Genomic DNA, 1,153,433 nt, shown 5'->3' on the forward strand with positions numbered 1-1,153,433 from the left:
ACAGTCCCGCACAACTGAAGTGACTTAGCCTGCACTCATGCATGTGAGTTTAAGAAAGTGCCTTAGGAAGTAAATCAGGAAATTATGCAGCATTGGGCTGAATAGATATTCTGAAGAAGGAGACTGAGATCACACATTTCTTCAAACTCCACAGCCTGGCCAGTGACTGAGGAAAGCATAATTTGGGATGAAGTTTTGTACTGATTTAGCAGGTATAAAGAAATCGAGGTGAAGCTTTGACCTTGCAGTGAAAGAAATATCCAAGTGTCACAGTGCATGTCAGGAGAAAAGATGTTGTCCAATGAAACCGCCTACAACCCAGGGAAGCATGAAGTTAAAGGAGATGCTTACAAAGATGAAATTTCACCACCCAGAAGGGATAGAAAACTACAATTTTGAAACATGAGTATTTATCTACTCTTTGTATTATATTTTGTACTGTCTTTTAATATAACAAAAGTACTATTGAAAATATCATATTGTCTTAACTTTTTTGAGGGAGATAGGTTGCTATTCAGGCTCAGGTCAAAATGTAAGTGAGAGTTAAGATGGCTATATGAGCAAACACTGTGTAATGAAACAGACTCTAGCTATATGTGAGAGCTGGGAGTGTGGGTGAAAGATTCAGCAGTGGGTGTTCAGAAATGTCCCCAAAACATCACTCTGACTTTGGTTCTTGAATTTGACAGTGTCTTTATAGTGGACTGATTAAACTTGGGTATCTTTGCTCTTCTGTGAGATTAGAAATATCAGGGGGGGTTGGAGAAGCAGCTGGTTCTAAGATATTAGGAGAGGCTGCTGTTTCATCAACTCCTACACAGATGGGCCCACAAGTAAATCACCAACTGGAGGATGCTGATTCCAGTACAAAGACATTTCCTCCTGACCCTGCTTAGTGAGACAAGCAAGGACTTCTATATTTATGCAATCATTTATTCCTTTATGCATTTCATAAATATTTATCAACTACCTGCTAAGCTCTGTGTTTTCTGCCAATGGCCAGAGAAAGGCAGTGCCCCTGTGATGGTGCTATAGGCCAAAGTCAAGTCCTGCAGAGAGTTCAGACTCCAAACAATTGCAGGAGGAGGAGCTGCTGCAGCTTTGGGCTACTTCAGCATGCAAACAAACAGAATGCCCTGCAAGGCCTGTTGCTGTATGCTTCTGCATCTGCTCAACTTCAGACAAGCCTGCAGATAGGAAATGGCTCCATCATTCAAGACGTCACCAAGAGATGTGGAAAAGATTTTGCCAGCCTCTGAAGTCTGAGCAGGGAAATTGAAAGAGAAAAAAAGACAGTAAAATAAAAAGGAAAAGAAAAAGAGTAATTTTGCAGAACAGAAAAGAGTGAACCAAAAGGGAGATAGCAGAGTGATATGACCTAAAAGAAAAAGCACTGAACTTAGTACAAAAATTTCTCATGTACTTACTATATTCGATGCATCAGATTAGGTTGCCGGGAGCCACCACGGGAGATCCCACCCATGACAAGGTCATGTGGAAGAGAACTGTTAAGCAAGGCTTCAGGACTCAACGGGCTCCCTAGGCTTTCTCGAGCATCTACCCCAAAACCAGAATCTGTCTGTTTTACTATTTCATGACTTTCACCAACTCCTCTGACATTAACAGGAGGCTCTTCCTGACCACCTTTCTCTGGAGAAAATCAACTTAGGGCTATAGCTAATAAGTCTCCTGGACATGAGAGGAATATTTCCAATCAAAACCCCTCTGTTAGCATTCTAGCTTGCTTGGCAGGTATACCCAGACTCTTGCAGCTACACATGTGATTATTTACAGCCTCCCAACTGTGAGAGGCACGAGAAGCCTAAAACATAGAGCCTTTTAAAGAGTTAAAAGTTATTAGAGTAGTGCTAATATAGGAGTTCATTATTTGGCCAATGCTTGTTGCTAAGTTCCCATATGTCTTATCCACTCTGCACCTGGGAGTGCATTAGTTAACATAGTTGGAAAGTAAGAATAACAAGTGTAGCCTTGAAATTAACCACATCAGACTTTTGAGCTAATTGGTTCTTTCTTGTAACTCACTGCCCCTTTGCTTCATGAGAATGTAACTCTGTTTAATACTTTTTGAGGCTGACATAGATTAGAAATATAAGAAAAAACATTTCAAGGGAAGATAAGTTTTCTGGTTGAGAAGCCTTTATCAAAAGAGGGTCATAAAATGTTCACAGGCCTCCAAGGCCAGAAGATAATGTACACAATATTGTTTATGGGAAAGGTTTTGATAAAGACAAAACAGATGTAATGTTTGGACCGACTCTGTATGACTTTGCATCTTTCATTTCCCTCTATGTATAAGATAAGGTATAAAAGTACCTTAAAAAAATAAAGCTATGGGCCTTGCTTACTGAAATAGCTTGGTCTCCTCGTGTCAATCATTTTCTCTCTCTCTCTCCCTCCCTCTTTTTTTCAGGCTGATCCCTTGGAGCATAGAGGTTCCCTGCGTTCACTTATCTGCCCAGGTTTCTAAGACCTGAACGGGAAGACATTCTGTGTCTTCACTCCCTCGGGAGACTGGGAAGGAACCTGTGGCCTCCATGAACAGGGCAAACTTCTTGTCTCGAAGTTTTATTGGCTTTCTATGTAAACCAAGGAATATTAGCCTCTTTCTCTCCTCTATTTTCTGATCTACAATGTTCTTTCCTTATCTGTCTCTCTAAATCATCCACCGACGCCATTTTTCCTTCAGGTTCCCCTGGATCCTGTGGGGGCTGGACCCTGGCATTAGGTCATTTGATATCCATTCACAATGTGATGCTTGATAGGAACTCTATTTATTCATGCCCTAATTAAAGATAAATAAGCCAAAGTTTATCTGGTTGGGTTAAGTAACACATCAAATCATATCAAAAGTGGAACTGATAACAGTAATCTCCTATCCTAGGATCTTTCCAAGATGGCCAGAAAACAGAAGACATGGTTATTGGTGCTGATTTTATTATTAAAATATCTTGATTTGGATAAGTAAATTTGACATTTTGAACTCGGTTTCCTTGTCCAGAAAATTATCTATACTACCTACTCCAGTATTCTTACCTGAAGAATCCCCATGGACAGAGGAGTCTTGCAGGCTAACAGTTCATGGGGTAGCAAAGAATCAGACATGACTCAGCGACTAAGCACACCGCAGCACAAGGGAACGCTAGCAACTCCTTTTGTGTGTAGCAAAGTTTGTTTACCCCCTGACAGAAACCAGGGTAACCTTCTGGCACTTCTACCTTGCATCTTGCACTTCTCTGGATTCAATAATTATCTGAAAGTCATAATGGTTTAAATGCTCAGACATCTGCATAGACTTTTTTCTTCTTTTCTTTAGTTTAACAAGATCTTAGATTTTAGCATGCATAAGAATTACTGGGTAAATTTGTACACACAAAACCTTTACCACACTTTGTGATTTGATATGAAGGATTTTTCAGAGGCCCTGGAGTAGGAAGTGGCAACTTGCTCCAGTATTCCTTCCAGGAAAATTCCATAGACAGAGGAGCCTGGCCAGCTAGAGTCGATGGGGTCACAAAGAATTAGACATGACTGAGCATACAAGTACAATTATTTTAATTACTCTGAATCTCAAGTCTTACTTCATTGGCTCCACGAATAAGACTTGTAGATGTGGTTACTGACATTATAAAGTTATATATGTTTGACCCACTTTATTGTGACCTATATATATGGAAAACTATCCAAAATAATAATAATTATCTTTGAATGACCATGTGGGACCTGCCATTTAATGCCACCACGAGGCATGAAGAGTCTGACAAGCTGCACTCCATGGGGCCACAGAGAGTCAGAGACTGAGCGACTGAACACATACACACACACAGCATTAATGTAATATTTGAACTAATCAGAAGTTTTAAAATGAGTCAATTTAAAGATATTGTTGGGAGGTCCAGGCTTTAAAAATTATGACATAAAATGCAAAGAAATGCAACCAGACAGGTTTCTACCTGGGAAAGTGTTCATTTTTTACTCTATAGTTCAAATCAGTGTCTACCTGACATTTATGTATCTTTAAGCTTTAAATCAGTGCTGCACAGTGGGGGCAAGGTGGGAGGCTATCAGAATCACCCAGGAAGCCTTTTCAAACTCCGCCAGCCCTCCTCCTCCTGCAGTCCTTCCTTCCCCTGAGATTCTGCCTAAGATGTGTCTCTGAACTTGAGAAAAACCATCCGTTCGTTTACAAATAGACATTTTTATCTCCAAAAGGGCAGATTTCTGCACATGAGCCTCTAACATGTATCGGGTGGAGGTGGGGGGGGGGGTGCTGAAACATACATCAATGACAACATCTTTCAGTTGAATGCTGACATGTTAAAAAATGGACACATCTATGTTTTCTGAGTGATATATTCAGTTGGTGTATAAGTTGGTGAGCCCTTTGTACTAATGAGATGAAAATTGCTACTTTAAATACTCATGTAGGTCAGTAAGCTTCATTCTGGGAGTGTTTCATGAATTCAGGTTTCATTCTGTGAGATTTTGTTTCATAAATGCAAGCATTTGTAGAATGAAGTAAAAGAGTGTGGCAGACTCAGCCCAAATTAACTACTACTATTAGAAAGGCATGATGAGTGAGAAACATCAGCTTTATATCATAAGCAGTGTTAAAAGCCATTTTTATTACACACACATTTCCCATAGCTTAAATTCCTTAAAATGTGACAACCGTGTCGCAGTCCCTGGAGTGCATTTTTTTTTTTTTCCCTTTAAAAAACATTGTGAGGCTTGGGTAGGTATTGTTCTATTCTCCACAGAACTGACCTCTGAGGCCTCCTTTGCTGCAAGCGTTATCTTGATTTTGTGAACATAAGGTACCGACATAAACACATACGCTGCTCACATTTTTATGTTGTAATCACATAATTGAATCATTTTATTCTAGCATGCTTTTGCCAAAATTTTGAAATATGAAATGTGTTGAGTTTTTTAAACTAAATATTCATAAATTATGATTATAATTTTCATATTTGGAAGTAAAATTATTCATATGAATGGAGATAACATTAAAGTACTTATGGAATCAAAACATTCAAAATATTATAATACATTTGATATAACATATTTTATATTGGTGAAATGACTAAAAGATTCTGAAACCTCTTCAACAAATTGATGTCTTTACTAAAATTTCAGTGATAATATTTTAAATATATGTGTGTGTGTGGTCAATTGTGTCCAACTCTTTGCAACCCTATGGACTATAGCCCACCAGGATTTTCTGTCCATGGGATTTTTCAAACAGGAATACTGGAGTGGGTTGCCATTTCCTCCTCCAGGGTATCTTCCCAACCCAGGGATTGAAATTGCAGCTCCTGTGTCTCCTGCATTACAGACAGATTCTTTACTGTTGAGCCATTTCGGAAGTCCATTTTAAATATAGCTAACACTTTATGTTTATTCAAATGTTTATTCAGTCCCATGTATGGTTATTAGTTTTTATGTGAATTAATGTATTCAACCCTTATAATAGTACTATAAAGTAGATACTTTTAGTATCCCAATTTACCAACAAGAATGCTGATGAAAACCAGGTATTTTTCTAATGTCACGAGGTTAGTGAGGGGCAGAACAGGGATTGGAACTCAGACACTTTCACTGCAGAGCCTATTCTCTGAAACAATTGATGACTATCAGGTCTACTGGTGCTCTGGGACTCATCCTTGGGTTGAGTCCTACTAGCTCTGCAAAATTAAATGATTTGCACCTATGCCCATGGCCTCTCACAGTGGTTATTGTAGAAGTTACCATGGCTTTCAAATCATTGTTACCCTATGTGTCTTTTTTCATTAAGGACATTCTAGATGCCTCTCTGACACAAAATTGTCTTTGAAATACTAAATATTAATAGTTTCTCCTTTTTCCCATTGAGGTACAACATGTTGATATAAGATGATTTTGCCGTCTCCTCTTCATAATCCATAGGGTTTCTATCTTCTTCTCCCTCATATGTAGACACCATGAAAAAAAAGACACAAGAAAAAAGACCTGACATCCTGGCTCTTCCTTACTCTTTTTGCCACACTATCTGAAAATAGACATGGTAAGATTTGAATTTCTAGTCTTTTTTCTTTTTTTTACTTCCCCATATTATATCCTCTAAATAAACCAGTGAATTTGATAGCCTCAATCTTACATAGTAGTAGCATCTTCTCTACACTACAGAAGCTGATTTAAAAATCAATTGTTTGCTTATAGACATAGAAATGTTTGTCTCAGTGTCCAGGTGTTCAGAAACTAAATATGAATTGTTTCCCATATGAATTTCTGCTCTATCCGAAGGTATGCCTATTTCCTGTATCTTCCTCCTCTTCCTCAGGTCAATGAGTGCCTTGAGATGACAGGGAGGACTATTCTGTTCATGAGAAGGCAAAACAGAAGAGTTCTTTAACATATAAATAAAACTATTATCTTTATTATACATAAACCAACAAGTTAGCTGCTGTTAAAGCGTCCAAAGGTGTTTGAGACCCAAACTTGAATCATACAGGCCATGTCAATTAGTGAAAGGAAACTATATGTTTGTTGGGATATCAATAGAAGGTGATACAAACACATGTGGATGTCAGAGAAGTGCTGGGCACTTCCAACTGTAGCACTTGGGGGGAAGCTTGATGCTTACATTAGCATCTGAGCTAGAATTTGAACCGTTGGTCTCTTTGTGAGGAAGGAAATTTCAGGTAGTGTAAGGTCATCAGAAAATGCAGACTTGAATTTGCCAGCTTATGGGCTGTGACCAGACAAAAGGCTCAATTCCTGGGGTAATGAAAGTTGGCCACAGCAAGGCTATGGAGGCAGAAGTACGGTTACCATACCAGGCTCCAGATGCTAACAATCCTCCTCAAATATTTTTCAATATTTTGAAATTTTTCTTCATTGAAATACTCTTCAAATTCAATTGAAATCTTCTAAATATTCCTGAGAAATTTTAGTGCTCTCAGATATTAAAATGGACTTTCTTCAAGTTGCTTGGCCTATCTTCTATAATCACAAATTTGCTCAATAGATTCCTCCTAATTTATAACTGGGGCTCCCCCAGTGACGCTAGTGGTAAAGAACCTGCCTGCCAGTGCAGGAGACTTAAGAGATGTGGGTTTGATCCCTGGGTCAGGAAGATCCCCTGGAGGAGGACATGGCAACCCATTCCAGTATTCTTGCCTGGAGAATCCCATGGACAGAGGAGCCTAGCAGGCTACAGTCCAGAGGATCACAAAGAGTCGGACACAACTGAAGTGACTTGGCATGCATGCAATCTATAACCAGCGCACTTTGTAGCCTTCAGTTGGAGTGGTCAATAAAATGAAAAGTAAGTCATTGCCTATGAAATGCCTCCTTTTATTTTGAAAAGACTTGTCCACAGACAAAAGAAAATCTATAAAGAATGAGGTCCCTTTTGATCTCACTAGTGTAAAAACTGTAAGGAGTAATTTACCTTCGGGAATAATAAGCATCAAAAGATCTTTCTTATCCAAACAAGAAATAAAATATCTAATACAAAAAAAAGCATGTATTAAATTAAAATGCACACAAATTATAATTATAATTTATACATTGTTAGATTTTTCTTTCATTATGTAATCACTCTTAGGGTCTTCTGATTGGCATTAGGTAGATGATGATGATTCAAATATTATTTATTACATTGGGAAAAATTCTTCTTGAGAAGTTCAGAATCTAGAGAAGTACTGCATGTAAATAAACAAGCAAATAATTGCAAGGCCTTTATGCTTAAGAGTGCTTCATTTATAATATTCTCATAAATCTTAATGCTAGTTTACACCACCAGGCTGTTCTTGGCCAGTGGGGCCATCTGGTGGCCCACGTGGGTAATCACATGGTCTGAATGGTCTGAATCTTGGTTGCTTCCTCACTATTCATCTCAATCTTTTAAACTTCTGTTTCACATAGTTCTTTTTAAAATGCTTCTGGAAAATTCTCACTTGAATTGTTTTACTACTTATTTCTTTCCCTGAATTTCTTTTTGTCCTCAATTTATCAGAAAAAAAGTATTCCTTCTTTACTCCTTGTAATGTAATCTGTTAACCAAAAAACAACGATGATCAGCATGAGGCTAGTTAGAACTAGTGCAACTACTTAAAGAGTATGAAATGCTCCTATTTCCAATTGAAACCAAACGTGAAGTTAAAAAAGTAGCTTCATTGTTGACTGTTGTTGGAAATGACATGAAAAGCACTTAGAAATTTCAATAATATTTACCTTCTTGTCCTCATTTTCTTTATTTATACCATAAAAACAAAGATCAAATGTTTTGCCTTTTGTCTGATTTCATCAGAAATGATTTAGAAGAATTTTTGGTAGTGGGATTTCCCTAGTGGCCCAGTGGTTAAGAATCCACCTACCAGTGCTAGGGACAGAGGTTTGATCCCTGGTCCAGGAACTAAGATCCCACATGCCATGGGGCAACTAAGCCTGCACCATGACTAACAAAGCCCACATGCTCTCGAGTCCATGCTCCACAACCAGAGAAGTGAGGGCAATGAGCAACTAGAGTAACCCCTGCTCACCACAACTAGAGAAAGCCTGTGTGCAGCAATGAAGAACTAGTGCAACAAAGACCCAGTGCAGCCAAAAATAAAGCAAAATCTTTTTAAAAGATTAAAAAAATTTTGGTAGAATTACATATGCTGTAATATCATTGTTTTCCATATATTAAGCATGATGAACATGATTTTGATTTTGTGGGCTGAATTCTAGACAGTTTCTACTATGTTTCCATAAAATAAAGCACAAGAAATTTATATCAATGAAACCATAAATAAATTCAGGAAAAAACTGACAGCAAAAATCTCTAGTATATAATAACTGATTTAGGTTATATATTTTTAAAGTTTTTTATAATTGTTATTCATTTATTCTTCAAATGTCTACTGATTACTTTTTCTATGCCAGGCTCAGTATTAGGGACTATGACTAAAATCTTGTTATATAATCAAAATGTTAGTGAATCACTACAATACTTCTTGAACAAACCACCTCAAGCCCCAATGAGCACAAGTAGTCTTAAGAAATTAATGTGTCCCTCTCACCCTTTAAATCTTATTTCTAATTCTTTAATGCCTTTAATTAAATTGAGGATAGTTTACTATTGCAAGTGGCTTTTGGGGATTACATAGTTTATTCTTAATTGTATCATGAATATTTAATGATACAAAGTTGTCATCCTGTGTTCTGGAATTAGTAACCCACCATCCCAACTGAACATCCCCTCTTCTCTCTATTACTTGTTATGTTCAGGCTTTCACTGCTTTCCATTTTAATGACTGGAAACTCCATGACTTTTCCCACTTAAATTCATTTTGCACATTAATGCAAGATGTGATCATGCTAGCATCTCATCATTGCCCAAAGCCCTTTAAAAGATCTTTTAAGATAAAAGTCAATTCTGATTGGTTTATAGAAAATTTAGGTGTTCACATAAAAATAATATTCCTAGAATTCCTACATATAAAGGAGCAGACTTCTAACACTTTAGTTGTGTGAACTACTAAGAAAAAAAGCCCACATGCCATCCTTCCATGGCAACTTTTTCTATTAAAAATGTTCATGTAATCAAGGTAATTTTTTTTGATAAATCAGAATGTTTTGGTAATTTTGGTTTTAAGAATGCTTCTATGAGTTCTCTATTTTATAAATGTGGAATATAATGCATAGATGTAATTTTAAAATAGGATTTAGATGTGCTTTCTCATGAAGAGAGCAGTAGATCTGAACTTCCTAAAGTTTTCACATCAGTTTACTGGTCAAATAAGGTAACATTATTTGCACAGTGTTCAAGATGATGGAAAATATAGAATTGTATTTAACTAATCCTGACTCTTTGTGACCCCATGGACTGTAGCTGCAGACTCCTTGGTCCATGGAATTTTTCCAGACAAGAATACTGGTGTGGGTTGTCATTTCCTACTCCAGGGGATCTTTACGACCCAGGGATCAAACTCATATCTCTTATGTCTCCTGCATTGGCAAGTGGGATCTTTATTACTAGCGCCACCTAGGAAGCCCTAAATAGCATAGGCATAATGTGGAATAGACCACCTAGCAAATCTACAAAAATCAGTCCTACCTTCCTGTTCAAATTTACCTTGCTGTTTGCCTGCCTCCAGACAAGAGGTTCAGCTGGTAAAGAATCCACCTGTGGTTGTGGGAGACCTGGGTTCAATCAATCCCCGGGTTGGAAAGATCCCCTGGAGAAGAGAAAGGCTACACACTCTAGTATCCTGGCCTCGAGAATTCCATGGACTACAGTTCACAGGGCTGCAAAGAGTCAGACACAACTGAATGACTTTCTCTTTCTCTTTCTTTCAGACAAACTATAGTTCAGATCCCAATGTAAGTACACCAGTTACTTGCCTCCTCTAATCCTTGACTTCTTTAACTATGCTTATAGTGAAGATATTAATAATACCTACTTCATATTGTAATTTGTAACAAAGGAATATATATAAGATGTCAGACTAACGTGTTCAAAAATGTTAACTGTAAGAAGTTTTAAAATTATAATTAGTAATTATATTAAGCACAATGCTTTCTGGACTCCAAACAAAGCTGGTTCATATTTGACATCCATGCTGTACTCTTCCTTCCTCTTCTTGCCCCAGCTGTTTCTTCTGCCTGAGAGGCTATCCTTTCCAACTTCACAAGCATAAATGCTATTTATCCTTCAAGGCCCAGGCCTAATGTGCTCTCATTTAATGCACTAGTCATTTCAATCTGAAGTCCTCTTTCCTCTCACCTATCATAGCTATGTTTCTGTACCTCTTCCACTGTACTTCTTAGAGTCACCCTATTTTGTTCTCTATTCTGTCTTATTTTCTACTAGTTTATTAGCACAACAGAGGGGATTACCATCTGATTTATCTTTAACTTAATGTGAGGATATGATTTATCCCACTATGTTTATCAGGCACCTCTTGCTGTGATAATGCTGCATAAAAAAATCACTTGAGAAGTTGGGGTAAAATCAACAAGCTTTGGTGTTTTGTTTTTTCTTTTTAAGTCTTCCTCATGGGTGATTGGGTCTGCCACATGTTAGGTACACTAGGTTGGATGCAGGTCCCGAGCTGCAGGTCCCGAGCTACAGGTCCCGAGCTGCAGGCTATAGCTCTCTTCATGGGTCTCTCATTCACTTTGAGCGGTGGCTACCTGGGGGATGTTCTTCCCATGACTTATGGCAGGAGCGCATCAAAATGAATAGAAGTATGCAATAGAAGGAACTGGCACTCTGTACCACCTGCCCACATTCATTGGGAAAAGCCAGTCCCGTGGCTAAGCTGCCACCAGTGAAGCAGAGAAGTCCATCCCACTGTGGTGGGTGGGACTGCCACCAGTGAAACAGAGAAGTCCATCCCACTGTGGTGGGTGGGACTTCAAAGGCAAAAGGCAAGCCTGTTAATAGACAAGGAGCAAAAATCTGGAACAATGCAATCTAGCATACTATGTTTACTCCAGAACTTCTTTTTAAAGAACAGGAGTTCCCTGTAATGGATTTTGGGAAAGGGGGCCTAAGATAATAAGGAATGAACAAGTTTTTAGGACAGTAAAATTATGAATTTGCATTTTACAAGGTCATTCTGGAGTGTCTGGAGAGCTGGGTTGGACTATGAGAACAGACTAGCTACTAAGGAAATAACTAGAAGAGACCACTGGGAACATGCCAATATACTGTATGCCTGTGGGACTGGAGATAATGAGCTGGGTTCAGGATGTATCAGCAGTAGATTTGGATGGATTTTAGTAATGGGATATGTGATGTGGCAAAAGTGAGGATGCTACTGAGAACAGCTCCAAGGTTTCACTGAGAAGGTACAGCTCATGTATGGAGGGCCACATCACTGATGCCATTCCTTAGATGATCATTCAAATTAAGTACTATGGACAATACAGAATATATCATAATAATGTCCTAAGTACAGACACATTGCAAAGCACTTTCATACATGTTTCATCTTCGGGGCACTTTATGTGTTCTATTGTTTCTTTTTTTTTTTTTAACAAAGAAATTCAAGTCCAAATAAATTGCAGGAATATCTGAACAAATAACTTAGATAAATGGAGACTTAAATCTATACTTCCTGGTTCAGAATCTTCCCACCACTCCATAAAGTATCTTATTTCTCACTTTCTTTTCTCTCGTCTCAATCTTTTGGGTTATGGTTCCCTTTTTTTTTTTTTTACTTTGTTTCTTCTTTTTTTTTTAATATTAGCTCTGTACCCCAACGATAAAGCCCTTGAGGAGAAGATGCTATCTCAGGACTACCTGCTTTCTATATTTTCAATAAATACTTTCTAGTGGAGACTGAAGAATGCAGTCTATCCCATTCTTTTATTTCCCAGTATGATAGAAAACACTTCCTCCTTTTTATTCAACTAAAGACAGAAGAATGTCTTTCCATCTGCTCACAGTTCTCTAGATACACTGTCATCTTCTGTCTGCACGTATTTCTCTGTGCCTTCTCTCATCCCTCCTCTTCAATAGAATTGTGACCAACATAGATGATCCAGCCAACATTCACAACACCCCTTTCTTTGTTCACTACATATGACTGCTTTAGGAGTGCCATTGAGAAAATGAAAACTTATTGGGCTGAGCACTTCCAGGAATGTGATGTACAAGGCAACTATGCTGGCTGCATCCACCAAGGCCTGTTGTTCCTTCTTCTTCCTGCCTGGAAAGTGCACCATGATGGCTGGAGGTGGACAACCCATCGAGAAACTGTGAGAATGCACATCACATATGATGAAACACGAAGCCAGGCCGTGAAAAGGACATAACTAAGCAGCTTTTAGTCCAAATGACCCTGAATGGCCCACTCCCAGATTTCTTATTGTTCAAGATAAATAACCCATTGGTGTTCAGGTTAGCAGTGCTGGTACACGAGTGCTTAAGTTGTCCCTCTGGTTAATTTTCTTCTCAGATTCCTTCAGTTAAGATTTTCTCATATCTTTATATTTCCACCACATTTAGGTATTTATTGTGAAGTCCTTTTGTTATTCATCTATATTACCTGTTAGACTGTAAACCCTTGGTGCACAAGGATTATTACTCATGAATATTTTTTATCAGAGATCCTGGAATCATGGTGCCTCAATATAGGAGGGGCAGAGTGAAAGTTTTCTGAATTAAATTGAGTTGAACTTTAATTGGATTGCATTGAGCTGAATGGAACTGAATTGAATAGTACTCAATTCTCCCAGTCAATTAATGCAAAAAGCACTCTACTAGGAGCTGTTCTTCAGCCCCCCTCCTTAATTAATGCTCTTCATTTGGTACAGTGATATGTCATGGCACAAAACTCAAGCCTGGAGAAGAACTCATTCTCCCCTTCCACACCACAGAATAGGCAGAGTAATTTTGTCTGTCCTACATCCATTCTCTTGGCACATTCTCTTTCATATTAATATTCCTTCTCAGTACATTGATCTTCCTCTTGAGGAACCCCTTCTCCTCACTATCATTCCAAGTTCCCAGGTCCCAGAAATTGGCACATGATCTAGATCTTGCCATTAAGTATGTTCTAATCACTTGGCCATAATGATTAGCTCAGGTTTGGCTGTATGTCCTCAAATAGGCCAGGGTCATGATTCTGGGAGTTTGTCAGCCAGATGGGAATGAGAGTGCTCTTTGTTTTGAGACTGATAATGTTAAAGACAATATAAACCTGGGACTGCCACCTCCCAGTATGGACACTGTGGGCTTTTGAGTGAAGCTAAAACAGAGGAGAGCAGAACCGAGAGATTGGGGGATGCTAGGGAAGGTCTAAGTCCTGTGAGTGGTGGTGTTTACATTATTTGATGCAGAACACGATCCCTGAAATCAGATTTGGAAAAATTAACTCCTCTGTTTCCTCCCGTATAAAATGGAGATAATAACAGTACTTTAACTGAACTCTTATTTTGAGGATTAAATGAGATAGATTAGGTAAAGAACTTAGAATAGTGACTGGCACACAGTGTGTGACAAATGTTAGCCATTGTTAATGTAGATATTTTCTTCTATGTCTTGTAAGTTATGTTCAGCAATAAATTATCTTTTTGCTTAAGGTGGTTTCAGCTGGGTTTCTATCACTTGCAACCTAAAAGGTCTTGTCTAATACAATTAGTATAAAGCATAAACCCCCAGAGTATATGGGCTTACATTAGGTCCAATTCCCTTCGATGGCTGAAGCAGAGAGGGGCATTGAACCAATTGAATCTGGACCACCTGTCTCACCTCAATGGATGTCTATTAGTGATGTTTCCTGAGGCCTACGTACTCCCAACTCACAGTGAGTTTCCTCCTCACTGTCCTATTGATGTTCACTAAAATCCTCCTTCTTCTGTGTTCACGTTAATATCTCTGATATGATTCATTTTTTAAAACATATTAAAATACAAAAAACAGAGACCCAAACATATAAGGTGAAGTGAAAGAATATTTTTTTAATTAAAATACACTTTCACTGTTTTTTATGTCATAAGCCTTAAGCTGGAAGCTTTCTCCATACTAGTTTACAGTAAATAATATTATAACTAAGCAGCCTACATGCTAAATAGCATACTTTTCTTGGTGTAGATTTCTGGAGGGATATGCGGGGGATTTGCATGCTTAATTCCCATTAGCACCTGTCACTGGGATTTATTATCCCAGAGTTAATTCTCCACTCACTGCAGCCAAGAAAAAGGAAGCCCTTGTACACGGATTTAAATGATGCTTTTTATTTTTTCAAAACGAGATGAATTTCATGTCTGTTCCTTAAACACCTGTGGTATTCCAATCCTGAAAAACTCATATTTAAATTCATTTTTGTGAGAATTTGCCCCAGTTTGATTTTATTCAACAGCTGGAAAACCCTATTCGTAATTTGAAAATTTGTCTTGGGGTAAAAAAAAAAGTTTTAATCGAGGACATAGTTTTAAGATCCATTAGCTCTCATTCATCCATTCAATATTCAAGAAATGTTTATTGACCACCTATTATGTACTAGGCAGTTTTCTAGGCATGGGGTATAGATCAGTGAGAGTGTTAAGAAAAAAATTCCTCCCCTTGAGGAGCATATACTCTATGGAGAGTATCCAACAGACACACATATGTAATACATATACATCTATGTATACTTAAACACAGGCATATATGTTTTATAAGTATTATATGGAAAATCAAAACAGGTAAATAAATCAAGGGTGATGTGGTAGGTGCTATTTTAGGTAAGTTGGTCAAAGAAGGAATCTCTAAGTGGTGTCATTTGAGCCCAGATCTAAGTAAATGAGTAGTTAGCAGTCTAGCCCAGATGCCTACATGCAACACTTGCATCATCTTTTCCATGAAGAAAAAACTAGGCAGGATGTTGATACACAAGACAAGTTCCTTTGGCAATTATAGATTATAGGAAAGTCACCTGCTTGGAAAAGCTGACAGATTTACTTTTCCTGTCCTTGTTCTTGTGCACCAACTCTTCCTTCTCTTTCTCACCTCAACTCTATGTACCATTTCTCAAACAATTCTCCTGCTCTCTGTAGATTTAATTTCAGTTTTGAACTACTTTTCCCCTTCTTACCTCTTACACTTTCTTTCAGAGAATTAATTTTATGCCGTGTCTGTCACTGGGCACTTCAGTGACCTGAATAGAATTATGTGACAATTTAATTCTATTTAACTAACTAGACTTGGGAATTCTCCCTTATTGAGCTTTTCTGGCAATCAATCAACCAAGACTGATTGAGCTTCAACTATATTTTGGGTTCTATATTAGGAGCAAGGGATAAAATGGTGAACAAGGCAAAGTATCCACCTTACAAAGAGTTAAATTATAGTTAGAAAAGATAGACAATAAAGCTGCAAATGAATAAATGTACTTTAGATGTTGTTAATATAATGAGTATATATGGGGGCTTCTTAGTATTTAAGCTGCTGTTCTCCTCTGAAGAAGTATAGACAAATATGAAATATAATCATAACCCTTTCTGTTGATGACATCCTCAAAATACAGATTGTGAGTGGCCTATTTGAACTTTCCAACATGGTAGCCCCTAGTTATGTGGCAATTAAAAAAACTCCCTGCAAATTACCCTGCAAGTTCTCAGTAGCCACATGTGTCTAATGACTACCATTTTGAAAAGCACAGACATAAACACATTTCTCATTGCAGAATGTTCTGTTGGTCTAGATAACAGACATAAACACATTTCTCATTGCAGAATGTTCTAGTATTGGTCTAGATAACATGCAGCTGATGAGAATCTTTCCTCAAAGATAAGAACAGCAGCTAACAATTTTATGTGTCAGGCACTTCACAGATGTTTTACTCATTTACCTCTCACAAAATCCTAGTAGATAGTTACTGCTAATAGACCCATTTTGCAGATTAAGAAATTGAGGCATTAGGCTTTATTTTTCAATATCTTCCAGCTAGTAAATAAGAAATGCTAAGAATTAAACTCAGGCAGTCTGACACAGGCACCTCTTATCTTCTTACGAAAATATCTTGGTAAGAGGAAGCTGAAGAGAGTAAAGAAGTGATTTTGGTATAGCAGTCTGTGCCTCCACAGAAATAAGAAATGACCAATTTCTCAATGTCTTTGCCAAGAATGACCTTTTCAGATCTACCAGACTCATCCAAAACAGGCCTTATGGGCTAGAGGTTTAGATGGGGGTTAACTCTGAAACCGTCTAATGAAATATTTCACAGATGAAGAAACTGAGACATGCAATTTACCTGACCTGTCCAGGATAACAGAGTGAGTTAGGACCACAACCAGATCAGACCACAAGTTTCCTGCTTGTGTGTGTGTGTTTTCACATTGCCCCCTTGGCAATAAGAGCTTAAAATTTGCCCGATGTATTATTTAGTATTAGTTTAGAAATGTAATAATCTTGGGAAGTGGTTTTCTTCTTCGTGGAAGGTCAGTTTGCCAATGTGTATTGAACTTTTAATCCATCCACTTTCCTTTTATCCAGACTTTCCTTATTTTATCCACCCCTTCTTATATTTCCCCTTTACCATTACAACAGGGATCCACGACCTAGCTACCCAGGCAGTTCTTTCCTGAGTAAAAACATAACAAAAATTCATTGCAGTTTGAGTCCTTACACACACCATTAGGAATATGGAAGACATGTCACAGGTTCCACCATCACTTTAAGTGAGTATTTACAAATTCTCTTGGGCACTGTTTCTGGGAGTTTTTCCGGTATCATCTCACCACTCTTTACATACTCTACCTTGCCAGCCCCCAAGACTCACGAAAATAAATCTCTGCTGAAGAAGGAGTTTTCCTTGAGCTTTTAGTTACTGTTCACTACAGAGAAGCCCAGAGCATAACGCAGTCTGAGTGGCGTTGGCGTTGACGACCCCAAGCGAACTGGGGCACTGCAAAAGCTTCCTGCCTTCTTCCCCGGCACGCAGGACTTCAGCTCTGGCTCGAACCCGGCTTACTCAGTTTCGAGACCTGAAGTGGTACGGCGAGTCCAGCCCGGGGAGTAGGGCTCCGGCGGCGGCCCCGCGGTGTAGCTGGCAGGCGGCAGGCTGGGCTCCGCGGGACGCGGCCAAGCGGCTGGTGCGCGCCCGCGGCGCTGTCGGAGTCCAGGCCTGGCGCACCGCGGGAAGCAGGCGCGCTCCCACTCTCCCCAGCCGCGGCTTTCCTCAGGTCCCTCTCTCCTCAGCTTCCGCAGATTAACCCACCGCCGCTCTCCACCTCCGGCTCTGGGCGCGCTGTTCCCTCACTCCCCGCTTACATAACGCGAGCGGGCGCGCTCCCGCCGCCTCTTACCCCTCAACCGACTTGGGTTGGGCCCTCCTCGCCTCCGCGGCCAGCGCCTCCGCGCGCCTGTGCGCCCCGCGCTAGGAGGTGACCCTCTCTGGCCACCCAGCAGCAGCGGCGGCGGCGGCAGCCGGGAAGTCTCTCCGCCCGCAGGAAAGCCTTGCGATTGGAGCCGCGAGCGCCTCACTGTGCGCAACTCCCTCCCTCCGCTGCCCCTCCTCTCGCTGTTTCTTCCTCTCCCTCCGCCCCCCCCGCCCCCCCCCCGCCCCCCCCCGCCCCCCCGCCCCCCGCCCCCCGCCCCCCGCGCGCCTGTGTGTGTTCGGCACAGGCGAGGGGACCCAGGGAGCAGTCCAGGCTCGGCGCGCGGCGGAGCTGCGGCTGCTCCTGCTGCCGAGGGGAGCGACGAGGTGGTTGCCTTGCGCCTCCGCGGACTTCCCAAGTGGGGGCAGAGCAGCCTCTCACGAAGCCGCTGGTTTGGAAGGCGCTGGGAAAGAGGGACCTGCAAACTCCTCCTCGGCGTCTTCTCCCCACCCTCTTTTGGCCCCTGCCCTAGGAGAAAGTGGAGTGTGGAGCTCGGTGAGCATTATTTCTTCAGACAGCTTCGCGGTGCACCGACTCGGCGGCCGCCCAGCGGGGCTCTCGGCTGTCGGCGCGCCTCTGCGTGTGTGGTTCCGCGCGGCACACCTCGGTCGACGATGAGGAAAGGTCTGCGGGCGACAGCGGCCCGCTGCGGACTGGGACTGGGATACGTGCTGCAGATGCTCGTGCTACCTGCCCTGGCGCTGCTCAGCGCCAGCGGCACCGGCTCGGCCGCCCAAGGTAAGGGGGTCCGCCGGCTCTGCGGCCGCCTCTCTTCGTTTCTCGGGCTTCCCTCCTTCTTTCTCTCCTCCCCAGTTCTCCTGACTTCCTTACTTCGCCTCGTTTCCCTCAACTGGAAATCACTTTAAATTCTACTTTTCCAACTAGTCAGGAAGCTTTGGCCATGATTATTTTTAATCTGTCATCCGAGATGGGCACAGCGGGGCCAGGGACGCACGGAGTGTGGACACGCGTCTATCCCTGGACATGTGGGAGCCTGAGGTGTCTTTTGCACTTTCTGTCCGACACTCACACGTCGTCGTACATTGCGCACCCGCGGTCTGGAGGGACTCTGGGTGCGGGCGGCGGCGTGGCCTGCCGCGGATGCTCTCTGATGCGCAGAGGCTCCCCGCGCTGTGCCACGTCTGGGTTTGCGGGTTCTTCAGTGAGTCTCTGAAGACACCAGACGCCCAAGGGCTCTCAGCTAAGATAACGTGTCCCTTGCGGCCGGGGACCCTCCGACGCCGGTGCCCTTCGGCGGCTGCCCTGGGCGCGGTGGAGATTCGCGGGGCAGCAGGACGGCGTCCCGAGCCCAGCAGGCCCGGGGTGTGCACGCCTCCCCGCTCTCGTACCCTCTCCGGGTCGCCCTACTCGCCGGCGACGGAGAAACTTAAAACCTCTCAGCTCTGAGGAAACGGACTGGTCGTTCAAACTAAATCCGAAACTCCCCGGGGTAACCCGGCCACTTTATAACTGACATTTTAATGCGTCTGAGCTTTAAAAAATAAGTGGCCGGGCCCCTGGGCACACCAGGATCTAGAGGAGCTCAGCCAGGAGTTAAGGGTGGGTAAGGGCGGAGGGGAGGCACAGAGGCTGACCGCCGTTTTCTTCTTGCGCTCCGAGTTTGAGGTGATGGAGGCAAATCCCTGCCTTCCGAGCCCTTCCAAGAGGAGTGGAAGACATTGAAAGAAGAAAGCCAAGACTCCCCTCTCCGGGGTCTCTCTCGGGTCATCTGACGCCCCTCCACCTCCGGGCCACCCCGAGCGCCCTCCTGGGTCTTGCCGCCCAGTTTTGTGGTGGTCGGTGGCTCCGCACTGGCAGCTCAGCTTTTCTCTGGGATGAGGGTGGGGGTGGAGGAAGCTTCCGCAGCGTTCGGAGGTAATCCAGGCATCCTATCATCTCGGTTACACTCTTTCCAAATTTGGAAAGCAGAGGAGGTGCGGCGAGAGCCTCAGCTCCCTGGGAGATGCTCAGACACTCCGGCGGTTAGCGGCAGCATTCCCGCAGATCTGCGGAGGAGCTGGGGGCGAGGGCGTGGGAGGTGGAGGCGGGCGCCGGGCGCGGGCTGGTGTGGTCCGGGTGGGGCGGTAAGTGATTAGTTAGGCTTTGTGAATTAGCCATAGCTACTTCGGAGAGTAAATTTTCCTGCTGCCTAGCTAAGTAGCCACGCTCATAAATCCTTCCCTTCTAGCCAGATGCCTCCCATCCCCGAGGTTTTGCCCTGGTTTTCTTATTCATATTTCTAAAGCTCATCTGTCTGTCTATTTTACAAAGGAGTCCCCATTAAGAATCATAAACTTATTGTAGGTTTCTTGAAATTGGAAGAAGTTCTCAGGACGGCAGCTGAGGGTACTTAGAGGGGGCGTTTGCAAGTTGAAGTGAGCAACCTGATGAATTGTTGTGGAATCAGCCGCGTGACTCCCTGTGGAATTCGCCTGCTGTTATTGGGCGCACAAAGGACTAAGCTATAGGGTGGGGGTGGAGGTGGGGACGGAAGGGGGACCAGGCAGTGAGAGAACTGTTTGGGAAAAGGACAAGTTAAAGTCCCCAAAGATGCCAAATGGGAGATATAGGATCCCTGCCGAGAGCTTACTACAGCCAAATTAAAAAGACTGGATAGGAAAAAAGATCAATAAAGATAATCAAACAGAAGATTGTAAGTGGATTAATATTGAAAGAAGAGGGGAGAAGCTATTAAAAGAAAAGATGCCCAGGATAGACTGAGCGTTTGCCTCTTACACTTTTTTTCATTTCATAGACCAGGCAAGCCAAAGATTGAGGATTTAACCAACTCTTCTGATCTTAAGTGGAACAATTAAATGTATTCTTTTGGGTTTGTGCATTTCACTCCTGTTTTTCTCCGTTTATTATTTTTCTTTCAATTCCTAGTGGACAGACTGAATCTTGTCTTTGAGAGACACACCATTCCACCCTTTTAATCTTTGGCTTCCTCTGTATTTCAGGATACCAGATATTCCTGTTAGGTGTCAAAAATGTAGAAAGCACCAAACTCTACTTTCTGTTACCATCACTATTACTGTAATCCATTCTTCCAGCCTGTTTTCTGTTGAACTACTATTAAATACACTTTCTTCTCAGAATCACACTCCTATAATGGTTTGATAAGGAAGTCAGACCTTTGTTTCCTTCTAATTTTTTTTCTATTTTTTCTCCTCTCTCTTTGGACTAGATCACTAGGGAAATAAAAGATGCTGTTGCTCCCTCAAGGTATGATTTCCTTATGCTGAGGGCTTAAAGATGGGGATAAATGATTTTTTATGAATGGAAGTATATATGCAATTAAGATGAGAAAGTTAATATAAGCCCTTTACAATGTGGACAAGATTTTTTATTCTGTTTTTAGAAAGATACTAGAAAATTGGAAGTTTTTGGAAATGCATGTCTTCAGAGAAAGCCAAGAAACTAACAGATGTTTAAGATAAAAAGGCAGAATGGATATTATTTGTGAGTGTACTCATTTTGTAACTGTGGTTTGAAAAAAGACAGCAGTCATTTTAAACAGGTCCTTGGGAGAGTCTTTAGGCTTTAAGCAACAACTTTCTCCTTTCTGGCTATGTTCTAATTGTTTCATTCAAGATTGCTGGGAACTCCTAGCTCCAGGGAATCTGTGGTGCTTCTGACTTTCAAGAATGAAAGATTTCACCAGGAAAAGGCTGTGTGTGTACGTGTGTCCAGTTTGCCTCAAAATTAGTGTCCTCTTGAAATGCATTTTATTCCTGGATTACACAACATTGATATTCTGCTTATCTAGCACCAACTAGTGTTATGAGTGTTAACACCACCAAAGTCAGAACAGAAAATTACTGAAGATTATATTGGGATAATTCTCCATTATTGTAAGATAATTTGTAATGCTTTTAAAACAATATACTTCTTCCAAGAAAAAGAGTAAAAATTACTGTCACACATTTATGCATATTGATGTGGTACAAATAGACAACTGGCATGGAAGACTGACTTCCATGACATGTATACTATATCGTTTTTCTGTTTCAGGAGCCGAGTAAATTCTTAAGTTTGCATTTGGAATTTGTAGTAAGGAAAAGTAAGCAAGTTTACCTTTGTTTAGAACAATAATTTCATGTCTTCTAGCTTAGGGGATTCTTAAAAGGCTTCAGAGAGCAAACTTTTCAAATACTTGCAAAGCCTGAGGAGCCATTAAATTGTTAACATTTACTGACTTCCTGGCCTTCTGTGTTCTGGATCCCGGGGATTCCATGTTCAACAAGACAGGACCCTAGAGCGTCTCCTGTTGTAGTCTGGTTGTCACGATCAGAATACATACTAGATCCTTGTTAAGCAGCCCTCCTAAGGACGTGGAAGAGGCATCCAGCTCTCCTAGGCAAACCCTTTTAGCATATTTAGAATTATTGTTGAGACTTAAAAATAACTGTTCTCTAATGTATGCTAGGTTATCCAATTAGTGCAAATAGCCGTAGTGCCCTAACTGCCTTCAGCACTTTTCTGATTTAGGTCATGGCTTTGCTGGAGCAGCAGAGGGAGTCACTCTCAGAAGAAACATTAAAACTACAGGAGGCTGCCACTTCAAGACGATAATGGGGAAGCATGTGGGGATGGGGCTTGAGCCAGCATTCTCACCTTGCTCTTTTAGCCCATGTCTTCTCTTTTAGTTTGACTTTTGCATTTGTGGCAATTAGGAACAAACCCATTCATGTCGCCTCAAATTAGAAATCCGTGAGCTGTTTGCATAGTGTATGGTATTAGAAGTAAAGTTCTGAACAATTATTATGTCACATACTGTGTGCTATTTTTTAGGGAGTTGAGAAGACAGTTTCACCCTTCGAGGAAGACAGACTTAGAACCACAGAATTATGATTTGCGTTCTGAAATAGAGCAGTGGCCGTAGGTATAGTACTTTCTGGACTCAAGCATCCTGTGTTAGTAGTAAATAGGACAAGCTAGGGTTGCGGTGGGAGTGGTAGTGGGGTTCTATAATCCCTGCACAGAGGAACGTAAGGGCAGGAGGTTGGTTGGAAGTGGTTTGGTCTTAAAGCTATTTGCATTGCAACTGTCTTATTAGATCTTGCTTAGGTTTAATATATCATTGGTCTGGCTTTGAGGAGACACAGGTTATATACAGGCTGTGAGGGGGTGTGGTGCCCATTCTGCCTGTTAGTTTAGTGGTGACAACTGCCTCATAATACTGCCGCCGCTGCCACCTAGCCGTGTGGCCACTGGTGAGTTATTTAGCTTCTCTGTGCCTCAGTTTCCTCAGATGTAAAATGGGGATAAGGTAAACTATAAGTCAGATGAGGGCTGCATGAATTAACACATCAAAAGTATGAGCAACAGTATTCTTTGGCTTCTAACTCTGTAAACCACAGATCAAGGAATCTAGACGTTAAAGAAATTAAAGGTCAATAATTTTGAACTGAAAGTAGGGTTTGCTGCAGACACTGCTTCTCCCAAAGTCACAAGTGGAGTTGCCTGAGGAAATGCTCCAAAATGTCCCACTGCAGACTCCTGGGCATGGCATGGTTCTTCCCAGAGCCTGTGGGAAGCTGTCTCTTTTCATAGCCACATTTCTTCCTTTCCACACAATCTGGGAAATTAACCTAATACCAGTTCTAAAAATGCCATGTTAAGTCACAGCCTGTTGAGCCCTGGCTTCACTCTTTGACTTTCTGTCTTTACAATGAATATTGAAAAATAACCTTGCCTAAATCTATAAACACTTTTATTTAATACATACTTTTATTTTTAAAAAGTACATGTAAGTTCCAGATTTTCAGATAACTGTTTTGAGAAAACCAGCCTGTTGAGCAAATGTGGATAGTTTTTCTTAAAAAAAAAAAAAAGAAAAAATGGACACAAGTGTATATCTAAAAATCATAATGGAATACATGATAAAACAACACAAAAATACAGAAAATCAAGGGAAAGCAAATCACCAAGACTTTCATACATTCAAGTTATATTTGCAGTAGAAGGCTTCAGCATCATAGTGTAGAACAACATGGGTAATCTAGATAATATGTATTTTGAAAGTGTCACACTTAATTAGTTCTATCTGTTTAATGGTTAATGCCATTTTTTTCATGTTTAGTGCTTTTTTTGTGTGTGGCCATGTCATGTGGATTGAGGGATTGAGGGATCAGTTCTCCAACCAGCAATCAAACCTAAGAGCCCAGCAGTGAGAGCCCCCACGTCCTAACCACTGGACAGCCAGGGAATTCCCTCATGCTTGTAGTAAATGTTGCTTTCTACCAAAAGTTTAAGATAAAACTAGACATTTGTGGGAGTTTTGTGTTATTTAGAGTTAAAATACGTCTTTCTCTTACAGTATTTTCATTCCACTTTTACTTTTGGAATGCCTGGTCTGCAGTTAGAGAGTCCTAAATTTCTCACTCTTTTTCTCTTTTAATCTAACTCCTTAAAGCTATGTATGGGCTGTTCTTTGACAGCAGATTGCTTATGGATTTGTAGAAGAGAGCTCCATGAATATGAGACCTTGGGTATTGTTCCAGTATCACTTAGTTCAAGGATATTTAAACTAAAATAGAAGCTATGAGAAACTCAACGCTATTCTTTCTGTGACGTTTTTTAAGTATAGTAAGTTTGCCTTGAGCAATATTTTAAAAACTGTTTATTTTTTTCTAGTTTTTAAAAAGAAATCCAATGATTGCATAATTTATAGTTTCTGTTATTTTAAATATTTATGACCTCCATATTTGTAGAGATTTTAATAACAAAAATTGTATAGTATTAATTTAATGAGCTAACAAGCTCAAAAATAGTAAACTTCTTACATTCTCTACCTGATTAGAACTCTTAGAAGAATTTCTGCCTTTTCATGAAAACCTAATACATATACTATGTTGTAAATATTTGGAGTCTTTATAAACAAAATGTTAAAAATATTATCATAATTTTACAATTGAAATGAGTTCAGGGTTAAAGTTGTAATGTGGTTTCTCATTTTGAGAGTTCCTGCCCCCCAAAAGTTGCTCCCTTAGCATTATATAATGAGGTTTTGAAAGCCACAGAAGAATGTCTCCAGATCTGATACTTAAAACATATCTAGTCACTCACACATAGTGTTAAAGTTACTGTGACATTAATTAAATTGAAGTTATAATTTGAAAAGTGAGCTGAAGCTTTCAAAGTGCTGGTGTTTGTCCTTATGTCAGTATACCTTTTTATTAGCAATGGGTAGTGATTCAAAAGTGCTTTAAGTAGTGAAAGTATAAGCTTAACATCTGAAAACTCCAGTGTTTGGGGAATACCCTCTTCTAATTAAATAAGCATGTCTCATCGCAGTGTGGTAGTGGAATGAGAGAGAGAGGAGACAGGTGAGACTTCATTTTATTGATGTGCTTCTTAGAGTTCTTACTTAAAATATGAGGCTCCAAATAATCATCTGTTAACAGATGATATTGATTAATCAAATTTCATTCCAGAGTTACCAGTCTTATTTATTTTAAAATGTTGTGAGGATAAGGGTTTTATCTTCATTAATCATTGTCATTTGGATCCTGTGGCTAGATTCATTTCTTGGCAATTATGAGAGCCATAAAAATGCTTCATGTAGATGAACGTGTATTATCTGTTCTTTTAACTAAGAATGTGAAACAACAGAAACTCCCTCAGCACATTAAACAAGTTTATTGATGAATGCTAACATTTTTCAATTTTAGTCAATGTCTTAATTGATTATTTAATCATGGACTGACTGAACTCAAATGTTATTGTCTTTTTTCCTCTGTTCAGAATAAAAAATCTTATATATGAACATTCATTTCCAGTAAAAACACATTAATGCTTTCCCACTAAAATACATCTGTAGCCCAGTTATAAGGCTAAACATGTCCTTAAGTGGAAATGCAGGTGTTTTCAAAACTCATGACAATTAGTGTGTGTAATAATATAAAATATGAAAGAGCAATGTAGAAGTAAAGTAGACCATTTGTACAGAAAAGTAACTATCTTAAGATAATGCATAATGTACATTCTCTTAGGCAATAGTTTAGTGCACTATGATGGGCATGTGGTATAATAATATCCACTTATAATTACAAGCATAGTGAAATACATCCAGGTATCAGGCAAAAGTGAAGGGGAGCAGAATGGGACTATTCTAGTCTCCATGAATTTGCAACTTTGTTTTTTGCACTCAAATAGAGTATTTTAGATGATTCCATTATCTTTTTGGAATTTCAAAACCCTTAAAAAAAATCTTTCAAAATCTGAGTTAGAGACTACCCTTAAACAAATGGTATTCTCTGACATTTTCTGGAACTAAAAGTGACAGTCAGTGAAGAAAGCATTGTTGTTGTTTTATTATATGTGATTATCACAAACCTGTGTTATCTCTAATCCAAACCAAATAGCCAGATTACTACCACAATAAAAACTTTGATTGGAAAGACAGAGTAAATGATGGCAATTTCACTTTGAGCATGATGTCTGTGTGAAATATGTTGACATTTGAATTCAGCTTTTACTAAGGGAAAATGATTCATTTTATCTTCCATTGAATAAAGAGTTTGATAAATATACACATTGTAGCCACCCAATGGAAGTAGGCAAGTTTGGTAAGCACAAATCTTGGAGTCATTCTGGAGAAAACAGTAATTACCTTACCTGTCATTTTCTTTAGCAACTTTCCTTCTTTCTTCTGTATCATGAGAGAGCATAAACTTTTAAATGTGTTAGGGATCAAATTCAAGGATTGAAAGAGCCTAAGACATTTTCCTCCCAGCCTGCTACAACCATCACCCACAGAGCATGCAGCTTAGTGGAAAACAGAAGCCTGTTTCAGAAACTGCTCTCAGAAGCTGAGGAAAAACAGGCATGCTCAAATGATTTATTGTTTGTGCTATCCGGAATAGAGACCTAAGATCAGTATTTCATTATAATATTATTCAATGGCACTCTGACTTGAAACCTTTATATAAATAGAGTCTTGATACACATCTATTTCAATGAACATAGCAAAAGAGTTTATAAAGTATTTAAAAGATATATTTTTTTATACATCACATTTCGATTTTACTTAGACTTGTTTGAGCAGGATGTACTTGTTTGAGAAATCTAGACTTAAATCAAAATGATATACTGATACATGGAATCCTTCAAAGTTCTCTGTAAAATGCATTTATATTTCCTCAGCTACTCTGTTAAATAGTGTCATTAATAATACCAACATTGTATGTTAAATCTCACCTGTACATCAGAAATTGAATATCATTCTTAGGATATATAGGAGTTATTAGGGACAATTGTCTCAGAAAAGAATTTGCTTAAATGAAGTTTTATCTTTAATATAAATAACAGTACATTTATAGAAAATGTTACCAATATCTGTCTCTTATATATTAATCAGTATATGTATTTATTTTTGCTTATGTTTACACATGAACAAAAATTAACTACATATATGTTTAACTATACATATGTGTATATATATATGAATTATATATATGCATATTTAAAAGGCATATTGGAGAAAGTTAGAGTTTACTTACTATAACCTGATGAAAAAATGTAGAAGAAGGATGACTAGAAAAAATTTTAACAGTAGATTTGTTTTCCAAGTAGGGATGGGGTTAATCAGTTTATTAACTTTATTAGAGACAATGATCATGTGAAAGATACACATGTCATTTTTTATAGAATGAAGTATCTGTGGAATTATTTCCCAGGAGGGCATTTCCTGGAAGACTCTTAGTGGAATGAAGAGTTATCTGTGAGTGCACACACACACACACACACACACACACTTATGTTTGCACAAATTGTGTGTGTAACTCTTTGTTTTAGAAAAATTCATTGTCAAACAGTCTTGGCAATATCCCCAAAAAGCAAACAAAACCTATCAAATAAATGAAAACAAACTTACTGAAAAGAAACGATAAGGTAGTCATTGAATAGGGAATCAGGTTTCATCCCTGGTTTCTAACGGGAAAATTACATTCTTTTCTGCAAAAAGTGTTGTCGACCAGTAGTTAAATTGTCTACAGCAGTGCACAGTAGAGCTGCCTCTGGTTCATTTGTGCAGTGGCTTATCTGATAGAAGCAGTTTTCTCCTGTCCTGCAAGTAACAGAAACTGGGGGATCTCCACGTGCACTGGCTTGTTTAAAACACGTGGAAAAAAAATACCATATTTTCCTACACATGCGTGTGTGCATGCTAAGTCACTTTAGTCATGTCCAGCTCTTTGCGATCCTATGGACTGTAGCCTGCAGGCTCCTCTGTCCATGGGATTCTCCAGGCAAGAATACTGGAGTGGGTTGCCATGCCCTCCTCCAGGGGATCTTCCCCACCCAGGAATCAAACTGTGTCCTTACATCTCCTGCATTGGCAGATAGGTCTTTGCCACTAGCGCCACCTGGTAAGCCCATTTTCCTACACTGCTACTGCTGAGTTGCTTCAGTCGTGTCCGACTCTGTGCCACCCCAAAGACGGCAGCCCACCAGGCTCCGCCGTCCCTGGGATTCTTCAGGCAAGAACACTGGAGTGGGTTGCCATTTCCAGTAGACTATAATTTTTTGACCAAAAGAGAAGGCCAACTCTCCTCTGTGCATGAGTAAAATGTTTCATTCACATGTGGGACCCCCTCTTCAACAGAGACAATGTTTGCCTGGTAAGCACCTTGCCTGAGTGACTTCTTATGATTGGGCAGATTGAAGGCAGTCAGTTGTGTTGTTTTTCAACTGGTGATATGTTTCAACTTCTTAATAAAATGGAATTATGTTTCCAGGCAGAATGTTTAATTTTCTTGGACTCTGTCAGATGCTATACAGGTGTTTTTATTTCTAGATTTCTCCATTATATCCATTGATACCTTTATTTAAATGAACAAAGATAAAATTATTTGAGGGGAAAGAGTTGTTACTACTGAAAGAATATAAAAAATTTAATTCTACATAGAGGGATGATATGATTTCCTGCTTGTTTTTAATATTATATTAAATGCAGGTTAATATATATTTACATGACACATCAATATGTAAATATATGTTAATTATTGCCATATGTTTCCACATCACTTGGCATTTCTGAACTAGGATTTTAAAAGATGCAAATAAATTCTAGCACACAGGAAATTGTTTCCTATGTTCTCTATCTTACATATCATATGTTCATGGATGACATAGTCTTTTCGTAAGAAAAATATGTAATATTCTGTTAAGAACAGCAAAGTAATAATAATAATGTCCCACAAAGTTTTGCGATAGCAAGTCTAAATGCTAATGAGAGGTTGCCTGTTTAATGCTGAATTGCAAGGTTAAAAAGAGGGTCTTAAAGATAACAGCAGATTCCACAGTCTTTGAGTTTGTTTTGCGTTCAATGACAGTCACTAAATTAGGGAAAGGAATGTTCAAACAACACACTTGAGGAAAAGTGATTTTTATAGAAAGGAGCCATTTCTGCTAATAGCCAGTAACTGCACGTAACCCTGCTGACATTAAAAGTCCATTAGCTAAGCTCAGTTTAAATAGCAGCTGATGCAGTGTCAGCTAAATGTACACTGGAATTTTTTCATATAATGCAGTAATAGCAGTTCTGTAATTTTTTTCTAAAACTACATACATTAAGTAAAACAAATGTCATCTGATAGTAGTGGCAGGGCTGCTAATAAGCAGGCAGAGATTTGTGATGAAACAAAAGTAACAGTCTATATAACAAGAAGATAATAAATGGTAGTGATAGTTTTAAAAGGAAGCCTTTGAGAAAAATCATATGGAGAAGCTTAAGCTGACATCCAGAAAGAGTTGTTTCCATAGAAGCACGTATTAATGTGCACTACTTTGAGATATTCATTTAAAGTGGAGTGATTTTTTTACCATTAGCCTCAGTGTTTAGTATTTCAGTGTATTTTGAAACATCTTAGACACTGTTATATGTATAAATAGCAAGGGAGTGGGGGCAAAAGGGGATTGAAAAAAGAATACAAGTGAAAAAAGAGATGTAACTTCATATGTGTTAATATCTTTCAGGAGATTACTATGGTAATATTTTTAAGCAATCTGATTTATTAATGCTGTCTACAATGAAAGCAAAGGTTGAAATATTTATATTATCCCCCCTCTCCTGTTTTTCCATTTTTTGAATATTTTCCAATCTCCATTTTAATCATCTGAAAGACAGGAAGTTTTACTGGAAATTTTTAATAGAATCCAAAGATTTTTAACAACTTATCTTAAAGAATTCTCTAGGACAGTGTTCTGTAACTGTGAGGCCATTGTGGAGACAGTGAGGGTCACTTTGTAATCTAATGGGTGAGCTGGGAACAGGGCAGTAATTAATCAGTGGCTGTCGTGCTCACACCACTATAAAGTATTACGAGAACCTTCACGCTGACCACCCCTCCCCATTATCAGACCATTAGTAAAACCCTGTAGAGGCAACAATGAGGAGGCCTGCCTAAGCTTATGACCCTAATCACTTGGGTATAAGCTTTGTGCATATTTTCAGAATGGTCACTAGAATTCTCATCACATTTTTGAGTACTCAGAATTATTTATCTTTGTAATCTAAGAATTTATTATGTCTAACCTGAGATATCTTACACACACACAACCTGAGATGTTACATCTTTTGTTTATTTTTGTTTTTAAAGTTAACTCAGTTTTCTTGATATGATTAAAAAATACCTCACATAACTCCGCGTGGCTTGAAAAGGGGGAAAAAGAAAGGAAAAGGGAGAAAAAGAAGAAAGGACTACTATTTAACCATAATGGGGTGACAGAGATCTCCCTTTTATGTTCACAGCTTTTCATACAAGCGTTTCATAATAAAATCAAGAAGTTCTCTTTGGTGCTGGTAACTGTTTTAATTCAGTTCAGGCCACTGTAAAGACTTATTTTGAATGAATTGGAAGCTTCCATGGATAGAGTTTATGCAATTAAATTCCTAACCAAAATCCCACTTACTAACATATTGCATGAGGGACTTGATGAATAATCTCATCTTTAGTATGTAACTCAAACATTAATAACAGATGGAAATATGCCTAAGTTCAACCAGTAGGCTTTGATTTTTAATTCTAAGCTGCCTTTAGTTTTTTCAGACTAAAACATCTGTTAAAAGTGACTATTTTCTGTATTTTTTTTCTTTTCTGTTGCATAAATCTATCGCAAGATGAAAAGAGAATGCCAGAGTATTTGGCCACATGAAAAATTTGTACACATCTATGAACTAGTATTATGAAATTGAATTATGTTGAAAATTATAAGATGATGCTCAACTGAATGAAATAGGACAGTTGTTACATTAGAGTTTGGAATAGTTTTTAGAAAAAAATTACCCTGCAATGTTAATATACTGTTGCTTTCTTGGAAGTTTTACAATGTGTGTGTGCTTTTTTTTTTTTATGAAGAATTACATTTTGAAAAATTTTGAGTGAACATGATGTATATTATGGCTTGGTGTTAAGTTGAATTTGTTCATTTATACTTGGAAAACTTTTCTTAAAATAATATTTAATAATGTCTATTTAGTGTGATTATCATGACTGTTTAAAATAGTGAATGGTTTGGATCATTGCTTTTTTGCTTTTTAATATTTCTTTCTTTTGACACTTAAAGAATTAAAACTTATTAGATATATGCATGTATGTGTGGGTCTGATGATTTCCTGGTATACGAAGTTAATCAAAATTCATTGAAAAAAAATAATGTTTACAATCAAGAGTGTTCTTGGCAACTATGCTAGAGCAATATTAAATACTTATGCAATCTTTATATAAATAAGTCTCTTGGTAAAAGTGAATAAACTGAGCTTAGCTCTAAGCCTGAATATTGCATACAAATCTAAAATACTTTAGCTTCAACCCACATTTGTAAGAAGAATGTCAGAGTCAGAATAGTATTTACATCACAGAATTACGAAGATTAACAGGGTTATAGAAAGGGAAGAATTGAGGAGGCAGTGCCTGGCATGTTACATGCTTAACGCACATTAGAGATTGTTGTTGCTGTTGTATCTTCATTACGTACGTCTTGGCACTAGTATGAAAATCATTGAATATATCACAGGAATGAAAAGATTGCACTCAATTGGGGGTACTACCAGGTGGAAAAATATCATTTAAACCAACAAAGGCATGTTGCCGAAGATGAAATTCTTAAAAAGAATTTGGTAGATTTAAAAATCACATTTTAAAATATCCTGTTAAGTTGTCAGATTTTAATTGTACATTAAAACTCTTTGGAAACTCAACACATGTGTGTTTGGGTTTTATGGACATGTTTCAGATGATTTTTTTTTTTCCTATGCTAGATTCTGAATGTAGAATATATTCCACTAAAACTAGTATCTATTAAATGTTAATGAAATAATCAGTTTATATTTTTCTCTACTATATATTAGCTATACTTATAAAGACAAGTATAACTAAAAAGACTGGAAAAAACAATTGGAAAATTCTTTAGTTTTTGCTAACATTTAAATTCTTTCTGGCTCAGTGGTAAAGAATCCACCTGCCATGCAGCAGACCTGGGTTTGATCCCTGGGTCGGGCAGATCCCTTGGAGAAGGAAATGGTAACCAGCTCCAGTATTCTTGCCTGGAAAATCCCATTGACAGAAGAGCCTGGCAGGTTACAGTCCATGGAATCACAAAGGAGTTGGACATGACTTAGCGACTAAACAACAAAATTCTTTCTAGAAGAATAGAAACAGCCTTCTTCACTTATATCAGAAATTTACTGATATAAAGCAAAGCATTTACTGATCCTAGGGTAGAAGCAAAATTTATTAAACTGAAGTTTCCAAGCAGAGCCAAAGTTCCTATATGTGTGAGGGGCATGTTATAATATAGGCAAAAAGGTAAATTAAGATACCCAAAGTGTTATGTATTTTATAATTGACACTTGCATTTAATAAAGTATTTTTTTCTAATGGATTGGTTCAGGAACAAACTATGGCTGAACTCGTACAGTTTCTCAGACATATTGTTAATTATGTATATGTAATGGGAAAGGGAAAAAAGTACAGATCATTATATTACTTGAAAAAAGTTTACTAGTGTACATTTATAAAATGGAAGTACTGTTGCTTAAGTTATAACTTTATTTTGAAAAAATGGACATAAAAATGTTTTTAACTATAAACATTCAGGACTATATTTTTTAGTTCACTGTAACATTAAATAATTTGTTCAGTCTTTAGTTTACTGTGACATTAAATAATCTTGTTTTTTCTTTTTCAAAATGTCCTTCAAAATGTGTTATTGTAAAATTAAAAGAAAGCATGAAAAGCTTTTTCCTCAAAATGTGTCAACTTGACAGGAAGACTGTAACCCAAAGCACTTATGACCAAAAATAATGCAATTATGGATAAAAACAATGTAATAGGTGCGTTGACTAAGTAAACAAGGAAAACACCACCACTAAAATGATACTCACACAGGAAACACTTTAAAGCCCACTGAACATTGATTGTGTTGCCATTTTCTTTGTCTAAAAAAGCAAAGTTTAACACACTTAGTTTTTACTCCAGCCCTCCACGACCACAGCCCCCTCACTTCCCAAGTCCAGCATTGTAGGAAACATCCCACTTTTAAAAGAGAAAATTAATAAGAAGCGTAGAATCAACAGTGTGGTTTAGTTCGTACATAACTATGAAAACTTATCTTTATAGCATCTTATTCCATTTAAAAAACCCAACAGAAGCAATCTAGAATGTTTTAATGATTGATTAAACTGCTCATTTGGGTTTTTCTGCTGTGTATAACATTTGGTTTGCAGTAGTTTTCTTTGAAGATTTCCTGGGGGAAGACCACAACCATTAAAAAGATGAGACTGTATTTATAACCCCTCCTTCTAGGGTATACCTGTATTTTTGTTTGTTTACTTTTTAAATAAAGAGAAGCTTCTCAGAACTTTAATTTTCTGAACATTAAATGGTCTTAGGCAGTTCTAGTGTTATTACTTCGGTCTTGTTTTTTTAAATTGATATGAAAAATATTTATTTTGTGCCAGAATGCATTTTTATTTATTATTTTTTCAGGAAGGGGGGCAATTTAGAAAGCCAAGTTGTTGAAGCAAACAAAAAATTACTTTATTTCAGAATCTCATATATGTTAGATGTTTATAAGCACTTATATTCAATTCAATCCTTTAATGATGTTAAATTATGAAAGATTACATATATTACTGAAACGTATTTTGAATATGTCTGTTTCTCCCAATTGGATCACTAGAGAAGTTTTTTCCTGCTTCCTGTCCTGCCTCACTCTCCTTTATTCTTCACACAGAAGCTAGGCAAATCCTACAAATATCATCAGTAAAGCTCTTTTTCCTAAAACCGTTTGATGGCTTTCCATTGCTTCTAGAATCAGACCTAAACTTAACATGGTTGGCATAGATATTTGTTCTTAAACCTCTAATTCCATTCCTGGTATTCCTCTGCGGTTATGGTTTCCTCTGAGCATGCACCTTTCCCAAGCCCGGCACTAGTGTTCCAGTGCAGCCCTAGAAGGGGACATCCTTCAGATCTGTTTAACAAGCTGGCAGTGAGTGTGTATGGCAGCTTATACTCTTCCCTTTGCTGTGAACCAGGGTTTGCTCCTCAGGTTTCATCCCTTTCTTCTAGCTGATTTCTGTTCCATTTTGATATCTTAGTTTAGATCTTCATTTCTCCATCAGTTCAGTTCAATTCAGTCGCTCAGTCGTGTCCGACTCTTTGCGACCCTGTGAATCGCAGCACACCAGGCCTCCCTGTCCATCACCAACTCCCAAGTTCACTCAAACTCACGTCCATCAAGTCGGTGATGCCATCCAGTCATCTCATTCTCTGTTGTCCCCTTCTCCTCCTGCCCCCAATCCCTCCCAGCATCAGAGTCTTTTCCAATGAGTCAACTCTTCGCATGAGGTGCCCAAAGTACTGGAGTTTCAGCTTTAGCATCATTCCTTCCAAAGAACACCCAGGACCGGTCTCCTTTAGAATGGACTGGTTGGATCTCCTTGCAGTCCAAGGGACTCTCAAGAGTCTTCTCCAACACCACAGTTCAAAAGCATCAATTCTTCAGCGCTTAGCTTTCTTCACAGTCCAACTCTCACATCCATACATGACCACTGGAAAAATCATAGCCTTGACTAGACAGACCTTTGTTGGCAAAGTAATGTCTCTGCTTTTCAATATGCTATCTAGGTTGGTCATAACTTTCCTTCTAAGGAGTAAGTGTCTTTTAATTTCATGGCTGCAATCACCATCTGCAGTGATTTTGGAGCCCCCCAAAATAAAGTCTGACACTGTTTCCACTGTTTCCCCATCTATTTGCCATGAAGTGATGGGACCAGATGCCATGATCTTCATTTTCTGAATGCTGAGCTTTAAGCCAACTTTTTTACTCTCCTCTTTCACTTTCATCAAGAGGCTTTTTAGTTCCTCTTCACTTTCTGCCACAGAGCTGCCTTTTACACCCGACTGTAACACTCTTTCCTTTTCCCTGTGTCCCCAGCTAGCATGTCAGCAGGAAGAGGGCAGGAAGCATGTTCACTGTGGTATCTCTAGCACATAAACAGGAGCTTCATATATGCAGTGGGCATACGATATATATCTTTTAAATGATGTTGGATAAATGCATAACACATCTTAGATGGGCTTTTGGTGAGTACACACTGTGGTGGAGTTAACAGGAACTTTCCTGATTCCCTTTGTCACCGACCTGGGGAGCTCCTGTACACAGTGAGATGAATATGAAGTTGAAGGTAGAAAGGACAGTCTCAGGAGTGAAGATTCACCATCTCTTAGATTCTGCCTAAAAGGCCAGTCTCCTTATCCTTACTTCAGAAATCCATTCCTGACTTCAGATAGTCCACCCTTTAATTTGGGGCTATTAAGTAATGAAGAATTTGGATTCTCATATAGTGAAAGGAAATAAACCTCAAACAACTGATGGGTAAGCAATGTGAGCACAACTAGACTCTTGGCCAGTTTGGTCAATTTGCCTAAACATAGCATGGGGAGTTAAAGAGACCTACAAGTTGAACCAGCAACCTATCAACACTCAGAGACCCTGATTATTCAGTTATAGAATTCTATCATATGGAATATTATTAAAATAGATTTTCTATTTTAATGGGTGATGAAATTGTTTTATATTAGGATTATTGTTGGGCCAAAAATTGCTCTATAGAGTATTTCTTCTTATTTCTCTCTGCTGCTGCTGCTGCTAAGTCACTTCAGTCGTGTCCAACTCTGTGCGACCCCATAGACAGTAGCCCACCAGACTCCCCCGTCCCTGGGATTCTCCAGGCAAGAACTCTGGAGTGGGTTACCATTTCCTTCTCCAATGCAGGAAAGTGAAAAGTGAAAGTGAAGTCGCTCAGTCGTGTCCGACCCTCAGCGACCCCATGGACTGCAGCCTTCCAGGCTCCTCCGTCCATGGGATTTTCCAGGCAAGAGTACTGGAGTGGGGTGCCATTGCCTTCTCTGTTATTTCTCTCTCCTACAAAGTAAATAAGGCTCTTGCAGGGTATGTGTCTTAGTCTGTTAGGGCTACTATAAAAAAATAACACAAACTGGATGACTTATGAACATCAGAAATTTGTCTCTCACAGTTCTGGAAGCTGGGAGTCCAAGAGCAAGACACCAGCATGGTCATGTATGTAAGGATCCACTTTCTGATCCCCAGACAGCAATCTTCTATCTGTGTCCTCACCTGGCAGTATGGCTAAGGATCTTTGCAGGTCTCCTTTATGAGAACACTAACCCCATTCATTAAGGCTCCACCCTCACAACCCAAGTATCACCCAAAGCCCTCACCTCCTAATACTATCATCTAAGTATGAATTTGTGTAAGAACAAACATTCAACTTGATGGTATGATCCTATGAGTATGAGGTGAGAGGGTGAGGAAAGGGGGCAGAGTAGTCCAGAGTCAAGAAAAATAAATCTGTTTGGGAGTGCATATTCAACCAGTTATCTTCCTGTAATTGACTACTGTTTGAAAGTTCTTTTGCTAGGACCACAGTCTATTTTCTTTGGGCAGGATATTTTGTTTTTTTTTTAGACTAGGAAATCATATAGTGAAATGTATCATTATAAAGCATTATTGAACCCGATTTTCTCGTAGGCACTTTTAAGGTGACCAAATATGTTGTGGATTATGCTACACTGCCGGCAAAGAGGAAATTATAACAAGTAACTACTACTTTTTTGTTAAGACTTCAGTAAACACAGACCCAACTTGCCCTGAGTAATTACCACAGAGAGCTATGCAATGGTCTTTAACTGGTAGTTGTTTGTAATCAAGCAGCCTGAATCTTGCCTTGACATAAAGCAGAGGAAGTGGTTAGGAGACAGACCTGTAATTAGCAGCAGCAGGTGCCCATAATGGAATGCCAGAGAGATGTTTAGAGAGGCAAATATTACTTTAGGAAAGCTTTCAGGACCATCCATTTAGACCAAAAGATGTCTAAATAAAAACTGGCTTGAGAGCAATATTAAAAGAATGTGTCTTTGGAAACAAAAGAAAAGTGTAATAAATTCCTTTTATGCAAATTAACCTCTTCTTCCATATGCCTAAGTATTATTAAGATGTGAAGTCTGAAAGATTGGACTCTGTGTTCAGAAAAGGAGTAATTTAACAACTTTAGACACTTTCGGTTATTAAAACGTTTATGGTTTAAGCAAAAGCTCTGCTCTTTATTTTAATAAGTATCACATGAATAAATCAAATGAAAAATTAGCTTGTCTAAAATGAATTTTCATGGCTTCAAATGACACTGGATCATAGATTCCATAATCATACATGACGAAAATTTTTATGTTAATTTTATGTTAATAATCTTCTCGATTTAAAGAATCTTCTCATTTGAAGAATAAAAACAAAAGAAACTCTGTAGTAAATGAGAACCAAACCTTTAATATAGGAGCTCCTGGTGGCTCAGATGGTAAAGAGTCTGCCTGCAGTGCAGGAGACTCAGGTTCGATCCCTGGGTCGGGAAGATCCCCTGGAGAAGGAAATGGCAACCCATTCCAGTGTTCTTGCCTGGAGAATCCCATGGATGGAGGAGCCTGGCAGGCTACAGTCCATGGGGTCACAAAGAGTCTGGTATGACTCAGTGACTTCACTAAACCTTTAATATACATTTTACTAGTTTCCTATATATTAATTTATTAGACATTTGTCAGTTGTACAGAATTTCACCCTTCAGTGATAACATGTTTCAATTTTTACCCTTTTCTAAAAGAAATAATATTTTACCATCCTTTCTGAGTGGTGCTTAGAAGGAATAATTATCCATATGATAAACTATGTATAATAAAAACTTGTAATCAAGTTATAAAAGAAATATGAAATGTAGATTTATAATGCCAGTTCCTCTTTAAGCAGTACACTTAGCTAAGTTGTTTTGATAGTGTCCTATTATTTCAATATTTTTCTTTCATCTTAAACTATAAAGACTGTGGTTTATATTAACTTACAGGAAATTCTATTAATACTGTATGAGGCATTGACAGACTAAAGAAAACCAACAAAACATAACTGCCTGGGTAGTTTTTTATGTTTTTAAATGGGGAATTTTCTTTTCCTTTTTTCTTTTTCAAGTAAACATTCACTTCAGTTGTCTTTATGTTGTGGGGAGTGAATAAACCATGTGGACTTGAACACCTCCTAAAGGACAGAGGAGTCGTGATATGTCTGTAAGACCTCATTCATTCTCAGATGTGCTTAGCTTGTATTTTGGGGAATATTTGTTTTCCTGCCTAATGCTAGCCATATATTTATCACTGTGAAAACAAGTGGAGAAATCAGTCATATATTTATCACTATGAAAATAAGTGGAGAAGTCAGTCATCCACTGCTCTTGCCAAAAATGCCTTTAGCTCCCAGAGTAGTTGTATGTCAAGATCTTGCCCTACTTAAAAGGAAGACATAAGATTTATTCTGGAAATTTACCAGGACAGACTAGCCCTCGAAACATGAAGGAAAAGATCTCTGTAGCTAAATTAAAATAAACTTAAGTCACACTTGATACATTATGCTTAAGATAGCTCCATCTAAAAATATATATGTAAGTTGGTAGAGGGCCTTAGTCTTTTGTTCAAAGTGGACCCAAATATGGGAGATTCAATAATTACCTAAAAACGGATAGATAAAATCAAGGAGAATAATAGTTTTATGATTTGAAATTTATCTGCATATTTTGACTTATTTGGAGTTCTTTTCCTTCAGATTGTGGAGTAAGTTAAACCAAGCTGGACACAGGGCTCATGTTTAGATAGAGATAATGAAGCATCCAAGTATTATACTTACCTGCATTCTCACTAATGAAATTTAGAATTGACATGGAGGAGAAAGATGTGGTTAGAGCTGGTGAAACATAGAATATATTTCTATTTTAACATGTAGTATATTCTCTTAAGTGATAGTCTCATTTAACCTTTTTTTAAACCTTTTTTCTAGTACAGCTGAGATCAATTTAATTTAGGAAGTATTAATTGCAGTACCCCTTAAAGATAAATGAGAGAGACTAGAATAAGATGTGGTACCCATCTTTCAGAACATTAAAAATCTTGTTTGGAAGATAAAATAATTGCAGGTAAACCATACAAAACTACAAGGTGGAAAATTGACAGAATAAATAAAACTATTTTGAAGGAGATAAAAGGAGAGATAAACATGATTTGGTGCCAGGACTTTCTGCTGGGATAAACTCTTAGCCAATTTTGAGAAGGGAACAAGGCAACAAATCTCATTCCCTTTTATAAGTACTGCTTCCACTTAACTTGGCAGCCACTGGAAATGTTCTGTTATAGTTGTGCAAGGTTGTGTTTTCTCTTCAGCTCTTCCCATTTTCTTCCTGTTTCAATTCTGAGAGCCATTCTTCCCTCAGGCTTTCTCCTATTAACAGCACTTGTCTCTGCCTGGAAGTGAGAAGTTACAAAGACGTGGTTTCTGATTTCTTGAGTCCTGAGTCGCTCTAGCCTTTGCTGTCGCAGGTTCATTTCTTCAGTGCAAATTGAGTCTCCAATCCAAATTTAGCTATTTTATTACATACTCTGTAGCTAAGGTACTTTAAGCCAGACATTACTGCATCTCCCAGCAACAGAGTTTGAGTTTGTCAAGTAGTGCAGGTTTGTTGTCTCTTTTTAAATAGAGTTTTACATGTTTTGAAACTTGTTTGGATATTAAGTAATGGTCTCCTTGGTGCTCCGATGTTTATAAAATGATGTAGAGGATTGCTATAGTAGATACTTGCCCTTCTCTATAAAGGATATACAAAAGGGAGGAAGACCATTTGCATGAATCTCAAGGGTGAGCCGGAGAAGGCTGTGGCACCCCACTCCAGTACTCTTGCCTGGAAAATCCCATGGACGGAGGAGCCTGGAAGGCTGCAGTCCATGGGGTCGCTGAGTCGGACACGACTGAGCAACTTCACTTTCACTGTTCGCTTTCATGCATTGGAGAAGGAAATGGCAACCCACTCCAGTGTTCTTGCCTGGAGAATCCCAGGGATGGGGGAGCCTGGTGGACTGCTGTCTATGGGGTCACACAGAGTCGGACACAACTGAAGTGACAGCAGCAGCAGCAGCAGCAAGGGTGAGCAAATGGATAATGTTAAGCATATGCAACCTGTAGAACTACTTCAAAGTCAATTGTAGCACTTTCTATACTTAACTAAAATTCTTCAGGTAAATTTAAATTGAAAGGGCCAGAGGGATCTATGTGAACAGTTATGAAATTAAGACTTAAAATTTTAAATGTAAGAATGGTTTGCCTAACATCTTCCACAAATGTTTGGAAATATAGGTTGATGGATGGTTAGATAGATAAATTGATAGATATTAATCTTAAATTAGGTAGTATAATAACTTTTAGAACTCTAGTAATGTTCTTACTCTTTAGATCTCCACTTTTACTTTTCTTATGCTTTTTGTGTGTGTGTGTCATTTGGAGAAACTAAGAATGTCGCTAGGGCAAACAGTATATGGGATGCCAATGAATATTTCTGAAGCTCTGGTATTTTCCAGTTTTAGAATTTTGAAAATGAAAATGTGGGAAGAATGTAGGAGAAGAGTGTAAAGTGATTTTTCAGTTTGGTGTTACAGTCATGCATGAGGTAGAGCTTTATTAAGTTTTTGAAATAACTGCATTAAAAATACATATAAAGAAATTTTGTTTTAGATTAATAAGAAAAGCACCTCCTATCCTTTCAAGTGAAGCCCTCATAATTCTTAATGAATGCTATTTTTCTCATCTGACCCACTAATTATAAGACTATGAAACAGGCAATTCATTTTTCCTAAAACATATGATAATAACAATCATAAAACCAATTACAAATGCTTTACTATGTTAAATGATGTATATATAAATATATACTGATAGCTCTATAGAATACCAACTTCAGGACTATAAAGAAAGATACAGAGGATAAGAGCTACTCCCATACTTCAAAAATCCTAGGGTTGCAGAGCTCACCAAACAAGAAGTTGGAGTTTTTCACTACTTTTACAATATTAACTCAATTTGGTAACACTGATCCGAAGCCCTAATTTGTAGTATATTTCTGTGATTGAAAGTGAATTAATCTATTATTTTTCAATAAACATAACTTATTAAGTAGTGAATATAAAACAATGTCAAAATCGGGAAAATATGAAGAGTCATAAGTAGTGTAAAATTTGAAAAATTTTGTGTTCAATGTGTGTGTTTATCCTTAGTTGTTAAAATACTTGGAATTGAAATTGACCCCATTGCTTGAGTTCAGTCAGTTTTGTCATAAAAATTTATTTGAACTTATTTGTAGAGTTTTTATACTGAATTTTAAATATTGTCATCGTCCATGGGGTCGCTAGGAGTCAGGCACGACTGAGCAACTCCACTTTCACTTTTCACTCTCATGCATTGGAGAAGGAAATGGCAACCCACTCCAGTATTCTTGCCTGGAGAATCCCAGGGGGGCAGAGGAGCCTAGTGGGCTGCTGTCTATGGGGTCGCACAGAGTCGGACACGGCTGAAGCGACTTAGCAGCAGCAGCAGCAGCAGCATCTGACTTGAAACTTTATCCTAAAAAGCTATGATACCAGGTGTGCATTAAAGACATGTTTTGATTCCTATTATTGTTTTCTTCAGTGCTACAATTTCTTTTAATAAAACTACAATTGAATTCTCGGCTACTTTAATTCACAAGGGAATTAATGCAAATACTTTTTTCTTCAGGATCTTTATTGTTAGTCTGTAATGTTGGTAGTATATAACTATATGTAGGATCATTTTCCAATCCAGATGATTAGTTTCAGAGACCCCAACACATGACAAAATTGACTTGTGAGAATATTTTTTTAAACTTTTGAAAATGAGAGGCCCATTTAGGGCCCATATTCAACTTTTTAAAAAACCTGACTTAATTATACAATTTTTGGAATATAGTTATTTTGTGGAGATCACTTAACTTGTTGGCTTTAATTTTGACTTTAAGATACAAATTTAAGAAACTTCATAGATATTGCAAGAAATGCATTTGTTCTTGTTTTACATGCTAGTTTAGTTTTTTTGAGCTATTTCTGACCATTCTTCATGAAAAACTTTTATTTTCATTATTGAACTAACCTAAATGTAAGTATATCTTAACTAAAATTTGTATAGAAGTATATTCACTTATATTTTATATTATAAACTCTTTTATTGAGCATTTTCTTAATCAGGTATAATTTTATCATTGAACCTACATGTCTGCTTATCTGCAGCATGTTGAATAGAAGACTAGATTCATTACAATGACGCAGAGGTAGGGAGACCACATAATTATTGACTAAATTAGGTCATTTCTGTGAATGACTGGGAAAGCTATTAAGTGTTATTTCTGGAAGCATAAACTGGAATTGTCCTGGTTAAACAGGATGAATAATCAACTTACCAGGACACTGCAAGATCCTGAAATACCTTCTAAATTGCTAGGTTAGAAAGTTAGTTTATATTCATAGTGGTTTTAGAATTACGTATACTTTGCTTCATATTTTTGAACTGATTTTCCCTTTTTGATGCTGAAGAGAATAATTGATTAATCAGAATAGCTACTTTCTTGTCTGTCTCAAATGATAGAGTGTGCTTTACCTGTGCACCTTCATTCTCTCAGGAAACCTATTTGAATGACTTACTAAATGTATTATCAGGGGTAAAACAACTTGTTTTCAGTAGCAGATTATATTTTAAAAAGTATGAAAATCAAAGATTTGTTTCAAAAGACCTAGAATATTCAGACTTAGAATATTCTTTGCCAGGGTTGGCCTTGCCCCTTTTTCTCTCATTCTTATTAGTTGTCATTCTACTGCTTAGAATTGTCATTAAATGGGCATGTGAGTTGAGAGGCTCTGTCAGCACATTAGGCTTCCCAGGTGGTGCAGTGGTAAAGAATCCACCTGCCAATGCAGGAAATGCAAGAGATCTGAGTTCCCCCTGGAGGAGGAAATAGCAACCCTCTCAGTAGTCTTGCATGGAAAATCCCAAGGATAGAGGAGCTTGACAAGCTACATTCCATGGAGTCCAAAGAGTCCTGAATGACTGAACATGCGTGCATAGCATGAGCGCTTTCAGTTTGGGCAGCTCCATAGACACCCAACAACAGGACATAAGGCAGAGAAAACTCTAGCAGTAACTCCTCTAAGTTGGTTTATTTGCCCTTGTCTACTTCAGAGTGTATTGAAATTCAAGTGAAAGAACCAAAATGGATTTTTGAGCTGAAAAGAAGAAATATTTCCACACAACTGTCTTGGACAGAAGCATGATATATTTGCCATATATTGTGCCTGTTTTAAAAAGAAATAGTCTTAGTTCATTAACATGAGAATTGTATAAGGTGGTTGTTGTTGTTTTTTAACAGTACTTATCTTGAGTGAAAATTTTGGTGAAACATATTTGAGCTACGTGGGGTTCACATCTTTTTATCTTGTGGAATTTACCAAAGTCATTTTATTAAAATTTTCTGGAATGAAAAACACATACAAATAATAATTAAATATTCAACCATCAAGTTTCAAAAGGTAGCTCTGCAAAGTTTTAAGAGGATAAAGTTGGAATTTCATCAAAGAAAAATTATGAAACTGATGTAATTAGCACTTGAGCATTCATTGGTATTTGAGGAAGAAGAATAAATGTGGGGAAACAATTAGTTATATTTACTCAGTTAGAACTAATGCATGAGGCCACCAACACAAGGGAGGGCATTCTCAAAATTGCTACTATTACATATATTATACTTCCTTTCGGCATTTGAGCTTCCACATGTATTCCATCAAGTCTGTGTGCAATGCGTCTTCTTTTGACAGGGGCATGTGGAGGGGGAGGGCTTTCCTCTAATTCAGCCAGGCTTCAGTGACCCACTAATTTGACATCATTTAAAAAAAAAAAAAAGAACACTTGAGAAGCTGAAATGCAGGTGGGGGACTGACTTGCCTTGTGTTCAGAAACTTGACCTACCCAGAATATGTATTTTACAGATGAGGAAACAGAGGCCCATAGAGCCCAGAGTTCACACAGGTGTTAATGCAGACAGAGGATACACCTGTCCACCAGTTCTTGGTTCCAGCTGCTTTCTACTGTGTAGCACTGCACCAGCAGCTGCCCCCACGCAGATTTATATTTCATGCCTCTGAGTCTTATTCTTCCTTGGCTAATCCAGTGGTCACGAGCTCCAGTGCCTACTGGGACCAGTGAGGTTCTGTGAGTAAGTGCATTGAGTGGAGGATGGCAGATACTGCTGGGGACCCTGGCAAATCAAGAGAGCACAGGTCCTGCCCGACATGGAAGGCTCCAGTCCTTACCGCAGGAGTGTGGGCCTGCTACGGCCTCCAGATTTTCAAGAAAAGCCATAAATCTCCATTTTTATTTGAAACTTCTCAGGCAGGACAGGTCAAAGAAAACTTGCAGTCCCTTGGACATCTGCCTGCTGCTTGAAGGTTGCAGCCTCCACTTTAGTGTATGCTTATCATCTCCCTGAAGCAGCAGCCATAATTGGTGCTGTTGTTTAAAATATCCAAGACACCATTTGTGCATTATGTCTTGGAATCCTCTCACCATCCCAGGAAAATATTGAAGATGAGGAAACTGAGGCTCCAGCTAAAGACAAGGCTAGCCTACCCTTGTCTGATTCACAGCTGTAATTTTACTCTTGCACTCTACAGCCAAACTTATAGTTCACCACCACTGGTTGAATTAAAGCTACTGGTGAATCTGTAGTGTTTTCCAAAGTCTATTTCAATTCAGCTTTTCAGACATGCTCTGAATTTTGTTCAGTTACTCAGTCATGTCCGACTGTTTGCCATCCAGTGGACTGCAGCATGCCGGGCTTCCCTGTCCTTCACTATCTCCCAGAGTGTGCTCAAACTATGTCCATTGAGTCGATGATGCCATCCAACCATCTCATCCTCTGTCGCTCCCTGCCCTTCTCTTTGTGCCCTCAGTATTACCCAGCATCAGGGTCTTTGTTTTGAATTATTCCTATCTAAAAAGCATTTTGTACCCTGAAGATGAAGAATAACATTGCATAAAACATGACATTTGGCCTGGTAAACAAGCTACATTTCTATACTAATAATTATTTTAAACATAGTGATAATTTCTAGAATTTAAATCACATCTCTGGTGTAATGTTTCTAGCTGGCTATTCTGTTGAGTCCTAGATGGGATGACATATATTTCATATTTTTCTTTTAAAAAAAATTATTTGTATGTAGAGATGAAATTCAGCCCTTAAAAAATCTTATTAGGCAATTGATACTTTTGACATTTATTCCTAAAGGTAACATTGTTTCAATTTGATTTACTATATATTTGGAATTGGAACTCTAATTGACTCAGTTCAATTTTATTTTTTTATTGACATTTTAAAAGCAATTACAAAAATTATTTTGATTTTAATTATTTTGATCTTTCAACTTTGAGTACAGTACTGTCACTGTCAATTTAGTGGAACTAGTAGAATCATTTAAAAATTAGTTTCTAATATTTTTATTATTATTTTCTTTCTCCCTCTCTGTTTCTTTCTCTCTCTCTGTCTCAGTATGGCCATGCATTCTTTCACAATGTATATCCCTAATTAATTGCACAGCCACATTTCATTTCAACTACAGTCAAAACTTTTTATCTGTCCTGACATCTGTTTCTGCTACATGCAGAGATAATCAGTTATATCAGAAGAGAGGTGACAGGAGGTCTCTAAGGAATGGGCACTGCAGTGGATGCTGTTGGTTCCTTGTCCTGATCTTCTTTACTGGCCCAGTGCACGCATCCCTCAGCTGCTGTGATGTTGGCGGCTAAAGGCTCACAGCTGTCCGTTTTCTCTGAAGAATTGCCATTGGCTGAACCGGGAGCTGCCTGGCCTTCTAGGTTTTTTCAAGGTGGGAAAAACACTGTGGGGCAGTTTATGCTCCCTGTCCACAAGGCTGAAGCCTGACTCTAGCTGAGAGCAGATTTTTTTGCTTCGTTCTTCCTCTACCCTATACTGCCCCCTCACTCCAAGACTCCTGCGAGTGTCCTTCAGTGAATCAAAGGCACAGGAAACTCTATCAGGCTCTTCTTTCAGGGAACTCAGGTAAAGAAGCCATGAGAGTACCCATTAAGTGTTGTTGAAATACACTGTCATTTACTAGAAAATGTGCCTACACGTGAGAGACCCTTTAATTTCTTGTGCTTTGTTCTTGTCCCTTGTGTTGCTCCAAATCAGAAAGTATACAAGACTTTGGGGTATTTGAATAGAACAACGATGAGAACACATGGTTTGAAACACAAGCTCTTCTGTCCTGCCCTGCAGTCTCTAATGTAGATACAGATCCACTATCAGGAGAAAAAGAAAGAAAAGGTCAACATGGAAATAGTGAAGTGATTTTAAGAATTCTGCCGGGGATTTCAAGAGCCCTTTGTTTTGAAGGTTAATGGTAATAACAGAATCCACAGTGATTTGGGAGGTTGACTCTCAACTCTGAACCTTAAGTGACTGGCTGAAAATGCAGTCTCCAAGAGCAAAAAAAAAAAAAAAAAAGATTTACAGTTGCTTTTTTTTGGTAGGTGGTCTTTCATTTTACAAGCTTGCTAGGAATGATGCAGTTGTAAAACTCTTAAAATCTTTCTCTCACTCCTCATTCTCATTTCCCCTCATTTCTACCCCATTCTACCACTCTCACCGCCCCCCCATCTCTTATTCACCTTTCTGTCTTTTGTGCCTTCTTTCAGAATGCCTTTCATCTAGCTTAGCTTTGCCTTCCTGTGTGTGTGCTCAGATGCTCAGGCATGTCTGATTCTTTTCAACCCCATGGACTGTAGCCCACCAGGCTCTTCTGTTCATGGGGTTTTCCAGCAAGAATGCTGGAGCGTGTTGCCATTTCCTATTCCAGGGGATCTTCCTGACCTAAGGATCAAACCTGCATCTCTTACGTCTCCTGCATCAGCAGGCGGATTCTTTACCACTAGCGTCACTTGGGAAGACCTAGATTTGCCTATTTGTACTTTAAAAAAAATGTTTCCATGGCACTTTTTAAATGATTATTTAAGTCTCTGGTCATTCGTAAGGTGCCAACATATGAATAACTGAGGGGTTTTAGTTTTTCTTTCTTTTATAAAAGGGGTATTTTCCAAACATCGTTTTACATGTAATTTAATATCTGAAAATCAAATATATAAATATACCTTAATAAAATGCTTAAATAATTTCTTTGTTCACATGCATTTGTTCAGCCAGAGACTATTTGTAGCTTATCTGGGAAAACTGAATATGATTTAGTATGTAATATTAAATTATTTCAGAAATAAATTACTGAGAGAAATTTGGTCATTTTTTCCCTAGGAAAAAATGCACATTTCTGACATTTATTTTCAGTTTGATATTCATTAAGTTGAATTACATAATTTGTAACTGCCAGTTTTCTCATTCACCATGCCAAGACCAAATTGAATGATAAAATTAAAAAGAAAATTATGTTTACTTCTACATAATTTTACTCATTTTGATTTCCCTTGCATTCTATGATATATAAAGATGGGTAGGAACTTAAAAATAAACAATTACTTCTCTCTAGAGTTCGCATTTTTAATCAAGTTTTCTGGGGAAATTTATGGAGATCTGTATACCTTTCTCACATTTTTCCCATGGATGTTTCTACTTAGGGTACCAAGACAGAAAGGGGAATCATTGCTCAAAAGTTACCCAAAAAGGTGATTTACTTTTTAAATTTTTTTCTGAAAATAGTTTTTTAAATGTAGCTCCCTCAGTGAGCCAAAAATTCTCAGCTTCATATTGTTCTATTTTTAGTCATTTATCCAGAAATATAGAATATCTCTTTAGATCAAGCTATTCCTATCAGAGTTCAGGTGTAAATTTCTATCATGTTTTCACTATTCTGGATTTTGGAGTTTCATATAGTAACTATTTGGTTGGTGCAAAAGTAATTACTGTTTCAGACTGAATTTTAAATCATCATAACTAGGCTCAAACACATCTTTATTCATCAAAATAGGAATCATTACAATCAACACATTTTTGCCAATGAAAAACAAATTTGTTTATTCCTGTAGCATAAACATCTGTGCTTTGGGAATTTGATGAACTCTGGGAAAGCATTTTCTGCCTCTTGCTGGTTGTGGCAGCATTGTCCTTGCAAAAATTTGTTGAGATACTTGCAGTGGTAGTCGGTTTGGCAAGAGGGCAGGTGAATATGGCAGATGAACAGCCCAGTCTGTTCACTTTCTGAAGCATTGGTTGTGCTACATGCAGTTGGGTGTGTCGCAGAGAAGAATTGGGCCCTCTTCTGTTGACCAGGGCTGGCTGTCGACGTTTCAGGTTTTATGTGCAGCTCATCGATTTGCTGAGCATATTTCTCAGATATAATGGTCTCGCTGGGATTCAGAAAGCTATAGTGGATCAGTCTGGCAGCAAACCACCAAACAGTGACCAAGACCCTTTTCCCGGTGCAAGTTTGTCTTTGGCAAGTGCTTTGGAGCTTCTTCTCAGTTGAACCACTGAGCTAGTCATCGCCGATTGTCCTATTCAATCCACTTTTATCTCACATCACAATCCAATTGAAAAATGGTTCATTGTTGCATAGAATAAGAGAAGATGACACTTCGGAATGACAACTTTTTTGATTTTTTGATTTGTAGTCAGCTCATGAGGCACCCACTTGTTGAGCTTATTCACCTTTCTAATTTGCTCTAAATACCAAAGGAGCATAGAATGGTTGCCACTGAGTTCTTTGGCAATTTCTTGTGTAGTTGTAAGAGGATCAGCTTCTATGATGGCTCTCAATTGGTTGTTGTCAACTTCCAACGACCAGCCTCCAAGCTGGTGAAGGCTCTGTCTCAAGAATCATCCTCAAGTCTCTGTCTCCTTTGCAAAAACTCTCAAACATAATTAACGACTGCACTGTACATTCATTAGCAGTTCCTTTGGCCAAATGTGTTGTTAATGTTGTGATTATCTCTGCTGTTTTACAACAAATTTTGAACTCGAAAAGAAAATCACTCAAATTTGCTTTTTGTCTAACATTATTTCTACAATCTAAAGTGCTATCTAAAAACCATAATCTAAAATAAATAGCAAGTAATAATTTATTAACAAAAAAACATAAAGCAAGAAATGTGCATTAAAATTATGTATGATACAACCACATTTATTTAAGAATATATTCCAGTATCAAGGCTCAATAATGCAAAACTGTAATAACTTTTGCACCAATCTAACAACACATCCAGAACAAATACAGTGAATCAATTAATTATAAAAATGAAAAAGATAAATGTTGAGTTAGGTTTAAATCTTACTCGAAATAACAACGATCTTTTTTTCTTGAGTTAATTGTAGTAGCTTAGAACAGTGACATAACAAAGTATCAATACACCTACGAATGTATTTCATATCCTATATGTAGAAATGGTGCCATCTATGAAGAGATCTAGATCTCTTTCTAGGTTCAGTATCTAGAGACCTGGGAAGCTCTGTGACTTTGGGCAAGTCATTTTACCTTTCTGGAGGCATCAGTTTCTTTATCCAGTGTTTGGGGGGATTGGTAGAGATCCCTATATACTTCAGCATGTCTGAAAGGCTAAGAATCCATCTTGGCATTGATAATAGAACAGTTTTTAATGATTCCTAGTGGTTCAGGCACTGGTGATGCCTAGGTTAATGACTGCTGGGAGTAGAGCTCCTTCATTATTAAGTCAGCATGTTCCAAAGCTCTTTATAAGTAAGTTATATTAAAGATGCAGATATTAGGAGTTATTCAAGGCAAAAATACCTTCAGTTATGTTTGCAGTTTAGGTTTGAAGGTAAAGTAGGGCAGACAGTGAAAGAAGTGGGAAATTCATAAAAGTCTCCTCTTTCTATTTCCTTATGCATTCTGAAAAATTAAGACATTTATTGAATGATCCTTCAATTAATTCCATCACTTGTATTGATATAGGAAAATGTTTGCTGTGAGACAATTAGGAAGGTAGGTTGATTGTGTCAATACTTTACTCCATGGAGAAGGAAATGGCAACCCACTCCAGTACTCTTGCCTGGAGAATCCCTTGGACTACAGTCCTGGCGGGCTACAGTCCATGGGGTTGCAGAGTCGGACATGACTGAGCAACTGACACACACACAAAATTGAAAAGATACTTGATGGTACACTTTATCCACTCTCCCAGCTCCTGCAGGAAGCAGGATGGGGCAGGCAGCCCCTGGGACGCAGGATGGCTCACCAACGCCCATCCCTTCTGGAAGTCTTGGGGTCTCAGTCACTGCAACAGCTGGCCTTGGGCAAATAAAAGACTAAGTTGTTTACTAAAAAAAAAAAACTTCAGTGAATTCCGGTCAAAATATTGCCTCAGTCAGCATTTGGTGAAGAAAAGGATTAAAAAAGAAACAAAATGTATGTGTGTGTGCATGGTGTATATGTTTAAGGGGGTTTGTATTTATGTTTGCTTTTCTTAAGTTTTCTGAACTAGTAAGTGAAGCAGTGCTTTGGGTCATTGTGTGTAAGTGATGGTGATGGTAGCGGTGATGAAATAATCTTAAGTCTATTCTATGGTCTATAAAAGAGAGAAATCATTTAATCATTCTAGAACGACAGGGTGGTATGATGGCCTGAAGGGAGATCTCTAGTTTCTCCCTCCAAATGGACTCTTACTTCTCTAGGGGATACAAACCATGCTCGCCTTGCTCTAAAGCCAAGCACCAGTCCCACGTCTCCATGGGTTCTGGTGTCAATTACTGCTCTCCTAGAATGCTTTTTTTTTTTTTTTTTTTTTGGTTAACTAGCTGCTTGCAGCTTAACAGTGTACCCAAGCATCATCATAAAATTCTCTTTAACTCCTACTTCTCTGCATCTTTGAAGCCACATTTCCCAAATGTTGATTTAACCTTGAAGCTACATTTCCCAAAGTATGTAACCCTTAGAAAACAGGAGTTGATTCTCTAGCCGATTTCTCTCTCTTTCTTTCTCTTTCACTCTTGTTCAGCTTCAAAATGAATTTCAAGTGATATACTTTTGGAAATAATACTCTAAACCAGTCTCTCTAATTCTCTATTACTAACACACCCAAGTCAATATATTTTGTTTCTTGCAAATATATATTTAATTATCACATTATACTTCTCACTAGAGCCTCATCTATGCCTCCTTTAAAAATTGCATACATTTGTTTATAAGGTCTTATACCTTAAGAAAACAGCTTCATAAAAAGGATAGTCATATTTTAATCCACTTAATTATTCTTTGAATTCAGTCACTAAGTAAACTGTACACAAAATAGATGTTATTTAATTGCTTTCTTATAAATGAAATGAAAATACTCTTATAGGTTAAGTGGCTGAAAAGCAGTTTTTAAAGTGAGATGGTTCTTCTGCTTACTGAAAATGACAAGAGTGTTTCCAAGGTGAGCTACTACAGCTCTAGTTATTTTCTAGGCCTTCTTCCATATTTATATACATGACATTGAAACTTCATATGGTTTTCCCTATAAATGTCCATATTTCAGGTCAATATTTTTAGATATTTTAACGATATTTTGTAGCATAATTACTAACTAGGTTTTTCTGTGTATGTTGTAGTTTAAAGAGCTACAATCTTATTGTATGCTGAGTCTACAGTGACTGCTTCTTTAGGTTCCTCAGTTAACAGATGAATGAAGTGTTGCTGGAAGAAAGAGAACAAAGTTCATCCTCTTGTTCAGTGTAAATATGGGATGCTGGGTAGTCGGTGATTTATTTGCAGTGAGAAAATGGGCCTTGCTTTTTCAGACACCATCACCAGTGACACGTAAGCCAAACATAAAGGAGCTTGTGTGACTGTGGTTCTAGAAATCTAGTGGGGCAAGGCCGTCTTCTAGTGCTTTTTATCAGTTCTTGGACAAGGACTTCAGGGTTATGTTGAGTAACACATTCACTATCTCAGTCTCTTCTCCTCATTAAGGAAAAAAAAAAGAAACAAAACTCTGCCATAATGTGATCCATGATTAGAGTTAATGCAGTCTCTAACATCTCCCAGATGTTTCAACGTCACTCACATCACTTGCAGAGTTTATAAATGTGATTTGTCTATGAGGTTTTTCTTTTTTGGACCAAACATTATCTTTCTGCTTGAGAGAGAAAAAGCTAAATTAGGGACTCAATGAGTTACTTAACATAATTTACAGTATGTTTAGAAACAGTGCTAAAATGCTGAGTATGTAATCAATGGCACATTCTCATAAAGAATGTATTTGCACTCCCTAACAGAAATGTGATCATGCCGAAATGACCAGATGTCTCTTCTTAATGGTATCCCTTTTTCTATACTGTGCCTCAATTCCAACTTTCTATGACTGTGAATGACCATAATATACTTTTCTAGTATAGGGATAGAAATAGCGGAATCCCAACCTGGGAGAATATATCTTTGTGGTATTGAGTTAGTAATTTTATTTTTAAAATTGTTGTCTTGGTCACGATATTTTTAGGAACACTTTATCACAGTTATCCTTTTTTCATTTTGTTTCAAGTTTCTGTGTTTTTCAGTTTCATTGTGTGTGTGTGTGTGGGGGGGCGCATGCCCACATGCGTGTTTATAATACAGATGGAACACCTTCATTTGCCTTTTTATTGTGTGAGCTACGCATCCTATACCAGGTAGTCATATATTTATATGTAGCGAGTGTGACTCAGACATAAGATCACTGGAGCTTAGAAACCCCCTAATTCATAGATTAAAACGTACATCAACAACAAATGAGGAAGATGCAGTTTTCAAAGAAGTAAGAATTATGTTTGGAGAAAGCAAAAATTTTCTGAGTTAGAATAAGATACTAGTCTTGATTTGAATAACACCTTAATATTTTTTTATCATTATTAGTTGTTTTATCTAATTTTTCAATTTATAAAACAATGTCTATATGTTATTACATTTAACTTTCATAATTAATCTTTGAGTCAGGAAAGAATAGGTATTACCCCCCAATTTACAGAAGAGGAAACTGATTAGTGAGTGGCTGAGCCATGTGCATATCCTTTCCCTTCTTAACCCTCTTCCATTACTTCGTGGGGCCTGTGAACCTCCATGCTGGGAACTTCAGTCCTCTTTTCATAGTGCTCTCCATGTGGGTGTGCCATAACTTGGCACTCACTCTAGGTCCTCTAGGGCATATAGCAAGTGTCATTTCAAGAAGAGATTTTAAAATGCGTGGTTGAAATGAAGCCTTCTGTTGCTTGGCTCTCCAAGAGATAAACACCAGATGCAGACACTGATGTAGCAATGATTATCCAGGCTGATGAGCATGTTACTTTGATTGCAGGGACAGTGGACTTAGAGGCAGTGCTTGGGAAGGCTTTGGGAGCAGTAGGAGATTTTGTAAATCTATCACTCCTTCCATTCCAAAGGGTCATGTGCCCACTTCTGACAAGGCAACTGACCACCACTGCGTGTTCACACGTACTTGTCCCTAAGTTTTCACTGTCCACCAGCTTGGCAAAGAAGGCACTTGATCTTCGTAGTCAGAAAATTTGGCCCAACTTACAGGAGTTTAGTTTATTGAAAGTATGAGCCATGTGTGTTTTTACTCTTCGTCACATATTCACTGTTGACTGTTTTGGTTGAAAGAATAAATGCTGTTCCAAACCATGGGATATTCTGTCCTTATCAGTACTATTTCCACTTGCTCAACAGTTAGAACCTCCATTCCAGAATTTACATTCAAGAATATTCCGTGAAGAGCTAGATTTTGGGGTCAATTTGAGATATCACACTTTATTCAAGTATCAAATATTTATTATTTGAATTACATTTTATTCTAATCCAAATAAAGTGATTGACTATAGCAATAATTTTTAAGGACTAGGATTGAATAGATAAACATTATTACTATAGTATTAAGAAAAAAAATAATGAAGATTTTTCTGCATAGGTGATCCAGACCAAAATCACAGTTAGAGTTACTTAATTTGTTATTTAAGTCATCCTATGTAGGCACAGTTTATAAGTTATAATAAACATTTAATTTGTGCACATAAGTATGCACTTCTAGAATTAATATATGTATACATGCATAGTGCCATATCATTTAAAAATTGTTTGTTTACATTATGCATCCATATACAGTCAAACTGCCCAGTTTTACTTGGCTGAAGCCACCATACAGCCCTAGAATAGGAAAACGTGACCTCCAAAAGTATAAAATTTGGTGAAATTTACTGTTTTTTGTTAAAAATTGCTGTTTTTAGAGGTGCGTTGTTTTTTGTAAAATCCTTTATAGACATGTAAGGTGTTTTTTCCCTTAGATCTATGTTGAACATCTGTTGACTATTGGTTATGCATAGTAGATGAGTAGAGTTATTTAACTGCATTATTCATGGTTAACATTTATTTCTTTCTCTATCATAAAGGAAAATTTTGATGTTTTTAATTATCCATTTTATTCAGCTAACTAAAACTTTGGCTCACGGAGGAAAACCTAGGAGGCTAAGCATAAATACCTTATTCTAAGGGCAAACTATGGAATCCTCTTCAAATTCTGTCATTGGGATTTCAATCAGAATATAGGCTGTGCAGTTTTATTGTGTCATTGTTACTTACCAGCTATTTAAATTTGGGCAGATCCTTAATATTCTGATACTGTTTGTCCATCTGTAAAATAGAAACTGTAATACGCTAAGACCTTTGTGATAACTTATTGAGAAGACATTTATGAAAGGAGCATGTTCCATGAATGTACTATAATCAGGAATTGGATTACAATAGTAAAGTAATTCCATGTATACCAGTAAATATATATTGCATAAGAGAGATATTCTTGATGCTTGAACTATTCGTAATTTCCCATATTACTTCTATAGAGTATAGAAATAGTCCTCTTAGTCTTTCCATACAAATTGAGAAATGCCTCAAGAAATTGTTTGAGCCATATGTTGATATCTAAGAATTATTTGCTTCAGAAACAAGACATTGGATACATTTAAAAGAGTATGTTATTAGAATTGGAGAAATATAAAAACTAATTGTGTGTTCGTATAGTTACTCATTTGGTAAGTATTTACTGAATCTGCTGTTTGGCACTTTTCTCTTATCTAAAGTTTCTGTGTAAATAATGCTGATCTGTGGTTCCTGCCTCATGGTAATATAAGGGATAAACAGTAAAGAATGATACAGAAAATTGTTTAATTGCAATTGTAATAAATGCCTTTGAAGGAAAATGTACAGTGAATTAATGAAACATGATAACTGTGGAGACTGCCTAGGAAGACCTTTGAGAAGAGGTCTTTTGACCCCTGGAAGAGTCCTAAGAATTAATCCAGCATGAAGGGAATTCCAGTCCACTGCAAGGACCAATAGAACTACTCTAAAGTTCTAGAAATTAGTCAAAACATACTAAGGTCACATTTTTTTTTAATTTTTTTTAGTTTTTTATTTTTTTAATTTTAAAATCTTTAATTCTTACATGCGTTCCCAAACATGAACCCCCCTCCCACCTCCCTCCCCATAACATCTCTGTGGGTCATCCCCATGCACCAGCCCCAAGCATGCTGTATCCTGCGTCAGACATAGACTGGCGATTCAATTCTTACATGATAGTATACATGTTAGAATGCCATTCTCCCAAATCACATATTTTTTAAAGTCTGAATTTATTTTATGTTTGTGCTTAATTCAGATAATATATTTTTTAGAAAATTTAGGTGCACAAACTGCATATAACTGTTTAAATATGAATGCACATTTTGTTAGTTGAGTTATTCCTTAACTAATCAGGCTAATCTAAAACAGATTTGATCTTGAGTTATTATATGCTATCCGTGATTTTTGAATGATTTTTCCTGTCAACATAACTTCTGGTGAAAGAGACTGTGGAAAAATGAGAAAAGTGGTACTGAGACTGGCAAAGCTGGTTAATCTCAAAAAGCTGCTTGGAGAAACAAGAGGTTTGTCATGATGATTGGCAGTACCTGAGCATCCAAGAAAAACATACTGAGGTTTGGATTTTCAAACTTCCAGAATATTCAAAGGGGATTTGCCAAGTTGTTCTAAAGTTATTGCCTTATTCAGCCTCCCACATTGCCTGTTACTCTTTTAAATTTGGTGTGATCTATTTAATATATTCAGCTGTAGAAAAAAGATAATTGAGACGAACATTTCAATACCATTTGGTTCATCTGTCTTGATAAACACGATTAACTTTGTGAAGAAATTAATATGAATTAATATTAAAATTTCAGTATGGTGAGTCTGCTTCGAAGGAGAAGGATAAGTAGTACTGAAAAATAGTAAGGCTGGCAGATCTTTATGTTTCTAAAAGATTTCAGTCTATATCCTGAGATGCTATTATAGAAAGGGAAGTTTGTGAGAGAAAATTGCTCCCTGATGCAGTTGGATCATAATGTATTTGTTTCTCCAACCATTACTTCTTATCACATTATGAATGGAGCCACCACTTAGCACACCAGGTCTGTGTGTGCCTGGCATTCTGAACCTTAATCTGACTAATGCCCCCATTGTAAGATGTAAATAGATTACAAAGAAAAATTCAATATTTTCGCCTTTCTCCCACCAGAGCAGCCCACATTAGTTGTTTCCTGCCACATAATTGCATTACATGCCGGGATGTGATCCATGGTTAATGGCAGTCACAGGCAACTGTCACTTTGCTTTTAGCCCTGGCCATTCAGTGTGATTTACTTATTTAGCACCATGACAAGAACTAGGTTTGTCAAACCAGTTGTGGTGGCATGACACCAACCTCTACCAAGAAAATAGATTTTTTATGTTTTCCAGAGGGATACCTTTGCCGGTAAAGGTAAAGCACATATACATATGGCCTCTATAAGGTAGATTAATTAATTTGTGAAGACTTTTTATGTCCTTGAAAATACTGACTAGTTTTCTTGGTCAACACTTCTGAGAAATGATTTTTATTACCTGAAAAGTTAATTTTTGTTTTAATCTAATTTATAAGAACAAAAACAAAATTGCTTTTAGGTAGTAGTGATAGATACCTGAGCAGTTTCCTATGCAGCTGGCATGAAAAAGTTAAAAATCTAGTTTATGTAGTCTTTTAGCAAGTATAATTTCAGGTAGAGAAACTTTAAACACTATTGAGATGTGAAAAATGGTTAATTTTAGGAGATTTTATTTTTATATATAAGCAAATGTCGATTTAAATGTACTTGAACATCTAGTTCAAGTTTATACTTCATATAAATAACATCTAGTTATTTATATGAAAATTTCCTCCCTGAGGTGACTTGAATATTGGAAGATTTTGAGGATGAAAAATGATGTCCTCTCATTGTTTTATTTTATGTCTGGACTGTTCATGCCCAGTTTCCCTCACCACGTTGTCTACGGGAAGAGGATTAGACAGTTGCTAGCTGTGAATGAGAAATTCTCCATGCTTGGTTGAAAATTGTCCATCCAATTTCTCTGTCAAAAGCTTAGGAAACCTTCCTGATTCCAATACGTTTTTCATACTTTCATCATGATATTTTTTTGTGCATGTGAAAAGCAAAAATAATGATTCTTCATACTTTAGTCTTATTTTCCACATTTTCCTTCATCAAGTTCAAGCTTGACTCTCTACTTTAAATCTTAAAATGGTCCTTTATCACCAATTAAATGAAGACAGAGTTCCTTGTAGTCATGGAACATGCTGCTGCTGCTGCTGCTAAGTCACTTCAGTCGTGTCCGACTCTGTGCGACCCCATAGACGGCAGCCTATCAGGCTCCCCCATCCCTGGGATTCTCCAGGCAAGAACACTGGAGTGGGTTGCCATTTCCTCCTCCAATGCATGAAAGTGAAAAGGGAAAGTGAAATTGCTCAGTTGTGTCCGACCCTCAGTGACCCCATGGACTGCAGCCTATCAGGCTCCTCTGACCATGGGATTTTTCAGGCAGGAGTACTGGAGTGGGGTGCCATGGAACATGCTAGGTCCTTCATATTCTGGTCCTGCCTCCTGCCCTCTTTTCCAGCCCCATTTGTATTTCAATATTCTATTGGATCGCTATACTCTTTAACCACTTGGTGCCAGTTCCTGGCATCTTGCTTCCTTCTTGTCTAACACATATTTGTCACTTATCTGTCAAGTTTCTTCCCAAACAGGATGAACTTGACAAAGCAATCTCATTCCCTCACATTTTCCAGACAATGCCCAGAATGTTACCTCCAGCCATCCCTGCCCAGCTACTTAGAAGAAAACTCCCATCATTTCCCTTCCACAGTCATGGTACCTATTGCTGTTTTTCTCGATTTTTCCATTGCATGGTTCTGAATCCCTGTCTTTCTCTCACACGTGACAAGCCCTTCAAAGGGAGGGACCAGGTACCATTTGATCAGTTTATATCTTGTGCTTCTAATGAAGATGATGCAGGTTCTCTCTCTAGAGTGGACATGAGAACAGATCTGCTGTGCATGGAGCTTATCTAGGAGTTCTTCACACATCTTCTGAAGGAAGGAGCCAGTGAAAATATTAAGAGAGGAAACCACTCGCTAAACAAATGTAAATTGTTGTCTACAGGGAAAGTGTTAGTTGCTCAGTTATGTCCCACTCTTTGCAACCCCATGGTCTGTAGCCAGCCAGGCTCCTCCGTCCATGGGATTCTCCAGATAAGAATACTGGAGTGGGTTTCCATTTCCTTCTCCAGGGGATCTTCCCAAACCAGGGACCGAACCCAGGTCCCCCGCATTACAGGCAGATTGTTGTCTAGTGGTTAAATATTTCTCAGTCAGCTTTTACATTTTGGGCTTTTTTCTCCCAGGATAACTCAATTAAGTTGAATGTCTAACACAGCACTAGCTCTGTGTGCAGTGTTTTTGTCATGTGGAGAGAGGCAGATTCCATTTTCCTTAGTTATTTGGCAGAGCTTGTCTGAAATTCTAGCATGCCATGAAAGTGCTGAGGTTTGAAAACAGTCTGAACCTGAGAAGAACAAGAATTAATAGCAATCTCTTGTTAGAGAAAACGCACATATGTGAACACAATCGGAAAAAAAAAATTGTGTTACTAACCTCTCCTTTGTGGTTCTTGGGTTTGGCTTCTTCCCTGGAACTCAGCTCCTGCTAATTTAACAAGGATATCAGTGACTATCTGCCTTCAATTATCAAGAGTTGTGAGGAGTTTCTCTTGAATGAACCACAAAATTATTAGCTTTTATATCATTCAAAGAGTTTCCAGATATTATTTCTGTCTTTCTGAACCAGTATCCCCAGGTATCAGTGTTCTTTTATAGTCAACAGAAATTATGAAATCATTCCTCCCATTTCTTGGGGCATTGGCCTTGAATTGTCTCTGACAACAGCTCAACCTCTTTTCTCTCTATATATCCATTTTTTTTCCTGACTACCTAATAAAATAAGGGACAAACTTAGGAAAATGCTGAGGCAGACTTTGTATAGGGTTGTAGAACATTCTGTGGGCTATAAGTAAGCTTGACACCAAAAGCTGCTGTCTTCAGTTTTGGCGATGTCCACGTTACTCTACTAGTAACATTCCTCTACTAATACTAATAATTCTACTAATAAGTTCTTCCCAGGTGGTGCTAGAGGTAAAGAACCTACTAGTCAATGCAGGAGAAGCAAGAGACCTGGGTTTGATACCTAAGTCCGGAAGATCCCCTGGAGGAAGGCATGGCAACCTGCTCCAGGCTTCTTGCCTGGAGAGTCCCATGGACAGAGGAGCCTGGTGGGCTGTGGTCCATAGGATTGCAAATAATTTGACGTGACCTAAGTGACTTGTGACATGACTTAGCGCACACGCATGCACACGTTACTGTACTACAACTTATCTGCTAAATCTGAATTTTCATTTTGCTATAAAACACTATATATATATATGATACAATATTGAAAGTAAGATATTGTGAAGTGATAAAAAACACTGAAGGAATGTATTAAAACTATTTTTCAAATATATGTGCATATGTATATATGAAGAGAGAGAGATGCAAAGATAGAGAGAGCCATACTTGATTGCTTTAATTCTGGATCCCCAGTGTCTGGCACACAGTAAGCACTGGAAAAATAGTTGTTGAATGAAAGAACAAAGAAAGAAGGAAAAAAAGAATGAGCATTAGTTATAACTAGTTATTTTAAAGAGCTGTTTCGATTTGCTTATTTATAACTGAGATCACAGTGTTGCTTGCCCTCTAGTGGTCTGTTTTAATGCATTAAAAAAATAAAACTAACTTGGCCTTTAAAGATAAACATTTACTTGATAATATAAAATATTTATAGATGGATAGTAAGATCATTTTAATTTTTAATAAGTATATGTCTAATAAATTGCCTTTTGATTTTTAAAATGTTTTTCAGTGAAACATGTCAGGGAGAATTTGGGAAACCCCAAAAAAAGACTTTCCCATTTAGAAAGTTGCAGATATTTTATGTGAGAGGTTGACGTCTTAAACCTGATACTATTATATTTTAGCTATTTCCCCAGAATTTGTTGTGCCTCAAAAAATAAAGATGGAATTCAAATTGTGTTTCTTGTCTTGCAAGAATCAAGTATTGCCCAGGTGGAAAACAAAATCTAGCAGAGTATTGTGATTATAGACATGAAATGCAAACACACTCTCCTTGTGGAATATTTTGATACAGACAGTTAGGAAACTACTGGCAATTTAGACACAAGTGTGGCTGATTAATATTTACTTAGTTTTTAAAATGTTATTTCCATTGTTCATGTTTAGTTACTGTTACACAAATAATTACTTGGATAAAAATGGCCTTCTATTCTAACATCAAGTATAATTAATGAGAATAAAATTAAATGAAAATTCATAAAAACTTATAAAGAATATTTTTCTCTTAACAGCTCTCTAATTGTCTAATAATTGTCTTTAGTCTACATGATTGCAGTTATTTTTAATTGAATTAATAACAAGGTATATACATTTTTAGTGAGTAGCAATGTTTGAATCAGTTGTTTAAAAGAGAATGTCAATCTGGATTTTCATTAAACCTCTTTCTTCTCTTTGCTTCAGTTTATAGCTTATATAATGGAAATAAAGATGGATTTTTTTCTAGCTACAAGGCAGGACCTGGAAATTAGGGTGAAGGCTAATGTCTCCAAAAAGCATAGAATTATCGACTAAGAGTCTGTATGAAATCAATCCATGAATAAGGAAGCTTAAAATAAAACTTTAATAAATATTGGATTATATTTTTTTGACTGCCATCAGATACAGCAAAATAATTACACTGAAAATTGTGGGCAGGTATTTTTATGGTTACTAAAAAAATGTTAAAAAAATTTATTCTGGACTTCGAAAATTTTTAACTGATATAGTAACACAAGTCAGAAGTATACTTCATTAAATGTTATTAAACATATTTTGGTGCACCGTATGCTATGTTGAAGCTTTTACTTGATTGAAAATTATGTTTTCACATTCTCAATTCTCTAGGGTTTACCTGAACTCACTTTTGAAGTTTAGAATTATAGTGAGAAATTATGAATTCAACACATTTCAAAAATTTAAAGATTTACAGTTCATTTCTTTACTCTGGAATGTTCATGTCCTGAGATCTTATTGTTTATAGAAGGAAAAACCATTTCATCTTTAAATAAATTTTTTGATACTGTATTTAATAAAAGCTGTTTACTGTAGGACTTCACAGATTATTATTAGCACAGTAATATTAAGTAATGTGCATTATTAAACTCCAAGATGGGTCATACAGCTCTGTTCAGGTATGAGGAACCCCCTTTTAAAGACATTTTGGGCCTCAAGAAATGCTTACCTGATGCACCCTCTTTGGAAACAAACAAAACTTAAGTAGGGCATTAAAGAAAGAGCAGTAAAGATGGACAGAAAAAGAAACATTAAGTGAAATGAGACACATCAGTGAGTGACAGCAAGAATGAAAACATAATTTGCAAATATATTTTATTAGTTCACTCTGACTGGACAAGAAGATTCTTATTAGCAAATACTGTTCATTGAATCTGGGCCACTAACAGGGCCTGGACTGCCCAGGTCTTGATGCTAGCTTAAGGGATTTGGGCTTTATCACATTGTGTACTGGAAGATGTTAAAAGTTTTAATGAGGAAATTGATAATAGTAACAGTGTGTGCATGTATGCTCAGCTGCTCAGCCCACTAGACTCCTCTGTCCATGGGATTCTCCAGGCAAGAATACTGGAGTTGGTGATGGACAGGGAAGCCTGGTGTGCTGCAGTCCATAGGGTTGCAAAGAGTCAGACACGACTGAGCAAATGAACTGAATTGAACTAACTCCAGGGAATCTTCCCAACCCAGGGATAGAACCCAAGTCTCCTGCATTGGCAGGCAGATTCTTTATTCCCGTGCCACCTGGGAAGCCCCGATAATAACAGTAGACATCATCTATTGAACAGTTGTCTTAGGAACTTTTCTAATTGCTTTTACGTGTATTAACGCATCTATTTCTCCCAACAGCCTTAAGTAGTAGGCAGGAAATAAGGCAACAAAGTATCAGGTAACTTTTACAAGATTAGTAAAAGTGTGAAAGCTGAAGCTGGCAGGCATGCATTCCCAAGCAGTGTGCTTTCAGAATCTTTGCCTTTAAACTCTTTTCCATGTGTAAATATGGACATTTACACTGTATAAGGAGATAAACAGAAATCATATGTAGGATAGATCCAAGTGGAAGTAGACTGACAGAAAAATTCTTTGGTCAGGAGGTTCTTGCCGTAAACCAAGTGAAAGATCCTAGTATTTTCCACTAATGGGATAAGGAATGCGCGCGTGTATGCTAAGTTGCTTCAGTCATGGTACTGGGAATGAAAAAGGAGTGAACTTTAGAGATTCTAAGAAGAAACCATTAATGCTGAACATTTTGACTTAATTGATGGCTTCACATTGATCCAGGGAAATAGAGGAGTTCCCTATATCAGTTATAGCTGACTGTGGCCTTTTGAGCAAAACTGAGGAATTCATGCAGCAGAAATCGTCATAGGGGAAAACGATGCATCTGAATTTTAAAGCTCTTTAGTTGGAGATGATGTCAGCGAACTGGAATCATGTGGCTGTATATCAGGAGGGAGAAATGGCTCTACACAGAGAACCGGAGTCATCAGCACCATTTTGAAGAGTGAGATCAGGAGGAGGTATGAGGATTTTTTTAAGGCCAAGTATGAGATAAGAGCTGAGTTTAGAAAGAGGGGTCTTGAGATCTCAGTGCGACAAGTCTGTGGAAGAAGAAAAATCAGAGACAGAAACTAAGAATGTGTAGTAAACAATGGTTAACATCACGAAAAAGATAAAGCGATGACTTCCACCGTTGTTAAGGAGGACAGAGAGAGAGAGAGAGAGAGAGAGAGAGCTGGAATGAGGGAGGAAGGATTATAGGGTTAAGCTGTTTCATTGATTGGTCTGTTGCGCTGTCATTAGAAAGAACTTAGTCACTCCAGAGTTGCCAGCTGTCAGTTACCTATCCTGATTATCCAATGGTGTATCATTAGCTCATTTGCCTCAGTCATTTTGAACAGATCATCCTTTCCTTCTATCGGTCAGTTAATTTACTGATATTATATTATATTAGAGAAGAAATGAAATGTGTTCTGTCTTTTTGGTATATTCGTTAGTCTCAAATTCATGAGAGGGAAAACGTTGAAAACTGAAAAATGCAGCGCATTTGTTGGATTCTTACATCTCCATTGAATTCCTAACCTGTACCTCAGAATAAAACTGGTTGGAATGCAATTTCTAGTCATTTGGTGTATATATATGTGTTGTGTGTTGTTTTTCAGTCACTAAGTTGTGTCCAACTCTTTTGCAACCACGTGAACTGTAGCCCTCAAGACTTCTCTGCCCGTGGGATTTCCCAGGCAGGCACACTGGAGTGGGTTGCCATTTCCTTCTCCAGGGGATCTGCCTGACTCAGGGATGAAACCTGCATCTCCTGCACTGCAGGCGGATTCTTCACCACTGAGCCACCGTGTGTTGTGTATACACCTGTGTAAATAGACCATTTATTGTTTATGCCTCTCATACCTTGCTTGGATTTTATTTAGTAAACACATTGAATACTTGTACTCAAGATCCAAGAATGAAGGCATTAGAGGTGGCTCAGCTGGTAAAGAATCCAGTTGCCGATGCAAGAAACGCAAGAGACTGCAGGTTTGATCTCTGGGTTGGAAAGATCCCCTGGAGAAGGAAATGGCAACCCACTTCAGTATTTTTGCTTGGAAAATTCCATGAACAGAGGAGCCTGGTGGGCTACAGTCCATGAGGTCCCAAATAGTGGGACATGACCGAGCACGCATGAACACATTGAATACTTGTACCCAGAATCCAAAAATGAAGATATTAGAATATAATAAGAGAAGAATTATTAGAATATAATAGGAGAAGTTGAGATGTATCCTGGATATTATCACTACTATATATGTAAGCAATAATTTTACTTTATTTCATTCTTATTATTGATACAGTGTGAACATTTAAAAAAACAAGTTGATAATGTGGTTTCTGATTAATTTTTCCTAGATTTACCATCTGGGTAAGTCAACTACATAGTCTTTTTGCTAGGTCTTCTTTCCAATTAGCCTTTAGTCAACATGCTGGATTTTTCTTTTTTAAAGGAAAATAACACGTAATATTTTATTACATCAAAGACCACTCAAAATAGCAACTTTAAAATGTGTGAATGACAGGTTAAATTACTACTGAGGATTATGGTTAACATCACTATCACCTAGAGGCAAAAAGCATCATGCACTGTTGGTGGTTTGGTGACATATTTTGAATGGAATGTGCTATACTATTGGGCATTAGAAAATGTAGTAATTTATGATAGTTACTGAATCTGAGGCAGATAAAAGCAACAACTAAGGACAAATACTTTCATGGCAATATTGCACTGAACTTACTGCTCCAGAGTTGAATATTCTGCAACTAGCTAATGATTTTGCTTCTAAATTATTTTTGATTATTTTTAGATAACAGAATGTTTTCTACTCTGTCTGCATTTCTTGGGACGACCATAAAACTAATTTAGCCAATTTTTAAGATTAAGGTGAATTTATAATGAAAATAAAAATTAGATGAGTGTAGTGAATAAATGAAGCACAATTTTCATCCTCTTCTTTTCACCAGATATTAAGAGAAGGGATCCAGGTCAGCACATATCCTAGTTTTCTGGTAGTACTCTGAAGAAAAAAGCACTTTAGAGTGACTTTTCAGCCTTGAAATGAGTTCAGTCTTGTGTTCTTTGAATCTGTTTTAAGCCTTCCTCAGAGAGAGAGATAAAATCAAAGTTGTGACCTTAACGCTTCCTCTTTTCAGAAGACTTCTTACACTTCTTACACTTTTCTCACTTCTTACAGAAACTATGGCATTGCTTTTTCAACATCCCCTATATTTCAAATAGAGGAGCAGCAGTTTTGCCATTAGATACAAGGTCATATAGACACATATCTTTTTCCTCAGGAGTATAGTAAGTAATAAATTCGTTTGGATATCATGAAAGTTTCTAGAACAGAAACACAATGTGTTCCCATAACATAAATTTGACATGTGTTGAGGAAGAACTTTTCATAATAATGATCAAACCAATTTGCTTTACTTGCTTAAAATATTATGTCACCCAGTGACAGAACAAAAAAAGTGTTTAGAGGACATACTGCATAATTAGGAAGTAAATTCCTAAGATATATGGCTAATACAGCAGGATTTGAATAGCACCAGTTCTAAAGCTGAATCATGGTCTTTGATGAGAGTAGGCTGAAACAATGCAGGCTTTGAGAGCCTTGCAAAATCTCAATTAAGTTGCTGAAATGTTTCCACAGTTTATTTTTCTAGGATCTTTTCCATGACTGCTTGCTCATAAAGACCTGGTTGTGGAAGGAAATTGGGCAGGAACTCTTGAATTGGCCTCTTGTTTGCCTAGTTCTATTGACCTGTACCAGGGTGGTAACACTTTGGGGGCCTTAAGTTGTTCATTTGCTACTGTTCTTAATCGATAAATTACAATAAGTTGTTCTTTGTTAATGAATAATTAAAATCAAGTTCTAATAATGGACCTACTGAAGCAGGGGAGCAAAATTCTGAAATCGAGAAGTGAATATTTGTTGATTTTTCTCTGTGAGTCCCTGCCCTATTTAGCATAGTTATTTTCATTTTTTTTTAAAGAGACTATCAGGAATATTTGAATAAATAAGCTAAGACTCTGAGCTCTATACTGTTGAGTTTGAATAATTCATAAATAATAAAACTTTTATTGAAAGTAATTGTGAAAAATTGAAAATTAAATAATATCATAAGAAAAGATCATAAAAATTATAAAATGGACCCCCAAACTTAAACTGAAATATATGACATCATGAAGCAAAGATATTAGTCAATGACTCACGTAAGTGAGAGTATTGCATGTATATATGCATATCTAATATCTTTGCAAAATACATTTTTTAAAGTTTTGGCACAAAAGTTAACTTTTCATTCACTGTTCTGTTATGTCAGCATCTCTTTTGAAACCACAGCTTGATTTTGTTACTGTGTGTGTAGACTTGAATTAATGTGTTTTTCTCCCATTAAAAACTTTTTTCTACTCATCTTCAAATAATAGATGAATCAGTAATGAAATACTCCTAAATTATTCAGTACTCTGGTCATGATTATGACTCATGTTAGTTGTTTTTTTTTCTTTTGAAGGTACTATTAAAGAAGTTAGGTCCACAAAGATGTGATTCATGTAGCATGTGTATACATCCTTTATATATATTTGCCACAGACATGGGGTCAGGAGGAAGTGAGAGGTGCCCAAAAGGAACAACTGGGGATTTACAGACAGAAGGTTAAAGAAATGCTTAAAGTTTTCAGTTTATTTTATGCTATATTTAGAACTGAATATTGGGGGGATTTGCTCAGAGAGGAATTGTGTTTGCAGTAAGAAAGGGGAAGAAGCCCTAGTGTAGAAAGGCACAATATAGACCCTAGTGTAGAAAAAAGAATGGTGAACCTTTTCCAGGATCTGAGAACTGGGGAGTGGCTTCTTATATTATCATACACTGAATGTTTATTATTTTATAGAAAATTTCAGTGGGATTTCAAGAAGTCTTGGCTTTACCGTTAATCTTGTGAATGGATGTAAGATAAAATTATATATTATAAAACCTGTAGGAAATAAAATTTCAGAATTCTTAGTGATATTAGATAGTGGTGATTGATTAATTACATTAATTTGAAATTCCTGTTAGGTTGCTATGAAGTAGGTTGATATGCAGTGATAATTAGGGGTTAAGGTGAAAGAGAAGACAATGCCATAGGTTTGAAATTAAAATTTCTTTGTTATGTTAAGGATACTAGTGAAAATTTTCTGCTGAATATAAGCAAAATGAAATTGGATAGGATGGAAGCAGTGTTCAGTGTCAAAGTATAATAAAGAATTTAGAGGAGTAGGGGCTGCTGCTGCTGCTTAGTCGCTTCAGTCATATCCGACTCTGTGACCCCATAGACGGCAGTCCACCAGGCTCCTCTGTCCCTGGGATTCTCCAGGCAAGAATACTGGAGTGGGTTGCCATTTCCTTCTCCAGGGGCAGGCATGCTATTTTATGCTTTTTAAAAGAGCCAGCTAGGTGGTTTTGCATATTCTTCAAGTAAAAAGAGCAGAAATAAAATAAAAACATGTAAATAATATGGTTTCTATTCTTTTAGTGCTTCTTAATACATTTTCTGAAGTTTTTATTTCATTTCACTTATGTTTTTCAGTCACTTTCAGAAGGTTTGTGTCCTGATGGCAGCCAACCAATATTAGAAAAATAAACTGAATTTATTGCATTGAGAGAAGAGTTATGTTAAGTGACTCTAACAGACAATACATTATAATGAAAATCTAAGTGAATGCCAACCTATTAATGTTCAGAAAGAGAAAAGTTAGATGTATTATCCAATAATTACAGATTTGAAGATAATGGAAGACATATGACTTAAACTTTTTTCCACAATAGGAAGTTAAGATGTGGAATACATTCGGGGAATATTAATAAAGGTCAAAAGAATTTTTTATGAAGAAAGAATGTAAAACCAGTTAGAATCCAGCAAAACATCACTTGAAAAACCAGGAATAGGAGATGTGTGGAGTCTTGGCAAGCTGGCAGTTTTAATGATTTGGTAATATTTTATAACTCTATAATATATAAAATAATCTGGGCTGAAATTTATGCTTTACCCTAAAAGAAAGTTACAGAGGGATGATTTTATTAAGCATTTAATATAATGAAATTATCTACTTTCATTGTTAATAATGGTAAAAATAGTGGTGCCTATATACCGAGGGTTATTCACAGGCAGTCAAGACTGTGGTGAACTTTAGGGGCTGTCATGTAATTATGTCACATAACTGTTTGCAATTATGTATAAGTCAAAAACATTTTTATGTGAAAATTATTTTTCTTGCATGTCTAACAAAGTTTCTGATCCCAAGTTTTTACTAGGTGATCAGGGTTGAATCACCTCCACTGTAATACAACAACAAACCAAACTAGGAAATATTACATCTGTCAGTAGATCAAGTGTAAATGCTCATTAACTTGTGCCAAAATTAGTGATAAAGTTTGAATACACCACCATGGTAAGAATTTGAAGATATGATTACACTTCAACCTAATGAACCACAGTTTTTGAATTACAAAAAAAAGACCAGTTCTTAGGAACCCTAATTTGTCAACAGAAGAGTAAGATTCATTTGTAGTTTTTTTTTTTTTCTTGACTTTTTTTTTTAACTGAAGGAAATAGATTTCCTATTTCCTCTCACTGTAAGATTTATCTATGGCTGAATCACCACAGGCTTCCAATCAAGAAATAAACATTTCAGCATTTCCAACATAAGAGGAAAGGAGCTTTGTTAAACATACATATATTTCAAAAACTGTTTTATGTGGAAGAGGTCATTCATCACTGTGAGAATATTTTCAGAGGTGGTATCAGATGTGAAATTCAAAACTGCCTCAAAGCTGAATCCTGAAAAGGGAATTGTAATAGACAAAAGAGTCCTTGGTTTTAATCATGTTCCTAGGATTCTGATTTTCCTTTTTAATATTTGTACAAGTTATAGGTTGGTGTTTTAGAAGCTATTGCTCCTCAAAATTATTTTATTTCAGATATATATGTATGTATTAACAAGAGTCAAAGAAGTTATTAATTTAACAACAGTGATTGAGATTTCTACAGTCTTTAGTATGTATTGATATTAATATTTGATTAGCTGGAAATAACCATTCAGCTATGAAAGAGTTCATTAAGATAACCAGTAATAGAAAGTATGTTGCAAGTGGAGATAGTTAGATTTCTTAGAAAGCAAACTCCTTTTGACTTGTCTAAAACAGTAAAATTATATGTAAATACTGTATTTATAGAATGGTTGCTGGCAATAAAAGCCCTATATAATGATCTGGTTCTAACTATCCTGAACCAATGAAATTTGCCTCAAGCTAGTTCTTTTAAAGGACACAGGCACATATAGAATAGAAGACTAGCTACATATATATCTTTAAGAAGTAAAATCTAATTGTACTGTCATCTATTTCAGTATTTCAAACACAAAGCACTTTCCAAGAACTAAACTAAGTAGGTTAATTTGTCCCTCTGTGTCAAGCAGAATTAAAATCACATCTCTTTTAATGTCTGTGAATAAGGTGTTTTATCTCTAACACAAATTACCCAAATTCTACAAGTATTTATTCACACATAGGAAATACCATTCTCCTGGGAATTTATTTGCTAGTAGTCATTCAGTTCTATTTGTAATAGCTATTAATATTAAAGGACTTCCCTGGTGGCTCAGAGGTTAAAGCATCTGCCTGGAATGCGGGAGAACCTGGTTCGATCCCTAGGTTGCGAAGATCCCCTGGAGAAAGAAATGGCACCCCACTCTTGCTTGGAGTACTCTTGCTTGGAGAATCCCATGGAGGGAGGAGCCTGGTAGGCTACAGTCCATGGGGTTGCAAAGAGTTGGACACGACTAAGCGACTTCACTTTCCCTTTCACTTTCATTAATATTAAAAAGCTGGAAATTTTATGTTTGCATGTTGTAGCACTTAGCTTACCCAAGGAAAAGAATATATCATACTTGTATGTAAACCCATTCAAGGTGGTATCAGTGGGACTGAATTTTCTGTCCTTAAATAACCAGTACGTGAAAATTACTCTCTAGTATTTCAAAGAAGAAAGTGCTAAATACTATTCTGCCTGACTGCATTAATTTCCTATTCATTTCATTAAAGGGAAAGTTTTGATAGGGCTTATAAATTACATGTTCCTAGCAGACTAATAGCTTGAGGAAAAACATGTAATGGCTCTCCTTAATCAAAGAGAACTTATTGTTTATCCAGCTGAGCAACCTAGGATCAAGGGTACTCATTTTATTATTTCTATGGCAAATCAAAAGTAATCCACAGAAACATGAACCAAGGAAACAAGTGTAGAAAATTAGGAAAAAACACTAATGTGGCTATGAAAGACATAGTTTCTTGGGAACTCAACTATTCATTAACCAACTTATTTATTTAGGACTTGCTGTGAGCTAGTTATTGGCCTATAAGTACTAAGGGCTATCATAGTGAGCAGAACATTTATAGTCCCTGTCTTTATGAAATGTATTGTCTGGGAGGACACTGAATGGATAGGAAGAGGATTGTAGAGGCTCTTGACTCCTTTGAAACTGAAGAGCCTCTCAATAATATTCCGTGTGGCATAATAAAGTGCTAAGAATGAAACCATAATGGAAATTAAATTTATTTTCTTTTAAAAAGAAAATATTACTGCACTTCTGTGAACTAGGAGTTAAGGGATTTGTTGCTCTGAAAGCAAACTAAACCTCCAAATTTTATATCATTTATATTGTCTCCAGGTCAACTGGCTTCACAGACTAAACTCTAAAGTGCTCCAGTTACTAATGAGTCAGACACTAAAGGTGTATTAAGTATTCGAAAGATGGAGGGATTCATCCTCATGTGCATTCTGTTTTCTGACATCCAGGGCTGCACTTAATGGCCTGGGAGGTAGCCAGTTAACCTTTCTGAAACACAGCCCTGTCTGGTCATGTTAATCACAGTGAACGACTGTCCTTTCAATCCTGGTTTTTCCTCCCCAGCGTCTTCAACTTCCATATGTGCACACAAATCCCAGCTTCTAACTGGACATCACTGTAAACTCACTCTAATGGCTTAGGCAAATTTGTCTAGGAGTGAGGACACGGAGCGTGTGGAATTTGTTTAGTCTCTTTACACTTAAAGGAGTTTAGGCTGCCTGTGATTGACTGCTGCGCCCCTCTCTCCGTCTCTCCACCTCTCCACTCCTCTGGCTCAGATCAATGTCAGCGGTTAAATGAATCCGTTGTATGAATACATCTGTTGACCTGGCCTTCCTCACTGATTGCATAAACTAGTGCACAGGAGTGAGGTTTCTAGGGAAGAGAACTGGCCTGCCACCTGCCCTTGCCACCACTCCCTGAGATCATGGGGGTTTCCCACAGAGGTTACTTGTGCAGAAGTAGGACCTGGGAACACTCAATTAACCACAAGGAAGCTGAAAGCCACATCCAGCCTTTATCCATAACCTGTGAGATTCATTTATTAACATAAAGGGAAGACAGCAGTCGAGGGGTTTTTTGGCCTTCAAAACGTTCCTGTAAGGGACACTGACCAGATCCTCAGTTGCCTAATGGTATCAAGCTGACTTTTTAATCTCCATGCATTATATCCAGAGAAGACAGTTGAATGGGATCGCTGATTCAATGGACATGACTTTGGGCAAACTTTGGGAGATGATGAGGGACAGGGAGACCTGGCATGCTACAGTCCATGGGATCGCAGAGTTGGACACGACTTGGTGACTGAACAACAGCAAATTATATCCAGAATATGCCTTCCACCTTGAACTCTGAGATTCACTGGAATTTGTGTTTTTTAAAAGTTGAGATATGCAGACGACACCACCCTTATGGCAGAAAATGAAGAACTAAAGAGCCTCTTGATGAAATTGAAAGCAGAGAGTGAAAAAGTTGGCTTAAAGCTCAACATTCAGAAAACTAAGATCATGACATCCAGTCCCATCACTTCACGGCACATAGATGGAGAAACTGAAAACAGTGGCTGACTTTATTTTTCTGGGCTCCAAAATCACTGCGGACGGTGATTGCAGCCATGAAATTAAAAGACACTTACTCCTTGGAAGGAAAGTTATGACCAACCTAGACAGCATATTAAAAAGCAGAGACATTACTTTGCCAACAAAGGTCCATCTAGTCAAGGCTATGGTTTTTCCAGTGGTCATGTATGGATGTGAGAGTTGGGCTGTGAAGAAAGCTGAGTGCCGAAGAGTTGATGGTTTTAAACTATGGTGCTAGAGAAGACTCTTGAGAGTCCCTTGGACTGCAAGGAGATCCAACCAGTCCATCCTAAAGGAGATCAGTCCTGGGTGTTCATTGGAAGAACTGATGTTGAAGCTGAAACTCCAATACTTTGGCTACCTGATGCGAAGAGCTGACTCATTGGAAAAGCCCCTGATGCTGGAAAAGATTGAGGGCAGGAGGAGAAGGGGATGACAGAGGATGAGGTGGTTGTATGGCATCACGGACTCAATGGACATGGGTTTGGGTGGACTCTGGGAGTTGGTGATGGACAGGAAGGCCTGGTGTGCTCTGGTTCATGGGGTCGCAAAGAGTCAGACATGACTGAGTTACTGAACTGAACTGAACTGAAAAGTTGAAAATAACATAATGAATGGGATTTCACCTAGAATAAGAAGTATGTTTTGAAACTGTATGTTTGAAAATATTTTCCTCACTTAAGCTGATTTCACCTCATCTTTGATAAATTTATTTCTTCCTCTGTTTCCATCAGGAGAAAGAGATTTTGTTAGCAAAGCACTCTACCAATAAAGAATGCTGTAAACTTGCATTTTTCCTTCTCTAAGCATAGAGAAGTGCTTAGTTTTATTTGGAAAAAAAAAAAAAACAGATTTATGTCAGTAAAAGAAAGGTGTCAGCAATTAAAGTAGCATTTTTCTGTGTCTTGCCTTACCTGAGTTTTCATGAAGTTTTACGTTTCACTTCATATAAATAAACTCCAAAGTAAAGTATTTAAATGTAAAATCTGAACTTAGTAATAATAATATGTGATCCCCCGAAAAGATATATTTCCCAATAAGAAAATATTGTGGAAGAAATAAAGCATTGTAACAGAGGGATTTTCCACAAATTTTTTTATATTGCAAATATGTAAAGACTGGCTCAAAGTTTGAGCTACAACCCACCTTTGGAGAAAAAGTATTCTACAATAAATGATAGTATTTGCTCACACCTGTATACACATTTAAATTTTTACAGCATTGTGACAAATAGCATCTCATTTGATAGCTTTAGAGAAGACAGAATGCTTTTCTTCTTATGTAATGCTTGTCAAGAGTCAGCAGAAACAGTGTTTTAAATGTAGCTACTCTTGTTCTGGTGGGCTATAGTCCATGGGATCACAAAGAGTTGGACACAACTGACTGGACATATGCACCCACTCTTGTCCCTATGACTCCCTGAATGATCTTTCTTTCTGCAAAAATAACTACTGTAATATATTTCTGATTTGAGGTTAGAAAATAAGAAATTCAGAGATTATAATAAATAGGAAAAAATGTACATAGTCTGCAGTAAAACAGTTGAAAGAAATAATTATTTAAAATATTCTGATCTAATTCTACAACATTCAGAGAATAATAATAAACAATAAATGCCATTTCTTTGTTCTTTACTGAGTTTCAGCATCCATGATAGGTGCTTCTTGAATCAACAGTCTGATGTTTGAAAAGCCTGAAAGGTATATATTATCATTCCCATTTTACAGAGAAGAAAATAGTCTAGCTAAAGAGTTTGCTGTTGTCCAGTTCCTAAGTCATGTCCAGCTCTTTGGGACCCCATGGACTGCAGCACACCAGGCTCCTCTGTCCTTCACTATCTCCTGGAGTTTGCTCAAACTCATGTCCATTGAGTCAGTGATGTTACCCAACCATCTCATCCTCTGTTGCCCCCTTCCCCTGCTCTCAGTCTTTCCCAGCATAAGGATCTTTTCCAATGAGTTGGCTCTTCACATCAGGTGGCCATAGTATTGGAGCTTCAGCTTCAGCATCAGTCCTTCCAATGAATATTCAGAGTTGATTTTCTTTAGGACTGACTAGTTTGATCTCCTTGCTATCCAAGGAATACCAATAGTCTTCTCCAGTACCACAGTTTGAAAGCATCTGTTCTTCTGTGCTTAGCTTTCTTTATGGTTAAATGGTAGTGGAAAAATTAAATCAAAACCCAGGTCTATGAAATTTGAAGGTTGTCAGTTTAGCATTATTCTATGATTATGATTTATCTAATCACTGAATAGAATATTATGTAGCTACTTAAAAGTGTATCATAAAATTACATGGGATTATCTGAAAATGCTTATGAGGGAGTATATAAAAGTGTAGGTCACAATTAAATACATATCTTTAGAAGGACTGGGGCAAAACATGTAAGATGAAAGTAGTTTCTGTATTATGATTTTTTTCCTTTGGTATACTTTCTAAAATTTCCTTAATATTGTTATAATTATATTGTTCATAGGTTTTAGTCTTTAAATAATAAGTGAATCAAATGGTTGAGGGATTAATTAGTGTGTGGAGAATATTAACTATTATTTGTGTCACCTGTGTGCCTTTTGTACCTTGAGTTTACATTTACTGCATTAAGCCTTACAATTTGTTTACACCTGTAGGAAACCATTAGTGATTTCCACGAGTGTAGCGTCCAGGATCCAGCATGGCCCAGAGTGTTCATTAAATACATCCCAGATGAATGACTGTTGAATAAACAAGGGTTTTTCTTAAAGCTCATTAATAATACAAAGTTAGTGGAATAAGCATAGAATTAATGAATATAATCTCTCATAAATGCCTTATATTACATATGTCAATATGGGTTTATATTTCAAAATAAGTATAAATATATATTTCTTGTTGTACTTGTTCTCAATACTGTTGTCATTTAGTGCCCAATATTTATATCATTTGCTCAAATTAAGGTTTTCCTATATATGAATAAAGTCTCTATTTTAAACCTGTGCTGTGTTGTGATTAGTCATTCAGTCGTGTCTGACTCTTCGTGACCCCATGGACTGTAGCCCACCAGGCTCCTCTGTCAATGGAGATTCTGCAGACAAGACTACTGGAGTGGGTTGCAATGCCCTCCTCCAGAAGATCTTCCCAACCCAAGGATCAAATCCACGTGTCCCACATGGCAGGTGGATTTTTTTTTAAATTTTAATTGGAAGCTAATTAATTGTAGTGGTTTTTGCCATACATTGACATGAATCAGCCATGGGTGTACATGTGTTCTCCATCCTGAACCCCCCTCCCACCACCCTCCCCATTCTGTCAATTAGGGTCATCCCAGTGCACCAGCCCTGAGCGCCCAGTCTCACCCATCAAACCTGGACTGGCGATCTATTTCACATATGGTAATATATATAACCAACCTAGATAGCATATTAAAAAGCAGAGACATTACAAAGGTCTGTCTAGTCAAGGCTACGGTTTTTCCAGTGTTCATGTATGGATGTGAGAGTTGGACTATAAAGAAAGCTGAGCGCTGAAGAATTGATGCTTTTGAACTGTGGTGTTGGAGAAGACTCTTGAGAGTCCCTTGGACTGCAAGGAGATCCAGCTAGTCCATCCTAAAGGAGATCAGTCCTGGGTTTTCATTGGAAGGACTGATGCTAAAGCTGAAACTCAAATATTTTGGCCACTTCATGCGAAGAGTTGACTCATTGGAAAAGACTCTGGTGCTGGGAGGGATTGGGGGCAGGAGGAGAAGGGGACGACAGAGAATGAGATGGCTGGATGGCATCACCAACTCGATGCACATGAGTTTGAGTAAACTCCAGGAATTAGTGATGGACAGAGAGGCCTGGTGTGCTGCAATTCATGGGGTCGCAAAGAGTCACACATGACTGAGTGACTGAACTGAACTGAACTGAACTGAATATATATGTTTCAATAGTATATGTTTCAAATCATATGTTTCATATTCATATATGTTTCAAATCATCCCGCTCTCACCTCCTCCCACAGAGTCCAAAAGTCTGTTCTTTACATCTGTGTCTCTTATGCTTTCTCCCATATAGGGTCATCATTACCATCTTTCTAAATTTCATATATATGCGTTAATACACTGTATGAGTGTTTTTCTTTCTGACTTACTTCACTCTGTGTAATAGGCTTCAATTTCATCCACCTCATTAGAACTGATTTAAATGCATTCTTTTTAATAAGCTGAGTAATATTCCATTGTGTATATGTACCACAGCTTTCTTATCCATTTGTCTGCTGATGGACATCTAGGTTGCTTCCATGTCCTAACTATTGTAAACAGTGCTGCGATGAAGATTGGGCTTCACATGTCTCTTTCAATTCTGGTTTCATCGGTGTGTATGGACAGCAATGGGATTGCTGGGTCATATGGGAATTCTATTTCTAGTTTTTTAAGGAACCTCCACACTGTTCTCCATAGTGGCTGTACTAGTTTGCATTCCCAACAGTGTAAGAGGGTTCCCTTTTCTCTGTACCCTCTCCAGCATTTATTGTTTGTAGATTTTTGATAGCAGCCATTCTGACCAGCATGAGATGGTACCTCACTGTGCTTTTAATTTGCATTTCTCTGATAATGAATGATACTGAGCATCTTTTCATGTGTTTGTTAGCCATCTGTATGTCTTCTTTGTAGAAATGTCTGTTTAGTTCTTTGGCCCATTCTTTTGATTGGGTCGTTTATTTTCTGGAATTGAGCTGCAAGAGCTGCTTGTATATTTTTGAGATTAATTCTTTGTCCATTGCTTTGTTCGCTATTATTTTCTCCCATTCAGAAGGCTGTCTTTTCACCTTGCTTATAGTTTCCTTTGTTGCGCAAAAGCTTTTAAGTTTATTTAGGTCCCATTTGTTTATTTTTGCTTTTATTTCCATTACTCTGGGAGGTGAGTCATAGAGGATCCTGCTGTGATTTATGTCAGAGTGTTCTTCTCTAGGAGTTCTATAGTTTCTGGTCTTACATTTAGATCTTTAATCCATTTTGAGTTTATTTTTGTGTATGGTATTAGAAAGTATTTGTTTCATTCTTTTACAAGTGGTTGACCAGTTTTCCCAGCACCACTTGTTAAAGAAGATTGTCTTATCTCCATTGTATGTTCTTGCCTTCTTTGTCAAAGATAAGGTGTCCATAGGTGCATGGGTTTATCTCTGGTCTTTCAATTTTGTTCCATGGATCTATATTTCTGTCTTTGTGCCAGTACCATACTGTCTTAATGACTGTAGCTTTGTGTTGTCTGAATTCAGGCAGGTTGATTCCTCCAGTTCCTTTCTTCTTTCTCAAGATTGCTTTGGCTATTTGAGGTTTTTATGTTTCCATACAAACTGTGAAATTATTTGTTCTAGTTCTCTGAAAAATACCATTGGTAGCTTGATAGGGATTGCATTGAATCTATAGATTGCTTTGGATAGTATACTCATTTTCACTATATTGATTCTTCTAATCCATGAACATGGTATATTTCTCCATCTATTAATGTCCTCTTTGATTTCTTTCATCAGTGTTGTATAGTTTTCTACATATAGATCTTTTGTTTCTTTAGGTAGATTTATTCCTAAGTATTTTATTCTTTTCATTGCAATGGTGAATGGAATTGTTTCCTTAATTTCTCTTTCTGTTTTCTCATTTTTAGTGTATAGGAATGCAAGGGATTACTGTGTGTTAATTTTATATTCTGCAACTTTACTATATTCATTGATTAGCTCTAGTAATTTTCTGGTGGTGTCTTTAGGGTTTTCTATGTAGAAGATCATGTCATCTGCAAACAGTGAGAGTTTTACTTCTTCTTTTCCAATCTGGATTCCTTGTATTTCTTTTTCTCCTCTGATTGCTGTGGCTAAAACTTCCAGAACTATGTTGAATAGTAGTGGTGAGAGTGGGTACCCTTGTCTTGTTCCCAACTTTAGGGAAAATGCTTTCAATTTTTTACCATTGAGGAGAATGTTTCCTGTGGTTTTATCACATATGGCTTTTATTGTGTTGAGGTATGTTCCATCTATGCCTGCTTTCTGGAGGGATTTTATCATAAATGGATGCTTTGTCAAAGACTTTATCTGCATCTATTGAGATAATCATATGGTTTTTATCTTCCAATTTGTTAATATGGTATACCACATTGATTGATATGCAAATATTGAAGAATCCTTGCATCCCTGGGATAAAGCCCACTTGGTCATGATGTATGATCTTTTTAATATGTTGTTGGCTTCCGTTTGCTAGAATTTTATTAAGGATTTTTGTATCTATGTTCATCAGTGATATTGGCCTGTAGTTTTCTTTTTTTGTGGCTTCTTTGTCAGGTTTTGGTATTAGGGTGACGGTGGCCTCATAGAATGAGTTTGGAAGTTTACCTTCCTCTGCAATTTTCTGGAAGAGTTTGATTAGGAAGGTGTTAGCTCTTCTCTAAATTTTTGGTAGAATTCAGCTGTGAAGCTATCTGGTCCTGAGCTTTTGTTTGTTGGAAGATTTTTGATTACAATTTCGATTTCCATGCTTGTGATGGGTCTGTTAAGATTTTCTTTTTTTTGTGGTCCAAGGTGTCCATTTTACAGGCATATGTTTGCTGATAGTAGTCTCTTATGATCCTTTGTATTTCTGTGTTTTCTGTTGTGATTTCTCCATTTTCATTTCTAATTTTGTTGATTTGATTCTTCTCCCTTTTTTTCTTGATGAGTCTTGCTAATGGCTTGTCTATTTTATTTACCTAGCCTTTAGTTTTGTTGATTTTTGCTATGGTCTGTTTTGTTTCTTTTTCATTTATTTCTGCCCTAATTTTTATGATTTCTTCCCTTCTACTAATCCTGGGGTTCTTCATTTCTTTTTCTAGTTGCTTTAGGTATAAAGTTAGGTTATTTATCTGATTTTTCTCTTGTTTTTTGAGGTAAGCTTGTATTGCTATGAATCTTCCCCGTAGCACTGCTTTTACTGGCTCCCATAGGTTTTGGGGTGTTGTGTTTTCATTTTCATTCATTTCTATGCATATTTTGGGTTATTTTTTTTTATTTCTTCTGTAATTTGTTGGTTATTCAGAAGCATGTGGTTTAGCTTCCATATGTTTGCACTTTTAGTAGTTTTATTCCTGTAGTTGACATCTAATCTTACTGCATTGTGATGAGAAAAGATGCTTGAAATGATTTCAATTTTTTTGAATTTACCAAGGCTAGATTTATGGCCCAGGATGTGATCTATCCTGGAAAATGTTCCATGTGCACTTGAAAAAAAGGTGAAATTCATTGTTTGGGGGTGAAATGTTGCAGGTGAGTTTTTTTACCAGCTTAGCTACCAGGGAAACCTAGGGTGGGCTAAAAGTGATTCTTTGTTAGTAGCACACTTGAAAATATTTTAGGTTAAAACTTACAAGTGGGCTGAAAATGTACAGTGTATTGTTTCCTGATTAAAGTAAAAAACAACCTATAATTATTTCTAGTTCTGTATTCTTCAATATTTAACATACTACAGTATCAGATGTGTATAGTTCAAAATGCAGTCAGCACTTTCAACTTCTTATCAGATAATATTATATCTTTTTCTGGGACTTCCCTGGTGGCTTAGACTGTAAAGTGTCCGTCTACAATGCGGGAGACCTGGGTTCAATCCCTGGATCGGGAAGATCCCCTGGAGAAGGAAATGGCAGTCCACTCCAATAATATTGCTTGGAAAATCCCATGGACAGAGGAGCCTGGTAGGCTACAGTCCATGGTGTCACAAAGAGTCGGACACGACTGAGCAACTTCACTTTCACTTTCACTTTCATACCTTTTCTTGGCCCATCTGGGTCATTCACTAGTATGAAAGAGAAAAGAGAAAAGCAAATAGACATATTTGGTTAAATCCTAATTTTTGAGGCTCACTAAATGTCTCCTTTGAAAACCAAGAAATGCTAATGCATGGAAGCAGTGTACAGGCAGAGTCAACAAAGGAAACCACTCTAAGTTGATAAATAAGGATTTATGCAAACTAATTTATATATAGAATGGCCAATGCTTTTTTTCTCCAGAATGGTATAATATCTGAGGACTTGGATTTTCAGTTTTCTTGTGGTCGTTTTCCATTAAAAAGTTTTATTCAAGTAACTTTTATTGAATTGGGATAGTGTATGTAAGATACCTTGCAAAGTACAAAGTCTATACAAATAAAAAGTGTTGCTGTTAATATTATGTCCCTGAGGAATTTCTAATTTCTCCATGTGAGAAGAGGGTTGCCTATAATCTTGATTCTTTGTCATGCATTTGAACGTCGATGATCCTTACATTTGGGCTTCCCTGATAGCTCATTTGGTAAAGAATCCACCTGCAATGCAGGAGACCTGGATTTGATTCCTCTGTCAGGAAGATTCCCTGGAAAAGGGATAGGCTAACCACTCCAGTGTTCTTGGGCTTCCCTTGTGGCTCAGTTAGTAAAGAATCTGCCTGCAATGCTGGAGACCTGGACTCAATCCCTGGGTTGGGAAGATCCCCTGGAGAAGGGAAAGGCTACGCATTCCAGTATTCTGGCCTGGAGAATTCCATGGACTGTATAGTGCAAGGGGTTGCGAAGAGTCAGACACGAGCAAAGAGTCGGACACGATTGAGCATCTTTCACTTTCAGTCCTTACTTTCAAGCTTCTTATTTTTGGCCTGTTATGTTGTTTCTACTGTAACCGACAGATTCCCACTAGACTCATAATTTAAAAATGAAGATGACTGATTCGGTCACAAAAGAATATGAGCTTTAAGTTCAGAACTCTAGATTTTAAGTCTTGGATGTGCAATTTAATAACCGTTCAGATGTGGGCATCCATTTTACTTGCTGGAGTCTTAGTTCCCTGTCCATAAAATATGGTTTATAACCTACATCTTAATTTGTGTGTGCTTGTGTGTTAAGTCACTTCAGTCATGTCTGACTCTTTGTGACCTTATGGACTGGAATGCACCAGGCTCCTCTGTCCATAGGATTCTCCTGGCAAGAATACTGGAGTGGATTGCCATGCCCTCCTCCAGGGGATATTCCAGATCCAGGGATTGAATACATATCTCTAACGTCCCTAATTTGCTTATTGATATTGTTGTGAAAGTATATATAGAGAGTACAATATCTTATGGAAAAACCCAAATGAACTCTCTGGCCAACCCAATATATATGAAGCTAATGTGATCTTGATGATAAGTACATTATCAATTATTATCTTTTTTATTATAAATATGTGGCTCTCAACTCCATATAATGTCCACCCTTTTCCTCAGAGGTTCTTTCAATGCAAAAAAAAAAAAAAAGTCAGTGCTTAATTTGATCTTGAAATGAGAAACTCTTTCCTTCTGGTGTTAGAGACAACAGTTTTTGTCAATTTCAGGGCAACCTCAATACATCAGCAGAACCTGACATCTCTACTGATAAAATTTGTCTCTCTTGAAACTGACCAAAGCTGCAGGCGATATCCAAAAGGACTATCCTATTGTTAAGAACATTTGCAATAGAGGGGATGGGAAATGTGTTAGAGTCTTCATTTCATTTGGGCTTGGAAAATACACATTATGTTGAAAAAGAAAACTAGAGAGCAATAATTTTTTCTTTTCAGTTTAATGACTAGTTGATTTCCATTAAAAATAATTAGAAATGCCCCTATAAATGATATGAATAAGTTTATGTAAGTGAGTCACTTTTGTTCCATGTGGAGAAATATCCTGTATAAAGATAAGTTCCAAATATCTCTGTACATGGTAACCATGTATGTTAATACAAAATATTCTAATTTATAATGAAATTAACTCTTCCTTTTTCAAATTTAAAGAAAGGTAATAGTTACTTCTGAGTACAAAGATTAATGAAGACACTTATAATAGGTACTGACTTAAAAATTGTGTCAGTTCTGCACTTTAAGAGCTTGTGAATACACTTTATGAACATCTTCACTTTAAACTTGGATTTCAAAATGTTTTAACTTTAGCTAAGATTTAGTTTAATGAGTTTTCATTTTAACTTTGTCTTTTTGAAACAGAAGATGCCACTCTTTCATTCATCAAAGTTGCTTTTTCTTATCTAAATTTTTACATTTACAACTTTGAGAATTTCACCTAATGTGGGAAAGCATTCTAAACAAGGAGTACATTCCATGCACTTTATTTGATAAAAGCATTGAATTCACTTAGCTACAAAGTTGGGGGTATGAGAAATAGCAACAAGATATGAAAAAGATCTCTAAGGCCCAAAGCAAAGTATGGGGCCCTTTTGGTCTAATTTTTAATGCTGATCAATAGTAACTTTTGTTTTTACAGTTTCCTGAATGAATTATGAATTGCTATTATTATTAAGCCAGTTGAATATCTGAACATGCAGACCCACCTTGACACTATTATTAAATTATAAATGATTTGCTCTTTTATGAATGTGAATGGATTTAAATAACGTTTGATTAGTGCTTTTACATTCTCCAAATGGCACCACTCTTTAAGCCTGAATGGTGATTTAAGCTCTATTCAGTCAGTCATCTTTTTTTTTACTTTTTACTCACTGATCATATGAGTGATTTTCATTTCTTGCCCTTTTCAATCTTGGGAACATTTTTTTAAGAACCTTAGAGTAAGTCAAGATAACTGACTCCTACAGTTTCAATATCTCCTTACTGAATTTTGATATCATAGTTTTGATTTAATCATAAAATACACCTTATATTTGGCATCTTTGGCAGATTCCATTCTTTAAAACTTAAAAAAATAGCATTGTCATTGAAATAAAATATTAACTGGGAATGGTAGTGGAGATATTTTCTCTGTCATTTGCTTTTAGATTGTTTATTAATAAGATTAGCCTTTAGGTTGGAATATTGTTGATCAGCCAGACATCTTTGAGTTAAAAAAATGAATGGTTTGCAAGATCTCTGAAACAAGCAGGAATATGCAGTGTTTTGTCAAAATTTTAAAAATTCCTAACCCAGCTACTAGATGCCTTAAAAATATGTACAACTTTTGCCCTATAGTACAAGGTTGGAAATGAGTATCTTAGCACAACTGAAAGAGTTCAAAGAAAGATTTATTGAAAGAAAATAGCGTGTTTATTATTTTAACCATTTGGTAAAAATGGTTTTTTTCACAGATTAAAAAAATTGTTCAAGTTTAATAAAGCTCACCATCTATTGTTTTCTTGCACTGACTAAAAAGTACATTGTTGGGTAAAGACATTTAAAAAACACTTTTTATGTTTTTTAAATTTTTATTGGAGAAGCTGATTTGCAATGTTGTATTAATTTCAGGCGCACAGCACAGTGAATCCCTCTTTTCAAAAAAAAGTGTACACACTAGAACCTTAACTTGAAATTTAGTATTTAAGTTTGTCTCTAACTTACATTTCCTGCTGTCTTTCCAATCATGAAATTCTGTATAGTTACTGGATTGTTGTACTCAGTTTTCCAAATTGGTTTGCAAATTCCATCTTCAAAGCTATATCCTAACTCTTGGTTTGGAATTATTTGCGCCTTCTTTTGCACTCCATTATGGTCTCAGATTCTAGCTCCGGGAACAACTCCTCACTGCAAATCTCAGCCCATGGTCACTTCACATTTATCTGAACCTATATTGCAGTTATTATGTTTGTTCTAGTTTGAGATTAAGATTATATTACCATACATTAAGGGCTTCCCAGGTGTCACTAATGGTAAAGGACCCGGCTGTCAGTGCAGGAGACATAACAGTCTCAAGTTTGATCTCTGGGTCGGGAAGATCCCCTGGAGGAGGACATGGCAACCCACTCCAGTATTCTTGCCTGGAGAATCCCTATTGACAGAGGAACCTGGAGGGCTCTTTGCAGCCCATAGGGTCGCAGAGAGTTGGACATGACTGAAGCGACTGAACACACATCATATATTACTGCAGGTTACCTCTAAAGCTGATCCCAAGTATATCATCATATGTACTTGTAAATCCTCTCCAACATATATCCCAACATATAAAAGCAGTTTAATATTTGTGAGCTATTTTCTAACTGAAAGGAGTACTATGAATCAATCAAAATCAGAATTATTTATCAATGTAAAAGAAATTAAGCTGTTTACTATTAAATATATGTCTAGCTATTAGAGTATTACCTATAGGAATCCTTGGACAGTTACTTTAATATGGAAATGAGAATGAGGTAAAATAAACCTAAAAATCTTATCCAAGTTAGTTGAAAAGTTTGTTCTAAGTTAAACATTGCATTTGTAGAAACTGACTCCACTAATTTCATTAGGTGATGAATTTTTCTTAGGACAATAGTAAACCTCACTGCAGGCCTTCCACTAGTAAACTCAACTCCATTAAAGATGAAGTTGAGTGTGTGTGTGTGTGCGTGCGTGTGTGTGTGTGTGAGATAACATGGATGAAAGATTAAATTTATTTTTCCTACCTTGAATAAAATATACTTTTGAATCTTAAACAGGGTTAAAAATGTTGAATGTGCAGGTTGTCTAAAGACAAAATCTTTAAGCTATCTGATATGCATTTTGAGAGTGAGTATCAAAAAGAAAAGAGCAAATAATTCAGGTTTCTAATGTTGGAATAGGAAGGCTCAGTAACTATGGACTGTTTCTACTAAATTGATTACCTATTATTTTTAACAAGAAGCAGAAACCACTTTTTAAATTTGACAACAGTTTCAGTCTTTAAAAAAAATTAACAATAAATTTGCATGATAGAAGCAAACATACATAAAGGTTTGTTCAGTGGTTTTTCTGTATCACAACTTGACAATAAACAGAATAAAAGGTCTCAGAAATAGAATTACTTTTTCCTGAGTTGCTCAGTTTTTCACATGTAAGTCTTCAAAAGGGCTACCTTGATAGCTCAGTTGGTAAAGAATCTGCCTGCAATGCAGGAGACCTGGGTAGATCCATGGGTTGGGAAGATTCCCTGGAGAAGGGAAAGGCTACCCACTCCATTATTCTGGCCTGGAGAATCCCATGCACTGTATATTCCATGGGGTCACAAAGAGTCAGACACAACTGAGTGACTTTCACTTTCAGGCCTTCAAAATGTTCATTAAATTCATTAAATCTTTGGCCTTTTTGCTGAAACTCTGAATAATTTTTCCTTACCTGTGTGGGACTATGACCACTTCTGTTAAACACTGACCTTTTCATATTTAAAATGGCAATGCAGTACTAAACTGCATCTGTGCCTGTGATGATTTTGTCAGTCTCCCGGTGGCTCAGTAGTAAAGAATCTGCCTACAGTGTGGGAGCTGCAGGAAACGTGGGTTCTATCCCTGGGTCGGGAAGATCCCCTGGAGGAGGGCACGGCAGCCCACTCCAGTATTCTTGCCTGGAGAATACCATGGACAAAGGACCCTGGCAGGGTATGGTCCATAGGGTCACAAAGAGACAGACACTACTGAAGCTACTTAGCATGGCACCAGTTAAATATTACTAAAGTCATGTTTTTCCTTGTTTCATGCAAACACACACACACACACACACACAGAGATCACTGTTTTCAGCAGTCACTGAAAATTTTATTTGCCAATATTATAACCTTCGAAAGGTAGCAGTGTGTGCACTCACTCTTATTTTATTGTTACTACCTGCCTATTTATTTGTTCATTTGGCAGCTATGTATTAAGTTCCTACACTATCCCATGAACTAGGCATTGGGGATTTAGATAAACCTAGTCACTGCCATAAGGATCCTTTTATTTAGTGGCAAAAACAGGAAATAAATAATAATTACAGAAATAAAGTATATTCTATAATTGATCTAGCATGTGAAATGAGACCTGTCTGGGTATGTAACAATTCAATAGTTGTACAATTTAAAGCATTTTATATTTATAGAATATTTTATCTTTTAAAGTGTTTTGTTATTTATCCTTTAGCACAAATTAAAAACATCTGAGACTATCTCTCAGATGTTCTTTTAATCAATATGACTAATGGATACATGTATTCAGAAACAAAATTTTCCCTTTAGCGAAGATTATTGAGAGATAACTACTGAATGGTAATTTTCTTTTCCATTTATATTTGTGGTTATGCTAACATTTCAGTAAGGTTTTATTGAAGCAATAAGATCACTCACTAAAATGCAGATGATAAATCTAATAATAGTGTTAATTATGCTTTATTTCATATATATAGACATGCAGAATCTGAGTCATAGCTAAGATGTTAATTACTTTATAAGGATTAGAATAAATTAAGGTAGGGGCTCCGTCTATGTATTAATTAAAAGTTCACAATGGGATCAGCAATTCAGATAAGCAACAAAATGTGGTTGAATGCTTATTTCACTATGAACTTTAGGATGTTTACTGGCAGAAATATCTTGAAAAGTTCAAAACATTAGCATTGCCCCATTTTAACAGCTTTTTCCCTCTGAGTTACTTCTGTAAAGACTTTTGGTAACTTGCTGTATTTAAATTTGACCTTTGCAAACCCCTTCCATCTTCTTGAAATACTACTTTTGACTACTGCTACTGCTAAGTTGCTTCAGTCGTGTCCGACTCTGCAACCCCATAGACGGTAGCCCACCAGGCTCCTCTGTCCCTGGGATTCTCCAGGCAAGAACACTGGAGTGGGTTGCCATTTCCTTCTCCAATGCATGAAAGTGAAAAGTGAAAGTGAAGTTGCTCAGTCGTGTCTGACCCTCAGCGACCCCATGGACTGCAGCCTTCCAGGCTCCTCCATCCATGGGATTTTCCAGGCAAGAGTACTGGAGTGGGGTGCCATTGCCTTCTCCGCTTTTGACTACTGTAAAATCATATTTTCCTTCCATGTTTGCCTCCACCTCCCAGATCTATCTTTCTCAGTCTCCTTTTCTGACTTACATCAATGTTGAAGTCTCAGAACTCCATCCTGAGTCCCTCTCAGGCCTCTATGTATTAGGGCTTCATCACGTATTATTTCAGTTGTGTGCCATGATTTCGATGACCTTTTTTAGGTAGTCTCATTTACTCCCATGGATCGAAATTTCAACTTCATCATGATGTCTCCTAAATTCAAAATTTCAGTCCTGACCTTCCTCCTGAAATCCAGAATCATATAGTCAATACCATATTTGACATCTCCACCTAGAATATCAATGGGCTTCCCTGGTGGCTCAGACAGTAAAGAATCTGTCTGCATTTTGGGAGACCTGGGTTCAATCCCTGGGTTGGGAAGATCCCCTGGAGAAGGGAACAGCTACCCACTCCAGTATTCTTGCCTGGAGAATTCCATCGACAGGAGCCTGGCAGGCTACAGTTCATGCAGTCTCAAAGAATTGGACATGACTGAGCGACTTTCACTTTCACCTAGAATACCCTGTCCATGACAGAATTCTTGCTTTCTTTCCCTTCATTCCTTACCCCAGAACTCATTTTCTGCATCCCATCTCCGCTCCTCATTTTCTCACCAAATACTTCACCATCTCTCACTGAGCTCCACTTGCCTTCATTCTGTTCCTATAAATGCCACTGTACTTCCCACATGGGGCCTTTGGTTCTTCTGCCTGCAATGGCCTGTCACCAGAAGTCGACCTCTGCCTTCGTAACGGGAATCACTATTGCATCACTCTACTGTAACTTCTTAGATCTTGAAAAGTGTATTTCTTATTTATTTCCTTTCTCCTTCCCTTCCTTCCTCCTTTTCTCCCTCACTGCATTACCTTATTCCTTTCTTGAATTCTCTTATTTTTATAACATTGTTCTACCCTCATCCCCTTTGTGCATAACACGGTTTAATGTAGCAAAGAATAGATAAATACCTGCCAAATGGCATGGTTTAGTCACATTCTCATTTTTCTAACTGATCTTTTCTGAGGTTACCTCAGAATGGTGGAAGGCATGCATGTCCATGTGAGAGTGAGCTGCTACTTCACCTAATGTTATCATTATCTAAAGTTATCTAAATATTTGAAATATTCTATGCTAACAACTCTTGCTTCCTCTTGAGACTGTGAATAGAATTATTTCCAGATGGTCCAGAAGTTTCAGCATATTGCTACAGTTAACAAAAAGCTTTTGTAAATGTTATATTAACCACTAAGGAGCATGTGCTACCATTAATTTGTGTTATGAGTTCCTGTTAATGGCAGAATTTGCCTGTACATGCATTTTTCTCCTAAGATCGTATATAATAATTAGAGTACTGGTTGCAGAAAATTATAGATAATGAAAGACTGACACCACAGTACTTAAAAACATGTTAGGTGTGCCTTTTAGTAAAGAACTAAATTTTCAGTTGTTATGGCAGTACAAAATTTCTTTTAAAAATCTGCTAAAATAGCTAAGGAGACTTTGATTATTGTTGTTAAGTGAAAAAAGAAAGAGTTGCTCAGTCATATCTGACTCTGTGACCCCATGGACTATAGTCTGCCAGGCTCCTCTGTCCATGGAATTCTCCAGACCAGAATGCTGAAGTGGGTAGCCATTCTCTTCTTCAGGGTATTTTCCTGACCCTGGGATTGAACCCAGGTCTCCTGCATTGCAGGTATTTTCGTTACCATTGGAGCCACATGCTAAGGTGAGACCTGGGTTATTGTTGTTAAGAAGTGTATAAAATGTATTCATTTATTTTTTTCTTTTCTTGTATTTATATCAAGTAAATCAATAGAAAATTGTCTTTGGAACATTATATTTCTCTTTGTTACTATGAATAAATTAGCAGTACATTGCATTCAATAGTACAGTATTTTTTTGAAGTTCCTTAATGTGAATATAAATAAAGAAATAAGCTTAACATCAATATCTCTGCCCTTTACTTAGTTATTCCCAGAACATTTCCAGGATAGAACATTTGAAAAGTCATTTGGGCTTACTGTAGTTTGACTGAAGTAAGCTAAAGATTGCTTTATTGACTGGACCAGTGTATTAATCGAAGAAGGAAGAAAGGTTATCACACAGTATCTGGAAAGTTTTAAAGAAAGTGGAGTGGGATTTCCTAAAATTTTCTTCTACCTACTTATAAATAGTTGATTTAAATGAAAAAGACAAATCTAAAATTATTAGGAGGAAAGAGAACCAATAATGAATTCAAGGTCATAAAGTATACTTCCTATTTCTTTACAAGAACCTAGGGCTATAGCTTCTTTCACTGCTTGCCAGCTTATATATGGTTACCAGGGAAACTTCCTGTTCTAAATTATGCTGTGTGAAACTTACATGTATTCTCTTAATTTAGATCCCATATTTAGATTCCATTTAAAATAACTAGGATGTGGTAGGAGGGAATTCTCTAATATATCATTTAACATTTGTAGTTTCTTTTTTAAAATGAAAAACTTTGATGGCACATAAGTATTTATAATAGTATAAATCAATACATAGCACTTTTGAACATCTCATAAATCAGGCCTGTCTGGTTTCTTTGTCTAAATAGAATAAATTAGGCAAAAAAGCAATGTTTTACTTAGAGTGATTTTATGTATGAATATTAAAAAGTATACCACAGAGTGTAGTATTCCTAAGGCATTTCTGTTTTGTATTTCTTGTGGCAAAATATGTGCTAGAGATTTGTGGGCATACTTTCAAATGGAAATAAATACTTGTAGAGTTTTAGAGAATCTAGTACTTCAGTCTTTCCTGAAAATGTTGTATTCGGGTATTAGATATCACTGTTCATTGACTTGTTCATTCAGCAAGCACATACCTGTTCACTATCAGGTACATTGCAATATGCTAAACACAAAGGATTCCAAATCAAATATTTTACCTACTCTCAACAAGACCAGAGAAAAAGATGGCAATAAGTCAGTCATCTTGGTATGCTGTGATAAATTCTGTAAAAGGGAAATGCACTGGGGGCCAGAGTCAGGGTGGAGGAACATTCAAATGAGATGGTAAGGCCCAGGATCATCTGGGTTCTTCTGGACCTGGAAGGAGACATAGATGAAAGACTTTTTAAGTCAAGGAGTGACTCAGATGATCTGATTTGCATTTGAGAATAACTCTGATGGCAATGTGAAGGCTGATGGGGATCCATCCAGATTAGAGATAAGAACGCAGAATGCTGGGAGACCACCGTGTTGTTCAAGTTTGGAAAGATAAGAACCTGAATGAAGGCGTTAGCAGTAGGAATATCAAGAAGGGATGCCAAAGAGTGTTGACGTGGCGATGATTTGGAGTCAAAGGATGTTAGAGAGAAAAAAAATACATTATTTTATATAGGTATTGTATAAGTTAGGAAAAGATGGCCTAGAAAATGATGCTTACATGTAGTCTAAAACTTAAATGAAACAGCTGTTGTCGCTGTTGAACATGCTCTATTTTCAGGAACATTTTTTACACTGGGTTAAAATAATAAAAACTTTATGTAATGGTTATAAATTGTGAAATTATATATTTAATTTTCCTTCATGTATATGTGACATTTTGAACTTGAACAAATAAAAAACTAAAAAGATAAAAACTGATTTTTAAAAAAAAAAATCAAAGCTGATTAAATCAGATAAAATATTTCAGCAAAAGGTTGCCCCTTAAGAAACCTGGTATTTTTCAGAGAAATATATTTTAGAGTTCATTTCTGACATAAATTTATAAAATCAGTTAATGTCATCTAACATTTCCTTAACTATAATGATATTGTTAATGGAAAAGATATTAGAAGGTTGTATAATTAAATGCATATTTGAACCTGTGGTTATTCTGTTCCTAGTATTACTCATAAAAGCATAAAAGTGACCATCTGGGTAAAGCAGGGATGTAGTTTTGGAACCCTACCTGATAGCTTTGACCCTTTAAACCCATAGCTGAGATTTAATGTCAAAATAAGTTATAGAAAAACATGACAACAAAACATCTCCTTTTGTATTCCCCTTTAAAAATGACTAAAACTCAAGATATATTGCATATCTAACTGCTATTAATTTAGGAACATTTCATAATCGTCAATATGATAACCAGTTTATATCAGTTCACAAGTACTTAAAAACTGAAGTCTTTTAGTACTTATGAAATACACAGAGAAAACATGAGTATTCCACTGACTTGTGGAGGAAGGAATCTATATTATATAGTGTTATGACTGTTAATTTGCTTTGGGACCACATGTGAAGTTCATTTTATGCTGGTTTCTTACTTACATACTGTGTTTTTCAAAATATTATAAAATGGATATTTAGGGCTATAGGCATTGATATTAGAAAGTTCCATAATTTATTTGATGATGACTTAAGTAACTAACATAGATTTTCACATATCATTTTTTTTTACATTTTTGCTAAATATTTTGTAAAATAGCTTGTGCTATTTTACCTTTAGGCATAATTTTGAACATAATGCACTTAGTATCACTATAATAAACATTGTCATATTCTGTCTCAGCATAAGATTTGTAGTGATTCCCAAGACAGTTTAGTGCAGTGAATTTTTTGAAATTATGTCTTTTTATTGATAATTGTTATCAGAACATGTAATTAATAACATATCATGTTCCATTAAATGGAAATTTATGTAATTTTTTCAAAATATATGCTCATATTAGAGAAAGGATGGTAGAATATAAATGTCAGCTATTCTTCACTGCATTTGTTTTTAGACCACTGCAAGGAGATCCACCCAGTCCATCCTAAAGGAAATCAGTCCTGAATATTCATTGGAAGGACTGATATTGAAGCTGAAACTCCAATACTTCAGCCACCTGACTCATTTGAAAAAACCCTGATGCTGGGAAAGATTGATGGCAGGAGAAGGGGACGATAGAGGATGAGATGGTTGGATGGCATCACTAACTCAATGTAGATAAGTTTGAGTAGACTCCAGGAGTTGGTGATGGACAGGGAGGCCTGGCGTGCTGCAGTCCATGGGGTCGCAGAGTCAGACACGACTGAGTGACTGAACTGAACTGAACTGAATAGGAATTATCTTCTATCAACTGAAAGAGATTATATATGCTTGGATGAATTATATTTGTCATTCATGAAGTAGTTTATAACTATAGACAAAAGTTTAGGAAGTGTTTTCAGGTTTAAAAATAATTTCTTATTAAGATAACAGGAATTTGTCAAATGGTTTGGGTTTACCTTCAACGTTTATCTAGAATCTCACCTCCAATCCTTTCACCTTGGTCTAAGCTATTATCATGAGATTGAGTCATTGTATTGGCCTCCTAACTAATTAGTTGATTGCAGCAGAACAGACTAGGCTTTTGCAGGCAATAATTCTTAACTCTCCAAACCTCAGTGGCTTAACACCAAAAGTAATTCATATATCTTACTGACAAAGGTCTGCTTTATTTTTATTTTGACAAGATGAAAATGCTAGAGGAGACTTCTCACAGTCACTCAAGGATCCAGGCTGAGGGAAGCTGTGCCATTCCATGTCACCAGTTGAAACAGTAGGGAAAAAGACTAGATAATTCTAGAGTCACAGCATAAAAGTGACACAGTCACTACTGCTCACATTTCATCATCTGGACATCAGCCCGGTTGCCCCACTAACTACAGAGAGGCTGAGAAACACACTTTTTATATGCCCAAGCAGTAAAAGGGGACCAGGAACTCTCAAGCACTCTTAATATCTTCCCCACTAGTTTAGATGATCAAACCCTCCTTGCTACAAGATAATTTCAATGGAATAGTAAAGTGATCATTTTAATGTATCAGACCATGTCACTCTTCTGTTTGAAATCATATTGAATGGCTCCCTATTTAACTCAGAAGGAAAACCAATGTCCTTACTATGAACCACAAAGTCTTAACGTAGACCTTCCTGAGAGTCTCACTCCCTTCCTTCTTTCAAATCTCCTTGTTGAGGGGACCTTCTTTATTACCCTGCTTTATTTTTCTCTTTGACATACTGTGGTTACTGGTTTTGCCTGTTTATTGTTTGTCTCTTCCTACTAGAATGCAAGCTACAGAAGGGCAAGGACTTTCTTTAATTCACCCTTTTAACACCAATGCCAAGAGTGGTGCCTGACATGTTAGAACATGAATGAAAGGCGGAATGAATGAATAGGATGCCCCTAAGAATGTGTTGAAAATCTCCTTGCCTCTGTATAGTTAACTTGTTTGTCATATATTATTCTTTAAGAAACATGTTTTATTTTTCCCTTACTTCCTTTTTCCCCCTTGTTTCTGAAGGTATCACTAAAATTTATCATACAAAGACACGTACCATGCTAAATGGGATCCAGGTTGAAAACAGTAAAAATGAGAGATCAAAGGCAAACCTGGGGTACCTGTATAGAAAGAGTGTATCAAGGGGAGAGAATCTGCAGGTCAAGGGAGGTCTGATGTGGCGTGATTTTTGTGAAGTAGCTTCTGAACCATGAAGGGCTTTCCTGGTGGCTCAGAGGTTAAAGCGTCTGCCTGGAACGCAGGAGACCCGGGTTCTATCCCTGGGTCGGGAAGATCCCCTGGAGAAGGAAATGGCAACCCACTCCAGTACTCTTGCCTGGAGAATCCCATGGAGGGAGGAGCCTGGTAGGCTACAGTCCATGGGGTCGCAAAGAGTTGGACATGACTGAGCGACTTCACTTTCACTTCACTTTCTGAACCATGAAAGATTAACAGAATATAGAACCATAAATGAATCTTTTTCTTAGTTTTATTTAATTTATATTAAAATGAGACTGTATCTGATTGTTGAAGTGAGAAGAGCTTATCACTCTGCCATCTTTATAGTAAAATCATAATCTACCAAATTAAATATTTGTTTAAGATTTCACATAAGCGGATGCTTACTAACGTAACGAGTAGAGAAAAATATACTTTCATATACACATACACATTTACATAGGTAGAACTAAGGAATGGGCATTTATAAGATAAAGAGAAAGAGTTTAGAGGTAATAGGAAAAGTGCTGATTTAACGTTGACAGTTACAAAATGAAAAATGTTAATATCCTTTTTAGTTCACTTGACAGGAGATGACCTGTCAAAGAAGGGAAGAAGAAGGGAGTTTGGGTGAATTATTTACTAGCGTGAGACTGATGATTTATTATGCCTGAATGGAATTTGAGTTCTTTGCCAGTGGACAGTCTAATATACCAGAACCAAACCCAGACGTTGACTATTAGCAGGAGGTCTTGAAAAAGGTAGTGATGGGCTGGTGCTTATAAAGGGCTGGCTTTGGGAACTGCTGGAACCCCCTGCTGCTAGTCCTGTGAATTCCATTGTGGTCATCTTAAAATGCTTTTATTTTATCCTCCATCTGCGGCATGACAAGCAGGCTGTGTGCAATGGCAGAAAAATGACAAAGGATGATCCTTGAGAAAATTCTCAGTCATATTCCATCATATATACATGTAAATGATAGCATTTATTGCCTATTTCTGAGGACATGGCAACTAGTAGTTGTTACTTTGTTTCCTAAAGTAACAAGTATCTCAGAAATAGTAAACCGGTATCCCATTGTGTGTCAGAGTTCTCCAGAGAAACAGAACCAATATTGTTTTTTTTAAAGATTTTTTAATAAGGAAATGGATCACATGATTGTTGGAGGCGGAGAAGTCCCCAGCCTGCAGCCAGCAAGACTCAGGGGAGCTGATAGTATGGTCCCAGTCTGAATGTGAAAGCTTAAGAAGCAGTAGAGTCATTGGTAAATGTTCCAATTCAAGTCTGAGTGTAAAGGCAGGAGAAGACTGATGTCCCCAGCTCCAAGGTAGGCAGAGAGAGCTAATTATTCCTTACTCAGCCTTTCTGTTCTCTTCAGCCTTCAAAGCACTGGCTAAGGCCCACTGGCACTGGGAAGGCAATCCGCTTTACTCAGTCTGTCTCTGCTATGCATGCTAAGTTGCTTCCGTCTTGTCTGACTACTTGTGAACCTATGGACTGCAGCCTGCCAGGCTTTTCTGTCCATGGGATTCTCCAGGCAGGAATACAGGAGTGGGTTGCCAATTCCTCCTCAAAGGGATCTTCCTGACCCAGGTATCAAACCCACGTCTCTTGTGTCTCCTGAATTGGCATGTGTGTTCTTTACTACCAGCACCACCTGGGAAGCTACCTCCACTGACTCACCTGTTAATTTCATCCAGAAACACTTTCACAGACACACGCAGAATAACATTTAGCCAAATATCTGGGCTTTCTTTCTCCCAGTCTGTTAGCACATAAAATTAACCATCACATCTATGAAAAGTAAATTACTTTTTGGCAGGAAAGGAAGATTTCTGGGTGGAAAATACATTCACATTCTTGGGTCTCTTATAAACTAAGCTATTCCTTAGAATAAGAGACCTCTTACCTCAGTTAAATACAGTTGATCAATAACCATTGGTTATTGTAGTTGTTACATTCTGAACCTCCATATTGTTTCAAATATACGTTTAGGTGACTAAGTGGGGAAATATTATCAACTCAAATGGTAACATAGGTTTTATCCTCTGCTGTGGTTTAACTACAAGATCTCAATCCTGGCTGCATATTAGTACTATCTAGAGGAGCTTTGCGATCCCACAGACTGTAGCCCACCAGGCTTTTCTGTCCATGGAATTCTCCAGGCAAGAATACTGGAGTGGACTGCCATTCCCTTCTCCAGAGGAACTTCCCAACCCAGGGACTGAACCCTGGTCTCCTGCCTCACAGGCAGATTCTTTACCATTTGAGCTACAGGAAGTCTTAACACAAAGGAGCTTTTAGGACTTCCCTGGTGGCTCAGAAGGTAAACAATCTGCCTGCAGTGCAGGAGACCAGGGTTCAGTTCCTGGGTCAGGAAGATCCCCTGGAGAAGGGAATGGCAACCCATTCCAGTATTCTTGCCTGGAGAATTTCATGGACAGAGGAGACTGGTGAGCTCCAGTCCACGGGATCACAAAGAGTTGGACACGACTGAGCGACTAACGCTTTCGCAGGAGAGCTTTAGGGCTTCCAGGTGACACTAGTGTTAAAGAACCTGCCTGCCTGCCAGTGCAAGAGATTCAAGAGATGTGAGTTCTGTCCCTGGGTTGGGAAGATCCTCTGGATGAGTTCATGGTGACCCACTCCAGTATTCTTGCCTGGAGAATTCCATGGACAGAGGAGCCTAGGGGGCTAGAGTCCATGGCATCACAAAAGGGTTGCATGTGGCTTAGCAACTAAAGAACAACATCCAGGGGAGCTTTTTGAAATACTCAGCCTTGGTCTGCCATCCTGTTTTGCTGAAAGTTTTCATTTTCATCTCAGGTTCAAAGGATTTGTTAACAAAATAAGCCACTTATTATATACAAACAAATAATATAGATATTTATTAGAGAATTAACTAGCTTACTTTCAACATACTAACATTAAAAGAAATGAGAAATAGAGCAGAGAGTACGTCACCAAATTGGGTTTTGACCAACACCCAGACTTAAACAACGCTGGGAAGTCCTGTGGCACAGCATATCTGGAGTTCCCATTGGGAAAAGGGTCCCAGGAAGTTAGTCTGCTCTGTGGGTGAGACTTCAAAGATTGCAGTTCCAGGTTCCTGTTTATAATCCCAGGATGGATGCAAACTGATAGCATCCTCAATCTGTGACCAAATTGCAGGCCTGGTTTCATGTTAATGCTGTTTGTTTTGTCTTGTAAAACTTGGAATGTTGCTGAGCCTGGGGCTTGGTTGGCCAGGCCCCCTTCAGGGGCTCAACAATCACAAGATTTCTCCCCCATCTTATCTGTAGTGCTGAAAGTCTTGCACTCACAGCGGGCAGTCACTCACAGTCAGGGCAGTGTCCAGGCAGGTTAGAAGCAATGTCAGAGGCCTGCCTGCTCTGTTCTTTTCATTTCCCTAACACATCCAGACATCCAGAACAACTGGATTCATTGGGGTAGGGCCTGGCATCCATGTTTTGTAACAGTCCCCCAGGTGATTCCAGTGGGCAGCTGGACCTGCAATCCTCCTTCCATAAACCAAAGGTGATGATGTAGCTCTTTCCCATGAGTCCCCTTCTGCTTGAAAAGTGTCCTGTGCTGTGTGCGTTGTCCGGTAGTCTAGAGTTCCTTCTTCACCTCCTTAGATTCTGTCTGCTCTTTGTCAAATAAATGCCAGTTCCTGGGCCCTCAGGTAGCTATGTTGGCAAATACTTCAAAGTTTCTCACCTCTATTTTTGTTTCACAAAGTCTGTCAGTGGCTGATTATTTTCTAAACACTCCCCAGGCCATGATGGTTAGACAATCCATGGAACCTCTAAATTTAGCACCTTCAAGTCCAAATTGGGCTTGTGTTTCGTCCCTGCTGAAAGAAGATTAAAATTCTAGTATTCCAATGTCAGGAAGCAGAGAACAGTTTCCTTCTGGAGTTTGCTCCAACCCCGTGGAACTGCATTTGAAAAACAAGCCTGAGGAGTACCTCTGTAAAAACCTGAATTTCTTTGTCCCATGCCTTTCCCATATTACAGAATGTAAAACATATCTCTTGCTTCTGGTACAATCTTTCATCATACACTCAGGAGTCTATCCTGTGGTCTAAAATTCCGTATCATATAAACTCACAGAGGAACAGTGATCATTTTTTTAACCAAAAAACAGAGACATATGACATAAAATAATATACTTATAAGGATAATGGCAGAGACTATTTGACATCAAGAATGACCTGGAAAACTGCATTCATGTAAGTAGGCATACGAATAGAGGTAAGAATAAAGCTGCTGTTTATTTGCATTGCTCTGATGAAATACCGCAGACTGGGTGGTGGGAAAACAACAGAAATTTATTTCTCATGGTTCTGGAGCCCAGAAGTGTCAAGGCGCCAGCACAGTCAGGTAAGTGTCATCTTCCCGGCTAGTAGCCAGCACCTCTCGCTGTGTCCTCTCATGGTAGAAGCAGCTTGAGGTCTCTCTGGATCCTCTTTTGTAAGGTATTAGTCTCATTCATGAGGGTTCCATTTCCATGACTTCAGCACCTTCCGAATGCTCCACCTACTAATACCGTCACCTGGGACATTAAGATTTCAAGAAAGAACACACAGTCAGAATGTAGGAAACTTCCTAAAAGTAGATGTTCAAATATAATCCCAGATTCAGGACTTAATAGACCATTGTGTCTGTTATTGATAGAACTAAATGATAAAACAAACAAACAAAAAAAACAGATGAATTAAAGAAAAGGCACTTGTGCCAGTTTAAATGAACTGAGCTGCTTGTGGGGAGCATATACATCAGTTTAATTTACAATACCGGTGTGGAATAGAAACAACCACCCAGACAGTGGAAGGATCATCAGTGTCAACAATATTGTCAATAAAGATGATGGGAGGGATAGATAGTGAAATGTGAAGCAGTCCTGAACCACTGAAATACACGGATGAGTATCATTCACTGATTGTGGAAAACAAATGTCAGGTTGTTGCTGTGTAGTCATGTCCAGCTCTTTCATGACCCCATGAATTGTAACCTGCTCAGTTCCTCTGTCCATGGAATTTCCCAGGCAAGAATACTGGAGGTAGTGATTGCCTTTCGCAGAGGCCTTCCCTACCCAGGAATTGAACCTATGTCTCCTGCCTTGGGAGATATTAAAAGAGGAGAGGTTGGTGAGTGATCCTGGGGAAAGTGATAAGGACAAACAAAAAGAATGACAATCTCTTACTCTTGTTCTGTGTGTCAGGAAGACTGGTGACAAAGGCACAGGGAAGGCCCAGCCTTGGGCAAGAGTTGGCAAAGGTTATTACAGAAAAGAAGAAATGTTTAACTGAGAAAAAATGCCTTGGTGGAAGGAGCTTTGGGAGCAAAAACCAAAAGGTAAAGGAGAGTGAAGTATGAAGAGGGAATGGTATGAGGACTGAAGAAAGGTTGGGAGTTGAGTACTGGGTGTGGAAATTGACAATAGTTACCGGTTTGGGAAATTCAGCAGTGGCCACAGGACTGGAAAAGGTCAGTTTCACTCCAATCCCAAAGAAAGGCAATGCCAAAGAATGCTCAAACTACCGCACAATTGCACTCATCATGGCAACCCACTGCAGTACTCTTGCCTGGAAAATCCCGTGGACGGAGGAGCCTGGTGAGCTGAAGTCCATGGGGTCGCTAAGAGTCGGACACGACTGAGCGACTTCCCTTTCACTTTTTCACTTTCATGCATTGGAGAAGGAAATGGCAACCCACTCCAGTGTTCTTGCCTGGAGAATCCCAGGGACAGCGGAGCCTGGTGGGCTGCCGTTTATGGGGTCGCACAGAGTCGGACATGACTGAAGCGACTTAGTAGTAGCAGCAGCAGCACATGCTAGTAAAGTAATGCTCAAAATTCTCCAAGTCAGTCTTCAGCAATACGTGAACTGAGAACTTCCAGATGTTCAGGCTGGTTTTAGAAAAGGCAGAGGAACCAGAGATCAAATTGCCAACATCTGCTGGATCATGGAAAAAGCAAGAGAGTTACAGAAAAAAATCTATTTCTGCTTTATTGACTATGCCAAATCCTTTGACTGTGTGGATCACAATAAACTGTGGAGAATTCTGAAAGAGGTGGGAATACCAGACCACCTGACCTGCCTCTTGAGAAACCTATATGCAGATGAGGAAGCCACAGTTAGTACTGGACATGGAACAACAGACTGGTTCCAAATAGGAAAAGGAGTACGTCAAGGCTGTATCTTGTCACCCTGCTTATTTAACTTATATGCAGAGTACATCATGAGAAACGCTGGGCTGGAAGAAGCACAGGCTGGAATCAAGGTTGCTGGGAGAAATATCAATAACCTCAGATATGCAGATGACACCACCCTTATAGCAGAAAGTGAAGAGGAACTGAAAAGCCTCTTGATGAAAGTGAAAGAGAAGAGTGAAAAAGTTGTCTTAAAGCTCAACATTCAGAAAATGAAGATCATGGCATCTGGTCCCATCACTTTATGGGAAATAGATGGGGAAAGAGTGGAAACAGTGTCAACAGTGTCAGACTTTATTTTGGGGAGCTCCAGAATCACTGCAGATGGTGATTGCAGCCATGAAATTAAAAGACACTTACTCCTTGGAAGGAAAATTATGACCAACCTAGATAGCATATTGAAAAGCAGAGATATTACTTTGCCAACAAATAAGGCTATGGTTTTTCCAGTGGTCATGTATGGATGTGAGAGTTGGACTGTGAAGAAAGCTGAGCACCAAAGAATTGATGCTTTAGAACTGTGGTGTTGGAAAAGACTTGAGAGTCCCTTGGACTGCAAGGAGATCCAACCAGTCCATTCTAAAGGAGATCAGTCCTGGGTGTTCTTTGGAAGGAATGATGCTGAAGCTGAAACTCCAATACTTTGGCCACCTCATGCGAAGAGTTGACCCATTGGAAAAGACCCTGATGCTGGGAGGGATTGGGGGCAGGAGAAGAAGGGAACGACAGAGGATGAGATGGCTGGATGGCATCACCAACTCAATAGACATGGGTTTGGGTGAACTCCGGGAGTTGATGATGGACAGGGAGGCCTGACGTGCTGCGATTCCTGGGGTCACAAAGAGTCGAACACGACTGAGCAACTGAACTGTACTGTGAACTGAACTGTGTTTGGACAGTGGTAGAATTGGCAAACCTAGTCTAGTAACAATAACATTAACAGCAACAATAATAACAATTAAAATGTATTGAGCACTATGTGCTGTGCACCATTCTAAGCATTTCACATATATTAACTTATTTAAATGGGGGCTTCCCTTGTAGCTCCTTCAGTAATCAGCCTACAATGCAGGAATCTGCCTGCAATGCAGGAGACCTGGGATGGATTCCTGGGTCGGGATTTTAAATAGCATATCAATATATAAACAAGATGCTGTTATTCATGCAGGCTGCATGATTTGTGCAAGGTCATGTGACTAGGGAACACGAGGGCTGCAATTCCAGCTCCAAAGCCTCTTCTCTGAAGCTTGAGAATGCGTGCTGAAATACAACAGCTGAAGGCAGTTGTGTCTGGATGGCAGTTTTTTCACAAAAATCATACTTCTTACAAAGACAGCATTATTCTAAATTTAGGAACGTTTTAATGTAACATATGCTTGATGAAAAAAAGGCTGGATTGTGGTCTGCCCTGTGAGGAGGTTGTCTGATGAACGTGGATGGACCAGGGCAGCAACAGCATCCAAAGGAGTTTTGGATAGAAGGTGGTGAGGCCTGCCAGTGGAGACTGTCTCTCCTGCGGACACACCTCAGACAATGCTCTTAGCTTGGCTCCACCAGCTTCACTTTCTCAGACATTTTTCCTTTCTTCATTCCACATTAATCCCCCCTTACACTGACATATTCTTTTCTGGGTTATGTTAATATCACCACTTAAGTCTGACCTGGGGATCAGGAGTCTCTTTAATTTTGCAATTTTCTTTCTTGTGATCTATTTTGTATTGATCATGATAGTTTTAACTCTCACAGTGCAATCTTATTTCCAAATTAGTAGTCTGCCTGTGTAGGTAACATAAAAAGGATAACAAACTCACTGTGCTAAAAAGGCTTCTCCAGAGGGTGCCTAATCTATGTCACAGCCAGTTGCAAAATTGTTCTCCAATGTCTTAGAAATATGGCTGTCTGCATCTTTATATATACATCTGTTCTTTCCCCAAATCTATGAGCAGTCTGATTTAATCATCCTAATGGTTAGCTTTAGACATTTTTATGCAAGTTAAAATTCATATTCCTTTTCACTTGCTTTCTCTCTTATACCTTATGTGTGCACAGGCACACTCACAACACAGAGTCACAAACTAGTAATCTCACAGACTGTTGTAATTCAGTCTTTGTTGTTGCTGTTCAGTAGCTGTGTCTGACTCTTTGCAACTCCATGGATTGCATCACACCAGACTTCTCTGTCCTTGACTATCTTCCAGAGTTTGCTCAAACTCATGTCCATTGAGTCAGTGATATCACCCAATCATCTCATCCTCTGTCGCCCCCTTCTCCTACCCGAGATCTTTCCCAGCATCAAGGTTTTTTCTAATGAACTGACTCTTTGCATCAGGTGGCCAGAGTTTTGGAGCTTCAGTTTCAGCATCAGTCCTTCCAATAAATATTCAGGGTTGATTTCCTTTAGGATTGACTGGTTTGATCTCCTTGCTGTCTAGATGAATCCAAATAAATGAATTTGATGTCAGATTGCTTTTCCTCATACAGGCTACAGAAAAGAGCACAGTCTCTGGAGGCAGGTAGACCAGGATAAAGAGACTCTGTGTGATTATAGAGTTACTTCATTGCTTCCAGACTTGATTTCTTTCCTATAAACTAAGGATAAGAGTAGTATACACATCAGAGGATTAAGATGATTTCTTTTAAAGTATGGGAAAATTCTTATGCTATAATATGCATTATTTAATATTAAATAATTTTTTTCACATATCATTTCCACCATTTAATATGTGATCTTAGACATATGACAATATTAAAGATCTTCAGTTCTACAACTTTTTTTCTTTGGAGTATAATTGATTAGTTGATTTACAGTGTTGTGTTAGTTTCAAATGTAGAGCAAAGTGATTCAGTTATACAAATACACATATTCATTCTTTTAAAAATTCTTTTCTCATGTGTGTGCTGTGCTGTGCTTAATTGCTCAGTTGTGTCCAAGTGTTTGTGACCCCATGAACCATAGCCTGCCAGACTCCTCTATCCATGGGAATTCTCTATCCATGGGAATTGTCCAGGCAAGAATACTGGAGTGGGTTGCCATGTCCTTCTCCAGGGTATCTTCCAAACCCAGGAATTGAACCTAGGTCTTCTGCATTACAGGTAAGATTCTTTACCATCTGTGCCATCAGAGAAGCTCCTTTTCTTATATAGGTTATCACAGGATATTGAGTAGAGTTCCCTGTGCTATACAGTAGGTCCTTTTTGGTTATCTGTCTTATACATAGTGTAATTTTTATTAGTAAAGTCATAGGTCTTTTCTTTTCTTGAAAACAATACTATTAAAAAGAAAAAAGTGGGCAGGGGGACTCTTCCCAAACAGTATTAACCATGTATGTGATCACATTGGTTTGATCTGATCTGAATAAAATACCACCCCAAACCAATATGTATTGGGATTTTTTTTTTTCACATACACACATATAAATGTTTTAAGCTCCCAAATTAGTAACAAATGATAGTTTGTTTTCACTGGACATTCAATCTTGTCATGAGACACAAGTTAATATAGGTAAAACAATGAATAAGTAAACCATTGATAAATCTTCATGACAAATTGCAATTCAAGTCTTTTATTTTATGAAGGGGGACAAGAAATACTTGCCCAAATTTCCACATCCAGGAAGGGCCATGAACTTGTCATTCGGTCCTGGTTCTGAATTCTGGGCTCTTCCCATTACATCAGCTGTTTTTCAGCTTGTACAATTTTTATGTCACGAAGGACTTTTTGGTGTATTTTTGTTTTGTTTTGTTTTGATTAATGTGAGATGTGTGGTCTTTTGTAGCATGAGTAAATTATGGGATTTTAGAAACTATATCAAAATGTGAATTTTTAAAATTTAGGAAAGGGGGTAGAGGTTAGGGCCATGTTCTCTGACAAAACTAATGGACACCCAAGCTCTAAGAAGTTATATCATTTTTCATTTGGTTATGTGAGATTTTATGTAATTTGTGCAATGTTTTATCTGTAAGCTACCATCATTTTCTGGGGCAAAGAAAATAACTCACTGTCTGTCATCTCCAAACCACCATTCCTTTTAAAACTGCAAAATACCCTGTGGAGATGGTATATGCCAGGCCTTTTTAAGACTTTACAAAGACTGGAGACCAACTGCTTTCAAACAGAAATATTTACTGAGAAGCTAATCCGTATATCAGAGATCTGAAGAAAGAGAGCATGACTAACAGCTGAAAATAGGGCTCATTACTGGAGCAACTGCAATGAGCCCAGGGGGATGTTCTCTAATTCTAGAAAGGATGTGTTTAAAAGGAAAGGCCAAGAAATGGAGTGAGATTGAATGATATATTTGAAGTAGGAAGTTGGACAAACTGACTTCGGTTAGTGAATATTAATAGAATTGAATAAAATAGCCCTGTTATGTTATTATAATGCATTGTTGCATCATAGAGTCTTTAATCAGAAGTATTTGTTTATCTGACTAGGAATCTTGGCTTATCCTCAATAGTGTGTAATAATGCAGGGAAACATAGTATGGGCTTGGCATAATTACATGAACTTAAAAAACTACTTTATTCCTCTGCAAAATGTAGTGGGGACTTTCTTGTTATCATTAGTGATCATGGTGTCTATTCAAGGGATGAATAAGCTGGTAATAGTTTTTATTCAGGGTCAAGCATGAGAAGAATTAAAACAATTAATGATAATTAATCATATGAAAAATTAATGCTGATCATAGAGTTTTCCTAGGAGCAAGTTGTGCTTGCTGCTTTTGTTTTTGAATATTCTGAATGTGATAGAAAGAAAGTGAAGAGAAAGGGCCCAGCATGTAAGCTTTCATAGAGCCATAGGATTTTTAATATATGCCATCGTTTTGTTCTCTCAGCAGCTCTTCAAATTAAGTGTCATTATTACTTCCTCTTTATAGACTGGGAGATGGAGCAAAGAAGAGGGAATGGCTAAAGCAAGACCCAGAATGGGTCTCTGATTCATATTCCATGTTCTCACATATTCTCTTCAATTATGGATTTTTCACGGGGTCCCTGGAGTTTCTTAAGTCAGTTTTCAGAGCACAGAGTATAAAGACACCTCCTAATTTAAAATTAGATTTTGCCTTTATCTTCAGGAAAGCAGAGACATTTGACCTCAGCTACGAGTGAACAGAGCAGGAGGTAGAACCCTAGGATGACTCCCAGATGGAGCTGCTTATTAGAGTACAGAGCAGGCTGTACCAGGAATGTGCTGCGTGATAGAGATAAACCAACATTTATTAAAGCAAGGCACTATAAAACAAACACAAAACATTCAAAAACAGGGAAAACTAATCTGTGGTATTAGTTTTTAGAACAGCGATTAGTTGGACACATAGAACTTGAAGACAGCAGGAGGGCAACTTCCGGGATTCTGGTAAAATCCTTTTTCTTGCTCTGGTGCTGGGTGGGCAAGTAGGTTCATCTTATAAAATCGAATGAGCTCTATATTATAATCCATGTACTTTCCTAAGTGTTTAAAATTATTCATTATTTTTATTTTATGCTTTTGTTTGTATGTAATTATGTATTGTCTGGGCTTGCCTTGTGGCTCAGATGGTAAAGAATCTGCCTGCAATGCGGGAGACCTGGGTTTGATCCCTAGGTTGGGAAGATCCCCTGGAGGAGGGCATGGCAACTCACTCCAGTATTTTTGCTTGGAGAATCCCCAGGGACAGAGGAGTGTGGCAGCCTAGCAGGCTACAGTCCATGCAATCACAAAGAGTTGGACAAGACGGAGCGAATAAGCACAGCACAGCATGTATTGTCTGGTTCTTAAGGTGTTGGTTTCTATCCAGTTGTTACATGTCTTTTTAAACTATATATGACCAAAAAAGAAGTGTGAGTATATATATATATGCATACATATGTGAAGCCCAGTTTAACTGCATCTCAACTGTGTGGCAGAGGGCCAGTCACAGAAGGCATATCAACTCTGAGAAATGGAAACAAATTTTTTGCACAATATAAACATAAGGGGAAAAAATAATTACACTAATGCTTTCTGAGTGAAAGGTAAACATTAATTATAGAACCATTGAAGGAAGAATTTATCACTGAAGGTTTAGGTGATATAAGTAAGCAATTTGATTATATGAAATATCAGTGTCTTCAATACAGAAAACATTGAAGGCTGAGGAAAAAAACATGTTCTGTGATTGCAGCCTATCAGGGTTGAAAACCCCTGTGATCTCTGTGAGGGAGTTAGACCTTGAAAAGAAACAGATTCTCAGCTGGGAGCTATTATTCTAACAAATGTTTCCCTTCCAGAATTCTGTCCTTCTGAAACACTGTATGGACCTCACTCTCTCACAATTAAATCATTAATGGCTACTGTTTCCCCCATGTAGACATCTACAATCCAACTGATACTAGATTTGGAATATGCCACAGAAGAGGAGGTCTTAATATTTCTGGAGTAACTTCAGCCCAGGTCACTGACTTTGGAAATCTGCCTGTATGTGACCATCTCTAAGACTTCATCTTTTGATAAATTTCTTCAAAATGAGTACTTGAGAACAGGTCACCTCAATTTAACATAAATTTGTGCCTGTATTAGAAGAAAATGAAAGAAAATTAAACCATTGTTAAAGACATGAATTCTAAATGAAATGTGCCCTTCTCATGAAATCTAAACATAAATGCAAGGACATTTCCCAGCGAAAAAAGGGAAAGACACAACACATTTAATAAAGCACAAAGCAGCAGCAAGCTCTCAAGAGAAAAAAGGGAATATTTTGCTCAGCTCCACAGTGAGAACTTGAATATTCACTGGTGAATTTCACTGGTGAAAAAGGGAAAATTTTGCTCAGCTCCACAGTGAGAGCTTGAAATTCACTGGTGAATTTCACTGGTGAAAATGAAACAGGACCCCGGCTACCAGGGATGAGGATAGGGCAGAAACCTTAGGCAAGCATGTCGTTCTTACAGTCATGTTTCAGATATAGGCAGTACTGTAGGTCCCTGATCACAAGTTTCAAGGAGAAATTTTAAGGCAGAAATTTTAAGGAGAAAGTCAAAACCAAAAAAAAAAGCTTCATCATTAATTACCGGATGAGTCTGTCATCCTCTGTATTTTGAGGAACATAATAGGAGTTAACTTCCAAATGCTCCATACCATTGGCAGCAAAATATAAGATATTTGAGTAACAGTCTGGTTATCAACCAATTTATGATCCTTTTATTTCAGTGAAGCATAAGGGACATGATAAGAACTTGCTATAAATAAACGATGGCTTTGTTGAACAGGAGCATTTTTTCTTTCTTTCTTTTTTTTTTTTTAGATTTTAAAACAATAGAATGGGCCAAATATCCTTATAAATTACATTAATGAGATAAATTGCTACTTTTAATAGAGGCTCTGTGCTCTATGCTGTGCCTTATGCAGATTTGCCAGTTAATAAGCCTGAACAGTGTTTCTGTTCGTGGAAAATGAATCTGTAACGATTGTCAGATTATCTGTTTGGCATGCCTGGCTGGTGTCTGGAATGGCACTTTGCTAATGTGCTATTACTCAGTGTCATTAACCCACACAAATGATTGAAAGGTGAATTTATATGTGTACCAGGGGGCTCTGCACAGGGAACATGCTGCAGTGAAATGATCCTACAAAGGATATAATGAACCATTCATTCTGGATTTCCGTTCTTTAGTCTTCATATCCTCCCTTCAGAAACATATGATATTGAAATACATGGAGAATAATGAGACCAAACTACTACTTAAAAGACACGACTTAACATTGCCTCAATGTCTGAAAAGTTACATAGTTGAAAAATGAGTAGTCATCTTTCTCTCATGATTTCCATTTAGAGGAATCTTGGCAAAAAAGTCAGATAAATACTTTGGAACTTCTGGAATTTATTTCATACAAAAATATTTTGGAAAAAAAAATATTTTTGAAATCTTAGAAAAGTAGAACGTGTGATGAAATTGTGAAACGAGCAACCCTTTACTCCTTTATCACTGGAGTTTAACTTACACTTCTGTGGATTAATTAAAATACTTTAGAATGGAAAATATTCTTCTTTAAATAACATCTGTGATAGACTATTACAGCAAAGCCATAAAGTGGAAGCTACCAAATATTTTCCATTTCCATCTTCTTAATGAGTTTTGTTTGATATTCCTTCAGCAGGTATTTTAATTTACACCAATGCTTTTAATTGCTGTAAATTTTGAATAGATTTGTAAATAGGTTGTGCCCTTCTTCTCAAGGAAATAAATAGGAACTGTAGAAAATATGCTCTGACTCTGATTCCCATTATCTGCTGGGTTAGATTTTGTTTAGATTTAATAGCGATGCTTGAGGCTTTTACTTATTTATGTTTATAACGTAATATATTTATATTATTTGTATCAATTCAAGTTCAAACCAAAATCAACACTCTCAAGGAAAATCCCCTTTTTCTGCTTTTAATTTCAACCTCTTCACCTCTGGCTTACTGTGTCCCTCTCTCATTCTTGGCCCTCAGAAATAGAGTTTTAAGTTTCAGCCATTTTTCCTGTATTTTAATTTGAGAAGTTGTATGAAAAATATATCTAAATTTCCCAAGTTGACTTCATTTTGCTTGAATAATTGTTTCCATCTTTATATCTTTCTTTGACAAGGATAAAAAAATTTAAGTGTTTACCTACATTCACCATACATAGCAAGAACTTTTTCAGCACCATTATTCTATCTTGTTGAGCGATGAAATATTTCATACTTTTTTTCTTTTTTAAAAAATCAAGGCAGCTTTTACAATTTAAAAAGAATAATTAGTAATTTCTGCTTAGCTAAGCAAGTAGGCCAGAAGGGTTATTTGGTCTTACTAGAAATGGGTTTTCTCTATCACCTCCTTAAAATATTTATCAAGCCAGAATGTTGCTTATTTTCCTGCTCTGGTTATAAATGTTTGTTACTATAAAATTTGATAAATATCTGACCCATTTCAAAACCTATTATGAAATAGCCTCACGTCATTTTGAGAACTCACTTTGTTCATGTTTATAATTTATTGCCATCACATAAGCTGCATTTTTTCCCTGGCCCTTCTCTCTGCCCTTTATTATCCACCATCTTTTCCTCACACTCACACTAGAGCTACTCAACGAGAGTTCCCCCTTCCAGGGCAGCATCTGACTCAGAGGTGCAGTCCTCATCGTTTGTGATGTTGGGATGTCCTAATGGTGTGTTCCGTCCTCTGCTGACCAGGTAGTCCAAGTTACACTTTAATGGATCCATGTTAAATTGCCCACTCCTCCCCGCCTTTAAAATACTGACGCTTCCTCGGTGGCCTTCTTAGGAAATACTTTATAAATAATACTTTATGGAGGGAATATTTGGACACAGGACTTCACTTAACTGTCACGTAATTTTGTGGTTTTTTCAAACTTAGCTTTAGGATCTATGCAGCATTTTTTGTCAACTATGGGATATGCTGTTACAGAATAATGAATGTAGTGAACATCAGGATACATGTGTCTTTTAGAATTGTGATTTTTCTTAAGACATGAAAGCAACCTAGATGTCCATCAACGGATGGATGGATAAAGTTGTTCATATATACAATGGAATATTACTCTGCCATAAAAAGGAATAAATTCAAGTCAGTTCTAGTGAAGTGGATGAACCTAGAGCCTGTTATATGGCCTGACAAGATCTCTCACAAGGCAGCAGTCAAGCTTGTCAGCAGGGGCCAGGGTCCTCTGAAAGCTTGACTAGGACTGGAGGGTCTTCCTCCAAGTTGGCTTACTTATGTGGCTGATGGCAGGAGGCTTCAGTTTCTCATCATGGTTTGAATGTCCTCGTGACATGCCAGCTGGCTTCCACTGAGCAAGTGATCTAACAGAGAGCAGGAGGACAAGCAGGAAGCATCATGCCTCCCATGACCCACTCTCTAGAATTGTTCTTGTTCACATCCACCTCATTCCCTCCATCACAAAGGAGTCCCTAGACCCAATTCCCACCCACCTGGAATGCAGGTAGGCTCTACCCCTTGAAGGGAGTAGCACCAAAGAAATTGTGGACATATCTTAAAATCATCGTGTTTATTAAGAAAGAAAATATCTCTAGTTGCTGAAATTATCACTATAATTAGATTTATGGATGGCTTTTAAAAATACAATAGTATGAATTTTCTTTGAGACTTGGGATTATTTTTACCTTATTCACCCATGTATCCATAGTTCAACTCAAGCATAGAAGCTGGTAGATAGTACTAGGTGCTGAATATATGTTTCCTAAACATCTCAATGTTTACTGTCTACATTGGGTTCTTCTTGCTCAGCTTTCAATAATGTTAAATAAGGGAAAATGGAATTAAATTCTGAAGATGAATTTAAAAGTTACAAATATCTAAATTTATCTCCTAATTACCATCTCACATATGTGAAGTTTATATGTTGAATGTCTGTTATTAGATATCTTGTTTATTGCCTGATACCTTTATGAAAGTTTAAGCTTTGTAAATACCAAGATGTTTGCTTCTTTTAAGGCAGTATTCCCAGCACCAAAACATTGTTCTGTATATTAGCATGTGTGCATTTTTGTGTGCTCAGTCGCTCAGCCGTGTCTGACTCTGCAACCCCATGGACTGTAGCCCACCAGGCTCCTCTGTCCATGGGAATTCTCCAGGCAAGAATACTGGAGTGGGTTGCCATTTCCTACAGGCGATCTTCCTGACCCAGGGATCAAAACTGAGTCTTTTGCATCTCCTGCATTAGCAGACAGATTCTTTACCTCTGCACCATCTAGGAATGTTTCTTAACTGATTTAATTAAAACATTAACTAAGTTAAGGATGTCAGAAAGTTAAATTTTCATTTTCGCGGATTCAGTTTAGATATAGTTATGCTTATTTGAAGATCTTCAAAATATCTCTTCTCTCTAGGCTTAAGTTTTCAGTGTTCAAGAGTAGTTCCTACCTAAAACTTTATGGTTGAAACACACTTATAGCTATTGTCCAGATACGAGCCTTTAGGGATGACTCAGTTTATTTGATTAAGTTGTTGGCAGTTTGGAAACTACAGGGTAAGATATGGGGAAGTCGAGCTTTAATGTCACAGTATGGTAAAGAGAGGGGTTTCCCAGGAGTGGTAAAGAACTCGCCTGCCAATATAGGAAGGAGATATAAGAGACAGGGGTTCGATCCCTGGGTTGGGAAGATCCCGTGTAGAAGGGAATGGCAACCCATTCTAATATTCTTTCCTGTAGAATTCCATGGACATGGGAGCCTGGTAGGCTACAGTCTATAGGCTTGCAGAGTCTGACATGACTGAAGTGACTTGGCATGTGGAGTAAAGAGAAACCCTGAAAACTGGTGAAGACTAAATACACCTTCAGGTCCTGAGCAAGGATGAAGAGAAGAGGAAGCTCATGGGGGAAACTTCATCTGTAGTTTTGGCCCTGAAATTAGAAAGAAAATAAAATGTACTGGGTGTTTTCTACTAATTTTCACCCATCCCACGTGTTACTGAAAATAATGGCTCAAATTTACTTCAAAGAACCACCAAGACTGTTCAGAAAGGATGAGAGTGAGAAAAAGACTATTTGGCTTCCTTTGACATGGATGAAAAGACAAATATCTAGAAAGGAGCTGGAACTGTTTTTGTGCACCTCACAGTATAGCATAGTGTTCCACAGAATTCCATACTTTCAGAGGGACTTTATTGACTGTGTATTCTTCTTCTTCTTCTTCTTCTTTTTTTTTTTTTGTCACATATTCTAATCTCATTTTATTATGTTAGAGAATTTGGATAATTATCTATTTTAAAGTGTACTAGTATGACAGTTTTCACAGTTAAACCTTTTCATTCCTTCATTTTCAGGGAGATGGAAGTTACAGGCTGCAATATGGCTTGAGAATCTATCCCCTGACAAGGATGGATAATATAGGGAGTCTATTTAACATAATTCAGCCTCTGCCCCTCATGGGTATTCCTAAGTCTTTGTGGCCATTTGTTTTAAATTTTTTATTCTTTACTTAACATGGCCTGCAACTGACCTGTACAGTTTCATTTGGGACTCTGGGCCCTGATAGTAGGATGTCAGGCAGTCAAGTGGTTCTCACCATCACTGGGGATGCATGTTCAGCCTGGATCATCTCTCTGTGAAAAGCTCCAAGAGGATTCCTTTTTCACTATTTAACACTTGATTATGCTATTTCACTTGTACATCAAAACTCTTCATTTATTTTGCCCAAAGTTATAACATAGTGCTTAACCCCATTCAGAACACTAGTAAATGTTCTAAGTTCTGAAAATTATTCTTTAATTTTTAAATTGTTATTATTATTATTTTTTTAGTTTCACAATTTATAAGAAGAATACGTGGGAAGGTACTCTTTAGTAGGTTTAGGTTGAAGCAAAAGTCTTATTTGGAATTTCCTTCATGATCATGATAAGAAAATAAAGACTGATTTGTAAGAGAAATTCAAACAAGTAATTCCCATGTCATTTCAATTACAAAATGATATGAATGTATTTACATTTAAGAAATGCATCTATGACATTTGCAAGTATTATTTATGAAATTATACCCCATATTAATTTATACTTTCTGTGGATTATGGGCTTCCCCAGTGGCTCAGCTGGTAAAGAACCCATCTGCTAATGCAGGAGACACAAAAGACACAGGTTTGATCCCTGGGTCGGGAAGATCCCCTGGAGGAGGAAATGGCCACCCACTCCAGTGTCTGTGCCAGGAAAACCCCATGGACAGAGGAGCCTGCGGGCTACAGTCCATGGAGTTGCAAAGAGTTGGACATGAAACACATATGATTATGGTCGTAAGTTTAAGAATTTAAAACAGCACTATTTTAGATCCTCTTACTTTTCTAGCTTGAAAAATGCCTTTCATATACCACACAGGGTACTGTCAAACAGCAATTCCTACAACCTGAAACTTTGCTAATCAGACTCTCCTTAATGATGCTGTGCTCAATACTTGTCTTTTAACTGTCTTTGACTAATTCTCATGTCTTAAAGAAAGATGGAATGGCTCTCAAATGCTAAGATTAAAATGCCAGATACAGTACATGAATCAATTGTAAATGACAAAAACGAACAGTAATAATTTCATTTCCGTAGGAACCAATTCATTACTATGCAGCCTGCCAATAATGTTCTAACTCCTCCCAGCAGGCCAACTTAGACTTCACCAAGTATTTTCCTTAAAAGTAAGCCAAAACAGAGCTTTTTAGATGAGCCTTATGCTACAATTCACTACCAATAGTTTCCACACCCAATAAAATGGGTCACTAAAATGAGATGTTTCTTTTTATCCACATGCTTTTCTGTGATGTGGTAAAAATGAGACTTGCAAATAATAAAGGATGTTGTTCTCTATGTAAGCTCATATTTTCAGCTTATATAAAAGTATTTACGTTGATAAATTTCATCTTGTACTTCCCAAGAGTGCTGGTTTATAGTAATCATCAGCAATCATTTTATTGAATGCTTCTTTATTTAACTGGATATAAATAATTTAATAATGTAGTTGTAGAATTTAAAAATACTTAGGAGAGAAACCTCCAATTTATTTACATATTTCTTTCCCTTCCTAGACTGTCCCAAGAAGGCAGGACCTGCTTCCTATTCATCTTTATACAAGAAGTACCCAACACTGTGGTTTGAAAATAAGGAGTCAGTGTAGGCCTGTTGATTAAATGATTGAATGGTTAAATGGATGTAAATGTTGTTATAATGCATATGCTGAAACTTATATTTGTAGTAATAAGTGAATAAAGTGAAGTCCCTCAGTCGTGTCCAACCCTTTGCGACCCCATGGACTGTAGCCTACCAGGCTCCTCCATCCATGGAATTTTCCAGGCAAGAGTACTGGAGTGGGTTGCCATTTGTAGTGATAGGGGAATTCTAAAATCTCTCATTTTCTTAAGCCCCATTACCCTTTTTCTCTGTCTCACAAGTCGTGTCAGTCACATGGAATATTCACAGTTTTGACTTGGAGGATTTTGCAGTACTAGGATCCCCTAGGCTTCCAGCCCTGTCCTCTGCTCTATTTTCCATTTTCTTGTTTTCCATTCGAATGGGTTTGGGCTTCGCAGGTGGGACTAATGGTAAAGAGCATGCCTGCCAAAGCAGGAGACTTAAGAGATGCAGGTTGAATCCCTTGGTCGGGAAGATCCCCTCGAGGAGGGCATGGCAACCCACTCCAGGATTCTTGCCTGGAGAATCCCACTGACAGAGGAGACTGGCGGGCTATAAAGAGTTGTAAAGAGTTGGGCTCGACTGAAGCCACTTAGCAGGCATGCCTGCTTGTGCAGCCTTCTGTTCATGATTAATTACCTGAATTTCAGCCTCCACTTGTGCCTCATCCTGTGTCCACCACTCGTTGCACAGTTGGAGTTCTTGCCCTTTGAATTAGGAGAGGCTTGTGTCTTCCTAAGCTGAGACCTCTCCTGCCTCTACTACTTCCTGAGAATCCTTTCTTTTAGCAGCAGAAGCTTCTTGTTCTCTCTAGTAACCAATGCTGTTATGCATTTAGCTGCTTCACCATCCCATTACCACTTGTCCTGGGACAGAGGTTGCAGTTGGATCCTGCAGCCTGGTTGCCACTCCAATCATTGACTATTCATCAGCCCTTTATTTAACCCTCTGTGTTACTGGAAGCCTGGTTTTTCACCAACATAAAAGCCTAGGGTTTAGCAGGTGGGGAGCGACAGCACGTTGGAGGGTGGCGGCTGGAGGGCTACCTGCCCAGACAGAAACAAATCAGATGATCATTGGAGATAGTCCCAGGCTTCCTTGTTTAAAAGGCAGACAGATCGAAGACACTGCCACCCTCTAAGATTTGAAGACTAGCAGAGCAGCCTCAAGGCCTTCACGCCTTTATGACTCCTAAATGTTCACTGACTGTGTGTTATTTCACGTTCAAGTACTTGAAGGCATGTGGTGACTTTCTAGTATGTGTTTGACTATCTACCTTAATCAAGTAATCTGGAGAATCAAAGAGCACATTTACATATACATTTAAACTTCTTGAATACATTTGTCAATAAGAGAAAGGTTATTCATTAACTATTTGAATACATTGGGAGAAAATCAGCTACATAGGTCGTTTTTTAATTTGTCACCTAAACCCAGGATATTTGCTAGTAATTTTTTTTTGAAAGATCTAAATCATTACAGACTTATTTACTTAACCTAGAAAGCTTTATTTGACTTTCCCTTAAGATAGGTATTTCCTGTGTGTTTCCATATTATGAGAACTTACCTTTGACTAGGAATTACTCCTGAGGATTTCATTTTAATGTTTAAAGCTAACTTGACTATATTCTCCACTAAAATGCTTTTAGGCTGATAAGGGCCATTATGGGGAAAGAGGGGGTCCTGTTTATGTTTTAATTCCTGATACCTAATCTAGTACCAAGAACATATTTATCACTCAAGTATTTCTTGAATTTATAAGTAAATCCATAGTGTACATTATGCCATTATCCTGTGACTGGTTTGAGTTTTAATTTTTTGGTATCTAAATTTATTTATAAGTATTTACTGTGCATCCATTTAGGTATAATCTGTTTACATATGCATATGTCAAACAGAATGTATTTATATATAGACAGGGAGAGAAATGAGCAAGTATTAAGGAAATATTTTGCTCATTCAATAACACTTAAAAAGCAGCATTAGCTCTTTTATAATGTGGTTGTATTTTATGATAATACGGCATATCATTTTCTTTCTACTTCCTCACCTAAAAACCTCCAAGGCTCTATCATGTTGATTGAGGAAAGGATTGTGGAATCAGTAAACAAGTAGAAAGTCAATAAGTAATTCCAAGTTTCAATCATACAACCACAGGATAAAAATGAGAAAATCAAAAGGGGCAAAGAAATGTTTCTTCTTGTTTAGTTAAATATCCACACATGGGAGAATATCTTGGGTGGGGTAGCAGCCTGACGTTGCTGGCAGTATTAGGAGCACCATCAGTAATACCACATGCATCAGCTCTGTTGGACTTCCTCCTGTGTGGTCAGTGTTGGGCCTGACAGAGGATTAGAGAAACACCTGGTTTGAGCTGTGCAACAGCATGCTCAAGGTGGACTTGCCAATGAAAGTCCCAAAGTTGTTGTTTTCTCTAGAAAAATCCTAAATGACTTGACTGACCAGGAAATAATGAGGATGTATCATTTTTTATACTACCATTAATCTCATTTTATCACCTTGAGGTATTTCTAAGGTAAAACTGAAATTTTATTTAGATTCATGTGAATACTTGATTCTCTCCCTTCTGGATATTATTTTGCATGAGCCAATAATAATTTATAATTTTACTTAGAATATTTTCATACTGACGTTTGATTATAATATGTCATAATACAGTATTTTAATCACCAAGACCACAACAGTTTATTTTCCTGATTTTCTCTTCTGACATCTATTCGACTCATGCCTGTCCTCTGCTCCATTTTGGAAAAGGACTATGTTACATCTTAGCTTCGCAGGAAAATCAGTCTAATAATATGTAAGTTATTATAAATTTCATGCCTTACATTGTCTTTGGAGGAAAAGGTATTTTGCTTTAAGAAGTCTTCTCTTCAAGTCTATGTGAAAAACTAAACAGAGGACCAGTTTACATCTTCAGAATACTTAGCAAAATAGAATAGTTGTCATTGTCAATGATTTAAAATTAATACTCAGGAATATTTTCTATAATAAGAAAATGTGATTTTTCAGAATGTAATATGCTGAAATATCAGAAAGTATCTGAAATATTTTAAACCATCTTGTGTGCCTATATAGAAATTATTACTCTTTATAATTTTTGTAAATAATAAGATTTTTGTATACATATAGTGGGAGAAGGCAATGGCACCCCATTCCAGTACTCTTGCCTGGAAAATCCCATGGACGGAGGAGCCTGGTGGGCTGCGGTCCATGGCGTTGCTAAGAGTCGGATACGACTGAGCAACTTCACTTTGAATTTTCACTTTCATGCATTGGAGAAGGAAATGGCAACCCACTCCAGTGTTCTTGCCTGGAGAATCCCAGGGATGGGGGAGCCTGGTGGGCTGCCATCTATGGGGTCGCCCAGAGTTGGACACGACTGAAGTGACTCAGTAGCAGCAGCAGCAGCAGCATACATATAGTGGATAGAATTCTAAGATGGCCTACAAGATTTGTTCCCTTTATTCCCTTGTAGAAACCTCTCTCACTGAGTGTGGACAGACCTATGAAAATGATGGGATGTCTCTTCCATTATTATGTCATATTGTTTGGCAAAAGGGATTTTGTAGCTGTAATTAAGATCCATAAGCCAGTTGGCACTGGCTTAGATAAAAGAGAAACAAGCAGATTACTAACTATCTAGGTTATTCCACAAAGAAAAGTTATTATTATATTTAAATTAATATATAAATTATATTTAGATATGTTTACAAATTATATTTATATACTATATATAAATGTATGATAGTATAATATATAGATAATTAAAATTATTTTAAATTTAATATATGCATGTATATAAATGAATAGAACTCTTCAAAGAGCAAGTTTATTACAAGGAAATATGAAAAACACACTTTATTCTTCATTTCCCCCCAGAAGAGTTATAGTTTTGATTCCATGCATCCAAAGAGTTTCAGAAGCAGGCTTATAAGATGGTAGTTTCCCACAAAGAGTCCTCATGGGGGCCTTTGTGGTTACTTGTTACTCTTAGCCCTTTTAAAAAATGCAGTTTTCTTATATTTGATCCAAAGAAAAATTCATTTTCACAAAGAAAAAGGAATCTTAATCTAGTACCTGTCAGTGTGTATTTTTACTCACTGGCTATTTTGAAAAATAATCCATTACTCTTTAAAATAATTGCCAAGTTGTTTAATGTTATTTGAATTATAGTTCATACAAATAACCTAATCCATGAGTAAGTAATTAGAATGTTACACATGTAGAAAATTATTGAAAAATACTTAGATATTTCTAAGATTGCTGCTGCTGCTGCTAAGTTGCTTCAGTCGTGTCTAACTCTGTGCGACCCCATAGACGGCAGCCCATCAGGCTCCCCTGTCCCTGGGATTCTCCAGGCAGGAGTACTGCAGTGGGTTGCCATTTCCTTCTCCAACGCATGAAAGTGAAAAGTGAAAGTGAAGTTGCTCAGTCGTGTCCGACTCTTCGGGACCCCATGGACTGCAGCCTACCAGGCTCCTCCATCCATGGGATTTTCCAGGCAAGAGTACTGGAGTGGGGTGCCATTGTTGCTCGCAAAGTTGCGAGCAATATTGTTACCAACTCACCACATTGTATTGCAATCAATGTGTGCTCAGTCATGTTCAGCTCTTTGTGTACCCCTGCCAGTCCCCTCTGCCCATGGAATTTTTCAGGCAAGAATATTGGAGTGGAGTGCCATTTCCTTCTCCAGGGATCTTCCCAACCCAGGTGTCTAAACTGCATATCTTACCTCTCCTGCATTATCAGCAGATTCTTTCCTGGTGCCACCTGGGTATCGCAGTAAATGATTGCTGTTCTACAGAAGCAGTTTGTTTAGGGGAGTTCTTTTAGACCGTCCTGGGATCACATGATCCACCATTGTTGCAATGTGATGTGAGTTAATGCCACATTAAAGTCCCTTCATTTATTTCTGAAGGAATTGGAGCCCACATTAACTGCTCTGCCTCCAATTCTGTTATCCTTGATGACTCTGTGGGCAGTCATTCACAAGGTTGTTAGAATATTTTCAACTTATAAAGAACTATATCAAATCCATTGTATTGAACTTAGTTGTAATTATAGTCTATTTGTATACATTTATTGTATTCTGTCCATTTACAATGTGACTTATGGGTTTGATATATTCTCAGTCAATAATATGTGCATAATCATTATTGAACCAGAGCAGACAGTGGCAGGTCTGGAGCCAGCATAATCTGATACCTTGATGGGCCTTTAGGGAGTTTTAATACACTGATTACTGGAATGATACAGCATCAGTCTACTGAACGACTTTGTACATTTTGATGTTTTTTTAATATTCAAGGTACACACCAAAGTCAGTTCTTAGAAGAAGGAACATAAAGTAACTATTACAATGCCATATGAAAGGATTAAATTGAATTCCAGGTGTATTTACTAAATATAGGAAGGAACTAGGGATTTGAGAGTTGGAAGGAAAAGGAAAAACACTGCACAATTGTAATATCTTTTTGTCTCTAGTAGAAGATACTTTTCAAATGGAAATGGGTTCCTTTTAACTGTATGTTTTTTCTTAAAGTAGAGGTAGTGAGTAATAAAATAACCTAGAAAATAACCTAGAAAAAATCCTAGGTGACTAGCCGAGCTTAAATGAAAAGGTACTAGGAATGTCCACATAACTTTTCTGGAATTATGAGATAAGAGAAGTAGGAAATCTTTTTAGAGCAAGCCAAAGGAAATTATAATTTTAGAGTTCATTCATTCATTTATTTATATATTAGTGAATAAAGACGTAGTAAAAGTCAAACTGATGGTAATAAATTCTTGCCATATCATTTAAATTTGGGGGCCACTGTGAACTTCAGTGTTCTATTAAATAATAGTAATAATAGTACTCATTGAGTCATTATGAGAATTAAAGGAGTTAACATGTATAAAGCTAGAGTGAAAGTGAAAGTGAAGTCACTCAGCCGTGTCCGACTCTTTGTGACCCCACGGACTGTAGCCTACCAGGCTCCTCTGTCCATGGGATTTTCTAGGCAATAGTACTGGAGTGGATTGCCATTTCCTTCTCCAGGGGATCTTCCCAACCCAGGGCTTGAACCCAGGTCTCCTGCATTGCAGCATTGCGGACAGACGCTTTACCGTCTGAGCCACCAGGGTAGTCCCCTCATGTCCAACTCTTTTCGACCCCATGGACTATAGCATACCAGGCTCCTCTGTCCGTAGGCTTTTCCAGGCAAAGGTACTAGAGTAGGTTGCCATTTCCTTCTCCAGAGGATCTTCCTGACCCAGGGATCAAACCCGGGTCTCCCACATTGCAGGCAGACGCTTTACCATCTGAGCCATTTGGTAGGAAGTTATAAAGCTAGAGTAGGTACTCAATAAAATTTAATCAGTATTATTTATTAAGACCAAATATTTTGTGAGTACTAATTACCTGTGTGACAGTGAAAGTGGAAGTGACATTGCTCAGTCGTGTCCAAATCTTTGCGACCCCATGGACTGTAGGCTACCAGGATCCTCCATCCATGGGATTTTCCAGGCAAGAGTACTGGAGTGGGTTGCCATTTCCCTCTCCAGGGGATCTTCCCAACCCAGGAATTGAACCTGGGTCTCCTGCATTGTAGGCAGACACTTTACTGTCTGAGCCACCAGGGAAGTCCAAGAAGATCTATTTTCATAATCAACCTACTCTGAAAAAATAAGGGTAATTTTGAAATGCTTTAGAAGAGATCTCATTGAAGTCTTTTCCTTCAGTTATCTCTGGAAGAGGGCTTGAGAGGGAAAAAAAGGAAAGAAAATTTTTATGATTTTAGTAAAAAAAGAAAAAGATGGAAAAAGCAAATTAAAATTATGTGCTAGCTTTTGTGAAAAACAAACAGCTGTGTAAGGAAAATGATAAAAATTCTATTCTTTGTTTTTCACCTGACTGAAAAAATATTCAGCAAAAAGCTGTTGGTAGAAAGATATGATACAGACATTTTTTAAACAATCTTTTTTAATCTCATTGATCCCTGTTTCATGGCTAACATAGAGGTAAAAATATAGTATTTAATGTAATAATTTCTATTTAAATATTATTGTAATGTTTAGTTTAACACTACAAAGAAAGCTGTTCATATTTCTGGGTTGAACAGGACAGACCTCTGGGAATGGGCTGGCAGCGTTCTTGGTACAGAGTCTCCTCAGGCAGAAATTAAGGTGTCAGCCTGGCCTGTGCTGCAGTCCCTTCTAGGGTGTAAATCCTTGACTAGGGTCTGTGGCTGCTGGCAGAATTCAGTTCTGTAAGACTGATGTCCCTGAATTCTTGCTGATGGTTAGTTCTTAAAAAATGAATCTCTCTTTCTTTTTCTCTCTCCCTTTCTCACTCACTGTCAGTCTCAATCCCTTTCTCTCCAAAGTCTGTGACTGAGGATTCAGAATTAAATAGATAAAAGTTTCAGTTTGACCCTAGTACTACAGCTGCTGAAATATTAACAGCATTAAATGTGCAAATAGAAAATGTGAATGCAGACAAGAGGAGTCTTTAGCTGGGTACTCTTGTCATGTTGGTTCCTTGGGGCTCCTTTCCCAGACAAATGAAAAGTGACAAAGATGGGAAGAGTATTTGATATGGTCACTACAATTCTTTGACAGCACAATTTGGCAAAGGGATAAAGAGGGCAAGGCAAGTCACTTTCTTTTCACGTTTGTTTATTTCAGGAAACAAATTTTTAAAAGAGTATGGCACAAAGCAGTGTTCTGTATGGAATATGACTCCCTTCTGTACTTTTTAAAACATATTTGTTTACAATCAGTGAAATGAATAGGTGTGAAAATAGGAAACAGCAAAAAGGAGTGCATTCCTAATGTTTCTGAATTCAAGTTTAATGAACTCTAAAAACAGTACTGAACACTGTGACATAGAGTATTTTTTAAATATGTGCATACACATATAGGTGAAGATGTTTACTTGAGCAGATTTTCTCTTCTTGATTTTGTGATTTTAACCTCTCTTTGATAGTTGGTGGTCTGTTCCATTTGTCAATATTATACTCTAAATTGATGTCTCATTGCCCTGTTATAATTGTGATCATCATATGTACAGCAATTAAAATTGAGAAAAAAGGACATCTCTATATAAGGGAGGCTGTGTGTTGTGAAGTGAAGTGAAAGTCGCTCAGTCGTGTCCCATTCTTTGTGACCCCATGGACTATACAGTCCATGGAATTCTCCAGGCCAGAATAATGGAGTGGGTAGCCTCTCCCTTCTCCAGGGGATCTTCTCAACCCAGGGATCGAATCCACGTTTCCCACAATGCAGGTGGATTCTTTACCAGCTGAGCCAAAAGGGAAGCCCAAGAATGCTGGAGTGGGTAGCCTATCCCTTCTCCAGCGGATCTTCCTGACCCAGGAATCAAACCAGAGTCTCCTGCATTGCAGGCGGATTCTTTACCAACTCAGCTATGAGGGAAGCCCCCGTGTATGTTGTTAACCTGGGACAAATCCTCCAACTGTCACCTAAAAGCCTCATGGGACAGTCATTATTTTAGCAAATAAATTAGCATCTAGGGCCTGGTTTTAACACTTATGGTTTCAGACACAAGTGGATTTAGCCCTCTCCCCTGGGTACACTGAGGTCGCAAACCAAAATTCCAATTTAAAATGGAAAACATAACCATTATATAGAATGGAATACTCCTGTGAACCATGGTGGTGCATTCTCTCCTTGTAGTCTAGACCCAAGGATATTCAAATGAATGTCCAGGTATTCCAGTCTAGTAAGAACTAATATCTCAAGGACAAGATTATCAACGTCTGTATGACAAAAGCATTTTCTCTCTGTAGGCAAAAGAACATGGAGAAATAAGTAATAAAGGTTGTTTGTAATCAGGTCAAGGAGAATTAGACGAATCATACAATTCTGGGCCATTGCAAATGGCTACCAAGTGCAGTAGAGAAGGTCCTGCTAGTGGGAAGGGAACAATACAAGCCCCTCGTCTATCTTCAGCTTAGACATGACTTTGCCAATGGGAAGAAATTCTTGAAGTTTATTGCCTAAAGGTCATACTCTCCTGAACAAAGTTTGAAAGATACTTTGAATACAAACCTTGGTGACTCCCCTTTTATTATGATCCCATGGATGATTAATGATCCTCTGCCTCCTCCAGGGATTAAAACACTATTTTTAATACATATGTACATTTTGCATAGCCCTTTCTTGTTCCGTTATGTTTCCACTTTATAGTTTAACTTTAAGGGCAATATAATTTCTTATTATTTTCAAGTTTGGGGAGATATCTCATTCTGATATGCAAACATTAACAAATATAATATTTCTTAATGTCCTTTCCATGGTCTTAATTGTGAAATTAGGAATGTTCAGCAGATATATGGATACTAATATATTCAAACCATTAGAAAAATGAGTTTTACAGATATGGAAAATACATGTGTATAGTATATGTGTGTGTGTATATATATATATATATATATATATATAAAAACCACAACTGCAATCAGAAAATGATTAATTTTAAGTCCCCTTCTATGTTCAGGAACACCTAGATAATATTCTACTAGGTTAGAAAGTGAATAAGCTATGTCTGCAGCTAATTATATATTACTTCTAATTCACCTCTTCCTCAGTACACCATTTTCCCTCCTCCACAAATCCCACTTGCTTGTTTTCTTGCAAAGCTGCCAAGAAACTGTGAACAAATTTAACGTCTGAATAACTGCTTGCTCTCTCAATGACCTTGAAAAATTACTTGCATCATTAAAAATTCATAGAAGAGAAAGTTTTTGAGAAGACTGACATATGTAATCATAGTACCTCCTGTTATGCTACTGTACTATTATAGTCTTATGAACTTTAAAATTATGTCAAAGAAATTAACTTTGCTCTAGTTATCCAATTATATCAAAGCTTTCTGATTTTTTTTTTTTTTCCAAAGAGCATAGCACTGTTTCCTGCTAGAGGGTAAGAAATGCAAAACAGAAGATTGATGGATCCTGTAAATTTTTGTGATATTTCACAATAACTGTTTCAAACAGTGCCACACAATTGCAAAGGAAGTATTTTGATTGTCTTTTTCATTGAGGTGAGACTCACATAGAAGATATTTAACCATTTTAAACTGTATAATTCAGTGGCGCTTAGTATATTCATAGTGTGTTTTCTTTAGTTTCAGAACTTTTTCATATCTCTAGAAGAAGCCCTTGTAACCACTCTCTAGGACTCTCACCTCCCTTCCCCTAGCGTGCTGTCTCTGTGGATTTGCCTATTCTGGATTTCAATGGTTCCAGTTGTAAATAAGTATAAATTTTAGATTCTGTTAATGCATTGATTTTATTCCCATTTTCCTTGAGGAAAGAGATATGGAGGGTAAGACAAAATCCTAAAATAAGTTATGAAAACTCTGACAGGATGGTAAAATGTCATCAGAAGCAGCTTTCTGATACTCCTCCCATAGCAAGTACCACACTGTATTGTAATAATCTCTTTACTTGTCTTTTTCTCTTCAAGACTAAAATCATTGGACTTTTTTCTCTTTAAGCCCTTGATACAGTGCTTTCACACATTTAAGTGCTTGCTGTTTACTGAAGGGAATGGGAGGCAAGAAGATGTGGAGCTATTGACAGTATTTTGGCCTAAATAAATATCCTGAATCGTTCTTTTTTCTTTTCTTTGCTCTTCTTCTCTTTCCTTCCTTTTTTTTTTTCTTTTCTTTATTCTCTTTCCTCTGTGTGTGTGTATTGTTTTGTTTTTGAGATCTGACTTTCCTAATGTTACTTTGAAGAATATTGACTTGGTCCCAAAATGTATTTATAGAATTAAAATTGGCCTTACCTTCGCTTATCCAACATTTAGCTTTATTAGCATGTTGGTCATAACTATGATCATGTGTATGATGTAAAAGAGCTACAGTTAATTATCTGAGCAACGCAATCTGATTTCGTTCTCTTTCCTTTCTCTTGGAGTTCTTTTCTTTTGGCACAACCTTTGTCTTCCAACTCCAGTCCCACGCCCTTGCCCAAGGCATCAGTACTCAGTCCAGTGGGATCGATCAACACTCAACTCAGTACTAGAGTGAGAGAGGTATAGTCAGGATAGTGCCTATGGAAAAGGGAGAAAAACTAGACCTAAATCACTTCCTCCTATATACTTTCCCTAACATATGGTTTTTATTTTGCATGGGACAATGGAAACATAATCATTTAAAAACCCAATGTCAATCCCATTGGTTTCCTTAGTCTTAAGTAGAGAAATTGCCACCACAGAGAGTGGTGGGTATCATTTCGACAGTGGCTAAGATAAACGTGTTCTTTTACCTTACCTTTTTTCTCACTTTGTGTTTGAGGATAATTCCACTAATGCTGGCAGATCTGTTCATTGTGTCTGAAAAAAGGCAGTAGGGAATAATAGCCTTTGCCATAATTCTTTCAACATCAGTGTCTATGAGCCCTTATTCTGTGTTGGTTTAGACAAACTGCTCCTTCACAGGCAGGGTATCAGGAATATATTTTAATCTTCTGCTTCCAAGGTTCTATGAAGACAGTGGTATACATCTGATTTATGAGCAAGCATAGGTTGTTGTTGATTTCACTGAATTCCTAAGGAAATTGTTTTCTGCTCATTTTGTCTTTCCTCTGGGTAACACATCACATTATCTTGTTTGGGGGTGTCTGCTTCTCACTGCTCAGCACCATTAGCATACATCTGGGCCACCTTTGTGTGGAACTGTCCCCTGGTGAAACCCTCAGTGTTCTGGGATGGAGAAAGACTGCAATTTACGGAGTCCATTATCACCTCTGGACGTGTAGAATGATAATGGAAGTGACAGAGGTGCAGCTGAAAATTGGCTCTTAATATTTTATGTGCTCAAGCAAAGGATTGGAAATCTCATGCTGCTCCTGAGGGAAAATGAAGTATGTGGGATTTTTTTTTTCTATTAGAAAGTTATATGTAAAGGGTTGACTACAGGGTTTCGAGAAAAGTATTACAACACATTTGTTTTGTGTTAACCAACACTTCTCACTGGAGGTTTAGAGAGAAAAAAATACTTCTGCATGAAAAATTAAAATATGGAAACAAAAGTATATGCAGCAAAGTTTTAGAACTGATAATTCTAAAATAATGCACCATATATAATATTACATGTTTTAACTGATGGGATATGTCTAAGAATTCACAAATGTTTGCCTAAAAAGATTATTTTTAAATTTTTGGATTCTTATTTCACATTTCTCCCTGAACATATTTTTCTTCTGACTTACAATTTAGAATAATGTTTCAAGTGCTATCTTTGGCACAATGAGTTTGAAAACAGATATTCTATCAGAATTTTTAAGTGTTTTAAGACAAATAAGATAGAAAATAAATACAGCTTTTGAAATAGTCATATTAATAATTTGACATTTATCTTAGTATATTACAGTGCTTATAATAACACCAAAGAGATGCTTGTTGAAATCATTTTTATTGAAAAATATAGTTTCTGGCTTGACTAAGATGAGATTCAATAGAGTGCCCTTTTCATAAGTATTTTATTACGTGTCATCCATCTTATTTCAGACAAAACAAAAGTAGTATGGTAATATATTTTCTTAATAGTAAAAGACTAAATGTTATTGAAATATAGCAGATGTTAAGTCCTGTCTGTATTTCCTGGATGTATATTTATGATATCAAGAATTTCTAATTTTTCTACTTTACCACCAGAGTATACATTAGTGGCATTACTATATTGCTGTTGCCTGATGATTACGATGTCCAGATTTTAGTTTTTAAGGCATTTGGAGATGATGGAATAAGCCTGGTGGAGTTTTTCTTCAGCTGCTTTTCAGAAACGACAATTTACTTTCTCCTTTATGTTTCTGTCATTGTTTCTTTTCTTGGTATGAATATCACTTTCCTTAACTGAGAGTAGGGGAAGTTTCAAGTTGCTGTGGTAGATTTCAAGCATCATTTAAATCAGCAGTGTCTGCCTTTTGAATAAGATCTCTTAGATCTAATTATTTAGATATGTCTTTTGATTTAGTGGCCACTGACAAGATCAAAGTAGCAAGACTCAAGATTGAGACTTGAGGAGAATTCTAAATACTGCAAACACCCTGTCAGTGATGCTCAACAAACTACTTGAATTATAAATTTCTCATATTTTTGACACAAAACCTTCATAATATTATAAAGTAATTATTCTTCAATTAAAATAATTTTTTAAAAGTCTTTGTATTTTATAGAATCATTGCTAGTTAATATCAATAAGTTTTATCACTGTAAATTTATTGAGTGTATGTGCCAAGCAAAATTTTAGGTACTTTTATATATATTCTGTATATGACATCTGTCTTTTGGGGCTTCCAAGTTTATGAGGGGAAAGATGATTGCCTTGTTCACTGTTAACCTTGGAGATAATTTAGTTCCTGGAAATTAATAGAAACTCAACAAATATTTGTTGAATGAGAAAAAGCATTACTTTTTAAAATTCTAGCCATGATGAAAAGATAGCTATGTAAATATTTTAAGGGGTGTGCTGTGCTATGCTGAGTTGCTCATTCATGCCTGACTCTTTGCGACCCCATGGACTGTAGTCAGACAGGTTCCTCTGTCCTTAGGGATTCTCCAGGCAAGAATACTGGAATGATTTCTATGTCTTCCTCCAGGGCATCTTCCCGACCCAGGGATATAACCCAGGTCTCCCACATTGCAGGCGGATTTTTTGCCATCTGAGTCACCAGGGAAGCCATTTTAAGGGATGGCTTCATTAAAGATCTGGAGTTCTGATATTGATGACTGAGCATTGGTCCTCTCTTTGCTTTTGGGCACCTAGAATGTAAACAAGTAGAATTCCAGAGATTAAAACTTCTTCATAGTATTGGGGCTCAGTTGGTTTGTTATTCAGCAATGAGCCAGATAGCTGAGAAAAGAAGAGAAGCAAAGGGCAAAGGAAATAAGGAAAGATATACCCATCTGAATGCAGAGTTCCAAAGAATAGCAAGGAAAGATAAGAAAACCTTTCTAAGTGATCAATGCAAAAAAACGAGGAAAACAATAGAATGGGAAAGATTAGAGTTCTTTTCAAGAAAATTAGAGATACCAAGGGTACGTTTCATGCAAAGATAGGCACAATAAAGGACAGAAACAGTATGGACCTAACAGAAGAAAAGATATTAAGAAGAGGTGGCAAGAATACACAGAAAGAAAGAAAGTGAAGTCGCTCAGTCGTGTCCGACTCTTTGCGACCCCGTGGGCTGTAGCCCACCAGGCTCCTCTGTCCATGGGATTCTCCAGGCAAGAATACTGGAGTGGGTTGCCATTTCCTTCTCCAGGGGATCTTCCTGACCCAGGGATCGAACCCAGGTCTCCTGCATTGCAGGCAGACGCTTTACCCTCTGAGCCACCAGGGAAGCCCAAGAATACACAGAAGAACTATACGAAGCAGATCTTAATGACCCAGAGAACCATGATGGTGTGATCACTCACCTAGAGCCAGACATCCTGGCCTGTGAAGTCAAGTGGGCCTTAAGAAGCATTGCTCCGAACAGAGCTAGTAGAGGTGATGGAATTACAGCTGAGCTATTTCAAATCCTAAAAGATGATGCTGTGAAAGTGCTGCACTCAATATGCCAGCAAATTTGGAAAATACAGCAGTGGCCACAGGACTGGAAAAGGTCAGTTTTCGTTCCAGTCCCAAAGAAAAGCAATGCCAAAGAATGCTCAAACTACTGCACAATTACACACATCTCACACGCTAGCAAAGTAAATCTCAAAATTCTCCAAGCCAGGCTTCAATAGTACATGAACCGTGAGCTTCCAGATGTTCAAGCTGGATTTAGAAAAGGAAGAAGAACCAGAGATCAAATTGCTAACATCCATTGGATCATTGAAAAAGCAAGAGAGTTCCAGAAGAACATATACTTCTGCTTTATTCACTACGCCAAAGTCTTTGACTGTGTGGATCACAACAAACTATGGAAACTTCTTAAAGAGATGGGAATACCAGATCACCTGACCTGCCTCTTGAGAAATCTGTATGTAGGTCAAGAAGTAACAGTTAGAACTGGACACGGAATAACAGACATGGAACAATTGGTAAAGGAGTATGTCACGGCTGTATATTGTTACCCTGCTTATTTAACTTATATGCAGAGTACCTTATGTGAAATACCAGGCTGGATGAAGCACAAGCTGGAATCAAGATTACCTGGAGAAATATCAATAACCTCAAACAGCAGATGACACCACACTTATGGCACAAAGCGAAGAGGAACTGAAGAGCCTCTTGATGAAAGTGCAAGAAGAGAGTGAAAAAGCAGTCTTAAAACTCGACATTCAGAAAAACTAAGATCATGGCATCCAGTCCCATCACTGCATGGCAGATAGATGGGTAAACAATGGAAACAGTGAGCGACTTCATTTTCTTGGGCTCCCAAATCACTGCAGATGGTGACTGCAGCCATGAAATTAAAAGACGCTTGCTCCCTGGGAAAAAAGCTATGACAAAACTAGACAGCATATTAAAGGCAGAGATGTTACTTTGCCAACAACGGTCCATCTAGTCAAAGCCACAGTTTTTCCAGTAGTCATGTATGGATGTGAGAGTTGGACTATAAAGAAAGCTGAGTGCTGAAGAATTGATGCTTTTGAACTGTGATGTTGGAGAAGACTCTTGAGAGTCCCTTGCACTGCAAGGAGATTAAACCAGTTAATCCTAAAGGAAGTCAGTCCTGAATATTCACTGGAAGGACTGATGTTGAAGCTGAAACTCCAATACTTTGGCCACCTGATGCGGAGAACTGACTCATTGGAAAAGACCCTGATGCTGGGAAAGATTGAAAGTGGGAGGAGAAGGGGATGACAGAGGATGAGATGGTTGGATGGTATCACTAACTTGCTGGACATGAGTTTGAGCAAGCTGCGGCAGTTGGTGATAGACAGGGTAGCCAAGTCCATGAGGTTGCAAAGAGTTGACCAGGACTGAGCAAGTGAACTGAACTGAATGAACCAGGTCGGGCTTCCTTGGTGGCTCAGTGGTAAAGAATCTGCCTGCCAATTCAGAAGATGCTAGTTCGATCCCTGGGTTGGGAAGATCTCCTGAGGGAGGAAAGGACAAACCACTCCAGTATTCTTGCCTGGGAAATCCCAAGGACAGAAAAGCCTGGCAGTTCATGGGGTTACAAAAGAATCGGACACAACTTAGTGACTAAACAAGAACAAATGTGCCAAGTAGCAGTGGTCTTTAAGAAAAAAAAAAAAGAAACAAAATCCAATTTACTTATGTATCTGTGACTATGCTGGGTTTTTGTTGTACGCATGGTTTCTCTAGTTGCATTGAGCGGGGCCTGCTCTCCAGCTGTGGTGCACAGGCTTCTCATTGCGGTGGCTTCTCTTATGGAGCACAGATTCCAGCCACATGAGCTTCAGTAGTTGTGGCTGGTGGGCTCTAGAGTGCAAGATCAATAGTTGTGGCACACGGGCTTAGTTGCCCCAAGGCATGTGAAATCTTCCTGAACCAGGGATCAAACCTTTGTCTCCTGCATTGGCAGGTGGATTCCTAACCACTGGACCACCAGGGAGGTCCACAGTAGTCTTTCCTAAACCAGATATAGTTGTTCCCTCTGGGTCTTGCAAGGTGTCAAACAAAATGTCAATATTTAAAGTGTCTTTTTTTAATTTTTAAATAATTGAATCATATGATGATAAAATATTCATCTCAAAGGAGTGTTATCTGTTGCTGACAGCTTTTCTATGTAAAAATGTATTCCCCAGGTGTTATTATATTACCATACCTCTGTGTTAAAAGTCTGCAGGCATTATTGTAGTAATTGTGATTTAATTTATCAAATGAATATATATATAAAATTCCATTACTTCACACTTTCTCACACTACTGAATATTATGAACAGTTGTAACAAGAACACAATCTTTGCCACAATTTTCTGTTAGCTTCACTCTGAGTCAGAGCTGCTTTGTGTACTGTACGTCTCATAAAACCCAGCCAGGAAAGCAGGAAAAGAAGACTTTTTTATATTTAAAAAATATCTATCTTTAAATTGATCCATTGTGTGCTGTCAGTAGCATTTATTTTACTTATATGTGTGTATAATATATATGTAAATTACATATGTATTCCACAGATGAGGAAAGTAAGGCCCAGCTAGACTGTATGGTTTTTGCCCCTCATGATGAGATTTTTCAAGGGTCTCATGTGGGGCTAAAACCCTCACTCAGAATTCTTTTGCAGAAGTTATAGTACAGTGTCTGGAAATCAGGCTTAGGTGTCCTTTTGTGTGTTAGAGAAGGTCCTGAAAATAGGAGAAATCACACTCTAAATGAGATATTAGCTAGAAATTTGAGAATGGAGGTGATTGTTTCTTCTACTGGCAACGTAACTCCTCATTTTCATTTTGATCAAAGTTATATCCATCCTATGGGCCAGCTCCCAAGCCCCCTCTTCCTGGAAGAAGACTCCCTTTCCACAAATTCCTTTTCCTCTATTATAATATTCTTCATAGGCTGCTGGGTGGTGACCTTTTGTTTTCTATCATTGTGTCTTAATGAATCTACAGTTAAGCAGGCCTGAATTTTAATCTCAGATCTGCCACTTTAAATAAATTGCATGTCACTAGGCAAGTTGCTGAATTTTCTACTGTAACTTTCCTGGTTTGTAAATTAGGTCACTTGCCTCATGGTCAAATTTTCAAGCTTAAAATATGTAAATAGCTTTGCAAAATGTGTGACATAAAATAAATGCTCAATAAATGGCAGCTATTATTTTTGGCCTTGGTGTCTCATTAGAGTTTAGTACAGATATTCTTCTGTCTATAAATCTAACACAGTAGTTGGGTATTGACTTTTTAAAGAATATGTAATCTCCAACTATTCAGCTATTACTGGACTATCTAGATTCAGGTCTAAGCAAGTGTTTCTAGATAAAATGTAACATTTTCACAATGCTATGTAGGAACTCTTTTATCTTGATCTCATGGTTCAACATACTACGAATAAATTTTAAAATAATTTTATATAGAGTTAATTCTTGATTGGGGTCAAAGAAAGATATGAACACAGATAATAGCAAGCCTCTCCCAATCTACTGAACTGTGCATAGGGAATGAGAGAGCAATGCAGTGAGGACCACCTGGTGACTGGATCGTCAAGTACAGCAGTGGTGCCTGACGTGCCTGCCTAAATATATCAATAGACATATTTAATGCTCCACTATTTACAAGCCACTAAATGAACTGATTTTTAAATCAAGGTTTCATTTACATAGACTGAAAGTCACATGTTTTAGTTTACAGGTCTATGAGGTTTGACAAACACATTCAGTTATGCAACCACCACAGTTGTGTGTGCTCAGTCGTATCTGGCTCCTAGAGACCTCGTGGACTATAGCCTGCCAAGCTCCTCTGCTGTCCATGATATTTTCCAGGCAAGAATACTGGAGTGGATTGCCATTTCCGACTCCACAGTTGTGTAGTCAACACAGTCAAGATATAGAACATTTATCACTGACAGTGAATTTGGAATTAGGCAGACTTAGTTTAATTCCTTGGAGAAGGCAATGGCACCCCACTCCGGTACTCTTGCCTGGAAAATCCCATGGATGGAGGAGCCTGGTAGGCTGCAGTCCGTGGGGTTGCTAAGAGTCGGATACGACTGAGCGACTTCCCTTTCACTTTTCACTTTCATGCATTGGAGAAGGAAATGGCAACCCACTCCAGTGTTCTTGCCTGGAGAATCCCAGGGACAGAGGAGCCTGGTGGGCTGCCGTCTATGGGGTCGCACAGAGTCAGACACGACTGAAGCGACTTAACAACAGCAGCAGCAGTTTAATTCCTGGATCTGCCACTTTCAGGCTGTTGGTCATTGAACATTTCTCTCACATCCAAAATATGACGTCCACTTCCTAGGACTTCCCAGGTGACACAGTGGTAAAGAATCCTCTTGCCAGTGCAGGAGAATCCAAGAGATGCATGTTCAGTCCCTGGATCAGGAAGATCCACTGAAGAAGGGAATGGCTACCCACTCCAGTATTCTTGCCTGGAGAATCCCATGGACAGACGAGCCTGGTGGGCTACAGTCCACGAGGTCGCACAGACTCAGATGTGACTGAGCACACACGTCCACTTTGCACCAGTTCCTTTCCTTACTCCCAGCTTTTGGAAACACTTAGCTGTTTCCTGTTCCTATAATTTTGCCTTTTATGCAATGTCATACAAATATAATCATGTAATAGCTTCTTCCTCTGATTCATTTCATTCAGCATCATTATTTGAGACTCACCCAAATTTTTGTATATGTCAATATTTAATTCCTTTGATTCCTAAGTAGTATTTTAATTGGACAGATGTACCATGGTTTATTTATTCACCAGTTGAAGGTTGCCTATAGTTTTTAGTATTTTACGTGAAAAAACTATAAGCATTTGTGGACAGGTTTTTGTATGAACCTAAGTTTTCATTTCTCTCAGGTAAATACCTAGAAGTGGATTTCTGGATCACATAGTACCTGTTTTGAACTACTATTTAGAGTGATTAAAAAATATATATATATAAAATGAAAGACATGACATTCTTATTTTTAATTGAACAATTATAGATTTATAATAATATTAAGCATCTTATGAGATTTTCTTAGTCATCTAGACCATCACTTACTGAGTACTGAGTGATTATTATATATAAGAATTTGAGTTATATGATCTTTCAGAGCATTACCAAATGGAGTGCTAATTTTTCCTAAATGGGTCCAGACCACTATGGATTCTCATCTTCTATTTTGTAGATTTTTTTCCCTTCTATCTTTACAAATTGCTTTCACTTTGCCCCCTGGCTACTTCTTCCTGCACTCTGCCCTTCGTATTTACTGTGTTTTCTCCACTGCTTAATAGTAAATTAGACTAAGTAACTTGTTAAATTGTTGGTTGCTTAAGAACAGATCAGAGGAGGCAATGGCACCCCACTCCAGCACTGTTGCCTGGAAAATCCCATGGACAGAGGAGCCTGATGGGCTGCAGTCAATGGGGTCGCAAAGAGTTGGACACGACTGAGCAACTTCACTTTCACTTTTCACTTTCATGCATTGGAGAAGGAAATGGCAACCCACTCCAGTGTTCTTGCCTGGAGAATCCCAGGGACGGGGGAGCCTGGTGGGCTGCCATCTGTGGGGTCGCACAGAGTCGGACACGACTGAAGCGACTTAGCAGCAGCAGCTAAGAACAGATAGACGGTTAATGAGGGCCTCTTTGAGTCACTCTTGAGAAGACGTGTCCTTTTTTTCATTTCAGATAGTTTTCATAAAATCTTATTTTGTAAAAACCAACCTCTTCTTTGCAAGTTGTCATTTTCCAGAAACTTTGTATTCTTGATAAGTAACTCTTGATGGTACCATCCTAGAGATAACATAAATTCACATTCCAATTGTGCCCTCTCTCCCACTCTAGTAGTGAATACCCATCCTGCTAAAGGTAACTTAAGACTTCCTTAGCATTATCAAAAGCATTATCTTACTGAATTTGCATACTTGATGTTCTAAGTCTATGATAGCATGATATCAAAAAACAAACAAACCCTTTCTGTTTGCAACATTTGGTGGAGTTGTATGTGTGCATACAATACACACATTGAGCCAAAACATTTTGGCTGTTGCTGTCGCAGGGTGATAGAAAAAAGCCCTATCTGATTCCAGACACCTAAATTACAATCAGCTACAGCCCCCTCCTTTTTCATAATTACTCACCTGAAAGAGAAAAAGAAGATTCATCTCTTTAATTAATGTATATAAGAAAAGAAAGAAGGGAGGACAGATGGAATTAAGGAGTAAAATGTAAGAATGAAAATGATATGGACTGCCCTGGTGGTCCAGTGATTAAGTGGTTACCTGCCAGTGTAGGGGACAGGGGTTCAATCCCTGGTCTGGGGAGATCTCACATGCCCACATGCTACAGTGCAACTAAGCCCATGCACAATTAGCTTACTGAGCCCACATCCCCTACAACCCGTGCTCGGCAACAGAGAGGCCGCCGTAATGACAAGCCTGCACAACACAACTAAGAGTAGCCCCTGCTGGTCCCAACTAGAGGGATTCTGGGTGCAGCAACAAAGACCCAGGGCAGCCAAAGATTTTAAAAATTTACAAAATGAATGAAAATAATATATACTTCTAAGTAAGGAAGGAACAAATAGACCTTGGTATGGTTTTTCCTGTGGTCATGTATGGATGTGAGAGTTGGACTGTGAAGAAGAAGGCTGAGCGCCAAAGAATTGATGCTTTTGAACTGTGGTGTTGGAGAAGACTCTTGAGAGTCCCTTGGACTGCAAGGAGATCCAACCAGTCCATTCTGAAGGAGATCAGCCCTGGGATTTCTTTGGAAGGAATGATGCTAAAGCTGAAACTCCAGTACTTTGGCCACCTCATGTGAAGGGTTGACTCATTGGAAAAGACTCTGATGCTGGGAGGGATCGGAGGCCAGAGGAGAAGGGGACAACAGAGGATGAGATGGGTGGATGGCATCACTGACTCGATGGACGTGAGTCTGAGTGAACTCTGGGAGTTGGTGATGGGCAGGGAGGCCTAGTGTGCTGCGATTCATGGGGTCACAAAGAGTCAGACACGACTGAGCGACTGAACTGAACTGAACTGAATTTAGTTTGCAGAGCATCCCCTACAATTTGATATGAATTGTCTCTAAACTCTCTCCTTTGCAAAAATAGAGAAGCAAAAGGCAACTAATAAGTAAAATAAGTTGAGTGAGGTGACAGCTTTGTCATTTTTAAAATTGGATTTGCTCTCTACTTCCCTTCCGGAATGACGCCCCCAAGGCTCTGCCTCCACCGCTGTCAGTTTAGTTCTCGCCAACATTATTAAACCCTGCCAATCCTGCCTTGAGAGTTCCATTAGAATAATTGCACCAAGACTGGCTATTTATATACTTCTTGGTACATTTCTAAATATAATGGAAGATGTTTGAATATAATATTTCAGTTAATTTTTTAATGGAAGCAAAATTTTAGATTTGCACAATGGTGATGATCCCTCTACGACACATAAATCTCAGAGCTAGACCAGAGGCACTGAGTACCAGTAGGCACTGGAGGAAAGAATTATTAATCCATTGCTCCACTCCTAGGACTCTTCTTAAACCTGCCTGCCTTCCTGCTCAGTCACTTCAGTTGTGTCTGACTCTACAACCCTATGGACTATAGCCACCAGCCTCCTCTGTCCAAGGGATTCTCTAGGCAAGAATGCTGGAGTGGGTTGCAATGTCCTCCTCCAGGGGAACTTCCTGACCCAGGGATTTAGCTCCCATATCCTGCATTGTAGGTTGATTTTTACCACTGAGCCACTGGGGAGGCCCTCTCCTTAAACCTATGATACTTTCAATGTCCCTTGGCTAGTCATACAAGTTCCTAAATGACTTCACAAGGCAATCCACTCCTGTACATATTTTCAGGCAAGCAGGTTCCCCCATTTCATAAATGGAATTGCTGAGGCCCAAAGTTAATTTCTCAAGATCTCATAGCGAATAAAGGAAGATGAAGATAATGAGAAGCAGGTCTCCATTTGACCAGTGCTGTTTTCACTGTAAAACTCCATATTAATAAGGGTAACCCCAGTTCTGTTTCTTGTCTGTCCATTTTTAATATAGTGTATAGAGATATTTTTGTGCTTTCAAACTTTCAGTAGACTATCAGTATATATAGATATGTACTATTTTAATAACCATCTCCATGACAATAAACTAAGGAATTTATTCTGCAATATTTTAAAAGGGTGATGGAGTATTAATAGATTAATATGAATGTGTATATATATATATATAATACATTCATGATTTAACTAAAAGTTTTTCTAAACTTGGTTTGAGTTTGTGTTTAATGAAAGGTAGAGTGTTTGTATCATAAATGAAGAAACAGTTCAAATCCTGTTTGATTTTAAACTAAATAATCCCCCAGAATCCCCAATGAAGAACAATATTTTAAAACAAGAGCAAATGTGTAGCCTAAATAAACTTTGCTATATTCCCTTAAAATTGGTAAAATTCTATTCAAAACATCAATTTTCACATTGTAGCTCTGAAAAGTATAAACTTAGAGTAAAATAGCAAAAGGGAATATTGATAAAAACCAAATTTTCAGTAAGTCCCCAAAGGAGGAATTACTTATTAAATTCCCAAAGCTTGTAGACTCCACCTATACTGGGTAGAGGAAAGATGACCAACCAATTGCTTTGACTGTTCATATAATGAAGTGAAGTGAAGTGAAATGAAGTGAAGTGAAAGTTGCTCAGTCGTGTCTGACTCTTTGCAACCCCATGGACTATACAGTCCATGGAATTCTCCAGGCCAGAATACTGGAGTGGGTAGCTGTTCCCTTCTCCAGGGGATCTTCCCAAGCCAGGGATCACATCCAGGTCTCCCACATTGCAGGCAAATTCTTTACCAGCTGAGCCACCAGAGAAGCCCCCAATATAATACGTAAGTAGGTGGCTCAGATGGTAAAGCGTCTGTCTATAATGTGGGAGACCTGGGTTCGAGCCCTGGCTTGGGAAGATCCCCTGGAGAAGGAAATGGCTGGACAGAGGAGCCTGGAAGGCTGCAGCCTATGGGGTCGCAAAGAGTCGGACACAACTGAGCGACTTCACTTTCACTTTCACTGTACTGAGCTATCAGGGAAGCCTTTCATATAATACCTAAGTATATTTAGGCTAGCAGACAACATTGGATCATTCAAAGGAATCTTGTGGCTCAGCTGGTAAAGAATCTGCCTGCAATGTGGGAGACCTGGGTTCAATCCCTGGGTTGGGAAGATCCCCTGGAAAAGGGAAAGGCTACCCACTCCAGTATTCTGGCCTAGAGAATTCCATGGACTGTATAGTCCATGGGGTTGCAAAGAGTCGGACATGACTGAGCAACTTTCACTCACTTTCACTCAAGGAAGGAGAAGGCAATGGCACCCCACTCCAGTACTCTTGCCTGGAGAATCCCATGGCCGGAGGAGCCTGGTAGGCTGCAATCCGTGGGGTCGCTAACAGTTGGACACGACTGAGCAACTTCCCTTTCACTTTTCACTTTCATGCATGGGAGAAGGAAATGGCAACCCACTCCAGTGTTCTTGCCTGAAGAATCCCGGGAATGGGGGAGCCTGATGGGCTGCCATCTATGGGGTCGCACAGAGTCGGACATGACTGAAGCGACTTAGCAGCAGCAGCAGCATCAACAAGCCTTAAGGAAAGAGTAATTCAAACACTAATTCATACTGTGAGTAGAAAAAGTAAGTAGCTTATTGCCCTAGTGCAACCTTTAATTACATATTGAAAAATAACAACAGAAATAAGCAAAGGCTCCTGAGGTCCTCTCTGATCTTTCAGTGGCTCCTGCCTGACTGTGTCCCATCTAATCTGGTGGGTACCATTCTCCTCTTGCTCCGTCACACTGGTGACCTGATGTCTCTTGGCCTATCCGAGCTGATTCTCAGTTCAAGCCTCTTGCATTAATTGTTCCCTATCCTGGGGATATTCTCAGAGCAAAATGCTTCCTTAACTCTTATCATCTGGTCCTTTCCTGACCAATCCTATTGAAATATCACCAGCCTCCCACTTGCTTTCTCTCCAGTTACCTTATTTCTTTAGATGTTTCCTCCAACTAGACTGTAAGCTCTTTGAGGGCAAGGGCTGCCTTGTTCATCGTTATGTCCCCTAAACCTATGAAACACCTGCCTGAGCTATTAGTATCATAAGTAGTACAAGGAAAAGCTATCTGTAGTATATATTTACATGAATTTGTGCTTAGGACTTCTAAAATAAAAGGACATATCCGCCTATATTACTAATTAGTTAGAATATATTTGCTAATTATTCTTTGTAGGAAAACTATTATTTTACCTCACCAGATTTTTCCGAGTACAAATGTTAGAGGCAGAAGAGAACATCCGTTGGTTAAAAAACAAAAACAAATAGTAGGGACCTTCAAGACTTTGTATTGTAATTTGGTCTCTCTCTCTCCACCTCCATTATATGGTCAAGGTAAATGGGATGCAAAAAGGTGACATAGTGCATTGGGTCACATGTTCGATAGACTATACAAGCCATTCTCCAAACTAGGCTTCTAAATGGAAGTCATTTAAACATCTTTTCTATTTATCTAAGCTGTCTTTCTTTCCTCCTGCTGGATTAGCCATTGATTTACCTGCCTGGCATCTCTTGGTCTTGGTAGTTTCCTATACTGTTTGGCTTCATGTAAGTGACTTATTCTGAACCAATGCTTAAGAGCCCAGCCTCCCAAAACAAACTGTCTGGTTTGAGTCCTGACTGTACCATTCACTAGATATAATATCCTAGTTAAGTAAGTTATACAACTGTTTCAGTTAATTCCCCCATAAGCACTTTTTTCCCCCTCTGAGAATGAAAGAGGACAATTTATGTACATAAAACAGAGTCATTGTATGTATTTTTTAGAAAGGCTCTAAAACATTTGTTTGTAGAATTATTTGGATAAATAAAAATTGAGTACTAACATGTTAAATAATATCTAGCTAAAGTGATTTAGAACTTTCTTTATTAGTTAAATATTGATTTAAGAAAAAAGCACCCTGGACAGACTTCTTACCACTAACCAAGGAGTTCTCTTTCACTGTTAATTAAATGTAAAACAATTTCAGTATTATCTTTTGAAACATTCAGTTTTAAATTTACTGCAAGGAGAGTAATAGATTAATTTGAAGTCCATTATGAATGATTTTTCATGTATATTTCCCATTAGCAGTGCCATTGCTTCCTTTCATTAAGCTAGGTAATGAGGAGATAGACATATTTTGACTTTAGGAAATGGATAGAAACAAGATGTAAAAATGAAAGTCTCCTGGCTTTAAACTGCAGTTAGCCCTTTGTATTCATTTTTGAACCAGTGTTTCCAACACCCTTGAATTTAAGCAGTCTCATAAAAGAATGGGACTTCCGTTGTGGCTCAGAGGGTAAAGCATCCACCTACAATGCGGGAGACCGGGGTTCAATCCCTGGGTCAGGAAGATCCCCTGGAGAAGGCAGTGACAACCCACTCCAGTACTCTTACCTGGAAAACCCCATGAATGGAGGAGCCTGGTAGGCTACAGTCCATGGGGTCACAAAGAGTCAGACACAACTGAGCCACTTTACTTCACTTCACACTAAATGAAGGAATACTTTTGTGTCAAAAACTAAATTTGGATATTAGGAATTCTAAACTAAAATGTTATACTAAGTCTATAATATGGCTGACTAAGTCTATAATATGGAGTATTTTTAATGTTTTTGTTCCCATCCTTTTTAAAATCAATTGAATGTGGCTTAAGTTTAATATTTGTGCAGTCCTTTTATATTCTTCAGTTGCGTGAGTCTATATAAAGGCAAAATATCATTGTTAATTCTCAGGAGTGTTATTAAAAATCACTTAATGTTTATAAAATATGTTGAATAAAAATTGTGATATAACTACTATATGTATGTTTTGTTAATTAAAGAAAACCATGTTAGAGCTGTTTGCTGATGACACTTTTTGAATTTCATTTCCCTAAATTCCTTTCAAAAGTTCAGTGAGGCATGCATGCCAGGCTATTCAAGCACTCCAGGAATCTTTCTCTCTCTCTCTCTCTCTCTCTCTCTTTTTTTTTTTTTCTTTTCTTTAGTGTCAGGTCTCAGGAGTTTTCATTTTCTCTTCTTAACCATTACCATTAAAAACATCTGGAAACTAATATGTAACATCTTAACATTGTATGCAAATGAGATTAGCTGTATATGCACTGTTGCCTTTTTACTATAAAGAAATACAAAGGGTTTTCTACTCAGACTTTATTTTTTGATTCAAATCATACCAATCTTTGAAATAATTATGAGAATAGTGAGACTCTAACATCCTCCCTTGATGGTGGATGATGTGAATGATTACTATAGCCTGCCAGGCTCCTCTGTCCATGGGATTCTCCAGGCAAGAATATTGGAATGGGTTTTCATTTCCTTCTGTGAATGATTATTATTGAAAGTTATGAAAAAGTGGTCTGTTTTGTTTGAATTTCTCACATGTAGAGAGAAACACTTTTTTTAGATGTGATTAAGTTCATTTGGGCTCTTTTTTTTTAAATTTCACTCCTTTCTCTAGTATTAGTGACTAGGAGAGGAAAAGCCAGCAAACACAGATAAGTGATCTCCCACTGAAAATAATGTTATCTGATTGTCTCCATTTATCCCATCACATATATTTCTGGCATCTTTATCCATGTCAAACAACAGTGAGCCTGTGATGTTTTAATGTCAAACAGACACACGGACAAAAGTAGCTGAAGGTAGCTGCCTTGCCAAACAAAGAATGGAAGTGGCAGAAATGCCAGTAAAAAGCAGAAGCAGCAACAGATGGCCAAATCTGTGGCCCCGAAGAGCTGGGAAGACAGGGAAAAAATGTGAATGAGAGAAAACAGACAATCAGTACTATGGTTGTGGACGTTTTTGGTTTATCCTTTCTTCCTGAACCCTTCTCTCTCCCTTTCTAATATTTCAGCCTCTGATAAGGAGTTGGTGAAGGAGCAGTGCTATGAGATTACAAGTGAAAGACTGACATTCCATTTCCTAGTGCTTGTGGGGTCACTACACACTCTGACATACGGGTTTATGTTTCCTACCCAATTAGCCAGTCAACATGGGAATGTTCATTGTTTTAAGAAAATCCAAGTTGACATCAACATCTCCTAAATTTATTTGACCTCAGAATACTTTTTTTTCCCCCCTGAAACACCATTAACATCCCACTTCTAGAGCTAGTGTTCCGTAGAATGCACTTGAGGGGGATAATGCTTTAAATACTCAGAAAAGGTTTAATTACATTTTCAGCATACCACACTAACAAGGAAGTATGTGATATGGTTTTGGAAAGTTTCCTTCAAAAAAATTCAGATAAAAATACTTTGTTTCTAAAAGCATTCTCTTGCATCTATCAGAAGCTTATCAATGACTCTAACCATATCAGATAACTAAGGGGATGCTTGTGTTAAATAAACTTTGTCTTAAAACATAAAAAGGAAAAGAGGAAAGAAAGAAAACAAAAACTCACATAACACTCTTCTTTTTGTAAATGATTCAGACTTTTCTTCTTGAGTTTATGGTTTGAATGGTCTATGAACATTTCCTCTGTCATCCATGCCAGCCGCACCTATAAATCTTTTACATTCTAGAAGCTTAAGATGTTTCATTATTTATCGGTATTTGTTGAGGTCAGCCTTGATGAAGAAGACTGTTTGTAATGAACTGCTTATTGCAAGGTCCTATAAAAGAAAAATAAGTTGAGCTTGGCCCGTAAACTTGGATATACACAAGAGGTGTAGTTTTTCTTACTACATGACAGGGCAGAAGGAGACTGAAATTACTGATGGGAGTTTTTGAGAATTTAGGAATTAAAAGCAAAGCTATCTTCTGTCATCTTCACTTGGGGAGGAAGAAAGAAATTTACCATATAGGGAAGAACTGGTACTACATAATGGCCCTCAGTTTATTACTGAGTTTCCTCACTATTATGGGTTATGTGAAAAGGAGATGATAACTGTAGGTCACTTCTGAAAAACAGTATTTTCAGAAGCTGGAACTACCATTTGCAAATTTTTGAAATAAATAAATCAATAAAAGCAGCTGTTTAGGAAGCTCTACATGTGACATTTTCCATTCCAGCTTATCCCAGATAATATGTGTCTAAATTCCTCAGTGCAAAATGCAGGTAATAAACACCTATCTCAAGGATGTTTTCATATAATTGTATTTTTGCTCTCATTAGTTATGAGAAAAGTTAAAAATATTTTTCACAAATTATCTTTTTGTTTTGAGGAATAAATTTTGCTTCATACTGTGCTTTCTAATATGTTTTGTGATCATTTCATTTACAGATCTTTTAAAAAACAGACTTACATTGTTGGATTATTAACTAAGAGGGTACTTTTCTCCAACAATCCTCTTGATTCCAAAGCCACCAGAATTCATTCGGCTAATCTGCACTGATATGTGGCTTGGAGGAGCTTTGTTTTAATCAAGGGAAGGAGAGGTATGGCTTTGATTTTTCACTTATATTAGTTTAAAGTAGTCATGGAATCTCCCAAGTTTAGGTCTAGGGCCATCTGTGTACAAAATGACTTGATAAAAATAAAGCAAACTTTGGCCCAACACTTTGTTTTTTTTCTTTTAGTTATGTTGGTAGACTTCAAACCTCTGATCAATTAAACAGTGCCAATGTCTGTAAATGCAGTTTGTGGCGATTTATTTTACCATGGGTTTTGTTGTAGTGATAAAAAAGTAAATCCAGACAATTATTAATGAATTTAGAAGCATAAATGTGCACAGCTTACCTATAGCTCTGCCTTATTTCCACATCTAAATAATTTCCAGCTAAATTGTTCAATTAATCATACTGAAGTCCAAGGCTCTGATAAGGATCCTGCCACTCAATTTTATTTCTTTTGATGCTTCAAACAATTTAGCAAACTTTTCTTTGTTGGGCTTTTGCTTTTTTGGCAGAATCAGATGACATTACATGAGACCTTATCTTGATGCAGTATCATTCCAGTGATTGGTTCCAGCTAATCCAACTTTTTTGCTAAACTGCATATTTCAGGAGAGCTAACTATATTTCTACATCAGACTGACCCTTATTATTTCTTCTGCTCACTACAAATATGGTGATTTCTGTGATAATCAGAAATGTTCAATATTTTATATTCTTGCTTTATCATCTCTATTTATGAGAGGACTACATTCTTTATTTTATTAAAGATTATTTGGCATGTTTTCAAACTTATAGAGCTTTTCCTTTATAGGTTCTCAATACACAAAGAGAAGCTTTTATTTCTCACTTATATAATATTTTTATGAATCTTCAATAAATAAAAACTTTGAACTTAATAATTAAAATATTTTTCATTTCTTGAATCCTTAAGAATTTTAGATTATATGAAAAGAACTATGGTCTTAAAATATCACCAGTTCAAGTATTCAGGGCCATCTAAATATGAATCTTTAATAATATTTTTAATAAAATATAATGACTGTATTAGAACTGACATGATATACTCATGTAAATTTCACAATTAGAGCTGCATAATTTATTCACATCAACATTAGACCTATATTTGATGTTCAGCCATGCTTTTATTCACTTTAAAATGGTTTCTGTTCTGCTTAATTGGTTTGGATTTGCTCTGTCAGGTTTTTTTTTCCCTTTATTTCCTTGGTGAGAAAGTTGCAGACCTGCTGTTTTATATTGTCTTTTTTTTTTTTTTTCAAAAGAGAAAGAGGCAAGCAAAAATTCAAGTCCTATTAAAAGAAGTTTATTCAAAGTTTATGAGCACTTCAAAAAATGCTTCTGTCTTCATTGAAGCGTTATGAAAATCCCATGATATATCCTTCTAGATAATAGACAACAGAAAATACATAAGCCTTGAAATTCTGTTAAAGATCATTATTTCTAAGACCATAATATTGACTATTTCTAGAAAAAGAGTATAGAGAACAAAGATACCTCCCCCCGTACTCATCATTATTGGTTTGCTACTTCTGTATTTCTGCTGGCTATAAACCAATTAGCATTTTCTAGTATGGTATATATTGGTAAAATATTCTGTTATCCTAGTAGCTTAAAAGTATTCATTTAATTCTGAGTTCATTAATTCTTAGAGTTAAATAGCATAAACAACCTAGAGCCTTTCACCATGAGTGACCAGTCTTCACAATTTTAGCAAGATGACTGCTTCAAAAAATGCCCAAACAAAACTATTTATCCATAGCTGTTTCTATTGTTACTTATTTTTGCAATATTCAGTGTAATATTTGCACATTAACTGCTGTTACAATTTTCCTTTAATTTCATATTTATGGATTTTTGTTTTTCCCACTTTCTTATACTAAGGAATATGTTGTAGCCTCAAAAGAGTTTTGGAGGTCACTTCCAAGAAAATAATTCCTGGACTTTTTGAAGATATTATTATGTAATAGAGGAGTATTTTCTCAATTTCAGAGAAATAGACTATGGGGTTATTATTTTTAATCCACTAGACAATGATTGCTACAATTAATTTTCTTCTTGGATTTTTTCCATTAAATAAATTATAATATCTTAAATCCCTAGTTATTACCAAACCTACAAGTGGATAATCATGGAAAATTATTAGAATAAAATTATTTTAAGTTAAATTTGTATTTAATATCTTAAGGTACTTTTAAACTATGGGGAGGGTCTTCATAAAAATCACACACAAGTAGCAATGAGAAAGTGTACAATTGGTTCTGACTAAAATGCAACATGTATGTTCCTAAAACTCACTCCTGTTTGTAAAATCATGAAATTAAAAATCACAAGCACTTAATAGGAAAAGCAGGGTTGGGTGTTAAAACTCAAAATCTGAATTAGACATACACACATACAAAGACAGAAACCTAATAAAAATGGTAGCCTAGTTTTACACATGTAAATGGTTTAAAAACACATAAATGCTACAAGAAATATGGACTTTATTTTGAGAGAGATCTGAAGTTTGCTTATAGAAGAGTAGGAGCTAGAGAGTTATTGTGAAGAGGCAAAAGGAAGGTTAGGTTTCCCAGGTGATGCTAGAGTTAAAGAATCTGCCTGCCAAAGCAGAATGCAGGAGTGCAAGAGACATGGGTCCACCCTCTGGGTCAGGAAGATCCCCTAGCACTCCAGTCCAATATTCTTGTCTGGAGAATCCCGTGGACAGAGGAGCCTGGTGGGGCCACAAAGAGCTGGACATGCCTGAGTGACTGAGCACACACACACAGAAGGAAAGTTTTCTGAAACCTGGTTGGAAGCTTTAACACCGGATGTGGTTGGGTGTGGGTCTTAACACTTATGGTGAACTGAAGTAGCTGGTACATGTTTGTGGGGGTGCTTTGTGTGTGGGCAGGGGGGCACAGGCCCCCATTTTGTGGATTCCTATGTAATCAGGTCAGTTGGCTGTAGTTTTTTTGTGACTCTCTGTTGTTCGTCACAAGCAAAATAATGTATAATAAAATGACATATTTGCATCATCCCCAAATTATTTCCTGTTGGGAGTTTACATTTTCAGAACAAGAGTTACAGAGGAACTGACTATACATTTGAAAGCTAGGCACACTAACTTTCTAATTGAAGATGATGAACTTTATGGTAAAAACAGGTGACTGTTCAATATTGTCAAAAATACAAGTACAATCAATATGCTGCACTTTGACTTTTTCCCTCCACTGTTATGCAAAAGTGAACTTCAACTTTTCTGTCCAGCTTGACTTAGTCATTCAAATTTGTTTTGCACTGAGAAATAACATCTTGCCTGGAAGAGATATCAGAATTGGGAAGACCTCTGAATATTCAAGTAATATTTAAAATATTTTTCTTTGTCCGCCCTCTTGTACTCTGTCTCTGGAATTTGTGCTACCACACCAGTCAGTACAAGTAAACATGGAATTCACTGTTCATTTCATGAATGAATTTAAAAGACTAAGTGAAAGTATGGGAAATGCAGATTTTATTCAGCCTATCTTATTTCTGCAAGAGCAAGAATGTCCTGTGTTGTGTTTCTGTAGTCTGAGAGAAATTAACAAATATTGGAAGGAACGGGCTTTGAAGACTTCAGTGCTTCTGTGGCCCTTGCAGTGTGCTTTCATATTGTGGAGCTAGACTCCAGTGCACAGAGTAGAAAAATAATAAGTTCTTTGAGCTGAAACTTCATAGTCACTGTGGGATATTCAAGAAGGAGACCAATGGAGAGAAAGATAATATAGTCATAGCTTTGAACTTGTCCTGGATTTTACTTGCCAGAAGTCAAGTGAAAGTCACACTGACACCTTATTATTACTAGCTCTTTCTCGTGTAGGGAAAAGTACTCCACAGTCCATGTTGATAAAAGTGAAAGGGAGTTTGTACTTAAGAGAGAAGGTGGTCTTAAATTTAGTGTGTAAAGAAGGGTAGTAAGTCTAAAATCTACTCCAAGCCTCAGCGTGGAGAATACTTTTAATGGCAAGTCTTTGCTCCACATCTGACCCAAGTTAGGTACCCCTTCATGCATGCCCACTTTTCAGGCTGTAGTGTACGTCTCTGTTTCCTGTGTCCTGTTGTGGAACCAGGATAGAAACTTTTCTGTCCATTCCCTATTAATTGTCCCTATTATTAATTGTTTAGTTAATTGCCTGGGGCAGAGTAGGTGTTTAGTAAACATATATGAATAAATGAAAGCATATTGGAACGTAGAACCTTAGTGCTTAGAGAAAGAAAAGATAAACATACAAATTGGCTGAGAAATAGTATGGCTCATTATTATAGAGTGAAAAAATAGTACCCAAGAAAGAAATGATCAAAGAGGCTATAATCCATTCAATTAATAGTTATCTGCTTTATGCCTATTATGTTTCACCTTGTTAGTTGACATAGTAATTAGAAATATCTAGTCCCTGCAGTCATGAAGCTTCTAGTCTAGTGAAGTGCAGATATATTAAATAAAGAAAACCTAAACAAATGTGCAATTCAAATTTTGATAAGAGCAAGTACAGAGCATAACTGGGAAGACATAATCTACATGAGCATGCAGGAAGGGCATTTTAAAGGAAATGACATTTAAGAGTGACAATTGAAGATGGAGGACAGGCAAAACAAAGACGGATTAACCTGTGTGTGGGCTGTGGAGATGATAGGAGCTCAGCGTGTGTGAGAAAAAGAAAGAAGGTTGATGCAAATGGAGATGAGTGAGCTAGAAATGATGGTCTAAGGATGTGGTTAAGAGAAACGGCCTGGAGCCAGATCATACTTGGTGTAGAAGGTTTGAATTTTAGTCAGGATGAGTTGCATGTGTTTGTCAAAATGTATTGGGTTTTAGTTTAAGATTAACAGATACATGTGACTATATATAAGATAAACAACAAGGACCTACTGTATGGCACAGGGAACTATATTCAATATCAATATTGGTAATATATTGCCAATATATTATTATAATATTTATTATAATAGGTAATATAATAATATTATATTATAGGTAATATAATAATATTACCTATTATACCTAATGGTAACCTGTAATTATTAGGAAGGACTATATTAGGAAAATATTAGGAAGGAATCTGAAAAAATATATATACATGCACATATTATATAACTATATACATATATAACTGAATCATTTTTCTGCACCCCTAAAACTAACACAACACTGTGAACCAACTATACTTCAATTAAAAAAAAGAACTTTCACTCAGAAAGGAAACAGTGAATTTTGTCTTAGTATTTATGTACATATTACACAAAAAGCTAAAGAAATGTTGAACTCTGGCTAATGATTCACATTCTAAAATATTTAGGGGAAAATATACTAGAGTCAGGGCTTCCCCTGTGGCTCAATAGTAAAGAATCCACCTGCAATGCAGGAGACAGAGGTTCAATCCCTGGGTGGGGAAGAGCCCCTGGAGGAGGGCATGGCAACCCATTCCAGTATTCTCGCCTGGAGAATCTCATGGACAGAGGAGCCTGGAGGGCTATGGGCCATTGGGTCACAAAGAGTCAGACATGACTATAGCAACTGAGCAGGCATGCATGCATGCATACTAGAATCTGAGCTTCCCAGGTGGTGCTAGTGGTAAAGAACCCACCTGCCATAAGAAGAGGTGTGGGTTCAGTCCTGGGTCAGGAAGATCTCCTGGAGGAAGGCATGGCAGCTCACTCCAGTGTTTTTGTATGGAGAATCCCATGGACAGAGGAGCCTGGTGGGCTATAGTCCATAGGGTTGCACAGAGTCAGACATGACTGAGGTGATTTAGCATGTATGCAGGTATACTAGAATCTGTAATTTACTTTGAAATGCATCCACAATATAAGATAGATTGATAGAGGAATGGATAGATGTATAGAAAGGTATAAAGTTATTAGTAAAATCTATGTGGTGGATACACAGATATTTACTATAAAATTTCTTCAACTTTGCTGAATGTTTGTGTCAATATTCACAGTAAAATGTTGGGAAAAGTAAGTGAATACTCAAATATGATAATAATAAAAGACATAAAAATCACAAAATCTCACAACCAAAAAGAAGGGATCATTTTAGCATATGACCACTTGATTCTTCTCCTATGAGTTTTTATGGAATTGGTACCTTTTTCAGAGTAATAAGCATATCCTAAACTGAACTGAAGGCTTTAAAAAACACTTCAAATTATCTGCATACTTTATGTCACTTAAACTATCAAATCTTTGATGTGAAATTTCTTTGAGTAAGAATTAATATAAAGATAAATGTGTTAGACTAAGAACTCGTGAATCCAAATCTGTCCACCAGCACCCATCAGTATAGTAGAAAGGAAATGAACACCCTTGAGTCTGTTAGTGTGACCAACTATTTGCAAAAGATTCCACTAGTTTTTTTTTGTTTGTTTGTTTCCAGTGTTGTGGTTGACTTAAATGATATAAAAGAAAGAATAATGTTTCTTTGAAAGTGTGCCCAGGTTTCTTGGTGTAATTAAGAGTTTGCTTCTAATCTTTCTGTAAGAATTTAAGTAGCGTAATTCCAAGCCTGTGGATCAGAGATCGCTCCTCTCCTTGATTCCTTTCTCATTGTGAGCATTTCACTGATGAATTAGTGCATCACAGAATCACATCAGGAACCTGGTGCTTCATCTCCCTGTGTTTTCAATAAAAATATTTCCCTTTTACTGGTGTTTCTCTTTATTGACCCTTTAAGGTCAGAAGACAGTGTTTCTTTATTAAATCGGTAAATCAGGGTATTTAATTGGCTCTAGAAACTTCAGAGTGATCTTGGCCTATTCCAGCCCCAAACAGGATTCTGACCAACCACTGTGAATTCTGCTTTTCCAAGAAGGTAGGGGGTAAGAGATTATAACAGGCTCTGTGTAAGTAGTCAGTTACTTATTGCCTTCAAAGTGCTGATTTTTTGGTGTAGGCAAAATGCCAAAATCAATGTTTTTGCCACATATAAAGAAATAGTTTAGCATATAGAAAACTATGTGGTTATTTCCCTTTTTCTTCCGAAAAACCATCAGACTTTTAAAAGTAAAATCTGTGGTAAGTTTTACAGAAGAACTTATTTTTATTCTCACGTCACAGAAAAATAATTAGATGATTGTTGGCATTAGCAACTGCACTAAGATCAATTATTCTGCAGGAATGATGAGAGCAGACCTTCATAATGAGAGCAAATGGCCTAGAGTCTACGAGAAATTGCTGAGAATCTTCTTAGGGTGGTAACATTGCTAATTAAAACCTGAGGAAAACACCAAAATTGTCCAGGAAACACAAATACTCATTGCAGCACCAACCTTGAGGGTTATTCCAATTTCTAAACGATCTTCATTGGAATTTGGGTTTTAAAAAATGTCTCCAGAGCTGCCTAATCTCATTTGTACTCATTTCCTTTTATATCTTTTTCATTTGACTCCCCTGGTTTTCTGTTCTTGTGCTTGACATCATTATTACTTGATATGGGGCACTGAGAAGTGAGAGAAGCAAGTTGTTCAGAAATCATGCCTGTGGCAAATATTTTAGACTGGAGATTATAGCCTCATTTATCATCATCATTATCACTAAAAAGCTATAGGTCAGAAGTGTCTTAAGTCCCCTGTGTTTCAGCATTGTCTGCTAAATTGGGGTTAATTAAAATGTCCCTTTTAAGTGTACCTCTCTTGAATACACACACACACACACACACACACACATTTTTGTTCCAATTTACTTTAAAGTCATTTTCTGTATATTGCTGGAAAGAATGAAATTGACATGTATAGGGTATTATTTCATTTTCCTCCACTGAAAAAGGAAGAAAATCATCTAGAGAATTGTTAGTTTCATAAGTGTAAATGGTTCTAACTGCCTGTAAAGGCTAGATTCCATTTTTAAAATAATACACTTTTGACCCATTACCCTTATTCTCTTCCATTTTAAAACAGCAGCAGTCTCTTCAATCTGTGCCTTTACTTCTCCAAAGCATGTAGCCACTGAAGTGAGGATGGATAAGTATTATCTGGGAAGTTTCTTAACAAAGTACAGCTTTCTTAGCTCCATCCCCAGAGGTTTTGATTCAATAGCACAATAGGGGAACCCAGAATGCTTTGTTTTAACAAGCCTCTGAGGAGATTCTGATGCACCTGATTTTTGGACACATTTTGAAAACCTCTGCTTCATACCATAACTCTAGAGTGTTATGGGGGTGAATGAGGGGTGCCATAAACTGCACAGGAGGGGAACATAAATTGACATGATAATAGCACTGGATTCAAGCTGAGTACTGAAGGCTGAGTGAGAGTTACCTGCAGATGGGATTCATGGGAGTGAGAAGGTGAGGACATTTTAGGGAGAAATAAATTCAAGTGCAAAGACATAGGGGCTAGAGAGAAATCAGTGTTTTCTGGAGTCCACAAATAGATCTGTCTGGATGAAGTGTATTGTGTGAGTGGTTGAGGAGGCATCATATAAAGATGAGGCTGAAGAAGTGAACTGAGATCAGACCATAAGATCAGAGTTCTTGTAGCCAGCCCCCAAAATTAGGGCAGCATCCTGCCAGCCATCACAACTCCCTGGAGGCTGGGTGTCCTTGCCACCATTCCTGTGCTTGGTCTTGTTCTGAGGCTCCGCATAATCTTGGGTCAGGGCTTCCCGGGTGGCTTAGTGGTAAAGAGTCCACCTGCAATGCAGGAGACACAGATTCAATCCCTGGATTGGAAAGATCCCCTGGAGAAGGAAATGGCAACCCACTCTGGTATTCTTGCCTTGAGAATTCCATGGACAGTGGAGCCTGGCAGGCTACGGTCCATGATGTCACAAAGAGTTGGACACAACTGAACAACCAATATACATACACACACAGTTTTGGGTCTATCACCATGTTAGGAAGACAGTCGTTTTTAATACAGTTATTGTACTGCAACTTCGGGTGGAAACCCTACAGAAATAAGTCATGATGTATGTAACATGCAAGAAGAATGGCTTTTTAAATATGTTTTACTTGGAGATAACTTATATCTAATAATTCAAAATCTCTCTTTATTAATTTAGTCTTGTAAATATTAAGAAATGAACAAAAGCACTGTGATGAAACAATTTCTTGTGACAGAAAGAAAAGGAAAAAATTGGTCTAAAATTCTTCCATTTAGGTCTGATGGCCTGATTTTTAAGCGCATTTCTTTCCTACTCAGTAATGGAAAGTAAATCAGATGTTTTAAAATATTTTATTTTGAATACATTTTATCATGAAATTTAAATAAGTGAATATCATCGTCCTGCTCAACAAGTTAAGATACAGGCTAACGTTCAGACTGCAGAAATTTCCTGTTTTGTTCAGTTCTTTTGGCCATTAGTTTTTCAATCAGTTACCTATACCTGTTTTCTCTTCCTGGTTATGGATATGTGTGTATTTAAATGTGTATTTATGTGTCGCTACTTGCCAGTCAAGAAATGGCAAGTAAATATGCACTAAATGTAAGAAATGTCAGACACCTACCTGAACTCACACTTGATGTGTTAACCCCACCGCTGTAATGTGACTTCTTGGTCCTGCTCTGATCATATCAGGGTACAAACACCTTTAAATGGAAAGCTAAGAGTCTGCCAAGAAGTCTCTTTGTCCCCCCTCTCCTATTTCTCCATTTAACTTTGAAATTAGGAGGATTTGATTTTCTTGATCTGCCAAGTAGCTGTCAACTCCAAACGACTAGATCTATTTCCTAGTGTTTGATTTCTTGATCTGGACTAAGACTTCAACAAGAAAATGTCTACCAATCTTACCAGGTATTAGGGGAAGAAAAACTACAGCTATGAGTTTTTGATAGAATGCGTATAGAACCTGTAGTCTGTATGATTAGACCTAAAAAATCCAGTTTGTTTTTTTTTTTTTCCCTGAGATCACTGTTATGTAAAGGAAGATGCAAAGTGTTTCTTCAAACAGAAATCAAGTTCTTAAGACAGTCTTTAAAGACAGTTTTCAGACCTGTCATTTAGATGCTACTTTTAAAGTGCCACCTAATGAACTGGAAAAGGCTTTTATTAGCAAATTTACTTACATTGGCCTACCATAGTGAAAGGCTTGTTTAGGGTGGATTCTGCTTTCTCAAATTGCCCTCTTTAAATAAACAGAGCAAGGGAAGAAAGCTTTTAGATGTATAACATGAAGCCATTACAAAAAGCCGAAAGTCAACCTATGAAAAGAAAGGAGCTGTTTAGTGCATTTCCAGTTAAGGATCTGGGTGGTGCTGGAGAGAGAATGAAGATAATAGACTCCTAGTGACGGGGCTGTCAAGAGACAGAAAACTGTAGCAGCTTTGTGGGAAAACAGAATTGCTGGCTTTGCCCACTTGACCTTTAGTCTGAATAGATGGGCTTAAGAAGATCACAAAGGGCTTTGCAAAAAAAGTGGTCTGCTCAGTTCTCCTGGTTTCTGAAACTCTTCTTTTATTCAGGGGAGCTCTAAGTTTGTTTCTTGGCATTCTTGAAAAGAGTCCCTTAAATCTCTATTATCATAGCATAGGTATGTGTTTTAAATGAAGGCATTGCTCAGCATATGGCCATCATGTTTCCTATGCATCAGTGAGATGGAGTGTGACTATGAGGAAGGGTTACTGAACAGGGCTCTGTACACTCCACATTATCACTCCTATCAAAGGCATTCATTGGTTCTCCTTCTGTTTCTGGGTAAATGCATTATCTTCTTTAAATCAGAAACACAAACACCATTTGAAGGCACAATGTATATCAAATATATATATACAGCCATAGAGATCAGCTTATAGATTATTAATAATTGCCAGTATTTTCGGAAAACGAGGCTTGACAGAAATGGTTCATGTGAAAAAAAATCTGGGAGATTTTAGTTAAGTACCAGTTGAATTTATGTAAAGGTTATGGTGTGATAGCCAGCAAATCTATTTAATCTTAGTTGCATTTATGGAATTATAATTTCCTGTCCTAGGAAACATGGACAGTGATAGTGCACTTAAAAGAATTGTGTCCAGAGTATTGAGTAGAGTTCCCTGTGCTATACAGTAGGTCCTTGTTAGTTATCTGTTTTATATATAGTAGTGAGTGTGTGCCAGTCCCAGACACCCTATTTATCCCTTCCCTCCCATACCCTCCCTGGTAATCATAAGTTTGTTTTCTACATCTATTAACTCTACTTGTGTTTTGTACATAAGTTCATTTGTACCCTATTTTTAGATTCCACATAAAAGAGATATCATATAATATTTGTCTTTCTCTGTCTGACTTACTTCACTCTGTATGACAATATCTGGGTCCATCCATGTTGCTTTTTTATGGCTGAGAAGTATTCCATTATATATATTTGTATTCAATTTTCAGTACACCTGAAACTAACAGAACATTGTTAATCAACTATGCTCCAATAAAAGTTTTTAAAAATTCTGTCCAGTTTTGAACTTTCAAATAAAAGTGGCAAATTTGTGAACATACAGAGGATATTACTTTCCAAACACCTTTGAAAAAGTAAGAAATTGACCATATTTAACAGAGATGATTTGTGATTTGGATAGAAGAGAAGTGATAGGCAAGATCGTAGATTTCAAATATCTGAAGGCTTACTATATAGAAAAATACCATTTGTATGGTTTCAGAAATTCATAGCTCCTCTAACAGTATAAATGTATGCCAGAATAAAAGACAGATGGGTTAAAGAGATAACATAGAAAATATTGAGAAACCATAAAAATTACACAAGAAAATAGAAGCAAATGTCTAACCTCTTTTGAAGTTGAGTTAGGTAAACTAAGGAAGAAACTATAAAGAAAGTACTGATAGTTATGAGTAGGAGTATCTGAATTATAAATTCTTAAAAGTTATAGGTAAAATGTTTTAAATATAAAGAAGTTGAAACAATTATAAAAATCATATTCACCAAGAATAGTTAATGGCATGGATAAATGTTCACATCATACTATTAAGTAAAAAGAAAGTTTAATTCTTAGAAAGCTGACACATGTATATTAAAATACCTGCTAAGATATTATCTTTAATGGATTTCTCTGAGTGATTAAATTGTAAGGTTTTAAAATATATTTTTAGTATTCCTGTATTTTCCAAAACTTTACATAGCAATCCTTTTTTCTTTATATTTCTAGAAAGATATCTACAAAGCAAAGATACAAAAAGAAAAGAAATAAATTAATAATTAAGCCTTATTAAGCCTTAGGGTATATAGGAATTAATAATTAAGAAATAAATTAATAATTAAGCCTTAGGGTATATATAGGAAAGTGAAGTCACTCAGTCGTGTCCGACTCTTTGTGACCCCATGGACTGTAGCCTACCAGGCTCCTCCATCCATGGGATTTTCCAGGCAATAGTCCTGGAGTGGCTTGCCGTTTCCTTCTCCAGGGGATCTTCCCAACCCAGGGATCGAACCCTGGTCTCCCGCATTGTAGACAGATGCTTTACCATCTGAGCCACCAGGGAAGTCCAAGGGTATATATAGTTAAGGTTAATAAAAAGATAGCAAATAAATATTTAACAGTGTCTCTTGTCCTATGGGCTATGCGCATCATTAGTTGAATCCATGTATAAACATCATTTTGTTTATTTTTAAACATTTTTTAATTGGTGGAAAATTGCTTTACAAGGTTGTATTGGTTTCTGCCATACAACAATGCAAATCAGCTGTAATAATATACATACCCCTTCCTCCTTGAGCCTCCCTCCCTGCTCCCATCCCAACCCTCCAGGTGATCACAGGACACTGGGTTGAGTTCTCTATGCTGTAAATCTGCTTCCCACTAGCTGGCTGTTTTACATATGAGAGTGTATACATGTCTATCCTACTTTCTCAGTTTGCCCTACCCTCTCCTTCCCTCTCTGTGTCCAGTGAGAAGGATGAACCTAGAGCTTGTTCAACATAGTGAACTAAGAAAGAAAAAAAGCAAATATCGTGTATTAATGCATATATATGGACTCTAGAAAAATAGTACTGATAAACCTATTTGCAGGGCAGGAAGGGAGATGTATACATGGAGAACTACAGACTTGTGGAGGCACTTCTAGTTTCTATACGTCTCTACCTCAGTTTCCTCATCTGTAAACTAAAAGTGTTATTACACTTGTAAGGTTGCTGAGAGGATTGAATAATATCTATAAAGCGCTCAGCAGAGTCCCTATTACATATGAGCAGTTATATTATCTATTCTTCTTACATTAAAGATATATATATCTCTATATGATAAGTTTTATATTATAATTAGGTGAAGGAATGTAAAGTTATTCCTATTTATTTATTTTAATGTCTTGGTACCTTAAGACTCTTACCAGGTTTTTCATCCATTAATAAGATTTACTAAGAATTTTATGAATCAGAGAGAGAAAAATTAGAGTTTAGTATATAGCCCTTATGCAATAGGGGCTTCCCAGGTGGCGCTAGAGGTAAAGAACATGCCTGCCTGCCAACACAGGATACATAAAATCCCTGGGTCGGGAAGATCCCTGGGAGGAGGGCACAGCAACCTACTGCAGTACTCTTGCCTGGAGAATGCCATGGACAGAGGAGCCCAACAGGCTACACAGTCCATGGGGTTGCAAAGAGTTGGACATGACTGAAGCAACTTTACACACTTGCTCTCACATATTGCCTGCATGGGGAAAAACAAAAGGTGGCAGCTTTTTAATGTGTGAATTAATACTGTCCTTTTTATTTCATGTTTAACGCTTATGGAGATTGACTAATTTTGTTGTATAATTATCCATGTTGAGAGCTTCTAGCTTAGAACAAGAGCATAGTTCTATTCATTCTAGAAACGATAATAACTCTATTGAAATGCTTGTTTCACTGCCGTTTGTGGCTTCCTTCAATTTTAGAAGACTATGGAGGTGTCAGGGAATGTTTACTTTAGAGTTAACTAGAGCCTGGAGAAGAAGGGGACGACCAAGGATGAGATGGCTGGATGGCATCACGGACTCGATGGTCATGAGTCTGAGTGAACTCCAGGAGATGGTGATGAACAGGGAGGCCTGGCGTGCTGCAATTCATGGGGTTGCAAAGAGTCGGACACGACTGAGTGACTGAACTGAACTGAACTGAGAGCCTGGGTCTTAATCACACCAATGCAGATGCTCACTTGCCCCAGAACTTCTCTCTCAGGCACAGAGGAATGGGCACAGGGTCTGTACATTTAAAAGAAAAGACTGTCTAGTCAAGGCTATGGTTTTTCCTGTGGTCATGTATGGCTGTGAGAGTTGGACTGTGAAGAAGGCTGAGCACCGAAGAATTGATGCTTTTGAACTGTGGTGTTGGAGAAGACTCTTGAGAGTCCCTTGGACTGCAAGGAGATCCAACCAGTCCATTCTGAAGGAGATCAGCCCTGGGATTTCTTTGGAAAGAATGATGCTAAAGCTGAAACTCCAGTACTTTGGCCACCTCATGCGAAGGATTGACTCATTGGAAAAGACTCTGATGCTGGGAAGGACTGGGGGCAGGAGGAGAAGGGGACGACAGAGGTTGAGATGGCTGGATGGCATCACGGACTCGATTGACGTGAGTCTAAGTGAACTCCGGGAGTTGGTGATGGACAGGGAGGCCTGGCGTGCTGCGATTCATGGGGTCACAAAGAGTCGGACACGACTGAGTGACTGAACTGAACTGAACTGAACTGAGATTACTTTTGGCTTTGGAAGTCTACTCTCTATTTTAAAGAACATTTCTCCCTAAGTGTTGTTTTAAATACCTTTTATGTGCGATTTATCGTCCACAAATTCCAAACATATTTTAGATATTGAAAGCTAAGACAGAAAATGTGTAGAAAATAACAATTTAAAAAGTGTTCTTTTCTGTCTTAAGAATGTATTTTCTTAGGAAAGCTTTTTCAGATCTTATAATGGCCCATGGATGCAATCCCTGACCTGCAATTTCATGACTTCTTAATTCCATGGTGTTACTTATAGCTGTTTAAAAACATTTTCTTTTTTTCCAAATTTGGCTCATCCAGTCTTAGTTGAGGATCTTCCATCTATGTTGTGGCATGCAGATCTTTAGTTATAGCGCATGTATGTGCTAAGTCACTTCAGTCGTGTCCAACTCTTTGCAACCCTATAGCCCACTAGGCTCCTCTGTCCATATCATTCTCCAGGCAAGAATACTGGAGTGTGTTGCCATGCCCTCCTCCAGGGGATCTCCCTGACCCAGAGATTGAACCCTTGTCTCAGAGATCTCCTACATTGGCAGGCAGATTCTTTACCACTAGCTCCACCTTTATACAAACTCTTTATTGCAGCATTTGGGGTCTAGTTCCCTGACCAGGGATTGAACCAGGGCCCCCTGCATTAAGAGTGAAGAATCTTAGCCACTGGACCACCAGGGAAGTCCCTGACGCATGACAGTCACTCAGTCGTGTCTGACTTTTTGCAACCCCATGGACTGGAGCTCTCCAAGTTCCTCTGTCCATGGATTTCTCCAGGCAAGAATCCTGGAGTGGGTAGCCATTGCCTTCTCTAGGGAATCTTCCCGACCCATGGATCAAACCCAGGTCTCCCGTACTGCAGGCAGTTTCTTTACCACCTGAACCACCAGGGAAGCACAGGGAAGTTCCTAGCTATTTTAAAATTTTAAGTACAGCTGCATTGGGAAAGATGATCAGAGAGCACCTTGCTTCCTCCTGCCGTATAAAAGCACCCACTGGGATAACGTGTCAGTGAATACAGGTGGAGGTGGTGCCATGTATTCGGGGTAGCATGGCCAAATCATGATTGTCTTTAGTGTCAGAAAGGTCCAAAATGCAGTTTTGTTTCCTCAAACTCCCAGAGCGCTACTCCTATTGGGATGCTCATGTGATATTCGGCTCAGGAAGTTCTCTTCCAGCAGAAGATGTAATCTTTTCATATAGAAGGTATCATCATTACAATAGGGTTTGTCGAAGGATTTCTTTGCATTAGTAAAGGTATTCCCTGGAGGCAGCAGAAGTCTCACTGTTGAACCCAGACCACCACTTTATGTATATCTAAATATGATGTTCCTGAGATTTAAAAATCAACATTTATAGTTCTGAAATAGTGGATTGATATTTTTATCTTACATGCATGATGCCTGTAGTCATCCTTGGGATTCCATTTTCAAGAATCCTATTCTCAGCAACTTCCCTCATAGTTATGTTGTTGTTTAGTTTTATATCTTGAAGAGGAAATACACCTAAGCATGCATGTGAGTACAAACACACATATAAGGATAGCAGAGTCATCCGCTGGCAGCCATTATCTGTAAAACTAATTAAAGAAAATAGCATATTAACATGCACATCATGAAGCAAACTCCATTCTCTCTAGAGTATTCTCTCATTGAGATACAAGGACTTTATCTTTCGCACAGTGGGTCTGAACTAATTGAGATGTCATTAAAAAGGAAATCAGTTAAAAAGGTTAGAGGAGAGCGATGTTGTTGCAAAATTGTCAATTTGCAAGAATACATTTTTTAGTAAAAATACAGCCCTCAGTTGCAGATCTAATCAGTGGCAGAAATAGGGGAGGGATGAGAGAGAGATAACAGAGAAAAATAATGTCTTAAAGAGAAAACAAAAAAAGAGTAAGACTCTAATTCAAATGGGAAGCACTCTCATTTTAGAAAATGTTTCCTTAACAGATTGTTCTAGCCCTCTGCCTGAAGGTTTTTGATTAAATTAATGATGGTACTGATAAGCTCCGTTAGCGTTGCTGTTTCCAGAAGGATATTTTCTATAGCCTTCTCTAGTTCCTATTCCAAATCTCAGGTATGACAATAGAATTGCTAATTGAAGCCAGAACAAGCCAAGAAGATGAACTTATTATTGCTATGCAAATACAGAGAATCTAGGAAATTAACATTTCATGTGAGCCTACCTAAACGAGTAATGTTTCCATGATGGGCTTCATGTCACTCAGCTGGGAAGCTGTTGCTGCAGCTTGTTGTCGTCAGTGAGGTCTTGAACTTCGCTTTTTTGCCGCATGTTGCCTGCTGTCTTGGGACCAGTCAGCACGTCTGACATGTTGTGTTCGGTTGGCCCTTGCTGTTACTGCAGATCTTCCACCAGTGCAAACAGATGAACTTGTTATGATCTGTAGGACACTATCAACTTGATTTACTGTCTTGGTAGTAAAGTATTAGAGGAAAAAGGCATGCAAGTTATAGATAATAAAGAAGGGGAAAAGTATTTCAGAAAAAATGAATCATAAAATTCATAACAGGAGATATGTTAGGGGCTCTTCTGTGTAGCATAATTATCTGACTGAGAACTTTGGAAAACACAATGAAAAGGGTGTTACTTTGGGGGCATGAAATAGTTACATTGAATTATTCATAACCATTCATTTTGCTAAACACCATTATATTACCTATTCTGACAAAAACTATTAGCAATTAACATTGTGTGTTGCATGAAAGAGTGTAGTAGAAATGAGTGAGAAGTAAGTTTGCTTTGAACTTTCTGATTCTTGTTTTAGATGAAATATCAAATAATAGATAGGCTTCTTAAGAGCAGAAATACAAAGAAAAATAGTTTTTGTCTACTAAGTGCCTAAAATAATATGAAATATTTAGATAGATGTCCAATACATATGTTGAATTTATTTTTATTTCCCGAATCTTGCTGAAAAATAAATTCCAGAAATGGAGGAAGGAGATGAATGACAGAGAAAAGTGGTCTTGCTGAGGTGTCCACTTTTCTGTCACTCTGTCTGCAAAGCTGTTGATTTAGATATTATCCTTCACAGTTGGTAGGTGTTTCTTTACCTTTATTGGGAATACACTTCAAATGGTATTTGACAGAAAAGAGACTTTTGGGGAAACTAGAGTTTGTTTTGAAAAGTCTGTTCCAAAAAGGTCACGTGGAAGTTTTGAGGATGTGGATTAATTGGTTTAGACAGAAATGAGTGGAAAGTCCATGTCTGATAACTGAGAAAGAGAAAAGCATTACTTATATTTGCCCAGATGGGGTAGAAAGGCTGAAATAGAACATAATAGAGATGGAAGATAATTAGATCTTTCAGAGAACTGACCCCAAATCTCAGCATCTAATACATGGTAGACCTGGAATTCTGGAATGGCCTTGGTTTGCTAATCTCAAGTATTAATCATATGATTTATAGAATTTGATCAAAGTAGCTCTTATTCTTTATTGGAGAATGAACTTTGTTTAGACTCTTTTGAAAATGTAATCCAGATTGTGTATGTTTCTCTGTTTTGGCCTTTCTCTGAGTCTCATATATCTTTTCCGTGTTATTCATGGAATCAGTGTATAGATGCTACCATGAAAGAGTATGTTTGCTACTATATTTGTAGAACCTCTGTGTTGAAACCAGTTTTTGTTGCATTTTTTATTATTGCAGCTTATTGTAATAAAAATCTGAAAAAAGATTCCCATTTTAAAGAAAGGAAAATACAATGAACAAATAAATGAACTTAAACCAATTCATAGATCTAAAAAATCAATTATAGTTTAATATATGCATCAATAAAAATATTTGCATTAAGTTTTACTGAGAAATAGCTATCAATCTCCTTTTGAAAAATGAGTGTGCAGGTGCTGGGTAGATAAAACAAATTAAATTTGTTGACTCTCTAGACTTATGAAAGTATTGATTTTTTTGTTTATGTGTCCTCTTTGACACAAATATATCTGACATTTTCAGTGAAATTGCTTACAAAATAGGCAAAATCTGCCTGAATTTTATGTCAGACATTCCCAATGAATGTAACAAAGAATAGCTGGAATTGAAACCTAAAGATACTGTTTTGGTGCATTTTCATCATATTTTAGAGTGTAGAGAGTAATAATACTTTTCAGATAAGACTAATTTAACCTGAACCATCTTTTTTCAGACACACAGTAAATGCAGAATGAATTAACAAATTGTGAATGCTTCCTGATGCATTGTTTTCATATTAGATTCTTTGTATTTATTCTCAGTCCCTCTCAAATAGAAATGTTGAAAATGCCATTTCTTCATAAAAAGACCATCAAAATTATGGAAATATTATGTTGCATATCAAGTTCTTTTTATTATTTATCTTGTAACCAAGGTCATGGTACCCATTTCGAAAAGAACTTATGGAACTATCCTGAACTTGTAATTTAGAAATTACATTCTAGAGGGCAAGAATCGTTTAGGTATTTTATATTATCTGATATATCCATAATAACATCATGAGTAATTAGTATTATATAAATTTTCAACATGTACCAGAAAACTAACACTTCAGGAATGAATTCCTTGGTGCCGAGCTCTGAAAGAAGAAACGCCGAGGGTCTTTATGGTGGTGAGGTGGTGACTACATTACCACATTACTGCAACATTCTGTCTACTGTACAGCTCAATAAATATCCGTTTACTTTAATTGAGTGGGCATAAATAGCATTTACCAGAAATCTTTTGCTGGCAGCCAGCTGCATTAGGCTGTGGAAAGCCATAGAATATTCTCCCTGGAGTTGAAGGGAACACAACCTCTTTTTAGTGTCCACCCCTGCTCACAGAGGAGACTCAAGTTGTAAGATCGATTATGATTTCATTCTGATCACTAGTAATTGGTTCAGTAGAAAACAGATTTTGTATTATCATAAAGAATCTATGAGCAAAAAGGTAAATAGAGTAAAATACTAGGTTTTCAGAAAATTGAGTTTTTAGTGGTTTTCACTGTCTTAACAATTACTTTCTCTAGATATGTTTACATAGTAGCAAGGTTACTTTGTCATCTGAATTTCCCTGATATAAAACTGGGTGGGCTAGAGGGAATATTTAGAAACCAACAACAAAAAAAAAGCATTCGTGTATGCCCAGTCACTCAGTTGTGTCTGACTCTCTGCGACCCCATGGACTGTAGCCTGCCAGGCTCCTCTTGTCCATGGGATTTTCCAGGCAAGAATACTGTAGTGGGTTGCCATTTCCTTCTCCATGGATGTAATTTACTATGTTGTCATCAATCATTTATCACAAACTTGATATCTTAATGTTTCAGGCGGTCAGAATATTGACTTTAATCTAAGGAAGTCTATGTTTTTGTTTATATTATCTCAATTCCAAGTATCTGTGAGAAAAAGATTAAGGGATGTCAAAAATATCAAAGATTATTATGGCTCATCTAATGAGATGGGTCCTCTTAAAATAAACTAAAATCAGTGATACAGAAAGTGAGCAGAGAAAAAGCATTCTGAAGTCCAGGAAAGTGGGCATGAGGGAAGGTGGCAGTTCATGGAGAAATAAGTCCAAGATAGTTGCCTGGTGTTGGCTTCTCTTTGTCATGAAAAAAGAGACTGTATTGCAATCATTTTTTCATCTTTCTGAAGGAAGTCATACTGGCTCTTGCTAGCACTGGAAGTTTTACTTTTTCTCCAAAGTTTTACCTTTTCTCTTTATAGATGCTCAGGAGTCAGAGCCATGGGCATCTGGTGCTTGTTCAATAAACAATATTCATGTTGTTATAGTGGAAGACAGGCCTCAGGTTACCACTCATTCCCATCCCCATCTGGTGTCTCTGTGCAGATGGACATTTTAGATTATAGCATGATTACTTGCAATACATTTTTCTTTCATTCATTCTTTCTTTATTTTGTCTTTCTTAAAATTCCTAAGTAAGTTTATTCTAAAAATTACTTTAAAATTACATAAATTTCCTCTCATTTCCAAAAACTATCAGTAAATCAAAACAAAAACTTCTTGTTGCGGCATTTCTTATCATATCATATAGTTTTAGAATTGCATCTGAAAGAGAACAATAACTCAGACCAATGTTTCAAAGGAGGACACAGTTTGCTATTGATACATGTAATCATTCACTCTGGCTAGACTAAGACACCGAAGCTATCAGAGTCCATGCTCATGGGTGAGTGGTTGGGGTCCTCACTGCTCCTTCACCTGAGTAGAGCAATTGTCTACCAGGTGAGTTTGGAGGATGCAGCCCATTGAGAAAATGGTTCCCCAGGGACTCTTTGCCCACTCCCAAGCTCCCACTTCTCCACATTAAAGAAGGGGTAAGAGTAATCTAATCACTTCACATGATCACTAAATATCTTAATTTATCAGTAAGTCATTTTCTTTGGGAGAAGCAGCAGTCAGAGGCCGCCTGGTGCTTTTGAGGGAGAGGTGGCCTGTAAGGAATATAACAGGAAAGGAAGCAGAGGAAGACAAACTGCAGTTGCTTTAACTCCATTGAAGAACTGGCAAGAAAGCAAGCAGGTAAGTCCATTTCATGAAATTCCATAATTTGAAAGCATTCTGAGAAGTTTGGAGGAGATGGATTTAAGTCAAATGAAGTGAAATACTAAAGAAGACTATATAAACAGGAGGTTACTTAACAGAAGACTGCAACTGTCTTGAGGAGTAAAGCTAAAAATATAAATATATCCATAAAGCATTTAGCTAAATTCATGGATAAACCCTACTTATTTATTCAGGGAGTGTTTAGGTGTGTGTCCCTAATCTCTTGCAAGTGACATTATGGGAACGAAAACAGGTATCACTTATCTCAAAATGCCATTATATCAGAGGTGTTTGCATAATATTGATAGAGCATTCTTGGATTTTAAAGAACTGTCTCTTGTGCTTTGCATTTCCTATATAGTTGTCTTAATTGTGCTTAATAACAGATTGAGGAAGAGGAAGTAACTGACAAAACAACAGATAACAGGTACATTTTAATTTGGATTTGGCATAATGCCAGAGACATACACCCCATGCCCTGTGTGCTCCTTCACCTACTCATTCCCTTTGTGCCTACCCCCATTGCCTTCCTGCTTTGGCATTACTTCATGAATAATCACCATTTGAATGATGAAATACAACTATGAAATGTTATGTCAATTACACAGACTTTGTATGATGCTAATTAGCTTAGGAACTGAAGATGCTTACCTCATTTTTCCTCTAAATTAGTTTTAATCAATCTGAACAACATCCCAAGGAAACATTTTCAAGGAGAATTACAAAATGGTTATCATGAGGATGATTTTTCCTGCTCACTAAATGTGAAAATCATGATGCAACAAGTGCATGATGTCAAACACTGGAGTTATTAATAATGAAAATATAGGTCAAAGAGCTCTGTAGTAGAGGGAGGCACATTTAAAACAAATGATTGAACTTAATGCACATTCAGTACTTACAGTGCTAACTTATGTAAAAAGATGTATTAGATCTCCACCAGGCAAAATCATTTTTCATATAAAGTTCATTTTTCTGTGTGCCATTAGAGCTGTAGTTTCTTAAACTATAAAGGTCCTAAGGGGGCCCATTCTGAAATATATAAAAATAAAATATTCTGGAGCAAGTGGAGCCTGGAGATTCCTCAGCCCAGACTTAAGAGTGGGTAAGCATGTGGTTGCGGTCATCAAACAAAGTTGAGTTCAATTCTTGTGTCTAGCACTTAACTTCGGAGAAGGCAATGGCACCCCACTCCAGTACTCTTGCCTGGAAAATCCCATGGACGGAGGAGCCTGGTGGGAAGCAGTCCATGGGGTCGCTAAGAGTCGGACATGACTGAGCGACTTCACTTTCACTTTTCACTTTCATGCATTGGAGAAGGAAATGGCAACCCACTCCAGTGTTCTTGCCTGGAGAATCCCAGGAATGGGGGAGCCTGGTGTATGCAGTCGCACAGAGTCGGACACGACTGAAGCGACTTAGCAGCAGCAGCAGCAGCAGAAGCACTTAACTTACCTTGGACAGTTCCTTGATCTGTTTCTCACCAGTGAGAAAATTTCATAGACTCTTCCTCATAGGGCTATTTAAAGAAATAAATGAGACAATAGTCTTAACACCTCTTGAATTCCTGGAACAAAAGTTTGAGCTATCACAACCACTCATCTAGTTCTAATCTATGCACAACTTTATGGCGTATTTACTTTGTGCAGGACAGGCATTCTGCTGGATCTTTTCAAACAGCTTTAAAAGCTGTTTATTAAACACGCTATAAATGCTTATTTTTCCAAGAAGCACAAGCCATTTAATTATGTCATATGTTTTGTCCTGCTGCCCTGAGACTTGGAGATGATGTGTAGACATTTTGATAATGATCTCATAGAAGTTTTAGAAATGAAAGCTTATTTCTGTAGTGCTGATAAAAATAGTTAAGTGAACTGGACCTAACTGTTCTAATTTCCAGATAAATCCAATTTTATCTTGAATCAAATTATATCTCTTCTTAATTTTCACACATTAATTTTCTTTTTATCCCCTAAAGCCAGGGAATCAAGGTAGCACTTACACATGACATCAGAGATTTTGTATTGTATCCACATCCTTATTGCCTCTTTTTGTTTAAATCACTGTCGCCAGGACAGGGTCTGGCTATGTTCTACTTGGTATTTCACTTAGTTCTTAAAGATAAATATAGTTCAAAGATGTACTGAAGAATGAACTTTACTTAAATTAAACTGATTCTCTAGGGAAGCTGCAGTGCATACCAGCATTTCAGGTGCTTCCTCACCTAAAAACTCATATTTAGCCAGTAATCTTTCAAAACCCTTAGTCCCAGTGCCCATAGAAACACTGACAGTTGGTTCCCTTGCCTCTGCTGATAAGGCTCACCCATGAAATAAGTGCTTAAAATTTCTTCCATACATTGGCTTAAATCTCTCTAACTTCCATTAACCATTCTTTTTCTAACTTTCATTCTATTTCTGACCTCTGGACATTCATAAATAAATTTATTACAAAGTCCCCTTTCTCTCACTTATTTGCTTCTATGTTCATCTTATGCCTTGGAGAAGGAAATGGCAACCCACTTGCCTGGAGAATCCCATGGACAGAGGAGCCTGGTGGGCTACAGTCCATGGGGTCGCAAAGAGTAGGACAGGACTGAGCGACTTCACTTTCACTTCACTTCATCTTATGCCCAGTTCCATCAATGTTTTTATATCCCCTGATGAAGTTTAAAGTTGGGGTTGGAAGACGTAGGAACATTATTATCTTTCAGTTATTGCCAGAGTAACAAGCAACAACTTTGAGTGATTTTCAAAGCACTTGAAAAGTGATCTCAAAGGAAGTGCCTTTTTTTCAGAATGATGAGTTCACACTTCAGTTGCCTTTTAGGATCTGCATGTCCTGAAGTCAGGGCTTCCCAGGTGGCCTTAGTGGTAAAGAACCCACCTGCCAGTGCAGGAGACTTAAGAGACACGGGTTCAATCTCTAGGTTGGGAAGATCCCCTGGCGGAAGTCATGGCAACCCATTCCAGTATTCTTGTCTGGAAAATCTTATTGACAGAGGAGCCTGGCAGGCTACAGTTCAGAGGGTCGCAAAGAGTCGGACACAACTGAAGTGATTTAGCACTCACACACACACCCTGAACTGAAACAGTAAGTTCTGTTTATCCCATACTTTCTAATGACTCATCATGCATACTTTTTAAGGCTTTTAATCATTAAGGTTGTTTAGGGAATGAATTCTGATACATGTAATAAGCCTTATTTTAAGAATCATCATTGCTTTCTTGAAGATGAGGCACTGAACTTATTAAAACCACACAATTAACCTAATGAATAATGTGTAAGTAGTGCCCAGGGACTAGAAAAGTGACTGACACATAAAAGAGCCTCAACAAACATCAACTCAATCAGTGAATAATCATTTTAGTATATTCATTCTATTTTTCATTGGCTTGCTTTTTTGTTTATTTTTCTTAGAAATCTGTGTTTTGGGGCAGACTCCAGGTGTTTGCTATGAAGCATATGTATTCCCAGCCCAATCTGAGATTTGGTTTTAGAAAGTCAGTCAGATTAGGGCTAGGAAGCTATAATTACCGAAACAATTCTGGTGATTTCTTTTGCCAAGTAATTCGAGGATCATTGTCATAATGTGTTTGGAAAATTGAACTAAAAATTTGTGAAAAGAAGCAAAAAATAAAGTGAAAGTGTTAGTCGCTCAGTCGTGTCCAACTCTTTCGCGACCCCATGGACTATAGCCGGCCAGACTCCTCTTGTCTGTGGAATTCTCCAGGTAAAAATACTGGTAGGTGGCCATTCTCTTCCCCAGGGGATTTTCCCAGCCCAAGGGTTGAATTTAGGTCTCCTTCATTGCAGGTGAATTATTTACCATCTGAGCCACCAGGGAAGCCCTCTAAGAAGTAGGGTATATGTAAAAATAGGCTAGATTGAGACAAATATTTGTGGCTAATGAACCTTTTGCATGCCTAGTATTTTAAAAAATTACTTACCTGGTACTTTCACATTTATGCTTCAGTGTCAGAGTTTAAAGGGTCTGTGACAGCTCAGGCTAAAGTATCAAAAAAAGAAGAAAAATCTTTAGTTGTGGTGGCCAGGGCTCCAACGGATTTATAATATAATCAAAGGAGAGGCTTAAGTTTATATGAATTTAATATGATGAGTAAATATTATTGTACTGAAGATTTAGACTTTTTTATTTTATTTTATTTCCCACTTGTAAAAGAAAGGTCACAGTGATCTCCAAAATTATTTTCTTTATATTTTCAGCATAATTATCCAGATCATTTTTTCTCCTTCACTGTACTATATAACCTTCTTGAAGGAGACATATTTAAGTTCAAAGGCATTGTTTACTGAGCCTAAAAATATTACTTAGAAATACTAGGTTATGTGTTCCTGCCTGCCTAATTACAAAAGGCAAAACAGGTCAAAGCACCTTAGTTGCTAAGTATTGTCTTTATACTCTGCTTTTTGCCATGATATGCCAGTAAGTTTGGGTAACACCACTCCTTGCCTGAAAGAATTCAAATCATTGCTGATGGTCTTCGTAGCAAGGCCAGCTGAGTTCCATACTTGGCTTGTGTCTTCAGAAACTCATAAGTGATCATGGAGGTGCTAGAGCACAGTGAGCTTTCCAGGAAGGGTAGAGTTGGTACAACCTTCAACCTTTTATTTCATTTTATAGTTTTATCTTTCATTTTATCTCTCCTTTTTTTTTTTTTTTTTTGTGGAAGCATGGGAAGTAACTTTCCCTTTCAAAAAAAAAAAAAAAAAGCCTATGTTCTGGAGGAAAAAAATAGAAACTGAAACATGGGAAATTTGAAGCATTATAAATGAATGAGAATGAATAAAAGAATCCCTCCTTAGTTTCATAATTTTTACCAACTATATGAGTGACTCAAATTGACTTCATGTGCTATTTAAAGTGATACATTGATCTGATCATAAAAAAAATCATATTTGTCTGTGTGTACTGAAGTGAAGTCACTCAGTCGTGTCCAACTGTTTGTGACCCCATGAACTGTAGCCTCCCAGGCTCCTCCATCCATGGGATTTCCAGGCAAGAGGACTGGAGTGGATTGCCATTTCCTTCTCCTGGGAATCTTCCCAACCCTGAGATCAAACCCAGGTCTCCCTCATCGCAGGCAGACTCTTTACCATCTAAATCATAAGGGAAGCTATTTTGTCTATGTGTCTCCACTATGTAATAAGGTCCAGAAAAGTTTGACAGGGTTTTTGGGTCTGAGTGCAAATTGAGAAAGAGCTTTACTCTGAAGGTGAGGACTCATCCTTCCCATTTACAGGCTGTGTCTTTTGTTTTAAAAAAACCAGGAAGCCGTTCTGCACCTCACTGAAGACATATCCATCTGCAGAGTTTGCTGTGAAGAGCTGTGTGGTCTGCTGACTCAGGAATGGGACATGTATGATCCTTGGCTTCCTTGCCTGTCACACAGTCTCACAAACAGACTTTGAGGGAAAGTTTTCAACACTTTGGAAGCAATATGTTTTAATGCAGAAATTATTATTGTGATAAGAACAAAAATGAAGTATATGACAGTGCTGCCAAATGCTTTTTCCAATCTGTGTAGCTCTAAAACCTTCATTTCCACTACTGGGAGAATGAATTCAGCTAATTATTCTGAATTGTATCATCTTCAATAAAGTACAAAGGTAATAAGGCTCTCCACACCAATGTGGAATAGTCAAAATCTTTCAATGTTAGATCCCATTTGAATGATGAGGCTGGTGAATGGTAATTCTGGAAAGGAGTGTAGTTCTCTATGGGAAAGTGTTGGAGACCAGGCTCTACCATTGGTGGCCTTGAGAAGACAGGGCAGAGGAGATAGGCAGAGAAATAGAGGTCATTGCTCTTTTCTAGTTGGCATCTCCAGAGAGTACATGAAAAGCCCACTTGGGTTGCAACAGTGATGTTATGGGAGACACTGGAAGCAGAGAGGCCATACCATATGAGCATTTCATATCTCAGGTACATTAAAGTAACAGCTCCAAAAAAATCAAGCAAGTGTAAGACCAGGAGGCTGGAGTATGGAAAGAGCATTGGATGTGTTTGGAGAACCAAGTTTCATGAAAAGGGAAGGTGGGTTTATTAAGTTCACCTAAGATTCTTCATTCTTTGTTTTCCAAGATTTGTTATACCTTCAGAAGAAAAAACAACAACAACAAAAAAGGAAAACAACATCCTCTTAACTTTTATTCAATTCCGTCAGTGAAAGAAGTGAGGGAGAAACCTGGCTTTGTAGATGGAAAGCAAAAGTTGATGCTGAGGAACATACTGAAGCTGATAAACTACTTTTCCTCTTCTCCTCTGCTCCCTGTGCGGTTTGGCCTTACCCTTTTGCTATTTGCCCTTTCTCTTACCACCTGTCTTACACTCTCAGTCCTCTCGGTGACAGTGGGAACCTAAAACCTTCTCAAGGTCAGGAGTTGGCGACTTTTCTGTGCTAATTCTCACAAGAGTATTTATACTGTAATTGTCTTCCAGGAATAAGACAATAAATCATTTATGGAGTAAATCATGAATGGTAGATTTTCAGGCATCAGTATAATTTGGGGGGAGATATTTGACTTTTTGCTGCTTCCTATTTTATACCAAATACAGTGACTTTCAACTCAATGTACTCTTTTAAAAAATATTGATTGATTGATTGATTTACTTGACTGTGCTAAGTTTTAGTAGTAGCATGTGAGCTCTTAGTTGTGGCATGTGGGATCTAGTTCCCTGACCAGGGATCAAATGTGGGGCGCATGGAATCCTAGCCACTGGACCCCCAGGGAAGTCCAATAATAATATATTGATTCATCTAATAAACATTACCAAATGTCTGCTAACATACAGCAGGCAAAACTCTTCATACTTGAAAAGCAACCAAAAGATAAACATTGGTTCTTTCAAGGAGCTTCTAGTCTAGAAAAGGAGGAAAGGGCTGCCATAAAACTACAATGAAGTGTGAAAAGAGAAAAGAAAAGCAGATCCAGCAGGAAGCCCTGATGGGACAATTACAGCCATAGAATGTGTTAAGAGAAGGCTTCATGGAGAAGAAAATATCAGAGTTGCATTTTGTGTAGTGAACCCAGTGACCAGAATTGAAGAAGGGAGTTTTGAGAATGGGGAGAAGTATGTATGAACTTAAAAAAGGCTTAGGGACTTCCCTAGCGGTCTAGTAGTTAAGACTCTGTGCTCTTAAAGCAGTAGGCATGGTTTTGATCCCTGGTCAGAGAACTAAGATCCTGCATGACAAAAAAAAAAAGAAAGGTTTTAATGAGCACACTGCTTTGCAGGTCATTAGGCCTGGGTCAAATGTAAGCTACTGGGGGAGATAAGGGTAACAACATAGGCAGGAGGGGACCTGTTGGGGGACAGTAATGACTAGTTTGGGATCCATGATTGTCCCTGCTGAAAGCCATCAGAAAAGTTCCACCTTAATCAACCAGCTCTATTCTCCTATACATCACTTAGCCAACTATGAGGATTTAAAACTTTTAAATACAGGGAAGAGATACAGATTCGATTTAATTGCAGCTTTTTCATTTACCTAATTTCCTTCAATGTAAAACAAGCTTATAATGTGTTTTGTGAATTATTTAAAATATATGTACTTTTCCTGTTGTGTGCAGATTTATGAGTGGATGTGAGGGAGCCTGATGTTAAACATATGTGTACATTCATTTTTGAAAATCAGGAAACTGGAGAGTTACTATTTCCTGTAGGAACTTCTAACAGAAACCCAAAAAAGTAATGCAATGTGCCAGAAAGCTCAAGGGAATATATAAAAGTAAATTGCAAGGCAGAGAACCCTGGCTACCCAAAGGAAGATAACTTTCTCTTTAAAATTCTATCCTCTGTGTCCCTAATCAGATAGGCTCAGTGACTGACTCAGGACCATTTATGGACACGCAAGTTTCTTTTGCCCCCTATACTAGAAACATAAATCTTGTTTCTCTAATAAAGACATGTAAGGCAGAAAGTTATGATAGCAACCTCAATATCTTAAAGTTAGATGTGTCAAGACATTGGAAGACATCCATCTTCCCTGTCCTGGCTACTCTCTGGTTTGTCCTGAGGGGCTGTGGCATGTGTTTTTTTATTGAAATTTTCAATAAAAAATCAGAAAATAATTTCTTTTGGATCATCAGCTTTCCCAGCTGAACTCCTTCGAGGTTGACGTGTAGAGACAATTAAACGGAGCATTTGCTCAGTTTACGTGGACATTGTTATTGCAGCATTTGTCCCTTTCCTGACAAATTGCATTATGCCTCTGCCCTCTAAACCATTAGAAGGTCCAGAGGGAATCAGGTGGTGATGAGGAGGGGCCACTCTCACACTTGTCAACCCCAAGGCAGAGCCAGCCTGAACCGCAAACTCCCTTTGATTCTTCACACTGGTGACTGGGGTGGGGGCAGTTTGTGTGGGACACTATTTGAATGCTGTCATTTGCCTCTGAGCAGAAGGCTATCATCTCTTTAGTGTTCAGAGTGAATGCAATACCCCCAGATTTGTTCAATAATTGCCCTGATTTCTGCCTGGGGCTTGACTTTCTTCTGTCTAAATGTTGCGTCCCCTAACACGCTCCCCCATTACTAACAAAGTGTCCCTTTCATTTGCTCTGGGCAGTAGATGCATCAGCTGCCTGGGCTTCAGTCCTGAGGCTGATTCAGCATCACAGACTTCCCTTTGTGAGCATCTTGCCTCTCTTCCCTCTTCTCTCCCCTCCTCTAGGAATTGAAAAAAATAATAGGGGATTTCAGTTAATGCTGAAACATCTGTTGAATTCTAAAGGAGTGGAGTTTGTAATGAATGCACAAAAGTAAGAGAGGACAGGTAGCCCCTTGAATGAAATCTGTTCCTCTTCTCTTTTTTATTTTAAGCTGTGACCTACTGTGGGAGGCCATGTATTTGGAGTGGTACCCAGGACAGTATAACCCAGTGGATTACGATGGTTTTTAGGAACTTGCAGATGTTGTTGAGAGGTGTGTTAGTACCTCTTCCAGTGTGGTCTAGGGTATGATGTCCCAACTTCTCTAGAATCAGTTTGTCATCTGCAAAGCAGAGGCAATAATACCCATCTTACAAACCAGGAACAAATACAACATGAATGTAACGTACTAATATGATGTCCTAAGCGCCCCAAAATTATCAACAGTCACCATTTCCATTGCCATGGTTGTTTTTCTCCTTATGCTATGACCATGCGCTCTCTATGAGGATAGAGTTAGGAGTCAGCTGGGAGTACTGGGGGCAGGGAGAAATTCTCTATGAAGTCCACAGAGCTTGGTGAAGCCCATCCTTTGCCCAGGTCAGTTCTAGTTGCACACAACATTGCCTCTGCCCTTGTGGGCCACACCGTCTGTGGCAGGTGAGGGATAGATCATAGTGGACTCCAGAACAAGTCAGTAGGTAAAGGGAATGCTTGTTAGTGTGGTGAGTGCTATGCAGAGTAAAGGGGGCTGAACTAGTGCATGGAGTGGGTGCTTAAGTTAGTTTGGCTGGTCAAGGAGAGCCTCTCTGAGAGCATGGTGTAAAGCTCCCCAACTTGATACATATAGAATCCCTTTCAACATCTAAGAACTTGAATTTGAGAGTACACAGAAATAAAAGGCTATTGGGAATTCAGTTAAAAAAAAAGAAAACCCTTATACACAAATGTGTATTTTATTTATCAGTGCAAGATCCATGTACATTTGAAAATTACATATGTGTATAGGAAATGTTATTGGTTCTTCTGAAGATAATTCCAGGTGTGCATTTGGACCTTAGGATTTGAATGCTAAAATTATTCTAAGTCACTTAGGTTAATTGAGGCCAGTATGTTGGAATCACTGACAGAGTGAAAAAAAGATTTGGGAGGAGAAGATAAGAGACTTGAGCCCTATTTTCTGCTTGTGTGATGCTATTTTCTGCTATGATGCATGTGTGCCAAGTCACTTCAGTTGTGTCTGACTCTTTGCAACCCTATGGACTGTAGCCCTCCAGGCTCCTTGTCCATGAGATTCTCCAGGCAAAAATACTGGTCTAGGCTGTCATGTTCTCTTCCAGGGGATCTTCACAACCCAGTAATTGAACCCATGTCTCATGTCTCCTGCATCGGCAGGCAGATTCTTACCACTAGCACCACCTTGGAAGCCCCTTTCAAAAACTAAACAAAGAGGGAAAAAGCCAGTTAACTTTTTTGAGTGTGTTTCCTCGTTATTGGAATGAGGATAGTAGCATTTGCCGTTTAACCTCCTAATGATTGTGTGAAGTTAAACTGATCTGACAGATAGGAAAGTTCTTGCAAAGCATTTGAAATTATGTGAAGATACAAGTATTAGCAAAGCTTCCAATAAGAAATTCTAATAATCTAGAATGCAGTTCAGTTGTTTAAAAGACTGATTTGTCAAACTACCTACTTCATCTGCCTTTGCGTGGATTAAGGTCCCAAGAAACTATACTGGCATCAGCTGCTTTAGCCTGTGTCCGTTTCTCTAAACAGTGTGGATGGATGTGGGTCAAGTCATGGGCTCCAAAGGGTGAATAGATTATTATCCTCAACCGTATAATCTTTGGGGAGGTTGTACTATGTAGGCTACTTAAATGCTGCAGGAGTGACATATTTGAAGTAGCTAGAAATGTCTCTTTCTTTTTCTCTCTCTATATGTGTGTGTGCTAAGTCACCTCAGTCATGTCCAACTCTTTGCAGCCCTATGGACTGTAGCCCATCAGGCTCCTCTGTCCATGGGATTCTCCAGGCAAGAATACTGGAGTGGATTGCCATGCCCTCCTCCAGGAGATTTTCCTGACCCTCAGATTGAAACTGCATCTCCTATAGCTGCTGCATTGCAGGCAGATTCTTTACTGCTGAGCCTCCAGGAAAGCAACTTTCTATGATAGATAGATATTTCTAGAAATTAAATATTTATTTAGCAATACATGTATTTAACAATAATTTAACAAGGTAGAAGTATTTATTTTAATTTACATATTAATAAATGTGTAATATATTTTTATTAATATTATGATTGTCAACATAACATTTTCAGACATCAAATAATTCCTTACCTATCCCTTTCAAAGAGTTTCCCTTGTGGCTCAGTGGTAAAGAATTCACCTGCCAAGCAGAAGACGCCAGTTTGATCTCTGGGTCAGAAAGATCCCCTGGAGAAAGAAATGGCAACCCACTCCAATATTCTTGCCTGGGAGATCCCAGGGACAGAGGAGCCTGGTGGGTTACAGTCTATGGGATCACTAAAAGTCAGGCACAACTAAAGCAACTAAACAATAACAACATCCTTTTCAAATTTCAGAGCCAACCACTTTTGTTTCTTCTGTTTTTTTGCATATCTGTTCCTACATAAACAGTTGATTCTATTGTTTCTTAACCTTTTTAGACATCCATGATTGACTTTCAACTATTGCGAACTGCAGTTTATCTCTATTATAACTCCCTTTTCCATGCTCCCCTCTCCTATCTCCCCCATCTGGTAGTATAATACATTTTTGCTGCATGACTGTATAGATTATCATATTCGTTTATTTTCTTTTACACTGTCTTGTTTTTATTGAAATAGTAATTGCTTTTTTTGCACCTCTCTGTGTTTTTTCTTTCTCTGTTTGTGTCCCTGTCTTTGTTCCCCCTGCACCTTAGATTTCAGAGTACTAATATTAATGTATTCCCAATGTTTCCACCAAATTCTAAAATTCCTCCCAGCAAGGCCACAGCATCATGAAATCTATGCACCATTCCTTGGAAACAACAGTTTAGGAACCCTCTTACCTCTGTCCCAGATGCATGGCTTTGGTGCCCCTTCAGGCTTGCTGCACAGCTGTCCACCTAAGATTCTCTTTCCTGTTGCCCCAGAAGTATCCTTTGCTTTTATTGGACATTCTGTCTCTTGAGATACCTCATTTCTGCTTGTCTCGTTTGCTCTTTAGTGTTGGTAAAACACATCTGTTGCTGCTGCTGCTGCTGCTGCTGCTAAGTCACTTTGGTCGTGTCCGACTCTGTGTGACCCCCATAGGTGGCAGCCCATTAGCCTTTTCTTAAGAGTAAACATGTGAAAGAGAAAAATTAAATTTTAGTGTCCTTTGTATGAAATGCTAGTCAATTGGCACAATGCTGTATATAGATTTCTAGATAAAAACTTTATTATCTAAAACCTTAGCTTTTAATGGGCTTCCCTGGTGGCTTAGCTGGTAAAGAATCTGCCTGCAGTGTGAGAGACCTGGGTTCGAACCCTCGGTTGGGAAAATCCCCTGGAGAAGGGAATGGCTGCTCACTCCAGTATTCTGGCCTGGAGAATTCCGTGGACTATACAGTCCATGGAGTCACCAAGAATTGGACACGACTGAGTGACTTTCACTTCACTTTAGCTTTTAATAGTTCATCATCTTATATCCTTTTTTGTTTTACAACCTCCATCTGCTATATGTCTACTTTTCCATTCTCTTTTTGTGTGTGTGTTTGTAGCTTTTATGTTTTATCTTTGGAAATAGGCATTTTAGGAGTGAGGTGCAACCATTCACTTATAACCAGTAAGTTGTATCTCTTTCATGAAACACCTAAAACATGCCTATTTAATGTCATATTTGTTGAATTTGCCATCAATAACCATTGAATCATTTTGATTTTAAAAACAAATATTTGCATTTTTAAATGTTTTTTAATTGCTGAAAATATAATTTGGAGTGGACTAGCTTTAAAAGATGTTTTAAGAATTACTTTTAGTTAACAATTTTAACCACTAAATTTAGATGTTACTTTCATTCTCCAGGAGCATATCACTTTATTCCTCTTTGCTTGAGTTGCTTTATAAATTATACTGAGAAATTTAAACATGAAAATAAGGAATGAATATACTTTGTTCATGAAGTAGGGGGGCTTAAAGGACTAAAAGAAGTCAAGCTTATGATCTATTTTTTGTTATATAACCTATTTTTTGGCCACATTCTGATAAATTTGGACTGTGAACCAAGTCTGCCCTAGTTGCATCACATATCAGCCATGCCTAAACCACAGTTGTCAGGTTTCATTTTAGAGAAATGAGATCACACCTGGCCCTAATGGAATCAAACAATAACTTTTCAGATGATTTCAAGGTCTTTGAAAAGCCTGCCACAGTACCTGCAGATCATGCCATTATCTCCAAGAACCTCATGCTATTTAATGCAGCCTATTAACTGGAAGACAGGCAACTTTTCACCCAACTTAACATTGATATAGATGATGTATTTCTGCAGATAGTTTGCAGCGCATTGGGAAGCAGTGAAATAGAACTAGTAAATTATTAATTTGGGAGTGGTGTTAGAGGTCAAGATACTGGGAAGTGAAGTAATCTTGGAATCATATCTTGATCTAGCATGTAAATAGAGTTGTTTCTGTTTTTCAGAACTCATTAAGACAAGAGTTTCTATTTTTTTTCTACTTGGCTGACATCTTACATTTGCTGATGTCTATTTGTTTTTTTTTTTTTTTTGGCTAAATTCTGTTTTGTAAAAAAGAGTCTGTCCTAAACCCCAGGCTTATGGCAAGCAAAGTATTTTACTAAATGATGAAGCATTGGTTTGTGTTCCTTTTACATATATGGTAGCCTTCTATTGATGGCAATTGATAGTTTCCATTTAATGTGATTATATATGACATTTTATAACATTATAATATGAAATTTTTACTTAATGAAGTGATTCTAACTTTAAAAATCACAAATAATGCTTCAAGGCAAGTGAATATATCAGAAATTGTGAACATTCAACTAATATTTAGTTCACAGGATGAGGGTAGGAGGCTTGGACTTTGGTTCTGTCTATAGCAAATGTATGACATGGGCTTCCCTGGTGGCTCAGACAGTAAAGAATCTGCCTGCAATGTGGGAGACCCAGGTTCAATCCCGAGGTTGGGAAGATCCCCTGGAAAAGGCAATGGCAACCCACTCTAGTGTTTTTGCCTGGAGAATTCCATGGACAGAGGAGCCTGGTCACATGAGTCAGATATGACTAAGTGACTGACACTTTCACTTTTATAGCAAATGTATGACATGAGTAGGTCATCTAACTTCTCTGTCTAAAATGAGGCATCAGACCAGATTTCTTATTTTTAAGCCCCTCATATTTCTTAAATTTTCTGAATTAAAAGATTTTCTTTTTTCTGACCCTTAATGTACTGATTGGTTGTTTTTAGTTTGATGCAACTGGGGAGGAGTGAAAAATTATGAAGAAGCTGATGATAACCATCAACAGCATTCCACTATGGAACAGAGAAATGATAAAAGAACAAACTAGCTTTATTTGTTCATAGAATTTTAGAGCTGGTAGCACCCTTAGCAAACATAAAGACTAACTTCCCCTGCCAACATTTGTTTAATAAATGAGAAAACTGAAGTATCTCAGAAAATTGATGAAACTCATTATCATACAGCTTAGTAGTTAGAGGCGAAAAACAACCTAGAACCTTGGACTTTGGCCTAGAACCCTGGGTTCATTTTCTACCTCTTCATATGACATCATTATGGTATTCTGATATGATTTTCTCAAACTTGTCAACCTTAAGAACTGTGGGTCATGCCAGGATGCTGAATTTTTTACATCCAGTACAATAAGAAATGAAGCAAAGCTCAGCCAAGTGGGCATTTAAAGAATCGTGTGCTCTGCTTCATCCATACCAGCACTTGATAAAAATACCTCAAGACTACTGCTTTTTTTCTAACATATTTTTGAGTGCATGTGTGTGTGCTAAGCTTCTTCAGTCGTGTCTGACTCTTTGCAACCCTATGGACAGTAGACCATTAGGCTTCTCTGTCCATGGGAATTCTCCAGGCAAGAATATTGGGGTGGGTTGCCATGCCCTGCTCCAGGTGTTCTTCCCAACCCAGGAATCAAACTCAAGTCTCTTATGTCTTCCACATTGTCAGGTGGGTTTTTTAACCACTAGTACCACCTGGGAAGCCCTATATTTGGGGGTAGTTTTGTTCAAAAATATTCTGTTTCCCTTCAGTGGTTAGATCTAAATGAAATATGAGGGGGTATAGTCAGACTCCCTTCCAGGAGAACATATGAAAATGAGCAGATGTTGTAAATTACTTCAAAATTGTAAACAGTTGCATTATTAATTTGTTTTCATAGTTGGTAAAATGAAATGTTATTCCCAAGGAAAAACAGAGGAGGAGAATGTGTATGCACTTTTTTATATTTTCCTCCCAGCCCGTTAGTATCTATTGACTCTTCATCAATTTAATTACTGTGTCATCTACGTCTAATGCACTTGCCACAGAGGAGGCTAAGTAGTTTCCTTCCCCAAGGTAGCTTTCTGTTGCTAGAAAGCTATGCCTTCTATGGCCACACTGGCTGCTTTAGAAATACACTCCTATTGATCACAAGAAAGAACTTTAAAAATTGACTTGAGAAACACTACTGAGGAAACATACCAGCATTCCCTTCTCTAGTCATGACCTAAAGCAAATCCATAGAACAGTGCAGTGACATAGAAACGGAGGGAAATGGAAAGAGATGGACTTGGGCTAGAGGAAAGAAACTTGTGAAATAGCAATTGATCAGCAGCTGACAATGAGCATGGAAAATATGTATTTGTTTTTATTTCTACAATAAAAGTGTTATATTTTAAATATTTAATTGACTCCCAAAAGGGAGCTCTACTACATTTGAAATGTAGTAGAAATAAAACAAAAATATCTATTAGGAAATATTTATTGAAGACTATTGACGTCCCTGTGTAGAAGCTTTCCACAGCTTCCCACTGTCTGTCAAATTAAAGGCCTTCTCTTCATGAGCTTCTTCCCAAGTGCAAACCCAGCCAAGCTGACATGTTTCAGAACATACTCCCAGTCGCTCTGCCAACACATTTGTGCTCAGGTCATTTCCTTAAATGTTCTCTTCCCTGCCGACTCCCTAACTCTTACTTTTGAAATGTCATTAATACTGACAGGCTTCTTTAAAGACCTTACTCTAGGAAGCCTTACCTGATTCTCCCAACTAGATGCAATCTTTTGCTCCTTTTTAAAATTTTAATGCATACTGCATTTATTCCTGCATTCCACTTATTAATTATTGGTACCCTTGTCTAATTCTTTCTCTCTGCCTCTAAGACTGTGAAGTTCTTAACCTCTGAGCATAGAAGTAATTTATACTCATAAGGTTGAAAAGTTATCTTAAATACCTTACACTGTATTTTTTTAAATTGCTATTTAATACATGAAAAGGTAAGTAACCCCAAATTTAGATCACTCAGGTTCACAGAAGAAATGTCTCAAGGACATTTAGCTTAGTTTATAACATGAGGGGAAGAAAAAAAGAAGCAATGTATTTAGACTAAAGGACTTTAGAGAAATTGCTGTCAAAAAAATCAGGGTTTCTAGAAGGATTTAGCTAAGTGTAGGTAATAATCTAGAGATGTAGCCTGAACTAAAGTGGAGAAGGGGAAAGTATAGGGTACAACCATGAAATAGATAGTAAATATGTGTTATAATATATTTATATACTAATAGAGGGTTTTATAGTTTATAGGTTATTTTTGTGTGTATATTATCTTTGTCCTCAATAACACCCTGTAACTCTTAAGTACTATAACCCTTAAAGGCCATCTGGAAGTATCTGTTTATTCCTCTGCCCTTTGGTCGTCAAAAACAGGGAGAGGCAATTGTGTGCATTTTTATTCCCCTCAAGGCTAAGCAGTTCTTCAAGAAATAAACAAATGGAGATTGATTATGCCTATTATACAAAATAAGTCTCTGAGAGAAGTGTGCTTGATCACAGAGCCCAGATTTAAACACAGGTCTTCTTTGTCCATGTCCAGAGCTCTTTCTTGCATGTCAAGGCCTCTGTATGCCAAGAAAGCAAGGCCAGGTTAGAAGAGAGAAATATGGAAATGCAGAGCTGATGAATGCTACACAGAGGGTAGGAGTCATTTGAAAATTATATCCAACAGAGTGACACATAAGTGATATCTTTAAGTTGAATAATAGCATTAAGCATTCTGAAAAAATGCTTGGAGGTAGAGGTGGAATTAAGTGAGCATGTTGCATTAGCAGTATTACATTTCACAAAATGAATAAAACTACAAATGATACATTTTTTAGAAACAGTTTTTAGGGAAAAACTAGATAATTAGTACCTGAAATTGCATAAAGATGGGAGAAAAACTATTTCTCAAATCTCTCTACTAATGACTGCTGTCCACATCTTCCAAAACCAACAAAAGACACCACTTTCAAGATGCTATCCTTGACATGCTTCATCATTCTCTGATATCCCTGACTTTCGGTTAAAAATCAGTATTTCTTGAATGTCAACTATGCATATAGAGAATATACAAGTGAAAGCAAAATTGTTCCTGGCCTCTTATGCGAAGTCCTCATATCAGAGGGTTTTGCATGCTCAGATCTAATTAGCCTCATCTCTTTTGGGCCCTTGGCCACTTGTTCTGCCCCAGATACCAGCAGGCGCTCCACCCCAGCCTGTCATGGATGAGAACTAGAATAAAAATATCTGAAGAGACACTGAATGTACATGCTGAGTTCTTTGTATTGCTATCCAGTCTGGTTTTTTTTTTTTTTCGATAGATTTTCTTTCTTTTTATTTTTTATTCTTGGTTGCACTGGGTCTTCATTGCTGCACAGGCTTTCTCTAGATGTGACGAGCAAGGCTTACTCTTCATTTTGGTGCTCAGGCTTCCTATTGCCATGGTTTCTCTTGTTGTGGATTATAGGCTGTAGGTGTGAGGGCTTCAGTAGTTGCAGCTTGCAGAGTCTAGAGCAGGTCTCAGTAAGTTATGGCAGACAGGTTTAGTTGCTCTGTAACATGTGGAATCTTCCCAGACCAGGAATTTAGCCCATGTCTCCTGCATTGGCAGGCGGATTCTTATCCACTGTGCCGCTAGGAAAGTCCTATCCAGTTTGTTCTATACTATTGAATAATGTGTTTTCTGCAACAGCTTTAAAACTCCTCCCAAAGAGTACACTCTAGCTTATGCACACTGTAGTACCCTCAATTTTTATCAAGTTAAAGCCTCCCAATCAGAATATATATTGAAAAGAAAAATACATCTAAGATCATATCTCAAAGGAAAAAATATTTCTTTTAATGAGAAATAGAAAAGGAAAACACTCTATCATCCAAAACTCAGTTGATAAAGTCAGAAAGAAAAAAGAAGAAAGAAGATATTTGATGTTAATTTGGATGTAATGCAGTTGTATTAGTTTCCTGCTACAGTAAAAAATACCACAAAGCTAGCAGTTTAAAATAACACACATCTACTGTCTCAGTTTCTGCAGGTAAGATGTCTAGGTATGCTCAGTGTCTGCCAGGCTACAGCACAGTTGTCAGCCAAGAGTGAGCTCTCATCGAGGCTCAGTGGGGTTGGGAGAAAGATCCACTTCGTGGTTCCCACAGGATGTTGGAATAAATCCTTTCCTTAGGGCTGTTGGACCAAGAGCCATATTTCCTTCCTGGCTGTTGGTGAGGTCTGCTCTCAGTTACCACCATCTGCCCACCACTCTTTGCCACATGCCCCTCTCAGACCGTGACAGCCTACTTCTTCAAAGCCAACACAGGGAGCCCCTATCTTTTCAGACAGAACCTTTCATAATGTAATCGAGTCATAAGAAAGGCATCTCATCAGCTTTGCTTATTCTGCTGGTCAGAAGCAAGTCACAGGTTTCTCCTGCACTCAAGGAAAGGGAATTATATAAGGATTTAAATCATTGGTATTAGTTTAGGATATGTCCACTGCAATAGTTTTATCCACTTCAATGTGCATGTGTCAAAGATTGGTACCTTTTTCTATAGAAATTTTAGGAACAAAATTGAATGATAGAGAAGTTACCCATTATTTTAAGAAATATATAAGTGAATATATGCAGGCATTGTGCTAGGTTAAGGATAAACAATGAAGACAGTCCGTTTGGTTGGGGAACATATACTGTAATGGGGATGACATTATTACAAGCAAATAAACAAAAGTCCTATTAATCTCTATAATTATTGTTTCTTGTAAGTGCTGAGAAGGAAAAGAACAGGGTTCTCAGAAAGAGATTAATGAAGGAAACCCACTTGGATGGGCTTCCCTGGTGGCTCAGACTGCAGAGAAACGGCTTGCAATACAGGAGACCTGGGTTTGATCCCTGGGTCGGGAAGATCCTCTGGAGAAAAAAATGGCAACCCCTTTCAGTATTGTTGCCTGGAAAATCCCACGGACAGAGGAGCCTGGCAGTCTACTGTCCACAGGGTCTCAAAGAGTCGGACACGACTGAGAGAGAGTATTATGGGAGAGAATAAAAAGCAATAAGCACCCTAGGTTTGGTGATGATGGCATACTTCCTTAAAGAAATGTCATCTGACCACCTAAACAATGCCTAGAGGTTATTCAAGAAGAAGGAAAGGGAACTTTAGGTAGGAAGAACCATCGTGCAGAAGCTTTGAGGAGGAAAGACAACGCCCATCTGAGAGACTGAAAAAGATCAGGGTAACTGGAGGAGATGCAGTGTGGATAGATGAAGGGCTGTAGCCCTTGATAAGGACTTTACATTTATCCTGAATACACTGGGAGTCTATTGAAGGGTTTTCAGCAGGGAAGTAACATGATCCAATTTGAAAACATTAATGGAGAACAAATATTTTTGCACTTTTTTTCATCCTTAATAACTAGCTATTCTTGCCTGTTGTATGCAATACAATGTCTTTTTGTAGTTGTTGACAAGGTTTCCTGGTAGTCTGTAGGGAAGGCCCTACTTTAAGTAATTTCTATTTAATCATGTCTGATTTAACATTTTTAGAATACTTTTTTTTGGCATGATCATTTCTGTGTCTGGGGATATTTTTTTCTAATTTTGTACTGATTGCATTTGTGTTTTAGGGGCATAATATTGCAGGTGACATACTTCTATTCATGTTTGTTATCCTGATTATGTTGAAGATGTTAGAAAGACATGTGATATAAACAGCATGTTTAAAGTAAATTGACCATATTTTGGAAGATTTCCATGGAGAAACATAGAAGCTAAGTTCTATATTTTTTCCAGTATTATTCAGGGAATTCATGGAGTAAAATAATGCTTTCCATTTCCTCTTACTTACTTACTTTGTTACTTGATAAACTGTATTTTTCCTGTGATTTTTATGTAATTAGTTCTAAAGCTGCATTTATATCTGAACGCCTTCTGTAGCAACCTCATTCCCACATAGAATTCACTGTTGGCAGAAAAAGGACATGCTGCTGAAGGGTTGTTTTTTTTTTTTTTTTTGCTACCAATTAAATAGTGAAAACCATCCCACTGAGAAAGCACAGACTAAACTTTATCTCATTAAGACAAAATCCAGATGCCTTGTTTACTTGTGGTTGAAAATCAATGCCCTATTGTCTTCTAGGCATACATAATTTGCAATAGAAACCAGAAATAGGAGGTATGCATTCATTGCTCTAAAATAGTAATTAAAATGCAAGTTTTTTATTTTCAGATGTATAGTTTTAGCAAATCAGCAATGGTTTAGAATGATATAAGCACTCAGTAGGGAGAATCCTTTACTATGATAGAACTGTACTGACTCTTGTACCTAGGCTGACACTCAAATAATTGTCGAATGAGTGATTGGATGAAGTTAGACTTCTGACTTGCAGCTGTTATTCTCAATAATTTGGTAGACGGTTTACAGAATCTGGCAGCCAGAGTTGGCCAGGATTGGTATCACAATCAAGGTAATCTTGGTTGCAACTCTGGTAAAATGCAGGACAGATTCAATTACTCAGCAGTACAGAATACCTTTCATTAAAATTCTAAAGAGATAATTTCTTCTGATTACCCAAGTCATCTTGATGACCTAAGTAAATAGTTTCGATTATAACCATGGAATCCTTCATTTCAATTTGCTTATTGTTAGAGATATAAATTTTCTTCCTCCCTTTTGGGAGCAAGAATGTATGTTATCTACCATAGCATTTTACATAGGAAGCAAAAAAAGCTACATTTGGCTAGTTCATTTTGGGAAATTGTGTCCCAAGGGTGCAATAAAGATGCCAATTTTATGAACAGATTGTAGAACTAGACACATTGAATTATGAAGATGGAGCAGAATGCAGACAATTAATAATACTACTACTCTAAAATATAGATGAGAGTTTCAAAGAAGTGTTTTTGATAGTTTTCTCAGTGTTGTGTGATGAGAAGAGCTCTGCGCTCTACCTTGCACAGCTAATTTAAATGTGCTTAATTCCCTGAAGTCCATGTCTAAAAATTTGAAGGGGAGTAGAGACTCATACGTTATTTCTTCAGTAGATGGACGTTTGTCCAAAGAACTGAATTTTATAGGTGTTAATATCATGTACACATCATGTACATTCATGTTCTAGGCATCCGATGACATAAATAGACTGTAGACTAACGCTATCAAAAGAACTTCTTAAGTTTCTACTTGTAGTATATGCTATTGTGAACTGTACATTTTTCTATTTTGGCAGAATATTCTTTGTGTTTATTTGAAAACTAATTGTTAGTGAAATGTCTAATGAAAACTCAGGAGGAATATAAAGAAAATAAGTTCTTTGCCTAGACCAGAATTAGCTACATCTTTTAGGTACCTGTTTCCTTACTACCTTTATCTAATATTATTATTTAAAAATCATTAATGGAATGAGATTAACAGAAAAACAAATGTAAATTCTCATGTCCATACTTATTTAGTGGAAAATAATACTGATTGGCAAAGATTTAACTACCGCAGTTTATTTTTTAAATTAATTTATTTATTTTAATTGGAAGCTAATCACTTTACAATATTGTGGTGGTTTTTGCTATACATGACATGAATCAGCCATGGGTGTACATGTGTCCCACCATCTTGAACCCCCCTCTCACCACCCTCCCCACCCCATCCCTCTGGACTGTCCCAGAGCACCAGCTTTGGGTGCCCTGCTTCATGCATTGAATTTGCACTGGTCATCTATTTTACATATGGTAATATACATATTTCAATTCTATTCTCTCATATCGTCCCATCCTCGCCTTCTCCCACATAGTCCATAAGTCTGTTCTTTACATCTGTGTCTCTTTTGCTGTCTTACATATAGGGTCATCATTGCCATCTTTTTAAATTCCATATATATGTGTTAATATACTGTGTTGGTGTTTGTCTTTCTGGCTTACTTCACTCTGTATAATAGGCTCCAGTTTCATCCACTTCATTAGAACTGACTCAAATGTGTTCTTTTTTGTAGCTGAGTAATATTCCATTGTGTATATGTACCACAACTTCCTTATCCATTCGTCTGCTGATAGACATCTGGGTTGCTTCTGTGTCCTAGCTATTGTAAACAGTTAAATGCAGCAGTTTATTAATCTTGAAATTTGGTGGACATTCTCACCTTGTGTAAAGCACTTGGCTTTCTCAGAATCATAAGTGAAAACTATTTTATATTCATTGGAAAAATTCTTGCTTCCCACTTATCAAACCCCTACTTTTCCCTTCTGTGCTCTGCTCCTTCCCAGGGCACCCAGATAGCACAGGTAGAATCCACACCTTTTCTCTTCCTCCCGCTGCTTCTCTGGCACCCAGCCTCCTGGCTTCCCTGTCTGAATGCACTGAACCCATGGACTCTGCCATAGATCCTAGTGCACAGTACACAGGAATTTGTTGAATGTCAGTTTCTTGAAGTTCTTTGCACCTCTGCTCCTGTATCTATGAAACAGGCATAATTACAATACTTACCTCACAAAGTATTCATGAAGATTAAATGAGCTAAATACAAACTAAATTAGTTCAATATTACATGTGAAACACTTAAGTTTGGGACACAGTATCATCGTTATTACCCTTCTACAAATTTAAATGCCCATTAAAAGTGGAGGGTAGAGGTGTTTTCATTCTTTGAGAAAAGAAAACACAGGTCATCACTCTTTCTCATCTCGTAAATTTAGAAAATATTCCAAGTACCCTTGGAATCATATATCCAACACTTTTGCTTTATAAGTGAGCAAATGGAGCTCCTGAGAGCTGGACTATCTTTACGAGATCACACAGCTAGTTAATGAGCACCAGATCCTGAATCCAAGTGCTCTGATACATGTAAGGTCAGCACTCGTTTTCTACTCGGCAGAATCTTCTCCTTTCTTTGTATTCCCGGGGTCCTAAAGGCACAAACCCTCAGAGTCATATCCTGTGGTTTATCTCAAGGTGAAATGCCTTGCCCTTGTTATCAGTTACCTGTTTATAATAGTCTGATTCAGAAACTCACAAAGTCTGATTCAGAAAAATAAAGAAACTGCTTTGGGATGAAGTCAGAGTAACTGTGCTGCTCTGAAAGCTGCCCTTATGCTCATTCCAGGTCAGTGAGATGTAGAGACAGGGCCAGTTTCACCAGTGTGCCAACAGAAGTGTTGTTGGTCCCTAGAAGGGCCCCAGGCTTAGTTTAATGTTCTGCAGTTGCTATCTTGAAATTCTTAGTAATTTTCAAATAAAGAATCCCACATTTTCATGATAACTTGGCCTTACAAATTACTTGCCCAGTCCTCTGACAAAGTGGTGGATCTTTGTGGTAAGTACCTTCGTACTCTGGAAACGTTAGATCTGCTTTGAATGGAAGGAACTAAGATGCAAAACTCAGGACTGTTAAATCCCTCAATTAGTGCTTTCATGGAAGTGGCATGCTGTACAGAAAAAGAGGGTTCTTTAGCTTTGATATGGCATTTAAGAAGAGAAAAACTGCTCTGTGACAGCTGTATCCTTTGACAGGTCAGGAAGGAAACTAAGACCTAGAACTCTACAGATTTAACCTGGACTAATTCCTCTTGATCTCTATTTAAAGGGGATTTGTTCTGATTTTTAAAAAATAAAGAACATAGTTTAACATATAAGAATAAAATGAATAGTGTTTTATTAGAAGCTGTACAGAAGAAAAATTTCTTTACTGTGGTGATAACCAGCATTTTAACCATTAACTGAATTAATGACTCTATTGGAAAAGTAAGACAATAACTTAAAAAAAATCACATAAGTATATTGCTAAAAGGCAAGTAACTTTGTATCTAATTAGCAGTTGGTTAGTTTTTCAATGTAGAGGACTCAGAGCTCAAACTACTAGTCTACAGTACAAGGGGCTACATTTATACTGATATGAAGAGAGGCTTGGCCAAATGACCTGCCCACCATGGAGGGCTCCTCCAAACCATTTAGCTTCTGGGCAGTGGAGGAGGGCTGAGGAAACAAACTGGTGGGAAATGGGGGGCTCACCGTGAATCTTTGCCCTTTGAATTAATTCTAGTTGACCTACTTGAGCAATGATTGAGGAATTTTTGATTCACTTTGCCCCCATCTATCCCCTGGTGAGCATGGGCTTTTTATTTTTTAATGAAACCATTTCACAGCCTGTTGTTTTAGGTGTCAGCAACAGCAGAGACTGAGGTAATTTTTGTTGTTGTTCTTTTTCCCTTTTTTTCTTTTTTAATCAGTTTTTCTAGTGCTATTTATGCTGCTGAATTTCTTTGAACCAGCATCTTTCTGCAGAACCTTTTTTCTGGCAAACAGCTGGATAACACTAATAAAGGATAAAAATAATCCCAGGTAATAACAGTTGAGAAAAAAATACATAGCAAATACCTTTTTAGAATTATAATGGTATATTTTTGTCATCCATTTGATTTATGTAGAGAATCTGTTGGCAAATACTTGTCCAAGTATTGAACTTTTCTAGTCCAACTCATAGCCTGTCTCTGGAGATCAATGGAAAAATATAACTTTATATTTTTTACTATTAAGGTGAACACAGTTTATTTACTCCAGTTTTCATCCTTTGGCAGTCAGAGTAAGTAAAGAGCAATCCTTGTTCTACCAAGAGGAGTTTTCCAATTAGAAGCATTTTATTCACAGTACTGTGAATAAGGACGGACTGGCTGTGCAGTTAGGTACTCCTAGGTTGTGGGATTTCATTACTGACTTTCAAAAGTTGCTTTAGTAGGATTGAAGGCACCTTCAAGAATTATTCATAATGCTTCCAGAGTGGACAGAATTCTCAGTTAGATGGTTAGAAAGCACCTGGGTACAAAAGTCAAGCTCAGCTAACTCTTAAAATAAAACAAATGTAGTAGCAATACTGCAGAGGATAGCAGATTTATTTCACTTTGTCAGTATGAGCTTCAGGCCATCAAAGCACCACTAAGGGCAATGCATTAACAATACTCAGTACAGGTTTGCAGAAAAGATGTCCTTAGCCACCCAGCCATACATATTCACTTATTTTTCTATTTCTTAATAAAGCTATGAGATAATAGGTTTTCAAAAGTGAGTACCATTATCATTACTGTAATTATATTTACATTCAAAACTGTCCTCCAGGGTTGATACTTACAGGAGAGACATTATAAAAAAAGATCATATAGAAATTGCTTTTGAATTCTGTTTTTTGAAGCATCTATAAGTTGTAGAATAGCTGGTTATAAAAAATTAGAAAATGACCATTTTAGGTTTTTAATTTCAAGTGAATAAATCATCATGGGAAGACAGTATCAGCATGCTAAATATTCTCTATATAAACTTAGCAAAATGACACTCATGTCCATATATCAGGTTGGGGCAGGCAGTTAGAAACAGCAATAATATTTCATTAGATCACAGAAATAACATTTAGAATCAACAAAAATTTTAAATATTTGAAAATGTTAATGGGGCCTAGTGGAACTTCCTAGTCAAGTCTAGACTGTCAATTGGAGTAACTGAAATTTAGAAAATACTCCCGAAGAACTTTAAGATATAAGATGTTTCCTGTGGAGTTATCACTTCAGCCCACATAGTTGCCATAAGCATTTTAAAAGAAGAGTTTTTTGCTTCCTGTCTTGACATCCCTCCTTGATCCCTCCAACAGTTCCACAGTCAGGAAGGATGTTCAGGTCACAAAAGTTCCATCTTGGAAAATTCAAATTACTTACATTCACTCAACATTTTGTTTTATCCTTTAGCCTTCTGAAAATAATAACTCCTAATATATTGGTGTGGGGAGGTAACAGGGCAGTCAGCAGGCATGACTGTCAGATTCCTTCTGATCCATCTAATTCCTCCATCTGTTCTCCTCCCACCTTGCATTTTATCACGAAGTGACACATAATAGAAGAGTAGTATAATAAATCTAAGCCTGTGACTTAACTGTGTTTCCCCAAGGGCAGAGATCCCTTCTGTTTCTTTTCTCTTTTGTTTCCAGGTTAAAGGGTGCATTTGTGGACATCTAATACCGTGCATGCTGATCTGAAGGAATTTCCCCAGGGGAGTGTGAGATGTATATATCTTATTTATAGTCTCCTGGGAGGTTTTTACTTTTAGATAGTCATAGTTAAATCAATATGGCCTTAGTCCTTCCTGCAATACAGGCAGATTCTTTACCGCTGAGCCACGGGGAAAGCCCAGCCTCAGTCCTTCCAAACCAGTAATATATGTTTAGCTAAACTGATTTATAAAAATCTGATGAACTGAAATTCTCTAATTTTCTCTCTTGTGACATTTTTAATCACTTTGCAACCGTAAGATTTTTATGGTAAAATAATGCATTAGAAAGTTGTTTAGATAGTTCAAATTCTTTTAAAAATAGCTCTGTCAATTGTTTAAATTTTGCCAAAATCTGTATCGTTTTTAAACTAATTAATGACTAATCATTTTATTGGAATGTTTTCTTCTCACATAAAAATTGTATCAATTATATACTTACTTTCTACTCACAGAAAATTTTAGAAATAACTGTCTGCATACATGAGTGGTCCACTGCTTCAGTCCTGTCCAACTCTTTGTGACCCTATGGCCTGTAGCCCGCCAGGCTCCTCTATCCAAGGGACTCCCCAGGCAAGAATACTGGAGTGTGTTGCCAAGAAATAACTGTGTAATTACTCAATAATGAACCAGGTTTCTGGCGGGGGTGAGGAGGTCCTTGGTTGAAAATTGAGTAAAATTTTAGGCAGTTTAGTTCTCCTTGCCTCAAAGATATAACTCTATTAAAAAATTCATTAATTTTTCAAACTACATTAAAAAATATTATGAGTACCTATTGAAAGTACTGTTTTTTTCTCATGGAAAGAACATAACTTACATTATAGTTTACAAAACATGGTAGGTGAAAAAGTTAAGAGGTTTCTCATCATTAGGACACTACCTACCAAATAGTTTTAAATCTGTATTTAATAGATATTCTTACTGAGTTCTAGAAATTTACATAGAAGATAAGTGGTGTTGACAGTGAAAGAAAAGGAAAGAGTGAGAGATATATTGGAGAGAAAGAAATGACAGTTCTCTGACTGTCTCACTCATCTCTTAGAAAAATGATTTAATATATGAAAATTGCTTAACATAATTTATGCAATTGTCAGAAAATGACAATCAGTATAATATACTGGAAAATGATTTAGACTAGTTGTAGTCCTGGCCTCCCCATTTTCTAAAATGTGTCAATTGGACAACATTTATCCATTTCGTGACTCAGATTTCTCCTCTGTCATTTCAGTCAGTTCGTGTCGCAACTTTTTGTGACCCCATGGACTGCAGCACGCCAGGCTTCCCTGTCCATCACCAACTCCCGGAGCTTGCTCAAACTAATGTTACTGATGCCATCCAACCATCAAATCCTCCATCATCCCCTTCTCCTCCTGCTTTCAACCTTTCCTAGCATCAGGGTCTTTTCCAAGGAGTCAGTTCTTTGCATCAGATGGCCAATGTATTGGAGTGTCAGCTTCAGCATCCATCCTTCCAATGAATATTCAGGACTGATTTCCTTTAGGATTGACTGGTTTGATCTCCTTGCAGTCCAAGGGACTCTCAAGAGTCTTCTCTAACACCGCAGTTCAAAAGCATCAATTCTTCAACGCTCAACTTTCTTTATGGTCCAACTCTCACATCCATACATGACTACTGGAAAAACCATTGCTTTGACTAGATGGATCTTTGTTGGCAAGATAATGTCTCTGCCTTTTAATATGCTGTCTAAGTTTGGTCTCCTCTGTGAAAGGGATTAAAAAGCCTGTCATAGGTTGTTGTGGATTAAATATGGAAGTTCAGTTCAGTTCAGTTGCTCAGTCATGTCCAGCTCTTTGTGACCCTATGAATCGCAGCACGCTAGGCCTCCCTGTCCATCGCCAACTCCCGGAGTTCACTCAGACTCACGTCCATCAAGTCAGTGATGCCATCCAGCCATCTCATCCTCTGTCGTCCCATTCTCCTCTTGCCCCTATCCCTCCCATCATCAAAGTCTTTTCCAGTGAGTCAGCTCTTCACATGAGGTGGCCAAAGTACTGGAGTTTCAGCTTTAGCATCATTCCTTCCAAAGAAATCCCAGGGTTGATCTCCTTCAGAATGGACTGGTTGGATCTCCTTGCAGTCCAAGGGACTCTCAAGAGTCTTCTCCAACACCACAGTTCAAAAGCATCAATTCTTCGGCACTCAGCCTTCTTCACAGTCCAACTCTCACATCCATACATGACCACAGGAAAAACCATAGCCTTGACTAGACGGATCTTAGTTGGCAAAGTAATGTCTCTGCTTTTGAATATACTGTCTAGGTTGGTCATAACTTTTCTTCCAAGGAGTAAGTGTCTTTTCATTTCATGGCTGCAATCACCATCTGCAGTGATTTTGAAGCCCCCCCACCCCCAAAAAAAAGATCTGACACTGTTTCCACTGTTTCCCCATCTATTTCCCATGAAGTGGTGGGACCGGATACCATCATCTTCGTTCTCTGAATGTTGAGCTTTAAGCCAACTTTTTCACTGTCCTCTTTCACTTTCATCAAGAGGCTTTTCAGTTCCTCTTCACTTTCTGCCATAACGGTGGTGTCATCTACATATCTGAGGTTATTGATATTTCTTCCGGCAATCTTGATTCCAGCTTGTGTTTCTTCCAGTCCAGCATTTCCATGAATAATGGAAAGCATTCTGTAAGAGTCAGCTTTTTAAAATCCATTTAGAATCACCTACTTTTAGAGCTAGAAAGTACCTTTGAGGATGATGAGACTCCTCATTCCCATTTGGGAAATGAGAGAAGCTGCCAGGGAAATAGTGATCTTTGCTCCACGTCACACAAAACTTGGACCTCAGTTCACACCTCTTGACTCCCTGTGTCATCTCATTTTTTTAATTGTATATCTGTTGTTTGTTTTGTTTTATTATATCTACTTTTAGAATGTGACTCAAAGGATATAATGCCATCAGGGTTATTAAGAAGTGTAGGGTTATATCTTATCTCTTTTGAAAATGTAGAAGCCAAGAGTGAGAATTTATAGATTTTTTACAGTGTCATGCTTCCTGGTTTAGAAGCTCTAGGGAGTGTGCCTGTTTTATATTATCTTGGAAATGTATCTTACCTGGCTAGTTTCCAGCTAAGATTTTTACCAAATCCTGGCTTTAACCCATCAGTAGTGTTGGAGCTTCCCAGGGAGCTCAAACAGTAAAGAATCTGCCTGCAATGCTGGAGACTGGGGTTCAATCCCTGGGTTGGGAAGATGCCCTGGAGAAGATCCCCTGGAGAAGAGCATGCAACCCACTCCAGTATTTTTGCCTGGAGAATCCCATGGATAGAGGAGCCTGGTGAGCTACAGTCCATGGAGTCACAAAGAGTCAGACACAACTGAGTGACTAACACACACAGTGTTGGAGCAGGGCTTCCTAGGTGGCAGTAGAGGAAAGAACCTGCCTGCAAATGCAGGAAACAGAAGAGACATGGGTTCGATCCCTGGGTTGGAAGATCCCCTGGAGAAGGGCATGGCAACCCACTCCTGTATTCTTGCCTGGAGATTCCCATGGACAGAGGAACCTGGTGAGCTACAGTCCACAGGATTGCAAAGAGTCAGACATGACTGAAGCTACTTAGCACAGAGCACAGCACAGTGTTGGAGCAATGGAATGAACCAGACACCTCCAAGTCTCCCAATTTCCCTTTTGTTTGGGGTGATTTATCTTCTGCTGAGTCTACTTAATAAAGAATGTGAGTGATGCCTCTTACTGTCCAATAACAAGAATAGAAAATATGATTGAGAAGAAAATGTTGCATTTTCATAACTGTTGGGGCACACTGTTAAGCTATTTTTGAGATAAGCAATGTACTTTCAACTTTACCTTCTAGAACATCTCTATCTATTAGAATGATAATGCACACTGAACATGTAATTTAACATTTTCTTGTTGTCATTGTAAAAAAGTAAATGGAAGTAGTGTTAAAATTAAGCTTAACATTATTTTAACTCTGTATATCTAAAATATCATCTCAACATATAATCATTATTTTAAAAATATTAATGAGATATTTTACATTCTCTTTTTAAACTACATTTTTGAAATCCACTGTTTATTTCATACTCACAACACATCTTAATTCAGATGCTAAATTTTCATAAGAAGTACCTGATTTGTATTGAATTTCATAAAATTTGCATTTGAAAAATAACTTTGCACACCCTAACTATTCCGAAGATACTCTAAAAAAATTCCTTTTACTGGATTAAATATCAATTTAGCTTGTTAGTTATATTAGCCAGATTTTTAATGCTCAATAGACACCATATAGGATAACACAGAAGCCTGTGCAATGCTCTTATTTTAGCTTATCCCTATTTTGGTGAGAGAAAAAGAGAGTCAAAAATCCACCTATCCATCTACTTTATTTTATTTCATTGACTAATGCTTTATTTTGTTACGGGCAAACACCTTCTCCATACTTTTTATAGTAAATACTTAGATTTTCCTTTTCATAGTGACTAGTAAAACATACATTATGAGAACTGATGGGAAGATAAATGTTGTGAAATTGCCTTAACTGTGATTATTAGTGCTTGAATTGACCAGATTTCCTCCCCAACAGCTTTGAATGCTTTGTGGGTTTATATAACTGTGTGCCCTGCTTCATAAGTACTTTCAAAGTAACCTGCTTTGTTTCACTTGATTGCTCTAGTATGGTTAAGGACAAATGTTCTGGAATAATAACAGGCCTAACCAAATTGCCAACTGGGAGATCCATGGAATATGCTTAGGGCAGCTTTTTGCAGCATTTCTTGTACCTGGCAAATCATTTTAGAAAAAATGTTTAGCTTCACAATAGACTCTTAACTAGCAGATTCTAGAAAATACTTTTTATATAGTATATAGGCTTATCAGTTACCATTACTTTCTGAAAAATGCAGGTTCTGAGGCCATGTAGAGAGATGGCATAACAAAGTAAACAAAAGCATGGCTCGTGGGTCAGGCTGGCTGTGTTTGTATCATGATTCTACTATGTATAAAATATATAAGTTTGTGCAAAGTTACTTCACCTTTCCAGGCCTTAGTTTTCTCATTCTAGAATGGAAATCAGAATTGGATTTACTTAATAGGGTTGTTAGAGAACCAAATGAGAATACATCCTCCACCCTGTGCTTGGCACAAAGTAAGTGCTAAAAATATGAATTTTTACTATACAAAACTGCTGCAACTATAGGTATTGCCAAACTTTAAACCCATTTCCAAAGATTAAAAAGAGGAACAGTATATGCTGTATGTGGCTATGGTGAAGAAAAGTCAAAGTGTATAAACCCTGAAGAGTGGAATATCAAAGTGAGGAGTTTCCAGTTTCTTTTGTTTTTCTTTTGAATTAGTGTGTAAGTTCTTTCTCCCAAGACATAAAAGGAACTGTTCATCCCTTTCATTGTGAAAATTTTGCTTTTCTTACCTGTTTCTAGATGACTAGTTTGCATATGTTTTGAAATAAGACTTTATAAACAAATTCTCAAAAATGATTCTATGAATAATAGATCAGGCTTTTAATCAAGGTAAGGTTTTATGTTCTGAAAATTATAGCAAAGATAAACATCATGAAATACATTTACTAGTTTTATGTATTGCCAGATTGGTAAATTACTGTACTTTTTTTGCTGTCTTATTATTGTTGTTGTTGGTTGTATTTTAATTTACATCATTCTTCATGTTCCTCAACTCCTATTTCTCATAACTCTTTTCTGTATTATTATTATTAATGTGACATTTGTTATGTTTATAGTGTTTGCATAAAAATAGATCATCTCTGTTAGGTAGTTTTCAATGTTAAAAGCAAATGTGCTTACTCATTGACTATGAAAAATATCCTTCTGGAACAAATATAGAACCATCCATCTCTTGAGTGGAATTCTTATGGGCTTTGCTTATCTACCTAACTACCTTGAAAACATAGCTTGGACATCATTCCCATACTTTTGGGGAGCAGTCAGTCATTTAAGTAGTTCTACTAAAAAGCCAAATCCTTGAGATAATCAGGTTGTTACAAGTAAAAATATTTTAGGAAGGGGGTCTTTGTTACCTTAAGTGAAAACTGACACTGAACCAATGTTTAAGATGCATTATCATGGGCAGAAAATATCTAACTTTGCTCTTTGACAGGGTTAGTTACAAAAGTTCATAGTCAGGTCAGCAAAAGAAGAAACAAGGTTTTAGAATATATTTGGCATTTAAAAAAAATATTGAGTTGTAAATTTTGTATGTGCGTGGAGTTTCAGGTCACTTTCTTTTTCTTTACATTTTAAAAGTGGAACTAAGTCAGAAAGTGACACAAAATTAGAAATGTCAGGATATTTAATTACATGAAGGTGAAAGAGAAGAGTAGAAAAAGCTGGCTTAAAGCTCAATATGGCAAATAGATGGGGGAAAAATGGAAACAGTGGCAAATTTTATTTTGCTGGGCTCAAAAATCACTGCGGACAGTGACTACCACCATGAAATTAAAAGACACTTGCTCCTTGGAAGCTCAATATGGCAAATAGATGGGGGGAAAATGGAAACAGTGGCAGATTTTATTTTGCTGGGCTCAAAAATCACTGTGGACAGTGACTACCACCATGAAATTAAAAGACACTTGCTCCTTGGGAGAAAAGGTATGATAAACCTAGACAGCATGTTCAAAACCGAAGACATCACTTTGCCAACAAAGGTCTGTATTGTCAAAGTTATGGTTTTTCCAGTAGTCATGTATGGATGTGAGAGGTGGACCATAAAGAAGGCTGAGCACCAAAGAATTGATGCTTTCAAACTATGGTGCTGGAGAAGACTCTTGAGAGTCCCTTGTACAGCAAGGTGATCAAACCAGTGAATCCTAAAGGAAATCAATCCTGGATACTTTTTGTAAGGACTGATGCTGAATCTGAAGCTCCAGTACTTTGGCCACCTGATGTAAGCAGCTGACTCATTGGAAAAGACCCTGCTTCTAGGAAAGACTGAAGACAAAAGGAGAAGGGGCAGAAGAGAATGAGATGGTTGGATGGCATCACCAACTCAATGGGCATGAGTTTGAGCAAACTCTGGGAGACAGTGAAGGACAGGGAGGCCTGGCATGCTGCCATTCATGAGGTCCCACAATGCTGGACATGTCTTAGCAACTGAACAACAACAACAAATGGCTATTTCTCTTTAAGATACTGAATTTGAACAAATAGAGCATGGTGTCACAGAAACCATGAATGCATTTTAAAAAAATATTATTTCTTTATGAGTTAGAATACATATGTTTTCTTCCATATATTGATTGATATCCTTTAGGTTTAACATTTTATTTATGTAAGGGAGGGATGAAAGAGAGGTAAGTGTATCTAGAAGACCAGAGTTTAGATCAAACATTATTGTAATTGTCCAAGCCTTAGTAATATAATTTGCATTTCATTGACATCTTGTGTAGGTTTTTAATCTTGGATTACAATCCTTATGAATGTCCGTTAGAATCTACAAGAAGATCTTCTTGGAGAGAAAACAAATACTTTACTACATTAAATTAAGTATAAGAGGAGCGCAAGTTAAGCAAATTTTTGGTGGGAAGTGAGAACATCTTTAGCATCTTCCCTTCCCAACCTGGTCCTGGTGTCTCCTGCTGTCAACATCCTTGTCCCCAAGAGAGACTAGCACATCACAGCTCTGCAGAGTTTGTCCATTTTTATTTGAGAGAACATCACCACCAGAGAGGCGGAGAGATTGTGTGCATCTCAAGGTATAAACAGGCATTAGAAAGAGAAGGACAGAGAGTTTCACATAGAAACAGTAGAATGATCAAAGGTATTCATGTCCAATTTATGCAACTGTGCTAAGTGTGCTCAGAAGAAATATTTGAGTGCATCAAATGATGAGTGCTTTAGTGAGGAAGGAGATAAGACTGAAAAACTATGAAGACATGAATGCTCTGCCAGCAGTACATGCAGAAACTGTATTTGGGCATAACAGTAGTGTCAAAGAGAACAGTTAGAAATTGGATTTAATAGTACAAGAATCAGCTAGGGGGAATGAAGAAACAGATGTTAGAAAAATTACAGGGACAGATACTGCAAGTTATGATGGATGGTTAGAAATAAGTCAAGATAAGTTTCACAATGGGTATCAGTAATAATAGTGGCACCATTAACAGACTCTTTACATAGACAGAATGTTAGATGTCTTTTGAAGAGGACTGAGACTTTTGATGTTTTAGCTTTGTGTAAACCTGATTCAGCCCTTGACCAGCTCTTTGGCTTGGTGTTTTGCAGCAATTGTCATCCTAATAGAGCCTGATTTTTCTCAGATCATTTCTAAAATATGGGCAAAGAAAAGAATTCTGACAGAGTTCAAGTGGATACTAAATTAAAAAAAAGAAGAAGAAGACTGTCATGATGTTTTTCTTAGATATGTTTAATTTGAGATTCCAGGAAGACCTCCAGGTAGCTGTCTACTGGAGTTGTTTGTTATCATAGGACCAGACCTTCAGCCCCTGACCAGCACTGGAGATAAAGTTAGGATAGCCGTTAGAAAAAATAATAATTTTTTTGTAAGAATATAAGAATTTACAAGTTTATAAACACTGTTTTGTCTCTTCCTTCTCATGTAAAAACATCTACTTGATAGCAATGGAAACTTCTGAAATTTTTAATTGCAGAACCCTGGAATAATACACTATGCTGTTAAAATTCTTCTATGTTTTATGAAGTATCACTGAAAATCATTTGGCTTTGGTTCCTACTTGTGTAATGATGATAAAAATGAATTTTAATGAGAATATAAATTTTTTACAAGAACAAAATGAAATTGAGCAGTACAATATTATATATTCTTCTAGCTTCCTGCAAATTGTAACCTACCACTTTTTATAGGTATGAGCAACTCAATATATCTACACAATACAGAAAAAACCATGAGCAGCACAGTTTGTTTTCATAGTATGCTTGACATAAAATGAACTCTTTGTGTGCATGAAAAATTTTTCTTTCTTTGAGAGTTTGCAAAGCCCTGAGTGAATGAAAAATGTAAACAGGGACCCATAATTGTTCTAGTGACTGAAAACATTTCATTTCACTCTGAGGGATCTCCCATTGCCACTTCCAATGGGCTCCAGACCTCCCTCTGGGCATAAATGCAATGTGACGGAACTCATTGCCCTTCTCCCCTCTTTAAACTCTGTTCTTTTCTTACATTCTTTGTCTAAATTACTGGTTACTCAACTGACATAAATACTACTTGGCTTAAAAAGTTCAATTCGATACACTTACCAAGAAATTATGTATAAAATATATGTGAAAATAAAAAATTGAGACAGGCATAGTCCATCCTATCAATAAACCTTAAAAATCTTTTATATTTTCTTCCTCATCTTCTCCAAGGCCACTGGTTTGGTATGAGCCTCTGTAATCTCTCACCAGATTTGCAATATCTTTCTGCCTACTCATCCCTTTTGCTGTCTTTTACCCGTTCCAGTCCTTCCTCCACACAACAACCAAAGTAACCTATTTTTAAACGGGAATCTGGACCCATCAGTATCCCTTGGAAAATTCTTTATTGGCCTGTTACCAGGATGCCATTCAAATTTCTTTTCCACTGCCAAGCCCTTATCTACTCTCCAGGCTTTATCCCTACTCCTGCACACAAGCCTGTGTTCCAACTCTGCCAGACTTTCTGTGCCACTTCACAGCAGATCTGTTTCCTTACTTCTGTAACATGGAGACTATGCAGAGTGCTCTCTACCCACTTGCTGATGTAACAAGATACTGCTAAAACATGATCTCCTCTGACCTCCTCCCTTGTAGACACAACTTGTTCCTTTTAGTTTATACTTCTATTATTCCTGTAATTCTAATTATTTTTCAATCTCTCCCTCCTTTTAACTGTGAATTCTTTAAAGACTTTCCATAAGCACATTGTATATATGAGCCCAAGCACAGGACTTGGCACATAATAATTAATAAATCTTTCCCTCATGAGTTGATTTAAGAAAATAGGCAGAAATGGGCTTAACCTTGGAAAAATATTCAGTTCTCTTATTAACCTTACCATTGACAAGCTTTCACATAAAACTTGTTGTAAAATATGTGTATATATCCACATAACATCTATGTTATTTAGTTGCCAAATTGTGTCCAACTCTTTTGCAATCCCCTGGACTGTAGCCTGCCAGACTCCTCTGTCCATGGGATTTCCCAGGCAGGAATACTGGAGTGGCTTGCCATTTCTTCTCCAGGGGATCTTCCCAACCCAGAGATTGAACCCATGTCTCCTACATTGGCAGGCAACTTCTTTACCACTGAGCCCCCAAAGATGCCCATATTGAATCTATAACTAATTATAGTTATATATAATAAAAGGGCTTCCCTGGTGGCTCAGTGGTAAAGAATCCATCTGCAATGCATGAGCCACAGGATAGGCTGGATCTACTCCTGGGTTGGGAAGATCCCCTGGAAGAGGGTATGGCAACCAACTTCAGTATTCTTGTCTGGAGAGTTCCATGGACAGAGAAGACGGACAGGGTACAGCCCATAAAGCTGCAAAAAGTCAGACACAAATGAACCAACTTAACATACACACACATATACAATAAAATATTTGAGTCTGAAATATACTGTTTTAGTTATTACTTTCTTTTAGAGTAAATCATTTTTTCAACACACTAGTGCTAATTTAATAAATGGCACTTTACAAAATAAATTAGTTAATGCTATTTATAAAAGTGTATAGTGTCCTATACTTGGATAAAATCTAGTGCTCTTTTTAAAATGAAAGATGAAAAAGACAAATTTGAGTATCCTGATGTGAAGAGGAAACCTGTGGTCTTATTGAAAATTAAGATGAAAAGGTTACATGTACAGTTATTTGCCAGTGTAATGAGAATGTCCATGTCTCAGCTTATTAATAATTGGGGAGTTTATATTGAAGTTAGTTGTCATGCTTCAATTAAGTTAGCAAATATGAATGTCAATATTGTCACAGATGCAATATTAGAACTGATGTTTAGTCCTAACTGGAATGCAGTGAATGATTAAATTAAGTCTAGTTCTCAACTCCCTCATATTGAATAAGAAGTAAATAGCTTGTTTTCCTTATCACAGAAATCTCTTTGGTGTGCTGTTGTTTAGTGTTTATATAAATAAGTAGTTTAAAAAAGGTAAACAGACTCAGCATTAAGTAGTGTTGAATCAGTAAAGTGATAATTGAGTCTTAATATCCAAAACAGAAATCTTGAGGGTGACTATTATGGGAATAGTTATTTTTTTTTATAATTGAAGAATAATTGCCTTACAATATTGCTTTAGCTTTTGCCGTATACCAACATGAATATTGGTGGGAATGTAAATTGATACAGCCACTATGGAAGACAGTATGTAGATTCATTAAAAAGCTAGGAATAAAACTACCATACAATCCAGCAATACCACTTCTATGTATATATCCCGAGGAAACCAAAATTGAAAAAAAAGAAAATGGGAATAATGTTTAAGAGGCGAAAACTTTAAATTACCCAAAGAGATTTTAACATCCCACTATTTTTAATCATTTAACAGCAACAGTAAAGAGAATCCATACATATAGTTTACAGTACTTATTGTAACTTTATCATTTTGAAAAAGATCTCTAACTAAAAGTAAATATGTATATATATATACAGCATGCATTTTGGGGGGAAAGAAGAGAAAATAAGAATGCGTTGAAAATATAGCTTCTTTTTCTTCATCTTCTTTTTATTTGTTATTTTCACACTTGCCTTCTGCTTTTATATTGTATTAAGCTTCACCAGCCTTGTTTACTGTTTATTCCAGGATGCTTCCTGTATAGAGCCTCTGTTATCATATCCTGCTAACAACACAGTAAATGGAAATTTGGGAAAAGCCACAGCAGGAACTGCTGAGTATCAGCAGTAAGTTAATCAGATTTAGATACCCCAAAACTAACACAGCCCACAAGACTGATAGCCAAATGCTACAGCAAATTGTTTCTTAGCAGGAAATCTACAGTACTAGTGTAATTTGAACAATGGAGCATTTGACAGCTAACCCATCAAAAGCAGTGCACCCTAAGGAAGTTGCTCACTTCCAGTTTTACATTTAGCCAACCATTGATAAAACAGTGGCTAATCGGACAATCAATTTAGAATCAAATGATGGCAAGGCTACTCATCCTATTGCCGAAAGGAGATACAAGCTGTAGTATATCATTCTGCCTAGGGACTCTATACTATGTACTCACCCAGATTGGAAGATGGGTCACCTATGCCTTATGAATTCCTTTTGAGTGCCAGTTTGATCATATATTAATGAGCATGATTAAAAGCTAGGCTATTATCTGTTCCCGAAAGGTTGACTTAGGCAAAACGACACAGGATAATTTCAAGTTGTCTTATGCAGTGTACTAGAAGTAATCAAGTAAGTCAGATGATGTTTGTGACTTCAGAAAAAAGAAATCTTTGAAGACTATGTCCATTATGTTTCTATATGGAAGTTTGTCTTATATAGTTGACCAGAAAGTGTTAAAATATTTAAAGTGAATAAAGACACTTATGATTCCCAAATGAGGGGGAGCACTTTTTTTGACTGTGAGCTTTCCATGTTTTATATTAAGCAAAATAAACAGAATTATTATACATGCCCCATAGTTATCACTGCAGACAGTGACTGCAGCCATGAAATTAAAAGACTTTCGCTCCTTGAAAGAAAAGCTATGATAAACCTAGACAGTATATTAAAAAGTGAAGACTTCACTTTGCCAGCAAAGGTCCTTATTATCAAAGCTGTGATTTTTCCAGTAGTCATGGACTGATGTGAGAGATGGACCATAAGGAAGGCTGAACACCAAAGAATTGATGCTTTTGAACTGTGGTGCTGGAGAAGACCTTGAGAGTCCCTTATACAGCAAGGAGATGGTGAATCATAAAGGAAACCAACCCTGAATAATCACTGGAAGGATGGATGCTGAAGCTGAAGCTCCAGTACTTTGGCCACCTGATGTGAAAAGCCAACTCATTGGAAAAGACCCTGATACTGGGACAGATTGAGGACAGGAGAAGGGGGAGACAGAGAATAAGATGGTTGGATGGCATCACTGACTCAATGGACATGAGTTTGAGCAAACTCTGGAAGATAATGAAGGACAGGGAAGTCTGGCGTGCTGCAGTTCATGGGGTCACCAAGACTCAGATACGGCTCTTGACAAAACAACAGCAGTTATCATCTATGCTCTTCTGCTTTAAAAAGAATTTCAGATTTAAGATCCCCACTCTATATTCCAACTTGCTATAAGGAAAATTCAGAGTAGAGTCAGGAGAGAGAGCAAAGCTGTGACAGGGAGAAAACCAGTGATGGCTGTGAAATCAAACTGACTGTCATATGTGCCAGGCAGTATAACTGAGAGGTGTACTACTCACTATAATAGGTGTACTAACCATGACAATGACCACCTGCCCTCAAAAGTAAAACAGCAACCAAAAGATGTTTGGAGAAATTAAAAAAAAAATCTTCTCTTATAACTGCAGCTCTTATGAAATACCTATACAGATCAAGAATAACCAATCAAATTTAGTTTTTGAATTGAGATGTTCTATAACTGTATTTCACAATAAACTGGAAAATTCTGAAAGAGATGGGAATACCAGACCACCTGACCTGCCTCTTGAGAAACCTATATGCAGGTGAGGAAGCAACAGTTAGAACTGGACATGGAACAGCAGACTGGTTCCAAATAGGAAAAGGAGTACGTCAAGGCTGTATCTTGTCACCCTGCTTATTTAACTTCTATGCAGAGTACATCATGAGAAACACTGGGCTGCATGAAACACAAGCTGGAATCAAGATTGCCGGGAGAAATATCAATCACCTCAGATATGCAGATGACACCACCCTTATGGCAGAAAGTGAAGAGGAACTAAAAGCCTCTTGATGAAAGTGAAAAAGGAGAGTGAAAAAGTTGGCTTAAAGCTCAACATTCAGAGAATGAAGATCATGGCATCTGGTCCCATCACTTCATGGGAAATAGATGGAGAAACAGTGGAAATATTGTCAGACTTTGTTTTTCTGGCTCCAAAATCAGTGCAGATGGTGATTGCAGCCATGAAATTAAAAGATGCTTACTCCTTGGAAGGAACGTTATGACCAACCTAGATAGCATATTCAAAAGCAGAGACATTACTTTGCCAACAAAGGTCCGTCTAGTCAAGGCTATTGTTTTTCCAGTAGTCATGTATGGATGTGAGAGCTGGACTGTGAAGAAAGCTGAGCGCCGAAGAATTGATGCTTTTGAACTGTGGTGTTGGCGAAGACTCTTGAGAGTCCCTTGGACTGCAAGGAGATCCAACCAGTCCGTTCTAAAGGAGACCAGTCCTGGGTGTTCATTGGAAGGACTGATGCTAAAGGTGAAACTCCAATACTGTGGCCACCTCATGCGAAGAGTTGACTCATTGGAAAAGGCTCTGATGCTGGAAGGGATTGGGGACAGGAGAAGAAGGGGATAACAGAGGATGAGATGGCTGGATGGCGTCACTGACTCGATGCACATGAGTTTGGGTGAACTCCGGGAATTTGTGATGGACAGGGAGGCCTGGCGTGTTGCAATTCATGGGGTCGCAAGGAGTCGGACATGACTGAGTGACTGAACTGAACTGAACTGATAACTGTATTTTAAAAGCCGGAAAGAAGAAAAAGATATAATGTATCTTGTTCCTCATTCTAATGTGTACTACATGTTGAATAATAATATTTAGATTTCTTTGGTTAAATTAAAATATTTTTTAAAAGATAGTAGAACCCAGCCCCTGTGTTTAAGGCTGCAATTTTGAATTGACTAGGAAACCTAGAGACCAGATCCTCACCCAGCTTTGCCTGGATCCCCTGAGCTTGTGGGTGGATCCTTTACCAACCCTGGTGTGTAGGCTTTGCTCTTTTCTTCTAGTAACGCCTTTACAGACCAGATGCCCCTACACACCCCACACATATACACTTATATTCCATGGTTATATCAACAGGCAAACACTATTAAACTGATAGCATACTAGCAAGACCCGATCATCTGAATATCTTAACAGTTTTGTAAATTTGTAGCTTTCATTTAATGCTTCAGCAGGATTTTGGGGGTTTATGCTTTGTTTGTTTGTTTTTAATATCTAGGCACATATGTTGCCATTCAGGCAGTTGGTTAAGTGTATATGTGGGTTTTCCTGGTGGCTCAGTTGTAAAGAACTGCCTGCCAATACAGGAGATGTAGGTTTGATCCCTGGGTCAGGAAGATCCCCTGGAGTAGGAAATGGCAACCCATTCCAGGATTCTTGCCTGGGAAATCTCATGGGCAGGGGAGCTTGGCGGAGCTACAGTCCATGAGGTCACAAGAGAGTTGGACATTACTTAGCAACTAAACAACTACAAATGTATATGTAGTATTTTTCACATTTTTTCCAAGTCTACATTATTGATAGTAGCATACTTAAACCTTAGAAGTAAAGTATCAAATAATTAAATTGTACAATCTAATTTGATATTTGAGCTTTAGATTCTTCAAAATGTAATTTTTTTTGCTAAAGTTAATGCTGTCCACATTTACTAATCTCACAGGCAGGGATATATGGTGGTGGTGATGGTGTGATTTTTTTTTTTTTCCCGGTCAGGAGGAGTGTTAAGAATGGCATGTTTATTTGAAATAAGATAAAATAAGAAGACATAAGAAGAGAAATAGTTGCTCCTTCCTTTTCTGTTTTCTTCTAGCAACATGGCACCCATGCAGGCATATTTTTCTTTTACAACAGATCTGCTATAAACTTCAAGCCACTCAGCACCTTCATGAATAATTTCACAGAAATATATAATCAACACATTCTGCTCCATGATGTAGCTCTTCAAAGTGGCTCTCTTAGCAGCACTATTTTGTTCAATAATGATGAGTATTCGTATTCAGAGCATATATCTCATTCTGTTCTTATAAGAAATTCAAGTTGTGCCTTGTTAGAGAATAGTGCAGAAAAAAATGTTGAAAACATATGATTCCGAAATTAAAAGCTCATTAAGAATCTATTTATAGGTAGTGATGATATTAGGTATTAGGATTTAAACATGCTGAAATCCTAATAGTCTTCTTTTTGTTTTTTTCTTGTGTACTGTGTTGAATCTTCTCTTGTATAAATTACATACACAACAAATATTCATTACAATGAAGACTTAAAATTGGCAGAGGAAAACTGCACAAAATATGAACTTTTACATTTCACTTGTCACATGGTCCTTGGGAGATAGATCTTTTCTTTAATGAGATTAAGTTAATTAAAGTGGGCTTAGTGCTATTAGTTATATGCAAACTCTGAAGCTAGATGCTTAATCATAGAAATCAGAAATGATCATTTAATGAATTCTGAAATAAGTAGTATGATTTTACTCTAGGATATACACAAAATGGAGTTGTTTGTCACATAGAAAGAAAGATGAGAAAAAACAGCATCACAAGTTTAGAGATTTAGTCTGCAGGTTTTTTATTAATGGCTACTTTTTAAAAGTTATCTCAAAGATAGTTACATAAGGAACATGAAGGTCTTAGATATCAAGAAAAACAGTAATTTGTAATTAAAATTATTTTCGTGGTTTTCAGTGTTCCTTATAATGTATTTTATATATATATATTCCACCAATTTAACCATGTTAATGAGTCATAAAATACAAATTGATAGCCTTGATTTTGTTTTAAATAAACATAAATATTTTCTATTATTTCATTTATTAAAATCAGATTAATTCTAAGAACACATTTAAAAGACTTGGAATAAAACTAGATAGGCAGCCATAGCTCAAGTGAACATTGGTCCATGAGAAAATGGGACAGAATATGCTTCCTTTTTATTGAAGAGAATTAAGCCAATATGGAGGGCATGAAAATCAGAAACTTTAAGGAGGATCTTTCAGGAAGCTTCCTAATGGAGGAGGAGCAGAGTGATAAATGCAACAAATGCTGTGATAATACATTTTTTTTGTCATCGAACCACAAGTCTTTCAGGGACTACTCATGGCTCCTTTACTGCCAGTGGTCCATCTAACGACCCTTCCCTAGGAGTCACTGACAGGACTAACGAAGACATGAGGCAGGCTGCCATCTTGACACCTCCTTGTCTTCCGACTGTGCTCTCTGAGATTTCTTATCATACCTCAGAAGTGCCAAGTCCTTGTCACTCTGTTGGCTGCTGAGCACTGATCTACCACCGTGTGACACTAAATCATCTGAAACTAAATCCAAAATTCCACAAGGAATGGGGTCAACCTATCAGTGAAAATAATAGCCCATTTGAGCGCTTCTTCTTTTCTCTGACTGGAAGGCAAGCTCTCCTGAGTCCACTGGGGATATTTCCTAAAAACACTTTGAAAGCTCACACATGTGTGCTATGATTTTTTTTTTTTTGAAAGCAGGATACTCTGCTTAGGGAATAGGAAAGCCTCTGCAACAGTGAAAACTGGTAGAAATAGGAGAGATCCATGAACATGTTCAGAGAGCTGTGTCCATAAATTTAATGTTGTTTATACTTAGATAATTGCTCATTAAAGACTTCATCAAGTATATAAAAATAGGGCTTGCTATGTGGTAGTCACTGTATGCCCTAAACCTATTTTAGCAGATTTTCTGATAGTGCCCAGCATGCATCTGTGACTGAGACAAAAATCAATGCTTATGGATTTAGCAGTGTAATCCTATCACTTGTTCTGTGAGATATGATTTGAAATGTAAAGTACGTTAAGTCTTAAGTGAACTTGGAGGCATGGAGTCTCTGGGGTGTTTCTTAGTATCCTATTTATTATTGATCAGGCTATTTCTTTATTGTCTCTCTTCTCCTGGCCCCAGTTATCCTTCTTCCCCTTTTCACCAGGAGCTTTTAAATTATGTGTACCAGAACCAATAAACTACCCTCAGTATGAGTATTTACTTCCTGCTTGCAAAACAAGTAATAATTTCTAAAGGTTTCAAAGCAAGAACATCATCATGTGACCAACTGGGTTAAGTCTTAAAACAAAAATAATAGTTAAAATGTTAGGTGAAGTTTCTAAGTTTTACCAAGAAATTTTAGTGCTTTCTCTAGAAGCATAACACAAAGTAAATCGACTACTTTTAAGTAACCTTGAATAATCCTAAATTACTGCTTTTTGTATTTGCAGGAAGTTCTTAACATAACATTTGAAAAATTGTTGGTTATAATCTAATTAAAACTTTAAAAATTAAATGCTTATGGTCAAATTTCCTATGAAAGAATAAATACAGTTTAAAAGAGTCATAGCTAGCTGGAGTCATTCATTCATTCAAGAAATACCTACAGGAGACCTATGGTATTCCAGCCACTGACGAGAAGTTTTTCAAAGTCTCCAGTTGTTGTAATGATATTCTAGTGATTCCTCATAAGCTGTATACTGGAAGCTATAAAAAACTGGAATTTATAAAAGTCATGTTTGTAACATGTAAAACGTTTGGCTTTCTTTTCACTTCCTGAAATGATCATCTGCAATAGCCTTCAGGTATCATAAAAATTGTTACAGTTACATAGGCTTTTATCACCCTGATTTGAGATAAAATTCTGCCCAGTTTAATAAAGTGTTCCTCCCATTAATAGATTGTATCTCTATCTGAGTATCTGATTTTTAGTCCCTGTTCTGAAAGTGAGTTATATTTTCTACTTACTGTATTCTTTTGATATGAATGATTCATTTGTAAACTAATCTTAGTTCTAAAGGCTATAATTTTTATTTTTGTTGGCATATTCTTAATTTGGGGAGCTGCATGAACTGCCAATGAAAATTAGACCACTGTCTACATAAACTACTAAATCTTGAGTTTACTAGGTGGCTTTTAGATGTAGACAAAAGAAAGGAAAGAATAAAAGTATATAGGTTTCCGTGTAAGGTAAGACATGAGTGAAAATCATTCAGAACACTTCTGTCCAGACTGTATGTGTGAAAATAAATATGGGGAAAACACCTGTCCCATAGGTGTGAGTTTTTCTTGCTTGGATGCATGTGTATATATTTAAAGCTTGACTCTTACTTAGAAGGAATCCTAAGTTCGATTGGACAGTATCTGCTTATACATGCAGTCTGAGTCTTTTAAAAGTTATTTTGTCTCTAAAAGAGCAAATCCACAGAATGACCTTCAGATACTATTAATCCATCTAAATGTAGGGCATGAATGCAGAACACATCTGCCATCTGTCAGCCGAGAATTCCCCTGCCACTACCCCACCCCTACTCCCCACAAAGTCCTCTTGGGGCTACGATAACTTAGGGAGAGGTCTTTCTTGGCTGGCAAGGAAAGAGTGCATTTAGACTAATCATTAAAACCCATTACCTAACAAAGTGCATGTTCTTAAGGAATATAGTGATACTTGCCAATGAATTAATCAGCAAAATAGACTATGAGAAGGTGAGATTAACAGTCTCAGAAAAGATCAGAATCCATGAGATGCCAAAGCAGTTTCTAGTGGCCATAAATCTTAGCCCAATTAGAGAGATTTTCTCTTAGCATTTAGAATTCTATCTGGATTTGGTCTCTTTGTTTCTCCACACTGTGTTTTATATCTGAGGCTGGAACAACGACCAGGAGCTTCCTGGTGCTTGATAGGGAGAATCATTTATTTGAATAATTGATCATTCAATTAGTAGAGCAAATGTTGAACAGTTGGACAGCTCTTTTTATCAGTGTTGATGGGCAGTAATTGGTGGTAGTTCGTTATAAAACAGAAAATTGAAGTGTGATTTTAAAATAAGAATATTAAGTACAACCACCCCTCACAACAAGGCCTTCTTATCTGCTCTTTTTGTCGCAGCTGTTTGATTTTTTCCCTCAGTGTTATTACATTCCAAAATATAATCAAACAAGTGATTGCATTCCCTGAATATTACTGAATAGTGATTTGCTTATGCAAAGTGGGTCTAATGTTAAATAATTCTGTAGAGTTGAGACCTATGAGTAGAGAATGATTTTAGCACTTCATTGGGTTTAAAATACCAGAGAAAAGGCAGACAACCAAAAATGTTGTCTAGGGGCCCTGGGGATACCCTTGGGCTGTGCTGACTCTCAGCTGAATTTGGAGGAAGAAACTGTATTTTCAAGAAAAATGCATATATCTTAAATGGTCATATTTGAATTTTTAACAGTAAAACAATAGGTGGATGTATAATGCGTTGTGAATAATAATGTTACTTTGTCTTGAAAGTAGTTTGAAAATACTTAATCAAGGAAAAGCCTGTATAATTTCATCCTACACTTTTTTGGTGTTAAGTTTAATCTAATGTCAAAGACTATAATTTGATTTAGGATGATAAGTCATAACTCAGTTATCATAATAAAAAAAGTTATTGTTAAAAAGAGGAAGCTTCTAAAAGTATAAATTAATGCTAATTCTTAAGCTAACCCTATTTTAAACCAACATAAATATTGATAGACCAGCATATCTACTTGTTCATACAGAACGTGTAATATTTAAAAGCAATCTATTTCCTTCTAGTTTCTAATATATAAACTGCTTCTTAGAGAAGAAACTGAATTGCCTTATAGTTCAACAATGCAAGATATAGAGTTAGGATCTTTCACTGAAAAAAGTATGTGCGTATATTTGTCTGTGTATATGTGTATATATATATATGTACACATATATATGAGATATATCTATGTCAAGGGCAAAATTTTTAGAAGGTATCTATGTATATTCATATATGTATATATTAATATGTATATATTCCCATTATTTTAAAAGCATTTTGTATAAGAAATATTAAGCAATATAATAATTATACATTATAGTATAAATTAATATAATATTAAATAATGTTCAATAGTGAGCACTCATTTTATTCCTGTACCTAAAGGGACTTCATTAAGAATTTTGCCGTTGAAAACATTGTTTTTCATTTAATTAATTTTTTTTCTTTTTGGGCCATGCCATGTGGAATGTGGAATCTTGGTTTCCCAACCAGGGATCAAACCTATTCCTCTTGCATTGGGAGTATAGTCTTAACCACTGGACTGCCAGGGAAGTTCCTGCTTCTAGTTTTTAAAAATAAGCACTTTGATATTAGAACATTGTCCTTCTAATATTATTTTCAATGGTTTTATTAAGGGTAAGTGTTGAAAGTTGTCAAACACTTCATCGGCTTTAATCATATATTTTCATTGCTGTTTGATTAGCGTGTTGCATTAACATATTTTCTTTATAATAATCACCTTTGCATTTCTACTGCTGTTTCTTCCTTACTGCAGAAAGAATATCTACACATTTCTTGATTTTTTTTAATAATCCCTTTTTTTCACCTTTTTGGGAATGTGGAAAACTTATTTTTCTATGAAGTTAAAGCATCTTAAGAGAAGGTATCTTGATAATGTTTTTTCTTGTTATTTTTAACTATTTTAAAAATGTTTTCTTCAATTATGTCCTTCATAACCAATTTTAATCATCTTTATATTTATTCTGAATCCTTTTTATTTGTTCTAACAGTCTTCTCTTGCCTTTTTCTTAGTTTAACTTTTTATTTATTCATCTACTTCTTATCCAAGTATTAACTGAGAGTCAGCTGTGACAAGCCACTATGCAAAGTGGATGAAGGAAAGACGAATAGGATAAAGTGTTCAATTCCCAGTTACTGTTAAGTATTTTTAGTGTATATTACTCTAATCTATGTTGTTCTCCATGTCAGTTCTACTACTTAATACCTGAGGTGCTTCGATTTAAGTGGGCTTCACTGTTGGCTCAGCTGGTAAAGAACCTGCCCGCAATGCGGGAGACCTGAGTTCAATCCCTGGGTTGGGAAGATCCCCTGGAGAAGGGAATGGCTACCCACTCCAGTATTCTGGCCTGGAGAATTGGGTTGCAGAGTCCAACCTATTATATCATTTTACTTTAGCTCCTATGACATTTTAAAATTCCTTATACCGTGTAATTAATCATGTGATTTCTTTCTAAACTCTGTATTCACCTTCTATGACCTATGCATTATGTTTGATTTCCATACTTTTCTGCTTCTTTCTTTTCCTATTGTACAAAAAGTTTCTGACTGGCACAGGACCATACATCTTCATACCTGGCTAAGAGACCCTGATGACCTGGAGCTCCGTTTTTAGAGTCTCCATTCTGGCCCTCCTCCAGCTATGCCTCTCCTTACCCACCTCCCCTTCTAGATTCAGTACCTTGGACTCCAGAATGCTCTGCTCAAATGGCTCTGGATTGATTTCAGGGATGGACATATAGGTGCCTGCAAAGCCACTCCTGGTAACAAGGGGATCTGTTGGTGGAAAGAGAATAATCCACTCTTCCCATGCCCCATGGAATTCACCATGGAACTCAGAGCACTTAGAGAATGACAATTTAAGGCTTAGCCCTATGATAAACCCCTGAAAGGGATATATTTGCCAGGATCAGAAACATCAAGTATTTCATTTATTAGTTTGTTAGCTTGATATATAACCTTTAACTATTTAGACATGTGATACTCAGGCTTCCATTTGTATACTTGCCCTGAGTCTTGCAAAGGTTGGGAGCACGTCTGTGTTGAAATATCACTTTCCTTTTTCTTCTTGGATTATTTTCCCAATTCATTGACATCTGTACTTGAGGGACACTGCTTTGACATCACTTTCCTCTTTTCTCAACATCAGCTTGCTTCTAAAACCAAGGTGAAACAATTTTGTTCCGTTCAGTTCAGTTCAGTCGCTCAGTTGTGTCTGACTCTGTGACCCCATGAATCGCAGCACGCCAGGCCTCCCTGTCCATCACCGACTCCCAGAGTTCACCCAGACTCATGTGCATTGAGTCAGTGATGCCATCTAACCATCTCATCCTCTGCCATCCCCTTTTCCTCCTGCCTTCAATCTTTCCCAACATCAGGGTCTTTTCAAATGAGTCAGCTCTTCGCATCAGGTGGCCAAGATATTTTATCTTGAAGCTTAACATATTTCAAGGAACAAAGAGGAGGCAGTAGAAGTGAGGATTCCCCTCTCTTCTCGTATTTGTAGGAAGAGACAGTGTCTTTCATTCTCTATCCCACAGTCCAACAGCTAAGCCATTTATTTCCTGTGAACTGGAGATTCATTCACTTACTCATAGTCTTCTGATGGTACAATAGTATGTCCCAGCCACTGTGCTGGTGCTGAGGATACAGCAGTGACTCAAACACTCTCAGGATATTTGAGAGGAGGAACTAGATGAAAACCATAATAACAGATCAATATGTGTCATGATGTTGAGTGAAGATAAAGGCCATGAAGAAGAATGAAGTAGTAAATAAGGACATACAAAAGAGTCAGGGAGTGGTTCTCTGGGTTAGTGATAGTGGGGACGAATCCTGAATGAGTTGAGAGAGCAGAGTGGAAGGAGAAATATCCCAACTGGCAGAACCAAAAGCATTCCTGAGTTAGGAGACTGGCAGGTGTCAGAGGGACACCAGAAAAGCCCAGGGGCTGGAACTGAGTTGAGGAAGGAGAGAGTGGTTGGAAGAATGAGAAGCTAGTGTCAAATTGTGTAGGTGAAGGGCACTCTAAGGCCTGGAGAAATAAAATCATCAGGAGTTTTTACTGGCATGTATTCCTTTATGTTTCAAAAACATCACTTTAATGTTGGGGGTTAGTGGTGTTTAAAAGTCTCAAGTTAAAGTAGAGCTGCAGGGAGGCTCCTGTAGTAGTTGCAAGACAAAGATCGTGGTGGCTTGTACTCTGCTGGTAGCGTAGGATGCTGCAAGAAATGAATTTCCGGATATCTGGTTTGCAGAAGTCAGCTCTTAATCCTAGCTGCAAGGAAAGTTGACAGAATCTTGATACCTATTTTTTTTCCCACTCTTCCCTCTCATGTGGTAATATATTAATAGCTTCCTGAAGGCCTCAAGTCTGGTACCATCTCTTACACTCAACTGTACAGAAGTCTAGACTGTACTCTTGTTATAGTTGCATTCTCTGAACATGATAGAAGGATTTGGGGATACTTAGAAGCAGAGCAAAAGTTTCCTTTGTGTTCACAAACCATCAACTAGTTGCACATTAGTTCTAGCTTTAAGTCCTTTGTTGTATATCTATTTTTAATTAATTTTTACTGTGTATAGCTATCTTTGAATGTGTAATGAATACTGACTTTTAATAAAAATGTAGTCTTACCCAAATGAAGTTGAAGATATTGAACATCAAGATGTTTAATCTTAAATATTTTGTCTATTTATTAATTTTTTAGACTAAGAAGGTAAGAGGAAAGATTAAGAAATCTCTTTGGAATCAGTGGTACCTGATAGAGCAAATATTTCCTATTTAAAAGTCAGTTTTGTGTATGTGGTTGGAGAGGAGGACTAGATAGAGTGTCTGAAATATCATAGAGACCATTATATCTGCACTTGTGTATGTGGGTTCACTACTTTGGGCCTCAGATAAAAATACATGGATATCAAACGTTTAGAAAGCAGCTGTTCTTCTAAATGTATTAAGCAATTTACCTTAGGTAATGTAGCCTATAAAATTTTAATTTCGGATTATGTAAACCATATCCTTCACCATGTCTTTTGCACCTTGATATCAAAAGATGAAATATGGGCATATTTAGTGGATTTCTTCTCAGAATGCTCCACTGGAGAAGGGTCAATCGTTTCCTAATGAACGTCATCAATAGCAGTTCCTCTTCAGAAGCTCAGGGAAATTAGCATTAAACAACAGGCATGGGTGTCTTGGGTGTTACACAATTATGTGATAGGAGTGTTACATATGGTTTCAGGAGGCATTGCATGGAAGAGATAATTGATAGGAAACTCATTTTCTGGGGAGCGGTGCTAGCTGCATTATAATTTAGAAATCAGAGAGATGGACACCTTGAAAACCTTTACTAAGAAATGCAGAACATGGCCTTTATAAATAAATTGCAAAGTTAAATAAGGTTTATTGCATTTTAATGTTTATTTGGACAGGACATATGTTATACTGGGTAAAATGTGAATTAAATACCCTTTTGACTTATTGCTTCTCAAGTGTCTGGATGCTCTATGCTCTAATGTTTTGAGCTTGCTTCCTTCTATAAACAGCTGTTTGCTTAACAAACACTGACGCAGCTGTTGTGTTCCCAGTGCTTATACATATTAACTTATTTAATCTACATAACAATGCTTTGAAGTTTGTAATAAAATTATCCTGATTACTCAAACGAAAAAATATGGAACAGAGAGGTTAATTTATTTGCCCAAATTCACACAGGTATTAACTGGTGAGCTCACGCACTGTAAATGCAGACATGACTCAGGGGACAGATTATGCTGCATCTTCCTTATTCGTTAATTGAAGGGTTGGCCCTTCTACAATTCTAATCTTGGGCTTCGCAGCGGGGTCAGTGGTAAAGAAATTGCCTGCCAATGCAGAAAACCTGGATTCGATCCCTGGGTCGGGAAGATCCCTGGAGAAGGAAATGGCAACCCACTCCAGTATTCTTGCCTGGGAAAATCCATGGACAGAGGAGCCTGGTGGGCTACAGCCCATGGGGTACAAAAGAGTCGGACACCACTTACCGACTAAACGATGACAAATTCTAATCTCAATTCCATCTGCTTTCACCAAAAATAACAACAAAACCCTAAAATGTTTTTATTTTCTTTCTTATAAGCTCTGCAAATATTGAAACACAATAGCAAGTCTGCTTTATGCAAAGTGTGCTTGCATCAGTTTAAAAAGCAGTCTGAATTTCTCATTTTTACATTTCTTACTTATTCTTTGACACTATTTCTGCAAGATAAAACCAATGGAAAAAAAAAAAGTCCACTAAGTGGCACTGTGGTGAGAAGCCTGTTGTAGCAGGAAAAACCTGCTTACCCAAAGTGTTCCTGAAAACAGACAGGCTTTCAATTCACTTATGAATCTGCTTGCTTTTCCCAGTTAAAAGAGGGAAATAGGTCATAAATATTGAGCCAAGAACGTTTATCTGTTTCCTCTAACATTTTAATAAAGAAAAAGTGAAAAGAAAATCAGTGCTTGACTATTTTCTAATGCCAACTCTGGTTTATTTCATTGTCTAATTAACATTTGACATACCATGTAGAGTCTTAGAGCACAAAGAACTCACAGTGGCTTGAAGCAAATTCCATTGTGGTGATTTTGTTAGATCACTTAAGCTAACCTGTGATGGACAAAGATGGTTGCAGAAACACTGGGGGATATTTTAATTTTCTAGGAATCTTGTTTTCATAGATGGCATTTGTCCTGTTAAGTATATCCAAAATTAATGTCATCTATTCTAAACGTATCAAATGATAATTAGCCTCCAAAGTTCCTGTTATTGGCTGAATTTACAGGTCATTCAATCTTTCCTAGTCATTTCTCCCTAAAGAGTGAATACAGGTTTAGGAAATTACAGCTTGTCTCACTTTGTCTTTGTGCTTTCTCAACTAAAATAGCCTTTAAAAAAATCATTTAAGAAGAGATTGTACTTTATTTCAATTTTTTGAGATTATATAATGCATACCAATACCATACAATACCATTGTATTGTTAGGAGACTTTTTTCTTATATTCATTAACAAAATATCCCAGAGAGGAAGCTACTATTCATGCACATGAAGGAAAAGATTAAACAAAACACCCAAAATACCCAAAAGGTAGACTCTCTAAAAATATATAAACTAGAATGTATTGAAGTTGGAAAACACAAATAGATTTTTTAATGTGTTTTAATCCAATTAAATATTGGTTCCATTTGATAAACCCATGTTTTATTTTCCTCAGTTTATGTCCCATCTACAGCTCTGTTTAAACAATCAATTTTCTAAACGTATACTAAACTTCCACTGTATGTAGGGCTGGACAGATGGGAAGATACATTGTTCAGTTTGATAATGGAGACAACAAAGCATGATCCAAGTTAGACTGGATTATGTGCTATGGAAGAAAAGGATGTGTTGATTAATTCACCTAAGAAATAAATAAAACCCTAAAAAAATAAGATAATATTAGATCTATGAATTTAAGGAGAAGCAAGATTTTGCCAGCTAATGGGTGGATAGCTAGAAAAGCGATAAGGGCATCTTGAAAACAGAAGATATAAGGAACAATGTCATTCAGGGAGTTTTTTCATTCAACAGGTAGGTATTGAATACTCACTATGTTTTTAAAGCTGTTCTAGTCATTTGCAATGATAAGTATATAGATGAACGAAAATCCCTGTTCTGTGGAACCTGAATTCTAGTGAGATAAAAATTAACAGTAAATAATAGAGAAATAAGTAAAATATTGATAGATTGGAAGGTGATATGCTGTACGAGGAAAAAAAGTGGAGCAGAGTAAGAAAAATTGAGAGTGCTAGATGAGGGACAAGGGTTGTAATTATAATAAATGAAGATTAAAGATAAGAATCAGGGGTCAGGAATTAAGGATTAAGGCCAAGAATAGAAGTCCTATAAGATCAGAGTAGGGTGGAGTGAAGTCAAATGAGGCTTGAAAAGTGGATGAGGGCCATTTTATAAAACACTTTGAATGTAAATACAAGATTGACTTGTATCAATTTGACTTGTATCAAATACAAGATTGACTTGATTGACTTTAATGCCAAAGATAAATGGGGAACAAGAAAAGATATTGGAGAAAGTTAGTAATATGATTGAAAGTAAAAGGCACTCAGTTGTGTCCAACTCTTTGTGACCCCATGGACTATGCAATCCGTAGAATTCTCCAGGCCAGAATACTGGAGTGGGTAGCCTTTCCCTTCTCCAGGGGATCTTACCAACCCAGGGATCAAACCCAGGTCTCCCACATTACAGGTGGATTCTTTACCAGATAAACCACAAGGGAAGCATTAAATTGCATTATTAAAGCAAACAAAAAACCACAGGCATTGTGGTATTTTGATTCCAGCCAGAAGAACAGATAGGCACTTCTGACAGTAATTCAGGAGAAGCTGGGGAGGATTCAGCTAAAAGCTGGTGGAAAAGGAAAACGGAGTGAAATGTGGAAACATGTCAGGGGTTGCTGTTGTTGTTGTTCAGCCGCTAAGTCCTGTGCAGCTCTTTGTGACGTCATGGACTACATCATACCAGACTTCCGTGTCCTTCACTGTCTCCTGGAGCCGGCTCATGTCAGGGGTACAATGGATAGAACTTGAAAATGGAATGATTGTGAGGAGTAAGGGAAAGGGAAGAATTAAACTTGATTCCTATGTTTCTAACTTCGTTGACTTAAAAGAAAGATATATTTAATTAATTATATTTGAGCTAAGGAACACAGGAAGAGGGTCAGACTCGTGGTCATTATATTAAACTTAAAGTGAAGTGAAGTCGCTCAGTCCGACTCTTTGCAACCCGTGGACTGTAGCCCACCAAGCTCCTCCATCCATGGGATTCTCCAGGCAAGAATACTAGAGTGGGTTGCCATTTCCTTCTCCTTAGGTAAATATAAATTACCTTGTTCATGGTGTTTTACATCCTCCTTCTCTCCACCTTGAACAGGTTGAATTTGGAGATGTGAGTTGCATATTTATGTGAAAGTGTCCAAAAAGAAGGCAACTTGTACTTGACACAGAGAAGTTTAGAAACCTAGATTGATGAGTTATGGACTAAAGTCAGGGAAGGGAATACGAGTATGCAGGGAAAGAAGTCAACTTTAAGGAAGAAAGCCATCTTTAGCCAATCACAAGAACTGAAATGTTAACTCAAATTTCAAGTCTTTGATTTGATTAAAAAAATTTTCCTAACAACTTTTTCAACAGTTTTCCTTGGTAACTCTATAATATACAGTCTGTACTATGCTACTGAGGGGAAGTCACTCAGTCATGTCCGACTCTTTGCGACCCCAGGGACTGTAGCCTACCAGGCTCTTCCATCCATGAGATTTTCCAGGCAAGAGTACTGGAGTGGGTTGCCATTTCCTTCTCCAGAGGATCTTCCTGACCCAGGAATCAAACCCAGGTCTCCCACATTGTAGGCAGACGCTTTACCATCTGAGCCACCAGGGAAGTCGTACTATGCTATTAAATATAATCATTAATTATCCACCAAATATCCCTTCCACAGGAGAAGGCAATGGCAACCCACTCCAGTACTCTTGCCTAGAAAATCCCATGGACAGAGGAGCCTGGTAGGCTGTAGTCCATGGGGTCGCTAAGAGTCAGACAGGACTGAGGGACTTCACCTTCACTTTTCACTTTCATGCATTGGAGAAGGAAATGGCAACCCACTCCAGTGTTCTTGCCTGGAGCACCCCAGGGACGGGGGAACTTGATGGGCTGCCGTTTAGGGGGTCACAGAGCAGACAAGACTAAAGCAACTTAGCAGCAGCAGCATCCCTTCCACAATTCAGAACATTTAACATTCTCCCATCATAAACCCTCTTGTTTTCCATATCATCCATGTTGGTTCAAATCAGAATTGAGGTAAAGAAAAAAAAAAGTTTACAGTTTGTCTTAATTTAATAATCTTAAACAAAGCTGGCTTATTTATTCTCCTTTAATGCCCTCTCCTTGCTGGGAGAAATATCAATAACCTCAGATATGCAGATGATACCACCCTTATGGCAGAAAGTGAAGAACTAAAAAGCCTCTTGATGAAAGTGAAAGAGGAGAGTGAAAAAGTTGTCTTAAAGCTTAACATTCAGAAAACTAAGATCATGGCATCTGGTCCTATCACTTCATGGGAAATAGATGGGGAAACAGTGGAAACAGTGTCAGACTTTCTTTTTTGGGGGCTCCCAAATCAGTGCAGATGGTGATTGCAGCCATGGAATTAAAAGATGCTTACTCCTTGGAAGGAAAGTTATGACCAACCTAGATAGCATATTGAAAAGCAGAGACATTACTTTGTCAACAAAGGTCCATCTAGTCAAGGCTATGGTTTTCCAGTGGTCATGTATGGATGTGAGAGTTGAACTGTGAAGAAAGCTGAGTGCCGAAGAATTGATGCTTTTAAACTGTGGTAATGGAGAAGACTCTTGAGAGTCCCTTGGAGTACAAGGGGATCCAACCAGTCCATTCTAAAGGAGATCAGTCCTGGGTGTTCTTTGGAAGGAATGATGCTAAAGCTGAAACTCCAGTACTTTGGTCACCTCATGCGAAGAGTTGACTCATTGGAAAAGACTCGGATGCTGGAAGGGATTGGGGGCAAGAGGAGAAGGGGACAACAGAGGATGAGATGGCTGGATGGTATCACCAACTCGATGGACACGAGTTTGAGTAAACGCTGGGAGTTGGTGATGGGCAGGGAGGCCTGGCGTGCTGCAGTTCATGGGGTCGCAAAGTGTCGGACATGACTGAAGGACTGAACTGAACTGAACTGAACTAATGCCCTCTCAGGCTACCTAAAAGGGTATAACATAAAAAGGTATATACACTTAGAGACATACATACAGAATTATGAACTACTAAGAGAGTTATACGGAGAAGGCAATGGCACCCCACTCCAGTACTCTTGCCTGGAAAATCCCATGGATGGAGGAGCCTGGTAGGCTGCAGTCCATGGGGTCGCTAAGAGTCGGACACGACTGAGCAACTTCACTTTGACTTTTCACTTTCATGCGCTGGAGAAGGAAATGGCAACCCACTCCAGTGTTCTTGCCTGGAGACTCCCAGGGACGGGGGAGCGTGGTAGGCTGCCGTCTATGGGGTCGCACAGAGTCAGACACGACTGAAGTGACTTAGCAAGAGAGTTATAACGTTTCCTTTAAAAGCCATAAACTTGAATAATTCAGCATTTAGACAGAAAGTTATTCACTGAACCGTCTTTCAACTGGTTATCAGCCAAAAGACTGAAGAGATCTCATGGTTAATGTCAGCCATGTGCTATCTCTTGCCTGACTGATTTAAAGATTGTTCTGTTGCATAATTAGAGCAACTGAAATGTGAATTGCTCGAAATTAGTGTTAAGGGTTGGAGAGTTATGAGCAAAAATTTTGTAGTTTTGTTAAGTGTCACTAAAATATAGACATATTATACTCTATAAAAAGCATGGGTAGTTTCATGATAGGTTCATTTCTTATTTATCTATACAGTATTTAGATCATTAGGTAACCAAAGGGTAATGCCAAGGACTTAGAGATCAGCGACTTCTGTTTATTGATAAACAGTTACTGTGAACATTATTCCATCCAAAAATTTTAGCTCACTTAAATCAACCCTAAGCTTAATCGACATGCTATTTCAAGCAATTAAAAAAAATCATATTATCACCAGGCTTGAAAAAGAAACCTCAGTACTCATTTTCTCATAATTACTGTAGTAATGCTAGTACATAATAGTCACCCAACTTTATCTCAGGTGCTTTTTTCAACATAAAGATTCAGTCTGTTAGCTTATTAGAAATGGGTGATAGAAATTATAACATTTAGTTATAGAAATAAGGATATTATAAGCCTCAGTCAGCCTTGGAATCATATTTTTGATTCTTCATCATACTGATTCTGGAAAGGAAGACTAAGAAACATACTTCTGTCTATCCTAAGAGAGGTTTGACATTATTTTCTATTACCAAGAAACAACTGCTTGAGGGCTTCTGCAACCTAGATTAATACTCTGTCCAGTGGTAACTACTAGTAACATATCTTTAAAATTTCATATGTATCATCTCATAACTCTTTTCATGGTAGCAGTGTAGCTTAATTGAAAACCCCAGGCTCTACAGTCAGGCAGACCAGCATCTAGTTTTCTGTACACACAAGTTACGTGACCTTAGGGAACTTGATCTCACTCGGTTTCCTCACTATTCATGAAGCTCATACTTGAGCTGATTGTTGTAAGGATTAAGAAGCCTGGGTACTTAAGTACCAAGTACTGTGTCTGCATATAGTAGGTTCTCAACAAATGTAATATTAATTCAAAATCTTAGAAATCCTTTCTGAGACAGTAGCATCAATTAAATGTGACCATAATGACAGAGGAAGAATATCAAACTGTTTAATGATATCAGCCATATATTATTCAAGCCATAAATTAATTGACAATGTTAGGCATAGTCCCCTGAGTATATTCCTTCTTTTCCTGTCCATCTCTACTAGCCTTTGTTAAATTTTTATTAGAAAAATAAATGTGGTAAAATCCATGCCTTTCACATTCTATTCCCAAGGATATGCCTCTTCTATTTATAAGTGAGATTTTGAGTAAATAATCCTGAGAGAAAAAGGCAGATATTATGCAATTAATATCCCAGCCTGCCTCTTCTAGAAATTCACTGGAATTAGTAATTAGAAAAATAATCATTTCTTAAAACTAGAGAGTGTGTTGTTATATGCATTTGAAATACACACAGGTACTCACCTGGGTTGCTAACGTCAGTGTTTACATAAACTGCCATTCAACTTCTTGTCTTCCAGCAAGATTAACCTTTAAAAAGGTGAATTCCATTAGCTATTTTCTGTTTCAGTCTTACAGGCAACCTTATCAGCCCTTTAAAAGGAAGTCCTGAAGTTGATGGCCCTCCAGCGGGCCTTCTGTGTAACTCTGGCCTTTTATGTTTCCTGCTGAAAGTCTGTGCTTGTAAATGGTGTTATTAAATGGTATATTTTTAATGAGGTTTGACTATTTCGTTTTCTAAGGGTTCCCTTCATGGGATTCTTGGAGGCAAATTACCAGTGTTACAAGGCAGGGTAGAAATCTGCTCCTCTTTATCTGGGCCATGCAAGAGTGTGTTGTGCTAAAGCCCCCGAGCTACAGTCAAATTCATGCCAAGGACTAAATGCTGAGAGTCTGTGGTGTGGAAGGAAACTTTCTATTTTCATGATAGGTTCCAGGAAACTTCACAAAAGGCAGTGAGCATCAGATGTGGTATTGGCAACTCGGCAAAATTAGCAAGCACCCTGGGTCGCTTTGCATTGAGGGCTTGGGACAGTGCTCTGTGCTCAGATGGCGTGCTCAGCCCACATGGGTGACTCGCTTATCAAAGAAGGCCCCTAAACCGGATGTGTATGATGAGACCACTTTCAGAGCTTTTCCAAGCTGAAGTTCCCAGATGCCAGTTCTTCAGTATGTGTATAAACAACCTAAGCAACACAAGACTGGGACAATTGCTAAACATCTTGGTTATTTGTGTTATGTTAGTCACTCAGTTCTGTCCAATTCTTTGTGACCTCATAGACTGTTGCCCTCCAGGCTCCTCTGTCCAGGGGATTCTCCAGGCAGGAATACTGGAGTGGGTTGCCATTCCCTTCTCCAGGGGATCTTCCCAACTCAGGGATTGAAACTGGGTCTCCTGCATTGCAGGCAGATTCTTTACTGAGCAGCTAGGGAACCCAAGCATCTTGGTACAACACCATTAAAGCTATTTCCCCCTCTTTCCCAACCAATGAGAGTGTAGTAGAGTGGGCAGCAGTCGTCCTTTCCTGACAACCTCAGGACCTTGCTACACAGATCTCCTGATAACCAGATAGGCAATGTAAAGACTGAGGCTTAAATAAAACTATAGCTTTCCTTCTAGACTGCCTGCCTGTTACGGAATGCATGACCACTTTGAACTGAATATTATTTTTAATTACATGGAGTTTTGAAAAACCCAGTAATTATTTCATTCACATAATCATTCGCAGAGTGATTTTCTCATGATGCCTTTGTCCTACTGTGATAAAAATGTAAAGCTGAGTGCGATAATTGCATGGAGTCATCCACAATGGGTGGTACAGCTTGCTACAGAACTCCTAAAGAATGAAAAGTACACATCAAACCACCAAACATAAGTGAGCAGAAAAAGGTTAACAGAACAAAAGAGCAATTAGCTGAAAATGAGTACAGATAAGCCTTCCTTTCATGTAGACCCTGGAGCCACCCTAACTTTGCTTGAGAAAGCCTGAAACAGGAAACCAGGTCATAAAGCCCCAGGTGGCCTAGAATATGCATCCTTTACTTGGCTTCATATTGGTGAAGAAGAGTTCTGGGAGTATCAGAAATAACATGCCCAGAATAAACCGAAAACCAAGCAGTGCAACCTCAGGAGTAACTCTGTGATGCAATCAAATGCAAGCTCTCTCTGTAGACAGTTCTGTCCAGTAAAAATATAATGCAACCATATGAGTGAGTAAAGTCTCTCAGTCGTGTCCAACTCTTTGTGATCCCATGGACTGTAGCCTATCAGGCTCCTCCGTCCATGAGATTTTCCAGGCAAGAGTGCTGGAGTGAATTGCCATTTCCTTCTCCAGGGGATCTTCCCGACCTAAGAATTGAACCCGTCTGGGCCACCAAGGAAGCCATGCAACCTAGGACATATTAAATTTCTAGTAGCTGTAGTAAAAAATAAACCAATAAAATTAACTTTCGTAATAGATCCAGTAGACTTACTGGATCAAAAATATTATTTTAACATGTATTCTTCTTAAAACATTATTAATGAGGCATTTTTTTAATCTTTTGTGTGTGTGTGTTTGTGTGTATATGTGTTTGTGCTGAATCTTTGAAATCCATTGCTTATTTTATGCTTTCACCACTTCTCAGTTTGGACTAGCCATATTTCAGTGCCCACCAGCCACAGTGACTAGTTTAACTCAAGACTAAATTTTTCTTCTTGATAAAACAGATTTGAAATGGATGCTCACTAGCTCTATTCTAACTTTAATACTGTGTTCTGTATTTTCTTGTAGATAGCAGATAGACCAATGGCAAAATTGTTCTGGAAACTACAAAATGATTAAATAATCTTGGAAACTTTTTTTTTTTTTTTTTTTTTTAATTTGGCATACAGCTGACATCTCAGTCATGTCCAACTCTTTGCGACCTCATGGACTGTAACCCGCCAGGCTCCTCTGTCTATGGAATTTTCCAGGCAAGAAATACTGAACTGGGTTGCCATTTCCTTCTCCAGGGTATCTTCCTGACCCAAGGATCAAACCTGTGTCTCTTGGTCTCTTGAGTCTCCTGCATTGGCAGGCAGACTCTTTACCACTTGTACCACCTGGGAAGCCTCGGCTTACAAAAGAGCTTTATTCACATTTACCATTTCTACTCATCTTCCTCTAAACTGCCATCCTTCTTGTTTTGTCCTACTTTGCCTATTGATCCTTTTGAAACTTGTTTAATTTGTTTTGTTGCTGCTCTCTAATACTTAACCCTAGCTACACTGAATGATTGAGGACTTAAAACATTGCTAGTAGGACAGCAACTGAATTCTGCACTTTATTTCATTTTCATTAATTTAAATTTAAAACTGGTACTGGGCTTCCCAGGTGGCACTAGTGCTAAAGAACTAACCTGCCAATCCAGGAGACATAAGAAATGAAGGTTTGATCCCTGGGTTGGGAAGATACACTGGTGAAGGAAACGGCAACCCACTCTAGTATTCCTGCCTGGAAAATCCCATGGACAGAGAAGTCTGGTGGGCCACAGTCCTTAGGGTCACAAAGAGTCAGACATGACTGAAGCGACTTGGCATGCAAACTGATATTGAAGTCAGTTATTAGAAAATATTTAAAGTATGTTTGGAATATTCTGGGGTGTGTGAATCTATTATAGTTATTGAACTATAAACTTTATGAAAACCAAATTTCTAGTGAAAATTTAGCTCTCAAATTGAGACCACTAGAATTATAAATGTAATACACACTAAATTGTATAGTCAAGGAAAATAATGTAAAATGTCAATAAATTTTTGAGTATATATTAACAGTTACAATATTTTTGATATATTGAGTTAAATAAAATATTAATAAAACTAAGTTCATTTGTTTTTCTTTTTTGTAATATGACTACTGGAAAATTTTAAATTGCCTACATGGTTTGCATTATGTTTGTATTTGTATAAATTCTGGCTTAGGTTCTTACTGAGTTTTAGGAAAGTCTCAACCACGTGGTTTGAAGAGTTAGGAGTGAGAGTAGAACACATTTCTAAAATCTATAAATCATAACTGCTTTACAGGTGGCCTCTTGAAAAAGTCAAAGGGCTTAATAAAGTGCATCATAAATAAACATTAGCAGTCATCAGAGCTGGCCTAGCTTTCAACATACTGCCCTGTGAGATGTTATTGCCTCTTTTGTTCCTGGGTCTTTATTTTTTTAATGTCATATTTTTAAGGTCGATTAATAATTTTTACCAATTCCATAAAGTGACCTGAAGCATAGTAGTAAGTCTGTATTTTATTAAAGTGTTTTGAAATTAACAGTCAGAAAAAAGATACTGTAATAACACAAGTTTTTACTCAGATTCTATGAGTAGAGGGAAAAATGTAGACATATTATGTTATTGAATTTGCTTTTCCAAATACCTCAGTGTTCAATTGAACTACTCAGTTATGATGTATTATAATTTCATACATCACAGATAACTAGATTTAATGTTATTTTAGACGTCAAAATGTTTTTAAATCATGAAAGAGGTATTCATACACAAGGCTGAATGGGCTGTCAGCACACCAGGGTCTAATTTAAACTGTGTCTGGGTTATTTTCTTGGGCTCTAATGCTTCTGTGAAAGCATCTATTCAATGCACCATATCTGTCTTTCATCAGAATGAATTTGTCAGCCATTTCTAGGGAAGATAATATAAAATAATTTTCTGAATGTACTATTTGTATTTCCATTGCTAACACAAGTCTACAAACATCTCCTTAGATAGAAGATGGTCAATTCAAAAAGAATTCTTAAACACCTACTGTGAGCTAAGTATGATAGGCCATGTAAATACCAAGTACGGTATTTCCTTGAAACAACTAAAAGCTACATGAATTATTCAAATCAATCTATGTGACAAGTTTAAACATCAGAACAAAGATAATATTAGTATAATACTTAAAATGTTTAAAAATTTGAATATAATCAGGAAAGCATAATTAATCTTACTATATTCCAATTTTCTTGGAGTAATCATAAGATTTATGAGGAGTGAAAATCCATATTTTAGAGGATAAGTATAAATATTTAATATGCAAAATGTTTAGACTATCTAAATTCAAGGAAAGTGGCTTAAATTGTTCTTCAGTTGCTAAGTCGTGTCCGACTCTTTGCTACCCTGTAGACTGCAGCACACCAGGATTCCCTGTCCTTGACCATCTTTCAGAATTTGCTCAAACTCATGTTCATAGAATAGGTGATGCTATCCAACCATCTCATTCCCTGTTGCCCCCTTCTCCTGCCCTCAATCTTTCCCAGCATCAGGATCTTTTCCAGTGAGTTGTCTCTCCGCATCAGATGGCATAAAGCATAGTGTTAAAAAGGACTGGAGAAGTCCAAACTTGAGGTCTGAGCTACCATTGATCAGAAGTATGACTTGGGGATCTGATAGTAAGAATATCATTACATTAAAATGGGGATTAATTAAAACCCCTCCCTGCCTGATCTCACAAGTCTCAATGAAGATACTCTTTTTGAACATTAAGAGACTAATCAAATGCACCCTAACTTCTTAAATTCCTTTGAAGGAATTTAATAAGCCTCTGCTTCCTTTAGCTGCTTGTAGACCTGATATCATTGCAAACTCTGTGTGTGTGTGTGTGTGTGTGCACGCGTGTACACGCATTCAGTGATGTCCAACTCTTTGCAAGTTATACGTGGGCACAAATAGAAATGTTTTGGAATAAACTGCCTCACAAAGTAAAGTTATTATCTTAAAATGACAAGCTGATTGTTCAGCTCTGCTGTTAAATGTGACTAAAATAAACTTAACAATTAAAAAATACAAAGTTAAGTTTGACTGGCATAATCCGAAGATCATGGAGGGGTTTTAATATGGAACTGTAGTTGACCCTTGAACAACATAGGAGTAACGAGCACAAGCCCTCCACGCAGTTGAAAAATCAGAGTAGAATTTATAGTTGGCCCTCTGCATCTGAGGTTTCTCTGATCCATGGATTCAAACAACGACAGGTCATGCAGTGCTGTAGTATTTGCCTTTGAAAATAGCCTACATATAAGCAGCTTGTGTGTCTTCACACTAAGTTGCTTCAGTTGTGTCTGACTCTTTGTGACCCTGTGGACTGTGGCACACCAGGCTCCTCTGTCCATGGAATTCTCCCGGCGAGAATCCTGGTGTGCGTTGCCGTGCCCTCCTCCAGGGGTTCTTCCGGATACAGGGATTGAACCCACATCTTATGTTTCCTGCATTGGCAGGCAGTTTCTTTGCCACTAGTGCCACCTGCCCATAAGTGGGCTAGTGCAGTCCAAGCCGTTGCTGTTCAGGGGTCAGTTACACTTTACAGATTATTTTCCAATTAGGTTTCCAGTTAGCATTTTAACAAATGTCCTACCAGTAATTGCTTCTTGTTATATTTTATAATGAACTGTATGTCTAACTTAAATTTTTATTTGGAGATTTTAGACTCTAAAGCAATTTCTCAAGATTTAGAAGAATCCAGGAAGATGACTAGAATTTTGACTTTGTTGTCTCTGTTATTGTTGAACACTCCAGGAAGTTTAGATTTCTTAAGAAGTTTAAGATAAAGGATATGGTGATTCATCCATCTCTTAATTTGGGTAGAATATAATTTGTAAGTTGATTAGTATTTTCAACATCACATGTATTTTATTAATATAAAATTAATGCTTACCTTGACTTCATTTGTTAGAAAACTCAAACTTGTACCTTTCTCTTTTGAAAAGTAGGTAATTTCATGACTTTTTATTGACAAGAACAGACAGTGAGTTTACATTATATTTGTCCCATGATATTCTAAAGAACAAAATTTAATTTTTCTTCAAATGAAAGTAAGACATAGATTATTGCTGATAATTTGGATATTAAATAACTACTTCTCAGGAAATTCCTTAGAGTGAGGAAATCCTGGGGGCTTGGTATGCAACAGTTAAATCCTGGATTAGAATGCAGATCAGTTCAGTTCAGTTCAGTTCAGTCACTCAGTCCTGTCCGACTCTTTGCGAACCCATGAATCGCAGCATGCCAGGCCTCCCTGTCCATCACCAACTCCTGGAGTTCACTCAGATTCATGTCCATCGAGTCAGTGATGCCATCCAGCCATCTCATCCTCTGTCATCCCCTTCTCCTCCTGCCCCCAATCCCTCCCAGCATCAGGGTCTTTTCCAATGAGTCAACTCTTTGCATGAGGTGGCCAAAGTACTGGAGTTTCAGCTTTAGCATCATTCCTCCCAAAGAAATCCCAGCACTGATCTCCTTCAGAATGGACTGGTTGGATCTCCTTGCAGTCCAAGGGACTCTCAAGAGTCTTCTCCAACACCACAGTTCAAAAGCATCAATTCTTCGGCGCTCAGCCTTCTTCACAGTCCAACTCTCACATCCATACATGACTACTGGAAAAACCATAGCCTTGACTAGATGGACCTTTGTTGGCAAAATGTCTCTGCTTTTGAATATGCTATCTAGGTTGGTCATAACTTTTCTTCCAAGGAGTAAGCATCTTTCAATTTCATGGCTGCAGTCACCATCTGCAGTGATTTTGGAGCCAAAAAAAAATAAAGTCTGACACTGTTTCCCCATCTATTTCCCATGAAGTGATGGGACCAGATGCCATGATCTTCGTTTTCTGAATGTTGAGCTTTAAGCAAACTTTTTCGCTCTTCTCTTTCACTTTCATCAAGAGGCTTTTTAGTTCCTCTTCACTTTCTGCCATAAGGGTGGTGTCATCTGCATATCTGAGGTTATTGATATTTCTCCTGGCAATCTTGATTCCAGCTTGTGTTTCTTCCAGTCCAGCGTTTCTCACGATGTACTCTGCATAGAAGTTAAATAAGCAGGGTGACAATATACAGCCTTGATGTACTCCTTTTCCTATTTGGAACCAGTCTGTTGTTCCATGTCCAGTTCCAACTGTTGCTTCCTCACCTGCATATAGGTTTCTCAAGAGGCCGGTCAGGTGGTCTGGTATTCCCATCTCTCTCAGAATTCTCCACAGTTTATTGTGATCCACACAGTCAAAGGCTTTGGCATAGTCAATAAAGCAGAAATAGATGTTTTTCTGGAACTCTCTTGCTTTTTCGATGATCCAGCAGATGTTGGCAATTTGATCTCTGGTTCCTGTGCCTTTTCTAAAATCAGCTTGACCATCAGGAAGTTCACAGATCATGTATTGCTGAAGCCTGGCTTGGAGAATTTTGAGCATTACTTTACTAGCATGTGAGATGAGTGCAATTGTGTAGTAGTTTGAGCATTCTTTGGCACTGTCCTACAAATGAGTGCCACTGCCAGAGTTCAGCTCTCTAGAGATCACTAGTATCCCAGAAAACTCAGGTCTTGTTATTTCACTTACATTTTATGTTGTTTATTCTCAATAATTTCTCATATGCATAAACATATGTGGTTTTAACTTGTTAAAAAGTGATCTGTGTTTGAAAAGACCACCTGACATTTCAGCACATATTTGGTGTTGATAAAACCAGTTTTAAAGATGGCATGAGCTATTAGAAGTAGCATTTTTGTAGCATATTCGGTTTGAAATAGAATCTTCAAACAGCATTATGAAATAAAATTTTCAATAAGGATGTGCTTGTAAAAGCAAAGTGGAGTACTATTTCTGTTAGAAAATTAAAAGAATAAATTATGATGTTTTATTTTGTTTATACTGAACTGTGCTCGATAAAGAATTTGGCACTGCTTAGAAAAATACATAAACTGCAATGAATGAGATAAATCATAGAGGAAGTTGCTAAGGCAGGAAAATCATCAAGGCTATGATGATAATGAATTTATGATGATGATGACATGTTTATTCAATGTGTACTCAAGGCCAGGCGCTTTCCATGTAGAAACTCATTTAATGCTCACAGTAACTTTAGCTAGTCAGAACTTCTTACAGATTAAAAAAAGACATCAAGATGCATGTTCTAAGTCACAGATTTAAAAAGGCAGAACCCATGTAGGAAACTTGCCACCTGGCCTTCAAGCCTGGACTCCAAGTCACTGAGTTCCACTGACTTCTCTATAAACCCAGTATATGGTTTGCCCACAGAGCTTCCCTGGTGTCTCAGCTGGTAAAGAATCCGCCTGCAATGCAGGGGACCTGGGTTCGATCCCTGGGTTGGGAAGATCCCTTGGAGAAGGGAAAGGCTAACAATTCCAGTATTCTGGCCTGGAGAATTACATGGACTGTATAGTCCATGGGGTCACAAAGAGTTGGACACGACTAAGCAACTTTCACTTCACCACAAATTTGGCTCTAGGACTTTTGGCAGCTATACCAAAGCTGCAAATATAATTAGTGTCAGTAGGAATGATATATCAATCATCCTGGGGAATTAAAAGTCAAAACACTTTATAGATGTATTTGAAACTACCTCACTGCACCATGTATGGAATCATACCAAGAGTCAAATTATGTACACCCCCATGTCAGTAATGGATTATAGCTCTTGAAAGCAACCACACCTCTAAGCAGCAGACTGTTAGTACAAGCCAAGTGTGCACAATTGTATTTTGCTACCTCAGCTGAGAGTCAGACCTTTCAACCTCCAAACCAATGGTATTGTGCAGCATGCAGACCAGAGGGCACTTTAGAAAAGTTCACATCCTGGGTAAGATGGCAGCAAGCTGGATTAAGAATGGATGATGGAAACAGGTAATTCCGAATATGCAGCCGAGCTAGTGGCCAATCTTGCCATGCTGATAAACACATATGTGAATGTATACAGATTTGTCATCTCGATATTTTATCCAAAGATAAATTTTGGCCAGCATGGTTTAAATGCTGGGTTGCAATTTCTTCCTCCAAAAGAGTAAGATGTCCCATCTAAGAAAAGCCGTCCACCCAAGCCCAGGGGCTGGAGCTGTTTTGCCCTGTAAACTAGAGGTGCTTTGGTCTCAGTTTGACTCCAGGAGTGAGGCATCAGGCAAGCTCACCTAGGGTTTCAAGGGGAACTGTGGCTGTTATTCCACCAGAAAAGAAAAGCAGCAGCATTGCCCTGAAGCTCTCAGTGGTTTTTTTTTTTTTTTTTGGTAACTAAACAATGAACTACCTTGGCATTGCTTCAGAAGAGGCATTATATCAAAGAACGTTTCTCTCTCTCTTTTGTGACTGAGAACAAGAGAGAAGCAAAGCCTCTTTTATACAGTGCATATTAATCACTATCAAAACACACAGCTGTTGGATTAATTTGGGTACTAATTTACTTATAGTTTGATTTTGCCACTTAAAATGAAGTATTATCGCTGAGGCAACAGTGTGAAAGTATGTTGTTGTAAATGACCTTTGAGTCATAAAAGCTCCACTTGCTTTGCCAAATAATTAATCTGATGTTCAATGAATCTCCCACTGCCCAAAGACCTCTGTACTCCTGAAATGCGACATTTAATGTTTGCAGATGCTTGATTTAGTGGTGCTTCTGCCAACTGATCACTAACAAATGATAGCACAGCCAAGGAAGACCAGTGAGATTTGTGTCTGGTTTGTGTAATGGTAAACCTGTGGTGCCAGCTGTCTGCCAGAAACTCTCCTTAAAAACTCTTAAAAACTCAAATATAGTGGGCAATAATCAGTTCATTTAAACAATGCAGCAACCAAGAACCATTATAGAGATTGAAAATACTTGATAGTGCAAGTGTTTAGCTGGCTCAGCTTACCAGCTGAGAGAGGTATAGTTGAGTTTGGTTTCCGTGTATGACTCCAGTAACACACAACAAAACACAAGCCACTGAGTCATGTACGACTCTTTGCAGCACCATGGACTTTAGCCTCCAGGCTCCTCTGTCCAGGGATTTCCCAGGCAAGAATACTGGAGTGGGTTGCCATTTCCTACTCCAGGGGATCTTCCCCACCCAGGGATCAAACCTGCTTCTCTTTCGTCTCCTGCATTGGTGGGCAAATTCTTTGCCACTAGCGCCACCTGGGAAGCCCATGACTCCAGGGGATGACACTTGCATAAGCTATGGTGTGAATGGCGTCCCCTAGAGTTGTATAATACAGTAGTTCTACATATTATATGGGCTTCCCTGGTGGCTCAGTGGGTAAAGCATCTGCCTCCAATGCGGGAGACTCGGGTTCGATCCCTGGGTTGGGAAGATCCCCTGGAGAAAGAAATGGCAACCCACTCCAGTACTCTTGCCTGGAAAATCCCATGGACTGAGAAGCCTGGTAGGCTACAGTCCATGGGGTCACAAAGAGTCGAACACGACTGAGCGACTTCACTTCACATATTATATCGTCTGCGGTTTTTACCGTTTTAACAGTATCCTGTAATTATTTAACACTTGTTTGTGTCCCTACTTGCCTATAAACCCCTATGTTAGTTTTATTTCTTATTCTTAATATTGTCAAGCCCTGGTAGAGTCCCATGGCATAAGAAACTTTTTAAAAAGTTTACAAAATGCAAATGTATTTTATAAAGCCAAGGATTTTAGCTTTTAAACAAATAAAAACCTTCCAAAAACATTATTTGTATCAGTATATCATTATATAGCTCAGCCTTCACACTGTAACATTGAGGAATTTTTAGGATGCAAGTGAAAGAAGATCAAATCAAACAAGTCTAAGTCAAAAGAAGAAAAATGAATTTAGTGGTTCACATTAAAAAATAATTCCAGAATAGACCCATCTAACTTCAGTGGCAATCAAGTCCACTGACCTGAGTGATAATCTCAACATATTCTCCCTACAGCTCTCTGCTCTGCCTTTCTCCATGTTGGCTCCATTCAAGCTGGCTCTTTCTGTCCCACATTAAGATGTTCACTAACACCCAGTCCTTTCAGGAACCATTTTGTTTCCAGGACAACAAAATCCCATATTTCATTCTGATGGCACTATCTTGGGTCACATGCTCACCTCACAGCAGTAATTGTGGTCATAGGACCAGAATGCTCTGATGGACTGGAGGAGTCCTGTATAGCCTGAGAGTGTAGGAGATATTTCTGTCACAAAACAAGAGGAAATGGATGATGAGCAAAGAAAAACTACATGTTTTCACTCTAATATCTTCCATTGACAGGTGATGAAACTAAGGTTCAGAAAGGATCAATGTCTTGGCAATGTAAGTCTTCTGACACTGAGTCCAATGTGTCTTCCACATTTTCTGTCATTCATTCAGACATTCCTGTGAAGATTCAGGTTTGTAGGTAATTAACAGTAAAGGTGTTTTTATTTTTTTTTAATTTTATTTTATTTTATTTTTTTAGTAAAGGTGTTTTTAGACCTGCAACATGGTATTCTGAAATACTGAAGAATCGCAAGTTTGTAAATGGGTAAATTGATAATGGGAATCATGAGAATATTTTCTGAGTCTTTGGTTTAGTAGGATTCAATCTGATTTCCCAAGGTATGAAAAAAGATAGCTTGATTTTTCTGACAGATCATACAAGTGCAAACAGTCCCTGTAGTATTTTCAGTGATTTCAACAGAAACAAGATCAGATAGGTTCCTTGTTTCCCTCCTCTCCTAACCATTGAAAGGACTTGATTTGCTTTGCTTTGGATGTGGTTCTGATTTTGGTGGAAGTGAAGTGGCACATTGGCCTGAGGGATCTGTTGTGTGTTTGAAAGAGGCACAGACATTCGAACCACCCACAGCTGCCCTGCATAGGAGACATCCTCATAAATACTGCATGATTCTGCCTCCACATTTGTACAGAGCGGCACAACCTTGATAACCACATTTTATTCTAGTTCAGCTTTTGTTGTCTTTCTGCTTCACTTTTTGCAGCAGTCAGTCTGGAAGGGATGAGAAGGATAATGATTTCATAAGAACTTGAGTTGAACCCATACAGAGGAAGAAGGAGTTAGGGGGAGGGTCTGCCCTGAAATCAACCGGCTTATTTAAGTAGATTTGAAGAAAAACAGAGCATGAAAACAACAAATCAGCCTGACTTATCTAGGAGGAGAGGATAAAATAGTCCCTGCTGGAGGAAACGTGTAACCCAATCCAGTAGTTTATCACATCTTCCTGAAACCTTGAAATAGGTCTATGAATTTATATTGTTTCCGAAAGCCCTGTGAGCCGTGCTATCTTACCCTGCCCCACTGTGAACCCTGAAATCAATCCATTGCTCTCTCAAACTTTGGGAAAATGATATGCCTCTAATGTCAATGAACTAGCTGCGTTCACAGAATGGCTTTTCACTCCCTGAGTTTACTGAAGTGGAAGACAGAAAGGGTATGCCTTTCTGAAAATAACTGCATGTGCTCCAAGACCTAGATTTTCTAGGCATGAGTGCATTTCTGATAAAAATGCCTCCTTAGTGTGAGGAAACCTGGCTGTTCCTCCTCTCCACAAATCGTTGGCATCCTTTATGTTTGTAAAGATTGTCAACTCCTATTTCTCTTTTGGAGATTTGATAAAACAGAGGCCTTGGTAAAAGGAAAATGGATACCATTAAAGGAAAGCTACCTCCTGTAATAAAATAAGTCAGAACTCTGTTTTCAATGCCTCTGCCTTTTTACAAACCTCCCTCTTCTGCCTCAGTTTACATTAGTTCATAGTCATTATTTATATTATATATATATTCTGGAGGGGCACTTCATGAATCAGGAGAATGCAAGTTAAGATTTCTGGCTCAAGAATAATAGTTAAAGGCTGTGGAATTTTGCATTTGAGTTGTACTACGTGTCTTAGAATATTTTCTTTATAATCTTTTTACAAATTGTCTTAGCTTACTATTATGTATTTCACAATCATTTTAACAGTGCTCATATCTTATTCTATAGGGTAAACAACTTTCAAATTTCTTACATATATTAGATACTGCCCTGTTTCTCTGTTCCTGTCAGTGTTGTGGATAATGATTTGCTATCTTTTTCCTTTATAGTTCATAACAGCTTTTACAGGTAATTTAAAGCAGTTAAATATAGATGTATAAAAAATAAGTAGATTTGAATAAGTTAGAAAGTAAACCAAATAATAGAACAATAAGAACATATCATTGTGATCTCTGAAGACTAGCAGATAAGTATTATGAAATTATGTATTGAAAAAATTAGCATCTGTATATCTCATTTTGACCTGTAACTAATAAATAGATGTTGGTATTTCCTGGAGAAACTCCATAGAGCTGATTATTCATCAGGTGATTCCCTAAGACTGTATACTGAGTGTCAGTTAAAGAAAATTTCTGCCGCTTATTAGTTGTGAGAATCTTGGGCGAGTTAATTAGCTTCCCTGTGCCTTTGTTTTTCCATCTTTACAGGAGAGATAACTACATTATGCATGGTGCTGTTGTGCGAATTAAGTGAGGCAATAAATCTAAAGTACTTAGGGGGTACCCAGAATTTGTAAGTTCTTTATAAGTGTTTATTATTTTTTATTGTATCTATATTGTTTCTAAGAGTAGTACTATAAGAGAATTATGGACATTGGTTTGCTAAGTTGTGAGTTTTCACACTGCGGGAGGCGTAACACCACTTACACAGCACTCAGACTTATTAAGCTGGAAATACCTGCATTCCTTTCCTAGCTCTTCCATTAAACGCTTGGATAGTCTTAGGAAACATGCTCAGACTTTCAAACCTAGGTTTTTATCTATGGAAAGTATAACAAATTCACTATAAAAAGTCACATGACACAGGGTAGCTAAAAATGGAGACAGCAATGAAATGTTATTAAATAATGTAGGAAATGGTTTCACGAAGAAAACTTTCTTCACCTCTTCTTGGAAAGTCTCTGGCGTTAAGCAAGTGATAGTAGAGCCCATCATTAAATTTCATTCAGTCTTTTGCCCTAGAACTGAGTACCCTGTATCAACAATGAATGGTACATGCTTGATCTCTATATTGTAAAGCAAAATTAAAGTAATATTTTCTGCTTATTTATAAAACATAGGAGTTGGTTGAAAGTGATTCACAACTTGGCAAGTTTTAATTTTATTTCAGCAGAGAAAATAATTGAGCAGTGCCATGTTCCCAGTCTTAATCTCTTTTTTTATTTGATCTTCACCTTTGTCTTCTAAATAGATAACAATTTAAAAATGCTGCTTAATTCTGCAGTCCAGTATGATTTTCAAAACAAACTTATTGGAAATTGAAAATAAGTTCAGCTATACCTGATAGTTAATTTTTTTTCTGTTTTTATTGATGAATTTAATTACTGACCCTCAGTAAACTAATTCTAAGTGTAATAATACAGTTTTTAAAGTTTAACTGTCTTAAAGTAAGAGTCTTTGGAACTTTTTGTTTACTTATAAACGTCTAGAAATGAGGCATTTGTCATATATCAAAATATAGTCTTTACCTGAAACGTCAAGGTATATTTAGGTTTTGAAGATTTCTTATCTTATAAAAATAGCTCACCTCTTTCAACTTTGTGTAAAGATATCAGGCTGGGCTAAAGTGACAAAGAATGCCTTAAGGGGAACTTTGAGTGAATAACTTTGAAGGAAAACTATTTTCACCAAAGACTTGTCCAGATATAATTAGTTACGGGAGTTAAAGGCAGGGAGAAAAGGCCAGGAGCCTAAAGGGATTTCAGGAGTAAAGTGTGAAGGAGAAGTGAGGTCTCACATGGAGAAGGAAGTGTTGCTCCTTTAAGGTTTAATAATTTTGTGACCTAGTGTCAAGTGTTGTGATTTCCAGTGGCAGGAGAGGTGAAATGTGAAAAATTAACCAACCCTTTATCTTGCTGGAGGTGATTCCTACCCTTATCATCTTCTTTGGTGTAATGGACATATTGTATCTTAAACAGTAAATTTTGAAAGAATGTCAGTTGCTCCATCAAAAAAGATAAAAAATGGATATATCAGTACATGATCAGTACCCTCAGTTAGTAAGCAGAATTTATGAAATATGACTTTGAATCACATGCCACATGTCAACTATGATTTTGAAAAAGACAGATACGGATCCAGAATTCAAATATCAAAGTTGAAGATAATAGAGACATTAACAAAGATTGTGATGCTTGTTTGTTTTTGTTGTAAAACATCTGCAGAAAGTTTAGTGTCATGCAAATACTACCAAAGCCTTAAATTGCATTTTTTTTCTTTTTGTTTTACGCTGGCTGTCAGCTTATACTAAACTTAGGAGGCATGTCATGGCACTCACCTGGCAAGTAGATCAAGTGGAACAGAGAATTTACTATAGAAAGCAGTAGTCAACACAGAGCAACATGTACTGCGTGATCCCACTTGTATTTTTAATGCCATATATGTATCCATATGAGTCTTCCCAGATGGCTCAGCGGGTAAAGAATCTGCCTGTAATACAGGAGTCACAGATTCAGTCCCTGAGTCAGGAAGATCCCCTGATGGAGGGCATGGCAACCTACTCCAGTATTCTTGTCCCATGGACAGAGGGGCCTGGCGGGCTACAGTCCATATGTTCACAAAGAGTTGGACGTGACAGAAGCAACTGAGCATGCAGGCATGTATCCACACACATTTACACACACACACACACACACACACACACACACACACCTGCCAAAGTGACTGCATAGAGAAATATTCTGAATAAAACACACTAGTGTCGATAGTAAGTAGGTCTAGGGAGTGGGATGGAGCTTAGGAATGACTTTCCCTTTTTGTTATTTGTTTATTATAGAATTTTGTCAACTAAAATCTGTAAGTATTGTAACTTTGTAATTAAGAAAAAATAAAATAACAGCATTAATAAGCAATAAGCATGAAGTAACTCAAAAATAAGAAGACAGCAAATAAACTTAATTAGAAGGGAGGATTGAAGCAGTGCCGTGGAGTTTACATAATCAAAAAATATGTATCAGAGCCATGAAATCTCAATATTAGCCTGAGAGGTCATTGCTTCCATTTAATAGCTGTACAATTCACTCAAAGTAGTTGGGCCTCCATTTCCTTTTCTGGAAAATAGGCCAGCTCTCAAGTTTTATGTGGATATTGAATTATGCAACAAATTACTTCTCTACAACCACAAGCATCACACACCATGTTTTCCCTACCTAAGCTGAAAGGTGGTAATATGAGGTAAATTCAGCTTATTTGGGGTTATGTTTTATTGAATAATGAAAGTTTCCAGCAAAATCTGTTATGATTTCATATTCTGTTTAGAGATGCTAATATAATGATGTGGTATAGAAGGTATTGAGAAAGAAAAGTTCATGAGCAAGCCAAATCAGTAACAAATAGTAATTTCAGTAATTTCAGGAAAATGGTAGGACCTCAACTTGAGTTCTGGTGATACAAAGGGGAATAAGGGTTGATGGTGAGTGAGAAAATTTAGAGCTGATTTTATGCACTATGCATGTAGATGGGGCTTCCCTGGTAAAGAATGGCAAAGAATGTCCGCAAAGCCGGAGACCCCAGTTCAATTCCTGAGTTGGGAAGATCTACTGGAGAAGGGATAGGCTACCCACTTCAATATTCTTGGGCTTCTCTTGTGGCTCAGTGGGTAAAGAATCTGCCTGCAATACAGGAGACCTGGGTTTAATCCCTGGTTTGGGAAGATCCCCTGGAGAAGGGAACAGCCACCCACTCCAGTATTCTGGCCTGGAAAATGCCATGGGCTATGTAGTCCATGAAGTCAGAAAGAGTTGAACATTGCTGAGTGACTTTCACTTATTTATCCATATAGATGAGTTCATCGCAATGGGGAGATGGGACTCCAGGCTCTTCGCTTGAGGCTATTACAGTCACAAATAAGGGGTTGAGTCAAAAGAAGACGTTAGTTTTAGAGGGAAGATAAGTTTAATGTTAATGCTGAGGTTAGAGAGTGAAACTTGTGATCTCATAAAGTTTGGAGTTCTGTGGGAAGGAAGGGCAAAGAAAATAAGCAACTAACTTGGTAAACAAATTTGAGATAGTGATAGGAGATAATGAATCAAGGAAAAATATTTGTATTATATTAAAAGTTCATCACTAAAGGGATGTTGCCTATAAGCATAATTATACATAATGGCCCATTTCCAGGAACCCTTCATCCTCCCAGGTAAGGAGCATTAAGCTAAAATACCTTTGTTTAGCTCACAGGAAACATCCTGACCAGGCCCAACTGCAGAATACTGCAGGAAGGAAGTAATTAATACTTACCTTCCAGAGGCTATATGTTAGCCTCCCATACCTGAATTCTAACTTGGGCAAGATGGTTGTTCGGAACACAAGTCCACCATCTTCTTGGTTGGCTTCTTTCCAAATAAAGTCACTATTTCTTGCACTAACAACTGATCTCTCAATTCGTTGGTCTGTTGTACGGCAAGCAGTTCAAGCTTGGACTTGAGTTCAGTTCAGTTCAGTCACTCAGTCATGTCCAACTCTTTGCGACCCCATGAATCGCAGCACGCCAGGCCTCCCTGTTCATCACCAACTCCCGGAGTTCACTCAGACTCACGTCCATCGAGTCCATGATGCCACCCAGCCATCTCATCCTCTGTCATCCCCTTCTCCTGCCCCCAATCCCTCCCAGCATCACAGTCTTTTCCAATGAGTCAACTCTTCGCATGAGGTGGCCAAAGTACTGGAGTTTCAGCTTTAGCATCATTCCTCCCAAAGAAATCCCAGGGTTGATCTCCTTCAGAATGGACTGTTTGGATCTCCTTGCAGTCCAAGGGACTCTCAAGAGTCTTCTCCAACACCACAGTTCAAAAGCATTAATTCTTCGGTGCTCAGCCTTCTTCACAGTCCAACTCTCACATCCATACATGACCACTGGAAAAACCATAGCCTTGACTAGATGGACCTTAGTTGGCAAAGTAATGTCTCTGCTTTTGAATATACTATCTAGATTGGTCATAACTTTTCTTCCAAGGAGGAAGTGTCTTTTAATTTCATGGCTGCAGTCACCATCTGCAGTGATTTTGGAGCCCCCAAAAATAAAGTCTGACACTGTTTCCACTGTTTCTCCATCTATTTCCCATGAAGTGATGGGACCGGATGCCATGATCTTCGTTTTCTGAATGTTGAGCTTTAAGCCAAATTTTTCGCTCTCCTCTTTCACTTTTGTCAAGAGGCTTTTTAGCTCCTCGTCACTTTCTGCCATAAGAGTGGTGTCATCTGCATATCTAAGGTTATTGATATTTCTCCCAGCAATCTTGATTCCAGCTTGTGCTTCTTCCAGTCCAGCGTTTCTCATGATGTACTCTGCATATAAGTTAAATAAGCAGGATGACAAAATACAGCCTTGATGTACTCCTTTTCTTATTTGGAACCAGTCTGTTGTTCCATGTCCAGTTCTAACTGTTGCTTCCTCACCTGCATACAGATTTCTTAAGAGGCAGGTTAGGTGGTCTGGTATTCCCATCTCTTTCAGAATTGTCCACAGTTTATTGTGATCCACACAGTCAAAGGCTTTGGCATAGTCAATAAAGCAGAAATAGATGTTTTTCTGGAACTGTCTTGCTTTTTCCATGGTCCAGCAGATGTTGGCAATTTGGTCTCTGGTTCCTGTGCTTTTTCTAAAACCAGCTTGAACATCAGGGAGTTCACGGTTCACGTATTGCTGAAGCCTGGCTTGGAGAATTTTGAGCATTACTTTACTAGCCTGTGAGATGAGTGCAATTGTGCGGTAGTTTGAGCATTCTCTTTGCATTGCCTTTCTTTGGGATTGGAATGAAAACTGACCTTTTCCAGTCCTGTGGCCACTGCTGAGTTTTCCAAATTTGCTGGCATATTGAGTGCAGCACTTTCACGGCATCATCTTTCAGGATTTGAAACAGCTCAACTGGAATTCCATCACCTCTACTGGCTTTGTTCGTAGTGATGCTTTCTAATACCCACTTGACTTCACTTTCCAAGATGTCTGGCTCTAGATTCGTGATCACATCATCATGATTATCTGGGTCGTGAAGATCTTTTTTGTACAGCTTGGACTTGGTAACAATAAAAAAAAAAAAAAATCAAATAGAGATTGGGTAGTCAAGAATCCGTCTTTGCCCAGAAGGCATTTTGAGCTAAATCCTAAGTGGCAAGAAGGAGGTGAAAGATCTTTCCTAGAGAAACGAAGAGCAAGTGCAAATGACCTCAAGTGGGACTGAGTTTGGTGTGTCCAGAGATATAAATACCAGTCTGCTTGTCTCAAGCATGACAAGGAAAGGACAGGAGGCTTGGAGAGGAGACATAGAGACTGGCAGCAGTCAGATCAGGCGGGTCCTTGTCAGCCTTGCTAAAGAATCTGATTTCATTCTCAGTCAATGCAAAGGCATTGAAGGGTTTTAAGAAGCAGAGCGGGTGGAGCAGAAGGTTGTATGTGTGACATGATCTGATAATTGTAGCCAGAGTTGAGGATGAGATGCCCAAGGGAGAGACTAAAGGAGGGAACCTTGGAAAGTATCTCTCTGTATTCAAGCAGGAAAGAATGAAGAGAAAGGTCACAGAGGTAGGATGGGAAGCAATCCAGTGCTAATGCACAGTCCCCCAGAGAGGACGGAGTTTCAGAGAGGAGGGAGCGGTGCAATGAAGTCCAGTGTCAAATGAGGCCAAGGAGTTGCAGAGAGTCTGTAATCAGATGTAGCATGTTATTTCCCACTCACAAAATGTTGTAAATTCAACTTTGACTAGTGAGGGGATGTATTTAATCCAAAGCTATGCACACCTCATGATATATGATATTTACAGTTGCTTAGAGGATAGATATCATTTTTTTATATAGGAACTGGATATGTACTTATAAACATTAAAGAACCACCTTTCAAATATGTATACTTCTGTTATATTTTGTGCAAGGATTTCTTCTCATGTCATTCCTATATATTTCTATCTTATATAACTTCTTTAGGAACAGTTCAAATGGGAAGGGAAAAAAAAGCTGAAGTTCTTGCCAGGCACTGGACTACATGTCAGTAATGCGGAAATGAGTAAGATAAAAACTCTTCCTAACCCTTGAACTTGCCTTCTAGTGAGGAAGAACTATACACAAGAAGAAGAGTAGAGAGCAATGGGTGGTGATAGGTGATACCAGGGGTTTATGTCCAATATTTGAAGCAGAGTGGCCTTCCAAAGAAGGGGTGTTTGATACCTGAAGAATGAGTAGGAGTTATGAAATGAGGTGCTGATAAAGTTGTGAGAAGTGTAATGGTCAGCTTTGTGTGTCAGCCTGGCGAGGCTACAGTCCCCTTATTCAATCAAGTAGTAACCTAGGTGTTGCTAGGAAAGTCTTAGGGCTGCTTATTAGGCTCTCAATGGATGGAATCAAGCACACACTTTTTATCTAGGATAATTTCTCTTACTCAAGGAAGCTAATTTTGGGCTTAATCACATCCAGAAAATATCTTCACAGCAACACCTAGATTAGCATTTGATTTAATGATTGGAGAGTGTATTCTTGGCATCTTGACTTGTAAAACTGACCGTCACAGAAGAGTTTAACAGGAATGAAATAAATATATGCTATATGAATATAATGTTAAATTTTCAAATCTTTATTGGATTCTTTTAAACTGTAAGTCATTCTTTTAGTTAAATTAAAATTTAAGGATTAACTTAAGATTTATGTTGTCTTATTTATCTATTGATAATTGTTTGGTTTCTATAATATTTTTCTGAGTGATCTTGCTTTATTCATTAGATTCCTGAAGTTCAAAATAATAGTATAGGATTTATAATTCTAACCATTAATGGAGAGTAAGAACGCAGTAGAACCTATCATGGGGGGGAGGGGTAGAACTTTTTCTTAATTCACTATATAAATCTCTATGTGTTGTTGTGTGTTAGTCGCACTGTCGTGTCCAGCTCTTTGTAACCCAGGGACTGTAGCCTGCCAGGCTTCTCTGCCCATGGAATTCTCCAGGCCAGAATACTGGAGTGGGTAGCCATTCCCCTCTCCAGGGGATCTTCCCAACCCAGGGATCAAACTTGGGCCTCCTGCATTGCAGGAGGATTCTTTGCCATCTGAACCACCAGGGAAGCCCATTAAGCTTCTAATTGTGTTAGCAAACCTTTCTGACATCCTAAAATTAATAAGCACATTAAAGTGAAAGTCAAGTATTAATCAATTATAAACATGTTATTTACATGACCAGATTAACTGGCCAATTTTTACTATAAATTCAGATTATCATAAACTTAGTATCTTTTATTTCACTATCTCATTTTATAAGAAAAAAGATTTCATTGAGAGATAAAGTGCAGCTTGGCTATAACAGCTAGGACAGCCCTAGCATATAGAAGATAATCCACAAATATTTTTTAAGCAAATTTTGAGAAATATAGTGTACTGTCGTAAAGTCAGAGGTCACACAGATGAAGAAATTAGGACAATGGACTATAAGAGAAAAATGGGATATAACTAGTCAGAATGAAATAAATGGTGTATAGCTACAAGTAATGTGATCTTTGAACACAGGTGTTAGTGGAGACATCACATAAGGCTTTATGGAGTCAGTAGCATTGATTTGGGAAGGTTTAATTTAGTGAAGAAACTGATACTGATTATTCTAGGCAGAAGCTGTAGGTTGCATGTGGAATTATCTAATTTCCCCTTTTCTTAATTTAAATACAAACTCAAAAACGCATTAAAAAATAGAAATCCTCCATAATCTAGGATGTGAAAAATCCACTCCAAATAGAGGGAAAAAATTCCCCCTAAAGCTCTCTGATTCTTCTCCCCAAGTATTTACTGTTAATATTTTTAGGCTTTGGCTTCTAGGCTTTGCCTTACACTTTTTCTCGTGATTTATTGATGCAGCCATCTACACACACACACACACACACACACACACACACACACACCCCGCTCTTTCTGCCCTCTCTCCTTTCATTCCTTCTTTTCTGTCTTTAACAAAATTTGCATCACTTTATACCGATTGGCTGAAACCTTGTTTTATTTGCCTAGTGAATAATGGATACTCTTCTAATTTAATACATACAAATTTGCCTCCTTAATTTTATTGATAAAATAGTGTTCTCCTGGATTGATATATCATTAATAATTATCTGATCATTCCTTAGTTTGTTGTTAAGTTGTTCTCAAACTCATTTAAATAGTTAATTTCAGCTGCATTTTGTTGCAGTGTATCATTTATTTGTTTAAATAGACAATGCTGCAGTGAACATCTTTGTATACATTTATATTTTGATGCCATTATGTCTGAAACAGGGATTCCAAGAAGTGGGATAACCTATTTGGGTATATACATAGATTTAATTTTTATTTGTATTTTCAAATACTTTCTACTGTGATACCAATTTACACTATAGCCAATATGTGCAAGTACACATTTCCTCAAAACCTCATCAATCATTCAGTATATTTTAGTTAATGTGATAAGCAAAAAGAAACTTACCATCATGCTTTACATTGCATTGATTAAATTATTTGAAGAAGGAAGCAAACTTTTCTAAGAGCATGATATATGGAACACATGGCAAAGTAGAGACTGTAGGCAGGAAAACACTTAGGATTTTATGTTGGCAAAAGTCAGAAATAATAAAGGCTTATACTGGAGCAGAAGGAGGTGCCTCTCTTTCACAGCTAAGTGCATGTCAAATAGCATGCTGACTTCATGTCACTATTAATAATGTATGGGGATTATTTGGAAATTATTTCCTTAAACGTAGAAAAAAAGTTTTTTTCTTTTAGAGTTAGAAATCATGCAGTACTTTCAAATTGTCCAAACATTTAAGGCATTATATATTCCACTACTTAAATTTAAATGATGAACCCATTAATATGTTACTTGTAATATAAGCCATAGTCTTTGTCTTTCAAAGGATATTTTAATCAAAGTACTAAAAATAAGCCAAAGTCTCATTCAAATAGTTAATTCCAGTTGCCTTTTGTTGTAATATATTATGAATTATTTCTCTGATGGATGGGCAGCCAAATGCAGATAAAATTAGCTTTGTAGTCATTCATTTTAAATTGCTCTTGAATCATTTGGAAGTAAATTCCATTTCAAAAGACTACGCTCCAGGTCTCAGACAAAGAGATAATAGTCCTATATTTTATGATATAAGCATAATAACTTAAGTCTTATGATTTAGAAATATAGAAGCTTATATACTAAGTTCATGAAAATTAAAGCTTGATATATATATCAATAAAACCAGAAACCTAAAGCTTCCTAGATTGATGTTCATAGCATAATATTTTTCTGTCAAAAATTAGGTGGAATGAAAGTCTATAAAAATAGTACATGGTGCAAAGCTTTCTCTTCTTGTATATAAATGAAAAAACAAAAGGCTATATGAGATGACAGAAAAGGAATACTGAGATTTACCTGATATTGAAATGAAAGTGTTAATATCATTGTTGAATAATGGTAGAAAGTGGAAAATTATGTCGTGTGTTAGGGAGGGTAAAATGAAAAATAATGTTAAATCTGAATCAAAAAGGCAGTATATCTTTAAGTTAATACTGAACTCAACAAACAGAATAAAACCAAATTTGGAAATTTCTCTTTGTTAATTTGAATGAACTACATGCAGGAAAACTGTTTAGCTATTTAATTAAGTCAATTTGACCAAATAGTGTAATGTGGACAGTTTCAGCATCTGGAATGTGCCTTTATATATAATGACTTAAGATAACTGTAGTGCGTTGTCAGAAATAGCTTCACAGTCTGAAGTTGCTATTCACAAATCGAGTTCCCATTATCTCCCTGAAGACTTCAGGAGGCTCTTTGGATATTTATATTAAGAAATAAAGCGGTAAGAGGATACACTCACTGCTCTAGCTGGCAGAAAAATCAAATTGTTCTTTTATAGCTTCAACTTTTGCAGCATGACCTTAATACTACTATCAAAAAGCTGGCTTATTTGTGCAGTAAAATGAATTGCATGCTAGGAAATGATCTCAGTAAACAGCCTACCAGTTCAAGGTAGAATCTCAAACCTTGTTTATTATTCTCACATACCTCTAGTGCCCTAAAAATGTTAACCTTGGTGTGGCAGGAACTTTATTTGTTTTGGATCAGGCCTTTGGATGGGCACTGGAGTACATCAAAGGGAAAGCCAGTAACAGATACAATCACACACTTTCCCTTGAACACCACTGCAGACACACTTGCTTAGAGAATTGATTGGCACCTGAGTTTCTCAGTCTGAAAAGCCATGTTTTCTTCTAGAAAAAAATCTGATCACTATAAGAAGCTGGGAAATACCAGATAAGTTCTAAAGTGGATATCCACTAAGTAGTATCTAATTTCAGTTCTCAGACTTCACATGATGTGAAACCCTCAACTAAACGATGTTTATAGACAGGGCCACCTTCACAGTATGTGACCTGTGCTGTCACACAGCACCTATGCTTTGTTTAATACCCTGCTCTAAGCGTCTCAGAATTCTTAATACATTTTTATACAAAGGATCCCCAAATTGTAATTTTGCACTGGGCCACACAAATTTGATAGCCAGTCCAGTCTGTAGATTTTACTATTTTTATGACACCTTATATTTGTAAATGAATTTGAGGCACTGTAAACTCTAAAATACTTTGTGGATCTGTTATGAATGCTCAAAGTCACATTAGTGTGAGCATTTTGTTGACCTTCTATAAGTGCCTGATGCTATACTAGACTTATGGAAAATACAAACAAAAACAACAGTAGACCCTGTTTTCAAAAAACTTTCATACTAGTGTTAAGAATTTGTTATATATTTCTGGCTTTGAAAACTGGGAATAGTTGGATAACTCTGGGTGCCAAAATTGGAAAGTAGATTTCTGCATATGTGAGAGGCAAATTTATAGTGTGAAGAGCTAAATGTTCATGAAGAGGTACTTGTAGGTGAACACTTGCAGATATTTTTTTCCTTATTGCACATGGTATTTGGAGATGATCACTTTTTCCTTGTTAAATACATATAGATGTAACCATACTGGATATTTAAATACTCAACCATTTTTGTTTATACATCTTGATTGAAGGGAATTGACTTGCTTGTTTGATTTTTTTAAATTACTCTAGCAAAAATAGAAGATAAAATTTCATTAAAAGGCAATTTATTTAATACCACTATATCTGGAAATCAATGCTGACACTTACCATTTTTTGTCTAGAGCAAAGACAGTTTTCTCTTAGCATGCTTAACCTAATGGTGGGAGAGCTGTTTTCTGGGCCATTTTCCACAGTTGGGCATGGTACCCAGGCCATCTGTTGTAAATGATCAAAGAAAGGGTTTCTCAATAGCAAGCCCACTGATAATCAGTGCCGTTGCACTTTGTATTATCTATTTCACTATGTATATCTTACTGACTCAAGGTCTTAAAAATTGCCTTTATAAATGTCATTCTTTTACACCCAAATTAAGTACTAGAAGTGATGTACATATTGCTTGATGTGAATTAATCTAGGGCATGGACTTAAATATACTGTATCTGTAGCACAAGAAATATTAATAAACTAATATGCTGTGATTGGTTAAGGCATCTCTCTAGATCAAATTTAAGAATGGGGTTCATACATAGACTAGAATGATGTATTAAAAAACACTGGCGTTATGATGAAAACATTTTAAATGATAGAAATAATTTCTTCATAAGTTAGATATTGCTATTTAACAGATACCTTGAAAAATTAATAATTTATGAAGCCTCAAACTCATAGAATTATTTCTCTTTCATTATGGTGATCATCTATGTTTTAAAATTAAAAATTAAGGAAATTCAAGATTAGTTTGTTCATACATTTTCTAAATGCATCAAATCATTACTGTTTTTTCCCCACACTTAACAGAGCCCTGTTTGCCTTGAGAGCATATGTGTGACTTTTTCTTGGACTAGTCCATTAAGGTTCCCAGTGGTTTTCAACATAATAATCAGATGAATTTTTTTTGAAATGACTAAAGCATCTCATATCATTTTATCCACATTAGAACTTGGCTGAAGTCAGAGATGAAGTGAAGAATGAAGAGGTATATGTATTGGCTAGGCAGGGTAATCAATTTTTAGTCCTTTTCTATCTTTCTGCAGGATGTAAACATGTAACTACTTTCGCTACATTACTGAATAAGGTAAGGTGGTATATAATCACCTGATATCTTACAGTCATCATTCCTTCTAAAGGAGCAAGTCTCATCTTCTAAAACAATGACTGAAAAGAAGGCTTTTTTACATTTTGCTTACTTGAATAAATATATTATTATGGAATACATACTCATATTATATGTATAAATATGCACAAATAGTTAAAAAATTGAGTTACCCTCTGCCTTTGTGAGTAATAATTGAAAACAACAGTAACATTTTACAGAATTTGAGTCTTATATTTTGTGGCACTTTATTGATTATCGGCACAGTCCGTCATTACATGTATCAGTAAGTGCTTCAGAAGAGAAAAACAACAAAAAATGGAATAAGGCCTTCAAGACATCAGCTTCACGCTGATGTATCTGTCAATACCTCAGTGCCCTGTTCCTTTGCGTTTCTGAACTGTTTATTTAGGTACTCTTGAGTGTTCTTGCACATTGACTACAGAAGCTGAAGTTGATGGAAATGAGGTTATTCTGTAGTAAGCTGACAGTTTGGGTCCTTGATGTCCAACAATTGAAAGTCCAGAAATGATGCCCTGTCAGAAGAAAGTATATTAAGGAAGTAAATAAGAAATCAAGTTAGAGACGGGAAACATCGTTTCCATTGCAGGGTCAGTCGTTTATAATTGTGGAGTGGTTTTGAAAGCTAGTTTTGTCTGTGATGCAGGTAGAGCCAGTTTGACTGCAGAACAAATTAGTAGAGACTAGATGTCATTACTAATTGACTGCGATCACATGACCTAGATGGAAAAGTCCCAGGCCAAGTTTCTTAGTGGACATATGTCCCCTTTCCCAATGGCTGTCTCCCCAAACAGGAAAACAACTGAATAAGCCATGAAATGACTTCCAAGATAATGTCTTAGTAATCAGTGTTTAACTACCAACACCATAATCAATATTTGCTGCTGAATATATGTGCTTTTTTTTTTTTTTTTTTTTTTTGAGCAAACCTAGGAAGACAGTGAAGGACAGGGAAGCCTGGCACACTGCAGTTCATGGGGTTGTAAAGAGTGGGACATGACCTAGCGACTGAACAACGGCAATACATGCTTTTAAAGAACTTGTAAAAACTTTTAATTTTGGCCTCAGAGTTTAAACTTACATATTAGCGCAGGGTGCTTAGTCAATGTAAGAAGTTAATAATAGTTTTGTTCTCCACTATCCTTCATAAGAAGACAATTATCAGGCCTAACTGAAATGGAGTGCATTAGATTCCTTTGTCTTTTGTGAAGTATAATAATAGGGTTTCTAAGGGCACTTTTATTAGTTTCTGTTTTTTTATTTGGAAATCAAGTTAAAGGAAAATATACCTCAAATTGTGTAAGTATTTGTAATGGTCTTGGGGTTTTGTTTATTCAGCGGTATTGGAGCAGCAAGGTAGGAGCAATATGTTTCACAAATTTCAGTGTATAAAAAAAATGAGGCTTTTGTTCTTCATGTTAATACTCTAATATTATTAATATTCTAATGAGAATTGGTGTTGGAGAAGACTCTTGAGAGTCCCTTGGACTGCAAGGAGATTCAACCAATCCATTCTGAAGGAGATCAGCCCTGGGATTTCTTTGGAAGGAATGATGCTGAAGCTGAAACTCCAGTACTTTGGCCTCCTCATGCGAAGAGTTGACTCATTGGAAAAGACTCTGATGCTGGGAGGGATTGGGGGCAGGAGGAGAAGGGGACGACAGAGAATGAGATGGTTGGATGGCATCACTGACTCGATGGACGCGAGTCTGAGTGAACTCCGGGAGTTGGTGATGGACAGGGAGGCCTGGCGTGCTGCGATTCATGGGGTCGCAAAGAGTCGGACACGACTGAGTGACTGAACTGAACTGAACTGAACTGAATGAGAATAAGCATGACTAATCATATAACTCTATGGTATTTGAGATGCAGTTTACAAATAAGACTAAACAGCATTTCTAAACTCTAGGTTTTACTGCAAAACTATTAATATTAATACTATTGGTTGACTTGATGTTATCATGTATATTTCCAGTATTGAGAATAATTCTGAGTCAATAATAATTAATAATTATAAATTAATAATTAATCCAATAAATATTTTTGGTTAAGTGAATGAATATATCATGAAGTGGCATCTTTTGAAAATAATGACAGACTTGAATCTGAACTTAAAGATCTTTAACTCATATTTCTAGTATTTCTTCTAAGCTCCTTGCATAGGATTCAAGGCTTACCTAATAGCCAGGTGGCTCAAGTGGAAAAGAATCTACCTGCCAACACAGGAGACATGGGTTTGATCCCTGGATCGGGAGGATCCCCTGAAGGAGGAAATGGCAATCCACTCCAGTATTCTTGCCTGGATAATCCCATGGACAGAGGAGCTTGGCAACAGTCTATGGGCTCATAAGGAGTGGTGTACAACTTAGCGACTGAATACACACACACACACACACACACACACACAAGAGCCTTATACTTTTCAAATAAGTTTTTCTTATGAAGTTGCTCTTGGTTTTGTCAGCTCTCAAGGGTAACACTCTGTAGTGGGAGGGATAGTGCTATGTTGGGAAGATCACAGATTGTGAGGGAAACAAAGCTGGGTTGATCCCAGTTCTGCAATTTATTACCTATGTTCTCAGGGAAAGATAATTATCACCCTAGATATTGTGTTTTGTCATGTGTAAAAATAAAAATAATCATCTAAATCCTTAGTTAAACAACTAGTCACTAGACCTAACATATTGCCTGTGTAATAGCAGGCACTCAAATTACTTAACTAGATGATTTATGAATCATTATTGTTATCAAGCCAGGTTTGTTTTGCCCAATATACAGCAAGCCAAAACTCAGAGCTGCCTAGGTTTTCAGGGAAAAGGACAGCTAAGTAAAGATATCAAGGAGCAAGTCTCAGAACCACCTCTCCAAAGGCAAGGGTTCAGAGTATTTATGTGTGCATGCTAAGTTGCTTCAGTTGTGTCCAACTCTTTGCGACCCTATGGACTGTAGCCCACCAGGCTCCTCTGTCCCTGGGATTTCCCAGGCAAGAATACTGGAGCGGGTTGTCATGCCCTTCTCCAGGGGATCTTTCTGACCCAAGGATCAAACCTTTGTCTCCAGCATCTGCATTGGCAGGCGGGGTCTTTACCACTAGCGCCATCTAGAGGTAGCTATGAAGTAAAGAATAAAGAAGCAGGATTGTCTAAGGCATGGGGAGCCTGGGGAGCTCGGGGAAAGGGGATTGGAAAAAGGTGCAGTTAATTGTTCTACACAGGTGACACTCGGCTCAGGCCTTTGTTTATTCAAAAATGAAGGCGCTTAGCAGGATCTGAGGGTGGAGTTTTCAGCCCTTAGATGTCAAAATGTCATCCAGTGGACATTCGCACATGCCCAGTTGAAGGGTTGATGTTCCTATACTGTTCAACTCAAGCTAGACACAGCTGATTGCAAGTTCCTAGAAAATGATTCCTAAACATCAGGTGTGATGCCTCTTGGAGTCCATGCAAGCCTTCTGTATACCTTGATTAAAGAAGGCAGGTGAAATGGATATGACTAATGATTGCCCACAGTTTTATTATTTTTGAACAAAGAGCAAGCGAAAGGCAAATGGCTTTCTAAACATTTTTCATTTTCTTGTTTTGCCAGATGAGGACTTTTTTCATGAACTCCCAGAAACCTTTCCATCTGACCCACCTGAACCTCTGCCACATTTCCTTATTGAGCCTGAAGAAGCTTATATTGTGAAGAATAAGCCTGTGAACCTGTACTGTAAAGCCAGCCCTGCCACCCAGATCTACTTCAAGTGCAATAGTGAATGGGTCCATCAGAAGGACCACATCGTAGATGAGAGAGTAGATGAAACTTCCGGTGAGTTTCCCATTGCATTTGCGCTGCTGTTTAGGATTCACTTACTACTTTGATGTGTTGTCATATCATTCCTTCAGTTACTGAAATTGAAAGTGCAATGATTATCCTTTGGTAAAAAATTTTAAGGCCATTTGGTTAAGATTTGGTAATTCCCTGTATTGCAAAGGAAAATGTGATGAATAAATCTTGGCTTGGTTCCTACTGAACCCCATAGAATTAAGGTATGGTTTATACTTAAGAGGGCTTCCTTGATGGTCCAGATGGTAAAGAATCTGCCTGCAATGTGGGAGCCCTGTGTTCGATCCTTGGTTTGGGAAGATATCCTGGAGATTGGAATGGCTACCCACTTCAGTATTCTGGCGTGGAGAATTCCTGGCCAGAATTCTGGCCTGGAGAAACCTGTGGCCTACAGTTCATGGGGTCACAAAGAGTCAGACACAACTGAGTGACTTTCGCTTTTACTTTATACTTAAGAAGATAAATAATGAGAGTGAATAGATTGAATTATGGTAAGTAAATACCTTTGTGAAAAATGCCTTTGAATTTCACTTGTGTTTTCAAGTCTGGTGTCAGGCCTAAATATCCTGGAATTGAGGAACGTTTTCAATTAAGGATAAATTGTACTTGTTTACCAACCCACTCCAGTATTCTTGCCTGGAGAATCCCGTGGACAGAGGAGCCTGGTGGGCTGCTGCCCATAGGGTCGCACAGAGTTGGACACAACTGGAGCGCCTTAGCAGCAGCAGCAGCAGCAGCACTTGTTTACATGATTGTCAAGTGTTAATTCCCATGCATAGTTTCCCTTATATATTTTTAAACAATTTGTAAACACTGTAGATTCAAAATATTTATATCTTTAACTTACATCTGAAGATGAATCCTAATTACCTGTCTTCACTGAAGTTAAATTCAGAGTGACTGAGAAAAGTGATACTGTGGGTTCCATAGAGAAAAGTGGTGAGTGTAGCCCCCATCTGGGTAGATCTTGATTAGAGTATATTTGCTTCTCACATTGTTAAAAATCCTGACTTTATTGCTTTGTAAATATCATTCTTAATAGCAAAACACTAAAAGCCAAAGAGAGGATGGAGTAGATCTTAATAAACTGTAGGATTTATATTGGCTATAAAGGTAACTTTCTTGATAGAAATTTCTTATTCCACAATAGGTAACTTAAGAGAGTTGTGGGAACCCCTAGAGTTATTTCAAACTAAGAAAATACATATATTTCTACAGTGGTTCAAGAGTTTTTGCTCTCCAGTAGGGAGAATAACAATCTGAATTTTCACATCCCTTCCAGATTTGTGATTTTTTAAATAATATTAAGACATGCATTTTAATAATTAAGACTTTGTTGATCAATATTTCCAAACTAAATTGTGACAAATATGACAAAAGTGGAAGTATTTAAATATCTTTATTTCCCTTCACAAATATCTCTATGTAACAAAATGAATACATGTTTTCAAAATTCAATTGTAATTAATTCGTGTTTGTATCCAAAGGTTGGTTAATGAGGGGCAAGCAGTGACCAGCATTTGAAGGAAATCTTCGTTCAGTGTTTCTAACAATTAAGAGATACTAGATGATTGAACATAGACCGTGAGAAGCCTGAGAAGAGGCATCTCTAAAAAAAAGAAAAAGCTTGTGAGACATATACTTATATAACACAAGTGGTCTTAGAAAATTAGGTGGCAGTTCCACATAATTGTCAGTTTGTGAGTCAGTATGCTCACTGCATGCAAGCTGATGACTGTAGAAATAACTGGGTATCTAGCTATCTAGTCTCTTCCTTCAGGGAATTGGTCTATTACACCTCTTGGTCTAATTACTCAGTAAATAGCTCCACCAGATGTCTTCAAAATCTCAAGTGAATTGAGTTTTATTTGTTTCAGCCCATTTATTTGTAAAGATTTCAAACACACACATTTTAATAGTAAAAGGAAAAAGAAATAAAATCACAAAACTAAAATGAGAGTCATAAACATACTTAGGCTTGTCTTTACTAGATTAATGAATATGCTTTTATAAGAAGATTATAAATAAAAACAAAATTGCTCTGATACTGAACACGTCTAGCAGCCTCAAGCTCTCTTGTTGTATATGTGTTTATGTGTATTTTTTTAAAAGACAGTTCCATTTCATAAAGCATTATATTTTTATCTCCACAGAAAATTAATTAATATTGCCTATACCAATGATTAAAAATACATCTTAAAGCAACTATAAATGAAAATATATGATATGTTTTCATTCAAATTCAGGATGGGATATATTAGAGCCGAGGAAAGATTTGGCAGCCTTAATACTTACATAGTATTCATATTTGGAATGGAATGCTTTTTTGTTGGTTTTCCTTTTCATCTGAAACTATACAGGATAGCTAGCATCCAGGAGACTGTGTCACCTTTAAATACAGGAAAAAGAGAGAGAGACCCACAGAGACTAGTATCTTCTGATGTTGTTCTTAACATAATTTATGTGTGCATGCTCGGTTGTGTCCTGCTCTCTGTGACCGTGTGGACTGTGACCGCGTGGACTGTAGCTCGCCAAGTTCATCTGTCCGTGGGATTTCCAAGGCAAGAATACTGGAGTGGGTTGCCATTTCCTCTTCCAGAGGATCTTCCCCATTCAAGGATCAAGGCCAAGTCTCTTGCTTCCCCTGCTTGGTAGTGAATTCTTTACCATTGAGCCCCCTGGGCGGTCATTTGGTGTTGTTCTTAACATACTAGCCAATGCAATTAGATAAGATAAATAACTAAATAGTTGAAAATGATCATTTGGACAAATATGATTTTGTAGATCTGGAAAACTTATGCAGTTTCAAAGGAAAAATTGAAAACTATTAAAAAAATATAGAAAAGTGGCTGATAAAAGATATACATAACCCATCAACTTTTCTAAGCACAGTCAGTTCAAATTATATTGAACTAAAATATATCATTTACAATAACAATGCAAAAATGTAGATACAAAACTATCAAAAATTTGGAGAATTTTAGAAAGAGTTTAAAATCCACTCAGAGACAAAAAAAAATAATAATAATACAATGCCTTGAATCAAGTGGAAAGACATGTCTTGTTCCTAGATAAAAAGACAATAGTTTTAAATGTTTGCTATTTATAAATGAATCCATAAAGTCATAGCATTGTGTGAAAAATAATTTGTAAAAATAGCTGGAAAAATTCTGAAATAGTAGCACAATAAAGAGATATCAGCTCTTTTTAACTGTGTCATAAGGCTAAAGAAGTTTGATCTTAGCAGAGAATAAGACACACAGATTAATGGACACAAAATAGAAATCAGGAAATAAACTTCTAAGGCATTTTATACTGTGATGGTGGTAATTTCTAAATGCACATGGTAGGAAGTTGGAAAAGTAAAATATAAATAAGTAAGTAAATAAAGCTTGAGTTCTAGCTCATTCTTTAGAATAAAATAAATTCTAGATATTAGGGTTAACATCATCATCATTGTTGTCATTGCAGTCATCACCATCATCACTAGGAGAAAATTCTAGCAATTTATTTATTGGTTGTTTGGTTTCAGTGGTGATCAAAGCTTTTCTAATGAAGACAGAATCCAGAAGCCTTATAAGAAACCATTATTTTAGAAAAAATAAAGCATTATTAAATTTACATAAAGCAAGAAAACCACAAAAACCAAGGAAGCGATATGTACTAATCAAAGGGTTAATTTAATTGATATACTACTAGCTCTTAAAATCAAAGAAGGCAATGGCACCCCACTCCAGTACTCTTGCCTGAAAAATCCCATGGACGGAGGACCCTGGTGGTCTGCAGTCCATGGGGTTGCTAAGAGTAGGACATGACTGAGCGACTTCACTTTCACTTTTCACTTTCATGCATTGGAGAAGGAAATGGCAACCCACTCCAGTGTTCTTGCCTGGAGAATCCCAGGGACAGGGGAGCCTGGTGGGCTGCCGTCTATGGGGTCGAACAGAGTTAGACACAACTGAAGCGACTTAGCAGCAGCAGCTCTTAAACTATTTTTAAGGGAATGATATGTATACCAATAAAATTGAGCTGAGTTTAAAGATGGAGATATAGGAAAAGAAATGTAAGTGGTAAAGGCACATCTAAAAAAATGTTGTCAAGATCAGAACAGTTATTAGAGTACAGTGTTGATAACGGAGTGGGATTGGGATATTTCATACTTTGTTGATGAGGTTGCAAATTGGCATAATCTTTTAGAAGACCAGGTTAAAAATATCTGTCAACATCTAAATGTATATACCCTTTTACTCAGTAACTACAAATTTAGAAACTATCTAAAAATAAAATTCCTGATGAGCACAAAGGCTTGTATGCAAAGTTGTCCTTTGTATCCTTGTTGAGGTTAGTATATCAAGGGCAGTTCATCTCTAGGATGGAATACTGCATTGCTTTGTAAAACAATAAGAACTGTACACATGTGAAGTGGTAGAAAATTCTATCAGATAAAATTTGAAGTGAAAATCAAAATATATAATATTGCATGCAATATATGTCTTTGTTATGTAAAAAGAGGATGCACATGTATTTGTCTATGAATTAGGATTTTCTGGAGAAACATACAAGTAGTTGACAGCTCAGAATTTGGGGCAGTAAGAGATTTTTTTATTGTTTGATTTTCATTCAATCCTCTGAATGTATTATCTTCATGATAGATAATGAAATCTGAATTTAAAAGGCCCAAACTGCTTTATTGCAGCTCTTTGCCTGTTATCATAAATCTGCAACCTATACACTGCTGGGAGTAGAGAGATTTGTAGTCCTCCTTATATTAGAGCTCTTTGTTTTTCATCTCTTTGCTCTTTCAGAACATTGTGAATGAAATTGAATTGCATGGTTCAAACTTGAGGGGTTTTCCTCTGAAGTTAGTTTCATCTGCAACTTTGGTGCCCAGCTTTTTATTTAATACAGTTTGAGTATTGTTTTGTTATGGGCCTTAGTGTTTATTAATATTAGAATACATTGAATTAATGAATATTAGAATACATAGAATTAATGTAAGAATACATTGTCTTGAAATATATTAGATATCAGAGAAATTTTCTAGGCGTTTTAAAAATCAAACTGATTCTCAGATGGCAGGACAGAGAGAAGTCATTGCAAACAAGTTTGTTTTTTGTAGGTATCTCCTCCTTAGAATGGCTTCCCTGGTAGCTCAGTGGTAAAGAACCTGCCTGCCAAGGAAGGAGACGTGGGTTTGGTCTCTGGGTCAGGAAGATACCCTGGAGAAGGAAATAGAAACCCACTCCACTATTCCTGCCTGGAGAATCCCGTGGACAGAGAAGCCTGATGGGCTATAGTCCACGGAGTTGCAAAAGAATTGGACACTACTTAGTGACTCCACAGCAGCAACAGCTATCTTAGAATAAATGATACCTGAAACCAGATACCTTGGAAATCAGATATATTGCCTTGTAACTAAGAAAAGCCAACTATATTCAGTAAGACTCTACCAGAGGTACATTTTAATTGAAAAACTACAAAAAAAAAGTTTCTCTCCAACTAAAATTCTTTCTTTTAAATTATGAAGATATTAAATATGCAGAATTGCTCTAAAATATTAAGTAAATGGTTATATATATTCACTGAGCAAAGCTATTCCATAGACAATAAAATGCACTGATTAAGATCATTCATTACTGTTACTGTTTGCTTTTCCATCATTTAAATCGCATTTAATTTCTTGCAAATACATAATATAAAAAACAGAAAAGTGGAAAGCAGCATGTATTAGGTGATTTAGAAATTCTGAGTGTTGAGAAGCTCTTGCTAATATAGTATAAGCATCCATGTTCCTTCAGAATTCCAAAGAAATCTTCATCTGCTCAGAATTTTATGGTTACATTTTTGTGAAAAGATCAGGCTTGTCTGCTTGGTTTTTATTTACTTGAAACCTTTTCAACCCTTGTTTCCATGGTACCTAAGATTCACCATTGGAAAGCAAACATTTCACCTCTATGAAGAAACAAGGGAGTTTAGAAAACCTCCATTAGTTTGAAATTTTAGTAAGCCCTAGGTTTTCCCACCTCATCTGTGATTATTCTCTCACTAGCAGAATATTATAAGTAGGACCAACATGACAGCATTGCAAAGAATTTCAGCCTTTATACTGAATCCCTTGAATTACATCTTTATTCAACAAAGTAATCTTATGATATAACTTTGTGATTCTCCTTTTCACATGAGAAAACTGAGGCTCAGCAGGATAAAGAAACCAATTTGCCCAGTTGCATAGCTAAGAGGTGACAATCAAGACATGAACTCAGTTCAGTTCAGTAGCTCAGTCGTGTCCAACTCTTTGCAACCCCATTATCGCAGCACGCCAGGCCTCCCAGTCCATCACCAACTCCCGGAGTTCACCCAAACTCATGTGCATCGAGTTGGTGATGCCATCCAGCCATCTCATCCTCTGTCGTCACCTTCTCCTCCTGCCCCCAATCCCTCCCAGCATCAGAGTCTTTTCCAATGAGTCAACTCTTTGCATCAGGTGGCCAAAGTATTGGAGTTTCAGCCTCAGCATCAGTCCTTCCAATGAACACCCAGGACTGGTCTCCTTTAGGATGGACTGGTTGGATCCCCTTGCAGTCCAAGGGACTCTCAAGAGTCTTCTCCAACACCACAGTTCAAAAGCATCAATTCTTTGGCGCGCAGCTTTCTTCACAGTCCAACTCTCACATCCATACATGACCACAGGAAAAACCATAGCCTTGACTAGACGGACCTTTGTTGGCAAAGTAATATCTCTGCTTTTTAATATGCTATCTAGGTTGGTCATAACTTTCCTTCCAAGGAGTAAGCATCTTTTAATTTCATGGCTGCAAATCACCATCTGCACTGATTTTGGAGCCCCAGAAAATAAATTCTGACACTGTTTCCACAGTTGCCCTATCTATTTCCCATGGGATGATGGGACCAGATGCCATGATCTTCATTTTCTGAATGTTGAGCTTTAAGCAAACTTTTTCACTCTCCTCTTTCACTTTCAAGAGGCTTTTCAGTTCCTCTTCACTTTCTGCCATAAGGGTGGTGTCATCTGCATATCTGAGATTATTGATATTTCCCCTGGCAGTCTTGATTCCAGCTTGTGCTTCTTCCAGCCCAGCGTTTCTCATGATGTACTCTGCATATAAGTTAAATAAGCAGGATGACAAGATACAGCCTTGACGTACTCCTTTTCCTATTTGGAACCAGTCTGTTGTTCCATGTCTAGTTCTAACTGTTGCTTCCTGACCTGCATACAGGTTTCTCAAGAGGCAGGTCAGGTGGTATGGTATTCCCATCACTTTCAGAATTGTCCGCAGTTTTTTGTGATCGACACAGTCAAAGGCTTTGGCATAGTCAATAAAGCAGAAATAGATGTTTTTCTGGAACTCTCCTGCTTTTTCAATGATCCAGCAGATGTTGGCAATTTGATCTCTGGTTCCTGTGCCTTTTCTAAAACCAGCTTGAACATCTGGAAGTTCATGGTTCACGTACTGCTGAAGCCTGGCTTGGAGAATTTTGAGCATTACTTTACTAGCGTGTGAGAGGAGTGCAATTGTGTGGTAGTTTGAGAGTTCTTTGCCATTACCTTTCTTTGGGATTGGAATGAAAACTGACCTTTTCCAGTCCTGTGGCCACTGCTGAGTTTTCCAAATTTGCTGGCATATGGAGTGCAGCACTTTCACAGTATCATCTTTCAGGATTTGAAATAGCTCAACTGGAATTCCATCACCTCCACTAACTTTGTTCATAGTGATGCTTCCTAACACCCGCTTGACTTCACATTCCAGGATATCTGGCTCTAGCTGAGTGATCACACCATCGTAATTATCTGGGTCGTGAAGATCTTTTTTGTACAGTTCTGTGTATTCTTGCCACCTCTTCTTAATATCTTCTGCTTCTGTTAGGTCCATACCATTTCTGTCCTTTATTGGGCCCATCTTTGCATGAAATGTTCCCTTGGTATCTCTAATTTTCTTGAAGAGATCTCTAGTCTTTCCGATTCTCTTGTTTTCCTCTATTTCTTTGCATTGATCACTGAGGAAGGCATTCTTATCTCTCCTTGCTATTCTTTGGAACTCTACATTCAAATGGGAATATCTTTCCTTTTCTCTTTTGCTTTTTGCTTCTCTTCTTTTCACAGCTATTTGTAAGGCCTCCTCAGACAGCCATTTTGCTTTTTGCATTTCTTTCCCATGGGGATGGTCTTGATTCCTGTCTCCTGTACGGTGTCACAAACCTTTGTCCATAGTTCATCAGGCACTCTATCAGATCTAGACCCTTAAATCTATTTCTCACTTCCACTGTATAATCATAAGGGATTTGATTTAGGTCATACCTGAATGATCTAATGGTTTTCCCTATTTTCTTCAATTTAAGTCTGAATTTGGCAATAAGGAGTTCATGATCTGAGCCACAGTCAGCTCCCAGTCTTCTTTTTGCTGACTATATAAAGCCTTTCCATCTTTGGCTGAAAGAATGTAATCAATCTGATTTCGGTGTTGACCATCTGGTGATGTCCATGTGTAGAGTCTTCTCTTATGTTGTTGGATGAGGGTGTTTGCTATGACTAGTGCATTCTCTTGGCAAAACTCTATTAATCTTTGCCCTGCTTCATTCCATACTCCAAGGCCAAATTTGCCTGTTACTCCAGGTGTTTCTTGACTTCCTACTTTTGCATTCTAGTCCCTTATAATGAAAAGGACATCTTTTTTGGGTGTTAGTTCTAAAAGGTCTTGTAGGTCTTCATAGAACCGTTCAACTTCAGCTTCTTCAGCATTACTGGTTGGGGCATAGGCTTGGATAACTGTGATACTGAATGGTTTGCCTTGGAAATGAACAGAGATCATTCTGTCATTTTTGAGATTGCATCCAAGTACTGCATTTCAGACTCTTGTTGACCATGATGGCTACTCCATTTCTTCTGAGTGATTCTTGCCCACAGTAGTAGATATAATGGTCATCTGAGTTAAATCCACCCCTTCCAGTCCATTTTAGTTCGCTGATTCCTAGAATGTTGATATTCACTCTTGCCACCTCCTGTTTGACCACCTCCAATTTGCCTTGATTCATGGACCTAACATTCCCGGCTCCTATGCAATATTACTCTTTACAGCATTGGACCTTGATTCTATCACCAGTCACGTCCACAACTGGTTATTGTTTTTGCTTGGCTCCATCCTTTCATTATTTATGGAGTTTTTTCTCTACTGATCTCCAGTAGCATATTGGGCACCTACTGACCTGGGGAGTTCCTCTGTCAGTATCCTATCATTTTGCTTTTTCATACTGTTCATGGGGTTCTCAAGGCAAGAATACTAAAGTGGCTTGCCATTCCCTTCTCCAGTGGACCACTTTCTGTCAGACCTCTCCACCATGACCCGTCCATCTTGGGTGGCCCCACACAGCGTGGCTTAGTTTCATTGAGTTGGACAAGGCTGTGGTCCATGTGATCAGATTGGCTAGTTTTCTGTGATTGTGGTTTCAGTGTGTCTGCCCTCTGATGCCCTCTCTCAACACCTACCGTCTTACTTGGGTTTCTCTTACCTTGGATGTGGGGTATCTCTTCACGGCTGCTCCAGCAGAGCACAGCTGCTGCTCCTTACCTTGGACGACGTTGCCCGTCCTGACCTTGTCATGGAGTAGCTCCTCTTGGCCCTCCTGCGCCTGGGCAGCCACCACTCCTTGGACATGGGGTTGCTCCTCTCGGCCTGATATGAACTCAGTTCAGTTCAGTTCAGTCACTCAGTCATGTCCAACTCTTTGCGACCCCATGAATTGCAGCACACCAGGCCTCCTTGTCCATCACCAACTCCCGGAGTTCACTCAAACTCACATCCATCAAGTCGGTGATGCCATCCAGCCATCTCATCCTCTGTTGTTCCCCTTCTCCTCCTGCCCCCAATCCCTCCCAGCATCAGAATCTTTTCCAATGAGTAAACATCAGGTCTCTCTGATTCCAAAGTTTTTGCTCTTGGCCCTGTACTCAGTGTTTCCCTGAATACTTCTGCAACTTTGTACACAGAACTAAGTTAAACAAAAAAAGATCTATGTAAAACAATTATCTATTTTCTCAGGAAAGAAAATCTGGTTCTCAGTGTCAGCTAAACATTTATCTTTCATGCTTTTCATCTCCCTTCTTGTTTGTGTCAAGTTTTTTATATGTGGCCCTTTGTGGTTCTTTAGTAATCAAGATGGTGCTTAGGATTTGATTATTTTTATTTGTGAAGGTATTCAACATTTGGCCAAATAGCAAAAAATAAAAAGAATTTCAGTTGGTGAGCAAAAGATGAGCCCCTTTTTTTAACAGGAAAAAAAAAGACGTTGATAAAGAGTAACTACACATGGACACAAATTTAAGTGAATTACCTTTACTCAAAATAGAGCTTTCAAAAAATATACTGTGCTCACTCAGATCCCGCAAGAGTGGCACAACTGCAGAATTCTTTCTCCTTTTTCATTCTTATTTTAGTTACCTCTTTTTTGCATTCCATCAGCAAAAACAGAAATCTCAACTTCACCCCTTACTCCAGCAGCCAGAGTGATCATTAAAAAACAGTTCAATCCTCCTCAGAATTCTCCCCAAAACATCCTTCTGGTTTTAATTCTTGCTGCTACTCCCCTAGTAGAGTCTTTAATTATATACATCTTAGATTATTTAAATAGCCTCCTGCCTTCTTAGTGTTAGCCTTTTTCCTCAGCAATCCATTCTCTAGCTAGTTATAGGCCCAAGTATTTATCTCATTTCATTTTTGTATATATATATATGTCTTTCCTTTGTCCATGGATAAAGCATTTCCTCCTTGCTCATGTATTCAAAAGCTTTAGTACAGTCTGTTCCTAATCAAACTTCATAGCCTTATTGTAATAGTTTCTCCCCCACCACATGCCGTGTATACTAGGTCAGTTTGGTTTTTCCTCTTAAACTGTGTTCAGTAAACCACTAGTGTCTTGTAAGTGCTATTTGAGAAAAAATTAAATAAACAAAAAGCTTTGTGGTGAAATAATTTAGGAAATGCTGCGATAATCATATTCCCCTTTTGGAGAAAATATAAAGAATTTTTGCAGGTAGAAGTCCCAGTAAAGCTCTGAAGTGGAAAAACATTTTTTAACCTCATATTATTTGGTAGCTTAACTCTTTTTCTCAGAATCTCTGTTAAAATATCATGAACAGGGACTTCCCTGGTGGTCCAGTGATTAAGAATCCACCATGCAATGCAGAGGATGTGGGTTCAGCCCTTGGTGGGAGAACTAAGATCCCACATGCCACAGAGCAACTAAGCCCACGCTCCAACTGAGCCCACGCCTCACAACTAGAGAGTCCGTGTGGCACAAGGAAAGCTCCTGCATGACGCAGCTAAGACCTGACACAGCAAACTAAAATAAGTATGTAAATATTTTTTAAAATATCAAAGAACTTAATGTCAGACTAGGACGTGACATTATGTTGAATTTGTTTATAATTTTGTTAAATCAGTCCAAACATTCTACATTTTTGTGCCTTAGGATCATAGAAGCTTTATTTCAGTGAGAGTAAATTCAATGAATTACTGGCATGCTTCACAATAAGTCATATTAAAATGAATGTAGTCAGATTTCTGTTATCATGACTTAATGGTCCTGCTTATATTATATGGAACTTTAGGAAATAAGTCTGGTCACGTCCTGGCCTGCTCCTAATTTTGGATATTTGAAATAGACAGTTACCACTTTTCCTTCCCCAAGTTCTGTGTCCTCTTCAGTCTAAACATTATGAGCTGAAGGGTAAGCTCCATGAATTCAGAGGTTATGTCTATCTTTTTTGCTATTCTAGTTCCATGCTTAACTTGTTGTTAGGTACTTAGTAGGTGCTCAATAAATATGTGTTGTGTGAAATCGTGTTTATACTGTACTTTGAGCTTCCCAGGTGGCGCTGCTGCTGCTGCTAAGTCACATCAGTTGTGTCTGACTCTGTGCGACCCCATAGACGGCAGCCCACCAGGCTCTTCCATCCCTGGGACTCTCCAGGCAAGAACACTGGAGTGGGTTCCAGGTGGCACTAGTGGTTAAGAACTCAGCTGCCAATGCTGGAGTCCTAAGGGATGTGGGTTTGGTTCCTAGGTCAGGAAGATACCCTGGACGAGAAATGGCAACCCACTCCAGTATTCTTGCCTGGAGAATCCCATGGACAGAGACCCTGGCGGGCTACAGCCCATGGGGTTGCAAAACGTCAGAAACAACTGAAGCGCCTTACGTATACGGTACTTTCCCCCATTCCACCTCTGTTAAAATCCTACTCATTCTTAAAAAAAAAAAAAATCCTACTCGTTCTTAAAGAAGTATCTAAAGTATATATATCTAAAGATATCATCTAAATATCATAGATGAGTATTTGTATAAAACCCCAAGCCATAGCATACACACGTCCACACTTCACTCATTTGTGCTTCCATTTTCATTATACTCATGAATGTAAATGTATACTACGGTAAACCATGTAAAGTCATCAATATTCATTTGGAGGTACAAAATAGCAGTTTCTTATAATTCAATATCATATATTTTTTATGATATATTTATTTACTCACATAAATATGAATATGTATATATATATATATATAAAATCTCTGTTTTTTTCAGCTGGATTAGAATGGTATGGTAGGGCTTATTTTGTAAAGCTTTGTCTTTTACAAAGTTTACAATATATGGCATTAACATAGAAGATGACAAATAAAAGCTTGTTCTGTGGGATTGTAGCCATTCGTCTTACTAAATTTGGGTAACTGAAATGTAGTGAGACATACTGATGATGTTTTTATTTGGAGTACTTCATGAATAGACAATCTGAGACATGCGTAACGCATAATCTTTGGTAAGGGTAGTGAGATTACTCTTATATATGTAATATGACTTTATATGTGTAGTGTGATTACTCATATATGTAGTGTGAATTCTCTTCTATGTGATGTGACTTTACACATTAAATACACACATCAAATCGATTGTTAGTCTCTGTATAAAATAATTATTCTAAACTTAGTTCTCATATGCTGGGAAAGATTGAAGGCAGGAGGAGAAGAGGATGATAGAGGATGAGATGGTTGGTATGATGGCATCACTGACTCAGTGGACATGAGTTTGAGCAAGTTTCAGGAGTTGGTGATGGACATGGAAGCCTCAGGTGCTACAGTCCATGGGGTCACAGAGTAAGACACAACTGAGTGATGGAACTGACTGAACTGAGTTCTCATTAACAGAGTGAATATTTTCTAAAGGAAGTTAGGTGACTTTGTTTAAATTTTGGTAAATGATGCATGAAATTTGGAAACCCTATTTGAATTTTATTCCATATTTTTAAATTTTATTCAGTGGAAATATTGCCTTTACAAGAATAGAGCTTTTAAATTTTTAATATGTTTGTCAGTGAAGATAAATGATTCTGAAATATGGATCAATTATTTTTTATTTGATTTCCTTCTCAGGGGTCCTTCTCTCAACACTGGAAACTAACACTCTTTCTTTTTGGTATGAGACTGGCCCCAAAATAAAAATAGAAAATTGGCAAGAATCCAGGTAGTACATTGAGGCTTTTCCACTGAGTCAATCTGATAACTTGGTGAGAAAGTAATTACGTTAGTGATAACAGAATAGAAACTATCCCTAAATATACACTTTCTCTTATTCTTCTTTTGTTAGTGCTTACAATTGATTTATCTTAATTTCACATTGACATTGTCTTTAAACACCTGGATTCATGTGGCCAATCCCAGCTGCATTTACAAAAGTTGGTTGATCAGAGTTCCAGAACTTCGATTTTGTTGCTTTCATTTTGTTCTAGCAGGAAAATAGTCTTGGCTGAGTGGATCATGGAAAAAGCAAGAGAGTTCTAGAAAAACATCTATCTCTGCTTTACTGACTATGCCAAAGCCTTTCATTGTGTGGATCACAAAAAACTGCAGACAATTCTGAAAGAGATGGGAATACAGACCACCTGACCTGCCTCTTGAGAAATCTGTACGCAGGTCAGGAAGCAACAGTTAGAACTGGACACGGAACAACAGACTGGTTCCAAATAGGACAAGGAGTACATCAAGGCTGTATCTTGTCACTCTGCTTATTTAACTTCTATGCAGAGTACATCATGAGAAACACTAGCGTAGAAGAAGCATAGGCTGGAATCAAGATTGTCGGGAGAAATATCAATAACCTCAGATATGCAGATGACACCACCCTCATGGCAGAAAGTGAAGAGGAACTGAAAAGCCTCTTGATGAAAGTGAAAGAGGAGAGTGAAAAAGTTGGCTTAAAGCTTAACATTCAGAAAACAAAGATCATGGCATCCGGTCCCATCACTTCATGGGAAATAGATGGGGAAACAGTGGAAACAGTGTCAGACTTTATTTTTGGGGGCTCCAAAATCAGTGCAGATGGTGATTGCAGCATGAAATTAAAAGACACTCCTTGGAAGGAAAGTTATGACCAACCTAAATAGCATATTGAAAAGCAGAGACATTACTTTGCCAACAAAGGTCCATCTAGTCAAGGCTATGGTTTTTCCAGTGGTCATGTATGGATGTGAGAGTTGGACTGTGCAGAAGGCTGAGTGCCAAAGAATTGATGTGTTTGAACTGTGGTGTTGGAGAAGACTCTTGGAGTCCCTTGGACTGCAAGGAGATCCAACCAATCCATCTTAAAGGAGATCAGTCCTGGGTGTACATTGGAAGGACTGATGCTGAAGCTGAAACTCCAATATTTTGACCACCTGATGCAAAGAGTTGACTCATTGGAAAAGACTCTGATGCTGGGGGGGATTGGGGGCAGGAGGAGAAGGGGACGACAGAGGATGAGCTGACTGGATGGCATCACAGACTCGATGGATGTGAGTTTGAGTGAACTCCAGGAGTTGGATGGACAGGGAGGCCTGGTGTGCTGTGATTCATGGGGTCGCAAAGAGTCGGACATGACTGAGCGACTGAACTGAACTGAACTGAACTGAGTGATTTGGGCTCTTGCTGTATATGAACCTGGCTTTTGTTTCCATTATCTTCCTAACTTACAAACAGAAGTGAGTACTTGAAAAATTTTGGGCTACATGTTTAGATTCCTTTGTTTCTAATGTCATTGTCATGAAGTTTTTATTGTTGTGTGTTTTATAATTCCGGTATTTGCAAATGTCAGTATTATAGATTCTGCACATACTGCAAAATGTCCTGACTACACCATATTTATAGAACTATATAATTTTAATTTAGCGTTATCCCATGGGGAAGATTTTTCACATTTGAGTTACATACTCTATAGAAAAAGTAACACCAGTATTTTTTTAAACCGATACAGCCCAGAACATGATTACAAAGGAAAAGCAAAAGCACATCACACCTTTCAATGCAGTTTTAGCTAGCTGTGTTTCACTAGAGGAAAACAGAAATTTTTTAAAATTATATGCTGCTGCTGCTAAGTCGCTTTAGTCGTGTCTGACTCTGTGTGACCCCATAGACGGCAGCCCACCAGGCTCCCCCATCCCTGGGATTCTCCAGGCAAGAACACTGGAGTGGGTTGCTATTTCCTTCTCCAGTGCATGAAAGTGAAAAGTGAAAGTGAAGTCACTCAGTCATGTCCAACTCAGTGCGACCCATAGACGGCAGCCCACCAGGCTCCTCCGTCCATGGGGTTTTCCAGGCAAGAACATTGGAGTGGGGTGCCATTACCTTCTCCGAAAATTATATGCAGTTAGAGTTTTAATCTAATGAATACAAAGGAATTCTCCCCTGCCAATTAATACTTAGGGCAGGTTACTTATAATGCATTACTCCTTTTTCTTGCTACAACTAAAATGAAAGCATTGATTAATATAGTGTAATCAAGAATATGCATATAAGTATATATGTAAGTACAGACATATGCATATGTGTCTGAGTGTGTTTGTGTATATGCCTTTGTAAATTTTGAGAAGATCAAACGCTACCCACCCCTAGGCTCACATAGAAACTGCAATAAGAAACAAGAGTCCAAGGACCATTCTTCACTAGATTACTTGCAACTCAAACAGGGCATTTCAGGAGCAAAACTAGTGATTGTGTTGCTATAGCAATTCTGCCATGTGCCCAGCAACCATGTGTATGCCATAGCTTAGAGTTTTAATATGCCCACTTCAAAGTCAGAATAGCACAAGTGTTAAAAGCCATAATGTATTTTTAATCTAACCTTTGGCTAATATATGTGAAGGTTTTAAAAAGTTTCTTGTTCCTTACTTTAATGGGAAGGAACATAATTAACAAGAATTCTGGGTTGTAATATGAAACGGATTTATCATCTTAAGAAAGTTTAAGAAACAATTTCACCTTAAAAAGAGGGTTAATTTCCTAAATAGCGTGGCTTCCTCTTAAAATTTAGCTGTCTATTTTTGGTGTCTGTACCTATTGTGCTAAATATAAATAAACCTGGTTCATAATTATGCAATAATGACCCAGCTTGTTGTCCTTATTCTGTGATGTCACAAATTGTCATGTTCTATTTGAGGCTCTGAATCTATCACTAAACCTTCCTATCTGATATTCTCCCAATAATTGGCTCAAAATTTTATTTCTCCTCACCCCAAATCTTTAGGGCATTTTAAAAAACAGAATAGAGATTTTTTTAGTTTAAAATGCTATAATAACAATGAATAGTGTGTGCATGCTCACTCACTCAGTTATATTCTATGGACTGTACCCCACCAGGCTCCTCTGTGCATGGGATTCTCCAAGCAAGAATACTAGAGTGGGTTGCCATTTCCTTCCCTGGGGATCTTCCAGACCCAGGGATAGAACCCAAGTGTTTTAGGACTTTTGCATTGCAAGCGGATTCTTTACCACTGAGCCACCAATTTCCTAATGCTAAAACTTGAGGAGAGACGCCTTTACTTGCTCTGGAGTCTTTATAGACTTCTCACTCAAATACCATCAATCCAGAGTCATCCCTTAGCTAGAGATTTTCAGAGTCCCCTTGGGGATACCTGTTGAAATAACTACTCTTGCCAATTCCTCTGAAAAGTACTATTTGGTTATACAAAACCGGCATGTATAACATGAGAACTACAATTAGCAAAATATTAGAATCTGGCAAAAAATGCAAGCATAGCACACAGAAGTATAATATTTAACAGTGAAAACCAGTTCAGATTAGAGAAGTCTTGGACTCATTCCGAATTTCATTGAGAGTTCAATCTGATTTTAAAAATCTGTTTTGAAAGAAATCTCCAAGAATGTGAAAGCAAGAGCAACAAGGACCTATTAGGGCATTTGGCTGTCAACTCGGGCTGCATTTGACAATCACCAGTGGGGAATTTTGGAAAATACCTATGTCCTGGCCTCACCCTCAGAGAGAATGGTTTAATTGGAAACAGGGCATAGCTTTTTCTTCATTTACTTGTTCTAAGCTCACTAGTAATGCTAATGTACAATCAGGCTTGAAAACTGAACATGATAAAAACTCTTGTGAAAATGCAGCATAGGGGAGGTACATAGACTTTCTAATTTGAAAACCATGACCCAGATACTTGGTGCTGTAACTAGACATAAAACTAAGACCTGATACACTGAAGGAATCACAGTCTAGAGAGGACAAAATAGAAGAGGGAAAAGAGAGAGTGAAAAAGATTACGCTTTACCATTTGCTTGGGTTCTCCTTTCATTATGAGAATAAATTCATGAAACCCCTTGATATTTCCCTGGTATAGAGTTACATGGTAGAGAGCCCCTGCTTTCTTCAATATCCTTTCGCCTGTCTCTGCCTATTAAACTTCTCAGGCTGAGAGATAGCAGCCTCCTGAGGGAAGAGGGGGAACTCTAGGGCTTGAGTGAATTAAAATTAGCTGGAAAAACCCAGGGGAATGGTCTGTACAAGGCAATTCCAGGAATGGCAGGGAATGAATGACATGCCTCTTTTTATAGCTACCGCCTTGATGATCCCAGACAATGATGCCCTCTGTATGAAATGATGTTAGTGACTAAAAGCCTACCTCCCCACCCTCATTCCATGGGGCATTTGTGAAACCAGAAAAACACCGCATGGCAGCTTTTCCTCACCTTTTTGCTCCATCAGATCCTTGAGTCTAGTCTTCAAATGTAGAGACAGAGAGTGAATGCCCTTAGTCATTGTATTAGTTTCCTAGGGCTGCCACAATAAATTATTATGAAATTCATAGCTTAAGACAATGTGAAAGTGTTAGTCTCTCAGACCCATCCTGTCCGACCCTTTTGACCCCATGGACTGTAACCCACCAGGCTCATCTGTCCATGGGATTCTGCAGGCAAGAATACTGGAATGGGTAGCCGTTCCCTTCTCCAGGGGATCTTCCAGACCCAAGGATTGAACCTGGGTCTCCTGCATTGCAGGCAGTTTCTTTACCATCTGAGCCACCAGGGAAGCTCAGAAATGTATTCTTTTACACTTTTGGAAACAAGGAGTCTGAAATCAAGCAAAGCCATACTCCCTTTGGGGACTCTAGAGGAAAGTCTGTTCCTTGTCTCTTCCGGCTCCTGCTGGGGGCCTTGGCAATCCTGGGGTTGTGGCCCCATCGTTTAATCTCTGCCTCTGTCTTCACATCACTTTCTCTTTGTCTTCTCTGTATGTCTCTTATAAAGGCATTTATCACTAGATTTAGGGCCCACCTGGATAATTTATGGTATCAAAATCCTTAATTTAGTTAGATCTGGAAAGACCCTCTTACCAAATAAAGTAACATTCACTTGTTCTGAGGATTCATATGTGGACATAACTTTGTTAGGGGCCACCATTTACTATAGTCACCAAACATCTGTCAAGAAAAAATCACTTTATGTGACAGTTCCAAAGAGCAGCAGACCTTAACAGACAGCACACCAAGGAAATATATAGATGGCAAGTAAGCATATGAAAAGATGCTCCATGTTGTATGTCATCAGCGAAATGCAAATTGAAACAATGAGATGCCACTGTGAATCTATTCAAATGGCCAAAATTCAGAACACTGCAACACCAATGAACATGCACTCTTATTTATTTATGGTTGGAAATAAAATGGTACAGCCACTTGGAAGACAGTTTAGCAGTTGTTTTACAAAACAAAACATACTCTTAGCATATGACATAGCCATCACACTCCTTAGTATTTACCTAAAGGAGTTGAAAATGTATGTCCACACAAAAATATGGATGTTCGTAGTAACTTTATTCATAATTGCTAAGACTTGGAAGCAACCCAGATGTCCTTCAGTAGGTGAATGGATAAATAAACTTTAGTCCATCCAGGCAATAGAATATTATTCAGTGTTAATAAAAAAAAAAAAGCTTTCATGTCATGAGAAGATATAGAGGAATTTTAAATGCATATTACTAGGTGAAAGAAATCCATCTGGGGACTTCTCTGGTGGTCCAATGGCTAAGACTAAATGCTCCCAGTGCAGGGGAAAGTGAAAGTGAAGTCTCTCAGTTGTGGCCAACTCTTTGCAACCCCATGGACTGTAGCCTGCCCTACTCCTCTGTCAATGGGATTTTCCAGGCAAGAATACAGTAGTGGGTTACCATTTCCTTCCCCAGGGGATCTTCCCAACCCAGGGATCGAACCCAGGTCTCCTGCATTGTAGGCAGACTCCTTGCCATCTGAGCCACCAGGGAAGGGGGCCCTGGCTAAATCCCTGGTCAGGGAGCTAGATCTCACATGCCACCACTAAGAGTTTGCATGCTGCAACTAAAGGTCTCTCATGCTGCGAAGATGGAAAATTCAAAGTGCCACAACTAAGACCTAGAGCAGACAAATAAGTACATTGTTTTTGTACTTTTGTATGTTATTAGAAAATACTATTTTCTAATAAAATTAGAAAAAAGTTAATCTGAAAATGCTTCATGTAAGATGTTAACTATTTAACACTGGGAAAAAGGAAAACGATGGAGACACTGGGGCTTCCTAGGTGGCGCCTAGTGTTAAAGAACCCACCTGCCAGTGCAGGTTAGATGTAAGAGATGGGGGTTCAATCCTTGGATCAGGAAGATTCCCTGGAGGAGGGCATGGCAACCCACTCCAGCATTCTTGTCTGGAGAATCCTATGGACTGAGAAGCCTGGCGGGCTGCAGTCCATAGCGTTGCACAGAGTTGGACACGACTGAAGCAACTTAGCACACACATGGAGACAGTAAAAGAAAAAAAATTAGTGGTTGTCAGGGGAGGGAAGGATGAGTAGGTGGAGTACAGGATTTTTAGGTCAGTGGAACTAGTCTGTATCACACTGTAACAATGGATACATATTAATACATTTGTCCAAATTCATGGAATATACAATACCAAGAGTCAACCTTGATATGAACTACGGACTTTGGGTGATGATATGTCAGTGTAGGCTCATCATTTGTAAAAAAAAAAAGAATGTACTACTCTGGTGAGGAGTGTCAATGATAGGGTAGGCTATGTACATATGGGAGCAGGATGTATATGAGAAATTTCTGTACCTTTCTTTCAATTTTGCAGGGGACCTAAAACTGCTCTATAAAATTGTATTAATCTATTAAATCCTGTGACCAAAAAAGGCCATGATAGTGGAGACATGAGTAGGGGTGGTGGGGGCTGAAAGAGAAGGCACTTACCCGGCTGTCTTCCCTCATTTAGTCAGTGTTTCTGAGTCAAGTGTACATGTAACTGGCAATGAAAGCATTTCCTCATGTTCTTTACCAGCTTTCTGAAGCTTCCCCCAATCTGCTCCGTTGTGTTGTGGGCCAGATGCGGGGAAAGAGATGCACAACCAAGCTCCTGCATCCTCACTTTCCTGTGCCTCAACATCCTTGCCAGCCTCTGTGCTCTAACAGTTGGCCTGTCTCACAGAGACCTAAAAATTCTCCCAGCCGTGTTTCTCATGAAAATTCTTTCCGCGTAGAGTTGCCAAAACTAAATCGAAATAGCCAACACAACCAAAAGAGCTGCACTTGATAATCTTCTACACACACACACACACACACACACACACACACACACACACACTATTGCTTGGCCCAGCAACACAATGGGAATGTAAACACGTTGTTAATGCAGTCGCTCTCAGTTGGCTTCCCAGATGGCTTAAGTTCAATAGATTTTTCCCCCTGATTTCCTCAGCTTCTCCTAGCAAGTGCTAAACAGCCATTATGCCTTTTCCTGCACATTGAGATTCATCTGCAGCTACTAAACTGCTTCCAAAGTGCTTCAATTTTGCATGAGTGCTTAGTTGGGGACTGGGAGACATTACCCAGTGCTGAAGGCCCAGATCATTAGAAAGAGCATGTAAATCCTCTGAACCAGAAATAAAAAGTGCAGAGATTTCTTTTGTGAAGTCCCAACTGCAGCTTTATGTAAAACATGAACCTTTGGCAAGATTTTTTGTGTTTCCTTTTACTTTCTCAATTTTAATCTTGCCCCCCACCTTTTTTTTTTTTACTTTGGCATATGTGTTCTCATTTTTTTAAACACAGATTTACTTCATAGTCAGGAATATGCGCTGTCATTATTTCTCTTCTTAGGATACCAGAGACCTCTTCACTTTTAATAATGATGGAACTTCAAAGTATTGCTAAGGGCTCACCCACATGATAGATTTTTAAAACAAACCTGAAACCAGCTTTGAGGGGATGAGTTGAGATTTATGAGATATGTGCTAGGGACATCAATCTATATTATTTAAGTATAGATGTAGGAAGTGTACAGGTACTGGGCTATGGAGATAGGTTGGGGTAAGACTCAAAAGGGAATTATGAAAAGATTAATGAGAAAGAGGTGATTGTGTTTCTCTCATTTTTCAATAGGTGCATCCCCTATATATTATTACCTAAAGATCCTATTTGTGTTTTTCAAAGTGAATATATTTTTATCTGTACTTGATCTATGTTTCCATCTCTGCTGTCCTCCCAGCCTGCTTGTCAGACCATCTCACCACAAATTAGAAGCGACCATGTGGTCAGCTGGAGCAGTGCCTATGAGAGGGCGGCAGAGTAGGATTGGGACGCTGAGAGTCCTGCAGTTCTGCCTGCTGGGGGGCTGGGCCCCTGACCTAAGCCTGTGGAGTTGTGACAGAAGCATTTATTATGGGAAGGTTCACTCCCCACCCTCATTCGGCATTTCTTTTGCAGTAGAATTTGGTGAACAGTTATAAGAACATTTTACTTTTTTGTCAATAGTATATCCATTCAAGAGTAATAAACCAGGCTCCTTTAACATGACTGCTCTGTAACTATTTCTCCTTTTCCATAATAGCTCAGTCTATCTTTCTTTTAAGATTCTGATGAGATACGTTTATGATGAGATACAGCAGTTCACTATTTATCTCTAAACATATTTCCAAGGACATTTATTAACCACTGATTTATTCAACGCTGCATTTGCCAGTGGAATCTGACAAAAAAACGTGACTAAATGGGCTTATAATAGTGTATGAAGTAAGTACCTTCCAAGTTGGAAGCAAAAAGAAAGTACTAGATGAATGATACGCGTGTAAATAAACATAGTGTTGTCAGGCGCTCGTGTATACTGTCTATGTGACATACACACTGTATGCTGAAGCCCAGTTTTGTTTGTCAGCGTGTTGTATGTATCCTTTAGGCTGAATGGTCCTGTTAATTTTTACTAAAAACATGGCTAATCATGAAAATGCTATCATCTTTATTAGTGCTATCATCACAGAATATTGTTTATTATGATTCCACACTTTATGTCACTGAGCTGCACGTGTTAAATAGCCAGCATTCCTGTTCTCCCACAGAGATTGTTTATCCACTAGCTTATGTAGCCTTTGAAGGGAATACATTTATAAGCGAAAGGAAAAAGAACAAAACTTTGCCTGGAGATATGAACAGACACATGATTGAAGCTGTTTGTTCAGTTGGCAGTATTATACAGTTACATAAATATCTCAGGGACTCGGAGCTTGCGGTGGGAAGCAGTCATGCTTCTTTCTTTCTTTCTCTTTGTGGTGCTAGTGCAGAATGGACATGAAGACGTTACAAATTATACACAGCATTCAGAATCAGGCGTTATTCTTACATTATTTCAAGTTTTAGTTTCCCTATCTCTTGTGAAAACATCAAAACAAGATGTTGGACTGTAAAAAAATTGTAACAGTCACTAAACATTATAACCTAGATTTTCACATCAATTTCAACAGTCTTTTAGAAATAGTACTTTGAAAAACTACAAGCATACCATTTGAAAACATTTTTGTTACATAATAAGCAAATTATACTCTTTTATAGCATTTGGGGCATAATATTTAAATCACATTCAGATATGTGAGAAAAAATTAATGGAAATTCTTCTCTATGTATATAACAAGATGTTACCAAATATTTTTTCATTATTTGGAGCTAAGCACTGAATCATGGTTTAAAAAAACAACAAAGTATTGTGAAATTTATCGGTATTTTCTTCACTCATTTATCCAATAATCATATATGAAAACCTACTGTGTGCCAGGCATATTATGATCTGTATCATTTAAGTCTGTATTATGCTAGGCTACAGAGGGCATGGCAACCCATTCCAGTATTCTTGCCTGGAGAGTCCCATGGACAGGAGCCTGGTGGGCTACAGTCCATAGGGTCAGAAAGAGTCAGACACAACTGAAACAACTTAGCATGCACACACAGTAACAATTATATCTTTCCAAGGATACAGACACTCAAACAGGATAGAACAGTCTGCATAACAGTTCCAGGAAAATGCCCTTGGTTGTAGGGCAGCACTGTACTCTCTGGTCAGGCCTGGACCCAAACTCCTTCCCTCTTGTGGCTCTGTTCTTCTCTGAGGCTTCATCTTCTGCATCCTCCCAGCAGAAAGGGAAAGACATCAAGGAGGACATTCGCCAGCTTCTTCAACATCTTGGCCAGGAAGATGTACACGTTGCTTCCACTCACATTATATTGACCATAATTTTTAAAAGGAAGCTAGAACATGTGGTCTCATTGTGTTCTTTGGGAGATATGAGGAGACATCAGTCTTTGCCAAAGTCTTCCTACGAAATACTTTGTTTTAAATTTTTCTTTTGATCTAGTAAGAGTCTGGTGAAATACACTGAGAAAGGATAATCTAAGAAAATGAGAAATTTAATGCCCTTTGCAAAGTTACTCATGATGATAGACAGTTCAGTTCAGTTCAGTTGCTCAGTCATGACTAACTCTTTAGATCTCATGGACTACAACACACCATGCCTCCCTGTCCATCACCAACCCTAAGTTTACTCAAACTCATGTCCATTGAGTCAGTGATACCATCCAACCATCTCATTCTCTGTTATTCCCTACTCCTTCCGCCTTCAATCTTTCCCAGAATCAGGGCCTTTTCCAGTGAGTCAGTTCTTCGCCTCAGGTGGCCAAAGTATTGGAGTTTCAGTTTCTGCATCAGTCCTTTCAATGAATATTCAGGACTTATTTCCTTTAGGACTGAGTGGTTAGATCTTCTTGCAGTAGAAGGGACTCTCAAGAGTCTTCTCCAACACCACAGTTCAAAAGCATCAATTCTTCGGTGCTCCGCTTTCTTTATATTCCAGCTCTCACATCCATACATGACTACTGGAAAAACCATAGCTTTGAATAGATGGACGTTTGTTGGCAAAGCAATGTCTCTGCTTTTGAATATGCTATCTAGGTTGGTCATAACTTTTCTTCCAAGGAGCAAGTGTATTTTAATTTCATGGCTACAGTCACCATTTGCAGTGATTTTGGAGCCCCCCAAAAATAAAGTCTCTCATTGTTTCCATTGTTTCCATCTATTTGCCATGAAGTGATGGGACCAGATGCCATGATCTTAGTTTTCTAAATGTTGAGCTTTAAGTCAATATTTTCACTCTCCTCTTTCACGTTCATCAAGAGGCTCTTTAGTTCTTCTTCACTTTCTGCCATAAGTGTGGTATCATCTGCATATCTGAGATTATTGATATATCTCCTGGCAATCTGATTCCAGCTTCTGCTTCTTCCAGCCCAGCATTTAGCATGATTTTTTCTGTATAGAAGTTAAATAAGCAGGGTGACAAGATACAGCCTTGATGTACTCCTTTTCCTATTTGGAACCAGTCTGTTGTTCCATGTCTAGTTCTAACTTTGCTTTCTGACCTGCATACAGATTTCTCATGTCAGATGGTCTGGTATTCCCATCTCTTTCAGAATTTTCCACAGTTTATTGTGATCCACACAGTCAAAGGCTTTGGCATAGTCAATAAAGCAGAAACAGATGTTTTTCTGGAACTCTCTTGCTTTTTCAGTGACCGAGCAGATGTTGGCAGTTTGATCTCTGGTTCCTCTACCTTTTCTAAAACCTTTTCTAAAATCTGGAAGTTCATGGTTCACGTACTGTTGAAGGCTGACTTGGAGAATTTTGAGCATTACTTTGCTAGCATATGAGATGAGTGCAATTGTGCAGTAGTTTGAGCATTCTTTGGCATTACCTTTCTTTGGGATTGGAATGAAAACTGACCTTTTCGGTCCTGTGGCCACTGCTGAGTTTTCCAAATTTGTTGGCATATTGAGTGCAGCACTTTCACAGCATCATCTTTCAGGATTTGAAATAGCTCAACTGGAATTCCATCACCTCCACTAACTTTGCTTGTAGTGATGCTTCCTAAGGTCCACTTGACTTCACATTCCAGGATGTCTGGCTCTAAGTGAGTGATCACACCATCATAATTATCTGGGTTATGAAGGTCTGTTTTGTACAGTGCTTCTGTGTATTCTTGCCATGTCTTCTTAATATCTTCTGCTTCTGTTAGGTCCATACCATTTTTGTCCTTTATTGAGCCCATCTTTGCATGAAATGTTCCCTTGGTATCTCTAACTTTTTTGAAGAAAATGGTTTCTAAGACAAGTCATTCAATATCACAGTAATCCAAGTCTATGCCCTGACCAGTAATGCTGAAGAAGCTGAAGTTGAACAGTTCTATGAAGACCTTCTAGAACTAACACCCCCAAAAGATATCCTTTTCATCATAGGGGACTGGAATGCAAACAGGATGTCAAGAAATACCTGGCAATTTGGCAATACAAGGCAAATCTGTCCTTGGAGTACAGAATGAAGCAGGGCAGAGGCTAACAGAGTTTTGCCAAGAGAACACACTGGTCATAGCAAACGGCCTCTTCCAACAGCGCAAGATACGGCTCTACACGTGGACATCACCAGATGGTCAATACTGAAATCAGATTGATTATATTCTTTGCAGCCAAAGAGGGAGAAACTCTATACATTCAGCAAAAACAAGACCAGGAGCTGACTGTGGCTCAGATCATGAACTCCTTATTGCCAAATTCAGACTTAAATTGAAGAAAGTAGGGAAAACCACTAGATCATTTAGGTATGACCTAAATCAAATCCCTTATGACTATACAGTGGAATTGAGAAATAGATTCAAGGGATTAGATCTGATAGACAGAGTGCCTGAAGAACTGTGGACAGATGCTCTTGACATTATACAGGAGGCAGGGATCAACACCATCCCCAAGAAAAAGAAATGCAACATGGTTATCTGAGGAGACCTTACAAATAGCTGTGAAAAGAAGAGAAGCCAAAGGCAGAGGAGAAAAGGAAAGATATACCCATTTGAATGCAGAGTTGCAAAGAATAGCAAGGAGAGATAAGAAACCCTTCCTTAGTGATTATAGCCAAGAAAAGTGAAAGTGAGGTCCCTCAGTCCTGTCTGACTCTTTGTGATCCCATAGACTGTCACTCTGCTTATTTAGCTTATAACAGAATACATCATGAGAAATGCTGGGCTAGATGAAGCACAACCTGGAATCAAGATTGCCAGGAGAAATATCAATAAACCTTAGATGTGCAGATGACATCACCATTACGGCAGAAAGTGAAGAAGAACTAAAGAGCCTCTTGATGAAAGTGGAAGAGGAGAGTAAAAAAATTGGCTTAAAGCTCAACATTCAGAAAACTAAGATCATGGCATCTGGTCCCGTCACCTCATTGCAAATAGACAGGGAAACAGTGGAAACAGTGAGAGACTTTATTTTGGGGGGCTTCAAAATCACTGCAGATGATGACTGCAGCCATGAAATTAAAAGACGCTTACTCATTCAAAGAAAAGTTATGACCAACCTAGATAGCATATTAAAAAGCAGAGACATTACTATGCTAACAAAGGTCCATCTAGTCAAGGCTATGGTGTTTCCAGTAGTCATGTATGGATGTGAGAGTTGGACTATAAAGAAAGCTGAGTGCCAAAGAATTGATGTTTTAGAACTGTGGTGTTGGAGAAGACTCTTGAGAGTCCCTTGGACTGCAAGGAGATCCAACCAGTCCATCCCAAAGGAGGTCAGTCCTGGGTGTTCATTGGAAGGACTGATGCAGAAGCTGAAACTCTAATATTCTGGCCACCTGATGCAAAGGGCTGACTCATTTGAAAAGACCCTAATGCTGGGAAAGATTGAAGTCAGGAGGAGAAGAGGTTGACAGAGGATGAGATGGCTGGATGGCATCGCCAACTCAATGCACATGAGTTTGAGTAAACTCCGAGAGTTGGTGATGGACAGGGAGGCCTAGCGTGTTGCAGTCCATGGGATCACAGAGTCAGACACGACTGAGTGACTGAACTGGACTGTAGCTTACCAGGCTCCTCCGCCCATGGGATTTTCTTTTCTTTTCTTTTTTCTTTTACTTTATTTTACTTTACATTACTGTATTGGTTTTGCCATACATCGACATGAATCCACCACGGGTGTACATGCGTTCCCAAAGGGATTTTCAAGGCAAGAGTGCTGGAGTGAGTTGTCATTTCCTTCTCCAGGGGATCTTCCCAACCCAGGGATCAAACGCAGGATGATAGCCAAGCAAGGACTAAAAATCAGGTCTTTTGCCTTTTGGTCTAGTATTCTATATTTTCTATACTTAGCCCTTTCTGTCAATAAAGACTTTCATACCATAGAAAACAACAATCCAAATTTCATTTGACTTGATAACTATTTCAATGTCACTGTGATTTCTTAAAACTTTCTTAAAAAGTTAAAGAAAAATTTCTTTTAAATTCAATTTCTTGTTTTCCTGTTGAAGGAGGTTTATCAGTTATATTGTAGGACATCTAATACTCATTTCCTGTTCTTTCCTTCCTGGGCACAGATGAGTACTACAGGTCCTGCATTCTTGCCATGCAACTTGGCCAAGTGAATCTTCTTTTCCATGGGCTATGAGTGAGTTATGTAAACTTCCAAGCCAAGCATTTTAAGAGCAGGTGTGAGCTCTCTGTGCTGTCTTCTGCTTGCTTGTGGACCCTGGTAGCCATGGCTGAAAAGATGTAGGTTGCAGATAGATGCAGCCTGGATTACTAAGAAAGCTGAGCTAAAATAGCTGCGCTGAAGACTTCTGTGATGGAAAATAATTTTAATTTTGTAAAACCTCTAAAATGAGAGGCATTGTTTAGTACCCAGCATGACATAAACTATTTAGCTTCTAAAATTACGTTAGGCTAGTCTTGTATTAAGGGCTTACTCTGCTAAGAGTTTTACATGTATCACCTTATATAATCATTACACTGAGTTAGGAATTTTAATTCACACTTTCTCATTGAGGTAAGTGTTATTTAGGGAGTTAGAGGAATTTTCTGAAAGTCATACATCTGGTCACTGGAGGAACTAGAATTTGAACCAAATACTTCACCAAAGATCATACCCTCAATTAAGTTAATTGCCAAGGATTAATTAAACTCTAGGTTTTACTGGCCTACCTGTAGTGGTATTGTCCTCTTGAATTCTAGGTTTTATAAACCTTTGGATTATAAAAGATTTGATAAACCTTTGGTTTATCAGAAACTAAGTCTATGCAACTTAGAATCGGCAGAAGATCAAAGAGACAGTCTCTATAGAAACAAAAAAGGAAAAATGTTAAAGTGCTTATTTTCATTATTGTGTTATATCATCTCTTCCTTTGGACTAGCAAAAGAAATATTTGAGACAAGAATCTCAGAATATATAGACATATTTTGGAAATAAAATAAATAGTTATTTCTCAGAATTAAAAAATTAAAATTGAAAGTTGGTGTTTCAGCCAAAGTTGAATACACACTACCAGCTTGGAAATATGAAATGCTAGTATTTTTCACCTCTACTTAGAATTTCACAAGTTAAATTTTTTCCTTCTTTTTGTAAATTGATTCCTTCTCACATACTTGATTTTTTTTTTAAGGATAAGAAAAAAGGATCTCATTGGTGCATGCACGTGTTCTCAGTCATTTCCGTCATGTTAGACTCTTGGTGACCTCATGGACTGTAACCCGCCAGGCTTCTCTGTTCATGGGATTCTCCAGGCAAGAATACTGGAGTGGATTGCCATGCCCTCCTCCAGGGGATCTCCCCCACCCAGGGATTGAACCCACATCTCCTGCAGTGGCAGGTGGATTCTTTACCCACTGAGCCACCTGAGAAACCCATCTCATTGATACTTGATCTGTGTTTACTCAGCTCTTACTGGAGGCTCAACAACTTTGGAGGCTCTACAAAGCATTACAGTAACTCCACTTTTGTTCCCCATTGTTAGTGCAATTACCAAAGGACATTCAAAATTTAAATCAAAGTTGTGTCTGAGTATGTCTTTCTGGCTAGGATAGGAGGTACAACTGCCACCATGACTGAAAGTTCCTTTCCTCTAAGATATAAGGGGACATAATCACATATCTTTTAAATAAGTATATCATAGTGTCCTGGGGGAAATATTCTTTCATTAATTCAACAAATAATTATTGCATACGTACAATGTGTGCCAAGGATTATTCTAGATCACAGCAACATCAGATGGCAAACAAAAATTTGTACCCTGATGGAACTCACATCCCAGTTGGAAAGTGAAGAAAGACTCTAGAAGATGTAATTAAGTTCATCAATTTTAAGTCTTCTCTAAACAGTGAATGTTTGCTTATTCTACCCCAAATTAGTCAGAACTAGCCTAGTTAGTTGCAGTCCATGGGGTCGCTAGGAGTCAGACATGACTGAGTGACTTCACTTTCACTTTTCACTTTCATGCATTGGAGAAGGAAATGGCAACCACTCCAGTGTTCTTGCCTGGAGAATCCCAGGGACAGGGGAGCCTGGTGGGCTGCCGTCTATGGGGACGCACAGAGTCGGACACGACTGAAGTGACTTAGCAGCAGCAGCAGCAGCAGCCTAGTTAGTTATTTCCATTTGGTTGCTTAGTGTCCTTGTTTTACCTGGTGGTTGGATAGGGACGTAAGTAATGCCTAACAGGTGAGCTATCCAAGTTCCTTGGTTATAGAAACCAGTAGACTCTTCACTTACTCATCAGGGTAGCTCCTCTCTATCTGTGCTCTGATATAATAGGGACCTTGGGGGTGAGTAAAGCCCTAGGTGACTGCACTGAAGGACAGGAAACTTAAAGGCCAATCACTAGAACTTGTTCCTGCTGTTCAGATTCCATTTCTAAATAATCATGGCCACAATTGTCCTGGACAGTTGACATCCCCACCCAGACTGAGCTCCCCCAGCTCTGTTGAAAATTTCCCAAAGCAGCCATGTCTTTCTCATCTGGGTTTGTAACTAACACAATTTCCAGTTAGGGTGGTGTTCTCCCCCTCTCTTAAGACTATGTTAGTACTTCCAATGATAATTTTGGTAATAAAACATAGTTTTATTCTCAGTTGTTATTCTTTTATACTTTAAAAGAATTTTATCGATTTCAAGAACTTTTGTAGCCGTTAGTCCATTTCTTTTCTCACAACCCAATAAAACAAATAAATTCTTGACTTCATTTTCCAATTTCAACCAAGGGTTGATGAAGTTAAGATTTTCCAAAAATCAAATAGTAAATACTGAGCAGGAATTTATTCTCTTAACTAAATAAATCACTAAGTGGCTCTGTATTAGACAAGTATTTTTTTTTTAATGTCTTAAAGGGCTTCTCAGATAGCACTAGTTGTAAAGAGTGAGTGAGTGAAGTCGCTCAGTCGTGTCCGACTCTTTGCGACCCCATGGACTGTGGGGTCACCTACCAGGCTCCTCTATCCATGGGATTCTCCAGGCAAGAATACTGGAGTGGGTTGCCATTCCCTTCTCCGGGGCATCTTCCTGACCGAGGGATTGAACCCAGGTCTCCCATCTTACAGGCAGACTCTTTAACCTCTGAGCCACCAGGAGCCTGCCTGCCAATTCAGGAGACTTGAGATACAAGTTCAGTCCCTGGGTTGGGAAGATCTCCTGGAAGAGGAAAATGGCAACACACTCCAGGATTCTTGCCTGGAAAATTGCATGGACAGGGGAGCTATAGTTCATGTAGTCACAAAGAGTTAAGACACAACTGAAGCGACTCAGCACAGACAAGTATTTGTCTGACCCTTCAGTTGTAATAATAATTGTCCTGTATGAGTTGAATTTTTCCCAAAAAGTGAGTGTTTTTAAAGTTTTTTTTAAATAAATGCACTGCTTTTAAAATAAATAGGTAGCTGTCCCCAGTAACCTACATGTGAACTATGTAAGTGGTGATCACACCAGAGGTGATAGCACTTAATGCTTCTTTCTAAATCATTTGGGATAAGAAAGCAAATAAAAGCCTGATGGTAGGACTGATTATTATTTTGAACATATGTACCTGATTTTTATTGTCAGGCTGTTTTCAGAGGGTCTCCAAGAATATTGCTTTTAATACATGATTAATGACTTCATGTAAGATCATAGTTCTGAAAACAAATTTTGTAATGATAATTAAAATTATGAAAATTCAATTTAAGTAAATCAGATTAGTTTTCTTTATTAGTAAAGCCATATTAATCGCTCTAAAGCTAAAGCAGATGTCATTTTTAAAATGTCATTCGCCACTGCACAATTTTCACAAGCTCATTCTCCATAAAACAGTCTTCTCTAGCTGCCATACATGGCTCTCCAGGATCTCTCTTCTGGTCTTATTTCTTACTTAATTCATGTAAACTATTCTGCACTGTGATTCCCATGTGTTTTATTCTCTGCCCCTTGGCTTCTTGCTGTTCTCTCCTCTTCAAGTATCTTTGATTCATCTCTAAATTTTTAAACCCAAACCATGCTTCAACATCAAATTCAAATATTCTAGTCCCCAGGTTTCCCCTGATCTCACCTTCTAAAACTATTTCACTGTAGCTTTCTTTATGGGTTTTTTTGGAATTTTCCAAACAGTGGATTAATTTTATTCTATATATCAACATCTGGAGAATGCTAAGCAAATTGAAAGCCGTGCTGAAATGGGTTCTTTGTTTACATTGACTATAGGGTTCTATGGTGTAATAAATTAGGGGGAATGTTAAGTAAGTAAGTGCTGGTTGCTCAGTTGTGTCCAACTCTTCGTGTTCCCATGGATTGTAGCCAGCCAGGCTCCTCTGTCCATGGAATTCTCCAGGCAAGAATACTGGATTGGGTTGCCATTCCCTTCTCCAGGGAATCTTCCTGACCCAGGGATCAAACCCGGGTCTCTTCTCTTCTTGCAGGCAGATTCTTTACCCTCTGAGCCACCATCTGAGCCACCTGAGGAGAATGTTGGCAGTCCAAATTAAACCCACTTCTTTATGGCAGAACTCCTGACCAACGCCTTTTGTATACTAATGGCATTCCAAGTTTCTAAGAGAATGTTGTAGTAAGCAGAAATTCCCAAACTTATTTGAGGAGAAACCACTTTTTCTAGGCATAGTTGGGGAATATTGTAGTGAAAGAAATTGGGACTTTGGATTCAGACAACTGTGGTTCTGAATCCTGATTTCAGTAGTTATTGGCTGTGTGAACAGTTGTTTAAATTCTCACCTCCATACCTTACCCATATTATAGGTTTAACAATATTAATCCCAAGAATTATTATGCAGATTAACTGAGACCCATGGTAGATGCTCATTAAATACTAGTTACCTTTACTGTTCTGAGTTACAATTAAATTTATTTATTCCTAGGATTTAACACTACTTGAATTATAGCTATAGCACACAAATCATTCATTCATTTAACATACATTAATTAGACAAATATTTGTGCCAATTACTATACTGATGGATATACAATGCATTTCGTATTAGACAGTAAGCTTCTGAAAGCAGAATCCATAAGCATTTCATCTCCATGCCCATCTTGGAAATACTGTGCATTAAACAGGTGCTCAAGAACAATCTCCACAGTAGAAAGTAACCCACAGGAGGACAGAGTCCTTCTTGATCTTCTTTACCACTGTGTCCTTAGCATATAATAGAGTCTCAACAAATACATATTGCATGAAGGATGGATGAAGTATAATAAGGTCTAGAATTAATAACTCTACAGTTAACTAATCTCCAATAACTCGTTATTATTCCCCACCATATTGACAGAAATCTTTTTCTTAAAAAATTGTTAAAATTACCTCTATTGAAATTACTAATGAACTGCCTGAAATTGGGACAGAAAGGAATTCATGTAGTTAGATTTAGATAATTATTAACAATTATGCTTTAAAGAGAAATGTTGAATATATATTCAAATACATATAAAGTTTGATGTTTTAGGGAAAATATTTAGATGAGTAATGTATTTGCTATCTCAGTGGAATGAGCATTGTGTCTTTCCAGGTTAAACAGACTGCCATATCGTGTTCGTATAGAATTGCTTCTCTATATCCTAAAGAACATTGACATACAAGAAGAGGTTAATTAGAGAAAACATTTTAGTTCCCATTTTGGCCTCAGAAAGGCTTATTGAAACAGAGTTTCAATAGGTCTTTCATCACCAAAGTTAGGAGTAAGAATTAAATGATGGGCCAAAACTGGTAGGATTAACTTCTGTCAACTCATTTATACAACTCAATAAGTAAGATAAAGTATTTGATATACCCACCACTCCAATTATCCTTCATACTTTCAGCCCTCAGTTTGATGGTGGTGAGAAAGTCAAACCAAATTAGGAGCACTGAACTTCCCTGGTGGTCCAGAGGTTAAGAATCTGTCTGCCAGTGTAGGGGACATGGGTTCAATCCGTGGTCCGGGAAGATTCCGGACATGTGGCAAGACAGCTAAGCCCGAGCACCACAGATATTGAGCCCTTGAACTCTATCCTCCATGCTCTGCAAAAAGAGAAGCCATCAAAGCCTGAGAAGCAACAAAGACTCAACACAACTAAAAATAAAATAAATTAATTAACTATATTGTTTTAAAAGGTAGGAACACTGGTTCTCCTTATGAGGATGTTATGACATCTAAACCTGACACTCCTGCAAACGAAAGGGAAAAATAGTGTTAGCATTGTTGGTGTAAGTCATTTGTCACTCTCTTTTAATAGCATCTTGTAATTAAAATTTGAAGTTTCAGAAAGGAAGATTGCATTTATCTGTGGTTGACATGTATTAGGTTGATGCAAATGTAATTATAGTTTTGGACCGTAATTTTAAATCATTACAACCTAGGCTTAAGCACATCTTTATTAATCAAAATAGGAACCATTAGAGTCAACACATTTTTGCCAATGAGAAATAAGTTTATTCCTGTCATGTAAAAATCCATGCCCCAGGTTTAGATGAACTTTTGGAAAGCATTTTCAGCCTCCTGCTGGTTATGGAAGCATTTTCCCTGTAAAAAGTTGTCGAGATGATTGAAAATATGGTAGTCAGTTTGGGAAAGGTCAGGTGAATATGACAGATAAGGCAAAACCTTGTAGCCCAGTTCATTCAACTTTTGAAGTGTTGGTTGTGCAACATGTGGGTGGGTGTTGTTGGAGAGAAGAATTGGCCCCTTTCTGTTGACCAGTGCCATCGGCAGGAATTGCAGTTTTCAGTGCATATCAATATGCTGAGTGTACTTCTCAAATACACTGGTTTCTCTGGGATTCAGAAAGCTATAATGGATCAGATGGATAGCAGACCACCAAAGAGTGACCATGCCCTTTTCTTGGTGCAAGTTTGGTTTGGGAAGTGCTTTGGAATTTCACCTTGCTCCAAGCACTGAGCTGATCATTGCCGGTGTCATATAAAATCTACCTTTTGTCACATGTCATAATCTGATGGAGAAATGGTTCGTTATTGTTACATAGAATAAGAGAAGACAACGATTCAAAATGAAAATGTTTTTGATTTGTGGTCAACTCATGAGGCACCCACTTATCAAGATTTTTCACTTTTCCAATTTGCTTCAAATGCTAAATGACCACAACATGGTCAACGTTGCGTTCTTTGGCAACTTCTTGTGTAGTTGTAAGGGGATCAGCTTTGATGATGCTCTTGGTTGGTCATTGTTAACTCCTAATGGCCAGTCGCTCCACTTCTCATCTTCAAGGCTCTCGTCTCCTTTGAGAAACTTCTGGAACCACCACTGCACTGTATGTTCGTTAGCAGTTCTAGACCAAATGCATCGTTGATTTTATGAGTTGTCTCTGCTGCTTCATGAACCATTTTGAACAGTAAGAAAATCACTTGAATTTGTTTTTTGTCTAACATCATTTCCATAGTTTAAAATAAATACAAAATACACAAGTTTAATGTCATTAGCAAAAAAGCATAAAGTGAGAAGTGCACATTAAAATGATGTATAACATAACCACTTTATTTAAGAATGTATTCCAATATCAAATGGGAAAGTTCAACAATGCAAAACCGCAATTACTTTTGCACCAACCTAATAGCTTTCTAGAACTACTAGACATCTCCCCACTTCCAGATGCATAATCCAATGCATATTTTTTTCTCAGCTCTAGATAAAACAAAAATATAATGAACTAAACACAGACCCTTATTGGACACAATGCCACACAGAACCAAATGACGAGAAATTATCACATACAAGGGAATCAAGTCAAACTATTACATAAAAGAACAAAATTCTTCCAAGAAAATCTCTTGAACCTCTCAGTCTCAGCCATGTTATTCCTTAACTTTCAGGAAAATTCATCCATATCACAAAGACAGTAAATGTAAGTTTAACAAAAACACTCATAATAAATCTAATACACTAGTAAGTTGCAATTCCCAATTACACAAAGTAATTTTAGTTACTTAGTTGGCCTGTTTATATATTATATATTAAAAATTCAAGGGAAACATTTCAGAGAGAAGTTGGTAAATTATGCATTTACAGTGTCTGCTTTTCCTGACGTACTTTAAAGACTGTCAAATGACTTCATGTAACAAAGAGCAATGTTGTAATTATAAAGTTCTGCCTTACAAGTTATCGTATTTGTTATTTTGTGAGAGTTATAAGTTACTAAAATAATTTTCAGTTTTTATGGTATGACATCTTTTAAATAAAAGGATCCTGTGTGATTAAATTTATATTAAGACATCTCAAACTGATACGTTTCATATTTTAGATATTGGTGAAAATTAATAGGATTGAGCTCTAGTAGAAAGCATGAAAAAGAGAAACATGCTAATTCAATAAAATGTAGTATATTCCAGAACATCCTTACCTGTAGCTTTGTACATTTACAAGTACTATGTGAATATATTCTGATGAGATTTGGTAGAGTGACCTCTGTAGCTCTTCTCCCCATAGGGAGAGTACTGGAAGAAATAGAATTGCCAGGTCTATACAACAAAGTGTCTCAAAACTTCCCTTTGCATATGAAAGATTAAGTAATTGGGAGGAATGAAAAATACAACTGGGGCACACAAAACACCTCAGACTAACATGAGGTGAAGATGATTTTTAGTGAAACATGCATGGGGTATTAAAAGATGCAGATTTGATGAACACATTTAAAAAAAATTTAAGATGATGTATAACTTGAGTATCACCTAATAAACATGATAAATGAATAGCACAAGCTTGGATGTGATACTTGATCCATCTTTACATTTCTGGAACTTAACAGTTAATTTTTGACATTAGTGAATTTTTACTATTTGTTGATAGCACTGCAGATTATGTTTCTGGGGAAATGTGGATATTGCTTTAAATAATTTTACAGGAGCATTAATCACAAATTTGGATCACTTTATAACAGTCTCTAGGAAAACACTGTTAGTGATGTCAACACTATTCAAAGTTAAAATTATCCTAAAGATAAGAAATAAATGTCAGGTACTAGATTTTATTGCTATATTCAGGTATAGCCTCATAAAGATCCAATCAGAGGGTTGCATTTATATCGGAATTTCTAAAGTCATTTGAAACTCCCTATTAACAAGTACATATTCATGCTCATTATAAGACTTCTTGGTATAATATGCTAATTACTTTTCTACACTCTGGCTCCCAAACCACAATGATTCCTGTTATAAAAGCAGATCACTGCAAACTTCAAACAGCATGCATCCTTGAGATGCCACTATTAAAGGATGAACAGTGATGGGAAATCTTTGATGTTATCAGACGGGATGGAAAATACACATTTGTATTTGAGTAAATCCTGTAGACCGAAGTATTTCTCCCCACCCTTAAATAACCTGAAACCAGCTTCAAGTTCCCAAATGCTCTTCAAAGCAACCTGCCTTGGAAGTAATGCTGATGGCATTTCAAATTTCAAGGCAGCTTGCTTTTTCCATCTCAAGACTTCAAGCAGATTTGAAATTTCACTTTCAAAGAGAAAGGACATTACCTACTTTTACCCAAACCACTAGTCTCTGGTTTGATGAACAAAATGTCATAGGTAATGAACTTACCTATGATAATAAAAAGATGATATGTAACCCAGTAACTCAGAGTCTGAATAATGCAGCTAATTCTAGACAGTTCTAAAATCTAAGTGTTTAGATACTTAATGCTTCAGTTTTTTTTTTCTTTTTCTGGTGGTGCTGACCAAAAGTTGGAATATAAGCTTTGGGCCTGTGGCAGGGCCAGTGTACCCAACTGTAATTAATCCATCTCCTGCTGAATGGAGCATCTGTGAAGCTGAAGACAAAAATCAGTGTGTGCTTGACTCCTGAGCCCATGGGGAGCCTGGGCCACACAATTCAGAACATTCACACTGTGAATAATCCCTGTAGTAGGAGGGTTAGGTCTGTGGCTTCATAAAAGGATTTAGATTTGTGGTTAATAGAAACATCCATGAGCCTCTTTGGGCAAAAGGATACAGTAGCCCTCATGAAGTTTCCCTAGCTTTTAATTAGGTTTCCTTTGATTGCTCTAAGTAAAAGGGAGGAGTGAAACCTGAAGTTATCATCTTGGGACACAAAATATTTGTATGCGGTTTTAATATCCTGAGCCTGTTTTGCTGCTGCTCTCTACATTTTGGAAAGAGCCATTATAGTCCTAAGGAACTACACACTGCAGGTTTATCAGCCCTTTGGTGACTGTAAATTTACTGCAGCAACCTTTAGAGGAAGTGTTTCTTTTCCAGTAACTGACTTTCTGCATGAACAGAAAAGGTACAAACAAATAAAACAGGCAAGAGTATTAAATACCAGAGTGGAGTTAAAAGGTGGCAGGAAAGGAGAGAAGACTGCTCCATCTTTGTACAGGTTTCTAGACATCAGAAAAATGAGAATAATTACAATGAGACAAGAAAATGAAAGGCATAAGCAAGGACCAGGAAAGAGGAAGGAAAGTAGTGCTATTTGTTAAAGTTGGTTTTTCATTGTGGAGGCTGGACATTGGCTAAAATAATATAGTAATCTTTTCAAGGATTGGGATATGCCAGTTACTTGAAAATTCGTTTTAAGCTGATCACTATTTAAACATAAAAGTGTTACTAATTTCCAAAATTTTAAGGTAACATTAAATATATTTAATAAATATTTTAAAATAGAGTCACCCCGTTTAGGACCTTGCCCTGCCTTGGGCTTATAAAACCCACTTTCCTGGGCTTCATTCCAGTTCAGGGATTCATGAGTTGGACTTAAAGACTTAGTTTTTTCTGTGACTCAACTCTCATCCGCTTGTGATGGGAAGAATTATCTATCCTCTAATGAGTCAGCTTCTGCTGCTGTTGGGGGATTGTTAATTTCCCTGAGTGTTTTTATCCATATGAGAATGTCCTAGATTTTAGGGCAAGTACTGAAACACTCTTTTTTAGAATCTCCAGATGACACCTCTTTCATGTTACTTATACCAAGAAGTCATGATCAAACATTTTAAGAAATCATGACTTTTATGAGCTACTTAAACTCTATATCCTATACCTGTCACTGTATCATGTGTCATTTCTTTTATACATTTATATATGCATGCATTTTTTATTCTCATCTGATTATGTCATCTTCTTAAAACCCTCGCCTCTCAGAAAGAAATTCCAAATCCTAAACATGGTGTTACAACAGTGGTGCTCAAACTATAGCATGCATCAGGATTCTTGGAGGACTTGTTAAAATATTGCTGGACTGGACTATCAATTTTTCTTTTTCACTGAGTCTGGAGTAGAGCCCAGGAATTTGCATTTTCAACAAGTTCCCAAGTGATGTTGATAAAGCTGTTCTGTGGGCCATACTTTGAGAACTGCAGGTTCACAAGAATGTATATAAATAGGCCACTTTCTTGTCTCTGGGTTCATTTCATGCTAGTATTCTCTGTGTCCTGTGCTCAGGTATCTTCTCCTGGGTTCCCAGTCTCCTCCTTCCCTTTCTTCTTACCATGTGTCCTGTCCCTCTCCCCATATGATTTAATCAGTCTAACTCATGCAGGATCCTTCATACTAAGTTGAGTCTCCTTGTTATTCACTCTCATTACTTCAATACTTCTTTGCAGCATTGAACACAATTGTAATTAAATAACAAATTTATACATTTATTATAACTCTAGTTAATACATGCCCTTCTCACAAAAATGAAGGTTCATTAAGGGCAATGACTATCTTACTCATCAGAATTTCATAAGTACCCAGTGCAATATTTTCTGCATAATTGATGCTTGATAGATATTTCATCCATGAATGAATGAATGAACAAACAATACAAACTAATGTAATTAATTTTTCTTACTGTGCTCATACATCATTTATGCTCCTACTTCCTAAAGGGTGTCCCTTCCAGTTCTCTCAAAGACATTCCATGCTAGCAGTGTGTGCAAGAGAAGTGGCAGTTGCCCACATACATTGCCCATATATATATAATTTAATTTTTCTTGCTTAATGCAAGAAGGCATATTTCAGGATGAATCTCTGAACTAGACTTTAGTATCACAAGATAAATACCCCTAAAATGATAATCCTGGACTCAAGTTCAAGTTTAATTATTTTAGGATTATATAATGCTGTGAAATAAATTCCAATTATTTGAGTATTTTAACTGGAATTCACTTTATTTTTAATAGGATTTTGGTTACATTGTTATTAAAGAGAAACATTTGGGCTTTCAAAAATTCATGAAAACTTTAAAGTCATTCATTTTCTGGCTAGAACAGAAGAGGTTTGTTAACTAAGGCTAATATTTCTTTCAATAAAAAACAATGTGCCTTAATAATAAACAAAACCATTTAAAATGACTTAGTTTTTTTTTAAATCACCATATATTTATAAAGTGCTAGATCATATAATAATAAAACCTAAATATATATACTTGTGTATATAAATATGCTAATGATTTATATACCTATGATTATTGTTTTATGTCATTCTGTCTCATTTTATGTAAAGAATTAGGTAAACCTATACTGTACGTACAGCACATGGGTATCTTACATACAACCTGTATAATTAAGATAGAATCCTTAGAAGATGTTAAATTCAAGTTCATGTTTAAATACACAGAGAAAGTTAACTTGGTGGTGGGTGAATATTAGGTAATAAAGGGAAAGGATTTTTGTGGATAGATCTAATTCATTTTCATCTTCTGATGAATCCGGAAGATTTCAAATAGCAAATAAGAGAATGAGACAGCTGTGAATCAAGTAACTGGAGCTAGAAGAAAGTCAGAGGAGATGAGAGGCAATATGTGATTTGTTGGTCCATGGCATTAAGAAGGATCACTAGGGGAAAAATTAGGTATGATGTTTTGTATTTTGTTAGTACAAGTCTTCTGACTTAAGTCTTCCTTTGCCTTGGCAGGTCTCATTGTCCGGGAAGTGAGTATTGAGATTTCACGCCAGCAAGTGGAAGAACTCTTTGGGCCTGAAGATTACTGGTGCCAGTGTGTAGCCTGGAGCTCGGCAGGCACCACCAAGAGCCGGAAAGCCTACGTGCGCATTGCATGTAAGTCTCTGTGCAGGGGCACTGTGGGTTCCAGAAGCTAATGGAATATGGGAAAATTTGACCACACCTGCTCTGGTGTCGAAGAACCCTGTTTGAAAACTGCTCCCAGACTTCGCATTTGAGCTACACTTTCCCCTTAAGTCATCAGAATATCATGTCATTTTTTGTTTCAAGGCATTGAGTAATTTTCCTTTAGGAATGTGAAAGAATTAGTGCTACTTTCAAAAGACCGAATGTTCTTTTTTAATCTAATAGTAATTAGGCTATAGGAAAACAACTATATTCCTTTAATGAGTTTATTCTGCCAATTTGTTAGGACAATGTTGACTAGTTTTCCTATTAGAAATAGAAATTACCTGGCAAAGCTTCTTTATTTGTTTTAGAACTGTTCTAATGCATCAAAACACATCACTATTTTCCAAACTGTATTAATTTCTAGAGTATTTCAGGGAGATATTTCTAATATATGTTCAGGGAGAGGTTAAAAGGGTTCCATAATCAGTAAATGTGGGAAATACTTTTTTGGACAAAGTTAAAGAAGTTCCTTCATTGCAAAGCTTTCCAGATTCCTTAATATGCTGATATACATATTCTCCCCAAGGAGGAGATGTTGCCTGCAGCGCTTTCTGCAGATCCTTTCCTCAGTGAGTACTATTCACACCTTGAGCAGCATGAATGCTGCTTTAATGTCTGAAGCTTCCATACTGAGAAATTTTCTCAAGTGTGAGACCACTGAAAACCATGTAAATTATACTATCTGAATTCCTTGGCATGTCTGTTCCAGCATGTATGTTAAGTTGCTTCAGTTGTGTCTGATTCTGTGAGACCCCATGGACTGTAGCCCACCAGAATCCTCATCCATGGGATTCTCCAGGCAAGAATACTGGAGTGAGTCACCATGCCCTCCTCCAGGGGATCTTCCCAACCTAGGGATCGAACTCTCGTCTCTTGCATCTCCTGTATTGGCATGCAGGTTCTTTACCACTAGAACCAACTGGGAAGCCCTTGCATGCCTGTAGTTTACTAAATTTCAATTTGCATTAATGTCAGTGTCACTTCCCTCTAATATGTCACTGTGTGCACGCCTGCTCAGTCATGGCATATGCTCAGTCAAGCATGCTCAGACTGTAGCCCACCAGGATCCTCTGTCCATGGGATCTCCCAGGCAAGACTATTGGATTGGGTTCCCATTTTCTACTCCAGGGGATCTTCCTGACCTAGGAATCAAACTCCCATCGCTTGCATCTGCTGCACTGGCAGGCAGATCCAGATTCTCGACCGCTGAGCCACCTGGGAAGTCACTGAGTTCAAACAGTTTTGGCTCTGATGCTTCCCACAGTTCCTGTTCTTGCCTGTTCTTTCCCTTCTGTTTGATCTAGATCCCAACCATTACAATCACTTACCAGTTAGTCTCCAGTTAGTCTTTTACCTTTTCCAGCCCTTTCCCCATATTACCACAAATGCAAGATTCTGGAAGATTCCTAAAATTCAGGTCTTACCTCAGCTCACCTCCATCCCTGCTTAAAATTTCATAGTGGCTTCTGAGATAGAGTCAAAATTTCCTACAATGGTATATATCACTGCATTTGCTTACTAGAGCTGCTGTAACAAAATTCTACCAACTGGTGGCTTAAACAAGAGAAACTTATTTTCTCACAATTCTGGAAGCTGGAGTCCAAGATCAAGGTGCTAGCAATATTGGTTTCTGCTGAAGCTCCTCTCCTTGGCTTATAGATGGTCATCTTCTCCATGTCTTCACGTGATCGTCCTTCTGTAACTGTCTGCATCCAAATTTCTCTTCTTATAAGGATGCAAGTCATATTAGGTTAAGGCTACCCAAATGACCTCATTTTAACTTAATCACCTCTTTAAAGGTCATATCTCCTAATACCTTCTGAGGTATACTGGGCGCTAGGATGTCAACTTGTGAATTTTGGAGGGGGGATACATTTCAGCCCATAAAAACCACATGTCATTGTTTCCATAATGTAACCTAAGTTTCTAGCTCTGACCACAAAGAATGTCTCCAATCTAGTCACACTAGATTAGAAATACTTCCATTTCTTTGTTTCCAGCTGTTATTCATCCTGAAGCACTGTACCTTTCGCTTACTTCCTTTCATTATTTGTAAAAATTCACTTATTCAACAAATATTTACTAAGCTTTTACTCTCTTATTGAGATAATTTTAGGTATTTGATATGGAGCCAGAATCAAAACACATAATGATCCCTGTCCTCAAGAGGCTTGTTTCTGCTAAACAAGTTGTTGTTTAGTCGGTAAGTTGTGTCTGACTCTTTGGAACCCCATGGACTGTAGCCCACCAGGCTCCTCTGTCCATGGGGTTCTCTAGGCAAAAATACTGGAATGGGTTAGCATTCCCTTCCCCAGGGATCTTCCTGACCCAGGGATCGAACCCTCATCTCCTGCATTGCAGGCATATACTTATTCTTTACCGCTGAACCACCAGGGAAGTTAGGGTGCACTTAATGAAGTAAATGATCAGTAACAGAGCAGATGGTAAGTGTTATGAAGAAAGACAGTGGGGGAAGGGAGTATGCTGTGCTGGGGACTGTGGGCAGAGAAGGCCTGCAGAAGTTGGCAGTTGAAGCAACCTGAAGAAGGGGGTGGGGGGCAGTCAGGCAGAGGGGACAGCGAGTGGCCTAAGTACAAATGCCCTGAAGCAGGAATGTTTGCTCGTGCTATGAAGACTGAATTGGCCACAGTGGCTGGAAGAGGGTGAGGGAGAGGAGTCTCCTGGATGAGTTGAGAAAGGTAAGGACAGGAAGGGCAGTGTGGAGATGGGCTAGGGCCTGTGGGTGTAGCATCTTTGGTTCTCAGTATGAAATGGGAACTTTGGAATGTTTTCTGCAAAGGAGTTCATGCCCTGACTTCCATTTTAGCAGAACACCTGACTGCTCTGTTGAGAAAGATCGTGAGAAGCAAAAGTAGATGCAAGGGAGACCAGTTATAAGGTGGCAGCTGTGAGAGATGTTAGGACAGCCTAGATTAGAAGGTGAGACCTAGATTCTAGATTTATTTAAAGGCAGAGGTAGTGGGTTTTTTTTTTTTTTTTTTTTGAGAGAGAGGTTGGATGTAGAATGTGAGAGAAAGAAAGAATGATTCAGAAGGCCTGAGCTTGTTGAAGGATTTTTCAGTTGTCTTTAGTGAAGTCCTTCTTGCCTCATCAGTCTCCAGAATGATAGGGGTTCCTTTCTCAAACCTTTCAGACCAGTGCATCCATCCTCTTAATGTAGAGCTTGTCTCCTTTGAATTATATTCACTCGTTGTAATGGCTGTGTTTCACGCCAATGAGTTCCTTGAGATCCATTTTGCTTAATTCATCTTTGCTTAACTGTATATCTTCAGTGTTCAGCACGATGCCTAGAACATCAAAGATGTTTAATAAATTTTGTTCAATTAAGACCATTATAACCATCACTGCTCTCTATTAATCATTCCTCCCTGAGCATGTCTAAAGGGGTTTTTCTCTTTGTCTTAGTGGGTTCTCTATGAAGTAGGCTCTGAGATGGAGACATGCATGCAGGTAATATATTAACGAGTATTCTCTGGAACAATATCTGTGGAGGAATAGACTTGGGCAGAGGGAGGAATTGAACTGCAATTCAGGTACAACAAAAGATGATGCCACAGGGGACACTGGAGTTAGGATGGCCCTCCAGAGTTGTCCCTCCGTGAGGCCCAGGAGTGAGCGGCCCTTTATCCCCAATATCGACTAGTCAGTGGATGTGGTCCCTTTCTTTTCTGTTCACCCTCACCAACTTGTATGACCTGGGTCAAGTCAGCTCATCTCAACTGAGAGCAATTTCTGGAGGGAGAGTCTGGGAGCCTTCACCATCAACACTCCCAGCAGAGGGGATCAGTCCTAAAAATGGATGTCATCCACTGCAATCATCTATCACAAATCTTTTAGATTTCATTTTATTAATTATGAAGTAAAAAGATACTTTCAAACATGTTAAAAAGAAACAAATGAATTGCTTTGGTCAAATAATTAAATGAATTCAAAGTTAGCTTCTAGTTATAATCAAAAGAGGCACAATGATATAAAACTATCTTTCACTGCTATATGTTCATTAATATCAAGTATAATAGATATTTAAAATTGCCAATTTACAATTTATAATAAACTGACTTGCTTAAAAGCTGAAGTTTAATTAGTTAATTTATTTATTAATTTATTTTTGGCTGTATTGGGTCTTTGTTGCTGTGCTGGCTTTTCTCTAGTTGCTGCAAGCAGGGGCTACTCTCTAGTTGCGAGGGCTGCTCTCTAGTTGTGAGGGCTACTCTCTAGTTGGGAGGGCTACTCTCTAGTTGCGAGGGCTACTCTCTAGTTGGGAGGGCTACTCTCTAGTTGCGAGGGCTACTCTCTAGTTGGGAGGGCTACTCTCTAGTTGTGAGGGCTACTCGCTAGTTGCTGAGCAGGGGCTGCTCTCTAGTTGCAAGGGCTACTCGCTAGTTGTGAGGGCTATTCTCTAGTTGCGAGGGCTATTCTCTAATTGCGAGGGCTACTCTCTAGTTGTGAGGGCTGCTCGCTAGTTGTGAGGGCTATTCGCTAGTTGCTGAGCAGGGGCTCCTCTCTAGTTGCAAGGGCTACTTGCTAGTTGCTAGGGCGACTCACTAGTTGCTGAGCAGGGGCTGCTCTCTAGTTGCTGCAAGCAGGGGCTTCTCTCTAGTTGCGAGGGCTACTTGCTAGTTGCTGAGCAGGGGCTACTCTCTAGTTGGGAGGGCTACTCGCTAGCTGCTGAGCAGGGGCTGCTGTCTAGTTGTGAGGTGCAGACTTCTCACAGCAGTTCTTCTCTTGCTCTGGAGCACAGGCTCTAGGGCTTCAGCAGTTGTGGCTTCCGGGCTTAGCTGCTCCATGGCATGTGTGATCTTCCTGGATCAGGAATCAGACCCCCGTCTCCTGCATTGGCAGGTGGATTCTTTACCACTGAGCCATCAGGGAAGCCCCAAAAGCTGAAGTTTAAAGGCTTCATTATTACAAATCATGACTCTCTTGTGGTGCTGACTTCATATATATGTATTTATAATTTATAATGTATCTAATATTATATAACCCTGTTTGCCACATTAAAGATTACAAATGTATAAGAACCTTATCTTTCTTTGCAGAATAAACTTTGCTATTTATTTCACAGCTTTTAAATGTAGTTTGACATTTTCAAATAATAGAACAAACCCTTCTTGTAGTAAGACATTAATTTGCCCATAGCACCTTTTCATCTTCATGTATTAAGACTGAAGAGCAGTTTGCTTGTACTTCCATAATTAACTGAACTCACATGTTAGTAGACGAGGAACAACATCCATTGTATAAAGATTTACTCATGGTGAAAAGAAAAGGTAAATTTCAAATTCTCCTTGTCAGAGCTGATCCCTACCAAGCATGCCCTCACTAATGTTACAGGAAGGCTGCAGATTCTCAGGTTTGCTCTGTTTCAAGTCAGCCGGGGTGCTTTGCCCAGTAACATGTGACAGATGGCTGTCACATCAACTGCAATTAAATTTTAAATTTTTTTCAGGTAAAGATGGCCATGATGCTAGAGATGATTAAGTTCACTTACCTCTCATCTAATTTGATCTATATTCACCATGTGTGAATAGTGTACACTCTGTGTACTATACTATAAATAGTGTTATATGGAGAAGGCAATGGCACCCCACTCCAGTACTCTTGCCTGGAAGATCCCATGGATGGAGGAGCCTGGTGGGCTACAGTCCATGGGGTCGCTAAGAATTGGACACGACTGAGCGACTTCACTTTCACTTTTCATTCTCATGCATTGGAGAAGGAAATGGCAACCCACTCCAGAGTTCTTGCCTGGAGAATCCCAGGGACGGGGGAGCCTGGTGGGCTGCCGTCTATGGGGTCGCACAGAGTCGGACACGACTGAAGTGACTTAGCAGCAGCAATGTGTGTATATACACATATATATGTGTGTACTAAAACGGGGGCCATAGTTCTTCCATGAAAAAGCTCTATTTTAAGAAGTTTATAAAGTAGAAATGAATATTAGCCATTCTTTTATTTATTTGTTTGCTTATGTATATTTTGTATATACAAACTATATAAAATACAAAAATAATTTTGTGATACAATCAGAGCAGAGGGAAAATAGGAAATAGGGAAAAGTTAGGATTTGGCCAGAAATGAGCTGAGGACACAAGGTGCCTGCTCTGGAATCATACATGTTTACCAGATGGCAGTGTCAGGTGGCCTTAGTGGGTGCCTCAGCTTCCCTTGGAGAGCGAGGGGTTTCTTCTGCGGGAACTCAAATGGGTGCTGTAATGACTGTCTAAGTAGAGCCCTATGGTGATGCAGCTGCCAGTTTCATTGGATTGTTTCTTCCAGTGTCCCTTGCTATAGTCAATGACAAAATTCTGAATGTTCAAGGGAGGAAAATGTAATTCAGGCAGAATGTCAGCAAACCCTGTGTCTCTTCAGGAAATGTCTTGGCTGCTATTGCTGATGTTTTGATCGTTGATGATGCCGTGGTTGCTGTTGTCAGGGGATTGTGGGCATTATGTGAAAAGAAGGGCAAAGTGGAGTGGCTGGAGCAAACATTTGGGGCCAGGTTGACCTATATATTCAAATCCTAGTTCCATCACTTACTAGTGTGACCTTAGTCAAACAAGCAATTTAACCCCTCTGAGACTTAGTTCCATCAGCCATGAAATGAAAATGATAGGGTTATTTTAAGATTAAACTAGGATAAAGTTGTAAAGCATATGGCATAGTGCCAGACACAAAGCAAATGCTCAGTGAATGATAATAGTGTTCATAAAAACAGATAGTGATTCAAACAACTTTATTTGTGCATTCTGAAATTTAGTAGTACCAAGTTAACTTTTAAAACTAAAGGTTTTTCCTTCTTTCACCACTTCCTGTACATCCTGAGCTGTCAGTCCTAGAAGTTGAAGTTGTCTGCCAATTCAAGTATTATTAGACTGTAATTTTGTCCCTATGCCTGAGGATGGAGGAGCCCTCTGCATGTCCACCCTTCTCCTCAATTCAGGAGTTCCAGTGGATCTATATGCATAGACAATCCATCTTCCTGGGGATATCATGATAGTTCCTAAGGAATTTCACTTTCTTCTGTGTACAAACCTATAAATCACAGCCACCATCACAAAGGCCACTGACTACAAATTGGAATAAGACAGTTCCTGGGAAGAATTAAAGAGGAACAGGGTAGACTTCTCTGCCCTACTCTCATAGTTCACTCCTCCTTTTCCCTGAGATCTGAGCCACCTTATGAGCCACCTGTGGGTGTCAAACAGGCTGCGTTTACATCTGTAAGTCTGTAGTGCCTAACACACTGTCCAGAACAACACAGTCTGAGGAAATATGATGCCAGCCACATATCATTTCAGTTTTTCTAGTAGCCATCCTTAAAAAAGTAAAAAGCAAACATAAAAGAGGCCAAATTAATTTTAATAATATGTTAGTTAGTCCACTCTATTTAAACTATCATTTCAATAAAATACCCAATACAAACAAGTATTCATGACAAGTATTGCATTCTTTTTTTATACTAATTTTTATAATACTTCTTAGTTAGGACTAGCCACAGGTCAACTGCTCCATAGCCACATGTGTCTCACACTGGATAGATGGGCTTTGGAATTCTAATAATAGAGGAACTGTTTCCATCACTTTTTCACCTCACGTAGTTACTCTGTGTGTGTGTGTGTGTGTGTGTGTGTTTGTGTGTGTGTGGTGAAACACTAGAATCTATTCTGTTAGCAAATTTTAATTATGCAATGTATTATTAACAATAGTAACCATGGTATACAAAAATATCCCCAGAACTTAATCATCTTGTAAATGAAAGCTTGTACCCTTTGACCAACTTTGGATGGTTCATTCAATTCTTGTACCAGTGCTGGTGTGACAGGTGTTATTATCTTCATTTTACAGATGAGGAAATGAAGGACAAAGAGAAATTTGAAAACCTGCCCAACAGATTTCCCTGGTGGTCAGTGCCTAATACTTAGCACTGATGATACAGGGGACCCAGGTTAGATCCGTGGTCAGGGAACTAGAGGACCCTACATGCTACAGCTAAACATTCCAAAAAAAAACCAAATTCCACATTCTGCAACTAAAAGATTATGCTACAGTGAAGATCTTTGCATGCTGCAAGTAAGACCTGGTGCAGTCAAATTAAATAAATATTAAAAAATAATAACAATAAAAGACCTGCCTGAGTTCAAAGCTCATATATGGAGAAGCAGGTCAGATTGGAAAAGAAGTCCATGCCTTGAATCAACACACTGGATACAAATAAGAGAGGAGGTGACAATTGATTTTTGTGTCAGTTGGCAATTTACAAAAATATCTTATTTTCCACATGGATAATGTTATAGGCTCATTATTATTTACAATGCAGAAATGTAAGAAGGCTTTGGGTTCCCACTTCTCTCCTGCTACTTGGTTTGTTCCAACCACACCAGTTTCTTTGCTTACAGAATGTAATACGTTGATGCCAATAGCTCTTCCTTCACACCTGGAACATTCTCCCCTACTCTACCTGGGGAAGAAAGGAAGAGTGGCTCACTTACTTCTTTCATTCAGATTTCTGACAAGACAGCAGCTCTTTAAAAACCAGGTGTTTTGAAAGATTTAAGTTATACCATGACAGAATCTGGCAGCCTAATGCCAAGTGTCTTGGTAGAGTTCAGCAAGCACAAGTTTGCCAGCACGCCAGAGTAAATGGCCTGATTACTAGCGTGCATTTCCGAGTGGTTCGTTTCCAAGGCAAACCATGCAATATCACAGTAATCCAAGTCTATGCCCCAACCAGTAATGCTGAAGAAGCTGAAATTGAATGGTTCTATGAAGACCTACAAGACCTTTTAGAACTAACACCCAAAAAAGATGTCCTTTTCATTATAGGGGACTGGAATGCAAAAGTAGGAAGTCAAGAAACACCTGGAGTAACAGGCAAATTTGGCTTTGGAATGTGGAATGAAGCAGGGCAAAGACTAATAGAGTTTGGCCAAGAAAATGCACTAGTCATAGCAAACACCCTCTTCCAACAACACAAGAAAAGACTCTACATATGGATATCACCAGATGGTCAACACCAAAATCAGATTGATTATATTCTCTGCAGCAAAAGATGGAGAAGCTCTATACAGTCAACAAAAAGAAGACCAGGAGCTGACTGTGGCTCAGATCATGAACTCCTTATTACCAAATTCAGACTGAAATTGAAGAAAGCAGGGAAAACCACTAGACCATTCAGGTATGACCTAAATTAAATCCCTTATGATTATACAGTGGAAGTGAGAAATAGATTTAAGGGCCTAGATCTGATAGAGTGCCTGATGAACTATGTGGAATGAGGTTTGTGACACTGTACAGGAGACAGGGATCAAGACCATCCCCATGGAAAAGAAATGAAAAAAAGCAAAATGGCTGTCTGGGGAGGCCTTACACATAGCTGTGAAAAGAAGAGAGGCAAAAAGCAAAGGAGAAAACGAAAGATATAAGCATCTGAATGCAGAGTTCCAAAGAAGAGCAAGAAGAGATAAGAAAGCCTTCTTCAGCGATCAAAGAAATAGAGGAAAAGAACAGAATGGGAAAGACTAGAGATCTCTTCAAGAAAGTTAGAGATACCAAGGGGACATTTCATGCAAAGATGGGCTCGATAAAGGACAGAAATGGTATGGACCTAACAGAAGCAGAAGATATTAAGAAGAGGTGGCAAGAATACACAGAAGAACTGTACAAAAAAGATCTTTATGACCTGGATAATCCCGATGGTGTGATCACTCATCTAGAGCCAGACATCCTGGAATGTGAAGTAAAGTGGGCCTTAGAAAGCATCACTACGAACAAAGCTAGTGGAGGTAATGGAATTCCAGTAGAGCTATTTCAAATCCTGAAAGATAATGCTGTGAAAGTGCTGCACACAATATGCCAACAAATTTGGAAAACTCAGCAGTGGCCACAGGACTGGAAAAGGTCAGTTTTCATTCCAATCCCAAAGAAAGGAAATGCCAAAGAAGGCTCAAACTACCGCACAATTGCACTCATTTCACACGCTAGTAAAGTAATGCTCAAAATTCTCCAAGCCAGGCTTCAGCAGTATGTGAACTGTGAACTTCCTGATATTCAAGCTGGTTTTAGAAAAGGCAGAGGAACCAGAGATCAAATTGCCAACATTTGCTGGATCATGGAAAAAGCAAGAGAGTTCCAGAAAAACATCTATTTCTGCTTTATTGACTATGCCAAAGCCTTTGACTGTGTGGAACACAACAAACTGTGGAAAATTCTGAAAGAGATGGGAATACCAGACCACCTGACCAGCCTCTAGAGAAATCAGTATGCAGGCCAGGAAGCAACAGTTAGAACTGGACATGGAACAACAGACTGGTTCCAAATAGGAAAAGGAGTACGTCAAGGCTGTATATTGTCACCCTGCTTATTTAACTTCTATGCAGAATACATCATGAGAAACGCTGGACTGGGAGAAACAAGCTGGAATCACGATTGCCAGGAGAAATATCAATAACCTCAGATATGCAGATGACACCACCCTTATGGCAGAAAGTGAAGAGGAACTAAAAAGCCTCTTGATGAAAGTGAGAGGAGAGTGAAAAAGTTGGCTTAAAGCTCAACATTCAGAAAACAAAGATCATGGCATCTGGTCCCATCACTTTATGGGAAATAGATGGGGAAATAGTATCAGACTTTATTTTTGGGGGCTCCAAAATCAGTGCAGGTGGTGATTGCAGCCATGAAATTAAAAGATGCTTACTCCTTCCTTGGAAGAAAAGTTATGACCAACCTAGATAGTATATTCAAAAGCAGAGACATCTAGATTGTTTCCATGTCCTGGCTATTATAAACAGTGCTGCGATGAACATTGGGGTACATGTGTCTCTTTCAATTCTAGTTTCCTCGGTGTATATGCCCAGCAGTGGGATTGCTGGGTCATAAGGCAGTTCTATTTGCAATTTTTAAGGAATCTCCACACTGTTTTCCATAGTGGTTGTACTAGTTTGCATTCCCACCAACAGTGTAGGAGGGTTCCCTTTTCTCCACACCCTCTCCAGCATTTATTGCTCGCAGATTTTTGGATCGCAGACATTCTGACTGGTGTGAAGTGGTACCTCATTGTGGTTTTGATTTGCATTTCTCTAGTAATGAGTGATGTTGAGCATCTTTTCATGTGTTTGTTAGCCATCCGTATGTCTTTGGAGAAATGTCTATTTAGTTCTTTGGCGCATTTTTTGATTGGGTCGTTTATTTTTCTGGAATTGAGCTGCAGAAGTTGCTTGTATATTTTTGAGATTAGTTGTTTGTCAGTTGCTTCATTTGCTATTGTTTTCTCCCATTCTGAAGGCTGTCTTTTCACCTTGCTTATATTTTCCTTTGTTGTGCAGAAGCTTTTAATTTTAATTAGATCCCATTTGTTTATTTTTGCTTTTATTTCCAGAATTCTGGGAGGTGGATCATAGAGGATCCTGCTGTGATTTATGTCTGAGAGTGTTTTGCCTATGTTCTCCTCTAGGAGTTTTATAGTTTCTGGTCTTACATTTAGATCTTTAATCCATTTTGAGTTTATTTTCGTGTGCGGTGTTAGAAAGTGATCTAGTTTCATTCTTTTACAAGTGGTTGACCAGTTTTCCCAGCACCACTTGTTAAAGAGATTGTCTTTGCTCCATTGTATATTCTTGCCTCCTTTGTCAAAAATAAGGTGTCCATATGTGTGTGGATTTATCTCTGGGCTTTCTATTTTGTTCCATTGATCTATATTTCTGTCTTTGTGCCAGTACCATACTGTCTTGATGACTGTGGCTTTGTAGTAGAGCCTGAAGTCAGGCAAGTTGATTCCTCCAGTTCCATTCTTCTTTCTCAAGATTGCTTTGGCTATTAGCCAGGACATGGAAACAACCTAGATGTCCATCAGCAGATGAATGGATAAGAAAGCTGTGGTACATATACAGAGTGGAGTATTACTCAGCCGTTAAAAAGAATACATTTGAATCAGTTCTGATGAGATGGATGAAACTGGAGCTGATTATACAGTGTGAAGTAAACCAGAAAGAAAAACACCAATACAGTATACTAACACATATATATGGAATTTAGAAAGATGGCAATGATGACCCTGTATGCAAGATAGCAAAAAAGACACAGATGTGTATAGCAGACTTTTGGACTCAGAGGGAGAGGGAGAGGGTGGGATGATTTGCGAGAATGGCATTGAAACACATATACTATCATGTAAGAAATGGATCGCCAGTCTATGTCCGATGCAGGATGCAGCATGCTTGGGGCTGGTGCACGGGGATGACCCAGAGGGATGTTGTGGGGAGGGAGGTGGGAGGGGGGTTCATGTTTGGGATCGCATGTACACCCGTGGTGGATTCATGTCAATGTATGGCAGAACCAATACAGTATTGTAAAGTAAAATAAAGTAAAAATAAACATTAAAAAAAAAAAAAAAGCAGAGACATTACGTTGCCGACTAAGGTCCATCTAGTCAAGGCTATGGTTTTTCCAGTAGTCATGTATGGATGTGAGAGTTGGGCTGTGAAGAAGGCTGAGCGCCGAAGAATTGATGCTTTTGAACTGTGGTGTTGGGGAAGACTCTTGAGAGTCCCTTGGACTGCAAGGAGATCCAACCAGTCCATTCTGAAGGAGATCAGCCCTGGGATTTCTTTGGAAGGAATGATGCTAAAGCCAAAACTCAGTACTTTGGCCACCTTATGCGAAGAGTTGACTCATTGGAAAAGCCTTTGATGCTGGGAGGGATTGGGGGCAGGAGAAGAAGGGGATGACAGAGGATGAGATGGCTGAATGGCATAACTGACTCGATGGACGTGAGTCTGAGTGAGCTCCGGAAGTTGGTGAGGGACAGGGAGGCCTGGCATGCTGCGATTCATGGGGTCGCAAAGAGTCGGACACGACTGAGCGACTGAACTGAACTGACTGATGGCTGTTTAAGTCCTGGTGGCTCAGTAGTAAAGAAGCTGCCTGCCAATGCAGGAAACATAGGTTTGATCTCTGGTTTGGGAAGATCTCCTGGAGAAGGAAATGGCCATACACGCCAGTGTTCTTGCCTGGGAAATCCCATGAACAGAGGGGCCTGGCAGGCTATAGCCCACGGGGTCACCAAAGAGTGAGACACAACTACGTAACTAAACAACAAGCCCATTTTAAGTTACAGAGGCCAGATTTTGAATTAGATGAGATTCTTTGGAAGGAATGATGCTAAAGCTGAAGCTCCAGTACTTTGGCCACCTCATGCGAAGAGTTGACTCATTGGAAAAGACTCTGATGCTGGGAGGGATTGGGGGCAGGAGGAGAAGGGGACGACAGAGAATGAGATGGCTGGATGGCATCACTGACTCGATGGACGTGAGTTTGAGTGAACTCCGGGAGTTGGTGATGGACAGGGAGGCCTGGCGTGCTGCGATTCATGGGGTTGCAAAGAGTTGGACATGACTGAGCGACTGAACTGAACTGTACTGAATTACACAATTTAGACATTTTTAGATCGGATAAATTTTTAACAATAAATATCTCATTTCATATAAATGTCAACTGTTGTATTAATTAGTTCATCATGTTGTTCCTGTTTCAAGATTAAAAACCACGACACATTCCTGATTGCATTAGTCTATTTTTTTCGAAACATATTTGCTTTTGTATGTAGACAGAATTTTTCAAGATCTGTGGAGGCCCCACAAATCCATATGCATTTATAGCTCCTATTTGTTCTGAGAAGTAGACATCTAATTGATAGAACACTGTCTCATAAGTTATATTTTGGGGGAAGTCATCCATCTATGGGCTATGTGCTAGAGGAAAGGCTGGTAACCCACTGGACCAAAATATGCCACTAAAGTGATGTTTTATGCTGTATGAAATGGGAAGTTTATGGCTAAACTGCTTATTTGCAAAAAAGCTTGTCTGTAATCATTGTGTTTTTTTTTGTGCTCTGCGAAAAGTGCCTTAACTTTTTGATATATTGGGTTCCTCATCCATAAAGTTGGCATGTTTCTGATTATTTATCCCTAAGACTTCCCTTAAAAAATATTGTGATGACATATAATCTTTTCTTCTTTTTGAAACTAAAGATGCAGTGTGAATAGAAGAGTGGCCTATATGGGATTTTTTTTTTCTTCCTCTTCTCTGTAATGGATGTCATTGGAGTTCCAGTTCTAAAATATTTATTTTTTAAAAAACCCTTTAGCAAAACTACCTGAATACAAATATGTTTGTTCTATAAATGCCCCCAAAGCCAAGAAATAAAGAAGAATGGCTGAAAGTGTACTTCCTTTTGCAGGGACTTTGTTCATTTAGGATTCTGTTTAAATGACCATGTGCGGTAAAGGATAGGCATGCCTTGGCAAAACTAAAACATTGCCAAGACAATACTTCTGCTGATTTGCTCAAAGATCATTCTAACCTCTGTCTCTGCCTATAATTATTATGTTCTGAAAGTGTTAGTGGTAAATTCATAAGACTCGTCAGAAACATTAGTTTTTTTTAAAGTAAAAGGAAATTGCAAAACAATAACAGGAACAAAGTCAAAATTTTGCATCTTTTGTCTCTTAAAATATCCTGTGACCTAGTAACCAACATTTAGGGCATGCTTACTGTATGCCCGATTCTGTTATAAGCCCCTTATGCATGTTAACTCTTGTGATGCTTCCAACAATCCTATGAGGTAGATTCTGTTATCCTTACTTTGCAAATAGTGAAAGAGAAGCATGGAAATGAAATATTAGATAACTTACCCAAGCCACTTGTTTAGGAAATGGTAAAGCTGAATTATAAACTTTTCTTTTTACAGTACAATTTACTGTACAGGTTTACAGAAATGTGATAATTCAGTTTGCAATCTAATAGAGGAAACCTCATGTTTTTGTTAGTTTGTGGTTTCTTGTTTTATATTTATAATATTTAAGAAGAAAAAGCAAGTAAAAAGAGAAAACTTACAACATTTTTATATACTGTGTCCCTTCCATTTAAAAACCACAAGAATTACTGAACATAACATTTTTTCATGATTTTTTAAAAAATTCCAGCAAAGATACTCTATTTCTGGAAAAGAAAACCATGGCAAACTTTTTAGGGTTCTATAGCATTGTCAGGAATTTTTACTTTTAAGAAATGCTCAATGCTCAAAAGACTAATCTAGTTTTCCCAAAATATGCTATACTGGTTGGTTCATGATAGTTGTTTTCTGTTAACACCAGATTTGGTGATTTAAGTATAAGTTATACTCTACTATGACAACATGAAAGTGAAAAGTGAAGTCGCTCAGTTGTGTCTGACTCTTTGCAACTCCATGGACTGTAGCCTTCCAGGCTCCTCTGTCCATGGGATTTTCCAGGCAAGAGTACTAGAGTGGGTTGCCATTCACTTCTCCAGGGGATCTTCCCAACCGAGGGATCAAACCCAGGTTGCCCACATTGCAGGCAGATGCTTTACCATCTGAGCCACCAGGGAATTATCCCCTTTTATATTATTGGAAGAAAGACACATTTTTCCCTCTAAGAACACAAGTATTATTAGCATATGTGACCATGGAATTATTTTGTTTGCTGGAGGAACAATTTGAAAGTACATTAAAATGAAATTTTTAAAACAAAATATAGGGTTTGTGTCCCACAGAACCTGCATTCCTATATGGCAGCATAGAGTTAAGTAGCAAACAAAAAGTGAATTGGTTTTGTACCTATGTCTCTATTACAGTTTGTTTGGGAAACCAAAGACAGCCCAGGTTGGTGATAATGTTTTAAGACAAAAATAATTCTTTTGCCTAACTTTTTAAAGTTACCTGTATGCCCCCTAGATGCATGTGAAATTTCAGTGTCTGCTAGACAGTGTCAGCCATCAGCCTGAACAAAAGTAAGTGCTGCTGACTCTGGGAGACATCAACAGGAACTCATTGTCTTAAGAGCCACAGTGTAGAAGCAGATGTGCTTGGTTCCCACGGGCCCCCAGGCTCTTCTCTCCCTCTGCCTGCAAGTTCTAGCACAGTGCTACGCACATCATGATCGTTCCACAGATGATCAATCAGTCGGTCAGTCTGTGGTTCTCAGATTTTAGTGCTGTGTGTCAGATATACCTGGGGGCCAGTGAAAACTGTGGATTCCTAGATCCCAACCTAGGAATGAAATCTGCATTTGTTTTTTCAAGCACAGCATGTAATCCCTGAGTTTCCCTTTGTGACACATAACTTTCAGTCATTAGTCTCCCACATTCATAATTATTTTGTCTCATTCGTTTACGTTTATTTTGACTAACAATGATAATGCCTAAAGTTGATACAGCATACTAAAATTCACTAATACTACAGGGAGTACCTTTTATATTCATGGCATGATTCTAGAGTTTTATATAGGCTTCTTCATATATCAACCTGTAAAAGAGTTACTATTATCATGCTCATTTTTTTAGCTGAAGAAATTAAAGTAAGAGAAGGTTAAGCAGTATACTCAAGGCTACACAGCTAGTCAGGTGGTAGAGTCAGGATCTGAAACCAAGTTTGTCCAAGCTGAAGATCTTGCTCTTGACAAGGCAGTGATATCTTGCTTTGCAGGATCTTTCAGATCTTTCTCACAGTGACCTACAATAAAAAATATATTTATATCATGATCTACTAAATAAAAATATACCCATCTCCTCACACATACACATACACAGAGGTGTGTGTGTATGTATATGTGTGTGTACATATGTGCATACTTAATAATACATCAAGGTTATTGTCTTTCCAGTAGTCATGTATGGATGTGAGAGTTGGACCATAAAGAAGGCAGAGTGATAAAGAATTATGTTTTCAAACTGTGGTGCTATAGAAGACTCTTGAGATTCCCTTGGATAGCAAGAACATCAAACCAGTCTATCTTAAAAGAAATCAATCCTGCATACTCTTTGGAAGGATTGATGCTGAAGCTGAAGCTCCAATACTTTGGCCACCTGATGCAAAAAGCTGACTCATTGGAAAAGACCCTGATTCTGGAAAAGATTGAGGGTAGGAGGAGAAGGGGGTGGGGGGGACAGAGGATGAGACAGTTGGATGGCATCACCTACTTAATGGATATGAACCTGAACAAACTCTGGGAGATAGTGTGGGACAGGGAGGCCTGGCCTGCGGCAGTCCATGGTGTCACAGAGTTGGATAGAACTTGGTGACTGAACGACAACAATACTATGTGTGATATACTTGACATTTTATGTTATTCAATTTCATATTTTAATACTGATATTCAATCCTCCAAGTTGAATTCATAGTACTCTAAAGGACAAATTCCATAAGAAAAATATGGAATGTTAGATACTATGGTTTCTAGACTAAATGAATCAATTGTGTAAGAGAATGACATGCTGAAATTTACTCAGATGAGAAATCATGTTTCATGCCAGACTCTCTAATAGTAATAAAAATAGTTGTGATAATTTAGTACATGTGCTGTATACTTCCTAAACCTTTTCAGATTCAGGATTTCTTTTAACATTCTCAAAACCCTATGAGATCTAATATTCGCAAACCCTATGAGATCTGAATTAAAAAACAACCAACATTAATAAGGTAATAATGTGTTGTTTCTGTCTTATTATTCAATGGAATTTAAAGATTTTAATTTCCATTAGAATAATGTGTTGTAGTATGCTCATCAGAGGATTCTTGACTTCACAATATCAATCTGTCACATTGTCAAGAAATTGTCTTTTTAAAAATATTTTATTCTAATAAATCTTTCTGCATAATGAAGTAGCATTGCTAAGAGAATAAACATTTCTAACAAATACAAATTATTTTTTTTAAGTTGTAGTGAGAACATGATTATTTTCATTTTCAAAGACAATAGTATTAGCCTACCAACTTAGACACCATAGGGAGATATTTTGCTGGTATTTTCTCCAGGTTTCCTTTCAGATCAGCAGGGCTCACAGGTAGTTGGATAGTAATATAACCTGTTACAGTAAGAGCTGCCGCCTGTCCAGCCTCGACTTTCCCATTTAGGCCATGCTCACCCTTTCCAGGAAAAGATGCTCAAGGGTTGTCATTGCAGAAGAGACCTGATTGGGGGCCCCTTTCATAAATATGTGCTTTGGCATGATAGACTTTATTGCATGCCATTTTGGGTAGGCATTTCCCTCCCACCTCTCCACACAGCAAGAAAATTAGTTTTATCAGTAATTCTCAATGCATTCATAATTTTCAATGTGTTTATAATTTCAGTACTTTTATAATTATCAAAGCTGCAATATTCATCTGCTCTTGTGATGTATATTATATTCCTTTCTTGTATTTGTACAAAGAATTTTCTGGTGTTTTTAATTTGGAATCTTCTGAAACCCATCCATTGCCCCATTTTCTCTTACACCTGTATATTGAAATGTACAGAAGTTCCAGGAAGATTGTCCTAAGAGGAAGATTTATAAACTGTTCTTTTCAAAGATACATCATCTTCTAGATTGCTGAAAGACAATTTCTTCTATTATTTCTCTTGGACACTGATAATTGATATAAATCCTTAAAGATCTTATCTTATTTGACAAAGGCCAGGCTGTTTCCCCTAAAATGCATATTTAAAATGTTAGTCTGGCTTAAAGCTCAACATTCAGAAAATGAAGATCATGGCATCCGGTCCCATCACTTCATGGGAAATAGATGGGGAAACAGTAGAAACAGTGTCAGACTTTATTTTGGGGTGGCTCCAAAATCACTGCAGATGGTGATTGCAGCCATGAAATTAAAAGACGCTTACTCCTTGGAAGAAAAGTTATGACCAACCTAGATAGTATATTCAAAAGCAGAGACATTACTTTGCCGACTAAGGTCCATCTAGTCAAGGCTATGGTTTTTCCTGTGGTCATATATGGATGTGAGTGTTGGACTGTGAAGAAGGCTGAGCGCCGAAGAATTGATGCTTTTGAACTGTGGTGTTGGAGAAGACTCTTGAGAGTCCCTTGGACTGCAAGGAGATCCAACCAGTCCATTCTGAAGGAGATCAGCCCTGGGATTTCTTTGGAAGGAGTGATGCTAAAGCTGAAACTCCAGTACTTTGGCCACCTCATGCGAAGAGTTGACTCATTGGAAAAGACTCTGATGCTGGGAGGGATTGGGGGCAGGAGGAGAAGGGGATGACAGAGGATGAGATGGCTGGATGGCATCACGGACTCGATGGACATGAATCTGAGTGAACTCCGGGAGATGGTGATGGACAGGGAGGCCTGGCGTGCTACGATTCATGGGGTCGCAGAGTCGGACACGACTGAGGGACTGAACTGAACTGAACTCAGTTATAGGCTCTCGAGACAAAAGAGACCTTCCAAAGCATCCAGTTATTTACTTCCATTTTGCAAATAAGGAAGTCTTCACACTCCCAGGTAGCCTTCTTTTCTACCTGGGTAGGTGCACATGTATTCAGTGACTTAGCCGTGTCTTACTCTTTGTGACCCTATAGACTGTAATCCACAAGGCTCTCCTGTCCATGAAATTTTCCAGGCAGAATTACCGGAGCAAGTTGCCATTTCCTACTCCAGGGGATCTTTCCGAGCCAGGGACTGAACCTATGTCTCCCTCATTGGCAGGCGGATTCTTGTCAAAAAGCAGAGTTCATGTTTATAGAATGCCTTGAAATTACTGGGCTTCACATCATAAATAATTTATAATCACTGTATTATATTGTAAAAAAAGCTCACTGACAACATCAGAATTCTGCCATAAAAAATGAGACGCTGTGTACAGCCACACATGTACTTTCTTTGATTACTGTGTAAATGGTAAATAGAAATCCATATAGTTTCAGGTCTGATTCTGCATCTGCTAATTGGATTTCACTGTATGGATTTAGTAAGCCAATATTCATGTTAAGTAAACATCTCTCTGAATGCATACTTATAACAAAGGTGATTTTTCTTTTAATTGATGGAATCAATGACTAAATCAGAGGTAAGCTGAGTTGACTTTGCAAAAGTAATCTAGGTTTTAATGAAAGGATTTTATACCTATTTCGGTAGTAGCCTTAGGACTAATGGAAAGAAAACAGAAGTGTGGAATCCTAAAGGTCTTCCAAGGGCATAAATTCATCTTTTTCCTGACAGAAATGCCCACATTATTCGAAAACATTCTGTTTTACATCTAATTCCTAGCTGACAAGTGTCCGTTTTTCCTGCTTCCTCATTCGTCACCCTCGTGTTCTCTCTGCCTGCAGGCATCCGGCCTGCCTTCTATCACATCTCTCCAGATGATGAAGGATATGTTTAAAATGTTACTCACACTGCTTGCAGAGTACTTTGGAGACATATGAAAGGAGCAGCTGCCATGCTGGACAGCACAATATATTCTATGTTCTTTATACAACCCGAAAGCTAGAAAAGAGATTTTGGGCCGGAATTAAAAGGATTTTTCAGGAAGAAGTATTACATTGCGAGGGGTTACCTATGAATCATTTTAGAAATTAGATAAAATTTACATACAGTTTAAAATCAAATAATATCAAAACAATATAATTATATGGTATTCAGTGATGGTTCAGTTAAACCTGTCTTTTGAAGTACAGGCCTCTGATGTGTGGTCACCATTCTCAATTAGGAAACAGCAATTTTCCTAAGATGTGCCTTCCATTGGCGGGAATTTGGAAACAGTTGCAAAAACTATATACCAAATCCTAAGAAGAATTAGAGCCTGCTACATTCGAACCCATCATCCCTTAACAGTGCTGCTGACTTTTGTCAAAATAAAATTTGTAAAAGAGCAGTAGTTATTATTATATTATTCTCCCAATTTCTGTGCACCCCCAACACAGCTGGGCTTCTACTCCCCCTTCACTCCTAAATTTCTCAGACTTCCCCTTTTACTGTCTTTGGGGCATTTGTCCTGTTGGCCTCCAAACTTCTTAAACTTGGCTCCTCTGACAGTTGTCTCTTGGTTTTTCTCCTATGTCTTTGTTCACACCATAACATTTTTGCAGACAGCTTTTCCTCTAAAATGTTGGTGTCCTCTTTTTTTTTTTTTTTTTCCCTGCTCTGGTAGTGTCCTCTGTTTCTAGTGCTTCAGCTATCTCCTAGACAGTGAAGCATGGATCTTCTACCTGGCCTTCTTTTTCCAAACTTCAGACCTGTGGTCCTTAACTCGAGGTGATTTTCCTGTCAGGGGACATTTGGCATTATCTGGAGGCATTTATGTTGTCCTGGCTTGGAGAGCTCTGCTGTTATTTGCTGGATGGAGTTCAGGGATGCTTCTAAGACACTATGCAGAATGCGGCCTCACAACAGGATTATCCAGTCCTGAATGTCAATCATGCTAAGATTAGAAATCATGATCTGGATCTACCAGATTTTTCCACTTCCAAATAGAGGGGGGAAATGTGGAAATGGTGACAGATTTTATTTTCTTAGGCTCCAAAATCACTGCAGATGGTGACTGCAACCAAAAAATTAAAAGGCATTTGCTCCTTGGAAGAAAAGCTGTGATAAATCTTGACAGCATATTAAAAAGCAGAGACATCACTTTACAGACAAAGGTCTACATAGTCAAAGCTATGGGTTTTCCAGTAATCATGTATGAATGTGAGAGCTGGACCATAAAGAAGGCTGAGCTCTGAAGAATTGATACTTTTGAACTGTGGTGTTGGATAAGACTTTGAGAGTCCCTTGGACAGCAAGGAGATCAAACCAGTCAATCCTGGTTTGGAAATCAACCCTGAAAATTCATTGGGAGGACTGATGTGAAGCTGAAGCTCCAATACTTAGGCCACCTGATGCAAAGAGCTGACTCACTGGAAAAGACTCTGAAATCTTTCCTGCTGGGAAAGATTGAGGGCAACAGGAGAAGCAGGAAACAAAGGATGAGATGGTTGGATGGCATCACTGACTCAATGGACATGAGTTTGAGCGAATTCTGAGAGACAGTGAAGGACTGGAACGCCTGGTGTGCTGAAGTTCCTGGGGTCACAAAGAGTCGGACACGACTTAGTGACTGAACAACAATAACAATAAGCTGAACATGTACCAAAATAAGCTTGCTGTCTTTCTCACCACTTTCCTGCCCATGGTGGTATGGTTTCATTTAATGATGGTATAAGCTTAATAATTGCAATAGCTGAGAATATAGTATTATCCTTTCCTCTTTGCACTCTCCAGATACTTAGGTATTCTGGAACAAATGATCTGTTCATTACCAGAATCTGCTTTCTCTTCTTCCTGTCCACTGTCAATAGCTGAGTTCAGTTCCCCATCATGCCTCCTGACCTATTCAAATGGGTCTCTAACTACCTCTGCTTCTTCAGCATCACACCTCAGTCACACTGAGAGGAATATGACATCTGATTTCCTTCCTCTGCTTAAAAGCCTTTGAGAGTTTGCGATTCCTTAGCATAGCAGGAGGAGAAGGCAATGGCACCCCACTTCAGTACTCTTGCCTGGGAAATCCCATGGACAGAGGAGCCTGGTAGGCTACAGTCCATGGGGTCGAGAAGAGTCGGACACGACTAAGCAACTTCACTTTCACTTTTCACTTTCATGCACTGGAGAAAGAAATGGCAACCCACTCCAGTATTCTTGCCTGGAGAATCCCAGGGAAGGGAGCCTGGTGGGCCACCATCTATGGGGTCGCACAGAGTCGCACACAACTGATGTGACTTAGCAGCAGCAGCAGCAGCAGCATAGCAGGAAGGCTTTTCATGAATAGATCTCGGCTTACCTTTCTAGTCTTGATTATGAATCTTACATATCTTCATCCTTAAGTACCTAATAAAATATCTATCATAAGGAGATAATTAATAAATATTAAAGGAATTTGTTTTGACTCTTTGGAGATATATGTGACTCACTCTTTCTAATTCTCCATCCTTATTTTGTGATATGCTATTTAATTTAACTGTGAGTGAGTCTATGTATTATTTGATTTGAGAATTAATTCTAGTCTTTACGTCTTTACCCTACCATGCATCAGATGGCAGGTGTTCAGAATCATTTTTCACAAACAGGATATACCTTGTAAGAATATTTTATCCTAGGACTTCCCTGGTGGCCCAGTGATTAAGAATCTGGCTGCCATTGCAGGGGACACGGGTTCAATCCCTGATCTGGGAGTATCACACATGCTGTGGGAAGCCCATATGGCTCAACTACTGACCCCATGCTCTAGAGCCTTCAAGCCACAACTGCTGAGCCAGCGCACCATAGAGCCTGTGTTCCACAAGAGAAACCACCTCGGGAGAAGTCCGCACAGCACCCCAACTCGAGGCAACTAGAGAAAGCCCCTGGGGCAGCAGTGAAGACCCAGCCCAGGCAAAAAAGGAAGAACATTTTTATCCCATGAAACTTACTCAGTGCTGCTTTTGCTTTTATTAATATTTTGACAAAATTTTGATGTTAATGCAGATTTAAAACAAAGAGAAGCGACCGTATGAGAAAAGAAAGTAGAAATTTTCTAATGTTGCTGTTGAAAGGATACAAATCAACCTTAAGAGATATGAAGGGATGTGTGGGATAAAAAAATATGTATCAGATCAACAGCTAGCAGGTTCTAATGCAGCATCAATTATTTTGCTGTGAGGCTTTGAGTAATTTGAGAAATGTGTTTCTATATGTAAAATAAGGACATGGCTTAGATAACTTTCATGTTCTAATAAATCTGGATTTTAAGTATTTGTTTCTACAGTCTACTCAATTTCTTGAAAATAAAATTAGAAATGCCTTTCTGACGGAAATTTTGCATGATTTATAGAGTCTCTTATCTTACCTCAGGCCCACATAGATCCAATAATCTTTTCAGAACCCCTAAATTCTTGAAGGTTTTCTTCTGCCAAGAAATTCACCCAAGTAGCAAATAATATGACATGAATTTTTTTCTCACTGCATTTTTCCAGATGGTGCTTTGTTATAGCTCTTTGAAAGGCTTAGAGATATACTTCTACAGTCTTTGGATTTCTACCTATTAGTTCAGTAGGCTGAAATGGTGCTTTTATATTTTTAAGTCATTCCTGGGGACGTGGGATGAAAAGACAGAGGCATTAGCTTTTTAATAAACTCTACTGGGTAAAACTTCAATAAATTTTTATTAAGTAGTACATGGATGAAATTTTTTTAACTTTGCCTTAAAAAATGCTGCTTTAAAGCTATATAACTGACTCATTTATTTTTTAGCTTTGGTGTTTAAAATGATAAAACCGATTTCTAACATTTTTGTGTCTATCAATAGCAGTTTTGAAGATTGTACTGCATATTACTATAGCAACTATAACTATATAAATAAGTAATTAGATTCTTGTTACATTTGAGCAGAAATAACTATTTAATCTTCTAATTGGAGAATGGTGACATAATTACATATTGAGATATTTCTGGACCCATCCCAATAGTTACTCTTTTCTCTCTCTTATGTTTGAGATACTTCAAGAAGCTATATTTATTTCTCCAGGTCTCCAGCATTCTGTTTTCATTCTGAAATAGAAACTTGCTTTTGAGTTATTTATCGAAAGATCTCAGAGTGGTTGCAACTTCAGTAGTATTTATTGAAAAGAAAGAAAAAATATTAATATATATAAGAATTAAAGATTTTAAAATTTAAAAAATAAAAAAAAAGGAAAATTGCAATGTTAACCAAAAAAATAAAAAAAAAATAATATATATAAGGGACTCTGTATGAATAAGAATCATAACAATGGGATTCCTTTGATTAAAAATGTGATTGTTATAGTTGATTATTAAGAAATACTAGCAAACTATAATGAATGAGTGTCATTAATCGTTAGAATGAGAATCTCCAAAGCATTCCAGTGAAGATTAAAGTAGGAACAGCTAGTAATCTCTAAATTTCATAATTTCCACTACATGGAATATAATCAATCACATTATGGCACAGTACTAACATGATTAAAAACTACAAAGAAACAGAAAATAATAAATGCAAATTTATTATTGTACTTTCTAGAAATGAATAGATGTTAATTAGTTTTGTCTTGTATTTTATTACTTGTGCTTTCCAGATCTACGAAAAACATTTGAGCAGGAACCTCTGGGAAAGGAAGTATCCTTGGAACAGGAAGTCTTGCTCCAGTGCCGACCACCTGAAGGGATCCCAGTGGCTGAGGTGAGAAGCAAAAATTCTTTGCATTTAGCAACTGGCACTTAGTTATTCTAACAGAGGCCTAATCCATGGCTAATGGTGCAGTGAATTAGGGTATGGCATGATGAATGGTTGGTAATGGAGTCCTAACTGCTTGCTACTGGCAAAACAGATTGATTGGGAACTGATTAATGACTTGGAGTCAATTAGAATGCCCCACTGGACAAAGCCACAGGCAGCTTGGTTTAATTTTGTTATTCTCTTTCAAGAAATCAGAAACACTGTTTTATTTTATCTGGCACTAATCATAAAGAAAGATGGCCTGACTTAATAATGTACCATCAATTTTATTATTGTTCTTGATACTATGCAAAAAATGTAAGATGTATGCATGTGTGTGTATGTGTGACAGCCTGTGTGCTCCACATATATGTTTCCTGCTCTGTAACCAAGGACGGACCTAAAAGCCGTAGCCACACACCATGAATAGAAACATGTTTGAGGAATGTCAAGTAGTTTCATCCTATAAGTTTTCCATTAGCTCTTAATTTTCATTTTCTGGTTTTAGGGAAACAAAGCCTATTGAAAGTTCATGAAATATTATAAATCAGATTTATACCATGATTTTTTATTAGCACCAGACAATACAATGCCCTTTGGAAATGCCTGTCCATGGGGGGATAAGCCTCCATGACCACAGGAGTGTTCTATGCTCTCTTTGAGATACCATTTAGAGCACACTGCTGAGGAAAATCATCTAATACCATGTCTTTTTATTTCATTTCAACCAATTCCAAACTCTGAAAAATGTTACCCTGTTAGGAGTATCAGAAGACATTCTAATTTACATCAAACACTATTGTCCTGGCAGATCCAGTATCCTACAAACACAAGAAAGCTTTAATTTGATAAGTAACATAAGTGCCAACTCGCTGGTGGTCCTTGTTAGCCTCTAAACTACACTGAGTTCTTTGGAATTTTTACTCTTTATTGCATATATGGAAAGAAGCATTTTTTAAATTGCTATAATTTGGGGCTGTATATGAGTCAGCTGATTTTTTGTAAAAATACAATCTTTCCTATCTATGAAACTGTAAAATAATATTACTAAGACTTACTACATTGTCCAAATTTTTTAAATAATCAATGCACTTATCAGATTTCCATAGTTTTTCTGTCCTTTGCAAATTCAGGCAAAAGTGAGAGTCATCACAGTTAGTGTGTCCCGTAACAACAAAATTAAACATCTGATTGCTCTTTTCAAAATAATAATAAATTAATTAGAGATTTAGCCAGGGCCTTTACAAATGACTCCATTTTCTGTCACTGCCAGTCACATCTCCAGTCTGTCAATGCAAGACTCTGAGTGCCACTTTTAATGAAATTTCCTTTTTTTTTACTTTGAAAGAAGAGAGTTGGTTTTTGTCTTGTACCTGACATCCCATGGCACTTTCTAGCACTGTATCAGAGACTATGCATGATTACTTCTGTTTTATCCAACCACACCAAAACCTTATCTTCCACCACTGACTCACAGGATGATTTATTTTGATTAGAAAGGAAACAGCTCTGCTCTATGCAACATTTTGTTTCACTTATGACAATAAGTACATCTTTCTCCTTAATCATATTTCTAAAATTTTAATGCAAACCTCCTCCATTAAATTGCCTTAAAGACCAAAACATATCCTGAGTAACATGAGTGTCTATAGACTTTTTGACTCAGTGTTTCTTAAAGTGAGCAGATCCCTGCAGAGATTTTCAGTTAGGAGATTCTAGTAACTTCTTAGGAGAAGGCAATGGCAACCCATTCCAGTACTCTTGCGTGGAAAATCCCATGGACGGAGGAATCTGGTAGGCTGCAGTTCATGGGGTCGCTAAGAGTCAGGCACGACTGAGTGACTGCACTTTCACTTTTCACTTTCATGCACTGGAGAAGGAAATGGCAACCCACTATTCTTGCCTGGAGAATCCCAGGGACAGAGGAGCCTAGTGGGCTGCCGTTTATGGGGTCGCACAGAGTCAGACATGACTGAAGCGACTTAGCAGCAGCAGCAGCAACTTCTTAATTTTTTTTAGTTTTCTCAGCAAAGTAGTTCACTTTGTCAAGAAGTAAAGATTCATGACTGCAAACTAATTGGCTGTGAATTTTATCTGTATCATCACTGGGGAAGAGACCAATTAACACTTGGCAAGCTCAAAAATCATATACCCATTTGACATTCAAAGAACTATATTTAATGTGATTTTTTTTCAAGTCAGGAGAGAGATCAAAAACACTTGCTTGAGAGCAGGCTAATAAACTCCTGTGTAGATTATTTCCAACACCCTTAGAATAACCAAGATCAGAAATCTAATGTATACCTTAACGTGACACATTGCAACTGTCATTTGCTCAAGAGGAGCAGAAAAAAGAGAAAGGGATGAACTATAATGTGATGAATTAAGGGATTAAAAATTATTTAATTTATTGATATACATATTCATTATCTAATACTTTATTTGTTTGAGGAATTTAAAAGCATAAAAATAGAATGAAATGAAATACTGATCTTAAAGGGAAACCAGAAGGTAAAACTCTCATGTGTTACCATAAACAAAATCAGTTTTTAAGGTATCAGGCCATACTGGCAAGGATTTTTGCTTCTTTTGTGTTCTAGGCAAATGGTTTTGAAAAACTCAGCTACTACATGCTCAACAAATAATGGTTGGTTGATTCAATTTATCTTTGTTTAGTAAGTATATGTCTAGCACCATTGAACAGGTAGTCAAGTTCATTATTTGTAAAATATCAAGAGGCAATAATTTCCTTCCCACATAAGTCAGTAGGTTTCCAAAGAGCTCTACTAATCTTAAGTTACAGCAGCATCACCTTTGGTGCAAATAATGGCACAGGGATTTCTGTGGTAATAAATAACATTTAATTTTCTCCTCTATTTTGGCTTTAATTTTTGCTACAGAGTGTTAAACTATTTTCCATTCGGAACTCTAGGCTTAACCCCATTTCACCATTTCTGACTGTTGGACTTCGAGCAAGGTATTTCAATTCCTATACCTGTTTCCTTAATTAAATTACAAACCAGAGATAATAATAGTGTCTCTCCAGAACGTAGTTGAAGATTAAGTGAGATGATATATGCAAATAAATCACTTAGAACATGTAGAAGAACTCAAGAAACATTACTATTGTTATTATTATTACTATATTATCACCTCTTGATTCAGAGAAGACTGAAATCAACCTCTGGAATTCACAGTAGTCACTGGCACATTGCACTTCTGATGGGCACTGTAGGGTATGCAGCGATGAAGCTTCTGTCCGATGGAGAATCACAGAGATTCCCTCCTGTGTCTTCTAACCAGTTATTTTGATTAAAATCCACAAATGCTACAAACGAAGATAAAGTCTGAGCTTTAAAATGAGGAAACTCCCTTATTTATGTAACATATTTACTCTAAAAATGACTTGTCACTGTGGAAATCTGCACCAGGTCCTGATGCGCTGCTGTGCTTACTCTGATTTTTAAAGTTACCTGTTTAGTCATCATGGGCCTAGAACACTGGACCAGACTTTGTGTTTCCTCCAAAAGAGGGAATCTGGAGTGGGATTACTGTTGGAAGTTCTCCTTTTCCCAGCAAAAGGAAAGAGAGTGACAAAGAAAGTCTCAGAGGAGGAAGAGAAGTGAAGTGAAGTTGCTCAGTCGTATCCGACTCTGCGATCCCATGGACTGCAGCCCACCAGGGTCCTCTGTCCATGCGATTTTCCAGGCAAGAGTACTGGAGTGGGGTGCCATTTTGAGGAGGAAGAGACCAACTCAGGATGCCCTGTACTCCAGCTCTCCAGGTGGTGACAGTTTTGACAAAGAACTCCTCTCAGTACTCACTGGTTAAGGAAAAAAAATATGTTGCAGGTACCTTAGGGATGAAGCACAAGAGTTTCAGAGCTCTAGTCTTGGCTGTTCCTTCCTCTGGCCTCCTTCTTGCCAGGCCTTTTCCTCATTTTCTTTATTTAAATATTTATGAGCCACACAGCTTCCTTAGCACAGGGCTACTAGCATCTGGCGGAGAAGGCAATGGCAACCCACTCCAGTACTCTTGCCTGGGAAATCCCATGGACGGAGGAGCCTGGTAGGCTGCAGTCCATGGGGTCGTGAAGAGTCGGGCACGACTGAGCGACTTCACTTTCACTTTTCACTTTCATGCACTGGAGAAGGAAATGGCAACCCACTCCAGCGTTCTTGCCTGGAAAATCCCAGGGACGGGAGCCTGGTGGGCCACCGTCTATGGGGTCTCACAGAGTCAGACACGACTGATGTGACTTAGCAGCAGCAACTAGCATCTGGGGGCCTTCTGTGGTATTAAAGGTGCAACCCTTTGGTTGCTGCATCATAGTATGGTTCAAGGATCCCCAGAAGCAAGCACCTTGGGGTGAGGGGTGCTTAGCTCTTAATCAGCAGGTACAGAACTCTATCAGTATTTCATACCTGGTATGAATGAAGCAGTAAAGCTGCCTGAATGTCAGCCCCTACGTTCTCTGACTTTTTATAGCTCCAACTATTTATTATCTCTGTCAAAATATGTCTGTTTACTCCTTTGCCTGCTTGACTAGATTGGATAAAATAAAAAGAAAAGGGGTTTTTGTTCATGTTTATCTCTAACACAAGCAGACTGTAGGTTACATAGTAGATTCTCTGAGTGCATTGAATTAAATGAAATAGAGTCCCTGTGGGATGTGACAGAGAAGCTGCACCTCAGGAAATGGAACTTTCCAGAAACAGGATGTTTGTCACCACGGAAGATGTATGCTGAGAGAACTCAGTGCAGATGGAGTAAGGGAGTCAGTCAGTCAGAAGGGTTCTAACCCACTGGACCATTTGATCACTCCAAAAGGCCACTGGGAGTTACTTTAGTTTGTGGACTACAGGACAGGTTACTAGTAATTATATTAAAATTAAAAGTAGACTCGGTGAAAGAAAATAAATCCCAGAAATAATCTGAAATGGTATTGCTCAGTATTTTTAATAACTCTTTTGCAAGGATCAAGCCAAAAATATAAAACGTTTCTTCCATTTCTGGGGAGGCATTTACCTTCCTTTAGCAGAAATCTCTCATCTCCCCAGAGAAACCAGAAAATTAATATGCCTGTGAACGGGTGCTGGGTTGCTCCAGTGGCATAATAGCAGAACTCTGTTAAATGAATCCCTCCTTGCTCATTTTGGTTTATGCCTGGAAAATGTTGCTGTCATATGGTGAGCCAGAAATATACTCAGAGATGCTTTATTTCATCAGATTATCTCTTTTGGAGAGTACTGGGATCAAAAACATCAATGGATATGACATTTGTTGGCATGACACAAGGAACAAAACTGAATTTTTCACTAAAATAAACCTGTGATTTGTTTCACCTTAAACAAGGAGATAATTGCTCCTCTAATTATAATTGAACTATTTCTCACAGGAGTCAAATTGGAGGAACAGGGCACCATGTTCAACTTATTGACCCAATTGTGCTTAAAAAGGTGTCATCTTTTTTATCAACATTTGCATCTCTAATTAGCAAGTGGGAAAATATGGGGTGAAGTGTATAAGAATAGATTATTTGGCAGTCTTGCTCAACAGGAAAAAAATTTAAACAGATAATGCTGGGGGGAAAGCGGCTGGCAGCCAGAGGCTTTGCCAAATGTATAGCATCAGGTGGCTCTCCATCTAACTGATTATTAATATCACCACTGAACACTTAGTTTCATGAAAGACCTGCATGTTTCGCTGCCATTCCCTCATAATCAGAACTTCGTGTTGATGCACTTCCATGCAGGAACATTGTCTTCCAAGCTATGCTTTATATTCTTTGTAGTCAAAAGAGGTTTAGAGAGGAGAGTTCAAATACTAACTTGGAGGGAGACATTGCTTTCAGTGCCCAGTGATATCTATTGGAATTTTCTCCTAGCATGTGTGTAACAAGAAGGGGTTTTGCTTATGAGACGATTATCAGCCCTACAAATAGGTTTGCCACAAGTATCAGGTTCCTTGACTGGTAGCCAGCTTGCAAGCTTTACACTGGTCCAGTCAACAGTTGCCGACATTGTCTGTTTATTTTGGTTACTTCATATGATTTTCTGTCAATATATGCATCTAATAGAGAGGCATAGAGATCACCATAAATAGATAACTGGTTTGCATTTAACTCTGTAAACCAATTTTAAAATATAATAAAGTGAACCAATATCAACATCAATTTTTAAAACACAGGAATAAATAATAAACTTTCTTTGATTTATAATAGATTTGTGGCATGACTTCTGCACATATACAGTGGTTCCTTTGAGCCTATAGTACAAAATCCAGTTTTTATTTTTACTCACTAAATCATTTATTCAAGAAACATTTATTGTCCTCTCACCATACACTAGACACTCTTCTATTTGAAGGCGATACATGGCAAAGTCCCTAAATGGTAATAAAACACTAAAAACAAGAAAAAAAATAGCACAAGATATAATCAGATAATTGTAAGTTAAAGGAAATATGACAAGGTCATATCTGAGAAGGCTGATGGTTGTTGGGGATCAGGAGTCACTTAGAGTTCAAGGAGAATCTAGCTGATGAAATAACATTTGAGCTGAGATCTGAATGACAAGAAAGAGCCAGACTTAAAAAGATCTGGGTCAGGAAGCTCCAGGCAGGGGAGCAGAATACCTCAGAATGTGGTTACAGATTAAAAAGGAGGCCAGTGTCTCTGAGACAGTGAGCCAGGAGGAGGGCAGGAAGCCCTTCAGTCAGAGAGTTAGGATGAGCTTGGGGACTGAAACACAGTAATGGGAAGGGATTTTGTTTCTGAATATATGCAGTCATTGGAGATGTTAAGTGAGGAATTGACACGACCTGATACATTTTATTTCTAAGCTCATTCTTGCTGCTGTAGGGAGTGTAGATTTTAGAAGTGTAAGAATGGAAGCAGAGACACCATTCAGGAGATCTTGCCGTACTTCACACAACAGAAGGTAGTTGTTGGTCTTAGGGCAGAAGAAACAAAGGATATATTTTAATTCCTTTGCGAATAGAAATTCTGAACATGGATTTTAAATTTTATTTTATTAAATGAATAAAATCTAGAAAGTATTTGGTTCTTCAGAAGAAAGTGAAATCTTCCGTGCTAAAAAGAGCAAACAGTAGAGCTTTTCTTAGATAACCTAAAATCAGTGGTCAGACTTCAGCTATTTTCAAATACAATCTGTCTCTCTCAGTGCTGCTTCAGCAATAGGCAGTAACCTACCTTGAGTCCATGATCCCAGGTCAGGAGGGTCTTTTATTTCTACAGTCCTTATTTCATGTAAAAAAAAAAAAGTTTTTCCTTAGATAAATTATTTGGCTTTGAAATTTCTTTCAGTGATTCTTCATATGCCTAGAGGCACTATTTATTGTAAACTCACTGTGAAAGAAAAGTGGTAGTCGCAGAGAGCGAAATAGCAGTGTTTTTTAGAAGTGATCAGTTTTAGCAAGAGGCCAAACACTTTTAGTTAGTAAATGCTGAGAGTTACTTAATCTGAAAGTTTATAGTAAAGACTGGTTAGAAGCTATCTCGCGACTAATCAATTATAGGTCTTTTGCCCTGAAAAAGTTAGCATTTCAAGAACATTTCAGTGTCATTTTGCTCCCTTGTAAGATATTATCAGAGTCATTCTACTTTGGGCTCTTTTGGTGATCGTCACTATTGATTCATCTATCAGCATGCTTTTTATCTCCTAATAGTAGGATTTAAAGTTTAGAAAAAATTTTCAGATTTCAAGACAAGTTCACATCTAAAATGTGGTTCACACACATTCAGCTCTCAAAAGCAATGAGTCAGGTGCTGCTGTGCCTGCGTGCTCAATTTCATCCCACTCTGTGCAACGCCATGGACTGTGACTTGCCAGACTCTGTTCATGGAATTTTGCAGGCAGAAATACTGGAGTGGATTGCCATTTCCTGCTCCAAGGGAGCTCCCCTACCCAGGGATTGAAACCACGTCTCCTGCATCAGTAGGCAGATACTTTACTATTGAGCCACCTGGGAAGCCAATGAGCTATACCTGTGTCCAATTAAAGGAGTGTTTCTGCAGCAGGAAAATAGGACCCCTTTCTTAGCAAATTCCTTCTGTTTGCAGAAGTTGCAAAACGTCAGTCGTTTCTGTTACTAAACAAGTCCCCATGCCAGACCTGCAGTGAACCAATCCCTGAGATACCGGGATTTGCAGCTAAGAGTTTACTCACACGGAGAAAAAACAGCCAAGTAAGAAGATAAACAACAAACTTTAGCTCCACCTCCTCGAGGTCAAGTGGGTGGGATACTTAAGGGATAAGCAAGGTGGGCTTAGGTTGGGGAAAGGTGATTGGTGGAAGCGGCCCAAGGGGCGGGAATGGGTATTCTGCGCAGGCTCATCTCTGTTAAATACTAATACATATTCAAAATGAAGATGCCCAGTCTTACCTGAGGATGCAGTGCCCAGTCTTCCCTAGTCAACAGGCCACTCACCGCCTAAAACTGGTCACAGGTTGTTTTAGTGTCAGGGGTCCCAACCAGCCTTAGCCGCTGGCGCTGGGCAGGAGCTGGCTTCAAGTTCCTTTGAAACAACTTGACTGCGTGGAAGCCAGGAAGGTATGTGATTAAAAGAGGTGGGTAGGGGAAAGATATACTAAAACACGCTTTATCAGTGAAGGCAGTTTGTAAGCAAAGAGGTTTTGACAAGTTGGTCCCCTTTCTGTTCTGTTAAGACAAGCTCAAGAATTTCTGTTAGTTATGAGCTTCTGTTAAATCTGTGGGACATGGTTTTATTTGTACTTGGTTTTTTAAAATCCTCTGGCCTTTTTTTCTTTGTACAGTTACCTAAAGACCATGCTTGAAGACCAATACTTTTACAGCATAAAAGTACAAATACTTTCACAAAGCTACTGAAAAGTACAAAGTATATTGGACAGTGGTTAACACAGAAGTGAATGAATGTTTTATTGCTATTGCCAATCTGAGAAGCAAATAACTGCATAAAAAAGTAGCCTTCCATTCTTGACCAGAGATAGTATCAGAACAATGTCTTCACAGTAGACTTGGGAGGCAAGGAGAGTTTCTGTGTATACTTTTTTTTTTTTTAATGGCCTTTTGCTTCTTGTCTTTTAAGATACTTTGTACCCATAACTTTAGTGGATAAATAAGGTACATTTGCAGTCTATAATGAAGACTTTCTTGATTGGACATATGAAACACCTGTTGTCAGGGTGAGACACCAGCAGATCATTCTGTGATTTCAAACTCTGGGGCAATGGAGCTAAATCCTACCTGATGAAAGGCTGCTGCTGCTGCTAAGTCGCTTTAGTTGTGTCCAACTCTGTGCGACCCCATAGCAGCAGCCCACCAGGCTCCACCATCCCTGGGATTCTCCAGGCAAGAACACTGGAGTGGGTTGCCATTTCCTTCTCCAATGCATGAAAGTGAAAAGTGAAAGTGAAGTCGCTCAGTCATGTCCGACTCTTAGCGATCCCATGGACTGCAGCCTACCAGGCTCCTCTGCCCGTGGGATTTTCCAGGCAAGAGTACTGGAGTGGGTTGTCATTGCCTTCTCCAGGTGAACATCTACAGAAGGCTTATTAACTCTAAGTATCTTTTTAGCATTGTCAAGACTTTACTACTCAAGGCTTGATGCATAGATTATCTGTACTGACTTGACCTGGGAGCTTAACAAGGCAGAATCTCAAGCCCCATACAGGGCACTTAATTAGAATCTGCATTTTAGCAAAATGATCAGAACCAGTCTTCAGTACTGGTTCTCAAAGACTAGGATGCACATTGGGATCATCTGGGAGTCATTAGAAAATATTGATATTTATAGCCCATGCTAAAGATACTCATTTAATAGGTGTTTTGTGCAGGCTGAGTATCACTATTTTTAATAAGTTTTTAATAGCTCCCCAGGTGATTCTAAAATGCAACAAAATTTGAGAACCCCTGGTCTAAAGGGGAAGATTAAAACAAACAAACAAGGAAAAGTTCAAACTTGTCAATTCTAAACCAGTCAGTAAAACTTGGCCAACTCCCAGCTTCTAGCTAATGCTTTTTCTAGAAGCGTGGTTTGGCTGAGTGTGCATTTGATAATTGCCCCATAATTGCTTTTCCCATTTGTATGATTAATATCCCTGTGTGCAACAATTCTAGGCTGAATCTTCATTCTCTCAGGTGTACACATGCTTCTCTATTCTGTTGAGTCATTTTCAACCTCAGTGCTCTAACTTGAGGGTCCCTTTAGCAGAGTAACCTTTTTGATTGATATGGATTTTTCTAGCTAATGCTTGCTGGACTCACTTTTCATATTGGGTGGCATGTGGCAGTTTCCCTTTGTTAATTAGAACAAACGTGCCAATTATGTTAATGTTTCTCCAGATACCAATCAAAGAATAATTAGACACAACACATCTGTCTTGCACAGGGGAATAGAATAGAAAAGAAAACTGCAAGATGCGTTGCTCTTTATTATTTACATATATGGATAAATGGTTCTTTAGCCAATCACATGGTTAGCAGTTCATATATCAGGAGGGCATAGGGTGCCAATAGCTATTTGGGAGTCTGAGCACCTCTCCCTGTTAGCAATTTCCTGACCAAAGTCTATTTCTAAAGGATCTCTGCAAAGAATTTAAGTGGTCTGTCTTTTCTTTCAAAATAAATAAATTTACATTTCTTTATCAGTAAAATGTAGGTATGTCATTTACCCTGAACTGTAGAAAGAAACAAATTCTTAAGTATTTACAACTCTCAAAAAGAATTCAATTTTATTGATATAAAAGAGCACACTGAAAGATATCACAAAATTCAGCCTATAGGATTATATTGAAGGTGTTGTAAATATATGTAAATCACTATTGGATTTATAATCTGTTACAGTTTCTGCTTATATGTTTCCATGTGTCTTAATTTTGGAGCTTTCTGATTAATGGAAAAATTGAATTTGCTTCTGTTGTTTTATTGGCATTTGCAGTCCATACTGCGCAGGGGTTTAGAGAGATGTGGTTGTAGCCTAATTATTTCATAATATGAGTAATGCCTCTGCCCTTGTGTTGTTTCTGGCAGAATGGAGACGAGACCTGTGAAACAGACACATTAGCCTTCTTGAAGGTAGTCAAAATGTATCCTAACCACTTCTCAGATAAAGCTTTTGTTTAGAATGTAAAGTACATGCACTCTAGCAAAGTATGGCTTACATTCCTAACATTTGATAATATTAAAGTATGTACTTTTGTCATCTAAGGTTAAAACATCATCCTTGTTTTTATAATGTCTATATTATTGTGGTTCCAAATATTATATTGTCACTATCATTCTTTTATAAACAGTTGGCCAGAAAAGAATGAATTTCAGATTATAGATTCTTCTTACTGTGATACTTAAAGGAACAACTGAGAGAAGACTTTTAATATATTTGGAAATAGTTGAGCTTGCTAATGCTGCTGCTGCTGCTAAGTCGCTTCAGTCATGTCCGACTCTGTGCGACCCCATAGACGGCAGCCCACCAGGCTCCCCCGTCCCTGGGATTCTCCAGGCAAGAACACTGGAGTGGGTTGCCATTTCCTTCTCCAGTGCATGAAAGTGAAAAGTGAAAGGGAAGTCGCTCAGTCGTGTCCGACTCTTCGAGACCCCGTGGACTGCAGCCTACCAGGCTCCTCCATCCATGGGATTTTCCAGGCAAGAGTACTGGAGTGGCATTCCATTGCCTTCTCCGTTGCTAATGCTAGTGCAAGGCATTTCTGTAAAGCCCCTAATACATGAATAATCTGGGATATGTTCCTTTTGCCCAGGGGGTTGGAAGGGATAAGGCAGTGAGGAAGTGGATATAGCTGTTGTTTTACTTTTTATTATATCATTCTGCCCCAAATGTTTATCTTTTATTTTTTAATAGTAAAACATGAACATAGTTAAGTTTTAAACAATTTTAGTAGTAAGCCATAAAAAAGTAACTTAAGTAATTTTTAGAAAATAATTGTTGTGTAAATGGGTCCCCCACTTTATATACTCTTAACATTGGGAGTTTTGAAGTCTCTTAGGTAACCTAGCTTTTGATATTTCACTAGAAAGAGAAATGAATAAAGGTGAGAAAATGAATGTAGGAAGCCAACATTAAACATGGGGATTATTTACCCCATCTGGAATGTTAATCCACTTTCCTGTCTTTGCTGGTGATGTAAATGAAAAATCAAAGTGAGAAAATAAAGTATTTAGGGAAAAGATAATAGAATTTTGAAAGATGAGCGTGCTTGAATGCTCCAGCAACTGCTCAGAAGAGGTTATGCAAGCCTGAGCCCTTGAAAAATGATCTCCATGTTTTTCTGCACAACTTCTCTTCCCCTGACAGCACTTACAGAGCCAATAGTTCTGAATTTTATAAAATATCAGTAACAATAAAACTATAAAACCATGCATGTAAGAGCTATAAAAAAAAAAAGTTGATCCTTAAATCATACCACACACAGGAAGGGATGGCAGTTTTACACACCTTTTCTGGGAAAACACAATATGGGTCAATATGCTCTAGTCCTAAAACTTATAATCAAATTGGGACTCACTCATCATTAATAAAATCATGTTACAGTTTTCAGAACTATGTGCCAGGCTGAAGGTATTAACAGGACTGAAAGACCTGTTGGAGGAATTTCTAAATGGTTTCTCATTTTACTATAACAGCTGGGAAGCAATCCTCTTACAGGATGGCTTGAAACATGACATACACTAGTGGGGACTGAGGTTTTAAATAAGGAGAAACTTCCTAATCAGGGGAGTTTTATGAATGAAGTCTCACAAACCAACATCCTTAGTCCGATGTAGTGGAAAACTGAAAGATTTCTGTTTGCTTTTTTTTTTCCATTTGGTATTATGAGTATAGACATATGTTGTTCAGTCACTCCGTCGTATGTACTTCTTAATAAAGACACCGAGGAACACAGAAACATCAGCATTTAAAATACATTAGTGCAGATGGATGTAGTTCTGTTTGGGGTAAAGTTAGAGAAGAGGCAATTAAATTTATTGACTCTCCTAATTCTAAGTGCTTTAGTGCTTTACCTTCCATAGTTCATTAAATCTTGCCACAAGTCTGGTAGAAATGGTCTTTCCCATTGTACAGATGACGATTGTGATTCTAGGAACTTACAACCTACCCATGATTGCTGACTCAGCAAGTGGGAGGCCCAAAATACAGAGCCAAATCTGGCCAGGTCCAAAGCCCATGTTGTTTTCTATAGCAAAATGCTTTATTGACTGCATGATTTTGAAATTTAGTTCATTAAAATGACACATCGTGTATAGCCTTATTTGACCAGTTTTCATGAGCTAATCATATAATATCCAGACAAAAATTATTTTATGGGAAAAGTTCTTTGTTTTAATATAATTATCTCCTTGAGGGCTTCCTGGGTGGCTCAGTGGCAAAGAATCTGCCTGCTAATGTAGGAGACATGGGTTTGATTCCTGGGTCAGGAAGATCCCTTAGAGAAGGAAATGGCAACTCATTCCAGTATTCTTGCCTGGGAATCCAAGAACAGAGGAACCTGACAGGCTTGTATAGTCCATGGGGTTGCAAATGAGTTGGGCATGATTTAGTGACTAAACAACAGTCATCTCACTGATTTTCCAAAAGTAGGATACTCATATTTACCTGAGTTATATGTTACTATTTATACACAATTCTTAAAATGGTTAGAATTTTAAAATGTAAAAAAGTTAAACTCCACTTGCTGCTGCTGCTGCTGCTGCTAAGTCTTAAGATCCATTAATATAACGGACTTTTGGACTCAGAGGGAGAGGGAGAGGGTGGGATGATTTGGGAGAATGGCATTCTAACATGTATACTATCATGTAAGAATTGAATCGCCAGTCTATGTCTGACGTAGGATGCAGCATGCTTGGGGCTGGTGCATGGGGATGACCCAGAGAGATGTTATGGGGAGGGAGGTGGGAGGGGGGTTCATGTTTGGGAACGCATGTAAGAATTAAAGATTTTAAAATTTAAAAAATAAAAAACTAAAAAAATTTAAAAAAAATCAAAAAAGAAAAGAGATCCATTAATAAAGAATATTTCAATGATTTTTAAATATGTAATGTTCAAGAACGTTTCCAAAATGTATTTCTAAAATTAATTGGTGTATACTATAGGTCATTTTTATCTATCATAGTACTGCTTTACTTTTGTGATAGTTTGTGATAAATAGAACTTGCTTCCCTGTTGGCTCAAACAGTTAAGAATCTGCCTGCAATGCAGGAAACCTGGATTCAATCCCTGGGTCAGGAAGATCTCCTGGAGAAGGGAATGGCTGCCCACTCTAGTACTCTTGCCTGGAGAATTCCATGGACAGAGGAGCCGGTGGGCTACAGTCCATGAGGTCACAAAGAGTCCGACCCAACAGAGCAACTAACACTTTCACACTTTCAGTACTTAGAAGTCATATGAATCTTTCAGCTTCTAGAGTCAAAAAATGTATGTATTACTAAGAATCAATGGAATCCAACATTGTAATTGTCTGAAACTTCAGGAGTCATAATTATTCAATATTTTGCCTTATTTCTAGCACCTTCAGTTCAGTTCAGTCGCTCAGTCATGTCCGACTCTTTGCAACCCCATGAATCACAGCACGCCAGGCCTCCCAGTCCGTCACCAACTCCCGGAGTTCACTCAGACTCACGTCTAAGAATCAATGGTATCCAACATTGTAATTGTCTGAAACTTCAGGAGTCATAATTATTCAATATTTTGCCTTATTTCTAGCACCTGCAGTAGTGCTTGGTGCATAAATATTCATAGAGTGAACTAGTTTTGGGTAGATGTTACTGACTTTTATTTTCCTGTGCAACCATGTCTGTTTCTTATCTTTAAATGTAGCAGCATATCTCAACTGAGGGAATGCTTATTTTCAAACCTTACTGCTTATGGTAATAGTTTTTTCATATGGATAAAGCTCTCATTCATGTCTCTGTTCATACATTCATCCGTGCTTTCTTTCACCACACTTCATCATGATGGTTTTACTTCCATGTTTCAAACAACAGCTTTTGCAAGTGCTCTTCTCTGTACCTGGAACAATCTGGCTCAGGGTTGGCTCTTTCTAGGTATTCATGTCCTAGTGTGTAGTCACCTCTTAAGAGAAGCCGTGTCTGTTATCTAAAGCAAGGGTCAGCAAACTATACTGTACAGGCCAAATATGACCCACCTCCTGCTTGTGTAAATGAAGTTTTATTGGAACACAACCCTACTCATTCATTTATGTATTGTCTGTGGCTTTTGTTGAGGGACCATATGGCCCCTAAAGCCTAAAATATTAAATATGTAGTCCTGTACAGAAAAAGCTTTCTGACTCCTGATCTAAAGCACTGTATAATGCTGATTTATTTTTTCGAGACTTTAGCACCACTGAAATTATCCAATATGTTTATATGTTATTTTCTTTTCTCTTGAAAAATCACTTTTAACAGACTTTATATGGTTTATTGATGAATCCCAGGTACGAGGAATAGTGAGGCCGCATAGTAGATGTTCAACAAATATTAACTGGATAAATGATCAATATATTTTTTAACATCTCTGCTAGGGCATTATGCTTGATAAGTGAAGTGAAAGTGTCTCAGTCGTGTCCGACTGTTTGTGGCCTCCATGGACTATACAGTCCATGGAATTCTCCAGGCCAGAATACTGGGGTGGGTAGCCTTTCCCTTCTCCAGGGTATCTTCCCAATGCAGGGATTGAACCCAGGTCTCTTGCATTGCAGACAGATTCTTTACCAGCTGTGCCATAAGGGAAGCCCATTATGCTTGATAGGGTGCATACGAAATGTATTCAAAATGAATCGTATTGTATGTATCATATATATTGATACATATACAAGGTATATATTATAAATATACATTTTTAAATATATATATGTAAAGTAAGACTCAAGAACTTTTGTGGTAGGTGTCCACAAACTCTACATACATTATTACAGTACAGTGATAAATGGTTTGAAGAGTGCCAGAGCTGCACATAAAAGGAAAATGCTGATTTTGCTTAGGAGAGACTAGGAAGGTTTTAAAAAAGAAGCATCTTCTGAGGTGAACATTCAGGAAGGAATGGAATTGTCTCAGCAGAAAAGGAGAAAGACATTCTGGGCAGAGTGCACAGACAGTACAGAGATATGAAGTGGCCGTGCTCTGATGATCACATCAGAGGAAAAAGCTGAGGAAATGTTAGGAAGTTCAGTGTGCCTAGAGAGTAGGAGTAAGTTTCCAAGGTAAAGCTATTACCATCCAGGGTCCTTGGACTCCTTAATCAATAGAAACTGTTGGAAGCAGATGAGGAATTCAGACAAGGCTTTATGGGGCTCAGGCTGTAGCGAGAGGAAGTGAAAACAAGAAATAGGTGGTCTGCTTCTCTCCGAGGAGGGTGGGCTGCTTCCTTAAATGGCATGAGGGTGAAGGCAGATCAGTAGGTCCTGCCAGAGGGGTGGCTTCGAGGGTCTGCCCACTCCGTTGGTGGTGCTGTGTGCAGAGATCATGAACAGTACCCTGCTTTTGCTCCTAGTACCTCAGAAATGGCCCTTGGTTATTAGCCTTTTTGTATCTTATTGTTCATAATTTGCTGCAACTCAGGCATGTATACAGTTATTTTTAGTCCCTGTTTCTTTGTATTTCTGTTGCTTAAAGAGACATTTGTTCAGGTGCAGGTACTCCAGTAAAGGATCCCAGGTCCCAGTGTATCTCAAACTCAGAGCAGGAATCGCGGGCAGCTTGCAAAAGCTTTCGTATGGCACACCATGTGGTTTGGATTCTTAAACTGGATACAGTGACACAGGAAGAACATTTTTGCTGATGTTTTTTTGAGATTTACTTTTTAGAGAGAATTCTGTTGAAATGAAAATGGTATCACAGTACTTAAGAGTGGGGCTGGGGAAGAGGGCCAGGTTTGAGAAATATTTGAATAGTGTTGCCAAACCTAGGTTTAGCTGCTCACTGATTGTAAGCCAGTAATTCAAGAGGCTAGTGTCCGTAGAAAGGAAAGATACTGAAATTAGAAAAGCTGGCATACTGGGAAGAAGAACCTGTGTCCAGAAACAAACTGAAGATTCTGCTCAGCCATGACAGTTTTTATATGGAAAAGAAGAATCTCAGTGAATCATTGAGGCGGAAGTTTGGTTTCGGCATCATTCTCCATTACATGCAAACTGGCTGGCTCTCTTCAGATGTTCTCTTGCCCCAAGGATCTGCCTGCAGGATTACTAAGGGAGCTGTTTGGGGTACAGAACTAGTCATTTCTTAACTGCTTAACCCCTCATTCTTCTTTTTGTCTAGGAGAAGAATCAAGGGGCTAGATAGAGCATGGTATGCATTCAGGAGAGCGTAAGTCAAGAGTTAGTTTCAATTTCTTAGTGAACTCATTCCTATAATTAAGTTCTTTTAAGGTTAGAAGGGAACAGAAATGGGCAAACAGGAAAGAGGCAAAGACCTGCTTTCAATTCCCCACTGTCGAACATCATCAAACATCATTTGAATTCTATGGAATTAGGGATGAAGATCCATCTCCTGTAACTTTCTCATGCTGACATAGGGAGCTGTATTCAACATGGGTCTGTAGCATCTCTTTGCTGACAATTTTAATTGTCCTCTTACATGTATGGGCAGAGTAGGCTACAGGTATTTTGATGCCCATTAAGATATAGATTATTGTGAGCAATAATGTTAATCCCTTCCCTTAAGGTCAGTTCTAGGGATTGTGCTAGCCACAGATTCAGTACTGCTCAAGATGGAGCAGCTTATGTCTACAGTCTGGTCATCGTGAAGTTGGCTTTCCCTCCCCTCTGGTGGCAGTTACAGTATCTGTAAAAATAACTCAGGAATGTGCATCAGACACTGAGTCTGTGACTCTCTTGTCCTAATCATAAACTGCTTGGCTTTGTACTGGGGAGGGGATTGTAGGGTTCTGCTTAGTTCTAGTAGAATCTGTAACTTAATGGAATGTTTTGAAGAGAGCTGTAAGAATTCTATAAGCTTTGAGTTTAGAAATGGGAGGATAATGGCTCAAGAAGACCAAGTTTAAAGAGAGAGAACCTTTGTTAGGTGATATTGAGGTCAATTCAGCACCTTACACTTTTCATATTTGTTGAGCATGTACACATAATCATCTGGAAAGTAACTGGAAATGTGAATTATCTAAAAAGTAATTGGAAATGTGATTGGAGCATAACAGAACTTAAGACTGAAATTAATGATTTTTGAGTTAGAAGCCATGAGAAGGAATCACTCAGTCAGTGCATTGAGGCTGGTTGTTTGAAAACCTGGCTTCATTTTAGCATCGCCTGAGGAGCTTTAAAAACTCTGATGCCTCGATCCTTTATCAGCCCAGTTAAATCAGACCTTCTGCAGGTAGGGCCCAGGCATGGAAAGTCTTCACAGCTCTGCCACGTGATTGTGGGGAGTCTCAACAAAGTTGAGAACCGCTGCTGTAAAATTAAAAGAGGAGAAAATGAAAGAGATCCCTGGGGAGGACTGTGAAAATGCTAGATGAAATGAAGGGACCAGTGAAAGAGGTTTGAGAAACAGCAGTCAAGTGGCAAAAATACATAAAAGAGTGAGGGAAAATGCCCTTGGACTGGGCACTTGAGGAGCTCTTTGGTCTCCTCTGAAAGTGAAGTGTGGGCTGTGAGTGTGAATGCAGACAGCAGTACATTGAAGACTGAATGGATGGGCAGGTGAGTAGCTGGGGACTGAAGATTCTGCTCTTTCAAGCAGTTTAGCCAAGAAGGGAAGGAGGATGCAGAAGCATAGATGAGAAGGGATGGGCTTGTCACCAGTAGTTTTGTTGGTGGCCTATTTTGGGTATGGAGGAGATGTTCGTGTTTGTGGGTGACTTGATGGAAGAAAGGAAGGGCTTTGAGAGGAGTTTTTGGCCTGTTTATTCTGTTAAACACATACTTCATCTGCTGAGGCCAAAGAAGATCACAAGAATATTGAGTAATTTGTTGATTACCTAGGGAGGTAAGCCTAAGAGGCGGAGGAAGTGGCCAATGAGTGCAAGTCTAGTGACAGATTCAGGAAGGTGAAACTGAGTCCTGTTTGCTAATAACACTTTTTGGCTAGCATAAGGTGATTTTGTTTTCATTTGTCTTTCCTTGATTGAATGTTGAACAATGTGAAGATCTCACATTGTGAAGCTTGCTCTTTACAGACCTATATCACTTTGCTCAGCATCTTTTCCATAGATCATGATGCCTAAGAAAATAGCAAAGCACAGTATTGTTAGATCTAATACAGCTGAACCTGGATATGTACAAATAGAAGGTGTCCTTAGGACAGAATTTGATGGAAAGTTGTTAGGTTAAAAAAAAAAGTGACCATTAAAAAATATTTAAAAATATTTTATATTAGGTGGTGTTCTTTCCTGTTTACTAAACTTAGATCTTAATTTATGAAAGTCATTTAAACTAGTAAAGACACTGAAAGTTGTTATATCAATTTTTAACTGGAGTAAAGTATTTACACTGTAGAAGAATAATATTAATACCAGCTTTAAGTCATATGAAAAAAAGTGAAAGTGAAGTTGCTCAGTCATGTCCAACTCTTTGCAACCCCATGGACTCTTTAGAGCCTACCAGGCTCCTCTGTCCATGGAATTTTCCAGGCAAGAGTACTGGAGTGGGTCACCATAGGAGTAATCAAAAGGGCTTTCATATAACATTTTTAATATCTCACGGGACCTTTATGAAGAAGGCAGGGCAGATATGAATATGTAGAGATTAAAATAAAAGGTTTAATGATATTAAATGACTTGCCTAAAGCCAGACAATTAGTGGATGGGACAGGTGGGTCTTAACTCCAGCCCTTAGAACTTGAAACTAAAGTGTCTTTTGGTAAGCTCTCATTGGCTTTATGTAAATGTGAAGCGATATGTGTAACTGTGGAAGCACCCAGGAGAAATATGCAGAGCTCTGTTCAGTAGTCCCCAACTCCCACTTCTATTATCCCGTGCCTTGGTCTTCCTGATTACCAGCCTCTCATTCTCCCCTGATAGAGTTCCTTTCTTGATGACGGAATCACCACCCTCCCATACTCTAGTATAGTGATCTTCACATTTTTCTTAGCATATTTCTAAAAGATTTAAATAAAGATAAATTGATAGTTTATATAAAGCTCACCAACAATTTTAAGTTAATATCTGAAATGTTCTTCATAAAATTAAATAGTAGGAAAAGATATTATGTCTGGGTATATTAGGAATATTTGACATCTTTAAATAAAGTGATTAGGTGTCTTAAGATGACCCAATGGAATGCAAACACCAAACACCATAATGATTTCTTAACCCAAATCATCCATTGACAAAATGAGAACAAGTTTTCTTTAACGGAAGGTAATATTTGGAGTGTTCTTTCTTCTATCTTATATTTCTATACCACTTCCTCCTTGGATTTTTTTTTTATCCTGAAATAATACACCTGATGCACAAAAGTTTTAGTTACCATTCCATAACACTCTCTAATAAAAAATATATGTGTAAGTTTTATATCTTTTTACAAAAGAAATATGTGTTAAATTTCTTTTGGGTTAAATTGTCAGTACATTCATCCTAATTAAATGATTTGTCTAAAGAATCCAAGTATACTGCAGTTGTTGGTAAATAATTATTTAATATAGAGACTGAGTTTTTATTAGAGTTACATCTTTAAACAGGAGAAATGATGTTGTCATCCTCCCCAGTTAGCTCATTTAGCGATGTTTGAATGTTACTTTCACTGAAATGAGACTGGATAACATCAAGTTTATTTCTGTCATCAATAATAGATTCCAATACTGAGCTGCTTCTCTTTTATTATTATTTACTTTACAATACTGTATTGGTTTTGCCATACATCAACATGAATCCGCCACAGGTGTACACGTGCTCCCAATCCTGAACCCCCTCCCACCTCCCTCCCCATACCATCTCTCTGAGTCATCCCAGTGCACCAGCCCCAAGCATCCTGTATCCTGCATCGAACCTAGACTGGTGATTCGTTTCTTATATTATACATGTTTCAATGCCATTCTCCCAAATCATCCCACCTTCTCCCTCTCCCACAGAGTCCAAAAGACTGTCCTTGCTGTCTCACATACAGGGTTATTGTTACCATCTTTCTAAATTCCATATATATGTGTTAGTATACTGTATTGGTGTTTTTCTTTCTGGCTTACTTCACTCTGTATAATAGGCTCCAGTTTCATCCACCTCATTAGAACTGATTCAAATGGATTCTTTTTAATGGCTGGGTAATACTCCATTGTGTATATGTACCACAGCTTTCTTATCCACTCATCTGCTGATGGACATCTAGATTGCTTCCATGTCCTGGCTATTATAGACAGTGCTGCAATGAACACTGGGGTATACGTGTCTCTTTCAATTCTGGTTTCCTCTGTGTGTATGCCCAGCAGTGGGATTGCTGGGTCATAAGGCAGTTCTATTTCCAGTTTTTTAAGGAATCTCCACACTGTTCTCCATAGTGGCTGTACTAGTTTGCATTCCCACCAACAGTGTAGGAGGGTTCCCTTTTCTCCACACCTCTCCAGCATTTATTGCTTGTAGTCTTTTGGATCGCAGCCATTCTGACTGGCATGAAATGGTACCTCATTGTGGTTTTGATTTGCATTTCTCTGATAGTGAGTGATGTTGAGCATCTTTTCATGTGTTTGTTAGCCATCTGTATATCTTCTTTGGAGAAATGTCTATTTAGTTCTTTGGCCCATTTTTTGATTGGGTCGTTTATTTTTCTGGAATTGAGCTGCAGGAGTTGCTTGTATATTTTTGAGATTAGTTGTTTGTCAGTTGCTTCATTTGCTGCTATTTTCTCCCATTCAGAAGGCTGTCTTTTCACCTTGCTTTTACTTCCTTTGTTGTGCAGATGCTTCTCATCCATAAATAAGTAAGTAGGAACACATGGAGTTATATTGAACAACATCCCCCAACTCTATACATTTTCTGAATTATACACCAAAAATCATAGTGTTCTATCATCAACTTGAAACTTGTGTCTTTTGGTAAGGTCTCCTTGGCTGGCATATTAGCTCGTCCATCAATTTTGATGAAAACAAATAATTGTAGACTGGCAATTTTCCAGTGGAAAATCATTATAGTATCTTACTCTGTCAACTTCCACACTTAGATTTCTAATAACTTACTTGTTTGGTACCCTTGGGTTTCTTACCCCCTCACAGTATACCATGATAAGATTGGGATACAAGAGAGGCCTTTATTTTGAAAAGTAGAGGACACGTTCTCAAGGCATGTTCTTTTTAGGATGCATATGGGTGTTCAAGATATAAATATTTAATTCTGTAAATACTTCTTGTTCATGTATGCACCCTTTAGAAAAGTTTGTTTGCTGCTGGGTACTTAATCACAGTTTGAAATCCTTACACCTTCATACTCTTTATCCAAATTGAAAGACTTTTCCCTTAAACATTTATATGCCTTGCTTTATAATACTTCGTATGATTTAGTTTAAGATGTTATTTCTTCAGGTCATTTGCACGTGAAGAGGACCTTCTAATGGTGGAATTAAAAACCATCCCCACTTAAATACATTTTAAGTCACTGCCAAAAATTTGGGGGACAGTTTTGGGGAGCAAGGAGGTTTTCCTGATGCCCCTGAAATCAAAGTACACCTAGTCCTAGTGTTAGCTCTGAAAGTAAATCCGAGTTGGTCCTTTCAGACAGGACAGAGGATGGGTGGTAACAGAGGGTGGGCCCTCTCTCTTTCTGACGGATCTCCCTGCCTTCTGGAGGACATCAGCCAGAGCTAGCCCAAGTCCATGTCCTGGAGTAGCCACGGTGGTCTTCAGTGTCTCAGCTTCTTCCAGGCTACCAACACATGATGTGGAGCTCACAAGTCTGTGGCACTATAGTTGCCTCCTCCCAGTTCTTTGCTTAGTAGATGAAAAAAGGCCCAGAACTCAAGGCAGTTGTTCAGATCTGTGCTTACTCCACAAGCTTTGTAAGCCTGTGGCAGTTCTTATGTATGAACATCAATTCTCTCATCTGAAAAATATGTGTGTGTGTGTGTGTGTGTGTATACACACCCCTCCCTCACAGTGCTTCTGTGAAGAATAGAGGTTATGTCCATAATATACCCAGCTAGGTGTCTGAAATGCCTCCAACAAGGCCACTTGTCATGACCTTTTCACTCATGGCCGACATGCTGCCTCCCGTTCACCCCCTTCTCTGTCCTCAAAATTTCAGCGGAGGGAAAACACTCTGCTTTTGAACTCTCCTTTTGAAACCAGGTCACTGTTAGTTTGCAACTTCCTGGGGAGCTTCCTGGATGAAATCAGAAACTGGCCCTCATAGAGGGAGGTCAGAGACCTGAGGAGGAGGCAGACCACTCCAGACTGGTAGGTGGCAAGTTTAATAAGCAGGGAAGCTTACATACATACAAAACTTGTCTTGGATGGCCACAGAAGGAGTACATCTCTGCATCTGCTTGCCAGCATCTTTAAGAATTAATTTAGAGGCCTAAAATTATGCTCATTTTTTATCTGCTTTTTGGTACTTCTTAGTATTCACAGTGATTGTCATTTATCTTTCCTCTGCAGTTTGTTGGATTAGAATTTATGTTCCCAATTTTATAAGAAAATGATGACGATTTCACATAACCCAATTAAATATTATGGTAGTCCTTTTCATCTTTAGTAAATATTTTAGAAAACAAAACAAATATGGAGGCCCAAATATGGGTTCTGTCATGTATAACATCAAGATGGTCTCAACATCACATTATCTCAAAACTGGATCCTTGGGCAGCTTCTAGTGCAAGAAAGGCAAGCAGAGTGTACATTCTAAGGTCAGGGGAGGCTGTGAAGGACTCTTAATTACCCAGGTCCCACTCACAGGTCAAGCTGCAGCCCTGTCCTCTTGATAACGTCCCCCAACAGTTATGATTTGCATTATAGTCTACAGGGTGCCCTCTCCGCCTCCAGGTTGAGCCTCTACTTGCCCCATTTGTTAATTTTTGGGTTTTTGGTGTTTTTTTGCCTTTGCCTTGGGAGACAGATCCAAAACAATAGTGCTGTGATTTATGTCACAGAGTGTTCTGGCTGTTTTCTTCTTGTGTTTTATGGTTTCCAGTCTTACATTTTGGTCTTTAATCCATTTAGAGTTTATTTTTCTGTATAGCTTAAGAAAATTTTCCAATTTCAGTGTTTTACATGTAGCTGTCCATTTTTCCTAGCTGCTGCTGCTAAGTCACTTCAGTCATGTCCAACTCTGTGTGACCCCGTAGACGGCAGCCCACCAGGCTGCCCTGTCCCTGGAATCCTCCAGGCAGGAATACAGGAGTGGGCTGCCATTACCTTCTCCAGTGCGTGCATGCATGCTAAGTCTCTCCAGTCATGTCTGACTCTGTGCAACCCGATGGACAGCAGCCCATCAGGCTCCTCTGTCCACGGGATTCTCCAGGCAAGAATACAGGAGTGGACTGCCATTACCTTCTCCCTTTTTCCGAGCAGCACTTATTGAAGATATTATCTTTACTCTATTGTATATTCTTGCCATAGATTATTTGACCATAGGTTTGTCAGTTTATTTTCTTTATTTTGTTCCATTTTATCCGTTTGTCTGTTTTTGTGCCATTCCCATACTGGGTTTTTTAATATTAACTTTTTTATATTGAAATATAGTTGATTAGGGTTTCCCAGGTGGCGCTAGTGGTGAAGAACCTGCCTGCCAATGCAGGAGATATAAGAGATGTGGGTTCTGGGTGGGGGACCCTTTGGAGAGGGCATGGCAACCCACTCCAGTATTCTTGCCTGGAGAATCCCATGGACGGAGGAGTCTGGTAGGCTATGGTCCAAAGGGTCGCAAAGAGTCGGACATGACTAAAGTGACTTAGCATGCAGGCATGCACAGTTGATTAACAATGTTGTGTTAGCTTCAGAAGTACAGCAGAGTGATTCAGTTATATATATATATTAAATGTACTTATTCTATTTCAAATTTATTTTCCCATTTAGGTTACTACAACATATTGAGCAGAGTTCCCTGGGCTATACAGTAGGTCCTTGTTGGTTATCTATTTTCAATATACCAGTGTGTACAAGTCAGTTCCAAACTCCCAATCTATCCCTCCCCCACCACCTCCCCTTCCCTCCGGTAACCATACGTTCATTCTCTAAGTCTGTGAGTCTTTTTCTGTTTTGTAAATAAGTTCATTTGTATAATTTTTCATATTCCACATATGAGCCATACCATGATATTTATCTTTCTCTGACTTTTCACTTACTCTGATAATCTCCAGGTTCATCCATGTGGCTTTAGATGGCATTTCATTCTTTTTAATCAATAAGAATGGAATTATTTCATTCTTAGATGGCATTTAATCAGTCGCTCAGTCATATCTGACTCTTTGCAACCCCAGGGACCATGCAGTCCATGAAATTCTTCAGGCCAGAATACTAGGGTGGGTAGCCTTTCCCTTCTCCAGGGAATCTTCCCAAGCCATGGATTGAACCCAGGTCTTCTGTACTGTGGGTGGAGTCTTTACCAGCTGAGCCATCAGGGAAACCCAGGAACACTGAACTGGGTAGCCTATCCCTTCTCCAGGGGACCTTCCTGACCCAGGAATCAAAGCAGGGTCTCCTGTATTGCAGGGGGATTCTTTACCAACTGAGCTACCAGTCTCTTGTAGTACCAGGGACTATTGTAGCACTGTAGCGCCAGGGTCTCTTGTAGATGGTATATATATTATGGATCTTGTTTTTTTATCCATTCAACTGGTTTGTATCTTTTGGCTGAAGCATTTAATCTATTTACATTTAAGGTAATTATCAATATGGATCTTCGGTGGTCATTGTCTTCATTGTTTAGGCTTGTTTAATGTAGTTCTTTTTCTTTTCTGTTTTCTGCCTGGAGAAGTTCCTTCAGCATTTGTTGTAAAGCTGGTTCAGTGGTGCTTAATTTTCTAAACTTGTGTTTGTCTGTAAAGCTTCCCCCACCCGCGCATCAAATATGAATGAGATCCTTGCTGGGTGGAGTAATCTTGGTTGTACGCATTTTCCTTTTATCACTTTAAATATGTCCTGCCACTCCATTCTCACCTGCTGAGTTTCTGCAGAAAAATCAGCTGCTAACCTTAAGGGGGTTCCTTGTAGGTTTGTGTGTGTGTGTGTGTGTGTGTGTGTGTGTGTGTGTGTGTGTGTGTGTGTGTGGATTTTCTCTTGCTCCTTTTTTGTTTCTTTAGTTTGATTAATATGTTTCTCCTTGGGTATATCCTGTATGGGACTCTCTGCACTTCCTGACCTTGTTTGTCTATTTCCTTTCCCATGTTAGTGAAGTTCTCGACTAGAATTGCTTCAGATATTTTCTCTGGCCCTTTCTCTTCCTCTTCTGGGACCCCTACAATTCAAATGTTGGTGCATTTAATGTCATCCCAGAGGTCTCTGAGACTGTCATTTAGTTTCATTTGTTCTCTTTATTCTGCTTTGCTTCGGTTATTTCCAGCATTCCGTCTTCCAGCTCACTATGTGTTCTTCTGCCTAGGTATTCTGCTATTGATTCTTTCTAGTGTATGCTTCATTTCCGTTATTGTTTTGTTCATCCCTGATTGCTTGTTCTTTAGTTTTTCTAGGTCTTTGTTAAACATTTCTTGTATCTTCCCAATCTGTGCCTCCACTTTTCTGAGACCTTGCCTCATCTTTCCTATCATTTCTGTGTATTCTTTTTCAGGTCGATTGCCACTTCACTTCATTGTTCTTCTGGAATTTCATCTTATTCCTCCATCTGGGACATATTCCTGTGCTGTCTCACTCTGTCTGACTTTCTGTGACTATAGTTTCTGTTCTGCAGGCTGCAGGTTGTCATTCTTGTCGCTTCTGCTCTCTGCCCCCTTGGTGTATGAAGCTAAGAGGCTTGCGCAGGCTTCCTGCTGGCTGTGAGTGGTTCCTCTCCACTTGTGGGTTATGATTAGGGTCTTATCCCTCTGGTGAGCTGGGCTGTGTCAAGGGATGTGTTTAGGGGACAAGCTGTGTGCTCAGAAAGACTCTGCAGCCTGTCTGCTAATGGGTGGGACTGTTCCCACCATGTCAGCAGTTTCCATTTGGCTGAGGTTCCCAGCACTGGAGCCTTCAAGCTGTTGGGTGGGGCAGGGTCCTGGTGAGAAAACGGTGACCTCCAGGAGAGCTCACAGCAGTGAGTACTTCCCATTAGTACCACTGCCTGTATCTTTGACCCTGCAGTGAGCCAGAGCTGACCCTGCTTCTTCAGGAGAGCCTCCAATAGTAGCAGCTAGGACTGGTCCAATCTCTTATAAAGACAGTTTTTTGTTTGTTTGTTTCTTTTCCTACGGGTCCAACTACACTTGAGACCTTGTGTGAGCCCTCCAATAGTGGAGTTTGTTTCCCCCAACTCTGTGAAATTCCTTTGATCAAACCCCACTGGCCTTCAAAGTCAGATTCTCTGGGATCTCCTCCTCGCATTGCCAGACCCCAGCCTGGGGAACTTGACATGGGTCTCAGAACTTTCAGCCACTGAAGGAGAACTTCTGTGATGTAATTGTTTTCCAGTTTGTCAGTCACCTACCCAGTGGGTATGATGTTTTTGATTTTTATCATGATTGCTCCCCTCCTAGTGGCTCATAGCGTCTTTGTCTTTGGATGTAGAGTATCTTTTTTGGTAGGTTTGAGGTTTGTTTATTTTCAGTGGTGGTTTAGCAATTGGTTGTGGTTTTGGTGGTTTTCTTAGAAGGGAGTGACTTCAAGTCTTTCTACCATGCTATTTGTCTCTGTTTCTCTTACTACTTTCCGATGGTTTTTGTAGTTCTCTGTTCTTATCTTTTCTCTCAGTTTCTTCTCTTTTGATTTGATGGGCTTCCCTGGTGGCTCAGATGGTAAAGAATCTGCCTGCAGTGCAGGAGACCTGGGGTTTTATCCCTGGGTTGGGAAGATCCCCTGGAGAAAGAAATGGCAACCCACTCCAGTATTCTTGCCTGGGAAATCCCATGGACAGAGGAGCCTGGTGGGCTACATACAATCCATGGGACTGCAGAGTCAGACATGACTGAGCAACTAACACGTTTGTAATTTGATGATTTTCTTTATTGGTATATTGGTGTTCCTTTCTCTCTAGGTTTTTTTAAATATAAATTTATTTATTTTAATTGGAGGTTAATTCCTTTACAATATTGTATTGGTTTTGCCATACATCAACATGAATCCACCACAGGTATACACGGTTTCCCATCCTGAACCCCCCTCTCTCTAGTTTTTGTGTATATTATAGGTTGGTTTGTGATAACCATGGGATCCATATATATTGACCTATAACTATATCTAACTTGTTTTAAACCAGTGATCATTTAAGTTCAAAACCATTGTAAAATACCTTTTTTTTTAAACTCTTCTTCGTGTGTTATGTATTTCATATCATATTATACATCTTTGTCTCTCTTCAGTGTTGTAGTTATATTTGATTTAAAATGTTTTTCTTTTAATCTTTGTACTAGCTTATTTAAGTGGTTGATCCACAACCATTTGCCTTTACTAGTTTGATTTTTCTTTTTCTTTAGATTCTTACTTCTTGTTGTAGTCTTTTCCACTGACCGTTTTACATTTCTTTTAGGTAAGGTTTAGTGCTGATGAACCCCTTGGTTCTTGCTTTCTGAGAAGCTTTTACCACTTCTTCAATTCTAAATTATAATCCTGTTTGATAGTGTATCCTCTGTTGGAAGTTTTCCCTTTCAGCACTTTAAATATATCACACCACACCCTTATGGCCTGCAAGTTTCTGCAGGAAAATAAACTGATAACCTTCTGTGGGTTCCTTTTTATATACAATTTTCTGTTTTTCCTCTTGCTTTAACTTTTGCCTTTTTAATTATGACATGTCTGGTGTGGGTCTGTTTGGGTTCATCTGTACTTAAATATCTGTTTCCTTCTTCAGGTTCAAGAAATGTTCAGCCATAGTTTCCTCAGCTGCATTTTTAATCCTTTTCTCTCACTCCTCTCCTTTTGGGCCTCCTAGAATGTGAGTGATGGTACACTTAATGTTGTCTCAAAGGTCTGTTAAACAGTCATTTTGGAAATTTGTTTTCTTTTTGCTGTTCTGAGTGGGTGACTTCCATTATATCATCTTCTAGATCACTAATGTGTTCTCCTGTAGCACTTGTGTGCATGCTAAGTCACTCCAGACGTGTCTGACTCTTTGCAACTCCGTGAACTGGAGCCTGCCAGGTTCCTCTGTCTATGAGATTCTCCAGGCAAGAATGCTGGAGTGGGTTGCCATTTTCTTCTCTTGAGTATCTTCCCAATCCAGAGATCGAACCCGGGTCTCTTACATCTCCTGTATTGGTGGTTGGGTTCTTTACCACTAGAGCCACCTGGGAAATCCAATCACTTAGTCTGCTGTTAATTCCCTGTAGTGTGTTTTTCATTTTAGGTATTGTATTCCTCAGTTCTGACTGGTTCTTTTTTAATAGTTTCCAGTTCCTTCTTAAAATTCTCACTGCATTCATCTGTTATGCTCTGTAATTCAGTTAGCATTCTTATTATTAATGCTTTGAACTCTTTATCTGGCAAATTATTTATTTGTCTCATTGTTTGCTTTTTCAGGGTTTTCCTCCTCATTTGAAACAAATTTTTCTGTCTTATTTTGCTTAACCTTCTTTGTTTCTATGATATTAGGTGAAGCAATTACCTGTTCTGGCCTTAAAGTGGTGTGTAGGAGCACCCCTATGCAACACGTTTGTGCCAGGTGGCTTTGGTCAAAGAGTTGGCTCTGACATGAGCGTGAGTCACATCTTCCCTCAGGGAGTGCTGGCAGCTTTCACTTTTGTGGGAAGTGGTGCTGAGATAGAGGTGCTAGAGCCAGCACCAAGTGTGAGCTGGGCTTTATCCTCTGTCCAGTGTGGCCAGCACCAACCTCTCAGGGACAGAAGCAGATCCCAAGTTGCTGGAACAGAAGCCCAGAGGGTCAGATCCAAGCTGGCTCCATCCCTTCTGTGTGTTTGCTATTTCCCCTCCCAGCATCTGCACCCCCACCTCAGCAGGGAGCAATGCTGGAGCAAGAGAAGTGGGTGCTTGGTGCGGGGTGGGAGCTATGGCTGTTCAGTTCAAGCAGAACCCTGGACCACTCCCGTGTGCTGCCTTTGCAAGTACCAGCAATGGCTGTCCTTGCCCCATTCAGATGCGTTCTCGCTCTGCGTCAGCTCTGTCCTGCACAGCTGTGCCCTCTCCTTGGCCACCGCAGCACTTCTCCTAGTGTGAAGCTGTGCTGTTGAGCAAGAGGGGCCAGAGCAGGCCCTGGGCTCAGACTGTGACTTTCGCTGGGACAGACTTGGGAATCTGGCCAAGGCCCACACGGTTTAAACCTGCTGCTTTTGCCTCGTTCCTAGGAGTAAGCAAGCATGTGCACACTCTTCACAAGGAGAGTTTAGGTAACTTATGGCCCTCCCATTAGTCACACTTGTTTCCCAACCTGGATCACAGGGCCAGGGCACCCAGTATGTGGCTTGAACCACCCGCTCCCTAGGTATTTGTCCTTGTAATCTCCCTTTTCCTCTGTGTCCCCTCCTGATCGCTTCTCTTCCCTCCCTACTTGATCCTGTGAGGATCTTTCTTACATCCTAGGCAGTACAAGAGTCTTTCTGCCAGTCTCCAGTTTGTTTTCAGTGGGAATTGTTCCACAGGTAGATATGTTTTTGATGTGTTCCTGGGGGGAGACGAGCTCCACACTCTTCCTGCGCCACCATTTTGATCTTTCCTCCTTTCCTTTTTGTTCTAAGATGAGCATCACTTCTGTGTTTTCTGTAGAGTTGTTTGGATTTTGTTCAATCTCCCTTAGAATATGCTTAACATTAATAATAATTTAAGCATATTGACTATATGCCAAGCGCTAAGTAATTTGTGTGTTAACACATTAGATCCTCAGAAACCTTATGGAATTAGTTCTAGAGTTATACTCATGTAGCAAATGAGAGCCAAAGGGCACGTAGAAGAGAAGAACCTCGCCAAAGAGAGGCACAGACATGTGTTTGGAACCCAGGCAGTCTGGCCTGAGAAGAACCCTCTTATCTGGAACTGTAGGAACTGCTTCTTACATAACAGTAAGATTTTTCAATCACACACAATGGGGTAATCAACACCAAACAGCAGAAACCTGAATATGCAAATAGGATATCCTAACATTTCCTCATAATTATTTTTATTACCTGTTAATAAAACCCCACATCTTTGTAAACACTTGAGTAAATTACTTCAAATATGCCCCCCAATTTTTGAAAAGACTGTAGTCACTGAGCCACAAGGACAGGAACAGTGCTTTGCTTCACTGCAACCCTGACAAGTTATGGTTTATGGGCAAAGCCTTTTATTGTTTTCTGAACTTCAACCTATTTTTCTCTCTTCTTGAATGTTTTATACATAGCTAAAAATAACTTCTAACTCGTAAAGACTTCTCCCTTATATAAATCAAATGATTTGCTATATGGAAGGGGTGGGAGGAAGCCAAGTCGCAGGGTGAAGTCAACAAGAAGCTTGAAATGAACAAAATATGAACAGAAGTCAGGTGAGACCCAAGTACTGACTCCTGATTAACCATAATTAATTTACAAATAAATTGCATTGCAAAATATAATTAAATACTACTCAGTGCAATTAATTTCTAGTACCTTTTCATTACAGAAGATACTGTAATTTTATATACAGTTCCTATAAGGGGACTCATGTGAAATTACTTCAAATGGAAGAGTGTCACTTTATTTGATGGTATTGAGCTCTGGAGATAGTGCATGAAAAGGATATATATTTAAATAAAAGGATATAATGTAAGGCTTTTATATTGATATATCTTACTGATTCAGACAACCCTTTACATGATAAACAGAATTATTCTCACACATTATTTTCCCTTCCATACATGCTCTCCTCGAGCTTTTAGTTAACCGAAATGGGAATAGGTGTTGTTTTATCCTTTTTATCAGTATCCATGTTCTATTGTTAGTACTGTGATCTAAAATAAATGAAATTAATGAGGGTTTTATTATTGTTACTTTGTATTTCAAAACTTTTCATAGAAATAATGGAGAACTTTGAGCATTTTAGTTGTTGTAGAGAATCATACAGTACTACCTGGATTCTTTGTGAGGTCAGGCAGATCAACTCATCATTATCCTTTCAGCCCTTTAATCTTGTCTGCCTCCTTTATCCCTGCTCCATACACAGGTCCCCAGGCCAGAGGCAAGATGGTTTTTGTCTTGCACCCTCCTTTCCAGGTACAGTCAACTCTTCTACCCTGTCCCTTGTCCCTTCAAATTACTTTCTGAATCCACTCTTTCCTCCCCAGTCCCCAGTCTTCCCTTTGCTCCTTCCTAATTCATTCTTTGTGTTCTTCCACCAGGACTCTGACAGTCTTTTTATTTATTCAGTTTGTTTTGTTTGTTTGAAGCTTTTTGCCAATTTAATTAATCCTCCATCAACCCCATGATGTGGGTCCTATTATTTGCCCATTTTACAGATAAGAAGGAAAGGCCCAGAAAGGGCAAGCAAGTTGCTGGAGGTTACCCCGCTAACAGTAGTGGAGTTTTGACTTTATTTAATTTTTATTGGTATATAGTTGGTTTACAATGTTGTGTGAATTTCAGGTGTACAGAAAAATGAATCGGTTATACATATAGCCACTGTTTTTTAGATTCTTCTCCCATATAGGCCATCACAGAGTACTGAGTATAGTTTCCAGTGCTACACAGTAATTCAAAATGGATTAGAGACCTGAATATAAGATTGGACACTATAAAACTCTTAGAGGAAAACATAGGCAGGTCATTCTTTGACATAAATTACAATAAAATTTCTTAGATCCACTTCCTAGAGTAATGAAAATAACAAAAATAAATAAATGGGATCTAATTAAATTAAAAGCTTTTGCACAGCAAAGGAAGCCATAAACAAAACAGAAAGACAGTCCTCAGAATGGGAGAAAATATACAACAGTTAGAAAATGGGTAGAAGACTAAATAGACATTCCTCCAAGAAGACATACAGATGGCTAAGAAGCACTTGAAATGATGCTTGACATCACTAATTGTTGAAATACAAGTCAAAACTACATTGAGGTATCACCTCACACCTGTCAGAATGACCATCATCAAGAAATCTACAAAAACTAAATGCTGGAGAGGTTGTGGAATAAATGGAACCTCCATACACTATTGGTGGAAATGCAAGTTGGTACAGCCACTATGCAGGTTCCTTACTGTTTCATAACAGGATGGAGGTTCCTTAAAAAGGCTAAAAATAGAAGTATCATATGACCCAGCAATCCCAATCCTAAACATATACGCAAAGAAAACCATAATTCCAAAAGACACACGCAACCAACGCTCACTGCAGCAGTATTTACAGTAGTCAGAACATGAAAGCAACCCAGATGTTCACCAGCAGAGGAATGGAGAAACAAGAGGTGGTGCATGCATAGCCATAAAAAAGAGCAAAGGAACGCCATTTGCAGCAACATGGATGGCCTAGAGACTCATACCGAGTGAAGTAAGTCAGACACAGACAGACGTGATATCACCTATATGTGGGATCTGAAAAAAGGGGGTGCAAATGTGCTTACATATAAAACAGACGTAGAGTAACAGATGTAGAAAACAAACTTATGGAGACCAGGGGATAAGGGGGGGAGGGATAAATAAGGGAGGTTGGCATTGACACGTGTACACTGCTATATATAAAAGAGACAATAGCCTTTTTAACTGGTTTCCATCTTCCATTGTGCCTCCCTAGTAATCCACATGCTCCCTAAAATAGCATTCTTAAAGTGTCATTATGTTTCTTCTCTTTATTTTTTAAATTTTTTAAATTTTATTTTTACTTTATTTTACTTACAATACTGTATTGGTTTTGCCATGCATTGGCATGAATCCTCCATGGGTGTATACAGGCTGCCAATCCTGAATCCCCCTCCCACCTCCCATCCCATATCATCTCTCTGGATCATCCCCTTGCACCAGCCCCAAGCATCCTGTATCTTGTATGGAACATAGACTGGCGCTTCGTTTCTTACATGATAGTATGCATGTTTCAATACCATTCTCCCAAATCATCCCACCCTTTCTCTCTCCCTCACAGTCCAAAAGTCCGTTCTATACATCTGTGTCTCTTTGCTGTCTCGCATACAGGGTCATCATTACCATCTTTCTAAATTCCATATACATGTGTCAGTATACTGTATTGGTGTTTTTCTTTCTGGCTTACTTCGCTCTGTATAATCGGCTCCAGTTTCATCCATCTCATTAGAGCGGGTTCAAATGTATTCTTTTTAATGGCTGAGTAATACTCCATTGTGTATATGTACCACAGCTTTCTTATCCATTCGTCTGCTGATGGACATCTAGGTTGCTTCCATGTCCTGGCTATTATAAACAGTGCTGCAATGAACACTGGGGTACATGTGTCTCTTTCAATTCTGGTTTCCTCAGTGTGTATGCCCAGCAGTGGGATAAACCCTTCAGTAGATCACAGCATTAGAGTCCCTCAGTGATTTCCTGAAAGCAGTTTCTCCATCCTTACTCCACTCCCCTTGACCGTGCAACTAAGCCCACTGTCCACTGCTCAGGCTCGCTGAGGCTTCAGGCTTGGGTGAAGCACCTGAAGCTTCCTCTTTCTGAAATGTTGTCTTCATTCTTCATCCCACACTTCCCTTCTTCCCAACAAGCTTAATTCCATCTTTGAGAAACTAGTTCAGATGTCTCCTCCTTAAATGTCCTCTTCTCACATAATTTGAACCTCAATTTACTCCCATCCTTGCACATGACTTGGTGCTGTCATATTGTAGTTATTTGTTTACAGGTTTGTACAGAGTGCCACTCTCGATTTTTCCCTTTATTGTCCAACACTTGACACGATGCCTAGCACATAGTAGGTGCTCAATGTTCATGGAATGGAATTGAAATAACAAGATGCCTAGCTCTTTGTTTACTGAAATAGAAAGTTCTTAAGAAGCTGTATCATAGGCTTAAGTATACTGGGATAATCTAGATTTTGTGACTAGTAGATGAAATTCTGTAGCACCTTAAAATTCACCAGCAGACATATAGGTATAATGTGGGCTACAGGGAGTTTGATTTTAAAATCTGACTTAGTCAAAATGTATTGGTCATTGGATACTCTAGACCCGTAAATGGCAGTGAAATATTTGCATGTCTCCTAGCATCATTTCAGAGGCCCTCTTCTATCTCATGGTTTCTCCAATGAGTCCACTTGGAGACCAGGTTAGCCCTGAGGATTTGACCTTATGCAGTGAAAATTTCTCCTTCATGGATCACAGCCTCATCGTGTCAAAGGGGCTTGCATAACTCAATGAAGCTATGAGCCATGCCATGCAGGGCCACCCCAGGCAGATGGGGACAGATGTGCCATAGTGAAGAGTTCTGACAAAACATGGTCCACTGGAGGAAGAACTTGCAACCCGCTCCAGTACTGGTGCCTGGAAACCCTCATGGACAGTAGGAAAGTGCAAAACGTCATGACACTGGAAGATCAGCCCCCCAGGTTGGAAGTTGTCCATTATGCTGCTGGGGAAGTGTGGAGGGCAATTACTAATAGCTCCAGAAAGAATGAAGTGGCTGGGCCAAAGTGGAAATAGCGCTCAGCTGTCGATGTGTCTGGTGGTGATAGTAAAGCCCAGTGCTGTGAAGGACAGTATTGCATAGTGGCCTGGAATGTTAGGTCCAGGAATCAAGGTTAAATTGGATGTGGTCAAGCAGAAGATGTCAAGAGTGAACATCAACATCTTAGGAATCAGTGAACTAAAATGGACAGGAATGGACGACTTTAATTCAGATGACTATTATATCTACTGCTGTGGACAAGAATCCCTTGGAAGAAATGGAGTAGCCCTCATAGTCAACAAAAGAGTCCAAAATGCAGTACTTGGGTGCAATCTCAAAAATAACAGAATGATCTCAGTTCATTTCCAAGGCAAACTATTCAATATCACAGTAATCCAAGTCTGTGCCCCAACCATTGGTGCTGAAGAAGCTGAAGTTGATCAGTTCTATGAAGACATGCAAGACCATCTAGAATTAACAACAAAAAATGATGTCATTTTCAGCACAAGGGATTGGAATGAAAAAGTACGAAGTCAAAAGATACCTGGAATAATAGAAAAGTTTGGCCTTAGAGTACAAAATTAAGCAGGGCAGAGGCTCACAGAATTATGTCAGGAGAATTCTCTAGTCTTAGCAAACACCCTTTTCCAAGAGCCACTCTGCACATGAACATCACCAGATGGTCAATACTGAAATCAGATTGATTATGTTCTTTGCAACTGAGAATGGAGAAGCTCTATACAGTCAGCAAAAATAAGACCTGGAGCCGACTGTGGCTTAGATGATGAGTTCCTTATTGCAAAATCAAGGCTTAAATTGAAGAAAGCAGGGAAAACCACTGCCTATTATTAACAAAAGTAGGCAATTCAGGTATGACCTAAATCAAATCCCTTATGATTATACAGTAGAGGTGATAGATAGATTCAAGGGATTAGAGCTGGAATACAGAGTGCCTGAAGAACTGTGGATGGATGTTCATAACATTGTGTCGTAGGCAGTGACCAAAACCATCCCAAGGAAGAAAAAATGCAAGAAGGCAAAGTGGTTGTCTGAAGAGGCTTTACAAATAGCTCAGGAAAGAAGTAAAAAGCAAGGGAGACAGGGAAAGATACACCTAACTGAAAGCAGAGTTCCAGAGACTAGCAAGGAGAAATAAGAAGGCCTTCTTAAGGGAACAATGCAAAGAAGTGGGGGAAAAGAATAGAATAGGCAAGACTAGAGATCTCTTCAAGAAAATCAGAGTTATCAAGGGAACATTGATATCCAAAATCACTGGATGGTGACTGCAGCCATGAAATTAAAAGATACTTGCTCCTTGGAAGGAAAGCTATGACAAACCTAGGAAGCATATTAAAAAGAGACATCATTTTGCCAACAAAGGTCCCTATAGTCTGTGTACTAATGTGAGAGTTGGTTCATTAAGAAGGCTGAGTACCGAAGAACTGATGCTTTTGACTTGTGCTGGAGAAGACTCTTGAGTCCCTTGGACAGCAAGAAGATCAAAGCAGCCAATCCTAAAGGAAATCAACCCTGAATATACCCTGGAAGGACCAATGCTGAAGCTCTGATACTATGGCTACTAGATGCGAAGAGCAGACTCACTGGAAAAGACCCTGGTGTTAGGAAATATTGAAGGCAAAAGGAGAAGGAGTGGCAAAGGAATAGATGGTTATATAACATCACCAACTCAATGGACATGGATTTGAGCAAACTCTGGGTGATAGCAGAGGACAGAGGAGCCGGATATGCTGTACATGGGGTCACAAAGAGTCAGACATGACTTAGCCGCTGAAGAAGTAAAACAACAACACTGGAGATTTGGTTTCTTAATCTCTAGCAGAACCTAGCTTGAAGGAACGTTTAAAATTACTCTCTGTATGTATATATACAATATGTAAATTCATTGGTAATTTTGACAGGTAAAGTACCAACCCTTATCAGTTCAGTTCAGTCGTTCAGTTGTGTCTGACTATGTGCGACCCCATGGACTGCAGCACGCCAGATCTCCCTATCAATCACCAACTCCCAGAGTTGACCCCAAATCGTGTCCATTGAGTTGGTGATGCTATCCAACCATCTCATCCTCTGTTGTCTCCTTTTACTCCCACCTTCAGTTTTTCCCAGCATCAGGGTCTTTTGCAATGAGTCATTCACATCAGGTGGCCAAAGTATTGGAGTTTCAGCTTCAACATCAGTCCCTCCAATGAGCACCCAGGACTGATCTCCTTTAGGATGGACTGGTTGGATCTCCTTGCAGTCCAAGGGACTCTCAAGAGTCTTCTCCAACACCACAGTTCAAAAGCATCAATTTTTTGTCACTTAGCTTTCTTTATAGTCCAACTCTCACATCCATACCTTACCACTAGAAAAACCATACCCTTGACTAGATGGACTTTGTTGCCAAAGTAATGTTTCTGGTTTTTAATATACTGTCTAGGTTGGTCATAACTTTCCCTCCAAGGAGTGAGCATCTTTTAATTTCATGGCTGCAGTCACTATCTGCAGTAGTCCTGGAGCCCAGAAAACTAAAGTCAGCAACTGTTTCCACTATTTCCCCATCTATTTGCCTTAAAGTGGTGGGACTGGATGCCATGATCTTAGTTTTCTGAAAGTTGAGCTTTAAGCCAACTTTTCCACTCTCTCTTTCACTTTCATCAAGAGGTTCTTTAGTTTTTCTTCACTTTCTGCCATAAGGGTGATATCATCTGCATATCTGAAGTTATTGATATTTCACCTGGCAGTCTTGATTCCAGCTTGTGCTTCATCCAGCCCAGTATTTCTCATGATGTACTCTGCATATAATTTAAATAAGCAGGGTGACAATATACAGCCTTGACATACTCCTTTTCCTATTTGGAACCAGTCTGTTGTTCCATGTCCAGTTCTAACTGTTGCTTCCTGATCTGCATACAGATTTCTCAAGAGGCAGGTCAGGTGGTCTGGTATTCCCATCTCTTTCAGAATTTTCCACAGTTTGTTGTGATCCACACAGTCAAAGGATTTGGCATAGTCAATAAAGCTGAAATAGATCTTTCTTCTGGAACTCTCTTGCTTTTTCCATGATCCAGCGGATGTTGCCAATTTGATCTCTGGTTCCTCTGCCTTTTCTAAAACCAGTTTGAACATCTGGAACTTCACAGTTCATGTACTGTTGAGATCTGGCTTGGAGAATTTTGAGCATTACTTTACTAGCATGTGAGAGGAGTGCAATTTTGCAATAGTTTGAACATTCTTTGGCATTGCCTTTCTTTGGGATTGGAATGAAAACTGACCTTTTCCAGTCCTGTGGCCACTGCTGACTTTTCCAAATTTGCTGGCATATTGAGTGCAGCACTTTCACAGCATCATCTTTCAGGATTTGAAATAGCTCAACTGGAATTCCATCACCTCCACTAGCTTTGTTCGTAGTGATGCTTCCTAAGGCCCACTTGACTTCACATTCCAGGATGTCTGGCTCCAGGTGAGTGATCACACCATCGTGATCATCTGGGTCATGAAAATTTTTCTTGTACAGTTCTTCTGTGTATTCTTGCCACCTCATCTTAATATCTTCTGCTTCTGTTAGGTCCATATCATTTCTGTCCTTTATTGAGCCCATCTTTGCATGAAATGTTCCCTTGGTATCTCTAATTTTCTAGAAGAGATCTCTAGTCTTTCCCACTCTATTGTTTTCCTCCATTTCTTTGCATTGATCACTGAGGAAGCCTTTCTTATCTCCCCTTGCTATTCTTTGGAACTCTGCATTCAAATGGGTATATCTCTCCTTTTCTCCTTTGTTTTTTGCTTCTCTTCTTTTCATAGCTATTTGTAAAGCCTCCTCAGAGAGCCATTTTCCTCTTTTGCATTTCTTTTTCTTGGGGATGGTCTTAATCTCTGCCTCCTGTACAATGTCACAAACCCCCGTCCATAGTTCATCAGGCACTGTGTCTATTAGATCTAATCCCTTAAATCTATTTCTCACTTGACTGTATAATCATAAGGGGTTTGATTTAGGTCATACCTGATTGGTCTAGTGATTTTCTCCAGTTTCTTCAATTTAAGTCTGAATTTGGCAATAAGGAGTTCATGATCTGAGCCACAGTCAACTCCTGGTCTTGATTTTGCTGACTGTATAGAGCTTCTCCATCTTTGGCTGTAAAGAATATAACCAATCTGATTTCGGTGTTGACCATCTGGTGATGTCCATGTATAGAGTCTTCTCTTTGTGTTGTTGGAAGAGAGTGTTTGCTATGACCAGTGTGTTCTTTTGGCAAAACTCTGTGAGCCTTTGCCCTGCTTCATTCCGTACTCCAAGGACAAATTTGCCTGTTACAGGTGTTTCTTGATTTCCTACTTTTGCATTCCAGTCCCCTATAATGAAGAGGATATCTTTTTTGGGTGTTAGTTCTAAAAGGTCTTTTAGTTTTCCTCAGATCGAACCATGCTTTTGGGTGTTAGTTCTAAAGATCTTGTAAGTCTTCGTGCATAGATGGTTTGTCTTGGAGACAAACAGAGATCATTCTGTCTTTTTGAGATTGCATCCAAGTACTGCATTTTGGACTCCTTTGTTGACTATGATGGCTACTCCATTTTTTCTAAGGGATTTTTACCCACAGTAGTAGGTATGATGGTCATCTGAGTTAAATTCACCCATTCCAGTCCATCTTAGTTTGCTGATTCCTAGAATGTCGATGTTCACTCTTGCCATCTCCTGTTTGACCACTTCCAGTTTGCCTTGATTCATGGACCTAACATTCCAGGTTCCTATGCAACATTGCTCTTTACAGCATCAGACCTTCCTTCCATCACCAGTCACATCCATAACTGGGAGTTGTTTTTGCTTTGGTCCATCTCTTCATTCTTTCTGGAGTTATTTCTCCACTGATCTCCAGTAGCATATTGGGCACCTACTGACCTGGGGAGTTCCTCTTTCAGTATCCTATCATTTTGCCTTTTCATACTGTTCATGGGGTTCTCAAGGCAAGAATACTAAAGTGGTTTGCCATTCCCTTCTCCAGTGGACCACGTTTTGTCAGACCTCTCCACTGTGACCCGCCCATCTTGGGTGGCCCTACAGGGCATGGCTCATAGTTTCACTGAGTTAAACAAGGCTGTGGTCCATGTGATAGAGACCTAAAAATGTGCATAACAGACTTGACACTACTACATGTCTCTTTGCTCATATATTTAAGAAATACTAATTAAGCACCTTCTGTATGCTAGTTCTGGGCTATGGGGATATAGCAGCGATGAGAAAACTAAACCCAAGTCTGTTAAGCTTACATTCTGGTAGAGGAGACAACTAATAAGTAAAATACAGATTTTATGAGATGAAGAAAATAAGTGAGTGTGAGATTGGGGGCATAGGCAGAGGGAGATGTTGCAATTTAAAGGTTGATTATGAAGTGGCTCATTGAGAAGGTGACCTCCGAGGAAAGCCTGGAAGGAGAAAAAAGAGCAAACTTACTGGGGAAATATTTTCCCGAGCAGGAATAATCACATTCAACATCCCCGAGACAGGAGCGCCTGATGTGCAGAAGAACCAGCACCTGAAGAGGTGACAGAATGGAGAGGAAACTTGGTGATCTCAGAGGTCCTAGTATTGCAGGAGATCCTGTGGGTTCTTATAAGGGCTTTGGCGTTGACATCGAGCAATATGGGGAGCCATTGGAAGGTTGGACATGAGGTATAGTATAATCTGACTTAGGGTTTAAGGACCTCTCTAACTGTGTTGAGGATGGATGTTAGGGCCAAGGGGAAAAGCAAAGATAAGACAGGAATTTGTTGCACTCAATCCAGGAGAGAAATGACGGTGACCTGCATGGAGAAGTGAGTGGTGCTGAAGGAACAAGACGTGGTCACATTCCAAATGCTTCTTTGATGCCACATAGGCAAAGGGAGAGAAAGAGAAGAGTCAAGTTCAAGTCCGAGATTTCTAAGTTGCTGGAAGGATGAGATTGGCCTTAACTGTGACAGATAAGGTGGTGGGAGGAACAGATCTGGAGGGCAGTTGCAGAGGTTATTATTAGACAACTGAGTGGGCTTGTAAGAAGACAGTTGGATGTATGAGTTTGGAGTTCAGGAACGAGGTCAAACTGGAGATAAATTTAGGAGTCATCTGCATGAGTATGGATGAGCTCACCGAGAAAGTGAATGTGGATGGAAAATAGAAAAAAGAAGAGGTCCATGGACAGAGCTACCCAGGGAGAACAGACCTAACCTCAGAGAAGCTGTGGAGGGTGGGAAAGTGAAAGAAAGTGAAGTTGCAAAGTCATGTCCGACTCTTTGCGACCCCATGGGCTGTAGCCTACCAGGCTCCTCTGTCCATGGGATTTTCCAGGCAATAGTACTGAAGTGGATTGCCATTTACAAAAAGTAAGAAAGTGCCCTGTCTGGAGAAAGCAAGCACGGAGGAGGGAGAAACCCATGGGGTCAAATGCTGCTGCTGAGTTGAGTTAGTCAAGTACTAAAACCTCAGCAGTCCATCTAACAAAGTGAAAGGAGTTGGTGCCTTTGAAAAGAGCAGTTCTAACAGTGGAGGTGAGTGTGAATTAGGGTAGATCCTGTTAGGGATGAGGAGGACACAGACTGGAGAAATGTGCAAACAGGGATTCCAAGGCATTTTTTAAGATGAGCAGAGAAATGTGGGGGTAACTGAAGGCAGAAATGAGTAGGGATGGATTTTCTTGTTCAGTTGTGAAAAATAATCACATGTCCGAATGCTGGTGGAAATGACTCTGTGTAGAGGGAAAATTAATGATGTAAGAGAAGAATTTCTGGGGCATCATCTTGAATAGGAGAATGGGAATAGGATGCAAAGTACAAGTGAGAGCTGAGGAGGAGTAACGAGGGAGGAAGGTGGCTGCAGAGCGGAGGTGATAGGTGGGTAATGGAGCTTTGGGAGATCTTGGTCATTCTTCAGCTGAAAATGAGGGTAGAAGGGGAGGGAGTGTCTAAGCAGAGAGGAGAAGGTGTGAAATAGGTGTCTAGGAGTGTGGGACAGTGAACAGAGGATGAAAATAGAGTACAATATTTGGGGCAGAATTTAGGGCCCACTTGAGCTCTGTCATCACGAACTTATGGTTAGGCCACTCAGCATGGCTTTGCACAGCCACACTCCGCGGTGAGGAGAAGGAGGTGGAGCAGACAGTGAGGATCCAGGAGGCTGCTCACTGGACCCCCCAGGCCTGGTGGTGCGTTGGGTTTGGCAAATCAAACATTCCCTATTTGAGAGGACTCTAGAAGAAACAGCAGCATCATAAGGAGCTAGGATTTAGAGAAGGTTTAAGAAAGCAATCTGAAAAGAGGTTGGAATTTTGGAGGACAGTGATGCTATGTTCCAAGGAAGTGTGGAAGGATTGGGAGAGTTGTGGAGGATGGGTGATGGGGACATGCTGAGCAAGACGGGGGTTCTGTTGCAGGAGGTGCGTGATGGCCTGCAGTCCAGACCCGAGCTTCTTGTGGAGATGAGGTCTCAGAACAAGGCGTTACGACAAGGCTGGGAGTCCTGGGGCATAGGGGACTGGGGGCGGGGGACATTCTATCAGAAGCCAGAGTCCTTGGCTCTCTTCATTCCTCTCACTGTTTTCTAGCTGTGGATCTCATTGTTTCTTCAGACATAGGCATCCAGACTGTCCCAGTGTGGAGAATAGATTGAGGCAGAGCTTCCCTGGTTAAAGCTGAGGGGAAGAAGGCAGTACCCCTCAGAGGGTCCAGGAGTGCTGCCACATTTTAGAGCTCCTCAGAGAACCTCATATCTCATGTAGTCATTGCTCCTATGTTGAAGAGAGACACTGAGGAAAATGCAAAGCCATGTATACGAGGGTAGAGATTACATACCCAATAATCACATAAGTCTTTTTAAATCCTTTGTCAACAGTGCTGATGGCTTTTTTTTATTCCATGTAATAAACTTTTCAAATAAACAAGTGGTTTGCAACATCCCTTGGGATCTCTTCATGTCATTTATGATCTGGGTAGCATTGCTGTCGTTATCTATTATGTACATAGAAAAAACCCATAGTTTTGCACAATCTTGACTTAATAGATTTGGGTTCTTCAGAAGCAGAGCATGAAGCAGAGGTCTGAATGGAAAGATTGGTTATGGGAGTGCTCCCAGGAGAGCCTAGACAAGAGAGAAAAGGAGAGACCCAGAAAATGTAAATTTAGGAGATGTGTTAAGGAGGTAGCTTCACCCTGCAACCCTGCAAGGGAGCTCTCGAGAGTGACAACTCAGATTCCAATCTGATTAGACAGAAGTCTTATTTCCATACCTGTGAGGCCATAGCAAAGAAGGAGGTTGCAGGGGAAGCTGTGAGCCCCTAGGTACTTCAAGGCAAAACATCCAGGAGCCTGAGGGCTATTCTTCAGAGAAAAGTAGCAGGCATGGTTCAAGAAAATTGGAGATACCAAGGGAACATTTCATGCAAAGATGGGCTCAATAAAGGACAGAAATGATATAGACCTAACAGAAGCAGACGATATTAAGAAGTGGTGGCAAGTATACAAAGAAGAACTATACAAAAAAGATCTTCATGACCCAGATGATCACGATGGTGTGATCACTCACCTAAGCCAGACATCCTGGAATGTGAAGTCAAGTGGGCCTTGGGAAGCATCACTACGAACAAAGCTAGTGAAGGTGATGGAATTCCAGGTGAGCTATTTCAAATCCTAAAAGATGATGCTGCGAAAGTGCTGAACTCAATATGCCAGCAAATTTGGAAAAGTCAGCAGTGGCCACAGGACTGGAAAAGGTCAGTTTTCATTCCCATCCCAAAGAAAGGCAGTGCCAAAGAATGTTCAAACTACTGCAAAATTGCACTCCTCTCACATGCTAGTAAAGTAATGCTCAAAATTCTCCAAGCCAGGCTTCAACAATATGTGGACTGTGAACTTCCAGATGTTCAAGCTGGTTTTAGAAAAGGCAGAGGAACCAGAGATCAAATTGCCAACATCCGCTGGATCATTGAAAAAGCAAGAGAGTTCCAGAAGAAACATCTATTTCTGCTTTATTGATTATGCCAAAGCCTTTGATTGTGTGGATCACAACAAACTGGAAAATTCTGAAAGAGATGGGAATACCAGACCATCTGACCTGCCTCGTGAGAAATCTGTATGCAGGTCAAGAAGCAACAGTTAGAACTGGACACAACAGACTGGACCCAAATAGGAAAAGGAGTATGTCAAGGCTGTATATTGTTCCCCTGCTTATTTAACTTACATGCAGAGTGCATCGTGAAAAACACTGGGCTGGATGAAGCACAAGCTGGAATCAAGATTACCGGGAGAAATATCAATAACCTCAGATATGCAGATGATATCACCCTTATGGCAGAAAGTGAAGAAGAATTAAATAGCCTCGTGATGAAAGTGAAAGAGGAGAATGAAAAAGTTTGCTTAAAGCTCAACATTCAGAAAACCAAGATCATGGCATCCGGTCCCATCACTTCATGGCAAATAGATGGAGAAACAGTGGAAACAGTGGCAGACTATTTTGGGGGGTTCCAGAGTCACTGCAGATTGTGACTGCAGCCATGAAATTAAAAGATGCTCACTCCTTGGAAGAAAAGTTATGACCAACCTAGATAGCATATTCAAAAGCAGAGACATTACTTTGCCAACAAAAGTCTGTCTAGTCGACGCTATGGTTTTTCCAGTGGTCATGTATGGATGTAAGAGTTGGACTGTAAAGAAAGCTGAGCACCAAAGAATTGATGCTTTTGAACTGTGGTGTTGGAGAAGACTTTTGTGAGTCCTTTGGACTGCAAAGAGATCCAACCAGTCCATCCTAAAGATCAGTCCTGGGTGTTCATTGGAGGGACTGATATTGAAGCTGAAACTCCAATATTTTGGCTACCTGATGTGAAGAGCTGACTCATTGGAAAAGACCCTGATACTGGGAAAGATTGAAGGCGGGAGGAGAAGGAGATGACAGAGGATGAGATGGTTGGATGGCATCACCAACTCAAGGGACATGAATTTGGGTGAACTCCGGGAGTTGATGGACAGAGAGGCCTGGTGTGCTGTGGTCCATGGGGTTGCAGAGCCGGACACGACTGAGAGACTGAACTGAAGTGAACTGATGTGTCTTTGAAAGACACACACACAGAGACACACACCCCCGCCCCCAAGAAGCCCAACAGTACCTTTCTAATTGGAAAACTTTCTTTTGAGTGGCAAAGATAATCTGCATAGAGATTCAGAAGATATTAATGTCAGCTTTCAATTATCAGTATGCAGGTTTCTTTTTTAATATTTTGCATCTTTCTATCTTTCCCTTGCACTTCCAGCAAGATTGTATTACCACACATGATTGTGTGTGTGCGGTAAGTCACTTCAGTCATGTCTGACTCTGCAATCCTTTGGACTCTAGCCCTCCAGGTTCCTCCATGGAATTCTCCAGGCAAGAATGCTGGAGTGGGTTGCCATTTCTTCCTCCAGGAGATCTTCCCAACCCAGGGATTGAACCTGCGTCTCTTAAGTCTCCTGCATTGGCATGCAATCTTTCTTTACCACTAGCATCACCTGAAAAGCCCATATTACAAAACATATGGGGCCATATTTTGAGAAAATCCAGATTAAGCCAGTGTGTCTCTTACCAGCTGTATCTAAGCACAGGATTGAATGTGCTGTCTTAAATAAGAACAAAATGCATGTTTTAAAACTCCGCTATTTTAGATGGACTTCAGTCTTCTTCACTTCCATTGATTTAAATATCCTTAAATGTAACTGTTGTTTCAAAACTTATTACAAATAGTCATTCTTATCTACATCCTCATATGTTTACTTCAAGGTGATTTCTGTTTTTCCCTTTAAATTGTGGCCTCTCTACTAAGGATTAGAGAAGCATTATTTTAGAGTCCCAGTGTTAGACATAATTTGTGTAACATCCAGCCCACTGACAGATTTAGAGATTAATTTCCAGACCTCTTGCGGTGCTAGGGGAAGCTCCTTAAGATTTTGAAAATGGCAACACTGTTGACTCCCTACAAGTAAAGGTTACTTGTATCTATATCCACACTAATGCACAAGGAAAGTTTAAGTGTGGTAAATATCAGTATGTTTTGCTTTATGGATAAACCTGTGAGGAAGAAAAGCAGTTTATGGGACAAAAACAGTTTATCCTTCATAAGGATATATTTTACAGAATGTGCTTCCCTCCTTTCATTCTGTAAGGGTAACATTGCTGTTGCTAAACTGAGATTTACATAGGAAAAATAGTTGAGTAGTTTTGAATAATCACGTTTTAGGTTCTCCAGAAGCAAACCATGAGAGCCAAAGATTTGATGCTAGTGAAAGACAAAAGAAGAAATTTGACTGACTTATATACTCTTTAGATCAAATTGAGAGTTGGTAGAAAACCTTTTTTTTTTTTTCCCCTCCTAAGTATTTTGGCTTAGATACATCTCTAAATATGTGTTTACTACATTTTAAAGTAAGTGCATTTTCAGGGAAATTTAATCCATATGTTTCAACAAGACCGCATAAATCATCCAAATGTTTTGTTTGAGCTGCATGATGTCTAGGATGTCTTTTGAGCTTTTTTGATAGTCCTTATATTCTTTTTTGAAAAGCAGCAGGTAAGTTGCCAAGAGTAAACAAATCAACTAGCAAAAGATCTGAGTTCAGTTTGAAATGCTTAGCCCATTATTTTTGATTGGGTTCTGAACTTGGCAGTGCACATCACCTATTCCTGCCTGCCGGGCAGAGTGAAAACAATGTGAACGCTGTATTTCCCAATTGGGTCATTGACATTTGAGGATAATGTAGTACAGACAGAATCGGCATGTTTGGCAGGTGAGTGATACTTAACATGACCTCAGAAAGTTACTGCCTCAAGTTTGCAGATTTCGTAGCATGGAACAGTGTTGTTCACATTGCAAAACAGAAGTCAGGACTGGCAGCCATCGAGGGATTCGTACCAGGGATTTATCTGTTTCTCTTGTGCATCTTTAGGTGGAATGGTTGAAAAATGAAGACATCATCGATCCTGTTGAAGATCGGAATTTTTATATTACTATTGATCACAACCTCATCATCAAGCAGGCCCGCCTCTCAGATACTGCCAACTATACTTGTGTTGCCAAAAACATCGTTGCCAAGAGGAAAAGCACAACGGCAACTGTCATAGTCTATGGTGAGTGAACTCTGTGTGCCTCAATCTGGTTCAGGTCAAACTGCAGTTTCTCATTTTAATGTTAGAATATCAAGTGAAGAGGGCCCTTCTCAGTCCCCATTGCAGCTCTCTTCCTGCTTCTCATGTGGGCGGTGAGGTTTCACTGCTTTCTGATACTCATAGAAACCTGGACTTGGAACTTCTAGCCCTTTGTCAGTGTATAGGACAGTAAAGGAAATCCACTGTGGGGTCTAACACTGTAAGAAGCATAAATGTCCTGCATTTCAAGCTGAATTCAAGAATCCAGGAGGGTTCCCTGCTTCCCAAAGCCCCGCTCTCCCTTCTCAGCCTGGACTACCGAGACCCAGAGGGAGTGCTGACATGAAGATACTTAGAGCAGTCTGCTGCTCTTTCTGTGGGCCTCAGGAGAGCGACTGCAAGACCTCAGGCAAACTGGAGCTGACACACTCTCCAAACACATCAGAGCAGTTTTAACTGCCTGGAACTTGCTTCACACTCCATCAAGGACATCCAGCGTGAAGACAAGGCCTGCCATTGTCATACAGCCCTAGTCCTAACGCTGTAGCAAACTGCAACATGATGACTCCTTCAGAGAGCTTCTCTTCCATTCTCTGGCCCTTTCTAATCCATCTCATCTCTAAGCCTGTCATTTCTCTAGGACTAAATAATTCTGCACCCACTTTTGCCACTGCATGTGATGTTTTTATCTCCCTGTTTTAGCACTCAGTAGGTTTCTCATTGCACGAGTAGCTCATCTGCCCAGTGAGGCTTTTAAGCTCCTTTGTAGACAAAGAGACAACTCTATACATTTATGTTTCTTACAGTGTTAGAAACACAGTAGATCTTTATATTCTTGGTGAGTTATTGTCTGAGAGGAACTGAACAACCCTGAGAAATGTTTTGAGGTTCTACCACACCAGAATGATAATGGTCACCATTTAGAAGGTAGGGGGCTGTTCATGGCTCCTTTGGTGTTAAATGACACTTCGGGAGATTTGCCACTGGCAAGTACGTGGCTCGTGGCACTCACTGCAGGTAGTACTGCTTGGCTGGATGCATCCTCAGGCTCTAGGATGTTACGAAAACAGACCACTGTGCCATTTGAAAGGCTGAATGTAGTGATGCTTTAATGCTATCATTTTCATTACAGGGCAGATGCATACTTCATTTAAAAAAAAATCCTCTGAATATTCTGAAGTTCCATTTCCTTAAGTCACAGTGAAATGTTTCCCACTTTTTGTCTTTTTCTAGACTTTCTGAATGACTTAATAAACAGCACTGGAAATGCAAAATAAAACAAAAAAATAGGGTACATCACAGTTTGCACCAATTAAGTGATTAATGAGGGCAGACTCTTAAATAGATGTATTACATAGATGTAACTCTTTTCCTATGTATAGCATGTTCTCAGTATCCATAAGCACAAGCCAAACATTGTCTTTAATAAGGATCAAACACAAGGAACTAAAGCATTTTGAGTTTAGCAAACAGTGTGGCACTAGGGCTCGGGAGTCTTCTGTTCTAGGCCTAGTTCTGGCTAACCTTCAGTAGGACACTTAAGCATTACAATACTCAGAGCACATACCTCCTTCCCCACGAAATAATGGAATAAGCCTAGAATCTTCAAGACTGGTCTTTTCTAAATGTTTATGATTATTAATTTCTCGCTAAAATCCTAGCAGAGCAGCACATGTATACTGTAACCCCAAATATCAGCTTGCCAGTATGTCGGTAAGAAATTTATATTGACAGTTCCACAGTATTTGGAGTTTCGTGAAGTTGTGTGGGTTAAATTACTTTCGGAACACAAAACTCAACTGTCAAACTTCTGCATGTTCTTTCATGGCCTCACAGAATAAGTTGTCCAAGGCTCATAGATTGGGCTCACTAGAAGACCACAGAAAAACATATACATTTAACCAATATTTCATTTTTGAGTCTGTTGTTAGTATCATTTTTAGATTGCAAGTATATATTCATTACAGAAAATCTGGGAAACAAAAACGTCAAAGAAAAAAGAAAACCTATAATTTTGTCATCCAGAGATAGCTTTTAAAAAGATGGATATGTATACTACCGATATTTTCTTAACATACATAAGATTTTTAAATAAGGGATATAATATTTTTTTTACTTAAAACATGATGTTGAAATATCCACGTATTACTAAACAGACTTCTACAGCATTATGTTTTAAAACGTGTTCTTTCGTTTAAGTATAGTGGCATTACCGTGCTTTCCCTTTGGCAACCAGCAGTGTGTTCGCTGTCCCTTATTCTGTTTCCGACTCATAGATAGGTTTGTTCGTGTCATATTTATTCTAGATTCAGCCTATAAGTGACTCCATATGGTGCTTGTCTTTCTCTTTCTGACTGGCTTCACTTAGTGTGACAATCTCTAGCTGCACCCATGTTGCTGCAGATGGCATGGGTTTGTCCTGTTTTACGACTCAGTCGTATTCTGCTGTGTATGTGTGCCTCGCCTTTTTCACCCGTTACCTATTGACAGACGTTTGGGTTGTTTCCATGTCTTGGCTATTGTGAATAGTGCTGCTATGAACACAGGGGTGCATGCAGGCAGCATCATTTTTAATAGCTGCCTGGCAGCCAATGTCTTGAACATAGTATATTTACCATTTTCCTATTGTTGAATGTCCAAATTGTTCTCATTTTATACAAAAAAATAAAGATAAATCTTCATACCAAAGTTCTTATCTTGATACAGGAAAAAATAATTCTCCACTGAAAAATAGCCTATGTCTCTATGTATAACACATTCATGATTATTGCCTATTGCATAGATCCTAGAGAAGGAGATGATGGGCATGTGATGTCCCTATATAGGTTTCTGTTATCTGAGTAACACACTTCTTTACCGTCAAGAAGTAGATGCATATACTGTTTGTAGCATGTTTTAACCGGCAGAAAATAATTTTTGTTAGGAATTGCTTAATTATAATAATTTCATGGACTCATATTGAGATATGCAAGTATATCAGTATTTTCTAGAGTGAAGTGTCTAGAGGTTAACAATAAACATAGTGCTAGGTGGTAGGTTTTATAATCGCACCTATACTGACAGCTCCATGGAACACTGTAAATAGTCTTTATACACAAAACATGTATCCATTGCAGTTACATCAGCTGATTGCTGATCCATTCAAATAGATAGATAGTTAAAAATCCAGCTATCGAGACTTTTTATAAAAAATAGATTCACTTATTAATGAAACTAAAAATTCTTGAGAGGTTATAAAGTTTATATATGCTAAAGATAAATAATCACGTATTATTAAGGAAAGGCTAAATGATTTGATCAGTTACCATGTTTCATAGCCACCTGCAGCCTTCATACAAGGATATAAGCATATTATTTGAGGTAAGTTGTCAAAAGTATCAATTTTTGGAGCTTTACTAGGTAAGGGGATTTTTTTTAAACAACAGTGGCTAAGGAGAGGAGAACACAGTTCTATTTTCTGAGTAGGTAAATAGATATTGATAAATTCATTTTATTTATCCCTGTGCTTAGATTTCAGTTTTGTAGTAATAAAATTTTAAATGAAATTATGTCCAAGGTCTCTTCCAGCTTTGAGGTTTTTGATTTTTTTATGGTCATTTGGGATACAACATTCTTGTTTATGTTTGATATGTGTTTTGTGCGTCTCTCTGTGTATGCATGTACACTTAATTCATGTTTTATCATTTACTTCCAGTAAATGGTGGCTGGTCCACTTGGACAGAATGGTCTGTGTGTAATAGCCGTTGTGGACGAGGGTATCAGAAGCGTACAAGGACCTGTACCAACCCAGCTCCGCTCAATGGTGGTGCCTTCTGTGAAGGGCAGAGTGTACAAAAAATAGCCTGTACCACGTTATGCCCAGGTAAATAAACCAGCGCCTTCATTCCAAATGCATCCTCTCATTCTTGAAATGTTTTAGGGTATATACACAAAGGCTTATTCTAGACCTGAATGTGTGATAGATAGTATGTAAATGCATCATACCATCCAATGCTCACATTACTGGGAAATCACATCTTTTTCCCCAAAAGAGTACTTAACTTTATTAATTACATTAACATGCAAAAGAGTGTGAAACACACGCAAGAACATAATCCCTCTTTATTACTCAACTGTTGGAGCCAAGTTGGCAGAATCTTATAATGCAAGGCATTTAAATAGCATTGAAAGCCATACATTTAGGATAACAACCATTGATAGTCAGAAAGTCAAGGAAATTAATTGGAACTGAAATTTATGCATGTAAGAATTAAAGATTGTAAAATTTAAAAAATAAAAAACTTAAAAAAAAAAAGAAAGTGTTTGAGGTAAAGTACTTGATATTTGGTGTCAGTTTATGGGTAAGGGCAAATAAAACATTTGGAATGAATTAAAAGGAAGTCTAAGCTTTTGACACACGAGCTAATGGATTTTGAAAATATGATGCAGTCAGCTATTATCTGTACATGTTCAGTTCAGTTGATCAGTCCTGTCCAACTCTTTGTGACCGCATGGACTGCAGCATGCCAGGCTTCCCCGCACATCACCCAATAGTCTATACATGAATACAGTAACATGTCTATATATGTCAGTCATGTCTTTTGTGAGTTATTTGCAATGGTACCTATAACAGGATTGCATCCCTTTGCCTCTGAGCATCTTTCTGTGCTCTCTTATGTTGTCCCAAGCTCTTATCCTTTGGTAAATAGAAGTTAATATCTGCTGAAACCAAAACCTACTAACATGTCTAATTATATAATAATTGAAAAATTAAGCTAAAATTATTAGTAGTGTAGTCCATTGGGGGTAGCTATTGTCACTTTCATTATTTAGATACAAAGACTCCTCACTTACCTTTATTTTACCTAACTTTTGTCGGGTTCATTCTTAAGTGGAACCTTTCTCAGAAACAGGTTAGAGAAATGAACTGGAGAGAAAACCATAATCTAAATTTTATCATTCCTATGTTAATTTTCCAAGTATCAAAACAGTATCCCACACTGAACCCTTTTAAGAGCTTTTATTTATGGAACAAATTTTGACACTTAACTAGGCTAAGAATTTCAGTATTTTTTATCTTGTACTCTGCTACATTCTAACTACATACTGACTCCCACATTTAGAAATACACTAAGCATTTAGTAGAGCTTCCATGGTGGCTCAGTAGTAAAGAGTCCACCTGTCAAGACAGGAGACAGCAGTTCAATCCCTGGGTCAGGAAGATCCCTGGGAGTAGGAAACCCACTCCAGTAGTCTTCCCTGGAAAACTGCACGGACAGAGGAGCTTTGCAGGCCACAGTCCATGGAGTCACAAAGAGTCTAATACGACTGAGCACGCGTGCATACATACAAGCATTTAGTTAAAATAGAAATGTGTGTTTGTGTGTGTACTTTGGGATGGTCTAGGAGAAGGCAGTGGCACCCCACTCCAGTACTCTTGCCTGGAAAATCCCATGGATGGAGGAGCCTGGAAGGCTGCAGTCCATGTGGTCGCGAAGAGTCAGACACGACTGAGCAACTTCACTTTCCCTTTTCACTTTCATGCACTGGAGAAGGAAATGGCAACCCACTCCAGTGTTCTTGCCTGGAGAATCCCAGGGACGGGTGAGCCTGGTGGGCTGCCGTCTACGGGGTTGCACAGAGTCGGACATAACTGAAGTGACTTAGCAGGTCAAAGCAAACATCTTTTCTCCAGATAGTTGGGCGTTATTTATGTAGCTAACTCTGTACAGTTGAAATATTAATACTTTCATCATTTTTTCATGTGGGCATATTTATATCTCTGTACATTGTGCATAATGCATATATTTACACAGTAATTTAAATGACATGACAGAGATTCTCCAAACTATGCAGACTATTAAAATTGGTCTAATTTCTAGCAAGATGTAGGTATAACATATAATGTACAGTGCATGTTCAATAAGTGATGTTTGCCATTGTCTTGCATTTATTCCTGGATAATTATTTATGGATTTCAGGGAAATTTTCTTAAAATATAACTCTTATTTTGGTATTTTCTTCTTATTTACGTAAGAACCTTTAAAGAATGCATTTTAAAGTATCACCTTAGTGAAATTTACTACCTATTTTCTCAGGTTAGGGTTTAAGTTGTGTGTGTGTGTGTGTGTGTGTGTGTGTGTGTGTGTGTGTGTTTTAATAGAGTTATCTTAGCCCATTATCATTGAAATTTACTAACAAGTCAAGCACCAAAATTAAGAAGAAAGTGAGTCTATTCCAAATGACTGAATCACAGGAAAAAATTAAGAATGTGCTTAAATATTATTTTTTAAAATAAAAATAGAAATGTGTACATCATTAAATAAAATAACAGAATGAAATCATCAAATAATAAATGAGAAACAGTATTTTCAAGATGGCATTGCAGAAAATCTTAGCAGAATTAAGCAGCATGGATGAAAACTTAAAAAAAGTATAAGATGTAGATGATAGAGCGGTAAAGAGAGAGAGAGAGAGATAAATGGGAATGTAGATGAATATATGGATAGGATTGAGGTGGGTGGGTGGATAGACGGATAGAAGGATTTTTTTCCTCACTCTCCTGAACTCTTCTCCTTAACCCCCCAGAGGTTTACTGGCACTATTCACATGCACAGGCACTATTCCTGGGAATATCGGCTCCATAGGAGGTCCCCTAATTTTCAATCCAAAACCTAAAAGAGAAAAAGGGACACTACTAGGATTTACCTTTATATAACTCCTGGTGACAACTTTGATTTCTGTGTGTCCCATTAAACTTCCCTTGCATGGTCAGTGAAGAAATCATCACACACCTCTTGTCAGGAAAGTTTGCAGAACCCACAGAATGTATGGAGAGCAAGCGCTACTTCCAGCAGTTAAGATGAATGCAGCCCTCCTTGGTGGGCCATTTTCTTCAGTGTTTGGTGTTTTGTTTCTACTTGAGCCCTGCCCTCTCTCTGCCTTCAAGAAGCTCCTTCTCTCTTTGACCTGTTGCTGGTTTTTGTTTTTTTTGTGGCAGTGGATGGCAGGTGGACCTCGTGGAGCAAGTGGTCTACCTGCGGGACCGAGTGCACTCACTGGCGCAGGAGGGAGTGCACGGCACCCGCCCCCAAGAATGGAGGCAAGGACTGCGATGGCCTTGTCTTGCAGTCCAAGAACTGCACGGATGGGCTGTGCATGCAGAGTAAGTCTGTCTGAGCAAACCGCAGACACGGGGGAGGTGTGTCTTAACCATTGGATTTATTTGAAGGAAAATTGCATGAATAACAACAAAAATGCACTACTAGAGCTCTCAAAATTGGAAGAAAGAAAAAAAATCTCCCAGAAACCAGAATGAATAATAACTGTGTCCAGTTAACAAATGACATACACACTATTGCTTTCCCATGAGCAAAAAGTGATTTAGTCGTTTCCCTAGAGGGCCTGTCATTGTTTTCAGGGCAGGGAACTGCTGCTCGGTTTTATTAGAGTGCACAAAAGGGCACCCTAAACTCCTCAGAGAGTCACGCAACTTCCGAAAAGTAAGCTATTTACTTCTAATTCATGGCTGTTACTGAACCAGTGTCCATGAAGTTTAGAATAAATGTATAAGGACAAGAAACATTTCTGCTGGTAGATTTACCAGTTTTCAAATGTTTAGTGGGAATACTTCACAAGCCCTTGAAATTTCTGGGTTTGTGTTAAAATTATTATGTTTATCTAAAGGGAATCATGTTTATAAAACATAAATTTTTAAATGGATGTAGAAGATTGGCTCAGGAATATAATAGATGCTATAAGCTAAGTATTCTACATTTTTTATGGCTTTGTTACTTAGATTTTCTTAATGAGATGGTGGTTTGATTTCCATACTTAAAATACTTTCCATACTTACTTACTAAGGAGCCCTTAAATATACAAAATTAACCATCTTTTTTATGGGCATGAATTAAGGTACTAAAAATTGTTCTGAAATCACACCTGTACAGCTGAATGAATGAAACAATGTGCTGTCTTTGGATCTTGGGTAACAGTGGCCAAATGTTGACATTTCTTATAACACAGTACAAATTGCTTGTGGAGTACAAGCGATCAAATGTATTTGTGTGGAAGTATTTGTATTTTTCATTTAAGAATAAGATATTTTCAGCACATTTATGAAATTCTATTTATCTCCCAGAGTCTATGCTTACAGGGACCTTTAAAAAGAAACTTTACTTAAAATACAGATAGATAGGTAATAGCATCGCTGACACAGAATATAAATCTAATGGGCCTCTTATTTTTCTGACCATGGTACATGGTATTCTTTGAGAATAGGCTGAAGCTGAGTGTGAAGCATATTTTCTGGTTGTGATTTGAGGATGTCTACTGCGCCTCTCATACCAGAAACACAGAATGAGAAGAATACAGCTATTTTACTGTTTATATAGAAATACAGAATTTGTTCCTCTAGGTGTTAGTTTGAGTTGAAGATTAAAATGAAAACATACCACACAAGTTGTTTTTAACATTTTTATAATTTAGTAGTAGTCTTTTAGTGTAGAATGAATTAATTCATGTGATTGAAAAGTAACAATATTTGAAGTTTCTCTCTTGCTCACTCCCTTTCTCCCTTTCTCAGTATTATCCTTCAGCTTTGGGTGATTTAATTTCTTCTGCTTCCATTGTGCATATTTTAAAATTCCCAAAGTGACTGATTTAACAAGGAGTACAATGCTACAAGATGGAACATTGGTCCTTTTATTAGTTACGCACAATGACGCATTCTAAATTATAACACGTATCAAAAACAAGCATGAAATACTCTTTTTGAAAAGATGTTCATTTATTTTTAGCTGTGCTGATGCTGGGTCTTGATCGCTGTGTGGGCTACTCTCTAGCTGTGGTGCACAAGCTTCTCCTGGTGGTGACTTCTGTTAGGGAGCACAGCCTATAGGGCTTCATGGTTGTGGCGCATGGGATCAGTAGTTGCGGCTCCCCGGCTCTGGAGCACAGGCTCAGTGGTCGTGGCGCACGGGCGTGGCTGCCCTGTGCGATCTTCCAGGATCAGGGATTGAACCCATGTCTCCTGCGTTGGCAGGCAGATTCTTTACCACTGAGCCACAGAGAAGCCACAGGTATGAAATGTTCAAGCTAAGAATTTCATGATGTAGCATCCCTGTGAAAGTGTTGCTCATTCTGTTGGGTTGTCTCTTTGCGACCCCATGGACTATCACCTGCCAGTTTCCTCTGTCCCTGGAATTCTCCAGGCAAGAATACTGGAGTGGTGAGCCATTCCCTTCTTCAGGGGATCTTCCTGACCCAGGCATCGAACCCAGGTCTCCTGCATTGCAGGCAGATTCTTTACCGTCTGAGCCATCAGGGAAGCCCAGCATCTAGCTTATTTCTTACAGGATTAATACAGTTTTTTTCTAATGATTGGGTATGATGGCATGAGGTGTGTGTATGTATAAATAAGGAAGGGGAATAAGGCTACAAAAGTGGTAATTTGTTGTTTATTTCTTTATCAAGTCTCCTATCAGACTGGAACATTTGGGTGTTTGAATTAAAATCAGATGGTTAAAAAGCTGTTTCCTTTTATAAATCTGATTTGCTGTAGTAACAGTCCCTACTAAGTCAACAAGCTCTTTCCTCCTCCCTCTTGTATCTACTATAGTGCAAAAGATAATTGTAGTTTGTGCTGTTATCAATTTCCTCAGGGATAAAAACCTCAGATACAGTTGTGCTGTATAATTATAGTATTTTACAGTGAAAGTTATAGTTTCTATTTACAGTAAGCTGGGTGTTTCTGGCATAGCAATGCTGACAAAGTCTTTAAAAAAAAAATAACATCCTCATTTTGGAAAACAAAAGGCTTCTAATAGTGAACATACCAAGCTTGTAAGAGGGACAAGTTCTGAATTAAGAAAAAGAATGAGGAAAAAAAAGATAGTTATAAAGCTGCAGTTAATAATTAGAAAATATCATTTAGTGTTTGTTTACATTGAGACTTAGTGTCTTCAATGCATTGATAAATAGCTCTTTATAAGTACTGCAATATTATCTCAAAGCTAGCCTGCTTACCATTGAATTAGGGAGGCAGTGCAACCTCTGAATGTACTAAAAATTGTCTACAGTGATTTGGATATAAATGTAGATACACCGCTAGAAAGGAAGAATTCAGAGTTCCCGATGGATGTCAGTAGAATTCAGAGTTATGTAGATAATGTAGTGTAGTGTATTTTAAAAGCCAGATTGGTACTTAAGAGCAATACAGTGTGAAATATATAGAAAATATTACTATCAATGTTTATTCATTAATTTGTTCAAAATAATCATATTTGAACACATTTCTTTCTTAGCCATTCCCCTCATTATAAGCACCTTTGACTGAAAATATCTAGAAATATTGGATAAAATGTTTAAATTTAAAAGACATATAAACACATTTGGAGTGTGTGAAAGAGAGAGAGGATATCAAGTTCAAAAGAAAGAGAAATCCTCAAGTAACAGAAATGAACTCAGATCTAAAGAGGTATCTATATAAGTGGACACCAGAATAACCAAGAAGAGCATTAGGCATGGATGTAGGTCCTAGGGATTGAGAGTTAGGTTTTTGATTCTGAGGCTGAGTGGAAAGCAAGAAACCTGGATAAAGCTGGGTCTCATAACTGGCTTCCCCTACCATGAAAAATAACTAAAAATTTTTACCCATCAGCCCAGGAAAGCTACAGGAAAACTGATGGTACAGAAAAGACGAAGTCTTCACTTAAATAAAACCGCAGTCCTTTACTTAGTTCTGGGTATGAAGTATAAGACACCATACAGGGAGGAAAATGCAAAGTATGTGTAATTTATATAAGTAGTAAAACTTCTGGAGTACCAGCAGAAGTGAACAGCAAGCCATTTTCAGGAGTTTTTTCCATAACCTAAGTGCATTGGTCTATGATAAAGATAACTCACTCCTGAAAATTAATTTGTGATGCAAGTTTTATATCACCCAAGGGAATAAATAGTTTGCTGCAAGGGAAAGTGGGCAACAATAAATAGGTGTGTCAGTACTTTAATAACACAGACCCCTAGAGCAATCTGAATGAGGCTGTAAAATAAATAACATTAAAAAGGTAAACTTTTAAAAAGGAATATAAGCACAAGTGAAAGAATAGAATATTGTAAAAACGACAGGGATTTAGAGGAAAATCAAATGGAATGTGATTCGTTGAGAGGTTAAAACTCAATGGAAGACTAAAAATCAGATCGGGTCAGAGACAGCTTTTGATAAAATTAAAGAGAAAATTAGTAAACTGGAATGTAGATCTCATGAAACTTTTCAGAAGACATGGAGAAAGGATAAAGTGAGTGATTATATAAAAGGTAGGTTAAAATACAGACTTCCCAGATGAAAAGAATTCAGCTGCCAATGCAGGAGACACAAGAGCCTTAGGTTCAGTCACTGGGTCAGGAAGATACCCTGGAGGAGGAAATGGCAACCCACACCGGTACTCTTGCCTGGAAAAATCCATGGACAGAGGAGCCTGCTCATAGGATTGCAGAGTCAGACACAACTAGGCACATATGTGTGCACACATTCACACACACACCTTAAAACACATGGAATATAGAATGAGAAAGTCCCACAGTTATTACTCAAAAGCCATCCAAACATAGTAGTTGATACTGAAGTATAACATATGAAAGAAAGTGAAAGTCTCTCAGTCGTGTCTGGCTCTTTGCGATCCCATGGACTTTACAGTGCATGGAATTCTCCAGGCGAGAATACTGGAGTGGGTAGCCTCTCCCTTCTCCAGGGGATCTTCCCAACTCAGGAATCAAACCCAGGACTCCCACATTGCAGGCAGATTCTTTACCAGCTGAGCCAAGTATGTATTATACATGAGGTATATCCTCATTAGGGCTTCCCAAGTGGCACTAACGATAAAGAACCTCCCACCAAAGAGACAAAGTTTCTGTCCCTGGGTCGGGGAGATCCCCTGGATGAGGGCATGGCAACCTGTTCCAGTTTTCTTGCCTGGAGAATCCCATGGACAGAGGAGCCTGGTGGGCTACAGTTCAATAGGGTTGCAAAGAGTTGGACATGTCTGATGCAACTTAGCGCACACACACATATTCTCATTGGTCTGAAAAAAGTAGTTCTTACACTGGAGACAATACTTGCAAATTAAGAGCTTATAGGAACTGGTGTTATTTTACTAGAACGTTATTATGTTGTAATTCAAAATCATCAGAGCACTTATCCCAGAAAGAAGCTAGGCATTATTGGTTTATAAGCACATTGTTAATTAGAAAACAAATATTGGAGTTCTTAGGTATGTTAAAAAGTATAGATTGCATTGAGTAAGAAAAGGTAGATGACTTGGAGAAATTTTACTATAGAAAATAACACATGCCTGAACTCTTTGATATAGAAACTTAACATTAACAACAGATTAGACCATTTTTGCTTCATAAAACGACAGAATGCTATATCTTATCCAGAAGGTAATCAAAGTTCTGTAGTGCTGTTTGTCTACGTGTGTTTGCTCAGTCGCTCAGTTGTGTCTGACTCTCTGTGATGCTTAGGACTGTGAAAAAGCCTGTCAGGCTCCATTGTCCATGGAATTTTTCAGGAAAGAATACTGAAGAGAGTTGCCATTTCCTCTTCCAGGAGGTCTTCCCAACCCAGTAGTTGAACTCACATCTCCTGCATTGCAGGTGGATTCTTTAAAAATTTGGCATTGGAGAACAGAATGAAGCAGGGCAAAAGCTAATAGAGTTCTGCCAAGAGAATGCACTGGTCGTGCATTCTCTTCCAACACAAGAGAAGACTCTACACATGGACATCACCAGATGGTCAGCACCAAAATCAGATTGATTATATTCTTTGCAGCCAAAGATGGAGAAGCTCTATACAGTCAGCAAAAACAAGACCGGGAGCTGACTGTGGTTCAGATCATGAACTCCTTATTGCCAAATTCAGACTTAAATTGAAGAAAGTGGAAAAAAACACTAGACCATTCAGGTATGACCTAAATCAAATCCCTTATGACTATACAGTGGAAGTGAGAAATAGATTTAAGGGCCTAGATCTGATAGACAGAGTGCCTGATGAACTATGGACGGAGGTTCATGACATTGTACAAGAGACAGGGATCAAGACCATCTCCAAGAAAAAGAAATGCAAGAAAGCAAAATGGCTGTCTGAGGAGGCCTTACAAATAGCTGTGAAAAACAGAGAAGCAAAAAGCAAAGGAGAAAGGAAAGATATACCCATTTGAATGCAGAGTTGCAAAGAATAGCAAGGAGAGATAAGAAAGGCTTCCTCAGTGATCAATGCAAAGAAATAGAGGAAAACAATAGAACGGGAAAGACTAGAGATCTCTTCAAGAAGATTAGAGATACCAAGGGAACATTTCATGCAAAGATGGGCTCAATAAAGGACAGAAATGGCATGGTACTAACAGAAGCAGAAGATATTAAGAATCAGTGGCAAGAATACACAGAAGAACTGTACAAAAAGATTTTCATGACCAAGTTAATCACGATGGTGTGATCACTAATCTCGAGCCAGACATCCTGGAATGTGAAATCAAGTGGGCCTTAGGAAGCATCACTATGAACAAAGCTAGTGGAGGTGATGGAATTCCAGGTGAGGTATTTCAAATCCTGAAAGATAATACTGTGAAAGTGCTGCACTCAATATGCCAGAAAATTTGGAAAACTCAGCAGTGGCCAGAGGACTGGAAAAGATCAGTTTTCATTCCAATCCCAAAGAAAGGCAATGCCAAACAATGCTCAAAGTACTGCACAATTGCACTCCTCTCACATGCTAGTAAAGTAATGCTCAAAATTCTCCAAGCCAGGCTTCAGCAGTATGTGAACTGCGAACTTCCAGATGTTCAAGCTGGTTTTAGAAAAGGCAGAGGAAGCAGAGATCAAATTGCCAACATTCGCTGGATCATGGAAAAAGCAAGAGAGTTCCATAAAAACATCTATTTCTGCTTTATTGACTATGCCAAAGCCTATGACTGTGTGGATCACAATAAATTGTGGAAAATTCTGAAAGAGATGGGAATACCAGACCACCTGACCTGCCTCTTGAGAAACCTGTATGCAGATCAGGAAGCAACAGTTAGAACTGGACATGGAACAACAGACTGGTTCCAAATAGGAAAAGGAGTACATCAAGGCTGTATATTGTCACTCTAGTTATTTAACTTATGTCAGGAAATTGCCAGGAGAAATATCAATAACTTCAGATATGCAGATGATACCATCCTTATGGCAGAAAGTGAAGAGGAACTAAAGAGCCTCTTGATGAAATTGAAAGAGGAGAGCGAAAAAGTTGGCTTAAAGCTCAACATTCAGAAAGCTGAGATCATGGCATCCGGTCCCATCACTTCATGGCAAATAGATGGGAAAACAGTGGGAACAGTGTCAGACTTTATTCTTATGGGTTCCAAAATCACTGCAGATGGTGACTGCAGCCATGAGATTAAAAGACACCTACTCCTTGGAAAGAAAGTTATGACCAACCTAGATAGCATATTAAAAAGCAGAGACATTATTTTGTCAGTAAAAGCCCATCTAGTCAAAGCTATGGTTTTTCCAGTAGTCGAGTATGGATGTGAGAGTTGGACTGTGAAGAAAGCTGAGCACCAAAGAAATGATGCTTTTGAACTGTGGTGTTGGAGAAGACTCTTGAGAGTCCCTTGGACTGCATGGAGATCCAACCAGTCCATCCTAAAGGAGATCAGTCCTGGATGTTCATTGGAAGGACTGATGTTGAAGCTGAAACTCCAATACTTTGGCCACCTGATGCGAAGAGCTGACTCATTTGAAAAGACCCTGATGCTGGGAAAGATTGAGGGCAGGAGGAGAAGGGGATGACAGAGGATGAGTCGGTTAGATGGCATCACCGACTCAGTGCACGTAGGTTTAGGTAGATTCTGGGAGTTGGTAATGGACAGGGAGGCCTGGAGTGCTGTAGTTCATGGGGTTGCATAAGAGTCGGACTCGACTGAGCAACTGAACTGAAGTTAACTCTTTATCTACTGAGCCATCAGGGAAGCCCTTAGTTGTCTTTCTGTTATCTCTAAGACTGTATGAAGGGCTTCCCTCGTAGCTCAGTTGGTAAAGGATCCACCTGCAATGCAGGAAACCCCAGTTTGATTCCTGGGTCGGGAAGATCTGCTGGAGAAGGGATAGGCTACCCACTCCATTATTCTTGGGCTTCCCTTTTGACTCAGCTGGTAAAGAGTCCACCTGCAATTAGAGAGACCTGGGTTCGATCCCTGCGTTGGGAAGATCCCCTGGAGGAGGGAACAGCTACCCTCTCCAGTGTTCTGGCCTGGAGAATGCCATGGACTCTATAGTCCATCGGGTCACAAAGAGTCAGACACGAATGAGCAACTTTCACTAAGACTATATGAAAGTAGCTTCTGGTTTTGCCACATAGTTTTGAGACAGGATTTATATAAACTGGTTCTGGAGAGAGAGAACACTATAGACCCAGAAGGAAAGAGGTACAAAAGGAAAAAGAAGGCACTTAAGACAGTCTCCAAAAATGTTGAGCCAATAAGCATATTTACCATTTATATTGAAATACACTTGTATCCTGGAGAAGGAAATGTCTACCCACTTCAATATTCTTGCCTAGAGAATTCCATGGACAGAGGCGCCTGGAAGACTACAGTCCATGGGGTCGCAAAGAGTCAGACACGATTGAGCAACTAACGCTATACACAGTTGTATAACCTAGACCTGATAACTTAACTTTTATAACCTTTATAATGATTTGTAGTAAGACCTACTTTGTCAACTTGGCATAAAATGGTTTAATCCATGCTTACCTTTTCCTTTTGAAAATAGCAGTCAAGGGAATATATATGTGACTTGATACAGAAATGGTGCTTTATATATATTTATGAATACACTCAATTAGATTATTACATTGCTGCACCTATTCCTATAGATGTTGGGTTTCAATCCTATTTGAAGATTGAGTCCCACAATGGGATGTGAGAGTTCACACCTGAATTTAGAATTACTCCTCCTTGCTGCAGAAGGTTTATGCCACAGCAGATAAATTAGAAATTGCAATTTACAAACAACTGCCTGGAATTGTGTCTGCATCAGCGGACTTCCTGACTTTGGAAAATTAAAATGTTATGCAGTCTGCAAATTTAGCACTTTCTACTCATTAAAAAATTTACATGTCACCCTGCTCTTCATTAATTCTCACATACAGAGGAAGTGGCAGAACTCTGTGTGTAAACTGTAGTGTGGACCCACTGCATACCAGGGCCCCCAGAATCCCAGGGGGATTTAATGTATTTAATGTGAGGAAATCATTTACTTTGCAAATAGTCTGTTCTTGACTTTAGCACGATATGTTTATAACCACTATGGTAGGCATTTGAGAAGGTGCCAGTCAGTATCCAGTGAAATTCTTGTCAGCACAGCAGTTTGATAGGGAAGTATAATTGTGTCAGACAGTGAGTCTTTATCTGTAGTTTGGAAGATGTTGATGTCATAGCTGTATTTGTATAGTCTTTGATATGCATAGTGTCCCAGCTGGCGAATAAATATTCTGTCCATGGACTGGCTGCCAAACACACTGCTCTGCTTTCGCTGGTATAATGAATGTGGTTTACTTTTGCTTTTTTCCTTTCTGGTAAAACATTTTCCTGCTTCTGAAAGTAGGGATGTGGTTAGGAACTTTAGCCCACAGAAACCTGATGGAAACCTATGGTGGCCTGAGCAGGTTGGTGTGAGAGGACAAGTGCAAGGTCTTCAGCTTCAAGGATGCAAGGGAAACTCCAAGGGGATGGAGAAAGTTACCACCTTTCACAACTGCAGCAAAGCACGGACTTCTTCAGGTCTACAGAGGGGCAGGGCCTATGCTTTTGAGTGTTTCTTTTTGCCTAAAAATCCAGCAGGTAGGGTGATGAACGCTAGAAATTGGCCTCTTTACTTCAGGACTTTTCATTACTTTTTCTATCAGCTGTCTTTAACTACTATGGATTGCATTATCACTGCATTTGGATTTAATAACATCCTTTTTCTGAGGGTGCGTATTGGATAGAAAATACCAATTGACAACTCGGGCAGCTGATTTAGGAGTCTGATTTTGCTCAACTGTTTAGTTGAATTTCGGATATTTATTCATCACCTTCTGTGGGTCATGAGATAAGGCTTCTATATCTGAGATTTTCATTCCCTGCTATTCATTTCAGAGGGGCGTGGTTGTCAGCTTTAGGAACAGGCTGTGGATCGGTTAGTGAAGCGTGGCAGACGGTCCTGGGAAGACTGGAGCACAAATTACCTCGGCAATTTAGATAACTGACATCAGCGATAAGCAAATGTTCTTTTCAATTTTTGTTGTCATGTCCTAGGATTTATATATTCATTTATTTGGAGTTCCTTAAGCTCCTGTCAATAAATAAACCCTCAGAAGAGTGGTAAATTATAATAAATGACCATGAGTGTCTTTGACAGACCTGACCTTTGACATCATTAGTGCAGTCTTGATGGGGTGGCTAGATAAGAGCCAACCTAAAAGGGAAAAAAAAAAAATCTGGACATGTTTATTTAGAATGGTCCTTGAGGTTTTTAATAAGAATATTTGCATCAGAAGAAATGAAATTGGAATGAGAGAAATCAGATATGTTGGCTTAGTGTAAGGTCACTGGCAGAAAGAAAGACCCAGGCAACCAGATTGAGAAGAGCATAAAATCCATGGAGAACAGAGATTCTTCTAACGCTTGGATCGTAAAAATGAGGACAAATCTTCTGAAGTGATCTGTTGTGCTTCAGATAGATAAATTTGCTAAAACTGATCAAAAGCTTAATGATTTAAAAAACTTGGACTTTTACACAACTCAATGCTTTTATAAACTAGAATTGCTATGTCATACTCATAACTTATATACTATTCCCCATGTGAGCTGTGAACTATATCTCAATAATTATTTAATCCTAACCATATCATAAAATCTGTTTATTAAGCTTGTAAGTGTAGGTCCATACTGAAATGAAATATTTATTAAGGTCCATACTGAAATATAATGAGTAACCTTGAAGGCAAGCAGGAACGCCTTTAAAGGTGTTCCTTTAAAACGCCACCTGTCTCCCTTTGGCAACAAACTTGATAACTAAAGAAACAGTTAATTCCAAGACATCTATTGATATATACTTTCCTTTTATGCCTTCCTTAAATCTGGCTCAATGGTTCACAAACTTTGGAGAATGTAAAAATTATTGTATCATATATGTGTATATTTCTATATGTTTAGTTTAAAGGAGTTACAGATATAATTTTATTCACTTTCTACCTAAGGCCCTGACATTAGTTGCTTCTAAATCCAATCTACTATGTTAGATGTGGTGAAACTGAAGCAAAATTGACCTGTGTTCAATTTAATAAAACTCAAAAAGTACAGAAAATAATCTTACAAACAGAAATTCTGATATTCCCCTGATAATAGCTCTAACTGGGAAAGGAAGAAACTGAGGCATAAAATTGAAACAGCTCACCCAGTGCCCACAGGTTAGTGTGAGAGACAGTATATAAACCCACATCTGTCTAATTTTGAAATAAACCTTTTTCCATATGGTCTCTTGGAGACAGAAAGCAAGAATTGTCAGCTTTTGTTGTTTTAAAATGTGATTTTCTTCTTATGTGAAGTATTCCTCAAGTTTTTTATGTTTATCCCTTTTTTTCTGTTATCAAAAATGTTGGCATCATTTTTTGAGAGAAACAATGTTCTCTTTTAAATATTTAAATTTATGGTAGGTTCTATGCCAAATACAATGTGATTATCAAACATTAACACCTGCATTATGCTAGCATAGCTCTCCAGTTACCTTAGAGTAAAGATGTCCAAATTTGGAGAATGTCTTTGCTTATCCTACACTTTAAACAAAAGACACTATTTGGATGTTGTTTTCTTTAAGGGTGAAAATCTCTGTTTTAACTTTCTCATGACTGTCAGTGATAACATTTCAAATGGAGAGGTATTTTCTAGTCTCAATAATTAGCATTACTTCATTGAATAACTGAACTGCAAATTAAGCCATGAACATATCAAGCCCTTTTCTATGATTTCCTTGTCTATCCTCATTTAAATCTAGTCATCAGACAGTACATATAAAAATGACAGGTATGTAGCCTAAGATTTGGAATCTGCCTCTGGCTTTAATGTTTCACCAATTTTGTGATGTTAGACAAGTCCCTTCATCAGTCTATGCTCTGACTCCTGGGTCTGTGAGTACAAAGGGGTTAGAAGAAGAAATTCAAATCAATGATCTATTTTCACTCTAACATCCTGGGGGTTTGCACGTTAGTAAGGGCATAGACTTGGTTCTCAGCAATATATACCTGGCTATTGATGCTCAGAACTTAAATTTCTCACAGCAGCTTATTTGCTTGATAACTTTTCTATTAGAATACTTTTTGCTTTAAAGTTTGTATTATCTTTTAAAAACTTAATCATAAAATCATGATCATTTTGACTGTTGTCTGTTATTCATATCTCTTAAAAATTTAAAAAGACTAGAAATATCAATGCAGTTGCTGTTGATTGGGGAAATGAAGATTTATGTATTATAGTTCCTGGTGGTGTTCCCAGAAGATTTCCTAACTATAAACGCACTAAATAGGCTATGTTCGGGCTTATTATTGCACAGTTACGAGCCATGCACTTAAGGATAACTTGATATTACTCACTGCTGTATAACACTGAGGAAAGTTCATTTGCCTTTTTAGGACATTTGTGCATGGGCTCTCATTATATAACAGTTGGACATCAGCTGAAAAATATGGGTAAATCCCATCTATAGTCTGAAGGATGACTTAGTGAAAATTAGAAAAAGTCGTTCCTTCCTCAAGTCATTTAGCCACCATCCACCAGAACATTGTTATATGAGCAGTCCAGATCCTCAGTCGACAGGACTGTGAATGGGGCCTCCCAAAACTGAACAGTGCAATACTTGCGCACTGTCAGCTTTTCTCACAGAAGGGCAGAAACCCAATTTGCCTGTCAGAAACTTTCCTTCACTTTGAAATACCATTTCCCATGTTGGGAACTGATTTTCCTCCTCTGAAAAAAAGTTGAGCTAGATATTCTCTTAGATGAATGTTTTGAGTAGTTATGACCTAGCTTCCTAGCGTAAGAAGCATTTCACTAACCTTTTAAGAGCAGCCCACTGCTGCTCTGTATTCCTTCTATCGGTCCATGGGAGGTGGTTTTGAAAGGCGTTGTCAGTGGAGGTTCATTTTGTTCCAGTTAGTTCTTCTATGACTTGACTGCTTCTCCCATTGCAGGACATTCAGTGCCCTTGGCCCTCACCCACTAAATGCCGACAAACAACTGCCTAATCATTAGGACAAGCGAAAAACACCTCCTCGACCCTGCTTCCAGTAGAAAATCATTTTAGCATCAAGTTGCTCTCTGGTCTTGGGAATTTGTTTCTGAAACTTGCTACTAAAGCCTGGCTTGGAAAGATCCCCTGGAGAAGGGCATGGCAACTCATTCCAGTATTCATGTCTGGAGACTCCCATGGATAGAGGAGCCTGGCAGGCTGCAGTCCATAGGGTCGCAAAGAGTCAGACATGACTGAAGCAACTTCATGCACTCGCGCAACGCATGAACACTTTATAAATCTCACTTATCCTTTCCACAACTACATGGAAGTGCATATTCATAGTCCCTTTCACAGATTAAGAAGCTGATGCTTAGAGGAATGAGGGAGTTTGACCAAGCTCTCATAGTTAAGAAATTGACAGGGCCAGGATTCCAACTGAAGAACATGAGACTGTAAAACTCAGTTTCACTGCTTTGGCCAACAGCCGAGGTGATTTTTCAACTGACTTGCCTTTCAAGTAGTAAGAAAGTGAACTGAAATCCCTACCTTATAAACCAGGCTGTTGATAGTGACACTGAAAACAATTATTCTGTACTGTTTCTGCCAGAGATGCGATTTTTCATTATTGCTAGGACTGCTCTCAGCAGGATCACCTCATTAGCTGAAGAAAATGTTCCCTGTTGTTCCATGAGAGACGGATCAGATGGAGAAGTATAAAAACAAACTCTAGAAAGTGACTCGGTGTTCCTTTCGTTTAGGGGATAAAACAGTAATCCCCTTCTTTTCTGATATCCAGCTTCCTAAGTGATGTTTTAGTTGTGTAGATGCTGAAGTGTTTTGAAAAGGATGGAAAAAGTTTTACAGAGTTGCCTTTCAAAGTTCGTTATCAGTGTTTCCCATAACAGTAAGTTAGGGTGTTGAACCATTAATGAGTACACTTACTACTTGGCTGTTTTAAAATTTCCCATGTAGGAAAATAGCAGTTTGGCTAGATTGGTCTCTATCGATTATGAGGAAGAGCTAATAGTGAGACTTTAATATTTTTTATCTTAGAACAACCTCAAGTGCAAGTACATCATTAAATGTATCAATATACCTATGGATAGACATCTTCCAGGCCATATTTTATAGCAACCATCCATAAAGTCCTGTCACTTCTCTTCCTTTGCTCTCCACAATCTATAGAGAAACAAAGTGATCTTTTCAGGATTAGGTTTAATGACAGGATTTGCATTTCATTTCGAATAAAATCAAAGCACCTCATCATGGACCATCAGGCCTATAAGATCTGGCTGCTGCTCTTCCCTCTGAGGCTCCCTCCTCCCTTTTTCCACTCACTGACGTCTAACCACTTCCTTTTTATGTCAGGATTTTTGCATGTGCTGTCCTCCTTCATGGACCATGTTCTCCACAGATCTTTACCTGGCCAATTCTTTCTCGTTGTTCAAGCCTCAGTGTAAATTTTATTACAGTAGAAAATTTTTTCCTGATTCCCTCAATTAGTCTTTCTTTTATCGCCAGTCACACTGCATTTTACTTTATTTTCCAAGAGGACTTTTCAGCATTTGAAATGATCTTGATTATTTTTGTTTACTTGTTTATTTTCTGTTAAACAAGAATGAAAGCAGTGACTTTTCTCATCTTGTCTGTCACTGTACCTCAATGCCTAGAATAGAACCCAGCATATACCGGGTCAAGAGTATTTGTTAGGTGACTGAATGAATTAATGGATTCCGATTCTGTGCCTGGAAATGTAAGTCTGAGGTAAATTGTCATAAGGCACAAAAGTATATATTGAGTGGCCCAGATCTAATTAAACATGGGAAAGTAGAAACTAAAATGAAATTATCAATTTTCTTTTTATTACTCCTTGATCTACCTGTCAGCAACAGGGATTCTGTTGGGAAATAGGTAAAAGCCGAGGAAAACCTAGGGCTGCTTCACAGGGTGAACTTTCAGACCACGTTATAGCTCACAAAGAGACAGGCTTTTTATAAGATGCAGCTCTTCTGCTTATTCCAGTAGGCTCACACTATTCTTATCAAGAATTTCAGGGTAAACATCAAACTGTCCGCAAATATCCTATTTTATACTTCTTTCCTGGCCCTCACATCTGCCAAAAAAAGAAAACTCTTTTGACATCACCCAGCTTAAAATCATCTCCTACAACAGTGACATCACTTATCTGGTCTCCTGTACTAGCTGTGAAATTATATTGTCTTAAATCTTTGGGTTTCAAAAATAACCTTTTTTCCTGTGCTCATATATGTCCCAGATGTCCTTTTATTGAGTTCATGGAATACAAATGGAAAAAGGTTATTACCAGACAGAGTGTTTAAAGATGAAAATCAAACCTAATACATGGACTCCAACAACTGGAATAAGGAATATAATATTTATAAAACTGAGTAGGAGGTTGCAATCATTGCTGTAAAATAAAGCATTAAAAATTAATTCAGAGCAAACCTGTCTGTGCTACAGCAAAGCTCTCTTTCATTAAGGTAGCACTGCATGTTTCTCCTGAATTACTTACCCAAATAAGTAAATAGGTTATAAGAACTGTGTGTTCTGCAAACTACAGAAGGTCTGCATGAGGCACAATTTAGAGTTACCTTCAGTGTTAAAGCATTACAGACAGACCTTTAATTTTGAACCAATTAATTGTGATTCTTGCAGTTTCTCTACATTTTTTTGCCCTTGAGTATTACTAGGAACATTTAATTCACATGGTTCTTATTCATCCTCATTTGATTAATTTAAATGATGCTGTATTATTTGATTAATTCATGTTGCAGAATATTAAATATTAGGAATCTGTGGGTGTTAGTTATGTGACACTTTAAACTTTTCCATAGATTTTCATTTCAAAAACTTTCATGTTCCCCATTTAAGAAATATTTTCCCGCAATCTTCTACTTCACATTATTGCTATTGTTTATCATCATCAATATTATCATTATCATCAGTTTCCTACCTTGGATTACACTAAAAAGAAAAAAAAAGGAAAACTGCTATTGTTTATCTCTGCATTCACTATTGGGATGAGGTTTTTATTTTGCCCAATTTATACTATTCCTCTGAAGCCCTAAAATAAACAACCATATAATCTCTAGGCTCTATTGATTTTTTAATGATTTCAAATAAAAAGCATCCAGTTTCCATTGCATTGACAAACTGCTCAGCCCCTGGGCAAAACCTACTGGATTCCTGTTAGATGGAGGCCCAACAACTGGAAGTCCAAAAAGTACACTTGAGATGGAAGGAAGAGAGTTGGTCTGCTCAGCTCAGTAAATGGGTATTTAACCTTTGACCAATGACGACAGGCCTTCTCTAGTTCTATTAGACTGAGAGCAAGCTGTTATGATTAAATAAAAGAGAAAAAAAAAAAAACTGTTTAGAGCCTTACTGAATATGTCCTGGGAATTAAGGCATATGGCAGGGATAAGGAAAAAAGATTTTCCTTATGCTAATGACCCTTGATGTCTGAAATAAATTAGATCCATTAGAGTTTATGCTCAATAAAAGAAAGACTTTAAGCACTCCAAAGTTAGTGACTCGAGACCAGTTTTTGCTCTGAAATTCAATCTGCCTCCTTATTAATTCTTAGTGAGGCTCCAGAGCAGACAGGAGATGCAAAATCATAGTTCTGTACTGAACCAGAATTTTAAAGGACCCAGATTTCTTCTCCTTTTATTTTAATTAAACCATTTTTCATGCTTCTCATTTTGTTTCCCTCATTAATTTGATTTTGTTCCCATTTTTGTTTCATTTTTTGTTTCTTTTTCAAGGTTTCATTTATCCTATTTCAACTGAGCAGAGAACCCAGAATGAATATGGATTTTCTTGTAAGTTTGATGTTTGGTTTTTATGTTGCTGAATAATCATTTAATGTTATTGCCCCCAGTTCAAGTTTACCTTTCCTTGGATCACAGATGTGCACACAGGAAATCGGCGCCTAATATATTCCAACATGAAAAACAAATTAGATTTTCACTGCTGAAAAGAAGAAAGGGTCATTTCAAGTCTCTGCCAGCTTTAAAATCTATCAGTCTAACATTCAAAGCTTAAGTCCCAGTAGCTGACAAAACATATCATGAAATATGTGGATCTAAATAAAGGGCAAGCAAGTTTCGAATGCTAAAAAGGAAAGAGTTGAGAAAATGCAGATCCATTGAGTTAGAGATCATGAATGTTGAATAAGTAATTACAGCCTGGTAAAGCAAAACGTTAAGGTTTTAGATACAGAATTCTGACCAGAATTCAGACCACTGCTATAGGGCCTCACATGGAACCCAACAGCAAAATGAAATCAGCACTCTGAAAGCACTGCTCACAGTGCCATGAGGGTTTGGTACATCACTCATGTCCTGAAAATATATCAGCCAGTATCAACTTGATTGATGCTTGAGCAGAGAGTCTAGAAACTTTGATAAAGACAATTATTTAAAAAGAATACAAATTCTTTCACATATAGTACATTTAAACAAAATCCTGAAAGAAATGGACCGATTTCCCATAGGGAATGCTATTTTACTATCAGTGTGTTACAGATACATGGCGTGAGACAAGTCGTTTCACCATATAATAAACCATGTGACTGTGAGTCTTAGGAAAGAGGAGTAGTTCCTTGACTTTAGGAGGCCAGGAGACCTGCAAACCTTAAAATTCTCTTCCTGCAAAATGAAAATGCCCTTGTATAAAGTTGAACATAAAAACATTTTTCTTGACCATCTGAAGCACCAGTTTAATCACCTTTCACAGTGAGCAGACAGTTTTGGTTAATCTTGCTGGTCATTTTTGTGAGTCACAGAAAACTAAAAATAATCGAGACTTAAAGATGTCTGAAGGATTCAGGAAAGCTTTACTTTTTGTTGGTTGAATTATCAACTTTTATCACCATTTGCCATTGGATCAGAGCATGTTCTATGCCACTAAGGCAACATACAACATTTATAGGAATTTTCTTCTTGCTCTACCCAGAGACAGACCTCCCAGCTGACCTCACACCATGTTAATCAAATGCCTAGTTGGCCTTTTGGGCGTAGTCTGACCTTTCTGATCACTGAACCAGGCCTTTATCTTACTCAGTACAGCATAGAGCTATATTTTATTCCAGTAATGAGTGGCTCACATGTAAATCTCTGAGAAGAACCCATGAGAAGCTCAGTGTGCTCAGAGGTAATACTGAATCTGTAGCAAAAGCCTGGAGTTATCAGTATTAACCTCTGCTCCCCAGACCTGGGTCTTCTGAAAGTATACCTTTCAAACCCAGCATGTTTGCTCCCAATGTTTGCCTTGCCTTGCCTTCCATCGTTCCCACCCACCCCTTCACTGATTTAGGGCAAAGTGAGAAGAGTGCTGTGGTAAGTAATTTTGTGACTGGGAATGATACTTAGAAAAATATTCTGGTGCAATAAATATACAGATTCAGTAAATGCCAAATGTTTCTAACAGTGTTTATGTTTGTTTTTAAAGAACTATCAGTGAATTTAAAGCTGCCTTCCAAACTTCTCCACCTGAAACTAGTAATAAAGTTTTGGGTTTTTTTCTTTTTCCTATGGGTTGGGATGGTTTTAGCTCCAGTTTCCTTTTATGCCTTATAGTAAATGGTCTGTTATGTTGCCCAATTTAAGATAGATTAGTGAGTGAATAGATGCAGAGTGAGAAAGGAAAAAAAATGCAAGATAATTTTCCATTGAAAGGCCACAGTTGTTTTAAATAGCTTTTGAAATAGATTTGAAATTAACCTATAAAAAAGGCAATAACTGTCTGAAAAAAAATTATAGCAATACGTATATGTACTGTGAGAATTTTCTCTAACCACCAAATTCCATGTTTCCTTTTTCCCCTTTAGCTGCTCCTGATTCAGATGATGTTGCTCTGTATGTCGGCATTGTGATAGCTGTGATAGTTTGCCTGGCCATTTCTGTAGTTGTGGCCCTCTTTGTGTATAGGAAGAATCATCGTGACTTTGAGTCTGATATTATTGACTCTTCTGCACTCAATGGAGGCTTTCAGCCTGTGAACATCAAGGCAGCAAGACAAGGTCAGTTGACATTGCATTTCATATGTGGATTTAAGCATGCCTGCAGCCTCCCTATATGTCTTCAAAATCAGTGAAACTACGTTAGCTGACATATAAGCTCCATGGAGACAAAGATTTTCATCTATTTTGTTGATTACTATGTTAATTTCCTTCATATAACTCATTAGAGTTGACAAGGTGCACAGATCTCTTTTTTCCCTTTTGTAACAGGTTTCTCTGTCATACTTTTAAAGTTTTATTTGAGAAGAGTACAAAGATTGGTTGATAGATTTCTAATGTTCCCTTTTTTCTCCTGTTAACAAGTTATCTTGTATTGCTCTGAATACAGTGGTCTACAGATGAACCCAAATCCCATATAGATGACTACTACCTAGTCACCTAGTGAGGATCACAAGTGTCTGCAGATTCAGTCTGTTGAGTTAGCTAGGTACCATAGAAACAATGAGTAATCTTCAAGGCAAAATATAGAATGAACTTGTCTATTTATTTGTAGCCAATAATTAAACAGATTCCAGCTATCTAATTGCCATTTTCAATAGAACCCTAGTGTCTGTCCATCTCTAATATTTGTTGAATTGCTTTGCTGTTGGCTCAGAAAGTGTCAGGGAGAGTCTGACTAATATAAGTTGTCTGAATGAAGAATGCAAATGGGCGTCCTTTCTCTTTCTGACTCAGATCTCCTGGCAGTACCCCCAGATCTCACATCAGCCGCGGCCATGTACAGGGGACCTGTTTATGCCTTGCATGATGTCTCAGACAAAATCCCAATGACCAACTCTCCAATTCTGGATCCACTGCCTAACCTGAAGATCAAAGTGTACAATACCTCAGGTGCTGTCACGCCCCAAGATGACCTCTCTGAGTTTGCATCAAAACTGTCCCCTCAGATGACCCAATCCTTGTTGGAGAATGAGGCCCTCAACCTGAAGAATCAGAGTCTAGCACGGCAGACGGACCCTTCCTGCACTGCGTTTGGCACCTTCAACTCCCTTGGGGGTCACCTTGTCATCCCCAACGCAGGTACTTCCTCAAGGCATTTATGTTGCAGAGGTGGATCTGGGAAACCTACTCTTGTCCCAAGATCTTTATTGTTTGTTTTCATTAGGCCTGAAAAGTTAAATGCATCCTATCTCATCCAAATCTATTGTTACTTTCAATGTAAAGCAAACATTACTTCAGTCAAGATCAGCGAAACTGTTTATCTTCCTCTAGCCAACTCTGAAAACACTTCCTTTAGAAATATTGCACTCACAACTTTCTGCCGAGGCATAACTTATGACTGCCATTGCCCTTCATTTTAATAGCCCTTCAGAGGCAGCATTAAGCCAAAAGCCTTCACTATTGTCATCACACTTTAAAAGGACAAATTAATTAGGAAACATATCAGTTGGTTCAGTTCCAATTTCCTACAGGAAGCAGTACTTCAGAATACAAAGTTAGATGATCAGAGGACACGATATTAGACATCAAACCTTCATCTTTTAATTCTTTTTTACACAGTCTTCAGGGTCAAGGTGTTTATAAGGTGTTCACTCCACATAGCTTCATCATGTGTCTTTTTAAGGTAGGATTAAAGTAGTGCCTTTTAGTAGTATTCAGTTTTTAGTTCATTTAGTTATCTGCTTGTAGAGAATAAGCTCCATAAAGCTCTTAAATAGGGAACTAAAGGTAGTGGCTCATAATGTTTGCTTAAAGTTTGGTATTTGTTAATCAATATGGAACCATCAGTTATGAGAGGGTTAATGGACTCCCCTGTGCATGTCCAGGCACTCTTTTGGACCAGATAGAGTAGTCTATAAATACAGAAAAAAAAACAGTTTGATTAAACTAAGATCTATACATACAGAAGAAGAGAATGTAATGTGTAAACAGCCATAGAGCCAAGTAATATAGAGAACTAGTTGAACTTGTCTTTGATTCTTCCTCTCATTCAGTCCCGCATTTCAACACCTTAGCAATTTTTCACCCCATGCCTTTTAAAAATGTATTTTAATAAATTGAAATATTTAATGGAATATCATTTTTACTTTTCTAAAATACATTTTACAGAGCTGAGATCACACATTACATAAAGTGCTTTGATTCCAGTCTTTCTCATTCTCATGCAATTGCATGCTTTTTAAAAAATCATGATTTTAAATATATTTTAATAGTCTATAAATGAATAGATCAGAATCTACTCTACTGTTCTTTCCTTGTTTAAACATTGTATTATTTCCAAGACAGTTTTTTTTTTTCATGACAGCCAGTGGATTATACCTCTCCTTTCCATTTCTACACTTGTCACTTTTTCCACATATGAATTATTTTAAAGGCTTCTTAAGTAGAAAGGAGAGAGCCAGCATGTTTAAATACGTACTGGGCAATGGTGATCTACATGCATTATTTTATTTAACAGTAATCTAATATATCTCAGGCCTTATTCTTGTTACACTGCATCCATAATTCTGTCTTATCCCCTTAACAAAATAAAGGTACATTTGATTGTTCCCATTGGAAAAAATAAAAATACCGAGGCTTGAGTGCCTCATGAGTGGTCTTCCTCCTTCCATTGTGTGGCTCACCAAACCATCCTCATACCTGACGTGAGCATGACATTCTACTTCTGCAGCACTACAAGGCGCACATTACTTCTCAAGAAGGTCATGCCTCAGCAGTTGCAACCAGCTATACAAAGGGCTTTGAATAACTATTCCTCTTTAACTCTGTCCTTTACTCTTGAGACTTGCCAATACGGCCAAGCAATTTCCTTATGGTCCTGTATTCATATGGCATATTCCATTTCCTTGCTAATTAAATAAGCTCCTCAAAGACAAGAACACTGTCTTTTACTTCTTGGCGTTCACAACCCATCAAGAACTCTACTCACAGTCAGGTTCCATAAAAATTTTTATAGAGTTGAAATTAATTGCATTTATTAGAATAGAACTGTGGAACCAAGTATCTTCAAGTTGCTGCCCACTTTGAACTACTGTCTGTGATAATGCTGCAGCGGTGCAAGCCCGTGGCTCCCACAGTGTGGTCCACTGACTACCAGCTTTGGCGTCACCTTGAGACTTGTTGGAACTACAGTTTCTGCAGACCTTCTGAATCAGAAACTCTGAGGGCAGGATCCCATAATGTGCTTTAGCAAAACCTCCAGGTAATTTTGCTGCAAACAAAAGTTACAAACCATTACTGTCAGCACAGTTGACTTAGAACAGAGCTCAACCCACCAGTCCTACAAAATGCACCAATTAACAACTAAGTAAAAACCTCCTTGACCTGCTGTGACTAAAGCTAGCAATTGTTCAGTTGCTGTTCACTTTCTAGAGTTACCTATGATGAAAGAAGTTCTTCACCAATTATTTGTTGCAGAAAAACAGTGATGCTAACCAGATACTTCAGAAATAAATGTTTTTTGATATTGTTGAGGTTAGCATTTCCCTGACTTTGAGTCTTGTGGGGACTTTTTTTTTTTTAATTAGAAACGATGCATCATTACAGCTGTTTGAAATTTTAAGAGCAGTTGTTGGTTTTCCCCTCATTTTACAAGGAAAACACCAGTGGAACCATCTGTCTATTCCTTAAATAAAGCAAGAGTTTTTTTTAAAAAATGACATCATTCCTGTAAGTGATTCCATAACAGTTCAGAGGGAACTGTGGTAACAAATAAGGCCAATAATGGAGGAAAGCCGGGTGGCTATGAATATTTACATGTCTGTAGAGAAAAAGCAGCACGCTTATGGCGATGTGGCCACAAAATCTCCTCATTCCTTTCCACTTCCTTCAAAGGAATTCTGTGACGTTTCCTTTTGATTCATAGGTCTTATGTGACTGCTTTTTCTTTTGCTATTCAGGAGTAAGTTTGCTGATTCCTGCTGGGGCTATTCCCCAAGGGAGAGTCTACGAAATGTATGTGACTGTACACAGGAAAGAAAATATGAGGTAAATATGCTTTTTCTGGTGCACTTGACTTTATCAATGTCTGACTTGGAGGAGAACTGTATATTAGACAGAGTAAACCCAACATACGTTTGTCTTGATGGCCCTGCTTCTGGCATTTCCTTTTCAACTAGACCCATAAAAGGTCAGTTTTTACTTCTCTTACTCTTTGGAGCTCCAGACACTTTTGCACATCTTGAATATGGGCAGAAGGCCATAGATCTTTCCCCCAAGTGGACAAGTGGCCATGTTAGCTGAAAAGATGGCTGAAAGTGTGATCTGTAAATTGTGCAAGAGATACAAAGAGAAATTAGCTTCATGTGGCCTGGCTCAGGAATATAGTCTGTAGCCATTTTAGGTTTAAAGGTCACTTAGAATTGGACAACCCCTTAATCCTTGACCTGCCATCCCAACTTCAGCCTAGCATTTTCTTCTTCTTTGGGGGACTTTTCTAGTGTTTAAGTGTTATTGACCTGCTTCTTATATTTAGCACCTATAAAATCTATGCTTGGGCTTTGCTAAATGGATCTAGGGTTGATTAAAACTAGGTTGAATCTAAGAGTGTTTTGAATATGTCATCATCATAAAGATGAAGTTATTTTGAGTAAAAATAAGGAGTTTCAAAGTCCTAAATTCAATTTTCAGTTTGGCCTCTAACAAATTGTATCTGGTCATTCTTGATTCGTTCTCACATAAAATGCATGTGTTAAATAGCACTCTAGAGGCCTGACTGATGAATGCTTCTGAAGTGCACCGAGATCTTAAAATAAGAGATGTTGTTGAAATGACAATCCTTACATGTAATTATCACTGTTTTTCCAAGGGGGAAAGGCATTGGCTCAACTGCCCTGAGCTCTAGATGCAAAGTGCGAATGCCAAATGTAGAGCTAGCTTATCATTCCTTGTTGTTCAGTTGCTAAGTCATGTCATCATAAGATATCTATCTTTTCTCTTCCTTTCTGTCATCCTCAGAAAAGCCTCTCTCTCTAGTCGTTGTCTTCAGTAGCCAAAAAGCTCTGTTATTATGCTCTTGGGTAAAGATTTGGTATTTATAACCTGTAGGGCCCAGAACAATGTTTTCCTCAGGTGATATACTTTCACCTACACAAACATGAGCCTGTCCAAGAAAATAATAAAAATCCATGGTCATTATTCATGTGCCTTCAATTTGAGCAACAGAAAATCACTAAAAGTCTTGTATTTGTGCACATCAAATATTCATTTTTCCATTCCCAATGTAAAGTAATATTCACAGTCCCTCAGAGTGCCCTGCTTTCGCAGCAGGAGAAATGAAGATTAGCAAACTGAGATCCCTTTATATTTTAGTTTTTTTCTTTCTTTTGTCCAGAATCAAGGTTAACACTAAGTATATCCATCCCTGAAGGCCTTTCACCAACATGGATGTTTGGTTTAAACAGAGATGAGTATTGGCTTGTGCTTTATTCTGAGAAAGTGTTTGTGGTCTGTTATTTTCCATGTGATCACCATAATCTATGGCTGAAGATCAAACCTTAAGAGGCTGCCGCAGGGTGTGCTGAAGCTGAAAGACATGGGCACTCAGGTGCCTTGTATGATTTTTCTTCCTGCAATTTAGTTAGCACCCTGACCAGGATAATTGTACACTCTGGATGAAGGAGGAAGAAAGCAGGAAATTGACAAAGCTAGACAATTCTGCTTTAGGTTCTTCTGCCTTTGACTTTAAAGAAAAGGAAACTGTAAATCACCTCTTACTATGCCTACCACTTGAAGTTGGGTGCAGCGGGAATTGCTCAATTAAATTTGGTGTGCCTCAATGAAGTTCTGTTTATAAAAGTGAAGCTAGAGGATCCTCAGGATCTCAAATGAAAATGTACACCAGAGACCATGCAGCAGGGAACAAACGCAAGAAGACAGCTCTCTCAAACAAAGGAGACAGTCTTCTCCACTCATTTTTGTTGTGAACTAGATGTGATTTTCTTGTGAAGTCACAATGACCAGAATGTTGTTTTAGTGTATAGTAATAATATAAAATATAGCTACCATAGAGTCAGCATACTTTTAATTTCATGTATTCCTCACTTCATTTATTTCTCACTATTCTTCTGTGAGTTATGATGAGCTCCATATTTAGAGATAAAACTAGGGTTCATAGCCAGGGTTTCACAGTTAACAACTGAGGGACAGCAGAATTCATACCCAGGTTATCTCCTCACGAAGCTGTTCTGCTGACATGCCATCCCCACTCCTTAGCATCCAGTGCACAAACAGAGCCTCTGCTCTCTTGCTACAGTGACTTTTGGGACACAGTGTCTGTTTATTGCTCACATGATCTTAGAACTTCTTTCAGAGGAAATGCTGTGAGACAAGAGAAGACATGAATGTGACTTAAAGGCATGTGTAGGAAATTTCTGATTACTTTGCTCCATCTTTCCTCTCTTTGATTGCCTTTATTGAATCCAACACTGGGTGTTTTTCCAGCTGGATACCTTCCAGTGGGTCATCTGGTGATGTGAACTGTGTACAGGGAGGTGTGAACTTAATTGCATGTGGCAAGTGAATGAGACAAGAGGGGTCTTATCATTACGGAATATGCACTAAGAAAAAGCAGGGGATGGCAGATGAGCAGGCTAAATGAGCTGCAGACACAGGACAGGCTCTCTGCAACCAAAAGGGATCTGAGCTGCAAGGCTGCGCTCATGATTTCTCTTCTCCTACGGGACACACCCCTGCAGAGATTGCAAAGCCTTTTCCTGCCCTGCCCCGTGGATACACTTCCCACAATTAACGGCATCAACATGGACCTTTTTACTTTGCTTCCAGTAGCAGTTTAAAAAATGAGTCTGACTCAGACTGAAATTTTGCCTTTTGTCATTTCTTATTGAAACACAATCTGAAGATATGAACATTAATTTTCGCTTTCTTCATATTGTGTACTTGCCTAGGAGTTTTCTCAAAAGGCCAAAAAAAATCAATTTTGACATTCCAAGAATAAAGGTAAATAGAAATTTTTTTTGGTAAATGGTGGGGAACCATGGAAGATCTTTAAGCACCAAGTGCTACATGAATATCAGTGTTTTAAAAGATTGACAGTAACCGTGTGCAGGATGAACTAGTAGGGGGAACAGAAAGACTACTCCAAAGGCTGGGGCCCTAGTTGACCCATGGCAGTGATCAAAGTATGTGGGAGAGGGGACTAGAGAAGCAGTCAGGCCTGAGTCTGGAAAATGGAAAGAAAAGTGTATTTCAGGACAAGTTTCACAGCTGGTTGAAAAGTGTGGCAAAAGTTGCAGAACACAAAGAATATATTTAGGGTTCAAGCCCTGGGCACTGAGAAAATTGTGAGAGCAACAAGAGGTGGTCGAAAGCAGCAACTGGTTCAAGGAGAGAAAAGACGAATTCAGATTTCTCTGCATGTGGTTTGTGTAAGAGGGGACTTGCAGCTCTTGCTGGAGATGCACGTGGGCAGTCGCCAGAATGGATTCTTCAGGGGAAAAGTGCAGAGGCAGAAAAAAGAGGACTGCGGAAAGAACTTTGGGAAGTATTCATTTTAATATTTATTTATTTGGCTATGTCAGGTCTTCGTTGGTGGCATGCAGGATCTTTCACTGTGGTCTACAGACAGACTCTTGGTTGTGGTGCAGGCTTCAGAGTGCTAGGGCTCAGTAGTTGTGGTTCCGAGGCATGTGGGATCTTAGTTCCCCAACCAGAGTCCCTTTCATTGCAATGTGCATTCTTAACCCTGGACTACCAGTGAAATCCTGGAAATATTCTTATTTAAGGTTTGGGTAGAAGGAGCAAAACTAAATGGATAAGGCAGGATAAGGATAAGGCACATAAGCAAGAGTTGGCATCTAGCAAGAAGCTTACTATATAGTTGTTCATCAATGAATATTTTTAATGAAAGAATGAATGACTGTAATTATAACAGGAAAAAATCAAAGGTAAAAAGAGTTTCAAAAGGACGTATTACTAAATTGTCAGTGGTATTACTGTCAATTTAGTAATTGTGATTGACAGAGGTATTACTAAAATGGAAGTGTAAAGAGAGAGAATGACAATTCAAGAAGGTATTGGATTTGTCAGATCTGTCCACTGTAGGACATTGTGGCGTTTAGGATTTTTTTTTTTTTTTTTGATTTTTTTTTTTTTTTAAGGATGAAATCCCAGTCAGAAGTTTAGCATGTTAGTGATGGGGCACTTAAAACTATCCTTATATTTACTGAATATAAATAATAAAGTAATACGTTAGGATAGTGGGCCAAAATGTATTATGTTTGTAATCCTATTGCAGACCGTTTTCATTTATTTTAATGTGGTGTTTGGAACTTTGTAAAATAGTACTTGACATTATTATTTCTCAGTGAAACTCAGTGATACTCTCTTTTAGGTAGTCCTAAATTTCTTGTTTGAAGGAACAGCTCTAAAGAGACTGAAGGTAGAGTGGGCAGGGGGTAGAATCCAGGTATATTTAAATCTTATTCACTGACTGTTCTTCACAGTGTTTATTTATTGAAGTCCTGCTTCTAAAGAAATGATTCAAGGTGATTTATGCAAACAATCTTTCAATGGAAGGAAAAATTTTTTTTAATAAGTGGATAAAAAAACAAAAAGGAAAAAATAAAAATAGAAAAGATTAAAGTCAGATGGGCAGTTAGAATATAAAATATTTGATGTAATTCCCAGCATATTTCTTGTAATAGGTCATGAACTTATTGTTTCAAAGCTTTCAAGAGGGAAACATGGTAAGTTATAAGATCCATGTGTCCAGGAGGAAAAAAGATGCCTGGAAGAAGCTCAGTTACTTCTCCTTTGGTTCCTCATAAAGAAAACATTTTTTTTTTCATACAGCAAGCAACATTTTTAAAATATAACAATAGCGATAAGCTTCACAGGGCTACTTCTGTTGGTATCCCTCAGTGCGAGTAGATAGTATAAAACCCAATTATAAATTCAATAAAATAATTCCTCAAGGATTCAACAGTTCAATCTAGGGCACAATACTTAGCTGTTCAGGCTTAATCCAGGGACAGATTTTGGCCTATCTAGGGAAATGAGGGCATGCCCTTCAGAGTGGCTTCCATAAATATTTTCTTTTGCTCAATTGATCTTTTGATAGCAAGTCAGTTAGATATTCCTTGTCAGATACCTAAAGTGCAAATATTTCAAGTTGTTAGCTATACATGAAACCGTGTGCTTTAAAAGGCAGCTGAGCCTAAGGTGGAACTGTCATCCAGAGGGACCTGACAAAAGATGTGTGTTCATAGAAGGCGTCTCGTCTCCACACAGAGGTAGGTGGGAGGAAGATTTTTTTTTTTTTTTTTAAGAAGCAATTTTCAGCTTGCTCTAGCAAACAGTTCATAGAAATTTCTCAAGGTCCTAAATCTGGATAAGCAACTCAGAACACACCACTGATGGGAAAGAAAACCAATGATTTGTGTTCAGATCCCAGTTTTGCCTATGACTAGCTTTGTGGCTTTAGGCAAATGTGTTAATTTCTTTAGATTTCAGTTTCCTCTTTGGGTGAAAGAAAAAGTACTATGAATACTTATCCTGCCTACCTTACAGCCTTACCTTGGGCAGCCAATGCAATAGCTTTTATAAGAGTTTTGTAAATTGTGCTCTTCTGTGTAGAAATAAGTTCTCCTCACTGATAATAGCAAGCAAAGGATAAGAAAACCTGACAGGAAACTAAAATTCCCATCTGAGGGCTTTGTCCTAGGGTGCTCAGAACCCATCCAACATTTATCATGATAAATGATCCTTGTTGGACTCTGAAAAGTTTTTAAAATTTAATCATTGTTAATAACTGGATTTCTACTTAATTGCTATTTCTGTAGCTAATTTTTGCTTTACGTTCATTTCCATATCATCTGGAATTAATATTTATAGAAAGTGTGCTTAAACATCGTAGATAACACATGAGACATAATAAAGCCCTTCTCTGCAAAAACATAAAACAGATTTTTAAAAATTTATTTTCTACCATTTTATGTATTTTAATATCCTCCCTTTATGTAAATAAAGGGAATGTGGATTTAAATGCTGTGACCTTTGGTTTCACACAGTTAAATCTTAACCTTTCCTAAGTGGCTTCCTCCATGTATGCTTGGAAGTGTTTCCAATTTCAGTGCTATTTCTTTCATCTTGAAAACCCCCAAAGATTCTTATCATTATTTCTTCTTTGTTTTTCATTCCCGGTTATGAATTCCACATCACCACTTCCCTATTCATTACATTCTTGCATCTCACTGGGTTAATAAATTCTTTTGACACCTACTGCCCCTTCCTTCCCTTGCTATCCCTCCTCCAAGAATGGTGCCCATCAATATTGCATGCCAGGGGACTGCAGGTCTGACAGCGCCCCAGCCCAGCAGGCAGTGGTCTCCCTTCTGTTCCAACTCAGCGATAAGAACCCCTCCTCCGCCTCCACCTCCTCCTCAAGCACCGGCTGCTAACAGCAGACTGAGAGACAGCTGTTTCCAATCCCCAACTCTACTGCAGGGACCACTTGAAATGGATTTCACTTTAGTCTCCTTCCTTAAAAGTTTAATGTGCATTCTCAAGGTATACTTGTAACTAAAGGTAAGCATAGTGCTCAGGAAAATGCAGCCATGACTCCCCCCCCCCCCAGTAAGAAAAGTAGAATTAAATAACAATGTGATTACTGCTTAGGGAAGATAAGTTTAATATCAACTATGGCACAGTGAAAGCAAGACGTCACTCACATCCTAAGAGAATGAATTTCAGACTGGAACAAAGGAGGACAGAGTGGGTTCAGAGGAAATGAAAACTAAAGGGGACAGTAATGAGTTCTCAAGCTGCCACCTATCTTGTAATTCCAAATATAAGTATATTTCCAGGTCCTCTGATAACTTTAGATTTAATCAAACTTTATTGTTATTCAGTGAGAGTGGAGATGATATTAAAAGGCTAAAAAGAGATAACTTTTAACTATTTTTTTTTTCTAAATAGGAGGAAAGGAAAGCCATAGGTTGAGAGATTTTAGTGAAATTTTAAAATCGGAAGCACAAATAGCCAAGTTTTGTTAAGGGGAAATATGTTAAGTTTTAACTGAGTTCTTAGACCTGATGATAATAATCACTAAGAACTTAGGAATGTCTAAAATTTGACCTTACTTGTGACCCATCAAGGTGGCTGCCACAGTTTTGTAGATGCTAATAAATGAGACAAGACTCCTGAGTCAGACAAAGTGCTCACAGCAATAGCACTATCCAGTGTTACCATTTTTGCGCCAGTTTCCTAAGCCTCAGTTCTGAAAGGGTGATGTAAAGACAGACGACATCTATACATTCAGTGGCTCCATTCCAGGAATAAACCATTGTGTTTAGGGAGCCTGAGTGTTTTATAATGGGAAGTGGACATGTCTACCGTTTGCTTCAAAGGTAAGCACTGTATCGTCAAAGGTGATTGCTACACAGTTGTCTTGAAAAGACAACTGGGACCATGCAGAAAATGAGAGACTCAGGGAGAGTAGTCTTCCAACAGCATTAAAAAGAAATAATAGTGGCTACTCTCATTCACTGAGTGTTAAGTGAGGGTAGGCCACAGATAAAAGCTAACTTCTAGGTTACATAGTATTGAATATATTAACCATAGATGAAGACTAGAGGAAATTCCAGTTCAAGTGGCTGATGCAATTTGTAAAGAAATTTGATATGACCCTTGTAATATCCATGTGAATGAAATAGATATGAACTGGACAGTGTACATTTTTAATGGGTTTATATTTGACTGAACTAAGTAACTCAAAGTATTGATGTCAGACTAGAGAGAGGTTTCAAGTAGTGTCCTTGAAAAGGTCTCTGTCTTTGCCCTGTTTTTATATTACAATGTTATCAATGACTGGAATGAGAACATAAATGGCAGTTATATCAAATTTATGGAAGATAAAAGACGAGAAGAGGTAGCCAATATATGGAGGAAAAACATAGCATTAAGAAATAGATGACCTGAAAAATTTCCTAAAACAATTAAAGTAAAATTAGATGGCTAAATATAAATTTCTCTGTATAGGTTCAGAAGCCATTGCTATAACCACAGACAGCCTAAGAGCCTTTCATGTTAAGAGTACACAGAGTGGTCAGCTTTAACAAATTACTTAACCTTCTTAGGGTGTCATTGCCTCCTTTTATAAAGGACATGCTTAACCATATTATCTCTCTCTTCCCATCTAACTCAAGTCTGCTAAATAATATTTATAAATAATTGATTGAGAATAATCTAAAGCAACAATTTTGTGAGGCATTAATATAGCTACATGGTGATGGTAGTTTGTCTCCAAGTCATGTCTGACTCTTGCGACCCCATAGACTATAGCCCAGCAGGCTCCACTGTCATTCCAAAACAAAGAAAGCAGTAGTCTGCTATACTGTACATTTAAGTACAGTCAGCCCTCTATCCATGAGTTCTGTATCTACAGATTCAGCCAACTTTGGATCAATAATATTTGGGGGGGAAAAAAAAAAAAAACATTTTTTCCAGGAAGTTCCAAAAAGCAAAACTTGAATTTTCAGTACACTGGTAACTATTGACATAATATTTACATTGTATTAGGTATGATAAACAATCTAGAGATGATTTAAAGTATGTGAGAGGGTGTGCATAGGTTATATATCATTTTATGTAATTGTTATATAATTTTGGTTATAAATGGTTAAAGAAATTTTGTAGTACTTATATAATTTCTATATAATGGTTATATGCCATTTAATATAATACTGTGCCCTTTTATGTAAGGAACTTGAACATCCAGGGATTTTGGTGTCTGCAGGGGAGTCCTTGGAACCACTCTTGTGTGGACACCAAGGAGAGACGGTCTTCCATTCAATTCACGATGCCTCGCTCTAGTGAAGACAATGAAGCTGAAAGACATCTCTCTGAAAAGAAAGATGGAATTATGGAGAGAGACATGGAGACCATGCTTTTCTAGCTGAAGTTGCAAAAATCGAGGAAGTTTGGTCTGGAAAAAGATTTTTAGAGACATAAAAATCTCTAAATGCTTGAGAGGCTCTTTAATGTCAAAGTGGAGAGAAAGCAGGTCAAGAATATGTGGAGAGATGTGTCAGGAAGGCACATTGTATTCACTCCAAGTAAGAATTTTTTGTAAATTTGAGTTGAGAATAGGTGAGGTGACCCCTCACTACCAACCAAATGTCACCATGCTGTTAGAGAAGCTCTGTGCTTGTTGACCCTGAGGGTCCTTACTCCTCTAAAATTCTATGAGCCCAGGATTTCTTAAGTCAAGCTATTCTGACAGCATAGTTTTGAGTGTAGTTTTAGCAAAGGCATTGGTTTTAGCACGAGCCCTTGTTAGTTGTGAGGCTTGGGCAGTCCACTCAACACCTTGGACCTCTGTCCTCACATACCAACTGACAGCTTGAGTTAATTTATTCACTACCTGTTAATTGCAGTCTTATTAGGGAAAGAATAAGGCAATTTAAAAAGAAAAAAAGAAACATAGAATTAAAATAAAGAATTTGGATCTTTGAAGTTCATTTCCACCCAAATTCTCAGAGTATGAATTATTGTTGTTGTTCAGTGGCTCAGTTGTGTCCTTCTCTTTGCAATCCCATGGACTATATATAGTCTGCCAGGCTTCTTTGTCTATGGGATTATCCAGGAAAGAATTCTGGAGTGGGTTGCCATTTCCTTCTCCAGGGGATCTTCCTGACCCAGGGATCGAACCCAGGTCTTCTGCATCACAGGCAGATTCTATACCACTGAGCCACCATGTATGAAGTATGCATGTAGAGAAAATCCATTTAAATTGCTATAGAAATACAGTTCTTTGTTATTGCTTGGTCATATTTTAAAAAATGAATCTGGTATACTAGCCTGAATTATTTCTGAAAGTCATTTGGGGGAAGTTTAGCTCTAGGGTATCCTTATTCTAAAGTGATTTTTTTGAAGTGTTTTTCAAGTTAGGTCATAAAAACACAAAAGTATCTAAAACTCTATGAAACCACTGGCAGGGATTATCAGAAAAAAAAATGCTTATGTAACTTCATAAGGACTCTGTTCCATCTCATTCCATCCTGAAAGTATCTGTACATGAATTTAGAGGAAATTACCAAAGGCAGACCTGTGTCTGAAGGAAAGGATCAAAGAGATGCAGGCAGAGTCACTATTATCAGAAAGACCTCAAGTCTTACAAGATCAAAGTCTTGGTATGAAATGCATGTCTTCCTACTTAATTCTGCCTCAACCCACCATCCACCCTCCAATACTAAAACCTCCAAGAGGAAACTATTTGTGCAACTGGAGATCTGAAATCTCAGTGAGTACATAGTACCTAAATACTAGAGAACTGTCACCATGCGATCTCTGCTCCCCTCCCAGGCCGCCCATGGAGGACTCTCAGACTCTCTTGACCCCTGTGGTGAGCTGTGGGCCTCCAGGAGCCCTGCTGACCCGCCCCGTCATCCTCACTATGCATCACTGTGCAGATCCCAGCACCGAGGACTGGAAGATACAGCTCAAGAACCAGGCAGCGCAGGGACAGTGGGAGGTGAGCCTCTGGGGGGGTAAAGGTGCAGTTCATGCGGATAAGCACAGGCGATCATGGGAAGGCTTTTATTTTTAAAGCAAAACATGGGTGGAATTTTAGCTTATACTCAAAATGAGAGAGAGAGGAAAGGAAAGAAAGAGGGAAGGGGAGATGGGGAGACAGACAGTCAGACACTGGCTCCTGAGTGCTTTATCTACTGACTGGTAAGCACAAAGAAAATGATGGCCAGTCATTAGCTAACTCATAGGGAAAGTGCACTTAGAGTCTTACATAAGTCCATTTTGAATATACATACTATCTTGGGAAGGGAAATATATATATATGTAGTGCATATATAGAGATATGAAAGTGAAAGTGTTAGTCACTCAGTTGTGTCTGACTGTTTGTGATCCCAGAGACTGTAGCTAACCAGACCCCTCTGTCCATGGAATTGTCCAGGCAAGTATACTGGAGTGGGTGGCCATTCACTTCTCCAGGAGATCTTCCCAGCTGGATTGAACCTGGGTCTGCCACCTTGCAGGCAGATTTGTTACCATCTGAGTCACCAGGGAAGAGTGTGTGTGTCAGTGTGAGTGTGTTTTAATTGTCAGGTAGAGAAACATTGCACCTAGGTCAGAAAATGTTAGGACTTACTTGCCAGCAAGTCCTGGAAATAGGTCTGAATTTAACCTGGGAAAGCAGGAAGTGTGTATCCTAAGCTCCCATACAATGAAGACTGTGTGTAGCACCATGGTTGTCTGTAGCTGCAGCCATTGGAACTTCTTAAGGGCAGCGCCTTAAACAAATCCTGCTCTTTCTTTCCATCAGAACCCTGCAGTTAAACCTGAAATTAAGTGCAAGAGGATTTGTTATATTTACCATGAAGATTTTATACCTAGTATCTTTAAAATAAGTGATTTGTGTAGTCTTTACAAGAGAATTATCCAATATGCATGTTGTTTGTGGGCTTCCCTGGTGGCTCAGATGGTAAAGAATCCACCTGCAATGCGGAGCATCTTGGCTCAACCCTTAGGTTGGGAAGATCCTCTGGAGGAGGCCATGGCAACCCACTCCAGTATTCTTGCCATGGGAGAATCCCCATGGATAGAGGAGCCTGGCGGGCTACAGTCCATAAGGTTGCAAAGAGCTGGACATGACTGAGCAGCTAAGCACAGTACACGACACATGTTGTATGTATTTGTGATTACTTACAGTATTTTTCTTTTGGGAAAGAAAGTTATAGGAAAAAAATAACATTAAGACTCAACTCCTACTATTTTAGGAAAAAATAATAGTAGAGATAGAAGCATAGCAGGGCGTCCCTGGGATTATCTGGAATGTCCTCTCTATGGACGTACTCTCACCTTGGTCACTTGAGCATCGCTCCTTGCAAGAGGACCTGGATTAAAGTCTGGGGCTATACTTAATGTTAAGACTGGACTTGACCAGGTCTAACTTCAGTTCCATTTAAGTTTAAAAGATTAATCTCAGAAACATAAAAGTCTTAATCTCAAGGGATCCTACTTTGTTGGCATGATTCTCCACCTATTACCATAATACCGTATTTCTGGATTTGAGTAATAATAGCAATAACAATAATAACAAGAGGAGAAAAGAAAGAGTTATGAAGAGTAGAAGAGGGAAATCCTTATGAAAACACTGTAATGATATTTGTGACGGGAACAGGGAGCGTCTTCATCCTCTGCCATTTCTTCTAGGAGGCTTTCTGTAACATGCCATCAGGAAATGACACTCAAGGCTTGTCCTTGCCCTGCTGGAGAAAGCAGCATCTTTCCAGGTGTCCTTTTGGAGCTGAAATAAGCCTAGAGGTGCTGAGTACCTCTCTCTCCTTTTTAGTTCAGTTAGAGCTTCATTTTAGGTATGGGTTCAGCTGAAGAAATGATTTCATGAATGTTATTAAAACACAGGCCATGGTGTAGCTCAGATGATGTTGCAAGGGCTAACTAATAAATAGCCATCTGAGGTGGCAACTTTCAAAGCTGTGACAAGCCCTGGAGACTCAATTTATGATGAAACGTTTGTTCGTGTTTTTGATAAATTACCATTTGCTCACCATGAGCCAGGCATTAGATACGGTAGGAAGCAAAGTAACCTGGTTGCTGCCTCTGCGGAGATTAAGTAGCCTAATGTAGAGCCTGAGTTGTGCCCTCACATGATTTCATTTCTCCCCCATGAAATTCTCTTTTAAATTTGAATGAATTAAAAGTTGGATGATTCCAAAAAAAAAAATCTGAACTTCCAACTTCTCTTGAAAAATTAAAGGCTGCGTCCTCCCTAACCCTGAACTCCTGCTGTACCTGGTACTTTTACTGTAAGCATCTTTGGCATTGACATCTTTATTTCCACAAGCATTTTTGCCACATAACTAGTTGGTCATAAGACAATTTTGGTGTAAAAGATAAAATAACTGGTGGACAGTTTGGTGTGACAGTTTGATCACCTCTTTGGTCAACCTCAAACCAAAGTTGACAGCCTGGTTTCATCTTTCCACTGACACGTACTCACATTTTTAATTTCCATAAATCTGAAAGAGGCCACAGGCTAAAAAGGCACAGAGTTGAGCCCACTTTTCTCATAGAATTTTGGAACATCTGTCATGGGACCTGGGAGAATGTAAACCAAGAACAAGCAACGGTGTAGAGACGTTTACAACATAAAGCTCAATTATAAGTATGCATCCTAGTATTTGGAAACATACTTCTCTTAATTAGGAAGAAATTTTTGCAAAAGAAAAGCGAGATGCCAAATAAGGAGATGCATGAACAAGCAAAAATGTGTATAATACTAGGAATGGATATTGAAGATAAGGGCATATATATAACCCTCAAAGTAAAAACAGGTTGTTTGTACAGTATTGTCATGAATCCCTACACATTTCAAATGTTTTAAAATATTTTTTATTTCAAAATAAAGTCTTTTTGTTATTCATGTTTTCATGTTTTATTATTTTTGTTAATGTCTCTTTTATTTTTTACTATTCCACCTTTTATGGCAAAATGGCTTTACCAGCCATTAATTATGAGGCAAAACTGCCTACAGCAAAAATGCTTACAGTCAAAGTACTGCAAGCCCATTCCTGCATGGCTGCGGTGGCTAAAGGCAAGTGGACACTGAGCTCTTTAGACTGGCTTGCACTCTGCTTCACCGCAGTCTCTGCTGTTCCCTATTGTCTTCTGCCCTGTCTGCTTCACACAGTCCTGTTACCTCTCTGCCATGGAATTGTGACCCTTGTTTTATGGATTCTGTGCTTGGTCTTTCAGATTTCTGTGGCCAGAGTCATTTGGTTAAATCAAAACCCGGTTAATATAGTTATCAGCTCCGCTTGTTTTTATTTCTTGCTAAATATTAAAAATCTAAAAGAGTAGACTGCTTAAAGGCTTACATGAAAAGTAACATGTGCCAAATGCATAGAGCTTGCATACTGTGCTTTTAGCAAAGTCCACAAGGCCAGATTATGAGGTAAAGCAGTGTATCACTTTGGAAAAGTAATTGATAGGTGAGTTTGGGAGAACTCAGTAGAATGGTATTGCATAATTCTTTAATTTTCCTAATTATTTTTTAAAAATTCTTTTCAAACTCCTAGATTTTTAGGGGAAAAACTACCATGCTGAAATCACATCAAACTAAAAGAGTACTTTTGGATAAATGAGCAATTTAGAGGTTAAAGCAAATGGTCAGAAACAGATAATCAACTCAAATATACTGAAGTTCAAAGGATAACATAAACTTCTTTTGGAATTTTAGGTAGACCCCAGAATGTAGATTCTTGAAAGATCAAAAAAGGCTAAATGAACGTCTTCTAAATAAAGCATGTTATCAGGCAAACTAAGTAAGGGAGAGAATGATGAAGAATGGAAATAAAAGTATAATAAGGTCAGGGAAAGGAAAAAGAGCAGGAAAAGGAATAATCAAAACTCAGGGGTAAAGGTCCTGCTCTTTGCACCTCCATTGGCTACCATCATGGCCATCAGAGGCTCAGCCACTGCCCCTTCCTTCTTGGCCCGCAGGACGTCGTGGTGGTTGGCGAGGAGAACTTCACCACCCCGTGCTACATTCAGCTGGACGCGGAGGCCTGCCACCTCCTCTCTGAGAACCTCGGCACCTATGCCCTGGTCGGGCAGTCCACCACCAAAGCAGCTGCAAAGCGCCTGAAGCTGGCCATCTTTGGGCCACTCTGCTGCTCCTCGCTGGAGTACAGCCTCCGAGTGTACTGCCTGGATGACACTCAGGATGCCCTGAAGGTAGGTGGCTCCAGCCTGGTCCGCGCACTTCACACCTAGAGGCAGGGTGTGTGTGTCCATGCACCAAGTGCCTGAACACAAGTGTTTGGCGCCCAGAGATGCAGTTACAAGAACAAATTAGACGTTTCATCTGAGGCCCTGCTGGTAAATACGCCGTTTCCATTCTGCTGACGCCTCCCAAGGGCTACTTTCGTTTACCTTCCTTGATTTCTTTTAATGAAAAATTTAGAAGTGGAAGAATTTGGCAATGAGACGCGTGGATGGTAAATAACCTGCTTCCACGTTTATCTCAGCTGTGTTCTTCCTACAAGAGGAGCTGGCGTAATTGCGCACACTCGATGTTCCTCTTGTGTGCTACTTCATTATACGCTTTCCCGTTCTTTCTATGAGGACTGTGTGGAAGAGGGTTAGCGTTTGACAACAGGCTTCTGCTTTATAGAATAAATGGGCTTAATTCCTGGTGCTATTACTGCCATTCATTTTCTCCCATTTGAAGCTTTAAAGCATATAGTGAGTGCCTCCGAAGACATTATCATCTAGAAGGAGACAGAAAAAAAGTATGCCAAGGCCTTGGAGGGAAGTCAGAGAGTGATACATGTCATAGGTGAATGCAAAGTTTTATGGGAATTCAGGAGAAGGAGGCATCATATTGTTTTGAGGAAAGCTCAAAAGGAGCTAACATTTGAGATTGGCCCTAAAGGAAGCTAGGATTTGACCATCAATAATGGGGAGGAAGCTTGAGATTCTGGGTGAAGGGAACAGCATGAAGAAACAGTTCAATACAATTGCTCAGTCGTGTCTGACTCTTTGCGACCCCATGAATCTCAGCACGCCAGGCCTCCCTGTCCATCACCAACTCCCGGAGTTTACCCAAACTCATATCCATCAAGTCGGTGATGCCATCCAGCCATCTGATCCTCTGTTGTCCGCTTCTCCTCCTGCCCCCAATCCCTCTCAGCATCAGAGTCTTTTACAGTGAGTCAAGTCTTCGCATGAGGTGGCCAAACTATTGGAGTTTCAGCTTTAGCATCAGTCCTTCCAATGAACTCCCAGGACTGATCTCCTTTAGAATGGACTGGTTGGATCCCCTTGCAGTCCAAGGGACTTGCAAAAATCTTCTCCAACACCAGAGTTCAAAAGCATCAATTCTTCGGTGCTCAGCTTTTTTCACTGTCCAACTCTCACATCCATACATGACCACTGGAAAAACCATAGCCTTGACTAGATGGACCTTTGTTGGCAAAGTAATGTCTCTGCTTTTTAATATGCTATCTAGGTTGGTCATAATGTTCCTTCCAAGGAGTAAGCGTGTTTTAATTTCATGGCTGCAGTCACCATCTGCAGTGATTTTGGGGCCCCCAAAAATAAAGTCAGCCACTGTTTCCACTGTTTCCCCATGTATTTCCCATGAAGTGATGGGACCAGATGCCATGATCTTCGTTTTCTGAATGTTGAGCTTTAAGCCAACTTTTTCACTCTCCTCTTTCACTTTCAGCAAGAGGCTTTTTAGTTCCTCTTCACTTTCTGCCATAAGGGTTGTGTCATCTGCATATCTGAGGTTATTGATATTTTCCCCGGCAATCTTGATTCCAGCATGTGCTTCTTCCAGCCCAGCGTTTCTCATGATGTACTCTGCATAGAAGTTAAATAAGCAGGGTGACAATATACAGCCTTGACATACTCCTTTTCCTATTTGGAACCAGTCTTTTGTTCCATGTCCAGTTCTAACTGTTGCTTCCTGAGCTGTATATAGGTTTCTCAAGAGGCAGGTTAGGTGGTCTGGTATTCCCATCTCTTTCAGGATTTTCCACAGTTGATTGTGATCCACACAGTCAAAGGCTTTGGCACAGTTAATAAAGCAGAATATTCTTATGAAGAAGCAGAGGGAACAGTAAATAAAGACTTTACACAGCATCTCATTTCCAGAAAGCCTAAACTGATAGTTAGGCGTCTTGTTCAGAGGGACCTTGAGGATCAGAGAGAGGCGTGGAGATTCCATTTCTTTAGTTAATGAAGAATCACTGGAGAGAAGTAAATAGAAGATAGACATGACAGTAAATATTTATTAGAAATACTAGTCTGACATCAGTGGAAAGACAGAGTCAAGTTAAGAAAAGTGTGATAGAGCTGGGGTGGAGACAGGAGTGAGAAGAAGGGAAACAGGTAGGAAAGGTCCTAATAAGTAACTCTTGCAGGCCATGGAGACTAGGAACCCTGAATGGGTGGAGCAGAAGGTCAGATCTGCCTCTAAGTAATAGCAGCAGAGTCAGGGGAGGGTAGCTCTGGAGTCATGATATGGTGACTTTGCCTTGGGTGTATTGAATTAGAGCATGGATTAGACACCAGGACCAAGCTGCCCAATGAACAGTTAGAAATATAGATGTGACTCTCCCAGCCAAGAGCAGATCCTGAGAAATTGAGGAACCAACCATACAGCACTGATATTTGTCATCCATAATGATTGGGAAGAATATCAAGGGAGAGTAGAGAGAGAAAATAAAGATACGAAACATTACTGAGAATTTCCAATGTGCTGCACAAGATTCTAGGTATCTTTTCTTATAGCTTTTTATTTATTTGGCTCTGCCAGATCCTAGTTGCAGCATGGAAGCCTTAGTTGTGGCATGTGGGATCTAGTTCCCTGACCGGGGATGGAACCAGGGCCCCTGCACTGGGAGCGCAGAGCCTTAGCAGTGGACCACCAGGGAAGTCCCTACATATTTTTTATTAACCCACTGAATCTTCACAACAACCTGTGGGACCCCAGTGTCCCTATTTTACAGCTATGCACTCCAAGGCATAGAAAGGTTCAGGAAGTTGCTCTAGGTCACACAGCTATAGCTGGAAATAGCAGGCTTCATGCCTGGGCAGCTGGTGGCCGTCTGGACTCTACTTCTCAAGTGGGCTGCTTGGAGAGCCACAGCCTAGAGCACAGGGGCTGGGGGAGCCCTGCCATTGCAAGGGAGACGTGGGGCAGCCAGCAGAGGAGCTACCTGAGGAGGAACACCCAGAGGAGGAAGTGGAGAAGTGGGACAAAGATGCACCTGGGAAGCCCAGAGAAGAGATGTTTTTTCTGAAATTCAGGGTATTTCCTTCTGGAATTTCCATCCAGAGAGTACTTCTGGGTTACGAAAACTGAGTGTTGCAGGTTATGTCCATGAGGAGACTGAACCACAGTTGGTCCCTGGATAAGTTTTTGATGGTTTAGCCTGTTGGAGTACCTGATGTTAAATGATATGAACACACAGCTCTTGTGTAAAAGCTTGAGGTTATTTCTTTTATATTCTTCGTAAATGTGATACTTCCAAGGCACAGTCAGGATAGAAATCATCCTAGATATAAATCCTTCTTAGGAAAAACTGTGTAGGCAATCCACGGGGTCTGATTAAGGCAACTTTTTTTAGTAATTTAAAGAAAAAGCATTGCACAAAGCATCCATAGAAGATCTACATCATATCTGAAATATCTGATACACACATTTTATATTCATACAAGTAATTTTCATACAGGGGCACTCTTGACCTTTTTTCTTGACAGACATACACAAATGCTTGCCAAAAAAATAGTTAGATCTCATAAAATAATTTCTATTATGATAATTAGTGAGAAGAGATGCAAATGGTCAACACCAACAGAGACCAGGTTTAAGATGTAAAAACAACCCAAGAGCAGTTTATATTATGGTCAGTGCTTTCCAAATAGATGTTTATAAATTCTCAGCATCAGGGGATCCAGCACTTAGCCTGAAAGAAACATAAATAATGAATAAGGCTTTCTTGTACCTCATGGACTTTAAACAATGCAGAAATACCAAAATCCTAGTTATAGGTAACCCAGCACACCAAAGAGAGTGTTAGCTCCGTCCTGCCAAAACTGCCTTATGCCCACCCTCGAAGTGGAACTTTGGGGCCCATTAACTTACACATGCCCTTCATTACCAAAATTCTGCCTTCTTGGCACGTTGCCTGCCCATGTTCCCCTCCAGCCTCCCTCCCGTCTCCCTGATCCTCTCATTGCTGTTATCTGCAAATACCGTCTTTTTTGTCACCCCTCCAAATACCTCCTCCTTGAGATCCACCCTACTCCTCACCCATGTTCATCCCAAATCCTAATAGTAGTTCTCTATCCAGAACACGTAGGAGTCAGTTGGGAGGCTTTTAAAAAAAGGACTTGTTTCAGGGTTCCAGCCCAAAGGTTCTGATCTGATCCGTGTAGATACTGGGTTTGGTTTTTGTTTGTTTGAGCACTGCCTGTGTTATTATACTGTGCAACTGAGGTTATAAACTACTGTTCTAAACAATTTCCGAGGTCTTTCAGGCACTTTAATTCTACTGAAGGCAGACTTTCCTATATCCTCAAATTAATTTCTCACCCATACCTTCACCTGCTCACATTACCTGGAACTGTATCTCCCAACTAATATGTGTCTCCCGCAGTCTCTGCAGTAAGGACCACACCCCTAGCTAACCAAGAGGAAAAGTTTCAGTACTTCTCATAGCACTGACTAATTCTGGGACACTGATCTACTCCTGGGCTGGCTTTTCTGTTTATTATTCTTTATTCTGTTACTCCGTGATTCATTACCCAAGTCAGTTCCTCAGTACAGATTTCCATCCTAGCAGTACCTGCCTCGTGCTCTTTCTTTCCACTCCTTTTATTCCTTCATCCTCTTAAATTCAAAGGCATCTCATATTCATAGTTCCTTTGCCCAACTGTACTCGACTAACATTCCCATCGTTCTGCACTGCCAACCCTCCAGTGTAGATGCTCTTCATCCACAGGAGGAACTGCAGTCTTCACCAGCCAAGATCGCCACCAGCGAAAGCATCCGACCTTGCATCTCTCTTCCACAAGGTGCATGTAAGCTGCTCTCTGTCTTGAAGAAAGACCTGCCTCAACCTTCCCTGGTCTCCTGCTCCGCAAACATTCATCTGCTCTTACCTATATCTCCAGGGAGCTCACTTCCACTCAGAAATTATTTACCATCTAAAGCTGCTGCAGGTTTTTCTAATTTCCATGGCTACAGATGACCTCCACGGAACAAGCCCTCCAGTTCTGCTTCCAGCCTATTGAGTTTCTCTGAAACAAATTATAAATTTCTGATTGAGTATATTATACCCTCAAGACATCTGCCCTAAGCTACAGCCCTCCTGCTTCTGTGCAGTCCTTTTCTGTATCTCTCCTTGACTCTTGAGATTCCACACATTTCTTCCAAGCCTCTACACTCTTCCCAAATTCCTGATAGAACCACAGCTCCTTCATGGTGGCTGTGACCTAACGCCTGTGGTATCAGCCAAGGGACACTCCCTCAGCTGCTGTTCTTAACTTTTCAGGCCTTTTCTTTCATCCTCTTCTCACCTAGTTTGAGCTCTGATGGAAAGGAACTCTACTTTCTTATTGAGACTTTAATCCAACTTCTCCATCACCTATGTCTCCAGCTTAGCAAGCAATGCCTGGAAGTGGGTCTCCCCAGACTTGATATTTTCTTCGAGTTACTGCTGTGGACTGGGAAGTCTTTCTGAGTTGCAGAAATCCCCACAGAGGGTTGGACAAGGAGCTGAGAGGGGAGCCCAACACAGCACTCATTCTTGGGGGTCGGAACTACACAGTTTGGAGAGCTGTTAGAGAAAGACCAGCCCAGTGTTTGGATCTGAACATGCTGGGAATATTAATTCTCACTTTTTGTCACATTGTTCATGTGGATAGGGAAGAAGTAAAAGGACATACCACATCAGTCTGTCTCCGTAGCCCTGATGCATTCTTTCATCTTCCCACCCACCTCTTTGAATTTGGCAGCTATGACAATTTCCCTGAGTTGTGTTAAAACCTGGAAGCAAAACCGGTCACCTCAAACTTAAAAGCTGTGCTTTGCAACATGGAAACATTAATATTGAATTAGAATGCTGGCAGTGACTGTTGGAGTAAGTCAAGGCTGCTGGGAGATAGTGGAATTCTTTTATGTACCCTTCAGATGGTGTTGGGTTGGTTTTTGTTTTTTTTTTTTTGCCCCATTCGTGTGCTGGAAGGACAAGTGGGAGCAGTGTGGGAGCTGAGTTCATGTAAAGATATGAAGGTGCTAAGAATTGTGAGAATAGTTTAGAACCAGTTCTGTTCTCAAATAGGTCACATCTATTGAAAGGATTGAGTTGGGTATGTCACAGCTTTTCTCTTTGACTTCTCTTCAGGTGATTAAAGCAACATTGGTATTTGCCTTTCATTTTTGCAAAGGCTTAAATCCTAATATAAATAGACCAGAAGTTAATAGAGAGCAAGGTTATATTGGGATAAGTTTAAAAACACTACAGGGAGAAACATACATCAGTGTCAATGTAAGTAATTTCTATCCCACAATCCTAGGAGTGCAGTTCTGACTGTCCTTTCCTAATAAAGAGGTTTATAAAAAACTCTGAACCTAAAAGGGGAGTTATTTGCATATAATATGGGCAGTCTCATGTATCATACATTCAATCGTGTAAATTGAATTTCTGACAATGTATATGCGATACGATCCAAATGATGCGTACCGTGCTTTACATAGTCATTTGTCATGGAGAGTTGTCTTTGTATTACTTTAGTAATCACATACCCTAATCCAGGCTGCAACACAGTAACTCTCTGAAAGATCACATTATGTGAAAAGATAAGGGAAAGATGAAAGAAGCACTGGAAATGAAAGCCGGAGATCTAGCTGATGATTGTGTGACCCTGAGTTTCTCAGATGCAGTCGTAAGATAGTCGGAGGTAGCCATTAAACGCTTTCATTTCATCCTGCCGCATGGTGCTTCCTCACTGACGCTCTGGTGTCCCCTCCATGGCCCGATGTGACCCTTCTGAACCCAGAACACCTCCCCCCTGCCTCTTCTGGGCCAACAAAGGCTGGCCCTCCACTGGGTTGGCCCCATCCGCCATATCTTTTCATTCACTTTCCTTAAACCAACTCAAAACTAGTGTGACCTACATTTCATGTTTTTAGGACCATGGTCTCTGAAATTAAATTAATATATTTGGACTTGTTGTTGTTCAGTTGCTAAAGTGTGTCTGACTCTTTCCAGCCCCAAGGACTGCCACCTGCCAGACTTCCCTGTCCTTCACTTTCTCCTGGAGTGTGCTCTAACTCATGTCCATTGAGTCAGTGGTACCATCCAACCATCTCTTCCTCTGTTTTCCTTCTCCTCTTGCCCTCAGTCGTTCCCACTGTCAGGATCTTTTCCAGTGAGTTAACTCTTCACATCAGGTGGCTAAAGTATTGAAGCTTCAGCATCAGTCCTTCCGGTGAATATGCAGGACTAATTTTCTTTAGAATTGACTGGTTTGATCTCCTTGCTGTCCAAGGGACTCTTAAGAGTCTTCTCCAGCACCACAACTCGAAAGCATCGGTTCTTCAATGCTCAGTCTTCATTATGGTCCAACTCTTAACATCCCTACATGATTACTGGAAAATCCATAGCTTTAACTATATGGACCTTAGTCGGCAAAGTGATGTCCCTTCCTTTTAATACACAGTCTAGGTTTGTCATGGCTATTCTTCCAAGGAGCAGTCATCTTTTAATTTCGTGGCTACAGTCACCATTCACATTGATTTTGGAGCCTAAGAAATTAAAATTTGCCACCGTATCCCCTTTCCCCCATCTATTTGCCATGAAGTGATGGGACTCGATGCCATGATCTTAGTTTTCTGAATGTTGAGTTTAAAGCCAGCTTTTTCACTCTTCTCTTTCACCCTCATCAAGAGGCTCTTTAGTTTCACTTTGCTTTCTGCCATTAGCGTGGTATCATCTGCATATCTGAGGTTGTTGATATTCTTCCTGGGAATCTTGATTTCAGCTGGTGATTAATCCAGCCCAGCATTTCTCATGATGTACTCTGCATATAAGTTAAATAAGCAGGGTGACAATATACAGCCTTGATGTACTCCTTTCCTGATTTTGAATCAGTCTGTTGTTCCATGTCCTTTTCTAACTGTTGCTTCATGGCCTGCATATAACTTTCTCAGGAGACAGGCAAGGTGGTCTGATATTCTTATCTCTTTAAGAATTTTCCACAGTTTATTGTAATCCACACAAAGGCTTTAACATAGTAAATGAAGCAGAAGTAGATGTTTTTCTGGAATTCTTTTGCTTTTCTATGATGCTACAGATGTTGGCAATTTGATCTCTGGTTCCTCTGCCTTTTCTAAATCCTGCTTACACATCTGGAAGTTCTTGGTTCACGTACCATTGAAGCCTAGATTAAGGGATATTGAGTATTTCCTTGCTAGTAAGAGAAATGAGTGCAAATGTATGGCAGTTTGAACATTCTTTGGCATTGCCTTTCTTTGGGATTGGAATGAAAACTGATCTTATCCAGCTCTGTGACCACTGCTGAGTTTCCCAAATTTGCTAGAATATTGAGTACAGCACTTTAACAGCATCATCTTTTAGAATTAGAAAAAGCTCAGCTGGAAATTCCATCACCTCCACTAGCTTTGTTCATAGTAATGCTTCCTAAGTTCCACTTGACTTCACACTTGAGCATGTCTGGCTCTAGGTGAATGACCACACCATTGTGGTTATCTGGGTCATTTTTATAGTTCTTCTGTGTATTCTTGTCACCTCTTCTAAATTTCTTTTGCTTCTGTTAGGTCCTTGCCATTTCTATCCTTTATTGTGCCCATCTTTGCATGAAATGGCTTCCCTGTGGCTCAGATGGTAAAGCGTCTGCCTGCAATGTGGGAGAGCCAGGTTTGATCCCTGGGTTGGAAAGATCCTCTGGAGAAGGAAATGGCAACCCACTCCAGTACTCTTGCCTGGAAAATTCCATTGACAGAGGAGCCTGGTAGGCTACAGTCCATGGGGTTGCAAAGAGTCGGACATGATTGAGTGGCTTCACTGTCTCTCTTTTGCATGAAATGTTTCCTTGGTATCTCCCATTCTCTTGAAGAAACCTCTAGTGTTGCCCATTTTGTTGTTTTCCTCTATTTCTTTGCACTGTTCCCTTAAGAAGGCTTTCTTATCTCTCCTTGGTATTCTCTTAGGTATATCATTCATTTAGTTAAGTATATCTTTCCCTTTTCCCTATGCCTTTTGCTTCTTTTCTTTTCTCAGCTATTAGTAAGGCCTCCTCATACAGCTACTTTGCCTTCTTGCATTTCTTTTTCTTGGAAATGGTTTTGGTCACCACCTCCTGTACAGTGTTACAAACCTCCATCCATAGTTCTTCAGGCATTCTATCCACCAGATCTCATCCCTTGAATCTATTAGTCACCTCCACTGTGTAATAAGGGAGTTGATTTTAGTCATACCTCAATGGTCTAGTGGTGTTCCCTACTTTCTTCAATATAAGCCTGTATTTTGCAACAAGACGTTGATAATTTGAACCACAGTCAGCTCCAGGTTTTATTCTTATTGACTGTATAAAATTTCTCCATCTTTGGCAGCAAAAACATAATCAGTCTGCTTTCAGTACTGACCATCTGGTGATGTCCACGTGTAGAGTCATCTCTTGTGTTGCTAGAAGAGGGTTTTGCTATGACCAGAACATTCTCTTGGCAAAACTCTGTGAGCCCTTTGCCCTGCCTCATTTTGTACTCCAAGGCCAAACTTGCCTGTTACTCCAGGTATCTCTTGACTGCCTACTTTTGCATTCTAATCCTCTATTATGAAAAGGTCATCTTTTTAGGGTGTTAATTCTAGAAGGTGATATATGTCTTCATAGAACCATTCAGCTTCAGCTTCTTTGGTATTAGTGGTTGGGGCACAGACTTGGATTACTATGATGTTGAATGGTTTGCTGGGAAATGAACCAAGATCCTTCTGTCATTTTTGAGATTGCACCAAAGGACTACATTTTGGACTCTTGTCTTGTTGATTATGAGGGCTACTCCATTTCTTCTAAGGGATTCTTGCCCACAGTAGTAGATATAATGGTCATCTGAATTAAATTTGCCCATTCTCGTCCATTTTAGTTCACTGATTCCTAACATGTTGATGTTCACTCTTGCCAACTCCTGCTTGACCATGTCCAATTGGCCTTGATTCAGGGCCCTAACATTCCAGGTTTCTATGTGATATTGTTTTTATATACATATATATAGCATTGGACTTTACTTTCACCACCAGGCACATCATTTTTTTTCTGGAGCTATTTCTCTGCTCTTCCCTAGTTGCGTATTGGACACCTATCAACCCGGGGGGCTTATCTTCCAATGTCATATCTTTCGCCTTTTCATACTGTTCATAGGCTTCTTGAGGCAAGAATACTGAAGTGGTTTGCCATTCCCTTCTCCAGTGGGCCACATTCTGTCAGAACTCTCTGCCATAACCCATCTGTCTTGGGTGGCCCTGCATGGCATGGCTTATAGCCTCATTGAATTACACAAGGCTGTGATCCATGTGATCCTTTTGGTTAGCTTTCTGTGATTGTGGTTTTCATTCTGGAGGCTGTGGGATTGTAATTCTTGCTGCTTTTGTCTGCTCTCTGATGCGTGAGGACAAGAGGCTTGTACAAGCTTCCTGATGGGAGGGACTGGTTGTGGGGAAAACTGGGTCTTGCTCTGATGGGTGGGGCCATGCTCGGTAAATCTCTAATTTTCCAATTCGTACATGTAATACATGCATTAGATAACGACAACAAATGTGTTTTCTCTGCTTGGTGTGTGGAAGGAAGTGTAGGGTCAAAGGAAAGCTTCAGTCAGGCTGACTGACTTGATTGGTCCCGTCCCGCATCACCTGGTCACTGAATTTGACCTCTTTGGTATGTCACAGTCTTGGTCTGTATCAGGGACCCTTAAGGGATTCAAGGAGACCAAAGTTATTAAATTTGCTGGCACAAAATAGTCACTCAATAATGTTAATTATCCCTAGGTGGGCGTTTAGATTATAATGGCATTTTGAAGATAGTGGCTCAGAGAAGATATTAACTGTAATTGTGATCTAATTGTGTGTGAGTGTCAGGTTTCATAGCAGGGCGGCTGGTCACCTACGTAAGGACCAGTTTCTTTTTGGTGTCTCCAAGTTACCCCATCTTTATTATCTTCTCATGACACTTGACCCTGGCCCTATGATATATTTCTGAAATGACCTGCAAAGTTGAATTTGTGGTTGAGAGAGGGGCAGGAAAGAGAGAAGAGGAAGTATAAGTTGTGGAAGATGGAATAATTTCTCCTCCGAGACATCAGCACACAAGGTTCAGAACCTGTGAAGATGTTACCTTACGTGGCAAAGGAGACTTTACAAGTATTGTTGTAAGTACAGACCTAGAGATGGAGAGCTTAGCCTAAATTATCAGGACAGGTCTGATCTAATTACTGAGTGGCTAAAAGTGAGGAGCCTTTCCCAGCTACGGTCAAAGGGAGAAGGACCGTGGAAGAAGGAGCAGAGATATGCCATTGCTGGCTTTGGAGGAGGAGGAAGGCGGCTCCAAAGGATGTGGGCAGCTCTAGAAGACGGAAAAGACAGAACAGCAAACTCTTCCATAGAGCTTCCAGAAATGCAAGCAGCCTCACCACCACACTGATTTTAATGCAGCGGGACCTGCCTCAGACTTCCAGCCTACAGAAATGTAAGGAAACAAATTTGTGTTATTTGAGTCACTAGTGAAAGTGTTAGTTGCTCAGTTATGTCCAGCTCTTTGTGACCCCCATGGACTATAGCCCACCAGGCTCCTCTGTCCGTGGAATTCTCCAGGCGAGAATACTGGAGTGGGGAGCCATGCCCTCCTCCAGGGGATCTTCCCAACCTCAGGGATCAGACCCAGGCCTCCTACATTGCAGGCGGACTCTTAACTGTCTGAGCCACCAGGGAAGCCCTTAAACACTAAGCTTATAGTAACTTCTTAATGAAGAAAACAGGAAACTATCTAGAAGTTAACAAATAAATGTTCAAGGGTGCAAAGAAATACGAGATGGCTCCAGAAGTTCTAGAACAACCTAAAAAGTCCCATCCCTAATACATAGATATGTGAGACCAACTTTTCCTTAGAAACAAGCCTAGAGGTAGATAAGCAACATGGCCACTTCCGAGTGCTGCCCTGCGGCATTTTCTTTAAGGGTGTCACAAACCAGCCTGACTGGGCAGCTGGAAGCGGCAGCTCAGACCAGGCATCCGTGGCAACAGCAGCTGCGGGAGCAGCAGGCAGAGCCCAGAAATGAGGTAACTTGACGGGAAGTGTGTGCATGTGGTCACCCGAGTCCAACCTTGTTATTATTAGAGACGAGGCATGGCAGACAGACTCGGGGGGAGCACAGAGCTCCCCAGCGTGCACACAGAGCAGCAGTGCCGCCGGGCTGGGCGCCCGTGACAGTGACCCGAGGCAGGCGGGGGAGGCCGGCTGACAGTCAGATGTTCCCTCCGCCGGCTCTGCAGCCAGAGGAGAAGGCAGCCCGCGGGGAGCTGAGCCTGGTGTCGCTAGAAAGCTGGCAGGGCACGGGGGAGGCGGACAGCCTTCTGCTTTGGAAGATCCCAGGCCCGAGGCTGGAAGGCAGAGGAGATAGCCTCAAGCAAGGAGAGAGAGTCGTCCTCCCTGGATGACAGGGGTCAGTTCCAGCACAGGATGAAAGTGAATAGGACCAAGGTGAGCTGCATAAAAGCTGGTGAGAGACGGGATTTTTTAAAGCGCCAGGCAGCACAGTCCTTGAGGGCTTGTCTTTCGGGCATCAGTGTATGTGGGGCTCTGAACACCTGCTGGTTTGTTCGTGGTGCCTGGGGAGCCCTGAGTCCATGTGGCTGAAGCCTGGGGAAGGTGGGGTGTGGGTCTCCAGCCGCACGGCTCAGTCTTCCGTGCTCAGTCCAGCACCCTCCCTGCGCAGAGTGTGGAGTGAGAGGCCCTCTCCACGGAGCCACAGAGCCAAACCAAACCAAGCTGAAGCCTCCTGGCATGCAAGGCTGGCTGCTGCTCCATTTGCCACCCTTTGTGATCTTGCCCTGCATGGAAATCTTAGTAGTGTCCCCACGAGAGCTATGTCCACCTGTCCAAGTGCCAGGCAATGTCCCCAGGCCCCTTGGCAGCAGTGCCTACAGCCAATTCAGGCCTCTGCACTTCCATCTAGAGGAAAGAATGTGTGGACCACTCACATCCAGATAGTACCAAGAAAGAAACAAGATAAAATGAAGCAGAGCCTTGATCTAATCTCCTCCTCCTCCTTTTCCAGAAGAGATTTTAATGTGTTATATGGGGTGTAGGTTGCATCTGTGTTTCCTCCTTCCTGTGCTGTGTGCTCAGTCACTCAGTCATGTCCGACTCTTTGCAACCCCATAGACTGTAGCCCACTAGGCTTCTCTGTCCATGGGACTTTTCAGGCAAGAATATTGGAGTGGGTTGCCATTTCCTCCTCCAGGGAATCTTCATGACCCAGGGATTGAACTTGCATCTCTTGCATCTCCTGCATTGGCGGGCGGATTCTTTACAACTGAGCCACTTGGGAAGCCCATAAAGATTTCTAAGAAAAGGAGAGGAGAGATCGGATCACTGGAGAGAAAACAGGGAAAGAGAGAGAAGCTAAAGACTGGATAACCTACAAATTGGATTGATTCCTGAGAAACTAGGAGGTTATAACAGGCGCCTTCAAGGAAGGAGACTCAGCTTGGAGCAGTGGTGTGAGAGAGGAGGCTACACCTTGAGCAGGACAGGGATCTGAGCACAGGTATCAAGAAGAAGAGAATGAGCGCTGGGTGTGGAGGGCAAAGCCAGGGTCCCAGCTCCTCACACAGTTCCTGGTCCAAAGTCACCACTTTGCCCTAAGATCGAGACTTACCACATTCCTGAGTGTGTACTTCCAGGTGAGGGTAGGCAGCTGTATCCCGGAGGCTCTCGTGTGCACTAGCTGTGAGGCTGATGCTTGCCCCACTGTGAAGGACCCAAAGAAGGAAGAGGAAGTGCAAAGCAGGGAGGCAGGCGTGGTCCAGCCCAGGAGTGATGCAGAGTGAAGAGCTCTGACCTTAGGGACATCGAGGTTAGGAGTTGTAGGGCTCCTCCCCCTTCATGGGGGATCTGCTTTCATGGGGATAGATCCTATCTGCAAAGAGCCAGGGAGAGCTGGTTACAGGCCAGAGGGGCTCCTTTCATATGCACAGACCTTTAAAACAGCTTGGATTTATTGTGGCTTTTAAGTGGCCAAGAATAATGGCTTAGCATGGATCATGTCTTGGTTTAATTGGTTATTGTGAAAGCCAATTGTTTCTACCATGGAATCCCTTGTCTCTGCCTTTCGAACAATCCCTCCTAGGCTCTGTGAATCAATACAGCCCTCACTTGGGACTGGCGAGGAGCCTGCTTTGGGATGGCCACCACACTGAGAAGCAGCTGTCCCACGGGACTGCCCAAATCCCTGGGGTTCCAGCTCCCTGCAGCACGGGGTTCATGTGATTTTCCTGTGGAAGGTCGGGCTAGAGACTTTCTGTTGCTAACTGACCCCTGCGAGAGTCTCTCCCGGTTAAGTTGGAGGGGTAGAGACGGAACTGACAAAGGTGAGCAGAAAGTGACCCCTTCTACAGAAGCAGAGCCCCAACAAGGCACTGAGGCGGGGGTGCTGCCAGAATGTAGGATGACCTTTGCAGAGGAAGGTGACATTTATATTTCTAAGAAAAACGAGCCTAGATGATCCTAATTCCCGTTACAGCATTTCTTTCCAAGGTCACGATATTTCTCTTAAGTCTTCCTAAATCTTTTGACCTTAAACATATTTTGTTCTTGTCCTCTTTTAAGGTGTGTGAAATATCCTAACCTTTGGGACCCCAAAGCACCCTGGGACCCGGAAGAAGCTGTCTTAGAATTTAGCACACTATGTTGGGGTTACATGTCTGTATGTCAGTCTTCCTCCAACCAAGGTTGGTGAGTGTGGTTTGAGGCCAGGACAGAGGCTCGCTTGTCTGTGTGTCCCAGAGCCTGAAGTGATTCCTGGCAGGCATACTGAATGAGTGCTCCCAGGAAGGATTGAATGCTCCTCATTCATAAGAGGAGGAAAGTATGCACCTCTAAAACTGTATCTTATTAATTCACATATCTTGTTACTTTTATGGTCTCTTACTTCTCTGTTATCATACATATAATAACCAAAATGATTTCATGCAGAAGGAATTCAGAGAATCAAGCTTTTTAAAATATAAGTTGTATTCATATTAAATGGGACCAGATAAAAAATATCTGAAACTCTCCCAACAGTTAAACCATAACAGTATGGAACAAAACCCTGATTAGCCTATCCACTGGACTTGCCTCTTCTGTTTTCTGACATAACATTTATATATGGGAATTGCTGTAGGTGGCAAATCATTTCTGTCTCATGTGTGGCTTTAGATGGTTTTCAAGGAGCTGTTTTATTGATTGATTGTAATATCTTTAATTCACAGTGTAATATTTTTCATTTGCACTTTTAGTTATTTTCTTCTCCTCTATTTTGTTGTGTTTTTTTGAAGTTGCACAACCTGGGTATGATGATACCAGTTGCTACTTTTCAGAAAGTGAAAGTGAAGGTCACTCAGTCGTGTCCAGCTCTTTGTGACCCCATGGACTAAATGGTCCATGGAATTCTCCAGGCCAGAATACTGGAGTGGGTAGCTGTTTCTTCTCCAGACAAAAAAAAAAAATGTTAAATTTAAGTTTGGTAAGGATTCATCTCACTGAATCGTTTACTCCTGGGCTGATTTCTCCCAGAGTACTGGTGGAGGGACAGCTGCCCCCACCAGCAGTCTCCAAAATGGGCTTCTCAGCCCCAGGCCAGTGAGACTCTGGGCACAAAAATAGACAAGATGGGGACTTCTGTGTCTATACATCTTAGCTCATCCTTTTAACTTTAGATATATAACATATTAACATACTGATGTATTAACGTAAGTATTATATATAATTTGTAAAGAAACATAAAATGCATGCTCAGTGTTTTGACTGATGGTGTATGTGGTCAAAGATGTTCAGAAACCTTGCTCCAAGCATGGATGTGTCCTGGTGGGCAGTTCATGTCTCACCAGGGTTCCTGTTCAACTGATCAGGACAGAATAGGCAGGCTCCTCTCAGCTCTGGGTAGCAGGTTTGTGTCACTCCTGGTTAGTGGAGAGGTGGGGAAATTAACAGGGTGGACAGAGAGTGTTCTCTGACACCGTATTCTTTAAAATGGCACTTTACCTAGTGCTTCCTCTCAAAAGAGGGCTGGAGCCAACCCAGGCTCTTTCCCTTGAGATTCAAGGTCACTGGGAGAGCTCTTTACCTTGAGATTCAAGGTCAATGCCGAACAAGCCAAAGACGGAGCTTTGTCCTCGCGCTGCCTCCTGTTCAGACCCTGTAGTCAAAATGTGATACTGTATTAGATTTTTTAACCTCAAGGTCATGACCAATAGGCAGTCTAGGTTTTTTACCAGTGGTCCTCCCTGCCAAGAAAGCTGGTCATGTTCTCCATCTCCTCTGACAATCCGTGTTGATTGTAGGAATGGGGTGTGGATTATACATTGTTGGGTACAGTTACCTCCTGGAATATAATGCATCTTCTTCTAGACATCCCAGGGAGATAATTTGGACATAATGAAGATCTATAGTAATCAGATAATTACTATCGATTGCTCTTTAGATGTCTTGATGAGGTAATTAGGGTGTACTGGAAAGAAGCTAAAACTGATTGATTGGCATGACCGTAATCTCAAAGATTTCTAATTATGTTGCTTTTCTTCTAATGGCTTATAAACAAACATCATTTTAGCTTTAGAATTTGTCAGGTGCCAGGTTCACTGGGAACGTCAACCTTCTCTATTATGCTAACTAGACACCGAACGTGATCGACATAAACTCATTATGCCTTCCTGCTGAAGCAGAAGGAACTGCAGTTAACTTGCACTTTTCTTATGCGTCTTCATTTCCACATGGCCAGATTCTTGTTGAGGAATGGCGTGTGAAGTGTGGTGGGAGGGTGTTCCGTGGGGAGAGTGTGTGACTCTGGACTGAGCCGATCTGGAGCCCTACAGAGGACCCTCCGAACCTGCCGCACAGCAGAGCCAGGACACAGTGACACAGGATGTGTGTCGGGGGCTGCCTGCTCAGGCTCCTGTCACAAGTAATAGCTGCTCGTCAGCCACCAAGGTTGAATATGTTCAACACTGATGCTCTCAAGCAGCTAGCCCCCGCCCGTCTGTGTCAACGTGCTATTACTTCATCTCTTCCATTACACACTAATTAGAGGAGTCCCTGCCTGAGACCACATTCCACATTACCCTAACATTCCCTGCTATAACATACCTCATAGCACCTTTCAGCAGCTTGCGTTGTGCAGAGTAGTGACCTGACTCAGAGATGATGGATGTTAAGGACCGCTACAGGAGCAGTTTCAGATGAGCTGTTTGCATCTAATCAATGATGTGGGTAGGCTCTGCACTCACTGGACTATAGTTTTCCACTGTGACCATCTCTCTGTGCAGGAATAGGTTCCCTATATGTGTGTGTGGCATCGGGCCTGCCTGATTACCTGAATCATCAAACTCCAGCTTTCAGATGAAAACTCACCAATGAAGAAAATCAGATTTTGTTTTTATATTGCTATAAAATTCATTATTACCTGAACCCAGAAAAAAGGCCATAAGTGCCTATGTATTTGCGCTACTAAAACAGTTAAAGCTTGAGGGGAACAAAATGCACAAGGATGGTTCTGACGCAGAAGAGACTCAGGATATTTTATTCATTGATAACTTATGGTTTGCTGATGTTTGGATAATTGCAGCTGTAGTTGGAAATGCTTCATTTACTCCCATTAATGAGCTTGAGGAGTGGAAGTAGACATAGAATTTATCTTGATGTTACATATTTATGGCATAAGAAAAGTTACATAGCAAATTTTTTAATCAGCCATGGGTCTTGAAAAATGAGGTGACTTTTTTAAAAAATTTAATCTGAGTGATTATTTAGATCAATATTTGGTGCTGGAAAATCCTCCTGATCTGTATACTTTTCTCTAATAGAATATTTAATGAGCCTGTTTTAATTTTTTGATACTTAGGAATTGTGTAATGGATAATTTTAAACAGAAATTGTCTTTCTGTAGGTAAGGAAAGTAAAAAAGATAGGAAAGTGTGCCCAAAACACATTCCAGATTTTTACTTGTTGGCTGGTGTTAACCAATCCAAGATGTGGTTTGTTTTCTGGTTATTTGCCCTTTTCCCTGAAAGTTCATTGAAAATCTACTTTCGTATCTGTTTATATTTCTGCCTGTTTTTTCTTTTTTGGGGAGTTCTCCCCGTTTGGGGTCCTGATTGTTATTTCCCTGTATTTGATGAAATACCCCATTTGCCTGTTGGGAAGCGCAGACTGTACTGAGTGTGCTGCACAAGTGTGCTGCACTAGTGTGCTGCGGCTTGCTGACAGTCCATAGGGACCAGTCACATGCAAACTGGCCAGAGCCTCTGTTGGAGGGCCTCCAGGCTGGAGGATGAGGTCCTGTGTTGCACAGTTAGGTGTTGGGGTGGGGGGCAGAATGAGGAAGATGCCACAGAGTGATGCCAGTCAGTCACTTGCTTTTGGTTTGGGGCATGTCGTTGCAGGAAGTTTTGCAGCTTGAGAGACAGATGGGAGGACAGCTCCTAGAAGAACCTAAGGCTCTTCACTTTAAAGGCAGCACCCACAACCTGCGCCTATCCATTCACGATATTGCCCATTCCCTCTGGAAGAGCAAGTTACTGGCCAAATATCAGGTAAGGTTCCCAAGATGAACTGAAGGCTTGGAGACATCTCCAAGAAAGAGAACTGCAATGATTTAGACAGAAGATATTCCATTCCTTGAAAGTAATCTTACTTCGGTACTCCTCCAAAATAGTTTGGGGTTATTTAGGATTTCTGAAAAATACTCTAGACGTACTAAAGGAAATGCTCTTTTATTAATTCTTCCAGGTAAGTGTACTATCATTGTTTTACTTTCAATAAATAAGACTTCAAGTCCATCATTTCTGTTCATTTTCAGAGTAATGTTAACACTGAGTTGATAAACTAGCCTCAAAAGCATTCATATGAGAAAGAGAATGTTGGTATCCCACATGACACAGATTAGGCTTCAGCCTGGCTAGGAGAGTGCCTTTGCATTGAAAACTTAAGAGGAAACATCATCTTGGAAACTTGGAATAGCAAGTAAAAATAAAACCTGGCCAGGATTTTATTAAATACAAGCATCAGAATACTGGTTCCTTCTGTATATAGCCGAATGGGGGAAAGTAAGACTCCAGAGGTTTCTCACCTCCGCCTCCATCAGCCAGCCCGGGCTCTCAGGAGACTGCAAAGGGATCCCTAGTCTCAGACCCAGTCCTGGGAGTCACAGGCCCAGTCCTGGGAGTCCCAGGCACACTTAGATAAGCAGCACACCCAGTCCCCCGTCCAGGGCTGCCTCTGCACTGGTTGTGATTTCCTGATGGAAGTCCGTGAACGCACTAGAAGGGATCAAGGGAAGATTTTCAGCTGCATCCTTACTCTCAGATGTCTGGTACTTACATATAAATTGTGGGGGGGAAACCCTACTAGTTCACTAACAGTCTTGAGCTTTGATGGGGGCACATGACAGACTCTTCTGTATAAGTCAGCACTTGATTGAGAGACTGGCTTTGACTTGCTCATTAAATCTCTTCCTTCCTTTTCCTCTCTTCTCTGATTTTGCAACTGCCATAAATCTTCCCCTTTTATGAACTTTTTTTTTTTTTGCAACTGTAATGGAAAATAACTGTTTTAATATAATGATAATATGATATTACTTCAAGCTAAGCCTGGCTGAGTTCTCACCATCTGCCAGACTCTCATGTACTTTGATGAATGTCATTTAACCCCCCTTCATTCAGGTTTTTCTTTTGCTTCTGCACAGGAAACAGAAAAGGTTAAGCAACTTGCCCCGAATCACCAAGTAAACAAGGGGAAGGCATCTCATTTGTACTTAATTTGGCTCCAAGCCTCTGCTCTTAACCAACATGGTCTCCCATTGTGTGTCAACCTTTTTTCCCTTTATTGAAAAAAAGAATCTAGGATGGGCTCTGTGAGGTGATCTAGATTCATAGAAAATTATGCCTGTTAGAGGCTTGGTGCTTTTTAGGCCAAGAGCTTTCATGTGGCAGCTGATCAAGCCTCCAGTTTCCAACTTGTAGTGGGTCCTGGCTTTCCTCATCCTGTGGAGGGCATGAAAGGGAACTGGGTCAGTGCATCACCTTTTAGACTTCTTTGCTTTCCTCCATGATACCCTGGCAGGGAGTTCTTTTCATGGGCAATGACTGGAGGGGAGTGGGTTTTATTTGGGGAATTTTCTAAACCTTAAAAAAAAAAAAAAACTTTTTTATAAATGACAGAAGTGGCAGGCTGGTTAGGTGTATGGGTTCTGGGGCCAAGTCCCTGGGTTTGGACCTCAACTCTAACACTTACTAGCTATGGGACTTTGGGTGAGTTATGTAAACATCTCTGGTCCTCAGTCTTTCCATCTGAAAAGGGGGTTGGGATATATTCGTGCACAGACCCACAGTGAGGAGTAAAGAAGGCACCGTAATTCACATGTGCAGGACTGAGACAAGTGCCTGGCAGCACCGTGTCCCTCATTTGTGGTTCCCCCTTTTCTATGCTTCAGGAAATTCCTTTCTACCATATCTGGAGTGGGTCTCAGAGAAACCTCCACTGCACGTTCACTCTGGAGAGATTCAGCCTGAACACAGTGGAGCTGGTCTGCAAACTGTGTGTGCGGCAAGTGGAGGGAGAAGGGCAGATCTTCCAGCTGAACTGCACCGTGTCAGAGGTAAGAGGCACCCGTGGCTCTCAGAAGCAAGACGGAGAAAGCATCTCAGTGTGCGCCTACGGGAAGTCCTAGAGGGCCGGCTTGTTCACTAATGAACACAGGGAGATACCAATACATAGAAGTGCAATAGAGGATCCTTTTCAAAAAACAAGACTTTTATAGTTTGTGACATGAATTTAAGGACTTCTTACACACCTCTGAACTTCAGCCGTAAGGATTAACTTGTGTGCACATACAATAACTTTCCCAAAGCGTCCCCACTGTCCCCTGGACCACCGATGCTCTTACTGTCGATTCTGCTGCTTTCCTCGGGATGCACCTGTCTTGGCCCAGCTGTGCACTGCCCAACGCCTCCTTTCCTTTCTTCTCCATGTTGAAAGGAGAAAGCTCTGGGTGTGCTTGCTGTCTTAAACCTCACCCTCCAAACAGAAGAGATGCCCCTCTCCTCAGTGTGACAGAGAGTCCAGAAATAGAAGGTAAACTTAGGCATAACCCCCAGCGGCCCTCTCACTATCTTTCCTCACTGTGATCCTCACGCGCTTCAGGTGGGACTTTTTAGAGTGTCTGTATCTCAGAAATAACAAGCATAGCTGCTATTTAAAACTTCCCTGGGTGGAAAGAAGGGGTGCTCATGACCTTACGGGTTACCTGGGACCTCAGGGTTTGGAGTTAAGACAGTGGAAACACTTCAGGCTGAAGGGACGAGAGAGGACCAGACAAAAGGAAGGGGCAGCACCTTCTGGGGCCTGCAGAACGGGGCTTGGTGCTGCTCCGTGAGCCACAGCTCGGAACTGTTATCTTTTAGAACTACAGTATCCGATTTAACAGACCCCTCTCCCTTGCTGGCTCATGTGCGGTGACGAATGACATGTCCCATGTTCAGTGTGTCTCTCTCTGCGTGTGGTATTTAAGGACGGTCTTCCTTAGCAAACCGAGGGGGGAAGCACATCGGCCCCGCCGCATCCTCCTTTCCCACAGCCCTCCGAGCTGCGGTCATCATTTCCTCCCGCAGTTTCATGAGACTTTTGACTCATAAACAACTTCAGTCACAGACCTCGGTGACATTCATAAAGCATGATCTCGGTGTCAGGGCGCCATGGCAACCGCCCAGCCTCCCGACAGGCCGGCCTATCGCCTGGGCCCAGAGCATCACCCCTGCTGGCTTGGGAGGGTGTTTTCACTTTCCAGGCCCAGCAGGTCTGCAAAGTTCAATAACCACCCAGCTCCAGGGACAACAAAGGCTGCGGAATTTTGGAGCGGGGCGAGGAGGTCTGCGCCTTTGATGCTTGCTTTCTGTTCAGCCTGAGCGTCGGCTGTGTGATGAAAAGGTGGATCAGCTGTGGCCGCAAATGAAAGGGCGCCGTGCAGGGCTCTCCCCCCACTGAGGAGACAGTGTCGCCTAGTGTGATCACAGTTTAAGGACTTTCTTTCTTGTGCCAACAGAGAGGAAAGATGGTTTCTTTTGCAACCTGGTGGCTGTCAGCTCTGAGAGGCCCACCCTTCAAGTCCCCTCAGAGGCCTGTGACAGACAAGCACAGTGAACAGGGTTGGGGGAATGTGTGTGCAGAAAGGCCCCAAGTCAGGTGACTTTGGGGATTAGGGGGCGCAAGGCTGCTTTTCCTTCTGGGTCACTGAGTCCCACCGCTGCTGTTAGCATCTGAATGCTGTGCACGCGGGCTGGTACTGACATTGGGAGCCAGGCTATACACTGGGAACAATTGGCTCTGGAGTGCCCTGAGCCCTGGATCCTCAGCAAAAGCTCGAGGTGGGGTCCCCTGTGACTGACAAGCCATAACCAACCAGAGAAAGGGCTCCATGGGTGGTGACTGTCTGCTGGATGGGGCTCCTCCCTAGGGTCACATGGCAAGTTGGCGGGTGGGCTGGGGTTGCAGTTCCAGTGCCCCATCTCCCCAGAAGGAGCTGACTTTCTAGCACTGTGCCGCTTCCCAAAGCCACTCAGCCCTCGGGCCTCTCCAGCCAGGTGGAGGACCTGCCGCCCCCCAGGAGACCCAGCTGTGCTGGACGGAGCTGGATGGTTGTTCCTCTCTGGGTGCCTCAGCCAGTGATTCCTTCCTTACCTAGAGATAAAGTTTAAGAATGAAAATGCCTGGCAGGGTATGGGGAAGAATGAGTGTCAAAATGTAAATGGTGGTAAGAGGGTTCTTCTTAGAGGAACCAGGGAAGTAATAAAGGGGAAGGTGCCCACCGAGAGAAAAAAAAAAAGTAAAAGAGGAATTTCAGTCTCTCCAGGACTTTTAACTGTAAAAACAAAGACATTATAACTAACTCTTAACTGTTGACTCACAGCACTTCTGTGCACACCAAGAACAGTGTTAGCGTCCAAAGCGTCACTGTGCTAAAGCCATCCTATTTACCTCGTCTGTTTTCTATAATCTGTTCAAAAGGACGCTTGGGGAAATTTAGTTTTTCTAAGTGCCTTTAGGAAGAGTCAGAATACAGGAGTGGAAAGTTACTTCTCCTGTGGAGTGTTGAAATGTAGGCAGCTGTTTGGTTTAATGGTTAAAAAATCGTATGTTTAAGAGAATCGTAACATCAAAGACAGATGGTACCAATATCAAACAATAGTATTGTAATAAGCATTATGTGAGAGTATACTTTTACCTGGAAGTAAAGGAAGAAATAACAGCAACAGAAATTAGTAGGTGGAATTTAAATGTAAATGTGTGTATGTATTTTTCTTTTACTTCCAAGGCTGTTGTCAGCCAGCTGATAAGAGACAAGATGATGCTCTTTGGGCGTCTTATTTCGTCCACACAGAAATGAACAGGCTGGAGATGCAGGGTTTGAAGGCCCACGTAAAGTGCTGATGGTTCCTTATTCACCAGGAAGAGGGGAATCGGGTGGCTGTGAGCACACAGTCTTCCTGAGAGCTATGCCTGCCTCTCCAAGGCCTTCACCTTTAGTACTGAACAGTGAGAAAGACCTTACCTGTAGCCACAGTTAGTTAGAAGCTCTATGGAGTGGGTTTCCTCCTCTCTCTGTATCAAGAAACATTTTCTCTCACTTCAACAAATCTGAATTGAAGAGCTTCCGTATGCAAGGCACTGTCCTGAGCATCATAGGAATTCTGGGGATGACAAAAATATTCTCATCTCCAGGCAGTTGGGGAAGTCAGAGAAGTCCTCTGTGAGTACAGCCAGGCTTCACAGGGCAGACTGGGTGGAGATCCCAAGCTGTGGGATGCGCCATGGGAGGGCTCCTGAGGGATAGCTAGGGGTGTTGCTCAGGAAACATGCTTTCTGGTCTAGGCTTTGAAGGGATTGGCCTGACAGAGGTTCAGGGAAAGAGCAGAAGAACTAGCAAAGTGAGGTGAAAGTGTTAGCTGGTGCCGTTGCATCCGACTCTCTGCAACCCCACGGACTGTAACCCGCCAGGCTCCTCTGTTCATGGAATTCTCCAGGCAAGAATACTGGGGTGAGGTACCCTGACCCTGGGAAAAATTGAAGGCAGGAGGAGAAGGGGAGGACAGAGATGTCTGGATAGCATCATGTCTCAATGGACATGAGTTTGAGCAAGCTCCGGGAGATAGTGAAGGACAGGGAAGCCTGGATTGCTGCAGTCCATGAGGTCGCAAAGGGTCAGACAAGACTGAGCAACTGAACAACAAGCAACCTTAAGAAAGGCACTTGGACGAGTGAATGGACCAGTCTGAGGAGAGAAAGTCATGAGAAAGACAGGGGCCAGGTTGCTGGGTGGAGGGAGCACCTGGGACCTCCAGACCAGCACACCCCCTCACTGCAGGGTTAGGACTTGGGGATGGGTGTGATAGGAAAGTGATTTGATACTTACCAAGAGAAGGCAGGAGAATGTCAGTGCTGGGCTTTAGGAAGATGAGTGTGGCAGAAGGGAGATCACAGGTGAGAAGCAGGGAGCCGGTGTGGCCACCAATGAGAACATCTGAGGCTGTGAGTCAGCGCTCCACGGGCAGCCAGGGACAGTTCAGCTGGGTTTCCACCTAGACCCCGTTGTCACGGTCCAGACAAGACACACGGAGGACCTCAAAGCGGGCCGTAGCCCTAAGGTGCGAGTTCTCTACACCTGTGCCCCCACCTCCATTTATACCTAATAGAAGTGTTGGCCACTTGTGTTCGAACATTCCTACCAGAAATCCACTGAAAAGCACCAACATGTGCCTCCACCCTGTCTTCTGGTCCCCTTGGTTTAAGTACTATGCCTTCAAGGTCCCCTGAAAAGAACTCCATGCCCAGTGCAGGGAATGATCTTCCGGATTCAGGGACTCCAGCTCCCATCTGTTGCTTCTGTTTCACACCAGTTCTCTGAGTCCTGGTATGTGTTGGAGGTTAGCATAAAGCAGCCAGTACAATCCTTGGAGACTGAGATTGCCAAGCTCTGGGTTTTGAGGCCAAAGACTATGATCACAGTCAACACTGCTGTGTGTTCTATGTTACAAAAAAAATTTTTTTTTTTTTTTTGCTCTAACATGCCCTCCAAAGGCCCTGACAGACCCCGTGTGGTGCGATTGCACAAGCCTCGCAGTGAGTCTTGGCTGCTGATCCAGGGTCACGGAACAGGCCACCCCAGGATGCACCCTGTGGCCCCACAGTGCAGGAGCAGCAGGGTTTGGGAGGTTCTGCATGGCAGGGGCACTGACCTCTGGGTGGAGGACCTCACCAGACCCCGAGACTTCCTGATGGCTGGAGCTGCATGTGGCTACTTTATCCTCCAGCAGCTAATTATCTTCACCTCAGTTACCTGCTTGGAAAAAAGAGAGAGATGACATTTAAAGTAGATTAAGTGGATTTTCTTTTATTACTTTAATAGTTCCCAGGCAACATTTGCTTTTGCTTTTCCAACCAGCAGAAGTGATCAGAAAATGATTAGAGTTTCTCCTGCAGATGAAATTCCGATTTTGCATTTATGCTGTTTTATGAGCTGAAACTATCTTAAAAGCCAATCTATGGTTTTCTCTACTAAAATTAGATTTTTTTTTTTAAGTTAAGGGTGTATAGCAATTGGAGGATTCTGTTAGCAGTTTGCCCTAAGGCAGTATACTGCATTCACCATTTTCTTTTAAAAAATTAGTCTTAGTTTTATATCGTTTAGAGGAGAGCTATGTTCCATTTCATTCAACAAAAGCAGAATCAAGCCATCTTCTACAGAGGTCAGAGGGAGAAGTTACTTGAGCATTTGCCCAGGGCATTCCCCTTAGGATCAGAGTCTCTAGAATCTCAGGTCGAGATCAGTTCATTCTCAAAGAACTGCCCTTTCAAACATTTCTCCCCCTCCCCAACCCCCCAAAATTTAAACCTTTAGGAGTACTGACATTCCCTGGCTCATCCTGGAGAATTCTAGTAGAAAAGCTGTTACTGAGTTACACACGAGGTCTCCAGCTAGCCCAGTCCTGGAGGAAGACCCATAAATCCCAGGCTGTGCAAAGTCAGCTCACAACATACTTCTCCCTCTCAGCCAGGTTATAGAGAATCACAACTTGCAGCCAGAAAGAAGACATTCTCAGTAAGGAGAATAATAGCACCCATTCTCCTCTTATCTTTTCAAACGAGGCATTATGTTGACTGGGTCAATGGGATTGCTTTTGTCTTTGGAAATAATGCTGTGTTGTTGCCCTGCCTGAACCACAGGAACCTACCGGCATGGATCTGCCTCTTCTGGACCCAGCGAGCACCATCACCACCATGACGGGCCCCAGTGCTTTCAGCATCCCGCCCCCGATCCGGCAGAAGCTCTGTAGCAGCCTGGATGCCCCGCAGACCAGGGGGCACGACTGGAGGATGCTGGCCCATAAGCTCAACCTGGACAGGTGGGTATGACCAGGCTTCAGGTCTGGTTCCTGTTAGACACAGGGCTTCAGGACTGATTACTGTTCTAGAGCAACATTCTTTTTTGTCTTTCCATCTGTACATTCACTTGCTTCCCATTCTGCCAACATGTATTAAGTGCCTGCCTTGTATCTTGCACCGTGGTGTTGCAGATACATAGTTGAGAGACATCCTGGGCTTCTCTGACTTTTCTAAGCATCAGGTTTTGTGATCTATTTCGCAAGGCCGATGGGCTAAATCCCCCTAAATGATATAGCCGTGCACTAATTATCGTCCCTCACCTCCTGTTGAAGCAGGACCTAATGCCGGATGGGTGATTAACATGCTAAACACAGCAGAGCTGTGAAGTTATGAAGAGACCTCAGGAGCCTCTTCTCTTTAGAACTTTGCCATCACTGCCAAGCAAAACACTAGGCATGACCTGTCAAAGATGATCAGAGGCTGGGCTGGAAAGAAAACATAAGCCTCCTGACTTCCTGTTCAGGATGTGACCCACAGACATCTTGTCTCTTAAATTATCTTACTCAGAGTTGAGGTTAACAAAGTTAAGCATCACGTCTCCTGTCTGGGGCTGACCTAATTAAACATGAGCTAGTTATTCAGGACAGCTCACTGCAAGCCCCAGTTTCTCAAGGGGGACCAGGATACTTATAGAAATGCAGAAACAAAAAGGTTTAGTCAAGACTGAAAAGAAAACAGACCCATAAATCACACCGTTCAGCCCTTTTTCCCATTACCAATTACAGGTACTTGAATTACTTTGCCACCAAATCAAGTCCAACTGGTGTCATCCTGGATCTCTGGGAAGCACAGAACTTCCCAGATGGAAACCTGAGCGTGCTGGCAGCTGTCTTAGAGGAAATGGGAAGACATGAAACAGTGGTGTCATTAGCAGAAGGGCAGTATTGACCCAGGCCGGGGCTGAAGTGGAGGAGGAGAGCCCGTCTGGACCAGTGAGCTCCACAAGCAAGACTGCAGCGGGAGAGAGAAGGCAGACAGACACAACTACCAATGTACGCGCCCACTCTACTCGGACACCGCCACAGGAGTCAAGAACAATTGTACAAATGTGTATCTTGAATTTAGAAATCAACCTAATTTTCCTCTTAGTTGGGCTGTATGCTGTGTGGTACAGGATCTTACAGTTTCCTAGGAAACGCTTTTTATTGCTATCCAGATATATGGATAAACTTTCTTAACAAACCCAATTTCTACAAACGTTGTTTACATCAAATTGGACAGGGATGCAGACACTGTCCATGGCTCGTTCTATTTTTGTTTAAATCATTTGAAGTTGAAGCTGTGGACGGTTTGCTGTGTCTCTTTCAGATTAGTAATTTACAGAGAAATCACAAGAGTTTTCCTACAAATTGTGTGCATCAAGTGTCTCAGATAATCCTCCCATCAGTGTTCTCTTTCTAGAACTTGTAGAACCAGTGTTACTGTTTGTATCAGGGAAGTGGAGAATCTAAGCCTAAAGGAGAAATAGAGAAGTCTTCTTATTCCTTGAGGGCACTGTCTCATGCCCTCAGGGAATAAAGCTGTATCATCACAGGAAGACCTTGATTCATGTTCAACAACACAAGAATTTCTTCACAACTTGTGTGTTGGTAATATGCAACTTGAAGTGTTTTGGTTTTGTTTTAAAGGTATCATCATCATCATCATTATTATTATCGATGAGTATTTACAAGTATTCTAGTAAAAGGATTTACTTTGTTTTTGTTAGCAGTACTGTTAGTATTTAGGTATCGACCTGACCTGGGCACCTTCTCATAACAAGGTGGATGTGGTCACCAGTTTAATTAAGCAGGCATCCCTTGCTTCCTTGACATTTTTATCTTTCTTCAGTCATTCTGCCTGAGAAGGTGGTAAATGCTTACCGACTTTGTCGGTCTATTCTTTGAGCTTGCTCAGGCAGGGGCTTTGTCCCCCGAGTATTGTCATGGGACATGCTCTCGATTCAAGCTCACGCAGTATTGTGGTCATGCAGCCCCACACACCTTCGGTGGGTCCTCTGTCTACCGTGGAGGCAGTGTGATTGAAGGAACAGCCTCTGAGCTGGAGATCAGGAAACCAGTTCTCATTCTGGGTTTGTCATTGTCACTCTGTGCTCCCTTGGGAGAGTCATTTACCCTCATTGGACCTCAAGTTTCCTCACCTGTAAAATGAAGGGGTGGATTAGATCAGCTCAAGGTTCTAAAACGTTTGACTTCCCACTGTGATGCCTCCAGTCTCCTTCATCAGTCTGAAGACCACAATGGACGCTGACCTGGATCATTTAACGATTCAACCTGTCTTTCGCCCAGGCTACATTATGCCTTCCAAATAGTTCTGACTTGGAAGATAATTATTCTGGCCTGTAACATATTTGTTATGCTTTCAAGTCTCGTCTTCGTGTCCCTGCATCACGCTGCTCACCCAGAGATGGCATCCCCTTCTCACTTTCTTTCCTCTCTTGGGACCAGTTGCCTTCCTGACTAGTTGCAAATTATGTTCTATTATTGTCTTGGTCAAAAATTTTTTAATTAAAAAAAATTTTTAACTGAAAAATAGCCAGTCAACAGACTACTTTTGTGTAAACGATGATATTTCTTTAGGACCATACAGGCTCTTTGCTTTAACACGGGGGCTCAATTCTTCCAGCAGGTGAGGGGGTAAAGAGTCAACAGTCCAGGAGCCAAACCGAGACTGAACAAGCACCCCTGCCTATGAATTGGCACTTTCAAAGCATGGCCGTGGCTTACCTTGAGGCTAGAGGTATCCAAGTTACGGAATGGATTTGAATTAGAAATAATCTTACCCTTTTCCCCTTCTTTCCACATGCATTTCCTCACCTGTTTTGGTAATTTGTTGATATTCCCAGGTTCTTCTATCCTCATCACTGAGAAACTGTTGATACCTTGGTAGGGAGCCTTTTCTTACCTTCTGTTTTAGATCCATGAAGATTATCCCATCATCTGTCTCTCTCAGCCCACACCCTGTACCATGACACGTGCTGTGAAAGGTAAGACTGCACTCATAAACAAGTTCAGTGCATCATGCTTATACCAGGATATCTTTGACCAAGAGATAGTAAAATTGTACTCTACAAAAAAAACTTAATTTTTAAAAGGGGGGGAAGCAGAAAAAGAGCTATGGTGCATTGCTGCATCTTAAAATGACTTTTCAAGATTACTCACCATTGCTGGTTTAGAGGGCTGTTATCTCTGGAAGTCAAGAATTAGAAATCTGATGCCTAATAAAAAATAGAAAGGAGCAAATATGTAGTATCCAGATAAATTAATTTCAAAACTGACTTTTAAAAAGTCATCAACCCAGAACTACAAAAGATAGCAGGAACTGTATTTTCAAAGCCACTGGTTCACTTGAAGTGCGTCCTGGTATTTGGTTCTACGTCTTAGCACCAGAAAGGGGAAAGGCGGTTAATTCCTTAAAAGTGAGGTACTTGCCTGTCATAGACCTCCATCATGGTCCCTGTCAGGGGAGCAAACTTCCATATGTATACAGCACGCCATTTATATCAAATAATTTACACAGCAAATTCTGATTTCCTTCTTTTGGGGAGTGAAGTAATAGCTGTTAGATTGCTCTCAAACTCAGGTCTAGGCTCAACAGTTCAGTATATAGGGAGCAACCTCATCAGCCATCCTGTAACATGCCCTCCCTTTCATTCCTAGGGCTTCGCTGCAGGTTGAGAGCAAAAACCAGCTTACTTCATCAGGAAGAAAAAAAAAAACAAAAATCTCTCACTTGTGCATGGTGCCATCTAGTGGTAGCTAACACTATCTGCCCCAAGTTTAATAGGAAATCTCAGGAAGAGGTTTTTGACAATGGGAATGGATACCTGTAGCGTGCATAGCATCTTTATGACAGACATGCGGAAGTTTTCACATCAGATAGACATTTCTTATTCTTATCTTTTTTTCCACTTAAATTACCCATATCAAAAATTACATGTCATTATGAGCCTAGTTGCTTCCCTGGTGGCTCAGATGGTAAAAAATTCTGCCTGCCATGCATGAGACCTGGGTTCAGTCCCTGGGTTGGGAAGATTCCCCTGGAGAGGGAAATGGCACCCCACTCCAGTACTCTTGCCTGGAAAATCCCATGGACAGAGGAGCCTCGTAGGCTACAGTCCATGGGGTCGCAAACAGTCGGACAGGACTGAACAACTTTACTTTTTATGAGCCTAGTACATTTGTTTCTAACTCCACACACACCTCAGACTGGGTTTTGACATCTCAAATTGGTGTTACAGAAATAATAGAAATACATAAAAATCTACAAAACAACTTTTGAAGATTTATTATTTATATTTTTCACTAGGCTTCATGTGTTTTAAAACTTACCTTTAGTTCTCTGATATTTATTTTTGAAGACATAAGCAGCATCCAGTAAGTTTTATATATGCAAATACTACATCTAATGAAGTGAAAACTGTTGTGGTTGTTAATCAAGGAGAAGAAACTAGCTTCCTTCTGAATTTAGGGATCTAAAAGCAGATGTTTCATCCTGTTTTGATTTTCCTCTCACTAAATAAAATTTCCTTAATGTGATCTGGAAGGAATAGAAGTTAGATTCAGAATATTGATAACTGGGCACAAGGTGTTAGCAAACTGTAACACCAAGGTGCTCATAGCCAAGAGCCTTTTCATAAACAGCAAGAACACCAACGTGGACACTCACCTCAGTTACCCAGAAGAATTCCCATCTTCATGGAAGCAATGTAAGCTCTTCCAAGGCAGGTCAGTATTCGGGGTGAGATGTCCTTTCGTATACTGAATAACCATTAGCCATCTTGGGCTTCCCAGGTGGCACAGTGGTAAAGAATCTACCTGCCAAGCAGGAGATGCAGGTTCGATCCCTGGGTTGGAAATATCCCCTGGAGAAGGAAATGGCAACCCACTGTAGGATTCTTGCTGGGAAATCCCATGGACAGAGGAGCCTGGTGGGCTGCAGTCCACGCTGTTACAAAGAGTCAGACACAACTTAGCAACTAAACTACAACAACGGGTATTAGCAATTTAATGCTATCACAGGCCCAATCAGAAAGAACTGAATGAAATGGCAAATAAAAGACACCTATGACAAAGGACAATAGTTGAACAAATGAATTACCCTGATAATATTTAGACAACATGCAGCTCCAACCCTTTATACTGATACATACTACTATTTTGTGGGGCTACCCTGGTGGCTAAGATGGTAAAGAATCTGCCTGCAATGTAGGAGACCTGGGTTCAATCCCTAGGTTGGGAAGCTCCCTTGGAGAAGGGAATGGCTACCCACTCCAGTATTCTTGCCTGGAGAATTCCATGGACAGAGGAGCCAGGCGGGCTACAGTCCATGGGGTCACAAAGAGTCGGACATGACGAAGCAACTAATACTTTCACTATTATTTTGTAGATTTTAATCTCCCAACTTTCAGATAGTAGAACCATTCGTTAGGAGTAAGTCATGGAGACTGAGTTCAGGACACTCTGGAAACTATATGGTCAGTAACACTTTTTAGGGGTGTAAGAAAGATATTTTGAACACTGCAATAGTAGAGGTGAGATTTTATTAACCTTCTTCTGGAGAGGAGCAGACAAGGCTGTGGTTTATGTATCTTGAAGGGTGTCTCTGCTGGGAACACAGCAGCTGCGCTCCTGGTGCACGTCTGCCTCTGTCTCTCTCATGGATGTTGGAGGAAGGAAGCAGTAGCTGATCACCATCTCCTCAGGGTTCACTGCCTTTGCCACTTCAAGGTCTGCCCACGTGAGGTCAAGCACATAAAAATACTGACCTTCCAGAGAGTATAAAGGAGGTAGAGAAAGTTTCCTTATCTAGTCTTCAGACTTCAGGTTGAATGGGAGCTATGGGTCTTGCTGAGCGAGGCTTCTGGACAAGTTATCAGTCTTGCACAGAGACCCCAGTCCAAGTCTGAGGCCAATGACAGGAAGGATGCCTGTGGACACAGCCAAGTGAAACTGGGTTTGATCCATCTGCTTTGAGAGCAGAGGCACTTTTGTGAGTTAGAATGCCATCATGCCATCCCTCAAAATCAATTATTTGTAAAGATGATAATGGTCAATGAGCATTAGATTTTATGGAACCAATAAGGAAAATATTTTTATGACATTATCTCAAGGTAATAAAATGTTTTACCTTTTGAGTGCCTCACAGGACCAACTATTACACTTTGCCTTTTTGGTTTTTTGTATTTTTTTAAACTTTACTGAGCTAATGTTGACTGAAATCCTTAGAACTTTGCCTCGGTGCAATCAAGTGCTATTTCTTTACTCTAAGAAATCTATTTGTATAATCTCTGGCTGTAATGCTTATTTTGAAAAAGTTTCTTTGCATCTCAAATGATTTTTTTATGGAATAGGGCATAAGGGGAATAAATACATTGTAAGCATTAATAATTTAAGCCTGTGTCTATACAGGTTAAGTAAGCCAATGGAGTCATAAGTATTTCCATAATTCATGCCTGAAACCAATTTGTGAAAATAGGGAGATGGCCTTATATGTCCCTGGGTGTGTTTGCTCTACATACTAACAACTAACTTCCTGATACGTTAGTCTTAGCCCTGTGATTGCCCCATTTTTGGAAATCCTGCTCTAAAAATCTGTCTTCAGAAGAGTTTATGGCTCTCAGCTTTTTTGGTGGCCCTGTCACCTGCCTGAATTGATCTACAGGTGGAATATGAATGGGCTCATGCACCCAGACATAACATACATGCCTGGCTGTATTTCAGCATAGTCAAGGAAAGTGCTGCCAGGACAGACAGACAGGAACTCCATAAATGCACTGGCAAACAAAACCAACCAATACAGAAGCTATTTCCCACCCAGCCGTATTCTTTAGACTTTTACCTGCTACAGAGAGCTGTCCGGAGACGATCTAGGATTCTGCAGAGTGTCAGGAGTCTTGACCCACCAGCTGTGGAGAAGGGAAAAAGGAAGGTGGCCTGAGGTAAGGTCAGCTGCCCACAAGACAAAGCATCTGCTATGGTATACACCAGCCTCCACACCTGCCATTCCAGACTGTGCCTCAGCAAAAGTCTAAGCTGCTGAAGCTGTAACACTTCAGGGTCTTTTAGCCAATATGCTTAAGTCCTGCGTGCCAATCTTAAATTTCACAGTCTGCTGGACTTGGCAGTATCAGAGCAGCTACTGAAGATGATGGCACCAGCCAGGGTGGAATAATCCTCGGTACTGAGTTCAGAAGGTGAATCATGGGCAATTATTGCTGATCAGCAGCCTAAGCATTGATAAACCCTGACCTCTGAAGGTCAGCACTATGGGAGGCAACATCCAAGAACTGTGACCTGAAACACGTCCCAGATGCCAAACCTGATCGAGCAAAAGAGTAAGAAATCCACAGCCAGCGCAAAATGCCTCACCCTTTTATATTGTTATGTGACACCTGTAAACGTGGGCAAATAAATTCTCACACACACTCCTCCAGGCAACAGCGGTCAGAACAAGCTGAGGGTGCGACCTGCCTCCTCCCCTTTGCTCTTCCCCAGGCCTCCTCTTTGGTAGTGAGATCCTCACCCTTCAAACAGGATGCATTCAGCCCAGTTTCAGGGAAGAGCATCCGTGTGTGTGTGTGTGTGTGTGTGTGTGTGTGGTGTGTCATGGTGTTGTACGTGTTCACTGAGTTTATGTTAACCTGTCACACACTGGCAACCTTCTCTTCATTCTTTCTAAAGAAGACAACCAATGTTTGTCAGAGAAAACTCCCCAGCAGTCTGTGCTATAGAGACATGTCACCCACCTGCTAGTCCTGGAGGACAGTTCAACCACAGAAACGGCACAGTAAGGTTTTGTGCTGTGTTGTCCTTCTTTTCTCAAATACAATGACACAACCTTAACTTTTCAGATATGGAACACTTCTTTTACTGTTTTGGAGTTCCCTCTTGCTGTATCTTCTATGCAATTCCTTTTCTAGAAACCCCCTGCAGAGGCGTGCTCTCTGGGGTCCCATCTGAGTCGCCGTGCACTGGAAGTGAGGGGTGCTAGCCCTGGCTGCCTCTCTCCATTTTCCTGCAGTTCTTTGGTTTGTAAATTTGCCTGTATCTATCCTGTCAGCCAACATGTACAAAATGTAAGAAAGAATTTTTAAACAGGTAATAAATTATATTTATAAGCAACAGAGTGTGCTGCCTCACTTATTCCGTCACAGAGCCCTCCTCTGTGTGAAGAGTCAGTCACCCAGTGTTTCTTCAATAGCATGGAAAAGCACTTGGACTCTGCACGGATGGTAACCGCAACCTCCCTCAGGCCAGGATGAGGCTCTAGGACAATGCTTCTCAAGCCTCTGTGCACAATGGTGTCAACTTGAGCAGCTTTACAAAATGACTGCCTGGATCTCACTCTCAGAGAACCTGAATTCATAGTTCTGGGGTGGCCGTGGGAGTATAAGTTCCCAAGTGATATTAGTGAGCAGTTACGGCAGGGACCGGGTCTGGGTACAGTGGGTCAGAGGCCCTGGAGAGTTGGGAAGAAAGTGATCGAAGGCCAGACCCTCATATAGTCCACTTTAGATGAATTCTGCACAGACTTGTGGTTGCCAAGGGGGAGCGGGGATGCGAGAGGGATGGATTGGAAGTTTGGGATTAGCAGACGCGAACTACTGTGTGTAGGATGGATAAACAGCAAGATCCTAGCATATACCACAGGGAACTACATTCAACATGAAACTACCAGCAGAAATTAACACAGCATTAAAAGTCAACTATACTTCAATAAAATTTTGAAAATAAGCAAAAGTCTGCAAAGAGCCACACGGTATATGTGTGCTAAATCACGCAGTTGTGGCCGACTCTTTGAGACCCCATGGACTGTAGCCCGCCAGGGTCCTCTGTGGAATTCTCCAGGCAAGAATACTGGAGTGGGTTGCCATTTCCTCCTCCAGGGGATCTTCTGACCCAGGGATCGAGCCCCAGTCTCCTGCGTCTCCTGCGTTGCAGGCAGATTCTTTACCACTGAGCCATCTGGGAAGCAACAGCTACATTAGTAGGTGCAAAATGAAAAGGGAGGATGCCCAGAGCTAGAGCAAACACCAGACCGACCCGCTCAACTTGTTGGAGGATGGCAGGCCACTCCCTCCAAGTGTGCAGGGGACTCTGAGGCAGTCTCTTCCGGGTGAGGGAGCTTCTCTGAGAGGGGAAGCTCCTGCCCATTCCTGCCCCTCAGCCTTGGCCGCCAGAACCTGTGAGTAACTGGACCTGTCCTGACAGTACTGTCTTGACTTAAGGCCATCCAAGACTGGAGTCACAAAACCAGCTGTGGCAGAGCTGAGAAAGTGGTGGCACTGGAGTCCGGGTAAACCAGAGTCCTGGTAAAACAGAAGGGAGAAGTGGGCACTGTGGCTGAGAAGTTAGCGCCATTTAAAGAATAGAAACTCCATAAAGAATGAAACGGCACTTCACAAAGACAGTACACGGTGGCACAGGCTCAGCCCACGACCATCCTTGAGCCCTGCTTTGGAGCTTTGGTGGCTGGGGCTGCTGTTGGGAAAACTGCACCCAACAAAACGCACATGTATTTTCCGAGCTGGGGAGGAGGGCTACCCCAGCCCCTCTCTGGGTTGGTGTCACTGGAAAGTTCTGGCATGTGGCCCAGGAAAAGAACCCTTATCAGCCCCAGAGTTCCCGACAGCCAGTTAATAGCACAACCTGGGAAGGCATTGCTTCACAGGAACAAAAGTCCTGAGAGCAGGAACACTTGTGCTCTGCTGCAGTGATGGGAAGGAACTACCAAGCATGCGACTTAAAAGTGGCCCAGGCAAGCAAAGATGCTGTTCACCTCAGCTGGGGTTTACCATCTCTGCCTTTGAGTCCAGGAAAGCCCACAGCATCCAGGAGTGGGGTGCAGACAGGGTGGGAGAGGGTGTCCCCACTACAGACTCTGGCTAGTTTCACATGTTGCCAGCTTTACATCCTGCCAAATTAACGTCCGTGAGGAAAAGCAGTATTTACGAGCACCTGCTCTGTGCCTGGAGTGGAGCCACACAGACTTCCCACATTCACCTCATCTGTTTCTTCTCAGAGCCCCATGAGGTGGGTTTTGGTCTCAATTTATAGGAAAGAGGTCTGGGGCTCAGACTATGTACTTCTACGAAACTGAGATGATGAAAACCATGCACGTGACTTAGATCCATCTGAATCCCCATGTTGGCGTGAACTCTCCTGGCATTACTGCAGCTGACTCAGCACAGCCAGTCACACACCCTGGAGCCCCTGGGAACTGAGGTGAAGCCTGCCTGTGCTCCCGGTGCCCCAACGACTCTGGGTCTCCTCTCTCTGGATCCAGTCTCCACTGTGAAAGTAGAAAGTGAAAGTTGCTCTTTGCAACGTTTGACTCTTTGCAACCCCATGGATTGTAGCCTATCAGGCTCCTCTGTCCATGCAATTCTCCAGGCAAGGATACTATGGAGTGAGTTGCCATTCCCTTCCCCAGGGGATGTTCCTAACCCAGGGATAGAACTGGGTCTCCCGCACTGCAGGCAGATTCATTACTTTATAAGCCACCCCCGGATGGCCTCGAAACCAACGTTCACTCTGGCCTCCAGGATTCCCAGGCCATGAACAGACAACTGAACGTGTTCCCTCTCCCTCTGCAGATGGCTGTCTCCTCTCTGGGGGACATTGATTCAGAAACAGCAGCAACAACCTGTTAGCTCCACACCCCACGGACTTCACAGTCGGGAAGAAGGATGGAGTCTCTCTCCTGCCATTGGGGCGCTGCTTCCAGGTCACTGCCCTTGCATGAATGCCCACTCTGTAGTACCTCAGGCCCCATCAGCCTCTGTCTCCACCCTCTGCCCGCATCCCACGATGGCTCTGGTGAATCCTGTCTCACAATCTTCATGTCATTAGACCACCACCATCCTGGGGGGCTTTGAAATCCACAAAGACGGATCCAACGACCTGGCTTTGGCACGCACGTGTCATCACCAATCATTCTGTCCATAAATAAATCCATCTGCCCCTGTGAGTACACTCTCAGCCGGTCCTTGGTCTTGTCACTCACTCTTTGAAATCTTGATTCTGAACACAGCCTCTTTCTCAGTAACTGCGAACGCACCACCTCGACCCCAGCCTAGTTACCTGCCCTCTGACCTAGTTTCCCTGGACCTGTCGCCTACCTCTTCTTTAGTCCCCTCCCTCCTCTGGACCACGTCAGCTGTCCCCTTGATGATAAATCTTATTTTCCAGGGCCCCTTGCTGCATATGCCTGGTAACTCCCACCTGAAATGAAACCAGCTGTCACAGTCTCCAGGCCTGCATCTGAGTTCCTGATAGAAAAAAATAAAACCATAAAACTATTAATACATAGAAGAGTAGCACAGGGAATTTGTAATAATAGCTAATATTCAGCAATAGTCGAGTGCTTCACCTAATGCTTAGGGGCATGGCATGGATTATTTAATCTTCAGAACGGCTCCGTGCGGTAGAGATTAATATTATTCTTCTCTTCAAGGGGAAGAAGCCAAGTCTTCAAGAGGTCAAAACAGGGCTACCCTGACAGAGCGGGGAGAACGAGGGGGCCCAGGTTCACACGCCGGTTGTCTGGTGGCCCAGCAGCCACGCCCCGGTCACCAGCCACAGTCAGCCTTCTCCATCTCAGTGGGGCCCTCGGCATTGCCTGTAAGCATCTGCCTGTGACCTTGTCACCAAGGTTCTCACCTTTCCTCTCACTCTCAGCAGATGACTGTTCCTCCTAATTACAGACAGAATCGGAGCCATCAGACCTCTCATCCCGCTCTCCTGCCGCCACGGCGCACACTTACCTGGGGCGCTGTCCACAGCTGCCTCTCCCGCCTGTTACAACGTGACATTTTTAGAGACAGAGAACAGGCACAGCTATAAGACAACAGACATGTTCTTTCCAAGGGGAGAATGAAACCATTTTATTAGGGGGAATGTTAAAACAAAGCCATATACAATTTGTAACAAATACAATTGTTTGTTCCCTAGTTCTGAATAATTACAGTATATACAAATTCAGTAAGGCACTGGTTCCCCAAAAGAACACAAATGAGTCTTCTTTTGAAACAGACAACAAAATCCCTTATATAGTCTAACTTTTCTCCAAAAAATATGGCATTGTTTTTTTCTGTTTTTTTTTGTTTTGTTTTACAAAAGGAATCATAAGTGCTAAATTAAGTCACTTCTGATGCCTTCTTTCCTTTCCACGGCTATGTGACTAAGCTTTCTAAGGAGCTATAACTATAGAATTATTCAAGTTTAAAAAACTGTACTTCTTTCAGTGCCTTTCCATCTACCAACAAAGAACAGACCAACAACACAAAACAGTCACTTCTAATGAATATGCGTGGCTCTGGAAACATGAAAGCCGATCATTATTCAGCACTCGCTCTACCTGACTACGCAGCAATTGAAACGTGTCGAAGAATTCCCTGTAAATAAAATCTTAGCATATTTTATAAGAAGTTTTGTTTTGAGAAGAAAAAGAATGGTCACTAGTGTCTTTCAAGCAGTGCATTTCAGGAGGTCAGAGACCTGTCTCCTCACACACAATGTTCATAGCACTGCTGCCTGTGATGTAACAATCTACACCCTTTTATAAATAAATATTATGTTTCACTTAGTACTTTATCATCCATAATATTTTACTCTCTAATCCACATAATGGAGTTGTGCCGGACTCCAAACTGAACATAATATTTATATATACATATATTTATATAATATACACACACATACATAAACTATAAACCCAAATATCTTAGCATACAAAACTTATATTAGCTAACAAGTAATATTTTAGGATTCCTTTGCAGGGAAAAGGTTAGAAGAAAATTTTAGTCTTTGAAATCGTCCTGAAAGTAAGCAATCATCTACATTATTTCCAGGTCTCCACTCTTCTATTGAGAGACAAAACAAAAATATAAAATTCACTTCTGAACTACCAGAAATTTAAAAATCAAAATTAATTATTTGGAAGTGAGTAGGTAGTCTATTTAAGAACAATTTAATATTTCCTAAGTGAGGTGGATTTTGGTAAGACAGGAAAAAAAATCTATTCATAAATAAATTCTTATATCATTAAAACCCAACAGTAACTAATGTGTCTTTTTAAGTATACCAGGAAAAATTTTTTAATGTCCATAGTGAGTATACCAGGTTGGGAATTAGAAAGTAAGCTATCCATTTTTCCAAAGCAACCAAACAAATTATATGAAAGAAATTTGGACACTATCTTAATTTCTTCCCAATTTTCATAGGAATCAACACCTCCCTGGAAATCTAGTTTACCCTTCAAATCATCACCTCTCCACAGTATATTCTGATTTGAAGTTATCCATGTATAAGAACTTATTAAAAACAAAACCACATTGTTACCTAAGTGCTAAGCCCAAATATCACCTAAATTTAGGGAAAATCAAGAAACACAAACATGGCCCCACTTAACTGACATAAATGTTTACTTATTTGTTTTGCAGATGATCTGATTAGAGGCACTGAAGTTTCTCTCCTAGGCTCAGATGATTATCCCACTTAGCTTTAGCCAGATACTCCTCCTAAGCAATCGCAAAGAATATTTGACCTAAGAAAAGGGAACATTTACACTATTATTCAGGTTATGTTAATATCAGTAAAAGCAGCATTCTAATTATATTTGGAACCAACTGTTTTTAATCTTTGAAAAAGCAGAAACTTTTTTTCATATTCAAGGATTAAGCAAATATTTTTACAAAGGAGCTGTGATTATGAAGCACTGGGGAGTGAATGCTGAATACAGAACACTGCTTCTCCCAGACGGTAAGCACAGCTCACAGTCGGTCTCTGCCTTCGGATGCTGTCTGGAGGAACCAGTCACCAGCTGCAAGCTCACTTCAGAAGTCAGGAAAATATTTTCTCATTTTTCGTGCAGCTGTCACATTTCCAAAAACTCTCCATCCTTCAGCCACAAGTAGGGAAATGAAAATGTGTTATAAAACACTGCCCCCTGGAGTATTCTGGAAAGAACAGAATTGCTGTTTGGGTTTTTTTTTTTTTTTTTAAGGGCAAAGAAGAGGGGCTTCCCAATTCTTTGCTACACACTAGAGAATTCTAAGCAGCATAAGAAAGCCACAGTCAGGAAGTAAATGAATAAGGTTGAGAGGGATGTGTACAATTGTACCCTTTATTATGCTCCTGTTGCTAAGGAATACTGGCCCTGTCAATGATTTGACTCCTGCTGCTCAGAAGTGTGTGTGCCTACATAACTGAACAGGTGGAGAGATGTTCTGCGCAAGCGCTGCAGAGAAGAAAACAATAATAAATTAAAAAGTGAGCTGAACGTCATGAAAATAAAAATAAACTGAGTCAGCACTCCTAAGACGTGACACTATCACCTAAGACTTACATCCTCCATCTGTACCTATTGTAGAATCAGTCCCGACAGCCATATCTTGTGGTCTCCACTAGCATTCCTCTGCTGTTCCATTTGGAGGTTACAGTCACCTAATTTAAAATTAAAATTAGTTCAATTAACCTGATACGTTTCCTCTCCTCTAAACTCAGACAGAGAAAAGGCAGATAATAACTAAAAGAAACCCTCTTTGTACACAGTAAGTTGTGCACACTTTTCCCCTCATGCGGCCGAGGAGGTCTCTTCCGCATACCTAAGACACAAGCCACGTGTACCTCCATCCTCACCGCCTACCTTTTTGACACCATCTTCTTACAGCTCAAGAGCAAATTATCTCTATTTTAAAGCACCTTGTCTTCGACCCAGCTGACAGCCACTTTACTTAATATTGATCCTTTCATTTGAGAGATCAAAAGCCTGCAGGGGTTCAACTTCCTACACACACAAAAGCTTTGTTTGTGTTTAATGAAAGAAAAAACCTAACAGAATCAGAAATACAAAGTGGTTCTGAAGAACAGTGTTAACATTTACTTCTAGTAGAGTCTCGTAAAACCTTCATTTGTCCCACATCCTCTGAAGCTGCAGAAGGTCATGGGTGGGAATCCCCAGAGGTGGTCCCACACAGGCGGTGCCGGTCCCCAGATGCGTTCACATTGCTGCGGCTGCCCCAGTGGAGGGCTGGCCAGAGTGGTCTGAGGAGGCAGGGACACGTCGGGGGCTTTTAAGATGGGTTCCATTCGGTTCTCCAGCTTCAACGATTGTCTTTTGGTTGGTAGAGTGCAACAACATTTTACCAATGGAAATACATATTTTAATTTACCTTCCAGCAGAGTTTCTGGGAAGAACTTTAGTTATCATTCTTTAAACTGAAATAGTATATACCTTGAAACATCTACATTTTTGTTTTATTTTGGCAAAATTATCTTTTGAGGAAAAAAAAGGCAATCCCAAAATACCGGGCTTTCTTAGAAAGCAACATGCATCATATCTTGAACAAATTACCCAGGCAGTTTCTCCCGCCTACAGACAGACATGAGGAATCCGTGCTTCTGGAAACTTCTGTTTGTCCAGGCTGCTCCCTGAGATGTAAGAATACACCCTCTGGGGAGCAGGAGGATGTTCGAGGCTGGGACGGTGGATGCTGCTGGAACATCTTTTGCTCTGCCCACAAACAGGAGGATATCTACTGGCTTTGTCCAGAGACACTTACTCTTGCCTCAGAGCTTAATGTCCTGGGACTCTGACATTTTGGCAAGGGTTTTCTTAACCCGTAGGGCTGTCAGTCTTGAGGCAGGATTGTGAGCCCAGCATTCCGTCATGAGTTTCCCCATCTGCCTGAGACACTGCAGGAAGGAAAAGGAGAACCGGACTTACACGAGAGGAACGTATGATCTGCAAGGCTGGCACTCGATACTGGCTTCTAGTTCTGGGTTTCTGAAATTTGAATGTACTTTTAAAAGATAGTCTTAAAAGCATGTAGGCATAAAATTCCATAAAAATTCCTTTCTCATGCAAATCTTAAAGGACTTAAACAAATTTTCATGTCTTCCTTGTGACAGGAGCAAGCAGGTGGCTTTGCTGATCGTAGAAGAGTGTTTTGAAGTCAGATTAAACAAATACAAAAATACCCAGGGAGCCTGTTTTCCGCTGCACACTCCCAGACTATCTCTAACACTCGATGAGCTTAAATCTTTTATCTAATTCCATACTAGTCAAACAAACATGGTTATTCCTCAATCATTGCTGTCTACTACAATAACAGCACCACACTATACCATTTAACAAGATTAATGACCTGTGCACAGCCTCACTACAAGTTTCTCCTGCATTCTCCTGTGGCACGTCAATTATTGGCCTTCCTGTTGAAAAGCACTATTTTGCTTCATTAGAAATCCTCAGTGAAGGGACTCTGAGCAATATCAATGCCCATAACCACCTTCAAAATAATATAGACTCCAGCATCTTATAAGGCTTTCTGCACAGCTCACTGGGAAACGTGTATTATTTAGCATTTCAGTAACTGGCCACAAAACCAAGAACCAAAAGTTATTTTTAAATGCAATTAACACTCAAGAATTAGTTTATAAACAGTGTTCTGTCCATTTGTCTGCACTGGCTTGGAATTTTTTTTTTTTTTTTTTGAGGGATGCTTCAAACTCCTCTCTGAATGTGGCACTCCGAGTGCCGCCAAACACTCCAGGTCCAAGGGGTCCAGAGTTTCACAGGGCGGATGGAAAAGGGGTGAGCAAGGTGCAGAGCGGGCAGGAGAGGCAAGGCTGGCCGGCTCACTTCCGGCTTCCGGTCAGCTCCTCTCAGACCTGTGGAGGTTTCACCAGGACGCACTCAGAGCCCGACTGAGTGTGGGTTTGTTCCCACAGCATCACGTCATGTATTAAGGAAGATCCACGCACAGTCAGGCATCTCACCTAGGTGACCTTGTACCACTTCTGTGTACAAAAAAGCCAATTCTTCAGATGCCTACCTCTTCTCTCATTAAATGAGAGAATGCTGTATTTGAGTCTGTCATGGAGAAAATTCATGATGTTTTACACACCCACATTCGGAGAAATAACAGCTTCTATGCAAGTGTCGGGAATCACCAATAAATGAAATAATGTTAGCAGTTATGTCGGCTAAACACTGACCCATTCAATGTATTTTGGAAGCGGCAAAATCAAATAGGAGAAAGGAACAGATAATGTAATATACTGCACTTATCTCCATATAGACTGCTGCCATGACATATCGTTACCGTCCCAACAGAGAAGACAAATTCCTGCAATAAATATTTGGAATTTCGGCAAAAGGAGAAAAGCCTGTTTCGACACTGGTCACGGCCACGCGGTGACCTCCAACCTCACCTCGTCACTGCTCCACCGGTTGGGGAAGGAGGGCCGCAGCTTCTTGATACACACGATCTCTCTCATGTCCTCGTAAGAGGGGTCACTGGGCACCAGGTCATGATAGGGGAGCTGATATTCTTCCACTATACCTGAAAATATATTAAGAAGATTATTTTCTGTGAAGAGGAAATAAAAGTCTAACAAACAAACTGTTCTCAGAGGAAACTTCTGTCGGCACCAAAGACAAGTTTAGGTTGAAAAACAGCAAAAAAAAAAAAAAGCCACAAACACAAAAACCCACCAACCTTGAAAAAAATGGGCCCAAATGACACAATTTTCAAAAAATGAATAAAAAGCACACGGAAACATTATTATACACTTTCAAGCCTTTTTTCCTAACTTCTAGAAGCTAAGTAAACAAACATCTCAAATTTACTTCTGATTTTGTAAAGGCTCTTGTACTCTGTGCCAAAATTTTAAAAATCTATATAAATCTTGTGCAAATTTGGCAGACACACCCCAAACTCATTCTGCACAATATGTAACTATTTCTATTACTGCAATATGGGGTTATGAATCTCATAATAAATTTGGCAGTGAATCCTACTTGAACAAAGTGTCAGATGTACATTTTTTTTCTGCTTAATCATCAGAATGTATTCTTGCACACTGAAAATTCAAAATACTATATTCCAGGTGGTGCTAGTGGTAAGAATCTGCCTGCCAATGCAGGAGACATAAGAGACGTGGGTTTGATCCCTGGGTTGGGAAGATCCCCTGGAGAAGGGCATGGCAACCCACTCCAGTATTCTGGCCTGGAAAATCCCATGAACAGAGGAGCCTGGTGGGCTACAGTCCATGGGGGTCATAGAGCCGGACACAGCTGAGTGACTAACACTTTATTATGTCCTTTCTTGTAAACTCAAACCGATTTATAATCATGAAGGACCAGAAGGTTCAAAAGCTTTCTCAGATCACTCCAACTCGCCATTCATTCTGTCCCCTGATGAGACTGCAGATCCAAAATATATGTCTTATCTACGTTACTAATTCCTTCTGCTGTGTGTGTCATCTCCACATAAGACAATGGAAGCAAAGGTCTCCTGTACAGGAGGCGCTCTTTTCATTCCCGTTCTTCCTCCCTTCCTAATTCTCAAGATGATGGTTCTGGAAATCTTAAGCAAGGATGCTGTTGATCTCATTCAGCTCAGATTTTCCTTGGTGCCCAATGCCAGCACCTTACCTGGCTGGACTGATGCATGGTGCTGGGGTGGGTATATAGGCCACCACAGACACAGAGCCAACCACGCAAAATTATCAATTCATAGGAGTCTGTCTTTGCACTCTAGGCCTTACTCCTCTCTCCTTATCATGCAATAACATTATCAAAATTTTCCACAACTGCTACCTTTGTGTCTGAAACTTCAAAACTTTCTCTTTTCTCCCAAAGCCTGAAAGGCCTATAACCGGATGTGTCTGCTTTACCCAAAAGAATCCGGACTAGAAAGATAAGCCCCCAGATTTCCAATATCCTCATAAAGGAGAGTGTTAGAGAATAGAATCTCTGTACTTGTCTCCTCTGGAAGAGCAAAGAAACTCATCTGCTGAGTCTATGATCTGCAAGGCATGAATAGTATATGTTATCATTTATCTTATTAGATTCTCAAAATTGTTTATAAGATAGCACTATGCAGATGAGTAAAGCTGATTTTGAAAGATTAAGTAACTTGCCCAATGCCATACAGTTGGTCTTAGGCAGAGCTGAGTCTTTCTGACAAATATACATCAATCTCATACGGAGATAAGGGAACATGTTAGTACCTCTCTAACCCCCACAGGCAAAGATAGCCCTAGAAAAGCAACTAACACTCTGCTGTCTACATAAGGTTGGCTTGTTTCCTAAGTAGAGAATCACGGCTCCTGTATTCCTGCCCACAAGCTTTCAAATAAAGGCTTCTTGTAGCCCTATTCACTTTGAGATGTTCAGGAAAACTTAATTATTGAGAGTTGGACTGTGAAGAAGGCTGAGCGCCGAAGAATTGAGGCTTTTGAACTGTGGTGTTGGAGAAGGAGACTGCAAGGAGACTGCAAGGAGATCCAACCAGTCCATTCTGAAGGAGATCAACCCTGGGATTTCTTTGGAAGGAATGATGCTAAAGCTGAAGCTCCAGTACTTTGGCCACCTCATGTGAAGAGTTGACTCATTGGAAAAGACTCTGATGCTGGGAGGGATTGGGGGCAGGAGGAGAAGGGGACGACCGAGGATGATATGGCTGGATGGCATCATGGACTCGATGGACATGAGTCTGAGTGAACTCCGGGAGATGGTGATAGACAGGGAGGCCTGGCGTGTTGCAATTCATGGGGTCGCAAAGAGTCGGACACGACTGAGCGACTGAACTGAACTGAACTGAACTGAACTGAACTGAACTGAACTACACTCTACTACTCCTTTAACTTCTGTAAACCTATCTTAATAAAAAAAAAAATAATAAGTGTCAGCATATTATTCAAGAATAGACTCGTTTACTCTTAATAAAGCATGAAATCATAATTCCAACAGGAGATTTATATGATATTTGTTTAGGAAACTTGCCCTACATTCACTTTTCTTTTGGCCTAAAGACTTCTCTTATTTCAGAGGGAAAGTTTTCTATTTTAAACTGCTTACAAGAGGCACAGAGTTCCCAGAGTGATTAGCAGGCATCGTTGAAGATGATCTTTCTATGAAAGCATGAATGCCTATTGATCTACTGTTTCTCCTTCATATTTAAACATGACTGTAAATGTAAGTTAAGTCTCTACCAACCAAAACGAAAATTAAAGATAATAGCTAACGTGTACTGAGTGTTCCTTACATGCCAGGCAGTTTTAATTCTTTTTTACAATCATTGAAATCTCACAACAACCATCTGAGGTAGATACAATCATTCACATCCTTCTGACAATAAGAAAACAGAAACAAAGAAAAATTTAGTAATGCATCAAAGGTTCACAAATAAATGGCAGGTCCAAGAAAAAATATCCCTGTACTAGTTAAGTGCCTGCTGCACTATCAGATCCCTGGATAAGCTCAAATTTTTGAGAAAGTGAGGAACCAGCCATCATGAGGAAAGGCAGCAATGCTACTTTCTGAACCGGCACAACCAAAAGTAGAGGCATAAACAGGGCACTTGATAGTGAAGAGCCTGCAACTCAGCTCGTCACCTAAAAGATGTTCAAATCTGCCTAAGAGCAAATTATGCAGCAGTGGACAAAACACTACAGAAATATTACCTCTGAATATTTAAAAAAATCTTTTCTTAGTTTTACTAAGGACTCCTTATGTTTATAGAAAAGTTATCATGAACAATAATGACATTCTTACGCTTTAATTTCCTTTTGATACAAATTTATGTTTTCAAGCTCGTTTGTGAGGACGTATCATAGAAATTCAAGAATTAGGGGCTTAAACAATGGGTGTCCCCCCACGTTGATGTGTCTCCCTTCATCTGTACAGAGGAAGCCACAGGCAACAAGGCACTGATGTTTGGGGTGAGGCCAGAAGCTGGAAGGGGTAGGAAAGGGGGTTTGACTTGATGGAGTAACTGCTGGAGGAAAAGCTCAAGAGAGAAAGGAGACAATATACATGGTAGAAGGGGGTGAGCTCTGAAAAGGCCAAAGGAAGTTGACAGTGTGCCTGAAAGAGACTCAGTAGTAGCAGGTGGAGGGAAGGTGGCAAAGACCGTTCTAAGATGTTAAATACCACGGTTTGGGAGGACTGTGATCGCAGCAACAGAAATAAAGGGGAAAAGCAAATCAAGTCTGATTTAGTAAACAACACAATAACTCTGATTTCTGACCAGAGAGAAAGGATTTGCAGCAGCTCCAGCAGCATCATTGTCACTTACCTCCTGACACACATCTCCTAGCGACCTCCCAAAGGATGAGTCCAAAACTGTACATGTCGGCCATGATGTAAGACTGAAAGTGATTTCTGTTCAAGCTCTCATCCAACACTTCTGGAGGCATGTAGCGCTTGGTGCCAACTCGAGTGTTGGGTGGTATGTCAACTTCATTCGTGTCACTAAGGAGAAAGTCAGGCAAAGCGCTATCAGCTCTGAAGAGGAGCAATGAATGACAGATCAGGGGATTCCTAATTCGGCGCTTTAGTGAAAGGTGAGAAAGGATATCCTTTCAAGGCGTAACATTTTCCTGAAAAATATATCTTGCCAAAAGTTCGATATTCACAGGTCAAAACCCAACAAAGATGACAATCAGAATGAAGCTACAACATAGAAGACAGCACTGCCACAAGATCAATGTAAACTACATTACTGCTATTCATAAATACCGATTCAATGTCACACTTACCGTCCTTCCCTTCATATATTAGTAGCTTTGCCCTTAAAACTGGCAGGTGCACATGTGAATCTGATTTGAGACAATATTTCTTAAGCCAAGTGTTGGGAGGCTTTTGCAGCTACAAACAAGTAAGAAGGGAAAGGAGGAGAGGATCAACGAAGATTTGCAAAGGTTTGTTTTTTTTTTTTTTTACTTTGATAAGCAGAGACCTATAAAAAGGATTTCTACTAGCACTATTATTTCATAAACCAAATAACATGTATTTTTTGATAAAAAGGAAAATAACTGAATATACTATCTTTAGCTTCCAGACAATTTCACAACATGATCTATTAATTATTATTCTGCAAAGACAGGGAGAAAATTCCTTATGGAAGGACAGTCATCTGCAGGCTGGCATGTGGGAACCATGGTCTCAGTGCAGTGAGCTGGAGCTGGAGCTGTGAACCCAGTTTGCAAAGTTGCCAAACTATGATTGCTTGAGAAGCTGACAGTTAACGAGAGGAGACATGTAACATCACTGCCAGCACAATGCTAAGCATGCATCACAAGTTCAACAAGCCCCACAGCTCAAAAGAAACTAGTGGAAATAAGGAGCAATGAGCCCCTATTTTGATGGGTGGATCAACTGCAAAACAGAAAAGATTAACAACAACAAAAAAACCCCTCATGATTAAACTGAAGTCTCTAATCTGTGATAAACCTTCCTTTCTCTTGATTCCCAAGAGTTTTTCTTTTTCGTTTCCTTTTCATCAGACTCCACTCACTCTCAAGCACTGATATGTTTGTTCTTTTTCTTCAATGCAGAAAACAGCTGCATATATCAAATACCACACTGCATCACAGACAACAGCAAATTTAGCAAAGCACAAGCTGGAATCAAGATTTCTGGGAGAAATATCAGCAACCTGAGATATGCAGATGATACCATTCTAATGGGAGAAAGTGGAAAGGAAATATAGAGCCTCTTGATGAGGGTAAGAGAGTGAAAAAGCTGGCTTGAAACTCAACATTCAAAAAACTGAGATCATAGCATCCAGTCCCATCATTTCATGCCAAATAGAAGAGGAACAATGGAAGCAGTGACAGATTTTATTTTCCTGGGCTCCAAAATCACTGCATAGGGTGACTGCAGCCATGAAATTAAAAGATGCTTGCTCCTTGGAAGAAAAGCTATGATAAACCTAGACAGCATATTAAAAAGCAGAGACTTCATTTTGCCAACAAACGTCTGTAAAGTCAAAGCTATGGTTTTCCCAGTAGTCATGGATAGATGTGAGAGGTGGGCCATAAAGAAGGCTAAGTGCCAAAAAACTGATGCTTTCAAATTGTGGCATGGAAGAAGACTCTTGAGAGTCCCCTGGACTGCAAGGAGATCAAACCAGTCAAGCCTAAAGGAAATCAACCCTGAATATTCATTGGAAGGACTGATGCTGAAGCTCCAATACTCTGGCCACCTGATGCAAAGGGCAGACTTAATGGAAAAGACCCTGAAGCTGGGAAAGATTGAAGGCAAAAGGAGAAGGTGGTAGCAGAGGATGAGATGGTTGGATGGCATCACCGACTCAATAGACATGAGTCTGAGCAAACTCTGGGAGAAGGTGGAGGGGATCCTCGTGTGCTTCAGTCCATGAGGCCACAAAGAGTTGGACAGGACTGAGCAATTGAACAACACCACAGTGGCTTTTGGGGAAGAAAAAAAAAAAAACAACTTGGCATCGGATCTTACTGCCTCAATCTCTGTCTTCAAAAACATAAAACATAGTGTCATTGGGAAAACCTAAAGGGTGGGAGTTCTCCCTCTGTAGATCGCAAAACTGTTAACATTTACTAAAACTTATAAATATAAAGCTTCATCCTTACTACTATTTAAAATTTGCTTCCATCTAAAATTCTTCAGCTAAAGCTATTTCACCAGACGTGTCACTAGGATACTCATTAGGCCTCTCGAGATCTTTTAACAGCACCAACTCTGAAGGAGCCCATTTTCCTAAAACAATAGTTAAAGGAAATTTTTTTAATGAAAAAAAAAAAAAAGAGTTCATACTCCTTTCCATCAGTAAATGTAGGTCTCAGTGCTCTAGGCTTTTTTCTAAGACTAGAAAGAGTATAAAATATGAATCATGGTATTTATCAGCAGGACGCAATAGACAAATGTCACCTGTGAACCTAAATAGTACATAGTAAGGGAGGAACACAAAAGGGAAGAGGCTGGATGATAACGTGGGAAAATAGCAGACGTAAAAGGTGCCACAGAGGCTCCCCCTTCAATTATACGTCAATTTCTCTCCTCTTCTGCCCACTGACACCTCTCATATGAACACACAGCGGGTTTTCCATTAATGTGTGTGTTACAGCTTTTAACTTTGAATCATTAGAGGAAAACAGTGCAGGGGTTGGACAGAGGATTCTGGGTTCTGTGTAGAGAAATGAGCATGGGAGTTTGCAGATGGAAAGAAGATGGTGAACGGCTTAAATCATCTTCCAGAACATGTTCTGGGAAAGAAAACCAAGAACATTCCCAAGAACATGGGCCCCACAGGAGTACATTTAGGCCAAAGGCATACTCTAACCTCAGTTGGTAACGATTTTAGACAATTCTTTTCCATTCTTACACTTAGTCCTTAATGTTTTAGTTGGATTTGGGAGATCAAGAAGCGCTAACAGAATGCGTGACATGGAGACATCTATGGGAAAACTAAAAGCTAATTGGTACTGGAGGATAACAGATTCAGGATTTGTGACGGCCAGACTATTTATAGTTCTCTAGACTCTCATTCCCTCAAACATGGAAAGAACACTCAATCGAGGACTTTGCTTGCCCATCAAATGCTCCAAAACCAGCTCCTTACTTACACAGTACCCCAGCCACTACTGGCCCTCCCCACCTTGCACTCTCCATCCCAAGTTGCTCCCCGACCAGTGCTGGAATAACTATCGCCCCTGGGGGAGCTGAATAAATACCTTCCCCTAGAAGAACCTGAATAAATATTCTCCTTTGTGGCATCTCAATGAATATTCATCTTCCAACCAAAGACAGTAAACTCCTTGAGCCTGAATGACATCATAATCATTGGATTTGTCCCTAAAGAGCAGGTCCCCACTCCATCTCCATTCACCATGTGTCTTGCACACGGCAGTAGGGAATACACTTTAAATGAAACAAGGAAAAGGTTTTTTATTTTTTTTTTATTATTTTTTTTTTTTAATTTTTAATTTTTATTTTTTTTAGTTTTTAGTTTTAGGAAAAGGTTTTTTAATAGTAAACTTTGCTACGTATGATTTAAAGAAAAACTTTAAAATCTCTGTTATACATAGGCCATAAAATCAAACATGGCAGCCATGTAGAAAGATAAATAGCATTTTGTTCAGCAAATTAGTTTTGTACAGGACTATCAACCCAATGGCAAAAGCCTTCAGTGCTATATGTTAAAGAACAAACATATTTATTATAAGTAATTTCCATCCAACATTATAAAGTATTAGTTTCTCCAAGACACCCAGTCCTGTCCCTTTTCCCTCAGGAGGGTTTTCCTACTTGAAAGTAATTAAACTGCATTTCTCTCCTAGGTATTCAGTCACATCATCTTAGCTGTTTCCAAATAAGGGGAGAGAAAAATGGAATTTGTTTTCATCTTCAAGGTCACAAAGAGAAATTAAAGCGATTTAGCACTGGGGCAGCAAGAGCAAAGACAGCAGAAGGGACAGGAAGTACAATCAGAGGGGCTCTTCCCCAGGCCCAGCGTTAGGACAAGATGCAGATCTTTAAGGACAGGTATGAGTACCTGAAGGAAAGGGCCCAGGAGAGAGAAGGAAGCAGACGAGGGCAGGTGGCCTCACCATCCCCTACTTTCCTTTTCCATGAAGGATGGGAGGGCCAAGAGATGAGGTTGGCAAGAAAAGATGAATGCTGCGGAGAAAGGAACTTCAAATCCACAAAATAATTCTGTGTGCTGAGATGGCCACAGATACACATGTGTGTGAAAATTATAAAATCACACACAGTAAATATAAATACCAACTCCGGGATACTGGCTACTTCTGGAAGGAAAAAGGGGGATAAAATAGGGAGGAAAATGCAACAGGACTCTCTTTAACAGTGCATTTATTTTATTAAAAAAAAAAAACTAAGGCAAATTGTTAATATTTGTTATTGATAATTAATTTTGTTAAATAATTACAAGTGCCTCATTATTTTTAACATTTCCTGTAGGCTTAAAATATTAATATAAGTAAGTACTCAGAAGAATCAGGAACAAGAAAAACATACACGACAAGGATTAAGGTTAGAGACATAAGGCTGTGAAGATCAAAAGTCCTCTAAATACACTGGTCAGGGACCTCCCCGGTGGTCCAGGGGCTAAGACTCCCCACTCCTAAGGCAGGGGGCCTGGGTTCAATCCCTAGTCAGGGAACTAGATGGCGCAACTAAAAGTTTGTATGCCACAACTAAAGGTCCTATGTGCCACAACTAAGACTCAGAGCAGCCTAAATAAAAACTGGACAAAATTACAGAAAAAACACATTTCTAGCAAGCACAACTAAAAATGCTCCATCAAACCGTGGTGCTGCACTCACTCCAGATGAACCGTGATCTCGTCTCCCTGCTCACAGAGAAGGGCTACAAAACTCGCACAAAGGGTCATGATTAAAGAACTGGGTTTAGAAAATTACAAGGACACTTTTACTTAATTATGTTTTCCCAACTAATACTTCTACTAGATCCAACAAGGCTTTTCTCCCTGTCAATGTTGAGTACCACTGAGATATAAGTAGAACTGGATGAAATTCAAAGTAAAACTTGAATAAAATAAGTTAAGGGAGGTCTAGTAAATTCCTCTCTAAGAAAAAACCTTGTGTCAGAATCATAACTTTAACCAGTAATTTTCTTTATGAACTTTAGAGACACTGGTGCTGACACAGAATAAAATAAAAAATACCTAAAAATTCCTGAGTAAGAAATGAACAGAAACTTGGGAGGCTGAGGGTAGGGGGCAAGCCAGCTGGGGAGAAGAGGGTTTCTCTCCCAGGCCCAGGGTTCGGGCAGGATGCTAAGGCCCTGTAGGAAAAAAAAATAAGGGCAAATGTTCTGGTAGTATGAATTTTATAACTAAATTTCATGAAATACCTACAACATAACCTAGTAAACACGTCTTCAGCCTTGAGCTGACAGTGTTTGGGGAAGAATGAGTAGGTAAGTCCTGAAAAAGAGGTGCGACATGTGTCAGCAGCATAAGCCTGATGCGGCAAAGAGGAATCAAGCTCCTTAGGATCCACACATGAGCTTGCGCAGGACACTGAGCCCCCTACTGCACTAGGGAGGGACAGAGACAGGGGTGATAGAGCCTAACTGTATCTGAATCTCAAATGCAGGGAGTCCTCAGATGGGGTTCCATAAAGAGGGATGAAAACCAAGTTCCTATTTCTGACCAGTGTCGCCTGGATGACGGTGCTATAGAGAAAATTCCAGCGTGGAGGTGGAGAAGGTTCACACTGATGACAAAGGTCCCCTGCATGGACACATGCTGAGTGGCTCCTCTTTTGGGGGGCCACAAAGCAGGTGAGAGATGTCAAGGAAACTACTCTAGGTAAGATGATTTAGGGGTGTGTGTGTGTGTGTGTCTGTCTGTCTGTCTGTCAGAGAGAGAGGGTCGGGGGGGACGGAAACAGACAGAGATAGAAGCAGAAAAAAATACAAGACCAAGACTTTTCTCTCTGAAGGTGCGGGAAGGCTATATGTACTAAGAAGAGGATAGTAGAAGTGATGCCCTCTCCTAGGAGGGCATCTTATCACTGACGCTGTTTAGAACTTCCGCACATGGAGATCATTTTAATGGGTTTTATTGTCTACAAACCAGGCAGCCTCTTACAGCCTGTACCCAGGCGGCTGCCTTCAGTGGCCCAATACTGGTGTCTACAGCAGCGTGTAGACTGCAGGTGTTGGTACAACTGAGGAAAAGAATCAAAGAGCCCCTGTGGTTGCATAAAGGCTGGAAGTGGGGCCTCCTTCCATCATCCTGAGAGGCCAGAGAATGAACCTGAGCACCCTTCCAACTCAGTGGAGCAGGGTGTGCCTTAACTCTTGGCTCTCATGCACTGGAAGAAGGGCAGGATGAAGAATTTCATTTTGATGGCAGAGAATAAAGCTGGTATTTAAAGGTATAATATCTATCTTAACCTTATATTAACTTTTTTCACATTAACTAAGCTTCTAATTATGAATCCATAGCAGGGATTCGTTCAAGGAATGTTGCCACACATTTCTTGCAAGAAATTAACCACACATGAACCACACCAGAGAATACTGAATCACTTGTTAGGAAGACAAAAATGACCTTTCAAAGCATGAACTATTCTCACAGAAGAAGGGACTACGCACATCCTTCCTCTCTCCTGTTGTATCTTGCAAACAGCTATGGAACTGACTTGCTGAACTGAGCTCTGCCCAGGCAAACATTAACCAGTGAGGAGGGGTTTCTGCAGCACCAACAGAATTCACTGCTCCTATGAGGAAACCCTGAGCCATCCCAGGGTTTCTTAGAAAGAGGAGCTTGACATGGAAACTCTTCAAGAAGGTGGATGAGGCTGCAGAAACCCTGATTGGGCATGCGTCCACACATGCTTGGTCTGTGACTCTGGCTGGTCATGTAACCATGTCCCTTTTTTTCAAAAACCACTAAGTATACACACCAGAAGCAGTGGTGTATATACGTCATTGAGAGACAGAGAACACTGAGAACCTTCTGGGCCAGACTCTCCATCTCCTCTGCACTTGGACAACTGGACAGGCATCCGTCTGGAGATGTGTGTTACAGCCCAGTCTCCACTAGGCTTTCTATATAAAATTTAATACCTGAAAGGCCATAAGCCAGGCAGGACTTACTCCCTCACTAAGAAAACATAGCGTTCTGTCCCTGAAGTACCAGAGGGGCTGAGTGATCCTCCAGAGGGCAGGGTGGAAAGCTCTGTAAGTTCCTGCATGAGACTCCACGTGTCATTGTTTTCTTATCCCGAGAGACTCAGGTTAATGGGAGTGTCTCTCGTGGCATCACGTGGATTCCATCTGCCTTCGGCTAATGAGATGCATCAGCACTTACATCATTTTCAAGAGTGTGCACGAAGAAAACAATACAGCATAGAGATGTTAAATGAGCAGGAACCTCTAACGCATTGTCCACCCTCTGTGAACGTCACTGGCTGCGGCTGCTGCTGCTGCTGCTGCTGCGGCTGCTGCTAAGCCGCGTCCAACTCTGTGCTACCCTGTAGACGGCAGCCCACCAGGCTCTCTGTCCCTGAGATCCTCCAGGCAAGAACACTGGAGTGGGTTGCCATTTCCTTCTCCAATGCATGCCTGCACGCTGAGTCGCTTCAGTCGTGCCCGACTCTGTGCAACCCCATGGACAGCAGCCCACCAGGTTCCCCTGTCCACGGGATTCTCCAGGCAAGAACACTGGAGTGGGTTGCCATTTCCATCTCCGAACGTCACTGGAAACCTCCCCCAAATAATTTAAAAGCCTGAGAGAACACTTAGCACACAGAGACGACAGTAAAGATTAAGTTCTCACAGGAAGCTCACATATGAAGTTTGAGAACTCAGCCCTGGGTTAGCTTTGACCCCACTTGCAGTACAATGCTAAGCATCTGTGCTTCACACTCCCCCGCGACATGAAAGTCAGGAAGAGTGAAAACAAAGAACTGTGTACAGCAAGGCGTAAAAGCGAGGCTCAAAAATTGAGCAGACCAAAGTTCCTCTGAAACATACGAAATGAAAACATGAAAAGGACTTCCAATGATCAAATTCAGCATCCATTTAATATAAAGGAAACAGAGGCACAGGATGGAAAATGATCCCACAGCTGCTAGTTAGCCATATGAGGTCTTTGCGATAGCTATGGAAGTTGTTCATCTGAGCCAGTATCCTCATATCCTTCCTCTCTCCATTAAACAGTCAATATATGCCAAATAAATCTCTGAATTATCCCTTAATGTATTTCCTTCCACTCCTTATATCTGGGTTTGTATGAAATTTGAGAGTTCATTTAGTTCATTCCCATTAAGCAGAACTAAGTTTCAGAAATATAATAGATACTCATTTTCCTGTTTTTTTTTTTTTAAGGTCTATTAAGACGATGAGTTCTTAATTACTTTGATACTGCCAACGTGTACTGATTCAAAATAGTATCTCTAATGGGTAACTCACTACGTCATGTCAAATGAGAAACACATCACATAACGACATGGACTCTCAAGATGCCCAGTGAAGAGGAGGGTAAGATGAGGCATGCACTAAAATAATTACAGGGTCAGGCAGACAAGGGTCAGAAAATTATCACAGGAGCAGAGCAGATGATGGCATCCTTCCCACCTGGGGGATGAGTAAAGTGGCTTAGAGGTAACTCTGAGACTGGATTAAGCAACATGGAGATGCAAGGGCATTCCAAGTTATATGCTGTCTGCTGCTGCTGCTGCTAAGTTGCTTCAGCCGTGTCCTGCTCTGTGCAACCCCATAGACAGCAGCCCACCAGGCTCCCCAGTCCCTGGGATTAAGCAAAGCAGTACCAAACATGGAGTATACATGGAAAAAACACAAATAAGTTCAGTCTTGCAAAATAAAGCATATAAATTGGAGAGTTTTATGTCCATACAAATTGGACATAAAAATAGAAAGTTAGGTTTAATTCAGCATGTGCAAAATCTCTGGAGATAAGAAAAAAAAATGCTTTTTCCCTTCATCCCATAGTCCATATGGAATCATTCATTTAAGCTTTATACAAAATTTTGAAGCAACCCCTATTTGATGAACACCAAAGAAAGATTAGAGGTGTAAATTTAAGAAAAACATGGTATCTACCTTCATGGAACTTTGTCTGCAGTGACAATGACAGAAAAGCAGTCATTGATGACCGTACAACAGAAACTCGCTGAAAGCCAGGCTTGTAAGGGAATGATAATAGGGGCTCTAAAGGATAAAATCGGAGAAGGCAATGGCACCCCACTCCAGCAGTCTTGCCTGGAAGATCCCATGGATGGAGGAGCCTGATTGACTGCAGTCCATGGGGTCGCTAAGAGTCAGAGACGACTGAGCAACTTCACTCTCACTTTTCACTTTCATGCATTGGAGAAGGAAATGGCAGCCCACTCCAATGTTCTTGTCTGGGGAATCCCAGCGATGGGAGAGCCTGTTGAGCTGCCGTCTATGGGGTCGCACAGAGTCGGATACAACTGACGCAACTTAGCAGTAGCAGCAAAGGATAAAATTATGAAGCAGTAGCTACTGAAATAAAGGAGAGGATATTAAGTATTCAGATAAAGATAAAAGCGTATTAAAAACACTCAGAGGTGTGAGAGAAATTACATTTTAACCCAAAGCCAGAGCAAATGATGAAATTACGACGATGCCCAAAATTATGCTTCAAGAAAGTATATCTGGCAGCAGTAAGTAAAAGACAAATTGGGAAGAGGAAATAACCACAAAATGCTTTACTCCAGCATCTAGAAAAATGGTAGGAGGCCCCCAACTGACCCAGTTCCACTGGGAATATCATGGAGACAGAATTCATTCACTGAGCAATCACAAACATAGGGAACAGAGGAAACACGCCTCACTCTTTGGAATGGATCCACCAAAACTGGGAACTGGGGAGAGAAAGCACGTGCAGCATGAAATTGAGAGGTGGAAAAACACTTAAGGAAAAGAGAGCAGACCCACAGAGAGAAAGGAGGAGAACCTGGAATAAACACAAGGAACACAGGAGGAAGAATGGTGTGGGCACAGGGGAGGTGGGCCCACAGGAAAACAGGCTTCTGGTGACAAAATCCATGTTGTCCTTCAGGAAAGGAGCTTCAGAAGAGATGGGGCACAAGCCAAATTGCAAAATATCATGAATTACTGGATTGCGAAAGCAAACTACTCTTTAGAACTCTTGAGAAATTTCACAGGGGAGGGAAGGAAAAATGCTGGTAATTTAAGAAGCATCACGGAAAGTTCCCTGTGGTAGATGAGACTTAGAAAAGGGTGTAGGTCAGAAAAAATAACTCAGAAGAGAAAGAAGATTCAAATCATCTTTATTAGCAGGCAGTTCATATTTCTAACTTGAAGCTACAGTCCAAAGCACTTCCTCCTGATTTGTTTTTCAAGACCAAGGACTTCAATTTGATACCCTCTACCTTCACCAGTTGGTGAAGACCTTTATATATTTAGGATTTATCATTTTATCACCTCTCCATCTTTATTTCTGGGTGAAAATACCAATCCCTTAGTCCTTTCTCGTCAGTTTTATTCTTTGCCTTGGCTTTTTCCTTTGTGACCTTCTCATCTTCTACAGAGTCTCTTTGGGGGCAAAAAAAAAATCCATAAAAGGGTCCAATAATTTAATAAAAGCTGAGCCTACACTGAATTTTTTAAAAGTAAGTATAAGATGATCCCTCTTTTCTTACAGTTTGCAAAGTCATTTCATTTTGTTTTCAAAGCAGAAGAATCATTTGTCTAATTAAATACTACAAGATAAAGGAGCTGCTATAAATACAACAAAGGTAAGCAAACCAGGACCCCAGCTATGGGTCATTCCTCTTGCCCATCCTGCACAAGCTACAGAGCTGAGTACTAGCACTGTGTTGCTTATTCACTATTGACATTTCTTATAGAATACCTCTGCAAGTTATCTTTCTTATAACACATAAAAAATGCCTTTATCACTACATAATTGTAGCTCTTTCCCGAAACCTCTTCCTACCTACAAATGTTAAGCAGAATTCTGAGCACACAATCCCAGACATTAGCAACTTCTTTTCCTAACAGCTTCATGACAGCTCAAACCCATGTGAACAGTGTCTTGAAGTCAGGTCACTGATAAGCTTAGAAACAATAGAACTGACCCAAACATTGTTTATTTGTTGCAAAGAAGATGTTTCTTCTTTTTTGCCCCCAGGAAAAGTCAAAGTTAGCAAAATTCCTCCTCCACTAAATATCCTAGAAGCCCTGAGCAACAAAATGCATCATCTATAAAAAGTGATAGAAAAGGACCATAAAAAGTATATTTGTTCACCTTGATACTAACCTAATAAACTTAACAGCCAAGCCCAGGTCAGCTATACAGCAAGTTCCATTTTTCTTCACCAGGATGTTCTTACTTTTCAGATCTCGATGGGCAATTGCTGGTTTGCCTTGAGTGCTAAAGATTTCAGTGTGTAAGTGACAGAGGCCACTGACTGCGGAATAGGCTAGCTTCAACATCGACTTAGTGTCTAGGGTGGTGGACTTCAGGTAATCGTAGAGGGAACCATTTTCATGATAATCTGTGATTAGGTACAGTTGTGTCCAGGACCCCGTCCCTTTGATATCTGCAGCAATGAAGCCTAAAACGAAAGAAGACAAAAAGGGTTGAAGCTACGTGTTTTCTAAATACTACCAGGATAATTCATTCTTTCAACTATCGTCCTTTGTCATAGGTGTCTTTTACTCAGCATTTCATTCAGTTTTCTGCTTGTGCTTATGAGAGCATTAAATGACTAATACCCATCCTCGTTGTAGTTTAGTTGCTAAGTTGTGTCTGACTCTTTGTGACCCCATGGACTGTAGCCCACCAGGCTCCTCTGTCCATGGGATTTCCAAGGCAAGAATACTGGAGTGGGTTACCATTTCCTTCTCCAGGGAATCTTCCCGACCCAGGGATCCAACCTGCATCTCCTGCTTGGCAGGTAGATTCTTTACCACTGAGCCACCTGGGAAGCCCATCATAGATAACCAAAACAGCAGAGGCAGAGAAACACTACGCATTTGTATCTGAAGACAGGATACCTTGCCAATCAGTAGCTGGTATTTAAATTATTTCCAAGTAAACAGTAAATAGTTCATGGTATTATAATTACACATAAGACACTGTTTACAAAACAGGCACACACTCCATGATTAGCTGACACTCTTTCTACTTAAATAATCCAGTTAGATCATTTCTAACTTAAAAAGGAAATCAATTCTCAATATAAACTGTATATAAATAAACCCTGCAGATAAAATTCCCATAACTTCACAGTACTTAGACAAAAACGTGCTCCTTCAAATCCCTAAGAAATCTGAGAAATTTTGGTATTGTATTTGCATTTCCTGTCCCTGAAGAAAAAAAAATTTATTTGAACATGTTTCATTTCAAGTCCACCATCCATTCATAGAAGTACCTTAGTCATTCTTCCTGTGAGGTCTCCCATTAGAAGCAAATAACATTCTTGGGCTCATGGCAAAAAAAAAAAAAAGGTCTATATATTTCATAGCGGATCTAGACAGATGAGTTAATATGCAGATGTTAACAAAAAAAGAGAGGAAAGCTAGGAAACCCTGAACATCGCTAATACAGACTTATACTCACCCAAGATGTTTTCATGCCTCATCAACACCGTCTGATATATTTCTGTCTCTCGGAACCAGCTGGCCTCCTCTGTAGTGAAGAACACTTTCACAGCTACCTTTTCGCCACGCCACTTTCCCATCCAAACTTCCCCATAGCGACCTTTTCCAATCTGTTTCACCATCTGAATTTGCTTTGCTATCGTCCTCTGGACCTGTTAAATCCCCCAACACACTGTTAGTGCGTTCACGGCACTACAGATTGTTTAATGTTTTCTTTTTTCCTTCAGAGAAGAAAACAACTGCATGTAAAATATATTTAGCCAGTAGTTTTTCTTTATATGGGTTTCCGAGGTGGTGCTAGTGGTAAAGAATGTGTGTGCCAATACAGCAGACACAAGAGACTCGGGTTCGATCCCTGGGTTGGGAAGATCCCCTGGAGGAGGAAATGGCAACCCACTCCAGTATTCTTGCCTGGAGAATCCCATGGGTAGAGGAGACTGGTGAGACAAGTTATTTTTATTTACTTATTAATTTATATTGTCCTCTTTTAAATATACATTTGAGTCTGTTGGTTTTGAGTGCTGAAGTATTGTTTCCAAATTATTATTTCATTTTGCCAATTATTATTTTCACAGAGAAAAACCCTTGAAGGGTTCACAGTAACTGGCAGAAAAGAATACTTTTCACTTCTACCACTAGTGTGGGACGCTAGATACTCTGAAGTGAATCATGCCACTATATTCTTCGATAACATACAACAAAACAAAAAGGTAATGCACTATTGGGCATGCACAGAAATACTTGCAGAGGAAATCTCTAAGCAGGGAGGTGTGGGCAGAGGAAGGGAAGAGTTAAGAACAGAGCAGGGCTAGATAAGCACCCAGCATAGACAAATGCCAGACTGCTATCTGGGCAAAGAATAACCCTAGCCTTGAGATCTAGATGATGAACTCTGACCCTTTTAAAATGAGAGATATTGAACCCTGGGCTTTAGCATTAAACCTGAACCACTGAATGGGACCAAATTTGCCAGCACACCATCACCATGGCTCCTGGCAAAAACAAACACAAATCCTCTCTTGGGGAAATTATTGCAGAATATGCTTTACTCCACTACTATGGAAGGATACTAGATCCTCTGAAGGAGCTCCTGCCACCCTACAACTTGGTCATGGATAAAATATAAGAAGCAAAAAACTGTAAGGCATTATTGGGCTCACAAGGGAATAAAGGAAATCCCCAAGGTGGGAAGGGGAGGGAGAGGAGGAAGAGAAGAAAGAAAACAGAGGGTGGGAAAAGAGAGAGAGAGGATCCCACAGGGTAAATGCCCTAAAACAAAAGGAAACACCCACTGCAAATGAGGCAAGAGAAAGAATCCCAATAGATTTAACACCTTCAGATTACAGATACTGGAATCTTCAGGTACAGAATGCCCCACTGCATGAGATGTGTGATGAATGTGAAGAATAGGAGACAGAATGAAACATAAGCAAGGAGTAAGAAATCACTGCAAACTATGCTTTGAGGTGGAAGGGCTGTCACAACCAAAAATGTAACATGGAAAGGGAGAACAGCCCATTAGAGCTGGGGAAAAACCAAAGCTATGAGAGCGCTCTACGAGTGCGGTAGAGACAGGCAGGAGGAAAACAAGAGGGTTCAAGTGGCATAGGGGCTAAATGTCTCTTTACACATGATCATCATTCACTCTGTGCTTAAATTTTTAAAAACGCCATGACTAAAGGGGCTAAGTGTTGGTGACTACTTACATAATTTGGGAGATATAAAGAATCAAACAGAATTCTCATAAGATCTGCTTAGAAAGTTGGGGTGTACTCTTCCCAGAGACAGGCTTTGCATCAAGTAAATTCAAATGTTTCTTTCTGTATTTATACTTTTAAGGGTCATGTAACTATACTGAGCTAACTATATATACGAGCTACTGTAATTAACCTGAGCAAACTCCAGGAGACAGGGGAGGACAGGGAAGCCTGGTGTGCTGTAGTCCATGGGGTTGCAAAGAGTTGGATGCAGCTTAGTGACTCAACAACAACAACTATCGTGAGCTCACCTAGATAACTAGAATAATCTCATCTCAAGGTCAGCTGATGAGCAACTTTAGCATCTGAGCCACCAGGGAAGCCCAGCTGATGAGCAACTTTAATTCCCCTTTGCCTTGTAAAATAACAGATTCTAGGGCAAAGGACATGGACATTGTGGGGGCTAGCATTCTGACTACCACGGATGTCTACCAACTGGGATGGGTTCTGTTTTTGTCTAATGAATGATTTCATCAATTCAAGACGTAATGCTATCCATTGCCAGAATCATTAACAGCATTAATATCAGACTGAAAGCTTTTGGGGACAAGATAAAGTCTTTTTCTTTTCCTCTAAAAGAAGAATTAAAGAATAAAAGCATTGCTGACATGATGTTAAGCCACTCAGCCTGAAGGAAATGAGGCATCAAGTGTACGTGTAGACCAGCCTCCCTCCCTTTAGGAGTCGAAAAGGCCCTGTAGGAGACAGTCAGTCCATTTCCCTTCCCAAACAAGCGAGCAGAAGCATCAAGAGCACTGAGCAGCTGAGGGCTGGACCTGTAAGTGGTTAAGCTACTGGCCTGAGAGGAGGCTTCCTACGTTGATTAAAGAAGTATTATTAATTTACAGTTGTTACAAAGCATCGCTTATGTAGATCCACAGAACATTTCCTAATATAAACAGTTTTAAGTCCACTTTTTTCCTAATGATGACATATATCATGAATTCGATATGAGTACAGACGAAATTGGCAACGTTCATAAGAACAGGAGCAACTTATCTCAAAATAACAAGTCTCGCTAAACTATAGTCAGAAATTTAAAATATACTTCTATTTTGAGATTTATTATAACATCTACGGACCTAAAAATAAATTTTGAAAAATGTTTTAACTCTGTCATTTATTTGCATTTTTATTTGATTTAGTTAATGTTTCAGGTCTTTCTGTACTCAAACTTTCCTTCTATATGACGTCTTTAGAAATCAATTTTGAAAGTTAGATTATACAAACTCAATACAATCATTATAATTGTGATTCAAAACAGAGAAGAATTATGTCATGTAAAGTGAGGACAACTCACTGTGTAAGGATTATAAGGGTTATCACTATTTTACAAATGTCTTTCTATTTAGTGATCAGTTATCTGATAGTGTCCAATGGTAAATTAAGTCCATGTGGACCCTAGAACCTCTGTGCTCTATGTCCCTGAATTAACAAAGTACATACCTCTACACACAAAAACACTGTTTAACATATCTGCTTAATAAGACCATGTTAATGTTGCATACTGGACAGATTTTTCACAACAGATTCCTCTACTGAGAGGTTTAGTGTTCAGTTAGACAATTTACTTCACCTTTTGTTCCTTTACACGGTCAGATAAATAGGGTATAAATAAATAATGTTACTAGTGATTAAATACATAGTACACAGGTATTCAAAATGCCAGGCATATTTATATGTATATGTCTGTATATGCATGTGTGTGTGTGTGTGTAAATATATATATACATATATATGGCAGGGGAAATCCTTACAACCACTCTATGATATTCCTCCCTTAGAGGATTTATATACAAAGTCACTTAGTAAATTTTAGTTCCAAGTATGTGTTTATACACAAGACATGAACTTTCCCTTTATGTTACTGAAATAAATGACAAAGTGGAATTAAGGTGAGATATTCATTCATATAATACGAAATGAGACTACTGAACATTTCTGTACTGTTTATCTTAAAAAACAAAGCAATACCGAGGCTTTCCCTTCGCTCAAGTGAGTGATGGGATCCTTCCTCCCATCCTGTTGTTATCGAATGCAGGTCTTAATTTTATTTAACATTTGGCTCACAAGCACTGGGAGCACAGATTCTCGAGGCAGATCACCCGGGTTTGACTCCTGGCTTCTCCATGGACCAGCTGGTTGACCCCAGTGGGCTTGGGCCCCTGATGTGTGACACAGGATACATTTCTACACCACCTCACAGTGGCTATGAGGGTTAAATGAGATCATCCTTTAAAGGCCAGAATCTGGCCAGGGCTGGACCTCTGGCAACCTGGCTGCTCTTAATCGTATATGGTTAATAGCCAAACACTGCTGTTTGGTACCCAGATTACACAGATTAATATTTTCACAAATACCAAAAGTTGGGAGTTGAACGTTTTCTTTTTTTTAACAAATTAATAATTGAGCAGCCTCTTTAATCACCCCAGGATGCCAAGTGACAAAATGTAGTTTCCACCTCAAAAGAGATGCAAGTCCACCTAAAGACACAGGTGCATTACTACCAATTTTGATGTTATTTTAAACAGCTATATTGATTGTTGCACTGGTTATGCAAACTTCTGTTATGACATAAGTTAAACAGACTAGCTCAGTCTAATCTGTCACAGAGATAAAACATGGGGCATAATCTGAGGAACTCTCCAGAAAGACATTATATTTGCAAAGACATGGATTTTTAAAACATGTTGTATTTTCAAAACAGTTATTCAAGGCTGATGCAAGAGCTCAAGAATCCAGTGCAGAAGAGGTGGGAGGAGAGGAATGCTATGCTTATCAAGCTAAGAAAGAAGACCCACAATCATGACTGGATATTTGAGTGTGTTATGCAGGAAAGTGAGAGAACAGCAAGGTCACAGATTTGAGAGAGAACTCCACAGGAATGAGAAAGATGGGCTAAAAGGAGGAAGACAGTAGTTTCCAATTCTAAGAGTGTATCTGATTGATTAACATCAAAGGGAATTTTAATATCTGTACTTGAAGTGTAACAAAACATTTTTAAATGTAAGAATGGTATTTGTTATATATCAGTTAAATTCTAAGAATGAAAAGTCAAGCAATTTGATAAGAACTTTACATTAAAAAAAGATTTATATCCTAAGTAGCATCAGTTTGGTCATAATAACAACTTCACAAGTGGTTTTCTGTCTGGTGTATTACCTCCAGGGGAGGTATTAGTGGAAGAGAACAGAGTTTGGCCACCTGACGCGAAGAACTGACTCATTTGAAAAGACCCTGATGCTGGGAAAGCTTGAGGGCGGGAGGAGAAGAGGACGACAGAGGATGAGATGGCTGGATGGCATCACTGACTCAGTGGACATGAGTTTGAGTAAGCTCTGGGAGTTGGCGATGGACAGGGAGGCCTGGTGTGCTGCAGTCCATGGGGTTGCAAAGAATCAGACACGACTGAGCGACTGAACTGAACAGAGTTTCAGTTATGCAAGATGAGTAAGTCCCAGAGATGTGCCACACAACACGGTACCTGTAGTTAATAATGGAATATTGCATTCTTTTTTCCCTAGTTTGAAGCAAAAAGTTGATACTCACTTTATTTTTACTTAGATATACTTAGCATATAACATTTTGTAAGTTTAAGGTATACAGCGTGTTGACTTGATATATTTAAATAATGAGATATTATTATCACAGTAGCATTAGCTAACCTCTATTTAACCTCTATTAACCTCTATTTAAAAAATTTGCAGAGGTTAGCTCTTGCACTGGGCTCTTACCATAAAATAATAATAATGAATGGGGCAGGAGGCAACTTTTGGAGGTGATGGATATGTTCATGGCCTAGACTGTGGTGATGGCTTCAGGGGTGTATGCTGGTTTAGTCACTAAGTGGTGTCCAGCTCTGTGTGACCCCATGAACTGTAGCCCGCCAGGCTCCTCTGTCCATGAGATTTCCCAGGCAAGAATACTCGAGTGAGTTGTCATTTTCTTCTCCAGGGCAGCTTCCCAACCCAGGGATCAAAACCAGGTCCCCTGAATTGCAGACAGATTCTTCACTGACTGAGCCACCTACTTATTTCCAAGCTCTTCAAGTTATATACGTTAAATGTATACAGCTTTTTGTATGCTAAGGAAAAGAGTTATAAAATAAATTCTTGGCTTGAGATTTTTAAGTTACTTTTAGTACTAAATAAAAGGTCACCAAAAGAATCAAGTAAACAAGACATCCAAAGTCAGAACCAGACAATAAAGATTAGGAAAATCAATCTCAGAATTTATAAAGTTTATAAAGGAAAATACTTCTCATTGTTATTTCCATTTCAAGTCCCAATAATCTTTTTGTGTAGTCCATAAAGTAACCAAATGCTTTTCTCATTAAAGCAAGTGCCTTGGATTCACTATATTTTCTTCCAAGTTGGCAGCGCTGACCATCAGAAAATTAAAACTCTCCTGAATGGAAAAGCCAGGGCTTCACCCTGAAACATAAACCCGCCAGCTGAGAGGCAGCCTTCTTCCCGTTTAGAAGTACTCAGATCCCAGTTGGTTGTAATACTTTTGCCTTCAAAAGCCAGGCCAAAGTGCTGTAATGTTATCCTTCCTGAAAACAGAGGGAAGATGGTCCCATGTCGAATGTTTTCTAATCTGCTCTTTATCAGAACGCAGAGGTCTGGATTGTAACCATACACTTACATTAAAGAACAATGACCTCACCCCCAATATGTCAAAATGTTATCAGGAAACCCTGCATCTGAGATCTGATGTCTGACTGCAGAGCGCTTTCCTTTGTCCACTGCCCTATCTGTTTCAGTAAAATGACACCCAGCAGTTACTGACATTTCCTTTACATTCAAGGTATGTTCCTCTCATACCAGCAGAGGGAGGCCTGATCCGCTCCCTGAGCTCTGCGACTGCTCAATTAAGTCTCTCAGGGATTCTCCAGGAGGAATGTAAGTTTCGTCCTGTTCTAACCCAATGCTGTACCGAGGTCTGGCTTCTTGTCTTTTATACCTGAAGATGCACAAAGGAAGAAGACGTTAGACACTGGATTGCAATGACAGGGACAGAACACGCAGAACCACGCACGGCAGGTTTCATCTTTGCACGCAAATACGAGATTAGATGCTCAATATATATTACCCTTAGTTACGGTTTCCAAAGCACAAAGTCATCATTAGTGTTCTAACCTATTTTTTAAACTAAACTTCAAATTTTCACACAGTCACAACCATCTCCAATTTTCTTCCTCTGTTTCTTTCGATTGCATATTATCCAAGCAGCCTACATTCCATTAACATTTTTATATAGCTCCAATAGTCGTAGTAGTAGTCGCTCAGTCGTGTCTGACTCTTTGCCACTCCATGGAGTATAGCTCACCAGGCTCTTCTGCTCAAGGGATTCCCCAGGCAAACATACTGGAGTGGGTTGCCATTTCCTTCTCCAGGATAGTTCCAATATCCTTTCCCTAAAATCTTTTCTTACAAGGTCCTTAATGAGCTAAAGATGCAGATTTTTGGTTTACAGAAGACAATGTATAAAGCAATAGTACAGATAAACTGAAAAGCTTTTGTCAATAATCATGTCTTCAGTTAGAACTGATGATATTTGAGTCAACTCTTATTTGTAGAATAGTAACCTAAATAAGTATTACAAAAGGGCAACGATAAGAACTTAAAGGTCCCTGATATTTCATAAACTAGAAAATGAGTTCTTAGGTGATTGAAAATAATTTGTAATGTTGTTGTTTCCTTGCTAAGTCATGTCCGACTCTTTGCAACTTCATGGACTGTAGCCTGCCTGTCTCCTCTGTCCATGGGATTCTCCGGGCAAGAATATTGATTATGGGTTGCCATTTCCTTCTCCAGGGGATCTTCCTGAGCCATGGATCAAATCTACATCTACTAACTGAACATAGTCTATCTTAATAATTAATATATGTTATCTTTTATAATCATTCAATACTAAGGGAATACTGTTTAGCTTACAAAATAAGGAATTACTAAAGTGATTCAAAGTCAACACAGTCATTTCTTGCTTTGAATCAAAGGTTAGTAGCAACTAGTTGCTGAATTTCCTAGCTACCATAACTTTCCTAGAGATGAAATTTTTCTGGGTAGTCTTGATATTTGAAGCAGAAACAAGATAGCTATCTATTAATAACTTCATTAGGACAAATGATTATCAATAACTGATATTGTCAGTGAAATCTAATATCTAATTAGGTCAAGGAAAGCTGTGATGAAAAACATCAGCTGGTAGAACAGTATGAGGATGATTTTATAAACTCAAAATTCTACATCCATGTGTTGGAAACTTACCTGAAGTAACAGAATAAAATGATGAGGACCAAGAGCAAACTACACACAGTCACAGATATAAGTAAAGCTTTGTGGTGTATAGGTCCGTCAACAAAATCTGAAATTAAATAGAAGTAAAGAGAGGCATAATATAAGATTATTTTTACTTAAAAATTAGGAAGCAAATCTTTCCTCAAAGTGCTTGCTAAACTCCATGTGTAAGATGTGAGGTTCTTTTAATCTGCTTATTGATAAGAAATAAACACATACTCTCAAAATTTGAGTAAATAAGCTTGAGTAACACGAAGCACTGTTCATCTAGGCACTCACTTCAAGAGTACGCATTTCTTTCTCTTTGGAAGGAACAGGTTTGACACAGGATAAAAGCACAGAATATAAATAAATGTGAATGGACCGATATCCTTAATTCCTCAAATATTGGCAAATAAATAGAATACATGGATGTGAAATAGTTTAAACAAAGATGCTCTTCAAAACTACATAACTAATTTTTTCATAAATGGCATCAGTTTTTAAAAGAATGGATGTGTCTACTCAAAGAATTATGGTGTGACCTTCTTAAAGAACAAATTATTAAATAGTATTCACACTGCTTTAACTCCAGTTCTTCACAGATAAGATTTACTTATAGTATGGTTTTTCAAAATTCCTACAAACAAGAATGACTAGGAGGGCTTTATACAAATGCTGATTTACTGACTTCAACACCAGAGATTTTTATTCAAAGTATTTTGTTTTTATTTTACAACCATCCCAGGTGATTTTATATGCAGTAGTCTCTGGAACATATGTTTTTTCTGAGAAAACTGACTGAAAGCCAGGTGCACTTACCCAGTAACAGAATTAGCACCATTCTGATTAAGGGCACCATACATCCTTGGGAGAATCATTGCTGCTTCTTAACTTTAAAAGGTATCAAAGGTATCATGTATTGTAATTTATTACTTTGGTTACCTACAAACAAGATGTTTTCTAATTGTGCTATGCACTTTTCATTGCACAGCTACCTGAACATTCTGGCTGGGGACCTCATCCCACTCAATGTCATGTTCTTTTTTCATTCAAAAGCATTATACATTCCCTGAAGAAAAACTGAATAGCACAAATTAACTGAAATAAATAAAGTTGCCATCACCTCACTACTTAGGAAACTTAGCACTAACATTTTACTATATGTCTTTCCAGTCTCATTTCAACAAACAAAAAAATTTCATGAGCAAAATAGTTCACAAAAACGCTTTATAAACCCACAGCTCTATTATTCTCAACAGCTAAAACATGGAAGTAAACCGTGTCCGCTGACGCACGAATGGATAAGCAAAATGTGGCATATTACATAAGATGTAGTTCAGCCTTAAAAAGGAAGGCGTTCCTGACAGATGCTGCAGCATGAATGAACCTCGAGGACATTAGGCTAAGTGAAATAAGCCAGTCATAAAAAGATGAACACTCCACTTATATGAGACACTTAGAGAAGTCAGAATCATAAAGGCAAAAAGAAGAATGGTGGCTGTCAAGGGTTAGGAGGGAAGCGAGTTGGGGAAAACTAAAGCTTAATGGGTAAGAGTTTTGGTTCTACAAGATAAACAGCTATAGAAATGGGTGGTGGTGATGGCTGCACAACATTCTAAACATATTTAATATCAATGAACTGTATACCTAAGTGATTAAGATGGAACACTTTCTGTTCTGTGTATCTCACCACATAAAAAACTGTGGGGAACTCATAATTACCTTGTAACTAGATTGTTTTCATTTATAATACTGTAGACATTTTCTAAAACAATAAAAATTTTTTCTGCAACATGAGTTTCAAAGACTACATGGTATACATACAGACACATCCTAATTAGAAAGTCAGTCTTCTGATGATGTATATTTAGGAGATTGGGAAGATTTTGTTATAATACGTCTTTGCTGTGATACATAAAATTCTGTGATGAACATTCTTACACACACATCATTGCACATGTCAATGATTATTTTCCTAATCTAGATTCTAAAAAGTACAAGTGTTAGGTTGAAGGATATATATTTTAAGTTTTGTCATACACATTGTCAAAATATCCTTTTAAAAAGATTATAACAGTTTCTTTTTTTTTTTTTAACCAATGTGAACATACATCTTAATTATTTTGAAATAATTTCAGTCTTATAGAAAACCTGTAAGGGTAAAGGATTCCAACACTCCCTTTAGAGAGTTCCCATTCCAGTGAGAGAGTAACTAACAATGCAGGTGTATGAACACCATGGAGCAAATAATGGCGCTGGAAACAACTTAAAATCTATTTCCAGTTTTAAGGACAAGAAAGCAAAAGGCCTGATTTTGCAGAAAATCATAGAGATCCCTGGATACTCTATCAGAACTAGAAAAACTAATTACATAAGCACAACATATTATCAGCATACAAATATAGAAAGCCTCAGCAACTTTCACTTTTCCACATAAATGCAGAATACTCTGCTCCATAAGAACAGTATATTTATTACTCTTCTTAACAGATTTCTGATGAGAGCCATGAGACCACAAAGAATCTAAGGGATTTTTCCTTATAATCACACGCTGTTTTAAAAAAGGCTAGCATTATCTTCCCACTCTCCTTTTCTTGGCCCCAATAACCCCAGCCCTTACAGCCTTAAGGACTGCCTCCTGGTCTTCTGTCATGAATTTATTGCCTTATCAATAAACCTTTTGTTTCTGTTGGTCACGCCAGTCGTGTTTTAATCTGCCATTACCTGTGCTCAGAGCATTAACAATGTAAACATTCAAGTCACTGGTGAGTCTCAGAAGGCGAACACGACCAGATACCTATCGGGAAAAGAACAGAGCCCCTGGTTCTCTCCAGGGCGCAGGCTTCTACTTGGCAGTCACTTCAACTGCTCAGGGAAGTAGATCGGAGAACTCTCCAGGGAAGTCGGGTTCACTCTGAGAGGCAAAGAAGAATCACCAGTGGTTTCCTAACAAAATAGTATTGTCGTTACTTGTCTCCTCTCTGATAATTAACTGGTTTGCAGCTACTTAAAATGCCGGGACTGTTTTCATAAGGCTAGAATATGGCTCATAACTGCAAGAAGAAATAAAAAACTAAATCGCTAGAAAGAATCTTGGCACCACGTGCTGGAAGACATCCTTATGTGTGTTCTCAGTGTTATAGTCACAGATAAATTGGAGACATCTTTCTATTACTAGAGCAAAAAGTGCCTGATCTTGTCAGAGGGGTTTAGTCAACAGATAATACTGTAATCTATTTTCCTCATATATTGGTATGCCATCTTATGGTAACATTTAGAAATGCATTCACTATAAGAACAAAGAAATAATATTCTAATTACTTCCCTGCAGAAAAAGTTTAGAATTTTATTTCCTGGTAACAAAGGAAGTTAAGACAGAATTTTTATATTCAGGTTAAAAAAGACTAATGATTTCTAAATTCCTTCCATATGCCTCCAATATAAAGTTAACCAGAATTTCCAGAAAAGTTAAAAGCTGCACATCTCAAGAAATGTTGAGGCTACTCCTTGTCAAGGAATTCAGCTCAGGCTCACATACTGGTTTATACTACCGCAAGTATAATACATGCGTCAGAAGGAGAATTCTGCAACTCAACTTTGCATTCTATCGTATATTCAACCTCTCTATGTTGTAGAGAATAAGGGAGTTGTTTCACTGGTTAAATACCGGTTACTCTATTGAGTTTAATTTATAATTGATAATACCAAAGCTAAGTAACAGCATTTTAAAACAAATCTATACAGTGCTCAAAATATTTTTTTAGTTGAATAAGAAATCAGAAGGTAAAGTTGAGCTTAGGAAATCCTGTATTATAATGTTACTTAACCTACATTGGAAGTTACCCTATTTCAAAACAAACAAAAAGGTGTTTCTGACACATTTTCTATGAAGTATATATGCAGTATACATAATTTCCATATTTAAACACAGAAAAACCCACACCTATTCCAAAAATTATATGAACTTTGGTTTTGTAAAACCTAAATTAGAGGATCCCATTTAATAAAGGAAAGCGTCTATTCACTTTAACACCAGTCTTCCACTCCTTTAAGTGCTCATTTGAAAAAATATTTAAACGAAAATAAGTAACTTGAGAGGAGAAAAGAAACCTCACCAAATTCTCCTGCCTATACATCATTTCAAGAGAACATTTTACTCACAATATCTTGGTCAGACCATGGAATGCTGAGACTGTAGGTATACATCATTCTTCCGGGGCCCCTTCATCACTAATTCTGCAGGCAGGAAGCCAGACACCAGGGCACTACGACTTCTCCCAACAAGCCTGTCCATCAAAACAGACATCTCTCCCTTCTCTTAGCACCAACTGCAGTGTTACTGGGCTTCCCAAATCAAACTTCATCATTTATGATGAAGGTGCTGCATTTGATCTAATTACTTGTTATAATTCTTCCTTCAGGAGAAAGAACATCATCCGAGGGTATTATGTGTTGCTGGTGCTGAAATAAAATCAGCAAAGGAAAAGGAAAACTAATAATATTCATAAAAGAATTTCTGCTGCTTTCTGGTCACCCTTCATCATCTTTTTTGTGAAATAGAAGATGACAAATAAAATCTCAAGGTTCTAAATATACATTGATAAATATTTATTGGACGCGATTTTGTATCTCTAATATCCTGCTAAGCAAACGCATCCAAGTTGGGGTCGGGTTGGGGGGGAAGGTGAAAAAACTGGATAGATAGAAAAGGTTTTCTTGCTTATTTTTTAATCAGCAAACTTACTCGTAGGTATGTATAATTAAAGAGACTTAAGTGAAGTTTTACTATAGATCTGAGAAGTACTAAGTGTAGGAGTGCGTGCATGCCTACATGCTAAGTTGCTTCAGTCATATCTGACTCTTTGTGACCCCATGGACTGTAGCCTGCCAGGCTCCTCTATTCATGGAATCTCCAGGCAAGAATACTAGAGTGGGTTGCCATTTCCCTCCCAGGGGATCTTCCCCACCCAGGGATCAAACCCACGTCTCCAGCATGCATCTTCTGCATTGCAAGCAGATTTTTTACTGCTGAGGCACTGGGAAAGCCCAGTACTTACATGGAATTCAATAAACGATAAATTATAGGGAAGAGGAGAAAGGAGGAAGGAAGAGAGAGTGGTGTGTTCAAGAGACAGAGGGAGCAACCCTCTAGCACTATATTCTAGAACAAGGAAGCGAGTGAAAGTCGGTCAGTCATGTCCAACTCTTTGAGCCCCCATAGACTTACAGTCCATGGCATTCTCCTTGCCAGAATACTGGAGTGGGTAGCCTTTCCCTTCTCTGGGGGATCTTCCCAACCCAAGGATGGAACCTGGTCTCCCACAGTGCAGGCAGATTATTTACCAGCTGAGCCACCAGGGAAGCCCATTCTAGAATAAGTTGCTAATTGTGCAAAGCAAACATAATAAACAGCAGGCATTGAAGTAATCATATTGTTTACTGATTATTTTGTGATATGGCTAACCAACCACTACTTACTTAGAGCTTTCCAAGTCTTAGATACATAAAAGCTTTTTTTCCGACAATGTCATTCAGGGTTTTGTTTTCCTTTTCTTTTTTATAGAAGATTCAGGGTGATGTGGTCCAAGGCCCACTTCCCATCTCCAGTACTCACTCAAGCTGTGTAACCTTCACATGGTACTTGACCTCACTGCTCCTCAGCTGCATGTCTGTGAAATGGGGACGATGATAACAGTGCCTTCCCCACTGAGCTGTTATGAGGATTAAATTAGTTAGTATATGTAAAGTAATTAGAAAAGTACTTGGACAGCAAGAAGATTAAACCAGTCAATCTTAAGGGAAATCAACCCTGAATGCTCTTTGGAAGGACTGATGCTGAAGCTGAAACTCCAGTGTTTTGGTCATCTGATGTGAATAGTCTAGTCATTGGAAAAGTCCCTGATGCTGGGAAAAATTGAGTGCAGAAGGGAAAGAGGGCATCAGAGGATAAGATGGCTAGATGGCATCACCGATGCAAGGGACATGAACTTGGGTGAACTTTAGAAGATGGTAAGGGACAGGGAGGCCTGGCTTGCCACAGTCTGTTGGACTGCAAAGAGTCAGACATGACTGGATGACTCAACAACAACTTAGAAAAGGGCCATGGTAAGTAAGCCCTCCATTCATCTTAGCAAATGTGATTATCATGGTTATGATGATAATTTCCACTGCCCTCACCTACAAAACTGGCCTGGGCCCTGAGCTCTGGCTCCCTTCAACTGTACCTCTTCCCAATGACCAGTGGGTTTGCAAAACTCCAGTGAAGTGTCCATCCAGAATTTGTCCTATCCCACTCTCCATTTAAAACACTGGCCATTGCCCCAAAGTCTGAAATTCTGCCTAAAGGGCCTATGTCTGGGGACTGTACAGCTCCCTGTCTCCTTGAAGGTGGACTGAAAAACTGGTGTACTTACCCTAACCTTTGACAAAGAGGTGGCAGAGGCTGGCTGGGACAAGACATGTGGGCAGAGCATAAACCAGAGGGCCAGGTGTTTGCCCAGCATTGAGCTGCTGATTGCTGAGGCATCCATTTCAAAGCACCTATCTCGAATAAACATATTACCAGCTGTATGATGCAACTACTACTAAAACAACCAGTGAGAAAGCAGGTGCCCCTGCCCACGGAGTTCCCTGGATAACTGACCACCTTAATAACTCCACTTTTCCTTCCCCATACCCGCATCCCCACTCTTATGTTTTAAATTTGCCAATATTTTTGTGGCCGTGTAGGGTGACAAACGTTAGCTAGACTTATTGTGGTAATGATTTTGCACTACATACAAGTATCGAGTCATTATGTTGTACACCTGAAACTAGTATAATGTTATGTGTCAAGTATAACTCGGTCATTTAAGCTAATTAATCAATTTGCCAATAAAGGGTGAACCTATGAAATCCTAGGCACCCTACTTTTGACCCCAATAAAAGTAGAAGCCCAGGTCCCCACCCCAAATGCCTGTGACCCTGCTGTGTGGCCCTCAGGTGTGCTGTGTAACCTCTAGTTTCTGCAAATAATACATCTTTTCTCCCAGATTTCTCTGACAGTGGTTGCTGAGGTGAATTTTATATAATAAGAACCACATGGGCCAGTCTAGCCACAACATTGGGTCCAGTTGAAGAAATGTCTATGGGGGCTGCCAGAGTGGTATGGACCCAGGTAAGTGCTTCAAGCATTCCGAACCAACAGTATCACTACCACAGACATAAACAGGTGTCCAGCTACATGTGTGAGAGGCTCCTCCCAGTGCAGGGATCCCCCTCACTCCCCCTCCCACACTGCAGTGAATAAATCAAGCATTCTAAATGCAAAGCTGGTGTTCTTCACCATTATAAAAATATACTTGTTAAGTTCAGTTAATAGAAAGTATTTTATTTACCAGTCTGCTGTACTGGATTATGAGTTTTAAATAATTAGGTAAATGGTGTGCGACCTTCCATTTATACTATTGTCCCAGCTCCACAAAAGTTAGGGTTGGTCCTAAGTATTACAACAGCAGCTAAAGTTAAAAATATCAAAATAAGATGGTCCCATGTCTCTTTAACACCCCTGTTCTTTATTTTAGGTTTTATACCAAAACATACATACACATGTCTCCAACACAACTATAGTGTAGACATATATACATGAGGCTGCAATGCAAATGTTTCTGACCAAGGCGTTACTGATATTCAGTAAACATATATAGCACACTTCCTGTAAAAATGCTGCCCGTGTATATATGGTAGAGGCAAAAACAAAAAACAGCAGTTCTATGGTATATTCATGTAGACATGACCAGTGCTCTCAGACCACAGTCTTCAGTGACTTTTACTGAACCCCAAAATGACTGCACCAAAAATGGTGAGGTGGAATCTACGCAGACCTCACCCAAGCACTACCTAGGATCTTCGGAGTTCAAAACAGTAACATTTAAAGTCACAAAACTCCGCACCTTCAAACCTATCACCTTGTATAATTCTCATAATTCTCCAGCCACATCAGCATCCACTTTCCTGAACAAAGGACTTGCCTTCCCAGCACTACTGCTCTTCTTTCCAAAAGCTTTTCACTCAGTTCTCTGGAACACTCAGCCTCCTCAGAGAATCCTCGTCTGCCAGGTCCTAACTGGAATCTGGTTCCACCTACAGGACAGTATGTGAACTGCAGCCCTTTCAGCATTTAAGTCAGTTTTCCTAATCCCTACTGTTGGGGTTTCCTCCTTCAGGGAAGTGATTCTAGAACATCTATCTTCATTTCTTGCACTCTTTACCCACCTCCCGGCCCTAAGCCAAACACATCAGCTCCTGTATCAGTGTGATTCAAACTGCTGTCTATAGATCGCCTACTTTTTGCAACTGATTCATAAGGGAATAACCACAAAACAAAATAAACATTTAGAATTTTATAGCAGTTTGAAATCAGTGGACTTCTCTTTGAACAAGGTGTTGTCAAAGACACACATTGAGACACAGTGGTGCCAGCCATATCCACACATAGGTCTTTTTCTACCAAACGTGTTGCCCAAACTTTAATGTGCACATAAATCACTTGGGAAATCTCATTAAAAATGCAGGTTTAGTAGTCTGGAGTGAGGCCTGAGCCTCTGCATTTCTAATGAGTTTCAAGTGATGCTGGTGCTGCTGATCCAAAGGCCCACTTTGAACAGCGAGGCACCAAACAACTGAATTAGACTTTTTGCAACCAGCTATGCTGTTTCACATAACTGCATTTTTCAAATCTTTCTCAAATATTACACACATTAGATTGCCTCTGTTTAGAGTCACTGCTATTCACAGGCTGTGGCAACCTTGGGAAAGTTAATTAACCTCTCAGTGCTGCCAAAGCCTTATATTTAAATGGGGGTTAACATCCTAAATACTCTATAGGATTGTTGTGAAGCTCAAATGGTTTAATTAATGTCACAGTTACTAGCATAATTCTTGGCTTATGTTAGCCATTTTCATTTTTAAATTGTTTATTTCTGCCTTACCCACGTAGCAAACTTCTGTTCATCCTTAAAATTTGCTCAAGTATCACATCTATGCAGCTATTTTGACATCCTCCTACTCCAAAATGAGCCACTCTTTCATGTCTACTGAGATTTTTCTGAGTATAATTATTTACATGTTTCTCTCTCACAATCTAGTGTGCTAGTCTTGAAAGCAAGAATTTTCTTCATCCATTTCTGAATCCCTAACACCTAGCATGCTGAATGGCAAAATTAAAAAAAACAACAACAACAACTGCCTGTGACTTTTTGGTGTGAATTATTATGAATCAATCTTACAGAGCTAGGCTATAGGAACAAATGTTATAAAATACCATCGGAACCCAATAAGGTCATTGAATTTTGTAGGGAAGATATTCTCTTAAGAAATAAAAATCAATGATGATAAATTATCTTAAGCTACTTTTTTAAGACTTAGGACTCTATGACAATTACAAATCACTTATTTTGTGGTGAGACCAAGAAAAAAAGGAAACATGGGAGCTGTTTTTAACCAAGAGTCATTGGGGATGCAGTGTGTGTCTTTTTTTAATGAGCAACACTAAATGTATAAGTCTTAGAACTAAACTTTTTAGGTATTTTCTCCATTTTATCAATATATATGAATTGACTAAAAGGTTACTCTAGCATAAATAAATGAGCAACACTAAATGTATAAGTCTTAGAACTAAACTTTCTAGGTATTTTCTCCATTTTATTAATATATATGAATTGACTAAAAGGTTACTCTAGTATAAATAAAAGGAAATACCATGAAGCAAATAATCTGAATTAACCCTTCATAAAAAGGTCTCCAGCCTCTGGGATCTAATGTCTGATGATCTAAGGTGGAGAGGATGTAATAATAACAGAAATAAAGTGCACAATAAATGCAATGCACTTGAATTATCCTGAAACCACCTCCCCCGCACAGTCTGCAAAAAAAAAAATTATCTTCCAAAAAACCAGTCCCTGGTATCAAAAAGGCTGGGGATGCAGCTTTATAAGGTCCTTATTTTTAAAACAAATGTAGACAAATAGCAGTCTTTGAATGAAGCACAACTTCTGAATAACATTTAGGGGTAAACAAAAAACACTTTCTCCCTCCTCTATCCTCTTGAAACCCACTTCAAGCTCTAGTACTAGTTTTCTGAGGGAAGTAAGAACAGGGTAAGGAAGTAAATCTTAAGAGTGAAGTCACATGTGACTATTTTCCCAGTAACTCCCTGTATTCATCTCTGAATGTCAGTTTCACTGTCATCTTGTCTCGGCCCTTTGGGCCAGGAGCGAGAAAACGGTACAGGCAGATACATTTGGAAAAGAGAATGATTCAAGTGTTTATCTTCTTTATGCCTAGAGCTCTTCCGCCTGTGAGCCTTCCTCTCCTTACCTCTGTTTTTCAGTGGAGGAAGTGTGGGGTGCAGATCTTTATTACATTCATTCCGTTCTGTGCAGCATTCAATGGATCTTCTCTGATGAGGAATGGGAGTGTCCTGAAATTGAAACCTGACAGCTATTAATAGGTTTACCCCAAATTTCAAAGCCATATCACCTAAAACTAGCAAATTAACACTCTTTACAGAACTGATTTAAAAGTCTAATAATTTTATTCAGACATGGTGAAATGCTATATTAGGTAATTTCTTTCAAATCATCATGTATATTCTTACTGCAGCTTTGCACTTCCACAAAATTACTATTTGCAATAACCAGTATGCAGAGTGTAAACTCAGGAAGAAGGCTTGGCTTAATGCAATTAACCAAATCGGAATTTGAGCAAGATGATCTAATGAGCCCCTAAGCCAAAAGTTAACAGCAAAAATAAAATGACTACTTGATTTCAAAATGAAAGGAGAACTGACTCAAAGCAAATTTTCTAATTAATGTCCAAAATACTGAAAACAAGCTAGTAAAAAAAAAATTCTGTTTTATCTTGCTTGAAACTTGGCTGTTTGCAATCTTGCCAATAAAAGGTTACAAAGTGGAACCAAGGTATCTTCCTTACCCGACACTGAAAATCTGAGCCTTCTAGTCCTAGACATCCAGAAGTGACCACAGGCATCCCAGAGTCATCTTCTTCTATCATCGTGAAACAATATCCATCTGTGCTAAAGATCAAACAGGCAAAGTAAGTGTGTGTGTGTGTGTGTGTGTGTGTGTGTGTGTGTGTGTGTGCACATGAGAGAGAGAGTGAGCATGTCCAGGGTAAAAGGGAATGAAGATGTTTATCACTTGTTTGGGGCTTCCCTGGTGGATCAGCGGTAAAGAATTCACCTGCCAATGTAGGAGACTCGGGTTCCAATCCTTGAGTCAGAAAGACCTGGAGAAGGAAATGGCAAGCCACTCCAGTATTCTTGCCTGGGAAATCCCAAGGACAGAGGAGCCTCGTGAGCTACAATCCACGGGGTCACAAAGAGTCAGACACAATTGAGCGACTGAATAACAATAATCATTTGTTTCATTACAAACAAGAAGAAAGTAAAAGATCATATAATAGGTTCTTATCTGATTAAAGAATCTCCAAACTGCCTTTAAGTTGATTTATCATTAACTATTTACTCATATATCCTCTGTCTAGAAACTCATGAGAAAGGATCCAACATTTCCATCAGTTCAGTTCAGTTCAGTCGCTCAGTCGTGTCCGACTCTTTGCGACCCCATGAATCGCAGCACGCCAGGCCTCCCTGTCCATCACCATCTCCCGGAGTTCACTCAGACTCACGTCCATTGAGTCCATGATGCCATCCAGCCATATCATCCTCGGTCGTCCCCTTCTCCTCCTGCCCCCAATCCCTCCCAGCATCAGAGTCTTTTCCAATGAGTCAACTCTTTGCATGAGGTGGCCAAAGTACTGGAGTTTCAGCTTTAGCATCATTCCTTCCAAAGAAATCCCAGGGTTGATCTCCTTCAGAATGGACTGGTTGGATCTCCTTGCAGTCCAAGGGACTCTCAAGAGTCTTCTCAACACCACAGTTCAAAAGCATCGATTCTTTCACGTTCAGCCTTCTTCACAGTCCAACTCTCACATCCATACATGACCACAGGAAAAACCATAGCCTTTAATAGCATGTATACTGCATACTAAACACTCATTCTGGTCCTTCACAGCTATCACCTTCAGAAATCCACTCCAAGAGGAAGGTAGTTATATGCTTACTTTCTATATGAAGAAACTGAGGTTCAAAGATCTTGAGTAATTTCTCAAAGGCCATACAGCTAGTGAGAGGTGCAACAGGGGTTTGAACCCATGCAGGTGAGTGTTTATTCTGGTTCTACTTGCTCTGAGCTAGTGAAGTGAATTTATCTCTTCCTAGATCAGTCCTGGGTGTTCTTTGAAAGGAATGATGCTAAAGCTGAAATTCCAGTACTTTGACCACCTCATGCGAAGAGCTGACTCATTGGAAAAGACTCTGATGCTGGGAGGGATTGGGAGCAGGAGGAGAAGGGGATGACAGAGGATGAGATGGCTGGATGGTATCACTGACTCGATGGATGTGAGTTTGAGTGAACTCTGGGAATTGGTGATGGACAGGGAGGCCTGGCATGCTGCAGTTCATGGGGTCACAAAGAGTCAGACACGACTGAACTAAACAGAACTGAACTTAACTGAAGGCATACAGGGGGCTTACAGACAAAGGAGAAGTAGGGATTGGGGTCAGCATAGCCTCAGTGAGGCGACTAAGACTGTGCCACGCAGTGCTAAGCTCTACTTTCAGGATGGCATATGAAAACATCGGGCTTTGTGGCAACAAGTCCGGTCTTAATTTGGGTGTGGGGTAAGGATGGACAACAGAAAGAAGGGCTTTTAATAGAGTATGAAAGCCAAAGAAACAATACTTTTAATTTCTCTCTGGTTTTCTACACTGAAAAGAACTTTCACTTAGAATCTCATTTAATCCTCTCATCAATAATGACAAGTAATATTCCTATTTCACAAATAGGTAAACTAAGGTTATGAGAGTCTAACAAACTTGTACAAGGTCACAAAACAAACAGATATAGAATCATGTGCAGCATCAAGGACTTCTTGCTTCATTTTCATAGCTTTTCCAACGTCCCTCCAGGGATTAAAAATGAAAAACAAGGACTATTATATATAGAACAATTTTTACACAGACATTAGTTCACAAGTTTGGGTGATGAATGCAAACAGACTCCCAATATAAGTCATAAACCACTACTGCATGTGCTAAGAAATAAGCTACTGAACTACATCTCCATCTTTCTCATGAGAGAAACATGTATATCCATGGTCAGCGTCCAACACAGATGTGACTACACGACCTAAAAGGTCAGAGGAAGAAAGCTCTGAGCATGATTTGTGTGTTAGTGGTGACAGCATTCTGCCATACACCGGCACTTCAGTTATCATCAAAACCCTTAGAATTGTTTACCTGGTTTATAAGCCTCAAGTGATCCAAAATGCCTGTTTACAAGAACAAGCAAGGCAAAATTCAGACATAATGAATGGCAAGGAATGGCCAATGATAAATCATTTTGTTAGACCAAGGTCAAATGCATGAATACTGCTGTAGAAGAAAGACTGCCTTTAAACAGCCCATGCTCTAAATTCTTTGGGGCTTTTTAACTAATGTACTGAAATTACTATGAAAATCCAAAGCATGTAAACACTGAAGGCAATAAATGAAAGAACTATCCCTTAGAAATTTACCTTAAACAATATAAGCAAACAATAACCATGTGATTTTCCTTTTATCCCTTTTCTATATACTTACACTCAGCGTGTAACTTGCATTTCTTATCAAAAGTAAAACTCAGGAATTAAGAATAAAGTTATTTTAAGCTTCTGACATTATCATAGCATGACTAAAAAGTTTGATACAATATGTTAAATCTAAAAAGACTAACTTCTGCTTATCCAGGAGGTCCCCTTAAGTCAAAATCTGAGTATACAGAAATGTAATTTGAGGCAACTTATAAGAATCAAAAAAGAAAAGGCTGGTAAAGCTGTTGGCATGTTACTTTTACAGTGTCCTGGTAAATGTAAAGAAACATCAGGAAGAGTAAATTCAAGCTTTAAAAATGCACTGGGGGAGCACTCCCTTATCTGTGAAGAGGAAGAAGCTAAAATAGAGGATGGAAACAAGATTTTTGATGGAGAGATGCTGTAGTGTATACAGAAGTAGAAATAAAAGGCACAATGAGACATGAAATGTTATAAACCAACATTATTTCAATAAAAAATAAATGTTACAAAGGGGATGGAAAGGGAGAGGCCCTCGAGAAAGAAGTTGGCATCCTATAAGTTATAAATTCAGATACAAACTGAAATACTTAGCTGGAGGACAAGCAAGGGGGTAAGAGAAACATCTCAAGTGCATACTACTGACAACAAGATAAAATTAATTTATAAACTTCTTACTGAAATTCCTAGCTAGGAAGGGCCATTGACTGGAAACCAGTAGTGCAATTACAGACACTTAAAAATTACTTGAGAACTTTCAACTCTCAAGCAAGCACAAATATAAACACAACTGCACTCTGGAATCAAAGCCGATCAACCACCCACCACTAAGAGACGGCTGCTGAATGTCACCAAAGGCATCTATCTGACTCTACTATGGGCTTATCTCAACATTCTGCTGCTTGCTTCCATATTTAAGTACAGGTTTCAAATGTTTTATATAGATTATTACCTGTCATCCCTAGAGTGTTGAAAGTGATAACAAGAGATGAAGAATCATGAGAAAAATAAAAGGTGAAATAATTTTATACAAAATTGAAAGCAGTGAGATGTATATATGAGTGCAGGATGAATCATTTGATTATAATAATGATAATGAATTTTAAAAGACAATTCAAAAGGAAGGAGAGGCAAAATAGAGGCAGGGGATTAAGGGGTACAAACTACCATGTATAAAATAAATAAGCTACAAGGATATATTTGTACAGCATGAGGAAATATGGGCATTATTTTATAATAATTTTAAATGCAGTACAATCTATAAAATACTGAATACTTATGCTGTATATATAAAACTAATGTAATACTGTAAATCAACCAAACATCAATAAAAAAGACAACTGATGTGACATTTCAAAAATTCTGCCACTGTGTTATAAGTCAGGAAAAGTAATTGACAAAATAGTTGCCTATAAACATTAGCAGTCATCAGTACTGAATGCCTCTCAACGTAAGTCTAATTCATGAAAAAGCGAAGCATTTGAAAAAGTAAACGTCATATGAAGTCAAAGTAGTGATAATAAAACCTCTGTTACCACCTTGGATAGTTCTACAGGTTCATGCCTCCTTGAATACGCCCAGTATTTCAAAAGCAAAGAAGTCTGGAAAATCTTGAGAGAACATCGAAGATAAATTGCCTTGGGAGATTTTCAGTGTGCCCGTGAACATTTACTAGTAAGTAAGAAAGGGATCAGAGAAGGCGATGGCACCCCATTCCAGTACTCTTGCCTGGAAAATCACATGGACGGAGGAGCCTGGTAGGCTGCAGTCCATGGGGTCGCAAAGAGTCGGACATGACTGAGCAACTTCACTTTCACTTCTGGACCCCAATTCATTCATTGCAGAGTGAGGGCAAGGTTTATAAGGTTTACCCAAGTCTTGGTCCCTTTAACTAACTCTATTCTTCCACTAAGATCTTATGCTCCTTCATTATAAACCCCAAGTTGTCCAGAAATATAACCACCTCAGTTGAGAAGGGACTATTGTAGAAATTTTTTTCTAACTGGTTTAGTTCCTTATAAAGATTAATTTAACTATAAAATACAATTTTTAAAGTAGTAGTTAAAAAGGAGTTTATCTGATCTGCTCAATCAGGGTGATAGGAAATTTTAAAAGCAGTAATAGAGTAATCTAAAAATCACCAAGTAACTCAAATATTACTTAATTATTAAATAGTTTAAAATTGTGCTCTTGACAAAATCTGATTAAATAAATGAAAACTTGCTCTAGTGCATCTGCTCACAAGGATTCAAGTTCTCTACACCAATCAATCTATTTATCCTGATCAAACTGAATCAAATTATTTATTTCATTTTTTCCAGGGTGTAAGAAATACTAGCATTCTTAAATTTCTTTCAAAATTCTTTTAAGTTTCGGTCAGATACTACTTGAAAGGCTGCTTGTTTTAGGTGAATTGTAAATTCTTGAGGATACTGCCTTCTAAAATATCTATTTCACAGTGAAGGGAATAAATAAAGTGTTCTGTTATAGGTAAATAAAGATACAGCTTTTCAAGTTGTGTTTAAGTCATGTAGATTTTAGTCAGTTAACTAAAACAGCTGAAAGTTGCTTAACCACAGTTACTTTTACAAACTGTTAAGCATACTGGCTTCCCTAGTGGCTCAGACAGTAAAGAATCTGTCTGCAGTTCAGGAGACCTGGGTTCAATCCCTGGAAAGGGAAGATCCCCTGGAGAAGGGGAATGGCCACTCGCTCCAGTATTCTTGCCAGGAGAATTTCACGGACATAGGAGCCTGGTGGGCTACAGTTCATGGGGTCGCAGAGTCGGGCACGACTGAGCGACTGACACTCACACATTAAGCATACTATGCCTCAGACAGATGCTGAGAATCGAGGGTGAGGAATATGCAGCCTTTGTTTTCAAGGAGTTCAACATCTATGCACCAATCCTAGGAAAGACAGTCATTCCACTTCAGGAGGGACAGAAATCACCAGCTAATTAAGTGCTTTCTACTGACTGGCAGGAAGGCAAAGAAGAACGCTGAGCAAAGGTCATCACCAGAGTCAAGGAGTCCTAAGATTCTTTTGTTTTCTGTTTTGTTTGTTTCCCTTTATCATCTTAGGTGGGTGTGTTCCCATGGTGGTGGAGGGAAAGACTGTCACTGCTCCCATTTTCTGGCTTTTCCTCTGAGATGTCGCAGTATTGGGAGAAGCTGAAGTTACTGAAATTACAACATTAGTGATGAAGTTCCAATGTGAGAGGGGCCTTTTTACTGTATCTTGAAGAGAGCGTAACTACCATACATCCTCCTCTGGCAGCCATGCCAAGTGATTTAACGTTTTGTTCATTTTCTTCCCAGGAGGTACAAGATTGTTTTGAACTTGTCTCAATTGTTATATTATATACGTATTTGCATGTTCTCACTCCTGTGTAGAGACCTCTGACATACTTTACTCTGAGAGCCTCCTACCTGGACACCCCCTCTTCTCTCTCTAGTCTCTAACCCATTCCACACAGTACTGCCTGAAAAATCTTACATCTTCCTTCCTGCTCAAGTATCTTCAATGATTCTCTATGTATAACTGTACCGAGCCCAACACTATTCACTTTCTTTTAAGTCCAACACTAAATGGATCCATTTAAGTATCATTCATGATTAACGAGAGACACAAAGGCAGAGTTATTCCTTATAAAAGATTTCACAAGTGAATTTGAAACCATATCCTCACTCAACTAAGTGATATGTTCCACAGAAGGAGCCATTTCTCATATGTGAAATGGTTTTAACTCAACATCTTCTAGTGGGAAAAAAAGATCATAAAGCTGAATGTTCAGGTGGTCTGGGCAACAGAGGAATAAACCGGATGAACAGAAGATGTACACACAAATGAGAACAGTGCTCACTTCAAACACTCTGAGACCTGGGTCAGGAGCATCTCTCTGAAAGTACACACCATCACACTTGGCAGAAGGTTTAGAAGCTCGAAGTTAACAGAAACTATACAAAAGGGCTCTGGACAGCATCGCCTGATCTTACATGTTCCTTCTTACTCAGAAATTTTCAATGGTTCTCAATGTATAGCTGTAAAAAGCCTTATGCTAAACCTCTAAGCTTTCCCTTCTGCCCTCTTTGACTTTTCAGGAAACAGCTAGAAACTCATGTAATTTGTCATTTAGGCACCTGGAATCATTTGTACATCTATGCAAATATACAATGTGATTTATAATACCTACAAACCCTGAAAACTGCCAAGGTAGGAGTATTTTGGGTCAAATAAATGAGTAAATATTTAAAATTACCTTGAAAAAGAGTTAAAAAAAAAAAAAGAAAGAACTGGATAGACTTGTGAAAGAGTAGAGTAACTTAAGAGAGGTGGTGAGAAAGGGACAAAAATGACCATCACAGATCATGTCAAGTAAAACAAGGAAGAATACATAAAGTGGGACCAGATTGTATGGAGAAAAAATAAATCAGACTGCGATTCTGCCTGCTAGGACAGGAAAACTAAGCAGAACATTGACATGGTGGAAGTCATACACAAAGAGTTAATTAAGTTGACTGTGCAGTTTTCAAAGCACACAGTGACAGTACGAGGTCCTAGGAACAGAACCTAGAAATGGAATAAGAAAGATAAGCAATGGGAAGGAGCAACTGAAAGGTATTTAGATGGCCAATATTTTATTGAGGGAGGTTAGACAATGCTTTCATCCTTTGAGTTATGGATATTAAAAAAGTATCCTGCCACTTTATTCAGCATGATATATATGCACTACATCATCTAACATACATGCCAATAGGCCATGTAAACGGAATGGATTTTGGAAGCAGACACAACTGCACCTGACAGGAATGAAGGCCAAAAAGAACTCACAAAGAGTTTAAAAAATAATAACAAAATAAAGGACAAAACCCTCTACACTTTGTGCATGCTCTCTGAATTATCCCATCAAGCGCTTCCCAGATGGCTCGGCAGTGAAGAATCCACCTACAACGCAGGATACGTGGGTTCGATCCCTGGGTCGGAAGATTCCCTGGATCTTCAGGGGATTTCAGAATCTCTGAAAAAGTGCAATGCACTTCTGATTTGGGCTACTTTCTGGGTTATTCTCTACAGGAATGTGGGAGTGGTAATGAGCATACACTCTACCCAGGCTATCCAGCTTGGCTACGATCTGTCTGGTACCAGCCTTCATCCAAGCCATAAACAAGGACTTACCTTTGAAACTGTTTTGCCTAGAAGGGCAAGATTTAGTGCAGTATTACTCAAAGTGTGCTCCCTCAAAACTTATTACTGGTCTGTGAGTACAAATTTCAATTTGTATCGCAGTAACTCCAGCTCTGTTGAATTTAATGCATGCATGCTCGGTTGTTCAATTGTGCCCAACTCTTTGCAGCCCTATAGACAGTAGCCCACGAGGCTCCTCTGTCCACGGGATTCTCCAAGTAAGAATACTGGAGTGGGTTGCCCTGACCTTCTCCAGGGGACCTTCCGACCCAGGGATCAAACCCACATGTCCTGCATTTCCTGCATTGTAGGTGGATTCTTTACTGCTTGAAGCCCTTGAATTTAATTAACAGACAATAGAAAAATGAAGAATGTAATCTGTCTTTTAAATTAATTTTTCTAGTAATTCATTTTTATTGAACTTTAGAAAGTATCAGTGCTCAACTTATTGGGGAAAATTTTTTGACCAGAGGTATAGCCTGAGAAGGGACTTCCCTGGTGGCTCAGATGGTAAAGAATCTGCCTGCAATGCAGGAGACCCAGGTTTGATCCCTGGGTCGGGAAGATCCCCTGGAGAAGGAAATGGCAACCACTCCAGTATTCTTGCCTGGGAAATCCCATGGACAGAGGAGCCTAAAAAGGGTTTCCCTGGTAGCTCAGCAGTAAAGAATTTGCCTGCAATGGAGGAGACGTGGGTTCAATCCCTGGGTTGAGAAGATCCCCTGGAGAAGGAAGTGGCAACCTACTCCAGTATTCTTGTCTGGGAAATTCCATGGACAGAGAAGCCTGGCAACTTACAGTCCATGGGGTTGCAAAGGAATTGTACATAGCGACTAAACCACCACCACCATAGCCTGAGAACTATCTGATTCAAAGGGCTTACAAGGATGGAGGCAGAAAGGCCTGGATCTTTTCCTAAGTCTTAGAGCACAGAACAGAAAAAGGCCTTGTGATTCAGATATGATTGACCTCAGCTCACAGGAGGCTCAATTGGAATCAATATCTTGTTAGCAAAATTGATGTACCTTTTACCCAAGAGTGAATATTTCTGCTCCTTTGAGTGTCAGAGGTCAGCTGTTAGTTAGAAATTTAGAATCTTGGTACCTTGGCCACAATTTTTTTTTCAATCATTTGGGTGTGCACAATGAATGACCTAATGAAGATTTTATAACCTCTCAGAGCCTCAGATTTCTGATCTGGAAAATGCTACATTCTTTACAGGAATGGTATGAAGATTAAAGACAGATAAAAGTAAACATTCTAGTAGTATAAAAGTTCAATAAACATTAGTTTTGTGTCTTTCCTGAATCCACTTTTCAATTTCTCTCAGCTGGCTGCTGTTGTTCTCAAACTCACTTTTGTCTCCCTCTAATACACTGAGTACTCTGCAGCAGAGATAATTTTTTAAAAAAGCAAATCACATCACATCAATCTCCATTGCTACTCCTGTTTAAACATCTCCTTCAGGCCACGGTCAAAGTTCTCCCATCTCCAGGCTCAAACCCACCACCTCTCCTCCTACATGCCGAGCTCCCCCTTCCAACCACAGAGAACTTGCATTGCAGGTAACAGTGCCTCAACACTTCCTCTCAAAGCAACTTAGGACACTTCAATGGTCTATGAGGAAAACAGGACAAAATATTTGAACTGGGATAATTTTGGATAATTCTGGAAAACCTGAACATATGATCCCCAGAACTATGGCTCAAAGGGCACATACAGACTCACTCGCAATTACTACAGACATAGACAAAATAGTCCAACACTTCATGGGAAATAGATGGGGAAACAGTGGAAACAGTGTCAGACTACTTTTCTGGGCTCCAAAATCACTGCAGGTGGTGATTGCAGCCATGAAATTAAAAGATATTTACTCCTTGGAAGGAAAGTTATGACCAACCTAGATAGCATATTCAAAAGCAGAGACATTACTTTGCCAACAAAGGTCCGTGTAGTCAAGGCTATGGTTTTTCCAGTGGTCAAGTATGGATGTGAGAGTTGGACTGTGAAGAAAGCTGAGCGCTGAAGAATTGATGCTTTTGAACTGTGGTGTTGGAGAAGACTCTTGCGAGTCCCTTGGACTGCAAGGAGATCCAACCAGACCATTCTAAAGATCAGTCCTGGGTGTTCTTTGAAAGGAATGATGCTAAAGCTGAAATTCCAATAGTTTGGCCACCTCATGCGAAGAGTTGACTCACTGGAAAAGACTCTGATGCTGGGAGGGATTGGAGGCAGGAGGAGAAGGGGATGACAGAGGATGAGATGGCTGGATGGCATCACCGACTTGATGGACATGAGTTTGGGTGAACTCCAGGAGCTGGTGATGGACAGGGAGGCCTGGCGTGCTGCGGTTCATGGGGTCGCAAAGAGTCGGACACGACTGAGCAACTGAACTGAACTGAGACAAAACAGTAGAATATCTCCCTAACATGCTAATTCCTGCTGCTCTTCTTCAGAAAACTCTGTGTGATTTTTCTGATACTTTTTTCTGCTTACTGCAAGCATTTCCTAGGAAATACCTTCTGAGCTTTGAAATCATTTTATCTTGGTTTAAGACTTAAAGTAAGTCTTGCAACCTGGTACTATCATACAAGGGCTAAGTTACTAGGCTTCTCTGGGCCCTGAACTCCTTAGGTCTAATGGTAAGAGATGAGCATTCTCTATCACACTGCATTGTTGTGCTGATTGAATGAGACACATATTTATTAACACACCCGAATCTCCTCATTGCGTCATTCTGTCAGTTCATATTACTTGAACTGTAAATTTTAGGATACACTGGTAAGCTTCTATTAGATAGTTCCCACTTCATAAGAAGCTTTTTTAAGACTCAGTATGAAAGAAAAAATACTCAGCTCAGCTTTATGCTCCTTCCTGGGGAACTAGAGGTCCTAAACAGCTGCCCAGATATTCTGTCCAGAGTTCCAGCCCAGCAGCAGCCTAGCTCCCTATCTGGGTCCATTACCCTCCTCGAGGGAGACTCTGCTTCTCTGACACTTCAGCTCCTGAGACCCACACTTGTCTTGTTATCTCACCTACTTCTCCCTGGGCGTACTCTAGCCTCTGTATCTACTGTCGACCTCACCAAGGGGAATAAATGCAGGGACAGTCACCAACGAGATGGGTGTAGCTGCATCATGATGTGTAAGGAAGAATGAAGCAAAAAGCCTAGTTTCAAATATTTGAAAGTATTTATACAAACTTGATTACCTACTAAGGAGCCCATTCTTGAGTACTTTGATAACGTCTTTCTAACTTCTGGTCGACTCACATAAGCTCTGTTACTATACTGCTTCCCAGAATGAGTTTATGAATATTCCTAACAGCTTGGCAGTGACAGTGTCAGTCACTCAGTCTAAGTCACTTCAGCCATGCCCAACTTTTTGTAACCCCATGGAATGCAGCCCAACAGGCTCCTCAGCCCGTGGGATTCTCCAGGCAAGAATACAGAAGTGGGTTGCCATTTCCTACTCCAGGGGATTGTCCCAACTCAGGGATCAAATCTGTCTTACATCTCCTGCATTGGCAGGAGGGTTCTTTATGACTAGCACTACCTGGGAAGTCAACAACTTAGGGTGTTCTTTCCAAAATACTAACACCATCAACATAAATGATTAAAACAAACAAAACCCCCCACACATTCGACAGCTGCTGCTGTTGCATTTATTTATTTGGGGGCTGAGGTCTTTGAAAGAAAATAATTAGTTTCTGCTCCTTGACAAGGATCCTGGGATCTGCACTCTCTGTTTATGTGCACAAGTGATGTTTGGTGGAAGAAAGATTTCAGAACAACATTTCAGGGCAAAATGGGATTCAATAGTTCAGACAGGCACAGCTCTGAGAGGTAATGGAGGTAGGCCCTACTCCCCAAAATGTGTTCTTGGGAGCACTAGCCTAAAATCCTGTAGTCAAAAAAGGATGCCTTTCTGTGAAAACTGGAGTTCAACAATTGATATGACCAACCTGCAAATATTGTTGACCGAGTCTTCTGGACAATGGTGGTGGCATTTACATCGCAAGATCTTTGGACGAGGGGTGGGGGCTGTACTCTCACCATCCTCTTTCTTGGTGCCCACACTTAATTTTCCTGAACTTCGCAAAAGCATGTTATCAAGGAAGTTTGCTGAAAAGAAGAAAGAGTAAGAATTTAACTTAAGCATCTTTGGGATAGCCCAGCCACAGTCTTCTGTCCAAAGAATTATGATGTTAAACAAAATAGTAAGGATTTGTGACACTTAAAGACATACAGAGAAAACACATTCTGATGTTGTGATATGGAAAACTATACTTTCTCTACAATATAGATAGGTCTCACTAGAAATTCTCATAAACTTTTCAGAGTAGTAGCTTCTACATTAAGCTATAATAGTTGTATTTGACTGAGTGCAAGCAGTTCAATGACACACTATTATACAGATTATCTCTGTATGTAATACTGTGAGTAAATATTATCATTCCCATTTTCAGATGAGAAAATTAAGATATGAAATTTAAGTGATCTGCACTCAGCTAATAAGTCATGAATACAGGATTTAAATCCAGATTGTTCGGGCCCTAAAACTTCTACTAGTCTTTCTACTTTAGGTATATTAGGTATTTTTTAAAGAAATCATAGGAAATATTTAATCTGTGAAATTCATAGGAAGATAGAAACTTAATTATCAAGATATATTTCAAAAAATATATCTCCCTCATCAGTATTTACAAGCAAAAGGGACTACTTATTAGCAGTGATTGTACATCTTCAGTTTAAGTGGAAGAAACAATGGTAGACATAATGTCTAGAGATGCATTTTTCTGGGTTCAAAAACACACTTTATTGTTTATCAGCTAGTTGACACTGAATAACTTTACAAATAATCTCATTGTGCTTTTTTCTTATCATTAAAATGAAGATAATTATAAACACCTACGTCATGTCAAGAATTTAGACGGTGTATGTTATGTACTATTCCTTGATAAATATTAGGTAATGTTACTGGAAAAATCTAATTGTTTACCTTTTAAGTAGCAAGACAATGTTTCACAACATAGGGTGACATATCACTGAGACTGTTTTCATATTTTCTTCTTTACCACCACCTTTGGAATATAATGATGCTCGAGGAAGCATGGATTGACACCTATTAAGTCTCAGGCATAGTGGTAAAAGTTCTCATACATGCTATGTCACTGTAGAAATCATCACCCTGAGCAATGTTTGATTTAAAATCTCACAACAGATCCAGTTTACCTATAGTTAAATAAAATTTCAACAAAAATATTATCTGAAAGGCACTGGGTTAAAAAATTGAAATTCTTGAAGTACAGTTTACACAACAGATACGTACAGTGTGCACCTGCAATTTTTAAAACTATAAATTAGTGCCTCCAACCATTATTATATCAGAGAATGAGGAGTTTAAAAACAGATCTGTGATGCTGTTTTCTGACTTTCTCTGGGCTATAACAATTAGTTGAATTCTTAGAGTAATAATTCAAAAGGAAAACAATAAAGTTGTTAGATCAATTTATCAGAATTTCCCCAATCATTAATTCTAATATTTCATTAGATTTTTGAAATTTATGTAAGATGTGCACCTAACTTTCTTGAACAGTTTCTTGAATTTTAGTCTGCAGAAGATATACAAACTGTAATATAGTTAGAGTGTGTTCTATTTAGAATCCTGGGCCATCATAGTGATTCTGATTCTACAGGTCTCAGGTAAGCCAAGAGAAGGCATACTCAACAAGACCCCATGTGATTTTGAGATAGATGACGGGAACTCCACTTTGAGAAAACTAGGACTAGATTAATAATATTTAATCCCGATAGGTGTTTATTATTTCTGTAAAATATGGTGCTCCATAAGTGAAAACTCCAAAAGAAAGTGAAGTAAAACACAGCTCACATTCACATGCTGTATTTAAAACCTGCCTAAACGCCCTGGCATTGCTTGATATCCAGGTGCAGTGGGTGCTGGTATGTCTGTATATCTCCCTACCACACTGACTTCCTTTTTATAATGTGGTTCTCAGTCTTACTAACTTTATGACCTGAGGAACCTCAAAGTAACTCACAGTGATGAAAGCAAGATATTTAAAACTTATTACATCCCGCTTCCCTCCATACCAGGCCCCTGCTCTTTGACGTTTTTAAAACAAAATAATAAAAATTCATTTATTAATATTACACGTATGTCTACTTCTTAAATATATACTGAGTGCCTACCTTGTTTCAGACATAGCCCAGGTATGTAGGATGAACTAAACATACAAAGAATTTACCGTCTGATGGGATAAGTTGTTAAATGGAATTTTCACATAGAATGGTCTATGGTAGAAAAGGAAACATCCTCAAACTACTGAAAATAAGGTGTCATTTTGTAAGAAGTGTTTTAAGAAAGGATTTATGATATTCTCTCACTTTAACTTAAATAATGATATAAAATTTAGCTAGAAAGAGTCTTTTCACAATATTGCTTATTAACAATCTGTAAAAAAAGTGAAAGTCACTCAGTTGTGTCCAACTCTTTGTGACCCTCATGGACTATACAGTCCATGGAATTCTTCAGGCCAGAATACTGGAGAGGATAGCTATTCCCTTCTCCAGAGGATCTTCCCAACCCAGAGATCAAACCCAGGTCTCCTGCATTGCAGGCAGATTCTTTACCAGCTGAGCCACCAGGGAAGCCCAAGAATATTGAAGTGGGTAGCCTATCCCTTCTCCAGGGAATCTCCCCAACCCAGGAATTGAACCGGCTTCTCCTGCATTGCAGGCAGATTCTTTACCAGCTGAGCTACCAGGGGTATAATCAGATTTTTTAAAAGAGATTTCTATGTAGTTATTGAAATGTTGATGTAGAAGTATATTTACTGACAAGAAAGACTGTTAACCCATAATTTTTGTTCAAAGGAATAGTTTACAGAGCATTTTAATTATAAAATTCCACTACAAGGACAAAAAGGGTTAAATAACTAGTAATATAAAAGGAATCTTGAGGAGACACTAGAAAGGAAAACATGCTAACTAGGTTTAAGAATCATCCTTTCTATACAGATTGCAGGGATAAAATATTGCTGCATAATCTTTCTAAAATGCTTAACACTTTAACATGTAGTCAAAATACATGCTATTTTAACAAAACCACATTCATAAGAACAAAAAGATAAGTACAGTTAGCTCATATTAAACATTTCATCTCTGCAGACTGAGTTAACAGACAACACTGAAAGAACATATAAAGGCTACCTTCATATAATGTGACCCAAAACCTAAAAGTAGTGAGATGATAAATGATTGCTTATAAGAAGCATTAAATAAATGGACAGTTAAATGCAAATCTGAGACAGGTAAAGAGTGCTTTATATTTGCTTTTGCTAAAATAATCAAAGGAGTAATCTATATAAATTGTACAATTACTACTTAGGAGTCAGTTACTCGTATAGATGTGTTAATTTCTTATGAAATGAGAATCGTTATCAAACAATTCACAATATTTGCAATCACAAGATAAAATTAAAGTCATTGAGTGATAATTTGGAGGCTAAATAGAGAATGGGGTAAGAGAAGCAGTAGCAGGAGAATAAATACATTTGATTAGACTCATATTAAAAGCTTAAGAATACAGTTTAAAAAGATTATAAAATCTAAAGTGTGGTATAACTGCCATACAATACTAATGTCAGGGGTACAACAATGTACCACACCTTCTTTATCCATCCCGTGCTGGGCACTTAGGTTGTTCTGTATCTTGGTCATTGTAAATAACGCTGCACAGAGGTGGATATTCTTTTTTTCAAGTTCGTTTCTGTTTCCTTGGATAAACACCCAGAAGCAGAATTGCTGGATCTTATGGTAGTTCTATTTTTCAGTTTTTTGAGGGATGTGCATACTGTTTTCCACAGTGGCTGCACCAATTTACAATGCACAGGGTTTTCTCTTCTCTACATCCTCACCAGGATTTGTTATCTTTTGTCTTTCTGAGAATACCCATTCTATCAGGTGTGAAGTGATATCTAATTGAGGTTTTGATACCTATTTCCCTATTGATTAATGGTGTTAAATGTTTTCTTCATGTACCTGTTGGTCATCTATATATCTTTCTTTGGAAAAAATGACTATTCAGATCATCTGCTTGTTTTTTAAAATAGGACTTTGGTTTTGTATTCATTTTTTGGCTAATGAGTTGTATGTTGTTGTTCAGTTGCTAAGTCGTGTCTGACTCTTTTGCGACCCTATTGACTGTAGCCCACCAGGCTCCTCCGTCTAGGGGATACTGGAATGGGTTGCCATTCTCTTCTCCAGTAGATCTTCCAGAGCTAGGGATCAAACTTACGTCTCCCATGTCTCCTGGATTGGCAGGAGGATTCTTTACCACTGAGCCACCAGGGAAGAACTGTATTAGCTCTTTATATATTTTGGATCATCAACTCCTTATACATCTTATAAATATTTTCTTTTATTCAGTAGGTTCCCTTCTCATTTGTTGATGGTTTCCCTTTGCTGTGCAGAAGCTTTTTTTTTTTTTTTTTTTTTGATGCAGTCCCTCTCATTTATTTTTCCGTGTCTTTTTTGGTGTCAAATCCAAAAAAATCATCAAGACCTAAGTTAAGGGGCTTATCATCTATGTCTTCTTTGAGGAGTTACATGGTTTCAGGTCTTACATTCATATCTTTAATACATTTTGAGTTAATCTTTTGTGTATAGTACACAAAAGATTATGTATCTATTAGAAAGATCTGGCAATGGCACCCCACTTCAGTACTCTTGCCTGGAAAATCCCATGGATGGAGGAGCCTGGTGGGCTACAGTCCAAGGGGTCACTAGAGTCAGATACGACTGAGCAACTTCACTTTCACTTTTCACTTTCATGCATTGGAGAAGGAAATGGCAACCCACTCCAGTGTTCTTGCCTGGAGAATCCCAGGGACGGGGGAGCCTGGTGGGCTGCCGTCTATGGGGTCACACAGAGTCGGACACAACTGAAGTGACTTAGCAGCAGCAGAAAGATCTGGAAACTGAATCAAGAATTTAAGCCTCCCAACAACCGGAAGTCTAGTTTCAGAGGGCTTCACTGGTCACTTCTATCAAAAATCCAAAGAATTAATATCAATCCTTCTCAAATTCTTCTAAAAACAGGAGAAGAGGAAACACTTCCAAAATCATGTTATGAAGCCAAAAAAGGACACCATAAGAAAAGAAAATTACAGATCAATATTCTTGATGAACATATCTAAAAATCCTCAACAAAATATTAGCAAGCCAAATCCAACAATATATTAAAAAGATCATACACCATGATCCAATGAGATTTACTCCAGGGATGGAAGGATGTTACAATATCCACAAGTCAACCAGTGCAACTCACCATATTAACAAAATGAAGGATGAAAATCATATCAATAAATGAAGAAAAAGCATTTGACAAAATTTAACATCTATTTATGTTTTTAAAAAACTCTCAACAAGGACAGAAAGAACATATTTCAACACATATTTTCATATGAGATAGATTCACAGATTTTTCAGGCAAATTGCTCAAACTTCATGAAATAAAAATTATCATCATGCAACAGTGTGACTTCCATTCAACTACAAAGGCTTAACAGGTCATATCCTACAGTGAAGCGAAGCGAAGTCGCTCAGTCATATCCGACTCCATGCGACCCCATGGACTGTAGCCCACCAGGCTCCTCGGTCCATGGGATTTTCCAGGCATGAATACTGGAGTGGCTTGCTATTTCCTTCTCCAGGGTATCTTCCCGACCCAGGGATCGAACCCGGGTCTCCTGCATTGTAGGCAGACACTCTACCGTCTGAACTACCAGGGAAGCCCTATCCTACAGTACATTTATTATATATTAAAGTACATTTTAGCTAAACTTAGTTTTGATTTTTTTTTCTTGGTAACATTCCTGTCAGTTCAAAAATGCAATAAATCATTTTAAGTTTGTGATATACATATTGTTTTATATGTCACAGTGAAGAGAATATTAGAATCCACTACCACATTAAAACACATAGAGAACAATCTTTATGAATAGGGATAATTCAAGAAAATTAAATCTCAAATATGCAATGGACTAAAAAAGAGCTGTGACTCTTCAAAATTCATTTAAAGATGACATATAATTACCTGGTGCCACAGAATCTACTAGTAATCTATTTTGCTCTCATTTTCTTTCTTTCTTTTTTTTTTTTTTTTACTCCAAATATCTCAAAAATAAACAAAATTTTGAGTGTCTTCTCTGTTCTACCTCATTTTCACCAGAGGGCAGGCCGGAGCAAGAAGAGGAACTGAAATTCACATCATACAAGTTTGTACTTCAAGTATCTTGGGTAAAAAGATTAGTGGAAGAAAATACGAAAGCACCGAACTGTCCAGTAGTGCTTTGAGAATGGTCCATTCTACCACTATCCACACTGCTATATTAATAAATAACATGAATCAATGCCCATTTCCTTTCTCAACCAAAACTGGTTTAAAGGGTATACTGGTTAAAAATAAAAACCTATAATACACAGCAATAAAACGTGAATCAGAGTTTGAAAATAATATTAATTTTCAAGCTTTAGTGATCCTGAATAGTAGGTTTAAATAGACAACTTATTTTTATCACCTAAACCTTGAATCATTTAACTCAATAATTTAATTTACTATCTTAGAAATATATTCAATTCAAAAGTCCTGACTTCAATTTTCATTGCCTAACCCTCTTTTATACTAAAACATTTTCAAACAAGCTTTCTATGCTGTTTGCAACAGAACTTAAAAATACATAAACAACATGAAACTCAATCATTAATAAAAAGTTGGAATATGTGCCTAAACTCTTGAAAACAAAATATAAATACAACTTAAAAACAAAAATATCAAAGCAAAATCTCATGCATTATAAAGAAAGAGTAGAATTTCAATTATTAATAGTGATGTTAACTGCTCAGGAGTGTCCTTCTCCTTCAAGAGTCTCAGAAGTCATAGGAGAGAGGGACAAGGGAGGCTTGTTGGTGGTGAGTCCAGGGGCTAGCATGCTATAGAAGGGCATGGAATGCCAAGTGAGAAACGTATCATGTGTAGTCACCAAGCAGTGGACTCAGACTTCACCAGGATATAGAGTAAAACAGTTCAAACCCGGCTTAGCTATTGCCTTGCTCTGTGGCCTTAGTAAGTCACTTAACAGAGGCTGTGGAGAGTGTCAGCACACACTGGCTTGCTATGAGAACTGGACGAGCTATTTCAAAGAAAGCACCTATCACAGCTCCCTGAACATACTGAGTGAATAACAGTAAATTGTCATTGTTATCTGTGCTGCTAAAGCTTCTGTTTTTTCGCCTTTTTTTTTTTTTTTTGCTTTTGTTCTTCATATTTTTTCTCTTTCCCTCACTGTTTTTGTTCCTTTTCTCTAAGGCTTCATCTCCTAAATGTTTCTACTTTCTTCCTTTTCTTCTTTCCCCATCCTTTTTCTCATCCTGATTTCTCTCTTTTTCTTCAATTCCCCTTTCTTTTATGTTATTTCCATTAACTGCCTTTTTAGGTTCGTCACTGCGCACAAAAAGTCTATAAAAATATTGAGCTTTTTGGTTTCAGAAACACGGATAGTTTGTTCGTGGCTAATACATTGTTACTCATTTTCTTTTTTCCCTGTGGTAAAAATGAATCATTAAATTCATTCCATCTACATAACACAGTGGCCAAGAGCACTGGAAGTCCCTTCAGCAACAGAGCAATCTTGCTGGTGAGACAAATCGACTGCATGTGGAACATAGTGAGACAAATCAACTACATATGGAAAACCAAAAACAGTGTATGCAAACAATAAAATGGATGTCATAATGCCACACAGAATTGTCAAATATAACTAAGTCTCAGGTAGGAGACACACGAGGGAAGATGACCAGGAGTGGCAGTAATCAACCAATAACCTTTATGGAAAACATAAGCACCAAAACCAGGGATTCTCACAGTTGTTTCATTTCAGCGGTTCATTGTTGACACTGCTGAATAGGGTAAGAAAAACACATTAGTTTTACCATGTTAGAGACATGCTGGACCACTATAGAAACCAGGGCCTTTATAATAAAATATTTTGTTATAAATGTTTCCATTTGCTGGCAATTGTTTCTCTCTTCACTATACTTAACACATCTATATCACTACATCACTCAGCTTCTGTAAGACAATCATGTTTTCAACATTTTATATCGAGCAAGCTCTGCCCAGAGACCCTACAACATCTGGGTAAAAAGTGAAAACTTCAATAATTCAAGTGTTTTATATTCTGAGATGCTATGAGTCGAGCAAATCATTTAAAAAATGAAATAATACATAAATGGGACCATACAACATGTACATTTGTTTTCCAGGTAACTAATACAGAGTTATGAGCCCAAGTAAGCATCATAATTGATTATAATAGCAGTTATAGTTATTTGGACATCACATTTTTATTCTTTAAGGGTAAAACAGTAGATAACCTTTCCCTCAGGTTTTAAAGCTTTTGAGTTTTGAGAAGCTCAAGCAAAATGTTCACAGATATTAAAAACCTTTGAAAACACTAAAACACAACATGGTTATAAGTATCTTAGTAAAAATGTCAATATAAGAAGAAATAAACTTTACAAGCAAGTAACCACCATGTTCAAAGATAGTTTAACATCAAACTGAATCTATATTCATAAAAAAGCATAATCACAGCTAAAAGGATCATTTTAAAGGTCAAAAATATCTCTGTATTTTAAAATACTTAGTATGTCTGTTTAAATCCACATTTTTGGAAAAGAAACTGAACCACAGCCTCTTTGACAATAATGTCCACCAGGACATGGCAGACTGCCAAGCCAGGAGCTTTGGTTTTATTCGGTGATGTTTCTATCAATGCTCTGTTTCACAGAGTTCTGAAGCTAATCAAAGTGGATGTTTTACTTGCCATCACACCAAAACTTACTCCACAGCTTTGCAAAGCACTCCCAAGACAGCTTGATATGTAAAACTACTTTGAACAGACATCTATGTAAAGAAGAGAAGTGACAATGAAGCCAGATAGATCAGAAACCAAATCACCAGGTTCATGCTATTCTTTTTCCCCAAAGAAAAAACCTGGAAAGCATTTAGGATCTCTCTCTGTTTCTAATCCTTTCTGTATCCTCTAATTGGATAATAGCTAAAGGATACTTTAGTGAGGAGTTTACCGACCTTAAAAATGCAAATATATTGCTATTTCAAATATTTAAATGTTTGAGGAATAAAATAGAATATGTATATTTTAAAACTTAACTTACAATACACCAATATTAACTACTATCATCACCAGTGAATTTAAAGGTCTATGGTGAAACAACATGGAATAATGATAACCTGCAGCAAAATCTGAATATTAGAAAGCTATTATACGGAGTTTAAACAGAAAAACTAAAGAAACAACCATACAAAACCTGCAGCGCTGTTTACATGGCTCTGTTTAGAATTACGTGTTATGATTCTTGGAAAAGTTTAAGACAGCAAAAATGACGTGAATTACTAAAATATACCTGCCTTAGTTTCTCTGACTGCATACTTTACCGTAAAACAAGTTATAACCTTCCTGATTAAAGTAAATGATTTAGAAACTAAATCTTCAAAACACTGATTCCTTCTAATATTTAAATCATAAATGTATACTTTAAAATATTTTTATATTGTAAATATCGTACTTGCAAGAAAGTAACTTAGACCTTGATAATCTATGAATTGAGACTTACATGTCACAGATAGCAAAAGAATTTACTACGTCAAAAACTACAAATTATACCACAAAGACTTCACACAGCCATAACACTTGATTTTAATCATGACCGTACTAGAAAATGTGTAAGGGCAAACACAGGCCCCCACTCCAACACACAGACAACACAGAAGTTCAAACAATGTATGCACGATATTTAGCAGTTTAAAAGTAACCTCAATCGTACACTGCAGGGACAGCCAAGCTAAACTATCTGCTTGTCATGTACAGTAATTTTCATGCATAAAATTTTTGAACCCCCTGAACTGTCCTGTTCTCCACCCTCTATGCCAGGAAGGACTAAGTTCCATCATCTCTTTTGTGTGTGCCAGAAGCATCTTAACTGGTCTGGCTTACATTTCCGGAGGGGGATAAACAGCCTCTGTAAGATAAAAAGCATCTCCCACTACTCACTCGCGATTTCTGTACGCTTGCTAAGATCGTTGCCAGGTTCCCTGGGATGAGACATGAGGAGGATGCACAGAACTGCCAGGGGTGTCCACTAAAGAGCCCAGCACCGTAGGCAGCTCTAATCCTGCACCTGTGATGTGTTATTCACCAGTTAAGAAATGCAGTCCAGACGGTGGTTGCCTAATACAGCTCAGCTGTTTTTCTCAGTACTCCCTTTGATTATGAGCTGGCAAAAGAGATTATTCTGGTCAGGCACTGAGCTATGTTCAAGATACATGGCATATGACAGTGGAAAGGTGAAAGAGAAAAGAAACCTTAGAATCAAAAAAATAAATAGAAAGAAAAGAAAAAAATCATTGACCACAGTGTATTATGTAACATTTCCAGATGGTTGAAAGCTGCCTCTGATTATACGCAAGGCAGAAAAACATACAACATTCAAGTATCTAGAAATCTATTTCTGACATTATCCTTTTGACATTTAGAATGGTACATCAACATGCAACTCTTGGGTTTATTTTAAAATAAGCATAACTTCACAAATCGATCAGCTACACAAACATTTAAAAATCTTTCTTTAAAGAGGTTTACCTACTCTAGACGTCTAACTCCTTTTGCTGGCAAAACTGAAACCAAATGATTACCATTAATTTTATCTTTTTGTTAAGTCCACCATATCACTGGACTTGACTCAGAATTTTTTATATAAAATTTATATTTGAAACACAACTATCTTATTCATCATGGGTGGCTTAAGACACCATAAAATATTTATTTTAGCCAGCATTAAATTGCTGGCAAGTCCAAATTGATTTGAGAAATATTTATCATACACTAAAGCTATCTACAAAGCATTCTGATTTCATAGAGGTGAAGAAGAAATGGCCACTAACTCATAAACCTTAAAATCTAATCCAGGAGAGTGATTAAAAGTTATTTTTTCTGTTATTGTTGTTCTTTTGTCATAAAAGGGCTGCTGACCATTCACTCATACCAAAATTTTCACTATTTTTCCATTTACACTCTGTTATATAAACACAAAACCATCTGTCCCCTAGGCCAGTGCCCATGCCATTTTAAATAATCTAAAAACTTACCCAAAAACCAGACACCCTTTCCTAGTAGCATATGGTTAAACATTCATTTATATATACAAAAAGAGTTGAAATGAAGAAAATATATCAATTTAAAATTTTACATATAAAGTGTATACTAAAATGTTTAACAATATTTTTTGTTTTCTTTAATTAGACATTAATTACCTACTAACAAAAGCAGTATATAAAAATACTCATTAGAATCTGACAAGTCTTAGAGCTTTCCTTTATATTTGGACAGCAGTGTTGAAGATAATACTGCATTTAAAGTTCCAGATAACACTGTGAGGCTAACTGGAGAAGGACCAAGGTTTGCGGTAGTATGCCACAAAACATTGTATTAATATTTTCCTAACTATTCCCATATTTTGGTCTGTGCATCTGAACTAAACAAGAAAACTGAATTGGGCTCTGGGTACTTATATGACTAGCAAAAAATAAATATAGACTACTGATGTTTAAGTACAAAAACATTTTTTTCTGAAAGTATACTTAATTGACCATTAAAATACTATTGAGATTCTGAACCACCATCAGCTTTGTTTGATTTTTTGGAATAAGGTTGTCAAAGGCAAAAGTCTTATTGATGTTTGAGCAGAAACACCAAGGAAAGATATGAACTGAGACTATGTTATTATAATGATTTTGTTATCTTAAATCTGGGTATGACATCCATTGGAACGTTCTGGCCTGATGTTTCTCAAGCTTTCCCTCTTTCAATAAACAAATGGCTTCAGCTTTCAAAACATTCTTCAAAAGCAATCTTACTTTTAAAATTTTGTAATTGTATGAAGCCTAGCAGACTAAGTGGCTCAGGTTTTGAAAAGTCTGATCTTACCTTCAAATGTTTCTTCTTTGTAGTTCTTCATCCAACCTGTCACTCCTCAATGATGCCAAAAATTACTTGCCCATACATCATATTCTAAAGTAAAAATGTTTTCTTTCTCCTTTTTAAAATAATTATCAATATGGTACTCAAGATAACCAAACCCTCCAAAAAACCCCTGAATCTAAGATGCTATAAGTAACTCTCACAAATACGGTTATTCTCAGCCACATCAACAAAAGGCAGACATATCTCTGTGTATGTTTTTCTTTTCACCCTGAAATATTTTGATAAATTGGTATATGATTTTAAATTTCAGTATCAGAGTAATAAAAAATATATACTTAATCATGTTCTATTTAAATTACCAAAGTACTCCCAACAATAAGTAATAACATTAATATAGGAGAAAAGGACAGTAGCTATTTTAAATGACCACTTCAGTTAGAAGGTTTCCCACTTTGACAAAGAATACTTAAGATCAAGCAAAATATTTTACCAAAATTAAAGAATTTTCTCTTCAGTTATTAAGAAGTCTTTTTCTAAGTTCACCTACAGAAGGTCCTGTTCTGTACCTAAAAACTCAGATATTCAGTATGGGAGGCAAGAACTCTCATTTTTTAATGAATCAGAGATTGGCAAAACTTTGTCAACTTTAACTGTAACAACCATCAAGCCTGCTGATTCTCAGTAGGAGTGAAGTCTCATTGACTTTTGTTTTTTCCTTAAAGAAAGAGCATGAGGTTCTTTCAGAATGAATAGACTTCACTGTGATAAATGATGGTTATTTTCAACAATGAAGGTTACTTATTTTCTTCTCATCTTTCTTTGCAGACCAAAAACTATTTGTTTTCATCACTGAAACCACAGTAACTATTTGGTGGTAACATAAAAATTTCCTCGTGGCTCTCCTTCTCTACCATCATATCAAACAGCCTGGCCAGGAAAGGATCAAAATTGTGCTAACTGTTAATTAGAGAGATAATCCGGAATAAAACAAATCCCTCTAGTAGTTACATCCCCCCAATTTTTCATCCCAGTCCTTAGAATACAGGACTTCGTGATTGCTTTTGTGCAGTTGAAATCATGGTAAAGGAAATATTTCTCTTCCCATTTCATACCAATAAGTGGCGGGGGAGGGGGTGGGGCGGGGGGGGGGGGGGGGGGAAGCTGTTGAATAGGCCCCATCCCAAATAAGTCCTCCACCCCCAAGTATTCAGGGCTTTCTCCTCTGTAGAGTTCAGTGTCTCCTCACCAGCAAGAAAGCATAAGCAGAGAGATCATTAGTTATGACATGTAGACGCTAGGAGATAATGTTGACTCACTTCAGGAACTACTAAACTATAAACAGTGTGCTGAAAGCCATTTATCTGTATTTTAGGATAAACAGCAGAAGCTATTCAATTAAACAGATTGCAAAGAATAAGCTGCTGATGCCAAACCAAGTGAAGCTTAATTGTGAAAGGAAAAATCTGCAGATTTAATAAAAATCAATCTAGGATACCAGAGCATTCAAAATCATTAAGCACTTTATTTTATAATATAATATATAAAACACAGACCATATATTTTAAAAGACCAACTGATTCAGTTACCAAAATTATTGCAGAGTAATTCGAGTTCAAAGAAAATTTATTGATACTTGATATTTTCTTTTAAGTGACAGCATTTATGATAATACTGAGGTTGAGCAAATATATGTTATCAAGGAAAGCTTTACCTGTCACTATGTAAAAGTTAAAGTTGAACTGGGTCAGTTTTCTTATCAGCACTATTCTTATTCACAAACAATTTGTTTTGATAGAAAATTCCTAAATGACTCCTTCCAAGAAAAAGAAATACAACTGAGTGCAACTGTTCATTCATCTACATTTATAATATTATATAAAGGTATATGTATATACATATTTCCATCTCTAGCATGTTAAAATGCTGCAAGAAAAATATTAATCCGTCATGTAACTCAGAGGTTTTATTTCATACTTGATTAGAAGTCTATGAGATAAACATGGCGCTTTCTGCAAGTACCATACACAAGTAAAACATACTACATTTAGAACTTATTCTTCCCACTTGTCAGAAAACAAATCAAAATCTGTTCTTTTTCACACTTCCAGATGTCAGAAGTTTTTCAAAACAATTTTGAGGTCAGAAAAGAGAACACACAGGTGTGTGTTATGTCAACTACTGAAAGCAACTGAAGGTTCGCCTGGAATCTGATCGCTCCACTGACACATTCTTGTGGGCATTACAAACACTCCCTGAAAGAACATTACACTAATGCTGACTAATTTTAAACAACATCCCAAATCTCATTAGACCTATTCCTTAGCAGTATTGTTCAAAAGCATCTCTGCTAGTAATACCACATTTATCGCCACCTCTTAGCAAACCTTTAATGTTTTCTTCAATATCACCTCTTTTGTTCTGCTTCACTGACAATTCAGCAGGCTGAACAACAATAAAATATTTGATATCAATAAACATTAAGTTTTTGTCACATCATGAAAACTACGACAACCCACAAAAAACCAAACGTTAGGATATCAGTAACAAATGCTTAAGAAAAACTGGTTCACATTAATAGCCACCTGGTCTTGAGGAGACCAAGCCTAAGACAGAAAGATGGAAACAGTATTTCAATTCTGAAACTAACAGTGTCTGTGTTAAAACAAACAAACAAACAAAAAAAAAACTGTAGTTAGCCGTTCAAAACCTATATTAAACTCAAACAGTAACTCAAACAGTAAATGTTCTTAATCTTTTTTAGTGACTAGAAGGAAATTCTTACCATTAAATAAATCAAGATCAGAAAAATTCTGCCTACCATTAAAGACTTAATAGTCATAGAGTTCTGAGTTTATTAATGATTGAGAGGTAAACATATCAATCTAGACTTTAAAAACATATCAATCATATAAATGTTCATTCCAAAGATTTACTATTTTATATAACCTTTCCTTTTCTCTCACACACATATACACTCAGTCCATCACCCAGGGTCTGAGTCAGACCAAGAGCTGATGCTCAGAGCAGATGCACGGGGCACTCTCCACTTCTGCAGTATAATCGGTAGTGGCTGGTCAATGTGCTTTTAAATTGCATATCTACACAAGCCAAGTTTCTCAGCTTTACTTTTCTGCTTGGTGGCAGCAAACCCTGAGGTCTTCACCACTAATATTCTACAATGCACGGGAAAACATAGGCAGGGGCCCTCCACTCGAGTGTATGAGCAGAATAGTCCTGTCTGAAAAAAATGTGAGACTCTTTCCTACCTTCCATCCTCATTTATCTCCCAACCCACAGTGGCTTCTCAAAAACTCCACTGTTCTTGAAGATCCAGATGTCTCCTTTCTTCCCTCCCATTCCCACTGAGGAGACAGGAAACACCAGGTGTGAAATGTCTCTGTTTGCCCGCTCCACTCAACACACACATCCTAACTGGGGGCTTTCATCCTTACTTGTCCTCTCAGGGGAGCCACCCTGCCATTTGTCTGCTGGGTCTCACACACCCAGATGCACAGCCGAGGCCAGTTTCTCACAGAGGATGGTTTGCCTTCATCTGTTCCTTCCTGGGTTATGAACAAAGAACAGTTTTCCCAGGCTAGATCAGCCCAGCTGGAAAAGGATTTTAGGACAAAGAGAAAATGAGTATATTGGGAAGAAAGTGCAAAGGAGCCCTGAAAGGAAAACCTGAGATGCTGATGCTTGTGCCATTATATCAAAATGTAGTAACTTATATACAAAACATGTAACCAAGCACCAACTAATCTTACAATAGGCCAAGTCACACGTATAACAGGATAACTAGATTCCAAACAGGTGAAGGAATTGTGGTTTCTAGCCTGAGGTTTGCTATCAACTTGGAAATCTCCAGAATGTCCAGAAAGTTTTGTTTGGAAAACCAGCACAGTGATGATTGACCAAATAAGGCATAGACAGTAAACACAGGTTCTCTGGATATGTTTGTGGAAGGAATACCAATGAATGAATTAGATCACAAGAAAAGACTCAGCCAAACATACCTGTCTAGATTAGAAACTCAGTGTGAAGGAAATGACCCTGAGTCAACAGCATAGCACAACAGTGCCACAGGGCGACTGCTTTTCCCATGACCGCATTCCCTGGGTGGGTAACAAAGAGAGTGACCGTGGGTGTTTCTAAAGAAAAGAATCTGCGCAGAAAGAAGCAGTTGCTCTGGTTGCTCTGGTGACCCAAATATTCCAAAATACTACATGTTCTATCACTAACTACTTCCAGCTCTCCCCTGACTCAATAAACACTTTGGAAAAAGGGCATCCCACCTCCCACTGCCTAACATCATAACTAGTCATGGACAGGAGGAATAAAAATCAACCCAAGCCCATCTGGCAACAAGTACAGAAAATCATTCATAACAAGTATGCGTACTTTATGTAATAAATATGGCGGTATATATGGATGCCCCTGACTTCACCTATCTACTTTCAGGCAGATTTTTAAAGGCTGACGTCTATCTTTACATATTTAGGGAATATTACATGCATACAAAATTCTGTATGCTTGTGGGCTTGCATTAATGAGTTTACTGAAAAAGGAGTTTGAATAAATGTGAAAGGAGATTGCGTTACATTAGAGAAAGGGGAAAGGTGATAGGACAAACAGCCCAAACTGAACGGCAGTAGGGAATTTCTAAAATTAAACTAACACATAGAATAACCTGGAAATAACTTTCACTTCCCTTGAGCTGATTATTTATACAAGCTATGTTTAAATAAAGGCTGGATTTTACTCTGATAGAGTATATTAAGTTCATGCTCTCAATTCTATGAAGTAATAGCAAAAAGGGAGCAAATTATGAAGAAACAAAGAAAGAATAACCCTAATCAAGTGGCAGCACCGAGCCTTAATGCCACCGTCCATAAGGTATCAATGGGTTGCGGGTAAGGAGGAGGAGAAGCATTAGCGTGTGTAGCAGAGAACTACGCCTTCCTCTCTAGAAATTACCAAACGAGTGTCAGCCAGGAGTCTTATCAGCCTGTTCTGCGGAGATGGGTTGTCTGGCACTGACTGGCATATACATTCTCCTGTTCCAAACACGGCCGGTTCCTTCTGTCCTTTTTACTAGTGTCAAGTCTCCCCAAACATCCCCTTCTTAAATTACTTCAGCTAAATTTCCAACAAATACTGAGTTCTCAAGGTTTAAAAAAATCAAAATAATGAACAAAATAAAAGCAGATCAGTCAGTAGACACAGAAGATTATGGTTATTTACCATATCCTTTCTGTCTTCTTTCTTCCTTTATGTGCTTTTGTTTTTATCGGCATCTGTGTGGGATGGTAAGAATAGCTGTTGCCAAAGATAATTGAGTTATTTTAGTCCAGCCAAGCAAAGAATGGGAGGTAAGAAAGGATGATAAAAATTATGTTAAAAATACTTTCAGGTTCAAAGCAATTCAGGGGTCACAATGATATATTTGTGTGCCCTGAATGTCCTTATCAGTAAAAGGAGATGGTAGGAAAGTGTGTTCTCTAACCTCCCTCCTACTTCAGACGTAGTATGGTTCCACATAACTTTCACATTGCTGATATACATTCTTTTTTACATCTATAGCCTAAAAAGAGGGTATTGAATACTATCTTAATAAAATATAAGAATCCCAGTACTGCCTTGTATTAGCTGTGTGACCTTAGGTCAGTTCTTAATTTTTTAAAAATCTCAAACACTTCATAAGTTACAGGACTTCCACTTCAAGGAGGCTCAAGGGGATTAAGTATTTAATTTAAAAAAGCCTTTATCTATCCCCAATTATGTGTTGATAAATCTCATATAATATAATCCTCAAAATGCTCATTTTATAAATGAAGGGACTAGGGCTTGGAGAGGTTATTTTTCTGAAAACAAACTAGTGAGCAACAGACAAAGGTGGGAGGTAAACTCTTGGCTCTGTGACTCTGAAAAGCAATGACTCCTCTAGACAGCGGTTCACAAATGTTTTGCTCTCAAGATTCTTTCCCCTAATTAAAAATTATTAAGAACGTTATATTTTTATTTATGGATAAATAAACTTTATCCATAACTTTATTATGGATAATAGCTACCATTTGCTAAATTAGGAATTAAAATGGAACAGTTTTTAAATATGTATGTGTGCATGCTAAGTCGCTCCAGTCATGTCCAACTCTGTGCAACCCTATGGACTGCAGCCTGCCAGGCTCCTCTGTCCATGGGATTCTCCAGGCAAGAATGCCAGAGTGGGTTGCCATCCCCTTCTCCAGGGAATCTTCCCAACCCAGGGATTGAACCTGTGTCTTTTATGTCTCCTGCATCACCAGGTGAGTTCTTTATCACTAGTGCCACCTGGGAACCCATTTATTTTAACATGCTTTCAGAAAAACGAAAAATGTAGTACTGTTTTACATTTTTGCAAGTCTCTTTAATGTCGAACTTAAGAAACTGGGTATCTGCTTCTGAATTATATCCTTTGCAATATATTGTGTCTGACATATACATAGAATGTATGGCCACAGATATGTAGTTGGAAAAAGACCTATATTTCAGTAGACTTTTTTCATGATAGTGGTTACTTTGGAGTACTACACAAACACTGGACTAACAGACATCTCTTCAAAGTTAGATTCAAGTCGAGTGTGAAATCCTATCAATGAAATTTTCATAATCTGATAAATTAAAATCTACTATCTGTCATACACTTTGAATAGATTTTTATACACGCATGAAGATGAAACAATGCGCACTAGTTGTCCAGAGGAAAAAAATCTTGGTTTGCTCAGTTATGCAGATCAGTCCTGCAAGCTTCCAGATCCTGAATTTTGTTTGAAAGCTTGAATTTGATCACTAGCAATAAATACTGTCAGTTGTTTTCCCTGAAGTGAGAGGCTCACTCTGTTCACTTTTGAGAATACCTGCAAATACCCATGCCTGAAGAACAACAGTTTGTCTGTGAGTCATTCTTTATAGTAAAAATTGCCTTTCATGAAAAAAGTCGTTGAGGAACCATCATCTTCAGTATGCTGAAGAATTTCTTTATGTATTCTCCACATTTTGTCACACAGAATATTAAAAAGAAATACACTCAGAGGCTGGAATTTAATAAACATTATAATTTTAACAGCTTCATTCAGGATATTATCTAATCAAGGTATTATTAAATAACAATAAAGCTTTTTGCCTGGTGTTGGGTGGTGGGTGTTTGGTTAGCTGGGTTGGTGTTTGGTCAGTTGGCGTGCCTGATGGTTTGATTTTACTCTGAATACATGGCAGTAAGGAACAGTTTCATGCCCTGTCTGCATTTGCACTAAGGCTCTATCAACAGTTCTAACCACTATTTCTCTTTTGTATCACCAGTGAAAATGTTAATAGTAAATCTTATTACTATCTTTATGAATCATTTTTTGAGAACTGCCATACTAGATGACAAACTACTGGTCACTAGATATATAAAATTTACGTATATATTAAGATAAGTCAAGAAATTTTAACAATAGTGGAAGAGAAGGGAATGAGCATAAGAGATAATTTTAAGAAAGAAAAATGAGTAAAAAAATGTGTATATATATATTATTGAACCCTTTTGAGATCTAAGGAGAGATATTCAGTTGGAAACACTAGATAGCTCACAAAAATATTATGTGGGCCAGATAGGAAAGCAATTATTAAAATAAATTTAGAGATCAATGAAAACATAAATGACACAGAGCACTGAAAATTAAGCTGTCACCACTTAGATGCTGCCAGTTATGAAATACTGATAAACACTAGAGAAAAGCAAAAGGTGATTCATTAATATGAAAGTAAAATAAACAGGTACACAAAGTTCACATTCTCAGAAAAGCAATTAAGAAGAGAAGAAGAATTTGTTAAAGGTGGCACTAATTAGTTCTGGTTGATATTTGCTTGCTTTGCTTTTTGGTTGTAAGCTATCATAGTCAGGATTTTCCGTTTCTTCTGCATGGTTCTGTTTTTTTTTTTTTTTTCATATTGAATACTCAGAGGTTGACCACGATGAGACAAGCTTTTCTCTAACTTTAATTATGTGCGTGTCTTGATCTGAATATAGTTTAAGTCTCTTGATCTCCAAAGAGCCATTTTTACTTCACGCTGCAGGAAACAGCCAATTCTGAATTAAGAAAAGTTAGATTTTTTTAATTCATTTTTTTTTTTATTGAAGGATGATTGCTTTACAGAATTTTGTTGTTTTCTGTCAAACCACAACATGAATCTGCCATAGGTATATGTATATCCCCTCCCTTTTGAACTTCCCTCCCATCTCCCTCCCCATCCCACCCCTCCAGGTTGATATAGAGCCCTGTTTTGAGTTTCCTGAGCCATACAGCAAATTCCCCTTAGCTATCTATTTTACATATGGTAATGTAAGTTTCCATATTACTCTTTGTATACATCTCACCCTCTCCTCCCCTGTCCCCATGTCCAAAAGTCTATTTCTCTATGTCTGTTTCTCCACTGCTGCCCTGCAAATAAATTCTTTAGTACCATTTTCTAGATTCCATACATAAGCATTAGAATACGATATTTATCTTTCTCTTTCTGACTCACTTCACTCTGTATAATAGGTTCTAGGTTCATCCATCTCATTAGAACTGACTCAAATGAGTTCCTTTTTGTGACTGAGTATATTCCATTGTATATATGTACCACAACTTCTTTATCCATTCATCTGTCGATGGAAATCTAGATTGTTTCCATGTTCTAGCTATTGTAAGAAAGAAAGAAAAGAAGTGAAGTCGCTCAGTCACGTCCGACTCTTTGTGACTCAGTGGACTATAGCCCACCAAGCTCCTCCATCTATGGAAATTTCTAGGCAAGACTATTGGAGTGGGTTGCCATTTCCTTCTCCAGGGGATCTTACTGACCCAGGGATCGAATCCAGGTCTCCCATATTGTGGGCACACGCTTTACCATCTGAGCCACCAAGGAATGACAAGCTATTGTCAATAGTGTTGCAATGAACAATGGTATACGTGTGTCTTTTTCAATTTTGGTTTCCTCAGGGTATATGCCTAGGAGTGGGATTGCTGGGTCATATGGTGGTTTTATTCCTAGTTTTTTTTTTTAAGGAAACTCCATACTGTTTTTCACAGTGGCTGTATCAATTTAAAGGACAGAAATGGTATGGACCTAACAGAAGCAGAAGATATTAAGAAGAGGTGGCAGAATACACGGAAGAACTGTACAAAACAGATCTTCACGACCCAGATAATCATGACGGTGTGATCACTCATCTAGAGCCAGACATCCTGGAATGTGAAGTCAAGTGGGACTTAGAAAGCATCACTACGAACAAAGCTAGTGGAGGTGACAGAATTCCAGTTGAGCTGTTTCAAATCCTGAAAGATGATGCTGTGAAAGTACTGCACTCAATATGCCAGCAAAATTGGAAAACTCAGCAGTGGCCACAGGACTGGAAAAAGTCAGTTCTCATTCCAATCCCAAAGAAAGGCAACGCCAAAGAATGCCCAAACTACCTCACGGTTGCACTCATCTCACATGCTAGTAAAGTAATGCTCAAAATTCTCCAAGCCAGACTTCAGCGATACGTGAACCGTGAACTCCCTGATGTTCAAGCTGGTTTTAGAAAAGGCAGAGGAACCAGAGATCAAATTGCCAACATCCGCTGGATCATGGAAAAAGCAAGAGAGTTCCAGAAAAACATCTACTTCTGCTTTATTGACTATGCCAAAGCCTTTGATTGTGTGGATCACAATAAACTGTGGAAAATTCTGAAAGAGATGGGAATACCAGACCACCTAACCTGCCTCTTGAGAAACCTGTATGCAGGTCAGGAAGCAACAGTTAGCACTGGACATGGAACAACAGACTGGTTCCAAATAGGAAAAGGTGTACGTCAAGGCTGTATATTGTCACCCTGCTTATTTAACTTTTATGCAGAGTACATCATGAGAAACGCTGGACTAGAAGAAACACAAGCTGGAATCACGACTGCCGGGAGAAATATCAATAACCTCAGATATGCAGATGACACCACCCTTATGGCAGAAAGTAAAGAGGAGCTAAAAGCCTCTTGATGAAAGTGAAAGAGGAGAGTGAAAAAGTTGGCTTAAAGCTCAACATTCAGAAAACGAAGATCATGGCATCCGGTCCCATCACTTCATGGGAAATAGATGCGGAAACAGTGGAAACAGTGTCAGACTTTATTATTTTGGGCTCCAAAATCAATGCAGATGGTGACTGCAGCCATGAAATTAAAAGACACTTACTCCTTGGAAGAAAAGTTATGACCAACCTAGACAGCATATTGAAAAGCAGAGACATTACTTTGCCGACTAAGGTCCATCTAGTCAAGGCTATGGTTTTTCCTGTGGTCATGTATGAACGTGAGAGTTGGACTGTGAAGAAGGCTGAGCACCGAAGAATTGATGCTTTTGAATTGTGGTGTTGGAGAAGACTCTTGAGAGTCCCTTGGACTGCAAGGAGATCCACCCAGTCCATCCTAAAGGAGATCAGTCCTGGGTGTTCATTGGAGGGAATGATGCTGAAGCTGAAACTCCAGTACTTTGGCCACCTCATGCGAAGAGTTGACTCATTGGAAAAGACTCTGATGCTGGGAAGGATTGGGGGCAGTAGGAGAAAGGGACGACCGAGGATGAGATGGCTGGACAGCATCACGGACTCGATGGACTTGCGTCTGAGTGAACTCCGGGAGATGGTGATGAACAGGGAGGCCTGGCGTGCTGTGATTCATGGGGTCGCAAAGAGTTGGACACGACTGAGCGACTGAACTGACTGACCAACAGTGCGAGAGTGTTCCCTTTTCTCCACACCCTCTCCAGCATTTATTGTTTGTAGGAAAAGTCAGATTTTATATCATTGAAGGGTCTTATACAAGGGATACACTTAGCAAATCTTTTCCACCTAAACATATTGTATGGAGAAATTCAGTATTTCTATTATGAGGTCTTAAATGTGCTATTACTAACACTCAAATGAAATATGTATTTTGTGTATAAACTTTAACAGAGAAAGAGTTATATCTCTTTGGCTTAACCACGACAACCTCACCATCTAGAATAGTGCCCGGCACTGGCAGGCAGGTATAACTTCTTCCTCTCTTGTGAAACAACTTCCCTATTATGAAGGTTTCAAGGATTATCTAATGTGAGGAAAGCTACAATGCTAACTCATCTTATACCCATGATTATGTTATTTTAGAGAGGGGAGTGTATGTATGTTCTATTGTGATTGCTGCTTGGTAAAATTTCCACTTTTAAAAATTGAAAACGTAAATAGCATATTTAAAAGCCAAGACATTACTTTGTCAACAAAGGTACATCTAGTCAAGGCTATGGTCTTTCCTGTGGTCATGTATGGATGTGAGAGTTGGACTGTGAAGAAGGCTCAGCGCCGAAGAATTGATGCTTCTGACCTGTGGTGTTGGAGAAGACTCTTGAGGGTTCCTTGGACTGCAAGGAGATCCAACCAATCCATTCTGAAGGAGATCAGCCCTGGGATTTCTTTGGAGGGACTGAAGAGCTGACTCATTGGAAAAGACTCTGATGCTGGGAGGGATTGGGGGCAGGAGGAAAGGGGACGACAGAGGATGAGATGGCTGGATGGCATCACTGACTCGATGGACGTGAGTCTGAGTGAACTCTGGGAGTTGGTGATGGACAGGGAGGCCTGGTGTGCTGCGATTCATGGGGTCGCAAAGAGTCAGACACGACTGAGCCACTGAACTGAATTGAACTGACGGATTAAAACTTGATGGTAATGACTGTGAAGTTTGTAACACAGAAAAGGATACATCTTTCGCCCCAGCTACTTAAGTTATAAAGTGACTACCAGAATCCAGAACCAATTTAAAGAATTGTGATTGCTGCTTGGTAAAATTTCCACTTTTAAAAATTGAAAACATAAATAGCATATTTAAAAGCCAAGACATTTCTTTGTCAACAAAGGTCCATCTAGTCAAGGCTATGGTCTTTCCTGCGGTCATGTACGGATGTGAGAGTTGGGCTGTGAAGAAAGCTGAGCGCACAATAGAACACACACAACAGAACAGAGCAATTAAATGGGTAAAAGATACAAATGTAAGATCATATAATATAAAACTCCTAGAGAAAAACTTAAGCAAAACACTTTTTGACATAAATCACAGCAATAACTTTTTGACCCTTTTCCTAAAGGAAAGTAAATAAAAAACATACAAATGGGACCTAATTAAATTTAAAAGCTTCTGCACAGCAAAGGAAACCACTGACAAAACAAAAAGGCAACTTACTAGATGGGAGAAGAAATGACATGACTGATGAAGGATTAATAGTCAACATATATAAACAACTCACAGAACTGAACATCAAAAAAACAAACCACCCAATTAAAAAATGGGCAGAAGAATTGAATAGGCATTTTTCCAAAGAGGAAATAAATGCAGATGGCCAGCAGGTACATGAAAAGATGCTCAGCAGAGAAATGCAAATCAAAACCACAGTGAGGAATCACCTCACACCTGTCAGAATGTCTAGCATCAAAAAACATAAATAACAAATGCTGGCTAAAATATGAAGAAAAGAAAACCCTTGTACACTGTGGTAGCGAATAAATTGATGCAGTCACCATGGAAAACAGTTTGGAGGTGTATCAAAAAACTAAAAATAGAATTACCACATGACCCAGCAATTCCACTCTTGGGTATATATCCAAGAAAACAAAAACACTAATTTGAAAAGATACACTCATTCCAATGTTCACAGTAGCATTATTTACAACAGCCAAGATATGGAAGCAAGCTAAGTGTCCATAAATACACAAATGGACAAAGAAGATGTGGTATATATACAATGAACACTACTCAGCCATAAAAAAAGACCAAATTTTAACATTTGGAACAACATGGATGGACTTGGATGCCATTATGCTAAATGAAATAAATCAGACAGAGAAAGACAAATACTATATGATATCACTTATATGTGGAATCTAAAAAATACAACAAACTAGTGAATATAAGAAAAAAGAAGCAGACACAGATTTAGAGAAAAACCTAATGGTTACTACTAGTGTGGAGGGGCAGGAGGGGCCATACAGATGTAGGGGAGCAGGAGGTACAAATTGCTGGGTGTAAGATAGGCTCAAGAATGTACAACACAATGAATATAGCCAATATTCTGTAATAACTGTAAGTTAAAAGAGCTTTTAAAAGGTGTATAAAAAAGAAAGTGACTGGAGGAATAAAATAGGTACACATAACTATTTCTAGAGTTTATCATTGGTACTATCTACAGGTACTAACTCATATTTCTAATTTTCAAACATGTTTAACCACTTTATAATTTGTTTTTAAAATTAGTTTCACTACTTGGAAGAAATCACATGGACGTTCCATTAGCATGGCTCCTGCCAGCAGCGATAAATAAATGTAGCACTGTTCAAAGAAAAAACTATAGAACATTACGCAACTCATGAAGTATACCAACACTACTCACTCATGTTAAGGTTTGTTTACTATGTCATATCAACTGTGCCTTCACAGCACTGTACGTGATAGTGCATTGGTAAAGAAACTGCCTGCCAGTGCAGAAGACACAGGTTAGATCCCTGGGTCAGGAAGACCCTCTGGAGAAGGATATGGGAACCTGCTCCAATATTCTTGCCTGGAAAATCCAACAGACAGAATAGCCTGGCAGGTTACATTCAATGGGGTCGCCAAGAGTCAGTCATGACTGAGCACACATCTTAAAAATAGCATACCTTGTATGTCATATTCAATTCAAGTTGCTATCAACTGCTAACATTAGCTACTACTTTTTAACAATATTCTGTATCTTCAGAACTTACACTTTGCAAGATACTTACATGAACAAACGTATGTGTGTTAAACTGATCCAGAAATTATACACATAGGCATTCTATAACATCCAGTGTTATGAAATTTTAAAATTGGCCTACATTTAATCATGTATCTCAGACCTTCTGTTAATATATAATCATATACAGCCAGTTATATTAACTTCACCAGACTCTAATGTCCTATGTTTTTAAAAGGAAGAAAATTAAAATAACATAGAGGTAATACGGTCACTCACTTTAAAATGTATGAGAAGACAATCTAAAAATTGCATGGAGAAAGTGGCTTGTCCATTATCCCTATACTGTATACAAAGGCTATCACAATGTGGTTTGTATGCTTCAGGGAAGTAAATAAAAATTGCTGAAATGAGCCACAAATGAAAGAAAACAAGCTATGGAGTACTAACCACAAGCAAAACACTCTTCTCAGAGTTTTCACACATTTTCGTATAATTCTCACCACAGTTACCAACGCGTGTACAATTATTTCCATTTTTATAAATGACCAAGGCTCAGATATAAAGCCTTAGGATTGAGCTGACAGTTTTGTTGTGCCATATAAACAATTAAATCTCTGATCTTTCTCCCACTTCTAGGGTCATTATTTTCACTGTAAACTAAAAATAGCAATACACATGCATAAACTTATGAAAATCAAAAAGCTGAAGCGAGATAAAAAGTTCTAATTCCAAAGTTCTTAAAAAGGCATCCAAGGTACTTTAATTGACTCAACCTGGGCTTCCCTGATGGTCCAGTGGTTAAGAATCCACCTGCCATGCATGGGACCCAGGTTTGATTTCTGGTCCAGGAAGATCCCACATGTCACAGGTCAACTAAGCCCACGGACCACACCTACTGAAGCCTGCATGCCCTAGAGCCCATGCTCCACAACAAGAGCGGCCACTGAAATGAGACGACTGCGTGGAACTGGAGACGAGCTCTCTCTGGCCACAACTAGAGAAAGCCTGCCCACAGCAACAAAGACCCAGCAACCTAAAAAAAAAAATTAATTGACTCAACCTATCTTTCCAGCTCTCTGTCCATATTTATCACACTCACGAGGTTTTTTCATATTCCTATGTCTTTGCTCATAATTTTCAGACTATAGCCACCTCTGTTTCCATCATCTATGTCACAGTTCACAATCAGAACTATATGCATCTTTTTTTTATTTCTCATGGAACTTTGCCATGTTACACATTTTACTCTACATCGAAGAACAGTTAGTTGCACACATATTCTGGCCTATCAACTATCACCCTCTTATGGCAAGTAGTACAATTTATTTACATGTGAGCCACCCAACTGATTACTAACTTGAATAATTAGCTGTGTGACCTCAAACAATTTACTTAACCTCCATGAACTTCAATTTCCTCATTTGTAAAATGAGGGCAATGGCATTTATTCATTTGTATGTATAAAATACTCAGAACAGTACCTTAAGGAGTTTGTTCGGTATAAGTGTAAACAATTCGCATACCATTAATCACTGAAATTTTTGATCAAAGAAATTCATTGTTTGGTGTTAACTAGCTCACATTCTCATTCAACTCTGAGTCTAGCATTTGAAAATTTTTGAAGGAAAGATATTTAAGTTTTTAAGTATAAAACATTTTAAAACATAAGACTTTATAAGTCTTCTAAGTAGTTTTATAAGGACAAATATATATACTACATGTATATAATATTTACATATATATATATATTACACATACACACACATTATCATAACAGATTCCTGCAGAGCACAAAATAAGCTCATTCCTGCAGCAAAGTACCAGTTCATCCTATAACTTGATGACACAGATGTGAAAGGAGGGTTATACATCAACATAGGACTCTTGGATAGAGATAAGATTATTCACTGGACTTTCTTACTTCTTGGTACAATTTGGGAACTTTCTGCATGCTTTCTGAATACTGTGCCAACCATACAGAAAAACTGAACCTGTTTTACATCAACAGGACATTCACAGTTCAACATCTGGGTCTCCTTCTCTCTCTTTGCACTAAACAACTTTACAACTTTGATCTTTTACCTCCCAGCATCCACCTCATGGCTGTTAACAGTGACTTTAGGGGAGAAGGAAGCTACAGACCTCACTGAACTGGGAGATGACAGCCTTTTTATAGCAAAGGCAGCCTGAGCAGTATTAATGTACAGAGCATCTATACAGAAAATAGAAATATTTAGTGTCTTCTTTAGAAAGTTTCCACTCCAAAATAAGGACTCAATGGCTAAAAACCACAAAGACAGATTTAACAACAATCAAATCAGGCAGTTTCACTTCTCAAAAATAGTAAATAGAGTCATCGCATTTTCAGTAGAAAATAATTATTAGAAGCGAAAGTTTACTCAGTTACCGTAAAACAGGTCCAACATCTTGCATGGATCTTCCCATGGACTGTAAAGAGCAGATGGTGAAAATTCCAGCAAAAATTCCAGTGGAAACTATGACTATTATTCAATTTATGAGGCTTGTCTTAAAGATATAGTTTGCATTAAATAACAGAAATTAGCACTTTACAAAGACAAATTTAAACTTATGACCTATAGTGTTTAAAGTAAGGTGGTAGATTACTTAAGAATAAGTGAGATGTTCTTGAGAGGAATACATTCATCAACAGCATACAAGCTTTTGATTTCCAAGTCAGTGCTTACTTCGGCAATGTTAAGCATCTTAGAAAGAGAAATAAGTGAATTGATTCCTTAGTACTCTTCTACTCATCCCAACACAAGCTTCCATTTCAAATTTAAAATGATGATGAGCTAGCATGTAATTTTCTCTGCCATTATCTGATTTCATGTCCAGGTATTCTTTACTTCCATTACCAAACAACAATGATATACATGGAATAATAGCAAAGATGTTACAAGTGCTCTCACTTCAAAATATCTTAACTCCAGCAATTTCTCATTCAAAAGAGATTGTGCTTTTGTAAATGACTGAATATATATTTATGCATCCTCATATTCTGTGTGACATATTTGAACTAACAGAAGACTACAGTCTAAGGTAGCTGTAAGTGGCAAGGCACAGAGGCTTGGGGTCCTGGGAAAAAAGAATGGAGAAAAACAGAGATGAAAAAGGAAGCTAAAATGCTACCCATAAGAAGTGAGGATTCACTGACTATTCTTTTCACAACCTTAGCCAGGAGAAACAAAGATCTTTTCAAATTGAAAGGAAAGATTTCTCAAAACAGAGAAAACTAATGTGCCAGGAACTATCCACAGTGTTTTTCTGCAATAACTCTTGTTGCTTCTTCCAACAAGCTTATGAGTCCTACAGTGTTATTTCCCCCATATTAAAATGCAGAAACTGAGGCCCTGAAAACTTGCACAAGGTCACAGAACAGGAGAGAGTTGAAACAGATTTTAAATAAGAAGTCTGACTCCATACAAAGACTGATCTCCTTCCCATTAACAGGTATGCCATATAAAAACAGGATCTCCTAGTATTCACAGAAAAAAGACTCACCATGGCGACAGTCAATACAAAATCACAGTCACCATGTGATAATCAAATACATCCACCATATTTAAACCTAAATCAGTTCTATTTTTTTTAATTTATTTATTTTAATTGGAGGCTAATTACTTTAAAATATCGTAGTGGTTTTTGCCATACATTGGCATGAATCAGCCATGGGTGTACATGCGTTCCCCATCCTGAACCCCCCTCCCACAGGCCTCCCCATCCCACCCCTCTGGGTCATCCCAGTGCACCGGCCCCGAGCACTCTGTCTCATGCATGGAACCTGGACTAAGACTGTCAGCTCATTTGCAGAGTGTTTCTGACTTAAAGGAGAGAGAGATGTGAGTTAGTATTTGCCACCACATTCTGCTCTGGTCTTAAAAGTGTTTTATCTCTTTTCTTTTGAAGTGAATTTTAATGAGCCCTTAATTGTCAAAGGACTTCATAAATATTCATTAAACAGTAAAAGAAGTGGTGTTTCCTTTCCCTAAAAGCTGAAAGAGAAAACAGTTAAGATTCCAAAGTAGAGTAGGCATGATAAAAGTCTTAAATGGAATTGTAAACATTCAGTGTTGTATTAGATGTTTACCCAAATGGTTCATATCATTTGAACACTTAAGAAAATTCTCAGTAGCGATAACTTCTATTTTTGCCTTTGTAAGAAGCCCACCACAGCACAATCTGTTGGAGATATTTTCATTTTTATCAGTCATCCAATTCCAAATGATCCAAAACATTTCACTATTGATGATGCCTTCTGCACCACTGAACAGTAAAATGGTTATGATGTTGGAGGAAGTGATTTTGATCTAAATCAACAGGGCAGGCCCAGCTATTATGAAAGTGCCACAAATCTTTTGCATTAAAAAATGTTTTCACACTGGATTTGAGTCTTCAAAGAAAGCATTCACCAAAGTGTTGCATTTTACATCAATCCTACACAGCTGTCAGGGAGTGTATTATCATAACGATTGACTTCTGATGAAGCCATAGCCTCAAATATTTCCTCCCATTGCCAAAAGGTGGGAGATCTCACAAGATATCATGGCCATGCCAGAGTTCCCAAGGTCAGCCAAATGCAAATGAGCTGGCAAGTCAAATATTAACTCCATGAGAACACGTCTCTCCAAAAACCACCCCATCTGATTCATTGTAAGAAAGGGGAAAACATGTTCGTTATTTTCAGACATATAGTAATAACTTTTCCCCCTTTTAAAACTGTTGTTTCCTCAATGAGAGATAAATATGTTTCTATAAAAAGACCTCCCCAAAGTCCCTGAATTGTGAAAATAACTACCTTGTCATTATCACAAAACCAGAAATAGAAGATACCTCAGTTAAATTTGGGGAAATTAAGACATAAGAAAGTAAATAAGTTTATTTAGTGAAGCCCCTCTATAATTTCCAAAAATGAGCCAAATTCAGAGACCTAATTCATTTAAATGTCTTTAAGAAATTTCATTAAACAATAATCAGATAATTTTTATTTTGTATTTGATTCTAAAATATTTAAGTCATTCAAATACAGCTGTTAAATTCTTACAATCATTTTCCCAGCTGCTTTGTATTTTTCACTTCCTAAAGTTTAGCTGGAACTGGGGACGGTGAGATGGGAAGAGGAAACACATCTGTAATGGCTATTTAATAAGCTATGCTCTGTGGCTAAATAATTATACATATGTTTATAAAGACTCTTATTCTTTTAAAATTAAACAATATCAAAACTTGGTTTACCTACAGTATCCAGTAAGCACAGAAACATTTTATATTACCTGAATTCAGAAACACATGGCACCAGACAGGGGACCACAAATATTACTCAGGAACAGAATAATGCAACACAGGGGCAAAAAATGCTGAAGAAATTTTTTTCTTGTGGTATCCACTAGCACTTTTTTTTTTTAAACAGACTAAGCTTTTATTGGTTCTTTATGATTATGCTACCACCTTCCCGACGAATACACATTGTGATATAAACAAATTTTAAAAGGAATTAAAAAATGGAAAAGTAAGTATATGGTTTTCTTAATATCTGTTTAATAATTTAAAGTTCAGAATAAGAAACTCAATTTTCAGTCCCATGTAGTAAGCTTCAGGGTTTCCCTAGTGGCTCAGATGGTAAAGATCTGCCTGGATTAGATCCCTGGGTTGGGAAGATCCCCTAGAGAACGGAACAGCTACCCACTCCAGTATTCTGGCTTGAAGAATTCCAAGGACAGAGGAGCCTGGTGGACTACAGTCCATGGGGTTGCAAAGGTCAGACACAACTGAATAAGCTTCAATATACATGAAAAATATCCTGGTGAAGAATGTAAATACTAAAAACTTGTATCTTTTATTGACTTTATTGACTTTATTTTGGTCTTATTAAGCATTACCTGACACTTGTTCTTTACTTCTTTAGATACTCAAAATGTCTTACCCTCTGCTGAATCTACAAAGCTATGCCTAAATGCTTATTAACTGAATGTAGTTGAATAGATTTCAAAATAGTGTTATTGTGATGATTTACTTTATATGCCAACTTGACTGGATTGTGGGTACCAGATATCTGGTCAAACATTATCTGGTATTTCTGGGAGGGTGTTTGGGATGAATCTAACATCTGAGAGACTGCAGAAAGCAAATTTCCCTCCCTAATCAGCTGAAGGTCTGAACAGGACAAAAAGGTTGACTCTCCAAAGAAGAGGGAATGTCTCATATCTAATGTCTTCAAGCTGGGCCGTCACATTTTTTTCTGCCTTCAGATTCCAACTGAAGCATCAGCTCTCTTCCTGGGTCTTAAACTCCTGATCTCTGTATCTCTGTCTGGACTGTAACTACACTACTGGCTCTCCTGAGTCTGCAGCTTGTCGACTGCCTATCTAGGGACTTGCCAGCCCGCATCGTAATGTGGACCAGTTCCTGACGAAAATACATATACACACATGCTTCCTATTCGTGGTATTTCTATGGAGAACCCTGATTCAGTTATTCTTGGTTTTCAAAGTTTCCTAAAATACCCAAGTTTCTTAAATAAATATAAAAAGTTCTTTTAATTAAATCTGAATTACCTTGGGCCCTTGAATTGTGGTTCTTAGAGTTTCTTCAACCTAATAAAAAGTTAAATTTTACTATCAGCAATATAGTTGAGATCTAACATATGTCCTCAGACTCAGTGAGTGACTCATTGTATGTCAGACTCACTGTATGTCTGACTCAGTGGACCTGAATCTGGGCAAACTCTAGGAGATAGTGAAGGACACAGAAGCCTGGCACGCTGCTGCAGTCCATGGGGTCACAAAGAGTAGGACATGGCAACTCGACAACATGTCCTCAGAATCCATGCTCTATTGATGGCAATTCAGGCAGTGCAGCCACTAATGCCCCTGTGCCCAATGCAAGCTAAGACTATAAGGTCATCCACATCTTAGTGAAATGTAAATTGTCCACATGAGATCAAACAGCAAGGATCAGATTCAAATAACAAGTCCAAGATTTCAACCAAAGCTAAGGTGCACTCACCAACTATAAGATGATCACAGCGCAGAGTGATTTGGGTTTTGTTTCTACAAATTTCCTTGGCAGTATCTTTCTCATCTCTATCCACTCTCAGCCCAGAGATTTGTGTATAGTAATCTCTTCCAACAGTGTTGCCCCTTGGGAAATCAAATCGTTAAATAAATGTCTAGGCTGAAGACCAGTTCAAGATGCTTTACTCTCCTCTACTAAATAAGGTAATAAAAATCACCAGAGGTATGAAAGCTATTGGCAAAAATCTGAGCTTCAAAATAGGTGAAAAGCATGTAAGTGGAGAACACAATCACTTAAAACTTATATTACTCAATAGATACATATATACCAGAAATCTTGCTCGAAACATTAAACATTTTTCATTACATGCATTCTGGATGTTTTAGTAAAGAACGTACTCATTTCCGGTGACTAAAGGAAAAAAAAAAAAGTACTTCAACGTGTTTTCAATAAAAGAAGATGGCTGTGAAAGTAAAATGGAGTGTTTGAGGCTAGCCAGGGCAAGCTAAAGGTTAAGATTTTTTGTATTCTAGAGGTACTTAGACACTTCACTGAAGCTAAATGCTGTTTTCATTACTTCAAAATGTACCAACAAAAATGAATCAGACATTTCCTTTTTTTCTTTTCTCTTTTTCAATGATTTATCTTTCAAATTTTTTTTTTTTAAAAAAGAGCCACTTTCCCCCCTGGCAACAGTAAGGAATTCCTATACTCCTATAGGAACATGCAGTAGTGTGCGGTTTTCCCTTGTTTGATTTGTGTAAGGCCCATCTCAAGACACAATCCACTTACTAGGCACAAGTACCCTTTTCTGAGCTCTAGTCCTTTTATCTCAACTGACTATGAGATCTCTAACACTTCACGCTAAGAGGTCTTGCTGATACACCAAACTCAACATATTTAAATCTGAAGTTCTTCCTCCTTCCTGAAGCCTCTCCGGCCTATCCTTGTTCTTTCTAAACCTAAACTGTCTTCAGTTTCTTTCTGATAAACATGCTCATCATCCACACAGCTGCCAAATAAAAACCCAGGAATCTTCCTAGATGTCTCTCTCTCTGTATCCATTATATCCAATCCATTAGCAATACAGTCATTTCAATCTTCAGAACTACATTTTCTAAAATAAGCATTCACTTATTGGCTTAACTAAACAATTATTTGGAAACACCTACCAGGTAACAGGTTCTGCCCAAGTATGTAATAATGAAAAGAAAAAGACACAATTCCCTGCCCTGACAAAGCTGACAGTTACTGGAGAAAAGAGACGAGAAGTCAAGTCAAGATGAAAGCACATTGATTATGTTATGTGCAATGTGGAAAAATGAAGCAGGGAAAGGAGATGGAAGGTGTAGGGAGTGGTTGTTATTTTAGAGGACAGTCAGAATCTCCTCACTGCGGCAGTCATTTCTGGGAAGGGAAAGTCGGTGAGAGTGAGCTATGAAGTGGAAGTGTTCCAGGCAGAAGCAAGCAAGAGCCCTGAGGTGGACGTGCACCTGGGGTCCTTGAAGAGCAACAGGCACAAGTTTGTCCAGAAAGAGGCACAGAGGTAGGAGGGGAGGCCAGAGAAGAAAAAGGGACAGATCTGAGAGGGCCTTGGGGGAACTTTTTCCTCTGGGTGCTGTGCCAAGGATGGACTATAGGGACAACAATCAAAGCAGAGAGCACTTAGGAGATGACTACAGGCACTGACAATGAAGCAGTTGGTGGATGATTAAGGCGGGCACTGACTGTGGTTTGAACATGGATGGCAGCGGCAGGGGTGATGAGAAGCAGTCAAATTCAAGATGTGTTTTGAAGGTATTATTGTTACTTTAATTTCCAAGAAAGTAGAGCCTAAGACAACTGCTTGCAAACAGGTAGTTTACTGGCAATGTCATCCAGGAATCAACCAGGACTGTGAAACAGGAAAGGAAAAACATAGGCAATCTGAGGATGAGTTAACTAGCTCACCTCGCCAGAGGTACCATGACATGACCCTCAAGATCTCCATTCTGGCTTGGCTCCTATCCCCCACTGGTCGTGTATGTATGGCCTTTCCTTTCAAGTTGTACATCAGCGCACATTGGTTCCTCGTGTTGCATTAAAGAAGCCCCAACTTCATCTTCATAAAACAGGGCAATGCCTTCACAAGAGGTGGCTCAGTGGGTAAAGAATCCGCCTGCAATGCAGGAGACAGAGGTTCAATCCCTGGGTCAGGAAGATCCCCTGGAGGAGAGCATGACAATCCACTCCAGTATTCTTCCTTGGAGAATCCCATGGAGAGAGGACCCTGGCAGGCTACAGTCCATATGGTCGCAAAGAGTAGGACACGAATGAAGCGACTTAGCACACACACCCCCGTGACAGCAGGAAAGGGTAGTCTAAAGAGGATTTAGAAGTGGAGTACATGGAGCCCTAAAAAAATAGTCTTGGAATAATTCTCTAATGGACTATATGCACTACGTGAGAGATAAAGAAGAGATAAGGGTAATGCCAAGGTTTGGTCCTAATGAACTACAAGCATGAAACTGCCATTAACCAAAAGACAGTGGGAAATATGATTATGTATGTTACTTCCTTCTAAAAGGTAGTCATGGATCTCTGCATCTCCGGTTCACACACACCTTCATCTCCTCAGCCCTGCTTACAATCTCAAATTAGCCACTCACTACCCCTCACCTTCAGCTCTGCAGTTATACTAAATAAACTCAATCTTCTGGCCACACTGTGCTCTCTCAGGGCTCTCTGGAATCTTGCTCGGGTTGGTCCCTCTGGCTATCTGTTTTGCTCAAATAACTCCTTATCAGCCTTTAATTGGAAACTCAGTAGATATCTCCTTTTAAGTTAGATACACACCTACCCATTCCCAAAATAGTCTTTGTATGTGCCTGCCTCCCCTCCAGGATGTAATCATGGAATATTTTTCTTGAACCCATAGGGCATATTACAACACTGGAAGATACTAGGTGTGCAATTAAAGTATGTTAAATTAAGGAAAAAGTGGTTTCTCCAAGTCATTCTATGTTTATTTTTAAAACAGTATCTGTGCCCCAAACCAACTTCTCATATGAACTATTTAAATATTTTAACGTGTCACCTCATCCTGAGACACTGAAGCTTATGTCCAAAGTCACATAAGGATTCAGTAGCTAGGAAACAATTACATTTCAATTATTTTGATTCCCATCAGAAAAGACTCCTGCCTTTTCCCAAATAGTTAACTCTGAGCCAAGATCTGAGTATAATATGTTTTAGGATATTTATAGAATTAGATCATTAAAGATTAAAAATGCTTACTGCATTCTTTAATTGAAGTATAGTAGATTTACAATGTTTCAGATGTACAACAAAGTGTGTATTGTGTGTGTATATATACACACACTTTTTTCAGACTCATTTCCACTTTAGGTTATTGTAACATACTGAATACAGTTCTCTATATTCAATAGAGATACTGTGCTATACAGTAGGTCACATTGTTTATATATTAGTAGTGTGTATCTGTTAATCCCAAAGTCCCAATTTATCCCTATACCAGCATTCCAGTTAACATAAAAATAAGACCATCTGAAAGTAAAATAAATCACTGTACTGTATCTTAAATCTTAAAGACTCTTAAAGAGAGGGTTGATAAAATCTGATCTTTGCAGTCAGCCCCATGCCCGACTTCTGGGAAAGAGATCTTTTTCGCCACGTTGTCTGCAAGTTATAGGTCTAAATGACGTATTTGGTCATGCTGTTCAGGTAGGGTGTGTGTGCTCAGCTGTTTCAGTCACGTCCAATTCTTGGCAACCCCATGGACTGAAGTCCACCAGGCTCCTCTGTCCATGGAATTTTATCAGGCAAGAATACTGGAGATGGTTGCCATTTCTTTCTCCAGGAGATCTTCTCAACCCAGGGATCGAACCTGCGTCTCCTGCATTGGCAGACAGATTGTTTACCACTGAGTCACATGAGAAGCCATGTTCATGGTGGGCAGAGCCCAGTCAGCTTCTCATAGAGGCTTCCTGACTTCAATCCATTTCAGTTCTGATGGAAAATGTGAGCACATTATTTTTAGATTCAATATAGGTTTCTGTTGGGTAAACTTTCTGGCTGACTAGATTTTCTGAACCTAGTCCTTTTCACTTGGAACAAATGTGCAATTCCCGAGGATGCCAACACATCATGTGTTACTGATGCATAACAAGATTAAGAGGAAAAATGAAAACATTTAAAAAGAAAAACATACTTGGGAAAAAATTACACAGTAAAGTGACCTGGGTAACGCCCTCAGACATTTTCTAAAATTATTTGGAGGATATCTTTATAATTTAAGAGTACACCTAGGTCCTATAAAAACTGCAAAGTGTTTTCAGTGCAGGGAACAAAACAGCATACAAAAGAAAGCATCATTTTATAATTTATAGAGAATAAAAATCATTCAAGTTTGAAACTTCCAAAGTTCTATTAAGTCCTTAAACAACTCATATTTAATTATAAAGTATTACAAAATAATAGACACTTCTGAAACATATGCATTCAATCACATAGCTAGATGTGGTAACATTTTAAAATTTTTCTAAACTGAAATTCCTTTATTAGAAAAATAAGGCAGAAGACTCCATTATCTAACTAAAACACCAATCATACCATAACTCAGCTCACAAATCCTCCATGAATTTCCATTGCCTGTGGGATAAAGTTCAAGTTTACTCACAAAGCAACATAATTTTAGTTCAAAGTTCTCAAACTTTAACCACACATCTGTATCAACTGGACGGCTTATTAAAAACAAAGTTTTCTGGATGCATTCCCTGGAGTTTTTGATTCAGTAGATCTGGGTTGGGACACGAGAATTTATATTTCCAACAGGTCCCCATGTCACACTGATGCAGGGACCACAATTTGAAAACCACTGTCTAGTCGCAATCTAGCTTTCATGTGTCATCTATTTCCCTACACAGACTTCTGGCTCTGCATACTTTTTCATCCTTTGATTCTAAATAAACCATTCCAAACACGCTTATGTTTATAGGTTCTAGAATTCAACAAAAGAACTCTTGCTTAAGCTGTACTCTATAGAGCAACTGTATTTCAACAGTATTTGAATGCTGTCACAACCACCCTCCAGCTTCTCCTGAATCAGCTTTAGCATCACTTGTTGTTAATACTCTGATGTACAAACCTCAAGGCCCTGGGGTCATTTTCCCATCCTAATGACGGCCATGGCCCTGAGTGGGAGAAGTATGAAACAATATTCTGGGGGAAAAATGTTTTTGTTATGACTATGAGTTTCTGCTATCTGAGAAGGGCTTGTCAGTGTGGGCAGTTTTCCAACTACTCTACAGGAAAGGCGTTTCTGCTACAGTAACAAGGAGAAAAGCTTGGAAAGAGGCTTCCTAGCCTATAGGCATGCTCTCTGTCCCCAGGATGATCTATTAATCTGTGTAGGGAGAGTTAATGATAAAGATTCATAGGCAAATTAACAGATCCCCATAAGGCCCAGATACAGAATTATGAAGACCAATTGTTCCCAAAAGCAATAACTGAACAAGCAGGGTTGCAGGTGGGCTACTCTGCTAAGTTTTAACAAAGGAAAAATGATATGATCTTAACCAGAACTAATGGTACTTTTAATCACAAGTAATTTTTCTCATAAATCAACTAAGTAAAATAACAAAGCCTCTTCGCTAAAATTCTGATTTCACAAGTAAAATACTATTATCATTGATATCAGAAAAAGAAAATAACAGTCAACACAGGAACCTGAATTCAGTGTTTTCCTTGTAGAGAACATTTTCTGGAACTCAAGTCTTGAATACTAGAGTAACTGGCCATGATCTCCTCCAGCGAATCTTCCCAACCCTGGAATGAAACCCACATCTCTATGTCTTCCACACTGGCAACCAGATTATTTACCACCAGCCCCAGTGCAAAGCTCCTTCAATTTTCAGAGGAAAGGAAAACCCATCATGCTTTCTAGCTGAAACGAAGGTAAGGGTGTGGCTATGTACTGCATTTTGCTATGGGTTACCTCTTTTATTACATAAAATTCTACAAACACACTAAAAAAAGAGAATATCGGGTTCAGTCTTAAGGGGTGCTTTTTATCATAAAGGAATAAATTATAGAATAAAGTCAATTGAGGACCAACCCCTTCTCCTGCCATATTCACCACTATCATAAACTGGCTTTTTATCTACTACTATGAAAATTACTGTGAATATTATTACTGGAAGGACTGATGCTGAAGCGCTAGTATTCTGGTCATCTGATGCAAAGAGACGACTCATTGGAAAAGTCCCTGATGCTGGGAAAGATTGAGAGCAGGAGGAGAAGAGGGCGTCAGAGAATAAGAGGGTATCACTGATACAATGGACATGAACTTGGGCAAACTCCGGGAGATGGTGAGGGATAGGGAGGTCTGGCATGCTGAAGTCCATGGGGTTGCAAAGAGCTGGACACAACTGGGTGAATGAACAACAACATGAATATTTTAGGAGCTTTATAGAAACATAATTCACATGCCATAAGACCGACCTTTTCAACATGTTCAATTCAATCCTTTTTAGCACAGAGTTTTGCTGTTATATCATCATGCAATTTTAGAACATGTGCATAACACCCTCAAACAAGTCCAATAGCCATCAACAGTCACTCCCTATTCTTGCCCCTGGCCCCCCATCCCAGGCAACTTAAGGCTACTAATCTGTCTTACATCGGTGTATAGTTTTAAATTCTAGACTTTTCATATAAATGTAATATGACAATATGTGGTCTTAGAATCTGGCTTCTTTCACATAGCATGACGTTTTCAAACTTTATTCAAGTTATAGCATAATTTTTATTGCCAAAGAATATTTTATTATATAGATACACAACATTTTGTTTATCCATTCATCAGCTGCTGGACATATGGGTTTTCCACTTACTGGCTATTATGAATAACACTGCTGTGAACATGTACAAATTCTGTGGGGACATTAGGTTCTCACTTCTATTGGACAGATACTCAGGAGTGAAACATCTGGGGCATATGGTAACTGAATGTTTAACACTGTGAGGAACTGACAGACTGTTTTTTCAAATCGGTTACACCATTTTCTATTCCCAGAAGAAGTGTACAAGGATTCCAATTTCCCCACATCTCTACCAACACTGGCTATTATCTTTTCGATTATAGCCACTCTAGTGGGTGGACAAATATCTTGTGGTTTTGATTTGAATGTCACGGACAGTTAAAGATGGGTACAATAAAGGACAGAAACAGTATGGAAGTAACAGAAGCAGAAGATATTAAGAAGAATACACAGAACTATTTAAAAAAATATTAACAATCCAGATAACTACAATGGTGTGATCACTCTCCTAGAGCCAGACGTCCTGGAATGCGAAGTCAAGTGGGCCTTACTACGAACAAAGCTAGAGGAGGTGAGGGAATTCCAATTGAACTATTTCAAATCCTAAAAGATGATGCTGTGAAAGTGCTGCACTCAATATGCCAGCAAATTTGGAAAACTCAGCAGTGGCCACAGGAATGGAAAAAGTCAGTTTTCACTCCAATCCCAAAGAAAGGCCATGCCAAAGAATGTTCAAACCATCACACAATTGCACTCCCCTCACACGCTAGCAAAGTAATGCTCAAAATTCTCCAAGCCAGGCCTCAACAGTACATGAACCATGAACTTCCAGATGTTCAACCTGGATTTAGAAAAGGCAGAGGAACCAGGGATCAAATTGCCAACATCTGCTGGATCATAGAAAATGCAAGAGTTCCAGAAAAACATCTGCTTTACTGACTATGCCAAAGCCTTTGACTGTGTGGATCACAACAAACTGAAAATTCTTCAAAAGATGGGAATACCAGACCACCTGACCTGCCTCCTGAGAAACCTGTATCAGGTCAAGAAACAACAGTTAGAACGGGATATGGAACAATGAACTGGTTCAACTGGGAAAGGAGTACATCAAGGCTGTATATTGCCACAGTGATTATTTAACTTACATGCAGAGTACATCATGAGACGTGCCGGACTGGATGAAGCACAAGCTGAAATCAAGACTGCCAGGAGAAATATCAATAATCTCAGATATGCAGATGATACCACCCTTTTGGCAGAAAGTGAAGAAGAACTAAAGAGCCCCTTGATGAAGGTGAAAGAGGAGAGTGATAAAGCTGGCTTAAAACTCAACATTCAATAAACAAAGATCATGGCATCTGGTCCCATCACTTCATGGCAAATAGATGGGGAAACAGTGGAAACAGTGGCAGACTTTATTTTGGGGGGCTCCAAAATCACTGCAGATGGTGACTGCAGCCATGAAATTAAAAGACACTTGGTCCTTGTAAGAAAAGTGATGACAAACCTAGACAGCATATTAAAAAGCAGAGACATTACTTTGCCAGCACAGGTCCATCTAGTCAAAGCCATGGTTTTTCCAGTAGTCAGGTATGGATATGACAGCTGGACTACAAAGAAAGCTAAGCGCTAAAGAATTGATGCTTTTGAACTGTGGTATTGGAGAAGACTCTCTCTCTCTCTCTCTCTTTTTTTTTTTTTTTGAAGACTCTTGAGAGTCCATTGGACTGCAGGGAGATCAAGTCAGTCAATCCTAAAGGAAATCAGTCTAAATATTCATTGGAAGGACTGATGCTGAAGCTCCAATATTTTGGCCACCTGATGCGAAGAGCTAACTCACTGGAAAAGACCCTCATGCTGGTAAATACTGAAGGCAGGAGGAGAAGGGGCCACAGAGGTGGATGGCATCACCAACTCAATGGACATGAGTTTGATCAAGCTCCAGGAGTGGTGGTGGACAGAGAAGCCTGGCGTGCTGCAGTGCATGGGGTCGCAAAGAGTCAGACACGACTGAGTGAACTGAACTGAACTGATAGCTAATGACACTGAGCAGATATCTTTTCATATGATCACTGGTCATCTCTACATATTCTTTACAGAAATTTCTGTCAAAATCCTTTCCCATTTTAAAAAAGAATTACCTTTTATTATTGGTTTTAAGAGTTCTTTATATAATCTGGAATTGAGTCCAACTCTGGATATATGATTTGCAGATGTTTTCTCCATTCTGTGGGCTCTTCTCTCACCTTCTTGATGATGTATTTTTCTTTGGTGATACTTTGTATTATTTATTATTTTATTGCTGCTTGTGCTTTTGACATCATATCTAAATTGCTTTATCTTATGAATATTTCTATGTAATTATGATCCAGACCTAAAAATCTTATATTACTTTTGAAAATGGTTGAAAACAACTTAGGCTCCATTTATCAGTCCTTGAAAGCTCCCATTTCTCCACATCCCTGCCAAGGCTTGAAAACCTCAGATTTATTTTGCCTATTTCTTAATTTTAACTTGGTAGCTCATTTTATTTTAACTTTACTTATTTAGTTTCTTTTCTTGTACTGCCATCTACCCTGTCAATGGCCTCTTCATGTCTTCTGACCCTTTTTCGGTATTTTTCTCATTTAGGAAGACATTCTTTATATATAATTGATATTAAATTTTTCTCAGTTACATGTCTTGTAACATGTTTTCCAAGTATGGAAGCCATCCTTTTGCTTATTATTTGCTTTGTTGAACTACCAATAATTAAACTGTTTAGAAATTCTAAAATAATATCTTTATGTTCTGTGATCTTCGCATTTTTTTTTAACTTTAAGCTATACAAATGTCTTACTCTAAGAGACATTGTATTATATAGCTACTAATGGAATGGACACAAGAACCAATCTGTCTTGATTTGAATCTATATTCTACCATGTATTACTGTGTAATCTGAAACAAATTTACTTCTCTGAACCTGATTCTTCCTTTATAGGATAGGGGGGATAAGAGCACCTATCTCATGTTTTGTGGCATTTAAATGATGAAGTGTTTATGACAATACATGGAACATCAGCTATTGTTTTCTTCTAAACATTTTCACTTTTTGAATTTTACCTTTAGCTTTATGACATACTTGGAGATGATTATTTTTCTCCTGTTTCATGAATTTTATACATGGTATGAAGTGAGGTTTTCAAATAAGTCTGCCTTTTCCCACTGATCTCTAATGTCCCATCTGACACATTATTTCCCTATATATATGATTCTCTATCATGTCCCATAAATCTATGGCTACCCTAGGCCATAACCACACTATTTTAATTACTATAGCTATTAAACTATAAAATCATAGTAAGTTTTTATATCTAGAAGAGCCAATATACCTAACTTGCTCAGTGCTTACTATCTATAAACACAGGCATTTACATGTGAATGGATTACAATGCAGATATTTGTATCCTTGGATTTATGAATTATAAAATCACAAGTAAAATATTGTCTGTTAGCTTAGTACTTAATAGAACTATAAGTATATACTTTTCTTTTTAAGCCCTAGACCATTTTGATTATTTTGTAAATAAAGTAATGATTTATTGAAAGCCAAGGGGATAATAAACAAAGAATCTAGACAAAGAAGTAAAACATTACAGAACTTTTCCACGGGATGGATAATTTTGCTCACACACCAAGTACAAATAGGTGATAAGAAATTTTCAACACAAATTCAAAAATTCCTTAAAAAGAAATTAAAAAACGAAAACAAAGTCCCAGAAGAAAAGACCAAGTATTCAGTTTGCAGAATCACAGTGTGGATTCCCAGTGACTGAGGAAGAGGTAGAAGAGATTAGTATAAACACCACAGCAATTTTATCTGGTAAAGACAGTTCATCGATTATACTAAAACATTCTACAGCTACTGCTCCTGACCATAAAACTCAAATGTGTAAATCTAAAAGGAGCCATGTATAAGTGATACCCTACAATAGGAAGGAACAATGACCTTGTAATTTTAGCATTAAGAAATAAATCTGGAGAGGTGAGAGCATTCGCTTTTGTGTAAAGCCGCAGATCACATTTCTTATTTGCAGTCAGAGCTACTCAAGATACTTCACAAGTAATCTCTTTAGATTAACATTTGCAGAAAATCTTAGGAAGAGGAAAAAGGGACGGATGCTCCATTCTTCACAGCAAGAGAGATTTTTTTTCCTTAGAAAATAACTCAATTGTGTTGCTAATTTTGCCTTCCCACCTCAGATGGCGAGGTACTGTGGCTGAGAACAAACTGAATATAAGTTGCATTTCTGTAAGCACTAAATTGTTGTGTTGTTTAGTTGCTAAGTCATATCCAACTCTTTTGCAACCCCACGAACTGTAGCCCTCTAGGCTCCTCTGTCCATGGGATTTCTCAGGCAAGAATACTGGAATTAGTTGTCATTTCCTCCTCCAGGGGATCTTCCTGACCCAGGGATCAAACCCGTGACTCCTGCATTGCAGGAGGATTCTTTACCGCTGAGCCACCAGGGAAATCCAAGCACTAAATTATGACAGTCTAAATGTGGCTGAACATATGGTACTTTTTACAAAATATTATGTATTATAGTAAGTGGGAAAATCTAAGCAGAAGTTATCATCTCTGAGCTTTATTCATACCCTGGAATATTCATTTGTGGTAGTTGTGCTGTGTGTTTCTATAATGTGTCTCTTAAATAAAAATGTTCATGTGGCAAAGACTTTGACTTCCAAAGATTCAGCCTAAATAGCAATCATAACGTCCAATTTAAATGTAATTCCTCAAAGAACAAGAACAAAACCTCTGCAACTCCAAATTCTGGTTCAGCCACTAGAAGTAACAGTGAGATTTGGGTAAGTCGCCTAACAACTGTGTGCCATGCTTCCTCCCTTGTGAAAATGAGAGAACACAAGTAGATCATTAAAATTAACTAGGTCTTTTCAAATAGCAATGTAGGTGCCTGTAACATTTGTTTTTACGGGGCTTACTTTAGATTGTGTAGATGTTTGTTTATATAATGGCACTTTATTCTCTGTTGAAGAAAACCTTCAGCTCCATCATCCCACACACAAACTACTTCCGCTGTTACTTGAAAGGAAATTCCTTTTCAAGGTTCACAGTACATTAGAGACAGCTGCATTGCTGAGCTTCCTCCAAAAACTTTAAAAAGCTGCAGATGTAGCCCATGCATGACATGGATCATGAAATGAGACAATCTCAAACACTCAGACTGCCCCTTCTCTTACCCTCTTTTCACGCTGTATTTTCTGGGGTGCTGGCTGCTTATACTAAGCACTATGTGTATGTTTATTGCAAATCAGGTCCCTGAGGGAATGCAGGAACTCTCTAAAGTGACTATCTTGAGCGCTAACTTCCAAAGGAAGATAAGGTGAAAAGTACATTTCCATTTAATGACATTTCAACAACAGTCACTACTCTATTCACTTCCAAAGAGGCAATCCTCACTTCAAACCACACATTCCCTGGGTGTGTTTCCATACTGCCCTGGAACTCATAAGTGTTTGTCTGGAAAACTCAATTCTGGACTCAGAACCAATAAAACAAAAATACAACACTAGGTAAGAATTCTGGCATAGAACTTTTCCAGCAGAAGCAAAGAAGAGAGTTATGACTTGGTTTATTTCAGAACAGTCACCAAAACTGCCTATATTGCTACAAAGATAAACTATTTGCATTAGGAATAACATGTTGAATATAATTAGAGGTGGGTACAGGGCTCAGGGGACAATGACATATTTTATTTTCTTGGGCTCCAAAATCACTGTGGATGGTGATAGCAACCATGAAATCAAAAGATGCTTAGTCGTTGGAAGGAAAGGTATGATCAACCCAGACAGTGTATTAAAAAGCAGAGACATCACTTTGCTGACAAAGGTCCATCTAGTCAAAGCTATGGTTTTTCCGGTACCCATGTATCGATGTCAGGGTTGGACCATAAAGATGGCTGAGTGCCGAAGAATTGATGCTTTTGAACTGTGGTGTTGGAGAAGGCTCTTGAGAGTTCCTTGGACTGCAAGGAGATCAAACCAGTCAATCCTAAAGGAAATCAACCCTGAATATTCATTGCAAGGACTGATGCTGGAGCACCAATACTTTGGTCACCTGATGCGAAGAGCCAACTGTTTGGAAAAGACCCTGACACTGGGAACGATTGAGGGCAGGAGAAGGAAGCAACAGTGGATGACATGGTTAGATAGCATCACCAACTCAATGGATATGAGTTTGAGCAAACTCCAGGAGATAGCGAAGGACAGGGAAGCCTGGAGTGCTGCAGTCCATGGGATTGCAAAGAGTTGGACAGGACTTAGCAACTCAACAACAACAGGACTCCGAAGCATCTCAGCAATAATAAGGAGCTTTCTGAAGGTGGTTCACAGAGCCAAACTCTGAAAAGATTTCCAAGAGCCAACCAGGTGAGCTATGACAATCTGGAGAGAGAAATGACTTAATTAATGTACCTGAATGTACCTGGGATTCACATTTTTGTTTCACCCTTCAAGAAATCCTTCATTCCAGATTTGGATTCTTCCAAATAAATTAAGACTTAGGATCCCTTCTTCATCATTAGGGACAATATTTTAATAATGCCAGGACAACTGTCTCATTAAACAACAGGTCATACTAATGCAGTAACTTATGAAAGGACACCAAAACCAGATATGTAGGTAAGTTATTTCTGCAACAAATTCTGACAATTCTTTTTAAATACCATTAATATAAATAAGTTCTTGGTCAGAAAAAGGGGGTTAGAGGTTTTGTCTGCAGGTAAAGAATGAACTGAAATTTATTAACTCTAATGCCGTATGTGCCAAATCCCTTGAGGTAGCTTAATCAACTGCAGCTTTCTGGGCTCAGCTCCCAAATACTTGGTTCAGTAGATTTGGGATGGGGTATAGGGGGCTGCATCTTTAAAGTGACCTACAGTGACTCTGATGTCGGAAACACACTGAACCATGCTGTGAGGAAAACTGCAGACTCCTTGTTTCTCAAATGGATCACTGCTGATTGCACACTGCTCATCAACTAATTCTCATTCACTAGCCACTGCAGCAGGCCCCTCACCCAGCCAGTGGTCACAGCAACACCTGCATAAAATCCTCAAGTCCTTCCAGTCAAGCCAGGAAGAGGCCAGAAAATCACCTGATCCTGAATTCAGGTCTCTCCTGCCACACGGCACCAAGCTGCCACAAAGAAAACACATTGGCCAACTGCTATATTATTGTTGGCAAGCACCGAAATTTGCTCAAAACCTTTACAAATGAAACCCAGCTGCCTAAGCTCAATACCAGATGTCTTCTACAATGTGTGGCTTTGATAGATTAAATTGAGCATAAGAAAGAGATGAAATATATGAAAATCTAATTTGCAAGATGTTTGTCATTAAGTCTAACAAAAAAAGACAGAAAACTATATTTTCACTAGAAGAGGTTAAGTAGGGTAGATTAACAATATTCATATTAACTACCAAAATGCATTTTATGAATAAACTGTTTAGTGTCTTTTTAAAAATACAGCCAAAAACGATCTTCAAAAATACCCACTGAAAGAATGTCTTATGTCAGTAAAATCATTCAATTCATCATGAGGGTCCCTTTCCTCTAAACCCATTCCCCAATTTGAACACGTTTTCATTCAGGGCATAGGAAATTAAGTAGGAAATATTTAGTGATAGTCTCTGATTTCAATAAACTGTAATAACCTTATGAAAACATACATATAAGAAACATATGTATGTAGATATATATAATATGTATAAGAAAGTATGGAAGTAAAAAGGCAATTTGTTTAGTAACCTCAATTAAGTGGCATCTACCCTTCTTCTGTTACATCCTGATGAAACTCTTTTTTTGTTGTTTTCCAGGTCACTGCACAGTTCTCGATAACTCAGATGATTTAAGCGCCTGAGTTAAACTCAGAACCAGTCGAATATTCCTCCAATGAGCTGCACATCCCCTCACTTAAATGAGTTAATAGTTAATGGGCAAATACAGCATATTACTCTTACAACATTAACCTTTTCTTTTTTCAAGAAAGAAACATATAAATCATAATGGAATTTATAAACAATAAGCAATTGAGCATATTGACTCTAACCAAGATAAACATTCCATTGAGATTTAGCCCCATAAAAAGTGCACCATCATTAAAAGTACACACAATTACAATTGGCAGGTTATTATTTTTCAGATTTGAAAAATATTGTCATAGTTTTCTTTTAGAGAAACCAAAATAAAGCTGAAAGATTTAGCAAAGACATAGTTTCAACATGAATATTTCTACAAACATAATAGCGGAAAGATAATTTTATGCAAAGTTTACAAAACAAACCTGGCCTCAGATTTTCTGAAGCCATATACTATTGGCCTTGGCATAGTTTAAAGGAAAACAGAAATAATCATAAAGAATTTTAAGATGCCGTATTATATTAAATTCTTTCACACTTGGCTGATATATTACCAATGCAGTTCCCACAATGCTGACGTTCCACAATTAATGCAGAAGTGATATAAGTCTCTATTTCCTTACCTTTAAAACTCCCGTTAAAATTGTGAAGATAGTAAGGTAAATATGGAGACACGATGTCCTCACATTATGACCACAGAATCAAGCAGTAAAAACCTATGCACCAAAACCAGTCTTCTGCATGTACTTAAGAGGTTTCTAAAAGGTGAGTTTGTTGTGTATATTCATTCTCCCCTGGACTCCAAAAGGGATCAAAAGCATAGTTTCAGACACTCAAGTTCCCAGAATCTAATCTAATGAAATGTATACTGCTAGCCACAAACTTGTGGACTTTTGGGGGATCAAAATGTAAAATTTGTGAGATATTCTTTGTGAGACATATGATGTGCAACTACCGTTTCAATAAAGGAGTGAAAGTTATATGTAACAATCTGACAAAACTAAATCTGCCAAGAGTTTACAGTACTTGTTTCATGTATTATTTTTGCCACCACCTTTAGTATCCTGAGTTTCTATAGCATCTTTTCTTAAAGAGTAAAGAAAACCATATCACTTCAGTTACTATTAAAATCAACAACGTTTGGTAGTGACATCTCCTGAATACCAAAATTCATGTAAAAAATAAAGTACATGTTTTATAATTTTTCTACTCATATAGCTAATAAGTCACTTGGTAGCCAATAGGAGTTCATTACAAGCAAAGGAATACTGCTGCTGCTGCTGCGTCGCGTCAGTTGTGTCCAACTCTGTGCGACCCCATAGACGGCAGCCCACCAGGCTCCCCCGTCCCTGGGATTCTCCAGGCAAGAGTACTGGAGTGGGTTGCCATTTCCTTCTCCAGTGCGTGAAAGTGAAAAGTGAAAGTGAAGTCGCTCAGTCGTGTCAGACTCCCAGTGACCCCATGCCTACAAAGCCTGTCCATGGGATCCTCCAGGCAAGAGTACTGGAGTGGGTCGCCAGTGTACTAGAGGTGTTCATATTGCTATTTTAAATTCCAGTAGCAGCTATATTGGGTGTTTTTGATTGTCAACCTAATCCAAAACTTCTTCTAGAACAAACTTCCACTGTCCACAGTGTCAATTATTGTCTGGTGCCCATCTTGGCATCGGGTGACTACACATCCTATTTGACTCACATCTGATTACTGCTTAGGGTCAGCAGTCAATCAAATTCTCTCTCCAAAGAATTAAAAACAAGAAACAGTGAAATGTTTATCAGTTAAGTTTGGAGAGCTAAGGAAAGAAGCTCTTCAAATATCATAAAATGCAGACACTATTTTGGGTCATGTGCAAAACAATGAGTATGTCTAAGGAAGTAGACTCCTCTGCAGGCCAAACACTGTACTGTGCACTGGAATTCAGCAATAAATGAGATGGACATGGTTCTTCCTCTGAGAAGCTGAGCTTTCAACAGGAGAGTGACACATATAATGATACATCACATGTACTATAAAACTGAAATAAAACTTACAATGAGGGATTATATCAAGTGGATCTCATTTAATTTGGATTGTTCAGGAAAACTTAGTGATACTTAAGCAAATGAATAAGTAGAGTAGAAAAGAACTTTACGGGCTATGGAAACAACATATGTGGAAAGAAAGAGGAGTCTGGATCATTCCGGACAGGAAAGGCCTTTGTGGCTTGCTGACCACTGAGTAGTGAGATGAGCTGCAAAGGAGTCAGAGCCTCACTAATGCAAGCCTGGAAGGACGTAGAAAGGTCTGGATCTTGTAATGCATGGAATGTCTGGTAACAACTTGTAAACAGAAAGAAGGGAAAAGACACACAGAGAAAAGAAGGCAATGTCCATGAGGTCCCTCACAGACATGGATGAGTAGAAACTCAGGTCCAGTGGCCTCTCTGGGTCCCATGAGGCTGTGTTTCCTTTAGCTTTTCTTGAGGTCTCCATTAAACTTCTTCCTCTACTTCAGTTTCTGTTCTTTTGCCCAAAATGTCAATACTACTAATGTGATTGTAGACACATTATTAACCAATATGGAAGGTAATTAGTTATGCAAGGAGTGTGATGGAGCTGATATCAAGCAAGAAATCAGTTACTCCAAAAGCTGCAGCTTCTCTAGCATAAAGTGAAAAGTAGCAGGGCCTAGAAATAAGAATGAGGTTATTCTGAGCTCATAGTCAAAAAATCATCCTTAGGTATTTTAATATGAATATTTACCCACACACATCTATTATGATGAGCAGAGTAATTATTTTACAGATGGGAAAACGTATAATAATCAAGACCAAAAGGGTCCATCTGAACCTAAAATTTTGCATAAGAAAGCTTGATAGACAATGTAGCTGATTTTAATTGTCAGTACACTGTCTTACTTAAAGATTTGCCTAATGTCCTGTCCGAATTCTAAAAATGAGATTTATACATTTGAAAAGTTAGCAGAAAAAACATATTCATAAATTTGTTCCTAGCAGTTAAGTCAATAAAAGATTTGTAAAATGTTATTTCAAATTCAACTGGCTCACAAAGACACACACAAAAAAACTAATCTGAACTCTGATCTATTACAACATTAATATGTTTTCAGAAGCTTTCATGTATTTGTAATTTAAAGGTTAAAATTATATATGCACAGATATTGAGAGATACATATGCCTTAAATACATGGTAGCCATCACTACATATTGAAAGAAGGTAACTTCTCATAACAAATGATAAAACTAAATAATTTGTGTTTGCACTCAATAGTAATGTCAATGTGTTTAATCCAATCTACTCTGCAGAATTTAAATTGAGAAGTATAATTTAGCCACTTTCCTCCCAGGTAAATTGCCACAGAGATCAAATTTCTTACATCTGTGATGCTCACCACAAGGTGCAGTTACTCCCGATTAACAGCCCAAGATTAATTGTTGGAAATGCCACATAATAGCTGCAGTAGAAAACATTTTAAACACAGACCCATGTTTATGCATTTAACAGATGTGTTGGTCTAACAGTTCAGATTTTCACTATAGTGTGCCATATGGCAACAAGGATCATTTTTCACTTAAAAATATTACCCAAAGTTGATGCCCTACAGCAATATTACCATTTTAATTTTGAAACTACACATTCACAGCAATGTTTGTTATCCTCCTGTTACTGCATTTCCTATTTGTCTTAATTCTACTGAAAATATAATAGTTTTAAATCAGTGTCAACCAGATCAAACACAAATATTACAGTAGGAAATGCACGAAATATGACCTGGCAATGAAGTAGCAGGATGTAAAATACTGGCTATGTAAAACTGCAAGGGCCATGGAGACTGGGACATGCTTTTGTTCATTGGTTTGGGGGCTTCCCTCTATTCCAAAAGAGCTAATACCTACTTCCTGCTGCTGCTGCTAAGTCCTATCTTGCCTTTTTCCCAGTAACTCTTCGTTGATATAGAACTACTCCTAAAGACCGAAAGTTGGCTACCAATTTTTATTTTAATCTGATTGTTGTAATAGTCTATTACTATGATTTTATAGGGGGGGGCACCGGCACTGCAAAAATTTTCACATATACATTTAACAAGAAGCCAAATAAACATCTCACCTTTTAAAATGCCAGAGCACGAGGAACATCCTTGTCAGGAAGGGTGCATTGTTGCCACCAATGTGTTAGAACAAACAGAAAGCATCCTTTACTTTTTAGTTCCCTCAATCTATCACCTTTATAACCTCACTAAATTCCTTTGGCAGAACTTCACAAGAACGGTAGTGACCAAAATGATGGTACACACGGTTTACACGTTGTACTATGTTCATTAGGATTGCCTGTAATTCCCTACTGTGATTTGAGAAACAAGGGGCAGGGTGGCATCAATAAATCAATCTCTAAAATGCTATATTTCAAGCAGAAATGAACATTACAGCTCTTCACCATTACAGGTCATCTTTTCACTTTTAGAAGGAGACAATTCCATATCTCGAGTTTTAAAAAATATATTCCTGAAGCAATCACAATGTGCCAATATAAAAAACACATTGTTCAAAACCTACCAACATGTACCCTTTCTCCTTTTTTTTCTTAGACTATGTCTCCTCAAGTAAAACGTTTAAGATAAGATTTAAGCGGTGATAAGATTTAGGCTGATGAATCACCCCACACACAGGCCAACCTAGCTACTCTGTTCCACTTGTGTGACTTTGCAGAGCTTTGTACCATTTAAGGTAGAATTGGAATGGAATAATGGACATATTCCTTCCATGTAGAATGTTTAGGTTTCCATATATTTAAATAACTAAATATTTGTATTAGCCTGAAGCACACACTCTCCAAATGTCTCAAGCTGTCATTTTGAAACACAGTTACTTTAAATAAGTATTTAAGGTCTCAGAACATTAATCTTGGCTTTGTCATTCACTTAATAAGTCATGACCACTACAAAGATCCATGCTTCATATATACCTATCTTAGTGATAATCATTCTTTCTGAAGTACATGCTAATTAATGATCATAACGCATTACAAGCTGTCAATGAATACTTAACTTCAGTAGTCAAAGTTACTTGGTCTTGGTTGAGCTCATAGTCTCTCTCTATAGTACACTCTGTTTTCTTACAGGAAAATACATTTTTCCCAGAAAAAAAAAAAGAAACTTATTTTATACAAGGTTACAGGTAGATTCTTCAAAAACAGTGAAAATTTCATTAGTGACAAAGCTAGGAATAAAAACTGAGATTCAGTATGTTAATCACAGTCTGCATTGCAGTAAAGAAGCTGCCTGCAATGTAGGAGACCTGGGTTTGATCCCTGGGTTGGGAAGATTCCCTGGAGGGCATGGCAATCCACTCCAGTATTCTTGCATGGAGAATCCCTATGGACAGAGAGCCTGGTTGCCTCCAGTCCATGGAGTCACAAAAAGAGGCAAATACAACTGAGTGGCTAAGCACAGCACACTAAGATGAGCTATGGAATTCTTCTAAAGTCTTGTCTCAATTTCCATTTCCAGATTGGTTGTCTCCTATTCCTATACAGATGAACATTATTACTAATGATACTAATAATAGCAAACTCTTAGACAATAGTATGCACTATCTCTCCTCTAAGTGTTTTGTATGTATTTACTAATTATTTAGTAATCAAGTCAATCCTATGATTAGTTGTTATTATTATTATTATGATGATGCCCATTTCACAGTTGAGAAAATCAAGGCACCAATGACTCCTCATTTAGTTTACAATCTAGTAAGTGGTAAAGCTAAGATTCAAACCCAGGCATTCTGGCTCCGGAGTTCATACTCTTAACCACTATGCTATGAAATAAATTAGGAGACACACAGAGACCCACACGGGCACTCATGTGAAAGGGCTCCGAACAGGGAGTTAAAAAGGTTATGCTTCATAGAAAAAAGCAGGGAATGTCTCTGGGCTTCAACCTTCTCACTGAAGTCAAAAACACAATACTATTTTAAGGTGTACTCTAATCCTAATATTTATGATTCAAAGATTCAGTCTGTAACACATAGCCTCTTCACTTTTGACTGACATACGATAAATAGTTTATGTATTCATAGGTTTCAAGGAAAAGGATAAAAAGGGAATGAAAAATTGCCCTTAGGCAATCAAGCAATAGTGGTAGCATGAGTAGAGGAGTAAGATCTTTCACCTCATATATATCATGCTTTGAGTTTCTTGGGACATTCTTAAGAAAGTTTCCCTGAGGTCCTTCTGTCTCTTCTAGAAGGTACCAGATTATAACAATTTTTGAAAAATAAATTAGTAAACGAAGTGAATGAATAACATGTTGTTTCCCTATCAACATACAAAAGTCTTTTGAATTACACATATCTATAACCAGAAATTAAAAGCATTTTTTCATGGAGCCAAGCAATAAAATATAATACTTATATAGTGTTTTGGAACACTGGGAGATTATGAAAAATTAATCTTATAAGTGTCAATCCAAATATATGCCAACTGGTAATACATGCTTCTCAAGTAAACAGTACTGCCAAATAAGTTCTATTAAATACATTCACAGATATATGAGGCTGACCTGTAAATGTATTTCGACCTCACACATATTCCCTTTGTCACCTGGCTTAATTTTATAAAGGGGCTATTTCCTTATTTACAACTTTGTGACTTCCTCACTACCAATCACTATCACAGATAATTATTTCATTTTAAGTTATCCTTCTTCTAACTTGAAAATAGTTCACCTACTTTCATAATTACTTTTTAGCTCTTTAAAATAATTTAATTTTTTTTCTCCTTTAGGCAACTTTATACAAGAATAATTCTTCTGAACAAAATGATCACTAAGAAAGCCCCTGTTCTTAAATATGGGTAAATATCTGACATATTCACAAATTACAATTATTGCCATTATAAAACTACAGATTTACTCAATGCATCCATGTAAAAATTACAATGAACTTCAAAGTTAATTAGCTAACTATAAAAAACCTAACAATACTCAAATAAATTTAAATGATCAAAACAAAGTTTATTAGACTGTTTTCTTAAATTCATCATATAAACTGTCACAGTATGTTGACAATCAACCTCATACTCAAAGTTCCAAACTCGACTGCACATAATTAACTGCTAGAGAAAACAGAAGCTTTGCATCCCTTTTAAAATTATTCTGACACACTCTCTACAAAGCGTTGCCCTGACAGAGAAAGTAGTAAGGTTACAGAGCAGTTGGAGGATGGGAGCTAGAAATGCTTAGCCGTTGAACTTCTGCCCTGAACTTTCCCTTCTGTGATAAAAACCACGAAACCAGACATTCACGGAGCCCCCTGTCAGCACTGTACTGCGGGGCACTGATCTTCTTACCCCTCGTGTGCATAGACAGAAGAATGAGCAAGGAAATGTGAAGCTGCCAGTTTAGTTCGTCCAGCCAACCCATTGCAGCAGGAGAGCAGTCAATGTGACCTGCCTGTTTAAGCCTCCTGTTTCTTGCCTTGCTTCTTTCACGGAGACTCCTCTGCTGCCACTCTTGTCAGAGCTTCCGGCAAGCCTGCCAGCAAGCCCTACACAGGACCGTGAAAGACAAGCCTGTTACAAACTGGTTCTGTCACCACGGAGACTTCAACTGATCACCTCGTGGGGAGGACAACAAAGGGCGGTGAGGACCCCGGGCTGGGTTGTTTTCTTAAGAAAGGAGCCTGACCCAGCTGTCCACACAGAGGCCAGGGCAGGCGGGACTTCTCTCTGGACTGACCACGCCGAAGTCCCCACACCTCCTGGGCAGCTGTGGAGACATTCCGGAGAGACACACACCTATACTGTGCTGACATGGAACTGTTTATTTCTTCTGTTAAGGGTTTTTGCTTTTTTTTTTTTCCCCTCTGCCATGAATGGTAATTCTTTGGGAATCGTAGAAAGACAAGAAGAAATAAAAAGTTTTTCTTTGATAACACGATAGAAATGTTGCAACACAGCAAAGTGTCATGTTACGGCATTTTCTCACACTACATCAACATTTATATAATGAGGCACATGCTTCTGAATCAAGTGCATGGATACAAAAAAGGGTCATATACAAAAGGCATCTTTAATGAATATTCCAAGTTGAAAGATTTCAGTTAAGCTATTCATTAATTAATTTGATATGACTATACTTTAAAGTTTTCTATAGAGACAAAAAAAAAAAAACCTGCTATGACCTAACCTATTTTATCATGTGAATAAAACCAAGGTAAGTTATTCAATGTTTTACATGTTAATTACAATTGTGCCTCAATATAACTATGAATATTTTGTAATATTTCAACTTTCCAATGATATTCTGGGTGACCTGTCTGATACTAAGGGACATTTTAAAAGACTCTGATTCATGCTGGGAACTGTTGATAACTAAAGAACAGCAAAAAATATGAACAAATTTTCAGTGTTATAGAAAGAACAATATCACCATAGACAGATACAAACAAAAGTAGTTATTAAATCTAATCTATTTGCATGATAAAGGATATATGAGTATGAGAGCAGAGACATAATTCAATGGTTATATCTAAGCATTAGAATGTTTTTACTTGAAATTTTATGAATTACTTTCTTGGAAAAAAAAAATCTCTGCTATCTTCTTCTTAAGAGACACCCCCACTTCTCTTCACATACACCAGCAACTCCCAGCACTATCCTAATGTGGCATTCAAATCTATTCTCAGTCTTAGAGTAGCTGAACAATTGCTTGTTAGGATTTAATAAATTCTATTAATACTATCAATCCAACATCCTCAGTTCCATTTCATGAAATGGAATTTCACACCAATATAATATTTTTAACCACATAGAAAATTTTGGAATATTCTAAGCTTAAACTACATGTTAAAGCATTTCACAGAATCCACACACCTTACTTTTTAGGAAAATAGAAGTTTGGGGAGGTAAATGAAATAATCTTTCAGTATCATTTATCCATATTCCTTTTAGGGAGACTGAGGCATACTAAAATGAATAAGAGTGATCAGGATCAAAGGGGTCATGTGAGTGAAGAGCAGACCAAAATCAAGCAAATAGAACCTCTTGTCCAAACTTTCTACATTCGGCTCAGTGCCACATCACAACATGGTTCCACTGCCAATTTGGAACCTAGCCTTGAGCTCTGGGATGAAGAGTGAATGGCTAAAATGTGGGACAGTTCCCACTGCTCACATTTCCCCAATATGGGCATCCACAAATGGTACAAAGCATAAAGAGAGAATAGTTGCTCTCCCCCCAAAATCCTAATTCAGTTCAAAACAAGACATACCAGCCACCATTTCTGATGAACTATGTGCTAGCTGAAGTAAATGCACTCAAGAAGTTCACAGCACCATAGAAAAAGCGGCGTTTATATAATAGAGAACTAAGTAGAAAACAGTAGTCACTTCAAAATGAAGTGTCTTCAAACGGAATAAAGATGGAAAATCAGAGTAAGGGATGGATTAGACTGGGACCAACATTGAAGGCAGAGTTGGATGCTCAAATATGAATTGAACTTATACAGAGATAGAGGAGATGAAAAGAGAGGAAATTATATGAGCAAGGATTAGAGGCAGGATTAAATATTTCATTTGTGCAATAGCATGAGACAAAAACAACCTTACTGGAACAGATGGCTCCTACAGTAAATGGCTGGAAAGAAAGCTAGACAGAGTGGAAGCAGACTGCAGGACTCTGAATTAAGGCCACAGAGTTTAGGCTATCTATCATGTAAATAACTGACAGGCTTTCGAGCATGAACTGGCTTAATGAAGTTTTATAAAGGTTTAAGATTTCAGAATATAAGATGAGTCCCTGAACCTGAATCTCCAATTATGTGAGTAGAGGGCTTCCCTTGTGGCTCAGCTGGTAAAGAATCCTCCTGCAATGAAAGAGACATGGGTTCGATCCCTGGGTTGGGAAGATCCCCTGGAGAAGGGAAAGGCTACCCACTTCAGTATTCTGGCCTGGAGAATTCCATGGACTATATAGTCCACGGGGTTGCAAAGAGTCGGACACAACTGAGTGACTTTCACTTTCACTGGTGGCTCAGATGGTAAAGAATCTGCCTGTAATGCAGGAGACACAGGTTCGATCCCTGCGTCAGGAAGATCCCCTGGAGAAGGAAATGGCAACCCACTCCAGTATTCTTGCCTGGAGAATTCCACAGACAGAGGAGCCTGGCGGGCTACAGTCTATGTGGTTGCACAGAGTTGGACATCATTGAGCAACTCTCACACACTCACTCATGTGAATAGAAGTAAAAATTAGAAGTGTGAGGAGAGTTTTTCATTTAGTCAAAGTTTTTGGCAATACAGATTTCTTTCTTTCTTCCTTTTTTTTTAAACTTACTTGAAGAAATTCAAGAGGTAGCCCTATTAATTCCCTCCATTTTGCCTTTACCATTTAACATATGCCAGGTTTCCCTGATGGCTCAAATGGTAAAGAATCTGCCTGCAATACAGGAGACATGGGTCCAATCCCTGGGTCAGGAATATCCCTTAGAGGAGGAAATGACAACCCACTCCAGTATTCTTGCCTGGAGAATTCCATGGACAGAGGAGCCCAGTGGGCTACAGTCTATGAGGTCGCAAAGAGTCGGACATGACTGAGCAACTAACCCTTTCACCTTTCTTTCAGACACCAACAGTGCAGGAGATGTTGTATAAAACACATACTTCAATTCCAGACAAACAGGCTCAAAAGATCTTTAAAAATTCTTGTAATGCAGATCAGAAATCTGACTTGGCAAAGAAAAAAAAATCCATATTTGCATATGATTTAGCCCACTCACTGTACACACCAAATGAGGCTTCAAAGAAAGCTCTGAGAGAATATTGAAAGAAAGGTATCAAATTGAATTTGTACACCTGAGAGGGGCAAGGAAAGAAAAAAGACTGCAGCTAGTATTACCAATATGAATACAAGTCATCACTCTGTATCATCTGTAGAACTCATACACAAATGCACTTATTCTAGGTTTGTGGATCCATCTTGTAGAGAAAGCCTATTTGTGTCATCTGTATAATCTTAGGAAAATTATTTAAGCTCTCTGTTCTATAATCTACTCAGTACCTGTTAAGATTGTTATACCAATTAGACAAGTAAATGAACAGAAATTACTGAATACAGTGCCCAGTACACAGGAGGACATCAGAAAATAGTCAACTTCCTGACAACTTTCACTAATCACTCTCCTGCCTCTTGACCAAAAAAAAAAAAAAACCAAAATCCTTATTAACAATAATGTTCTTTAATATGACATTTGCCAAATTCTTCATTTGCCATCACAAATGATATCACTAAAACAAGGATATAATATATACATATATATATCTTAGGATAATTGCATTTTAAAAATTCATATTATACTCACAAAGGCAAATATTTAATTATTTTATGTACCTCATTTATTAAATCATTATGTAATTGAAGAAATACAAGAAAGAGTTTGAAATATGAGACTACTTTATAACAGTTTCAACTTGCGACTTATTTTCACATAAAACTCCTCCAAATCTCCTGATTTTATGTATAGACAGAGTTTTTTAAACTCTATGTGGGGGACTGTGTCCAGTGAAGGGGGTATGGGAGCATTACACCATACCTGCCTATAGGACAAAACCTACCTTGTAGTGGGTGAAGACAAACACACCCAAATCACGACAAGGCTCTACAGACATGGCCGGCTCTGCCCAGGGAACACAGGAAAGACAGTGCATAAGCAAAGATTAATTCTGGCCGGGGGTGGGATTGGACTTGTGGGGAAGAGGCATTTGAACTAGGTCTTCAAAGATAAGTAGGAATTCACTGGGTGAAGGGAGGGCAGAGGGATTCCAAGCAAAGAGAACAGACAGTACAGACATTTATGAGCAAGAAAAAGAGCAATGTTTGCGGAGAACATGAAATCCTGGATATGCCTTGAGAGCAGAGAAACTGGGCTGGAAAAGCAGACCGGGAGAGAGACATTGGAAGGAAGGGCCCTATAGCTCCTAATTTGATTTTTTATTTTATCTTACATGCATGGGAAGCAATGCCTTGGCCTCTGAATGGGGTGTCTGCACAGTCTCCATTGTATGACCTGACCACAACTACTTCTTGCAGCTGACTGTGTTTCAAAAGAAACTAGCAAAATTTTTGAGATTAGATGAAAAATATTTTCCTTTTTATATAAGAAAATGCAACAATTTCCTTAATAGTCTCCATGAAAACAATAAGGTGAGTGTTATTTTCTTTAACACTTGAACATCTCTGCTAATATTGTTTGGAATGTTTACTTTTAAACTTCTGCTCAAACACACAGACACATAAACAGTTCTTTCCTTGCTCCTGTTAGAAGTTATAGCATTTTAAGTACCTACCATGCCACAGAGTTTTGCAGTAAAATAGTTTTCATACTTTCACACTAGTTGCGCAAAAAATAGAAAAGTGTGTTCAGAATTGTACTGGCTAATGCGTCATGTCATTCCAATTTTCAGCTTTACACTTACAAAATAACATAAAAAGTTACTCCCTTATCAGAGAAAAAATAAACAATAGAACTCAAGTGTGCAAAAAACCTTTTTTCCTGACTCTGGGGTTTACAAAGGCCACAAATTCAGTGGCTTTCAGGCTGCCTCTTGCCTCCCCACCCCATTCTAATTTGCAGCATTCCACATCACTAGTCATTAACAACCCAAAGCTCCCTTCAGCTGCACAGTGAAAGACCATCACATCATGACAAATAAACAATCCCTTCCTCCCTCCGAGGAGTGACACATTCTGAGCACGTCTTCTCCCTGCTTTCATGGCTCTGCCAAGGTCCCCCCATGAGTGGGAAGGGGTAAAAAGAGAGAAAAAAATATCCTACAACTTGTCTAAAGCATGTAGAGGATGATTTGTGTTCTTACTTACGGGATAAGACTGTCACTGCTGATCTGCCTTCAGGCCTAGATTACATGTGATAAGGGCTGACCTTCTTTAAGTATTCACACATTATGCACTCATGGAGAGCAGGCAGGACACAAAAGTCCTTCAGATGTTCTGGACATCAATCAAGTGCACAGCATGGAGCCTGCCAAACTTTTCTTCCATTTACTCAGAGAGAGGAAGGGGGAGTCCAAGACAGACTTAATAAAGTTTAAAGCTATGCCACAGTATATTTGGGGAGACCATTGTTATTAAAAAGGGTGCTATTTGAAAAAAATTCTCTACAGTTACCACTAGCAACAAAAAAATTTCACACACAAGTAAAAAGAGACAACCAGATTGCACTTCAGCTTTGAAATTTCCAAACCTCTACTTATAAACAAGGTCAATGATTTTAGCAGATTGATATTTTTTCCTGAAATAATTGTTCACTAAAGATATATATCAAAAACTAAAACTATGAATTTTATAACAACCATCATAGAAGGTATCCTTTTTGAGGCATTTATAAAAGTAATAAGAGTATTTGTTATAAAATACTCTGAACATATCTTAATGAAATTAAATACCAATCAATAGCATAAGCCATTTTTACCTAATACAAATACGATTATTAACAGGGTACAGTCCCAATAATATGAAATAGACATAATATCTTCTGATACAGGCTTTCAGTGTTGGTCTTTTATCATTGCTACTCCTCACAACTCAATAAAGGGATCTGAGAGCTTATAAAACAGAACAAATAAGCCCAAACTTTATTCTCCTAAAATAATGTAACACTATGGACTTAGAAGGTATAATTTGATCATCAGCACTGCAAGATGTTTCATGGAATTTTCTAACAGAATAATATCTTATATATAGGACACTATCATTTACCTAGAGATTGTGAGTTTTTTTAAAAAAGCCTATGTCAGACCATGAATATAACAAGGAGCTGTACAGCCTGCATCCAAGATAACACTAGACACAAAAAAACATTAAAGAATAGCAGAGAATTAAAGGCAACTTACACAATTAAACTACTAATGAAAATGAACTCAGTTTGTTAAGATAAGCTATAGAGTTAAAGTAAAAACAGAACAATAATAAACCTCCAGACTGCCCCCAGGACCTCTGAACCCCATACAGGCATAATTCTATTAATACCTGGTTTCAGTGTGATGCAAATAAAGGCTAAGTGGGGAAAACCACTAGACCATTCAGGTATGACCTAAATCAAATCCCTCATGATTATACAGTGGAAGTGAGAAATAGATTTAAGGGACTAGATCTGACAGACAGAGTGCCTGATGAACTATGGAATGAGGTTCGTGACACTGTACAGGAGACAGGGATGAAGACCATCCCCAAGAAAAAGAAATGCAAAAAAGCAAAATGGCTGTCTGAGGAGGCCTTACAAATACCTGTGAAAAGAAGAGAAGAGAAAAGCAAAGGAGAAAAAGAAAGATATATCCATTTGAATGCAGAGTTCCAAAGAATAGCAAGGAGAGATAAGAAAGCCTTCCTCAGAGATCAATTCAAAGAAATAGAGGAAAACAACAGAATGGGAAAGACTAGAGATCTCTTCAAGAAAATTAGAGATACCAAGGGAACATTTCATGCAAAGATGGGTTCGATAAAGGACAGAAATGGTATAGACCTAACAGAAGCAGAAGATATTAAGAAGAGGTGGCAAGAATACACAGAAGAATTATACAAAAAAGATCTTCATGACCCAGATAATCATGATGGTGTGATCACTCATTTAAAGCCAAACATCCTGGAACGTGAAGTCCAGTGGGCCTTAGAAAGCATCACTACAAACAAAGCTAGTGGATGGGGATGGAATTCCAGCTGAGCTATTTCAAATCCTGAAAGATGATGCTGTGAAAGTGCTGCACTCAATATGCCAGCAAATTTGGAAAACTCAGCAGTGGCCACAGGACTGGAAAAGGTCAGTTTTCATTCCAATCCCAAAGAAAGGCAATGTCAAAGAATGCTCAAACTACTGCACAATTGCACTCATCTCACATGCTAGCAAAGTAACGCTCAAAATTCTCCAAGCCAGGCTTCAGCAATACGTGAACCGTGAAATTCCAGATGTTCAAGCTGGTTTTAGAAAAAGCAGAGGAACCAGAGGTCAAATTGCCAACATTTGCTGGATTATGGAAAAAGCAAGAGAGTTCCAGAAAAACATCTATTTCTGCTTTATTGACTATGTCAAAGCCTTTGACTGTGTGGATCACAATCCACTGTGGAAAATTCTGAAAGAGATAGGAATACCAGACCACCTGACCTACGTCTTGAGAAATCTGTATGCAGGTCAGGAAGCAACAGTTGGAACTGGACATGGAACAACAGACTAGTTCCAAATAGGAAAAGGAGTATGTCAAGACTGTATATTATCACCCTGCTTATTTAACTTCTATGCAGAGTACATCATGAGAAATGCTGGGCTGGAAGAAGCACAAGCTGGAGTTAAGATTGCCGGGAGAAATATCAATAACCTCAGATATGCAGATGACACCACCCTTATGGCAGAAAGTGAAGAAGAACTAAAGAGCCTCTTGATGAAAGTGAAAGAAGAGAGTGAAAAGTTGGCTTAAAGCTCAACATTCAGAGAACTAAGATCACGGCATCCGGTCCCATCACTTCACGGCAAATAGATGAGAAACAGTGGAAACAGTGACAGACTTTATTTTGGGGGCTCCAAAATCACTGCAGATGGTGACTGCAGCCATGAAATTTAAAGACACTTACTCCTTGGAAGAAAAGTTATGACCAGCTGGTCGTAACTTTTAACAGCATATTAAAAAGCAGAGACATTATTTTGTCAACAAAGGGTCCGTCTAGTCAAGGCTATGGTTTTTCCAGTAGTCATGTATGGATGTGACAGTTGGACTATAAAGAAAGCTGAGCACTGCAGAACTGATGCTTTTGAGCTGTGGTGTTGGAGAAGACTCTTGAGAGTCCCTTGGACTGCAAGGAGATCCAACCAGTCCATCCTAAAAGAGTTCAGTCCTGGGTGTTCACTGGAAGGACTGATGTTGTAGCTGAAGCTCCAACACTTTGGCCACCTGATGCGAAGAGCTGACTCATCTGAAAAGACCCTGATGATGGGAAAGATTGGGGGCAGGAGGAGAGGGGGATGACAGAGGATGAGATGGTTGGATGGCATCACCGACTCAATGGACATGAGTTTGGGTGAACTCCAGGAGATGGCGATGGACAGGGAGGCCTGGTGTGCTGCAGTTCATGGGGTTGCAAAGAGTTGGACCTGACTGAGCAACTGAACTGAACTGATGGACGTGAGAGTTGGACTATAAAGAAAGCTGAGTGCCGAAGAATATGACTGAACTGAACTGACGGTCACACTTGTGCTCCAGGAATAGGGAACCAGGTGACACATAAAATGTGAGACTATTCTGTATGTTATTCATTGCATGTTATTCAATCCCTTACCTGGTCAGTATGACTGCCTCAGATAAGAAGCTAAATTTGAATGAGGGAGATGTCTTGACAGGATCTGCAAAGTAAGTAACCCAGGAAGGATAAATAGGCTATTTCTAAAAGATTATAGGATGATGATGCTAATGATGTTACATACCACTTGGTGAACTTTTACTCTTTAGGCTCTACGCTATGTAACTAACATACATTGCCTCATTGGTCCTCACTGCCTCCTTGAATGAGGGAGTGAGCATTAGTTACTCAGTTGTGTCTGATTCTTTGCGACCCCATGGACTGTATAAACCACCAGGCTCCTCTGTTCATGGGGTTGCCCAGGCAAGAATTCTGGAGTGGATTGCCATTTCCTTCTCAAGGGGATCTTCCTGACTCAGGGATCGAACAAGGGTCTCCCATGTTCCAGGCAGGCTCTTTACTGTCTGAGCCACCAGGGATATCATTCCCACATACAGATGAGAATACTGAGTAAGCCTGAGCCAAAGAGGCCTGGAGCTGGTCACCGGTAGATAGGATCAGTCACCAGTATTTCATTGGCTAGAGACTCACATGCTTCTGCTCTGCAAGAAATAACTGGGGCAGAAACCATCCACTCAGTTGATAGAAGACTCAGAGACATGGGCTGATAAGATTAACTCAGAGAACATGACTGCCAGAAATTCTGAAGGCTAGAGCAAATGAGTGATCAGATACCCTCAATCCTAAACCTGTGGATTCAGAGGAGTGGGACAAGGGACATTCTGGTAATCAAAGCAGTGAATTCAGAGGTCAGCAGTTTCAGATAAAAGTGAGAGCTGTAACTTGCCTCTAGACCATGTGTATTAGTTGTTTATAAAAAGTGTATTAATAATAATTAAAACATAAGCTTAAATTCATTGATTTAAAGCAGTGTCTTATATACATCTTTTTTTTAACTTTTCCAGCAGGCTTTCAGTATACGTTTATTAACCAGTGAAGCAGCTAAGGTGAGGGAACAGTGTTTTCCCTTCAGTCAACCTGTGCTTCAGCAGGTATAGTACGGCAACTCTGTCAACTTAGGAGAGAGAAAAAGTGGGTGAAGGAAGTCACCAGAAAAATGTAATGCACTCCTCCCTCCACCAGATGAGTCCAAGTTTGTTTTAATGAAAGATGCTATTTTCTTCACACATGAGAAAGCTGTTGAGAAGATCTACTTTGCCCCACTTGCAAGGAACTGTGTGAGAAAAGGATTTTTGTTGTTTAATACTTTGGCCCCAGTCTCTTCAGTATTAAAGTTACTCACTAGGAAAATAATGAACCACAGAAGCTACTAACTTGCCCTACCTGAAGCTCTCTTCCAAAGGATATTATCTTCTTTATCAAATTAGGACTAATGCACCCCTAAGCATAAAAGCAAAACCTCCCAAGTATCTCTCTGCATCTCTTGCTAGCCATTATAAAAATCATCATTTAAAAATCAATTCTTAAAGACAATTACTATCATTCTACTCTTATTTCATCCTAGAGTCAATTATGCATTAATTTCATGCAAATCCAACTTGAACTGGTATTAAACTGAAAATAAGAATTTATATTTAAATTATTATACAAAAAAATTTTACCTTGTATGTTTCCTTGTAAATTCCTCTGAGTATAAATTAGAAGGAAGGTACATCTTAGTTTACACAAATAAAGAAATATAAAAGGAGTTAAAGTATAACCCTATTTAAACATTTGAAGAATATATGCTTAAGTTCACATATCATATGAAGCCAGCTCCTAGAAAATCTGTTTTCCACTCTTTGGAAAATACCTAAGTATGTATATAAGGAATCACATGAGTAAAAGTTTCTTAAAGTAAAAGAGAAGACATTTGTAACAAAGAAATGTTTGGTTTTATTTACATCCATCAGCTTTCTCAGGGTATTTTTTTCAACAGTTGTGCTGCCATTATATGATTTCCACATTTCTTAGCAGACTTAGCTGTTAGTAGTCTTTTACAAATGGATGCTAGAAGAACTACAAGGGTTACCAAAAGCTAATTTTGATTTAATGTGACACTGAAAATCTATGTACATACAAAAATATTTTCAAATATGAGAAGCAAGACTGTCACAATTTTCAGTTCAGAATCATAACATGCTAGATTTTTTCATCTCTTCTACCCGCCAGAAGTCAACTGTGTATATTGAAAATACTTTCCTAATGACAGATGGTTGATACCAAAAGGATGCCTGAAATATATTGTATCTTGTATAAATACACACGCATGCATATAATTCCCTATCTTCCCTCACCTGTCCCCAGATATAAAGCACAGCTGTTTAGTGTTTTGAGTTTTTTATAAGAAACATTTTCTATAATAACTTCATTAAAGCCTTTCTAATATACCCCATATCTGGAGACTTTCCACAAGTTTCAGGGTCGGTTTGAATTTTTAAATAGTTTGTAATAAATAAATTTTTTAAAAACCCCACACATAGACCTTATTCAATCAGAGTACATCACCGTACAGCGAAACCAGACTTCAGTCTTAGTGGAACCCTTTTCTTCCGTGCTCCATCCCAAGCATTACAGCCAAATCAGAGGATACTAAATGCACATGAAGTGACAAAAGTAAGATGCTCAAATTATGGAGATAAAAAAGATGAGCTTTACAGACCACGACAGCAAATAAAATCAGTGGCATATCTGATACAAAATCCCCACTAGTCTAATGAAAATATATGAAATTCTAATACCACTCTTGTCTAATACAAAAACCTTAGTTACACAGGCACTCCTTTATCTGTTCACTTTACTCTATATTTCTTATTATATTATAGTTAGTCAACAACCTGAGTGGTCATGTCTGTTACTATAAAATACCCAGATGAAAACTTAAAAAATTTAGTCAACCAGAGAGTTATCTTGAGGATTATGCCAAATGAAACATTCAAATTCAACCTTAATTGACATGAGTAAAACCTGAATTTATATGCATATGTAAGAATTAAAGATTTTAAAATTTAAAAAATAAAAAAAATTAATAAATAAACATACATTAAAAAAAAAACCCTGAATTTATTCAGATGATTTAAGGCCAATCCAGATGATCAATTTGATTTAAATAGTCACCATAATTTCTACTCTGAGTCCTCAATATATCTCATTAGCACCTTCACTAAAAAATTTGTTAAAAAAAAAAAAAAGGAAAAGAGGAAGTTCAAAAGCAACAGCTGCTCTTTTAGAAACACTTGTTTAAAAGGGGTGTTCAATTTTTCATTAAATTATATGTATATAGTCAGAAATTGACAACTGAACAAGATGTTTACTTCACTCTGAGGCAAAAAAAAAAAAAAAACTATATTGTAGTTTACCTTCTGTCTCTTCAGTAAAGAATCTTGCCTCACTTTGCATCTCTTATATAACATTATCTTTCTGTATTGGTTTTCACTATCTCTTTCTGGAAGTTGTTAAAAATAAAAATAGCCTATGAAAAGCAAGTTTGAAGTCTTTCTGAATTGTATATGAAGATTTAGATTAACCCAATAGTGAGAGTAGATGCTTAGGATGTCCCTCTGAAGTCTTCGTGGTGGTTTACAAGGTCATATAAAAGGTGGCTTCTCCAAAGAAGACATACAGATGGCTAACAAACACATGAAAAGATGCTCAATATCACTCATTATCAGTTCAGTTCAGTCGCTCAGTCATGTCCGACTCTTTGCAACCCCATGAATCGCAGCACGCCAGGCCTCCCTGTCCATCACCAACTCCCAGAGTTCACTCAGACTCACGTCCATCGAGTCAGTGATGCCATCCAGCCATCTCATCCTCTGTCGTCCCATTCTCCTCCTGCCTCCAATCCCTCCCAGTATCACAGTCTTTTCCAATGAGTCAACTATTCGCATGAGGTGGCCAAAGTACTGGAGTTTCAGCTTTAGCATCATTCCTTCCAAAGGCAGAGAAATGCAAATCAAAACCACAATGAGGTACCATTTCACACCAGTCAGAATGGCTGCAATCCAAAAGTCTACAAGCAATAAATGCTGGAGAGGCTGTGGAGAAAAGGGAACCCTCTTACACTGTTGATGGGAATGCAAACTAGTACAGCCACGATAGAGAACATTGTGGAGATTCCTTAAAAAACTGGAAATAGAATTGCCTTATGACCCAGCAATCCCACTGCTGGGCATACACACAGAGGAAACCAGAATTGAAAGAGACATGTGTACCCCAATGTTCATTGCAGCAGTGTTTACAATAGCCAGGACATGGAAGCAACCTAGATGTCTATCAGCAGATGAATGGATAAGAAAGCTGCGGTACATATACACAATGGAATATTACTCAGCCATTAAAAAGAATACATTTGAATCAGTTCTAATGAGGTGGATGAAACTGGAGCTGATTATACAAAGTATGCCAGAAAGAAAAACATCAATACAGTATACTAACACATATATACGGAATTTAGAAAGATGGTAACGATAACCCTGTGTGCAAGACAGCAAAAGAGACACAGATGTATAGAACAGTCTTTTGGACTCTGGGAGAGGGAGAGGATGGGATGATTTGGGAGAATGGCATTGAAACATGAAAAAAAAAAAAAAAAGGTGGCTTCCAAATATCTCATTGGGTTCTTCCACTATTCTTCCCCTTCCTCATCCTGTCCCTCAAACACATCAAGCATGCTCCAGCTCAGAACTTTGGGTCTCCCACTCCTCTGCCTACAACACTCCTTCCTTAGATATCTACTTAGCTCTCTCCATCACCTTCTTCAAGTCTTGGTTCCATTCTCAATTCAGTGAAGCCTCTCCTACACTCCATGAACCACTGCAACACTCCTATCCCCAAACCCCAACTAGTCCCTATGAGACCTGTATTCCCACCATTCTAATGAAATTCTTCTTTTAAAGATGAACAAATCCAACTAATTTTTCTTACTCTGCTTTGCTTGTTTTTTCTACTTACCACCTTTAACCAGTACAAAATTAAACTAGCTATTTTTATTGTTAACTACTTGGCTCCCCTCACCCCTGCAGAGTGTAAGGACCCCCTGGGCACAGATCTTTGTCCACTGTTCACTTAGATTCCGCAAGCACTTACAATGGTTACTATGCAGTAGGTGCTCAATAAATCTTTTTTCCCCCAAGTATTTCCATTGACAAATCTTAGCTCTCACTTCCTCAAGCACCTGACCCTTACTGCCACTTTACTCCAATCTCAATTCCTTTTTCCCTGTAAATCTCTACTTGCTCTTATATTCTATCACCACCATTCTACTGAAATTCTTCTTTCAAAACTCAACAAATCCAGTGAATTCTTCTTAGTCTTTATCCTTTCTGTCCCCCGGCAATGTGACACTGTCTGTACTTTCCCTCTTAAAATTCTCATTCATTTAAAAGTAAATTGAACACATAGAATTTACTAAGGTCTCACTAGAAGCTCTTCGTTCGGTTTTCATAATGAGGGCCTATTCATCCAAGTTTCTTTCTCTCATGTTCATATAATATAGATAACCATGATTCTTTCCCAATGATTTCTTCTCTCAAATGTTTTCCTTTGTAAAGCCCAGGTTTCAGCTAGTATCATTTTGACTACGAGGCTAAACCTATTTTTTTGAACCACCACTCTCCTATTTCCAACTACAAATGCAAGTCTAAATACTATTATTACTTCTACAGCACTCCAAATTCTACCTCTCTCAACTCTGGATGTTGCCATGCTTTGCAATCACCTAGCTTTAAGCCTTTCTCATTTCCTAAGTGTTGGGCATTTTCCATTTGTTTGAGACAGAACTCTACCAAAATAAAAGGTAAAAAATTTCACAGATTCACTTTCTTTGCCTTTCTAGCAGCTAGGACATGACTATAGGACCAAAATCTTCCAAATCAGATGTGCCGCTCCCAGACTTTACACAAAGCTACCAGAGAGCTCAGGGCATAGATTCTGACCAGCACCTCCAAAGACAGCAGCACCAGGTACAGGTGTAACATCTGGACCTAGCATTGAAGACGTGAGAAGGTAAGTGAGAATGCCCATGCTGAACTGGTGACACTGCTGTCCTTCTTACAAGATGAATAGTGGCCTGCAATTTTAAATACAGTTCTAGGTAGTGTCTCTTCCAAACTTGGTTCTCACTTCTTCCTGGTTGTTGTTCAATTGCTCAGTCCTGTCCAGCTCTCAGAGACCCCATGGACTGCAGCACACCAGGCTTCACCATCTCCCAGAGTTTGCTCCAATTCATGTCTATTGAATGGGTTATGCCATCTAGCCATCTAATTCTCTGTCTTCCCCTTCTCCTCCTGCCCACAACCTTTTCAAGCATCAGGTTCTTTTGCAATGAGTTGGGTCTTTGCATCATGTGCCAAAGTAATGGAATTTCAGCTTCAGCATCAGTCCTTCCAATGAATATGCAGGGTTGATTTCCTTTAGGACTGACTGGTTTGATCTCCTTGCAGTCCAAGGGATTCTCAAGAGTCTTCTCCAGCACCACAATTCAAATGCATCAATTCTTCAGCACTCAGTCTTCTTTATGGTCCAACTCTCACATCCACACATGACTACTAGAAAAATCATATATTTGACTAGACAGACCTTTGTCAGCAAAGTGATGTCTCTGCTTTTTAATGCAATGTCTAGTTTTGTTATAGCTTTTCTTGCAAGGAGCAAGCATCTTTTAATTTCACGGCTGCAGTCACCCTCTGCAGTGATTTTGGAGCCCAAGAAAACAGTCTGTCACTGCTTCCAATTTTTCCCCACCTATTTGCCATGAAGTGATTGGATCAGATGCCATGATCTTAATTTTTTGAATGTTGAGTTTTAAGTCAGCTTTTTCACTCTTCTCTTTCAACCTTGTCAAGAGGATCTTCAGTTCCCTTCACTTTCTGCCATTAGGGTGGTGTAATTTTCATATCTGAAGTTACTGACATTTCTCCTGGCAATCTTGATTCCAGCTTGAGCTTCATCCAGCCCAGCATTTCACATGATGTACTCTACATAGAAGTTAAATAAGCAGGGTGACAATATATAGCCTTGATATACGCATTTCCCAATTTTGAACCAGCCTGTTGTTCCATGTCCAGTTCTAATGGCTACTTCTTGATCTGTGTCCAGATTTCCCAGGAGGCAGGTAAGGTGGTCTGGTATTCCCATCTCCTGAAGAATTTTCCAGTCTGTCATGATCCACACAGTCAAAGGCTTAAGCATAGTCAACGAAACAAAACTAGATGTTTTTGTGGAATTTCCTTGCTTTTTTCCACCATCCAACGAATGTTGACAATTTGATCTCTGGTTCTTCTGCCTTTTCTAAATCCAGCTTGTTCATATGTGAAGTTCTCAGTTCACAAACTATTAGTATGAACTCTAGCTTGAAGGATTTTGAGCATTACCTTGGTTAGCATGTGAAATGATTGCAATTGTGTGGTAGTTTGAACATTCTATGGCACTGCCCTTCCTTGATACTGGAATGAAAATTGGCCTTTTCAAATATTGTGGCCACTGTTGAGTTTTCCAAATTTGCTGGCATACTGAGTGCAACACTTTCACAGCATCACCTTTTAGGATTTGAAATAGCTCAGTTGGAATTATATCACCTCCTAGAGGAATCCAGATTTCTTCCTGGATAATCTATGAACTAGCAAATATCCTTAGTTGTTTTGTTTTCCGTGTAAATTAATCATAGTTGGTTTCTGTTGCTTTCAACCTGAAATTTTGAGCAATATATCCAGGAAGACCCAACTGATTCCCTTGGTAGAAATAATTGTTTCCTTTTCCAAACTTCCATAGTACTTGACAGGTATCACGTCTATGACACATATTACCGCATCCTTCATTATAACTATTTATGCCCACTGTCTTCCATAGGACACTTTATATTTCCTTCAGGTGGACTGCCTCTCATTCATCTTTTCCCACACTTTTTCCACTTCCCTCCTTGTTTACGTCACATATTTTTCAAAAACAAAACATTATTTTCTCACTCTTTCTGGCTCTGGAAGTTGCTCTAAATCTTCCCTTTTGTGCTTTTGATCTGACAAGGTTCCACCATCATTTTCCTGAAAGTGCCTCCAAGATTCTTATTGAGGAAGTTTCTGGTGTCTCTCCAAGATTCTGTCTCTTAAGTCCTTCTCTCATTTCCATGCACCAAAGGCACTTTTCTTCCTTTGCTCCAGCAGGGAGCATCAACAAGACTGCCAAGACCATTCAGTAAGGAAAGGACAGTCTTTAAACAAGCGGTTTTGGGAAAATATGAATATCCACATGTAATAAGTAAAGATGAATCCCTACCTTATACAATATATAAAAATGAACTCTAAATGGATCAGAGAACTAATCATAGGAGCTAAAATTATAAGACTCTTAAAGGAAAACATATGGGAAAAGTTTCACGTTACTTCATTGGGCAATGATTCTTTGGATATGATTTCAAAAGCATAGGCAATTTTAAAAAATAGATAAAGTAAACATAAAACTTAAAACCTCTGTGCATCAAAGAATACAATCAATAGCATGAAAAAGCAACCGAATATAGCATGAAAAAGCAACCTATGGAATGGAAGAAATCATGTAAATCATATATCTGATAAAGGGCTAGTATCCAGAATATGTAAGAATGCCTAGAACTCAACAACAACAAAGAAGGAAATGGCAAGCCACTCCAGTACTCTTGCCTAGAAAATCCCATGGACGGAGGAGCCTGGTGGGCTGCAGTCCATGGGGCTGCTACGAGTTGGACACATCTGAGCAACTTCACTGTCACTTTTTATTTTCACGCATTGGAGAAGGAAATGGCAACCCACTCCAGTGTTCTTGCCTAGAGATTCCCAGGGACGGCGGAGCTTGGTGGGCTGCCGTCTATGGGGTCGCAGAGAGTCAGACACGACTGAAGCAACTTAGCAGCAGCAGCAACAACAAAAACAAAATATAACCCAATTTTAAAAATGGGAAAAGAATTTACATAGACATTTCTTCAAAGAAGATATATAAATGGTCAGCGAACAAATAAAAAGGTGCTCAACATCACTAATCACTAGGGAAATGTAAATTAAAATCACAGTGAGATATCATCTCATACCCAACAGGATAGCTATTATCAACAAAAACAAAATAATTATCAGAGAGGATGTGAAGAAACTGAAACCCTGTTGTTGGGAATGTAAAATGGTACAGCTCCTATGGAAAAGAGTAACTCTTAAAAACATCATACACAGAATTACTTTATAATCTAACAATTCTACTTCTGGATATATATCCAAATGAATTGAAAGCAGAATTTTGAGAGGATAGTTACACACCCATGTGCATAGTAACATTATACACAAGGGCTAAAAGGTAATAGCAACTCAAGAGTTCTACAATAGATGAACGAATAGACAAAATATGGAATGTTCACATGATGATGTATTATTCAGCCTTTTAAGGGAAGGAAATGCTGGCATATGCTACAGAATGCATGAACCTTAAAGACATTATACTGAGTGAAATAAACCAGTCACAAAAATATAAATGCTGTTATAATATTCATATGATGAAGCCATAACCCCTCAATGTGACAGTATTTGAAGGTGGGGCCTTTTGAAGATAATCAAGCTTAAATGAGGTCATGAAGGTAAGGCCCCCATAATGGGATTAGTATCTTTATAAGAGGAGGAAGGGGATCTGAGCTAACTCTGTTGTGTTCTCTGTCTCTCTCTGCTCTATAAGGAGACAGCAGTCTAACTCCAGGAAGGGGGTCGTCACCAGGAACCGAATGTTCTGGCACCATAATCTTGGACTTTCAGGACTCCAGAACTGTGAAAAATATATGTCAGTGGTCGCTTAAGTCACTTAGTATAATGTATTATGCTACGACTGCCTAAGCAGACTGAGTTTCAACTTTGCCCAATAATGTGGACATATTTAATACTACTGAATTGTAACATGTAAAAATCATTAAGGTAGCAAATTTTATTGCATGCGTATTTTACCAAAATTAATTTTTACAGAGGTTTTTTTTTTTTTTTTTTTTTTAAGGGGGGTTGTAGGCAAACAACCTTTGTCCAACCCAGGCTTCCAAAATACCATATCCCAGCCAGGGTGAATCAGAGAGCTGATCTACTCCTGCCCCATTCCCATCCTCCATAACACTGTGAAGAGTGATTAACTGCTTAAAATCCTGCAGTGGCGCCATAACATTGTCTCTATCTGATCCAAGCACCTGCAACAGAAGGACCTGCCCTGCCTCATTCTCCAGTTCCGTCTCTTGCCACCAGTCTCCATGCGTTCCATGTTCTACTTGTATCTGTTTCTCTTATATTCCTGCTTTTCTCTCAGCTCTCTTCAATTAAGTTCCACAAGATTTCATTGAACATGCACTATGCATTGAGCACTTGGAGACAGGATACATAGATTAATAGAATGCTTCTATTTTCAAGAATTTAAAAGTCTAGTGGAGGGACACTCATAAAGAAATCCCTTCTACCATAATAATGTCATCTGTACTCTCAAAGAAACTCATAAATCTAAGCTTTTTAAAGTATTTTAAAGGCATACTGCTTCATGGCAAATGTGCACCCAAAATATATTTCAATTTAAAAAAATTAGAAATCCATTATTTATACTGTATAAATTCTATTTACAGGCCAAATATTAATAAAAATTTGAAAATATCAATATGAAATTTAAAAGTATGATCCAAGCTTTGCACATTGATTCAAAAACTTTTGAAATATCAAAGAAACTTAAAAAGCAAAACTCAAGAGGTATATGTGGGTAAACATATATATATTTATTAACATGCAATTATGTGTCAACACTGTAACATTTTAATAGTAGAAAGGAAAAATTGCAGGTACATTTTTAAATACATTTATCACTTTTTATAACTTTAAACTTTAACTTAGGTAATTTTTCCTCTTTACTAGTTTCATAATTAAAGTTTCTCCTGCCATTTAGAGTAAACACAATTTCAGACATGGGAGAGAAGAATGACCAGTTCAAGTTCAAGGGTTCACTGCACATGAATATCCATAAATGCCCCTTGACAGTCTTGGTAGTATAATGAACCTTGCAATTACTCAGCAGGCCATCACCACAATACATGAACATAATGCTTGCAACGTCAAACAACAAAACATTATACAAATAACACCAACCAACTGTTTTGGTTCACATAGGGCTTTTGGAAACCAATTAAATTGCAACAGTTCCTCTTAAATCTTTATAAACCTGCAACGAGTTTTGCTTTACTGAGTTATGCTTATGGGAAATAATTAAAACAAAAAGGTGTTGGCATTATATACAATTGGGAGATGCCAATTAGCAAAACCCTCCTTCAAAATGACACCAGTTAATTCCAGCATGAGCCCTCTAAGTGAAATAGCCTCTCTCTTAAATAAATGCCAGTGCCTCATTGTCTCTAGGAATGTCTCCAATCATCCTATATATAACCTCCTGGGGTAAATGCTTCTGGTCCTGCCTTCCTGTTGCCTCTGCGCTGAAGACATCATCTTCATTAAGTTAATTCATCTGAATCTTAGGGTGCTTTCCTTTACTCTAGGGGTTCTTCCACTGTGGTCAGGTTATTTCTGCAAGACAATCTTTGACATAGCAAAAAGTATCATCAAGTAGAAAGTAACACACAGATAAAAGATGATTAATTATTACCACCCCTAATAAAAAGTATAGAACACATCAGGCAATATATGTGCATAAAAGCAGGCATCTCATCTACCAACTTAAATATTTGAGTGGTTTGGTGGTTAAAGTATAAGACTGAAAATGAAAAACTTTATATTCTATTTAAGATAATCCATTTTAACTTATATATTCCCAGTCAATAAGCAGAAGACTGATGATGTGCAAAGTACATTGTAATACAGATAATAAGTAAGTTCAGGATTTTTAACTTCGTAAATAGCTACCCTGTGCTATTTTCATTACAAAGGGTTTATTGTTACTCAGGACATCTTCAGAATAGGCTTGATGTGATGGCTCAGCATTTATCATCCAGTTCAAAAGGAAAGATGAATAATAAAGCAAGCTGGGTTTCCCTCTCAGATCCACATACTGAGAGAAAAGCATGTAGGATTTGGTCATGAGAAATGGAGAAATTCTGGTTTTTCCCCTTCCATGTTTTTAATCAGATAACTTCAGATAACTAGTTGAACATTTCAGACTCTAAGAGATTAACTGACAAATAAATTAGCATTTATAATTTTAATTATTTTTTTAATCAAGTGAAACACATGAGAAAAAAATAAGTTAAATGAGAAAAAGGTTCTTCCCAGTTTGGAATCAAATATTTCTTTTCATTTTGTTTTACAAACAAAGCCAACTGGTCTTCTGACCCTAGAGAGTACTCAGTTCAGTTCAGTCACTCAGTCGTGTCCAACTTTTTTAATTGGCCACAGAGAAAGAAGTCATAACCTGGACTATGGATAATTTTAAGAATTTAGTTAAGAAAAATTTGCCTTTCATTTTTAAAAGCACAGACTATATACATATATAACTACAGTATACTTCACTCATTTTTTAAATGAAATCCAGAGTAATCTGGCAATTGTTATTTCTATCTAAAATCATATAGACATTATAGGGACAACTTTGAACGTTATCTAAGAATTATATGAACATTAAAGGAAAAGTATTTCAAAAAATGAGTAATGAGACTCATTTTAATGAGTAACAAAAGTGAGAATATAATATATAAAGTACCTGGACCAAGAAATAGTGAGAAATCATGATAAAGTGGATGAAGTCAGTATGGACACAAAGTTATCTGGTAACTTTACAAAAATACAGCTTTACAAGGATATTTTGAAGTCTATACCTTTGTGTAATAACTGAATTATTTTCTCTATTATCATTTGGGGCTTGATTCCTCATTAAGATTACAAAATCAAACAGACAATATGCATGAAGAAAATGCTATAAGTTAGAAGACACAAATATCAACCTGCATATAATGAAGTTATGCTCTATGAAATGAGCAAAGATACACTGTTACACACCGGTTATACAAGCGGCCCTCACACACTGTCAAGCGTGCTTGTGACCCAAAAAATACAGTCACGAATCTATGCTAGTCATGATAAAACCTAAACAAATGTTTCATGATTATGTGTGCTATCCTAAAATAGGTTATTATTACCATATCAGGTCTTTCAAACGCACGGCACAAATATGACCAATGTTCTTTACCTTCTCTCTTGGTAAATAAAACTACGGTCATCAGAAAACCATTCTAGTGAACTGACACTTTGATCACAGTTCTACAACAGATATTCAAAATATGATTCCTAATAATGTTTCTGAAAATCATTTCGAAATTGACAAGTGCATTCCAAAATGTATCCCGTTTTCTCTTCTTCTGGCTAATAGGTGTATTTGAACCAACTGAAGCAGCAACTTCTAGGAAACAAGTTGTGTGCAAAGTGCTGATTCTATCAAGATACTTCACATTTCCACAGCAATGAAAGAGTGAATGAAGGCAAACCAGCCAGGTAAGCTATTACCATTTTAACCTTTTACAAGAGATATTTTCTGTTCGCAAATCGTTTTTGGGGTTCAGTCGCTCAGTCTCGTCCGACTCTTTGCAACCCCATGGACTGCAGCACGCCAGGCTTCCCTGTCCTTCACTAGGGAATTGTTAGATCTTTCTTAATAAATTAGATCTAATAAATCATTAGATCTTCCTTAATTCCTCTCTTTCTCTCAGGTCTTAGATCCAATACATTATATCACGACTTGGTAGTACTATATCCAAAATATATCCCAAATTGAACCACTTTTCAGCACTTACACTGCAAAAATTCTAGACTAAATTACAGTCCTGCAGAAACTCATAGAATAGCCTCCTCTTTAGGATACTGATTCCATACGTCCTGCCTCAGACGGAGTACTCCACTCAGCAACCAAAGAAACATCTGCAAAGTGTAAATCAGATGCTACTTTCCTACTTAAAACCTCCAATTACAAACAAAACCATACTTGCTGCTGTGGCCCACATGTTTCAGCCCCTGCCTACTTCTTTGACCTCATCTCCTATCACTTTCCCCTTTGCCCAGTATGTCCTCTGAATGCTGGTGTTCTCTTTAGCCCCCGAGCACAACATAGTCCTTTAATCTCACGGTCTCTTCATTTGTCCCTCACCTTATTCTCATCATTTAGATTTCAGTTCTGTGGCCATCCTAAGAAAAGTAACCGCCAGCTTTTCTAACATCTTCAGGCCATGTCTGATTTGACGAGCCCTGGTTTGTATTTATTAGCCGTTTCCTTCTAAATATCAGCACTTGGAAGCAGGTACTTTGTCATGGTCACTATAAAATCCAAAGCATCTGTAACTGTGCCCGGCACACAAGAGAGACAATTGACATTCATGGGATGAATGAAGTAAGTTGCATTCTCTGTGCTGATACTGCATTTACAGATACCATGAACGCTTGTGGACTGTGTTCTAGAATAGCTTAGACCACAGACTGAGTAAACAGGAGGGCAGTCCTTACAGAGGTAGACGCAGCGGATTACAGAGTAAAGTACCAGGGCCGGACACGCCTCTCCCAAGACCGTGAGGCTTCTTAAGTTTGCAACAGCGTTGATCTTGGAAGGAGAAGACAGTCAGTAGAATCCTAGAGTGGGGAACCCCTAAAAGGCTGAGGCACTCACCTAGCAGATAAAATTTTAATCTGAAATGCAATAAATACCTTCCATTGTCAAGATCAACCACCTCTCATCAAAGAGAAAATGGAGTTTTCTAAAAGCAAAATCAGATAAATCAATTCACGTTACATTTTCCTTTAATGGACAAAGACTAGGCAGTGTGCAAATATAGACTCTAATATATTAGCTGCTAGAATCATTATTCAAGTAGCTAGAAGTGTTGGCCTCATAGGCTAAATTACAGACAGATTCAGCAATTCTTAATTCAACAGTTATATTAATAAGCAGTGTCATCTTGCTGGTTTTAAAATAGAATTTTTAGTGTGGTCTAATAAAAAGGGCATTAGACTAAGGGTCACAGATTCCATCTCTACCACAATTAATCCCTCTTAGCATCAGTTCTTGCTAAAAACTTATTCCTCACAATACTGTCATACTGAACAAATGACAGAACATATGTGAAAGCGTGTAACCTATAAGATATTGCTCAGTATTTAAGTCTTCACATGAGGACTTCTTGTATTATATACTTCCTCATTCATGTATATAAGCATGCATATATTAAAATGCATTTTGTGTGAGAGGTCTGTTTCATTTGTGGCATAGGCTTCAAAGCCAGAGAACCAGAAAATGTATTACGCAAATGCTTATAAACTTATTTTAAAAGAAGTGAGTGTTGAAGGCTTGCCATCATTGCTTTGAGATCTGAAGTAACTTCAAGAGTCTCTGACATAAGAGTTGGAAAGAACATATAAATTGAAAACATTTTACCATACTAGAAGTTTTGTTGGCAGGCATGCTATATAGGAGAAGGCAGAAGTCTCTAAGGAGAGGAAAGAAAGGTATGGAGCAAAGTTTGGGGGTTATGTGTGTTTAAATGTGTTAGGTTTCATTTATTTTGAGCCCTATGGACTTTTCATTTGAAATGGTAAATAATTTCACAGAAGAGACTAAAGTTAGTGGCAATTTTATGGTAAAGAAAATATACTTGTTCTTGGGCTTCCCCGGTAGCTCAGCTGGTAAAGAATCCTTGCAATGCAGGAGACCCTGGTTCGATTTCTGGGTTGGGAAGATCCCCTGGAGAAGAGATAGGGTAGTATTTTGGCCTGGAGAATTTACGGGGTTGCAAAGAGTCGGACATGACTAGCGACTCTGACTTTCACTATGGAGGTCAAGAAAGCATTCAAAGTTTTCCTCATTTTTAACTACAGAGTATGATACTCCTAACAGAGTCGCTTCCATTCACTGTATCTAACCTGAGCTCCAAGACATTATTGATAATCCATAACACAGACCTTTCTGCAATAAATAGGGTTGTTCTCGTTAGTCCTGTCACAAGGAAAACAAACTTTAAAAATGGCAACCCACTCCAATATTCTTGCCTGGAGAATCCCACGGACAGAGGAGCCTGGTGGGCTACAGTCCATGGGGTCGCAAAGAGTCGGACACAACTGAGCAACTTCACTTCACTTCAACTGATTTAAATTAGCAGTAGTAGTTTTATGTATATACTACTTGAATATTGTAATAGTCATATATTAACTTAATTTCATATTCTTTTTATAAACTCAAATTTCAGAAACTCCACTGATGTTACAAAGAGAGTTGTAAATATAGCATTTATAAACACCACAGAAATAAAAACATTTTCTTGTCATAGACAATAACACTAAAACTCTGGACTGTGTGTATCGTGATTTTTTTACAGGGTAAATAGCAAAGATTACCTAGAACTTCAATACAATTTCCTTCAATTTCATCTTTTGTTTCAAATATTGAATTATCTGCCAAAATTCACAGAAAAACTGTACCAAATCATTATATATAATTTCTAGTATTCTAAAAAAGTATACCCTACCAGAATTTGAGAAATGCTGATTAAGATAGTTACTTAATCAGTGTGGTTAGAAAACACACCTATTTGGATGCTTACTAGTAACAGTGCACAAAAAGATACTTTTTGAAAGCCACTTCCCTAAGACTTGCTTCCAAATGGAGAGTGTTCACATTTTCTTTCCATTAAAACAAAGTGGCTCTGTAACAACCATAGGACCCTGTGCCCTAAAAGAAGTCTCATTCACATCTATTTTTACACACAGGGTTCCTTATAAAATATACTGCAGTGACCCAGCTGAGTGAGCCTTCCTGTTTCTGTAGACAAAACCTCCTGCCATTGAACAAGCTCTCCACCACATTGCTGACCACAGTGCCTGTCCTATTTCTTCTCTCCCAGGGAATAAGATACATATATATACATAAATTACTGAATTGTCCTGCAACCAAGTTACTTCTCATTTACTTAGAAAGCTATCTTTTATGAATACATAATGTTGAGAAATCTTTCCACTCCTCACACACTCAGTACACATTCATTTTCTGCTGAGATCTATAAATATGTGTTTTACCAATAATATTTGAAGATAGGCCAGTTCCAAAAGCAAACAAGTATCCCTATTTCCACCAATGTTCATACAGCATTAACATAATATTAGTTCTAAATTTCTTATGTACAATGGTAGGTTCAGAAACATTTTTATGCTCCACTGCTTACAGACACACTATATATAGTATATGTAAAATATTACATACTTTAAAACATTTTACATAGCATGTCTGCTCTATTACATACGAAAGTCAGTAGGAACTGATTTAGTGACTTTTAAAAGACCAATGATGAATACTAGCAGGCCAAAAAAAGCATCTGAAATATAGTGCTGAGGATATATTTAGTTGCATTAATATCATGAAAGAAAAATAATGAGCAAATGAAACTTAAATGGTTTAATCTGGAATCAGGTTATTGTTCTTATAGTAAATATACACCTGATATAAATTCTATCCACTAATCATAATTAATGAAAGATTACATATGAATAAAAGATGAGGATCAGTTTTTCAAATCAGATGAACTGAAGCCTGACTAGTTGTTGGGTTAAAATCCACTTAAAAATCTCTAACATGTAGCTACTTTAGATCAAAGAAACCACACAAGCTTTACAAAAAGAACAGCATACAACATGGCACACACCACACTGATCACACTGTATTCTTTCTAGGCCACGTTAACACTACACTGTCTTCAATTTTGAATATATAATAAAAACTGAAATGAAACCTAGAGAATTTGTAACTGCTCCTTCCTATACTTTCGACCTTCCCACAAGAGTAACTTTCTTCCCTAGTTTTATTTAGACACACTTGAGATATAACATTGTATTCGTATAAGGTGTACAACATAAGGATTTGATATATGCATATATTGCTAAGTGATCACCACATTTCAGTCAACCATTTAGTTTGCATTACTGTAGTTAATGTTTATTCTCTCACATAGTGAATTACTTTTTATTCTTTCAGTATAAAATTATAATTTGAAAGGGAGCGAAAGTGATAAAAATTAGGAATATGTTATTTATCGATCAATCCCATACAACCCAATACGTGGATTTGCTGTTGTTTTTTAGTGGCTAAGTCATGTCCTACTCTTTCGCAACCCCAATGGACAGTAGCCCACCAGGCTCCTTCAACTCGTGGGATTTTCCAGGCCAAGAATACTAGGGTGGGTTGCCATTTCCTTCTCCAGCGGATCTTCCCAACCCAGGGATGGAACCTGCATCTCCTGCATTGGCAGGCGGATTCTTTGCCACTGAGCCACCAGGGAAGCCCAATATAACTGTTGGCTTAAAGACAGCATCTCTTTATAAACTCTCCGGAATCTTCACAATCCATTGATTATAAATGTGTAGTGTTTCATGAGTAAAAGGGCAGATTTCTAATCCCAGTAATATAAACATTCAGGTGACACATAATTCTTTTTCATGGGGAAACTGTCCTGTGTCTTTTAGAGAGTTTTTAGCAGCATCCATCATTTCTACTCATTAGACACCAGTAGTACCCTTTCCCAGTGGTAAAAATAAGAAATGTCTTGAGACTGCCAAAACTGCTCCTGGGTTGAGAACCACAGACTTGGATTTCTATTTTAATTGTAAATCTAAACTAAGTCAAGTAAATATTATCTGATAAGGCACAACAGTAGTATTATGAAATGTCATTATTGTAAACTATAAGTATATAATTAACATCCAAGTTCATATAAATCTATATTTTTATCTCAAATAAAACTTAAATTTTCTATCAATACTCAAATAACACAAGTTTTTATCAACACTCAAAACTTAAGTGTTACAATATCTCAAATAACACTTAAATTTTTATCAATAACAGAAACTTTTATCAAAGAACCAACAGCAGAAGTAACTATTTCTGATTTTCCAAAAATATCACCCAATTAAATGCTTCCTTTCACCATTTGAGGAAGGTTTATTTTGGTTTTGGTCTGGACTAAAATGGCTGGAAGTACAGGAAGTTTTATCTAAAAAATGAACATAGACTAAGTCTTATAAACTTGCCCTAGTGCTATTTCCTATCATAGCTCCTGTTTGTTTACATTAGAGTTCTTATAAATTGGGTGTTATTTCCTTTCCACTAAGTTTCAAGGTATTAACAGCCAAGGAGGTGTTTTTTGACTTTTCCCTCCTTCATTTTCTCGCACTTCCCCCAAATAAATAATGCACTGCTTGTAACACAATTTTAAGACTGGTCCCCAGACTTCAAAATTATTGTGAATTTATTTTTACCTAAATCTTTACCTTACTTGAAAGCCTAACATTCTCTTTAAAATGGAAATTAGTAAAATAGGCATCTGCTAGTAGGTACCTACTTTCCAACAGAATCATTTATCTAGTCATTTCACAGCTAAAACTTGCAAATTCTTAAGTAAATCAGTTCCATTTATTTTGACTTCCTGCCTAGGCTCTCCATTCCAGAAAAAACATTACTCTAATATTTTCATCTATTAAGTACTCTTAAAATTCATGTCCCTATTTAAGCATATTTCTTACCCTCACTCCAAAAAAGAGGGGCACAATCAAAGGAAGCATAGATTTAGTTCATTTCTCTGGATAGTTATCCTTGTCTGGCTTTAAAGAAGCACAAGGTATGTCCATTAGTGACTTCCATTTGTGTGAGTTCAGAACTAGCATGGTGAAACAATTGGCTTTGTACGCAATCTGCAGCAGTGTCTGACAAGTGCAAAACTGTCCTTGTCCAGTGAACTTTCAGTGAAAAGCTGTTGAAAGTTCATGCACCCCAAATGCACATTCATTATAATTAAACAAGAAGATTACACAGACATTGCTGACAAGGATTATCAAAATAAAACAGCGCCACCTGCCCCTTGCTCTCCCATTAATTAGTATGGAGTCTGAGGTGCCAATTAACAAGAAGCAGAAAAGGATCAGTAAACACAGCTCAAGCTGAACTTGAAGATTAACCCTTCCAGTTCAGGTCCCATTTCTTAACCATACTATGTTGATTTAACTATGCAAGTCAAAATAAAATCTTGGACTATTTTTTTAAGAAAAACATTATCATTAAGAAGACAATTCTGTTGTATAAAATAATTCCCAAAATAGCCAATCCCAAAGTTCATATAATTCCATGAACAAGGGGCCATTCAATATTTCACAGAGATGCAGAATACCAAATAATCCAGGTAATACCAGTGACTAAAATACTTCCACATTATAAATTACAAATCTATGGTAGTTAATATTAACTCTGAGAAACAACTAGGATACTGTATGCTTAGTAGCAACTAGCAACCCCTCCCACCTGCCCCCTGCTACTAAAGAGCACTTCAGGGGCCTAAGATTGGAATTTTTTTAAGTAAATAAATGGCTTCATTACTGGTTTTATGGGAACTATTATTAGTTACTTTAAAATTTAACTATTCACTCTTTTTAAAAATACTTTCCAAAAACAATATATTTATATCCATACAATTCCCAACTTGATTCATAACTTCTCTATAGACAGTATTATTATTCTGGAAACCTAAAATTATTTCTTAATAAAAATGTATTCTAAATGCAAATTATCAACAAAATTAAAATGCAAATTTTCTTACACTGATACATGCACATAAGTGACTCATACTAGGACCCTGGAATTCTCATCCCAAAGAACCAGAGTGTACATCCTTTGGATCAGTTCAGTTCAGTTGGATCTGACTCTTTGCCACCCCATGGACTGCAGCACGCCAGATCTCCCAGTCCAACACCAACTCCCGGAATTTACTCAAGCTCATGTCCATCGAGTTAGTGATGCCATCCAACCATCTTATCCTCTGTCATCCCCTTTTCCTCCACCTTCAATCTTTCCCAGCATCAGAGTCTTTTCAAAGGAGTCGGTTCTTCACATCAGGTGGCCAAAGTATTAGTTTCAGCTTCAGCATCAGTTCTTCCAATGGATATTCAGGACTGATTTCCTTTAGGATAGATTGGTTGGATCTTCTTGCAGTAGAAGGGACTCTCAAGAGTCTTCTCCAACACCACATTTCAAAAGCATCAATTCTTCGGCGCTCAGTTTTCTTTATAGTCCAACTCTCACATTCATACATGACTACTGGAAGAAGCATAGCTTTGACTAGATGGACCTTTGCTAGTAATGTCTCTACTTTTTAACATATTGTCTAGGTTGGCCAAAACTTTTCTTCCAAGGAGCAAGTATCTTTTAATTTTATGGCTGCAATCACCATCTGCAGTGATTTTGGAGCCCAAAAAATAAAGTCTGTCACTGTTTCTCCATCTATGTGCCATGAAGTGATGGGACTGGATGCCATGATCTTACTTTTCTGACTGTTGAGATTTAAGCCAACTTTTTCACTCTCCTCTCTCACTTTCATCAAGAGGCTCTTTAGTTCTTCACTTTCTGCCATAAGTGTGGTGTCTTCTGCCTATCTAAGGTTATTGATATTTTTCCCAGCAATCTTGATTCCAGCTTGTGCTTCATCCAGTCCAGCATTTCTCATGATGTATTCTGCATGTAAATTAAATAAGCAGGGTGACAATATATGGCCTTTGGATGGCCAAGAGTAATCAGTTACTGCCCAAGGGCTTCCCAGGTGGCCCAGGAGTAAAGAATCTGCATACCAATGCAGAAGACACAAGAGACAGTGCTTGAACCCTGGGCTGGCAAGATCCCCTGGAGAAGGAAATTGCAACCCACTCCATTATTCTTGCCTGTAGACTCCCATGGTCAGAGGAGCCTGGTGAGCTACAATCCACGGGGTCACAAAGAGTCAGGCATGACTCAGCACGAACACACCCACGCCTGCGAGACAGGGTTCAGACAAGAAGGCTGAGACGTCCACGTATATGCAAGATAAGTGCCTTATGTTGCGGTAAGAAGGTGGGAGGAAGAACAAGGATTGTGTGTTTTGGCTAGGGTCAGATCATCTCTCCCAAGGCAGCAGTAGTCCAACATAAAATTCAAGTAAATCTGGGAACTCTACAGTGAAACTTGGACTTTCTATTTGTCTCATTGGAAAAATCTTAAAAAAGCAGTATTGCCAGAGAGGGGCACTGCTTGAATGGTTTGCTGATGATTGAAGAGTAACTCTGCAGACTCATTTGGGCGTTTTAGTTGATGTCTTGTACAGTGGTTATACTGTGCTAAGTAGCGTCAGTCATGACCGACTCTTTGCAACCTTACAGGCTGTAGCCCACCAGGCTCCTCTGTCCATGGGATTCTCCACGCAAGAATACTGGAGTGGATTGCCATGACCTCCTCCAGGGGATGTTCCCAACCTAGGGATCAAACTCGCATCTCTTAGGTCTCCTGCACTGGCAGGTGGCTTTCCAGGTGGTGCTAGTAGTAAAGAACCCTCTTGCCAAAGAAGACGACCTAAGAGATGTAGGTTTGATCCCTGGGTGGGCAAGATCCCTTGGAGTAAGAAAAGGCAACCCATTCTAGTATTCTTGTCTGGAGAACCCCCAAGGACAGAGGAGCCTTGTGGGCTACACTCCATAGGGTTGTAAAGAGCTGGACACAACTGAAGCAACTTACCACACACAGTGAGGTTAAGGAAAGAGCACAAGATGGATGAGCAGCTGAATCCTGGGTGGAGAGTAGAGCCTCCTCTCACACAAAGCAAGAGAAAGTGGGCCTTTTCCCTGGAATTGTCAGTTGATTGGAAGAAGATGCTGGAAAAGCAAAAAAGGAGAATATTCTTCCCTGTCCTTCTCTTGTCTGACCATTGCTATGAGGTCTCCCTAAGATAAACCATAGTCCTTTGTGGAAAGGCAATTATTTTGAATTTGTGCTATACTCAGTTATTTGGCATAACCTATTTCTTTATGTATATTTTCCTAATAGTTGGTTAAACAGTATATTTTTCAGGGCATGAGGATAAACATATTTTACTTAACAGAATGTTAGTTTAATTTATAAATTTTAAATATCATGACATAAGGTATGTAGTTTTCCATTTGTACCCTTGCCGTAGTCTCTGCAAAAATTAAGACTAGATCTGGAAAATACTTTGCAAGTACTTTGATAAAGCCCTTCGTCTCTATCTTTCCACGCTCCTCTTGTCTCTTGTTCCTACAATCTGTATATAACTGCATGTGTTCAAAAATAGTGCAAGACTACAGTCTAGATTAGATTAGATTAAATTAGCATCATCTCATCTAGAGTCTCAGAAAAGGCAATGGCACCCACTCCAGTACTCTTGCCTGGAAAATCCCATGGATGGAGGAGCCTGGAAGGCTGCAGTCCATGGGGTCGCTGAGGGTTGGACACGACTGAGCGACTTCACTTTCACTTTTCATTTTCATGCATTGGAGAAGGAAATGGTAACCCACTCCAGTGTTCTTACCTGGAGAATCCCAGGGACGGGGGAGCCTGGTGGGCTGTTGTCTATGGGGTCACACAGAGTCGGACATGACTGAAGTGACTTAGCAGCAGCAGCAATCTAGAGTCTAGAGAAGCATCAGCAAAGTTTGTAAAGTTTTTTACAATCCTTTGTAAAAGGATTCTTTTACATTCTCAAAAAAATAATAAGGACCAGAAAAAAATTTGTTTATTTTTGTTTATGCTTGTTTTGGTTTTGATTTACTGTATTAGAAATGAAAACTGAGGCATTTATAAAACATTTATTTATTTAATTCATTTTAAAGTAAAAATATCTACTATATATTATCATTAATATTTTCATAAAAATAACCACATTTCCTCAAATAAAAATAATTTGGTGAGAAGTATCCAGTTTAACAGAAGTTATATTCTCAACTTTGCTTCTGCTTTCAATATGTTATGTGATAAGTTGTTGTGGCTGGAGTATATGAAGACAAGTCTGTCTCCCAGAGATTAAAAAACTTTAAAAGGGGGAAATGTTTTAAAAGCTTTTTCCTATATTGTGGATTTTCTTCCAAAATACTACACCAAAACTCAGCATAGAGTAGTTTCTTAAAGTTTAGTTGTACTGTAGAATCTGAAATATAACAATGAAATATTGTAGTCTTTTACATTAAAATCTTTCTACTCCCTTGCACTTTGAGTAGATCGTTTATTCATTTATAGTTGTATAATATCACACACTGATCCACACAGAGCTTGGAAACATTAACACATTTCCTTATATAATAACAAAAGAAAGGTCACATTTGTTAATATCATTAACAAATGATATTATTTGTCACCAATATCATTAAAAGAGATTTAAGAAATTTATATACTCTCAAGTTCATGGTGACGAAAACGTTTTCCAAAATCTGAGTTTTTATTTGGATTTTCACTTGAAAGCTCAGATTTTATCAGTAGAACAAATACAGTCCATTATTTTTCTTGATAAGCTTAGTTCATTATTTTCAAGGAAACATCCACCAAATATCCAAGTCTAAACTGTCACAGTTTGTCAGTCATTCTTTCATGTTACAGTGATGATCCAATAAAAGGAACTAGTTCTGCAACAATTCCTTAAATAAAAGCATCATCCTTCACTACGCGGGAGAAGGTCAAGCATACTTTCATTTTATCACAGAGAAGATTAACATAAGGCAGGCACTCAAAGGTTGGGATTTAATGACGTGATAATTTCTACTACTATTATTAAGAACACTTTAAGTTAAATGTTTTTCTTTTTTTTCTTCAAGGGATTGGCAGTGAGGAACCCAGTGGTGATTATACATCTGCAGCCACTGCCTTGGTTGGTGCCGAGACATCCACATTTTCCCCACCATTGCTTTTAAACCATGTGAGCAAATATCAGCACAGTGAAAAAGGCAAATAACATCTAAGTATTATTATTAAAGTAGTTTTGAATTCAGAAATGCCCTAAAAGGTTCCTCAGAGCTCTCAGGGATTCACAGACCATATTTTGAGAGCCACAGTTCTGGCTGCCCCTTCTCTTCACGTGTCAGGGCTCCCACTGGGACAATGAGCATCACCTCACAGCCCCTGCTCCCCCAAAGTCCTTCTGGACGATGCTCAGTGTAATGCTGAACCATTTTGTTATTAGTGGAGTGTATCTTTTTTAACCTACATTTAAGGGAAAAGGTCACTGGGAAACACTGACATTTCAAAAAGGCATTAGTACTGAAATCAGGAGATCTGAGTTCTAATGAAGCCTGGTAATAAAACCCTACAATTCTAATCACCTAATCTCCAGGAATCCATTTTATGTCTAAAATACTTAGAGATGTATAAAGTCTCTTTAAAAATGCTGATGTTATAAAATCAGATAAATGAGTCAGTTTAATCTCACTCTACATAAAACAGAGTATTCAATCACCCCCCAAAATGTTCCACAGCCAGATTAATGAGCTTTTACTTTGTAAACTGCAATATAAACTGAAGAGGAATGTAATTCAATTAACCAACTGAATATTAGTTGGGGTTCAGAATAATATTAAAATTTGAATAGCTTCATCAAGTTCATGTAGCTGAGTTTTTTCACTGTTTTTTAAATCACAGTAGGCAAACCCCAGAAAAGATGATTTCTATCAATCTAATTGTTCTTAATAGCTTTGAATCTACAAAAATCTGCCAACCATAAGATAGTCTGGCTTCTGAATTTGGATGCTGATATAACATTTGCTGAATTAACAAATGTTTATGCTAATCATAGAGTTTAGAATTAGAAGAGACTTTAGAGTTAACTTAGTAACAGAAAGTCAAATATTTTGCCTTTCTTTCTTGCTGTCTCAACTATTGCAGAAACACTTATTCATTCATCTAACAAATGTTTATTTAGCACCTACAGCCTGTCAGGCACCATTATAAGCTCCAGGCACTGCGATATATAAAACAGCCCCTGGTCTAATTTAACACCATATTTTTTTCCTACTGACACAGACACAGCCTCAGAATCCTCAAAGCACTGGATGAAGGAACTGTGCCATGCCATGCTTAGCTGTGTCCAACTCTCTGCGACCCTACGGATTGTCCCACCAGGCTCCTCTGTCCATGGGACTTTCCCAGGCAAGGATAATGGAGTGGGTTGCCATTTCCTCCTCCAGGGGATCTTCCCAGCTCAGGGATTGAATCTGAATCTCCTGAGTCTCCTGCATTCCAGGCAGATTCTTTACCACTGAGCCACTGGGGAAACTTGCATGAAGGAATTACTGTTCATCAAATTTGCACTCAGATTTTTTTTAGGCTTATAGTGTCTGACATGATGCCAGATGCTACAGGAGATCCCAGAGAAATAAAAGGTAACAGTTTCCACAGAAAAACTATCATCTATATGATTTTATAATATAAAAATGCCAACTTTACAAAATAAAATAACAAGTACAGTTCAGTTCAGTTGCTCAATTGGGTCCGACTCTTTGCGACCCCATGAATCGCAGCATGCCAGGCCTCCCTGTCCATCACCAACTCCCGGGGGTCACCCAGACTCACATCCATTGAGTCAGCAATGCCATCCAGCCATCTCATCCTTGGTCATCCCCTTCTCCTCCTGCCCCTAATCCCTCCTAGCATCAGAGTCTTTTCCAATGAGTCAACTCTTCGCATGAGGTACAACATACATCTAGATTTCAAAGTAGGTTAATGACATCACACAGTATCTATTTTCTAATTTATCACCTCCTTACCCTTACTCTTTTCTTCTATAGCACGTATAAGTAGTACTGTTCCAAAAATTTACATGTTCTAGTTTTCTCTAATCATTGTTAAGAACATCGTTCACTACCCTGTGTGTGTATATATATATATGTGTGTGTGTGTGTGTGTGTGTATGTATATATGTGTGTGTATATGTGTGTGTGTGTGTGTGTGTGTGTGTGTGTATATATATATATATATATATATATATATATATATATAAACAAAACAAAAAAGCAGGGTAGTCTTACTACCTATTTTCTCAGGCAAGTCAGCTTTCTCCAGAGCACAAATAGTTGGCCTCGGGCAGCATCTCTGCATGGGGTGGGCTCTCTCTTATGTGAAGCCCATTCATGTGGGTCCTTTAGTACTCACCCGTACCTGTAAGTCAGCCAAGGAAGCAAATGTTCATGTTTTCTCAAAGGAAAATCAGATAAAAATCATTGTATCCAAAATAAGATCAGTTGGAGGAAATACATGAGGAACTAGCCATGCAGAGTTCAAGCTAGAAAATTAACTATAAAAATAAAATACTATGACTTTTACATAATCAAATTGGATAGACATAGAGTTATTGTTGGAGGGGAAAAATAACTTTTGAAAGTCAGATTTATTGAATCTCTTTCTCTATTTTGTATATCCTAATTCACCTTAAAGACCACACAATATTTCTTCAATTCAATAACCAGTTATTCAATGAAAAAGTTGCAACACACAAGACAAACACTTTTAAAAATAACAATATAAATATCCTATTTAGAAAACTGATTTCAAATTGTCAGTATTATAGAGTTTAGCCTTCTCAGAGCTCTTTTAAAAATGCTTTCTTTCTTATTTCTGATAGGTTCCTATATATTTTTATGAGAGACAGCATCACTTACCCAAACTTTGCTAATTATTAAGATACTCTTTTCTCAGAAATTTTGTTCTTTCCTCCAAGTACTATTGCATTATTGTCTTTGTACAAATACTTTTAGTATTTGTATTGCAGTAATGTCTTTGTACTAAGTAGTATTGTCTTTGTACAAATACTTTTAATTTGACCAGCATTATAAAAGTCTATGTTTAAGATATAGTTAATGAAGGACAGATGTTTAAAACACAGTTCACAATGAAGTTGTAAATACTGCTAGTACAGTAAATTCTGTGATTAATTTTAGTCTGTTTATGCAATAAGGATATTTACACAGCTGGTAAAGCACTAAAAATAACTGTCCTATGTAATGTTAATTCAAATCAATATTAATTAGAAGCAGCATAGGTACAATCATACCAGAGAATCTACAGGCTGGGTTAGTGTTTATGCTTAAGATTAAAAATAAATGAAATATATAAAGATTCAATTTCTCTTGTATTAATAGCACTGTAAATGACTGAAATAATCAACAATGTATTCACTTGTGATCTTGAACAAATAAATGCCTAACTTTCTCCTTCTGCCTAAAAACATATACAGTTCCTAGAACAGATCTAAAGGTTCTGGATATATGTGTACATCCATAGACTTCCCTGGTGGCTCAGACGGGAAAGAATCTACTGCAATGCAGGACACTCGGGTTTGACCCCTGGGAAGATTCCCTAGAGAAGGGAATGGCTACCCATTCCAGTATTCTTGCCTGGAGAATTCCATGCAAGCCTGGAGGAGGCTACAGCCTGCCAGGCCACAGCCCATGGGATTGCAAAGAGTTGGACAGGACTGAGTGACTAACACACACACAGAACTTTTTCAGTTGATTCCTTAGTTCCTCAATTAGACTAAACCTCAGTCTAAAATATTCATGGAAATATTCAAATTTCTTCATGAAGCCATGCATTTTGACTTAATGTGTTAAGAATAAGATAGGATTATCTTTTTCCTTTTTCAATGGGGTTAACGAATTTGAAAGGTATCTATCAGGGACATTTCAAGATGAGGCAATTGTATGTAAAATTTATAACCAAAGAGCAATGTTCATTTTTCTACTTTCGTTGATATCTTCAGTTGAATTCATGAGACAAAAATAGGCTAGTCATCACCCATTAACCATTCTTTTCTTCATCCCTGGCAACAGAATCCTGGCTTTTGAGGGTAGCAACATACTCAGCTAGAAGACTGTGATGTAATCCTTTGATTCAAAGTTTGTCATGAAATTTAACCAGAGTTGAGAATCTTGAACTGCTGCTCACAAAAAGGTACTTGACCAAATTATTTGTTCATAACATCTGTCCCTTCTGCCTCTTTCCAGTGACCTAGAAATTAGACATGACAGCAGGAATGATAATAGCCACTAAGGACCAAAAAATATTTTTTTGGAGATGGAAGCCATGTGCTAGGTTGGTAGAATAGGAAACTAGAAAAAGATGGATCCCTGATGTCTATGGAACTGCCACAATCTATCTGGGCTGCCTGCCTCTGGACTTCTTTAGGTGAAAGAGAAATAACCTTTTATTTTTCTACTATCATTTCCAGTTCCCGCTAATTATATCCAATACAATTCCTAAATGATAGAAAGCATAGATCCACAATGAGAAACTAAATATATGCCTCTACCATGTGTTATAATCATATCTTTATATAAATCTATACAGAACTGTTATAAAACTGACATATCTTTAACCTATATGGACACCAACACTCAGCCTGAAACAAATCTTCCTTAGCTATTACTAAACAATTTGAATGGTTTCCTTATTACAAGACATAAAATGAAGATACATCATTGTTCTGGATTAAAGGGTTATGCAACTCTTGGTTGCAAAGATTATTCCAATTCCCTGGAGTTTGAACGACTGTTCTAAGGGAGTAGCTAAATAAATCTTCGAATGGATCAAGTAATTGCTAAGAAAGAGAATCCTAACTCCATTCTTTTTGAAGTTAGGTAGTTTTGGGATTTTTTTAATGAACTGGAATGATTCTGAGAGCAAAGGACACCAAGACACTAAAAACAAACAGAAAAAGCATCAAGATCATCCCAATGATGGAGTTGTTGGAGAATGTTTATGATATAGCAGGTAACTGAGGATGTAAGCTTCTCCAAAACGGACAGAGCATCACTTCGGGGCAAGCAAGGCACCGTGCCAGCAGAAATAGAAAACACAGCAATGAATGACATCCACTGGAAAGCATTTAAACAGTTTTCAAGAGGGACACAGAGTGGCAGGTACAGAGTAGAAAAGATGATAAGTGTAATTTTTAAGTCTGAGATGAATATACTTACATATGGAAATGTTAAGGACCCATTAAAATGGGTCTCTAAAGTGGGCCCTTCCAATATTTTCTATCTTGATAAACCATACCCAGAGTCCATTCAATTGGCCAGGTCAGACAACATGAAAATATGTTACTATTCTCTCTGTGTCCCTCAAATCTGTTTGATTTAAGCTTTGTCTAGGTCTTTAAAGTTTCCCGCATCTTCCAGTTCTCTGCCTTTGTCCCAGTTAAGCAAATGTCTTCATTAGGTCTCCATCTGTTGCACGGTGCCTGCCCTTTGACTTGACTCTTTAACTTGAGTGCACTCATTCTCCACACCAAGACTCTACTCAAGCGGAAAAAAAAAAAACCCACTTTACAAATGAGGATATTGAAGCCCCAGAAAGTTAACTAATTTGTTAAAGTTCATACAGTGACTTGTCGGTGGATACCCTAGGCTCTCTAATTTCATAACGTACCCTTTAATCTCTCATCAAACTATTAAGCCTTTTTCAGATAAATTATCAGAGCAGTGAGATTATATTGAAAACTGATGCCTGGACCTGCCACATACTCTACAACTTTTTCTTAAACATCACTTTTTTTTTTTTTTTCAATTACATGAAGTCAACTCTAATCTACTTTGAGCTCTCTTTTGGGAAGAAGAAACTACTTCATTAAATACATATGTATACCTTATAAATGGCTTCCCTGGTGGTTCAGCACTGGAAAATCTGCCCACAATGCAGGAGATGTGGCTTCGATTCCTGAGCTGGGAAGATCCCCTAGTGGAGGGCACGGCAACCCACTCTAGTATTCTTGCCTGGAGAATCCCATGGACAGAGGAGCCTGGAGGGCTACAGTCCATAGGGTTGCAAAGAGTTGGACATGACTGAGTGAGCACGCATGTTTTATCAGATAAATGGTAGTAAGTGAAAGAATACTCACCTTAGGATGAAAGAAAATGCAGCTGTCAACAGCGATGTCTAACACTGCAGTGCATTGTGCTCTTACACAAAAACTGGACCGTGTGGGGATTTAAGTACACATGAGTCACACAGGGAAAACTTTACATGTAACTACACACATGGCAGCCTAGACTGCATTCATTCAAATAGATTAGCTGACAAACAGGAATAATTTTTTGTAAATCCATCCTAACTTAAGGAAGACTAGCAAAATGAGCCTGGTTCCACTGGGGCTTGAAGGTTCATTGCAAACTCAAGCTTAATTGGGTAGGTAGTGACTGTTTCAGCAACATTTGGCAAAACATCCTCATTTGTTCTTTAATTTATATTCATATACATATGTAATATTAATATATTTCATTAATGAAATCATAAAGTACATATATATGTATAACGCATAAATGTATATTTAGTACAGTAGAATTTCTCCTTTCAAAAAAAAGCTAATAATAAATTGAAGTTGGCCTCATGGAACTGGAAAAATAGGGTATTTATGAAACCATTTGTGAGGTATGTAGTAATATAATGAAGCAAAATAGAAAGGGAAAAGGAAGCATGTGGTCCACAGCTTTCTCTTCCTCTGCCTTTTGGCTTCTCTTTATTTTTGGAAAAAATAAAATAAAGTTATTTTTAAAAATTAAGTGCTCTATCAATACCTTTGGGAAAGCGTGTTGATTTTGCCAAGCCATTCAAAAATTGAAAATTTGTTTGCTCAGGTTTATTAATATGAAATATTTCAATTATGCCAAAAGGATAGAGAGCATAAATTGAATACCCATGTATTTTACCAAGATTAAGAAAGCAAACATTATAGATACAATCCTGGATAGCCAGTTCTAATATCAAATACCTTCTTACCCCTTTTATAGATAATCACTACCCTGATTTTGATGTTTACCATTTTCAGGCATATTTTAATGTATATGTGTGAGTTTGTGAGTCTTATGTATATATGTTTATATGTATGCATGCATGTACATGCCAATGAATATATGTATCCATAAACCATATATACTCTTTACAGAATGTTTAAAATATTTTCTATAAATGATGTAATGCATGTCTCCTTCAGTAGCTTATTTTGTTCAATTGCTTATATTTTAGTGACTAATCAATGTTGATAATCATAGCTCAGGTCATTCACTTAACTGCATAACTACACAGTTCTTTATGTAGAGAGTTATTTATCTATTCTACTGTGAATGAGTATTTAGATGACTTCAATATTTTCCATTACAATGTGACATATTCAGATTTTTTATCACAAAGTTTTGAACACTTTGATTCCTCCCTGAATGTTTCTATAAAATAACCCAATCTGAAAAAAAATGAACCCCTCCCTTATTGTCCAGAAGTTTATACTGCTTATAATTCAGGGGGAAATGTTACTAAACGGTTACTGAAAGATTAAACTTACTTGCAGTATTTCATGGAAGCTCAATAGTCCTTAATGATAAAATAATCAAATGTTGACTAAAGAGATTTTATTGGCTGGGTAAATACTGTAGCTTGTGAGTTTACAGTTTAGTAGGCAGGATATCCAATTTTTATAGGATGGATTCTCAAGTACAGAGTAACATTTAATACAACAGATTATTATGAAACTGAACATACACCACTGAGCTACTATTTTCAAACAAATTATTATATTCTTAGGAAAAAATTGGGTGATTATTCAAAATAAGAAGCTAAACAGTACCTGAAATCACATTTTAAAGAATGTACTGAACTGAATCTGTGTTAACATTTTTTAAAACTAATTTTTGGTTAAAATCATAGGCTTTCAAATCACGTAGCCCTATTTTGTAGCACAACTCTATTTTTTTTTAACCATTTATCCAAATTTTGGTTATTTATGTTATCTGAGTCTCAGCTTCATTGCCCGTAAAATGGGGATGATAAAATCTATCTCACAGTCTTTAATATAATTTAAATTAAATAATATATGAACTGTAATTATCCTTGCTGCTACTCTCTGCTGCTATAATGGTTACTGTTATTTGTTGGGATCCAGGCTGAGTTCAGGGTTTAGATGCTGATACATGCAGTGACACATATGTTAGGGCCTAATTCTCTCCAGGCATGTAGTATATACCAGCAGATTTACCTGGAGCCTAAGGAACTACCTGAGAAACAATTCAAACCTGATCCACAATAAGAGTTTGACATATGCAGGCATGTCTGGATGCCAAAGAATCTCGAGTTCTATATGTGTGTATAAGAAAGTGAAAAAAGGAAGTGGGAGAAAGGGAGAGGAAGAGATTGCGATTCATTGATTGATCAGTTGACATCATGTCTGAAGTTACAACAGAACTGCAAAATTTCTAAAAGCAAATTTTTAAGTTAGAACCAGTACTTCTGAGAGACAATTTATCTACAGGGAAGACTGAAATGGCAAGTCAGACTTGGCAATAAGACCTGAGATTCGGAGGAGGGTAATGCTTTGGTAATAACTTGATAAAGGTGACTATAACCCTTATTGATCCATCTACCTTGCGGCATGTGTGGTCCGTAAGAACAGAGGTTAAACCAGAACACACAATTCCACAAAACCCACAACAGTCTGAGGCCTAGGCAAACATTCTTTAGGTCCTCAAAACAAGAGCTATTAACAATTAACAGCAGGAAGGCAGCTGTTCCTCTTCTCAATTTGCAACAGAGTGTACAAAGTCAGGGTTCAAGCATTAAAGAAGATTGATGGGTACTGGACAAGACCTCACCTTCCAGGATCCAGAACAAGTAATCAGTCTAGAGATGCAGAAATAGTCCAGTAGCCAGGGACAGATCACCACCATCAACAGGAGCAGCAAAACTATCTCGAGCATAGTGAAGAACAGCAATGATTTAAAGCAGCAACATCTGCCAGAAGGGGCCTGGTGCCGCTGTGAGGAACAGCGCTGGAAACACGGTGGTAGTGCTCAAGAATGGCAGCCTGGGGTTAAGAAGGACGGCTTTGAGGAGGGACAGAGTGTTAGTCCACACAGGCACACTGGTATATGTGTGAACAAATAGGGAAATTCCTGAGGATCCCAGAAATACCGTAGAAGGAAAAAAATTGAGAAAAGTAATAAAAGACCTGTTATTGAACACATGGGAGTCAATGAGCTAAAAAAGTATGAACAGGACATCCCTGGTGGTACAGTGCTTGAGAATCTGCCTATGAATGCAGGGCACATGGGTTTGAGCCCTGTTCTGGGAAGATCCCGCATGCTGCAGGGCAACTAAGCTCATGCACTGCAACTACTGAGCCTGCAAGCCTAGAGTCTGTGCTCTGTGACAAGAAAAGCCACCACAATAAGAAACTAGCTTGCTGCAACTAGAGAAAGCACACGCACAGCAAAGAAGATCTGGGATAGACAAAAATAAACAAACAAATGATAAGACTTAAATAAAAAAGCAATATATATCTGGGAAGGACCAGAAGCTAGTGAGGTACAGGCACCATTGGAAAACAAGATTACCAGCAGAAAATCATGATGGTGAGAAATCAATGCAAATGATATAACTTTCTGGACATTAGAGCCAACAGGCAAGAGAGTCATACTAAGTATAAAATATGAAAAATTCAAACTTGTAAGCACCCATATAAAAGCTATATAGAATACTCTCATAAAAATTAACTTGAAATTTAAGATTTTTTGAAGAAAAAGAGGAAGAAATACTTTCTTCCAATTGTTTTCACTGTATTATGAAATATTTTATATGTGTGCACTTTATATAATTTCAGTTTAATAGTATAATTATTAATACATACAATGTTACTTATAAATCCATTGTTTATAATAATCAATTATAATATACATAATTTAATAATTGTACTTTTAAACAAAAATTTTAAGGATCACCCATTTATATATCACCCAAGCTCTCTGGGCAGTGTCTGCCCTGAACCCACCTCCTTCCCTCCAACTAGAATACTCAATAGCCTCAATTTGTTTTAATTTTTTCTTGATTTTTAAAATAATAATGTACATGCATATACATAATGAGTCTACAAAAATATATTACTCAGTCTGTCTCTGTCCAAAGTTTCCAGTATTCTTCCCTGGAGAATCCCGTGAACAGAGAAGCCTGGCAAACTACAGCTCATTGTGTCGCAAAGAGTCAGATACGACTGAAGATTTAACACAGCACAACACACAAAGCTTGTATAACTAGAGTCATGTTGTGTGTATTTTTGGTGACTTGTTTTTATTCAACATTATGTTTTTGGCAGTCATTCAGGTTAATTCATTTTTGCTATTATGCTAATTCCACTGTGGACGAATATTCTCCAATTTATCCATTCTATTTTCTGTTGTTTCCAAATTTGTCTTGTGTTTTGCTATTATACACAGGACTACAATAAAAAACCTTGTTCCTATTTTCTAAGGCATAAAAGCAAGAATCTCTATGGGATATACTCCTAGGGGTGGAACTGCTGAGCAAAAGAGTATACTAGCTCAATTTCAATGAGCCATTTCAGTTGTACCAAGTTACATTCCCATTCCCATTGTATGAGAGTTCCTGTTGCTTCACAGCCACAGTAACATTTGGTATATTTCACACTTTTATATTTTTAACACATGACAGATATATAATAGCATATTACTCTAGCTGTAATTTACATTTCTCTAATTATTAATGATGCTCAGCAAGCTTTCACATATTTACTATCTGAATTTTCTCTTTTTGAAATTCCTATTCATTTTTATATTAGCTGATCGCACTTTTTTTATTAATTCATAAAATCTTTAATATATTCTACACACCAAACCAGGCTTTTTTACTTTTCTTAGCCATTTTTTCTCTTTGATGAACATACTTTTAAAATTTTAATGTCATTGAATTTATGAATCTTTTTATGATTTTCTCTGTTAATGTTTAAAGTTCTTATCTTACCCTAAAAAGATAAATATATCCTTTTCTAAATATTTTAAAATAGTACTGTTTTTCATAGTTAATTCTTCCATACAGATTTTGTTTCCGTTTATGAAATGAAGTGTTTAGGGATTGATTTTAGTTTTCCATATGAATAGCTAATCACTGATTGTAGTGGCAACATTGATTCAAGGCTCACCAGGACTCAAAAGAAGAAAGGACAGATGCGCTGGGATTGCTGTATGGATGGATGTGCTAAAGTTGAAGCCCCCATCGTAAAGGATGATGAAAAGACAAATAGATTTTGGGAAATTCTGAAAATTCTGAAAATCAATTTGATAAATTCACTCGCTTCACATTTATATGAGTTTTATACAGTTTATGTAATTGTTCATGCTGTTACCACTTTACCCCATACAGTATGAGGCAACATTTAGAAGTTTATTTAAACTCATCTGTATTCCTTATAAACTCTTTATTGGTACACCAACACAGCTTATGAAAATCTTGAGAAAAATATTACTATTGCACTATATACTGATTAAGAATTTTATGTGATAACTCAGTGGTTCTCAAACTAGACTCTCACGTAATTCCACAAACGCGGTGCAGGGTTCTGCCGCTATACTCTAAATCCCTCTCTCAGTTTCAGAAATAACTAAATTTATAAAATTTTCTCAATATTAACAGACATAATTTTTTTTAATGACTTAAACCTGCTACTCATTATCGCTTCTAAAGTCTGGTGTGGGTTAACATATATTGAATACACACTTATTTCTTTACATTTCATATACTAAAATTAAACTAACTAACTTTAATATCTATTCTGGTAAGGTCAAAACACTGCTTTCCCCAGTCTGGGGGTCGTCACCCTATGCTCACTTCATGTTAATTTTTCCATCCATAAACTGCATATAATTTGCTTCAAAGCATTTTGGGGAGCAAAAGGTCAAAAGAACATTGGGTATTAAGATGCTTTTAAAATGTAAAACATTTTGCAAACAGAAGTTATATTATATAATAACCTTAAATTATATCTTCCAAATAGGTTTTTTCATAAGTCATGAAAAAAAAATCAATAGGTAATTCCTAAAAGTCAGCTTTATCTATAATTTTAGTTTCTTCAATATCAAGTCTTTCAAAAAGTTTCCTCAATTAAAGTTAAAATTTATTGATTAAATGTTATTTCCTACCCCACATAATTTCTAATAAAGTTCCTGAAAAGTAGAGCAATGCAAAGTTAATCTATACAAGCAATATAACTCATCTCCAAATAATCTGAAAATATCTATTTTCATAATGGTGTGATTTAAAAATCCATGCCATATCAGTGTGATTTAAAACCAAGAAAGTCTACTAGAATTCAATTGAAATCGAGAATGTATAGTTTACAGATGAAACTTTGACCTCCCTCGACAACATGCTAAAGCATGGCATTGATTTACTTGGAAGAATAGAGTTTCCTAAGAACTTGTTTTGCTATACCTTTACATAAAGAAACCTTGGTAGAGTTACAAAAGTGAGAAAAACATAGAATTAAACAAGAATAATATATTAGAAAATGAGATTTTCTTTTCCTGTTGGTAAATATTAAGAGAGCCAGTCTTCTTTATGAGCTGGCTACCCTCTGACTTGGACCTCCGTTACCCTGAGAAGCCATCTGCATGGCTGCACTACTTTTAAAACTTTCGACATGTGTAGGAGTAGGAAAGTGAAACTGTCTATTTTAAAAGAAAGTGAGACATTATACTATAAAGCTTCTAGAGTCAGAAAGAACTGGGTTCTAATCCTATCTGTCCTACTTTCCAAACTGTGTGATCATAGGCATGATTGTACATGCTAAGTCGCTATTTCATTTCAGATTTCCATTTCCTCATCTTAAGTATAGGATAAAAATAACCACCTCCCAGAATTATTGTAAGGGTTGAATGAAATTATCATAAACACAAATATTCATGACAAAACACTGACCAAGTTATTATTCATTATAAAACCAGAGAGTAAATGACTTTATGGAAATTGTGAAATATCATTTTAAAAATAAAAATATCATATTATGATACAAGTTTCTCTTACTTCTAGGCATTAATATTTATCTTAAAACTGGAAATGTTTTCTTAAAATTACACAAAATATATTTTCTGAAATAATTGGAAATAGATGAAAGATGGAAGGTAAGGAAAATGCTGAAGTTAAAATCAATCATTTAATATGGTCATTAACCAGGAACAGGGAAAAGAAGATAGTAACAAGTAGGGAGGCAGGGTGGGGATGAAGAGACAAAGTGGGAAATAAGGAGGGGACTGACAGCCTGCATGACTTGGACAGGTGATCTTATGCTGGCCACCAGGTCACTCAGGTCAACCTGTTTGCTGAACTGCTCAACATGTAGACATGAGTCACTTTACAGTATGTTTGGGCTTCCCTGAAACCTCACTTGGTGAAAAAAAACTGCCTGCAATGCAGGAGACCCTGCTTCAATTCCTGGGTTGCGAAGATCGCTTGGAGAAGGGAACTGTTACCTACTCCAGTATTCTGGCCTGGAGAATTCCATGGACTGTACAGTTCATGGGGTCGCAAAGAGTCAGACATGACTGAGCGACTTTCACTTTCACAATATGTATGGGATAGAAGTGCAAAGGACAAGAGCTATGCCATAAGTTCCACATGCCTATGGTATCTGTGAACCAGTGTTTGATCTTACTATGCTTTATGGCTCTAAAAGCATCAATTTATACCACCGACAATATATAGTTAATAAACAAAAAAGTACGTATATCACAGAAAATACCTCATCAAAATTTACCAAAATTTAAAAAAAAAAAACCTGATTCTCAACCTCTGGGCAAATCATATTAGGCAATTTAGATTATTAAGAAATTAAAATCATGTTGGCATACGCATCTCATTTCTCTTCTACAAGAGAGAATGTGCAGTATAAGAACAGCTTCAAATTGCTCACTGCAGCACTGTTTACAATAGCCAAGACATGAAAGCAACCTAAATGTCCACCAACGGATGAATGGATAAAGAACATGCAGTATATATTCACAATGGAATATTACCCAGCCATAAAAAGAAGAATGAAATAATGCCATTTGCAGCAACATGGATGAAACTAGAAATTATCATTCTAAGTGAAGGCAGACAGAGAAAGACAAATATCATATACTATCACTTATATGTGGAACCTTAGAAAAAATGATACAAATGAACTTACATACAAAGCAAAAAACAGACTTACAGACATCAAAAACAAATTTACGGTTACCAAAGGGGAAAGTTTGTGGTGGTGGAAATAAATTAGGAGTTTGGGATTAACAAATACAAACTATTATATATAAAATAGATAACAAGGTTGCACTGTATAGAACATGGAACTATTAATATATTCAATATCTTCTAATAAACTATAATGGGAAAGAATCTGACCCAATGATTTAATCACTAAACCAATTAAACTAACTACATATCAGTGAAAAAAAGAAAAGCTTATAATTGACCAAAAAACTGGCTCTGCTAGTTAGGAAACATGACTTCAGCAGTCTTATTTTAAGCTCACACTGTGCTCTGAAAGCTGTACCCATCTACTTTATACTGATGCAGTAAAAGAAAAAAAGTCATACTAAGTAATTCTCTATTTCTACCAATAATAATTTTAAAAGATTACATGTGGAGTATTAACGACTAACTCAAAGACCATACACATTGTATGCTAGCTAATTTTAAACAAATAAATATTTTTGCACATTCAAAGAAGTATGAATTACTTTTGTAGAATAGTGTGTCCTAGGTCACCATTCTTTCCTTCTCTATTATTCCTTGTCTATCTCATTTGCCAACAAGCCTCTGATAACAAAGAGAGAAATATATTTCAAGATTAGTAAGCTAAGATACTACTGTGAATAATGATATATTAATTTACTGTTGCAGTTAAAAGTGGTATAGAGAGGAATGAAAAAGAGAGAAACTCAATGAAGTGAATTTCACACACAGAAAAACTTAATATTTACCTGTAGAATTAATGTATGAAAGCATATATGGAATTATAACTATACACCGTGCTGTACTCAATATGCCAGTAAATTTGGAAAACTTAGAAGTGACCACAAGACTGGAAAAGGTCAGTTTTCATGCCAATCCCAAAGAAAGGCAATGCCAAAGAATGTTCAAACTACCACACAATTGCACTCATCTCACACGCTAGCAAAGTAATCGCTCAAAATTCTCCAAGCCAGGCTTCAACAGTACGTGAACAATGAACTTCCAAAAGTTCAAGCTGGATTGCCAACATCTGCTGAACCATCGAAAAAACAAGAGAGTTCCAGAAAAACATCTATTTCTGCTTTATTGACTATGCCAAAGCCTTTGACTGTGTGGATCACAACAAACTGCGGAAAATTCTGAAAGAGATGGGAATACCAGACCACCTGACCTGCCTCCTGAGAAATCTGTATGCAGGTCAAGAAGCAACAGTTAGAATTGGACATGGAACAACAGACTGGTTCCAAATCGGGAAAGGAGTATGTCAAGGCTGCATATTGTCACCCTGCTTATTTAACTTATATGCAGAGTACATCATAAGAAATGCCGGGCTGAACAAAGCACAAGCTAGAATCAACATTGCCAGGAAAAGTATCAATAACCTCAGATAGGCAGATGACACCACCCTTATGGCAGAAAGTGAAGAGGAACTAAAAGCCTCTTGATGAAAGAAGAGAGTGAAAAAGCTGGCTTTAAACTCAGCATTCAGAAAACTGAATACAATGGCATCCGGTCCCATCACTTCATGGAAAACAGATGGGGAAACAATGGAAACAGTGAGAGACTTTATTTTGGGGGGCTCCAAAATCACTGCAAATGGTGACTGCAGCCATGAAATTAAAAGACACTTGCTCCTTGGAAGGAAAGCTATGATCAATGTAAACAGCATATTAAAAAATCAGAGACATTACTTTACCAACAAAGGTCCATCCAGTCACAGCTATGCTTTTTCCAGTAGTCATGTATGGATGTGAGAGTTGGACTATAAAGAAAGCTGAGGGCCAAAGAATTGATGCTTTTGAACTGTGGTATTGGAGAAGACTCTTGAGAATCCCTTGGACTGCAAGGAGATCCAACCAGTCTATCCTAAAGGAAATTAGTCCTGAATATTCATTGGAAGGACTGATGCTGAAGCTGAAACTCCAAAACTTTGGCCACCTGATGTGAAAAACTGACTCACTAGAAAAGACCCTGATACTGGAAAAGACTGAAGGCGGGAGGAGAAGGGGATGACAGAGGATGAGATGGTTGGATGGCATCACTGATTCAATGGACATGAGTTTGAGTAAGCTACAGCAGTTGGTGATGAACAGGGAAGCGTGGCATGCTGCAGTCCATGGGGTCACAAAGAGTCTGACACGAATGAGCTACTGAACTGAACTGAAAAATAGGAAACTATAAAAGATGAGTGAAAAAAGAATATGAATAACCTATTTAGAATTTTTTAAACTGTTAATGAGTACATATATAGACTAATGCATACTTTCCAAGTAGTAATACAAAAATAACCTGTTTATTAACTAAAAGGTTTTTATCTTCAAGTGTTCAAGGCAGAGCTGCAAACAAAATCCCAATAAATTGTACTGTAAATCTTAGCACAAATAACACCAATGTATCAACAAAGTGCAGAGTGACCCAGGGTGAAAGAAAATCCTGTATTATCTTGAAGCAAAATGGTTTGCCTTGAGTTAAAGAGGAAAACAAATTACTTCCTGATGGTCAAATGTATAATAAACAAATAAGAGAGCAAATGTCTTTGTATAAACTTTTATATAGGAATTCCTGCCTCCAACATAAACAAACTGTATTTATAGGTTAAGCTCATTCACAGCAGATAAAACTATCCTTTCACACTACTCCAGGTAAACCAGTTAGCACAAAAGTACTGAGTTCTAATGATACTAAAATATCTAGAATTTCCTTTCCTGCTGTAAATACCACAGCAACAACTAGGAGGCTTTTAACTTAGTAGGTTAAAATAGAGATGATAGCCAAGGCTGCCAGTTAGGGAGACTCATGTCCTTCCTGAATGAAGCTTGTAGTTGTAAAAACAGAGGCCCAGATGGAATAGTCTCTCCCTGCTGGCCTGGCGGCACAGTGCCAATTTCCTTGCTGAGGTCACAAGTAGGTATGTGAGGGAGGGAATGGTGCTATGTATTTTGTACAGTGGGGAGAAGTGAGCAAGCTGGTGTTGGATGAAAGAAAATTGTAAAAATCAATAGAGGTACTAAAATCTGAAGTTGTCTAAAAATGTAGCTGATTTTACCTGATTTCAAGTCCAGGGTTATTTCTGTCCACCTTGAGATTCTTGTGTCTTCATTACTAATTCCAAACAATAAAAGGCTCCTCATATCACCCGTTTCCTGACGTGCCTTTGAAAGTCATTGTTCTTGAGTTCATTTCTTCATAGACAGACTCAAGTCAGGAAGGTTCTTGACACCTGACCCCACAGATCTGCATCTCTTAACATTCATGGCAAAAGCATAAGTTCTCTATTTGGTAATAATTCCTTAAAAGATGGACTTTGGTCAGACCTGGGTTTAAATCATGGCCCTATCATTTATTAGCTATGTGAGACCCATCAGGCTACTTTATATCTTGGGGTCTCAGTTTATCCTGAAAAAGAATCAGAGTAAGTCACTCAACTTATAAGGAAATCATAATAGTTAATGAAATCATAGCTACAATGCTTGGTGGAATGCCAGATATATTATTCAGAAAACCTTGATAAATGGTGACTATTATTAATGTATAATTTCTCACTCACAGATTCATATTCTTATTAAGTCTGCTTTAACATAAGTAATAAATGCAGCCTCCTGTCTACAGTAATTTCAAGGCACACTCCAAGTTGAGTCCCACAACACCCTAACATGTTCCAATGCTTAAATCTTACTTAATAATAAACATGAAATTTTATTTCTTAGATGCAAAATTTTAAATGCAATACAAGTTGAGAGGTAACATAAAGATTTAAATTTGCATCACAGGAGCACAAGTTAAGAGATAACTTCATTAAAAAGTGGGAAAGGGGACTGAAAGTATTCAAGTAGTTAGTTAATAAGTCCCTTGCAAATCATAGAATTAACCAAGAATGTTCAGCTGTCCAAGCTGGGTTTAGACAAGGAAGAGAAACCAGAGATCAAATTGCCAGGATTCCCTGGATCATAGAGAAAGAAAGCAAGGGAATTCCAGAAAAACATCTACCTCTGTTTCATTGGCTATGCAGAAGCCTTTGACTGTGTGCAGCATAAGAAACTGTGGAAAGCTCTTAAAGAGATGGGAATAGCAGACCATCTTACCTGTCTCCTGAGAAAGCTGTATGCGGGTCAAGAAGCAACATTTAGAACTCTGTATGGAACAACTGATTGGTTCAAGATTGAGAAAGGAGTACGACAGGACTGTCTGCTGTCACCCTGTTTGTTTAATCTATACACTGAGCACATTGTGAGAAATGCTGGGCTTGTTAAGTTACAAGCTGGAATCAAGATAGGCAGGAGAAACATCAACAACCTCAGATATGCAGATGATACCACCCTAATGGCAGAAAGTGAAGAGGAACTAAAGAGCTTCTCTATGAGAGTGTAGGAGGAGAGTGAAAGTCAGCTTCAAACTAAATATTAAACAAAAACTAAAATCATAGCATCTGGTCCCATTACTTCATGGCAAACAGAAGGGGAAAAATTGGAAGTAGGACAGATTCCCTCTTCTTGGTATCTAAAATCACTGCAGATGGTGACTGCAACCATGAAATCAGAAGGTGTTTTCTTCTGGGCAGGAAAACGATGACAAACCTAGACAGTGTGTTGAAAAGTAGAGACATTCCTCTGCCAAAAAAGGTCCATATAGTCAAGGCTATGGTCTTCCTAGTGGTCATATACAGCTGTGAAAGCTGGACCATAAAGAAGGCCGAGTGCTGAAGAACTGATATCTTCAAACTGTGGTGCTGGAGAAGACTCCTGAGAGTCCCTAGGATAGCAAGGAGATCAAACCAGTCAATCTTCAGGGAAATCAACCCTGAATACCCATTGGAAGAACTAATGCTGAAGTTGAAACTCCAGGATTTTGGTCATCTAATGCAAACAGGTGACTCACTGGAAACGTCCCTGATGCTGGGAAAGATTGAGGGCAGAGGAGAAGAGGGTATCATAGGATGAGATGGATGGATGGCATCACCAATGCAATGGACATGAACTTGGGCAAACTTCAGGAAATGGTGAGGGACAGAAAGGCCTGGCATGCTGCAGTCCATGGGGTTGCAAAGAGTCAGACATGACTGGGAGACTGAACAACAAACCATAGAAATATTAAAAAATAGTTTTCATATATTTGGATTGTAAACAACATTATAAGCTTCAAAGGAGACGAAGAAAATACTGATTAGGATTAATAAAGGTATTTCCAATACACCTATTTCAAATCACGGAAACAAAATTTTAAAGTGATCAGAAGCTTATGAAAACAGTTACAACTAACAGGGCTTTAAAGAACCAAGATTCTTTGACTTAAAAAAAAACCAAAACTTTTTAAACCTATAAGAGAAATACAGCCTCTGAAAAAAAAAAAGAACTATGTAAATAGATAAATGATAAAAATATAATGCTAATAACTAATAACCCCTTCAGACTCAAGTTTACTAGTAATTAAAAACATAAATATCACCTTCCTCTATCATATTAGCAAAGATTTTAAAATTATAAATCTCTGAGCACCAAGAGTTTGAGAAGATAGGTAATACATCTTTAAAATGAAAAGTACCAATCCAATGAAAATATATACTAAGGGATGGAGAATAGTCAGACTATTTTCATTTACTGGAAAGGTTGGTAGAGCAGGTCACTTAACTGAGGGAGGAGGAGACAAGAAGGTATAGACATCATAGGCTGAGGCTGAGACAAGCCTCCAGTGACTTGTTCAAAAACATTTTCATCTTTCAGTACAAGCAATTGTTTCCAGAAATGAGAATGGAAAGAATTGAAGAGCTCCAGTTCCTTTGGGGACGGTAGGGACAGGAATAGAGAAGCGAAGTCTTAAAAGAAGATGAGATGTATAAAACAAGCTTGGTTTACTCCTCTCTGACCCTTTAATTATTGATATTTTTTAAGACTCTAAGATGAAAGTCTATATAACATAGAAAAGAACATTTGGTTCTTCCATTTTCATTTTCAATAATTTTTCAGCTGTAAATACAATGGTCATCTTAAAGCTATAAAACAATATATAACTATATATTCCCTATTAGAAGCTTAGATATAATGAAAGTATTAAATTTGTTTCTGCAGTTTCTGTCTTTTGCTTCAGGACTATCTGCCATATCCTACTGCAAAAGAGAATGTTTGTGAGGGCATAAACCTAACTGTACTAACAAAGAGAGTGGGAGAAATCAGGGAAGCCAAAAAAGAGTTTCTGTTATTTAAAAATAATTTTGTTTAACTATGATTATGAGTGGAAAAGACCTCCATCTCAGTTGGGAGCAATAATTACTGGCTTTAACTTTCAGGATTTGGGAAATAATACAAAGGAGTCTGAATATATGACAAACTCAGAGTTACAATAAATTAGGCTTTACATGCAATACACAGAATAAAAAGGGCAATTATAAACAGATAGGGAAAGTCACAGTGATAAAACTAGCCCTACATTTTTTTTAATCAAAATCCTAAGCAATACACAGAATAAAAAGGGCAATTAAAACAGATAGGGAAAATAACAATTATAAAATACTGGCCCTACATTTTTTTAAATCAAAATCCTAACTAGCTACTTTAAAAGCTGATGTTTGGCAAGTTATACTGCCACTTTGTACAACATTTGCCCTATCTATAAAATAAAACAGTTAAAGAAGAAGCTTTTGAAGTTTCTACTTCCATGATTAATTCATTTTTCTCCTCTCACGTTCTGTGAATTCTATGCCGTGCATAGCTATAGAAAGAAAAGGACTAGCAAGCTAACCTGCTAACAAGGATAAAAGTTTAATTATTTTAGCAAAATTTTGTATGCTTTTTTGACTTCTTGCTGGTGGTAGTAATGGTATTTTCTTTGCCTTCATTTGCTTTTGCTGTAATTTTTTAATATTGAGGCAAACTCAGGTTTTTCTCATCACGGGCTGATGGAAACAAGGTACATTCCTAAATCCATGACCACAATAACTTCTGCTCTTTCCATTTTACAAGGTTTATATCACTTGATAAGTCAGTACAATACATAAATTTGCACCTATAACTCTTTGATAAGACACCTATCATACCTATTTAATTAACTACAAGATAGTTGTGTGGGCAAAATAAATATGAAGAAAAATTACAGATTGAATTATCGTCCATACCAAGCAAATTAAAAAGCTACCAATATTTCCTGTGAAAATACCCAATCTTGTTTTCATTCCTAAGACAGATACAATTCAAGGTTAAACAAATGGAAGCGTCATAGTCACCACCTGGGAGAGGTTTATAAGACTTCAATTGCAGTGGAAACCACTAGTAGAGTACACAGAGAAGTAAAAATAACCAAAATAAGGAAAGTGTTGAATTATTCTAAATAGTGCATAAAGGTATACCTTGATTCTGGCACACAAATTATTTCACATACAAAGTAAATATTTTATGTATGGTGGGGAAATAAAACACAATTAAAGAGAAAGTAAAATTTTATTCAGTATCTGAGCTCAAAGAAACAGATGCTATTTTTCAACTACTTTTTTAAACATTGCCATCGTTTTCTTTGAACATTTCTATTTTGAGGGGCAAATTCTTCTGACTGAAATGAAGTATCACCTTTCAGTCTAGAGAAATTTTAAGTCATGATTTTTTATTACTTCCTTAAATCCTTAACTTTCTCTACAAGAGGAAATAAAATTAGGAGGTATAATTTTATTGGTAACATTGAAGAGTCATTCCACTCTGTGATTTTTTAATATACATGAGGATGGACCCATTCTCTCCTGAAATTCTCTTTGGACCTTTTGGAAGGTATAACTCTGTCTTCAATTTGCCAAAGCATCAGTTAATTTATCACAGCAATTCATAGAAGTGCAGGAACTAGCTGATTTTGTTGATATATTTCATGAAATTATTTAAATATCTGCAGGCTATTATCCTCAATTTGTATGTGCTAACCAAGATAATTTTGAATGTCACTCAAATAGGTTATTAGTTCAAAAAATATCTACTTGCATGGATGAATATGCCCTACTATAATTGCTGGTAGAGAAACAAATTTAAGTATTGCTACTGTTTCAAAAGCATTTACCAACTTCATAAGAGGCTTTTCCTTCAATCCAGTTAACCAAGGTTTTAAATTACATTAAAGTTAACTCTATAAAGAAAAGTGGGTTTAAAATAAATTTGATAAAGTTTTTCCTTAGTTCAAGTTCTTGAGTATCTGTTTTATGTTAGGTCTTGGAAAAACACAAAAGAATTCATTTTAAAATCATACAAAATTATATATTCAATTGTGTATAGAAGAAGCTGGTGAGAATGCCCTCCTACATAAACAACTGCAGTGTTCTGTATGCAAAATTTTTAATAATTTAAACTGTCCTGATTCTTCTTTGTAAACTGAGAAACAATCATATCTTTCTAAGTAGCAATGGAGGAAGACTAATGCTTTGTGCATTTTTATATATTTGAGGTCCTTTTTTCCACAATGTAATACATTTGACAGCTGGGCTTCTCATGTTTTCTTAGTTCATGTACATTAAATGCTAAATAATACTGTTTTTAAGTTTTGTGCTGTAAGAAAAAGTAGAATAAACTTTAATTCTGCTACAAAAATTAAATAAATAAAAATTTTAAACCTGGCTACGTACATAGCTCACAAACTCATATGGGAAGACAAAAACATTGTATCGTTGACTTTGCAGAAGTGCTGAGGCCATGGTCTGCACGGGAGACCAGACCATAGAGGCTGACAGTGGACCAGCAGGGCATCTGGGAAGGGATAACTTCATTAAGGCTAAAAGGCAAAGACCCGGGAGAGGGTGTTTCATGACAGAAGAAGCAACATAAACAATTCCAGAAAGGAGTAAAAGAGCATGGATTGCTTTAGAAATACAAGATATTCCAATAGTGTTGGCGCATAAAGCAGAGGGAGAAGGAATACTCTCACGGAGAAAAGAGAGATGTGGAAAACAGCCCAGAGCAAACAGCAAAAGAGGAATATAGAACAAAAGTAGCAGCCAGATCAGAAGGGGCTCTTCAAGAAGGGACTCATTACGCCAAGAAGCCTGACCTCTATCTATGAGCAAAAGAGGGCCAGGGATGAGAGGGCTTTAGTGAGAAAAAGTAGAGAGTTCATCCTGGTGGGAGACGGCTCCCTCTAAAAGTAGTATAGCATATGGACTAGGAGTACAGCAAATGACGTAGGGGCCGTGACAGGGGGCTAACATTAACATTTTAAGCTAAATTCACTAACTTTACTTCAACAGATAGTTAAAACATGATACAAAAGATCCTATCCATTTTTATAATATGTCTATGTATGAAATGCTTCCCCATTTCACCGTGGCTGGTGGCTCAGATGGTAAAGAATCTACCTGCAAGGTGGGAGACCTGGGTTCAATCCATGGGTCAGGAAGATCCACTGGAGAAGGGAATGGCAACCACTCCAGTATTCTCTCCTGGAGAATTCCACGGACAGAGGAGCCTGGTGGGCTATAGTCCATGGAGTCACAAAGAGTTGGACACGACTGAGTGAATAACGCTTTTACTTAAGTATGAAATGTTATTTACAAATATGATAAATAAGCAATATTAGGGTTGACATTAAAGTCAAAAATAACATTGAGATAGTGTTTCAAGTTTTAAAATGCTCAACCAGCCTTCAACCAGTACACATCTCATTTTAGGGACTGTCAGTCTATACCACACTTTTCTATTTCCTCTTTTGATTAAAGGGAAAACTTCATTTTATTGTAGTAATTTTGTTAGCTTGCTTTCTGACCAAAGTTTCCATAGGGTACTTCAGAAACAAGATACCAGAACAAATAAAAATAAAACAAATTTTAAAAGGCTTAAGAAGTCAATTATCACTGATTGAATATGTTATTTATGTAACATATAAAATGAATCAGTTAAAGATATTAAAGACCTAAAATTACAATCTTGATCAAGAGTTATTACCCAAAGGTATTAGCAAGGAAAATTTTGAGAAACACCATTCTAAATCAACCATGGTTGCATTTTCAAAATAAACAAAAGTCTACATCATCCCATTAATAAAAGGGTAGCCAATACCTTAAAAAGTGAAAAAAAAAAAAAGATGCTTGATGCAGAGGCTAAAACAAGCGCTAAATGAAAGTCAAATACAGTTTAACTTTAGATATCAGATTAGCCTTAAAGCACATCTGAATTAGTAAAGCTGATTTTGAAGCATTTTGCATTATTTTTAATTTTTATGTGATTCAACAGCAATGATATTCTACAACTACTGGCTTCATTTTAAGATATTTACTTAAGATATTCCACCTACTGTTTTGGCATAAGTTTATCTAGTTTTAGAACGAGCTGGCTCCTGAATATTAACTCTAATACAAAGCCTATCCAGAGTACTAGCTTTTTCTTGTATCTCTATTGGTCTGCAGTTTAAGCTCTACTGCAGCACTCATGTTACTTTTGTTTTTAACTTATCTATGTAATACAAAAAAAAAAAAAAATCTTTGGAACTGTAATCACCATCTATCACCCAACCTAAAATTTTTAAATACCACACTAGTGTTATCCCACAACTAAAAAACCTACAGGGAAATTTTCAATCTCTCGGTTGACAAATTTCATCTAGTTAATGCCAAACCTACAGTAAAGCAACATATTACTTTCCAAATCATGTGCAGCAGACATAAAACACAAGTGTATCAATTCATGGGTGTCCTAAATCAGAAAACACATAGAAACCAAGTACTTTCTGTCCCCTTTAGCAACACTGCTTTTAATGTCAATCTGGGTTATGCAAAACAATGATGATAAGTGAATATACAAAAGCACTATAGTCACATAGAGAATCATGGGTCAAAGTGCTACCTGTGATGAAAGGGGGGAAAAAGAAAAAACTATGATGTGGAGCAGGGGATGTTAACTTAATGTCTTTAGTAAAGAACCGCATTTTGTGAGGACCCAATCTAGCAGGTCACTTAGACAAGCAGAGAAATTCTCCTAAACACTGAGTCCTTTGCATCTTGGATTAAGAAGCCTGTTCTGACTTTTCATCACTCCTGCTTTTCTCTGTTCCCAGAAGTAGTCATTATTTCACTTTAACGCACTGCTGAATGGACACTGGATTTCTTTCAAAAAGACCTTATGTTTCTCACATCTCACATTCACAGTCTACACATTTTCACAGAGTCAACAACATCTTCACCCACTCATCTGAATTTCTCCCTTATTCCATTTCTAAACCAGCATCCACTATAAACTTACTAATAATCATGTTTTAATACCAATATAAAAAGTAAACACAAATTTACAAATCAGAAGACTTCAAGTCTGAGAGAATGAAGACACAGAAATTTACTGACAGGACACACCACGGAATAAGTGTTCAAGAGACATTCCCACCACCCACGACTCTGTAGTGTATTTTGAACCTACACAACATTCTTTAAGAGCAGAACACAAAAATACACTGCCACCAAGAACACTCTCAACCAGCAGGCAGCCTTTCCTCATTAGCTTTAACATGTCACACAGCCCTTTGCTTACTGATGTTGAGCAGCCACAAGGGAGATGGAGTTTACGAGCAAAAGCAAGACTGAGCTGGCTAATTACTTACCTTCTACGTATGACAGGCTTGCTTGTTTAACTTTTTGTATCCTCTCTTGTCATAGCTCAACGGAAAATGCTTGTGATTCAGCAGAAGTTTGAACCTGACAATCAAAAAGAATGTTTTAAGAAAAAAAACCTGGGAAATTAAAGTTCCCTCCAGTACAGTCTTTCTTTCCCTGCCCTCTGTGTTCGTGTTTCTCTCTCGTTTTCTCTCTCTGCAAGGCAGCTACGTAGTGGTCTATAAATATTGACCCTGACACTTGCTCAGTGCTTTACTTGCTCATGGCACAGGTCCGTGTTACTGAACACCGTGGTAATACTCCGGCAAAGTTCTCAGCTGCTCAGACAAAGCTGTGGATTGGCTCACTACCCAGCAACCCTGTGCCTGCCTGGAAATACCATTTTTCTGCCAGCTTTACAGATGCTATGGGCCTTTCCTGAGGCCCAAATCAGGCACAGAAGGGCAATTATGAGATTTGTCTGAAGAAATACAGTTTTCCTCAAGCAGGTGGAGGAAAGGGGGGCTGGATGGAGTGGAAGCCAAGAAAGGAAACACTGCCTTTGTTTTGGCCAAACAATATAATTTCAAACCCTTTATAAAAGTCATACCTTAATGTCATTTAATCAAGCTTTGTAAAACTGAATTACTACATACTATGAATAACCAAAAGACGCAGGAGAGCATTTTTGCAATTGTTTTTAATATTGCTCCTCATTGAATAAGGCTGCACTGACTGACTAACTGACCACAAAGAAATGTTTCAACATGAATAAATTCATTTCTAGACTGATTGAAGTGCTCAGGAAAGTATAATATTAATCAGATCAAATTAAGCACTTTCTGAAAGAGGCTAAAATATAATCTGGAAATTATATGAATCAACATATGACATGAAATACTTCTAGATTTGCAATGATGACAATTTAAATTTTATTTTTTTTAATTAAGGATAAAATCTAAGCCATGACTATATAATTTCTAGGTGATATAAACAAGGTCACCATCATCTACTGTACTACATATAATGTCCACAGTATGAATAATTAGAAAATAAATTAAGCATATATTTTTATTCTTCTTGTCAAGACTAATCATATGTTTACCTAATTGAAATGTCATCTCGATTAAATAAAGAGTAAAGGAAATTTAAGAAATATCTGGTCACATACTCATTTAATAGATGAGAAAAGTCACCTCCAGGCTGGTTAATTTACACATCACATGGCAAGTTTGTGGCAGGGCCGAAACCAGAAGCCCTTGCTCTATTACTCACAAAGTTGTGCTCCTTCTACTACAAAAAAGGTTCCTAAATTCATTTTTAGGTTCAAACCTGATTTTCATATGAAATCTTACCAAAAGCCTTATCACTAAATGTAAACACTACAGCTAGAGAAATAACCAGCATAAAACAAAAATAGTCTTTAAGAGTGTAATTGACTACGCCTATCAAAAAGTTATATACAAGAATTAGCTTTCTAACTGTTGAAGTCTACTTTTTCTTGCTTCATTTAATAATCAATATTTGCCCAATAAATTGACTTAATACCAGGAGAGGTGTATGTTAGGTGCTGAGGAGTTAGGTGCCCCTTGGTTAGGTACTGAGGAGTCCAAGATGAAACACGGTTCCTACTCTGAGACTTTTCAGTCCAATCTCATAGGGGGGTTAGTTGCGGGGGTGGGGGGGGGGGATAATGACAAAACAGCATGTTAATACAGTGGTGCAAACTAGGAGGGCAGCAAGGGTGCCTGGCACATGAGAATCTGAGCCAGTATGAAGTAAGGGGACACAGGAAATTCCTCAATCAAGACTTTAAAGGTGACACAAACTGATGGAGAGATATACCACATTTTTTGATTAGGAGAATCAATACTGTCAAAATGACTCTACTATTCAAAAAATGTACAGATTCAGTTCAATCCCTGTCAAATTACCAATGGCATTTTTCATAAAATTAGAACAAAAAACTTTTAATTTGTATGGAAACACAAAATACCCCAAATAGCCAAAGCAAACTGAAGAAAGAAAAATGAAGCCAGAGGAATCACATCTCTGAATTCAGACTATAGTACAAAACTACAGTTATCAAAACTGTATGGTACTGGCACAAAAACAGAAATATAGATACATGGAACAAAATAGAAAGTCCAGAGATAAACCCACACACCTATGGTCACCTAATGTATGACAAAGGAGACAAGAATGTACAATGGAGAAAAGACAGTCTCTCCAATAAACAGTGCTGGGAAAACTGGACAGCTACATGTAAAAGAATGAAATTAGAAGAGTCACTAATGCCATATACAAAAATAAACTCAAAATGGATTAAAGACCTAAATAAGTCTTTAAAGAAAGGCCAGATACTATAAAACTATCAAAGGAGAACACAGGCAGAACACTACTTGACAAATAGTACCAAGATCTTTTTCAATCCACCTCCTAGACTAATGGAAATACAAACAAAAATAAAACAAATGAGGTCTAATTAAACTTAAAAGATCTGCACAACAAAGGAAACCACAAACAAAAAGAAAAGACAACACTCGGAAGAAAATACTTACAAATGAAGCAATTGACAAGGGATTAATCTCCAAAATATAAAACAGCTTATGCAGCTTAACATAAAAATAACTAAATAAATAAATCCAATCAAAAAATGGGTGGGAGACTGAAACAGGTATTTTTCCAAAGAAGACATCTAGATAGATAGTCAAAAAGTACATGAAAAGCTGCTCAACATCACTAACTTTTAGAGAAATGCAAATCAAAACTACAGTGAAGTATCATTTCACACAAGTCAGACCAGCCATCGTGAAAAAAATCTACAAACAATAAATGCTGGAGAGGATATGGAGAAAAGGGAACCCTTGCACTCGGGATAGGACTGTATATTCCCAACGTATATATACCAATGCTATTGGTATCGGCACTAAGGACAACAATAAAGAGGGTCCTTAAAAAACTGAAAAGAGAGCTACTATATAATCCAGCAATCTTACTTCTGGGCAAAAACCTGGAGAAAACCATAATTCAAAAAGGGACAAGCACCCTAATGTTCGCTGCAGCACTATTTATGATAGCCAGGACATGGAAGAAACCTAAATGTCCACCAACAGGTGACTGGACAAAGAAGATGTGGTACATATATAAATGGAATATTATTCAGCCACAAAAAGAATGAAATGACACCATCTGCAGCAACACAGATGGACCAAGAGATAGTCACACTGAGTAAAGTCAGGCAGACAAAAATAAACATTATCACTTACATTCGGAATCTAAACAAAAATATGTACAAATAAACTGAATTACAAAAGAGAAATAGAGTCACAGATGCAGCAAAAGAAACTTATGGTTATCCGGAGGGAAAGGAAGGGGGGATAAATGATGGGATTAGGACTGACACATACTCACTACTATATATAAAATAGATAAACTAATAAGAACATAGTGTATAGCATAGGAAAGAGTGGATATATGTACACGTATAACTGATTTCCTTTGTTGTACACCTGAAACTAACAACATACTAAATCAGATACACTCCAATAAAAAATTAAAAAAAAACAAAGAACGAGTAGACAGCAATGAGACAAAGATGAGAAAGAATAACACAATGAAAACAAGGAGGCAAGGAAAAAATGATACGGAATTTCTAAGTTTTCTTTTACTGGAACACAGAATGTAAAGCAGGAAATGGTTAAATGACAAAAAAAAAAAAAAAAAAAAAAAAGGACTAGAAGGAGAAAGGTGATGAAGGGTTATATATACCAGGTTAAAAAACTGGGTTTTATATAGTAGGTGAGTAGTCTTCAACTATTTTTATTCACAGACCCTTAAAAGAATTTTGAAAAATATGTAACCATTAACACATTATCAAGTTAATGCCTACAATTTTTCACCTGTGGTAAAATATGTACTTGAAAAGAATTTAATTTCCACTCTATTGGAAATACTGACATTTTAAACATGTTAAAATAAAACTTCTATCAACTATTTTAAGAATATGCAATAGAACCTAAATTCAGGGTCATAAAATTGTTATGCATTTAAAAATACACGAATAGACTCTTCTTTCAAGCTGAAAATTTTACATTACTATTTTATCAACCTTTATTTCCATCTCACATCCTTGGAGAACTTACAAAATGTATTTTGTAACTAAAATTCTTTCATTTTTCACCCTAAACCTCTCTGCAACAAAAAAATATTCATACTTTTCCACAAGAAAAATCTAAGACATTAATTTAAATTGTTTACTTGCTAAGTTTTCTATGATCCCAGCTACAATGCACCATAGTATGATTTGGGATGGATAGGTATACACCGGAGAAGGCAATGGCAACCCACTCCAGTACTCTTGCCTGAAAAATCCCATGGATGGAGGAGCCTGGTAGGCTGCAGTCCATGGGGTCACTAAGAGTCAGGCACAACTGAGCGACTTTACTTTCACTTTTCACTTTCATGCACTGGAGAAGGAAATGGCAACCCACTCCAGTGTTCTTGCCTGGAGAATCCCAGGGACGGGGGAGCCTGGTGGGCTGCCGTCTATGGGGTGGCACAGAGTCGGACACGACTGAAGCGACTTAGCAGCAGCAGGTATATGCCTTTCTTTTGTAAAGTTAGAGAGAGACTGCTGTGAATAAAGCATTGCTGCTGCTGCTGCTGCTGCTACGTCGCTTCAGTCGTGTCCAACTCCATGCGCCAAATCAATATTAAGAGAAATCAATGTGTAAAAGTTAAGAATCTGGATACTCACTCCATTAAAACCATTTATTCAATGGCTAAGTGAAAGAAGGTAGTCTGAAAAGGCTATATACTGCGTGATTCCAATTATATGGCATTCTGGACAAGACAAAACTATAGAGACAATAAAAAGATCCGTGGCTGCCAAGGGTTTGGGTAGGGAGGGTGGATGAGCAGATGGAGCGCAGGGAATTTTAGGGCAGAGAAGCTCTGTGTTTTGGCTTTATTTTGACACTGTAATGGTAGATACATGACATTACACATTTGGCAAAACAGAACCATCACAAAGAGAGAGCCCTAATGAAAATTAGGGACTTTAGTTAAGTCTCTTGACTTCCTGAAGCATGGGGTCTAAAAGAGAATATTATTGAGTGATTACTGCCTAATAGAAACTGTAGAACTATCTCTAACTCTAAACTCTGACAGATGAGTACGCTTTTGCCTTTTTCAAGAAAAAGACAATGAGTCTTGGGGTTATAAAGTGACTTGTCTGAAGCCATACAACTGATAATCAGTAGATCTGGGATTCAGGTCACATCTGTCTGACTGGACTATAGTATCACATACTGTCTTTCTATCAGTTGTTTAAACAGAGGCAGCCAAGGCTAAGCAAGGAAGAGGACTAAGCCATACCCTCATGAAGTCAGAAAGGAATTAAAGCCTTATCATACAGTTCTCTCAGGAAACTCCTAGAATTTTGAGTTTTAAAGGGTAGCAAGAAGATGAGATGAAGAAATTAATCAGTGGAAATCAGTGGACAAAATTAAAATAATTGATATGCCTTATAAAAAATAGCATGAAGGGTTTTATCTTTGATTTGACTGAAGGGTAAGGACTACATAGAGTCAAAGGTGTGCAGACTTAACACTGCCAAAATATCAGTTCTTTCCAACTTTACTTATAGATTCAATGTAATCTCCACCAAAATCCATCTTTTCAGATATTAACAAACTCATACTAAAGTTCATACAGAGAGGCAAAAGACCTAGAATAGCCAACACAACAGTAAATAAGAACAAAGTTGAAAGATGGACAGTAACATCAAGGCTTACTATAAAGCTATAGTAATCACGACAGTATAATATTAGAGAAAGAAAAGAAATCAATGGAACAACAGAAAGCACAAAAATATACTCACTTAAGTAAAGTCAACTAATCTTTGACAAGGAGCAGAGGCAAAACAATAAAGCAAAGACAATCTTTTCAACAAATGGTGCTGGAACAACTGGACATCCATAGGCAAAAAATTGAATCTGGACACAGATCTTACACCCTTCACAAAAATTAACTACAAATAGATCACAGATCTTCCATGTAAAATGCAAAGCTGTAAAACTCTTAGAATATAATACAGGATAACACCTAGATGGCCTTGGATATGATGATGACTTTTTAGATAAAATAACAAAGGCACGACGCATAAAAAAATGACTGGTATGTTGAACTTAAAAATTAATAACCTCTGAGAAAGACAATATCAAGGCAATGAGAACACAAGTCGCAAATAGAGAGATAATATTTGCAAAAGACATCTAATGAAGGACTGTTATCTAAAAGATAAGAAGTCTTAAAACTCAAAAAAAATTTTTTTAATGAGCCAAAGATCTTAATAGATATCTCACAAAAAAAGATATACAGATGGCAAATAAGCATATGGAAAATGCTCTAATTCATCTGTCATCAAGGAAATGCAAATTCAAACAACAATGATATGCCATACCACTATACAACCTTTAGAATGACTAAAATCCAGAACACACACAACACTAAATGCTGATTGAGGTGTGTAACTGGTGGTGTGAAGATGTGAAAGAGGAACTTTCATTTCCTGCTGGTGGAAATTCAAAATGATCCAGCCACTGTGAAAGACTGTTTGGAGGTTTCTTACAAAATTAAACATACTCTTATCATATGATTTACCAATCACACTCATTATTTACCCAAAGGATTTGAAAACTTATGCCCATACAAAAATGTAGACACTTATAGAAACTTTAATTATAACTGGCAAAAACCTGGAAGCAACCAGAAATTCCTCCAGTGAGTGACTAGATAAATAAACTGTGGTACATCTAGGCAGTGGACTATTATCAGTACTAAAAGATTAGCTATCAAGTCATGAAAGACATGAATGAAATTTAAATGTATATTACTAAGTTCAAGTAGCCAGTCTGAATAGAACTATGTATGTATGATTTCAAATATATGACATTCTGGAAAAGACAAAACTCTTTCCAATAGAATGCAAGTTCAACGATAGCATAGATTTCAGGGGCCTAAACTGAGCCTTGCACACAATAAATGCACAATAAATATGTACGGTATAAATGACTGAAATAGGCACTTGTGAGCCATACACCAATACAAGTGGTTCCTGAAGTCACAAGGCCTCTTAGTGATTATCAGTTCAGATCAGTTGCTCAGTCGTGTCCAACTCTTTGCGACCCCATGAATTGCAGCACGCCAGGCCTCTCTGTCCATCACCAACTCCTGGAGTTCAAGGTACCCAAAATCAACACTGAAGAAATCGGTCAAGGAAGAAAAGTCCACAAAGACCATAAAACAATTATGAATCTAAGTAGGGGAAGAATGAGAGAATGGGACCCAGAGTGAATGAGGAAGGAATATTCTGAAGGGAGAGGTCAGCAAATGCAAATACCACAGAAAGATCCAACATTAAAGTAATTAAAAACAACCCATAATACACAGCCCTCAGACAGAACTGTGATACTAAACATCTCTGAATTGTCCATTTTACAAGGATACATTTAATGGTATATGAATTATACTTCAATAAAGCAAGTATTTAAAAAGAAAGCAAGAGATCAATGGTGGCTAAACTGTTTCCACAGGAGAAGAATGTAAGCAACAAAATGAGACATCGAGTAGGATCACTCTTACAAAAAATTTGGCTACAAAAAAAAAAGAGAAAGATAGATGGGGATAATGATTTAGAACAACAAACCACTCATCACAGCTGACTTGAGTTTTCATCTTTTTCAAGTTACATTACAAGTTATATAACCTTAGTTTTCTCATCAAAAAGATGAGTTTCATGTAGCACCTCTGATCTGAGTATCAGTACTTCAGTTCTTTTTACTGTGTTATAATACGCTGTCACTGTCTAAAATACGCTTTTTATTTATCCACTCATTAGCTGATGGACATTTGGATTGTCCCCACTTTTGAGCTATTATGAGAAATGCTGCTATGAAATTTCATGTACAAGTTTTTGGGTGAGCATACATTTTCTTTCCTCATGGGTAAACAGCAAGAGTGAAACTGCTAAGTAATATGGTAATTTTACGTTTAACAACATAAAGAACTGTCAAATTGTTTTCTAAAGTGACTGCTTCCCTGGTGGCTCAGAGAGTAAAGTGTCTGCCTGCAATGCAGGAGATCCAGGTTTGATCCCTGGGTCAAGAAGATCTCCTGGAGAAGGAAATGGCAACCCACTCCAGTACCCTTGCCTGGGAAATCTCATGGACAGAGAAGCCTGGTAGGCTGCAGTCCATGGGATCGCAAAAGAGTCAGACACGACTGACCAACTTCACTTTCACTTTTAGCTTTTCAAAGTGACTACACCATTTACATCCCTACCAGCAAAGTATGAGGGTTCCAATCTCTCCACATTTCTATAAACACCTATAATCAACTATCTTTATTACAGCAACACTGTAAGTATAAAGTACAATCTCTCTGTGATTATAATTTCTATTTCCCTAATGACAAAATGTTCAGTATCTTTTCATGTGCTTCTTGGCCTTTTGAACATTTACTCTTTTCAGTAAATACAATTTCAAAGAAGCTTAGGACCAAATAAAGCTTAAGGCATATTTTCAAGTTATATGTGACACAGACATGACCACTTCACTTCTTAGCTGAATAAATGAACAAACTAATCAACAAATGAAAGATTAGGGATTAGACATATGTGATTTATTGGTATATTGCTTCCATTTTTAAACGAATAATTTGAATTCCTCTGCAGTTTCAACAGAATTTTTAGTAAGGTAAAGAAACTTTTAAAATTTGTAATGACAAAGAATATGTATTAACCCTCAGTTCAGTATTATGATAAATACCTATATTAGTATTTTCAGTTTGGTAATAATTAAGTACTCTATTAGATAAGTGCTAGGAAACTGGAACTATAATTCTGTTATATGAATACTTTAATGCTTCCTTGAGGTTAGAGGAGAAGAAAAAGCAAAAAATTGATTAAGAAATGAATGATCTTAAAATACACAGCTGACAAACTTAATCAGATATGAATGCTACAAATTACCCAACACCATACAGAATGACACACTCCTCAGGGGCAATGGGTTCTAGGAAAATATTAGTAATCCAAATTGGCCATGATTTTCAAAAATACCTTAGGAAATATGTGACTTTCAGTGTAAACGATTGAAGAGAAAGAAAACTGATTCTATAATATGCCTGGTTAGAAACAAACTATGGATGGCTTTCTCCTTGTTTTTCCTTTCAGTTCAGTCACTCAGTCATGTCTGACCCTTTGCGACCCCATGAATCGCAGCACACCAGGCCTCCCTGTCCACCACCAACTTCCGGAGTTCACCCAAACTCACATCCATCAAGTCGGTGAGACCATCCAGCCATCTCATCCTCTGTCGTCCCCTTCTCCTCCTGCCCCCAATCCCTCCCAGTATCAGAGTCTCTTCCAATGAGTCAACTCTTCGCATGAGGTGGCCAAAGTATTGGAGTTTCAGCTTTAGCATCAGTCCTTCCAATGAACACAGGTCTCCTATTAGTCACATCATAAAGAAAGTCACTTACATTTAACTCTAAGGTTCTTTGTTCTCATGTAATAAATACTTTGGGCTCCCGGGACCCCACAGGAAAATCATACATAAGTCTACTAACCTTTACTGCTGCCAGTTTATTCTAAGTACCTATCCACTATTAGTTGAAGATATTGACTACATAATTAATTTTAAAAAGGCTCTTTCAATCAGAACAATGCTATATATAAACTTAAGAGGAGAAAAATATGAAGCAGAAAAATGATATAGCAAAGAATGAAATTTGTATTTGACATCACACAAACTAATGACAAATTAAACATTGTATCACTTATAAATAGAAATCGTTTTGAAATTCATAGTGCATGGAATACATACAACCATAATCTATTAAAAAACCTCAATAACATTTAACAAAAAAAGTAACAATAAAGAGTGAGAAGCATCAAGATTCTCAAGTTATTCTTGTAGTTGTTGCTAATTGGTCTCATATAAAACTATACTAATGTCTCTTCATGCTCATACCAGTATTCCATTTGTTTTCCTCTTAAAGGCATATATATTTATATAACACTAAGGATAATTTCAAAAATATTGGAAAAATAATATTTATTTACAATATAATTTCAGAAATTTTCTACTCTTACAAAAGTGTACAGGTCTTACAATCATTACATAGCTTTAATATTTATTTCTTAAATTTAAGGAATTAACTTCACTAATTCAAATTTCTCTAAAATCACTTCAAAATGAAAATTAGATTGTCTATCCTACAGTAAGAATCTTTGAGAATTTTTAATTCCATTAATCACTGAGTAGTTCTAATACTTCAGATGATCACCCAACACTGGAAACAAAGGTTTTCTTTCACCAAAAAGAGCTCAACTCTCAGTTTTTGTTGCCTTTTCAAGGACAATTCATTTGAGGATCTTTTTATTCATACAGATATCCATAATTAACAATGTGATATTAACCTAATGAAACATTTCTAGAAACAACTAGAGTATATTTTGTTGAATAGAGGAACAGATATCCTGAGAAAGAACTAAGCGCCCTCTCCAAGACAGGAGGGGCAAGGTGATCCTAAAATCGCCCTATGAGAAGGATTTCTGTCAGCTGAAAGGAGAGCAGGAGAGATTGGGGAACTCGATAAGACAAGCTACCACCATGCATTCCTTAGGTTGGAAAAGGAGAAATCCCAGCCAGGAAGAATTCAGCAAAAATCAGTTCAGTGGAGGAGGGAAACACTCATCTACCACACTGAAGCTGACCTTTGATACTATTAATCATACAACAGTAACTCATAAAAGTACCACTGAATAATTAAATGGGCATGGAAAATAGGAATGTACGTTAAATCTCACAAAAGAACTATTAAAATTCATAAAAGAATATAAAAACATCACTGGTTTATTTTATTGCTATATGATCAATCTGTTCTCATATGCAAGATTTAAATTTGTAAAGCTGAGGAATATCATTATTCACTTTAATGCCACGTTTTTTCTAATCAAAATATGTCTCAAAAAAAGGAGAAGAAATAGGAAGAAAACAATAAAGCCAACCAATTTTAACAAGAAATGAATGATATATCTATTACTCTTGTTCAATTTACACATAAAATAGGGGTTGTTTCTATTGGCTGTCCTGCTTGACAGGGCTTGAAATTTTCTTGAAATGTATTGTCAAAAGTAAAGAGTAATGCAGAAAGAAAGACGAAAATATTTTAAATCTTACTTTTACTTCTGTATTTTAGTGGATCTGAATATTGTCATATATAATATATTTCCAACAGTAAGTTAAATAAACTTTGAGGCCAACTAAAGCAATCTTTCTAGTTTCTGTAAACTCTGATTTCATTACACTACTTTGGAATAGGTGAAACCTGCACAGGAGTGCTCTTTGAGGTGTTTTTTCCCTTCCTCTAATTTGCTTCATCCTGGTATTCAGCCTACATTGACCAAGATCAGAGCTGGAACTAGGTTGAGGATAGGTGGGAGGTACAATTATAAATGAGCTCCCCTGCTGGTTCAGATGATAAAGAATCTGCCTGCAACACAGGAAACCTGGGTTCAATCTGAGGGTCAGGAAGATCTCCTGGAGGAGGGCATGGCAACCCACTCCAGTATTCTTCCCTGGAGAATCCCATGGACAGAAGAGCCTAGCGGGCTACAGTCCATGGGGTCACAAAGAGTTGGACATGACTTTTCTACACACACATAGAAAAGGTAAAGAAAGAATATCCTCATATTCTTTCATAATCCATTGAAGAGATGAAATAATGTCAACAAACAGCACATCAATTTAGGAATCAACCTGATTATATTTCTGTTTTATTATGAAGAGAATATGTATTGAACCGTTAAAATAACTGCTTTGTATAACTATCCATCTTTGAAAAAGCATATACAAACCACCACTCATTCCAGACACTTAAATCACATCTGTGAGACGGACCTTTGATGGCAAAGTAATGTCTCTGCTTTTGAATATGCTATCTAGGTTGGTCATAACTTTCCTTCCAAGGAGTAAGTGTCTTTTAATTTCGTGGCTGCAGTCACCATCTGCAGTGATTTTGGAGCCAAAAAAAATAAAGTCTGGCACCGTTTCCACTGTTTCCCCATCTATTTCCCATGAAGTGAGGGGACTGGATGCCATGATCTTCGTTTTCTGAATGTTGAGCTTTAAGCCAACTTTTCACTCTCCTCTTTCACTTGCATCAAGAGGCTCTTTAGTTCCTCTTCACTTTCTGCCATAGGGTGGTGTCATCTACATATCTGAGGTTATTGATATTTCTCCCGGCAATCTTGATTTCAGCTTGTGCTTCTTCCAGCCCAGTGTTTCTCATGATGTAGTCTGCATAGAAGTTAAATAAGCAGGGTGACAATATACAGCCTTGACGTACTCCTTTTCCTATTTGGAACCAGTCTGTTGTTCCATGTCCAGTTCTAACTGTTGCTTCCTGACCTGCATATAGGTAGAACAAAGAAGTAGAGGAAGGGTGAATTTGCTCTCTGCCTGAGCTCAGACATCCATTTTCTCCTGCCCTTGGACTCCTGGTTCTCGGGCCTTTGGACTTGGACTGGAACCATAGACTTCTCCATTCCCAGCCTTCCAGACTTGGATTGAATTTCACCATTGGCTTTACTGATCTCCAGCCTGCAGATGGCAGATGTTGGAATGTTTCAGCCTCCATAATCCAGTAAACAAGGAAGATTGACCCCTGAATGGACACTGAAAGGATGTCCCCAACCCTGGCAGAATCTCACTCATGCATTCCAGGATTCATTCATACCACACAAATTTACCAGTTTCCTAAGATGAGCTACCCCACACCCGAGGTCAGAGGCAGCCACCGAGAGGAGCAACCCCACGTCCAAGGAGCGGTGGCTGCATGTGTGCAGGAGGGTTGAGAGGAGCTACTCCACGTTCAAGGTTAGGAGGGGCGGCAGAGAGGAGATACCCCTCATCCAAGGTAAGGAGCAGTTTGCTGCACTTTGCTGGAGCAGCCGTGAAGAGATATCCCACATCCAAGGTAAGTAAAACCCAAGTAAGACGGTAGGTGTTGCGAAAGGGCATCAGAGGGCAGACACACTGAAACCATAATCACAGAAAACTAGTCAATCTGATAACACAGACCACAGCTTTGTCTAACTCAATGAAACTAAGCCATGCTGTGTGGGACCACCCAAGATGGGTGGGTCATGGTGGAGAGGTCTGACAGAATGTGGCCCACTGGAGAAGGGAATGGCAAACCACTTCAGTATTCTTGCCTTGAGAACCCCATGAACAGTATGGAAAGGCAAAAGATAGGACACTGAAAGATGAACTCCCCAGGTAGGTAGGTACCCAATATGCTGCTGGAGTAAGTAGAGAAATAACTCCAGAAATAATGAAGGGATGGAGCCAAAGCAAAAACAATACCCAGTTGTAGATGTGACTGGTGATAGAAGCAAGGTTCAATGCTGTAAAGAGCAATGTTGCGTAGGAACCTGGAATGTTAGGTCCATGAATCAAGGCAAATTGGAAGCGGTCAAACAGGAGATGTCAAGAGTGAATGTCGACATTCTAGGAATCAGCGAACTAAAATGGACTGGAATGGGTGAATTTAATTCAGATGACCATTTTAACTACTATTGTGGGCAGGAATCCCTTAGAAGAAATGGAGTAGCCATCATGGTCAACAAAAGAGTCCAAAATGCAGTACTGGGATGCAGTCTCAAAAATGGCAGAATGATCTCTGTTCGTTTCCAAGCAAACATTCAATATCACAGTAATCCAAGTCTATGCTCCAACCAGTAGCACCAAAGAAGTTGAAGTTAAATGGTTCTATGAAGACCTACAAGACCTTTTAGAACTAACACCCAAAAAAGATGTCCTTTTCATTATAGGGGACTGGAATGCAAAAGTAGGAAGTCAAGAAACACCTGGAGTAACAGGCAAATTTAGCCTTGGAATATGGAATAAGGCAGGGCAAAGGCTAATAGAGTTTTACAGTCAAAGATGGAGAAGTTTTATAGAGTCAGCAAAAACAAGACCGGGAGCTGACTGTGGCTCAGATCATGAACTCCTTATTGCCAAATTCAGACTCTAATTGAAGAAAGTAGGGAAAACCACTAGACCATTCAGGTATGACCTAAATCAAATCCCTTATACAGTGGAATACAGATATTATACAGCGGAAGTGAGAAATAGATTTAAGGGACTAGATCTGATAGAGTGCCTGACGCACTATGGATGGAGGTTCGTGACACTGTATAGCAGATAGGGATCAAGACCATCCCCATGAAAAGAAATGAGAAAAAGCAAAATGGCTGTCTGGGGAGGCCTTACAGACAGCTGTGAAAAGAGAAGCAAAAAGCAAAGGAGAAAAGGAAATATATAAGCATCTGAATGCAGAGTTCCAGAGAATAGCAAGAAGAGATAAGAAAGCCTTCTTCAGCGATCAATGCAAAGAAATAGAGGAAAAGAACAGAATGGGAAAGACTAGAGATCCCTTCAAGAAAATTAGAGATACCAAGGGAACATTTCATGCAAAGATGGGCTCGATAAAGGACAGAAATGGTCTGGACTTAACAGAAGCAGAAGATATTAAGAAGAGGTGGCAAGAATACACAGAAGAATTGTACAGAAAAGATCTTCATGACCCAGATAATCACGATGGTTTGATCACTCACCTAGAGCCAGACATCCTGGAATGTGAAATCAAGTGGGCCTTAGAAAGCATCGCTAGGAACACAGATAGTGGAAGTGATGGAATTCCAGTTGAGCTATTTCAAATCCTAAAAGATAATGCTGTGAAAGTGCTGCACTCAATATGCCAGCAAAATTGGAAAACTCAGCAGTGGCCACAGGACAGGAAAAGGTCAGTTTTCATTCCAATCCCAAAGAAAGGCAATGCCAAAGGATGCTCAAACTACCACACAGTTGCACTCATCTCACATGCTATTAAAGTAATGCTCAAAATTCTCCAAGCCAGGCTTCAGCAATACGTGAACTGTGATTCCTACTTTACATAAGCAAAAATGGAAATCCAAAGTAGACAACGAACAGCCCAATTTGCCAACATTTTAAAGAAATATAGACAGAAACTGAATTTGGGATTTTTCATATTAAACCCTTGGCCTGTATTACTATACATTTTAACAACACCTGAGGGACCCTCCCTCAGTAGAGATTTTCCTATTGAGAAAAATAGTAACACCTAGGGGACAAACTGAAGTATTCCAATTTGAGGCATATATATATTTTTTAATAATGGCTACATACACACACGCAAACAACATACTCATGACTTGGGTAATGACAGTACCATTACTCAGTAAAAATTTCAGTGTTCTACTTCTGTTCTCCCCCAATTCTAATTAGTTACTACTCTGTCTAGCTTTGGAATACCTCTCAAGTTTGTGCCTCCTACCCTTCCCTCTGTTCCTACCAAAATTCAGGTCTAGGTTTTATATAGCCTTAAACACCAGCTTCCCTGGTGGCTCAGAGGTTGAAGCGTCTGCCTGCAATGCAGGAGACCTGGATTTGATCCCTGGGTTGGGAAGATCCCCTGGAGAAGGAAAAGGCAACCCACTCCAGTATTCTTGCCTGGAGAATCCCATGGACAGAGGAGCCTGGTGGGTTACAGTCCATGGGGTCGCAAAGAGTCAGACACGACTGAGCGCCTTCACTTCACTAAACACTGAAATACTCACCGTCGAGTCCTCTGTCACCACTCTGCCTTCTCCATCCATCTTCTACCCCACTACCACCGGTTACAAAATGTCAACACCTCATCTTGCCGACAGAGGATTCAAGCCTTCAGCACAGAACAGAGGCCACTCAGCCATCTCGACCTGGCCCTATCCTTTAGGTTTCATTTCCCTTTTGCCCACAACACAAATCCCACGTTACACTCTCCTAACACACCAAACCATATGTTCACTAGAAATGCCTGTGAAGCAGCATTTACAAGTTTCTGTATCTTTTCAAGAACAAACAAAATTCTCTGAACCCTAAATTTCATCAGAGTAATATCTGAGCTGGTATAGAACTAGGTCCAACTATGTGGGAATGCAAACTCAAAAATTAAAAAAAAACTTCTTTGGGTGCTGTGATGCTGGTATTAAAACTCCTTACTCCTTCTTGCTTGTCTCATTTTTAGAAGTGTGACAAATTTAGTGTTTCCTCCTAAAAGCAGAAAGGAAAAGCAAGTACCAATCTGGAGTCTGCCTGCAACAAAGTAGTGATAACACTGTGCACTTAAGGATGGTCTGGGGGGACCTGATGGCATTTTTGTCCTGAGTATTCATTCCTTCTCTGTTTTATCATCTTTGTGACACAAAATGAGGCAATAAACAATTCCACAATGCTGCTGAAAATGTTCACTCCAATTACATGATTTTCCTTTTTTTAAAATCTCGCTTTCTGGTAAACTTATGCATAGTGATAGCAATTTTGAAGTGGGATACAGTCTGAAACAGTGACCCTAAGAAGTACTCAAAAACTAAAATGATAACAATGGTACCATGGAACTAACAGGGGTCTACCTAGAGAATTTTAAATATTTATATGCCCAAAGATTGCTCCATTTTCTATTGGGCAGAACAGTGAAGTTCAAAATACACTGAAGAAAGTTATCATTGGAAATCCTGGCAATCAATACCAATTAAAAACTACATTTTAAAATGCATATCAGGTGTTACTGGAAAATGCATCCATCTGAATAGCAGCTATTGAAATGAAGTTTATCAAAAAGGGTAAATAATGTATAAAAGTCCCAAGTGAGTGATGAAAACCTTGTATAGATGACAAGCCCCGTATCAGTTGGAAGCCAGTGCTCAGACTTATTGGCACCAAGAATGTTTTCTTAGTTTCCTAAGTGTGCATAACATCACACCCCCAAGTTGGCCTAGAATAGCCTTATTTATTGCTTTATTCTATTAAAAACCACTTCAACTTACTTATATTCCTGACAAATCCATTTTATAATTTTAATTGGCAGTTCTAATGCTTCTTGTGGAGTATTTTGGATTTATTTATGCTTTCATTCAACATAACACTTGCTGAGATCCAGTGATGGGCTTGGTACTACAGCGCAATCACTGCTCTCAGGGAAGCTGGTGAGGGAGACAGGGACTGATGAACAGATCCTTATAACGCAGCATGGCGACAGCCTGAGGCAAGCAAGCAGAACACAGGAAACCAACTCTTCGTGGAATTTTTTATGGAGGAGGAGGTGCCATCTGAGAGCTCCTAAAATAGAAGTAAACTATACGAAGTAATCGAAGAAAGTACATGAAGATTTCAAATGTGTGGCACTTTGGGATGATGGTTAAGACCCAAAGTCCAGCCACGCAGTGAGAGCCTCCAGTAGTAATAGATAGCCCAGTCTTACTATCACTGACCCAGAGGTTTCAGTACTGCGGGGGTGGGGGGGCAAATGTCAAGGTTTATTTCTTCTCTGCCTGTTGACATTTTCACTAATTCCATCTTCAAACTTTCTAATTTTTAAAATGTGATCCCATATTAGGTTTTGTTTTTGGAGAGGAAAAGATAATTACGTATAGTACTAGTGTAGCAGTGTTAGTCGCTCAGTCCTGTCCTGCTTTTTTGCAACTCCATGGACTGCAGCCCACCAAGCTCCTCTGTCCATAGAATTTTCCCGGCAAGAATACTGGAGTGGGTTGCATCTCCACTTCCAGAAGATCTGCCTGACCCAGGTCTCCTGCATGGAGGAGGATTCTTTACCTCTTGAGCCATCAGTTCAGTTCAGTCGCTCAGTCGTGTCTGACTCTTTGCGACCCCATGGACTGCAGCACACCAGGCTTCCTCGTTCATCACCAACTCCTGGAGTTTACTCAAACTCATGTCCATTGAGTGGATGATGGCATCCAACCATCTCATCCTCTGTTGTCCCCTTCTCCCACCTTCAATCTTTCCCAGAATCAGGGTCTTTTCAAATGAGTCAGGAGGCATATTCCAGGGAGCCATATTCCCACAGTAATTTTTCTATCAACAGTTTAATTCACTTATTCAAAAAATATTTATCAAGGAACTGCTGGATGACAGGCTTGGCTTTTAATGCTGGGAATATGATGGTGAACCAGACCTACCTTCATGAGTTTTACCTTATAGTTGGGGTAGAGAAGACCAACAAAATAATAAAACATCTCATGGTCCCTTCAGAATGGCAACAATACAAGAGAATAATATGAAAATGCTGGGGAAAACAAAGCTTTGGAGACGGGCAATTAAGAAAAGCTTTGCCTGAAGAGCCTATGGAGCTGAGACCTCAAAGATGAGAAGGAGATAAACCATATAAGGATCTGTAGGAAGAGCATTCCAGGCGGACCGAACTGCTAATGGAAAGATCCTAGGGTAAGAACAATCTTTGGCATTCAAATGACAAAAAACAACAACAACAAAAATGACAAAGAAAAACATTGGGGGAAAAGGGGCAGAGATACACAATGAAGTTAAATAATTAGTACTGAATGATGTGGGTGTTTTAGGCCAGTGGCTCTTAAACTGTACTGCGCATGAGAATCACCTGTAATGCTTTTAAAAATCCAAATGCCTAGGCCACATCTGAGGCCTATCACTGAAGCAGGAACCAGTGATCAAGTGTTCTCTGAAACCCTCCATGGGATTCTGATATGCCACCCAGCTAAAAACACTAATTTAAGCCATGGAAAGATTCAGATTTTACTCTAACTACACAAACAGTCATTGGAAGATTAAATCTGAGCTGAAATTTCTGTCATGCACTTAATTGTTTAGTTTCTATCTGGATACCTGGGGAAAAGAAACAATAGGCTTTAAGAATACATTAGTTTCCTAAGCAAATTCTTCTAAAGAGCAATAAAAATGAAAGCAATTATTCAAACATGTCCCTCCAGAAATTCAAATAATTTAGGTGAATAATGGTTCTTTGGGTAATGCCCCACTCAATTATACCCATTTCCTGATTCATTGCTTTAATGTTGTCTCCCTGTAAATCCTAGAATATGTTTGCTTATAATTTGTGAATAACTTTGTATCTCTGAAGAAAAAAATGATACACAAAACATTTGAGATGGTGTCTGAATTTTCCATATATTATTCTTTTTGATTATTTGTAGTGTTAACCGTGGGAATTCTCTAGTGCAGGCCACATGGTCCCATCCACTGTAAACGGCACATCATTTTGTAGCACATAATTCTGATAAGAGTTTGCTCACTAGCACTGCATTGGGAAATAACCTTTGAGGAGAAATGGGATTTATTTCGAACTGCCCTAACCTGAGAAACTCATCATGGGTTAAAATATTTAGACACCTTTATCAGGTGCAGATGGCATCTCTATTTTCAAATAAACACTAGAACACCTTTTTTTGGACTGTATTTAACAGAGAATAAAGTTTCCTAATGGTAGTCAAATGTCTCATTTTCCAGCTCTTAGTGTCAACTTAAGTTCTTATTTTGTAACAGCTAATAATTATGCATAAACTAAAGGTACCAAAATTAAAGAAAAGCAAAAGCAATCAAGTCCTGGTCCCATTTCAGGCAGGTAAACCAATCAGCTAAAAACTTATTCAACTATCATGTGGCTCTACAGTCCTACAAGCTCTGCTGAGATACCATCTCCTCCAGTTTCACGAGGATATTAAAATACATGAAGGAATTTTATTTAAAAAGTCAACTCCTCCATAGAAAATAAACTTAAGATATCCCTTAATTTGCCTACCCAAGACAATATTTCATCAAAATTGCATATGTAAACACTGTACTACCACCAATTTTTCTTTAAAGGAATTTCAAGACAGTAGATAAACTTTCTGCACAGTCCATTTGTATGGAATTCACAGTATGCGAGTCAAAAGAAATGACAACTTCTATTCAACCCTATCTTCTTTAAATTCTATCTGATAAAGCTAGCTGAGTTAACCTATCTCAAAAGAGCCTGTGCATTCTTTCTATACCTTTATGAAAACCCACAGCATCCCCACCTTGTATTACATATCTGTCTCCTTTTTTCTAGTAGACAATACATTAATTGAAATCAAGAGCTATGTTTATGCACTTTTGAACATTCACAGTACCATCCTTTGTGGTGTTATACAAACACCTAATTAATGAATAATGCAGACTTATCAGCCTCCCACTACTGAAGGTAAGACACGTAAAACAGCTAAGAGCTGGAAGGTCCTGCAAATATACATTACCAATGACAAGCCCTGGTGCCTACCACTCTCTCCTCCTTGGTAAAAGGACAAAAAAGTGAGGAATATGAAAAAAACATGAAAAAGCTGAAATGTGAAATAAGAGGTACTTCTATGCTCCCAGCAAGAAAAGAGACCCACTGAAAAAGAGGATTTGATGATTTAAGACTGCAGATGTAAATGAAAAATAAAATGGGCCATAAATTCATTCAATCATTCACTCCTTCAGTAAACAATTTTGAATATTTAACATATGCCCGCCATCGATAACATAAAACTAAGGAAGACACAACTGCAGACTCCAAGCAGCACACCGGCAAAAGCTATAATGTATAGTAATAAAACCAATGGAGGAGCTATATGTAAGTGAACAAATACAAGCGCTTAATTCATTGGGAAGGAAAGGTAGTCATGGAACTAAGCCTAAATGGGGTGAGTAGAATTAGTCTAGGAAAAGAGGCAGAACCCCAAAAGAGGCAGAGCTGTGAGAGAGCACAGTCTGTGCAAAGAACGACAAGCCATCTCTGTGGATGGAGCAGAGGCTGCAGTGGAGGGAGAACCACGAGACAATGCAAGAAAGGGAGGAAGGCGCTAATCACGGAGGCTTTTATAACTGTCATCCTCCTGGCAATGAGAAACCAGTGAGCGGCTTTAAGAAGCCATGTGGCATAAGATTTGTGACGCAGTGTGCAGATGGGTAGGAGGGAAAGTAAGCAAAAAATATAAAGGCCCAAAAAGACAGTTCTAAAATTATTAATAAATTTCAGTCCATCTGATCTTGCATAATGGCAAACACATGAACCTAACACAGTCACTACTCTGACAATTGATGAGTTACCGACTTGCTCAGAAAATAATAATAATAATAACTTGTAAAATCTGAGTAGGAAACTATTAAATAGAACATATGCATTTCAACTTTAAATGAATAAGTTCAATTTTCATGAATAAGTAATAATATTAAACTGTTAATACCCTTCATAATACAATTAAAATGCTAAGTGAATTAATTGAAATGAGCTGAAAATATCATAATCTGGCATTCCATTACCTTATCTCATGTTACTTTTATGTTACTTTATGACCCAGTTTTCAAAGCTGTCATATTATTTTGTCATTTGTTGCTTTTACAGGATTACTACTTACCTAATGATCTAAGTTCTTTTGTTTGAAATACAATTCAATTGTCTTAAAAATCTGGTTGAAATTAAATGAACAAAATCTACTCAGTTTTACTAGGTTGCTTGCTGGAATTTACATCACAGAGAAATTTACTTGAGGGTGAATTGCTGAGGCAAAATTATAACTATGACATGTAATAAGCAATCCTATGTTAGAACTTATACCACATTTTGAATATATTTTAAAAGATCATTCAAATTACAGTTAATATTTCACTAAGCAATGCTACCTTGGAGAAGGAAATGGCAACCCACTCCAGTATTTTTGCCTGGAGAATCTCACACACAGAGCCTGGTGGGCTACAGTCCATGGGGCTGCAAAAAGTGGGACACAACTGAAGCGACCTGGCACGCATGCAGTGCTACCTTTGTTTTTATGATACTGAATTTTCACTGTCAATAAGCCACGTTGATTGCTAAAAGTGCTATGCTTTCCTAGGTATAATAATTGCAATCAACTCTGATACTTTATTCTGGTATTTTTTATTCATTTTATATCACCTTAGATCCATTGAAGAGGGCTAAGGAGAACTGGTCCTTAAGAGCTCTGTGAAGACACGGTCGAGTTTCACAGAGCTAGCAGTTTTCTGGTCCTTGGCTTTCACAAGCTACTACAGGCCTGGCACTCCTACAGAAGCTGGCTGGACAGCACTGCTGCTGAAAGCAGAGGGAAAGCTGAAGTAATAAGATGCAGGGGACAGGGTTCAGCCTATGCAGACTAAACATCCGAAACAGTCAAGAATTTTCCAAAGCACATGTGGCTCAGTTATGGAGTGACAGAAGACAAACTAAGCTGATGCGATCAAGAAGAAAGGAGATGCTGGCAGCTGCACGCTCACCGCCTTAATGGAAGAGCTCACTGCTCATACTCATGAAGTTCAACCATATGTTCTGAGTATTTCAAAAGATTAATTTTAAGAATTACTGTGACAATCTGTTGGTTCTTCTGCAGAGCTAGGTTGTAAGAAGAAATGTAGTTTTTCTTAATTTTTAGGAAACATTTTTCTTCTTTTACAAAACCACAAGGTTTCAATAGCTGGCCAGTTAAAACTATTACTATTCATAAACTCTGCATGCCTATGAACTTGATACAACTTAAAACATGTACCACCCACAATCCTAATTTTGGCTTAGTCAAGAGAAAAACATCAAATTTAGATCCCCATTAAATGCTATAACTAGAAATTCAATGAATGTTTAAACAGCAAAATTTGAGGATGAAAGTAAGGATGTTAAGTGTTTGTTTTTTTTTAAATACGTAAAAGGTTCTATCTATATTTCTATCAACATCTATATTCCATAAACTTTGAAGCTGACCTGTAAAGACTGGATACAAAGCACAGTAGATTTCATTTTCAAATAATGGCCACAACAATATCTCCTATCCCAAATGCTCTTCTTACGTCCCATTGAGAGGCGAGGTCTAAATTCTCTCTCCTTGAATCTGGATGAGCTGATGACTCTAGTGAAGTGACACTATGTACTTCAAGACCAGGTGATTAAAATATGGTCCGACCCTCACCCGACTCATCAGAACCCACGTTCTTGAAGCCTCTGGCTACAACTTTAGCAGTCTGACTACACAGGGGACATGATGCTAAAAGACCAAACTGCCAACGGGGGAACTCACAGAGTCCTTAAGACTACATGAATAGAGACATGCCTGGACCACACCTTCAGCTGCTTCAGCTTCCTGCTATTTTGGCTCCAGATACCAAAGACTTCAAATGCATGAGAGATGGAGTCGGAACCACCTAACTGAGCTCTGCCCAGAATTCTGGCCCACAGAAAGCAGGAGATAACATTGGTTTTTACTGTCTCAAGCCGCTGTGTTTTTTAGTTCTTTGTTAGAAAGCAATATATAACTAGAACATACTCTGTATCAGAAGTGAAAGTAGCACAGTAAAAGTAAGTGAACTCAAAACTGATAGTACTGACTTTTAGACCAGACAGCAGATGGAAGCCTGAATGAGACCGTCAATGAGACCTTGATGTGCCTCAGAGTTTTGACTGCAAGGGCCCCAGAGAAACAAGAGTTAGGTTTTCTGAAGTCAGAGAAAGGAAGATTCTTGCTAAGTGGTTGAAGGACATTTAGCAAAATATGATTGCCCACACTGAGGTAAAAAATAGAAAATGTACCCAATGAACGCCAAGGAATTAATTTAAAGAGACTTCTGAACAGCATACTGAAAGGAGCACGTGCCTCCCCTTTGCTACTTACGACATGATGCTGACAGAGACAGATGAGTTCAAAAAGGAACTATTTGGTTTTCAGCAAAATTTGGAGGAACTATTAAAAATAAGACTGAACTTTCTAGGTTTGAAAACAGAACTATTTTTCATTTCCTATCGCTTCAGAGAGCAAAATAAAAAGGAGCCTCAGGGGAAAGATAAAATGCCAGGTGATGTCAGAAAAATCTGGTCTACAAGTAAAGATAAACATGTGACTATAAACACTCTGTATCAAAATTTCAGGAATATCAAGATGGTTGCCTCATAGATTCTTTAAAATAGATAAAAGAACTTCTAAGGATGTTAAGGGACCAAGAAGACAACTTTCTTCTCTAAGCAACAGGACTACTAAGAATTTTAAGGTTGGGAAGAGGGTGGGGGGCAAAGTTGGGGGAAGGGGTTAAGAGGCACAGGTTTTCAGCGTCAGTTTCTCAGTCGTGTCCCACTCTTTGCAACCCCATGGATGGTAGCCCGCCAGGTTCCTCCTTCCATGGGATTTCCCAGGCAAGAATACTGGAGCGGGTAGCCATTCCCTTCTCCAGAGGATCTTCTTAAGCGAGGGACTGAACCCAGGTCTCCTGCATTGCAGGCAGAGTCTTTACCATCTGAGCCACCAGGGAAATCCCACGAGTTACTGGGTATAAAATAAGATACAAGGATGCAATGTTCAGTGCAGGGAATAAAACAACAGTCAATAATAATTTATATGGAGTATAATCTATTAAAATATCAAATTACTATGCTGGATACCTGAGACTAACATAATATTATAGGTCAATTATACTTCAATTAAAAAAAAAAAAAAGTAAGGATGTTATCACACCAAATAGAGAACCCCTGGCAAAAGAGCAATTATCTCAGAAATTTGGGGAGTGTAGCTTTTGCTAACAGAGTGAATTATAAATTAACATATAAGAAACTCTAAAAATTTCTTAGCAAATTATTCCAGTTGGAGCTAAAAGCAAACAAAAACACCACAAAATAAAAAGTGGATTTTGGACCCCAAACTTTCATGCACAGGTAGACGCTTGAGAAAACTTGTCAGGAACAAATACAGGCCATGCTTTTTTGGAAAAAGAACGAAAATTCAGAGGATGGAAAAACGGACATAGTGAGAAGAATCAAGAGTCAAGGAGGACAATTCCCAGAAAAAGACTGCGCCCCAACTTAAGCAAATAACAGCAAGCCCATCTAGGTTTGATATCTGCTGTGGAATACAGCAGCCTCTCAGTTTTCCATCTTCGAACAGGTAGGACCACGGAATTTTCCTGTGCCTGTCATACCATAAAATGTTGGCTACATAAAGGGCAGATAACTTACATCTTTAGTTGAAAGTTTTTCAGAAAATCCTCCAGTTCAAGAATTTTCAATACTTGAAGCCTTACTCAAGGAGCCTCATCTGCACCTGGATTTGATTTAGAAGACAAGATCCTAGACTCTAAGGTAATGCAGTATGGAATGAACTGTAGTGGGGGAGGGGGCTTTGATGGCAAACATAGCATTTTTTAAATGTAAGAGGGCTGTAAAGGTGTGGTCAAAGAATGGCCAGAGGCAGATAACTGCAATAATATCTCCCATCCCACCATGGAGGAGGGTAGTATGCCTGTCTACAAGATGCTTTTGAAAATGCATGGATGTATGTACACACCTAGAAGAAGTGATGGAAAGAAATGAACCAATATGACATCTATGGTTACCCAAGATGATGAAACTAATGAACAAACCTATTTTCTTTTTATTGTCTGCATTTCCCAAGTGTACTACAGACAGCAAATTATTTTCATATTCAAAAATATCATAAAAAGTTATTCATTCAGGGCATATATCCACAAACAATGAAAACTCTAATTCAAAAAGATACATCCACTACAATGTTGACAGCAGCAGTATTTACAACCAGGACATGGAAGCAACCTAAATGTCTATGAATGGGTAAAGATGGGTGAGTAAACAAAACGTGGTATAAACATACAGTGGAGCATTGCTCAGCCACGACAAAGAATGAAATAATGCCTTCTTCAGCAACATGGATGGAGCTAGAGATTATCATAGTAACTGAAGCAAATCAGAGAAAGACAAATATCATATGATACTAATTATATGTATAATGTAAAAAATGACACAAATGAATCTATTTACAAAACAGAAATAGACTCACAGATACAGAAAATAAACCTCCAGTTACCAAAGGAGAAGAGGTTGGGGAGAAATAAGTTAGGAGTTTGTGACTAACAGAAACACACTGCTATATATAAAGTAACCAATAAGGACCTACTGTATGGCACAGAGAACTGTATTCAGCATCTTGTAAAAAGCAATGAGAAAAAGTCTGAAAAAATATACATATGCAACTGAATCACGTTGCCATACACCTGAGACTGGCACGGCATTGTAAATCAAATAAACATCAGTGAAAAGTTGTTTGGAAAAAAAAATATTGAATTAAATTTCAATTGAAAATAAAAACAGATCTGAAAAATCAGTATGAGTAGAGACAAAGCTATAAAAAACAGGTTAGCTAAAATTACAGCTAGCAAGACACTGAATGCAAATTATGTTTTAAGTGGAATTAATTCTCTCCAAAATACTTTGTAAAGATGGCTCACAAAATTTCTTCAGAGAAGAGTTTGTTATCCATAGCCTGAATGATTTTTTTCACCTCATTATTTTTTGTAGGGGAAAAAAGAATAATAAAGAATATTATATAAACTACATCTTGCATTAAACCATTTAAATATTCCTCTAACTTCTTAAAGATTCTGAGCACAATAATTTATAATATTTATAATAAATGATCACCCAAAGCTTTAATACAAATGCAATACAATGTCAAAGGAAATCAAATGGTCTTAAAATCATTTAGGAACCTTATTTAAAATTCTCTCTCTTAAATAAGATTATATTACTTCTAAAACTTTTATTTTTAGCACCTTTGTCATATAAGTACAAAAACTACTTTAAGATTGATTATAGTGTTATATAAGAGAGAAATTGTGTCACAAATTCCTATTTTGCGGCAACAAATACATTAAATTAGGTTAAATTTTATTGCTAGCAACATTTATATTAGTCTCGTGATTACAATTTACATATGAAGTGTTTGATGCTTTAAAAACTTAAATTTTGTTGGAATAATCAATCCAAAATATTCTGTAACATTAAATATTGAAGGTAATAAATCTGTCAATGAATAAACAATAAGAGAAAAATGGTAATTAAATCTGATCTCTGTGGTGTCATATTTGATAAGATCAAGAAGGTAAATAGATATGGAGCTGCTGCTTGCAGCTGAGGCATCTCTGAATTAAATTAGGGTATCGCATGCTTATCCATCATGTTTTAATTGTCATGTGAAACTAAATATAAGTTAAATGACTATGTGATAGAGGCTGGGGTCTAAATTGTTTTTCTTTAAAGTGACAGACTGAATAATAAACTATCTTAGTAACATGTAGTTTGTAACAATGACTAATTTTATTAATAAACATGTTAAGTTAAAAGACCATTGGGATCACTCTCTTCCCACCAACAAATGAGCAGTCTCTTCCAATCAATCAATGAATGTTCAAACAGATTTTTTGCTGAAATCAAACTGACTCTTTCTAAAACACATCCATTCCTAAAGAACAACTTTTTTATTTATCATTCTACACGCCAGTTCTCCCATTTCATAAGTATTGAAACAGGCTCAGAGATGGGTGGCTTTCTACAGTGTCAGTGAATCAGAGGTGTCAAATAGTTTCTTTAAAACTTGACAACTCTACATAGCTTCTCTGACAACTCTTAAAGTCCCTTGCCTCCTGCCTGGAAGATACATTCTAGATTCTCACAAACTTGTTAACACAGGATTCTCATATTCTATCAAAAACTGAATGGCCCCTGGAGGACACCTCTGCTTTATTTAGGAGATAGAAACTGTACCTGATAGAGGAAGTCACACAACAGGCTGAGATCACATGTGAAGCTGCAAATGGACAGGTTTCCATTACACACACTGTCAGAAGGGCTACCTTGAAATCACTGCCAGGTGATTAATCACTTCCTCTAGTTCAATTCTAGTAACAGCAAGCCCCCTTCAAATTATTATTCTGTTAGTGTAACTGAGGTATATGAAGTGGAGGGAAGCAGACTATCAAGTGTTTTCATGATTTTTTCACAGTAGCTTTGTGATTCAAATGGAAAATTATTCTATAAATTAATGATTTTCAAACAGTATCGAAAACTTCAAAGTGTAACTAGATTATTTCCTCAAACATAAAACATCGATACTCACATGACGCAGCACACCACCATTTTATGTAACATTAAGGGAAAAAAAAAAAACAACGCTGTGATTGTCATATGATGACATTAACCATATTCCAAATTCAGTGGTAATAAGATACATTAATACTGTATGTCTTAGAATCAATAAATATTCTTGGCTTACTTTAATGGGTTTACAAGAGACAAAAAAAAAGAATGTAAAAGGCTATAAGATATAAAACAAGTATATAACAAAAACATAATCCTAGGCTTCCAAGTAACTAAAAAGTTAATCTCTAATTATAGTTCTTAAGCACAGAAAATGTTGAAACATTGAGAAATATAGCAAACATTTTAAAACTCATGAAAGTATCACTTTTATTTCTTAAAAAACCGCAAGGCAATCAAAGCATAGTAAACATTAACTCTTTAGCAAACTTCTAAACTTAAATATCTAATTATTTGACAAAGTTAGAATTTCAGTCTACAAATATTTACTGGGCATGTACTTTACACCAGGCTCTATTACAAGAACTGAAGACACAGAGGGGAAAAAAGCAGACAGAATTCCCTAAGTGGATCTCACATTGTAGTGGGTAGATAATAAGAATAAACAACAAGATTTCAATGTGAAATATCATGTTGGTGAGGAGGAAACTAAATCAGAGAAGAAGATTTCTATTCTTTGATTCTATTATTGCAGTAAGAACACAGGCTCTTAATCCTAAAATCCAAATGTTTTTAAAGTAATCAAAATTTTGTTAGGATAAAACATGGGGCAGGGGACTGCTTTATGATGGGCCACAAGTTTTCTGAGGGTGTTACCCAATGTCAAAATAAAGTCCTTCAGGTTCGGAATAGAATGAACAGCCTAGTCTGTGTGTGTTACTTGCTCAGTTCAGTTCAGTCGCCCAGTCGTGTCCGACTCTTTGTGACCCCACGAATCGCAACACGCCTCAGTCGTGTCCAACTCTTTGCAACTCCATGGACTATAGCCCGCCAGGTTCTTCTGTCCATGGGATTCTCCAGGCAAGAATACTAGAGTGGGTAGCCATTCCCTTTTCCAGGGGATCTGCCTGACCCAGGGATCAAATCTGGGTTTTCCACACGGCAAGCAGATTCTTTACTATCTTACTAGCCTGGCAACTGTAGGCTTCTATACAAGCATTTGTCCCAGTGTTAGAATGTAGTCACAGGGATGGGTGGAATGCAGCTGATCAAGACAATCTGAGATATAGGGATGAACTATGGTTGCCCAGAAAAACTGCTAGAAAATCCACAAAACAAGTATGAGTGAAGCTGGATAGAACCTGTAGAACATGAGGGACATTTGACAGTAGGTAATGGAGTAGTGAGGGAAGGTGGATCTCCAGGAATAAGACCTAATTACTTTAGAACATGGATCAAGGGTACAAGAATATAATGGTGCCAGTGGTAAAACTCACTAATCAAGAAGATCTTCAATTCTCACTGACTTAGCACAGGATGGATTCTCGAGTTGTCTCAAACACCAGAGGTCCATGGCTCTGTGCCTGCCACCTGCCCAACTCCAAGAGCTGCCTTCAAGTGTCAGAGTAAGGATCAAAGTGAAAAGTAACTCAAGGAGTATAAAATTACTTTGAGGTTGCCGCTTCTCAAATGATCCTCCTAACATTGCAGTGTCTAAATTGGCAGTGTAAATTTTCTGACATTTCTCAGTCCAAAAAAATAAAATACCTAATTTTTAAATAAATGCTAAAATTTGGCCCAGAACTCGACACAGCATTTTCATTTTCTCATGTAATGTGCAGTCCATGAAAAACAGCATTCTTAAACTTGCTTTTATTTTTTTTTTAATTAAGTGCTCACCACGTCCCAGAGCTGAGCATTGTAATGTTCCTCTGTGGAGGCTCAGTGAGCCCTTGCCTTAAGGAATGAGGGAGACATGGCGCCTGTGGAGCCACTACTAACTAGCAAGGAAGCTACATCTTTCTGAACAGAAAATAAGCCATACAAATATTATTAAGTAATAGCATCTGGACAGATGCCAGGAAAGTCCAAAGAGGACAAAAAGGAAAGAAACAAAATCTCTCTGAATGTAAAGTTACAAGTGCAGTTTATATTTGGACAGCTAATAGGGAAATTAATCAAACCACTAAAATGTCATTTTCACTGCCTTTATGGAGATACCCTCCAAGTGAGATAATGAATATGGTCATGTGTGGTATCTCATGTTCTCTAATAAAATTTCAGGTCTTTTCTGAGTTGTTAGAGTATCACAATCAGACTTTTTAATGTTATTATTTTATTAAATGGCCAAAGGAAAACTAATCTGTTTCACATGGACAAAACACATGTAAATTAAAGTTATCTGTTCTACAAGTTAATAAAAATGGAATTTTTTTCTATTTTCAATTACAGGAAGACACTTTACAATAAATGTGACTGCTGTACATACTCTGTAATGAGAATGTTGCATTTATAACACTTCCTACTTTCTGAACAGCTGATTCTAGGCAGTCTTCTCGATTCAAATTACATTAATCATTAAACCTAAGAAAGATGTTAAAGGTATGCGTATGTCTACTTAACAGGGTTGAAGACTGCACAACAAGTCTAAAAAGGCTTATTCCAGGTCAAAAGAGGAAATTATCCCTTAATTCAATGGTTTTATTTCTCTGTAAACTAACAGGGTTTGAATATAACCCAACTTTGGGGGTTTTATCATGAATTCCTATCTCCTCCCTACACATCATATAAAAATATCTTACACACTTAGTTTCTGCCTCTTTTTGTCACCTCCCAAGATAAAATAATTTCTTTATTACAGACTGACTAATATGTCTCCAAGGGCCCTCATTCCCTTCATGGAACTTCTAGAAACTCTCCTTAAACTATCTCTTAGGATACAGCTGGTTGTGCTCATGAAAATTTTTTAGTATAGACATAGCAAGTAAAGTATTTTTCAATGACTGTACATAATCTGAATGGAGTCATTGAACTTTAGGTTTTCAATTCTTAATTGTACTTTAAGTTAAATCTAACAAAATGCAAATATTTCTTAGGCATGACAGTTGAGTCAGAAACTCTCTTGAGAATATTTATACGAAATATACACAGCCAAGCGAAGGTTCTGGAATTACCCAATTACAGCGAGATTTTCCATATAGCTCACTATATAGAGTTCATGACTTAAAAGGATTATTCATTGTAAAAAAAAACACCATGGCCAATTAAGAAATTTGCATTTTTTCATTACAGTATATTTTTTACCTTTGAGTAAGAAAACATACGCCTGTTTTTCTTATGGCAAATTTTTACATTGTTTTTTCCAACGGTATTTAAGTATTCTATTTTCTTCTAAAACTTATATCATTCATTTTAATACTCTAAGTTCTATTTTTGTTTCTATGATTATATTTTTTATTCTTTTCATAATTTTCTCTGAGAAAGAGAATTAAATCTATATATTGAAACACTATTTTTAAATTTAAATATTTTTAAGTTGGTTATATGAGAATTCTCACTTTTACTTAAGTAGGTTTAAAGCTAATTTTAACTTCAACATGTGTTCTCATGCAATCTATTCCCAGAACAAGAAAAATTACCAGGGCTGTAAATCAGAAACAACACAGAACTAGTTATTCATCAAGGCTATGTTACTGCCACTTAATACAGTGTGCTGAGAAAGATATTGCAAGGTGGCATATATCAACTTTCAACTCATTTTAAAAGTCAGTATTTAAACTAAGGGAGTCTAAAGCCAAGACACTGTGTTGAGAAATTCAAACTCAGTTTTCTACAACTGTGTGGTCGTATGTCCATTCTAAGTGCTTTGCTGGTTCATGCTTGCCCTATCTGCCAGGGAACCTGCTTCCCAATGTTTGTCCACGAATGCTTCTTCGATGAGCACAGGGTCACTGCTCTAAATACTGTTCAGGGCTCTTGAGTGCCTAAAGACGTGTCATCGTGTCAGTGCTCTCTGCATAGACATAGACATGAGAACACAGGCATGACTTACTCTTTTAGTCTAAAACAGACTACATTCAGTGTACCACTAAGTAAATTCAGAAAATAAAAATCAGTCCCACAAAATATGAACATGAAAGTTACTTTCATGAAAGTTACCAATTCTCCTTATTTTCTCCAATTTCTTTCAGCAGTTTTAAACCAAGAGAAAATCTGCCTGAAGGGGAAAATAAAAAAAAAAAAAAGCTCTTAACTTCAATCTAAAATCTCTTACATAACCCAGGCCAGAAAATAAATGGATGTGCATGGACCCTATCAAAAACCTGGATCTTTTTCTTTGACTACAGGGAGTTTATCTCAGATTTCTCCAGTGATAAGAAATACCATGAACAGTTAACTTTGGTGGGATGTCTACTATGTGATAGGGTTTAGACATGGCTTTAGCTCTAATTCTAACAACAACCCTGAGAAGGCATTACCCCATTTAAATAAAGGATTCTAAAATCAGAGAGGTTTTATTTTGCCTAAAGGCACACAGAGCTCCGATTCAAATTCAGATCTAGAGCAAAACTTGTCTCTCTTCTATTCTGCTCTTTTACTAATGAATAATAGAGATGATTTTAATGGATTGTCTCTCTTGTATCAGTTCAGTCGCTCAGTCCTGTCTCTTTTTTTTTCTGTCATGTCCAACTTTTTTTTTTTGCATAGTCCTCTTGTGACCCCATGGACTGTAGCACACCAGGCTTCCCTGTCCACCACTAACTCCTAGAGTTAGCTCAAAATCATGTCCATTGAGTCGGTGATGCCATCCAACCATCTTATCCTCTGTCATCCCCTTCACCATTTGCCTTCAATCTTTCCCAGCATCAGGGTGTTTTCCAAAGAGTCAATTCTTTGCATCAGGTAGCCAAAGTATTGGAGCTTCAGTTTCAGCATCAGTCCTTCCAATGAATATTCAGGACTGATTTACTTTAGGATTGACTGGTTTGATCTCCTTGTTGTTCAGGGGACTCTCAAGGGTCTTCTCCAATACCACAGTTCAAAAGCATCAATTCTTTGGTGCTCAGCTGTCTTTATGGCCCAACTCTTGTGTAAGTAAATACAACCTCATTTGAATTACAGTCGCACTAAATAATATTCAAAGTACATCTCCCTCTATTTCTTCTAACTTGAACAACAACTATAATTTTCAAAAGATCAATCAACAAAAGTAAATAAGATACACATAAAAATGTGAGGTCTGTGCAATCGAGCAGATAAAGCTAACAGAGATAATTGATCAATAGAAGAAACTTTACAGAGTGTTCCAATAAAATGTATATATTAATATATTTATCAGAAAGTACATAACATATATATGGAAAGAACATGCCTTAATATCTTGAAACAATGGTGGCTCAGTGGGTAAAGCATCTGCCTCCAATGCAGGAGTCCCGGGTTTGATCCCTGGGTTGGGAAGATCCCCTGGAGAAAGAAATGGCAATCCACTCCAGTACTCTTGCCTGGAAAATCCCATGGACTGAGAAGCCTGGTAGGCTACAGTCCGTGGGGTCGCAAAGAGTCGGACACGACTGAGCGACTTCACTTCAAGGTAAGCAAAATGGGTGTCTGGCCAATCTACCTGCTAAAACACATTCTGGCATGGAAACTCTGTACTGGGGAAACTCTGTATGTTAGGTTCTAGCTTATGTGCTCTATGAACAATGAATGTGACAAGTGTATTAAGCAAAGGAGTAGCTTGGGAGTACTTCTTAGATGAGCTGAAAGTTGGCATGGTCTTGAGAGAAATTCAGCACTAAGGCAAGGCAAAGGAAAGCATGCTCCAATGTTATTATTGCAGAAAAGGGCTGGGAGGAAAGAGGGAGAAAGGATTCTTCAGATAGCTATACTATATGAGCAAAAGGAACAGAAATTGGGCAGAAATCTTAAAAAGGGCAAATAAGAGAATATGCATATCTAAATGAAGACCAAAGGCCAGAAAAAAACATGCACTTTTAAATACACTTACACAGCTAGAAAGATACACCAAGAACTTTAGTTCAAATTTCTCATTTCAAAGACAAGAAAACCAAGTCCCAGAGTAGTTAAAACAATTTGCCCAGACCACACGGGGACAGCCAGAACTTGATGAAAAACACTGCTCACCTGCTATTTTAGACAATGTTATTTCCACTCTAGCAGTGGTTTCCCAACCATCATTCCTGAGGTGAGGCCAAGGGATTCTGGGAAGTTCCCTCAGGAGCCCAGTGAGGAGCCGGGAGGGGAGGGGTATTCAAACATGGTACTGCTGATTTTCTCTGTTTTAAATGTCGAGATTCTGTTAAGATTTATTTGAAGCAAAGAACCTCTCTTCTTTCTGTGAGTACTCTTCAAGGCTTCACCAGCGATTAACATTGTTGAGCTCTGTGCTACGTGACACAGCCACAAACACAAAAGGAAAAACATCCTTTGCCCTCAGCAAATTAGACTGTAATACCACTCAACAACCAGGCACTGAGAGCACGTTGTATGCCAGCTACGTAGCTCTGCACTGGGTAATGGAACGATGAGCAGAGAGCTGCCGACCTGGCTGGGAGTGGGGTAAGTGCTGAAAATGAGAAGGACATTGATCCAGTAACAATACAAAGAAATAAAACACACAGCTAGGATAACGGGCATGATGGAAAGCTGCAAGAACCAAGGGGAACATGCGATCAGGAAACTTTAAGGAGCCACTGTGTAGTAGAGGTGAAATGACTGTTTGAACCAGCAACTCTGACAATTATAAGTGATAATAAGTATGTACAAGTCTCTATTAACATAGAGGAGGCAGTGATGAGCTCAGCTGGAGGGGGCAGGGACACCTCTGATGAAGGTGTCATTTGTGCTTCATCTAGGAAGACTTAATAAGGACATGTTATTATTGCAGAAAAGGGCTGGCAGGAAAGAGGGAGAAAGAAGGATTCTTCAGACAGCTGTATGTGTCAGCAAAAGGAACAGAAACTGGGCAGAAGTTTTTAAAAGGGCAAGTTCACAAGGAAAGAGTATAGGTCGTCGCAAAGGAAAACTAGAATTACAAAAAATATGCAAGGGCCAAACCAGGTAAAGCCTCATATTCTACACTACAAACTGAGATTTAATCTGCACATGCTGCCATGCAGGGGATGTGGGGTCACTGAAGGCTATAATCAGGAGGGTGACATATTCAAAACTGCATTCCAGAAAACTCCCCAGAAACCACCAAGAAAGATAAAAGACCAGAACAGGGAAGACTAGTGGCTATGAGGCCAATTAGAAGCTGCTACTATTTTACAAGGAATCACTAGAACTGTGGATTCATTTTATGTTTCCTAGCACAGGTTGGTATTTCAAAAGTTTGTTAAATACTTGATAAATGAATAAAAGAATAATGTTGTCATGCCAGGATAGGGAAAGAATATAAGGAATCATAAAAGAGAAGCAAAAATTTTATGACCTGATGCTGTAGAAAAGAGGAAGTCACTGAAAGTTTTGCATCAGAGGAGTGACATAATGGAAATATGTCTAGGAAAGCTTACCATGTTATGGCATATCAAAATGAATAAATGATAGAATTGCAAATGATCTAAGAACACTTGCAACAAGACAGCTAAAGTAGTTCAAACATGAGCTAAAAATGTTCAGCCTGGTAATGGACCTGTATAAATACAGGAAAAAAATGAATGAAAGAGACATTTGCAAAGGAAAAAAAATGGGGTCAATCAAGAGATAAGATTGGTTAATTTTTTTTTATAAAGGGGCACATCATAAGAGTTTTAGGCTTTCAGGGCCACATGGTCTCTAACACAGCTACTTAAATCTGCCACATTAACAGGAGAGCAGCCACGGCCAGCCACAGACAATGTGTAAGCAAGCGGGCGTGGCCGTGTTCCAATAAAACTTTATTTACAAAACAGGCAGTAGACTAGATTTAAGGAGCTGAACATAGCGCACTTGGCTCTAGGAGTAAAAGAGCACTGAAAAATTGATGCTTTTGAACAGTGGTTCTGAAGACTCTTGAGACTCCCTTGGACAGCAAGGAGATCAAATCAGTCCATCCTAAAGGAAATCAAATCTGAATACACACTGGAAGGACTGATGCTGAAGCTGAAGCTCCAATACTTTGGCCACCTGATAAGAAGAGCCAACTCAATGGAAAACATTGTGATCCTGGGAAAAACTGAGAGCAGGAGGAGAAGGGGGCAACAGAGGATGAGATGGTTAGATAGCATCACTGACTCAATGGACATGAGTTTGAATAAACTCCAGGAGATAGTGAAGGACAGGGAAGCCTGGCATGCTGCAGTCCATGTAGTCACAAAAAGTCAGACACAACTTAGAGACTGAACAACAACAACAAGTAAACACAGCTGAGGAGGCTATCTGAGTCACAATTACATTCACTGTGAGTGATAGGAATAGCAGTGGCTAACACAGCAGTGGCTTAAACAAGACAAAAGTTTATTTCTCTATCATAAGCAAATCCCCAGGTAACAGAGAGGTTTGGTATGGCAATTCCACAATCCTAAAAAGCCCAGGCTCTTCCAATACCAATTTCACACCATCCTCCACATACAACTCTTAGCTCTTGGTTCAAGACATCTGCTTCAAGTTCAACCACCAAATTAGCAATCTAAGGGAAGAAGAAGAGTAGAAAAGGGCACAACCTACACTTTGAGAGCCATCCTTTAAGTCGCAAAGCCTTTCTACTTGCTAGCTGTCTACTGTTAAAAAAAAAAAAAAAGAAAAGAAAAAAACAACAGAAAGACTGCACTTGTTTCAAAGCAAGCAGCTAAGGTCTTAAGCCTTTATTACTCATTCTCCCTAAACCAGAAAATATTTTTTGTTCACCTCTTGATTGTTGGCCTGTATAAAATTTCTTATTGGCTGAAGGTTACTCAATAAACTCTTTTCCTTCTGTCTGAAGCAATAAAACTATACAACACTATAAACATTTTCCATGTTTAACTCCAAGATATTTGGTTTTCTGGATAGAAACAGTAGTGCTTTTGTTTTTTAAATTAAAGCAGCCCCTTAGACCTAATTTGCCTCAGAATGCCCAAAAGTTTTCTCTTCTTATGCTCTAATATTACTATCACTTATTCCTAAACTATGTGGATATATAAGAGATTTGACCTTACTGACTCAAGCTGCCTTTGAAAATGGTTCACTGACATGAGTTACAGGAAAAATAACAATGTCCATAATGATCTCTTAAAGGGTCTAGTATACAGGAGATTTATGCTATGAAATTATGTTTAGATAAGCAAGAGTCTCAGTGTGCTTGTTTCTCAGTCATGTCTGACTCTTTGAGACCCCATGGCTATAGCCCGCCAGGCTCCTCCGTCCAAGGGGATTCTCCAGGCAAGAACACTGGAATGGGTTGCCATGCCCTCCTCCAAGGGATCTTTCCAACCCAGGGATTGAACCCAGGTCTCCTGCACTGCAGGCATATTCTTTACTGACTGTGCTACCAGGGAAGCCCAAGAATACAGGAGTGGGTAGCTTATCCCTTCTCCAGGGGATCTTGCTGACCCAGGAATCGAACCAGAGTCTCCTGCATTGCTGAGTTCCCAGGGTAGCCCAAAAGTCTTAATACTACAGTTCTAATGAGGAGATAATTCCCTCAGAACTGGTAACGTGGACATATTATTTCCTATTATTGAGATATAATTTCATTTTCCTTAAAAGATGACTTACAACTAAAACTGTCCTCATTAAACAAAAAGATTTGCAAAGCTCCTGGTCCTTCATATTAGCAAAAAGCGATAAAAACTTAGCATCCCAGACAATTTCTGTAAGTTAAGAGGTCCTAAGGACCATGCAATGATTCAAGATGTGTCGCTACTCGCTCTCAATTTAAACAGTAAGTCAAGAGCTGTTAAACGTCTACCCTGACACTGAAAACATGCAGATAATTCAATTAACATCTGAATCTCTGAAAGCTAAATTTTATATTATCACACTGACCTCTTTATTTTTCACTTTTAAGGGGATTTCAAAAATAATAACTAATGCACAAAACTTTCCATGCTGTAACTAAAGTTATATTCTCTACCCTAGATTTGATTTCAGATATATCTCAATTCACATAATATTTTTATTACCTGACATTTTAATCAAAGATCAAAAACTCCACGAGACAAAGCATTTCCAAAGCTCTGTGAAGTAAATTAACTTTATGAAATGGAACCCAAGTGAGCATTTTGTAATGAAATTTTATATTACATTTCAAGAAAGAATGCTGTCCTTATAAAGACAGCACATGTGGCTGAAACAATAATATTGGTAAAAAATATTTAAAAGAAAGGTGAGAAGAGACATTTTAATAATCCAAAGGAATATTCAATTTTCAAGAGTCTCCATAAAATGCTTACAAACTCTCCCAGGGATTATCCACAAGTCCGATATGACTTGTCTAGAAAGGATCCTTAAACCTTACATTTTCTCACAGAGATAGAGGAGAGCAGAGGAACTGAACACATTATTTCAGGATGCTCCACATGTCTTAGTGAATGAAATGGCAACCCACTCCAGTATTCTCACCTGGGAAGTGTCATGGACAGAGGAGCCTGGTGGGCTACAGTCCATGGTGTCACAAAGAGTTGGACATGACTGAGCGACTAAGCATTCACACGCACACCACGTGTCTTATGAGACTGCTGACTACCTACCATTACCATGCATTGCTAACCAGACCACTGCAAACGCTTTCGAATGTATTTAAATACATGAGCAATATGTAAAATATATGCTCATCTCATGTATTAAAAATATACAGAAATTTGTATAGTAAAAAAAAGAAACTTTCTGACCCTCTGAAAATTCTTTTTATGTCACAGTACAGTTCAATAGTCTTTAACATGATTTTACAAATCCAGCCTGGTTTTCAAGCAACTGTAAAAGCTAGTCTCTCCTTTTCTTATAGACACTTAACCTCTCACGACTTCCCAATGTGATGCTCTTTCTCTACCAAATTGACTTTCTCACATTTTTCCAACCGTACCATGTTCATTCCAAATTTAGCATTTTAAACCTCATTTATAACTACTGATCTTTTGCTTAAACTTGCACTACAATCCTCACCACCAGGGAAAACTCCAAGGTTCTCAGGAGACCTATGCTGACCATGCTAACCTGGGACAAGGACTTTCATTTCGCTACACTCCCACTCTCATTCTGACACCAGACACCACCTGAGTCTCCTCACAGAAGCAGTAATCATTTCTGAATAACAACTAATCCTGTGCGGTTGCTGTTATGGTCTGAATTGCAGTCCCCCCCAGGTTCACAGCAGAGACGGCAATGGCACCCCACTCCAGCACTCTTGCCTGAAAAATCCCATGGGCGGAGGAGCCTGGTGGGCTGCAGTCCATGGGGGTCACGAAGAGTCAGACACAACTGAGTGACTTCCCTTTCACTTTTCACTTTCATGCATTGGAGAAGGAAATGGCAGCCCACTCCAGTGTTCTTGCCTGGAGAATCCCAGGGACGGAGGAGCCTGGTGGGCTGCCGTCTATGGGGCCACACAGAGTCGGACACGACTGAAGCGGCTTAGCACCAGCAGCAAGTTCACAGGCTGTAGCCCCAAATACCTGAGAATATGACTATATTTGGAGATAGGGCCGCTAAAGAGGTAATTAGATTACAAATAGGTTCTTAGGATTGCTGACAGCTGCTAAGGCTGTTGTCCTTAAAAGGAGGCGAGATTAGGACACAGGGAGGACACCATGAGTGTGTGCCCACCAGGGGATGACTGTGGGAAGAGGTCGCAAGAAGGCAGCCATCCGCAAGCCCAGGAGAAAGGCCTCTGACGCCTGCACCCTGACCTTGAACTTGAAGCCTCCAAAACTGAGAAAATCAGCTTCTGTTGTAAAGTCACCCACTCTGTGGTACACGGTTACAACCACCCTAGCTAACTAACATCCCAGTCATATGTCCGGACAAGGTGTAAAGTGTCCTTATATTAATAATTTAATCCTCAACACAGCTCGATGTGTTAAGTATGATTCTTATTTGAGAAAAATGAAAGAAAAAAGCAATTTGCTCAAGGTTTCAAAGTAGACCCCAGGACAAAGCAGAGTATAGGTCTACTTTCCTCTGAAGCTCATGATATTAAACACCATGTTTTACTGATCATGTGTGAATGATCCAAAGATAATGTTATTACCACTAGTACTGCTTTTTCAGTAGAATGCTAATGATGATGAATTGATAGACTGAGAAGTAGAAAGTTTCTTTTATTCCTTTTCTTTTTTTTCTTTCATAAGCATTTTAAGAACATATGTGATAATCAGGTTCCATAATTAATAATGGTGCATTTAAAAGAGTTCTTTTTAAAAGTGGTCAAAAACTGGAATTTGGCACACATGTTTATCTTCATTCCATTCATATTATGCATAATTCATATCAAATATGAGTGATAACCTACAGTAGCCAAGGCCCAATAAAAGTTACCACATTTCACTGATACAACTGCCTGTATTTTTTTTTTCATTGTGACATCCTGGAAAAAGGTACAACTTAAATCAGTAATACTTTACCACCAGTATAAGCATGTTTTCTTTGGAAGGAATGATGCTAAAGCTGAAACTCCAGTACTTTGGCCACCTCATGCGAAGAGTTGACTCACTGGAAAAGACTGATGCTGGGAGGCATTGGGGGCAGGAGAAGGGGACGACAGAGGATGAGATGGCTGGATGGCATCACTGACTCAATGGACGTGAGTCTGAGTGAACTCCGGGAGCTGGTGGTGGACAGGGAGGCCTGGCATGCTGCGGTTCATGGGCTCGCAAAGAGTCGGACACGACTGAGCGACTGAACGGAACTGAACTGAAGCATGTTTTCACACTATTATATCTCTGAAATCAGACTGTATCTTATATCTTAGTTTATTAAATACTTTAATTCACTAACTGAAGTTATGTGTAACTGCCTAGACTTGAGTGAAAAAATGAATGATCACAATATCATCTATGAAGCATCCTTGTGATGAACTAAAGTAATATAGAAAAGGTAGGTGAAAGGAAAATGTTTCTCATCTACATTTGCAGTGGGGCAGGGGCGTGACAAGAAAAATAGAAGGACAAATATTTATTCAAACATCCTGAAGTCTCATTTTGGGGCGGGGGGGGGGGGCGGGTTAGGCGGGGGTGGAGAGAGAATTCCTACATGCATTCCCACCCACATACTGCAAAAAGAAAAAAACCACACAACAGAGGCAGACTGCATGGTCACAGTCTGTCCATAAAGTGGAAGCCAGTCTCACACTTTATAATCACACCTTCCGTGCTGCCATAGACGCCGGCCTCCTGTGTGAGGCATCGAGTTTCACAGCTATGCTCAAACACAGGGCTGTTAACACTAATCCACAGCAAGATCTGTGAATGAGAACAAAGTAAGATAGGTAAACACCCACATGAAATATGGCCCCAATTAGTTGGGGACTCAACAACAAACACTTGTCCTACAGATTATTTCTCTGTTACTTTGGCAAATGAATAAACCAATAACGATTGGATGCTGTGCGCGTCAACACAGCCGCCCACACTTGGAGACTTTTTTTTGAAATCACATTCAAGTCTGTTCATCTTCAGCAACCTCCTAAATGATTTCTATTTATATTAGAAACTAAACAATTTTCTTTGACATCACAAGGAATATAGCCTATGTCTCATTAGAAAAAGATGCAGTTACAAACTGAAACCAAGACAGATAAATAAAAAAAGACAGATTAATTTCAATTTTTTCCTTTAAATAACACAATAAAAATCAAAGCCTATTTCCACCAAAAGCCTGCCCAGAAAACTACTGATGGGATTTGCCAATAATCCACAATTGATGTTATAAAGTCAGACAGGAGTACACTAAGTCCATCAAAGTTGTTATAAAGCAAATTCTAGTCTGTTACTGGCACCCAAGTATCTCGAAATTAAATCCAGAACTTCACCACCATAAATATTTTGCAAACTCAACACTGTTTCATCTTGCTAGAGATGAGCTTTACCAGTTGTTTTCAATCAGACAAATAAGAAACCATTAAAATCTGATGTGCTGACCTAAACTATAAAAGAAGCTATAAAATTATAAAATAAGCTACCCCACATTCCAAACCAGGAAAGCCTTTTATCTTTTTGTGTTGTTGTTGATAATTATATTATGTCTTTATCAGGAGGGAGCTAACATAAAAACAACTTTCATTTTAAAGGAAATAAATAAAAAGAAAGATTACATGGAGTGATGAAAGAAAACGTGATGGAACACAATTTCAAAATGTTGGCATTCAAGAAACTATAAAGGCTTTCATTTATTGTGAAATAAAGTAAAATTCATAATCATGATCACAACTTAATAAATGTATTGGTCATATCAAGTTCCTTATTTTTACCATGGGAATAATAGTAGTCCCTGCTTCACAGATTTATTGTAAGAATTAAATGTGTAAATATGTGTAAAACACTAAGAACAATGTCTATCATAGCAAGCTGTGTTAATGTTTACTCTTTGGGATTAATATCAGCACAAATCAGCTATTAGTGGCTGAGTTGGTAAAGAAACTGCCTGCAATGCAGGAGATGAGGGTTCAATCCCTGGGTCAGGAAAATCCCCTGGAGAAGGAAACAGAAATCCACTTCAGTATTCCTGCCTGGGAAATCTATGGACAGAGGAGCATGGCAGGCTGTAGTCTATGGGCTTCCAAGAGTTAGACATGACTTAGTGACTAAACCACCACGATCAGTATCAATATAAATATTAACATTATCAGCACCATCTGAAGGTCTAGTTCAGCTCAATCAATTCACACAACTCCATTTCAGCTGCACTGCACAAGGAAACCTCTTCTCACTAACCCAGCTCTTACAGACACAGCTTTCTTCTCAACTCCTACTGCTTTCTGTTAGTCTGAACATATACCATAGAATTTAATTACATTGCAATTGTTCCCTGTCAAGCATGCAAAATTAAATCATCAAATGGATTATAAAAGCCTTTCAAATGAGGAGACCATGAGTATATCACTTCTGCTGTCTTTTCTGATTCTCAAGCCTTAGACTCTTAGGAGAGCAGAGAGCTCCCTACAGAGCAAAGAGCAACACTGGATCATTTTCCACCAACACCATTTCAGGTGAGGCAGAAGCTGATAAAACCTGCTGCTGCTGCTGCTGCTAAGTCGCTTCAGTCGTGTCCAACTCTGTACGACCCCATAGACGGCAGCCCACCAGGCTCCCCCATCCCTGGGATTCTCCAGGCAAGTACGCTGGAGTGGGTTGCCATTTCCTTCTCCAATGCATGAAAGTGAAAAGTGAAAGTGAATTCGCTCAGTCTTAGCGACCCCATGGACTGTAGCCCACCAGGCTCTTCCATCCATGGGATTTTCCAGGAGAATCCTAGGAACAGGGGAGCCTGGTGGGCTTCCGTCTATGGGGTTCCACAGAGTCGGACACGACTGAAGTGACTTACCAGCAGCAGCAGCAGTACTGGAGTGGGGTGCCATTGCCTTCTCCAGATAAAACCTGAGAACACTTTAAAGATACAGATGAGGGTCCTAGCCTTATAGAAAGAGAAACACACATACTATAATACAGCATACCTTCAAAGCTAAATCACACACCTACTGTAATTGCTACTGTGTATAATTCTAAAGAAGAAAAGATAATCAGAGAATAAGGGTTAGAACAAACCTAATGGAGAAGGACCATAAACGCGAAAAGTAAGCCTTATATAAGGAGCTAACAGATAAAGAGCATCAACATGACAGTAAATAATTTTTACATAGTTAGAAAAACAGCTAAAACATACTAGGAGTTTAGTACATGCCAGGAACTATCTGTATATGCCAGGAACTATTCTAGGTGGTTTTTTTTTTAATATTAATACATTACATTTTCAAAATATCCCTTTGAGAGTCACTGCTGTTTCCACCTTAAATGAGAAGTGAGGCACAGAAAAGGTTAAATGATTTTCCCAAGATCATATGGCTAATAAGTGGAATGGCTTAGTTATGATCCCAGGAATTGGGGCTCTGAAATCCAGACTCTTTATCATCATGTAATACTACTCTCTTTACGAGCTCATATAACTCTCAAAACAATCCTTCAAAGGATGTGGGGCATTCCAAATATTGTAATCTATATGAACAGAGTCCCTCGAGCTGTGTCATCTGAGTGCACCATCTGAGCAGCCACGTGTGGCAGCCATAATGATCTGCATTGTATAGGTATAAAGTTTAATAATTTAGCCCAAGTTACACAGTTAAACAATCAAATTCTGAAATATAGTCAGTCTCACTCTTTTCACTCAGACATGGAATCAGCAATGAAAAGACAAGGTAATAAGCAAGGTTTATTCTGGGACCCAAGGAGTAAACCACTTTGGTTTGGTAAAGAGTAAAGACAAAGGATAAAGATACTTAGTTCATTTCCCATCTGATCTCTATGCTCTGAATGGGAGAGAAAAGCCACTGAATGTTCCTAAAAAGCACAGTGTATAGGCATCACTGTTCCAAAGAGCTGAGCCTCCCAATATTATATTACAAGGATGAACTGTGTAACTGTACCAGCAGTATATTAAAAGAGACTCTCTTCTCCAGAGGAACAAAAAAAAAAAAAAAAAATCAAGAAGCAACAAAGAACTGAAGGCTCAATCAACATCAAGAAGATGGCAGCAATGGATAGGATCTAAACCAAAGGCAGAAAGAAGAGCTTAAAATAGAGCTGTCATAGGGTTGAATTCATTAATGGACATAAAAGTGTCCTGGAAATAGAAAAATTCTTACAAATGTAAGATGGTAGAGCCCTTTATAATGGAGAAGCAAGGAATATTGAATAAAGGGTGGGATAAGAACTCAGTATAGTTTTCAAAATCAGCTGGAGTCTATGTTATACAGTGTTGTTTCATTTTGCATTTGTAATATTCCAAATTCTCAGAATATCTTTAAGGCAAATGTAAGAACAATGAATTACAAAGTAAAATACAATTAACCGTATTTATTATACTTAAATTCGTGCTATTTAAAACCCTCTCAAATGACTAAGAAAAAAAGGAATCAAGTAAGAATATAAAACATTAGGGCTTCCCTGGTGGCTCAATGGTAAAGAATCCACACAAGTTCGATTCCTGATCCAGAAGGGTCCCACGTGCTGCGGAGCCACTGAGCCTGAAAGCTGCGACTACTGAGCCCACACATAACAATGGCTGAAGCCTGCGTGCCCTTGAGCCCATGCTGCGCAACAAGAGAAACCGTGGCAATGAGAAGCCTGCGCACCGCAACGAGAGAGCAGCCCCCGTCCTCTATAATTAGAGAGAAGCCCATGCAGCAGGAAAGACCCAGCACAGCCACAAATTAAGAAAATTCCTTCCAAAAAAATGTAAAACATTACATAAGCAATCAAGATGTCTTTCAGTAGTAGGTAGATGGATACACTGTAGTATATACAAACAGGGTATTATTCAGTGCTAAAAATAAATGAGTTCTCAAGTCTCGAAAAAGTATGGAGGAAATTTACATGCATATTCTTAAAGGAAAGAAGCCAATCTGAAAAGGTTACATACTGTATGATTCCAACTATACGATATCCTATAAGAAGCAAAACTACAGAGTCGGTAAAAAGATTAGTGGTTGCCAGGGAGAGGGATGAACAGGCAGAGTACACAGCATTTTTATAGCAGTGAAAATACCGCAGTGATGGTACAATTGTCCATACCCATAGAATGGGATACATCTGTCCATACTCATAGAATACCCATAGAATGTCCATACCCATACCCACCACCAAGACTAAATTGCTACATAAGGTATAGACTTTGAGTGATTATACTATGTCAATGTCGGTTCACCAGTTGTAACAATGTACCATTCTGGAGGGGGATGTTGATAATGAGGACATGTTATGCTTGTAGGGGCAGGCAGTATATGGGAAATCTCTATACCTTCCCCTCAATTTCCCCATGACTCTAAAACTGCTCTGGAAAATATGCTTAAAATAAATAAGCTAAACATACAAGAGCTTTTTGGCTTTATGATCTGCATGTATGATGTGTTTATTCATGCTTCTATTTGGATGCTGGAAAACTATCTGAGAAAAATACCATTTATTAAGACAATATTAAGTCTGACACTTGTTTTCATAAGTCATTTTATCCTCAGCAACTCTATCACGTGGGAATTAACGAATCCATTTTGCAGCTGAGAAAATTGAGTCCTGGTTAAGAAATTCATGTAAGGAACTTGTGAAGGTGAAGATCTAGCAATCTCTAAGTCTCTTAGAGACATGATTGCAAATTCAAAACTCCTTTTTTCCCCACTAAACCATCAAGTCAAACCTCTAAGCATCACTTAGTTCAATAACAATTTCATAAATCTGAGTAGGACCTTTGCGACCTCTGGCTCTTATAATAGAAAATGAGTGGAAAGCCTACATCAGGTACTCACTCCTATCAACTACTAGTGAAAGCTGAACTAGCTTCAAAAGCCTCTGCATTACTGTAAAAATACGTTCCATAAAGGGAACCGCAAGTAATATTTCAGTGGCAACAAGGAAAGAAACATAATGGCAAATACTGAAGTCAAAACCTAAATGAGACTAGTTTTCCCCTCAACAATAAGGTTTCTGGAAAAGAAATGCAACCATTTCCAAATGCTCAACAGGAACTGGAGACTGGACAAAAATAAATAACCTGTAAAAGTGACATTAAGCAGTCTGTGGTACGTTCTTCTGTACTTGATAATGAAACCAGATATTTTTCTTTTAAAATGCTAATATAATTGTGATTTTTAAAAAATTACAGTTGCCTTTAAGTACCAATATGTGAGGAAAACATAAATGAGAGGCAGAGATAATTAACATAGCTCGTGTCTAGCAATTAAAAGGTCTTTCTTCACCAGATTCAGAATTACCCCTTTCCATTATTCCACATATAGGCAGCAGCTCAGTAAGACCAAATTATTTTCTGAGGGAGTAACATAATTTGTATCTGGCACACAATTAACATTCCTGAGTGAAAGAATGAATGAATTTTCATTTGGAGACAAATTAGAAATATAAATCCATCCTTGAAAAGAAAGGCGGGTCTCTTCACCAACTTCACCTTTTATTCTTTTCAAAATACAATTTACTAACGAATACATTTACCTTAAGTTACACATTTCACAAAATAAAGATATATTTACCTGTTTGATGACACACCTTTTGCCTACCTTCATTCACTGTTGTCAGAGACACTAATAAACTGCTTTACAACTTGCACAGCCTCCCAACCAGCTGCACAGCAACGCCCACACTCCTTAGCAAGGCACACTTCACCGCCTCCCATCCAGTCACATCTCCCTATCTCTGCACAAGCCCAGGCAAAGACTGTGATTAGCAAATCTAGGCTGAATCCGAGACACCTGGGGAGAGAAAGGGCGAGAAGGAAAGAGAAAGGAGGAAAAAATAAAACCACCCAGGAAATTCTGTTGTGCACCCTGGATTGGGGAATTATAATCTCCAATTTACAAAGGATGTAATTTAAGCTCAGAGAGTAAGAGAAATAGCTAACGTTACAGTCAGCTAAGAAGGACTCCAGATTATATGGACTTTAGAACTCTGCAAGGACCTGGGCTCAAGCATGGGAAATGCAAAGCTTCCTCTCTTCTTCGTGCTCCTTGTTGCTGTTCTTTTTTTCCCCACTTTTCCTTTGTTTTTAACTTCTATCTGAATGAGAAGGATTAGATACCTTAAAAAGTGCTAATTTCAGGCAGAAATACTGGTTTTGAGCTTAAATACATTGTCTTGGGAACTTGAGCAGTTCGGCAAGACACAGGGATCCTGAGCGTCCTTTCACTCTCTTCCATGTTCCTCACTTCAGGTTTCCTTATGTTTCTCAACACGCCTGTTCTAGAATCTTTCAGAGTGATTCTGGTGGTGGTGCTGTGGGAACTACCACCGGGTAAGGGACCAAGTCACTTTAGAAGGGTCGGAACTGTAAGCACCCAACTACAATTAAGAGAAGTGCAAATACCTGGTCTGACGGAAGAAAAAAAAAGCTTTGACCAGGAAGAGATTTAAGGAAAGAGGTTTGGAGTCAGAAAGTCCTAGATGAACATCTGGTCTCTCCCCAGTCTGGTGTGAGTCACTAGACAGGGTACTTGTTCTGGCATGTAAAATGCCTGTCTCACAGGAGTGTGAGAATTAAATAAATTTGCATATGTAAAGGACTTGACACCTAAGAAACGTCAGTAAGTTGCAGCAAGGGGTTCAGAGGTAGGATCTGAATTTGCAAGAACTCAGGGAAGCCTCACAGCACGCATGTGGCTCAGGACTAGATCCAGCAACAGCCAGAGAGGCTGCAGGCTGCAGGCGGCTTCATTCCCGGGAGCAGAAAGAGACTGCAAGCAGGAATGGTGCTGAGGAGCCACAACAGGCCAGAAAATTCAACCAACTACACCACCCTTGGCTGTTTGGCTGGCTGGTCCTATCACACAAAGGCATGTGATCGGACTTCAAAATCCTGCCTGGAACAAGACCATCACTTCAGCTAACACATGTGTACTAAATACCTGCTCTACCCCAATCACAGGGAGGTACAAGGAGAGCAAGAATCCAGCCCTCAAGGACTTTACAATCTAATGGAACAAAGATTAATTCACCTGAAAGACAGCCAGCCACCAATTAGCTTAAAACAGCAAGTATCTGTGAAGAATTGTGACTATTCTTTAAAAATGGACTTATTCCATACCAATAGTTTCCTAAGGAAATTATACCAGCAAATATTTCACTTTATTCGGGCTGTTGAAGCTACCTTCACTTCCAGATAAGCGCGCAAGTAGTGTTAAGCCCATCAAGTAAAATTTGCCTAAATAAAAAATATTTGTTATAGGGGTTCAAGAAAGGCTATATTTAAAATTTCTTCCCAGACTTATTCAACATATCTATCATTAAATCTCTCATTTTTGAGTGATAATAATCAACCTAATCACAATAATACACAGATTATGATGCCATACTTTTTCTACTAAAGTCAGGATCTTTCTCTGAATTTGCACTTTTGCGTATTATGATATAAACTATGAGTTATAATCTCAAATGACAGCATTTGAAAAGAAACAGCACTATTTAATGTTGGCTTTTTCGCTTGACTAAAAACTTTAGTAGTTGAAGTTAAAAACTAAATTCATAATTCATAATTTTAGGCTATTGTTAAATATATGTAGTATAAATCCAATTCTTGTCACTGAAAATTCAATTATATGAAGCTTATTTCAAATTTGCCCCCGTCCCTTCTGTAAGAAGCCACATTATAAAGCTTTCTGCAGATAAATTTGTCCTCTAAGTATTAGATGCCTCACTCATAAAAATGAACCCTCACATCAAACTAAGTGATATCTGAACTAAGTGGCAAAATTGATAAAATTTAGAATTACAATTCCCTGACAAAGTCAAGATTTGACATTTTTACAAGCCACAATTTTTCTTTTTCACTAGGAATCTGAAAAATCGTTTATATTCTTTCACTGATAACAAAGAAGCAGTCAACTCCCACTCCAAAAATAATCAGTGATGACAATGACACTCTAGAAAATTGGAGTTTGTTGCTGAAAGGGGCATAAGAGATAACTCTAATATACTCATCAATATTCCATGGCAGCACTCACTTCTTTTAGCAAGGATTGTACATGATTAGTTGTGAAATCACTGTTCTTTTAAGAGCATAAATTTATAATGAGATAGGGAATTATAAAGGATATTCTAAAAATTTCCCATCTCAAGAATTTTGATCTCTCTTGTTTAAAATATTCTGCATAATTTTACAAATCCCAGGAAAAGACATTATTCCAAGTTATTTATGTCTTTTTACGATAAAAATAGACACATGGAAGTTATATAATTTGTCACTGCAAACCACATTCATAAATTATTATTCAAAAAGAAAGTTTGATAAGGCAGAATATGTAAGGAACTTTTCAAGTAAGCCTACAACAGTTAAATTTCTCTGTTAAAATGATTTATTTTTGCTTTATTATTATTTGGATTAGAAACAGATATTATTTTGCTACACATATATAACCCATAGATGTTTAATCAAAATATTTTTTCACATCATCACACTAGATTCTTTATAGTAAAAGCAAGCACTATTTTTTTATATTCAAGGAAAATATTACTTGATTTTCTGCTTAAAGGCTGGAAATATAATGCTCAAATGCTGGAAAATCCAGTATTTTGGAAATAAAATTCAACTGAAGAGATTCTAGATCTACTGACACAAACTGCAAATCAATTTCTCATTAATTCCATGGACTTATACAGAACAAGAGGTAAAGAAAAACCTTTTGCCAGTGTGCTAAATGGTGGTCACCCCTGTTTTCCCCAGTTGTATTATGAAATGTTCCAAACAGGGGCCCATGTCATTACTAGATCTGTTAACAGTTTCACAGCTCAGAGTCTGGCTTTATTTGTTAAGCATCAAGCTACCCTATCACTTGTATAGAGCTGAAAAGGTTGTTATGGTTCATAATGTAAAACTCACAGAAGTGCACAGCTGCTGTTCATATTCTCAAGGAAGTCTGTTATAATAATGATGTCACGGAAAAAGGCTGGAATCTATTTCATGTACCAGACAGCCATTCAATTTCTCCAGTCAATACAGGTATACAGGTTGCACCATAAACACTGTGGTAGCATTACAATAAGTCAAAAAGTTCAATACACACACATACACACAAAATCACTGAGGGCAGGTAATTAGGACCTATTTATAGTTCTGCCTTCAGAAGCTTCACTTACCACTGGGACTACCCCAAAAATACAAATGTCCCCATCTAACTGCCTGACACCCTATTGTGAATCACAGTACTTTGTAAAAATTACAATATAAATCATTAGGCTATTGATGGACAGTATACAAGGTCATCTAAACAAACAATTTCTCTTTAGCTATGACCTGTATCTACATAGGGAGTGTGATGAATTAAATCATGGCCTTCAGAGAAATGCAAAGCAACAATGCATTATTAATGTTAAGAGCTAACCTATTAATTTAAAACCTGCTATCACTTGTTATGGCACAGAATGTCAAGCTTCAGACCATGGCCGAGAGAAGACACCATGTCAAAGTGCACTCTGGTTCCCGTATTTCAGTGTTCCTATACAACAAGACATACAAACCATCTTCCAAAAGAGAATTTTTAAAGTGATTTTAGAGATACATGGATATAAAATAGTTTCTACTTCATACATTTGTAGCATTTTAACGATTTTCATGAAATTACAAATTAAAGAAAAATTCTAAACATCAAAAGAACAAAAGATAACTACTAAAATTATTTAAATGCTCTTGAGATAAAAACAGAGCAGATGCCAAACACTGAGAAAGGCCTAAATTCTAGTTTAGGCCAAATGTGCCACTAAGTGCTTGCTTAATCTCAAACAATTCATTTAACAGCACTCAATTTCAATTTCCTTTTCTTTAAAAATTAAAACCACGAGAAATGACAGTATATAAAGTTCCATTTTCCCACATGAGTATTTTTCGACCGACAGGCATCAGGTATGGGAGAACCAAGCCTCTAAATGATGACCGCTCAACCGTACTTGTTCATGCAGGGCACTGTCCTACACACGGAATACGTTAATTCATTTAACATTCAAGCAAACCTATGTGTTACATGCTATTATTATTGCCCTCATTTAGAGAGATAAAGACAATAAATGAATTCATTTAATACTTAAACATATGTGTTAAGTACTATTAGTATTATCCTCATTTAAAGGTAAAGACAAGTAGGAAAGAAGAGTAAAAATTCACATCCATGCCAGATGATTCTAGGACCAGCTCTTTTCATGACCATACTTGGTTGTTCAGTCACTAAGCCGTGTCCTGACTGCATTATACTGAGATATTCTTTGGAATGAAGAGGTTTGGCTATTTTAATTTTCTAATAATAAGGAAAAATTAAAATTTAAGAGTGGAAGGTTTGCGAACTGAAGATACTGCGCTGCTTTAGATCACAGCAACTCTACAATAGAGTACATATGCAAATAAAGTATTAGATAATCCCTAGAGTTCCTAATTAGTTTTATATCATCCACAAAATGCAAACATATTCTCAATATTACAAATAAGACCATATCATCTGCATGGACACACTATCCTATGCCTGTAGCTCTAAGGCGAAAATTCTTAACACCTGATTATATTTGGAGTTGTATTCTGAAGCTAGAATTCAGTCCAATAATGGTATGCCATAAAGTGACAGCAACAATTAAATTTGATATTAGCTATAAGATGACATTTAAACATGGTATTTGTTACATATAACTACAGCTTCAAAATGGAATGTTTCAAACATGATTATTTATAGCTGAAGGCAAACCCTACTTATCAGCATGAAAATGGTTTTGTTTAATTTACTACCTATTGAGACTTGTTTATTTGGTTGGTTAACAATAAGCAAGCAAAGAATAGTTTAATTTCAGTAGCACAAAACATAAATATTCATAAATTCTAAAGCTTAATGTCTTGACAAGAGTGTGAGATAGTCACAAAATTTCCTACACGTTCCCAGTCATTTATGATCATTAATCAGTTAACTTCACAGATAGAAAAGACCTTACATATTTTTTTTACTAAAGTGGTAAAATACAGAGTCTATGCCTCTATTTTAATAGGCCTCAATAGCTCTAAAATCTCTGAGAATTCAAACTCTTTCCTTGCATCTTCATGCAGCTACAAAAATAAAATTATTTGATGCCATTTCAATTCTTTCCTGCCACAACATAAATACACATGCCAAAGTATGCAAGATTAAAAGAAAAATCCATTTATCAGCACCAGTGCTGCACAAAAACCAACCCTAGTCCTCCCACTCTTTCTCCTTCTGAAGCAACAATGACAGGCAGGCAGACCTCAAATTAGACTTGCTTGTCTGGCTTCTAGTCCCTCGCCTGTACCTAAGCACTCTGCAATCAGAGAACTCCTTTCACAGTAAATAGCCCCTACACAAGGTAAGTGTGGAAACAGCTTCTAAATCATTTGAAACATTTTGGGCACAGCTGGCAGAACACCTGTTGGAAGTAGATGAGTGATGTTTGAGACGCAGAACAATAGAAAGTAAAGGACTGTTCACACAACTTTCACTGCACACTTCAGACAACTTTAAATTTACTCAAGGACTTTGGTGAAAAAGCAACAAACTACAGTTAGGTTACCATTTTAATATTCTTCTTGAGAACAGAGATCAACCCACTGAAACTAAGCTCCCCAAAATGAATTGTTACTAGGTCAACAATCTCACACATGTGAGAAAGTCCTATAAAATGCTACTTTTTCTCTTTTTTTCTATTTCTTTATATTGCTCATACCATCTGCTAACTCTCACTACATTTTTTAACCTTTTTAAATGTCTAAATATATTTTACAGCTAAAAATGGAAAATATCTAGAAAGGAGATATTACCTTTAACTTTACTATTTTGAACTACTAAATGATTACTCAAAGTTTGTAACCAGCACTTTTTAGGTTTTTTTAGCACCTGTAGGAGAACCAGGGTGCACATTTCACAACTAAAATGTAGAAGGTACATAAATAAAGAACCTAGTTGAATTTTGAAAGACTTTTCACCAAGACAAACAAAAAATGGCTTCAATCATTAACATTTAAATACTCAAATGAAGTATCTGACTTTTTACCAATGAGAACTCATTTCTAACCAATCAACAAGCATTTATTGCATCCTTATAATGTACCTACTACCATGTACCTCAAAATTCAGATCAACTTTTCTGTATGGAGTTGGAAAAAACAGAAGCAGAGAAATCAGTTTTCAAAATCTGTGCTAAAATTCAGTCATTTGAGGATAAAAGCCTTGGAGAGGATTGTGAGAGTGAGAATAAATGTTAGGGGTTACCTCTGGAGACCAACAGAGGATACAGTAACAGAGCTTGGTAATACTTCCAATTCAAGGTAAAGGAGAGGAACAAGTTTGGTGTGATTATGGTGGTCTTAGTGCATTGCTAACAATATGGCAAAGAAATGCAGAAATGAATGATAATCTAAGCTGACTAGCAATCCAGCGGCCTCACAGTGAATCAGCCTATAGATATTGTACAACTGAGTAAATACTATTTCTTCACAAGTTCAACAACTGTGACAAAGACAAAAAATCTTTAAGAACTTAAAACTCTGGCAAAACCACAGAAAGTTTTATCACCAGGAATTATGACACGTTGAAAATATCATAAGCAATGTTGCAGAAGCCTGAATTTATAAGAAGTCAGGTGGAAAAATTAACCAGACCCGGTGTCCAATTGTATCTTGAACAATTCCTGCTTTGTTAGTTCATAAATGTTTGATTTTTACATCACCATAATGATAACACCCACATGCATTAGTATTGCTGGCTTAGTTCCTAGACACACACAAAAAAGGGTGGGTAGTATTAATTTGTAATAGTATATAATTCAAAACAAACAACTCATGTTAAAGCAGTGACCACACCAACTAACTAGAATACTGTTGAAATTCGCCAGGTCCTTTCACGAATGCTGGATTCTTTCAACTGTGGCAAATGTATCCCAAAATGGTTTTGGCTATAAAATGTGTTAAACCAAAACAAGATACTTTCCTAATTAATATCTGGAAAGTTATATCAAACTATGAAAATCAGGAATATAACCACTAAATCTAAAAACTGGAAAATAACAAATGAGATTTTTCACCTCATATATACCAAAGTGTGTTAGCAACATGCCACCTGTACTGGTGGTTTCCATCAAGAAATTAAGAGAAAATAAGAAAGCTTTGACTAGACAGCAAATGTTAGTTATCAGTTTGCTTCAGATCTGACCCTAAGTAATAAAGCTTATGAAATGTACAAACTTGACAAAGTCAGGAAACTCATACTACACTAGTCCAGGAAAACTTACCAAATGTGCAAGTACAGTGGACCCTCAGGCTGCCTTTCAAACTGATATTTAAATTTTCATGACAACCTAATAACATCACAGACCACCAGCCTATCCAGAACTATTACTTCTATGTTGAAGAGTTCAGTTATTACCCTGATTTTAACTCATAGCGTTGGTTATTCCCTAATTATGAGAGCCATAAAAATTATTCTAGAGGAAAGGAGAAATGAGGGAAAAACTCAAGTTTGCAGTTATAGTTCTTTGTGACTCACATACACAATTCTCAGTCTATCACTTTAAGTATCTGGTTCCATCACCAATTTCCATAATCCTTTGCTGAAAGTTGGTGATACCCAATTTAGGATGTCAGAGTCCTAAGAAATTTTATTCATCAAATGGAAAAGGGAACACAGTGACTAAAAGTCGAGTTTATGGAATCAGGTCTGGAGTCCTGGGTAAAGCTTAAAAACGTCTCTTTGCCCTGCTTCCCTTCCACAGAGGGCTGAGGTAGAAAAGAAAGTTAAAGTGATAGTCGCTTGGTGGGGACCAACTCTTTGCAAACCCATGGACCATAACCCACCAGGCTCCTCTGTCCATGGAAATCTCCACGCAAAAATACTGGAATGGATTGCATTCTCTTCTCCATGGGACCTTTCCAACCCAGGGACTGAACCTGGGTCTCCTGCATTGCAGGTGGATTAATCACCATCTGAGCCACTAGGGACACCCCATGCTTTACAGAGGGTTTGGCATATGGCAAATGTAGCTATTATTGTAGTTTGTATTTTGGTGCCTAGGAATCTACAGCATATTATCTCCTTATGTTTGAAAAGCTATCAATTCAACATACTCCAGTCCTAAATTCCAAAAACCAAACAGAAACTTTTAAAAACCTAAGTGATTCTGGACTGGAATGGATATAAGTATTTCTTCATGTTTATCCCACTGAGCTGTGCTGCGCTTAGTCACTCAGTTGTGTCCAACTCTTGGCAACCCTGTGGACTGAACCCTGCCAGGCTCCTCTGTCCACAGGGATTCTCCAGGCAAGAATCCTGAAGTGGGTTGCCATGCCCTCCTCCAGGGGATCTTCCCAATTCAGGGATGGAAACCAGGTCTCCTGCATTGTAGGCATATTCTTTACCATCTGAGCGACCAGGAGGCCCTTATTCCACTAGATGACTACAACGAAAAATTTTGAACATCATCTACAAAAGGCACATAAGAAGACAATGAAAAGTACAGCGGAGATGACTAACCTTTGGACCCAAAGAGAAGAATATGGCTTTGAGTTTCCTAACTTTCTTACTGACTCACATATCCTAGACTAAGGCAGCATTACCTTCAATGCACTCAGGGAACCAATATTCGAGTGAGAAATGTACAGTCACAGATTGCGGCTATAGATTTCAGCCTTTACGGGCCTACTTAACCTACTTAATTATAGTTAGTTGCTCAGTTTGTGAACCTTCTGCACATTCCCACTGCACATTTTCCCTTTCCTGACTGCCCCAAAAGATGGTGAGATGGTTTCTCTTCCATCAAACAGTCATGCCTGACTCAATTTAAATACCTGAAAACTAATGAATTTGGCTTATTTTTGTTCTCTGGTTTTCATTTTCCCCATACAGGTGGAGTGTGTTCTAGCCCTAACCTCTTTGATCCCAGGAAATACTGTTCACAAATATTGTTTAGAACCCAACCAAAGGGAGGTTTTACATTATTGTCATTATGAGATAATTCTGTCAGTTATTCCATTTCCTACCTGGGCATCTGGATTTAGGACTTCATTCAGCCCAGATTTTGCTTCATATGGATTAATCTCTTTCTAATGCATACACAGCATCCATCTCAACTTTCATTTCTTGTTCTAATTTCTACTTTATTTTTGGTCCTTTACAAAATAAAAATACTAAACATTTGCCTTTATAGTAAATGTACACAAACTATCTAAGACTTACTAAAAATAAGCGAGACAAAACATGCAAAGACTCAATCAAATAACTTTGCTCATGCCTCAGACCATGTTCCAATCTCAACTCCCTTACTATCCCATGATTTACTCATAACTTAAATTTGATCTTTTCCTTTCCTCCAAACTACCATGTGTATCATCCATGTATTTATATGCTATACTTTTAAAATAAAAATAATTCATTTGTATACTATGCTTTAGTTTGCTTTTCCTAATTATTTCATGTGTTTAAGTCTTGTCCACCAAACGAAATCACAAGCTTACTGAAAACAGGAACTAAACAATCATATTATTAAAATTTTTCCTTTACTATAAATAGCATGGTGCTACGACACAAAGCAGTTACCAATTTATTCATTCAGTGCAGGACAAGTGAATCACTGCTAGTTAATGTGTATCCCCTCTGGGGATAAAGAGGAAAACAGAAGGCAGTATCTGTCCATAAAAGGTTTACTAAATACTGTGAGAGAGCCATGAAAACTTTTATATTGAGATTCAAATCAGAGATAGTCACAGCATTATGGGACAACAGATGGGAAGTTCCTAACTTCGCCAGGGAAAGAATCATAGACAAATCTTTCCTTTAAATAGGATCATGAAGATAAGTAAAAATGTGCCAAGCAAATAAGGAGTGCGAATGACATTCAACTAAGAGGAAACGGCACGTGCAAAAGAACAGAATCGTGAATGAATGAGCAAGCAGATAAACTGATGAACCATAACCGATTCATAGGCTTTAAGTATAGAATTGGAAAAAGTAGTGCCAAGTGATGAAGACATATAAGGATCTGAGGAAGTTAAAGGGCCCTATATGTTACAGGACGTAATCCTGGAAGCATTAGAGGTCATGAAGAGAAAATGGTCAGTATTCCTTCTGCTGATGAAACGGCAGAGAGTTTGGAAAGGGATAAAGTAGATGGATCTGAGAAACTATTTTAAAATATAACTGAGAAACAGTGAGTATTTGAAATAAGGGATGCAGCAAATGGAATGACAATAAATGAAAGTAATATAATGTAATATGAATTATCATGAAACGATAACTGTATGAGAAGAGGGGAAGCCAAGAAAAGGTTCTGTGCAGCGTTGACATTTAACATGAATCTTTACTGAAAGTCGAATCCATTCTCAGTTTGTGAATAAATATTTTTTCTATCTTGAAAACTTCAGTTTTCAGTGTATAAACAAGAAGAAACAGGTCAAGATTAGCATTGTAAAGCTTAAACTGGAAACCATGTTTATCTATCTACTGATCTTGGAATGTCTTTCAAACACTAAGTCTTCAGAGATAACAGAATTCCATCTCCCCCACCGACCCCCCCAACCTGTCAAAGTGAAGGCATAGCAAACATACCTGTTCATCAGGTTTTCTTTTGAAATGGGTACAAATAAAAGCAAGGCAGTAAATAGAGTCTATGTCGCTTTTTCTGTCCGGCCTCTACACAATTTGACTTCTTGCCTTCACCAGCCCCTCCCTTTGCCCCCTACCCCAGATTTCAGATTACTGCTTTAACACCTTAACTAACATTTATGTGACCTGGTTAGACATATGGCGAACTGCCTGTGCATAATTTGCTACACAAAGTCATCTTAAGGCTTTTTCCTTAAGTTCAATGATTTAGTTACTACGAGATGAACTATTGCGGCAAATCTGACTTGCTTTAGATACCAACCAGATAAACAGGCTGCTGATAACCAAAGTGTAGAACGTCCTTGATGATTTATGCACAATACATCCACTTCAGGTACATTCACGCTCTTGACCACGCTGAAACCTAGTAAATAAATAAATAATTCATGTGATGTTCACACTACATTTCAACAACAATACCAACAACAACGTGCATGTAAAATGTAAAACTTTCACTCTACTACTGGAGACAGTATAACTTTAGAAAGGTAAAGCATTTTCCTCTCAAATCATAGGCCAGTATCTATATTGTTCATCCTCATACCCTGTGAGTATCTACTCTATCCATGCACTATGCCTACACTGAAAAGTATATGAAATCTTGCATCTTCCTGGTAAAGTGACTGCCAGTAACTGAAAGAGAACAGCATCTACCCAGAAGCTACCACTTCATGGTTAAGTTCTCAGCTTTAGCATCGCCTCCCTGAGAGCTATTTTCTTTAATACTCTGGCTAAAATAGCACCTCACACATATTCCAGTCAAGGGCTCTATCCTTTCAGCTTGTTTTGCTGTGTACATAACAAATAGCCTTGTTGTGAGTTACATTGTTGCTGCTGCTGCTGCTGCTAAATCACTTCAGTCATGTCCAACTCCGTGTGACCCCATAGACGACAGCCCACGAGGCTCCCCCGTCCCTGGGATTCTCCAGGGAAGAATAGTGGAGTGGGTTGCCATTTCCTTCTCCAATGCATGAAAGTGAAAAGTCAAAGCGAAGTCGCTCAGTCGTGTCTGACTCTGAGCGACCCCATGGACAGCAGCCTACCAGGCTCCTCCGTCAATGGGATATTCCAGGCAAGAATACTGGAGTGAGGTGAGTTACATTGTTACACTTAGTATTTACTTTGTGTGTGACTACTGCTACTGGACTGTGAGCCTCAGCAGAGCCAGAAGCATCAGTCATGTTCACTGCTTTAGAAGCAGTGTTTAGAATAGTGTCTGCCCTGTGTTCTACAAACATTTGGTGGCCTGATGAGTCCTTCCAAATCCACAAACCAACAAAATATTAAAACCCTGCTCTAAATAAAATCCTAACAGAAAAGGGCTTACTTGGTACCTCTGTGAGTTCACAAGACCCAGAGAGATGCATAACCAGACATTTTTGCTGTTTAGTCACTAAGTCATATCCGACTTTATGTGACCCCATGTACTGGGGTCACATGAGCCCATGCCAGGCTCCTCTGTCCATGCAATCTCCCAGGCAAGAATACTAGAGTAGGTTGCCATTTCCTACTCCAGGGGATCTTCCCAACCCAGGGATCGAACCCGTATCTCCATCATTGTAGGCAGATTCTTTTACCATGAGCCACCTGAGGAGCCTCCAACCAGACACTGACACTAATATAAACAGATTATTTTTCATTTCAGCTTCTATCCAGTGTGGACAATAAGAATTCAGTGGCAGTCAAATGTTACCTGTCCTTTAAATAATAAATAGTCAAATTATCTCTAAAATGAAGTAGGGAGAAAAAGAATATAAGGGAAAATAAAAGTAATCTTCTCACTGATAGAAGCATAAATAGCACAGTCAGGAATTAAAACACAAACACTTTTTTAAAATGTTATTCAAGCTTCAAGTTCCTTTTTTTTTTTTTCTAAGAATGACTGTGGTTCTTATCTGAGCATACTACATTGCAATAGATAAAACAGAAAACGTGGTCTGTATAATTTGCTCCTCTGGAGGTCAGCAGCATGTTTGGTAATGTGAGGGCTCTGCTTAACACCATTATAAAATATAAAAGAAGAAAACTGAGATAAGGTACACAGAATCTTGCAATATCTTACTTCCAAAATGTAATGGAAGAAAGCTCCATTTTCAAAATCTGTTTTCTAAAAGAACCCAGTATTAATTGCATGTTGATGTATAAAGCACACAAAAGTTGCATTTTTCTCTCCTTTGGGTCCTAAACTCTTAGTTTTGGAAGTGTAGCCCATTGTACACAATTCCCAGGTCAGAGGTGCAGTAGACAAATTAATTAGTCTATTAAGTCTCAGTCGTATCCTGGCACTGATGTTTAGGTTAGCACCTTTAGCAACAAGTTTCTAATGCTTAACTATGCTGCCATTTGTTCCTGAGAGAAATTAGGAATGAAGGGGGCAAAAAAAAAAAAAAAAAAAAAAACATAGCTGGGAAAAGTTCCCACTGACCTAAAGGCAGAAACATGTATGTGAGTCAGGGGTAGACTGATGTATTCATAAAAAGGAGAAAAACACCAGTTGATTAGCTCTTGCTATTTTAAGTGATTAGGAGAAAAATAAATAGCTCCATGCAGAAGTAAATTTAAATAGCACTTAACACTCTACGAAATCAACCTAAAAAAGATGATAATTTGCTATGACTTAGCACTAAAGAGAAACCAATGATTTCATAAGACAAATCTCTGAAGCATTTCATGGGAAGATTAAATACTTGACTAAATATTTGTGGATGCTACAAATGACAGAAATGAACCAAATCGTATATTTGAAAAAAAACAGACCTGAGTCACAAAACACACACATGGGAGGAGGGAGAGGACAGGAGGAAGAGAGAAAATTATCAGTTATCTTTCATCTTACAGTCATTAGCTACTGCAAGGTGTATCTAAAAGAAAAAAAAATGTCAAACATAGTTCAAACTTCAGCAATAAAAGCAAAATTTGTTGATTATCATAGAGCACAATAGAATACCTTTACACTGTCTAGGAATTTTCTTTTCTCTTAAAATTTTCCTCTTTTATTCAATGGGGTTATGGTACAGTGGAACGTTTTCACAGCATCAATGATCCAGATGTGTGTAAGATATGAGGCTCTAAAAGTTGTTTTATGCAATAAGAACTGGGTGTCAAGACTGTCTCAGGTATTTGCAAACAGTAATGAGAAATGACACAGTTTACATAGACACTGTCATAACAAATATGTTACTTATTGGGCAACAGCACTATCTTAGAACCAGGATACATCTACACTAAAATGATGGTGATAACTAGACCATTTAAAATCCATCCAGAATGCTGATTACTGAAAAGTCAATCAGAGTAACTATGTCTCACATTTTCTAAATGTCCTATTATTTGGGCTCTATGAAAGCTTAGGTTCATCTAATACTCCCCAATTACTGTACTATTAAATCAAGGATTATTAAAATCTGTAGTTACATCTCTTATAGTTTTTCTTCAGGAAATAATCAGATATATTCAAACAGAAAAGAATTCTAGAGGTAAAAAAAAATGTTTATAATAGCAAAAAGCTAAAACAATGTAATGTCCAAAGGTAAGATACTGAAATAAACTGTGATATGATGGAATATTAAGAAGTCATTGACTACCATGCTTTCAAAGTAAATTTAATGGCACAAAAAAATTCCTAGATTACAGCAGGCACATACTGAAAAACTGTTAAAGGAAATAAAAATGCAGTGTACAAAACCTATACAAAAACTATATGCATAATTTGACTCCAATTTTAATACATATGCACAGTCATACAAAAAAGAGAAAATAAGACATACCAACATGTTCCCAGAGGTTATCTTTGAGTAGTAGAACTAAACACAATTCTAATTACAAACATATATTGCTTTTATAATTAGAAATGACAATACAGTAGCTACTACGATTATTTGAGCCAAGCGGGCTGACCACAGTTGAAGATCATGTTCCTTGTGTAAGTCATCAGTACAGCAAGGGGTGAGGCAGATCATTAAGTGATATCCTCTCAACCACTTCCTAGGACTCCACCTCCAAGCCCACAAACAAACTCCAGTAATATCTTTGTCCCAGGGATGGTTAATCCCTGTTCTTAAACTGTTTCATCTTAATATGTGTATTAATCAAAAGTCTACTTATCTGGGAGATGTATTGTAGAAATGCACAGTATTTATCTACAGCCTTGGAATTTCTTCTCTGAGGCCAAAAAGGAGAATGTGTTTGCGTGTGTGTGTGTGTGTGTGTGTATGCATTTGACAAACTCATCTCTTTATGATAAACTACACTAAACCTGCCTCACATATGTAAACGAATATTTTCACAAGTACTGCTGAAAAGAATCCTATCCTTCAAACTGACAGTTACAGTTTCCCCCAAAAAATGTCATTTTAAAAGTAAGTTTTAAATAGCACTTTGAATCAACTCTGCCAACTTTTTAAAGTGTTTAAAAAGATGCAGTTACTCCCTAGATTCTGCTTAAGATATAAAATTATTTTATGGGCAAAGTCCATTCCAACATATCTCTTATTGACACATTTTTATACCATCATCTATGTCACCTCTAAGCATCTCCTTGTAAGTTTAATTTTCATCCTTATGAAATTAAAGCAAACTGCACTCCTTTGTAAAGCTCTGTGTCTGTGGTTACTATGGTAGTGACCTGAATTGTGCACCTAGGATAACCCTATTTGGGGCAAAGGAGAGAAGCAAGAGACCAAAAGAATAGAGACTATGTTCGGGTAGTGGTCAGCACCTTTAAACAATTACTTTTCCCTTGGAACTGCCTTTGGCCAAAACCTATAAAACTATGACCTGACCCTTCAGCTTCCTGGCATAAAGTACTCAGCCTTATGATGTGAACACCACGGGAACTGGCAAGTTCAGCAACCCTTTCCCTTGTTCTTTAGAAGCATTAAATTTTAAATCTCCCATCCTCAAAATTTCCACCTCCAGCTCCCCCTAAATCTAGTCAGGGCCTGGTGCACAGGTTCTAAAGACCAGACGATGGAAATGCCACGTGGTGGCTGAAAGCCTTTGATGGAAAACAGATGAGATAGGACACGTTGCCCAGCACTTTAAAGTCTACAGCTCTCCTTCACTGTCTTTCAGGATCTCACAGAAGGTGACACATGGAAAAAACAGTTCGTGCAAAAATTTTGTACTTTTTCCACCTTCGTAGGTTATCTCAGTTGTCAACAAGGGGATTTCCTTGAATATCTGCATCAAGTGAATCAGTGGTTTGAGGTATTTTTGAAGTTTTCCTCTCCTTAAACAATATCCTTTACAAAGAAAGGCCCGCTGATAATAGAAAAGCAGCAGATATGATTGGAGGATGGAAGATGCATGAGGGGTACAGAACTTCACCAGCCAGTCCACCTACTCCTCAGTTTCCCCGCAGGGCTCCCCAGACACCCCTCAGAAAGCTCGAGTCCTGAGGGACACAATTTGAAAACCAGTTAAGCAGATCCTGCCCTTGAAATCACCAGGTTCATTAATAATCACAGTGTTGACTATTCTAAAAGTCCATGACACGTATTACTTAAAACTTTAAAAATCAGAAGAGGTAACTAATTTTTTCAACAATATTTTACTCCATTGTTATGAAGAAAATTATGTTACGAGATCATAAAAGCAACAGGCCCAAGTTCTTAAAAATGCATGGTGTCCTTTTAAATTGCTTTAGAGGGAAAAAAAGCTGTTTCTTATAATTAGCTAATTAACTATAAAGCATAAAGTCATGTAAAATCTTGTTAGATAATAGAAATTATTGTAGTAGGCTCAGAAAGGAAAAGAAAATTAAGCTATGATCTTCATAATTTCCTAACCAGGCAAATAAGATGTCTAGAAACTTAATACAACCTGCCTCGCTTTTGTTGAGCCCTCATAAAACTGACAAAACAAAAGAGAGACCGAAGTTTTACAGTCAATAAAAATGTTTTGTAAAGTACTCTGAATACCTTAAGTGTTACAGTAAGACCTCATTTCAAAGAAACATGGTTGAATGCCATGAAAATTAGTTTAATTCTATTATATATCCTCAAGAGACAGTCCCTTGAGAGATTAGCATTTAATGACTTCCTACTTAAAAACATTATATTTAATAGCTCATACCACACTACATTGTAATTGTTTGTTGATGGCTTTTTAAAATTATTTGTACTTGTGAAACTCCTCACCACACAATGAGGTACTTGAGAACAGAATGTAGGTTTTATTGATCTTAGTGTGGTTACTCATTAATTCATTTAACGCTCATTGTATCATTTAACGCTCATTGTATACCTATTAGTCATATGCTAAATACTTACAGTAAGTATATATGGAAAAAAAGCCAAAGGCCCCTATCTATCAATATTAAAAGGAAAGTGTAAGAAAGAAAGAGAAAACAAATGATTGCAATATATTGTCTTAAACGCTGTCCCACAAGAACACAAAGAAGTGACAGAGGCCTCAGCTGGGACATCAGAGACCAGTCCAGGCCACAGCGGGACAGGTTCTGAAGACTACTGGGAGTTAACCCCAAAACACGTGATGAAACACGAGGCTTGAAGTTTTAAGCACACCATATATCAAGACCCTCCTATGTCATACTGAGGATTTTGTACTTGATGCTAGGAAACCATTTAAGTATATGTTTTAGAAAAGTCACTTTGACTACAAAACGGATACCAGATGGAAGAAGCAAAACTGATTGCAGGGAGACCAATGAAAAGATGGTTATGATGATTTAGGTGAGAAATGATAAGAGTCCTCAACTAAGGCTGTAGTAATCAAAACAGAGAATGGTTCAGTTCAGTAGCTCAGTCGTGTCTGACTCTTTGCGACCCCATGAACTGCAGCACGCCAGGCTTCCCTGTCCATCACCAACTCCTGGAGCTCACTCAAACTCATGTCCATTGAGTCGGTGATGCCATCCAGCCATCTCATCCTCTGTCTCCCGTTCACCTCCTGCTTTCAATCAATCCCAGCATCAGGGTCTTTTCCAATGAGTCAGTTCTTCACATCAGGTGGCCAAAGTATTGGAGTTTCAGATTCTTAATAGTCCTTCCAATGAATAGGACTGATTTCCTTTAGGATGGATGGTTGTATCTCCTTGCTGTCCAACGGACTCTCAAGAGTCTTCTGAAATACCACCGTTCAAAATTATCAATTCTTTGGTGCTCAGTTTTCTTTATAGTTCACATCTGTACGTGACTACTGGTAAAACCATAGCTTTGACTAGATGGACCTTTGCTGGCAAAGTAATGACTCTGCTTTTTAATATGCTGTCTAGGTTGGTCATAGCTTTTCTTCCAAGGAACAAGCGTCTCTTAATTTCATGATTATGATAATTTAGGTGAGAAATGATAGAGTCCTCAACTAAGGTTGTAGTAATCAAAACAGAGAATGGTAGACACACATAAGAAGTATTAAAGAAACAGAACAGGCAGAGAGCAAATCTGGTGAGGGCAAAAAACGGAAAATACCTTGGAAACCATTGGTTCACTGGAGGCAAATATTCAAGGAAATCACCTTGTTGACAACTGAGAAAATCCATTCCAAGGAGGATCTTTAGAAGCTGTACAAGATGATTTGCTGTGTGTGGAAGAGATCTGTTCTGGGAACAGGAATATGAGTGCCATCAGCATTAATAATAGCAAATAAAGTCATGGAAGTGTATACAGAGTGAAGGAGAGGGCTGGCAAAAAAAGCCTCAGATTAAACTCCTGGGAACAACAAAAAGGGAGGCAGAGGAAGTGAAGAAACATGTAAAGGAAACAAAAGCAGCAGCACAGGTGGTGAGAAGTGAGTTCGAGTAAAGAGCACAGAGTTTTGAGAAGAGAACACCTAAGTGTCAAATGATCCTGCGATCACTTTTAGCCAAAGGACTAAAAGAGGCCAATAGATTTTGCAACAAGAGAGGTAACTTATGACCTTTGAAAAGATGGTTTCAGCAGTAAGAAAACAGTGGTGCAAAAGTTATTGAAGAACAAATACAATGTGGGAATAGAAAAAATTGCATAGCTCCTGGAACATATTAAGTGTTCCAACTGTTCCTAATTTACACTCCACTGTGTGTCACCCTATCCAAGTTTTTAAAATATGCCACAATCCCCCAAAGCGATACCCAACAAATGTTTAATGATGGCTTTGACTACAATTGAAATCTCAGTGGGAAGTGAGAGAAGTGCTCTAGGACACTCCCTGTTATTTGAGAATCTCTTAAACCATTACCCAAGCCAAGTTTAATGGTTTTCAGTCTAAGGAAGCTGAATTGTGAGGAGACATTGGCTTCTGCTGATTTTAAGTGCATGTGTTACGAAAACCATTCAATGAGTTGTGTCATAAGTCGTTGTATTTTAATGAATCTGAAGGGAATAAATAAGATCACTTTATCCCTATCTAAAACACTTGGGAAATACAGGCGTATGCCATTTTATTGCACTGTATTGTGCTTCACAGTTCTTTGTTTTTAACAAATTGAATGTGGCAACCCTGCATTGAGTAAGTCTGGTGGCACCATTTCTCCAGCAACATTTGCTCACTTCATGTCTCTGTGTCATATTTTTGTAATTGTTGAAATAATTTGTTTGGCCAAAACGTTTGTTTGGGTTTTTCCATAACATCTTACAGAAAAATCTGAACAAACATTTTGGACAACCCAATATTTCAAACTTTTTCATCCTTATATTCTTGTCGTGATCTATGACCAGTGATCTTTGATGTCACTATTCTAATTCTTTTGGGGCACCGTGAACCACGCCCATGTAAGATGGTAAACGTAATCAATGCCATCTGTGTTATGAACACTCCAGTGACTGGCCGTTCCCCCATCACTCTCTGTCTTTGCACGCATCTCCCTATTCTCTCAGACACGATGGTATTGAAATTAGGCCACTTAGTAACCTTACCATGGCCTCTAGGTGTTTAAGTGAGAGAAAGAGTTTCAAGTCTCTCAGTTTAAATCAAAAGCTAAAAATGACTGAGTTTATTGAAGAAGGCATGTTGAAAGCCAACACAGGTGGAAAGCTAGACCTTCTGTGTCAAACAGCTAAGCTGTGAATGCAAGGAGTTCTTACAGGAAACTGAGAGTGCTACTCCAGTGAACACATGAATAATAAGGAAACAAAAGAGTCATTGCTGATAGACAAAAGTTTTAATGGTCTGGATAGAAGATCAAACCAGATGCAACATTTCCTTAAACCAAAACAATCCAGAGCAAGGCCTGAAATCTCTTCAAGTCTATGAATGCCAAGGTAAGAAAGCTGCAGAAGAGGTTAGTTCATGAGGTTTACGGAAATACCCATCTTCATAACATAAAAAATCAAGGTGAAGCAGCAGGTGCCGATACAGAAGTTGTAGCAAGTTATCCAGATCTAGCTAAGATAATTCGTGAAGGTGGCTACACAGAGCAACAGATTTTCAGTATTAAGGAAAGAGCCTTCTACTGAAAGAAGATGCCATCAGTGACTTTGATAGCTAGAGGGAAGTCAATGTCTGGCTGCAAAGGACATGCTGATTGTCTTGGTCGGAGCTAGTGCTTTAAGCGGAAGCCAATGCTCACTTATTCTGGAAGTCCCACCATCTGAAGAATTGTGTGTGTGTGCTTAGTCGCTCAGTTGTACCCAATTCTTTGGGACCCCACGGACTATAGCCCCGCTAGGCTCCTCTGTCCATGGAGATTCTCCATCCTCATGAATGAGGAGTTGCTTCTTAAGGATGAAAAAGAAAGTAGTTTCTTGACATGCAATCTATTCCAGTATAGATGCTATGAAGACTGTTGAAACAACAACAAAGGATTTAGAATACTTCATAAACTTAGTTGATAAAGCAGTGGCAGGGTTTGAAAGGACTGACTTCAATTCTTAAATAAGTTCTACTGAAGGTAAACTGCTATCAAATAGCACTGCATTCTACAAAGAAACTATTCATGAAAGGAAGGGTCAATAAATGGGTAAATTTCATTGTAAAGACTCAGATGATAATCAACATATTTTAACAATACTATATTTTTAATTAAAGTATGTAACTTTTTTAGACATAATGCTACTGCATGCTTAACAAGCTGCATGTATAGTGTAAACATAACTTTTATATGCACTGGGAAACCAAAAAATCAGGTGAGTCGATTAATTGCAATATTCACTTTACCACAGTAATCTGGAACTGAACCCACAATATCTTTAAAATATGCAAGTATATTAAGTATAAAATATAAAATACAAACATAATATCAAACTAAATAATGCTATATGTTCTACACGACATAAAGTTACCCAAATCCATTCTTCAATTGATGATTAGTAAATATTAATGGCTTGTGTTTCTTCCAGTCCAGCATTTCTCATTATGTACTCTGCATAGAAGTTAAACAAGCAGGGTGACAATATACAGCCTTGATGTACTCCTTTTCCTATTTGGAACCAGTCTGTTGTTCCATGTCCAGTTCTAACTGTTGCTTCCTGACCTGCATACAGATTTCTCAAGAGGCAGGTCAGGTGGTCTGTATTCCCATCTCTTTCAGAAGTTTCCACAGTTGATTGTGATCCACACAGTCAAAGGCTTTGGCATAGTCAATAAAGCAGAAATAGATGTTTTTCTGGAACTCTCTTGCTTTTTCCATGATCCAGCGGATGTTGGCAATTTGATCTCTGGTTCCTCTGCCTTTTCTAAAACCAGCTTGAACATCTGGAAGTTCACAGTTCATGTATTGCTGAAGTCTGGCTTGGAGAATTTTGAGCATTACTTTACTAGCATGTGAGATGAGTGCAATTGTGCGGTAGTTTGAGCATTCTTTGGCATTGCCTTTCTTTGGGATTGGAATGAAAACTGACCTTTTCCAGTCCTGTGGCCACTGCTGAGTTTTCCAAATTTGCTGGCATATTGAGTGCAGCACTTTCACAGCATCATCTTTCAGGATTTGAAACAGCTCCATTGGAATTCCATCACCTCCCCTAGCTTTGTTCACAGTGATGCTTTCTAAGGGCCACTTGACTTCACATTCCAGGATGTCTGGCTCTAGGTGAGTGATCACACCATCATTATTATCTGGGTTGTGAAGATCTTTTTTGTACAGTTCTTCTGTGTATTCTTGCCACCTCTTCTTAATATCTTCTGCTTCTGTTAGGTCCCTACCACTTTTGTCCTTTATCGAGCCCATCTTTGCATGAAATGTTCCCTTGGTATCTCTAATTTTCTTGAAGAGATCTCTAGTCTTTCCCATTCTGTTGTTTTCCTTTATTTCTTTGAAATTGATCACTGAAGAAGGCTTTCTTATCTCTTCTTTCTGTTCTCTGGAACTCTGCATTCAGATACTTATATCTTTCCTTTTCTCCTTTGCTTTTTCACAGATGACACCACCCTTATGGCAGAAAGTGAAGAGGAACTAAAAGCCTCTTGATGAAAGTGAAAAAGGAGAGCGAAAAATTTGGCTTAAAGCTCAACATTCAGAAAACGAAGACCATGGCATCCAGTCCCATTACTTCATGGGAAATAGATGGGGAAACAGTGGAAACAGTGTCAGACTTTATTTTTCTGGGCTCCAAAATCACTGCAGATGGTGATTGCAGCCATGAAATTAAAAGACGCTTACTCCTTGGGAGAAAAGTTATGACCAACCTAGATAGCATATTCAAAAGCAGAGACATTGCTTTGCCGACGAAGGTCCATCTAGTCAAGGCTATGGTTTTTCCAGTGGTCATGTATGGATGTGAGAGTTGGACTGTGAAGAAGGCTGAGCACCAAAGAATTGATGCTTTTGAACTATGGTGTTGGAGAAGACTGTTGAGAGTCCCTTGGACTGCAAGGAGATCCAACCAGTCCATTCTGAAGGAGATCAGCCCTGGGATTTCTTTGGAAGGAATGATGCTAAAGCTGAAACTCTGGTACTTTGGCCACCTCATGCGAAGAGTTGACTCATTGGAAAAGACTCTGATGCTGGGAGGGATTGGGGGCAGGAGGAGAAGGGGACAACAGAGGATGAGGTGGCTGGATGGCATCACTGACTCGATGGACATGAGTCTGAGTGAACTCCAGACTGAACTGAAATATTAATGGCAGGACAGGAAGTACTCATTATGAGTTCACCTGTCTCCTTATATCACCCATGACACAATCCAAATAAGGTAAAGGAGCTTTTAAGAATTAAAGAATTGCATGTTATCATTTGTAAATAAAACTGATACATTAAAGTGCTTATAAAGATGTAAGTACATAAAATACATGGTATGAACCAAAGCTCAAAAAGCAAAACCAAGGACTCTACATTACAAATCTTCCTAAACATGTTTAATATCTATGGCAAGACTAGAGTAGTACCTGGCATAGACAAAATGGGTAAAGGAAGTCAGGTATATGGTGACTGATGGTACTTAAACTTGTGGTGATGATCACTTTGTAATATACACAGATGTTGAATTATAATTCCGTACACCTGAAACTTATACAACAATGAAAGAAAACAGTAGTCCTAGCCAGCTGTTTATTTCCATGGCGTCTGGCCAAACAATATTCTCCTTTTATTTTATCACAGAACATCTAGAAAAAAATTTAGCCCTTTCATTTCATTTGTATGACAATACAGCAAGAAGTGTACCCACCTAGTATTGCCACAGAAGACTCAATCAGATATTAGACAGAGGTCTCAAATCTTTGAAATGTTTTTAGTTTACCAAGCTTAAAGTGTAATTGGTCTGTTTATAGCAGCACTTCTAACAACAGCCAAGACATGGAAGCAACCTACATGTCCATTGACAGGTGAGTAGATAAAGGAGATATGATATATAACACATACAAGAGAATATTACTCAGCCATAAAAAAAGAATGAAATAATGCCATTTGCAGCAACAGGGATAGACCTAGAGATTATCATACTAAAGGAGGTGAATCAGACAGAGAAAGGCAAATATCATATATCACTTACATACAGAATCTAAAATAATACAAATGAATGTATTCACAAAACAGAAATAGACTAAAGACACAGAGACAAACATGGCTAGCAAAGGGGAAGGGGATAAATTAGGAATCTGTACACAACTACATATAAAAGAGATAGCCAACAAGGACCTACTGTATAGCACAAGGCATATATATACCCTCAGATACATACTCAGTATCTTGTAATAACCTATAATGGGAAAGAACCTGAAAAATAATATGAATCACGTGGGTGTACAACAGAAACTCACACATTATAAACCAACTATACTTCAATAAAAAATAACAAAAAGACATTTCAAAAGTGTAACTGGTCTGCCATTATGTACAAGTTTTGGCATATAACTCCAAATCTAAGAACTATATTAAAGAATTTCACGCACAAATTAGAATGACTTGCAGAAGTAATGGTAAAACATTACACATGTATTCAGTCATCAAATGAAGCTTTTTTCTGTTACAGTGATGAAATAAAGCACATGTGAAGTCTCTTTTATCTAATTTCTATGTTTTCTCTTCACAAGCAGCTCTTTTTTTGACATCTCAGTCTCCATTAATAAAATAACCAACATTTCAGAGACAGCCTCAAAACTTTGGGGTTATCCTTCACACCAGTCTCCCTCATCCTCTACATCCAAATATTTGCCAACTACAATGGAGTCCATGTACTCAATATGCCAGGAATTTGTCCCTTTCTTCCCACTGCTTCGGCCACCATGAAGTTTACCACTTTACCGTCTGTGTAACTTCCGAAAGTGTTCCAGTTCTTCCTAAGCAGAACCCCAACCGCTCTGCACAAAGCTCTGTCCCAAGTGATTTTATTTTCAACCCTGAGTGGTTCCCCTCCACCAAAAAAATTAAGTGAATACCCCTTGGCATTTAAGATCCACTGATTACATGGCAGTTTTCTTCATACAGAACCTACTTAAGGCTTACTATCTGAAACTTTATTTCTCTACCATTTCCTAGTCGTAGTTCCCTACCTTCACTCATGGCACTTCTGCTCATTGAATGTCCCTTTCTCCCATATCCTCTTCCCAGAAAGGCTGCTTGATATTTCAGTGATGATCTCAAACACTGGCTAGTTCATAATTTTATTTTTCCCCGTCCACCTCTGACCATGCCCTCACAGAACACCTGTGTCTTGTATAGTTCCTATATATGTCCTGAACATTGTTTATTTTTGCTTTTACATTATGCCATTAGTAATCCACTGGCTCCATGAGGGACAGGAAATGTGCCACAGCTATTTCTCATCTAGAGGCACCTAACGGTCTGATCATAGTAACACTGTCAGTATTTGCAGAACTCAGTTGAAAATGTAAATGCATTAATGCCGGTTTGGAAGCAAACCAACTCATCAAAGAGTGAATGAACTGGTCTATCCACTAGCACTTTTACTGCCCCTTTCCTGGACACTAAGACTGGGACTTGCACTGATTGCATGCGGTTTCATCCAAGTTTACCAATTATTGTCAGTGAAACTGAAGTTCTTTGGATGAATGGATTATATACAAAAAAAGTTGAAGCAAAGAAAGTAAACATCAGGTTAATTTTAAGAGAGGAACTATCTTTTTCAAAGAAACTCCTATCATTCCACCACAAGGAAAATTATCCTTTCATTAAGTGTCAAAATAAACATGCTTTAAATTAAACATATTTTTTAAAAGCCAACACATAAGTTAATCTGAGGTCATCTGTTTTCTGAACTTTATCTACTAGATTTCCACATTAGGAAGACTATGCAAAGGTACCTTAACTATTTTTTTAAAACTACAAGAAGCAAATGTAGCCATTGCTCACATACACACACAAAACTATAAATCAATGTAACACTATAAGATTCAATGAAAATAGTGACAGCGCTAAAAAAAAAAAAGGCAACCCAATGTATAGCCAAATAACTCATGAAACTCAGCATGTATTGCTGACTTTGGACATGATTGCCAAATTTAACAAGGTGTTCTTGAGAGAAACAAAATAAGACAGGTCCCTGGAGCATCCATTCAAAATGGCAGATGCATCTGAACTCCAGAGCAAACTCCTCTAGGCTAATGTTTTGGTTGGCCTGAAAGAAAAATAGTAAAATTTAAATATCTTTAATTTAAGTAATACTTTAGAATATAAGAAAACTCACTGCTAAGGTCAAGTTAGCAAGCATAACAGAAAAATGAGAGCAATATTAGGCCTAACTATGTTCAAGTAATTTTTCCTTACAGATAAGACCAAGACAAATTTGGTACAAATTCTGTAAAACCTGAAAAACACCTATTCAGAAGAAAAAGCATTAAAAGTCCTACAGTGCAATCTGGAGGAGGAATACACCTATTTCTCATGAATAGCATTTCACACAATCATTCATCGTTGAATCACATATATCAAAATTGTCGCTTTCAGGAAAAAAAAAAAACCAAAAACAGACACAAATTAGTGCCTTGCAAGTAATCCTTGCTGCGTGAAACTGGATTGCTACAAAGTACCATTCACTAAATTCATATCAAGTGCTGATCGCTGCCTGTCATTGTTCAGTACAATTCAATAGAAGCCAATTCTCATCAATACTCCACCCACTACCAGTGAGCTCTAAAAATCGCCTCAGTTTTTCACCTTAGTGGAGCAGATGGTTAAAGTCCTTATGAATATCCAAACTCCATTAAAATTCCCCTGGTACCATGTGAAAGTTTCAATGCACTTTTGTGCTTTTCCTTACATGTGAATTTCACCTAGACTTACAATAGCTTTAAGACATCTGCTGTAAGTTGTTTTTCTAATAGTGGGTTAAAGGTTTGGGCTGATCTGTGACTACTCCCTAATAACTTTAACTACCTACAACAGTTAAGATATAGCTGACTAAGGTTAGGCAGCCAGTCTCTTATTAGGAAAAAAGAAAAAAAAAAAACATAGCAAAATTAAATGAGTTATATCAGGACATACTGCTTATTTTTGGCATTATTACTTCCTTGCTTCCCTATAGTTACCTGTTGTTTCTTACAGATTAATGGAAATATCAATGGGAAAATAATTCTTCATCATTTTTATGCTCATCTATTTCTCTATACTTGCATCTCTAAAAACTATTTATTTCTCGGGTAAAAACAGAGAGGGCTAATCATACATTGTGAAACTGACTAAAAGTATATAATATTCATGCTGTTCTATGTGTGGTATTGAAGGAATCCACATTCCTAGAGTCTAGATTTCAGCAAGATAGATCTTTCTTAAACAGGAAAAGAGAAGTTGGCACATTTCTGATCTAACAGATTCAAGCTCCACTACTTGGAAAAAAAGAGAGAAAAGGTGATCCAACAGATACTTTATACAGTCCAATTCAAACTCTGCATTTAATAGATGAGGAAACTAAGTCCTAAATAGACAGGACATTTTTATTTCTAGGAAAGTAAACTAAATTAGGAAGGTCTAGGCAAAAGTACAAAAAGTTTACATATATCAGTCAAAATTCATTCAGTGCCGGTGATTTATTCAAGCTAACTTACATGTAAAGGAGAGTTACTGGTTCTCATAACTGAAAAGTTAAGTAGGATGAGCTTCAGATAAGGCTTGATACAATGCTTCATGAAATAACCAAGAAACCATTTCTCCACTATACCATTTTAGCTCATTATTCCAACACTGGGATGAGCAATTCCAAAGGCAAAATACTCCCCTTCCCCAAGTTTGCCAAGAAAGAAATCACTGTTGTTCTAACTTGCTTGAACAAAGCTCTATGATTCAGTTTGACTGAATTGGCTTAGGTTACATACACACCCTGTATCCATCACTAGAGCCAGAAGAATGGAATACACTGATTGTCTTGATCTAAAATGTATGCAGAAAGTAAAGTCGGCTTCTCTAGAAATTCATGGATACTCAGAAGGAAACCATGGATTATTAATGGGAAAAAAGTTGTCAAATGAATGCTGGGGAGGCAGGAAAAGAATCCATCCTACCAATCAAGCCTGGGACACATTCTGATCCTATCTGAGACTTTGGCTCTGCTCTTTCAAAAGTCTCTGTTTTGGCAGATTATGGAGGGGTAAAAGAAGAATAAATTTACACTGAAATGAAGCAAAATGCCCCCAAATGTCCCTATTCCAAATTAAGTTTATAGTAGACTAGGTTTCCCAATGGACTCTGATACCTTCCCAACTTCTATAGTCTCAAGAAACATAAAGCAAAAAAATTATCATTTTTCTCTAATTTACGAGTACAGTAAGTTTCACCTAGAAATATAAGAGCAAGAAGTCACTATAGAAGTTAACAGTTCAGGTGATAGGATGATTTCAGTAATCCTACAGCTCCAACTATACAGTGCTTTCCCAGAAAAAGTGAAGACAAGTAACTACAGTTGCCAAGTAGGAGTAGCAAACATATACCAAGAAAATGTTTTAAACGCCTAAAGGCAGGGTCGCAAAGAGTCGGACATGACTGAGTGGCTGAACTGAACTGAACTGAAAGGCAGGGAGGAAAACGAAAATTATCTGCAAAAGGAAAACGAATGTATTCCCAAAGTAAAAGAGAATACCACCATCCCCAGAACAGCATACATCAGTCAAGACACCACACCCTTACACTGGATCCCATAAGAATTAAAGGACTGAGTACTGAAGGCAATCCCATCCCTACCCCCAAGAGTGGTTTACTCATCATGTTATTTAACATCATACTGTAGATTCTCCTAAGACCCTGTCCAAGCCAGACCTTTCAAGAGACTGTGGCAAAAGAGATGTGGAGCCCAAATTATCTTTGAGTTGAAAGATCACCTTATCTAGTATATTTCAGCTGCCTAAGGCCAGGGACAAATAGAGCAAAGGAAGTTTTATGACCACTCTCTCATCCCACTGTTATCAATATATCTCTAAGAAGAGCAAGTCTGTTCTTATCTATGATATAAAATAGCTCAGATAAACTTCTCTTTTCTCATGTTTAAAAGAAAGTTTTTAATGTTAGTTTACTGTGGGTAAAAACATATAACACAAGATCTACTCTGTTAACAAATTTTGAGTGTAAAACACAGTGGGGTTGACTCTGGGCACGATGTTGCACAGCAGACCCCTAGAGCTCATTCACCTTGCTTAACTGAACCATTACGGCTGCTGCTGAGGAACTCCTCATTTCCCCTCTCCTCAGCCCCTGGCAACCACCATTACACTATGCTTCTATGAATTTGTCTGTGTTAGGTACTCGTTTAAGTGGAGTCATGCATCTGTCTGTCTCTGATTTGATTTTTTCAGTTAATGCAATATCCTCAGGTTCTTCCATGCTGCCACATACAGCAGAACTTCCTTCTTTAAGGCTAAATAGTGTTCACATATATATATATATATATATATATATATATATATATCCCATATCTTATTTATTCTTTCATCTGTCCATGGATGTTTAAGTTTTTTTCCACATCTTGGCTATTACAAATACTTCTGCAATAAACACGGGAGAGTTCATATCTTTTAGAGATCCTGACATCAATTCCTTGGATAAATATCCAGAAGTAGGATGCCTGGATCATATAGTAGTTCTATTTTTAATTTTTGAGTAGCCTCCTTATTGCTTTCCTTAGTGGCTGCACCATTTTACATTCCCACAAACAGTATGCACGCATTCTAATTTCTCCACATCTTTGCCAATACTCGTGTCTTTCTAAATAACAGCCATCCTGAGAGGTATGAAGTGATCTCTCATCACGGTTTGGATTTCTTTTCCCTCCATGACTAGTGATACTATTTTTTATATACCTGTTGGACACTTTTAGGTCTTCTTTGGGTAAATGACTATCCAAGCTCATAATCCATTTTTAAATCAGGTTATTAGTTTGTTTGGTGTTGAGTTGTAGAAGTTTATTATATATATTTGGAGATTAACTCTATCTGATAAATGGTTTGCAAATATTTTCTCTCATTCTGCAGGCTGCCTTTTTAGTCTGTTGTCTGCCTGGCCGAGTAATACTCGTAGGCTTACTTGTTTATTTTGCTTTTGCTACCTGTGTTTTCTATGTGGGTCACATCCATAAAATTATTGCCAAGATTAATGTTATGAAACATTTCCCCTATGTTTTCTTCTAGGAGGTATACAGCCTCAAGGTTATGTTTTAAGTCTTTAATCCATTCTGAGCTGATTTTTGTGTATAAGAATCCAATTTCATTCTTTCATACATGGATGTGCAGCTTTTCCAATGCCTAAATACATTATTTTTTAAAGTGAGAAGCCTAAGTTCAAGAATGTTCAATCAATATTTATCAATATTCAGTCTAAACGTCAGAACCTGAACTCAGTGCTCTGGCATTCATTCAACAGTTTCTGTGCATATACTATTAGTAGTTACCTGAGAACAGTCTCTGTAAACCAGATACCAGTCACCAGGAATAAAAAAGTAAATCAAAATATCCAAACAATCTCTTTAATTTCAATACTTCCTTTCACAAACATAAAACTCTATAGTACAGTTGACCCTTGAACAATATGACTCTGAACTGCGTGGATCCACTCACACACAGATTTTTTTCAGTACATATACAGTTGGCCCTCCCTATCCACAGTTCCTCACCCATAGACACAGAGGGCCAACTATGAGACTTGCACCTATGGAGTCCGGCATCTGCAGTGGGTGGCTGGACCAACTACCTCCCTCCCCCAGACACTGGGTGATGACTATACATAATATGCCTGTTGCATTCATATCCTGACTCTGCTTACTTGCTATGTGACTGGGATATTTTCTTAACTCTCTGAAGACTCAATCTTCTCATCTGGAAATAGGAATGATATAAGGCTACAGATACAGGAGTAGAAGATACATCTACTATACAAAGTGTACTTGGAATTGATAAAGCATTAAATATATGTTAATTTATAATATTAACTGAAAACAAATCGGAACATTATTATAGATTCTTTAACTGATTCGGTGGCACAGCTTTGTTTTCTTTTCCTTTTCAAACTTTATCATCAGGGACAGAAAAAATGCACACAAACATATCAACAGAACAACTACAGAAAGAGCAAAGTATCTTATGAAGAAAAGCAAGCTGGTTAAAGATAGGTTAATTACAAGGAAGGATATTTTGCATCACTGTAATGGAAAAATGAGTCAATGAAATAGCACTTTAGATGTGAGCTCCACTGGGATGAAAGAAGCTTAGGGCAGCACAGAAGCAGTGTCAATCACTCTATGTAATTTGGCCCCTCAGAATTCAAAATGTAGGGAAAATTATAGCAAAACTAACAGCAGAAATGTTGCCAATGGTTAAAAGATTTTATATTTTGCAGTTTGAATTTAAAATGACAAATTTAAGCTCATAAAAGAAACTGTAAAAGATAACATCTTTAATGTACAGGGTATGGCTGATTTTATGGGTCATGCTACTAACTTGATTATTATTCAAAATAAACATACAAGGGGTCATCCAGAAAGAATATCTGGCTTTAAAGAGTGATTTTTCACACAGTTGGTAACAGTATGTTGATTAAAGTTATTTTACATAGATAATTATAACATATATTAAAATTGAAATTAAAAATTTTTTAAATCACAGTGATAAGGAAATTACCATCAAGGGTTTCTTTCTATTTCAGGTTTTGCAATCTCATGTCCAATTTTGAAAGGAAAAATGTAACAGCTATTTGAATCAGTTCAGTTCAGTTGCTTAGTCACGTCTGACTCTTTGCAACCCCATGGATTGCAGCATGCCAGGCCTCCCTGTCCATCACCAACTTCCCAGAGTTTACTCAGACTAATGTCCATTGAGTCAGTGATGCCATCCAATAATCTCATCCTCTATCATCCCCTTCTTCTCCTGCCTTCAATCTTTCCCAGCATCAGGCTCTTTTCAAATCAGTCAGCTTTTCACAGCAGGTGGCCAAAGTATTGGAGTTTCAGCTTCAGCATCAGTCTTTCCGATGAATATTCAGGATTGATTTCCTTTAGGATGGACTGGTTGGATCTCCTTGCTGTCCAAGGGACTCTCAAGAGTCTTCTCCAACACCGCAATTCAAAAGCATTAATATATTAATAGACAACTGAAATTACCTTCTGTAGTTAGCAAACTCTAACTCACTGTGTACTTAACACAATGTTTATTTGTGATTTGCTCTATAGATTACATACTGATGGTGGTTGTTTAGTTTTAGTCGCTAAGTTGTGTCTAACTCTTAGCAATGCCACAGAGTGTCTGTCCATGAGATTTCCCAGGCAAGAATACTGGAATGGGTTGCCAATCCCTTCTCCAGGGGATCTTCCCCACCCAAGGATCAAACCCAAGTCTTCTGCACTGGTGGGCGGATTCTTTACCACTGAGTCACCAGGGAAGCCCTATACACATTAACACTGTATTATTAGTGGTGAAAGAGAATAGCATAATTATCACACACACACACCACACACAAGAAATATCCACATATTACACATACATATAAGAAACACTTTTGCCTTTTCATACTGTTCACGGGCTTCTCAAGGCAAGAATGCTGAAGTGACTGCTGCAATCCATGGAGCTGCAGAGAGTCAGACATGACTGAGAGACTGAACAACAACATAAGAAACACTAAGAAAAAGAGAATTTTTTCATAAATAATTGCTAATTCGAGATTTTTTAAAATATGAGAATCTTTTTTTAATCAATACATTTCAATTACTGAGAAGAACTCTAGTCACTTTCCTCCCTCACCACTTCCAAAAAGATATTTCAAAATTTACAAAAATCCCAATAAGTCATTTAGTTTTAATGCTATCAACCTGTAAGGAGACACTCTGTACTTACCCTCCTACAGAATACAGTATTTCTACTCTAGGCCTTAATGAAGTTTGGCTCAAATGACTGTTCACATGTCAACATTAACCAAGCTAAAAACACTTAAGTTCAAACTGTACATCACAAATATCCTGTTTCTGTGTCTAGAGGAAAGACAGGCTCAGAATGCCAAGGAGATACTTGAGATAGAAAAAACACAAGGTGAAGGAGGAAGAGTTTTAATTCTGCTACTACAAATTTTTCTTTAAAGTTCAGAAAGTACTTCTTTTTAGGGTAGAATACATGTACTTTAATGGTTAATAAAACCATTAAAGGGGCAAAACCATTAAGGGAGGGGTAAAAACATACTTCCTTAACCTTTTCTGAGGAAAAAAAGATAATGAAGCAAAGAACTTTGAACACATTATTCCAAGACTAAATCTTCACAGATAATCATGATGAGTTATCTCCCCTTGAAAGAACACAGAAAAATATTTAAGTCTGTTGTGTTTTTTTAACCATTTTAAGAAAAAACAGCAATTTATCAGTGCCAAACTTTCCAAAGAGCTTTAAAATCAATTATGGAGCTATTTGTAATTTGATTTTCTGTCAAAAATGTAATGAAGTGAGTATTCTCTGCATAGGAGACGCTGTTTAAAATCAGTCCCCATTTGGCATGTTTTGCGTTCTGCTTATGCACCTTGGCAACAACGGTACAGCTAACCAGGATTTTTTTTTTTTAACTGCTCTTTCTGGGTATGTTTGACAATTCCTCACTCCCACAGTCTTTTAACATGGGGCTTCCTCAGTCAGGGATGCAGATCCCACACCGAGCCCATAAAACAATTAGTGGGAGGCCTTGGCATTGCATTCAAAGACCTTTATAAAAAGCCAGTGTAGCTGGCTGTGTGAAATCTGACGTGTGGGGAGCCCCCATAAAACTCTTTAATGGAAACTAGGGGCTTCTTCTGAAAAAGGTTGAGAAGCTGGGCCACTGCTGTATAATTAAAGTAGCTATTTAACAGAAAACAATAAGCATTTCAATAAAAAATAATCAGAAAGCAATAAAAACATTAAAACTCTGGGCAATCTTTTACGTTTATAAAAAGCGGAAATAACTGCTCTTCAGAAAGAGGGCTTTCCTTGTGTATGGGCAAAGCGGTTTTGTTTGCTCACATTTAGAAGAATCTGTCAGAATGCCTTTTAGCTAATAGAAAAAACACAATTAGAACTCTCCTTTTTTTCAATGTACCCACCACATCTGGTTTTGTTTTATGATTACTTTTTTCTCATTGAAATACAAGTGACATAAAACATTGTATTAGTTTTAGATGTGCAACGTAATGATTTGATAGACGTACAGATTATGAAATGAGTACCTGGGTTTAGTTAACATCCATCACCACACAGAGTTACACACATTGTTTTTTCTTGTCATGAGAACTCTTAAGATCTACTCTCTCATCAACTTCGAAATATACAATATGGTACTGTTAACTCTAATCACCATACTGCTCATCATATCCCGAGGACTTACAAAACACTGAACTCTCAGATATAGAGAACAGACTGGTTGGTTGCCAGAGGCAGGGGGTGGAGGAAATGGGTGGGAGTAGTCAGGGCAGTAACCTCCAGTTTCTAAGATAAATAAGACTGCCACATCTGATTTTAAACTTCTTACAAAACTGAGTCTGAAGTCTCCTGGAAATTCTGAACCCCAAAACAGTGAAAACTTGCAAGAACACACTTTTTCTACTAGTGGCACAGCAACTCAATGGCAGAGTTTAAAGAAGTATTAATATTCATATACAACTGAAAGACAATTACTTTTAAAGACTAAAGAATATGACAACCAAGTCCCTGTCCCCGCTTTAATTCACCAGCTTTTTCAAATGGAAAAAAAAAGTGATTCAAAGTATATCCTAACCTAATAGCATGATCCTAACCATGGTGCTGGGGTGACAGTTTTTGTTAAAGTAACCTAGTCTTATTGGTAATCCCCAGTCCCACACCAAACGCTGGATGACTGGATCACAGAATTTACCCATTTAACACAGGAAGGGCTCAGTTTATGATGAAAAGAAAACCCCAACACACAGAAGAAGGTCTGCCCCTTTTGACCATGGGAGAATATGGAAAGTAAAGACAGATGGAGAGAAAGGAGATCTTTACAAAACCAGACTGTATGGCCTGAACCCTCTATTTGGGAAAAATGGCAGGGGTTGGGGGAGGTAGGTAAAGAAGTGTCTCTGTTAATACATCCAGTCTGATATAAGGCACCCAAAGAACATCTGCCTTAGAGACCTGCATCTCAGGCATAACCTGGGGAAGGCTGCAGGCCTCTAAAAACAATGTTCATTAAACTTCAGGTAAAGATCTATTAATTGGTTAAAAGTAGCATTTTTAAAAATTTATTACAATAATATAGAAGATATCATTTCTCTTAAGTAGAAAAGGTAAATATTGATTTATGAAACTCTTGTTTCCATGCCACAGTTTTAAATGTATTTATTATATTCATAGCCTAATAGTGTGAAAGCAAATGCCCTAGGAGAAGAACAAATATCAGTTCAACTGCATATAGTAAATGACATGGAATACAGATTGGAAGAGGGCAGTGACAGACATATCTAAAGCAATGCTCTGGGTACTCACGATTTCAGTGTGGCTTGCAAGGGATTCAGAACTTCTCACAGGTCCTCCTGTGAGGTAAAGCCCACTGAGAGGGCTGGTGGGCTGGCAGAGGCCTAGGCTCAGCATAAAGGGTTGCATTATCTGAGGTCTTCAAAACTAAACGTAAATAGCTGGGATCATGGACTTTGGTAGTACACAGCTACATGTTGATCAAAAAGGCCAGTGAGAACCAGGCACCCCTCAACAGACGCATGTATAGATCACAACAAAATAGGCTCCCAGCAGTGAACACACCACAACAATGAAGAAAACACTGACCAGACTCTCATAGGAGACAAGTACAGATGCGTCTTACAGAGTAATACGATCTACGAGAAAACAAAAGACTGAGCATTTACACCAAACAGAATCAAGAGGAAATGACTTACTTCAGAAGAGGCTAAAAAATTATTAACTGGCAAGATTATATTTTTAATAACCAGTTACCTGGCAGACCAAGTTCACTAGGAAATTGAAATCCATTATAGGTAGAAGCTGCACTTTTTGTAAATAGTAAAGAGTAAAACTACCCTCTTGCTATATCTACCACTTAAAGTGAGGCCACAAGTAAGAATAAAGAACTTAATTTCTAATTAGCATGATATAATATGCATATTTATACAATTTTAATAGCATCGCCTCAATACTTCAGTCTCAGAAGATCAGAGAATAGTAGAATAGTATCTTTCATTCTAGAATAATTTCACTGGGGGAAAAAAAAACCTTTTTTCCTGTTACATGCAGAGTTTGGGAAGATGATCAAGTGTGTTTGCACATATACACAAACAAGTGGCAACTATGAAGCAATATATATCATCATGACATGATCTTATACATAGAAAACCTAGACTCCACCAAAGAATATTAGAATATATTTAGTAAAGTTGCAGGATACAAAATCAATATACAGAAATCTGTTGTTTCTATACACTAATACTAAACCTATCAGAAAAATTAAGGAAACATTCCTATTTATAATTTCATTCAAAAGAATAAAATACCCTGGAAGAAAATTTAACCAAGGAAGTGAAACACCTGTACACTGAAAACTATAAGATATTGATAAAAAATTGAAGATGACAAGAAGAAATTGAAAAATGTGCTGTGCTCATGAACTGAAAAAATTAATACTGTTAAAATGTCCATAATACCTAAGGCAATATACATATTTAAAGAAAACACAACCACAATGCCAATGGCATTTTTTCACAGGAAAGAACAAACAACCCTAAATTTGGAGGGAACCACAAAAGACCCCAAAGCCAAAAGCAATACTGAGAAAGAAGAAACAAAACTGGAGGCATCACGCTCCCTGGTTTCAAATTATATTACAAAGATATATTAATCAAAATAGTATGATACTGGCAGAAAAACAGATCAATGGAACAGAATAGAGAGCCCAGAAATAAGCTGAAACACACATGGTCAATTAATTTATGACAAACAAATCAAGAATACACAATGGAGAAAAGTCTCTCCAATAAGTGATGTTGGGAAAACAGGACAGACAAATGCAAAAGTGTGGAATCATATACCATACACAAAAGCTAATTCAAAATGGATTAAGGACTTGAATTTAAGTCCTAAAACTATAAACTCCCAGAGAAAATATAGGTGGTAATCTCCTTGATATCAGTCTTGGCGACAATTTTTTGCACTTTTCACAGAAATCAAAGGCAATAAAAGCAAAAATAAACAAATGAGACCACATGAAACTAAAGTCTTTGCAGAGCAAAGAAAACCATCCACAAAGTGAAATGCCAACCTACTAAATGGGAGAAAATATTTGCAAGTCATATATCTGATCAGGGGCTTCCCTGGTGGCTCACACCATAAAGAACCCGCCTGCAATGCACAAGATCTGGGTTCTGTCCCTGGGTCAGGAAGTTCCCCTGGGGGAGGGCATGGCAACCCATTTCAGTATTCAGGCCTGGAGAATTCCATGGACAGAGGAGCCTGGCGGGCTCTAGTCCATGGGGTCACAAAGAGTTGGACTCGACTAAGCAACTAACACTTCGGGGCTTCCCTGGTGGCTCAAAAGGAGGAGATTTGGGTTCGACCCCTGCCTGAGTCAGGAAGATCCAACTCAAGCAAAAAAAAAAAAAATCTGATTTAAAATTGGGCTAAAAAATATCTATGAAATAAATAAATAAATAAATAAATAAAATTGGGCAGAAGACCTGAATGGTCATTTTCTCAAAAATGATATACAGGTGGCCAAGCTACATAAAAAGATGCTCAACACTAATCAGCAAGGAAATGCAAATCAAAACCATGAGACCTGTTAGAATGGTTGTATCAAAAAGTCAAGAAATAAGTGTTGGAAAAGATGTGAAGGAAAGGGAACACTTGTGTGCACTATTGGTGGGATATAAACTGGTACAGTCACAATCAAAAACAGCATGAAGTTCCCTCAAAAAATTAAAAATAGAACTACCGTATGATCTAGCATTTCCACTTCTGGAATTTATCCAAAGAAAATGAAAACACTGGCTCGAAAAGATATGTGCACCTCTGTTCACATATACGCAGCATTATTTAAAATAGCCAAGATATGGAAACCACACCTAACTGCCCATTGGCAGACGAATGTATAAAGAAAGTGTGGTCCACAGACAGACTTCAGCCATATAAAGAAGGAAATCTTGCCATCTGTAACCATATGAATGGACTTTGAGGGCATTAGGCTAATGAAAGAGAAACAAATGCAGTATGATCTCACCTATATAAGGAATTCTTAAAATACAGACGAAACAAGCTCATAGATACAGAGACCAGATTGGTGGTTGCCAGAGGGGAAAGGGGTGGGTGGGAGAGTTAAGGGTATCAAAAGGTACAAGCTTCCACTTATAAGACAGGTAAGTGAAGGGGATGGAATGTACAATATGACAACTAGAATTAACAATACTATATTGCATATTTGAAAATTGCTAAAAGTGTAAATCTTACAAGGTCTCGAAAACAAATTTCTGGTGATGGATGACAACGAGAATTATTGTGATGATTATTTGCAATCAATACAAGTATCGAATCATTATTTTATACCTGAAGCTAATATAATGGGGAATGTCAATTATACATAAATAATTAAAAATGCTAAAATCACATACTTATTCTGCATATTTGGAGTGGTAGTGATGGTAATATGTTAAGTACCAAAAAATTAATCATATAAATCACAACTGAAATTGGTATTTACATTGATACATCCATATCATTCATTTTTTAATCTCTTCATTAGTTAATTAAAGATGCCTTCATTTCAAAACTATTTAAAGAGAGGCAAGAAAAAAATGGAACATTTGTCATAATGAGCAATTATATTCAAAAACTATTTTTAAATAATTTTGGAATTATATTCTACAATTTAGCCTGAACTAGAAAGGTTAACTCATGTGTGCTTTTGCAAGCATGGGGGGAGGTGTAAGAACTGGTTCACTGATAGAAAATCAAAATCATTTTGATAACTATCTACTTCCCTGAAGTTATTTAAACTTCATTGGGGGTTTTTCATAATAAGGTTCAAATAACTCATGTTCTTTCCAGGTTGTGGTTTCAGTTAATTATAAAAGGAAGAAAAAATGTAAGAGCTGCTAAAAGGTCAATGCCAATGAAAAATGAATGGTCAAATACTCAGTTTTACATATTTCAAATGATGGACAGGTGATTGAATTTGCAATAACATTCATACATTCAAAGCCACAAATGCAAAATTCAAGGCATTTTTGGTATCTACCAAGACTGAGGAGTCATAAATAACAGGGTAAATCTTTAATAATTTTCAAAGACTTTTCACAACAAATCTTCAAATTTTGAATGATCAAAAGCTCCCTAAGAGATATTATATTATCATTAGCTTGATTATGTACCATAACAAATGAGTGTATCATGCATATATTCAGTTCAGTCGCTCAGTCATGTCTGACTCTCTGCGACACCATGAATCGCAGCACGCCAGGCCTCCCTGTCCATCACCAACTCCCGGAGTTCACTCAGGCTCATGTCCATTGAGTCAGTGATGCCATCCAGCCATCTCATCCTCTCTCGTCCCCTTCTCCTCCTGCCCCCAATCCCTCCCAGCATCAGAGTCTTTTCCAGTGAGTCAACTCTTCGCATGAGGTGGCCAAAGTACTGGAGTTTCAGATTCAGCATCATTCCTTCCAAAGAAATCCCACGACTGATCTCTTTCAGAATGGACTGGTTGGATCTCCTTGCAGTCCAAGGGACTCTCAAGAGTCTTCTCCAACACCACAGTTCAAAACCATCAATTTTTCGGCATTCAGCCTTCTTCACAGTCCAACTCTCACATCCATACACGACTACAGGAAAAACCACAGCCTTGACTAGACAGACTTTAGTAGGCAAAGTAATGTCTCTGCTTTTGAATATACTATCTAGGTTGGTCATAACTTTTCTTCCAAGGAATAAGTGTCTTTTAATTTCATGGCTGCAATCACCATCCGCAGTGATTTTAGAGCCCCCAAAAATAAAGTCTGACATTTTCCACTGTTTCCCCATCTATTTCCCATGAAGTGATGGGACCGGATGCCATGATCCTCATTTTCTGAATGTTGAGCTTTAACCCAACTTTTTCACTCTCCTCTTTCACTTTCATCAAGAGGCTTTTTAGTTCCTCTTCACTTTCTGCCACAAGGGTGGTGTCATCTGCATATCTGAGGTTATTGAGATTTCTCCCTGCAATCTTGATTCCAGCTTGTGTTTCTTCCAGTCCAGCATTTCTCATGATGTACTCTGCATAGAAGTTAAATAAGCAGGGGGACAATATACAGCCTTGACGTACTCCTTTTCCTATTTGGAACCAGTCTGTTGTTCCATGTCCAGTTCTAACTATTGCTTCCTGATCTGCATATAGGTTTCTCAAGAGGCAGGTCACGTGGTCTGGTATTCCCATCTCTTTCAGAATTTTCCACAGTTGATTGTGATCCACACAGTCAAAGGCTTTGGCATAGTCAATAAAGCAGAAATAGATGTTTTTCTGGAACTCTCTTACTTTTTCCATGATCCATATATTACTACTTAAATATATACACATTATAAAACACATTTTAATATCTTTTAATTTTAACAAGAGAAAGTTTTAGACTGCTTTTGTCAAAATGGGATTAAATACTTTCATTATAATTAATCTTTATGGTTTTCTCCGCTTTATTTTGGTCATCCATGCCCATAGACAGTGCCTGAAGTTATGAGCAACCTAGATAGCATATTCAAAAGCAGAGACATTACTTTGCCGACCAAGGTCCATCTAGTCAAGGCTATGGTTTTTCCAATAGTCATAATTTGATATGAGAGTTGGACTGTGAAGAAGGCTGAGCACCGAAGAATTGATGCTTTTGACCTGTGGTGTTGGAGAAGACTCTTGAGAATCCCCTGGACTGCAAGGAGATCCAACCAGTCCATTCTGAAGGAGATGAACTGTGGGATTTCTTTGGAAGGAATGATGCTAAAGCTGAAACTCCAGTACTTTGGCCACCTCATGCGAAGAGTTGACTCATTGGAGAAGACTTTGATGCTGGGAGGGATTGAGGGCAGGAGGAGAAGGGGACGACCGAGGATGAGATGGCTGGATGGCATCACTGACTCGATGGACGTGAGTCTGAGTGAACTCCGGGAGTTGGTGATGGACAGGGAGGCCTGGCGTGCTGCGATTCATGGGGTCGCAAAGAGTCAGACACGACTGAGCGACTAAACTGAACTGAACTGGACTAAATATTCCTGGTAGCTTGGATCTTCCTTGTAGCTCAAACGGTAAAGAATCTGCCTGCAATGCAGGAGACCCTCGTTCGATCCCTGAGTCAGAAAGATCCTCTGGAGAAGGGAATGGCAGTCCACTGCAGTATTCTTGCCTCTCGAATTCCATGGTTATAGGAGCCCAGCAGGCCACAGTCCATGAGGTCGCAAAGAGTCAGACATGACTGAGTGACTAACAATACTACTACAACTATTAAATATTCCATCTCCAAATTCAATTATTCATACATCTTAAGCCATAACGTTCTCTCCTCAAGCCTACTCATCCAACTGTATCAACTAAGGCTATTCTCTGACTTCATTGGAACAAGTTCCTTGAACCCTAGTTTTCTCTAAATCCACTATCCTTCTCCTTCCTTTACATGGTAACCCACAATCAAGCACAAGAGTTCAGTCCACAGCACTCTTATTGTCTCAACTTATGCTTTCTAAGAGAACACATTCTTGCTCATAGCTTCAATTACCATATGTCTACTTCCAGCCTAAATCTCTATTCTGTTTCTCAGCCCAGTGTATTCCAACCCAGTATTACAAAATCAAGCTCATTTGCTTCACCCATAAACCTAGTTCTTTTTCAGTGTTCTCTTAGTGAATAAGTTTCATCTCTTCAGTTGTACAAGCAAGAAATCTAGACGGCACTTGGAAACTATCAACAGATCCTGTTCATGTGGTATTTACCTTTCAAATTTACCCATTTCTCTCCATCTATAGCCTTGCCCAAACCTAAGCTTTTAGTGACCTACCTGCGTAAGTCAAAACTCAATAGGTGCTCAAAGCACTGTGTGTACATTTCACACCACTTATCAATCTCTCAATTTTACATTTCATAGTGTGATTATTTGAACAATGTGTAATTTTCCCCTAGACTTGCACTGTTCAACCAGAAAGCCAACATCTCGCACATGTAGCTGTTCAAACTTAAATTAATTAAAATCAAGTCAAGAATTCAACCCCAAGAAGACATACCGATGGCAAACAGCATATGCTCAATATATAATGCTCAATATCATATAATGCTCAATATCATTATGCAATAGGGAAAAGCAAATCAAAACCACAATGAAATATCATATCACACATATTAGAATAACTATTATCAAACAGACAACAAATAACAAGTGTTGACAGGATGATGGGGGAAAAGGGAAGACTTATCCTGTTGGTGGGAATTTAAATTGGTGAAACTATAATGAAAAACAATATGTAGGTTCCTCAAAAAAATAAAAATATAACTACCATATGATCCAGCAATTCTACTCCTAGGTATTTATCCAAAGAAAGTGAAAGGACTATTTCAGAAAGATATATGCACCCCTATATTCAATGCAGTAATGTTTATAATGCTCAAGGTGTGGAAGCAACCTAAGTGCCCATCTATTATTAGTGGATAAAGATGGGACACACACATATGCATGTGTATATGTATGTATAATAGAAAATATTGCATTCTATTGTTTCTATTAGCATCTATGTACGCTATTTTGTTGTGTTTTTTTTTTTAAAGATGCCCCACTTGCAAGCTCTATATCTGTACTGAAAATCAAGATCAAGCGAGCTTTTGCCTTTCTGTTCCACAGGAGTTTTCTGTCCTCCCTGAGCTTGCCTTAGTCTATTTTGTATAACAGAATGTTTTCTGTTATATATACACACACACAATACATACATATACATAGTAGAATATTACTTAGCCATAAAAAGGAAACCTTTCCCTTTACAACAACATGGATGGACCTAGAAAGTATTACACTAAGTGAAATAAGCCAGAAAGGCAAATACTATATGATTTCATTTATGTAAAATCTAAAAAGCTAATCAAGTGAACAAATATAACCAAACAGAAACAGTCATCAATAAAAAGGAACAAACAGACCATTGCCAGAGAGTAGGGGTTGGGGAGGAGAAAATGGGAGCTTAAGAGGCATAAAATTTCAGTTTTACAACAAATTAGTCACAAATATAAAATGTACAGATGGGGGAAAATAGTCAATAATTATGTAATGTCTTTGGCGACAGAGGACAACTAGACTTATCATGGTGATCTTTTTGTGATGTATAGACACATCAAATCACTATGTTGTACACCAGGAACTAATACAGTGCTGTAGGTCAATTATACTTCTAAAACAAACTCATAGAAAAAGGGATCACACGTGTGGTTAACAGAGGAAGAGAGGAGGAGCGGGGGATGAAGGCAGTTCAGTTCAGTTGCTCAGTCATGTCTGACTCTTTGTGACCCCATGGACTGCAGCATGCCAGGCCTCCCTGTCCATCACCAACTCCTGGAGTTTACCCAAACTCATGTCCATTGACTCAGTGATGCAGTCAAACATCTCATCCCTCTGTTGTCCCCCTCTCCCGCCTTCAATGTTTCCCAGCATCAGGGTCTTTTCCAATGAGTTGGTTCTTAGTAGCAAGTGGCCAAAGTATTAGAGTTTCAGCTTCAGCATCAGTCATTCCAGTGAATATTCAGGACTGATTTCCTGTAGGATTGACTGGTTGCATCTCCTTGCAATCCAAGGGACTCTCAAGAGCCTTCTCCAACACCACAGATCAAAAGCACCGATTCTTCGGCACTCAGCTTTCTTTATAGGCCAATTCTCACATCCATACATATAGGATTGCTGGAAAAACCAAAGCTTTGACTAGATGTACCTTTGTTGGCAAAGTAATGTTTTTTAATATGCTGTCTAGTTTGGTCATAGCTTTCCTTCCAAGGAGCAGGTGTCATTTAATTTGGCTGCAGCCACCATCTGCAGTGATTTTGGAGCCCAAGACATATATGAAAGTGAAGAGTAAATCTTGAGAGTTCTCGTCACAAACAACAACAACAAAAAAAACACTTTTCCCTCATTTCTTTAATGTTTTATGAGATGATTGATATTCACTAAACTTATTGAGATAATCATTTCATGATATATGTAAGTCATATCATTAGGTTGTAAATATATAGTGCTGTGTGTCAATTATATTTCAATAACACCGAAGTGATAAAAAAAAAATTCAATGCCTCAGTTTCACTAGCTACATTTTAAGTGCCTAATGGGCCAATGCAGACAACAGCTACCATAGGGAATACTACAGATATACAACATTTCCATCTCAACTAATAGCACTACACTAAAAGGTGAGATTGGGAAAGACTAGAGATCTCTTCAAGAAAAGTAGAGATACCAAGGGAACATTTCATGCAAAGATGGGCTCGATAAAAGACAAAAGTGGTAGGGACCTAACAGAAGCAGAAGATATTGAGAAGAGGTAGCAAGAATACACAGAAGAACTATACCAAAAAGATCTTCATGACCCAGATGATCATGATGGTGTGAGCATCAACCTAGAGCCAGATATCTTGGAATGTGAAGTCAAGTGGGCCTTAGAAAGCATCACTGTGAACAAAGCTAGTGGAGGTGATGGAATTCCAGTTGAGCTATTTCAAATCAAAGGTGATGCTGTGAAAGTGCTACACTCAATATGCCAGCAAATGTGGAAAACTTAGTAGTTGGCCACAGGACTGGAAAAGGTCACTTTTCATTCCAATCCCAAAGAAAGGCAATGCCAAAGAATGCTCAAACTACCACACAACTGCACTCATCTCACACGCTAGTAAAGTAATGCTCAAAATTCTCCAAGCTAGGCTTCAGCAATACATGAACCATGAACTTCCAGATGTTCAAGCTGGTTTTAGAAAAGGCAGAGGAACCAGAGATCAAATTGCCAACATCCACTGGATTTTTGGAAAAGCAAGAGTTCCAGAAAAACATCTATTTCTGCTTTATTGACTATGCCAAAGCCTTTGACTGTGTGGGTTACCATAAACAGTGGAAAATTCTGAAAGAGATGGGATTACCAGACCATCTGACTTGCCTCTTGAGAAACCTGTATGCAGGTCAGGAAGCAGTAGTTAGAACTGGACATGGAACAACAGACTGGTTCCAAACAGGAAAAAGAGTATGTCAAGGCTGTATATTGTCACTCTGCTTGTTTAACTTATCTGCAGAGTACATCATGAAAAACACTGGGCTGGAAGAAGCACAAGCTGGAATCAAGATTGCCTGGAGAAATATCAATAACCTCAGATATGCAGATAATACCACCCTTATGTAGAAAGCGAAGAACTAAAGAGCCTCTTGATGAAAGTGTAAGAGGAGAGTGAAAAAGTTGGCTTAAAGTTCAACATTCAGAAAATGAAGATCATGGCATCCGGTCCCATCACTTCATGGCAAATAGATGGGGAAACAGTGGAAACAGTGTCAGACTTTTTTTTTTTTGGCTCCCAAATCACTGCAGATGGTGACTGCAGCCATGAATTAAAAGATGCTTACTCCTTGGAAGGAAAGTTATAACCAACCTAGACAGCATATTAAAAAGGAGAGACATTACTTTGCTGACAAAGGTCTGTCTAGTCAAGGCTATGAATTTTCCAGTGGTCATGTATGGATGTGAGAGTTCAACTGTGAAGAAAGCTGAGCACCAAAGAATTGATGTTTGTAACTGTGGTATTGAAGAAGACTCTTGAGAGTCCCTTAGACTGCAAGGAGATCCAACCAACCCATCCTAAAGGAGTATAGTGCTGGGTGTTCATTGAAGGGAATGATGCTGAAGCTGAAACGCCAATACTTTGGCCACCTGATGAGAAGAGCTTACTCATTTTAAAAGACTCTGATGAAATGAAAATGGAGAGATCACAACAGACAACACAGAAATACAAAGGATCATAAGAGACTACTATCAGCAGTTGCATGCCAATAAAATGGACAACATGGAAGAAATGGACAAATTCTTAGAAAAGTACAATTTTCCAAAACTGAACCAGGAAGAAATAGAAAATCTTAACAGACCCATCACAAGCACGGAAATTGATACTGTAATCAGAAATCTTCCAGCAAACAAAAGCCCAGGTCCAGATGGCTTCACAGCTGAATTCTACCAAAATTTCGAGAAGAGCTAACACCTATCCTACTCAAACTCTTCCAGAAAATTGCAGAGGAAGGTAAACTTCCAAACTCATTCTATGAGGCCACCATCACCCTAATACCAAAACCTGACAAAGATGTCACAAAAAAAGAAAACTACAGGCCAATATCTCTGATGAACATAGATGCAAAAATCCTCAACAAAATTCTAGCAATCAGAATCCAACAACACATTAAAAAGATCATACACCATGACCAAGTGGGCTTTATCCCAGGGATGCAAGGATTCTTCAGTATCCGCAAATCAATCAATGTAATTCACCACATTAACAAATTGAAAAATAAAAACCATATGATTATCTCAATAGATGCAGAGAAGGCCTTTGACAAAATTCAACATCCATTTATGATAAAAACTCTCCAGAAAGCAGGAATAGAAGGAACATACCTCAACATAATAAAAGCTATATATCACAAACCCACAGCAAACATTATCCTCAATGGTGAAAAATTGAAAGCATTTCCCCTAAAGTCAGGAACAAGACAAGGGTGTCCACTTTCACCGCTACTATTCAACATAGTTCTGGAAGTTTTGGCCACAGCAATCAGAGCAGAAAAAGAAATAAAAGGAATCCAAATTGGAAAAGAAGAAGTAAAACTCTCACTGTTTGCAGATGACATGATCCTCTACATGGAAAACCCTAAAGACTCCACCAGAAAATTACTAGAGCTCATCAATGAATATAGTAAAGTTGCAGGATATAAAATCAACACACAGAAATCCCTTGCATTCCTATACACGAATAATGAGAAAGTAGAAAAAGAAATTAAGGAAACAATTCCATTCACCATTGCAACGAAAAGAATAAAATACTTAGGAATATATCTTCCTAAAGAAAATAAAGACCTATATATAGAAAACTATAAAACACTGATGAAAGAAATCAAAGAGGACACTAATAGATGGAGAAATATACCATGTTCATGGATTGGAAGAATCAATATAGTGAAAATGAGTATACTACCCAAAGCAATTTACAAATTCAATGCAATCCCTATCAAGCTACCAGCCACATTTTTCACAGAACTAGAACAAATAATTTCAAGATTTGTATGGAAATACAAAAAACCTCGAATAGCCAAAGCAATCTTGAGAAAGAAGAATGGAACTGGAGGAACCAACTTGCCTGACTTCAGGCTCTACTACAAAGCCACAGTCATCAAGACAGTATGGTACTGGCACAAAGACAGACATATAGATCAATGGAACAAAATAGAAAGCCCAGAGATAAATCCACACACATATGGACACCTTATCTTGGACAAAGGAGGCAAGAATATACAATGGAGTAAAGACAATCTCTTTAACAAGTGGTGCTGGGAAAACTGGTCAACCACTTGTAAAAGAATGAAACTAGATCACTTTCTAACACCGCACACAAAAATAAACTCAAAATGGATTAAAGATCTAAATGTAAGATCAGAAACTATAAAACTCCTAGAGGAGAACATAGGCAAAACCCTCTCAGACATAAATCACAGCAGGATCCTCTATGATCCACCTCCCAGAATTCTGGAAATAAAAGCAAAAATAAACAAATGGGATCTAATTAAAATTAAAAGCTTCTGCACAACAAAGGAAAATATAAGCAAGGTGAAAAGACAGCCTTCGGAATGGGAGAAAATAATAGCAAATGAAGCAACTGACAAACAACTAATCTCAAAAATATACAAGCAACTCCTGCAGCTCAACTCCAGAAAAATAAACGACCCAATCAAAAAATGGGCCAAAGAACTAAATAGACATTTCTCCAAAGAAGACATACGGATGGCTAACAAACACATGAAAAGATGCTCAACATCACTCATTATTAGAGAAATGCAAATCAAAACCACAATGAGGTACCACTTCACACCAGTCAGAATGGCTGCGATCCAAAAATCTGCAAGCAATAAATGCTGGAGAGGGTGTGGAGAAAAGGGAACCCTCCTACACTGTTGGTGGGAATGCAAACTAGTACAGCCACTATGGAGAACAGTGTGGAGATTCCTTAAAAAATTGCAAATAGAACTACCTTATGACCCAGCAATCCCAATGCTGGGCATACACACCGAGGAAACCAGAATTGAAAGAGACACATGTACCCCAATGTTCATCGCAGCACTGTTTATAATAGCCAGGACATGGAAACAACCTAGATGTCCATCAGCAGATGAATGGATAAGAAAGCTGTGGTACATATACACAATGGAGTATTACTCAGCCGTTAAAAAGAATTCATTTGAATCAGTTCTGTTGAGATGGATGAAACTGGAGCCGATTATACAGAGTGAAGTAAGCCAGAAAGAAAAACACCAATACAGTATACTAACACATATATATGGAATTTAGGAAGATGGCAATGACGACCCTGTATGCAAGACAGGGAAAGAGACACAGATGTGTATAACGGACTTTTGGACTCAGAGGGAGAGGGAGAGGGTGGGATGATTTGGGAGAATGCCATTCTAACATGTATACTATCATGTGAATTGAATCGCCAGTCTATGTCTGACGCAGGATGCAGCATGCTTGGGGCTGGTGCATGGGGATGACCCAGAAAGATGTTATGGGGAGGGAGGTGGGAGGGGGTTCATGTTTGGGAATGCATGTAAGAATTAAAGATTTTAAAATTTAAAAAAAATAAAAATAAAAAAAATAAATGCAATAAATAAATAAATAAATAAATAAATAAATAAAAGACTGATGCTGGGAAGGATTGAGAGCAGGAGGAGAAGGGGACGACAGAGGATGAGATGGCTGGATGGCATCACCAACTCGATGGACATGGGTGTGGGTGAACTCTGGGAGTTGGTGATGGACAGGGAGGCCTGGCGTGCTGCGGTTCACGGGGTCGCAAAGAGTCAGACACGACTGAGCGACTGAACTGAACTGAAGCTGCATGAGAGCACTTTATACCCACCATCCACAACTTGACACTTATAGACAGCCTGAAAAAGAGTAGGCTACACACATACACACACACATAAACTACTGTGGAATAATGAACATAAGATAGTGGGACAACAACCGGAAATCATTTGTGGTTCAAATTCATCACGCTATGAATCTCATTTACTACAGTAGTTCCAATCCTTTTAAGAACTAGTAAAAAGAAATTACTTCTTACAAGTCAAAATCGGGTTTCCCTGGAGGCTCAATGTTAAGGAATCCACCTGGCAACGCAGGAGACACCTGTTTAATCCCCAGTCTTGGGAGATCCCACACGGAGCAACAAAGCCCATGTGACACCACTGTTGAGCCTGTGCTCCACAACCGGAGAACCACAACTGCTGAGCCCATGTGCCCCGGAGCCTGCGCTCTGCACCAAAACCGCTGCAGTGAGAAGCCAGCGACCACAACTAGAGAGTAGCCCCCACTCGCTACAACTAGAGAAAAGCCTGTGCAGCAACAGAAACCCAGAACAGCCAAAAACAGATTTAAACAATTATATACGTCAAAATCATCAGCACTGGCAGATATTCTGAATCTCATTCCAAGGGAGGCATGGTTGTTGTTATTAACCTTAGGACTCATTATCACCTCCTGGATAAGTTTATGTTAATAATGTATTAATAAATCTTACAGCATCTGTCACTGAAATGGAGATGGAAAGCAGAATGCATACTCAATCTCACTTATAAAGTAAATAATGCACATATATCGTCCACCTGGCAATTATGTCCTACTTACTATAACAATAGTATACACTACTACACAACTATAACTAAAATTATAGTCAAATAAAGCATTAAATCGAACCTTCCCTAGATCCAAGGATTATTACCTCTTCCAAAAGCAGTGTATATGTATTTAAAATTATTTTATTCTGGGAGTTGTAGGAATTTTAAAGTTTAAGAAAACTGGACTTTGAAAATTGGCTGGAAAAGCAAAAAAACTCAGCTTACTAAGCACACTATAGTAGAAAAATCAAATAAAGTCAGGATGATGTACATGAAATACTAAGTCAAACTTTAACATTTAACTTTAGACTTAAATGCCCTGAATTTCAGAATCATCACCTACACAGGAAGACATCCGGCTAGTATTAATACTTAAGATAAAAAAAATTAAAATGCCCGAAGACATATGCAAATCACCTGGAAGCCTTTTTCAAGCTACTTAAACTTCCAAAACCCTCTTGCTGCTGCGGCTGCTAAGTCGCTTCAGTCATGTCAGACTCTGTGCGACCCCATAGGCGGTGGCCCACCAGATTCCCCGTCCCTGGGACTCTCCAGGCAAGAACACTGGAGTGGGTTGCCATTTCCTTCTCCAACGCATGAAAGGGAAAAGTGAAAGTGAAGTCGCTCAGTCGTATGACCCCATGGACTGTAGCCTACCAGGCTCCTCCGTCCATGGGATTTTCCAGGCAAGAGTACTGGAGTGGGGTGCCATTGTCTTCTCCGAAAACCCTCTTACTCCCTCATTAATGATTCTAACATACCCTGGTTGTAGAAGTAGCTGAAATGAAAGTGAAAAGGTAGTCACTCAGTCGTATCTGACTCTGTAAGACCCCATGGACTGTAGCCTGCCAGGCTCCTCCGTCCATGGAATTCTCTAGGCAAGAATACTGGAGTGGGTTGCCATTTCCTTCTCCAGGAGTTCTTCCTGACTCAGGGATCGAACCTCAGTTTCCTGCATTGCAGGCAGATTCTTTACAATCTGAGCTACCAAGGAAGTTCAAAGGTAGCTGACTTCCCAGCAAACATTTATGCTCATCTTCCATAGCACTGAGTTGTTGAGAAGCAGTGGTCGAGCAGGGGACAATATTTTCTACCTTCTTTTACATTTAGGTGACGCCTTCTGGCTGCTTTTTACCAATGGACCAGGAAGAGAGGTTATGTATGTCACTTCAGGGCTTAGGTAGCGCATTCTCTCTTCTCCCAAACAGAACTTGGATGGGAACGTCACGGCAAGTTTAGAAGTTGTATGCTAAAGACAGAGGAATGCCTATTGGCCTAGATGCCTGAGCAACGATAAGGCACCAAACCCTCTCACCTCCTACCTAGTCTCCAGCCAGCCCACATCCAGTTTCCAGTCAAAAATTCTCATCCTGTAGGTGAGAAATAAATACCTAGCATATTAATCCACTTGTACTTAGAAATTTATATGTTACAAGGACTGGATTATCCTTAGTATATGCTTCTATGTGGGCCTACCCCACTGCCCAAGATTGAGAGCTATCACCATGGTGAGCCACCACTAAGCCACAAAGAGAGTGCATTACACAGATGTACTGGAGCAGAAGGGGCTGAAAATGCTAGGATTGTAGTATTTAAAAAGTATTATATAATACTTTTCAAACCTCTGAAATTGTGATATCAATTATCAGGGCTTAATTTATATTCACTTATGAAGAAGGATATGGCAACCCGCTCCAGTATTCTTGCCTGGGAAATCCCATGGACAGAGGATCCTGGCAGGCCACAGTCCATGGGGCTGCAAAAGAGTCAGTCACAACTTAGCGACTACACAATGCAAATATTAATTTGATATTATACTATCTCATCAAATTATTTGGCAGGTATAAGGTAAATGAAACTTCCTAAATTTCCACAAACTACACCAAAACACAGCTACCAGGAGTTCCAGAAATAGAGCAACCATAAATTATAAACATCAAAACCAAGCTGGTTGTATACACCATAATTTATGATGCACATTTTATTCTTTGTTCAAATCAGCCAACAAGCTTCCTTTATGTTTCAAAATACAGCTCGGTGTTACCTCCTCTTAGCAAACTTCTCCCCACCCTCAATCCTAGAGAGTTAATCGCTGCAACCTAGATAGTTAATCACTGCAACCCTCTTTCCTTTTCATACCATATTGTAATTCAGTGCTTTACACATGGATTCTCTCTTCTAGATTCACTAAGCAAAAGTTTGAGTCTCATTCATATCAGAGGCTGGGACCGAGTCAGTAAAATGTACACTCCAAATGAATATTGATGAATGAATAATTTTCTCAGCACATCTCACTGTACAGAAACAAGAAACTAGTCTGTTTTGAATACAAATATGAAAGACCCAAAGCAAGTCAATGAGGTAGAAAGGAGGATACAGTATATGTGGTTAGAAAAGGAAAGATACAAGCATCTGAATGCAGAGTTTCCAAGAATAGCAAGAAGAGATAAGAAAGCCTTCTTCAGCGATCAATGCAAAGAAATAGAGGAAAACAGCAGAATGGGAAAGACTAGAGATCTCTTCAAGAAAATTAGAGATACCAAGGGAACATTTCATGCAAAGATGGGCTCGATAAAGGACAAAAGTGGTAGGGACCTAACAGGAGCAGAAGATATTAAGAAGAGGTGGCAAAAATACACAGAAGAACTGTACAAAAAGATCTTCATGACCCAGATAATCATGATGATGTGATCACTCATCTAGAGCCAGACATCTTGGAAAGTGAAGTCAAGTGGGCCTTAGAAAGCATCACTATGAACAAAGCTAGGGGAGGTGATGGAATTCCAATGGAGCTGTTTCAAATCCTGAAAGATGATGCTGTGAAAGTGCTGCACTCAATATGCCAGCAAACTTGGAAAACTCAGCAGTGGCCACAGGACTAGAAAAGGTCAGTTTTCATTCCAATCCCAAAGAAAGGCAATGCCAAAGAATTCCCCAACTATCTCACAATTGCACTCATCTCACATGCTAGTAAAGTAATACTCAAAATTCTCCAAGCCAGGCTTCAGCAATATACGAACCGTGAACTTCCTGATGTTCAAGCTGGCTTTAGAAAAGGCAGAGGAACCAGAGATCAAATTGCCAACATCCGCTGGACCATGGAAAAAGCAAGAGAGTTCCAGAAAAACATCTATTTCTGCTTTATTGACTATGCCAAAGCCTTTGACTGTGTGGATCACAATAAACTGTGTAAAATTCTGAAAGAGATGGGAATACAGACCACCTGACCTGCCTCTTGAGAAATTGGTATGCAGGTCAGGAAGCAACAGTTAGAACTGGACATGGAACAACAGACTGGTTCCAAATAGGAAAAGGAGTACGTCAAGGCTGTATATTGTCACCCTGCTTATTTAACGTACATGCAGAGTACATCATGAGAAACACTGGGCTGGAAGAAGCACAAGCTGGAATAAAGATTGCAGGGAGAAATCTCAATAACCTCAGATATGCAGATGACACCACCCTTATGGCAGAAAGTGAAGAGGAGCTAAAAAGCCTCTTGTTGAAAATGAAAAAGGAGAGTGAAAAAGTTGGCTTAAAGCTTAACATTCAGAAAACGAAGATCATGGAATCCAGTCCCTCACTTCATGGGAAATAGATGGGAAACAGTGGAAACAGTGTCAGACTTTATTTTTTGGGGCATCAAAATCACTGCAGATGGTGACTGCAGCCATGAAATTAAAAGACACTTACTCCTTGGAAGAAAAAGTTATGACCAACCTAGATAGTATATTTGAAAGCAGAAACATTACTTTGGCAACTAAGGTCCGTCTAGTCAAGGCTATGGTTTTTCCTATGGTCATGTATGGATGTGAGAGCTGGACTGTGAAGAAGGCTGAGCGCTGAAGAGTTAATGCTTTTGAACTGTGGTATTGGAGAAGACTCTTGAGAGTCCCTTGGACTGCAAAGAGATCCAACCAGTCCATTCTGAAGGAGATCAACCCTGGGATTTCTTTGGAAGGAATGATGCTAAAGCTGAAACTCTGGTACTGTGGCCACCTCATGCGAAGAGTTGACTCATTGGAAAAGACTCTGATGCTGGGAGGGATTGGGGGCAGGAGGAGAAGGGGACGACCGAGGATGACATGGCTGGATGGCATCACGGCCTCGATGGACGTGAGTCTGAGTAAACTCTGGGAGATGGTGATGGACAGGGAGGCCTGGCGTGCTGCGATTCATGGGGTCGCAAAGAGTCGGACATGACTGAGCGACTGAACTGAACTGATAAGTATTGGATGAGTCAATTTAATAACCTCTTTTATCAATAAAAATTTCTGTGTTTCCCAGGTGGCAGCAGTGGAATATAAGTACTGTATGAGTCAATTTAACCTCATAGATTCTCTTTTGTCAATAATTTTTACCCTGAATTATCTGAAATTTTCAATACTGTTGTTTAACTTAAAAATATAATAGAAGCAAGCAATTATCTTTAAAAAACACACATTTATAAATTACACTGATCAACTTAACTTATGTGTATAGTCTACAGGGCCTGACTGCGTCTCATTTCTTGCCACTGGTCTATAATGACAGACAAGAATTCAACAGATTTGAATTTACTTCAATAACTACCTCAGGGGTTCTTTAATTTTAAGAGAAAAATAATACTGCAGAGAATAATATAAAATGAGACATGCTTTGAAATAAAATCACTTCTAACAAGGCCAGAAGGTTCTCAGAGGAAATCTGAGAGTATCATTCTTTATGTCACTGTCCCTCAGTTGCCATAAATGTACCTCAGCCTCGCAGAGGACACTGTCTTAAGTAATCCCAGAACCTTTAGTATGAATATATGACCAAAAGCTCCACTGCTAGATCTGGGAATGTATTTTAAACCAGCTTTGCAAACCTAGAATGCCTTTTACAGACTCTTTCAAATGATACGAAAACTTCAAGTACAATCTTCTTTGAGGGTGTTTGTGCATGAGAATGCCACTTTGGGACCCAGCTCAGAAACTCTTTGTTCCAGCTACAGAGGTAGTTTAAGGGAAATATGAAAATTAATTAACATTCCAGGGATCCCATGCAACCACATGCATTTAAAAGCACAATAGGCCCCACAATCTCTAACCATTCAGCCGTGTAGAGGCTTCTGAGTGGGATGGTCCAGAGCTGACCCTGAATGTGTACAAAAGCCATCTACACTACTGTAGTACACCTCTTGCATTACCTCATAAATTATCACAACTGAATAGTATTGAAGATTAAGAAAAGGAAGGAGAAGTTAAGTTGGGAGAAAGTTATCAGGAAAACATCTTCACAGGCCTATTAAGTCAGAAGGCTGACTGTGACGGCACTTACACACTGCAGTGTGCTCACTGTATGCTAGGTATTTCAGGCACCAAACACATATTAAATATTTCAATGTTTACAACAATTTCATGAGCTGGCACTATGATTAACACCCTGATTTCAGACTTTTGGCCTCCAGAACTATAACCAAATTCATTTTTGTTGTTCAAGCCACCAAGGTTGTGGTAACTGCTTACAGCAACCTTAGGGAACCAATAAAGGGAATAAGATTATGACAATTACGTCAGCATCATGGTGGAATGAGATGCTCCCTTTGTCTAACCCCTTCAATCTACAACTAGCTAAACACTCATAACTCAAAAAAGTATCCTCTGCCCAATGCATTATGCAAGAGAGATCCACACATCTAGACATCTGAATATGAGTGGACTGGCCACACAGAGAAGGCAGAACTAAGGGTTCAGCAAAGGCAGCGCCCCATCCCAGACCCTAGCCATGACAGCCTCGGTAGCAGCAGCAGAGGAAGCACACGAAACTGCAGCCTCTCAGCCTCAGCAGCACCCAAGTGACAGGGAACCAAGCAGCAGAGGTGGCACAGGGCCTGGGACCCCAACCCTCCAACTGCTGCCGTGCCTGCAAGGCTGCCTCCCCCGAAGCAGTAATGCCCATGAACCTGACAACCTCAGTTCCTCCATACAATCCCCTTTCCACACCATGGCAGCCCATGACCCAGGCAACCCTGGACACAGCAGAGCAGCCTACCAACATGGTGTCCTTAGTAGCCACATCAGCTATAGCAACAAAGCACCCAAGACCCTGGAGGTACCAGCAGTGAGGACAAGAGAGCTGGTAACACCTCTCGCAGAAGTCGTAGAGGGTCGATAGTGCCAATTCTCAGAGATATCTCAGAGGAAAAATAGAAGCACCTCAGATAAGAGAAATAAAAAAAAACTATTGCTATAGCTCCATCTACTGAAAAACAAAAGAAAGTGAAAGTGACTCAGTCGTGTCCGACTCTTTGTGACCCCATGGACTATACAGTCCACGGACTTCTCCAGGCCAGAATACTGGAGTGAGTAGCCTATCCCTTCTCCAGGGGATCTTCCCAACCCAGGGAACAAAACCAGGTCTCCCACATTGCAGGCAGATTCTTTACCAGTCAACCCACCAGGAGAAACAAAAGAAGGACCTCAATCTGTTGAACTATTAGAATCAAAGTAAAAAAAGCTTCACTTAAATAATAAAAGTATTCACTATTGCAAATGTGCCATCAGAACAGCAGCTCATCAAGCAACATGAAAAATCACAGTAATGGTATCACAAAAAGAAAACCCTCCAGAAACCAAACTCAATGTCACAGAAGATTGTGATCTGATAGAGAATTCAGAATAGCTGTTACGAAGAAACTCAATGAGCTAAAAAAAAAAAAAAAAGCCTCACAAATATAGTTCAAGGAACTCAGGAATAAATTTCATGAACAGAAGGAATATTTTAAGGAAAAGACTGAAACTCTGATAAAGAAGAACCAAACAGAATATCATGAGCTGAAGAACTCAACAAGTGAGCTGAAGAATGCATTAGGAAGCACTGGAAATAGAGCAGACCATTTACAAGAGGAAACTAGTGTGCTAAAAGATAGAAATCTAAAAATAATTCATGTGAAAGATGGGAGAGAACTAAGATTTTTTTTTTAATGAAGATGCCCCACAAGAACTATCTAACTCCCCTTAGAAAAGGCAGTATAGGGATATTAAGTATCCCAGAAAGGGAAGAGAGAAGAAAGCAGAGAGCTTCTTTAAAGAAACAATAGCCAAGAGTTCCCAAACCTGGCAAAGGAATCAGGTATACAAGTCTTTGAAGCTAATAGAACACCTAATTATCTTGGTGCAAAAAAGACATTCTGCAAGGCAAATTATATTAAAATAACCAAAGTCAATAACAAAGAAATAATTTTTAAAACAACCAGGGGGAAAAAAGACAATAACCTACAAAGGTACCCCCATCAGGCTATCAGTAGATTTCCCAGCAGAAACTCTACCAAACAGAAGAGAGTACAATAACATACTCAAAATATTGAAAGACAAAAATTATCAGTCAAGAATAACAGCAAATTTATCATCAGATAGAAAAGTGAAGAAAACGCTTTCCCAGACAAACAAAAGCTGAGTAAGTTGTTACCACTAGACCTACATTATAAGAAATGTTGAAAGGAGCTCTTTTATCAAAAACAAAAGACAAAAGTATGTAAGACTTTAAGTAAGGTGTAAACAGAATCAGAAAATTGCAACTCTATATTAGGACAAGTCATTAAACAATTATAGCATAAAAGTTAAAACCATTAAAATAACTATAGCTACTTTCATTTGGTAACAAATGCACAACAAAAAAGAAATAATCTGCAATAAAACTCACAAAGGAAAATGACAAAACCTGTAGACACAAATGAAGAGATGCGATCAGCAGAAAAAGGACTATGTTATTTATGAAATGTTTTATACAAACATCATGATAAACACAATACAAAAACCTAGACCAGAGACATGAAACAAACAAAATAAGACACTGAGAAAACCATCACAAGAAAACCACCATAGTGACCCAAAGAGATGTTATGGGGAGGGAGGTGGGAGGGGGTTCATGTTTGGGAACGCATGTAAGAATTAAAGATTTTAAAATTAAAAAAAATTTTTTTTAATTTAAAAAAAAATAAAATAAAACTTCAGACAGAAACACAAAGAAAAAGAAACAATAAAAATACAGGAAAACCAAAAACCAAAGATAGACAATACCACCTCCTCATTAGCAATAATCACTCTTAATGTAAATGAATTGAATTCAGCAATCTAAAGACGCAGAGTGGCTGGATGGATTAAAAAATAAAACCCAAGTACATGTGTGGCTACAGGAGACTCATTTCAGCTCTAAAGACAAACATAGGCTCAAAGTGAAGGAATGGAAGATGATGCTCCAAGCAAATAGCAGTCAAAAGAAAGTGGGTGGAGCTTCACTCATAAAGGACAAAATATACTTCAAGACAAAAACAGATAAAAAGTGACAAGAATTGATTTTATATCATGATAAGGGGCAATGCAGCAAGAAAACATACTATTTATTATTAACATATACGTACCTAACATGGAAGCACTAAAATATAAAAAGTAAATTTTAACAGATCTAAAGAGAGAAACTGAGAGCAGCAGAGTAATGAGGGGGCTTTAACACCATATTCAGATCAGCGGATGGAATATCCAGACAGAAAGTCAGTAAGAAAACATAGGTGTTCAATGAAACATTAGATCACATAGAACTGACAGACATATATGGAACATTTCATCCACACGCAGCAGAATTCACATTCTTTTCAAATGCATATACACATTTGAGAATAGACCATATTTGGGGATATAAAAGAAGTCTCAATAGCTTTTAAGAGGACTAAAATCATAACAAAGAATGGTACGCAACTAGAAATCCACTACAAGACGAAAGCTGGAAATATCACAAACGTGTAGAGACTAAACAAAATGTTACTGAAGAACTATTGAATCAATGGAGAAAAACAAAGGATAAATAAAAACATACAGGATGACAAATGGGAACTGAAAAAGAACATAACAAAATCTGTAGGATGCAGTCAAAGAGGAAAGTTACAGCAACACAGGCCTAACTCAGGAGACAAAAGGCTCAGACAATAGATTCACTGCAGTTCAGTCACTCAGTCGTGTCCGACTGTTTGCACCCCATGAACTGCAGCAGGCCAGGCCTCCCTGTCCATCACCAACTCCCAGAGTTCACTCAAACTCATGTCCATTGAGTCGGTGATGCCATCCAACCATCTCATTCTCTGTCATCCCCTTCTCCTCCCACCTTCAATCTTTCCCACAATCAGGGTCTTTTCAAATGAGTCAGCTCTATGCATCAGGTGGCCAAATTATTGAAGTTTCAGCTTTAATATCAGTCCTTCCAATGAATATTCAGGACTGATTTTCTTTAGGATGGACTGCTTTGATCTCCTTGCAGTCCAACGGACTCTCAAGAGTCTTCTCCAACATCACAGTTCAAAAGCATCCATTCTTTGGCACTCAGCTTTCTTTATAGTCCACCTCTCACATCCATACATGACCACTGGAAAAACCATAACCTTGACTAGACAGACCTTTGTTGGCAAAGTAATGTCTCTGCTTTTTAATATGCTGTCTCAATTGGTCATAAGTTTCCTTCCAAGGAGTGTCTTTAATTTCATGGCTGCAGTTACCATCTGCAGTGATTTTGGAGCCCCCAAAAATAAAGTCTGACACTGTTTCCCCATCTATTTCCCATGTTTTCTGAATGTTGAGCTTTAACCCAACTTTTTCACTCTCCTCTTTCACTTTCATCAAGAGGCTCTTTAGTTCTTCGCTTTCTACATAAGGGTGGTATCATCTGCATATCTGAGGTTATTGATATTTCTCCCAGCCATCTTGATTCCAGCTTGGGCTTGATCCAGTCCAGCGTTTCTCATGATGTACTCTGCATAGAAGTTAAACAAGCAGGGTGACAATATACAGCCTTGACATACTCCTTTTCCTATTTGGAACCAGTCTATTGTTCCATGTCCAGTTCTAACTGTTGCTTCCTGACCTGCATACAGATTTCTCAAGAGGCAGATCAGGTGGTCTGATAGTCCCATTTCTTTCAGAATTTTTCACAATTTGTGGTAACCCACACAGTCAAAGGCTTTGGCGTAGTCAACAAAGCAGAAATAGATGTTTTTCTGGAACTCTCTTGCTTTTTTGATGATCCAGAGGATGTTGGCAATTTGATCTCTGGTTCCTCTGCCTTTTCTAAAACCAGCTTGAACATCTGGGAGTTCATGGTTCATGTACTGTTGAAGACTGGCTTGGAGAATTTTGAACATTACTGTACTAGCATGTGAGATGAGTGCAATTGTGCAGTTGTTTGAGCATTCTTTGGCATTGCCTTTCTTTGGGATTGGAATGAAAACTGACCTTTTCCAATCCTGTGGCCACTGCTGAGTTTTCCAAGTTTGCTGGCATATTGAGTACAGCACTTTCACAGCAGCATCTTTCAGGATTTGAAATAGCTCCCTGGAATTCCATCACCTCCACTAGCTTTGTTTTAGTGATGCTTCATAAGGCCCACTTGACTTCACATTCCAGGATGTCTGGCTCTAGGTGAGTGATCATACCATCGTCATTATCTGCATCATGAAGACCTTTTTGGTACAGTTCTTCTGTGTATTCTTGCCACCTCTTCTTAATATCTTCTGCTTCTTTTAGGTCCATACCATTTCTGTCCTTTATTATGCCCATCTTTGCATGAAATGTTCCCTTGGTATTTTCTTGAAGAGATCTCTACTCTTTTCCATTCTGTTGTTTTCCTCCATCTCTATGCACTGATCATTGAAGAAGGCTTTCTTATCTCTCCTTGCTATTCTTTGGAACTCTGCATTAAAATGGTATATCTTTCCTTTTCTCCTTTGCTTTTCGCTTCTCTTCTTTTCACAGCTATTTGTAAGGCCTCCTCAGCAAGCCAGTATGCTTTTTTTGCATTTCTTTTTCTTGGGGATGGTCTTAATCCCTGGCTGCTGTAAAACATCCTGTAAAATGTCACCTCTGTCCATAGTTCATCAGACACTCTGTCTATCACATCTAATCGTTTGAATCTATTTCTCACTTACACTGTATAATCGTAAGGGATTTTATTTAGGTCATACCTGCATAGTCTAGTGGTTTTCCCTACTTTCTTCAATTTAAGTCTGAATTTGGCAATAAGGAGCTCATGATCTGAGCCACAGTGAGCTCCCGGTTTTGTTTCTGCTGACTGTATAGAGCTTGTCCATCTTTGGCTACAAAGAATACAATCAATCTGATATCAGTGTTGACCATCTGGTGTTGTCCGTAGAGTCTTCTCTTGTGTTGTTGGAAGAGGGTGTTTGCTATGACCAGTGTGTTCTGTTGGCAAAACTCTATTAGCCCTTTGCCCTCTTCATTCTGTACTCCAAAGCCAAATTTGCCTGTTACTCCAGGTGTTTCTTGACTTCCTAATTTTGTATTCCAAACAATCTAACCTAGCATCTAAAGGAACTAGAAAAAGAACAAAATCAATAAAAGGAAGGAAATAATAAAAATCGAGGAAAATAAATAAAATGGAGACTAAAAAGATCATAGGAAAGATCAATGAAACAAAATGCTGATTTTCTGAAAAGATAAACAAAAACAAAAAGTCTTTAGCTAGATTCCCTAAGGAAAAAAAAAGTTCAAACAAATAAAATGTGTAACAAGAAAAGAAATACAAAAGACTATAACAGATTACAATGAATAGCCATAAGCCAACAAAACAGACATGGATTAATAAAAGAAATGGATTAATACTTAGAATCATACAACCTTCCAAGATTGAATCAGGAAGATGCAGAAAATCTGAATAGACCGATTACTAGTAAGAAGTTTGAAACAGTAGTCAAAAATCCACCCCAAAAGCAAAACTCCAGGACCAGATGGCTTCATTGCCAAATTCTACCAAACATTCCAACATTAACTACCTATTCTTCTCAAAACCTTCCCAAAAAACTCAAGAAAAGTCAATGCTTTCTAACACAGCTTTCAAGGCCAACGTTACAGTGATACCAAATCAGACAAGGATAACCACAAAAAAGAGAAAATCGTTAGCCAGTATCACCAATTAAACATAGATGCAAAAATCCTCAACAATGTACTAGTTAACCAAATTCTATAATACTTAAAAAGGATCATACACCATGATCAAGTGGGATTTATTCCAGGAATGCAAAGATGATTCCAGATCTGCAAATCATTCAATGATACATCACATTAACAAAAGATAAAAATCATACAATTATCTCAGTAAATGCAGAAAAAGCGTCTGACAAGATTCAATATTCAATAAAATGAAAGATGAAATATAGATGAAATATTCAACTTAATAAAGGCCACAGATTACAAGCCCACAGCTAAATCATACTCAGAAATGAAAAACTAAAAGCTATCCTGCTATGTTCAGGAATAAGACAAGGATGCTCAATCTCACCATGCTTATTCAATACAGCATTGGAAGTACTTCCCTATTTAGGCAAGAGAAAGAAATAAAAGGCATCCCAAGTGGAAAGGAGAAAAATTGTCACTGTTTTGTGATGGCATTTTATACACAGAAACCCCTACAGACACCAAAGAAATTTAGAAACAATAAATGAACACCATTAAGTTTCAGGGCACAGAGTTAATACACAAAACTCTATTATATTCCTGTGCACTAACAACAAGCTTGTAGAGAAAAACAATTAAGCAAACAATTCCATTTACAATGGCTACAATACCTAGGAATTAACTAAGGAGGTGAAAGACCTGTATGTTGAAAACTGTAAGACACTGCTGAAAGAAATTGAAAGCGACACAAATAAATGGAGAACTATTCTATGCTCATTGTAAGAGGTAACATTGTTAAAATGTCCATATTACCTAAAGTGAGCCACAGATTCAATGAAATTGCTATTAAAATTCCAAGGATATTTTTCACAAAAATAAAAATCCTAAAAATGCATGAAAACACAAAAGATTCCAAACAGCCAAAGAAATCCTGAGAAAAAAGAAACAAAGCTGGAGTCATCAAAATCCTGATTTCAAACTACACTACAAAACTATAATAATAATCTTAAAAACCATGGTATTGGAAAAAAAAAAAACACAGATACACAGATCAATGAAACCAAATTTAAAGCCCAGAAATAAACATACACATAGATGGACAACTAATTTACAACAAAAGAGACATAAAAAATACAACTGAGAAAGGAAACTCTGTTCTATAGAGTGTTGGAAAATCTGGGCAGAAACATGCCAAAGAATTTAACTAGACCACTATCTTATATCAAAAAAATTAACAAAAAATGGACTGAGGACTTGAATGTAGGAGTTGAAACCATAAAAATTCCAGAAGAAAACATAAGTATCAGGATGGTCTTTGACATCAGTTTTAACAATACGTTTTTGGATATGTCTGCTCAGGCAAGGAAAACAAAAGACAAAACAAACAAGTGGGACTACATCAAACTGAAAAGCTTCTGCCCATCAAAGAAAGCCATCAATAAAGCAAGACACAACCTACCAAATGAAAGAGGATATTTGCAAATCATGTATCTGATAGGGGGTTAATATCCAAACTATATAAAAAATTCATACAACTCGATAACAATAACAAAAATAACTTAATTTAAAAATGGTCAGAGGATCACAGATAGCCAATAGGTACATGAAAAGATGTTCATCATTATTATGGAAATACAAATCAAAACCACAATGAAATATGACATTATGACTGTTAGAAAGGCTATTATCAAAAGACAAAAAATAGTAAGTAGTAGAGAAGACGTGGACAAGGGCAAACCCTTATACACTATTGACAGAAATGCAGGTGCAACCACTATAGAAAACAGAAAACAGATTTCTCAAAGTATTAAGAAAAGAACTATCATGTAATCCAGACATGCCACTTCCAGGTATTTGTCTGAAGAATACAAAAACACTAAGAATACAGAAAGAAATATGCACCATATATTCACTGCAGTATTATTTTTAATAGCTGAGATATAGAAACACCCTAAATGTGCCCTTGGGCAGATAAGTGGATAAAGTAGATGTGATATAAACACACACACACACACACAAACAATGGAATACGACTCAGCCAAAAATAGATGAAATCTTGCTATCCATGATAACATGAATGGGCCTTGAGTATGTCATAAGTAAAATAATTGAGAAATTGAATGTTGAGTTTTAAGCCAGCTTTTTCACTCTCCTCTTTCATCTTCATCAAGAGGCTTATTAGTTCTTCGCTTTCTGCCATAAATGTGGTGTCATCTGCATTTCTGAGGTTATTGATATTTCTCCCAGCAATTTTGATTTCAGCTTGTGCTTCATCCAGCCCGGCATTTCACATGATATAAGTTAAATAAGCAGGGTGACAATATACAGCCTTTATGTACTCCTTCCCAAATTTTCCCTGGTAGCTCAGAGGTTAAAGCATCTGCCTGCAATGCAGAAGACCTGGGTTCGACCCCTGGATCGGGAAGATCCCCTGGAGAAGGAAATGGCAACCCACTCCAGTATTCTCGCCTGGAGAATCCCATGGACGGAGGAGCCTGGCAGGCTACAGTCCACGTAGTCGCAAAGAGTCGGACACGACTGAGTGACTTCACTTTCACTTTCTTTTCCCAAATTTTGAACCAGTCCATTGTTCCATGTCCAGTTCTAACTTGTTGCTTTTTTATTTTTTCCTCACTTGTTGCTTCTTGACCTGCATACAGGTTTCTCAGGAGGCAGGTAAGGTGGTATTCCCATTTCTTTAAGAACCAGAATATTATTAAAAATAATAATTAACAAAATAAAAACAAATTCATAGATACAGAGAACAGACTGGTGCTTACAAGAGCGGAAAAGAAAGAAGGGCAGAAGAAGGGTGAAATGTATAAAGGGGGTTAACAGAATAGTGACAGAAACTAGACTTTTGCTGATGAGCCCACTATAGAGTATACAGGTGTCAAATTATACTGTTGTACACATAAGACATACAATGTAACAAGTTATCATCACCTCATAAAAATAAGTTCATGAGGAACACCTAAGAACTATAAAAGAGGAATTAATCAAGATTATGGGTTTTTCATAATTCACTTAAATAGACGATATCTGACATGAACGCATTGATGAGGCACCATTACATCTGGTGAAAAGTCCTGTCTTCATCTACAGATATCCATCAGCCTACCCTTTACTATGACTAAGCTTTTGAACTAAATTACTACCTATAATAAGAGAATTGAAACCGAAGATAAAATCTGGGGGTCATTAACATATAGATGGCATGGAGAGCCTTGAGAAAAAGTGGTATCATTACAGATAATAGTACAAAAAAAGAAAAGAAGGTGATACAAAGAAAACCTTGAGGAGCTCTACCATTTAGAGGTTTAGGATGAGAAACAAGAAAGACAAATTCAAGGAGCAGTAAGATAACAGAGAAAACATGATATAACAGAAAACATGGTAATAGTGTTTTACGGACATTGAAATGCTTGTTGAATAAATCAACACTAACTGAAAAATCCAATTCAAATGTAGTATATAAAATATCAGACACATGCACTAGTATGTGTGTGTGTTACAAAATTCTGAAATTCTAATACAGTATCAAAACTTCTGATTCAGTCTAGAAAGACCAATTCTCATGAAAAATATCTTGCCTCTTATTCAAGGTGAGCCAGTGAAACTTTCCATATTTATTTAGCATGGACCCTCCCTGAAGGCTTTTTAACTTGTAAAGACCCCAGACATGTGCATTCTCATTAGTCCTACTATTATATAGAAAAAGTAATGTCACTCAGCAAGCACTTAAGACCACCTGTAACACTTCAGCATTGGAGAAACAAAGATTTCCCCAGCTATTATGTAAGGCACTGTCCCTTCCCTGGATGAATTCACAGGCTATTGAGGGGACACACACAAGTAAGTCATAAGAAATAACATTTCTGTACAGTATGACACACAGATGATAGTAATGTGCTAAAGAGCTATAGAGGTGGCCTCTCATTCTACTTAGAGGTTCTGGTAAGGATATCAATGAAACAAGATGACCCTGCCTGAAGCATGTCTTAGTAGAGGGTTAGGTAAAGAGAGAATGGAGAAGAAGGGAGTTTGAGATAGAGGCTGAGCATAAGGATAGGCAATTACTTTATGGCTTAAGTATTGAATCCTAAATGCTCCAACCACATCATTTTATTTCCTGTGTAGGTGAATTCATGCCGAATGAATTTTGTTTCCTGTTAATATAGCTTAGTTTCCTTTCACCAGTCATAGGCAATGCCATTCTGGGTCAGAAACAACAAAAGACGCCTTCCTCTCAGTTAAATGAAGAATTTTACCAATGACACATTTTCAGGGTTTATAGCGTAGTCAATGTCGCTTCACCACGCGAGTGCGTCACAATATACTGAGAGGTTTTGCAAATTGCACATGCCCAGTTACTACCTTCAAAACCCTAAAGCAGTATGTCCAGAATAGGGCACAGGCATGCACATTCTAAAAACCTCCCTGCATGTCAGATTCTATTACACTTCTCAGAGTTACTGATCCGAAGCTGAAGGCTGTGGCATAAACATTATACCAGTTGGAACTCAAAGGTGACAGCTGGTAAAATGTTCTACCTACCTGGATATGAAGAGGAATAATCCTGGCAGAGATTGTAATCCAAAAAAGCTGCTCTATAAAATCCAGAAATTAACCAAATTACAATACAGAAGACCTCGTTCTTATTAAAGAGACAAAATGTGAACTATCCCCTAAAAAGTAAAAATAAAAGATACATAATTGTCATCAAGAGTTTAATTCAGCATTAAGAAATCAGGCCAGAGAGATGTAAGGGGAAAGGATATGTCTTTCTTGGATGAACAGTCAGGAAGACTAATAGTGAGTCATGAAACATTTTTGCCTTTGGCTATTGCCCCTCAAGTATGAATATTTTATGTGATTTTTTTTTTTTACCCATATAAAACTCAAATGTCTATTCTGAAACGCACTGGTATTTGAACTAGGTTTTCGACATAAAAAAAATAACAAATATAAAGAGGGGAAAAGGGTTGTGATTTTATTTGGTCTTTGGAGACATTTTCAAAGGTTTTACTCATTTGAGTTCCCAAATTAACCAGACAACTCAAACTGATTGATTTATCAAAATACCTACAGAAAGAAAATAATCTGAAGAGTTACTCAGCTTTAGCAGCCAGGAAAATGTAGTCACTGGAGATAATGTGAATTACATCCAAACACTATTCAGAAGAGAAAAATTTTGGCTGAATAGAAACTAAGAGTTTCCTTCACAAGAACCAACCTTAGCTGTTAAATACATTTTTTTTAAATCACCAATATTACTTTTGTTAATTTTATTATCCACTCAGTCTTCCTGTGTAGCTTAATACCTTCCCAAGGGAAAATAAATCTCTATTGAAAACAGAATGAATAGTTTTTTAAAAGATGAATTCCATTTAAATTGCTTCCTTAGTAAAAATTAAAATTCCAAATTTTACATTAAGACAGAAAAGGAAATGCAAAGAAAATCAGAGAGATATACCACCCTGCCCTCCACGTGACTAGCTGTGATATACTTAACCATTAGGTACGCTGGTGCAGCCAGAGGTAAGTGGGCATTCTGTGCAGGGAGCCCTTAGCATCACAGCTGCGAGGAATACACAGGAAGGCAGAACATGGCAACATGACCACACCAACTATCTTTTGGGTACAAATGGAATGTGGGTTAATCAAAGGAGGAAAACTGAAGGAAGGTTATGTGAACGGATGATCTGACTAGTCAAAAGCAGTCTGACGTGAATAAAATCCAAGTTGACAGACAATATAAATTTTCACTGATTAACCTGCATAAACAATATTTAAAGTTGTTTTTAGACTATAAACTGATCTTAAGAGGTCTATACTTTAAACTGTCAGCTGTTCTGCATTAGAAATTAGTTACCTTCACTGCAGAAGCAATACTAAGGTAGTAAAATCTACATATTCTAAGTATGATGAAAATCAGAAAATTTCAAGCATTCCAATAAAAACTGAGACATAATTTGCTATTGAATTAATAAAAGTGAGAAAATTCATGCCAATAGTTAAGAAATTAACAACACTAACAATCATGACCATCTTAAAGGAAAAAGGTACCATCTTTGGAAGATTTTATAAATGAATTCACCAACAGTTTCACAAGTTATATGAGGTAGTTTAAAATAATTTACAAAACAATTTTTATGGCACCTGCTGAAAATAGAGATTATTTAAGGATTCCAAGACCTTTACAAATCAAAGCCACTCAAAAGAGAGGACCCAAAATTTAGGGTAGACTATTCAACATATTTTTATTTTCTTGTAGTGTTTGGGGTAGACTAGTCCATATTTTTTTATTTTCTGGTAGTGTTTGAAGTGTACACATGAAATTGTGACAGACGATGAAGAAAAACAAATAGTGAAATGAGAGATATGCCAAGTCTGCTTTTCTTGATATTTGCCAAGTTGCAGAATAAAAGCAAACCAATGTTAAAAAGCAAGGAGGTTCAAATACAACCTTTTTCATATTTTAGGGTTCATCATCTTAAAACCTCAGAAAACTTATTTCCCTGCTTGCTACCAGAGAAAATAATGTTCTACAATATTAATGACTATTTGTTCATTTTAGAAGCAAAAGAATGTTTCACCACTGATTAAAGTTTTATAATCATTGATTTTTCTTATTAGTAATTCACAAATCACTTGGGGTAGATGAATTGAAACCAGGAGAGGTAGTTACTGTAAAACCACTGCAGAAAAATATTTACCAAATAACTGAAGCTATGAATGAGCAATCTGAGCTAATCTGATGTTCTGTATTCTCATTTCTACCATACTAATAATACACATTTTTTACCACTTTTTCAAATATTAGATGTAAATTAACATTAAGTCTAATTGAGGTGGCAAAGTGCCTGAAAAGTACTTCAAAGTCCCTATCATAGGCACTAATTATTAAAGAACTGCACATGAGCAGGATATATGGCCAAATGTATACTGAAATGATGCCATGTACTGGAATGTCAGAATGCTACCTAAGGAGATGATGTATGACACTGAATTTATGTTTCTTCTTTTCCACTATGGCTAACTATAGGCTGCTGCTGCTGCTAAGTCACTTCAGTCGTGTCCAACTCTGTGCAACCCCACAGATGGCAGCCCACCAGGCTCCCCCATCCCTGGGATTCTCCAGGCAAGAACACTGGAGTGGGTTGCCATTTCCTTCTCCAATGCGTAAAAAGTGAAAAGTTAAATTGAAGTCTCTCAGTCGTGTCCGACTCTTAGCGACCCCATGGACTGCAGCCCACCAGGCTCCTCCGTCCATGGGATTTCCCAGGCAAGAGTACTGGAGTGGGGTTTCATTGCCTTCTCCAACTATAGGCTACTGAATACAATTCCCCATGTTATATAGTAGGGCCTTGTTGTTTATCTGCTTTATATATAGTAGTTTGTATCTGCTAATCCCAAACTCCTTATTTATCCCTGTCCCCCTCCGTTTCCCCTCTGGTAACAATAAATTTGTTTTCTATGTCTGTGAGTTTGCCTCTGTTTTGCAAATAAGTTCATTTTTGTCATATTTTAGATTCCACATATAATTGATATCATATAGCATTTGTCTTTCTCTGAGGTACTTCACTTAGTATGATAATCTCTAGGTCCATCCAAATGACACTGTATTTAAAGATTGCTGCTGCTGCTAAGTCACTTCAGTCGTGTCCGACTCTGTGCGACCCCATAGACGGCAGCCCACCAGGCTGCCCCATCCCTGGGATTCTCCAAGCAAGAACCCTGGAGTGGATTGCCATTTCCTTCTCCAATGCATGAAAGTGAAAAGTGAAAGTGAAGTCGCTCAGTCGTGTCCGACTCTTTGCGACTCCATGGACTGCAGCCTACCAGGCTCCTCCATCTATGGGATTTTCCAGGCAAGAGTACTGGAGTGGGTGGCCATTGCCTTCTCCAGTATTTAAAGACTAAAAAACTAAATAAACAAAGTAAGACTATGCAGATCACATATTTGACATCTTTCTATTTCTACTTTCTATTTCCTTATTCTTATTTCCTTATTCAGGCTTCCCTAATAGCTCAGTTGGTAAAGAACCAGCCTGTAATGCAGGAGACTCCACTTCAGTTCCTGAAGAAGAGCTCAACTACCCACTCCAGTATTCTCAGGCTTCCCTTCTGGCTCAGCTGGTAAAGAATCCGCCTGCAATCTAGAAGACCTGGGTTAGATCCCTGGGTAAGGAAGATCCCCTAGAGAAGAGAAAGGCTACCCACTCCAGTATTCTGGCCTGGAGAATTCCATGGACTGTATGGTCCATGGGGTCACAGAGAGTCAGACACGACTGAGTGACTTTCACTTTTACAGATTCTGTATTTTCATAAGATGTAAATGGTAGGTTATTGGCTATTAAATTTGGTAAATAAAATAAAAGATAAATGTGTATATATCCATTCACTTTACCAAGTATATTAGTTTTCTAGTTTTCTGCATAGCAAATACCACATACTAGGTAGCTTAAACAACAGAAAGTTATTTTCTCACAATTCTAGAGGCTAGAATCCAAGATGAAATTGTTGACACAGTTGCTTTCTTCTAATCAACTTCTGCAGCTTCCATGTAGCTGTCTTCTCTCTGTATCTTTACACAGTCTTCCTTCTGTATTGTTTGTGTCCTAATCTCTTCTTATAAGGAAATCAGTCACATTGGATTAAGGCTCGCCCCAATGACCTCATTTTAACTTAATTACTCCCCTTTAAAACTCTTTCTCCAAATACAGTCACATTCTGAGGTATGTGAACATATGAATTTGGGGGGGATACAACTCAGCCAATTACATTAAGTAAGCATTTGGTTCATAACCAAATTCCGGTAAAAATATCAGACCTCAGGTACATTTTAAACGATGCATTTTCAAAAAAACTAGGTAATATACAACTTTAAAGTAATGTGATTTTTATGGAAATAACATTTTTTCCAAAAAAATTTTGAGACAGTTTACAGTGTTAAGACAATATGAAATATGATAGAACAGCAAAAAAGAAAAAATCAAACAAAAACTGGAAACCATTAGATACTGTAGAAGATACAGGTATGCATAAATTCATTCTACAGTACCCAAAAGACAATAGGTTTAACTCTGAATTAATCAGAAAATGAGGCATGAAAAGGTAAGGGTGGGAGTGAACTGGGTTATCTTTTAAAGAAAGGTAGATTGCAAGCTTGTCCAAAAAAGAAATTTTGTCCGGACAGTAAGCCCTCAGAGGAAAGTAAGGAATGGATTAATATAAAAGTATCTCCTAATGTCTTTCACAGTAACTTCATTTGGAATGTAATATGCACTGGCTATGCTATATGCATACTAACAGACTAGTAGAAAGCATTCACAGCAGGAGATTCATTATTATTCTTTAGTCCTTTCATTGAACAAAAAGTAGTAAGCCCTTCTAGCTCCAGGCATCAACTCCTCTAGATGCTGGTAAGCCAGAAACCAAAATCCCATCCTTCACGAGCTTCCGTTCTAGTGAATGTACACCAGGAACGCAGAGAATGAATAAGCAAGAACAAACAATCAAAACATTTCACATTACTTTCTTTACATTCCTGCACTGAAATGAAGCCAAATATAGCAGAGATCAGCAAATGAGATTGTTGAGATGTAAAGTTTGCCTTTTCTTTAAAATATTATTATTAAGTGAATGTATTTAAAGAGTTATGGAAACTCAAATTTTTTAATCTACAACTTGAAGATTTAAAAAATTCTAGTTTTAAAGATAGGATAGACTACATTTTAAGTAGTTTAGCAATTTGGACAAAGAGAAATGATCAGAGAACAATATATCCATGTACTTACAAGCCACAGTAGCAAATATAATATTTCAGAGTTTTTTGTTAATTTTTATTGGAGTCCATTTGCTTTACAATATTGTGTTAGCTTCAATCATACAACAAAGCGTATCAGCTATGTATATACATATACCCCCTCTGTTTGGATTTTCTTCCCATTTAGCTCACCATGGAGTAATGAGTTCCCTGTGCTATACAGTTGGTTCTCAGTTATTTTATTGTGTGTGTGCACACACACACATGCACACACGCGCTTAGTCATGTTGACTCTGCAACCTCATAGTCTGTAGCCTGCCAGGCTCCTCTGTCCATGGGAATTCCCAAGCAAGCATACTGGAGTGGGTTGCTATTTGCTTCTCCAAGGGATCTTCCCGACTGAAGAATCAAAGCTACTCCATTTTGTAAGGTTCCGGGAAAAGAGCCTTCGGAAATCCCCTGACCTCACCCCCACCACCTGCGAACCAATCAGAACCCTTGGCCAGCCTGGGAAATTCGAGTCAAGCCCGGGAAAGGAGAACCAATCAGAACTCAACACCTAACCCTTCACCAGAAGGTGACCAATCAGACCCCGAGACTCCCGTTTTTTGAATTTTTCGCGCGATAATACCCTATATAAGCAATGTAACCCAGAGCTCAGGGCTCCTCCCTATAGCTGCTGCGTCGGTATCGGTGGGAGCCCCAGCTTGAGCTTGGTAATAAAAACTCTCTTGCTTTTGCATCGGATATTGGCTCCCTGGTGGTCATTGGGAGATTTCGCGACTTGGGCATAACATTTGGGGGCTCGTCCGGGATCTCCCACCAGCTCCACGGGAAGACCGATCCGGAGAGTCATCTGTAGCCGGTAAGCTTTTTTCTGTCTATCTTTTCACTCCTGGTAGGGCCTGGTATCTGAGACCGGTATATGACTCAGGCAGACACGCCGGAGAGTCACCGGTGGGGGTTGTTGGGAGACGTCCCCGACCCCGGCGTGGGGGGACGGAGTGCCCCTGTTCTCTGTAGACGATAGCGGGTCGCTCCCGCTGAACGGCCGGAGGCCGTCGTCGTTAGGTTTTACCTCCGGATTCCCGGAGGTGTATTTCTCCTGTCTCTCTTTCTGTTTGTGTGGCTGTTCATATTGTCTGTGTTAATTTACCAACATTTGACTGATGCAGGGACGATGGGGCAACACCATTCTAGCCCCACACCTCTATCCTTGGTTACTGATAATTTTAAGGAGGTCAAGATGCGCGCTCATGACCTCAGTGTAGAAATTAAAAGGAATAAATTAATCACTTTTTGCAGCGCAGAATGGCCGACCTTCCATGTAGGGAACTTTACACCGGGTTCTGACCACGGATCGGACACCCTTTGTCAGCACATGTGTCTCCTCGGACAATTCATTTCCGAGTGTTAGACAAGAGCCCAGTTTCGGGCTCTGGAAGGGGTCCCTCTTCCTGCAACAAATGGCGACTCTGGTGGGGACTCTTCCTCACCGAGACTGACATCCTGACCACTCGGGGTACTCAGGGGCCAGCTTGCCTGCCAATGGACCAGACCCAGCGGCCGCAACTGGGACCGTTTTGTCCCTGGTCTCCTCCTGATGCGGACAACTGGCCAGAGTGCCCCGACCAGTAAGGAACAAGAGACTTTATTGATCTCTCTCCCCTTCCCTCTCTGTCTCCTCTCCTTAACCCTTCCTATCCTTCCCTGTTTTTCTAGTCCCCCAGTCCTGGACGCAGGAATCTGGTCAAAGGGCCCTCAGCCTGAGCTGAGGATTGGAGACTGATCACCTCCTCTTGGCAGAGAACTCGAATTCTGGTTCTGATTTCTGGTAGGGCCGAGTTCCAGTCCTCCCTTCTCTGGAGGCCCAGGGAAAAGTCCCGTAGCGCCTGGGTATCTGTAGGTGGCAAGAGACGTCTGTAAGGCCACCCCTTTTGCCCCCCCTCTCCTGCCTCCTCTCCCTTCTTTTTCAACCTGGCTTCCTTTCCTTCCTTGAAATCTTTGATGTTAGTACTTGAATCTGAAGTTCTGTGTCTCTATAGGTTTTCTGAGAGACTGTATTTTTGTATTTAATGGCTTCTCTGGTGGAGCCGAGGTTAAAGCGTCTGCCTGCAATATGGGAGACCTGGGTTCGATCCCTGGGTCGAGAAGATCCCCTGGAAAAGGAAATTTTGCTTTGTCTGGCAACCATGTGGTTTAGACCTGCCGCCATTTTGTTAAAACTTGATTTTCTTTCCCTGTGCCTTGAGACCAGGGCTCTCAGGAACACTTATCTAGACCATCTCTAACTCCTGACACTGAGGGGGGGGGAAAAAAAAAAAGACTTAAAGCTAGATCTTACACTGTGTCTGTCTAAATATGTCTTGGTAATATTTTTGTATATGATCTCTATTTATTTGGCTTAAAAAAAGGTAAGCACTTACAAATCAAGTAATTCTAAATTAAACAATAAATTCCAGGTTTATGTGAACTGGGAAATATTCAGTGTTAAATACCTGATATTAATGTTTGTTGACCTATTTAATATAGACATATCTTAGAGTACTTAACATTAAGTAAAATATTTTCATTGTACCTAGGTTTAATATGAGTTAAATATTATATCTGTTACAAGTTTGTCAACAAGAAAATTACCTCAAGTAAGAAAAACTTCTAAAAAATGTAAATGAGATATGAGTATTTAGATAAACTCTATTAAGAATAATTATGCTTTAGGAATGTCTGTCTGAAATAGTCTGTCCAAACTGGGGTAACTTGAATTGGGTTGTGCTAAACTAAGTGATGGAAGTTCACTGACTAGCTAGCTCATTTCCAAATAGAGTAAAATTTCGAAACATTTATTACTGAACATTAGTTTCCTCTTACAAAGAAGCTAAAGAAATTTGGGACTGTTAATGACTAAAAATAAGCTGGCGCAAAAACTTGAATTTGGCTTTTCTCTCTGTTAAAAGGACACACTTTCTTCAGATGTTGAACTGCATTTGACAATAGATTTAAGTTTATTTGCCTCTTAAACGGTCTGTTCTGTATTTGCCTCTGAAATCCCATATTGTTACTTTGGCTGAGTGAATAGCTATTGTTTCACAGTTACCTATAGTCCCATCTGACTGAGTGCTCAAAACCTTTCTGATATTTGTTGACAAAACTTCCTAAATCATTCTATGAAGCACTTTTGGCTTCTAGCTAACTTTGGGGTGCTTCAGAGGGCCCCTGAAGCATCCCAGAGAGATATTAAACTGTATATTTGGTTGGTTAAATTACATTAAAAAAAAGATTATCAAATGAGTAATAAATCTGCTCATATTATAATGTAGGGAAAAGTTACTAATACAGATATCCTAAACATTATATGGAGTTTTTAACATTCTGATATGTCCTGGTATTTTAATGAAAAACCTGATGACTTCACAAAAGTTAGCAAAAGGACTAAATGAACCAGTGAATATGCTTATAACCTTTATGGTTTCTATCTAAAAAATTATGGGGTTGAATCTTATGTTTTCAGGGAGTAGCAGAAATCTTCCTCTCAAACTAATTATGACAATACTTTGGTAAAATTAAATGTTATAAACAAAACAATTGTATTTTCTATCTGACTCCTCCAAAAATTAGAAGTTCTTAGGTTTCCAGTAAGTTTATCAAATGAGTTAGGAAGGTTTTATAATGGATACAAAAATCTCAAGAAATTTTTGAGACCTTAAAAGGGAAAAATTTACCTAGATTTGTTATGCAAAATCTGTGATAAGCCTTTGGTGTGAGTTTCCCAGCCCTGTTTTATTTTGAAAGTTCAATCTGAGACTCTATAAATGTTTCAGCAAAATAAAAAGCCTATAATCAATTATGGTTATAGAAATCATCAGACCAAAATCAGTGAGAATAGACCTATTTTGCAAACAAACTAGCCTTAATTTGGTTATATTTAATAAAAATAATGGTAACCTTAAGGAAAAAAAGATATTTCAAAATGTTAAATACCAGTTTGTTAATGGAGGTCTGCATCTAGTAAGACTCATCTCTTAGATAGTTCTTTACTGTTATGTAATGTTGATGTAAAATTTAATTGAATTCTTGAAGAACACCCTAAGTTTGTTTCTGAAGCTTATCTCAGTAATCTATCTTTGGATGAAGATCAGATGCCTCATGACCTGCAACCAGGACTGGAAAAAGACATAATTTAAGGGACTGTTGTCTCCAACATGGATGGAAGGACTTTTTTTATCAGGAGAAACTATACTACACCAGGATGAGAAGACGACGACATCAGAGGTAGACAGCTTCCCCGAGATGCTGGACCTGATTCATATGATCATTTATGTTTTCTTGACTTCTTAGACCTTTGCATATAAGTTGAATGCTTTCTATCATAGGCCTGATCCTATACTAGTTTTAAAAATCAATCCAATTGTTGGGTTTGTGGCCAATAACCTGTGTCTAGTTCTGGGTTACCTTGGTAAATTTCTCTATTACCAGACTCTAACTGGTTGGCCCTGAGAAAATTTACTTAAAAATTAAATCAAACTAAAGATAATCAGTCCAGTGACACTAGAAAACTGGGCTATGTTCCTTATAGATGGTGCCAATATATAATTTCCCTGGAAGATATAGATTCTACAGGGCAGACTAAGTCAGATAACCTGAAGATATACTGGGCTACATCTAATGGAAGTTCTTAACATAAGTCTTACTTGTGACTTTACTATTACTGCTGGCTATGTTATTTGTATTTCACCTGTTTTACAAAATTGCTGTTTCTTACACTGTATGTGTGTGAGGCCTCTAATAGAATAATATATAGTCCCGTATGAGATCAATGATGGTAACAGTGTAACTCTAGATATGGCAAGAAGCAACAAGAGGGAATATTCTCCTGGACCAAAAAGCTAGTAAGACAGGTGGTCCAGAGAATTTTAGATACTGTTTTATGGCCTCGTCCAGTAACAGCACATTGAGTGGCCTGTTTACCTGAGAATGGACACTCAGCACCATGGGATAAAATGGTCATGAACTGCCCCCCTCATAATCATGATCAAGTTTATGAGCAAAAAGGGGCTCTGCCAACTGAAGACTGACACTCGCCATCTGCATCTACAAAGATCAAACCATGGCCGCTGCAACTGCTGACTTTCAACGCCCCTGAAAAAGGAGTTCAGGGTGAAAATCAGGAATGAGGCACTCTGTGCTCTGGGAAAAACTGGCAGAACAGGCCTTCAGATAGTTAGATCTTTTCAGGAAAAGATTTTATGAGTCCCAATTCTTGCATCTTCTCATACCTAGAGAAACTGACGTCATTAACAGTGATATCTGCTTTGGCTATTAAAGAAAAGTTTACAATTAAAAGTTAAACTAGAGTAGCTATGGTTCAGATAATCCTGGGAAATAACTAGGTGATGCTATGAGTGTACTTTCAGATTAGACCTTGTGTTGCTAAACCCTTGAGTTTTCTGAGTCGTGTCAGGCTTGGATGCCACCATTTTCAAAACAATGTCTGCTGGAAGCTACTAACCTGACTTTTCATAAAACTAGGCAACTGGCTACATGGCTACAAGTCTCCCTGAAGTGCCAGGTCCAGACTGGGTTTCAGACCTATTCTTCTAAAAAGAAATGAGATTAAGATTTTAATCATACAAGACTCAGATCTAAAACTTGGAACTCAGAAATACTTCCAATTCAGTGTCTATACTCCAAGCTGGGGCAGTCCTATGCCCCATTTTGGCAGGAAGTTATCACAGTCACAGTTGCCTAGTTCCCTAAAATTAAAACTGAGCGGGACTCTGGGGCTCTGGAGTGCAGATCTGTTCTGTGTTCTCTATTTCTTATCTGTAGGATATAGACTTTGTTCAGCCTCCTTGGCCTTCGCTGAATTCCAAAGCATGGATTCAAACAATTGCTAAGCAGGGAAGGGAGGGTCTACAAAAACAGAAACAATCAAAGGTTGGTACAGCCTCCAGACAGAGTCCTGGTTCCTACTCAAAGAAATATGCATAACAATGTCTTTGAGCCCCCATTCAGGTGGAGGATGGTAACTTCAGACTGAACACAAGATTCCTGGAGTACAGCTCTGTTGCCTCACCACCAACCCATCAGAAGGGGTCACAAAGCCTGCAACCCTCACCCCAAATGTTGCCGTCTGTTTCCAGGGACCAGAGATGACCATCCTGTTAGGTCTCCTGTTTGGCCCTTGTCTATTTCATCTCTGAGAGGAGCCAACTAAATTGCTGTTACTACAAGGGTAGAAGCTGGTTTCAGATGTGGAAAACCCCAACTTAGATCAGGTAGAGAGAGACTTCTGCTCTATTAGGCAGGCCTACGCCCATGCACAGCAGGAAGAAGTTACAGAAGAAAGAGACCTCCTCCCCAATTCCCAAAATGTATCCTGAGTATGAAGTCTCTCAGAGGGCCTATGTGCTGCGTTAGGGGAAGAACGTTGTTTTTATGTGAATCACTCAGGGGTAGTCAAGGAGTCCCTGGCCAAGATTAAAAAAGGGCTGAGTCAAAAAAAAAAAAAAAAAAAGAAAGAAATGTCTCAAAATTGGTTTGGATCCTGGTTCAACTCATCCCCCTGGTTCACAACTCTCATATCCTCCTTGGTGGGGCCCCTGATTATCTTGTTACTGCTACTCACCCTCAGGCCATGCTTACTAAACTAACTAGTGGCCTTCATTAAAAACTGCATCAACACGGTGCAGCTCATGGTACTCAGATCCCAATATGCGGCCCTACCAACGGTCCCCTTAGCAGGAGACAATATAGAACTGACCTCAGACCTATGATTGGGTCTGTCCTGGATCCTAGAGAAGGGGGGAATGAAGAATCAAAGCTACTCCATTTTGTAAGGTTCTGGGAAAAGAGCCTTTGGAAATCCCCTGACCTCACCCCCACCACCTGCGAACCAATCAGAACCCTTGGCCAGCCTGGGAAATTCGAGTCAAGCCCGGGAAAGGAGAACCAACACCTAACCCTTCACCAGAAGGTGACCAATCAGACCCGGAGACTCCCGTTTTTTGAATTTTTCCTGCGATAATACCCTATATAAGCAATGTAACCTAGAGCTCAGGGCTCCTCCCTATAGCTGCTGCATCGGTATCGGTGGGAGCCCCAGCTCAAGCTTGGTAATAAAAACTCTCTTGCTTTTGCATCGGATATCGGCTCCCTGGTGGTCATTGGGAGATTTCTCGACTTGGGCATAACACCAACCAGGGATCAAATCTGTCTCTCCTGTGTCTCCAGCATTGACAGGCAGATTCTTTAACACTAGGGCCACCTGGGAAGTATTTTATACATGTGCTGTGCTTAGCTGCTTAGTACTGTCTGACTCTTTGTGACCTTATTGACTATAGTCCACCAGCTTCCTCGGTTCATGGGGATTTTCCAGGTAAGAATACTGGAGTGGGTAGCCTATCCCCTCTCCAGGGGAAATTTTTGACCCAGGAATTGAACCAGGGTCTCCTGCATTGGAGGCAGACTCTTTACCAGCTGAGCTACCCAGGAAGCCCTATTTTACGCACAGTAGTGTGTACGTACGTCAGATCCCAGCTCCCAATTCACATGCCATCCTCCCTTTCCCCTTGGTGTCCATACATTTGTTCTCTATGTCTGTGTCTCTATTTCTGCTTTGCAAACAAGCTCATCTATATCATTTCTCTAGATTCCACATATAAATGATATACACTGGGTTTCCAAAAAGTTCATTCAGATGAACATCATCCATAACACCTTATGGAAAACCCAGAACAAAACTTTTCTGCCAACCCAATGCTATTTCTGCTTTTCTCTTTCTGACTTACTCACTCTGCATGACAGTCTCATTTCACACTCTTGTTCTTCAGAACCTTTATCTTTGGCCACAAGTGGTACAGATAATAGCTGAAATATCACCAAGCATGACCAAGTATTATCACCATCCCTTCTCACTCTCTCCCTCTACCAAGTTGATCAAACCTCAGAATACTATTTTCCACTCAGGTTTTTAATAAATATGAATGTATATACATTATATACATAATAGATACTATATTTTATTTTATATATCAAAGTTTTACAGAAGTAGCATTAAACTATGTGAATTCTCTGCATTTTCTTTTCTGTCTTCCCTGTTATTTTTGATGTGTTCCATTGGTCCAGGTAGGTCTAACCCATTCATTCCAACTCTGCTATAGCATATTTATAGCATAGATAACCTCAGTTTGTTATTCCTTCCTTAGTAAAGTGATAGTCAGGTTGTTTCCTTTGCATACATACACACACAGTTTGCAGAAAGAGAACTGAGAATAAGAAAAACAAAATCAAAGTATCTTGCCTTACCCTCTTAATCATTCCACTGTTGAAATGAAACAGTATAGACGTGATCAGATCTCTGTATCTACACAGTCATATATTTAGATAGAAATATGGATATGTAGACATATATATGAATGGTGTAATAAACGCCCTGGTACAAGTGTTCCCTGCATATGTGAGAGAGTTCCTTCCTCTGCAGCAGACACACAGCCATAGAAGTACTGGGTCAGAGGGCACACAGACCTTCAAATTCACCAGGATGAGTCAAATTGCCTTCCAAAGTGAAGGAAAATAATTACTCTATTGCCACATTCAAGGCAAAGTTGAGGATATCAGATTTATTTTGCCAATCTGATGGGTATAAAGTGGTATTTCATTGCTGTTTTACTTTCTGATTCATAGATTAGGAACAACGTTTTGAGCTGACTAAATCCACAATTTCAGGAGAGTGAATAGCTGGTCAAGAACACAGAAAAATCTCTCACCCAACATAAGTATAGTTTATCACTTAAGGTCACTCTGCATCTGTTCCTATCTCATCAATCTACCAACCATAATTGACTGTCATACTGGTGTCTCCACCCTTTCCACAGTCTGAACACACAGACCTAGTCATATATTAGAGTACTTCCAAACTGATGAGAGAGATCTCAGAAGAGTTGATTAGAATATTTGTATGTTACATTGTAGAATATAAGTAAATATGCAAAACAATGCTTACTCTTACATTATCAGTGAGGCACTCTGATATTTTCTATTGTATTGCATCTCAGTGTATTTAATTGCTAATTGAGACATTAAATTGATGCCATAACTCTATTTATGCATCACAATACTCAGTCTGAAAAACACTGGATCTTTCCTATGCCCAAAGTGCCTAGACAGAAGAGAATACATTTAAAGTTTCAACCTATAATGAACTGAAGCCCCCTACCCACAACACAAAGACACTGATAGCAAAAAATGCCTAAACGGGCATGTGCCCAAAGAGGTCCAGGCCTCTCAGCCCTTAACTGTGACAAGATCGCATTCTACCTTTCACATGGATGCGCACAGGACAGGCTCGCAGCAGGTCTGACACTCCTGAGGAGCTATTTTTACTATTCTAGGATTGTGCTGTTTTGTTTTATGGTAAATTGTCTTTTACATTTCAGAGAGATATGGACCAGGCATGTATTTTGAATACTCCTAAAAGCATACTTTATTTTCTATGTTATTTCAGTTTCAAGATTTGCCATAACAAAAAGCAAAATTGTTTCTATGCCCCCAGGAAGCAGGCAAACAACTTACTGATACTCTTTGTTAAGCAAATAATTCAGACAGTTTCTTTGTTGCTCAAAATACTGCCTCACAGAATATGAACATTTGCATTCTTGAACAAAACAATCAGACATAGAATGTTCCCTTAATTTTAAATCACATTTTTGGCTAATTTTTCTTTTTCTCAGAACTCTGCCCCTTGTTTTTAATAAACTTTCACTGTATTCGACAGTAGAACGCTAATCCTAAGTGGTGAAAATTTCTAAATGTTTCTATATACACAGGAAAACTTAAATTGTATCTTTATGATTTTGCATTAAAAATATAGGACCCAACATTCTGATCAACACACAAAATGTTCTTAAAACTTACTAGTGCTATGCTGACTATATTCTGCTGGCTATTTTATCTTTTCATTTCACTGGATGCGATATAAAAATACAGTGTCCAGCCGATTGACGTCTGAAGTTTAAGTTATACACAAAGGCAGTACTGAAGCAGATGTGGGGACCTAGTGCATTACAGTGTGGTGTCTTTTAAAAGTGTGCATGCACTCAGCATGGAATGTTATGATTGGATAAGTTACAGGTTTCCAAATTTAAGAAAAACAACAATACTGTTTTTATTCCAATCTTGTTTATGCAAAGGTTCTGAAGATTAGAACTGCAGGTTATTTCTAACCCTTGCTATTCCTCCCACTTTCCCCGAGTTCCTCTCTCAGACTGTGAGTCTAAGTAACAACCTGCTGTTTTCTGGAATGGTACAGTAACAATTGGAATAGCAAGCTCTGAACCTGGCATGGACTGTCACAATTATATACTTTATCAATGACATCTCAATTTAAAAAAAAAAAATTTAAAGAAATAGATACCTGAAATGATAACTACGTGTGGGTGAACAGGGAAACTCAGTTAATGTCACAGATATCTAGAGGGAGAAAAATGCCCAATTTAATTCTAGTAGAAACATTCCAGGTCAAAAAGAAAAGTTTTAGTACCTGGCTTAAGTTTGACAGTGACTATAATAAATTTTTTCAGGAATTTTTCAGGCATCTGAATTAGGAAATTTCCCATTTCTGTTGAAAAGTTTTTAAACACCAATTATACATGTCAAGTCTTCTTTTGCTGCTGCTGCTTAGTCGCTTCGGTCGAGTTCGACTCTGTGTGACCCTCTCTACTGCCGCCCGCCAGGCTCCCCTGGCCGGAGGATTCTCTAGGCAAGCGTCCTGGAGTGGGCTGCCATACCCTCCCTCCAGGGGAATCTTACCGGCCCAGGGATCAAACCCAGGTCTCCTGCATTGCAGGCAGATTCTTTACCACTGAGCCACCAGGGAAGCCCCTTCTTTTGCTCTATCTCCATAAATACATATAAACTACGTTTAATAGTAGGTCATATAATACTAGTAAGAGATGATACTACTCAGAGCTCTTTACAACTTTATATTCATATTCATACTTCATATTCAACTATATAATTTCCCAATAGTATCAGTTATTTTGTTTTAAATATATAAAAAATTTTTAAACTCCAAATCATCATTCAAATCGCCCTACTCATTTAGCAATGAATCATTGTAGGGGCCTTCATGTTGGCTACCAAAACATCAGGTCCTACCACCCAGAACCTGTGAGTGTTACCTTGTACAGTAGGATCTTTGCAGCTGTGATGAAGGACACTGAGACAGGGAGAGTATCTTGGTTTACCCGGGAGGGCTCCAAGTGCCATCACAAGTGTGCTTATAAGACGAAGAGTGAAACCAATGTCACACACAAAGAAAGAAAGGTAATGCGGCCATGGAGACAGACTGAGGAGTGGCCACAAATCAAGGAATGCTAGGAGCCACCAGAAGCTTGAAGAAACGAGAAATGAATTCTCCCCTGCAGCCTCCAGCGTGGGTTTGGACTCACTGAGTCATAGTGAAGCTGGTTTTAGTGTCTACCATCAAGAACTGTAAGAGAACAAATTTATGCTGTTTTAAACCACTAAAATTGTGGAGTATTGTTGCAGGAGCCCTGGAAACTAATACAACTATAATTGCTATTATCTCAAAATAACAGAATGACTTTTCAAAATAATAAAATTGGGTCTAAGGAGTCTCCAGACACTTCGGAAAATAGATCTTCTTCAAGAATGCCGTGAGGAGTCTAGGAAGGGTTCTAGGAAAAAATAGGCCTTGAAAAATGAAGACTGTTTAAAGTAGAAAAAGAAAGCAAATGCCTAATCCAGGGGAATAATTGAAACTACATTTAAAGTCTTTCAGAAAATAATTTATCAGTAATTATCAGAACATGAAAATGATTATACCCCCTGCTTCAGTAATTCCACTGCTAAGAATAAATATTTAGAAAGCAGCCAAAATCAGATCAAATTTTACGGAGTAAGATGTTCCTACAGTACATGTCTTTTATATCAAAACTAGAAACAATCTGGCCAATAAGTATATGAAAAAATGTTCAACATCACTAACTATTACAGAAATGCACATCCAAATTGCAATGGGTTGGCTTCCCTGGTAGTCCAGTGGTTAAGAATCCACCTGCCAATGCAGAGGGATTTGATCCCTGGTCCAGGAAGATCCCACATGCTGTGGGAAAACTAGAGAAAGCCCAAGTACAGCAATGAAGATCTGGTGCAGCCAAAAGTAAAAAAATCTTAAAAAAAAAAAAAATTACAGTGAGGTATTACCGGTCAGAATGGCCATCATTAAAAAGTCTAAAAATAACAAATGCTGGAGTGAGGGCAGAGAAAAGGGAATACTCCTACACAGTTGGTGGGAATGTAAGTTGGTACAATCACTATGGAAAACAGTATGACAGTTACTCAGAAAACTAAAATTAGATTTTCCATAAGATCTAGCAATCCCACTCCTAGGCATATATTCAGACAAAACTATAATTGAAAAAGAAACATGCATCTCTATGTTCACAGCAGCACTATTCACAAAAGCCAAGACATGGAAACCACCTAAATGCCCATCAACAGGTAAACGGATAAAGAAGTGGTGCATATCCACAGTGGAATATTACTCAGCCACAAAAAGAATGAAATGGCGCCATCTGCAAGCAACACAGGTGCAACTATCATATTAAGTGAAACCAGTCAGAAAGAGAAAGACACGTTACCACATGACATCACCTATACGTGGAATCTAAAATGGGACACAAATGAACTTTTATGAAAAAGAGACAGATTCACAGGCATAGCGAGCAGACTTGTGGGTATTAAGAGGGAGAAGCTTGAGGGAGGGATGGACTGGCAGGTTATGGCTAGCAGATGTAATCTATTATATACAGAATGGATAAGCAACAAGGTCCTACTATATAGCACAGAGAACTATATTCAGAATCCTATGATAAACCATAATGGAAAGAAATATTTTAAAAAGATCTTAATGAGTTACAAAATTTTACAAAAATTTTGCATAAGGAATTTTCTGTGCATTAAAAAAAAAAAAACTAGAAACAATCTAACCTTTCAAGTACAGAACAAGAATTAAGTAAACCACAGTATGTCTTCTTGGATAAGTATCTTATATATCCATCAAAAATAATGTTTAAAAAGAATTCAAGAAAAAAACTTAAGTTATACATAAATAGGAACTTACAAAAGAATATATACATTACTGCTTTTAATCTTATTTTAAATGCACAGAAAAAAGACCAGAAAGACATATACAGGATTATGGTCCACTTTTTCCTTTTAAGTTTTACTAAAAACACAGCAGACACTTTTGAGGGCAGGATGTGCTGAAAAAAGGGTAGCTGGCAGATACAAATGTTCCAGTTTTTTGGGTGACTGGAAGACATAAGAACAATGCCTTACCAGACAAGTCTCCCAAATGCCTTCAAATGCACTGCGTCGTCTACAATGACTTTAATCTGTGAATTATGCAGGAATACATATTACTATCTCTTATTTACAATGGAGAACAAGAAGTTTTGGAGGCCACTCAAGGTCATCCTACGAAAGCAGAAGAGCTGGGACAAAAGCCACAGCATATGTCATTTTAGTCTGGGGGCTGAGTTCCCTTCCATGTGATGGTGGCATAGCAGCAGAGCCAGGATTAGCCATGGAGAGAGGACAACTTCATCAGAAAGCTTTAGAAAAACAAGGTTGAGGCCTCAAACCTATTCTCACTGGCTGATATTTAAGTATGGAAATCCTATCGGTAAATATCTCAAGTTTCCTTATAACCTTTCAGACTCATGAGTAAGCCAAGGCATAACTAAACCAGAATTTTATAAATATTGCTTACCATATATAACCTACTATACATTGCCTACTATACATAAATATAAGAGATAATCTTTCAAATCAATACTATCTTTTCATTTCACTAATTTTTGAATTAGGATATAGTTTATATTAGTTTTTTTGGCCAAGCCTCTCCATACAATAGGGTCTTAGTTTGACAGTTAGTCATTTTATGACATATTCTAATATTCTGAAAGCCAACAATTCTTGACAAAACTTTCATTTCACTTATAGGCACAAATGAAAAAATAACTCCTACGAAACTCTAGAGACTTAATGTAACCCAAAATATGTTTAAAAAAAAGTATTATAACTAGGTACGATTTTTTCAAATCGTTTGCATTCTCATTTACACTGTAGAGTCAATTCACAGACATTTTATATCTGTTAAGTTATATTATAAATTTATTTTAAAATATTTTTATATTTGTAAATATATACTACAGAACCTTACTATTTTAGTTTTAACTTTGATAAGTTCTTTCACACTAAAATATAACCAAATAAATGATATTCATAACTATTGGTATAAAAATAATGTTCAAATTAGAGCTAATTTTCAACTTTCAGATTTATATACAGCAATTCAGAGCATCAGAAGATCAATCACATAATACTAAATAACAAATGTCAATTTAAAATACTCCATTCTCAAAATTTTATCTTTCTGTATGGAACAGATATTTTGATCATCTATCTAAATCTGTAAAAAATACTCTACTCATGGGCTATGTAGCCATGCACATATATATCACTAATTTGAGAAGTTATATCAACTTCAACAATAAGATAAACATTTTTTTCAAACGTCTAAAGATACTATTCACTTTTATCCTTTGCGTAAGTAGTAGACTTTTTTCTTTTTTAATAAATCCCCAAAGAGCTTTCAACCAGGACTACATCATTAAATGAAAAAATTAATTTCTAAAAGTAGAAAGTCTTTATTGCTATTCTTGCTAAAAGAATACTAGTAATAGCCAAAGCCAAATATTGAAATATGTATGTTACTGTCAACAGTAGACTTCAAACTCAAATACCAATCAGAAACTCTTTTAAGAAATCCTACAGATAAACACAGATAGGTTCCTTTGTTTTCTCTAACGAGTGGCATGTTTAGGTAACATTTTAGCATTATAAAGTATACAGTAAAATCACTTTGCCTATTTTAGAATGCTCATATAATTTCCAGTAACTGGACACAAAAGAAACATACCAGTTTAGGAAATTTGATTGTCTTACTTAAAAATCAAACACTATATAAAACGTATTTTTGATACCTTTCATGTTCTGTTTTCATGAACACCAGTGTATTTCTTAATGATTACTTGCAAGTGCCATATGTTCAAATTTAACCAGTGGATTATAGGTACCTACTATAAGCTGCCTCTAGGATACGAAAATCAAGGTAATTTTCCTTGATTCAGCTGTCTCAGAGCAACTCTTGTAAAGGACCTGAATGTACAACTTAACATCAGACCTGATGTATAATAGCAGGCTAAGATTCTTCATGAACCAAATTTTAGAATTAACAGATTTTTGTGTAAAATGTCCTTATTTTTGCTTTTTTTCTTTAAAAAAAAATTTCAATTTTCTCATAGATTATAAATCAAGGAAAAATTGAAGGCAGCTACATAAACAGTCCATTGGCTCCATCTGTTGTATATGACACAGTGATCACTAATGTAGAACATTTAGCCTGTTCAACTCTTTGCTGCCATCTTTGAGTAAACATGTCTTGAAGCACCATTAATCTAGGCAAAGGGATATTTTTCTTTCAAGAACAACACATTTTCAACATTGGATGAGCTATACAACTCTAAAACCAAGAGAAAAGAGAATTTTCTGATGCTTGTTTACATTAACAGACATCATACTACCAAGTCTTTCCAATGTAAAATCACTTTATAAAACTTAAGACATTGATATTAACTACTTTGTTTTCTAATATTATTTTTCTTTATCATGGTATTTGCAGAATAACTATTCTGCCTAATCCTCAGAAAACCAAGAAGAAATCAGTAGTTTCATGATGGATTTAACATAATTTTAAAAATCCAATAATGATCAAAAGACTCACTCTATTTATACAATCATAAGAAAAAGTACTTTAAAATGTGAAAGTACAGAACATAAAACAGCAATCTCTTCCAATATTCAGTGCCTAAGATGAGCAAGTTGAAAGAAATAAGAAGTCTCCTCTCTTCAAGAAATTCTGAAATACCCCAAAATCAAATCTATAACTCCTCCCAATTAGAAAATCAATCAAATGATATGTCAGTGGAAATACACACCCTGTTTCATAAATATCCCTCTTAAATCGTTCTACTGGGAGCAATAAGCAATACATTATCAAAAGGAAATCCTGAAAGAGCCACTCTTTTAAAATTATAAAAGGTAGTGGTGGGAGAGGGGGGGTTGGTCCAGTGGTTAAGAATCCACCTGCCAATGCAGGAGACATGGGTTCAATCTCTGCTCTGGGAAGATCCCAGTTGCCGCAGGGCAACTAAGCCCATGAGACACCACCTCTGATCCGGGGAGCAGCAACAGAGAAGCCGTCACAATGAGCAGCCTGCACCCTGCAACTAGAGAGTAGCCCTGCTCACCACCACTAGAGAAGGACCCTGGGCAACAGTGAAGACCCAGCATGGCCGAAAATAAATAAACATTTCTTAAAGGGACAAATGTGAACTAAGATCAACTATGACACCACTGTCCTGACACTGTCGAAATTTCTAGCACAAATAGAAAATTAGGGCTCCTTTCTTCCTTTCTCTTTTTCTTCCTTCTCTTTCTCTCCACCCCTCTTCCTTCCTTTCCTCTCTTCCTTTTTTCTTCTTTCTCTCTCTCTCTCTTATAAAGACTACAATAGCTATGTTCAGTGAGGAAAAATAGGTGCAGAAAAGGTATAAATGCTTACTGTTTAAGAACAGCTGGTCTGTGCCAATATACTGGAGAAACTGTTCAAGAAAAGTTGATTCGTGCGAAAATGTAACCCCTGAAATGCTGCCAAGGTCACAGAGACTGAGGGTGATCTCTGACACACAATGGGTACCATTTGTGCATTTGTGAAGTGAAGCTGGTAGTGGGTTATTTTTACATTACGCTTCTTACTGCAAGCAAGTTGGGAAAAGAAAACACAAGCCGGTTGTGTTTTCACAGTATTTCATTTCACCATCCTTCTTGTGGGGTTACTAAAATATTAGCAGTGCCCTGCTTATGAGATACATGTGATCTCTCAAGGTGGGAGTTAGCAGCACTGTTTTTAAGTGAAATATGAGAATAACAGTACAATCTTGAAATTCAATTTCAATAACTACATTAACATGACAAGGTTCTCAAGAATTGCCAAAGACAACAACAATGGATTGTTTACCTTGAGTAGCACATTTCACTGCGGGGACTCAAATTCTGTCCCTCAGCCCCCTTTATGCTGTTACCCATTTCTGATGATGCCACACAGCAGTAGGTTCTCTGCACTATTCGCACCTTTATTCAGATTAATACAGCCCACTGACATTTGACTTCTACTGTTGGTTCTTAGAAGGCCATTTTAAATGAATGGAAAAGCACCAAGAAATGTTGCCTTAAGTCGTATGAGACTCCAACTATAGAAAAGCAAGTAACCCAGTTCCTGAGAACTGAATAAAGAACTTTTAGAGAAAGCCAATTTCAATTTTTGTTTATGAGAGAAAGACTCAGCTGCTCTGCATTAGCTTGGAACTTAAACATGTTTTTTCAAATTCAGGAAATAAAAAAAAGTAATATTTTCTCTAAGAACACATGGATGTATTTCTTCTTGGGAAGCCCACACACAACATGCTGAAGAGTCCACTTCAGACAAATTTGCTATTCAAATATTTAAAAGGCATTAAGGTGAAGCCTCATTAAGAAGGACTGAAATGGCCCGTTACTATAGACAGTGAGGGCCTGTCCTGGGATTGACTATAAACACTGAAGTGCAGAGTCTAGAGCCAAAGGAGAATGTTGAGTTCACAAGTTTCCTCTTTAAGAAGGTGAAAATATTTTTTTCAGTTTTTAGACATTATGACTCATTATTTCTGTTTTTAATTTTTTCATCTCAGATTATAGAGGATTTATTGATATTATTATTGTAGGGGAATATTTTTACTTTAAATGTGTCACGTATTTTCCTTTTGCTAAAATAAATTAGCAACCTTATGTCAAAAATTCTCCTTATAATCATTAAAAACAGTTAAAATTTACTGGACTCCATAGTGTTAAATTCCTTGCACCAATAATCTTCATTAAAATCTTACAAAACTGACTTTCCTATTTTACAGATTAAAAAAAAAAAAACTCTCAGGCTTACAGTGTGAAATTACTCACATTGAACTTCAATGCTCATTACATGACATTTCCTTCAGAAATAATACACTCATCACCAAAATACACAAACCTTAACTTCAGTTCAGTTCAGTTCAGTCGCTCAGTCGTGTCCGACTCTTCGCGACCCCATGAATCACAGCACGCCAGGCCTCCCTGTCCATCGCTACCTAATAATTTTTAAGACTCAATAACCTATCTCTAGTAACTCACCTGTTAAAAAGCTGACAGATAAATGGATTCTGAGAGAAGAACCTGGGATATTTCTCCCTCTCCTGAAGAAATCCTTGCCCACCTTTTCAGATCTGGTTCAGGTATTATGTCTTCTCTAGAACGTTTTCTTCCTCTCCATACTGATGTAATTACTTCTTTACAAAGTTATAGAATTTATTTAGCAATTGTGGCTAAAAGTTGTTTGATTTATCTTCAGCTCCCAAAACAGTACCTGGTACAGGTTCAATAAATTTTGTGTTCACTAAATGCTTGTGAAAAGAACACATGTGCAAATAAAACAACTCAGCTATGAGATCAGATAAAATGTGATCTAAGTATGAATACAAGTCAAATCTTATATTAAAGTTCCCTAAATTTCAATGTGTGTATGAATCATGTGGAGATCTTATGCCTGGGGCTGACATGATTGGATGGCATCATCGACTCAATGGACATGAGTCTGAGTAAACTCCAGAAGATAGTGAAGGACAGGGAAGCCTGGCATGCTGCAGACCATGGGGTCAAACAATCAGACACCACTGAGCAACTAAACAACAAAAGAGTCCGATTCAGCAGGTCTGGAGTGAAGCCCGAGATTCTTATACATTTCCAGTATTGTCTCCCAAGTGAGGACATTGCTGCTGGTTCTCAGACCACCCATTGGGTAGAAGACATATACGACTGCAACAACACTTACCAGATTTGGTGAATGGTTTGGAAAGCCATACATTTCACTTGAATGTTAACCTCTATTTAGACCTGGCACCAAATCTCAAGTTATTAAACTTAATAACTAACAGCAATTATGTGTTTATGTGTGTTTCCCTAGATGAGACACAAGCTTTTTTTGAAAAGGACCATTTTTAATGATGTTTACATTTTCAATCCCAAGAGACAGGACAGTACTGTATATGTAGGAGAGACTCAATGTTAGTTAAGTAACTACAAAATTAAGTACTCGAGGGTAAAAGCTATCACCGATTTGTCTCTCTCATATGGTGTTTGGCATGGTGCCTCAAAACACAGGAGAACTTCAGTAAATTAATTTTGAATGAATGAATGAACAAGCAAACCATTCCTTCTCTGTAAATCATCAGGTTTTTATCACTCTGATCAGTGCCAAGTTCTGGCACTTGATAAAAATTCAAACTGATCTGGTAAGCCCTGGATATTAATGAATTTGCAATGTTACACGGATCATACAAATTATTCCTTTGCTCTTCTATTTTTGAATGCTACTCCCTTTTTTTTCAAAGGCTACAAACACTTTCATTTCAACATTTCCTTTTTGCTGTGCCAAGATTAAAATGGGCGACTGCTACTGTTTTGTTTTATAGTCAGGACTACTACCACTTAAAAACCACTAGCACCAAGATTAGTGTTAACTGTATGATGGGGACCACTACAATCATCCCATTTATCATTTCCCACTTACTTTTTAAGTATCAGTCTCAGCTTTACATGTACAAAAATTACTAATCTAGGAAAATATGAAACTTTATTTCTGAAACATACCTTGTTAATCAGAATTTGGTATCAGAAGGAAAGAGAATTGCCTGTAAAAAATGTTTCTACTAATAGTAAAAAAAAAAAAAGATGTGACTCTTTTATTAAACTAAGTTTTACTGGTTTCCTCTCTGTATATTTCAGTAAACTAATATATAATGCGGTATGTACTGTGGGAAAGTGCTAAACCTCTTTAGGTGAATAAGGAATTCATAGGGCCTAGACTCCATCTTAGTCCTGTTCATGCTGATCATGCTCAGCCACCTTTCCAATGGACTCTGAATTCTGTGTTTAGTGACTATGAAAGCAACAACAGAAGTATAAGACCCCCTCCAGACAGGGGAACCTTGAAGATCGTATCTAGGTTACTCATCGCCTAAGAGAAACCATACCCTAATCACCCCTTCCTCCAGACAGGCCATAAATTTTTCTGTATCTATCAGAGTGTAACCTCGGGTTTATTGATTATTGGCTAATTGTTTGACTGTTTGAGCACATGAGCACATAGCACGTGAATCAAGGGGTTATTGGGATTGTATTTTCCTTAGTTTATGTAAGTCTCAAGGAATTTGGAGTGGTGGGTTCAGACACGTACACATGGGGTATAAAAGATTTTCTCATAAATGCTGGTCAGGGTCCTTGGCTAAGAGGAGACTCTGCCTTGGGCCCGCAGGTGTAATAAACTGCACTCCACTATCTGCATTGTCCTTCTGAGTGAGTTTGTTTCCCGGAATGCGTGGCTACAACAAGGTTTTTAATATACCAAACAAGTATTAAGCACCTACTATATATACTGCATATATTAGAGTGTTGTGAGGACTATAACTATCTCAACAGAGCTTTGAAACATTTCATTAAAAAAACATTTCACAAAAACAATAGAAAAAGATAAAATATTATTCAATTTTTTACTTTTCAGTTATTTGATTACCTTTAAAGGAAATTTTAAAATAAAAATTTAAGGCTACACAGTGGGCTTAAAAAGATGTGCTGTGTGTTTTATCCTTTGAGATCTTCTATGGACTGGACTATGTCCCTGCCAAATTTGAATGTTGAAGCCCCACCTCTCAATATGATGATATTTGGAGATAGGGTCTTTGGGGGATAACTAGATTTAGACTCTTCTGGCAGGGTCATTGGCAGGGAGTAGGAGGTAGCTTATGATAGGATTAGTGCTTTTATAAGGAGAGACACCAGAGAACAAGAGCTCAAGCTCTCTGAATCTCCCATTCTTCCCCTCTCCCACCTCCAAGTGAGGCTACAAAGAATCATTCACCTGTAAGTCAAGAAGACAGCCCTCATGAGACCCACCCATACTGGTACCCTTACCTCAGACCTCCAGCCTCCAGAGCTATGTGAAAATTTCTGTTGTGTAAGCCCCTGGCTCCATGTTATTTTGTTATGGTAGCTTGAGTTAAGACAATATCTCTCTGGTTGTCTTTTATACCTTTATATAAGAATTATTCTAAGTTGTAATTATGTAATTTAAACTGCCATGAGTAGATTTTTATGGTATAGTAAGAGTTTTGGAAGTAAAGTTGGAGCTGGTAAATATTCTTCAATTGCCAATTGTTGGTAAATTTCAGAGTAAGAGGTAGACCTCTGCATTTATTTTAACAAGTAACTCAGAAATATGCTTTGGGTGACGGGTTACCTCATTAGCAATAAGCGCAGACATGCAGACATTTCCCTACACAAAACCTCTTTCAGCAGCATCAGAAAGAGAATGCTTTTTGCATGTGTCACTTCTCAGGTCCAAGCCCCTAGCACGCTTCTTGTTATATGCAATTAGCTCCATGCCAAGATTTAGTACATTTCATAATAAATCCCTTGACTGCATTAACTGCAGGCTTGGCAAAGATGGAAAGGCTCTATTCACGAAGGCAGAAAACAAGCCACGAGACTTACCCCACAGCAAAACTCACTTGCTAGATGCCAACACACTACAAATTTCAACAGCCTGCCATACCCTCCCATCATCCCTCCTCCTCTATTGGGGCAAGGAAGGGGCAGAAAAATACAACCTACCACATGACTGTGACTGAACAGTATGTATCATGAAAAGAGCTACAGGCAAATTTGGTTTGTTATTTCTTCCTCCTCAATTTTGTTACTAGCTTGATTTTCTTGAGTAACCCTCCAAACCCGCCCACCCTGCAAAAACCTAAAATCCCTTCACAGATGAGATTCAGAGTTTACCCTCATTTAAACAGTAACCATCTGTTGCTTACAGGAGGACTGTGGATCCTTCTCAGGTTTCCCATTTTGGAAGCCCAGGGCTGTGTTACATTATAGGGACTGTATGGGAAAGCTCTCAGCAGGACAGCAGCATCAGTGAAAATCACTGGGGGTGACTTAGAACTAATAAGCACTTCCTCTGTTCACATCAGCAGAAAGGGTAAAACCTTTTCCTTTTATTCAATGACCAATTTTTGTATTGAAAGAACCAGAGTTTTAACACCACATGCATGAACTCTGGAGCTCCACAATCCTAAATTTTAATCTTCACTTGTTTTCACTGTGCCAGTTTGAGCCTCAGTTACTTCAACTGGAAAATAGATTATACAGAGTTGCCATATGGCTTAGCCATGTTTGACTCAGAAAATGCCTATCATGCATAAGATACTTGAGAAATTCTAAATATATTATAATGTTATTATTGAAAAAATATTTTAACCATAGGCAAGTTAAGATAAAAATATAGAAAGGCAAGAGATAAAATATCTTTATTAAAATTCCACTAAACTGGCTTGTGGATTACACATGTGGAACATCACCACTATACTAGGGACAATAAAAATTCATCAGAAGGAAGATCTCCCTTGGATTCCACAAAAGAGACTTTTGGTACTGAATTACTGAAAGGACTACATTATAAATTTCTCATTCTTTGAGGCTCCAGCATACACATAAAATTAAAAAAATAAGGCTCCTGAAGTCTATATATATTTTTTTTAACTACTAAAATAGGAGTATTATAAAATTTAGAATGCTTTAATACTGGTGGAAAGTCAGGTTTACAGTATAAGAAACAATGGACTATATAATTGCCTTAGTAATTATCAATACATTTTCTGAAATTTTAAAATGAAAAAAAAAATCCCATGTAAATAACCTTAGAAAAACATATGAAATGGGAACAAGACCAGAAATTTCTGGTTTACTGGTCACTTTATTTATGGTGGTTTGGTCGCTGTCATGTCCGACTCTTTGAGACTACACAAGTTGTTACCCACCAGGCTTCTATGTCCATGGGATTTCCCAGGCAAGAATACTGGAGTGGGTTGCCATTTCCTTCTCCAGGGGATCGAACCCAGGTCTCCTGTATTGTAGGCAGGTTCTTTACCAGCTGAGCCACCAGGGAAGTACCTTGCTTATGGGAACAAGCACAGATCTACAGCCAGCCTTCCTCTGTCTGATCCCAGCTTTATTACTTACCAATTTGGAGCCAAGTTACTAGTTAATCCCGCTATGTTTTTGTTTCCTTATCCGTAACATACTTAATAATAGAATCTGCCTCATATAACTGTGATAAAATTAAATAGGAGAAGGTGATGGCACCCCACTCCAGCACTCTTGCCTGGAAAATCCCATGGGCAGAGGAGCCTGGTAGACTGCAGTCCATGGGGTCGTGAAGAGTCAGACATGACTGAGCGACTTCACTTTCACTTTTCACTTTCATACATTGGAGAAGGAAACCCACTCCAGTGTTCTTGCCTGGAGAATCCCAGGGACAGGGGAGCCTGGTGGGCTGCCGTCTATGGGGTCACACAGAGTTGGACATGACTGAAGTGACTTAGCAGCAGCAGTAGCAGTGGTAAACTAAAATTTTTATTCAATTCTATTATGATAGGTTTTTTTAAAAAAACCAACAGCACTATCACTTTGACATCAGTGAAGATCCATGCCCCCACCATTCTACAAATTTGGTACATATATGCTCCTGGTCTTCTCTCTATGTGCTATGCTTAATCGCTCAGTCATGTCCGACCCTTTGCAACCCCATAGACAGTAGTCCACCAGGCTCCTCCATCCATGGAGATTCTCCAGGCAAGAATAGTGGAGTGGGTTGCCATGGCCTCCTCCAGGGGATCTTCCTAACCCAGGGAGTGAACCCAGGTCTCCCACACTGTAGGCAGATTCTTTACTGTCTGAGCTACCAGGGAAGCCTCTTCTCTTTATAGACTAATCATTTCTATTTCCTTCAAAGCTACTAATATGTTCTGTTTTTGTTAAGAAATTCTACTTTTAATGCATAGTGATCAGAGAATGCTATTTGCCATATTTCTACTTCACAAAATTAATGTTTTTTTGTGAATGTTATCAATTATTGTGAATGCAATAAGCACTTAAGAAGTATGTATAGCCTCTACTGTTAGGGTATAGAGTTTATATTAAAATTATCTCTATAAGACCTACCCTACTGTTTGTATCTTTTATTTATTGATCTTTTGTTCACCTGATCTGTCCTGTAACTTTTACTAAGCTTTCTTTTATGGGGTAGTTTTGGCCCAAGTACATCCTTTCACTGAGAATGCTAAATTTCCAGGGTTGAAACATCAAGGCTGTCAGTAGAGCTCTCCTTATTTTTCTGGATTCATGTTTTCTCATTTTTGGCTTCCAAAGATTTCTCTTAGTATCCTGCCAGCTTAGCAATGCACTTAAAATTATATTTAATAGTAGATTGTGCTTTTTATATTATATATTTATAAAATCTTGAAAAATTAAAAAAAATATTCTGCCATAATGTCAAAAATGGAAGTCAAGTGTTCTTTTTCTACATAAACATTTCCTTCAAGTACAGGACAATGAAACATTTCAGCAAAATGTCTCTTGTATTAGTTTCTTCTCTGGTAATAAACGTGCTAGCTCTAATGGCTCCAGTTTAAAAACAAAGATACTTTTGCAAATCCTTTTTATGGTTTTTAAAACAAACCTGAATAGAAAAAATGTTCAAACACCATCATTCTATATAAACTCTTAGGAATAGGCAGACTCATTTCTCAGATCCTCTAAACATCAATAATGATGATTTTCTAATAAAGATATAACATTTTCTATTTTTTTGAAATTAAGTCTTCTTTTCACTAACTGGATGAAAAAGGTACCAGTATCTGTATCTATTAGCAAATGATAACAAAAATTAACTTCCCTAAAACTCAGTGGCTTCACATACTAATTATTGCTCAGGAGTCTATGTACCATTTGGAAGGTTCTTCAGGGCAGTTGGGCTCACTAAAGATTGCACGGTAAGGTACAAGTCAGGGAGGTGACTCTGCTCATCTCTGCTGAGCTCTCATATGTTTCAGGGTCAGCTGGATGGTGGCTAGCCTAGAATGACTGGCTCGAGTATAACAACATAACTGTCCAGTTGGCTGATGTTCTTCCATCTGTGCTTGTTCTCCTGGCAGTGGCAAGGTTCCAAAAGGGAACAGACATAACAAGGAATCTTAAGACTAAGCCTGAAAATTGTCCTACCCTTACCCCTGCCACATTCTATTGGCTCAACCAAATCACAAGGCCAGGAGATTCAAGAGGTAGGAAATAGACTCTATTTCTTAATAGGAAGAATTGTAAAGTCACATTGCAGAGAATATAGATAGAAGAAGAGAACTGGGGTCATTTTTGCACTGGTTAAGTCATCATCTGTAAACATGAAATTTAAGTTTGCAGTCAATATTTCATAAGATGTTATCTTTTTTAGCATCTAGAAATTCCATAATACTTAAATAAGATTATGCAACACTTCTGATACAATCCTGCAGTGGTCATAAATCTTATCTATATTAGAGGGATCCTTTTAGCTGACTTGAGGTCAGATTTTTATAGGAAAAGGCTAGAAGACCAAGCAGCTAGTTAAGATTAGATTTAATCTTAACTACTAAAATCTATCAAAAGCTTTTAATTGAAGGAGGTATGTTATTAGTTCTGAATCCTTCAAGGATCACTCCAGCTTCAGTGTGCAAAGATTCACATGAACCAAACTAGAGTCAGAAAAATTATTTTGGTAACTTATAAGTTACAGCAGTGCTGTAGATAAGAGTACTGATGGTAGCGATGCAAAGGAATAAGCCAATTTGGTGGGAAATTAGGAGGCAGAACTCACTATACTACTAAATGTGTTTTCAACACACTGCTATGGGCCAAATACTCTAGTTGGTCTGAGGAGTCAATAGTTCATCTACTCACGGAATTTTCAACTAACAGATCTAAAAAGGAAAAAAAAAAGACATACTCCTCTAATTATGACTGATCATTTGCTTTATCCTATAATAGTTTAACTGCAAATATATCCAACTTATTGACACATCTCTAGTCCTAAAAAGGAAGCAGATCAACAGTCACAGACATCTGCCCTTGCCCTGAGTTATGAGGCTAGCAGCATTTTTCCTACAGTATGAATGTAAATGCTTTAGCAGTGCAATTATTTTCTATTTTGTCATAGTTCCCACTACTCCATATTGTTGTGCCCTCAACCCACTCTACTCCCAATCAACTCTCAAGCCATTCAAGTTTTCAACCTATGGATCAGGAAAAGAGTGAAACTAAAACCTGGAAAAATCATTACAATGAAGCAATAATAATTAATACAAAGAAAAACAAGCTAAATAAATCCTATATTCTGCATCTTATATTTCATATATTTTTATACATATTTCATATGTATTGAGTATACCACAATAAAAAATTCTCCATCTAGAAACCATTTTTAAGTATGTTAGATAAAAAGCTTATGAAATGTATTACATTATGAAAAGTATTCCTCTTGGATAAAATCAAGTTATTAATAAGTTGTTTAATGTTTTAACATGAACAGTCTCAAATACTTTATGAAAATACAGCAGAGGTGCTGTGCTGTGGTTAGTCACTCAGTCACGTCCGACTCCTTAGGACACCATGGAATGTAGCCCACCAGGCTCCTCTGTTGGTGAGGATTCTCCAGGCAAGAATACTGGAGTGGGTTGCCATGCCTTCCTCCAGGGGATCTTTCCACCCTAGGGATGAAACCCAGGCTTCCCGCACGGCAGGCAGATTCTTTATACCATCCAAGCCACCAGGGAAGCCCAAGAGCACTAGAGTGGGTAGCCTATTCCCCTTCTCCAGCAGATCTTCCCAACCCAGGAATCGAACCAGGGTCTCCTGCATTGCAGGTGGATTCTTTGCCAGCTGAGCTACCAGGGAAGCCCACAGCAGAAGTATAAACATGAAATACACGAGCATGTATGTCAGTAATGAATAAGAAAACCTTGGGGAATGAGCTATCACATTAATATCTGATTAGTAACAGAGATGGAGAAGATAAGACTGACTAGCATGTCAACGTGATGAAATGCAAAAACTCTTTGTTCCATCTTGTTTTTTGACCATTGGCTCCTTGGAGACTCTGATCAAGTTATGGACCAGAAAATGTACAGACAGACAAATTTAGAATATAGATAGCATCAGAGTCTGCAAACACTCGGTCCCAAGAACCTCCCTCATATTCACAACTACCTTATAAGAGAGCAAGCTCTGGACTAGAATCCAGCTAACACAGTTGTCCTGTCAGTGGAAGAGGGGAGGCAAGCTATCAACAGAATTGTGTCCCTTTTCCAGGGTTAGTTTTCAATGTTCCTACAGGACACTGTCAGGAAGGGCAGATCAGTAGAAAGAACCCTGCAGTAACAACTGAGTACTGCCTAAAAATGTCAAGGTCACTGAAGAAGAAAAAGGAGGAGAAGAGCAAGGAGGCGTCCACACTGTGTCTCACTGTTTTGCCTGGTGCCAATTCTGATTCTGCTGCTACTGCTGCTGCTAAGTCGCTTCAGTCATGTCTGATTCTACATACTAGCAACTCTGAAGAAAAGGAGCTATTCATTCAATGTGCACTGCCAACCAAATGTGAGCAGTGATAACTGAAGAATCTAAGCTACTCCATTTTGTAAGGTTCCAGGAAAAGAGCCTTTGGAAATTCAAGAGCCTTTGGAAATCCCCTGACCTCACCCCACCACCTGCGAACCAATCAGAACCCTTGGCCAGCCCGGGGAAATTCAAATCAAGCCAGGGAAATGGGAACCAATCAGCACCCGTGGCCAGCCCGGGAAATGAGAACCAATCAGAACTCAACACCTAACCCTTCACCAGAAGGTGACCAATCAGACGCGGAGACTCCCGTTTTTCGAATTTTTCACGAGAATACCCTATATAAGCAATGTAACCCAGAGCTCAGGGCTCCTCCCTATAGCCACTGCGTCGGTATCAGTGGGAGCCCCAGCTCGAGCTTGGTAATAAAAACTCTCTTGCTTTTACATCGGATATAGGCTCCCTGGTGGTCATTGGAAGATTTTGCAACTTGGGCATAACAATAACATTTATAATTTACTAATTTCTATATTTATAATTGCTAAGTCACTTCAGTCGTGTCCGACTCTGTGCGACCCCATAGACGACAGCCCACTAGGCTCTCTGTCTGGGATTCTCCAGGCAAGAAGACTGAAGTGGGTTGCCGTTTCCTTCTCCAATGCATGAAAGTTAAAAGTGAAAGTGAAGTTGCTCAGTCATGTCCGACTCTTAGCGACCCCATGGACTGCAGCCTACCAGGCTCCTCCGTCCATGGGATTCTCCAGTCAAGAGTACTGGAGTGGGTTGCCATTCCCTTCTCTGATATTTATAATTATGATATCATAAATGCCTTTTATAGAAGACCCTTGTTTTACCTGTATTTCATGATCCTTGAGGAATTCTGAAGAACCCTATTTGAAAACCAGACACTGTAACCTTTAAAGGTACAGCCAGATTGACCTAAATTCAAATTCAAATCTCCACTCTACCAATTCTAGCCAGATTATCTGGCCCAGGCAAATGAAGTCTCTGCTTCTGATTTTCCTCATCTCTAAAAAGAATAGATTATAGTATCTTCTCTCAGAGTCACTGACAAGATGAAATGAAACAAGTATGCCGGGTATTTAGCATAGCATGACAAGTAGAAGACACTTTTAATAGGCAACAACAACAAAGGAGAGGACAGGCAAAAGGGTAAACCTTCAGCTAAATCTTCATGTATTTCCACTGCTACTCCTCATTCCTCAAGCTGAACTGAGGAGAATATGAGGGGAATAACAATTCTTGTTTGCAAGACAAGACAGAGCTATACGTGTTCCCATATGAAACTTATCTGGTAATAGAACAGTTCTTGCTTCCTGGAATAGAAAAGACACAAAAGACTATGCACTTTCCTCTGCAAGCTGTTAAAAATGTCTTCCTCTATGGAAATGATGACAAATATTTTAAACTGAAAGAACTCACAAAAAGATGTCCTCCTCCCTGGCCTTTCAACAGAGAAAGAATAGAAAAGGTAGGCAACAGAGGAGCCCTTTTTTAGAGTAGTTTCAAACTTGGCTACCCAATGGGTTCACATGACAGCTTTGGTTTTTGTTTTTAAACACACAGTCCTTGGTCTGGAAACCAGAATTTGGAATCAAAATCACCCAGCAAAGGGAATCAGCATTTTTCAAAGCTTCACAAATTTTGTCGTGGGAACATTCAGGGTTCACTGTCTTACCACGACAAGTTTTTCATTTCACTTATAAATTACTCCAGGATATCTCAGATTATTTTAGAAAGATATATTTAGAGTTGGAAGGGACCACAGCCACCCACTGAGGTGAAATCAATGGCCTTATTTTACAACTGAAGAAAAGGAAGCCTAAAGAATTTGAAATATTTGCCTAAGCCTAGAACTTGAACCCAGCTCCTTTCACTGCCAAATTCTTGCATCGCATCTTTTTCACTGTCAAGTCTTTGGGGAAAAAAATGAAGAAAAAGAAAAAGAATGATTCCCTATCTTTTAAAGTTGATTAAAATACCACTTTAATTCCTTGTATGGAGGGTAAATTAGCTGTTCTGCCTTGAATTTACAGAGACAATCAGGATTTAAAAAGTACTCTGAAATTCTGCCAGTTCTTGAATAAGAACTACTCAAACAGGCAGCCAAGTGTTTAGCTACTTTAAAGAAGGGCTTTCCTGCTATGAAAATTCTATCTTTTCAGAAAATAACAACAACAATAAATACAACAGTGTCTTATACTTTTTAAAAAGTAAAATTAGAAGAATTTTTGTTGTTTTGACATTTTATATAACAGGATGTTCCATAAAAAATTTGTTCATATCATAATCACTTCTCTTAGACACTGGATAAAAGCCACAGATTAAAAAAAAAAAAAAAAAACTAAGTGCTTTAATTCAAATTTAATCTAGGAAATTTGAATACTCCATATGGTTCATGTAACTGAAACATAGGAAGTTTTTTTTAAAAAAACATATCTTACTTTGTATTAAAAACTAATTTTTCATTGGCTAGTCAATTCTTGTCATACAGTAATTTGATGATACTGAAATATATATGAACTACATATTTTTGTAAGATACTGCTCCAATTCTATGATGATGGAATTTTTAAAAGAGTTTATGGAAAGAAGAAAGAAATCACTGAATATTAGAAAAATGAGGATCACAAATTCAAATATTAGATAAATCAAGTATCTTTCATGGCACTTTCCATTAATACCTGAATCATTTTAAGAGTATCCTTGTCTGTTCTGTTCTAGAGAGGTGTGGGGCCAGTTCTATCATTTACTTACTAGGTGAAGTCACATAACTCACTTTCTCTAATTTAGTTTTGCCATCCATTTACCAAACAAGCTCACAAAACAAAGTACTAGCAGCCAATTACTTCCTAAGGTTGTTACAGTGAATGATAGACTAAGTCTGGAAATACAATACATGCCAAATCTATTCTTGCCACCATCAAAATGGTCATTTGAAAGCTTTCTAAATCCAGAAACTAGAAGAAATTGTTAAAAAAAAAAATGAGCCATGAATGTGAAAACTTTATACTTCATTAAATTAAATGTGAGGGACTTCCCTGGTGGTCCAGTGGCTAAGACTCTGAGCTCCCAATGCAGGAGACCTGGGTTTGAGCCCTGGTCAGGGAAATAGATTCCACATGCTGCAACTAAGGCCTGGTGCAGCCAAAATAAATAAATGCATTAAAAAAAATCAACGTGAAATCTGTAAACTGCAATATAGTCATTTAAATTGAAGGTAAGCAACAAGCTTTAAGACTATTTGACAAGACAGCAAAAAAAGCAATCATTTTCATTACATAAGAATCTCATCCAAGTTAGTAATAAGCTAAAAACTGCAATAGATAAATTAGCAAATACATGAACAGGAAAATCACACAAAATGAAATACAAATGTCTATCCAAATAAATACATCCAAAGTTAAAGAAAAAAAGAAAAAAATAGAACCTCAGAAGGGATCAAAGGATAGAATATTAGAACAATAGAACACAAATCTCCCATCTAATTAACAAAGATTCTCATAATACTAGCCAGTAGAGCCAGTAACCTCAAACTCCTGAAACAAATATAAATCACACAGCATTATGAAAAAATTTTACAGTATATTTTAAGAGTCTTTAAAAAATTCCTATTTTTTTTGATCTAGTTATTCTGTTATTAACATATTCTAGAGATATAATCTGACTCAGTATATTCAAAGACCATAGAGTCTTTAATTAAAATTCTGTTTCAGAAAACCATGTGGCAACAAAGGCAATATGATTCCAATTACAAGGCGGGGAGGGAGGATAAGGAAATAGATGGAGGGAGAACATAGAAATTCAAACATTGAGATTACAGAACTCCTTTTACCTGTACTATTTCTACAATAAGCATGGATTATTTTCACTAATAAAATGTTTCAACTGTCCTAATCTTGCATTTCTAGGCAATATATTAAATGAAAGTCACTCGGTCATGTCCAACTGTTTGTGACCCCATGGACTACACTGTCCAAGGAATTCTCCAGACCAGAATACTGGAGTGGGTAGCCTATCCCTTCTCCAGGGGAATCTTTCTAACCCAGGAATCAAACCAAAGCTGCTTGCATATTAAATGAAAGCCAACACATTTGATAGTTGATGCCCTTGGGAAAACACACATGCATATCAGTTTCTACCTTTCTCAAGCTCGTTGTTTAATGAGTTAAAATTTTAATTTACAGGCTAATTGTAATGAGCAAGTACCATGTTCTGGCATATGTTCATGAAGCCTCGTGTTAGAAGTCTTCACACCCTGGAGGGTCAGACTGAGATTACTTCTGTAGTCGAGATTAATTTTAAACCTAATGCCTAGGGAGCAGAGCCTATAAGAACCACCACCCCGCCCCCCCCCCCCCCCCCCGCTGCCACCCACACACACACACTTTCCCAGCAGAATGATGAGGGTCTGGTCCACAGGCTGAGGTTCTCCCTCTTTTCTGATTTACTTCAGTTCATCTACTAGCAGAAATCCCAACTCTGAAGCCACATCAAACTAGTTCTCTGACCGATCCCAAATCCGATAAAAGACCCCTCCTGTTCTTTCCCTGGAGTTAACTCTGATCCCATCAACAACTGGGAGCATGATGAAAAAGTGGATGGAAACCTTTTCCAAAGTCCACACCCTGGCCTTGCAGGAGTCCCCTGATGCCCTGTCCCATTCCCCAGATGTCATTCTGCAAAAAAAAAGTAGCAGCCACATCAAGACCTACTGTTTCTGGCTTTCTCTCTCATCATCTCCCCATGAGGGAAATTCCACGATTCTGGTACCCACGTCAACATGTGTTTTTCAGTACGATGGCATAAGGTGGTGCCTCTGGATGTTACCATGTTGAAAATTTAGCTTCGTTTTTTTCCATAGGCTAAGGGTTTTACTGATAGCCCAAAAATCAGCAATAATCATACTTATAAATTACATTATTTATTCATTCTTACTATTATCCTGTCATCTTTTAAAATGGTTATTTTTAAGCAAGCAATGGAATCTTTTATATTAAGTAACTTTTCGAAAGCTGTACTGACTATATTCAGTAATGACTTAAAATGTAAAAAATTTTGATAGAGCTCACTGTAGTAAATTAAAGTCAAGCTCATTTTAAAAATGTAACTTTATTCTCCCCATTGCTCATTTGTTATTGGAAAAGACAAAAAAAAAAAAAAACAAAGCCCATCTCTCCCTTATTATGGAACCAGTTCACCCTGCAATGTTCACACAGAAAAAGTGTCAATGAACCCTTTTATAATCACATCTATTTTCTTCTTCTTATGGAAAATGAACTGGAACAATTTCACTGAAGCACCTGGTGAAGAATTTTCACTCTCTTTTCACGTTACACTAAAATTTCACCTATTCTCTAACTGCTGTTGTTGTTTAGTTGCTAAGTCATGTCCAACTCTTTGCAATCCCATGGACTTTAGCCCACCAGGCTCCTCTGTTCATGGGATTTCCCAGACAAGAATACTGGAGTGGGTTGCCATTTCCTTCTCCAGGGGATCTTCCTGGCCCAGGGATCAAACCTGAGTCTCCTGCACTGGCAGGCGGATTCTGTACTGATGAGCCATCAGGAAAGCCCAATCTCTAATTACCAAGAAGAAATTAAGAAGCTTTAAACTGACTAATAAATTATCAGATCCTTGAGTTATTAATTCACAATCATTGTTCTCTTCATCTAACACCTTCTGTCCCAAGCTGAAGAGGTACTTGTTCACCTCAGATGTAGCTGGTTGTCAAAAACAGATTTAGGTTAGAGCCTTCTTATTTCCTCCCTGTCCAAGGTCTATACTTTAAACTGCTGGCACTAGGTGGATGGTGCTATCTTTCATTAAAGAAAGAGGAGAAAGAAGGACACATGGTTTCTGGAGATTTTATTTTTAAGAAATATATAAAAACACAGCAATTAAACAATTACTGACATCCACGAGCCTTTTAAAGAGCCCAACTCTTGTGTGCAAACCTCTTTGGTCTCCTATACTCTCTACTCAGCTTTTCTGACCAACACGCCCTGCCTTTAAAACCAGTCTTGTCAAAGCGAACTTTATCACTCCAATAGTATTTAACTCATGTTCCTAAGTATTTCATTTTCAAAGAAACATGCAGCGATTTTCTCTCACAGAATATCCCATTAGTCTTTTGCAACATTTTGTGCAAATTTCAAGAAATATGAAATAATGAAGCAAATATTTTCCTGAAGAATTTTTAAAAGAAAATGAGAAAATGGTAAATCACTAATCAAAAGGTGAAAATATACATTCTCCTACTGAATATTATCCCACCTCTCATTATAACAATTTAAATCTTCCAAAACAAAGACAGAACTGTAGATATTACAGGGTCATTAAGTTGATATTTTCACTTAGAAAAATTTTTAGGCATTTGTTTTTGGCTGAAAACAAATTAGGTAGTAAAAAATTAAAAGACATTTGTGAAGCACAGAATTTTACTAAAAAGTAGAAGCTGACCAAAATTTGAGTTTGCAGCTGAGCTATCAGTTGATGTGTAATAAGCAAGGGTTATTGACGTGTAAAAAGATGAGTGCCAAAGAATTGATGCTTTTGAACTGTGGTGTTGGAGAAGACTCTTGAGAATCCCTTGGACTGCAAGGAGATCAAACCAGTCCATCCTAAAGGAGATCAGTCCTGGGTGTTCAGGGAGAGACTGACGCTGAAGGTGAAACTCCAATACTTTGGCCACCTGATGTTAAGAACTGACTCACTGGAAAAGACCCTGATGCTAGGAAAGAAAAAAGGTGGGAGGAGAAGGGGACGACAGAGGATGAGATGGTTGGATGGCAGCACCAACAAGATGGACACAAGTTTGAGCAAGCTCTAGGAGTTGGTGATGGACAGGGAAGCCTGGCATGCTACAGTCCATGGGGTCTCATAGTCAGACACAACTGAGTGAACTGAACTGAAGCAAGGGTCTGGGCTTCCCAAGCGGCACTAGTGGTAAACAGCCTGCCTGCCGATGCAGGAGATATAAGAGACTCCAGTTCAATTCCTAGATTAGGAAGATCCCCTGGAGAAGGGTGTGGCAACAGACTTCAGCATTCTTGCCTGGAGAATCCCATGGACAGAGGAGCCTGGTGGGCTACAGTCCATAGAGTTGCAGAGAGTCAGACACAACCAAAGCTACTTAGCGTAAGCGCACACACACACGAGTCTGCCCTAGGGTAATTGTTCAACTAGTGTTATAGGTTTTAAGTATAACATTGGCAGTAAGGAACACGAGGTCATGACTTCATCTCAGATCTACCATTTACTAGCAATGTAATCTTAGCTTTTTCAACCTTCCAATGTTCAGCTGTATCATCTTTAAAGTTGGAATGAGATGTTGCAAAGAATACTGAATCTCTCTCTATAAATACATGTACTTAAATATATGTTTATCTACATATACGTGTGTGTGTGTGTATATATATATATATATACATATATATGGCTTCCCTGGTTGCTCAGGTGGTAAAGAATCTGCCTGCAATGCAGGGGACCCCAGTTCGATTCCTGCATTGATCCCCTGGAGAAGGGAATGGTCACCCACTCCAGTATTTTTGTCTGGAGAATCCCATGGACAGAGGAGCCTGATGGGCTACTACAGTCCATGGGGTCACAGAGTCAGACACAACTGAGCAACTAAGCAAGCACAAAAAAATATATATGTATATCTTTGTGTGTGTGTGTGTGTGTGTATATATATATATATATATGAAGGATTTGTAGCATTGCCTGAACAATGAAGCACATTATAAAAAATATCTATACACAGGGAAAAACTGGTTAGAAGGGAGTCTCCACTTGCACAGTCACTAAGGTCACTCGCAGTCTCTTCAGGCTTGGGGCCTCTGAAGTGCTCATGCCTGTTTCACATTTGCCCTCTCAAATGAGTGAAGCCAACCAGAACTATCAGTCCAAAAATATAATGGATTGGACTTGCTTGAAAACAGCATAATTCTGTAATCTAGTTTGTTTATTAACCTGAAAAATGTTATCATGTTGCTATCAGTAACATTTGGAAAAAGGTTATTACCAAGTGTGTAAATGTTTGATGAACAAACTAAGTGTGTAAGCCAACATTTCAAATGAAAGGTACAAGTTACTTTCTCATTATATAACAAATCACATCTTTGTCGTGTTGATTTATACTGGTTTCCTTATCTTATGTGTTTTTACTGATAACTAAAGGACCAAACATACATTCCATTCTTTGTATAAAATATATTAACTTTCTGTTAACTTCAGCATACCCCAAAGTCAAAATGTTAAAAACTAATAATGATGCCCAAACATCCTAAACCCTTTAATAATTACTATGACCTTACTTTTATCAGCAAAGGATGCAATAACCTCCCCTTCCTTTCACATCTAAGAGTAGGGTGAAATCCACTCTGTCAACAGAGGGAGAAAAAAAATGGAGATATTGTTTGTTTTAACCTATTAGTTAAAGAAAAAGGTGGGTGATGTTTCATGAATACAAATGCAGAGCCAATGGCAATATATAATTAAACTGGGTAAAAAGATATTTGTATCAAAGCACCTCAAAGCTCTAACTTCTGAGGTCCTAGCTTGTAAACATAAGAAAACACAGTACTCCATATGATAAAATTACAGATATCATATAAAGTTTGTTTCATGTATTTCCAAAATGAAGCTAATATTAAGTAACACTAAAGAGTTTATTTACATAAAAGAATACCCACAGAGTCATTATGTATACTGGATTTTACCTATAACAGTTTTTGAACTAAGTTGGTTTACTAAAAAATGGAAGCAAGAAAAACAGTGGGATTTTGATAGTCCTTTGATAGAATTCATATCACCCAATTCTAGTAAAATTTCTGTAAACCACAATTTGATCTTAATTAGGTAGGAAATATGTTTTTCCAATTAAAACACATAAGACAGACAAAGAATAAAGATGAAGACTAAAAGCAAAATGTGTGTCAAGAAAGGTAAAAAATTAGACATTTTTCACTGTAACGGCATCAGATTAAGCAGGCAAACAAATTTATATCTGAATTAAACTGACACACTGAATGCCAGATTACTATAATAAAATTCCCACAATCTCAAAGCAAAATAAAATCCATTTCTCAGAGTTCAAATTTACAAACAGAACTCTGTTAGAACACAGTTTTATTTAACTCTCCCAAATCAGGAGAGACCTTAAATTGGATTTACAAAATAGGACATTTTAATAGTCTGAAAAACAAAATTGTATGAGATTATAATGCCAAGTATGAATTAATGATTTACTTTTTTAATTAACACGGTTTGCCAATTATTGCAATTTAAGAGCATTCAGATCATATGCAAAAGTATTAATAAATGGTAGAATCAGAATAAATCAGATCACTTTACACACAGCATCAAACTGAAATGCTTAAATACCAGGCATTTTGCCTTAAGGCCGACATAAGACCAATTCACTTAAGAACACAGAGCCAGTGCACCGCAACAAAAGATCCCTCCTGTTGACACTATGACCTGATGCAGTCAAAAATAGTTTCAAAAAACCAGTCTTGGTACTTAATAGACATCAATTAAGTAACTAGGAATTAATAAATTTGTAAACATATTTCATTTCATCTGGGCCTTAGATGACTTACTGAAATTCCTCTGTTCTTCAATCTCATCTATAAAAAGTCATGGCATTTCAAAACTGCTTAACACTCAATGACCAGCCTCAGTATGATTAATGAGTAGACAATTTTCAAAGTCTAGCTTACCTATAGTCTTTTTGAGCAAATGGTGCTAGGAAAACTAGATATCCACATTTGAAAGAAGTCGGATGATGCCAGACCCTTGCCTTACATAAAACTAACTCAAAAGGGATTAAAGACTCAAACTAATATATCTAAAAGAGAATATAAAAGAAAAGTATCATAACATTGGATTTGACAGTGAGCTCTTAGCCATGTCATTGAAAGCTCAGACAACAAAAGCAAACAGGACGAGGCTAAACTTACAAAGCTTCTGCACAGTAAGGGACACAGTCAACAGATGCAAAATGTAGAATGGGAGCAAATATTAGCATATTATGCATCTGAGTTTAATATCCAGAATATATAGAGAACTCCTACATATCAACAACAAAAAAGGAACTCAATTAAAAGATGGGCAAAGGACTTCAATAAAAGTTCTCTTTTGATATGCAAATGGCCAAAAAGCAAAGGAAGAGATGTTCAGCATCAATTAATAGAAAAATGAAAACTAAAAACCACAATGAGATATTACCTCAGACCTGACATACTGTTGGTGGGACTATAGAATGGTACAACCACAACAGAAAACATTATGGCAGTTCTTCAAAAAATTTAAAAAATGTCATATGATCCAGCAGCAATCCCACTTCTGGGCCTAGAGCCAAAAGAACTGAAAGCACATCTCAGAGAAATATGTCTGCACCCATGTTCACAGTAGCATTACTGACAGTAGCCCAGAGGTAAAAGCATCCGAAATGCCCACAGACGGATGAACGGAAAAACAAAATGCGGTATATACACACACTGGAATATCATTCAGTTTTAAAAAAGAACATTCTGTCACATGTCACAACACGGATAAATATTATGCAATGTGATATGTCAGTCACAGAAAAACAAATCTTGTATAATTTCACTGACATGAGATATTTCAAGTTATCAAACTCACAGAAACAGAAAGCAGTATAGTGGTTACCACAGGCTGAATGGAAGGAGAAATAGGAAGCTATTTAATGAGCAGAGAGTTTCAATTCTGCAGGATAATGAAGTAGTGATAATCTGTTGCACAATATGAATATACTTAACATTATTGAACTTTACAGGTAAAAACTGTTAATGTGATAAATTTTGTGTTTCCTATACAAGTTTTAAAGGCAATAAAACATAGGTAATAATAATTAACATACATGAATTTACAAAGTCATAATTCATTGCTTCATAATTCATAGCCTTAAAGTATAGATAATATTTAGAAAAGCAAGAGGAGGAATGGAAAGACCAGGCAGAAGACTCAACCTACAAAAAGGAAGGGGAATGCAAAATTCCAGGGAAACAGGCAAATAGGAGAAGAGTGGCCCAGATGCAAGGTGACAAGTGGATTGAGGATCATTTGATAATGTGGTCAGTACTCAAGGAAGACTCTCTGAAGTGACTGAACAAACAAAGCACTGGCCAGACAGACCAGAGAGGCAAAAGAACGCCATCAGGAATACCTGTTGCAACCTAATTAGCTAGCTGTCCTATAAATGAAGACATATCCTACAAAATCTTTCAAAGCTAGCTAGTGCAGACTTACATTACTTTTCAGTTCAGTTCAGTTGCTCAGTCGTGTCTGACTCTTTGCGACCCCATGAAGGGAGGCACGCCAGGTCTCCCTGTCCATCACCAACTTCTGGAGTTCACTCAAACTCACGTCCATCGAGTTGGTGATGCCATCCAGCCATCTCATTCTCTGTCGTCCCCTTCTCCTCCAGCCCCCAATCCCTCCCAACATCAGAGTCTTTTCCAATGAGTTAACTCCTCGCATGAGGTGGCCAAAGTACTGGAGTTTCAGCTTCAGCATCAGTCCTTCCAATAAACACACAGGACTGATCTCCTTTAGGATGGACTGGTTGGATCTCCTTGCAGTCCAAGGGATTCTCAAGAGTCTTCTCCAACACCACAGTTCAAAAGCATCAATTCTTCAGTGCTCAGCTTTCTTCACAGTCCAACTCTCACATCCATACATGACCACTGGAAAACCATAGCCTTGACTAGATGGGCCTTTGCTGGCAAAGTAATATCTCTGCTTTTCAATATGCTGTCTAGGTTGGTCATAACTTTCCTTCCAAGGAGTAAGCGTCTTTTAATTTCATGGCTGCAATCACCATCTGCAGTGATTTTGGAGCCCAAAATAATAAAGTCTGACACTGTTTCCACTTTTTCCCCATCTACTTCCCATGAAGTGATGGGACCAGATGCCATGATCTTCATTTTCTGAATGTTGAGCTTTAAGCCAACTTTTTCACTCTCCTCTTTCACTTTCATCAAGAGGCTCTTCAGTTCCTCTTCACTTTCTGCCATAAGGGTGGTGTCACCTGCATATCTGAGGTTATTGATATTTCTCCCAACATTACTTTTAAATTGATTAAAATTAAAATTTCTTTGCTGCAGGCTTGGGGGGGGGGTTCCTTGTGGCAGAATCCACCTGCAATGCAGGAGACCCAGGTTCGATCCCTAGGTTGGCAAGATCCCCTGGAGAAGGGAATGACTAACCACTCTAAGATTCTTGCCTGCAGAAATCCATGGACAGAGGAGCCTAATGGGAGTAGAGACTGTGTCTTATATCCTTTATTCTAAGTTCAGTTTTATGCTTACAGAAAGCATTTACATTAACTAGGCAATTGATCACTTATTGTGAATGTTTACACAGAGCTTTGCTAAATACTTGAAATTGTTAAGAAGAATCTTAAAACAAAAAGCTGTAGATTCATCCATCATCCTATTCATGAAAGGTGAAGAATTATTTTTTATTTTCCATCTGAAAATTAAAGTTAATAATTTCATATACATCTACTTTAATCAAAAACAGAATTTCAAAATTTATATTTCAAACAAATACTGGCAACCATCACTAAATATGTGATACTGATAGGGACTTTTCACACTATCTTGCTCCTGGGTTAAAAAAAATAATCTTGAAAAAAAAAAAAGTGCATGCTTTTAGAGTGTGTTTAAACTATAATTTAGACTCTAGGGCTTTGTCTACAAATATGTATTTACATTAATTTTACTTAAATTATCTATTTTGAATTCCCAAACCATATTCTAGAACTTTGTCTTCAAAGCTACTAGAGGTTAAAACATTTTTTTAATGCCCTTGTGAGGTCACAGAGGCTGCAAGAGATCAGTAAGAGAAAGCAGACCTCACTACCTGGATGTCAATTATCCAGCCCTTGGGCGCTAGCTCACCGAGCACCACAGCTTAAAGCCATTACAAAGATAGCATTAAGACAATTAAACAAATTACTTGGAATCAAGAGTACTTAAAATCCATTCCTAACCTGAATAAAAGGTAACAAAGGACAACCTCAGAAATTGAGGGAAATTACAGAAAAGTGTTACAACATGAGTAAGCATTCATTTGTTTTTCTCTTGCAATTTAAATTTTTTCAAGCATTCTAGAATCAAACCTTAGGGTATTTCAGCAATGCATACCAAGAAAAGGCCTTCATGTATTTCAGTAATGCACAACACTCAAAATAGCTTCTGTATACAGGTAGTATACTAAGTTGTTTGAAATCTTTTGGCCATTCACTATTCTCACCAAAGCAATCAATTTTTTAAAAAATGTATTTACTTTGTCTTTCTTTTTTTTTTAGGAATAGTGGAGTATTTAAAAAAAAAGAATACTGGAGTGTTAAAAGATTCTATCCTCCCCAGGAAATTACAAGTGAATCATTTTAAAAATTATTAAGCTCTAAAGTCCAAAAAATCCTAAATAAGATTCTGAGGTAAAACTATGATTTTTCTTTTTTCCAGAACAAAATTCCATGAATAATAAGGGCAGGGGGAGGGAATCATAGATTTCCTTCCCTCTTAGTAATTTAAAAAAAAAGATAACATGAATACTTCATAAATCAAAAAGCATGACACTGACAAAATATAAACAATCCTAAGGGTATAAAGTATTCATATATAAAAAATTACAAAGTAAACATAAAACCTTAAAATAGCATAAGGGATTAACAACAGTTCCAATTCCAAATATGCCATGTTTTACTATACCAAGACTAACAGCTAACTTTACAAAGGATGTACAATACATAAAGGAACCAGAGCCAAATTACCAACAGCAGCTGGATCACAGAACTTGATTAGTTGGATCAAGAGAATTCAGGAAAACACCTATTTCTGCTTCATTGACTACATAAAGACTTTGACTGTGTGGATCACAATAAACTGTGGAAAATTGTTGAGAGATGGAAATACCAAACTATCTCACCTGCCTCCTGAGCAACCTGTACGCAGGTCAAGAAGCAATAGCTAGAACCAGACAAGGAACAACGGACTGGTTTCAAATTGGGAAAGAGGTACGTCAAGGCTGTATATTGTCACCCTGCTTATGTAACTTATATGCAGAATACATCATGTGAAACGCTGAGCTGGATGAGGCACAGGAATCAAGACTGCTGGGAGAAATAACAATAAATATCAATAACACTACCCTTATGGCAGAAAGCAAAAAGGAACTAAAGAGCCTCTTGATGAAGGTGAAAGCGGAGAGTGAAAAAGCTGACTTAAAACTCAATATTCAAAAAATGAAGATCATGGCATCCAGTCCCATCACTTCATGGGGAAAATGGAAAATAGGCACGGAAACAATGGAAACAGTGAAAGACTTTATTTTCTTGGGCTCCAAAATCACTGCAGATGGTGAGTGAAGCCATGAAATTAAAAGACGCTTGCTCCTTGGAAGAAAAGCTATGACAAGCCTAGGCCGCATATTAAAAAGCAAAGACATTACTTTGCCAACAAAGATCCGTATAGTCAAAGCTATGATTTTTCTGATAGTTATGTATGGATGTGAGAGTTGGACCATAAAGAAGGCTGAGCACCAAAGAATTGATGCTTATGTACTGTGGTGCTGAAGAAGACTCTTGAGAGTCCCTTAGGCTGCAAAGAGATCAAACTGCTCAATCCTAAAGGAAATCAATCCTGAATATTCATTGGAAGGACTAACACTGAAGCTCCAATACTTTGGTCACCTGCTGGAAAGAACCAACTCATTAGAAGAGACTCTGATGTGGAAAGATCGAAGGCAGGAGGAGAAGGGGACAACAGAGGATGAGACGGTTGGATGGCATCACTGACAATGAACATGAGTTTGAGCAAGCTCCAGGAGATAGGAGAAGGACAGAGAAGCCTGGCGTACTGCCACCCATGGGGTCCCAAAGAGCCAGACACAATTGAGTGACTAAATAACAACAATCTTCACCACAAGTACATGGTACTTTACAGAGAATACAGGGAAGAATTTGCCTTGAAGCCAAATATTCCCTGGGTATGAATTGCAGCTCTGTATTTCCTGGCTGTGTAATCTTGGATAAACTGCTTAACTTTACTAAGCCTTGGTTTCTTAATCTGTAAACTGGAGATAATGCCTAACTTATACTATAAGAATTAAGATAATGTACATGCAGCATTTAACATAATACCTCTCATTTTAAAAAAATTATTTACACTGGAGTTCTGAAACTTGAAAACAACAGAGTCTACTTGAAAATTCAGTAAAAAACCCAGCTCCTCATCTAAGGTTACTTCCACTGCTTCACAACTGCCGTTCAAGATTGTATAAGAAGACAGCTTCCAGTGCTGATATGGGAAATCCCAAATTCTGAGTGATGTTAACCTTCTTTGTATCATCTCAGTTTTAGAGAAAAAACTTGCAGAATCAGGTAAGAATCCAGTGCAAGATTTTCAATAATGTTGGAGCATTATAAATCTGCTCTGCTAACAGGATAATTTGTGCAATTTAAATTTTGCACAAATTTTTATTTCAAAGAATATGAAATCCATCTATAATGTAAAAACTTCACTGTAAAAAGGCATTCATATTTATTTTCACATACAAAAAGTTGCATTATTAAACATTAAATCATTTTTTTTTCCCATTTCTCCACTATCTAGAAGAAAAAGGACTGAGAAGAAATAAAAGCTATGGATCCTTTCATTCAAAATGTACACTGATAACTAACCTGACAGTTTCTATTTATAGCAGTAATTCCTTAATCATCATACAGCAAATAGTATAACCAAGTAAAGATGCTGTCCATCACAAGTGGAAAATGTGTACTTTTTTTTGGGGGGGGGGGTTAAGACATTTCCAAAATCTTGGCTGGAAATAAGAAGGGCAAGTCAATATGCTGAGGGCTACAACAGGGATATACTCCACAGACACAGTGATTAAGAATTAGTGTATGACTATGATGGCCCTTGGGAGCCGAAAACTTATTCTTCAAGACTCTATTCCAGTGGAAGAAAATCACAAAAACAAGCCTAAATATAACACACACTCCACCCTGAAGGAACTCATGCATCATGCATTTTCATTCAAAATTTTAAAAGCAAAATTTAGTGAAGACTGATCAGGATTTATAAAACTAGTATTTTAAAAGGCTGTTTGGGACAATGTGATACATTTTTTTAAAATCTAAATGTCTCTGCAATTTTTTCCCTATAGTAATATAATTTTATGACATATAGACTAAATGTATTTTCAATTACCCATAAAGCTTGCTAAATATCACCTTAAAAGTACTACTAATAATTTATTCAATCTGTAAGACATTTGCTATTTCTTATGCAAAAGTTGACCAGCTCTCAAAGGGGAAAGTAGAACTGCTGTTCTTTAAATTCATTCAGCTTTACATCTTCAGAAAAAAAGTTTAGAAAGCCAAGCATATATAAAACATGAAGCATTTTATAAAAACTAAACTTTTAAAAGAAATGCTTACATAATCCAAGGAAAATAATTTAAGTATTACTATTTAGGAAACGTACAGTTAAAAACACAGTTACATTCTGTTATATAATGAATAAAAGACTATTTCAAAATCAAGCAAGTCTTTTGACCCATATAATACAGATGGAACACACCTCTAATTTCAGTCAAATCTAAAAGAAAAAAAAAAATACTACCTGGTTAAAGTGTAGACCATATGCAAAGCCCAACACTGAAGATACATACTATCTGAACAGTTTAAATTTAGACAGAGTAGCTCAGATTAAAGACCTGGCCACATATACTTAAAAGTCTATAACTGATCACTTAGAAGGACCTCAAAGGGAAAAGGAAAGGGTGTTTCTGCATGTGATCTGGAAGAAATTTTAGCATCACAGGAAAAATTTGCCTTTCTTCTGGTGCTTAGTAATATAAAGGAAAACGGACTGAAGAAAAAAGTGTAAAATTGTTTTCATACATTATATGAATAATGATTCTAGACTTTAAAAGAAAACCTATGGAGGGTTTATCTTTTACATTATAGAAAAAGTGAAATTCACAAGTTATCTAGCAAGTAGAAATACAAATTAGCATTCCTCTCTATGTGTGTGTGTATACGTGTGAAAGATAAATTATTTTAAATGAAGTACAGACTTACTGCTATTTTTTTAAGAGGTTTTAGACAAAGTTAAGATTCAATTTTTTATTTTTGGCCCTCATCAGAGTGCTCTAACATTTGACTTCTAAATAATGACTCCATGGAGACTCATATTACTATGTAAATAAACAGTACTAACAAGATATTAGAAGTTACAGAAGAAATTAAAGGGCAGAATTCAATCCATCATATCTAGTCTACCAAACTGGGAATCCCAGAGGTGAAATATTTGTCTAAATAAATTAATGAGACTAGACAAATATAAATATTAATCTTCTTATGCATTTGCATAAAGTCAAACATTTTCACATTCCAAGAATATTTTCACTCTGCTTCTTTTCATGGCATTAAGCATTGGCTTTTGTCTTCCCTCTGCAGAGAATGGCTTTCCCGTCATATACAACTGTTAAAGTTATACTTATTCTCCAACACTGGAAACAAAAGACACTTCTCAGCCCTTTCCAAGGAAATGTGATCCTCTTAGTTTCCCCATGCAAAGCCAACAACAGTAAGAAGTTCTTTTAAACTGAATAGAGAAGTAAATCATGATCTTAATATGCAGCTGAAACCAGCTTCAAAAAATATCACTATATCAAAATCATACACATGCATTGAGTAATGTACCAGTCACTTTTTGAAGGTCCTGAAAATTTCCGTTTTTCCAAGGGTTTACAAACAAATATTTTCAATCTGATCCAATCTGAAAAGAAAATGTATGCATCCCATTGAAACTCTCTAAAATCTTTTACTTAGGTTGAAAAGAAGAAACATAAAACATAGATAGTCAAAACCAGAGAGACAGGCAAAAGAACTAAAGTACATTCCAGGTGAAGACTGAGACAGCACTAACCCAGACCCTAAGAGGGAGGAATACAGAGAGGAAGAAGACTCAAAATTAAGGTATTAGAGGCAGCAAGAATTCTAGAGCTGTTTTCAGATCTGGTTTCAGTGTTTGAGCATCTGGTGAAGTCACTTATAGGTAATAACCTAGAAGGACTATACTTCTGGGGATTGATCCTGAGTTCAGCACTGGACATCCTGAGTTAGGAACTCCAAGAACACACAAAAAGATTGAAGTCTTTGAATATGGGCCAAGATGAGAGGTGTGCTATACACTGGAAGGCGCGCTTGTAAATGAACGCCTTCTATCCAAACAGTAAAAATCATGGTGGAATGAGACTGTGGTCTCAGAACCTTTCAGAGAACACAGATATTTAAGGAGCCAATAAATGAACCTAGGGGCTTCCCATGTGGCACTAGCGGTAAAGACTCACCTATCAATGCTGGAGATGTAAGAGACACAGATTCGATCCCTTGGTCAGGAAAATCCCCTAGAGGAGGGAATGGCAAACCACTCCAGAATGCTTGACTGGAGAATTCCCAGGGGCAGAGGAGCCTGGTGGCTATAGTCCATATGGTTGCAAAGAGTCAGATAATGACTGAAGTGACTTCGCATGCACAAAATAACCTAGAGAAGTTGAAGTCAGATAAATGAAAAGAAGATAATACAAGTGAAAAATGTCATTCTTTTGACAAATTGTTTGTGTCTTAATATGCAGTACCACTGGATACAGGGGATATGCTAGTGCCTGAAACAAATCTCTGAGATTTGGCAAATCAATGGTCATTAGTAATCTGATGAAAGCAATTGTAGCTATGGGGCTTCCCAGGTGGCTCAGTGGTAAAAAAAAAATCTGCCTGACAAGGCAGGAGGTGCAAGTTCGATCTTTGGGTTGGAAAGATCCTTTACAGGAGGAAGTGGCAACCCACTCCAAAATTCTTACCTGGAAACTCCCATGGACAGAGGAGCCTGGCAGGCTACAGTCTAACAGGTCGCAAAGAGTCAGACACAACTAAGCAAGTGAACAAATTCTAGCTACAGACACTGAAGTAAGCGATGAATGAGCAGTCAGGAACATACACAGATTCTTTCCAAAGAGTGAGGGTAACCGATGTTGAGACTGAATCAGGGAAGGGCGAAGAGTTTGTAAAAAGGGAGTTAGCAAAGAAAAGGACAGGAAAAGAGAGAGAGATATGACTGAATAAGAATATTGTTATTTTAAGTATCAAGAGGAGCAGGAGTGGGCACTGTTACAAAAGCAGAAAGCCAATAGTCATCTCTGAGGACCTGTATTTTCTCAAAGAAAAGAAATGGTCACCCTCTAAAAAGCTACAGAAATAGGTTAAGGTAGAACACTTGAAAACACAGATAGTGACAAAACCTCTACTAGGAATGAGAAAAGGAGCAGACTGGGGACAAATAAAAGCTGTGTGAATGAACAAATGAGAAAGATGAGGTTTCCTAGACACATGTTAGACTTCATCGTGAAGGCAACAGGAACTGCTGAAAAGTTTATGTAGAAAACAATGTGAACAGATTTGCTTTGAACTACGTACTACATCCTTATGAGTTTTAATAAACAAAATAACTAAAATCTACATTTCTATTTCTGAATTAATCTACATGATATCCACAAACTCATTTTTATTCTATAAATTATATTGAAGTATGTCATTGGTAAATTATAAAACAAACCTCCATATACCATGAAGCTATTAAAATATATATAATATTTAAATAGAAAAAGGTAAGTTCAGGATTTAAAACTTTAAGTATGATTTAAATAAAGTTGATTAAAAGGTCATCAAGCAAGTCTGACTTTTTGTTCACATTCAACCTTCAGTCCTAGTAGTTCCAAAACATACTTAAAGCTCCTTGAGCTTGTACCCTTGTCAAAATACAATGACCTAAGATAACCAAGTCCCTAATCTACAGTCAAGAAATTCTAAGAAATTATCTACTTCTATACAACTTAATCTTTTGATAAGCCTTTGACTCTTATTAAATGACCCATTTATAAAAGAAAAACAAAATTGTGTGGCTCAGAAACAGCACCTAATAAACATGTCCTTCCTAAGGATTATAAGTCACCCTAATATCCAAAATGACTCCAAATCCTTATACCTCTACTCCTCCACCTAAAATATTCTAGGCAATACCTTGATTTTTTTTTTTAATAAGATGAAGTTTTGTTTTTTTTTAATCCTGCCATCCTGATTTTTTTTATCCTGACACCTTCCCAAATGCCACCATTACTGTCCACCTGCCATGAAGGAGATGCCAAATGGGAGAGGTTGCAATTCACATTGGGACTGTATCCCAGAGAGGATCTTCTGGAGACTATATTCCAATAATTACAGTGATGGGTGCTCAAGTAACAGACCACAGTACAGCTACTGCAACACATATGCCTTGAATTCTGTCTACTCCAAATGTTCACACCTGAGAACATAGCAAGACCTACCAACTTCCTTCTTTTTTTATTTATATATGCAGGTAGGAGATCAACTAAAACCTACAGTTTTCGTTTAAAAGAACAATTTAAGCATACAACTTTTCATGCACATTTGTATCTCTCTTTCATTACCTTTAATCTCATTACCATATATTACAGTACTCCCCCAATGATCCATGGCAGATATGTTCCAAGACCTCCAATGGACACCTGAAACTGAATGGTCCTAAACTCCATATACACCATGTCTTTTCCTAGACACACATACCTATGATGAAGCTTAGTTTATAAATTAGGCACAGTGAGACTATCTCAACTGCCAGCATGCCTACTCTTGCACTTTGGGGACACTATTAAGTATAGGAAGGGCCACCTGAACTCAAGCACTGCATACCTCAGCAGTGCATCTGATAACCAAGTCAGATACTCAGTGACTAATTGCTAAGCAGGGTATACTGCATGGGTGCCTGGGACAAAGGGATGATTCCACTCCCAGGTGGGATAACGTGTGACTTCATCACACTACTCAGAATGGTGTGCAATTTAAAATCTAGAAATTGTTTATTTCTGGAATTTTCCATTTAATATTTTCAGACTGTGGTTGACTGTGGGTAACTGAAACCTTGGAAGGCAAAACCACAGAAAAAGGGGGACTACTGTGGCTACCCATATGCTAAATCTTATTCTGTCTGACAACCACACATCACTGTGTGATCATTTAATTACATATAACTTCCAATGGACAAGTATAACATACTTACCAATTTCAGAAGATGTATGATTATTCAGATATAGTTTCAGGAATGTACTGCAGAGCAACTCTGAATAAAAACAGATATCTGCCTCTTTCATTTGTATAATTACCACTATTTCTGAAATAAGTTTGAGTCTGGTTCTCATCACAAATGATTCAAGTAAATAAAACACAGCCACATTGTCGCCTAGAACTTGAGAAAATCATATCATAAAATGTTTATCCACAGGAAAAGTCCATTTTAAAATATATTACGTCAAAATGAAACATTAAAGGAAAATACACAGCCTAAATTAGAAACAAAACAGCGGCTGTAAAATAAATACAGAGTGCTACTATTTTCTTCACCTTTCTCTTTGAATAGCCTGAAGACATTGCAGAGATTTTCAAGGGAAAAGAAACCCCCAGAACTGTTATTCACCACTCCAGGCTGCAAGGCCAATGCCCTCCATTACTCACTTTACTTCTTGGGGGTGACCACCACCATGGGGATTCCTCAGAGTCAGGTACAGACAGGTGAGCTATCTAAAAGCACCATTTCTATTCAACATAAAACTCTCTAAACTAAAATCTCTCATTAAAAAAAAAAAGTTTCTAACATTTATAATTAAATTTGGAATCCCCAAGATACCTTGTCTTTATTTTTACTTTTCGGTCTAACAGGTACCATGCAGCGTACAGTAAGCACTATATAAAGTTAACTGCTATTATTTTTTTCTACTTTTATTGGAGTATAGTTGATTATGCAGTGTTAGTCTCTTCTGTACAGCAAAGTTACTATTATTTCAAATAAAATGTATACTTTCCTTACAACTGAAGTCCACACAAAGTGGTTAAATACAAACTATTTACCTATTTGTATGAAATTCAACATAGGATGATTTTATTTTACTCAAGCAATAGGTCCAGGGAATATATACAATGTGAAAACAACCTCTGATAATTCCTAATCTGTTATCACACAACTGAAATTGTAAATAGAAAAACCTGCTGGATGTGCTGTGCTTAGTCACTCAGTTCTGCCCGGCTCTTTGAGAACCCACAGACTACAGTCCACCAGGTTCCTCTGTCCATGGGGATTCTCCAGGCAAGAATACAGGAGCATGGCAATACATTGCCATGCCCTCCTCCAGGGGATCTTGCCAACCCAGGGATCGAACCCTGGCCTCCCACATTGCAAGAGGATTCTTTTTTGCACAGAAAAAGCCTATTCTGACCTATATTATTATGTATCATTTCTAAATTTCTCCATTGTTAAATATCAATAGGTTAGCAACAAGCACAATTTTATAATCAACATGTATTTATTTGGTAACATTTTTACTCAGTGCTGCAATATAGGATGTTTTGGGATACCAAAAAGCAATTTCTGTCTGTAGTTATATGAGTTTTAATTTCAGGGACTATGACTTTACTTTGGTAGTAAGAAAAAGGAAGGATAGGAGGCTTGACATGTAGAATCCAAGTAGCTGGAGCAATGTGGAGAATATTCTAGGAACATGCAGGGCATGAGGGGAACAGACCAAAGGAAGAATTCAAACTTGGCTGAAATACGTGAAAGTGAAATATGACCATCAAAGTGCGCCCAGAAAAACTCTGGGATGGAACAGGTAATATCAAGTTCTAATCAGCCTTCAAAGATCGACAAAAGGACTTAGATATGCATTATACATTGTTCTAAGCACTTTACATGTGTTATCACATTTAATATTACAACAGCTCTAAGAGCTAAGTGATTATCAATATCTCTATTTTACATATCAGGGAAGTGACACACACAGGGCTTATATAATTTATCATAAATCGTCCAGCTAGTAAATAGCAAAACAGGAGTTTTAGTCAGTGTCCTTTCCCTTAATCACTGCACTATACTATATATAACTCTCAAGACAAAAGTGGAAAATATATTCACATATCAGTTCAGTCGCTCAGTCGTGTCTGACTCTTTGCAACCCCGTGGACTGCAGCACGCCAGGCTTCCTTGTCCATCACAAACTCCCAGAGCTTGCTCAAACTCATGTCCATCGAGTCAGTGACGCCATCCAACCATCTCATCCCCTGTCATCCCCTTCTCTTTCTGCCTTCAATCTTTCCCAGCATCAGGGTCTTCTCTAAGGAGTCAGTTTTTCGCATCAGGTGGCCAAAGTATTGGAACTTCAGTTTCAGCATCAGTCCTTCCAATGAATAGTCAGGACTGATTTCCTTTAGGATTGACTGGTTGGATCTTCTTGCAGTTCAAGGGACTCTCAAGAGTCTTCTCCAACATCACAGTTCAAAAGCATCAGTTCTTTGGCACTCAACTTTCTTTATAGACCAACTCTCACATCTAAACATGGCTACTGGAAACACCACTGCTTTAACTAGATGGACCTTTGTCAGCAAAGTAATGTCTCTGCTTTTTAATATGCTATCTAGGTTGGTCATAGCTTTCCTCCCAAGGAGCAAGCACCTTTTATTTTCATGGCTGCAGTCACCATCTGCAGTGATTTTGGAGCCCAAGAAAATAAAGTCTCTCACTGTTTCCATTGTTTCTCCATTTATTTTCCATGAAGCGATGGGACTGGATGCCATGATCTTAGTTTTCTGAATGTTGAGCTTTAAGCTAGCTTTTTCTTTCATTTTCATCAAGAGGCTTTCCTTTGCCCATGGCAAAGAATACTGGAGTGGGTTGCCATGCCCTTCTCCAGGGGATCTTACTAACCCAGGGATTGAACTTGGGTCTTTTGTACTGCAGGAGGATTCTTTACCATCTGAGCCACCCGGAAAGTATATTCACATATATGAAAGAATAAAGGAATGAGATAGAATGAAATGTGATGGAATGGAATGGGATTTGTAAAACAGACAGGCACATAAAACAGAAGTTTTAGGTTGACTTAGTCCAAGAACATCTAGGAGAGACTGAGGCAAAAATGCCTAGGATCAAGAAGATGCATGTCTGCCACACTTAAAAGCTGGTTCCAACTATTATTAAACACTTCCCTTTACTATAATCTCAACACTTACTAATAGGAAGTAGAGAAAACTCCTACAAACCTTTTTTTTTTTTTTTTTTAATGGAGTAGCAAACACCTCTTCCTTAAGAAAAAAAGATGCCTGGCTGTAAGACACTAACAGATAGGACAAGTTTAATTTAAAACAGACTCAATTTAATTCATAAATTTAATCCTTATGCCTCAGCTTTTTTTATTTTATATAGATATTTAAGCAAATCTTTTATATGAAAATTGCCATTAAAGACCTATGAATTAAAAAAATAAATAGTCCTTTTTCCCAAAAGCTGCCCCTTGTGACCATGGATTTCATTCTCTAATGTCTGATGACTATTTGGGGAATAGTATTTGTTCAGCTTCTTAATGACATTCTGGATCTCTAAATGCTTACAAGTACACAGTTTTTGCTCCTGAAGTTTGTAGCACATATAATTCTCTTTATTTCTTCCCTACCCAAAGAGACCAATTTTCCCCTAGTAAACAATATCTGGATATAAAATAAAGTAACAGGCTACACTGATTGTTTTAACCTTCAATTTCTCCCTTCATTGGCAGTGTTATACCCAGCTTAGGAAATGTTAGGGAATTATTTGTGAAGGGAGAATGGGGTCAAAAAATTTGCTTCTCTTATTCCAATTAGAGAGTTTCACCAAGGAACTGGAATTTCAAATTAAGAGAAAAAAATAAGTTCTATTTAGTTACAGATGAAAATCCCCAAAGACACATTGATCACAATGAAAAACATTAACCGAGCTTCTGGAGACTCAGGAAGACGACTTTTTCATTGGATGAAATGGAAATGATTTACTTTTGAAATCCTAACCACACCACCCTTTAGTTATTGATATGCAATTAAATAATTTTTGCTCACAGGGGCAACCAAAATAACTCAAAATGTTTATTTTCACAGACTTCTCTATTATTTTTACAGCATGTTAACCCCCTTTGAAAGCCTTGTCACCGAAGCCCATTGTTTTAAGGTTCATCATCTTTATGCCACCTGGGTTAGGATTTGGCTGCAAAACTGCCATACTACAGTGATCAAAGTGTTCACCACATCAAGAATGCAGGAGTTAAACATATGAGGATTCCAGTACTTTCCATCTTTGTTCTTAAAGTAAATGTGCAGAAGGTCTTCTGAAATTGTGTCTTAGCAAATTAATGTTGGAGAAGAGATGCTCTTTTACCCCTATCAGTATACAAATTAAGACTGGTCTACTGACTCAGCGTTAAAGCAGCCCTCATAGGATGGGTATTCATATGTGCAACAGAGCCTTTAGTCTAAAGCATAAAAATCTCATTTGTCTAATTGAAAAGATGGAAAGCTGCTTTAAAAAAAAAGACTAATTAGAATACACATTTTTCAACTTCACTTTACAACTTACAGTGAATATTATCTATTCTAACAAAGCATAGCCTCCTGAAGCTTAATTCTCTCATCTCCCAACTGAACTTGCTCTGGACAGTCTGATGGGACCACGATTCAAATTTTTCAAAAAGGCAAGATCTAAATCACTTCCAGATTTTCCTCTGTTAGTCTAAAACTTCTTGCATTAATAAAATATGATTAGGGCAATAGTAAACTAGATTGATGTGCTTATCTATTAATAAAGCTACAAAAAGAAAGGTAGTCATCTCTAAGAGAAAGAAGAGAAACAGCATAATGTAGACAAAAATTCTTTGGACTTAATCTCATCTGTGAATAATTAGAATTTAAGTTGGTCTGGAAAGGGTGGAGAAAGACTCTAAAGTGGTAGGATTACAAGGTTTGTCACTTTGATGTATTAAAAATGAAGAAAATGAAGAAGTTAGAAACTTTAAATGCACACATGCACACACATACCTCTCAACCATCAACAGCAAATAACCTCCCTGTCCTATTTTTCATATGTTTGAGGTTAATAACAAATAAGATGACAGTTGTATTCAGTTCTTTGATTAAAACAAATAACTATTTTCATTCTATTTTGACTCAAGGTAACCCAATTTGTTAGTCTATTGAAAGCCATCATTCATAGTCAAGGAGGAACTAAAATATCTCCCTCCAGATTTTAAAATAAAGGCCTAATCCAAAACTCTGTAAAAGTTTTAAGTTACAGAAGTTAAGTGTGACATGAATTTCAAGATAAAGGTGGTTCCTCTAATGACTTCTAAATTTTATATTTGGAGTACCCAAATGTTTTTAATACATTTGTTGTATTTCCTTATGTTAAAAAAAAGTACTGCATTCTTATTGAAGAAATTCATGAAGAAAAGTTGAGTTACATGTAAGTATAAAACAATTACATTATTCAGAGATATTTTCAAGTTATTTGGTGTATTACCTTCCATTTTATAAACACATTGTTTCCCAAACTGGTATTTATTGAACACTGTCTGAGAGATGTTAGTATTTTTTCCACTAAAAGCAGTGTTTTGTGGTATAAACAGTATAAAACAAATTAAGAAAAGTTAGCTGATGTCTTTATTGAAGGATTTCTCAGAGCCTATAATGTGCTAACATTTACTATGATTTTTCAAATCATAATAAAAGACAGGAAGCAAGTCATAACAAATTTAGGTAGTAAGCAGCTTCCCAAATTTATTTCCCACTTAATATATTTTCCTCTTTTGTCTATTAGCATCCAGCTTGAGAAACACTGAAATTACACTATTAGCAAAGGACACTTCCATATCACTAGATATTTTCAAAATCACATTTTAAGGCTATAAATTATTACTAGGTTTAAGTCTCTCATAGTTTACTGGATTTTTTTCCCATTTCTATTACCCTTATATATAAATCTTACTGCTGCTGCTAAGTCACTTTAGTCATGTCCAACTCTGTGCGACCCCACAGACAGCAGCCCAGCAGGCTCCCCCGTCCCTGGGATTCTCCAGGCAAGAACACTGGATGCATTATTCCTTTAGATAAAGTAGTAACCTCTTTAAGAAAATGTTATCAAACTATCTATATTACCACATTTTTTTACTGAAGTACAGTTGATTTTAAATGCAGTGTTAAATATTTTAATAACACTGTTAAGTATTAAAAAAATGTTCATTTTAAACAGTATTCTTTTTTACTGGTCTTGTGTGAAAATTATCACTTGAGTAATATTTGTTAATTTGATTGGTCCAAAGTGAGAACTCATTTTTATTTTCATTTACATTTCTCTGCATAATAAGGCTGAATTATTTTCATATTTTTATCAGCCATTTATATTTGCCTTTCTTAGACTGGATTTCAGCTTTTTCCCCCATCTTTTCACTTCTTGATCCTTCTCTAAAATTTAAGAAAGTTCCTCAGATTTGTTCTTCACATCACTGATTCAGTTTTTCAAGACTAATAATGCCGCCTCCTCTGCAGACTTAAATCCAGCTCTCAGTTGCAGGGTTCCTTGCACTCTCTGCTCACTTTTCCTAAAACATGAATTTGTTCTCTTAGAGTTCCCCACTGCAGTTCCATAGATACCATACCTTAGAAGATGTTCTCTCATGGTACACTGTTTAGTAAGCATTCTAACCATTGTAAATATTTCCCCAAACCAAGCTTCCCTCTTGCATCTTCAGGATGATCAGTCTTCACCTTGAAGTATACACTGTCAACAGATCCCACGCTGTTGAGTTTTACTAGTGCCTCTTCTGTGATGATGGTGGTGGTCACTGTCAATAGAGGACATGGCTTAGCTCATTTCGCTCTTGGATAATTACAGAACCCCCTTTTCAATTCTGTAGCAGGAACGTAAAGAGTTATAAGCCCAGTTCTCAGTGACTCTCAGGAACTTTTTTTTTTTTTTTTTTTTTGGCTGTGTCAGGTCTTAATTGTGGCACATGGGCTTCTTAGTTGTGGCATATGGGATCTAGTTCCCTGATCAAGGATTAAACCCAGGCCACCTGCATTGGAAGCTCAGAGTCTTAACCACTAGACCACCAGGGAAGTCCCTTGCAGGCATTATTTTACAGCTGGTCTTCTGGACTGCAGAGGGATCTTCTCCTATGTATTGCTGGTCTGAAAAAGGATCATCTAAGAGTGAAATGCCTACCATTTAGTTCTCCATTCCCATCTTGAGCCCTCTATCTGAGGAGACACCATCCATTTGGGACACAGCAGTGGGCAGCCCCAACTGTCTCTACCTTCCATACCCTTGCTGCTTGCTATCGTTCATACAGCTGTTGCATGGATGTAGAGAGACATAAGAGAATGGAGACCTGAGTGATGGTAATACTATAGCTTCCTCGGAAAAACAGCCTCCTTGCAGCAGATGGAGAGCAGCCTCATTTTCTCACTGTTTAAAGACTAGAGGCATTTGAACAAGCAGCAGATGTTATGAAAGCAGCCAACTACATTTCCTACTTTAAACTGGCTGGGCTGTTTCATCAGACAATCTGGTTTCAACCAGCTTAGTTCCTTTTGGGTGGAGGAAATGCATCAAAATTTCTGGTGGAATTAGTCTTTTTCTTCCTCCAATATGGTGTGTGTTTCTTTCAAAGTCTTCATTGGTCTTCCAACAGCAAAGCGGAAGAGGCAGAATCAGCAACTATGAAAAAGGCTATTTTTCAATGAGAAGCCTCTCTGAATCTAAAATAAGTAAAAATTCTGATTACTTCACTGCCAAGCACAAGAATGATTCATCTGACCCTTTCATATGACCTTATTTTAAATAAATGTATTAATGCTGAAAAGGAATAACACACCGAAGACTAAAAGGCACTGTTTATCGAATAAAGTCACAAATATCACCAGTGGCAGCAATATACACTCATTTTCTTCACTGGTAACCAGCACCTGAAGAAATTTCAAGTAGGCTTTCCCATTAGTTTAAGTTGAAGGTGGTTAACAAAAAAAATAAGCATTATCCTGGTACCTTCTGGGTTTTATTATTCTTGTAGATTTTGTCAAGTACATGACAGTGCTTTTATATTTTCTATCATTCTAGATGACACAGGGAGACTAAGTTCACACATTGATCACTAATGAGCATCCTGGCTTTCTTATCTCTCCTTGCTATTCTTTGGAACTCTGCATTCAAAGGGGTATGTCTTTCCTTTTCTCCTTCACTTTTAGCTTCTCTTCTTTTCTAGCTATTTGTAAAGCCTCCTCAGACAACCATTTTGCTTTTGTGCATTTCTTTTTCTGGGGGATGGTCTTGATCCCTGCCTCCTGTACAATGTCATGAACCTCCATCCATAGTTCTCAGGCACTCTATCAGATCTAATCCCTTGAATCCATTTGTCACTTCCACTGTATAATCATAAGGGATTTGATTTAGGTCATACCTGAATGGTCTAGTGGTTTTCCTACTTTCTTCAATTTAAGTCTGAATTTGGAAATAAGGAGTTCATGATCTGAGCCACAGTCAGCTCCCAGTCTTGTTTTTACTGACTGTATAGAGCTTCTCCATCTCTGGCTGAAAAGAATATAATCAGTCTGATGTTGGTATTGGTCATCTAGTGATGTCCATGTGTAGAGTCTTGTGTTGTTGGAGGAGGGTGTTTCCTATGACCAGTGCATTCTCTGGAAAAACTGTGTTAGCCTTTGACCTGCTTTGTTTTGTACTCCAAGGCCAAATTTGCCTGTTACTCCAGGTGTTTCTTGACTTCCTACTTTTGCATTCCAGTCCCCTATGATGAAAAGGACATCTCCTTTGGGTGTTAGTGCTAGAAGGTCTTGTAGGTCTTCACTGAACCATTCAACTTCAGCTTCTTCAGCATTGCTGGTCAGGGCATAGACTTGGATTACTGTGATACTGAATGGTTTACCTTGGAAACGAACAAACATCATTCTGTTGTTTTTGACTCTGCATCCCAGTACTGCATTTTGGACTCTCTTGTTGACTACGATGGCTACTTCATTTCTTCTAAGGGATTCTTGCCTATAGTAGTAGATATAATGGTTATCTGAGTTAAATTCACCCATTCCAGTCCATTTTAGTTCACTGATTCCTACAACGTCAGTGTTCACTCTTGTCATCTCCTATTTGACCACTTTCAATTTGCCTTGATTCATGGATCTAACATTCCAGGTTCCTTTTTGGAATGGAATATCGCTTTTTTACAGCATTGGACTATATTTCCATCACCCGTCACATCCACAACTGGGTGTTGTTTTTACAACCAGTAGATACTACAGGAAATCAGTCCTGAATATTCATTGGAAAGACTGATGTTGAAGCTGAAACTCCAATACTTTGGCCACTTGATGCAAAGAGCTGACTCATTGGAAAAGACCCTGATGCTGGGAAAAATTGAAGGCGGGAGGAGAAGGGGATGATAGAGGATGAGATGGGTGGATGGCATCACTGACATGATGGACATGACTTTGAGCAGGCTCCAGAAGTGGTAATGGGTAGGGAATCCTGGCGTGCTGCAGTCCATGGGGTCACCAAGAGTCAGACATGACTGAGCGACTGAACTGACTGACTGAAAAGCATCCTGATGTTGGCAAGTTTGAAGTACTTAGTTGTCATCAATTTCTCATTGCCACTTAAATGCCAGCAAGTAGCATTTCTGTGTATAGGTCACTTTTATATTCCATATAGGTGCCCTGAAAAGGGAAACTAACAGGAAGCATTTATCAGTTCAGTTGCTCAGTCATATCTGACTCTTTGTGACCCCATGAATCGCAGCACACCAGGCCTCCCTGTCCATCACCAACTCCCAGAGTTCACCCAAACTCGTGTCCATTGAGTCGGTGATGCCATCCAGCCATCTCATCCTCTGCCGTCCCCTTCTCCTCCTGCCCTCAATCTTTCCCAGCATCAGGGTCTTTTCAAATGAGTCAGCTCTTCTTATCAGGTGGCCAAAGTATTGGAGTTTAGGCTTCAACATCAGTCCTTCCAATGAACACCAAGCACTGATCTCCTTTAGAATGGACTGGTGGGGTCTCCTTGCAGTCCAAGGGACTCTCAAGAGTCTTCTCCAACACCACAGATCAAAAGCATCAGTTCTTCGGGGTTTAGCTTTCTTTATAGTCCAACTCTCACATCCATACATGACTATTGGAAAACCATAGCCTTGACTAGATGGACCTTTGTTGACCAAGTAATGTCTCTGCTTTTTAATATGCTGACTAGGTTGGTCATAGCTTTCCTTCCAAGGAGTAAGTGTCTTTTAATTTCATGGCTGCAGTCACCATCTGCAGTGACTTGGGAGCCCAAAAAGATAGTCAGGCACTGTTTCCCCATCTATATGCCATGAAGTAATGGGACCGGATGCCGTGATCTTTGTTTTCTTAATGTTAAGCTTTTTTTTTTTTAGTTTTTTTTTTTTTTTTTTTTTGTTTTTTATTTTTTAAATTTTAAAATCTTTAATTCTTACATGCATTCCCAAACATGAACCCCCCTCGCACCTCCCTCCCCATAACATCTTTCTGGGTCATCCCCATGCACCAGCCCCAAGCATGCTGCATCCTGCGTCAGACATAGACTGGCGATTCAATTCACATGATAGTATACATGTTAGAATGTCATTCTCCCAAATCATCCCACCCTCTCCCTCTCCCTCAGAGTCCAAAAGTCCGTTATACACATCTGTGTCTCTTTCCCTGTCTTGCATACAGGGTCGTCATTGCCATCTTCCTAAATTCCATATATATGTGTTAGTATACTGTATTGGTGTTTAGCTTTAAGCCAACTTTTCCACTCTCCTCTTTCACTTTCATCAAGAGGGTTTTTAGTTCTTCTTCACTTTCTGCCCTAAGGGTGGTGTCATCTGCATATCTGAGGTTATTGAGATTTCTCCCGGCAATCTTGATTCCAGCTTGTGCTTCCTCTAGCCCAGCATTTCTCATGATGTACTCTGCATATAAGTTAAATAAGCAGGGTGACAATATACAGCCTTGACATACTCCTTTTCCTATTTGGAACCAGTCTGTTGTTCCATGTCCAGTTCTAACTATTGCTTCTTGACCTGCATATAGGTTTCTCAAGAGGCAGGTTAGGTGGTCTGGTATTCCCATCTCTTTCAGAATTTTCCACAGTTTATTGTGATCCACACAGTCAAAGGCTTTGGGATAGTCAATAAAGCAGAAATAGATTTTTTTCTGGAACTCTCTAACTTTTTCCATGATCCAGTGGATGCTGGCAATTTGATCTCTGGTTTCTCTGCCTTTCTAAAACTAGCTCAAACATCTGGAAGTTCATGGTTCACGTATTGCTGAAGCATGTATAAATATGTTTAAAAGTTAGGAAAGCTTCTCTGAAGGTCTGTTGTAGACATGTTAACAGTGGTGATCTACTTTCAAAATGGTTTCACTGAACACCACTGTAATTTAAGAGTCAATGCTCTAGAGTAAGAAAAAGACAAGTTTAAATCCTGGCTCTACTAGTTAATAGCTGTGGACCCTGAGCAAGGTAATTAACCTCCCTACAGCTCTGAGTTTGCTTTGCAAAGTGAAGATATCAATAATGCCTGCTTTTTCAGATGGTTAGCAAACTAAAAATAATAGATAAGGCAAACAACACAACTCTTACTTAGGTGTTCTATAAATGTCTGGTGTTATGATTAACTCCTCACATATTCTGAAATAAAAATAAATCCCTAATCTTTACCCAGAGTTGTTCTTGCTGTTCAGTCAGTCATGTCCAACTCTTTGTGACCCCATGGACTGTAGCATGCCAAGCTTCCCTGTCCTTCACCGTCTCCCAGAGACTCAAGAATTTTCTCCAACACCACAGTTCAAAAGCATCAATTCTTTGACGCCCAGCCTTCTTTATGGTCCAACTGTCACATCCACACGTGACTACTGGAAAAATCCTAGCTTTGACTAGACAGACCTTTGTAGGCAAAGTAATGTCTCTGCTTTTCTAATATACTTTCTAGGTTGATCATAGCTTTTCTTCCAAGGAGCAGGTGTCTTTAATTTCATGGCTGCAGTCACCATCTGCAGTGATTTCGGGGCCCCCAAAATAAAGTCTCTCACTGTTTCCATTGTTTTCCCATCTATTTGCCATGAAGTGATGGGACGAGATGCCATGATCTTCATTTTTTGAATGCTGAGTTTTAAGCTTTTCACTTAAAACTTTTTCACTCTCTTTCACTTTCATCAAGAGGACCTTTAGTTCCTCTTTGCTTTCTGCCATAAGGATGGCACCATCTGCATATTTGAGGTTATTGATATTTCTCCGGGCAATCTTGATTCCAGTTTGTGCTTCCTCCAGCCCAGGATTTCACGTAATGTACTCAAATTGGTTTTCCAATTTGAAACCAATCTGTTGTTCCATTTCCAGTTCTAACTGTTGCTTCTTGACCTGCATACAAGTTTCTCAGGAAGCAGATAAGGTAGTCTGGTATTCCCATCTCTTTCAGAATTTTCCACAGCTTGTTGTGATCCACACAGTAAATGGCTTTAGCATAGTCAATGAAACAGATGTTTTTCTGGAATTCCCTTGCATTTTCTATGATCCAATGCACGTTGGCAATTTGATCTCTGGTTCCTCTGCTTTTTCTAAATCCAGCTTGTATATATGGAAGTTCTCAGTTCATGTACTAGATTTCCACTTAAACAAGATGAAAGGATCTCACCCACAATGGTTTATTAGCAACTGGTACTTTGCTTGAAATTCTATTTGTACACCTTGAGAGTCCCTTGGACTGCAAGGAGATCCAACCAGTCCATCCTAAAGGAGATCAGTCCTGGGTGTTCATTGGAAGGACTGATGCTAAAGCTGAAACTCCAGTACTTTGGCCACCTCATGTGAAAAGTTGACTCATTGGAAAAGATTCTGATGCTGGGAGGGATTGGGGGCAGGAGGAGAAGAGGATGACAGAGGATGAGATGGCTGGATGGCATCACTGACTTGATGGACATGAGTTTGAGTGAACTTCAGGAGTTGGTGATGGACAGGGAGGCCTGGCGTGCTGCGATTCATGGGGTTGCAAAGAATCGGACATGACTGAGCAACTGAACTGAACTGAGATTATTATAGTTGCACCATTCATTGTCTATTAGGCATATTCTGAAATAAACAAACATGAATTTTTATTGATTATGTTAGGATAATGAAAAAAAGTGGGCAGTCTATAGGAGAGGTAAAAACTACTTATGCTTTAGAAAACAGACATTAAGTTTTAAAGCCTCAGCCTAGAGCAAAGGTCCTTTCCCAAAAGAATCACCTAGCACGGGCCATTCTGAAAATAAGTGCTTACATTTTGGCTTACACAGTGACTAGGGAATATTATTTGCTTTTCATAGGCTGAAAAGAAGCTTGCTATGTTTGCTGCAATATAAAAGAGAGTCCCAAACAAAGAATGTTCTTGGGCTCTCAAGCCTAATGAACAGCTAGAGACTCAGGAGTATGAAAAATATGCTGATAATTACCTGAGTCTACAATCTTACTCCATTTTACACAAAAACATAGTATTTATGAAACATTTTTAATACACACTGAATTTTTCAAATAAACCCCTATGTAAGTCAAAGGGTTTATTTCATTTTGAGCCTTGTCAAAAGTGATTCAACATATCAAAAATTCACACCCACATTCTCAAGTCCATTTATTGTTTTCTGAGTCACTGATACAACCACATTTTTTTTAGCTTGTATTTGTATCCATGGCATATAGTGATACTACGCATGAGTACAAGAACCTAATTTGTTAATTATTTCTGTTATGGTCATGCTGAAGCATTTCCATATTGGAATTCATGTTATTTTTGAAAATGTATTTGTTACCATTTTTTACAAAAATTAAATTTTAATGTAACTTTTTCCTTTATACTATAATAGGATTAAAGTAAAGTTTCATATCATGTTATTACTTTAGGATACTAAAGGAGTGCTATAAAATAGACAAGACAGTGTGGAGTTTGGGAGAACAGAGTTAACAAGAATAAAGAGCTTCATAGTGAAGTCACTCAGTCGTGTCCGATTCTTTGCGACCCCGTGGACTAAAGCCCACCAGGCTCCTCCATCCATAGGATTCTCCAGGCAAGAATACTGGAGTGGGTTGCCATTTTCTTCTCCGGGGGATCTTCCTGACCCAGGGATTGAACCCAGGTCTCCCGCATTGCAGGCAGAGGCTTTAACCTCTGAGCCACCAGGGAAGCCCAAAAGAGCTTCATAGTGATCCTAAAATATACAAAGGCAGCCTAGAGAAAATGCAAATAACACAGTTGATTTCCCTCCAACCATAGACTGTATGTACTAGAATTAGTTTATGTTACAATAAGAAAGAATTGAGGTTAGGTATTTTACATACCATTCTGTAGAACAAAACTGTATATCAGTAGAATGAGAAATTCCATCAGCACATTTAAGCCATTTAAGAATAAGAATGCTTTGCTTATCACAATATCAAATTGGACCGTAACTGGGTAATTCTATAATTATTCATTTAATGTTTGTCTTAATTTTTACATGTTTCAAAGTGAATTCATAAAAAATGAGTCTTCAGTAACAGCTCTAGCGCTTTTACAAGTTGGGGATGGAGTGTGATATATGTGCAGAGGGTCTGAAGCCTGATGTTGGCATGTGCTACTAGTCTAACCATGACCTCTTCCTCTTCCTCAAAGAGAAAGAAAAAAAGTAAAACAAACAAAAACAAAGAAAAAAATAATGCTGGTCCTAAAACAGTAAAGAGTATTATTTTGGATATCTTTTAATCCAAGTATAGTGAAAGTTACTTTAAGAAATATGAATTCAGTATCACATATCCATTACATTAAGGATAATAATATATATAAGATATACCAACCTTCACATGTATTCTCATCACAGAAATATAAAACCACCTGCATCTTCTATTAAAAATTTTAATGTGGGATAAAAAGTAGTTCATTAAACCTCGATACTCACCATAAAGTAAAATTCAGAAATGATTGATGATTATCAAAAGGCACAATCTTCCACTTACAAAATAAATGAGCCCTGGGGAGACTATACACAGCATGGTGATCACAGTTAATGATACTGTATTATATATTTTAAAATTGCTAAGATTTCATCTAACAAGCTCTCACTATATTTGTATATATTGTGACATGATCACCACAGTGAGTTAACATCTATCACCACACACAGTTATATATTTTTTTCTGTAATGAGAGCTTGTGTACACCTGAAACTAGTATAATGTTATAGGTCAATTACACCTCAATTTTTTTTAAGTAAAATACACTTAAATAGTCTTTCTTCTTAGCTTTACACATGAATACATTAACTCAATCAATAAAATCTCTAGTGGCAACTATCTCACATATATGACAGTTGCAGAGACTAGGCTTCAGGCTGACATGAGTCTTTCCCAAAGGAACTTTTTGTTATTTTTACTCCATGAACTCCATGTTATGAGAAATTCAGTGAATTAAACAAACTGCCATTTTTAAGTCAGAAACATTTGCTCATTTTTAATAAGTCAAAGATAAACTACTTCAAATCAGTACTTTTGACCAGGATAATATGACCAGTGGCACCAAGTTATTGCAGGTCCCTAAGAGTTTAAAAACTCCAGACTGAGGACTATAATTCCACAATATATTAGAGTCTAAAAACAAAATACTGCTATTAAGAGCAAGGCAACGTTTCACAAACAGACCTTCAATTTTAAACTAGGCAATATTTCTTTGTTTAAATCCCAGGATTTTTCCTGTAGCTGAAATTCCACACATGGTCTCCATATCCCCAAAGAAATGCCCTTTCCAGATGAGTTCCTAAGGACAGAACTATGTTTCTTCGAAGTCAGCAAGCTATTTATAAAAATTACAGTAGCCCCCAAGGGAAGATCAATTGGCAAGTATAAAATTACTTTATATATGTATAGTAGTTGCTCTGCTTTTTCTTAAAGGGGAAAGATACGACGATGATCAAAAAATGAAGTACCTGAAATGTGATAATTTTTAATATGGGTACTTATCATTTTAAGAAGAAAATGTGACTGATTAATTTTCATGACCCTATAAAATATCTGAGTTCTCTACTGAACTGGCAAGTATATAAATGTAATAAAATCAATAATTTATTTCATTACCATGACTGCCATTTGGAACTAGAAAAAGTAACACTCCATATGTTAAAATATCTCATTCATAATTTTAAAACATCACTTACTAATTTATAAAGGTTAATACATAAATGGTTTATATATACTAAAATATCAATCACTGCCTAAAGTTAGACATACAGCATTTATCAGCAGGGCTTGCATGATGCTCATTAATTCTGTCAAGATTTTCCCTTTGTATATGTGTGTATTCATATTTTTTCTATCTACACAGCTTAATTAAATAACTTTACCCCCAAATATTCACTTAAGCACACAGATAATATTCAAAATGCTACCAACTATGGCCTTTATATATATATTGAATGAGAATGGAGCTGGCCAAAAAGAAGACAGCCATGTCAGTGTGTCCTGGCTTAATGACACCTCATCCACTTTCAATAACCATAGTCATTTTGTAATTGTAAGATATATTAGTTGCACAAAATAAAAATAGGTAAGAGAAGGAATGTGTTTATCTTTGTCATGAGTTACCAGAAAAACTCCACTTTCTGCAACCTCTTCCCACCTTACATGACCACTGTTCCTTAGAGGCTTACATTCATGCAACAAATATTTATTTATAGCCCACTCTGGGCTAAACACTGTGCCAGGTATGCCAGGGAGAAGGTGATATATAAGAAAAATAAGGTCCCATGTTCAAAGAGTTTACACATAAGTTTATAATCTAGTTGGAGAGGATGTTTGTGGTCCCTTATGTTATTGTATAGTGTTCATTATGTGCCAAGCTCCAATGTAATAGCTTTGCAGTTACTTCAACTGACTCATTTATGTTGGCATAAATATATCTATATAAAAATTCAAGAAACCCTTCAATAATTAAGGAATAGTAAACCAGAGACAAATATTATAAAATAAAAATATAATTTATAGCTACATAAATTAGAAGTGTGTGTTCAAAGAATATTAGATACTGGATTATGAGAAAAGTTAATCAATCCAGGATAGACTGTATCAACTGACAAAATAAAAGTAATTTCATATTGGGGACAAAAACATGTGCTAATACTAATAGTAAATAGTTCTCCCAAACTAAATTCTATCGTCATAATTCTAACACTGTAATCTAAGATAACTCATGTCTCTACTAATCTATGCAAAATTCAGAACTATATTTTTAAACATACACATTAAACATTTCCAACTTTACAAAACTGAGGCAGACTATATTTTACACATACAGTTACAAGTTATAAATCATTCAACATTTCATCAGATTTTCATGGAATCCTATGAACTGGTGTGACAAAGAGTCAATCTCAACTTCTTTTAACGAAGTCACTTAAATTTGGAAATCTAACATATCCCTCCAGGAGAATATTAACTTTCACCAATAGACTGATGCATTTTCTGAGATTACCACTGGGGCGTACATGATGTTCACTAATGCTATGAGAATCTTCCATTCACCAGAGGAAGACAGTTATAACATCTGCTAATTGAAACCAAAGTCTGTGAACTTCTATCAGAAAGAGAAGTACCTATTTATTTATCCTCAGCGGTTAATGAGCACTTCTACAGCAGCAAACATTTAAAGCACATGTGGCACTGAACTGGCCACACCCAGGCAAGTTAGGCTATTTACTGCCCTCATGAGAAACAAACGATAGAAGGAAAGTCAAGTGCATTTCAAAAAGGAAGTTGAACCCAGTGGATAGAAAAAGATTCAAGATATAAAAGCAATCTGGGATATCTGTTTGGAGCAGGTCCTAGAGAAAATAAAGAATAGAAACGCACACCATGAGTGATGGGATCAGCCTTGGACAGGAGAGGTGCAATATTTCCTCCAAAGCAAGGGTGATTCAGCTGAAGTCCAGACTTCCAAAAGGTTTACACACAGATTGCAGGACAGAACTTGATGGGGGAAAATACTTCATCTCTGTTTTTATGACCCTTTAGCTGAAATTAAATATTTCCTTTAATTGTGAAAGTAGGCAACAAATCACAGTATCAATACCTGTGATCTTGTCACTTGAGGAAATTCATGGTTTCATATTATATCTCAGATGCTACAGATATCTAATAGTATTTACTCACTGACTACTTTGAAATTAGGTAGTCATGGGACCTTCTACTAGAGCTCATCCTTGAAGGCACAATAAAGACTCATATTGTATCACAAGTGTGTTTTTTAATATTTAAAAACCAGTAGCTTGTTAATTGGTTTCCTCTGAAATACTATAAACTTTTTCATCAAAAAAAACCACAAACATTTTTTGGGGGAAGGGGCGTCTATACACTTTTCCTAGTTTGCCAAAAGGTTCCAGAGCATAAAAAAGGAGAACAACTGCTCTGAAGCAAGAGGGAAGGGGTCTTTTTTTTAAATTAAGGCAGGAAGGATCATGTTGTAATCTCCCTCCATTGTCTCAACTCTTGAGGCAAAGTCTGCTGCACACAGAAGGCCTTGTGTTCAGGATGAAGAGGGGCAAGAACGGAGAGGAAGGGAAAGAAAAGTCAGTCAAGGGACAATCCTTCACGTGCTACTGGTTTTGACTGAAGAGTCAGAACAAATGGAGAGACTACAACATATTCCAGGACAGGCAGCAGCTGCTCTAAGACTCCACTGCTTACTAGTCTTTCACTTGGTTTCTAGCCTTTCTCTCCACAGCCCTTCTTGTTCCCACACCCTTCAGTCCTCTCTCTAGGACAGCCCGCAGAAAGTAAAAATGAAATAAACTTTTAAAACACACAGTACAAAAACCCTCCTACATTAGCCTGCCTCACACACCTAATTATCAACCTGCGTCTGTGCCCATATATTCCACCTTCCCTAAGTGAATAAACAATCTGTGTCTATCCAAGACCACCTCCTCCTCCACTGACCCCTCACCCCAGGCCCCAGGGTCCCTTTTCTGCACTAGATCCCACCTCTCCTGGCTACCTGAAGGACACAACCAGAGCAGTTCTCATACACCCCCAACCCTGCAGCTCAGGACTGGATCACTTCTGTGCTGAATGTACTTTCGTTTAAAAAAAAAAAAAAGAACTTATCTTGGCCTCATTTCCTTTCTAAATAGCACTCATTTCTCAGCTCCTTTTTTTCACAAGTATAGACATACTTGCTACCTGCAATTCCCCCCTCAACTCTTTCCCTCTCTTAAAGCCAATCCAGTCACGCCTTCCCTCAATGCCACCAGCTGCTTCTGTCAAGGTCGCCAGCTGACCCTCCTTGTTGCTGAACTTTAAACAGGATTTAACTAAGATTATCAATTCCTTCTCCTTGAAATACCTTCACCAGGTGGCTGCCAGCATACATACAATGTCCCGACTGCCTTTGAACCTCTCTCTGCATCTTCCTTCACTGGTTATTCATCTCCCTAACTTCCAACACTCAGAGGTCTCTAGCATCAGTCTTTGAATTTCTTTTCTATCAACACTCACTCTAAATTGTCTCATCCAGTCTAGTGGCTTTAGGCAAAACCTACGTGCAAATGAAACTCAAATTTGTATCTTCAGCCACACTGCTACCTGAACTCCAATCTCAGATACCCATTTTAACTTACATCTCAACATGCCCCAAGATGAACTCCTGATTTAACCCACACCTTTACTTCTCAGCTTCCCCTTGGCCCCACAAATGGAAACCTCAGCCTTTGATCTGGAGAAGTCCTTGCATTTGTTCCTGACAGCTCTCTCTTATCTACCTCCCACATCCAGTTCAAATCTGTTTGGTTCTTCCTGTGAAATACATTCTGTGTTTTACTTTTTCTCTTCAGCTCTCATCTGCTACCACCCTGGTTCACCTGGGATTGCTACAGGAAACGTCAGCAGGTGTCTCAACTGCCATCCTTGGTCCTGACATTACTCCCCATGCAGGAGCCAGAACAATCTTTTTTAAGCCAATGACAACTCATGTTACTCATTTGATTAAAACATTCCAATGACTTTCCATATCACTAAAAATACAAGCCAAGGTCCTTAAGACTGCCTACAAGTCTGAACATGATCTTGTTACCTCCTGACTTTCCGATGCCCTCTTAGTCCTCTCCCCCTGGACCATGCTGGCCACTTCAGGCATGCTGGCCTTCAAGCCTGTCAGTCACAATGCTACACGTGTTACCTGGACATGCCCTTCACTCTGTCAGGACCAACTCCCCACAACATAGAATGAAATGACTGAAAGGTACCTCACTTCTCATACATGAAAATAGCTACAATGATTCATTCTTTAAAAAATAACTTTTATCCTATTTTTTTAAATACTTCTGTTAATGAAAAATGTCCCTGTTGCGTACTTTGGGGATTAATTATAGAGAACTGTCATATACAGAAATTAATTTCACCAAAATAGACTTTCGTAGATGCAACGAAAGATCGTAACTGAAACTTAGCTTCAGCTTTCCTTGAATTCCTAACTGAATCCTAAGATTATGACACACCAGCATAGCACTTATTTACCAATGTTCGACTGTATTAAACTGGAAAACTTATGGTTACTTTCACTGCAATTCATTAAGGCATTTTTCAATATATTTGATAAGGTAACAAAATTTAAATACAGATTTCTAGGGAAGAAATGAGCTTCCATGGTAGCTTAGCTGGTGAAGAATCTGCCTGCAATGCACGAGTCCTCAGTTCGATTCCTGGGTCAGGGAGACCCCTTGGAGAAGGGACAGGCTACCCAGTATTCTTGGGCTTCCCTGGTGGCTTAGACAGTAAAGAATCCACCTGCAAGGAGGGAAAGCTGGGTTCAATCACTGGGTTGGGAAGATCCCCTCGAAGAGGGCATGGCAACCCACTCCAGTATTCTTGCCTGGAGAATCCCATGGACAGAGGAGCCTGCTGGACTACCCTCCATGGGGTCACAAAGAGCTGGACACAACTGGGCAACTAAGCACAGTACACAGAGAAGAAATAATTCTTCCAAATTTGTTCCCTATACCCTGATCTATATTTTAAATCAAAATAATAACACTCAGTGTTTCTTCTTAAAGGTTTACATGTAAATGGACATGTACAGAATTTTAATCAAAAATTGATTTTTGTAGAGTTTAAATACTGGATATAAATGAGGTAGAAACCAGCTTGTGATTGAAACAAATGAGTCTAAATTTTGATAACAATCTTTCTTCTTTAGTCCTTCTTAATTTCCTGGTTATTGTCAGTCTCATCATTTTTAACCTGACAATTTATTTTGAACTGCTTTAAATTCAGCAAGTTTCTGAAACAGAAATTATTAGTACAAGTTTTCTCATATATCACTCTGCCCAGGTACTCACTCTTTAAATCATGCAGTTAAGTTCTCTATGAAATACGTCATCTGTGATAGTATTTTATAAAATTCTAACTATCAACATTCTGTGATGATTTTCCTTTTCTCCTCTTTTAGTGTTATATTCTATTCTTCTCTATTCTTAGTTGGCAAAAGCAGAGAAGTCTTGCAAAAAGCTAAACCAGAAGAATAAGCAAAACTACTAATCCAATTCTTCTCCCTCCTTCCTCTCTGGATTTTCCCTGAGGAAGGGCACAGGTAGAAATATATAGCTGCTAAGTTCTGGCCCATTTTTATTGTCTCAGCCACATTCATCAATCTTATCAATTTGCACACCTGATTACTGAAATTATGACTGAGAATTATCCAGAGATCAATATGAAATTGATTTGGAATCCAGAGCCATTAGTTCTTTCTTTTTTAAGCAAGTCTTTCTTTCTTAGAGCAAAATTCTGCTCAAAATCAAATTAGACTGCCTATGTCTGGGAGTGTACATGGAATCCAGAGAGACCCAGTGCGGGGTCAGGGGGTGGGGAGGTGGAGGAATGGGGAGACAGAAACCTAGCCAGCTTCACATCCTCTGGGGCAAGCACCTCCAAGAGTACAGCCCATCCCTCCAGTCCACAGAGAGCGTTGCGGGGTGGGGGGAACTGACTTGGGTCCTCCCACACTTTCCCCAGATGCTACAGTCCTGAGAAGGTGACTAGAGATGAATCATGAACTTGAAGGATGTCTAGACATAGGTCAGCAAGCAACTGGCTCCAATCCTAAAGCCCAATTCTTCAATTCTTCCTTTGAGCCACTCTGAATTCACTCCCAATAAATCTAAGATTGGTTTCTTTTTCCTGCAACTATAACAGAGGGGGGCTGGAGTACGACAGAGGAAAGAGACAAGAAAAAGCAAGCCACAGTGGAAGATAATTGAAAAGAGAGAGGTATTTTTACATTTATTCAATATTTTTTCCAAGTTACAGCCCCAGCTTGTTCTTCACTATTCCCACAAGACTAGAAGTGCATTATAGAAGTGAGAGAAGCATGAGGCGAGTATCCAAAATAAAGGAGGTGGAGGTAAACTGAGGTTGAGAGAGAACATAATTTAAGGTCTTCACCCAGTTGCTGCTTACCAAAACACAAACGTAATTCATGCACCACACTTCTTTTCAAGAGCAGCTGGTGTTTCAAAAAATATTATGTAAAAGTTTCTAATTTAATCTCTCACTGAATGGATAAATACACAAAATAACAACCAAAAGATAAACCTTCAAACTCAACATTTTGATTAGTTAAAATAAATCCAGCATATTATGACCGACAGAACAACAAGGATAAAAGAACCCAAGTTACATTATGTTATTGGTGAAGAATGGCACCATTACCACTCATTTGAAGTTAGACACCTGAAAGGAACCTGGACAGAAGAAACACATCAAAGATCCAGCGAAGCATGACTTCAAAAGGTACAGCACAGATGTGTGTTTCTGGGAAACAGCCTGCACTGGTGCCAGAGCTCAAACACTGGGTTGGTCGTTCACTTTCAAACCAGAAGTGTCCACGAACAGTATCACCACAAATTGTTTTCATAATGAACTTCCAGAGATTTACCTGGCAAAGGTTCCCTTTTTATTAATAGAATAACTAGGAATCAACACACTGGTAAAGATCATGGCCTCCTGAGTCTGACTGCCTGGCTTCTCCCACTTAACTATTTACTAGCTCTGTAAACAATGTTGGGCAAATTATTTAATCATGTTGGAACCTGACTTTCTTAGGACTGCTGTAAGTATTAGAGGTAATTATATTTTAAACATTAAAACAGTGGCTGGCACACAGTGAGTCCTACTTTTGCTTGAAAATAATTAGTTTTTCTCTACTATCCAAGTCTCAGATGAGATCACAGAAAATGATAACTTTTTTCTAAAAACAGACAGATGTAAAGTGGGTGTTTGTGTAGGTAAAATGAAAATATCATTAAAATTAAAAGATATTAAACAATACTCAGGCATTTTTATTAACAAAGATAAATTGATTTTTTTCCTTCAGTCATTTTTTCATCCTGTAATTATCTCTGAGGAAACCTGGGGTTGAGACTTAAATTCTAGTTTTTAAAATGTCCTGCACATGGTTACAGCTACTAAACACATTCTCAGACTAAGTTTAATGACCAAGAGTACAAAGAATGTTTTCTAAAAAATATCCTCTGATATTTTTATAATGATTATTAATACCCAAGAAGTGGTTAACGCCAGTTATAGATAGTTGCAAATAATAGTTAATTATGGAAAACACCCGTAAAATGGACAATATTTTATAAAAATCATGGCTTCAAATATATCTAGGATATAGGACTGACTAAAACTTTTAGTGTTCTATTTTATCACTATTCTATTCTATAGATCAAATATGTGCTTTTGTTAAGAGTCCATTACATTAAGATTATGCAAGATTTGTTTACAAATACATACTGGTACACCAAGGGATGTCTGAAGTCACAAGTTAAAGGACAATTCAAAGACTTTACTCAAAACTCTGAAAGAATTTTGATATATACAAGACTGTCATATAGAATATAAGGTAAAATTGTAATATTTACCTTTAAAAAGACACATTGAAATAAAAGTTTGTGCTTCACATTACTAGCCCAAAAAGTACTAGGATGTGTGTTTAATCTCCCCCATCCCATTGGTACAACAAGAATTTGGCTGTAACATCAGTCTGTTTTCCCGTTACCAATCAGTTCACTCGCTCAGTCATGTCCAACTCTTTGCAACCCCATGAACTGCAGCACGCCAGGCCTCCCTGTTCATCACCATCTCCCGGAGATCACTCAAACTCGCGTCCATCCAGTCCATGATGCCATCCAGCCATCTCATCCTATGTCGTCACCCTCTCCTCCTGCCCCCAATCCCTCCCAGCATCAGAGTCTTTTCCAATGAGTCAACTCTTCGCATGAGGTGGCCAAAGTACTGGAGTTTCAGCTTTAGCATCATTCCTTCCAAAAGAAATCCCAGGGCTGATCTCCTTCAGAATGGACCGGTTGGATCTCCTTGCAGTCCAAGGGACTCTCAAGAGTCTTCTCCAACACCACAGTTCAAAAGTATTAATTCTTCCATGCTCAGCCTTCTTCACAGTCCAACTCTCACATCCATACATGACCACAGGAAAAACCATAGCCTTGACTAGACAGACCTTAGTCGGCAAAGTAATGTTTCTGCTTTTGAATATACTATCTAGGTTGGTCATATCTTTCCTTACAAGGAGTAAGGATTAATTTCATGGCTGCTGTCACCATCTGCAGTGATTTTGGAGCCCCCAAAAATAAAGTCTGACACTGTTTCCACTGTTTCCCATGAAGTGATGGGACCAGATGCCATGATCTTCATTTTCTGAATGTTGAGCTTTAAGCCAATGTTTTTGCTCTCCTCTTTCACTTTCATCAAGAGGCTCCTTAGTTCCTCTTCACTTTCTGCCATAAGGGTGGTATCATCTGCATATCTGAGGTTACTGAGATTTCTCCCAGCAATCTTGATTCCAGCTTGTGCTTCTTCCAGCCCAGCGTTTCTCATGATGTACTCTGCATAGAAGTTAAATAAACAGGGTGATAATATACAGCCTTGACGTACTCCTTTTCCTATTTGGAACCAGTCTGTTGTTCCATGTCCAGTTCTAACTGTTGCTTCCTGACCTGCATACAGATTTCTCAAGAGGCAGGTTAGGTGGTCTGGTATTCCTATCTCTTTCAGAATTTTCCACAATTGATTGTGATCCACACAGTCAAACGCTTTGGCATAGTCAATAAAGCAGAAAGAGATGTTTTTCTGGAACTCTCTTGCTTTTTCCATGATCCAGCGGATGTTGGCAATTTGATCTCTGGTTCCTCTGCCTTTTCTAAAACCAGCTTGAACATCAGGAAGTTCACGGTTCACGTATTGCTGAAGCCTGGCTTGGAGAATTTTGAGCATTAATTTACTAGCGTGTGAGATGAGTGCAATTGTGCGGTAGTTTGAGCATTCTTTGGCATTTCCTTTCTTTGGAATTGGAAGGAAAACTGACCTTTTCCAGTCCTGTGGCCACTGCTGAGTTTTCCAAATTTGCTGGCATATTGAGTGCAGCACTTTCACAGCATCGTCTTTCAGGATTTGAAACAGCTCCACTGGAATTCCATCACCTCCACTAGCTTTGTTCATAGTGATGCTTTCTAAGGCCCACTTGACTTCACATTCCAAGATGTCTGGCTCTAGATTAGTGATCACATCATCATGATTATCTGGGTCGTGAAGATCTTTTCTGCACAGTTCTTCCATGTATTCTTGCCACCTCTTCTTAATATCTTCTGCTTCTGTTAGGTCCAGACCATTTCTGTCCTTTATCAAGCCCATCTTTGCATGAAATGTTCCCTTGGTATCTCTAATTTTCTTGAAGAGATTTCTAGTCTTTCCCATTCTGTTCTTTTCCTCTATTTCTTTGCATTGATCACTGAAGAAGGCTTTCTTATCTCTTCTTGCTATTCTCTGGAACTCTGCATTCAGATGCTTATATCTTTCCTTTTCTCCTTTGCTTTTTGCCTCTCTTCTTTTCACAGCTGTTTGTAAGGCCTTCCCAGACAGCCATTTTGCTTTTTTGCATTTCTTTTCCATGGGGATGGTCTTGATCCCTGTCTCCAGTACAGTGTCAAGAACCTCATTCCATAGTTCATCAGGCACTCTATCAGATCTAGGCCCTTAAATCTATTTCTCACTTCCACTGTATAATCATAAGGGGTTTGATTTAGGTCATACCTGAATGGTCTAGCGGTTTTCCCTACTTTCTTCAGTTTGAGTCTGAATTTGGTAATTAGGAGTTCATGATCTGAGCCACAGTCAGCTCCTGGTCTTTTTTTTTTGTTGACTGTATAGAGCTTCTCCATCTTTGGCTGCAAAGAATATAATCAATCTGATTTCGGTGTTGACCATCTGGTGATGTCCATGCGTAGAGTCTTCTCTTGTGTTGTTGGAAGAGAGTGTTTACTATGACCAGTGCATTTTCTTGGCAAAACTCTATTAGTCTTTGCCCTGCTTCATTCTGCATTCCAAGGCCAAATTTGCCTGTTACTCCAGGTGTTTCTTGACTTCCTACTTTTGCATTCCAGTCCCCTATAATGAGAAGGACATCTTTTTTGGGTGTTAGTTCTAAAAGGTCTTGTAGGTCTTCATAGAACTGTTCAACTTCAGCTTCTTCAGTGCTACTGGCTGGGGCATAGACTTGGATAACTGTGATATTGAATGGTTTGCCTTGGAGACGAACAGAGATCACTCTGTCATTTTTGAGATTGCATCCAAGTACTGCATTTTGAACTCTTTTGTTGACCATGATGGCTACTCCATTTCTTCTAAGGGATTCCTGCCCGCAGTAGTAGATATAATGGTCATCTGAGTTAAATTCACCCATTCCAGTCCATTTTTGTTTACTGATTCCTAGAATGTCGACGTTCACCCTTGCCATCTCTTATTTGACCACTTCCAATTTGCCTTGATTCATGGACCTGACATTCCAGGTTCCTATGCAATATTGCTCTTTATAGCATTGGACCTTGCTTCTATCACCAGTCACATCCACAGCTGGGTATTGTTTTTGCTTTGGCTCCATCCCTTCATTCTTTCTGGAGTTATTTCTCCACTGATCTCCAGTAGCATATTGGGCACCTGGGGAGTTCCTCTTTTGGTATCCTATCATTTTGCCTTTTCATACTGTTCATGGGGTTCTCAAAGCAAGAATACTGAAATGGCTTGCCATTCCCTTCTCCAGTGGACCATGCTCTGTCAGACCTCTCCACCATGACCCACCCGTCTTGGGTTGCCCTGCAGGCATGGCTTGGTTTCATTGAGTTAGACAAGGCTGTGGTCCTAGTGTGATTAGATTGACTAGTTTTCTGTGAGTATGGTTTCAGTGTGTCTGCCCTCTGATGCCCTCTTGCAACACCTACCATCTTACTTGGGTTTCATTCAGTTCAGTTCAGTCACTCCGTCGTGTCTGATTCTTTGCGACCCCATGAATTGCAACACGCCAGGCCTCCCTGTCCATCACCAACTCCCAGAGTTCACTCAAACTCATCTCCGTCGAGTCAGTGATGCCATCCAGATATCTCATCCTCTGTCGTCCCCTTCTCCTCCTGCCCCCAATCCCTCCCAGCATCAGAGTCTTTTCCAATGAGTCAACTCTTCGCATGAGGTGGCCAAAGTACTGGAGTTTCAGCTTTAGCATCATTCCATCCAAAGAACACCCAGGGCTAATCTCCTTTAGAATGGACTGGATGGATCTCCTTGCAGTCCAAGGGACTCTCAAGAGTCTTCTCCAACACCACAGTTCAAAAGCATCAATTCTTTGGCGCTCAGCCTTCTTCACAGTCCAACTCTCACATCCATACATGACTACTGGAAAAACCACAGCCTTGACTAGACGGACCTTTGTTGGCAAAGTAATGTCTCTGCTTTTCAATATGCTATCTAGGTTGGTCATAACTTTTCTTCCAAGGAGTAAGCGTCTTTTCATTTCATGGCTGCAGTCACCATCTGCAGTGATTTTGGAGCCCAAAAAATAAAGTCTGACACTATTTCCACTGTTTCCCATCTATTTCCCATGAAGTGATGGGACCGGATGCCATGATCTTTGTTTTCGGAATGTTGAGCTTTAAGCCAACATTTTCACTCTCCTCTTTCACTTTCATCAAGAGGCTTTTTAGTTTCCATTAGGGATATCTAATCCCAGGAAACCTAACTCCATTCCCAGACCGAGGATGGAGTTCAAAATCCACCTTGAGTCAATCAGAGCAAGCATCAGTACTCTCACTAGAATTTCTGATGTGAATGCACTTGACTGTTACACTTGGATAGTATGACCTGAATATGTGATGTGATGAGGACATCTTGTCTGGGGATGGAGCAAAGTGCAGAGTCTGGAGTATCTGAGAAAACAGAGCTGGATCACAAAACAGAGGATCCCTAAGCCTCTGGATCAAACCTTGCCTGAAGCCTGGTATCCCTGAACTTTATTTTGTGAGCCAATACATTTCTTTCACTGTTTAAGAGAGTCTGAGAGGCAGTTTCTGTAACATGTAACAGTTTTGTGAAAAAGCTGAAAAAACATTAAAGTAAGACAGAAAAATCCAATCAGAATTAGTAAGAATTCTAACCCACAAACAATTCTCAATTTTACTTTGAAGTAAGTAGTAAATCAGTCCCTGTACTTCTATTTGGGGGAAAAAATAATTAAAATATATATCTGCTAATTATAAGTGGCCCATATCAAGAATAAAAAAAAAACTTAATTCATGGGATTTTTTTCAATTCAGGAAAATTACATTTTTATTTTTAAGAAAGAAAACAAACAGGTAGTATAGTATAGAAGAGGATGGAGTTTGGGATCAGACTATCTGAGTTCAACTTAACTCTGAGACTGTGGGCAAATTACTTAATTTCTCATGGATTTTTAAATTTTATTAAAAATTACATTTATGATGACAAATTAAATGGTTTAAAAGAGTGTCACAGAGTAAATGGCAAAAAAAAAAAAAGTCACCTATATTTCTGGATCAAAAAAATCACAAGTCAAGTCAAAATACAAATTGACTAAATACTTTCACCACAAAGGACAATTTTTCCCTAGTATACAAAAAGGTCCTAAAAATAAACAAAAACAAAGACCAACAATGTATGAAAAATAATCACTATGAAAACATTTTTACAAAAATTCAAACATAAGTGGTTAAGTATATGAAAAAATGCTCAGCATCTCTGATATGAAAAATGCAAAGTAAAACCATCAAAGAGACAACATTTTTTTCTTTATCTAAGCTTTGCAATAGTTTAAGAGTTTGATAAAATGTTGACTGGTAGCAGAAACTATCACATACTGTGGGTGGGCATCAAAGTGAGTGCACACTATCTGGTGTACAATTCTCTATGCTCTAGGAAACGTTCCTGACGTTACAAGCCCACATGTTCATGAAAAACAAATGATTGGAAAAACTAAATACATTGCGTTATATCTATACATGACATTTAACATAACTGTATGCAGTGTTTAAAGGAATGATAAAGCTTTATATGGTAAGTGAAAAAAGTAATCAATGCAAAGAAATTGAGAAAAACAATAGAATGGGAAAGACTAGAGATCTCTTCAAGAAAATCAGAGATACCAAGGGAACATTTCATGCAAAGATGGGCTCAAGAAAGGAACAAAATGGTATGGACCTAAAGAAGCAGAAGATATTAAGAAGAGGTGGCAAGAATACACTGAAGAACTGTACAAAAAAGATCTTGATGACCCAGATAACCACATGGCGTGAGCACTTACCTAGAGCCAGACATCCTGGAATCTGAAGTCAAGTGAGCCTTAGGAAGCATCACTATGAACAAAGCTACTGGAGGTGATGGAATTCCAGTTGAGCTATTTCAAATCCTAAAAGAAGATGTTGCACTCAATATGTTACCAAATTTGGAAAACTCAGCAGTGGCCACAGGACTGGAAAAGGTCAGCTTTCATTCCAATCCCAAAGAAAGGCCATGCCAAAGAATGTTCAAACTACTGCACAATTGTACTCGTCTCACACATTAGCAAAGTAATGTTCAAAATTCTCCAAGCTGGGTTTCAACAGTACATGAACTAACCTTCAGATGTACAAGCTGGATGTAGAAAAGGCAGAGGAACCAGAGATCAAATTGCCAACATCCACTGAATCATAGAAAAAGCAAGAGTTCCAGAAAACATCTACTTCTTCTTTATTGACTTCATCAAAGCCCTTGACTGTGAGGATCACAAAAAACTGCAGAAAATTCTGAAAGAGATGGGATTACTAGCCACCTTACCTTACTCCTGTGAAATCTGTATGCAGGCCAAGAAGTAACAGTTAGAACCGGACATGGAACAATGGACTGGTTCCAAATTGGCAAAGGAGTACACAACCCTGTATATTGTCACCCTGATTATTTAACTTATATGCCGAGCACATCATGAGAAATGCTGGGCTGGATGAAGCACAAGCTGGAATCAAGATTGCTGGGAGAAATATCAATAACTTCAGAAATGCAGATGACACCACACTTATGGCAGAAAGTGAAAAGGAACTAAAGAAGCTCTTGATGAAAGTGAAAGAGGAGAGTGAAATAGCTGGCTTAAAACTTAACATTCAAAAAATGAAAATCATGACATCTAGTCCCATCACTTTATGGCAAATAGATGGGGAAACAATGGAAACAGTGACAGACTTTCTTTTCTTGGGCTCCAAAATCACTGCAGATGGTGACTGCAGCCTTCCTTGTTCCTTGGAAGGAAAGCTATGACAAACCTAGACAGTGTATTAAAAAGCATCACTTTGCAAACAAAAGTCCATATAGTTAAGCTATAGTTTTTCCAGTAGTCATGTATGGACGTTAGAGTTGAATAAAGAAGGCTTAGCGCCAAAGAACTGATGCTTTTAAATTGTGGTGCTGGAGAAGACTCTTGAGAGTCCCTTGGACTGCAAGGACATCAAACCAGTCAATCCCAAAGGAAACCAACCCTGAATATTCACTGGAACAACTGAAGCTGAAGCTCCAGTTTACTTTGGCCACCTGATGCAAAGAGCTCGTTAGAAAAGACCCTGATGCTGCGAAAGACTGAGGGCAGAAGGAGATGGGGGCAACAGAGGATGAGATGGTTGGATGGCATCACCGACTCTATGGACATGAGTTTAAGCAAGCTCCAGGAGATGGTAAAGGACAGGGAAGCCTGGCATGCTGCAGTTCGTGGGGTCACAATGAGTCAGACATGGCTTAGTGAGTAGAAAACAACAAAGTAGGTACTGCCATTTCCTTTTCAGAGTAAGGCATGGATGAGCAGCTAAACGATGTACTTTGGTGATGCCAAACTTTCTGTACTAAATAATCAGTGATCCAGAAAGCAGAAAACACTCCCATTCTGGTGAACCATTTTATTGATTCTGGTTCATAAGATTCTAAACTATAGAATTTCACTTCGTGTGCCAAACCTTAATCTCTCAGTCAAACAGGAGTTTAATGCCTTTGAAACGGTTTAACTTTGATCAGTTTTTCACTGCTTGTAAGTTGTAGGGGGAGAAAGAGGGGAAAAGGATATTTTCAAGTATGCAAAATTGGAGGAAGCTGGGATATGAAAGGAGAAACCACTTAAGTAGACAAAATTGTTCGTATAAGGGGGAAAAGGACAGGAGAAAAGGAAGATAAGCAGCTAATGAATTCAACCTAATGGAACTAGTCTCTCCTGCAAACAAATCTGTACTTGTAAAGCTCATGCAGGAGCCTCAGAGTCCAACTTACTGATTCTCAATGACTTCCTGCAGGCCAACTGCCTCAGGGTGATCACCTGCAGATGCATACCAGGGAACACAACTGTGCCTCCTGCAGCCCCACAGCAGCCTGGGAACACTGTCGAAGCTGGTGATATTTAAAGGCCCAGATATACTATTGTCAGCATACTTCAAACACAAATACATCTACTCTGTTCCACATGATTTGCAAAAACCAAAGAAGACTTTTTTTTCCCATTTAATCAGTCAAACCAAGCCCACTTACTCTGTATTGGTAGTTCTCAAATACACTTGCATACAGTGAAGCATTTATCTCCTCAAGAATCAAGAACAATGAAAAATGTCTCATTTTATGTATTAGGATTATCTGGTACCAGTGTTTACAGTACCCAAATATGCATCATACCCAAGTACATATAGAGAAACTCATTCATTCATAAATTACTAACTCCCTTCCACACATACAACATTCATATATTTATTCAGCACCTCCTATGTGCTAAGAACAGTTTGGGGTCCATAGGATGCTATGGAGTAAAGAAACAACAAATAAACTAATTGCATCATCATAAACTGTTAAAATTCTATATGAACACAGCTAGGAACAAGGAGCAATATCTAGTTTGGAGGTATGGAGGGCTGCTGGGGTAATATCTGGAAAGGTTAAGCTAAGAATTTACTTTTTGAGCTCAAACGTTAAGCTCAAGAAAAAGATCAGTTGACCAAGAAAAGATGAAGAAAAAAATATTTCAGGAGAGACAGTAACAAACAGCTACAAAACCTCCCAAAGATAGAAAGTAGCTTGAACATTCAGGGGGGGAAAGGGACACTGGACAGAATATAGGGCTGTTTTATGGGCCTTGTTAACAACAGTATCTTCTTTACCCTAAAAATGAAGGATTATTAAAGGCCGAATTAAACATGATAATTCTTAATATTTATTGATCATTGACTATGTGCCACGATCTAAGCACTTTATATTCATTAACTTTTAAAATGCTCATTACAGTCTATAAAGCAGGTACATTTTAAGGATGAGGAAACAAATGCCCAGAAAAGCTAAATCATGTGCTTAATGTAAATGCTCAGTGCCTATGTAACCAATGCAGTGTGACTTTCATACTCCCTTTCTACATGAATACTGACCTCATCAAACAAGTCATCAGCTCCTCTGAGGTACAAATAAACCTTCCTCCATCAACTCTTAGGGACTCTGGTTATCTGGAGTATTAATAGTGCCTGGTATTAAATGGCATTATAGTGTCATTTACCTCCAGTAGTAAATCCAGGAAATTATCAACATCATTAACAGCTACCTCTACTATTTGATACAATACGGCAGTATCTAGAGGTGATTTTCCAAAAGGAAACCACAGCAATAACAGTACCTGGTAGAGTTTTTAAGCAGGAAGGGAGGAAGAAACTAAAATTATAAACTACACAGAATAAAATCCTATCTGTAGGGCTGATATAATTAACAGCTAATAAAACCTAGTGACTCAAAAAATATATTAAACACTAGAATTTTAAAATTAATACTAGCTTTACTGACACAGTATGAACAGCTTACTCCTTTAAAGAGATAAAATTATATTCATAAAAAGAAATCTACTATAGCACATGAAAGTACATACATACATAAGTAGAATTCTGTAATTACACATGGTGTTTACACATTAGCATTCCTAGAAAAGGTTTTTAAGTCATAAATACTTTTAATGTTATCTTTGCTAAATTTTGGTATTTTTGCCTTTTGAAGGTGTCCAAAAAAATTATATTATTACCTACATAGTTATTTGATGTAAATATTTTTTCTATGTCAGCCTAAATACATTACTTATCAGAATAAGTTTGGATACTAAAACACACACGTGATGATGAAGTTTCATTTCCAATTTTTTAAAATTCAGAATGATATGATCTTTGTTTTTACTATGATATAAAAAACAGATCTCTGTTTTTTCAATCAACAGATGCATTGCATTTTAACCTACACGATCAGCTGGCCACTAATCAGAAATGTTCCCAAAGTAAGTACTGTTTTTCCTTCCCAAATTAGAAATGAGTTAGAATATTCCTGCACTATTTTTCAAGTGAATGCTGTGAAATTTAATAAACTGCTTCTATCAAATCATAATATTTCATTCAACATTTCCTCCAAGAAACCTTACATAATGCCAAAGGTCTAGATCATGTGTCCTGTTTTTTGTCTAGTATCTTGGACTTCCTTACCAGAGAGGCACTTCACTCCTCAGGCAGCATCTTGTTTCCTGGCCTCCACCTTCCCATACTCCACAAGCTCTGTGATGATCAGCACTGTATTTACAAATGTATATCCAAGACTTAGCACGGCGCCTGCCAATCCCCTACTAAGCAGCCAATAAGTAACTGTTAAAAAACCTTCCTAAAAGTATCATAAGAAAATTATAACATGTTGGAATAAACGAAGAGAGCCAGGAAGCTTTAAAACAAACAAACAAAAAAGAGTAACAGCATAGCCCTTTACGAAGATTTAAATCCTGAGCAATTCTATTTTGTAGTCCAAAATATGCAAGTACACACACTTTCAATTTACAAAAGTATAAATCTGAAGTAGTCAGGGTGTGGTATTATAAAGAGAGATGTATAATCTAAAGCTAATCCAACTCCACTTTTGCTAAATCCTGAATCATAAACTTTCAACACCTTTTTAATTCTACCACACCTATCTTACTTGGCAAGAATGCATTTACTTTTTTTTTTCCTTTGATGATTTCACACACACACACACACACACACACACCCCTACACAAAATCTTGAGTCCTAAATATTACTACTCAGAATAAAACAATGGCTTGCTGAAGCGTATATATTTTAAGTTCATTAGCTTTTTCTTACCAGACTATGTTCCTAGAACCCAAGACAATGGTTCTCACATATATCAGGATTACCTGGAGGGCTTACTGAAACAGAGCATTAGCCCTACCTTAAGAAATTCTGATTTAGGAGGTTTTGGGGTGTAGTCCCGGTGATGGTGATCCTGCTGGTACCAGGACCACAAAATACCCATTCTTAAATACTGCTGGAAAATGCTACAAATTTTGTAAGCCCTCTGAAAATTTCACTATACGTATCAGCATATTACAAGCTCTGACAAGTTTTACAGTAAATTAATAGCTTTAATCAGTTATCAAACAAAATTATTTGACCCTGGAGTCAAAAAGCAACCATTAACATCTTACCATGCTCTGTAGAATACACTTTGGAGATGCTCAACATTGCTAATTATCACAGAAATGCAATCAAAATACAATGATGGTCACCTCACATAGGAAATGGCCATCAAAAAAATCTACAAATAATAAATGCTGGAGAGGGTGTGGAGAAAGGGAACTCTCCTACACTGTGGGTGGGAATGTAAGCTGGTGCAGCCACTATGGAAAACAGTATGAAGGTTCCTCAAAAAACTAAAACTAGAGCTATTGTATGATTCCCTAATCCCACTCCTGGGCATATATCCAGAAAAAAATATAATTCATAAACATACATGCACCCCTATGCTCATGGCAGCACTATTCAGGAGTCAAGACATGGAAACTGCCTAAATGCCCATCAACAGACAATGGATAAAGATGTGGTGCACATATATAATGGAATACTAGTCAGCCATGAGAAAGAATGGAATGCCATTTGCAGTAACATGGATACAACTAGAGACTGTCATAAGAAGTGAAGAAAGAGAAAGGCAAATACCATATGATATTACTTAAATGTGGAATCCAAAGTATGACACAAAAGAACTTTTATGAAACAGAAACAGATTCACAGAGAACAGATCTGTGGTTTCCAAGGGTAGGAAGGAAGAGAAATGGACCAGGAGGTTCAGGTTAGCAAATGTAAGTTATTAAATATGGATTATATAGGAATAGATTGGGAATTCAGAGTTAGCAGATGCAAACTGGTATACATAGAATGGATAAACAACAAGGTCTTACTGTATAGGAAGGGACTACATTCAATATTCTAAAATAAATCATAATGGAAAGAATATTAAAATAGAATATATATGAAATAACTGAATCACTATGCTGTACAGCAGAAATTAACACAACATTGTGTATCAACTCTATTTCAAAAATTGCAAAGTAGTAAAAATTTTAAAATAAGAATACACTTTGGAAAAAATCTACCTTTGACTCTTTGGAACTAACTCCTTAAATGTACTCTATCAGAATATAATTCTGTCTTTGTAAATAATCCAACTTCTTACTGTGTGTTATTCCTATGCAAATAATATAGCATCTCATCCAATCATGTATGCCATTTCTTGCAGTAACTTCGATAGCAGTTCGTATGAAGAAATAAAGATTTTTACAATGCTTCAATCATTAAATCAATTAATTAGAAGTTATGGATAATTTAACATCATTGCAAATTCAAATTACTGAAAGCCACAAATTGTGCTTAAGCAATTTATAAAAGACCTTAAATATGTTCAGATCTAAATGTTTTCTCATATACAATCTTACCGAGTGTTTACAAACACTTTGCATGAAGCTAATATGGCAGGCATTTCTCTCTGTGTGTTACTATGAGTTAGTCTGCTGAGAAAAGAAGCAGCAAGTGAGTCACCAATTCACAGAATTAAGTGGTGAAATGTCTTTTGACTCACATTCCAGTCACCTCTCTAATACACTGTACTGTCTCGGTGGTAACTTGTATACTCATCCTGTTCATCTAGCAACTTTTCTCTTTTTTCCTTTTAATCACAAAAATTTCATGTGAGTTAAATCTTCCATATTATAGCACAGATACCTTTGACTACTACTAAGCAGCTCAGCACTACTGGCTGCCACAAGAAGGTGCTTAGTTACTCAAGTCGTCTCTGACTCATCGTGACCCCATGCACTGTAGCCTGCCTGGCTCCTCTGTCCATGGAGATTCTCCAGGCAAGAGACTCTCCATGGGCTGCCACACCCTACTCCAGGGAATCTTCCCAAACCAGGGATCCAACCCAGGTCTCCCACATTGTAGGTGGATTCATCACATGAGCCACTGGGGAAGCTGTAAGAATAGCAAAAAATAATTACTAGGGAAATTTTTAAAAAAAGCTAATTCTGAATGAAAGCATCAGTTAACAGGTAATAGGATTTAAAAGAATATGAGCTCCATGAGAAAAAGATTTTTGTCTGTTCTGGTGCCTAACCCAGTACCTGGCACACTGGGTATCCCACTGATAATTTGTTGAACTGGTGAATGAAATGACTGACAGCAATTTGAAAGCAGCACAGAAATGTGAATAATACGTGTATGAGAGTTTTGTTCTCTGTATAAATTTAGCTTTAAAAGGACTATTTGTCAATGTGTTTCCAAAAGGCAATATACAGACTTGATAACATAATCATACTAATGTCAAGGAGAAAGGATCTACCACTGAAAGCTTTTACCCTATAAAAGGGGATGCTTTTGCTGCTCAAGTCTTAAACAACTCACCAGAGAAACACAGCAGGAGATTTGGTATAGTGTATACCTATCAAACAGAATGCCATTTTAGGAACAGCATGCATTTAAGGAGCCAAGTTATATTATATAAAGAAAAGTAGAACTTCTCAGGTGGTAAAGAATTCCCCTGCCAATGCAGGAGACTTAGGTTAAATCCTCAAGTAAGGATGATCCCCTAGAAAAAGAAATGGCAATCCACTCCAGTATTCTTGCCTGGGAAATCCCATGGACAGAAGTGCCTGGCAGGCTACAGTCCATAGGGTTGCTAAGAATCAAACATGACTTAAATAAGCACACAAAGAAAAATTATTTCAAAAAAGGGGGGGAAAAAACTAGTTTTTTTTTTTTTAAGAACTCTGTATTTTTGGTTTATTTTTATAATTAAGTCATTTTTGAAAGTAGTAACATGCTGCATTTTTGACCACATAAATTATTGAAGAATTTATATCTGTTTGGCAAGTCATATCAAAAGTTATTGTATTTTAACTCCTACATTTTATGGGCAAAATTGTAACTTCTAGAAATGTAAGACTTTTCACCAAAATCACTAATACTGTTATAAAACTGTTCATTTCACTTTCACCAATTTAATATTTTAAGTACATATTTATCTTTCATTTTGGGTAAGCAGAATAAAATTTTTTTCTAAATTATTACTAACAGATTTCTGACAGGAGGCAGGTTAGCAATTATGCATCTGTTTCCATTTTTACTATTATACAGAATTTTCCAGATGTTCCTCTTTCCCCAAAGAATACAGTTACTACGCTCCCTTTATAAACACCTTACTAATGATAACATTAATTGAACAGCAAAAATAATTTTAATAGGAATCTCAATAATTCCATATATTTTTATAAGAAAATCCAAAATCCACAAGAACAACTTCCTCTACAAAAATGCATTAAATAAATGAGAGTGAGGACACGGAAGAGCACAGTGGAAAAGAGAACAAAGTGAGCAGGAAATAAATCTGGAAGCAGTCTGGCCCCTAGTGAGCTTTAATCCACATTAAAAGAAGACCCTAGTGTTGCAGGTGTGCAAATGACTATACTTGACAGAAGAGTAACATCTGCAATATCCCTTCCACCCTTATTTAACCTTAACATTCTTCACATGCTATAAACTACCAGCAACAGACTGCAACTAAAGGTCTCCTGTGAGATTTCTATTAATGTTTCATTTATGTTTCAAATATATCTTAAAAAATCTAAGTTCTACATTCTCTATCATCCTGTCAATTCATTTATCTTGACTGGCTATTATCAAAGAAAATATGATTTCATATCCTTCTTATGCGGTTCAACAGTTTAAAAACATTTTCCCACAAATAAAAATAAACTTCTAGATCCTCTCCCAGTAACCAATGGCACAGGGGGGAAATCTACCATTCTTAATTGCAAAAGCAAGGATTTAAAAAGTAAATGTTATCATGAGCCTGGCTTCAAAGTTTAGGAAACCAGGGGAAAAAAGGCCCTATGTCAGTAGTATTTAATCCTTTATAAATATATATTTATGAGATATGATTTTATTTTCTTATAAAACTTTTTGTTGATACAAAATGAAATCCATTTTGCTTCTATATTCCACAGAGAACACTAAATTTGTACCTGGCAAGTACTGATTTATCTATTATAGAAGACACTCTGATTTACTCTTCAGCATCTTTTAACACAAATAAGGATGAGCCAGTCATTATTATCCAACAACCTAATCTTATATATAAACTACAGAAAGAACAAACAAAACCCAAAGTTAGAAGAAATCCATAAAGATCAGAGCAGAAATATATGAAATAGAGACTAAAAATTCAATTAAAAAGATCAATGAAACTAAAAATTGGTTCTTTGAAAAGATAAAGAAAATTGATAAACCTTTAGCCAGACTCATCAAGAAAAAAAAGGAGAGGGCTCAAATCAGTAAGGTTAGAAATGAGAAAAGAGAAGTTACAACTGACAACACAGAAATACAAAGGATCCTAAGAGACTACTAAGAGCAATTATATGCAAATAAAATGGACAAACTAGAAGAAAAGGACATATTCCCATGTACAATCTTTCAAGACTGAGCCAGGAAGAAATATAAAATATGAACAGATCAATTACCAGTACTGAAACTGAATCAGTAATCTTAAACCGCCCAACAAAAGACCAGAACCAGGCAGTTTCCCAGGTGAATTCTACCAGACATTCAGAGAAGAGTTAACATCTATCCTTTTTAAACTAGCACAAAAACTGCAGAGAAAGAAACACTCAAGATTCTATTCTATGAGGCCACTGTCACCCTGAAACCTAAACCAGACAAAAATTTCACAGGAAAAGAAAATTACAAGCCAGTATCATTGATGAACATAGATGCAAAAATCCTCAACAAAATCCTAGCAAATGGACTCCGACAACACATTAAAAGGATCACACACGATAATCAAGTGGGATTTAACCCAGGGATACAAAGACTCTTCAGTATCTGCACACAAACCAACGTGATACATCACATTAACACACTGAATAATAAAAACCATATGGGCATTTCAAGAGACGCAGGAAAAGCTTTGGTAAAATTCGACATCCATTTATGATTTTAAAAACTCTACAGAAAGTGGTCATAGAGGAAACACCAACGTGTGCTCAGTCATGTCCGACTCTGTGACCTCACAGACCATAGCCTGCCAGGCTCCTCTATCCATGAAATTTTCCAGGCAAGAATCCTGGAGCAGTTTGCCATTTCCTACTCCAGGGGATCTTCCTAACCCAGGGATTAAACCCATATCTCCTGCGTCTCCTGCATTTGCAGGTGAATTCTTTACCACTGAGCCATCTGGGAAGCCAACCAAGGGAACATACCTCAACATAATAAAGGTCATAGATGACAAACTCACATCTAACATCAGACTCAACAGTGAAAAGCTGAAAGCACTTCCTCTAAGATCAGGAAACAAGGATGCCCACTCTTGTCATTTTATTCAACATAATCTTGGCACTCCTAGATACAGCCATCACAGAAGAAAAAGAAATAAAAGGAATTTGTACTGGAAAAGAAGAGACAAAATTGTCATTGTCTGCAGATGACATGATACTATACATAAAAAAATCCTAAAGATGCTACCAGAAAACTAATAGAGCTCAATGAATTCAGTAAAGTTGCAGGACATAAAACTAACATGGAGTAATCTGTTGCATTTCTAAACACTAACACTGAAATGTCAGAAAGAGAAATTTGGATATAATTCCATTAACTATTGTATCAAACAGAATTAAATACTAAGGAAACAAAACAACTGTACTCTGAAACTTTAAGACATTCATAAGAGAAATGAAAGATGACACACACATATGGAAAGATGTATCATGTTCTTGGATTAGAAGAATCAATATCATTAAAAATGACCATAATACCCAAGGGAATCTACAGACTCAATGCAATAACTATAAAACTACCAATGGCATTTTTCATAGAACTAGGACCAAAAAAAAGTTTTAATTTTTATGCAAACACAAATGACCCCAAAGAATCAAAAACATTTTAAGATGAACAAAGCTGGAGGAATCATGCTCTCTGACTTCAAATTATACTACAAAGCTACAGTAACCAAAACAGTATGGTACCAGCACTAAAAAAGAGACACACAGGTCAATGGAACAACATAAAAAGCCCAGAAATAAATCCATGTACTTATAGCCAATTAACTTAAGACAGAGCAGGCAAGAATATACAATGGAGAAAAGACACTCTCTTCAATAAGTTATGCTGAGAAAACTGGACAACTACATGTAAAAGAATGAAATTAGAACATTCTCTAACACTATATACAAAAGGAAGCTCAAAATAGATTAAAGATCTAAATGTAAGACCAGATACTATAAAGTTCCTAGAGGAAAACAGAACACTCTTTGACATAAATCTCAGCAATAATTTTTTGAATACATCTCCTAGAGTAATGGAAATAAGAACAGATGGGACCTAAATAAATTTAAAAGGTTTTACACAGCAAAGAAAACCATAAATTAAACAAAAATAACCTATGGGATGGAAGAAAATATTTTCAAATGATACGACCAACAAGAGATTAATTTCTAAAATATATAAATAGCTAATACAGCTTAATGTCAAAAAACAACAAACAATCCAATCAAAAATTGGGCAGGAGACCTAAATAGACATTTATCCAAAGGAGACATACAGATGGCTAGCAGGTACATGAAAAGGTGCTTAATATCTACTAATAATAAATGCTGGAGAGTGTGTGGAGAAAAAGGAGTCCTCCTACACCATTGACAGGAATGCAAATTGGTCCAGTCACTATTGAGAGCAGTATGGAACTTCCTTAAAAAACTAAAAATAGAACTACTATATGATCCTACAATCCCCTCCTGGGCAAATATCCAGAGTAAGCTGATTTGAAAGATACATGTATCTCAATGTTTACAGCAGCACTATTTACAACAGCCAACACATGGAAGCAACCTAAATGCCCATCCATTGACAGATGAATATATAAAGATGAGATGTGTGTGTATTACTCAGCCATAAAAAGAGTAAAACAATGGTATTTATAGTAACATGGATAGACCAAGAGATTATCATATTAAGTGAAGTCTGACAGAGAAAGACAAATATCATATGGTGTCACTCATATGGAATCTAGAAAAACATGATGCAAATGAATTGATTTACAGAAGAAAAATAGATTAACAGACATGGAAGACAAACTTACGGTTATCAAAAGGGGAGGGGGAGGGATAAATTAGGAGTTTAGAATTAACAGACATATACTACTATATATAAAACAGATAAACAAGGACCTACTGTATAGCTAGGGGAACTATACCCAATAACTTGTAATAACGTAGAGTGGAAAAGAATCTGGAAAAGAGCCGATATATACATATAACTGAATCTCTTTTCTGTACACCTGAAACATAACATTGTAAACCAACTTCAAGTCAAAAAAACTATATTAGTCCAAATATCACATGGATGCACTACTTTGGGGAGAAGGCAATGGCACCCCACTCCAGTACTCTTGCCTGGAAAATCCCATGGACGGAGGAGCCTGGTAAGGCTGCAGTCCATGGGGTCGCTAAGAGTCGGACACGACTGAGCGGCTTCACTTTCACTTTTCACTTTCATGCATTGGAGAAGGAAATGGCAACCCACTCCAGTGTTCTCGTCTGGAGAATCCCAGGGATGGGAGAGCCTGTTGAGCTGCCGTCTATGGGGTCGCACAGAGTCGGACACGACTGAAGTGACTTAGCAGCACTACTTTGGTGCAGGCATATGGGGATGATCATGCAGTGGTTAAAGTTTAGAAGCTTCACAGGTGATGAAGATGTCTGCTCTGTCACATGCTCAGGATCCACTAAAGAAACGGGACACAGAACAATCACCAGATAATAAGTGCTACCACAGAGCTGCGTACCAGCACGAAAAAGGAGTACCTCATGGGGAGTCAATGGAGAAGAACATTATGTATGAAGGATTTCCTGAGCTCCTTTCTGACTAGATGCATGGGAAGGGTCAGCAAAGATCAGGCTAACCAAAATGATGTGCTGCGTTGATGCATCAAAGCCCAAACAAAAATGGTTTAAACTGTTAAGCACCTGAATTGGTAGCTCCATCATACATTTGATTCTACTTCACCACAATTTCAAAAGAAATTTAAACACCAATCGAGACTCTGAACTCCAAAAATGAAAGGTACACTAAGATAAAACAATTCAATCTGTAGGCTCCTAAGACTGGCACCTCTAACCTTTTCTCCGCTCCCTATCTCGGGCAGAATGTAGCCCTGGGAAAGAGGTGGAGAGTCATTACTCTGCCATAGACAGAGGTGGACTGTGTACGCAGCAAAGGGCTCCCAGCATGTTATTTCACGTCTTTCTATCTTTTCTTCACAAGTCCCTTCTCTGTTAGTTGTCTCTAAAACTATATTCCAGCCACTGGTCCCCCAAAGTACAGGCAGAGTTCCCCAAAGGAAAGATCTGAAACACAGCCTTGCCTCCCCACATATCCATCACAGAACCTGGAACCCATGAGGAGAGAACCATGAAGAGACAGGAACCAAAGCTCAGCTTCCATTAAGTCACTTCTCCCACCAACATGTCAACAGAGCAATGGACCCCTCCTCTTTGCCCACTTCACTCTAGTTTTAAACAAAATCTTTGAAAAGTAGCTTTGTCTCAGAATTTAAAGCTGCTCTTCCATGAGGTAAATTGAGGATGTGACATGAGAAAGGGCACCACAACCTCAGTAAGAAATTATTTCACCATATTTCAACTAAGCATTTCAAAGACTCTCTAACAAGAAAGCCTGCAGTATGGCCTGGTGTTAGTTTAGTCTCCAAGTCATGTCTGATTATTTTGCGACCCCATGGACTACAGCCCATCAGGCTCCTCTGTCCATGGGATTTCCCAGGAAAAATTCTAGAATGGGTTGCCATGCCCTTCTCCAAGGGATCATCCATACCCTTAGGTGGCCTGCATCTCCTGAACTGAGGGTGGTTTCCTGTATTGCAGGCAGATTCTTTACCACCAAGCCACCAGGGGAGCCCACAGTATGGCACAGTAGTTGCCTATAGAAATGCTTGTTCAATGTTGATGCCAAAAATTAACCTGAAAACATGTCTTTTTTTTATATGAACACTTTTTAACTGGGAGGCAAAAATACAATTTTATCTAAAGCACACATTTAGGAATATCATTTCCCACTCAAATGCAATCATCACTCAAAGCTTAGCTCTAGGATGCTGCTACTACACTGTGAGAAGGATGCTGGACACTAAAAAAGCCTTGGTCTCCTTTGCACTTGATGAGCAGCTGATCAGGGAATGCTGCTGTTCAGGAGACCAACTGGGAACAAACAGGTCCCCCATCTGCCTGGCTTGGAATGTTTGCTAGAATGCTGTGGTTTAGTCCTCTGGGCACCACACCTACAGCAGTAGTGTTTCAATAAGACTTAGGGACTCACCTCAGTCCAAGCCTGGCTCTACTGCCACTGCTATCGTGCTCCCCAGGGCCCTGAGACAGAAGGTCACAGCTGCTCTCACCTGAAGAGGACCGGGAAGAGGGGGAGCCAGCCACCTCCCGTTTTCCCTCAGTATTCCTCGTTCCTTTCTCTTCCACTCTGCCCATCTTCCTCCTTACTCTTTCTTCTCTTTTTTCCATTTTCTCCTTTTCCAACTTACTAATTTACATATCTTACCTAACCATAGTTAAATCTGTCCGATAAGTCAGGAAGCTCTGGCCTGTAAACATGAGTGGTCTCTACTTTCTAAAAGCTCACAGTCCAGTAAGAACTAATCAAATAGATAAGCAATTACCACATAATAAAGTTAGTGCTACCACCAAGCTTGGTACCAGCATATAGTGTGTTTCATTAACTGGAGAAGGAGGAAAGGAGTTGAAAGATTCACTTACCTATGACCTAAATAGATGCATATGGTATGAATTTGCCAAAAGCCACCTAATTTTTTTTTTTTTAAGGCAGCTGCCAACACATAGTTCCACCTAGGCCACAAGAAAACATTTATAAATCTTGCTCTTGTTACATTTATGACTAAATTCATACAATCTAGCACTTACATCTTGTTCATTCCTATATCCATATTGCCGAGCACAATGTCCAGCAAACAGTAGGTACTCAAAAGTTTTATGGAATTAACTATAATAGTTTATACATACTACTGTTTCACTGAACCTCTATTAATTTTGATTTAAGATCCTTCTAGGCAGGAACCACTTCCAACACTATCTTAAGCCAAATCTTAACTTTTCTGCATGAATTCTGTTAGGAATAGAGTCTACATTTGTTTTAAGTTTAAAACAAAATTTCTGTTTATATATATATATATATATATATATATATATATATATATGTTCTAGCTAAGCTTATTTGAGAATATTTTGCTAATATTTTTAAATCTGAGTTTTCTGTTAGTATTAAACTTTAAGAATGCTAAATAAAACTTAACCTCCTAAGTGTCTACTAATGCTTACCAGTTACAGAATGCATGTTTTCAATTAGTAGGCTGCAACACCTTTTGGCTTTATTTTCACCACAATTTTCTGTGGCAGTAAATTTAATTTCAAAAGAAAGTAGGTATAGATTATGGAACCCAGTATAGCTGTGTAACACATAAATAAGTCTCAGCCAGCTTTAAAGCATATTAAAGAGAGTTGTGAAATATACGTGTAAACATGAAATTCTGAAGTGTTAATCCAGTGACACTTAAGTATTGGTTCCAGTTTATAAACAGATTCTTTCAAAGCTTCTAGGCAAAATCTGAGGAACAGCAATGGTGTGGCCTGTCACAGCTGGTAAGAGTTAAAGCATATTGTGAGCACTAATGATCTCTCTCAGAATCCACTATTCGAATTATTGTGAATACCATATTTCTGAAAAAGTCCGGTTTTAGCAACATATATTATATGCTTAAAGTCAATGCTACAAGTAGAATGAATCAGGTTCTTTTTTCCCTAACAGTTTAAATGTACTTCTTTTCATTCATGAAGTTTCTGAGTATAAATCAGATTAGGCATCTGTGTGATGTTAACACTTGTAAGAGCTGCAAACATATTTACACTTTTGACTTTGTTTAGATTTGACAACCTGAGTTAAGAATCCTAGATACAAATGCCCTCTGAGATTGAGTTAGTATCTGTCTTTAAAAGTTCTGAGATCTTTCAAGTACTCAGAGAAAAAGACTTCTGTTGTTGATTCAAATCATTACTGTATCTTTATGAGAAAAATATGTTTTCATCACAACAAGGCATTAAGTAATTTAAAACACTTTTTTTGTGGAACACTCTGCATAGTCCCAGGAATAAACAATGAACAAAACAGTCTCCTTGCCCTGAAGGAGTTTACAGTCCCACTGGAAAGGCAGAGCAGCAATCAGGTTACATACAGGCACTGGCAAACTGCTCAAAAATTATGAGCTCGGTAAAGCTCTCCAAGAAAACAAAGGTTTGTTGTAGACGGAGTACATTCCAATGGTTGTTTGTTTTTTTTGTTTTTTTTGTTTTTAATTCACTTCATAGTTGATTTTTTTGGTGAAGTTAGATCATAAACTTTTTAATCAGACTACCGAGTTAAAATCCTGCTGGTAAAGGTCTAGTACCCTAGGAAAATTCCTTCTTGCTTCCCTAACCCCTTCTCTCACAAGTTATACAATGTGGGTCTCGCTGGGCCTCAGTGGAAGTGGTAGTGAAATAATACACTTGCTTCCCAGGCTTCAAGCATCACAGTTTTGTAGCAAAGATGCATATGAAATCGAGGCAATTTCAATTTGTTTAGCTACTCAGTAATCCTGAAGCAAACTGAAGGAATAGGAGTGAACAAAAGCTCAGAATGACAGACTGTTTCAGGAAATGTTCCTTTTGGCAGCAAAGTGCTCCTCTGACTATAGCAGAACACAATACTTCAAGTCAACCTTTCAAAACACAAGTTCTTACTAGGTAAATTCTGTCCCACTATTAAGGTTCTGTGTCTGTGTCTGTGTCCAAATGTACAGTACTGGGTGAGCTCCTTGTTAAAAAGTCTTTTTTCACCATGAAGCAGATACTTTTATATTCCCATAAAATCTCTGTCAGCATGTACTTGAAAATCACAAGAGCACCCAGATTAAAGGCCACAAGCAAAGCTATATTTATGAAGGACTGAATTAGGGTCTCAGATCTAGGTCATTGGGGAGGACGAAGAAGAACTTGTTTACACACACACACAGAGTAAGCAGCTGTTTAAGCAGTGTGACATAGGGGTTGATGAAAGAGCCTCTGAGCTAAAAATACTTCCATCGGCTGTGCCACAGGACCTGAAATTCCCACAGTCCCTCCACAGGAGCTCAAATGGAAACTCCTGCGTAGACACAATTGGTATCAGCATGGGTAGCTCCTTCACTATCATCAGCCAGTATTTTAGCTCAAATCAGCTTTGTTCATTAGCCACCCGTAATACTCAACAGTGCCCAAAGAATGAGAGGGCACGAAGAGAAGCTGTAAATGTAAATGAGGATTAACAAATGTCTGGATATGTATTTGACTTTTTTCCCGTTAGGGAAAAAAAAAACGAGGGAAAAATATATTAAGTCCCTTCACCCAGAGAGGACTGAGCAAGTTCCAACTATAAAATTATACCCTCTGGCCCAAGGCTAACCCTATAAGACAAAACTAAACAGTTTTGAACCTGTCTATAGAATGAGTGTGGAATTTTTTTTCCATAAATGTCCAGTTATTCATCACCCCCCAAAATCAGTCTCGGCTACATTTCTTGAAGTAAAGATATCACAGATTTTCAACTATACAAAATTGTAAGTAATTATATTGGATAGCTCCATGGTAGAGCATTTTGAGACAAGATCTTGAGTAAAAATCAGCAGCACCCTTAGAATTTCCCCCATTGGTATTTTTTTTCTGTTGTGTCCACTGGGCTCATGTCAGCACCCTAGAAAGGCCCTGGTAGTCCAGGTACTCCAGCTGGAGCAGGTACTCCAACCACAGAAACAGTATTGCCTGGAAGGTAAAGCTTAGACCAGTGAGGTACAGCTCTGGCTCTGAATAGCTGTATAACCCCCAGCAAGGTATTTAGCCTCTCTGTGGCTCAGTCTCTTAATATGTAAAATGGGGGCAATAACAGTATCTTATCCTATAAAGTTGTCATGGAAAATATATGAGTTAAATATATAAGGTACTTGTAGCACTGCCTGGCACAAAAGTAGCAGTATATAAATACTGGATATTATTATTGTCCATTGAATAAATGAGAATACCTAGAAGGCTAAACTAAAATAGCCAGAGTATAAATAAAAGCACAAGACAAAAATACTGTAATGAGTTGACCACAGGGGTATCTGTAAAAAAGTCCTCAGTAAAATGGAAAAGAGTGAATACAAATTTAAAAAATAAAAAACTAAAATTAAAAAAAAATAAAATAAAATAAAATAGGAAAAAAAAAAAAAGAGCAGTACTGCTTTCACTACATAAAACTAATTCAGAGTATATTGTTCTTAAACCTATGTTAACAACGGAATCATTAGCTGAGCTTTCCAAAACACTAACGCCTAGGCACCACTGCAGTTTCTGACTTAAATTTTTGAAGTTCTCTCAGTGATCTTCCTGAGAAGGATAGTTAAGAACCACCCATGTAGAACGGCGGATTCCAATATTTTCCACCTCAATGCATTTTAGGCATATAACACATTCCATCCAATATGAGAACCTCCTCATGAAAGTAGTTGGAAGAGAGAAAGAATGAGAAGCAATGACATTTTATTTTCTTGGGCTCCAAAAATCACTACAGAAGGTGACTGCAGCCACGAAATTAAAAGACACTTGCTCCTTGGAAGGAAAGCTATCACAAATCTAGAGAGTGTATTAAAAAGCAGGGACATCACTTTGCCAGCAAAGGTCGGCCTAGTCAAAGCTATGGTTTTTGCAGTAATCATATATGGACGTGAGAGATGGACCATAAAGAAGGCTCAGTGCCAAAGAATTGATGCTTTCAAATCGTGGTGCTGGAGAAGACTCTTGAGATTCCCTTGGACTCCAAGGAGATCGAACCACTCAATCCTATAGGAAATCAACCCTGAATATTCATTAGAAGGATTGATGCTGAAGCTGAAACTCCAGTACTTTGGCCAGCTGATGCGAACAGTTGACTCACTGGAAAAGACCCTGATGCTGGGAAGGACTGAAGGCAAAAAGGAGATGAGGGAGGCTGAGGATGAGACTGTTAGATAGCATCACCAACTAAATGGATATAAACTTGGGCAAGCTCTGGTAGATAGTGGAAGACAGAGGAACTTGGTGTGCTGTAGTTCATGGCGTCAGAGTCAGACATGACTTAAGGACTGAACAACAACATCAGAAAAGGTTTTCTAATCAGTCTTGTTAACTTCTCTTGAGGTGCATCTATCTCCCATCACTACCCCCAGACCCTGGAGATATTATCTCTCATTCTTGAGAAGCAAAAGACATTTTAAAGTATTTAGCAACTAGTTAGACACAGGCACTAATCAACAGAATGACACCGTCATTAGGATTTCCATTTTGCAGACCAGGCAGAGAAACTGAGGCTGTGAAGATAATATGTCAAAAGCCACAAGCCTAAGGGACAGTAGAGCAAGAATCTAATCAAAGAATAGAAAGGGGAAATTTCTGAAACTATGAAAAGGAAACTACATTGAGTACTTGAAAAGTTCAGTACCTGGAAACAAATTTTCTAGGGATTTTGTGGTGCATTCTCTTCAGAATCAAACTGTTATCTTCTATACTGACCATGAATTCTCAAAGGACTTTACAGGTGTGAAATTACTATCTTTAGAGACAGACAGATGGAGAAGGAAAATTACTTGCACCTATCTTTTCCAAATAAAGATTTTAAGAAAAGCATAAGCCTGGACCACTTTGTTTTCCTTGATAATAGTGTCTTCTAAGTCATATGACTAACTTCTGTGAAATTCAATTTTTAGAAGATAAAATGTAGAAAACAATGCAATAGCTAGATTTTTACTAAGAAGCATTTCATGTCTTCATTTTTATTTCTACAGAAAAATAACTTGAGCTATTAAAAACAATGACAAAGTAAAAACTAATGGTACGATATTCTCAAATACTAATTGAGACCCATATTTCACATTTGACAACAAATCCCAAACAGAATGAACGAGTTACATCCAAACAGTTCAAATTACATAAACAGTAGCATAAGCTATTTATTAGGTATATGAGAAGAGGTTGTAATGACACATGTCTTTTTAAAATAAAACACAAGTGAAAGAAAGGAAAACCAACAAACCAAAGAAACTATACAGTACCAAAATATCAATAAAATGCACATATATACTATATGCTATGAAAAATGTCATCATTTAGCACAAAATATGCTTAAGTCCTCCAAAAAAAAACAATCCACAGAAGATAAAAATGTACACAAATAGTAAAAGTGTTTGACATAATTGTTCATACCGAGAATCAAAAGCACTCAGAAAAAAACTGAGTGAAACAGTAATAACCTTACAAAACATCAGCCACTATGTTCTTCTGATACATATCATCCGACTTAATCCTTACAATGGCCACAGTAGGCAGGCCATGGCATTATCCACACTTTACAGTCCAGTAAAGCCAGTGCTTAAGAACAGTAAGTACCCTTCCCAAGATCACACATCTAGTTAAGGTGATTCTGGGATTTAGATGCAGACAGCCTAACCCCAACACCCATGTTCTTTATCATGTGAAAGTGAAAGTCACTCAGTTGCATCTGACTCTTTGCGACCTCATGGACTATACAGTCCATGGAATTCTCCAGGCCAGAATATTGGACTGGGTAGCCTTTCCCTTCTCCAGCAGATCTTCCCAACCCAGGAATCAAACCGGGGTCTCCTGCATTGCAGGCGGATTCTTAACCAAGTGAACTATGAGGGAAGCCCCTCAAATGAGCAAAAATAAGATTTTTACTAATAGTTTAATATCTATTTATCAATATTACCAATAACCACTAAATTATCAAAACAAAAATTACCACTATTGACGATACATCATTAATAGGAGGATATGTTGCACAGCTTTGAAAGAAACTTAGGAAAATGTTTCCAAAGCATACATTCCTTTTCCTCGTAATTCTACTTTTAGGTCTATAATCCCAGGAAGTGAAATAAAGGAGAATTATTTGCTGGAAAATATGCATAATTCCCAATATCATATAACACTATTTATAGTTATAGTAGTCCAAATATCCATCAGAAGTATAACCAAATAAGTTTTATTACATTAAAATGTATAATCATTATGACCATATTACAACATGGAAAATGACAGAAAGGTACATTAAATATGCAAGAGAACATGTCTAAGAGGGACTAAGAAAGAAATAAAAATGCCTCATTAATTTGTAGTAGAGTTCACACTAATTTTTTTTAATTTAGTTTCCCATTAATACTGTTATTTTGTGCAATAAATATATTCTGTGCAGAAAATGTTTAAAAGTATACAGTACAACAATATATGCAATGTATCCACTATAAATTTTTACATATACTAACCATTTAATCAATAGCAAATAATAATATCTAACACTTATGCCCTTACTATATGCCCTATCTAAGGACTTTATATGTACTAATACCTTTAATCCTCACAACAATCGAATCTTACAGTTGCATTATCTCTAGCTTACTAATAAGGAAAACAGGGGATAAGGATGGTAAGCAACTTGCCTAAGTTCAGCCAGCTAATAAATTGCAAAATCAGGATGTATTTCAGGGCCCACACTCTTTTAAGAGTTCTACTCTGGCATTCACTGTGTGACCCTGTCAAAAACTCTTATTACTGGAAAGCAGAATAAGGTCGTAGGTAAACAATTGGTAAGCATAGTGTTTACATATGGCAGTAACATGCTGTGTTTTTAGGAAAGCTTATTTTCTGAGCCCAAATTAAAGAAAAACCATCTCTGAAGTTCTCCTTTACTGAATCCTGGATTTATAAAAATGAGAATATGTTTTTTTTTAAAGAATTTTAATATGAATAGAAAAGGAAAAAGTCCCTGAGAAATATATCCTTATAGAGACAATCTATTTTCTTCTTGTCATTGCAACATATCCCAATTCATTTTAAGTGTTAAATAAACTCCAGTACTTTGGTCACCTCATGCGAAGAGTTGACTCATTGAAAAAGACTCTGATGCTGGGAAAGACTGGGGGCAGGAGGAGAAGGGGACGACACAGGATGAGACGGCTGGATGGCATCACTGACTCAATGGATGTGAGTCTGAGTGAACTCCTGGAGTTGGTGATGGACAGGGAGGTCTGGCGTGCTGCGATCCACAGGGTCACAAAAAGTCGGACACGACTGAGTGACTGAACTGAACTGATTTATAAACAGATGATATTTGGGTTATTTAAAACCAGTTTTAAATTAACTCTATTTTTCATCCAAACACCATCCTGGCATACTCAAAATTCTACTCTGACCTTTAGACTTTCAGGGTAGTGTATCTGGCAACTACCTCCTTGGCCTTTTTCATCTGTGTATCGTGTAGACAGAGCAACTTTGTGATGCTCAAACTAGACTCTGGGTTCTTGTTTTCCCTATTTTGACAATGCTAACCCCATTCTTCCAGTTGTACAGGCAAAAACCTTCGGTGTCATCCTTGACTCCTCTCTCACACCGCATATGCCATTGGTCAGCATATACAGCCTAAGTATGACCATTCCTCACCATCTCTACCACTATCACTCCAGTCCAAGCCAGCATTTTCTCTCGTAACTGGATTGTTGAGGTGGCCTCCTCACCGCCTCCATCCTGGCCCACTACAGTCTGCCCTCAACATAACAGCCAATGCTACCCTTTGAAAACGTCAGCCAGATGATGTCACATCTGTACTCAAAACTCTCTACCTCATTTAATTCAGGGAAAATCCCAGAATCCCAACAGCAGCCTACAAAGCTACAGCAAGAAGGCCTCCATCTCCCTCCCAGACCCCGTCTCCTCCCCTCTGTCCTACTCTTCCAGCCACACTGCCATCCTGGTGTTCCTCACATACAGGTCTCCCAGTTTCCTTCCTCCATCTGAGCACTGGCTGTTCCCCCTACTTGGAAACCCTTTCCCTCGGAATCCACGTAGCTTGTTTCCTCATAACCTTCAGGTCTCTCCTCATATGCTGCCTTCTGAGTGCCCTCCCTGATCACTAGTTGTTAATAACAGACCTTTCCATGGTTGCCAAACCCTTCCTCTGTTTTATTTTTCTCCATGGGTGTTATGAACACCTGCCACTGTGTGTAGATTTTCTTATTCATTTTATATATTATCTGTCTCCTTTAAGAGAATATTCAACTCCACAATGGCAGGAGATTTACAGTTCATCTTCATAAACTAGATCATCTCTGAGCACATGTAGGTATTCTGTAAATAACTGTGTAATTAACCAGTTTGCTACTAAAATTAGAACAATGGTTAAAATCCTTATATGAGATGAAGTAAGGAAGAAACCATAAGTAAAACATCAATTATTTTCATAACAAGAAGCAATAAAGGTTGTCTTCATCTTCCTGTACTTTGTTAATTTTTGTTTTTCTGTATTTGACATGTAATGCAAAATCCAAAAACTATATTTAAAATAAATGTATTAAGAAGGAAAGAAATCTTAAAAATTAGGGCAGAAATAAATGCAAAAGAAACAAAAGAGACCATAGCAAAAATCAACAAAGCCAAAAGCTGGTTCTTTGAAAGGATAAATAAAATTGACAAACCATTAGCCAGACTCATCAAGAAGCAAAGAGAGAAAAATCAAATCAATAAAATTAGAAATGAAAATGGAGAGATCACAACAGACAACACAGAAATACAAAGGATCATAAGAGACTACTATCAGCAGTTGTATGCCAATAAAATGGACAACGTGGAAGAAATGGACAAATTCTTAGAAAAGTACAATTTTCCAAAACTGAACCAGGAAGAAATAGAAAATCTTAACAGACCCATCACAAGCATGGAAATTGAAACTGTAATCAGAAATCTTCCAGCAAACACAAGCCCAGGTCCAGACGGCTTCACAGCTGAATTCTACCAAAAATTTAGAGAAGAGCTAACACCTATCCTCCTCAAACTCTTCCAGAAAATTGCAGAGGAAGGTAAACTTCCAAACTCATTCTATGAGGCCACCATCACCCTAATACCAAAACCTGACAAAGATGCCACAAAAAAAGAAAACTACAGGCCAATATCACTGATGAACATAGATGCAAAAATCCTTAACAAAATTCTAGCAATCAGAATCCAACAACACATTAAAAAGATCATACACCATGACCAAGTGGGCTTTATCCCAGGGATGCAAGGATTCTTCAATATCCGCAAATCAATCAATGTAATTCACCACATTAACAAATTGAAAAATAAAAACCATATGATTATCTCAATAGATGCAGAGAAGGCCTTTGACAAAATTCAACATCCATTTATGATAAAAACTCTCCAGAAAGCAGGAATAGAAGGAACATACCTCAACATAATAAAAGCTATATATCACAAACCCACAGCAAACATTATCCTCAATGGTGAAAAATTGAAAGCATTTCCCCTAAAGTCAGGAACAAGACAAGGGTGCCCACTTTCACCACTACTATTCAACATAGTTCTGGAAGTTTTGGCCACAGCAGTCAGAACAGAAAAAGAAATAAAAGGAATCCAAATTGGAAAAGAAGAAGTAAAACTCTCACTGTTTGCAGATGACATGATCCTCTACATGGAAAACCCTAAAGACTCCACCAGAAAATTACTAGAGCTAATCAATGAATACAGTAAAGTTGCAGGATATAAAATCAACACACAGAAATCCCTTGCATTCGTATACACTAATAATGAGAAAGTAGAAAAAGAAATTAAGGAAACAATTGCATTCACCATTGCAACGAAAAGAATAAAATACTTAGGAATATATCTACCCAAAGAAACTAAAGACCTATAAATAGAAAACTATAAAACACTGATGAAAGAAATCAAAGAGGACACTAATAGATGGAGAAATAAACCACGTTCATGGATCGGAAGAATCAATATAGTGAAAATGAGTATACTACCCAAAGCAATTTACAAATTCAATGCAATCCCTGTCAAGCTACCAGCCACATTTTTCACAGAACTAGAACAAATAATTTCAAGATTTGTATGGAAATACAAAAAACCTCGAATAGCCAAAGCAATCTTGAGAAAGAAGAATGGAACTGGAGGAATCAACTTGCCTGACTTCAGGCTCTACTACAAAGCCACAGTCATCAAGACAGTATGGTACTGGCACAAAGACAGACATATAGATCAATGGAACAAAATAGAAAGCCCAGAGATAAATCCACACACATATGGACACCTTATCTTTGACAAAGGAGGCAAGAATATACAATGGAGTAAAGACAATCTCTTTAACAAGTGGTGCTGTGAAAACTGGTCAACCACTTGTAAAAGAATGAAACTAGATCACTTTCTAACACTGCACATGAAAATAAACTCAAAATGGATTAAAGATCTAAATGTAAGATCAGAAACTATAAAACTCCTAGAGGAGAACATACGCAAAACACTCTCAGACATAAATCACAGCAGGATCCTCTATGATCCACCTCCCAGAATACTGGAAATAAAAGCAAAAATAAACAAATGGGATCTAATTAAAATTAAAAGCTTCTGCACAACAAAGGAAACTATAAGCAAGGTGAAAAGACAGCCTTCTGAATGGGAGAAAATAATAGCAAATGAAGCAACTGACAAACAACTAATCTCAATAATATACAAGCAACTTATGCAGCTCAATTCCAGAAAAATAAACGACCCAATCAAAAAATGGGCCAAAGAACTAAATAGACATTTCTCCAAAGAAGACATACGGATGGCTAACAAACACATGAAAAGATGCTCAACATCACTTATTATTAGAGAAATGCAAATCAAAACCACAATGAGGTACCACTTCATACCAGTCAGAATGGCTGCAATCCAAAAATCTGCAAGCAATAAATGCTGGAGAGGGTGTGGAGAAAAGGGAACCCTCCTACACTGTTGGTGGGAATGCAAACTAGTACAGCCACTATGGAGAACAGTGTGGAGATTCCTTAAAAAATTGCAAATAGAACTACCTTATGACCCAGCAATCCCACTGCTGGGCATACACACCAAGGAAACCAGAATGGAAAGAGACACATGTACCCCAATGTTCATCGCAGCACTGTTTATAATAGCCAGGACATGGAAACAACCTAGATGTCCATCAGCAAATGAATGGATAAGAAAGCTGTGGTACATATACACAATGGAGTATTACTCAGCCGTTAAAAAGAATTCATTTGAATCAGTTCTGATGAGATGGATGAAACTGGAGCTGATTATACAGAGTGAAGTAAGCCAGAAAGAAAAACACCAATACAGTATACTAACACATATATATGGAATTTAGGAAGATGGCAATGATGACCCTGTATGCAAGACAGGAAAAAAGACACAGATGTGTATAGTGGACTTTTGGACTCAGAGGGAGAGGGAGAGGGTGGGATGATTTGGGAGAATGGCATTCTAACATGCATACTATCATGTAAGAATTGAATCGCCAGTCTATGTCTGACGCAGGATATAGCATGCTTGGGGCTGGTGCATGGGGATGACCCAGAGAGATGTTGTGGGGAGGGAGGTGGGAGGGGGGTTCATGTTTGGGAACGCATGTAAGAATTAAAGATTTTAAAATTTAAAAAATAAAAAACTAAAAAAAAAAAATAAAATAAAATAAATGTATTAAAGTTTGGGTCAAAGATACTACTCAATTTTACTTATTATTATCTTTGCAATTTCTCATGACAAACCGAAAAACCACTTTTAGAAACTGATGAAAAACTTTGGTCAATTCTACTTGTGGACTCTCTCCCCTAACCATTTTGGGCTCTCCACTCCCAGAAACTGCCCTCATTCTCTCTCAGCTTCCTCTGGTCTTTTTAACATTAACACATTATTTACATAGCTAACAGGGTTATCATTCTAAAATACAGCTTGTATCATTGTTCATATTGAAAACTCAGAGACCTATCTGGTGCCTATGGAAAAAAGTAAAAAGCCTCAGTGTGCTCCGAAAAGCCAGTCCAGTCTACTGGGAAGGGCATACAACCCACATTTACTCCCTAACCTGCCAAACTCCCAGCCTTTGAAAACTAATTCCAGGATCCAAATCATGTCATGAATTGTCCAAACCTTCATCACTTTGCCTGTGCTTTTCTTTGCCCTGAATACTCTAAAGCCCTTCTATCTTAGGTAAATAACAATTGACTATTAAAACAAGGGCAAGATGATATGTCATCATTATGAAAGCATCAGAAACTCTCCTCAAAAATAGGTCTCTTTCTCCTTCACCATTTCCTCTAACAGAATAGATTACATGTTGAGTTCATAGATTAAGAGCTTCTCTCCTCAACCTGACTTTAAATTCTAGACAACTAGGGAACAAATGCATGCCCATGACACAATACACAGCTGGTACCCAGTGCATGTTTAATGAATGAGAATATAAAACAATATCCTTCGCCAAGCAGACCAAGTAACCTGGAAGAAAAAAGCTTTAAATGTCCTCTAGATCTTGTTTATGTCATTTCTACAACATAAATTTTTGAACTATAAAAGTTAAATATTTTCAAGTTTTCAAACTGCACAAGGACTTTATGAGAACCCTTTACATCACAAAACCTATAAATTCTATGGAAAAAATAAATTTCCACATCTCCGAATATAGTAAAATTATGTTTATATGGAAACACTGGCACCAAATTTCAGTAGAAAACTTTTTTTGGCACTCATTCACAGGGAGCAATAAATCATTTCCTTCTGCAAATGAATGTTATTGTGGGTGGGCCTTTTATACAGAGAAAATATTTGGATTCAAAGGTTCCCTCCCTGGCACTGGAGAAATCTGTCATGACCAAGGTATCGAAGCTTAGCAGTTCTTAAACTTAGGAATTTTGTACTCAAACATTCAGTTAGCTTTGATTTTTTAAAAAAGCCATTAATTCTTCTAATGATCAGGCTAGATTGGAATATAACAGCCTTATTGGAGTCATGTGATTAACGAAAAGAAACAGTGATGAAAGAAGAGTGTATTGCAGTTGATTATCTATGGTCTAGCACATGGCTAGACTACACTCCTAGTTCCTGGAAGGTAGGTGAGGAGCCATGAGTTAGGCAGGTGAGTTCTAGCCAATGGGATGTGAGCACAGCCACTAACGGATGCAGCACCTCTACTCCTGGCCCACGGAACCTCCAGTGTGCAGTTTCCCTGGTCTCTCCCCTCAGCCTGAAGCACGTAAGCACCATGGAGGCCACACATGGGAAACGGTGGAGCCATAAAATAAGGTCAGCCTGGGTCCTTAAATCATTAATCAAAGAACCATCTGCTAGTCAGGAAATCTGTTCTGAACGTAACATGAAGAAATAAATTTGTTCTTTCTAATAGCTGAGCACTATACATTTTGAGCTATCATCATTATGCAACAATAAGCATTATCATAACTAAATACATTCACTGAGTCTGAAAATCAGCCATTTGAGAACTTTGATAAGTATTCAATTACCTTCATTATGCTACCTTTTTCTCATTTCATAAGGAAACATGTAAACATCTGATTTTCCTTGTAACCAGTAAATTTTCTACCCAGTCTTCCTAACACTATGCTATGGACTATTTTAAAAGAATTTTATGTACATATTTATGTATTAGATACAAATAATTAAAATATTTGATCCATGATATATATAAAGATACAAATATATATAATTTACATGTTAAATACAGTTTATAAGCTGAATATATTATACATTATATACAATACATATAATAAAGATATCTGATCCCTGTTTGAAAGAATCATGCCAAATTAACCCAATTAGCATCAGTTAACTACCCAACTATGTGCCTGACACTGAGGAAGCCACTCAAGACACAAGGGTGAAAAAACAACACAATACACCCCAGAAATGTATACTTGGCATGTTTATCCTGACCACTTGTAATCGACAGCTTCAAGAAAAACAGTCTAGGTTTTATCTTTATAGTAGAAGAGATTTAGATATGAAGTATATCTTATTTATTGTAAAAAAACAGACTTAAGACTTTTTAAATTAAATATCAAATTGCACTTGGTTTGTCTCTGTAATGAAATGTTTGATGTAGTCTTGCATACCAATCTTGTTAGATTCCTGACCTTGGCACAACAATACAATTTGCTGCCTATTTCCATTTAGAGACCAAATTTATACCTTCTCCTGCTGCACTGAATTTCTAATCCTAGAAGATGACTAGATACTACTGGAGTAGATACCTACTCAGGATACTACTAGATACCACTAGTATCTAGTAGATACTTTTATTCCCTGGAACAAAAGGACCTATTCAACTCTAGAAGGAACAAAAGGACCTATTCGACTAGGGTGAGTATTTGTTTATATGCTTACTTACAGTGTTACCAAGTTAATATAGTACCCATTAAAGAACCCTGGAGTGACACTTAGGCCTCTGAGACAAAGATGATCTGGACAATGACCACTGACCATTTTATCTTCAAAGAGCACCAACTCTAACACAGCTGTGTCTGATGGCAAGGCTGTATACCTCAGCTACACATTTCCACTACTCATACCTTCTCCCTGACCCCTTCCATCAATCGGTGTGGGAGTTATTCTGAAGGATTCCTGGTTTATAATTAAAAGTAGAGGATTTGTTTTCTAGTCAACAGATATTCTCAAGTGGTAATTTAACTGTCAATGAAAAATAATGAATGGTGTTGCAAATACCAAAAAAAAAAATAAAAGAATATGGTATTCATTGAAGATAGAATATGCCCCAAAAGTGTTGAAGACACTGTAGCAGGTCTTCAACACAAAACAATAAAAATACTTTGGTTTGGAAGCAAATAAACACAAACATATACATAATAAAGGAATTTGACTCAAAAAGCCATGTACCTTGAATTGATAGCAACAGCCTGCATAATTCTCTCTCCTTATTTCTTGAGAGTTTCGTTTTATAGCACAAATGCAGAAAAAAAAAAAAAAACTGTGCCATTTGGACCTTAGTCCATTGCCAACTTGTTTTAGAGGCAAAAAAGCTGTAAATTCACAGGTTCTTCTGTGCCTGCATACAAGTGCGAAACAACTTAAAGGTGGCACTGATACACCTTCACTGACACACGTACTTCCTTCAAGAGGCAGGTTCTAAGGGAAAATAACAGGAACCACCTGTGTTCCTCCTTTCCCCATGGGCGAACACGTGGCTGTACTTATGCCTCAAATCTCAGATACTAGCAGAGACCACATGGATATTTAGCTTGATGCAAAAGTTTTTTACCTACAGTAGAAAGCTGCCTGGTATTCTTGAGTCCTTGAGATGGTTGGCCTCTGTTTCTGAAGAGTAAAACAAATGTGTTTTAGAAAGAGAAGAAAAAAATTATTCATGCAAAGTATTGCTTCTCTTTTCTTCAAGTTGGCAGGGAGGGACTGTATAGTGTATGCAAAAGGGAGGGGAAAAAATCAATGGAAAGAAGCATTAAATGAGACTAGTAATTGAGAAGAAAACAGCTGTAGTAGGTACCTTTTGCTTACGCTGACTTATTATCAGCATGACCTTTGGAGAGTTCAAAGTAAATTCACCTGAAGCTATATCATCCAGAGTTTATACAAAATAAAAGAACTAATATTCTGTACCTTTATCAGGGTAACTTCATTTCAAGTGAGCCTGTGCAAGTTTTGTTGTTGTTTCAATTATAATAGTGTAAAGTGAAGTGAAAGTGAAGTCGCTCAGTCATGTCTGACTCTTTGCGACCCCATGGACTGTAACCTATCAGGCTCCTCTGTCCATGGGATTTTCCAGGCAATAGCACTGGAGTGGATTGCCATTTCCTTCTCCAGCAGATCTTCCCGACCCAGGGATCGAACCCAGGTCTCCCACATTGTAGACAGACGCTTTACCATCTGAGCCACCAGGGAAGTCCATATAATGGTGTAAAGGAGGTGAAATTAAAGTGTATTCAATGAGGACAATTTTATATGATGTCCTACCTACAAATAATACTCAAGCAATAAAACTACTGAAGGAGGCAAAAGACCTGAACTTCAAAAACTGTAAGATGCTAATGAAAGAAACTGAAAATAACTCAAACAGATGGAAAGATATACCATGTTCTTAGACAGGAAGACTCAGTGTTGTTAAAGGGACCATACTATCCTCAGCAATCTACAGAATCAGTGCAATCCCTGTCAAAATACCAAGGACATTTTTCATAGAACTAGAACAAAGAGGTTTAAAATTCACATGTAAACACAAAAGTCCCCCAAATAGCCAAAACAATCCTGAAAAAGAAAAACAGAACTGGAGGAATCATATCCACTGACTTCAGACTATACTACAAAGCCACAGTTATCACAACAGCATGGCACTGGAACAAAAACAGACACAGATCAATGAAATAGGACAGAAAGCCCAGAAAGAGACCCACATACCTACGGTCAATCAATCAACAACAAGGGAGTCAAGAACACACACTGAAGAAAAGAGATTCTTTGATATTTGGTGCTGGGAATACTGGCTAGCTACAGGTGAAAGAACAAAATTAGAACATTCCTCGACACCATATGCAAAATAAACTTAAGATGGACTGAAGATCCAAATATAAGATCTGAAACCATGAAACTCCTGGAAGAGAGCACAGAACACTAAGACAGCTCTATTTATTTTTGTTCCTCTTGTAAATCAAATAAACAAATGAGACCTAATCACACTTAAAAGCTCTTGCATAGCAAAGATAACCACCAACAAAATGAAAAGACAACCAACTGAAAAGGAAAAAAAAAAAATTGCAAATGGTACGACCGAAGGGTGATATCAAAAAACTCATGCAATTCAGTATCAAAAAAATAAATAACCCAATCAAAAAAGGGGCAGAAGACCTGAATAGACATTTTTTTTCCAAAGATAACATATGGATGGCAAACAGGCACCTGAAAAGAAGCTTAACATGCCTAATAGAGAAATGCAAATCAAAACATAATGAGATATTATACCTGTCAAAATGACTATCATGAAAGTGCTACAAATAATAAATGTTGGGTAGCTCAGATGGTAAAGAATCCACCTGCAGTATGGGAGACCTGGGTTTGACCCCTGGGTTGGGAAGATCCCCTGGAGAAGGGAAAGGCTATGCACTCCAGTATTCTGACCTGAAGAATTACATGGACAGAGGAGCTGGCAGACTACAGGCCATGGGATCGAAAGAGCCAGACAAAACTGAGAGATCTTTACACACACACACACTCCAACCACAGTATAATTTTTCCAAATACAGTGTTGGTATGAATGTGAATTGGCACAGCCACCATGGAAAACAGAAATGACATTTCCTAAGAAAACTAAAAATAGAACTACAATATGATCCAGCAATTCCACTCCTGGGTATACCCAGAAAAAAATGAAAACACTAATTCAAAAAGATAATGCACCCCAATATTCACAGGAACACTATTTACAATATCTAAGATCTGAAAGAAACCCTAGTGTCCCTCACCAGATCAAAGGATAAAGAAGATGTGATATATGTATACAGTGTGGAATATTACTCAGTCATAAAAGAATGAGTTACAGATGGAATGAAGTTGCTAATCCATTGAATTTTTCTTTATATATTTTATTGAAGTACAGTTGACCAACAATGTTTCCCATGCCCAGCAAGGTGATTTCATTATACATATGCTCATGTATTATTTTTGAGGTTAGTTTCCATTATAGATTATTACAAGATACTGATTATAGTTCCCTGTGCTACACAGTAAAAACCTTTGTTGTTTGCTACATATCTATTTTCTTAAATTAGAAATCTAGCATTCTACTCGAGGTCAGGAAGCAACAGTTAGCACTGGACATGGAACAACAGACTGGTTCCAAATAGGAAAAGGAGTACGTCAAGGCTGTATATTGTCACCCTGCTTATTCAACTTCTATGCAGAGTACATCATGAGAAACACTGGGCTGGAAGAAGCAAAAGCTGGAATCAAGATTGCCGGGAGAAATATCAATCACCTCAGATATGCAGATGACACCACCCTTATGGCAGAAAGTGAAGAGGAACAAAAGAGCCTCTTGACGAAAGTGAAAGAAGAGAGTGAAAAAGTTGGCTTAAAGCTCAACATTCAGAAAATGAAGATCATGGCATCTGGTCCCATCACTTCATGGCAAATAGAAGGGGAAACAGCAGAAACAGTGTCAGACTTTATTTTGGGGGGCCCCAAAATCACTGCAGATGGTGACTGCAGCCAGGAAATTAAAAGATGCTTACTCTTTGGAAGGAAACTTATGACCAACCTAGATAACGTATTAAAAAGCAGAGACATTACTTTGCCAACAAAGGTCCATCTAATCAAGGATATGGTTTTTCCAGCGGTCATATATGGATGTGTAAGTTGTTCTGTGAAGAAACCTGAGCACCAAAAAATTGATGCTTTTGAACTGTGGTGTTGGAGAAGACTCTTGAGAGTCCCTTGGACTGCAAGGAGATCCAACCAGTCCATTCTAAAGGAAATCAGTCCTGGGTGTTCTTTGGAAGGACTAATGCTAAAGCTGAAACTCCAATATTTTGGTCACATCATGCGAAGAGTTGACTCATTGGAAAAGACTCTGATGCTAGGAGGGATTGGAGGCAGGAGGAGAAGGGGACGACAAAGGATGGGATGGCTGGAAGCCATCACCGACTCGATGGACAAGAGTTTGGGTGAACTCCGGGAGTTGGTGATGGATAGGGAGGCCTGGTGTGCTTCAGTTCATGGGGTCGCAAAGAGTTGGACATGACTGAGCGACTGAACTGAACTGATTCATATTAAATCAACAAGTGGAATCAAAATGTCATAAATTTCTTTAGTTAGGCAAAATTTCCTAAGTTTTCTAAAATATATATATTATACATACTATTTATATTCAGTTCAGTCTCCAAGTTGTGTCCAACTCTTTGCGACCCCATGAACCACAGCACGCCAGGCTTCCCAGTCCATCACCAACTCCCAGAGTCCACCCAAATCCATGTCCATCGAGTCAGTGATGCCATCCAACCATCTCATCCTCTGTTGTCCCCTTCTCCTCCTGCCCTCAATCTTTCCCAGAATCAGGGTGTTTTCCAATGAGTTAGCTCTTCGCATGAGGTGGCCAAAGTATTGGAGCTTCAACCTTAACATGAGTCCTTCCAATGAACACCCAGGACTAATCTCCTTTAGGATGGACTGGTTGGACCTCCTTGCAGTCCAAGGGACTCTCAAGAGTCTTCTCCAAAACCACAGCTCAAAAGCATCAGTTCTTCAGTGCTCAGCTTTCTTTATAGTCCAACTCTCACATCCATACATGCTGCTGCTGCTAAGTCGCTTCAGTCATGTCCGACTCTGTGCAACCCCATAGACGGCAGCCCACCAGGCTCCCCCATCCCTGGGATTCTCTAGGCAAGAACATTGGAGTGGGTTGCCATTTCCTTCTCCACTCACATCCATATATGACCACTGGAAAAACCATTGCCTTGACTAGATGGACCTTTGTTGGCAAAGTAATGTCTCTGCTTTTGAATATGCTATCTAGGTTGCTCATAACTTTCCTTCCAAGGAGTAACCGTCTTTTAATTTACTGGCTGTAATCACCATCTGCAGTGATTTTGGAGCCCAAAAAACTAAAGTCTGACACTGTTTCCACTGTTTCCCCATGTATCTGCCATGAAGTGATGGGACCGGATGCCATGACCTTAGTTTTCTGAGTGCTGAGCTTTAAGGCAACTTTTTCACTCTCCTCTTTCACTCTCCTCAAGAGGCTCTTTAGTTCCTCTTCACTTTTTCCCATAAGGGTGGTGTCATCTGCATATCTGAGGTAATTGATATTTCTCCCAGCAATCCTGATTCCAGCTTGTGCTTCTTCCAGCCCAGCGTTTCTCATGATGTACTCTGCATATAAGTTAAATAATCAGGGTGACAATATACAGCCTTGACGTACTCCTTTTCCTATTTGGAACCAATCTGTTGTTCCAAGTCTAGTTCTAACTGTTGCTTCCTGACCTGCATATAGGTTTCTCAAGAGGCAGGTCAGGTGGTCTGGTATTCCCATCTCTTTCAGAATTTTCCACAGTTTATTGTGATCCACACAGTCAAAGGCTTTGGCATAGTCAATAAAGCAGAAATAGATGTTTTTCTGTAACTCTTTTGCTTTTTTCATGATCCAGCAGATGTTGGCAATTTGATTTCTGGTTCCTCTGCCTTTTCTAAAACCAGCTTGAACATCTGGAAGTTCACAGCTCACGTACTGCTGAAGCCAGTCTTGGAGAATTTTGAGCATTACTTTACTAGCGTGCGAGATGAGAGCAACTGTGGGGTAGTTTGAGCATATATACACACACACACACACACACACACATATACACACACACACAAAAGTTTTTCCACTACATTTGGTAAAAACTTGAGAAAGAACATAGGAAAAAAAAAGAAGAGATGGAGAAACTGGAAAAGAAACTAAATGAAATGAGAGTACTGAATATGAAGCAGAAAAAGTGAAACAGACTAGATAAAAGTAAAAGATCTTCACCCAGTTTATTTGTTTATAAACATGGCTGCTCATTAGAAACACATCTGGAGTTTTGGAGGAAAAAAGCAATAGCTGGGCATTTGTATTTTTCAAAATATTCAAAGATAATTCTGACATGCATCTGGATTTTAAAAAGTGATTACAGGTTTCCCTAGTAAATGGTAGTTTTGATGATAGAGAATTCTATTATTTTTCTGTTGGCCAATCATGATACAATGGTATTAAGTGAGTAACAGTTATTAATCACAATAGAAAAAAATGTTTATCAGTTTCACAATCAATAGCCAGACCAAAAATAAAAGAAAATGCCAACCGCAAGCCATAATGAGAACATGACTAACATAACAATATAAAATAACTACATATAATCTGGAGGGTCAGGCAGAGTGATATGGTAAGTGGAAGTGCATATAAGCACGTTTTCATCCGCCCACCCAGTCTATGTCTTTTGGTTGCTGCATTTAATCCATTGACATTTAAGGTAATTATCTATATGTATGGGACTTCCCTGGTGGCTATGAGCCTATTACTATTTTCTTAATTCTTTTGGGTTTATTTCCCATGGGTCTTTTCCTTCTCTTGTGTTTCCTGCCTAGAGAAATTCCTTTAGCTTTTGTTGTAAAGCTGGTTTGGTGGTGATAAATTCCCTTCACCTTTGCTTGCCTGGAAAACTTTATTTCTCCATGAAATATGACTGAGAGTCTTGCCCCTTTTGTTATACAAAATAGCATAGTTACATGTTCCAGGAATTAGCACATGGACATCTTCGAGAGATCATTATTCTGCCTACCCCCCAAAATTAGTCTTTCTCTTATTTTCAGAAATTGAAGGCAGTTGTTATTCATTTAGTGATAGTTTTAAAAATCTCTATTGTCTGTCCCTTAAGTATCAAACCTATATACTATTTACTAAAATAAAAAATTATTACATACCTCTATTGTCATCTGAAAAATGTTCAGAATTATTATATCCTAAATGATCCAAAATGATCTGAAATTAATATTATAAATGACCAGTAATTATAATTTTCTAAATAATATAAGCTACTTTATACTGAAGTTTAATGAGAAAACTTTAATGTAAGTTAGCTATCCTTTCTAACACAGTTTTACTTTAAAAATGGATAATCTTTGCAAAACTCAACATTTTCATTTAGTATGAAGTCAGTAGTCTTCAACTATATTCCTGAGAGTGATTCTAATACTTTGTTTTAAAATAAATACAACTTGACCCTTGAAAAATGCATGGATACCTGGCACTAACCCTTCCTGCAGTTGCAACATTTCATGTAACTTTATAGTTGGCCCTCCATATCCAAGGTTCTGAAACAGCAGATTCAACCAAGTGCAGATCATGAAGTATATATTCAGTGAAAGGAATCTGGATGTAAATGAACCTGTGTAGTTCAAACCATTGTTGCTGAAGGGTCAACTGTATATGAACTTTGTGTCAACTGTTTTGCTGATGATTAGATATTGTATGTGCTTATTTGGACTCCTATTACATAGATGATTGAGGTTGCTGTTTTAATTATTAAAATATATTTTATTTTCCTGAATATCATGTCATATACATGATAAGTGAAATAAGCCTAGAGATAAGACAGATTTTTGGGGAACCATCAGAAACTAATCAATGTAAGCAAGGGAGGCTTCAATGGAGAAGCAGAGACAAATAGTTCAACAGGCTACACTGGATAACTTTTTAATAAAAGTCAATTTAAAAAATCTTCAAGTGTGTATATATATATATATATGTATGTATTTAAATATGTGTTTACTATGAACACCAATATTGCAAAATATTTTCCTAATTTCTGTTGTCATCAAGGATGAAAAACTTTGTGTTGTCAGGGATGAAAATTAATAAACTATTATCCAGGCAACAAAAAAAGAAGAATGAAATTCTGCCATTTGCAACAACATGAATGGACCGAGAAAATATTACACGTAGTGAAATACGTCATAAAAAGCCAAATACTGTTCAGTATCACTTACATGTGGAATCTAAAAAAGAAAACAAGAGGAATGTATTTATCAAAATAGAAAGAGATTCACAAATACAGGAAACAAACTCCTTACCAGTGGGGAGACAGAAAGAAAGAGTGGCAAAACAAGAGTATGGGACTAAGAAATACAGACCACCATGTATAAAATAAATAAGCAACAGTGATCTATTGTACAGCACAGGAAACTATACTATTTTGTAATAACTTAATGAAGCATAATGTGTAAAATACTGAATCACTAACCTATACAACTGAAATTAATATGTTGTAAATTAACTATATTTCAATTTAAAAATTTTAACTAAAATACTAAAAAGATACTAGTTGTTTTCCTCGTGTAATAGCACCATAATTTTTCTAGTTTCTGTAAATTCCAAATTGGTAATATAATACCTGTCTAGCAGAGAAGGCAATGGCACCCCACTCCAGTACTCTTGCCTGGAAAATCCCATGGACGGAGGAGCCTGGTAAGGCTGCAGTCCATGGGGTCGCTAAGAGTCGGACACGACTGAGCGACTTCACTTTCAATTTTCACTTTCATGCATTGGAGAAGGCAATGGCAACCCTCTCCAGTGTTCTTGCCTGGAGAATCCGAGGGACGGGGGAGCCTGGTGGGCTGCCGTCTATGGGGTCGCACAGAGTCGGACACAACTGAAGCGACTTAGCAGCAGCAGCAGCAGCAAAGAAAATGCAAAACCTTTATACTAGCACTAGGAACAAATGTATTCATTTAGTTTTAGAGATGGTACAAAGTAACAGTCACAAATAACTACAAGGTATTGTAAGTGTTGAGACACTGTTGCTATAAAAAATATTTGTTTCCTTTATCAGCTCAAATGCTGGAGCATTATAAACCCAAGTTCCATTAAATACAATGCTGGAGCCATACTGAATTGACTTCCTATTCTCCACAGATTACAAAACACCATTTTATTCTCTCTAATCACAATATCTCAGGTATGGCAGACAACGTTCATGGGATGTGCTCTCAGCAAATCTCACTCCTTGAAGTTAAATTAAATCCTTCTTAATTACCTAAGTGTGATTCATTTCCTGTGCTAATTGATTTACAACCAAAAGCACATTCACAATCTCTCTACTGGATTCTCATCTCCTCCCTTTTGCTATCCCTACTTCCCTCCCTCTCTCTTTGGAGTCCTAAGAAATAAAACATAGGCAACGATAACAACATAGCAATGAAAACAACATACCGAATTTTTTATATCAAGTCTCATTCTTTTACTATATATGACTTTCATTATAATATATAATTTGTAATACACAGATAACCAGCAACTAATAATTATTTTTCATCGTAATAATGTTTTTATTAAAAAACATCAATTGCTAATAATGTAAAATTTGGCATGTAGAAATGAAGTTGCCAGATTTAGACAATAAAAATATAAGATACTCCAATTAAATTAGAATTTCAAATAAACATGACTACTTTAGTATAAGCATGACCCATAAAATATTGGGACAAATTCACAGTAAAACTTTATTTACTGTTTATCTGATATTCAAGTTTAACTGGATATTCTATATTTTAACTGGCAGCCCTAGAAATAATGAAGAAAATATTAAAGCGTTAGAAGCATAATTAACTCAGTTATTTACATTTTGACATGCAATAGAGTAAAAGAATATGAGAAGGGGAAAGTATAGAAGGAAATACTAGTTTCTGGTGCAATAACCTCTGCATGAACTGCGCTGAGCAGTTGGCATATCAGATGATCTATGTCATCCTCATTCAAACCCTGTAAGACAGGTACTACCCCCCATTGAGCTACTGAAGAAACAGTCTCTGTGAGCTTAGTAACTAGTTTATAAGATCCAGCAGCGAACTGCTACAAACAATGGGGTATACAGTCAAAGTGAATGACTGAGCCAACTAATGATTTCTCTTCCAATGCCCAGTTATGATGGAGAAGAATATTAACTCTGGACCTGACATATAGAAACTCACTATCAGCAGTGACTGAAATCACTGAATATTATTAAGAGAGTCATGATTCGGCCTGCATCTAAGTTGTACGTATACTCCCTTAAGATCGACTTGGCACAATATGGAAAATACCCCATTTAGACAATAAGAGGTTGGTTTTCTTGAATAAAGCTAAAGTGAACTACATGTAGAAGTCACCTCAGAAAATACAGTTATTGCTATACCCAGGCAATAAAAATATCCGATGAATGTACTGTATAAAAATTGAGTGTTAAAACTTAATTATATGGAAAATCTTTTCTTACACTATTATTGGCTACAATTTTCCAGATCTATATTTATTCACTCACTCATTTTCTTCATGCACTCATGCATATAAACTTTTCAGCTGCTACCATGTGTTAAGATATGGAGATCTGAACATAAAGAACAAAAGTTAAGGACAAAATTTAACAGATGCATTCATTCCCAGGGCATTTTAGGTTAAGAGCCAAGGTTTTGCCAGAATCTACATCTATTACATCCACACTCTTTTCCTAGTTTCCACATTACTCCCCAGAGTAATTCTCCTACCCCCATCAATGCAATATAATTATTCTGTGACTTTTCTATTTAAAACCATTTCAACTTCTGGGAACAATAATGTAAGTATGATTTATAACTGCACTATAAATTCATTCCATTGTGACTTGTGAATACAAATTACCCCAACTGGTGAACAAAAGCCTTCAGCAATAAAGCTGTAGCTTTCATTTATCATCAATCAAAAAATACTCTTATTTTCAAAATAAATTAAAAGTTGAGGCTGTTTCACCACATATTTATAAGCCCTGTAAATATACTTCCTTTCAGGGAGTAAAATATATACAGACAATGTGAGATTTAACATCCATGATGAGCATCTGATTAAAGATCTCTAAAGGAGTCAGATTCCTTGAGTTTTGGTATATTGTTTTAGCCAAAAGCAAAGTTACCTAAAATGTTAAATCATCATTCAGCTTACCAAAAGCAAATTTATATTTCTGTGCTCACTACAGAGTCTTAAAATTGTTATTTAACTTCTCTGAGCCTCATTTCTCTGCTTTGATATATGGTATACAGAGGCACCAATTTAGTTTCTTCCAGCTCCAAAATTCTTCATGTCTTTAATTCTGTATCCTGTTAGCAACCACAGAATCTTCTTCATTTTGTAGATTTAGAAGAACTCTAAAATGAGCACTATAAGTTGGTATGTTACTTCAGACAAATGTACATCTTGGCTATTTCTATCCATAATAAATTCTAAAATTATGTAAATATAAACATTATTAGTATTATACTCATCTGCAGGAAACTGATGCAGAAGCTGTCCCAAATGAATTTGCTTGCCTGCAGCCAAATAAAACAATTTCAGGGTCTCACAGGCTGGTGCATGGGGATGACCCAGAAAGATGTTATGGGGAGGGAGGTGGGAGGGGGTTCATGTTTGGGAATGCATGTAAGAATTAAAGATTTTAAAATTTAAAAAAATAAAAATAAAAAAAGAAATAAATTAAAAAAAAATAAACAAAAGAGAAAACAATTAATAACTGGCTCTAACAAAAGGCTCCCTGCTTAGGCATAAGTATTATGAAGTAGCTTCCACATCACATGAACTACTTTACAAAAAAAAATCTGTACCAAAACAAATTATTTCTACGTGAAGTTCAGTTCAAAGCAAATACTAGGTGAACAGGTTTAAAATACAGGTTTACTTCACAAAAATCCATTCATTAGAGGTTCAGTAATGGTCCTTGGCAAGAAAAAGCATCACATAGCAAGTTGTGTGAACAGCCATTCAAATCTGATTTCTCTTTAGTTTTAGACTCTAACTGGCAAAGCCATGAACATGCCCTGTATTTAGGTCAACCAGGGCCAAAATCTGTTTTCCACCAAGAATCAGTAGGTATTTAAGAACTTTTTAAAAGCCTCATGATCAAAATATAACAGATACTTTTTTTATGAAGGACTTTTCAGAACCTTTAATACACCAGTATTTGTTGATTCTCTTAAGAGTCAGATATCATATCTGGACATATATCCCTTTTGCAAGGAATCATCTTACACATGCTATTAACTAAGCCTATAGGACAGAGCCTGGAAAAATCTAGTTCAAAGAACCTGGGTCAGTTTCCAGAGTCACTTTTTTACCACTTTTAACAAATACTATGAAATGTTAATGTACTTTTTTACCTTTGGCCTTTTAAAACACATTATCTTTCCCAAATCTGCCCCAACCTTACAGCTTGGAGCAATTAAGGCTTATCATGGAATAACTGCAAATACAAGGACCAATACAGAAGAAACTTTCAACTTCTAAGATTCAGAAAATAAGATTTTGCCATGCAACAGTCTTGTAAGTCAAGTTGTTATCTTCAGAGAAGATTGTCCTTCCTTTGCCATCTTTGCTCAGCTAAACTATAGACTCCTATATAAGGAAGACCTGAGAGGAAGAATACTGCCTGGTTTTGACACTGGAAGAACTGTGGGGAAAGAAGGGGAGAGAGGCACCGAGATGAGCAGACATGTTAATTCTTTTAGTCCCGACCTGTTCACAAGCTCCTTTCTCCATTTTCATGATACCCCTAAGGACCTGAGTGGAACTATTAAAAGAAACCACAGTGAACTGGCCAGCAGGGGATCACTGAGGCTTAGCTTTCCTGAACTGTGCTAGATTACTCTGTGGTGGTGGTGGTTGTTCAGTAGGTCAGTTGTGTCCAACTCTTTGGGACCCCATGGACTGCAGCACACCAGGCTTTCCTGTCCTTCACCATCTCCCAGCGCTTGCTCAAACTCATGTCCATTGAGTCAGTGATGAATCAGACCAAGAAGCTTCTCAGAGGGAGATCACTGCCACAAATTGAGGTCGCTCTGAAACAAGCAAGGTGGACTTCTCAGGACACGACCAAGTGGGTATCACAGTCAGGGTTCCACGGTCCAGCAAAAGCCAAGAAGACTGGAGCCAGCCAGTATGTACCCATGAGAGAATTAAAACATTTTAGTGGATCATGAGTTTCATCAGTCACAAACATGAGCACTGTAGGTCAATCAGGCATCCAGCAACCTGGCAATGAAGAGAAGTTGCTTCACATATAAAGACAATGGGCAGTGGGCATGAGGCAAGTCCCTCTGCCACACCCGCTATCCATTTTGCCATCTTGGAAAAGAGCTAGGAAAAAGGGTGAAATACCTGAGACAAAAGTATCATTACCCAAGGAGATTGTGTAATGATACTTATCACAGAGTCTTCTACTTCTGTCTCGCTCACCTCTTGACAGATCTCCTTGGACAAAAATAATTTTAGGCAAGATAACTGAACTCCTGAGATGACAACGTGCCTTTAAAAGAAATACTGAGGAGTTTCCCCAAACAGCACAGCTTAACCCAGTTCCTGAGCCTCCCAGGTCTCTCCCTGGCCCTGCTGCCAAGGGGAACGGCTCTGTCATAATCATAGGCCAGATCAATGTCGACACAAATGCTGGGGATTCAGCCAGAACCAATGACCTGGAAAAAGCAGGAAGTCAAACATCTAATAAACGCAATGTCTACAGCACCTGTCTCTCACAATTACAGTAGGCAACCACAACATCTACAACCTAATACAAAACATGCCTTGCCTTCAGGGAAGGTGTTCCTCCCAGCTAAAAATAAAATAACTTTTCAAAGATTACTCAGTTTGCTGTGGTATATATTCTTTTGTAAAATAGGAAATAAGAGAATCCATAACCAAAATTAAAAAAATTTTCAGACTTAAAGTATCTCACACAGTGAAAAGAAAAAAATATATTCCTGAAATCTGAGTCTGTTGTAGTTAACTCTTAATTATCTCAATATATTATTGATCTTTTACTTAATCATAAAGTTCATTTTATCTATTGCTTTGCAGGAGCAAAAATCCAAGAAGGGAAAAAAAAAAGTGGATGTTTTCAAAGTCTACTCTTGTTCTATTGTTTTTCTATTTATATGTAAAAAAATTTTTTTAATCAAATAGTTAAAATTAGCTTTCAGCTTTCCAGCATTGAAAAGAACAGATATACAGATTTGTTCAATCCCAGTATGTATTATTAAAGGATCTTGGACAAATTATTTAAACTTTCTGAGTCCCAGGGATTTTTTATTATTATTTATAAAATGAGGATAATAACTGTCTCCTGAGAAATCTGTATGCGGGTCAAAAGGCAACAGTTAGTGTCTGTGAGGGGACAGTTTCCATTTCACACTGAGGAAACTGAAGTCCAGAGATGAGACAGGACTGGCTTGAGGTCACACAGATGAGAAGCAACAAGGTGACTTCACACCTTCCCCACAGTTGCCCGCGTATATTCCAGAAGAGCACCAGACTCATATTAAGTGCTTAAGTCATTGTCTTACTCACTAAAAGCCCATTTGCTGACCAAAGAAAAGAAGAAAACAACTAAAAGACCTTAAAATAGTTTTGCTTCCCACCACAGGGGAATGTCCAAATAAATCTTCCATGCTCAGTACATCCTAATCTCTGAAATGTCATAAAATAAATCATCGCCTATAGAATCTTCCAATATAAACTTTAAAATAAGATCTCACATCTGGATTCAAAAGTTGTTCTTCCGCAAATGACATCTCTGGCTAGAACTGTGTTTGTTGTTGTGTCATCACTTAATTGTGTCCATCTCATTGTGACCGGGGACTGCAGTCCACCGGGCTCCTCAGTCCATGGAATTCTCCAGGCAACAATACTGAGATGGGTTGCCATTTCCTTCTCCAGGGGATCTTCCTGACCAGAGATCAAACCGATGTCTCCTGCATTGGCAGCCAAGTTCTCTACCATTGAGACACCAGGGAAGCCCTTCCTCTCTGGATACTGCTTTCTAAAAGAGCAACATGAGAGAAAAGATTCTCAACACAAAGGTTAATTAATGTTTTAAAAACAGAGGGTAGGAGAGGGAGATGAGAAACCTTCAGTATTTATAGTCCTGAGAACTTAGAGGGTAAATCACACTCTGTAGCTCTTGACCTTCCTCACAGTCAACACCTTAGATTATTAGCACCCTGATTAAACTCTCCGTTCAGCAACTCCAACAGGCAGGTGTCAACAAAAAGTTATCACTTAGGACTGAGGCAGCTAAGCCCACCAAAGGTTGGTCAGTAAGTGAAAACACACGTAAAGGACAGACACTGCTGCTTGGCTCCTGGATTCAGGAATATTTGTGTGGGAGGAATGACACGATGGGATTTGGGGAGTAATAGTGATGTGATGGATGTATATCCAACAATCAGCTGGTATTAGGAGACTCCCAACTAAGGATGGGGCTTTCCCGGTGGCTCAGCAGTAAAGAACCACCTGCAATTCAGGAAACCCAGGAGCTGCGGGTTTGATCCTTGGATTGGGAAGATTCCCTGCAGGAGAGCATGACAGCCCACTCCAGTATTCTTGCCTGAAAAATCCCATGGACAGAGGAGCGTGGTGGGCTACGGTCCATGAGGTCATAAAGAGCCTGAAGCAACCGAGCACACAATGCAGCACAACTACGGCTGAGGAATACTCTAGGCCATGTCAGGCCACTTGTGGCTCTCCTTATACTAAAGCACTCTGAGAGCCGTGGGACAGGCTTCACTGGGAATGACAACAGTCCCTTCATACAACTCCCCACAGCCAACTCTGAGTCTTGCTAGAATTGCTTTCTTATTGTAAGGATGCTGGAGTTGAGGACCTCGGAATTACAAATGCTTAACAAAAAAACAGGGAATCAAGCATACAGTATACTGACACTTAGGTTACTAACTGGCAACAGAGAGACTGCTGCTGCTGCTAAGTCGCTTCAGTCGTGTCCAACTCTGTGAGACCTCATAGATGGCAGCCCATCAGGCTCCCCCTTCCCTGGGATTCTCCAGGCAAGAACACTGGAGTGGGCTGCCATTGACTACCTTGGGTTAAATCATACCTTCCCCACTCATTCAGTTCAGTCGCTCAGTCATGTCCGACTCCTTGCGACCCCATGAATCGCAGCACGCCAGACCTCCCTGTCCATCACCAACTCCCGGAGTTCACTCAGACTCACATCCATGGAGTCAATGATACCATCCAGCCATCTCATCCTCTCTCGTCCCCTTCTCCTCCTGCCCCCAATCCCTCCCAGTATCAGAGTCTTTTCCAATGAGTCAACTCTAAGCATGAGGTGGCCAAAGTACTGGAGTTTCAGCTTTAGCATCATTCCTTCCAAAGAAACCCCAGGGCTGATCTCCTTCAGAATGGACTGGTTGGATCTCCTTGCAGTCTAAGGGACTCTCAAGAGCCTTCTCCAACACCACAGTTCAAAAGCATCAATTCTTCGGCACTCAGCTTTCTTCACAGTCCAACTCTCGCATCCATACATGACCACTGGAAAAACCACAGCCTTGACTAGACGGACCTTTGTTGGCAAAGTAATGTCTCTGCTTTTGAATATGCTATCTAGGTTGGTCATAACTTTTCTTCCAAGGAGTAAGCGTCTTTTAATTTCATGGCTGCAGTCACCATCTGCAGTGATTTTGGAGCCCCCCCAAAATAAAGTCTGACACTGTTTCCACTGTTTCCCCATCTATTTCCCACGAAGTGATGGGACGAGATGCCACGATCTTCGTTTTCTAAATGTTGAGCTTTAAGCCAACTTTTTCACTCTCCACTTTCACTTTCATCAAGAGGCTTTTAGTTCCTCTTCACTTTCTGCCATAAGGGTGGTGTCATCTGCATATCTGAGGTTGTTGATATTTCTCCTGGCAATCTTGATTCCAGCTTGTGCTTCTTCCAGCCCTGTGGCTCAAATCATGAACTCCTTATTGCCAAATTCAGACCTAAATTAAAGAAAGTAGGGAAAACCACAGGACCATTCAAGTATGACCTAAATCAAATCCTTTATTATTATACAGTGGAAGTGAGAAATAGATTTAAGGGACTAGATCTGATAGATATAGTGCCTAATGAATTGTGGACAAAGGTTCGTGACATTTTACAGGAGACAGTGATCAACACCATCCCCGTGGAAAAGAAATGCAAAAAAGCAAAATGGCTGTCTGAGGAGGCCACACAAATAGCTGTGAAAACAAGAGAAGTGAAAAGCAAAGGAGAAAAGGAAAGATATAAGCATTTGAATGCAGAGTTCCAAAGAATAGCAAGAAGACATAAGAAAGCCTTCTTCAGCAATCAATGCAAAGAAATAGAGGTAAAGAACAGAATGGGAAAGACTAGAGATCTCTTCAAGAAAATTAGAGATACCAAGGGAAAATTTCATGCAAAGATGGGCTCGATAAAGGACAGAAATGGTCTGGACCCAACAGAAGCAGAAGATATTAAGAAGAGGTGGCAAGAATACACAGAAGAACTTTACAAAAAAGATCTCCACGACCAAGATAATCACGATGGCGTGATCACTCACCTAGAGCCAGACATCCTGGAATGTGAAGTCAAGTGGGCCTTAGAAAGCATCACTATGAACAAAGCTAGTGGAGGTGATGGAATTTCAGTGGAGCTATTCCAAATCCTGAAAGATGATGCTGTGAAAGGGCTGCACTCAATATGCCAGAAAATCTGGAAAACTCAGCAGTGGCCACAGGACTGGAAAAGGTCAGTTTTCCTTCCAATCCCAAAGAAAGGCAATGCCAAAGAATGCTCAAACTATCGCACAATTGCACTCATCTCACAAGCTAGTAAAGTAATGCTCAAAATTCTCCGAGCCAGGCTTCAGCAATACGTGAATCGTGAACTTCCAGATGTTCAAGCTGGTTTTAGAAAAGGTAGAGGAACCAGAGATCAAATTGCCAACATCCGCTGGATCATAGAAAAAGCAAGAGAGTTCCAGAAAAACATCTATTTCTGCTTTATTGACTATGCCAAAACCTTTGACTATGTGGATCACAATCAACTGTGTAAAATTCTGAAAGAGATGGGAATACCAGACCACCTGACCTGCCTCTTGAGAAACCTGTATGCAGGTCAGGAAGCAACAGTTAGAACTGGACATGGAACAACAGACTGGTTCCAAAAGGAAAAGGAGTATATCAAAGCTGTATACTGTCACCCACTCATTAAATCTGACCCTAATTAAGTCACAACTCTCAGTCTTGGTTTCCTCAACACTGAAATGAGATTAAAACAAGATATACAAAATAATAATCACAAATGCTGCATGCGATCAATAAACACGATGTATGGCACATCTTAAACCCTAAATAAATACCATTATGATTAAGAAAAATGCAATTATATTACTAGAGCTATTTTCCATCATCAGTAGTATAAACTCATCCACAAACATGGCAAACAGTCCTCTAACAGCATAAAACCAATACCTTGTTTGGTTGCTGCAGTCAGCAGACAATATTTGCCAGTACAACTCCTCAAACAATGAGAGTGTCTGCCAAACATACTTAATAACAAGAATCACCTAGGGCACTTTAAAAAATACAAATTCATGGGTTTCTCATCCCAACCCTATTCAATCAGAATCTCTTCAGAAAGGACCCAGTAATGTGTTTCAAAACACATACTCTCTACTACCCAAGAATTCTTTGTTAACAAATTTGAAAAACACTGCATAGTCCACCTGGGGTCAATATGAATTCACTTCACTATTAACCACCATATCTAAGTTGGTCACAACTTTTGCCTCAATAATCCCCTATACTTTTTGAATTCATATTAAGTTGCACGATTTCTTCTGTACAACACATGCAATCACAACACTTCAACTTACAGAACAGATACCTCAGTAATTTGTATGTATTTCTAAAAAATTTCTCTGAGCATATTCAAAACAAAGCCTTTAGAAACAGAGAAACAGTGCTTCTAACTAAATTGAATTTATTTCTTACACAGAGCCTTTAGTCTCAGGCTAAACACTGAATGATCCTCCCTGTTGTCATCTAACTCCCCAACTACTTTAGTGTACGGACATGTGGTATAAGTTTTTACCTTTTTTTTTGAATATTAATCCAGACCCAAATTATATATATATATATATATATATATATATATATATATATATGTTTTATTTTCAGTGTTTTTATTTAAGTCTAATAGATTAGATAAGAATTTATTTTTTTAAATTGGAGGCGAATTACAATATTGTGGTGCTTTTTGCCATACCTTCACATGAATCAGCCATGGGTGTACATGTGTTCCCTATCCTGACCCTCCCTCCCACCTCCCTCCCCACCCCATCCCTTAGGATCATCCTGGTGCACCAGCCCTGGGCACCATGTCTCATGCATCGAACCTAGACTGGTGATCTATTTCACATATGATAATATACATGTTTCAGTGCTATTCTCTCAAATGATCCCACCCCTGCCCTCTCCCACAGAGTCCAAAAGTCTATTCTTTGCATCTGTGTCTCTTCTGCTGTCTTGCATATATGGTCATCGTTACCATCTCTCTAAATCCCATATATATGCATTAATATACTGTATTGGTGTTTTTCTTTCTGATTTACTTCATTCTGTATAATAGGCTCTAATTTCATCCACCTCATTAGAACTGATTCAGATAAATTTTTTTAATAGCTAAGTAATATTCCATTGTGTAAATATACCACAGCTTTCTAATCCATTCATCTGCCAATGGACATCTAAGTTGCTTCCATGTACTGGCTAACATAAACAGTGCTGCAATGGAACATTGGGCTACACATGTCTCTTTCAATTCTGGTTTCCTCGGTGTGTATGCCCAGCAGTGGGATTGCTGGGTCATATGACAGTTCTATTTCCAGTTTTTTAAGGAATCTCCACACTGTTCTCCATAGTGGCTGTACTAATTTCCACTCACACCAACAGTGTAAGAGGGTTCCTTTTTCTCTGCACCCTCTCCAGGATTTATTCTTTGTAGACTTTTTGATAGCAGCCATTCTGACCGGCGTAAGATGGTACCTCATTGTGGTTTTGATTGGCATTTAATGAGTGATGTTAAGCATCTTTTCATGTGTTTGTTAGCCATCTGTATGTATTCTTTGGGGAAATGTCTATTTAGTTCTTTGGCCCATTTTTTTATTGGGTCACTTATTTTTCTGGAATTGAGCTGCAGGAGTTGCTTGTATATTTTTGAGATTAGTTGTTTGTCAGTTGCTTCATTTGCTATTATTTTCTCCCATTCAGAAAGCTGTCTTTTCACCTTGCTTATAGTTTCCTTCATTGTGGAAAGGCTTTTAAGTTTAATTAGGTCCCATTTGTTTATTTTTGCTTTTATTTCCATTACTCTGGGAGGTGGGTCATAGAGATCCTCCTATGATTTACAACAGAGAGTGTTTTGCCTATGTTTTCTTCTCGTTTTATAGTTTCTGGTCTTACATTTAGATCTTTAATCCATTTTGAGTTTATTTTTGTGTATGTGTTAGAAAGTGTTCTTGTTTCATTCTTTTACAAGTGGTTGACCAGTTTTCCCAGCACCATTTGTTAAAGAGATTTTTTTTTTCCATTGTATATTCTTGCCTCCTTTGTCAAAGATGTCCATAGGTGCATGGATTTATCTCTGGGCTTTCTATTTTGTTCCATTGATCTATGTTTCTGTTTTTGTGCCAGTACCATACTGTCTTGATGACTGTGGCTTTGTAGTAGAGCCTGAAGTCAGGCAGGTTGATTCCTCCAGTTCCATTCTTTTTCTCAAGATTGCTTTGGCTATTTGAGGTTTTTTGTATTTCCATACAAATTGTGAAATTATTTGTTCTAGCTCTGTGAAAAATACCGCTGGTAGCTTGATAGAGATTGCATTAAATCTACAGATTGCTTTGGGTAGTATACTCATTTTCACTATATTGATTCTTCTGATCCATGAACATGGTCTATTTCTCCAACTATTAGTGTCCTCTTTGATTTTCTTTCACCAGTATTTTATAGTTTTCTATATATAGGTCTTTAGTTTCTTTAGGTAGATATATTCCTAAGTATTTTATTCTTTTCGTTGCAATGGTGAATGGAATTGTTTCCTTAATTTCTTTTTCTACTTTCTCATTATTCGTGTATAGGAATGCAAGGGATTTCTGTGTGTTGATTTCATATCCTGCAACTTTACTATATTCATTGATTAGCTCTAGTAATTTTCTGGTGGAGTCTTTAGGGTTTTCTATGTAGAGGATCATATAATCTGCAAACTGTGAGAGTTTTACTTCTTCTTTTCCAATTTGGATTCCTTTTATTTCTTTTTCTGCTCTGACTGCTGTGGTCAAAACTTCCAGAACTATGTTGAATAGTAGCGGTGAAAGTGGGCATCCTTGTCTTGTTCCTGACTTTAGGGGAAATGCTTTCAATTTTTCACCATTGAGGATAATGTTTGCTGTGGGTTTGTCATATATAGCTTTTATTACGCTGAGGTATGTTCCTTCTATTCTGGCTTTCTGGAGAGTTTTTATCATAAATGGATGTTGAACTTTGTCAAAGGCTTTCTCTGCATCTATTGAGATAATCATATGGCTTTTATGTTTCAATTTGTTAATGTGGTGAATTACATTGATTGATTTGCGGATACTGGAGAATCCTTGCATCCCTGGGATAAAGCCCACTTGGTCATGGTGTATGATCTTTTTAATGTGTTGTTGGATTCTGATTGCTAGAATTTTGTTAAGGATTTTTGCATCTATGTTCATCAGTGATATTGGCCTATAGTTTTCTTTTTTTGTGGCATCTTTGTCAGGTTTTGGTATTAGGGTGATGGTGGCCTCATAGAATGAGTTTGGAAGTTTACGTTCCTCTGTAATTTTCTGGAAGAGTTTCAGTAGGATAGGTGTTAGCTCTTCTCTAAATTTTTGGTAGAATTCAGCTGTGAAGCCGTCTGGACCTGGGCTTGTGTTTGCTGAAAGATTTCTGATTACAGTTTCAATTTCCGTGCTTGTGATGGGTCTGTTAAGATTTTCTATTTCTTCCTGATTCAGTTTTGGGAAGTTATACTTTTCTAAGAATTTGTCCATTTCTTCTAAGTTGAGCATTTTATTGGCATATAGTTGCTGATAGTAGTCTCTTATGATACTTTGTATCTCTGTGTTGTCTGTTGTGATTTCTCCACTTACATTTCTAATTTTGTTGATTTGATTCTTCTCCCTTTTTTCTTGATGAGTCCAGCTAATCTTCTCAAAGAATCAGATTTTAGCTTTGTTGATTTTGGTTATGGTCTCCTTTGTTTCTTTTGCATTTATTTCTGCCCTAATTTTTGTGATTTCTCTCCTTCTACTAATGCTGGGATGCTTCATTTCTTCTTTTTCTAGTTGCTTTAGGTGTAGTTAGGTTATTTCTCTCCTGTTTCTTGAAGTAGACTTGCATTGCTATGAACCTTCCCCCTCAGCACTGCTTTTACTGAATCTCATAGGTTTGGGGTTGTTGTATTTTCATGTTCATTCATTTCTGTGCATATTTTGATTTCATTTTTGATTTCTTCTGTGATTTGTTGGTTATTCAGAAGTGTGTTGTTTAGCCTCCATATGTTTGTATTTTTAATATTTTTTTACCTGTAGTTGACATCTAATCTTACCACATGGTGCTCAGAAAAGATGCTTGAGATTATTTCAATTTTTTTTTAATTTACCAAGACTAGATTTATGGACCAGGATGTGATCTATCCTGGAAAAGGTTTTGTGTGCACTTGAGAAAAAGCTGAAATTCATTGTTTTAGGGTGAAACGTCCTATAGATATCAATTAGGTCTAACTGGTCCATTGTATCATTTAAAGTTTGTGTTTCCTTGCTAATTTTCTGTTTAGTTGATCTAACCATAGGTGTGAGTGGGGTATTAAAGTTTCCCACTATTATTGTGTTACTGTTAATTTCCCCTTTCATACTTGTTAGCATTTGCCCACATACTGTGGTGCTCCTATGTTGGGTGAGTATATATTTATAAGTGTTATATCTTCTTTTTGGATTGATCTTTTGATCCTTATGTAATGTCCTTCTTTGTCTCTTTTCACAGCCTTTATTTCAAAGTCTATTTTATCTGATGTGAGTATTGCTACTCCTGCTTTCTTTTGGTCTCCAATTTGCATGAAATATCTTTTTCCAGCTCTTCACTTTCAGTCTGTATGTGTCCCTAGGTTTAAGGTGGGTCTCTTGTAGACAGCATATAGAGGAGTCTTGTTTTTGTATCCATCCAGTCAGTCTTTTTCTTTTGGTTGGGGCATTCAACCCATTTACATTTAAGGTAATTATTGATAAGTATGATCCCGTTGCCATACTTTGTTGTTTTGGATTCGAGTTTATAAACCTTTTCTGTGTTTCCTGTCTAGAGAAGATCCTTTAGCATTTGTTGAAGAGCTGGTTTGGTGGTGCTGAATTCTCTCAGTTTTTGCTTGTCTGTAAAGCTTTGACTTCTCCTTCAGATTTGAATGAGATGCTTGCTGGGTATACCAAATTTTATGTTTAATGTTTCAATAAGATGTTTTCTATATATCCTTCCATAGGAAATTAGTTAAACCATATTCTCCTCCTTTTGTGACTATCTGAATAATGCCATCACTTTGAGACATTAAAAGGAGAACACATTTAAGTTGCTTTGGATATTATTTAGTGAAGTTTTGTCTCTATCTTGTTGTTTGTTGTTTAATCACTAAGTCATGTCTGACTCTGCAATGCCATGGACTGTATGTAGCCCACCAGACTCTTCTGTCCGTGGGATTTCCCAGGCAAGAATACTAGAGTGGGTTGTCATTTTCTTCTCCAGGGGATCTTCTCAACCCAGGGATAGAATTCTCATTTCCTGCATTGACAGGCATGTTCTGAACCACTGAGCCACCAGGTAAGTCATATTGTTGTTTCAGTTCAGTTCAGTCGCTCAGTCGTATCCAACTCTTTGCGACCCCATGAATCACAGCACGCCAGGCCTCCCTGTCCATCACCAACTCCTGGAGTTCACTCAGACTCACGTCTATCGAGTCAGTGATGCCATCCAGCCATCTCATCCTCTGTCGTCCCCTTTTCCTCCTGCCCCCAATCCCTCCCAGCATCAGAGTCTTTTCCAATGAGTCAACTCTAAGCATGAGGTGGCCAAAGTACTGGAGCTTCAGCTTCAGCATCATTCCCTCCAAAGAAATCCCAGGGCTGATCTCCTTCAGAATGGACTGGTTGGATCTCCTTGCAGTCCAAGGGACTCTCAAGAGTCTTCTCCAACACCACAGTTCAAAACCATCAATTCTTCAGTGCTCAGCCTTCTTCACAGTCCAACTCTCACATCCATACATGACCACAGGAAAAACCATAGCCTTGACTAGATGAACCTTTGTTGGCAAAGTAATGTCTCTGCTTTTCAGCATGCCATCTAGGTTGGTCATAAGTTTCCCTCCAAGGAGTAAGCGTCTTTTAATTTCATGGCTGCAGTCACCATCTGCAGTGATCTTGGAGCCCCCAAAAATAAAGTCTGACACTGTTTCCACTGTTTCCCTATCTATTCCCCATAAAGTGATGGGACCAGATGCCATGATCTTTGTTTTCTGAATGTTGAGCTTTAAGCCAACTTTTTCACTCTCCACTTTCACTTTCATCAAGAGGCTTTTTAGTTCCTCTTCACTTTCTGCCATAAGGGTGGTGTCATCTGCATATCTGAGTGAACACTATTTTAAAAGACAATTGTCTTGGATATGCTTCCATAATCAACTCTGCTTCACAATTCATATGTAACTACCAAAAAAATGTATTTTTACAACTGCTTTTCAGTTAACCTAAAGACATGTTTACTTAGAAAATTGAGCTCTCTAGTCTAGCCAAGACTGAAAAGCATACTAAACAAGGCCACTAACCAGTTAAAAGAAATGCCAGATGATAAGTACAATGAGACTTGGATATTTTACAAATAGTAGAATTGCTTGGCTTCAGATTAATGCCCTTATTTTGCAGTATATTGAACATAAAAGAAATACAAACAACAAAAAAAGTGTGTATGTGTTGTGTATGGTGTGTTATGGGGGAAAAATGTGATGAGAAGGGGAAGGAAGGAGCAGAGAGGAACTGGCATGGGTCCACTAGAGGCAAAAATACTGCAGCCATCAAATAAATGACAAAAATCAGACGCCAAATTGACAGAAGAATTCAGTCCAAGAACACTCAGAGTACAAAGAGCCTATTTATACTACCATTATTTATGAAAGCAGAGTTTTAAAGAGGATTTCTATAATAATAGTTGAGTAATCGAGAGATTAAATTAGCTTAATATAACCTATTTTACGAGGCAAGAAAGCAAATATATTTTAAGCTGCCTATCAATGATAATTATATATTTTAATAAGATGTAGAAATTGAGATGTTTCCTTAATTTGAATAATTCATTATTTAAATATGCCAGATAAGTAAGGAATTGCTCAATTTAGTAATTTTAAACATTTAAACCTCTTTTCAAAATACAGTATACATCAAACATTGCCACGTAACAAAAAATTTAGGCCACAGATCAAAAGAAGAAAAAACAGGTTTAAATCAACCAGTAAAGATAGGTTTGGGAAATAAAGAACTATTCATTTCAGAAAACAGCCAGGACTAGGGGAAGCCACTTCTGGCTGATTTTGGTCAACTTTTCCTAAAACATTCTGTTGTTACTGTTTAGTTGCTAAGTTGTGTCAGACTCTTCTGTGGTCCCTTGGGGCTTCCCCACGGCTCAGTGGTAAAGAATCTGCCTGCAATGCAGGAGATGCAAGTTCTATCCCTGAGTCAAGAAGATCCCCTGCAGAAGGAAATGGCAACCCACTTCAGGATTCTTGCCCAGAGAATCCCATGAGCAGAGGAGTCTGGAGAGCTACAGTCCACAGAGTCACAAAAGAGTAAAATATGACCTAACAACAAAATATCATTTAATATTTTAAGTCAAGTAAATAAAAACTAATCTAGATAATTTACGTATTTTTGCAAGTGATTAGAAGACTCAATATCATTATTTTAAAATTTAACATGAGCATAAGTTAGACAAAACTCTTTCTTAAGCATTTAGTTTATATTTTTCAGCTATCTCCAGAAAGTTAAGACACTAGCAAAAGAACATGGAGCAGTGATCATTTCTAAACTTCATGGAGATAAAAATCTTAACTCTTCTCCAAATAAAATCATCATAGTAATACTAAATAATAAAAAGATACACTGGAAATTTGGAAAACTTCATAATAAAACAATTAAAATGTTATTAAAAGCGATGCCAGAATGTAAATCAAGGAAGACTACATAGAATTTCTACAGAACAGAAGTTACAACCTACCAAGGAGCCATTCATTGTGATGAAGCATGAAGATACTAAAGATAACCAAAGGTTAAAATAAAAAAAACAAAACAAAACAAAACAAAACCTAAAAAGTATCCTTTTCTTTTTGTACTCAAATTATCTTGATTAAACCTAAAACCCACATTGCAAGCAGATTCTTTAACATCTGAGCTACCAGGGAAGCCCTCAAACCTGAAACTGCTCTTTTTTTAAAGGTAAGATAAAAGAGAAATTACTTCTACCTTAACAAACTGTAGAAAGATACAGTAAGAACTTTCTCAGCGTGGACAGTGGAAAAGCACGGAATGAATCCTAGAATGCGAGACTCCTACTTGATGGATAACTCTGCAGAAAGTCACAAAGATCCAGGCCAAGAACAAGACTGAGAGCCCACAGCAGGAGGGATAAAGCAGTGAGACTGGGACCTCAGCGTCTGGAAGTCATAAACCTCTCAGCTTGTCTTCCTACCTTCTGAATCCCAATAACCCACCCAGCAACCAATCCCAGAAATTAAAGTCATCTTTCTAAAACCAATATCTGATATTAGTCCAGTATGTTCTAACAGTAACAACTCATAACAGTTCTCCTCGACATCTTTCAATTATTTTACGTTATATATATGACTTACTGTACTGAGATATTTATATACGTAAAACAAATTTATAATGGATGACACTAAAAATTATATTAATGGAAGCTTTAGTAAGTTCTTCCTACACCCCAGTGAACAAGCACACCATTCTGGAGACCACTAGTAAACTCGAGGACAGAGTGCAAACTGTTAGGATCAGGCCTCAATCTGCCACTCAAAGCTCACGTTTGCCAATCATCCTATGATCTCAACTTGAACTATTTCAGTTCCTCAATAACAGGCCACCTTTTCCTATCTTGATAATGCCACAGGTTGCAGCAACAGGGATGAACCTAGAGACCGTCATACTGAGTGAAGTAAGTCAGACAGAGAAAGACAAACATCCTATGATACTGCCTATATGTGGAATCTTAAAAAGATGGTACAAACAAACCTATTTATAAATCAGAAACAGTCACAGATGTAGAAAACAAACTTATGGTTACCAAGGAAAAAGGGGGGAAGGATAAATTGGGAGATTGGGATTGACATATACAAGTCCTATATATAAAATAGATAATAAGAACAAATTGTATAGCACAGGGAACTCTGCTCAATACTCTGTAATAACCTGTAGGGGAAAGAATCTAAAAAAGAGTGGATATTATGTATCTGTATAACTGAGTAACTTTGTTGGACACCTGAAACTAACACATTATAAATCACCTCTACTTCAATAAAAATTAATTTTTAAAGAAGTTTTAAAAATACCACAGAGGCTACTGTCCTTTATTTGGGACAACAAGTATTTCTCCTCTTGTCTCAGATTACCTCTTAAATATATACTCATCACTGACAATACAGAAAGGCAGATGGGACCACTGCATCTTAGAAGGATCTATTGAAGAAAAGACACATGAGCGATTGTCTGTCTCCTTCCCATGTCCCATCTCTTATTAGGCAAAGTTTGGCACCCAGGGTGTTTCCCCCTTCACACTGAAGGTTGTACTTCCTGGCCTATCTGGGCAGCTCCCGAGAAAGCTGCATCCTCTTCATTTAAGTGGTACCCAGCCCTGGACATTAGTTCAGTTCAGTTGCTCAGTCGTGTCTGACTCTGAGACCCTGTAGACTGCAGCACGCCAGGCTTCTCTGTCCATCACCAACTCCTGGAGCTTGCTCAAACTCATGTCCATTGCATCGGTGATGTCATCCAACCATCTCATCCTCTGTCATCCCCTTCTCCTCCCACCTTCAATACTTCCCAGCATCAGGGCCTTTTCCAATGAGTCAGTTCTTCGTATCAGGTGGCCAAAGTGTTGGAGCTTCCGCTTCAGCATCAGTCCTTCCAATAAATATTTAGAGCTGATTCCTCTAGGATTGACTGATTTGATCTCCTTGCTGTCAAAGGGACTCTGAAGAGTCTTCTCCAACACCATAGCACTGGACATACTGACACTCATATATCCCAGTATGAGTGATGGAGGCGGGCAGAAGCCAAGACCTGGTCCCCTCAGAGGAATCCGAGGTAGAAGTGACAAAGATGAACAGATGATGGCAGAGGCAGGGCGCTCCCCTACCCCGCCCCAGGCAAAACTGGAGGTGCCCCGGGGATGCTCTGAAGAAACAGCAAAGCAAGCTATTGAGACACGAGCAGTGGCACTCAAGACTGAAAGGCACAGACGCCAGTGTTAGGGCAACCCTCCCCCGTGCCACCTGGGTGTCTGGCATGCTCTCAAGACACGTAGATCTCGTACGAGAAGGTGACTGCTCTTACATCTTCTCCAAGAGAGGAGGTACAAGTCCAGTTCTTCAAGGCAGCAACTCGCATGTGCCAAAAAGAGTTAGTAACCAAGCTGCAGTGTGTGCCATTTGCACCGGGTTCCATACACTGATATTTATCATCCCCTCTTTGACCAGTGCTCTGGGTAATCTGGGCTTTTGCCTTATACGGTGACCCAAACATTAATAATTCCCAATGGGCTTGGGCCTATAATTACCTTGACTTTGTCAGGCTATGGTTGTTTAAGTTGTCCAAAATGTAGTTACCACAAGGCAGGGAAACAACCAAAGACGGCCCAGTGAATCCCCTAAGCCAGAGACAATGCTCCCCGTATCCCTGGGATAGCAGTAGCCTTAACTTCTGATGTTCAAAATGAATGGTCTAGCTGATACTTCTTTTATGCCCACTGGTGTACTATCATAAGCCCAAAGAGAACAGGTAGTATCACAGCTTTCAGTCAATGGAATTCTTAATGTCCTCTGGCTAAATTATTCTTCATCCTACCCTCCAGAAATCAGAACCTTTAAACCAGCAGAGGCTAAAACTTGCAGGACAGAAAGTACAAAGTCTGCAAGTGGGTCACTGAGATGGATGGTCAAAAGCCGTCTTACCTCCACCCCTATGTTTTCAGATTCCTTTGTTACGAATTCAGCACTATCAGTTATCAAATCAGCACCCTACGTAGTACAGTACATCCACACCCACAGAATTATCCACAAGCTGCTTCCTTCCCCAAACCTCTCCTCCCTTCCACAGGCCTTCTACCCTTCTTATCCAGATGCTTCTGGGTGCTGGAAGGCACAGTAAGACCCTGAATCTTGCAATCATGAGCTCAAGTATAAAACAGGCCCCTTAGTCCAAGGAAATCTTACACGGGGTCCCAAACTGATATATTTATCAGCCAGTCAGTGGACTGAACACTCAGATAGTAATACCCACAGCTTGCTATAGGAAGGTGAATAAAAACCTATTGTACATATCAATTCTGATAAGAACAATCTGCTACCTCTTCCAAGCTCAAAGGTGTCCAAAATAACCCATCTGCCACCAGAGACTGGTTGGATAATGCCATGTCAAGGGCTTCGGGTCTGTTTATTAGTAGGTTTAACACTCACCAGAAGGTTCAGGAATACATTCCTTGTTGTCTTGAGGCAGGGAATGTCCTAAGGAAGCTAAGTGATAGGTTCTCAAGCTTTACAAAGTGAATCCTTTCCAGTATTCCTGTCCACTAAGACTTTTGACTCCCTTCTCAACAACATACCAAAGAAATTCTGATATTTCCATGTCCTTGACTGATCATTTACTCCCAAATCACAGTTACATACCCACATGATAACTAACTCACCCAGTAACACCCTGTATTCCATGTCCCACCATCTTTTAATACCCTCAACATCTACTCCCACAAATACACAATCCCTGAAAGTATATACTATCAGGCAATTATTTTGATGTACAGTCCATTTCTCCTTGGAGTAGGGATTGTAGTCCCCCAACTCAGGCTGTTCAACCTGGAAGTAACGAGAGGTAAGGTGAACAAAGCTTGAGGAGCTTAAGCAGCTTACGAATCATTACCTTCAGGTAGTGTCACTGCAGAGACTCCAGATGAAGGGAGCATGTTTTCCCCTAACCAAGAAATGGAGGGTAACTTGAGGGTTCGATACAGTCAAGCACACCCACCTCAACATATCAAATTCCTTATCTCAGAGTCCTACTCTGTCTCTGAATTTAACGTGGGCAGCCTGTTAAAACTGTACCCCATGTTTAGTCTGCTTAGCAGCCGTGTCGCCCTTATAATCATACTCTGGGCCTGGTTTTCAGCACAGCATTCACTATGGATGCAGAAATGAGTGTCTCCTAAAGCAAGTTTGGCTTTTCCACTGTGTCTGAAGCTGACTCTCAGCTGCCTTGGGCCTATCCCTTTGTCTTTTCAAAGGCTCTGATGATGCCAGAACATTAAAATCTTTATAGTTATCTGCATCCCTGTTATTAGTCAAGCTCAGTGGCCATACATTCTACCTCCCACACCAAATATTCAGAGCTGAAAGCTGTATCACTGTGATAGCACTGCACACTGGGGGTCATTATCAGCTCCCTTAAAACCAGCAGTCCTTATGGCTTCAAGGAAGTATGCAACCCAACTATAAATCCCCAACTGAGATTTAGAAGCAAATATCTGCTTCTCTTTCTGTTCCCTAGAAATCAAAGTTCAAAACAAAGCTTACATGCCAGTGATTTTTCAGAGACTACAGGAAAGAGTGAGGGTAAAGGGAAAGTGAGGCAGGACAGGAGGGAAAACAGAATGATAAGGTGACACATTGACAAGCTGACAAAAGCTGTGTAAGAAATCACAGTTGGTTGAATGTCACTGGGAACAACTCCAGAGAGGCCAAGTGGAAGCATTTACCTCCCGTCTCCCTCCCTCACTGGTCACTGTCGGTTACATAGTATGGCAAGTCCTCTGCATGCCCAGGCTGATATCTAGCCCCTCTAGTAGCTGCTGGGGAGGGCTGAGACTCTGGAGATCTAAATAGTTAGACCTTGGCTTGGATGTGCTATAGCTCCCAGCCCAAAGATCATATGAAGTCTGCACTGAAACATGGAGGAGGTGGCTAAGATAACCTACAGTGTCGAAGATGAGATTATGATGAAGATGGCCAGGCTCTACAACCAGAGAATGGCCTGACCTGCTCCTGTGACCACTATGACAAGAAACTGGGGCTTGTAGCTGAGTTCTGAGGGGCTGGTGGAGCAAAATGAATCTGAAGAGACACAGAATGAAGCCAACAGTATATGCCAATATACTAAAGTTAGACAAAAGAGCAACTTTCAAAAAATTATGTATCTATAACTTTGGAAACAGACTCAGAGAAACAGGCCTGAATACTCCTACAACAAATAAATCAGCAGTTTAAAACTAATAATCAGCATTTTAAAACTAATCCCATAGGTTCAGATGATTTTATAAAGATCTATGTAACTTTTCCAAGGAACACAGGATTCTAACCCTACACAACTTCTTAGTTCAAACCAGTGTAACAAAGACCCATAGACTGGGAAGCTTAAAAACAAGAGAAATCTATTTCTCACAGTTATGAAGGCTGCAAGTCCAACATCAAGGTGCCACCAAGGTTAAGTTCTGGCAAGAGCCCTCCTTTAGGTTGCATGCTGCTGACGCCTCATTACATTCTCACATGGCAGAGAGAGAGAGGAAGCCAGTCCTACTGTGACTCTTATAAGGGCACTAACCCCATTCATGAGGGCTCCACCCTCAGACCCTCATCTAATTAACCCCAAGCCCCCGCCCCCTAATTCCATCACTCTGAGGGCTTAGGCTTAGCTTACACACATAAAGCTTTTGTGCTCAGTTGCTAGGTCATGTCCAACTCTGCAACCCCATGAACTGTAGCCCACCAAGCTCCTCTGCCCATGGGATTTTCCAGGCAAGAATACTGCAGTGGGTTGCTATTTCCTTCTCCAGGAGATCTTCCCAACCTAGGGACTGAACCTACGTCCCACATCAAGGGAGTAAGGTTAAACTTAAGAATTTGGGAAGGACACAAATACCCATCAGTCCATAATGAGTTCATCCAAAAAACAGAAAAATCACATTGCCAACATCATCCCATTGGGCTACCATAAATTTGATACCTAAATCTCTCATGGAAAATAAGAAAATTAAAAGCTAATCTCACAGCAATCCACTTCCAGAAGAGCAGCATGAGAAGCTCCACAGAGCTACTTCCCTGCCCCCAAAGATGTAACTGGTGAAAAGTATTTAAAAACTTTAAAAAATGTTGGCCATTTAAAGTCTCTGTATATTGTCTTAAAGGCATAATGAGATCAGGAAACATTTATTAAAAAAAAAAAAAAAAAAAAAAAACAACTACTAAACCAAGGTAAAGACAGAGTCTACAGCAACAGGAGCCACAGTCTGCTCCCATTCCCCGCCCACAGCTCAACCTGATGAAAACGCTACTCAATGTGGGTATGGCCACAAAAATGGTACTCGTTTTTCCTCAGCTTTTGGCACTATCTCACCGTGAGGGAGAAGCCAGCAGCATCTGCCATCCCCCTAGCTCTGAGTTATGTGGCTAAATTCCTGGTGAGAGCAGCCAGTCAAGAGGCTAATGCCTCCTTCCTCTACCAACAGGGTTGAGGCTCCATACCAAGCAAAGCAGGTAGAGAATACTGGGCCCTGCAGGCCCTCAGCCTGTCTTGCTCATGGTATAAAGGTTCTACATCAGGAGAGGAAAGATGAGAAGACCAGAGGCTACCATCTCAGTCCAGCACCATGCTTGCAAATAATGGCATCACTCCAGGAGAAGGCCATTGTCCCCTCCCACATTCCAGATAGGGGACCTAGAGACTCTGCCCAGATGGAAAGAAGTCTTTAAGAACAGGGATTTAAAACTCTTGCCGAAGAGACTAACTTTATTTCCCCCCATGCAAGGGATTTTTTATTTAAAAAAACAGAGATGGATGAGTGCTTCCTTCTACTCTGCAGTCCTCTAGGCATTGGTAACAATATATCATCAAATGTCTGCATAGAAATTTACCGACAAGTCTAGGGAATCTGGGTGAATGAATAAAAATATAAGCCAAGTAGGAATCATTTCTTATTTTCTATAAATCATTCAGTCCAGTGTTAATACTTCATGTTGGCAAATTTAACCAACAATTGGATCATCTATACTATGGCCAAAAAAATTAAAATACCACATAAGTATGAAATAAAATGGATATTCTTGACTGAAGGCATTATTCTGCAGAGAGACTAACTTTAGCTGGAACACCAGAGTGTATGAAAGCTTAAACTTAAGGACAGGAGAAAAACTAAGGATTTTAGTCAGTTCAGTTAGTTCAGTAGCTCAGTTGTGTCTGACTCGTTGCGACCCCATGAATCGCAGCACGCCAGGCCTTCCTGTCCATCATCAACTCCCGGACTCTACTTAAACTCTTCTCCATCGAGTCGGTGATGCCATCCAGACATCTCATCCTCTGTCATCCCCTTCTCCTCCTGCCCCCAGTCCCTCCCAGCATCAGGGTCTTTTCCAATAAGTCAACTCTTCACATGAGGTGGCCAAACTATTGGAATTTCAGCTTTAGCATCAGGGCTTCCAATGAGCACTCAGGACTGATCTCCTTTAGAATGGACTGGTTGGATCTCCTTGCAGTCCAAGGGACTCTCAAGAGTCTTCTCCAACACCACAGTTCAAAAGCATCAATTTTCACAGTCCAACTCTCACATCCATACATGACCACAGGAAAAACCATAGCCTTGACTAGACAGACCTTAGTTGGCAAAGTAAGGTCTCTGCTTTTGAATATGCTGTCTAGATTGGTGATAACTTCCCTTCCAAGGAGCGTCTTTTAATTTCATGGCTGCAATCACCATCTGCAGTGATTCTGGAGCCCAAAAAAATAAAGTCTGATGCTGTTTCCACTGTTTCCCCATCTATTTTCCATGAAGTCATAGGACCAGATGCCATGACCTTCATTTTCTGAATGTTGAGCTTTAAGTGAACTTTTTCACTCTCCTCTTTCACTTTCATCAAGAGGCTTTTTAGTTCCTCTTTACTTTCTGCCATAAGGGTGGTGTCATCTGCGTGTCTGAGGTTACTGATATTTCTCCCGGCAAATCTTGATTCCAGCTTATGCTTCTTCCAGTCCAGCGTTTCTCATGATGTACTCTGCATATAAGTTAAATAAGCAGGGTGACAATATACAGCCTTGATGTACTCCTTTTCCTATTTGGAACCAGTCTGTCGTTCCATGTCCAGTTCTAACTGTTGCTTCCTGACCTGCATATAGGCTTCTCAAGAGGAAGGTCCGATGGTCTGGTATTCCCATTTCTTTCAGAATTTTCTACAGTTTATTGTGATTTTAGTGGTAAGTAATTAAGAGGCTGGTAGATCCCTGGAGGAGGACATGGCAATCCACTCCAGTATTCTTGCCTGGAGAATCCTATGAACAGAGGTGCATGGCGGGCTACAGTCCATACGGTCACAAAGAGTTGGACATGACTGAAATGACTTGGCATGCACACACAGGTCTATGAGACATATAAGTTTCCCAGATGGCACTAGTGTTAAAGAACCCATCTGTCAATGCAAGAGACATAAGAGAGATGGGTTTGATCTCTGGGTTGGGAAGATCCCCTGGAGAAGGGCATGGCAACCCATTTGAGAATCCCACAGATAGAGAAGACTGGCAGGCTATAGTCCATAGAATTGCAAAGAGTTGGACACAACTGGAGAGACTTGGCATGGATAGGTCAGCTAGTTTATCACAGAGAACTAGGGAAAGAGCTAAGAAGAGTCTTCCTAAGGTCATAACAAACTCCTAATACTAGCCTTAAAAACTACCCCTGCAAAGTAGTCAAAAATGTATTAAACAAGACTGAACAAATTTATGTTTCAGAGCACTGGCCCAAACAATGGGGATATCAGTCAGCTACCAGTGGAGCCTAACAGCTAGGTTAGGACAAGAGATGCAGACAGCATAATTTGGGAAAGAGACAGTCATAAAGAAAACACTGTCATCCCAGGGTGACTGAACATATGTTGCACCTTCTGAAGAGTGATAGCAGAAGCTTCATATTGCAAGGGGGAAATGCTTAATTCAAAAAGTCCAACCAAGTCACTAAACAAATAAGCAAATAACAACAAAACCAAGTGCCAAAGAAAGGTGGGAATCAGATTTGAGAATTACTATATTACATAAAACATCCACTTTTTACCAAAAAATTACAAGACATCTCAACGAACAGAAAAGTGACCCATAAGCAGAAAAAAAATGGTAGGGACACTACTGGCAAGAGGGTCCAGATGTCATATTTAACAAAGAAATCTCTCAACACTATTATAAATATACTCAAAGGACTAAAGAAGACTGTTTTAAAAAGTAAAAAATAACACAATGACAGTGTCCAACCAAACATGGATGAAAAATTTTATTGATAAAGAGAAATTACTTTTTTAATGTAAATTCTGGAGATATGTAGTGTGATAACTTGTGTTTTAAAAAGTATAAGGGACAGATCAACAATATTATACAAAAATAAGCATAGCCTCAGAGAAATGCAGGACTCTTTCAGCATATACAGGGGCTCCACAGCTGGCTCCCTGGGTTGGGAAGTGATCCCTGGGTTGGGACGATACCGTGGAGAAGGAAATGACCACGCTCTCCAGTATTCTTGCCTGGGAAATCCCATGGACAGAGGAGCCTGGTGGACTTAGCGACTAAATAACAACAACAATGCTAAGCTCATACACAAGTAATGAGACTATCAAAAGGAGAGGAGAAAGGAGAAAAAAAATTTGAAGAAATAATCACAGAAAGTTTACCAAATTTGATGAAAAACAATCTAATTAAAAGCAGTAATTCAAAGCTCAACAATGAGATTAATGGTGCCTTCTCATAAGAAACAGTAGAAACCAAAAACACTGGGATGATAATATCCATGTGTTAGAAGAAAAAACTGTCAATCATTAATCTTGTATCCATCAAAACTATCTTTCAAGTATGAGGCTGAAACACTCATAGGAAAACACAGAGGTAAACATATATACCTGGGATGAGTCAATGGTCTCTAAATAAGATACCAAAAGCACAAACAAAATATAGATTAAATTGGACTTCAAATTTAAAACACTTTTGCTTCCAAGGACATCATGAAGAAAGTGAAAAAGAAAACATAGAAACCAAGAAAAAATACCTGAAAATAACATGACTCATAAAAGACATTAATTATAATATGTAAAGAACACATGGTTCCTTAATAAGAGGATAAATAACTCAACTTAAAAATGAGCAAAGGATATGAATAGATATTTCTATTCTATTTCTTATAGAAAAAAGATATTTCTTATTCTTCCAATAAGATATACATATGGATGTTAAGTACATGAAAAGATGCATAACATCACTAGCTACCAGGAAGCTGCAAATTAAAACCATGATATCACTTCACATCCACTAACATGGCTATAAGCAAGGAAACAGATAATAATAAACGCCGATGAGGATATTAAGAAATTGGAACACTCATATACTGGTGGTGGGAATATAAAATGCTGAGACCACTTTGAAAAACAATCTGGAAATTCCTCAAAATGTTAAACATAGAGTTACTATATGCCCAAGAAACTGTACCCTGACACGTATACACCCAAGAAAATGAAAACATATGCCCACACAAGACCCTGGACATGCATGTTAGAAGTAGTATTATTAATATAAGCTTAAAAGTGTAAACAATCCCAATTTCCATCAACTACTAAATGGATAAATATGTGAGATCTCCATACAGTGGAATGTTCTCCAGCAATGGAACAGAACCAAGTATTAACCCATGTTAAAATATGGATGAACCTTGAAAATACTGTACTAAGTGAAAAAACTCAGTCACAAAAGATCACATATTGAATAATTGCATTTATACTGACCATCTAAAAAGGAAAATGTATAGAGACAGAAATTATATTATTGGCTGCCTAGGGCTGAGTGTGTTATAGGAAACAATAAAACTGATTATGAGAAAAAGGTTAATGGCATCAATGAACATATATGTGAAAGTTCTAAATGAGATACTGTATTAGCAAGCCAAAATCAGATACTGTATTAGCAGTGTATTAGGAAGAAAATAAAGAGGTGGCCAAGATAGCCAAGTAGGAAGATTCTGAACTCATCTCCTCCCACAGACACACCCAAGTTATGACAATTTGCAAAGCAATTATCCATGAGAACCGCCTCAAGACTAGCAGAAAGTTTTCCACAGTGCAAGATATAAAGAAGGAACCACAATGAAACAGGTATGAGATGTGGTAAAGTTAGGACTCACACCCTTGGGCCAGTGACCCACAAAGAGAAGCAATACCACAACGACAGAGGTCCTCCCCAAGGAGTAAGGGGCCTAAGACCCACATTGGGCACCCCAGCCCAGGGGTCCTGTACCCAGAACATCTAGCTTTGAAAACTAGCAAGGCTTATTAAAGCAGAGACATTACTTTGCCAACAAAGGTCCGTCTAGTCAAGGCTATGATTTTTCCTGTGGTCATGTATGGATGTGAGAGTTGGACTGTGAAGAAGGCTGAGTGCCAAAGAATTGATGCGTTTGAACTGTGGTGTTGGAGAAGACTCTTGAGAGTCCCTTGGACTGCAAGGAGATCCACCCAGTCCATTCCGAAGGAGATCAACCCTGGGATTTCTTTAGAAGGAATGATGCTAAAGCTGAAGCTCCAGTACTTTGGCCACCTCATGCGAAGAGTTGACTCATTGGAAAAGACTCTGATGCTGGGAGGGATTGGGGGCAGGAGAAGGGGACGACAGAGGATGAGATGTCTGGATGGCATCACCAACTTGATGGACATGAGTTTGAGTGAACTCCAGGGGATGGTGATGGACAGGGAGGCCTGGCGTGCTGCAATTCATGGGGTCGCAAAGAGTCAGACAAGACTGAGCGACTGAACCGAACTGAAGGCTTATTTATGTTCGGGAGAGCCAAAGAGCTAGAAGGAAACAGAGACTCTTCCTTAGAAGGGCACGTGAAACCTCACATGTTATGAATCCCACTGCAGAAAGAAACCTGGGTCAGACCTACTTGCTGATCTTGGAGAGTCACCTGGAGAGGCAGGCAACAAGTGGAGCTTACCCTGGGGACAGAGGTGCTGTAGCAGACATTTTTGAAAGCTCACCCTATAGCAACAATACTGGCACTATGAAATACTATTCTGGATTCATGCCTCTAGCCTACTAGTGCTAAGGACCCAGCTCCATCCTTTAGCAGGCCAGCAGCAGCCCCCAAGCTCTGCCCCTAGGCTGGGCAAATAGCTACCTGGGAAGCCCACCTCACCCAAGAGTGTTACAGATTAGAAAAGTTTAAAGAATTCAGCAACACTATTTCGCTTTACAAGAAATGTTAAAGGGACTCCTCCAAGCGAAAAAGAAAAGATCACATAGAAATATAAAAACCATGAAAGGAAAAACCTCACTGGCCAACATAGTATTCAGTAAAGGCAGATCAATTAGTTAAAAAGCTAGGAGAAAGGTAAGACACAAGTAGTAAAATCATATTATAGCCACAGTAAGTAGTTGAGGGATACAAAGATGTCAAATATTATGTCAAAAATGTTAAACATGAGGGGATTTAAAAAATACGGTGATTAAAATGCTTAAACTTGGGAGGGAGGTTCAGGATGGGGAACACGTGCATACCTGTGGCGGATACATGTTGATATATGGCAAAACCAACACAATGTTGTAATTAACCTCCAATTAAAATAAATAAATTTATATTTTTTAAAAATAAAATGCTTAAACTTGAGACATCAACTTAAATAATCATTTAGACATTTTTCCCAAGACATACAGATGACCAACAGGCACATGAAAAGATGTTCAACATCATTATTCATCAGGGAAAGGCAAGTCAAAATCACAGTACTACTTCACCTGTCAGAATGGCTATCATCAAAAAGAAAACAAATCATAAGTATTAACCAGGATTTGGAGAAAAGGGAATTCTAGCACACAATCAGTAAGGATGTACCTTGGTGTGGCCTCTGTGGTAAACAGTACAGAGGGTCCTGAAAAAATTAAAAAGTAGGATTGCCATATAATGCATCAATTTCACTTCTGGGTATCTGTTGTTTTGTTGCTCAACGGCTAAGTCATATCTGACTGTTTTGAGACTCCATGGTCTATAAGCCATCAGGCTCCTCTATCCATGGGATTTCCCAGGCAAGAATACTGCAATAGGTTACCATTTCCTTTTCCAGAGGATCCTCCTGACCAGGGATTGAGCTCAAGTTTCTAGCACTGGCAGGTGGATCCTTTACCACTGAGCCATCAGGGAAGTTCTTTTGAGTATTTCCCAAAGAGGGGGAAAAATCCACTAACACAAAAAGATAAACGGCACACTAATGTTTACTGCAGCATAGATGCAGAACCTATCTAAGTGTCCAAAACAGGAATGGATAAAGAAGGTATAACACACAGAGAGGAATACTGCTCAGTCACAAAAAAGACAGAAATCTTGCCATTTGTGACAACATGGATGTATCTAGAGGGCATTATGTCAAGTGAGAAAAAGACAAATCCCATTACGATCTTACTCATATGTGGAATCTAACAAAGCAACAGGAAAACAGACTCATAGATAGCAGAAAACACATAGATGGTTGCCAGGGGAGAGAGGTGGGAGGAGACGGTTAGGTGAAGGGAATTAAGAAGCACAAAACAAACCTTCAGTAGTAAAAGAAATGAGCCACGGGTATGTAAAATAAAGCATAATGAATATGATCAACAACACTGTAAAATCTTTGTACGTGAACTGATGGTTATTTTATTAGACTTCGAGTGGTAATCATCTCATAACGTATTCAAATGTCAAATTACTACACAGTATACCTGAAACTAACCTTGCATGTCAACTATATTTCAGTTTAAAAAAATAAAGCCTCACCACAAACTTTTTAAATTAAGACAGTGTAGTATTACTACAAGAGAAAATTAGACCAATGGAAATTTTAAAGCTCAAAAAGAGATATGCACCTATCTATATATATAGATGTATATACATAAAACAGATAGACATTTATAACATACATATAGACACACACATATATAAAAGAACTGACATAAATGGAGAGCCACTCTGAAATGAATGGGCAACAGGTGATACATATGGAAACAATTAAATTGAACCTTAACTCACACCTCACAATATTCAGTTGCAGATGGATTAAGGATATAACAAAACATCATTATGACCTTAGGGTAAGCAAAAGTTAAACAAGGAACTGAAATGTAAGCCATAAGGACTGGAAAATTTTGAGTACATTAAAATTGAAAACTTCTGTGGTTAAAAGCTACCATACAAACATAAAATAGACAAACCACAAGAAAGAAGGTATTTGCAAAGAATTTAATTGATTGTTCTAAAAAGTACTCATATCCACAACTTGAAAGTATCTTAGTAAGGTAGCAGGTTAACCTTGGATGTTAGAAAACATTTAATAAATTCGACAATATAAAGCATAGGATAAGAAGCAGCACAATAGGAATTATCTTATGCTGCTGGTAGGAGTTTGAACTACTTTGGAAAATAGAATGTAATCTTACAGATTTAAAATGCACCTTTTGTGTAACCAAGCAATCCCATGTTCCTTGTGCCTGGGCATTGAGAACATAAGCAACCCATAACATCATTTTCTATAATAGCAAAAGTTAAAGAAATAACCATCAATAAATGGCAAACTAAACTGTGGTCTATTCACAAAAAGAGTATCACAAGGTAGTGAAAATAAGTGAAATATAGCTTTAGGCACCATGGATAAGTTTTAAACACATAAATTTGAGAAAGGGGAAGTAAAAATATACAACAGCACTGAATGACTTTTTCTAAAGCTCTAAATACACTGTTTAGGGATACACAAGCATACAGTATAAAAAAAAATTTTTTTTTTTAAGTAAGTGAATAACACAGACAAAACTCAGGTGAGTTTTTATTCAGCTGGAAAGGACAGGAGTAAATGTGACTGAGGAGCACCCAGGAGGTTTAAAAGGTACTGATATTACTTTGCTTCATAAGGTGACTAGCAGATATAAATACATTCACTCTGTCATTCCTTAAAATATGTACTTTTAAATATGGAAGAAATGTTTCCTTTTAAAACATATATCAAAAAATTACAGGAATCAGAGAACTTAAGCTTCTATAGCTCTGCTCCAACACAAGGGTATTTTCACAAGGCACAAAACCACCTTAAATGTTATCTTACATATCAAATAATTTGCATGAGATATTTTTCCTACCATCATTTCTGCCTTTGAGGATTATGTAATTTAATTGCTTTTTCCTTAAATCATTTCTATTGTTACAAAGAACCATAATAATAAAAAAAAGACTGGCATTTTAATTTGTATTTATTGATACATTTTATGAAATTATATATCAAGAGTAATGGTCAGGTATTCATAAAAATTAAAAATTCCTGTGTTTTTTTTGTTTAAGAAAAATAACGTGGAGCATGTTCCTGTTTATTCAAAACTGCTGTTTGGGTCTTTCACATTTTGTCTTTTTCTGATCCTTAGAGAAAGTTAATGGATACAACTGAAGCACTTACTAAGAATATGAGTAAAATTAGATACCCTGCAGGTAGGATTATAAATTAGAATGACTTGATTGGAAAGAAATTTGATATTATATATAAAGGTGTTTATAAAAATATTCAAAGATCTATTCATACAGATGCTCATTGCAGTATTATTTATAATAAAAAATGGGGAAAATATTAAAAAGGAATACTCGTATTTTCTAGTTATTAAAATATTTAGAAGCATAAAGATAAGAAAATATTCATAGTATAATTTTAAGCAAAATAAAATATAAAGTTAAAATGACAATATCCCTTCTTTAAAATCTAAAACTTACATGATAAAGAGAGATGTAAATATATCAAAATGAAAACAATTAACAGACTCCAAGTAGAGAAATTTTCTTTTTGACCTCTTCCTATGTTTTAAAGTTTCTATTAAACACACATTCATTTAATAAGAAGTTCTTATAGAATCAAGACACAGCAATATAGTAAATGAATGAATTCTTAACTGAGAGATATCACAAGCATTGTTTTCTGTCATATCACGTGAGCAAGGTTTAAAAGAAAATTTAAATTCTGATGTTTTTTATCTAGATAGCATTAAATACTCTGAATGAAATGATATGAAGACTCCTTTCCAGAACGAAGGAGAAATCATATATACAACCAACTGAAGAAGTACATTTGCTGAAGAATTTTCTAACGTCACTGAGGCAAAGGAAAAAAATAGGGCACCTTTGCTACTGTCAATGATCAAACTGACACCAAACACCAAATTTAACTAGAATTAGCCTTCATTTCATAAAGAAAAAACAGAAAGATGGGGGGCAGGGGAGAAAGCATAAAAGGTCCCCAATCAAAAAGCTGGCTTCAATGCCTCTGATGCATCACTACAGAAATTTGCTTTTAACATAAAACAGAGGAGTCTTGTTTTTTAGTTCAATAAAGTATTTCCAAACACTGCCCTGCTTTTCTGTTGTATAGATATTATATAGATTATCAATGTGATTTTTAAAATAATCTTAATATCTCAAAAAAATATTTTAGTACAGAGAATGGTGGGGAGACAGAAACAACAGTTTCAAAAGGGCAACTTTGAGACTTTCAGAAAAAAGCTATTAATTTCTAACTGTGGTAATAATATTTGAAACAGATGTCTATCTACTTTCAAATCCAAACTGGACCATAGTTTACACAGTTTAATAAAACTTTAATTAAGGTTCTGCAATAGTGTAAACTGATCAGGTCATGCAACTAAACACTTGCTTAATACTGACATCTCTTCAAGCTCCATTAGCGCTAAACTTAACCAGACTTTCATAGTTCATCCAAGGGAAAATGTCACTCAAATTAATAAATGGATACAATTTATCCCCTTATTTCATTATACAGACTTTTTCTTTTTTAGAAGCATTCGAAATAGAGATGTAAGTATCCCAAATTGAATAAAAAGGGAAGGAAATAACTTTGTTTCTAAGAGCTTCTTGTTTCTAACTAAGCACTTATTTTAATGAGTTATCTGTGACTTAAAGTTCTGCATTTGGAAACATTTTGTAAGAAAATTGTTTCTCATTAAAATTGACCAATTAGGATCCTCCCTGGTGGTCCAGTGGTTAAGACTGTGCTTCCACTGCATGGGGCACAGGTTCCAATCGTGGTCAGGGAACTAAGATCCCACAATGTTGTGCTGCAGCAAAATAAATAATTTTTTTAATTAAAAATTGATCTATTAATTCTGTAAATATTCTTCATTCCATTTTCATAGAAGAGTCTCATATAGGTACCTCCCAAAGTAGGCTGAGTGCCTACCACTTAAAGACATCTAAAATAAAGGACAAGACTGAACATTCATTGAACACCTACTGTATGCCAGGCAGAGTTCTGGGTACTTCATTTAATTACCACAGCATCCCTACCGAGTCCTACTCCTACTATCCCCATGTTACAGATGAGAGCACTGAACGGAACAGCCAGAATACAAACCTGGTATCTGACTGCAGAGTCCACTGCAGAGCATCTATGTTGATTTTAGTCAAAATACGGAAGATAATTTTTTCCCATTTCATGTCCTAGAATGTATTTATAAATTAAACAAATGGTAAATTTTTAAAAACCCTAAGGATCCTTACATATTCTCAAAGGGAAAATTTCCATAACTACATGGAAATAAAAAAACAAAGTAGCAAAGGCAATCAATCAATCAACACTGACCTAGCATCTTTTGTGGGCTATATTCCATATTGTGAAATATGAGGAAAATAGAGAAACAAGGCAGCTTTTGGTGAGGATGCTAATTACACTAACAATCCAGGAAACTAGTAATTACAAATTGATGCAGTGCAGAATATTTAGAATAGAAGAGGGTACAAAGTAATGGAAGGAAAGTTACTTCCAGGGGGTATGTATTAATAGAATACATTAATTCTATGCATTAATGTACATACATGAGTCCAGGGAGATGGTATTAATAGACTCTCTTCTGAAAATGAAGCTGTTTGCCAGAAGGAAAGATGCTACAACAGCATCAGTGTGAGAAATTCATATGTAAAGTGATATATGTTAGCTGTAATTTTTTACTATTTTATCATTTTCAATCCAACTTCCAATAAAGAGTCCACATAAAGGGAATTTCCCTTACTCTGCTTCACACTTTCTCATTTTTGATTCAGGAATTTTAGCATCATGAATTCCAATGCATTCACTATGGACAAAACATTTTCAGCATTACTTAAGAACTTCAACTTTTTCCTTATCTTATTTCCCTTATCTCGTAAGAGCAAACAATTCATGTAAAACAGACAACTCTACAGTTTTCAATGGAGGCTTCCTGCTTTATATCAACAGCAAATGCTCCAGGATGAACTTTAGGGGCTGTGATTATTTGTTTCAATTTTATTTTACTTTGTTCAGTCACTCAGTCCTGTTTAACTCTTTGCAGCCCCATGGACTGCAGCATGCTAGGCTTCCCTGTCCTTCACCATCTCCCAGAGCTTGCTCAAACTCATGTCCATTGAGTCAGTGAGGCCATCCAACCATCTCGTCCTCTGTCTTATTTTACTGGGTAAGCATAATTTCCTCATCCTATTTTACTTTATTTGGTAAGTATATCTTTCTTTAGCATAGACCCTTTCAACACATACAGACATACTATACAGACAGGTTGCACAGAAGTGGGCTGGGATTAAAACCTTGTTATGGATAATCTAGAATATATCACTGAAACCTTCAAACATATAAAAATAACAGAGATGACTGTTGTATGAAACTATAGTTCTTAAAAGGAAATTACTAATCAACTTGAAAATAATAAAAATATATCAAGTTGCCTAGACATTTAAAGGCATCTGCATATTAAGCCAATCCTGGAACAATATAAAGAAAGAATATTTTAGAAAGAATAGTATGGGGATTAACTTCCCATAAGGAGAACCAGGTTATCTGCACAACATCTTAAACCCAGTTCAGTCCTGTTTTTATATTTAAAAGGGCTCTAAAAGAGATTACTTAGTATGCAGCATTACAGAAACAGTTAACTAAAAGGCACATACAAACAATCGCTTATCAGTGAAAAGTTATAATCACCAAATCAAATTCATCATATTGCTGGGATGTTCTGCATATTTTTTTCTTTTTTTCAATTTATTTATTTTAATTGGAGGCTAATTACTTTACAATATTGTGGTGGGTTTGCCATACACTGACATGAATCAGCCATGGGTGAACATGTGTCCCCCATCCTGAACCCCCCTCCCACCTCCCTCCCCATCCCATCCCTCAGGGTTGTCCCAGTGCACTGGCCTTGAGTGCCCTGTTTCATGCATTGAACTTGGACCAGTGATCTATTCCACATATGGTAATATACATGTTTCAATGCTATTCTCTCTGCATATTTTATCTCTAGTGAAATTACCCACTATGAGCCAGAACAAGTGTGTGTGCCCAATTAATTGCTCAGTTGTGTCCAACTCTTTGCTACACCATGGACTGTAGCCCACCAGGTTCCTCTGTTCATGGAATTTTCCAGACAAGAATACTGGAGTTGGTTGCCATTTCCTACTCCAGGGGATCCTCCTGACCCAGAGATCGGAACCTGTGTCTCCTTTACCACAGCTCTACCTGGAAAGCCCATAATCCAATACAGTCAACTTTTAAACTGAATCTGATTTCTGAACAAAACTATTTTCAACAATTGCTTCAAAGTTCTTAGAAAATAATTCAAAGAATGTATTACAACAGTACTGATTGCAGAGTCACTTCCTATTAACAAAAATTATTTGGGCTTCCCTGGTGGCTCAGATGGTAAAGTGTCTGCCTGCAATGTGGGAGACCTGGGTTCAATCTCTGGGTCGGGAAGATCCCCTGGAGAAGGATATGGCAACCCACTCCAGTATTCATACCTGGAAAATCCCATGGACCGAGGAGCCTAGTGGACTACAGTCCATAGGGTCGCAAAGAGTCGGACACGACTGAGTGACTTCACTTTCACTTTCCAAGGGTTTATTTATAAAAGTATATAAAATGGTACACAGTATAATTATATGACTTATAAGTATCAGTCTCTCATTTGAAGAATTATAAAATACCAAAGGTGATTAGGTTTGGAAAGAACTTTTGTGAACACTGTTTTGTCTCAGAAATTTCAAAAATCACCTAAAGAAAAGAAAAAGACACAAAGAGGGTATTAGTTACAGTGTCTTGCTCTTAAGAAACCTAATGTCACAGTGTAATTATTAACCATGATAAGATTTGCCCATCTGGGTTATAGAATCATAGCATTTCAAGCCAGAAAGACCTTAGAGAGCTTGGCCAATCTTTTATTTAACTGATCAGTCTCAGGTTACAAAACTAATTATGGCCTTTCTTGTCTCCCAATTGTGTGCTATTTTCAAAATACTACTTGCTTCTCTCCCCCTGAAACAGAGAACAGAATTAAAATGCTAAAATAATAATAAATGTATTGAAACATATTACCCTATCTCATCCATTACTGTGATGAGAAACTGCAAAACATGAATTATCTGACCTGAGAAATGAGAACACAAAGACGATTTGAACTATATGAGATTATGAAAGTTAAAGTAAAAAATAATCAACTAGTCCTTCCTTATTATATGGTTTCATAATAAAATTATGAAGGGTTATTCAATGATTTCAGTGGCAGGTAAAATTAAAACAAATAAAAGGAAATACCCTTGACATGCATAACAAGCCTCCAGAATACACAAGGTCACAGAACAGAGGTCGCATCGTTAAATCCAGTAACATGATTTTAAAATAATCTGGATCATTAGTGAAGCAAATATCTGATTATTTATGTTCAACATAGATATAATTTTCCATAATGGAAAAATTATATTTTGGAATATAAAGAGTCACTAAGGAAGCTTTCTCTTTGTTACAAATTATACTATAACTTAATGTTTTTGTGACCTATACATGCCTTTGGAAAATCAAATGGTGATTACCAGACTAGCAAAAATGTGAGGACTTAACTTATATATAATATTTATAATATTAACTTTTAAATTTACCATTTCACTTTTAATGCCTAAATCCATTTTAAAGTTTGCTTTCCCCACAGCACTTTTGTTCCATGTAAAATATTTTTCAATTAGTTATTTTGGAAACTAAAGATTTCTTTAACAACTCTACCTCAGCTAAGCTTTATGGCCACAGCCAGCAGACCCCTTTCATTTAAACATGCAAAAAATAAAGGTATTACACTTAAAGAAGAGGTTTTATGATTCTCTGAAAATCACTGTATTAATTTCATTTTCATTCCAACACAGTCTAATAAAAATAGAGACAAAATATATGTGATATTCCTATTACAGATGATCTAGAGTCCATTTCAATGTTAGAAAAAGTGATTTCAAGATCAAACTCTACTCAAAGGTTTTTATTGTATTTTTAGTGGAAACTTTCTGGTCCCTCCAAATAAGCAGATTTTTGCCAAGTCCCCAAATCCAATGTTTATTATTAGGTTTATATTATGGTGGTTCTTTCAAAATAATTTAAGTTTATTAATGTCATTTCAGATAAACTGATCAATTTTAAATAATTTTCATCATTTGTATCTGTATATTCTCAGCAAACTACCTGAGCTATTTGGTTTCTAAAATCCACTAAAACATGTCACTACATTTAACCCATGTTAATGATTTCATGTCCCTCCCCCCTCCCTCACACAAAAAAAAGCACAACACAGAAAAATGTGGATCAAATGCAAGTCAGTTTAAGTAAAAATGTGTTAAGTTTGCTCACAACATCTTCCACATGCAATTTTCTCTCTTACAACTGTGCACAAGTCTCTTCCTTCTTCCAAGAGTCTTTCGAAGCTCTTGGACCACATGGGCTTATCTCTGCTCATCTTTGTACCATCAATAACTAACACATGTCTGGCTCTAAGAGCCCTCCAATATTGAAGTACAGATTTAAAATCAGACAGCCCTATATTAGAATCCCCCACTAACAACTGCCGAACCTCATTATGTCTTAAGTCCCTTCATCTGGAAAATGGAGCTGGCAATCACTATCTTAACCATGATGAGCTTATTTATTAGCTCACTTCCTGGAACATAGGAACGACTCAAACACAGTAACCTCTATCTTTTGCCTGCTTATATATAACTGTATTTCAGCCATCCACATTAATGCTAAAACTTCATCTCCTTTATCCTCAGCCCTTTAAATCCTCCCAATATAATGTTATAATTATTCCTTGGCAATTTGGCAAATTTATGAGGTCAATATATGCTGAAGCATAAGGTAACCAAAGAGTTTAGCAAACAATGGTAAAGAGGTGGGGAGCTAGCTTTGACTTTTTTTTAGGGCTAATCATGCCAAGGGAGAAACTAGTGAATATAATCCGCCCTATTAAAAAAAAAAAAAAAAACTCTTGACAAGGTACTACCACAAAAGTTATTAGAACTGAGTCATCATAGGATAGATGAACTTTTAACTGGAGAAACAAAGACGACCGTAAAAAAGAAAAAAAAGACATTATTTTGGCAAGAAAACTATAAATAGGGAAGGTGCTAGAAGTGGTCTTATTCAACATCTTCATAAATGATGTAGGAGAGGAAATGTAGATAAAATTTTCCAGGATTTCAAAAGATACTAAGTTTTTCCAGTATGTGAGATGCCAAGTCAGTGGGATAACCTACAAGGTTTCTGAAACTTTATGAGTTAGTAGGAGGAAGACATCAAATAAGATTTAAAGTGGAAAACTATAGGGTTAGACATGTAAGGGAGGAAGCATAGAGACTGTACTTCTTAGGATAAATGGGCCTTAGATAGCATAAATTGGAGCACAGAAGTCACTGTGTTCCCACAGCCAACAAAGCTAACAATGGGCCTGACATCACTCAAGAACAAAAAACATGCTTTTCCCTCCAATTTAAACCCACAGTTAAAACACTACACACAGATCTAGTCTAACATTCCACTACCTACTGAAGGACGAAAAATTATAATTCTAATTTTACAAAGAAAGAAGGGGAAATAAAGATCTAGAAACGGAGGAAAATCCAAGTGAATAAAAATAAATGATCAAGTGGACCACAGGACAGCCCCATGAAGAAAAATAAGATAGATGAGCACTCTTTCAGTCTGGACAGGTGATGCTTACAAGGAAACAGTGTACATGTCAAAACTCAACAGGCTCTGTATAACGACAGAGAATATGGACAAGATATACAGGGCTAAAGAACTGCAGCTGTCAATTCAACTAGAACTCAAATATAAAGTCAAGGAGTTAAACTGAAAAATTCTCAGAAGTTCCAAAAAGAGAGCACTGGTGTGTCTTGAGGAAAACTAAGATTTCTGATATAATACAAAATTTTAAAAGTGAAATAATGGAATACCAGTCACACCTTCCCTAACACAGTCCCCAGTGGCATTGCCTAAAGACAGAATAATAGACTCACTCACCGTGGCACCTCACTGATGTACTCATCGACTTTTCATCCTGTCTTTCCCATGTTACTTCTGTTTATGCTCTGTGTTTATTTTTTGATAGTGTATCATCCATGATTTTAAACATCTTTCCCCTTAGAGTAAGACTCAGGTTATCTCTGACACATATGGCATGAAGTTTATTCATATTGAATAAATATTTAACAATTCCATTCGTAAGAAAGACATTATTCACAAACTGAAGATGTAAAATATTATTGTTAAACTGCATTATACCTTCCAGGTTTAGAAGAAATGAGCCAAAAAAGAAATCTGTGGTCTCATGGTAAGTCAGCTGCATGCTAGTAAGTTATTAGAAAAACATCTAAGAATGCTTAATAACACCTTTCAAACCACAATTATAAATACATAAAATCTCAAATAAAAGAGGAGCCAGACAGTATCTGATAAAAACCTACACAAACATCTATAAGTGCATTATATCATAGAAATGCATAAAGGAATGAAAACTGTCTAGATTCAAGTCATATCTAGCAATACATTTCATATGTTTGTGCCATTTTTAACTTTAGCCATTAGAATCCATTTCTTTAAATGTTTCAAGCATGGTCATTTCATAAAAATAGTATGAGTGAAATTACATAAGTAATTTCATAAAATAAAAATTCATCTTGCTATTACTATCATTTCCATAATATTATTAAAGTATTTTAAGATTATGTCTACAGAATACCAAGTCATCATTCCAATTATACTAACTCAGTCAAAACTCCAATCAGTCAGAGGATAGAATAGTCAGGAAGGGGCATGAAAATACTCCATGGAAATTAAGGATCATAGAAATGAGAATGTTTTAATCCCCTCTGGCTCAGGAAAAGTAGAGAAAACAGTGTTTTCAAATCAAGTGCAAAACTGAGAAAAAGTAAAGAGGGGAGGCATGACTGGGATGGTGGAGAGTACAAGAGGACAGAAATGAGCAATGGTGTACTCACAGACCTGAGGAGACGAAGAGCTGTGATTCCAACACACAGATCATTGCAGATGGTGGCAAAGGCTTTTTGCTGTTGTTTTTGTTTTGTTTTGTTTTAAATTAAATATGCTTTAAATATCTTTAAACTGCTAAGCAGGAAATATTCAAGAAATGAAGGTATTACATCATAGTCCTGGTTCAAGAATATAAAACACACCACCACGCTCTTGATGCCAAAGGATAAATTTTACAGTTAGAAGAATCTGAAACTTCAGTTTTTCTGAGCAATTTTCAAATTCTTCATGACTCTGTGAAGTAACAATCTAAGAGAATGCAGAAAATGTAGGCACATCTTTGATGTGCTTAAAGTACAGACTGTTTCAAGGCAATGTATTTATAAGAAGTTTTAGATTTTCTATTTTCAGAAACAATAACACCTGCTTTTCTTAGTAAAAGGTGTCAAGACAAACTGGAAGACATATTTGGAAGAAGTTAATTTATATATGACTGTTTTATCTCAGCTTTAACATACTCTATGGAATGCTAAAAATGATTTTAAAAATTTAGATAATTTTAAGTTAGATGATTAGGAATTGCTTACATAGTCTTTACTGAACAAGCAAGCATACATTATTCCACAAATATGCATAATTATGGAGTAGGAAATGCCTAATTTGCCTACAAAAATTGGAAAAGTTTGATGACTGAAGCAAGGAGTGAATCACATCCACGGAGAATTACTAAAAAAAATATAATCAAACATAAATGCCACAGAACACAAAGATCATTTTCCAAATTGGTTCCAGAAACAGCTCCTAGGTAAATTTCCATGAAAAGCTAATTTAATTCAATTAAACAGTATAGCATGATTTTCTTCTTCAGAAAGAATTTAAACATTTTCATTTGCTACAGATGTTAAAGATAAGTGTTTAAAAGCATGATTGATTTAATCTTGAGATAAAGATTCAAAACTGTTGAAATATTTTGAATGGAAAAGGACTTACTGAACAGACATATTTTAACCACAACAGCATCCCTCACTTATAAAGTATACAGAGTAAAACTTACAACATTTAGTATTTTTTACATCTTTACACTATGTACTGACATACAGATGCAACATTGTTTCTCACTTAAACTATAAAATTACAAGACAAGATAAAATAGAGAACCACACATTAGTATATTATTAGAATCCTACAACTCAAACATGCAATGGAAGGAAGACAGCATCATTTAAAAATTGAGTAACGGTTAAATTTATCCCAGAATAATTCAGGTTTCCCTGCATAACTTTTCCGAGTTAATCTCAACATTATATAAGTTCACTCAGGCACTCAGGATGACTAAGTACTGCCTCCAAAGCAGACTGGTCATGGGTTCTGGTGCGTCCATCTGGCTGCCGGCTAGAATACTGGAATGACTCATAAATGAAGCAACCTGAGGTCACCTACTCCAGGTCTCTTAAACAGAACTGCCAGCTGCTTACCAGGTGGTTCCAATTTCCGAGAATACTTAAAATGAGAAGCTCGTTCTAGATACACCATTTTATTTTCATATTGTCTCTGCCCACAGATCTGGGGAGGTAAGGAAGGAAGCTCTTTTGAGATGTAGATTACCAATCATCTGAAGGCCAGAAGTCATTACGAGTCTGGGATTGAGAATAATACATAAAGTAAAGTGAAAAAGAAAGGCAAGACACAAAATCATATTATACTATACTCTTAATCATATAAAGAAAAGAAAAAAAGACCCCAAAAGTTAATAAGCTATCTGTGTGGTAGAAAAGAGTGGTTTTAACTGTTAGAATTCTCTGTACTTCCCAAGTTCACTTCAAGGAATATGCATTCTTTATTAGAAAAATAAAACAATTAGTAGATTTTTAGAAGACTGTAAACCTTGGCTCTGTGAGCCCCAGAGGCCCTGAGTATACTTACGTCTATCTATACAAGCAGAAAGTCTTTATCTCGGTAATGAAGAAAAACATTCATTTTACCTTCAAAAAGAAAAAGGGGGAAAGGGAGGGGAACAAGAACTGGATTCCCACTCTATAACAAGTCTGACAGGTAGAGGAACAAGTCTCATCTCTCAGGACACAACAGATTGGTGAAATATTTAGCCAATTATTTGTATCAATTTTTCCAAAAGTTTGTTCTGAGGAACATTCGTCCAGTGATATATGCAGGGAAAAATATAAGCCCCAAGGTCAAAACACCCCTTGTGGGGATGGTCGCCGTGCATATTAGCATAATTAAGGCTCACACAAGGCTTCAGTTTAAACATATCAGCAACTCCCAGACTTCTCTGATCATTTATTTACTTATTGAATGCCTCTGTGGTGTTTATTATGTACCTGACATTGTTCTAAACACTATACAAATATTCACTATTCTAATCCTCAAACCGAGGACATAATCACTATTATTGCCATTTCCATCTTACAGATGATGAAGCTGAAACACAAAAGGTTCAGCAACTTGTTCAAGGCCACACATCTATTAAGTGACAGAAAAAGGCAAACTCCAGAGTACTCACAGTTCAGCAGTAGGCTAGGCTGCCACCCACGCGACCCTTCTTGAGCTATACAACCTGACATCCAAAAAACCTCTGTTCCATTGGAACATATCATGAAAACAATGCAATCAACTAAAATACACTAGTATATGTAAACTGTGTATCTGAATTAGCTGGATAAACTCACAATGCTTCGAACTCCAATTTCTCACTGAATACGTGATGAGATAGAAATAACTTGCCATGGTGTTCGACCTAAAAATTTTAAGAATTGCTAAACAAGAGAAATTTGGTTAGACTGTTTTCCCTCTCTGTGGTCACTGAATAAATTACAAACTTGATTCATAAATATAATGTTTAGTTTTTTACTTCTTGACTCCTCCCCAGTCTTCAACCCAAGACAAACATCTGCCTTTTTGTACCTACGCTGAGCACAGTGCATTGTTCTAAGTAGCAACTCTTAAGTATGTACCATGTTAATAAATGAATAAAAGAGTGAGTGAAACCAAAGCACCTATGTGAAAATTTACAGACTATAAAGCAAAGAAGTGAAGCCAATAAACTGGTTGAGAGAAAAGTATTTATTTAAGAACAGTGTAAGTTTTCTGTGCCACTGTTGCATAGATAGAAGAAGCAAGTAAATTTGGTGGGAAGCAGGTGTCCAACAAGGTAAGGGGAGTTGACTGCTCTTATCAATTGAAGAAGGCTCCGAAAAGGAGGCAGCTTTTCAGAAGCTAAATCGACAGAAAACAGGACCTTAATCATTACAAATTTCTGAAAACTTGAAGAGGATTTATTTGCAAACAATTTAATAAGGTATAGGTGCAGTGTAAAAGAACCTGAAGGATAGTGCAATAAATCAGGGGAGCTAACTCCAGAGATTACTGGAGTCCTGAGGAAGATACTGACACACAAGACTAGCTGAAGAGCAGAAGTGACAGCATGAGCAGGGACACAAGCAGCCCAAGCTGATCCATCAACTTGGAGCAAACCAAAGAATCAATACCCGTTTCTCTACCCTTGTCCCTCTAATCCATCTCCGGAGGTCCCCAGTGACATAAGCCATCTGGAAATTAACGCAGTCCAGCCAGGTATCATCCTGGACAGAGGACATAAAGTACAGGGGTTGACAGCAGACCTGGAGAGGCAGACAGAAGGCACTTCACACAGAAGCCAGTGGGTATAAAGCAAGAGGTTTTAGCAAAATGAAGTTAGACAGGAAGAGAGAACATTCAGATACAGAAGAGACAGCTTAACTGAAAAGGATCTAAAGAAACAGTGAAGCAGAATTGCTAGATACAAACAACCAACTTGCCTGTAAGCCCATCTGAGCAGAACACACTTGTTAACAAAAGGATTTAGGGATAATCCCCCGTTATGTGTACCAGTGTGGCTAAATGCTTATTGGACAACAGCAGAACAGTAGCTTGTTTCCAGAAAAGAAACTGATGATAATTTAATACCTTTTACAGATGGTTGTAAACTCTTTTAGTTAGATAAAACTCACTGATTTCTATTAAGAGATTAATTTAGACAAAGGCACCATCATTACAGACCTCCTTGGAATCACCTCAGATTCATAAATCAACAAATTAACGAATGACAGACTTGTCTGTACTTGTTTTAACCCGTATCTATCTAACTGCTATAAAAATGACTAAAATGTTTATCTTAAGACAGCCAGGCAAGAAATCTTACACAGAGATATACTGGATTGTATCTCTTTTCCTTCAGCCAATAAGTAAATGCAAACTGCAGAAAAATCATTTCCAAACTTGCTACTTATTACCTTGTAAGCTGAAGGCACATGCAGCCATATACTTGTTGAAAGACAGGAAAAATAAAGTCAGGGGAATCAAAACTAGGGATCTCTAGTAGATTGCATGCAACGGCATTCCACACATATTTACTGAATGTTTACTGTATGCTCTTTGCAAAGGCTGGGATATGACAGGTGAGACCCAAATCTAAAATGTGGACTTCACAGTGAAGTCTTTCAAGAAGCAGACAAAGTTTTCAAAGCTGAGGGGTAGAAAAATATGACACACTAACATGATCAGAGAAATTCCAACTTGCTTCCTTTCGTTTGTAACTGGAACACAAACTTAATGTATACTGAAGTGAAGAGAGGTTAGCCGAGCAAACCCAGGTAGAGTCCAAGGCTCACATTGAGTCTGAAAGAACCTCGCCACGACACCTCCCAAGGCATTCTGCAGCCTTGGAGTCAAGAAGCTTGCTTCCAGCCCAAGACATATTTGAAGGAAGATAAAGAGGAGACATGAAGTTTCCCTGGTGGCTCAGATGGTAAAGAAACTGCCCGCAATGTGGGAGACTTGGGTTCAATCCCTGGGTTGGGAAGATCTCCTGGAGAAGGGAATGGCAACCCACTCCAGTATTCTTGCCTGGAGAATCCCATGGGCAGAGAAGCCTGGGGGTCATGGAGTCGCAGAGTCAGATATGACTGAGCAACTAACATTTTTCAAAGAGGTGACATATGGGAACTGTGAGGTGCTGAGGTCTGCAATTTCAAAGAAAATGCAACTACTGAACCAGTGGACTGCTGCAGTATAGATCAACAGTGGGGGCGGGAGAGTGATGAGTGGATGGAGACCACACATTATGACTCATGATTCAACCCAGAGACTCTTACTCAGTGATAAGAACAATGTCTGACCAATCTCTCAGGGTTCCACCCTTGGCCAAACCACCAAACTCAGCCAGATCTTTCTCACAGCTCTCTGCATCATCTTCAGATATGCTTGCTCACACTACAGACAGACATGCTAAGTCACATTCATTCAATTCTGTTTAAAACCCTCCTGGGTAGGTCAATAAAATGTACTTTGAATAAAATGCATACTTTCTAACACCAGCCTGGCAATCTCTCTGACCTCATTTCTACCATTTCCCCTGCCTGCCAGGGTGCCCAGCCTGCTGCTGCTATAGTGAAAGTCTTATGATGCCCAGAAGTTCACTGACAGAAGTTCTCCCAGATCTTCACTGCGCTGGCTCTTTCCTGTTCAGAAACATCCTTAAAGAGGCCTTCCTTGACCACCTCACACGAAGCAGCCCCGGTCACTAAACTATCATATTACCCTGCCTTATTTTCATAATGGCAATTTACACCACTGAAAGTTATCTTTTGTGCTTGTTTATAATTCATTGTTTTCACTCTCTACAATGAGAGTTCAGTGACAGCAAGGGTCTTATGCCTCTTTCGGCTGCAATGTCCTGAAGTACACAACAATGACAGGCACAAACATTTGAGTAAAAATGAATGTAATTAAGATAATTAGCATATATGTGGATGTTCTAAAATTCATGAAAACAGATTACTGCTGAATGTAAACCAGGAATTACCTTTTTAATTTTTATTTTATATTGGAGTATAGCCAATTAACAATGTTGTGATAGTTTCAGGTGGACAGCAAAGGGCTTTTTTCTCTTAATACTAAAGATGAGCTTTAAAAATAATCAGAAGTAATATAAAATGTCCCTCTTTTCCACTCCAAATCTTCATTTTTCTCTCCAGACTACCTCTGAAAAGTTTCCATTTTCCTTAATTTTAATTATTAATTCCGTGTGAGTGACTTTTAAATCTCTCTGTCTAGCTCTGGCCCCTTCCTCTCCCTGAATTCTGGCCTGCCTCTATATACTGCAACACTTCTACTTCAATTTCTGCCATCACATCACATTTGGCACATGGAAACCTGAAATTAGTGTCCTTTGGGCAAACGCAGTTTCTCCTTCTACTCTTAACACTTTTATCAATCATCCTTCAGATACCCAGAATTAAAACCCAGAAATGATCTTGATCATTAAATTCAAGAACTGGAAGGAAGATTGGAAAACATCAAGTGAAGCGGTCTTCAAGATTTTTTTTTAAACTGTGTTAGTCTTCTTTCAAACAAAAGCTCACAGAGAAGTCTGATATGTAAAACAGATGAATCTGCAGTTGTTCTGGGAGTTCAACTGGTGGTCTCTGAAGAGACTTCAAAAAGAGCCCTTAATCTGGTCCAAACTTCCTTTCTTTTCTCCCCAGCCCTCTTCAACATACACACTGGAAGTTACAGAGGAGACACTTTAAGTCCAGAGAGCTTAAATCTTCTTTGCAGGTAGAAATAATCAGTCTGCACTAGCTGACACAGCACCCAAAATAATGCTTAACACCTAAGAGCACTTACGCAACTTTCTACAAGATATTACATTCATGCATATGTGGAATATGATTGTAAGTTATTGCAAATTGATACATTTCAGACATGACTCTTATTGGTTTGCCTGAGAAAGAATCTTCAGAGTTTAAGTAACTGTTTGCTTCTAATGACAGACAGATATACTCATTTTAAGTGGAAGAAGCCAGGCATGAGTTCAGTAAAAAAAAAAAAAAAAAAAACAACTGTGGCACAGTGAATGTAAGGTCTCAGTTCTATGGCCCACGTGACTTCACTGTCTAGTTCTGAGCATGGTTTTCAAACTGTTTGGGCCTTGTCTGCTTCAACGTTAATATTAATGTGTGATGAGATGCTCTTGACTCTTTCAACACTCAGTCTATGCTCTATTATACCATGCTAACGTATTTTCCTGGAGCTACCGCATCTACAAAATATAAGCATCATAAGTTAGAGACAAATTGGAAGAGAATAAATCATTCTTGAAGGATTTTTTGAGTGTCATGTGGCAGGTACTGTGCTGGGCCATCTGAAACCCAGAGAAACTAAGAAAAGGACCATATCCCATCTCAGAGAGGCAGAGATAAGGTGGCTTAAAAACATTAGGGAAGGCTGTGCTAGGTTGGAGTAGATGAAAACTGACTTTAGATTTAAATGATAAGTATGAGTGCTGAGGAAAAGTGAAGGGCACTATACGTATCCCCCCCCAAAAAAATTACATTTTAAACTGCCTTATTCTTTTAAGTAAATAATACAATCAGTATTTACTGTAGCAAAAATAAGTTATCAGGCCATCTCAGTTTTCAAAGTTTATGAAGAAAAAAGTCAATTTCTTTTTGATAAATCGTTAACAACTAGAACATTCTGAAGGGCAAATATGAACACACCATGAGTAGAGGCAGCACGTCACTCAGGAACACAAATCTAACAGGCAATTTCAGACAACCCTGCCCAGGCTAAACGCTGTGTAGCACCTGGCAGACAAGGTGGCAAAGCCCCTATAAATAGTGATGATTCACTAACATGACATAAATCAAGACTTTAACTCACCAAAAACTAACATTTTGATTTAAAATCACAAGTCAGTGCCATTAAAATTCATCAACAGACCCCAGCACATGAGTAATGAGATCGTATCAACTCATATCTTGTGACCAAAAGGAAAAGGTGGTTTTTCTAAATGGTAATTCAGATTGGACAAGTAACACACTGTATCAAGTTTTGTAGCCCTAGGCCATATTTTGCTAAAAACAAAGGTACATTATGCATGACTAAAGAAAACAGTGAAAATCAGAGCAATTAATTTCCAGCTATGTTTCCCATAAAAAAAAAAAAAACCATCACTGCTATGATTTGCTTATAGCACGCAATCTTTTTTTTTTTTTGCATCATACAATGATCTAAGTGTGTAATAACTTGCATATTTCACTAAGATGTAATATCCTTCAAAACATCCTTGTAGTGAAAGTTTTCCAAAGAAATTATTGATCTCTGGAATGTCTCGTGTTTTAAAATGACTGACAAATCCTTTTCTATTTTCTTTGCAGTTAGAAATAATTCTTCTTGATCACTAGAGTGTAAAGAGGTATAAGAGTACAAAGACTGAATATTTTCTTAAAGACAAATGTCTCAGTTGACACAGGACATTTCCCATGATTTTCCCAAAACAATAATTAGGAGAGCTGTCACTAGGATCCTAAAAAAAGTATGTAAGAAAAACAGTTATTAGTTGGCAACAATTTAGGAGAGGGAGAAATTTCCTTAAGCGCTCTTTCAAATTATTTTCAAATACTTGTTAGCTAACTCCTCTCATTACTGATGGAGCCTCTTGTGTTTCTTTCCAGAATCTAGGAGCCTTTTCTCAGGTGGATCTGCTTTGCTGTGGCTACATCTGATACATTCTCTTTATATGTCAGGGGCAGTAAGCAGCTCTATCCTGTTTTGCTTCATTGGTACCTTTGTGGCTTCTCTGTTACTGACCTCACCTTGGTGAAAAGGAAACTAAGAACAATTCCTAATAACTCAAGGAAACCAGTGTTCTCATTCCATGGAGAACAAATTCGAAGGGTCCAAGACCCAGATGAAGAGGTACGGCTCAAAAGGAATAAGGCATCACACACAGAACTTCCAGAGGATCTTCTCTAGTGTCAAATAATCCTAACACCGCAAGGGACTGAGAAATACGGAGCCCTGATAGAAACGGACCAGTAGATGGATGGGTGCGGAGAGGAGAGAGTGAGACAAGGGCAGAAAGTCAGCCTCTAAATGAGAGAGACGAAAGTGTGGGAGGCTGGGTGGAAGATAAAGCGATAGGGAGGGGCACACTGAGAAACAGAAAAGACGAGGACAAGAAAGAAACTGGGGGAAAGAGAGAGTGTGGGTGGGGAGAGGAAGAAAGAAACAGAGAATGGAAGGAAGAAGGCAGAGAAACATTGAGAACTTGTGAGAGAGAGCGACAGACAGGAAGAGGGGCACCAGAGGCAGTGTCGCCAGGTCCAGCGAAAGGACCGGCCCGCTGCGCACTTTCTCCCGCCGCAGGCTGGGTCTCGGGAGGCAGCCGGGGCAGGTGGCTCCACACGGAGCTGGGGCCCCCAAGTCCAGTCTCGGCGGGCTCGGCGCCTCCAGCGGCGGCTAGGTTCCTCCGGTCTCCCCGACTCCCGGGTTGCCCTCACGCCCCCCATCCCTCCGCTCCCTGGGCGCACGGGTCCCGACTCCCCGCCTCGGTGCGTCCCTCCTTCCCGACCCCGAGCACGTGTCCCACCCGCAGCCGCCTCTGCCCCCGGACTGAGGCACTGGGGCCGGGGATCCCGGCAGAGCCGCCGGCGCACAAAGCCCCCTGGGCGGCCGCCGCCCCCACGGCGTGCGGCTCGCTCTCCCCTCGTCGGCGAGCCCGCCCAGCCCTGCGCCCGGGTGCGGCCCGTCCCGCACCGCCTTCAGCCCGCCTGATCCCGCCGGCTCGGCTCCACGGCCCCGCGCACGCGAGCCGGGCGCCCGCCCTCCAGCCCTCTGCCCGCGCGCGCCTTACCCGCCGCCGCGCCCCGGCACCGGCGTCCTCGGCGCCGCCGCCGCGCCGTCCCGGGTCCCCGCCCGTCCCGGCGCCCCGCAGGCCCGCGCCCACTCCGCGCCCCGCGCACGGTCGCGCCGTCAACTTCTGGCCGCTCTGCCGCTCTGCCGCCGCCGCGGGACTTTTTTTTTTTCCCTCTAGCTCCTCTGCTGCCTCTGGAATTTTTTTTTTTTTCACTTGCCCTCTCCAGCTCCCACTAGTGATTGGAGCCTGAGAGCCAAGTACTTAGCGGAGGGATTACTCTTCTCGACGCACTTGGAGCTGCCCCAGCGCCGCCGCCTGTGTCTGGAAGGGCGAGCGGACTTGGGGAGCCGGCTGCCTCCCGCCCTTCTACCGCCCCGCATCCCCTGAATCGAGGCGGGGCACTTCCCAGCTCGGTCTGCCTCTTAGAGCCTCACCTCAGTTTCAATCACAGATGCTTTCTCGGTCATGTGTAAGAAGGGGTTTCAAAAAATAAAGAGGTTTGAGGAACAAAGATGGGATTACTGTACACTGAGAGCTTGGAAGGGGCTCCCAAAACTATCTAGCGCAGTGGACTGAAACTCATCAAGGCCATTGACACTTTGGAGAAGTTGATAAAAACTTTAACACACCTCGTAAAAAATACACTTAGACGGCAAATTATGCCTGCAGTTTTGGACGAGGAGTGTAAGAACCCTGAAACAGGTGGGCCTCCTAGGGAAAAGAAACATTTCCTTTCTTCAAATATTTTGAGATTCTCACACACACAAAAAAAGAACAAGGAAACATCTTCCATTTGTATTTGATGAAATTTTACAATCAGCATGTTTATTTCAGGAAAGTATGTAATTTCTTTACTTTGTGATTTCCTTGCTAAATCTTTAAGTGTTGAAATATTTTCTAAGGAGGTAAATATAAATATAAATTAAGCTAGTCTTTCAGGAAACTTGGGGATAAGAGTTAGCTTTTTAAAATCAGCTATTTTGTCCACAGTATTTTCCAAGGAGACATCTAATAACTTCCAAATACTTTTTTCCTCCCGGTGCCTTTCAGTTATTTACCCTCCAGAATTAATGTCCTCCTTTTGTAAAATTTTTCCATCTTCCATATATATTGATAAACCCTCTCTAGGCACCAAGTGTGTGATTCAAATCGTTTAATACCATTTCACTCTGATGTAGTTTTCCAACTTTTTTCATATCTGTCTCTATTGTCTAATTCTTAGCCTACCATTTTCTTTTCACCTCCTCCCTTTTCTTAAATTATTCCCACTTAATGATTTTAAGCTAAACATTAAATACAATCCTTTGAGCTTACAAGAAATTCAACTATATATAAATACATTTTATGCAGCTCCCACTCAAGAGCAGGTGGTCATCCAGGCATGTACTGATGAGCCTGTAAAATGTAGGCATATTTTCCCCAAAGACATGTTAATGTCCCCACAGAAGTCTATTTGCCCCCAGTACATATCTGGACCATGATATTATCAGGACTAACCTGCGTTCTGGTTTCTCGATGCCAGACTGAAAGGCAAGTTCTGTTTAGTATAACACTAGAAATTTTCCAAAACATTTGTCATTGGCACCATCTCACCCCTCTTACGCAACCTACATTCTAGCCCTTAGTACAAGTAATCATCTTACTCTCCCCAAAATCCCAAGGTAGAATCTACATATTTTACCCTTACCAAATTCTCTGTGCTCCTAAATTACCTTCCTCAGTGTCCTCTAATTTCTTATCATCTCCATCTTCTGACATTAACTAGGTTTAAAGAGGAAATAAATCTGATTGAATCGATCCCCTCTACTGTGTGAATTACTGGTAACTTTAATTTGACTATTTTTTCCTCTTAGAGTTTCAATCCTCACAAACTACTGTGAAATAAATGAGACATTAAAGAAGTTTTGGAGCAGAGAGTGTGTGGGTTGCAGTACAGCTTTTCAGAAGCTGTGCTAAGAACTGACAAATCTATTCAGCAAATATCCTTGTAAGCATCAGTATACTGGACGTAACACACTAATACAAAGAGTATAAGCATCTCTGAGTAGGGAAGACATAGTAAATAACATATTTTTAAAATTCCAAATCAGAGGAATGAAGAAATTTTTAAAAATTTTAAAAAGCACTCTAGGTGAGAAAGAATCAGAGAGGACAGTCAAGGAAACTGCAGTACACCTTGGAAGGTAGTATTTCAATAGGCAGGGATGAGGAATCTGGGGTATAAGCTACTCAACAATCTACTTTCACTGAGTACCCATGGTATGCCATGTACTGGTGTCTCAGATTTTAAATTCTGTCTGTCCCTTCTTGAAACCTGTAAGAGACAACATACATACATACATATTTTTTAAATTAGAATAGTCTAAGAGAAATACAGTAATTAGTATATGAATGTACATCGATTGGAACACAGAAAAAGGAACTATTCTGCTTGGGAATGGCCGGAAAAACTGCACAGAACAGCCACATTTTATCAGGTCCCTGAAGGATCTTCAGAGACCAGAAAGCGGTTAGAAAGAGAATAAGCATTCTAAGTAAAGGGAACAGAATGAAAAAGCATAGTATACTTAGGGAACAGCTGGTAGCTCAGTGCTGCAAGTTATGAGGAGAAGGTACAAGAGATAAACCTCAGTGTTCAGGAATGACCTGGTCAGATATGCCAATGAAATAGATTTTTCCTTGTGAGGTGATGTGGAAGCAATGAAGATTTCTAAACCGAGGAATTAAATAGTGGGCTGGGACTTTCAGAAGATCATTTTGAAGTACCTAGGGAAGGAGAAATGGAAGCACAGAACCAGTTAGGAGTCTGCTGTGTAAAGAGTAAAGATCCAAACCAAGATAGTGATGTGGCTACCAAGATCACCAGCAGACTTGGAAAAAATACTTTTTCTCAAGTACACTGAGCTGTAGAAGCATATTCCTTGGCCTTGCAACCTGGGCTGGTGGTCCTCTTAAAAGCAACAGGGACCACTCAGGGAAAAGCTGTTGAGGAGAAGAGGAAGGAAAGGCTGTTTGGTGCGATGACAAATCTAAGCAAAAGCACAGTTTCTCTTTTCATCCACGTGTGAAGATAAAGGAAAAGTTCCCAGGATCGCAGAAGAGGACCCCAGGGCAGCAAAAGCAAGAACGCTCATAGAATTTGCTGGCTTATTTCCCACTGAATAAGACATTTACCCAGCTCTGTTGGACTCACACCTATTTGCGGAATTTACATGCAACTGAATAGGATACACATGAGAAAGAGATTTGCTATGCTTGTTTCTGTGATCTCAGCCTCCCTTCTCCTCAACTGTTTCCTCTTCATGGATTTCGCTACTTCCACATCTTTACCTCTTCCATTTCCCCCTCTTCCAAAACTATAGGGGATCTGACCATTACTATTTTATCCTAAGATAGGTATGCCATCATAAGTAACATTCTGGAGTGGGTGCTTTTAAGTTATTTCTCCCTAGATGTGGCATAACATAGTCTCTTTCTTATTTTAGGAATTAGATGAAAGAAATATTCCAGAAAAAGAAATCTTTTTCTTTCCCTATGATTCATACTACTGTGGTCGTCTTAGAATCCACTACTAATGCAGAGACTACATACACAAAATAAGAGATTAAACCTCTCAGTTGGAGTATTTAAACCTAACTTAAAAATGTAAATGCTGGCAACATGTATAGCTTCTATAATAGAAGCCCAATTTATTAATTACTGTGCTGGGCATACTATGAAGCACTTTATACATATGAACACATTGCAGTCTCATAACAAGGTAGGTACTATTTTCTTCCCAATTTTACAAATGAGGAAACTGAGTCACAGAGAAGTTAGATAGCATGCTAAAGGCCATGCTACCAATGAACCCAGGCAATGTCGCTACAGCAATTCAGGCTTATTCGGCATTACTAAACTACTCTAGCAGTGAGCAAGCACATTTTTAAGTATCCAATGAACAGATATGAGACAAAAATGCCTAAAGACCTTGAATGTTAGATAAGCTGTGACTCAGAACGGATGGAAAAGTAAAGTATTTGAGTCCTTTATATTTTGTTAAACAGTTTCCCAAGCTTCTTAGAAACTAGCACCTGGGCTAAAAGCTGACGATGCCAGGAACGTGGGAAGCAATAGGGTCTGTGGCTTTTGAAATGTCACTCTCTGGGTCAGCATTTAAAGCCTTTGGCTAGGCCAGCTGCCAAATTGTAAACTTCCTGAGGATCCCTTTCTTGTCTTTCACTGCTCTCTGCAACCACATGTTTTTTTAAAACACAGCCACTTTTGCTAGCTAGATATGAGTGTATTTAGCAAAGTCAGAAGTTTTCACATGGTATAGCAGATTGAACCATAATGTAGTGAGAGTCCCATCATAAGCATTCAGGCTGAGGCAGAGATGGAATATTGTGGAAAAGGTTCCTACAGTGGGTAGGAAGGAAAGTCAAAAATCTCTAAAACCCCTCTCTATTTTCCAAGTCTGTATGTAATGTAGTGAGGTTAATAACTTAAAATATTAACACAAATACAATATAAATATGACATATATAATTCACGTAAGTACTAAGGCTCACAGTACTGAAAAGGCTATTAAGTAACTTTAAAATTAATATGAATGAATATGTTGATAATTCACTGATGCATGTCTGTGATAATCTCACAATTAAAATATACAGATTACTTTCATACTGTATCCTGAAACATCTACTCTATTTTCTGCTGTTCTCTTTATGTTATTTATTTAAAACAACTGTGATTACATACTGGAAAAAAGCAGATTCAAGTTCTATAACTAGAACTAAATTCATTTTGTCTACTATGTAAGTTCAAGAAAAATAGAATTTCTCAATTGAAACAGAAATAAACCATGAAAAAAATCTGAAGTAGAAATGCTAAAATGATTTTACTTTCTTTTACTGTCAGCATTGTTCCAATTTTTCTTAATAAAAGCAGATATAATATATACCTATTTATATGCTGCCAAATTATCCAGGGCCTGATATAAATTAATCCCTTTGAAATTGGATTTGAATACAATGTTATTGCATTTCAATTTTTAAAAATTTCTACAGCCTGAGCATCTTTTCTTTCTGAACCACTCTGACCCATACACCTACACAATTCCTAAAACTGGAAAATTAGGAAAAAATTCTGCAATGAAACTTATAAAAATTTTTACATCTGTTTCTTTGGAGCCTCATGTTCCCAATGGCTTTTTCCTTCTAAAGTGATTTGCCAGCCTTGGAACCTCTTGGTGTTTTCATGACTCACAGTATATTTACAGTGTGTATCTCAGGATGAAATACACAGCAACTATTTCCTTTTATACTAGACAAAAGGAAAGTTAGGAAATGAAAACATGTGAAGAGCAAATCTCCAATTAAACTACCTGAAATTAAACTACCTGAAAGCCTATTCTTTCCATCATATATTCTCCAATAAACAAAATTGCTTTAAGCTAGTGAAGAAGTTTAACCTCGTTCCAGGAATTCAGAGTTTTATGCCTGACATGTCAATAAATTAATAAAGATTTAACACTGTGTTAATGTCAGAACAATATTGAATATAACCCCGTGAACTAAAAGATGGCACTTTACGAAGTTCTTATTAACATTACTAATTACAAGAATTTTGATGCTTTGAAATCACATAATGTGAAGACATCAATACTGCAACACTGAAAGCTATTCAGATTTCTATACCACAAAATAAAATAGCTAGGTTGATTATTTCTAGGGCATACTGCAGGATAAAGCCATAGCTTTCCTTGGCAGTCTTCAATAAATCCTGGAAATTTCACATTGCTATTAATGGAAAGGAAAATGACAGAACTGAAGTTTAAGGAGGAAAGGACTAAAGAGGAAACAAGTCCTCCAAGTAACAAAAAAAATAGCAAGAATGAGGAAGCAAAAGGTCAAGGAGGAAACAAGAAAAAATTACGTTCTAAAATCTCTCTTTTCAGGGCTTCCCTGGTGGCTCAGCGTAAAGAATCTGCCTGCCAATGCAGGAAACTCGGGTTTGATCCCTGATCCGAGAAGATCCCACATGCCACAGAGAAACTAAGCCTTTGAGCCACAACTATTGAATGAATCTGTGCTTGAGAATCTGGGAGCTGCAACTATTGACCCCATGTGCTACAACTGAAGCCCTTGTCCTGGAGCTGGTGCTCCACAACAAAGGGGAGCCGCTGCAAGAAGAGGTCCGCGCTCGCAACTATGCAAGAGTCCACGCGGCAACAAAGACCCAGCAAGGTCAAAAATAAATACAGTTATAAAATATCTCTTTTCTTTTGGCAGAATTCTGTTTTAGCACGCAGGATTTGTGAATTTGTCGAGTAGCACTGTTCATTAAGTTGAGCTAGATATTAAGTCTGAACACATGAAATGTGGATGATCTTGTGACGCACTTGATTACAAAATGGTGGGATTCTCCTTTGCCTACGAAGTATGCATCCCAGTAGAAACTTCAGAGCTCATCACAACCTGACCTCAGCATTCCATGCCAGCCACTTCTCTTGCCAAACACTCCAGCCTCAAAGGCTGCTTGTCAGGTATCTTCTCACTTCCCACCATCTCTCCCGCCTGGTGTATCATCAGGCCCCCTGACTGCTATCCCTTCCTCATCTGAGGGTCCCAGTCAAACGTCTTTTTTTTCCCCACAAAACGTTTTTATTTCCCCAGGCATATTAGTCACATCTTCTCAAGCTTTGGCACCACAACTCTCATATTTTATACCTTTTAATATTCTTAACATAGTACAGTGTCTAGTAATAATAGATGTTCCATGTATCTTTGCTGTTAAAGGAAGACAAAACTATGAAATCTCACAATTATGTTAGACTCATGAGGCCAGATTTTAGAACCGTACATAGATTACCAACTGTATCAGCCACTCAAAGGTTTTGAAATAACAATTAACATCCCACACATGGGTTGTATGGGAAGCAGGATATATGGGGTTTTGTTAGGGATTTCCAAAAACAAAACAAAATTAAAAATAGGAAAAGATTTTCAAAAGAAGGAAAGAAACAAGTGTATTTACTGTAAGATACAGGGCAAGCGATGTGCAGACCAGTCTGCAGTTTGGATTGGGTGTCGGATGGGGAGAGCCCAGATGATGGAAGTTCAGTCAGGTGTGGGAGTGACTGTCTCAAGGGCAAAGTTTCTTCAGTCCTTGCTCAGGAATTCAGAGACGATTATCTTAGCCCAATCAGGGTGTTAAAACAAAAATATCACAGACTGAGTGGCTTAAACATTTTCTTTCTCAGAGTTCTAGAGGTTAGGAGTCTGAGATCAGGGAGCTAGCAATGCTGAGATCTGGTAAGGGCTCTTTTCCAGGTTACAGATGACTGACTTGCTGTGTTCTCACATAGCAAAGAAAAGAGAGCGAGCTCTGGTCCCTTCATGTGTGTGTGCATGCTCAGTCACATCCAACTCTTTGTAACTCCAAGAACTACAGCCTGCCAGGCTTCTCTGTTCATGGGATTCTCCAGGCAAGAATACTGGACTGGATTGCCATGCCCTCCTCCAGGGGATCTTCCCAACCCCAGGGATTGAACCCTCATCTCCCAAGTCTCTTGAATAGGTAGATGAATTCTTCACCACTGAGCCACCTGGGAAACTCTTCATTTACCTCATTAAGGCACTAATCCCATTCATGAAGGCTTCACCCTCCTGACCTAATTACCTTCCAAAGATCCAACCTCTTACTACCATTAAGGGTTAAGAGCCAACATCTGAATTTTGGGAGGACACACACATTCAGTCCATAACCACTATCATCTCTAAATGGTAAGAAACAGCCAGCAAATCTGATGATTTACTGAGAATGTTATCAGATTTTCAGAGCACTCATATCTGAACACAGAGTGTTTCATGATACTTTCTGATATAAATAGGAGATCCTTCGGGATGCAAACACATAATTAGTAACCTGGAACATATTCAGCATTTGATTAATATATGTGGAATGAATAAATATAACATTAAAACATGCATCAATTTTATAACATTACTGTTGCACCCACCAAATGTTCTTGTGGAAATATAAAAGCAGATAAATTCTTCTCTCATACATGCTCCTATTATAGGTCAAATAAAATTAGAGATGAGGTGAAACAAGAACAGTAATAGTATAGTATGCTGCTGCTGCTAAGTCGCTCCAGTCATGTCTGACTCTGTGCCACCCCATAGACGGCAGCCCACCAGGCTCCCCCGCCCCTGGGATTCTCCAGGCAAGAACACTGGAGGGGTTGCCATTCCCTTCTCCAATGTATGAAAGTGAAAAGTGAAAGTGACGTCACTCAGTCATGTCTGACTCTTAGTGACCCCATGGACTGCAGCCCACCAAGCTCCTCCGTCCATGGGATTTTCCAGGCAAGAGTACTGGAGTGGGGGTGCCATTGCCTTCTCAAAATAGTATAGTATAAATAATGGCTATTACTTGTTCATTGTTTATTATGTACCAGGTACTATAGCAATTTATCTCATTTAATCATGGACACTATTATTGCCATTACTTTACAGATGAAGAAAATTGGATGCGCGGGTTTTGTGTGTTTTTTTTTTCTTTTTCTTTTTCTGGCTGTGCCACACAGCATGTGGGATCTTGGTTCCCCTAGCAGGGGTTGAACCCGCACTCCATGCGTTGGAAGCTGGAAATCTTAACAACTGGACTGCCAAGGAAGTCCAAAATTGAGGTTTTAAGCAATTAACTTGCTAAGATATAGAGCTAGCATACCTTGGAATGAATATTTAAATCCATATCTTTTAGGATAAAGAGCTCACATTTTTAGAACACCGTCTACCCCAGATCTTCTAAATACTGTCACAAAAGTTAAAAGTCCAAGCTGATGCATCGGTTGAGTAAAATACTTCTAACTGAATCTGTTTAGTTCTCATTGCTGTTAGTAAGATCTTTCTAGAACCATGGACTTACTTTAGAATGCTGTTCTGCTGGGGACCAAAAAGAGGTAAACTGTTAATGACTGCAGGTATTTTACCGTTTTACTGTATTAAAGTTACTTCACTGCCACTGCCTTTGGATGTGGTATCACGGATCATGAAATGTTTATGAGAAGACTACCAAGCAGACAACACAGCACCTTCAACATCATTTGCTGTTAAAGACGCCGTTTTTATGCTTGATTAAAGTTCCAACATTAATAGGGACTGAGGAAATATTCTAACTTAGGATCCTCTTTCATTTTATTAAATGTTTTAAAGCACTGAAATTATATTGAATGTTAAGCTTTTATTTTATCTTTCTCTACAAGTTGCTAAACTTCTTGAAACTCACAGTTGCTCGGTTGTGTCTGACTCTGTGAGACCCCATAGACTATTTAGTCCGTGGAAATCTCCAGGCCAGAAATTTGGAATGGATAGCCTTTCCCTTCCAATCTCCCCAACCCAGGGATTGAACCAAAGTCTCCTACATTGCAGGTAAATTCTTTACCAGCTGAACCACAAGGGAAGCCCTTGACTTCTTGAGGTCAGGACTATATCTTTATATTTTGGTGTTCTCAGCATTTAACATACTTGTATCATACTAATTGGTATTTTACATGTTCAGTTCAGTTGCTCAGTCGTGTCTGACTCTTTGTGACCTCATGAATCGCAGCACGCCAGGCCTCCCTGCCCATCACCATCTCCAGGAGTTCACTCAAACTCACATCCATCAAGTCAGTGATGCCATCCAGCTATCTCATCCTCGGTCGTCCCCTTCTCCTCCTGCCTCCAATCCCTCCCAGCATCAGGGTCTTTTCCAATGAGTCAACTCTTCGCATGAGGTGGCCAAAGTACTGGAGTTTCAGCTTTAGCATCATTCCTTCCAAAAAACACCCAGGACTGATCTCCTTTAGAACAGACTGGTTGGATCTCCTTGTAGTCCAAAAGACTCTCAAGAGTCTTCTCCAACACCACAGTTCAAAAGCATCAATTCTTCGGCGCTCTGCCTTCTTCGCAGTCCAACTCTCACCTTCATACATGACCACAGGAAAAACCATAGCCTTGACTAGACGGACCTTAGTCGGCAAAGTAATGTCTCTGCTTTTGAATATACTATCTAGGTTGGTCATAACTTTTCTTCCAAGGAGTAAGCGTCTCTTAATTTCATGGCTGCAGTCATTCATCTGCAGTGATTTTGGAGCCCAAAAAAGTAAAGTTGGACACAGTTTCCAGTTTCCCCATTTATTTCCCATGACGTGATGGGACCAGACGCCATGATCTTCGTTTTCTGAATGTTGAGCTTTAAGCCAACTTTTCGCTCTCCTCTTTCACTTTCATCAAGAGACTTTAGCTCCTCTTCACTTTCTGCCATAAGGGTGGTGTCATCTGCATATCTGAGGTTACTGAGATTTCTCCCAGCAATCTTGATTCCAGCTTGTGTTTCTTCCAGTCCAGCGTTTCTCATGATGTACTCTGCATAGAAGTTAAATAAGCAGGGGGACAATATACAGCCTTGACATACTCCTTTTCCTATTTGAAACCAGTCTGTTGTTCCATGTCCAGTTCTAACTGTGGCTTCCTGACCTGCATACCAATTTCTCAAGAGGCAGGTCAGGTGGTCTGTATTCCCATCTCTTTCAGAATTTTCCACAGTTGATTGTGATCCACACAGTCAAAGGCTTTGGCATAGTCAACAAAGCAGAAATAGATGTTTTCTGCAACTCTCTTGCCTTTTCCATGATCCAGCGGATGTTGGCAATTTGATCTCTGGTTCCTCTACCTTTTCTAAAACCAGCTTGAACATCTGGAAGTTCACGGTTCACGTATTGCTGAAGCCTGGCTTGGAGAATTTTGAGCATTACTTTACTAGCATGTGAGATGAGTGCAATTGTGTAGCAGTTTGAGCATTCTTTGGCATTGCCTTTCTTTGGGATTGGAATGAAAACTGACCTTTTCCAGTCCTGTGGCCACTGCTGAGTTTTCCAAATATGCTGGCATATTGAGTGCAGCCCTTTCACAGCATCATCTTTCAGGATTTGAAACAGCTCAACTGGAATGCCATCACCTCCACTAGCTTTGTTCTTAGTGATGCTTTCTAAGGCCCACTTGACTTCACATTCCAGGATGTCTGGCTCTAGATGAGTGATCACACCATCGTGATGATCCGGGTCATGAAGATCTTTTTTGTACAGTTTTTCTGGGTATTCTTGCCACCTCTTCTTAATATCTTCTGCTTCTGTTAGGTCCATACCATTTCTGTCCTTTATCGAGCCCATCTTTGCATGAAATGTCCCCTTGGTATCTCTAACTTTCTTGAAGAGATCTCTAGTCTTTCCCATTCTGTTCTTTACCTCTATTTCTTTGCAATGATTGCTGAGGAAGGCTTTCTTATCTCTTCTTGCTATTCTTTGGAACTCTGCATTCAGATGCTTATATCTTTCCTTTTCTCCTTTGCTTTTCACCTCTTTTCTTTTCACAGCTATTTGTAAGGCCTCCCCAGACAGCCATTTTGCTTTTTGCATTTCTTTTTCATGGGGTCTTGATCCCTGTCTCCTGTACAATGTCATGAACCTCATTCCATAGTTCATCAGGCACTCTTATCTATCAGATCTAGGCCCTTAAATCTATTTCTCACTTCCACTGTATAATCATAAGGGATTTGATTTAGGTCATACCTGAATGGTCTAGTGGTTTTCCCTACTTTCTTCAATTTGACTCTGAATTCGGTAATGAGGAGTTCAAGATCTGAGCCACAGTCAGCTCCTTAGTCCTATCTATTTTGTTGCAGTCATATGGGTGTTACTGCTGCTGCTGCTAAGTCACTTCAGTCGTGTCTGACTCTGTGCGACCCCATAGACGGCTACCCACCAGGCTCCCCCATCCCTGGGATTCTCCAGGCAAGAACACTGGAGTGGGTTGCCATTTCCTTCTCCAATGCATGAAAGTGAAAGTGAAGTTGCTCAGTCGTGTCCGACTCTTTGAGACCCCATGGACTGTAGCCCACCAGGCTCCTCAGTCCATGGAATTTTCCAGGCAAGAATACTGGAGTGGGGTGCCATTTCCTTATCCAATGCATGAAAGTGAAAAGTGAAAGTCAAGTTGCTCAGTCGTGTCCGACTCTTTGAGACCCCATGGACTGTAGCCCACCAGGCTCCTCAGTCCATGGAATTTTCCAGGCAAGAGTACTGGAGTGGGGTGCCATTGCCTTCTCCGATGGGTGTTACTAGGAAGGTGAAAAACGCGACTATCCAGGAAAAAGAATTGACTTGTCATGAATTATAGCTCTATTTGCACTTCTACTTTAACTGTAATCGTTCGTTTAAAAGTCCTACATTTGAATTTCCACAATTGTGTGCATATTGTAAACATCTCATGTTTTACCCAAACTCAGCCGATACTCGAGCTTGTTAACATTCATCATCAAGGAATAAATCTTATGCTAACAAATAATTGTGCTTCATAAGAGAATATAAACAGAACCCAGATTCATAAACTTGCTAAGTAACACTTCTAGTTGCACTGATCAACATTTTTGTTAAAAGAAGTAAAACTTTATGACATGCTATTTAAAACTTTCTCCTTTATCTTTCAAAGACTTATCTGCTTCTAAACTTTGGGTTAGTCAGCTGATACTGTTGATTTCACCTCTAGAAATGCTAGTATCCTTCACCTGTGGCATACCACCATGACCATTAAATATACATTACATATCTTTTCCTAGGTCATATTCTAGCTCATGTAACTTCCTCCTCCATGTTTTTTTTCTTATAGAGGGATTTATAAGATTTAGGATTCACTTTAATGTGCAGCATATTCTTTCACTTTGGTTTTCCTACTGAAGCCAGTGTATTTTCATAGAAAACACATTAGTAACTCTACCTTTCTATCCTACATCTGGAGGGCAGCCTCCTTCTGAAGAAACACCATAATTACTTTACTCTCTGGAGTTTATCAGAATTCATGAGCAAGCAGAACTGTTAGACTTGATTACTGGAAGAAGGAATCTATCAGGATCATCAGCAAAATGTTCAAAGAAGTCAGAGTGTTTCTGTCATTCTCTAATAACAATTTATTCACACACTTATCATCCTTACAGTTGGCGACCTTTAGCTCTTTTAAAGAAGTTGGTTTTACTGTGGTATCACTAAAACCTGAACAAATAACTAACTGCATAGTATAATTTTACCTTAGTAACTGTATTTATAAAGATGAACAGAGTGATTAATGAGTCTAATCATCTAAGCTAAAGAATATTCTATTAATTTACCAAGAAGAGAACATATTCAATTGATTATCTGAATTATAAACTTCTGCAGTTATTTTTTGGCCTCATTAATTCAGCATATATTAAACAAACAGACATTATGCTGTATGCTGAGGTTATATTAGGCAAGACAAAAACCCATCTCAATTGAGTTTATAGTCCAGGGAGGGAATTTAGTGAATAAGTTACTCAAAGGTGTGACTATTTACTCACGGATTATTAGCCACTGTGTTAGGTATACAGCAAACTGAAAGACATATAGGCCTCTGCCATGGTAGAGGGTGTGTGTCAAGTAGTCCTAAGATAACATCAAGCATTAGATCCTATCTCCCAGGGAGTACTTAAGCCAGTCTTTAGAGGATAAGGAAGTCATTCTAGTCAGTGACAGCTTAGCTGAGACCCAAAAGTTAAAATAACACTTGGCCAGACAAAGGCGAGGGAAAGGCAGAGTGTTCTGGTGCATAGGCCCTAAAGTTAAAAATCATCCCAAACTTAGGGAACCAGAGGTAGGTCAATGTGGCTGAAGTAGAGGATGTACAGCAGGCAACTGTGAAACCAAAGGAATCAGGAACAAGAACAGGAAAGCCACAAGAGGTGGACCAGCACAGAAGTTGAGGCAGGCAGGCTGCTTCGGTCCAAACCCTGGTTCAAGTATTTACAAGCTTTGGTGATTTTCAGGGTGCTTAACCATTCCAGTATCAACATGGTTAACTTGAGAATCGTACTTCATATTTTTCATTACTGGATAGTTCTGTTATTACTGGCCAGATGAGGAACTTGAGAGATTCAGGAGATGGAAGGGAAGTGGCAGTCATTACCCTCTGAAGATCCTCATGGTTGGAGGTGATGGTAGACCCAGAGGAGCCTGGAGGGTTCCAGCTGGTCCTCACCCTCCTCTGTTTCACCACCTTGAGCTCTTCTCCTCCGCTCTGGCTCCACAGACCAAGAGCAGCCCCAGAACAATTACCAATGCTTGACTGCTGACCCATGGAGGTGAAGGCTCCCACAGACTCCCCCGCAATCCTCCTAATAGTCCCACTACAGGGGCTGGGTGTGCTTGGTTTTTCTTACTAACTGGCGACCCCTCTGATCTTCCAGGCTCTCCAATAAGACATCTCATTCAGTTCAGTTCAGTCGCTCAGTCGTGTCCGACTCTGAGTCCCCATGAATCGCAGCACACCAGGCCTCCCTATCCATTACCAACTCCCAGAGTTCACTCAGACTCACATCCGTCGAGTCAGTGATGCCATCCAGCCATCTCATTCTCTGTCGTCTCCTTCTCCTCCTGCCCCCAATCCCTCCCAGCATCAGAGTCTTTTCCAATGAGTCAACTCTTCGCATGAGGTGGCCAAAGTACTGGAGTTTCAGCTTTAGCATCATTCCTTCCAAAGAACAGCCAAGGCTGATCTCCTTCAGAATAGACTGGTTGGATCTCCTTGCAGTCCAAGGGACTCTCAAGAGTCTTCTCCAACACTACAGTTCAAAGCATCAATTCTTCGACTCTCAGCTTTCTTCACAGTCCAACTCTCGCATCCATACATGACCATAGGAAAAACCATAGCCTTGACTAGACAGACCTTTGTTGGGAAAGTAATGTCTCTACTTTTCAATATGCTATCTAGGTTGGTCATAACTTTTCTTCCAAGGAGGAAGCGTCTTTTAATTTCATGGTTGCAATCATCATCTGCAGTGATTTTGGAGACCCAAATAAGAAAGTCTGACACTGTTTCCACTGTTACCCCATCTATTTCCCATGAAGTGATGGGACCAGATGCCATGATCTTAGTTTTCTGAATGTTGAGCTTTAAGCTAACTTTTTCACTCTCCACTTTCACTTTCATCAAGAGGCTCTTTAGTTCCTCTTCACTTTCTGCCACAAGGGTGGTGTTATCTGCATATCTGAGGTTATTGATTTTTCTCCCGGCAATCTTCAGTCCAGCTTGTGCTTCCTCCAGCCTAGTGTCTCTCATGATGAACTACAAACAAAGCTAGTGGAAGTGATGGAATTCCAGTTGAGCTATTTCAAATCCTGAAAGATGATGCTGTGAAAGGGCTGCACTCAATATGCAAGCAAATTTGGAAAACTCAGCAGTGGCCACAGGACTGGAAAAGGTCAGTTTTCATTCCAATCCCAAAGAAAGGCAATGCCAAAGAATGTTCAAACTGCCGCACAATTGCACTCATCTCACACTCTAGTAATGTTCAAATTCTCCAAGCCAGGCTTCAGCAATATGTGAACCGTGAACTTCCAGATGTTCAAGCTGGTTTTAGAAAAGGTAGAGGAACCAGAGATCAAATTGCCAACATCTGCTGGATCATGGAAAAGGCAAGAGAGTTGCAGAAAAACATCTATTTCTGCTTTGACGTACTCCTTTTCCTATTTGGAACCAGTCTGTTGCTCCATGTCCAGTTCTAACTGTTGCTTCCTGACCTGCATACTAATTTCTCAAGAGGCAGGTCAGGTGGTCTGGTATTCCCATCTCTTTCAGAATTTTCCACAGTTTGTTGTGATTCACACAGTCAAAGGCTTTAGCATAGTCAATAAAGCAGAAATAGATGTTTTTCTGCAACTCTCTTGCTTTTCCCATGATCCAGCAGATGTTGGTGATTTGATCTGGTTCCTCTGCCTTTTCTAAAACCAGCATGAACATCTGGAAGTTCACGGTTCACGTATTGCTGAAGCCTGGCTTGGAGAATTTTGAGCATTACTTTACTAGCATGTGAGATGAGTGCAATTGTGCAGCAGTTTGAGAATTCTTTGGCATTGTCTTTCTTTGGGATTGGAATGAAAACTGACTTTTTCCAGTCCTGTGGCCACTGCTGAGTTTTCCAAATTTGCTGGCATATTGAGTGCAGCACTTTCACAGCATCATCTTTCAGGATTTGAAATAGCTCAAGTGAAATTCCATCACCTCCACCAGCTTTGTTCATAGTGATGCTTTCCAAGGCCCACTTGACTTCACATTCCAGGATGTCTGGCTCTAGGTGAGTGATCATACCATCGTGATTATCTCAGTCTTGAAGATCTTTTTTGTACAGTTCTTCTGTATATTCTTGCCACCTCTTCTTAATATTTTCTGCTTCTGTTAGGTCCATACCATTTCTGTCCTTTATTGAGCCCATCTTTGCATGAAATTTTCCCTTGGTATCTCTAATTTTCTTTTTTGTTGTTGTTGATATCTCTAGTTTTCTTGAAGAGACCTGTAGTCTTTCCCATTCTGTTGTTTTCCTCCTATTTCTTCGCATTGATTGCTGAGGAAGGCTTTCTTATCTCTTCTTGCTATTTTTTGGAACTCTGTATTCAGGGGCTTATATCTTTCCTTTTCTCCTTTTTGCTTTTCTTCTTTTCACAGCCATTTGTAAGGCCTCCCCAGACAGCCATTTTGTTTTTTTGCATTTCTTTTCCTTGGGGATGGTCTTGATCCCTGTCTCCTGTACAATGTCACAAACCTGAGTCCATAGTTCATCAGCTACTCTATCTATCAGATTTAGTCCCTTAAGTCTATTTCTCACCTCCACTGCATAATCATAAGGGATTTGATTTAGGTCCACCTGAATGATCTAGTGGTTTTCCCTACTTTCTTAAATTTAAGTCTGAATTTGGCAATAAGGAGCTCATGGTCTGAGTCACAGTCAGCTCCTGGTCTTGTTTTTGCTGACTGTATAGAGTTGTCCATCTTTGGCTGCAAAGAATTTAATCAATCTGATTTCAGTGTTGACCACCTGTGATGTCCATGTGTAGAGTCTTCTCTTGTGTTGTTCGAAGAGGGTGTTTGCTATGACCAGTGCATTTTCTTGGCAAAACTCTATTAGTCTTTGCCCTGCTTCATTCCATATTCCAAGGCCAAATTTGCCTGTTACTCCAGGTGTTTCTTGACTTCCTACTTTTGCATTCCAGTCCCCTATAATGAAAAGGACATATTTTTTGGGTGTTAGTTCTAAAAGGTCTTTTAAGTCTTCATAGAATCGTTCCACTTCAGCTTCTTCAGCATTACTGGTTGGGGCATAGACTTGGATTACTGTGATACTGAATGGTTTGCCTTGGAAAAAAACAGAGAACATTGTGTCATTTTTGAGATTGCATCCAAGTACTACATTTCAGACTCTTTTGTGGACCATGATGGCTACTCCATTTCTTCTGAGGGATTCCTGCCGGCAGTAGTAGATATAATGGTCATCTGAGTTAATCACCCATTCCAGTCCATTTTAGTTCGCTGATTCCTAGAATGTTGACGTTCACTCTTGCCATCTCTTGTTTGACCACTTCCAATTTGCCTTGACTCATGGACCTGACATTCCAGGTTCCTAGGTAATATTGCTCTTTACAGCATCAGACCTTGCTTCTATCACCAGTCACATCCACAGCTGGGTATTGGTTTTGCTTTGGCTTCATACCTTCATTCTTTCTGGAGTTATTTCTCCAGTGATCTCCAGCAGCATATTAGGCACCTACTGACCTGGGGTTATTGACTATGCCAAAGCCTTTGACTGTGTGGATCACAATCAACTGTGGAAAATTCTGAAAGAGATGGGAATACCAGACCACCTGACCTGCCTCTTAAGAAATCTGTATGCAGGTCAGGAAGCAACAGTTAGAACTGGACATGGAACAACAGACTGGTTCCAAATAGGAAAAGGAGTATGTCAAGGCTGTATATTGTCCCCCTGCTTATGTAACTTCTATGCAGAGTACATCATGAGAAACACTGGACTAGAAGAAACACAAGCTGGAATCAAGATTGCAGGGAGAAATCTCAATAACCTCAGATATGCAGATGACACCACCCTTATGGCAGAAAGTGAAGAGGAACTAAAAGCCTCTTGATGAAAGTGAAAGAGGAGAGTGAAAAAGTTTACTTAAAGCTCAACATTCAGAAAACGAAGATCATGGCATCCAGTCCCATCACTTCATGGGAAATAGATGGGGAAACAGTGGAAACAGTGTCAGACTTTATTTTTGGGAGCTCCAAAATCACTGCAGATGGTGATTGCAGCCATGAAATTAAAAGACGCTTACTCCTTGGAAGAAAAGTTATGACCAACCTAGATAGTATATTCAAAAGCAGAGACATTACTTTGCCGACTAAGGTCCATCTCGTCAAGGCTATGGTTTTTCCTGTGGTCATGTATGGAGGTGAGAGTTGGACTGTGAAGAAGGATGAGCACTGAAGAACTGATGCTTTTGAACTGTGGTGTTGGAGAAGACTCTTGAGAGTCCCTTGGACTGCAACGAGATCCAACCAGTCCATTCTGAAGGAGACCAACTGTGGGATTTCTTTGGAAGGAATGATGCTAAAGCTGAAACTCCAGTACTTTGGCCACCTCGTGCGAAGAGTTGACTCATTGGAAAAGACTCTGATGCTGGGAGGGATTGGGGGCAGGGGTAGGGGACGACAGAGGATGAGATGGCTGGATGGCACCATGGACTCGATGGACCTGAGTCTGAGTAAACTCCGGGAGACGATGATGAACAGGGAGGGCCTGGCGTGCTGCGATTCATGGGGTCGCAAAGAGTCAGACACGACTGAGTGACTGAACTGAACTGAACTGACTTGGGGAGTTCCTCTTTCAGTATCCTATCATTTTGCCTTTTCATACTGTTCATGCGGTTCTCAAGGCAAGAATACTGAAGTGGTTTGCCATTCCCTTCTCCAGTGGACCACACTCTATCCGACCTCTCCACCATGACCCGCCCGTCTTGGGTGGCCCCACGGGCATGGCTTAGTTTCATTGAGTTAGACAAGGCTGTGATTCTACTGTACGGCTGCAACTGGCACACATAGCATGGCCGAGAGGACCTACCCAAAGTTCAAGGTCAGGGGCAGAAGCCGGGAGGAACCCATGCCCAAGGCGCGGTAGCCAAGAGGAGCTACCCCACGTCCAAGGTCAGGGGCAGCAGCCAAGACTGCCAGGCTGCGACAGCGCAGAATCAGCCGAGGGGAGCTACCCCACGCCCAAGGCCAGGGGCAGTGGCCAGGAGAAGCAACCCCACGTCCAAGGAGCGGTGGCTGCGCGAGTGCAGGAGGGCCTAGAGGAGCTATTCCATGTTCAAGGTCAGGAGGAGCGAGGTGAGGAGATATCCCTTGTCCAAGGTAAGGAGCAGCGGCTGTGCTTTGATGGAGCAGCCGTGAAGAGATATCCCACGTCCAAGGTAAGAGAAACTCAAGTAAGACAATAGTGGTTGCAAGAGGGCATCAGAGGGCAGACACACTGAGACATCTCATTATACTTTAATAAACCTCTTATCCCATAACTCACAGTGGGTCTGTTTCACTAACTGATATGGACTTGTTACATAACCTTTCTATGCCTTAGTTTCTTTATCTTAAAAGGGGATGATAAGCTACAATATTAAGTCCTGGTGGGCTCAGCTGGTAAAGAATCTGCCTGCAATGCAGGAGACCTGGGTTCACTCCCTGGGTTGGGAAGAGCCCTTTGAGAAGGGAAAGGCTACCCACTCCAGTATTCTGGCCTGAAGAATTCTATGGACTGTATACTCCATGGGGTCACAAAGAGTCTGACAGGACTGAGCAACTTTTACTTTTATTTCAAGTTACAATAGTATCTACTTTATGGAGTTGTCTTGAGGAAATATTGTATGCTCACAAAATGATCATTACCTTATGAAGTTTATATTTTCCCTTGAGGTGAATGGGAAATAAAAGATTGCCAATGAGGAAGTGATGTGACAAGAATTATTTCAGAACAACAACTTGAGTGAGGTGTGGAAGACAGACTTGAGGGGAACAAGGAGACAACTGGCAGTCTGTCACAGCAGTCAGAATTTGCGATGATGGTGAACTTACCTAAGGTAGTGACAATGGGATTGGAGGCGAGTAGACAGATTCAGGAGTCAGTAAGAATCTGGAAGTGTCTTTCTCTGTTTGACTCATTCATCAGCATAATGCCCCAGGGTACATCCTGTTGTCACAAATGGCAAGATTTCCACTGTATGATATCACTTATGTATAGAATCTAAAAAAGCTAAGCTCATAAAAAGAGAGTAAAAAAGGAGCTGGCAATTAGGGAAATAGGAGAGATATTCATAAGGATACAAAGGTGCAACAAGTAGATAAATAAATCCTGGGCATCTAATGCAAAACAAAGTGATTATAGACCACAGTACTGTATTATAAACAAACCTGCTAAAAGACAAGACTTTAAAGATTCCCATCACAAAAAAAGAAATGATAATTGCAAACATGACAGAGGTGTTAGGTAACACCACAAGGGTAACTGTATGGCAATATATTAAGTATATCAAATAAACATGCTATATCCCTTAAACTTTTACAATATGTCAAATATATTTCAATTAAAATAAAAAATTTAAAAATAAAGATGAACACACAGACAATAGAAATGATATAAAATTATTAAATGAGTTTGGAGGAAAGAGACACGGAAGACTAGTTCAAGGCTTCTAGTTTAAGGCAATGGGTGGGTCATGATGCCATTTTTCTGAAACAGTAAAAGTGGAAGAAGAACTCATTTGGTGAGGAAGTGATGAAATTTAGCTTTGACACAATGAGCCCAAGGGTGCCCATGAGACATCTAATTGGAGACATTAAAAAGGAAGTTGCTGTACTGGACAGTTGAATGTGAAGATCAGACACAAATCATTGCCCCTTGTTCTGAACATTATGCATCTGAGGTAAATGTGCTTTCAGTAAAGGCAAAGAATTCAGAGGCTGAAATACTGGATTGGCTTTTTTTTGGGGGGGGGGGGGGGGGGGGGGTTGGGGGGGGGAAGCTGCGTCAGCACTTTTTGGTCTCAGGAAACCTTTACAGTCTTAGACTTTTTGGAACCCTAAAAAGATTTTGATCATGTATATTCATGTTGATAAATTTAAACTCAAATTTTAAACCAAAAATTTTATTAATTCACTTTGAAACCAACCAATGCATGCTAACATATTTATGAAAAATAACCTTAAAAGAGTAGAGAGAAAAGTAGCATCGTTTTTTTAATGAATTTCTGGCTTAATAGGAGACAGCTGGAGTCTCATTGCTGTGGATACATTGTATGTTGCAATATCACACACCATGTAGCCTCTGGAAAGTTCTACTGTGTCCTTGTGAAACAATGACAGTGAAAAGCAGAATAACATCTTAGAATTATTATAAAAATGGTTTTGCCCTCTTGGACCCCTGGGAAAGGTCTCAAAGAAACCCAGGATCCCTTTGAAAACTACTATTCACTATGAAGTGAAAGTGAAGTTGCTCAGTCGTGTCTGACTGTTTGCGACCCCATGGACTATAGTCCACCAGGTTCCTCCATCCATGGGATTCTCCAGGCAAGAATACTGGCATGGGTTGCCATTTCCTTCTCCAGGGAATCTTCCCGACCCAGGGATCAAACCCAGGTCTCCTGCATTGCAGGCAGACGCTTTAACCTCTGAGCCATCAGGGAAGCCCCTGTTCCCTTAATGTCCACTGTGAACATTAAGTCAAAAGAGATGATGGATCACAATAGGAGTGGAAAGGAAGACCCAGGAACTCAACTCCTTAGTGAATATGGCAGTCATTGGGGAACTGACCTTGACAGTGACTGACAGGAAGTCTGATGTAGCTCAGTAGTACATGGCTCAAGTGACAAGAGGTCTTTAAAAAGGTGAGGGGCGGGGGTGGGGGTAGAATTAATGAGTGATCTTGAAATAGTTTATGGAAATGAGAGCAGTTCAGGTCATACCTCCACTCCCTTCGTAGGTGGTATTTAGGAAAGAAAGTAGTATTTATACAAGAGGACTGTGTTTGAAGCATCTCCTGTGGAAACACGGGTCATCAGTGGACTGCTGCAGAGGCAGGGGCTCCGGGTGCAACAGAGCTGGGTATGGCATGAGCTCTCTTGGAGAAGGTCGCTATTAACCCCACCCATAGAGCTACCAGAACTTACACAGGACTGGGGAAACAGACCCTTGGAGGGTACAAACAAAACCTTGTGTGCACCAGGACCCAGGAGAAAGGACCAGTGACCCCACAAGAGACTGACCCAGACTTGTCCATGAGTGCCTGGTGGGGGCCTGGGTTGGCAGTGGCCTGCTTCAGGGCTGGGGGCATTGAGTGCAGTAGTCAATATCTTCATTACCTCCACCGTAGTTTGGCCTCAGGTCAAATAAGAGGGAGGGAACACAGTCCTGCCCATCAACAGAAAGTTGGATTAAAGATTTACTGAGCATGACCCCGCCCATGAGAACAAGACCCAGTTTCACCCTCAGTCAGGCTCTCCCATCAGGAAGCTTCCATAAGCCTCTTATCCTTCTCCATCAGAGGGCAGACAGAATGAGAACCATAATCACAGAAAACTAACCAATCTGATCACATGGACCACAGCCTTGTCTAACTCAATGAAACAATGAGCCATGCTGTGTAGGGCCACCCAAGACAGCCAGGTCATGGTGGAGAGTGCTGGCAAAACATGGTCCACTGGAGAGGGAATGGCAAACTACTCTGGCAAACAAACAATACTGCAGTATTCTTGCCTTGAGAACCCCATGAATGGTACGAAAAGGAAAAAGATAGACTCTGAAAGATGAACTCCCCAGGTCAATAGTTGCCCAATATGCTACTGGAGATCACTGGAGAAATAATTCCAGAAAGAATGGAGAGACGGAGCCAAAGCAAAAACAACACCCAGTTGTGAGTATGACTGGTGATGGAAGTAAAGTCCAATGCTGTAAAGAGCAATACTGCATAGGAACTTGGAATGTTAGATCCATGAATTAAGGCAAATTGGAAGTGGTCAAACAGGAGATGGCAAGAGTGAATGACAACATTTCATGAATCAGTGAACTAAAATGAACAGGAATGGGTGAATTTAACTCAGATGACCATTATATCTACTACTGTGGGCAAGAATCCCTTAGAAGAAATGGAGTAGCCATCATAGCCAACAAGAGAGTCTGAAATGCAGTACTTGGAAGCCATCTCAAAAATGATAGAATGATGTGTTTGTTTCCAAGGCAAACCATTCAATATCACAGTAATCCAAGTCTATACCCTGACCAGTAATGCTGAAGAAGCTGAAGTGGAACGGTTCCATGAAGATCTAAAAGACCTTCTAGAACTAACATCCAAAACAGATGTCCTTTTCATTATAGGGGACTGGAATGCAAAAGTAGAAAGTCAAGAAAAACTTGGACTAACAGGCAAATTTGACCTTGGAGTACAGAATGAAGCAGGGCAAAGGCTAATAGAGTTCTGCCAACAGAACGCACTGGTCATAGCAAACACCCTCTTCCAGCAACACAAGAGAAGACTCTACACATGGACGTCACCAGATGGTCAATACTGAAATCAGATTGATTATAGCCTTTGCAGCCAAAGATGGACAAGCTCTATACAGTCAGCAAAAACAAGACCGGGAGCTGACTGTGGCTCAGATCAAGAACTTACTGCAAAATTCAGCCTTAAATTGAAGAAAGTTGGGAAAACCACTGGACCATTCAGTTCACTTCAGTTCAGTCGCGTCCGACTCTTTGCGACCCCATGAATCGCAGCACACCAGGCCTCCCTGTTCATCACCATCTCCCGGAGTTCACTCAAACTCACATCCATCGAGTCCATGATACCATCCAGCCATCTCATCCTCGGTCGTCCCCTTCTCCTCCTGCCCACCATCTCTCCCAGCATCAGAGTCTTTTCCAATGAGTCAACTCTTCGCATGAGGTGGCCAAAGTACTGGAGTTTCAGCTTTAGCATCATTCCTTCCAAAGAAATCCCACAGTTGGTCTCCTTCAGAATGGACTGCTTGGATCTCCTTGCAGTCCAAGGGACTCTCAAGAGTCTTCTCCAACACCACAGTTCAAAAGCATCAATTCTTCGGCACTCAGCTTTCTTCACAGTCCAACTCTCACCTTCATACATGACCACAGGAAAAACCATAGCCTTGACTAGACGGACCTTAATCGGCAAAGTAACGTCTCTGCTTTTGAATATACTGTCTAGGTTGGTCATAACTTTTCTTTTAATTTCATGGCTGCAAACACCATCTGCAGTGATTTTGGAGCCCCCCAAAAATAAAGTCTGACACTGTTTCCACTGTTTCCCCATCTATTTCCCATGAAGTGATGGGACCGGATGCCATGATCTTCGTTTTCTGAATCTTGAGCTTTAAGTAAACTTTTTCACTCTCCTCTTTCACTTTCATCAAGAGGCTTTTTAGCTCCTCTTCACTTTCTGCCATAAGGGTGGTGTCATCTGCATATCTGAGGTTATTGATATTTCTCCCAGAAATCTGGATTCCAGCTTGTGTTTCTTCCAGTCCAGCGTTTCTCATGATGGACCATTCAGGTTGACCTAAATCAAATCCCTTACGATTATACAGTAGAAGTGACAAATAGATTCAAGGGATTAGATCTGACAGACAGAGTGCCTGAAGAACTACGGACGGAGGTTCGTGACATTGTACAGGAGGCAGTGATCAAGACCATCCCCAAGAAAAAGAAATGCAAAAAGGTAAAATGGTTGTCTGAGGAGGCCTTACAAATAGCTGAGAAAAGAGAAGTGAAAGGCAAAGGAGAAAAGAAAACATATATCCATTTGAATGCAGAGTTCTAAAGAATAGCAAGGAGAGATAAAAAAGCTTTCCTCAGTGATCAATGTAAAGAAATATAGGGAAAAAGGAATGGCTAGAGATCTCTTCAGGAATATTAGAGTTACCAAGGGAACATTTCATGCAAAGATGGGCATAATAAAGGACAGAAATGATATGGGCCTAAAAGCAGCAGAAGGTATTAAGAAGAGGTGGCAAGAATACACAGAAGAACTGTACAAAAAAAGATCTTCATGACCCATACAATCACGATGGTGTGATCACTCACCTAGAGCCAGACATCTTGGAATGTGAGGTCAAGTGGGCCTTAGGAAACATCACTACCAACAAAGCTAGTGGAGGTGATGGAATTCCAGTGGAGCTGTTTCAAATCCTGAAAGATGATGCTGTGAAAGTGCTGCACTCAATATGCCAGCAAATTTGGAAAGCTCAGCAGTGGCCACAGGACTGAAAAGGTCAGTATTCATTCCAATTCCAAAGAAAGGCAATGCCAAAGAATGTTCAAATTGCACTCATCTCACTTGCTGGCAAAGCAATGCTCAAAATTCTCCAAGCCAGGCTTCAACAGTACATGAACCATGAACTTCCAGATGTTCATGCTGGATTTAGAAAAGGCAGAGGAACCAGAGATCAACTTGCCAACATCCATTGGATCATCGAAAAAGCAAGAGAGTTCCAGAAAAACATCTACTTCTGTATTATTGACTATGCCAAAGCCTTTGAGGACCAAAACTGAGGAGCAAAGAATTGATTCTTTTGAGCTATGGTATTGGAGAAGACTCTTGAGAGTCATTTGGACAGCAGGGAGATTCAACCAGTCCATCCTAAAGGAAATCAGTCCTGAATGTTCATTGGAAGGACTGATGCTGAAGCTGAAACTCCAATAATTTGGCCACCTGATGCAGAGAACTGACTCATTTGAAAATACCCTGATGCTGGGAAAAGTTGAAGGCAGGAGGAGAAGGTGTTGACAGAGGATGAGATGGTTGGATGGCATCACCAACTCAATGGATGCAAGTTTGAGTAAGCTCCAGGAGTTGGTGATGGACAGGGAAGCCTGGCGTGCTGCAGCCCATAGGGTCACAAAGAGTCAGACACGACTGAGCGTCTGAACTGAACTGATACACGAGGACTATTGCAGAAGCGGTGTCTTCTAGGAGAGCCAGGTGTCAAGTAGCAAAAAACAGAAACATAAATATTGTATTAATGAGGTGAGAGAATTTCTGTCCTATATATAGCAAGTACTATTACTCGTCTATGAATACAAGTATCTTTCTTCTTTGGAATGAAACTCCAATTGCTAACTGGGCATACTGCCACCCAGAATAAATCCTGCATTTTCCTGCCTCCCACACAGCTACATACTGGTATATGACTAATTCCTGCTCCCTGCGATATACATTAAAGTGTTGTATGAGGCTTCTAGAAAGACTTCTTAAAAGTAGCAAGACAAAGTTTGGAGACACCAAATGTGACAGCTTTAAAGCATGATCTAATAAATATACACACAACTTTGCACTCAACAAGTGTAGCACACACATTATTTTCAAGCACACAAGAAAGACTGCCAACTATGATCCATCTCCCAGAATTCTGGAAATAAAAGCAAAAATAAACAAATGGGATCTAATTAAAATTAAAAGCTTCTGCACAACAAAGGAAAATATAAGCAAGGTGAAAAGACAGCCTTCTGAATGGGAGAAAATAATAGCAAATGAAGCAACTGACAAACAACTAATCTCAAAAATATACAAGCAACTTATGCAGCTCAATTCCAGAAAAATAAACCACCCGATCAAAAAATGGGCCAAAGAACTAAATAGACATTTCTCCAAAGAAGACATACGGATGGCTAACAAACACATGAAAAGATGCTCAACATCACTCATTATTAGAGAAATGCAAATCAAAACCACAATGAGGTACCACTTCACACCAGTCAGAATGGCTGCGATCCAAAAATCTATAAGCAGTAAATGCTGGAGAGGGTGTGGAGAAAAGGGAACCCTCCTACACTGTTGGTGGGAATGCAAACTAGTATAGCCACTATGGAAAACAGTGTGGAGATTCCTTAAAAAATTGCAAATAGAACTACCTTATGACCCAGCAATCCCACTGCTGGGCATACACACCAAGGAAACCAGAATTGAAAGAGACACATGTACCCCAATGTTCATCGCAGCACTGTTTATAATAGCCAGGACATGGAAACCTAGATGTCCATCAGGAGATGAATGGATAAGAAAGCTGTGGTACATATACACAATGGAGTATTACTCAGCCATTAAAAAGAACTCATTTGAATCAGTTCTGATGAGATGGATGAAACTGGAGCCGATTATACAGAGTGAAGTAAGCCAGAAAGAAAAACACCAATACAGTATACTAACACATATATATGGAATTTAGAAGATGGCAATGATGACCCTGTATGCAAGACAGGAAAAAAGACACAGATGTGTATAACGGACTTTTGGACTCAGAGGGAGAGGGAGAGGGTGGGATGATTTGGGAGAATGGCATTCTAACATGTATACTATCATGTAAGAATTGAATCGCCAGTCTATGTCTGACGCAGGATATAGCATGCTTGGGGCTGGTGCATGGGGATGACCCAGAGAGATGTTATGGGGAGGGAGGTGGGAGGGGGGTTCATGTTTGGGAACGCATGTAAGAATTAAAGATTTTAAAATTAAAAAAATAAAAAACTAATAACATGTAAAAAAAAAAAAAAAGAAAGACTGCCAACATTCTACCACTTACTGCAAAAATTAATGCTTTTCAAAGAAGTGGAATCACACAGACAATGATGAGTTTGAACACAGTATCTGCCAAATATTCCCAGCATTTTCTTGATGGATATAAAAAGGGGAAGTTTTCAGGCCGGTCTAAAAGCATCATCTCTGCCTGGCGTTGACTGTGCTCCTGAAGGAAATCCTTGTCTTTTGAACAGGAAAACAAGAGCTTTAACTTAATTCCAAGGACTACTAGCATGCATGAAAGATGGCAGAGTGACTGGTTGCAGGAGCATTTTCAGACCTCCTCAGGAAAGAGTCAGACACAGCCTAAAACTATAGGGATTAAACTTCTGAAAGGATCCTAGATCAGGTAAGCCAGCAGGCATCACATAGATCAAGGCTTCCCACACTAAAAGCCTACAAATTGCCTGGGGATCTTGTTAAAATGCAGGTACAGTAGATTTGGGGTAGGGTTTGCGGTTTTGTACTTCTAACAAACTCCAAGATGATGGGGATCCTGCTGGCCCAACAACATCATTTTGAGCAGCATGAATAAAGACAATCAGCGTGGGATAAATCTACAGCCTTCATGTAGCCAATGAAGCTGAAAGTCTAATTACCAGCCTCAAAAAGACTTCTTACATACATTATCTATTTATTAGAGGTTCATTCTGTGCCAGAAATATGCTAGACTTTGGAGAAAACAATGATGAACAGAAAAGCATCCTGCTCCTTCCTCTTAAGGTTTGTTAGGGAAGCCAACCATTAAATAATTATACAGCTTTCTAGATTCAGAAAAGGTAAGGGTTATGTGGTTTCATGAGCTATGTCTGAATTGATTTACTATGTTCTCTTTAGATAGGGGCCGCCAAGTTAATGACAGGTAATCCTTAATCAATCAGATGGTAGTCAGTTCATTGATTTCACATAACCAGTCCCTAAATTTTAGATATTTATATGAAAGGCAAATTTTTAAACATACCCAGAAGAGGTCCAAGCCAGCAGAATAAGGCAATAGAAAAAAGTAAAAGGATAAGAATTAGAAGGAAAAGAATGGAATGTACAGTGTTTCACAGATGCTATCATTGCCTACATAAAAAATGCAAAAGAATCTTTAATTATTAAAAGTCACAGATTAATAAGACTGGTGGATACAAACTATATAAAAGTCAATTATATTCCCATATGCCAGCAAACAAATAGAAATACAATTTTTTAAAGATACCATTATGATACCATCAAAAAGAGTCACAAAGAGTTATGATATGATCAAAAAACAAAGTACCTAGAAGTAAATCTTTAAGAAATCTTTACAAAGGACACCATAGGGATTTCTGGATATTAAGGAAGACAGAAAAATACCATGATCATAGATTGCTTCAGAATCACAAAGATGTTCATTTTTAATCTATAGGTTAAATACAAATCTACATGCATGCATGCTCACAGTTGCTTCAGTCATGTCCGACTCTTTGTGACCCTGCGGACTATAGCCTGCCAGGCTCCTCTGTCCATGGGATTCCACAGGCAAGAATACTGGAGTGGGTATCCATTCTCTTCTCCAGGGCATCTTCCCAACTCAGGGATCAAACCTGTGTCTCTTATGTCTCCTGCAATGGCAGGCAGGTTAGTACCACCATCTAATCAATACTCAAAATATGAGACTTCATGAACTTGACATGCCATTTCTGAATTTATATGGAGGTGAAAAGAGCCAAGTAACTATAAAGAAAAAACAACTAGTTGAGGAGTGGGCAGTGGGGGTTATTCTACTAGGTAACTAATATTAATATAGAACTACGGGACCTAATGCAGCGCAATTATACAAAAGTAAACTACAGAACAGAATGAAAGAATTAGGAAACAAACCTATACATTTATGGAAACATGATTTTAAATAGAATTTGCACTGAAAATACTGAAGAAAAAATAGATTTATAGCAAATGCTGTCAAGGCTATAAGTCAGACATGGAAAGGAAAAAAGAAACAGGGGAGAGACAGAAAAATTGAGTTAAAGAAAGAAAGAAGAAATTTACTTAATCACAAAATCCAGATAGATTAAAACTTAAATGTGAACACAAAACAGAGATTATTTTCAGAATAGGTAACAACGTCTTTGTGAAAGTGAAAATCACTCAGTTGTGTCAAACTCTTTGTGACCCCATGGACTATAGAGTCCATGGAATTCTCTAGGCCAGAATGTACTGGAGTAGGTAGCCATTCCCTTCTCCAGGGGATCGTCCTGACCCAGGAAATGAACTGGGGTCTGCTGCATTGCAGGCAGACTTTTTACCAGCTCAGCTACCAGGGAAGCCCATACTATCTTTAGGAAAATATGAAAGTGCAAACAATACCAATAATCTTGAAAATTGTCATGTTCTTTTACCATAGTAATTCTATTTCTGTTACAACATAAATGTTATAAATATTAACTTCCAATAGCTAATAAAAATAATCAGACATACCAAATATTGAAATGTAAAGATCACAATTTACCGTACATGTACTATTATCTGGGGCAGCACAGGTGAGGGAGGAGGAAGCCTCAGTAAGGAAGACTGGTTCAGAGTCACTTTAGGAAGCAGCTTGCTTCCCAGTTTCCACCCCTTACACTTGTACCACTCAACCAGGTGACTGTTCTTTCCTCATCCTGGCAAAGAAAATAAAGACTAAAACTGAAGTTTGCTCTGTGGAAAGGGCAAAAACACGAGGTCTCTGGACTGAGGGCAGAGGACAGTTGGTGGCTTAAGAGAATATTCACTCTCTGGAGCCCCAGACAGCAGTCCTCCTCTCCACTGAGATTTCCAGCACCGGCCCAGGGCCTGCCTATACCACCTGGGGAGGACATCAAACTAAGTGCTTTGGAATTTATCCATCCTGAGGGACCTTCCCTCTCTCACCCTTAAAATACAGATAAGCAGTAACTACTTAAGAGCTCCAGTGAGGACTGAATGAGGTTCTCTGAGCATCAGCACAGTGCCTGGAACACATAGCAATTAACTGAGTAAGTAATACATGCTTGCTGCAATCATTATTTTTGTAATAAAGTGATCTTTAGTAATTGTTCATCTGCATATTTGTATTTGTTTCTCCTTTCCAACTCTTTCACTAGAGTAGGGTATAGGTACCTTTCACTATTTTATCCCAAATATTTAGGGCAGTATCTGACATATAGGAGGGCAATTACGTATTTGTTTACTATTGAATGAGTGAATGCTTGTCTGATGATTTAAAAAACCCATAGGGCCGATATCAGCTAGTTGAAAGATAAATGAACTAGAATTCAGAAGTCCTAAATTCTAGATCTGGTTCTGCTAGATAACCTTTAACAAATTGCAACCACCTCTCCAGACCTCAGTTTTGTTTTCAATTAGCTGTATTTACCTGCCTGATATTTCTAAAGCCTCTTCAGCAATAACCCGGCTTCTCCGCTGCGAAGAGGTGGCCACGTGGTCTTCAGTGTGCCTTGAAATAACACCTGACAGCCCACTGCGTTCACCTGCAGTTAGTGAACAAGCATGAATTCATGCTCAGCACTATACTACGGCTAGGAAAACAAAGATGAAATATATGTAGTTCTGCTGCTTAAAAATAAGAAAAAACATGGGAGATACCAACAAACCAAGAATTCAGTATACTATGATACATTTTTCCCCTCAATAATTTTAAGAAAGTTTCCCCTCAATTCTATGGCTTTTTGAAAGACCCAATATGAAAAGAAATAGCAGGACTTAATACTCTGAAAACCAAGTTGCTATTGCAAATAAAAGTGAAAGTGAAAATCGCTCAGTCGTGTCTGACTCTGCCACCCCCTGGGCTATAGAGTCCATGGATTTCTCTAGGCCAGAATACTGGAGTGGGTAGCCTTTCCTTTCTCCAAGGTATCTTCCCAACCCAGGGATCAAAGCCGGCTCTCTTGCATTGCAGGCAGATTCTTTACCACATAAGCCACAAGAGAAGCCCTGCAAATAGAAACTGTCAAGATTTATTCTTGTATCTGATTATTTTAACATCTTTTTTTGTATTTATAATGACGTATTTATAAAAGATATTTTTTGTAGCCCCAATAAATTTCTAGGGTTTGACAACTTAAGAAAATGACATAAATATGCTTGCTAAAACACTTCTCCCCAACCCTCAGAAAATTAAAACCACCATGTGAACGTGTCTTCTTACTCTAGACTTCATATCAATAATATGGAATTTCTGCCCATGTGAACATGGCTCATTGAGATTACTATATGTGACTATTTGGGATTGTAAACCAATATGCCATTTCCTGGCCATTGTGCTTTATGGATATGGTCAATATGACAGTGCCATAGAGGTCCAATTTCCTAAGAAATTCGGTAACATGTTTTAAATTAAAATTTACTCAAAGTATTCTCAGAATAACAGAAGCAGCAGAGAGGAAAGAGTAAATCAATTAAAGAAACATTGAGCCAAGTTGTTACATTATCTTGGTTGAACTAGAAACTTAATCTTTCTACAATGGATGACCTAATTGTACTAGAGTCCCTTTCTGGTGATAGAGAACTCGTCTCAGTATCCCATAGTGATTAAATGTATTCCAGGGAGCTTCTTTTTCATTTTACTAAGAGTTGAAACTATTTTTCAATCTGCTTTATTGAAGCATAATTTACATATAATAAAATTTACCCATTTAAGTGTATAATGCAATAAGTTTTGACAAATGCACTTAGTAGTGGAACCACCATAATAATGTTACAATATTTCTAGAAACTATTTTTTTTAATATCCAGTGTCATTTGTTCTTTCATTTTAAAAAATTGAGGATCTATTTTGCAACACACACACACTATATGAGCACAGCAGGAATAAAACACAGTGCTTTCATGAACATTTGAATGCAGACTCACATGAGGCCTGAGAGAACAGAATCAGAAGAGCAATCTAGATAGACAATTCCAGAAATCCATCCAAAAGGTAACTGGAAAGAAACTAACATTTATTGAGTGCCTACTTTGTGACAGGTCCTCTATACCCATGAGTTCTTTTAATAAAACATTTCACTTAAAGAAAGCAAGTGGTACAGGACAATAATCAAAGATCAAGTATATCAAGTTGATGATGGGTGTTCAAATTTCCCACTCTGTCACATACTGGTTTTGAAATTCTTGGGCAAGGTATTGACCATCTTTGTGCTTCAGTCTATTCATCTGGGAGATGACTAGTAATCATTCCTCCCTGGCAGGGTTAGCAAATGAAATACCAAAAAGAGCACCCAGTCTATACTAAGAATGCAAGAAATGTTAACTATTAATCTTCATGATAACCCCATGTGAAAGGGGGCAACCTTAGCCTCATTTTGCATATGAAAGAACTAAAGTTTAAATACCTTGCTAGGGTCACACAGCCAGCAAGTTGCAGACTCTAATCTGAAAACAGGCCGGACTCCAAAGGAGTGCTCGTTCCCCTACCTCTTGGTTGAATTAGAAAGTGGCAATGAAATATGGCAGTGAAGGACAGGAGCCAGGCATGCTGCAGGTCCATGGGGCTGCAGAGAGTCAGACATGACTTAGCAACTGAACAACAACAATGAAAAGGAGAGCAGGGAGCGATATGAACCTGTTCATCTTTCCCTCCTTGAAATCCTTTTGTCCCTTCCCTCTCTTACTACCTCTGAAATAGCACTTCTGAACTATACTGTATTGTGCTGCAAAACCCAGATCAACCCCTTAGGACCAAGGCACCTGTCCCTGCCCTCCCCCAATGCTGTAGCTAATAATTTAACAATAATTATTTGGCCTATGGATCACAATGGCATTCCTCTAGGGGAACTACTTTTGAGCAGGGGTAGTTGCCTCATCCAAGGTCACATCCCATCCTCAGAGATTTAAACACTAGTTAAGGTGGTATTTTATAGTCCCTTGGGCCCCTGGCTTCACTGTGGGACAATTTTGAAGGACATCCCACCTGTGGAGCTCCCTGTGACGTCAGCTAGGGCCTCTGACACAACTGTTGTCTTTTGCTAATCACAACTTCTTCAGTTTCTGACAGGTGCTACTCCAGAAATGTGTGTGCTCAGTTACTCAGTCATGTCCACCTCTTTGCAATCCCATGGGCTGTGCCCCATCCTCGGTCCCTGGGATTCTCCAGGCAAGAATACTGGAGTGGGTTGCCATTTCTTCCTCCAGGGGATCTTCCTGACGTAGGGCTCGAACCCAAATCTCCTGCATTGACTGGCAGATTCTTTACCACTGAGCCACCTGAGAAGCCCATAAAACACTCCCCAATAAACCTGCTACTCGCAAAACTACGTCTCAGAATCTGTTTCCAGGAAATCCAACCTAGGGCTTAAAACTGGAAGTGTCCTAAGAACAATTCTATAATAGAGCCATGGAGGGGGATCAGAGGTGGAATACTCAAGCCCTTGGCATACTGGAGCAATGCAATCATTCACCAGCAGTGAAGGAGTACAGGATGCCAGTGGAAGGCAATGCACTGAAGGGCAGTGTGATCTCGGGCATTTCAGCACTATGGGGGAAATAGTGACTTAATGATCACAGAATTAGATGGCTACTGCTGGGTGTTATTGATGCATTAGACAATGACAATAAGCACAATGGTGACGAATCACCAATTTTAAAAGTGATTAGAAGACCTGCCTTGGCAGCATATGAAGCAGTTTACCTCTTGCAGCTGGAGAACAGAAGACACTAAGGACCAGGCTTTAAATTTAGTTAGGAACAGTGAAGTCCAGAAGCATGAATCCTCAAGTTTGACAAGTGAGCTCAATTACAGTGCCCTGATGGGGAAGGATGAGACTTGAGATAGAAATATCTCAGCCAGTGCAGTCAAGGCCTTTGAAGTTTCAGATTCTACAGGCCCTTTGGGCCAGTAAAAGTGGCCCACTCCTCTCCTTTGAAGGCTGGCACTCCTAACCCTCCTTAAACATGAGGCAGAAGTCTCTATCTTACGAGACGGGATAAACCCCAGAGGATGGGAGATAATCCCTATGAAGCTTCAGAAGTCTGCAGCATCAGTCACTCTTTTTTAAGGTCATGTAAGGAAATTATCTCAAAAATAAAAGTTATTTCTTTTATCTGCCACCACTGAGAAAGAAGCACAGTGCTTTGTAGGCCTTTACAGGTTTTGGAAATAGCTCACCAACTCCCTCGGCCCCAAAGCCCCTTCTCTATAATCATGTAATGCCCCATTTAGGATCCTGAAGCTAAATATAGTGTATCTTCATAACACATATGTAAAAACATTAAGTAGAATAATATATTCTAATATAAATGAGAATTTATATTAAATTAGTACATATTCCAATATTAAATACTTTGATTCAATAGCACTATAAGCCATAATTAAGTAAGCAGATCCCTAACTCTGTATCTTTCATTACCAATTGTGACAATTACAATGTAGATTGATATAGTTGTATAACTCAAATACTGTGATTGATATCTTCAACTGTATGATTTTCTAAAATGGTAACAACTCTTGGTAAAATTCCAAACATAAGTATAATTATTGGGTAGTTACATTTCTGGAGGCTAAAAAATAAAACAATGTATATTGAAAGCATTCCACCAGGACTTCCCTGGTCGTTCAGGTGGTGAAGAATCTGCCTGCAATGTGGAGACTTCAGTTTCAATCCCTGGGTTAGGAAGATCCTCTGGAGAAGGAAATGGCAACCCATTCCAGTATTCTTGCCTGGAGAATTCCATGGACAGAGGAGCCTGGTGGGCTACAGTTCATGGGATCGCAAAGAGTTAGACATAACTGAGCAACTAGCATATGTGTGTGCGTGTGCGTGTAGAGAGAGAGGGAAAGCATGAAAAACTTACTTACATATAAAATGGGGTCAATTTCTAGGCTCAGAACAAATTTTTACCTGCATCAGTGTCCAGCAGGACATCCAAAAAACCATGTACTATTCTTTATCGTGTAGAACGGTCCTTTCTTTGTAGGACAATAAATACCAAGAGCACTACCAACCATTGTGATGGCTGAAACTGTCCCTCTTTTAAGCATTAGCCTCCTTCTCCCTTGATGAGAACCATGGCTCCACTCTATGCCTCAGTTCTCTGGGTTTCTTTGCCATTCCTTACTTCTCTGAGGACATGCTGAATGCTGGGAACTCAAATCCACATCTCCAGCACAGATGTATCTCAAGCTCAGAATTGTATCATTAACCTTCTGCAGGCTTTAGTGCCTGGATATAACCACGCATACCTCAAACTCAGTATGTCAAAATGGTTTTATTAACTTTTATCTTAATGTGCTTCTACTCATGTGGTCTTATCATACCCCTAATCCCACGAGACAGCACCTGGATATCATTTCTGACTTCTCCCTTTCCTTGCTTCTACTGCTGCTGCTAAGTCACTTCTGTCGTGTCTGACTCTGTGCGACCCCACAGACGGCAGCCCACCAGGCTTCCCCATCCCTGGGATTCTCCAGGAAAGAACACTGGAGTGGGTTGCCATTTCCTTCTTCAATGCATGAAAGTGAAAAGTGAAAGTGAAGTCGCTCAGTCGTTTCTGACCCTCAGCAACCCCATGGACTGCACCTTTCCAGGCTCCTCTGTCCATGGGATTTTCCAGGCAAGAGTACTAGAATGGGGCGCCATCACCTTCTCTGTTCCTTACTCCTACCTCAACCCAAAGATGAAGATTTTCAGCTTTATCTCTTGTCCATTTTACCAGCATTGCATAAGGTCAGGCGCTTCATACAACACAGCAACAAAAACAAAACTATCTTGCAACCAGAGTGAAATAGCAGAATTGTGAATGTGATCATGTCACTCCGATTTAGACTCTTCAGGCTGTAAGAATGCTTCTGTGTTTATAAATAATGCCCTGTGTGTGTTACGGTCCATACTACATTGTATTATAATTACCTTTTCTATCGCCCAACTAAACTATCAGCTCCCTAGTGTTAGGGATTGTGTTTTATTCACTCACTGTATCTAGTGCCTAGCACAGTGTCAGACACAATAGGGGCAATCAATAAATATTTACTGAATGACTGAAACATAAGCAAAAACACAATAATGAGGATTAACAATGTGACTAGAGTTAAAAATACCTTGATTATATGATATGTGGATTTTGGTGCTGATTGCGAACTTTACCAATAAAATGATTGACTCTCCTCCTGTGAAATTAATTTAGGACAAAATCCATATTTAAATACACTTAACATTCTCGACTTCAAATGAACAGCAAAAAAATCTTGGCCAGATAACTTGATGAACTTATTTCCCCTGTTTGAGTTGTTTACAAAACACTCTTCTAATCATAAAAGGCAAGTGGGTTTTCCCACTTTCGTTTTCTCATTTATTTTAAAATCGTCATTAAATATCAATCAAGTGCCAAGCAGTGAGTCAGAAAATGAGAAAAGTTAGAATGCAGGGGAAGATAGTAATGGTGACTAAGATATAGTCTTTTCCTTGGTAATTCAAAGGATGAAGGAACACAGCCATGTAAATAAAACTTACCATGTACTGTGACAAGTGTAATGATGAAGTTATGTCTAAGGCATCACGAAAGCCCAAGAGAGTTGTGATCAACGTGGTTTTTCAGGAGAGGTGGGCAACAGCAAATCTTAGTTCTTAGATAAGCTAAGATAAGCAATTCAATTTGGTAATGATTATTAGCCAGGGTAGGCAAGGCTAAGCCATGGAAAACACCACCACAAATATTTCTGTTAACACAGATGCAAACATTAATATCTCATTCATATTAGACATCAAGGTCTAGTTAGCTGGGAAGCACTGTCCAACATAGTCACTAGGGGACCAGATGACAGAGACTTCATCTCAGCAGGTACCTTTCTGAGAGCTGCAGCAGGGAGGAGGAGTGGTGGGACATGGGGGCGGGGGCTGGATTCAGGACCTCTCATTCCTCTCAACTTCTACCAGGAGATTTCTGGTAGCCCAGCACATCTGCTCACAACATATTGGAAGGAAAAAGTCACATGACCACACCTAAATTAAAACAGGATGGGGGAAGAGCACTCCTACCAAATGCCTGAAGGCAGGAGAAACTGATCATCTGTAAACAGCCCCAGAGATGGCCAGTTGTTAAGAATGAAGGTGACTGTAGAAAGGAGGCAGAAAGTTCTAGTCAGATGGAAGGCTTGCACACCATCATGAAATTGCACTGGATGATGTATATGGGCAACAGTGCTGCACTTGTTGTAGGCTGGGGCATAGTCTACACAGCTAGAGATGTTAGGAAACGGTGTGGAAGGTATGCTGGGGTCATGTGGTTGAGGGCCTGGTTAGCAGCTTGAGGAGTTTAGATTTCTTTCCATCAGTAACAGAGAGTACTTTCACAAGGTTTCCAACAATCCAATCAGTGTATCCCATGCTAACTGGGGGACATTAAAGAAGTAGTTGAGACTGGCTAAAACTGCCATACTTAAAAACAGACCACACAGCAAAGGAAAAGGAAAAAACAACAACAACAATACCTTTGTACCCTCCATAAGCTGCATCCCTAGACTCTGGATGCAGGACCTTGGGCTGAAGAGGTATGTAGATCACTGCATTCTGGCTAGAGGCTCTGACATGTTGTATCAGGGAGTTATAGACCCTGGAAACAGGGTGCTTTGAACTGTTAATTCATCCTGGAACAGAAAACCACAATTTCCTGTGTGGCTTAAGGGTAACCAAGGTTTTGTTTTAAAATTAACAGTAAGTTATTTATGTTAAAGATGCCCTGGTGATTATTAGTACGCATCATTTAAAGCAAACCAAGCAGAACCATGAAATTATTAGAATTCCTCTCCAGGATGTGTTAGGCTGTCTCCCATTGTCCATTTAGTGGCTTGTTTATTGGGAAGTTTAGTGAGGATTCTGTATCAGCCTCAAAGCTTTTCCCATTAAATCATACAGAGAGGGTTTAAATACATTTAAAAAGAAAAACACAGGAATGACTAATTTATCTTCCCAACAGACCCTGATGAGAGATCTCAGGTTCAAACTCCACTATGGCAACTAATACCACATACAGATTTTCCTCATCATAAACCCAATTTAATAAATAGAGACATATATATGGATACTAAAATCCAATCATTCATGAATTTATTCACAGACTCAAACTCTAGCAAGCATCCACACCTGATTCCCAGCACAAAATCAAACAAGACAAGCATGCTTAATAAACAGATGTGTTAGGGTCCCTAAGAGTTGAGTGAACATTTTTCATGGGCACAGAGAGTCAGGACTAGGAGGAGGGGTCAGCTGTTCATCCTCCTCAAATCGTGGTCCCACTGCACTTGATGTATAGCACGAGGCTGTCTCCAGAAGCTACAGCTGCTGTTAACGGAAGGTAGAGGACACAAGCAGTGCTACTCCAGGGCTCAGGTGTCCGAGCATGTCAGCGCAGAGAAGGAAAGGGTGCATGCTGCATTTCTGCACTAACACATGCCATTGGCACATCGTGAGCTCTATGAAATGTAGCACCCCTTTCTGGATACTCAGAGGTAATGCAAGCAAAGCCTTGTAGGAGAGCAAGCAAAGAACTGAACACAATTCCAGGCAGTGCCATTCACTTTGGAGCATGTGGAAATCGTGCTCCCTGAGGCTGTGGAGAGCATGGCCTTTATGATCCTACACAGACCTCCCAGTGGCCCTGTACGGAAGGTCAGAAAGCTAGCACTGCCATGTTGAGCCTCTCAAGCAGTTTCTAACCTGCGGTCTGCTTTTCAACTCCTTTCAGACTCCTATAAATCCCTGTATGAAACATTCAAGGAGCTTGAAGGTCCTGTAACTAGCATACAGAACAAGTCATTGCCTCCAGCATAACAGCTGGGGCCTAGAAGATCTTGGGTTATGTGTGCTCAGTTGCTTCAGTTGGTCCCACTGTTTTTGACCCTATGGACTGTAGCCCACCAGGCTCCCCTGTCCATGGGATTCTCCAGGCAAGAATACTGGAATGGGCTGCATGGCCTGCTCCAGGGAATCTTCCTGACCCAGGCATCAAACCCGCATCTCCTGCACTGCAGGTGGATTCTTTACCACTGAGCCACTGGGCAAGTCTAGGGTTATAATTTATTTCAAAAGAAAAACAAAAACTTACTGAGCACCTAATGAGACAGAATTCTATGCTACGTATTTCTCAGGGAGCCTTTTCCAGAAACATCAAAAAAGTCAAGGCAGTTCACCCTGGAAGTTTTGTCCATAATGGCAGACTTCCCTCCATACAGCATCCCATCCTACGCATCCCTCATTTTGAGCAGCCACATCTGAGGTGGAGAAGGGAGAGCACACAAACACATTCAGGTTTTTCTTACCCTATTCATATTTTCATTTAAACCGAAATAAATACTAAAATCCCCTTGGGTGCTCTTTTTTCACCTGACTATATCCAGCATAAGTGATACAACAGAAGAGATTTTCTCTCTCCTTCCAAATTCCAAGTGGTATTAGAAAAAGAAAAAGTTCCAATAAACATTGGTGGTGTGGCCAGGTTTGGTGGAGGCGTAATCTTTGCTTTGTGTTGCAACTTATTGCCTACCTTTAATTTGGTCTATTCACAAAAATGTCACCACCCAAAAGGTGTTGTTGAGAAGGGAGGGACTAATTCAGACACACTTTACCCTCAAAACAACTTTACTGTAAATATTAAATCATTTACTACAAGTGTCATTTTCTGTTAAATATTCTTATTTTGTCCTAGGACTCTGATTCACTTACATGAATGTAATTAAACCTATGAAAATGCCTCATAGAAGTGACTTAATCTCCACAAATATAAAAATCTCTATTTTATTTTGAAGTCCAGCTTCAATGCTACAAACCAACACAACATAAAAACAAGTGAAAAAAAAAATCAGGACATTCTGCCAGCAAAGTCAACTTTCCCCCACAAGATCCAAATATTCCAGGTTCACAGTACACATAAAACCTTTTATATTGCTGCATTGGAAAGGATGTTTCCAGCAATCCACTCATCTATTTTTTTTAAGCTTTAAGTATCGTAATCCCCTAGATCATGCTTCACATGGGAATTCTCACCCTGGACATGAAACTGTTAAGTTCCAAGCGACAGATTTTAGAACAAGCAGCTAACAACTCCACAAATAAATTCATTTCCTCATATAGACTGAGGTTTGAAGACTGCCCCTCCCTCTCCAAGACTCAGTCTCAAGACCAAGCTAATGTTTAAGCAGCAGTTTACCTGGTACTCTGACAAAAGTTACGTCAGAGGGCCTTTGTTAAACGTCCTTTCAGAGGTGATAAATGGGAAAGCACTTTAACAGAAATTGATTTAAGCAAAACCCTTGGCCCACTGAAAGCTTTTTCTCACACCATTCTCTCTACTGATGTAAAATCCAGGTTGACAACTTAGAAAGGACAGGAACATTTTAGAGGCAAAAATATTTCTGACAATATGATAAAGAGATATTGTGAGCAGAGACTGCCATAAAGTTAAAACAGTCTTGCTTGATCAAACGATCAAATGGAACTATTTCAGAATGGACTCTAAGCCACTAGTAGGCTGTTTCTGTCATATTAGAATTTGTTCATCTTCATGAACATTATATCACATATCTATTTAGAAGTAACCACTCACACAAATTTTTTATGAGTGAGGTTGTTTGCTTTTTAGTGGAACTCATTTTTATTTGATATAAAGAGTATATTTTGGTAAGCGTTAGCGACTGTCACTTTTTAAAAAAATTTCAGTGCTTAGACACCTGGAAAAGTGAAATGTTTAGATTTTTTTATGGAAAAGCAATTACACTTTAAGTAATGTTCCAATTATCCTTCCCGTGAGGCCTGTGGAAGTAAATCCAAGCTCTTGTTGCTTCCTAAACCTACCACCAAGCATAGATTTAGTGAGGAATAAGATATGATAATATCATACCCAAATATTTAGGGAAAAAACCAGCAGCTATATTTCTGGCTTCAACTCTAGTAACTACATAAACCACTTTACTGTTTATGATTAAGTGGAATAGTCAATTTAATGTAAGAAGACCACCACTGTTGTTAGTTAAAACAGTCAAATTGTTTAACACTATCATCCACATTTATATTACTAAAGGTTCCCAAACCTTTAATTATCAAATGCTTCTTTTACTAGTTAATGAAGAAAATTTTCAGTCTTAAAAGGACACAAGACAAGTGATAGTTGAGCAGTAAAAAACTACTCAGAAATCGATGCCTGATGTACAAGAACAGAAAGAGGTATATTAAAATGGATGGTAGTTGTAGCCTGGTTTAGGCAGCATAAAAATTGTAATTTCAACATTTTCTTCTAACAGAACATGTGAATAGGCTCCTGTATTCTTCAGTAAACTGGCATAAATATGTTTGTATATTCTTATGAAAAATAAGTGCCAGGATCCAAATGGCTAGTTGGAGCAGGTGTAGGATTCATGGCCAATTTTGTGGTTTATCACATCTCCCCTTACAGGAAATGAAAGTGTAAAAAAAAAAAAAGAAAAAAGGCCAAAGCTGTGAATATGGTCAAGGGCAATTGATGCTTATAAGTACATACTTAACTTTCCTGGCTAACATTTTATAAGCTTGCCTGTATCATTACAAACTGAAATCACACCTACAAACAATTTTGCCCTAATACAGTGACAGTCCAATCCCCATTTTGGAGGATGGAGAGAGACAGGCCAAGCAGGGATAAGAAACCCAGACCAGTTTAATAAAATGTGTATAGAATAACTTGTTAAGAAAGTAAATTTTTATCATTCTCAGTTCAGTCGCTCAGTCGACTGGGGTCTTGCAACGCCATGAATCGCAGCACGCAAGGCCTCCCTGTCCATCACCAACTCCCGGAGTTCACTCAGACTCACGTCCATCAAGTCCGTGATGCCATCCAGCCATCTCATCCTCTGTTGTCCCCTTCTCCTCCTGCCCCCAATCCCTCCCAGCATCAGAGTCTTTTCCAATGAGTCAACTCTTCACATGAGGTGGCCAAAGTACCGATGTTTCAGCTTTAGCATCATTCCTTCCAAAGAAATCCCAGGGCTGATCTCCTTCAAAATGGATTGGCTGGATCTCTTTGCAGTCCAAGGGACTCTCAAGAGTCTTCCAACACCACAGTTCTCAGGAATACATAATAAATTTAAACTGTAAATTAGTGCAATTCTTTGCTGATTAGAATGAGAAGCAAAATCAGAGGTCTAATGAGTAGAAAAAGACAAATTTGTATTTTAGGAGAAAAAGGAAAATCTTCAACAGGGCCACGGAGTATGATTATGCATGTTGTGGCCTACACAAGGGCATCCAGCCCAAGAGGCCAGGGAAGCTAACATCCAGTGGGCACTCCTCTTGCCAAGCCATGTACCTTGGAGGGGCCCTGTGCCTGCCCAGAAAAGGGGCACCTTTTTCTAATTCTTACAAAGGCACCTTTTAGGCAAGCAGAGGCCCTGCTTTAAAGAGAATGCTCAGTGTTTGCTAAGGTTCAGGAAAACAGGAACTCATATGTGAGTAAAATCAATACAAATTGTCTGAAAGGCAATTTAGAAACACATATACACCTTAACAGGTTCCGTATCCTTTGATCCCTCAAGTCCCTTCTTTAGGAATTTATTTTAAGGTTAGTTGGTGTGATGATTTTTATAACATGTTCATAAAAAACTTTTTTTTTTTTTTAACATTCCTCCCTTCAAAAGATGGAACCTTATGCCTCTCTTCTTGAAAATGAACCAAATTCAGTGAAGACACAGCTAACAGAAACAGCATGGCAGAAGGACTACCATATGAATTCTAAGGCTAACTCACAAGGAGAACAGCCTCTGTCTGGCTTTCTACCAAATCAATTGCTTTGGGACAGGAAGTCAGCTGCCATATTGGAGGAACTTTCAAGCAGCCTGTGGAGGAGCCCACATGACCAAGTTGACTAACTTGTTGGCCGTGAGAGGGAGCCATGAAAGTCAACATTCAGCCTCTGACAAGATAGCGGATGATTCTTCAATAAGCGGCCCTGGGAAAACAGAACAGCCATGTGCAAAAGAATGAAACTGGACCCCTATCCAACACCATACAACAAAAGTCAACGCAGGTATTTTCTGGTCTAGTGTTTAAGACTTGGTGCTTTCACTGCCACGGCCCTTGATTCCATTCCTGGTCAGGGAACTAAGATCCCACATACCATGTGTTGCAGCAAAACCAAAAATTCAGTTCAAAATGGGTTAAAGACTTGGACATAAGATCTGAAACATAAAAACCCTAGAAGAAAATGTAGGGGCTAAACTCCTTGACATCAGTCTTAGCAAGGAATTTTTGGGATTGACACCAAAAGCAAAGGCAACAAAAGCAAAAGCAAGCAAACAAGACCACATCTAACTAAAAAGCTTCTGCACAGCAAAGGAAACTGTCAACAAAACCAGAAGGAAATCGATCGTATCTTATAAGGGGTTAATACCCCAAAAGTATAAAGAACTCACAACTCAATAGCAAAAAAACCAAACCACTCAATTTTAAAATGGGCAGAGGAAGTGAACGGACAATTTCTTAAAAAATTATACAAATGGCCAACAGGTACATAAAAAGGTGTTCAACATCACTAATCATCAGGGAAAGGCAAATCAAGACCACAATGAGATATACCTCACACATGCTAGAATAACTGTCATCAAAAAGACAAGAGATAACAAGTGTTAGAAAATTTCTATGGAGAACAGGGAACTCTTTTGCAGTGTTGGTGAGAATGTGCATTGCTGCAGCCTCTATGGAAAACACTGTGGACCTTCCTCAAAAAATTGAAGCTAGAGATACAGTGTGATTCCTCAGTCACACGTCTGGGTATATATCTAAAGGACATGAAAGCAAGATAGCAAAGCGATGTCTGCCCTCCGATGTTCACTGAAGTATTATTCACAATAGCAGAGATAGGGACACATCTTGCAGTGGATGGATAAATGAATAAAGAAGATGTTTGATGGAATATTATTCAACCACTAAAAAAGGGCATTCTGTCATTTGTGACAATATGGATGGATCTTGAGGACATTATGCTAAGTGAAATAACTCTGAGAAAGACAAATACTGTATGATTTCACTTATATGTGGAATCTAAAAAAGCCAAGTCCCCAGAAACAGAGATCAGAATGGTAGTTACCAGGGCCTGGGGTGGGGAGGAAGGAGTGATGTTGATTAGAGAGTCAAAATTCCAGTTATAAGATGAATAAGTTCTAAGGATCTAATATACAACACAGTGATTATAGTTAATGACACTGTATTGGACAGTTTTAAAAAATGACTTCAGATTACTACAACCTTGGCTGACATCCTGATGACCTGTGAAAAACTGTGGGCCAAAAAAAAAAAAAAAAAAACAACCCAGTATGTCTCTAATTCCTGACTCAGAAAATAAGAAAATAATAAATGCTTGTTGCTTTAAACTATTAAGTGTGGGATAATATTTTAGTGCAGCAGTAGACAATACAGATATACACAAAGCTTTGACTATATAGATGTATATTGTAATGTTGTCTTACAAAAAGAAAAAAAATCTAAACATTCAGTATAAAAAAGTCATAGAGTATGACTATCCATAAAATGAAATAGGTAGATGTTAAAAATTGTATTCTATGTAAGTTACTAACAGTATATTTAATATTAAGTGAAAAAATAATGTATAAGACATTAGGCACAATATAGTTGTATTTTGTACAAATATTTCTATATATTTATATTACTATGTCTATAAAAAAGACTAGAAGACTTTAAAATGCTAGCAGTAATTATCTATGAATGGCATAGGATTAAATTTTTTTTCCATTTTTTCCTGTTGGTCTCTAATTTTTAAATTTTCTGCAATAAGTATGTTACTTTTGTAAAAAACATTTTAAAATATTGGAGTGGCAGGGCAAGGTAGATTATTAAAACAGTGGAATCCCAATATGCCTATGTGTGAATTTCCTCTCCAGTTGTCCTTATCTTCAATCCCTCTACAGCAAAATGGAAACTTACTGCTCTGCAAAATGGCCCATTCCATCAGTAAGCAGCTTTGACTAAGAGAAAGTTATTTTTATAGGATCTGAAATTAGTTTCCTATAATGTTCAAAGTTTCTGACAGGTCATATGATAATCAATTATATGTGGAATCTAAAAAACTGAATTCATATTTACAGAGAACAGATTGATGACTGCCAGAGGTGGGTGTGGGCAAAACGAGCAAAGGTGGTCAAAAAATATAAAATCCCAGTTATAAGATAAATGAGTCATGGGGATGTAATGTAGAGCATGGTGACCATAGTTATCAACACTGTATTATATACTTGAAAGTTGCTAAGAGAATAGGTCTTAAAAGGCCTCATCACAAGAAAAACAATTTGTAACTATGTGGGATGATGTATGCTAACTGAATTTATTCTGATAATAATTTTGCAATATATACATATAAGTTATGACCAACCTAGACAGCATATTAAAAAGCAGAGACATTACTTTGTCAACAAAGGTCCGTCTAGTCAAGGCTATGGTTTTTCCAGTGGTCATGTATGGATGTGAGAGTTGGACTATAAAGAAAGCTGAGCGCCAAAGAATTGAAGCTTTTGAACTGTGGTGTTGGAGAAGACTCTTGAGAGTCCCTTGGACTGCAAGGAGATCCAACCAGTCCATCCTAAAGGAGATCAGTCCTGGGTGTTCTCTGGAGGAACTGATGTTGAAGCTGAAACTCCAATACTTTGGCCACCTGATGCGGAGAGCTGACTCATTTGAAAAGACCCTAATACTGGGAAAGATTGAGGGCAGGAGGAGAAGGGAACGACAGAAGATGAGATGGTTGGATGGTATCACCGACTCAATGGACATGGGTTTGGGTGAACTCTGGGAGTTGGTGATGGACAGGGAGGCCCAGAGTGCTGTGGTTCATGGGGTCCAAAGAGTCAGACACAACTGAGCAACTGAACTGAACTGAATTTATACTAGAGTTCTGCAAAACATTACCATTGAGGGAAACTAGGTAAGGGCTACATGAGATTCCTCTATTATTTCTTACAAGTGCACATCAATCTACAATTATCTCAATTAAAACTGCAATATAAAAGAAAGTTTCTGAGAGAGAACACATCCTATGTGTGATATCATCTGTGAAGAATTAAAGGCCATTTTTATCTCTTCTACATATAAACTCTTGTCAGTAAAGCAGATGATCTTATCAACTTATGATCACCTCTTTACATTATCAATAAATCCAGAACTTACTGTCAAACACAAAGCATAATTTTTCCCCAGTTTTGCCACAAGCACTATGTTCAGCCTCAACTTAAAAAAAATGACATTTGTACAGAAAAAATTTTCAAATGTCCTGGACAAGTAAAGGATTTTACTTTAGTCATTTATATTCAGTAAGATGAGTCCTGGGAGTCCATATCTTTGATAAAGCTTTTTTCAGATGATTCTGAATCTCAAATTGCATTCTGAAAAATTCCAAGATTTTTTAAGAGTTATATAGCCTTACCTCAGAAGAACACACAAACTGTGCACTCAATTCTAGGGGTTTTGTGGACTTTCTCAAACCCATCATTTGTCCTCTAAGCCGATGGTGCATGGGTCCATATGGCGGGGTGGGGTCGGGGGCGGGGGGAGAAGGGGGAGCAGTGTCAACTTTTTATTGTAACTTAATTCTGCAGAGTATCATTCCTTTCAACATATTCCATATTGTGGCACACACAGAAAATGATCACTATTGTAGAGCTAAGTGGAGAATGTTGAGGGCAGGTTGTTCCAGCTTTTCAGGCTCGGCCCAGCCGCCAAGAGGAATCAATATTACCACTTACATGTAACCAGTTTGTCAGTTCAGTTCTGTTTCTCAGTCATGTCCGACTCTTTGCAACCCCATGAATTGCAGCACGCCAGGCCTCCCTGTCCATCACCAACTCCCGGAGTTCACTCAGACTCACGTCCATTGAGTCAGTGATGCCATCCAGCCATCTCATCCTCTGTCATCCCCTTCTCCTTCTGCCCCCAATGCCTCCCAGCATCAGAGTCTTTTCCAGTGAGTCAGCTCTTCACGTGACATGGCCAAAGTACTGGAGTTTCAGCTTTAGCATCATTCCCTCCAAAGAAATCCCAGAGCTGATGTCCTTCAGAATGGACTAGTTGGATCTCCTTGCAGTCCAAGGGATTCTCAAGAGTCTTCTCCAACACTACAGTTCAAAAGCATCAATTCTTCGGCTCTCAGTTTTCTTCATAGTCCAACTCTCACATCCGTACATAGGACCCACTATTTGGGAATCATTGGCAGAAATCAGATATTTTGAAGTATAAAACCAAAAATAAATATTTTAAAATATACCATGTTAACTTATACAAGAATAAAAGACAATGTCTAGATAGCAAGTTAAACTTTTTTTTCAGGATGCCCAATATATGAAAGAATGGCATGGACTCTTAAATAACCCTTGAAAGTGAAAATGAAGTCACTCAGTTGTGTCCGACTCTTTGCGACCCCATGGACTGTAGCCCATCAAGCTCCTCTGTCCCTGGGATTCTCCAGGCAAGAGTACTGGAGTGGGTTGCCATTTCCTTCTCCAGGGGATCTTCCCAACCCAGGGATCGAACCTAGGTCTCCTGCATTGCAGGCAGACACTTTAACCTCTGAGCCAAACCCAAGTGTGAAACAGTTCTTAGGTAGCCTTATTTAGAAGCAATGATCAGTACCTCGTAAGCACCAGATAATTGGTAAGTGCTTAATAAGCTCCTAAAAGTCAAAGATTTGAGAAAAGGACAAGATGAAAGAGAAAAAAATGGCATGTTTATCTAATTTGCATTTATAAATGGAGAGTCCAGACTAATGGAAACAGAACAGCCTCACTGAGCCCATTACACAGGCAACATGTATATTATAGATTCAAAATTTTAGGAAATGTTGACCTGAAGAACAGAATCAGAGAATTTTGGTTTAAGAGGGTAGACTGGGAAGAACTCTCCATGGCTGAATATTTAACAAAGTTAGCCATAATAAAAATAAAAAGATTGCCTAACATTAAGTGCTCATTATATGCCAGAGAGTGTTTTAAGAGCTTTACTTGTGTTAACAAATATTAATAAATTTTTTGAGAAAGATACGACAGACTGGGAAACTAACACCATGGAAGCTCTTTACCTGATTCCAAATCTGAGAATGAGCAAGTGACAGAGATCTGAAGCCAGGCAGTGTGACTCCAGAGTTCATGCATTATGCACTCTACTTAAGTTGCCTTTTATAGTTTAAAAAAGTAAAATCCACAGAAAGAAAAATTCAAACCACCAAATAGGGAAAGAGGCATAATCTATTACAGTAAGAAACTATTTTGAAATGAAACAAGAATGAAAGATGTAACTTGGCTAAGAATCCAGCCCTCAGTTTTCCAGAAAGTATGATGGTGGGTTCACAAAAGCCTGAGAATTCCCACAAAATACCTCCAAATATGGAGAAAAGGAAATTGAGTTGGTTTTATTATCCTATTCCTCATTTGACGAATAGTGGAAAAGAACTAAAGGGGAGAAATGGGTGAAACAGAAGGGGAGGCAAAGCCCAGAAGAACTCCCCAGTGTGAATGGTATTGAGTCCTAATTAACTAAAGTGAACTCTCGAACCGGATATGTAATAAAATCTCAGGAAAAAAGCACAAGACCCCAGGTCATCTGACACAGCCTGCACACTACTCTCATTCCCCACCACTCTTTAGTACACAGAAAAAAAAAAAAAGTTGGGGGTGGGTAGGTTAAGGACATAGAACCTCAAGCTGTAGGTATGAAATGGGGGAAAAAATCCACAAACCCTCAAATACTGTAGAAAGAGTTAAGAAATCACTCTTCACAGTAGCAGAGCAAATAGAATGGAGAGTCACTCAGGCATGAACAATACAAAAAGAAACCGCACAACTCTGCAACTTGCAAACGGTAAAATGGTAAGAAGCAACGAAAACCCACCAGAAAAACAGAGCAAAATGATGGGAGCAAACCATTCAAAAGACAAACCATTTAAAGAACTTAAAAATGTGATTATACAACAAAGTGAGATGAAAAGAAATGGAAAAGACAAAATGAAAAAGAATATATGAACTCATTTCCAGGGCAGGAATAGAGATTTAGACATAAAGAATGGACTTGTGGACACAGCAGGGGAAGGTGAGGCTGGGACGAATTGAGAGTAGCATTGATATATATATAAATGCTATAAATGCATTGATATATTTTACCATGTTTAAAACAGATAACTAGTGGGACTCAGATGTACAGCAGAGGACACTCAACCCAGTGCTCTATGGTGACCTAGATGGGTGGGATGGGCGACAGGAAGGAGGGAGGCTTATGGGGGAGGGAGTATACTAAGAGTTAATTCACGTTGTACTACAGTAGATATTACCACACAGTAAATTGACTATACTTCAGTTTAAAACTATGGCAGTTCAAGTGATACAAACTTAATAGCTTCAGAGACTAAAACTGAAATCAATTCCAAAATAAGGATAATCAAGATCTCTGAAGCAAAGAGCCCAGGGGAAAAAAAGATATATTCAGGGATAATATAGACAAGAAAATGTCTCTAAAGCGAAGGGAAAAACAATATTTGCAGGATACAAGCTGTATTTCAGGGAAGTTTGATACAGAAATTTTAAGTACCCATTCTGACATACACCTAAGTTATAGGGCTTCAGGTCACATATCAAAAAATATATATTTACAGATTTTCTTTTCAGAGGGAAAATTACTCTAGACTCAATCTAATCTAAAACAAGGTTTAAAGCTAGAAGTCAATGAAGCAATCTTTGCCAAGTTCTAAGGAAAAGGATGACCCATAATTACCATAGTTAGCCAAAATGTTTAAATATAAATACAACAGTCATAATTCTCAAAGATAAAGAAACTTAATACAGCCCTATGAGCCCTGCTGAAAAAAAAAAAAATTACTTGACAATAAAATCCAGCCTTTAAGAATTGAATCAAAATATAGAATATAGTAATAAGAAAGTTCTGGTAAGAGCTGATGGAAGCACTAAATAAATTTAAACAGATTTAATAAGAATGGGCATGTGTTCTGTAGAACAGAATGATAACATTATAAACCTGGGCATATAAAACAGGGAGTTCCCTGACAGTCCAGTGGTTAGGACACAGCACTTTCACAGCTGGGCTGGATTCAATCTCTGGTCCAGGAACTAAGTTCTCCCATTCTCCCTTCCTGGCAGTTTGTAAGAAGAACCTCACTGCCCTCTCATGTAAGGGTGGCTATGGAAATTGGTGTTTTAATATCCTTTGGAAAATAATTACCCTGAAGCTAATGATTAATCCATAAGTAGAAAGTCAAGAGTCAGGATATAGGTTGATTGAACTACTTCTGGCCTCCTAACATTTCTTTTTGACTCTTCATCATGTGTTCTCTGATATCCTACAGCACCGGCTAAGGTTGTAACTTGGTGTATGCTAATATTCAAAGTGACTACAAAGCCAAGTTAGCAAGCCACAATAATACCTACTTCGGGGTTTTGCTTGTTGTTTTTAATACACTGTTGGCAATAGAATCATGCTTTGATTTAGTTGAACAACTATTTATTTTCAGGTGAAGAAACCTTAATTTTGATGATTTGATAATCATGTATTCAGTTCAGTCGTGTCCGACTCTTTGCGACCCCATGAATCGCAGCACGCCAGGCCTCCCTGTCCATCACCAACTCCCGGAGTTCACTCAGACTCACGTCCATCGAGTCCGTGATGCCATCCAGCCATCTCATCCTCGGTCGTCCCCTTCTCCTCCTGCCCCCAATCCCTCCCAGCATCAGAGTCTTTTCCAATGAATCAACTCTTCTCATGAGGTGGCAAAAGTACTGGAGTTTCAGCTTTAGCATCATTCCTTCCAAGGAAATCCCAGGGCTGATCTCCTTCAGAATGGACTGGTTGGAACTCCTTGCAGTCCAAGGACTCTCAAGAGTCTTCTCCAACACCACAGTTCAAAAGCATCAATTCTTCGGCACTCAGCCTTCTTCACAGTCCAACTCTCACATCCATGCATGACCACTGGAAAAACCATAGCCTTGACTAGACAGACCTTGGTCAGCAAAGTAATGTCTCTGCTTTTGAATATACTATCTAGGTTGGTCATAACTTTTCTTCCAAGGAGTAAGCATCTTTTAATTTCATTGCTGCAGTCACCACTGCACTGATTTTGGAGCCCCCAAAAATAAAGTCTGACACTGTTTCCACTGTTTCCCCATCTATTTCCCATGAAGTCATGGGACCAGATGCCATGATCTTCGTTTTCTGAATGTTGAGCTTTAAGCCAACTTTTTCACTGTCCTCTCTCACTTTCATCAAGAGGCTTTTTAATTTCTCTTCACTTTCTGCCATAAGGGTGGTGTCATCTGCATATCTGAGGTTATTGATATTTCTCCTGGCAATCTTGATTCCAGCTTGTGCTTCTTCCAGTCCAGTGTTTCTCATGATGTACTCTGCATAGAAGTTAAATAAGCAGGGGGACAATATACAGCCTTGACGTACTCCTTTTCCTATTTGGAACCAGTCTGTTGTTCCATATCCAGTTCTAACTGTTGGTTCCTGACTTCCATACAGGTTTCTCAAGAGGCAGGTCAGGTGGTCTGGTATTCCCATCTCTTTCAGAATTTTCCACAGTTGATTGTGATCCACACAGTCAAAGGCTTTGGCATAGTCAATAAAGCAGAAATAGATATTTTTCTGGAACTCTCTTGCCTTTTCCATGATCCAGCGGATGTTGGCAATTTGATTTCTGGTTCCTCTGCCTTTTCTAAAACCAGCTTGTACATCAGGAAGTTCACAGTTCACATATTGCTGAAGCCTGGCTTGGAGAATTTTGAGCATTACTTTACTAGCATGTGAGATGAGTGCAATTGTGCGGTAGTTTGAGCAATCCTTGGCATTGCCTTTCTTTGGGATTGGAATGAAAACTGACCTTTTCCAGTCCTGTGGCCACTGCTGAGTTTTCCAAATTTGCTGGCATATTGAGTGCAGCCCTTTCACAGCATCATCTTTCAGGATTTGAAAGAGTTCAACTGAGATTCCATCACCTCCACTAGCTTTGTTCGTAGTGATGCTTTCTAAGTCCCACTTGACTTCACATTCCAGGATGTCTGGCTCCAGATGAGTGATCACACCATCGTGATGATAATCATGTATGCTATTCTCTAATACCACGTATTTGAAAATTAAATATGCAAAATTGGCACTGTAATGATCACAGTGGTGAATTTGGGCCAAAAGACTCAATTTTATTTCCTACTGAATGTGTGTATCTTCTACACATCTCTCCTCATTATCCATTTAGTGGAAGTTAGTTCACAGCATGAGAATAGAAATAGTCCTAAATACATGAAACTATATTTCAAAGATCCTTATGTTGACCATCAGTGGAGTTCCTGTGAAGAACAGAACTCAGACCAAATGAGAGTGCAGTGTACTAATTATTCCCTTTGCTTGCTTAGGAATGGAAAAAATGAGGATCATTCTTCTGCTCATTCATTCAATAAATTCAGTATATTGAACACAAATGCACCTCTGGTTTTTCCTTCCTCCTTTTCCGGTACCAACACCTACACTGGTCCTTTGGGGGAATAACCTCTTCCCCTTTCCTACTCAGTCTACTTGGTTCTGTTGGTGTGATTTCTATTTCTGGCACGTGACCCACAAGCAGTCTCCTAGTGTTTCCTATCCTTTTGGCTGTAAGGATTAGTTCGAGGATGGCAGAGACCCAAAGACAGCCCCGTGGGACTCAATTCTGAACTTTTACTGGAAATACTGGAAAAGAAAGAGACCTTTTCCCACTGGGTTGGCTGGATTGAAAAAAAATGTGAATGTGAGGCTACCAGCAGCCATTTTTCTACCTCAGTTTCATTCAGTTGGCAGCTGAGATCCCTTGAACTTGTAAACTTAGGCCCCTATGCCAACCCTAAAGGATCATAATTGGCATTTTAACTATTCAGTAGTAGTTGTCAACCTTGGCTGCACATAGAATCACCTGGGAAACTGAAACAAATAAACCTGATGTCTGGGTCACACCCAGAACAATCACATCAGAATTTCTGGAGGTAAGACCCAGGCATCGGTGTTTTTAAGGCTCCCAATGTGATCAGTGTGCAGTGACATCTGAGATATGTTGGCCTAAGTCAATCATGGTAATCCCTTTCCTTTTGCTAGTGATAGGTCTGCACAGGCATGTGACCCAGTTTGGGCTAACATGTATAGATGCAGTTCTAGCCAAAGAGATGTTAACCACAGCTTATTACTTCTGAAAAACATATTTTCTATCCAGTCTCATGAGGCCAGGGCCTTCTACCTCTCTTCCTGCTTTGAACCAGTTGAATGAGGAACAATAAAAGCCAAATTGTTATCATGATAGAAAGTGGCAGACTAGAGGGGAAAAAAGAACCAGAGTCACTGGTAATATAGACATTTCTTCCTGAAACCTGCCTACCTTCACTGTTCCTACTGTGTGAAATAATCAAATGTCTCTACCACTTAAGCCACAGTTAGTTGGGTAATTCTTATTACTGCTTGTTGAAAGTATTCCTAACAAAATTAACTGATAACTTATTTACGAAATAGTTTTTATAAGGGAAATATGCTTTGCTACTGCTAAGTCACTTCAGTCATGCCCAACTTTGTGCGACCCCATAGATGGCAGCCCACCAGGCTCCCCCCTCCCTGGGATTCTCCAGGCAAGAACACTGGAGTGGGTTGCCATTTCCTTCTCCAATGCATGAAAGTGAAAAGTGAAAGTGAAGTCGCTCAGTCGAGTGTGACTCTTAGTGACCCCATGGACTGCAGCCTACCAGGCTCCTCCGTACATAGGATTTTCCAGGCAGGAGTACTGGAGTGGGGTGCCATTGCCTTCTCTGGAAATATGCCTTAGCAATAGTCAAAAAGGGCTCAGGCCATAGTCTTTATCAAGTGTTTACAACATGTGAAAGGTAGAAACAAGAAGCAAATTTGGAAGATTTGTAGAATGCAATGCTAAGAAACATGAAAGGCATTTATGCAAAAAGATGGAATCCAAAAGGACTTTTCTGACTCTGCTTTGACCTCTAACACCTCTAGCTTTCTTATATCCCACAAATGATCTGCCCATTTCACCCTTAGTTTTAAGATTAATTCAGATTTGAAGCAGATAATAAGTACTTAAACAACCTCAGCCATAATCTGCTTCCCCTTCTAGTGAAGGGAAATATCAACACTTTCTTTTTTCACCTACAGCAAGGTTAGTGCCCCTAGGTCGAAACTCTATCCCCACATTATTCCTACAGTGGGTGTCCCAGTTGTATGCCTCTGGCTCTCCATTTTCATTATTCACTGCCAAATAAAATTACACAACATGTTCACCTCTTTGACATTTTACCTCATTGATCAATCTCTTATAAACCTACATTTACTTCTAAGTTTGAGTTTCCTTGTCTGACTTTCCTTGCCCCTGCGTGCCTTAGTTCATGAAACTGGGATTTTCTAATGCTCTCCCTTTTTTAAGTAATTTGATATCCAATGTAGCTTTCCAGCACACTTCTAGTACTGAAGTCTACTTGCAAGCTATCAAGTTAACCTGCTTCAGTTTTATGGATGCTTGAAGAAGACAGGAGTTTTGAGTTAGAGACAAAGGAGTTTTAACCAATAGCTAAAGCCAAATTGCCAACATCCATTGGATCATAGAATACGGAAGAGAATTCCTGAAAAATATCTACTTCTGCTTCATTGACTATGCTAAAACTTTTGACTGTATGAATCACAACAAACTATGGCAAATTCTTAAAGAGATCAGAATACCAGATCACCTTACCTGCCTCCTGAGAAACCTGTATGCAGGGCAAAAAGCAACAGTAAGAACTGAACATGGAACAGTGGACTGGTTCAAAATTGGAAAAGGAGTACATCAAGGCTGTATAGTGTCACTTGTTTATTTAACTTACATGCAGAGTACATCATGCAAAATGCCGGGCTGGATGAAGCACAAGCTGTAATCAAGATTGCCAGAAGAAATATCAATAACCTCAGATATGCAGATGACACCACACTATGGTAGAAAGCAAAGAGGAACTAAAGAGCCTCTTGATGAAGGTGAAAGAGGAGAATTAAAAAACTGGCTTAAAACTCAACTTCAAAAACTGAGATCATGACATCCAGTCCCTTCACTTCATGGCAAATAGATGGGGGAGAAATGGAAACAATGACAGATTTTATTTTCTTGGGCTCCAAAATCACTGCAGACGGTGACTACAACCTTGAAATTAAAAGATGCTTGCTCCATGGAAGAAAAGCTGGATAGCATATTAAAAAGCAGAGACATCACTTTGCTGACAAAGGTCCATATAATCAAAGTTATCATTTCTTCAGTAGTTATGTATGGATGTGAAAATTGGACCATAAAGAAGGCTGAGCACTGAAGAATTGATTCTTCCAAATTGTATTGCTGGTGAAGACTCTTGAGAGTCCCTTGGACTGCAAGGAAATCTAACCAGTCAACTCTAAAGGAAATCAATCCTGAGTATTCATTGGAAGGATTGATGCTGAAGCTCCAATATTTTGGCCACCTGATGGGAAGAGCTGACTCATCTGAAAAGACCCTCATGCTGGGAAAGATTGAGGGCAGAAGTGGGTAACAAAGGATAAGACAGTTGGATGGCATCATCAACTTGAATGGACAGGAGTTTGAGCAAACTCCCAGAGATAGTGATGGACAGGGAAGCCTGGTGTGCTGCAGTCCATGGGGTCACAAAGAGATGGACAAACCTGAGCAACTGAACAACAACAAATAGCCAGAATATTGGCATTTTCTTACCTGAAGCTCCAGTTCCCACAGGTAATGTTAAGGAGGGCCAAGTAACACTTACAAATACAGCAGTTTGCTTCCAACTTGGAAAACTCCAGTAAGCATGCCTGCCCTTTTTCCACTGGAAGACTATCTATTCTCCAAGATTGTACCCTACACAGGGATACAAACCAGAAAAGATAGTCCAGAACAAAAACCATTAGTGACTCTTCTTGCAAGACATGCAGAAAACTAGAACTCAGAAAGAACTGTCTCCTAGTCTCCCACCATAAATCACATTCCAATTTCTCTTTGCTTCTATCTTGATCAGTATAACCATCATCTAAGACTATTGCAGTAGGATTCTAAATAGTCCTCTTTTTCTACACACAATATAATCAGAATGTTATTATTAAAAGGTAATTCAGACTTTGCTTTAAAATCTCTTTTCCAATGGTTCCCATCACGTTTTAGAATATACAGCTCCACATGGCAGTAATTCCCTTGGCACATGAAGTTCTACGTGTTCTGGCCCCCATCTCCTTCTTTGGTCTCAACTTCTACCACTTTCTGCTTCACCATGCTCCAGATCCCTGGCCTTCTGTGTTTTCTGACATGCAAACTTATTCCATCTTAATACTCTTGCCCTAGATTTTTGAAAACTCTGGTTCTTAATAGGCCTTTTCGCACCCTTGATTTCACTAATTATGTTTTCAGCTGTAGCTGCAGTTAAAGCTATCTAAGTTTTTAACTCAATTATCATTTGTCTAGTTTTATTTGGTTAACTTTAACTTTTTTTGCTTCCCTGGCAGCTCAGTGGGGTAAGAATCTGCCTGCCAGTGCAGGAGACATGGATAAGTGCCTGATCCAGGAAGATCCCCTGGAGAAGGAAATGGCAACCCACTCCAGTATTCTTGCCTGGAGAAATATATGGACAGCGGAACCTGGCAGGCTACAGTCCATGGGGTTGCAAAGAGTTGAACATGACTTAGTGACTGACCAACCAACCAAAATCTGCTAATATTAGTTTTCTGTTCAGGTATTTTTAGGTTTGTCTTTCCTTCAACACAGTTTGTTTAAAAATGGAAATTTATATCAAAATCTGTCTCATATTAACATTTATATAGGTCTGCTTTTGCTGCCTGTTGTTTCTGCTGGTACATGCCCATGGTATCTTGTTTCCTGTGTGCTTATCTTTGTTTCCTGGTGTCTCAGATGGTAAAGAATCCACCTGCAATGTGGGAGACCTGAGTTCGATCCCTGAGTTGGGAAGATTCCCTGGAGAAGGGCATGGCAACCCACTCCAGTATTCTTGTCTGGAGATCTCCATGGATAGAGAAGCCTGGCTACAGTCCTTAGGGTCACAAAAAGCCAGACATGTATGACACACATACACACTTTTCCTTTGAATAATTCTTTGTGGAAAATATTTGAGGCTTACTTTGTAGGTGGGTTTCTCTATAGGGGATTGATATCTACTTCACTCAAGTATACTAGGGTACTACCAATCCTATAACTCTTTAGGTTAAACTTTTGGGGGCCTCCCAGGAAATGTGCATTTTACCTATCAAGTACTTTTAGGACAAGCTTGTGATTGTAACTTAAAGAATTGCATTATTATTTTTTTCCCCAACACCCTGCTTCGTCCAACAATTTTCCTTGTAATTCTTAACAATCTTCTGATGTTGGGGAAATGTAAGAAACTTGGAGAGTTTATTATTAGTTCAGCCTTATATCCTATACATGTGGCATAACCCTTTGAGGTCCCAAAGGAATTTATCTGTTAGACTTCCCAGCTTCACATTAAAAGGGCTCTGTCTTCTGCCCTTCACACTCCCCAAAGCCTCGATAAATTGTTAGGTTCAGCATAGCAGCTCTGCTTACCTATCTGGTTACTGCCTTTTACATAGATTTTTGGCTTGATGTTTTCTTACTTTTTTCTGCATTTTGATGCTTAAAAATTCACAAGCATACTGACATTTGTAGATATTTTCAATGAAAAGGTTAGTATAAATACTTTGATGGCCATGTTCAGTTCAGTAGAGTTGCTCAGTCGTGTCTGACTCTGTGCGACCACATGAATCGCAGCACGCCAGGCCTCCCTGTCCATCACCAGCTCCCGGAGTTCACTCAGACTCATGTCCATCGAGTCCGTGATGCCATTCAGCCATCTCATCCTCTGTCATCCCCTTCTCCTCCTGCCCCCAATCCCTCCCAGCATCAGAGTCTTTTCCAATGAGTCAACTCTTCGCATGACGTGGCCAAAGTACTGGAGTCTCAGCTTCAGCATCATTCCCTCCAAAGAAATCCCAGGACTGATCTCCTTCAGAATGGACTGGTTGGATCTCCTTTATGCAACTCCTAGAGGCTACCATTAGTTTCAAAATATTTATGGCATCTCTTCCCCTTCTATACCTATGATTCCTGCCCTACTTGAAATCATTACTTCTTACCTGAATTGTCTTTTAAACTGTTTTCTCAGCCTCCAGTCATTCTAATTTCATTTTCTACCCTGCTGCCAAATACATCGTAAAACAGTGATGTGTCATGTGACCCAAGTAACAATGGCTTCCTGTTGCTTATAGAAGTCAAACTCTAGTCTTGTCCCAACTTGACTCACATTCAATCACTTTCTTCTCCACCCAAAGTATAATACTGTACTCATTCCTAAAAACCACACACTTCCATACTTTCATATCTTTGTTCAAACAATTCTTCTACATTATGCACTGTTCTCTGCTTGGTAAATTTATTCTTGCTCTACACAGAACAGTTCTCCTGTCTTCACTTCCAGGGGCAGCCTTTGCTCCTACAGGAAGCACTACCCTTTCTTCCACTATTCTACCATATTACATATTAACAGTTTGCATAGGCATCTATCAGAACAGAATGTGAGGCTGAAATAAGTGAGGGAATGACTGCTATTTATTTAAGGATTCTAGTTCAGTTCAGTTAGCATCAGTTCAGTTCAGTCACTCAGTTGTGTCCGACTCTTTGCGACCCCATGAATCGCAGCATGCCAGGCCTCCCTGTCCATCACCAACTCCCAGAGTTCACTCAGACTCACGTCCATCGAGTCAGTGATGCCATCCAGCCATCTCATCCTCTGTCGTCCCCTTCTCCTCCTGCCCCAGCATCAGAGTCTTTTCCAATGAGTCAACTCTTCACATGAGGTAGCCAAAGTACTGGAGTTTCAGCTTTAGCATCATTCCTTCCAAAGAAATCCCAGGGCTGATCTCCTTCAGAATGGACTGGTTGGATCTCCTTGCAGTCCATGGGACTCTCAAGAGTCTTCTCCAACACCACAGTTCAAAAGCATCAATTCTTTGGCACTCAGCCTTCTTCACAATCCAACTCGCACATCCATACATGACCACAGGAAAAACCATAGCCTTGACTAGATGGACTTTAGTCGGCAAAGTAATGTCTCTACTTTTGAATATACTATCTAGGTTGGTCATAACTTTTCTTCCAAGGAGTAAGCGTCTTTTAATTTCATGGCTGCAGTCACCATCTGCACTGATTTTGGAGCCCCCAAAAATAGAACTCTGACACTGTTTCCCCATCTATTTCCCATGAAGTGATGGGACCAGATGCCATGATCTTCGTTTTCTGAATGTTGAGCTTTAAGCAAACTTTTTCACTCTCCTCTCTCACTTTCATCAAGAGGCTTTTTAATTTCTCTTCACTTTCTGCCATAAGGGTGGTGTCATCTGCGTATCTGAGGTTATTGATATTTCTCCTGGCAATCTTGATTCCAGCTTGTGCTCCTTCCAGTCCAGTGTTTCTCATGATGTACTCTGCATAGAAGTTAAATAAGCAGGGGGACAATATACAGCCTTGACGTACTCCTTTTCCTATTTGGAACCAGTCTGTTGTTCCAAGTCCAGTTCCAACTGTTGCTTCCTGACCTGCATACAGGTTTCTCAAGAGGCAGGTCAGGTGGTCTGGTATTCCCATCTCTTTCAGAATTTTCCACAGTTTACTGTGATCCACACAGTCAAAGGCTTTGGCATAGTCAATAAAGCAGAAATAGATATTTTTCTGGAACTCTCTTGCCTTTTCCATGATCCAGCGGATGTTGGCAATTTGATCTCTGGTTCCTCTGCCTTTTCTAAAACCAGCTTGTACATCAGGAAGTTCACAGTTCACATATTGCTAAAGCCTGGCTTGGAGAATTTTGAGCATTACTTTACTAGCATGTGAGATGAGTGCAACTGTGTGATAGTTTGAGCAATCCTTGGCATTACCTTTCTTTGGGATTGGAATGAAAACTGACCTTTTCCAGTCCTGTGGCCACTGCTGAGTTTTCCAAATTTTCGGGCATATTGAGTGCAGCCCTTTCACAGCATCATCTTTCAGGATTTGAAACAGCTCAACTGGAATGCCATCACCTCCACTAGCTTTGTTTGTAGTGATGCTTTCTAAGTCCCACTTGACTTCACATTCCAGGATGTCTGGCTCTAGATGAGTGATCACACCATCATGATGATCTGGGTCATGAAGATCTTTTTTGTACAGTTTTTCTGTGTATTCTTGCCACCTCTTCTTAATATCTTCTGCTTCTGTTACGTCCATACCATTTCTGCCCTTTATCGAGCCCATCTTTGCATGAAATGTTCCCTTTAGCATAGGGCTTGCTATATAGCCAGTACTTAACAAATAAATAAATGAAGGCAGTTAGGCCTTAATAAAAGTGAAATATGCACTTTTGTTTAAAATTATCCACCTATGGCAGTATATTCATAGCATTTTAAAGTGAAAAGGCACTTTAGAGGTTGTTAGTATGATCATTTTTATAGCTATTAAAAAAAAAAACCTAAGGTCAAAAATGGTTAAGTATAAAAGTACATGGAAACTCAATGGATGTTTGTTGTGAAAATGAATACTATTTATTCACTGTTTACTGTACACCAGCCATCCTTAAGTATGGTTTATTTCATTTCCCCCATGACTCTATAAGTTAGGAATATTTACTTCACTGTATGCACAGTGTTTACCAGTTGTACCAACCAAACTTTGTTATCTGAAATAATGCCACAGGTTCAAGTTATTGGACCTTTTCATCGCCCCTGGCACTTTCTCCTTCAGCCAGTTCCTGGCTGCCATGTAGAGGAAAAAATTTTATTGCCTCCTTAACACCTTCTAGTTACTCTAGGCTCTTAATTTTTCTCCCCCAGGGCTGTTCCTGACTTAGAGGCTAGAGCTCGGAGCCTCTGTGCACTTTCTGCTTTTATCAAAATTGTGGCAAATGATGGAAAAGATTGCCCTACCCTGAGAGTTGTTTCTTGGAATATTTCCTACATTTGGCACTCTGGTTTCTTAAAGGGACTATATCCTTTTTATATCTATTTACATACATTTTAAATATATTTCCTCCTACACCATAACCAAAACTGAACAATTAACTCATTTAAACAAGCATCTGATTCAACTCAGACTTTTTCAGTCAAGAGTTTTCTAATTCTATGGTTTTTATCTCAATATACCAAATTACCTTAGCTGTAAGTCTTTTAATTGTCACAAAATAGTAATCTAAAATTCCCAATTTCTATGTGATACTTAAAATGGAATCTCATAAGCCTAAATCAGTTGGGAGTATTTAACTAATCGATTAGGCACTGGAGGCAATTAACTGCATGAAGTCTCAATAGTTCAACCTGGATTTCTATAACCACATCTTAGTAAGAAACACTGTTTTCCTAAATATGGGTGTCATGATCACGCTCCAATCAAGTACCGATTAAGAAATCATGGGATTCTTAATGGAGAAGGAATAAGAGGAACAAAAATATCACCACTAGGCAAGCATTGTTTTAAGAACCATCAACAGATGTCATATTTAGTGAGCAAAAGTATAATGAGACATAGCATATATGCATCCTTAGCAAGTATCTCCTCACAAGACTTTTTTTTAATAAAAAAGAGAAAAATAGCTATAGTAGAGAAGCCTGGCAGATGCCACATTAAACAAAGTCACGAAGATCACCATTAAGAAGATAAGTTAGTGTTATATAAACTGATGTGATACACCTAGAAGGGAACAACATCACTCCTACCAAGGATACACGAAAACTGAAAGTGTTAGGCACTTTATTTTACTCACACAGGCTCCTCTGTCCATAGAACTCTCCATGCACGAATTTTGGAGTGGATTGCCCATCCCTTCTCCAGGGAATCTTCCCAGGCTAGGGACTGAACCCAGATCTCTCACATTGCAGGCAGATCCTTTATTGTCTAAGCCACCACAAGCTTTCCTATAAAATGCCAGATAGTTCAGGGAGTTTTGAGCATGAGTCACCTACAATAAACCTTTCTTTGCTTCAAACTAAAAAAAGAGAAAAAGCCAAACTCAATTTCAAGACAGTCTACAAAACAACTGACCACACTTTTCAATAATGTCAAGGTCATGATACACAAGGACTGACTGAGAAACCATCACAGACTGGAGGAGACCAAGGAGAAATGATAGATAGTCCAGGCCTAGACAGGATTTTGTACAGGTAAAACACATTTCTGAGTAAACTGGTGAAACCCGAATAAGGTTTGCAGTTATTAGTACTGCATCAACACCAATTTCTTAGTTTGATCACTGCACTACAGTTATACAAGATCCTAACATTAGGGAAAGTAGGGTGACGGGTATACAGAAACTCTCTGTACTATTCATGCAAGTTTTCTGTTAAGTCTAAACTATTCCTAAATGAAAAATTAAAAGAAATCATGCAATTTAAACAAACAAGGTCTCTGGGCTGTTTCTCCTTTCCAGTGTATCCCAGGCAGGAGGAAAGAAGTTTGAATTTGACCAGTGTTCTGCACTTTGATTGCCACTAATGGTGCTCTGAAGAGACTCTCCCATCATTCCTGCAACCAAATCTCACCCTTCAGTTCTTCCTTAGATCTGTAAGCTGTTCATTTCTTTCCAATGAATGATTTCTTTTTCTTAAGATTGCCAGAGGTGTTATGTCTTTTTACTTTGTAAAATCTAAAACTTTAGTAGAAAAAAGCATTATTACACCCAGTGAAGCACCTGTCTGTACAAGGTGAAGTACAATAAACAGATGAAATTGACTCCTGTTTCAGGAGTTTACAATGTGCTTATCACTGATAAATTCTTGCCTCTTAAGAGCTCCTTTGCTCACACTCCTAGCTCCCCATGGCTGTCTACTTTCCTCACTCCAGTAGCGTCATCCAAATTTGGGTGTGCTGTTTGTAACTGGACAACCTGTACATACAGGGCATTAGAGCTCACCTCACACTTCTGATGTCTTGTCCATTTTCTACTTGATATTCTCTCATTTTATTTTGGTCTTAACTCGAACAGTTATTTTATCTTAATACCTTTTTTGGGCTCATGATCACTCAAACTTCTAAGCATATCTTACTATATTAACTGGCAGTTCACAGTGCAAATTAAGATATCAAGCTTCACATCTTAGATTTCTGCTTCTTGAAGCATATTCGTACACATTCCCTTATTGGACGCTGTAAAGTAGTGCATGTTGAGTTAGCACGCGCATTTAGATGTTTTGTGTGGATGGGGCCTGTTATTTATCCTGAATTCAGACAAGGAGATTGAGTCCCAGAGATGTTATTTGACAGGTCAAAGGAGTGAAACAAGACTGGGGGCTTCTTAACAGTGAGCCCCTGCAGCTTTGAGACCCCAACGGCTCCAGTAGCATGGGGGAGAGAGCGCAATACCCAGAAGGCTGCGGCACCAGAAGGGGGCAGCAGCCCCCAAGGTGATGGCAGATGTGGAGAGCACATGGAGACGCCAATCCCTGAGTTCTCCCAGAATTGTGCTTGGCTGGGAAGGACTCCCAGGAACCGGAAGTGAGGTTCTGGGAGACTCAGGGTTTCCAGCAGTGGGACCTGCGCCTTTCATTTGCTTTCCTAATGAAAAAGCAGTTTCAGACCCTCCCTATAATTTCTCTTTACAACACAGAAAATTCTCACAACTGTCCTAGTTATTTTCCAAAATACAAAAATAAGGGAAAAAAGTTTCGTTATTCCACTGCATTTGCTCTCAAAATATACAGTGATTAGAGTGAGCTATGTCATTTGGCAGTGACTGTTGGACCACCCTTTGGTTTTGTCAGTTCCATTTTTGAAGGCCATGGGAATTCCTGGCGCTCAGCTTTCTGTTTTCACAGCTTTGCCCCAGCACCTGTTCCAAAAGCAATTGGAAGGGCTTGACTGGATCCCGATTCTTAATTTTCAGCTCACAAGCAAGAATGTTTAGGATTTAAGGTATAATGCTATATTTTACAGTGTAAGAACTGAAGCTTTTATGTGGAATTATACCATAAAATACTTCACAATTTAGTGAAAACAGTATATTTAAACAGGATTTTGTCCTTACTGCAAGAAGAAAAATAAACATATAATAACTGTGTAGGGAAGGAAATATACTTGTTTGTATGAGCTTTTATTACCTTGATCTGCTCATTAAGTTGCAAACATTTCCCTATGGAATCCTGTAGACTGTAAATGCCTGATAAATGTTTTTATCAAACAATGAAAGAATACTCTAGCATTTTTAGATGTTTGCCTACCTACATAAATCCCAAGATACTTTCAATCCTACAACTGTGTATGAAGTATTTGTCAGTTCATCAAGAATAAAAATATGTTTAATTAATTCAGTATACACATAAAATAGGGTTCAAAACTGTTACCTGAGTATTGGCCAACTTCATCCGAAAGGATCTATATCAGATTGTCTTTGAAAAGCAAGGTTGTTTTTTTTTTTTTTTTTTTTTTTTTAAGGATTTTAGATGATTGAGACCAAAAAGGGAAAAAAGATGAAAACAACTGTGTGGCGGGAAGGGTCTTCTGTCCTTTGGACTAAAAGAATCAATCAATACAAAATGACTTTAAAATATAAATTCATTTTTTGTCTAGAATTAAGTGATGTCATGATTATAAGGGACTCTGATTCAGTGGGACACTAGACTTCAGCTGGGACTCCTACTGTGTAGGGAGCGGCCAAGAAAGTCCTGGAATCACAGTAATCCAAGTCTATATGCCTCAACCACTAATGCCAAAAAAACTGAAGTTGAATGGTTCTATGAGGACCTACAAGAACGTCTAGAACGAACACCAAAAAAAAAAGTCCTTTTCATCATAGGGACCAGAATGCAAAAGTAGGAAGTCAAAGGACACGTGGGCTATAAGCAAGTTTGGCCCTAGAGTGCAAAATGAAGCAGGGCAAAGGATAACAGAGTTTTGCCCAGACAACAAATGCATTGGTCACAGCAAACACCCTCTTCCAACAACACAAGAGAAGACTCTACGCATGGACATCACCAGATGGTCAACACCAAAATCAGACTCATTATATTCTCTGTAGCCAAAGATGGACAAGCTCTATACAGACGGCAAAAACAAGACCGGGAACTGACTGCGGCTCAGATCATGCACTTCTTATTGCCAAATTAAGCCTTAAATTGGAGAAAGTAGGGAAAACCACTAGACCATTCAGGTTGACCCAAATCAAACCCCTAATGATTATACAGTGAAAGTGACAAATAGATTCAAGGGATTAGATCTGATAGAGTGCCCGAAAAACTAAGGACAAGGTTTATGACATTGTACAGGAGGCAGTAATTAAGACCATCCCCAAGAAAAAGAAATGCAAAAAGGCAAAATGGTTGTCTGAGGAAAGTGAAAGTGAAAGTGAAGTCACTCAGTCGTGTCGAACTCTTTGCGACCCCATGGACTGTAGCCTACCAGGCTCCTCTGTCCATGGGATTTTCCAAGCAATAGTACTGGAGTGGATTGCCATTTCCTTCCCCAGGGGATCTTCCCGACCCAGAGATTGAACCCAGGTCTCCTGCATTGTAGACAGACGCTGTACTGTCTAAGGAGGCCTTACAAATAGCTGAGGAAAGAAGAGAAGTGAAAGGCAAAGGAGAAAAGGAAAAATATACCAATCTGAATGCAGAGTTCCAAAAAATAGCAAGGAGAGATAAAAAGCCTTCCTCAGTGATCAATGCAAAGAAATAGAGGAAAACAATAGAATGGGAAAAACTAGAGATCTCTTCAACAAAATTAGCGATACCAAGGGAACATTTCATGCAAAGATGGGCTCAATAAAGGACAGAAACAGTATAGACCTACCAGAAGCAGAAGATATTGAGAAGAGGTGGCAAGAATACACAGAAGAACTATACAAAATAGATCTTAATGACCCAGATAAACACAATGGTGTGATCACTCACCTAGAGCCAGACATCCTGAAGTCTGAAGTCAAGTGGGCCTTAGAAAGCATCACTATGAACAAAGCTAGTGGAGGTGATGGAATTCCAGCTGAGCTATTTCAAGTCCTAAAAGATGATGCTTTGAAAGTGCTGCACTCAATATGCCAGCAAATTTGGAAAACTCAGCAGTGGACTGGAAAAGGTCAGTTTTCATTCCAATCCCAAAGAAAGGCAATGCAAAGAATGCTCAAACTACCGCACAATTGCACTAATCTCACTCACTAGCAAAGTAATGCTCAAAATTCTCCAAGCAGGGCTTCAACAGTACCTGAACCAAAAACTTCCAAACATTCAAGCTGGATTTAGAAAAGGCAGAAGAATCAGGAATTAAATTGCCAACATCTGTTGTATCATCAAAAAAGCAAGAGAGTTCCAAAGAAACATCTACTCTGCTTTATTGATTATGCCAAAGCCTTTGACTGTGTAGATCACAACAAACTGTGGAAAATTCTGAAAGAGATGAGAAACCTTACCTATCCCCTATCCCCTGAGAAATCTGTATGCAGATCAAGAAGCAACAATTAGAACCGGACATAGAACAGACTGGTTCCAAATATGAAAAGGAGTATGTCAAGGCTGTATATTGTCACCTTGCCAGTTTAACTTATATGCAGAGTACATCATGTGAAATGCTGGGCTGGATGAAGCACAAGCTGGAATCAAGATTGCCGGGAGAAATATCAACAAGCTCAGACATGCAGATGATACCACACTTATGGCACAAAGTGAAGAGGAACTGAAAAGCCTCTTGATGAAAGTAAAAGAGGAGAGTGAAAAAGTTGGCTGAAAACTCAACATTTAGAAAACGAAGATCATGGCATCTGGTCCCATCACTTCATGGCAAATAAATGGGGAAACAATGAAAACAGTGAGAGATTTTATTTTGGGGGGCTCAAAAATCACTGCAGACAGTGACTGCAGCCATGAAATTAAAAGACGCTTGCTCCTTGGAAGAAAAGCTATAACCAACCTAGACAGCACATCGGAAAACAGAGACATTACTTTGCCAATAATCTCCATCTAGTCAAAGCTATGGTTTTTCCAGTAGTCATGTAAGCATGTGAGAAGTGGACCGTAAAGAAGGTTGAGCACTGAAGAACTGATGGTTTTGAACTGTGGTGTTGGAGAAGACTCTTGAGGGTCCTGTGGACTGCAAGGAGATCAAATCAGTCCATCCTAAAGGAAATCAGTCCTGAATATTCATTGCAAAGACTGATACTGAAGCAGAAGCTCCAATATTTTGGCCACTTGATGGGAAGAACTGACTCACTGGAAAAGACCCTGATGCTAGGAAAGATTAAAGGCAGGAGGAGAAGGGGATGACAGAGGACAGGATGGTTGGATGGCATCACCGACTCAATGGACATGAGTTTGAGCAAGCTCCGGGAGTTGGCAATGGACAGTTGTCGTGCTTCAGTTGAAGGGGTCACAAAGAGTCGGACACGACTGAGTGACTGAACCAAACTGAGGGAAATCTTGGGGCTGTGCTGGCCAAGATCAAGTCAAGGACAATAAAGTCGTCTGGAGTCCTGGGTGAGAGGGAGGCTGAACCAAGGGCTTGGAGCATCAAAACAAATCAGACAAAAAGGATAGGCTGAAACAACTAGAACAAAGTAGGCACCAAAAACCTACAAGACTTGCTATGAAATTAAGAACAGGAGAGGGGACTAAAGAGGTTTGTGGCTGAGAGTCTGGCAAGATTCTCCTGGCGACCTGCACGGGATCAGGGGAGCTGTTCCCAGAGGAAGCAGCAGCCCCAGGGCCTCCTTGTGGGAATGGCTATGGAGGCAAGTGGAGACTGGGGCTAGAAGGGCCAAAGTGGGGGCGCCAATGATATGAGGGGGGCTGGTTACAGCTCGACTTCAGAGAGTGTGAGCAAAAGATAAAGTGGGCATTCATTCTCAGTTTTTCTGTAAAACAGTTACATCATTCTGTCTCTTGACAGTGGGTTCTGAGTTGTGCATGAAATGGCCTTCCGAAATCAACTGTGAGATGCAGACAGGTTCCTTGGGAGCATTTCCCAAAAGACAGAAGAAATGATAATGAACTTTCTCATACATGTAATTTAAGAACAAAAACTTTTATGTTTGTTCACTTTATATAAAGTCTAAATATGAGAGTAAAAACTTTTTACAGTATCGTCCTTCTGGTTTTTGCCCTATTTAAAGTGTGGACTTTTGAAAACTGCTTCTGTTGAATTTAATTTTACTAAATTGTTAATATAAATACCAGTAGAATAACTGGGGGACACAGACTAACAGAAAGTTTTTATAAATATTGCTGTGAAAGTTGACTTTACTTTCTAAACTTCTAATTTCTGTGCTTCTAAAATAAATCACCATGAATGGCAAACTAGTCCTTTAAAACAATTGAAAAACCTCTCCTTAGTTGCTTGCAGGACTTATTTCCTTCATCAAGTAAACTGTACAAGTCACACACACACACATAAAAAATCACACTCTCAGATACTGTGTTCTGATTTTAATATTGTTAAGATTTTGTTTAAACAGAGTGTTAGCCTAAAGAAATTTGGAAATCTCTGATCTCATCCAAACTAAGGCTCAGGATCACAGAGCATCTAAATGAATGGCGGTGTTATGACTAGAATCTGAATTTCCTGACTTCCACCCTGGTGCCATTTCTATTAGAACATACTTCAGCAAGTAAAACAAAACTGATCAAACTTACATTGAACTTTAAAAAATTATAATAAAATGTAACTCCAAATTTTTCCAGTGTACTTATAATAAATGAAAATTAAGAAAAGGAAACTACAATCTTATTAGTTTAAAGAAGAAAAAGTTTTTGATTTGTAATAATGATCTAAATATAAACTTTTGGATCAAGGCCATGTTGCACTGTTAAGTTCATATTTTGGCCCCTAGAAATAAGAGTACATAAAGTGGAAATAAGTATATACTACAACTGTGGAGGAGGAATTCTGCCAATGTCATAAAATTCAATACCATAAGTTTTCAGTTTTATACCAAAAAGTGTAAAAATGTAAACAAATAAGAACACACTGAGAAATTATGCAGAAAACCAATTAAATGTTTAAGGGGCAATAAAACTGCCACCAACCATTAAATATTCTCTTATAAGCATTAGATCAAGAGCCAATAGTACCAAAGTTCCCACAATTAAAGAAAAAGAGAAAATTTTACAGGACAGACTTATTGAATAAAAATGGTTTAGTCACGGATGAGAAAATAAGCGTATTTGATGTTCTGCACATTATACCTACTTGCATTGTTGTATACGATAAGCAGAAGACAAGGGTTGAAGATAGGATGTTTTAATTCAAGATAAAATTGAACTAGGGAAAATTTTTATTTTTTAAGACAAACTTTTGAATATGATGCACAATGTATTTGCTTTAAAGTTAGAAATTTGTATTCTTAATGAGGTAAAGAAAATCAAATCATGTTGTGAACAATGTGAATCTAATTTGTGAATCAAAAATGTATTAATTTATGTGATCCACTTATGAAATGTTAAAGAGGACAGTCATTTATTCAAATATTCACAGTGTGAAAGATTTCTCTAACAAAATTCATGAGTTGTTTCTATTAGATGCTGGATTTCAAAAAAAAGAACTCAATTAAGGAGGGCTTTATTGTTAGAATACACATGGAATCTCAGTTTTCCAACAGGTGTTCTCAGAAGGGCATAGGGTGTGTAGAAATAGGTATATAGAAATAATAGAACTCATACAGCCAAGTTCAGAGAGAATAGATTGTGGTGGTCAAGGTGGGAGAGTGAGATGTTAGGATTAGCAGATGCAAACTAGTATATATAGAAAGGATAAGCACCAAGGTCCTACTGAATAACATAGGGAACTATATTCAATATCCAATGATAAACCATAAGAGAAAGGAATATGAAAAAGAATGTGTGTGTATATATATGTAGAACTGAATCACTTTGCTGTACAGCAGTAATTAACATAACACTGTAAATCAACCACATTTCAATTTAAAAACAAAAAGAAGAAATAGAACCAGTTTCTACCATCAGAAGGGGCAGGTCTTTTGATTAACTTTTCTTTGCATCCATCCAACTTAGATAAGCTCTGGAGTCAGGCTTTCTAGACTTGAATCCTGAACTTATCACTTGCTAGCGCTTGTTTTTAATAAAAGATGTTTTCTAATTGCATCTACAAAACAGACACTTAAGCATGTTCCTTGATTCTGTCTGCTATTCTTTTAATTACTTCAAAATACAATTCACAATTTAAATAGCACAGAATAAAAAGCACTTCAACATCTATATAGTTTTCACAATATGCTGATGCCTTTTAAGAGTTCCATTATATGCAAATGTTTTCCTAATGGCCTTTCCAGATGAAGTGAACAGAAACCAAGCTTGAGCCTATAGAAGATTTATATGCAATGATTGTTTTCAAACCAGCATGAACTAACCTCAATTTAGGAGTAGGTGCCACCTCTTGGGGTGTATGAGCTGAACCTCAGTCCAGAAAGAATAAATGGGGATGAGAGGTACATGGCATTTCCTTCATTTTTCTCTGTCTAGTACATCTCATTAAACATCTCTTTTCCTTTTTTGCAAATGACCTGTGTTAAAAGGACTCAATTTGATTGCCCACCTGAAGAAATCACAGCATGGTAGGATAAGACATTATCTTCCATCCCAGTTTCTTCTCTTTCAGAGAAGTTATCTAAATAGGAACTTTCTGTAAGAGTCCATCTATTAGTTATTTGAAACTAGAAAATAATACTTTAAAAAATTTTCCTCATTTTTTAAATCACAAGTTTTAATGTGATTTAAAGACTTATCAGCAGTTATGCAAACAGAATATATCAAATTAGCAAGCAAATGTTTTGAGAAAACAATAATTATTTCACTGTTGCTCTTAGTTCTTTCACTTAAGGATGTCAGAGAGGAGTGTAATAATGGAAGTTTTTATATCTTCTATACAAAAATCTGGAGAAGAAAATGGCAACCCACTCCAGTATTCTTGCCTGGAGAATTCCATGAACAGAGGAGGCTGGTGGGCTATAGTCCAAGGGGTCACAAAGACTAGGACACAACTGAGTCACTAACATACCAAAATCAGTTAAATAATAATACTCACTAGATATTCCATTGCAAGCAAATTACATAGTCCATGGGTTTCCGTTTTTTCATCTGTAAAATAGGGTTGTTAAAAACAGTACCTATCTCATAGGTTTGTAGGAAATAAAAGGGATAATCCATTTGAAGTTCTTAGCACAATGCTAAGCACATAGAAAGAAATTTTTTAAAGTTATAATTATTAATGATAAGGAGAAGGCAATGGCACCCCACTCCTGTACTCTTGCCTGGAAAAATCCCATGGCCAGAGGAGCCTGGTAGGCTGCAGTTCATGGGGTTGCTAAGAGTCAGACTCGACTGAGCGACTTCACTTTCACTTTTCCCTTTCATGCATTGGAGAAGGAAATGGCAACCCACTCCAGTGTTCTTGCCTGGAGAATCCCAGGGACGGGGGAGCCTGGTGGCCTGCTGCCTATGGGGTTGCACAGAGTCGGACACGACTGAAGTGACTTAGCAGCAGAAGCAGCATTAATGATAAAATTGTGGTTTTGCAAGTTCTCAGTTTTGTTCAATCTTGTGTTTAGAAATTCAAGAGAGTAAGGTAGACCTGTGTCGAAAGAAATAACTTGAGCCTACATGGATAAAACACATAGGAGGTTAATAGCAACTATTAAAGTTAACTTGTGATTTTTCTGTAAATTTGAAAAAATATTATAAAATGCTCATAACTACTATTCCGCATTCATGTTTCATATGCCTTGGAACGTATCACAGAATTTAATTTTCACTTAGTTCATATATGTCAAGTTATAGAGAACTCCAGCATTTAAAAATATTTAGCCCCTAATTTCATATTTTATAGTATTATTTACATGTTTTGTTTCTAGTACATACCTATTATCTATAAAATACACTGCTTCTAATTGATTTGCTGAGTTTTGCCTTTCAAATATCTTCTCCATGACTGTGGCTTATTTTTTTACCTTTTAAAAATGGTCTTAGACAAAACTGGGCTTTTGTATTTTAATGGAAGATATTTTATTAATATTTTCCTTTATGTGGAGAAGGCAATGGCAGCCCACTCCAGTACTCTTGCCTGGAAAATCCCATGGACGGAGGACACTGGAGTAGCGAAAATTGGACACGACTGAGCGACTTCACTTTCACTTTTCACTTTCATGCATTGGAGAAGGAAATAGCAGCCCACTCCAGTGTTCTTGCCTGGAGAATCCCAGGGACCGGGGAGCCTGGTGGGCTGCCGTCTATGGGGTCGCACAGAGTCGGACACGACTGATGCGACTTAGCAGCAGCAGTTCCTTTATGTGTGTATATATGTGTGATATTTTAAAACTCTTGTGTTACATCCAAGTAATAAACTGTCTCTGTTTTATTCTAGTGAAGAAGGAATTCACAGGGCCTGGATTCCATCTTAGGCCTGTTCATGCTGATCATGCTCGGCCACCTTTCCAATGGACTCTGAACTCTGTGTTTAGTGCCTGTGAAAACAGAAGGATAAGACCTCCAGACAGGGGAACCTTGAAGATCATATCTAGGTTACTCATCGCCTAAGAGAAAACATGCACTAATCACCCCTTCCTCCAGACAGGCCATAAATTTTTCTGTATCTATCGGAGCATAACCTCGGGTTTATTGATTATTGACTAACTGTTTGACTGTATGAGCACATAGCATGTGAATGATGCGGTTATTGGGATTGTATTATCCTTGGTTTATGTAAGTCTCAAGGAATTTGGAGTGGTGGGTTCAGACACGTACACATGGGTTATAAAAGATTTTCACAAATGCTGGTCGGTGTCCTTGGCTAAAAAGAGACTCTGCCTTGGGCCCGCTGGTGTAACAAACTGCACTCCACTATCTGCATTTTCCTTCTGAGTGAGTTTGTTTCCCGGAACGTGTGGCTACAACACTAGCACTTTTGAAGATCTACTTTTCACACTTCCATCTTTATATACTTGAAATTTGTGTTTTATAGAAATAGAAATCCAATTTTCCCTGTATATGGCCAACCAATAATAGCATTGTTATTTGAAAATAACAATGGCTGATCTGCAAAGACCCCTCTGCTATGGACCCAATTTTCATGTGTTCATGGATTTGAATCTGGACCTTCTGTTTGGTTCAACTGATTTGTCTATCTATCCTTGTGTCAACACTACTCCAATTACTGTTTTATAAAACATATTGGTTATATAAAAAGATTCACTGCAAGGAGATTTTAAATGATTAGATCCTTTAGGACTTCATTAACAACTTAATTGTAAAAAATCTAATTCACAAAGTATTTCAGGAATCACCTATTCTGTAAAAAGCAATAAGCTACATTTATTGTGTAATCATAGTGTTTAACACTTCTCATGGGTGAAAACTCTGGTCATTTAACAGTATCTACTGAACTCAATACCTTTAAGTGCAAGAGTGACAACCTTTGAATGCAGAATTTCTGGCAATTTTTTAAGAAACAACTTCATTACTCAACAATTGTACTTTTGATTTCTAATTCTATGGCAAAAGTATGAGCCAAGAATTGTCCTTGTCCAAAGCTCAGGGCCTCTAGAAATGGTCTCAACAAAGACATTGTTTCTTTCATTCTGGCAATTCACTTCTGCACCGAGATTCAAAGGATTCTTCATAAATTCCTGAGTATATGCGTGTATGTATTGGTATGTATGTGTGAACATGTGTGCTGGAGGAGGGGGGAATTTACCATTCTCATACTGTTTTCCTACTCAAGTTTTTCAAAATATGTTCATAGACCTCAGCTTTTTGTGTAGAGACAATGCCCATTGTCAGCAGAGAACAGAGCTCTCACTGCAGCAGGCAGACTTGCTCTTTAGGAAGTAGGAGAAAGGAAATGAAAGGGTGTAATAGAACCTTGCCTCAAGGCAAGCTCAGGCAGCTGTTGAGGATCTTTTTAGAAATTTTATGGCAAATTGGCATCTCATTTTGAATTTATAGGAAATTGATTATCCAAAAGTCAGTTGGGAAAGCAGCAGCAGGAAATGAGTCTTATTCTATGGGAATTTAGTTTTAGAGGCGAGCAGGGTGTACACAGTCTAATTTACAATGCTAGCCCTCAATATGTCATGATGATTTCTAGTAAGAGTCCGGAAGCAATTTCTGTCAGCGCTCAAAGAGAGGAAAGCAGACAAAGCCCACAAGGTGCCCAAGGCCGATCGGATCCTTGAATCCACTGAAATTGGAGTGATGTACTTTTAAAATATTTCTGAGGGCGTACCCAGTCTCTAAATTAATTTCTTGTTGGAATTGAAAGCTGTTTTTCAAAATCTCTATTGCTCTCAGTGACTATTTCTGAACTTACTATTATTTTATAACTTCCATTTATGAAAACAGTAACATTTCAAGTTAACAAAAGTCTTTACAAGAATGATGACATACCATGATAAACCTCTGAAAATCTCCAAGTCAAAAACACTTACGTGCTATCAGAGATGCCCTCTCAAGAAAAACAAGGTAATAATGATAACTTCTAACATTTTAAGTGTTTCCTAGATAGAGGCAGTAAATAATACCTGTACAATTGTCTATAAACTTCGTGACTCTTTGAGGTGAGACAATATCTTTCCCACTTGACAGATAAGGAAACTGAGGCTTAAACAAATGAAATAACTTTCCCAAGACTGTATTTCTGTAAGTGGGAGAAGTGAACTGGAATTAGGTCTCATCTGATCTATCGTTCCTCCCTATATCAGTGGGTGAATGCACCATACAGCAGCTGAGGCAGGCAGAGAATAATCCTCTAAAGATGTCCTTAAAATCCTAATCCTTAAAACCTAGAACATGGTATCTACACAGCAAAGGGACTTTAGAAGTGTGATTAGATTCTAGATCTTGAAATTGAAAGATTAGCCTGGATTATGAAGGTGGGCTTAGTGTAATCACAAGGATCCTTATGCATTGAAGACAGAGACAAAAGTGTGAGAAGATACGTCCTGGAGAGATTATCACAGCAATTAATTACAGGCAGCCACCTAAAGCTGAAAAACACAAGAAATGACTTCTTCCCTAGGGCCTCCAGATGTATAACATAGCCCTGCCTAACCTGTGCTTCTAGCTAAGATATATTTTGAACTTCAACTGTACCAATATCAATTATGATGCATGTGTATTTTATTCCCCATGCCACTAAGCAATTCTCCAACACCTGCTGGGCATCCTACAATTCAACTCAACTCTAACACTATCTGAAAATAGCATCAGTTTCCAGAAGTTCAGGGCTCAATTCTATAAGAGTGTACCCATGCCCCCAACTTTAGATGCCAAATAAGATTGGGTTGTCTGTGCTTCTGACTGACCAGCTATAGATTGGAGGTTCCAACAGTCCCCTCCTTGGGTTCAATGAGCTTGCTAGAGTGGCTCCCAGAATTCAGAGAAACAGTTTACTTACTAGATTATGGGTTTATTATAGAAGGCTATACCTCAGGACGGAGAAGGCAATGGCACCCCACTCCAGTGTTCTTGCCTGGAGAATCCCAGGGACAGGGGAGCCTGGTGGGCTGCCATCTGTGGGGTCGCACAGAGTCGGACACAACTGAAGCGACTTAGCAGCAGCAGCACACCTCAGGAACAGCCAGATAGAAGAGATACGTAGGACAAGGATATGTGGAGGGAAGGCATGGAGCTTCCATGCCTTCTCTGGGCACATCACTCTCCCCAAATCTTTGCCTTCACCAACCTGGAAGGTCTCAGAATCCTATCCTTTTGAGGTTTTATGGAAGCTTCACAACAGAGGCATGGCTGATTAAATCACTGGCTACTGGTGATTAGATTCACTCTCTAGCTCTTCTCTCCTGAGAGGTCTGGGTGAAGGGAGGTGGGGGTGAAAGTTTCAACAGCTGGTTCCCTAGGCAAACAGCATCCTCCTCCCTTAAGTGCCTTCAGAAAGCCCCCTCATTAACATAACAGAAGACACCTTTAAGGAAATTTGAAGTGTTTTAGGAGTTCTGTGCCAGACAAAGAATATATATTATATATTACAATGTAATAACTTATAACTTCACAAATGTAAGGTAATAAAGTTGTACTATTTTAAATTTTGTGATAATTTGTTATACCAGAGAAAGGAAAAAACACATAGGCTAAAGAGAACAACTATCTGGTCATGATTAATTCAGAACCTGAGTCAATGTCTGCTGCTGCTAAGTCGCTTCAGTCGTGTCCGACTCTGTGCGACCCCACAGACGGCAGCCCACCAGGCTCCCCCATCCCTGGGATTCTCCAGGCAAGAACACTGGAGTGGGTTGCCATTTCCTTCTCCAATGCATGAAAGGGAAAAGTGAAAGTGAAGTCGCTCAGTCGTGTCTGACTCTTTGAGACCCCATGGACTGCAGCCTACCAGGCTCCTCAGTCCATGGGATTTTCCAGGCAAGAGTACTGGAGTGGGGTGCCATCGCCTTCTCCAGAAACACACAAACTTTTTTTGCACTGACCCACAACATGAGATGTAAAGAGATATTAAGAAATCATGAGCTGTGAAGACCTCAGTTCTAGGGTGCTCCCAAACAGGATGATGTTGGGCATCCCTCTGCTAAAGTAACCAAAGCCTTAGTTTTCAGAGACTGGTGGTAACCTCCAGTAACTTCTACTTCATTCTTTAGGAAGCCCATTCACGGAAATCATGAACGAATTCACGGTTTCCGTGAATGGGCTTCCTAGAGGGAACTACAATGACAATGTAATGTCAATTTTTGGAAAGGCTACACTACACAGTTTTAACCATGCACAACCCAAGAGCCTGTTGTAAACTCTCAGTGACAAGGGGTTCACAATTCATGTCTCAGGCACCAGCTCACAAGGACTGAAGATGCTGAACCAGTGAAGTTGCTCAGTCATGTCCGACTCTTTGCGATCCCATGACTGTAGCTTACCAAGCCCCTTCATCCATGGAATTTTCCAGGCAAGAGTACCGGAGTGCTGGGGAGCCACTAAATATAAGGGAGTAGAATGGCCCCTCGAAGTGGGATATTAATTCATCACATAAGTGTTGGTTGAATAATGTATTATGTGAACAAGACAGACAAGGTCCTGTCTACACAGAGCTTACATTCAGACACAGGAGGCAGCAAATAAAGCACTCTAGGAATACATGTGTCGATGTAATCATGCTAAATGCTGTGATGAAGACAGTGATGGGCCAAACCTAGTCTGGAGACAAAGCATAAGTCACTTAGCCCTTGGGGAAAAACTGGGAACTAATTTCAAACCATCTTCAAAAACACTGAAAACCAGATGAGATCTTAGTATATAATGTGAAGCTTCAACAGTTTAGCCACTGAAGCAAAGAGCCAGCTCATTACAAAAGATCCTGATGCTGGGAAAGATAGAAGGCAGGAGGAGAAGGGGCTGACAGAGGGTGAGATGGTTGGATGGCATCACCGACTCAATGGACATGAATTTGAGAAAACTCTGGGAGATGGTGAAAGGCAGGGAAGCCTGCCATGCTGCAGTCCATGGGGTTGCAAAGAGTCAGACATGACTGAGCAACTGAACAACAACCAATAGAGTAAAAGCAAAGCTGTAAGTCATTTCAAAATATGACCATGTGAACATACAGGATTATTATTTTAGAAGACATGTTTCTGCTTAAAAACATTCAGTGGTTTTTCTTAGCCCTGGGATAAGGTATAAACTCCTTGACATGGCCCAGAAGTCCTCTGAGATCTGTGTCCTGCTTCCTTCCATAGCCTGCCTTAGTCATACCCACTGCTCGTATCCATATCCTTCTCTTGGTGGATTCCTGTTCTTCCTTCCCAAGTCCCCAGCTTCGCCACAGCTGCTCCCAGAAGTCTTTTGATGTCAAGTCAGGGTCAGGCCCCTGCCCTGTGCGCTCATGGCTCCTTTTATGTTCCCTCTACCTGCACCTGCCACTGGTGCTAGCAACTCATTTAATTACTTGGGAAATTGTGATGCCTCTAGAACATGAATTCTTTGAGGGCAGTGCTTATTTCTCATTCACTGGGGATGTACATGTATACACAACCTAGGTAAATGGAATATGATGGGAAGAAAGGAGAAATGATTCTGGGGACCTCAGCATGAATGACAGAGGTATCTGCCCACTGGCCTGAACTCCGTATTAAAGATAAGAAAGGGAAAATTGCAACTAAGCATGTGCCTCTAGCATCATGCTACCCAGATTTGACTCCCAAGCCCTCTACTTGCCATGTGGTCTACCTGGAAGAATTGATATAATGTGTCAACATAACATTGTAAAGCAATTATCCTCCAATCAAAAAAAAAAACAAAAACAAAAACAAAGCTGCAGCAGAAGCTAGGCCAGACAGACTGGAGTCAGTGGAGCTATAACTCAGTCCACTGCTCCCAAAGCCTTATGCTCTGGTGCAAGACTGTGTTTGCTTTGAGGAAGTGGCATCTCTTTGTTACAAAGATAATACCCACATTCCTAAGAAGTCTTAGCTGAATCCCTGTTGGTGGGCTATAGGGACATAGACGGACAGGCACCTTTCTGTAACTCCAGCGCTCAGTGGAGTACCTTTTGTAATTCATCTACCCTTAGGATGGTGCCTTTTGATTTGATACAATGGCCAGATACAGTCTAGCCTATAGACTGAGAATCTGTGCCAGTTACCATCTCAGTGAACTTCAGCTTCCTCAGTAGCTACAACTCATGGGGTCTTTCAAAGCTTTTGTTAGATGATCCAGAGAGATACTCAGCACATAGAAATGTTCAAATCTTGTAGCAAAGAGTTTAAAACACTCAGGACCCCACAACACCATTCTGTATTAAAAAAAAAAAAAGTGTTAGGAATGCTGCTCTTTCCAAAAGCCTTGTAGAAGGCACCAGAAGTTTTGGAGATGCCTTAGTTGCCTGCCCTGTTTACACTTCTTGTACATTAGGCCCTTTTAGGCCTACTAGTAAAACTGCAGGATGCTGATTTCCTTACACATAATATAGTTCTCACAATGGATATTTAAAATTATGGCCAAATCTCCCACATGAAGGTGGTCTGGCAGCCATAACTTTTTTCTTCTGTACATAAATGACTATTAACTTGTTGGCATTCTGCAGACAGGTTTTGATGAACTATGATATTTTGCTTAAAACCATTCCAAGAATAATGTCAGACTTTGTAATTGCCTTACCCATGACCACCAGCAAGCAAAATTCACCTCAATAGCACAGCTTATATTAGAAGGAATCAAACGACAATCAGACAGAACTGTGAATTTGAGAACACAGGGCAGATAGCTCCTTTTCTGCAAGGTTTTGGAGTATACTCAGAAATGGCACAGAGCTCAGACTATAAATGTATGCATCAATTTCTACAAGCAGAGAAATGCTCTGAGCATGGCTTTTATAGGCTCTTTCAGATTAAAAAAAAAACCTTGGCAGATGGCTTAACATAAAAACAAAGAAATAATCAAAATTCAGTCACAGTGGCCATAAAGTATTTCAATTTATAGTTGGGTGCTGTTTAGAACAAATGTTCCCAAATACCAGACTCTGTTAAAATGTTCACTCATTCAGAGCAAGATCAGATAACTTTATATATATAACAAGTACATATACACATTTGTTTTTACATATATGTCAGGGCTAGATTGCAAAGAAGTTTTACTGAGGAAAAGTTGTTGGTTATTCTGATATCATGTCTTTCATCTTTGATGTTAAAATGTTCTGTTATGTAATGACTTCCATAAGGAAATGATAGTTGTCAATCTGCAAAAAGTTTAAAAATTGGAACCCTCCGAATCTCAGGGTTGGTTTTTTTTTTCTTTGAAATGTGAATGTAACATAAAATCCAAAGGCACCAGACCAAAGACTGGCTGTAGTTTCTATTTTCCAGGCCACTGGTTTGCTCTGACATAGACAAAGCTGACATACCCTCTGTCAAAGAATGGCGGTAGGGAAGAGGGGAGGGTGCCTATATCCTCCCTATGTTCTCAGACACAATCTCAAGGCAAACAGGTTTGCAGAGAGCCACAGCCCACCACAAAATCCACTGAGACGGGTTATAAAGAAACATGAAAGATTAAAAAAGAAGCAGGCTCATTATGAAATGTATAGTTCCAATGAGACTTACTCAAGATCTGATACTCTGCATCATTTTCTATCATTTTGAATAAATGGATTTTCTCATATATATTCAGAGGACAGCTCTTAAGCTAAACAACTTTGGGTGACATCGAGTTTCCTATATAGGGCTTTCTGTCCTCATCTGTAAAACAAGGGTTGAACTCAGCTGCTGGTGTACCTCCCAAGACTAACAAATAATACTGTACTCAGAACAGCTTGTTCAGTGGGGAGATTCGAATGGAAGATGGTGATATTAATGACCACCAGCAGCTGTATAAAGTGCCATATGCACCAAATTTGAAGATCTATTTTCAATTTTTCTTTTCTCCTGCTTCTTAAAATTCTTTAATCATGTTATTCTCCTACTCAGAGCCCTCCATGGCTCTTCATTATTATATCAGGGGCCAGACACTCAAGTGGTTGCCAGGTCAGGCAGATGTCGAAGATACGTGAAGAGCCTGCAGGGCCACAGGAGCAAACTGAGAAAGAATGGGCAGCAGCCACTTGAATCCAGCACCTTCTCACCTGGAAGGCCAAAAGCTGCTATGTCTTTAGAGCCAAGACAGAACTCTGACTTCTGGGTATACAACCTCTAGAGTTTACAGTGGGCAACTACATTTGCTTCCCAGGTGGCTCAGTGGTAAAGAATTCACCTGCCAAGGAGGAGATGTGGGTTCACTCCCTGGATCGAGAAGACCCCTTGGAGAAGGAAACGGCAACCTACTCCAGTGTTCTTGCCTGAGAAATCCTATGGACAGGGGAGCCTGGCGGGCTACAGTCCATGGGCTTGCAAAGAGTTGGACACGATTGAGCAACAAAGCAGCAGCAGCTACTATGTTTAAAATTTTTAACCTGATGCCCACATAAGGATTCCAACTGGCAAGTAGACTGCTTATTTATTTCCCATTTCTGACATAAAGGGTAAAAATTCTGATCAAGACTCTGTCATACAACCCTGACTTCTGCTTCTGCTAAGTCGCTTCAGTTGCGTCCGACTCTGTGTGACCCCATAGACGGCAGCCCACCAGGCTACCCCCTCCCTGGGATTCTCTAGGCAAGAACACTGGAGTGAGTTGCCATTTCCTTTTCCAATGGATGAAAGTGAAAAGTGAAAATGAAGTCGCTCAGTTGCATCCGATTTTTAGTGACCCCATGGACTGCAGCCCACCAGGCTCCTCCGTCCATTGGATTTTCCAGGCAAGAGTGCTGGAGTGGGTTGCCATTACCTTCTCCTACCCTGCCTTCTACTAGGCCTCAAACATTCTCTCTATTGTGTTCTTGGAATGAGCAAGTGAGTTCAACACTTCTGACAGACAAGGAAGGGCATAGAGGCTTTGAAGACAGACTGCCATGAAAGTTTTGATTCTGTAATTTGCTACCTTGTGAAAAATAACAACCTACTTTGAACCTCAGTTTCCTCTAGTTTTAAAATAAACTCACCAATTCTTACTTTCTGATTGTTTAATACTGCCTCCCGCTTTCATATTCCTTCTAGGCTAGGAGTATCTTTGGCTACATCTCAGTCCTGTACTCAGCTGGTAAAGATCTGCCTGCAATGCGGGGGACCTAGTTTCAATCCCTGGTTTGGGAAAATCCCCTGGAGAAGGGAAAAGCTACCCACTCCAGTATTCTGACCAGGAGAATTCCATGGACTATACAGTCCACGGGGTCACAAAGAGTCAGACACGACTGAGTGACTTTCACTTTCAGTCCTGTATTGTCTGCATCCATTCTCCAGGATTTTGTAAAAATGTTAAGGCCTGACTATCCCACTTTCTTAGGCAGTCCTTGCAGACCAGCTAAATGTGGAGTGACTTCTCGGCCTTATCCTCCACGAATATTCGGTTTTGCCACCACTCTATTTCCTAATTTTTGTCTGTTGTTCCTTTGTCTCATTCTGGATTTAAGAGAAGGCACTGAAAATAACACCCATTCTCAAATTACAACCTCAGAAAGATTGAAATTATTTGAAAAGAGGACATGCTCAGAAATTCTATAGGTTTCAGAGTTTGATCAGTCCTAAGCATCATCCTATATAACACCATACACTCCCACTGCAATGATATAAACTTTCACTCAGGGTAATTCAGAGATTTGGGAGAGAGGTATCTGTTTTAACAGCTGACTTTTTTAATATTGCCAAGGACCAAATTTCAACAGCCACAGCTAGGAACCTCTCCTACCCTGCTGGTTGAACATCAATAGTATCAATAATAATTAGAATGTATTGTCACAGCTACTTCCTCTTGTCCTCCAAACATGGTCCTAGTCCAGAGCTGCTAATAAGATTCTGTCTCATCTTGCTCTGGGCTGTGTCCAGACTTGATGGTGAAATGCTTTGGCTACACTGAGGTATGGTGGAAGCCCCAGCAGTGTTTTTTGTCAAAGCCCTGTTTTAGTGATAAACCCTGCTCTCTAAGGAGATAAGTAATGCTCTTCTGTGGCAATCCATTTCAATATCTGTCCAGCACAGGTTTCTCTGGAGATTTATTTGCACTAAGTTCCCATGATGTCACACAGAGGTGGTGATCTGGAAACAGAATGAGAGAGACGTGTTTGCGGGAATCATCCTGATGACTGATTGGTCAAAGAGGGTGGCAATGGAGGATGCAATACCAATGAGTCTTTCTACTTGGGATAAGTGATAGTGTCAATGGTGTGTAATCTGAAGCTCATAAAACAAGCCACACAAATTGGCAGTCACACACGATGTTCCTGGATTTAGGAAGGAACAAATACAAATGTCCGGAGTATAGAACATTGTTATGTGTGTGTAGAGAACTATCTGTAAAGATTTTAAAACTCTGTTGCGTGGGCAGAAAGCAGTTTGCAGAATGAGTTGAATGTTGTCCAGCTGACAGTAACTCAAGATGATGGAGCAGAGGGCAGGGTGGAAGAAGCAGCCCAGGAAGCCACCTTTTCAACCGACCAAGTACAATATCAAAGCAGTCTTTAAGTCCTCATACTCTTAACATGCATACATTCAAGACTTGTTTAGGGGACTCCCTTTCACCTTTAAACTGGTCCTGACAGTTATTTTCCCTGGACAAAAATGTTTGGGGGTGGACATTACACTGATTTCCCCAAAGTTTTGTACGTTTCTAGAACAGTGATTAGCAACACTTTAAGAGGTAATCAGTGAAAAACAAAATACAAGAGTCTTATGATTCCAAATGAAGTTCCGTAACACCTCTTTTGAGGGGTCATGAGAAGGCAGAGGTTATGCCCTTCACCTGTGGATGCAGGTACATCTATTTAACCTCCTGGGCCTTCAGCAACTCATCATCAGTTATTTCACCTACTTCCCCATCACCCTGGCCCTGAAGAAATTGAGGCTAAGCCCCTTCCCTGTGCTTAAGGGCCAATTTGAGCAGATGGTCATGGAAGGCTCATCTCACAGTGTGGTAGCCCTGTGAGAAAGAACTTCCTCCAGGCCCAGAAACAGCAAGGAACAAAAGGAAAATTGGAGACTCCTAAATTCAGTATTACAGAAATTAGAGTGAGTCCAGACTTGTGAAATTTCATCAAGATGAGAACTACATAATTTCTTGTACAAGCCAAAAATAGAGTATTCAGGAAGCCCTGCCCTGTGAGCAAATCATAGTAAAAGTCAAAGGTGGTTAGTAACACTGCAGACACTTGGGACTTCACTCAGACACTGGAATGTGGTTCTCCACTTGCCAATGACCTGCCTCACAAGCAGGGATAGAGGAGTCAGGGGAGCAGGGGAGGGGGGGAGGGGGGATAGATGCCATCTTAAAGGACTTGTTAACTATCTACCACTCAAATAAAAGCCCAGGTCCCCCTTCTGGGGCCTCCCAGTCCGCTTCTATCCTCCTCCCCAGACCCCTCTCTCCCCCACTCGCTCCCACCACAATGGCTCTTCACTGTTCTCTGAACATGGCAAAATTTTTCCTTTGCCTGGAACAATCTTCTTCCAAAGATCCATGTGACTCCCTTCCTCCCTTTCTGTCTGGTTTACCCACACCTTACCTGCCTTTCCCTCTTTATTTTGCTTCACTATCTGTTATTCTATCCATTCAATTGCTACCTTGTCCATTGTGCCTCTTCTGACTGAATGTCAGCTTTTGGAGGGAAGACACTTGTGCTAAATACCCAGTAAGTGCTAGGTGCTCCAATGTATGTTTGTTCCACAAACACATGTGTGAAAGGGTGGAGAAGGCATCAATGTATATAGACCGTATTAAACTCCCCTGCAAGAATGTTTTCTGGGATGAAATTTCATATTTTGCTCTTGCTGCTGCTGCTAAGTCACTTCAGTCGTGTCAGACTCTGTGCGACCCCATAGATGGCAGCCCATCAGGCTCCGCTGTCCCTGGGATTCTCCAGGCAAGAACACTGGAGTGGGTTGCCATTTCCTTCTCCAATGCATGAAAGTGAAAAGTGAAAGTGAAGTCACTCAGTCATGCCTGACTCTTAGCAACCCCATGGACTGCAGCCTACCAGGCTCCGTAATTTTGCTCTTAGAGCTGATGAAATCATGACTTTATAGAAATGATGGTTCTACTCATTTCAAGACTGAAAACATATGCAAGAGACTTGGGTAACAAAATGGCCCAAGGATCAACACAAGTTCTTTCAAGAACCCAGGGCCAAGAGCATGCCTCATGACATGTATCTGCATCTTTTCACTCTGACCATACAGATCACACTGGAGAAGGAAATGGCAACCCACTCCAACGTTCTTGCCTGGAGACTCCCAGGGACAGAGGAGCCTGTTGGGCTGCCGTCTATGGGGTCGCAGAGAGTCGGACATGACTGACGCAACTTAGCAGCAGCATACAGATCACATACCACCTTTCTTTTAATTGCCACGGAAACAATGTAGTAACACTGTTGTTACTAATACAGGGAAACCACGTGCACAGTTATTCTAATTAATAGTATCTGTGCTTTTTGTAAGTTTTATAATCTTCACTTGCTCTTACACTTTATATTGATAAGAAAACATGTATGTTATCTTCCTGCTCCATACAATGTTGCACGGAATTAGAAGAAATGTTATTTTGCTGTCTCCCAGGAGAACTTCTGGTTCTTAAAATTGCTTCTGAGTCCTCTGAAATGGAGGGAAATAAAAAATCAGGCCAAATATCACTGTACTCGAATAAACCAAGAGAAGAGTCATTTTCCAGAGGGTGGACAGAGAGAGAGAGAGACGCACACTGAGATGGGGAGGGAGAAGTGGGAAATTAAAAGAGGATGACCCTGATGGAAGAGGGAAGAAATACTGTGCTCTCTTGCCTCCAAACTAACCTAAAGGTATCCTGGAATCTCAATTACTCCACTGAGAACAGCATTCAGGCTGGCCTCTGGCCAAGTGGGTTTAGTGGGAAAAGTATTAACGCCTGCAAGGTGGTCCCACAGCAAGGTCCCTGAGGACAGAGGTTCCAGTATAGCTGGGGAAAAGCTGGAGGAACAGGCTGATTCCAGCACCGTGGCGTCTGCTGCTAAGTGACAAGGCACTATATCATATAACAAACTGCAGCTTTAGAATGGGAGATGGTGAAGGAATGATTGAAACCCGCGTGTCCCACAGATGGACGCAAAATGAGTGAGCAGGGCTGTCCTGGAAGAACATAATCTACATACCAGAACAGGCAGGGGTTTGTTTAGGTCTAAGCCATGGCAACAAATTCTAGCTTTGCAGCCCCCAGAGCAGCTGTACCGAGGGGCCTTGGGCCAGGCCGGCAATGGCCGTCCCAAACTCCCTCCTCTGGGCCCTGTTGTATTATATCTTCAAACAGCACCTAAGTGTTAAACCTTCAGTTCATTTGCACAGCACAGCTAAGAAAACAGAGCAACTCCCAGACCTCCCTGAGCGGCTGCAGACAATCTTTTCTCCATGCCCCCCACCCCCAGACCAAGTAGTTTTCAATAGTTTGAAAATTTAAAACAAACAGTAACAACAACAAACAATGCTGGTTGTTAGTTTAGGAGAGAGGGAAGCACTGAAGACACGAATCATGATTAAAAACAAACTACTCTTTAGAAGTCAAGGTCATTGCAGATAATGTCAATGGATGTGTATCAACCAGAGCAAATCCGCAATCCTCACAGGTCCTTGAATGTTTCAACAGAAGAAATTTAGGCGACTTTCTGGTTAACTGACTTATCAAACCCTGTTCCTGAAAACATGAGGAGCCCAGAGTTTCTTTGGTGGTTTTGTGAATTAAAGTATCTTTTACTAAAAAAAAAAAAAAAAAAGAAAGAAAAACTAAGAAATTAACGTGTGAAATGCTTACCTGTGGGCTATTCTACGTGTAAGCTTCTGAAGTTGGTTCAGAGGAGCTACTAAAACGATAAAAATGTAGGAGCCACTGACCTAGTTAATTCTTATAGAGAAGGACAGTCTAGTCAGGATTTGGACTCAGGCCAATTTCCAGCATCAGAGAGAGAGTAATCAACTAAACCAAACACCCAAATGCATTACACCTGGCTCCCTACGTGCTCATTTCTTACCGATTGCCGCACCCCAGTCCCTCACCTTCTCATGAAGTTTATCTTTAAAGGTTAGGAAAATTAACACTCCCGATATGGAATGATGGGAGAAACCTCTACCATTTGAGATTTAATTTAACTCCTCACTTACTCGCCGCGCTGCACACTCACTGGGGCATTAAAGTGTTCTGTTTCGGCCAAAAGCCAGGTCTGCGTAGGATCTGTCGTCTCCGCCCTGCTTTCCACAAGTGCCGTAAAATCCTGCGAAGAAAAAAGGGTAAAAGAAACTTGCAGGATTCCCAGAGTAGGGCATTCTTTCCTAACATATCTAATTTTCAGAAACTGAAGTGGGTGTCTGGGGTCTTAGACACAAGAGAAAGGAAAAAAAAAAAACAAACCGCTGGTTTCTACCTGTATTCTCTTAAGGTCCCTCACCTTCAGAGAGGTCCAAGCGCGAGAACAACCCCCTTCAAAAGTGGTCTGTGGGCCAGCAATACCTTCAGAGCCGCTCAGAAATACGAGGTTATTGACTCCATCCCAGTCTTACCCAATCAGAATCTCTGAGGGCGGGCTCAGGCACAAGGTCCTTCGGGGTATTTGCATATTAACGCGAGAAGCGTGCGTCCGAGATTTAGAACAGGTGCTACTCATAGACTGGTCTTCAGGTGGTGAAAATCAGCTTCATCTGGAACTTGGTGGAAATAAAGATATTCACCAGCTCCAGACCTCAGTCAGAAACTCCAGCAGTCAGACCCTCCAGAAGATTCTAATATGCACAGAATTTTGAGAACCACTGGTTTAAAATGTGAAGGCAAGCATGACTAAGCGTTCAGTTCAGTTCAGTTGCTCAGTCGTGTCCGACTCTTTGCAACCCCATGGACTGCAGCAGGCCAGGCCTCCCTGTTCATCACCAACTCCCAGAGTTTACTCAAACTCATGTCCATTGAGTCAGTGATGCCATCCAACCATCTCATCCTCTATTGTCCCCTTCTCCTCCTGCCTTCAATCTTTCCCCAAATCAGGGTCTTTTCAAATGAGTCAGTTCTAAGAGTCTGATGGCCGAAGTATTGGAGTTTCAACTTCAACGTCAGCCCTTCCAATGAATATTCAGGACTGATTTCCTTTAGGATGGACTGGTTGGATCTCCTTGCAGTCCAAGGGACTCTCAAGAGTCTTCTCCAACACCACAGTTCAAAAGCATCATTTCTTCCACGCTCAGCTTTCTTTATAGTCCAACTCTCACATCCACACACAGCTACTGGAAAAACCATAGCCTTGACTAGATGGATCTTTGTTGGCAAAGTAATGTCTCTGCTTTTTAATACCCTGTTGAGGTTGGTCATAACTTTTCTTCCAAGGAGTAAGAAGAGATGTTTGATTTCATGACTAAGGGTATGCACCCAAAAAAAGAAAAAAGATGAGCCAGTATTTCCCAAATTGTATTATGTAGGATGCATAAAAGTGTTTTTAAGTAAAAGTGTTCATGGTCAAATATATTTAAGTAAAACATAGTTTAAACTATTAATTATTTTTCTTTTTCACAGCAAGATGTTTAAATGTGCCTTGTGAGTCTCTGAGATAGTTGATGGCAAGTTTCAAACCTATTTGAGAACACTTGAGATTTAAGCTATAGTGGTCCATCCAGATATTACAAAATACCTCTCATTTTCTGGACAAAGGACTAAAAATGTGAATTTGTAGTTTGAGTAATATCGCTTACTGTTTCCTCGAAAAAAAGACTGGATTGTAGCTCTGGTATGTTCACATGTACTATCCCATATGTGTCTCAACAACTTTCCAAGACATTGGAGAATAATCATTCTCCAAGATATAGGACACACTAGTGGGGAAAAAATAAAGCATCAGTTCAGTTCAGTTCAGTTCAGTCACTCAGTCGTGTCTGACTCTTTGCGACCCCATGAACTGCAGCACACCAGGCCCCCCTGTCCATCACCAACTCCCAGAGTTCACCCAAACGCACGTCCATCGAGTCCGTGATGCCATCCAGCCATCTCATCTTCTGTCGTCCCCTTCTCCTCCTGCCCCCAATCCCTGCCAGCATCAGAGTCTTTTCCAATGAGTCAACTCTTTGCATGAGGTGGCCAAAGTACTGGAGTTTCAGCTTTAGCATCATTCCTTCCAAAGAAATCCCAGGGTTGATCTCCTTCAGAATGGACTGGTTGGATCTCCTCACAGTCCAAGGGACTCTCAAGTCTTCTCCAACACCACAGTTCAAAAGCATCAATTCTTCGGCGCTCAGCTTTCTTCACAGTCCAACACTCACATCCATACATGACTACTGGAAAAACCATAGCCTTGACTAGATGGACCTTTGTTGGCAAAGTAATGTCTCTGCTTTTCAATATGCTATCTAGGTTGGTCATAACTTTCCTTCCAAGGAGTAAGCATCTTTTAATTTCATGGCTGCAGTCACCATCTGCAGTGATTTTGGAGCCCCCAAAAATAAAGTCTGACACTGTTTCCACTGTTTCCCTATCTATTTCCCATGAAGTGATGGGACTGGATGCCATGATCTTCGTTTTCTGAATGTTGAGCTTTAAGCCAACTTTTGACTCTTCTCTTATAGACGCAACCAAATTCTGTAGCTTTTCCAAGATCAGTGGTTCCTCAGTGGAGGGACAACAGTTTAAAAAGCTGTTCTGCTGGCCAGTTGCCCAGAGTGCCCATCCATGAGAAGCTCTGAACATCACTGGAAACATTGTGATGGGGAGAAAACTGTGATTTTGCAGGGTGATTTTAGGGGAGAGAACTTCATGGGGTTGAATGAGATACTTTAATAAGTAGCACAGCGTCAGGGACTGACTCCTTAGGGAGACACTGGAACAACACCAGCTAGTCCTGGCTGAGGGCTGCTTTGCTAAGCAGGATGGGCAAGTATGGGGCAGAGTTAAGTAGATCAGAGCATCCTAGAAAGTTGATCTCTAGGGATCCTGCACCCACTCTTCTCCCTGAACAAAGTACTCAACCTTCCCTCCACATAAATACTGAATAAAAATTTAAAAAGCAACACTGTTGATTTATCCAAATTATTAGCCTGCCCGTGGCAATCCTACAAATAAGTTCAATCTGTTCTGTATTTAGTCTCTCAGTCTTGTCTGACTCTTTGCGATCCCATGGACTATAGCTCACCAGGCTCCTCTGTCCCTGGGATTCTCCAGGCAAGAACACTGGAGTGGGTTGCCATGCCCTCCTTCGGGGGACCTTCCTGACCCAGGAATCAAACCCAGGTCTCTCACATTGCAGGTGGATTCTTTATCACCTAAGCCACCAGGGAAGCCCTAAGTTCATCCTGGGGTAATCAAAATTCAGCTCAGAGAGACTTATCAAATGCCAGCACCTCCAATATTCCTCCTAAACAAAGTTCCCTCTCTTTAAACGCTCGATTCAAATATTTATGGATAACTACTGTGTTCAGTATAACTCCTTCTCTTTGACAACAGCTAAAGTTGGTCCTGATATAAACCAAACTGTGTGCTTTGCACCTATTCCACTGGCTTCTCATCAAATTAGTGTGAGAATGAAATTTTATTAGTGTAAGAGTAAACTTCATGACAATCCTTTCAAGGGATTCTTTAGTCATTTTTTCCCTTCTTTTCTTATTTTCAGACTCAAGTACTGCAATCAAGTCAGGGCTCTCATGGAAGGAGAGTCAGGTCAAATCACGCAGCCTTCTGCATATAATAAATATGATCATTAGAAGTCTATAAGACACTATTTCATGAATGTTATTTTAGTTTGAACCAGTTTAAGAGCCTAAACATTTAAGACTTAAGCCAGAGAAGTCCATTCACATATTTCATAACATGTCTCATTTTGTGAACAAAGGATTAACAACATGAATGTAAGAAGCAGGTGTGAGCACTCTAGATGGGTCAAAACCTTAACACCATCTAGACAAGTCTCTAATTTCTGGGTACAGTACATGGCATGCGTGAATTTTGTTTCAATATGCTTTCCATAGTGATAGCTTAGAAAGTCACATAGCCATATCCTACCCAGTCCTCCATTCCTAGAGGCAGAAGTATTTGCTGATGATTGAAAGGTCATGCAAAACAGATGTGAGGGCAGCTGGATTTTCCAGCTATGCTTCAGTGGACTTAGCAGTGGTGCCTGCCATTACCAAATAGCAGAGAGATTTTATTTCAAATGAGAATCTTAGGTAACCTTGTCGGCATAATTGGATGTATATGCAGTTTCTTACCAAGTTCTCACCTTTACCACCTTCCATTCTTTACTCATGGCCTGGAACTAACTTCATCACACTGCAAAGTTAACAATGAACTGGGTGTCAACCACTCTGACCTGTTTCCCAAGATGTTATAAATAAGTTATGACTGACCTCTGAGTGTGAAAGTAATGCAAATTGCATTTCCTATAGCCTTCTGATTTGTTTGGTATCACATTGGGTGTTTCCTCCACTTCAGACTAACATAATTTACTCTCATTATTCCTGTGCTTCTCTGAAATGAAGCAGCACACAGAACAGCAAACGGTGCCTTGCAGAGGGGGCTACCGCGTCACAGATACCCTTGAAGAACAGATGGTCCAGTTGCAAACCTCCCAAATATTGACATCTGTGTGGCAGGCAACTGTATAAGTCAGATGGATATGGCTTTCAAGTTTTACACATTCTATCAAAATTAAGTAATTCCTAAAACTGTCCTTACGAATGGAATATATTGGCATTCTCCCTTGTTAGTAAGAGGAACTCTAAAGGAATGTGGATGAAATAATACATTTTCTCCCTAATCTTTAAAAATGTCTTAGTCTCTGTATGTTGTTAGAGAATCATTTCTCTGAGTTGTCATTTTCTCATCTCTAATATGCAAATTAAAAGTACTTGATTCTCAGTTTATCCAATTATTAGAAACTTAGAGTATTAGTGTACCCTCATGTAAGGGATAATATGCCATGCAAGTTACAATGACTATACAAATAAATGTTATTATTATAGATCCACTGGGCTTGATCTTTCATGGTTTATTGTGAAGAGGAAAATATTAATTTCTTTGCTATTACTAATAGGGAAATAATCAACTTTTTCTGTTAATATTTGATAGGGGTTTAGGTTTATACAGGAAAACTTCTATTAACTGAAATTCCATTGAACACAAACCTTAATTTAAGAATATTTTACTCGTTTAAACCATATGCTAGTATAATAAAATTAATTCATTAAAAAACTTTTGGTTATATCTTAGGATATGCATGCTCAGTTGCTCAGTGTCCAACTCTGCTGTACCAACTAAATCTATGAAATATTCAGAGCTGTTCAGTTGTACTGCATATTTAGATCGCAGCTCTTGAAAAAAGAGTCTGCCAATATTTTTACTTTGCAAACTGATGGTATAGTATTTATCAGAGGATTTTGACAATAAAGAAAGAAGTTAGAATACCTTGTTCTACCTTCTGATTCATCGAGAATAGGCACTGATGTTCTGGACAATGTAAATTTCAATTTAGCTGAAAGTCTAGTTTTATATCATACTCATATATGCCAATTATCAGTTTATTGATTTTTAGTTCCAAATCACCCTTCAGTACCTGCTCCATGATAGCGCACTGGACTCTTCAAACATTTCTCCTTTCCAGTGAGCATGGCATGAAGCTGTGTCAGCTAAGGAAACTGAAGGAATCCTGAAGAAGCCAGGGGGCTTCTTTTCTGGTTTCAGGTGCTGCATTTTGGTTTGTCTTACTCCAGCTGCAGGGTCCACTCACTGTGTGCGGGCATCTGGTGGAATCTGCCTCAGCTGTGCACCCTCAGCACACAGTCCCTCAGTGACCTCACTTCCCTGGCCTGACCCTAGTGACCACCTTGCCACAGCCCCCTCCATTTTTTCCAGGCCTTGCCCCCACAGCAGGATTCCAACACCCTTTTACACTGCCCTACCAGTCTTGGCTTCTGTATTCAGAGGGTTGTTTCCTTGTTCTGGGCAACTGATGACCAGCTCTGGCCCAGAGAACTTCTCTGCTATTGTGGGCTGCAGCCACACTTTCTTCAACAAGCTCTGACTTCCAGCCATGGAACAGGGGCCTTCTTTTAAGGTTTTCCTTCCTTGGGGCCTCTCTCTCAGTCCTAGGTTACCCTTATAGAGTTCTCTTTATATTTTCAGTTATTTTCCTTTCATACCTTAATAATTCCTTGCATTAAACTTCTCCTAAGTTACTGTGTAATATTTGTCTCCTGGAGGGACCCAGTCTGATCCATCAGAAGTAATCAAATACATTCCTCCCTCCAAATCTAATTTATACTCTGAACATCTATATTATGTTGATATCTTGTTAAAGATCATCTACAACTCTCTGATTTGGGCATAAGAAAACTATAATAGATTCAGATTGTTGATCTGTATCTTTCCAGGCATAAGTATTGGTTTCACTTCAGTGCCTCTCATCTTTTTAATTAAATTCATTTTTATTTGAAGTATTTATAATAGTACTGGAAAAATTATCAAGCAGTAGAACAATAATTTAACAGAGCAGAATAAATGGTAAGTTTCAGCTGATAAAGCCAGAATTAATTTAACTTATATTTTAAATTTCATACTTGAAAAAACACCATGGATTCTTCTGCTTTTCATTTCAAAATACAAAAATTAATATTGGTAGAAAAAGTCATTGGAATTAGTTTACTTTCCTATTTACCAAGGGAACAGTTTGATATATCAGTGATACACTAGCGGGGGAAAAAGTCAAGACACCTCTAAAGATTACTACAGTCTACTAAAATACCTTAAGCAAACAATGCTATTTTTAAGCAAGTGTGTCTATACAACTATAGTCACTATAGACTTAGAGAAAAATAAAAAACTTGAGTATATTGGAAGTAGAGAGCAAATGTGACAATTTAGAACACAAAGATGAAAACCTAATTTGGAACCCAGTTATTAAACAGAAAACTTTGTCCTCTGAAACACGGATGCATTAGAGAACAATTCATGGAGCTGGCACAGAAGTCATTTTCTTTGGGAGCTGAAGAGAAATTGACAAATTATACTCTGGGAATTCTCAACTGTGTTATTTTTCTCCCTGAGGTCAGTGATCTGTGCTTTTCTCACATGGAAATGTTTTCTTCTTTTACATTAAGCAAATGTTCCGAGCTTTATTATATATGATTAACAGTTACAGACACAGGAAAAAAATTCCTTCTTGGCAAACCTTCATTTAGTAGGGCTCCCCCAGTGTTTTGCCATTAGTGCCAATCACTAAACACATCTTACTTTCCCCCAACTTTGTGTTTAAGGTGTGGAAGCCAAACTTTCTTATTAATCATTGATGCAATCTTGCCACCTACTCAGTTAGCTTCTATATCATGGACTAAGAAGTTCAGTGATATACTACTATAGACAAATAGTTGGTTCTAAATTCTATTCTTCATGAAATGAGCAGCCAAGCCAATCAGACACTTGCCACATTGAAAACACTGTCCATATCTCCTTAGTATGATTAACACACAGGCTACTTTTGACTTTGGGGGGGAAAGGTACTCTTTCACAGACTTTTGGATTTGGTGCTTCCTGAGTTAAATGCTCTCATTCATAAATACAACACAAACCTGTATCAGTCTTGGGATTTCTGTGGGGTAGCCATGTGTCCTAGTCCCTTTCCTCTTTAAAATTTTAAATGCTGCAAAGGAACCATTTTCCCTCTGAGGCTCCCACACCGGGGATGAAACCTCCTCTGCAGAATTTTGGCACCTTATTAATTAGTGGTTATGAGTGGGAGCTGCTCTCTCTCAGCAACTCCTATTCTGCCATCAGTCAAGTGTGATTCTGTAATAAATTCCCATGAAGCAAACTATTTCTGGTAATTCTCCCTAATTAACACCAGGCCCACTAATAATACATCAGGTCCTATGTGTTTCTGATATAACCAAGATCTTGTCTGAGAGGACTCAAAAAGGGAAACCGCCAACCTAAATTAAGCTTTTCTGGCAAAAAAAGATTTTATATGTAGTTCTGTAAGAAAAGCTTTGATAATCTTATATGGGGGACATTTTGAGCAGAAAACACTGAACGACAGGGAGGCTTGTTCTGATTTGAGCACTGAATGGGGATTTATTGTGAACACACACTGTTGAGTCTTAAGCCTATAAATCTTGTACTGGATTACTGTTTCTTAACGAAGGAATGACAGATCTCTTATTTTGTCGGTGTATTTTAATGTGCAATGACGTGATTGATAGAAACCAAACAGCAGCTATTAAAATGTCACATGCAGACTTGATGCCCTTATAAGTTCGGCTTCTGCAGTTTAATATACTGTGAGCAAATAGACTTGAATTTGTCTTTTATTTCCAATAGACAGCCTGCAACAGAAACATTCCTCTCAACTTTATACAGTTGGAAAAAAATCTTAAAGCAATAAACAAACAAGGAATAGGTAAGCCTACCTAGTTACAGAAAAGTTAGTTAATGAGATCAGGATGAGTTAAGAATGAAGTCATGTACCCTGGTCAATGAAAGGCATGAAAATGCACATGACTGATGTTGTTTGAATATGACACAATATAATGTTTGATATGACAGGGTATTCCAATAAATGATTTCAACAATAAATTTAAAACTTTTAAAAATTATTTGGCTGTGTCGGGTCTTAACTGCAGTGTGTGGGATCTATGTGCATCATGTGCAATCTTTTGTTGCGGGGCATGGACTCTGCAGTCGTGGCACGCGGACTACGGAGTGTGTGGGCTTCAGCAGTTGTGGCACGTGGACCTACCTGTGTCACACCGGCTCTGGCGGTTGCAGCATGTGGGCTCTCCTGTTGTGGCACATGGACTCCAAAGTGTGCGGGCTCAGCTGCTGTTTGCAAGCTTAGCTGCTCGGCAGCTTGTGGGATTTTAGTTCCCCAACCAGGGAGTAAACCCATGTCTCCTGCATTGCAAGGCGAATTCTTAACCACTGGACCACCAAGGAAGTCCCAACAACAAGTATTTTTTTAAAAGAAAGACAATAGAGCTTACTTATCTATTCATACCATTTATTGTGTACATGCTACATGCAAAGCATAAATATGGATTAAAATAAAATAATTGTGACAATATTTTCAAATATATTATGTTTCTGGGACATTCTGATAGGCAAATACCATAAAGGAGGAATGCTCCTGAGAATCAGCCTATCCTCTGAACATTACTTTTTCCCTTGATGACTTAATAGAAACCTCTTGTCCCCCCAAAAGAAAAACCAAGAGAACTTGTTTGTATCACTGCAGCCATTTATTTATTATGTGCACATTAAGGTTTATATACTGATTATATTTCTCATGTGGTTTTTAACTAGAAAATGTGTCCAAAAGCAAAATAGCACAGACATATACAAACTGAAAAATGCAGAGAAACAGAAGATAGAGACTAATACATCCACTAAATGATATATTGAGAATCCAAACCCACAACCGTAAAACATCTGGGGGTTGAAGGAGGACAACCTGAAGACACATCAAATTGTGTGAAATGATTGTGTTTTCCCTTCCCTTAAGTCTGAAAAGCCTCTCCTTTCAATAGCAATAACTAAACCCCAAATATTACCAAAATGTTAACATAACTCTAGATTCACACTTGAACAGGGAAGAGTATTTTCTATAGTAGTAGTCCTTGAAAATGGTACCATGAATACCGCTTTTGTTATAATTATTTTTAAACATAACGCTGTTTTAAAGATTTAAACTCTAATTTCTACTTGTCTTTTGCACAATGACCAATGATCAGGTTTTAATTTTAGTTGCTAACTGTAACTTGAATCAATAGGAAATACGAATGCTACAAGCACATGTAGGGGGCATTATTTTTAGACAGCTACTTCAGTGAGCAACATTTTGTCCTTATAGACATGCTGTGCATTTAGAAACTGGGAAACCAAGTAGGGGATGTTTTAGAATCATATACTGTGATTTTAATCTGTATTATTCTAAGCACAACATTCCAAAATATACATCGAGAGAGACTAAAAGTAATGCTCTACAATAAGGAGGTAACAATTCAAAAATGCTACTGACATGGAATATTTATAATCAGAAAAATAAATATTCTGGGAGCTCACTAGAAGAATAAAGTGCTCTGCCAGTTATTAAAAGATTAATGCTAGTGTATTAAATATGGCATTCCCCACTATAAAATACAGAGATTCTTCTGGGTTATAGTCAGTATTTATCTCAAAGGATTAACTGTTTTAAGAATAGACAAAAGAAGGCTTTGCCATAGAAGCAAAGGACAAAAGACAAAGCCAAAGGCCAAAGACAAATGACGTTAGGAAGTGACATTATCCTTTTAGGGATAAAATTTAGAGAAATGCAACATTATGCTCCATGAATAACATGCAGAAAGAAAAGTGTAATAAAAGCAAAATCCTTAATATAACTTTATAAGAAATCCAGATCAAATAAAATTCTTTGAACAAAATACCCAAATGCCATTCCAATGCCACTGACTTATCAAATACTCTCTTGGCATATAATCTGTAAAGTGAACTCACTCAGTCGTGTCTGACTCTTAGTGACCCCATGGGCTGTAGCCTGCCAGGCCCCTATGTCCATGGGGTTTTCCAGGGAAGAATACAGGAGTTGCCATTTCCTTCTCCAGGCAATCTTCCGGACCTAGGGATCCGAGTCTAGGGATGCGAGTCTCCCGCACTGCAGGCAGACTCTTTACCATGTAAAAGCAAAACTGAAAAACAACAAAAATATCTCTATCACACTAAAACAAAACCACCAACGTATTTTATGTCATGTAAAGCAAAGGACTGACACTAAGATTCGTGACAATGCAGCGTGTCTTCCATGGGTGGTTTCAGCAGCAATGGGAAATATGGCACGATTCAGTTCCAGCTTTCAAAACACAACAGAAAAAACTCCCTGCGTCCCTACAAGATGCAGGGCAAGGGGACAGTTCTGGGTTGCCACTAGTGAAGCATTCAGTTTGCTACTTTGCGCCACACTTCTCATTCTTTTTATTCCCAGTTTATTCTTTTTATTTTATCCCAGTTTATTCTTTTTATTCCCACTTAATTACTATCTGCATATAATGGAAGTCTGCTAGACCATGAATTAGCAGCTTTCAGGACAGATACCTTGAACAGTTATTAGGGAGATTAAACAAATACTGTAGCCTAATACCCTGCTCTCTAACAAACATGCACACAATGAAAGTGAAGTCTCAAGTGATGGATGAGTCGGGCAGGGGGTGGGGCTCAGTCTCAACTATAAAAGCACCCTTCCCCAAACAAATCCAAGTGATAACTTAGTGTGATCATGGGCTTTTGTCCATTCTGGAAACAAACAAAAAAACTATCAAATGTCATAATCTCTTCTCACTGGGCAAATATCAACAGGATTCACGCTCTTACCACAATTATTTCTATCTTTACATGGTATCTACATAATTTTTTTCCCTAAAATGAAGAAAACAAAGAACAAGCTGGTCTGAGTAATTAATCATGTTCCTCTCTATACTATCAAACCTCTGTGAACAAAAGCTTTCCAAACTTCATGATTACTTTTAGAAGTGGTTCATTTATTACTGAAAAAGAACTACTAAAAGAAAAAAAAAATCTAAATTTCTATCATATCCCCAAACCAATATTTTATTTTTCTAATGTAGAACTGAACAAAAAAAAATTATTCTGCAAAGAGAACTTTCAAACCTTCATCAGTCAATAGTATAACACGAACTGATCAAACTGACTCACTGTCTAAAAAGGGGGGAATTTTAAAAAATTTCTGATCCAATCTTTTGATTTACCATCACTCCCAACCACATTCTTTTCTATTTATTCTCTTTAAAGAGAGAGACAACTTTCAGAGTCCAAAGTTATTCAACAAGCTCTTTACCTCAGCTTAAGGGAAGGGAAAAAAAATAGTTTGACTGACATAGGTGGTGAAACATACCCAATTAATAGAAAATGGTCATATTCTAATAATAGGCAAAAAATTGAAATTTATAAGCTATGTGGTAGCTTTTTTGGGGTGGAGGGAAATCAGACAAAAATTTAACATCTCCTATTGACAAGACATGTTTTGATCAAAATCTCATTGGCCTTTCCTATTGGAATGATCAACTGTAAAGACAATAACAACAAAAAATACAGTTTAAAAAAACCTGACACCTACTATTGATAAAATTATCTGTTTAAACTCCTATTTACTGTTTTAAAGATAAATGCTATTTTTTTTTTAAGAAAAACACAATGTTTCATATAAGTGTAAGGCATTTCATTGTCTTTTTATAGATTTACTCAAAACTACCTAACATGGAAAGTTTAGTTATTTCAGCATAGAAGTTGAAGGTTTTTATTCTAAAATTTAATTCTTCACTAATTTATTCTAAGATGAATTTAATAGTCAACCAGGAAATTGATTTTTATAAAAGTTACTTTATGGGCAGAAAATAACAGGGAAAAAAGTAATAATAAACACCAAACTGTTTCTTTACTTTATGAAGCCAAATATTTCCTCATAGACTTGGTTTTCAAAGCTTGGAATTTATCCCGAGGGCCACTATTATTTTTCAAAACTTCATATAAATATTAAATCTAAAAATTAATTGGTAATTTAAATTTTCCTCTTTCTCTTCAAATTTCTTCTCTTCCCGTGGACAGTTGACTTCTAAAAATTCACAGAATGAGCATGTTTCTTGCAAAGTGGCTTGTCCTTCTTAGAGAAAAAGGTCTGACCTTCCAAACTTTCACAACATACCTGAAAAAGAAGCATTATTTGAGAGAATGTCATTATCTTATCAACTATGCCTAAAAAGGGGAAAATGATTCTTCACCCATTGGACAGTACGACAAAACACTTCAGTTGGTTGTGTCAGACCTCCTAACATTTCACGATTACTATAACATTCCATGTCATCTTTCATATGCATGAAGAATGACTTTTCTCTGGAATGCATTTTAGTTTATTTAAACTTATTGATCATTATTTTTCTTAATTGGGAATGCATATTTGGCCACAGTGAAAAAATTAACACATAAAGTGGTCACATTAAACATAATTTCTATTCTCAAATTCTAATCAATGTTTTAAACCTGCCTCCTGTTGTAGAGACCCAAGGCATTAAGAAAAACAAACTAAAAAAATCCAACACAGGTGCTTTGCCACACACATATCTAGGCCCCTAAGTATACAAGCACAGAAAACCCGAGTGTGCTATGCTTTGTCACTTCAATCATGTCTGATTCTTTGCAAACCCATTGACTGTAGCCCGCCAGGCTCCTTGTCCACGGGGATTCTCCAAGCAAGAATACTGGGGTGGGTTTCCATTTCCTTCTCCAGGGCATTTTCCCAACCCAGGGATTGAACCCAGGTCTCCTGCATTGCAGGCGGATTCTTTACTATCTGAACCACCAGAGAATACCTGAGAGTTCTTTTAAATTCATTTCTTTGTCTCTTTTCTTGTTTGTTTCTTATTAAGAAAACTGTAGTCCACATCTGGCTGCTGGATGTTATACTATCAGTTAGCTATTCACATTTATGTCTTCTTATCTTTCCCACTGTCTTTGCTAACTTTAATGCTCCTGAGTGGGCTTCCCAGGTGGCTCGGTGGTAAAGAATCCGCCTGCTAATGCAGGAGACGCGGATTTGATCCCTGAATCCGAAATATCCCCTGGAGAAGGAAATGGCAACCCACTCCAGTATTTTTGCCTGGAAAATCCCACGGACAAAGGAGTCTGGCAAGTTACAGTCCATGGGGTTGCAAAGAGTCAGACATGCCTGAGCGACTAAAAACAACAACAATGCTCCTGAGCAGATCTGGCAGAGAACAGGGGAGGCAAATCTGCTAAAATCACTGCTTTTTACAGATTTTATGACGTCTAAGAGATGGATCTGAACTGAACTGAAGAGACGGATGAAGTAAACAAGACAGGGTTCAATACTAACGTTTAGGGAAATTATGTGACTTCAATTAACTAGTCATTTCCCCCTTCATACAATGTTATTAAAAACTATTAAAAATATTAAATATAATTTTTAAAAAATCAACCATCTGAATAGAGTACCTTTATTAAATATTTACTTCTAAATTAAAAAAATATATGTCTTAGGTTAAAGTTAATGCTGAATCAATATTTATCAATAAAAATAAAACCAAAAATACTATAATATGAAATGAGACAGGTAAATATATTACTACAAGTTTATTTTAGTCTCAAAAAGAAAAGAATATTCATAGACTATTGCTAAGGAAGGAAATGGGTCAACATATAGTTTACTTCCAGTTATTGAGTCACTAACAGATATTTATGAAAGTTTACTTTTATTTTAAGAACTACCTGTTTTGATAAATTACTAAAGACACTCCAATAAAACATAGTTTAAAAAATGTAAAATAATCTTACTGTTTTTAAGAAATTCAAATCTTCTCCTTATAAACAAAAATGTATTAACAATATTTTTCTAAAGGCTTAAGCACCTTTTTTTGTGCCAAACAATTTTGAAAAGTACCAAAAATTTTAATGAACTTGACTTTCAAAACCACTGTAAAACATTTCTAGGTTTGAGAGACCAATAGACAGAAAAACCGTTATATCCATTTAGTGCTCAGGCTAGAACTGGCCATACTGTGCTCCTCTGAATGGGAAACAGGAGTTTACTTACTGAGCATACAAAACAAGTGTCGTGCCAGGTATACCCCAGAGCTTCCAGGAACATGTCGCCAGCTTCTATGGGAAATTCACATCCACGGCATATAGTACCAAAGAGGGCATAATAATCTGTATTGGGGCAGGGGTGGGGCAAACGTAATTGAAACATGACAAAGATGTAGAATGAGAGCTTTCAGAGAGCAGCAACAAAATGAGAATTAAATGAGATGATAAAGATATATAGAAAAATGTTCAAATGGCATAACACCTGACCTGAGCATTATGTGTAATTTATTTCAGTTTACCCTTAGAAAACATTATATATACAACTTAACATTCTTTATTATATTTTCCATGTGTTACTTCTCAGTTCTGTCCAACTTATTAAAGACCCAAATGTATATGAAGATCACTGTTCTCTGATAAGTTATCAATAAGCATATTGTTTCAATATAATAAATGAGAAGGTCCAATAACTAGAAACAATAAGACTAATGAACATAAATCATGAAAAACGTATGAAAAAACCTTCTTTCCTGCAAAATTTCACAGCAAATCTACTTGGTAAGGAAGAAAAAAAAGTCACAGGAAACCTTCATGAATAAATGCTGTGACTGAGTTCCTAGCTGGATTGTATCACAACAATATTAGCCATTTTTTTCTTCTGCTATATTTTCCTTCCCATTTTATGACTTCATGCTAAAATTCCTTATCCAGAGAACACCTCTTACTTGACACAGTTATAAAGTATTAATGTCTTCCTTCTGGAGAAAGCAGTTTTGACAAGATGTTTATCATTACTAAATTAGAACTTATTGGCAATTTTCTTTTATGCAGCTACCCTTACTATGTGTTTTCTTTTTTTTTTTTTTTCTCTTTGCAAAAGAATTTTTTTAAAAAATTCTACTTTATTTTACTTTACAATACTGTATTGGTTTTGCCATACATCAACATGAATCTGCCACGGGTGTACACGTATTCCCAATCCTAAATCCCCCTCCCACCTCCCTTCCCATACCATCTCTCTGGGTCATCCCAGTGCACCAGTCCCAAGCATCCTGTATCCCACATTGAACCTAGACTGGCGATTTGTTTCTTATATGATATTATACATGTTTCAATGCCATTCTCCCAAATCATCCCACCCTCGCCCTCTCCCACAGAGTCCAAAAGACTGTTCTATACATCTGTGTCTCTTTTGCTATCTCGCATACAGGGTTATTGTTACCATCTTTATAAATTCCATATGTATGTGTTAGTATACTGTATTGGTGTTTTTCTTTCTGGCTTACTTTACTGTGTATTATCAGGTCCAGTTTCATCCACCTCATTAGAACTGATTCAAATGTATTCTTTTTAATGGCTGAGTAATACTCCATTGTATATATGTACCACAGCTTTCTTATCCATTCATTTGCTGATGGACATCTAGGTTGTTTCCATGTCCTGGCTATTGTAAATAGTGCTGTGATGAACATTGGGGTACACGTGTCTCTTTCAATTCTGGTTTCCTTGGTGTGTATGCCCAGCAGTGGGATTGCTGGGTCATAAGGCAGTTCAATTTCCAGTTTTTTAAGGAATCTCCACACTGTTCTCCATCGTGGCTGTACTAGTTTGCATTCCCACCAACAGTGTAAGAGGGTTTCCTTTTCTCTACACCCTCACCAGCGTTTATTGCTTGTAGACTTCTGGATCGCAGCCATTCTGACTGGTGTGAAATGGTACCTCATTGTGGTTTTGATTTGCATTTCTCTGATAATGAGTGATGTTGAGCATCTTTTCATGTGTTTGTTAGCCATCTGTATGTCTTCTTTGGAGAAATGTCTGTTTAGTTCTTTGGCCCAATTTTTGATTGGGTCATTTATTTTCTGGAATTGAGCTGCAGGAGTTACTTGTATATTTTTGAGATTAGTTGTTTGTCAGTTGCTTCATTTGCTATTATTTTCTCCCATTCTGAAGGCTGTCTTTTCACCTTGCTTATCGTTTCCTTTGTTGTGCAGAAGTTTTTATTTTAATTAGATCCCATTTGTTTATTTTTGTTTTTATTTCTAGTATTCTGGGAGGTGGGTCATAGAGGATCCTGCTGTGATGTATGTTGGAGAGTGTTTTGCCTATGTTCTCCTCTAGGAGTTTTATAGTTTCTGGTCTTACGTTTAGATCTTTAATCCATTTTGAGTTTTTTTGTGTGTGTATGGTGTTAGAAAGTGATCTAGTTTCATTCTTTTACAAGTGGTTGACCAGTTTTCCCAGCATGACTTGTTAAAGAGATTGTCTTTAATTTGTTGTATATTCTTGCCTTCTTTGTCAAAGATAAGGTGTCCATATGTGTGTGGATTTATCTCTGGGCTTTCTATTTTGTTCCATTGATCTATATTTCTGTCTTTGTGCCAGTACCATACTGTCTTGATGACTGTGGCTTTGTAGTAGAGCCTGAAGTCAGGCAGGTTGATTCCTCCAGTTCCATTCTTCTTTTGCAAGACTGCTTTGGCTATTCGAGGTTTTTTGTATTTCCATACAAATTGTGAAATTATTTGTTCTAGCTCTGTGAAAAATACCGCTGGTAGCTTGATAGGGATTGCACTGAATCTGCAGATTGCTTTGGGTAGTATACTAATTTTCACTATAGTGATTCTTCTGATCCATGAACATGGTATATTTCTCCATCTATTAGTGTCCTCTTTGATTTCTTTCACCAGTGTTTTATAGTTTTCTATATATAGGTCTTTAGTTTCTTTAGGTAGATATATTCCTAAGTATTTTATTCTTTTCGTTGCAATGGTGAATGGAATTGTTTCCTTAATTTCGTTTTCTACTTTCTCATTATTAGTGTATAGGAATGCAAGGGATTTCTGTGTGTTGATTTTATATCCTGCAACTTTACTATATTCATTGATTAGCTCTAGTAATTTTCTGGTGGAGTCTTTAGGGTTTTCTATGTAGAGGATCATATAATCTGCAAACTGTGAGAGTTTACTTCTTCTTTTCTAATTTGGATTCCTTTTATTTCTTTTTCTGCTCTCATTGCTGTGGCCAAAACTTCCAGAACTATGTTGAATAGTAGTGGTCAAAGTGGGCATCCTTGTCTTGTTCCTGACTTTAGAGGAAATGCTTTCAATTTTTCACCATTGAGGATAATGTTTGCTGTGGGTTTGTCATATATAGCTTTTATTATGTTGAGGTATGTTCCTTCTATTCCTGCTTTCTGGAGAGTTTTTATCATAAATGGATGTTGAATTTTGTCAAAGGCTTCTCTGCATCTATTGAGATAATCATATGGCTTTTATTTTTCAATTTGTTAATGTGGTGAATTACATTGATTGATTTGTGGATATTGAAGAATCCTTGCATCCCTGGGATAAAGCCCACTTGATCACAGTGTATGATCTTTTTAATGTGTTGTTGGATTCTGATTGCTAGAATTTTGTTAAGGATTTTTGCATCTATGTTCATCAGTGATATTGGCCTATAGTTTTCTTTTTTTGTAGCATCTTTGTCAGGTTTTGGTATTAGGGTGATGGTGGCCTCATAGAATGAGTTTTGAAGTTTACCCTCCTCCGCAATTTTCTGGAAGAGTTTGAGTAGGATAGGTGTTAGCTCTTCTCTAAATTTTTGGTAGAATTCAGCTGTGAAGCCGTCTGGACCTGGGCTTCTGTTTGCTGGAAGATTTCTGATTACAGTTTCAATTTCTGTGCTTTTGATGGGTCTGTTAAGATTTTCTATTTCTTGCTGGTTCAGTTTTGGAAAGTTATACTTTTCTAAGAATTTGTCCATTGCTTCCACGTTGTCAATTTTATTGGCATATAATTGCTGACAGTAGTCTCTTATGATCCTTTGTATTTCTGTGTTGTCTGTTGTGATCTCTCCATTTTCATTTCTAATTTTATTGATTTGATTTTTCTCCCTTTGTTTCGTGATGAGTCTGGCTAATAGTTTGTCAATTTTATTTATCCTTTCAAAGAACCAGCTTTTGGCTTTGTTGATTTTTGCAATGGTCTCTTTTGTTTCTTTTGCATTTATTTCTGCCCTAATTTTTAAGATTTCTTTCCTTCTACTAACCATGGAGTTCTCCATTTCTTCTTTTTCTAGTTGTTTTAGGTGTAGAGTTAGGTTATTTGTTTGACTTATTTCTTGTTTCTTGAGGTATGCCTGTATTGCTATGAACTTTCCCCTTAGCACTGCTTTTACAGTGTCCCACAGGTTTTGGGTTGTTGTGTTTTCATTTTCATTCATTTCTATGCATATGTTGATTTCTTTTGTGATTTGTTTGTTATTCAGAAGCGTGTTGTTCAGCCTCCATATATTGGTATTTTAAATAGTTTTTCTCCTGTAATTGAGATCTAATCTTACTGCATTATGGTCAGAAAAGATGCTTGGAATGATTTCAACTTTTTTGAATTTACCAAGGCTAGATTTATGGCCCAGGATGTGATCTATCCTGGAGAAGGTTCCGTGAGCACTTGAGGAAAAGGTGAAATTCATTGTTTTAGGATGAAATGTCCTATAGATATCAATTAGGTATAACTGGTCTAATGTATCATTTAAAGTTTGCATTTCTTTGTTAATTTTCTGCTTAGTTGATCTATCCCATAGGTGTGAGTGAGGTATTAAAGTCTCCCACTATTATTGTGTTATTGTTAATTTCCCCTTTCACACTTGTTAGCATTTGTCTTACATATTGCAGTGCTCCTATGTTGGGTGCATATATATTTATAATTGTTATATCTTCTTCTTGGATTGATCCTTTGATCATTATGTAGTGGCCTTCTTTGTCTCTTTTCACAGCCTTTGTTTTAAAGTCTATTTTATCAGATATGAGTATTGCCACTCCTGCTTTCTTTTGGTCTCTATTTGCGTGATATATCTTTTTCCAGCCCTTCACTTTCAGTCTGTATGTGTCCCTTGTTTTGAGGTGGGTCTCTTGTAGACAACATATGTAGGGGTTTTGTTTTTGTATCCATTCAGCCAGTCTTTGTCTTTTGGTTGGGGCATTCAACCCATTTACGTTTAAGGTAATTATTAATAAGTATGATTCCGTTGCCATTTACTTTATTGTTTTGGGTTCTTGTTTATACACCCTTTTTTGTGTTTCCTGTCCAGAGAATATCCTTTAGCATTTGTTGGAGAGCTGGTTTGGTGGTGTTGAATTTTCTCAGCTTTTACTTGTCTGTAAAGCTTTTGATTTCTCCTTCATATTTGAATGAGATCCTTGCTGGGTACAGTAATCTGGGCTGTAGGTTATTTTCTTTCATCACTTTAAGTATGTCTTGCCATTCCTTCCTGGCCTGAAGAGTTTCTATTAAAAGATCAGCTGTTATCCTTATGGGAATCCCCTTGTGTGTTATTTGTTGTTTTTCCCTTGTTGCTTTTAATATTTGTTCTTTGTGTTTGATCTTTGTTAATTTGATTAATATGTGTCTTGGAGTGTTTTGCCTTGGGTTTATCCTGTTTGGGACTCTCTGGGTTTCTTGGACTTGGGTGATTATTTCCTTCCCCATTTTAGGGAAGTTTTCCACTATTATCTCCTCAAGGATTTTCTCATGGTCTTTCTTTTTGTCTTCTTCTTCTGTGACTCCTATAATTCGAATGTTGGAGCATTTCATATTGTCCTGGAGGTCTCTGAGATTGTCCTCATTTCTTTTAATTTGTTTTTCTTTTTTCCTCTCTGATTCAATTATTTCTACCATTCTATCTTCTACTTCACTAATCCTATCTTCTGCCTCTGTTATTCTACTATTTGTTGCCTCCAGAGTGTTTTTGATCTCATTTATTGCATTATTCATTATATATTGACTCCTTTTTATTTCTTCTATTGACTCTTTTTATTTCTTCTTCCTTGTTAAACCTTACTTGCATCTTCTCAGTCCTTGACTCCAGGCTATTTATCTGTGATTCCATTTTTATTTCAAGATTTTGGATCATTTTCACTATCATTATTTGGAATTCTTTATCAGGTAGATTCCCTATCTCTTCCTCTTTTTTTTTTTTTTTTTTTGGTTTGGTGGGCATTTATCCTGTTCCTTTACCTGCTGGGTATTCCTCTGTCTTTCCATCTTGTTTATATTGCTGCGTTTGGGATGGCCTTTCTGTATTCTGGCAGTTTGTGGAGTTCTCTTTATTGTGGAGTTTCCTCGCTGTGGGTGAGGTTGTATCAGTGGCTTGTCAAGGTTTCTTGGTTAGGGAAGCTTGTGTCAGTGTTCTGGTGGGTGGAGCTGGATTTCTTCTCTCTGGAGTGCAATGAAGCATCCAGTAATGAGTTATGAGATGTCAGTGGTTTTGGAGTAACTTTAGGCAGCCTGTATATTGAAGCTCAGGGCTGTGTTCCTGTGTTGCTGGAGAATTTGCATGGTACGTCTTGCTCTGGAACTTGTCGGCCCTTGGGTGGTGCTTGGTTTCAGTGTAGGTATGGAGGCATTTGATGAGCTCTTATCAATTAATGTTCCCTGGAGTCAGGAGTTCTCTGATGTTCTCAGGATTTGGACTTAAGCCTCCTGCTTCTGGTTTTCAGTCTTAGTTTTACAGTAGTCTCAAGACTTCTCCTTCTATATAGCACCATTGATAAAACATAAAGATGAAAAGTTTCATCTTTCAGTGAGGGACACCCAGAGAGGTTCACAGAGTTACATGGAGAAGAGAAGAGGGAGGAGGGAGTTAGAGATGACCCGAATGAGATGAGGTGGAATCAAAAGAGGAGAGAGCAAGCTAGTCAGTAATCACTTCTTTATGTGCACTCCACAGTCTGGACCACTCAGAGATGTTCATGGAGTTATACAGAGAAGAGAAGAGGGAGGAAGGAGACAGAGGTGGCCAGGAGGATAAAAGGGGGAATGAAAAGGAGACAGATCCAGCCAGTAATCAGTTCCCTAAGTGTTCTCCACTGTCTGGAACATGCAGAGATTCACAGAGTTGGGTAGAGAAGAGAAGGGGGAAGGAGGAGACAGAGGCGACCTGGTGGAGAAAAAGGAGAGTCCAAAGGAGGAGAGAGCAGTCAAGCCAGTATTCTTGCTCAAGTAAAAATGGGTACTGAAGATTGGGTTTTTGAAGGTACAAAATTGATAACAAATACCAAAAAGCAAAGATTAAAAATCTAGAGTAGAGGTTGGATTTTCAAAAGTACAATATTAAAGAAAAGAAGAAGAAGAAAAAAAATGAAGTCCCAAGAATTATTAAAAATATATATATATATGAAGTTTGCTTTAAAAATAGGGTCTTTTTTTTGAAAAGTAATAGTAGGTTATAAAAATGAAAATTAAAGGAGTAATAGAGGACTTAAAAATTTTTTTAAGTTAAAAAAAGAATGATCATAAAAATAGTACAGATATATCTAGGACTTTCTCTGGTGTTGTTGTGGGCAGTGTGGGGTCAGTTCATTTTCAGGTAGTTCCTTGGTCCGGCTTATATTTCTCAAGATCTATAGGCCCCTTCCTATGTAGCCAGTACTAACGACAGGGTTTTAATCCGTTGCACCTGTCACTTCCAAGGCGGTTCCCTCTGTTTAGCTTCTTCTGTTTGCTGGTCTCTTCAGTGTCTGATTTCCACCCTGACACTAGGGGGTGGTGGTGGGCACTTTTTTAGGCTCACTTGTTCAGTCGCACTGTGGGGAGGGAGGGATGCTGCAAACAAATAACACTGGTGTGTGCTCGCAGTGTCTCAGCCACACTGGGCCTGCCCCGCTCATGGTGCACACCGCTCAGGCTCTAGGTTGCTCCACTGGGAACCATCTGAGGCCGGCCCGGGGCTGCATGCACCTCTCTTGTCTAACCCGCTCAGACTCAGGCACTCAGGTAGTCCTCAGAAGCACAGACTCGGTTGAGCCTGCATTTTGTGCCCTTCCCAGGTCCGAGTAGCTCAGGTGTTTGACGAGCATGGTCGCTGCGACTTATCGCCTCTTCCATCCTTGCTGCTCAGTTTTCTGGGTGTATAACTGGCGCACCTTCTCAGGCGGATGATGACTGTCCAGAACCCCAAGAAGTCTTAGTTAGCAAAGAAACCTGCTTGCAGTTTAGTAGATAATGTCTCTCTGGGGCTGCAATTGCCCCCCTTCCGGCGCTTCCAGCTCTGGCTGCCTGTCACCAGAGGGGGATGGTCTGCAGCTGGCTAATTCTGTTCCATCCTTTGTTCTGTGCGAGGTCCTGGCGGTGTCTTATGTTAGAGCTTTTCCCGAGGTAGCTATCCGACAGTCTGGTTTGCTAGCCCAAGTTAGTTCGCTCTTAAAAAGCAATGCAGCCCGTGCCTCCCTGCCCAGCCCCCGCTTGCTAGTGGCGGATGCAGGCATCTGCGCTGCTTCTCCACTGGGGGTGTTACCGTTGGGCCTGTAATCTGTGGGTTTTAATTATTTATTTTTGCTCCCTGTTATGTTGCCCTCTGTGCTTCCAAGGCTCTCCATAGACTCGGCAGTGAGTGTGTTTCCTGGTGTTTGGAAACTTCTCTGTTTTTAAGACTCTTCCTGGGACGGAGCTCCCTCCCTACCTCTTTTGTCTCTTTTTTTGTCTTTTATATTTTTTCGTACCTCTTTTTGAAGACAATGAGCTGCTTTTCTGGGTGCCTGATGTCCTCTGCTGGCATTCGTAAGTTGTTTTGTGGAATTTACTCAGCGTTTTTAAATGCTCTTTTGATGAATTTGTGGAGGAGAAAGTGGTCTCCCCGTCCTGTTCCTCCGCCGTCCATACTATGTGTTTTCACTCATGGTTCACTCTTTGATAACTTTTAATCCCATCTGGGCTAGAGGAGAAAGTAAGCTGCCATCTGCAACTTGAGTCACCTTTCTCAGCAATCCTCAATACTCCTTGGTGCCATCTGTTCAGCACACACCCACAGAGTCCTACTGTGTGTTGGGTGCTGGTTTAGGTGCTGGTTAGAGGCACAATGTTGTCGAAGATAGATGTGGTTGTTCTCCACATGGGGCTTATATTCTCACTGGGATCAGGATGTCATCAATTATGTTTTAAAAATAAATGATAGCAAACAACTTCAGATTGTGATAAGGATTATAAAGGAAAGACAAGGGTGATGCAATAGAGAATAATTGGGGGAGGTGTTTAACACTATATTACAGAAGGGGTTAGGAAAGGCCTCCATGAGGAGATAATACCTCAGCTGAGACTTGAAAATAAAAGAGGGGGAAGAACCATTTTAGAAAACCTGGGAAAGAAAATTCCAGTCAAAAGAGACAAGTACAAAAGCCTTGAGGCAGGAGATCTCAGTAGGTTCAGACACAACACAGGGGCCAGGTATGGCTAAGAATCCAGTGACATTCTCTAGAACCCAAAAAATCAGGTGGAGGAGATGGGGTTGGCAAAGCCGGCCTCAGGCAGGAATATAGTTTTTTCGCTAGTGGAAGCCATAAGGTATCAAGCACAATCTGATTCACATTCAAAAAAATATTACTACAGCTATCTGCGGGTTGGGGGAAAGAAGATAAATCATTTTAGCTGGCAATTATAATGCCCAGGCAAAGGGTAAGAGTGAACTGGATTTAGTGGGGACAGTTGAGGTGAGAGAAATGGATCAATTCAATATCCACTGGGGATAGATCTGTTAGAATTTACTAATTAGATTGGGCAAAGGGTCAAGTCGTGGTCAACAGCCTCAAATCAGAAGCTTACTGCTTCTTTAACTTGAGTATTGTGGAATATTCCCTTCGTCCAGTACCACCCTTTGAACTGCAAAGTAGAACTACAATAAAACCCCATGGGGGAATGCAGTGGTACTAACTGGAGGCATAATCAAGGGAAAATATTTTATTTTTTGAAAGATGTATGTTTTATAGTAATATCTAAGTGAGAATAACAATAAATAAGTGCTGTGAAAGCTTACTTACAATTTTTGGGAAGGAAAAGGAAGTGTTTAGAGTTTAGGTAACAGCACAAATGTAGTAGATTGGCATTAATACTTAGAGCTTGTTTTCTTAAAAATATTCTCACCAAGGGAGCAAACCATGATTAACCTTGCCATTCAGTAAACATAACAAAGGATTCCAATTTGTTGTCAAGGCAGTTGCCTTCAAGAGCGTATCAATATCCTATTCAAAAGTTGAACATTTCTCATGTTCATAATCACTCAAAATCCACTAGTGGAGTGTAAAAGAAGGCTTTAAGCTATACAATCCCATATGACTTATATCCATAACTTATAGGAGGTTCAAGAAAAATAGTCTAAGTAACTGCCTATACATATACTTTTCTTAATGAAATTGGTAATATCTGATTTTGACAAAGTCTATAAAAATTTTATACACTTTTTGGCTATATATGTACAGTAACATTAGGCGCTCATAAAACCTTTAGTAAAACTATACTATTTTGCTTAGCATTTTCTTTCAAATTGATAGCAATATAGGGGTTTTATATTCACTTACAACTTAAGAAACTATGAGCTTAAAGATCTTACCAGTCTCACAGTAGGGCTCACCATCCTCCAAGTGAAAAACATTATTACGAATAGGCTTTCCACAGGCCACACACACAAAACAGGAAACATGCCAAGTTTGTTTCAAAGCATTGATGACTTCCTGTTACAGAAAGGTAATTGGATGTAAAGAAAGATGGTACATATTTTACCAGCTGAACCAATACAGTCCTTTTAAATTGACCCCAAAGTAGACATACATGCTTTGTCTTTGCCTAAGCTTTTCATCTAAGGAATTGGAGATATTTAAGGACAGACTCACAGATCATCTAAACTGATGCACTGTATAACATATATGTTTTTTACAACTACACAACAATAAACTTATTTAAAGAATGATTAGTGTTATTTAAACATATAAATGTGGTGGATAAAAGTAAGTCTTTCATAAGCGTTTGCTACACTACTGCTTTCCCTCAAAGGGTGTCAGGAAATGTTAACTTGTAATGGTTTCACAATATTATCTTGAAAATGTCATGAAGGAAGGGCAAAACATTTAAAAACTAAAAAAAACCTATACATTGTCCCCTGTTGGAAGCAACAACTTAATCAATGTAATCCAATCATGTTTAACACGTTTATGATTTTGAAAATCAGCTATGACTATACTAAGCACATATTCAAATGAGTGTCTAAAATTTGAACCATAGAGCATGGATTCTAGTCAACAACAGTCCTATGGTTATAAATACCAAATGTCAAAGACTTGGACCAGATTTTAATTAGTAAAAGAAAGTTTGAGAATCTTGCTTTGCAAAGAATCATTTCTTTGAATTGAGAGAAAGAGATGGAGCTATCAGAAATCATTTTTGAAGAGTAGTTAGTAATACAGGAACTTACTCTTTCCATAATAATTATCACAAAAATGGGAAGCTGTAAGTAGTATGGTTACAGTTCTGTAAATGAATTACTTATCAGGAGCAAACTGGAAGAAAACACATCCTACAGATTAAGAGGATCTATCTGGGACTGATAAATATATAGGTCATTTTAATTTTATTCTTTACATTTTTGTATTTTTTAATTGCTGTGGAGTGAAACATTTTCTAATAAAAAACTGTCAAAATAAAATGATACCGTGAAGTCATTAGCCATAGAAAATGCCCCAGTTCACTACTGAAGAACAATGGGAAAAAATAGCAGTTATCTAGACCCAAAGAGATCACTGTGAGCATGGACAACAAGTGAAACATTCAACCAAATAATAACCAAGGCTTCTAGTATCTACTCAGTTTTATATCCTGAGACAGATTACTATCCCATCTTCAACAGGTTCAGTTCAGTTCAGTCCCTCAGTTGTGTCCAACTCTTTGCAACCCCATGGACTTCAGCATGCCAGGCTTCCCTGTCCATCACCAACTCCTGGAACTTGCTCATACTCATGTCCATCAAGTCAGTGATGCCATACAACCATCTCATCCCCTGTCATCCCCTTTTTCTCCTGCCTTCAATCTTTCCCAGCATCAGGGTCTTCTCTAAGGAGTCAGTTTTTCACATCAGGTGGCCAAAGTATTGGAGTTTTAGGTTCAGCATCAGTCCTTCCAATGAATATTCAGGACTGATTTCCTTTCACATTGACTAGTTTCACCTCCTTGCAGTCCACGGGGCTCTTAAGAATCTTCTCCAACACCACAGTTCAAAAGCATCAATTCTTCAGCACTCAGCTTTCTTTATAGTACAATTCTCACATCCATACATGACTACTGGAAAAACTATAGCCTTGACTAGACAGATCTTTGTTGACAAAGTAACGTCTCTGCTTTTGAATATGTTATCTAGGTTGGTCATAACTTTCCTTTCAAGGAGTAAGCGTCTTTTAATTTCATGGCTGCAATCATCATCTGCAGTGATTTTGGAGCCCAGAAAAATAAAGTCAGCCACTGTTTCCACTGTTTCCCCACCTATTTGCCATGAAGTGATGGGACCAGATGCCATGATCTTCGTTTTCTGAATGTTGAGCTTTAAGCCAACTTTTTCACTCTCTTCTTTCACTTTCATCAAGAGGCTTTTAGTTCCTCTTCACTTTCTGCCATAAGGGTGGTGTCATTTGCATATCTGAGGTTATTGATATTTCTCCCGGCAATCTTGATTCCAGCTTGTGCTTCCTCCAGCCCAGCGTTTCTCATGATGTACTCTGCATATAAGTTGAATAAGCAGGGTGACGATGTACAGTCTTGACTCACTCCTTTTCCTATTTCCGTCTGTCATTCCATGTCCAGTTATAACTGTTGCTTCCTGACCTGCATAAAGGTTTCTCAAGAGGCAGACCATAACGTAAGATTATCAAACAACTAAAACACAATCCAGAAAACTTGTCCCTTTAGTAAAGTTCTGGTGTATGTTTAAAGTAACGAGCTGAAGATTTCATTTCTTAGAACCTCATTTGGTGCTAAAACTCTTACTTGATTTTGTTTTATTAATCATTCTAGAATCCATAGAACACTTTTATATACTAAAACCGTACTAATGGAGTCTACTTATTTTCATTTAAAAAGGTATAGCCTGAATTATCCTCCTGTTTTCCTCGCTACATATTGTACAAATTAATAATACAGAAATATTTCACATAGTATATTTATAATTTTAAAGTGTCTTGAAAGTTTTAGACTCATTTAAAGATGTATTCTAAAATTTGTTGCTGTTGTCCATTCACTAAGTTGTGTCCGACTCTTTGCAACACCACAAACTATAGCACACTAGGCTTCCCTATCCTTCACTATCTCCCGGAGTTTGCTCAAACTCATGTCTGTTGAGTCAGTGATGCCATCCAACCATCTCATCCTCTGCTGTCCTCTTCTCCTCCTGCCCTCACCCTTTCTCAGCATCAGGGTCTTTTCCAATGAGTCAATTCTTCATGTTAGGTGGCCAAGTATTGGAGTTTCAGCTTCAGCATCAGTCTTTCCAATGAATATTCAGGGTTGATTTCCTTTAACTGGTTTGATCTCCTTGCTGGCCAAGGGACTCTCAAGAGTCTTTCTAGCACCACAATTCAAAAGCATCAATCAGTTCTTTAGCACTCAGACTTCTCTGTGGTCCAACTCTCTCATCTGTACATAACTGCCATAGCTTTGGCTATAGGGACCTTTGTCAGCAAAGTGTTTTTTCTGCTTTTTAATATGCTGCCTATGTTTGTCATAGCTTTTATTTCCAAGCAGCAAGCATCTTTCAATTTCATGGCTACAGTCACTATCCACAGTGATTTTCAAAACGAAGAAAATAAAATCTATCACTGTTTCATACTCTTTTCTCTCAATGGGAATAAATTAGAGCTTCATTATTACACTGTCATATCGGGAATATTAGAACTCAGCAATGTAATTTCCAAATTTTGTATGAGTTGTATGTAGGTGTTTCGTGTGAGTCCAGTCACCTTGGCTACTTCTAAAGTAAAATTTCAACTGCTGGTCACCCATAGGAAATCCCTTACCCTTACTTCACAACTGCAAATTGGGTATTCCAGAATAGAAAATTCATTCATTCATCATTATTTACTATGTATCTGAATCCTAAATTACTACCTTTTTGTAAAAAAAAAAAAAAAAAAAGGTGTGGTTTGATTATTTTTCTATCACATGTATACCCTCATAAACCCGAGGTTATATTTTTAAACATTATATGAATTCAAGAAAAATGTATCACTTATAAGCCTCATGTTTTATATATTTCATGAAACCTGTGTCCCGTGCTTGAACCCTGACAAATGGGGAAATGCTGCTCTTATAAAAGCGATGGAATTTAATTTAAAACAGTGAAGGTGTCAGTTCTGAGAACTCAGATGTGTGTGGTCCTGTGCGACCTCTTCATTCCTGAGCAAACAGGGTCCTGTTGAGGCAGCACACCCACAGTAAATTATTTTTTCCCCACAGTGGCTAGACTTTTACCAGACAACCCAGCACTCAGTAAGACAAAACCAAAGACAACTTAACCCCATGAGTCCAATATACTTCTACAGAGGTCTATTTAGTTTTGCTTTACAAAAATAAATAGTGATGAAAGCAGAGAGGAGATCAGCAAGAAGAAAATAAAAAGTAAAAAGGATGGAAGGGTTTCATACCAAAAAATTGTTCTGCTTTAAAACTCACTCAGAGTGAAAAGGTTTCCAATACTCACTCCAAGGATCTTCCTTTGGCATCGACCACATTCAGGAGCAAAGAATTTCTCATAGCAGAGCTCGCAATACAGGGCTCCCTGTTCCTCTACAAATCCAATGTAGGCCATCGTGTTTTTGCAGTGAGCACAGTTAAATTCTTCTGGGTGCCAAGATTTCCCCAATGCCACTAGGAATGGTCCCCTGCCAAAAGAAAAGAGATCAAGTTGGCTCTGGAATAAAAGTTTCTAGTTAGCTTGAGTAGGAACTCTTATTTGCAATGTCCAAACAATTAAATACTTGCTCAATGCTCCTTCTCAAGGACTTAACACATGGGTGCTGGCAATTTACACAGAACTCTCTGTGCACTGAAGTGAAAAGGACCGGCGAGAGGAATAAGCACTTAAGGAACTCCTTCAAGAAAGGCCCTGGTTTTCTGTCTTCAAGGGATCTGGTAATTAGGTCTTCTGAGCTGTAATGACTGAGTGTGTCATGATAACAACTGATAATGAGAATATTAACTGTGACAGAAAAAGAAGTAACCCGGGAAACATATATGGGTTAGGCAGAAATAAGAGCTTGAGATTTCTATAAAATAAAAATTTTAAAATCTAAATTTGGTGATGTCAGAGTCTTAAAAACAGTAACAATTATTACTGGGGGGAAAAAAAAAACCATTCTAGTCAATTTCTCTTCCCCATACATTGTTTCATATACTTATTTTTTCACAACTTTATTAAACATGTCAAATCTTCACCCTCCAAAAAGAATACGGAAATTATAAACTGGATATTAGAGGTGACTTAAAGCTACTTAGAAAGGTTTTATTTAATTCAAACATGACCGATTTTTAATGCACATTTGTATCAAGGTAAGAAAATGTTTGTAAAGAGATTTCTTTTCCATTAAATACTATACAGCCATGAACTGATAAGATGGGTTTCGTTCGCCTGACAGGAATCCATTATGAAGCTTTATCTAGTCATGAAGCCTGTGGAGATTAACTATTCTAGGTTCAGCAACACACTTTTCAGTAGCTACATCACACTAATCTTTACTCATAGAGCGGCTTTACCTCCAAGGCACTTTTACACTTATCTAATTTATCCATGCAACATTCCTGTGAGACAGACCAGGACAGTTATTATGAACTCAGTTTAACAGATGGAGAAGCTGAGATAGAGAATGTTCAAAGATATGACATATATCATAAAATCATTGACTGAATGAAGTCCAGAGGCTGAACTTCCTGATTTCTATTACATGGCTCTAGTCAACTGATATTCTGCTTCTGATTACATTACCATCAATTATCATCACTGAGTGACCACAGGGTAACTAATTCTCAGTAAGCATTGGATATTCGACCTTTAGGCAGACAATTAATGGGAAAAGTCACAGCAATGAGCATCACAAAGTTAAAACATTTTTTAGCCTTTGACAATAACCTTTGTATTCAGTAACTATCTCCTGCTGGGAAATTCTTTGCAAATATATTGTTTTCTCAGAACTAGCACCTAATTCTCTGAGAATCAAGCAAGTTGAAAGGCTTTTGATGAATGATTAAAATGTGTTCTGTAGGGTGTAAGAAAGTAATTTTTACCCTGTGTGTGTGCTCAGTCGCTCAATTGTGTCCGACTCTTTGTGACCTCATGGATTATAGCTGACCAGCTCACTGTCATGGGATTCTTCAGGCAAGAATACTGGGAGTACATTGCCATTCCCTTCTCCAGGGGATCTTCCTGACCTAGAGATCAAACATGGGTCTCCTGCATTGCAGGTGGATTCTTTACCATCCAAGCCACCAGGGAAGCCCCATTTTTTACCCTACTTTTTGCTAGTGAAGTGAAGTTGCTCAGTCGTGTCCAACTCTCTGTGACCCTAACTCTTTGCGACCCCAACTCTTTGCGACCCCATGGACTGCAGCCTACTAGGCTCCTCAGTCTATGGGATTTTCCAGGCAAGAGTACTGGAGTGGGTTGCCATTTCCTTCTCCAGGGGATCTTCCCGACCCAGGGATTGAACCCAGGTCTCCCGCATTGCAGGCAGACACTTTACCATCTGAGCCTTGTTTCTTATTGCTATTATGATGCCATTTCGCATAAGCAACTTTCAACATTTGAGAAAAGTAGTTTATTATTGTTATTATTTTTAAACTTTAGGGTATCATTTTTGTTACCACTAGTAAGGATTGCCTTTTGTTAATTAATTCTCACCAGAAAATGAAAGATCTATAGATCACTTACTATGTAACAGAATATGGCACTTTTGGTAGGTTTTCCCTCTATTTTCAACTGGTTTATAAACAGTTCTACTTAACACTTCATTCATTTTCTCAATATATATCTGGCAAGTAGTTTACCTTCAAAGATAAGCCAAGGAGTCAAAAGCTCAAAGGACAGGCACAAAGCGACCAAGTTTTAGGAGTGCGCTGCACTTTTCCCCAGGTGGGTATCTTATTATGTTTGTCTGAAAAATCTGCCATGCTAAATCGACTATGACCATAACACAGAAGCAGAGGATGGTGGAACTTCGAGGTTTTATGCTACCATTTGTCTAGACATAAAAGCAGATTCAAACCTATTTACTAGGTAGTATGTATCAGGGCACATCTTCAGCTCATCCAGAAGGGTGGATGGCCCCTTGAGGCCAGTATCCTTATTGTATCTTTATCTGATTCCTCAGTTTGCAAAACAAGTCAGTTGAACCTCGATTTCCACATTCTGTTGAAGTGTAAATATTAGTATGCACTTGGAAGAAAGTTTTGCTCTTGAAACAAGCCTATCAGCGCTACCAAATATTTAACAAACTTCACCTGAGGGGGTAAAAAAAGACATTTGAGAACAGCCAATTGAGGAACATACAACTATTTCCTAGACTTTCTAAGATATGTATTGAGAGCACTTCAGACCAGCATACAACTCCATTCTGTGAATTTGAGCAGACTGGGCCTGGCCCACTGCACAGGATGGTTCTGTAATGATGGGCACGGGGTGTGACACCTTCAGTCTTCACTGACACTTGGGAGAGGAGACAGCCCCACAAAGTCCACTCCCACTCTTCCTGGAAGCAGCTGTGGAAAGTGCTGTTTGTTAGATCATACAAGGAGACGTTAAGAGATACGGGTTTGATCCCTGGGTCGGGAAGATCCCCTGGAGGAGGGCAGAGCAACTCTTTCCAGTATTCATGCCTGGAGAATCCGATGGATAGAGCAGCCTGGTGGGCTACAGTCCACAGGGTCACAAAGAGTCAGACAGGACTGAAGCGACTTAGCACAGAAGGAACATAGCCAAATCCTAACCATAGGCAAGGATGTACGTATGTCATTACTGTCCAGACTCAATGACAAACTTCTTTCCACTCTTCATTTTTAAAAGCCCCATCCATGATTTTCATTCTTCTTTTGCTTCCTTTTATATGTTTTAGAAGGTTTTCTTACATTGCAGCTATTCTTAAAGAGTCTTTTTGAAAGCCTTCTGGGATAGTGTCCACTATAAATAAACAGTGCATCAAAAGGGTCATCTTAAGGTATTTACTTAAGTTTCTTTATCATATCTTAACAGTGAATGATCTTAACGACACTAGAGAAAATCCTTCTGCACCTTTAAAAAGTGAGTTGACAGTGACCCCGCTCCTGCCACACCTCCATGCTAATATGGACAGGCTCCTACAGATTCTCCTTGGCTAAGCTGAAAGAGCATCTTCCCTGTCAGTGCCCTTGAAGTTATGTATAAATAATAAAATTTCTTACATATGACAAAGTCTGCTCGTCTCTGTGTCAGCAGAGACTAATTTAACAAATTCATTAACACAGGATTAACACTGAATACGTTCTTCTTGTCCTAGGTAGGATTGGGTTTCCATCTGGGAACTGGAACGAAAGGCTTAGCTAACTGCACAGTGGAATGAAGGATTCGGTTCCCTCCCAGAGTCCTCTGCAACCGTGAGCCTCACTGAATGCCTGCTGACTGACAAGGGAAGGGAGGGGACTGAGCTGGAGCACTGACTGGCTGAGAGAGAAGAGCTGCGGTGTGTTCATCTTCTGGTGTGATACTTATGCCAAAAAAAGAAAGCAAAGGTAGGTAAGAATTCAGAGAAAAAGAACAGCTTAGTCAGAAAGATGAAAGGAACTGTAAATTTCAACAGGTACAAGCTAGTAGGGATATGGGTTGAATACAAATGCTTCTTTTTTTGTTTACCACAACAGGTACCATCTCATATAGATACAAAATTAAAGAAATAGGGGAAAAATTATTTCTTGTGATGAGAACTCAGGATTTATTCTCTTAACAACTCTCATACATAACGCATGTGCTCAATTGCTCAGTCGTGTCCAACTTTTGCGACCTCATGGACTGTAGCCCACTAGTCTCCTCTGTCCATGGAATTCTCCAGGCAAGAATACTGGAGTGGGTTGCCATTTCCTTCTCCAGGGGATCTTCCCGACCCAGGGACTGAACTCACATCTCCTGCACTGGTAGTTGATTATTACTGAGCCACTAGGGAAGCCCACCTTACCATTAGCTAACACTTTGTAAGCTTTCAACGTATATTTCTTGTATACAAGTACTGCTTATAAAGTAGACTACTGAACTTTATTGCTGGCAATTTCTTTCAAATAAAAGTAACTGGCTGTTGAAGCTAGATAATGCCCATCTCTACTCTTTGCACCAACAGGCTCTGGATGTATATCTGTTAAGACTTACCACACTCATACAGCTGTTGCTCTGCTTGTCTAGTATAACTGTATTCATTTGCTAGAACTGCCTTAAGAAAGCACCACAGATAGGGTGGCTTAAACAGTAGGCATTATTTGCTCAATTCTGGAAGCTAGAAGTCTAAACTTAGGGCGCTGGCAGGGCTAATTTCTTCTAAGACTTCTCTCTTTGGCCTCTAGGTGCCCAACTTCATCTGGTCTTCTTTCTGTGTGTGTCTGTGTCCTGACCTCTTCTTACTAAGAACACCAGAGATACTGGCTTAGATCAATTCTAATGACCTCATCTTTCCTCTTAAAGGCCCTATTTCCAAATACAGTCTGAAATACTGGGGGTTAGGGTTTCAACATATAAATTTGGGAAGGGACTCAACTCAGTTTATAAGAGCAACCTCCTTAAAGAAAGGGAGTATGTCTTTGATTTCTGTATCACTGGTATCTACAGGAAGTGGCCCATAAAATACTCAGTGAGCACTGCTTATAGAATGACAAAATTTCCACATTAGATGAGAAACTGGAAAAGTAAACCCCTCACTCCCTGGGTCATCTCTATGAGTCTAAGAATGTATGTTCATGGTACAAAGTCATTTGGAGGGGACATAAGAACTCATAACTGTTCAATCTGTTATTTACTCACTTCTTTCTCACTCACCCACTCTAACATTATAAAGAAGAGTACACTGCCACACTCTTAAGATATGGCAGGTCTGCTTAAGTTGTTTCTTTTTTCCTGATTTATACAGTAGTATATATGGTTACATGTATATGTAGTCACACAATTTATACATATTACAATATGTGAACCATGAACTTCCAGATGTTCAAGCTGGTTTTAGAAAAGGCAGAGGAACCAGAGATCAAATTGCCAACATCTACTGGATCATGGAAAAAGCAAGAGAGTTCCAGAAAAACATCTATTTCTGCTTTATTGACTATGTCAAAGCCTCTGACTATGTGGATCACAATAAACTGTGGAAAATTCTGAAAGAGATGGGAATACCAGACCACCTGACCTGCCTCTTGAGAAACCTGTATGCAGATCAGGAAGCAACAGTTAGAACTGGACATGGAATGACAGCTGGGTTCCAAATAGGAAAAGGAGTACGTCAAGGCTGTATATTGTTACTTTCCTTATTTAACTTCTATGCAGAGTACATCATGAGAAATGCTGGGCTGGAGGAAGCGCAAGCTGGAATCAAGATTGCCGGGAGAAATATCAATAACCTCAGATATGCAGATGACACCACCGTTATGGCAGAAAGTGAGGAGGAACTAAAGAGCCTCTTGATGAAAGTGAAAGAGGAGAGTAAAAAAGTTGGCTTAAAGCTCAACATTCAGAAAGCTAAGATCATGGCATCTGGTCCCATCACTTCATGGGAAATAGATGGGGGAACAGTGGAAATAGTGGCCAACAATTTTTTTGAGCTCCAAAATCACTGCAGATGGTGACTGCAGCCATGAAATTCAAAAATGCTTACTCCTTGGAAGGAAAGTTATGACCAACCTAGACAGCATATTCAAAAGCAGAGACATTACTTTGTCAACAAAGGTCTGTCTAGTCAAGGCTATAGTTTTTCAGCAGTCATGTATGGATGTGAGAGTTGGACTATAAAGAAAGCTGAGTGCCAAAGAATTGATGCTTTTGAACTGTGGTGTTGGAGAAGACTCTTGAGAGTTTCTTGGACTGCAAGGAGATCCAACCAGTCCATCCTAAAAGAGATTAGTCCTGGATGTTCATTGGAAGGACTGATGTTGAAGTTGAAACTCCAATACTTTGGCCACCTGATGCGAAGAGCTGACTCTTTTGAAAAGACCCTGATGTTAGGAAAGATTGAGGGTGGGAGGAGAAAGGGGATGACAGAGGATGAGATGGTTGGATGGCATCACCGACTCAATGGACATGAGTCTGGGTAAACTCCGGGAGTTGGTGATGGACAGGGAGGCCTGGTCTGCTGCAGTTCATGAGGTCGCAGAGAGTCAGACACAACTGAGTGACTGAACTGAAATGGAAACACATTAATATATATTGGTATGTATTTTAAAGACCTTCATTTAAGTTGTATAGTTCTTAGTTATCATAATATAATACTATAACATTTTCCTAAGTTAAAAGCACGAATATAAAGTTACACTGATCTGGGCTCAAATGCAGGTTTTACCATTTACTATCTGTGTAACTTCAGTAAATATGTAAGCTTTCTGTGCGTTGGTTTTCTCATCTGTGAAACTGAGGCAATTATAGTAACTGCCTTATAAGGTTATGAGAATTTAATAAGAATTCAAGTAAAATGATAATACAGTATTTGGCAGATGCTAAGAATACATTAAGGGCTTCCTGGGTGGCTGAGTAGTAAAGAATCCACCTACTAATGCAGGAGATGCAGAAGGCGTGGGTTTAATCCCTGGGTTGAGATTCCCTGGAGTAGGAAATGGCAACCTGCTCCAGTATTCTTGCCTGGAAATTTCCATGGACAGCGGAGCCTGGCAGGCTACAGTCCAAAGGGTCACATACAACTGAATGACCAAGCATGCACTCAAGCATACATAAAACAATTATGATCCAAAAACAGGATGATAACGGCACCATATTATTATATTACATAAATGCTGAACATTTTCTTCTTCCCATTTTTCCCCTATAATAGGTCTGAAATCTTGGTCTACGCCTTGCTCATAAGATCTATGTCTTTGCTGTTTCCGTAAATTGAGGGACTAACACATTAAGTCAAAAAGTCTTTTATCTTCAAGTAAAATCTTAACCAGAAGGGAAAATAAATAAAACCTATTAATAATGGAGTTCTCAGAGATAGAAATGGATGCTAAGGCAAAAACTCTGATGGCTTCTCTCCAGGGTAACTGAGATGGCCCTCCTTATGAGAAAAGTTTGAAAACAAGTAAGTAAGAAACAAATCAATACTGTTAAAATTTTCTCTGCCACCAGAAGAAACAATGAGTTGTCTCAATGTGATTTTCTGGTGCTGGACTGTAAGCAAAGATGGGACAATAGCATTGCGGCTCTTTTTTTTTTTTTTTTTAAAGCATTCCATATCAAGGAGAAATTCAAGCACCATGAATCCCTTATTTCTTTCATCGAAATGCTGAGCAGCTAAATGCGAATGGCCCATTTAACTCCATATAACACAAGTGGATTTTTAATGTCACTAGATATAACACTCCAAAAATAAGCTAGTATTTTCATAAGCCTATTCTACCAGAGAAATTGAATACGGCTTTGGCTGTACTAGTATTCTGATTTTCTGTTCTATTATATCAACATTCCAAATAGTTAATCTGTTCACCCGTATGAATCAAAAAATGGTACTTCTATCATAAATGGATTGGAAACGTTCTAGAGCAAACTTAATCAGATCTTCAGTAGAATTTCTCCCAAAATGTAACGATCTAGCAACTAGCTAATCAAAGTTTTGCCTCAGTTCAGTTCAGTCACTCAGTCGTGCCCGACTCTTTGCGACTGCATGAACCGCAGCACGCCAGGCCTCCCTGTCCATCACCAATTGCCAGAGTCCACCCAAACCCATGTCTGTTGAGTCGGTGATGCCATCCAACCATCTCATCCTCTGTTGTCCCCTTCTTCTCATGCCCTCAATCTTTCCCAGCATCAGGGCCTTTTCAAATGAGTCAATTCTTCCCATGAGGTGGCCAAAGTAATGGAGTTTCAGCTTCAACATCAGTCCTTCCAATGAACACCCAGGACTGATCTCCTTCAGGATGGACTGGTTGGATCTCCTTTCAGTCCAAGGGACTCTCAAGAGTCTTCTCCAACACCACAGTTCAAAAGCATCAATTCTTCGGCGCTCACCTTCTTCACAGTCCAACTCTCACATCCATACATGACTACTGGAAAAACCATAGCCTTGACTAGATGGACCTTTGTTGACAAAGCAATGTCTCTGCTTTCTAATACACTGTCTAGGTTGGTCATAACTTTCCTTCCAAGGAGTAAGCGCGTCTTTTAATTTCATGGCTGCAATCACCATCTGCAGTGATTCTGGAGCCTCCCAAAATAAAGTCTGACACTATTTCCACTGTTTCCCCATCTATTTGCCATGAAATAATAATTATTAGATTGTTACAACTTAGTAAAAACATTCATAATCTTTCCCAGATTCAAATAAACCAAAAATATTAACATTAGATGAAGATGATCTATGGAGTTTTAAGCTAAAAACATGTTCAATAAGAGATAATCAGCTCAGTATTAATATCAGAGATCAAAGTTTCTGAAACCATCCAAAATTTTTTCTAAGAAAACAATAAAACATAAAATTTGCCTTAGTTTGCATTTACTTAAAAATGTTTTTGAAAATTTGAAACATTTAGAAAATAAATATTAAAAATATAAACTATAAAAAACATAATATAAATGACACTGCGGAAAACAAATAAAACAAATTCAAATTACAAATAATCTTAAACTGCCAGGTTGCAATATTCTATAATGAAAGTGTCAAGCCTGCAACTGCAGCCTGTTTCTAAAACAGGTGTCCAAGAGAATGTCACTTGATCTGAAGCCTCCTAGGTTTGGTAAGTGATACTGACACTGCAGCCAAGACCTGGAAAATTGCCTTTGCCTAGGTCTCCGAACTGACCACACTCTATTCAAGCTGCTTCAGCATTTGAACACCAAGCAAATATGCTATGGTAATTACTGTAACAGGATCTTGACATGAGCTAATCCCTGTTCCTGTTACCTTCTCTAGTAAATGAAGCTCTAATGCTTAACTGATAACAAGTGCTGGGATAATCCAGAGCAATATAAAAATTAACAGATGAGGGGGCAATAAGTGATGGCCATTCATGTTTTTAATATAATATTTATTTCACTTGGCAGAAGATAGTACGTAACACCACATTCTGGTGTTGCATTAAAAACTGAAACCAAGGCAGTTAGGAGTGGGGAAGGTAATTTCTATTTTGATCTTCATATTTTCTCCATACTAAGTTTTTCAGATGTGCTGGCAGTGGTGATCATAGGATATTACAGAATTTGCTGATCAGACAAGAACCAGAAACTGATATGGTTTCACATTTTGTTAACCCATCCAGTAATTACTTGCTTACAACAGCACACTAACAGCATTGACTCCCATCTCCATAAAAGGTGTTTTTATCTAAATCATATTATCCTCATGTACCAGTCTAGGAAACCAAAGTGTCATAACTTATAGAAACAATGTTATAAGTAAAAACATTTTTATTAACATTAACTCTAAAAAAGTAACATTACATAGAGTTAATAATTTGAAATACTGATTTATTTACTGAGAAAAAGCAGTAGCACACTAGATTCTGTACTAGTTTAAGTATTTCTGTAAGACCCATTGATGGTGGTACTTAAAAAAAAATGACTGTAACCATAAAGATACTATGACCAAGTGATGAGTGGGTCTAGAGTCATGTATGATCTGTTCAGTTTAGACATTCACCAAATGCCTTTAGTGTGTCAGATATTACACTAGACTTCAAAAACCGCTACAGATTTCCTCCTTCTCACCACAACCATTATTACTCCTGCCACGGCTGCTGGTTAATTCTCATACAACAGGTACTCACTGTGGAAAATACAAACTAATTGAAAAATAACAGCTTATAAAATAGCATGTTATGCTTCCATTTCTAGAAAACAGTATCTGTTCTTGTGTATTTGTAAGTGTGTTTTAAACTGTGAACTAAAATACTAATAGTGGGTATCCTGGGAGGTGTAATTATATATGAATTTTTATTTTTGCTTTCTGTTTTCCTATAGTTTGGAAATGTTACAATGAACGTGGACTACCTTTAAGAGGCAAAAGCTACTTTAAAAAAAAAAATCACGTACTCTGTGTTGTGTTCTTGACACATTTATTATTTAATAGTGGGTTAAGGGGAAGGGTATTTATATTTCGTTCTTAAATAAGATATTGAGACTCCCTGAGCTCCATTTTAAGTAGTAACTAGAAACGTTACCCTAAGCAATAACTATGTAAGAAAAGAGGGGAAAATGCAAGTAAGTCTTAACCTTATTCAACTTTAGAGACATTGTTGTTTCAACTATTACAAAACAGGGTAAATTAAAAACGAGGAGGGAGCTTGAGCAGGCATTTCAAGTAATCATCTGTTACAGCCAGCAAGCAACTCATAGAGGCAGCAAGGTCCTCTGGTGGGATCCCTGTATTAACATTCACACCTAAACCTCATAACATTTTAAAAGTCACTTGTTCAGAAACGCTGAGGTTTAATAAGTGCTAGTGTAGTACAGTCACTTAAGAGCTTAGCCTTTTCTGCTTTTTGGAATTCAAGAAACAATAAAATACATTTGGATCAAAAATATTTTATTTTTATTTTTTTATTGTTTTTATTTATTTATTTATTTTAGTTTTTTATTTTTAAAATTTTAAAATCTTTGTTATGACCTAATACAAAAAGCAAAACATTTATGAATAGATCCGAAGGTAATTTTATCTTTCAAGGCTTAGTGTGAAAATGCAATCTTTTCTCTAGGGCTCAAAATTCTTTATTTTACATCATTAGTTACTTTTCATCTAAATGAGAGTCCTCACTTTTCTAATTTGTGAAATAATGAAGTTCTATGGGGTCCCTTTGAGTCTTAATATTTCATTATTCTCTGAAATGCCACATTAATCATTATTTTTCTTAGTTCTGATAGGAATGAATAACTGACTAAATTGGTATTTTTAGTTATATTTTCACAGAGCCCAGAATTACTTTTTATTAAAATAGGGTCTAATAAGTATGTCTAATGTATCTACCTCCACAATAACTATTACATAGAAATAAATATTCTCATTAATAAAATTTCTAATCTTTCAAAATATTAAAAAAAAAATCAACACTGGGGCTAAGCCTTCTCAATAAAAACTTTAAATCAAATGACCAACCTGATAACCTGGTTGCAGTGGGCGCACATCGGAGTTCGTTTCCCTGCGGGAATATGCTCGGCTCTTTGCACCAAAGTGTCCTCGTCACTGGGCTGAGGCTGCCCTCTGGCTGAGTTAGCTGGTGCCACAGCTCCTGTGGATGGCCCACTGCTTACGACTCTTCCAGTGGAAGGTGCTAGGAGTTAAAACAAGGGAATCAGAATGAGAATAAACCAAATATAAGCTTTTCCTAATAATCAAATGCATGCATGCATGCTCAGTCATGTCGGACTCAGTGACGCCATGCACTGTAGCCTGCCAGGCTCCTCTGTCCATGGAACTTTTCAAGCAAGAGTACTGGAGTGAGTTGCCAGTTCCTCCTCCAGGGGATCTTCCCGACCCAGGGATCAAACCCACATCTCTTTGGTCTCCTGCACTGGCAGGCGAATTCTTTACCACTAGCGCCACCTGGGAAGCCCCTCCCCTCCTCAATAAAGCACTTCACTTTAAAAAGTAATCCATCCACTCACTTCTTCACTCATTCACTCACACTTTATGGAGAGATTATGGATCAAATGCTGGACTGAAACTACAGAGTTAAATGGAAAAATTCAAAGACTGTAATCCAGTGAAAGAGTTATGATAGATGACGGGAGAGAATGCTTTCCAGAGGAGATATGGTTAATATCGAATATGGATGGTGAAGTGTTTCTAGTCATCCAGATGTCTCTGCTAACCATTAATCATATTTAACTTAGAATGTATCAGAGGTACATTACAGATGCCAGTGAACTCCCTATATTCTCTCCTGTCCTGTATTGCCTAAGAATACTGTGAAATTGGTCACCAGTCATATAAGGGAGGTACAAAAGAGTCATCCTAGGGCTTTCCTCTCCCTCGTCTGTGGTTATGATGGGTTCTGCTGAAGCTTCATTCCTGGTTCCTGATTTTTCCCCCTCATCTCTATCCCTGCAATACTGTCCTGGTTTATGTTCAAGACCTCCCACCTGGACTAACCACCAAATGTCTTATCCTTCTGCTGCCACTGAGGACTGAAATCTTACTTGATCAGAACTCTGCATAAATCATTCCAAGGATCTTCCTCTTCTTCCATCAGTGAGTGTAGTCCAAGCTTCTAAGCGCCACATATAGGTCCTCCAGTGGTCTTCACTTTCCCTGCAGCCTCACTTGTCACCATCCTCTGCCTCTCTCTTTACTACAGTGAACACCAGACTGCCTCATTGTCCCTGTGAGGCATCTGTCCATTCACAGCCTGCCCTCACTCTCATCTCTGCTTTCCCCTGTTCACCTAGCAACCTCTACTTGGTACAATGCAGCCCAGGAGTCAACTGTTCTAAAGTCTTCCCCAGCTACCTCTCCCCACTGTAAGAAGAAGGGACAATCTCCCCATTATACCTCCCCACTGCCCCTCCACGTAATCCAGAGTCATGTCTCTTTCTCATGTTCCCGTAATTTTCTGTGAATGACTTTATAGAGGATGCTCCCTGAGGGCAGGAACTAGGTTTTATTCCTTGCCCCAGCAACTAACACAGTGTCCAGAATGAATGAATGAATAAACTGGAATCAATACATAAATGAACAACTGCAACAACTGTGAAGAATTAAAACCAACAGAAGGCCTGTTCTTCACCCGCAGGCAATTAAAACATGGTAGAAGCGACAAGGCTTATAAATTCTAATGGTTTAAAAGGAACAATTTTTAAGAATGCATATAAATAATATAAATTAACAGGATGTGTATATGTATGTGTGTACAGTTATATATGTATGTGTGTATATCAACGGGATTCACATTAAAGGTGTGGTTAGAATTGGACAAACTTAATTAGGATAACTGAAAGACTAATTCTTTCTCATGAAAATAAAGCCTATTTGCAATGATGTGCAATTTCAGATCCAGAAAGTCGGCATTTATAAACAGCTAGCACATCTCCAGTGCTCTGCCTGGCACCTGAGCTGTGAAATGGCATTTTACAGGCTGGGAGCTCAACTAGTGTCCCTGTTTCAAGGGATTCAACTGAACTAGGAACCTGTTTTACTTTCTCTTACAGAACAGGACAGAAAATTACTGCAATACCCACACCGTGTATGTTCTTCCTTGTTTCCTCGCTTCCACCTTCTCTTACAGAAATGGGAAAAAGTTACTGCAATATCCATACTGTAATCCACACTGTGGAAAGAATATCCTTTCCTCCTGTTCTCTAATGTATACAACACAACTCTCCTTCAATTTCTGTATGCAGGCCCGACTGCTCTCGGAGAAATGCAGATAAGCATCTTCAATGCCAAATCGTCTTCTTGTCATTGGCTTCAAAATACACAACACGGGTTTCATCTGCTAGGGTACATTACAGGCTCATCCTGAGAAATCCGAGGTGTCTGAATTCTCCCACTTACTCAGGAATGGTCCTCTGGCTCCTCTATTTCTGTCAGTTCCCAGACCCTAACAGCTGGTCACTGGAAATGTGTTCAAGGTCTGTTCATTAATGCAAACCCATGCTTTGGCATTTGAGTCCTGGGCTTCCCTGCTGGCCCAGACGGTTAAGAATGCATCTACAACGCGGGAGACCTGGGTTTGATTCCTGGGTTGGGAAGATCCCCTGGAGAAGAGCATGGCAACCCACTCCAGTATTCTTGCCTGGAGAATCCCATGGATTGAGGAGCCTGGTGGGCTACAGTCCATGGGGTCACAAAGAGTTGGACACGACTGAGCGACTAACACTTGAATTCCTGAAGTCTGGACAATTATACATCTCCTAACAAGTCTGTCTGCTGCCATCTCTTTTTCAAGCTAATCTGCTAGATTATTCTTCCAAATACAATACTCTGCTCATATTTTCTGGCTTACAAAACTTTCATAACTCTTCCCTGCAAGCTGCATATACCACTGACAGTCTAGTCCCTCCACGAGTTTATCCCAGTCTTGTTTACAATCTTGTCTTTTACACTCAGCCAAATACCTACTATTATCAACAAACTCAATTATCTTTATTTAACATTTAACTTGTGCCATCCTTACCTGAAGGCACTATTCTCAAATCCTTAAAACAGCCCTATGATGTAGGCATAATCAGTACCATGTTTTCACTCTAGCTGAGGCAAAGAGAGGTTAAGAAGCCAGCCTAACATCACACAACAAATAAAGGGCAACCCTAAAGCAGGCGGTCTGGTTCCAGAATCTGCGCTCTTAAACACTATGCAATTGTCTGCTCATTGTCCCTTACCTGAATGTGCTGTGCTGGGCCCTGCTTCTTTGACCCATGGCCAGTGAAATGTCCCTTTCTCCACAGCTATTCGTGGTTTTCCCATTCTGCAAGGCTCATAGAAATTCTGTTTTCTTCCCCATTATTCCCTGACCATCCCAGCCAGAAGTGTTCTCTCATCCCTCTTAACATATTTAACACACCCATCTATGTAATATATTTGCTATTTATCAATATCCTATAATATCTTTTTCTTCCTATGTCAATGATAAACTCGGTGAATGAGAACTTTTTATCAACTTCTTTCTAACATTACCAGAAAACTGCCTTAAAAACAGAAGGCAAAAAATTAATATTTAATCAAGTAAACAAAAAAGGGAAGGTTCTAAATCACTTTCATTTTGCCTTTTTAAAGAACTGGATTGCGATAGTTTTAAAACGTGGATTAGGTTCAGGATTTCAAACAGTGGGAAAGTTACCAATTGAAAAATCTCAAAATCAGACCTCAAAGGGAGTCAAACCCTTTCATCTACCATATGCCTTTATTTTATCACATTATCTATGCATAAGCCCTAAAGTACTGAGTCACTGAGGCATTTTTAGCAATAAAAGAGTGTAGTAATTTTCCATCGGTCATTGTAAAATGGGACATAATCCATCTGGCCCATGCCTCAGGGAGAAGATACATGGAGGAACTAAGTTATTTACCATGAGGAGCCATTTTTGAACACGAAACATGTGACTGTGTCTTAAACGCATATAAACAGGCTCTAAGCTCACTGCTGTACCTTCCTTGGGAAGAAAGCCTTGCTTTTTTGTTACTGCTCCATTTTAGCCACTTTGGATGAGACAAATTCTCACACCTCTGTTTTCTTGCTGCGTTTGCTAGTACACTGGCCCGCACACAAAGCTACACAAGCTTATTAATTACCAAGCCCCAAACATTTCCAAGGAACAGTTATTTCCCATATGAATAAAGTGATGTTTCATTTCTTCAGACTGAATTTCTCACTACTCCAGCACAGAAGTAGGCAACTTTTGAGCCATCAAGTACCAACCCCCTGGCCTCTGCTCATCTGGCTTATTGGGGAGAGGAAGGTGTGAGAAGGTGAGGTTTTGGAAAAGGGGAAGCACCACAAGTGAATCCAGCTTCCTTTAAAATTCTGTAGAAAACTGCACTGCCACACAGACAAAAACAGTCTTCCATGAGGAGTGCAGAGACCAAAATATCTCAAACTTATTGACCCTGCCATAAAAATCAGTTTTATGCAGGAAAAAATATACATCTCTTTAGGGATAGCAGTTTAAAGATCTCAATCTACTGGTCTGTAATAAAACCAGATTTTTCTTTTAAGTTCTAATAAAAGTATTAAATGGGAGCTCTGAATTAGCTCCATTTCATAATCTAGAAATCTAAGTCACAAAAATGTAAGTGACTTGTTTAAACTGAATAATGAGTGAGTCACAATGAGAACATTAAAAGGAGGTTAGTTTTCGACTCAAGCTTTCCTTTTTAACCTTAATCTTGAATGACTTCCATTAAATTAGGCTTGTTTTGTGGCTGATCTCTACCCAATGGAATCAAGTTTAAAAGTTAATTTTTTTTTGTATCAAATATATTTCAGCACCATAAAACTCATCTAGAAACTTAAAGCCCGTAGCTATTCTCCAAACTAACAGTGTTAATGAGATGTCTTTTATTAACTTTAGAGTGCTTACTTATGAGTTTTCTAAAGATTTGGAATGAAATACATTCTAAGCTTTATTTTCAGCACTATGATAGTCAAGCCTAAGATTACAAAGACTAACATTAAATAAGTTAATGTAAATTAGTTGGAAAGCCCAGCAGCACACTAGAATACTTTCTCAGTATTTAATATGTAAATTGTCAAATTAATCAAGTAAAGTAAAACTAACACACAAAATGTTAAGTTTTTCATTTTTAAAATATCTGTCATAAGCATATATCTGAGTAGTCCAAGGGGCAATACTTTTTAAAAAAGCAAATAAACTGACTTACTAATCGTGAGTCTTACTTTACTGCAAAGAAATGAAGTCATCTCTTTTAGACTACAGATAATAAATTGGAGATAAAGAATTTTAAAAAATTGAACCACATAATATTTATTAATTTAGTAGAAAACATACCTCCTGTTAATTGGGGAAATCTCTGTGATATATCACTTGGAAAGATAAAGTGAAAACTCTTTACTCTAGAAAGATCTTAACTGCATTCTTCCCCAAGCACATGATTCAAGTTTGAATTATTTAGCAAATCAGTTAACACAAGTTTTAAGCACTCTTATCCTGAGTTTTCATTTTCTTTTCTAACCATTGTAAGGTCCTAACCAAGTGATTTCTCAAGTTGATCCAAGTAAATCTTCAGTAATGGGGCACATAAGAATATAACTGGGGATTTGTATAATATTATAAAAGACTATGTAATATATATGGAATTAGAAATTATCTAATTATTTACTATGTGGTTCAAATATACCTAAGCTCACTAAAAGGCACTTGTTTATATAAAAAGAGTTTCTGGAGAGAAAACATAGATTAAGACCTTCAGAACTCCAGGTAGTTCAATGTGTGAACTCTCTGAAAACCCAGATGTTTTCCAACTGTAATAAGGTAGGTTACATGACATTTTTGCTTTCTATCTCTGTTCAAAAAAAAGCTGTTGGCTCGAAACCAATATTCTTAAAAACAAATAGTGAAGATTATAATGTATACATTAAATACCTGGCCAGGCTGTACCTGAATGAACATGAAATTCATCTGTTAATTCCTCTGGTTCAAGTCAAATCATTCAACTACCAGTAAAATCTTATTACTGGCATCTATTAGGTGAAAAAATACTACATTATGTCAGACTTTATTTGGAAACTTAACATAAGTCAACTGGGGCTGGGGGACAAAATCCCCACAAACAAACAGATGTTGCTATTGTCTTTCAAGGTAGGTTTCTCTTACTAAACATAGTGCTTTCGAACTGCTGAACATATCATTCAATAGGAGAGCAAGTTGGTGTTGAAAGATGAACTGCCCACAACAATATGAGAAATACATAACCTAACTTCTTACCACATCCAGAGTATGTCCCAGTTTAAGCAGTCATTATCTCTTGTTTGGCTTATTGCAGCAATGGCCTGAGTTCTTGCTCTGTCCTTCCCAAGACATGGAAGCCAAGGAAAACTAAACTGGCTCATCTCAAGCTACTCCTCTGCTCCAACAACTCACTTCTAACTCAGAACTGAAACCAAAGGTCCTACCGACTCTGACTCCAGATATCTCTCTGGCCTGATCCGGCACTCTTCCTTTGCTCACTAGCCACGGGGCACACTGTCTTCCTTCAGTTCAGTTCAGTCGCTCATTCGTGTCCGACTCTTTGCAACCCCATGGACTGCAGCACACCAGGTCTCCCTGTCCATCACCAACTCCCGGAGTTCACCCAAACTCATGTCCATTGAGTTGGTGATGCCATCCAACCATCTCATCCTCTGTCGTCCCCTTCTCCTCCCATCTTCAATCTTTCCCAGCACCAGGGTCTTTTCAAATGAGTCAGCTCTTTGCATCAGGTGGCCAAAGTATTGGAGTTTCAGCTTCAACATCAGTCCTTCCAATGAACACCAGGACTGATCTCCTTTAGGATGGACTGGTTGGATCTCCTTACTATCTCCTGTCTTCCTAACTATTTCTATAAACGGCCAGTGTGCTTCTGATTCAGGCCCTTTGTAGTTTCTATTCCCTCTGCCTGGAAATATTTTCCCCAGGTGTTTCCATGGCTTCCTCCCTCATTTCCTTCCCGTCCTCTGCTCAGAGGTCATTTTACCAATGTGGCTCTTTCTGATCACCCTATATAAAGGAGCAACCGTCTCCCTTCAAGCCAGCATTCCCATACTCCTTAACCAGTTTATCATCCCCATCTAATGAATTTATATTCTTCTTATTGCTTTTTATTGCCTCTCTCTCCATACCTTGAGGCCAGAGATGCTGCCTAATTTATTCACAGCTGTATCTCTAGCACCTAGAACAGTTGCTGGCATTTTGCTTAACAAATCTTTGTTTCAAGAATGACTCCAGCACCAAAATTACTGTCTTCCCATGGAAAGGAAACAGACTTGTTAGCGAAACTACTGTTTCTAGGATTGGGACAAAAAAAGTCAACATGGAAAGTCTAGAATATTTTGTCAGAAAGCTAAAACGCTAGCAAAGAACTAGAGTTGTATCAAGTGACTTGAAGCAGATGAGACCTTCTGAGCATTAATAATAACTACAAAGACTGAAATACTTCAAATAAATTTACACGCAATCACAATGGTTTTATAATTTTAAAAACCACATTGATCACCTTTAGAGGATGCTAAGGAAACAATTCATTTATTTGAAAAACCGGTAAAATGTAGTAAAGAGGAAAAAAAATCTAGCTTTACAATTTATCACCTGATAGGCAATCATGTTTTTAGCTAGATCCTATTCATTCCTCTGCTGTCTCTGAACTATTTGAAGCAATTTCAAGATCAATCCTTTATTTCATAATATTTCAACCTCACTTCTAGAGTACTCTTTAAAAAAATCTACCCAATAATGCCATTATCACATCTAAAATAAAACAAAATTTCCTTAACCTCATCAAATAATCAAGTTTCCAGTTTGCTTCTGATTATAGCTTCCTCTCACTGTTGCAACATATGGCTAAACATGGACTGGCTTACATACAGCACAGGTGCACTGTTTTACAGTTCTCCTCCATGGATATCAGGCCAGACTCAAGGTGATGGCAGGGCTGTTGCTTCCTAAAAGCCCTAGGGAAAATCCATTTCCTTGCTTTTTTCCATCTTTTAGAGCTGTCCAAATTCCACGGTTCAGGGCCCTCTCACACCAGCTCAAAACCAGCAGACTGAGTCCTTCTTACACTACAGCACTCTAGATTCTCTCTTTGCTTCCCTCTTCTGCTTTTAAAGGTCCTGGTGATTACAATGGGCCCACCAGGATAATTATTTTATTTTAAGCTCAGCTAATGAACAATTGTAGTTCCATCAGCATCCCAAATTCCCTTGTGACATGAAATACAACATATTCGCAGGTTCTGGATATTAGGACATGGACATCTTTGTGGGGACATTATTCTACTTACCACATACACCCCAACACAGTATTAATCAAGATCCAAATAGGAAAGGTCCACATACTACATTTGGTGTCTCTTAAATATTTTAGTCTATAATTCCTTCCAACTCCCTCGCTACTCCTTGCAAAATACCTATAGAAGAAACTAAGTCTCCAGTTGTATGTTCGTGTGTGTATTTGAACTTTTTCTATAGTAAAAAGCTAAAGAAAAGTTTTATACCTATTAAACTGAATCATTTATTTACAAAAACAATATAAGGTATTATTATTACTGCTTGATGGATCAGGAATACAAAGCTCAGAAAGGGTAAGTGATCTGCCTGAAGACATTCCCTGTGGTTCATATGGTAAAGAATCTGCCTGCAACGCAGCAGACCCAGGTTTGATCCCTGGGTTGGGAAGATACCTTGGAGAAGGGAATGGCTACCCACTCCAGTATTCTTGCTTGGAGAATTCCATGGACAGAGGAACTTGGCAGGCTATAGTCCATGGGATCATGAAGAGTCAGGCGCAACTGAGTGACTCACATTTTTCTTTCATGCATAGCAATAAAATGAAGCAAATGTTTTTTGAATTTAACTATTATGTATCAGGAAAAGGCGATGGCAACCCACTCCAGTGTTCTTGCCTGGAGAATCCCAGGGATGGGGGAGCCTGGTGGGCTGCTGTCTATGGGGTCGCACAGAATCGGACATGACTGAAGTGACTTAGCAGCAGCAGCAGCATTATGTATCAAATAATGCACTGGGCTTTACTGCTACAAACAAGACACACATGATTTCTGCCCTCCCTGAGTTTAAAGATTACAGACCAGAAGAACTGATTCATTTGAAAAGACCCTGATGCTGAGAAAGACTGAAGGCGGGAGGAGAAGGGGACAACAGAGGATGAAATGGTTGGATGGCATCACTGACTCATGTACATGAGTTCGAGTAAACTCTGGGAGTTGGTGATGGACAGGGAGGCCTGGTGTGCTGCAGTGCATGGGGTCGCAGAGAGTCAGACATGACTGAGCAACTGAACTGAACAGACCAGAAATCAGTCAGTTATGTTAGAGTGGGGTCAGTGCTAGAATGATGGAAAGATAATGAGTTTAATTATAGATATTCAGTCAGTCACATAGATAATTATAGATAGTCAGTGTGGCAGGCACTACATTACATGAAGGTACCCAGTAGAGGATAAAACATATTTTGTCCTTTCTTTCATAGATCTAAGGCCTTTTTTTTTTGTTTGTTTTTGAGTTGGAGGTTCTTGTGGTTTTCTAAGTATAGACAGTCTACTGAATATATGAACTCAGGAAAAAGATCTGATCTAGAATTACTCAAGAGTTATCAGCATATTGATGGCAACTGAGGCTGTGGGAATTAATGAGATTGTTCAGGGAAAGAGTAGCATGAATTAGAAGAGCTCTTAAGGTATAAGACAAATAATAGAAATACTCTGGGAACAGAGAGAGAGGCAGGAGCAAGAACCAGGAGAGTACATCATGGAAGCCAAAGAAGCAGAGTAGAGAATATATGGGATCCAAAATCATTTCTGTATGACTCCAGAGCCTACGATACCACGCATTCATTCATCACATATTGACCACATGCTTACTGTGTGCCAAGCTCTTTGCCAGGCACTACCTTGACCCATGAAAACATGAAAGCAGATCTTCTTGAATGCATCTAAACCTGGAAGTACTAACTTCTACACCATTTGAGAAGAAGGGGACAGTGATAACTGAGGTGATTAATTTCTGCTATTTTAATCTCCTTAATAAGCTTGCTAGGATAAATTTTGGAATAATGTATGAAAGCATTATTTTTTATTTGCCCTGGTACACTTAACATCTTAGATGATCACTTTTAAGCCCTTCATGTATTCTGTAAAAGATATATTTCCCACAGAGATCTAACTTTCTTTCCCTCCACCTGGCTGCACATCCTTTCCAGCCATTATAATTAATGGCTGCAAAGTTCCTGAAATATAACATATGGATATAAAGCTTGATTCTTCAATGTTTTGAGAAATATTTCAGAGAATTTATATAAGTCGCTTCAGAAAGGGAAATATAATTATAAATCTAACGCTTTTGCTAAGGACAAAGAAGCTTGAAGCATTAAGTGCTGAATCCATTTTTGTGCAAACTCTACTGATGTAAATATTTCAGCTACTACATCTGAATTAAAACAACAGAGAAAGTCATGGTAGTAAATCTGCAAATAACCATAAAATATGTTTTAAGTATCCTATAATATTTCATTCTCAGTGAGTCAGAAATAAGGCCGATATCAAGAATATTAATATTATCCCTCAAAAGAAAAAAGACAAATGTTTACAGCCTGGATAAGACAGAGAGAAGTCATATGTGAGGTTTATGGTGTGAAAAACAACTGGCTCTTCCACAAGGGGTATTCCGTTATAAACACTGAGGCTAATGTTGTCCTCATATAAATAACTGGGCTACATCAAAGTGACACTCTGGCTCTCTTGAGGAGATGAAGTATTGTAATTCAGCATCTCAGAGAATGTGTTCACAAAGGTATGGTAGAAATTTTACACATACTAAATTGAGTAGCAGCAACGGTAACACACTTGCATATTATCATAGAAGGCAAACGCATTCTCTGTCCCTTCCCCAACCGCCTCAAACAGATGGTGGTCATGAGAAATGTAGAATCTGTGCGTTTTGTCTGTCAAGCCCCTTATGCTGAAAGCATAAACAACAGCCTACTCTTCATAATCCAGGCATGAAATCATATCCAGTAGAAATTAAAAAGGTTTAAAGTTGAGCCAAGATCTAGGATCAGAGGAAAGTACATTCTAGAGAGGTTTGCACAACTTTTATTAAGTGAAATCAAACTTAAATTCAATGATTAAAAGCAAAATTGGACAGATTAAACTATTATCATTTCCCTAAGCAGTGGAGAATGCTGGTATGTATGTCATAAAGAATTGGAACAGGTGCGCCCAAGGCTAAGTATCAAATATTTCTGCAACTTCAGGAGGTTAGTTTCTTCCATTAGCAACCAGCCTTTCAACTCTTAAGAACCCAGATTAAACTGGATCTCAAGTGTCTTAATTAAAGTGAGTGTGGGGACTTGAATTAGATTTTCTCTTCTTTTTTAGTTTTTGAATCACACATCATCAAAATTCGAGATATACAGACTTGCCTTTTCCTCCCTACTAACCTTACATTGAAAACTTCTATTTGGTTAAAGCTGCAAGTAAAACAAACCGAGTCTGTAACGAGCAGATAAAGACAAAATATAAAATACTGCAGATAAAATACGTTTTGCCAACAAATTATTTATCACTTATAGAGTATCCTAAATGATCTCAATACCACTGCTCTAATTTCAGATTTTATAATGGGAAGACAAGCTCATGCTATATATAATCTTGGGTGCTTAATGTGCTTCATGCTGAAGGGGATAGAGGGGTGGAAAAAGAAAAAGAACAAAATCACATAAAATATCTTAAAAAACAAACACAAATCTGAAGCCTGATTCATGACCTCAGGATATGGAAGAGGATCACTGTTAAACTCATTCAGACCTCTATAAGCTAAGGGTTTATCTAAAATATTAAATTTGTAGATTTTTGTTCGTATTTGAATGAGAAAATCATAAGGACATATCTTAAAATTATTTGTACTCACATTATATCTGGAGTTCTCACATGTTATTTTCAAAGTAATGTGAAATCCAAACGAGCATGGGTTTCACCATTTTCCCACCAACTTTCATCTATTTACATATGTGAGAAAGCAACCTAGTCTCAGAAATCAAGGAGAAACCTACCTCGGATTTGAGTGATTATATAAATAGAATTTGAAACAGCTCAACTGGAATTCCATCACCTCCACTAGCTTTGTTCGTAGTGATGCTTTCTAAGGCCCACTTGACTTCACATTCCAAGATGTCTGGCTCTAGATTAGTGATCACATCATCATGATTATCTGGGTCGTGAAGACATTTTTTGTACAGTTCTTCCGTGTATTCTTGTCACCTCTTCTTAATATCTTCTGCTTCTGTTAGGTCCATACCATTTCTGTCCTTTATCGAGCCCATCTTTGCATGAAATGTCCCTTTGGTATCTCTAATTTTCTTGAAGAGATCTCTAGTTTTTCCCATTCTGCTGTTTTCCTCTATTTCTTTGCACTGATCGCTGAAGAAGGCTTTCTTATCTCTTCTTGCTATTCTTTGGAACTCTGTATTCAGATGCTTATATCTTTCCTTTTCTCCTTTGCTTTTCGCCTCTCTTCTTTTCACAGCTATTAGTAAGGCCTCCCCAGCCATTTTGCTTTTTTGCATTTCTTTTCCATGGGGATGGTCTTGATCCCTGTCTCCTTTACAATGTCACGAACCTCATTCCATAGTTCATCAGGAACTCTATCATATCTATGCCCTTAAATCTATTTCTCACTTCCACTGTATAATCATAAGGGATTTGATTTAGGTCATACCTGAATGGTCTAGCAGTTTTCCCTACTTTCTTCAATTTAAGTCTGAATTTGGCAATAAGGAGTTCATGATCAGAGCCACAGTCAGCTCCCAGTCTTGTTTTTGTTGACTGTATAGAGCTTCTCCATCTTTGGCTGCAAAGAATATAATCAATCTGATTTCGGTGTTGACCATCTAGTGATGTCCATGTGTAGAGTCTTCTCTTGTGTTGTTGGAAGAGGGTATTTGCTATGACCAGTGCATTTTCTTGGCAAAACTCTATTAGTCTTTGCCCTGCTTCATTCCACATTCCAAGGCCAAATTTGCCTGTTACTCCAGGTGTTTCTTGACTTCCTACTTTTGCATTCCAGTCCCCTATAATGAAAAGGACATCTTTTTTGGGTGTTAGTTCTAAAAGATCTTGTAGGTCTTCATAAAACCATTCAACTTCAGTTTCTTCAGTGTTACTGGTTGGGGCATAGACTTGGATAACTGTGATACTGAATGGTTTGCCTTGGAGATGAACAGAGATCATTCTGTCGTTTTTGAGACTGCATCCAAGTACTGCATTTCAGACTCTTTAGTTGACCATGATGGCTACTCCATTTCTTCTGAGGGATTCCTGCCCGCAGTAGTAGATATAATGGTCATGTGAGTTAAATTCACCCATTCCAGTCCATTTTAGTTCACTGATTCCTAGAATGTCGACGTTCACCCTTGCCATCTCTTGTTTGACCACTTCCAATTTGCCTTGATTCATGGACCTGACATTCCAGGTTCCTATGCAATATTGCTCTTTACAGCGTCGGATCTTGCTTCTATCACCAGTCATATCCACAACTGGGTATTGTTTTTGCTTTGGCTCCATCCCTTCATTCTTTCTGGAGTTATTTCTCCACTGATCTATTGGGCCCCTAATGACCTGGGGAGTTCCTCTTTTGGTATCCTATCACTAATCTAGAGCCAGACATCTTGGAATGTGAAGTCAAGTGGGCCTTAGGAAGCATCACTACGAACAAAGCTAGTGGAGGTGATGGAATTCCAGTTGAGCTGTTTTAAATCCTGAAAGATGATGCTGTGAAAGTGCTGCACTCAATATGCAAGCAAGTTTGGAAAACTCAGCAGTGGCCATAGGACTGGAAAAGGTCAGTTTTCATTCCAATTCCAAAGAAAGGCAATGCCAAAGAATGCTCAAACTACCGCACAATTGCACTCATCTCACATGCTAGTAAAGTAATGCTCAAAATTCTCCAAGCCAGACTTCAGGAATACGTGAACTGTGAACTCCCTGATGTTCAAGCTGGTTTCAGAAAAGGCAGAGGAACCAGAGATCAAATTGCCAACATCTGTTGGAGCATGGAAAAAGCAAGAGAGTTCCAGAAAAACATCTATTTCTGCTTTATTGACTATACCAAAGCCTTTGACTGTGTGGATCACAAGAAACTGTGGAAAATTCTGAAAGAGATGGGAATACCAGACCACCTCACCTGCCTCTTGAGAAATCTGTATGCAGTTCAGGAAGCAACAGTTAGAACTGGACGTGGAATGACAGACGGGTTCCAAATAGGAAAAGGAGTACGTCAAGGCTGTATATCGTTACTTTCCTTATTTAACTTCTATGCAGAGTACATCATGAGAAACGCTGGGCTGGAAGAAACACAGGCTGGAATCAAGATTGCCGGGAGAAATATCAATAACCTCAGATATGCAGATACACCACCCTTATGGCAGAAATTGAAGAGGAGCTAAAAAGCCTCTTGATGGAAGTGAAAGAGGAGAGTGGAAAAGTTGGCTTAAAGCTCAACATTCAGAAAGTGAAGATCATGGCATCCGGTCCCATCACTTCATGGGAAATAGATGGGGAAACAGTAGAAACAGTGTCAGACTTTGTTTTTGGGAGCTCCAAAATCACTGCAGATGGTGACTGCAGCCATGAAATTAAAAGACGCTTACTCCTTGGAAGAAAAGTTATGACCAACCTAGATAGTATATTCAAAATCAGAGACATTACTTTGCCAACTAAGCTCCGCCTAGTCAAGGCTATGGTTTTTCCAGTAGTCATGTATGGAAGTGAGAGTTGGACTATGAAGAAGGCTGAGCGCCGAAGACTTGATGCATTTGAACTGTGGTGTTGGAGAAGACTCTTGCGAGTCCCTTGGACTGCAAGGAGATCCAACCAGTCCATTCTGAAGGATATCAACCCTGGGATTTCTTTGGAAGGAATGATGCTAAAGCTGAAGCTCCAGTACTTTGGACACCTCATGCGAAGAGTTGACTCATTGGAAAAGACTCTGATGCTGGGAGAGATTGAGGGCAGGAGGAGAAGGGGACGACCAAGGATGAGATGGCTGGATGGCATCATGGACTTGATGGACGTGAGTCTGAGTGAGCTCCGGGAGATGGTGATGGACAGGGAGGCCTGGCGTGCTGCGATTCATGGCATTGCAAAGAGTCGGACACGACTGAGCGACTACACTGAACTGAACTGAACTGATAAATAGAATTCTTTTAAGGTTAGCAAACAACTGAAGTAGAAAGGGAAAGAAAATTTAATTGAGAAAGATATCATAGAGAATTTGTAGTAGCAATAGAAATGTAACGAGTATCCCAGCTTTTAGTTTCAGATAACTTGTATTCTTCATTAGTGACATGTTTGGTATTGTTTGACATGGGGAACTCTTCTTAAAGTCATTAGATCTGTAAAATAAACAAAACCTCATTTCCTTTTCCGAATTTATGTTTGAATTTCATATCATTTAAAAGCAGAGAACACTGATAGGCTATTTTATCCGGGAGGAAACAGTATCTCAAGCACAATGTCTAATGTTAAAATAACACTTGGGATCCTTGTTTTTTAAGCTTCTAGTTGTATGAACTTAGAAATGCCATCACTTTGGGTCTTAATTTCTTCATTTGTAAAACAGCAAAAATAACAACTAACTCAAAGTGTGAGAGAGTTAAACAAGGTAGTCTAAGTAAAGTGTTTTACTTATAGATCCTTGAATGTGTAAGAAATGCTTCATTAATGTGATTTTTGTACTCTGATGTAAGGTCCTAACATGGTTAAAAAAATAAAGTATACACTCATTCAGCAGCTACCTACTGAGCACACTGAATGTTTTAGACCTAGGAACTCTTCTGATATGAAAGATACACCCAAGAAAAAGAAACTGGCACCCAAAAGAAGTAACCCGCTTCTTATGGGTGATGGTCACAAGCAAAGTGAACAGAGCGCTTTAGGATTAGGGCCTATCAAGGGTGCTCATGACCCCCAACAAAGTTTGTATCTGCTATGTAGAATTATCCAGCTTAGTTTTGGGCCATATAATTTGTCTTGCAACTACTCAATTCTATAACTGGAACGCGAAAGGAGCCATGGACATGTAAATGAATGAGCATGTCTGTGCTCCAACAGAACTATTTACAAAGACAGGTGGTGGGCCGGATGTGGTCAGTGCCCACAGGTTGCTATCTCCTGGTTTAAACCATATGCATTAATTAATAAGAAGTAATAATTCTTTTTAAAAATGTTACTAAAGTATAATTGATTTGTGTTGTGTTAATTTCTTCCGTACAGCAAAATTATACATATATATACATATGTATGTATGTGTGTATGTATACATATACATTCCACTCCATTACAGTTTGTTGCAGGATACTGAGTATAGCTCCTCGTGCTATACAATAGTAGGACCTTGTTGCTTATCCGCTCTACATATACTAGCTTGCATCTGCTAATCCCAAACTCCCAAACGTTCCTTCTCCCACTCTCGGCCCCCACTGGTAACCAAAAGTCTGATTTCTGTATCTGTGAGTCTGTTGTTTCCTAGGTCAGTTCATTTGTATCATATTTTAGATCCCACACATAAGTGATGTCATATGGTATTTGTCTTTTCTGACTTAGGAAATAGTAATTCTTTGTGAAAAGCATATGTGAATGAATCCAGGTATCTTCCCTTATTAAAGACGTAATATTTTAATCTCAGGATGAGAGGAAATGGGAAAAGAGAGCCTTCACCACAGTGTACTTGAAACAGCACTGGGAAGCTTCCAACATGGAAATAAATTTCAATCAAAGAACATTTAAAAGAAAAGAAAGAGGGCAGTGTATGGCTGCTACTTTTATTTTTTCCTATACAAAAACATGTGTATACCTATGGCTGACTCATGTCGATGTTTAGCAGAAACCAACAAAATCCTGTAAAGTAATTATCCTTCAATAAAAAATAAATAAATTTAAAAACATAATTCTAAACAAAAATATATCTGTTACATAGAGCATATTTACATGCTTCATACTGTGGTTTTGACAATGGACAGCTCCAGCAGGCCGTTATGGCAGTGGACTGTTTAATGACGTCAAAATAAAGGGGAGCAGATGGCAATAGAACATTATTAGAAGAGATGAAACATACGCAACTGGTAGCAGTTTACTTATTCATATCAAAATTTTAAAATGGAACCAATAAATCTATCCATCTTAGCTAAGTAAATCTAGTTATCGCGATTTATTACTGCAGCGTAAAGCCCACAATGAAATTTGGGATTGTTGAAGAAACAGTAATTTCCTTTCTCACTCCTATCTCCTTTAGACTTCAAGTAAAATATAGAATTTATATCCACTTATAACTGAGATGCACATCATTCAGTTTTTGATCTAATCAGATCTCACAAATACATTCAAGTCTTCCTTGAAAAAAAAAAAAAAAAAAGAATACATCAGATCTCCCCAAAGCTCTGTCCATAGTGAATAAAGAAACTTTTCTTTTAAATTGCTAAAATGTTGCATAAAGCAGAGGCAAGGTATGATAAAGGGTCATGTTAACTAGAATCCTAGCTAAATTTTTTGAAATGAAGTGGAGAGGAAATGAAAATGTTACTTGAAACAGATCTTAGTAACTCTAGTTACCTACTTTATCCACCCAATGCAGGGTAAGAATCCTTTCTAAACTATCCCTAAGAGAGTTCAGTTCAGTTCAGTTCAGTTCAGTTGCTCAGTCATGTCCAACTCTTTGTGACCCCATGAATTGCAGCACGCCAGGCCTCCCTGTCCATCACCAACTCCCAGAGTTCACCCAAACTCATGTCCATCGAGTCGGTGATGCCATCCAGCCATCTCATCCTTGGTCGTCCCCTTCTCCTCCTGCCCCCAATCCCTCCCAGCATCAGGGTGTTTTCCAAAGAGTCAACTCTTCGCATGAGGTGGCCAAAGTATTGGAGTTTCAGCTTTAGCATCAGTCCTTCCAAAGAACACCCAGTTCTCCCTAAATATAGTCACTGATGTTATCTTGTGATACAGAGAATTGAACTGAATTAAAATAACTGGGTTCAAATCACTACAGGACTCTGAATAATTCTTTCGACATTTCTCAGACTCTGTCACCTCACTGGGAAAATAATGGCCCATTAAAAATTTAATGACATTCTATTACTATAATCCTGAATAAAAAGATACTTTTAAAGCTGAAAGTATTATAAAAACATTATTACTATTCATGTTAATCAATGATACCCACCATTTTACTATTGAAAGAGGACGTTGCTCCCTTTGAGTCTACCAACTATACTTGAGTTCCAAATGGCTGATGAGGACTATGAATACTCCCCATCACTCCCCAGGATGTGACAGAAGCTAAAATTAACTAAATATTCATTTAGAAAGGAAGTTTGTGTCTCTTTCCCTTTTTCATTTGACTAAATTTACTGTGTCACTAAAAGATATTCTAATTATCCCAATTTTTCAATTTATAGCTTATTTTCACTGTATTTCTTCAAAACATAATCCATATTTTTAAAAAGAATCACTAGTTTTTACATCTCATTGTCAATTATAAGCCTTGCCTTTACTACATGTATTAAAACTGCTTCATAAAGAAAAAAAGCAACTCACTAGTAAGAAAGTCTATATACATATTACAGCTATCTCCAGCCTTTAGAAAGTTTGTTTTAACATCAGTTTACTTTTACGGAAGACCTGCACTGGTACCCATTTTCACTAACCCAACAGAAATTCAACTTTCACTTTTACAAAAAAAGGCAAACTCTTCACTGTACATGATTTTGACTTGACAAAAGGCTTCACAAGAACCTCTGCTTTTGGACAGGAGAAAACTGTAGTTGGTACTTATAAAGGGAATGATGCTATGAGCAGACACAGGGAGACATCTGTTCAATACCTAACACCAAAGGTTAAGGATGTCTAATCCTTAACGCACTCAGTCACTTCAGCGGTGCCTGACTCTATGGCCTGGAGCCCACCAGGCTCCTCCGTCCATGGGATTCTCCAGGCAAGAGTACTGGAGTGGGTTGCCATGTCCTTCTCCAGGGGGTCTTCCCGACCCAGGGACTGAGCCAGCGTCTCCTGCTTGGCAGATGGATTGTTTACCACTGAACCATCAGGGAAGCCCAGTGTATTGAGTACTTCATCATAATAGTCACTAAACACCTTCACTTTCCTCTGTAGAATGTCTGTCTCCACTGACGCATTTAATGATTAAAAAAAAAAAAAAAAAAAAGAAATCCAACAATTCCTTGCCAACATCAGGGAACAGAAGAATAAACAGGGAGTTGTGTTTAATTAAAGCACGAATGGGGCATTATTCTAAAATGCTATACGAACTACTAATGAAAACAGGAAAAGGAAAATTTTCAGCACGGCCAGACAACACGAACCACTGTGAACGAAAGCATAGCAAAGTTTTTAATTTTCAATGGCTGTATGAAATGAGGTCACATTGCTTTCTATAGAAAATGGTGATTAGAGTATTAGCCAAGACTGTATATTTCACTGATTTTTAAATAAATTACAATTTATTTATTAAAAACATCAAAATGTTAATATACTGAAGTATTATTACAAACGCTCTCAAGATGAAAGTGTGAAAGGAGGAAAAAAACCTGTATGAAAAATAATTGAAAAGCCTATTTATGGAGTTAAAGCTTTCTGAACTACATACAAATAAGAACATGAGTATTTAATTTTTGATCAATGGGACTCTATAGAATTTTTCCTCTAAAAAGAAGAAAAAGGGCTATCTTGGAAGAAACCCCTTTTCCAGTTTATAATGTTAATTTCCCTGACAACATGTAGTACAAGTGCTTCCTACAAAGGTAAGCAATGCCGTCAGGATCATGCCTAAGTCACCAATCTCATATTTGCAACTACAAATAAACAAAAAATACCCAATGTTTAGAAAATGCTGACTTAGGGGAAGTCAACGCACTCACGTGTGGAAATGCTGCAAACACAGACTAGCTATATTGTGAAAGTTAACTCTAACTTATTTCTCAAGTACAACATGTAATCCATTCAGATTTATACTTTGTAACTTACACACATAACATAAAGACATATTCACCCAAATTTTTGTGCTGTAGTCTGACTTAGGACGAAGTACAGTCTCTTCAAGCTGAGTACAATTCCCTACCAGGGTTTTAACTGAGGATATGTGAATATTCTATAAAGAATAAAGCTTCTTCTGGGAGCACTGGTTAGAACTTACTTCCCAGGCAGGTTTACATGTAAGCACTCCACATTCTCTTGCTGTTGGAATTCTCTGGGTTTATACTGCCAAAGCTCAGGGTGATATTCATTATCACCACCCCTACACTGGATTACCTCAACAACCTCTCAACAGTCTCTAAGATTCCAGTCTTAATCTCTACATCGAGGTCATAATAATCTTTAAACACATTACCACTATCATGATCTCTTAATAATGCAAATCTGATTAGTTATTTTCCAACTTACAAATCTAGTAATCGCTTTCCTGTGGCATCAGTCTGCATTCTTTTACTTTCAAAGCCCTTTCTGACTGGCCACCCCACTAACCCATCCAACTTTCTTCCCTGGCCACTGTACCGTCCTAGAAGTACTGAGCTATTTGTCCTTCTGCCAGGAAGCCAAGTTCTCTGAGAGCTTTTGAATATGTTGTTCCCCCTCCAACTTGGCCTCTTCCTAAAAATATTCAAGGGGCATCGACTCATATGATCTTACTTTAGGCACAAACATGAACACTGTGTTCTTGCATAAAATATGACTCCAGTATAAACAAATGTTTACCTCACCTTAGGACTGTGTCACCGGAACTTTATTGGTCTCTTTCTCCCCTTTACATCAATCTAGACCTCCAAATCTTCTGACCTGGATCTTGTAAATGGATTTCACTCTTTGGATCTTGTTTTTCATTTTCTTAAAAATTGATTTCTGTTGCTGGTATTTTGCATCGAAGTTAATTCATCCACAGTGACACGGTGGGTGAACACCTCTAATATTTCCTCTGCACTCCAATGCTTGGTACCCTATATGCCATAAAATTCTAAATTTTTTGAGTAAAAATTCCTAATATACGGCTATAAATCTATTACACTTTTTAATCACTGGAAAATAATAACAGAGTACTAATTAGAGTATTGTTTATGTTCAAAACTTTGAAGCCTTCTGGAAGTCTACAGCGACAAGGACAATGGAGCACCTTCTCCTTTATGGATTTGTCCAGTGTTTACTGGCAGCCTATGGCAGACAGCACGTCCACCTTTGTTCAAGGACCATTGTGGGAATTTCAAGTCTGGTAGGAGGAAAGAATAGGTTCCCTGGTGGCTCAGGCGGTAAAGAATCTGCCTGTGATGCAGGAGACCTGGGTTGATCCCTGGGTCAGGAAGACCCCGTGGAGAAGGAAATGGCAACCCACTCCAGTATTCCTGCCTAAGAGAACCCATGGACAGAGGAGCCTGGCAGGCTACAGCCCATGGGACTGCGAAGAGTAGACACGACTGAGCAACTAACACCCACTAGGAGGAAAGAACAATGTCTGGAGAATCCCTCACATCATAGGAAGATGTCTAAAATAAGACAAACTAACCTGTCCGCCACTCATCACTCTCTAACATTTACCGAGGGCCTAGAGATGGTACATGCCAGCTACTGGTTTTGTGCTGTAAAACAAAGATTAGTAAGACCCGATCCCTGTTCTTTAGGGGACCTAAAAATGATGATAAAATGCACATATGTAAATAATCAAAATAAATGTGAATGCTATAATAGAGCCATGATCAAAATTTTGTAGAACACAGAGAAAGAATAGGCAACTATTTCCAGGGTTCAACAAAGGTTCACAAAGGAGATGACACCTGGTCTTAAAGAGTGAAGAAAAGTTTTTCAGGGGTAAAAGGGTAGGAAGCATTTCAAATAAAAAGAGCCTCTTGTACAAAGCACTGAGGTGTGTGTCCAAGGAACAGGATGAACTCATGAACTGGAGTGTGACTGGACTGGAGGGGCCACGAGGAACAATATTACATACTGCGGCTGGAGGCGAGGCTGGCACGAGGTGTGAGAGGACTGTAAGCCCTGGTAAGAAGCCAAACATTTAGTGGGTGGCAGAGCTCCCAAAACATTTTTAAGCAAGGAAGTCACATGAGGAGAAGTGTTTTACTAGATGGTAACAGCGTAAGTTTTAAATACTATCATTAAAAGGAATAAAAGGCTAAAAACTTACCCTTTTTTGAGTGCCCTCTATGTACCAAACACTTCCATATATATCATTTGAACTTCCCAACAATGCTACAGGGGACCTTTTTAGACTCTTCTTTTAATAGATAAAGAAACCAAAGCCCCAGAATTCTCTACCTGGGGAATATCTTTGGTCTTGTGAAATTCCTACAGCAGAGGGCAGGAACTCCTATACTTCAGGGCCTTCCCGTCAATAAACAGTGATGAACAATGGCCCAATCTAAGAAAGCACTGCTTATATTCTAAGGAACTGGTCATTCTCATTTTGCAAATAATTGAAGTTAGAAAACTGATGTGCATCATTTAGTCCTTCATAACTAAGACTGGATTTATGAAAAAACACCTGACTATATTTGGTAAGACAGTAAGATAGATACACACACACACACACACACACACACACACACACACACACTTGCATCAAATGAATTAAATTTACCTAATCTGGTATCTATTCCCTGGAGGAGTAAATGGCAACCCACTCCAGTATTCTTGCCTGGAAAATCCCATGGACAAAGGAGCCTTGTGGGCTACAGTCCACAGGGTTGCAAGGAGTGAGACACCACTGAGCAACTCAGCATGCAATCTCGTATTTATAACCTAAACAGAATCTAGAAAAAATATTACACAGCAAATTAGGGCACCTACATAAACACAGGAACATATTTTAAACTTACACCATTACCTTTATGAAGGTTTAAAGAATATCTACCTAACCACTTATTCATATACAGTAAGAAGGTTTTGAGCATTAAAATACCTATCAGACATACAAATACATGCAGGTATTAAAATATTAGTGTAAAAAGTACAAATCTTCAATTCTGAAAAATATCAAGAACCTCACCTTTTATGTATCTTTATAGATCAGTGAACAGTTCTACAGGGACTACTGCACCTGAATTCTAGAAGTACACCAACGTACAGGGCAAGCAGGCAGCAGTACTGCTAGCTTACATAAAAACTCCACCATGGGTCCACCTTTCTTTTGTATCTTGATACTTTCATGCAGACTATGAACTCTTTAACATTTTGCATCCTAAAATATTTATTTCTTTGTCAGTCACTGGCAAGCTTGTTTATGTATGGTGATGTACGTTAAAGAATATGCCTGAGAAAACGAAGAAGACCAGTCTAAACCATAATGCTGTTACATACACACCTAGCTCCTATTTATCAACTGGATGGAAGAGCCTGGTGGGTTACAGTCCATGGGGTCAAAAAGAATTAAATGTGACTCACCGAACAACACCCTATGGACTTCGTTGGTGGCTCAGATGGTAAAGAATCTGCCTGCAATGCAGAAGATCCAGGTTCGATCCCTGGGTTGGGAAGATCCCCTGGAGAAGGGAATGGCTACCCACTAGTATTCTTGCCTGGAGAATTCCATGGACAGAGGAGCTTGGCAGGCTACAGTATATGGGGTCACAAAGAGTCGGACATGACTGAGCAACTAACACTTAATGCTTTACTGTCTTCTTGAAAGACTTCTGGATAACACAGGCTATATTATACCACAAGTAAAATGATCTAAGATTTAAAGTCAGAATGTTAATGGAGGTAGTATTATAGAAACCCATGACAGGTTCAGAATACACTAGTAAGGCATAAAATTTCAATTACCCTTTCAATGCAATCTTTTTTCTTCTTTTTGGTTATCATTTCAAAACTCATGACTAAAATACTTCTTTAAATAAATGACTTTCAAACTTTTTCTTAACTATAAAAAAAAATAAGAAATACACTTTTCCTGTTGTACACTTTATCTGCTGATCCAAAATACATGTTTGTATATAATTATGTACATACATATACAAATACATACATATATATGTAAACTAAAACCACATTTTCATAACATGATACCTACCCATAATATGTTAAAATACTTCATATAGTAAAATATTCTCAATTTTTCTATTCTATTTCATTTTTAAATGAAAATACTGGCTATGATCCATTAAACTGTTTCATTATCAACGAAATGGGCCACAGACTGCATTTTAGTGATTCTGATCCCATCCTTCCTACCCCATTGTAGGAATTATCTTAAAATGACATCACTGGTGATAGGAACTCTTTGGTGATGGTGGGAGGGTAGGGGGATTAAAAAATCTTTTTTTTCCTCTTTTCTTAACCCTCAGTAGAGCACAGCTCTGAACTATCAAGAAAAAGACACCTGAAGTTCTCGGTGTGAGAGAAGCAATGCCACCTGCTAAGCCGTATCTGAGTCCAAAGGAGTGCAGTGACTTGCCTCTGAAGCTTTTACAACCTTTGGTGGAAACTGTCCTTTTCACAGGTCAGCTGTGAAGAACATTAAAAACACATCATGTGACAACTTCTGTTGTTCAATCACCTAGTCGTGTCCGACTCTTTGCGACCCCATGGACTGCAGCACGCCAGGCCTCCCTCTCCCTCACCATCTCCCAGAATTTGTCCAAGTTCATGTTCACTGAATCGGTAATGCTGTCCAGCCATCTCATCCTCTGATGCCCTCTTCTCCTTCTGCCCTCACTCTTTCCCAGCATCAAGGACTTTTCCAATGAGTCAGCTATTCGCATCAGATGACCATAATACTGGAGCTTCAGCATCAGTCCTTCCAGTGAATATTTAGGGTTGATCTCCCTTAAGACTGGCTTGATCTCCTTGCTGTCCAAGGGACTTTCAGGAGTCTTCTCCAGTACCACAGTGCAAAAGCATCAATTCTTTGGCATTCTGCCTTTTTTTACAGTCCAGCTCTCACAACCATAATGATACCACTGGGAAGACCATAGCCTTGACTACACGGACCTTAGTTGGCAGAGTAATGTCTCTGCTTTTCAACACACTGTCTAGGCTTGTCACGGCTTTCCTGCCAAGAAGCAACTGTCTTCGGATTTCATGGCTGCAGTCACTGTCCGCAGTGATTTTAGAGCCCAAGAAGAGGAAATCTCTACTTCCTCCTTTTCCCCTTCTATTTGCCATGCAGTAATGGGGCAGGATGCCACGATCTTAGTTTTTTTAATATTAGTTTTAAGCCAGCTCTTTCACTCTCCTCCTTTATCCTCAATAAGAGTAGAGTGGTATCATCTGCATATCTGAGGCTGTTGATATTTCTCCCACCCATCTTGATTTCGTCTTATAACTTATCCAGCCCAGCATTTCTCACAATGTGCTCAGCATATAGGTTAAACAAACAGGGTGACAGCAGACAGCCCTGTTGTACTCCTTTCTTGACCTTGAACCAATCAGTTGTTCCATATAGGGTTCTAACTGCTGCTTCTTGCCCTGCAAACAGGTTTCTCGGGAGACGGGTAAGAGGGTCTGGTATTCCCATCTCTCAGTTTGTCATGACCCACACAGTCAAATGTGACAGGTAAAACCTTCTAAATCAAAAGAACAAACGGGAAACATTTGCATAAGGAAGTCCTTGAAACTATTTATTAGAGACTAAGTAGACTCTGAGGTATTGATTTATTTTGTTTGAAATACGGTATACTGTTAGAGTACAATAAAAGAACTTGAGTGGCTAGGAATTTTGTATTTATTTTACAATTTTTACAAAGTAACATAAAATAAGTAACTTTAACATAACATAAACTCACTAAGTGCCAGTATAGTACCTAGAGCAAGATAAACAGCAGGAGTTCTGCAAATATTTTCTGATTTAAGCATCAAGATGTAATTCAACTAACACTTCACAATGGCAAAATATACTTCCTTTTAATAATAATTAATGCTTTATACTATATAACATACAGTTTTCTACCCTGTTATAGTTTTGATCAGATTAAATTCAGTTACACTTTCTGTAAAAGGGTTAATATTTTAAATACTAACCATGTGAATCATGATTATATTTGTTTGCCTGTTTTGATTATTAAATTGTATTAGATTGAGAGAAAAAAGGATTCTATCGCCCCCTTGTGGTAATTTTGCTGTAGTGTATCCTCCAAGAGTTTGACATCAATTGGAAGTTTCCTTTTTATTCTAACAGGCTGAGTAGTATTTTGCCCCCAGTTTCTGAATTTCCAAAAGCGGTACACATACCTTCCTGCACTTCACAGCACGTATGCTCTGTACCCTCCTTTCAGTTCTACCTCTGAAATTTAGTCTTTTCCTTGCTCTTTTAGGAAACATTCTCCTGTTTGCTTCCAATTACTAAACCCCCCAAATTTTTTGTGAAAGTTACTTTTTGTATTCAGTCATATATAAAATAAATACAGCAATTCTTCATTGTTATAGGTAAGTTCTAAATAAGTGGAAATAATTAAAAATGTGTAGGGCCCTTGGACTGCAAGGAGATCCAACCAGTCCATTCTAAAGGAGACCAGTCCTGGGTGTTCATTGGAGGGACTGATGCTAAAGCTGAAATTCCAGTACTTTGGCCACCTCATGGGAAGAGTTGACTCATTGGAAAAGATCCTGATGCTGGGAGGGGTTGGGGGCACGAGGAGAAGGGGATGACAGAGGATGAGATGGCTGGATGGCATCACCGACTCGATGGACATGAGTTTGGGTGAACTCTGGGAGTTGGTGATGGACAGGGAGGCCTGGCGTGCTGCGATTGACGGGGTTGCAAAGAGTTGAACACGACTGAGCGGCTGAACTGAACTGAACTGAGGGCTGAGATGTCAGCATTTTTTCCAAGAAAACAGGTCTTGCTAATGATATTATTCTAAATCTTTAAAGTTTCCAAAAGTAATAAAATAGTCTTTTGTTTAAAATAGTCTCAATCAGGGGATCTCCTGGCATCAAGTTGTGAGGACCCTGCTCTTCCACTGCAGGGGGCACAGGTTTGATCCCTGGCTGGGGAACTAAGATCCTACCTGCTGGGCAGCTCGGTCAATTTAAAAAACCTTTGTTTAAATTAAGGTAATAATAATAAACAAGCAAACAAAATAGTCCAGGTCATGTGTAACGGCCTTTCCTCTTTCTTCCACACAATGCTTTTAGCTTTAAAAATTAGTAATGGTAATTCAAAACATGCAAATGACACTAAGAAATAAATTTTAACTATATAAATAATTAGTAATTCATTAAAGATAATTTACTTACAATAAATGTAGTGTTAATATATTTAAATGTTATGGAAAATATGAAACAAAGATGGATTCCTAATTAACTAAAAATTCATTCTTTCCACTCTTATCAACTAAAAAAAATAATAAATGACCTATTTTTATATAGAAAGTTATAAAGTTATCATATTTTCCAAAGCAGCCCCTTGTATATTCAATTAATACCCATCCCAAAACTGATGATGGAAGACTAGAAATATACAAGGGGTAAGTTAAAAAAGTGTCTTCTTTGCAGAGGAACCTGAACTTTCAAAAGCAAATTAACATGGCAAGTCTCAGTAACTGAAGAAGTTTTAGTAAAACCAGAGCAGTTACAAAGTGTGAGCAGCAGGAGATGAGACTGAAAAGTTAGCAGAGGTCAGAGGGAAAAGGTCTTCATGATTAGTGAAGGAAGGGGGAAACAGTCGAGCCTTTGCAGCAGGGGAGTAATGTGGGCAAATGAGTTTCAGAAATATCCCTTGCAGTAAGGAGGACATTTCCAGGGTGAGAAGGAGATGGGGAAATTGATTAGGAGTCGTCTGCAAAGACCAGGGCCTGGACCAAGGCAGCTGCTGTGACCACAAAGAGGAGAAAAGAAATCTGAGAAATACTCAGGAAGAGAAGGAATCATTGGGTGTTAGTTCCTGTGAGAGCATGGGAACGGAGTCTCAAGCTTTCACTCTCGCTCTGGTGCCTGGTTATCATCCCCAGAGACAGGTAGGGTTTTCTCAGACACGTAGCGTTGGAGGTGCCACTTGGAGGTCAACAAGGTGGGGGGTGAGAAGTGAAGTGAAAGTCATTTTGTCAAGTCTGACTCTTTGCGACCCCAAGGGCTATACAGTCCATGTGATTCTCCAGGCCAGAACACTGGAGTGCGCAGCCTTTCCCTTCTCCAGGGGATCCTCCCAACCCAGGGATCAATCCCAGGTCTCCCGGATTGTAGGTGGACTCTTTACCAACTGAGCCACAAGGGAAGCTCAAGAATACTGGAGTGGGTAGCCTGTCCCTTCTCCAGAGGATCTTCCTGACCCAGGAACTGAACCAGGGTCTCCGGCACTGCAGGCGGATTCTCCCCTATCACAGAAGCCTGATAGGAAGTAAATTACCAGTGGCTGGGTAGTAAAGGGAATTTTGATGACATATTATCTAAAGAGATGAAGACTGAGGGTGGGATCAGCAACATTTAAGTGTAGTCCCATCTTAAAGTGGCACTTTCATCCTATAACCATAACCTTCACTCACGTTGGGAGAAGTATTTAGTCTTCCATTTTGCAGATCAGAAAACTGAGGGTCAAGGGTAAGTGACTTTATTTAAAGCTATTTATCTATAGAAGTGAATGTAAAGTCAGGTTTCCAGATGGAGCCCGACGACAGGAAGCAAAAGACACTTTCTTCGATAACTGACGGCAGCAAATGTATCTGTCCCTGTTATTCTGTGTATATGATCAAAACCAGGAAGTTGTATGTCCAAGGCTAACCTTCAAACAACATAGTTTGTTAATAAGACCCCAAATTTACAAATCAACCCATGCTTTATGGGTAATCTGGAAAACCAGGAAACGCTCTCAATTCTATAATTATAAAGAGCAAGTGGCAACTGTCACACACACAGAGGATGTTAATCAGACACTTCAGAGGAAAAGATAGCTGCAACTACTCTTCCCAGTCTTTCGTAAATCTCAGATGATTGAGAAGGGTTTCAGCAGTGAATTCTAGCTGCAATATATCCCAGAACACATTTTCATAGTTACACTTAAATGCAAAAAAAACAAGAGATTTCTTTGGCGAAGTACCTGCTTGGCTGGGCCGTTGCCAGTTTGGTGACTTGATCCCACTGGACGCCAGAGGCTTGAAGGCGGCAGCAGTGGTGAGCCCAGCCACCCCTGGTCTGGCCGAGCCTGGGCTTCCCGGCCTCTCGGGGGAGCTCCAAGCTGCACCTGCTGATGGGGCAGGCTGCTGAGAAGGTTCCTGGGCATTGCTGGAGAGAAAAGGAGGAGACGTTTTTGGTAAAGTGGTAGTAATCTAACTTAGTAGTGATTTGTCCTTTTCTTGGCCTATTAAATCTCTAAAGGAAAACAAAAATATGATATTTTAAAGAAAACTCTAATACCATGACAGGGGACTGACGCTCTTTAAAACAGAAAAAAGAAAAGGAAAGGAAACAATCAGGGTGCATTTGTTCAATCTTTGGAAATTCCCTTTAAAAGGTCCACTCTGAGAAATTGTTGTTTTTGTCATTTAGTTGCTAAGCCATGTCTGACCCTTTTGCAACTCTGTGTACTGCAACCCAGACTCCTCTGTCCATGGGATTATCCCAGCAAGAGAACTGGAGTGCGTTGCCATCTCCTCCAGGAGATCTTCCTGGCCCAGGGATCAAACCACCTCTTCTGCATTGGCAGGCAAATTCTCTACCACTGAGTCCCCAGGGAAGCCCAAACCTGAGAACCTAGGCACTGGAAAAGTCACACAGCCAATTCTTTTACATGAGAAGCTAATTTCCTCTATCTCAACATTCCAGAAGGGTCATGTAGAATAAACAATTAACTATTGGAGAATCCTTGATAATCTGTATGAAACGGCAGAAGCAGCTTTTTCTTTACCACGTTGTTCTGGTATCTTAGGGATTAAGTTTCCCTGACATCTCACCAGTCACTCGTTTCACTCACACACTGGCTCAGTTACTCATTCATTCAGTAAATACTTAAGCACCTACTATAATACGTGCCAGACATTGTGTTACATAGCGGAAAACAGGAGACAATATCTGCAGCCTAACACAGCATCCAGTGTTCATGATACAAGAAAACAAGAGACAAGTCTGCCACTGTCCTCTCTCAATCAGAGCTATTTGCTTAACCGGAGGTCTTATTTACGCTGGTTCCAGTTTGATATAGAAGATGATATGGCTTTTATTATCCCAGTCATTTGTTATTTATACTTATATATCATCATTAAAAAAATAATTCTAGGTAGTCCAAATTATAAAGTAGGCACTTCTGGAATGGTGTAATACTATAAACCGTTTCTCTCAAATGAAGTATAATAAAAATGGTAACAATGATAACAACAATAATACATCCTACTGGCTTTTCAACAGAAACTGAGCTACCACTTACTAAATAATTCTATGCACAGAGACTCAATTCCTTCAATACCTGAAATTAACAGCTAGACAAAATAAATACCCTTAGTTATACTGTTAGGCTGAAGTTTCAACTGCAATCATGCCCACCATATTACTGTAAATGACCAAGAATACCTAATTTCCCCAATACCTCTTGAACCCTGCACAGCCTAACAGAACAGGCTGACGCTACCTACCCTTAAGAAGGCTGCTGCAAGGCTGCCCTGTGGCTGGCTTTTGGGAACTTGGCTGGTCAACAGTTCCCTACAGTCATATAAAAGTTTCTCTAAAAGATAAAGAGCGCTCACTGCACCTAAACTTCATCCACAGTGTGGTTTATGATAAACACCTGCTGTCCTTCTGCAAGTTGGAGACTGGGAACGAACGAGGCACAGCATTGCCTATGCGATGAGCCCCAACGAAACCCATCCCAGGAACTTGGTTTCTAAATAGCTTCTCTGGTAGAGAACACTTTGCATGTCTTGCAACTCCTTGCAGTCGGCATCCACACATCATGCGTGACCTCACAGGGAGGTCTGGAAACTTGAGCCTCCTTTCTTCTCGACTTGGCCCCATGCACCTTTCTCCGCGCGGATTCTGCTTTGTGTTCTTTCACCGTTAACGACCCTCAATCACGAGCGCTACCACAGACTAAGTTCTGCCAAGTCCTCCCATGAGTCATCCCAACCTGACGGTGGGTTTAGGGCACTTCTGACAACAGGCAGTTTTGAAAAATCACACTAGAGCTATTTTAACTATCTTGAAATACTATTCCCTATTATTGTTCCTCACATTCAAGTGTAGCAGAGCCATCACCTTCTTCTATCATTTCTAATGAGTTTAATGAAAACTCAAATCTGCTTGATGTTAAAAAATACATGAAAAACTTAAGCAGTTTAATAATTTTATCAGAAATAAAAAATGAAAGACAGTTTACCTAATGGCAGTGCTGGACACAACTGTCAGTAAAGACACAATAAAGAATATTAATGGAAACCAAATTTAAGCATTAAGTACCTTTTAAAAGATTTCTGATGGTCAGATTTTTTTTTTTATTTTACAAAAACTCTAATTCAAAAAGATACACACACCCCAGTGTTTATAGCAGCACTATTTATGATAGCCAAAACATGGAAGCAACCTAAGTGTCCATCAACAGGATGGATTCCCATGAATAAAGAAGATGTGGTACACATATACAATGGAACATCACTCAGCCATGAAAAGAATGAGATAATGCCATTTACAGCCACAAGGATGCACTTATATACTGAGCCACACAGAGAAAGACAAATATTACATGCCATCACTCACATGTGGAGTCTAAAAAAAACACACACACAAATGAACTTATTTACAAGAAAGAAGTAGACTCACAGATATAGAAAACAAACTTACGGGTTACTAAAGGGGACAGGGGGGATAAATTAGGAATTTGGGATTAACAGATACATATTACTGTATATAAAATAGATAAACAAGGGCCTACTGTATAGCAGGGAACTATACTCAATATCTTGTAATAACCTATAATGGAAAAGAATATGAAAAATATAATATTGTTGACTTACATTGTTTCAGGCATACAGTAAAGTGATTCACTTATATTGTATACCTGAAACACTGTGACTCAGTTCAGTTCAGTCACTCAGTTGTGTCCAGCTCTTTGCGATCCAATGAACTACAGCACGCCAGGCCTCCCTGTCCATCACCAACTCCCGGAGTCTACCCAAATTTATGTCCATTGAGTCGGTGGTGCCATTCAACCATCTCAACCTCTGTCATCCTTTTCTCCTCCTGCCCTCAATCTTTCCCAGCATCAGGGTCTTTTCAAATGAGTCAGCTCTTTGCATCAGGTGGCCAAAGTATGGGAATTTCAGCTTCAACATCAGTCCTTCCAATGAACACCCAGGACTGATCTCCTTTAGGATGAACTGGTTGGATCTCCTTGCAGTCCAAGGGACTCTCAAGAGTCTTCTCCAACATCACAGTTCAAAAGCATCAATTCTTCAGTGCTCAGCCTTCTTTATAGTCCAATTCTCACATCTATACACGACCACTGGAAAAACCATAGCCTTGAATAGATGGACCTTTGCTGACAAAGTAATGTCTCTGCTTTTGAATATGCTGTCTAGGTTGGTCATAACTTTCCTTCCATAGAGTAAGAGTCTTTTAATTTCATGGCTGCAGTCACCATCTGCAGTGATTTTGGAGCCCCAAAAAATGAAGTCTGACACTGTTTCCCTATCTATTTGCCATGAAGTGATGGGACTGGATGCCAAGATCTTAGTTTTCTGAATGTTGAGCTTTAAGCCAACTTTTTCACTCTCCTCTTTCACTTTCATCAAGAGGCTCTTTAGTTCCTCTTCATTTTCTGCCATAAGGGTGGTGTCATCTGCATATCTGAGATTATTGAGATTTCTCTCAGCAATCTTGATTCCAGCCTGTGCTTCCTCCAGCCCAGCGTTTCTCATGATGTACTCTGCATAGACGTTAAATAAGCAGGGTGACAATATACAGCCTTGACGTACTCCTTTTCCTATTTGGAACCTGTCTGTTGTTCCATGTCCAGTTCTAACAATTGCTTCCCGACCTACATACAGATTTCTCAAGAGGCAGGTCAGGTGGTCTGGTATTCCCATCTCTCTCAAAATTTTCCACAGTTTATTGTGATCCACACAGTCAAAGGCTTTGGCATAGTCAATAAAGCAGAAATAGATGTTTTCTGGAACTCTCTTGCTTTTTCCATGATCCAGCGGATGTTGGCAATTTGATCTCTGGTTCCTCTGCCTTTTCTAAAACCAGCTTGAACATCTGGAAGTTCACGGTTCACGTACTGCTGAAGCCTGGCTTGGAGAATTTTGAGCATTACTTTACTAGCGTGACTCAACCTACTTCAAAAAAATGCTATGTTATTCCAAGGTTATTGCCGGGATTAAATGAAATACAATGAGATAACACATGTAACACACAGCAAGTACTGAACACACTGCTGAGCACAGACTGTATGCTCCAGAAATGCCATATCCCGTAATATGTAGCTCAGACATCTAGAGATAAACACATTTAGCAAGTAAACATCCTTCAACTGCGCTAGTGATTTTGCTTCTAAATGTAGTTTGTAGATAGTTCTGATCCAGGATTTTGAGGTCAGGTATAATCTTGCCTCTTCAACTCAGTTTTAAATGACACACAGTATCTCATAAGCAAAAAATGTTTTCATATTTTTTGTAATCTTTGTACACAGTTCTGTATATATTTTCTCCCAAAGACTCTGAGATTTTAAATCTTAAATAGTACTCTTTAGATACAAAGGGTGTGCAGATTATAAAGAATTTTGAAAATCTAAGTTATAAGCAAGGGAGTTCTATTTATATCAGGATTGATCAGCAGAGCTGAAAAATCTCTAGAATAGATCTCTATTAACTTAAAATTTTTAATGTATTAATGGGAAATAATTAAGTTTTCTCTAGACAATCATGTTGAAATATATGACGTCCAAGCCCCTAAAAATCAAACATCTTTTTTTTCTAATTTTTAACTATTACTTATTACTTAAAGAAATATATGAACATTATGTAAAGATTAAAAAATTAATAAGGCCATTGGCTATATAATTCTATATTTGGGGAAAATGCCATTAATAATCACTAACAGCAAAATATTTCAAACTAATGACTAACATTAATATAATAGTCATGAACACATAGATTGGTATATTCTAAAATCATGACTCATGTACATTTTTTCTAAACTTAAATGGTTTAAGGTATACCTAAATTCTAAACAAATTAAACTGCTTTCTAAAAGATCCTAGTAAGAAAACCAGAGCAAATCCATTAGCAATGTTGATTAATACCAAGCTCAGCATCAAACATGGTCATTTTCACTAGTCTGCCAAATAAACAAGCGCTGAAATGAAATGTTAAAATTAATATGACTTCCATCTGAAGAATACCAAAGATTCTGTTTCATATTTCAAAACCTTAAAATGGAGAAAAATGTATACTGATAGAGCAAAGGTTTCAAAACTGAGCTAATGAGGATAAAAGAAAAAGGAAGAAAAGTTAATTTTCAGTGTCAGCAACCTGATTTATCTTAAATTTACATTCTTTCCCCACATTTGTTTAACTATTATAACAAATAAATTTCAGCTGCAGATGGGGAAGAGTTGGAAATTTCAAGTCTATTTTCAAAAGAGAATCTCTGCTCAAAGAATAACCGTGAGGTAACTTTTATTCTAAATATCATAATTACATGTTTAAATTTTTTAAAAGCCAACTGTACATCACAGATTTTAAACATCAATGTTTAAACTAAGCAGTTTTTAGCTAAAGTCTTACAAAAATTGATATAGGAATGAATATACACATTCTGAAGTGATAAGAAAGGAGTATTTCCGTAAGGTCATAATTATAAGTATTCTTATAGAATGCTATTAAGAATTCTTAATTCTTTAAGAACTTTATAAAAGGATCGAGACATATAGAGCCATCATGAGTCTCCTTTGTTCCAGAATTCTGTTTACAAGAAAACTTTTTGTATTTTCCTAAGCAAAATTCTTAAACTTTTGTATTAAAATTCAACACATTAAATATAAATACTATAATGGAAAGACAAGTCTTGTATTGTACTGCGCTTTATTATAATTTTAAAGATTTGTTGCTATTTAGTCGCTCACTTGTGTCTGACCCTTTGTGACCCCATGGACTGCAGCACGCCAGGCTTCCCTGTCCTTCACCATCTCCTGGAGCTTGCTCAAACTCATGTCCATTGAGTCGGTGATGCCATCCAACCATCCTGTCCTCTGTCCTCTCCTTCTCTTCCTGTCTTCAATCTTTCCCAGCATCAGGGTATTTTCCAATGAGTCAGCTCTTCACATCGGGTGCCCAAAGTGTTGGAGCTTCAGCTTTAGCATCAGTCCTTCCATTGAATATTCAGGATTGATTTCCTTCAGGACTGACTGGTTTGATCTCCTTGCAGTCCAAGGGACTCTTAAGAGTCTTCTCCAACACCACCGTTCAAAAGCATCAATCCTTCGGTGTTCAGCCTTCTTTATGGTCCAACTCTCACATCCATATATGACTACTGGAAAAGCCATAACTTTGACTATACAGACCTCTGTTTTAATTTTAAAGATTACTGTTAAACAAAAGCAAAAATCAGAGATAAAATACGTCTGACAATATCCCAACTGCCCTTTCTAGTACACTTCTCACTGAGGTGGGAAGGTCTCTTCAGGAAACCCTGCACTTTTGCTTTGCAGAATGCCAGCTAGCTTACCTTGTCGAGAACCATTTTCCTTCTCTGGATATCAAACATATTTAGCTTGTGTCTACAACTGTTAATAAAAAGTAATGAAAATTACTAACACTTCCTCTAGAAGTAGGTCCATGGACAAACAGTCGGTTCATAACTGCAGGCATATAAAAAAAAAAAAAAGTTCATTTAAACAATAAGGAGCCTGATTTGAAAGGAAATCAGGGATGCATTTTTTTTTAGAGTAACTTTTCCTGCTTAAAAACAGACTGACTTACCACATAACAACTACATACCAAAAAATTATAAAACTGTTCTCAGTTTTGCAATGATAAATGAAAAACATTAATTCTTCAAACAAGGTATATAAGGATTTTTATGTTGTTCTTTTTCTGTTCAACAGTGAGAACAAAATAACTTACTGGAATAAAAAATCAAAAGCTGAATGAGCATGGCACAAATGGAGAAACAGGGTATTTTCTCATAACCAGTGCTTTTCCTCATTCCATCTCCATCTGATGTCAGCCAAAACATACCATAAGCCATTTAGTTAAAAATAAAGACAGAAAGAAAGCAATAGAGGATTTAGAGATTCTATTGTGTTCTCAAAGGAATTTTTATTCCAAGGGTAGTCAGCACCTGTCTTTGTATAAACTTAGCCCTAATAATGTTATATTTCTGCTCATTTTTTTTTAATTTTAATATCTTTAATTCTTACATGCGTTCCCAAACATGAACCCCCCTTCCACCTCCCTCCCCATAACATCTAATTCCACAAATAATTTGGGGTATTTTTTTTCCTTAGAGCAAAATGTACAATGATATGTCTTCCCCCTATTCAAACATCTCCCTTAAAAGTTATCCAGAGTTATACAGAGCTTATTTAATTGTACTTTACTGTGCTTCATACATACTGTGCTTCTTTCCACAAACTGAAGGTTTGTGGCAACCTTGTCTCAAGCAAGTCTATCAGCATCATTTTTCCAAATGCATTTGCTGCCCACTTTGTGTCATATTTTGGTAATTCTCACAAGATTTCAGAATTTTTCATTATGATTACATTTGTTATAGTGATCTGTGATCAGTGATCTTTGGTATTACTACTGCAAAAAGATTATGACTCTCTAAAGGTTCTGATAATGGTCAGCATCTTTAAACAATAACAGTTTTAAATTAAAGTATATACATTAATTTTTTAGACATAATGCTATTGTACACTTAATGGAGTACAATATAGGGTAAATATAACTTTTATATGTACTGGAAAACAAAAAAAATGTGTGACTTGCTTTATTGCACTATTTACTTTATGGCAGTGGTTTGGAACCAAACCTGTAATATCTCCAAGGGATGTCTGTAATTAAGTATATTGAGCACATCCATAACACTGTTGGTAGGACACAAACATATGATCAACAGGTCACATCAGGCTTTTACGAATTACAGTCATACTCTCTGCCATTAATTTTATGTTCTTTCAGAAATAATATAGTCATTTCATTAAGATTATACCTTTAGGAAACATTCAGGATTTTTTTACTTTTACATTATACCTAATAATTTTTAGCATAATTGTTAAGTCTGGGAGAAAAGTTCATTTTTGTATTTCAGCATTTCCCAGATATGGTGAAAACTAAGTTGTCTGACAAAGTAAAACTCTCATATCTAAGAACTATAAGATAGTAGCCAATCAAAAGCAATTATTATTCTTTTTCATTTTTTTGAAAAGTATAAAGGTGTATCTTATTAAACAATTCTCATATAGCAATATCCATGCAATAAAAAACAGGGTCCTATTTCATACCAAATATCAAGTGTGCTAATAAGAGATGTCACAAAGGATTAAAAGTCAAGTTAATAATCATACAAAATAATGTGCTCGTACATTATTGCTGCATTGAAATTATAGTTAATTTAAAACTGGACACAAAACAGCTCTAGGGTTTCTCATTTGGGCTGTTAATACAGTGCTTCAGTGTCAGAGAAAGCAGTACCTTTCACAGCAAGCCCCCCGTTATGACATCCACTCTCCCCGTACCTGGTCCTCTTAACATGGACAGAGCCAGTTGATTTCCTCAAGGGCTGGAGATACGAAAAAGCTAAAGGCTTGGATACAGGGCTGATGCAAAGTGCATCCAGGAGTGAGTGATATTTTTCGGGACTGGAGAGCCTGGTGAGCATTCAGAAAGAGTTTTAAGTCGAAAAATCACACTACCGATAGCAGGAAGTATGTAGTTTTTATAGTCTGTGATTTGAAACATTCCCAAAGAGAGAGAGAGGGACAGAAACAGAACAAAGCAGCAGAAAGAGGATGAAGTGTCTATCATGTTATTCTACTCATTAATACAGAATTGAGTAAATTCTCATCAAAGTTGATCAAGGCAATCCTTTGGAAAGCATCAAAAGCTATAAATACTAGAAATTATGTAAAAATAAAACCCTACAACAATAAAAAGGTTTAGTCTTTCTACAGGATGAACAGACATTAGAATAGTTAGGCTTTAGATCAACTTCAACCATAACCAGCTTGTGGGAGAAGATAAAACCAACAGAAATCTAAAATACCTATTTATGCTTGATTCCGTTTCAGAATTTTGTTTCATAAAAATGATAAACACTCAAAAGTCAATAGGCACACAACATGCAACAATCCACACAACTGAGAAATATCACAGATAAACGGTGGTAATGGAAAGAGATAAAAGGATTATTTTAGGAAAAATCAGCAATAAACTCTGTGGGATATAGCCACAACCTAGAAAAAAATGTCCCCAATACAATGAAGATCTCCTAACAGGGCTGTGGCTGATTCCAATGGGAATGCTTTCCCAGCGGTGAGTTGTAAGAGTGAAAAGCACTGGGTTCACATCGGATGCACACCGTACATGCAGCTCTACCTGGTTTTTGCAGCAAGAGCAGCAGACACAGTAGCGGCTGCGCTGCTCAGAATGGCAGCACTGTATCTAGCAGGAGAAGACAAGGTAGATAAGCTTCGAGAAGCTTCCAAAGGACTGGTTGCCACATTTCTTGTGGAGCTGCTTAAATCGGTCAGCAGAAAAACAGAGAAGAGGAGCAAAAAGGAAAGTGAGAAGGGGTAGCATAATAAAGATAAGATAGCAATCATGCCATGTTAATACTTAGACTTTTAAAGGCGTGACATGTCACAAGTGTAAAAGGAGCTCAGATCCTTTATTCACTGTTACTATGATTTCTCTCAGAAATTAAAATCTGATACATAATCCTCCATAAAACTGGGTTAAATACTATACAAACATTTTTGAATGTTTTTAAGCTCACAGTCTCTAAAGCTCACAGTCTCTAATCCTACTTAAAGTGAAATCAGTATCATATAACAATAGAAATTTGAAGACTGATTTGTCAACAACTTCCTTTCTTTTTCTTTGTCAACAACTAAGCAGAAAATAAATCCAAACATGAAGGGTGAATTTCAATAAGCAGAAAAAGAAGGAAGGTTACACCAACTTTTCCAAAAAGTTTCTACATAACGAGAATGTAGAATTGATATACACCTTAGAGATAATATACACCCAGAGCCTGATGTTTTAATGAGACTCGAGTTTTCAAGAGAAGCAGGTACAATTGCCTGCTTATTCAGAAGCTACAATACATATTAATACAGATAAGAAATAACTTTTAAATATTGAGAGTAAAACTATTTGGAGAGGGCAAACACCTTTGCAGAAATAAACAGTAGTTACGGTGAATATGACTAAAAGATCACCTTCTCTAATGATGCTCTGTATTTCTATTTTCAGTTAGCTCTGTAAAGATTCAAAAATGCTGCTATGAAATTTTACCTTCAAAATTCCAATTATTTAAAGTAATAGTTTCCTTTGGTCCTTTAGAAAAGGTCATATGCCTAGATAGGAATTAACATTCCATCGTTAGGATTGTAATGATTTTCAAATCTGGTTGCTGCTGTTGCTTAGTTTCTCAGCCGTGCCTGATTCTTTGCGACCCTATGGACTGTATGTAGCCCTTCAGGCTCCCCTGTCCATGGTGATTCTCCAGGCAAGAATACTGGAGTGGGTTGCCATGCCCTTCTCTCAAATCTGGTTATCAAGCTGGAATTGAGAACTTCTTTATTAGGTAAAAAGAAAGTTTAAAATGCATGGGATGAAATCTATGTCTCTCTGCTTTAACTACGCATATAAGTTCTTAATGAATAGCCTCACTATACTATGACTGCCTTTTCCAAAACTGGTGACAGTGGCCACCTCTAACACAATATAATTATGTACCAAACTCAACTCAAGCGAATAAGAGCTCCGATGCCCAAAACTGTGAGGGGTGATATAAGTCTCTTCTCCCTGTCTCCTCTTCTCCCTTCTAGAATAATTTGATAATTCATTATTCCTAGTTCCACTGGCTATAATTTTACAAAACATTAGAAGACAAATTAAGAAAACCGTGGTAAGTCATTTATCCATCTATCTATCTATATTATATGCACACACAGAGAGAGAATTGCTTAAGTATAATTTTTGGTAAGTCTATAATTTAATTGAACTGTGCAGATATGTTTTAACTGTTGTGAATGGCTAGAAAAGAAAAAATGGGGTCTAAGAAAAAGAAAAGAAAAATGAGATAAGCAGCAGAGCACAAGAATATGAGTGTCATACAAAGTGGAAGAATACAGTTACAACTGACTCAACTTTGAGTTTTTCAATTACTCTGCATCTTTGAGACAATGGCTTCTATTTCAGGGAAATAATGGCAAATAATGAGACACTTAAGTCTACAAAAAAGTCATCTAAAAAATCAATCAGCTAAATTATCCTTCTTCTATAAGAAGAAAAGGAAGCTATAATGAATTTCTTTCATCACATTGTATCACAAATAATAGTATAAAAAGATTGAGTAGAGCAGAGTCCGTCAAAATCTTAGGAAAATTAACCTCAATATAATTAGAATGTATCTGGGCACCTAGAACATAAAATTTCTATCAGTTCTTTTTTAGATGGGAATGCTCTAATTCAATAGACTTATGACAAACTCAAGAAAGATGACTTTCCAAAGCACAGTGAACAGAGAAAAGGCACAGATTTCCTGACTCTAAACTAGAACTCAGAATCCAAACAAAAAATGAAAAATTTAAAAGTAGTGTAAAGCAGTGTTCCACCAAGGCTGAGCGCCAAGCTCTGTCTATATATTAGAGATGTCAGTTCTGTAATCTATGATCAGCTTTTCCTTTGTATTAATAGTCAAACAGTTTTAGTACCTATCACCACCAGCATTAAAATTTAGACAGACAAGAGGAAAAAACTCTACCTAGAATACGAAGTTACTTTAGAAACTGTGGCTACTTGGCCACCAATATGTAAAACCTGAGCAGTTGTAGGTGGGTGAGGTCCACTCTGAGGTAGGTCTTCCAGAGAACTGTCAAACCTGAGTTTTCAGAAGTAAAATAAACAAGGCAGAGGAAATATTAATGAAAAGTACAGACTTTAATCATGTATACCACCTTAAAAGCTCATTGGTTCCATTTTGGAATACCGCTAGATTTTTTTTTTAAACTTTCTATCTGTAGAAGGTTAAAACTAACACCAAACACCCTCACAATCAACAAATATAGGCCGTTTTTTAACATAGCAATTTTTATGTGATAAACTATCATGCTTACAGGGGGAAGAAAGGTGGGTGGGAATTTCCATCACTATGTATTTTGCATGCTTCAGAGAAACTTAAGCTCCAAGAAATTAATTAAGTTGCCCAGTATCATATCATATCATATCATATCATATACCTAGTAAGGCTCAGATGGATGCTGAACCAAGTCTATATGTACTCTTTCTAAAACCTTATGCTTTCTAGCATCCTGTGGGGCTGAATACCACAATACACAAAAGCAACTACGAATTTCCCTTCAAGTCAGAATAATTATTTGCAGATCTGAAATAATATGGATGTCATACCTTGATGTAAAGAAACTATTTCATCTTATCAGAAACAAACGTTTACAAGCAATTGTGTTGTTTGAATATGATGCATTTTGTTTTCCTGATGTCTTTACCATTTTTTCTTTTGAATGTCAGAATTAAATTTAAGAGTTATTACCAAGTAAAGAGAAGATGAAAAAATTCAGTGTGAGGCCTGAAAGAAGAAAGCACCAAGTATAACACTTTGGGAAAAAAAAATAAACAGGAAAAAACAAAAAATTATTCATTTTTAAAAAAGCCTGTGGAAAAAAGTAGAATGGATCAGTCATGTCTATTGAGTTTCAAATGGAAAATGTAACACTAAGATAAAAATAGAAGAGGTTATATTCCCATTTTTTATTTAGTACTGGTCATATCTTTAACAGAGTGTTGGAAAAAAGTGTAGATAACTTAAGAAAAATGTCAAGGTAGAAGTAAACATCATTTAAGAGGCAGAGTAAAAAAAGTTAAACAAGAAAGAAAAGAAGTGCTGTAACAAACCACACTCAGCAAACCACAGCTCCCAGGTCAAAGTCAGCCTGCCTCCTATCTTCATGCGGCCTGGGAACTAACAATGGCTTTCATATCTTTAAATGATTTAAAAAGTTAAAAAAAAAGACTATTTCACAACACGTAAAATCTATATGAAACTCAAATGTCAGCATCTATAAATAAGTTTTCGAGAACACAGCCAGGTTCAGTCACTCATATAGCGTCTATGGCTACTTCCATAAAACATGGAGAGCTGGGCAGCTGCAACAGACCCCCATGACTCACAAAATCTAGTATATTTACTACCTCATGTCTTACAGAGAAAGTCTGTTGACCCCCTGTCACAGAGACTAATGTCTCCACACAGCTACCAGAGCGAACTCTTAAGAACATAAATCTGACCCTGTCTGGTTCTTAGATGCTGCCAGCACTGCTCCATGGATGGCTGTGATCCTAGGCTCCCTACTCACCAGCCTTTCTTACAGAGCTTTCTCTCTGTCTGGCTTGCTCCAGTCCAGCGGTCTTCCATCTCTTCTTAAACCCTCTTCCCACCTCAAGGCCACTGTGCAGTCTATTACCTCTCACTTTCTATACCCAGCTCTCCGCCACATCTTCATCACACTAGTTCTTAAGTAACCTTCTGGCCTCAGTTTAAATGTCACCTCCTCAGGGAGGTCTCCCTAATTCCCCAAATTACCTAAATGCGGCCTGTGTAATATGGTTTTATACCACCTTGTACTTTTTCTTCACATAATTTGTTATTATATTAATTATACAATTTATGTGGTTATTTGTTTGAATCTGGACTCCCTCACTAGATTAGAAGCTCCCTGAGGTCAGGGACAGTTACGTTCACTGGTGTAAGTAAAACAAAGTGCTTACAACATAGAAAACAACAAATAAATATTTGTTGAATAAATGCATTGGAGAAATTTATTGTTTTCAAGTACAAACTCACTATATCTATAGTGAGTTTTTTCCACAGAATATATCTCGTACCTTCTTGAGACTGTTTCCCAATTCAGCTGAAACAGGTATTACTGTTTAAGAACTGATACAAGAACAACCTCAAAGAAATGACTAGAACTCCAAAAAAAAAACTTTTAAAATGTCCTTTAAAACATAAAGAATTATCAATATCCTAGAAAAAATAAAATATTATCAATACCTATATATTGGTACATAATGTATATACTACATAGTATGTAATACATATCAATATCTATATTTTAATATATAATACATAATTAATATATAATACATAATGAGGACAGGTAAGGAAAACACAGTGAATTGAAGGAGTTGAGTTTTCCAACACCTCCACAAACTCTGTTGACTGGAAAAATGAATACCATTTGAAAATAAAGTTCATATAACTCATAAAATACCCTTTAAAGCCAGATTTCTAAGTTTCCAAACAAATGTACTCAGGAGGTTTCCCATGTGTTACACACACTGATTATCTATTCCTTTGCTTAGCCAATGTCTGAAAATAATAGACTTAAGAAAATTTTAAACTATCTCATTTAGTACGGAACAGACATCAATATCTATTCTCATTCTGTCATTCCCCAATATATATTCTTTTTAGGGTTGGAAGAAGCTCTAATTAATAGCACCTCTGAGCAGCAAGACTTTCAGCTTGGTCTGTTACTTAAGTCACTTGTCATTTCTCACTAGAGAGAGGTATGAACACTTCCCAGATATGTCTGGAGAGTTGGGCTTGCAGACTTTTGGCCTGCTTTTCTCAGGGAAAATGAACAAAGAGCTATTTGTGCATTATCTTTCTTTGCAATTGTGCCTTTCTTTGTATAATCTCTGTACTGGGCCTTTCTGCGCTTTTCAGTGGGGACCCATGTAAACCGTCTGCTCAGGCAAAGCAGGAGTGAGGTTGCCCATCTGATTAACTTACCAACCTGACCATACCTGTAGGAGCAGCCAGAGGAACTCTACCTACCAGTCCTGGCAACTCTCAAATTGCTAATTCCTTATGCTGTAGACTCTAGCTCCTCCCCTTTTCTCAGCAGCCTCAATCAATCTCTGGCCTCAATCAATTTCTCTCACATTTTCTATTTGCCCCCTACAGGCTTTGCATCCCCATTCAAAAATGCTATAGTTTCTCTTAAAACAATAACAACGAAAACACCTTCACCTTCTATTTCCCCCATGTACCTTAACATCCAAACACTATGAAGTAATTTTACTTACATAGTCTCCATCTCCTCAGCAGCCTGCCCCTCTTCCACTGCCTCAAGTGGGCTCACTCTCCAACCTCCAGAAAACCATTTTCTTGCTGAGGTCCTGAATGACCTTTCTGTGGCTAAATTTAATTGACAATTTGCATTCCTCACTTTTTTTTTTATTGTGGTTAAAAAAAAAAAACAACATAAAATTTACTGTCCTAACTATGATAGAAAATAATCTGAAAAAGAATAACTGAATCACTTTGCTGTATACCTGAAACACAACACTGTAAGTCAAATAGACTTCAACTGTAAAAAAAAAAAAAAATTTACCATCTTCACCATTTTTAAGTGTATAGTTTAGTAATGCTAGGTTTAGCTTCTGTTGTGAAACAGATTTCCAGAGCTCCATGGCTTTTTCATCTTATAAATCTGAAACTATATACTGATTAAATAACAACTTTCCTTTCCCCAATTCCCCCTAGCTCCTGGTAACTACCATTTTATTTCTGTTTCTGTGAATTTGACCACTGTAGATACCTCACACAGGTGGAATCATACAGTCTTGTCTTTTGGGGTGCATTCCTAATTTCATTTAGTCTCATCATAGGAGCCAACTGACCACTTCTCTTCCATCTTCTGTGCTCCGACCTTATCTAATACACTTACCTGTTTTTAGTACTATTTCACTAGTTATTTCTGGCAGAAGGATGATAAAATGCAGCTCAGTTACAAAGTATCAAAATGTTAATTTGGCTCATCCATATTTTGATGGAATGACATCCAAACTATATAAGAACAAATTCTTCACAAAGACTAACCTTGAAAAGGAATACAGAAACCTTCCCTCGCAGTATGAAAACTTTCAGTCTCCAAACACAAATTTCAATCCTCCTCACTCTCCACATGAATGTCACAAAATAATCAGACAGAATGATTTATTAATCCCTACATGGCAGGTTTTCATTAAGAAAAAAAAAATCAGAAACCTTACATATATATTTTATAGCAGGTAAAAGAGGAAAATGACAATAAATTGTTGCTAGTATATTCAGTCTTCTACAAAGCAAGCATTCACAGAATACTGTGAAAGCAGAAAATGGAAAAAAAAAAAGTGAGCTATACCAGCATTGTAACTGCATTCTGTAGTTTTGGGGTTCACTGGAGGAGCAAAGTTATTTATTTTAGCCAAGGAAACTGTCTGTCATCAGGAAAAATGGGAATCTTCTGCCAGCTTCTCAACAACAAATATGCATTCATTTGTAATTACAATTTCCCCTCTGGTAAGTTAAATTAACAAAACCTCAGGTGGAAATTTCTGACACCTTTTATCACAAGCTAAATGTATTAATTTCAACTGCCTTTTTTAAAAAAAAAATCAGCCTAAAAACATTATTTGAGCCTGTTAATTCTACATTTATTATAAATTTCATCATGAAAATAATTTAAAAATAAGAAAATAGGGCACCCTTGATTTGCACATGGAGGGGCTGAGGGGACTGACTGTCAGAAGTTAAAAGAAGATTATGAAATGAAGAATAACACCATTCAAAATGAGGTTTATTTTTTTGTGAGAGCGAATAAAAGAAACTGGGTCAAAGAAATTTTACTTGGTGCTTTGTACTTTACTGAAACAAGGAAAAGAAGGAAATATAAATGGAGGCCTTGAAAGAACTGGAGCTTATTTGCACGGGGAATTTGTTCTCTGTTGTTTTATCTCATTCTCTCTCTCTCTCTCTTTAATGGGGTTTAGTTGCTTTACAAAGTTGCAGTAGTTTCTGCTGTACAGCCAAGTGAATCAGCTATGTATATACTCATACCCCTCCTTTTCGGATTTCCTTCCCATTTACATCACCACAGAGTCTGAAGCAGGCTTTTCTTCAGCACCTTTCAAATTCTGCCCTAGCTTTCATGCATTCCTCTGATCTTGCTTTTCTGTAATGGATGATACATTATTAAATGTCCAGTCTTAGTATTATGTGAACTCTTTTTGTTGTGTTCAGTCACCCAGCTGTGTCTGACTCTTTGCGACCCCATGGACTGCAGCATGCCAGGCCTTCCTGTCCCTCACCACATCCCGGAGTCTGCCCAAGTTCATGTCCATTGCATCAGTGATGCCATCGAGCCATCTTACCCTCTGACACCCTCTTTTTCTTCTGCCCTCAACCTTTCCTGGCATCAGGGACTTTTCCAATGAGTCAGCTGTTCGCATCAGATGACCAAAATACCAGAGCTTCAGCTTCAGCACCAGTCCTTCCAACAAGTATTCAGGGTTGATTTCCCTTAAGATTAACTGGCTTGATCTCCCTGCTTTACAAGAGATTTTCAGGTGTCTTCTCCAGCATCACAGTTCGAAGGCATCAATTCTCTGACTTTTTGCCTTCTTTATGGTACAGCTCTCATAACCATACCTGACCACTGGGAAGACCATAGCCTTGATTTTACAGACCTTAGCTGGCAGAGTAGTGTCTCTGCTTTTCAACACACTGTTATATTTGTTATAGCTTTCCTGCCAAGAAGCAATCATCTTCTGATTTCATGGCTGCAGTCACCATCCGCAGTGATTTTAGAGCCCAGGAAGAGGAAACCTGTCACTACTTCCAGCTTTCCCTCTTCTATTTGCCAGGAAGTAATGGGGCCAGATGCCATGATGTTAGGTTTTTTAATGTTTAGTTTTAACTGGCTCTTTCACTCTCCTCCTTCACCCTCATCAAGAGGCTCTTTAGTTCGTCTTCACTTTCTGCCATTAGGATGGCATCATCGCATATCTGAGGTTGTTGCTGTTTCTCCTGCGTATCTTGATTCTAGCACGTAACTCATCCAGCCCAGCATTTCTCATGATGTAGTCAGCGTATAGGTTAAACAAACAGGGTGACAGCAGACAGCCCTGTCGTACTCTTTTCTCCATCCTGACCTCCATCCATTTGTTCTATAAAGGGTTCTAACTGGTGCTTCTTGACCCGTATACAGGTTTCTCAGGAGACAGGTAAGGTGGTCTGGTATTTCCATCTCTTTAAGAGCTTTCCCCAGTTTGTTCTGATCCACACAGTCAAAAGCTTTAGCGTAATCAATGAAACAGAGATAGATGTTTTTCTGGAATTCCTTTGCTTTCTCTATGATCCAGCGAATGTGGGCAGTTTGATCTCTGGTTTCTCTTCTTTTTCTAAACCCACCTTAGACAACTGCAAGTTCTTGGTTCACATAATGCTGAAGCCTAGCATGCAAGATCTTAAGCATGACCTTACTAGCATGGGGGATGAGTGCGACTGTCCGAAGCTTAGCATTCTTTAGTACTACCTTTCTTGGGAACTGGGAAGAGGATTAACCTTTTCCAGCCCTGTGGCCACTGCTGGGTCTTCCGGATTTACTGACATATTGAACGCAACACGTTGACGGCACTATCCTTTAGGATTTTGAAGTCTTTAGTTATCTATATTTCTTGATCTCTTTAGAGAAAATATAGCATGGGGTCTAAAGATAACATAGATAAAGAATGAGTATATATTTGCACAATGTCTATAAAAATACCAATATAATATAAAGATTTTAAGGTATAATACCAACTTAGAAATCACTTGTAACTATTCCTGATAAAAGTCCATCTCCCTCACTAACAGCAAGGTACTTTGCACTAACCTTAGCTCCTCTCACTGCACATCATCAGTTTCATCACTGAATCATCCCTATTAGTGATTTCAATGATTTCTACTATATAGTTAGGAACAATTTCTTGTATGGGGCAAAAATATGCCATTTTGTAGTCGTAATATAATCCTAATATTATAAAAAGAATTTACGATGAAAGTATTTTTCCAAATCCAGATTAAAATAATGTATGATTCAATAGTGTTGAGTCAATCTGTTATCTATTTGAAAATATAAATAAATCTTTCTGAATGCCATGTTCAACAGCCACCCAGTATGAGTCCTTGGAGAAACCAGGTATCCTGGGAAAGTCACTATACCGCCCCATGTCTAGCGAGAATGTTCTTCCAGCATTAGAGAACAGAAGCCACTGGCCACATGCTCTCTGGCTAAATATTCTGGATCACACATCCTGAGCTCTCCCATTCAATCATTCATTGCATCCATTCGTTCATTCAGCCACAAAATCTTATTCGAAGTCCCATTTCACACCATGTATGCTGCCCACTGTAATTTCCTGTTCTCATGGTATTTATGGTCTAATGTCCACTTTTCCGTAACAGACCCCAAGGAGCAAGTCCACCATACTTCCCATCTCTGTTTACCTGCCACAAATACTACCTATTGAGTCATCCATCCATCATCTTCTGAACTCTCATTTCTTTACTGTTCTATGTCTCCTGATCTGATCCATTTCCCATACCTCTCAGACCTCACAAACCCTCTGCCATTCTAGATGTGCCTGCTGTCCCCCAGAAGTCCCTTTTTTCTCATACTGCATAAGTTTATAAACCTAGAGATGGAGCAAGTGTCCTTCTGCTTCCTTTTTACACCATCAATCATCTTTGATCCTGCAATATGCTGAGTGCTTCGGGGCCTGGGTCATTAGACTACACCGCTGACTCCGCACCTATTCACTGTCTGGCCTTAACCCTGCCCACTGTCGGCTTTAGCCCCGGGCTCACTGTCTTTCTCTTTACCCCATTCCAACAATCTTCCTGATGACCTCAATGTTATCATGCTGAGTCACTAAATAATCAGACTGCTGCATTCTCTAACTTCTTCAGTTCAGTGATAATCCCTCTACAGTTAGGTCACTGGCCTGGAATGCCACAACCACGCACTCCAGAATTCATAACCTTTACTTTCCATCAGCAAGTCTAACATGTCTAAAATCTCTGTTTTAAACACCCTTTTCCGCAACTCACTCCTCTACATTTTGACTCCCTTAGCCTTTTTACTGTACTGAGTTGATTCGGCAATTTCACTGACTTTTACCAACTGAATTAATGCTTACCAAATTCACTGACTCGGCAATTTTCCATTATCCACCATCAACAACCCCCTTATTTCTAAACCCCTGCCAGTTCTTCCTCTAAAATATAAACCAGTTCAAGTCTCTACAGCTCTATTAGAACTTTCACGGCCTGAGTGACTATCACCTCTTGCCTGAATTAAGAAAACACACAGAACTAGCCTTCTGTTTTCATTGTTTCTCCTTTATAATTAAGTTTCCATAGTATTCAGAATGATCTTTTAAAAACTGACATCAGATGTTACTCCCATGATTAAAATCTTATATTTGGTTTCTTATTTGTGACAAGAATCTAAACCCCTTAATGTTATACACAAGGCAATAAATGGCCTGGCATTTATTTACTCAGTTGCTTATCAATCTCCACAGCCATCTATGAGGCCTCAGTCTAAGGGAGAGTGTTTGTGGAAGAAGATGGGGCTATGGACTTTAGTCAAGGAACTAGCTCATATTATCAGCTAAAAACAAGCACTTATATCATTGCCTCTGACCCTAAGACCGCTTAAATGTCCCATGATTTTTCAGTTGATTTTGTTGGGGTTGGCTATATAACCGTCAAAGAGCAAACATAATAAACATTAAACATAATATGCACATGAGAGTTTACTAGCACAGAACAGAACTATTATTTGCTTATAATTTTAGAGGCCATGTGAAGTGGCAAAGTCATCTTGGGTTCATTTTCCTCCAAAATCCCTAGTTCTTCAGATATTTGTTTTTTGATAACTTTATCCCACTCCTCCCAATATGTTCAAGAAGAGCAAATAATTTGATCTATACTGCACATAACCATATCAAATTTCTTTCCTTCCTTTAAAAAAAAATCTAGATTTGGTCCATTTTCCTACATGGCCAATATATTATTGAGGAAGATCTGGTTATGAAACATACTTGCTATACCTTCCTGCTTCATATTAGCTACAAATTAAGGCAGTCAGCTGTAGAAGGGGTCTTCATCCAAGCCACTGACTCATCTCCAAACAATGTCCTTTCATTAAACTCCTTCAACCTGTTATGAATCTACTTGATAATCATTAGCCTCATTTTACCATTAAATTCAAGAGGATCATAAAAGCTTTTGATAACTATTAAAATTAAGATCTCCCCCAATCTATCCAAAATGGGTTAGTAGGGTGTGATGTGTTTCTTTAGAACTTAATTCTGGGTCACAGCAATCCTGCCCTCCTCGTCTCAGTGCTCACTAGATGGTTTTTAAGAATGCTTTCCAGGCCTTTTTTTTCAGGTGACCTCGAGTTCAAACTAATTTATAGCTTAGAAGCTGACTTTTTTCGTTTTTAAAACCTAGCACCGTATTTTCTGTTCCCGGTCTTCTTTCTTCTCCGTTCTCCAGACTTAAAAAAAAAAATTATATTACTTAGCAAATCTCATCTATAAGTTCTCTAAATACTTAGTCTTTTTCTCTCAGTGATTTATAGCCTATTTGCTGTTCAGTCACTCAGTTGTGTCCAACTCTTTGTGACCCCAAGGACTGCAGCATGCCAGGCTTCCCTGTCCTTCACCATCTCCCGGAGCTTGCTCAAACTCATGTCCATTGAATCAGTGATACCATCCAACCATCTCATCCTGTCGTCCCTTTCTCCTCCTGCCTTCAATCTTTCCCAGCATCAGGGTCTTTTCTAGTCAATCAGTTCTTCTCATCAGGTTGCAGAAGTATTGGAGCTTTAGCTTCAGCATCAGTCCTTCCAATGAATATTCAGGGCTGATTTCCTTTAGGATGGACTGGTTGGATCTCCTTGCAGTCCAAGGGACTCTCAAGAGTCTTCTCCAACACCACACCACAGTTCAAAAGCATCAATTCTTTGGCACTCAGCCTTTCTTATGGTCCAACTCTCACATGCATACATGACTACTGGAAAAACCATAGCTTTGACTGGACAGACCTTTGTCAGTAAAGTAATGTCTCTGCTTTTTGATATGCTGTCTCGGTTTGTCATAGCTTTTCTTCCAAGGAGCAAGTGACTTTTACCCTTCGTGATTGCATTCACTATCTGCAGTGATACTGGAGCCCAAGAAAAGGAAGTCTGTCCCTGTTTCCACTGTCGCCCCATCTATATGCCATGAAGTGATGGTGCCATGTCCTTAGTTTTTTGAATGCTGAGTTTTAAGCCCATTTCAGGGAGTACATTAAGAAAAACTTTCTACCTGGGCTTCAATCTTCTCCAGAAGGTAAATAAACATAAACTTCTCCAGTATTTATTTCTGAGTTCGAGTGATTTTTGTTTGCCTGTTAATATCTTTCAACAACCAGCATTTATTATTTTAATAATAATCCTTGACAACATCTTGTTTTCTATATATATATATATTTTTAACTTTTAAAAATCCCTTAAATTAACACTGTCTGGTTGTTTTATCTTTCACATTTAAATGACTATTATGTGTATGTACATTTTCTTAACATGCATGTGGTACTGCTTCAATATCCCTACTTGTATCACTGCCAAGAGATCTGATGATATTAACAAGAGATATTTGACTCTATTGTTGTAAGCAAAGGATAAGTTTGAGTACCACTTAAAAGTCTTGCTTCTTTGTATCAAAACTTCCAGTTTACCCATTATCTGAACAGTGATATACAACTACCTGAAGCCATTAAAATCTTTCAGAAATTTATCCTCAAACGTTTATTCCTATCCTAGAATTATTAGGATATTAGGGTAATAAATTATGTGAAAAGATAAAATACATATGTAATGCTAACTCAAAAATTGATGAGGTGTTATCCTAGCTTGAACATAACTTTAAAGAAATGATTACAGACTCTTCAGAAGTATTTGATTAGATGTATTTGGGAGATGAACACATATCAAAATTGGACAAAGAAGCAGCACTCAATACATACCTGTTAATAGATATAAAAATAGAGAAACACAACAGAGAAAATATAGACGATTAAGACTTCTCATAAGAATAATGTAACTTGAAAACAGAGTTCTTTAATTTGACTAGGAAGAAGAAAATTAAGACATCCGAATGTCCATACCTATCAAATGTTTTATGCTATACTATGCAATAAATTATTTCAATTTCCTTTTATAAAATCCCTGGTAGCTCAGCTGGTAAAGAATCTGCCTGCAATGCAAAAGACACCAGTTTGATTTCTGGGTCACGAAGATCCACTGGAGAAGGGCTACGTTACCCATTCCAATAGTCTTGCCTGGAGAATTCCATGGCAGAGAAGCCTGGCAGGCCACAGTCCATGGGGGTCTCAAAGAGTTGGACATAAGTGAGCGACTAACACATACCCATTCCAGTATTCTTGGGCTTCCCTGGTGGTTCAGACAGTAAAGAATCTGCTTGCAATGCGGGAGACCTAGGTTTGATCCTGGGTTGGGAAGATCCCCTGGAGAAGGGAATGGCTACCCACTCCAGTATTCTGGTCTGGAGAATTCCAGGGACTGAATATGTATAGTCCATGGGGTCGCAAAGAGTCAGACACGACTAAGCGACTTTCACTTCACCATCATAATAAACACACCTTCACATAAAAGTAGAAAAACTTGGGGTTTTGAAACTTTCAGTGTGATGGAAAGATGTAAAACCGAATGGCAGTCAAAGATAGAAAATTAAGTCTTCCATCATGGGGAAGACTATTATCATTACCCCCAATTAATCTTTTTAAATTATAATTTCTTTTGAATTAAAAAAAGTAAGCTGTAGGAAGTATCTTCAACATTGAATTTTAGTTAAAATAAGTTCCTTTTATTTTTTTGTTTAACTCAATAAAATAATTTTGAAATATTTAAGGTTAAAAGAAAAGAATTTATCGAAACAGCATCATAATAGAAGCACTGCTAGTCTGATAAAACTTCTAAAGAACTTAGTGCATATTCTGTACTTTGAAAGTCAATGTTTGCTTATTACAAACGCTGATTTTCATGAAACAACTTCATAAATATTAGTCTTCACAGTTAAATTTGGAAAAAGTATCCAAGTATTTCCATAATGAAACAGAAAATTAAACAATCTGTGTGTGAAAACAGAGTACATAGGAACTATGTTTCTTGCTTCAATAATACACTTTTCTCACAAGGAGCTCAAGTGTAGTAATTACTTATGCTCAATAGATGGCGACTTTACATTATAGTCATCAAACCACTGTTCGCCTGTGTGCTGTGCTGTACTTAGTCATTCAGTCACGTCTGACGCTTTGCAACCCCATGGACTGTAGCCCGCCAGGTTCCTCTATCCATGGGATTCTCCAGGCAAGAATACTGGTGTGGGTTGCCATGCCCTCCTCCAGGGGATCTTCCCGACCCAGGTCTCCCGCATTGCAGGTGGGTTCCTTACTGTCTGAGCCACCAGGGAAGCCCATAGGACAATATAATCAACCAGTAGAAAAGGAAAGGAGATAAATTACAAACATCCCATATTTTGCAATAGACAATAATTACTATTTGGTTATATACCCATTTTTGAACCTGTGGCCTTTTTTTCCAGGTTAACACAATACTTTGCAGGAATGCATATGATAATATTATCAGCTAAGCATAATTCTATTTTTGCTTTTAAAAATTAGACTGTGCTGTGAAAGTCTTTGTGTTCTGTGTTTTGGGACAAACCTGATTTTAACCTCATGAAAACATGTGAGATTATGAGCCAAGGAAATGATTCCTAATTCCTTTGTGTAGCTTTTAAATAATAATTTTAGGTAATTTACTCAAATGACACATGTCCTAATAAGAATATACAACAGAGTCCAGTATATTTGTGAAAACAGAAATAATGAAGACATGCACAGGTTAGCAAACTGTGTTTTTTCATTAATCTATTTTTACACTTTCACTGCCGAGGGCTGGGGTTTAATCCCTGATCAGGGAACTAAGATCCCACAAGACGAGAGGCTAAATAAATAAATTTTTAAAAATCTGTTTTATGTGGATCCTGTGAATATCTGTGAACAACCTAAAATGTTTTAAAAACTTGCTGTAAATTGAACCTGTTGGGAAAAATTTATGTAGGTTCTGCTGTCTAAATTTTCAATGAATGTACAAAGGTGACAAGTTTGTATTCAAGAAGTAACATCTGTTCTGATGGCCTTCAACTGAAGATCACAGGGACATTAGTTAGTGCCAAGGGACAGCCTAGATTTTTCCCCCCCATAACCACTTCAGTTTTGTGTAATGTAACTGGTGACTGGAGTTTGAACTGTTTTCTAGCTAACAGGAGAGCCAGTCACTCTTCCCCTGGTGAGTACGTTTAAGTCTTTGGAAATGGGGAAACTACATCACACATTAATTCTTCACCATAATCTGTGAAAAATCAGAACCCACCATTACTTGAACAAGAGAGAGAGAGAAAAAACAGACTAATGAAAGTATGTTTGGGTCATGATAATTTTAGAAATCGTTTTTGCTAAACTAAAATACCACCTTGGTGGTGGTTTGGTGGTTTAGTTGCTAAGTCGTGTCTGACTCTTGTGATCCCATGGACTGTAACCCACCCGGCTCCTTTGTCCATGGGATTCTCCAGGCAAAAATACTTCTCCAAGGGATCTTCCTGATCCAGGAATAGAACCTGGGTCTCCTGCATTGCAGGCAGATACTTCACCGACTGAGCTAGGAGGGAAGCCCTCAAAATACTACTTTATACTTATTTATACAGACCGATGAAAGTGAAAGTATTAGTCGCTCACTCATGTTGGAATCTTTACAACTCCATGGACTGTAGCCTGGTAGGCTCCTCTGTCCATGGAGTTCTCCAGGCAAGAATAATGGAGTAGGTAGCCATTCCCTTCTCCAGGGGATCTTCTATACATGCATAAAAATTTTAAAATTATTAGATAAATATTTTACTACATATAGTAGAAACTGAGAAGTGAGTCAAGAAACATCACCCTTTGTATGGTGCTTGACACGATGTATTTTAGGTATATGTTTCTAAAATAATTAACTTTAAATAAAATTTTCTATGGCCTTTAATAATTCTCTATTATGGTTGGTGACATATTAATATTAGCTTTCAGTACATCTGATAATATGGAGGTCAGTATTTTAGATTATACTTTTAACTTGAAACATTTCTTTAGTAACGATAAAATTTTTGTTGGCTTTTCCAGAGTAATAAGCATTTCATATGCCTATTTCTAACATTAGTCATGTATTGTCACCTCACAGGAGTCACAGTTATTCATGTTAAAACAGACCAAAACCAGAAAGGAACATGGATTAACAAACAAATGTTCATTTAATATCTTCCACAGCTATTCAACAGATAATAGCGAGGGAAGAGCATCAACTTTTGCCAGTTAGATTGCCCAGAGCAAAACAATCCTCCTTCCAAGCACCTTAGGTATGGCTCTCCCTTATCCTCACTATAGATATTAATTCCTTGATATTTTTATGAAGCTTTGACCTTATTCTGAACTTTCACTCAATTAAAAGTTATGTCAAACCAGTTGCAAACAATTTCTCTAAAACTTAACAGAGAATTGGAGAAATATGCAATTATATATAATTGGTACCATTAGTTATTGCTAATTAGAGCCAAATTTGGGGGTGGTGAAGAACACAAAAAGCTCGTGTTCAATGAGCTTACACTCTAGTTATGGATATAGGACATGGAGACAAACACTTAGCATGCCAATCAGAAAAGGAGGTGCCACAACAGAGTAACAACAGTACTTCCAACTGGGTCTAAGTCAGTCACTCTACTTTAGAATAGCTTTCTCTAAATGCTAGTTTGTCAAAATGAATATTAGTACAGAAAGGCAGCTGGTATGTATTATGGACTGAATTGTGTCTTTCCTCTAAATTCATGTTGAAGCCCTAACACCTAATGCAACAGTATTTCTGAGACAGGGTTTATAAGCAGGTAATTAAGGTTAAATGCACAGAAGGCAATGGCACCCCACTCCAGCACTCTTGCCTGGAAAATCCCATGGACAGAGGAGCCTGGTAGGCTGCAGTCCATGGGGTCGCTGAGAGTCGGACACGACTGAGAGACTTCACTTTCACTTTTCACTTTCATGCATTGGAGAAGGAAATGGCAACCCACTCCAGTGTTCTTGCCTGGAGAAGCCCAGGGATGGGGGAGCCTGGTGGGCTGCCGTCTATGGGGTCGCACAGAGTCGGACACGACTGAAGTGACTTAGCAGCAGCAGCAGCAGCAAGGTTAAATGAGGTCATAATGGTTGAGTTTCTAATCCAAGACAACTGGTCTCCTTAAAGGAACACAAGAGACAGGTACCCATAGCTCGTGCTTTTTGCTAGTCCCCAGAGGAAAGGCCATGTGAGGACACAGAGACAAGCTGGCTGGCTTTCAGCCAGACATGGCATGCCTCAACAGAAACCTACCCTGCTAGCACCTTGGTCTTGGACTTCTAGCTTTTAAAACTGTGAGAAAATTAATTTTTGTTGTTTAAGTCATCAAGTCTGGATATCTTATTATGGCAGCCTCAGCTGGCTAAGTAGTTCACTAGAGATGAAGTTTACACTGTGAACACCCACTTGCAAATAGAATTTATATATTTATATACAGTTTCCCCTTGAACACATGAATCTGGACTGCACTGGTCCACTTACAAGTGGATTTTTTTTTTTTTTTTTACTAAATACATACTGTAGTACTACCCAATCCATCTTCGCTGAATCCAAGAATGCAGAACCACAGAAAAGGAGGGCTAACTGTAAAGTTATCTGTGTATTTTTGACTGTACAGGAGGTTGGCACTCCTAGCCCCCTATACTGTTCAGAGAGCAACTATATTTATATACTTAAGTATTTATATTTACATATACATTTATGTATAAATGTCTAGGAAGAAACAGCATGCCTATTAAAATGCCTTTTCCCTTCAATTTATGTTTCACTAAGACTTTTGTATGGATGTGAGATTTGGACTGTGAAAAAAGCTGAGCGCCAAAGAACTGATGCTTTTGAACTGTGGTGTTGGAGAAGACTCTTGAGAGTCCCATGGACTGCAAGGAGATCCAACCAGTCCATTCTAAAGGAGATCAGCCCTGGGTATTCTTTGGAAGGAATGATGCTAAAGCTGAAACTGCAGTACTTTGGCCACCTCATGTGAAGAGTTGACTCATGGAAAAGACTCTGATGCTGGGAGGGACTGGGGGCAGAAGGAGAAGGGGACGACAGAGGATGAGATGGCTGGATGGCATCACCGACTCAATGGATATGAGTTTCAGTGAACTCCCGGAGTTGGTGATGGACAGGGAGGCCTGGCGTGCTGCGATTCATGGGGTTGCAAAGAGTCGGACAAGACTGAGCGACTGAACTGAACTGAACTGAAGACTTTTGTATTCAAGGAGCTCAAATTTTAGTTGGAGATGTAGGATATGTAAACAAATATCCGTAACACAAATTAGAAAAGGAAGTTGGGGGGAGGCACTGTGGGTTAGAACCTGTGGCTAGAGCGGCAGGTAGAATAAGATCCTGGAAGAGAAGCATTTGTACTCGGCCCCACCACTCTCAGTGGCATTCTACTGGTCTTTTGGGAAGATGATGCTTGGTTCTGTGGAATTATTCAGAGCATTAGAAGACACTTCTTCCCTTGGCCCCCCAGTAGCACCCTGATGTCCTTGTGAGATCTCTGTTTATCTCATACATTTCAAAGGCCACTCAGCTGCAGTATCCCTCCCAGGAGAGAAGAATTAGAGGTAAATTTTTAAAGATGTCCCTTGTGGCTCACCTGATAAAGAATCTGCCTGTAATGCAGGAGACCTGGATTTGATCCTTGGGTTGGGAAGATCCCCTGGACAAGGGAAGGCTACTTACTCCAGTATTCTGGCCTAGAGAACTCCATAGACTTTGCAATCCACGGGGTTGCAAGGAGTCGGATACGACCAAGCGACTTTCACACTTTAAAGACGTAAAAGAAACAGCAGAAGTGTTCAAATAAAATGTATTATGTGGTGAATACATTTGATTCTAAAATGTTCCATATGGAAAATTATAATATAAAAATTTATTAAGTACTGTTTATTAGTTATAAGATCTTATCACATTTATTCAGAGTTAATCTTTTTTTGTTTTGAAGCTTATTTCATTAATTCATTCCTATAGCCCTGATTATATCTGATTACTTTCTCCTTTTTTTTTTTTTTTTGCCAGTAAACATGCTTTATTTCAAGGATAAAAAATAAAACACTACAAACACTAAGGTAGGAAATAAAAGTTGTTTATAATAAAAATACCTTTACCTGCTTATTACTCCCAGGATATTTCTGATGCAGTTGGCAAACGGACATCCTTTCCTCAAGGCAGAGAAAAGTAAACATATCTTTCTTTTGAATTCCACACGTTTCAGGCTGCCCTAAACTGACCTTTCACTAATGATTTCCCTAAATGGTGTTTGTAATCTGGTCTGTGATGTAAGGAGAAGCGATGAGAAGTGCCCCAGAATGAACGATGAGAAGGTGAAGACGAGAACCACAATGAAGAGAACAGATACAAGCGAGGTTCAACCTGAGATGTAACAGAGCTAGCAGGCCCCCTCCAGTTCAGCCCTACCTGTGCTGCAACGGCCAGGCTTCCTCCCCACCCTCCCCCCATCACTTCACTGCAGGTGGGCAGCTCCAGGAAGGCTGGGAACAAGGGATGTCTGTGCCTGCGGTGATACGTGAAAACCAAGAAAGACAGTTTTTCACAGAGGACTAAACTGGCAAATTCATCACTAAATTATGAAGAGAGCATTATATGCCATATTTCTATACATAAAAGTTTTGTTTTTAACTGACTTTATGTGTGTTCTGGGGCATTCTGTTCCCTACAAATACGTTACAATATACATTAACGTCTCCCTTTTTTCATCTTCAATAGATCTCAATGGGAAATGCATTACATTGATCAGTGCTGGCACTAAGTATGTGGAGCAAACTTTATTTAGAAAGTTGATTACCTCCCTGATTCTTCATTTTCTAATTTTACTTCAAAGTGTTCAGGTATGATAATCACCTTTAAAATTCCCATTTAAAATGCTGTGGACAGTATTGGGAACATAATTCATTTGTCTACATGGATTAAGAGTTATGTTTTGTACCATGCTTCCCCCGTCACATACCACATTCTGGCCACTCTATTCTTTCTGTTTTGTCTACTTGCTATGCTTCCTTCCACTTTGGGGTTCTCACACTTGTTTCCTCTGTCTTGAGCGCTCATCCCAAGTCATAATATCACCTGGTTGACCCCTTTTTCCCCTTCAGGCAATGACATTAAGGTCATCTCCTCAATGTGTACACGTGTGATAAGGCGCTCAAGTCATGTCCAACTCTTTGCCAGGCTCCCCTGTTCATCCACACAATTTAAGTGATCCCACCCTGCCTAAACCAGATTTCCTTTATATTAACTTACTATCTTGGTAACTCAATTATCACAGATGATCTTGTTTCCATATTTGTCTGCTATTGACTCCTGAATCCCTAGCACATAGCAGTTCCGGGGATTCAAGTATTCAGTAACTACTCATATGAAAGAATGAAAGTAGGCAACAAATAAATATTTGAAATTTATAATATTTTAAATATACACCGGCAACTACAACAATTGCAAAATTATTTGGGGAAATCAATTCATCCCACATTTCTGAAAAACAAAAACATGAATAAAAGAAAACTCTCTTAACATCACAACTTTTATTAAACAAGCTCTCTAGGACTGTTTTATCTGAGTTTTCCTAAAGGGCATAAGAATGTACAAAATGAGTAGGTTTCTGTTACCACAAATAATTGTTTTTCAAGGTAACAACAAAAAAAAAGATTGACTATGTGGGAGTCATTCTATCTTCTGGCTGTTAAAATACTAAAAGAAAAAAAATGGTGAAAATTCTTAAAAGTAACATTTCCAATTTTACATGAAAAACAAGCCTGTTGATAAAGAAAGTCTGTTGAAGAGAGGCAAACAAAAACAAGCTATAAATTAGGTCACTAGACTTACAACAATATTTTTGCAGGACGTTTTTATAATTTTTGGCTAGCTTTTAAGCTTGGAATATAAGATGTCCCAGGAGATTAACTGAGCACAGGAATTCAACCTCTGACAGGGTCAAACAGAATGTCCTTTGCGATCCTGGCTGAACATTTACCCACATACTCATGGATCATTCCATTTATCTAAAACCATGGTTTCAATGAGACATTAAGTATTTTATTTTTAATTAGGTATGGTATTAAAACTCTAATTTTCAATGGCACCTATTTCAGGTTATACGGTTTTACATACATATGTTCTCTTTTTTTTTTATTAAGGGAAAACTATTTTATTTACCTAAAACTCTCTTTCTAGTAGCTTTTTCTCCCAACTCTGAAGTTTATTCTAGAAATCTGATTCTTGTAAGATACCATGTTTACTCTAGCCAAGACCATTTATTTTCACGAGAACTTGATTTTTTTTCAAGCATCATCTCCTGAGATTAGTGAAGAATTACAGGGTATATGAAAACATGGTCTAAGAAAATAGGTTTTCTTATAGAAGCCAGAGACACAGTAGCAACTGGGACTGATGTCAGAAACATAAAATCATAAGCAGTATCTGAAGAACTGATGAAATTAAAAGAAAGAAAAGTATTGTAGTACAAATGAACACAGATAAATCCTAGAATTATTTTTAAAAGCACATTTGGCATGCCAAATTTTGAACAGTAATCACTAACTGAAATTAATGTTAGTTTCTCCAAATTATGAGGCAGTTTCCCTGTCCTACAATGACATTAAAATCAAGAAAACCTGGAAAAATAAAAATGGAACCTTGACTGAAGACAAAGATGCTTCAGTAATAATTTTCGCACAAAGCCTAATTCTATGTTGTGCCCCAACCTATTCTTACGTGCTTCTCACAGAAAATGTTATATAAAATAATGTAACAATGCTCAGAAAAAATATGTATCTCTGTCATATTCTATGCTCACATTTTAGCAAATTCACAAAATTAAACAAACATATTCCAAATTAAATATCAAGAGAAGTATTTATTTTACCCAAGTGGTACCGTAAAGTCTAGAGGGTTTGTTACTGACTTCAAGGAAACAGAAAACAACTACAAAGCTAAGTTAAAGGCAACTTTATTACAATACTTTTCCAAACTTCAAAATGCATTCATTACTGAATTTAATCTAATATATAATACATTATATTACAAGATAGAAAGCATTTCTGGTCAGATATTTAGCGTGCATGTATCTCCCAAAACAGAGATTCCTAGAAAGAGCAACAACGCACAATTATTTATATCACTAAGGAAACTATTTCTCTGATGTCACATAAAGAATCATTCATATTGCAGTTTATTTTATGTTCATTACCCTGTTTTAGAAATACAGCAAAGCTATCTTGTCTACATGTTACTAGTTAATATCTAGAAGTTGTTTATACCCTAAATATATCCACCAGCTTAGAGATACTTCCTTTGGTAGAAAATAGGATTTTTAAACTAACCAAACCAAAAGAGCACTTTATTTCCCCACTGCAAATAGAAGCAGAATTCTCTTCTTTCCTTTTTTTAGGAGCCAAATCTGGGCCTCCTGCTCTTCAGACAGCCATCCTCAATAGCTCTTCCTTTAAAACATACCCAAATTATAACAAACTATTTATTCTAATAAAGTCATTTCTATTATATCTTGCCTCTGTATTTGCTTACTTAGAAGTGTTTACAACCCACTTTGAACATTACATAATAATGAACTTAAAAGTAACCTTGGGAAATGTAATAACATAAAGAAAGCATTTTCCCAATTACACAAGGACATTATTTGCTCATCCACTTCTGCTTCAACCAACCAACCCAACTTCACTTACAAAAAGAATTCCTTTTCCAAGGTTACTCCCATAAAAACACATCTAAATCCATTGAATCAATCTAGCTCCTTACTGTTGTCTCTTGGTTTAACATTTGTGGGATACCAAATTGGACAAAACATGTTTATCCTCCTCGTTTTTGAAACAGCAGGAAATGGTTAGAAAAGTATAGAAAGGTTCTATTTTTTCTTTCATAAGGCAAATTTAATACAGATTTGGCTAAGAAGTTGGAGAAAAAGAACAAGTGAATGAAAAGGTATGTGCTGCCTGCTGGGGGAGGGGGGGCAAGCCTCAGAAATCACTGTACGTTAAGAGCACGTGCTGAAACTTCATGGTGCCAGTCACGTAATTTTGTGTATTTGGGACTAAAGACGTGAAGGGGTATCTTTTCCCTGTGGAAATAAAAAGAAAAGAAAAAAGAAAAAGAGATTGATAGAAGAGTTGTAAGAAAGAGAAAGAAAAGTTTCTATATTTAAGATCACCATGCAGAAAACATGCCTTCTAAAAGCTTAATCTCACAGAGCTGTTTGATTTAATAGCAAAGATTTCAAGGGTAGAGCACTTTTAGAAATATGGAAATTAATTTATAGAGCCCTCTCGGAAACTTCAATCTTTGTTCCCCAAATGAAGCAACTGCAAGACACATGAGCTCATTCACAGAGATCCGCAGTGTTAGCAAAGCACCCCCAAACATACCCTTCTGCCCACTTACTTCAATACTGAAGAAAACAGGCCGCAGACAAAAAATTCAGACATTATCAACTAAATTAAAAACCTCTAAATCGTGTATTTAAGTACCACAAAAGGCACCCAAGTTAAGCCCCTAGTTGTAAAGACAAAATGCCATACTATTCCTTTGAAAAGGTGAAAAACAAAAAGAGACCATTCATAAAAGGAAAGCATTCAATTTACCAAAAAATGCACCACTTACTTTGCCTTCTTTGTATTTTCAGCTTCCGACTCTTTCACTGAAATAAAATAAGCAATGTCCAATATCAGTTAGCTTTTTTAACTTTAACTTTTTATTTAAGCAATTACCTTTATCGATCAATACCAAATGGTTAAGTTACCAGAGCCACTAAGAAATTCCTTATTCACTATACTGTTATTGACTGTACTATAGTCAGTACTACAACTATTAATATTTCTATACTTTTTTAACATAACTCTTCTGGGCTGGTTGTTTATTTACAGTACCACTAGGCATAATTTAAAGGCAAACGATTTCAGGAATATTACTATTTCCCAGTAACTGTCCAGCAGTCTAAATGCTACTCTCTGTGGCAAAAAGATACTCATCCATTAGAATCCATAGCTATTTACTTACGATGTTCAGTCCCAGTGATCTGAGCAAGGATTCGGAAAGAACGAGACTGAGTTGTTCCAGTCCTCGGACGCCAGTCTTCAGTATCTTCAATCAGCCTCTTCTTGCTGGCATCGCTGTGAGTAGGTATGTGATAAAACTCGGTATTACGATCCATAATGTGTTTTCTTGGTGGGCTAGGGTTAAGAAGAGAATAAAAAAAGATTAAAATATTTTAAATTACATTAAGGCTAGAGTATGCTCTCCCATATTATTTACAAGTTATACATTTAAGCCTCAATGTTCCTTTTGTATATTTTGCTTTTCTCAAGTATGTGTGACATACACGTGTGTGCTCAGTCATGTTTTTCAGGCATATTCACGTTTTTTTCTTTAAAAAAAAAAGCATCCTTTTAAAAAGTATACTAGGCTTTTTAAGTTTAAAAAAAAGGTACTTATATGATAACATAAAATTATAGTATAAATGTCTATTCAACAGAAAGGTTACCGTTTGGGTGGGATTTTCCTTTTAATTGACAGAAGAAGGCAGCAGAAGAGAGATTTCCAACATAAAGAAAAGGAAAAGAAAAGAATAAGAAAAGAAGGAAAATAATAAGAAATTGTAAAGTCCACAGTAATTAAAATCAAACAATTCAAAATTACTTGTATTATTCATCTTCTGGCTAACAAAACAGATATGAATCATATTCCCAAGCATGGTTAAATACCCCATATGCTGCTAAAATGTGTTGGCTTTCACAAAATTAAATGATCATTTCATCACTAGGCCCCCCAAGAGCCAGGAATAATTTAGTACAGGCCAAATCAGCAATTTCAAACACAATTTTGAAAAGGATCAGAACTGTTATTTTCTATAGTATTCTCATTTATGTGTATAGATATCCCTCACCTAAACAAAGTTAGGTGCAGGATCATCAATCTGAAGAGATGTAGTGTTACACAAATGAAATGGAAACAAATGAAATATTTATCAAAAGACCAAGATACAAATTGTGGCTCTGTGACTTTTCAAATACAAAATTTTGGACAAGTCAATCTCACTGAGTCTCAGTTTTTTCATTTATAAAATAAAAATATCATGAACAAAGTAGCACTGTCTTCGGGGTTAAATGAAATAATATATATGAAAGGGATTGCAAACTAGAGAGTTCAAGAACCTTGAGTTTGCTAAGAATATTCATTTTTCTATTAAGAAAGCATAAATGTTAAGGAATTTACAATGTACATTATTATAACACTTTAAGATCTAGGTAACTTTATAAATACTCCCCCTTCTCAACATCTCCAGGCAAAATAGGATAAATACTAATGAATTTCGAGTTTCAATTCAGAAGAGAAACAGGAACCAGAGTATGGACTTGCAGACACCCAGCACAAGATGCAAGCAGAGAAGGTGCCCTCAGAATGTCAGATGTGCATGGAAACACCTGTTAGATTAACTCACTGCTAGAAAATCCTACTGCTATCGGAATGTCACACGACTGCTGTCATTTTAACAGGGATACAATCAAAACCTGTCACAGTACACATTTCTGCCCCAGTGAGAAGACAGAATTAACATTAATACTAGCTGTGCAGTCAGACAATAGTTCTAAGCATACATCTTCTACTCAGTGTATATTTTATGCAAGTCATTTAACTTCTCCAAGTTTCAATATTTCCCTTCTAAGATATGGGGATTTTATCTACCTTAAAGGATTGTTTTGAGAAATAATAAGATAGGTAAGGTAGGTAAAATGTTTCCTGGAGTAGGTAACAAAAAGTAATCACATAATGGTGTTCTTTTATGATTACTAGAAAAATTATCTGCAATGCATATTCTAAGACCATAAATCATCTAGGGCTTCCCTGGTGGCTCAGACAGTAACGAATCTGCCTGCAATGCAGGAGACCGTGGTTCCATCCCTGGGTTGGGAAGGGAATGGCTACCCATTCCAACATTCTTGCCTGGAGAATTCCGTGGACAGAAGAGCCTGGTGGGCTATAGGAATATATATTCATAGATGTATATAAATCATCTGTATATACATAACAGAATAGTATTTATATATAATACTAATAATAGCATTTTAATGCTATTAATATTTAATGATTATGTTTAATAGTAATTCAAATTATTTATGATAAAATTTCAATAACCTGGAAGTGAAATACCTGAAATACCTTTCACTAATAGTGAATAAAATCTCCTAGTTCTTTTATAAATAATTTTTTAAATTAGAAAATAATATTATTTCATAAATACACTGTCTTTGACAGATTCCTAAACAGACAACACCTTATCTTATGCAATTATTTGAAAAACTATTTTTAAGCTACTAAACTTATAGTTTTAAATTTCTCTATAATCAGTAAGTGTTGTTTATTCTTAAATGGTGCCAGCTGCAGGTATTTTATCCTCTATAAAAGGTTTGGATTATAAAAATACAAAAGAAAAAATGTCTAACTAGGACACTAAGATTAATAAAATCACACCACTTAAGAATATTTTTTAGCTACGACACACTTGAAAAAGTATAGCACATCTTAGACTCTGCGACATTCACCATAGCTTACGTTCTGTGCCGAGTGATAGAAAGTTTCTAAACATTTACTGGCTTTGACACTCTAGACTCTTATGATTAAGATTAAATAAGGGAATAATATGAATTTTATTTTTTAAATTCATTTGGGATAGAACATACTATCAAGAGCAAATAATTTATTTCAAAATAGACATTAAAAGTAGCAAGTTTATTCAAATTAAAAAAAAATATATTAACCAAGGGAGGCCCCACCTACATCTCTGACTCCAGTATCTGCTGTCTGTAATACCTATCCATCTTCCTGAAAATTTAGACAAGTTTTTCCACTGCAGAAGTGTGGGTTTTCTAAACACACCCACTAATTCGTATGAAGTTCTCTGACGTGAAAAGCAAGTTTCCTAGTTTCCTCAGCATATCCGAAAATGCTAAGCAATGAGAAGACACTAGTAAAATTTGATGATGGTGTTAAGTTGAAAGCCAGATGAAAAGTTTACACAGACAATGATGAAAATTAGAAAGAAACCACTGATTAGGTACTTACACGGTGCCAGGGTTACTGAAGGAGGAATAATACACACAAAAAGAGATGTGATAGAGGGGAAAAGACATTGAAGTTCCCAGGATGATGGAAAACATAGATGAGGCCAAAAAAAGAAGAAACAAATGAAATAAAATTCAAAACACTGAATTTACATGAAAATTAAGATGTTACACCAAACATCATGCTTCAAAATAATTATGTAAAAGGCAGACAAAAATGAACAAGTGTTAGTTGAAATTCTATTACATTGTTATTATTTGGATAACAGTTTTATCTATGCTGCTTGTTTCCAAAAACACTGAAAAATAATTTGTGTATTAATGCTAGATCAAGCCTCAAGTTACTAATACCAAGAGAGAAAGATCTAATATTTAAAATATTTTCCTTGTTGTTGTTGTTTAGTTGCTAAGTCGTGTCTGACTCTTTGGCAACCCCATGGACTGTAGCCTGCCAGGCTCCTCTGTCCATGGGATCTCCCAGGCAAGATTACTGGAGTGGATTGCCATTTCTTTCTCCAAGGGATTTTGCTGACCCAGGGATCAAACCTGCGTCTCCTGCATTGCAGGCAGATTCTTTACCACTGAGCTACCAGGAAGCCTCAGATATTTTTTTCTAGGTTTCTATAAAATTTATTTTATCCTACAATGTGGCTAACAAAAGTCAGAGATTAAAATATAAATTAGATGTCAGATGTAGAAACAGATCGTTTTAAAATCACTTTAAAAATTAGAGCAGACTAAGAGAAAATCTTTCATTCTCACATAATATAACAAGTATATATTAACAAGTATAGTCTTCTCAGATGAATTATTCTGAACCATACATTACAAGGGAATGATACACTTTTGAACATTTCCTCTTATTTTTTAAAATGTAGTGATCCTGATGAAAAACATATGAATGAAGCAGTGGGTCATTAATAATGGGCTCTTACTCAATTTTCATACTCTCCCCTGTCTGTTATTACCACAGCCCTCATGCAAAAGCAAATCCCAGGAAGTTTGGAAGTGATTTGTAGGAACTCCAGAGTACTATATTAGTAGCAGCATAATTACTGCCCAGAAAGACATGTCTGATATATGGTAAAAGGACTAGGTTAATAACACCTAAAGAGGGAAAATAAAATTCATTTACATAGCCTATTAAGTATCGGATCATTAAAAACAAACATATTCACATTCCATTATATATAAAGAAGACAAGTATTAACTCTATATAGTTTCTCAACACATTGTTGAATCAATTCTACTACAACAAAGTTTAGTCAGAGTAAGTAAAAATTCATTATAAATGTAGTAAGAAAAAATGCCTACCACTTTGAATGCTAAGACTGTACAGTGAAGCTAAGCTGTATTTCCACATCAAAGTCAGTGTCATAAACTCAATAGAGGGCTGAGTTTTGCTGAGTGGGGGGTGAGACATGGGATTAAGTTAATCTCAGTAATTTATGAGTATTTACTCTTCTCTAAGCCCTATTATTCAATGAAAAGTACTCTCTCCTCTGCCTTGACACTTCAAATAGTAGAGAAACAGTTCTGCAAAAAAACCTCCTCTGACCAGAATAAAATCTTAGAAATATATTTGAACATTGCAAAGTTTGAGAAAGAAGTTTTATGTCAAAATGAAGTTGTGGGGGTGGAGGCATTCTATAATGTGGTGAGGGGTAAGCAGAAGAGGGTTGATTGGTTAAAGTCTAAAGATGTCCATTTTAATATGCTGAAAAGGTATTTTCATGAATTTTAACAGTGTGTCCAAGTGGAATAGCCCATCATACAACACAGTGGCATCTGTGCCGATGGGGCAATCAGACTGACATGGCTTTTCACCCTGACTATGCTGCCCACTCCCTCTATGCCTGGACAAGCTGCAACCCCCAGGAGCTTCTTTTGCCTCAACAGTGAAACAGACGACATTCTCTATCTTTGGATAGAGATATGTCTATCCAATGGATACTTCTCTATCTTTCAGACTTCCTGTAGTGGCATATGTTTACATGCTCTTGAAAGCACTTTGATAACTATACAAATAGAAATTTGTTGTTGGAATAGATCCTCCAGCTGGTCTATATAAAAAAAGTACCATTAAACCCAACTGTAGTTTATGCACATTATTCATTTGTGTAGTTTCAAGTCACTCAATTTATCAAAACTATAACCATTAAAAACAAACACTAATTCAAAGTAACAGAAATAAGTTCAGGTCACAACAGGTGACAGAGCAAGACACACCAAATTTGGCTTCAAAAATCCCTAGGCTCCAATCTTAGCTCTATCACTTACAAGCTGCATGCTTAGAAAATTAAGTAACTTCTCAAGGTTCAAAGTTTAAATGAGAATTCAATCATATACTGCAGTTAAAAGCATATAGCACAATGCATAGTAATATTTAGTAATTTAATGAATATTATCCTTGAATTTTAAAAAATATACATGTGGTTATTTTTTCAAGTCCCATTTCCCCCCCCTTACAAGTCAAATTATTACACTGGAATCTTATAACTAGTGAAAGCCTTTGTGTAACAAGAATTTAACTTGAAGTAGACAATCAATAAATCAGGGTTTGGGGATGTTTCTCTAGTGCACTGGTGTATAATATTCTTATATGACTGGAACATGTTCCTTGATGTGAAGTGAAAGTCGCTCAGTCATGTCCAACTCTTTGCGATCCCATGGATTATACAGTCCATGGAATTCTCAATGCCAAAATACTGGAGTGGGTAGCCTTTCCCTTCTCCAGGGCATCTTCCCAGCCCAGGGATACAACCTAGGTCTCCCCACATTGTGGGTGGATTCTTTACCAGCTGAGCCACAAGGGAAGCCCTATTCAATTAGTGAGATCATAACCATACTGGAATAAAGTTCTCTAACTTAATAATAATAATAATTATTATTATTCAATAGCTAATTCCCTCAAGTGTGTCTAAGATATTCCATATTTTCAATTCTACTCTAGAGTATGATCAGGAAATTTCAGCATATGCTCAGAACACAAAATAAAGTTCTTGTCTAATGTGATTTTTATCAACTTTAGAGCTAGCAATCACTAGTTTATCATCAATACCAACAGACACAAAGTTTTGACGTGGTGATTTCCAATGACTATGCCAAATACCTGTGACATTTAACTAACTGCAAAGGTGTACAGACCTTCTATCAGCCAATGACACACAACTGCATACATGATGTTCTACGTCTTTCAGCAACACTGGCTGAAAAATCAAAAAGGTTCTTAGAGATTTTACTGGGGAAATACTGGGTTTTGATATGAATTTGGAAGTCAACTCAGTTTTATAATATAGACTATTCACTAGTGGCACATGTATTTATGCTTTCTCTTCTGTCTTTCTCGTCTAACAGTCTTGACTACTACAGATTACCTGCAACATAACCTCTTTTAAACTGTTACACAGCAAACCCCACATACACTTCATGACAAAAGTTGAACACTACTATTTATTACCATAAAGCAATTCACCACAGCATAGCAATGCAAACAAAACTTATTGAAAAGACTAAATGTGGTTATTTTAAATTACAGCTCTTTTGCAAAATTTAACTTAATTTTGCAAAGATCGGGCATTCATGCTGTTTACTCATATATAAATCACCATATTTCCTCTCCAGTTATGTGGATACTAACTTTGTCACTTTTGTTTTCTGCAAAGAGAAAAGCATTTAAAAATATTACTACCATAGCATATTTGGTATCTTTCAAGGCCAGGTTCATCAAAATACCACATACGAACTGTTAGAAGAGACTGCAGTCCAATGAAATTAAAATTAATAAAGAATGTATGAAAGACTTACCTCTTGAAAGCAGTGGCACATTATAATGCAAGAGCATATGGAAAGGAAAAAGGTAAATCACTTAAACTACTTGATGCAAAATAGATTCCCTTCCAGTTTGGAATATAAAACTCTATTTTGCTCTAAATAGAGTAAGTGAAAAGTGAATTAGCTCAGTCGTGTTCGACTCTTTGCAACCCCGTGGACTGTAGCCTACCAGGCTCTTCCCTCCATGGGATTCTCCAGGCAAGAGTACTGGAGTGGGTTGCCATTTCCTTCTCCAGGGGATCTTCCCAACCCAGGGATCAAACCCGGGTCTCCCGCATTGCAGGCAGACGCTTTAACCTCTGAGCCACCTGGGAAGCTGTGGCTTTCCCTCAAAGTAGAGTAAGGAGAGTAATAAAGAAAATAATAAGCCAAGACTACAAATTCATATATGAAGAAGATGGACTATAAATTTCTAAAAAGTGCCTCGTTCCATTATTATTTGTAAGAAGGAACAAGAGTGCTAGCATAGTATTATTGATATTCCAAAAATATCAACATAGTTGTTAGATTTCATACTATTAGGATAACTATTTCTCAGTAATTATGCATAATTCATAAGTACTTGTTGTGTCTTATGTTTATTATAAAACTAAATAAATTTGAGTGGGACACCTATAAAACCTAATAGTCCTCCTGCTTTGAATAAAAACATAATCTATCCATTTAACTTTACATCCTTCTAAACTCCTAAATTTTTGGTTACTGGCAATTAGGTTTTAAAATAAAGAGTAATAAAAAGTAGCAACTCTCAACTGTGATAGACATTTTTTGCAATCATTTGTAACACTATAAAAATATGGAAAATTCAATAATCACACATTTAGTAAAAAGGCTGACAGTGATTTCAGGAAAAGAGTTTGACACCTGATGTAGGAAATATATTCATTAATACCACAAAACATCTGCTTTTCAAAATGACGTCACTGACTAGTGAATAGTAAAATGTGAGCTTTAGTTTTTGATTTCTCTGATCTAAATGTAGTAAGAGAAACAGCAGAAAGAGCACTTGCAAATTTGTCTACAGAATTTCACAAACACCACACTTTTGTTTTCATAGTAATCAAGTTTTCATTGTGCTAACACATCGGGTCAACACCCGAAATTAAGCTACTTTTAAATGCAATCAATTTACAAATGCAAAGCAGTAACTTGCTTGTTAATGATGCAAAATATGTAATACTCCCTTTTGTCCTGAATCTTGGACAGTGCAGGACACCAGACGTGTGCTCAATAACTACATGTCAATTGACTAAGAAACCACTGTAAAGTCCCTGTAACTATATCACTGCCTACAAAGTTGAAAATAAGTCATTTCAGGAATTACCAAAGCTATACCCATAAAACACAAAGTTTCAACTTAGTGTTTTCAATATAATAGTTTTCTGTAACCTCAGTTTTGCTTTTATCTCTACAATTTCTATTAAGAAGCCTTCCTTATAAAATTTTATGAAATGTTAGGAAGGAGAAAAGATTTTAACTTGAACACTTCCTTCAAAAGAAGTATTTTTTTCCTACTGAACCTGGAATTTAACAAACAAAATAAACTTCTGCTTTTAGTCTTCCATGAGACTAGGATTTGATAGGCAGCATCTGTCTTTTCAGGGGGCTTCCCAGATGGGTCAGCAGTAAAGAATCTGCCTGCAATGCAGGAGACACAGGCTCGATCCCTACACTGGGAAGATCCCCTGGAGAAAAAAATAACAACCCTCTCCAGTACTCTTGCCTGGGAAATCCAATGGATAGAGGAGCCCGGCGGGCTACAGTCCTGCAACCTGGTGGGTTGCAAAGAGTTAGACACAATTCAGCACACACACATCTGTCTTTTCAAGATATCTACTTTGGTTACTCTAAAATCTATTATCTTAAAATAGACAAATCCGAAAAATGACAACCAAATGCACCTCAACACTACATACTATTTATCTTCCTCATATGAGAGAAATAACTTTCTTTGAAAGGTACTAGTTTTCCTCAGTGTATACATCAAAACTTTCAAAAGTCACCCACAACCACAAAACCACACATAGGGCCCAGGAGCTGTCCTTCCAGACTTGCTCCTTTCTCTCAGCAGCAGCCTGGAACCCTGCCACCTTCTTTTTCAAAGCCCCCAAGTTGCCATGGGAACAGTCCTATGAAAGCACAGCCCCTTCATTACATGAATTAACATTCAGAAGGGATTATCTCAGAAAGGACCTAACTACACAATTATTTTAATTATATTTTCCTGGGAACTGACATTGGTTAAAAACAATCACACATGCAGATTATTTCCTTTTAAAAGACACTTTTGTCACAATAAATCTGATCAAAATGACTTTACAGAAATGACTTTGGTTTAAAGGATAGTCACTGGATTCCAAAAATAAAATAACCATCTATAAATGATGGCTACTGAAAACAGACTTCAATTTTTAAAAAAATCTGTGCCACAAAAAAAGAGGAAAATTATAAGGAATGGATTCTCAGAAAGTTATTATAACATTATATATTCAGTGTCCACTGCTTTAAATCTATTCATTTTAGAAAAATGTTTACAATGAAAGTATTCTCTAATTTGCTTCTGATGTTTTTAAGCATCCGTGAATGTTACTGTCCTCTCATTACTGTTTGCTTTTAAAGACTAAATTTCAGTGTAAGTTTATCTGAAAAGAATGTGGCTTAGCTAGCTGACCTAAGCTAATGCATCATACATAGACATGAGTCAAAACTAAATTTGTTTTCTGTCTTCAGAATACTTCCTAGAAATAAGCTTCTTACAAGCTTCTCATTTCCTCTCTCTTTAGCATGAGATACATAAGCTGACACAACTGCAACCATTCTATTTCAACTTTTGGTGACTCATAAAAGAACGGAAAAATTGAGAAAGAAAGATTCAAGATTTGCCTTGCATTATAAGGGCCAGCTGCTCCACGTTGTTCCAGACTTGGAGAAAAAGAGTTACAGAGTCCGTTACATGATTCATACCAGGTCAAGATGCATAATTAGGTTTGGATTAACCTATAATTGCCTTGCAGAGAGTGGTGTATTGTATATAACATAAAGCTACATTACATGTTAATGAAGCAGATGAAACTTCATTTCCCTTCTCTCAGAGAACAGCTGATTTGGGGGTGGGTGGAGATTAAGTGCTGCCTGGAAACTGCCTGAAAGAAGAGTTTGATAAGAGCAGAAAGCACCCGCGGCCACCTACCCATTTTGCTGTTTACTGTCACCCTGGGATCCTCTTCTCTGTCCCTCCGCTAGCTCCTGGGCAGTCTCGGCACACACGCTGGTGACTGTGGGCTGCCGTGGGACATTAACTGCAGGTTTACCAGCGTTCAGCGCAGATGACCGCTGGTCAGCACTAAGATTGGTATTAGCATGCGGTCCAGATGCAGCGAATGGGGGAGAAGTGACAGCGGCCACGGGTGGAGGGGAAGCATGTGATGAAGTGGTCGCGTGGGCTGGGGTGAAGGCAGACGATGGTGATGGGATGGATGTGACTTTTGGTGAAGACACAGAACCAAAGGGCCGCGGGGCCTTATTGTAGGCCATGTTGGTTGTGGAAGTGACTTTGGACACAGCAGGAGATGGAATGGGCACAGGTTTAACTACTTCTTTAGGTTCTCCCTATGTAAAATAAAAATAAACATACACAAAACACGGCAAAGACATGCAAAACAGATCCACTGAAAAGAACACACAGCTAGTTTATAAAAAGACAAACACAATTATGTTAGCAGGCCAAACTTTACACGTTTCCAGATAAAATATTAGCATGCATGCTAACTGGTCTCAACATGCATAACACAGATGCACATACTGAGTAAATAAATGTTTTTTAAAAAATGAAAGGAGTTCAAAATATTTAGGAAATAGATTAGGAAAGTTATCAAAAAGCCTAAAGGCCAACGTAAGTGTCAATTTAGACATATTCCAAAGGAAAAAATTTTAATACCCCACAGTAAACAAAACATCACTAATCAAAACATTTATTTTAAAATATCCGGAGTCTCAACTACAATTCCATCTTTTAAACACGTTTAATTACTCTCCAGAGTTCAATTATTTGATTCATGCAGAAGCAGCTGGACATTTCTAATTCTTCAATCAAAAAAAAAAGAAGGAATGTTCATTTCCATCTGATTCAGAAATGTGAACATTCTAATTATTTTGATTCAAGAAATTGCTCCTTAAAAATAAAACACAAAACAAATGAAACAAAATCAATCCTTTCCCTTTTCTACAGTCCACCTATTACTCTCTCTGGAATGTTTTGAGATATCACTAAAGATGGAATAAAATTCTTCCCTTTTCCAAAATAAATATTCAAAAGTAACAGAAGGAAAAAAAAAGAAGATCTTAAATGTTTCTTCACAGACATCAAAGAAAAAAATAACAACTAAGATCAATTCCACCTAAAATTAACAGAATTTGTGTTTGCAAACCCCTATTGCAAAGTAAGTGTGAATTTAAAAATAAACCCAGCTTAATCTTCTGTGATATTCAAGAATAAGTCCTTATCATCTCAAAAGAAAAACAATCGAATTCTATAAAAAGTACACAATGGTAGCTCTATTATGTTTAACTTAAAGGAAGAAAAAGTAATCTAATCTTATAGAAATAATAAAGCTGAGGGGGATAAAGTAACTTAATGCCTCAGGGAATCAATATGAGCAAATTCACTAAAAAGGCACAAGTAAAATTAAGGAGAAATCCCCCCAAAGCACAAAACCAGATGTAAATGAACAATGCTTTGGGACAATTTGAAGATATATATATATATATATAAAAAATAGGGTACTTGCCAAAAACCTAATCCAAGAATACTCTGAAAATATAGTTTAAAAATGTAATTTAGTATTACCATTAAACTGTCATTAAAGACTTACTGTGACATTCATTTTTGTAACCACTTATTTAATCTGTTTAGATTATTTGAATAAAGAGGCAAATTAAAAGTGAAGGTAAGACATCTGGATGTGAGTTACCAATAATACATGACACTGGAAATACTATTTAAATAATAAGGAATAATTATATTGTTTAAATAATAAGGAATAATTACATGATAATTCTGTTATGTGTTGATTTTCACTATCCCTCATCATCTTTAAAGAACTGTGAGGAAAAACTGTATGAGAACTATAAATTGTCAGTATGGTTGGAGACAGGAATGGAAGTTAGAGTGGTTCAGGAGGGACAATCAAATATTACCCCAGTAATGCTGGATTAGAAACACACCTTTTGAACAGGAACTGGTTCAAGCTTGGGTGTAGCAGATGCTCTGAGGAAAAAACAGAAAAAGGAAGAAAACATGAATTTTTGCAAAATTATTAATGAAATTTTTATGATTATGTACCTTAATATACTAAATCATCAGACTTTATAGTTTCATAATTCATGCTTTTAACTGTTCACAACCTACTAATTAGCTCATGAAACTCAAATGCTGTAAGATCCAATAACTCATACACTAAGTATTGAATAGTTCTCCACACATTCAAATGAGGAAAGACAAATATCAATCCTGTTTGCTAATTAACCCATGATTAACCTTTAAATTACTCCTTGGAAGAAAAGTTATGACCAACCTAGATAGCATATTCAAAAGCAGAGACATTACTTTGCTGACTAAGGTCTGTCTAGTCAAGGCTATGGTTTCTCCTGTGGTCATGTATGGATGTGAGAGTTGGACTGTGAAGAAGGCTGAGCGCCGAAGAATTGATGCTTTTGAACTGTGGTGTTGGAAAAGACTCTTGAGAGTCCCTTGGACTGCAAGGAGATCCAACCAGTCCATTCTGAAGGAGATCAACCCTGGGATTTCTTTGGAAGGAATGATGCTAAAGCTGAAACTCCAGTACTTTGGCCACCTCATGCGAAGAGTTGACTCACTGGAAAAGAGTCTGATGCTGGGAGGGATTGGGGGCAGGAGGAGAAGGGGACGACCGAGGATGAGACAGCTGGATGGCATCACGGCCTCGATGGACGTGAGTCTGAGTGAACTCCGGGAGATGGTGATGGACAGGGAGGCCTGGCGTGCTGTGATTCATGGGGTCGCAAAGAGTCGGACGCGACTGAGCGACTGAACTGAACTGAAACCTTTAAATTCAGGCTATCCCTCACCAAAAAGGGTAAAATAAAATAAACATGACTTTCTGTAGTTCCTGAAACAAATAACTGATCTCTTTGTCCAACAGTATCTGCCTTCTCTCTTATTATCCATGAATATGCCCAAAGAACATGTGGATCTTTGTGTGAAGATACTAAATAAATTCTGGTTGAACTGGCTCACTGAGTATTAATTTTGTATTTATATTTTAAGTGCAGGTTAATGGATCTGTTCTGCTAAAACCAAACTGTAAGTTCTTCCACTAGGCTACAATTTCAGTGAAGGCAATGATCATGGCCTACTTGAGTCTCTATATCAGCACGGCCTGGCATGTATTAATAACAGGTTATCAGCACTGAGCATAGAAAGAAGATGAAAAGAGGACAAAAATCCATGCACAAAACTATTCTCATATACAAATTCATTATTTTTAATCTATACTTTTTTGTATTATTACTGTCAGTTTGGTTAGCATGGACTAATAGTAACAATAATTGACTCGGAGCAATTATCTCTTATAATCATGACAAATAACCAAAGCAGCAGCAATCATTATCCCCATTCTTCACAGGAGGAACTTCAGAGTTAAAGTAAATTACTTCTAAAATGGAGCTAAAGCCAACCATCCTTATGTATTACAATACACTGGCTGCAGTCAAGGACAGTAAATGATTGGAGAGCTCCTAATGACTTAAAGCTATTTTCCCAGCATTAAGGGACACGACTGAGCGACTGAACTGAACTGAACTGAAGGTATACATTAGGTTTAATAATGTCAGAAGCAGTCTAACTCCTCTTATATCACACAAGCCTGAGGATAAGACAGCAAGTGCAGAATTCAAGAAATGTAACCACAGTAGGTAAATAATAACTGGTAAATTTTAAGCTGCAAATCATGAGATCATTTTACTTACAGAGAAGCTAACATAGGATATTTGGTCTCTACAGGCATAACCTAGTAATGAACTCTGATCAACATTTTTAGGAGCAACTGAATTTTCCAATAACAACTAATTTGGTTAGCCAGGGCAAGCACGGACTGAGTAACTGACTAACATAACGAGAGACAACAATGGATGCTAACATTCGGTTTCTGGTATGTAGAATTACACTCTGCAACTGCGCAACTTTCCGTGTGTGCTATCAATCGGACAATTTCTCTCTTAGCTGATAGGGTTATTATAACAAGCAAAGGAAACAAGCTCAAGAACAGAACAGCGGAATCTTTCTTTCACTGAAATTTCACAGTAAGATGCAATCACAAAGGATCTACTTATTAAAACCACCCAAGACATGACTGAAATTTTGCCATAACAGAGAGGACAGAATCCTTTTTCATCTGGACACTTGAAGGTATATGGAGCTCTTCTAGTAACACAAAAACAATATAAACAAAAGATGATGTTTACCCTGAATAGATTAAAGTGGTTTCCAAGAAGAATAAAATGTATATATCCCATGTCTATGAAAACAAACCCCTTAGTTTTTTCTGGGTGTTAGTTCTTACTTGAATAGCGTTAGAAACAACAACAAAAACCCCAGGATGGTTAGTTTTCACTAACTTTGTGGAGTCCAACCTCTTAATCTGTTCAGAACTTAAAGAATAACGAGTCTTCCCGTATTTTCTGGATTGAAAGTTCCACAAAACTACTTCTTAAAATACAGGATTCACACAAAAATTTAAACTGAATCTTTAATATCTGGCCTGCTCACCTTCTGATAAAGGCCCACAAGTACAATGACATGAAATAAGAAAAGCAGTCAAAGAAAGGAGGAAAACCTGTCCTCAAAATTCCAGGATCGAGTCCATTACACATGAAAATCACAAGCATTATGTTGTAGGTGGAAAAAAAAAGACTGGCTTATAATTAAAAATCAAATGAAAGAGCTGACACTACATGCAATAAAAATTAGTTATGCTAGTTTAAATACTTAAATAATTACCAAATGAATCATAGAATCATTAAAACTTAGCAGCTTCCTTGAAGTGAAATGTAAGTCGCTCAGTCATGTCCAACTCTTTGCAACCCCATGGACTATATAGTCCATGGAATTCTCCAGGCTAGAAAACTGGATTAGGTAGCCTTTCCCTTCTCCAGGGGATCTTCCCGACCCAGGGATCAAACCCAGGTCTCCTGGATTGCAGGTGGATTCTTTACCAACTGATCCACAAGGGAAGCCCAAGAATACTGGATTGCAGGCAGATTCTTTATCAACTGATCTATTAAGGAAGCCTTAGAGTTACTCTATCCCATGCCAATCAGATATATGTTTGACCTCTGTTTGAATATTTACAGGAGCTCACAGTTTAAGCCATGTAATTTTTGAATATTTCTGTTAAAATGGCCTTCATTTTAGTATATTATTTTTTTTAATAAACAGAACAAGTCAACTGGCCCACATTAAAAATATTAGGAAAAGCATTTTTAATGCACAGAATACATATATAAAATCATACATAAGTTACATTTTTAAAGATCAATAGAGTACATAAATCTTACATTTAAGTGTGATTACACACTCTTACAACACTAAAACTATTGTGGTTTGGGAAATTTTGAAAGCATGACAAATGAAATCTGAAAAATTAATCAATAGCGTAACACCAGTTTTTAAAAAATCAAACTTCACTATAACAAAATAGAGAAATAAAATGTTACAATATCTTTTATTTTCAATAGTGTCAAGATTTTTAAACATATTAATACATAACGATTGTGAGGATACTCTGTACTTTGTTGGAAGGACGACATAATATTACAGCTCTTATGGAAAATAATTTGGCATTTATTTATAAAAAGACTTGAAGAAATCTCAGGCCTCTTGACTTATTAAATCAATTTCTTTGAATCTATCGTAAGGAACTAATCTAAAATAAGAAGATGACCTTATGGATAAATATATTCATTCCCTATATTGTATAGGAGGCAGTGATCAAGACCTTCCCCAAGAAAATGAAATGCAAAATGAAAAAATGGCCATCTGAGGAGGCCTTACAAATAGCTGAGAAAAGAAGAGAAGCAAAAGGCAAATGAGAAACGGAACACCCACTTGAATGCAGAGTTCCAAAGAATAGCAAAGAGAGATAAGAAAGCCTTCCTCAGTGATCAAAGCAAAGAAATAGAAGAAAACAACAGAATGGGAAAGACTAGAGATCTCTTCAAGAAAATTAGAGCTACCAAGGGAACATTTCACGCAAACATGGGCACAATAAAGGACAGAAACGGTAAAGACCTAACAGAAGCAGAAGATATTGAGAAGAGGTTGTAAGAATACACAGAAGAACTGTACAAAAAAGAACTTCATGACCCGGATAACCACAATAGTGGGATCACTCACCTAGAACGAGACACCCTGGAAAACGAAGTCAAGGAGGTCTTAGAAAGTATCACTATGAACAAAGCTAGTGGAGGTGATGGAAGTCCAGTTGAGCTATTTCAAATCCTAAAAGATGATACTATGAAAGTGCTGCACTCAAAATGCCAGCAAATTTGGAAAACTCAGTAGTGGCCACAGGATGGAAAAGGTCAGTTTTCATTCCAATCCCAAAGAAAGGCAATGCCAAAGAATGCTCAAACTACTGTACAATTGAACTCATCTCAGACGCTAGCAAAGAAATGCACAAAATTCTCCAAGCCAGGCTTCAACAGAACCTGAACCAAAAATTTCCAGATGTGAAGCTGGATTTAGAAAAGGCAGAGGAACCAAAGATCAAATTGCCAACATCTGCTGGATCATGGAAAAAGCAAGAGAATTCCAGAAAAACATCTACTTCTTTATTGACTATGCCAAAGCCTTTGACTGTGTGGATCACAATAAACTGTGGAAAATTCTGAAAGAGATGGGAATACCAGACCACCTGACCTGCCTCTTGAGAAACTTGTATGCAGGTCAGGAAGCAACAGTTAGAACTGGACATGGAACAACAGACTGGTTCCAAATAGGAAAAGGAGTCCATCAAGGCTGTATATTGTCACCCTGCTTATTTAACTTATATGTAGAGTGAAAGTGAAAGTGAAAGTCACTCAGTCGTGTCTGACTCTTTGCAAACCCATGGACTATACAGTCCATAGAATTCTCCAGGCCAGAATACTGGAGTGGGTAGCCTTTTCCTTCTCCAGAGGATCTTCCCAACCCAGGGATGGAGCCCAGGTCTCCCACATTGCAGGTGGATTCTTTACCAGCTGAGCCACAAGGGAAGCCCAAGAATACTGGAGTGAGTAGCCTATCCCCTCTCCAGTGGATCTTCCCAACCTAGGAAATAGAACTGGGGTCTCCTGCATTGCAGGCAGATTTTTTACCAACTGAGTTATCAGGGTACATCATGGGAAATGTCAGGCTGGATGAACACAAGGTGGAATCAAGATTGCTGGGAGAAATATCAATAACCTCAGATATGCAGACAACACCTCCCTTACGACATAAAGCAAAGAAAAACTAAAGAGCCTCTTGATCAAAGTTAAAGAGGATAGTGGTAAAGTTGGCTTAAAACTCAACATCCAGAAAACTAAGATAACGACATCCAGTCCCATCGCTTCATGGCAAATGAATGGGAAAACAATGGAAACAGTGAGGGACTTTATTTTTGGGGCTCCAAAATCACTGCAGATTGTGACTGCAGCCAGGAAATTAAAAGATGCTTGCTCCTTGGAAGAAAAGTGATGACTAACCTAGACAGCATATTAAAAAGCAGAGACATTACTCTGCCAACAAAGGTCAGTCTAGTCAAAGCTGCGGTTTTTCCAGTAGTCACGTATGGATGTGAGAGTTGGACTATAAAGAAAGCTGAACGCTGAAGAATTGCTGCTTTTGAACTGTGGTGTTGGAAAAGACTCTTGAGAGTCCCTTGGACTACAAGGAGATCCAACCAGTCCATTCTGAAGGAGATCAGCCCTGGGATTTCTTTGGAAGGAATGATGCTAAAGCTGGAACTCCAGTACTTTGGCCACCTCATGCTTAGAGTTGACTCATTGGAAAAGACTCTGATGCTGGGAGGCATTGGGGGCAGGAGGAGAAGGGGACGACAGAGGATGAGATATCTGGATGGCATCACGGCCTTGATGGACGTGAGTCTGAGTGAACTCCGGGAGTTGGTGATGGAGAGGGAGGCCTGGCGTGCTGCGATTCATGGGGTTGCAGAGTCAGACATGACTGAGCGACTAAACTGAACTGAAGATACCAAATACTCCTGAGCATAATTTAATCAATGTTTAAGGAGGAAAATCTCATTTCCTCCACCAAACTGAAATATACATTTCCCATATTCCCTGAGGAGAAAATCCTAAAAAATGAATAAGGAAATTACTTCCCCAAATTAAAATTTTTATAGTTGCCTTTTTTTTAAGAACAGTATTATACTGAGAATCTGCTCCTTTACTTTAGAAATGTTATAGATTACTTATAAGCAAACAGTTTTGTAAAGACAAAGTTTTAAAAACTGATGTATAATTGCTAATAATTGTTCCTACACTTTTCTGTTCAAATCCTGGGAAATAAGCAATGGTGTAATATATAGCTCTCCCGTTCAACCACAGTGATCGTCACAAGTCACTTTTGTGCAGTGTGTATGTCTGAAACCAGGAGAGATCCTGGAAATGGCTCGGTGCCATGGACCGAACAATCCACTTATTGTTCTCTCTTCCCTTGGTGTGACACTTCTGTAGGGCAGTAAGCCACGACAGGGAGAGAGGCTAGTGCCTTGGCCCTGTACTATGCTCAGCTCGTGGAATCCAAAGAACAAAGCCCACAGTGTTGTTAGAACAATCTATTTTGAAAGCTGATTGATTTTTATAAGCGCAGTATCCAAAATAAAAATCCCTGAAGCATTACAACCAGTTTCAGAACTTCTGGCTGAATGGTTGAAAGGAGTTCCAAGTTACAATGCTGTATTTGAAATCAGAATTTTGATGCCCTGGTTAAAATAATGTATAGGAAAAATAATACCCAAAATAATCGATAGATCTAATAAAGATTAAATCAAAGGGATCATGAAAAACTTCACTGGATGAACACTCAATGAATTTTCTCATACTGCTGTATAAAGTAAAACTTTTTTAGCTAATAAAAGTCACCAGTGAATGTTCACATTAGTGTTTAAAAATAAGGAATTACGCAACAGAACTGGACTGATAAAGATTACTCACATTACTTATTATGTCTTGGTGATGCCTTCAACAATATCTAATACACTTAATTCATAAACAATCATACAGAAAAGAGAAGGAATTTCAGTTCATCTTCCGTGAGATGAGCTCTAGCTAAGTTTCCCACAGCATGGCCATCTTTGGGCTCACTGACCTCAGGACCCATAACCACTAGGGCACATCATTAATCACTTTAATTGCAAAGTTGTCAATTTGCAATAACAAAGCAACTCCAGAGGGGAAAAAAGTGAGCACTCAAGTGTGTAGAGTGATGTCTCTTTAAACCATTTCCCCACATTTAATTGTACTTCTAGTTAGTCGGCTTTCCTAGAACTCAAACCTTAAACATTTAAATCACTTATGGCAATGCATCAGTGGTTTTTTTCCCAATGATTTGAGAAGATGTAAGGATTATTTTTTCTACAAACAAAAGCACAAAACAGCTATATATCAGTGTGCTGTATTTACAGCAGTAGCTATATATGAGGGCTTCCCAGGCGGCTCGGTGGTAAAGAGTCCACCTGCCTATGGAGGAGACACAGGTTCAATCCCTGGGTTGCAAAGACCCCCAGGAGGAGGAAATGGCAACCCCCTCTGCTATTCTTGTCTGGAAAATTTTATGGACAGTGGAGCCTGGCCAGCTACAGTCCATGAGGTTGCAAAGAATCAGACACAACTGGGCATGCATGCATGCAGTGTATTATTAACACAATACCTTTCAGCTTATAAAAGATTATACTCAGCACATACACATGTATTCATCATCATACCCATAGTCTCAGTTCCTTTCTCTCTCTTTGCATTTTCTCTATTACCATCTGAACCACCAGGGAAGCCCCTCTCTATTACTATGAGTACTAAATACAGAGAGACAGAAATAATAACCCAAAGTCCAACAGACTTAGTAGAGAAAGAAGGAAAAGAGAGAAGCAATGGAATTGCTAGAAGCCCTCTGAGTACCTGGGGCCTCCTCTGCTAAGGCTTGGCTCAAGGGGCACTGAGAAATTCACAACAGGCAATTACCACTTGATATTAATAATTACCTCTCTGTGTAAGGAAATGACTTTTGTTGTAAAGATTCTTTTTAGGTGGTTACAAGAGTTGATGGGGCTTGAGAAGAAATTTTCAGCAACCAAGTTCTAAATCAAGCCACAAAGGAGGCAGGGAGGGACTGAGGGAGCAAGGAAGGGAAGGAAAGGACTTCTACTGAGCTTCCCTGACCAGATCGCTTACAGCATTTTCAAGAAGGCTTGTGAGAGAAAGGAGCATTAGGCTGAACTTAAAATGACAACATAATTTCCTATTATACAAACAATGAGAGGATCACGGTCAACATTACATTTATTGAGGTCTTATTAGGAGCTCCACACTAAATTATACACAATGTATTGCTTAAGTTTCAGAAATAAAGTCTATAAACATTAAAGAACTTGGATCACTAAAAAGTTTAATGCCAATATCTACAATATCCTTCCTCTGATATATCCATCTCACATAGCAGGAATCAGCAAATTGACAAATATTTCTTCATCTCATGATGTGCTGCTCTATTTTCTATGGTTGAAGTTCACCAATTTAATGCTATTAAGATCTTTAGAGCTGCAAACTGAATACTGGTCAGTTTAAATAACTAGTTTGGGTGAGAGTTTTATATATTACTTGATATCCTTCACTTGAGATCACCCTTTCATCTGCCCAGCCTTCAATAATTTTGAGCTGGAAGAGGCATATAATAAGTCAATAAATAAGAGTTTCACACAGTGATAAATGCAAAATTTCCCATTATTCTACTTGATTCTAGATGGAAAAAATTTATTTTTTAACACTATATTTATTTCCACAAAAGCATTTTTATCAGGGAAGAAAGTTTTATCTGTTTACTGTGTCTCATGTCCACACTCCAAATAATTTCAGCATCAGTTAAGGGGGAAAATGCACTTTTCTAACTAGTGTTTATAAAATAATTTCTATAAACAAGAAAGTTGAAGAGATTATATAACATCACAGGTATGTTCAAGTTTCAATAAAAGGCATTTCAGTGTTCAGGATAATTCATTCTTATTAAAAATAAAATTTTTATCAAGTAAAAATACTATTTCAATAAAGGGTTTATATAATACAAGGAGGCTATTTTGTATGCCCCATTGTTAAAAAACAGCAAACTTTTCTGGAAAGGGCGAGATAGTCAATATTTTAAACTTTGTGGGCCACAGGATGCAGATTCAGCTACTCTGTTCTGCCATGATAGCAAGAAAGATGATTCAGACAAAATGTGAGTGAGCATGACTGTGCTCCAATAAAGCTTCATTTATGAAAACAGGCAGGGGGATAGACTGCAGGCCATAGTTCGCTAACCCCTAGTTTAGATTATTTCATGGTTTTGACTATAACAAACATTCTAGGAAATAATCCTACATGATGGTGGCTCTTTTGGAGTCCAAACCTCATAATCATTTTGTATAAAGGAAAACCTCGAATTACAATCTGTTCAGACACTGACTGGCATAAGATATGAGAGGTGAGCTTCTCATTATTCTTTCTGCAAGACACCACCTTTCAATCCCTCTTAATTCCTCTACTTCAAACCTTCATACTACTTGCCCCTGAATGATCCATCCAAACTTCCAAACCACCCATTCAAGTAAAATTCACACCACAGAGCACTGATATTGAAGCTTGGAGAAGGGACAGGTTTAATATTCTTGGATTAAGGGTGACATTTTAAGTATTATTTTTAACTTCGCACCTCAGTTCCTTTGCTAATACATGATAAAGTCTATTAAAGACCTCTCTCTCACCTTCTGCTTCTATGTATTACAAATGCAACTGTGTAAGTAATGTAACAGTGTTTATTTTTTCTTTCTTAGGAAAAAAAAAAGGTTCCCCATGCTTTCTGTGAGAGAAGCTGAAGAGTATAATTTCCTTCTTTTCCAATTTTTCACCAAAATTCTGTATTTTATTTCATATCAGACATGATTATAATACTTTCAGGACTGATATATAAACAAGCAATCTGTAGCAGAGTTTCATTCACTCAAAACCTACTAGGTTTCTATCTTCCTTATGGCACAATGGTAATTAGTTTTATCCAATATACCTTCTCTTCCAGCTCCAGTCAAGTAGAGAAAACAAATTTTTATTAAAATAGTAAGTAGTTCATTACTAATAAGAAACTGATAGGATTTTCAAAGCAAATAACCCACCTGGGAAACATTAGGAATTCCATTTATACATTTATTCCATTTATTCTTGACTTTTTCATGACATTATTAATACGCTTAACAAATGCACTTGAAAAAGAAACACAGATGTATAGAACGGACCTTTGGACTCTGAGGGAGAGGGAGAGGGTGGGATGATTTGGGAGAATGGCATTGAAACATGTATACTATCAGGTAAGAAACGAATTGCCAGTCTATGTTCGATACAGGATACAGGATGCTTGGGGCTGGTGCACGGGGATGATCAGAGAGATGATATGGGGTTGGGAGGTGGGAGGGGGGTTCAGGATTGGGAACTCATGTACACCCATGGCTGATTCATGTCAATGTATGGCAAAACCAATACAGTACTGTAAAGCAAAATAAAGTAAAAATAAAAATTTTTTTTAAATGTGCTTAAAATTCATTAAGCCCATTTAGAGAAAGAATTCTCTTAAAAATCTCTTAAAATTCATTAAGAGAGAAGGAATCAATAACAAATCATATGCACACATGGATTTTCACAGACATCTAGCAATACATAGGGTCAGATGCTGAAGAACAGCAATAAAAGCAGCATCAATTCAGTTCAGTTCAGGAGCTCAGTCGTGTCCGACTCTTTGAAACCCCATAGACTGCACCATGCCAGGCTTCCCTGTCCATCACCAACTCTCAGAGCTTGCTCAAATTCATGTCCATCAAATCAGTGATGCCATCAAACCATCTCATCCTCTGCCATCCCCTTCTCCTCCCACCTTCAATCTTTCCTAGCATCAGGGTCTTTTCCAATGAGTCAGTTCTTCACATCAAGTGGCCAAAGTATTGGAGTTCAGCAGCATAAGCAGGCACAATTCATACCCTGATGTTTGTCTACCTATTTTTTTTTTTCTTCCTTTTAGGAAAAGCTTAGGGCCTTAAAGAGACAGAGAGATCCTTCTATCTTTCATACTCAGCCTTTTCTCTTATCAAGCTCTTCATTGATAGAGGAATACTTTGAAAAACAAGTGAAACACTAAATAAAGTTTGCAAGGCTGTGCCACCAACAAAATTAAATAGCTACAGTTTCTTTGTTAGCACAAGGACAGTAATTCTTCCCCTATTAAACTGTTCTGAGGGTGGAATGAGGTCATGCATGTAACACACCTAGCAGTGACTGGCACAAAGTAAGCAGTGACAGGCATTCATTTCCTACCCCTCGTGCAGAAAATGCGAGCCTGGATTTCTGGAAATTACTCCCTTTGGATAATATACTGTCAGAGCCAAGCCAAATTATCTACTGGGGTATGTTTCAAGAGAAAACAACAAACTAGAAATTAATAAGAAAATATCACTTAAGTGACTACATACCAAATGCCAATAATTTCATTTTGCCCATTAAAATAAATTACCTCATTTATTTTTTCTAAGAAAATAATATTGTTCTCATTTTAATTACAGGAAGAAGCAACTCAACTTAGTTCAATAATTTGACCATAACTTAGAATTGTAAAATGGTAGAGCCAAGATTTGAACCCAAGATGCTTCCAGATGCTTTAAATGCAACTCCAACAGTCTGCCTTCTAGGAATAATATCAAAGTGAAAGCCACAAAAGTAACTTTGGTGAAGAACTACAGAGAGAAATGCTTTCCAACAATGAATAACTATTAATTTTCTACTAACTAAAAACTATTCTATTTTCAATCATGTTATTTACAGAATGCCATCTTTGTTTTAATTCATACAAAAACAGAAGTTACTCATGGTAAACCACACATATACATATAGACATTTAGTTAACATACAGATACACAGAGGTAGATGATATATATACAGCTATCTATCTACCTATCTGATTCTTGATCTATAGAAAGTACGCATTTTACAGCTTGAACAATACACACATTAAAAAAAAGTTTAAGTTCTTCAGAAGATTCCCAGTTAAGGGTTTATAAACATGCAAAAACAAAGAAACAAGCGCCTTCAGTCCGTTCTTCCATATTTTTCCAGAGAAAGAGGACTATTTTTCTCATAGGAATTCTCTAAACTTCATTTCCCAGCAGGATAGAGCTGGAGGTTCCTTAATAAACATCACTAACCTGGGTGCTAAACTAAACTGGGTTTCTGATTAAAATGGCAGCTGGCTTCTGGGTCAGGGGCCATGCAGATCCCAAGATACATATCTTCTCGTGGGTATGTATCAAGAACCTTACATTTCTATCTCTTCTTCCTGGTGTACTTGAGAAAATAAAGGACTGGCATCATAGCCCCCATTACACCTACTGATGATGATGTGCTACCAGTATCCCTGAATGAGTGAGACAGCCAGTCTGACGAGTGCCCTGTGATGCACGTGCAAGATTACAGAAATAACTATGATGCCTCCTTTTCAATTTGGTTTAGCTACATATATTGATGGCAAATAAATGGGGAAACAATGGAAACAGTGACAGACTTTATATTGGGGGGCTCCAAAATCACTGCAGATGGTGACTGCAGCCATGAAATTAAAAGACACTTGCTCCTTGGAAGAAAAGCTATGACAAACCTAGACAGCATATTAAAAAGCAGAGACATTACTTTCCCAACAAAGGTCCATCTAGTCATAGCTATGGTTTTTCCAGTAGTCATGTATGGATGTGAGAGTTGGACTATAAAGATGACTGAGTACCTAATAATTAATGCTTTTAAAATGTGGTGTCAGAGAAGACTCTTGAGAGTCTCTTGGACTGCAAAGAGATCCAACCAGTCAATCCTAAAGGAAATCAGTTCTGAATATTCATTGCAAGGACTGATGCTGAAGCTGAAACTCCAATAATTTGGCCACCTGATGCAAAGAACTGACTCACTGGAAAAGACCCTGATGATGGGAAAGATTGAAGGCAGGAGGAGAAAGGGACAACAGAGGATGAGATAGTTGGATGGTATCAGCAACTTGACAGACATGAGTTTGAGCAAGCTCTGAGAGTTGGCGATGGACAGGGAAGCCTGGCATGCTGCAGTTTATGGGGTCACAAAGAGTCGGACACTACTGAGCAACTGAACTGAACATATATTCATATATTCCTAGTCACTGAGTAATACATTTTTAATAGTGTTTAATTCTTTTTGAATCAGCCTATACTTATATAAACAAACACATACCCTTATGTTATGGTCAGAACCTAACTTCTGTTTACCCTACCGATCTGTTGTAATTACTATGGGCGTCTCTATTACCATAAATTACTTTAACCTAGCACCTTCTCTGTAGAAGGAAATGGCAACCCACTCCAGTGTTCTTGCCTGGAGGGTGGGCTTTCTTGCCATAGATGGTGGGCTGCCATCTACGGGGTCGCATAGAGTCGGACACAACGGAAGTGACTTAGCAGCAGCAGCAGCACCTTCTCATTCCTGACCTATATGTATTACACCTAATGTCACTTCAAGTGCAGGGCAATACCCATGTTATATCTTTTTCTTGATTATTTCATTGATTAATTAATTCCCCCAAATATTTTTGTTGAGCCCCCTAAAGAGCAGGCTCTGCTGTAGGAGATGGCACAACAGCTATGAATAATACAGACAAGATCCCTACTCTGAAGTTGCTTACCTTCTACTTGGAAGAAGCAGGCTAAACATAAACAAGCAAGGTAAGTCACATGGCAATGATGTAATGCAGTATAGTAAAGCAAAACAGGGGCATGCTAAGTCACCTCAGTTGTGTTCAACTCTTTGTGACCCTATGGACTGTAGCCCGCCAGGCTCTCTGTCCATGGGTTTCTCCAGGCAAGAATACTGGGGTGCGTTCCCATTCCCTTCTCCGAAAACAGGGGCGGGGATACATTATTTTATATGAAGGAGCCAGAGTAGGTCTCTATAAGATGAAATCTGAGCAGAGACCTGAAGCAGAGAATTCCAGGCAGACCATAATGTAGCAAGTGTTAAATCTTAGAGGCAGGAATGTGCCAATGGGCTGGAATGAGAGCAAAAACAGACAGAGCAGTGAGAGAAAGCCAGAAAGCCAACTAGGAGGCAGAACACACAAGCTACTTCACACCACTATAAGGACCTTGTCTTTTTACCTCTCTAAGTCAGATGAAAACATATTCCTAAATATAGTACATCATTTTATAAGAAAGCTAAATCCAAATCTCACATCAAAGAAGAGTAAATCTCAACACAGTGCCAAGCAACAAAGTAGCCCGTAAGTATGCTTGAACCATATGAGCTACTACTTGCTTAAGGAAGGAGGAGGGAGAGGAACTAAAACTTGCCCCAGGTCTTAAATCTATAAAGACAAACAGAATACAGATGGAAAAGAACAAAATAACTAATTTGTTCTTCAAACATCCACAGCGTAAGATAATGCTCTTTGAGGCTCACTTCTATATGCTCTCTTGCCCTATGTTAATACTGGAGGCATAATTTTGCCACTAACTTTGTCTAGATACATCACTTTTTCTATTCTTGTCTAGGCTAAACAAATTAAATTGTGAAATTTTTCGGTAAAGTGAGTATTTTTAGGTATTTCAGTAAAATTCAAGGGGATAAGCATTCCAACATTTAGCACAGCCTTATTAGGAAAACAAAGTCAGGCTGCTGTCTCGCGGAAAGCACAGAAATGAAAACCTTTCATTCTTTATAGTCTAAACTTAGGTTTTTCCATTTATTTAACACTTAAAAAATAACTTGGGGTGGGTTTAGGTTTCTTAAAAATCTGGAGTACTCAGAGTCTAGGAATTTAAAAATTAATGATCAAATGCGGCTATTTTAGTCATAGATAAGCCAGATCAATCCTTAATAACTTTAAGATGAGCCCTAAATTTCACACTTATCAGTTCAGAAGTACAATCATCCTCATCACTGAATCTTATTAAATTAATTCAAAGTAGTCTATATGACAATAATATCTAAATCTGAAAAAAAGGAAAATTTATAGCTGATAAGTGTTCAAGTATTTGTACACCTTTTAAAATTCTTATTTGTGATTAACTTCACAATTATTCTATCACAAAGAAAGGACTGGAACACAGTCAGTTGTTTCTTTTATTCCAGAAACTTTATTTCTGTTTATAGAAACTAAACTTTGTTTATAAAATAAGGACGTATTACATATATTTATGATTGATGATTTAATGGATATTGTTGTAAAATTTACCTATATTAGAATTTCAAAGTTGTCCAGTGTTAACAAAGTTTTTTTTTTAAGCAAAGAGATTATAAAACATTATATATTCTCTAATACATCTGTCATTACAGGAAGAAAATTTGAAACTCTAGCAAATTAGAAGCACATCCAGCCTATGTTACAAAAAGGTAATAAGCTTATTATCCTGTGACAATTCATTCTCTCCACCATGCTGTGAATCTCACATATAAAAATATCCTCAAATAGTGCTTCTTAACAGGAAACAACTCAAAATATATGTGTCTCATCATGCAAGTTCAACAACACCCAAACTGTTCTACACCTTTCAATGGGACAAATCCACTGACCAAACCCTTGAAAACTGGCAATGTCAAATTGCTACATGCCGGGGTCCAGCCCCGGTGGATCCAGGGTGATTCGAAGGTGGGGGGACGGAGTCGGCGTCTTTGGAAAAATACATATTTAATCACAGATAGAGAGAGATTAGAAACGGATAGTGTAGTAGGAAGATTAGTGGAGAAAAGGAGGCTGAATAACTTGGATTACGTGGAATAGCATCCATGCTCCAGATGGGAATTCAGCCAGGAAAACGGGAGCAAGAAAGAAGCGACATGGGGGAATCAGTCTTTCCGGAAACTGATCCGATTTCTTTATTTTGGGTTTGCTTATATACCTTTTGTTACACATAGGGATGAATACAGAGTCACGTGGGGGTCAGCAGTCCTGACCTTTGTCATAATCAGGTGCTTCACATAAATGTATAAAAAAAAGGTCTTAGGGATATTACATCATCTTCTGGCCATGAGTGAGACCTGCTTACATTTTATGATCCTTTCTTTCTGATAACCAAAAAAACTTATTTCTTCCAAGGGTGTTTTTTCTTAAACCAGGCACCACCCTCCAAATAAAGTTACATTCCTATAGGGTGAGGGTGTAGTGAGTTACAATCAAGAAAGGAATTTATTCAACCCAAGGTTAACATGATTAGTCTTAAAGGTTAATACTTATTTCTCCTATATGCTTAAAGGTTAATACTTATTTCTTCCTATATGCTAGTTATATTCATTATAAGGGTAGGGAACATGGAGATTTAGCAGCAAACATCAACCCAACAAATGAAAATCCTTTCACCAATGCTCCCCTTAAGATCTATTTAGTCTTAAGATATGATAAAGTTACATTCTTACACAGCAAGGACACAGTGATATATAAGTACAGTGATCTATTACAAAGGAGAAAATCCATTAACTCAAAAAGTCTAGTATTGCTAACATCAAAAACTACCATATTTCCTTTGCTATATTCCAAATACATTGATTAATATATTCCCAAGTGCCTAAGCATATGGAGGCCTGGCGGCAATCATTGACTCAACAAGAAGAAAAAGTCCTATGCTAATTAAGACTCTCAAAATACTCCAAAACTCTCTGTGCTGTTTATGGTTGAGAGGTAGTAAACAATCATGTGCCTAGTGGCGGCAGTAAGGATAATCCTGTCACACAAGCTAGTCTGTCAGCAGAGAGGTTTGACCTGAGACATCCTTGTCCCACCCAGAGCAGGGAATTAGCAGCAATTATTGACACAACAAATGAAGAACCCTTCACCAAATAATTCCTAACCAACACACTATACTAATAATTTTAACTCCCCAAAATAATTTGCCTTTAGTAAGTCTAAAACATCTCGTGCCTCTCAGATTGGGAGGCTGTAAACAATCACCTGTGGCCGGACAAACCTATACAGGTGGGCTAGATGACCTTCAGAGGAGTCCGAAAGCTGAAACACTCTTGTCACGCCCAAGAATTTTTATCGCCTTGGAGCTGCACGTTTACTCCTTCTCCGAGAGAAACGGTTATGGGGGAGAGCCCCCCGTGAAGTCAGAGGTGTAGGTGAGAGCATAAAACAGACTCTGATTTTGGGGTTAGATGCTCGGGAACAGGGGGTTTCCTGAGGCTTGATCACGCCTTTGCGTATGCCAAGCCTCGTTCCTCATGACCTTTGCCATGGGCGGAATTCCTCACGCTGGCCCCCGGCAGCTACAAAAACTTATAAATGCTTCTTCTCAATTTCAGTATGTATCCCACTGTAGACCAGGAATAAACGAACTGGCACCAGTGTCCAGGGGTTGCAAATTGAGTAGCACCAAAGCAGACCACTGTTTTCAAACTTTTCACCACAATACACAGTGAAAAGTATGCTTTATTTCATGACCTAACTGGTACAAATCTCAACCAATAAAAACACGTAGTTTCACATGCAATCCATTATAATATATTCTGTTGTAGTCCATTTTATTTACAAAACAAAAAAGGGGTAGGGGAGATGCTGGCCCTGACTCAAGCTGAATGCATATGAGCCTCAGTTTGATGAATAGTATTTTGAATCTCTTGACTAGGGGCAGGTGGGGAGGGGGAGGGGAAGGAGGGCAGAGAACTCAGAAGGGTTTGGACGCTTGATAATAAACATGATGGTTGTCCAACAGAGGCCACACAAAAATACTCATTGAACTGAAACAGCCAATTCACAAAACAATATCAGGCTAGTTTTAACTTGCGGAAAGGATTGCATTCAATAATATCCTTAAAGGCACAAAATAAACAGATGTAGCAACAACAATTAACATGAGTCTGGCTCGGACATGTCTTAAAGCTCCATCTCACCAAATTTGCTTTTGACACAATTACAATCACTGAAAAGAACAGAACTGCTCACCATAGGCTACCATATGTATTATATTGTTCCAACAGCGACATCTTAAAAGCTAAACTGGATGATGAACGTTTTCCCTATTTGAAAATGTGTGAAAATTTAGAGAAGCCAAACACCAATACTTAACTCTCAAGACAAGCAACTTGAAATGCATTTGGCTTTTTAGTGAGAGAAAAATATATCCTCACTGTTTCCCTTCCACTGGCGTTAAGCAAAGGGCTTCCCAGGTGGTGTCAGTGGTTAAGAACCCGTCTGCCAATTAAAGTGAGACAAGAGACACCAGTTCGACTCCTGGGTCAGGAACATCCCCTGGAGTAGGAAATGGCAACTCACTCCAGTATTCTTGCCTGGAGAATACCACAGACAGAGGAGCCTGGCAGGCTACAGTCTATAGAGTCACGGAATCGGATATGACTGAAATGACTTAGCATGCACACATGATGTTAAGCATCCCCTAAAAAGTCTCTACAGAATAGAAATAGGAGATTCCTGTCATATTTACTTCCTCTTTTCAAAGATTCACGGAAGGACCTGAGACCTCACAAAAGATTAGAACCAATTCAGAAACAAACACACAGTGTGCTCTATACTGTGATCCTTAGAAAACCATTTATAATAAAGAAAAGTGCATTTTTGCAACTGATACCAAAGTTCCTAATTCCTTTCAAGACAATAACCCTTCTTTTCTTCCATAACTATTCTGATATTTAATTCTTTTGGCTGCTTTTCTAAAATGCTCTTGCTAAATACTGGCCATGAGCTTTTAGTGAAAAGGACTTTCTCTTAATTCGAGCCGTCTAACTGGAAAGGGCTGTCCAGCGGTGATGTTCACACAGGACCTATGACACTGTCACAGGGGTTCTTTCGTAGGAGAAGATGAGGCCAATTGCCTGCAAGGTGCCTTCAAGCTCAGGGGAACATGAACACTTCTGTAACACAGCTTGCATCATACAGTGTTCTTTTTCTTTCAGAAAAACTCTACATTAGCTAATTCTTTCATTTCTCTTAAGCACTTATTACTTATAACAAGATGTGAGACTCAGGACAGACTGGCAAATAAGCCCAACACTAACACTAATACTGGCCTCAAAGACAAGCAAACCGTAAGTAAATTTTAAAAATTCTTAGCCTGGTCACTTTAATAAGCAATATAGCCCCTAGAATGTCCAATATCTCACAGAGTTGAAAGCAGATGTCCCAGAATAAAATCTTAGGGAGTTCCCAGAAAGAAAACAAGGCATGGTTTTCTCCACATAAGAGAAGCCATTTTTGGCCCAACCTGTTTTGTGATTTCAGCCCAGCCACAATGCTTGCTCTTGAAAGATCTCAGTAATTAATGACCGTAAAGGAATTACGAGAATTCAAGAACAATGAAAAGCTGTCAAGAAACACTAGTTCAATGACAAAACAATGTCCTAGTTCCTTCTCAAGGGATGTGCATGCTGCTGCTGCTGCTGCTGCTATGTCACTTCAGTCGTGTCTGATTCTGTGCGACCCCATAGATGGCAGCACACCAGGCTCTTCCATCCCTGGGATTCTCCAGGCAAGAATACTGGAGTGGGTTGCCATTTCCCTCTCCAATGCATGCATGCAAGAAAAGTCGTTTCAGTCGTGTCCGACTCCATTCGACCCCATGGACAGCAGCCCACCAGGCTCCTCTGTCCATAGCATTCTCCAGGCAAGAATACTGGAGTGGGTTGCCATTTCCTTCTCCAAAGTGCATAATCATCTGATAACATATCTTTGAGTTCTGCAGGAACCAAGGACCTAACCCAGGTACAGATGCTAAAACCCCAGACTGGTGAGAACCTAAGGGAGGGCGATGTGGGCCTTTTCTGACCCTCAAGACTTCAGTCAACTAAAGCTTGGCAACTGCTGCCCCAATTCTATGCTGAATTCTCCTCTGTTCAGAGCCCCTTCATGAATCTGCATGCACGCTTAGCTTAAAAGGTCCCCGATTTTGCTGTTCAGGGAGACACTGCTTTGATAAAGATCCCCAGTGTTCTCCTTATTTGCTGCAAGTCATAAATTCTTCCTTCTCCAGATCTTTGGCTTGGTTGTGTCTTTTGGCTTGACCAAGAGGCAAACCTGGTTTTCAAGTATCACTAATTCCTCCATTCAGTAGTTATTTGAACTACAACAAGTTACTTAGGCACTCTCTCTTAGTTTCTTCACATGTAAGTTAAGAACAATAACAATAGTAATCCATCTTACAGGGCTTTGTGAAAACTAAAGGAAAAATGTCTGCAACATATTTAGAATAGTGCTTGCCCCACAAATACACACTCTTATAGTGTCAGCCATGATATTTATCATTCTCCATGACATGAAAGCTGAACATAAATTTTGTAATCTTCCAGGCTCTGGGATTTTGTAAGAGTCTAACATTAAACACAATATAGTTTTGTGAAAGCCAGTTCACAGGCCCCATTTGAGAAAATGTCCATTCTTGGCTGCCATAAGAATGAGAAAGTATTGGGGGAGTTCTGGCAGCAATGGGAGAGAGAACTCACTTCCAAATCAGCCATAATATACAGTCATCTCTAAATCCCAGAATGAAACTAAGGTCTACTGATTTTCTAAACAGTTCTTTCACCTGACAACAATGCAGGGCTTGGTGATGATACATCGGTTCTTGTAAAGTTAGATGGAGGAGAAAGGTGAGGTCAATGACTCTCCTTTTCTGCAATCCTCTCGCGCTTCCCTGAACACAAGGTACAATACTGAGGCTCACCACAGCAGGTGATTATGTGCACCTGCCTGCAGAGGTCACGTAAGGGGGACAGTGCAGGCCTTGGATGCCTCTGAAATCATCACTGTGATCAGCAATAGAGTCTGCACAGATGAGAAACACCACAGACTGGCCAGAGAGCATGCTCTGCTCCCAATCCCCAAGAAAAAAAAATCCAGCATATTCAACTTTTTCCACAAGTGCTTCCAAGTACTAAGGTTCTATGAACAAAAAATTCTGATGCTACAAACACCAAAGCCAAAAAATATGAATGTTGCTGTATGTGTTCTTCTCTTTCATTTGCATCAAGGGTTACAAACCCAAAGGCCCCATCACACAGGGCAAAAAATAAATAAAAATTGTAGATCAGAGTTTGCAGCTCTGTTCACGGGCCACACCCATGGCTGTGTGTGAGCTGCACACCTCAATTAATGTTGGGGTCCATATTTAAGGAAATTAAAATTTGCATTATAATCTTTGTTCCCATTTTGACATGCACAAAATCTAAGGGTTTCGCTGCTCTCACACATGGCCTTGTTTTCAGCTGTCCGTCACATAAAATTGCAATTTAGCACCTCACCAATCTCCTGTTTTCTAGGCAACCTACACCAAAGCAGATAGGGCGTATGCTTCTGCTTTGGTACTCCTATGAAAACAAGATACAGCACGACTCACTGCACCTTCTAGTCAAATTGTGTGTCTTAACATTAGTTCTGAAGAAAAGAGACTAGCAGTTAAACGTGCTGGAACACTGAGGCATATGGTTTTAAGAAACCAGTTTTTAAGAAGGCACATTCATCGAGGTAGAGCAGACTTGCACAAAAAAGAACCAGTTGAGATCGTTACAAGGAGGAGTATTCAGTTCAGTTCAGTTCAGTCGCTCAGTCATGTCCGACTCTTTGCAACCCCATGAATCGCAGCACGCCAGGCCTCCCTGTCCATCACCAACTCCCGGAGTTCACTCAGACACACGACCATCGAGTCAGTGATGCCATCCAGCCATCTCATCTTCTGTCGTCCCTTTCTCCTCCTGCCCCCAATCCCTCCCAGCATCAGAGTCTTTTCCAATGAGTCAACTCTTCGCATGAGGTGGCCAAAGTACTGGAGCTTCAGCTTTAGCATCATTCCTTCCAAAGAAATCCCACAGCTGGTCTCCTTCAGAATGGACTGGTTGGATCTCCTTGCAGTCCAAGGGACTCTCAAGAGTCTTTTCCAACACCACAGTTCAAAAGCATCAATTCTTCAGCACTCAGCCTTCTTCACAGTTCAACTCTCACATCCATACATGACCACTGGAAAAACCATAGCCTTGACTAGACGGACCTTAGTCGGCAAAGTAATGTCTCTGCTTTTCAATATGCTATCTAGTTTGGTCATAACTTTTCTTCCAAGGAGTAAGTATCTTTTAATTTCATGGCTGCAGTCACCATCTGCAGTGATTTTGGAGCCCAAAAATAAAGTCTGGCACTGTTTCCACTGTTTCCCCGTCTATTTCCCATGAAGTGATGGGACTGGATGCCATGATCTTCGTTTTCTGAATGCTGAGCTTTAAGCCAACTTTTTCACTCTCCTCTTTCACTTTCATCAAGAGGCTTTTTAGTTCCTCTTCACTTTCTGCCATAAGGTTGGTGTCATCTGCATATCTGAGGTTATTGATATTTCTCCTGGCAAACTTGATTCCAGCTTGTGTTTCTTTCAGTCCAGCGTTTCTTGTGATGTACTCTGCATAGAAGTTAAATAAGCAGGGTGACAGTATACAGCCTTGACGTACTCCTTTTCCTATTTGGAACCAGTCTGTTGTTCCATTAGGTGATGTCATATATGTAAACCATCTAGCATGATACCTATAACTCGTAGCCAGCAAATAAAACAGTCTAGAATTTGTATGGCAGTTCCATGTATTTATAAAATAAATCTACTTCACCGTTATTATCTGATACTTCCATAGGCAGATTCAGTGTAAGCAGTGTATCCCACTACCCTGGCACTTCAGCAGTGACTGAAATAAAAGATTCAAATGAAAAAGTTTATTATATGAAAGAAAAAGTAAAAAGCAGGATTCTTCACACTAATATTCAATTCTGCTCCTGATGCTGCTGCTAAGTTGCTTTAGTCGTGTCTGACTATGCAACCCTATAGACGGCAGCCCACCAGGCTCCCCCGTCCCTGGGATTCTCCAGGCAAGAACACTGGAGTGGGTTGCCATTTCCTTCTCCAATATTCAATTCTACTAGGCCATAATTCTATAATATCTCCTAAAGAGGAGTAACATTTGACAAATTTACAAACACTGGAGACTAAATATATATAATGCGGCATGTTACAGAGGCATTTAATTACAAATTGTGACAATTTTTTTAATGACAAAACCTGCTCACAAATTTGATAATGCTACACCCTTTCTTAAAACTGTGTTCTCTGAACCACTATGCTATATACCCAACATTAATATAATATGATAAGGGAAGTGAAGTGAAGTCGCTCAGTCGTGTCCGACTCTTTGCGACCTGTGGACTGTAGCCCACCAAGCTCCTCCGTCCATGGGATTCTCCAGGCAAGAATCCTGGAGTGGGTTGCCATTTCCTTCTCCAGGGGATCTTCCCGACCCAGGGATCGAACCCAGGTCTCCCACATTGCAGGCAGACACTTTAACTTCTGCACCACCAGGGAAGCCCTTTATATGATAAGTACTATACTTCAATTTTAAAAAACTGTGTTCCTATACCATGAGCATTTGTCAAAATTACAATTAAAGAATTATGTTAATATATGTTGATTATTTTACTGGCCAGCGTAGCAGGTCCATGATGGCGGGTACCACATCGATCTTGTTCACCTCTATATTCCTGAAGCATGAGTTAAGAGAAGGCATTATCTGTGTGTGCAGACAGTCTGACTAGAGGAGCACATACCGAATATGTTTTTCTTCTTTGGATGGCACATGAGTTTCTCATTTTCTGCATCTTCCAAATGATTTTCAAGAAAGGTGTAACTATTTTGGAAATAGGAAGAAGCCACTAAATACTTTCTTAAAGAGAAAAGTGCTTGATATAAAAGATAACAGAGACCAAGGAACACAACAGCACTAATTGGAAAGCCACTTAAACTCAAATGATTTTGTAATCTCTTAATAGAATATGGACTCTAAAGGGATTACACATCATGTACCCATATTAAGGGACACAGAAAAGCAATTAACTAACTTTAGGTAATCAAATGGTGAAAACTGTATAAAGACGACAGAGAGATGCTAAGTCCAATAATAAAAGGGAAGATGAATATGTCATCTCTAGCAAAGAGAATGTGATTGTGAAGACATTATCTGTGGAGATAACCTTGTGGAACAATATAGATAAATATATAATGTGAAAGAAGGGTGTGTTTTTTTTTTTAGAAAATTGTTTTCTGAAAATATTTTCCCATTTTCCACAAACTTACTTAATCCATTTATCCTCCAATGCCACATCTATATATACTCTCTGAAATGCTAAATGTATATATGTGTATATATATGGAAACGAACAGTCTGAAGCCACTGGCCCAGCACACCAAGCTAACTCACAGAGTGGGAGGGCCATAGTCCACATGCTCCTTTAGGACCCACAGTACCTGAAAGTGGTCTCTGCGGGACACTAGTGGCGTTCTTGTTGAACTGATACACTGAATTCTCCAAAACTGAGCATTTATATTCTATGAATGAGAAGACTGGATACAGATTTTTAAAAATATATTTCTAAATGATCTTCCCAAAATAATGATATTGACAAATCAGCTAGAAAAACAGAGCTAGAAGTAAGGTAAAATTCTTACCTACTGAAAGAAGTTAGTGAATAATAATTAAAACTGATGATTCAAGAGCCAGCATTTGAAGATTATTTAGAAATACAAAGGTAAATACCAAAAGAAATAATTGATTGCCTCTGATACAAGAGAACAGATAGGTGGAGGTGCAAAAAAGGGACTGCTGGAGAGTTTTTCTGTAACTGAGCCTTTTAAATTCTTATACTATTTACATAAAACATTTTTATTAAAAATAAAGTTTTAAAAATACATTTGGTGATTCAAAATGTAAAATAAGGTAGAAACATTAGGAATATATATAAAGAGTGAATTTATGCCTAATATTTTCAAATATCACATAAGAAAATTGTTTACTAAAAAACAAAAAAAAACCCATATCTACCAACATACATACCTTCACTACATTTTCAGCTCCTCTCCTTCTGCTCCAGAAGCACTAGGTAAACCAGATGACCCAAAGTTACTCACTGCTGCCCCGCCCTTCCCAGATTCTATGACCATGTCACCAAGGGGACCTCAAGTTTCCTCAGTGGGCCTTTTTTCCTATTTACACCATATGAAACTCGAGCAATCATGGTTTAGCCCGTAGCAAATATCCACTGTTTTATGAAGCAAAATCGGAGGGAAAGAAATCTTTTCCTTCTCTATGTTCTCTCTTTTACTTATTTATTTTGCTTGGGGAAAACTTTATACATTAAAATGAGATTTCACCTTTAGAGAAAACTTTGTCATATTTAAGACCTTTATATCTATTTTCATTCACTTAGTCAACAAACATTCTACTGAGGTCACAGAATGCATAATCAGAAGTTAATACTGTCCCTTTACGTGACTCCTACTTAGAAGAGACTTGCGGAGTTAGAATTTAGTCTATTCTAGACTTAGAGAATGAACTATGGTTACCGGGGGGAAGGGTGGAAGAAAGGGATAGTTAAGGAGTTTGAAATCAACAAGTACACACTACTATATTTAAAATGGACAGCTAACAAGGACCTACTGTAAAGCACAGGGTTGCTCAATTTTATATGGCAGCCTGGATGGAAGGGGGATTTGAAGGAGAATGCATACATATATGTATGTATGGTTGAGTGGTTTTGCTGTCCACCTGAAATCATCACAACACTGTTTGTTAGTTAACTGGCTAGACTCCAATAAAAAAATAAAAGGCTTAAAAAATAACATAAAACATCATAAAGCTCAAAAAAAGAATGTAGTCTGTGCTAATTTTTATTTCAGAAACAGACTCTAAGTCTTAGATATAATCCATTTCATAACAGAGCTTTAAAAACAGCTTTTTTAAAAATTTTTTTATTTTTAAAATTTTAAAATCTTTAATTCTTACATGCATTCCCAAACATGACCCCCCCTCCCACCTCCCTCCCCACAAAGGAGGCAAGAATATACAATGGAGTAAAGACAATCTCTTTAACAAGTGGTGCTGGGAAAACTGGTCAACCACTTGTAAAAGAATGAAACTAGATCACTTTCTAACACCGTACACAAAAATAAACTCAAAATGGATTAAAGATCTAAATGTAAGATCAGAAACTATAAAACTCCTAGAGGAGAACATAGGCAAAACACTCTCAGACATAAATCACAGCAGGATCCTCTATGATCCACCTCCCAGAATTCTGGAAATAAAAGCAAAAATAAACAAATGGGATCTAATTAAAATTAAAAGCTTCTGCACAACAAAGGAAAATATAAGCAAGGTGAAAAGACAGCCTTCTGAATGGGAGAAAATAATAGCAAATGAAGCAACTGACAAACAACTAATCTCAAAAATATACAAGCAACTTATGCAGCTCAATTCCAGAAAAATAAACCACCCAATCAAAAAATGGGCCAAAGAACTAAATAGACATTTCTCCAAAGGAGACATACGGATGGCTAACAAACACATGAAAAGATGCTCAACATCACTCATTACTAGAGAAATGCAAATCAAAACCACAATGAGGTACCACTTCACACCAGTCAGAATGGCTGCGATCCAAAAATCTGCAAGCAATAAATGCTGGAGAGGGTGTGGAGAAAAGGGAACCCTCCTACACTGTTGGTGGGAATGCAAACTAGTACAGCCACTATGGAGAACAGTGTGGAGATTCCTTAAAAAATTGCAAATAAAAACAGCTTTTAAACAATAATTTCATTTTATCCCTATTTTTTCCCAACCACAAGAACGTTGTCCACATTTCTTTAAACAAATCTCTCAGCCACTCAACCTGACAACTTGTGGTATCTTTAAATTATACTAGAGTATATCTTACACTGTCATGGAACAGTTGCCACTAAACAGAATATATGACTTATAAAGGATACTGAGCTCCTCAGATTCTGAAAATAGTGAACTGAGATATATATAAAGAATCTCCAAAGTATGTGTTTTTCACAGCAGTAAAACAAACATGCATCCATGCCCATGTCCTCTCAGCAAGAAAAGCAAACTCTTGTGAGCCAACAGGCAGCTCCTAAGGATTGCTTTAGCAAGCTTTAAAATCATTTGGTAGAGCCAAAAAAATCTACCTTATTTAAGTGAACTTTACAATACCTTTGCCTATTTAATATATAAGAAATAATCAGTCCATATATTAGTAAAAAAAAAAAAAGTCAATCAGTCCTTCTTCAGAGAATGAATGTCATTTCCTAAAGCAAAAAGAAAGGAAGCTTCTTCCACTCCTCCATATCCTCTTCGAGAACAATTTACATTGCAGCTGCACTGGAAGACCTTCCTTTCTGAGCTGACCTCAGTTGTTTTTAGTTTTCCCTTTATGGGTCATACACTGGACATAGAGGCTGGTTAGGTAAACCATTACCTGGAATTAATTCCTCATGCTTACGCATATTTTAGCCCCTCTTGTGTACTAAGACTCTGTTACAGGCTTGTAGGGGCCTCCCTAGTGGCTCAGTGGTAATCCGCCAGCCAATGCAGAAGACATGAGTTTGATCCCTGGGTTCGTAAGAAGATCCCCTGGAGAAGGGAATGGCAACCCACTCCAGCGTTCTTGCCTGGATAATCCCATGGACAGAAGAGCCTGCTGGGCTACAGTCCACGGGGTCCCAAGAGTCGGACATGACTTAGTGACTAAGCAACAACAACAGGTCTGTAGGAGATATTATGGAGCTGAATAAGAAACGAATTCTTTTTTCAAGGATCTTAACATTTACTGGGGGAGATAAATAAACAAGCAGTAAGGGCCAGAGGTTAACTACATGGGCTCTGGAGGGAGAGAAACTTCATTCTAGCATCAAAATCTCTGGGGATGGAACCCAGTAATCTGCCTCGAGCTTTTTAAGTTCAATAATAAGTTTAATAAAGTTTCAGGACCTTAGTTTTGGAGGAGCTAAGGGTTACCCTTTGATACACTGCACACTCATAAATTCACTAGGCCACCTTGAGTACCAGCAGCTCATGCGGCTCTGTGCAAACAGTAAATCTACTAGCCTTCACCCAGATTATCGTTTTTTCTCTCCTTAGCTTTCAGCAGAATGGGTGACACGAAACAGGTACACAATAAATTTACTAAATAAATGCTAATTAATAAATGATGTAGTTTCATGGCAGGGGGCACTTGTGGATTTAACTGAGCCAGAGACAGACTAGCCAGAAAAGTCTGAGATGAGAATGACCTTTTCCAACAGAAGCTGAGAACAATTTTTTAAAAAATTAAAATGACTTTACAGCCTCACTGTGCTTGTCTTTATATTGTGATTTACTGTAGGGCAACCTCTCCCTTCGTTCTTTAAAATTTTCTTAACTCAAGTATCTCAACTGTTTGCTCTTTCATTTGAATTTTTAAACAGGCATGTTTAAAGTTTGAGTTTCTATTCTTTCTGCTTTTGTTGGCATTTCTTCTCTTAGTCCTTTCTATATTTAATTTTATTCTGATAAGGATCTTGATTTCATAGTTCAGGTAGAATGTATTTTCAAGAAAGGTTACACACTATTTTCATGGACTTCTTTCTAGTAATTCTTGTACAAATAAAATGCCAAAATATTTTTGGTGGGTAATTTTTAATAAGAGAGGTAATTTTTAAAGTCATTAATTACAAATATCAGAACTATTCCCCTTTGCCCCTCAAATAGAAAGAACTGTTGTCAGATATGGCAGAATTTCAAAATTCGAGTTTCCAAATTCCAAACTTTGAGGGTTCCAAAATTAGATTTGTGTGGAGCCACAAGTCTTCAAAGTTTAAGTCAATCTTCAGTGTCTCTGATGGATATTTTGAAGTGGGCCAACGAAGCTAAAATGCCACTAAAGATAATATACCAAAGTTATTCTGAGCAGTGATAAGCTCCAGCCAAAGCCACATTGTTCCCTTCCTCCTTCCGTGTGTGACAACAAACAGAGCTTAAAATGAGTTTACAAGGACAATAGCACATTTAAAGGATTGCTAACAAGTCTTTCAAATTCCTTATCTTCTGTGATTCATTTAGTCTTTATATACTAGAAAGTAATTGAAAGGTTTCTACTAAATAGATAATACATAAATCTTTCTGAAATGTTGTAGTTTTGAATCCAAAAGGTGAGAATAAAATATGTTTCATATAGAAATAAAATTCATATGTAATCACAGATTAGGACAAAAATTATATTTAAGATTAGAGATGTCTTAAATCAAATCTTGTAAATAACCAAATGAAGAAAATGTGTTCAGATGACAATTCTATTCAATCCTTATATAATTTTATAATACTATATTATTATACAATTAATATGAGCATATTTGTGTATATGCCAGATACTGTATCACTGACTTCAGCAAGGAAGCATATAAATAGAAGGTTTATATTCTGCAAACCATTTTAAAGACATGAGGTACTGGTGTGTGTGCGCTAAGTCACTTTAGTTGTGTCCAACTCTTTGTGACCCTATAAACTGTAGCCCACTGGGCATCTCTGTCCATAGGGGTTCTCCAGGCAAGAATACTGGCATGCATTGCTATGCCCTCCTCCAGGGGATCTTCCCACCCCAGGGACTGAACCCGTGTCTCTTATGTCTCCTGCATCGGTAGCTGGGTTCTTTACCACTAGCACCAGTATCATTATCATTTTCCTGAAGATTTACTGAAGAATTTTAGAATCATGGTATTCTAGACTCCAAGCCTCTGATCATGCTACAATTCACCAATCTCCATTCTCCTAAGAGTTGTAAAGAACTTGGCCCAGGGATGCCTAATAAGTGGTTAAGAATAAATGAGGAAAGAAGCTGGCAAAACATCCCTTCTTCAGTAATAAAGAGGCCACTTCTGACCAACAGAGCAAGTAAATATGGCTGGGGAAAGTAATTGCTTCATTCGTTGTGCCAAAAGAGAGGGTGTGCTTACGGGTTTGCAGCTTTTATACAATGCTGACTTCAGAGAAAAGAATCAGAAAATAGAACAGTGAGTCAAAGTACAATCTAAATTTAGTAGCACAGTTAACACTTTGGCCATAGGGTATTTTTGCAGGGTGTGAGAGATGTGTGTGTGTGAAGGACGGGGTGAGTAGGGATAGGTGACAGGAGGGAGCTAAGCTGACGGTCATTTAGATTTCAGCAGTCCCTAAGAGCACCAAAATGTCACACTGAAGATGTAGCTGTTAAACTAAGGGTAGGCTATGACAGGAGGAGACCCAGCATGGCACTGTCATTTACTAAAAGGATGGTTTCAAGGCAAGTTACCTAATCCTTCTGTGCTTTACTTGGCTCATACATAAAGTACTGAATAAGACTACCATGCACTTCACAGGAAACCTGCTGTGAGTGTTATATGAGTTAACATACATAAATCACTAGAACAATGATTTAGATACTATAAATTATGTGACAGGTGTTCTCATACCTGGCTCTTGTTCTGATTTTCACCACTTCCTATGCACCCAGTAGCAAGATGAATGTTATTAGAAAAGTTCATTCAAGAACTGATCTGTCATACAGATAAAATACAAAACTCTCAGAGTATTACAAACGGTTAATGAGCCTACTACTCAGAATTCAGTTCAAACTAGAGAATTCAGTTCGAACTTCATATAAACTTCTGTTTATAAAGATGAAAGCGAAAAAACGCTCAAGATCTTTGTGATATGGTCATATGTCAAAGACAGAAGATGATGCAACATCTTCATGAAGCCTGAGGAAAACTTGTAAGCACTGGAATAAATAAAGGTCAGCTAGAATTCTTCCTCTTGTCATACTCCATGACATTAGAAGGGCAGGAGGACAAGAAAGTGCCTGCTTTCTACTCTGCTGAGTGAGAGTAAGTGAGTGAGTGAAAGTCACTCAGTCCTGCCTGATTCTTTGCGACCCCATGGACTACAGTCCATGGAACTCTCCAGGCCAGAATACGGGAGTGGGTGACCTTTGTCTTCTCCAGGGGATCTTCCCAATCCAGGGATCGAACCCAGGTCTCTCACATTGCAGGCAGATTCTTTATCAGCTGAGCCACAAGGGAAGACCAAGAATACTGAAGCGGGTAGCCTATCCCTTCTCCAGCAGATCTTCCCGACCCAGGAATGGAACTGGGGTCTCCTGCATTGCAGGCAGATTCTTTACCAACTGAGCTATCAGGGAAACACTTTCTCCTCTGCTAATTTTTTTTTTTTAATAGTAACTTTTTTATTATGGCATGTCACTACTTACAGTGACATCTTTGGCCCCTTACAATAAATGCTGTTTATAAAAACATTCTGATCTCCTAGAAAAGCCAAATCATGCATTTTCTAATACAGAAATCAAGTAAATGCTATTCAGATAAACTTCAGCTCTGACACTCAGCTAGAGAGAATAACTCATTTATCCAAGAGATTCAGATAGTAGTAATTTGTTATAGCCAAGACATTTTAACTGAACATTCCCAGCTCCAAATTTTCATATATACAGCTTTAAACATTTTTTCTAGAGGCAGTAGCTACTTTCAAGAATAATGACTTAAATATTTTGAACTATTGAGATGCCAAATCTCAAGTAACTCCAAACATTCTTATGGTTTAATCAATAAGGCACAAAAGATTTCTAGATCTGCCAAGTTGACAATAGAAGCAAACAGCGTGAATCCTTATTTCTAGTACAGTCTCCAATTATGGATCCTGATTTCTAGTACATTTTTCAATATAGAGAATAATTATTATGCATTCTCTCCTTGTAAAAGAAAAATTCAAAACTAAACAAATGTAAATATGTTAAATTATAAGTTCCAACTGTCAGAGGTCATGTCCATCAAGGTCCTTTTCCGGGAATGCATAGAAACATGTAATCTAACAAGAGAAAAGAATGCATAAAGTAAGATAGAAATTAAGGAGAGAGAGAGGGGAAGAAAAGAAGAAAAGAAATTAAGGAATACAGAAGTCATTTAGCAACTAACTATACACTCTGTGGGCTTCCTTACTGGCTCAGATGGTAAATAATCCACCTGCAATGCAGAAAACCTGGGTTTGATTCCTAGGTTAGGAAGATCCCTTGAAGTGAAAGGCTAGCCATTCCAGTATTCTTACCTGGAGAATTCCGTGGACAGAGGAGCCTGGTGGGCTACAGTCCATGTGGTCGCAAAGAGTCGGACAAAACTGACTAACACTTTCACTTTTCTTCCCCTTCTTTAATATACTCTGTATAGAATCTCCTAGTATGAAACTTCAGGCATTATATTGGCCCAAATAGAGGATAAGCATGCAAATGACGGAAAATTAACTCTGCATATAGTATCCCAAACTTTAGGACAGAGAGCAGATATACATAAAATGGATGCTTTCTGCAAATAATCACTTGTGGAAACCAAGGACGTAGGAAATAATGAGTAGTCAAATAAAGCAAAACATGACTTAAAGGACAAAGTGGCCATCACTATGTACTTAGTACCTTAGTTGGCTTTTTCAGCTTACAGGAATCCTGCCAAAGCAATGGAACATTTAGGATTAGATAAAGTATTTGTTAGTCAGGTACTAATTTATATAAGGAAGAAACTGAGAATAGGAAGTTTGGCCAGCTGCAGGACATCAAATCTCCGCTGGCAAGGTAACTGCATAGCAAAAAGCGGTGAGCTGAGAAAGACCAATTTATCTGTGAACTATACTGGGCTTAGAGGGAAGTGGGTGTGCCCTGAAGAAGATTAGATGAATTCCTAACATGTTTTTAACTAGAATAATGTGAGTGACTCACAGGGAGTAAACAGGCACTTCATATCTGATGTCTTTTGGTTCACCCCTTTATTTCCTCTGTTATCTTCCCTTATAAGGCTGTCACAAAAACAGCCCCATTCCTTATCTCTTCCCAAGTTGAGAACTGGGGGTGTATGAACTGTTTCTACTGAATCTACTAAAACATAGGCATCATCCCTCAGATTTCATATTTCAGCCTTCAAAAGGGGTAAGGCAGAGTGAAAGTATCAGTCCATCTTATTTCTATTTTCCTGGTGATAAATGAAATTATTAAGGTTTTCTTTTCTAGTTGCAAGGCCTTCTTTATTAAAAAGTCATGATAAACGGATTTCAAAAGAAAAAGCTCAGGGTTGGAATGAATGCGGGATCGCAATTTAGTGAAGCCATAAGTCTGGGCTCTCCTGGACTAAGTAACCTTAGGGTCAAACCCTCAATCAGCCACTGATGTGTAACCTTGCGCAAGTTACTCAAACTTCCATTTCTTCAACTTAAAAAAAAAAAAAAATGTACTCTTGTATACAAAGGAAAAAAATATGAAGAACAAAGGGTGCAGCAGACAGCAAAAAGACCAGGGTAAGACTAGAATCTGATAAAGATCAGATGTCTTAAAAAACTGGCACACTAAGAAACCAGATGTCAAATACATCAAGTGGGGTAATGATGAGAGATGTGACAATAAGGATGGGAACGGGCTTTTCAGTAAAAACAAAAAGTGAACTGAAAGATTATTTAATAGCATTGTTACTCTCAGGAACAAGAAGGGGTGTCCAAACACTGATTAATATCCCAACAAACACTGATCTGTATCCCAACAGTACCCCTTAGTGACTCTGGTAGAAAAAAATCCCTACCATGTTTGCAGAAGTACAGTCAACCTACAAAAAGTACCAATGAACCACAGAGAAGGCCCACCAACCAAGCTGAGGAAGCCTGGAAGCAACTTTTAATCACTCTAAGGCAGTAGATGGTGATAAGATAAATCAGTCAGACCTCCTATCTCAGGCAATCTACATAATTAGTCAACTCTCCACACATTATTCAACACTTTAAGAAGGCAAAAATGCCTTCTTATATCATGCGAAATGCCAGGCTGTATAAAGCACAATTTGGAATCAAGATTTCCAGAAGAAATATCAATAACCTCAGATATGCAGGTGACACCATACTTATGGCAGAAAGTGAAGAAGAACTAAAGAGGCTCTTGATGAAAGTGAAAGAGGACAGTGAGAAAGTTGGCTTAAAGCTCAACATTCAGAAACCTAAGATCATGGCATCTGGTCCCATCACTTCATGGCAAATAGGTAGGAAACAGTGGCAGACTATTTTAAAAGACACTAAAGCCTAAATTAAAAGACATTTGCTCCTTGGAAGAAAAGCTATGACCGACCTAGACAGCATATTAAAAAGCAGAGACATTACTTTCCCAACAAAGTTCCATCTAGTCAAAACTATGGTTTTTCCAGTAGTCATATATGGATGTGAGAGTTGGACTATAAGGAAAGCTGAGTGCCAAAGAATTGATGGTTTTGACCTGTGGTGTCGGAGACAACTCTTGAGAGTCCCTTGAACAGCAAGGAGATTCAACCAGTCCATCCTAAAGAAAATCAGTCCTGAATATTCATTGCAAGGACTGATGTTGAAGCTGAAACTCCAACACTTTGGCCATCTGATGCAAAGAAATGACTCATTGGAAAAGACCCTGATGCTGGGAAAGATTGAAGGCAGGAGAAGGGGATGACACAGGAGGAGATGGTTGGATGGCATCACCGACTCGATGGATGTGAGTCTGAGCAAGCTTCAGGAGTTGGGGATAGACAGGGAAGCCTGGCGTGATGCAGTCCGTGGGGTTGCAAAGAGTAGGACACAACTGAGCAGCTGAAGTGAAGAAAGCAAAATGTGGTGGGCAGAATAATGGCCCAAATGGACAATCCAAAGGTGTCCCCTCTTAACAATGCTAAATTACATGGCAATGGGAATTAAGGTACTCGTAAGGTGAGGTGTAAACTGTTCATCAGCTGACTTCAAAATAGGGAGATTAACCAGGATTATCCAGGGGGCGGGATGTAATGACAAGGGTCCTTAAATATGGAAGAGGAAGGCTGAAGAGTCAGTGCTAGATGTGAGGTGGGAGGCTCTGTAGTGTCTGCTGCCTTGAAAGATGGAAATAATGGGAGCTAAAGAAAGCAGGCAACCCCCAGAAGACTGAAAACAAGAGAACAGATTCACCCCTAGAGCCTCCAGAAACCTGGCAACCCTGCCAACACTCTGATTTCAGCTCAGAGAGACCCACTGGGACTTCTGACCTCCAGAATTGGAAGACAATACATCTGTGACTTTTTTTAAGCCACTACGCTTGTAGTAGTTTGTTATAGCCACAATAAGAAACTAATACACAAAGAAATCATTTTGAAAGACTTTTTTGAAAGTTTTACAGTAAACATTTTAAAGAATTGAGGTATTTAATGTCAATGTATCTAGAAAATCCAGTTATTCAGAATTAGCTATGCCTTGAGGTTTTAAGGATAACTTAAGTTTACCACTAACTATAGAAAAATGCTTTTCTTCCTTAAGCTTAAGATTACTAGCAGTTACTATAAAACTTTGTTATGATGCTAATTGAGATAACCACAATATAACCCAAATGCAATTTTAAATATGTTAAATCCATTACAGAGAAGGCAATGGTACCCCGCTCCAGTATTCTTGCCTAGAAAATCCCATGGACGGAGGAGCCTGGTGGGCTGCAGTCCATGGGGTCGAGAAGAGTCAGACATGACTGAGCGACTTCACTTTCACTTTTCACTTTCATGCATTGGAGAAGGAAATGGTAACCCACTCCAGTGTTCTTGCCTGGAGAATCCCAGGGACGGCGGAGCCTGGTGGGCTGCTGTCTCTGGGGTCGCACAGAGCTGGACACAACTGAAGTGACCTAGCAGCAGCAAATCCATTACATATTTAGATTTGAAAAAGAAATGACCTATTGCCAAAAGGAATGCTAGGGTTGAATATAATTAAATAAATATTATAAGTTATATATATATCATGTATGTATAATAGATCCTAAAACATTATAGTTTAAAAATTTTACATGCCTGATGCTTTCATACTTATTCCCATAGATTAAATTTAGCTTTATACTTCAAAAGTTGCTTCAAATTATAGATGAGATGCTAAAAAAAAATCAAGAACACCTATGTTTCAGACAGTTTCTATTGATAACAGAAGTTTTCATTTATACTTAATATCAGATAAATATTAAACACATTAATGTATTTCCTAAGAGTAAAAGTACAGAAAAACAATACACCTGGAACCTTTTCAGAGTAAACTCTAAAAGATTTCCAGATACAGGCAGATCCTGTCTCGCATTTACTGCACTTCACTTTATTGTGATTTTTTTTTTTTTTAAACAAATTGAAGGTTTGTCACAACCCTGCATCCATCAAGCCTATTGGTACATTTTTCCAACAGCATTTGCCCCTTTTGAGTCTCTGCATCACATTCTGGCAACTCTCACAATATTTCAAACTTCTTCATTATTATTATATTTGTCATGGTGATCTATGAACTTTAACGTTACTACTATGATTCCCTGAAAGCTCACATGAAAGTTTCCATATTTTGGCAATAAAGTTCTTTTTAATTAAGGTATGTACATTGCTTTCTGGACATAATGCTATTGCACACTTAACAGACTACAAAATAGTGTGAATATAAATTTTATATTCACTGAGAATTATATTCACTGAGAAATCGAAAACTTCATGTTCCTCACTTTATTGTGATACTCACTTTACTGTGGTGCTCTAGAGCCAAACCGACGGTATTTCCAAGGTATGCCTGTAGCTTTTGTTTGATACCAATTTTAAAAAGAAGTGCAAAGGGGAACTGCTATTTACATATACTTCTCTAAGCGGAACTTCTTTTTCTACATTGCTACTTCCACCTTGAAACCATTCTGCTCTGGACAGAAACATGGGTGTGTGCAAATGGATGTACACCTATGTGAGAAGGAGCTGGTGAGCATCTTTAAATGCGCTGTGCTAGGAACAAACCACGTTCTACTCCAGGAAAAGATTATCAGCAAGAGCACCATGAGTAATGCAGTATCATTTGGGTCAGAATAATTTTTAAAAACCCATCACTCCATTCAACTCTGTGATAATATACTCTTCTGGAAGCAAGCATCATAAACAACAATGGTCAAAAACTTTGCATCTATTATTATTTGCACATATTATTATCTGCACGAAAGTGGAAAACAAATATTTTACAAATACTACTCAACTGGGGCTACAACTTCACAGGGTTTTGCATTCTCTGAATCACAGTTCTATTCAAGACAGATTATGTTAAGACCACAGTCTAACAAGTTTTTGTAAAGTACCAAAAAATAAGACATATTTCAAAAAATGCTGTTTTCCGAAACATATATTTTTGAAAATGTCTCAGTTGTCAGGAATTTAGTAGGGTAAGAGAAGACAATATTGAAAAGACTGAAAAAAGTCAGTCTTTTCATCAGAAAAATAGATTAAAAATATATCTGCACAACTGGACCTTATTATCAAACAGTCTTATGCAACTGTGAAAAACAAGAATAAGTAAGAACAACTAGACTGGGGCTGTTTGTTTTATTCAGCATCCAGTATTCTCAATAAATATCTACTTAAAAAGGGCAATAAGTAAAAGATGGTCCTGTTTCCCATCTAGGAATTGTTTAGAATTGGAACATTAAAGACTCTTAAAAAGAAATACTGACCTCCAACCTTAACAAGAATGTTTCCTTAGGAAGAAGCTAGCACTCACAAAATGCTGAGAGTACAATAATCCAGTATTGTGATCTCAGGAACATTCTTTCTTAGAATTTTTCCCTTTTTGGTATGTGTGTCAGGAACAGAGTAAGAGGAACGATCTTTTTAAAAAAGCATAAACAATAAAACCAAAATGTACTGAGGGAGATGCCACAAATAGGCAAAGCAAATATTATCTAGGCTTTTAAAAATATACTATATATGTACATGGATAATCAAAGATGCTGACAATTGCTTTTACTGCTGAGAGCTGGGGTTCAATCCCTGGTTGGGAAACTAAAATCCCAAAAGACACAGGCTATAGCCAAAAAAATTTTTTTTAAAAAGCAAGCTCCATCATTTGTAAAATAGAGAACTATTTTAAAAGTATAGCTTTTGGTTGCCTAATCTATGACAAAGGAGGCAAGAATATACAATGGAGAAAAGACAGTGTCTTCAATAAGTGGTGCTGGGAAAACTGGACAACTACATGTAAAAGAATGAAATTAGGACACTCCTTAAAACTATACACAAAAATAAACTCAAAATGGCTTAAAGACCTACAGGTAAGGCCAGATATTATAAAACTCCTGATGGCAAACATAGGCAGAACAACTTTTTAACATAAATCACAGGAAGATCATCTTCAATTTACTGCCTAGACTAATGAAAATAAAAATGAAAACAAACAATGGGACCTAATTAAACTTAAAAGGTTTTCCACAGCAAAGGAAACCATAAACAGAATAAAAAGACAACCCACAGAATGGGAGAAAGTATTTGCAAATGAAGCAACTGACAAGGGATTAATATCCAAAATATACAAACAACTCAAGCAGCTCAACATCAACAAACAACTTAATCAAAAATGGGCGGAAGACCTAAACAGACATCTCTGCAAAAAGACTATACAGATGGCCAAAACACACATGAAAAGATGCTCAACATCACTAATTATTAGAGAAATGCAAACCAAAACTACAATGAGGTATTATCTCACTCCAGTCAGAACGGCCACCATCAAAAAGTCAACAAACAATACATGCTGAATAGGATGTGGAGAAAATGGAACCTTCCCACACTACTGGTGGGAATGTACATCGGTATAGCTACTATGCAGAAGAGTATGCACATTCCTTAAAAATTAAAAATAGAACTAACATGACCCAGCAATCCCATTCCTGGGCATATATCCGGGTGTTGTCATTGCTCAGTGGCTCAGTCATGTCAGACTCTTTGAGACCCCATGGACTGCAGCACATCAGGCTTTCCTGTCCTTCACCATCTCCCAGAGCTTGTGCAAACTCATGTCCATTGAGTCAGTGATGCCATCCAACCATCTTATCCTCTGTCATCCCCTTCTCCTGCCTTCTAGCTTCCCCAGCATCAGAGTCTTTTCCAATGAGTTGGCTCTTCACATCAGGTGGCCAAAGTATTGGAGTTTCAGCTTCAGCATCAGTCCTTGCAATGAATACTCAGGACTGATTTTAGGATTGACTGGTTTGATCTCCTTGCTGTCCAAGGGACTCTCAAGAGTCTTCTCTAACACCACAGTTTGGAAGCATCAATTCTTTGGCACTCAGTCTTCTTCATACATCCAGAGAAAATGATAATTCCAAAAGACACATGTACCCCAATGTTCACTGCAGCACTATTTACAACAGCCAGGACACGGAAGCAACCTAAGCGTTCATCAACAGAAAGGATCAAGAAGATGTGGTCCATATGTACAATGGAATATTATTCAATCATAAAAAAGAATGGAATAATGCTATTTACAGCAACATGGATGGACCTAGAGATGGGCATACACAGTGAAGTAAGTCATAAAGAGAAAAACAAATCCCTTAACACATATGTGTAGAATCTACAAAAATGGTATGGATGAACTTATCTGCAAAGCAGGAAGAGAGACACAGATCTAGAAAACAAACATAGTTAACAATGGGAGGAACGGGGAGTGGGATGAATTGGAAATTAGGAGTGATATATATACTACTATAAAGTAGATAACTAATGAGAATCTACTGTATACCACAGGAAACTCTACTCAACACTCTGTGGTGACCTCAATGGGAAGGGAATCTAAAAAAAGAGTGGATATATGTATAACTGATTCACTTTGCTATACAGCAGAAACCAACACATACTTGTAACACAGCTCTACTCCAATAAGAATTAATTTTTTTTAATCTATAAAAATAAATAAAAACAAAAATCATGACTTTTATTAAAAGTAAAGAGGACTAAATAAAACATTCCTATACACTGCAATTATAGTTTTAAAAAACTTATATGCTTAATGTAGGTAAACTAATTTTAATTGAAGTACAGTTGATTTGGCAATGAAATAAAATGAAATACAGTCACTCAGCTGTGTCCAACCCCGTGGACTGTAGCCCCCAGGCTCCTCTGTCCATGGAATTTCCCAGGCAAGAATACTGGAATGGGTTGCCATTTCTTTCTCCAGGAGATCTTCCCAACCCAGGGATTGAAACCAGGTTATCTTGCATTGCAGGCAGATTCTTTACTGTTTGAGCCATGGGGAAGCCCTGATTTGGCAAACTATTTATTAAATACTGAGGTTTAATTTTTTAACTAATCTAACTACTCTACAAAATAGAGGTTCCTTATTTATGAGTAAATAACCCCACGTCCAAGGTAAGAGAAACCCAAGTAAGACGGTAGGTGCTGCAAGAGGGCATCAGAGGGCAGACACACTGAAAACGTAATCACAGAAACTAGTCAATCTAGTCACACTTGGACCACAGCCTTGTCTAACTCAATGAAACTAAGCCATGCCCTGTGGGGCCACCCAAGACGGGCAGGTCATGGTGGAGAGGTCTGACAGAATGTGGTCCACTGGAGAAAGGGATGGCAAACCACTTCAGTATTCTTGCCTTGAGAACCCCATGAACAGTATGAAAGGCAAAATGATAGGATACCAAAAGAGGAACTCCCCAGATCAGTAGGTGCCCAATATGCTACTGGAGATCAGTGGAGAAATAACTCCAGAAAGAATGAAAGGATGGAGCCAAAACAAAAACAATACCCAGCTGTGGATGTGACTAAGATCATGGCATCTGGTCCCATCACTTCATGGGAAATAGATGGGGAAACAGTGGAAACTGTCAGACTTTATTTTGGGGGGCTCCAAAATCACCACAGATGGTGACTGCAGCCAGGAAATTAAAAGACACTTACTCTTTGGAAGGAAAGTTATGACCAACCTAGATAGCATATTAAAAAGTAGAGACATTACTTTGCAAACAAAGGTCTGTCTAGTCAAGGCTATGGTTTTCCCAGTAGTCATGTATGGATGTGAGAGTTGGACTGTGAAGAAAGCTGAGCACTGAAGAATTGATGCTTTTGAACTGTGGTGTTGCAGAAGACTCTTGAGAGTCCCTTGGACTTCAAGGAGATCCAACCAGTCCATTCTAAAGATCAGTCCTGGGTGTTCTTTGGAAGGAATGATGCTAAAACTGAAACTCCAATACTTTGGCCACCTCATGCAAAGAGTTGACTCATTGGTAAAGACTCTGATCCTGGGAGGGATTAGGGGCAGGGGTAGAAGGGGACGACAGAGAATGAGATGGCTGGATGGCATCACCAACTCAATGGACGTGAGTTTGAGTAAACTCCAGGAGTTGGTGATTGACAGGGAGGCCTGGTGTGCTGCAACTCATGGGGTCGCAAAGAGTCAGACACAACTGAGAGACTGAACTGAACTAAACTAAACTGAAACTGAGGCTTTAAGAACTGAAGTAAATTGCTCATAGTCCTGAAGTTAGGAAGCAGTGAAGTCAGGATTAGAACTCTGATGTTTCTGGTTGGTCTCACTTAATCAGAAAACGTAGTCCATGCTGCTTTTGTTCTGCTGGAGTTAACCATGGCACAGTAACTCCCATCTTTTTCAAGAAAATTCATCAATGAATCTTATGCATAAACATCCCAAAACAGACACTATGCAACAAGTAGAAAAAAAAGTTCCTAATTAAATAATTAAAAATTTAAAAATAATTAAAATTTTAAAATTAATTCCTAATTAAATAAAGGAGTAGCTATCATACAGGTAATGCCTCAAAACAGACTATCTACAGACTAAGCAGAATAAATTAACGCTGACAGCTCAGTGTGGTGGTGGGAAGGCACAGCTTCTGGTCACAACAGATTAACCCCTGCTCAATCAGCGCCTCCCTGGAAAATGTGGGAAACAAGAGTATGCGACTGTAATGCATTGAATGGTGGTCCTCGAAAAGATAAGTCCATACACTAACACCCAGACCCTGTGAATGCTACGTATTTGGAAAAGGGGTCTTTTCAGATGTAATTAAGCTAAAGGTCTTGCTATGTGATCATCCTGTACTACCCAAGTAGACCCTCTATCCAACGGCAAATCTCCTGTAAGAGACAGAAAGTGAAGACACAGACATGCAGAGGAGGAGAGAAAATGACCACAAAGCAGGGACTGGAGTGATGCAGCCGTGAGGAATGCAAACAGCCACTGGAAGGTGGAAGAAGCCAGGAACAATTCTCCCCTGGAGCTTCCAAAGGGATTGCAGTCCTTCCGCCGCTTTTGATTTCAGACTCCCAGCCTCCAGAACAGTGAGAGAATGAATTTCTGTTGTTTTAAGCCACGCAGTTTTTGGTAATCTGTCATATCAGCTACCAGAAACTATTACATACAGGACTAAAAATGACTGCTGAAAAGATCTGATGCGTGAGTGTATTCAAAGCACCTTAATCTGTAAGTATACAGTAAATATTAGTGATTACTATTAATGAATGAATATATGTGAAAGATAGCTATTCTACATGCAAATATCTGTTTTGAATTTTTCCAGAGATGTTTGATGTTTTCCAGAAAAACATCACAAATCTCTTTTCTCACTAGGAAATGAATTGCCAAAGTGTACTTGGTACCCCAGTAAATATATTTTAAAAATTAGCAACTGTAATCATTAAGCTCTGTTTCAAAGAAAGACAAGTAACTTTTAAATGATTTTCTCACTTATATCACTAATTTAGGCTAAAGCTAAATTTACCAGTAGCCTTGATAACATGCTATTCACTCCCAATCTATTAAATAGATGAAATAAAAGGAATCTGAATTCATTATAAAAACAGAGTGAATGGTTTAACAAAGAAAAGGAAAACTACTCATTGCCCAACAAGTGAAATACTGCTTCAGTCAGTGTATCGATATTAAATACAATGACTTCTAACCGGAAAAGACACACAGTCACTTAAACAGCCCATGAAATGCACTGGGCCCCCAAACCTTCCCTCACCACTGAAACCTCCCTTCTCTGCAGGGCCATGGCCTACAAAGACTTGGTAAACAAAATGAGAAGTAAATGTAAACCCTTTAAAAATGCAAGACCCCATTAAGACCCCAAACACTACCTCCTTGACTCCATTCACTTAGCAAGCAGTGGAGAACAGCAGTCCTCTCCTCTGCCCAGGATACCTGTCACACCTGAGGACAGAGGTAAAAGGGCAGAATTTTCCTAATTCTTGGTAAAAGTTTCACCCTCAGATGCAGTATTCAACAACTATTTCAGCACACATCATGGGCCAAATCTATACAAGGAAGGTCAGAACGTATTACAAACAAGAGAGGCCTGGCCTCTGCCCTTAGGAACTTACAGTCCCGCAGCAGATAAGAAGAGGTTTTACATGAATGAGAATTTTTTTTCTCTCAGGCCAAAATATTGGGAAAGTTGGAAAGGTCTTGTGTTTGTCAGGGACAGTAAGTAGTCTATACCTCTAGAAATAGACTATGCAATGGCCCCATGAGAGGCCCAGCTCTGACCTTTGAGATGCCAGGGAGCGGCAGATCTCACCAGACCAGATGAAGCTCTCTCAAGTCACTGGAGAAATACGAATGGAAGATGAAGTATACACATGAGCGTGTCTGACCAGAAGTTTGTATCATTCTCATGGCCTCTCTCACACCGACTTGAATAACAAGTTCTGCACTTATCTGATCTGAATACAGCCAGTTAAGACAGGGACTATGTTTCTCTATTTTTTTTCTTTTCTGTAACTGCACAGTAATTAATGTAGCCTCACACCAACTAAAAAACTGACGAATATTTGTTAAAATTATGAGTAAATCAGCATTATTAATGGGAGAGAAGAAAACCAAAACAAAAGCAACAGAATGAATCCTAAATGGGAGACAGAAGCAAGAGCAAGGAAGCAGGAAGACCGAAATCAGCAAGGCTGCTCACCAGAAACTTACCCAACCAGTTCTGGAACTTTCTGGCCTCACCATCAAAAGAATTCTCAGCACTGGGCCTTCACTAGCTCCCACCTACATGTACACCTGTGAAGCAGTCTCCAACGTTGTCTCCTCCTCCCCAGGCCTTATACACACTACACACGGCCCCAATACCTAGGCCCTAACCCCATATTTGATTGCAGGCATGGTTTCCCTCCATTTCCTTATATCTGACAGAAGAAGAATAACTGCATCCATGTCTCACAGAAATCTTGACAGGAGTAAATGAATTACACATAAAGCATTTAAAAGAATGCCCTGACACACAGTATCTGCTCAGTAAGTATTGTTTTAAAACCTGTTATTCCCAAGTCACTCTTCCACAGTTTCCCATTAACTAAGAACCAAGATTCAGAATGTGACTTATGACAACTGGGAACCTTTTAGAATAATCTGAACCCTCTAACTCTGTTCTGTTCCTTCCTATTAGGGGCTTCTTGAACTAAGAGGTACATTTTTTTCTTCTACCCAGTCCCTGATTCTAGCATAATAAACATGCTTTCAGAAGAAAGGGAGAAAGGGAGGGAGAAAAAGAGGGTGCCTTCTCTCCCATACATCATGGCCTCAGGGGCCCCAATCTTCCCTGACATTTCTCCATTCTCCATTAAAGTCTTCTTTAGCCAAAACATTCAGTCAGCAGCCTAAAGTACACATGCAGTTTTCCACACTACAGAGGAACTGGGGCTATGAATTCTATATTATATCTAGACACACGTGCATATGTACAAGTTACAGAAAAGCTCGGTTCATCTTGTCACTCATTCACGTCTTGCTAAAGTGTTTACAGGGCTTTTAAGGACAGCCCATCTCATCTGATTCTTGGGAAAACAAAGTTCTTTCTGCACCAACCTAAAACTTGTCCTGTTTTCTAATCGTGGAATCACTCTGAACTAAGATCTCTCTTCTCTGGGATATCTCTGCAAACTCTCTCACTGCCCTCAGTTTAAATAATTCTTCCTTTTCAGAATTCAGAACTTCGGGTGATGGAACAATGCTACTCTGCTCCTTCCTGCCATCACCAGTCATCCCACCTGTGATTTTGTGTGTGTGTGTGTGTGTGTGTGTTACAGGGGAGTGAGTGATAGAGTGGGGGAGGCAGCTGTGCTTTAGTATTTTTAAGGTCTCTATGTCCAGTGAAACTAACATAAACAGTTTTCTTATTTCTATAATTCAGTTGCATATGGATTATTCATGCTTCAGACATGTAGACTATGTGTACACATGTAGAATAATATATTCTTCACAGGTGTACATGTAGGTGGGAGCTAGTGAAGGCCCAGTGCTGAGAATTCTATATGTCTATATGTCTAATTCAGGGAGAGCATCTGGACCCCTCAGAGTCAAGAGGAGGGATTTTAAGGCTGTAAAGAAAGAAATGCAGGAAGATGAGCAACTTAAAGAAAGTAGGGGAAAAGACGAAACATGTTGGCTTCGTTAACAGTTATGGTATTTCCTATAAACACTTTTTTACTAAATCCAACATACTTCCCATACCTGGGTTAAGATACTGATGAGATAAAATCCAGCATACTTCCCACACCTGGGTTAGGATACTGATGAGATGCCCAAAAGAACACTCTTTTGAATACTTGGGCCACAAAACAGAAGGAGGAAAGAGAAGAGCCAGGTGAAAAGTGTTGGAGTGAGAAGGTTCAGCTCACAGGCTGGCCTCTGTGACCCTCCTCTGCTGTACTAATCCAATCCAGTGTCAAAGAGTGGTCACTACAGGTATTTTTTTTACAGATCACAAAGAAATTTTAAAGTACAAATAGAGACAAATGGTGTAGGTGGACTAAGAAGAGCTCCACAGGTTGACAGCTGTAGCTGCTTCACACTCTTAAAATGCTATGAATCTATGAAGTCTGTCTCTATACTTGAACTTAGTCATGCATTTTAATTCAACTGAAACACTGTTCTACAGCTTTATTATTAATGCTACTTTAATTTATCCAGAGAATGTATACATTGGAGCTGCTAAAGGATGAGGTAGTATTACTGCTAGACTATTTTGTGAGCTTCTAAAAAGCAAATTTTTCAGAAAGCATTGACTACTTGCTAGTATTTTCAATGGGATTTGAAATTTACTGGAATATTAAACAAATGTCTCCATCACTGCCTGTTTCTGCACTTCCTATGGAACAAATTCAATGGCAAAAATTCTTACTATGGTGTATTTGAAAAAGTAAAATGAACTTTTAGACAACAGGTACTACAATAACTATACAATAAAAATATTTTTTAATTCCTTTGTTTAAAGGGTCAGTGTGACAATGTAGAAAAATCATCATATTAGGAAAACAGATTTGAGCTTGACTTCTGGCTTGCTTACAACTTGTGTGAGTTTGAAGTTTTTATTTCCCTGTAAAGTGGAGGGTTAATATCAATATCTGCCACAATAACAGCTGTGACAGTTAAATGACTAAAGTATATCAAGTTCTTAGCTCAGTAACTTGTTGGAGTAAGCATTTAAAATCTCGGTTTCTTTTTTTTTTAATATGCTTTACTTACTAAATTCCTACTATGTACCAAGAAATAAGACTGAAATTGCATACCAAGGAACTTTTTTTTAAGTGTTTGGTATTTTATTTTACTTTCTCATACTATAATGCTTTACAGTTTTCAAAAGTTTCACATGCGTGATTTCATGTAATCCATAACAATCCTTTGTGATCCCCTACTGTATACTGCCGCTCTGCCTTTTCTTCTCCCACGAGTAAGCCCCAGTGTGTCTCTGTATTTGTGTGCCTACTTCTTCTTTGTTTTTTTTCACTAGTTCATTAGTTCATTTTTTTTACTCCACTTATAAGTGATATCATACAGTGTCTATCTTTCTTGGACTTATTTAGCTTAGCATAAGTCCAAGTCCATCCATGTTGCTGCAAATGGCAGAAATGTCATTCTTTTTGTGACTGAGTAGTGCTCCACCGTGTACATACGCCCCGTCTTCTTTATCCACTTATCTGCAGATGGACACGTAGGCTGCTTCCACACCCTGGCAACTGTAAACAATGCTGCTATCAGCAATGGCATCCACAGCAACTTTAACACTTTTTCCATCAACTAATTCAGAAGAAAAACTATTATCTAAAGTCC

General features: G+C 38.4%; 3 protein-coding genes across 21 annotated transcripts in view; 1 reads left to right on the forward strand and 2 right to left on the reverse strand.

Moving 5' to 3' along the window:
- The first annotated feature begins 18,122 nt into the window (after window positions 1-18,122).
- UNC5C (unc-5 netrin receptor C) lies at window positions 18,123-440,133 on the forward strand. Of its 2 annotated transcripts, XM_042251227.2 has the most exons (17): window positions 18,123-18,597; window positions 252,023-252,244; window positions 293,081-293,224; window positions 318,226-318,329; window positions 365,855-366,035; window positions 369,748-369,915; window positions 373,033-373,197; window positions 390,128-390,184; window positions 392,194-392,385; window positions 393,061-393,405; window positions 396,225-396,312; window positions 406,648-406,816; window positions 410,824-411,057; window positions 429,549-429,698; window positions 431,597-431,761; window positions 437,383-437,561; window positions 438,327-440,133. In XM_042251227.2, the coding sequence occupies exons 1-17, from the start codon at window positions 18,474-18,476 to the stop codon at window positions 438,487-438,489; spliced, it is 2,850 nt and encodes a 949-aa protein (XP_042107161.1). In that variant the 5' UTR covers window positions 18,123-18,473; the 3' UTR covers window positions 438,490-440,133. The 2 variants fall into 2 exon arrangements, with proteins under 2 accessions (XP_042107161.1, XP_042107162.1); XM_042251228.2 differs by lacking the exon at window positions 390,128-390,184.
- A 9,330-nt stretch (window positions 440,134-449,463) lies between these two features.
- Window positions 449,464-903,502, reverse strand: BMPR1B (bone morphogenetic protein receptor type 1B). Of its 9 annotated transcripts, XM_060416664.1 has the most exons (14): window positions 903,358-903,502; window positions 675,079-675,180; window positions 616,753-616,846; window positions 535,333-535,466; window positions 502,409-502,568; window positions 490,559-490,661; window positions 489,944-490,046; window positions 479,576-479,672; window positions 478,130-478,268; window positions 471,506-471,698; window positions 470,201-470,498; window positions 458,690-458,865; window positions 454,818-454,948; window positions 449,464-453,299 (listed from the first exon to the last, which is right to left on the reverse strand). In XM_060416664.1, the coding sequence occupies exons 5-14, from the start codon at window positions 502,549-502,551 to the stop codon at window positions 453,174-453,176; spliced, it is 1,509 nt and encodes a 502-aa protein (XP_060272647.1). In that variant the 5' UTR covers window positions 502,552-502,568; window positions 535,333-535,466; window positions 616,753-616,846; window positions 675,079-675,180; window positions 903,358-903,502; the 3' UTR covers window positions 449,464-453,173.
- A 96,095-nt stretch (window positions 903,503-999,597) lies between these two features.
- PDLIM5 (PDZ and LIM domain 5) overlaps window positions 999,598-1,153,433 on the reverse strand; it is a 238,703-nt gene continuing 84,867 nt past the window's right edge. The window contains exons 4-17 of one of the 10 annotated variants that reach the window (XM_042251236.2): window positions 1,106,571-1,106,613; window positions 1,104,538-1,104,629; window positions 1,094,936-1,094,953; window positions 1,094,452-1,094,624; window positions 1,094,056-1,094,092; window positions 1,072,077-1,072,193; window positions 1,069,682-1,069,822; window positions 1,068,823-1,068,954; window positions 1,060,195-1,060,379; window positions 1,031,086-1,031,260; window positions 1,019,496-1,019,676; window positions 1,015,368-1,015,488; window positions 1,004,995-1,005,110; window positions 999,598-1,003,089 (exon numbers count right to left, since the gene is read on the reverse strand). In XM_042251236.2, the coding sequence (XP_042107170.1) occupies window positions 1,003,000-1,003,089; window positions 1,004,995-1,005,110; window positions 1,015,368-1,015,488; window positions 1,019,496-1,019,676; window positions 1,031,086-1,031,260; window positions 1,060,195-1,060,379; window positions 1,068,823-1,068,954; window positions 1,069,682-1,069,822; window positions 1,072,077-1,072,193; window positions 1,094,056-1,094,092; window positions 1,094,452-1,094,624; window positions 1,094,936-1,094,953; window positions 1,104,538-1,104,629; window positions 1,106,571-1,106,613 (1,621 nt within the window). In that variant the 3' untranslated portion in view covers window positions 999,598-1,002,999. Of the gene's footprint in view, window positions 1,003,090-1,004,994; window positions 1,005,111-1,015,367; window positions 1,015,489-1,019,495; window positions 1,019,677-1,031,085; window positions 1,031,261-1,060,194; window positions 1,060,380-1,068,822; window positions 1,068,955-1,069,681; window positions 1,069,823-1,072,076; window positions 1,072,194-1,092,375; window positions 1,093,517-1,094,055; window positions 1,094,093-1,094,451; window positions 1,094,625-1,094,935; window positions 1,094,954-1,097,514; window positions 1,097,530-1,101,153; window positions 1,101,171-1,104,537; window positions 1,104,957-1,106,570; window positions 1,106,614-1,153,433 lie in introns of those variants that run through there. The other 9 variants (XM_060416872.1, XM_060416871.1, XM_042251238.2 and 6 more) reach the window with 9 other exon arrangements.

This window comes from Ovis aries, chromosome 6, assembly GCF_016772045.2.
Source record: "Ovis aries strain OAR_USU_Benz2616 breed Rambouillet chromosome 6, ARS-UI_Ramb_v3.0, whole genome shotgun sequence".
NCBI classification, from domain to species: domain Eukaryota; kingdom Metazoa; phylum Chordata; class Mammalia; order Artiodactyla; family Bovidae; genus Ovis; species Ovis aries.

Bases quoted from the DNA above. Each gene is read 5' to 3' on its own strand.
- UNC5C (XM_042251227.2), top strand. From the start codon at position 18,474: ATGAGGAAAGGTCTGCGGGCGACAGCGGCCCGCTGCGGACTGGGACTG. The intron at 293,225-318,225 runs GTAAGTCTCTGT...TGTGCTTTCCAG, and splicing joins AGCCTACGTGCGCATTGCAT to ATCTACGAAAAACATTTGAG. The intron at 396,313-406,647 runs GTAAATATGCTT...CTCCCCTCCCAG, and splicing joins CACAGGAAAGAAAATATGAG to GCCGCCCATGGAGGACTCTC.
- BMPR1B (XM_027970726.3), bottom strand. From the start codon at position 557,497: ATGGGTTGGCTGGACGAACTAAACTGGCAGCTTCACATTTCCTTGCTC. The intron at 490,047-490,558 runs GTAAGGAAGATA...TTTCAATTTCAG, and splicing joins GCTCAGATTTTCAGTGTCGG to GACACTCCCATTCCTCATCA. The intron at 478,269-479,575 runs GTAAGTTTCCAA...GTGCATCTTCAG, and splicing joins ATTTTATTCTGTTACTTCAG to GTATAAAAGACAAGAAGCCA.